Here is a 1,153,433-nt window from a genome sequence, read left to right on the forward strand (position 1 = left end):
AGGGGTCTTAACGAGGATATTAAGGACGAATTAGCCAGGGTGGCCCGTCCTAGCTCATTCCAGGCTTTTATGGATCTAGCCATGCAAATAGACTTCCGAATCCAGGAAAGAAAGGCTGAAAGAAGAAAGACCAAGATACCCTTTCAAAATAATTCCCTTGAGACTTCTGTAAAAAACGATCCTGCCCCAACCCCTGACATAGATCTGGAACCCATGCAAATAGGAGCCTTCCGTGGGCCTATTTCCCCACAAGAAAGGATGAGAAGGATCCACACAGGCCTGTGCATGTATTGTGCCTCGGAAAAACACCTTGTTAGAGAATGCCCTCTAGCCCCTCCACGGCGTTTGGGAAACGCCAGCTCCCGATCCTAGATGGAGCGAGGTGTCGGGAGAGAGATGTTTGCTCCACATCAATTCCATCCTTGAACTCTCCTGGACAAAACAATTTGGTGATACTACAGGCCTTCCTGTCGCCCTCCAAGAACAAGACCTATCCTATTCTGGCCTTGGTGGACTGCGGAGCTATGGGAATTTTCATCGATCAAGACTGGGTTGTTAGTCATCATATTCCGTACGAGACACGAAACACCATGCAGCCGGTGGAAGCAATTGACGGAAGTCCCCTCTCTTCAGGACCCATAAGCCTGCAGACTAAAGAGATCCAACTTTCCATAAACCATCATCACGAGCGGATTACATTCGACATCATTAAGTCAGCCCATTACCCCATGGTTTTGGGTATGCCCTGGTTACAAAAGCATAATCCGTATATCAATTGGACAGCAGGATCATTATTCCTGGGCTCAGAGTTCTGTATGTCCCATTGTCTATCCCTGGATCCCTCCTCGACACCTCCTCCTAAAGAACCACCAAGAAACACCACTCATGGTTTCCAATATCCTACAAGTTCCAGAGGCCTATCGGGGATATGCTGATGTATTTTCTACTGCCATAGTCCAAGCCTTACCCCCTCACAGGCCCGAAGACTGTGCCATAGATACAGATACCTCAGCAGTAATTCCCTTCGGCAGAATGTTCATTCGAAGGGATTGTGTCCTCCGACGTATTCCTCATCTTAGATATCTCCTTCCAGCTCTGCTGGCCTCGGAACATTTCTTCTCTAGAGGGCGCTGCGCGTCGACGTCCTCCGAGTCGATGTCCCTCGACAGCCGCCGTATCGACGTCGACGTCATCCTGCCTATAAAGGCCGCGCGCAGCGTCTGTTGCTCAGTTCCGTTTTTCCGCGCTTACTCAGTGCCTCGGAATACCGTTGCTCAGTTTTGTCAGGTTAAACCTATTTACCTCGAGTTATTCGATCCGTACTTGATGGCTTCTTCGTCGGAACCGACAACTCCTCGATCCGGCTTCAAAAAATGCCGAGATTGTGGGAAAAAGATGTTGCTGACTGACCCTCACAGAGTTTGTCTGTGGTGTTTGGGAGCTGAACACCATTGTTCGGAGTGCGAGGACTGTATGTCCATGACAGCTAAGGCCCTGAAGGAGTGTAGGGGAAAGCTGGAGAAAGGTAAGACTTTTAAAGCTTCTTCTTCGTTGACGAAGTCGAGACATTTGTCTCCTCGTCACCATTCGCGCACCAGGTCTCAGAGTGGGTCCCATCACTCCTCGAGATCGAAGCACTCGAAGAGGAGATGTCGAAGATCCCCTTCGCCGTCTTCCTCTTCCTCTGTTTCGCCAAAGAGAATCCCTTGCCCCACAAAACATAGTTCCCGGGCTGAATGGGAGGAATTCCGCAAAAATATGATGAGCGTCTTCGAGAAAGCGGCCTCGACCCCCTCGAAGACTGCCGAGAGCGATGCTCTGGTCGAAAGACCCGAAGGTCAAAAACGCCGCGAGTCGCAGTACCCGGCGAAGGAAACCTCTCGAGCGCGTCTCGAACCCTCGAGTAGGACTATAACCTCCAAACCTTCCTCGAAGGTTCCGTTGACGCCGAGGTTGGTGTCTTCGACGCCGTTGTCGAAGGGACCTTCGACACACGGGTCTGTCGACTCGACGCCAGATTCGACACCGGCGTCGACGCCAAGAAAAGTCACGGTTACGACACACCCAGTGACTATCCCCAGGTCCTCGATGACGATGGCTTCGAGATTGTCGAGCAGAATCCCAATTCTGTCGAGGTCATCGAGGCCTCCGCCTTTGTTTTCGACGCCACGCTCGAAGCCTTCGACATCGGCGTCGACGACATGAACGTTTTCGAGGCCGATTATGACAAGTTCGGCACCCCCTGCCTTGGAAATGGGGTTTACACCCTTTGAGTTCAGAACAATTGAGAACTATGTCCTCAATTATGGAAGAGGGTGAGTTGTCTGAACAGGAAGACACATTTGAGTTGCAGGGACCTGTAACCCCAATTAGAGAGGAATTTTCCTCTGAAGAACGCAGGTTAAAGGATCTTCATGATTCCTTACATGAGGCAAGTGGGTTAGACACTTCCCCTGAGGTGGAGTTTGCTAGGCCAGACCCGGGGGAGCATGCTGAAACCCCCTATAGAGCCTTAATGGCCAGGATCACAGAGTTTATGGGGTGGTTTGCACCTTCACAATCTTTCCAACAAGATGACCTCACGGATATTCTTGACAAAGGCCCACAGGAGGATCCTGTGGTGCCTTTTCATAAAGCTCTTCAGAGGAAGATTATGACGAACTGGGAAACCCCAGATGTCGTCCCGGCAGTAAATAAAAAACTGTCTACAAAATACAGGGTATCCTCTACAGACCCAGAGTTTTTGTCAAAACACCCATCCCCAGAAAGTCTGGTGGTACAGGCAGCATCTTCTACCGATGTCAAGACGGCTTATCCTACCGTCCCACAGGACAGGGACGATAAAAAATGATGCTATGGCAAAGAAAGTTTTTTCAGCATGTAGCATGGCGTTAAAATCTGTTAATGCTACTTGCACCCTTGCTAGATTCAGCCATACACTTTGGGAGTGTGCTTCTACAGCGGCTGACTGCATCCCGGAGGGAGAAGAAAGGGAGGCGTTCCTGAATATCATACAGGACGGTAAAGACGCTATGTGCGAATCCCTCCAGACGGGCATTGATTCGGCTGACAGTATCAGCAGAGCAATGGCGGCAAGTACAACAACCAGGAGATTCGCTTGGTTGAGAAAGTCTGGTTTTGCCCCAGATGTGCAAGCCAGGCTCTTGAACATGCCATTCGATGGCTCTTCTTTGTTCGGAAAAAAGGCGGATGACAGTTTAAAGAAACTGCAAACTTCAAAAGCAGCAGCAAAATCCCTAGGCGCTGCAAATCGTCAGACACCTTTTCGTCCCACAGGAACCTCTGCGAGGGGCAAGTCCTTTCGCTTCTACTCCGCATTCGGAAGAGGTAGAGGGTGAACGGCTCAAAGGGGACAAAGAAGAACTACCCGAGGTGGACGGGGTAGATATTCAAAAGCCGCAGCAACAGCAGGTGCCTCTTTACCATCGGCATCTGCATCAGCCGCCCCAAAACCACTCTGAGGACTTCCCTCACAGGACACCTGTAGGAGGCAGGTTGACTCAACATCTGGCGGTATGGCAGACTATCACGTCAGATGCTTGGGCATTGGAAACAGTTGCCCAAGGTTACTGCCTGCCTTTCCTACGCATACCTCAGAGTCATCCACCGGGGATCAGCTCTCAGAAAGCTCCAGATCCGCTCCTCTTGCAGGAAATTCTGGACCTGCTAGAGAAAGGTGCCATAGAACCGGTACCTGTAGCGGAGAGGAACAAGGGCTGGTACTCCCCTTACTTTCTCATTCCAAAGAAAGACGGAGGACTGAGACCCATCTTGGACTTGCGAGAATTGAACAAATTCCTCAGGAAAGACAAATTCAAGATGGTCACTCTTTCTCAGATCCTCCAGGCCCTTCAGTTCCAGGACTGGTTGGTATCTCTGGACCTTCAGGATGCTTATTTCCATGTGCCTATCCATCTCAAACACAGGAAATACCTGAGGTTCGCAATTGGCAACTCTCACTATCAATTTCGAGTGCTGCCATTTGGGCTGACCTCCGCCCCGAGGGTCTTCACCAAGTTAATGTCGGTAGTGGCGGCAAGTCTAAGGAGGGAAGGGATTCACTTTACCCCTACCTGGACGATTGGTTGATCAGGGCTGTTTCTTCGGAACAAGCTCAGATCCAGCTAAATCACGTGTGCCACTCCCTTCACAAACTGGGCTTCTCCCTCAATTTAAAGAAGTCACAAATGATACCATCGCAGAGACTCCCGTTCATAGGAGCGTTCCTGGACACTTCCCTGGGAAAAGCCTCGCCACCAGAGGTGAGGGCTCAAGATATTCTACAGATGGTTACCAAGTTCCAAGATGCCCAATGTCTCCCAGCCTTCGACTTTTTGAGGTTGCTAGGCCTCATGGCATCCTGCATTTTCCTAGTGCCAGAGGCTCGCCTGAGAATGAGATCCCTCCAGTGGCCACTGAGGACTCGGTGATCACAATTCTCAGGGAGAATGACAGATCTTCTTCAGGTTCCCGACAGGGTGGCTCGAGACCTTCAGTGGTGGGCCTGTCAGGAGAACATTCTGAAAGGAGAACAGTTTTGGCAACCCTGGCCGGAGATAACAGTAGTCACGGATGCCTCACTCACGGGGTGGGGAGCCCACGCCAACGACTTGACCATCAGCGGTCGTTGGTCTCCATCGGAGTCCAGACTACATATCAACCTGTTAGAGCTGAGAGCCATCAGACTTGCGCTGAAGGCGTTCCTGCCAGCTGTACAAGGGAAAAACGTCCTGATAATGACGGACAACACAGTGGCCATGCATTACCTCAACAAAAGTGGAGGCGTATGATCACTACCCCTGTGCAGAGAGGCGATGCAGCTCTGGTTTTGGGCAATCCAAGAAGGAATCTCTCTATCGGCAGTTCACCTAGCCGGAGAGAAGAACTTGACAGCGGACGCTCTGAGCAGGCAGAGCACAGTCTCCCACGAGTGGGAACTAGCTCAGGAGGTCCTTCAAGAGATCTTCGCCCTTTGGGGAACCCCTCAGGTGGATCTGTTCGACACCAGCGTCAACAGGAAATGCGATCTGTTCTGCTCAAGGGAATTTCCCCCGAGAGGAGCTCTGGGAGACCCGTTCATAGTGGACTGGGAGTTTCCGCTTCTGTACACGTTCCCACCGGTCCCTGTCATTCCTTAAATGATCAGGAGGTTGAGAAGATTCCGGAGAACCATGATCCTAATTGCCCCGGATTGGGCCAGGAGAACGTGGTACCCGGACCTTCTAGACTTGTCCATGTGCCCTCCAATTCGACTTCCACTCAGAGAGAACATACTCTCACAGAAGGGGGGTCAGGTTCTCCATCCAGATATCAAAACCCTCAACCTTCACGCTTGGCTTCTGAAAGGCTGAGGTACAAGGATTGGGACCTCCCTGATGATGTTATGGAGGTGTTGCTTTCGGCAAGGAGGCCAGCAACAAAGTCTTTATACCGCTGCCGTTGGAACAGATTTTGCAGTTGGTGTAGAGAACAGAATATCGACCCTTTTTCATGTGGTACACCAATGGTTTTGTCCTTCCTTCTATATTTGGCGAATTCAGGCCTTCAAGTTGGCACCATTAAGGGCTATCTCGCAGCGCTATCCATCTTTAAGTGCACTGCGGAAGAACCATCCTATTTCAAGTTACCCTTGGTAATACAGTTTCTAAAGGGGTTAACCAATGTTTATCCCCCAAGACCATTCCAAGTTCCCCTATGGGATTTAAACTTAGTCCTAACTTTCCTGATGGGCACACCTTTCGAACCACTCCATTCTTGTTCGTTAAGATTCCTTACCCTTAGAACTGTTTTATTAATAGCACTTACATCTGCTAGAAGGGTGAGCGAATTACAAGCTCTTTCTTGTAAACCCCCTCACACAATCTTTCACAAAGACAAAGTTGTCCTGCAAGTGAAGCCTAATTTCCTCCCAAAGGTGGTTTCTGAATTCCATATCACTCAGAAGATTACCTACCATCTTTCTATCCTCCTCCTCATCCGGGGAAAGAGGAAGAGAGGTTACACAGGCTAGACCCTAGAAGGGCTTTAGGTTTTTACATCAGTAGAATAGCCAGGATAAGACAGGCAGACCAGCTGTTTGTAGGATACACAGGCCACAAGCTGGGGTTACCAATAACTAAGCAGACCATTTCCAGATGGATCATTCTAGCCATTCTAGAATGTTATAAACTGGCAGGGAAAGAGCCCCCTCAAAACCTTAGGGCTCATTCGACCAGAGGTATTGCAGCTTCATTGGCCCTCAAAGGAGGTCTGCCGGTTAAAGACATCTTTGCGGCCGCTACTTGGTCGTCTGTCCATACCTTTATACGATTTTACAACTTGGATTCCTCCTCCAGTCAAGAGTCTAGGTTTGGAAGGGCTGTACTGCATTCTATTCATCAATAGAAGACAGCGTGAAGTCAGTACTCCCTCCTCCAATAAGAGAATACTGCTATGGGAGCCTATCTAAGATAAGGAATACGTCGGAGGACACAATCCCTTCGAAGAACAAGTTACTTCTTACCTTGTAACGTTCTTTCGACGGGATGTTCCTCCGACGTATTCTTCATCGACCCTCCCATCCATCCCTGCAGTTCTACTTCCCTTGTTGTTGCAGCTTACGCTCCTTCAGGGTGATTAGTCTAGTCCAGAAAGAATTATTGTGGGCTACAAATTACAACTGAGCAACGGATGCTGCGCGCGGCTTTTATAGGCAGGATGACGTTGACGTCGATACGGCGGCTGTCGAGGGACATCGACTCGGAGGACATCGACGCGCAGCGCCCTCTAGAGAACATTTTTTCCGAGGCCAGCAGAGCTGGAAGGAGATATCTAAGATGAGGAATACGTCGGAGGAACATCCCGTCGAAAGAACGTTACAAGGTAAGAAGTAACTTGTTCTTCTTTCCGAACCCGAGAAAAAGGCCCTTCGGGAATACCTAGACTCCAATCTTGAAAACGGCACCATAAGACCCTCAAAATCTCCAGCGGGTGCTTCGTTGTTCTTCGTTCCCAAGAAGGATACCAAGGAACTCCGACCTTGCCTCGACTATCGAGGCTTAAATCAATGCACCCTCAAACATCGGTACCCACTGCCCCTGATCTCGGATATCCTGGAACCTGTGAGAGGCGCCGTAATATTCACGAAGTTGGATCTCCGGGGTGCCTACCACTTAATCCATGTCAGGGAAGGAGGCGAATGGAAAACAGCCTTTAGAACACCCTTTGGTCACTATGAATATCTAGTCATTCCCTTTGGACTAGCTAATGCTCCCGCAGTCTTTCAGCGTTTTATGGATAGGGTGTTCTCTGACATGTTGTTCCTCTTCGTCATTGTCTATCTGGATGACATATTGATGTTTTCCAAGGATCCTCTAAAGCATGAAGAACATGTAAAGGCAGTACTACAGCGACTTTGTGAACACAAACCTTTAGCCAAACCCGAAAAATGCTTGTTTCACGTTACTTCTGTTCACTACCTACGATTCATCTTTAGCCCAGAAGGAATCGGTATGGACCCTTCAAGGGTAAAGGCCATACTGGCTTGGCCCGCTCCCACATCTGTGAATCTGTCTCACAATCCTTCCTGGGGCTCACCAACTTTTACCGGAAATTTATTTCTACCTTTCCCGAGATCGTAAAGCCGATCGTTGCTCTCTTGAAGAAAGACACCCCCTTTATCTGGTCTACACAGCAAGATAAAGCATTCCAACGATTGAAGACAGAGTTCACGCAAGCCCCCATCCTGGCCCAACACGACATAAATCGCCCGTTCCTAGTGGAAACGGATGCCTCCAACTACGGCATAGGCGCAGTCTTGAAACAGGAACTTGATGATAAACTGGAACACCCCATTGCTTACCTTTCACAAACCCTGACTCCCAGCGAGACACACTATTCCGTCCTGGAGAAGGAACTGTTGGCCATCCGCCAAGCCTTCACTGAATGGCGACACCTACTTCTGGGTGCGAGATATCCAGTTCAGGTCCGCACAGACCATCGGAATCTCCAAATTCTACAGTCGTTGGAGTGCAGGAACAGTCGTCAGGGCCTACTTCTTTGCCCAGTACCAATCCAAATCACTCGTGTTCCTGTAGCACAAAACATGATTGCTGACGCCTTTTCTCGACGTCGAGACTACGTAGCCACTGAAGACAAGGCCTACCCTAAGATGTTTCCCAACATTATCTTTGTAGCTCAAGCAGTCAACCTCCTGGAAGAAATCTGAGTGCAAACCTAGTCCTCTGACCTCTGGAAGGATATTTCAAGGAAGAATCCATGGAATCTAAGAGTTAAGGAAGGATATTTATTCAAGGACAATGCACTGGTCATTCCTACGCAGAAATTACAACAAAGGATAATAAACCTCTGCCATGATCCCCTTCACTCCGGTCATCGTGGTATAACTAACACCCTCTGTTTTATACAGAGACAGTTTTGGTGGCCTGGAATGAAGACCGACGTACAACAGTACATCAAGGTTTGTGCTATCTGTGGTCAAAACAAACATGATAACAAGAGACCGGCGGGTCTTCTACTGCAACCATCGCTGCCAACAAGACCATGGGAATTTATTGCTACAGACTTCATTGTGTAATTACCACCTTCCGGAGGATACACGACCATCATGGTAACCATAGACTTGTTCACTCATATGGCTCATTTTACACCTTTGTATAAACTACCATCCTCCTCAGAACTTGCTGGAATCTTCCTGGAACACATTTTCCGTCTTCATGGACTTCCTTCCAAGATCATATCGGACCAAGGACCTCAATACGTCTCACAATTCTGGAAACATTTGTGTTGTATTCTAGGGATCCAATGCGCGCTCTCATCAGGTTATCACCCAAAAACCAACGGAGCCACGGAACTTGTAAATCAAACCCTGGATCAAATGTTCGTTGTTTTGCCACCAAGGTTCAGGATGACTGGTCTCTCCTCATACCCCTGGCCGAGTTTGCCTACAACAATTCCGATCACTCAGCACTCAAGGTCAGCCCTTTTAATTGCAGTCAAGGTTTTCACCCGTCAGTTTTACCTTCTGTTCTTCCTCATCCCACTCCAGTACCTACTCTCGACTCATGGATTCAGACTCTCATCAACATACACAAGGAAGCCAAGAAACAATTGAAAGAGGCCCAGACACGCACTAAGCGTTATGCGGACTCCAAAAGAAGACCAGGGCCTTCTTATTCTGTTGGTGATCAAGTCTGGTTGTCCTCGAAACTATTACTGTGACATCTACGGCCAAACAAATTAGCCCCTCGGTACTATGGACCATTTTCCATAAAGGAAATCATCAATCCTGTCTCATTCCGACTCAAGCTACCTGACTCCTGGAAGAAAATACACTGTCTTTCACACTTCCCTATTGAAACCCTACATCCAATTCACCCGAAAATCCTGCAGTCCCAGTCCTGTTGTGGTGGACGATCAGCTGGAATATGAAGTGTCCAGAATATGCGATTCCAGGTATAAACGGGGTCGACTTCAATATCTGGTTGAATGGAAGGGATATCCTCCTAGCGAGAGAACCTGGGAACCAGTTTCTAACTTAAATACCCCTCGATTGCTTAGAAGATTCCATCTCATAGACCCAGGCAAACCTGGTGGAACAGGTCTTTGGAGGAGGCATGCTGTCATGACCCATAGAACTTGCCCCTTCTGGACTTCCTGGTCCTTATCGCGACGGGGCTTGTATTCCTTGTTACTCCCAACATGGCCGTGCCAAGTGACTTGCCTCGCACCAGCCTTCACGTCGCACACGGCACGTTCTATAAATTGGTCACGCACCCGCTTCCCCACGCGTCTCAACGCTATCATTAGCTAGTGACCTGACGTGTGTGTGCTGTTCGGCGAAACCACTATTCCTAGTTTCCTGGTTCCTTCTTCCTTCTCTTCACCCCTTCCCTCTAATTCTGCTCCCGGAATCCTCATCCCTAGCGACCGCTACTTTTTTCCTGGACATCCTGGAACTGCAACCTTCCCGGAACTCTGAATGCGCTCTGCAGCCGGACGAGACTCGAGCGAGCCTATACAAGACCCGATCCGTCCACAAGAGGATCCTCCCGCGGAACAGAGCAAGAAGAGATCCCAGGTTAGATGGGGGAGATTTACGACATTTACACTATATATAAACAGCCTCTTCAGGGCCCATACCGACTCAAATGCAGATTATCTCTGTGTTGGCAACACACCCTTCCCTTTGTTAGCATATGCTCAGACACCCAAAGCCCTTCAGAGATTGATTAATGTGTATACAGACTTTGACAAGTTTGGACCTGAAAATGAGTACAACAAAGTCAGCTGGTATGGCATGCGCTGCTGGGCGAAAGAAGACGACTGAAATGCACAAGATGTATAGCAATTGTTCTGCAATCCCGAGGGTAGCCGTTTCATTACTTGGGAATTCGTTTTTCAGAAAACTGGAAGGGTACAGCGTACAGACACAAAGAATAAAATTGAGTCAGGTACTGGTGGGTGGGGTATTTCGTTTTAAGCAATTGTGTCTGGGGAAACCGCTTGCCTTGATAATGAAAGTTTATAATGCACACTGTATAATGGACCGTCAGGATTCTGGACCCTTGAATCGGATCTATCAGGGACTGACAGCTGGGCACATCGGACTGGACAGGGTCAGCAAGGCTCTCTGGTCACAGCACGGCCCAGGACTGCATGGGATCTGCCCTTCTTGGTTCTGAGGATCTTTCAATTCAGCAGGCAAGCTTTAACAGCACGCCCGGCTGTATTATAATGCTTCCCCTAGGCTTTTGGGGTTCTTTTCTAGAATTTGAGGCCTAGCTGAGAATGGTTCAGCTATGCATAGGCCTTTGCTTTGCCAAGTTTCTGGAGTCTGGAACAAGGAAGATATAGATTTCAGCAGCAGAGCGCTCTGCCAGCAGTCAGGAAATAGAACATTTGCAGAAGTCCCTATGTGTTGTCAGCTGTCTCTATATATTATGCCCGATTACATCACGAAATGGGAGTATTGGGCCGGTTTAGCTAAGCTTGCCCCTGTGAAAGGTGATTGGGTCAGAGTCTACTCTCTGCCTTGATAGGAGGAGAGAAACAGAGTGTCATCTTTATGGTATAATTTTATGATGCTGAGAATTCCCCCCAGCCACTGGAACACAAAGTCTAATGTTGGCAAAATACATATTTACACATGTGCAACCGCTATAAAAATCACATACACACATTGTATATTTTATGGAGTATCTGCTCATCAAAATCCCACAGCCCTGAGACTTTGTTTCGACTTTCTGCAGAATTTTGTCAATTTTGTAATGAGAACATGTTCCAATATTTCTGTAAATTTCCACAAATATGCACGTTTACCATAGGAATGTGTATATAAAGTTTCACAATTCTAGCAGAAATACAGTCCCCATAAACCCACATTTATTGCCATTCCTGTTCAGAATAAGCTACACGGTTGTACTAAGTTTTCAAAGGTAGTGCTAAAAATTCGCTTAGTTAATCTGCCATTTTGCACCCCTTCTGATAGTAAGTTATACACCTTCTAAAAATGTTCATTACATATCCTGTTAACACCAAATGGTCAGCATTTGTCACTGCTTGAAGCACATGGTAGCCCCCTCCTTTGGAATGTTCTTCTGTCAGCGAGGAGTTTCCTGGGCTGCAGAAGTTTTATGACCTTTCACGCCTTCAATATCCTGGGTTGGAGGATGTCCATTGTTTAGTCCTGGGCTGGAGACAAGAGTCTGGCCTCGCCTGTAATTATCACAGTTCAGCCAGCATCTGCTGAGAGGAATGCCCTCCCCCTGTATAGAATTACATCCCCCTGCGAGGCTTAATTTAATTGTTAAATTCTTTTGGCTTTACTTTAGCACAAAACAAACTTGTTGCATCAAATAACAGATTCAATACTCATTCAAGATTTTAAACCTATGGGATCAAAAACAACTACAATATGGGTTGCTATCAGTAACAGGCCTCTTATATTGCAAACATTTGACTTTCAGTTTATAACATTTTAAAGTTTAATCAGGAAGGCCCCTGACAGCTGTCATCACAGGTAGCCCTCTGCTGCACATAGATTTTTTTGACAGATCCACAGGCAGGCCACTTTTGCTGTGGAGATCTCTTTTTGCTCTTTGCCTTTGAGGACCTGGTAAGTTCACAGTGATTCCTGAAACCAAGTGAATTGTAGCACCCAGCGAGAATTTTGAATATTTGGAAGGTATTATGTACTGGCATTCTGAACTTTCAGCCGCAAAGAAAAGGTAATTTAAAGCAAAATTTGGAGTTTCATTTAGCAAAGCACTGCTTTTTCCTTCTGTACTCCACTTTCAATTGTTGTGGAGCCCAGTGACACATTTCAGTAGTGAGAGCTCTGTTCCACCACTGACAACATGCGTGGCAGATTGGGCAGCCATCTATTTGTGCATTGGAAAGCACGATTTTCAGGGGTTTTGGTGCGCACCAGGGTTTTGAGGCCATTTTGCTGTTTCTGGCACCACCATAACAGAGTGATGCAGCATAGCAGAGCAAAAGTGGGTTAATACATGTTACGTCTCCGACACCTAACAACCCCTCCGCGGTTGCCACGCCCCCACCCTCGGCCTCTTGCCGTCCCACTCGCTCACATACACACCCGATTGCACGCATGTTCAGGCGCCCATTCAGTCATCATACCCGGGGGTTATCTCATACACCTGGCACTTACCTTCCCTCCCGCTCCTGGCAGCTACGCTGGAGGCTTCCACGTCACCAGGGTGCCCTGAACGGACCGCGGAGGATCCGCGAGTCACGCGTCACGTGACTCTCCATTACCATTGCAGCAATACTTCCGTATCACGTGATTTCTGTCATCCCCATCACGTGATACGCCTTCCTTGGATAAAAGAGTCCGGAAGTCAATGAGCGTCGCTTCACAGCTGTTTCCACCTGGATTCCTTGACGCTCGTTTCATCGTTGACTCTACGGATATTTCTCGACCACGTTTTTGTACCACAGATTGCCTTTGCCTTGCCCAAGTATTGACTTTGGATCACCAGTTGCCGGACTACCTTTACTACATTGGATTCCTAGTGCCTCTGCCTCTTGTTACCTTGTTTTTGGAACTGTTGGTTTTCTCGCTGCCTGACCCTTGGACTGTCCCTGGTCTGCCTTGCGGATTTGTTTCTTGTCCTGGATTCTTGGCCTCTGGCCTTCACGCTATGCGTTTGCCTGTCTGCCTACCCACCATCTGCCCTCAACCCTTTGGGGAATTCCCAACGCCTCTCTGCTGTTCTTGAACATCTTTACCAACACATTAGGTAAGCCATTTAGGATCATTTCCCTGGGGTTCTCCTCTTGCCAACTGCTTTGTGCTTATCCTATAACCTATTGCCTTACAGCGTTCGAGGGGTCATTTTCCGGCGGTTCCCGAGTCCAGGCCTACTAACCACTTCACCTGTGGCCTCAAAGACCACACAGGCAGTATTTCTGGTGTTGTCTGTGCGGTACTTGGGGACGGAGGTATCCTTACTCTGCACGACCATCAAGTCTAGAACAGACTGTGAAGCCTCTGGCCGTTGGAGTATGGATCCCTCCGCCGGGGACCCCGTGACCGCTTTAATGCAGGCCGTAGCGGCTCTCAGGACTGACATGGCCACAGCCGCCATTCATCACCGCCTAGACCTCCTACAAAACGCGTATCATCCCCCAGCTGCGGACATCGAGCTTAGGGATGCCACCCCCCCTGTCCAGGCCACACCTGCTCCCGCTCTTGCCCCTGTATTGATCCCAACCTCCTCTCCTCTTGCTGCCCCAGAACGCTTTCAGGGAGACCCACGGACCTACCGCACCTTCATAAATCAATGTAGACTCCATTTCTTGTGCAGACCTCAGGCCTTCCCTGATTCGGTTACGAAAGCCGCTTTTCTCTTATCTCATCTATCAGGCATAGCGGCCACTTGGGCAAATCCGTTCTTAGAGGGCAACCATCCCGTGTTATATGACTTTGAGCTTCTAGTCACAGAGATGGCTAAAGTGTTTGATACCCGCTACAAGGCCCAGGCAAGGGACCTGGAACTATTGGACCTTACACAGGGTAAACAAACATTGATCGAGTACATCACCCGGTATAACCAACTCGCCGCTGAAACCTCTTGGCCTGAGGAAAAGAAGGCGATCGTGTTTTACCGAGGACTCAGTAGTGCCATGAAGGACGCCCTTTCAGTGGTCCCTGCCCTTCCTTCTGTTTTCACAGACCTTGTAGACCTTGCCCTACAGGTGGACGCCCGCAAATCCGAACGAAGGATGGAATCCACGTTTGGGCAGCCATCTCTAGCACCATCTTCCGTCGGTTCCGAGCCCATGCAAATAGGCGGAATCCGCAGTCCCATAACACAGTCAGAACGTGAACGCAGAAGAACCAACAACGCTTGTTTCTATTGTGGTCTAAACGGACATTATGTAAAAGAATGCCCCCGCCGACCGAGAACCAAAGTGCCGGGTTTTCAGAAGGCTCGCCCATGATACCGGGGGCACCGGCGAGCCCATTCACGACCCCCGCTGACCCTGCATTTGGTTCTATCAGACCTGTTACCGTACAAGCCCTATTGAAACCCACCAGAGACATCATTCACGCTGTTCAGATAGTGATAGACTCCGGAGCCACGGGTTGTTTTATGGACATTGCGCTAGCTCATCGTCTTAACCTGCCTCTGATCCAAAAGGATCACCCCGAACCGGTACAGGCTGTTGATGGCACTTCTTTAGCCTCCGGCCCGATCAAGCATCAAACCGCACCGTTGGAGGTGGTCATACAAGGTACCCACAAGGAAAACCTGTCGTTCGACCTCATTACCACACCCCAGTTCGGGGTCATATTGGGAATACCCTGGTTGAAACACCATAATCCATTAATCAACTGGGGTACGGGACAAGTGCTATTTGAGTCAGAAGAATGCCAATATTTCTGTCTCATAGAACCCGAGTCACCCTCATCTCCTGCCTCTATTCTCGGCGCTATGGCTTCCTCCCATATCAGTGACACGGCACCTGACGGCACGTCAGTACACACCGTGGGAGCCGTTATGGCAGGCATTCCCAAGGAATACCAAGATTACCACATGGTCTTTGATAAAACCGTAGCGGAAGGCCTACCTCCGCATAGGCCCTATGATTGCCCTATCGACCTCCTTCCAGAAGCTCCCATACCCAAGGGAAGGGTTTACTCTCTATCACCATCCGAGGAACAAACCCTAAAGGACAATATACAACAGGCTTTGCGTTTGGGTCATATCCGGCCGTCCTGCTCTCCGGCTGCTAGTCCTATATTCTTTGTACCAAAAAAGAGGGCGATTTGCGCCCATGCGTGGATTACAGGCGATTGAATTCCATCACAATAAAGAACAGATATCCTATCCCCCTTATTTCCACGCTCCTGGATAGGCTGACTAAGGCATCGATCTATACCAAACTAGACCTAAGAGGGGCATATAACCTGGTCCGTATACGGCGCGGTGACGAATGGAAAACCGCGTTTTGTTCCCGACAGGGATTGTTCGAGTACACCGTAATGCCCTTCGGGCTTTGTAATGCACCTGCAACGTTCCAACGTTTCATCGATGACATTTTTACTGATATTCTGGATACGTATGTGGTGGTCTATCTAGACGACATCCTGATTTTCTCTTCCTCTTTGGAGGACCATGTCTCTCATGTCAGGGAAGTCCTATCACGCTTAAAGAAGAACTCATTGTTTGCCAAACCCGAAAAATGCTCGTTCCATGTCAGAGAGGTGGACTTCCTGGGTTTCCATATTTCTCCTGGGGGGCTATCGATGAATCAATCCAAGGTCCGTGCTGTCACGGAATGGCCAATCCCTGGCAACACCAAACAACTGCAGTCTTTTATCGGCTTTGGTAATTTTTACCGACGATTTATAGTTGGGTTTTCCTCCATTGTATCTCCCTTGACAGCATTAACTAGCCCTCTTGTCCCCTTTATCTGGACCTCCATACACCAGCAAGCGTTTGACACTTTCAAATCTTGGTTTGTCTCAGCCCTGGTGTTACATCACCCTGACCCAGATTTACCGTATGTACTAGAAGCAGATGCCTCTTCGTTTGCCCTAGGTGCCGTGCTGTCCCAACCATGCCCTGCCACGGGCTGTTTACATCCGGTTGCTTACCATTCACGGAAGTTCTCCGCAGCCGAATCCCACTATACGGTGACAGAGAAGGAACTCTTGGCAATAAAGGATGCCCTCCAGATATGGCGGCACCACCTCATGGGGGCAAGACACCAGACGATAGTGTACACAGACCATAAGAACCTCCAGGACTTGGCCTCGCTTAAATGTGCAAATAGCAGACAGGTGCGTTGGCACTTGTTTTTTGCTGCTTTTGACTTTGTGGTTAAGCACAGGCCGGGTTCGGTCCATGGCAAAGCTGACGCTCTTTCTTGCTCCCCTGGGGGGGAAACGCTGCCTCTGTTCCCAGACACGGTTTTAGGAAAGGTCCATGTCGTATGTCTATGTACACCATCCCCGCCCATGCTTACGACCATCAGGCAATGGGTTTCCCAACATCCACATATACTCAATGAATGGGATATCGTACTGCAGGAGGGGTTATCATTCGTCCAGGGTAGATTGTACCTTCCCACGAGTGACGTCCGCAATCAGGCACTTGCTTGGTCCCACGACGCGGCTATCAACGGCCATCCAGGGCAGCAACGTACTCTTGAGTTGTTACACCGATGGTGTTGGTGGCCATCCATGAGACGAGACATAGATAACTATGTTAACACCTGCTCAGTATGTGCTCAATGTAAGGCTCGTAGAGGACGTCCCTTGGGTTTACTCCAACCACTACCCGTTCCCCCCAGGCCTTGGCATACCATCTCCATGGATCTTATCACAGACCTACCACGCAGACAGGGTTATGATACCATTTGGGTTATAGTAGATTCCTACACCAAAATGGCCTGCTTCATCCCCTGTACCGGCATTCCCTCAGCCCCGACCCTCGCCCGTCTGTTCTTCAAGGCTGTTTTTTGTCTTTTCGGTCTTCCGCAGGTTATTGTATCGGATCGTGGGTCTCAGTTTACTTCCTGCTTCTGGCGTGCCCTCACCAAGCTCTTAGGCATTGATGCTCACTTTTCTTCTGCCTATCACCCAGAAAGCGACGGGCAGACGGAGAGAGTAAACCAGGCACTGGAACAGTACCTGCGTTGTTTGACCCTCCAGTATCAGGATTCCTGGTTTAGCCTACTCCATCTCGCTGAGTTTGCATATAATAATGCCCGACATTCTGCTACGGGTTTCTCTCCCTTTTATTCCATGTACGGTCAACATCCCCGCACTCTCCCATTACCTGACCTCACTTGTGCCACTCCTGCCGCTAATGCCTGTGTTCGCGATCTGGCCGATGTCCATGCTCAAACCCTTGTCCATCTTCATGAGGCACAGGCGGTTATGAAATCAAAGGCTGATAGGAAGCGGACGGCAGCCCCTGACTATCACGTAGGTGATCGGGTATGGCTGTCGACCCGGCATTTACGCATCCCTGGTTGTCGCAAACTGTTGCCTCGCTTTATTGGTCCCTACAGAGTCACTCGCATTTTGAACCCTGTTGCTTTTCGCCTTGGGGTCCCTTCTGCCTGGCGGCTCCACCCGGTTTTTCATACTTCCCTCCTCAAGCCCTGTCTTGCTCCTACCCGTATCACTACGCCTCCTGCTCCTGTTTCACTATCCACCCCTGATTAGTTCGAGGTCAGTGCCATCATGGGTTCTCGTCTTCACAGGGGGCGCCTTCAGTATCTCGTTGACTGGGTGGGTTATGGCCCTGAGGATCGCTCCTGGGTTCCCTCCTCTGATGTCCATGCCCCTCTCCTTGTTGCTCGATTTCATAGGGACTGCCCTGCCTGCCCACGAGGTCGTGGGCCGTTGAGGGGGGACTCTGTTACGTCTCCGACACCTAACAACCCCTCCGCGGTTGCCACGCCCCCACCCTCGGCCTCTTGCCGTCCCACTCGCTCACATACACACCCGATTGCACGCATGTTCAGGCGCCCATTCAGTCATCATACCCGGGGGTTATCTTATACACCTGGCACTTACCTACCCTCCCGCTCCTGGCAGCTACGCTGGAGGCTTCCACGTCACCAGGGTGCCCTGAACGGACCGCGGAGGATCCCCGAGTCACGCGTCACGTGACTCTCCATTACCATTGCAGCAATACTTCCGTATCACGTGATTTCTGTCATCCCCATCACGTGATACGCCTTCCTTGGATAAAAGAGTCCGGAAGTCAATGAGCGTCGCTTCACAGATGTTTCCACCTGGATTCCTTGACGCTCGTTTCATCGTTGACTCTACGGATATTTCTCGACCACGTTTTTGTACCACGGATTGCCTTTGCCTTGCCCAATTATTGACTTTGGATCACCAGTTGCCGGACTACCTTTACTACATTGGATTCCTAGTGCCTCTGCCTCGTGTTACCTTGTTTTTGGAACTGTTGGTTTTCTCGCTGCCTGACCATTGGACTGTCCCTGGTCTGCCTTGCGGATTTGTTTCTTTTCCTGGATTCTTAGCCTCTGGCCTTCACACTAGGCGTTTGCCTGTCTGCCTACCGACCATCTGCCCTCAACCCTTTGGGGAATTCCCAACGCCTCTCTGCTGTTCTTGAACATCTTTACCAACACATTAGGTAAGTCATTTAGGATCATTTCCCTGGGGTTCTCCTCTTGCCAACTGCTTTGTGCTTATCCTATAACCTATTGCCTTACAGCGTTCGAGGGGTCATTTTCCGGCGGTTCCCGAGTCCAGGCCTACGAACCACTTCACCTGTGGCCTCAAAGACCACACAGGCAGTATTTCTGGTGTTGTCTGTGCGGTACTTGGGGACGGAGGTATCCTTACTCTGCACGACCATCAAGTCTAGAACAATACATCCCGCAAGTGCCCCCCACCCGACTGTGCTTTGACTTCCAGTCAAGGGGGAGTCGGGTGAATGGATGTTTTTCTGTCCATGTGAAGAAACCCGGTTGCTTCGCCCATCGGCGATTGAGGCGACACGTTCTCCTCGCCGATTCTGGTTGGGATGGGTGGATCTTCCGGACTCCTCCTTGGTAATCCTTGGGATGATTCTTAGTCCAGATGCTAGAAGATAGAACATAGCTTGGTTATAGAAATGTTGCCACTACTGTGTCCACATGTCATCTGGGGATGTCAGCAGTGGGAAAGACACGTGCATGGATTACAATTGATGATATTACCCATCTATGTTTACTAATGGTCTTAACACTCTTCTTGCACATACACGATGAACATTTAGAGATTCTTTTATGTTTCCGGATTTTCCCCCTCTGGGTTTCGGGTTGGCTCCTGTGTTTGCTACAAAGTATGCATGGGTTGGCAACTCTTCAGCTGGTTTATTTGGACCCACTTGTCTCCCCCTTCTGCCAAACTGCCCTTGCCCCACAGTGGTGTAGGGGGCCCCTCGGCCCCCGCTAAAGGGCAGCCTGCCATTTTGAATAATTTTCTTTGTTTACTAAACCTGCCTTGGCGCAGAGGGGCACATTGGTGTGCCAATCTGGCGGCAGGGTGCCCAAACCTTACTGCCACACCCACTGGGGGATTCTGTAGGCGACTGGTGAGATTCTGTCCACAATTTCAAAAGGACCCCGCCAAGTTGGGAGGAATTTGTGCTCTTTGGCCTGGTTCCTTTGGAAATTGTACAAGTAGACCCGGTCCCCTACTTGGTATTCCTTTTTAGTTGTCTTGAGGTCATAGTTGGTCTTCGTACTGTCGGCAGATCTTTCTAGATTCCGCTGAGCATAGGCAAAAGCATATTGAAGGTGTTTTCCCAGATTCTCAACACACTCATGAGTTGTGGAGGCATATATCAAGGTCTGCTCTTGGGTTCTGTAGAGCAGATGCTGGGGTAGCACCCTCCTTCGTCCAGTTATCAGCTCAAATGGAGACATTTTTGTTGCAGAAGCAGAGGTAGATCTGATGGCCATCAGGACAAGGGGTAATCAAATGTCCCAACTTGGCCCAGATTCTGCCACAAACTTTTTTAATATGCTCACAATAGTTTTATTCTACCTCCTAATTCCACCACTAGAGGACAGCCGTTAGGCAATGTGTAGTTTCCTTTTGACCCCAAGTATCTCCCATATCCTTGTCATCACTTCACTGGTGAAGTGGCTACCTCGGTTTGACTCAATCCTTTGGTGTAGTCCAAAACGCGAGAAGATGTGATTGATCATCAGGGCAGCTGCTGTTTCTGCCTTGCAATTTGGGGCTGGGAGACATTCCACCCATTTAGTGAACAAGCATGTTACGGTCAACATGTACTTGAGGACAAATCACGGACCCGATAAAATCGACTTGCAAATCTGACCAAGGCAGTGTCATCCCCCTCTTTTGAAGGGGAGCACAGTGTTTGAGTGATGTTGGCTGAAATTGTGTACACACAAGACACCCCTTCAAGTATTGGTCGAGGTCCTGCCCCATGTGTGGCCAGTATGCACCCTCTCGCAAGATTTCTAATGTCGTATGAAACCCCTGATGACCGGCTGTGGCTGCATCATTGGCATGATTTAGCATCAGGCAGCGGAATGAGGTAGGGACCACCCACTGGTCATGGCCAGCTATGGATCTCCTCACCAACAAACTGTCTTGGTATCGGAACATTTTAGGACATTTCATCAACACTCCGAGGTCCTATTTCCCAATGTAATCGGTATCTGTCAGGGGAAAGTTCTCAGGGTCCTCAATGTGTTGATAAAACTGACCAATTATTGGATCCTCTTTTTGAGCCGTAATCAAATCAGCGTCTGGGGTCTCCTTACTCCATTGTGCAGTTGAGAGTTCATTGTGAGCATTTGTCTGGGACCTATAGATAGCAGTGACCTGGATTTCCCCCAACAGTGACTCGATCTCAAGTAGATCCCCCTTGGATGGCTCTGGTTTTGGCCAGCTGATCAGCTAGGTCATTTCTAGTTTTGTCTGGTCCCTCTACTTTAGAATGACCCTTAATCTTTTTCCAGTAGATGGTCATCCCATTCAAGGTGACCAGATCATCAATATTTTGTATTCATTTTCTGTGTTTTAATGGTTTATTATTAGCACATAGCATGCCTCTAATTTTCCAGTAAACCTGGCCCTCCATGAACCCGTTCCATACATAATCTGAATCCGTGATTATGACCAGTTTGTGGAGTTGGTGTTGGACAGCAGTGAGGATGGCTGGATGCACAGCCATCAGTTCTGCCACTTGACTACTTCGGGGACCGATTTTGTACCCAGCTGTCACAACCATAGCCCCTGGCCTGGGAACTCGGGCTCTCTGGCCCTCACCACAGTATTCCTGCAAGGCCCCAAGGGCCCAACCATGCCCCTATCAGCTGTCCTGGAGCCAGTCCTGGGACCTTTGGCGCCAGGCTCATATGGCAGTTTGAGTTTCCATTGGGGAATGGACTAACATGGCTGCCCTACAAGGATCGACGTGGAACTGCATCGTGCAGTCTAGCATCCAGGGAGTGGTCCTCCCTGGAGGCACCTGGGATACCTCTTGAGTATTTAAGCCACGCCCGAGCTGAGGCATGCGCTTCGTGTTGTTCTGCACTTGCAGCGTGACGTTCACCAAGACCTGCTCGCAGCATCCTTGGCCTGCATCTTCAGGGAGAAGAACACCATTATTCTTCCTTACCTGTTCCATATCCAGCTCTTTGTTCGCTCCGGAATCTTCCCTGGAGTTCGTCTTCTTCCGCAAGAAACATCCTAGAGAAGAGACAAGAAGAGGACAATTAGTAAGCGTTTGTCTTCCAATTCCATCGCCTCCAGACTTCGCTTACTTACCGAAGCTCTCCTGGAACTTTCGACCACCGTCCGGACATCTTCCATCCTATGCTCCGCTTCCACCTGGCCGCATTTCTTCCAGGAACTTCTCGGCGACCTACAAGAAGAAATAGAACATGTTAGCCTTATTCCAAAAGACGCTCATAGTGCCGCACTTTGCACATTCTCTTACCTTCTTGAGCACTGCCCTCTTTATCCGCTCGATGTCTTCATCACCCCTTCTGCATCTACGAGAGAAGGTCAACAGGGCAACAATAATTGCGGACACACATTCCTTTAAAAAACTAAAGACTTACCTCAAGAGTGGAGTCGCAGCCAGCCTGGACTCCAGGGCCCACGCCAGTGAAGTAACTCGGCCGAAAGGTGCCCACCCACAACATGCCCCTGCACACAATGGCAGGACGGCGAGCGCACCTTATCGAAATACAAGCTAAGGGAGACTCTAAGGGGGTTGCAAGGGGAACACTTGGGAGGCGGATCCCGAGAGGAGGTGATTGTAGCTAAAACCGAACTCCTACCTTCCAGAATAGACCCACGGCAGTGCGAGTCCCCAGGAGAGGTGAATCCATCCCAGAAGCACTCGAGACCAGTCGGGTGGCGTCCCTGTGGATACAAGGTGAGCGTTACACCAGCGGAGGGTTCTGGGGCATCATTCACCCATGCATTCCCCATGCCGGCCACAAGTTCCTTTTCCCCGTTGTTGTCAACATGGTAGGAGCACCCATCCACATAGAAAGAGGGCATTGCCTCACACTTGTCTTCTTCATAGACTTTGTGTGGGGAATTAAGGTATGCCTCCATGTTGTCCTTAATTTTAAGACTTTCATCCTCGAGACAGTTTTCTCTGGCACAATCATGCAAGTCAGCCAAACCTTGCGCGAGGGGACTCAATATCTGACCTCCACAGGAAAGCCTTGCATTGACAGAATCCAGAAAGTAATTTGGGAATTACTCCCATTTCCGGGCCGGATTCTGTCTCTTTGAAGATACTGCAGAGGCTGGTGTGGAGTCTCCACTATGATGTGTTCCCCCTGGATAAATGGGCGGTAATTCTGCAATGCCCACACCGTTACCAGGAGTGCCTTCTCACAATCGTTGAATTTTTCCTCCACAGAGGATAAAGTCTTACTCGCATAGGAGATTACTTTATTGCCCTTGTCATGCTTTTGATATAATACTGCAGTCAAGCATGTATTTGAGAACCCTGTCTCCAAGAAGAACTCCTTGTTTTTGACAGGGTAAGCCAGGCAAGGCGCTTGTGAGAGGCTTCTTTTGAGTTGTCTTACTGCCTCGGCTTGTTCTGGCCCCACTCCCACTTGACCCCCCCCTTTCAACAGATGGATCAGGGGTCTTGTGATCTCTGCGTAGTCCTCAATGAACTTTCTGCTGTAATTAGTTAGTCCAAGGAGGCTCCTTAGTTCCCACAGAGTTGTAGGGTATTTTATTTTCTGGAGTGCTTCTATTTCCTTTTCCTGGGGACAGAGACCTTCAGGAGTTATCTCATGCCCCAAGAAATTGACACGGGTCCTGCACCACTGTGCCTTTTGGAAAGAGAGTTTTGCTCCAGCAGCCCTCAACTGTGTCAACATAACAGATCTCCGCTATGTGTTCCTCCACAGTTGAGCTTTTGATTAGAACATCATCTACATAGGCCAGGTTGCCCCTTTCACCTAAGTCGGGCATGGCCTTATGCAGAAATATGTTAAATTAATTGCCGGAGTTGATATATCTGAAGGCAGTCTGGGTCCAAGTGTACTGCTGCCCCAAGGTAAAGGCCAGGTTGTATTGGTCCTCCCTACTGACAGGTACATTCCAGTACCCATTGGCCAGGTCCATTGCAGTGAATACCTTTGACCCCTGGATCTGGGCCAGCCCTTGCTCAATGTAGGGAAGAGGCCATCGGGAAGTATGGACCAGTTTGTTGAGCTCCCTTAGGTCAGCACAGAGTCTCCACTGGCCGTTTGGTTTCAAAATCCACAGCACCGGATTATTGAAGGTGCTGTGGACTGGACGAATTATCCCACGGGACTCAAGGTTCTTAATTATTTCAGTAAGGGACTCCATTGATGCGAGAGGCAAGCAATATTGCTTCACAAACACTGGAGTCATGCCAGGGTCTGTGGGAATTGTTGTTGTGTGGATGTAGGCGCGACCACAGTCATATGAGTCCACCGCAAAGAGATCTTGAAAATCTAAGAACACTTGTTTCAATTTTTGCTTTTGCTCCAGAGTCTCACATGCATCAGCTAGGTTGACTCTCTCTTCAACCATCTTCCTGAAGCCCAGAAAATCTTCTGGTTTGGCTATCTCAGCGGCCTCCTCCAGCTGGGTGGAGAAGTCCCTGGTCATAGTACTGACCTGGACTGATGGCTTCAGGTGGGGAAGGCAGTCCTGGTGGACATGAAAGATCACCACATCCCTCCTCAAGTCACAGGTCACATCTTCATTATAATAAGGGCAGAAAAAGTACACCAGGAAATTCCCCCCATGCCGGGTGAACATCCTGTCTGGTGTTGTCATTGTGTTACGCTCACCTGATATCCCCATGGGCATCATGAAGGTCCTGAGATCTGGAATCCTAGATGAGTAGTTGCGCAGTGCTGAATAATGACTCTGCAATTACAGAAGGGAGGATTTGTGATAACTGTCTCTAATGGGTGAATCTACCACCTCCCTCTGCCCAATTCCCTTCCCATTGGGTTCTTTTCGCACCTTAGTTATTTGTAGGGTGAGCTATCCGTCCTGCGTTTCTTGAGCAGGGGCGCTTGATGTTTGTTGGCGAGCTGCCCAAGTTGCTTCACTGGTGCAGTACGCCTTCCTTGGGCGCAGGCCTGCTGTGATCCTGAATCTGCTGGTAGGCAGGTATGTTTGTTAATTGGAAGTCTTTATCTCCTTCTTTTCAGGTGCAAAGGTCTTGATGCTGGCGTGCCGGATGGAGAGGCACGTTTCTAGGTAAGAGAAAGCGCAAAGCGCTGTGCCTTTATTGTCTTTTAATCTTATAAGTGCCAAGGACGAGGTATCTCGTCCTTGGGATTCCCTCCCTGTTGCCAAGGACGAGATACCTCACCCTTTCAGGCACTCAGTTTTGTGTGATCCCTGCTTTGCGAGCCAAAAGGGATTTATTTTACAGAATAAGCCCCCATTTCACCCCAAGGAGAAATGGGGGCACCCCTTGTAGCCCTCCCTGGGGGCAGATATCTGCTCCTAGGAAGGGGCCTCTGACCCCAGGGAGGGCTGCATGAGATGCCCCCCTGCATTTGGTGTGGGGGGGGGGTAGAGGGTCACCCCCATTACATTAGAAAATTACCTGGCGGTTTAGGGTGCCCCTCAACCCGCCCTAAAGTGTAGTGTACCATTTTCCATTTTTGTCTTTGTTTACGAAACCTGCCTTGGCGCACAGGGGCACATTGGTGTGCGAATCTGGCCCCAGGGAGCCCAAACCTTGCTGCCCCACCCACTGTGGGGCCTTTTCCACCATTTTTGGGGGTCCCCTTCCCCCTCCCCAAATGGAGGGGGGGTGTACCTCACGCAGTCGCTTGTAGGAGGCCCAATGAGGCCTGCATGAGTTGCCCCCGCCACCCATTTGGGTTGAGTTGGGAGAGGGCCCCCAAAAATGGTGGGACAGGCCCTCCAGTGGGTGGGGCAGTAAGGTTTGGGCACCCCGGAGCCAGATTGGAACATCAGTGTGCCTCTCTGCACCAAGGGGAGTTGGGTTACCAAAGGAAAAATGGTGGAATGCTTTTTAGGGGGGACTGTGGAGCACCCCAAAGGGTCAGGGAATTTTCTAATGGGATGGGGCGTTTACCCCCTTTCCCCCAGCCGCAATGGAGTGGGTGCCATGTCATGCAGCCCTCCCTGGAACCAGATATCTTCTCCTAGGAACGGACACCTGAGCCCAAGGAGGAGTGCAGACACCCCCCCTTATCTCCCCCTGGGGTGGGCTACATGAGATGGGCCAGCCCTCCAATTGAGATGGGGGTGGAGAGGTGCACCCCACTTCACATTAGAAAATTCCACAGTGGTGTAGGGGGCCCCTCGGCCCCCGCTAAAGGGCAGCCTGCCATTTTGAATAATTTTCTTTGTTTACTAAACCTGCCTTGGCGCAGAGGGGCATATTGGTGTGCCAATCTGGCGGCAGGGTGCCCAAACCTTACTGCCACACCCACTGGGGGCCTGTCACACCATTTTTGGGGGCTCTCTCCCCACTCCAAATGGAGGGGGGTGTACCTCACGCAGCCATTTGTAGGAGGCACAGGGAGGCCTGCATGTGGTGCCCCCGCCACCCATCTGGGTGGGGCAGTAAGGTTTGGGCGCCTCCGGGTCCAGATTGGCACATCAATGTGCCTCCCTGCACCAAGGGAAGTTGGGTTACCAAAGGGAAAATGGTGGAACGCATTTTAGGGGGGGCTGTGGGGCACCCCAAAGGGACAGGGAATTTTCTAATGGTTTGGGGCGTTGACCCACCCCCCACCCGCAATGGAGTAGGTGCCATGTCATGCAGCCCTCCCTGGGAACAGCTATCATCTCCTAGCAAGGGACGCCTGAGGCCAAGGAGGAGTGCAGGACAGCCCCCCTTATCTGCCCCCGGGGAGGGCTACATTTTGCTGGTGTGACCGTAGGTAACACATGTTTTTTGTTTTGTTTACGGCTTTTTCTACGCGAGTAACTGCAACGTTATGTGAGTACTGTTTTTTATTATTCTATGGTAAGGGCCCACTGTCAGTGGGGTGGGTGAGACTGGGGCTGGATTGTAGGTGGTGTGGGTGGTAATGGGCCGTCTGGGCAGATATGTTGGTGGGCTGGGACACAATTGCAGAGGCAGGCCACAAATTGCCCCCAGAACATTGGTGTTTCCCTGGGAGCGGATCCCTCCCATGTGGGTTGTCTGTCTGCAAGCCCAGGCTCCACCTCTGGCTATGCTACGTTACAGATGTCACCTCCGGGGAGGAATGGGGATCCTGGCATTCCCCTTGGCACTCAGGTAGGTGCACCCACACATGTGAGGTACCGTTTTCATTGGGACACCTGTGGGAACGCGGGACGGTAGGCCATGTGTTGTCAGCGGCGTGTTTCGATGGGTGAGCCGAGTGAAATGTGCGGAAAATTAATTTTTTTTCCCACATTTCGGACTTTGCAGGGGTGTCTGGGTAATACATTCTGGGCCGATTTGCACAAATCATATCTCTGCGGATTCCCACAGGTGTCCTCTTTTCGGAAATGCATGGGGTTCCCTGTTTTCCTTGGTGGCTTGGACAGCCTAGGCCCATATCTGTATGGTGTGCCCGTCTGCAGAGAGTGTGAAATTCAGGTGTGAAAACAGACTTGGGGTTACTTGTGTTTTAGGCTTTCCCCTTGGCGCCCAGGTAGGTGCGCCCACACATGTGAGGTACCGTTTTCATCGGGACACCTGTGGGAATGCAGGACGGTAGGCCATGTGTTATTGGCGGCGTGTTTCGATGGGTGAGCCGAGTGAAATGTGCGGAAATATTTTTTTTTTCCCACATTTTGGACTTTGCGGGGTTGTCTGGGTAATACATTTTGGGCCAATTTGCGCAAATCATACCTCTGTGGATTCCCACGGGTGTCCTCTTTTCAGAAAAGCATGGGGTTCCCTGTTTTCCTTGGTGGCTTGGACACCCGAGGCCCATATCTGTATGATGTGCCCGTCTGCAGAGAGTGTGAAATTCAGGTGTGAAAACAGACTTGGGGTTACTTGTGTTTTAGGCTTTCCCCTTGGCGCCCAGGTAGGTGCACCCACACATGTGAGGTACTGTTTTCATCGGGACACCGGTGGGAGCGCGGGAAGGTATAACATTTGTTGTGTTTGTGTGGTTTTCATAACGTTTTGACCCATTTGCTGGTGCCCTTTGTCACACAACCCTTTAATTTCCCAAATGTGACCTACATTTAGTCGCTGCTTTAGGCACCATACACTTTTGTAACCTGCACAAGTCACCTACCCTGGAAAAGGTCTGCCTGTGTACTTTTAAAAAATGTATGCTTGCCGTTCCTCACCACATTGGTTTTCCCGATTTACACATGCTAAGTGCGTCTGTTCAGGCCGTGAGCATAAAACTCCTGTGCACCATGGCTCAGTGTTTGGCTTGTGGTATTGCTTGTTTTGTAAAACACTACAAAAATGTGTGCTTTCCTAACTGCAAGAGTCGGGGGGAATGTAGCGGAGCATTGCTTTTCTCAAAATTCAGAGAAGCCATTTCCGTACCAAGCCAACCATGTCCAACACATACCTTTTTTCTGCCATTTTCCCGCTTTTCCCCCAATCTATGGCATTTTCCCTACCTAGTTGTTGCCCGACCTACGCAAATCACCCCTTTCTGAACTTGGAATTTTGTCTACTTTTCAGAAATATATGCCTTTCTGTCCTCCAATTCGGTTTTCCTATTCTTTTCTTCCATTTCGTCCATGCATGTCCAATTGGCAAAAATGGCCGAAATCGCCTACCTCTCACAAAACGGTTGATACCCCCATCAAAGTAAATTTTTTTTTGTTTCCACTCAACCTGTTCTTGAAAGCCAGGAAATTGAAAGCACAGCAAACCATTTGTTCCTAGCTCTTACAAGGAAAAAACCACAGGCTTCTTCGTACATCATTATATTTGCATTTTTTGAAAAAACACAACATTTTCTCCCTTTTTGGTTATTTTCTCTCACCCCCCTACAGCAACCTAGGATTCCTGGGTGGCATTACGACCGCCTACATGTGGGACAAGAAGGAGCCAAGTTTGGCCGAGATATCTCATGTAACAAAAATGTTACAAGGCTTTGAATGGGCACATACCGAAATCACCAAAAAAGGCCTTGGCACTGGGGGGGGGGGGGAAATACCCATGGCAGTTAAAGGGTTAAAGCTAACCTGTGTTTTCTTCTTCTTTTCCTCACAGGCCGCTGTGGTGCTGCAAGTGGATGAGAGCGTGATGAAAAACAGCCCCCGGGAATCCGTTAAGTACAGCGCTGTGCGGTTGTTTAATATTGTGAGTGAACCTGAATATGTCTCTTTTTCCTTTGCAGATGTTGCTGTGGTGCTCCGGATGGAAGTGTGGCGTACCGCGATGGAATTCAGGTAAGACTGGTGGAATTCGATGTTTTGGAAGCGCGCGCGTTCTAATATTGTTTTTCCTTTTCTCGTTATTGCAGGTCGCGATATTCGAGCAGCAGCTGTGGTAGCAGTTCGCCGGAAGTCCTTAAGGTAGTACTTACAGGTGAGTGATTGTTTTTTCTCGTTATTGCAGGTCGCGATGTTCGAGCAGCTGCTGTGGTAGCAGTTCGCCAGAAGTCCTTAAGCTAGTACTCACAGGTGATGATGTTTCTTCTTCTCTGGGTTTCCACAGATTGCAGCCCGGTTGAGATGCTGAGTGCTGGATGGTGTTTTCTCAGGTAAGACAGAATAATCTTGTTCTTGCAGGACTACAGGAAGATGCTGAAGACCAGGAGCTGGACACGGTAAGCGTCACGCTGCTGGTTGCAGAATAACACAAAGCATGTTCTGCAGTCAGGGTGTGGTTTATATAGCCTAGGTAAAGTAGTACCAGGGAAAGTAGTTTCAAGCCTGCCACACCCAAAACACTAGACCGCATGGCTTGGTTCTTAGAACTAGGCTGTGTGGGTGCTTCCATGTTGGTTTTAAAGGCCCATGTACATAAATGGGACCTAGTTTGAACAGCCCTTCCTTCCTACATATGAGCCTGGTGCCAAAGACGCCAGGACTGGCTCCAGGAGCCCTTTTGCAGTGGTTTTAAGGCCCTCCGGGTTCTGGTAGGAGCCTGCTTGTGGCACAACGTGTGCCCCCACACAGTGGTCATGACAATTGTCGCTATCACTGTCATAACACACCTTGGGGATTGGTCCTTACAGTTCGTTACCTAAATCTATGGAAAAATGTCGGTCATCAACCGCCATTCCAATAATGGTGCCTGCGCCCAGAGTGATACTCTTTAGGTCGGTGTTATCCACCTCTATTGGAATGGTGGTGTGTTCTATATTGAATCAGTGGTGTTGGGTTTACCCCCAACCCTTGCTGTTGGAAATGAGCATTGAGATGAACGTAGGTGTCGGGAGTTTTCAGTTTCTGTCATCTTTTAATTTTTACTTCCAGTGAGAATTGTCGGGTCCGTTCTGGGATGGTGACTTCCCCTCCAATCTGAATTTCAACTGCATATGGCAGCAGTTGAGCTGACCGAAATGCTTTCTCTGGGTCATCAAAGTCCATGGGATTACCCACTAATCAGGACCAGGCTTTGAAGTTTATTAGGTCCAACCTAATGGCAAAGCGATTGAGAATGTCACTGCCTAAATAAAATGCAGCAGGGACATCCTGCACGACCCAACAATTATGGACTATGCTCTTGTTGTCTGTGGAATATTTGAGCATACACCTGCTAGGCAGGAGATGTTTGGAATTAGGTGTTTCCAGGTCCATTTCCCATTTGTCTAACAGTTTAAATGTGGGAATGGCTGGATCTTTTGGGAGTTTGCGGAACATGGCCTCGCTGATGAAGCTCTTACCGTTGTTCACACACTCGGGCGAGAACAGAGTCCTTCCCCTCATTTAACTGAATATGGATGAACAACTGCTCTCCAATTTTCTAAATGTGAGACAAGCTTTGAGCTGGTTTCTCATCATTTTGGACTATAGGAATGGGATTTTCTGATTGTGAATTTGTATAGAATTTCAGAATATTCCCTTCCAGTGTGGAATGCCACTTGAGACTGGAAGGAAGGTTGATTTTCAGAAATGGGGAGGACGTCCCATCACCAGTTTGTTTTCCTACTGCAATTACTGTCACTTCTGGGACTTGGTTGTTCTGGAAAGTGAATTCAATTTGGTCAGGTTTTTGTTCAACCATGTGGCATGTGCCATTTAAACTAACATGGTTGACACTATGTTTTAATTTTATTGGTCGGTTAGTGTGGGTCCAGAGGACCTTGTTTACACAATCTATGAAGGGAGACAATCTACGCAGGATGCAATTCCCTAGTAAACATGGTGTGCTCTCTGGAGTCCCAACTATGACCGGTGCTTCACCTTGTGTCGCCCAATTTTAATATCTAAATCCGCAGGCCCCTCGACAGGAATTTCATTCCCATCGAAGTTCTGAAGTTGTCCAGGAAGGACTTGGTATTTTCCCCCTCCCCTTTGCCGAATTCAGCTGATCAAAGGCCCTTTTTGACAGAAGGGTGGCTTGGGATCCAGTGCCCACCAGTGCCAAAAATGTACATTGCCCCGGTATTTGGACTGGGGCATAAAATCCTCCCTCCTTTTCCTCAAGTGGGCAAAGATAATGCACATTTTTGGACAATTGGTGAGTAATTTCTTTGCTTTGGATTCTGACAGAGGGGTGATTTGGGCAGGATTCTGTTCAGGATCTTGGGAAACCTGTAAGAAAAAGGTGGCAATTGGATATGGGGACAGTTTTGGGCTCCCCTGGTTCTGATTCTGGGCTGCCCCGCTACCCCCTTTTTGGAGGAGGTCACCAGAATTGGTTTGAACAAGGGGATTTTCTTGCTGGTCATTCTGGGGTTTGATGATGGGCAGTTTTAACTCAGTCCCCACATCTGCCCACTCTTGATCAGGATCTCTTTGAACCCATTTTTCTTTTGGAGGAGTTCCCCCATCTCCGAAGGAGAAGATCCTTTTCCCAGAATCCTCTGAGGACCCCTCTCCTTCAAATTGGAAGTTTTGCACTCCTCCACAAAATGGGCCTGTGTGGGCTCTTTACCTCTCCTACTAGCCCTCTGGTCCTTAGGTTGCAGACTTTCGGAGGCAGGAAATTCTGATTCCGGTTCCCAGATTTCCAGGGGCTTTCCACAAGTGGGGAAGGAAGCTTCCTCTCTGGGAACCGGTGGGTTGTCGGGGTTCCATACCCATCATTGCTCTGGAGCACCAGACCCTTGATGTGAGGAGTTCTGAGTCGCCATGTTCATTGGAGGGTTTTGCTGCGCCCTTAACATGCGACCCAGATCCTGTGCCAAGTTCTGGACCTGGCGCTCCAGTTGGGACTCCCGCTCTGGCTGGTACGGGGTTCTCTGGTCTACCGTTGGTTGATCACGGGAAGGGTAACCGTCCCTTCTCCCATAATACCCTTAGTTGGGATAGTTTTGATACCCCTCTACCCTTGGCCTCCCCTCTCCCGGATTGGGCTGTCCGGGCTCAGGAAAGTGGGGAAAGAAAGAAGGGTTGTTTTGGGGGTTGGTGTTTGGCGGGTACCAGGGAAAGAGATTCAACCTGGCATTTGGGGGATTACTGCCCTCCTGGGGAAAGTGAGGAGGGAAGTTTCCTGGGTTGGCAGCTGCCTGGTTGGATCCCCCACCCCTTGGGCTGGGGGGAGTCTACACATAGCCCAGGATGGGCCTATTGCCCTTGTAACGGGGGCTGATGTAGTCCGGGGAGTTAGGGGTCCCATTGGTGGGGTTACCTCCATGACTCCCTGTTTGGGATTGGCCCAAGGGCCTTCTGGGTCTTTGGTTGGTGGCAGTTTGCGCAGCAATGTTTTTAGGCCCCTCCCCATCTCCAGATCTAAAACTAAAATGGGGGCAACCTTCACCTCCGCCACCTTAGAAGCAGCTGGGGTGATGGTTGGTCTTGGGCTTTTATTGGCACTTTTATTTTCTACTGGCTTCTGCACTTCGTAGATGCGAGTTGCTTGTTCAATAACCCAGTCTAGTGATCTTTTCTCATGAAAGTCCCTCACCAGCGGGGTCATTATGTATTTAGGGAGGGCGTGAAAGAAGGTATTGATACATTTCCTACTGTCTGAGCGCACCCTCCTGGTGGTCTGCGCACAGGCACGTTTCAGCTCTTGGACAAATTCTTGTGGGGCCTGGTCTTCCCCACATTGCAGGTTGTAGGCTGCCTTGCAGGCCTCTTGAGGGTTTCTATGGAATGAAAAATGCTTTAAGATGGCCGCCCTATATGTGGACCATCTTAAATGGTTCTGATCCTCCAGCCCTGCAAAGAAGCTGGAGTACTCAGTTGAAAATGGCCACTTGACATACTGAATACAGCTTTGGCTGTCCTTCAGGTGGAAGGTCGCCATCATTTGCTCAAACAATTCGAGGTGCTCGCAAACTGAATATTTGGCATTTTTATCGTAGGGCGTGATGACGCTCCTAATGACCTTGATTTGCTTCAGGGGATGTTTTAGTAAGGCTCTCTTACCTTTGTTGGCCTTTTTAGTTTTGGTCACCCTGGTCCATTCATCCTCTGGCTCAGAGGCACTGCTACCTGAGGTGGCAGTCTGATCGTCTAGGCTCTCCCTGATTCTGCGAGGTTGGGAATGGCTGGCAGAATGTGGGGGCCTAGTCTCTTGACTCCTGTGGCACTCAGAAGAGTCTTCTGACTCTCCCTTGTTCCCAGGGTTGGCTGAGTACCCCCTACCCCTCCCTACCCCACTGTCCTAGCTGGGAAGAGGTTTTTAAAAAGCTCTTTGCGGGCCTATTATCATGGAATTCCCCACCAAATTTGACTGACTGATCTCTTGGTAGGTGATATTTCTGAGGATCCAGTTCTCTGATTCTCCCCTCACTGGAATCTCCCTGATCAGAGAGGCTGGCCCTAATATTTGGGAACCTGTACATAGATGCCCGCCCATCAATTTCTGGGAGGCGCTGACCTGTCAGTCCCATATTTCCCATTGTGTTGAAGTCTGCCATCACTGTGGCCCTTGGTTCATATGAGTCCATGGAATTGAAGGGATTTAAGTCCCTGATGCCAGGGTGCCCGAGATTATGCTCAGAGGTTTCTCTCTCCCATCTTAGCTCATCTCTTTCAGCCCCTATTTCCTGATGGCATGCCAATATCTGACCTTTTTGCTCTGGTTTCCAGTGATAGGGTCGAAAACAAAAGGATCGAATGCCTTTTGATCGACAGTCAAAGGATCGAAAAAAGGGTCGAATTTTGTTTTTTTATTTTGTTTATGTGGGGGGTTTCCCCACAAACCCCTGCTTTCTTTATTAAATACATTTTTTTACCAACCCAAACGAAAAAATATATATAAATAAATAAAATAAAAATTCGACCCCTTTTTTTCGATCCTTTTGTATTCGAGCAAAAGGTCATTCGATCCTTTTTTTTCGATCGTTTGACTGGACACCTTTTGCTCCTCTATTAAGGCCTTACTGGTCTTCATGAGTTGTTCTTGCATGGCTATCTGTCTATGGAGCCTGTCATTCTTTTTCACAGAGAGCCTCATTGTCTCTCTGTGCTTCCTGCCTGTATTGTGCCAATTTTTGCTGCAGGAGATTCACCTCCTGAGTTCTAGCATCTTTGGACTGGTTGCTCTCTCCCAAGGCATCTTCCACCCACCTGGTGTAATCCATTTTCATTTCACCAAATTCCTGAAGGGCCAGGTGATTTTCCTCTAACTTCATTTTTAAATGGCTGACTTCCTGTCCTAAGGTGTCCCTCTCCTGACTTAGAGTGCCCCTCTGTGCAGCCAGGTCGTTCCTTTGCTGTTTAAGTGCCACAGCTCTCTGGCGCTCCTAATCAAACTCTGCTTGGGATTCAAGGTCTTTAATAATTAATTTATTATTCTCCCCTTTCAAGGATTCTTGGTGGTTCTGTAATGTGACTACCTGCTCTGCGCAGGCTCTATTAAAATGTAACTGTTGTGCCAGCTTTTGTTGACTCTGTTGTAGAGAGTTCTGCCTTTCCTGACACTCTTTTTGCAGTGTCTGTACCTGGGCACCTTGCTCTGCATTCTTTTGCAGTAAGAGCGCCAGTTCTTCTTGGAGTTTGGTGGCACACTGCCTAGCCTATGTTTCAGATTCCTTGCTATCCTGGAGCCTTTGCTCTGCAGAGTCCAGATTGCTCTGGATTTTATGCAGTGCTTCCCCTTGCCTCTTTATGAAATCTACATGGTCTGCGTACTTTTTCTGTATGACTCCTATGTGGAGGTACAGGTAGGCCGCTATTTTGGCAATTTTGCATTGCTCCTCTTTTATTTTAGGGGTCATGTACAGCTCACTGAGTGCTTGATGTAATGGACCCCTATCCTGCCAGGTATTAAGGTTGATTTCAGTGACTTCTTGGTTTATTCCCTGCAACCATACCGGTTTGTCCTGTTCTAGCCATTCACCCCTGACAAACAATTTGTGTAGTAGGTGTTCCCTTGCAATATTGATTTCCACCGGGGTCGCCATTCTGGAAATATTAATTTCCTTCTCTCAGGGTAACTTTACTTTTCCAAACAGGCCCAACTCATTTGAGTATTTCTTTTGAGGGGTGCTTACACAGTGTAGCACATTATGGTAACCCAACAAGGTGTATGTAGCCCGTCAGCTAGCACGCTGTGTTAGACTGTCACGAGTGGTATGTCTAATTCAAGATCTCGCGACGAGCCCCCAAGCTGTAAGTGATTTCAATCGAGCAAACACCAAATTCAAAGCCCAGCATGTAGTGCACAACCGAAACCCTTATTTATTTTTGTCTATAAATTCAGTATTCTGAACGATATACCTCTCATATCACACCCTTATCCTGGAACCCTCCCCCCCCCCCGTTCACACTGAACCAGGAATCAGCCTAGTTTGCAAAGGTAAATATTGATTTATGTATTAAAATGTAATCGCAGTATATTTTAATAGGTAAACAACAATCACCAATGGGGTGACCGAACATTGAATAATATCTATAATACACTAGGAATAAGTAAGGAGCAAAACGAATGCAGCACAGAAAATAATACTTTTGTGTTGGTTCAGATCAGATAGTGCTATGGTTAGAGGTTCCCCCTGCAACACCCCTCAACCCCCCAATAGGCAATTATATAGATTTGAGGAGAGAGCAGGTATTCAGGAATAGCACAAATCAAACAGAATATCAGTCCCACTTTCCCCCTTCAAACACAAGAGAAAAACTGAATTGACTTTTTAGCTGTCAGCATGGCTTTAAAACTGTCTTTAGAATTGTCTGAGCGAAAACACTAAATGTGGTCAAAATTACTTAAATTGTTATAAATTCCTATGGGAGCCGCTTTGAACAGTTGCAAACAATCACAAGCAATGATTTAGTCCAAAGAAAACATTTGAAAATCATGAAGTCCAAGTAACAAACAATTTAAAGCTATTTCACACGTGTAAAGCCTTTCAAATTTTAAAATCGCAGCAAACTTTTCCTTGCGCGATTTTTCTATAATGGGAGAATCGCACTGTTGCAGTGCGGTTTTGGGTTCTATGGATAGCTATGGGTGTTAGGTACAAGTAGGAATTGAAATTTTGTTTCTAGCTATAAAGGTGGAAAAGTTATAGAGGTTTTAGCAAGAGTCATTTTTCAAAAATATAGGTGTGGATTTGGACAGCGGCTTCAGTTTTAAAATCAGAAAAATATGGACTATGGACTAGAGCATCCAAGCTAAGCCACCAGGACGGCACAACGTAAGAGTCAGGAGTTATTTGAGACTCAATCCTGGTTCCTCGCTGTCCACCCTGGAGCGCTAGGCTGGTCACTCGATTGAAATTAATAGATCAAAGTTGACAAAATTACTAGGAAAAGGATGCTTTTACAGATAGACAGAATAAGATTTCACTACGGATTTAGACAATGTTACTGATCATGGAAGTAAGGATAGTTCAGAGGTTAGGCAGGGACAAGATAATGCACGGTAATCAACAGTTTCTAGCTTCCTGTTAATACTCACAAAACAATGGATTTAAGATTTTGAATCATCAGGATTCTGGACCCTTGAATCGGATCTATCAGGGACTGACAGCTGGGCACATCAGACTGGACAGGGTCAGCAAGGTGCTCTGGTCACAGCACGGCACAGGTGTGCACAGGATCTGCCCTTCTTGGCTCTGAGGATCTTTCAATTCAGCAGGCAAGCTTTAACAGCATGCCCTGCTGTATTATGATGCTTCCCCTAGGCTTTTGTGGTTCTTTTCTAGAATTTGAGACCTAGCTGAGAATGGTTCAGCTATGCATAGGCCTTTGCTTTGCCAAGTCTCTGGAGTCTGGAACAAGGAAGATGTAGATTTTAGCAGCAGAGCGCTCCGCCAGCAGTCAGGAGATAGAAAAGTTGCAGAAGTCCCTATCTGTTGTCAGCTGTCCCTATATATTATGCCCGATGACATCACGAAATGGGAGTATTGGGCCGGCTCAGCTAAGCTTGCCCCTGTGAAAGTTGATTGGGTCAGAGTCTACTCTCTGCCTTGATAGGAGGAGAGAAACAGAGTGTCATCTTTATGGTATAATTTTATGATGCTGAGAATCCCCCCTAGCCACGGGAACATAAAGTCTAATTTTGGCAAAATACATATTTACACATGTGCAACCTCTATAAAAAAAATCACAAACACGGATTGCATATTTTATGGAGTATCTGCTCATCAAAATCCCACAGCCCTGAGACTTTGTTTCGACTTTCTGCAGAATTTTGTCAATTTTGTAATGAGAACATGTTCCAATATTTCTGTAAATTTCCACAAATATGCACGTTTACCATGGGAATGTGTGTATAAAGTTTCGCAATTCTAACAGAAATACAGTCCCCATAAACCCACATTTATTGCCATTCCTGTTCAGAATAAGCTACACGGTTGTGCTAAGTTTTCAAAGGTAATTCTAAAAATTAGGTTAATTAATCTGCCATTTTCAGATTTTGCACCCCTTCTGATAATAAGTTATACACCTTCTAAAAATGTCCATTACATATCCTGTTAACACCAAATGGTCAGTATTTGTCACTCCTTGAAGCATGTGGTAGCCCCCTCCTTTGGAATGTTCTTCTGTCAGGCAGGAGTTTCCTGGGCTGCAGCATTTTTACGACCTTTCAGGCCTTCAATATCCTAGGTTGGAGGATGTCCATGGTTTAGTCCTTGGCTGGAGACAAGAGTCTGGCCTCACCTGTAATTAGCACATTTCAGCCAGCATCTGCTGAGAGGAATGCCCTCCCCCTGGATGGAATTACATCCCCCAGCCAGGCTTAATTTAATTGTTACATTATTTTGCCTTTACTTTAGCACAAAACAAACTTGTTGCATCAAATAACAGATAGAATTCTCATTCAAGATTAAAAACCATGGGATCAAAAACGACTACAATATGGGTTACTATCAATAACAGGCCTTTTATATTGCAAACATTTGACTTTCAGTTTATAACATTTTAAAGTTTAATCAGGAAGGCCCCTGACAGCTGTCATCACAGGTAGCCCTCTGCTGCTCAGTGATTTTTTTGACAGATCCACAGGCAGGCCACTTTTGCTGTGGAGATCTCTTTTTGATCTTAGCCTTTCAGGACCTTGTAAGTTCACAGTGATTCCTTAAACTAAGTGAATTGTAGCACCCAGCGAGAATTTTGAATATTTGAAAGGTATTATGTACCGGCATTCTGAAGTTTCAGCAGCAAAGAAAAGGTGATTTAAAGCAAAGTTTGCAGTTTCATTTAGTAAAGCACTGCTTTTTCCTTCTGTACTCCACTTTCAATTGTTGTGGAGCCCAGTGACACATTTCAGTGGTGAGAGCTCTGTTCCACCACAGACAACATGTGTGGCAGATTGGGCAGCCATCTTTTTGTGCGTTGAAAAGCGCGATTTTCAGGGGTTTGGCACGCACCAGAGTTTTGCAGCCATTTTGCTGTTTGTGCCACCACCATAACAGAGTGATGCAGCATAGCAGAGCAAAAGTGGGTCAATACATCCCACAGTAGGTAAGCATACTAAACACATAAAGATGAAGCAGTAGTGTCATTTTCTTCATGCCTACTTTCCCTAGGCCATGAGGTTTAGCCTTTCCCCACCTTCTACACACCATCACAATATCATACAGCTTATAAGAGAAGTTGCTTACCTGTAACTCCAGATCTCTAGCGTTGGCATCTTTCACAAATTCCCATGCTCTCTATACTAAAGTACTAAATAACAAATATAAGTATATAATGTATGCAGTATACAGGAAATAAAGCTTTACTAGTCTGTCTACATCCTTGTGTCAGACAATAATGCCACCAGCAGGTCGACAGCCTATTCTCTACCCCACAGTGCAATTCACATATTTTGATTCCGTAGGGAAGAGGGTGGTTCATGTGACGGACGAAGACACCAACTTGGAGAATCATAGTTACATGTAAGCAACATCTACATTTTAAAGCATTGGGTATTTCCCAGATTCGCATGCTTAGAATAAATGAACAAGCAGTTTGATATAAGACATGTTTGAGCAGCAACGCTCATTACAAATCACGCAAAGCATCTGTCTTTATAAAGTAGTTCTGGAGCAAAGTATGGAGATTGTCTGTTCTAGCCCCTTTCCAACATGACATATGGAACACATAATTGGTCTGATGTTCGAAAGGTGCTGTCCTGTGCATGTAATAAAGCCTCCTTCTTACTTCTAAGGTGTGCAGCATTGATTCTAAAGGTGTAGAAGCGTATGCAAAGAATGTATGATGGGTCACCGACTAATTTAAATGAACGTCTGAAATCAACTTGGGAAGAAATTTAGTTTGCGCCCTAAGCATGACTTTGCCACCTTTCTGATGCCATGGGCACTAATAATACAATGATACTGGGCCTCATTATAATTTTGGTGGTATCTCGGCAGTAAATCCAATGAGATACCACCAAACAGATTTACTGTGACCGCCATTTGGTCTAGCGGATTTACCGCTGGATTACAAGTTTTGGTATGGCAGTGTCAGTCCCTATTTATGCATGGGGACTTCAGTGGAATTGCGACCAGCAGTAATTCCGCTGAAATTGTTATTTTTTACAAGTAAGGTGGTGGAATTACCTCCTGCATTTTGCTGAAGGATTTTCCTCCACTTTACCTCCAAACGTATAGTTTGGCGGTGCGGTAATGCAGCTGTACTGCAGTCATTACCACCGTTTTTGGCCACACTGCCAAACTTATAATGAGGCCCACTATCTTCCAAGTCAGGCACTTTACATATGATTTATTCATTGGTTCAAACTGACTTCATCAATTGTTTTTTAATTTGTATTAAGCAGCCAAGGAGTTGTTGGTTTAACCACAGCCGTATGCAGGCTCAGAAGTCCCTTGAGGATTTTTTTGGATAAAAGAATCAGACAGGAAAGACTCAAACGGATGTTTACCTGTGTAATACTGAATAGCTGAACAATTGACCTTTAGAGAAGACTGTCCCAATTCCACCTTGGCTAGAGAGAGCAGATACGTAAAAATGCACTTGGGGGCAAAGACAGGATCCAACTATTTGGTGTTGTGCACAAATGAACAAATTAGCCAGTCGGTCACACATATGTTTATTTCGTGTGATTAGCCCTTAAAAACCCCAATATGCCCAAACATACCTTAATTAAACTCGAGGGCATCTACTCGCTACATCCCCTATAGTTCTGCCCCAAAAGTGGCAGCTGCCTATGCTGGTATCTGGAAGACCTCCAGCATTGGATAACCACTCTTCCGCCAAACGGTTCTGAGAAACATTTAATTGCACAACCCTGTCTTGCAAGCGTCAGAGAACTTTGTTCAGTTGACCACCTGCCTAATACACTACAACCCAAACATTTTTAAAAAATCCACTTTTTCTATTTCTTTTCCATGCAGTTTTATACTTGTTCTTGGATCTTTTTGTTAGGATGCCACACTAAACTTGTTTTTTAGTGCCCTTTAGTACACAAATCATCAACCAGTTCTTTCCCTTGTTGAATGCCTACAGGTGTTTTGCTAACTAACACTGCACCATGTGCGAAGAGCACCATACGAATGTTCAATAAATAAATGCTAAACAAAACTGCTTGGTCCAGAAGATCGGAGGGAAATCCTCCTTGACAGTGTCCATTGAGTGACCGGCTCAGGAACGGGTCCTCGATCGGTAGTGGCAAAGGGCCACTATTTCCACAATAAGGTAGACATATTAAAGAGAGCAAGAGAAATTGGCACGCTGGACTCGGATGGGGCTTCGGTCAGGATATTCCAGGACCTATCTTCATATACACTGAACCAAAAGTGATGATGTAGACTGCTAATGGCTTGGCTTTGCACGGAAGGGATGAGATTCCATTGGAGTTTTCGCTTTGCTCTTTCTTCTGAATACAAAGGGGAGTGGTATGATTTGAAAAAGGGGGACGGTGCTGAGCAGATGTTCCATGACCTGCAGAGAGAGGGGGACTCTTCGGATCGTGATGGCTAGCGCCAAATTAGAGAATGATTTAAGAGCACATTTGCTCAGCCTGGAGGGCGTAAGAAAGTCAGTGGCTCTAGAAAATTCTGTAAGAGATCCTCCTCACAGCCGAAATCCTCAAATTAAAATGAAGATGGTGTTCAGGTAAATTGCCAGTATTAATTGTTAAAATAAAGATGGCGATAAGGCTGAGGGAATGTGGAGATTATCCTAGTGGCCTGGGTTCACCTGGGCATCTCAGATATGTTTGGTTCAATGCCCTTATTTTGCTGGATATACAATAGGTTCCTAGAGGGAATGTAAGGCTGGGGAGGGTATGGGGGAGGAATATTGGGGATGGGGGGTTTGTTTATCGCGCAGTTTGGCTGAGTTGAACTGTTGGATTTGGTGGTCACTCACGCATGGGCTCCCAGTGTTATCTCAAAGCGACGGATATGGGTGAGATCAAGGTGGCTACCCTTAATGTAAAGAGACTTAATTCCCTGCATACAAGGTCCCTGGCTTGTTATGTGTTTCGCAAGCTTCACATTGCTATTCATTTTCTACAAGAGACTCATTTTATGGAAGGGGAAGAGGGGAAGATGAACGGCCAGGGTATAGGGCAAACCTTCTGGGAATCTCACAAGGAGAAGTAAAAGAGGGTAGGCATGGTCTTGGCTGGGTCACTTCAGCAGAAGGAGGTTCAAGTCAGGAGGTGACTTGAAGATAATTTCCTCGTGATTAAGGGTCGTGTCCAAGGCACACTGATCACCCTGGCCACCCTCTACACTCCGAATGCGGGCCAGATTGATTTTTTATGACAGATTTCAATATATTGAAAGAATGGGGAGAGGGTCTTATAGTTCTAGGAGGTCGTTTTAACATGATTGTGGACACCAGTGTGGATTGGAAAAATGTCAGAGGGCAAGTGAGCAAGGAGCGAGGTAGAGAACTGGGAATTCACACACCTTCGAAATGACCAATTTTGGATGGATGTTTGAAGTACTAGATATAACCAGCCCGGAGGATACACGTTCTTTTCTTCTGCAAATTATATATACACAAGGATAGCTCTTTTGTTAGTCCCACTGGACCAATGCTTAAATATTGGGCTGCCAACATAGGAAGTAATCACATGGTCAGACCATGCTATAGTTACGGCTGTTTAGAAGTAGGGGACACACCGCAAAATGTGCTCACGCTGGTGCTGTAATGATACTCTCCTCAGGGTCCCGGTTTTTATGGGATAATAGCTCCAGAGCTATTTTGAGGTAAATTACCTGGGTGAGGTCTCTATGAGGTGTGTGTGGGAGGCTGCTAAAGCTACGATGAGGGGTTTCCTATAGCGGAGGCAGCAAGGAATAAAAGGGAAATGGGTTTCATAGAGGGGAAGCTGAAGGAGGATCTCAGGGTATTGAGAACTAAACTATCAAAAGAAGGGGAGAATACCAACCAGTAACATTTCCTATAAGAGACAAACGGCAGGAATTGCACTCGCTCCTTATCGGGGAGGTGTTGAAGAAAATTGGACATACAAAGCAGAGGTATTGTGAAAACAGGGGACTGGATAGGGACGCTTCTGGCCAATAGAATACGAGAGAGGAAGTCGGAGAGAACAGTGAAACAGATTAGAGATAGTGATGGGAAGGTGTGGGTCACGCAGGAGGGATACTTTGCACATTTTTTATAAGACCCTATATAGCGAAGATAATGAGATAAATGAAGCAGAGGTTAGGGATTATCTGGTAGGGCTTCAGCTGCCTGCTTTGACCGCCACAGAAAGGGCTGAGCTGGAGGCTGAAATCACTCCAGACAAGGTGTTACTGGCTACAGGCCATTTACAAGCAGGGGAAGCACCAGGGGAGGATGGCTTTTCTTCAGGTTTTTACAAGCAATCTAAAGACATACTGGCACAACCTCTCGCTAAAGTGTTTAACGCAATTAATGGAGCCATAGATTCCCCACTCCTTCCTCTCTGCATTGATTACAGTTACACCTAAACCGGGAAAAGAAAATATGCTCTGCTTGGCATACAGGCCGATTTCACTGCTTAATGTTGATGTTAAACTGTTTGCAAGGGTCTTGGCATCGAGAATGGAGAAACATCTAACAAGGCGGGTTCATCCTAATCAGGTGTACGTTGTGCAGAACAGACAATGCTCTGACAATTTAAGAAAGACCCTTAATACCGTCCCCGATGGGAAAGGTGTCCTGATATTGTCAGACACTGAAAAGGCATTTGATTGCGTTAATTAAGACCTTTCTGCAGATGGTTCTTACAACAATGGGCACAGGAATGACATGGTTGGGTTAGATAGGGCCCTGCTAAGGTGTTGGTGAATGTGGAAGAGTCGAATGGTTTTCCTGGGTAGAGGCACTAGGCAGGGATATCAGCTATCGCCTCTCCTATATGGGCTTGTAATGTAGCCTTGGGCAATAGATGTATGGTGGAATCAGGGGGTACAGGGGATGAAGATTGGGGATGTTGAGCATAAATTGAGACTTTTTGCAGACAATGCATTACTTTACGTAACAGAACACATTTGCCAAAGGGCCTAACTGCGTGGTTCATAGTCATTTTTTCAACAAAAAAATATCGAAAAAAAAAGTCGAATTTCTTTTTGAATACGTTTTTTTTTCGAAATGGGGGGGTTCCCCGCCCCTACCCCCCTTTTTTTTCTATTTTCTTTTTATTTTACCCCTTTTTTTTATTCCCGGACCCCAAAATAAATATATAATTTAAAAAAAAGTTTTCAATATTTTTTTTTCGACATTATGTTTTCGAAAAAATGACTGCACACCTAACTGCGTATGGCAGGATTTGCTGATACCAAATAAACTTAGATATGTCAGTTGCTTTCCCGGAGGGCTGGCTGCCAGAAGGGGATCGGGATTATATTGGTGGGCTTCCAATCCAAGTTTAGGAAGAGGCTTTTCGATATCTCAGAGTTTGTTTACCTCAGGATTTGGAAACTCTATTAATAATTATACCTCACCCTATGGGTGGCGATTCAGTCAGATCTACACAGAATGGGAGCGGTCGCATCTTTCGCTTGAATTGTAGAACAACGACATTACTCTGTACATTTCCGTTACTATTTCAAATGCTACTGGTGGAGGTCCCTCCCTCATTTCTGGTGGAGATTAAAGAAACCATGCTGAGGTTTCTTTGGGTGGGAACTAAACCCAGAATAGCCTATAAGACTCTTATCCTACCACATGGGGAAGATAGAGTGGGTTTTCCTGACCTAATGCTATATTACAAGGCAGCACAGTTGAGAGATATGGTAGATCATCTGAATCCGAAGACGATGAAAGAATGGGTGAGCATGGAGAATCAGATCCTGGTGCCAGTAATGTTGGCAGAATGGCTCTGGGTGCTGCAGAAGGAGATCCCTAGTAGGATAGGTCAACATCCAGTACTTCCAGTGCTCTGGTCCATTTGGAAGAGAAGGAAGGGAGACACCAGATGGCCTACATCGTGGCCCTCCCCTCTAAATTTGATCTGCCCTCTCACCCCCTCCTACTGAGGAATCTCATCGCTGAACCTCTCCAATTTCAATCCTGGTAGGAAGAAGACTTGAGTAGAGCAGGGCAAGTATGGCTTGATGGTAGGTTTCTCTCCCATGAGCAACTTGAAGGGTACCTGCAGATTGGCTCGATTTCTGTATTTCGATTCTTACAATCGAAAGGAGCCCCATTGGGGGATAACGTAGGGAGAGGACTGACGTCCTTTACCAGAGCACTGATCCTGAATGCATACTCTTATGGTCTAATAGCTAGGCTTTATAGGGAGTTATTGCTAGTAGAATCAGTAGGACGAATCTCTGCCAGAGAATGGTCTGCAAAAGATCTCAATATAGAGTTGTCGGGTGCTTTGTGGACAACAATCTGCCGAAAGTGGGCCCAATCAACTGTCTCTTTGCAGTTTAGGATGCAGGCTTTTAAGGTGATTAATAGATGGCATACCCATCCCAACGCCCCCATCCCACCCCCCGCCCCCGCTAGATTAGCTCAAATGTACACAGGGTGAACTCTGTATATTGGAAATGTGGCCATATGGAGGGGGATTAGTATCACATGTGGTGGGACTGCACATTTACAGTTGCTCCGGCGAAAGGTTCTATCGTGGATCAAAGAGCAGGGGGGGAATGGACGCTGTCTCCGCTATTGATGCTTTTTGGTGTAACTGATCTGGAGGATGAGAAGCAGGAACCCAGCCATATGATGCAAATGGTTCTGGAAGCATCTGGGAGTTGTGTTTTCCGCAAACATGGACGCAACGGCTTCAGAGAGTCATGGCATCTGCCATAACCACTTATTGTGCTGCGAGAAGGGGTGTTTTCTAGCTGCCAGTTTTTCTTCTGGTGGAGGTTGAAATTTCACATGTTAGAGAGAACCGAAAGGGAGGCATCCCACATTTTTCTTTACTTTATTAAGTCACCGGAGAGACAGTCTGAGGGAGGAAGGTGAGTAAGGCTCGTTTAGTCGAACAACCAGGTTTTAGTTTTTTCTTAAAGGATTCCATGTTAGGTTCCAGCCTCAGGTCCAACGGAAGGCTATTCCAGGCTGCCGAAGCTTCTATTGTAAAGGAAGCTTTGGCTACCCTTTTGGATTTACTTCTAGGAATCACCAGCGTTCTGGTTTGATTAGATCGCAGCAATCTAAATGCGGTCTTGATCATGATGCAATCATTCTAGCCTCCTTCATTAAGTCTGGTTTAAGTGGGACATCATTTTATTCTGATTAACACCACTGCCAAATGCCTGCTTTGAGGGAAGGTGGTTTCGGTATTTTCAGGTTTGAGGATTTCCATTATTCCCAGAACTCTTATTATAAAAACGCTTGGTTGAGGATGGCAATTATTTTTCCTATGTTACCTCCACCTCCTTTGGTTCACTTGGATCTACATTTTGAGGCTTGACAAAGGGAATTCAGAATTGTGGGTAAGCACAGAATGAATACGTTACTTACTGGTTACTCATGTTCTCCTGTATCTTTCATAGATTTTTATGCTATTGAATATTCCCCGTAGTCAGGCTTCGAATTCCTTAGTAACATTAAGCAATTTCAAGGAAGTACAAGAAACTTCATTCCCTTTAGTGTTCTCTTAATGTTGTTTTGGGTCACCTACCCTTCAACCAACAAGCAGAACCCAACCCTGGACAACTTGACTGTGTTCTTGTCAACGTAGTAGAAGCTTGTGTAAAGGTATGCTGACCACCAGTTAGCCGCCCTGCAGATAGCCAACAGCGGCACTGCTGCCTGAAGGGCGGTGCTAAACAAGATTATCCTTGTAGAATGTGTGTGGGGCCGTCCAGGAAGAGGCCTGTTGGCACGTTGATGGCAGAAAGTGATGCAGAGAGGGAGCCATCTGGAGATAGAGGTCCTGCAGGCGACCTTCCCAGTAGCGGTAGGTAAGAGTGACAAATAGTTGTGATGTTTTGTGAAAGGCCTTAGTGTGAGTAAAGTAGTACTTGAGTGCCTTCATGACATTGAGGGAGTGAAGAGTGTTTAGCAGGCTTTAGCTGAGCTGTAGAACACAGGCACAACCTAGGGAACTTTAAAGTCATCTTGAGGAGGACATTGTCCTTGCGGAAAGAGAGATAAGGTGATTGCGAGGAGAGCACCTCAATCTCACCCACTCTCCTGGCCGAGGTGATAGCCACTAAAATGCCAGGAGACTAACTTAATGTAGGCTATATGAATGTGCTAAAATGGGGGCCCCATCAATTGGAGGAGAACAATGTTCAGCTCCCAAAAAGGCACAGGCTTGGGTACAGGAAGAACAATCGGAGAAAGCACTTTCATAAGTTCCTGCACCATCCTCTCCGGCACAGCAAAAGCGCCACAGGAGTGTGTGTGTGCTGCAGAAAATGGCAGCCAAATGGACCCTGATGGAGGAAAAAGCAAGGCCAACCGTATAAAAGGAGAGTGAGCATGGCAGGATTTGCTGTTGTTGGAAATTAAGGACATCCTCTCCATGAACAAAACATCAGGCAGTGAACCTTTTCCAGTGGGCTAATTCTAGGGACGTAGATACCAGGCTGAGTGACAATGGGTCTTGGTGGAGTACTTCACCCCTCTCGCTGGAAAGCAGGTTCTGCACCAGCGAAAATCTGATGGCCGAGCCGAGAGCTGGAAGCTGTGAGAACCAGCACTGTCTTGGTCATGTTGGCATGACGGGATCAGTCTGCACAGGTGCTGTTTGGCTGTGTGGAGGACTCTTGGTATTAGAGAAAATGGTTAAGAAGCATACACAAACCTTTTGTTACACGGAAACGTGAAACCATCACCCAGGCTAGCTGCTTAAGGGAACCTGCTGTCAAACAAGTAGTACATGTAGTTGTCCTCTATGGTGAACAGGTTGGGTCTTCCCCATTTTTGGAAGATGACTTCAACTTGGCTTCGCAGAAGCTCCAATTTATGGCAAGATCGGAGTTCCCTGCTGAGCAAACCGGCCACATAGTTGCGTATACCCAGAAGGCGAAAAGGGGGCAGAAACATTTCCTGGGGCCGAGCCCATTTCCACAGAGGTTGTCCTTTGGAGGATAGGATTTGAGATCTTGTTCCATCTTGTTTCCAGATATAGAACATCTGTTGTCTGTGAACACATGTACCACTTTTACTTGCTTATAGGGCAGGAAAGAGTTGAGGACCAAGAACACTGCCCTGAGCTCCAAAACGTTGTTTTTCAGAGACTACTCCTCTGTTGATCATAGGCCTCGGGTGTTGAGATTGGCAGGCTGGGCATTCCAGCCCTCCATGGAGGGGTCTGTCATTATAGTTACTTGGTGATATGCGACTGTGAAAGAAGCCCTGCTTGTAAGGTTTCCAACATCCTTCCACCAACATAGAGCCTCTTCAAAGGGACAGGTCAAGAAGAGTTTGCCGTCCCAATGTCCGGATACCTGATTCAAACAGGCATCTAAGGATTCTTGCAGAGGACGATTGTAGAGTCTGCAATTTCCGATGAGCGTGATGTATGAGGACATCATACCCAAAGGGACCTGATCATTGAAGAGATGTGTTTTGGACCCAACGGCCGAACCTTGCACAGTATTGTGTTGACCCTTTCGGAGGAGGGGGGATGCGGTTGAAGTCGTAGTGTCCAGGTGTGCTTCCTGAAACACCATTTGCTAAGACGAACCATGGATGACATTTTGTAATTGATTGTGAAGCCTAACGATGTTAGACACTTTTGTGGACCTCATGTGATGTAGGCCTTGCTTCAGGTATGGCGCTTGAATTAGCCAGTTGACCAAATAAGGGGAGACATGGATACCTGACTTCCTGAGATTTGTTGCAGATGGGGTGAGGTATTTCATAAACAACCTTGGGGAAGACTTGAGGCCAACGGGGGAACTTGAAATGGAAAGTGGCGGCCTGCCACTACAAAACATAGGAACATGCGATGTTAGCGGTGAATAGGGACATGTTAATAGGCAACCCCCATGTCCAGGGATGTTAGAAAGTTTCCTGTGGCAAGCTGGCTGAGAATGTTTTGTAACATGACCATTTGAAATTAGTGCTAGCAGAGAAATGTGTTGAAGTATCGTAGGTCTATGATGGGTCTCGGCCCACGTGAGTTTTTGCAGACCAGAAAATAGCACGAGTAGATGCCCTGATTCCACTGAGATCAAGGCACTTGCTCTTAAGCTCCTTTAGTCAAGAGCAGTAGAACTTATTTTGAAATGAACGAAGATATTCTTTTTACTTCAGTCAAGGCTGATTGTTGGACAAGGCTTTGGTGTGAGAAGAACCACACCTGAAGCGTACAGCATCCCCTTGCATGACTGCGAGGGGTAAAATGTGCAATAGTCTCTGCCAGATCTCGAGAAGTGGTGTTGCTTAAAGCAAAAGGATGGAAAGGGACGTCTTTGTTGCGAAGAGCCGAGGAACCGAGCAGTGGCTGTGTCTTAATGGCCCGTAGAGTATCATCAACTTATTTTGACAAAAAAGTCTTCCCCCTCGAATGTCATGTCGACATCCCATGCCTGCACATCAGGTCTAAAATGTGTGGCATTTAGCCAACCATGGCATTGTATGTGTGCAGTTGCTCAGCAATATTGCCAGCAATCAAGATGGCAAGGTCAGTGGCGGATTCGCTTTCTAGAAGTAGCACACAAGCTTATTTTATGTCATATGGGAGGAACTCGAGGATGCAAGCGAGTTGGTGGCTTTGGTTCTGGTTGCTGCCATGGAGATGACTTTCTTGCCGAAAGCATCAAGCTGCCTGCCTTCCTTGTCTGGGGGCACTGTACAATGCGATGAAGGGTTAGCTGATCTTTTTCTAGTTGCTACAAAGACTAGGGAGTGGGGGCTAGGCAGAGTGCACTGTCGTTTTGGGGCATCGTCGGGTGCCCCGTATTTTTTTTTATTGAATCAGTCCTTTTTTGGTGGTGCAGTAGCCAGTCTTCCTAAATGTTGTCCAGAATTGAAATGGACACAGCTGTCCTTTGCGACTTTTCCATCCATTGGTAAGGGAAGCCTTCCTTTCTCTGTTCAGTAGGGAGAAGGTTGAACATTTTTGTCACCTTTTTCATGGTAGTGTGGAAACCACAAATCTCATGTGGCACATATCTAGGCAGAAGCTCCTCTGGTTCTCCATCGGCGAGTACAAGATCATTAAACTTGTCCTTGCAAGAGAGGTGAGCGGATGTCGTATCTGGATGAATCATACAGGGAATCAGTGTCGGAACACTGGATGTTTCTTAGTTGGAGATGGCCACGGTTGGCGGCATGGGGCGGCATAGCAGGCGTTTGGTCCAGTGGAGGAAGAATAGTTGGAACCCTTGTCTGTGGACCACTGACACCAGAGCTTGTAAGGTGCACAAAATGTCCATGGGCAGGTAATGTGCGTCAGACCGTGGTTGAGAAGGGCCTTGCATGTCCATTGCATGTGTTGCTGGTTTTGGAATCACTTGTGGAGGGAGAGGTTGTGTGGGAGGAAACCCATATAACTCCTCTTCGTCATTGCAAAACACCCTTCTGTGCCTTCAAAGTCAGTGTCCATAGTGTGCTCCAAAATTTGTAACATTGGAAGGTACTGATAGTGTCGGAGGAGCAAAAGCTTGGAATGTCAAAATGGGCTGGTCAGACTTTTTAGGTGACCTGATCAGTGAATGAGCCATGAGTGGATGCACTGATGAGACGCGTGAAGATGAGGTTGTCGATGAAGCAATGGTCTACAAGAGTCATGGTGAAGGCCATTGATGGAGCCGTCGTTGCAGATTTGGATGTGGTGGTCGTCGAGGAGGTTGTCCACAGAGGAGGTCTGGAAGTATTTTCAGTGGTATTCATTGATTAAGTGGTCCACTGAGTCGTTGAAAATGTATGCTTCATCGACGAAAGTGTCATGGTTGTGGACTGTGAAGGCCTCATGAAGCAAAACACAGACAACAGATTAAAAGTTCAAAATAAAATGGTTTATTAACTCAAAATGTCAGAAAGGTTGAAGGCCTAACGTGCCCTATGCTAAGGTGGGATTTCCCTATTTGAACAAAACCAACGAAAGTCTGAGCTAGAAAGTTCAACTTAAAAATATGCATCCAAAACCTATCCTTGCCCTCAGAAATAAAGCTAAACATGTGTAGGGATGTCAACAATAAACAAAATGGTGATCAAAAGTTCAGGGAGACTACATGGAACAATGGTGCCTGCATTCACTAAGAATCCTTGACTTGTTCAGTTAAGAATGTTCGAACAAGTGTGAAGAGCAGACGTCTGGGAGGGGGACTTTCCGGATGAGAGTTGGGGGAGGGGGAAGGGAGTAAAGGGTTAATGTTTTGTTAATTATTTGTGCAGAAAGTTAATAAAAATATGGTTAAAAAAAATAAAGTTCTGAGCTTCTTCCAGCTCTTAGCTTCCCTTTCAGTGCCCTTCCCCACGTTCAAGAAAGTTCTATAAAAGTCTCAGGATTTCCTTTCCCAAGTTCACAATAGTTCCACAAATCCTTGGGGTTCACTTGCCCAAGTTAAGGCAACACAGTTCCACAAATCCTCAGGGTTCCCCTTCCCCAAGTTCAAGTCAACACAGTTCCATAGAAAAAGGTCTTGAGGTTCCCGGCCTCAAGACAGCATCACAATTCATCAAGTCTCAGGGTTCCCGTGCGCAAGAATTCAATTTGCCAACTTGTCTTGGACTCTGTCTTTCAGTGTTCAACAAAACACCACATAAACTTGACACTCCTTATTGATTGGATTAACAGTTCAATTAGATGACTCCTTCTGAGTTTGCTTCATCCATATCTTTGGCTTTCACAATTGAGGGTTCCCGGGTCTAAGCACAGTTGTCAGGTCACACCGTCCACCCATTACAGGTTGCGGAACCAGGGACCCTAGGCTCTTCAGCCCACACAGGTTTTTCTGTATTTATCCCTGTGTGAAGATTCACACTCACTTAGATTCTCCTTGTCAGCCCATTGGCTTTATATGAAGGTTCAGACTCACTTGGCTTCTCCTGGTCAGCCTCTTGGCTGTGACACAATGTGTTACATATCTTCTGCCAGCTCTTGGCCTTGCCACACTGTATTCAGGCATTAAGTTCACTTCGTTGTGGTTTTATTTCTTCCCACCTTTCTGTCATGCTCTTTCTCAAACTTCCACACTTGCTCTTCTATTTTGTATGTAGCTTACAAATGGTCAATTTGATATGATGTGGCATTTATAATGTGTCTTTACACAAGTGTTTCTAGGCGCGACAAGACAAGGAGGGGGAAACAAAGGGAGGACAAAATAACGATCTTACTAGGCCTTGTGTCATTCAGATTGTGCAAGTTATCGTTCATCAGATCATAACTTTACCCATAAAGTTTTAATTCAGTTTGGTATTCAATATTAGTGACTTTTTACTTCGCCGCTTCATTTTCATTCAAGCCGTGGATTCAGGTCTGTTTCAATCTGCACATGTTATTTCGTTCATTCGGTATTCTTCTCGCTCTCACGCAGACCATAGGAGTGCCTTGGCTTTGAGTGACGTTCCCCTTCACTCACCAATCCTCAGCGTTCCATTCAGGCACCTACGTTGTTTCACTTCTGCTCCGCCTGCTGGCTGGCTTGCACGGCAAGCCCCGCTCACACTTTGGAAGCTTCTCTGCTCCCACCGGCAGCTCTGCTTCCCTTCCGTGGATGCTGGTGGCTACTTTGTTTCTGTTGCTTTTCTCGATGCTCCGGCTGTGCCTCTCTGACCACAGAGGTTCCGGCACCTCTGGATTTCTTCTGGCCCGCCTGCTCCTGGACTCCACAGTCCTTTGGGATCATCTGCCAGCATCCTGGCTCTCCTGCAGGACCCACCACAGCTGCCTCCTTGCAAACAGGATCCCCTGCTGGTCTCTCTGCTGTTTTCTCTCTCCCTTCTTATACAACTGCAACCACTTGACAGATTGCAGGTATGAGTTTCCAATCAGTATTGCCTGACTTCAATTAAAGGGACATGCCTGACCTTTACAGTGCTTTGCATCTCTCTTCCTCATCTCAGTACTATAGTGGTGAAATAAGTAACTGGTGTTCATTACTCTTAGTCGCCTCTTCCTCGTCTCAGTACTGTAATAGGTGAATGAGGAAAATGTGGGGAGCTGTTTACAGTTGCCCATAAAAGTCAGGGGAGGATTAGGTTGGTTCTCATAAGGGAAAGAGGTATACCATGTCCCTCCTGTGGGTACCCTCTTCCCAATCCGCAAGGACCCTCCACCCATGTAATCCTCCCTCACTCCTCCACCCCCAAGGTTGGGATTCAAAAGCGATGAGCTTTCCATGCCTAGCTGAGCAGAGTAGTAGGAGTGAAAATACCCTTAGGTTTCTCAGACGACAGAGTCGCTGATGCCTGAGGAAATGTATAGCTCAAAGACAGAACTGTTGTCAAGGATTTTGTGGATGGGACCATAGTCCAGGAATCGATCAGCGAAGTGGATGGTTGGTGCGATGAAGAAGCAGATGCAAGCGTATCAGCCATGGAAGGTATATCAGGGACATTTTGAACCCAGGAGGAATCCCTTTTCTTCACCCTTTTGCCACAGGAAGTTTCATGTGATCGCAATCTCTTAGAAGAGGAACTCTCCTCCGGGGCCTGCTAGGAGACAGCGAAAAACACAGCTCCTCAATGGAGCTTAGTTCGAGAATTTAGCGCCTTTATCAATCAAAGACACCAGACTTCTGTGTTTGTTTTTCAAGTTTTCTTGAAAAAAAGACTGTCAAATAAAGCAGGAATCCAGATTATGATCATGGTAGAGGCAATCAAGTCATTCCCGTTGTCTATCCTCAACATCATTTATCTTCAATTTACAGGAAGAACAAGTACTGAAAATGCTCTTTTTGGGCTTGCTATGACTCATGCTTAGGAGAGAAAGAGACACTTCACTAGAGTCGACCAGGGAGGAACACAGACCAAACATATGTCCTCAGCTGGGGAGCACCAAATGAGTGCAGGTACTTCCAACCCCATATTAGTAAAGTATTAAACTGTAGCTTTCAAACAATGTCAAAAGAAAAGCTGAGTGGTGAAGCTTCTTGAAGAAAATGAACTGAGAACTTTGGAGAGGGCTCCCAACTCTAAACGTGCGGTAAAGGATCTGAAGTTCGCCTCCAGGGGTTGAGCTAAGGGAGGCTCCGCCTGCTGCCTGAAGGGTAAATGACCCAAAACAGCACAAACAGAGCACTAAAGTGAATGCAGTTTCTTTTTTTTCTTTCATCTTTGAAACTGCTTAACGTCACTGAGGATTCCAAGCTTGACAGTGTGGAATGTTCAAAAGTATGTGAATCTATGAAAGATCCAATGCTGGAGAAGCAGGAATCGCAAATGCTTGGGCTGTTGGCATAACGCTTAGCACAATGGTAGAGGTGTCGGACCTACCCATTGCCAACAGAATTGGGCAAGCCTGAATTGCTTGGATGTACAATGAAGGTGAGAGATTTGGGCAGGTGCAGCTAAAGGTTCGAAGAGTCTATGTAGCATGGTGAAAAGAATGAAGGAACGTCTGGAGCTGAACGAAGGAGTGAGACGGGGCATCAGAGCAGTCCGGCAGACGATGCGACTCCATTCAGGAATGGTAGTCAATAACAGAGTCCTAGGAAAGGTCCGTCGTCCGGAGAGAGCCCGCGTTTACTACTAATCACACGCTGAGTCAACACACACATCAAGAGCCAGTGGGGTTAACCCCCACCCTCCTTTGTGAATGTGATAACCGTCTACAGATGAGACGCTCCCCCCATTACCAGAACCAAGTTGTTTTTTAAATTTTTTTTTAATTTTCATTGTAACATTTAGTTATTTTCACAACTTTCATTACAAAAATAAAGACAACTTCTTCATCCTATTTCTTTTTCTTCTATGGTCGTCCGTATAAGTTCATCATTAAGTTAAAATTTTGAAGCTCTTCCGAATTAAAGACCTTTTTCTTAACAAGAGTCTTCTTCCAAAATATTTTCAAGAAAATCTACCAAGGCACAAATTAATCTAACATTATTTCCAGCTATTAGAGAATTCCACAGGTGTTCAGTTTGTTGAAGGGTCGATGTTAAGTGCTGAAGAAAGAATGAGCACTAGGTTGCCACATAGCCACATTCAGAGACTAGGGGGGTAATTCATAGAATTCAGCGCACAAGTGCCGCATGCGGCTGGTGCACAGTGTGCGCGTGCGAATCCTTGCGCCAGCCGCGTGCGCGAAAATCCATTCCCGCGCACAGAGTATTCATGGATTCCAGCTAACAAAACCAGCCGTGGCGCACAGTGGCGCAGCGACCCTGCAGCAGCGCCAGTTACGCCCCCAAGAACGCCTCTCGTGCAGGGAAAAGCCATCAAAATCCCCAATCCAGCGCAAAGGGCTGCGCTAACCCTGTACCAGCACGGCAAGCGGGCTACGTGTATCACTGGGGTGCGCGGGAAGTACCTCACGCGATTTCAGCAGGGTACGTGTATTTCAGGGGTGCACGGGAAGTTCCACACGCGATTTCAGCAGGGTACGTGTATTTCAGGGGTGCGCGGGAAGTTCCACACGCGATTCCATCAGGGTACGTGTATTTCAGGGGTGCGCGGGAAGTTCCACACGCGATTCCATCAGGGTACGTGTATTTCAGGGGTGCGCGGGAAGTTCCACACGCGATTCCATCAGGGTACGTGTATTTCAGGGGTGCGCGGGAAGTTCCACACACAATTGGCCCTGTGCGAGCAGGGTACGTGTATTTCAGGTGTGCGCGAGAAGTTCCACACGCGATTTCAGCAGGGTACGTGTATTTCAGGGGTGCGCAGGAAGTTCCACACACGATTTCAGCAGGGTACGTGTATTTCAGGGGTGCGCGGGAAGTTCTACACGCGATTCCATCAGGGTACGTGTATTTCAGGGGTGCGCGGGAAGTTCCACATGCAATTCCATCAGGGTACGTGTATTTCAGGGGTGCGCGGGAAGATCCACACGCAATTTCAGCAGGGTACGTGTATTTCAGGGGTGCGCGGGAAGTTCCACACGCGATTTCAGCAGGGTACGTGTATTTCATGGGTGCGCGGGAAGTTCCACACGCGATTCCATCAGGGTACATGTATTTCAGGGGTGCGCGGGAAGTTCCACACGCGATTCCATCAGGGTACGTGTATTTCAGGGGTGCGCGGGAAGTTCCACACGCGATTTCAGCAGGGTACGTGTATTTCAGGGGTGCGCGGGAAGTTCCACACGCGATTGGCCCCGTGCGAGCAGGGTACGTGTATTTCAGGTGTGCGCTGGAAGTTCCACACGCGATTTCAGCAGGGTATGTGTATTTCAGGGGTGCGCGGGAAGTTCCACACGCGATTCCATCAGGGTACGGGTATTTCAGGGGTGCGTGGGAAGTTCCACATGCGATTCCATCAGGCTACGTGTATTTCAGGTGTGCGCGGGAAGTTCCACACGCGATTTCAGCAGGGTACGTGTATTTCAGGGGTGCGCGGGAAGTTCCACACGCGATTCCATCAGGGTACGTGTATTTCAGGGGTGCGCGGGAAGTTCCACACGCGATTCCATCAGGGCATTTGTATTTCAGGGGTGCGCGGGAAGTTCCACACGCGATTTCAGCAGGGTACGTGTATTTCAGGGGTGCGCGGGAAGTTCCACACGCAATTCCATCAGGGTACGTGTATTTCAGGGGTGCGCGGGAAGTTCCACACGCGATTCCATCAGGGTACGTGTATTTCAGGGGTTCTGTGGAGTACTACACGTGAATTGGCCGTGTGGGTCCTCCCAGGTGTTCGCTCTACAACCTCCACGGCCCCTGCAGGCAGCCCACACCACAGGGGACTACCCTGCACCCCTGCTCATGTCCCGCAGGCAGCCCATCCACCATGGGCATGCCCCCCAGCCAAGCCACATGTCACCTTGCACTACTGATCAACAATGCATGTCTCCCAGCAGCCCCACCCCCCAGCAGTCAGGGGCACCCTCCACCAGGCCAGCACACATGTCTCCCAGCACCCCCACCCCCCAGCAGTCAGGGGCACCCTCCACCAGGCCCCCTCTCCTGTCTCCCTGCACCCCCACCCACCAGCAGTCAGGGGCACCCTCCACCAGGCCCCCACACATATCTCCCAGCACCCCCACCCCCCAGCAGTCAGGGGCACCATCCACCAGGCCCCCACTCCTGTCTCCCTACACCCCCACCAGTCAGGGGCACCCTCCACTTGGCCCCCACTCATGTCCAACTCATGTTCCCCTGCACCCCCACCCCCCAGCAGTCAGGGGCACCCTCCACCAGGCCCCCACACATGTCTCCCAGCACCCCCACCCCCCAGCAGTCAGGGGCACCCTCCACCAGGCCCCCACTCCTGTCTCCCTGCACCCCCACCCCCCAGCAGTCAGGGGCACCCTCCACCAGGACCCCACTCCTGCCTCCCTGCACCCCCACCCCCCAGCAGTCAGGGGCACCCTCCACCAGGCCCCCACTCCTGTCTCCCTGCACCCTGACCCCCCACCAGTCAGGGGCACCCTCCACCAGGCCCCCACTCATGTCCAACTCATGTTCCTCTGCACCCCCACCCACCAGCACTGTGGGGCACCTGCCAGCAGGCCCCCACTCATGTCCAACTCATGTTGCCCTGCACCCCCACCCCCCAGCACTGTGGGGCACCTGCCAGCAGGCCCCCACTCATGTCCAACTCATGTTCCCCTGCACCCCCACCCACCAGCACTGTGGGGCACCTGCCAGCAGGCCCCCACTCATGTCCAACTCATGTTCCCCAGCCAACATGTCATCACAATCTAGATCCCTGGTCCCTATGGTCAGCCTCCAAATGCAAAACACCCACCCAAGTATTGCATCCACCCACTTAGAAATGGCAATAACATGATAGAACACCAATTGCAAGTTTGGAAACCAACACATGTCCCTCACATACACCCAATGGGTGTCAGTGAATCTCAAAACCCATATCATGATATGCATGAAACCAATGAGATGATACTACACATTGAAGTTTGATCAAAAAATATGTATTAAAGGAAACATGAATTGAATCAAAAATAAACGAACAGAAATGGGAATGTAAAAAAAGTAAAAAAGAAGCATGTCCGTGAAAAAATGCAAAACCAAAAATCAGAATCCAAAGGAATGGTGTCCAAAGTCACAGTCCACAAAAGTCCCCGTAACAGTGTGCGCGTGCGAATCCTTGCGCCAGCCGCGTGCGCTAAAATCCATTTCCGCGCACAGCGTATTCATGGATTCCAGCTACCAAAACCAGCCGTGGCGCACACTGGCGCAGCGACCTTGCAGCAGCGCCAGTTACGCCCCCAAGAACGCCTCTCGCGCAGGGAAAAGCCATCAAAATCCCCAATCCAGCGCAAAGGGCTGCGCTAACCCTATACCAGCACGGCAAACAGGCTACGTGTATCACTGGGGTGCGCGGGAAGTACCTCACGCGATTTCAGCAGGGTACGCGTATTTCAGTGGTGCGCGGGAAGTTCCACACGCGATTTCAGCAGGGTACGTGTATTTCAGGGGTGCGCGGGAAGTTCCACATGCGATTCCATCAGGGTACGTGTATTTCAGGGGTGCGCGGGAAGTTCCACACGCGATTCCATCAGAGTACGTGTATTTCAGGGGTGCGCGGGAAGTTCCACACGCGATTGGCCCTGTGCGAGCAGGGTATGTGTATTTCAGGTGTGCGCGGGAAGTTCCACACGTGATTTCAGCAGGGTACGTGTATTTCAGGGGTGCGCGGGAAGTTCCACACGCGATTTCAGCAGGGTACGTATATTTCAGGGGTGCGTGGGAAGTTCCACAAGCGATTCCATCAGGGTACGTGTATTTCAGGGGTGCGCTGGAAGTTCCACACGCGATTCCATCAGGGTACGTGTATTTCAGGGGTGCGCGGGAAGTTCCACACGCAATTTCAGCAGGGTACGTGTATTTCAGGGCTGCGCGGGAAGTTCCACACGCGATTTCAGCAGGGTACGTGTATTTCAGGGGTGCGTGGGGAGTTCCACACGCGATTGCATCAGGGTATGTGTATTTCAGGGGTGCGCGGGAAGTTCCACACGCGATCCCATCAGGGTACGTGTATTTCAGGGGTGCGCGGGAAGTTCCACACGCGATTTCAGCAGGGTATGTGTATTTCAGGGGTGCGCGGGAAGTTCCACACGCGATTCCATCAGGGTACGTGTATTTCAGGGGTGCGCGGGAAGTTCCACATGCGATTGGCCCCGTGCGAGCAGGGTACGTGTATTTCAGGTGTGCGCAGGAAGTTCCAAACGCAATTTCAGCAGGGTACGTGTATTTCAGGGGTGCGCGGGAAGTTCCACACGCGATTCCATCAGGGTACGTGTATTTCAGGGGTGCGCGGGAAGTTCCACAAGCAATTTCAGCAGGGTACGTGTATTTCAGGGCTGCGCGGGAAGTTCCACACGCGATTTCAGCAGGGTACGTGTATTTCAGGGGTGCGTGGGAAGTTCCACACGCGATTGCATCAGGGTATGTGTATTTCAGGGGTGCGCGGGAAGTTCCACACGCGATCCCATCAGGGTACGTGTATTTCAGGGGTGCGCGGGAAGTTCCACACGCGATTTCAGCAGGGTATGTGTATTTCAGGGGTGCGCGGGAAGTTCCACACGCGATTCCATCAGGGTAAGTGTATTTCAGGGGTGCGCGGGAAGTTCCACATGCGATTGGCCCCGTGCGAGCAGGGTACGTGTATTTCAGGTGTGCGCAGGAAGTTCCAAACGCAATTTCAGCAGGGTACGTGTATTTCAGGGGTGCGCGGGAAGTTCCACACGCAATTCCATCAGGGTACGTGTATTTCAGGGGTGCGCGGGAAGTTCCACACGCGATTCCATCAGGGTACGTGTATTTCAGGTGTGCGCGGGAAGTTCCACACGCAATTTCAGCAGGGTACGTGTATTTCAGGGGTGCGCGGGAAGTTCCACACGCAATTCCATCAGGGTACGTGTATTTCAGGGGTGCGCGGGAAGTTCCACACGCGATTTCAGCAGGGTACGTGTATTTCAGGGGTGCGCGGGAAGTTCCACACGCGATTCCATCAGGGTACGTGTATTTCAGGGGTGCGCGGGAAGTTCCACACGCGATTGGCCCCGTGCGAGCAGGGTACGTGTATTTCGGGATGCGTGGGAAGTTCCACACGCGATTGCAGCAGGGTACGTGTATTTCAGGGGTGCGTGGAAAGTTCCACACGCGATTCCATCAGGGTACGTGTATTTCAGGGGTGCGCGGGAAGTTCCACACGTGATTCCATCAGGGTATGTGTATTTCAGGGGTTCTGGGGAGTACTACACGTGAATTGGCCATGTGGGTCCTCCCAGGTGTTCGCTCTAAAACCTCCACGGCCCCTGCAGGCAGCCCACACCACGGGGGACTACCCTGCACCCCTGCTCATGTCCCGCAGGCAGCCCATCCACCATGGGCATGCCCCCAGCCAAGCCACATGTCACCTTGCACTACTGATCAACAATGCATGTCTCCCAGCACCCCCACCCCCCAGCAGTCAGGGGCACCCTCCACCAGGCCCCCACTCCTGTCTCCCTGCACCCCCACCAGTCAGGGGCACCTTCCACCAGGCCCCCACTCATGTCCAACTCATGTTCCCCTGCACCCCCACCCCCCAGCAGTCAGGGGCACCCTCCACCAGGCCCCCACACATGTCTCCCAGCACCCCCACCCCCAGCAGTCAGGGGCACCCTCCACCAGGCCCCCACTCCTGTCTCCCTGCACCCCCACCCCCCAGCAGTCAGGGGCACCCTCCACCAGGCCCCCACTCCTGTCTCCCTGCACCCCCACCCCCAGCAGTCAGGGGCACCCTCCACCAGGCCCCCACTCCTGTCTCCCTGCACCCCCACCCCCACCAGTCAGGGGCACCCTCCACCAGGCCCCCACTCATGTCCAACTCATGTTCCCCTGCACCCCCACCCCCCAGCACTGTGGGGCACCTGCCAGCAGGCCCCCACTCATGTCCAACTCATGTTCCCCTGCACCCCCACCCCCCAGCACTGTGGGGCACCTGCCAGGAGGCCCCCACTCATGTCCAACTCATGTTCCCCTGCACCCTTACCCCCAGCACTGTGGGGCACCTGCCAGCAGGCCCCCACTCATGTCCAACTCATGTTCCCCAGCCAACATGTCATCACAATCTAGATCCCTGGTCCCTATGGTCAGCCTCCAAATGCAAAACACCCACCCGAGTATTGCATACCCCCACAGAAATGGCAATAACATGATAGAACACCAATTGCAAGTTTGGAAATGTACACATGTCCCTCACATACACCCAATGGGTGTCAGTGAATCTCAAAACCCATATCATGATATGCATGAAACCAATGAGATGATACTACACATTGAAGTTTGATCAAAAAATAAGTATTAAAGGAAGCATGAATTGAATCAAAAATAAACTAACAGAAATGGGAATGTAAAAAAAGTAAAAAGAAGCATGTCCGTGAAAAAATGCAAAACCAAAAATCAGAATCCAAAGGAATGGTGTCCAAAGTCACAGTCCACAAAAGAAAATCCAATGGGAAATCATAATTGAAAGCCATTGCTCCATGGGTAAATTGTAAAATGAAAGGAAAATCCAACAGTGAACTATGTACAGGTGAGCAAGCCAGGGTCCATGATCCCAACAAAAGAAATGAAACCTATCTAACAACACTACCTAATAAAAAAAAACTATATACAAAAATGTGGCCCATTGTCCAAAAGGTCCAAAGAAAATGCAAAAACAAAGGAAACCTAACACTAACTACATAACTATTTACATGGGCAACGGGCTAGTCCAACGGCTCACTGGATGTTGTCATGGGCCAGGGCATCATCGAACTCCTGTTCAATGGCTTGGAGGCGGGCATGTTCCCTGGCCCCGAGGTCTCGCAGGGATAAACCAGTGTCCAGCTCCAACTCCCTGCGAAGACCCTCGAGGCACTCTGCCTGCCTCAGCGCCCTCCGCATGGAGTTCTCCGCCCTGACCATTGTGAGCCGTTCCTCCTATGCCCGCTGCCGCTCCGCACCTATCTGCTGGCCCAACCGCTCCCACACGGAAGCCACTCCCATTCCAGGGTTCTCCTGCCCTCCGGCGGATGCCTGCACCCCTGATGTTGATGGCCCCAAGCCATTATGCCTCCCAGGTCGAGCCTGCCGCTGCCTCCGACGCAACTGCCTGTGCCAGCACGACGGCATCCAGGCTGATGGTATCCACCGACGCCGTTGTGCACGTGCCCTGCCCGATGATGCCGTCACATCCTCCATCTGCTGGGGTCCAGTTGCTGGTGTGTCCATCCCTGCTGGACCTCCGACTCCCGACTGTGGCAGGGATGGGATCCCCACCGAGCCGGCTGCATTAGTCGGGGCAGGTCCACAGGGTGCCCTGGTGGTATCTGGGCCGGAAGACGGCATGGAGAACGACTGGTGCATAGTCTCCACAGAGGAGGAGAGGGTCGCCAGATTGGCCGACACATGTAGGAAACCCCCGACCATGACCGATCCCAACTGGACCACGTCGGCACGGTGCTCTCCGTGATGACGTGCATGCTCCTCCCGGGAAGCCCGCACCTCATCACGAATTGCACCTGTGCGCAACGGGACACCAATCAGGACCTTCTCCATACGGCCAGGGGTCCCCTCGTCCGCAGGTGGAGGGGAGTCAGATGACATGGACATCCCCCCTACCTGCGGACGGGCCTGGGATGGGGCATCCCTGCTGGTGCATGGTGGTGAAGTCACAGTGTCAGGGACAGTGGCATGCACAGGCCCCTCCACGGCGACCTGTGCTGCCTCCTGCCCCTGGACTGCAACACTTGCACCAGCAGGGATGCCCCCACCAGGCCCCATGTGCGCCTCAGTAGCGGCCTCCTCCTCTGTGGAAACCACCAACCTGGATGGCTCCACCCCGTCTTCCGCCGCTGCAGCCGTGGGGGCATCCCCACCGCTTTGCTCCACAGAGCCGTCTCCGCCCTCTTCTTCACATGGCGCTGTGTAGAGGGAGACATAGAACACAAGCATCAGGGTACTGTACAATGGTCCCCTAGACAGGAAGCAATAGCAGATGAGTGGCACTGTCAAAGATCACTTCCATCATGTCCCTCCATGACATATGACTCGGTGCAGGTAAAACACATGCGGTAACAGGCATGGCGCATGCTATGGACATTAGCATACATGTCCAAGGGATTCTTGAAACATACAATGTTGTTTTGGAACTCACATGCATCATGGGCCATGCCTATCACATACACACACTCCACCCTAGTTTCATCCATCTGGCCTCGTACACCACAGACACAGTGGATACAAGGATGACTAGGCTGCATCAGTGAACCTGAACATTGCGACAGACATGTGTCATGCATCCCTGGCATTCACAAGTCACAGACACGCAGGTCAGAAACACAGACATGGACAGCATACATGTACATGGCATCAGCACCCATCCCTCACCCCCACCCATGTCCAGGAACAGAGACTGGCATGCTTTCATGTGGCCATTCCGCATAGGGCAACCCATGTTGCTTTTGAACACATGCACCAACCGTGTGGTTCACACATTACTGGTCTCACATGCATGACGTCCCTGCACACACACATGCATACATGGCCTATGTCACACATACAGGCAAGTATCAGACAATCAGCACACTGCGACATGCCCTGTCTCACACAGCAATGCTTGGCCACTTACCGCTCAACTCCAGACGGGTCTGCCTCTCAAGAATCTGGGCGTGGAGCACTGGGCCTATGCGTTCCAGGACCCTCATCTGGATGGTACTCATGCGGCCCCGGCCCCCCTCCACGAGGCGCCGGGCCTTCAAGAGGGTCCTGGACCTGCATTCATCCCAGCGCTTCTTGACATGTTGGTAGTCGCGGACTGCCACCCCCTCTGCGTTGATGGCAGTCACGATGTCCGTCCAGATCCTAATCCGTCCTTCCTTGTTGGCGCGCTTACTTCCGAAGAGGGCATCATACTGCCCCAGGACTTGCTCCACCAGGACACCAACTTCGGTGGCAGTGAAGCTGGTGCCCCTCTGCCTCTCTGGCCGGGGGTTGCCAGTGGTGCCAGATGTTGCAGTGCCCGACATGGCAACCCCAGAGGCAGGAGTGGGTGGGCAACTGGGTCCTGGGGCTGGGCTGTGGAGCGATGGTATCCCAGTCGGGAGTCTTCTGTTCCAGCAGGGGTGGACACAGCAAATGGACCCCTGCAGATGGCTGATGTGCAGGCACCAAATGGCAGGGCACGGTGGCAGCAGGCAGGCAGGCAGGCAGGCAGCAGCAGCAGATGGCTTGTGGGAGGCTGCTCGGGGCTCTGGGGGGCAGTAATTCGGCCTTTTGGGCAGGAGCGTGGTCTTCCGTGTGCTTACGCGTGGCCAGCTTGATACGGAGTGATTTGGCACGTGAAAATCTTGCACGTCTGCGTGTAAATCGAGGAAAGGCCCTTAGTGCGTAAGCGCGTCAGCACGCATACGCGATTTCATTGGACCAAAGGCCCTTAGCGCATAAGCGCGTCAGCACGCATACGCGATTTCATTGGACCAAAGGCCCTTAGTGCGTAAGCGCGTCTGTGACGTTTCGCACAAGGGCGTTTCCCTGGCAGGGCTTGTAGATCCCCCGTGCCTTTACATTGCTCTGTACGTGCTTTTCGTGGGGTGCGGTGCGTGTGTTTTCCAGCCGTTGGGGTTCACACGCTATTACTTCACAGCGGGTGTTGGCTACGCGTTCTTCTACACGCAAGGCAGACGGTGAGTGGTAGCCCGCTCCCCCAGGCCCGATCGCGCAAAAAACTTCACGCAAACCCCTGTAATACACGTAGCCCGCTCCCCCAGGCCCGACGCGAACCCCCGTAATACACGTAGCCTGTTCCCCCAGGCCCGATCGCGTGAAAAACTTCATGCGAACCCCCGTAATACACGTAGCCCGCTCCCCCAGGCCCGATCAAGTGAAAAACTTCACACGAACCCCCGTAATACACGTAGCCCGCTCCCCTGGGCCCGATCGCATGAAAAACTTCACGCGAACTCCCGTAATACACGTAGCCCGCTCCCCCGGGCCCGATCACGTGAAAAACTTCACGCAAACCCCTGTAATACACCACGTAGCCCGCTCCCCCAGGCCTCATCGGGTAATACACGTAGCCCGCTCCCCCAGGCCCGATCGCGTGAAGATCTTCACATGAACCCCAGGCACAATAGCAGTATGGGACATTCATCATTGCTGTATATTGGCGCTTTTGTGATGCGCAGGGACGCTACCGCCTGCCTTTGTGTGGCGGACGTGTTTAGGCCTGTGCGTGTCTTTGGCCGTGCGCGGCTTTGCCCTATTCGATTCCATGAATACGTGTGGTTCGCGTGCGTGTGGGCGTTCCGTCTGCTTCCCAGCAGTACATCCCAGTTACGTCCTTATTTTCACGCATTGTTCCCCATTCCGTGCGTTACGCCCCGTGTTCCGCCCCCTTTTTGGTGTGTGCACCGAGGTTGTGCGCTTTCACTGTGCGCGTCACGCACGCCGTTCGGGATGTTTCAGTGACGTGTGCGCCATGCACGGGTTTGGCCCACATCCCGAGGAAAACACGCACAGGGACTTCCATGAATCGCACGTGTGTGCGTGCGCCTGTTTTTTCGCGCTTGCGCCTGCTTGCGCCTGCTTGCGCATAGATTTTCGGCGCACGTTTGTTCCATGAATCGGCCCCTTGATGTTTGAGTGATTCTGATTCATTTTTACAGAACCTGCATCTATTGTCAGATATTTCTTTGTAATGTCTCAAGTACATCATCTCTTTGGTTTTATATGTGTTAAGCCAAAGTCTTAGAAACTTGTTGCGATGATATCTTAATGGAAATCTTGTTAAATATTTGGGTAACTTATCTAGGCCGTTGCAAGTCATGCCTAGGTTCAGTGATGATGGCATAGCCTCACGCAGTTTGCCATTTTTTATCCAATACCAACATCTCAGTTTTTTTTTGGCAATCTGTGGGGTATTGCATACAGTGTCCTAGGAGATGTCGGTGACTGCCAGTAACTTTCTAATTTTAGTAACCCAGATATATAACATGCATGAATATTGTGTTACCGTCGATTCTTTTAGTATTTCATAAGCTGGTGCAACCGTATTAGCAAGGCGATGGATTTCCATAGGATCAGACCAGCTAATGGATCAAGACCTAGTTCATGCCTTATAGCCACAATGGGAACAAAAGTTGGAAGGGCCAATACTCCTTTCCAGAATTGGCCTTCAAGAACCGCCCAGATACGGTTGTCGATTTTCAATCCTGCCTCCGCCCCATAAGTCAAGGCAGGGAGGACTTTCTGACGATAGAAGGTCATAATTGGAATCAGGGTGAATTTGCCGTATTCATTATGTAGGCGTTTACCTTGTAGAGTAAAGGCTGTCATGCAATGCTTCAGATCCAAAATCCAGGCTTGTTCTCTGATTTATTTATTTGGATCCCCAGGTATCGTATGGTTTGAACAGAGTCAATCTTTTCTCCTGCAGCGAACCAACTGAAACTCTCAGCCGATCTTTTTTGTGCCGAACCAAATTACATTACCTTTGATTTCCCAGTGTTGATTTCAAGATCATTAGCTTGTAGATACAGAACCAACGCTTGTAGAAGCCGTTGTAGGCCAATTTCAGTTTGATCGAATAAGACAATGCCATCTGCATATATTGCATAGCTGATTGGTTGTTTATTCAGTTTTGGTGGAAAACAGCGAATATTCACAAACGCCTCAGGTAGGTCAGCAATATATAGCTTAAACGGTAGAGCTACTAGAGGGCAACCCTGCTTCACTCCCTGGGAGGTTGGGATCTCTTTTGCCTCTGTTATCAATGCACACTTTTATTGAGGTTCCATTATGTAGAGCCATAAGTGGATGAAGAATATTTGCGGGACATGACCAAGCTGTTAATTTGTTCCATAGAATTGTGCGGTTGATTCGGTCAAAGGCTTGATGCATATCTATGAAAGCTACAAAGATTTTTCCCTTGTTTTTCATTGTTTCAAGCTTTAGTATATTTACTATGAGAAGATTGACTTCTGTTCCAACGTCTTTAGTGAAGCCTGTTTGCCGCTTATCCAGTAGATTGTTAGAAGATGCCCATTTGGTAAGTTTTTGTTGTAAACATGTGGCAAAGATTTTGCCTATTATATCCAAGAGAGCAATAGGGCGATAGTTGACAGGATTATCCCTATTGCCCTTCTTGAATATTGGCACAATAATCGCGGTCCTCCATGAGCTCGGGATCAGCTTAGCCACTGCAATTACTCTGAATAGTTCTACAATAAAATTGGCCCAAATCTCCTTTTTCTCTTTTAAGATCATGTTCGTTAGCCCATCAGGACCTGCAGCACGGGAGTTCTTTAGTTGTGTTATGAGAGCGTTGATATTGACTCTGGATTCACATATATCCCAGGGGGCAGTTGATATCACAGACTCTGTGATGCCCTGTGCTGAAGTATTTTCAAAAACATTCCTGAAATGTTGTTCCTAGGTTAACATAGAGATTCCGTTAGCTAGACTAGAGTCTTGGGTATGATTGTTATTTAAGATCTTCCAAATGTCTCTTGAATTACGCTGAATAATGAGACCGAGCATTGTTTCTGCCCGTTCTTGATCTCTAATTATTTAGAAGGATTTTAGCCAATTTCGATATTTCATTTTGCAGTTCTTAATTTCCTTTTTTTAATCAAAAATATTGTTATGTTTCCTTTTGATTTGTCTGATGTTTTTCAGCATTTGTTTATTTTGCTGGTTTACCTGGGCACTGTATACATATTTTTTCTGATGTTGCAGATGCTTGTGTGTTATTTTTTTTGTGGTGCCAAATTGAATTAACAGAGGTGCGTAATTTACTTTTTCGGAGTTAGTTGTTATGTCATCCTTAAAACCATCACTCAACTGACAGATATGATGATCTTTAATACGCAAATGGTTCAATCCCTCATTCACCTCCAATGGACAGCTGTACTGAGTTGATGTTGGGCACCGTTCTAGTATACAGAATAATTCCAGTATGCTGTGATCGCTTACAGATGTTTTAATTATGGACAGTCTTTCTACTTTCGGCCAGAAAGATGCAGAGATCCGAATATAGTCTAATATTTTTTGACTTTTATCTCTATGCCAGGTGGGTCTTGGGGGAATATCCCCTTGGATGTGTCCATTTACCATCTCGCAGCTTCTTGATTTCATGGCTTCCATCCATTTATCTCCTCTTTTAGATACTGCAGTAGATTGGGTCCTGTTTTTGGATGAAACCTCAAACCATGAGATGTTGAAATCTCCACATATTATAATTGTTGTCTCCAGACTAGATGTTAGACAAGGATTAATAATTTCCATCACTGTTTTGATGAACCTTGCTGAGGAAATCATAGCCGAGTTCCAGTATAGATTAATGATCAATAATTGTGGAGAGAGTTTGTTTTCCTTCTGGCTTAACTGCAATAGTGATCCAAGTACAAAAGATTCGGCATAAATGTTTGAACTAGCTCCCAGCCATAAACATTGTATACCATTGTAACTAGACCAGAGAATGGTCTCCCACGCTGATTCTTTCCCGCTTTATTTAGAACAATGGTGTAACCATCTTTAGACAGGGGCTCACGGAGCCACGTCTCTTGAAAGCAAATGATGAAATTGTTTGCTAGAGCGGTGGGAAAGTCGTTGAATAAATAGAAAAAACCTCTGGTATTCCAAGAGAGGATCCCACAGTTCTCTATGCCTATTTTTACTGATGGTTATGCTTGTTGGATTTTCTGTGATGCAACTCGTCTTGTGATTTCAGCCAAATCTTTCTGAATGGATTTTGTTCCCGATCCACACTCTCTTATAGAGAAATGACTCCTCAATTCTTCACGTCGACGATCGTTTCTTGATTTTACCTCATCACTTTTAACAGAGTTATTTAGACTTCTCTCTGATTGTATCTCAAATCCATAGGATAGTAGCTCATCTCGTGCAGCTAAAAGGATTTTTTTCCACTGCAGATCTTATATGTAGAAAAACCTTATCAGCAGATTTCTCTGAGATATATTCAACAATTAATATATCTTCTGTAGTAATAGTGCAAAGTGATGGGATGTTATGTAGTAATTGCATCACATTCCTTCTATTTAGATTTACGTCTTTATCGTCAGAAAACACATTTTCCACTCTGATTTTCCAAGTTTGTTGTTTAGAGTCAGATTGACATATCTCACTCGCCTTGGTTTTTATTGGATTTTGCTTATTCCGCTGTGCAGCGGTCATTCTAGGATTGAAATTTTGAGGTGATTTGGATCCATTCTTTGTGATTGAATTCTGCCTTGCATTAGACTGATTGAGTGCCGAGGACTTAATTGGAGAGGCTGAGGGAAACAGTGACTTTTCTGGACCCTTTTGCCACTTCGCTTTTTTGTTCTCTGGATTTAGATTCGTTCATGCCATTTGGCCTGATTTTATTTCCTGATTCACCAGACAAGATCGAAGAAGTGGCGGAATCAATTGAATATGTCGAGAGATCACATAAATCCACTGAATCCTCATCGTGTTCTGTTTGTTCGGAGTCTGAGTCTATTCGGGCCCGCCTGTTTGGATTTAACTTCTGCTTTAAAGAGGGCTTGGCACCATTAGACTGACTCTGGGGCTCTTTTGAATGTGCGGTAACTAAATTATCTGATGGAACCTCATTTGTGGTGCGTTCAAAAAGAGCACGTTTTTGGAGAATCGTTATGTTTCTGACAAATTGTTTGATGTTAGTGGGGTGTTTTTTAACTGGGTTGTTCGTTGTCTTTTTTTAAACAGATTGAACTATTTTTGCAGGCAACTTTGGTGCCTTTATGTTGCCAACAGGAAAGTTCTTAGCTGGACCTTTAAATATGTCAAAATAACGTATGTTCCCGGAGACAGATGTTAGGGCTTGAGTTGATGCCGAACTAAGAAACTCAGTCACATGTGTGGGTTCAGTGATCACTGTATCTGCTTGGATCGATGCTGATGTCACTAGAACGCTGTTAGATGTCTGGGATGTTTGTATTTGTTCTGTTGTGACTAATAAACTGTTTGCGAGACCCCCACCAGTGCTTTTGTGTGGACAAGACGACAGGGCTGCAGAGATTTTCTTCGCTTTTGTTGATTGTTCTGAAATTCCTTGGAGTCGTGCATTTGCCACACTGTCTCTGGAGGGTCCAGCTTGCAAAGTATTCGCGGGAGGCTGTACCAAATCTAGCACAGAATCAGCGCTTTTCACGTGAAGATGAGTTTTGCTTCCAGCATCTGAGCCACTAGGCTGCCCAGGATTCTGTTCTCTATTCACCTGGCTATTGTGCCTTACCCATTTCATACATTCTAGCGTTGCGGCCATTAGAGTGGAATTAGCCGCATGGGTACTTGTCAATAAATCGCTGAGGCGATATTGCCATTGTGAAGACGTCTCCGCCTCTCTGACCAATCTTTGCAACAGAACACTATTCAGCTGTTCCATCGTGTCCACTTTTGAAATGAGATGGTTAATTTGAGCGCCCTGATCTTTTATGGACTCATTTAAACTTTTGTAGAGTTTTACGAAAGGAATGAGGGCGAGGGAGGTGGCGGCTAAAACATTATTATGAATTTGAATGCCAGCTGCAACTGACAGGTTCGATTTATTCATTTGTTCCTGTGCTGAAGTTGCAGATAAAGAGGATTGCATTGTTTCATGTATTTGTTCTTCCGCAGACTCTCGCCTCCTGCCTCGTTGCAGCAGAGACTCATCTTCCACATCTACTTTGTTAATATTTTTTATACTCTCAATTTCAGAGACGTAAGAGGTGTTATTGCCACGAAAAGTAGTAAAGTTATTTACTGGACTGTGATGAGAAGAATTCTGCACAGGAAATACAAATTTGGATTGACGGGATGTGTCACTTAAGATGCATTCGCTCGAGGCGGTATTAGCAAGAAAGTTGTTAGAGTTCTCTCCAAAGCTTTGTATCAGCTTTTCTTTAATAGAATTGTAGTCAGCAGTTAGCCTTTCTGTTAGACGAGCCTCTCGACCTGCAAGATCAAGGACTAATGTTGAGGAGCCGAAAGGCATTCGTGTTTTTTTTCCTCTTTTTGTCAGTTTAAACTGAGACGCTGCAAAGATTGCAGATTGATGCAGCGTTTCCACCCCATGTGCTCGTCTGCAGCTGTTTGCAATTGTAATTGAGCGAGAGTGTGACGAATTAAGCTTTGCCAGACTCTCTTTGCGGCTCTCAGTACCCGTATTGGTAGACCCAGGGGAGCCTTGTAGTTGTGCTGTCAAGTTGAGCCGGGCACCTAGTTGCTGAACCGGTGCCATAGCCGTAGTTAACATCGTTCCTTTGTTTGCTTGTACTCCACTTTGTGGCTCGTGAGCCTGCAAATTGTTGACTGCCTGCACACTCAGTTGGTTTATTGGTGGCACGAATATGAAATTTTCCTCATTAAAGTTATTCATAGGCACTTGAATTTGCAGAAGCTCCGAGTCCGTTACGTAAAAAGGAGACTGGAACGAGGAGGTATTTACCTCAATCGCATTTGCCTCCACTGTCAATTCTGGGTCCCTTATCAGAAGGGCAGTTGAAAGGGGAAAAGACCGGATTTGTAAAGGTTTGCATTTAATGCATTTTGCAACTGATAGTGTTTTGTCTAAGGCATCAGATCCTTCGTAGGCGTGATCATGTTTACTGTATGCAGCACAGTTTAATGTCTCTTCCGGTAGCATTGTCAAACATGACGCACAAGGAAATGAGAGGGTTAGACGTCGGCCAGCATCCGGAATCGTGTTGAGTCGACAGCGAGCGAGGAGTTGGTCATCCATAATAAACGTTTCAGTCAAGGTAAGCAAAGGAAGTGCTTTATGTATTGGCGTTATTGGAGGCACAAGTTCCGGTCGTGTCGTTTGAAGCAGGGATGACATGTTTAATGGAACAGATCTTACCTCGTTTGTTTCACTCGCTACAGCTGTATTTGGCTCGAGGGTGATCGACAGCACTTGAAGGGAAGAGTCCGACCGCTCAGACTTAAGCCTGATTTTCTGCTTTAGTCGTGTTTGCGGACTCATCATACAAATTGTTTTCTGCTTCCACTTGTAAGCGCTAAGGCAGTGGGCCGTGGGCCTAGGGTGGACTGGGGTAGACTGGGACTCTCCTCGGGACTCCACGCGGCGTTCAGCGCACGTGTACACCTTTTAAGGTGGAGTCACCCAGAGGAAGAAGTCTCAGTTAAAGCAACAGCAACAGCGGGCCAAGCAAGAAAACAGTCCGCAGCACGTTGCTGCAGCTCCTCTTTCACACAAGTACTGGGGTAGACTGGGACTCTCCTCGGGACTCCAAGTTGTATTGACAACATGTTGGCATTTCTTGTTGGTTGTGTATACAGCAGGTCTTCAATATTGAAAGCAGATTCGACTTTTTGATTGACCTCACCACCACGGCAGTTAAACAATGCTTCCTTTTGTGTTTTTTTTATGTGTATAGTGGGCATCTTGGATCCCCTGAAGAAGTTCATGTATTAATTGTAATAATGTCTTCGAACGAAAAATGTCGGGCATAAGAGTACTCTGAACTTGAGTGGTGCTGTTCATCAACAAATTCAGTTGTTATAGTCACCCTAGTAGCTGTCAGAAGGGTAGACGATTAGCGAACAAACCATTAATAGGTGACCCCCGAATACAATCAATTGTTAGGATTCTGAAGTGCTACCAACCGTTGTGTCACTATACACTGGATATATTGTGACGTTTATTGCAGATCGTAGATTTGTATAGGCAGGTTGCTAAGACTATTTAGGTGTACAGGTTACATCATGGTAGGTGATTTTTATTAGTTTTTTTTAGACTAATTTTGACCATTTATGATTGTTTTGTACTGTATGTTTTAGAAAATGCACTATGTTTTCCACTTTTTTATTGTGATGTATGTTTTATTAATTGTGACATTAACATTGTGTTTTTTCAGAATAAATGATATATTGCTATTTTCACAACCCACGACTCAGTACCTATTTGGTCCATGGACTGAGGTTTGGAAGAAAGGAGTTTGATTGTACAAGAGAATGACGACTGGCCCTTTTTGTCTTTTATTGTCTAGAAGGCTTCAGTGTAGTTAGGCCCAGACGTCGTTAAATTACTCCTCTAGTCTCCCATTGTTAGTTGTTGGCAAAGAGCGAAGTCCCACACCTCTGCACATGGCCACAGAGCACTCTATAGTAGGTTGAAAACCTGTCACATGTGTAGTAAAGCATCTGAACTCTGTTTACCGTGAATGCTCCCTGCAGCAGTTTAAATTCTTGGTTCTGTACAAAATATAATCCCTTGAGCTCTCATCCACCAAGAGCTCAAATAGCCTAAGGGCTTTGTAATCTTGTCCCAAATTGTTTCTCAGGAGCAGGTCTGTTGGACCTTCACTGATCGCTACCATTCTCTGCATGGGGTGCACAGGCTTGGTGGCTTCAAAAAGACTGCACCTTTGAGGCAGTGCATCACAGGCAGTGTCTCTATGTTGCATATGGAAAGTCCTAGGGGACTTGAAGACTTGATAGAAGTTCCAATGTGCTGATATATATATATATATATATATATATATATATATATATATAGAGAGAGTCAGTAAAGCTTAAAAAACCGAAAAATAGATTATGCTTCCTGTCAAAGCAACCTCCCAACCAATATAATTAAGATCAATATACGCTCCTCAAAACCAAACAACCGTGGTAATATGTTATCCTAAGATGCCTGACTCAGTCGCTATATTTTTTCCCCTTCTAATTCTGACCATCCTTTTAGGATTTTCACTCTTTAGGAGAAGCACTAACTATAATGTGCTGGTGTGCAAAGTTTGTTTGTTTGTTTATTTATAGTGTGCACCACACTATGAGGTATCGGGGCACATTACAAGAATATGCATATTCATGGTTACAGAATGGGCAGTACACACAGTAATTACACAAAAAGGCATGGTGCATACATAGCGATACACAACTTAAACTGAAGGCAAGGTATGTACATATAGAATACAACATTACTGACGAGAGATATATACAAGTAGATACAAGTGGGGGATACAGGGCAAGAATAGGATGTAAAAGATGAGTGTATAAACTCCCCTTGTCATATAACGCAGGGGGGAATGCACAGTCACTCCCTGCAGGCGAGGAGGTGGGAGTACACAGGTATAGTCTAACTATACATGGAAAGAATTAGGGGTCTGTTGCGGTGTGTCTTTGGAGATCAGCCATTGTTTGGTGTCTGTGAATTTGTAGGATTGGTCTGTTCGTAGTGTTGGGGGAAGGGAGTTCCATAGTTCGGCAGCCATAATTGGGAAGCTGCTACCCCCTGCTCCTTTTGATTTGTACCTCAGCACCCTTAGGCAGCCAGTATTATACGTCCTAGTAGGTCTAAAGGGGTTGTTTTTGAGGAATATTTCTGCCAGGTATTGAGAGGCAGCATTGTTGAGGAATTTATAAGTCAGGGAAGCTGTTTTGAGCTGAATTCTTTCTTGGATAACCAGTTGTTATTATGTCTAGTAGTTGAGATGTGTTGCCGTCTGGAGATACCCTGCGCAGTTCTAAGGGCATTGTTCTGCAGGATCTGTAGTTTGTTGGTGATATATTTACGGGCACCTAGGTAAAGTGTATTGCAGTAGTCCATTTTTAATAAAACAAGCCCTCGAGCTAGAGTGATACAGCTTTTCGAGGAGAGAAAGGGTTTGCAAGAATGAATAAGCTAGCAAGTGTATGATGTCATCGAGGCTGTTGCACTAACCTGTTTGTGCAGACTCAGGGAGGAATCTAGTTGAAAACCCAAGGTTTAACTTCATTAAGCACCTTTATGTCATTACCATCAATATTAAAAGGATAGGTATTGGTTGCTCAGTTTCTTCATGTTTGGAGGAGAGGCTAAAAGAAGTAACTCGGTCTTCTCATCATTCAGGCACAGACCGTGAGTGGCCATCCAGGCCTGAATGATGAGGTAGATTTTATTGATACGAGCAAGGTCCTTGTCATAGTCTCCTGTCAGGGGTAGGAGGATCTGGGTGTCATCTGCATAGTTAGTGTAGATGACACCCAGATGGTCCAGATCATCAAACAATGGTTTGGTGAACACATTGTACATGGTCAGTGATACGCATGAACCCTGTGGGACACTGCAGGAGATGGGGATGGGATCAGCTGCTGCCGAGGCTGAGAAGACTCTCTTGGATCTATTATTTAGAAAGGATTGGATCCACGCTGTTGCTTCTGTTGAAAAGAGGGCCGCAGTGGATAAGTGTCTGCAAAGCACCTTGTGATCTACCAAATCAAAGGCGGCCGACAAATCCACAGAAGCAGGAGAGCAGGATTCCCCTTTGTCCTTCAGGTCATCGTTCTGGATCTTCAAATCGAACAGGGCAGTTTCTGTCCCATGCTGGGGTCTGAATCCAGATTGGCGGAGTCCAAGTAGCTTATAGGTCTCTAGGTACGTTTGAATCTGGTTATAGGCAGCCTTGTCAATGATTTTAAGAAGAAAAGGGACAGTGGTGATGGGTCTGAAGTTGGTGGGGATGCTAGGGTCTAATGTGTTTTTTTTTAGGAGTGGGAGTACCCATGAGTTCTTCAGGTTAGTTGGAATGGTGCCTGTGCGAAAGGAGGCATTAAGGAGGCATTAAGTGTGAGCCACAAGAGGCTCACACTGAAACGCAAGGACAAAAACAATTCTTGTCACGTAAACAAAAAAGATTGCATATTCGAGCAATAAACAGATTAAACGCAAGAAATGAGAAAATGCTGAGTAGACAAAGCCCTACTCAAAAACAAAAAAAATTAAAAAATCACGATCAAAATGTTAATTTAGATCAAAAAATGAATGCTAAGGGGAAACAAACTGAGGAGAACATTGATACCTCTGCTGGCAAGATAGATCTAGATGCAACGATTGATATAGATGAACTTACTATTGCAAGTCGTCTTGCTCTGCAACTTCAATTGAATGCTGCTACTAACAATGAAACAATCAAAGTATCTGTGACTGATAAATCTATCTCAGCCAAACAGAAGGAATTTGCGGCCTCACTGTCCTCCTCTCAACAATCACTGTTATCAGCGTTTTACAAACCCATCCCCAATAAGAAAACAACTGAACGGACTATTGTGGGAGCAGATTCATTAGAAGACAACAGGTTACCATTGGGAAAGTACAGTGACAAAGCCATACCTTCACACAAGCAAGCTGTTCAAAACTGTACACCGTACTTAGAGGGACTGACTCCAAATATAATAAAAAACGTATCCCCAGTGCAATTGGAGGCAGATAGAACAACGAAGCAGTCGGAGTTACAGCACCTGACTGAAACTGGAAAAAAGAACATAACTCAAAGTCACTTACTGGCTAAGCAAGCTGAGGAAGAAGTGATGCAGAAAATAGCTCTGACTACGGAGATACCTACCGATAAAGACTCATCCGTAAAGCCGATATCAACAATCTTGGGTTGGATTAGCACTCCTGAAATTAATGGTGATCAAGATTTGAACAGATCATTCATATTACACACCTTTAAAAAAATCCCTGCTCTAAGAACGCTGGTGTCAAACGACATTATATGGATCACTCTTCCATCCATAAAAAATCATAGGATGGTTTTGGAACTTCAATCCCCAATAATTGCTGAATTAATTTGGAATCACAAACGAGAGCTAAAAATGTTGGGACTGGCAGTATTCCAAATTCCTACTATTGATGAAGCTAAAAACTTCAATGAGGTAATTCCTTTAACTATTACAACTAAAAACAATCACGCATCTATGGATAAGGCAAGTAATTTAATGGATAAGGCAGTCTTGGCACAGTTGGTTGCTATCTCTGCAGTATCTAAAGATTGGTCCTGGCTACCGGCAATATTGGGGAATCGAAAGGAAGAAACAATTATAGATCACTCGTAGTAGCAAAAAGCTCCTTAGAATAATATCATGGAACTCATGTGGGCTGAAAAACCTAAAAAATTGGGCAACTAGATATGTCCCGCATGAGTTTGCGGATATTATATATTGCCAGGAAACCATGGCTCTTAAACCACTCGAAATCAGAGGCTTTACAGCATATTCAAAACTTGCAAAACGAGTACATAGAGGGAGACCATCAGGGGGGATCTCCATCCTGGTAAACACTGCTCTGAGGTACTCCCTGTTATCAACCGTTATAACTACATCCTACATTGCAATTGTAATTAACACAGGACTATCATCTATGGACTATGTTTTAATAGTATCAGTATACTATAACCCACTAGGTACCGCAATGGATTCTTTACTGAAAGATTTGGATACTCTGCTTGATGAAGTTTTCTGTAAGTGGTCTAACGTAAAAATAATCATAGGAGGAGATTTTAATTCAAATTGTACTGAAACTCTGCAAAACGAAAATCAAAGTTATGTACAAAGTTTATCCCTGATATCAAGGAGACGGGGAATACGACTAAAACAATTCTTTAAACGCTGGAACATAGACTTTTTACCCTTTCTCATAACAGGAAAGGCGATCACATGGTCCCGAAATAACAGATCTTCATGTATCGACTACATTGCGGTATCTGGGGAACTAGCATCAGATTGTAAGGGGGTCGAGATCGCGACGACTGAATTGAGTGACCATCGTATTTTATATGCAGATTTCCAATTAATGATTCCAAAATTGCTATTAGACCCACTTAGCATATTTATTTCGGAAGATCGACCAGGTGCTTCCCTCCGATGGAATACCAAAACTTGTAAAAACTTAAATGTAATCATCAAGATGTTAATATATTGCGACAGCAACAATCATGAACCACAAACAATTGTCTTAACGATTAGTCAAATTTCATTAATTATTATAATAGCGCTCATGTATTTGGTAATTCAAAAAACTAAAGAAATAACAAAACCGCCGGTAGTCGCCTTAATGGCTACCAGAATTGCAATCTTAAGGAAACAAAAGAAAAACGAAATTCTGCAATTAAATGAAATGTGTCTATCTAATAGTGAATATTATAAACAGAAACGAAAAGTACTCAACAAATATGGTAATCGCATAAAGAATTATAGAATATACCTTCATAATACAATGAACCAAACAATGATAGCAGCATTGTGCAAAAATGACAGGCGTTCGATGTGGGCACTCCTAAGGGGTAACGACTTCCATCGAACGGTGAATCAAAGCTCGAGTATAAGTGCCGAAACATGGACACAATATTACAAAAAAAAATTTGCCTTACCGGAAAGATTTAAATTACTTGTTGATAAATTTACAAATAGATTGTTGAATGAATTTGAGGGCTGGTCACTTGAGGATATCACATGGGCACTTGGAAAATTGAACAAATCAAGAGCGCCTGGTCCAGACTGCATTCCACCATGTGCTTTGAAAGAAAACGTTCAGTTATGGGCTCCGATATTAAAAACTCAATTTGACGAGATTATTTGCTCTTCTACTGTTCCTCCATCTTGGCTTCAATCGGTTATAGTCCCAATTCATAAGAAAGGGATCAAAACCAATCCAAGCAATTTTCGTCCGATTGCCTTGATGGATGCAAGTGCCAAGACCTTAGCTATCTTGTTGTTACAACAGCTGAAGGCGGTAATTAAGCAACAGAACATTTTATCGAAATTTCAGATTGGCTTTCGCGCCGGAATGGGAACTGCTTTAAATGCAACTGTTTTGGCGCACCTAATTGCACAAACGAATATTCCGAACACGGGTCCACTATATATGGCATCCGTGGATTTATCAGCAGCTTTCGACTGTGTAATTAGGACTCTTCTCTGGGCAAAGATGGATGAAATGGGGTTTCCTCTTCATTTAATAGCAATGTTGGCCAAATTGCATTATAACACCTCATATTTGGTCCGCATTAATAGCTCTGGTTCAACTACAGTTCCGATTATTACCGAGGTGGGGGTAAAGCAGGGGTGCAACTTGGCAGCTACCCTATTTAACCTATATATCTCTGATATAGAGTCAATATGGAACTCGGAATTAAGTTATCCAGCAAGACTGGCACATTTGCGTATCCAATGGATTGCATTTGCAGATGATGTTTTAATTTTTGACCGAACCCCTTATGGCCTACAAAGAAAATTGGAAATATTTGCAGTATATCTTTTTAAAAACAACCTTACATGCAATGTTGAGAAGTCAAGTATATTCATATTAAAACACTTAAAAAAGAAATCTCCCAAAATGCAATGGTCGATAAATACCATCCATATGCCCATTGCATTAAATATGAGATATCTGGGATATGATATTATTGACTCACCTTCTAGAAAAACATGGTCCGCAAATTTAAATGCAAAAAAAAATGTTCTAGTGACACAAATGCGGATGGTATTTGCAAAGCATTGTAAATTTTCAATGGAACCACTTATTCAATTCTATATGCTGAAAGTGGAAGCAATTCTACTTTATGGATTGGATCTATGTCTATGTAACATAGACTTAATATTAGATCAAATCCAAGGGCAACTGTGGAAAGCGACTTTGAGACTGCCAAAATCACTCCCAAATTGTATCTTACGACAGGAGTTAGGATTTTCTGCTCTATCAACCAGGTACCATTGGCGACAGCTAACAAATTACGGAAAGATGTTGTTCCCACAGCAACACTCATTGTATGGGGAATTTCTAATCATGATTGGGAAACGAATACCCAAATCATTGTTGGAGTTCTCGGAATGTATGATAAAAATACTGGCCGAATGTGGTTTAAAACCAACAGATTTAGAATTCCGTATGGGACTTGTAAAAAAACGCCTATTCGAGCAGGATTGGGTATTAACAATAGAAGACATGCAAGAAAAGAAGTTATACACTGAAGCGGCAAAATTTGCAACAGCAAGAGTGCCCCGCAAACCTTATTTGATTAAATTCCCGGCGAACAAAAAGAGACAAGTCTATCTGAGATTTAAACTCAATCTGTTTCACACCCTTGAGAATACCATTAAATGGAAAAAAAACTTTAATGTTGGACAAAAACCATGGTGTAGATTTTGTGGGGGTAAAATCTGGATAGAAAATCTGAAACACCTTACAGTATATTGTGAATACTTTGAAACTTTGCGATATATGTTAATTGGTCCACAGGTTCTAGGCATGACTGAGGAAGCAAGGGAATGGTGTTGGAAAAAATTTATGTGGGGATACTCAACGAAAGTAATTGTCTTATTGTGCGCATTTCTTGAAAAACTGGAATTCGAACTAGAGGAGAAAGAAAATATGAATTAATTTCTAATGTTAAGCTTGTTAATAATCTAATTGTAGAAGAAAAGTATGAATTTGCCTACACATTAGTAAGCCAAACGCGTGACCAAAGTATGAATTTGCTCTATTTAATTGGATTTAATTTACAAATACGTATGACGATGCACAATGATGATTTTAATATAACATAGCATGAACGTGAGTTAAGTTGATTTTAATAATGGAACATGATGATGTTGTAAATGTTTGTTAATCAAACTTTAAAAACAACTTTTAATAAAAAAGAAAAAAAAAAAAAGGAGGCATTAATGAGAGTGGTGATAAAGGGGGCAAGTTCTTTGGCAGCATCTTTGATGACGGATGCTGGGATGGAATCGCCTTGGCAATTGGAAGGTTTAAGTGAAGCAATAATGTTAATTACTTCTTGGGTGGACACTGATGTGAATTTGAAGCGTTGTGGTTTCGGGAGTTGACATTGATAACCCCCTTCACATTCTTTCTACTTTTATATTATTCCTACACCTATTTCTGCTCGCTCCTGACTGTTTTTTATTTTCCTCTTATTTCCTTTCTCTATGTACTACTTTCTTGGTTGTGCCAAAGCTATGACTCCACTGCAAGATAAAGTACTCCAACAAAATTGTACTGATAGATCTTTTCATTTTCTCCTCTTACAATGCACTACATTCTGATACATTTGTATAAAATAACCTCAATGAAGTTAAGAATAAGAAAACCACAGTGGGTCCACTTACTCACAAAGGAGCCAGTTACCACGCCAGGGAACCTTTGAAATTAAGGTTTACTTGACTTTGCTCTACAGAGTTATTCTGACTTTTTTTGTAGTTGGCGCTGAGATGTCTTCACACTACTCAAGATATACATGCAGTGATCTAGAAGAAAGTAAATGACACAGAGCCAAAAGGGACCACAGGTGGTTAGACAACAAATGGATAGAAGTTCGCTGGGAATAAATGTATGGAAGGCCGGAACGTGAAGATAAAACAGCAGATCGCAAAGCTGTTGAAACTGCTCAGGCAAAAAGGAGTAGCTGCTGGGGCAGGGACCATGAGAAAAGGAGGTCAAGAGGAGGTGGTCGCACATTCCGCACTACTTTTCAATTTAATACTGCTCCCCAACAGGATATGGTCTCATCCTCAGCCCTGGGATGACAGCACACGAGCATGGGGACAAGGGGACAAGATGTAATACATGTGTTTGCATCGCATAAAAATCCACATCAAAGCAAGAAAGGCAAGTTATACATCACTGAGCATACTTAGGCCTTTCAGATCAAAGTCTTTGGCCCTCAATACAGGTTTACCGGCAAACCTACCTTATCATCTCCGCCGCCTGATATCCCGTTATTATCATGGGCGGCGGAGAGCCGGTAAGTTCCCATTCCCATGGAGTCCGATTAAAGGATAGCACATGCTGACAAATGGCATGGTTGAGAAGTTTTCTTAAAGGTGAGGACTTTGTCTTACAAATTTGCCACTGTATTGCACTGTCTTTGGAACAGTCCCCTAATTTCGTTGGCAAGGCTTGAGTCTTTGCTACATCAGGTGAAAACAATTTAATGTTACTTTATTTAGGTATTTGCAAATTGCAAAACCTGCAGGTGACCTATACAGCTAGCCTTTTGTGCCCTTGTGACCTCCATTGAGTCACTGTTCGAGTGTTTAAAATCTATGGATGTGTCATGAAACACCCATGGAGCCTGTGGAAGAGATGGAAACAATGGAAGAAGGACTGAGCTCCTCCTTTACCTGGACGTTACGTTCTAGCCTCGCTGGAACAGAGGCTATAATTAACTCTCAGGTGTGGCAACCGGTGCGTTGCAACTGATTTCTTTCCCAACGCTAGTTGACAGTGCTCCTGTCTCGTGCTACTCCTTGTTTTTCTTCCCATTTGCCTTTCCATTGTTTTTCTGCCTGCCTTTATCGTACATTTTGCCACCACGCTTCCTGTGGGGAATATTTCTTCTTTAATTTGGACCTTTCCCTGCCCACATTTTCTTGTTAATCTCCCAGCGTGTGTGTTTGTTATTTTGCTGGAGTCAGCAGACACCTGCGTTCGCTCTGGGGCTTTTTTTTTACTCAGCGAGCGGGGACTTGCTATCTGCAGTTCTTTTCAACACACGCTTTTCCAAGCAGCTGTCACTTCAACTCGTGCCCCCTGAGTTGTATGCTTCCTCTGACCTGTGTAACCCCTCCTTCTGTTTATTTTACTTAACCTTGCTCACAGAGTTCTTGGAATCTTTTCCAAAGCTTAGACATTGCACCCAAGTGCATTCTGGTAAATGTAGTACTCTAAAGAAGTGGGATTCCAAGAAGGATTGTGAATTACCCATTCGCTGAGTAGTATTCCAAGAAGGATTGCGAATACTTATTTGAACAGACCAACGCACCTGAAACTACCCAGGGTTTTTCTGCTGCGGCTTTTCCCTGGTTTGGGGTGGGCTCCCCGGAGTCCCCGCTGCCAGGCATATAGCCTTACTGGCAAAGTGGCCTCCGGGGGAGCTCGGCCCTATCTCTTCAAACAAAAGGGCAAGACGGTGAAAAAGAAGAACCCAAGAGCCTGGAGAGAGAAACCTTTGGAGACTTCTTCAGACAAGCCTTCGGAAGCCAACTCAGAAACCACAGGTGAGGAGTGGGAGAGGGATACGGGTACAATTGTAGACACTAAACAGCACGAACCTGAGAGATTGCAACGCCCAGAAAACATGGCAAGCCTTGAGCAATACCAGGAATTGGTTAATGCTATTCAAGCCCTCACAGTGGAAGTACAATCACTAAGAGCCGATAATACAGCTCTGCGACAACAGGTACAACAGAGAGAAGATAACCGAGGAGATCTACCTCCCATTGCATTACCTTGTGGCAAGTTTGACGGCAATCCCCGAAGAATGAAGGAATTCTTGGATGCCTGTTTGGTACACTATACCTTTCGCCCGAAAACATATGAACTGGATAGGGCCAAGGTGGGATTTTTGATTTCTAACTTAGTGGGGAATGGGTTGGCATGGGCTACTCCACTAGTTACCAACTCTGACCCAGCCCTTAATGATTATAGTAACTTTGTTCAACGCTTCCGGGATAGGTTTGAAAGACCCGAAGTTTTGTACTCTACTTTTGAGACTTTATTAGACATACGCCAAGGACCAGCTGATGTTCAAACCTATGTTACCAATTTCCAGAAGGTTGCTACAGAAGCAGGTTGGCCTGAGACGGCACAGCAAGCCATATTCCGTCGCGGTTTACATGACGATATCAAAGATGAATTAGCTCGTGTCGCCAGACCTTCTACTTTTCAGGAACTAGTCTCCTTAGTTCTGCAAATTGAGTTCCGTATGGCCGAAAGGAAGGCAGAAAGGAAGAGACCCAGACTTACTGTACCCATTCCTCACCACCCTCCCTTACCTGAAAAATGGTCTGCAGATGAGCCTATGCAGATTGGTATGGCCCGAGGCCCCCTCACCGCTAGCGAAAGAAAGAGGCGTAAGGATCTAGGACTGTGTATGTACTGTGGATCCGATACACATTTATTACGAGATTGTCCTGGAGTTCCACCTAGGAGACAGGGAAACGACAAACCCCGACCTTGAACAGGGAAAAGGGAGGGGTTTCGACAGTGAATCCCTGTGAAACTACTCAGCCAGCTATGATCAATAATTGCAGCCTGATGGTCATTAAGATCCACTTAGACTGGAAACAGGAAAGCCCGGTGGAATGTTTGGCAATGCTGGATTGCGGTGCCGCGGGCAATTTCATTGACGATAAATGGGCAACGGAACATAAAATCCCCAGGCGCCAAAAGATACGCCCAATACCCGTGGAAGGGGTTGACGACACACCTCTAACTTCGGGTCCAATTGTTCATGAAACCCAGGAATTAAGAATCAGGATGGCGGCTCATCAAGAATACATGACTTTCGATTTAATACGTGCAGCTCATTTCCCGGTTATACTGGGAATCCCCTGGCTCAGACAGCACAACCCTTGTATTGATTGGAAACTGAACACAGTAGGATTCCAGTCTCAATATTGCGAGCAGAATTGTTTAGTACCGGTGGAAACACCTCCTCTGATACACGCGTCCCTTCAAGATACTTCCTGCAGTGTCAACACAGTACCGATACAATATCAGGAATTCTCTGATGTGTTTGCAGACACTCAACCACGAAGCCTTCCGCCCCATCGGAAGGAGGTCTGTAAGATTGATCTTGTGCCGGATGCAGTAGTGCCATTTGGTAGGATGTTCCCGCTTTCCTTACCTGAAAAGGAAGCACTTAAAGAATATTTGGCAACCAATTTACAAAATGGCCTCATCAGAGAGTCATCCTCTTCAGCCGGAGCTTCTCTTTTTTTTATTTCCAAGAAGGGAACTACAGAACTCAGACCCTGTATTGATTTCAGGGGCTTAAACAGCCTTACAGTAGGGGATAGATATCCCATGCCCTTGATGAAAGACATCATAGAGGCTGTCCAAGGGGCTTGTGTATTCACAAAGCTTGATCTCCGAGGGGCCTATCATCTTCTAAGAGTTCGTGAAGGAGACGAATGGAAGACGGCATTTAGAACTCCTCTCGGCCACTATGAATACAGGGTCATGCCGTTTGGGCTGGTCAACGCTCCTGCACAGTTCCAGCGTTTTATGGATAAGATCTTTGCTGATATGCTGTATAATACAGTCGTGATTTATCTAGATGATATACTTGTTTATTCAACTTCCCTAACAGAACATTGTCATCATGTTAAGGAAGTTTTACGACGACTGCGACAACACAGTCTGCTAGCCAAGCCAGAGAAATGCGTTTTTGAGACAACCACAGTTCCTTACCTTGGGTTTATCCTTTCAGCTGACAAGGTGCAAATGGATCCCGCCAAGACTAAGGCCATCTCACATTGGCCTGTACCCACTTGTGTCAAGGACATACAGAGATTTCTGGGACTCTCAAACTTTTATAGAAAATTCATCCCAAATTTCTCCGACATAGTGCTCCCGCCCGATCACAAACCTACTCAAGAAAGGGGTTAAGTTTGTATGGGATCTGAAGGCAGAGCAGGCTTTCAGACAACTTAAAGAAGCATTTGTTTCAGCCCCTATTCTGAGACAACCAGACCAATCCCAGCCTTTCATAGTCGAAACCGACGCTTCAGGTGGCGCAATAGGAGCAGCTCTGTTGCAGCAAAAAGAGGACGGGTTGGAACATCCCATCGCATATTTTTCTAGAACACTCAGTTCCAGCGAACGGAATTATTCTGTACTTGAAAAGGAGCTTTTGGCTATAAGACAAGCCTGTGAAGAATGGAGGCATCTGCTTCAAGGAGCCGTTTACCAGTTCCAAGTACGTACCGATCATCGGAACTTAAAGGTCCTTCAGCAGATGGAGTGTCGAAATTCTAGACATGCAAGATGGGCTTACTTCTTTTCCCAGTTCGATTTTGAAATCACTTATTTGCCAGGAAAGGACAATCAATTGGCGGATGCATTATCCCGAAGCATGGGAGAAGATACAGAGGGATTTCAAGGCCATGAAATCTTGCTTGCAGGAAAAAGATTCATTAACACAGTAAATTCCTTCCTCCAACAAGTACAAATAGCTCAAAGGGAGCAAAGACAGCATACCAATCTAAGATTACTATACAAGGGTGACTACCTCTTCAAGGACAAATCCTTATATCTACCAACTCAGGAGTTACGTGATCTTGCTATGTCATGGTGTCACGACCTTCCCGCCGCTGGACATAAAGGACAGAAAGCTACCTTGGAACTGACTTCTCGTCCTTTCTGGTGGCCTACGATCACCAAGGATGTTAAAAAGTATGTCACCACCTGCCCTACGTGTGCCCAAAACAAATATCCATACTGCAAGCCCTTGGGTCTGCTACAACAAGACCTTCCACCGGCAGGTCCCTGGCAACACATTTCAACTGACTTCATAGTAGATTTACCCATTTATCAAGGATACTCTGCTATCATGGTTACGGTGGACTCCTTCAGTAAGATGGCTCATTTTTCACCACTCAAGGGAACACAAACGGCTTCTACTACAGCCGAGGTATTTTTAAGAGATGTGGTTAGGTTACACAGACTTCCTAACACTATAGTCTCTGACAGAGGCACACAATTTACATCCAAATTCTGGGCAAGTCTGTGTAAATTGTTGGAGATAAGAAGATCCCTGTCCTCAGGATTCCACCCAGAGAGCAATGGACAGACCGAACGCCTAAATGCCACTTTGGAGCAATACATCAGATGCTTCTGTAATCAAGAACAGAATGACTGGTATCATCTTCTACCCCTAGCTGAATTTTCATATAATAACACAAGACATTCAACCATAGGTATGAGTCCATTTCATTGTACCTATGGATACAATCCAAAACACATACCACTGTTCGGACATGTCTCATCTAATGTTCCATCTGTGGAAACACTTCTGAACAATCTACGGAATCGACAAAAAGAAGCCCAGACCAATCTACAAAAGGCTCGTGAAGACTACAAGAGATGGGCTGACCAGAAGCGAAGACCTAACCCCAAATGGGAAATTGGTACGATGGTATGGCTGTCGACTAAGTTTCTACCCAGATGGGTACATCATGGCAAGTTCTCACCTAGATTCATTGGACCTTTTAAGATAACGGCGAAGATAAACCCAGTCGCCTTTCGTTTAGCTCTACCACCCAAACTGGGGAGAATCCATCCAGTATTCCACACATCTTTACTGAAGGCATATGTACCAGATCCTCATGCTAGAAAGATGAAGAAGGCGAATTACCAGCCCCTTGATGTGGATAAGGAATATGAAGTCTCTAGATTGCTCGATTCCAGATACAAGAAGGGTACATTACAGTACTTAGTGTTGTGGAAAGGATACCCCATGTCAGAAAGCTCCTGGGAACCGATTCGCAACATATCAGCACCCAGACTCATACAAAGATTCCATCGGATGTATCCGGGTAAACCTGGAGGAAGGCCTTTGAGAAGGGGTCATACTGTCATGAAACACCCATGGAGCCTGTGGAAGAGATGGAAACAATGGAAGAAGGACTGAGCTCCTCCTTTACCTGGACGTTACGTTCTAGCCTCGCTGGAACAGAGGCTATAATTAACTCTCAGGTGTGGCAACCGGTGCGTTGCAACTGATTTCTTTCCCAACGCTAGTTGACAGTGCTCCTGTCTCGTGCTACTCCTTGTTTTTCTTCCCATTTGCCTTTCCATTGTTTTTCTGCCTGCCTTTATCGTACATTTTGCCACCACGCTTTCTGTGGGGAATATTTCTTCTTTAATTTGGACCTTTCCCTGCCCGCATTTTCTTGTTAATCTCCCAGCGTGTGTGTTTGTTATTTTGCTGGAGTCAGCAGACACCTGCGTTCGCTCTGGGGCTTTTTTTTTACTCAGCGAGCGGGGACTTGCTATCTGCAGTTCTTTTCAACACACGCTTTTCCAAGCAGCTGTCACTTCAACTCGTGCCCCGTGAGTTGTATGCTTCCTCTGACCTGTGTAACCCCTCCTTCTGTTTATTTTACTTAACCTTGCTCACGGAGTTCTTGGAATCTTTTCCAAAGCTTAGACATTGCACCCAAGTGCATTCTGGTAAATGTAGTACTCTAAAGAAGTGGGATTCCAAGAGGGATTGTGAATTACCCATTCGCTGAGTAGTATTCCAAGAAGGATTGCGAATACTTATTTGAACAGACCAACGCACCTGAAACTACCCAGGGTTTTTCTGCTGCGGCTTTTCCCTGGTTTGGGGTGGGCTCCCCGGAGTCCCCGCTGCCAGGCATATAGCCTTACTGGCAAAGTGGCCTCCAGGGGAGCTCGGCCCTATCTCTTCAAACAAAAGGGCAAGACGGTGAAAAAGAAGAACCCAAGAGCCTGGAGAGAGAAACCTTTGGAGACTTCTTCAGACGATCCTTCGGAAGCCAACTCAGAAACCACAGGTGAGGAGTGGGAGAGGGATACGGGTACAATTGTAGACACTAAACAGCACGAACCTGAGAGGATGGCAGGTTTACAAAATCATCTCTCATCTAGCGTAGTTGATTTCTCAAGAGATGACCAGATATCTTGTAGTGGAATTGTCAACAGCTGACCTGATGCCTCTACACCGGGCAGCAGACCATCTTAGTTCTTGAGAGTGAATGGATACAGACCCTGTAGTTTTGAAAGTTCGCTTGAGTTCTTAACTGCCATGCGTTAAAAGAAACATGCAAGCCACAACTACCAGACACTACAAAACCACCCCTAGGCTTTAATCTTCATGAGGCAGCAGAAATGAAAGAGCTGAGCGAGTCACACAGGGAACGTGGAAGAGCCAACGTAGATGTACAAACTAATGCAAATTCCTAGCATGTGAAAGGGTCACACATAGTTCCCACAATGAGGGAAGTGCTAAGAGTTGGAAGAAAATCCCAATTTAGTAAAAACACCCTGTAATGCACATCCTTTTAATTGATTGCCCTGCACTGGTCTCCAATCAGTTTGTATATTGAACACAAAGGAGCCACTCTGATTTTATGAAGTATGTTGAACTGGGTAGTGTGGGACAAGAGGACCAATGTTAGCCCCTAATGTGAATTAGTGGCCAGTTCAGATACCGTTTTTTGCGACAGGACACACGTATTCCTGGTTAGCGACTACACACACAGCCATTCATCCTGGCACTGTGTGTGGCTGCACAGTCCTTTAGTGTCCGAGCTGAACATCTGCGCATCACAAACCACTTTTGCTTCTGCTGAAATAGCCCCAACATTTTCAAGGAGCATGTCAGTGAACTGCAGAGCGAGGACTAAGAGAGGTCACTTAAGGTGCCATCAAAAAACGGAAGGTGTGTAAAAGCCACCTATTAATTTTGGTTTCCCCTTCTGTGCAGATTGCAGATTTTAAATTTTAGCATGACACAAACATATGTGTAGCGGTCTTGGTGTGCAGTTTTTACAACGGCAATGTATTCATTGAAAAACCCTTCAAATTACAAGTGGAATTACATACTGCTTAAACATGTTCCTTTTCCAAGAAGTTGAAGGTTATGCCGCATTTATGCTGTGCATTTCACCACCATAGAAGTCTTACGCCGTCTGAACCATTTCCGAGAACATTAAGCAAAGCGTGCGCCCACCAGGGTGTTCCCAGACCTTGGTCTCAGTGTAGGGCAAGATGAAGCTGGGCAAGATGGAGCTCGAGAAGCTTAAATACGAGGTAATAAAGATGGATTGGGGATTAAGAGGTAGCAAGAGGGAAAACTCATTCATTTTAGAAGGGCGTGGGCAAAAGGGAAAGAGGAGGAGGGATATAGTCGTGGAATTGTGGGTGTGAGATTTCTGAAGGTAGTTATCAGTGGTAATTGCAAAGATTATGTGTAGTTCATTGTGCTTCACTCCAAGGCAGAACACCTTGATTCCAAGGCCAGTGGGGCCGCAAGGTAAGCATCACCCCCTTTTCCTCTTGGATCTCCTGGTCCTTCCATCATGGCCGCCGGACCAGCACCTTGTCTGTGAGGCACCCATTAGCCTCACCTGTGTTACCTAGTTGACTTCAGAAATGAAGAAAGCAGCGAATAGCCTGGGAGCCGGCACACGAACGCCAGCCCCCATAAAAGGGCCTCCAGGAAAGGGCAGGGTTGACTCTATCTGGCCCTGACCAGGCCTGGGTGGGCACCCCTCTGCCGTCTTGGAGCCTGAGCCTCCTTCTGTTGCCCGAATATTGGGGGTAAATTCTGGCATCCCCTTGTATTCAGACCCACCCGCTCCTCACCACATGATGCTGTCCCTCCGGCGGAGGACCCCGCTCAGCCTTCACACCAATGGCTTCGTCTAACTTCCTTTTGGCATTGCTACCACATCGTTATTTGTTCATCCAGCTTCGAGCCGGAATCAAGCAACCGTTTGATTCTTCCATCCTAGCAGCCGCATCTTGCTCTACGCGCTGCTCAGGCTGCACACACTTTTTTATCTTCTCCTCCTGGCCAGCCTTTTCCCTCCCAACCACACTGCATCCTTGTCTTAACCTGCATAAAGTACACCGTGCACCCCCCTCAACTGCCTTAATTTGGCACGCTCTCCGGCTGGGCTCTAAACAGTACACTCATTGACTTCCAAAAACTTTGAAAAAACATTCTTGATGGTTTTATAGCTACAAGCCTATTTCTTAATTGATGTTTTTTGTGGCTGTACATTGACTATTGAACCTACACATGGCATTTACCCTGCAGGATCTACCTAGCAAACACCTCTGTGGCTGTACATTGATTTTTGAATCTTGATGTTGCATTACCCTGCTGGCTCTACCTAGCAAACACCTCTGTGACTGTACATTGACTTTTGAATCTTGATGTTGCATTACCCTGCAGGCTCTACCTAACAAACACCTCTGAGGCTGTACATTGATTTCGAATATTGATGTTGCATTACTCTGCAGGTCTTAACAAAAGCTGCTTGTTATCTTTATTCCATTATATCCTATCCTGCTACTCAATACCCTGGCTGTGCCAAAGGCTACTCTTTAAAACCTGTTGCCCTGCTAAAACGCTGACATTTTTTCATGCATGTTTGATGTTCAAACCTGGACATGCTAAATGATCTGTTTCCCATGCTGATATTCTGCACTTTATCTGCTTCTATTGAACACCAAATCTGGGAGTATTTGAAATAAAGTTGTCAAATCTTAAGCCAGCATTTCTCATGCCTGTTTGAACTTCACATTGATTTTTTTTTAATCTGCTGCTCTTTCCTGAATATTGCTTAAAAATACCTGCTTCATCTGTACCTGCTATGCTGCTAAGCAGCCTGGTGAGTTTATTTGTGTACTGTGCAGTTTGCCGCCTCTCTCCTCCCCTTCGCATCCTCCTGTTCTACCCCCTCCCTATGTTTCCCTCCATCTCCACTTTTTATTCAAATTGCTTCTCTATTACCTATCCCCCATCTCAGAGGTCTTGAAGTGTGTTGTAGGCGCTTGGGGAGACTTAGTGCATGTGTGGGTATAAGGTGCAGTGGGAGTGAAACGCCATTTTAGAAATAGCAACCATATTGAAATCGAAGGCCTAACGCTGCGCTGCAGCCAGGGCAGTAGGCCCAGGCCATGATCGTGGAAATAAGCATTAATATGCGGGAATAGGTTGTAACATGGGCAGCAGTGAGAAAGGCCAGAGCCGCAGAGATTCTTAACCTTCCATCGTCTCATACTGCCAGCATTCGTATACCAGGAGGAATGTGCCCTGCAAGGCCATGAGGGGGCTGAGCGCTCCCTGAAAAAATGTAACCCACGAAAAGGAGGGCACGAGCTATTGACCTTTTCCAGTCTCATCGTGAAAAGATAGTGCTCAGATGCCCTTGCCCCAAAACCCCAGTATTCCAAGGTATCCACCAGTTGCAGACCAACAACCATAAAACTGTTAGACCCCCAATCGATCAGAAAAGATCAGAAAGCAGGGACGGCTGCCCCCACCACTTAGTCATGTGATTTGTGCTGCAAGGTGCCGAGAGGGCCAAAGCAACAAACCTAAAAAATGAGGGTGGAAAGTTTTGGAAGGGTGCTGATGCATCTGGTATCAGGCTGGGGTTTGTAAGTTATAGTGATCTCAAAAGTATCCTTCAAGCCCACGTCTCAAGAGCAAGGTTCACATTAGGTTAGAGATAGAGAATGCATTGTTTTTTTGTTCCTTATTGGTGATTAAATGCAGTTTTCGCGTCCAATGACGCACCAGAAAGAGCCCATGTGGAAGAAGACGGACAGAAGAGACTGGGGCCAATGGCCTGGCATCCCTTATGGAGCAGGTAGCCTATGTATAGGGTCACACCAACCAGCCATTCGAATTTGTAACCTATGTAACTTAGGTCACTGATGACGCTGTGCTCTCTTTAAATGTGTTCATTGCCTTGATTTGCCAGAGCGCTTCGTGGCAGGGTTCTTTGCTGGCGCGTTTTTATCTTTTGTGGAAATAAAACTTGTTTTCATTGCAAGAGGTGTGCCAGGCCTTTTTCCCTAGTGGATTGTATTTTTTCTGGTGTAAACATTGAGGTTTTTCTCTACATTTTTGGTGACCCCGACGAGATCCCAGGTTTTCTGCTAATATGGAGGCTTCCAGGCTGCATCTTTGAAGGCACTGTGACCAGGCCCGAGTGTGCAACCCGCAGTGGTGTACAAGAGCCATTTTCACAGAATTTCTGTCTGCTCTTTGGAGTATGGCACAGCTCCTAGGAAGGTGCAAGCCGTTATTGGCACCCAGTGACAGAGGCACTCGGGTGAACACGCAGATGTAAGTACACCTCTTGGGAGTGACAACATTGGAGGTCAAGAGTGAATGGGGAGATGTGGTATGATTGAGTGAAAAGAGTGCAAAAGACCACGTGGCGGTTTTGTATTTATTTGTTTCATTATTGTTGTAAGGATAACGAGGAGAAAAACAGAAGTGTGGGATCCTTTTGGAGCTAGGGGAGAAGGTGGCGCCATATTTGTATTGTGATAAGGGGATACAAAAGTAAGAGCTCTGTATAATTCGAAAGCTTGGATTTCTGTGCCCAATATATTGCGTGTGGGGGAAGGAGGCTGTTATTTTGGCTTATTATGTTGTTTTACTGTGTTGAAATATTGTGTATCAGGCGGAGGCTGAGGGAGGGCCTGTGGAAATAATGCAGGTGTTGGGTGGGAGGAGTAAGAGAGTGTGTGCGGGGGTGGGAGTGTGGACAGGGGCGACTGGGAAGCAGGAACCCAGGACTGGTATTGACATTTATGACAACATTGTGTGTGGCATATATCTTAAGAGTTTTTGAGCGTAACGATTATCAATATGGGGGTAATGTCTCAGTTGGAGTATGTACAGTGCATTGCCATTGTATAAGGACAAAGTAGAGAAGTATCATAAGCAGTGGGTAGCGGAAACCCAGGAAGGGATGTCCCACCCATGGCCAGAGCAGGCAAGGAATGACGGAGATATTGGAACATATGTACATGTTTCTGGCTGCCAAATACAAGTGTAAACAACTTCAGAAACATAAAGGGATTCTAGACTTATGGAAGATGGTAGAGGATATAGATGGCACTCACGGGTGCAAGCCCCAGAGCTGAGACAGTGTCGACCAAAGCACAGTAAATGCAATCCTCACGTAAAGGAGGTCTGCACCCGCTCACCACCCGCCCAACCACGGAATACAGAAACCGGACATATGTGCCCTCACTCGCCACTTCCCCACCCCCATATCGACCGACATCTTACACTGCAATACTGTGGGATAACAAATCACAAAAAGAGTTAGAGGAAGCAGAAGCAGAATTGGCACAGTTGAGGGTATTTAGGGAAGGAGGGAGCAAACCGGAGTGTGGTTTGTATGAGTTGAGGGCTGGAGATATTCTGTTCATATTACACAGCACCGCAATAAAGGATGTGCATATTGAGAAAGGGAACAGTGGCGATCAAGGAGCGGAAAGTGGAGGTTATGGGACAGTAAGGTCTGACAGGGACACAAATAGAGGCTTATGGGAAGGAGAATGGGATACCATGGATGAGCTAGAAGAAGAAGAGGAGGAGGCGGCAAAGGAGGCACCAGAAATTACACCAAGGGTAGAGAGATTGTGGGGTCTGCGACTGTGGAATAGATGTGGGCAGGTAGAAATGGCTAGGAAAAAGGGAAGTGATGGGAGTAATTGAAGCAGGGAGTGGGCACGCAGTTGCTGTTATCATATAAAGGCCCTGGGGGAGCCCATTCTGTCCCGTGGGCCCAGATGGACAAGAATAACCTGATCAAAGCACCCCCTCCCGTCACTGCGGTGGGCTGGGAAATGGATAAATGCATTTGAGAAACAGACGGCTGGGATCCCTTTAACTGTTGGGGACATGAAGAGTCTGCTTGTTGCAATTGTGGGAGATCAAGCTGGAGACATGTGGGTTAAGGCTGGGTATCCAGGAGTGAAGCTAGATGATCATGTGCACAATGGGGCACCCTTCAACATCATCAGAACACACATGTGTGATGCGTTGCGGTAGGCATATCCCAACACACTGGACTTACAGCCCATAATGCAGTACACCATGGGGGATGATGAACACCCTTCTCAGTATATTTTGAAAATTCAGGAGATATGGAGAGCGGAGATGGGAGACCAGTGGTACCAATTAGTTCCTCTTTTCTATTTTCTTATTACATGGAAATTGCCCAAAGAGGTGCAGAAGGTACTCGAGAAGATAGTGGGTATCGAAGTAAAGGGGTGGGCCGAGATACAGACTATAATTATACACCACTGTAAGCAGAGAAAAGAGAGAGAGAGAAGGAAACCGCACAGATGCTGTAGGATGAGGAAGCAAAACTAGTACAGAAAAAGTTGCCGAAAATAGCAGTTGAAGGCGTAACAGCTACAGTTTCTCAGACAGCCAGTGGAGCAGGTAGCGGTGCGAGTAGAGGCGAGAATAGCAGTGCTTTGGCAAGGAGGATTACAGGGGCAATGGAGCGGCGGACCTCAGCCTCAATATTCTCAATGACATCAAGAAGGTCAGCAGCAGAGAAGAGGGGAGTTCCAAGGGGGCAGAGAGGATTGGGAGAATTTGGAGGTTTGGGGCAGAGAGGGGGAGCAGGACCCAGTCTGTTCTGGAGCTGCGGGAAGTGGGGGCACATTGCAAGGGAAGCAAGAAGCAGAATGGGAGTGGGATACAATCCATATGCCCCTGCCAGCCCAATACAACAACAGCAGCACTTCCCTACGCCCCCAATGGCCACTTTTATCCCATACAAAATACACCAGGCGTACACAGAGTTGCCACCATGACCTCCACATTTGCAACAGCAGGCCCTGTCCGGCACCCCAAACCACACCAATGAACAAATCATACAGTGCCCCCATGCCTGGAGGCAATGCCGTCCCCAATGGAACGGTTGCTCGTGCAGGGGGTTGAGTGTCATGGGAGGTAACCCTTTCACCTTCCCGGGAACAAACACCTATACTGATTAGGACAGCTCACAGAAAGCGCTTGCATGCCTGGTCCTGTCTATGACTACCCACCTGGACGAGGAACCCTTGGTGGGTGCTGAGATAGGAAATAATCAATTCATCATTATGGTCGACATAGGTGCCACCAAATCATGCATCAGTGAAGGAAACTTTCCACTATCAGGTGAAACGCTCGAAACGCAGGAATTCTCTGAGGCTGTGGCAATGGATCTGTATACAGAAAAGGTAGCTATCAAAATATGAGGGAAAGTGATGCGTGCACCCCTGCTATTCTCACAATCCTCCCCAGTAAACATGCTGGGGCGTGACCACCCCAGCAAGTTTAATATGACCATTTCTTTCACAGATCAAGGAATAGTGTATGCTACTGTTACGCTCACCTGGTATCCACGGGGACGCCACCCAGCCCTGGTTGGATGATTTGCACTCTCAAAACCTCCCCCTGTCCCTTGGTAATGCCTCTGGTTAAAGATGGGTCTGCAATATAGGAGAGCTGGATTCAATACCAGATTGTCTTTGTTTTCCCACCTCCCTTGGCCTCAACTCCTTCCTCCCCCCTGGGCCTTCTCCTCACCTTAATATTGTAAAGGTTGGATTCTCCGTCCTGCTCCTCGTGGCAGGGGCGCGTAGATGTGGGGGCGAGCAGCGACCAAGTTACTTCACTGGTGCAAGCCCCCCTGTGGGAATCCAGGCCTGCTGCGACTGCATAGTTTTGCTGCTTTACAGTCTTTATATGCAGTTCTTATGCTCCTCTTAGTTTGAATAATAATGTTTTGCTTCTTTCCTTTTAGGTATGGAAAGGTATTTTGGTGTTGTCATGCAGTTTGAAGATGAGCATGGGCGCGGTAGGCGAAAGCGCAGTGTGCGCGATGCTGTCCGGTGAGTAATGCGCAATGCGTGGCGCTGTTTCGCCTTTTATATTGCTAACCTGTGTCTTTTCTCTCCTTGCAGGTTGCGATGTTCCTCGCCGAGCGCCATAATGTTCCAGCAATGATACTGACCAGGAGATGACTACTCAGGTAAGAATTGTGTGGCTTTCTTCATTCGGGAGGAAACGTGAGTAAACACTTACTAATGCTGTCTTTCTTTCTTCTCTTTCCAGGTTATGGTATTCCAGGATGCATGCGGTGCCGGATGATGGAGTTTTACCTTCAGGTGAGTGGAACTGAAGTCAGCGATGGACTGAAGACAGAATACTGTTCCAGGTAAGTTTCGTAGTGTTCTTTCTCTCTCTGCAGGTCCTTGGTTTCAGGTAAACTGGTATCAAAGAACTGGACAAGGTGAGCGTTACGCTTCCACAGTAGAATAACGCAAAGCATGTTCTGCTGTTTGGGTGTGGTTTAAATAGTCTCAGGTAAAGTAGTGCAGGTAAAATAGTCCCTGGCCTGCCACACCCAAAGTAGTCCAGCTAAAGTAGTCCCAGGCCTGCCACACCCAAAAGACTAGACCGGATAGCTCAGTTCCTTGTAACTGAACTATGTGTGTGCCTCCATGTTGGCTGAACCCCCCAAGTTAAATAGTCCCAAGTAAATAGTCTCATTCTAATGTTGGTTTTCATGATGGTTATGAGCCTGGCGCCAAAGGTGCCAGGAATGACTCCAAGAGAGTCTTGGATGAGGTTTTAAGGCCTTTGACCTGGCCCTAACTGGAAAGCTGACTTGCCAGTGAGGGCCAGTTGCAAGGGTCATGACAGCACTCCCCCCCAAGGCCCCTCTCACAGTGGCACTTCTGCCTGGTCCTGGTTTGCGTGGATAATTCTGATGAACTTTTTAATTAAGCGGGGTGCATGGATGTATTCACTAGGTTCCCATGATCTGTCTTGAGGGCCATATCCCTTCCAATCAACTAAGTAGTATAGTTTGGATCTGGTGTATTTTGAGTCTAGGATATCCTTTACTTCAAACTCTGGTTCTCCGTCAACTAATACTGGTTTTGGTGGTATTGTAGCCCGAGTACCGGGTTGTACCGGTTTCAGGAGTGATACGTGAAACACAGGATGAATCTGCATAGTTGGTGGTAGGGCTAATTTAACTGCCACTGGATTTATTATGGATTCAATAGAATAAGGTCCCGGATATCAGGGACGAAAGGCCTGAGTCCCTTTTATGGGCACATATTTTGATGCTAACCAGACCTTGTCTCCAATTTGATAGTCGGGGGCTTTACTACGATGTTGGTCAGCGAATTTCTTTTGTCTGTTCTTTGATTGGAGTAAATGTTCTGCTGCTTCTTTGAAGGCCTGGGAAATAGTCGTATGTAGGGTTTTAACCGCTGGCATTTCCAAAGGGTTTGGGAGATCCAATTCTGAAGTACGTGGATGTCTACCGTACATAGTGTAGAAAGGGGTTTGTCCAGTGCTGGTGTGTAATGAATTATTATAGGCATATTTAGCTATCCATAACAAGCCCTTCCAATTTCTTTCCACTTGATGTAACATACAACGTAAGTATTGCTCGAGGGTTTGGTTTGTTCTTTCTGTTTGGCCATCTGTTTGAGGATGGTGACTTGTGGATAGTCGAATGTCAATTTGGGCCATTGAACAGCATTTCCTCCAGAAGTTGGATACGAACTGACTACCTCGATCTGAGTTCAAGACCGATGGAAAGCCATGTACCCGTACGATTTCCTCCAGGAATACTTTTGCTAAATTAGATGCATTTGGAAGACCCTTAAAAGAAATAAAGTGTGCCATTTTAGAGAACAAGTCTAAAACTACTAAGATGGTGTTGAATCCTTGACTGGCCGGTAGATCTGTAATGAAATCAAGGGACAGTGTGTGCCGTGGTGCGGGAGGAATTTCCAATGGTTGGAGAAGACCAGCTAGTTTCTAATAATAATAACAATAATAATAATTTTGCATTTATATAGCGCTACAAACCCTCAGGTATCTGAGCACTGCTTATTACCCACAGTGTGTGGTACTCATTTACCAACCTCGGAAGGATGAAAGGCTGAGTTTGGCCCAGCCAGGATTCGAACCTGTGGCAGCAGAATCTGCACAGATGTTAAAGCGAGCGCTGTTCTTGCTGTGCTATCGGACTGGTATGGGACTTGTTTTGTGCACACACACCGCAAGATTGAATAAATTGTATGATGTCTTTATGCCATGTGGGCCACCAATAGTTTTGTTTTACTTTAGCTAAAGTTTTGGCAATTCCAGGATGACCTTCAATCGGGGAGTCGTGATAACCCGAAATAACCTGCCCTTGTAAATCTTTACTTGGCAAGTATAGACAGTTCCTAAAATATGGTAACTGGTCTTTAATGGTGTAATGTTCTCCTTGAGTACACCACTCTTGTGAGAAAGTGGGATCCATTAAGAGTTGGATCTTGTTTTGGAGTTCACCCTGTGTCAACGTTGTCGTAAGACCCAGGAGTTTGTCTTCTGGAATGATGGCTACCGGATCTGGAGTTATGTATACCTTTTCATCAACACCCATGCGGGACAAGGCGTCAGCCTTTCCGTTTCGGACTCCTGGCCGGTAGGTGATTGCATAGTCATATTCAGCGAAGAAAAGAGCCAACGCAGTTGACGGGATGATTGAGCCTTTGCTGTTTTTAGATATTGCAGGTTTCGATGATCAGTTATGACCGTGACAGTATGTCTAGCACCAAGGAGATAGTGTTGCTATGCCTTGAAAGCTGATTTTATAGCCAAGAGTTCTTTGTCTGTGATAGCATAGTTGAGTTCGGGAGGTGAGAATTTTCATGACCAGAAGGCCACAGCGTGTAACTGGCCAGTTCCTGGGTCCCTTTGTGAGAGAACATCTCCTATAGCCATGCTAGAGGCATCTGTTTCAACTATATAAGGGAGGTCTGGGCGAGGATGCCATAGAACTGGAGCAGAAGTGAATTTTTTCTTAAGTTCTTGAAAGGCCTTCTCTGCTTCTTCGGTCCAATTGAACTTTTTATTGTTTTTTCTCAATAGTGATGTAATTGGATGCACTACTTGGGAAAAATCTGGGATGAATCGACGGTAAAAGTTTGCAAAGCCCAACATACTCTGGATTCCTTTAAATGAAGTTGGTGACGTTCAGTTAAGAATGGCATCTACCTTGTGCATATCCATTCTGATACCTTTTGGTGTGTGGATAAAACCGAGGAACTCCACTTCAGTGACATGAAAAGAGCATTTTTCGAGTTTAGCATACAGTTTATGTTGGCAGAGTTTAGTAAGGATGGAGCGGACATGCCTGACATGGTCTTCTTTTGTAGCAGAATACACTAAGATGTCATCAATGTAAACCAGGGCGCAAACGTCGATTAACTCCTGCAAAACATCATTCATAAAGTACTGGAATGCAGCAGGAGTGTTGCAAAGTCCAAAAGGCATTACCTGGTATTCATACAAGCCATACTTGGTACGAAAGGCGGTTTTCCATTTGTCTCCTTTCTTCACTCGAACAAGATGGTACGCCCCACCTAATGTCCAGTTTGATATATATTTGGGTGTCTTTGACTTGATCCAATAATTCGGGAATAAGGGGCAGTGGATAACGTTTTTTTTACTGTGATCTGGTTTAATGCACGCTAGTCGATGCAAGTCCTCAAATCTCCTTCCTTCTTTGGTACAAAGAATAAGGGACTGGCTGCCTGTGATTTAGATGGGCGGATAAATCCATTTGCCAGGTACTGATCAAGATAAGATTTCAAATGGAGGTTTTCTGGTTCAGTAAGTGCATAGGTTCGACCACAAGGAATTTGCGCACCAGGTATGAGGTCGATCTGACAATCGTAGGGCCTGTGCTGTGGTAGAGTATTGGCTTGTTCTTTCTGGAACAGGTCTTGAAAATCTTGGTATTCATTTGGTAGGGTACTAGTCACACCTAGTACAATCGCCGCCGTACTGGGAGTAGCAGATGTACATAAGTCTGTTTTTCCCTTTTCTTGGTAATAACAGGTGCAAGCACAATCATCGGAAAGGCCAACTTCTTGGCACTCCAATCTATTAGAGGGTTGTGAGTTACCAACCATGGCATCCGTAAGATTAGTCGAAACTGAGGAGCTTTGATGAGATTGAATGCAATAGATTCTCGGTGTCCATCCTGGCACAGTAGGGTTAATGCTGCTGTACATTGGGTTACTGGTCCGGAAGCTATTTCTGTCCCATCAACAGTAGTAACTTTTTCAGTTATCGACTTAGAGCATAAGGGAAGCCCCATCTCTGCTGCCAGATCTCGGTCTACCTAATTCCCAACTGCTCCGCTGTCTATGTATGTCTCGACAGCATGCATCTGAGATGGTTGGTGGTGATTGATCAAAATTACTGGTAATGCAAAGTGTGAGGTCTGTGGCTCATCCTTCTCGCTCGACAAGCGGACCTCTACGCTTGCCGGGCTTGGTAGTTTTCCGACTCTTTGTTATTATCTTCCTTCTCTGTGGCTCCAACAGTTCTCCTTGGTGGTTTCACTGGACATTCTTTGAGGAAGTGGTCTGATTTTCTGCAATATAAGCATAATTGCTGTTGCCTTCTCTTGTCTCTTTCAGTTTTAGTTAAAGGGGGCCGTACACCTCCAATTTGCATGGGTTCTACTGTGTTTTCCAATGTACGTGGAACATTATCCTTTGACCGGACATACACAGCTCGAGTGTCTAACCTTCTCCGGTCCGCTTTTCGGTCTTGTGATCTGTGATCTAATTGCACCACAAGGTTGATGAATTCTCTACAGTTTTTAGGTGGGTTAACCACTTGAGCAAGGACATCCTTTAGTTCCCCTCGTAGACCTCGATGAAATAGTGTGGTCCTTTTTTCCTCAGGCCACCCAGCTTCAACGACTAGTCTGTTAAATGTTGCCATATACGTAAGCAAGTCTTGACTTCCTTGACGGAGTGACAAAAGTTTGTTGTCTAATGCTTGGCCTTCGGTATGACGAGCAAATAGTTTTTCCATTTTCATCTGGAAACCCCCAAAGTCATGTAACAACGGGTTATCCTGACTTACCAATGGTACCGACCAATCCGCAGCACTGCCACTCAGATATGACAAGACAAAAACAACCCGCGCTTGGTTGTTAGGAAAAGCCCCAGGTCTGCAAAGGAAATGAAGACAACACTGGTTCATGAACGTTGCAGACTTCTTGGGGTCCCCTGTAAATCGTTCAGGTGGAGCTAAAGGAACTGCCCCAGGAAGGGTTATTTGTACTGGATTGGTGGAAGAAGTTGGTGCAGGTGCTGGCAGAATGTTACCAGGCAATGGGGTCTGTCCTGCCTGTGATTGGAGCAATTGTCTACTTATTTCGTTGGTACGATCCTTAGTAACAATCAAATCCCTCCTAAGAGCGTTGGTTTCTTGCCTGGCTGAATGTACTTCAGTGCGTAATTGTCCCAACAACTGAACTAACTGGTCAGTCTCTGAAGTCTCCATGACGCCCAGGTGGATAATATCATTGAGTCTTTGCGTTCTGTTACGCTCACCTGGTATCCACGGGGATGCCACCCAGCCCTGGTTGGATGATTTGCACTCTCGAACCCTCTCCAGGTCCCTTGGTAATGCCTCTGGTTAAAGATGGGTCTGCAATATAGGAGAGCTGGATTCAATACCAGATTGTCTTTATATTTTCCCAGCTCCCTTGGCCTCAACTCCTTCCTCCCCCTTGGGCCTTCTCCTCACCTTAATATTGTAAAAGGTGGATTCTCCGTCCTGTGGAATCCAGGCCTGCTGCTACTGTGTAGGTTTGCTGCTTTACAGTCTTTATATGCAGTTCTTATGTTCCTCTTAGTTCGAATAATAATGTCTTGCTTCTTTCCTTTTAGATATGGAAAGGTATTTTGGTGTTGTCATGCAGTATGAAGATGAGCATGGGCCGGTAGGCGAAAGCGCGGTGTGCGCGATGCTGTCCGGTGAGTAATGCGTGATGCGCGGCGCTGTTTCACCTTTTATATTGCTAACCTGCGTCTTTTCTCTCAGTGCAGGTTGCGATGTTCTTTGTTTTTACATTTTCATCTGGAAACCCCCAAAGTCATGTAACAACGGGTTATCCTGACTTACCAATGGTACCGACCAATCCGCAGCACTGCCACTCAGATATGACGGTGTAATGTTCCAGCAGTAATACTGACCAGGAGATGACTACCCAGGTAAGAATTGTGTGGCTTTCTTCATTCGGGAGGAAACGTGAGTAAACGCTTACTAATGCTGTCTTTCTTTCTCCTCTTTCCAGGTTATGGTATTCCAGGATTCATGCGGTGCCGGATGATGGAGTTCGTACCTTCAGGTGAGTGGAACTGAAGTCAGCGATGGATTGAAGACAGGATACTGTTCCAGTTTCGTAGTGTTCTTTCTCTCTCTGCAGGTCCTTGGTTTCAGAGAAGCTGGCATCAAAGAACTGGACACGGTGAGCGTTACACTGCTCACAGCAGAATAACGCAAAGCATGTTCTGCTGTTTGGGTGTGGTTTAAATAGTCTCAGGTAAAGTAGTCCAGGTAAACTAGTCCCAGGCCTGCCACACCCAAAGTAGTCCAGGTAAAGTAGTCCCAGGCCTGCCACTGCCAAAAGACTAGACCGCATAGCTCAGTTCCTTGTAACTGAGCTATGTGGGTGCCTCCATGTTGGCTGAACCCCCCCCCAAGTTAAATAGTCCCAAGTAAATAGTCCCATTCTAATGTTGGTCTTCATGATGGTTATTACAGCATAACACTCAACAAAATTAAATATACCACACAACTCCCCCCACCCCTCCCCTGGGGCTTATCGTCTTTCTGTAGGGGAACCACATATCCACTGAAAATGTCAGTTATTTTGATATTATGGGGGCACCACTGTTCCATAAAGTCTGACTGTAGGTAATGTTGGACCGCTCCCCATTCCTTTACGAATGAATCGCCAGTGCCTTGGATTGTGTGAGTCACTTTTCCATTGCCATTAGTGCCTACACCTTCTGTAGCCATGTGTGGGGTGCCTTTCTTTTTCCAGCTTTGGGCAATTGTTGTCCATGCCGCTATGAGCAGGCCCATAATACTTCTCAATTGTTGCTTTTTGTATTTCCTGGCAGCCTTGTCTTTCATTCCAAATACCCATACACTTTCACCCAATTGTCCCACTTCCGGAAACATTTTCCCCATCTCGGTCTTTACCTCCTCCCAGAAGCTTTTGATCCCCTTGCATTCCCACCAAATATGTCTCCACGTTCCCACCTCTTCGCACCCTCTCCAGCATAGATTTGAAGTTTGAGGGAACATTGCGTGCAGTCTTTCTGGGGTATAATGCCATTGGGTTACTATTTTAACCCACATTTCCCTTGTTTGTGCTGAGCGGGTCATTTTAGGGATCTGTGTCCACAACTCCAACCATTGGTGTTTTGTTGGTTCCTCCCCTAAAGTGTTCCCCCACTTGATCATGTATGCCCACTTTATTTCTTCGTCTTTGGGGTTTATAAAGGAATATAGTATCGAGACCCATTTCTTCGCCCCTGAGTTAGTGGTGACATAAGTTTCGAACGGTGTGAGGTTTCTCGTGGCTACGTTAATGATTTCAGGCAACGCCAACCAGTGTCTGAGTTGATCGTATTTAAAATGATCTCCCATTGTGAGGTGTAGAAGGGACTTGCAAGCCTCAAAAGGTCTAATTTCCTTGTCCACGAACATTTCCCCTATTTTCGTGCAACCCGCCACTTCCCATTTCTCAAAAGCCCCTCACTCCATTCCCGGTGGGAATTGGGGGTACCAGGATATGGGTGTAAAAGGGCTTTCTGCCGTGGACATTGTGCCCTTACACGTTTGGTTGTCCCAGGCCTCCAGTGAGGTCTTCATAATTTCGCTTATACGAAGGTTGGGGTTTCTGTGTTGTTTTGCTTTCCAGAGTAGTTCCACCATTGGAGTTCTAGCAACTGCCCTGTCTTGTTTCGCCCATATTGGCAGCGGATTTTCCCCCCATCCATTCCAGAAGCACCCTTAGTTGTGCCGCCTGATAGTATTTTTGGAAGTGGGGGATGGCCATCCCCCCCTCCCGAGTAGGTGCTGTAAGGACCGCCCTGGCTATCCTCAGGGGTTTCCTTTTCCATATGAAGGACGTGACCGCCTTGGTGAGTGCTTTAAAAAAGGATATGGGGACCCTAATTGGGAGTGCCTGGAAGTAGTACAGTAGCTTCGGAAGGATGGTCATCTTGACCGATTGTATTCTGCCCCACCAAGATATCAGCAATGGGTTCCATCTCTCTAGGTCCCTCCTTATGTGTGTCAAGAGCTGGGGGTAATTCTTATTGTATAGTAGTCCTACCCTATGTGTCAGTGTAATTCCCAGGTATTTAATCCCATTTTCTGCGGTCTTAAGGTCTAGCTCTGTTGCTTCCCTTTCTATTTCCCCTCGATCTCCTGCCAGTATCAGAATTTCTGATTTTCTCCTATTTATTTTGAGTCCTGAGATAGCCCCGTACAGTTCTAGTTCCCTGATAATTGCTGCCAGTGTCCTCCCCGGGTCTTCAAGGGCTATTAGCATACCGTCCGCGTATGCAATTACCTTGTGCTACATTCCTGCCATTTCTATCCCCTTAATGTGAGTGGATTCCCTTATTTTAATTAGGAGAAGTTCCAGGAAGATGGCATATAGAAGTGGTGACAACGGGTTCCCCTTGAGATTACTACTCTTCCTGTGACCTTGCCATTGATGGCGATCCTACTTGTAGGAGAGTTATAATTGGCTTTGATCATTGCTATATATTGATCCCCAAAACCCATGCATTTTAAGATCTTAAACAGCATTGACCACTCCACCCGGTCGAATGCTTTTTCGGCGGCTACCGATAGTAGTATTGCCGGAATGTGCGTGATGCCCGTTTTTTCCAACAGATGTGGGAGCCGTCTGATATTGTCGTGTGTTTGTCTACCCGGAATAAAGACCGATTGGTCTAGGTTTATCAGGTTGGGGAGAAGCGGAGACAGTCTTGCTGCCAGGACTTTTGTGTATATCTTAGAGTCTAAATTTATCAGGGATATTGGCCGGAAAGACGCAAGGTATGTTGGGTCTTTCCCTGCTATGTGGAAGACTAGCACCTTCGCTTCATTCATTGTTGGGGTCACGTTCCCGCTCTCCTTAAAGGAGTTTAGGAGCCTGGTGAGAAAGGGGGTTAAAGTGTCCACACTTTTTAAAAAAACATTTTTTTATTTGATTTAGTTGAAAAATCAACTTTTCAAATACAAATTATTCAATTCACCACATATTGTTACAAGTAAAAACTTAGAATCATAAAATACAATAATAAAAGAAAGAAAATGTAATTTTAACAATTGTTCAAAACAGAATTTCTTAGATCTTCATCAAATAGTGATTTATAAACATAATCTAATACAACATTTTAGCAGGCTAGATAAATTTCATGATTTCATCATAATCTGGAGTTTAGCCAAAAACATAGTGATTCATTTTTTTCCACAGTTAATGTTCTGATGGTAATAGACGTGTTAGAAATTGGACTATAGCTTTCATTACAGCTAATCATTACAGCTAATCTCTCTGTGGAGAACAAAAGTCGCCAAATCTTAGCATCAGCTGCATTGTTGTATAAGCATAAAAGATTTTTAAAATATAACATTCTTTTCTCATTCAGAGTTGGATATGATACCAATAAATGCTGCATTGTCTCTTTTTCAGTAAACACTTTACAAAAGCGACAATAGCTCAAAGATGGTAATATAGTCTTTCGTTGGGCTAAAATTTCCCTTGTAGGCCAAAGATTCAGAACGTAAGAATGTATGCCTTAATTCTGTAGAAGGACACTTTACTAAGAACGGCGCCATACGCCGCAAACTTTTATAACCAAATCGATCATTATCAAAATCCTTATATTTCGTACAATTCGATCTATTTTTTTTCCAGTCCCATTGATATAGTTTCACCTTAGCACGGGATGGATTTTTCAGCAATAATATAGTTATAGTAACATCAGCTTCAGTCATGGCATCTGTTACGCACTTACGCCATTCCACGGGAAAACAATTAGAGGACGATATCAGCTGTTGGGCTATCACACTCAAAAGGTTATTGGCTTCTGTTCCCAGTAAACATTTACGAAATAAACTACAAATACGCCAGAGCAAGCTTGCTGCTAATGAAACCAAGCCCAGCTCATAGCGAAGAATCGGCAAAGGCGGGCAGATTGGTAATTTTTAAAATTGTTTTCCAGAAGCGTGCCTCTAAGATATTCCACATTTTTACTCGTACACTTATCATGGTTTCTGCTTCATACAACAACACAGGAATGACTTTCTGTTCATAGAACAGCAGCACATGTTTGTAGGTGAATTTACCATATTTGAAGACTAGAATCTTTGCTTGTCAGATTAACACATTTATTTTACTTTCAAGGGTAGTTAAATATGTCATGTTCGTTATTTTGTTGTGCACAATTAAGCCAAGATATTTATATTCCGTTACAATTTTAAGAGGTGCATTTTGTAAAGTCCATACATGATTGCTTTGCTTCCGTCTTCTTGAATTTTTACATACTAAGACCTGAGATTTTTCAAGATTGACTGTCAGATTATTAACTTGAACAAAATCAGCCAATGCATTCAACTGGTTTTGTAGGCCTTTCTGCGTTTGTGACATGAGTATCAGATCATCCGCTTAGAGCATCCAAGCAATACGCTGATTTCCCAGTTTAGGAGGATCTGTTATAACATTAAGAAAATAAATCCCCATGTCAAGTATGAACAAATTAAATAGTATGGAGGCCAATATGCAACCTTGTTTAAGGCCACGTAAAGTGTTAAATGCTGACGATAGTAATCCTTCGTAGGTCAGTCTTACTTGCATGGTGGTGCCAGTATGAAGTTGTTTAATTAAAACCAGCAAAGAATAGTGACAGCCATACGCCTCTAACTTGGCATATAATAGATTCCCGTCAACAGAATCAAAGGCCATACGAAAGTCAATAAATGCAAGATATAAAGGTTGGTTTCGAGTGTCACTTTGAGATTGTATCATATTGAGAGTAATCATATTAGGCGCTGTTCCAATCCCACCGACAAATCCTGATTGAAAAGCGTCTCTCTTCAAGTTAGAGGCTGACCAATTGTTTAGCTCTTTTAAGATGATGCAACCAAATATTTTGCCTGAGGCATCTAGCAATGATATTGGTTGATAACTAGCCGGATTAGCTCGATCACCCTTTTTATAAACAGGAATGATATTGGTCGATAATTAGCCGGATTAGCTCGATCACCCTTTTTATAAACAGGAATAGTAATCGAGCATTTCCATGAGTCAGGAATTTTTTGAGAGGCTAATATATTATCAAACATAATCAATAAGATGCCAGCCCAAATTTCAGGAAATTGTTTCATAGTAGAGTTAGACAATCCGTCTGGACCCAGAGCTCTCGGTTGACTAATCTTATGTAAGTAGTAAAGTATGTCATCACGATCATAGCTGAGGGCAAAATGAGTTTGCTCTAACTGGGTTTGATGTACTATCATAGGATCTGGCAGACTGTATATTTTTTGATAATAGTAAATCCAATCCTGTTCTTTGACTGGATTTGCTTGTAATGCCATCTGACTTACAGCTGTTGCTTGGTTTATTAGGGCCCAAATTTGGGCAGAGTTTTTATTGGACAGTTTCCTCAGCATATTGCTGCCATCTTCTTGATACAGCCTAGACTTCATACATTTGATCCAATTTTTGTATTTTGTTTTGATCTGTATTAAGGTCTTGGCTCTAATTTCAGAGGGTAATCTTAGTGCTTCACGTTTTTCATGTCTCACCTTAGTTTTCATTTTTTTAACTTCATGATTGAAAACATGCAGATGTGGTGTCTGTTTTGACTTCATTTGAACAGATTTAGATTGAAATAACTGCATCAGCTCCGGAGATATCACACTAGATTTTTGTGCATCATTTTTAGCATTGAAGGTCTCAGAGGCATAGTGTTTTTTAAAAGCCTTAAAAGTTGGCTCCGACCACGTTAGTCTATTTCGCGTTGTATTAACCGTTAACAAGCCTGGGTGATCTTTACGTGGTGTTATGTCCATCCAGTTTTTATGTACCCAAGAACAAGTCAACATATTATGATCTCTTAGATCAGAGTGTAATACTTGAAAAGACAATATTTGAGAGAACAATACCAGATCTACATATATAAAGTCAATAATGGCCGAACAAGACCCTCTATGCCAAGTCACTTTTGGAGGGATGTCTGATGACAGGGATCCATTAAGCATGAACAGATTTCTGGATTTAATCAGTTTATTCCATTTTTTGTAATCTTACGTGTTCTAGAAATCCACAAGTGTACGCATATTTTTTATAGAAGGGGCCGTAAAGCCGTACGGGCTTGGTGCTTTATTTAGCGGGAGATCTGCTATTGCCTTTTTCACTTCCTCTTCTCTTATCGGGCTCTCCAGGGCTAATCTGTCCACTTCTGATATTAGTGGGATGGGGAGGGTCTGTAGGTAGGTGTCTTGTGCGTCACTATCCGGGAAGCTCGTGGAGTAAAGCTTCTGATAGAATTCCCCAAATGCCTCTCCCATGTCTTGTGTACGCGTCAGTGGTTCCCTCTGAGTGTTTCGAATGTTTTTAATCGTCATATCCTTCTGTTTTGCCTGGAGTTGTCTGGCTAGTAATCTGTCTGCTTTGTTGGTCTTGATATAATATATTTGTTTGAGGTATAGCAGTAATCTCTCTGCGCCTTTAGTGCAAAGCATTTCTAGTTGACCGTGTGTGTCTTAAGGATTTTTTTAATGTACGTATGGGCTGTATCAGGATTTTCTCTTCGATGTCTGCTATTGTGCTTTCTAGCTCTTTTTCCCATCTGTGCCTCTGCTTGTCCTTCGTAACCTTCAGAGCGATCAGCTTTCCTCAGATTACCGCTTTAAATGCCTCCCATAGCGTCACCAGAGAGACTTTTCCTGTGTCATTTTGCTCAAAATATTCTTCCACCATCTCCCTAATTGACTCTCCCGTTACGGGATCTTGGAGTAGGTCTTGGGGTAACCTCCACTTCCATAGGCCATTTTTCTTCCCTGGTAATTTCAGCTCCATCCATAGGGGAGCGTGATCCAACAGTGAAATTGACCCTTTTTCCACCACCTGAATCATACCCATTAGTCCCACTGACGCCCAAAAATAATCAATTCTCGACATAGTATTATGGACATGCGAGAAGTATGTAAATCCCCTCTGATCCCCCCTAATTTCCCTCCACACATCACATAGGGCCATTTGTTCCATCTGTTGCCTGAGGCGTTTCGATGGTGCCCCATGGCCTTGGGAGCCCCTCGTGTTTCTGTCTATTTGTGGGTGCCGTACCATATTAAGATCTCCCCCCAGGATCACCTCTCCCCTTGCATAATCTTCGAGCTTCCCTAGCGTGTCCCTTAGAAAGCCATCCTGACCTACATTGGGGGAGTAGATTGAAGCCAGGGTAATGCGGAGGCCCTCTATTACCGCATTGGCAAATGCATATCTTCCTTCTTTATGTGTTTGTTTACTAGTCTGGCGTCCCATCCATCTTTTATCGCTATCAGCACTCCTCTTTTTTCAGATGCGTTTGCCTGCGCCCAGATCTTATATCACCTTATGTGTGTTTTCTGCTTGTCCCGGGCTCTGATGTTCGTTTCTTGGAGTATTAATACCTCCGCTTTTTCCCTCTTAAGCAACTTCTTGAGTTTTATCCTCTTCACTGGGTATTTTAGGCCCCCGAGGTTGTATGCTAGGATGCACATTTTCATGATGTCAAGTCCAGGTCCAATGCCCAAGATTCCACCTACTTGCTGCCCATGCCGATTAACCTGCCCTCCTCCCCTGAACCCCCCCCCCCAACTAGAAACATTAAACCAAACAACTTTCCCCTGAGTGGGGCTCGGGTTCCTAAGGATGCTAGGGCGTTGCGCCTATCGCCCCCTGCCCTCCTTGAACTCGGGGGGGGGGAGGAGGGGGCGGAAAATCGCGGGGAATCCTAAACCCTGCATTTCACACTGTCCTTACCGGATTCCAAGGCTAGGGTTTCGCCCCAGGCCGCCTTGTTGAACGATTCTCGATGCCTCCGAGTCCCCTCCGCACGGACCACGGCTTGTCATGTCTGGGTCTCCGCCTGAGTGTCCTCCGATGCTGGCCATGTCCCATTTGCTCATTCTAAGGCGACATCTTGCGGCCTTCCTTCCCTGTGTTTTTCTTTCTTTGTCTGACCGTTTCCCATCCTCTTGGCCTTCTTTGTGACTCTCTCCTTGCTTTGGGATCTCCTTCCTCCTCTTCTTCTGTCTGTAGCCCCATCATGTTGAGGCCTTCCTCCCACGTGGTCGCTCTTCTCTGTTTGCCCTCCCATGTGAACAATAACCCAAAAGGGAAGGTCCACTTTTATCGGATTTGTCTCGCCACTAGTGCTTTGACTAGGAGGGCCATCGCTCTTCTCTTTTGCAGCGTTAGCAGGGCCAGGTCTTGATACAATTGAATGTCTTCCCCGTTCATTCGTATGTGGTCCATCTCTCTTGCCCTGCTTAAGATTTGCTCTTTTTGTGGATATGTGGAGAGGGCCACCAGGACGTCTCGTGGCCTCTCCCCTGGTGCTCCAGATCTTTTCGAGCCCACCCTGTGCACTCTGTCGATCCCAATTTCTTCCGTTTCTTGTGCTTCCAGGACGTCTCTGAACACCTCCTTGACCGTCATCTTGAGATCCTTGTTTTGAACTGACTCTGTATATTGGATCTTCGTGAGCGGTTCTCTAGGTCCTCGCATTAGATCTCTAGATTGTGGGTTAGTCTCACAAGGTGTTCCTGTGCCTCGCTGACTTGTGTTTCTTCTTCAATACCTTGAAAAGATCTTTCGAGTATATCAGTTCTCTCCTCTAGTTTGGCCACGTCGAGCTTCAGGTCCTGGACCACCTGCTTCATGTCGTTCTTCATCATTGTGAATTGTTCCTGTACTGTTGACATGAATTTCTCCTGTAGTTCCATGAACCACGTCTGCATGTCATCTCTGGAGGGTAGCTGATGGTGGGGCACAGGGGCCTTGCCTTCGCCTTGGGGGAGGTCTTCTTGTCCCTTTCCTCTGGTTTGTATTGAGGAATCCGCTGACCACATCTGGAGGATGTTGGCATCCTGTTTAGTGTTCTGAGGGGTTTTGTAATGCTCACCTGACTCCCACGGGGGCGCTGGCCTGGTTCGCGCTGCTGTGACCTCGTCTAAGGTGATGCGCAGGGTTCGGAAGACGGACTGGACCGGGCCCCAGATCTGGCTTGTCTGACTCGCAGAAGTATCCTTCTGTAGGTGAGAATAGGGGGTTAACTGTCTGCGGGGTAATGCAATCGGCCTCCCACTTACCCCTCTCACCCTCCTCAAAACCCTTCTGTGCTTCCCCGTAGCGTCTCACCTTAGGGTCTGGAAGGACGAGCTCTCCATCCTGCTTCTGATGCAGGGGTGCGTTGGTATCCAGTTACGTCACTGGATTTTCGGATGGGTGAGAACCAAACTTGCTTGGCTTCCAGGTAAGTTTTTCTATAAGTGGTTCCCCTTGTGTCCATGCATTAATGTTCTAATGCTAGTGTCTTTTTCCCCATAGGGGCCGGGGTACGGAATGCCGGGGAACAGGCACCGACCCAAGGTGAGCGGTGAAATCCTTGTGGAAATCAGGTAAGTCTTTAATGAGTGTTTTGGTAATGTCTTTTCATTCACTCATTAACGCTGATGTCTTTTTCCCCTTAGGGGCCGGGGTCCGAAAATGCCTGGATGCGGCGCGGACCCGAAATGAAAAGGGAATGACCCAACAGGTAAGTCTTGACATGGAGTTTTAGCTTCCCTTTTCCCTTCTTTCTCTCACCTTTGTTCTTGTCTTTTTCTCCCTAGGCGCGGGGGCGCGACTGCGAATCCGGATGGTCGCTGCTGAACATGGAGGCGCCCTGTAAAGGTGAGTAGAATGCGGCGCTGCAGCGATCAATGCGATGTGCTTTTAAAAATAAATGTCTTCCTTTTCAGGATTGTCGGCGAAATGTCTCTGGGATGCAGATTTAGCAGGTGAGGCCTTTTCCTTCTTCTGTTCTCTTGTTCCCTTCCTTTGCAGGTGATTCAGGATGCTGGCAGGTGTGGCAGAAGTCAAGATGCAGGAGCAGACACGGTGAGCGTCCAGCTGCTAGATGCAGAACAACGCGAAGCACGTGTGGCTGATCGGGTGTGGTTTAAATAGCCTTGGAAGAAGTTCCTAGAATGTGTCCTTCCTCCAATCAGCTATGTATCCTTCCCCGACCACGCCCGGGTGGTAAATGAGTCCCACAGGTAAAGTAGTTCCTTTCAGGCCTCAAGGAGGCCGGGGTTCTGCAGCATGGTCTGCATCAGGTAAGTGCACCCAAACACTTTCATAATGAGCCTGGCGCCTATGGCGCCAGGACTGACGTTTTCTATGAGCCTGGCGCCATAGGTGCCAGGACGCTGTCCAAAGGGCCCCTATAAGGGGTTGCTGGGACCTTCCCCGGGGACTTGATGTCCGCTTTGGGGGACGCAGGGCCTGAGCCGGCTCCCCGGGAGCAGGCATCGTGACAGCACTCCCCCCCAAGGCCCCTCCCAAGGTTGTTCCCTCCGGGGGTTTTGGTTTGTTTGGGAAGAGTCAGTGGAATTTCCTGACTAATCGAGGTGCATGCACATGGTCACTGGGTTCCCACGACCTCTCCTGAGGTCCGTAGCCCTTCCAATCAATTAGGTAGAAAAGCTTTGACCTAAACATTTTTGAATCTAAAATGTTCTTCACTTCGAATTCGTGTTCCCCATCTATTTGAATAGGTTCTGGAGGTTTGAGTAGTCGGGTTCCGGGGACCACTGGTTTCAGAAGTGACACATGAAAAACAGGGTGAATTTGCATATTAGCTGGTAAATCAAGTTTAACCGCTACTGGGTTAATTATTGCCGTAATAGAATAAGGTCCCAGATATTTTGGGTTAAAAGTTCGAGGCCCTTTGAGCGGTAAATGTCTGGTAGCTAACCACACTTGATCCCCAATCTGATACGGAGGTGCTTCACTCCGATGTAGGTCAGCATTCTCCTTGTATTTTCTCTTGGCTTGTTGTAAATGCGTGGTTGCCTCTTTGAAGGCTCGGGTAATGGTAGAATGCAGATGTTCTACTGCGGGCACTCCGAGGTTCTGAGGTGAGTCGAGGTTTGAGGTTCGAGGGTGATGTCCAAACAAGGTATAAAAAGGACTATGGCCAGTTCCAGAGTGTACCGAATTATTATATGCGTATTCGGCTATCCAAAGAATGTCTTTCCAGTTGCTTTCAGATTGCTGTAACATACACCGTAAGTACTGCTCAAGGGTCTGATTTGTCCTCTCGGTCTGACCATCGGTCTGAGGGTGGTGACTGGTCGATAATCTTACGTCGATTTGTGCCATTTGACAACATTTGCGCCAGAAGTGGGAAATGAATTGGCTTCCCCGGTCAGAGATTAGTATAGATGGGAATCCATGTAGCCGAACAATATTTTCGAGGAATTCTTTGGCTAGGACAGAAGCTGAAGGTAAACCTTTCAAAGGAATGAAGTGGGCCATTTTGGAAAACAAATCCACAATTACCAGAATGGTATTGTATCCCGAACAAGGAGGCAAGTCCGTAATAAAATCCATTGATAGGGTGTGCCAGGGTGCTGGCGGTATGTCTAGAGGTTGAAGGAGACCGGCTGGTCTTTTCCTTTGATCTTTATTTTGGGCGCAAACACCACAGGACATCACAAAAGATTTAACATCTTTTCGCCAAGAGGGCCACCAGAATTGTCGTTTCACCTTTTCCATTGTCTTGGCAATACCGGGGTGTCCCTCTATTAATGTATCATGATAACCTGAAATAACTAGTTTGTGTAAATCCTTGTGCGGCAGGAATAAGCGTCCTTGGTAATAAGGTAAACCATTATCTATGGTAAAGTCTGATCCCTTTTGTATCCAATCCTGTAGGACTGTAGGGTCCAGGAGTTGTTTCACTCTGCTTGAATGTCTTCAAGCGTCTGTAATGAAGTCATGCCTAGAATTCTCTGTTCGGGAATTATTGGTACTGGTTCTGAGTTTGTATCAGATTCTCCCATTCCAATTCGAGATAAGGCGTCTGCTTTGCCGTTCTTGCAGCCAGGTCGATAGGTAATCACGAAATCAAATTCAGCGAAAAACAAAGCCCATCGGAGCTGCCGTGATGACTGAACCTTGGCGGTTTTCAAATACTGTAAATTCCGGTGATCAGTGATCACCGTGATGGTATGTCGAGCGCCAAGCAGGTAATGCCGCCAGGCTTTAAAAGCGGACTTTATGGCTAACAGTTCTTTGTCAGTGATTGCGTAATTAATCTCTGGTGCCGAGAATTTTCTGGACCAAAATGCTATGGGATGCAGTTGGTTGGTTTCAGGATCTCTTTGAGACAGAACTGCTCCCATTTCTAGGCTGGATGCGTCAGTTTCGACGACATACGGGAGATCTGGACGTGGGTGTTTCAATATAGGTGCGGAGGTAAACTTAGCTTTTAAATCCTGGAAGGCCTGCTCGGCTTCTTCAGACCATTCAAAACGTTTATTTTTCATCAAGAGTGCAGTAATGGGTTGTACTATGAGTGAAAATTCTGGGATAAACCTGCGATAGAAATTGGCAAAGCCGAGCATGCTTTGAACCCCTTTTACAGAGCTAGGTGATGGCATTTGAGGATGGCATCAACTTTTCTTGAGTCCATTCGGACTCCTTTGGGTGTCAGGATGAAACCGAGAAACTCAACTTCTGTGGTATGGAAAACACATTTCTCCAGTTTAGCAAATAGTTTGTGTTGGCGCAGTTTTTCCAGAACTGCCCTAACGTGTTTTCTGTGATCAGATTCCGAAGAGGAGTACACTAGAATGTCATCGATATAGACGACAACAGAAACATCGATGAGTTCCCGAAGGACATCATTCATGAAGAATTGGAAGGCAGCAGGCGCATTGCACAACCCGAAAGGCATTACCTGGTATTCGAATAATCCATATTTTGTACGGAAGGCTGTTTTCCATTCGTCGCCTTCTTTTACTCGCACCAGATGATATGCCCCCCGGAGATCTAACTTGGTGTATATGCAAGCGTCCTTCACCTGGTCAAGGAGTTCAGGAATCAGAGGCAGAGGATAACGGTTTTTAACCGTTATCTGGTTCAATGCGCGGTAATCGATACAAGTTCTAAGGTCGCCTTCTATTTTAGGCACGAAGAACAAAGCCGAGGATGCCGGGGACTTTGACGGGCGAATAAAACCATTGGCGAGGTATTGATCCAAATATTGTCTCAAATGCAGGTTCTCAGGTTCGGTAAGGGCATAAATCCTGCTACAAGGGGGTTGTGCACCGGGCACCAGATCGATTTGGCAATCGTACGATTGGTGAGGAGGTAACGTGTTGGCCTGTTCCTTTTGGAAGACGTCCTGAAAGTCTTGGTATTCCGGAGGTAATTGCATGGAGGCAGAGGTTACAGATGCTAGATTAATCTTCAGGTTTTCTGGGTAGCATGTTTGTGCACAATCCGGGAAGGTTATTCTCTTAGCTCGCCAATCAATTCGAGGATTATGTGTCTCTAACCAAGGAATTCCAAGAATAACCTGAAACTGTGGAGCCTTGATTACATCAAACACAACTGCCTCCCGATGGCCGTCAGGACCAATAAGAGTCACCCCAGTAGTGGAATGTGTTACCGGTCCAGAGGCAATTTCAGTTCCATCGACTGTGGTGATGACATCTTTGCTGGTTTTAGGACGGAGAGGGAGGTTAATCCTAGAGGCCAATTCACGATCCACATAGTTTCCAATAGCCCCACTATCGATGTATGCCTTTATTGCATGCAACCGCTTAGGCTTTTCTGGATCTACGAGAACCATTGGCACAATGAAATGCGAGGTCTGAGAGTTAGTTTTCAAGCTCGGCAAGCAGACCCCTACGCTTGTCGGGCTGAGTCGTTTCCCGAAACAGAGTCTTCATGGTTTTTATCAGCGGCTCCTACCGCTTTTCGGGGCGGTTTTGCCGGGCAATCTCGTAGAAAGTGTCCAGAGTTCCCACAATAAAGACATAATTTTAACTGCCGCCTCCTTTCACGTTCCTTTTGAGTTAAGGGTTCTTCAACCCCTCCAATTTGCATAGGCTCAGAGACATCAACTCCCTTGGGGTTAGCGTGGGTCTTGACCAACACCCGGGTCTCGAACCTGGACCAATCTGTTTTTCTGTTTTGAAGTCTGTGATCCAATTGGACCACTAAGTCTATATAGTCTGTGCATTCTTGGGGCGGATTTACAACTTGGGCCAAGACATCTTTAAGTTCTCCGCGTAGACCTCGATAAAATAACGTGACTCTTTTATCCTCTGGCCATCCTGTTTCCACAATTAGTCTATTAAAGGTTGCAATATAGGATAGGAGGTCCTGATTGCCCTGTCGCAGGGATAGAAGTTCGTCATCCAGAGCCTGCCCCTGAGAGTGTCGAGCAAATAACCTTTCCATGCTTGCTTGAAATCCTTGAAAATCACGGAGAATCGGGTCATCTTGAGTAACCAGTGGAACTGACCAATCGGCAGCGCAGCCGCTGAGATATGACAATACAAAGGCTACTTTGGTCTGATCATTAGGGAAGGCCCCAGGTCTGCATAGGAAGTGCAAACGACACTGATTCATGAATACGGCGAATCGTTTGGGGTTCCCAGCAAAGCGTTCAGGTGGGGCCAGCGGCATGTTTCCAGGTAGATTAATCTGCACAGGGTTACTGGGAACCACAGGAGCGGGGTTCCCTCCGGAACAGGGTAGAGGAGTTTGTCCAGCTTGACCTTGCAAAAGCTGTCTGGCCAGGTCATCAGTTCTTTCCTTTGATATTATTAATTCCCTCTTGAGGGCATTAGTCTCTTGACGAGCGGCATGTACTTCGGCCCGTAATTCCCCCAGTAATTGGGCCAACTGATCAGTCTCAGAAGTTTCCATAGCGCCTGGGTGGGAATTTGTAGGAAGGCTTCGCGTTCTGTAACGCTCACCTGACTCCCACGGGGGCGCTGGCCTGGTTCGCGCTGCTGTGACCTCGTCTAAGGTGATGCGCAGGGTTCGGAAGACGGACTGGACCGGGCCCCAGATCTGGCTTGTCTGACTCGCAGAAGTATCCTTCTGTAGGTGAGAATAGGGGGTTAACTGTCTGCGGGGTAATGCAATCGGCCTCCCACTTACCCCTCTCACCCTCCTCAAAACCCTTCTGTGCTTCCCCGTAGCGTCTCACCTTAGGGTCTGGAAGGACGAGCTCTCCATCCTGCTTCTGATGCAGGGGCGCGTTGGTATCCAGTTACATCACTGGATTCTCGGATGGGTGAGAACCAAACTTGCTTGGCTTCCAGGTAAGTTTTTCTATAAGTGGTTCCCCTTGTGTTCATGCATTAATGTTCTAATGCTAGTGTCTTTTTCCCCATAGGGGCCGGGGTACGGAATGCCGGGGAACAGGCACCGACCCGAGGTGAGCGGTGAAATCCTTGTGGAAATCAGGTAAGTCTTTAATGAGTGTTTTGGTAATGTCTTTTCATTCACTCATTAACGCTGATGTCTTTTTCCCCTTAGGGGCCGGGGTCCGAAAATGCCTGGATGCGGCGCGGACCCGAAATGAAAAGGGAATGACCCAACAGGTAAGTCTTGACATGGAGTTTTAGCTTCCCTTTTCCCTTCTTTCTCTCACCTTTGTTCTTGTCTTTTTCTCCCTAGGCGCGGGCGCGCGACTACGAATCCGGATGGTCGCTGCTGAACATGGAGGCGCCCTGTAAAGGTGAGTAGAATGCGGCGCTGCAGCGATCGATGCGATGTGCTTTTAAAAATAAATGTCTTCCTTTTCAGGATTGTCGGCGAAATGTCTCTGGGATGCAGATTTAGCAGGTGAGGCCTTTTCCTTCTTCTGTTCTCTTGTTCCCTTCCTTTGCAGGTGATTCAGGATGCTGGCAGGTGTGGCAGAAGTCAAGATGCAGGAGCAGACACGGTGAGCGTCCAGCTGCTAGATGCAGAACAACGCGAAGCACGTGTGGCTGATCGGGTGTGGTTTAAATAGCCTTGGAAGAAGTTCCTAGGATGTGTCCTTCCTCCAATCAGGTATGTATCCTTCCCCGACCACGCCCGGGTGGTAAATTAGTCCCACAGGTAAAGTAGTTCCTTTCAGGCCTCAAGGAGGCCGGGGTTCTGCAGCATGGTCTGCATCAGGTAAGTGCACCCAAACACTTTCATAATGAGCCTGGCGCCAGGACTGACGTTTTCTATGAGCCTGGCGCCACAGGCGCCAGGACACTGTCCAAAGGGCCCCTATAAGGGGTTGCTGGGACCTTCCCCGGGGACTTGATGTCCGCTTTGGGGGACGCAGGGCCTGAGCCGGCTCCCGGGAGCGGGCATCATGACAGGTTTGTTGGGTCTTGCCCCCTTTCCCCTTGGCCTTTGACATGGTCCCTTTGGGTTTGCTGGGGTATCACTGGGTTCACCAGGGGTGTCCTACCGTATAAATGCTCTCCGATGGCCACGCTGCACAGTCCGCTCTGTGACGTGTGGGGGGGGGCTGCTGAGGTTTGATTGGTGGATGTCTGTTAGGACAGCTTTGTTCACACCGCTGAGACCATCCTCCTTCTTCCTTTAGATTACCACTCTGTTCCGGGTCCCCCTTCTTTATCACCCCCCTTCCGCCACTCACGAAGGGGAGGGGGCCTCCCCTCTTGGTCCCCTTCTGTCGTTCCCAGCACCTCAGAGTTAGACTCTGCAGGGGGCGGGGCCCTGCCCGCTCCGGCAATTCCCTTTGGGAGTGGGGGATATGTTGCCTCCTTAGGGTGCCCCTTTGTCCACTCTGCTGTGGGGTCCGGTGGAACTTGCCTTCTGTGTCCGGTCCCAAGAATGGTCTCTCCGCCGCCGTTGCCCTGTTCTTTTTCTACAGCTGCACCTCCTAGCCACTCTTGTGGAGGAGGGCCAGTGTCCCGCAGCTCTGTGGCCCTTAGCCCTCTCTCCCGAGGTCTGGAAGTTTTTGCGTCGGCGGGGCACGGGGGGACTGAGGGAACAGCAGCCCCCCCACCTCTGCCCCAGCCACCGTGCCTGCTTGTCCCTGGGATCCGGATCCCTCTGCTATGCTATCTCACCATGGCCTGCTATTCTCGTGGGGCCTCAGCTGTCTATTCTCTCACCCTGTTATTGAGCGCCTCCTCCGCTGCTGTATGGAGGAGGTGTGAAGACCCCTCGCTGCTCGCTTGTTCTCCGTCTCCCAGCGCTCCCGTTCTGGCCTCTTACGTCGGCGAGTGTCTCCCGCTGCATTCGGTGGGGGAGGGTCCGTCTCCCCTTCCCCGTTCTCCACCCTCGTGATGCAGCATCTGTGTGGTCTGGGTCTCTCTGCCTCTCACGCCGGGGGGGTCCTGGACTCGCGGACTCTTTGTAGTTTGCCCCTCTGCTGTCCGCCTTCAGTTCCGGGCCGCTGCCTCTGTCGCCCCCGACTCCGCCGGCTGGTGCCTCCTTTGCTTCACGATGGGAGAGGGGCGATCTCTCGTTACCCGCGCACCGCCGTCCTTCTGTGGGCATGTCCACGGGTCAAACTCTCCATATTTTCCACGACGGGTGCCCGTGAAGATGTGGGGTTCGTTCCAGCCTTCTTTCGTCCATGTTAGGATCATTTGATGTGCTTATTGAGGTGGCCTGGGCGGAGAGCGCTTCAGTCGCGTCTCACTGCCCCGGCGGCCATCTTGGATCTCCTCATGCACAAGAGTTTTACTTGTTTTCCCATTACAATGGACAGCTGATGACTGAAAAGCATGATGGGCCACAAGTCCTCGGCCTACTACAGTGGAGTGTTAGACTTGGTGATGTAGGGCCAGTTCCCATGAGAACAGGTGCTTGCTGCTGCTGCGTTTGCAATTGAGAAAAGCTCCACAATTGTCATAGGGTGTTCCGTTGCACTGTATATGGAGCATGCTGTATTTGCTATCTAAATCAACTCTCACCATGCAAAGAGCATCCGCATATGAGGTCATTTTGTCCTACCCAAACATCCACATAGTGCGATGCAAAACGGTAAATCCAGCCACTTTAACAGAAATGTGTACTGACGAAGACCTTGCTAGACATGACTGTGTGACATTTGAAGGGGAGGAGGATGGCATACCGAAGGCTAAAGACAGCCCGCTCGAAGGGGGGGAGTTTCTCTTCATTGACTGTCAGCGACTATTGACCAGGGGACGGGTTTGAGGCATACTGGTGCAGCAGTGTCCATATTGTGGACGGGGTGTATGAGGTACTATTGAAAATATGATTGTCCATGCACTATTCGGCCCAAGCGGCTGGCCTTATAGCGCTTATCGAGCGTCCCAGGGGTGCTGTGTAACGATCTATTCCGACTCTGCCTGCGTCACCACTATGGTGCACTCGCAACACGCACGTTGGAAGAGGAGGGGTTTCAGGAGAGTTGACGGGCCCCCAGTACAGCATGCAGCATTATTGGACAAGATAATCGAAGCACTGTCCAGCCGTCCCTGACTCCAGTAGTGAAATGCACTGCCCACACAAATGACACAGGTGCCATCTCAATCTGCAACGCCGACACGGACGCGGCTGCAAAACAAGCAGCCTACCTCCCTGTGCCTGCGGCACAGAATATTCACTGTTAGCACAAGGAGGAACTGAACTGCCTGAGTTGTACAATTCATTGCCAATTGCGCAAATAATTGAGTTGCAGGGTTGTGCGCCACAAGAGGAGAAAGATCTGTGGCAAAAGAGAGGGTGTAAGCAGTCTCCAACAGATTTATTGTGGTGGCAGGAAACAACAGGTAAAGTTGTCATGCTGCACGAGTTGCTGCTGATCGCATTCGACCAGCTGCACCACCCATCCCATTTATCAAAACAACATATTGCTGCAGATATACAGGAGACCTGGTTCGTCCCAAATCTGCAGGAGATTTTGACTAAAATGGTTATTCATTGCACTATATGCCAGACCTATAGCACTGGCCTTACCTTAAGAACTATTAGAGGTACCTTGCCCAGCCCGACTGGGCCGTTCCGCGAGCTACACTTTGATATGTAGACATGGGAGAGAGATGTAATGAGTCACGTTATATGATAGTATATCACCGATGGGTGGAGGCAGGTCCTTGTGCACATTCAGACCCTAAGTGTGCCGCTTAATTTTTCATCAGAGAGGTTATCCCTCGTTGGGGAGTGTGCAATGTGATAAAGTCTGATAATGGCACTCACTTTTTCAATGAGATGTTTAAGGAAATAATAGCATTAATTTGCATAAAGCATTGGATGTGTGCAATTTATCACGCCCCAGGCAAACAGGGTTGTAGAATGGATAACCAGCCTTTTGAAAAGTAAACTGTCCAAGCTCTCCACCGCGTTGAAGAAGAACTGGGTGCACTGCTTGACGCCTTGTTTAGCATGTGCACACAGGCCTGTAAGGCTCACCATTTATTACCCCATGAAGTGGTGATAGGGCGGCGAATGCACACGACGGTGTCTACCATCAGAACAGAATTGGATGCTCACACGGCTGCGTCCGTTCGAGGAGATGAATTTAAGAGTTACCTGCTTGCCTTAACAAAAGCAATAAAATTTATCTCTCAACAGGTAGCGCCACCTCGGTCGGAAGAATCTACCAGCGCTGCACCTGATCCACAGACTTCACCTCCCCTCCCACTGTCAACTGGAGATTTTGTTTATATTTAAAATGTTGTCCGCCGGTGGAGTGAGCCTAGACGCAACGCCCCCTTTGCGGTCATCTATGCCACTTCCCTTGCGGTAAAAGTACTGGAGCAGCGGTATTGGGTACATCTTTCTGATGTCCAAAGAGTGCCCCATGACACCTCTCCACTCAGGTTGAGTAAATGTTGAAGATGTAAGAACTGTAATGAGCACGACCCATTGATCTGATTGCTATTTCTGGAGAAACATTTATGCATACCTATCACGTGCAACTGAATATTGTTTTGTGGTCCCATTTTTAATGTTCCCCTGCAACTGATCTACCTCCTCAGTGTACAAACGCTGTTATGCATTATTTGCACAAATGTTCTCTCTCTGCCTCTCTTCTGTTCTCCTTTTCTCTGTACCTTTCTCTTTCCTGTTCTCTTTCTTTTTTTTCCTCTCCTCTTTTGTCTTACAATGGACGCACAAGGTTCGAACCATTCAATTGATAAGTGGTCATGTTCTCGTTCCTGTGATTATTCGCTCATAATAGTGTTTTCTTCGACGTATACCTGTGTTATGCACTGTGTAGCTGGATTATTTGCTCTTCCTATGTTTGGATTAGGTATATATTTAGGGTGTCGTTTTATTTGGGGTGGACATATAAAAGGGGGGGGACATGCAAATATTACAAATGGTTCTCTAACAAAGGCCAATGCTACTTATGTCTTCCTATTAAACAAAGTAATCAAAATGTACGGGTCCCTAAAACAAAGACTAATGCAACTGCTAATAGTATACCTGCCACCCAGCAACATGTGGGAAGCTTGCTAATTTACTTATGTTATCATTGTTTCCTAATGGGTTGTCTGATATTATTGCACATTTTAGTTATTTTTCTGCTTATACATCGAAACGTTTTAAAAGACGGGTGAGAAGAGCCAAGTACGAGTGCAGAGGGCTCAGTCTGGACATAATAGAAGATGTGAACGACCCAGTGTTTAGCAATATTTGGTCCGCAGACATGAGCTCTGTGGAGGAGAAAATGGCTAATGGGAGCTGCTACGCCTGTTCCTTGATACCAAATGCGTTGGGGGGCCCCAAGGGGCTAATGCTGCAGGAAACTCTGCTTTTGGAGGCTCAATGCTTGGACCATCTGTTGCTATGCAGGCTGCATAGCACTTTTCAAGCACAGAACATACGACTTGAGATGATGGTCCAAGACGAGCTGCAGTATGCCAGGAACCCCAGGAGCGTACAGTGCTTAGAGAGGTCATACATGAAGATAGAAGGGGTGAAGTTTGTGGCAGGAGACTACAATGAGCTGTATGGCAGGAAGCCTTGTGGGATTCGTTGTAGAAGTTATCGAAAAGGTGAACAGTGTGTGCCAAGGGTACTGGAATAAGCATGTGGCAAAACTTACATGGATTGAGGTGATGGAAAAGCCAATGAAGGTGCAAAAGGAGGAAGAATACAAACTCTGTTTTTATAATGAAGGAAGCGTCTTAGCGTGGGCTAACAGGAAGTGCAAAAAGACGTTATACATTCCAGCCCTCAAGAAGGTTACATCCACTGTGATGGATAACTACTGGCTCTGTGGCCAGCAAGTGTTCCTGCACCTCCCGCCACTATGGCAGGGCACATGCTCGCTTGCCACAAATAGTGGGACCCCAAGGCTTCGTCACCCCAACAACAGCACCAGTGACAGATGCCCCTGCCTTGGTTCGACCACCACCACCCATATTCTGCATCCTGCCAGAGAAGAGCAAGGAGGAACTGTTGCGCAGAAAGCAGAGATCAAATTATCTGTCTCAGGACTGATCACAGTTGCTGAAAGAAATACCTGATCAATATAGACTGTACAGCAAGGAGACATTGTTTGCCTCTTTGCTAGTGCCCGGAATACAAGCTGCCGCAAATGACTCCAAATTGTCCGCTGGGAAGTGATGCAGTTGGTGAATGACACTGAGCAGGGTCTCAACACCATTAAGGCTGAGATGCAGGCAATCAGATTGATGGCCCTGCAGAACCGTTATATCCTTGGCTTACTAACGACCATGGAAGGATGCGTGTGCTGCAAAATTAGCGATTCAAACTGTATCTACATACCTCCAAATGATGCAGACAATGGGTTCCTAACGCAAATAATAGGGGCCCTACACACTCTCGACACTCACATGCAAACAGAAGCGGGCATCCAGAAAAGTGACTGGTTTGCAGATATTTTCCCCTGGGCTCCATCGTGGATGGATGGGTGTGATCATGAAGATTCTGGGTTCAGTGATGGTATTTGTGTTGGTAATCTTTTGCACATGCCAGATCAAACTCTGATGCTGCACCAAAGCAATGCCTAGCAGCACACTGATGATGGTTTCAATTGGGGTTCTTGGCACACCTCGCGGTTCACTAGACAGTGCCATCCAAACAAATGACCCAGACAAACCCTGCATGCTCAGGATTGAGCAATGCCTCCACCCCCCAGGCACTACCACAATTCCCCACCAGACCCTGAGAACTATGTGGAACAATGGGTAGACTTAGCAGGGGACAGAAGGTGTAAATATATATGACATGTACCCCCAAGCAATATGAACAAGAAGGGGAAAGTTTACGGTCTGTATGCAGAGGATGGGTACCAAAGTAGGGGTCATGCCATATTTGGAACCTTAGAGATTGGAGAGGGAGAAAATAGAGGAGGAGAAAGAGAGACTTACGTGGGAGTTTGTTAATGTGGGATTAACGAAAGGGGTGATTGTTGGGAAGCGGGGGGAGATGGTCTTAGGCTCCTAAGAGGTTCAGGATGAGGCAGAAGCCTCAAAGTGTGTTGTACACGCTTGGGGTGACTATGGGGGAAGATAGTGTCGAAGATGCATCATGGGCAAGTTAGTGCATGTGTTGGTATGGGGTGCAGTGGGAGTGAACCCCCATTTTCGAAATAACAGCCATATTGAAATCGAGACCTAATACTGCGCTGCAGCCAGGGCAGTAAACCCAGACCACGATCGTGGAAATAAGCACGCGTATGCAGGAATAGGTTGTAACATGGGCAGCAGTGAGAAAGGCCAGAGCTGCAGATATTCATAAACCTTCCATTGTCTCATACTGCCAGCATTCGTATCCCCCGAGGAATGTGCCCTGCAAGGCAAAGAGGGGGCTGAGAGCTCCCTGCAAAAAGTTATCCCTCAAGGAGGGTACGATCCTCCAACCTTTTCCAGTTCCAGCGCTAAACTATAGTGCTCAGAATCCCCTGCCCCACGACCCCAGCATTCCAAGATATCAGCCAGTTCTGGACCACCGACCATAAAACTGTTAGATATCCAATCGATCATAAAAGATCAGAAATCAGGGATGGTTGCCCCCCCCACTAATTCATGTGATGTGTGTTGCGAGGTGCCAGGAGGGGTAAAGCAACAAACCTAAAAAACGATGGTGGAAAGTTTTTGAAAGGTGCCGATGCGACTGGGATCGGGCCGAGGTTTGTAAGATTTAGTGACCTCGAAAGTATCTCCAAGTCCAAGTCCCAAGTCCATGTCTGCAGAACCAGGTGCATATTAGGTTAGAGATAGAGAATGCATTGTTTGTTGTCCCTAAATGGTGATTAAATGCAGCTTTGCACCCGATGGAGCACCAGAAGGAGCCCACATGGAAGAAGGCGGACAGAAGAGGCTCTTCCCTCTTCCTATCTGAGTGGGCCGACCTCATCTCAGCTTCTCCTCCTCGGAGACTTCAACATTCATCTTCTCTGCAACCTCTATGACTCCCTCTTCCTCCTTCCTTTTAGCCTGACTCACTCAGCCGGGCAAACTCTGGATGCACACATCTCTGCTGACCGCCCTCTTTCTAACCCTCTCAGTACACCTCTCTCTTGGTCTGATCACTCTCTCCTCTCTTCTCATCTGGAGCTCCTGGGCTCCCCAGGTATGCCTCTGCCCACACTGCCAGCCTCCTTCTCCATCACCCGACCAATGAAGCAAGTGTCAGTAGTCGCTTTTGCAGTCTCTTTCATCGCCCCACCATCCCTGCTTTTGACTCTCATTCTGACTCAGTCCTGGCTAACATTCACCTCTCCATCTCCAACACACTCAACATCCTTGCCCTACCATGAGGATCTGTGGTTTATAGTGATTGCATTGAATGCCAAAGCATCGAATGCCTTAGTATCTAAAAAAAGCAACGAAAGAAAAGCAACAAATGCATATTTTTTTTCATTTTTTTTATGAGGGGGTCCCCCCAACAAGCCCCTTTTTTTACCCCTTAAAACCCAATATAATTAAAATAAAATCTTTACCTTTGAAAAAAATGCCTTCGATGCTTTTTTTTCTATGCTTTGTCATTCAATGCTTTATATTCGATGCAATCACTGGATAACGGATCTGCATGAAGCCTGCCTCCCAGTGCAACAGTTGGTATGATTCCAACCTATCCACACACAACACGGCTGAACTTTTCAAAATTTGTAGGCACTTGCTAATCCTACTGCAGTCTTTACTTCTCCTCTTCCTTCCCAGGCCCTCTGCACGGCCTTGGCCTCCCATTCCACAACCAAAACGTGGGACATCCTGTCCTCTCCCTCCTCCACCCCCATCCCTCCTCAATCTACTCTTAGAACTCCCTGGGTCCCCTCTCGCCACCCCTTCTATTTTCCTCCTTTTCACCCATAGCACCGGATGAGGTCACCAAGACTGTTTGCTCTATGAAAGCCTCATCCAAACAAGTGTTTCCCTGCTCCTCTTGAACGTTCAAGGATAATGCTGGAACCCTTGCTCCCTCGTTGGCTGAGTTGTGCAATCACTCTTTTGCCACTGGCTCCTTCCCATCACCTCTCAAGCACTCCCTTGTGCACCCACTCCTAAAAAAGCCATCTGCTGACACTTCCTCCCAGGCTAACTACCACCCTATCTCCACTATACTACCCCCATCTTGGGCAAACATTTGGAGAAGTTGGTAATCTCCCAACTAATCCACCATACTGAATCTGTTGGCTGTCTCCACGACCACCAGTATGGCTTCAGAGCATCTAGAGGCATGGTAACTGCTCTGCTGAACACCAGTGAAGACCTGCACTCTAACCTCGACTCCAACTCTCCTTCCATTTTCATCCTCCTTGATCTGTCCTCTGCCTTCAACACTGTTAATCATGCCACCCTCCTAGATTGCCTCCATGATACTCTAGTCATCACCTACCAGGCACTGGCTTCGCTGACCTTCCTTTCGAATCGGCCCTCCCAGGTTACAATGGCCCATTTTCTCTCCTCTACCTACTCTCCACCTCCGGCATCCCTCAGGGCTCTATCCTCTGTCCGTAGCTCTTTAACATTTATCTTGCCCCTCTTGCTCACCTGATCTCCACCTTCTCTCCTCATTTCCAGTGTTATGCGAATGACACTCTGCTCACCTTTAAACTTCCCTCTTCTACCTCCTCTCCTTCCTCTATAATTCCTAATTGTCTGACTGCAATCCAGGCATGGTGTGCCTCGAACAATCTCTGTCTTAATGTCAGTAAGTCAGAGACTCTTCTCGTTGGGACCCCCACCCCCTTCCTTCTCTCCTACTCTCTGGGCACCCTCCTTGCCCCCTCACCCTCTGTGAGGCAAAAAACCTGGGTGGCATCTCCAAACTCCTCTCTCTCCTTCTCTCCTCACATTGAAGACCTTGCCAAGAAGGCCCACTATCAGCTTCACCTCCTCAGAGGCATTCTCCCTTTCCTCACCTTCCCCCAGAAACTCAACGTCTCTAGAGCTCTGATTCTCTCCAGGATGGATGACTGCAACATCCTCTTCCTCCATCTTCCTCTCTCCGTCCTCTTCAACTAATCCAGAATAGGACTGCAAGACTTATTCTTCACCTGAAGCCTGGGGACTGCATCTCTCCATCCCTAACATCTCTCCATTGGCTCCCGGTCGATGCAAGGATCAAATTCAAGACCCTTTGCATCATCCATAAGGCTGTCTGGGGCCCGGGACCGCTCTACCTTCAACTTTCTCTCCCTAAATACCTCCCTGCTAGAGTCCTTCGGTCCTCTAGCTTTAACTCGCTGCCGGTCTCACGTTTCTCCATGCGGGGGCTAGAGCTCTTTCCTCAGAAAGAGCCTCCCTCTGGAATGGCCTCCCTGCCCTCTCAGACTTGAGTCGGACTTCCTTAAGCTCTGGAAACTTTGCAAGACATTCCTTTTCTCTTCCTCCTTCTCACTTCCTCTTCCTTGCTAAGCTCCCCTGTTGTTGCAACTGGTTCCTGGTTACTTCTGAGTCATTCCGGGATAGGCCAGCCTCTCGACCAGTCTGTCTCAGCATCCCCCTACGGGCGCCCTTTCCTGACTAATCTATTAAGTCTAGTCCACCCCCTTTCTTGCACAATTTACTCTTACCCCCCCGTCCCAGCGCACTTGCATTCTGGGCTCCCATTAGCACTTAGCCAGCCCCCGGTGCCACCCCCCCCCCCCGACCAAATGTCCTCCCTTGTCCCCCCTTCCTCCCTTTGTCCTGGCCTTACCCCTCCTACCCTTCTGTATTTCTTGCTTGCTGCATGTACACAATCCGAATGTCACAAGGCATAGTAGGACTGTTTATTGCTGTTATTCTCCGCTGCTCCCCATCCCCCTTAGTCTTGTGGCACCTGGAAACACTTTCCGCTGTATAGGCACCATACAAATGTTCAATAAATAAAATAAAATAGTTTGATTTATGATGATAGCAAAACCTTGGCCAGATTAGTCTGAGAGCTAGATCAAGCATAGTGATTGGGGGCTACCACAAGGTCAGTTGTGATAAACCATCCCAGTTGCAGAGCAGAACATTGGTTTTGCGAAGCCAGCCGGGTGAAGGTTCAAAGTCCAGTGTAGGATGTGTGTGATGAATGGGAGACATGAGGAGGGACGATATGATCAGGTATATTTCTGTCTTTTGGGGTAAAGTTTTCCCACCTCTCTTTTAATTAAGCATCTGATAGAGAATGAAGCACCTGACTTTGATCATAATAGAAAGATGGAGATGTTGCATGGGAGGGCCAGTTATAAGTTGATAAAGGGTATATATGAGATGTATGTATCATCAGTGGTATGTGCTGTGGCGAGTCAGAAGTAGGAGCTAGGCACACGTTGGATGTTTTAACTGTTTTATTTAAATAATAAGGAAAACTCCTAACCCGCCCTTTTGCTACAGGGATGTTCCCTGCCTAACCAAACTAGCCAAGGGTGCTCGTAGGTCATCAGAAATCCAAAGGAAAATGTCCTCCACTCAAAAACCTACTTCTATCTGACCCTACCACTTCAACTAACAACAACAAATGGCCAAACGATATAACTTCTTGCACCTTCCCTTCAGCTGGATGTCTCAGAGCGTTTCTTCTGGGTTTGTCCAAATACAGCTAGAAACAAGTCAATCGAGACTATTCTCCTTGACTCTCAGTGACTTTTCCATGAGGTATTGTAACTCCTGGTATATATTCATTGGTCTGGTACAAGACCTATCAATATCTTTGATACCCTCTTACATTTCGTGCTCTTAGATGCTTTCCAGTCAACTTTCCTTCGGTTGGGGTTTGATATACCTTTGTTATTGGTGTGGACTCGTCACTCCTGGGACTTCACTATTGGGTTTTCCCCTCTCTTTCTTAGATGTCTCAAAGTGATACTGGGACTCAATTCAGTACGCTTTTCACGGTTTCTTGGTAATGGATTCCAATGATCCCCAGCACTGATGCATGGTAACCTTCTCAATGTTTAATTTGTTCCTGAGAGACATCCCTCATTGGCGTCTAACCCGAAGTTTCAGGTTCTCTTAATGTCCCCCAATGAATATGAGCTATAAGTCTCGTTTTTTCCTCCTCCAATAGATATACTCAAGCTTTCTTATTATCTTACATTCAATATTTCTAACAACATTGCTCGGCATTTCTCAATATGCATATTTGTGCTTTCTCACTGATACACAGTCAACCTTGCGATTCCTCTCGACTAATGCCTTCCCTTCTCCATTCCATCCCGGTACCATCTCTGTACGCAGGTGGCTTTTCGGGGCTTGGCATCCGCACCGGTTTAGTCAACTCTCAGTGTCCTCTTCCTCGGTTTGAACGTGGACTCCCTCTCAGTGTCTCCCTGTGATGGTGTGCTCGGCGTAGGTCTGCCAATGGGAGATTTTGTCTCTCCCGTTTCCTCTGGTCTCCAGGCCCACCACGTCTGTCCTTGGTCACGCCACCACACCGGACGTTCTCCCAGACTCTGTCCTGACAGCATCTTCTCTGCTGTTCGCTCCAGCGCCTTCCTTTAGCGTTTTCTCTTTACAGATTGTCATAGGCTTAGCTACGTCATAGGGATTTCCGTGCGCATGGCTCTCCGTCTCCCTCTCAGATCGATGCGTCCTGGTTACATACAAGTCCACGCTTAAGGGGGCATTCCCTTTTCCTCCATGTGTCGTGTTTGATCCAACATTGCCTGAATCCAAACAAAAGGAAGGCGTATGACTTGTTACTGAAGGTAATCCCATATAGGCAGATAGTTTGCTGGTATCGGGAATTCCTTGTGGGAATGAAAGTCCTTTTTCACTCCCAGTGAGGTCTTACTTCCACAGACCCCTAGCGAGGGTCTTTCAGAGAGGGCTCACCTTCCTATTCTCAAAGGGTGCACCCCCCCCTGGGAAGAAGAGGCAAATACTCATATCACAGTACCCAAAGTGTGTGTTAGAAGGCCTAGTATTCTGTGTATAAGTACCCAAAGGTAAAATAGCCAAGTCTGTATAAACAATGTGGAGCTTTCTTCAGAGTCACGATAACAAAAGTTTCTAGTGTATGTTCAAGTTTTATTCTACGTCCCGTCCAAATATTGGTAGAGGAGTACCTGGTAATAGAATACATTGATGAACTAACTAATGTACAACAGTTAGAATACATTTTTTTACGTTGACAATGCAACAATGTACACGATAGTACAAATATATAAGAACGTGGAGAGTATGTATCTGAACTTAACTCCTGTGTGCTGCGATCCAACAGCTCTAACCTTCAGGTCAAACCATGCATCAAACTTGTTAGAGCCGTGAATCTGGCATTTGATTCCATAGCGCCTGGTCTATGGAACAGCCTCCATCCAATCTCAGAGAATGACGTCCTCTCTCAATCTTTAAGAAGGCTTTGAAGGCCTTCTTCACTTAATCGGTGGGTCTATATGTCGTCTTACTAATCTAAATTCGACCCATTTCCTGTATGGTTGTTTACAATCGTCAAAATACTCTTGTCACGCCTCTCTTGTCTTGGTATATTGTCTTTGTTTTATATGTGCTCCTTTTTTCCTAGGGGCCTTTGGCGTGTTATAAATATGAAACTAATTAAAATGCTGTCCAAAGCGTTATGGTTTTATGTCTTTTAAGTGCCATGGGAAGGTAAGGGGAAAAGGGTGGAATGTTTATGGCCTCTACGGTAGAGCTAACAAGTAGAAGGAGATTGTGAAGGTGAGGTTTACAAAGTGGATTATTTCAAGTGTAATCCCGACATGTGTTCTTAGAAAGCAAATAGTCAGGTTTTTACTGCTTTCTTGAATCCAGAATATGTCGGGATCAACCTGATGCTGTGAGGGATAGAGTTCCATAGTTTGTGAGCCAGGAAGAAAGATGCACCTACTTTCATTTTGGGGAGATGGGGGACTACAAGTGTGAGTTGTGACGATGATCTGAGGGTGCTTGTGGGAATGTGTATCTTGAATTTATTTTTCAGGTATTCCAGTCCAGTTCCATGAATAGTCCTGCAACTGAGGCATATGGTTTCAAATGCAACACTTCTTCCACATGGGAGCCAGTGGAGTCACATAAGTGCAGGGGAAATGCAGTCTTTGAGTCCAATGCGCAGAAGCATTCATGCCGCTGTGTTTTGGACTTTTTGAAGTCTGGCTTAGAGGTAGGCGGGAGCACCTAGATAAACTGTTAGTGTAGCCTTGTCTTGAAATGATGATGGAAAACATGGCGGTGTATTTCCGCAGGAAAGCCAGGAATGAGAAGAGTTTCCTCTGCATTTTCAAATGGCCAAAGGTTTGCCCAGCAATTGCAGTACTTGCGGGCCAACTTTAAGGGCTGGATCCATGAGGACTTCTACGTTCCTGACTAGAGAGCATAACCGCGGTGTGTCTATGTTCATGAGGTAATGGGATATGGTTGTCTATTATTTGGATTTCTTTCCAAGCCCTATAAAATTGTTTTGTTTCAGGCTGACAAGAAGGAGGCTATGTTGTGGATATGGTGTAAAAGCATACAGCTGAATGGTCCGCGCAGGGAGGGCTAAGTGTGGGTAAGGATCTGAGAAAATTCTGTCTCAAGTATGACCTACTAAGTGAGTGTTTTTCGACATTGAGTACATGTCGATCAAGGGCCTCTAGATTGGGTACTAGCCTTCTGGTGAGTCTGTTAGAAGGTATTTCGAGCCATATATTGAAGTGTCCGTGTATGTGCCTCCGGGCCTCTTGGTTGCAACAGAAATAAATAAAAGTATACAAAAATTCACAATATTATGAAGAGACTCTGCTAAGAAATCTGCGAGTTCTGAACCGAATGTCGGTTTGTAGTTGGGTGTCTTCATAGGCAAAGGAACGTAATAGAGAAGGAAGGGAGAGTTTCACACAGAGAAACATGAATTTACAGCAAGGGACAGTAATGCTGGGAAAGGAGGTAATGGAGCGTTAATCTTTGAATATAACTGCAACCCGCCTGCTCACTTCGGTCTCTTCTTGATCCTAAATTTGTATCCTGTCTGAATGCCTTTGTTCATGATTGTTATTCTTTAGCCAGGTCTCTGTTAGAAACAGAAGGCTGGGTTGTAACTCGGAGATGAGTTTATGTGTTTCTCATCTGTTTGTTGGGTGAATGTACATTTTGTAAAATTAAGAGGGGAGACTTTAGTGTCCGTGGGGTATTTCTTGTTGATATTGCTGGACATGCCTGTATGAGTCTGTTATCATATAAGTCAACAGGTCGAAGGTTGTTGGTCGGCGCCATAGGGTTTTTGTAGGTCTGTGTCAAAGGCTTCTGGTGTGTATAAGGGTGGTCATAGTCCGCAGGGTGACCACCAGGTATGTAGTTGTTAACTCCTGTATGTTTGGTCTAGAAGTGGGATGGTTTTGATGCAGTAGAGGGGAGGAGGAAGAGTCTTATTCGATGGTCCCCAATGCTGGCAGTAAGGTGGTAAATATATTCCTTATATTCCAGTGTGTGGAATAGAATGGGGCTAATTTTAGCTTGAAGGGGGTTCGAGTCGAAGTTTAAGGTCTAAGTAAAGTACATGCCCAGTCGATTTAGAGGAGGAGCCTGTGCAAGTTCCAGAGGAACTGAAATGTGAGTGTGTGGAGCGTTACTGGGTGGTAGGCTAGGGGAGACTGTGTTGGGACAAAATGTTGTTCCTGGATATGATCTCTTTCGGTGTAGTCTTGGTAGTGAATGAAAAAGCTAGGAAATGTGAACTTGAATGGGGAGGAAAAGTGAGTTTGTTAGGTGATTGGGGAGGAGTTGTATAAAGCGAACTCTGGTTATGATTTGAGCTGCTAGGAATTCTTTGTTTTTTGTTAGGATAGGTGAGTTGCTTGATGGGAAGGTTAATGCAAAGTTTCTTCGCAAAGAAGGGATAAGTGGTGGAAAAGCGATCTGGTGTTTAGACGATGGAGGTTGCCCGAAAGTATAAATTACTCTATTACCTTTTGGTCTTGGTGTTGCAGATTTTGGAGGGTGCGAGAGCCTGAGCAAATGTTCAGAATTCGAAGGCAAAGTATTAAAAAGAGAATATGAAGAAGAAAAAAAGACAGAAAAAAGGTTTATATTTATGACCGTGATATTTTATTGCAAACAATACATTTGTTTTCAAGTACAACTTATCATGAACACTTTACATTGTTCCATGGTCCTTTGCCTGTTAAAATCAGATCAGAGTATAAAAAATCTCGATATAGTCTTTCACATCTACAGTGCACCGCAGTAATACAACACCGTGTCTGATGGCCAAAATCGCCATTAGACAGCTCTTGAAGGAGCATAAGTTAAATTAGCAGCGAGAGAAAACGTGCTAAAATGGTGGCCACTTGATCTGGAAAACATGATGAAAAGGGCAAAGGGATTTTGCAGGGTATGATATCAAATGCAATAACTCCATACGTTATTCTCTGTGCTAATTAAACCTAGACTCCGCCCCTTTAAAAAAAGAAAAATACACACAAAATAATATTCGTATCCAATTTCACAGATGGGAAAACATGAGTTCTTCAATGGTTATTCCATTAAATATTAAAATAAAACCTTTTTTCATATATATATACACACACACACCCATACCATCATCCTTCCACAGACAATTCAAACGCAGAAAATGGTCTCAGTTAAATTCCTTTTGAAACGTGGATATTTGATATGCCTTAAGGAACTTAACGTTAATGCACTGTACATTTAAATGTTATGGCAGGAGTTACATTTGCTCTTGTTGCTTATTTGTTATCTCCATTCCCATCTGTTCTTTGTACCTAGTATGCCATTAAGACATTGTTGAGGCGGATTTGCTGTATCCTTGTGGTGTGCTCTATTTTGGGATTTTTGTCAATAGAAACATACAGTAAAATAGTATCTCTGCTTTTGGGCTCCTATCCTTGGCAAACGTCCAATCTGATGGTGAGGAGGTGTATGATCTGCATTGTTGTATTTCAATAACAATGTTAAGTTTCAATCAGAAAAACAAAACCTCCTAGCATGGAATAATTTGGGCGATAATTGCTTCACAAAAATCTTAAGGGCTGGCAAGCATTCGCTGCTGTTCTTTAAAGTTGGATAATCTTCAAAGAAAGGCCTCACATTTGTTTACAATCAAGACGAAAAATCACTCGTAGAAAAGGCAATATAAACTAAGTGGGTGGGTGGGCCATTATGGATGATAGCGGTTTACCTACAAGGAAACCTGACCCGTGTCAGAGTGCTCTGAGTAGGGGGAAAACACAAGACCAGGATTGGTGCCAAAATAAGGAATTTATTAAAGGGTTTACAAGGGGGGATATGGGATAAGATAAATGTAGCAACAACTTGAAGTGGAGGCGGCATCAATAAGGAAAACTAAATATCAGATTGCTTCGGCCTCCCCATGTTTTATCCCTCTACGGTGTTCTAGGATCACATCCGTGAGTGTGAAAGCCCTTAGTCTTAGTTCGTGACAACAAGGAAGGTGGCAACATTTTCGAGGTAAAAGAGTGTGAAAGAAAGGCTAAGAAACAAATCGTCTTGATTTTCCAGGCAGTCTTTCAGTGCAAGTCGAAATATAGTTAATTCTCTTACTGTGTCCCAGTAACTGCTCACCATTGGGCCCTGCTTGATGGTCCAATGGATGGCTCTAGTCTTTGTTGTCAGGTTTTCTGAGGTTCCCGAGCCATTCATTGTCTGTTGAGTACCAACATAAGGGCTCCATTACCAACATCTCCTGGGCTTGCGGGAATCATGAAGAACTCCTCCATGAGATTGGAGAGGTGGTTGGACCTCTTTGCCTTGGTGTTGGTTGTCACAGTTCTCGGAGCCAGGCTCAGGGGGTGCGCTAGCTCTTGAGCGGTGCAGCGCTATAGGACCTTGGTCCCTGGTATTTGTGCTCCCTTTTGTCACAGGGGGTTTGTGACTACAAAGTAAGCGAAATACTGGGAGAATAGAGATTGTTTGGTTCTGTGAGGATCATTTCCTATTTGTGAAAGTGGGATTTTGCAGCTGCAGGTTACACAATGGGAGAGGGTTTCTCCGGCACCTGTGCTGAGAGGAAAAGTTATTTCCATGCTTGGTGGGAGCAGTGAAGTGGTGCAACATAGCCTTTGTAAAGGGATATGCTTCCTTCCCTATTCTGGATGATTGGGTGTGGCTAGAAAGAAGCTTGAATGCCTCTCCAAGTGTGCTCCCTTGATGGAAAGGAGACCCTTAGGGTATTGGGTTCACCCTTCTCTCCGTGGCAGGTCATTATTGGGTGTGGCGGTGGGGTGAGGATGTCTCTGGCTGTTTCTTTAATGGACCTGTCAGCATGAGCAATGGGGGCTTAAGTGCTACTGTGATTACCCCTTTGGTGGGTCTGCACATGGGTAGGAGGATTGGTTAAGTGCGCTAAGTTTGGGCATGCCCATGTGACTGTCACCTTGCGGCCCTGGCCTATCTGTGGGTTTGGCATGGGGTGAACCTTCCAGTGACTTCTCCCTGCCTTACTGCAGGGACCAAGTTGGGATGGTCTGGGGGATCAGGCATATGCCTCCTCGGATCCAGCATCCATTTGCTTGGGTTGGGCCCCGGCCCCTTTGTCGACCTCACTATCGTTCCCCAAGGTTAGGCAGCGGCCTTAAGCACAGCAGGTACCATACTAAATAGCCCATTCACCAGGTTCTTGTGACTCTTATCCACAAGGAAAGAAGACAGGCAATCAGCTCTTTCATTTGATTTGTCCTTTCATAGACTAATTGTTATGCAAGTTAGCAAGAGTGTGTGTGTGTCCACAGACTATTTATTGACCCTGAGATAAAATATACTGGATTCTAACTACCACTTGCGATGTCAGACTTAGTGGGTGGAGGCAGTACTTGGTGGCTATATTCATCAACAGCCTATCAGAGAGTATATTCTCACCTGCACTGCTACATACAACTTCTTCACGGGACCACGGGAATGCCACATAAGCAGGAGACTATTCAAATTTGGGAAGAACAGAAACACAAAGATGTAATCAAAGGCATATACATTAACTTATGGGGTGTGACCGAGCCACTTACAATGTGGTAAACGTTTCAGGAGGACTATCTGCCTTGACTGGTCAAAGCCACATGTGAGACAATTTTATGAAGAAAAGATAGAGGGGCTGATTTATGGAATTTTTGTGAAAAACTGGGATTTGTGTGCCATTCTGCCTGCAAATCCCCGTTTGTTAAACAGGGATTTGCGGGCATAATGGCGCACAAATCTTTGTTTTTCAGCACAAATAATTCCCCGAATCAGCCCCAAAGTGTGAAAAAACAAACTAGAAGCAGCAGTGTTGACTCCCTACATTTCTTTTTTCTTTATCCAAGACCACTAACGGCATTGATGGCAGCTCTTTCAAAACACAACACAATTAAACTGAGTCACAATGAACATTGGCACGTTCTAATGTGGAACAGCTACTAAGAGTATATAGTACTAAGAGCCAGAAACCTGCACTATTGGAATGCTGGTGAAGAAGTGGGTGTGCAGTAAAAGCCATGTAAGGCAAAAAACGACCTCATAAAATGGCCTTAGGTCAGTGATGAAAGACTTAGGAGGTCCTGCTTCTTAGATATTAGCACGGGCTGAGAGTTTGGGATTAGAGGTACATGTCCAGGATTTGTCTGCCTCATTTTATTTAGGCAATGTCGGGCACATCATTGCTCCCCTTTTTGGAAAGTCACATGGCTTAGCTCTCGATACAACTAACTATTTAAAAAGCCCAAGCACTGATCTGAACTAGCTGAACAAATGGTCCATTTTTGTTAATACATCTTTGCGAAAGAGAACCCCTTACAAAAACTGCAGAAAATGTAGGGACCCTTTTCAAGGCACCTGTTTACATTTTGAACAAGGCTTGTATCAATTTAGTAAATCGAAATCTCAGAAGTCTTTTCACTTAGAAATAAGGTACTTAAAAGGCTATTCGCCATCTCCCAACAAAACATGGCAGTGAAGGTGGTAAACAAAGGGTAGCCATTTTTCAACGACGTGCACATTTCTCTAAATCTAAATTAAAATCACATTAACGGCTCCAACAGCTTTTGTGAATTTAAAACTATTGAAAGAGATGTTATAGACCCCTGCCAACATAAAAAAAGATTCAACATGGAAGTACCCTAAAAATAAAAAAAGAGGCTAAGTGCTGTTGTTATATGTACGCAAATAGAAAGTTTGAGCTGCTGACCTTAAGAAAGAATCCCTGCAGCAGGGATGAAAACACACAGAATGCCAAACTTCGTTATATTATGAGAATATAATGTTCTGAAAGTTCATTCTGCACTCAAGAGTTTTCATGTGGTAGATTCACATTAGTATTTGTGGCTTTTAATTTATCAGATGCATTTAAATTGTATGCTGCCGCCTTTGAAATCCAAACCGAGTAAATTGTTGCGAGTGCCACTACTCGCCAGCCATAGTTATTTTAACGTAAATGGCATACGTATTACCTAATTTGTTTTTGCTTTTTTTGCATATTAATGTTGTATTTTGTCTATTTCCGTCGCACACAGCTGTTCTCATTTGTACCTCAGAAGAATAAATCATGTGCGAGAGTTTGTATGTGCAAGTAAAAGGTAGTGCATCTCATTATTGCATGGCTCCAAATGTTGTGCTCTGCATTTGTAATCTGCACATTAGTCCGCGTCTGCACAGTGTGTGCTCAGACTTTTCTTTAAAGCCTCTCTAAATTACATCACCTAAAAATCCAAGCCTGCACCTCTTTATATAAACAGAGATGGCTTGCTTTCTGGAATAGCAGAGGATGGGGACCACCCGGTATTTTTATCCAAGCGCAGACGTTTGGTCATCATGGTAAACAAACAGGAACAGGTTAAAGTGTACCCTCAGCGCCTGGAAGACTGCCCACTTTCTTGCAGGTGGCTGCTAAAAATAAATAAAAAAAAGCTCACTTTTGTACAAGCTTTATACTTTACAAATGGTTGCCCTTCCCTCGAAAAGTGTTGTGCTTTGCTGGGGTGAAGGCCCCCCATTATATATATCTTCCTTCTCATGTTCCTTCCCCCGACCCATTTAACACACAGGTCGGATAAAGGTCCCACCACCTCTGGCTGGTGGAAAGTTTATTATCACAAAGGGCCCCACTCTGGTAGTCCCTGGGATACATGCTGTCCAAATGGCAAAGACTAGCATTTTACCCCACTTTCTTGCTTGCCCCATCTCCACTGGTCTAGAGAACTTCTCAGGGTACTATGTTTGAGAGTAAGAACCCAGCATCCCCAAAGTCGAGAGGGATGGGGGTGGGGGAGGGGGGCTTTTCATAATCCTGGGGAACACAGGGAATCCAAGGGACTTTCTCCTCGGCCATGGGGAATACTAGGGGTTACTCGGAGGCTAAACACACGTCAAACACAACATGCTTTTGATATTCAACAGCACGTTTGAATGCCTGTTAACCTATGTGGATATTTTCCATGGCTCACCACAGGGCATTGGTGGGAACTGGGATGGGGGGGGCGGTTTCATTGCCCACGTTTAAATTAGATCCTGAGAGCACAGTATTAGAAATAACTTTTAAAGTCAAATACCAAAGAGATATGGTACACATTTAAATTCCTGGTAACATTTGTTTCTTCCTTCTGCTTTCTTCAAAACATCTTTTTAAAGACTCCCATCCGGTCTGCATGCGACGACCCTTTTTTCCAATAAGAGAAAAGAAACTGCTGGAAAATGCCCCTGCCCCATCCATGCACAAAAAAGGGGCTGGTGGGGTGATGGCAGGACATGCACCCCAGTTGATTCCTTTCGAGCCTGCTGTGTTGAGTATGCTGAGAATGATATTATGCTAGTATAGACGAAAGGGAACTATGGACAGGGGTACAGCAGTCCCTACAGTGTGTAACTTGTATGTTTATCTGAAGTCAGGGTGTTGAGATAATTCAGGCTCTACAGTAACTTGATAGCTGAGCAGATCTGACATGGAAAGGTGCCATTCTGAAAGGGGAAAGGTACAAACACTGGAAATTGTCCTGATGCCATAAATCACAAACACACATAACATATTGGTTTTCATTTCGTTTGCATATATATACGTCAGATCTAGAAAATGCATGAACAATCAGCAAACAGTTAAACCCAATGTCAAACACAAGTTCCACCCACGAAGTAGCAGGCCTGCAGTGATGCTCCGACACTGGCATTGTAGTAATAGGTAGTGGAAGGGCCAAACATTGGAATTGTAGGCACAGTGTCATCTTGCCAAGTCTGCATTTTGGTCAAAAACAATGCTTTTGAACAATTGTTACACAGTGCTGTGCTGAAGTTGCCTTGAAAATACCGACACCTATGGGTCACCGACACCTATAGGTCCTCTTTGCAGCTCCACAGAAAACCCGGAAAGAGAATATATGAGATGGACCAAATTAAGTAGTACATGCATGCCAAAATGGAGGGTGAGCAAAACATCATCAAGACACCTGCAATGAGAAAGACAAACACATTAGAAGTCCACCTCAAATGGCCGAAACAACAATCAATGATCACTGAGGAAGTCGAATAAAATTACACTCAAGGCAATGGTTCACTATTGATACCTTTCTGTAGTCTACTTTCCTAAACTATCTTCAGTTCAGTGATGCCTAAGGCCAATACCTTGGAGGCTGAGCCGCACCATACATATCATCTTACATTGAACTTTTCCTTTTGGGGGATTGTGGAGAGGTGAGGGATTACTATGGGCCAGATTCTGAAATATGAGTGCTAATGAAAGGAGCGCAGGCAATGAATGCGTTCCTTTTCATTTGCACTCGTTGCCAAAATGTTCAGGCCCGCTAATTCACAAAGGTTACCTGAGCATTTCAGGATGTGCTGGACAATAAAGATGCACTGTCCAGCCCCCTTATATACATTAGTTAGTAATGTATGACAGGCTAGTTTCAGACGGCTATGACCACGTTTTAGGGATCAGAAACTTCTTACCACATGGATATAATATATATTCTACAAAAAGAAGATATATATAATAGTGGCTATATAAATGAGTAACCAAAAAACAATTTAGGCAACTAGTATTTTGTTCACATACATCTGTAACAATACAATTTTTAGAAATCACAAAAGATTTAACAATCATAACATAATCACATCACATGAAACTTGATCTAAAACAACATGTAAAAAAACAAGGGAAACCAACTATGTGGGTCTGATTCATATAGTACAAACGACACCTCCGTGTGACTCTTTACACTGGTGCCCGCTTTCCTTTTATTAAGATTTGTTAGTATTATCTCCTGTACTCTATGAAACCTCGTGGTTGCTGGGAGCACATTCATCGAGACGGGCTATCATGATTTGCACCTTCCCCTGTGCCTGTTTCAAAACACGCAGGGGGATGTCCCTCATTTCAGGGCATTTATAAACGCCCCCTTATTTGCACAAATGTGAACATGGGGATTTATTTTCTCTTTTGGCACACGCACATCTCAACGATTGCGCCCCCAAAATACTGAGAATCTGGTACCATGTGTCTATAACCAACAGAATGATATTGAAATCGTGTGCATTATTACACATTTTTCAGTAGAAGTATGAACCACCACTGTATAGAATCCCTTGCCATCCACACAAAAGGTAGCTTCTAAATAGGATATCCCTGCTGGGGAAAAAAAACAAATTACTCACGTACTTGCTGTACTCAGTGGCCTGCTGGGAATTCTGCCCATCAAGGGCAGGGCCCATCTTGGGCAGGGCAAGAAGGCAATTGTCAGGCATTCGTCAAGTCTGTGCAGGGCTGAAGTCCCTGCTCATTCCTAAGGGACGTGTCTGCTGTCTCCCACAAAAATATCATTTCCTTTGCCCCAACTCACAAACTTATGAGGGCGATATATCAGGACTTTAGTGTCAGGGTGATGTCAGGGAGATGCTGCAAGCCTGTAGGGGGTCCTTCACGATGAAACGAGGAGCAGAATCGAGTGCTGTGTGGAGTTCTCGAAAGTGCAGCATCTTGGCCTAAAGCTGGCGTGGAAGCTGCAGGAAGGCGAAGAGCAGCATGCTGGCAGTGACAGAAAGATGGTTTGTAGTGCTAAATAGTACTGTCTGAAGAATGTAGAAGTGTCTTCCAGGTGGTCACAATGCAGATCATGAGCATGGAAAGTGACTGTGGATAATGGGCCATGGTGGGCTCCTGGTTATGTCTTTTGGGTGTGGCATTGCAGAGAACTATTTGTAATAAGGGGGTAGTGTGGACCTCTTTTTTGATAAAGGGGGCCTAAGTCATGAGGGAGTCTAATATAATAACAACAGGGACTTAGGCTAACCCACCTGTTTGACTCTGGCCTGGAATGGATTCAACACACTTTGTACAAATCCCTATTGGTGATCTGTGCACTAGATTACTCTAGTCGAGACTAGAGAAGGGAATAGTTTCTTACCTGTAACTCCATTTCTCCAGCATTGGTATCTTTCATGGATTCACATGCTTAGAATATTCCCTGTCGTCAGACTGGGACCCCTCGGTACACATATATAGCCTTTTCTAATAGGAAAACTTCCGACACTTTTGTGTCCTATCTACGTCCTTTTAGGACCCGCCTACGCATGCTCTGTAGGCCGTCCCAGTATAAGAGGCCCGCCCCCGCGGCTCCCCTTCAGATTTCGGCCCCTCCAAAGTAGGAAGGGTTAGACTTATCAATCAAATACATTACATTCCGGGGAGGTTGGCGGGCGCATGTGAATCCATGAAAGATACCAATGCTGGAGAAATGGAGTTACAGGTAAGAAACTATTCCCTTCTCCAGCATTGGATCCTTCATGGATTCACATGCTTAGAATAGATTGTATAGCAGTAACACTTGAGACGGCGGTGAGAATGTAATGTAATATACCCTCACCATACTAAACAATGCATATGTACAGTAGGAATAAGTTAACTCATATAACCTTACCCACATACAATATACTGTCATTAAAAGGTAGACAACAGATTCTCCACAGCTTGGAGCTTACCTTACTGAAACAGATGGCGCAGGACAGCTCTTCCCATCTGCACCTCGTCCGCATGCTGCCTGGCAAGGCAGTAGTGGCGGGTAAACGTGTGGTGCACTGACCATGCCGCAGCTTGGCATATGTCCGTCAACGGAATTCCTGCCCATAAAGCTGTTGAGGAGGACATTGATCTTGTAGAATGGGCTCTAGGATGTCCCTGCAGTGGCCTTCCGGCCTTAGAGTGACAAAACGCAATCGTCGATGAGACCCATCGAGCCAATCCTTATTTAGAGATTGCTTTTCCTCTCGTCGACGGACCATATGCGACGAACAGTTGTCGAGTAGACCTGTGTTCCTGTGTACGATGTAGGTAAAATTTCAGAGCCCTCTTAACGTCCAGGGTATGAAGAGCTTTTTCTGCTGCCGATGATGGTGTGGCGAAGAAAGTAGGGAGAACAATGGACGAGTGTTTGTGATACATTGTCGGAACTTTTGGGACGAACATAGGATTAGTTGCCAGGACTACTTTGTTCTTAAAGAATCTATGGTATGGCAGGTCTACGACCAGCGCTTGCAGTTCCGAGATTCTTCTAGCTGATGTGATAGCAATCAAGAATGCCAACTTCCACGAAATGAATTTTATGTCGGACGTGGCCATAGGCTCAAAAGGCGGTTTCATTAAGCCTGCCAACACTGTGTTGAGACTCCAAGTCGGGGGGAAACGTTTTTCCGGAGGAAAAGCTCGAAATAAACCCCTCATGAAGTGTTTTACAAGTCTGTCACTAAATAGAGGAGACGACTGCCTCTTCCTTGTGAACCTCGAGATGGCCGCCAGGTGCACCTTTATCGATGTGAAGGATAATCCCCTCTCCGCCAAGAGGAGCAGGTAAGGTAGAACTTGTTCCGGCGTCACCAACAACGGTTGTAGGCCCTGTTGTCCTCTACACCATTCACAGAACCTCCGCCACTTATAGGAGTAGGATTTGTTTGTAGAAGGGGCTCTAGCCGCCTGCAGAATTTTTTGACAATCCTCCGAAACGTCTAAAGCACGAACTCCGAAAAGTCAGGAGCCAGGCTGTAAGGTTGAGACTGTCCGGGTCGTGATGCCACACCGTGCCTTTGTCCCGGGATAGTAGGTTCGGGACTTTCGGAAACGCTATGGGATGTTCCAGCGACAGGTGAAGCAGGTCGGAGAACCACGGTTGCCTTGGCCAGTATGGTGTCACTAGAATTACCCAGCAATTGTATCTGCGTATCCACTGTATTGTCCTCCGTATGAGGGGGAACGGGGGAAAAGCATAGAGGAACATGTCCGTCCATGGGAAGGAGAATGCCTCCCCCATGGAACCCTCTTGAGGTGATCTGCTTGCGAATTGCTCGCATTTCTTGTTGTCTTTGGTCGCGAAGGCGTCCAGAGGGGGGTGATCCCATTTCTCGAACACTTTCAACAGGTGAACTGTGTCCATTTCCCACTCGTGTATCTGGGCCATGCTTCTGCTGAGGGAGTCTGCTTGGGAGTTCCTCACTCCTGGGAGGTGATGAGCCACGATGGAAATTTCGTGCTTTAATGCCCAATGCCATGTTTTCTGGGCTTCTATGGAAAGAGTTCTTGATCGCGTCCCTCCTTGTTTCCTCAGATAAAACATGGCCGTTGTATTGTCGGTCAGTATTCGTACTCGCAAACCCTTGATGTGTGGTAGGAATGCCTTCAGGGCCCATCGTACTGCTCTGAGCTCTAACACGTTTATGTGTAGGATTGACTCCGTTGGAGACCATCGACCTTGCGTTTGGAGAGCACCCATGTGAGCTCCCCATCCGGTTAGGGACGCATCCGTGACTATGGTTCGCTGAAACTTTGGCTCCTGTAGGGGTACACCGTTGTTCAGATTGTGGAAACTCTGCCCCCACTGAAGGGACCGAAGCAGCTTGTCGTCGTCGATTGTCATCTTGTCTGACAACGATCCTTGAGACTGCGTCCATCGGTCCGCGAGGAATTCCTGGACTGGCCTCATGAATAGGCGACAGTTTTCCACCAGATGGATGCAGGATGCCATGGCCCCTAGGACCGAAACGTATTTTCTCACTGAGATCTTGGTGTTTCGCCGTAGTCGGCACGCTTGTTGATTGAGTCTTGAGGTTCTCTCGAGAGAAGGTTTCACTAGCCCTAACTGGGTCTCGAACTGTGCCCCCAGGAATACCAGCGTTCTCGATGGCCGCAGAGAGGATTTTTCGAAGTTTATGGCGAATCCCAGCTGTTGTAGAAGCTGCATGGTGGCTTGTAAACTTGTGTTGGTCGACGCTGGGGAGGATCCCCTTACCAGCCAGTCGTCAATGTATGGGTATACATGGTGGCCTTGCTTCCTTAGCCAGGCCGCTACTGGAGCCAGGAATTTCGTGAACGTTCTGGGGGAGGTCTTGAGCCCAAAAGGAAGAACCGTGAATTGGTAGTGAGTCTGCCCTATTACAAATCTTAGGAATTTCCTGTGTTTCCGACACATTGGAATATGGAAATACGCGTCCTGTAAATCCAGGCACGCTAGAAAATCGCCCTCTTGAACGGCGCGGATAACTTCCTGCAGAGTGAGCATCTTGAATTTTAGGCTCTTTAAAGACTTGTTGAGATTGCGTAAGTCTAAAATGGGACGCTCCTTGACCTCTCTGTGATGTTGGAACTAATTCTATCACGCCCTTTGCTAACATGAGTGTTACCTCTTGTTGCAGTATCTTCAGATGGGAATGAGCGGTGAACGCAGGTGGAATTTGCGTAGAGGGCTGTGTTTGAATTGCAGAGAGTGTCCGTTTCTTATAGTATCCAGCACCCATTGATCCGTCGTTATTCGTTCCCATTCGTCGACATATGCTGAAACTCTTCCCCCCAGAACGGTGTGTTGTATATCACTGCTGATCTTTATTTTGCTTGTCTCTCGACGACGACGGATATGATGGTCTTTTCCTGGACGACTGGAAGTTCCGGCGACGGTTTGCCGTTTGGGAGGCACGTCTGTATCCCTGGGAGGGGTAAGCCGATCTGCCAAAGGATCTGTCTCCAGACGCAGAGAATCTTGAATTACCTGAAGCCCCTCTAAAGGGACGAAAAGACTTGTAGCTTCTGCCACTCTGGAGGGCACCCAATGAACGTGCCGTGTCCGAGTCCTCTTTCATTCCCTTTAGGGCTTCGTCCACCTTCTCACCGAAAAGAAGGTCTCCCTCAAAGAGCATATCTAAAACTTTGTATTGTACTTCTGGCCTGAAGTAGGTACACTTTAGCAATGACTGTCGACGTAATACGACCCCATTATTGACTTGCTTGAAGCCTGACTCAGCGAGGTCCACCGCAATGTTTATTGCGTGATTTGAGGCTTCCTCACCTTCTCTGACAAGTAACATCGCTGCCTTCCTATGTTCTTCCGGAAGATGATCAAGCAACGGAGCTAGCCTGTGCCACATCTCCCTATCGTATCTGGCAACAATTGCCAGAGAGTTTGCGGCCTTTACTGTGGTCGCTCCCACGGATAGCACTTTTTTGCCAAAGGCATCTTGGCGTCTCGCTTCGTTTTCAGGCGGAGTCGTGCACTTGTGCTGGGCCTTCGCCTTCCTCGCCGCTGCCGCCGACACCACCGAGTCTGGCGTTGGTTGGGAGGATAAACACTTGGGGGTAGACTCTGGAGCCTTAAACTTTTTTTCCAGGCATCCTTTCACTGCCGGCTCTGAGAACGGGTGACGCATTGTCTGCAACCCCTCCTTCCACACATGGTCTATTATTGGTATTGAGAACACAGACCTTCTTCTCTTACCCATGTGGTCGAACAAAAAACAGTCCTTTTTCTGTTCTTCCTGGGACAAACCAAATTCTTTGCATGCCTTTTCCATCATAGAATGGAATGACGCAATGTCGAGCGGAGGGGACAGGTGAGCTGGGCTTCTAGGGGTTTCCAACTCCACATCTGACTCCCAGGTTGGATCCCTGGAAGGGGATGATGAGATATCCGACATGGCTCCCCTGTCAGACTCCGAGTCTGGCAGCTCACCTTCCTCTTGTGCCAGTGCTGAGATTGGTGTGCGTAGGTGCGTCGGCTGACGGGACGGGCCCGGCTCGTCGACGGGTGACTGTGGCAGGTTTGCCTGAGGTAGTCTCTGGTCCAACGACTGTAACAAAGACTGAACGCATGGACAGAATTTCCAACGACAAAACAGATTGAGGATTGAGAAGAGGGGCAGATACCGGTATAACGGATCCCCTCGTCGACGACTTGTCAGCCACTCGTAGCCCTAGGTCTGCTGGGCCAGCTATTCTCTCGTTCTCGTCCTCCGAGGACAGCAACACAGCCTGTTCTTGTAGTAAAGTATCCGGAGGGATCGGATCAAAAACTTCAGGCCTCCAGGCCTCCTGTAGGACCCCCGTCGACGAGGACATCGTCGACGCCGTCGGTGGGACGGTGGATGCCACCTGCGTAAGTGGCAGGGTGGAGGCCGATGACTGGACCGCCGTCGACGACGGTGATTTAGCAGGTGGTTTTGGCGGTCCCGCCTTTTCCACACTTTGCTTGCTTTTACTCGACTCTCGACTCGTGGTCGATCTATGATGATCGCCCGAGGAGGATTTCCTTTCCTTTTCCTGCTTTTTTGATGAAGATGATTTCTTTGACGAGGAGTCTCTGGTTGAGTGACTTCCAGACAACTCTTTTTCCGTCGGTCGAGATTTCTTCGCTGGTGGTTCCGACGAGGTAGCGCGGCATGATGTTTTCGCCGATTGTGTGGAGCCTACCTCCGAAGGGGGGTATGCCCCCGCTCCATCATTCAGCCATGCCACCAGTCGTCGACTTCGGTCTTTGAGGGTTTTTTGAGAAAACCCTTTGCATATGTCGCAGTTATCTGCCAAATGATGAGGGTGGAGGCAATATATACAATCCATATGTCCGTCCCCCTCGTAAACTTTTTTCAAACCGCACGTCGCGCATGTACGGAATAGCGCCTTTCCTGACACGGAGGACATTTTCCTTACTCAAAAGTAATGCAACCTTGTACAAAATAGTAAGACAACACGAGGAGATCCCACTACTTTGGAGACGGTTGAAATCTGAAGGGGAGCCGCGGGGGCGGGCCTCTTATACTGGGACGGCCTACGGAGCATGCGTAGGCGGGTCCTAAAAGGACGTAGATAGGACACAAAAGTGTCGGAAGTTTTCCTATTGGAAAAGGCTATATATGTGTACCGAGGGGTCCCAGTCTGACAACGGGGAATATTCTAAGCATGTGAATCCATGAAAGATCCAATGCTGGAGAAATGTCAAGACAATCATACCACATTTAAAAGTCACCAGATGTACTAAACCACACTGCATAAACTGTATGCCTTTTTCCATTGTATGAGGTTGATGTGATAAGCCTTGAACAGTGTATTACTACCCAGTAATTAAAGGCAACAAAAGGTTTCGGATGATAGCTCTGTAATGCTATTTTTATTTTTAATAGTCACATGAATAACATTGTTGTTGTATGAAAAGTAATCTGGGTGTTCTCTGATGCACAGATCACTGATAGGGATTTGTACAAAGTGTGTTGAATCCATTCCAGGCCAGAGTCAAACAGGTGGGGTAGCCTAAGTCCCTGTTATTATTGCAGAGAACTATACAGCCCACTATCAATCTTGAAATTGCCTGCTATGAAAGGGCCTTAAACCTAGAGGGTGGACCAAAAGTCACCGCAAACTGATCAGTGTTGTTAAAATTGACTGCAATCTTTGTAGTACTACAACACTCTCCTGATGTAGAGCATGTGGAGAGCGTGTTATGCTTGCGTCGAAAAGCTCCTTGAAGAAGGTGGGACGCATGACAGATTAGTTAATGGCGAAGTCTGAATCAACCGTGTGAAGGTAGCAAGGAGGTGTGCATAGGAGTAGCTTGGGGCCATAAAAGGTAGTTTGGCGAAAAGGGTCAGCAACATCCAAGGCTACCCCTCCGTGGCACCATACACTAATAGCTACAACAAAAACGGTTTTCCATGAGAGAAACTTCAAATACACCCTAAGCAAGGGCTTTATTGTTGGTTTCTTTAGTCTGGCCAAGACTGTATTGACTTCCTTCCATTTTTACGCTCGGGCTGTGCAGGACTATTTCCTGATAAATTGCAGAACTTCACTGTGTAGAGCTTGTTTTCTGTTCTGTGAGGTCTATATCCTAAGAAACGTGGAGCCAATATATCCTCCCAAGTCGGTGGCTTGGTGGGAGAGCTATAGTTCTGACTTTCCTATGTATATAGAGCAACTCCGCGACTGCAACAACCAAATAGGTTGTTTGGATATGTTGCTATATAATTGTTGTGCTTCTTCTAGCCAGTTGTCTAGATAAGTGTAAATCCATATGTCCAGGCGCTGGAAGAAGCCTGCAAAGGGGAACACTCAAGGTGCAGATCTGGGGCTGAACGATAGAGCCTGTAACTGGTACTTAATGATGTCGTTCTTTAAGCAAAGGTACTGATGTTGGTGATCATTGGGGATGTGGTAATATGCATCTTGCATATCCCATTTTCTGAGACTTGGCATCACTTGTTGAAACTGAAGCATGCAGAACATTCATTATGTATTTGTATGTCTCTCCAGAGTCTAGCAATCACCTCCAATTTTTGTTCAACCTTCAAATCAAGACGTCTTGCAAATTAAAACCTAACCCGCTCTTTGGATGGAAAACATTTGGTCACATGTGCACAGCTGCCAACCGAGTGTGGTGATGCAGTCTCCGGGGCATTTGTGATGGTATTGACTCAAGCTCTAAATACGGTTGTACAAATGATTTGTAGCAGCCATTTAACGGTAGTCATTTTGCCACACATGTAGGCAATAGATCAATTCCTCCAACTGTGGTGAAAAACATTGAAGGCAAGCATGGATGGTAGTCACTTGCTTTTAGAGGCTTGGTAAAGTAGGAAGTAGTAGATTGATGGATATTTGAAGAACACTGAGAAGCCCTAAATGGGGTACTTGCAATGATAGGAATAGGTGGTGCTCCTAGTACTACCACACATCAGGCACATAATCCCAGAAAGGAATAGTGGAGCGAAGACACAGCATTATTAATATCTATCTACATTGATCCCCTTCCCTGTGTTGCCCATAGCCTTCCTAGAGGGGTCCATGCCGTAAAAAGGCATGGCGAGTCCCTTGCTCGTACCTGCAGCCGGAAGTTGGTGACCTTCATCCAAGCTTGGCAATACAGTACTGCACCATTGGCCAGCTGCCTGAGACCTGTGTGTGTATGGCCTGGTTGGTTGCAGTTTCGTAGCCTCAGATCTTTTCTGATGTGCAGAGGTGAAGGCTAAGTGGCCCATGAACTTGTCAATCTTGTACCACATTTCACCATCAAAGAGCAGCTTAATAGATGGGGTGTTGGATGCTCCTATGGCAATGGATGCGTTCATGGTCACGTTTTTAACTTGACCTCCAATTGTTTTCCTTCCTTTTTTTGTGGTGGATAAACATGACTGCTAGAGCTAAGCCAAGCCAACAGTGACCGTGATGATGGAATCTAGGCGAGGATGGCCACTAGGCGCAAAGGGGTTTTATCTGTGACCTGTAATTCTTGACCACCCTAGCCGTGAAGGCCGAGGCAGTCAGTGGTGCTTTTTGAATTTGAAGATCTAACTCCCATATATGTGGATTTGCAGACCTGATTCCCATATACTGCCATGATAGCTCTACATTGCGTATCCCTCCAGTCTTAAAGGAAGCACTGCTTTATCCTCTTTGATCATTTATAGATTAAAACCTTGGAGACCATAGTATGAAATGAAGATAGGTCTTCTAAGTAACCCTCGTCTGGCTGCTCTCTGCCTTCTAGGTTTTAGTAGTGTTCATGTTGGCTGAATAGGTCAAATTTGAGAGGATACTATCATGTGTCTGGTAGTTATACTAATATACCACGGACTGGTCCTGTCCTCATTTTGAAAAGTCTGAGTGGGTTGACGTAGTCAAAAACAGGTTTGCTAAAGAAACCATTAAGGATCTCTCAGCATGGGCCTGCCTAGTGAGCTAATTTAGTCTATGTCCTCAGACATTGGGGGGACATAGATACTATGGTCATTAGCTCGCCTTTGCTTCTCGTTTTCCTATATTCTGATTATCTTCCACAATTTGCTACTGTACCTGAAGGATTGATTTAGGTAAATTGCTAATTAACTCTACATCTTAGGATTCACAACCGGCGGGAATTAAAGACAAGCACCACATGCTAAGGGTCTTCTTCCTACCATCCCTCAATATATGATTCATCATCCGATACAGTTACCTTACATTCCCTGACAAAATATGCAGAGGATGGCCTGCTTGTTCCGTAATTGGTGGTAGGGTCAGTAGGGCATTATTGTAAGCTACTCCATGGACAGGAGAGCTGTCTTTGATGAGAATGACATGGTGGCGGCTGTGGAACGGCTTAAAGACCCAACGATGGGTTTACCATTGATAGAGAAACTGTGGACAGGCCTTTGGCTCTTGATGAGGGAGCCGTTGATGATAGAGGCTGTTTGAGTGCTGACGAGACACACTTTGATAGGGCCCTTTGTATGAAGGCGCTGTAGCTGCACCCATCGATGCAGTGTCTAAAACGGGCCCTTCATGGTATTTATTTATTGAGCATTTGTTAAGCGTCTGTACAACAAAATAGTGTTTCAAGGCAAGTAAACTTTGCTAGATATTTAAGCTCAGGAACTCTTTGTGAGGAAGACTGTGGTAGGGAGGTGTTGGAGGCGCTAGCAAGTGTATGGGTCAGGACTAAGCAGTTTCCCCAATTTCCCCTCAGAACTACTCCCCTCTCAATGAGCACATGTCTTAGAACAGGAGCTAGAGTGTCCTGTTCCTCAGAGACGAGATCAGTGTGCAAACACTGGTCACGAGAATCCTTCAAATAATGAATCTTCTTGTTGGATCTACAGCACTCTTTAAACAGCATTTTCTAGTTTCGGTAGTGCCGTATGTGTTCTACCATCAGATGGATCTGTGCTGAATTCTATTGACGATAAGAAGAGTAGTGAAGGCAAATGAGAAATAGAGCATATCAATGTGTGCATCAAAGCAACCCCTATTTTTGTAGAAATTAAACTGGTAAAGGTACCAGAAGATGAGTTAAAGGACTCCCATGCACATGATGTGTAGTGAGAATGTGAACAATGAAGTTGGTAGGCTTTAAATTAAGTTCTTTTCTTACTGCTATGCATTTATGGTTTACTGAGGATTGCCAGATTGATAACGGGGAATTAAGCTTGTGAATCTATGAAAGTTCCAGTACTGGGGAATTAATGCCACAAGAAAGTAACCCATCAGCAATGGATGACACCCCCTATTAAACAGGTTTCCACCCTGCGGCTCACTGGAGGTTTTGGACTTCAACTTTCATGATCCCCGGCCGGTGGCCTGAGGGGATCAGCAGGCCTGGAAAGCCCTGCCTGGGCCTCCGTGAGTTTTTGTGTTCTTTGTGCATTTAAAAAGGAAAAAGAAAGTGTATTGTTCCACGCGCTCCCAGCGCAGTGTTTGGCCTGCTCCTGCTCCCCCCTCCCACTTCCTGGTCTTTCCCTCCCTGCCCGCCCACCCCCCCCCTGATTGGCTGTGTGCCTGCCTCCCCTCTGGCCTACTCGACGGCCGTTCCCCACGCTCGCCTCTTTTCTCCAGCTGAGCGTGGAGAGCGGTCGCCGGTGGCCTGAGGGGATCAGCAGGCCTGGAAAGCCCTGCCTGGGCCTCCGTGAGTTTTTGTGTTCTTTGTGCATTTAAAAAGGAAAAAGAAAGTGTATTGTTCCACGCGCTCCCAGCGCGGTGTTTGGCCTGCTCCTGCTCCCCCTCCCACTTCCTGGTCTTCCCCTCCCTCCCCGCCTCCCTGCCCGCCCACCCCCCCCCTCTGATTGGCTGTGTGCCTGCCTCCCCTCTGGCCTACTCGACGGCCGTTCCCCACGCTCGCCTCTTTTCTCCAGCTGAGCGTGGAGAGCGGTCGCCGGTGGCCTGAGGGGATCAGCAGGCCTGGAAAGCCCTGCCTGGGCCTCCGTGAGTTTTTGTGTTCTTTGTGCATTTAAAAAGGAAAAAGAAAGTGTATTGTTCCACGCGCTCCCAGCGCGGTGTTTGGCCTGCTCCTGCTCCCCCCTCCCACTTCCTGGTCTTCCCCTCCCTCCCCGCCTCCCTGCCCGCCCACACCCCCCCCTTCCTCTCCCTCTGCCTATAACCTCCCCCTCCTGGGCAGCCCTCTGCCCGGCAGCCCCCGCGGCTAAGGGCCCCAGGCCAAGGGCGACTCCTACAGGGCGGCTCCCTGTGTGTCTGCAGGTGTCCGCAGGGGACGCCAGGCGCCAGCTCCTCCGCACTCCGGCCCACCCCTCCTCACCTTGCTCACCTCATCCGCATGATGCCTCGCCCCCCTATTCCAATTTTTTGTTAAACTAGGGTGCTTTTTCTCCCCTCGCAGGATTCTCAAATTTAGGTGGCCCTGACCTACTACGCATTACTGTTTGCTCTGCATTGTGTTAAACTAGGGTGCTTTTTCTCCCCTCGCAGGATTCTCAAATTTAGGTGGCCCTGACCTACTACGCATTACTGTTTGCTCTGCATTGTGTTAAACTAGGGTGCTTTTTCTCCCCTCGCAGGATTCTCAAATTTAGGTGGCCCTGACCTACTACGCATTACTGTTTGCTCTGCATTGTGTTAAACTCGGGTGCTTTTCTCCCCTCGCAGGATTCTCAAATTTAGGTGGCCCTGACCTACTACGCATTACTGTTTGCTCTGCATTGTGTTAAACTCGGGTGCTTTTCTCCCCTCGCAGGATTCTCAAATTTAGGTGGCCCCGACCTACTACGCATTACTGTTTGCTCTGCATTGTGTTAAACTAGTGCCCTCCACTCACTTCCTGTCTGCATACTCGTGGCGTCCGCCTCCCCTCCTACTCCATGGTGCTCTCTATCTCGCCTATCTACTCTAACTGCTTCTCCATTGACTATCCTGCTCTCCTCACCAAATCCGGTAGGAAAAAGTTTAAAAAGGACATCCTGGTCTCCAACCCAGGCCTCCCTATCGCTGACACCTACACGAGCGCCTGCTCCAAGGAAACTCTCACTGACATTCTCTTTTTCGTGCCTTCACCTGACCTATGGACCCCTCACATGGTCGCTGTGCTCTCTCCTTTCTCCACCTCTCCCATTAATGGTGGCACCCGTTGGGATGTCCTCTTGGCCCCTTTCCACTCCTCTAAAGCCATCATTAATGTCTATGCTAACGGGACCGTCTTGGTCCAAGGCCCTCAGGCCAACCTTCACCTCTTTGATAGACGCTTCCCATGCCTCATCAACTTCCTCTCCGCTCCCGCTGTCCCCCCTCCTCTGTCCTCGGCTACCTTGCCTCTCCCCTCCCTCCCTCCCCCCTCTCTTGCTCCCTCTTCAACTCCTCCTTTAACACCTCCGCAGGGCGTACCTCTGATCTGTACCCCTCCCCGGAAGTTTTTCAAGGGTGGCAACCTTCTCCACATTGCCACTCTAAATTCTCGCTCTGCCATCAAGCACTCCTCTGATATCTGTCGCCTTCTTGAGGAACTGGACCTCGACGTCCTCGGTCTCACTGAGACTTGGTTCACTGCCAGCTCTGCCACCAGCTTCGACACACTCCTACCTGAGGGCTACAAGATCCTCTCCGTGCCCCGGCCCAACCGTTCAGGGGGTGGTGTTGCCCTTATCTTCCCTGAGTGGATTCCTGCCACTGTCACTCCTACGCAGACCTACTCCTCTTTTGAATGTCTTGTCTGCCGACTCTCTCTCTCTCCTAGCCATTCCCTTACCGTGGCTACTATCTATCGGCCACCTGGTCAAATTTCCTCCTTCCTCTCTGAGTGGGCTGACCTCTCCTCCTCACTCCTGTCCTCAACTACCCAACTCCTCTTTCTCGGTGACTTCAACATCCACCTCGATGCCTCCTGTCCCCCCACTGGTCTCTTTCGCGAACTCTGTAACTCTCTCTCACTCTCTATTCTCCCGTCTGGGCCTACTCACTCTGCAGGGCACACTCTTGATGCTCTGATCTCTTCTGACCTTCCCCTCTCCCTCCCTCTCTCCACTCCTCTCTCCTGGAGCGATCACTTTCTCCTATCCTCCCACCTCTCCCTCCCTACCCCACAGGCAAAGCCACCCTCTTCACTGCCACCCACCTTCTCGGTCATCCGGCCCATGAAGCGCGTGTCAGCTGAGGCTTTCGCTGCTACCTTCTCGCCCCCTCCTCCCCCCCCGGCTGACTCCCACCCTGACACAGCCCTCTCCATGCTCTATTCCTCTATATCTGATACTCTCGATATCCTTGCCCCCGTCATGAGAATCCGCCTGAAGCCCAAAGCCAAATGTAACTCTTGGTATGACTCGGATCTCGTCACCCTAAAACGCAAGTGCAGGGTGGCAGAGAGGAAATGGCGTGCTTCATGTTCATCCTCTGACAAACTGGCCTGCCGCCTGCTCCAAAGGCAATACCGGCTCTCCGTTCTCACCAAGAAGAGAGCCCTTATCCAAGCCCGCATCTCTGAGGCATCTAACAACTCGGCCGAACTCTTTAAAATCTGCAAGGAGCTGGCCAACCCTGCTGCAGTCTCTACCTCTCCTGTCCCCTCCCAGGCCCTCTGCACTGCACTGGCCTCGCACTTCATCTCAAAAACTCAGGACATCCTGTCCTCGCTCTCCTCCGCTCTCCTCCCTCCCTCTCTTCCCGGCTCTTCCTCTTGCTCTCTTGCAGCCGCCCCTCCGCCCTCCTTCTCTGCTTTTCCACCTTTTTCTGCTGATGAGGTTTCCAGACAAGTCCGATCTATGAAAGCCTCGTCTAAACAGGTTCACCCCTGTTCCTCCAAAACCATCAAGGACCACATCGACTCCCTGGCTCCTGCCCTGGCTGACTTTTGCAACCACTCATTCGCCTCTGGAGTCTTCCCATCCCGCCTCAAGCACTCCCTTGTGCACCCCCTCCTCAAGAAACCCTCTTCCGACCCCTCCTGCCCGGCCAACTATCGCCCAATCTCCATTACTCCCTTCCTGGGCAAACTCCTGGAGAAACTGGCCATCTCCCAGCTTAACCTCCATGCTGAATCTGTTGGTAATCTTCATGACCATCAATCCGGCTTCAGAGCGGCCAGAAGCACGGAAACTGCTCTCCTGAACATCCGTGAGGACCTGCTCCTGAACCTCGATTCCAACACTCCCTGTGTTCTCATTCTGCTCGATCTCTCCTCTGCCTTTGACACTGTCAACCATGCCATCCTGCTCAACCGTCTCCGTGATAACCTGGGTATCACTGGTCAGGCTCTGGCATGGCTGACCTCTTTCCTTTCCGGTCGACCCTCCCAGGTCCAAATGGGCTCCTTCCTCTCTGACATCTTTTTCTCCACCTGTGGTGTCCCCCAGGGATCCAACCTCTCTCCCTGGCTTTTCAACCAGTATCTGGCACTCCTCGCCCACCGCATCGCCACTCTCTGCCCTCACTTCCAGTGCTATGCGGACGATACCCAGCTCATTTTCAGGCTACCCTCGGCCTCCTCCTCTCCTTCCCTCATCTCCGACTGTCTGTCTGCTATCCAGGAATGGTGTGCCGCCAATGACCTCTGCCTTAACGCCAGTAAGACCGAGATTCTACTCATCGGCACACCCACTCCCTCCTTCCTTGCAGCTCTCTGGCCGGCCTCCCTTGGCCCCCTTCCCGCCCCTACCTGCAAGGCTAAAAACCTCGGGGTCATCTTCGACTCCACACTCTCCTTCTCTCCTCATATATCTGACGTCTCTAAGAAGTCACACTACCAGCTGCACCTCCTCAGAGGTATTCTTCCCTTCCTCTCCTTCCCCCAGAAGCTCACTGTCTCCCGAGCCCTGGTTCTCTCAAGGCTGGACTACTGTAACAGCCTCTATCTTAATCTGCCGGCCTCCACTCTCCGCCCTCTGCAACTTATCCAGAACAGAACTGCGAGACTTGTCCTTGGCCTCAAGCCCAGGGACCGTATCTCTCCAGGACTGAAATCTCTTCACTGGCTCCCAGTGGCTGCGAGGATTAAGTTCAAAACCCTCTGCATTGTCCACAAGGCCTTCTGGGGCCTGGGGCCTAAATACCTTCAACTCTCTCTTCCTAAATATCTTCCTTCACGAGCCCTTCGCTCATCCGTCTCCAACTCCCTCATGGTCAGCCGCTTCTCGAAGCAACGAGCTGGGGGTAGATCTCTCTCTGCAGCAGGGGCCTCCCTCTGGAACAGCCTTCCTGCCTCCCTGAAACTTGAGGAGAACCATCTCCGGTTCCGGAAGTACCTCAAAACCTTCCTCTTCGCTTCTGCCTTCTCTCTCCCTCTCCCATGCTAAACCTGCTTAACTCCCCACTGAATTCTGCACTAAACCTGCATCTGGGCCACTCTCAGCGACCTCGGTCCAGGGCCCAGCCACTCTCCTCTTGCACTGCCTCCCTGGCTCCCCCTGCACTGTGGGACTGTCACTGTATCCCTACAGCCCCCCTTCCCAGCACTTGCTCTGCACTTACCTTGCACTTGCCACCAGCTGGCCCTTTTTATTTATTATTTATTATTTTATTTTATTTTATTACGCTACTTACCTTGTATTGCACTTCCCCCCCACCTCCTCCCCCTGCACTTTCTCCTTTTCCCCTTACCACTGCACTTGCGCGATCTGAATGACACCTGGCCTAGTAGGATCGTTTGTCTGTCTTCCCCTTGTTTCCCTCCCTCCCTGCCTCGTCGCGCCTTGAAACACTTGTCTATAGGCGCGTTACAAATACCATATCATATCATATCATATCCCTCACCATTAACTATGCTAGTTACGACTGATGGGTGTTGTAGTCCAACACATGTCGTGAGCCAAAAGTTGCACACACCTGCCTGACCTTATATCCACTAGACAAAACATAAGTAATGGGAGGCAGTGTTGGAGTATTTTTGCCTTTGGAATTTTCTTCACACATGGTCTAAGATTTAGGCAAACAGAGTGTTTTGGTTGGGGTGTAACATGGTACGAATTTTTCTTTTGGCAGGTAGTGCCTTTTCTCAGAATGCTTTGTGCTTGGTGGATAGATTATTAAAGGTTATTCTTAAAGTCATTGGACCTGTGATGGCATAAATCTGTTTTTTCTGGCCAAGGGTGAGCCTACCAGCTTGCTTTTAAATGTTTGGGGAGGCCAAAAAAAGACAAGTTTAGTCAGGCCATTGTTATGGATTTGGTCAAAACTTCAAGATGCCAAGTTTGCAGTTGTGACCGAATGTTGTGCTGAAAGTAGATTTATTTGACCACTGCAATGAAATGGTTGGAGAAAGTAAGCTCTGCATCACATAGAATACCCAAGAGTTTTTCTATTTTAGTCAAGATGGGGGCAGTTCCACTTGCAGTGAGCCATTTGGAAAGAGGCTGTACAACTACCTACGGGCAGAATCACTTATTTAGCACCACTCAAGCAATGGAAGCTCTCGTTCACACAATGAAAGGTAAGATTCAAGATTCCTCATCCACTTTCGCCCCACCTTTTCCAGTTAAAGATGAATTTGTGGGGGGGAGGGGAGCACTGTGGCGCTGGGCATTAAATAGACGCTCCCCATGTCGCTCTGCCCCAAAATCACAGTGAAAGCTGCCGAAATAGCGGAATACTGGAGTTCTGATTACCAAAATTGCTGATGTGCGAAGGTCAGCAGCACAGCTGGGCATAGAAAGAGATCCCCTTGGTGATCAGGAACGGGAGGTATTTATTAATGTAGTGGACATTTGTATGGCGCCTATGCACAAGTGTTTTGCAGGCGCCACAAGACAAATGAGGGATTTGGGGGGCGGGTTTAGGAAAAAAGGAGAACAACAAAAATGGTTATATTGGCCTCATGACAATCCTACCGTGCAAGTGCAAGACAAGCAGGTAAGTGCAGGGGGTGAGGGAGAAGTGCAGGAGTAGGGTGCCCAGGCAGGAGGGGGTGGGAAAGTGCTGGGGGGGCCTGGATGGCAAGTTACAAAGGAGAGAAAGGGGGAAGGGTCAGTGAGTGGGGACATGCGGATCAGGTTAGGGCTAGCCCGGGGAAGGGGGCCCGAGGGTAAATCGCTGGTGAGGGATGCTGGGGGGTACTGGTATGGGGTGGTCTGGTCCCTGTGTGACTCTGAAGGGACCAGGCCCTAGTCGCAGTGGCTGAGGGAACGTTAGCACGGAAGGGGAGAGGGAAGGAAGAGAAAAGGAAAGTCTTGAGAAGTTTCTGGAACATAAGAAGGTCCGGCTCAAGTCTGAGGGGGTGCAGGGAGGGTGTTCCAGAGGGAGCAACCAGCCGAGGAAAGGGATCTACCTCACACTCTCTGCTTGGAGAAACGTTTGACCTGCAGAGAGGTGGAGCCAGAGGACCGAAGGATTCTGGCAGGAAGGTATCTAGGCAGGGAAATCTGGATGTAGAGGTCCCAGGCCCCAGACAGCCTTGTGGATGATGCAGAGGGTCTTGAATTTGATCCTTGCGTTCACTGGGAGCCAGCGGAGAGATGTTGGGCTGGAGAGATGCTGTCCCTAGGCTTGAGGCCAAGGATAAGCCTCACAGTCCTATTCTGGTTTAGTTGAAGGGTCTGAAGGGAGGAAAGCGGCAGATTGAGGAAGAGGCTTTTGCTCTGGAAACGTTTAGCTTTTGGGGGAAGGTGAGGATAGGTAGAATGCCCCTGAGGAGATGGACCTGAAAGTTGGACTTCTTGGCAAGGTCCGGGATGTATGGAGAGAAAGTGAGAGAGGAGGCAAAGATTATCCCAAGGAGGCTGGCCAGAGAGTGGGGGGGGAGAGGGAACAAGGAGCAGGCGTCCCAATGAGAAGGATCTATGTCTTACTGGCATAAAGGCAGAGATCATTGGAAGAGCACAATGCCTGAATAGCAGTCAGGCAGTCTGGTATGAGAGAGGAAGAGGTAGAGGATGGCAGCTTGAATGAGCCCTGTGTGTCGTCTGCATAACACTGGAAATGCGGGGAAAAGGTGGAGATCAGGTGGGCCAGAGGGGCCAGGTAGATGTTGGAAGAGCCTTGGCGATAGGGTAAAGCCCTGAGGGACGCCCCAAGTAGAGAGTGAGGTGGAGGAGACAAAAGGACCCATGTGCACTTGAGGGGTCTGTTTGAAAGGAAGGAGGTCAGCCACAGCAGTGCCTGGTCAGTGATGCCTAAGGTATCATGGAGAAGGTTTATGAGGATGAAGTGGTTGACTGTGTCAAAGGCAGAAGAAAGATTGAGGAGGATCAGAATAGAGGGAGTATTTGAGTCCAGATTTAGAGAGCAGGTCATCACGGGTGTTCATGATAACAGTTTCCGTGCAGCTGGATGGCCTGAAACCGGACTGGTGGTCACGGAGGCAGCCAACCATTTTGGTGTGGAGGGTCAGTTGGGGAATGACCAGCTTCTCCATGAGTTTGCCTAAGAAAGGGGTGATATAGATAGGGCGATAGTTAGCCGGGCAAGAGGGATCAGCAGACAGCTTTTTTAGAAGAGGGTGCACAAGAGAGTTTAAGGGGTTGTGGGAAGGAGCCAGTGGCAAAGGAATGATTGCAGAGGTCAACCAAGGCTGGTGCGAGAGAGGCGCTGTTATCCTTGATGGTTCTGGAGGGGCAGGGGAGCACCTCTTTAGAGGAGACTTTCATAGAGCAGACCACTTTAGAGATCTCGTCTGGTGCAATGGGAGAGAAGGAGGAGATTATGGGGGGGAAAGGGGAGAAAGGGAGGCAAGAGTAGGGAGGTAGTTGGGGGGAGCAGATGACAGAGGACAGGATGTCTAGAGTTTTAGAGGAGAAGTGGGTGGCCAGTGCAGTGCAGAAGGCCTGGGAGGGAGGAGGGGAGGAGGAGACTGCCGTAGGATTGGCAAGTTCCTTGAAGATTTTAAAAAGTTCAGCCAAATTATTGCTTGCTTCAGAGATGCAGGCCTGGACATGAGCCCTCTTCTTGGAACAGATTGGGAGACAATATTGCCTTTGGAGTAGGCGGCAGGCCAGTTTGTCAGAGGATGAGCTAGATGTCTGCCACTTCCGAACTGCAGCTTTGCACTTGCGTTTAAAAGCTGCCAAATCAGAGTTATACAAAGAGTTGCATTTGGAGGCAGGCTTCATGCAAATCTTCATGACAGGGGCACTGATGTCCACAGTGTTAGAGATAGATAGATGGAGATTAGCTACAACAGTGTCAGAAGGAGAGTCAAAAGAAGGTGGGGGAGGAGGGATGAAGGAAGAAGCAAACTCAGAGACTGACACACGCTTCATCGGTCAAATGACGAAGGAGACTGGCAGTGCGGGCAAATGCATCATCAGGGGACAGGAGAGGTCAAGGTGGGAAGAGAGGCAAGAGTGGTCAGACCAGGAGAGAGCGGTAGTCAGAGGATTGGGGAGTGGGATGTCTGTTGAGATGAGAGCATCCAAGGTGTGTCCGGCAGAGTGAGTGGGGCCAGAGGGAAGGATATTGAGGGAAAGAGTTGCACAGGTCGCGAAAGAGTACAGTAGCCACATCTGTAGAGTCGAGATGGATGTTAAAGTCCCAGAGGAAGATGAGTTTGGGGGAGAAGGCAAGAAGAGAGGAGGCCAGGTCCGCCCACTCCGAGTGGAAGAGCGAGGTCGGTCCAGGGGGCCTGTAGAGGGTAACGAGAGTAAGAGAGAAGGTAGGTGAGACAGATAACCTGCAGACAGCTTTCAAAGGGTGAGTAGGTTTGAGAGGGGATGGTGGAGGCAGGATCCCACTCAGGGAAGATCAGAGCCACTCCACCACCAGGAAGGGAGGGACTGGGATTGGACAGAATTGTGTATCCCCCTGGGAGATGAGTGTCAAAAGCAGTGACGACGCTGGCCTTGAACCACGTCTCGGTGAGAGCAAGGATGTCAAGGTCAAAGCCTTCAAGGAAGAGACAGCTGTCAGAAGAGTGTTTGATAGTAGAGCGAGAATTGAGGGTAGCCACGTGAGGCTGCTTGCCCCCTTTAAATGATTTGCAAGGGGGGTCAGGGGTGGGGTGCCACCACTGCGGTGGTCGGGAGGGGGGATGAGGGATGGTGGAGTGGCATGAGAGGAGGGAAATAGAAGAGAGATGGGAGACATCTGGCAGGAAGGACGAAGTTGGGCTGAGAGCCCTGGGCCATGATAGTGCCATTGTGATAGACATTAATGGTGCACTTGGAGGATGCGAAGTGAGCGAAGAGCACTTCTAATCTGGTGCCACCAGTAATGGGTGAAAACGAAAAAGGGGAGCAGACAGAAACCATATAGGGAATCCATAAATCAGAAGTAGGAACAGCAAAGAGATTGTCAGTGATAGTCTGTCTGAAGGAAGCATTGATGTAGGTGTCTGCAATAGGTAGACCAGGGTTGGAACTCAGGAGTGCCGTTTTTAAATTTCTTCCTTCCAGACTTCGTGACAGAAGGAGGGTAGGTGAAGGACACGCAATTAGAGAAGATTGGGGAGACAGAGAGCACCATGGTGGGCAGAGAAAAGAGGGGGAGTCACAGGACAGCAAGGGAGGCGTTAGCATTGTGCGCAATAGAGTTTGACCAGGCGGCCAAGATTCTAAAATCAATTGACAAGTTGGAAGGCACACCTAAATTCGAATTTGTCAGAAAGCACTAAAAAGCTGTAGAAAATGGGGATGCACAGTTGGAGGCGCACCTGAGAATCAATATTTAGTTTGTAATTTTTGTAAATATGTTTTGGGAGCAGGGCATTAAGAAAACAGCAGTATTCAGTAAGAGGCAGAACCCGATGTATATTTAAAATGATACAGAGATTAGAGTTTACAGTAGGCAGGTAGGGAAAGGAGCAGGGAACAACCAAAGTCAGAAGTCCAAGGGAGGTGTGAGGTCCAGACTGATGCAAAGTCAGGATTTTGATTGTGGTCATAGCGTGAAGTGGACTCAGTCAGTGTGAGACATTTGGGTGCATTCCCAGGAGACAATGGGTCATAGAGATGCAGCGGTGAGAGGGGTTCCCTCCAGCTACGGACAGGGACAGAGAGGGGGCCTTAGTGAGGGCTTTCGTGATGTGAGCCGGCTCTCGCCTGCCAGGTCATGATTGGCCCTGAATTTGGAGAGGGTGGCCAATCAGGCTGGAGGCGGGGCCGGCATCCAAGCACTTTGGTGCTCAGGGGAGGCGGCGGTCATGATGAAAAGTGGGTGGCCAGAGCAATGCAATGGCACAGATGGGCAAAGCGGGACAAATGTTGCAGAGTAAACTTTGTAAAAGCCGCAGTGCGCAACTTCACGAATAACTAAGCCCATAAAATGCAGCGCTCGCCGCCAGACTCGGTCCAAATTTTGCCAAAGTAAGCCTGAAGCCCACCAAGGCTTACCTTATGTTGCTGAAGGTGTTTCCTTCCCCAGCTGCCTCATAAAATCCGTAGTTTTTAGGGAGTCCGGCCATGCACGAAAGCAAAACATGTCGGCCGCAAGGTAGAGGAGGAGGGGGGTCGCAGAGGCAGAGTGGACTGGTGCTGCCAGGCCGAGGTGAGGAGGAGGCGAGGCAAAGGGAGACCCCCGCGGAGCAACAAGCAGTGTCGGAGAGACCCCAGAGTGCCTTACGGGGTCTGCATAGCATAGCCCTGGGAAGCTGAGAAGCAGGCGGGAGAAGACAACTAGCCCCCTGGTGCACCATCCACTGACACCAGCGCGAGAACATCAGTGAACGGGTGCTGCAAGGTCTGTGCTGGTGAGAAACAGCTCCCCATGGACACCTCATCAAGCAAGACACGCCTGGCCCCAGTGGGAGGGGCTGGGCGGCCAGCATCTCCACCGACCTGTGAGCCTCGGCAGTGGCAGGTGTAACGTAAGCTGCCCACAGTGGAGAAGACCACTTGACGGCCACCCTGGGAGTAGACATTGCAGAGGCTGGGGAACACCAGGGCTGCACACTGTAGCAAGTGACCTACACGGAAGGCCCTAAGGAGAGAGCCTGAGGAGACGAGCACTGACAGAGCGGATGGAGGGTCATGGGCCCCTGGCTCTGGGCATACCCTGCACCCATCAGAGTGACGCGGTGGGTGCTGGGACACCTGTGTGCTGCCCTTGCAGTCGGCCTGGGAGGCAGACAAGGATTACTAGGATAATCCATGGGGGGCCCAGACATCTGATCCGTAACATAGGTGCATACAGGAAGAGGACCCCGGCGGGGTGGGCATAGAGTCTTGGCCCCAGCAGCGCTCAGTGCTGGTTGCCAAGGGCCCCCACGCAGAATCAAGAAGACTCTGCCCCCTGCTGTCATCTGCTGATAGATCCATGGGAACACTGCCCCACGAGACAGAGGACTGGGATCGCTCTGAAGGGTGAGGCAGGGCCTGAATTAGGTGGCAAGGACATGCAGAGAGTCAAAGCAATAAAGAGGTGAAACAAGCGGGCTGCAAGATACAAGAGTGGCTGAAAAGAAGGCGAAGGCCAAGAGGTCGGCTATCAGACAAATGTAGAGGCCTACACAACAGAGTACGACGGGACGGCTGCAAGGGGAGGCCACCCATGAATGTGGAGGGAGCGCTGATGGCGATCCAGGACTCAAGGGTGCACCTGGAACAGAGAATTGAGATGGTGGGCATGGATGTGGAGCTATTGAGGCCGCAATTCCGGAAGATGACCACAATGGTTCAAGAAGAGGGGAACCGCAACTCGGCAGTCGAGGATGCATTAATATCGCTGCAAAATTACATTTTATTTATATTCTATTGTTCATTCATAATGTGTTAAATACCAGCAAGTGGTTTGTAAGAACGTGATCAGGATTTGAACCTGTGTTGTGCTGTGCTACATTGCTTTCAATACAAACACGTTGCTCCTGAGCTACATGCAACTGCTGGTAAAACAAACAGCACTGCTTGAAAGCAGGATGGAAGATGCAGAGTTGCGATGCAGACGAAATAACATACGCTTGAGTGGGATACCAGAGAATGCAGAGGGTGCCTCTATGGAGTTTTTCCTGAAGCAAATCTTCCAGGGATGTATGGGGCCGCAGGGACTCTTGCATTTCTTCTCCATTGAACGTGCACACAGAGTGCCGGGGAGGGACCCACGGCCGGGAGCCCCTCCCACACAAGTGATCGCCAAACTGTTGAAACTATCGAGACAGGGATGCCATACTCCAAATGGCAAGGAAAAAAGGGTCCCTTATATACAATGGAGTGGCGGTGGCGGTCTACCCATATTTCACCAAATCGGCCCAGAAAGCCAGGCAATCCTTCCATGCAATGAAGAGGAAGCTACGAGAAAAAGGGGTTAAATATGCAATGATATACCCAGCCACGTTGCGTTTCTTGGACCGAATGGTGTGTGCTACTTCAATGAACCAACAGAAGCCTGGGACTGGGCAGAAACTATCATGAGCCAACCGGGTGACAGACTACAGCGGACTGCACCGGGCAAGGCCCGACCTAGACCACCAAGAGATGGGACTGTCGGTGACAACGGATTGGTGGAATACTGATGACTGACCGCAACAGAATTGGCGGGCCAAGGAGCATTTATATACAGCAAGTACCAAATGGGGTAACACCATAGATGGATCAGAACTGAAAACATCAACTGGAATGAGGGCAACAAGCCAGTGGGAGATGGGGCAGAGCGACAATTTCATACAGCCCCCACATCAGATCCCGCCTCCTAAAGTTCAGGAATGGGACAGCTCATTGTAACAGAGCAACAGATGCTTCTATGTTGCGAGAAGTATGTGGTGGGAAGGGGGGGCGTTCAGTTGCGGGAAGAAGGGGCTGAGGACTCGGAGTTGGGGTAGGGAGTTATGCAAAAAATGTACATGGGTGAGAGATAGCAAGGGAAGGGGCACCCGAGGGGAGTTGCATGTTTATAGCACAATGCGGGAAGACCGTGAATGGGGCGAACCTAAATGCCAGTGAATCTGACATGAGTATGCAAGTTTTACGGGATGGAGGGTGAACAAATGAGGCTTAAATGACTGACGTGGAAAGTCAATGGCATGCTTAAAAGGGATTAAAAGGAGCATAGTAACGCTTCACACATGATCTAAGATTTAGGCAAACAGTATTTTGGTTGGGGTGTTACATGGTACGAATTTCTCTTTTGGCAGGTAGTGCCTTTTTTCAGAATGCTTTGTGCTTGGTGGATCGATTATTAAAGGTTATTCTTAAAGTCACTGGACCTGTGATGGCATGAATCTGTTTTTTTCTGGCCAAGGGTGAGCCTACCAGCTTGCTTTTAAATGTTTTGGGAGGCTAAAAAAAGACAAGTTTAGTCAGGCCATTGTTATGGATTTGGTCAAAACTTCAAGATGCCAAGTTTGCAGTTGTGACTCAATTAGGGATCAGAAGCAGAAATAGATCTGCTCCAGGAAACCCACCTGATGGGAATGGTATGCAGGTGCTTTGGAAGAGGGCAGTACAACGTACTGGGACATGCGGGATACCATGGAGGGTCCAGGGGCGTGGCAATATTGGTGCATAAATACATGGATTGGGTGCAGCTGCTCTACGCGCAACCAATAGCCAGAGTCTGAGTCAATGGAAATTGGTCCCGAATATTTCCACTGCAGAGAGGCACCCGAGAGGGGTGCACACCGTTACCCCTGCTGTTCCTCATGGCAATAGAGCCACTGGTGCAGCGTCTAAGAACCAACCGGTTTATCGAGGGGTTCATGTGGCCAAGAGGGTGGGAGGACAGAATCTCTCTATAAACGGAGAACCTACTAGTGTACCTGGGGGACCCTGCAACAACATGTCCGAGAACTATCAATGGTACTTTGAGCTAAAGATCAATTGGGAAATATCGGTGATCATGACGATCAAAGGTGGGTTGGAGACTATAACGGGAGTTTGTCCCCTCCTGGTGGCAGCAGAAGGCTTGAAATACCTAGGAATACAAGTACGACGCGACATGGGAACCTTTTTAGAGCACAACCTCGGCCCAATAATCGATAGACTACGGGAGGATGCCAGTGACCTTGCTGGGGAAGGTGAACTTATTAAAGATGCTAAGGGTAAGAAAAGTATTTTTTTTTGCCATCTGTACTGGACCGTGAGCCTTAATATAGCGATGATTGATTTCTCAAAATGTCGCAGGTATGTGTGGCAAAAAGAGGCAAAGACCCCAACCTCTTATCGTTACATAGAAAACAAGGTATCCTCACACAATAAAGAACTGCGCCACACTTAATTCTTGGAAATTATATTTTTAGTGTTCAAAATCACACAATAAAGAAAAAAGAACGGTGCCCTTTGGCCCTGTTCTTTTTTCTTTATTGTGTTATTTTGAACACTAAAAATATCATTTCCAAGAATTAAGTGTGGCGCAGTTCTTTATTGTGTGAGGATACCTTGGTTTCTTATTAAAGATGCTTGTGATCCCACAACTACTCTATATACTGCAGAACACCCTGGTACGACTCCCAAAGAGACAATTTGATATCATTAATGCTCTGATTAGGGATGTTATATAGGGGAATAAAAGCCCCCTATAGCATTGCCATACAGACCAGGTCGGTTTGGGACAGGGTGGGGGGGGGGGGTAGTACTGGGCAGCCCAACTGGTAGTAGCAAACGAGTGTGTGTTCAGGGGAAGGCAGCTTCTGCATACAAGGCTGGAGCTGAACGCGATGAACAGACCCACTGCAAGTGTTGTATGGGGGTTTGGGAGGGCAAAAGTTACCTCTGGAAGGACATAAGTTGGTGCAAATTCAGGAGGAGGCCATGAGGGCGATAGGATGGAAAGGGCAAATTACAAGGTTCCAACCCTTAAGGGACAACCCGGCACTGGGGGAAATTAAGAAGTTGTGAGATCAACCACAGTGGGTTAGAGCGGGGCTAACAAGAATGGGGTAGCAGGGAGGCTCCATGTGTTATTAACGAAATAGGAAATAACAAAAACTTAAATGAAAAAATACCAATTTTTATAATTTTTTTATTTGGGGGGTTGCCCCCGAAACCTTATCTTTCCCTATGATTCTTACCCTAGCCCAAACAACCCACTACCCATTTTATCCCCTTACCCCACCTCGCATATATACTTACCTTTAATTTTCAATATTTCGTGATTATTTATGTTTTGTTGAAAAAGTTAGATATTTTCTATTTGTTAATTTCACTGTATACCGAGTGGGAGATGTGCTTGAACAAAATGTCATGGCGTCAGGAACTGAGGAACACATATGGGCTTTTTCGGAGGGAGGAGTATACATATGTACGCCGTAAGCATGCGGTATCGGCACAGTTCGGGAAGAATCTTGATCTTCTGGACCACAGCCTCCTATAGGTCAACTTGCTCAAAGAGGCACTACGGAAGAAGGGGATAACAGTACTGTGCCACGCCATTAATAACTTTTCTGCACTCCCGCTAGCACAATTAAAGGCTAGATGGGAAGTGGGCCCAAGTAATGTGATGTGTCCACATTCTAGGGTTGCAGGAGCCAAGCCGTCAACTTTAGGCACAATGGGTTGTGGTGCAGCACGGACCCTCCTTCTCTGGAGAGCAGGTCCAGATGAGGAGAAAGTCTCATGTAAGGTACTACTGACAAATGTAGAAGGTCGGAATACCATATCTGCCAAGGCCACGCCGGAGCAGTAAAGATCATCTTGCATCAGCTCTGTTTGAGTGCCTTGATTACTCGTAGAAGAGGAATTGCAGGGAATACACATAGTAACCAGCCCTCCCAAGGCACGGCGAAAGCATCCCCAGCTCCTCCCTTGCAGGTACCTACTGGAAACTGGTTGCACTTGGAGTTGGCCGATGTGGTGAACAAGTCGGTCTATGTTGGCGACCCCAACTTGAGAAAAGACAACAAACTTGATCCTGATGGAGTTCCCTTTCGTGGTAGGATTGCAGTTCTCAGCTGAAGGAATCTGCAACAGTGTTGTGGATCCCAGCTAGTTGAAAAGGAATGAGGAACATGCCCTGGGATAGCACCCAGTGCCACAGAGACAGTAACTCCTTATTCAGAACGGGAGAGAGGATCCCTACCTGCTTCCTGATGTAGAACATTGTGGTGGTGTTGTCTGTGTATGTTACGCTCACCTGGTATCCACGGGGACACCATCCAGCCCTGGTTGGATGATTTGCACTATTGATCCCTCTCCCGTCCCTTGGTAAGGCCTCTGGTTAAAGATGGGTCTTAATATTGTAAGAGGTGGATTCTCCGTCCTGCTCCTCGTGGCAGGGGCGCGTAGATGTGGGGGCCGAGCAGCGACCAAGTTACTTCACTGGTGCAAGCCCCCTGTGGGAATCCAGGCCTGCTGCGACTCTGTAGGTTTGCTGCTTTACAGTCTTTATATGCAGTTCTTATGCATGGGGTCTGGTCTGGATTTACATGCTCAAGAATAACAAATACACAGCAGAACCACATTACACAAACACTGGAGGTGGAAAAGCTCAACAGAAACAATTAACACTTACCCCTGGAACAGACTCACCTTAAGCAACCAGGTTGTGTAGCATTGCCTGGCTGACTCTGGACTCCTCCTTGGAATCCCAGTCAACGCCGTAGAACTTTGTGTGACTTCCACGTTGTAGCCCTGCAGATGTCAAGCAGTGGCACACCAGAAAGGGACGCCATTGTCGCAGCAATCCCTCTGGTGGAATGGGCTCTTGGATGGCCCGGCAGAGGCCAGTTCGCCAGCCGATGACAGTGCCTGATGCACCCGGAGAGCCACCTTGAAATGGAAGCCTTGGCTAAGGCCTTTTCCTGGTTCACAGGACAAAAGTTCACAATTGAGAAGTCTTCCGAAAACTCTTTGTGTGCGATATGTAGAACTTCAAGGCACAAGCAACTTCCAGCGAATGCAAGGTCCTCTCTGCCGGTGACAAAGTTTTTGTGAAGAAAACAGGCAACACAAAGGGCTCTTTGAGGTGGAATTCCAATGGGACCTTCAGCATGAAAGAGAGGTGTGTACACAGTACCACCCTTGATTTGTGGAAAGTCAGATACGGTTGCTTGCAGGATAGGGCCTGGATCTCAACCACACGTTTAGCACAGGCGATGGCCACCAGGAAAGACATTTTCCACAAGAGAAACTTGGGTGGGGTTTGATGCATAGGTACGAAAGGTGGCCCCATGAGTCTTGTCAGGACCATGTTGAGTTCCCAATCGGAGGTAGGGTCATTCACCGGCGGGAAAGATCAGAAAAGCCCCTTGAGGAACTCCTAGATGAGTCTGTGGGACCGCAGCGAGGATCTACCCGGGGATCTGGTGTAGTGTGAGATGGTTGCCAGTCATTGATGGATGCGTGAGCCAGTCCAGCTTTTGCCAAGGACAGCAAGTATGGAAGAATCTCTGGAGCTGTGACCTTTAGAGGGGTAATCTTCTGCGACCGGCACCACGTAGCAAAGTGCTTCAACTTGTGGCCGTAGCACTTTAGAGTCTATGATAACCCTGGCTTTGGCAAGGACTTCCCTGCAGTCCGCAGGCAACTCAAACTGTAAGGCTGCAGGAGCCATGCCCTCAGGCTCAGCAATCTTGGGTCATAATGAAGGATTGCGCCTCCCTCTCTAGTAAGCAGATCCAGAAGTACCAGCAACTTGACTGAAGGTGACGCTGACAGACTGAGTAGGTCCGGATGCCAAATCTGCCTCGGCCACACGAGGGCGATGAGTATCATCTTGCATTGACACTGCCTGAGTGTGTTGATGTCACGTAGCAGGAGAGGAAATGGGGAAAAAGCGTACAGAAACAGACCTCACGGGAAGGAGAACGCGTCCCCCAAGCTCCTTGGTTGGTGAAATCTGCCGGCAAACTTCTAATATTTGGAGTCCGCTGCCATGGCAAAAAGATCAATCGGGGGGTCTGCCTCATTTGATGAGCAGGTGGTGCACCTGATCCTGAGGTTTTACTCGTTGCAGGAGCGTAGTTCCCTGCTGAGGGAGTCTGCGATGGTGTTCTTGACGTCTGCCAGGTGGAGAGGGACGAGGAACATCCGTTGTCCGATGGCCCAGTGCCACAAGTCCTGTGCTTCCTTGGAGAGCGCTGGGGATTGAGTGCTTCCTGATGTAGAACATGGTGGTGGTGTTGTACGTGAAGATCCTCACCACCTTGCCCTTCAGAGAATGTAGGAAAGACTTGAGGGCCCAGAACACTGCCCGTAGCTCCAGGATGTTGATGTACAGATCCTTCTCCTCTGGAAGCCACAGACCTCTGGCGTGTAGACGTCCAGTGTGAGCCCCCCAACCTTCCATCGATCTGTCCGTGGTGACCGTCACCTGGTATGGCAGGGTTTGAAATCCCATCCCCTGGGCGATGTGCGAGTGCACCCCCCACCACTTTATCATCGGCCAGAACTCCTCGCTGAGAGGGATCTTGTCTGCAAAACTAACAGACACTTGTATCCAAGGTGCATCCAAGAATTCCTGTAGGGGTCGCATCTGCAACCTGCAGAGATGGACGAGGTAGATGCAGGACGACATCATCCCCAGCAATGACTTCATGGCCTGCACCATGGCTGTCTTCACCGACGACAATCGCTGCACCTTCCGTTGAATGGCTGCTAGCCTCTCCACCGAGGGTGACAACAGGCAAGCCACCGTGTTGAGTCTGGTGCCGAGGAACAGTGCGTTCTGCGATGGAGTGAAGCAGGATTTCGGTTAGTTTACTAAGAATCCCAGCTCAGTCAGTAGATGGATGTTCTCCTTCATGCGCTTGTTGGCCGGATCCCGAGAGCGAGCGCAATCATCCAGGTACGGGTATACGTGTATGCCCTGCAAACGAAGATGGCCGCCACCGGGGCCAGGCATTTCGTAAACACTCTTGGGGCTGACTTCAAGCCGAATGGTAGGTCCTTGAACTGGTAGTGTTGGCCTTGCACCACGAACCGTAGGACCTTTCGATGGTTCCTGTGGATGGAAGTACACATCCTCTAGGTCCAACAATGTCAAGAAACCCCCTTTCTCCAGTTGGCCGAGCACATGCTGCAACATGACCATCCTGAATTTGGGGGTTTTCCGGTACTTATTTAGACGGCACAGGTCCAGGATGGGTCTCCATCACCCTGTCTTCTTTCTTACCAGAAAGTATCTGGAATGGACTCTGGAGCCATGGGGAACAAGCTCTATTGCCCCTTTCCGTAGCATGGCTCGCACTTCGAGGAGCTGAGGGATGTGTAGCTCCTGATGGGGATTCGGTGGAATATGTGGCACCTGCGTTGGAACTCAAAGGTGTGTCCTTGGGTGAGAGCATCCATCAACCATCTGTCCATGGTGATCTTCTCCCACTCGCTGAAGAAAGTCATCAGCTGGCCTCCCACTGGGGTGCTCGAGTGGGGGCCCAACGTCTTGGCCAGTTCCGGCTTGTTTGGGTGCTTGCGCCATGCCCTGCAGGCGACGGCGACGCTGACCTCTGCTACCATAGGCCTGGGAGCGACCCCTGTAGGCTTCCTGCGTGGAGGATCAGGGAGGTTGCCTGTATGATGTGGCAAATTCGTTGGATGATTTGCTTGAAAAGAAGACGAGCGATGCTGCTGAAGAGTACTAAAGGAACGTGCCGTCTCTTTGTGTCTTTATGGCTTCAAGGATTTCATCGACTGCCTTCCCGAAAAGACTTTCTCTGTCGAAGGGAATGTCCAGCATCTTCGCATGAACGTCCTGATGGAACTTTGTGGCCTTCAACCATCCCTGTCGACAAAGGCAGACTGTTTCCCATCTGCCAGAAACCTGTGTCCACTGCGAGAGTAATGGTATGGTCCGATGCCACCTTCCTGAAAAAGGGCGAGAGCTTACATTTTCTTGTCGATGGAGAGGAATTCCAGGATTGTGCGCAGCTTGTACCAAAGCTCCCAGTCGTAGCGGGCCAAGATAGCCAGAGCATTAGCCGCCTTCATTGAGGATGCCACTGTGTAAACGACTCTCTTCCCCATGGCGTCCATCTTCTTCCCCTTGTTGCCCGGGGGAACAGATGAGGATGAAGCTGGGATAGCCGAACATTTCCTTGCCGCAGCAAGACATTACAGAGTCTGGCGATGGTTGTGACCTCAAGCACTTGGGTGCAAAGTCTGGCACCCTATACTTCTTCTCCAACCTGTCCCGTTTGGTTGGAGCCGTGCATGGGTTCTTCAGGAGGGCTAGGCCTTCTTCCCAGATGTCGTTCAGAAAGGGTACCGCCATGATAGTCTTCCTCTTGGACTCTCATCACTGATACAAGAAGCCCTCTCTCCCGGTTTCCTCGGGCACCAGCTCGGAGGACCTGGAGATCATAGAGTGGAATGATCCCACCTAGTCTGGTGGAGAGACTCTATAAGGGGTGTCCAGGTGCAGTTATTCATTGTCTGCCGGGACGAATTCCTCATCTTCATCAGTTTCTGTGGCTGTCTCTGTACCAGTGTCCATGTGCGTATTCGGGTACTGTGGTGGAGTCGGGGCTGACATGGTGGAGGAGGCTGATGGAGGCATCGGATGACGCTTGATATTCTTACACAGATGCTTAACAGGGGCCTGTGACACCACAGGTGTTGGTGCAACCTCTGCTGGCTCTGTCACTAGGATGTCAATGGATATGTCCCTTGGCTGCATGAGGAACAATGGAGTGCTAGGCCCTGCACCGCCGTCCTTGTGGACTGTGGGGATGGGCACTTGGCCATGGTCGTCCGTGGATGAGATGTCAATCGGTTGAACACAAACCTTGTAGAGCGGTTTTGGGGCTTCCTCCCACCCCCTTTTTCCTCCCTGAGGATTTTCAACCAGGATCTGGACAGGTGTCTCCCACACCCCAGGGGGTGCTAGCAGCCTTCGCTGCTGCCTCGACGGCCGTGTCGCACCTTGAAGGCCAGGATAGCCTTTGCGCTGTAGGAGCCGCCGTCATTGGATTGCCACCCATCTTCTCCATGCTCACCACAGCAGGTGTTGAAAAAATGGTTGACAAGGACTTTGGCTGCGTCGGCTGAGCCTGCGGCGGCATGTCCTTCTTCTCTTCCTCCTCTGATATCTCCCGTAACTTGGCCGGTGTGGACAACTTCCTCTTTGAGGAGGAGCTCCATGGCAGGCTGGCTATGGAGGCGGACAGCGATGGTGATCGTGGCCTATCCAACCCGGGACCCGCATCAGCGGCGAACCCGGTGGAATCAGAATTGGATTCCTGGCCTTATCTTGGACCCCCACAGATGGAGCGACATCAAAGGACTTTCATCTCTTCCCATGGGGAGATCGCACTTCGTTCCGGCCGGTCCTGGGCAAGGCATGACCCTACTCGGAGCACAGGACAGAGGCCTTGTTTGAATCGAGCCATGCCGCCAGCCTGCTATCCCTATCTTTCTTTGACTTCTTCAAGAAGCCCAGGGATATCTCGTATCCATCCTCATTGTGGTCCGGGTGCAGGCAGTAAAGACATTGTAGATGCTTGTCCTCCACAAAGACGTTCCGTAGCACGCATTTGGTGCAGGGCCTGAAGAGGGTGCTTCCCTCCTTTTTCTCCTCCATCATGGTTGGAGGGCGCGAAGTAGGCTCAAGATGGCCTTCTAGAAACTGCAACAAATCTTCACCCTTGAGGGGTGCAACACTTCACCCACAACGGGCCCCCATTTCAGGCCGATGACCACACAGGCTCTGGTGGAAACAAAAATAAAAACATTTTAAAAATTCAATTTTTTCCGCCAACAAACTTGGAAAAAAACATATAAAAAGCTCAGAGAGCAAATCAAGGACTCCCAACACTGAAGCATGCGGTAAAAATCTGAAGATGGCTGCCAGAGCCGTCTGTGGCTTAGGGAGAGGACTGTCATTGGATGGGGGCAGTATGACCCAGAGGATAGAGATTGGTTTAGAGGAGAATTACAGTTTTAAAGTGAAACCGTTTCTTCTTTTACTGAGGATTTGCAGCCTGATGACGAGGAATATCATGATCATGTGAATCCATGCCAGACCCCATGCTGGAGAAGCATGACTTTGGAACGTTTATGAAGAGTCCCAGCAAAGACAGGAATTGGATGGTTTGCTGGGCTAGTGGGAGAGACTGCCTGTGGATTAGCCAGTGGTCCAGGTAAGGGTAAACATAAATGCCTGCACAGTGCAGATATGCAGCCACTGGAGCTAGGCACTTTGTGAATACCCATGGTGAATACCCTTGGTGTCACCTTTAGTCCGAATGGCAGAGTCTATGAACTGGTATCACTATCGCGTCCCCCGCTCCACAAAGCTAATGAAACGCCTGTGCTATCGATGGATGGATATGTGGAAGTATGCATCCTTAAAGAAAGCACCTAGCTGCTTGCTTTCTTTGTCCGGGCACCATGCAAGAGCAGAATGGGTTGGTGGACCGCTTTTCTTGCAACAGCAGAAACCAAAGAGTCAGGGCCTAGCTGAGTGCAAAGACATTTTGGAGCGATATCTGTAACTTTATATTTTTTCTCCAGTTCGTCTTTATTTGGAGGTGCTGAGGAAGGATTCTTCATAATCAGCAGCCCATTCTCCCAGATGTCATCAGGAATTGGGACAGCAACTACAGATTTTCTGGAGGCATCCCGCCTCTGAAAATGGAACCTCTCCTTTCGTTGTTCCTCTTGAACAAGGTCATAAAACTTTACAGCTCGCACGAGCAGAGCATGGAAAGAGTCAATTTTGTCCAGGGGCAAATCTCTGGAAGGCATGTCTGGCGGCTCCCCATCAGCTGGTACTAGGTCGTCATACCCATCAGAAGTAGTATGCGTGTCCGGAGATGCATCTGTATCCGAGACATATCTGTGTCTGTGAGCATAGCTGCAGGGGCAGCCAACAACTGAGGAGTTGGTCTTGGAAGTCATGGTGGTGGAGCCACTGCCTCAGGAACTGTCGGCCACTGGTGAACGGAGTGCAGCAGAATTGGGTCCGGTTCCTCCTCCATTTCCTCAAAGCCTCCAGTGGTTCTTCATTTTCTGAGCACACACTCTTTTGCAGAAACTGGGCAGGAGGCCTCCCTGGCACCAGGGTGAAGAGTAGTTTAGTTTTAGTTGTCCACGGTAGGGAAGAGAGAGCTAGGGGTATCTCTTGTGCACACTTGTGCTCCTAGGAAATGAAGCGAGCACTGGTGCTTGTGGAGTTGACAGTGGTGCCGTAGTCACCAATGAGGCTGATGCTGGCCTTGGAGGCAGAGCAATAATGGATACTGTCCTAGTCATCTTCTAATTCATTGACAAAGCAATCGTGGACAGATTGGTCATTGGCGAGGTGGTATATTTTCATTGGACCGTCGACAGGGTCCTCTACGGGATTGTCATTGATGAGGTCGTGGACAAAGTAACTGTTGATGATGATGATGTTCGCCTGTTGCCCGTAGATGGGGTAGGCGCTGTGGTTGTCGACGTCCACTCGTCTCCAAAAAGTGGGACGAGTGCTTTGTCGTCACCATACTTGAGATCGTAGACAACGCAGCCATAAAAGGGACTGCAGATTGTGCGGCTGCCGATGTCGACTGGAAGGTAGTCGAAACATGAGACTTACGTCCCCTTTTTGGTTTCTTCCCACTGGAAGTGTCCTCATGGGATCTCGACTACTTTGTAGAGTGAGCCCAATCTACATGTCTGTCAACCCTAACAGAGGCCTGACTCCGGACCAAGGCCAAGTCAGAGGTTCTGGCACCCTCTTCCAGCCATGCCAACAACATTCTATGGCATCCTACACGTCTTCGTGGAGAAGGCTTGGCAAATGGAGTTGTCCACCTTGTGCGGGTGCAAGCAACAGATGCATTTCTCGTGTCGATCGTCCCCAAAAATGTTCTTGATGCGACACTTCGAAAATCTGAAGCTGGCCACCAGGGGTAGAGCTAAAGAGGGTCACTGTCATTGGCTGGGGCTGCATGACCCAAAGTGACAGCAATAGGCTATACAGTCATTACTGAGGATTGCCAGCCTGACAACAGGGAATATTCATGAACATGTGACTCCATGAAAGATCCAATGCTGGAAAACTGAGCATTTAAGTATTGTGCAATTGACTTTTGTTTGTGTTGTTGCGCCTGTTTTAGCACTATTGTTCGTTGCTCTGGGTTTTGGTGGGGCAAAGACTTTGATCACAAGTTCACTGCTGTATATGTCACAGATAGAGGTTTGAGAAAATCTGATTTTTTCTGAAATGATTCTGTTTGCAAAACGGTAAGATAAACATGAGGCCAGCCATGTGTGGAGCCTCTGAAAGTAGGTCGAACCCCAGGTTAGTAATATTTTCTATGATCTGAGGCCTGTGAGGTTTGGCTGTATCCACCTAAGTAGAACACATTTTGGGCTACTGTGTCAGTTCCAGGAACTCCATAAGCAAGGAATTGTGGTGGAAAGCAGGTGCTGTCACAGAGGACCTTGTTGGATTGATCTTACAGAGAATAAACACACATTCTAAATAATTGTAGGGTAGAACACAGACTTACAAGCACAACCTTAACTTCCCAACTGCAAGTGCTCCTGCTTTTGCAATTGATCATGTAATGGGAGCAACTTATTTTCAATAGGGATTGAGTCATCTGCAAATTAATTGACTAGGTCTCTTACAATGGCCAGTCTATACCACATTTTGTATTTGTTCATCACCCTTTATTGTTACATTTTTTTGTCAAAGTTTATAAATAGGACTATGTTTGGTGTGTAGAATAGCATGTTTCCCGGTGTAATATGTTGGCTTTGGGTTAGGATGAGGTTTGATTTCTTTTATTGGACAAACAAAAATATCATGTAGCAGTGGAAAATGCATTCGTTTTTGAAGTCTCAACGACCTTCTTCATAAGATGGTAAAAGGCAAAAGTGAGGAGAGAGACGTTTTTTCAGGGTTTTACCCATGTTCACATCTGAGGAATGCAGTGCTGTGATCATTTTATCTAATAGTTGTAAATCTTCAACACAGACTGTTAGCTTGCACACAAAGCAGTTACAAATAGTCCAGTGTGTTGTGCTTTTCTCACATACATGACGCACTTCCTAACGTTGGGGCCTAGTGAATTTGAAACAAGATGAATTTCTGCTCATTGTGAATACGTCTCAAAGTGCATGGTTTCAAAAGGAAGAGGAATCGCATGTTAAACTGTATTCATTTTACAGGTGCACTTGCATTGCTGAAAATCTCTTAACATGAACAGTTACATTATGTTCATCATTTCACGTCATATCATTGGCTTTGATCACATATTGCACATGATTCCATTAGTTTATATCCTTTCACCTTAAATTATGGCATTTTTTGTTAACAAACAGTCCATTTGATCTAAGTATGCAGTTAGGGCCCCGCAAAAATATCACCATACAAAAATATCGGCATATTTTTGTGGCGATATTGAGGCATGCACCCTGCGAGGGTCACCCCCGCATTATTTTTAAATGTGCGGGGGACACCCCCAAAACCCCCGCTCCCACAAATTATCCCCCCAAAAAATATCGCCTATGGCATTCCAGGTAACCATATATACAGCAATATTTTTGGTGGGGATAATATGTAGGTATACCGTTAGGGCATATGACCGTTTTTTGTTTGGTTCTGCAAAAGCAGCCCACCAATCATCACCACATAATGATGCTCTTTCTTTTATATGGACACCTAAATGCTGTGTTCTTAGTATCTTAAGTCCTGAGCAATATAAGGTCAGATGTTTTAAAGATTCTTCTGCACTGTTACAAAAACTGCATTTGGGATTAATGAAGGCTTCTCTATGCCTCATCCATATACTTTCTTTCGTCTCAAACAGGTTGAGGCGAAATTTCATATATGTGGCTCTATGTTTCAGGTTTGGAGATTTCTCCAGATATTGCGGTAAAGTATTCAGTGCCTTTGATTCTGGCGCAGCATTTTTCATCAACCTATGATGGTTCCTTGTTTCCACGGTATTCACCCATTCCTGTTGCCACAGTTATTTTTTCACTAGATTTGGATTGTTCTTTAGAGTTGTGGTGTCAGTATTCAACTCCGTGAGAAGATTTTCGCATGTGTTCGCCTATTGCCATAAAATTGTTTCTTTGCTTCTACTTCTTAGATCATTGAAGATATCAAACTGAGGAACATGGTAGTTAATGATCTTTCTATACGTTGCCAGCATATTCCACGCCACGCTTGCATTAATAGATAAAAGCCCAAACTCATATTGTATACAGGCAATGGGTATGCCAGTTCATAACCTCAGGACTCTTTGCCAAAATGTATTCTCTAATAATGGCCACGACGTCTGTGAAGATCCCAAGGGGCACTCCGCGCCATGCATTAAAGTTGGCACAACCTTCGGCTTGTAATAGGCAACAACTGCTATCAAAGAAAACTTGCCATATTTCATGTTTATAATCATACCTTGACAAGATAGTTGTTTGCATTTCTCTTTGGCATTTTGGTCCCATGGCCCATCGTTAATGCAACTATCTATCCACATGCCAAGGTATCATGTTTTCTTCGTTATGGTAGTTTCCAGAATTTAGCAGTAATGGCGAACTCCAGTTCAGAAGATTTGAGTTGAAAGACAAACTGCGACCTGGACTTGCTCAGAGACTGGCCTGAGCAATGACATCTTTGGATAAGTGAATAGTCCTGAGTTGAGCTTTTTCTTTGAAAAATACAATCGACTCCGTGTTGTGTGCACAATCAAACTATTTGAATTGAAAGACCTCATAAGTTTGCATCATGGTCAAAGAAAAAAATTGAAAAAACAAAAGAGGAAGGATCAAAGTTCAGTTGAAATTCACCGATTGGCAATAGTTATTGCATCTAACCTTCAATAGTTATTGCATCTAACCTCAACACATGTCTCCCCTCTTTATGTTGTCAGCGGTTCCTCAGGAGGTATGATTGCAGATGTGCAATCATTTTTTAATGATAATGTCCTTTGTTATGTATTAGTTCCATACATTCAGTTACAGATAATGGATAACCTTATGACAGTCTATGTTGATTACACACTGTAAATCAAAGACAGAACAAAGTTGTGGACCATGTTGATGTACAAATGTGTTTGGTTTCAGATAAGAAGTTATACTTACTAATAGCTGCCTTTAAATGTTTGTATTTTGCTGTTAATTTCAAATTGGTATTGATAACCTTAATGGAGGTTTCCATACGATGTTCCTAGAATAAAAGCACAAATGTTTGTATATAATGGCTATTGTGCTTAGAATTCCTAATGTTACATAGATTAACAATAGTGAGTTACGAAATACCCAATTTTTAAGAAGCTCACCTGGTAGGGAACAAATTTGCATCAAGAAACGTGTTTTGCGCGGTCCAATTGCCGTGAATATGGAACAAGATGGCCACCTTAAGTAATGTGCAGTGACGTCACTGCGTGCGGCAACGCAATGACGTCATGTGCACCCGCATGGCGGCAATCTTGGATCGGGTAACGAGGTGTCCAGGCGATACTGACTTTTTGTAAAGTCAATTGTTGTGGTTTATATATTGCTAGAGATTATTTCTCTTTATATGTCTCAATGAATTTACGCTTGAAACATCCACAAATGTGCCCTGTTCTTGTTACAGGTGAATTTTCACTTTGTGTTGCTGGATGTATTCCAGATTTTAACCCCAATGGTCAAGGTTACCTGACCAGTGGGGTTAGAACATTATGATAGCTAAACTTCTGAAGCGTAAACCGACAGACCATAATATATAGACATTTGTACAGAAAGAATTCTTTACATTTGCTCAAAGGTTACCTGACTTATGTGGTTGAACATCATTGTAGCTGAACTTCTTAAGCGTAAATTGACAATTAATAACATGTGAACAAAATACAAAAAGAATACTTCACATATGCTCGGAAGCAATTTTGCAGTTTTTCATTCTTGGTGGTACAGTTCCTCTTTATCCTTAGCATTTCTCCATAAGGGATGTTGTTAATGACATGTGTGGGATGATTGCTTGTCGCATCAAGTAGACTGTTAGCAGAGCTAGGTTTAATGTATAGAGTTGTATGGATCATGTTGACTTGAATGTATAGGGTGATGTCCAGAAAATTGATGCGTGATTGGCTGTACTCAGTTTCAAATTTTAGGTGTTGTTGAGATATTGAAAATACTCCTGAAATTGTGAAGCAGTGCCGTTCCAAATCATGATGATGTCGTCAATATAAGGTCTCCAAAAAATAATATTGTTAAGATGCGTTAAAGATGGGTGCTGCCATGCGTGTTCTAGTTCATAATGCCCCATATATAAGTTAGCATTGAAGGGGCATATTTAGCACCCATGGCGGTTCCTTGGATTTGTTTGTACATTTGTTGATTGAATGTAAATATGTTGTTGTTTAGAGTGAAATATATCATCATCTCCAAGATAATCTGGTTCTGATCATGATAGGATATGGATCTTGTTTTCAAGAAATAGTTAGTTGTTTGAAGTCCTTTACTGTGGAGAATGCTAGTATAGAGAGCTGCAGTGATTTGGTGGATTCACCAGCTTTGTTTGCAGCCTGTGTGTTTAGTCCAGAAAAAAGAAGTTTAGCTTCTTCATCTCTTTGTGAGAAGTTTCTTAACATTTTTGTTTTAAATCGATACTATGTTGAGTTGAAATCTAGAAGGCTGCCTACTGTGTATGAACAATGCGTTATGGTAGTTTCCAGCTTTTAGCAGTAATGGCGCACTCCAGTTTAGAAGATTTGAGTTGAAAGACAAGCTGCGACCTGGACTCGGTCAGAGACTGGCCTGAGCCATTGACATCTTTGGATAAGTGAATAGTCCTGAGTTGCGCTTTTTCTTTGAAAAATACAATGAACTCTGTGTTGTGTGCACAATCAAACTATTTTTTTTAATTGAAAGACCTCATAAGTGTGCATCATGGTCAAAGAAAAAATTGAAAAAACAAAAGAGGAAGGATCAAAGGTCAGTTGAAATTCACTGATTGTCAATAGTTATTGCATCTAACCTCGACACGTGTTTCCCCGCTTTATGTTGTCAGCGGTTCCTCTGGAGGTATTATTGCAGAAATGCAATGCTTTTTTAATGATAAAGTCATGGAGTTCATTGTATTTTTCAAAGAAAAAGCGCAACTCAGGACTATTCACTTATCCAATCATGTTTTCTTCACACATCTAAGGGGTTCTTTTCCCAAACACCACACAAAATCTTTTTTAGAGCTCCTTTTCTTCCTTCTTAGGTCTTGCAAGATTAGAATCTCGGATTTTGCAGGGTCATTAGTTGCAGCATACTTTTCTAATGCAGACAATTTTCGTTGTAGACCAATGGGCGTCATGTCCAACAAAACTAAATCGTCTGCAATATGGTGCCCGGTGATTTAAGGAGGAAATGCGATAGCTTCTCTCAGTGTTTCTCCAATATCAGATAGAAATAGGCAAAACAGAATATCGGCAAGCGGGCAACCCTGTTTAAAGCCACGGTAGGTCTTGATGGGGACCGACAGGGTGCCGGCACGGTCAAGCCGGAAATGTATCTCTGTTCGTGAATGAATTTCTTTAATCACTCCGATAAGGTTTGCCGGACAATTCCATTTGGCCAGTTTTGTCCACATCAGTTCTCTGTTTACACTATCAAAAGCGTGGGATAAGTCGATGAACGCTAGATATATTTTTTTCCCCTGTCGAATAGCCTCCATCTTCATCAGGTTGATTATTAGCAAGTTCAAACAGCATCCCACGCCTTTGACGAAACCAGACTGCCTCGGTTCATATTTGCCTGAAAGTTTTATCCATGTTAATTGATATTGGATTTGCCTAGCAAAGATTTTGCCCACTATGTCGAGAAGCGCAATCAGGCGATAGTTCTTCCGCTCTGATCGTTGTCCTTTTTTAAAAATAGGAACATTGATTTTAACACTTAATAAAACTTTACAAAAAGGACTCACACTGCAATGCCTTTTGGCTGGTCAGTTCTTTTAGATCTGGGCAAACACTGTGCAACTTCTACGTCTTGGCAAGAAAGTATAATTAATAATGCTTACATGAAATTGAGGGGTTCATCCTCAGTGTTTGCATGTTATGTTGCCTGATGGGCTATGCTTTAAGTTTAGCCACAGCAAGACAAGAAACCCAGGTCTCTATTCAAATATCTGTCTTTAGGTCAAGCATCTTCAAATATTTGAGCTTTGATGTTTTCCTGTGTCTTATATTTGGCACATCTCCCTTCAGTAGAAAAACGACCAGTCCTTTGTTGTCTATCCATCTTGTGTGAAGTGGTGTCCTTACAGTGATTCCGTTTTATGGTTTGAGATATTTATTTATTTATTTACATTTATAAAGCGCTCACACAGCCCGCAGGCATCGAGGCGCTGTTACAGGAATTGTTTGTTTTTCTTAGTTGCGTAATTGTGTTTTTTTGTCTTAGTTACGTATTTATAACGCGCTTAAACACCCGGAGGTTTCTAAGCGCGGACCTGGGGATCGAACCTGTTGCTGCTTCGTGTCGTCTTGCTTCCAAGACGCGCACGCTGCCGCTGAGCTATCCTCCCGGGATATGTCTGATATGTCTGTGTACGTTCTTTTTTTCACGCAATTTGACAGGTTTCGCGTATGTATTTTCCCTGTAGGCAGTTCTTACTTTGGATGTGGTACAGTGCAGTTGTATTTCCCTTGAATCTGTAATGCTGGTTCTGTGAGGCGATTATAGCAGATTCAGTGCCGATGTGTTAGCTGGTTTTGCATCTGCTTGTATTGTATGGGTACATTCCAGCTCTGACTTGTTCTTGGTCCATTAGAAATACACTTCTGGTCAGGGATGTGCTAGATTTATGGGATATTTTCATGCAAACAAGGGGGTTAATTGAAGATGACATTTACATCTTTGTCCATGCTGAATATTGCTTGTAAATCCTTAAGAAATGTGTTAATTTGTGTTCATGCTTTTCTCTGTATTGAGCAGGTTCTCCTTTAGAATTTTCAATGCACAATCAAATGCCCATTCAGTTTGTCTGGCTTTGAGTCTCTTTTTCAGGATGGATGTTTGGAGTGTGGCGCGTTTCTTGTTCCTCATGGTTAGGATATATAAATCAACAGTTTTTCTGGGTTAAGCATTATTTTTTAATTTTATTTACATAGCGCAAACCATGAACTCAGAGGCATTAGGGCGCTAAACAAACATAAAGACCGGCGGATGAAGTGAAAGAGCAGAAGCACAAAACTGTGACATGGGTTAAGCGAGCAGCCAGGTTTTCAATTTTTTCTTAAAGGATTCCACATTGGGCTGGCACCTAAGGTCAAGGGGGAGATCATTTCAGACTGATGGTAGTTTGAGCTGCTGTTTAGCTTTCTGGAACCAAGCACTCTATCAGTAACTTCATTGAGCTCTGAGCACAGTTATGCACAGAAAAGCATACACAACTGGCTTGTACTAATCTACCAAAAAGAATTTGCCAGAGGCTTCAAATCGGGTACCATAGTTGCAGAGCATTTTATTTCATTGTTGGGACAAAACATCTACACCCTCAGGATGGAGCACCCACTAAAGCGCTTTTGAGAGGTGTCTGATTTTTAACGGCAGGCAGGTATTGATTCACCAAAGTCAAGATATTAGGGTGTCCAATGCCACAAAACATCAGAGTTTCTCGACTGGGCCAAGGGTGTCAGTGTCATCCCTCCATGTTTCTCCATATCATCATCGTCATTTGATGTTTATTTCCCGCTTGATCACCCCACTAGTTATCCCCAAGGTTGGGCATATTCACATGTGTTTCTCAAACTTCTTGTGACAAGAGAATGTTGGTAAGAATGGCACAGAATCCAGTGACTGTGGGGGAATATTCTGACCAAATACTTGGTCAGTGTCCGCTAGGGTAGGGGACTTGCTGGATGGTGTTTGAGTATATGGGGTGAAATTAATTTAGCACAAGGTCTTTTACTGAAAGATTGCTTGGCCTTTTTTTACTTGTCAAGATGTCGAGATGGAATGATCTGACAAAAATGTCACCACGGTCGTGAAACTTGACATTGAGAAGACAGACAATGCAATCTTTGACTTCAGGGCTGGGATTAAAGCAGTCAAGGTCAGTGGCCACAACATTGACACTTGTGCAGACTGAGCAAGTTGCCGGTGCTGCCTTTGTGTCCCTTGATATCGAGGGGAACTCTCAGCAACAGTGGTGCTGCTAGTAATGTTCCGTAGAACCTTTGAGGTGTTAGAAGTGAGTATCTACAAGTTAGAAGAATTAGAGACCTCCAATCTTTGCTTTCCTGAGGGGGTAGAGCCTTCAGAAGCCTCCTCCGAGCAGCCGCTGATCAGCTCCAGGTGTGTGCCTAGTCTGATCCCTGCCCTAATATTTCCTGTCCTTGAGTCATTGACATGAATTGTTTGATGAATGGAACACTGTTGAATGTTGCGGCAGTCACGAAAGTTCTCTATAATATTCATATTAGAATTCAGAGTTTCTGCACTTGGGCAGAGATATTCACATGTTTACGATTTAAATGTAGATGCCTTTATTGAGAACTAGGGTGAATGGGATGTTCCAAAGCAGCAGTCAGTCATCCATTGGGGATGGCACGGAGGGGTGCTATAAGTCTGTTTAAAATACTCCCAATCCAAGTGGTCTGTATTCCTTGCCCATATCCTTCAACCTTGGAGGGCATATATGCACACATTTATTGATTTGGCATCTTAGGTGAGTCTCATTTGTAAGCCCCCCCATAACCGATTGCATCAATGCTGCTCTCAAAGCTAGGCATGTAGATAAAGGTCTCACAGTAGCAAGACTTTGATGGGCACTGTTTAATCCCTCATCAAATACAGCACCTTGGATAAACAGATAGTACGCCACTCTGGGACCTAATTTGTGATCTGTGCGAGTCATACATAAGGTTGATGAACGAGAGGATAAAGAGGTGAGAAACAATACTTTGAATGAGAATGCTTCTAGCAGCAGTAACTTTCTGCATTGACATTCTAATGTTGCAGAAATGCTTCAAATGATGCACACAGGAATTAATTGGTACTTCTGGGATCCATCATACCTGCACACATAGGCAACATGTCATCAGCCTGTCATTTGCCCTGAGTGTAGCGTCTTCACAGTGACCTTGAAAAGGAGTACGCTATAGGTGAGATACCTATGGTGGTTTCCGTAGATGAATGGCCTCAATACAAGTTTGGTGGAAATTTAGTAGTAAATCTGGCGAACTACCACCAAACTAGTTTACCATTACCACCACTTGGTCCTGTCGGTTAACTAAAGTATTACAAATGGTGGTAATGTGGTGTTAATCCGCATTTTGGAGTCGATTGTACTCAAAGGGGACCTCGGCAGAATTACTGCAAGCATTACTTTCGCTGCAGTAATTACCCCATTTTGAAAAATATACATATTAAAGCGGCAGTGCAGTAAAAATAGCTGTAATACTGTTACTGTCAAAGAAAAAGGAATTACCAGTTTATTCCACATCGCCAAACTTGTAATGCAGCCCAATGTCTTTGCAGATGAGCGCTTCCAATCTTGGGAGCTGGTTGCCATCAATCACTGACCTCGTGGAATTGATGTGTGCCACGATGAAAAAACAGCTTGAAAGGAGCAGCAACTCAGGTCTGGGTCAGGACAGTACCTTTCACCCTCTCTTTTCCTGGAGGTCCTTGAGGTTTTCTCAGACCCAGCCCTCGTGTGTCCAGGGGTTCCCTTGAAGGGCACATTTTTCATGAAAGCGGAAATAGAGATTTTGGTACATTTGATTTCTGATCATTGATGCTCCCCCTCATTAAGCAAACAGATCTGGTTCTTTGAATTCAAGGTGTCACATAACTGACCATCCTCAGGTGTGTGGAGGCAGTATATATATTCTACACGCTTGTTCATGTAAATGTTAAGATCAATTGTTGGACATGATTTGACAATGGATTTTTAGGGTTGAAACACAGTGGAAGATAAGGACAGTTTTTGAACTCGGTTACTTCCAATAGAGGTTCCCCTCTGGCATTAAACAGTCAAATAAACCTCTAAATTAAATTAATTCATAAACAGTCTTTCAGGAAAGAAACCAACAACTTCTGTAGCTTTAGAAATGGATTTCAAACACTCTAAGGAAGTAGGGCTGTGCCCTGAGGAATCCCTTGATATGCATGTGCAGTACATATTCTGAAATAAATGGCCTTCGTGGACACAGCTAAAACCTACAAACCACATTGACTGCATCGCAAATGTTCTGAAATGAGGTGGTCATGCTGCACATAGTAGTAGAGTTTTCCTTTAAATGCTGTGTAGTAGAAAGAGAAGAGTCATAAGCTACCTCTGTTTTAACCGTGTATGGGAGGTAGGCAAAGAGGTGCAGGGAGCTAGTTTTACCAAATGCTAGCTATAGAGGGTCACAAAGAAAAAGTTTTCATATAAAATGTATTTATTCATAGATTTGTACACACATCTAAAAAACATAGGTTCATAAAGAAAAGGCAGAACCTAGTGAGGATTCATTTAAGCCAAAGTAGGCTTAGCACAGAATTTAAGCTGTTTCAAACACCACAGTTCAAATGGGTAGAGGGTTAGTAACAGATTGTGCCAGAGATTCAATACTACTTAAAAAATAGTAGCATTCATTGTCGACTTTTCTTTATGAACCTATGGTTTTTAGATGGGTGTACAAATCTATGAATAAATACATTTTATATGAAAACTTTTTCTTTGTGACCCTCTATAGCTAGCATTTGCCTACCTCCCATACACGGTTAAAACAGAGGTAGCTTCTGACTCTTCTCCTACTATATGATGCCTTTTTGAGTCAAGCCCCCCTTTAACAAAAAACAAGGCCTCTAGCCCACCCCTCTTCTTTTTAAATGCTGGGTTACATTTATTCCAAAAATTCCCAGCCTGAAAATGGAATATTCAAAGCATGTGAATCCATGAAAGATTCAATGCTGGATTATGTCAACATATACAAAGCAAGGGTGCCCAGCAACAAATGGGTGGAGTAGATACATTTGACAAATAGTCCCAGATGATGACATAACATCAGAGGCTATGTGGTTGACAATGTTTAGGCTCAATAGGAGAGCTTTGTCGGGACAAAATATTCTAAGAGAACATCATGGTATTTCTTTAGTTGGGGACAGATGTACTAATATGCCAATCCGTTCTGAAATCATAAGAAAAAGTTACTTGCCTATAATTATGGTTTCCTACCTTGGTTTGGTTCATAGAGTCATATTTGCCATCAACAGGCTGGGAACCCTTTGTACATTAACTTAGTAGTATTGCACATATAGAAACAAAAACTGCATACACTGGTGATTCATTCAACTCATTCTGGGGGTTTCACCCACAACCAAAGATATGGGTAGCCCTAAGTTCCACCCCAGCGGGCAGCTTCAGATTCTGGAACACTGGGACATACCTGAGTGCACATAAGTGATTAGATTTCTAGGGGCAGGAGGTTGTGTGGCATGAGAGTCTATGAAAGATACCGATGCTGGGTAAATATACTGAAAATTATAGTAAGTAACATTTTCATCTCCAGCTTTGGATCTTTCATAGATTTTCAAACTGTTGAAAATATGACAAAGCAGTTCGTACTCATGAAGCCCATACATTGCAGCAAGTCTGACCTTAACCAAGTGGGCTCAGCCGGACCTCTTGTCCCACCTCGACCTCTCTATGACCATCCTGTCCACGCACTAGTGCTTGGTGAACTTATGCGCCACAGTCTGCTTTGCTATCTGCAGATTTCTTCCGGGGAATGACGGATGGAAGCACTGTCATGGCCAACTCAGCACTGGTAAATAGAACTCTGACTTCTACAGAGAGGCTTTGAAGTCTCCTTGATGAAGAACCCAATGCATTCTGAAATCAATCTGCCCCTGAAAGCTTTAGATATTTCTTTAGCAGTGCCATTAGAACCAAAGCCACAAACATCTGAGATGAAGGGTACATTCCTGTGGTGCACCCTAGAAACCTTAGAAACCATTGGTCCTAGATGAGGAATTCAGAAGCCCAGCAAATCTTGTAGGCTTTGTAAAAATGTAAAAGAAATGTACAGTTTGAAACATCTGTATTTATACTGCCCAGTCCTAACAAAGGACAGAATTCATGTTTTTGATAAGCATGCATGTACACGATACGAACGCTGATCTCTTGGATCACTTTTGGGTGAGGTTTATGAAAGTTCAACAAATTAGCCTATCTTTAGCAGTTGCAAGATTTTGGAAATGTATTCATAACAAGATAAGTCATGCGGATTTATTGATTTCTATGGGAGGATACATTAGGTACGACAGACATTGATATTTATAGTTATATTACACAGAACCTGTTATATCTTAATGGATTATGAAATGATTTGTAAATTAGTATGGCTTTAGATTTTAATAAAAGGTCAATTCAATATCCACAGTGCTTGAACATGTTCCGGCTGGTGAAGCAGATTTGGTATGCCTGACAAGAAAATACATTCGAACTTTGGCCAAGAATGTTACGTTGGTGCGAAGCACCTCTTTTTGTTCATGAAATCTGACAAAAGGCTCTATGACTGCACAGGCCTTGATCTTACCTGTACTTGTGTAAGCAATGGACAAAAGGAAAGTGGTTTTCCAGGAAATAAGCTTGAGATCGACCTTTTGTATGGGCCCATTTGCTCTGTTACGATTATGTTATGTTACTTGGCATTTGTATAGCGCCTTATATATTATTGGTATGATCTCAAAGCGTTGGTAGGTTGAACGCCCTCGGGAACCGTAGTTCACGTCAGGAGAGAGAGAGCGTGTTGTACGGTGCGTGGGTGCACCAGATGTGTGTAGCTGTTGTAGTTCCAGTGTGGGTACAATCTTCCTGATTGGAGAGAATATTTTGAAAACGCAGCTCTTAAACTCTTTAAATTACAGAGACTGCAACCCTAGTCACCTGGTATAGTGTGAAATTGGTATTAAATGTATCTTGACGAAGGTGTGAGTTAGTGAGTGTCTTTCATTAGGCCTAGCAGATACAGAAACACGTGGTGGGGAAGACTGTCTTAAGGATTGAGATCTTGGTGGGCACACCGAGAGCAGCACCTTTCACATGTTTGACCTAAGTTCTGTTTGCTGCTGTAGCACTTCCTGAAGAGAAAAGGTCTCTCCGTTTATGTGAAATGCCTAGTTGCCTGGATACCCTGAACCTAAAACCCACCCTTTCAGGGGGAGTGAGGCTGGGCCACGACACAGGATGTACCCTTGCTCTCTGCATGGAATATCGATTTAGAGGAAGAATTATGGGCTCATCCAACTGCAAGAGTTCTGATAACTGAAGGCTCAAGTGGGGCTACTTGTATGAACTGGCAAGGCTGGTACCGCATCCTATGTGACACCCAGGAAAATCGAGATGCGTAAAAGGCATGAATGAACATTCTGTTCAAAGTGATGGAGAACACCCTTCCAAGACCCCTAGCGTTACTATATATGCTGGCGAACAGACAGTATTTAGCATTATCCAGCATGGAAACCGATTGACAGGGTTTCCCATTAGAAAATGCACTCTGGCGGCTCCGGCTTCAACTATGCCGCTGGATCCCTGTTCAGGATGTTGTGATGAATCCTAGTCTCCTCCCATGTGGTCAGGGGAAGGCAGTCGCTGCCTGATCCTAACCCTGGGGGTGGTATCAGGAGGGAGGATCATACGGGAGGAGACGGCCGTCAGGGGGAAGTGGTGACTCCTTTAGGAGAGACGCAGCATTCATCTTCTGAGGATGAGAGTCTGATAATTGCCAAATACTTGGCATGCTGTCAATGCACAAGTCTGTCTGGTAAAAGTCACTCAAACTGAATAAATGCTACACCTTGGGAGTTCCTAAAACTAATGTGATATCCTTGAATAACCAAGATTATGTTTTGTGTGGTAGTCTTAAACCTAATGTTAAGTGTCACAGCAACCCTGTAACATTTCCTAAATCATCCAATTCAAAAATGAATGCACATAAAAGACATGAAACCCATTATAGACCCTAATGATTGTGGTTCTAAGACCAGGAAAAGGGCCCAGGAGCCAATGCGGATTGAAAATGCCTTAGAAAGACACCTGCAGTCTAGTTGTTTTGATACGAGGCACCTGATACAAGGCACCCGAGTGGCATCTTTAAAAATGAAGACGAGAATCAGCTGCAGAGAGGTGGAATCAGAAGGAGCAGGAGAGAATTCACTCTCCCAGGCCGCAGATTGTGGTCATGGAGGGTGTGAAGGGGCTGACGTGCAGGAAGGCGAGGAACCAGTGTGAGCGAGGTAAACCGGGGACCTGCAAAGCCGTGGTCATGGAGAAGGGAGCAGCGGAGGCTACCAATGAGAGAGACCCAGACGACATCCAAACCGAAGGGGTCCTAAGGGATGCAGAGACGCTGATGGAAAGTGCTTCTGTACTGCGCCGCCCGAGTGAAGAATGTTGAAGCTGCCCAGAATTACTGGTGAGCCTCAGAGAAGTTCCAGAGCACTGAGGCATGTAGCAGCATCGTCGGCTCCCATAGTTAAGTTACAGGGCGACCGAGAGCCACAGAACATCAGAAGGGGGAGGGCGCCAGATGTAAATGAAATCCTGAATACAACCCCTAAGTGGCGAATTACAAGAAAGCATAACAGGCACAAGTTCCCTCTAATGAGAAGTCGAATTGGGAAAACCTGTATCCCATATTGCCAACAGTCAAGAGGCCGCTTGCAAAAAGTAGAAGTGCAAGAAAAGGAGGTTTGTAACCTACATTGCCAATAGCGAAAAGGCTGCTTGAAAGCAGTGGAAGTGCAAAAAAAGGGAAATGTGTAACCTACATTGCCAACAGCCAAGAGCCTACTTGAAAGAAGTGTAAGTGCAAGAAAGGGAAGTTTGTAACCTACATTGCCAAAGGCCAAGAGGCTATTTAAAGGAAGTGAAGGTGCAAGAAGGGAATCATTCTCCATTGGAGATTAGTGCACTTGGGGAACCTTATAACCCGCAACAATCAAGAGGTTGTCCAGAAGGAGCAAGAAGGCAAAAGAGACAGCTTGCCTTTATGAAATGTCTAATTGAGGAAAAATGTAAGCCATATTGCCACCAAAGAAATCAACTGTAGGGATGGGAGCTTTTCTTCCTGGCAGGAGAGTGAACCTGGAAAGGGATCTTTTAGAGTTAATCCTAGCAGGCAAGTGGACCAGGAAAGAACCAGTTGATTGAACATTAGTCATTACATTACACAAAATGTATAATGCGAACTATGGACCCTCAGGCATAAAGGCACGGACAGGTTGGACTGAAGACACACATGAAACAGAGATGGGTAAGGCTCCTAAACAAGGTCAACAGGAGCCCGGGCAAAGATGATGCTTAACGATGGATAGACTATCCATCCCCAATCTCAAGTGAACAGTAGCATCTTCAAATTGTTCTCAAATGCCTGTAGGGACCTTTGACTGCGCATATTGTCAGGCAGCTGGTTCCAGAGTTTAGGTGCTGCTAAGAAAAAAGCCCCATTCTCAGCTTTTGATGCTTTTCATCTTGGTTGAACAAGGTCATTTTGAGTGCCGGACCTCAATGCTCTGGTATTAACATTAGCATTGATGTATATCTGCAGATATGGTGGCATCAGTTGTAGTCTACATTTAAAGGTGATGACGAGAACCCTAAATGTGACCCTAGCTACGAGAGGTAACCAATGAAGAGTGTACCTGGCCTCTAATACATGGTCAGGAAGGGGAAGTCCTACAACAACTCTGACTGCCCAGTTCTGTACTGACTGGAGCTTGTGCATGTCTTGCACTTGAACGCCCAACAGAAGGCTACAACAGTAGTATATCTTGGCCCCTATTATCGCACTAGCGATGGTTTTTGCACTTGCCCGAGCGATGAGGGGTCTAAGGTGCGATAGCAACTTGACATAGTACTTGACTGATGCTGAGACAACCACAGTGACATGCACTCCCATAGATAATGTCTGGTTGACGGTAACTCCCAAGATTTTTGTTTTAGACAAACCTATGAACAACATAGGTTTGTGATAAAAAAAGATGTTGAAAAAGACACTGAACAAGTATTGTTTTACCTATTGGTCGAGCTATCCTGACAAAGACATTTCAATTGAAGAATAATTGTGATTGCTTATTTACCTTTGAAGTCTGAGAAAGACATTACATGGAAGGGAACTACTGCTTTGGGGTTGCTTTTGGAATCTGTGAAAGACCCTTTGTGGAATAAGAGTTACTTTTGAAGATTGAGAAAGACATTGAGTGGAGTGGAACTTTGGGTTTTGGGTTACTGAACCAAGCAATTGTAGAAAATACATTTTTTTTATCAAGAGGAGAGACACAATGACTAGAAAAGATGTTTTGTGTTGAGCTGAACAGGCCTTTGGTAAACCAAAACTTGCTTAAAGACAGTCCTGAATGAATCCAGGGGTAGGGGACTCAAACGTGGTCACGAGGAGATCTTTCTAACATGTATAAGTTTAAAGTTTTGCCATGTTTCTGTTGAACTGAAAGCAGCTAAATATGTCCTTGTTTATTTTGTTGTATGTATTAGTATGAGGGTCAGAAGTTGTTGGACACTAGGTCATCCTTCTTTAGACCTTGCCGCTTGACGGTAGGTAGAGGAGCTGCTGCCGGCTCCCTTGGAGGCACCCTGTCTTGTCTGCCTCCGGAGCGCCGAAAGGACGGCCGTCTCTGTTGGAGCACACCCAGTGCACGGGCCGTCTCCGTGTCCGTCTTGATCGCCTGAAGGGATTCATCAACCGCCCTGCCAAAAAGGTTGTTCCCATCGAAGGGCATGTCCAAAACCTTGGTCTGAACGTCCTGGCGGAAATCCGTCGCCCTGAGCCATCCTCGTCGTCTCAGGCAAACGCCGTTGCCCAACTGACGGAAACCGGTGTCGGCGATGTCCGTAGCCACCGTAATGGCGTGGTCCGAGGCAATCTCACCTTCCTGCAAGATTTCCAGGGCCTCAGCCCTCTTGGCATCTGGAAGGAAGTCCAACAGAGGGGCGATCTTGAACCACAACTCCCTGTCGTAGCGGGCTACTATGGCCAGGGCGTTTGCCGCCTTGATGGTCGTCGCTGCAGATGAGATGACCCGTCGTCCCATCGCATCCAGTTTCCTACCCTCGCCGTCCGGAGGGGAGGTTGAAGTCGAGGCCGATGCCCCCCCCCCCGCTTTCTTCTTGGCCGCCGCCGAAACGACCGAGTCCGAGGTAGGTTGCACCCTAAGGCACAAGCGGGCAGCGTCGGGGACCCGGTACTTCTTCTTGCACCGGTCCCTCTTCGCAGGAGCCGTGGCAGGGTTCTTGAGGAGGGTGAGCCCCTCATCCCAGATGTCATCAAGAAGCGGCACGGCGAGGACCGTCTTCCTTTTAGCCTCGCGCCGCTGGTAAAGGAACCCCTCCTTCTTCTTTTCCTCGGGGCAGAGCTGGAAGAGCTTGGATGCCCTGGAGATCATTGCATGGAAGGATCCAATCTCGTCGGGCGGGGATGCCCGCGCCGGGGGCGACAGGGGGCACGTCCTGTCGTCGCCTCCGTCGTCATCCGTACCCGTCTTAGTCGTGTCCATGCCTGTATCATCCCTGTGGGTAGTGGACCGGGGGGAAGGCAGAGAAGACCGCAGAGGCGGGAGAGGAGGCCTAGGATGCGTCCTGGAAAGGAGGCCTAGGATGCGTCCTACTCCTCTTAGGCGCTGGGCTCCCCGAAGGTCCTGGCTCCGGATCCTCCGTCGGGTGTGGCTCAGGCTCCTCCGTCGGGGGAAGGGGCAACCTAGTCCTTATCTCCGAGCATAAGGACTGGATGGCTGACAAAATGGCCGCCGAGGTGTCCTGCGGCACCGGAAACGACGGGCGCGAGGGCTCTTGAGGAGCCTTGTCTGCATCACCGTCGCCCTCGTCGGGATCCCTCCCGATGGGCTGGGTCTCCTCCACGACTTGGATGAGCTCCTCTTCAGAGGTCGTGTCCGTATCCACGACGGCCACCACCCCCTCCCCCCCTTTCCAACGAGGACTTAGTGGGGGTCTTCTCGATGGGCCTGAAAGACGACTCCCTCCGCAGTGGCAGGGAGACTCTGGTACCTGAGGGCGCCTCCACTGGTGTAGCCTCCACAGGCTGAGCCAGGGCCGCAGCGACATCCTCAATCGAGATTCTAGCAGGGTGAATCACGGCCAACGTCACCTTCTGTACGCCTGGGGCCTTCACCTTCGGGGGAGGGTCCGAGCCTCGCTCCCCCTCTGCCGGAGTCTTCAAGATCGACCGGGGCCTCTCTAGAAGCTTCGCCGGGTTCTCGGACTTCCTCTTACCCGAGCCAGAGCGTTGGCTCGTGGTCGATGGTGCCGGGGAGGGTGCGTCCTGCCTGGCAGCCAAGGAGCCCGACCGTTCGGCGTTCCCGGTGCCCGCGGACTCGCAGTGCTTAGCCTTTTGTTGGGCCCCCGTCGCCGGAGCACCCTCACAGGACTTAGAAGACCGCTCGGACTTCTTCTTCTTCTCGCCTGGCGGGCTCTTACCTTTCAGCCAGTTGGCGAGACGGAGGTGGCGATCCTTCATGGTCCGCTCCGACATGTTTCCACAAAACGCGCAGTCCTTTTCCTTGTGCGTTTTGTCCTCATGGAGACAGTAGAGGCATAACGAATGCTCGTCCTCCTTGAAAACGTTCTGAAGCTGGCATCCAGGGCAGGTCCTGAATAGCTTCCCGGGCGTCGAGCTCCCTTTCTCCTGGGCCATGTCCGGGGTAGGCCTCGGAACTTCTGGAATCCTCCAAAAGCGTAACTCGACGAAATCTTCACCCTTGAGGGGCATAGAAAACTTCGAAACGGATCCCCGTTGATCGGAAGTAGAAACGGTGGAACTTGAGGCTCTTTTAACCGAAAAAATGAGAAAATCTACTGAAAAAAGCATGAAAACGCAGCAAAAGCTCGAGAGCTAAGCACGAGGACTCCCAACACTTGAACGTGCGGTAAAAATCTGAGGATGGCTGCCAGGGGTGGGGCTTAGGGAGAGGGCAGTCATTGGCTGGGGGCAGTATGACCCAGAGACCAGTGATTGGTTACTACTGAGAAAGACAGATCAGAAACGAAACTGATACTGATTTTTTCTATACCGAGGATTCCCGGCCTGACGACGGGGAATATTCATGAGCATGTGAATCCATGCCAAACCCCATGCTGGAGAAATTTTGCTATATGACATTTGGACACCCCACCCCTTCTGCGAATTTTAGAAAAGGTCTGTGGGTGTGTGGCTTTGCGTATGGTCCCTATACAATAGCACAGTGTTTCACCAATCTGCACTTCATTTTGCACAGTCAACTGTTAGAACCCTCTGGATATTACTGGCTACAGTTTCAGCAAATTCCAACATTTGTTTGTGGGTTTGTGGCTTGGCGAAGCGTTGTTCCCTATACAATTCCACACCGTTTCACCAATCTGCACCACATTTTGCATATTCACCTGTTAGAACCCTCCAGACATTACTGGCTTCATGACATCTAGACACCCCACCCCTTTCTCCGGATTTCAGCAAAAGTGAGAATGTGGGTGTGGATTTGTGGCTTTGCATGTTTCCCTATACAATTCCACAGTGTTTCACCAATCTGCACTTCATTTTGCACAGTCACCTGTTAGGACCTTCCGGACATTACTGACTGCATGACATTTTGCCACCCCAACCCTTCCCCCAGATTTTAGCAAAGGTCTGAGGGTTTGGGGCTTCGCGTATGGTCCCTATACAATTCCACACTGTTTCACCAATCTGCACTTCATTTTGCACAGTCACCTGTTAGGACCCTCCAGACTTTACTGGCTGCATGACATTTGGACACCCCAACCCTTTCCCCGGATTTTAGCAAAGGTCTGTGGGTTTGTGGCTTTGTGTATGGTCCCTATACAGTTCCACACTGTTTCACCAATCTGCACCACATTTTGCACAGTCACCTGTCAGAACCCTCTGGATATTACTGGCTACATGACATCAGGAAATCCCACCCCTTTCCCTGGATTTCAGCAAACTCCACATTTGTTTGTGGGTTTGTGGCTCGGCGAAGCGTTGTTCCTTACACAATTCGCCATTGTTTCACCAATCTGCACCAAATCTTGCAGTTACCTGTATCTATGAGGGAATGAAAGCCCGGGCAACCCCGGTATATCAGCTAGTGTGTGTGTGTGTAATATATATATATATATATATATATTTTATTACCACAATTCTGTCACAACTTTTTAGCATGATCACTATTTCTGATGAAGTGCAATTTATTGAAAAACCGAGGTGGGCATGAATTCTCTAAGCAAACGGGAGCACATTTACATGCAAAATAAGAATTCTGTGATTGTTGGCATTTGACTCAATTCACTGCCAATAAGCTATGCCAAGTCTAGACCCGTTCTTTATGATTTTGGCACTCTGAATCCTTCTTCAATCACTTGGTGAGCTAAAACTACTTCTCCCTGTATTCAAAACGCCTTACTGAAAGTCCTTCTCAATTACATGACCAGATGCTTACACTCGTTCTTAGTCCAAAAACGAGCCTTTTCATGCTGTGGCCTTTAAGATCTGATTTCAATCCAATGCATTTAATGGGCAACTGCAAATGGACCAGTGTTTCAACATTTAAGGAGAGTGATTGCAATTTTGAAAGATGAGACTTTCAACAATCCTAACCATTCTGGCAATATTATTCTCCATCCACAATGCAACTAACACACAGTTGCTGGAGTCATGCAGTCGAGTCACCAACACACACTTGGTCGCCATGATGCTCCCAGGCACACAATAGTTCAAAGCAAGCATTTTGAAAGTCCAGAAAACCCATACAGACTTTACCTACTGTTTATTTGCCCTCGCAACACATGTTAATGAAATCGTCTTGTCCCTGACAACACAGAACTTGTTCAGGGAATTCCAGATCCTTGTCCCTTGGATTGCAGTTTGGTAAGCAAGCTTTTCCCATTGCCAGTGCAGGGATGCCTTGTGGCATACTCACAACTAGGTTTGCGCACCCGCCACTGACAGAATTTGTATTCTATTTGATACAATATGTAACTCACATAATCCTGTGAGAGAAACCTCTCAGGCCCATCATGGCTCGCTTTCCTACAAACATAAAGGCCTGGCTGAGATGGTGTTCCATAGGGTTACCCATCACAACTGCGTCAATGCTTGTAGCTTTGGAACGATTTAGCACCCTTTAGCACATAACTCTATTAACAAACAATGGCACTGAAAGGAAGGAGCATAAATAAGAGGCTCACCATTTTTACATCAATTGTAAAATTATTCTAGAACAAGCTTCTGCGTTATTCTACTCAAAAATTAAATTCTATTTGAAAACATACTTACCAATTGCAAAAACAATTTTTTTCCAAAGCTGTGACTCCAGAACTTTATCATGTGGATAGAAACCTTGGTCAACCATGAAAAGGATCATTATCACAGCTACTGTACGCAAGACCACCAAATGTCCGCCAGTTAACAGTGAGGTACAGGCCAGTATTGATGAGGCATAAGGGCAGGGGAGCCCACGGTACATAAATGGGATACCTACAAAATATGGAGGGGAAAAAATCTGTCAACAAATCAAAGATACATATTGAAGGCAATAGTGTTAACCAGGAAACAGGCAGTACGCATTACCCATATAATCGCCTTTCCTCCACACTCAGGGTGTGTCATCTCTGAAAAATGGACAGAACCGGATCCCTTTGGCCACAATATATTCAATGAAAACGCACATTGTCAAATAGGGTTCACTCATGCAAGCCACACTGATGCAACTACCCTTCCATGAACACACCAATCCTCCAAACATAATTCCCTCTTCCTATATTAAACAGTACTTGGAAAACACATTAGCAGGGACGGAGGGAGAAGGTGTATGGAAGGGGAGCTATGAACTAGGATTGCAGTAGACACTACGGCAACTTAACCTTCTTCGTGCCACTTTCCTCCATACTCCTGAAAAACTATGGCGCAACTACGAAAAAGTATGGCGGATGTCATATTTGAGAAGGACCAGAACCAAAAGTGTTCAGGAGAACAACCTAACCAAAGGCTACATCAGATCTCAAACTATCCTAAAGCAATAGGCCCTTCTTTTAGGATGAAGGGATGACAGGTGACCGAGGTTTGAGTACCAAAACCTCGTGTGAAACATGGGAGCTATACAAATTTTTCTGCAAGATGTGGACCTTCTTAACTTCTGGATTTGTATTGCATATAAGGACAGAGAAGACCACACATAAAGGGAACGGACCACTCAACAGTATGAGAAAGGTGCCCCGTAGAAAGGAGCCCCGTCTCATCCTGGATGCCAAAAGTGGGAATATCTTGCTGCTCTCAGTGTCAAAGAGGTCTACCAAGATATGACCAAAGGAATAAAAGACCAGATCGTATTGTAGGAGTGGGCTGAGGAAGGTTGGATTGAAGTTCCCCACTCACAGGAAGGCTCGGGAGAGTCAACTCAGAGCATGCATTAGTGATTCGTTCCCCTGGAAGTGAGCCACAATCAGATATACATCATTATGAATTGACCAATACCACATTTGCAGGGCTAACAGGTAGTTGCTTAGAACCTCATCCACCTTGTTTGTATCAAAAATGACTGCAGTCTATAGTCCGTTTAGATCAACACTGCTCTTTGGAGGGAAATAAAGTCATTGATGGTCAAGAAGATGGCTTTAAGCAACAGAACATGAAAGAGAACCTTTTTTGCTCCAGCCTCAAAAGATCATGAGTATCGATGAACCACAAGGTGGCATCCCATTCTCATGAGGATGGGCCAGTCATAACAGGAAAGGTTGGGTCGAAGTCCAGAATGGAAATTCCAGGGAGAGGTAGTTCTTTTGAATATTTGCTTCCTACTGTACCCAGCAGAGAAGATCATCATGTAACTGGAAATAAACTGGTATCATGTGTGAAATGGAAATGTGCTCCTGTTCCCAAAAAGTGGCCGATTTGACCTAGGTGTGTCTCATGAGCCAGCAAGCACGGATGTGACTAAAATCACTAAGGAATTTAAATCCAAGGCTGCTTGTCTGAGTATGCAAACTTGTGCCGGGAGGCATGCATGGTATCAGTGAGGAATGTTGTGGAAGTGGCAGGTGAATGTTCGATTGGATGCCAGTTGGAGAGTGAGCTGTCCAGGGTGTGGATGGACCAGTAGTTGCTCCTATATTCATTACATTTTACACCATGGGTGAACTACTGGAATTGTACAGTACATTTACCTTACATGAACTCTTGGATCTCATGTCCCCTGCAATCTACCGGAACCGGGTTACTTCACTAGCAACATGGTTGTTTCTGTGAGATAGGTGAAGTGCTGTGCTGGGAGGAGCAGCAATGAAGTAGGCACCACTGGGCCCGGGGACCCTTACAGACTAACAAGTGCAAGGTGCCAGTTGGAAGGATTAGTGCTGCTAGGGGTGATTCCGGGTCTGCTTTATATTTTCACTGAAAAAAATCTTAATTGAGGTGCAGTGGAGTTGTGCAGATTTAACGTAACAAAACCCTTGAAATTCAGCGCATGTGGGAAGTCATGACTAGCTTAATTCAGCGCACTCCCGTCGATGTTCCCCATAGCGCCATGTCCCCCATTATGCCATTTTGTATGTCATTGTGAATTTCTTCTCTTATAATATGTGCTCCTGGGCTTTGCAACGGGAATACGTCGAGTTAAGTTGGTCGTGACGTCCCATATCCGCTGAATTTCAAGGGTTTTGTTGTGTTAAATCTACACAACTTAACTGCACCTAAACTAAGGTTTCTTCGGTCAATTTCAAGGGTTTTGTTATACCATATTTTTTTTTATGGGCCACTAGCCATGGGCTTCAGCTGAAAGCCGTTTCCACTTTGCATGTACTCCCAATATGTTTATTTTGATCCCACGAGGTGGGCCCGGCCTTAGTCCATGGCCACTTTACATGGTTTTCGGGCACACTTGCCAGGGCTTTTGGCCAGGCACCACTGTATATTTTAAAACACTACCGAGCCACTAGCCATGGCCTTCCGTCGTGTCCACTGTACATCTTCCCCCAATATGTTTCTTTTGGACACATCTTTCAGGCCTTGGCCAGTGAGAACGATCTTCATGCTCACTGGCCAGGGCCGTATTGCACCCCATGACACGCTGCCCCAATAGGTTACCCCAAACCTCACTGTAAAACCAGCCTCCAAACCCCCAACTTCACATGGTGTCTTCTTTTCCACTCAAGACGTCTAACCTGATGTGATTGCTATTGGTATTTATATAGTGCCCATGGCCAGGCCATATAAGCGCTGTCGTTCAAAACTATCTCCTAGGAGTGACTACATAAACAGAAGAGTTCTGAGTCTCTTTCTTGAAGTCAAGAAGGTTTTTATACTCTGTAAGGTCATGGGGAGCATTCCAAAGCTTGATAGTGTTCTTTTTTGCCTTTTTCTGGTATTATCACAAGAATCGCTGGCATCAAGCAAAAAACTAATAATAAATAAATTTTAAAAAAGAAACCAGCGTGTTTTCATTTCTGAATAGCCTCTCTTCTGCAAAGCACCAAGACAATACATAAACATTTTGTAAGCCCCCCCCCCCCCGCACCCTGATGTGTCTGTCAAATATTTTAAAAACGTCCTCAAACCAGTCAAGGAAATTAAGTCAACGCTTTGTGCCCAAATTGTATATTTGGTCCAAATCTGCCAAGCTGTGAATAAAATAATGCACACAGATGTCATGAGTGCTCGTGTAGACACACACAAGGCAGAACAAATGAAGGTGAGAGGTAAGGAAGGGCCGTGCCTGGAGATATAACTTACTATTTCATCTTTGTGGAATGGGAGGGTACATGTAAAAATGATGGGGACAAAAGCAAAAAAAATAAAAAAAATAAAAGAGAACCTGTTGGTAGAGTGCTGGCGAGAGCTCCGACCTGTCGGATGCAGAGTAAAGGACTAGCTTTTCCAGCCAGGTGTATGTGTGGGAGTGTTGGAGCGCAGGTGTGCGAGCACATGAGCCCAGCTGACAATGTTTTTTCTATTAATACCATGCTGTGTGTAGGGTTTCCGGACACATTCCTTTACAAAGAATGATAACATTCCCTTAGATTAGGAAAGAGGAAATGGGAAGAACTTAGAAGTATGAGAGGTTATCAAAACCAATACCTTTAGAATCACTTTATTCAAATAATAGACACAAATACAAGGGATACGAGAAACTATGGAGCATATTTATACGATGAAAGGGTTTAACAGTTAACCTAATGAGAATGAAACCTACAGAGGGAGGGAGACAGAGACCCAACAAGATCAGCCGCACACTTGAACTTCTGGAAGCTACATAAGGTATGATCACGGTTTCTCTTGATTTACATTCATAGATGAATGAGGCATCAACAAAGGATATGGTCTTTGTATGTTTTCTGGTAATGTTGTGACCATATGCCAACATCTAATATGGTTATGTTTTTAATTGAGGTGAGTACTGCACAGCGGTTGTAACACTTTCCTATGTTATTCTTTAAACACTCTCACTTTTCCCTAGTCATTCTCTGGGTTTCTTTTTTGTGCCAATTGCTATGGATGAATGAGATGAATGAGCATTTTTCCAAAGATAAGAGATGTGAAGCACAACATCTATTATGCATTTATGAGGAGCAGAGAAAAGAAAGGGAGGACATTGATCAGGTAGGACACTCTACTGACAGAAGTGTGTGTAGAGAAAACGATGTGGAACAATTGAGATCATGTGTGAAGCCATTTGTGCAGGCACGAGCATTGCACTGGGGAGTGAATAAGGGGAAGTTAAAGTTCCACAGCTACCTTAACTGGTTAATTTGATGACTTTTGTGTTTTACATATAATTGCAACATAAAAATAGCATTTTTCAGTGAAATGTATGTTTTTTTGCAATGACATGCTGCAACTAATCCCATTCAATCCTCCCCAGTTAAAGGACCACAGACGTTGGCTGTACGCAGTGCTGCATGAAGAATTGCACAGCATACATCTATTGGCAGTGCACTGTGTGTACCACCCAGAATGTCAGTGCATCAAACCCAGTCTTTTATAACACGAAATCCACAGGATGGTTTATCCACCCCTCCTCTTTGTGTGTGTGTGTGAAGAGCATGTACAATGCTCCTGGGTGATAGATATTCTGAAATTTCTCCAGGGTAAGAAGGGCAGGAGCAACCAGTTACCACCTGTCAAGTGTCTAGCAGAACAGTATGTCTTGTTGACTGATTATGGCTTTCAGACTACTCAGCAGTTGTAGATAAAGTAGAGAAAAAAGTGGGGGCAAAGAAGGTTCCATCTACCCCTGCCAGGTAGCGCTGGTGGGACACATATCTAATAGTGGATAAAGTAAGAAAAGTAGATGAAGGGATCTCAATTACTAATTTCTCAATTGTTAGTTAACTGTATCTGATTGTGCTTAGTTCTCTAACCGCTTTTGTGCTTGTTTGTGTCAAAGTAGTCGTAGTATTGACAGGTGACCTGAGGGGGGCTTTTACTTATTTATAACTGGAAATTAAAGTTAGAAAGAGATAGAGTAGAGGCAAATCTCCACCAGTACTTTGGCAATGGTTGCTTTAATGGCCAGTATTTTAGGTGAGTATGCCGTGATTACAAAAGTACTAATTTGAGTGATTAAAAAGTGCTTCGAAGACTCAGCAAACAGGAGAGGATCCAGCGGTTTGTAGATCTCCCAATTGCTGAAACGAGGAGGAATGCAGCAGGGAGCATCTCGCTGTCTCCGCATGTACTGTCCCTGTGGTGTTTTGAGCAGCTCACAAACAGGAATCTGCCAAGCAGCTCGCAGGAATGCAATACAGTGAAGCTGCCAAACAACTGGGCTAACGTGCTTTTTCCAATTAAGGCAGGCTAGGATAAAAAATAGCAGGTTACCTGCAATATGAAATATTACGATTTCCTGAAAAAGCTATTTAACACATATTGTGGACCTTGCTCTTCGTCCAGCAATCAAGGCACGTCGTGTCCAGTCCGACCGCGATGCCAAGGGACAGAGTCCTTGTAAAAGTAAACACTACTGAGCTGAGTCAGCACAGGTTGCTGCCAGGGCTCAGAGCCATTCAATGAACATGGCTTTTCTAGAAAGAGAAGGAAGACTTCACAACTTTAAAAAGGAGGCCTGCTGCCGCTATGCTTGCATCCTAATTAGAGTACATGCATACATACAACCGACTCTGGAAAACAAAAGTGATGCGTATTAGAAATCTCTGCTGAAGACCATTGATGCAAGGTAATTGAAAAGTGGAAAAAGACAGCATACAAAACCCAAATCATAGGTGGAAATGAGCCATTGTTTATAATACAGAGAGAGTGATCATTGATACTACAGTGAATGACAAACGAATAGTAACATTGTTATAGGGTAATCATGGCCCCGGGTCCCCTTCGTAGTCAGGCCCCCATCCCCCCCGTACCTCAATGAGCACTCGTACACAGGTCAGCTTGCTACGAGTTCCAGGCGGCAACTGCCGAGCACGGGCTCCCCTTTATTAACTGCGCATGTGCGACCCTCGTTCCGAGTCGCGCATGCGTGAACAACAGTTTACTCTGTAACATCCCTCCTTTTTCATAACAAACAAAACATTTTCATAACTTAACTGTACAGAAGATGTCAACGTGACACATACATCAGTACACAGCACACAACTTAGATTTGGCCCAAAGTGGGCGGTTACCATCCTATCTGGCCCTCAGGAACTCGGGTCCAGAATGTAGTCTTTGAATCGGGTCGGAAATCTTTCGCCTTCGCGGCGGGGGTAGCGTCCCTCCTCTCTGCTCAAGTCATGGGGAGGCTCCTCTGGTATAGGATCCCGGTGTCTTCTTCGAGCCCCGGTGCTGCGCTGCACATGTAGGTTGTTAGCCTGCCCTCACGAGGTTGGTCGGGGGTATCCCAGGTGTCGACCTTCTTAAAGAAACAAGAGTTCCTTGTGAGCGTCCCTCTCCTGTCGGATGCCGTCACCAGCGAGCCGTTGACTTGAGTCACGCCCATGGGGGTGGGCTCATAGTTGAGGGACAGCTATCTTTCTTGGTGCCGGTTACGTACAAGGACGGTGTCCCCCACTTCAATGTTTGCCGGCTTCAGATGTCTCCGGGCATTTTTGCGCTAATTGCGCAGCCGCCTTTCTCAATGACCCCAGGGGCTCGTCCCTCGGCTTCAGGTATTAAGCCTCTGGGGCACCGGTTGAACAGGGCCTCCGCTGGGGTCACACCTGTAGACTTATGGGGTGTGGATCGATATTTGCGGAGGAATTGGTACAGATTTCTTCTCAATTCCCCCCTTGGACCTGAGTGATCCGGAACACCTTGTTTAGAGTTCGCATAAAGCGCTCCACTTCCCTGTTGGCTCGTGACCACCCTGGGGTTACCTTCCAGTGCGTGACCCCACAATCGCACATGAAGGCGGCAAACTGGTGACCCTGAAATGGGGGACCATTGTCCGAACACAACTCCTGGGGAAACCCATGGGTGGCAAAGATCTTGTCCATCGCTTGGATGGTGTGGTGACTGAACGTGGACTCCACCAGCTCCACCTCCGGGTAGCGGTACCACTGGTCAATAAGGACTAGGAGGTACATGCCCCTTCCGGTCGATCCGAAGTCTGTATGTAGAGTACCCACTCGATGCAAGGTTCTTTGGCCACTGGTGCGGCTGCCTGATACCAGAGGCACCAGTGTATATGCTCATCGACACTCCTTTTCAAGATCTGGGGACCAGACTTTTCTGCCTCCCCCCTCAGTAACAGGCCCTCATCGGACACGGACAGTTCGTGAGGTGCGCGCCATGGCGCCTGTAGGTCATGCTGAGCGTCTTTTCCTTTTCGGGACATGCTCACGGCGGTTTGGATCAGCTGAAAACACCCGTCGGCCCTTGAGCCTTCGGCCAACTCCAACCATGTCAAAGCTATCGGCAGGGCTGCCTCCACCACATGCCGAATGACCTTGGCACAGTCCTCTCCTGAATGTCCGGTCTGTGAGCCGCTGCCCCTGGAATGGCGGGACAGGTAGTCCGCTGGGTTGTTTCTGCCTGGCCTGTATTGTAGCTTCACCCTGTACTCCATGAGGGCGAGCATCCACCTCTCAATCCTCGGGGTGGTTTGGAGGACGCCCCTGTCATGATGGGGATTAGGGGCTTGTGGTCCGTGACGGCTGAGACCGGCTTGCCTAGGATGTAGATTCGAAAATGCTTGCAGCCCCACAAGATGGCCAGTGTTTCCATTTCTATTTGAGAATACCTTTGCTCGGTGTCCGTTAGGGCTTTACTGGTGCATGCAATGGACCGATCTGCCCCCAAAGGGCAGGCTGGAGTAGCACTGCACCGAGACCCACAGGGCTGGCATCAACAACCAGCTCAGATTTCTTCTTAGGGTCGAAAAAGGCCATTGTTTCCTCACCAGTGAGTGCGGCCTTGATGGCATCAAAGGCATTCTGCTCCTCGTCTGACCATGTCCAGGTGACTTCCTTCTTTGTGAGGGCCCTGAGTGGTTCCGAAAGGGAGGCAAGGTTTTTAATAAACCCCACGCCGTAATTCACCATTCCCAGGAAACTGCGCACTTCGGATAGAGTGTCTGGGGGCCTGGCCTCCCGAATGTCTTTCGCTTTCTGTGAGTCTGGTGAGATCCCTCCGGAGTGAAAAAATAACCCGAAGAACTCAATGCTCTGCTTCAAAAACTCAAATTTTTCCCTATGCAGGGTCATCCGCAGATCATGGATCCTCTCCAATGCCTTCTCCAGCCTGACCATGTGCTCCGTCTCAGAGGAGGCATAAACCAGTATATCATTCCTTAGGTTGATCACTCCTTTCAGTCCAGCGAGGGCACCCCTGATCACATTCTGAAACGCCTCTGCGGCTGAGGAGATCCCAAAACTAAACCTTTTGTATTGGTACAGGCCGTTGTGTGTAGTGAAAGTGGTGATGTACCGGGAGTCCGGATGGAGCTCGAGCTTGTGGTAACCTGAACGGTTTAGCTTCGAGAATACTTTGGCACCCTGCACCTTCCCCACCACATCATTCAGTGTTGGCGTCAGGTCGCGTTCCCTCTTGATGGCGATTTTGGGCAGTCTCATGTCTACGCAAATGCGTACCGCACCCGGCTACTTGGGTTTGGTCGCCACGACTATGGGAGACACCCATGGGGTAGTGTCCTCAGCCCTCTCGATAATGTCTAGATCAACAAGGTTTTGAAGTTCTTGCTCCACCTGCGCCTGCAGGTGAAAGGGAATGCGTTGGTGCTTCAGCGCCATGGGTCTAACCGACTCGTCGATGTGTAGGCGGATGGGTGCTCCCTTTAGCTTTCCCACTCCTTTGAAAAGGTCTGCAAATCGTTCGGTGACGCTTTGGATGTCAGCTTGGTACACCGAGATCGCAAAGGGTACTATGTCCAGTGCCTCAGACGCAGCACAACTCAGGAGCGAATGCGGGCTGACACTGGTCACAAATAACTTGGCCTTGATTGAGTGGTTGGCGTGTGTGATGGATGTTGTAAATAACCCTTGGAGTGGAAGTGGATTATCACCCCCGAACGATTATATTCTAGCTTTGGTGTCAGCCAGCACTGGTGGTCCAGGCAAAGCCTCATTGTGTTGCGTGGCCATCACACACACTGATGCACCCGTATCTATTAATACCGGGGTGGGGGTCTCACAGATGTCTACCACACACGTGGGCTGTCGGCGCTTCTTGGAGATGGAATCAATGTTTGATACGAAGAACCCCTCTTCTTATTCCTCCTCTTCTTCAGCAATGTCCAGCTCCTGGAGGTCCTGTTCCACGGCGGCCACACTTTTCTGTTTGCACGGGCCACTACTGTTGGATCTGCTCGGACCTTACAAGATGGTTACTGGATTTGCCGCCCGGCACATTCTGGCAAAATGCACTGTGGTGATGCAGCACCCACACACCCTCGCTTTTGCGAGGCAGTCGCTGGAATGTGGGAGGCCATACCCACATTTTTGACATTGCTGTGGCGAGTCGTTTTTCTGCTGTATGCCTCTTCACTCTTCCCAGACTTGACAGCTGCATCCTTTCTAGTGGCACGACTGTCAGCCAGTTCATAAGACCTGCCTATATCGAGGATCTGCATCAGGGTAAACCTTGGTTCACGGAGCACCTGGCGCCGGAGCTTTCCTGAACTGCAGCCTTGAATTAGTTGATTTCGGACCATCCCCTCTTCATTCTCCGACTGGCACGTGCTAGCCAGGTGTCACAGTCTCCCACAGAAATGATCAAGAGACTCGTCCTCATGCTGCCTCTCGCTGCACATCACAAAGCGATCAAAGTCTTGGTTGGCCAGGGGCAGGAAATGTTCCTTGAGGTCGTCCTTCACAGCCTGGTACGTGACAGCAGGAGAGTTCAGCGATTCAAAGATCCGATGGACTTCTGAACCGGCAGCATATAGCAGCGCCGCCACCTTTGCATTAACCTCCATCTCTCCAGTGGCCCTGAAGTACATCTCTAGCTTCTTGATCCACAAAAGCCACTCCGGGCCCAGTTTCGATGGAGGGCCGGACATTTCAAATTCTGGCCTGGGCGCCAGCGTGCCTTGTTGTCTGGGAATTGGCCTGACAGGAGGCTGCACACCAAGTGCAGGTGGGGCCCCAACCCCTGGAGCACCATCAGCGCTGTCAACCATGGCTGCGGACTGCACAGGCACCTCTGACATCCACAGAGGCCGCAAGTCTGCAACGGCAGTAGTAACCAGTCCTGGCGTAGTTGTCCACACTAGGCCCAGTGCGAGGACTGCCCCACCCTTAACGTGGTGTGCAAGGATGATGGCGCAGAAAAATGACCCTGTACCAGCGAGAAGAATGTTTGCAGACCTCACCACCACCTAGTCTTGCAGAAGGCCCAAATTGCCCAGGAAGACTATGAACAGACGTGAAAAACTAACATGTTCTTAATTTCCCGTTGGCATCAAAATCACCAACACCCCTCCACATGCAGACACCCCCTTGTCAGGCCCCCAGCCCCCGTTCCTCAATGAGCACTTGGACACAGGTCTGCATGCTACGGTTTCCCGGCGGCAACTGCCGAGCACAGGCTGCCCTTTATTATTGCGCATGCGCGGCTCGCGTTCCAGGTTGCGCATGCGTGAACACAGCTCCAAATATATGTTTGAATCAGTGCAGCAGAGCAGTACCACAGGAAGGGGCTCTCTTTTTATTGCACAATGTGAAAAGTACCTTTCATGGTAACATGAAGCTTTTACTTTGCATGAATTACAAGGTTCAAATAACTTTGGATTTCAAGGGGCTTTATTTTAGAGTTGAAATATTTACTATCCAGAACATATCCCACCTGGCAATCAGAATATTTTGTGTTCCCTAAAAAATACTTTAACTCCAAACTTTTCCGGAGACCTGGGAGGAGGAGCTGGGCTTCAAGTGCTGATCAAACGGCACAGATATTAGCAGTTATTTTCTTTTTTGGGGGAATGGGGTAATTATTACAAGCGAAAGAAGCTGAGCTGGGTGGAGCAGGCGTGTACACAGGGCGGTCAGGGAATGGAGAATTTGATTGAAGAGGACGAGTGGTGGAGTATCGGGGAAAGAAGCAGCAAGGTGTGGGCAGGGGAGGGAGCTAGCCCATTAATAGATTTCATTAACACAAGTATGTATTTTAAGAGCTGTCGGTTAGGCACAGAGTCAACAGGAATAGATGCAGTGTGGACCGTGGACAAATCGGAGAGGAGCAATTAAGGCCCTATAACTTGTGAGTTTCAATTGAGGCTTTCGTCAAGGGGACACAAAAAGAGAGTGAGTCCCATGAGATTGCTTGTACAACATTCAATTTAACTAAGTAAACGGTTAGAGATAAAAGGTTTAGTGGTGTGATAGCTAAAGATATGACAATATTCAATAAGTTAACTCTGTTAGCAGTAGAAGTAGAATTGAAAAAACGGTGGAGCTTTCAGAAGAAAGAGGGTTTGTGCTTTGGTGGAAGGGTGAGCATATAACCAATAGAGAAAATATGAGACCTTGAGGGGGAATTCAGGGGTAAAGCCAGGGAAGGAGTAGTAAGTCTGTCAGTCTTCAGCAAAGTGATGATAGAAAATACCAAAGTAGGAGACTTGCTTCACAAGGGGTGCATTGGTTAAATAGGGCCATGGTGATTTGCGTATGGACGAAGGGTGGGCTTGTCCGTTTTCATTGCTCAAGTGAGAAAAAGGTTTAGTTAGCAGTTTGTGACAAGGCACCCTTGTGGTTTGCTTCCTAAAACACCAAGTCAAAAAACGTTGATAGGAGAGAGTGATGATCGATGTTGAAGGCTGCTGAAAGGTTCAAAACGAGAGCATAAGGTAGCAGGCGGTAGCCAGTTGGTTGGATAGGTGAGTAAGGGCAATTTCCATGGAGTGCAAGTAGCAGAAATCCTGATTGAAGGGGGTCATACAGATCACTGCTAAGTAGTAATGGGAGAGCCTACTGAAGACCAAAAATGCAATGATATTGGAGTAGTGGGGAGGAGAGAGCCAGGGTGATATTGAAATGAACTACCCGGGTCACCAGAGAGTTTTTAAGTATAATAAGGCCAGCAGCAGCTTTGAAGCAAATTTAGGGAAAAATCCCAGAGAAGACGGAGAGATGAACAAGTGAGAAGAGGTAGGAGCAGGCTACTGGTGGTAGTACTTTGATCGTTTTTGATGCAACAGGTCCACTGGGAACAAGATGGGCCAACTTTACAAAGAATGATATACAGCTCACAGTGTGAGTTTGGGTAGAAGAGCTGAAGGTGGGATCTAGTAGATGGGAAGAAGGGTGTGAATGAGGTTGGAGTGAAGATAGAGGAGGGCAGTAACTGTCACAGGTTTTTAATATCTTAAAAAGAAGGCAAAGTCATTAGCAGAAAAGAAGGAGAGGAGAAGGAAGAGTGTGGCCAGGGCAAGGATGATATGGAGGTTATTAAAGAGAAGAGATTATTAAAATAGCATGATTTCACAGCATGTGTAGCTGATCTAAGAGAAAAGAGAGCATCTTTGCAGGCCATGGGTTGGTGGGGGAGTGGGATTTATGCCGGAAGACTAAGTGGAGATTTATTTTTTATTTTATTTGTTTTTTTTATAACACGCTTAATACCTGGGTTCCGTTTCTAAGCATGTCCGTCTTCTGTTGACTAATCACTGGAGTGATCCATTTCGCCAGAGTGATCCATTGCTTTCGGCGGTCTTGCGTAGGTAGAGTGCAAGAAGTGTAGTGGCGTTCAAATGGCATCCTAAGACTCATATCGGAGTCGATGACTGCTTGGGTAAAGGAGGAGGTACGGAGAGTGAATTGGCTGATAGTGGACTAGATATCTTCATGGGAAGGGGCTGGAAAAAGGGATTTTAAGATAAGTAGTTACAAATAGAAGAGAAGGAGAAGGAACAGAGATTTCAAAATGCAGGAGAGAGAGAGAGATCAGAAGGGGAGGGGCCAGTGTGGATGTTGGAAGTAGAGGGAAGATGTAAGGAATACTTATGGCCTCATCACGAGTTGGGCGGTACTAACTGGGATACCGCCCAACTTTATTTGCATTACCGTCAACCCGTCCAGCGGTATTACCGAGGATCATGGGTTGGGCTGTAAAAGTTATTTGCCATTGGGTCCATTGCACCCAATGGGGAATTTCCGGTGCAATTACCGCTGGTGGTATTACCACACGGTAATTGCACTGAAAATCTGCATATTTCGGGCGTGTTTACCCCGAGCTCTGAGCTGGGGTAAACATGCCATACTAATGATTGGGCGGACCCTTGAATGCGGAGGTAACCCCGTTACCACCGCATTTAAGGGCTACCGCCCAACTCATGATAAGGCCCTTAGCAATGTGAGTTACCTCTAGAATTGTATGTAGATTGTGCAGGGAGGTGGAAGAGTGATCGGATAGAAGAGAGTTGAATTGGCGAGAGTGGGTGTGTAGCATATTGCTTCAAACATCACGCTGGACTCAATAGATATTAATTGACGGTAAGTCTCTTTATTCAAGTTACATGTAATTAAGAAGGTAGAGAAACATACCGCCTCTCACCACCCAGGTAGCCAGCTCCAACTGACTTCCCTGGAACCCTGGGGAACCCTCTGTGGATGACCTCACATTCATGAAATCACAGCACAGCCATCCATTCATGCAGGAACACAGGGGAAGGAAGGACGGACGATACTACACATCTCCCTCCATTACACAACACACCAACAGAAGAGTAACAGTGGGATGAAACAAACCGGAAGGAAAAGGTAAGGGTATAGTTTGAAGACAGAATTGGGGTACAGTGCAAAAGACACATACAAATATAATCACACACACATACTCACACAGACCCATAATTAAGTATGTACACACCAGAAGCACTGGTGGCCACAACGGGCAAAACCACACCACACGAGCAACACACAGAGCAAAGATGCACCCAGCCCAAGAGTAACATGAGTGAACAACTAGGCCAAACACAAATCACACATGTGTGAACCCATGAAGAATAAAATACCAACCATGTCCTAGCCACCGCATACCAATGCACGCATATGTATAACATACTAGTTACCTCATCCAGCAGCAGTACCTCAAGAGTCCAGCGTGATCCCATCATCAACGCCAAGTCGTAGTATATTACTTTAAATTCACGCTGGACTCTTGAGGTACTACTTGACGTTAAGTCTCTTTAAGTTACATGTAAGTAAGAGGGTAGAGAAACTCACTGGCTCCCACCACCAAGGTAGCCAGCTCCAACTGACTTCCCTAGATCCCTGGGGATCACTCTGTGGATAACCTCACATTCATGACATCACAGCACAGCCATCCATGCAGGCAAGCAGGAGAAGGAAGGAAGACACTGCAAGGTGCTTAAAGGCCAGAACATTCAGATCTTTGCCAATTACATAAAGCCCTCAAAAGTGAAATATAGGACATCAACACATAGCTTATTACAGTGTTATCAAAGAATACAGTAACAGTGACAGTGACAGTTATACTAAAATTCATGGGATCAGAATGACAAAACAAAATCAACTCAAGCATATGTAGTAGTACCAAATGTTTTGTGATGTAAAGAGATAAATATACACAAATACAATCAGTTAAAGAACATAAGAAAGAACATGTATGGAATCTACTAAATTCAATAAGAATATTACGTACAATAATTCTGGGCAATGTTCTTGAAACACTCTTCCCTCTAAGTAGGAAAATGGAAAATATGTTGGTCTAACGTGAAGAAAAAAAAACTTTAGTTTAAAGAAGGGACAGGAAAGTTACTTTCTTCAGTTAAAGGAGCATTTAGGAAAAAAAAAATCAAAACCTGCAGCCTTGTTGTAATCTAAGGCATTAAGGACATTGTCAGTCAGGTAAGTGCTTCTCAGCTTTGATGGACAGGGACTCATTCTTTGCATGTTTTAGCTTGCTGGTGAAGATTGGAATGCAATAAACATACAGTTGATGCATATAATGTGCATGGCCAGCGAGTCTGAGATTTTTACTTCAGTGTTAAAATGTGAAGCAAGTAACCACGTTGTACTTTTCCAGCTAAAGCATAGTTTTTCCACAACTTGTGAAGCTACTTGACATGCCTCTTTATTGGTTCCTTCAAACAGACAGAAGGTAGTAGAAGGTTCCGTCAGATGACATGTATCACTCGGATGGAATATATGTAAATATTTATGCAGCATCTATAATGCGAGTATTCAGTGGCCCTCCACTCAGTGAATGTAAACATAAACCGACCTGTTGGGTCTGACAGACCAAACCAAAGCCTATGAAGGATTCCAAATGTAAAAGATTGAATCTCAAAAAACTTGTAAGAAGTGTTTGCCAGGGAAGATGAATATTGTGGGTCAGGTATTTTTCCACAGCGCATGGATTAGCTTTGAGTGAATGAGCCTCTGGTTTCCTGGTTTTATCATATGCATCTAAAACCAGTGTCTTTTTTTAACAGATTTTGTAGGATTAGAAAGGATTTGGAAATCATAAAACCACAAGTGTGCATTCATGGCTAGCAATTCTCTTCTTACACTTGCAATCCACGAAATTGATAATACCCGCCAAGGGTCAACCCATCACCCTATCAAGGCCAGATAATGTACATGAGGACACTGGAAGTGACGACAACCCAAGATTCGCACCAAGAGTATGACCTGTAGGATCAGTACGCAAGTTACAGGGATGAATATGAAGAACCCCCATACCCTCACCAGCCATACAGGGACCATCAATATCAATACCGACACGATTAAGCCGCCGAATATGCCCAGAGTCAGCTGGACAAATACGCCAATCTCATCCAAGATAATCAGGAAACGAGAGAAGCATCCAGGATCCCTATTAACATAGGAAATAAACTATTGCTTTCTGGTCGATTCAGGTGCAAAGGTAAACATTATGGGAGAACAGGAATTTCTTGAAACCATAGCTCTCAAGAAATGACTCAAGAATATACATATGCGGCAACCCCCCTGCACTCAAATGGGTAATTCCGACAAAGATTGTCACACAATGGACAGCCTCTTGACACCACCATCCACGTAATACGCAGCCCCACACAGGGACCCTGACTACTCAGCTATAACACGGCGAGCAGCCTTGGACTTATCGACATCCGATTCCAGGAAGGAGAAGTAATTCCATCAACCACAACACCAACAACCACTGGGGAATCCATATACATACTCAACAAACTCACAGAAAGAAGCACTGTCACAAAAGAGCTCATACAGTCCAAATTTCCAAGCATATGCACTAGGGCACTGGGCTCGGGAAACTCAAAGGAATCCTCGTCAAACTGCATTTCGACGAGAACGTCCGCCCAGTCCCTCAACACCTGAGAAGAGTAGGATTCCACCTCCAGAACACGGTCTCAAAAGAGCTAGACCAGCTCCTCCAAAGAGTTCATAGAACTTGCCACCGGACCAACCCTGTGGGTGCCCCAACCCTGTCGATCATGCTACCCTGCTCACCCGCCTGGGCCAGATCAGTGTTTTGGGTGAGGTAATGGCCTGGTTTGGCTCCTTCTTGGCAGACAGATCCCAAACTCTCTCTCTCTCTTCCTCCCTTTCTTTGTAAATCTTCTAGTTTTAGCTGTGGTGTCCCCCAGGGTTCTTCTTTTTCCCCCATCCTCTTTAACATCTATATCTTCCTGCTGATTTGCCTCATCAGCTCCTATGGCATCAGGTGCTACTTGTATGCGGACGAGACCCAGTTACTGATCCGCTTGGATCTGGATCAGGCTGAGGTGTCTGCACAAGTGCTTGACTTCCGTGGGACAATGGATGGGGCAAAATTGTCTGAAATTGAATGGGGACAAAACCGAGGAGTTGGTGGTGGGTGCCCCCCACACCCTTCACTGTGGATCTCGTCCTTCTGGCCGCCTTCTCTGGATCCGCTCCCAGCTCTTTCTACAAAGGTAAAAAATCTTGGAGTGATTTGTCGGCCAATCTGTCTCTGGCACCCCAAGTCTTCTCAGTATGCCAGCAGGGGCACTTCCAGCTGAAAATCCTTAGGAAAGTGCTCCACTTGATTCAACCTTTGCTACGTCCTCATGTAGTAGCAGCTATGCTTCTGAGCAGGCTGGATTATTGCAATTCCCTGTACCTGGCACAGCCCAAGGGGCTGATTGGTAGGTTACAGCATATCCATAATCGGGCAGCCAGGTTGGCAACGGGCACCCCGTATGGGTCCGCACATATCTCCAGTACTCCACATCCTCCACTGGCTTCCTGTGGCACAGCAAATTCAGTTCAATATACTCTGTCTTGTGCACCGGGCCTTGCATGGCTAAGGGGCAGAGTACCTTTTTTTGTAATATGTTTATTTTAAACCAATGCAAGGTGGCAACAAAACAACAAAATACATTTCAATAGAAAACCGCATTTGTATATTAGTGATCCCTGCCCCCCACAACCCCCAGTCCACCAACAAGGGCCGGTGTCTCGTCAGTTCGCTCCCTGTACTTCCATCTCGGTACTCTCTCCCTCCCGGAGGAGCCCCCCAGCGCCAAGAATCCTCCACACCTCAGGCGGTTTATTAGTTAGGGCCAGGAATTCCTGGTCATAATCCAGGAATGGCGCCCAGATGTTCTGGAACTGGTGTAGAAGTACGACTCTGGCTGCTGTTACTTTCTCTGCGATCAAGATGTCCCACATCTTCCCCCACTGTTGTGTATTCTTACAACAATTAAGTACACAACCTCAAGTTATATATTACATGAAATCTTGAGTTTAATGGAAGAAGCCCCAGGGAGGCCAACCTCTTTCAGCAACATCTTCGTGTATGATTCCATCAACATTCTGGAACCATACACGAAGATGCTGTTATGGTTACAGAACCTTGTGTACGTACATTTACTGTAATACTATCCTTACATCTCCCCTCCTAAATAAATAAAAAAAACTTATTTGAAAAACTCAGAAACTACTATCATAACATTTCTGCTATGTTGCACATATAACTCTATGAATCTTAACTTTAAAATTTTGCAGACTTATAAAGGATACGATATCTTCATGTTACCAGAGGTGTAACATATTAGCTGGATCCGAATACTCAGTTTTCAAATTCTCAATAATACACATGGGCCCTCATTACGACCCTGGCGGAAAGGTGAAAACGATGGCGGAAATGCAATTCCGCCATCGAATAGCGCTCGTTGCGACTATGACCCGTCACCGGAAAGTACGAAGCCATTAGCGACACCGTAGTGAACGCCAACGCTAACTGCACCAAGCACGCGCGCGCGCGCCATGCCAAACCGCAAACACCACCATGGCGCAAGGGTACGCCAATTCCGACCCTAGCGGACATGTACCTAACGCCATCAGGCATGGCGTAATGTACCATTCCGCCATGGCGAGAAGTACGGCATCGCGAATCAACCGTAAACGGCCCCACTGAGTGCCTGTACACCGCTCCCTGCCCACAAAGTACAACTCCCCGTAGGTGCAATGAAGTCACAATGCAACCATTGAAATGTACAAGTCACCCCTGCATGGCAACGAACAAAAGAAACACAAGAGGGGCCAATGGGAGCTGCAGGGCACAGATGGCACGAATACAGAAGCCATCCCAATGGACATGACCACAGTCCCCCACCAAGAAACGCACGCAAACACAGGCACCTGTGACCAGCAATATTCCGAAAAACACATCATTCCACCAGTCCACCTGGCTGACCGGCATCTGTTACACAAAACCCAATCCCCCGCCCCTGAGCATGACAACATTCAAACAGTCATATTGGCAGCCCCCATCCCTGACCTCACTGTGCTTCGTAGGCAAACGCGCCCAGCACAGTACCACGCAACTAAACCCCGAAGCTGGAACCCAATGCAGATCTCCTCACAATACATCGCCCCCCAAATAGGCATATGCCACATCACTTGCAAAGAAAAAAGCTACACGGGCCAAATCAGAATAGAAATTTAATGCACATCAAAGTCACCAAGCCCATACAGCCATCAGGCCATGAACTACAAAACACTAATCACCATTGTGGGCTGCATCCGCAAGAAATGACCAGCCACTACCTGTGTGTCGCCCTGTTCCCCCATGGTACACAGAGCCACATTCACGTACGAAAAGGCAACATGGAAGCGCACAGAACCGCAGGGCCGACCCAATGGGGAGGCACTAGTCCAGCTGAAAGGTCGAAATGTTGCTCCGAGCCACCAGTACTGCGTAAGGGCATGTGGGCCATTGGCGATCGTCCCATAAGATCGTAATGCTGCTCCACCGATTAACACGAAGCAGCAGGTGTCGGGAGTAAAATCCATCTGCAGGAGTGGCATACAGATGGCAGTGGCAAAAGGGGAGGAGATACCTGTCAACCAAAAGAAAAGAACAAGAACAGAATGGCCATCAGAACTGCATTCGAACAACTCACTTCAATGATCACACGAAATCCACAGCCATATGCATGCTAGCCCACTCAAAAGGATCATCACCACCCCAAAACCACTTGCGACTCATGACCATCTATATCGAGGTGCAAACACCATCACAAACGAGTGTACCTGTGCATGCGTCTGTCAAAACAGAATCCATCAGATGGGAATGTTAACGTGCATGGACACAAGTGTCTGAGGGCGCGTCGAGACAGGGAGGGCTCAACAAGGCCAGATAGACGATGGTCCCACTATGGCAGCCCTGCATCACATAGCGTAGGGGAGGCGGATAGATCCCAAGAAGCCCTGTACATGGCAAACTCTGTATCAAATCACCTGCCCATGCATCCATTCATCATTCCCTCATCCCGGGATCAAAACGCCTGAATAATTACTCACATAACATTAGAAACATCCATTGAGTCTGTGCGTAATGCAGCCTGCTAAATCCACAGTGCCCCAGCCCGTAAATCCAGTGTTGTGAAGTAACATGAATTTGGGAACGGACGGCCTCATCGCCCACGTAGCTATTGCGCATCCCAAACTATTCATATCAATCATTGCTCCCTCGCCATGGGCCCTGTCTCAAGGACATAGAACAATAGAACGTTATATTTGCAGTCAGACCTGTGGGCATCTCCTCGCCGCTAGCTGGAAACCGAAAGCGCCGCCCTTCGAATTCCTCATTTGCAACATCACGTCGAAAAGGCATCTGTGGCCGTTTGAAATCACTAATTATTCCATCGAGTGCGGCTGTGTGTGAAAATGGCAACTGCCTTCACCCACAAATGGGAAGCCACGCCCGTCGTTGCAACTCGGTACAGTGATGCATGAGGGCCCACCGTTACTCGAGTACTACGTTCCACTGACCCTTCACAAGTCCGTTCGCGACTGCACAGATAGTATGGGAAACAATGGGACCACAGCAGAATGAACATATCAACCAATCTTACACGGCCATCGGGTACAAATACATGATTGCAATAGCAAGATACCATTCCCCGATTTGCAGCGTTGTGCGCGGGACGTGCTCGGCCAAAGGGGAGAGCAGTTTGCACAGGTGGAAGTAATCACCACAGGTGGAGGCCATACAGCCTGGAAACACATAAATTGCACAGCCAGTCTCCTCCCACAACCACAGCGAAATGCTACCGGCAGGACTCGCGATGTTGGCCCTGGGGGACCTGATAGCACTGCAAGTGCTCCGACTCCAAGAAGAAGACGAACAACAACTACAACCAGCCGCACGGAGGAGACGCAGGAGGAGGAGGAGGCCAAGGCAGGGCCAGCAAGGCCCAGCAGCACAGCCACTACCACCACGCAGGCAGCCCGCAATCCCACGCCTCCGAGCACATCCGTTCAACCTCACTGATGAGCAGGTCCACACCCTCTACCGTCTGGACCGGGACACCATAGCCGCCATTGTGGACATGACACAGGCTGACCTAGTCAGCATGATAGATAGCCCAACCGCCATCCCACCCCTACTGAAGGTGGTGTCTGTACTCCACTTCCTGGCCACAGGCACCTACCAGCACACAGTCGGACAGTTGCATGGCATTTCTCAGCCACTGTTCTCACGGACACTATTCCAAGTGCTCGATGCCCTCCTGCAGCACGCAGACGACTACATCTCTCTACCACGCTCGGAGCAGGAAATTACCAACACAAAAGTGGGATTCCATGCACTTGCCGGCATACCGGGTTGCATTGGTGCCATCGACTGCACCCATGTTGAATTGGTCGTCCCACATGCCATGGAGGCCCAGTACCGCAACCGAAAACAATTTCATTCCCTGAATGTACAAATGGTGTGTGACTCCAACAGGATCATTACGCATTGTTGTGCCCGATTCCCTGGATCAACCCATGATTCTATGGTCTTGAGGAACTCTACAATACCACGCTACATGGAGCGACACGCAGGGAACAGATCCTGGCTACTCGGTGAGTCTCATTACATGCATGATGATGTGGGGTATGTGAATTGGCAATGTACTGGCAGGAAGGAGGGGGGGGTGTGCGTACGTATCAATGGCATTCCACATCATACGTTTCTCGTCCACATACAGGTGATGCTGGATATCCACTGAAGAGATGGCTCCTCACACCAGTCCGGAACCCACGGGACCAGCATGAGGAGGACTACAACCATGCCCACTCACGTACCCGTGTAGTCATTGAGCAGGCATTCGGCCTACTGAAGGGCCGTTTCCGCTGCCTCAGCAGGTCTGGCGGGGCACTCCTGTACCGCCATGAGAAGGTTGCAAAGATGGTCATGGCATGTGTCATGCTCCACAACATGTGCGTACGTAGAAATGTGCCCATGCCCCCTGACACAGAACTGCAAGCACCTGATGATGGTCATGATGAGGGTGGGGATGTGGCAGCACCTCATGGAGTCTGCGAGGCACCGGAGGCCCGTGACATTCGTCAGCATCTCATTGATGTATGCTTCTAGCACTCACGCCTGGTGGCTGATACATGGACACGGGACTCGTGGCACTGTGTGTGTCTGGGACATGCACAATATGGACTGTACGCCTATGATGGCCTAGTACACAAAGATCAATGTCCACACATCTCATTGGTTGATCGTGCACTGTTTATGGCATATGTGATATCATGTTGAACACCCTATCGACCCGCCACCCAAGTGAGCCCAACACACCCCCTCCACCCTCCTACCTCCCCCCCGAACACCAGTGTCCAAAGATGCTCATTGTAAGTGGGCTGTCGCTATTGCAAGCCCCCTCTGCGGGTATCAGGGGCACCCCTGCCTGTGGAGCGCAGGTTCCTTCCAGATCTACGTTGGGGGCTGCCCTGGACGGAACTTGCAACGGATGATGTGTCTGCCTGCTCACGTCCATGCATGTCCCTAAGGGTTTGCGAGAGCTCAGTGAGCACACGGCGCACTGCGGCAAGTTCGGCACATACGTCTTTGGACGTCGCATGCAGTTCCCCCCTCAGGCTCTCGGTGCTTCTCTCAATTTGTGCCCTTAGCGTCTCTGTGCCTCTCTCCATTTCTGCCCTAAGTGTCTCAGTTGATGTTTCTATGTCTGCCTTAGTGCCCCCACATTCATCGGCATGGTCCTTGAGGAGTGTGGCCAGTTGCTGCTGTTGTTCGATCAACTGGTCGAGGGACTGTTGCCTCTGCTGGGCCATGGCCATTTGCGGGGGTGTCGCAGAGGGGCTGTTGTCCTCATGTTGCCTTGCCACAGGGCTTGTGGGGGATGGCCAGTCGTCGTCTTGTGGGTGCCCCTGCGTGGTATCCTCATGTTGTACGGGATGGGACAGACAGGGGGATTGGGACAGGTCATGGATGGATCTGACTTCGGCATCCCCGTTTTCTGTGTCCGAGCATGCTGCCATCAATGAGGTGTCGCCTATGGTGCTGCTGCCACCTGAGGCAGTGCCTTCTATGGCATCCATTGGGGGGACCTGTGGTGGTGGTGTTGTGGGCATGCTGGCTGCTGGGGTGCCTGTTGATGTTCCCTCCTCTGTGCTGCCACCTGATTTGTGCTGCTGCCGTGTCTTGATGCGTGCAGCTGAGGTGGAGGGTCTCTGGCCGTTGGTCTTGGCCCTCTTTGCAGGTGTGCTGGTAGGGGTGTCCTGTAGCTCGTCGTTTGGATCGGACCCTGTGGTGGAGTAAAGGAGGGCGAGGGTTATTGATGGGTCTGTGGGAATTGGAATGGCATTGTATCACATGCATTGGGGTGGTACCTGAGGGTGATTTGGGTCGGGGCCTTGGAGGTGCTTTGATTTGTGTGTGGAGTGAGGGTGCAGTTGTTTGGCAGCCTGCAGTTAGGGTGTGCCTGCTGCACGTGTAGTGCGTGTTTTAGGGATTTTTAATTATTTATGTATTTATTGTGGGTTTTAACGTGCGCTATCAGGCCGATGTGTGTGGACGTTCTCCTGGACATGTGTTTCTGTTGCACTATGTGGACGCATGGTACTTCACATGGATGGACTGTGTGGATTTGGCATTGTTTTATCTGGTCCACCTACCTGATTCTTCGGATGTCTGCACTCCTTTCTCCATCCCTCCGACTCCCTCTATGCTCTCCATTCCGATGGTGGAGGCACAGATTTCTTCCCAGGGGGTCAACTTGATGGGTGATTCAGGACCTCCCCCGGTGGCTGTGGCGATGTTGCGGTTGGCAGAGAGTATGCTGTGGACGCGTATCCGCAGGTCGTCCCATCGCTTGCGGCATTGCTGTGGGGTGCGGTCCCCACCGCACTTACCCGCTGTGCCACCAGAGCCCATATGGCCTTCTTGTTTGCAAGTGCCGTCCTGGTCATTTGCGTGGAGAAGACGACGGCAGCATTCTCCTGGAGGGTCTCTGTTAGCACGGTGAGTTCCTCACGGGAGAAGTGGACCTGCCGCTTGCGGTCGCACGCTTTCTTCGCTACTTTTCCCATTTTTCTTGGTTTCGCTAGGGTGGTTGACGGGTTGGGGTGTGTTTCAGGGTGGTGATTTTAGTGGTTGTGTGGTTTTAGTGTTTTTATAGGTGTACGCCGGGATGTTTCCCGTTCCGGGCCCATGTTTTAACTTCCGTTTCCGTATATTTCCGGTCACCGTACTTTCCGGTAGGCGCACACTGCGGTGACCGCTGAGAGGGGTGGCGGTATTGCACCTAGGGCGCCGTACGGCGGCGGTGTGGGCCGTTTTGGGGTCATTTCCGCCATCGCGGACTTTGCACTTCCGCCGTGGCGTGGTGCTCGTGCCCGATGGGTCGGAATGGGCCGCACTTTGCTCCTTCGTGCAATGGCGGAAACGCTATTTACGCTGTGGCGCTCCGGTCAGTCGATTTCCGCAAGGGTCGTAATGAGGGCCATAGTCTTGTTTACGGTTCCACAATCTTATCCTGTGTCTTGGTATTGTCTGAGAATTGTCATTCCTTCCTTCATGTGGTTTTCCTTGTGTATCTCTTCTTGTGTATTACCTTTACACATATACTTGTTTCATCAACATTATCCTTGGATGTCTTGTCTTGAAATGTTTCTCCATACCAGCCTTGTTCCCTTTCATTTCTCATTATCTCCCCTTCCTTTGCCAAAACTACATCATCACATGACCATTTCCTGCCATCCTCTAAAATCACAGATTTCTTTGAACATTCTTTCACTCTTTGAGGAGGACGAAATCTTGATTCTCCTTTCATTACACGTTTTGGTTCTCTCACTCTTACCCAATCACCTGTTTTAATTTGACTTTCTTGAACATGTTTTTGCTTGTCATAGTATCTTTTATACTCTTCTTGTTTTCTTTTTACTTTGTTGACAATGTCTTCCAAATTTATCTCTTTGTTTTCTTTTTCGATCATCCAAGCAGGCCTAAGTCTATTTGTAGGTGTCCTTCCTCTCATCAACGTGAATGAAACTTCCTCAGTAACTGAGTGTGGCGTAACTTTGTATGTGTTGAGAGCTTCCTTGAGCGTCTCTTTCCAAGGTAGACCATTTATAATGGCTAATTGAATAATACCTTTTATGAAACGGTTCATCCTCTCCACCAAACCCTTCCCCATTGGATGGTATAAGGCCGTGGTGCTGTGTTTAATGGCCCTATCCTTCAGAAACCTTTGAATCTCCACAGACATGAATTGAGCTCCATTATCCGACACCAGCTCTTGCGTTTATATTAACTGCTCACATTGTGCCAGGGCTCTCTCCATGCAGTAACTCCTCGTCGCCAATTGTTGTGTATTCTTACAACAATTAAGTACACAACCTCAAGTTATATATTAGATGAAATCTTGAGTTTAATGGAAGAAGCCCCAGGGAGGCCAACCTCTTTCAGCAACATCTTCGTGTATGATTCCATCAACATTCTGGAACCATACACGAAGATGCTGTTATGGTTACAGAACCTTGTGTACGTACATTTACTGTAATACTATCCTTACACCCACCAAAGACATAAAAGGTCCTTCAGCTGATTTCCAGGTGCGGGCGACTACAATTCTCGCCGCCAGGAGGCACTGAGCCAGCAGCTTGGCTCTCCTTCCAGATCTCGGGTAGACTCCCGGGACCAGGAACCCCAAGAGAACAGGTTCAGGTTCCAACCGGATCACTGCTTGGGTGATGTTTTCGATGGTAGAGAAGCATGGCTTTCAGAACTGTTTTACCTTCGGGCATGCCTTAGGATCCAACATTACTGGAGCATGGTCGGATAGAATCCTAGAGCCAATGGACACCCTGTCGACATAGGCCAGAATTTTTGGGGACATCAGAAGAAGGTCGATCCTTGAAAAGGTCCTATGCACATAGGAGTAAAAAGAAAAGACCTTCTCAGTAGGATGAAGAACCAGCCATGAGTTCACCACCTCCAGGGCCCTGAATAAGCGAAGGAGACCAAGCGCGAGACTGAAGTCCCTGGGGGAGGGAGGATGCGATCTGTCCCTCGTGGGGTCTGGGACCCTGTTAAAGGAGCCTGGTTGTCCACAGAGTCTCCAGCAGGAGGGGTCCAGGGCCTGATTCATGTGGTGAAGCCTAAGGGGGAGAGGGGTAGTACCAGCGTAACAGGATTTTATATGCACATTCTCTACTGGTAATACAGGAGGACGATGAATGCGTCCACGTCCATATGTCCACACAAGACTGGTCCTCCATGGGATGTCCCAGGACTGCCTCCCACTGAGACATACATAGGGTCTTTGAGGAAAGAAAGTCTCCCTGGATGCGCTTATATAAGGTGGAGACCCTCCCCCGAACCGGGAGGTCTCTTAGGGTCAGTCCGAGGTAGGTGGGGGTGCATGTTGCCACTTGAAGGGTTTGGGGGTGAGAACACCAGTGGCGGAGTTGAATAAGAAAATCTATTAGTTTCCCTGAGCTGAAAGGCCTCCATGCATTGTTCAAAGGTACGGGACAGGCCTCCCACAAAGTGCTGGTCCAAAGTTTCAAGACCCCCCCCCCCGCAATCCAATTTCTAAGGTTCTGGGGACAAGCCCCGGGCGAGAATGCCGGGTTGTGGAAAACCGGGGAGAAGGGACCCAGACCCCTCGGCATCCCCCTGCGCCTCAAGGCCCAGTCCCAAATGCGCAGGGTATGTTTAGTAGATAACAGCAGACTCTCCCATCGCCACCACAGTGGAGGCGGGATATGTGGAAGAAAACGGAGAGACAATATGGAGAGACAAGCAGAATTGTTCTACCTCCACCCATCCCGGACGCCCAGAGGCCATGAGTCAAGCGTGGGTGTGCACTAACTGCGCTGCCACTTGATAGCCCCGCAGATCAGGGACTCCCAGTCCGCCCAGCCTAGCATCACCCAACATTATTTTCTGGGAAATCCTGGCTCTTTTGCCTTCCCAGATGAACTGGAGTATTTTCCTCTGCAGGCCACGGAGAGCAGGCAGTGGGATTGCGACGTGCAAGGAGGCGCAGGCATACAGAAATCTGTAGAGGAGATTCTTTTTACAGGCTGTAATACGCCCCATTTATGAGATTTCCTGCGATGCCCATCGCTTCAGGTCCCTTTCAAGCTCTTTAAAGAGTGGGGGAAAATGTATGCAATATGTATCCTTCGTGCTGGCGTGAACTTGAACCACCAGGTAGGGAATCGACTTTTCCTTCCGTTGAATAGGGCACAGCGGGACGAGGGACTCCCGTTCCTCCGGTGTTAAGCCTATCCCCAGGGCTACCGATTTATAAAAATTGATGGAGAAGCCTGTGACCTTCCCATAATTATCAATTTCAGAGAGGGCCTCCCTTGATAAGGAGTCAACCTCTGAGATGGTTAGAAAGACATCATCTGCATAGAGGGCTATTTTGTGTTGGGAGGGGCCAATATGAAGACCCTTAATGTTACTGTTCAGTCTAATTCTTTGGGCAAAGGGTTCCATAACCAGTGCAAATAGCAGCGGGGACAGCGGGCATCCCTACTTGGTTCCGCAGGTCAGGGGAATCGGGCTAGAGAGGGAGCCATTAACCCTAAGGAGAGTTTTCAGGGACTTATAATTGGTCAGGACCATATTTTGGAAAGCCAGACTGAAGCGAAACGCCTCTAGGGAGAGAAGCAAAAAGGCCCAGTCGACTTTATCAAATGCTTTGGTAGCATCCAGGGCCATTAGTGCTGATTTCCGTGAATCTTGAGAGGCAACATCTATTAAATCCATAGCTCTGGGGACATTAACCCCTGCGGATCTATTTTTCACAAAGCCAGTTTGATCGGAGTGGATTATGTCGGGCAATATATGTGACAAGAGGTTAGCAAGGATTTTAAAATAGATATTAGTGTCTATGCTTAATATGGCAATCAGCCTGTAGGAAGCGGTGTCCCTGGGATCCTTCCCTGGCTTTGGTAGGAGAATGGTAATTGCCTCCTGAATGGAGGGGGTTACGGTGCCCGATTCCCTAAAGGAATTGAAGAGTGCGACCAAAGGGGCAACCAGTTGGAGCCGTAAGATCTTATAAAACTTGGTTGAATATCCGTCGGGGCCAGTGGCTTGGGATTTAATGGCAGCCTCCACCTCCTCACCTGAGATCAGAGCTTCCATGCTGTTCTGCACAAGTCCTCCAGCTGGGGAAGGGCTGCCTTCCGCAAATATTCTTTTTGCCCACCCTGGTCCTGCGCTCATCACTTCAGCCAGGTGGGCCGCCACTAGCCGTTGCTTCTCTTGCTCGGCATACTGCACCACGCCATGTTGATCTCGCAGCTCAATGATTGTGTTGCTCCTCTTTGCCTTAGCTAGTTTTGCCACCAGCAATTTATTTGCTTTATTGTTCCTGGCATAGTAGAATTGCTTGGCATTAGCCTGAAGATGTGCCGTATGTTCCGCATAGTGGGCCTCTATCTTCGTCTGGGTGACGCGGATGGCACGCTGGGTTTTTGGAGACCAGCCTTTTCGCTTGTGAATCTTCTCCGCCTCCTGGAGTTCCTCCTCAAGAGCCAAGTGGGCCTGTCGTTTACACCTGTGGTATGCTACTCCCTGCGCAGTCAGCTCCCACCGAATCACCGCCTTCATGGCGTCCCAGGTGTTGTCAGGGAGGTATCTTTGCTTGGGTTCTCCTTAAAGAAGTTCTTGATCGTTGTAGCAATCGTGTCTCTCAGCAGCATTTCATTAAGCATCGGGTCGTACAGAGACAGTCTGCGTTGTGGGCTAGGAGTTGGCTCATGTGCTCAAATCTCTAACATTACTGGAGCATGGTCGGATAGAATCCTAGAGCCAATGGACACCCTGTCGACATAGGCCAGAATTCTTGGGGACGTCAGAAGAAGGTCGATCCTCGAAAAGGTCCTATGCACATAGGAGTACAAAGAAAAGTCCTTCTCAGTAGGATGAAGAACCTGCCATGAGTCCACCACCTCCAGGGTCTTGAATAAGCAAAGGAGACCAAGCGCGAGACTGAAGTCCCTGGGGGAGGAAGGATGCAATCTGTCCCTCGTGTGGTCCGGGGCCCTGTTAAAGTCCCCTCCGATTACAAGTTGGCCCTCTAAGAAAAGGGGGAGGGCAGTGCCCAGAGACTCATAGAAGGCAACTTGTCCTTCATTGGGGGTGTATACAGAGATGAATGAGTATAGTTGTCCCAGCAACAGGCATTGGACTGCCGTATATCGCCCTCGGGGCAAAATTTTGTTTCCAAAATCTGAGAGTTCAGCCCTCTTGCAAAGAGGACTGCAGTCCGCCCCCTTTCTTGGTGCCGCCAGAGGCCAAGAATTGAAGTGGGAAATGTCTGGAGCGCCGCCGCCCAAAGTCTGCCGGTAATAGATGAGTCACTTGTAATAAGGCCACTGCGGCGTCCTCATCCTGCAGTCTCTGTAAAATGGATTTGCGCTTAGCGGGGGAGTTCAGCCCTCTAATAATGAAAGGAACAAATTTCAGAGTTCGACGAGTCCAAGGCCACCGTGATATCCAGGTAGGGGGAATTGGGTTAGGTGCGGATCAGCCATCATTTCGGGGAGTCAACAGCTAGATGCCACCTTGCCATTGGGATTTTAACCCCGACCTCCAATGGGAAGTCAGAACTTTAATCGGTAAGGGGGCTGATGTTTTAGGTTCGGCACCTCCCCTAGCCAACCGGGCCAAATGTGTGCCCCCAGCCAACTGGGCTGGGACAGGAAATAAGCACTGCGTTTCTTTCCAAGGACCCATAGATGGCAAGTACCTTGGAAGTGGGCATGGATCGTGGGAAGCCCGCCAGAAATATCTATATTTTCATTATTTGTTGCTGGTGAATCCATACTGAAGAGGCACATAATCCCGGAGGATGCTGAACTCCATCTGAGGCCAACGTAGGCCAAGGAGTCGCGGCCATGCGACCAGGCCCTTAACATCCCAGAATCTATCGCCTCTCCAAGCTCACTGTTTCCGCCGCAGGTCATCTCCTCCTCCCATTCCTCTGCATCCTCAACCAGGACGCCCGCCTTGGCTTCGACAGACATCTCGCCCTCTGTGCCCTCCGAGGCTGGTTTCACTGAGCCCACAGGAGAATCTGGGTGCAAAATCTTTTCTGCATCTTCGAGGTGACTGATTCTTCGGAGGGTACCTTCATAAGAGAACTGCAGCGCTGTTGGAAACAACCATCTATATCGGATTTGGTGGTCCTGGAGGAAGAGAGTCAGAGGACAGAGGGACTTTCTTTTCTGTAGCATGACGAGGGAGAGATCCTGGTATATCTGGAGGGGAGAACCCTGAAAGGACAATTCGTCCCGAGACCGGCTTATTGCTGAAATGGCCTCCTTCATGGTGTAGAAGTGCACCCTTGTTATTACGTTGGGGGGTGTGGAGGGGGGTCTGAATATACCCCCTGTTGCGGGCGCAGCCTATGGGTGCGATCCAGAAGCAGCTGTTTGTCCAGCTGTGGTAGCAAGGATTGGAAGAAGGCCCTACATATTCCGCCAGGTCTTTGTCCGGGTGTTACGCTCACCTGGCTCCCACAGGGGTGTCGATCGGACCTGGACAGCTGCGACCTCCTCCAACGTGAAACGTAGTGCAGAGATGACAGACTGGACTGGGCCGCCTAATCTCGTCTGCTTAACCCGTAGAAGTATTCTCCTGCAAATGGAGAAAGGGATTTAGCCACCTGTGGATTTTATTAATGGCACCCCACTGTTCTCTCCACCAATCACCACCGATATTCACTTTCAGTAAGCTCACCTTATGTTTGTAAATGATGAGCTCTCCATCCTGCGTGGAATGCAGGGGCGCGTAGATACCAGTTACTTCACTGGTTTGAAGGCGCTGGAAGAGTTCCGGGTGAATATTGACTCTGAGGTTCCAGTCGAGAACCCGTAAGTATAAAGTTCAAAGAGTTCAATATGTCCGATGTTCACTCTTGTACATTCCTTCTTGTGTTGCATCTGGGTCCAAGAGAAGAATGTCTTTTGGCAGCTGATGGTGTTCAGGTAAGAGTCTGTATTACCAAACACTGTCCGGCAAAAGATGAGTGTGTTTAAATTGCTGGTTTCTCTCTCCTTACAGGTGCGGTGTAAGAAGTTGCGGTTTGTTACAGAATAATGCCTCCGGTTATTAATCAGGTAAGTCTATGGTGGAGAGATTGTATTTGTTGGCTCTCTCGGCTCACCTTATGTTTCTTTGTCCCCTAGATGGTGGAATTCGGCAGAGAAAATGATGGAGGCTGCGCCGGATCGAAAAATGCTATGAGGACTGGTGAGTATGGTGCAGCGCTGCAGCTGGCGATGCGACGCGTGTAGAATAATGTCCTCTTCAAGTTCGAAGACGTGATGGATCCAGAATTCAGGTAAGGATTGGGATAATATCTGTTTTCTAACCTTTTCTTCTTCTTTGTTCTATTGCTAGGAGCTCTGGATTCGAGACGGGCGTGGCTGAAGTCTGGATGCTGACTGCAGGCACGGTGAGCGTTACGCTGCTGGATGCAGAATAACGCGAAGCATGTGCTGCTGTTCGGGCGTGGTTTAAATAGCCTCCAAAGTAGTTCCAGGTAAGAAGTCCCTAGAACCACACCTGAGTAAAAAATAGTCCCTGTAGTAAAATAGTCCCATCCAGGTCTCACGTTGGCTTGGATTCATTTGCAGCATGGTCTGCATGAGGTAAATAAATTCTATGAGCCTGGCGTCTATGGCGCCAGGACTGATTCCTATTATGAGCCTGGCGCCTAAGGCGCCAGGACTGAACCCAGACAGCCCGCAGCCGGGGCTGCTGGGGTTTTATTAAATATCTGGATGCCTGCTCCCGGGGCTGATGGGCTTGCTCCGGATGCCCGGGGGTAGGCATCATGACACCGGGACCAAGGACGGAATTCCCCGAATCCGCAGATTGTTGCGCCAGGCCCTCGCTTTCGAGGTCCTCCTGCTTAAATTCAAGGATCTCACACTTGTCCTGAAGAATTCGAATCAAGCGTTGGATCTCCACTAGGGCCGCTGAGTGGTCTTGAGAACGGTCCTCAATCTCCCCAAGCCTCTGTTCTGCCTCTGCAACCCTTTGGTCGGTTTGCTCCAGCTTCGTTGTGAGCTTGGTCATGCATGACCTGAATTCCGCCTTGATGTCCGCCATGAAAGCTTGGATGTCTTCCTTGGTGGCCAGGGACTCTGTCATCCGCTGCCTTTTGTGGTGTGAGCTTAGGAGGATCAAGCTTCTTTCCCCCATCAGCTGACAACAACATTGTAGCAATGTCTGGGTTCTTGGTGGTTTTCGAGTACTAGAGCTTAATGGCCTCTGAGGAAGAGAGGCGTAGATGAGGCTGCTGGCCAGACGCCCCTTTCAGTGCTTAGTTTTGCGTGGGCCAAGAGAAGCTTCAGTTTCTACTATCCGTAGCTGTAGGGACCTCCAGAAGCAGTGCAGCGCCAGCAGATTAATGGGGGAAGGGCCCCATTATTCTAGATTTGTCATCCGTGGGCGGGGCACCCAAGACCACCAGGGATCCCACCAATGGCGGTGGAGAGCATATTCCGGGGGTGGGGGGACAAGCCTCCAGGCTGCCCCAGGCTAATCAGGATGAGAGTCAGTGCTGGCCGCATGGCGCCTGATGGGGCCTCGCCCCGTTGAGCTGGTGAGTTCCACTTAACTCCGATGGCCAGGAAGATTAGCTGAAGTGCTGCCCAGAGGGGGCCAGAGGAGGGGAGCTACTTTGTGGGCTGGGGTGCCCCAGGAGATGAGAGTGGGCTCCGGAGTAGCTCAACATAGGGGGAGAGGAGGGCGAAGCGCTAAGTCCCACATTACCCCTCAATGAGCAAACTTTATCGTAGTGAAATTCCCTCTGTAGAAGTCCTGGAAGACCTAATGTCTCACTGTTAAATGCACACTGAAGAGTTGAGGGTCCCCCGGCGCTCCGCTTCTCACTTTGGCGCCACCCGAGTCTGAGGCAGGGCCTCCACCAGGAGTTGGTCCCCCCCTCACCAGTGAGGGGGGACTAGAGGAGAGTGTGACTTAAGGGGGGGGGGACAGGCCAATAATGCTCACCGCAAGAGGCTCAAGCGCCCCCAACCCTGCGTAACCGTAGAGTCCAGCCCAGGTAAGGGGCGGGAGCGAGGCTCCACCATGGGCCACGGAGCCCCAGGAATCAGATGCAGTGGTTGTGCAGGTAGCCACACAGCGCCCGAGATCCAGCACCTCCACCGCCCAGCCCCGAAGCCGCAGTGCCCCTCTCCAGAGCACACGGGTGTGAGCAGCCTGACCCCTCAGGACGATACAGCAGGTTCACCTCCCGAACCAGATGGGCCCCCAGGAGTGTGGCGCCCGGACCGCCCGGAGATCTCACGGCGGTTAAGGCACCTCAGCAGGGTCTCTCGGAGCCACAAATCCCCGCCTCCAGTCTCTCCTCAGCTGTCACTGCAGGTCCCAACGGCTCCGCCCACCATCTTGGAATTGCACGGCGGTGGATCCGCGGGGCTCTTCGGTCTCACTCCAAGTCCCTTAGGGACGCCGACCTCTCATTCTTGCCTTAACGGTAGCCCAAGACATTTAGGTGCCGCGGCAGGCATTTGCCTCTTGAAAAGTTAGCCGAAACCGTGCTAAAGTCAGCCACGCCACAGGCTCCCCATGGTGGCCATCAAAAGAGCAACCGCATCGCTGGCGCTCCAGGCCACGCCCCGGCAGATTACCTTTGTGTCAAATTTGAGCATTACATTCCAAACCGCCCATTGCGCTCAGCATCGGCAGGCATGCTATGTGTGCCCTCCTTTTCAAATTCCTCGGCTTGGAGGGCATGCATTCTCTATCACATCGGCGCAACTGTGGAATAGTCTTCCACTTGTTATGAAATCGCTGCCTAACCATCCAGCCTTTTGGAAGGTTCTTAAGTCCTATCTTTTTTTAATTCTTTTGCTCCTTTGGACTGTTGTGTCCTTTTGCTTAGTGGCTCTGTACCTCTTCAGTGCCGAGATGCCCTCGGGTGAACGCGTCTCTATAAATAACTATAACATAACCATTAGTGATCGATCGTCCCCAAAGGTGAGGGTCAAATCAGACTGTGTTGACATGATGGTGGCCAACACCACCATACAGCAGGACTTTATCGAGGAAATGATAGTCCAACTAATAGAGCAATCACCTTCTCCAAGTTGGACCTCGCGCAGGGATACCAACAGCTTGAGCTACACCTGGAGTCCAGAAGCATCACCACATTTGGGGGGCTCTTCCGTTATCGCTGACTAAACTTTGGCATTTCCGCTGAGGCGGACATTTTTCAGGAAGCGATAAGGCAAGTCATCCGCCCCATCAAAATTGCGCTATATTATAGCGATGACATCCTGGTTTTTGGCACATCACAAGAGGAACACGATGCGGCCCTACTAGAAACCTGTACTGCCCTTCAATGTGCAGGCCTGACCTTAAACCTAGAAAAATGCAGGTTCAGCAAGAAAAAAACTCTGATTCTTTGGCCACATATTCTCGGACAAATGGATGACCCTGAAAAAGTGAACATGATCACCAACCTCCAGGCCTCGACACAAGTGTCAGACGTGAGGTCTTTCCTCAGCATGGCCGGGTACTGTGCAAGGTACATCCCGCACTACGCAACACTCACTGAGCCCCTGAGGAGACAACTACAGAAAGAGGCCAAGGTCAACTGTTCTGAAGAGTGCCAAAGGGCGTTTGAAGACATTAAAAAAAAAAAAAATCACTTGCAGAAGCCTGACAGCTTGCTTATTTCGACCTGTTATGGCACACCAAAATCATTGTTAATGCCAGCCCAGTGGGACTGGATGCCATCCTCGTCCAAACCAGTAAAGAGGACACTCACCCGAGACATATTGTTGCCTACGCAAGCAGAGCCCTGTCACACATGGAATCGGCTTACTTCCAGGCCGTAAAGGAGAGCCTTGCAGCAGCCTGGGCATGTGAGCACTTTTACAACTTTATCATCGGCAAAAGGTTTAGCCTGGTGACCGACCACTAGGTGTTAATCTCCCTATTTGGGAACCCTAGCATGAAAATGCCACCCACCGCGAGAGATGGGGCATCTGCCTACAGGAGTATGATTCCGAAATCATTCATAGACCGGTGGGTGACCACAACCCTGCAGATTACAATTCATGCGGTATCCAGTTAAAATTTCGAATGCATTAATGTCGGAAAAAAAATGTCGAATATTTTTTTTCGAATATTTTTTATTTTATAGTTTTTTTTGGGGTTTAGTTAGTAAAAAAAAGAGTCAATTCCAAAGAAACAGGGTGTTTGGGGGAACCCCCCCCATTAAAAAATTTAAAAAAATTAAAATAAAAAAATGACATTTTTTTTCGACATTTTTCATTCGACATTAAGGCATTCGAAATTATTACGTTTCGAAAATGTCACTATAAACCATTTCATGCCACCCAAACGGTTCATCAACAACCAGGGAAGGAGACAAAGAGTACATCAACTGTGACGCGGCCAACGCCCTACCACACGCGCTATCGCTGGAGGCTGTCGCAAACGCATGGCTGCAGACCCATCCGTGGCGCTGGCCATCGCTCTTACCAACAACAAATGGAAGGACTACCGACGTGCCATAAAAAGCCATCTTGTGGTGAGCCAAGAAGAAATAGAGAGATTATCAAACATACAAAATGAACAAGCGGTCAAAGATAATTTCATACTACTGAGAGCATGCAAGCTCATCATTACTGCCACACTCAGAGGTCATCAGAACAGCACATGAGGGACATCGGGAGCAGACAACACAAAGAAACAGCTGCGGTGCAATGTCTGATTTCCGTTCATGGACTCAATGGTGGACCATTGGGAGAAGAGCTGTCTACCATGCCAGTGCACGGTGAGGGCAGAGGCCCCCACCCCATTACAGACAACACACATACCAGACCGAAAATGGGACCGTGTAGCGGTCGATTCCTATGGAACCCTGGAGTTGGGGGAACACTTGCTAGTACACATTGATGAACACTCCAGATTCCCCATCGTGAAGAAAGTCGCAACCACAGAATATCCCCAGGTAGCCACTGTCTTCGATGAAGTACTAAGCGAGTGGGGCATACCTCGAACAATCAAGTCAGTTAAGGGCCCCCGTTCAATGGACACGACTTCACATTTGCAAAGCACATGGGTTAACTCATCAAAAGATCATGTCGAGATGGCTCCAAGTAAATGGGATGGCCGAACGCTTCATGGCATCAATCAAGTAGACGATACAAAGAGCATACAAGAAGCCCCCCAACCCGCACCAGGCTCTATGCACAATGCTCAGGGACTATCGCAATACAACCCATGAAACGACCAACAAGATACCAGCAATAATAATGATGCGGTACATGGTCCACAACAGACTTGTGAGAAAAATGTATGACCAGGAGGAGATCGATGAAGAGACCATATTAAGAGACACTTGTAGAAAGGAACAGGCAAAATATGACACTGATGTCAGAAGAAGAGCTGCACCCAAAGAACTTGTGATAGGAGATGAGGTCCTGGTGAAACAGACACCAACCAGGAAGACAGATGCAAGCTACTCCACAAACCCCTTCAGGGTAGTAGCCCTCAAGGGATCAATGGTGACCGCACAGAACACAATGCAAGAAATGACACTGAACAACTTGCATTTCAAACGCCTCATCAAGAGCGAGGTAAACAACACACGCCGCAGTGATCGTGAGCCAGAGGCAAAGGAACTGCGTAATGACTTGTGGATACCCCCAGAGGAGGTGAAGAGAATACCCCCCCCGAGGTGCCCCACAGCCCTGAGGCTGCAGGACCGAGTGAGGAGTGGATTTGTCCACAACACACCATAAGAAAACCTATGCACCTAGTGGAAGAATGCTAAGCCAACCTCAGAACATTTGTCCGGGTGTGATGTTCTGAGCCTCTGCGCCTTTAAGGCAGCCCGAGGCAGCAGGCACGAAGCGGGAGGAAAGGGAGGATTCGGGGCTTCTGATACACAGGCAGTTACAATATGTATGCAGAGAGGGAAGGAGCAAGAAAGGGAAGTTCCACACCCATACCCGGTGTTGCGCCCCTCTTTTAGAAAAGAGCAAAAGTATGCCAGCAGTATTGAGGGCAATTGTCTTAACATTTGCCCTGTAGAGTTTTACATTATCTAAATCGAGAAAAAAAATGAAAGTGTTTTGGAAACGAAAAAAGCCTTCTACTGACATAACCTATGGCAGAAGTTTGTTTAGTAATGTGTGCCTCGACAATTGTGGTTTGAGAAATGCATATTCCCAAATTCTTTGGCTGGTTGAAGAGTTGTACTGGCTGTTCTAAACATGGAGGATTACTTGGTAGGGGTGAAAATCAGTATGGTCAACTTTGCCATCTTTATAAATCTATTGTTGTCATGTACAACATATAAATGTCAATGAGCTTTTGTAGTGCCTTTGGTATTCCCCCCCCCATCAGTTCTAAATTGTCCCCGTATATAAGTGGGCCTCTTCTCTGCTCCATAGGAGGGTGAGCTGTGGCTTGTGTTAACAAGCACAGTCAAAGACAATAGTTTTGGCGTTTGCAGTTTGTTGCATTACAGATTTCTAAAAATGAAATGAGTAAATACTTGTGGTTTACTTACCTAGTAATTTCAAACATGTTTGAAAGTTAGTGTTTGGAGACAAATAACATTAGTAATTGACATAGTAGAAAGACATCTATTCACTGCGGAGTATGGACATTGCGTGTGCGGAAAATTTACTTAGACATGTTTGGAACATTTAAGTTCAGCATTGTGATTTTAAAGGAATGGTTCGGCAGAAAATATGATTCTCCCTATGGTTCGGCCATGTGGTTTTAACCATAATTCGATCGATCGTACAAACATTTCCTTTGCACCTTGCCCGAGTTTTCGTCTCTTTAACACAAGCAAAATCAGGCAGCAGGGCGTGGCCATTTTGTGATAATCTTATCACTTTCCGCATCGCCCTGGGTTTGCGGCACTAAATCATATCCCCCGCCCCTGATCCTGACATCACTAGACGCGTACCGCCCATTTCACAACGCCAAAGCCGTCTCGTGTAAACATTCTCTGCGCCTCAGCTAATGACGTGTCGCCATGGAAACGGCAGGAAGCCTCTTTCCTCGACAAGTATAAACAGAGCGTTTCACAACACACAACAGCAGATTTTCTTTTCCATTCCTCTCGCTGTATGTATTTCTTTGAGTATTCTGTGACTCGTTTCTGTGCTCTGGTCAGCTACCTTCATTGCTTGTAGCCCATGTGAACAGATACCAGTACGACCGCTATACATTATTTTCGTTTCTTTACCACACAATGGCAACAATAATGCCCTACCTGTACAAGCCCAAGTATTCAGAGGAGGAATTACTGGAAAGAGCAAGCTCTGTAGACGATGGGGATTTGGACAACAGTTGGGCAGACGTTTCAACAGATGAAGAGCCTCGGCATAGTCGCATGGACGGCGTTACAACCTGGTGTACCTGCAATCGGTGCGCGCTAATGCCAACCGAGGTGGAGAACTGCTGCTGCCAAGAAAACTCTGGATGCTTGTCCTACATGTAGCAAGGCAATCCACAGCCGCAATGCGTTACCGAGCTGTCAACTTCACGGCAGTCTGTCTCACACAGTCCGTGTTGAGGATTTTGATGGCGCTTATGCACGAACTTGGTGCAACAGTTCGCCCACGTAATCCAAGTAACGAGTAAGTGTAGTCTGGTTGTGATGCCAGTTAGACCACTACTATTTCACGGTTGTCCCCTATATTCTCATAACTTCAAGATATCGGCATATCCGTTTAATCTTGCAATTCTCTAATAATAGTTGCATAAAAGTCGTTCAATATTGTGCAGTGCCTAGTTAGCTTTTGTCCAGTCATCAACCACTTCCGAGCGCATATCAGGTAATCTTACCTAGCTATTCTGTTCCAGACTGGTTTTAGGTACGGAATTCTAAATAATGTGATCATATTTTTGCAACGTATCATTGCATTACACAATGTTTCTTTACCACTTTACTGTTGATAATTACCTTTGTCGTCTTTCCAAATTGTGTGTCCCGTTTCCAATCTTTTCGACCTCACTAATGAAAGTACGAGATTTCAGGGAGATGCTGAAGCGTCCACTACAATCCGAACACCCCTCGTAGTAGATCCGGTGTCAGAGGTATGGGTCTTCATAGCTAAATAGGACGAGATAATCTGATCATATTTTCGCAACGTATCATTGCATTGCACAATGTTTCTTTAGCACTTTACTTAGATATATACCTTTGCCGTCTTTGTCCCGTTCCCAATCTTTTCAACCTTACTAATGCAAGTACTGTGTTTCAGGGAGATGCTGCAGCGTCCTCTACAATTACATTATCCATTGTGGTTGTTCCGGAACCAGACCATACAGTTGCTCCAGAGCCAGAGGTATGCGCACTGACAGTACCATCGAATAAAAGAAAGTCAGTCTAATTAGATGTGTAATGCCAATGACTTATTTTAAATGGATACTATTTTTTGTAGGGATGTATACAAGATCTGTATATTGAACCGGAGGAACGTGTATCAGAGTCGGTCCGCCAGTTTGCTGATGTTAGAGTAAAGAAGGTTTCAAAGAAAAGAAATAAAAATAAGGTTAGTTATAAACACTTTCTATTGTTGGCAAAAGTTTTGTGCCAAGGCCTTCATTATATGCTTTTTTTAATGTCAATTGTACAACACAGTATGTTGGATTTACACTGAACATCCCTTTTCCCATCTGTCCTGTAGTTGCCCAATCGAGTACAGACTATGCAGACACAGACAGCGATACAAATGACAGATGCTGCTTGGCAAACTGTTTTCACCATGGAGGAACTATTCATTGAGGCGCGTCGTGTTCACACTCGAGATGCCTATGTCCAATGGCCAGAAAATGAATTTAATAAGACTGGCGATTCCAGCAAAGTGTTCTTGGACCATTGCTATAATGTGCCCGCTCCGCCAGATGAAGGTGCAATTGAATTTATAGAAGTTAGTTTTACATTACTCGATGAGCACTTGACACAATCGACACCCGCCAAAAAAAGGCCCCCCAAAAACAGTCCACATTGATGGTTTTTTCTATCCATCGTCAAGTAACAGATGTTGAAATGACAGAAATTGAAGCATCAACACTATAGACCGCGAAACAGACAAAAATATCGACATTAGTATGTCCTGTTTTGCTGATATGTCCACCACGGGTCAGTCCGAAACAACAATGTTGCCTGATGACAGTATTATAAAAGAGGCCAAATACATAGTATTCGACAGCAGCTTGATGGAGATTATAAAGATGCTGAAATGTGTGCATTCAGTGGGAGGGGAAGTATGTGGAAAGCCATTGGTGAGCATGACTTGTTTAACACAAGGCAGTAACCTTAAAATACATGCCACCTGTGAAAAGTCACAAAGCATTTTCATGGTCCACTCAACCGATGCTGGGGAAACTGACAGCTGGCAATCTACTGTGTGCAGCAGCTTTCCTTTTCAGTGGCTCTAGTTTCACAAAGTTATCCAGTTTCTTTCAGTTTGTGGGTCTCCATTTCATTTCCAAAACACAATACTACAAATACCAACGTGATTATCTATTCCCTGCCATCAGTGATGCTTGGAAAATGGAACAATTGGCTATTGAAAGTACATTCCCCGACAAACGGCTCAGGCTAGCCGGTGATGGACAGTGTGACAGCCCCGGATTTTCTGCTAAGTACTGCACCTACCATCTTCAGGACATGGAAAGTAAGAAAAGTGTGAGTTTGGTGGTCGTGCAGGTGTCCCAATGTAAATCCTCGGTGGCCATGGAGAAACTTGGTTTTATAAAATCACTGGAAGATCTACAATCGAGGGGAATGCAAATCGAACTCATAGCCACGGACAGACACGTTTCAATAGCCAAGACAATGAGAGAGCTGTTACGCTCACCTGGTATCCACAGGGACGCCACCCAGCCGGGTTACTTGCTGGTATGCTTCTCAGCTTTGCCCTGATGTGGTCTGCGGGGAAGGTTCTGCCTGAAAATACAGGACTGTGTTCAAGACTGACCGACTGGGGCAAGTATCCTCCCTCCACCCCTGTATGATTTCAGTCCCTCTGGCGCCCTCTCCTCACCTTGTGGTAGAATTAGGCGTGCTCTCCGTCCTGCCTTCTTTGCAGGGGCGCGTTGTCTTTCATGGGTGAGTGCGGTCCAGTTACTTCACTGACGCCGGCCCGTTTGATATTGTTCAGGTAGGTCTTATTGCTGTTCTTTAGTTTTGTTGCTATCCTGCATGCCTTTCTTTGTTTAAAATGTCTCTTTTCTCCCTTAGGTATGCGGAGCTTCAGCGCAGCGAACTGGCTTGGTTGAGCCCCGCTGGTAAATGATGGCTCATTAAGAGCGCTATGATGCAGTAAGTAAGCGCTATGCGCAGTGCTGCAAAGTCTTGCCTTTGCTAACCTGTGTTTTCCTTCCTTGTAGGTCGCAGTGTTCTTCAGCGCGAGTGGAATGTCCGGAGTGGTGCCGGCCGAGAGGCGACCAGCCAGGTAAGCCTTTTGAGCAGTTCATAATTTGTAAATGTCTCTACTGCTTTCTTTAATGTTGCCTCTATCTTCCTCTTTCAGGTCATTCTGTCCGGGAGGCGTGCAGATTCCAGGAAGCTGTTCTCAGTAGCTGCAAGTGTTTAAAGATGAAGACTGCAGGTAAGATGCTACTGCTAATGATGTTCCTTTTGTCTCCTTGCAGGTTCTGCTTCTCCGAGGTTCGAGGGAATAGCTGGACACGGTGAGCGTCACGTTGCAAGCTGCAAAGTAACGCGAAGCGTGTTGTCTTGCTTGTGTGTGGTTTAAATAGCCCCAACAAAATAGTCCAGGTAAAGTAGTCCCTAAGCTACCACACCCAAAACACTAGACCGCATAGCTTGGTTCTTAGGAACCAAGCTATGTGGATGCCTCCATGTTGGCGGACAATACAATAAAGTAGTTCCCAAGCACATTGTTTTTCATGGTGTATGAGCCAGGTGCCATAGGCGCCAGGACTGGCCCCATGAGGGCTTTTGAAGAGGATGCCAGGCTCTAGAGGCCCAAGTCCTGACTCCACCTGGCCAATGGGTTTGCCAGAGGGGGTTTTGGGCGAGGGTCGTGACAAGAGCATTATCCAAATATTAAACATCAGTTTGATGTATGGCATGTTGCCAAATCAATTAATAAAAAAATCTCGGCTGCAGGGAAAAAAAAAAGGTTTTGAAACTATTTTACAATGGTCCCAGTCTTTCAGCAACCATCTTTGGTGGAGCTCCAAAACATGTGATAGGTCTGTGGAAATTCTACTGGAAAAATGGCGCTCACTAATGCACCACTGTTCCAACGTTCACCACTGGACAGAAAACCAACATTTCCACCAATGTGAACATGGCTCTTTGTCCCCAAAGCAGGCACGGAAGAAGAAGTGGTTGATACCATCTTCACCTCCACACAGAGCCCTTGAGAAGTTTGTGTTTGATAAAACTCTATCAAGAGATCTGAAGGGACTCACAGAATTCTGTCACACAGGAGATTTGGAGGTATTCCACAATATGTGCCTAAGGTACAGGCCAAAGAGATTGCATTTTGGCATCCAGGGGATGAAATGTAGGACTTTACTAGAGGTATTAGAGCATAACGCGAATGTGGGCCGGGAACAATATAGGACAGCTGGAAACTTAGGGATGCTTTGCTACAATATGGCCTTTACAAAAAGAAGCAAAAATGGGTGGTCAAGCCAGTATATGATAAAATGGAATTCGATTTTGTGAAAGATCTCGTTGTTAATGTCGTTGAGATGCAGAGTCATGGAATCGCACACAAATCTGTTCAGAGCACACACATTGCCACAAAACATTGCCAGTGTGCCATGTCCACCCAAAGCAGAGCTTGTTAAATCGTTCAAATCCCGGTTGAAATGGTGACTATCTGTTTTTATTTATGCAAAAAAAATCTATAATCTGTATAAATAAAGTATGCATTTTGTCTTTTGAAATCTATCTTCTCAGTCCTTTTCTTAAAAATATATTACAATTATTACAGTTGCTTTCACATTTCACAGTTTAGTTGAGATACTGTGGGACCTTCATTTTTCATGTTAATGAACAATGGGTAACAGTGTGTAAGAATATTTGGGTTTTGGCAGTTGACTTGCAATAAAGTTCCGCAAAAATCTGAATAACTGCTGGACCTACAAAAGGGATTAGACCTAGGCCACAAAACATTCTAGGCACGCAAGAAGTACTGACTGTGAAAACATGCCATGGGGTAGGAGGCCATGAGATAAGAAGAGGTGGTCCTATTGGCAAATTTTGCCTACAGCTGAGCAGTGCCACGAACAACGGGCGGCCCCCTATTTCCTGAGCCCGTGTTTCAAAATTAATTTTCTCATGGATGCATTGACACGGGATGTTGCAAAGTAAGAATGTACGTTCATTTTGAGTGAAGGTCACCAGCTTTGAATTTCGGCTTGGGAGCTGTGAGGCCCCACGCGTCCCTCGCAGAATATAAGGTTACCTTGAGAGGCAGGGACCATTCCGAAAGGGATTGAATTGAAGGGTGGTGTAATAACGTATGATATGATAAAGGTTGCCCATTCCGAAACTGCACCTAATTACATATGAGTTCAGTTTTTGAGAAAACGTTGACACGAATGGAGGATTCTGCATCACGGTCTGCATTACGCCTAGAGAATGGAAATTGCAAATATAATGTAAGTTTCTCTTTAGACAATTTCATACCAGAACTAATTGAAATACGAATAGCTGACTGTTACTGATGGGTGACATTGTACTTGTTCGTTCTGTTTGGCATATTGCAATGAAGTGCTAGTACTTGTATCTACCGTGCAACAGGCAGAGGCGTAGACAGGGTAGGGCCTGAGGGGCAAGGCCCACCCAAAATTTGTAGACGTTCACTCAGCAGCACTGTGTAGGAATTTACAGATGTTAATGTCACTGTGGTGGGCCCAACTACATTAGCTTCAGGCCCCACTTGTTAGACAATCCTGGCCACGCCTCTGGCAACAGGGCAGGCCAGCATCGAGACGCATGTAGACCACCACTCGTTTCTCCCTGGCTCTACGCTAATAAATCATTACATTGTTTTTGCACCTCGAATTCTTGCCCCAGTTTACGCATTACGTTTAGAGCTCAACATTCTCATTCGCACTATGCGCGGAAGCAAATAGCAGAGTACTTTGATATTCCACGTTGTATTCTCTCGGTTCACATCGTGTCACCTCTGCGCTAATAAAGGAAATGAATAATTGTAATAAAGATCGGCTACTGAGACACTTTTCGATTTTTATCTTTTGCAAACGGGTACATCGTGCCGTTCTCTGATTGCCATCTATTCCAGACCCCGACCAATGGCTTCTTCAACCGCCAGCTGAAGCTACATGTCAATCGCTGGATCTACTTGACCGTATTTTAGGACGACAGACAAGGTCCAATCTGTGCGTACGCGGTACCGGCGATTAGGAGCAACATAACCTTTACGGTAGTCTAGTGCCAAGTCGAAGCACCAGCCTTGCAATTCACTGTGCGACCGAAGTGCTTCGATTACCCAAAACGAACACCCTGTGTACCCAAAAGGAACAGCGCGTGACTCACGATAAACATTTACGGATTTATTAAACGAGAACAAAGAAAAAAGTTCTATTTTAATTGATTAGGTCACACACCTATTGTTATTGAAACATTTAATGTGAAATAAATGTACATGCAACGTCACGGAGAGAAGCAGAGAATATAAATGATTTGGTGATGTCAGGCTCAGGGGTGGGGGATACGATTTAGTGCCGCAAACGCAGGTCACCCAGGGCGATGCGGGAAGTGATAAGATTATCACAAGATGGCCGCGCCCTGCTGCCTGATTTTGCTTGTGTTCATGAGACGAAAACTCGGGTAAGGTGCATATGAAATGTTTGTATGATCAATCGAATTATGGGTAAAACCACATGGCCGAACCATAGGGACAATAATATTTCTGACCGAACCATTCCTTTAAGGGTGAGTTAGGGTGGCAGGGTTAGGGGTAAGCTAAGGTTAAAGGGAGAAGTGGTGAGCTAAGGAGGGAGGCATAGGCAGGGGTGATCATGGATGTGTGGGGTGAGCAGAAGTGAACTTGGGTGGGTGAGTTGGTGTATATGGTAGGGTGGGCAGGGTTGAGGTAGGGGAGGTGGGGGTAGAGTTGAGAGGGGTAAGTCGTGTAGGTTGAGTAGATCGAGAGGAGCAAGGCATGGTGAATCTTAGTATGGTGGGAATAGAGAGGGTTGAGGGTGTGTGAAAGTATAGAGGGACGAGGAAGGGTAGGTAGGGGGAAACAAGAGGTGGGGGCAGGGGTGTGGAGGGTATAGTGTGATGAAGGGTGGCAGGGGTTGAGGCAGGTGGAACAGTGGTTGGAGGACAGGGCCTAGGTCGAATTGGGTTGATGGTTAGAGTGGGGTTAAGTGTAGAGTGGTGTGTTGGCAGGGTGGTGTCATGGAGTGGCAGTGATGAGGTAACTGGGTGCTGAGATGTAGGGGTGTTGTGTTGGCACTGAATGGTGTGAAGTGTGTGGTGATATGGAGTGGGTGTCTGGTGGTTGGGTATTTGGTGGTGTGGAATGAAGTGGTGGTGTAGGTTGCGGTGTGGCTATATAGGGGTGTGGTGGCAAATGGTGTAGAGGTGGTGTGGAGTGGGGCAATGGCAGAGTAGAGTGGGGGTGTAGTGGCATAGAGTGGTGGTGTGGCTGTGTAGAGTGGCAGTGTGGAAGCATAGTGGTGTGGTGGTGTAGAATGGTGTTGTGAAGTAGCCATGGTGAGGCTTAGGTGTGTGGATGTATAGGAGTAGGGTTGGTGAGGAGAGCTGGGTTTGTGGAATATTGTGATGGGATGGTGGTGTATTCTTGTGGAAGGGGTGTGGTGGTTTGGGTTTAGAGATTGTGTAAGTGTAGAGTGGCCCATGGTGGTGTGGAGTCATTTTGGTGTTTACTCGCATGGTGTCCTTTGTGCTTAGAAGACAGAGGATAAGGGCTTGATCTAAGATTTACTTATCTTAGTCACTCCCTGAATCGACACATTTTCCTAATGCAAACCCCATTCTCTGATCACTGCTGGCTATTGATCTCGTTGACCATCTGTTTTGATGGGAGTTGGCTTTGCTTCTGGGTGAAGGTGGTTAAGGAGCACAATGAGAAGAGTTAATTTAGAAGAGAGGAGCTGGGTGGTGGAGCGCAGGGGGTGGTCCCACCTCCCATTGAGAGCAAGAGCAGTCTGAGAAAAGATAAAGGAGCAGCATGCATGGAGTCTTTACATCAGAGGATGAGGATATAGACAAGGGCCCCCATTAAGGCTCGAAATAAATGGAGAGCAGTGCCAGTGGGGAAACAGCGTATCAGCGGTCAATGAATTTGGTGACCGGTCATTCGAGGTAACTTCGTATCAGCCTTTTTGGCTCTCTTCACCCCCGCAAGTGTCATGTTTTGGGAATCTGAGGCTGGAACAACCAAAGGCTTGCAGTTCTACCAGAAGATTAGCTCCTCGTTTTCTGCTTCTTAACCACACTACCACCGGCAGGTCTCCTACAGAGCTTCAGTGGGCGATAGGGCAAGGCAGTAACTAGTCAGTCCTTATCCCAGTTAACCCAGGAAGAGACTTCTTTTCATGTGCCTTCTTTTATTCGCCACACAATGTTAATGTTAAAGGACATTTGTACTTCGCACCATCACCACCGGAGTGGTCCTCTGGCAGATCTGAAAAAAGGGGGGAGGTTAGGCATGTTAGTAGGACAAATCTTGGAGAAGAGCAAGGGAGCTGTTAAGTACTGTTGATAGCTTCAGTTTGGTTAACACTGTTCGCCAAGTATATTAGTGTGGTATTTGGTTCTGAGTCCATCGTGTGCTGTTGTGTGGGGGTCTGTGTGGTGTGTTTGTTGTTGCGGTGTGGTGAAGTGTGTGCGAGTTGCTGAGGTTTTAAGAGGTGTGGTTGTGTTTGGTTAGAATGTGAGAGGTGTGTGAGGAGTGGTAAGGTTTTTTAGTAGTTTCTTGGGGTTGGTTAGTAGCCTTGTTGTTAGGAGAAATGCACACTCCTATTGTGTCTCTGTGATTTAGATAAGGTTTTTTCCTTTCGGTGATTAAGTGAATGAATGAAGAATAACAATCCTCCCTACTTGATTGAAAAGGTTTAAGTTACTTACCTGTTACTATTGTTCTCCAGCATGGGTCTGGCATGGATTAAAATGCTCATGAATATTCCCCATCGTCAGGCTGGCAATCCTTGGTAAAAGAAAGAAAAGTTTCACTTTCACTTTAACACTGTATTTCTCCTCTAAGCCATCACTGGTCTCTGGGTCATACTACCCCCATCCAATTACAATCCTCTCCCTAAGCCCCGCCACTTGCAGCCATCTTCAGATATGGTAAGCATGTAAAATGGTAATATGACCAAGAAGAGCCGAAGAGGGGCCAGAGGGAGGGTTTGCGTGTGAATCCATGCCAGACCCATGCTAGTTACAGGTAAGTAACTTAAACCTTCTCCAGCATGGGATCTGACATGGATTCACATGCTCATGAATAACAAATACACAGCAGTATACATTACATAACCACATGAGGTGGCAAGACTCAACATAAGTAATTAACACTTACCCCTGGAACAGACTCACCTCAAGGGAACAGGCTGCGCAGCACTGCCTGGCCGACTCTGGACTCCTCCCTGGAATCCCTGTCGACGCAGTAGAACCTCAAGAAGGTATGCATGGACCTCCACGTTGCTGCCCCGCAGGTGCCGAGCAGGGGCACACCAGAAAGGAACACTGTCGTTGCAGCGATTGCTCTGGTGTAGTGGGCTCTTGGGCAGTCTGGCAGAGGCCGGTTAGCCAGCTGATGACAGTGCATGATGCAGCCGGAGTGCCATCTTGAGATGGAAGCCTTGGACGTGATTCACAGGTCCAAAGTTCACAAACAATTGAGAAGTCTTCTGAAATCTCTTTGTGCGTGCCATGTAGAACTTCAAGGTACGGGCAACGTCCAGCGAATGCAAGGTACTCTCCACCGGCAATGAAGGGTTCAGGAAGAAAACAGTCAACACCAAAGGCTCGTTGAGGTGGAATCCCAACTGAACCTTTGGCATGAAAGTGGCATGCATACGCAGCACCAACACTCTGGAAAGTCGGATACGGGTGCTTGCAGGACAGGGCCTGAATCTCACCCACTAGTCTGGCCGAGGTGATGACCACAAGAAGCCCCGTCTTCCATGAGAGAAACTTGAGTGGGGCTTGATGCATAAGTTCGAAAGGGTCCCAATGAGTCTTGTCAGGACTATGTTGAGTTCCCATGCCGGGGCAGGCGCCTTCACCGGCGTGAAAGATCAAAAAAGCTCCTTGACGAGTCTGTGGGACCACAAAGAGGATCTTCCCGGGGATCTGGTGTAGCGCGAGATGCCCTCCAGGTGTACCTTGATCGATGTGTGAGCCACACCAGCGTTTGCCAAGGAAAGCAGGTATGAAAGAATCTGTGGGGCCGTGATCCTCAGAGGGGTAACGTTCTGCGACCGGCACCACATAGAAAAATGCTTCCACTTATAGAAGTAGCACTTTAGTGTCGACGACGCCCTAGCATTGGCGAGGACATCCCTGCAGTCCGCTGGCAGCTCATAACCTTCAAACTCTAAGGCTGCAGGAGCCATGCCTTCAGGTTAAGAGATCCTGGTTCATGATGAAGGATTGCGCCTCACTCTCTGGTGAGCAAGTCCGGAAGTACCGGCAACTTGACTGGTAACGACACTGACAGGCTGCGTAGGTATGAGCATCATCTTGCACCGACATTGTCTGAGTGTGTCGATCACAAGTAGCAGGAGAGGAAATGGGGGAAAAGCATACAGAAACAGACCTTCGCAAGAGAAGGAGAACGTGTCCCTCATGCTCCTCGGTTGGTGGAATCTGCTGGCAAACTACTGGCATTTTGAGTTCGCCACCGTGGCAAAAAGATTGATCAGAAGTCTGCCCCGTTTGATGAACAGATGCTCCACCTGATCCTGAAGAAGTTCCCACTTGTGGCAGGAGCACAGTTCCTTGCTGAAGGAGTCGGCGATGGGTTTTCCTGACGCCTACCAGATGGAACGCGAGTACCATCCACCCCTGTGCGATGGTCCATTGCCACAAGCCCTGAGCTTCCTTGGAGAGCGCTGGGGATCGAGTGCCACCTTGCTTCCTGATGTAGAACATGGCGGTGGTGTTGTCTGTGAAGATAGTCATACCCTTGCCTCTCAGAGACGGTAGGAAAGACTTGAGGCCCCAGAACACTGCCCGTAGGTCCACATGTGGAAGTGCAGATCCTTCTTCTCCGGAAGCCACAGACCCCTGGCGTGTAGATATCCGGTGTGAACTCCCCAACCTTCCAGAGAGGTGTCCGTGATGAATGTCTCCTGGTATGGCAGGGTTTGAAATCCCATCCACTGGGTGATGTGGGAGCGTACCCCCAACTTCTCTATCGCCTGCGGGAACTCCATGTTGAGGGGAATCTTGTCTGCAAAACTCCCAGACACTTGTATCCAACTTGCATCCAAGAATTCCTGTAGGGGTCGCATCTGCAACCTGCAGAGACAGACGAGGTAGGTGCAGGAGGACATCATGCCCAGCAACGACTTGATGGCCCAAACCCTGGCCTTCTTCACCGATGACAGTCACTACACCTTCCCTGCTGCTATTATGGCGCTGAGGAACAGCGCGTTCTGCGATGGCGTTAAGCAGGACTTATGCTAGTGTATGGAGAACCCGAGCTCCGTCATAAACCGGACGGTCTCCGTGTGCTCGGCGGCAAGTTCCCGGGAGTGGGTGCGTATTAGCCAATCGTCCAGATACCGGCATTCGTGTATGGCCTGCAAAACACAGGTGGGCCGCCACCATGGCCAGGCAATTTGTGAACAATCTTTGTGCTGAGTTTAAGCTGAAAAGTAGGGCCTTGAACTGGTAGTGCTGGCCTTGCACCACAAATCGTAGGAACTTCCTATGTTTCTTTTGGATGGAGACATGGAAATACGCATCCTCTAGGTCCAACGGCGTAAAGAAATACCCTCTCTCCAGTTGGCTGAGTACGTGTTGCAACGTGACCTTCCTGAATTTTTGGGACTTCAGGTACCTATTCAGACAGCGTATGTCTAGGATGGGTCTCCAACCCCTTGTCTTCTTTCTGACCAGAAAATATCTGGAATAGACTCTGGAGCCCTGGAGCCATTGGGGAATGAGCTCTATTGCCCCTTTCCATAACATGGCTTGTACCTCTTCTAGGAGCTGCGAGATGTACTGTGCCTGACGGGGAACCGGAGGAATACGATGGCACCTGCTTTGGAACTCCAAGGTGTGTCCCTGGGCGAGAGCATCCAGCACCCATCTGTCAGTGATCTTCTTCCACCCGCTGATGAACCTCGTCAGCCGGCCTACCACAGGGGTGCGCGAGTGGGGGCCCGATGTGTTGGCCAGTTCAGGCTTGCTTGGGCACCGGCGTCCGGCGTTGTGAGAGACTGCGACACCGACATCCGCTACTGTAGGCCTGGGCGCGACCCTTGTAGGCTTCCTGCGTGGAGGATCGGGGAGATTGCCTCTATGAAGTGGAGTATTCCTTGGATAATCTGCTTGATTTTCCCCTGGAGGAGCGAAAATACGACTAGCGATGCTGTTGCGAACAGATTTTCGCTGTCAAAAGGCATGTCCAGCACCTTTGCATGAACACCCTGGCGAAAGTTATTGGCCTTCAACCATCCCTGCCGACGCAGGCAAACACGGTTTCCCATCTGTCGGAAGCCTGTGTCGATGATGTCCACTGCCACCATAATGGCATGGTCCGACGCCACCTCCCCTTCCAGGAAGAGGGCAAGGACTTCAGTTTTCTTGTCATTGGGAATGAATTCCAGGATAGGGCCTACCTTATACCAAAGCTTCCAGTTGATCGGGACAAGATAGCCAGAGCATTAGCCACTTTGATTGTGAATGCCACCGTGTGGATGACTCTCTTCCCCATGGCATCCATCTTCTTCCCCTTGTTGTCCGGTGGGACTGACTGATGCAGAGGCCGGGTTGGCTGAACGCTTTCTTGCGGCGGCCAACACTACCGAGTCCGGTGACGGTTGGGACCTCAAGCACTTGGGTGCGGAATCCAACACCCTGTATTTCTTCTCCAATCTGTCTCGTTTCGGTGGAGTTGTGCATGTGTTTTTCATGAAGGCCCGGCCCTCCTCCCAAATGCTGTCCAAAAAGGGTACCGACATGATAGTCTTCTTATTGGACTCATGTTGCTGGTATAGGAAACCCTCCTTTTGGGTTTCCTCAGGCACCAGCTGGAACAGCTTGAGGCCCTGTGGATCATATAGTACAATGATCCCACCTCGTCTGTTGGAGAGCCTCTATGAGGGGCGTCCAGGTGCAGTGATTCATCCTCATCTTCGTCGGTTCCCATGGCCGTTGTGGCCATGACTGTGCCAGAGTAGTTGTGTGCATTCAGGACCGTTGGTGGAGTCGGGTCCCGACGTGGTGGAGGAGGCTGATGCGGCGGCGTCAGGTAATGCTTTATCTTTTTACGTGGAGGCTGGACAGGGGCCTGCGGTACCACAGGTGCCAGTGTTGGAGGCAACCTCTGCTGGATCTCCGATACCAGGGTGTGGAGAGTTGACAGGATGTCCATGGATATATCCCTTGGCTTTGGAGAGAATGTTGGGAGTGCTAGGCCCTGCACCGCCATCCTATTGCGTGTTGACTGTATGGATGGATGCTTGGTCGTCGTCATCTGTGGAGGAGATGTCCATTGGCTGATCATAAACCTTGGAGGACTGCTTTGGGGCCTCCTCACCCCGCCCCCCTTTCCTTCTGAGTGCTGTGTACCGAGACATGAACCGGTGCCTCCGCCAGACCGCAGGGGCACCTGCAGCCTTCGCCAGAAACACTGCTTCCCCATCTGTCACAAGTCTGTGTCAGTGCTGTCCACTGCCACCATAATGGCATGCCCCAACGCCACCTTCCCTTGCTGGAACAGGGCGAGGACCTCCATTTTCTTGTCGTCGGGAATGAATTCCAGCATAGGGCCCAGCTTGTACCAAATCTTACGGTCATATCGGGACAAGATAGCCAGAGCATTCGCCGCTTTTATTGTGGTTGCCACTGTGTAGATGACTCTTCCCCATGGCATCCATCTTTTTCCCCTTGTTGTCCGGTGGGACTGACTGATGTAGAGGCCAGGTTGACGGAATGCTTTCTTGCAGCGGCCAACACTACCGAGTCCTGTGACGGTTGTGACCTCAAGCACTTGGGTGCAGAATCCTGCAGCCTGTATTTCTTCTCCAACCTGTCTCGTTTCGGTGGAGTCATGCATGGTTTTTTCATGAGGGCCGGGCCTTCCTTCCAATTGTCGTCCAAAAAGGGTACCGACATGTCTTCTTGCACTCCCGTTGCTGGTATAGGAAACCCCCCATTTTGGTTTCCTCAGGCACCAGCTGGACCAGCTTGAGGCCCTGGGTATTATTGAGTGGAATGATCCCACCTTGTCTGGTGGAGAGTCTCTATGAGGGACGTCCAGGTGCAGTGATTCATCCTCATCTCTGTCGGTTGCCATGGCCATTGTGGCCGTGTCTGTACCAGAGTAGATGTGTGCATTCGGGGCCTCTGGTGGAGTCGGGAGAGGATGGGAGGGACTGGTGGGGCTGGTCTGGTCCCTGTAGGACTCTGAACGGACCAGGCCCCAGTCACAACAGCAGGTGGAGAGTTTAGCACCGGTGGGGGAGAGGGAAGGAAGAGGAAAAAAGGAAGGTCTTGAGAAGTTTCTGGAACGTAAGAATATCCAGCTCCAGTCGGGAGGGGGGAGGGGAGATGTTCCAGAGGGAGGTGCCAGCCAGGGAAAGGGATCTACCTCCCACTCTCTGCTTGAAGAAATGTTTGATCTGCAGAGAGTTGGAGCCAGAAGACCGATGGATGCCGGCTGGGAGGTATTTCGGGAGAGCAAGCTGGATACAGAGAGGTCCCTTGCCCCAGACATTCATTCAATACTGCATCTGTGAGGTTTGGCATTCACGGTGAGACTACAAGTGGGTCTTAAATGACAAAATGTGTCAAGCTGTCATCAAAACCAAGTTCAAAATCAAGAGTGATTAGATAAGGTAGTGTTTTGGCCTCCCACTTGTTCAGTCTCTATATAGACGGAATTGTAGACAAACTAATCATTGTAACTACCTATGTTCCCAGTGAACAGGAACCACTGTCCAACTTTGCTAAATGCCAAAAATACTGTATTAATGGCCCAAACTGCTAATGCCCCGAAAAGCCTTCTGAATTAATTTAACCATTACTGTAATAAATTAAAAGTTACAATTAACACAAAGACCAAAAATACTGATTGCAAGTTGTGGGTACCAGAAACCCCTACATTTTGCTATAGGAAGTGCACCATTAGAGACAGTCGATACATGACTACCTGGGAGTGTGATCTGCTGCAAATGGCTCATGGGCCCTCAGGTCAAGAAAGCCACAGCAACATTATCTGTTGATTCTAGGTCCATTCCAATATTTAATAAAAAGCTTGGTGAATATTTAATAAGTTCCTCCCTGACAGTCTGAGGCCAGAGCAGTATCAGCTGCATCTTATGTGGGAGAGCTATGGGGATTTGACCAAATGACCCCTTTTGGTGAGAGTGGAAAATAAATTCCTAAAACAGCTTCTTTAGTCTGCAAGCCTGTAGGGTTGTGGATTAGAACTTGGTTGCGAACCAAGGAAGATGGATATAGATTGTAACTCCAGGAGATTCTAGGGACAATGGTGCCCAGAACATCCCCTGGTTAACACATGTCAAGATGGTATTGCTCCAAATTGGATTATCAAATCTCTGATTGCACACAGAATTGATGCACAAAGAACACAATGCATTGGTTACCAGGAAATATAGGGAATTCTGTTGTCGATCAATAATTAATAAACCTCTAACAATGCGTCTTGCTACTGATTATTGTTCATTAAACCCTGGCATAGGACGTGAGCAGTATCTCGACTTTTGATCTCCTCCTATTGTCCGTACTTTGAATTTTAAATACTGTTTACAAATGTGTCTTGGTTTATCTGTAGTGGGGAAGTGGAAAAAGAGTGATAGCCATGACAGTTTTTGTTCCTGCGAACTATGAGAAATAGAATCTCCCATTCATTTAATGTGTATTTGTCCACATTATTCGTACATATGAACCAAGCCAAGCATCATCTTCCCATTCTTCTTGAATTTGACATCAGGCACTGCTTGATGCTTATAAACATTGCAGAGGTTCTGATGATGACCTGACACTTTATGGTGCGAGCTATGTGACCAATCTGAGGATATCGTCCCTTCTCCGGGGCAATGAATCCACAGTACAATAATCCCCCTTGGGTGGTCCACCGCGGAACGATCACCTGAGGAGAGAAGCCCCTTATGGGAATAGGGACAATCACCTTCAGGAGAGGCAGTATAAGTCCACTGAAATTCCTTTTACCCTTTTTCAGGAGCTAGATTCCCCTCCCAACTGCCATGATGCAATTGATATGTGTTATTGTAGAGCCCAGCCAACTTGCTCATTCATGCTGAGTAAAGAACAAACCAGCATCGACTTATTTTTAAACCAACACACTGAGATGAAAAAGAGCACTATGAGCATGATGATCACTTCATCAAACCGAAGTGGGCAGTCTAGTTCTACAGTTAATCTGATTGGTCCAAGAAGACTCCCTTTCCCAATGCAGAATTTAAAATCGACTACAACTGAGAGGCCAAGGAGAAACCCTGCGGGTAGCTGTGACAGGAGACTGGAAGGTGTCAGCTGGAGAGTCAAGCCGCAGAGACACCAACCCGGCAACCGGCAGGATGTCGTCCACAGAGGAGGACAGAAGCAAGACGGCAGTCTGGGGAAGGACTACCCATCCCACTGTCCGGAGACCAATCCAGGCATCGCAAGGTCTCGGAAGCTGCATGCCACAAGAGGCACTGTCTTGCTCGCAGAGCCACCGCTGAGAGAAAACGTCAGTGCCGATAAAACTCAGAGCAAGGAGGAGTGTGGTAGGTAAACCACCGAACGAGGAAAGCAGCTGAATCGCAGTGGTGCCTCGCACCGGAGCAACGGCAGTTTGAAGACCTAGACCAGATGGTGAGGTACACAGGCAGCTCAAGGGGTGCTGTAAGTGACGGGAAGAACTAGAAAGCCTAAACAAAGTGCAAGATAGAAGGTTCTGGGACCTTGGGAATTATAGAAATAAAAAGGTGGTACATTTGGCAGAGAAGTGAACCAAATGATCAAGGGACCTGCATCCATACGGAATGCTAGAGAGTAAAGGGATCCAGGATAGGAGGGTCTGGTACCCTGTGAAACAAAGAGAAACAGCCTGTGAAGGGGCTATTGCTTGGCAGGAGAGTAAACTAAGCGCTACAGCATATTGCAAGTCTGGGAACCGCAACCACATGAAAGTTTGGACATAAGTGGTTTGAGAACCGTGGAATTGGAAAAGAACTCTGAATCGGTTTTGGGTTATCTGAGAAGAGACTGTAAAGACAAGTTAGATCAGCACAGGTAAGCATTGCAAACAATGTGGATAAGCAATTGCTTGCTCCTACGTCTATAGCTGCCGGGGTATCACCATATATTAATGCTCCCTCCTTTTCTTTTAAAGCTATTTCTAGAGATGTGTTGGAGAAAGTTCTTAAGAAAATGCACCCCACCAAGTGCTCTGGGGAAGTTATCCATTCAAGAATTGTCCTGGAACATGGGGGAGTTTTTGCCCCTTTTTTTGGTTTGTTTCGTCAATGCTACACTTGCAACTAACCATGTGCCAGACTTGCTGAAAAAGGTGATTGACACCCATCTGATAAAAAAAACCAGGGAAAGATCAAAACGTTTTCAGTGATTTAAGACCTATAACAAATGTGCTTTTCTTGCTGAAAATGATTGACAAATTAGCGACTATACAGCTCCAGGAATATGTGGAAAGCAAGAGGAGACTTCATTACATGCAGTCAGGTTTTAGGCGCCCATACAGAATACGCCCTTTAGGATCTACAGGCCGAAATGCTTAATATCATAGGCAAGCATAAATCGGCGATGCTGATTTTATTAAATCTATCAGCAGCCTTCAATATTGTGGATCATGAGAAATTGCTCAGTAGGCTTGTGGACCAGGGAGGGCGGAGCGATAAACTGGATCAGATCCTTTCTCCAAGATGGGAAATCGAGAGTAGTTTGGGATAATGCATGTTCCAAGCCTGAGCTAATTAATTGTTGTGTACTCTGCCGCCCCCTATGTGACCTCTTGGACTTAATTAGGTGTGCAATTTACGAATTATGCTGATGATACTCAGCTCATTGTGGAGCTGAGTGGAAATTACGAGAACAACATGGCGAACATCAAACAAATGTGTAAGCTTATCAATAATTGCATGACGGCAACAGACTTTGTCTTAATGCGGCAAAAAATAATTCCTTATCTTTGGATCCAGACAAGCACGTGCCAAACTAGTGATGCAGTATGAGGGATGTACCATAGATGGGCACTTTATTAATACAGTGTCAAAGGTGAAAACTAGGTTAACAGTGTAATCAACAAAGCTCAGTATCATTTGAGACTGCTCAGATTGATGAAGTCATATGTCTCTCTGGCGAACTGCACTACACTAGCGCGAGTAAAGGTTGCATCAAAAAGCTACAGATTTTCCAAAATGATGCAATGTGGATCATCAAAGGCACGGCAAGGCCCGATTTCTGTTCAAAGGAGGGGAGTTACGTTCATAGATGTTTATATGGCCAAGCGCCAGAGTACTTAAAAGAACGTCTGATGCTCGAAAAACGTGCCAGAGTTACCCAGTCTAAGGACTCGATGTTACTGACCCAGCCTAGAAGTAAACGAGTTAGAGGCAATGGACGCTCATTTACGCTTCAAGCGGGTTGGTTTGGAATAAACTTCCTCCTGAGAGGCGCATGGAAGAAAACATGGCTTTTTTTTTTTAGGGAACGTCTGAAGACGTTACAGTTTCTGTAAATTGTAAGCCGGTTGTTTTTGTCTGTGTTATATATGTTGCGCCCTGATGCCCGCAGGCTCCAGCGCATTATAAACAAATAAATGTATTCCTTTTGAAGTCTAGGGGAAAGGAGCAACCACTATTGGAACATTATTTCTTGAACATTATATTGTGAATCCTTTTGGAAGCCTGAGGGGCGCCAACATTTATGTTGGCTTTATGAACAATATATTTCCTTTAGAGTGAGAGTGTCACCCTTGCAACATTTTGTTAGTTTATCTAGTGAGGGACTGAAAAAGGTTTTGGGGACGTGTCTGGGACAAATGTTTACTTTTTGATATCCTCATTATTTTAAGTAGTTCTTTGAGGCAGGGAAACCCCTCTTTGATTTAGGGATAGAAAGGCCTTTCTCCCAATCTTTCTTGATCAATAAAAGTCTGTACCCTAAAACATGCAACCCTTGTGTCCGAGCCTTACCTCTGGTACCTCACAGTTAGTATGTATGGGGAGTCTGGAGTCACTGGAGCAAGAGTGTTAATCAGAACATTTTAATTAACTGATTGTATGTCTTTTATCTATTCTCTTTTTGTAATTTTAAATAGTTTGTCATGTATTTCTTAACAACACTGTTATTGAACATGTCTATACTTAAATGTGTTTATCAATCATGAACTATTTATCTGCGATTTACCAGTTTATGATGATGTAGTGATTGGTTAATGTATTTTTTTTTTGTCTTGGTGAACCTTATGGCAGATACAACTAAACTAAACAATGGAACTGTTTTATGCTTGGAGGGTTAACGACACTTTGAGGTTTGTGTTATGTTAAACTCAGTTGTTGAAGCTGCAGACATTCCCCTCTGGAGACTGGCCTCCTTAGCTTCCCCCGATCCGGGCCCCTCGACCTTATCCCCCAAAGGATGGAAAAGAAGATGCCGGGCTGGAACGAAGAGGCATGCTTTAAACCCCTGCGCCACCCTAATACACGTGAACACGACTGGGCTCCACAACAATCAGAGTTCACTCTGGGAAATGGGGTCTGAGTGCCACCACGGACGTCACCAAGTAATGGCAATCTAGATTATTTTCCCACTGGATTGCTTCGTGATCACTTTTGGAAAAATCAGGACTATTTACAGAAAAATGGCTTATCAAGTGATCTGAAGGGCATGTCCTTTGGAGCTTGGAGCCTCGAAACATGAGCTGCAATGTAGACATGTTAGTCTTTCTGTAATGACAAAAAGCTCTAGTTAAGACGTATCCCACGTTTTGATGACAGCTTGGCCATTTTTGTCAGTTAAGACCCACGTGAGGTCATTTTGAAACTATCGGTTTAAAGCGTATGCCTGACGTTCTATACCCATCTGCCTCCACCCTCCGTGCTTCCAACTTTCCTTGCCTCAACCCTGAACTGCCCGCCTTCTTTTGGCCTGCTCTGTGACGAACCCACGCTAGCCCTGCATACCATGTGTAATGGAGGAAGAAAGAGCACTTCACATATAAGCCCCGCCTGCCCGTTATCCCAATCTTGTTACAACTCCGACTCATTATGTAGTGTCCCATATCCAAGTCTTCAGTAACTCATTCGCTGATCAAGATATGATATTTGGGCCGGATTTTCCATGTTTGGGACACAGCAGTTGCTAAAAAATGCAGTACCCCACAAAATAAAACAGCACGGTCCTAAAGAATTAATGTTTGCTGTCCAAATAATAATGCAGCCATAGAAAGTACAATAATGATGATGATGAATTACTGTGAAAAACAGATCCATTGATCAACTGATAGAGGAAACTAATTGGAGTGATTTACAGTTCACTGCAAAACAGAGCAATTTCTGATGCTTACCTGCAAATGGAAAGGAAAATGTTACTCACTGTAGTGACACCTGCACTCCGAGTCCTAAAACCCCTTCCCGCCATACTTATTAGAGTGCCACCCAGGCAGGGATGGGACCAGAGCCTTAACCAGCAAAGCGGATGCTTCCCCTTTAAGAATGTTCACGTGGGCGGGCTCGAGTTCTGCAACTCCCCATCTAAGCCCTCATATGCCTTTAACTCTGCCCCTTTCCTGCCAAGTGGACGAGAGGAATAACTGCATTTTTTTAGGGGGGTGGTGGGATTCTGAACAGGGAAGAGGATTTAGGACCAAGAGTACAGTATTCTCTAGAGCAGGGCCGTTGCTAGGGGGGGTGGGGCTAAGGGGGCTATAGCCCCTGATCTTTTGGTTGTAGCCCCGGATAGAATCTCAGGAGCTACAGCCAAAAGACTAGCTAGCCCCCAGTTCCAACAGTACCAACATCAGCTTAGCCCCGAGTCTTTTCCAGACTTAGCAACTCCCCTGCTCTAGAGCAAGTACCTTTTCTTTACTCCTGCATGCCTTTCCCTTTCCTCCATATGTACAGTAAATTACCAGGCATCACCCTACACAGGGTGGAAGGAACCCACACTGCTGCAAACATGCTCCCAAGTATGAATTGGCCGAATTGTGCATCTGCTCTGAAGCTTCTATCTAGAGAGAAGCTTCTGCAGGAAGCTGACAGTAAAGCTCATGCAGCTGCCTTGAAGATTGCTTGCCAGAGTATGTGTCATTGAAAGCCTGCTGTGTTTTTTGCCATTGTCCTGTGACTATGGGAACCCTGAGCTGGGGCCCTGGCTTGTAATTCACAATATAATGTAATACAAGCAAAGATACAGCACACCATTGTTAGCCCACATTAGGGTCACCCAATGTAACAAAAAGTCTGTTTGAGGACATGTGAGGTCTGCATCCCAGGGTACGTATCATTGAAAAGCTACTGCTGTGCTTTTTGCCCTCATCTAATGAGCATGGGGAACCTCGGGTGGGGCCCTTTCTTGTAATTCACAACTGCATGTAATACAATCAACGATCCAGGAAGCAATTGTTGCTGTAGCTGTTTGTTTGCCGACATTAGGCCCTCCGAATGTAAGTCAGTCTGAGGACCTGTGAGGTCTAGACCTCTTGAAATAGACCGTCAAGCCTCTGCGGATGTCTAAACGATGTGATATTATGTCCAATTCAGTTTGAGGATTAAGAAATAAATTCTGGAAGGACGACTTCCAGGTTCAGGTGGAATTCAGACTCTACTTTCAGAAATAAAGAGTTTGTGTGAAAGTGAGGTTAGCAATCCTCAGCTAAAAAAGCCTGCAGTTTTCAAATTTTGAGCACATGTGTAATTGGCTATATATACATTGTTTATAACGAAAACAAATTAACAAATAGCCTTTTCAGTGAAACAATTAACGAACGAAATGTGGAATTTTTGGTAAAAGTATAAAATGGGGTTTGGGATTAGGGATTAACAAGGGTGGGGGTAGTTTGGGGGAAGGAATAACGCTGGGGAAATGGGGGCACTTGGTATAGGTAAACCCACAAATTAAAAAAGAGAACAAAATGTAACTTGTTTTCGTTATTATTTTTCACAGAATTTTTTTTGTTTGTTATTTATGTGTCTGTTATAAAGACATGGAACCGTGCAATTGCTACGTAAAAGGCCATTTTCAAGATACAAGAGCAATGTTTGCTGCTGCCATCAACGTTTGTGAGGTAGTGTTGCTAATACCACATAGGATTTACACAGATTTGAGCAGCCATACAGATAAAGGGTGTATTGACTACTTTTACTCTCTAAAAATACAGGCATAAAAAATAGAGAGTAAACTGATAAATAGCATCTTGTGCCCCTGCTTTCCGTCACACGGTTCCATGGAAATGTTTGGGTCAGTAGTAAGCATAGTAAACATAGTACCACAAGAATTTAAAGCATACTTTTACTCGCTTATGGGAATTGGACTTGCATTTCTACAACCTAAAAAATCATTTTACTCCCAATTTTAAAAAATAGAGAGTAAAATACTCCCACTTCACAATTGTATCTGGAGTACTGGGTATGAGACTTTTGTATGGGGGAAACAAATGGAATAATGCCAGAAAACGGCAGGCAATGACAGGATTGGAAAAGGAAATTAGCCTATTCTGATTGGAAAGATATGCTCTAAAAGCAGAAAGTAGGTTTGGCAGCAGGAGACCCGAGTATGCCAGGCTAGTGTTGGGAAGCGGGGGCGATCATTTCGGGCTCCCAAGAGGTTCAGGGTGAGGCAGCTGCCTCCAAGTGTGCTGTAAATGCTTGGGAAGACTATAGAAGCTGCATCATATTATATTAATGTTTGCAGTGTTCCATGGTAGATTTGTTTTGACTGTACTGTTTTGTATGAAAAATAAAAACATTAACTTTTAGATGCTGCATCGTGGGCGAGTTAGTGCATGTGTGGGCATAGGGAGTGAAACGCCATTTAAGAAATAGCAGCCATATTGAAAGCGAGGCCTAACGCTGCGCTGCAGCCAGGGCAGTAGGCCCAGGCCACAATCGTGGAAATAAGCATGTGCATGCTGGAATAGGTTGTAACATGGGCAGCTGTGAGAAAGGCCAGAGCTGCAGAGATTCATAAACCTTCCATTGTCTCATACTGACATTCATATCTCAAGGGAATGTGCCGGAAAGGCCATGAGGGGCTAAGAGCGGCATCCGAAAAATTATCTCAAGAGAAGGAGGGCACGAGCATCTGACCTTTCCCAGCCGCAGCATTGAAATACAGTGCTTAAATTCCCATGCCCCAAGAACACAGCATTCCAAGGTATCTGCCTGTTCCAGACCACCGACCATAAAACTGGTAGATCACCAATTGATCATAAAAGATCAGAAAGCAGGAATAGCTGCTCCACCACGAAATCATGTGATTTGTGCTGCGAGAAGCCAGGAGGGGCAAAGCAACAAACCTAAAACCCAAGGTGGAAAGCTTTGGAAGGGCGTTGACGCGCCTCGTAATTGGGCTGGGTTTGTAAGTTATAGTGACCTCGAAAGTATCCTCTGCACCCATGTCTGCAAAACCAAGTGCACATTAGGTAAGAGATAGATAATGTATTGTTTTCTTGCTCCTAATTGGCAATTAAATGTAGCTTTGTGCCCAATGATGCACCAGAAGGAGCTCACGTGGAAGATGGACAGAATAGGCTGGGACCTATGACCTGGCATCCCTTATGGAGCAGGAAGCATGTGTCTAGGGTCTCCCCAACCAGCTATTCAGATTTGTAACCTATGTAACTCATGTCAGTGATGACGCTGTGCGCCCTTTTAACATGTTGCTTGTCTTGATTTTTCCAGAACGCACCCTGGCTGCAGAGTTCTTTGCTGGTGTGTCTCTATCTTTTGTGGAAATAAAACTTGTTATCCGGGCGAGGTGTGCCGGGCCTTTTTCCCTAGTGGGTTGCATTTTTTATGGTGTGAGCGTTGAGGGGTTTCTCTATAGTACTAATGATAAAATATCACTAGAAGCTAGAAGGGAATATTGAGCCCTGTTAAGCATCCAATGGCCAAATATGAGCCATTTGCCCATGTACTGCGAACAGGCCAAGCTTTTCCTTGCGGTTGCCATCACCTATAGGTTTTCTTCCAATAAACCCATACAACACCAGTTCTTTTGGTGTCAGATCACTAAGGAAAGCAACTGTGGGGGGCAGGAAGGTGGTGTAAGACCAGGTAACTCCCTTTAGTGAAGTAGATCTAGATGAGGACGAGATAGAGCAGTGGTCCAAGTGCCAAATGCAATAGGTTGTAGAAACAATGGGCCTCATTACGAGTACGGCAGTGAAGGAAATGCATTGGCTGGAGTTTTAGGCATAGACATCAGTTGTAGCTGTATTAGGTGCTTGTCCTTTTTTTATTTGACTTTTCATCAGGTCTTTTTTGTGCAAGGCGCCCCCATCGCATTCCCATGAGGCGCAGTGTCCAGGGGGTGAGAATAGGTTTCCAGGAGGTCCTAGGGCGCCTGTCAGGACTCTGATAATGCTAACCTAGAGGTAAGAGAGAGTCCTTATCCCCTAGATCCTTCCAATATTTTACATCTGCCACTGCCAAAACTTGTTTACCATTTTATTGGCGGAAGGAAGCCTGGTGAGGCATTTTGATACAGCTTTTTTTCCAGCAGCGCTCAATAGCCCGTCATCACGGGTAAGGGGTACTTGAGAGATGGATGAAGATAAGGTTTTCCAAAACATGGTTGCTGCGCCCCCTAGGGTTGAATGGCAAGTTGGATGTCCTGCTATGATGCATAGCTTCTCTGATGAAAGCAGGCTTCTGCCAGATTGTAATGCTCCCCCCACCATATCTGACTGCAGGTGGATCCCAGACTGGTTTGCTGTTTTTAGTGACAGAACTGACGATAGACCTGCCTGTTGTGAATGGGGAATTTTCGGGCCAGGAATACCTAGGTATTCCATAAGCCCCTGTACCCTCTCTTAAGAAGCTTTCACTGACATGGGAATTTCGTCATAAGTGTCACCTGTCGATTCTGGATCCTCCAATGGATCTGTGTCATTGGGAGGCCCAAAGGGCAAGACCCTTAAGTAAAGTCGGAGGAGGTGGGACCATGGGATTCACAGGGGGAGATACCAGAGATGGAACTGTTAGAGGTCCTGTCAGGGTCATCTGTGCTGTCGAGGGCTGAAGAGTATTCTTCCGGTGAAGGTTTGGCTCATGTGTGTGTCTGGGACTATTACTTCCTGTATTAGGCCCTTGAAGTAGTGCCTTGTACGCCCGGAGTGCATTAGCTCCTGAAACAGTTTGAAGAAATGGTCTTCATTTGCAGAATGATCATGAGAATGTGCCCCCGAGGACCCTGGCATGCTCTTTGGAGCCCATGCAATAGATGATACTCCAGAAGGTGGAGCCGAATGTCCCCTGACAATAGGGGACCACTCTGCCAGTGGAGAAAAAGGTAGAAGCCCTAAAGACGCCAGAAGAGAGGCTGGTAATAAAACTGTAACCTCCAATTGAACGTCCCTGGCTGGGGCAAGGGGCTCCTCGCACAGCGGCAGACAGATTATGAACCCAACACTGTAGCAGTACGGTTTTTCAAGTTAATCCGTACATAAGGGACAGAGATAGGGACTGTGAAGGATGAGGTGCACTCGGACGGCATATGTGATTGTGCCCAAAACAGGGCTCACAGAGCCCTCAGGTGATTAACCCAATTAACAGCCCGGGGGGCCTCAGGATGACTCGGGGTATGAGCTAATCACCCTTAAGAGACATCCTCCTGGTACAAGCCCTCACATTGCCGAAGCCCCCTCGGACTGAAAACATGTGCCAGACCGAATGTGGCCCTTTGTGCAAGCACCGGTCACAGCCTCCTCAGAGGCATCTGGGCAGTCCCCAATGTTTTGGTCTGCTATGTCCCACCCTCGGGAAGAGGGAAGGAATCGCCTGGTTGGGATACCTTGGAAAAAGGGGATCTAATCACCTTGCCTGAAGTCATGAAGCTCCTGAGATATTCGGAGGGAGCGGTTTGGAGATCTCCGATCGCATGAAGTGATGCTTCAGTGACTTGCTGGAATGTGAGCCCTAGAATGCGCAGGCATACAAATGATGAAGCTGGCCCAAGCACTCAAGAGAGCTGAGGCCTGGAGTCGAGAATGACTTGCAACCCCCCACACAGATGGAGAAACCTGTCTTTGCCGGCATGCACAGAAGAAGATGCAATAGGAGTGGGGGAAAATAAAAATCATATTAAACAGTACTGCAGGGAAGCGGAGAATCAAAAAAGAAGAGCTGCGCCTGGTGTCCGCTCCATTTGGTACAGGGAGTCTGAGGGGTGGAGACAAGGGCGCATGCCCTCTTCTGTGTCAACATTCTCAAAGGAGAAGTGTGTGCTTTGAGAGTGAAGGCTTCAGTCCTGTTCCCACCCTGTGGGAACTCCTATTAATATGGAGGAAAGGAGATGGGACGTAGAAGTATGTTGAAGTAAGCATCCTGCAGGTCACTAGCAAATCTTCCTTTGACAAGAGGAAATATATTTGTTGGTAGGATAGCATCCTTAATTGGTTTTGGCTATTAGCTGTTGTTTAAATGCCACTTATAGGCCATGGCTATCATATTGGAGTGCAGAAAAGGGGAGAGGACATATGAGGAGGAACACACCGCTCGTTGGTGTTTGGTTGTTTTTCCACCCACTGACTGCCCATGGCCATTTCCACCCCGATCTGCCCCACCCCACCCATGACACATCCTTCTGGGATCTCTTTTAGCTGGGTCCACCAATCAGTAACTTTACATTTTGGCCTGCTAGAGTTATTTCTACGCAGCCTGCTGAGAGTTAGTGGCTTAATTGCAGCTGTAAATACGCTACTGGTGTCATAAAAATGTCCTAACCAAGCGTGCCTTCAGCCAAATGATTTGCATCTGTTCCTTCCACTGAAGTCCTGTTAAAAACAAACATTGACAAAGCCTACAATTTTGGCTTGTGCATGGTGTATACATGGTACCCCGCAAAGGTCTATTTAATTGCTATCATATTCCCAGGTAATCACACCATTTTCATGTTATGGCTAGGTAATAGTATTATGTCAGTGCCTGGCACATGCCTATCGTGTTGCTAAAGAAAACATTCCAAAACTGTTGGCTTTGCCAATTCTTATTTTTTCATTTGTATTTGATTTTTACCCTCAAATCTAGAACTGCGCACTCTGAGTAGGTTTGTCGGCTCAGGAATGGGGCAAAGTGCAGTTGGCAATGTCTCTTCAAAGGCATGGCAGGAGGTGTTTTGATAAATCTCTTCGTATAGCCAGGCTGTGCAGTATTGCACCACAGAGCAGTTTTTTGTGATGTTTCACGAAGATGGTAGGTGGCATGGAATACACCATCCCACCTATATGCTCATCTGTGAGTAACATTGTTTTGGTACAGTTGACATTCATGCCACAGCTGCAGGTTTCTGCCTTTCTTTGCTTTTGGTATGAAATCTGCTGGTAGCGTGGCCTGGTTTACTTGTGAAATGTCTGCTACTGTAAGTAAGATGGTTCCAACACCTTATGTTCCAAATCAACAGATTTCAGTGATGGTCTCATGTTCGGTTTTCATACCGAACACCTCATTGTCTATGTAAACTCCAAAGTTTTCTCCTGAAAAAGGGAGTCCTGTAAACTTGCACAGAGGTTCGGTCGCCAGGCCCATTAATCTGGCACATGAGGCTCTCTTCATGGAATAGCCATTGGCAGTGGACTTTGGTGGCCATGTCGGCTACATCTTTGGAGCCACTGAGCCCTTGGTTTGACACGGTCAACTTTTACCTTTAGGCAAGAACTCCTTTATGAAGAGGTACACACCTCCTACCAACCAAGTACATCCTGTGACTCTCCTTGTCGGGGGTGGAGAGTGCAAGGAGGACAATGATGAATAAGACTTGGCATTTTCTTTGCAGCTGCCATTATTCATCAGTAGTGTAACGTCCATCCTAAGAAATAGAGGATCAGACACAGAAATCCTATATTCCTATCTTATCCCACTTGTTTGTGAATGCTCACCAAAAGGGATGTAGAGGTGAGCATGATCAGTTGAAGTAGGCCTGCATTCAGAGGCATAAGAGGACGTGAAGGAGCCCATAACTGCAAAGGCTCGAAAATGATTGACGTTTCCTGCTTCAGAGCCACAGTTTGAATTTTCAGATTCGGAGCTGCACCTTTCTGGACGTATGGATAGATATCATCAGATCTGTTGGACATGGGCGTAATTTTAGGGGGGGCAAGGGTGTTTGTCTCCCCCAACATTTGTGGCACACCATTTTGTCCCACTCATTTGGCAGAAGCCCCTTTCATTTAGATGTCATGTCCCCACCTAACATTTTCAAAGTTATTCCAATGCTGTTGGAGATACTCTAGCTGGGATGGAAGCTGGTGCATCAGGCAAAAAAACAAACCGGCTCATATCTGTCTCACTTATGTGGGTCAGGTCATAGGAGGTGGTGTACCAGCTCTTGGTGATGGATGTTCTAGGTCTCTTGGTAAACAAATTCAGGATTCTCAGTAATGAAGTTTAAAAGTTACTGATGTTCTTTCTGGAGGTATGATTCGCAAAAACAACAATCTAAGTCAGACAATGGCCCTCATTACGACCCTGGCGGAAAGGGGAAAACGATGGCGGAAATGCAATACCGCCATCGAATAGCGCTCGGTGCGACTATGACCCGTCACCGCAAAGTACGAAGCCATTAGCGACACCGTAGTGAACGCCAACGCTAACTGCACCAAGCACGCGCGCGCGCGCCATGCCAAACCGCAAACACCACCATGGCGCAAGGGTACGCCAATTCCGACCCTAGCGGACATGTACCTAACGCCATCAGGCATGGCGTAATGTACCATTCCGCCATGGCGAGAAGTACGGCATCGCGAATCAACCGTAAACGGCCCCACTGAGTGCCTGTACACCACTCCCTGCCCACAAAGTACAACTCCCCGTAGGTGCAATGAAGTCACAATGCAACCATTGAAATGTACAAGTCACCCATGCATGGCAACGAACAAAAGAAACACAAGAGGGGCCAATGGGAGCTGCAGGGCACAGATGGCACGAATACAGAAGCCATCCCAATGGACATGACCACAGTCCCCCACCAAGAAACGCACGCAAACACAGGCACCTGTGACCAGCAATATTCCGAAAATCACATCATTCCACCAGTCCACCTGGCTGACCGGCATCTGTTACACAAAACCCAATCCCCCGCCCCTGAGCATGACAACATTCAAACAGTCATATTGGCAGCCCCCATCCCTGACCTCACTGGGCTTCGTAGGCAAACGCGCCCAGCACAGTACCACGCAACTAAACCCCGAAGCTGGAACCCAATGCAGATCTCCTCACAATACATCGCCCCCCAAATAGGCATATGCCACATCACTTGCAAAGAAAAACGCTACACGGGCCAAATCAGAATAGAAATTTTATGCACATCAAAGTCACCAAGCCCATACAGCCATCAGGCCATGAACTCCAAAACACTAATCACCATTGTGGGCTGCATCCGCAAGAAATGACCAGCCACTACCTGTGTGTCGCCCTGTTCCCCCATGGTACACAGAGCCACATTCACGTACGAAAAGGCAACATGGAAGCGCACAGAACCGCAGGGCCGACCCAATGGGGAGGCACTAGTCCAGCTGAAAGGCCGAAATGTTGCTCCGAGCCACCAGTACTGCGTAAGGGCATGTGGGCCATTGGCGATCATCCCATAAGATCGTAATGCTGCTCCACTGATTAACACGAAGCAGCAGGTGTCGGGAGTAAAATCCATCTGCAGGAGTGGCATACAGATGGCAGTGGCAAAAGGGGAGGAGATACCTGTCAACCAAAAGAAAAGAACAAGAACAGAATGGCCATCAGAACTACATTCGAACAACTCACTTCAATGATCACACGAAATCCACAGCCATATGCATGCTAGCCCACTCAAAAGGATCATCACCACCCCAAAACCACTTGCGACTCATAACCATCTATATCGAGGTGCAAACACCATCACAAACGAGTGTACCTGTGCATGCGTCTGTCAAAACAGAATCCATCAGATGGGAATGTTAACGTGCATGGACACAAGTGTCTGAGGGCGCGTCGAGACAGGGAGGGCTCAACAAGGCCAGATAGACGATGGTCCCACTATGGCAGCCCTGCATCACATAGCGTAGGGGAGGCGGATAGATCCCAAGAAGCCCTGTACATGGCAAACTCTGTATCAAATCACCTGCCCATGCATCCATTCATCATTCCCTCATCCCGGGATCAAAACGCCTGAATAATTACTCACATAACATTAGAAACATCCATTGAGTCTGTGCGTTATGCAGCCTGCTAAATCCACAGTGCCCCAGCCCGTAATTCCAGTGTTGTGAAGTAACATGTATTTGGGAACGGCCGGCCTCATCGCCCACGTAGCTATTGCGCATCCCAAACTATTCATATCAATCATTGCTCCCTCGCCATGGGCCCTGTCTCAAGGACATTGAACAATAGAACGTTACATTTGCAGTCAGACCTGTGGGCATCTCCTCGCCGCTAGCTGGAAACCGAAAGCGCCGCCCTTCGAATTCCTCATTTGCAACATCACGTCGAAAAGGCATCTGTGGCCGTTTGAAATCACTAATTATTCCATCGAGTGCGGCTGTGTGTGAAAATGGCAACTGCCTTCACCCACAAATGGGACGCCCCGCCCGTCGTTGCAACTCGGTACAGTGATGCATGAGGGCCCACCGTTACTCGAGTACTACGTTCCACTGACCCTTCACAAGTCTGTTCGCGACTGCACAGATAGTATGGGAAACAATGGGACCACAGCAGAATGAACATATCAACCAATCTTACACGGCCATCGGGTACAAATACATGATTGCAATAGCAAGATACCATTCCCCGAATTGCAGCGTTGTGCGCGGGACGTGCTCGGCCAAAGGGGAGAGCAGTTTGCACAGGTGGAATTAATCACCACAGGTGGAGGCCATACAGCCTGGAAACACATAAATTGCACAGCCAGTCTCCTCCCACAACCACACCGAAATGCTACCGGCAGGACTCGCGATGTTGGCCCTGGGGGACCTGATAGCACTGCAAGTGCTCCGACTCCAAGAAGAAGACGAACACCAACTACAACCAGCCGCACGGAGGAGACGCAGGAGGAGGAGGAGGCCAAGGCAGGGCCAGCAAGGCCCACCAGCACAGCCACTACCACCACGCAGGCAGCCCGCAATACCACGCCTCCGAGCACATCCGTTCAACCTCACTGATGAGCAGATCCACACCCTCTACCGTCTGGACCGGGACACCATAGCCGCCATTGTGGACATGACACAGGCTGACCTTGTCAGCATGATAGATAGCTCAACCGCCATCCCACCCCTACTGAAGGTGGTGTCTGTACTACACTTCCTGGCCACAGGCACCTACCAGCACACAGTCGGACAGTTGCATGGCATTTCTCAGCCACTGTTCTCACGGACACTATTGCAAGTGCTCGATGCCCTCCTGCAGCACGCAGACGACTACATCTCTCTACCACGCTCGGAGCAGGAAATTACCAACACAAAAGTGGGATTCCATGCACTTGCCGGCATACCGGGTTGCATTGGTGCCATCGACTGCACCCATGTTGAATTGGTCGTCCCACATGCCATGGAGGCCCAGTACCGCAACCGAAAACAATTTCATTCCCTGAATGTACAAATGGTGTGTGACTCCAACAGGATCATTACACATTGTTGTGCCCGATTCCCTGGATCAACCCATGATTCTATGGTCTTGAGGAACTCTACAATACCACGCTACATGGAGCGACACGCAGGGAACAGATCCTGGCTACTCGGTGAGTCTCATTACATGCATGATGATGTGGGGTATGTGAATTGGCAATGACCTGGCAGGAAGGGGGGGGGGTGTGCGTACGTATCAATGGCATTCCACATCATACGTTTCTCGTCCACATACAGGTGATGCTGGATATCCACTGAAGAGATGGCTCCTCACACCAGTCCGGAACCCACGGGACCAGCATGAGGAGGACTACAACCATGCCCACTCACGTACCCGTGTAGTCATAGAACAGGCATTCGGCCTACTGAAGGGCCGTTTCCGCTGCCTCAGCAGGTCTGGCGGGGCACTCCTGTACCGCCATGAGAAGGTTGCAAAGATGGTCATGGCATGTGTCATGCTCCACAACATGTGCGTACGTAGAAATGTGCCCATGCCCCCTGACGCAGAACTGCAAGCACCTGATGATGGTCATGATGAGGGTGGGGATGTGGCAGCACCTCATGGAGTCTGCGAGGCACCGGAGGCCCGTGACATTCGTCAGCATCTCATTGATGTATGCTTCTAGCACTCACGCCTGGTGGCTGATACATGGACACGGGACTCGTGGCACTGCGTGTGTCTGGGACATGCACAATATGGACTCTACGCCTATGATGGCCTAGTACACAAAGATCAATGTCCACACATCTCATTGGTTTATCGTGCACTTTTTATGGCATATGTGATGTCATGTTGAACACCCTATCGACCCGCCACCCAAGTGAGCCCAACACACCCCCTCCACCCTCCTACCTCCCCCCCGAACACCAGTGTCCAAAGATGCTCATTGTCAGTGGGCTGTCGCTATTGCAAGCCCCCTCTGCGGGTATCAGGGGCACCCCTGCCTGTGGAGCGCAGGTTCCTTCCAGATCTACGTTGGGGGCTGCCCTGGACGGAACTTGCAACGGATGATGTGTCTGCCTGCTCACGTCCATGCATGTCCCTAAGGGTTTGCGAGAGCTCAGTGAGCACACGGCGCACTGCGGCAAGTTCGGCACATACGTCTTTGGACATCGCATGCAGTTCCCCCCTCAGGCTCTCGGTGCTTCTCTCAATTTGTGCCCTTAGCGTCTCTGTACCTCTCTCCATTTCTGCCCTAAGTGTCTCAGTTGATGTTTCTATGTCTGCCTTAGTGCCCCCACATTCATCGGCATGGTCCTTGAGGAGTGTGGCCAGTTGCTGCTGTTGTTCGATCAACTGGTCGAGGGACTGTTGCCTCTGCTGGGCCATGGCCATTTGCGGGGGTGTCACAGAGGGGCTGTTGTCCTCATGTTGCCTTGCCACAGGGCTTGTGGGGGATGGCCAGTCGTCGTCTTGTGGGTGCCCCTGCGTGGTATCCTCATGTTGTACGGGATGGGACAGACAGGGGGATTGGGACAGGTCATGGATGGATCTGACTTCGGCATCCCCGTTTTCTGTGTCGGAGCATGCTGCCATCAATGGGGTGTCACCTATGGTGCTGCTGCCACCAGAGGCAGTGCCTTCTGTGGCATCCATTGGGGGGACCTGTGGTGGTGGTGTTGTGGGCATGCTGGCTGCTGGGGTGCCTGTTGATGTTCCCTCCTCTGTGCTGCCACCTGATTTGTGCTGCTGCCGTGTCTTGATGCGTGCAGCTGAGGTGGAGGGTCTCTGGCCGTTGGTCTTGGCCCTCTTTGCAGGTGTGCTGGTAGGGGTGTCCTGTAGCTCGTCGTTTGGATCGGACCCTGTGGTGGAGTAAAGGAGGGCGAGGGTTATTGATGGGTCTGTGGGAATTGGAATGGCATTGTATCACATGCTTTGGGGTGGTACCTGAGGGTGATTTGGGTCGGGGCCTTGGAGGTGCTTTGATTTGTGTGTGGAGTGAGGGTGCAGTTGTTTGGCAGCCTGCAGTTAGGGTGTGCCTGCTGCACGTGTAGTGCGTGTATTAGGGGTTTTTAATTATTTATGTATTTATTGTGGGTTTTAACGTGCGCTATCAGGCCGATGTGTGTGGACGTTCTCCTGGACATGTGTTTCTGTTGCACTATGTGGACGCATGGTACTTCACATGGATGGACTGTGTGGATTTGGCATTGTTTTATCTGGCCCACCTACCTGAATCTTCGGATGTCTGCACTCCTTTCTCCATCCCTCCGACTCCCTCTATGCTCTCCATTCCGATGGTGGAGGCACAGATTTCTTCCCAGGGGGTCAACTTGATGGGTGATTCAGGACCTCCCCCGGTGGCTGTGGCAATGTTGCGGTTGGCAGAGAGTATGCTGCGGACGCGTATCCGCAGGTCGTCCCATCGCTTGCGGCATTGCTGTGGGGTGCGGGGTGCGGTCCCCACCGCACTTACCCGCTGTGCCACCAGAGCCCATATGGCCTTCTTGTTTGCAAGTGCCGTCCTGGTCATTTGCGTGCAGAAGACGACGGCAGCATTCTCCTGGAGGGTCTCTGTTAGCACGGTGAGTTCCTCACGGGAGAAGTGGACCTGCCGCTTGCGGTCGCACGCTTTCTTCGCTACTTTTCCCATTTTTCTTGGTTTCGCTAGGGTGGTTGACGGGTTGGGGTGTGTTTCAGGGTAGTGATTTTAGTGGTTGTGTGGTTTTAGTGTTTTTATAGGTGTACGCCGGGATGTTTCCCGTTCCGGGCCCATGTTTTAACTTCCGTTTCCGTATATTTCCGGTCACCGTACTTTCCGGTAGGCGCACACTGCGGTGACCGCTGAGAGGGGTGGCGGTATTGCACCTAGGGCGCCGTACGGCGGCGGTGTGGGCCGTTTTGGGGTCATTTCCGCCATCGCGGACTTTGCACTTCCGCCGTGGCGTGGTGCTCGTGCCCGATGGGTCGGAATGGGCCGCACTTTGCTCCTTCGTGCAATGGCGGAAACGCTATTTACGCTGTGGCGCTCCGGTCAGTCGCTTTCCGCCAGGGTCGTAATGAGGGCCAATATGTGGTAGGTCATTTACAGTTTATTTAAATAAATTCTCCCTAAAGATGGGAATTGTTTTATGATCCCCATAGGCAGAGGTACTCAATGTTTATCAATATTAATGAAGATAACATAATTGAGCACTAGTACTATATGGTAAAATTACTTTTTTTGACAGTTTTAATTCGTATTATTGGCTACTTTAAAAAAAGGGTTGTCTGTGAAAAACATGTCCTGAGATCTGCCAAATAGGGGAAACTATTCAGTGTTTGTAAACGTTAAAATCCAGTGATGGAGAGAGGAAGATTATAACATGCTCAGGGCTCCAAGAGATTGGCAAGAAAAACCTTAACAGAACAAAGCTCTATAGAATAATATAGAAGTAATAAATGACAGGCAATTTCATATTAATTTCATAACATGAGAGGAGAGATTAATAAAGAAACACAGAATGCTCTAATTGTGTGTATGCTAATACAGCCTTCCGTAGGGCAGAAGATACAAGGGGCAGAAGATAAATGAAGTAACGATGAGTTTAAATTAGATTCTGCTTGCTGATGATTCCCTTTAGTTGCCAGGTTGCGGACTAGGCTGATGGGTAATGCAGGGGACAGTAACGCTGTTTGTATGTAGTTTTATAAAGGAAAGACCTAGCTGGGGAGCAACAGAGTGTTGTACAATGATAAAATAATTGTTACAAAAGTGTCTATATCTAAGGTACGCTGTTAGAGAGGGGGAACCGCCTGTAAGCTAGGCTACAGGAGGGTTGTCCCGAGGTAGTAGCTAGGCATTTGCAATGTTTTCTAGGTATTCCTAAAAAAGCAAAGGTGTAGTCCTTTCCTGAACTGAAGTAATGCCGGAGCTGTTCAACTTGAAACCAGCAATATGTTTCGGTTGGCTGGGGCATAGCTCAAGAATGCCAGTTTCCTTATTTTCTCCCTACAGGCTAACCTGGTCTGAAGCCAGAAGATTGTTTGGCTCGTAGATGTGGGCAAAATGACAGAATTAGACTTTTGCAGTAGTGAGGCAGTGTGGCGTCTGGGTTTTTACAGATGTATGTGATGCATGCAGTCTTGAACAGTATTCTGGCCGGAATGGCTAGCCAAAATAATCGTTTTAGGGCTGGAGGCATTGGTCATATTTTAGTCCTATTAACTATTCCAGCTGCAGTGTGCTAGGCCTCCTGGGGAGAGGTGTGAGCAGAGCTCAAGAGAAGTAGTGTACTTACTTTACTCACTAAAAGCTGGCCAATACTTCTAACAAAGAAAACTGGGGCGTTATGGGTGCAGAGCTCACCCTTTATTTCCTTTTTTGGACATATGCATATATTATCAGATCTGTTGGAGATACTCTAGCCAGAATGCAAGCTGGTGTGCCTGGCAAAAAGATACACTGGCTCATACCTGTCTCACTCTTATGTGATCGGGTCAGAATACGGGGGTGTACCAGGACTTGGCAAGGGATGGTTCAGGTCTCTTGGTAATAGGAAACATCCTAGGATTCTCAGTCAGTCTCCAGCTTGGGCAGGAAATGTGTCCAGACCAATGGCATGAGCAGCACCTTCCACAAAGCAAAACTCTGCAATAGTGTTGCCTGATGTGAAGACAGCTTAAAAAAAGGCTTCTCATTTATGGAAGTGACTAGTTAGAAAAAAGGTTAAGGAGGATTAAACAGAAATACAAAAATTGGCTTAAGTCGTATAAAATATAAAATACAAAAGTATATATATAAGATAATCAAAAAATGATGAAGTTAAAGTTTAAAAATCATAATCTGGTATCTGGCGTGTTCCAAATGGGCATAGAAATTTGTAAATTAGTCAAGCTCATGGAATTTCGGAAGCCTCCTGGGCCCTTCACTTTCAAAACTTATGGACCTATCGTTCACAAGGGTAGAGCTTTCTCGAGCTACTTGGGTTCTGAATTTTGATTTGGATGATGTTCTACTGAATTAAAAAAAACCAAGAGCTGGTGACCCAGGTGGTGTGTCAAATTAAGTTTTAAAGAAAATTAAAACTTCAGGGCAAATATTCTGTTAACTGGGTTTACTCAGTTTGCTACTGACTTGATTATCCCAGAGTCCTGGCATAGGGCAGTTATAGTCCCAATCTATAAAAAGGGGGACAGATTGTCCCTCGCAAGTTATAGGCCAATATCTCTAATAGCGACTTTGAGTAACATCTTGGCTGGTTTTGTATTTAAGGATTTGCTCAGTTGGATAGAAATAACTAAGACGACGAGCATGTTAGGCTTTAGGAGGGGCATAGCGACCACTTCAAATGGCCTAGTTTATACCCTATGTCAAACAAAGGCCTGCAGAGTGAATGGGAGGCCTCTACACTCGGCCAGTTTAGACTTGTCTGCAGTCTTTGACAAAGTGGATAGAGGGATGTGCCAGCTGAAATTGGTTTAAGATAGGGGTGTGTGTTGGCCCCCACCCTTTTCAACCTGTACATCACTGATCTTCAGGAAAGTCTTCAGAAGTCACATTTATTTCCCCAAAAATTAGGCATATTCGAGGTAGGTTGGCTGGCATACGCAGATGACCTGATCCTTCTCGACTCTACCCCTAATGGGCTACAAAGAAGTTTATACCAGGACTATATGCCATGGAAAACAGATTAGAGATAACCCATCTAAGACCTGCATCTTGATATTTAACAAAATGCCACGATATAACCACTTTAGGTGGTTCGTCAACGATAATGGAATTGAAGAAGTTAACCATTTTGTACATTTGGGGTTTATATTTGCAAATAATAATGAACTGGGCCTTATAGAGAGAAAACTATGGTCCAGTATCGAATTCTTCATCACTCAAATGACTCCCTGATAGACTCATATGAAGCAAAAGTGACACAGACCATTATGTATGGCCTGGAGCTCTTGCTCATTAAGAACAGGAATTGGCTGAATGTGTAGGAGTGTAAAATATGGCGTGCAGTCCTAGATTTGCCTCTTCTCTACCTATAGGGATTATTCATCTAGAGCTCAGATTAAATTCCTAGTGGTACACGTATACATGCAACAAAATCTTCCTCTACACGAAGATCAAAGATGGGGAGGAGTCTCTTTTGAACAAGTGAGAGATTCTCTTTCGTGCAGGTAGTGATTTTTCCCTGATGGAGTTCATGAGGTCCAGTGAAAGCTTTTTGACAGAGGCATGTATTGGCATGGAGTCTCGCCCATTGCTAATAAAGAAGAAACTCATAGTTTGGGATTACATGGAAAATAGAGAAAGTTTGATCAGTCTGGAACTGCGCAAGGAATACATTAACTAATTTCAAGGTCTGAAGTCATCAATAGCTTAACTCTTAAAATCTCCATCTCGTAATCATCGAATGTGGTTTTTAAAATTCACGCTCAATTGCCTCCCTATCTATATATGTATTTGATTGTGTTTCGTGACGACCGTACAAAAAAGAAAGGCACTAACTATACTGCCATTTCTTATCTAATTTAAATTGGGGCTGTAGCAGAATAGTAACCATGGACTGTTTTTTCTGCCCCCAAGTTCACCCTTGAGCATTCCGGTTCCTGGCAACCAGAGTGGGGTAAAGTATTCCTCACGTTCTTGGTCTGGATACTGAACCCTAATGGGTACCAGATGATTTTGAAGACTGTCCTGATGGAAGTGGTCAAATCCACAATTGCACCACTGAAACCGGTAGACAGTGGCTGTTATTGAGTTGAGGCTATACTTACCTTACCGTCACTTTTAGCAACCTTTTATCTCCCCTGTTTTCCGCCCTATCTAAAAACCATTCAGGGCAGACACGCTGGGGTGTGTGTATTGGTCTTCATTCTCTGTCTCTCCTAAACAAGGTGTGCCACTTTCTTTGGCTCTCTTCCTTGTTGCGTGTTGAGACTTGTATTTGTGTTTTTAACCGAAGTCTCCCTAGGTTAATTCAGCAAGTATATGGTATTTTAAATTATTATGTACCAACAAATAGAAAGCTGAAAGATTTGCCAAAGGGGTGTCTTTTTTAGTAATCCTTTTTTATGTACATTGCTACAAGAATATGATTGCCGATGGACCAATGGGTTGAAACAATCTATAAGATTGTAAAACGCTTATTCAAAAATAACGTCTCTTTACTTTCTTTTTCTGTCCCTTTTTGATAAGCGGCTCACCAGCGTTTTCTAGACACAGATTGGGACTAGGCAGGTCTTAGAAAATCCATGTTTCCTTCTGTTTTTCACCTACAATCCCATTCACCATGAGCCACCCATTGGCTGAGAACGATTTTTATGTTGCAGAAAAATTTCACACAGTTGGGTTTTGCCTCCTTTTTTGTGTTACAAAAGCGATTAGTTGGGGCATTACCCTGTACATTGTTGATTCAGTGCCCTTTAGTCAACGACTCAATTGCCTCCCTACCCTGGAGATGGTGGGACCACGGTTAAGGTTACCTGTGGAAAGGCTTACATGCAGACGTTATAAAATTGATAAAATGGAAACACTTTGCCATTTGATACGGGATTGTTATCATTTACTACAGAGAAGATGGTTTCATTTTGAAAGATTCATCACTCTCCTTCTGCGGTTATTTCACAATATCTCTAGGGAAGAATGCGAATGGTAAACAGTTATCCCTTTCAATAGCTTTAGTTGGTTTTTTAATGGGGATTTTTCCCCCTATTAGGAAAATCACGAAACTAATCTTGCTTTGATTTTAATAGATTGATTCTAACTAGAGTAGGCCTTGAACACGGTACTAAGCACCTTAATTGCTACCTTGGTACTACAGCGCCACCTTTTTGATTACACATTTATATGCTTCTCATCAAGAATTTGTAGGCATAGGGCTTAGATAGGGTTTTGTGCTTAGTTTTCCATTTGATCGCAATTTTAATGTGTACAGGTCTCTTACCATATCTCTTGTTTTGTCCTGTAACATTAAGATTTTCAAAGCGCATTGTTTAATTCTCCTTAATGGATGTTAATTATATGTGATGCCTATTGTACTGTCTTTTTCATATTTACTCTACTATGTGTCATTTTGAGATTTGTTAACTGCTCTGGTCTACAGGATTGATTGTAACTAGAGTAGGCCTATGCTAAAACTTCCTGTATAAAAATAACTTTAATCTTTATTCAGGTTCTTTGATTTTGATTAGTCAGTTGTAATCTCCCTAAATTAGAAGTTTGGACTGACTAGGTCCAGAGCCGATTCTGAAAAGTGTTCTCCTATGGTTGCAATTCTGTCATACTCTGGTCTTCTGTCATTTTTTTTCTATTGGTGCTTGATTTTAAGATTCAAAGTCTCTCGTATAGTCTATGATTCAGGAAAGGCTATTTAATTTTTGACTGTGTAATATTTTAAATTGGATGAAATGTTTTTGAAAGTGGATTTGCTATACGTTCCAAAAATGTTTTACTTTTTGTGAAAGGTTTAAATTCTAAACCATATCACATAAATAAAAATGAAAAGAAAAGGGGACAAAAAAAGTGGCAGTCAATATTGAGAGCTATATTTTCACCCCCTAAACATCCTTTCACTTCTAGCATCCCAAAACCCGGTTGTGAGATAGTGATCCCAGCTAGTATGCACTGCCACCATCAGGTGTGTAACCACAAGTGCTTGAACCGTGGCCCAGAGATCTGTTCTGATTGAGGTAGAAAAGCTTTAATTTTATGGAACTGTGCTAGTTGGAATCAAATGGTTTGGGATGTTTGTGTGATACGGAAGGATACATCACTGAGAAAATCCAAGCAAATTTACTGATGAGGCCAGTTTAGGTGGCAACACCTCTAACTGTACATCTATTAGCCAAAGTCGGATGGGCTTTTGTTCAGAGGGGTGGACAAGTTAGACAAATAGTTTTTATTGGGTTGGCTTCAGGTATGTGCTCATCATCCAGGTTTGGGTGGTTCAGGCTGTCTATGAGGGGTGACATGCCTTCGGCACAATTTACTAAAATAGCTGGGTCTCATGTATCTGCTGGGGCACTGGTGACTGGTTAGTGAGCTTGGTGAGCTCACCAAGTAGCTCAATGTAGGGTAACAGGGAGGTAATGGAGCACTGAGGGACTCTGCAGGGCACAGGGAATCGGTCTGATCTGAAATTACTCATTCAGGCTTGTTTGCCTAACAGCTTTAAATATAGCTTTGCTGTTGGTAGCTGCTTCTTTCGCGTATTTGGTCACGTTAGCCTGTGTGATAAGTGCCCTGTGAGCCCTACAGAGGGCTTTTGATGCGAGAAGTTTGTACTGAAAGTGAGATTCGTGCCAGTGTTTCTCCAGTCTATTGATGTTGCGATTGTTGTTGATTACATCCTGAGTGTAACAAGGAGTGGAGAGTTTATTCCTGATGCAATTTTTAAACAAGTTGAGTGTATCTACCAATTGTGTGGTTAAATGTTAATTTAACTTGCTGAGGGGGGGGATAGCTAAGGGAAAACACATTTGTTTTGGAAGCAACACAACACAGGTATGAATCCCGATCCCGCGCTTAGAACCAATCTCTGGAATTAAGCACGTTATAAAAGAACAATTATAATGATCATAGCAAAATGTTGATGCAGGAGCTTTTGGGATGTTGTGGCCTCGGACGGTAAGCATCTGGTGGCGATCTTGGTTAAAGCTTCTAAAGGAATGCATTAATGTCAGGGCAAGGTTTGCTCTGTCCATTATTATGAGGCAGAAAATGTATGAGGTGAAAGGATGCCTGCATAGTCAGTCCAGTCAAGTGGGATACATTGAGAGCATTTTACAAGAGTCGAAGGAATGTAGACGAAGTTGAATGTGTTGCAAAGTGTTAATACTCTGTTGATAGATTTTGTGAGGATATCAAGTGCTTCCCCAAATATTTTGGGTTCTAGTCTGGCTGTAGTGACCAAGGAAGATGCCTGGGATATTCTGTGAAGAGGAAAAGGTGTTGGTATACTCATTTGTAGTTGTCTGTAGCAATTCTTTCTCCTCTGGTAGTGTGTGTGGGATGTTTGGAAACTAACCCTTCATGATGGGATATGATCTGGAACTCGAAATGTCTCATGTAAGTGTAGTGAAAAGAGCCAGAGACATTGTTAGCCACATGTGCAGCTCTTGAACAGAGAACAAAAACAGATTCTTGCCAATTTCTTCCTGGAAGATTAATATAAACAATTATTTTCTCTCTTGCTTTGGTCTTCTACCTGTGGATCTTGGAAATGTATTGCTCAAGGACACGCAGCAAATTAAATTTCTGGCGTTAGTGGTGGTAAGGAGGGAAATGTGTTCTTTTGATAGTGGTACAAAACTGCACAAGAAGCTCAATTTGAGAAATTCAATGATTTGACTGCATGCTAATAGGCTGAAAAGAGGTTTCCTGTTCAAAGTGGCAAATAGAATGGAAGATTGCTTCCATGGTATAATTAACCTGATGGTGGATAATCTATTCAGTAATAGATTGAGGAATGAAGTAGATTTAACATTTTGTTAATGTTCTCACAAACGGAACACTAATAAGTAAAATGCCTTACCACTGGAGAAAAAGCATAGACGTGTGAAGACAGCCAACACATAGACTATGACAAGCAGCCCATCCAAGATGCCATCAGCATGTAAAAGTAGCCCCGTGGCAAGGCCAAATGAGGTGAAGTCAGCATAATCATCCAATTTAGCACCTGTGGAAACAGAAAAAAAAAGATTTACTAGACCGAACAGCACTGTTATTCCTTTGACTGATGCCTTGTAGTTCTGGGCTCTCGGCACATCAACAGTTCGTAGCCCTGGCAGTAAATTTAAACCTGAGGGAACAGGACCCTTGTTACAAAAGGCTTCTCAGGCGTTTCATTCTTTCTGCTAAACCTTAACTTCCATATCATTACTTTTTAGAGCAGTGCGCAAAGTGGAGGTAAGCCTGAAGTCAAAGCTCAGCAGGTCCAAAGCCTGACGATCCCACAGAGAAAATGGGTAGTACACCCACAAAGACTGATGGAAATTATATTCCTTCATAATGGAACAGATTTACAACTCAAGAAAAAAAGGAGGTCCAAGAAGAGTATGTTGCCACAGTGTTGTAAATTTATTTTTGCACTTACCGGCATATTATGTCGATATTGGAATCCATATCTAAACATTTGTGAGGTCTAAAGCCTTATCTGCACCTCTGACAAGAGTCCCCTGCCTTGTTCGCTTTTTGCTGACTGCTCCATCAACTTTCCACTGATAAATCCTTACTGTGTAGGGCTTGATCATGGCTGAAAATCCATTAAGTGCCTGTGAGGGACCTTCAGAGTTAGGGTGGCCCTAAGGCTTCCTGTTCCCTATATACCCCATTATAATGCCTAAAAATATGCCTACAAGTGGAGTCCACATGTCTAGCTAACCAAGGATACTTCCTTCCACAGCTGGGTGTGTGAACTCCACTTGTCATCTTTTTGGGCATGATGATGGGGTAGAGACTGCTGTACCCAAGGGATACACCTGCAGTGATCCAATTCGTAAAAGCAATAACTAGTTCAGCAGCATAACTGCAAGAAAATATTATTCTGACCATAAGAAGTGCAAAAGGTGTGTACAAAGGCTTCCATGGGCTATGCATTTTCTGCTGCAACATGGCCGAGGCATTTCAGTCATAAAGTTTAATGTATATAATACAAATCCTTTGCCACATTAGGTAGCAATGGCCAACACAGATATGGCAGCCGAGGAATCATCCAAACAATTTATATTAAATGCTTAATAAAAGGACCTTTGAAGAAAAAGTCATAAAAACAGATATTTAGTAAAACACTAATTCTAACAACTCACCCCTGCAAGAGAAAGGCAGTTTATGTAAACGTATCATCAAGATATGCACACTGGATAAATGGGAAATGCAGTGCAGGGTGAAATCACAAATAGTAACTTTATTAGAAAGGAACAGAGAAACACAATATTCTTTCTTCAGGTAAAGGCAATAGTCGGACTTAACCAGTCTCTAGGGCCCAAAGAAAGGCTTAGGTGGCAGGGTACCTAGTGTGCATTGGACTGGCATTGAATCCACTAACTTAGTCTTCAGTGGCTGTATGGTGTTGAGCTGGTCTTTGTCGTGCTTTGCCCCATTGATCCTTTTTAACAGTAATGGGTGACATGAGCAGGCTTTGTCACTGGCCGCTGAATGGATTTAATCAGTGGCTTGATGTTAAGCAAGTAAGCAGGATTTGATAAGGTTGTCTTGAGGGCTGCCAGTCACCTTGATGGTGCTGTCTCAGCGGTGATGAAGTGTCTGGATCCGGTGGTGGTTCAAATATGCAAACCGAGATTAGATAGCTCAGGGAGCCCTTTGTTGTATTGCAATTGTACTGGTCGGTTTACATGCACTGGCATTATCCTGGGTCATGCTGGCCATCTCCTCTTCTGGACATATGGGGAGGTCAAGTCTGGGAATTCGATCTTCACCTGGCACCCACTCTGGAACGCCACAAATACAGATGATGTATCAATGCCACATTCTTGGAGGATGCCACTTCCAAAATGGTGTTGCCATGCTTCGACATGTATTGTAACCTGGTGGCAGATACGTGACGATCAGCACAGCATTTGCTTCCGGTGCATTTCCATCCATGCTATGCGTCTAGCTTTTGTCAAGCTCTAAACCCACCAGCTGTATGTTCTGTTGTTTCTTTTATGGGTTGTGGCCCCTTCAACCTCCAGGTCTATTCATGTAGTCCACCATTTCTGGTTCTGTTTTCTGCCTAGATTCCGCTTTAGTACTTGGTTTAGCTTCCCTCTGTTATATGGTTTCCCTATTGCCTTGCTCCATGGTCTCCCTTTATCGCCACCCTCATCCGGTGCCTCACTCAGCTTTCCCTGGCTTTTTGGTTTTTCTCCTCTTTAGAAGTGTTTTTGCTGCACAACTAGGCCTTTCTCCTCTTCATGATTTTGTGTTCTGGTTGGAAAGATAACCTGGTTCAATACAGAGACAAAAGTGATGGGGCAAGGTGGCAGGCATTTATGCAACCTACAAGAAAGAAAGACTTCAAGATATTGACAATGGGGTGCACGGTTATATTGGTGGCTCTATGTGGGCTTGAAAGTTCTTTTGCAAACGCTGGTCTAAAGAAGCAGCTTGATGAGTGCATTTCATGGCTTTTTGGTACTGGGGGTTCTTTCAATAACCCCCTCAAAGTGAAGCTCTTGGCACACCGTCTATGGATATCTTATTGTCCTCCAACGCTGTTCCTCAGCAGTATGAAAGCTCATTTGTGCTCCCAGCAAGTGTTCCCTTTGTTCTCCAGGAATGTTAATAAAGGTCCTCACCCCTAAGGAAGGGGGCTTTGAGTCCCTAAAGCCCCAACAGGTAACCAACAGAGGTGCACTGTCCTCCCTCTTTTGCACCCAAATCTACAGTCCCTTTCCTGTTAAGGATTTTCTGGGTGGCAGATGCGGAGAGTGTCTGGAGATTTAAACTAGCGAAGTGATCCTTACTGTCCTCTTAGCTCCCAGTGTGTCTTTCCTCTGCCCAGCCCTTGCCTCCAATATAAAAATAAGAGTCCTGGCTGGGTATACTTACCCTGTGCCCCAATCACCATGCTGTTCATGCTGCAGGAGCCTGTTATGGACTCAGCTGAACCTTCCGAAGTCCCTCTTTCCCACCTACATGAGGTGGGACTGTGCCTTAGTATGACAAAAGGGTCTAGTTGGGTTGGGCTCAGGCCATTTGGGTTTTAGTTCTGTGAGAAAGGGCTGTAGAATCAATTAATCAGAGTGTTCCCAAACCACACAAAACCTCAAATCCAATCACAGACATCCCGTTTTAGTACTTTAATAAATGTTAAAAAGAAATTTTCCCATAACCTAAATTCTGTTCATACCACAGCATATTCTTCATATTACTTTATATTTATGAGCACTAGCCATCAAAATTGTGAATGCCAGACCTACTCCACAAAATATGAAAGAATTTATTCTATTTATTTGCATTTTTAAAGTGCTCACACAGCCCGGGGGCATCGAGGCGCTGTCTGTTAAATTAATATGTCTCAGTTGTGTATTTATAACGTGCTTAATACCCAGAGATTTCTAAGCTCGGACCCGGGGATCGAACCTGTGTTGATTTGTGTCGTCTTGTGTCCAAGGCGAGCACGTTGCCGCTGAGCTATCCTCCCGGGACATGCATAAACACAGGATTTCATTTAGAAATTTAATGCTATCCAGCCTAGGCGTGATTTTTGTCCTAGAACGCATGGGATTTATTTCCCCTGATTTGTGGTGATGTGGGTAAGGGTGCCACGGGACAACTGCATAATAATAACTAACTTTTCTAATTCCAATGCGTTCATATAGACGGAAAACACATGGAAGCTGCTTTCCAGTGTTTCATGCGAATCGTTTTCCTTCAGCAGGTAAAAGTATTTCCGAAAGTGGCCTTCCTTACTTTACAACTGCTGGTTTCTTATTTGATAGACAAGGATTACATGCGTGTCTACTTTATGTATTTCAGTGATCCTGTTACCAACCCACTGCAAAATCACTAACCCTACTTGAGGCACAGAGCAGATCATGAAAGCAAGACTGATTGGCAGACCTAAGCAGAATCCATTCAGCTAGAGCTCCTAAAATTGGAAAAAAATAAAATAGAATTACATAGCAATCTTTCCCACTATTGGTGTACCTTGCTAGTGAGTGTGTTTCCGATATATACATATAGGGTCTGGTCTCTGCCTGCCACATATATCGAGGGCTACTCTTGCTAGAACCAGATATCTCTAGATGCTTGAACAGTGACAGTATTCCCGTTTGAACACACACCTGTGGACAAAGTCAGGGAAGATGACTAGGAAAGGTTCAACGCAACGCCCTCACTGATGTGGTGGCCACAAGAAGTTTGAATGGGTGTACCTCTATTATTGGAAGCAGAGTCTAGACTCAGTCCTCAAAATTACAATATAAGCAGCTGGTTTACAGGCATACTATTCTGAACTTGGTGACAAGCCCCAAAACATAAGAAAACCAAAGGACAAACCACAAGGAAAACCTTTCAATGCTCATTTTTTAGTTCCACTTAATTTTTCAGCGCGGACCATTTCGTTTACACTTCAACGTAAATAGGTCCCTGTTGCCAAATGTGGGTCATATGCACAGCACAGTGAGAGAAAAAGGTGCAAAAGAGCGTACAAAGCCTTTTACCATCCGCTTTTGCACTATGCCGTGCAAATTGAGTAAGTACATGGCAGGCAGTGTTTACAAGGGATCCCTATGGAGTACGCCTGCTTTTTTGCTGGTCCAGAAAAACCAGCTCACTCGATATTGCGCGACATAAAAATGCATGCCGGCACAATGCTAGATTATTTGTATGTCGGAAGGAAAGTGAGTTGGCGGAAAAGTAAATCATGTTCAGCCCCTCCTCTACGCCATACAAATGCAAGAAAATATGGAGTACTAAAAATAAAATGCATAAAAGTGTTACGCAAGGATTTTACGCAATTTGTTTCCGATTCTCCAAACTCAAAACATCTTCAAACAAAGAAAAGAGGACCAGCCCAGTGCATTCTTCCTTTAATACAGTGGGACTAGTCGAATAGCAAACCCTAGAAACACCCTAGCCTCTGACACCTGGCTGTGAACCCTGCACAGATCTTGACATATGGGTCGAGAGCAACGATGGCCAGCAACATCTGACCTCTGATGAACTGTGGCCCAGTTTGTTGCTGTTCGGCACCTAATGACTGACTTTGTAGACAGTGATGGAAATGGAAAAAATGTACTGGGGGATCCCTCTCCTCCTTGGAGGGGTGTATGGGAGGAGGGGGCGGGACAAGGGGCGTAGCACCAGGCCAGGTAACACTGGGCCTCATTACAAGCCTGCCCGTCCAGAAACAACGCTGGTGGTAAACCCACCGCCACCGTTGTTTCCAGACTGGCAGATTACGAGTTTTGCAGGCGGGTGGTGTCACTCCCGCCAGGTCTAACCTGGCGGGAGTAACACCACCCGCCTGCAGACGGAAATGGAAACACCAACTCCGTCATAGACGGAACGGGTGTTTCCATTGTCCCCCATCCCCATGGAGTCCTAAAGGACTTCATGGGAATGGGGATTAACAGAATTCCACCTCCGGAATTACCGGGTCACCAGGGTTGTAATGCCCCAGTGATTCCGGCAATCATGTAGGCGGTAATTCATTACGAGTATGGTGGCAGCCTGACAGTTTTTCCGGCACGGCTACTGCCGGACTCGTAATAAGGCCCATCTCTTTATAGAACCCAATTCTAGCGATTTGCATACAAGCAAAGAGCATTATGGGAACATAATGCCCACAATTCTAAATTTGAAACATACCTTATAGAGATTCTGTAAGAAACCCTATTGAGCGAATAATGGAAGGTGTTTTGATTGGTCACAATACTCACCATAACATGCAAATGTTTGTAAATTGCAGGACATATATACCAGTTTGGACAGTTGCAGAAATATGGAAGAAGTTTCTTACCTGTAGCTCCTGTTCCCCAGAATGGGCCTTACAAGGAATGATATGCTCATGATCATTCTCGTTCTTCAGGCTGGGAATCCTCTGTATAAAGCAGTTTTGCTTTGAAGCTAAAACCGCTCGTTGCTTCTATAACCTTTGGCTGTTGCTTTGTGCCATCAGAGGCGTCCCACCCCTCCTCCCCCCATCATCTTCAGATTTGGTTGCGGCACCAAGAAGAGCTGGGGAGGGAGGGAATCCATGTAAGACCTGTGCTGGAGAAGAGGAGTTACAGGTAAGTAACTTGTCCCATCACCCATGGGGTCGTTCATGAATTCATATGCTCATGAATACAATTACACAGTAGTACATATACACAACCACAGGAGGTGACAACGTTCATAGAACCAATACACTTACCCCTGGAACTGACTCAACTCATGCAAACAGGTTGCGAAGCACTGCTTGACCGACCCAGGACTCCTCTGGGGAATTCCTGTAAACAATGTAGAATCTTGTGAAGGTGTGGGTAGACCTCATCCATATAGCAGCCCTGCAGATGTCGAGCATGGGAACACCAGAGAGAAACGCTGTAGTTGCTGGCTGTAGTTGCTGCAATGGGTTTGGTGGAATGGGCCCTCTGCCGGCCCGGTAGCAGTCTTTTGGCCAGATGGTGGCAATATGTGATACAGCTGGGGAGCCACTTGGTGATGGAAGCCTTAGACAGGGCCTTTCCATGTCCCAGAGGTACAAAATTGACAAAAAGCTGCAAAGTGTTTCGAAAGTCCTTTGTGCATGCAACATAGAATTTCAAGGCACGTGCAATGTCCAGAATGCAGAGATCTTTCAGCAGGTGAAGGGTTTGCAAAGAAAATTGGTGCAACCCAACCCTCCAGAGAGGCGTCAGTCATGACAGTCGCCTCATACGTGGGGATCTGAAAGGGAGCACCCTGCGAGATGTGCGGGAAAATCGCCCACTATTGTAGGGCATACCGGAATGCCCGATTAAGGGCCATCTTGCCATTCCATGTGCCGGTGACTTCCTGCCATCTGGCATACAGAAACTCTTTAAGGGGTCTCATCTGTAGTCTGCAAAAGGGAACCAGATGGATGCCGCAGGACATCATCCCCAGCAGGGACTTGATGGACCGGACAGTTGCAATAGAAGCTGTCGATAGCCGTTGGACCTTTCCCAGGATGCCTTTTACTCTCTCTTCCGAAGGAGTCGCTAGACACGAGTGTGTGTTGAGGCGGGAACCCAGGAATAGGACATTCTGAGATGGCGCTACGCAGGATTTCTGATAATTTATCGAGAATCCCAGACAAGTTAGGGTCTGGATGGTCTCTGCAGTGTGCCGGATTGCCAGCGCGTGAGAGCGGGATCAGATTAGCCAATCATCTAGGTAAGGATGGACGTGGATTCCCTTGCGACACAGATGCACTGCCAACAGAGACAAGCACTTGGTGAACACCCTTGGGCCGATTTCAGGCCGAATGGCCAGGCTTTGAACTGGTAATGTCTACCATCAACGACAAAACCCAGGAACTTCCAGTGTTTGTGATGAATGGGGATGTGGAAGTAAGCATCTTTCAAGTCGAGGGTCGCCAGAAAATCTTACGCCAGTTGGCCGAGCACGTGCTGCAATGTGACCATCCTGAATTTTTGGAATTTGAGGAATTTGTTAAGGCGTAGTAAGTCTAGAACGGATCTCCACCCTCCTGACTGCTTTCTCACCAGAAAGTATCTGGAGTACACTCCTGAGCCCCGGAGGCGCTGAGGGACTGGCTCTATTGCCCCTTTGGCTAGCATGCCTTGTACCTCCTTTAGAAGCTGCACTACGTGCTGTTCTTGCCTGGGCATGGGAGGAGTGTGAGGGCATTTGTCCTGGAACTCCAGAGAGTGACCCTGTTGAAGGAAATCAAGCACCCATTTGTCTGTGGAGATCTTACACTGGTCAACAAATAGTGATAACCATCCTCGCACTGGGGTGCAGGTATGGAGGCATGGGCACTGGACCGGTTCAGGCCTGCTTCGGCATCTGTGTCTTGGCTGGAGGGCGGTGATGCCACTGGTTGCCACCTCCATAGGCCTGGCAACATCCCCTATATGCCTCCTGGGAGGTTGAACGGGAGAGCTAGCGATAGGGAGAGGTGAACTCTTTGGAGGACCACGCGACTTTCCCCATGAACCTACACATCCGTGAAACTACACACAAATACACACCAACATGACCAACATTCACATACAACAAACAATCCCAGGCACTGGACCTTACCCCTACGGATAAAACAAGCCAGTGAATGCAACCTTAACTACCAGCCAACTACACATGAAACAGGCAAAACAAGCACCCAACATAAACACCCGCATACAGCAAACAAACCAGACACAAGTCCTTCCCCTTATGGATACAACAAGCTAGAGCACACGATCAAACTACCGCCCAAACTACACATGAAACACAACACTCACATAGACTAAACGACCCATGCATTGGGCCTGACACCGTTACGGATACAACAAGCCAGTGCACACAATCAACCCATCTGCAAGCCAACACACACAGATGCCAGTTTCTCCTTGTTCTTGACCTATCATATCACTCTACCCTTACTATCATACCCCCGCCTTCTGTGTTGCTAAGCCAAGGTTGCGCCTGGAGACCACACCAACAGTTGGAACGCTGCGCGGTATAAGCCAATATAACATAAGCAAAAATCCAGAATCTGCGATGTCCAGGGCGATGGGACAACACCAGGGCAAAAGTCTTCTTGTCTTCCGGGAGGAAGTCGAGTATGGGTCCCAATTTGTGCCAAAGTTCTCTGTCATACGGCGAGAAAATGGCTAAGGCGTTGGCGGGCGTGATACTTGACACCACCGTCGTGATGATGTGCTTCCCAGTCACTTCCAGCTTCTTACCCTCCTGAAAAGGAGGAACCATAGAAGAGGAGGATGGGTTGGAAGACCTCTTCCTACCTGCAGCTGAGACCACAGAGTCGGGCGATGGTTGAGATGTGAGGCTCGTTGGGGATGAATCCGGGACCCAGTACTTTTCCTCCACATGATCCTTCTTGGCCACAGTTGTGCTAGGGGTCTTCATGACCAACAGGCCATCCACCCAAATGTCATCCAAAAGGGGGACTGAAACAATAGTCCTCTTGGACTACTCCCGTAGCTCAAAAAGGAAACCTTCCTTTTTCTTCTCCTGAGGAATGAGGTTGAAGAACTTCACCGCCCGTGAGATCATGGAATGAAACAAACCGATCTCATCTGGCGTAGAATCCCTGGTGGGCACCTCAATGTCAGGAGGCTCCCCATCTGCAGGAACATCGTCATAAAACTCATTAGACCGCTGTGTATCCTGTGTCATGACAGTATCAGGATCAGTGTCTGTCTGGGATGCTTCTACCACCACAGGAGGTGCAACCGGCAATGATCGCGGGGAAGCCGGGGCTGGATGAGACAGCATCAGCTGGGCTTCAGAAGGCCTCCTTGATGGAGCAGCTGGCAGACACTGCTGGATTTCTGACACCAGCATGTGTAGAGTGGTCAAAATGTCTAATGACATATCGCTTGGTGCTGCAGGAGCATGTGCTGGGTCTTGAGGCAAAGGGCTAAGAAGCTGATATAGCTGGCAAGATGTTTGTGCCCCTTGCCACAGCACATGTCAAAATGGAATAAGGCTCCCCTTGATCACCCTCCCGGTCAGAGTAAAACCCCTCTGGGCAGGCCATCCTCAGAACTGGGGGAGTGCATGACTGGAACCAGTGATGATATCCTGGGTGGTCCCAAAAGAGACAGGGTGAAAAGTGGTGTGGCCTTGGTGGTCTCCCTCTCCAAATTGGAGCCCCTACGAAAGGAGGCGATCACTGGGGACTGCGGATCAGGTAATGGGTCTATCGTCGATGGGGGCCTAGGCCGTAAGTTCACTCTGGGTGGCAATCATTGTGGCAACGGTGACCGTAGTGGACAAGCCCCTTGACAGAATCAAAGTCTCGATGGAAGACCAGTCTTCGTGGATGAAGTCATCGATGGGGCAATAGCCTTGATAGATGAGTTTGTTGACGGGTCTCTCGACGAGGTCCGTGACAACGAGGTTGATGACGGTGGAGCCGCTGAGGGGTCCTTGGACGGGGTGCGTTTCGGCGGGGCCTTGTGCTTGGCCACTGGCATCAGCGATTTCTTCACAGATGGTACCTGCCCACTCGACGGTAGACTGTTGATGGAGACTGGTATCTCTCTGATCTAGGTCCTGCAGCCGCGTCGACGCAGTCTTAGGCGCGTGAGAGGATTTTGCATTTATTTTATATCTTCCCCCCCAGAAGTGTCCTCCAAGGACCTCAACCTATTCTTGTCAGAGGGAGCATGCTCTTTGGGTCTGCCGACCCTGGAAGAGGCATGACTGTGCACAGATGCCGAGGCAGAGGCTTTCCTTTCCTCAATCCACACCACAACACGGTCCTTGTGAGTCTTGGAGGAGAAGGCCTGGCATACAGGACATCCATCTGCATCATACTCAGGATGCAAGCAGTAGATGCACTTGCGTGCCGATCTTCGAAGAAGATGTTTTTCAGGCCATGGTCTGACTAAGGCCCAAGCCTGGGCCTGCGGTGCACACGGTCCAGAGATCTGCCGATGGAAAGGATCTCGTCCGGCAACGGGTCCTCGACGCCGGTAGTCACAACGTGACCTGAAGATGATGAAAAAATATACACTATTTCTCACAGAAATAGGCAAAAAGGTTATCGAATTTCAAGGAGCGAAACACGAGGACAGCCCCAAAACAAGAACATGCGGTACAAATCTGAATATGGCCACCAGGGGTGGAGCTTAGGAGGACGAATGTCATTGGCTGGGGCAGTATGGTCCAAAGTGACAGCAACAGGCTATAGAAGCGAAGAGCAGTTTTCGCTTTAAAGTAAAACTGCTTTAATATTAGTAAGGATGCCCAGCCTGATGACAGGGAATATTCATGAGCATGTAAATCCATGTAAGACCCCATGCTGGAGAAGTGAGGCTTTGGCTGTTTCTGTATCCAGTTTCCTATGCCAAATCCCATGCATGCAATAACTCTGCTTCAGAACAGATCTTGCTGTCTGTATTTTGCGTTAGCCCCTCGGCATGGGGACAGAGCTCTTCTGAAGCTGAGTTATTGCACAGATGAGCAGACTTCTTTCAGAAGACATGGGAGCCTGGATTTGCTCGTTGAAGTGCTGGTTGCTCGTCCGTGAAATAACTCAGCTTCAGAGCAGATCTGTCCCCAGGCCCACGGGCTAGCGCAAGACATGCCCAGCGAGATCTGTTCTGAAGCAGAGTTAATGCATGCTTTGCTATGACTCAACAACATCCTGGCTTTCATCCAGCACTCAATAACACAGGACTTTATTATTAACTCACAACAACAAAGATGAAGTTTGATTTTTCAGTGTGGACAATTTGGGCCATTTCTCAAAAAAGTAGGCATCTAAAAATAGCACAGAAGGTACCCTGTTTTTAGATGTGCAATTTTTGCAAACACGCAGGTCTCCGTGCCCTCAAAGATGACCTGCGTATTTCCATTAGGCTGTGTTGCAGTGCAAATGATGTGCTGGCCAGCCCCCTTCGGAATATTCTTGACACCTATGTATTACAAGCTCCCAGCACCTATGTGCACCCCCCACTCCTCACGCCTATTCTAAACAGGCGCAGGGGAGTGTCTTTTTCCTGCAAATTGTAAAGTGGATCCAGTTTGTGAATTCAGAATGCTCTTTCAAATGCACAGAAGGACCTCCTGATATGTGTAAAGCGGTAACAAAAGGCAATAGAATTCCACATCTAAGATGCACCCATTCTGATGGCCTTTGTGGATTTGAATGTACATTTTTTTGGCTCAAGTGATGAGATGTGCTAGTGAATCTCATCAATTGTGCCAAACATGTTTGGAGACTCTGCCCCTTTGTCTTTAAGTTAATATTAATCTTTTCTGACACCGATCATTCCCTTTTAAGAGTTCCACCTCGGCTGCTCTATCACAGCTAGTCTAGGTAAGCAGAGAACACGGAAGGCACCCAAAGCCTACTTACAAAGCCTACACGCAATCACACGGCCCTGCCCACAGCCAACAGAGATTTTCATAAAACAATATTCCGTCCATCTGATTCTATATGGCACATCTACACCTTTTAGACAAGGCACAAAACAGTGGTAGAAACCAATGTGTGCAACAGGGTATGATGTGTCTCATGTGGTAGCAGAAAAGTCATGTACTCAATCATTTCCGGAGTGGCTTGAATGGAATCTACCTCAAAAACCAACATAATCCCTGACCATGGTCCTATCATCTGAAGCTCAGTTTATTGCCAAGTCCATTCAGTATTCCAAACTTCTTATGTTGAGAAATGAGAACCAATTTCATTGGTTAAGAATAATTATGCTTATTTAAAACACAGGAGTGTACACTAGGACACAACGCCTTGTATACATTATCAAAAATAAAGTATTGCTAATATAAGAACACCCACAAATAAATACTGCAGGCTACTTTCCTATGATGCTCCAACATTCTCTTTCCCTTCTAAACCACTCCATTTTTGGATAAATCCTAAGAGAATCACATAATCAAAGCACAAAGTCCAAGGAAAAAACATCCACATGACCTGTCAACGTTAGTTTAAAATGTTGGTGTAGCTTTAATCCCTGTCCGCATTAAATGAAGCAACCTCACAATTCTAAATTTGTTTTGGGCAACACAACATTCCTCAAGTTATTAGTGTAGCACCATCCGGATGTTGAGTTTGTTAATTGCATGCCAAGAGAAAGGTAGAACGCGTTACTTCCCTTTGATAATGTTCTTTCTGATAGCTAAATTATTCCTCTTATTGATGCCTCATCTTAGAAATTTCTCCAGACATAGACACAGTGTCGATTTCTTTCCTAGGCACTAAAGTGTGCCACATGGCTCCACACCATCTTAGAAGCATAACTGGTGTACAAAAGGACTTGCTTGGTTTGTAAACAGAGCTGCAAACCGCCCTTTTAACTGAGTTTCAGATTATTTTCCCCAGTCACAGAGGCTAAGGAACAGTAGAAGTGCCACATTACATTATGAGCAATGTATTTGAGACAATGGTGTTGCGGGTATGGAGCAATGTGTGGTAGGAATACTGCACTTGTTAGAAATAACAGTATCAATGAAAGTAACTTGTTCTTCTAATGAATATCCTTCTGTTACAGATTCTTCATCTATTCAAAGACTCACCAACAGTACCGAAAATGAATGGTGGACGGAGTGCGAGGAATATAACATACAAAAGGAAATCCTGCAAAACGGGGGACCTAAAACATCCTTGCCAGCCAACAAATCCAGGCAGTAATGATTGGAGAATGTATGCAAGAAGGCCTACGCTGCAGCCTGACATGTCCAACAAAGATAGACCTCTATGCAACAACTACGTTGCTGGTTGGCTATGGTCGAGTGAGCATTCAATCCAGCAGGAGCATCTTTGTGAGCCAACTCGCACTGCATTAGACTCGATAAAGCACGAAACACGTAGGGAAGGTTTGTTCTGACACATATTTACCCTTCCTGGGAACAGCAAAAAGAAGCTGATTGTCCAGTCCGAATTCGTTGGTTCTGCAAACAATACCCGAAGCCTTCCTAGGATCCTGCCTGCCAAAACACTGCTGTCTTCAAAGGATGATGATGAGGGAACATAAGAGAATTGATTTCTTCTGAAGATAGAAATATGACACCACCCGAGTCAACAATGGTGGACACCTTTCCCTTAGAGAAAAGGAAGAGAAAGGAGAAAGAACATGCAACGCCTGCAGCTCCACTACCTGCCTTGTGCAAGTATCACCACTAGGAATGTTAAACAGATGTAACAGCATGAATGCAACAGTTCAACCGAAGAAGCCATTGAACATTCTACAATAATGCTCATTTCCCAAGAAGAGACTATAAAGTCTTTTGGTCCAAAGTAATTAACTGCATAAAGGCATGAGTTCAGACTGTTTTTCCCTTATTATGCTTGCTTGACAGGCTGTTTCTTGAATGTGGGCTATGTACACTTTCATGAGCCTCTCCCTGTTTTTTCCTCGATTTTCTTTAACACATTGACTGTATCCTGACCAACACCAACTGTTTTGTCCAGACCCCTATCCCACTCACTCTTTTCCTGCACTCCAACAAAGAAACACCTCCATGCTCTCCTTTACCCCCACCCTACCCTGGCATCTTCCTTCACAGCTGCCCCCCCATTTCCATTTCACATCTACTGTGCCCCTGGCACCCACCATCCGCCTTGCTCACTTACTTAGTCCTGCAGGTAATCTAGCCCCCCTCATTGCATTTCTCCCCACTACAATCTCCCTGGCACTGAAAGGGCACTTGGGCACGACCCCACACCAGTCCCTTTCCCCCATAACAGCAACACTGCCTTTTTGAGAAGTTTCAAAGGGGCCTGAAGGTCTATTTCAGCTGTCCAAGCTTATGCCTGTGGCTCAACATTCGTGGAAAGGTTCCTTGCCCGTCCTCTCCCCATTCGGACAATGCCATTGGGAGAAATACAGCGTACCAGATTAACCAACCGTTTAAGAATCCTAAAACAGGGCCTTCAAGTAGCCATTCACAGTGACAACATTAACACTTGCTTCAGTTTAGGAAAGCAAAAACTCTTAAACCACTGGTGCAGGGCATGCCACAGGGCTAATACACGTGATGCACGACTAACCGGTATGCTACTACCCACACACATAGTTGCAATTCGCAGAAGAGAGCTCAGCAGACACCTTCATACTCATCACCTCAGCAGACAATTCCTAGTATCATATCCATCTTTTTGAGAGCAAACCATGATGGCTCAGCTCTCCGGCAATTGGGATAAAGAATCCTGCCACAAACCTCAAACAGGAGATCTTCCTTCCAATGGATCTTCCATGGATGACATATCGCCAGGTCAAATTGGTCCAAAAACTACATCCTACCCTTCCAAACTTTAGCTATCAAGATCATTTTGGGCCCAAACCTCAGTCTCTTTATTACAGCTGGGAATTTAAGAAAATGTGGGAACTCAGACTTCAGGTTGAAATTTCAGAGCATTTCTCAGGTACCTGCTAAGTGGAAACACCTTGGTAAAGATAGTCTTCACTTTACAGTTACAATGGAGACTAAAGGCTCAACTTGGGGAGAAACTACCTGGTGATGCTCCCATTCTTGCGGGCCTGTCTGCCAACGGAAGGCATCAACTAAGATGTTTTCTGTCCAGATAAACCGCAGTGATCATAACCTTTTTTTTCCAGCACGAGGTAGCAAATTACCATGGACTTACAGTACACCATGTTGTGGTAGCGCATAGTATTTGTTTTGTCTAAAACAGAACTAGCATAGATCTGGTTTTATGAGAGTGGACAAATGGCATCAATGCCTGCATGACTGAGTTGAACTACATCAACTTAATATGGCAGATCTTTTCCTTACGTTTCGGGAGGCTGCTCAATAAGAGGTCATACTACACCAAACACATAATGGAGGTTTCCTTCAGAAAACTGACCCAATATCACGGATGACAACGGTTCCCCCAGAGAGGACCGAGTGGAAAAGTACACAATTGTTGGCCCTTAGTAGCAGGAGGTTTAAAAACGCAGCAGATCCACTAGGCTGCCTCAAAACTGGGACCACTGATTTCCCCAGGACCAATGGGGAAGCCTAATATTCAATCTTGCCTGGGGACACCAGAAATATGCCCATGGTCATAGGCCTATCACCCTTAGGAAAACATTAGCCAGAATATATGATCAGCTGGAAAAGAGTGAAATGGTGACATATTCCTCAATAGCGTTGAGCATCTAACTGCCCCCATAAACTGTAGGTGTTTGAATGGCATCAAATAAGTATTCCTCCAACTACGCAAAAGCCCATGGAAGGATCGAGAGAACATGTCTTCACAAACTAGTGGTTGAGGAAGGGAAAGAAATGCACCTCCTCCCCTTGAAGACCAGTGAGCTGCCACCACAGCCATCACTTTGGTGAACACACTTGGGGCAAATGTCAAACTAAAAGGCAGCACTGCAAACTGCATCTCACATACTACAGTATGCAGAATTATGTGTCTGTAGGTCTAGGAACACAAACCAGTTCTATTCCCGAAGCAGCACGAGGATTTGGGTGACGTTCAGCATGATAAACTATCTATAGTGATCCTCTCCCAGTCCGGCAGAAAAAAAACAAATAAAGCTTCCTACTGGTTTAGGATGAAATGGTGGCCAAATAAAGAGGCAGTAGAGCTGGTGTGAAGGAAGGCATAGTGGAGGAGGCATTTCTACATCCAGATTGCTTCTCTGCAAGGGCAAAGCCTGGCTCCTGGTGCTAGGTTCTAGCTCACTTTGTTAATATGCAAATGCAACATCCTAAACATAAAGGGAAATGCAGGCTGCGAGAATACTGAAAACGTCAGGGTTCTATGTTGTTTTAGTGGCCCTGCCATTTTGAACTAGGCCACGTTTCTGCCACATTCAAGAAAACATTTAAAGTTGCTGAGTACATGGCTGGATCGCAAGGCAGTGCAAAAATTAATCATATTAGTTATTGTTTCAAACATGGGGTTCCTGTTAGCATTTATTTATGAAGCTTTTCCAAGGGAATTTGAGCACATGGAATAATAACGATTTATGTTTTTAGCATTAGTCAGGCGGAAATACAATAGTCGAAAAAGATGTGTTCTGGTGTGAACTAGGCTACTGCACTCTATTGAAGTCTTATGACTGTCGAGTTCATGGCAGAGTGACCTGGTAGCACAAATAATACAAGAAATCACTTCTCAAAAGTGGGACCTCTGTTACCTGTTTTTCTATTCAGGGTTTCTCTTTCCCAAGTGAGATGAACATCCAGCAAACTAGCAGTTTCAGTCCTTGGCCTAGCTAGAAGGAACAAGCCACTTACCTGTAACTCTTGTTCTCCAGCGTGGGTCTTACATGGACTCACATGCTATGAATATTCCCCGTCATCAGTCTGGGAATCCTCAGTAAAATAAAGCAGTTTAGCTTTAAGATAAATACTGCTTTGTCACTGGCATAGCCTGTTGCTGTCACTTTGGGTCATACTGCCCCAATCAATGGCACACAATCTGCTTATCTCCACCCCTGGTGGCCATCTTCAGATTTGGTCATGCACATTAAGTGGCAAGAAGAGCCATAGAGGGGAAGGAGGGAGGGTTTGCATGTGAATCCATGTTAGACCCATGCTGAAGAACAAGAGTTATAGGTAAATAACTTGAGACTTCTCCAGCATGGGGTCTCACATGCTATGAAAATGATTACACAGCAGTACATATAAACAACCACGGGAGGTGGCAAGGCTCAACAGAAGCATTAAGACTTACCCCTGGTACACACTCGTCTCAAGAAAACAGGTTGCGAAGCACCACTATCCGACATGAGACTCCTCCCTGGAATCCCTGTCGACACAGTAGAAACTTGTGAAGCTGTGCGTAGACCTCCATGTATCAGCCCTGCAGAGGTCCAGCAGAGGAGCACCAGAGAGGAACGTAGTTGTAGATGCGATTGTTCTGGTGGAATGGGCCCTCGGTCTGACTGGCAACAGTCTGTTGGGCAGCTGATGGCAATTCATGATGCAGCTGGAGATGGATGCTTTACATAGAGCCATCCCATGACCCACAGGTCCAAAGTTCACAAACAGCTGAGAAGTCTTTTGAAATTCGTTTGTGTGTGCAACATAGAATTTCATGGCACGCACCACTTCCAGCAAATGTAAAGACCTTTCAGCAGGCGAAGAAGGGTTTGCAAGAAAACTGGCAGTACCCAAGGTCAATTTAAATGAAAGACCTTGGGCATAAAGGAAGGATGAGTCCTTAGAACCACTACGCTGAGTGGAATGAGAAACATGGAGACTTACGTGAGAGCCTGAATTTCACCAACCCTCCTGGCCGAGGTTAATAGCTACGGGGAAAGCTGTTTTCCAAGAAAGAAACTTCAAGGGGGCCCAATGCATAGGTTCAAATGAAGGCCCCATGAGTTTGGAGAGTACCACATTAAGTTCCCACCAGGAGCAGGAGCCTTCACCGGTGGAAATATCCTGAAGAGGCCCTTGAGGAACTCTTTGATGTGTCTATGCGACCACAGTGAGAGCTTGCCCAGAGTTGGGATGTACCTGGAGATGGCGGCCAGGTGTACCTTGATTGACGCATGTACAAGGCCAGCTTTGGCAAGTGAGAGCAACTAAGGTAGAACCTGTGGCGCTGCAACACGCGGTGGAGAGATCTTCGTACGGCACCATACTGTAAAACACACACACTTGTGCTTGTAACAGGCACACGTAGACTTTTCCCTGGCCTTAGCCAGAATGTTATTGCATTCCAAGGGCAGCGAGTAGTGTGCAAATTCTAGGACTACAGAAGCCAGGCCGCCAGTCTCAGAGACGTTGGACCGTGGTGCAGGGTGGACCCTCCTTCCATGGAAAGCAGGTCTGGGAGCAGAAGCAGTCTGAATGCTGGCACCACCAAAAGGTGAAGTTGATCTGGTTACCAGATCAGCTTATGCCACGCCGGTGGAATGAGGATCATCTTGCAGTGGGATAATTTGAGTGTGTTGATCACCCGTAGCAACAACAGTATAGGCAGGAATTAGTTCAAGAACTAGCTTTCCCATGGGATGAGAAGGTGTCCCTAGACTGGCACTTGGCGTTGGTTGCTGCAGCGAACAGGTCGGTCTGCGGCTAGCCCCATTTACTGAAGCTCCGAGACACCACTCGTGGCAGGACCGCATCTCCTTGCGGAGAGAGTCTGCCATGGTGCTTTGAATGCCTGCCAAGTGAAATGGGGCCAGATACATCCATAGAGCAATGGTCCAGCACCACAGGTTCTGTTCCTCCATGGAGTGGATGGGAGATCTCATTCCGCCCTACCTCTTGATGTAATACATGGTGGTCGTGTTGTCCTTTAAGATCCTGACCAGCTTTCCCAAAAACTGTGGCTTGAAAGACTGCTCACAGTTCTAGGATGTTGATATGCAATTCCTTCTCTTCTGGGTGGCATATTCACCTTGCATATAGTTGGCCCGTGTGGGCAGCCCAATCCTCCAGAGAGGTGCTGGTTTCCTGATGCACCCAGGTCCTGAAGGGAGCCTGTCGCGAGATGTGAAAGCAAATGGACCACCACCTCAGGGCTTTCCTGAATGTTTGATTGAGTACTAACTTGTCGTTCCATGAACCGCAGGTCTGCTTCCACCTGGTGTCCAGGAATTCTTGAAGAGGTCTCATGTGCAACCTGTTATGAGGGACCAGATAGATGTAGGAAGTCGCCACTCCGACGGAGTTAGCCTTTGGACCTTTCCTAGGATGGCACGTATCCTTTCCTCTGATGGGGTCACCAGGCATGGAATTGTGTTGAGTCGGGCCCCCAGGAACAGAGCATCTTGGAATGGAACCATGCACGATTTGGGATAGTTTATGGAGAATCCCAAAGAGGTTAGAGGCTGGACTGTCTCCACTGTATGTTGCTCTGCCTGGGCATGAGAAGGAGACTGAACCAACCAATCGTCGAAGTAGGGGTAGACATACACTCCGTTCCGACGAAGGAACACCGCCACTTGTTCTAGGCCTTTGGTGAACACTCTCAGGGCTCATTTAAGACTGAAGGGTAACACCTTGAATTGGTAATGTCTTCCTTCGACGACAATCCTTAAGCACTTCCAATGTTTTGGGTGAATGAGGATGTGAAAATATGCATCCACCAGATCCAGCATTGCTAGGAAATCTCCCTCTTCCAGTTGGCTGATCATCCTGAATTTCTGGGACTTTAGGAATTTAAGGCGATGCAAGTCCAGGATGGGCCTCCACCCGCATGTCTGTCAGTCCAGAAAAACTAAGCACCCCTTGAGGGTCCGGAAATGAATAATAATTGGTTGGCCGAAGACCAACCGCCTCATTTACAGTGTAAGAATATATATTCATTAGTCATTAGTTATTACGTAGCTATTAGTTTAACTAGAGTGAAGCCATTTTAATATGACCAGAACCGCCATTTTGTTTTCTCTCTCTGCTCTCTGTAACGTTGCCACTCTGCCTCATGTAAAACTGCTTTTCTGTAGATATTATTTCGCTTCAATGGTCCAAGGCTAAGAAACATGTTGAAACATTACACTGGAGAGCCAGACAGGAATGCCCGATTCCCTCCCTCACGTATCCTTGAAGACAGGGAGCAAGGCATTTAATCAGTATAAGAATGCCACAGAGTCTCCTGAAAGAATAGCAATGTACGAAACTAGCATTTAAAGGGTTGAATTATGATCTTCTTTACGGCCCCCCTTTCTGAGCACAGTGAGGCCCTGGAGAGCGGGCTGACTTCTAGAACGAGAATAGAAACTTAGAGATAGTGAGGCCTGGTATGTGCCAGTCTCCTACGCGCAGCTTCCCCATGAAAAACGGAAACGCTGTGTTCTCGCAAACAAAGAATGGTGTCTGTAAAATTGGAGATTGCAAACTGTTACTAAATATGGTGGTCTAAGGTTTCATATCTGTCACGATGGTCAATCATCGCCTCTAATTCAAAGGGAAATGAATTGGGGGCAGCATCAAATGCTTCATTACTGATTGTAAGATGCTCCGTTTGTACATATGTAACTGATGTAGTTTTCACTCTCTCTTGCGTCCCCTGAGGTCTGTTAGACACATGTTGCGGGGTGTGGGACCACTTGGCCAACTGGAACTATTTTGTATTGCAATAAACCCTAGATTTTGGGAACAGAACCTCGTGTCTGGCTTATCTATTCGTGTGTGGTGACTGTGCCTTGTTTCCCCATCCGAGGGTCCCTCAGGGGCCCCTTCATGTCTTCTTGCAAACCAGAACATATCTGGAGTATACTCCGGAGCCCTGGGGGCACAGAGGGACAGGTTCTATTGCCACCTTTAGCAGCATGGTCTGACCTTCCTTGACGAGTTGGGCTCTGTGGTGTTCTTGTCTTATTACGGGAGGAATGCAGGGGCACTTGTCTTGGAACTCCAGAGAATGTCCCTGCTCGATGACGTAGAGCACCCATTTGTCATTTGAGATGTTGCGCCACATGTGAACAAACTGAGATAGCTGGCCTCCTACCTGCTGAAGTAGGGGCTCAGGGACTGCGCATGCCCAGGCTTGCTTCAGCGTGTGCATCCTGGTGGCTTGCAGACAATGATGCTCGGTACCTCCCCTTTAGGCCTTAGAGTGGCCTCTACATGCTCCTGAGCAGTGGAGCAAGAGGGCTGATGGCAGGAAGGGCTAAGAACCTTGGAAATTCGGGAAACCTTTCCTTTCTCGGAGGGTGAAAGCTCTTCCTCCTCTGTTGCAGCGTGCCCAGAGAGCATGCCGTCACCGTGCCTGTCTTGATGGTGAGAAGAGATTTGTCCACTGCCTTGCCGAAAAGGTTTTACCTGTCGAAAGGCATACCGACCACTTTGGCTTTGATATCCTGCCTGAAATGTGTGGCCCTCAGCCAACCTTGACAGCATAAGGCGACCCAGTTGCCCATCTGCCACTGAAAGATGGACATTGCCTCTGCTTTCTTGTCCTCTGGCAGGAAATCGAGGATGGGTCCCAACCTGTACCAGAGTTCTCTGTCTTAGCCAGCAAGGATGGCTAGGCAGTTGGCAACCTTGACTGTAGACACTGCAGTGGTGATTGTGCGTTTTCAGCCGCATCCAGCTCCTTCCCTCCAGATCAGGCGGAAATGAGCAATAGGATGATGCATTCAACCTCTTCCTAGCAGCAGCCAGCTGAGAATGGCCTCTGAGGCATTTAGGAGCCATATCCGGGACCCAATATTACTTCTCCAACATCTCATTTTTAGTAGGAACAGAAAAGGGCTTTTGCATCACCAGCAGCCCGTCCTCCCAGATGTTATCCACAAGCGGGACTGAGACCACAGTCTTTCTGGAGGATTCACGGCTCTGGAAAAGAAATCCCCCCTTTTCCTCTGGCACCAAGTGGAAAAGCTTGGCCGCACCAGAAATCATTGCCTGGAAAGACCCCACTTCATCCGGGGGAGAGTTCCTAGATGTAAGGTCTACATCTGGTGTCTCGCAGTCTACAGGGACGTAGTCCCCAAACTCCTCCATACTCTGGGTACAATCTGTATCCAGGTTAGTGTCCGTGTTAGTGTCTGTTCCTGTCAGGACCAACCCTCTACAATAGAGGACTGTAGAACAGGGGGTGCCTGCGAGATCGTAGGCACTGGAGGGGGTGGCAGCAGGTGGGGCTGAGACGGTCTTGGTGGACTGGCCACAGGAGCTGGGCCATGAACCACAAGAGAACCAGGAGCCACAGGCAGTAGCTGCTGCTGAATCTCTGAGACCAGAGTTCTGGAGAGTTGACAAAATGTCCAAAGAAACATCTCTTGGTAATGGATCTCTCGGAGCCTGAGTCATCCAGATTGGTGAATGAGGCCAGGGGCTCGTAGGCTGAAGCGGTTGTGCAGGCCGCGGAGCCAGCTGTGAAAGCAGGCCAACACCACCCTTCATAGGGTGTGGGTTGATGTCTTTTAAGACTTCTTCCTCCTCCGACAGGATGGAAGGAGCGGAGACAGGGGCTGGAGACATGACCCTGGGAGGCCTTACAGGGGATGTGGCAGGGACATGGGTGTAATTTCAAGGGGGGAGGGGGGCAGGGGTGTTTGTCCCCCCCCAACTTTCATGGCACACAATTTTGTCCCCATTCATTTGGCTGGGGCAGCTTTTCTGCAGATGTGATGTCCCCCTCAACATTTTCAGCCAAGTTACTCCACTGAGCAGGGATCTGAGGGGCCCTTCTGGGCTTTGGCAGAAAAAAGAGATCTGGTGGTGCATCCCTCTCTTTGTTGGAACCTCTCTGGAAGGTGCCTAGCAAAGGCGCACCTGGAGAAGGTAGTGAGAACGGAACAGACCCAGCCGGGAGTGACAGCGGACTTGGAGGCAATGCTACCCTTGAGATAGCCGTCATGACCGTTGTGATGGTGCCTGCAGTCGTTGAGGAGCCTGTAGATCTGATAAAAACTGGTACCATCGGCCTGACAGACAGAAGGTTGTCGATGATTTCGTCGATGGTGACGATTTAGACAACTGTCTTGGGGTCGTCGAAAATGATGATGCCGCTGATGAACGATGATTCGTCGACAGGGTTGACGGGGATGGAATGGGTGATCTCCGGCCCTCCAAAGATAGGGTTCCCTTCTTGCCCGTCGCCGAACCAGACAACTGAGAGGCCGCGGCCGTGTAGCTCGTCGACGAGGAAGTCAGAGCATGCAACGACTTTGCGTTTTTAGGTACCGAAGCGTCCTCAATGGATCTCAACCTCTTGCCAGAGGGAGTATGCTCCTTGGGCCTGCTAGCCCTAGCAGAGGTGTGACTGCACACAGACGCTGAGTCATAGGTATTACCTTTGTCCAGTCATAACCCCAGCCCCTGATGGCGATCCTTCCTCGCCTTTGTGGAGAAAGACTGGCAGATGGAGCATCAATCCACATCGTATTGTCAAGAGAATGTCCCCAGGAATAGCAAGGATAGATCCAGTCAGGCCACCGCCCACTCCTTTATTTGTGCATCCCTCAACAGCGTGCCATAGGATAACCTAACTACCAGTTCTCTCTCCCAACCGAAGACACAAAGGAAACATTAGGGAAACCCAGGGACACCGCCAGAGACCCATTGATTTTAGAAATAGAGAATAAGGCTTGCCAACAGAAGGCAGAGGAGGTGCTAGCAAAAGCTGCACTATGTCAAGGGGAGGGGCACGATAGGCACAGACCACTGGAGGGCGGGACAGATTCTATTTAAAATTGATAGTAAAGCTATGGAAGATCCTTAGATAGTGACAAAGGAGGAAAAACCCAACATAGGGGAAGCTATGGGGGGGGTCACAAGATATGAACGAGCACAACAACAGTGTAGACTATGATGCAGTATATGCCGATGTAGACATAGAGGACGATGAGAATGAATGGGAGACAGAAGACATGGAAGAAGTAACACGATGGGGCCACAGACTTAGATCACAGCTTGGTCAAATGGCCATAGCCAAGGGCAGGAGGTGAGGGAAAGTATTGCAGTAAAAGAAAATGCAACAGGAACACACTTCCCGTTGCTGTTGAAGGCACCGGGAAAACGATTTTATGCCTTGGCACCCCATGAATCGGGACAACTTAATGTGCACCTTGCCCTCCCTTACCACAGGAGCTGGCAAGTGGATGTATGCCCTTGAGAAGCACACAGCAGGTATCACTTTAGCTGTAGGAGACAAAGTTTGTTTGCCTCCCTGTTGGGAGAGCAGGCTTATGAGATATGGAAGAGGGCCGGGTATAGTGGAGTGACATTGAGCAATATCACCCATGATTGTGCTCAGTTTAATGACTGTCAAGCACAAATATGTAAAGTTTTAAGAGACATGTACTTGACAGACCTGACAAATTCTATCATGGCTCGCACAATGAAGGTAAATGAGGACCCTGCACCCTATATCCAGCATAAAACAAGAGATGTGATGGTTAGAAACGGGACAGTGTTGGAATAAAAATATCGCAATTTTCATCACACGCTGCGCAAGAGTCTCCCCGCAGAGGTACAAGCTCATTAGAATGAGGTGGTTGGGATCGAAGCAAAGGGATGACCCGAGTTACAGGCAGTCAATACATTATTGTAGACAGAAACAGGAGAAGGATAGGGCAGAGCAAACTCAGAGGGCAGAAGCAAAGCTAGTGCAGAAAAAGTTGAGGATGGAAGGGGCGGAAATAACAAGCACCATGGAAGGGCAACCTGAACATAGCCCCATGTAGGGAAGGACAGAGGGACCAACAGATGGTAGAGGGGAAATAGGAGGGGGTTTTCAGAGACGCTAAGGGGGCGGATTTAGGGGCATGAGATCCAGATTTGGGGGGGGGGGGCAGCATTGGTCCTGTGAGAGGACAGGACATTTTACATGAGAATGTAGAAGTAGACAGACCGTGGCCCACCATCCTAATGTCCTAGGGTATCACCCCACCTTTTACTACAATTTCTGCAGCACCAGTTTTCCCCATATGACTCAGGCTCCATGCCACAACAGCCAGTGCAGTACCCGGCACCAAATCTCATCCAGTCACAAATGCAGCTGTCGCCTGCTCAGCTGTGGGATAAGAGCTCCTTGCCACAGGGGACGATAACTCACGACACAGGAGCGAGCATGATTGGGGGCACTCTTTTTTTATTGGCATTTATTTTATTGCAAACTTTTACCATCTTCATCAAAGAAGCACAACAATTTCTATCATGTTTCCACAATTCACAAAAATATCCAGTAATAAAACACACAAGAAAGCTCGAGTCATACGTTCATTTCGGTTAAGAGAAAAATTGAAATTAGGAACATCAACTAATTTCTCATAGATTCTTCCTAAAATTCAACTTATGTTGAACAAACTTCTGCGCTCCCGGCTCTCCTATAAAAGTAGCTTATAAATGTAATCTAAGAATTTCGTTAAGGGAAGGCCTCTCGGATGTAATGCCCCCCTAGTAAGTCGTTCTCAGATCTCTTAGGGAGGGACAAAAAGGGTTAGGTGTTGCAAGGTCCCTATTGCACTATTACATAGTCTGCAGTTTTCATCTGCAGGGTCCCTTAGCCTTTGGAATTTCAAAATGTCCTTCGTGTGGAACACATTATTTCAAAACCTTCAACAGATTACGGTGGTAGGGACTAGGAAATATTTCCAAGTATTTCAGTAGCACGTTCAGGGATTTGTTTTCTTTATTTAAATGCACAAACAACCTATGCTCCTTTCTCCTCGCATCGGTCTTGATCCAGTCTCTATTCCACATTTTTTTTACTGTGTCTGTGTTGGTCTTTAACTGATGTTCAGACGATCCCAACTCCTTTATTATCTTGCTACATTGATCAGCCCACTCTTTGAAAACCCATTCACAGCTCCCACCTTTCTTCATTCGCAAGGCTGCAAACTGGGGAGGACTTTCTTCATAATAGGTTTACGATACAGAACAAAGAATCTCCAAGTCACCATTGCATTAATTTAAAGCAATCCCAACTCATGTCTTATGATTGCCGTAGGGACAGATCTTTCTCCAAAATGTGCCCTCTAGGGTTGCCCAAATTTACCATGAGAGCCACAATGCAGACTCCGCTCCATATGACCGAATTGGCACCGCCTTCTGTTTATAAAAATTTAACACTGGAACTAAAGAGAATTTGCCAACTGTTTTGTGTATGGCTTTTCCATGTGCAGGCAGACTCTTTGTCCTAACCCTAAGTGCGGCCATCCATGGGGCATTGCTTACACTGGAGTCAATAAACATACCCAGGTGTCTTATTGTTTGCACTGGGTTCACCATTTCTGTATCTAGTCGCTATTGAAAAGATGTCTTCTTCCTCCCCTTAAGGTGCTTCAATACCAGGATCCCGGATTTGGCAATATTTATCTTTAGCCCATTACAATCCAGGTCCTATTGTTGCATGTTCAGTTTCCTCTGCAATCTGATGGGTGATTTCATCCAGAATGACTAAATTGTCTGCAAACAACATCCAACCCACTGGATTGCAGTTTACTCTGGGATGGAAGGAACCCTGCAAATCCATCACCTCCCTCAAATCGGAGATGAACAGGTTATACAGGGCGGGGGCCAGTGGGCACCCCTGCTTTAAGCCTCTGTAGTTACTGATCCTTTCGGGCAAATAGCCCGCTTGGCTCTGCCTGACCTAAATCGATGCTCAGGACTATTGGGAGTATTGATCAGCAGCAGCAGTGCTGAAACTCCAACATTGGTATACCTGCGCCAAAGAGCAAAAACATTGGCGAGTCAAGCCAACTCTTTAAACACAAAATTTGGTAGCTTCTCACTGGTCCCGGATTCTTATAAAATGAAAGCCGTTCTTGTCGATCCCCAGCAAAGTATGGGCAATGCTGGAAGGCATGTACTGGAAGAGAGTCTTGAGAGTGCCGATTTCCATATCTATCCAGGTCTTACAAAGAGAACTGGGCCTGTCATCATTAAAGGTGATGGTGGAATGGAAAAGACTGGCCCTTTATGAAAATGCCTTTTGAGCTCCAATATAAAAACTTTGGAAATCATACTCAATAAATTCTGAAGGGGTCTAACGGGGCCCTGAAGGGATGGTGCGACGCCAGTTTGTGCAAGCGGAAGGAGATCAGAACTAAAGGAGGAGGACTTAAAATCAAACCTGTCTAAGGTGAAAACCAAGTTGTTGGAGAAAGATTGGATCTCCACCCTTAACAAAGCAAGCAGTTACAAGCTGTTTTATCATCTGGAACAGGAGGCTAAGGCATTGGGCGAAATACCAAGGTACTTGGCTAAATTTCCGAGCAAATATCACAGGGATCAATTTCTCAGGATCAGGTTGAACTTGTTACTAGCTAAGGAGACCATTTCATCAAGGATGCAAACTACTGTCCCAAAAGACAACCAATGTCGATTTTACAGTGAGGAGGGCACAGTGGAAACTTTAAAACATCTTTCGTTGTTTTGTCCGGGGCCGACTAAAGAAAGAACAAAACACTTTGGGCATTTGCTAATGTAAGATCAGTTGCCCCTGAAGGATGGTGGGTCCTTGTTTTAAGTGGGGAAAGGGTGCTAGTGGTACTGGCTGCAGTAGCATTCATGAATAAGATTTTGTCAGAGAGAATGTAATGCTGATTTGCATGAATGTATTGTATGGTATCTTCTTCTCTCTCTTTCTCTGTGGCTATGCTCTTATAAAATGATGTTTATATGGATAGGATTATTAGGATAATTGCTAAAAAATGACAAATTAATTAATGCAAATAAGGAGGTCTGCTGGGCACTTCCAGTTCATCAACTTCTTCCATAGCAGATCCCCATCTATGCTGTGAAATGCCTGAGCCAGGTCTATAAAAGCAAGGTATGTTTTAGTTCCCTCCTTTATTGCTTTGACTTTCAGCAAGTTTATTAACAGCAAATTTAAGCTGCAACCAACTTCTTTCACAAACCCTGTTTGTTTACAATAGTAGTTCCCAGACTTCACCACCCACTTCTCAACCGCACCAAAACCAGCAAGGCAAAGACCTTTCTCAGAACATCAAGAAGGCTAATTGGGTGGTAATTCTTGGGATCAGCCCTATTGCCCTTCTTGAAAATCGGCACCAATATAGCCGATTTCCAGGACCACAGATCCTCTTTTTGCTTTAGTATCTGGGAAAACGAAATCATGCAGAAATCCACTCTGTCGTATGGGGCAGACTTCAGCATGCTGTTGCTTAACCAGTCAGGGCAGAGGGCTCTCGAACCACTAGCCTTCCTGATCATTGTAAGTATATCATCCCTATCAAAGGGAATTACCCACTCCTTTAGATCAGGCAACAAGAGATCCACGTTTTTTCCGTCCTGTGCACCGAACAAACTTTAATAGTGCTGAACTCTCTCTGCTTCCGGTGCAACATTACTCTGTAGGGCAAGCTGGGAATTACCCATACTGTTCCGAATTTGTCAAAAATTCCTGGTGTTTTTTGGAGAGATCGTTATCATCATCTCTGCGTTCTGTTGAAGCATAATGCTCCTATGTGAGATGAGCCAGTTCTTGTAACGCTGCCTTTGTTTTTTGCAACTTTCTATTCTATTCTGCCCCAGTAAAGCGTACATGTTTCTAATGGCACTCCGCAGCATTATTTTCTGGATTACGATCTCATTATCACAGGAGTGTTTCGGTTTGAAAACTGGTTTCCTGTTCTCAGACTTCAGTTCCATGAAGTCGGAAAACACAGGAATGTAATTGATTCCAAAAGAATGGTTATTGACAGTGAACCGATATTTCATTGTCAATGAAGACACATCAGAGGGATTTAGGCAGAGCCCTTGGCCCCACCAGCACTACCTCTTCCCATTGTCCCTTCTGAGGCTTAGTAGGAAGGCAACATCTAATTTCCAATAAATCGTGATCAGTGTTGATCATTGGCACTATCTCCAACGATCTAACTATTTCAGCAATGTTTTGTGACACGAAAAAATAATGAAGAGTTGATTGTTGCAATCCTCTTCGTCATGTAGCAACAGTGTCCGGTATATCCCCCACGGTTTGCCCATTTAGCATGTGGAGATTTCTCTTATCCATCTCCCTGAGCCATACTGCTGCTCTGCTTTTCTTCCCATCCCAGTTCCATTCAGGACCAAGCCTTCTCCAGAGCTTGCTTCCAGACAATCGATGTTCAAGTCTTCACACAAACTAATCAGTGGGTCTGACATTACAGTATTGCATCTGTCGATCAAACATACCACACAATCGACAAAACAATCCAGCCCTCTAACCTCAGGGTTCTAATACAGATTCATAAAAACTAACAATGTTTCCCCCTATGTTGTGGATCCAGTTCTATTGTCAGTACTTGAATATACAGGTTTGGGTTGAGCTCTTCAATTACTCTCAAACTAATCCCGTTCCTTCTGATTGTCAATAGGCCTGCCGAGGGCTGCCCCTTCAAGCCTTTTTTGGAAGGTGTAGGGACAGAAACTATCCATGATAGGGGGCTGCCGAGCCACGTTTCCTGAAGACACAGGATGTCAAACCGCTCAGCATTACACTCATCCTTCTTAAATAAGTGAACAAAACCCCTTGTGTTCCAAGAACCCATTAGCGTACATATCTCCCGAACCGGCTCCTGGCGTTACCTCCTTTTGGAGAGTGTCAGGGCCTCAGCCATCCAGCCCCAAGAGTCTTGTTTTGCCAAGTTATTTTTTTGGTTGTTGAGCTTCTGTGATCTTTCTTGGTGAATCATTTATGCAATTGAAAGTTATCTTTAGAGGATGTTTCCCCTCTTCCCACTCTCTCAGACCGGTGGTAAGATTACTATTCAGTGCGGGATGGACTTGGTAGTCAGGCCCAGTTCTGGGTACCTGCAGCCTTTCTACTTGTAGGGTTTTATCCCTCTTTTCCCTCCCTACTGGCACCAGTTTGTTACCCATGGGGGACCAGTTTCTGCATTCCCTAATATAAAATCCCAAAGGGAGCAAGGAGGAAGAGGCGTCAAGCAAGAGGTTCCGAACAAGCGTAAAAGTGGAGATGCAGTCTAACCCGATCAAATTGGTTTTCCGTAACAAATTCCACTACTGCGATTTCAGCTGAGTCAATCATGCAGAACTGCGGTATATGATAGAGAAGACGCAGCACGATGTGACGGTTCAGTATTAAACCGTTTTTCAAAGTCAATAATCTTTCCAACAATAACGTATCCTCCAGCCCCACCTCTGCCCCAGATGTCAAAGAGCTTGATTTAAATCCAGTAAAGTGCAAGGGAGGCTCCTTGTTCACTGTTGCCCTTACTGCATTTTTGCTGGTTGTGATCTCGTCAGTGTGCTTCCATAGAGGGTCTATCCATCCCATTTGTTACTTCTTTCTGGCTTTCCTCCTCTTGGAACCTGGTGGCCGCTTTCTGCCTTTTTTTCCACAAGTGTCATAAAGGAGTCACTTTGAGCTTTATTGACTTTGCATGCCAAAACCACCCTTGTTGCATGCATCTCCATTCTAAATTACACCCTTGAAACATCACGATTTACTCGAGGGGGGAAAATATGTAGTGGCGACTGTCTTCCTTCTTGCGTTTGAATAGTTATCACTTGTGCATCCGTTTTCTGCCTTATTACTTTATTTCTTCTTTCTGGAAATTCTGCCACAGGTTCTGGGGAGTAATACCTAAGGTTATGGAGGAATTTTCTTGAGTCGTTTGATTGTAGCTGTTTCCCTTGTGTCATATTTTTAGTTTTTGTTAGGGTGGTTTTATTCCCCTTCGTTGGCTGTTTATTACTTCTCCGGTTGCAAAAGAATTGAGTAATTATCATCATCACAGGGGTCTGCTGGTGGAAGTGAGGTTAAGTTGTTTATCAGATAGGGGGATGTCAAGGTATACTCCCAGGTGGTTTGGCTAGCTTTGGACCTGTCATTTTGGAAGGTGTGGTGATCAGGTGTTCTGATCTTGATGATCCGCCTTGATGGTCGTGCAGCTATAAACTACCTCCGTCCCCAAGTACCGCTCGAGCAGGTAAAGTATACTGCCCTAGCAATCTTTGAGGCCACAGGTGATGAGTGGCGTCGTCAGTCAGATACCGGGAACACCGGAAGGACCCCTGAGTGCTGTAAGGCAAAGGTTAGGGTCAGGTATATTTCGAACAATAATGGCAGTGCAAGCAAACAAGGAAAAACGACAAAGCTTACCCTGGGAATGATAGGGCAGGTGGGAAACCTGAATAGACAACGAGGGAAGACCAACAGCAGGCTGGGATGTACTGCAGTTCCTCCAACTCACACCTGTAGCCAGAGCGTGACCAGATAGCAAGTCCATCCAAGGTCCAGGTGGTGAACCCCAAATGACTCAGGAGGCAAAACGTGATAGACAGGAATTGCGTGGTTAGAAGTTCGCCAAGACAAAAGGGTAATCCAGAACAATTCCAGGGCCAGAAAGGGGGGTCAAGAGTTCCAAGGGTCCAGATAATACGTCGAATCCAAAGGGAAATCCAAGACAAGTCCGAGTAACGTTCCGTGGTCGAGTTCCAAAACTGTAGCAACAAGAAAGAGGGTAATGCCGAACAGGTCTCTGGTCGAAACAGCTGTGAAGCACTGAGTGTTTCCTCTCAGCTCCTTTTGAAGGAAAGGTAGATCACGTGACAGGGCACATGACCGCACAGGAGCGTCACATGAGTTCGGACGCCATCAGTGATTGGCGTTTGTCCAATGTGGAACGCCGGCGTCGGCTACAGACGATCCCGTGACTAGTCACGTGAACGTCTGAGCGAGACGCGATCGGGTTCCCCCGTGCGCGGGAGCTGGAGCCGGCGACACCTGAGCCGTCGGGCATGGATGAGACGCCAGGGCAAGCGCCAGCACGGAACTGGGCGGAAAGAGGTGGTTCTGCCCCCTCGGACATCCCGCCTGCCGTGTCTTCCCCGTTGGTGTGGGTGGTGGGTACGGGAACGGATGGTGCCGGGTAAGTGTCGGGAGGAAGGTAAGATCGAGGACGTGACAGAGCCCCCCCCCCAAAGGCCCACGACCGCGTGGGCTCGAAGGATTGTCACGATGAAAACGGGCCAATAAACGGGGGGCATGAACATCCTGGGAAGCAACCCACGATCGATCCTCAGGGCCATAACCCAACCAGTCCACCAAGTACTGCAGGACACCCCTATGGACACGAGAACCCAGAATAGCCCGGACCTCAAATACATCGGGAGAAGAGACAGAGACGGGAGCAGGAGGAGTAACCAAGCGGGTAGGGCCAAGGCAAGGCTTGAGGAGAGAAACATGGAAAACCGGGTGGATCCGCCAAGCGGAGGGTACCGCCAGACGCAACGCCACCGGGTTCAGAACCTTGACCACTCTGTAAGGACCCACAAAACGAGGCAATAGCTTGCGGCAGCCAGGGATATGTAGATGACGAGTGGAGAGCCAAACCCTATCCCCCACCCCGTAAACGGGCGGAACGGCCCTTTTCTTGTCAGCAGCTGCCTTCATGGAAGCCTGTGCCTCACGTAAGTGGACCAAGGTGTGAGCGTGGACAGATACGATGTCTCGGGCACAAGCCGATGCGGCGGGGGTGTTGGAAGAGGAAAAGTCTGGAATGGGGAGGGTGCGAGGATGCTGACCGTAGAGTGAAAAGAAAGGTGAGTAATCGGTAGCCGAGTGCAGAGCATTGTTGTAGGCAAACTCTGCAAGTTGTAGCAGAGTGAGCCACGTGTCCTGGTATTGTAGCGTCAAGCAGCGCAGATACTGCTCCAATGTTTGGTTGACCCTTTCGGTCTGGCCGTCACTCTCCGGGTGATACGACGAGGAAAATCGGGCATCTATGCCCAACAGAGCGGTTAGGGCCCGCCAAAAACGGGAAGTGAACTGGGAACCACGATCAGAGACCAACACATGGGGCAATCCGAAAAGACAGAATACATGCTTGAAGAAATGTTTGGCCAAGACAGGGGCTGAAGGTATTCCCTTACAGGGTATAAAACGTGCAAACTTGGTATACGAGTCTACTATGACCCAAATAGTGTCAAACCCATGAGTGCGGGGGAGATCAGTGACCAAATCCATGGAAATCGTATGCCAAGGTCGTGGAGGGATCGGGAGAGGAAGGAGAAGACCCAAGGGCCGACCCCTGCGCGATTTGCCCTGGGCACACACTGCACAGGTATTGACGTAGTCCCGTACGTCACGCTTCATCGTAGGCCACCAGCACCAACGCTTAAGGAGGTCTAAGGTACGAAGTTGTCCGGGGTGACCGTTGATGGCAGCGTCGTGGGACCAGGTCAGCGCTTGGTTCCGGGTTTCACTTGTGGGTAGAAGGAGTTTACCCCCATGAACGAAAGGCAGCCCATCTTGCATGACCGGGTCCCATTCCGCCAGTGATTGCGGGTACTGAGAGGCCCATTGGCGGATAGTTGTCAACAAGGAGGGAGTCGGTGTGCATAGACAGATTACATGATTCTTTCCCAACAGGGTGTCCGGAAAAATGGGAAGGGTCTCCCCCCCAGGTGAACGAGACAGGGCATCGGCTTTACCGTGTCCAACACCGGGCCTGTGTTTGACCACGAAATCATACGCGGCAAAGAAAAGATGCCACCTAACCTGGCGACTGTTTGTGCATTTCAAGAAAACAAGGTCCTGGAGATTTTTATGATCCGAAAACACTGTGGTTTGATGTTTGGCACCTAGAAGGTGGTGTCTCCAGACCTGTAGTGCATCCTTAATAGCCAGCAATTCCTTTTCTGTAACCGTGTAGTGTAGTTCGGTAGTCGTGAACTTGCGGGAGTGGAATGCTACTGGATGCAAACGGTTGGTGGTAGGACAGGTCTGGGATAACACCGCACCTAATGCATAGGAAGAGGCATCTGCTTCGAGAATATACGGAAGGTTGGGGTCAGGGTGCTGTAATACCGGAACGGTGGTGAACAGGGTTTTCAGTATATAGAAAGCAGATTGCTGAGCCGTGGACCATACATAGGGGACAGAAGGGCTAGTGAGTGCCGTGAGTGGAGCCACAACCGAAGAAAACCCTGATATGAACCTCCGATAGAAGTTCGCGAATCCTAGGAATGACTGTAGCTGCTTGAGACTGGTCGGAGTCGGCCATTCCTCGATTGCCCGAACCTTGGTTTGATTCATAGAGAGCCCCTTGGGCGTGATATGGAACCCCAGGAATTCGACCTGATTGGTATGGAACGTACATTTCTCGGGCTTGGCGTAAAGGGCGTTGCTTTGTAGTCGCGACAATACTTCCCTGACATGTGTTATGTGTTCATCAAGGGAAGTGGAGAACACCAGAATGTCGTCTAGATAGACAACTACATAAGTGTTCAAGATATTGTTGAAAACGTCGTCCATAAAGAGTTGGAAGGTAGCCGGGGCGTTACAAAGACCAAAAGGCATGACAGTGTACTCGAATAGGCCTTGTCGTGAGCAGAAGGCCGTTTTCCATTCATCACCGTCACGCATGCGAATAAGATTGTATGCCCCGCGGAGATCGAGTTTGGTGTATATCGTGGCATGGGTGAGTTTGTCCAGCAAGGGAGTGATCAGAGGTATGGGGTAACGGTTCTTCACTGTGACGGCATTCAAGCGCCTATAATCGACACAGGGACGAAGGTCCCCTTCCTTCTTCGGAACGAAGAATATAGGGCTTGCAGCCGGAGAAGTCGATGGACGAATATGACCTAGTCGTAAAGCCTGTTGGATATACTCCTGCAAGGTCCGCTCTTCCACCTGAGTCAGGGAGTAGATACGACCCTTCGGGATAGATGCGCCAGGAATCAGGTTGATAGGACAGTCGTAAGGTCGATGCGGGGGTAGGCCTTCTGCAGACCTTTTGTCGAATACCGCCTGGAAATCATGGTAAACAGCGGGTATCCCACCCGTGACAGCCCCTACTGTGTGCTTATCATGGTGGTCAGTGCTGTCCCCTATAGCCATGGATGTGACGCTTCCCAGGATTCCCGCGGGACTGGAGAACTGAGGTGTTGCCAGTAGGCAGTAGTGTTGACATGTTTCGGATTCAAATGTTACCTGACCCGTCCCCCAATTGATGAGGGGATTGTGCAGCCTTAGCCAAGGAATGCCTAAAATTACTCCAAACTGAGGGGTGGCAATGAGATCAAACAATATCGTCTCTTTGTGGTTTTCCTGGACAATCAGCTCTAAGGGAGCTGTCTGTTGCCGGATCGGGCCAGAGGCAAGAGAAGTACCATCCACCGCCTGTACCGGTTCGGGACATGTCTTCGTGACCAAAGGCAGGTCCAGTGAACCGGCCAAGGCTATGTCGATGAAGCAGCCTGTAGCACCTGAGTCTATCACTATTGACACGGCGTGAGAACCTGTAGCGTGGTTCAGAAAGGCCTGAACTATAATGGGTCGCACAGGACCGAAGGTGAGTTCAGAGGTATTCCGGATAGTACTCGCTCCCACCTCTGATCTTAGGGGCGAGCCTTCTGAAAACCCGGGTTTCTGTTTTTTGGGCGGCGAGGACACTCTTTTACGAAATGCCCGTTGAGACCGCAGTAAAAACAGGCATTGTCCGTTCTCCTGCGCTCTCGTTCGACGTGTGTGATAGGGCTGCGGATCCCGCCTATCTGCATGGGTTCGGGAGTAGCAACGGCCGTGGATGGAAGTGGGAAGGAGGATGTACCTTCTCCGCGTCGCTCTGATCGTCTGGCATCGACTTGTAATGTTAAGTCCACCAAATCAGCATATACTGTGGGAAGCGTAGGCACTACAGATAAGGCATCTTTCATGACCCCAGACAAAACCCGGTAATACACCACAGCCTTTTTATTTTCTGGCCAGGAGGTCTCAGCAGACAATTGATTGAACCTGGTGATGTACTCTATGAGGGTTGACCGACCCTGCGTGAGATCTAAGAATTCCATGTCTCTAGACTGTGCTTTGTGCCTAGTGTCGAATACTTTTGCCATCTCTTGGGTCAGTAACTCAAAATCGTACAACGCAGGGTGGTTGTTTTCCAGCAATGGATTGGCCCATGTGGCGGCTACCCCAGATAGATGGGAGAGTAGAAAGGCTGCTTTTGACACGGAATCGGGGAAAGCCTGAGGACGACACATGAAATGTAGTTTACAGTGATTGATGAAAGTACGGTATTTCTTTGGGTCGCCCTGGTATCTTTCGGGAGCAGCCAAGGGGGGGGCAGCCAAGGGAAAAGGGTTTTGGATCACCACAGGAGCAGCCGGGAAGGAAGGCGGTATGACAGGAGGAGGGTTTTGGGGAGGAATGGCTTCTTCAAATTCAGCTTCTGCAGGTAAGGGATGGCGTGCACTTAGTACCGTGTCGAGGCGGTGGTGTAATGCGGTGGTGGCAGTGGTCATATCAGCGCGTAGGGTTGCAGTAGCGGTTGCCATGTCGACCCTGAGTGCTGTCACTGCCTGCATTAAAGCCGTCACGGGGTCCCCGGCTGAGGTGTCCATAGCTGGACGACCAATAGGCTTTACAGTCTGTTCTGATCTTGATGATCCGCCTTGATGGTCGTGCAGCTATAAACTACCTCCGTCCCCAAGTACCGCTCGAGCAGGTAAAGTATACTGCCCTAGCAATCTTTGAGGCCACAGGTGATGAGTGGCGTCGTCAGTCAGATACCGGGAACACCGGAAGGACCCCTGAGTGCTGTAAGGCAAAGGTTAGGGTCAGGTATATTTCGAACAATAATGGCAGTGCAAGCAAACAAGGAAAAACGACAAAGCTTACCCTGGGGATGATATGGCAGGTGGGAAACCTGAATAGACAACGAGGGAAGACCAACAGCAGGCTGGGATGTACTGCAGTTCCTCCAACTCACACCTGTAGCCAGAGCGTGACCAGATAGCAAGTCCATCCAAGGTTCAAGTGGTGAACCCCAAATGACTCAGGAGGCAAAACGTGATAGACAGGAATTGCGTGGTTAGAAGTTCGCCAAGACAAAAGGGTAATCCAGAACAATTCCAGGGCCAGAAAGGGGGGTCAAGAGTTCCAAGGGTCCAGATAATACGTCGAATCCAAAGGGAAATCCAAGACAAGTCCGAGTAACGTTCCGTGGTCGAGTTCCAAAACTGTAGCAACAAGAAAGAGGGTAATGCCGAACAGGTCTCTGGTCGAAACAGCTGTGAAGCACTGAGTGTTTCCTCTCAGCTCCTTTTGAAGGAAAGGTAGATCACGTGACAGGGCACATGACCGCACAGGAGCGTCACGTGAGTTCGGACGCCATCAGTGATTGGCGTTTGTCCAATGTGGAACGCCGGCGTCGGCTACAGACGATCCCGTGACTAGTCACGTGACCGTCTGAGCGAGACGCGATCGGGTTCCCCCGTGCGCGGGAGCTGGCGACACCTGAGCCGTCGGGCATGGATGAGACGCCAGGGCAAGCGCCAGCACGGAACTGGGCGGAAAGAGGTGGTTCTGCCCCCTCGGACATCCCGCCTGCCGTGTCTTCCCCGTTGGTGTGGGTGGTGGGTACGGGAACGGATGGTGCTGGGTAAGTGTCGGGAGGAAGGTAAGATCGAGGACGTGACATCAGGTCTTGGTTAGTTTTCAGCAGTGTCCGTGTTTACCTTACCATCTATACCAACAATTTTTTCCTCCATATTCTCGCTATGCTGTTCTGCTAGGCCTATTTGTGCTACGTTATCTCTTTCAGTTTCATGGTCCAACTTATTTTGTATAGTTGATATGAAGGATTCAATGTAGATCAGGTTTGAATGAATCATGGCAGTAAAGGTCGATTGGTCTTCATAGCTGTCATTTATAGTCTCAAAGTTTTAAAAAGGGAGCCAGAGATATTGTTAGAGTCGACATCATATTAAGTTGCATGTAAGGATTAATTGGGTTCACATGAGTGTTTTCGCTGCTGGCCCTTAAATTTAAATGCGCTCTTTTCACTTTTAGAAATTCCCTATGGATAAAGGATGAGTCCAAAGAAGAGACGTCCGAGTCCGTCGTAACGTTGGAATTTACATTAGGTCTTACAATTGAGTCATTTGAAGTCGCAGTTTCATGAGGTCCTCTCACTCTTAGGGGAAGCTGTGAGCTACTTATCTCTGAGGAGTAAGCAAATCCACTCTCCTGCGCTTTCTTGAAGGAATATCCAGGCTTTCCCTCCGAGGCACAAAACTTTGTTTGGTTGGCTTTTCTCCTTAAGTTCTCCCAGCTGGTCTCATGCTGCAAGGAGATGACCGCTATGTCCCGGGACAGTCTAGCTGCCAGGGATAGGGACCCGGTAGATGGCCCTGTTGATCCGACTCCCACCCCTGGCTTGGTTGCACATTTATTTAATGATTGTATACATATCTGGGCTGCACACAGCCCCGCCCCGACTCACAGGGACTACACGTTTCAGCTCTATCGAGCCCTTCAATCATCACCTCTATCATTCCGAGCTTCTTACGTGCAACTGGGCACTCCTGTGTCTCCAGTATACCAGCAAACTGGGTTATTGTGGTTAACCTCCTCGCAGCATGTTGGTCACTCGTAGGCAGTGATGTTATGTCCTTCACGAATGGTTCAGTGCTCGGGCGGGGAAGGGCTTTTCAGAAACAAATTTATTATAGTCGATCCGTCACACATACTACCATTTTGGGCCTCTTCAACAGGGAACACCTCAACCTCCTCTAGCAACAGGCGTGAGGGTGTCCGGATTTGAGCTGGGATGTAAAGGTTTCCAGATAAATTCGGGTCATGGTTCGTAGCTGCCCCTGAAGACCCACGACCCTGCGGTACGGCATTTGATGATATTGGTAGCATGTCCCTCGTTCCTCCATCCAAAATTCGGGCCAGCTCCCCTTTAGACTTCAGGCTATCCGGCCCCAGTGAAGGTAAAAGGCTGTCAATAGGGCATTCAACTTGAGGATTACAAAATGGGGGGACGCTATGGCTTACCTCCACTTCTACCACTTCTACTGCCGAGCGAGAGATTGAATAACTTACCAAAAGTTGCAGTCTGTCCTGCCTTCTCGTCCTTTGCGGGGCTCCTAGTTCTTGGTCCACCATCCATGGTAGTACGAACTGCTTGTCGGGCCCATAGGGAACACAGAAAACACTCCTGACGCTCTGCGACGGGAGGGGTGTTTTTCAATGTTAAGCTCCTCCTACATGAATTCAAACAGCAAAGACAGACTCCTCAGAGGTAATCCACGATCAGCAGCCTCACACAGGAAACACTCCTGACGCTCTGCGTCGGGAGAGATGCTTTTCAATGGTGAGCTCCTCCTCCAGGAATTCACACAGCAATGGCAGACTCCTCAGAGGTAATCTGTGATCAGCAGCTCCACACAGGAAACACTCCTGACACTCCAGGGCAATCTCTTACCGCTCCCAGGTACGAATGGTCACCCGCAATAGGACAGCCAACAGAGAGCTCCGACATGCCCAGTATTATCAGTAACTGCCGACTCGGACAAGGAACCCTGAATAGGAATGAAGATAGGAGATTGAACATTTCCTTTTTTGGTCAACACAGGGGTTACCAAGTCCTATTAGGGAAGGCAGATAATAAAGGACAAATAATGGACACAGGGATTTTCTGGGGCTATTGTGTCAGTACCTTTCACCAAAGACTTAACCATCACTGTAGGGGCACAAGAAGTGTCAGCACCTTTATTGTAGTCACAAGACACCACAGTAAACCGCTTGGGCAGGGACCTCATGAGCAAGCTGAATATAAATTTCATTTACAGAGGAGGGTATAGTGAGTTCAACCCCAGACATGTACCATGCTAGGATTGGAGCACTAATAAAATCACTTTGCAGTGACAGCGCCCTGCTGGGCGTACCGCTCCATCTAGGCGTGTTCTTCTATCGGATAACAATTGTGTTAGATCGGGTGCCAGGGATTAAGGACAAGATTTGACGCATACCTGACGAGTTTCTACAGGAAAGGGTACCAAGTACCATTATCAAGATATATTTGGAATCCGTGATCACCAAGGCAGACATTGGTCCTCATTCCGAGTTGGGCGGTAAGGGTTAACGGTACCGGTAAGGGACCTGGTGCCGGTAAACCCTTACCGGCCAATTCCGAGTTCCCTTAGCGGGACCCGCAAAGGACGTGTGTGGTCTGACCACATGTCCTTTGCGGGTCCCGCTAAGGAACCAGGGCAATAACAGTACCGCTATTTGCGGGCCCGTAATAAGCGCCTTCCCCATTCCCATTGAGCCCTTCGGGGGCTCAATGGGAATGGGGAATGGTTGGTTGAATGGGGACTTACCGGGTCCGCATAGGTCGGAATGTCCCGATAAATCACCATTCAACCAGACTGGACACAGACCCGGGTTTGGAGGCAGCGATGGCGCTAATAGCGCCATGGCTACCTCCAAACTTGGAATGAGGCCCGTTGTAATCCTGTTCGGTTTGGACAAAGAAGATCTTGAATGGTGCACAGGTCTATGCATTGATCCAGCGCAGTGATTGAAGGACGTGTCCGACGAATGGCTGTTCAAAGACATCGAAGATGAGGGAGAAATTATATTTGAAATGTACCTACCTTGCCAGATAAAAGTGGAGCATAGAAGTACCGCACATCATTGTTCCTTGCCAAGAGATTACCGCCACACATGCAGGTGGGCTACTAAAGGGCATCGAGGCAGTTTGCATCAAATTGAAACCCGGTGCAGTGTTGCCCCAAGTTAAGCAGTATCCCAAGTCAAAAGAGGTGGAGGAGGGGAACTATGACACTATTGTAGTTTTATGGCAGAAGGGCATAATACAGCCATCAGAATTACCATGTAACATGGCTATATACCCTGAGAAAAAAAGCAAAAGGGTCATCTGACCTCCACCCATTGAATAACATTGTTGAGGCAGGATTCCCAGTGGCCTCCAACCCTCCCACCATCCTTTGTAACAACCCCACAGAAGCCACCCATTTTATTGTAGTGGATCTCAAGAATGCATTTTCTCCATCCTGTTACACCCTGAGTCCCAGCCCCTCGAAGCATTTACTTATAGGGGCCAGATATGCTAACACACTCGTTTGTATCAAGGCTATTGTGAATCATCCAGTATTTTTAACAGAGTATTGCAAATGGACTTAAGAAACATACAAGTACAAAGCACAGTCATTCAGTATGTGGACGACCTGATCTACAGCCCAACAGAAGAGCAATGTAGAAGAAACTCAGTAAAACTACTTACTTTATTGACAGAAAAGGGCTACAAGGTAGACAACGAGAAACTGCAGTACTGCCAGTAAAAGGTTTTGTACCTTGGACAGATGATATCATTGGCAGTGAAAAGAGCAACACCGGAGAGGGCAGTAGTAGTACACAGCCAACCAGAGTCAAACAGATGCAACAGTTCTTAGGGTCATGCCACTACTGTCAAGCTTGGATATTTGACTATTCTACTTACACCAAACCCCTATTTCAAGGGTTGACGCACCCGTTGTTTGGACAGACAAGATGATCCAATCATTTCAGGAACTTAAAAATGCAATCAGTAACGCACCAGTTCTAGCAACACCAGATTACAAAAAAATAATTCTTCCTGTTCTCATATTCTAATGGCCAAGTGATGACGGCTGTCCTTACCCAATGAATGTCAATGGGACATAAGCCTTTGGCTTATTACAGTGGGCTCTTAGACCCAGTAATGCAGGGACACTTCCCATTTGAGCAGGCTCTAGCAGTCGCTGCATTCCCATCTAGAATTCGTCCACAATTACAATGGGATGTCAAGTAACCCTTTATGTAGAGCATGCAGCTTTTGCAATATTAGAAAAATCAAAATCCACTCAACGAGCATCGGAGTATGATGTAATTTTGTCCAACCTCTCCAAAAACATGAATTGCAGATCCAGTACAGCCAGATGACATAGTGCATGATTGCGCTACACATGAGCACCTTATAGGTGACACTATCCACATTAGAAAAGTCGCACTCACAGAAGGGAAGCTACTTCTCATTGACGGGTTATCAACGATCGATCAGGGCATGGAAAAAGGCACAGGGGAGCAGCAGTGGCAAGCCTTGGATCAGGGAAATACCAGGTGTTAGCGAAGAGCGAATGCCTGCGCACTACTCTGCACAGGCAGCAGAGCTTATAGCAATCATAAGAGCATTAGAACGATCCCAAGTGTGTCCTACAAAGATTTATTCAGATTCAGCATATGTCACCTAAACAGTACATTCAGGTCTATCCAGATGACGTAGGAGCGGGTTTAAAAAAAAAAGAAAAAAAAATCAGATGGCACACCAGTGCAGCATGCAGCGCTACTCTCCACGTTAATTGACGCATTAGCACTCCCAACAGAAGTGGCAGTACATAAAGTTTACAGCCCACAAACAATACAGACCCAATTGCCTATGGCAACAGTGCAGCAGACCTAACAGCAAAAGAAGCAGCATACTCAGACAATTCTAATGCCACAGTATCACATGAGGTAGTGTTATAGCAAGTAGAACTCACGGTTCTTTACAATGCAAACCCTTTGTCCCAGATCATCGAACTACAAGCACAAGCTCCTCAGCAGGAGAAACAGTTATGGACAAAGAGGTGTTCAGTGTCCCCCACAGATCTAATATGGAGAAAAAACATTTCAGGGAAACCAGTTATGTCCCAAGCATTACTTACAGTTGGCCTCGAGCAGTTGCACTTCCCTGCACACACATTCAAACACTACATTGCAGCGGATTAACAGGAAGTGTGGTTCATTCCAAACCTTCAAGAACACGTTGATGATTTCATATCAAACTATATCACATGCAAAACGTACACCAACTGAGGACCCTGAAAGCAACATTGCGCCATCCCTCAGAGCCTTTTCTACACTTGCACATTGACTACGTGGACATGGTTAACAGGTGCAATAACTTTCGTTATCTAATTCTTGTTGTGTGCCCATTCTCCCGATGGCTTGAAGCAGGTCCCTGTGTTCACCCCGGTGCCAAATCCAGGCTAATGGAATAGTGGAGCGCTTAAATGGTTTATTAAAACTAAGACTTACTAAATTGTGTGATACTCTGCACAAGAGCTGGCTGCACTGTCTGCCGATTGCCTTGCTCGCACTAAGAAACCAGCCTGGTTATAATGATCACCTTACACTGCATGAGATAGTGACTGTCATGAGGCTGCATACATCCCTCTCGCACGCACAGCCTTCGATGCACAGAATTCTGCTGAAAGTTTGGGTGATTCATTTGGAGGTAATTTAGGGAACTAACAAAATCTGTCTGACTTTTATCTCGCCAGCTTGGGCCCCACATAAAAAGAGCATGCTCCACCAGTGACTGATTCGCAACAGCAAGAATCGTCACAGCTAGAGCCACTACAGCTCTTCCCAGGTGATCGTGTTTGGGTATGGAACTTTGTGTGCAAGTGGAAGGAACCTACATTTGAGGGACTGTACAATGTCATCTACGCCACAACCACAGCCACCAAAGTCACTGGCCAGAAACAATGGATCCACATAAGCAATGTCAAGAAAGAGAAGAGCATCGCCCTCCGGCCCCAACAGCAGGAGGAAGCAGCAGCGGGAATAATAAGATGAGTGACATTCCTTTAACCGTTTTAAAAACAATACATCCATTTGGGCAGGCGGACATCAACGTTTCTCCACAGCGTCCAAAGGCTACTGACAATGCTACAAAGTATATTCCTTGCATAGTTCTTCTCTTCTGCCTTATGTCTTTATATTCCTTTATGGTCAAACTCATAGGCTTTCTTTCTGGGGATGGGTCTAATAATGGTACTAACATTGCAAATATACCAATGAATATTACTATTTCTATGACTAGAATGAGGAGTGGTCTTTGTTATTTCAGGTAGATCTAAGGATGTGCATCATCATGTAGATGACAATGTGTGGTACTGCCATATTAGGTCAGTAGGAAGAGAGAAATCAAGCAAACCCTGTTTTGTTTGTTCATCGATTTCCCCATGCAACAGCTACTCATAGATTGTTTATACTGCAAGAATTACCACCAGAGTGTTTAGTGCATCTAGTCTTATGTAGGGTGCAATGGATGATTCAGGGACAGGAGGTTCAAGTACAGTGGGTTGAAGTTAACACAACAGTATATGAAGATAACTATGTAAAAGTGAAAAAGATGACATATAGTTTGGAATGTATTATACTTAGTTAGCGAACAAAAGGAGGGGGAACATTGGTGTTTTTATGGTAACACCCACATTCTGGTGTTCTGATGAAGTAGGATAGGGGCAGTTTCACTGCAGAAAAAGACCTCTGTTACAGATGAAAGGTGATGTTTTCCACAAAAATGAATGGGTTGAAGGGCTGATTGGATGCAAAGCAGGAGGAATATTGTGTTACAAAAGAGTGCAGTACTACGAATAAACCTGTTTTGCATTCTGGGAAAAATAGGTCAAAAGTTGGACTTGGATAGATCAACATTACCCTCTGCCCCCTGACAAAGATCATGAAATGTACACGATTCTCCCTCCATGTTTTTTTAGCGTCTCTGCCATTTTGAAATAAGCCTTGTTTCTGCCCTTTCTGAGAAAAATTGCCTAGTACGTGGCTGAATTGCAAGACTGTGCAAATAGTAACCATATTAGTTATTGTTTCAAAAATTAGGTTCCTGTTAGCCTTTCTTCATTAAATCTTTGCCATGGAATCTGAGCACATGGAATAATAAGGATTTATGTCTTTAGCATTAGTCAAGTGGAAATACAATAGTCGCAAAATACATGTTCTGGTGTGAACTAGGCCTCAGGTTGAGGCATTGCCAAAATACTGAATCAGGCTTTGGGTCTACTACCCTCTAGCGAAGCCTTAGGACTGCCGAGTTCATGGCAGAGTGACTTGGTAGCACAAATAATACAAGAAATCACTTCTCAAAAGTGGGACCTCTTGTTACATGTTTTTCTATTGGGATCTCTTTTTCCCAAGCGAGATGAACGTCCAGCAAATGAACAGCTTCTGTCCTTGTCCTAGCTAGAAGGATGAGTAATGGGGACAGCAACATGTATCAATGTGGTAGTTGCAAAGATGTGTTTCATGGCTCAACCCCCTACCAATCGATCACTATCTCCCGCCTCTCTCCTCTGCTCTATTACACTCCCATATCTCCCCATTCCCAAACCACTGTGTGCCCCTCCTTGCCCTGCACTACAGGAAAACTCTTCCTCTCCATGTTTAAAATGCTACTACTCACTCCTTAAAATCTGCACAAAAACTCTACTTTCTTAACCAAGGAAGAGTACCCTCTACCTTCTATCACATTTCTCCCTCTTCCTGACTACCTCACAACTAATCATATTGTACTTACTGTCCTGCATATAGCTAGTCTCCTTGGACCATTGTCATCTAAGTGGTAAGGACAATTAGGTGATCACTGGCACCTGTGCAAATTCATAGACAATTAGTGCTAAGGCTGCTGGGTTGAAGTTAAGAAACTTCACTCTGTGTCTATGTTTTCTGTCTGAGTTAACCTGTTCTTAAGTACACACTCTTTCTATTGAATACTTTTTATAGAATCAGTTACTAAATATTTTTTCTCAAGTTTACTAATGCATACACACAACATAACATTTGACTTATTTTGCTAACCCACAATGAATTTCTCATCTGGCTCTGAACTAAGGTACATTTTCGGTGATGGCTACTGGAGGACACTGTGCTGCGAGTGACAAGTGACTAATTCTGCTTTCACATTTCAGGTGAACTTTTCTCAAGCCTATTAAACCCACATAACCCACATAAATATAAAAAGGAGTCAGCCTACAGCTGCTGCCGGAAATATAAATATACTTGCTAAATTATGCTGTTTGAAATCATTTGAAAGGTAATCCGACATATCAAACCTGTGAAGTTTGGTGAGTAGAATCTGGGGACAGATGCCAAAGAAACTGCAAAATCTCGAGAAAGTGGCCGAGGACTCCTCATGGTTCTATGTCATTATTTTGATTTTTGTAGGTCGCCTAACCAAAATACTTTTTTTCCGGCTTATTTTAGGCGGCCTACAAAAATGGAAATAATCACATTTCCCCCACTCTCTCTTCCCGGTTTCACTTCAAATCAGGGAGTTTCACCCCTGAACACCCTCCCACAGGCCCCGCCGCCTCCCTACCCTCCCAACGCCCCCCACCAAAATGCACACAAATGCATAAAAACACACACGCAAACACGTGCACCCAACACACACACACAAACACATAAACGTACCGCTTGGCCGCTTCCGGGGCCTACCGTGCGTCGCAGGGGCTGACAGTTCGATTTAGAAAGACCGCTCTGTGCGGTCACAGAGCGGTCTTTCTAAATTGTTTTTTTCCACAGAGCGGTCTTTCTAAATTGTTTTTTTAACTCCACTTAAAAAAAAAAAGAAGGTCTATTGACCTAATACCCTTTTCACAGCAGGATGTGCAGTTAAGATCTGGAATGGTTTGTGGGGATGGAGCTAAAACACTCAATGTGCCATTGGCTGGGAGACAAATATACTGAAAGGAGGGTAAGACTACAATTGTGCTTATAATGTTCCATGTGTTTTTACTTTTCCATTAAATAAAAGATGAACTGTAACCAAGTATTCCCATCCTGACAGCTGGGAATATTGAAAGCACGTGAATCTATGAACGATTCAATCCTGGAGAAATGACATGCCTACTTGTGAATAGCACCTAACGCTCATTCAGAGTAAAATATTTGGCAACTTGTAAAATATATGCAATCTAATAATAATAATCCGCAATATTTCCTTGGACTTTGGTGTTAACATTTCTGTGCACATATAGAAATAGAAAAAACAGAAAAGTTAAGAATTAAGTTACTTACATGTAAATCCTGTTCACCAGCATTGGTATCTTTCATAGATTAACATGCTGTTAAACATTTCTCATACCCATATTTATTTTGGGAATCCACGGTAACAGTAAACAGTTTCAAAGACATATTAGAAACTGCGCTCACTTAAGTGTTGCATTAGTCTTGTTTAAGGTTATTTCCCCTTTTGCCAAAAGGTAGAGACCCCCCTTAGCTCCAGCCCTGAAGGCCATCTTCAGAGTCATATAGCGCATGCAACAGTGCAAAGTAGAGCCTCATGCAAGGTAGGCGAGAAGTTTCAATGTGAATCTAGAAAAGATAACAATACTGCAGAACAGGAGTTAACGGTAAGTAACTTAATCATTCCGGGATCTTTCTTAGAATCCCATGCTATTGAATAGATCACAAAGCAGTAAAAGTGCATCAGCATTCATCTAAACACATACATATAGAGGAGAAATAGGGTTCACCTCAGGAGAACAGGCTTCAAAGGACCATCTGTCCAGCCCTACATCCTTCGGAGAGTTCATGCCAATGAAGAAAAACCTTGAGAAGGTATTTGGAGACCTCCACGTAGCTGCTCTTCAGTTGTCCAACAATGGCACTACTGTAGTAGACGAGACTGCTACCACAAATTCCCATCCTCGGCCAGAAAAACACGATAACAAAGCTTAACCCCCAGTACGCCAGCTTCATCATAGACAACTCAACCATCCCAGTATCATCTTCTGTCAAGACACTAGGGGTTCACATTGACACAAATCTATCTATGAACAGACAAACCAGCGCCATAACCTCTGCATCAGCGCTCAGCATCAAACTCATCAACGCCATCAAACCCTACTTATCCACGCCCAAACGCCTGGCCATAGCGAGGGCAACCATAGGCGCCAAACTCGACTATTGCAACGCTCTCCTAGCTGGCACCTCTGCCAAGAACATTCATAGACTGCAAACTACGCAAAACAATGCCCTAAGAGCCGCGCTGAGCATCCCCAGAAGAGACCATATATCATGCCAGACGTGAAGCATGGTGGCATCAGGTCAAAGACCGCATTACCCTGAAAATGTTTACCATCACACATAGATGCATCAAAAACACCGCTCCCTCCTACTTAGCCGAAGCTATATCAAGAACCACTTCCACTCGACCCACCAGAGCTCAGTACACCAACCAGCTACACATACCTCTCATCAAGAGAGTCACAGCTGGAGGGCTAGGCTTCTCTTACATTGCACCTAAACTATGGAACTCACTCCCTGCCACCCTCAGAGCTGAAAACTCCATCTCCGTTTTCCAGAATAACCTGAACACCACTCCCAACTACGAGTAACGCAACCTCCTACCCTACCATGTCTTGTATATTGTAACATTAACTCAAATGTAATATAATTATATTATAAACCTGTACATATATATATATATATATATATGGGATACATTACTCACCGTAATCGTATTTCTGATGCTTGTATCTGCTTAGATTCACATGCTGTGCATAGGCCGACATCTAGTGGAAGCTGCGGAGTATTACAGTTTGTTTTTCGAAAGTCGAAAATGGGCGTCGACACAGGCGTGCCAGTAATACTATCCCTAGTGTGACGTCCACTGTACCCAAGATCCCTCACGCGTGTAGGATCCTCAGATTGTATTTTTTCTGACATGAGGAAGCATGAGGAGTAGCGTGAGTACAGATAATCCAAGCAGATAGACAGAAAGGTAAGACTACAAGCAATCATGCGCCTTCTCTCGGAGGGGAGGAAGGGTGGGTCGCATGTGAATCTAAGCAGATACAAGCATCAGAAATACGATTACGGTGAGTAATGTATCCCTTCTGAGGCTTGTGGAATCTGCTTAGATCACATGCTGTGCATAGATTAGCGAGCAGTACCAGAAGAAGGAGGTGGGATGTGAGAAGGGTCATGAGCAAACAGGTGTCTTAGAACCGCTTGTCCCACTTGTGTATCTGTCTTGGAATGAGTGTCAATGCAGTAATGCTGAGTAAAAGTGTGAATAGAGCTCCAAGTAGCCGCTTTGCAAATGGTGTCGAGGGGAACATTTGCAATGAAAGCCAGAGTGGCACCAATGCCTCTAGTAGAGTGGGCCCTTGGCGTAAAAGGCAGAGTCTTTTCAGAAAGAGAGTAACACAGCTGTATACAGTTGATAATCCACTTCGAGATAGCGCCCTTAGAGACGCGATCCCCCTCTCTGCCTGTAGCTACGGAGACAAACAGTTGATCTGTTTTCCTTAGCGGTCTGGTTTTATTTACATAGTATAGGACCGCCCTACGCACATCTAGGGTGTGTAGTTTCACCTCAGCCGAGCTTTGCGGGTTCTGGAAGAAAGTCGGAAGCTCGATGGACTGGTTTACATGGAACTTGGATATGAATTTAGGTGAGAACCTAGGGTGTGTGCGTAAAACCAGTTTGTCCTTGTGGATAGTAAAGAAAGGATCCTGCACTGACAGAGCCTGAATTTCACTGACCCTTCTTATGGAGGTAATGGCTACTAAGAAGGCCGTTTTATAAGTCAGGTGTTTGAGACTACTTTTATGCATGGGTTCGAATGGGGGTCCCATGAGCTTAGCTAGCACCACGTTGAGGTCCCATCCTGGCGGTGGGTTCGAAATAGGAGGGTGAAGTCTCTTTACTCCTTCCATGAAGGCTTTAACTACTGGTACTTTCCACCACGAGACCTTGTTATGGGATGTGGTGTAAGCCGAGAGGGCTGCCAGGTGTACTTTCAGCGAGTTAAAAACCAACCCTGCATCCAGCAGGTGGAGCATGTATGTCACAACGTTGGAAGGAGTGCAATCAACCGGGTTGATTTGTTTATTCTGGCACCAGATAACGAATCTTTTCCACTTATCAAAGTAACAGTGCCTTGTATTTGGTTTCCTGGACTCCTTTAGAATGTCCATACACCTCTGTGGTAATTTGAGATGTCCAAACTCTATGACTTCAGGAGCCATGCTGCTAGGTTCATAGAGTTGGGTTCCTGATGCACTGTTTGACCCTGTTGCTGGGACAGTAGGTTGTACCAGGCTGGGAGTCTGATGGGTTCGCACACCGCCATCCTGCGTAGGTGTGGAAACCATGGTTGTCTCGCCCACATGGGAGCAACTAGGATGAGCGTCATCGATTCCTTGTTCATCTTGTACACCACCTTCCTGATGAGAGGAGTTGGTGGAAAAGCGTACGCAAACATCCCTGACCAGTTCATCCACAGGGCATTCCCTTGGGAGTCCGGCTGGGGGAACCTGGATGCAAATCCTGGGCATTGTTTGTTTTCGCTTGTGGCGAATAGGTCTATAGTGGGGAAACCCCACTGAGAGAAGAGATCTTCTACTACGTCTCTGTGAAGGACCCATTCGTGTTCTTCTGGGAGGGAGTCTCTGCTTAGAGCATCCGCTAGGGAATTGAGCTCCCCTGGAACATGTTGCGATGACAGGAAGATGTTCCGTCTGAGTGCCCATATCCATATTTTCTGGGCAAGCTTGGACAGATTTGGCGAACGAGTCCCCCCTTGCTTGTTCAGATAGAACATGGCTGTCGTGCTGTCCGTCCTGATCTGCACCGACAAGTTCAGTAGATGGGGCTCGAACGCCCTTAGAGCTCGGAATACTGCCAGAAGCTCTAGCATATTGATGTGGTTCTTGGCTACTGAGTGAGACCAGAGACCCTGAGCTGTGTGGTGGAGATGGTGAGCTCCCCACCCAGTCAGGCATGCATCTGTAGTCACCACGGCTTGTACTTCGGGATCGTAAAAGGGTTTCCCCCTTGCGAGATTCTCTCTTGTCCACCAGTGTAGGCTCTGAACGAGTGTTGGCGAAACGACCACTAGATCGTCCCAATGACCACTTGCCTGAGACCACTGTTTCGCCAACCATTCCTGCATGGGACGCAAGCGCAGACGCGCGTGGGGGACCAGGTAAATGCATGACGCCATCATGCCCAGTAACCGCATAGCTTTGCGTACTGTTATCTGTTGACCTGACTGATAATGCGGAATTTGCAGAAGTATATTCCGAATTCTCTCTTCCGAAGGGAAGGTCAATCCTTTCTGAGTATCTAGGATAGCTCCTAGAAACTGTTTTGAGGTGCTTGGCACCAGACTTGACTTTTTCTCGTTGATGGAGAAGCCTAATTCGTGGAGGAGGTCGATAGTCCTTTGAATGTTTGACCTGCAAATTCCTGGGGTTTCCCCCGTTATGAGCCAGTCGTCCAGATAAGGGTACACCGGGATTGCTTCCCTGCGTAGGTGTGCAGCCGCCACCGCCAGTACCTTGGTGAATACCCTTGGTGCTGAAGCTATTCCGAAGGGCAGTACCTTGAATTGGTAGTGGCGACTGTCCACCTTGAAGCGCAAGTACTTTCTGTGCGCTGGGAGCATGGAAATATGAAAATAAGCATCTTTCATATCCAAGGTTGCCATGTAATCCCCCTTTTTTAGGAGGGGTATTACCTCTTGTAGCGTGGTCATACGGAATTTTTGGGGCTTGACATACTTGTTGGCAGGCCGTAAGTCCAATACTGGGCGCATTGTCAAATCTTTCTTTGGCACAAGGAAGTAAGTTGAATAGATACCCTTGTTTACCTGGTGTCCTGGGACGAGTTCTATCGCGTCCTTTTCTAGCAGAATGGCGATCTCCTCGAGAAGGATCTTTTGATGCTCTAGGGAGTGCACTCTTTGTCGTGGAGGATGATTCCGGGGACGCTGCAGTAGTTCTATACAATATCCTGCGGATACTGTTGACAGCACCCATCTGTCTGAGGTGATCCCTTCCCAAGCCTGGGTGAAGGTGGAAATGCGTCCCCCTACTGGGGTTGCGTGGCAAGGGACCCTGAACTGAGCGTCACTGTTTTGGTGGAGGCGTGCCACCTCCCTTGTTGGGGCTGCCTCTGCCTCTTCCACGACCTCTCTTGTTACCCCTGCCGTAACTCTGGGTAGACTGCTGGTTGTTATTCCATTGTGTACCTTGTCCCTGGGCATAGTTGCCTCTTTGTGAATTTTGGCCGCGTGGGCGACGAAAATTATTGTTCCCCCTCTGGTTAGGGGGTTTGTTGGTAAGCTGGCCAAGGGATTTGAGAGTCTCATATTCATCTTTGGCATTTTTAAGTGCGTCTTCGACCGCTTTCCCAAACAATAGGTCGGGTTCCACTGGCTTGTCTATTAAAGAAGCCTGGGTTTCTGTCTTGAATCCCGACTGCCGTAACCACGCATGTCTCTTGATAACAGTACCCTCTGCTATCAATCTCCCTGCGTTGTCAGCTGCGTCGAAAGTTGCTTTTAAAATGCAACCAGACACGGCTCTCCCCTCTGCTGAGATCCGAGCCAGCTGGCCCTTTAACGGTTCTGGAGCAGAGGCAATGAGCGCCGCGACTTCTTCCCATTGATGGCAATTGTAACTAGCCAACAGGGTGGTGGAATTCGCAATCCTTGCTTGGTAGGCGGACGTTGAGGCTACCTTTCTGCCAAACCCGTAAAGTTTTTTGCTCTCCTTATCGGGAGGAGCTTCTGATGAAGATAAGGGCGTGCCAGCCCTTTTTCTAGTGTTGGTCACCACTAGGGAATCTGGTTTAAGATGTCCCCTTATATACAGAGGGTCAGACTGGGCTGCCCGGAAAATCTTTTCAATTCTGGGGTTGACAGCTCTGGTGAGGTTAGGATTCACCAGGGAAGGATCTATTCTTCGTTGGATGGATTTGAGGATAGGGATGGTCTGAGCGACCGGTCTTCTCTCTCCTACAAACTCCTCCGCGAAGTCCCTTTCCTCCTGTACACCGTGGGTGTCGATGTGGAAGTGTTCCGCTGCTCGAGCGAGAACCTCGTTGAGGAGGGGCTGGTTATCAACTGGAGAGTCAGTAACTGGGGCTTCGCTTTGTACTGGGGAATCTACTCTGTAAATTTCCTGCTCATCTTCTCCCTCCTCCAGGTCCTCATCCTCTGCATAGTAATCTGTCCCGGTTTGTTCTTCCATAATTTCAAACTCCTGGTCCTCTTCAGGGAAAACTTGTCCCCGGTAACTGGGGAGTGGAGTAGAATATGGAGTGGAGTAAGGCTGAACCTCGAAGGGTTCAGGTCTTTCGACCCGGGGCTTTTTACTTAGCGGGATAGGATCGGAGGAGCCTGAGGGTGTGGCCCCTTGAGGGTTATATGAAAGAAAGTGTTCTGGGTTCTTATCATAAAAATCAGCCAAGGAAGACATCCTAGACATAACCCTGTCTATGTCTTCACTGGACCATTCCCTGGAACAGGGTATTACTTTAGCAGGAGATGATTTATGGGACTTTTCAAGGGTAGACTTGTGTTTACTTGTCTGCCTAGGGTGAGAGGATGGCTTTACAGGGGTGGAAGGCTGTGCTTTCCGCTGTTTCCCCCCCTCCCCGTGCGTGGAAAAATGTTTTCCCTGTCCCTTGGAGGCCCCAGAGATTTTCGACGCCGGGCGCCGAGGGTCTGGAGAGGTATCTGTGTGCTTCGGGCGTGGGGCCTCACTGGTGTTAACCGCGTTCTCGGTATCTTGGAGCGCGGCCTGGGGGTGGAAGTCGTCTTCGTCTCCTGACGATCGAACTTCCGTTAATGTGTGTAGCGAGGCACTCTTGGCAAGAGTGGATGATTGCCTTGCGTCGTGAGGTGATCTCGATCGAGAGCGCCCAGAGGACACCGAGTCGGACCGTTCTTTTTGTGCCTCTTTCTGGGAAGTCGACGTCGTCGAGGTCCGGTTGGTCTTAGTGTGTTTAGTGTGTGTTAGGTGTGTAGCGCTTGCGTCGCCGGGGGTCTTCCCCATAGCCGCCCTGCCGGACGACCTTCCGAGGTCGGGGACCTGCGCTCGCCGGCTGTCTTTCGACGCCGTAATGCCCTCGCCGTCCGAAAGTACGGCGTCGCTGCCATCGCTGAAGGCGCCCTCCGCTGCCATGGCCTCCTGCCTGGCGTGGTGGGCCCAACGCTTTGTCGAACGGTCCTTAAGTGTCTTAGGTTTAAACCTACTACACGCTCTGCAGTTCGCTTCGGGGTGATCCCTCGGCAAGCAGAGATTGCACGTGTCGTGCCTGTCGACCCAAGGGTATTTGCGATTGCACTTGGGGCAGAATTGAAAAGGGGTACCCTCCATACGCACCTTAAGGCAGCGGGCTGCTAAGTGTAGGAATATATAAAATGTAACTATATATCAAGAGTGAAGAGTATGTACCACCCCCCACTCTCCCTACTTGTAAGGGCCGAGGCCAGCGGCCTACTAGGCCCGGGCCGAGGCCAGCGGCCTTCCGAGGCCCAGATCCGTCGTGCAGCAGTCGACGGTCGATGACTTCTCCAGCCGTCGTCGAGGTTGAGGGTCGACGTTGGGGTGGGGAAGGGAATGAATAAGAATTATAATTATAATAACAGCAAAAGTATGGCTAAGGCCAGGGAACTCCGCAAGATGCTTCCGACCAGTATGGCGGAAAAAAACAATCTGAGGATCCTACACGCGTGAGGGATCTTGGGTACAGTGGACGTCACACTAGGGATAGTATTACTGGCACGCCTGTGTCGACGCCCATTTTCGACTTTCGAAAAACAAACTGTAATACTCCGCAGCTTCCACTAGATGTCGGCCTATGCACAGCATGTGATCTAAGCAGATTCCACAAGCCTCAGAAATATATATATATATATATATATATATATATATATATACTGCCATCTTATGTAACATTAATGCTCACTATGTAACATATGTATGACTCCTGACCTGTAACTAAGCTTTGTACTGTAACAAGTGCCACGCTGTCCTCGGACTGCTGTGCACTATATAAATGCGAATAAAACAAAACAAAACAGAATGTGTTTGTGGCTGACCAAGAAGCAGGCTGTTAGCTTGCGGGTGGCAGAAAACCGCACAAGCAGAGAGCCATCTGGAGATTGAGGCATTAGAGAGATCCTTGCCAGTAACAGCAGGCCCAAAGGAAACCAACAGTTGTGACGATTCGCAAAAGTCCTTGGTACAATCAACATAGCACTTGAGCCCACTCATGAAATCTACAAAGTGGAGTTGGCGTTCAGCAGGCATAGCCGGAGTGCTGAAGAAAACAGGCAGGATCAAGGGCTTGTTCAGGTGAAGAGGAAGGCACTTTAGGCAAAACCCTTGGATTGGTTTGTTTTGTAGGAGGATCTTATCCTTGTGGAACTTGAGGTAGGGTGGTCACTCACTCTTCTGATTGAGGTGATGGCCACCAAAAACCCTGTCTTCCAGGAGGCTCACTTAATGCAGGCCTTATGCTCGAACAGGGTTCCCATCAACATGCTGAGAATGACGTTCAACTGGCAAAACGGAGCAGGCTTGTGTAGAGAAAAAGTTTGAAAAAGTCCTTTCATAAACTCCTTAACGAGTCTATGTGGGAAGAAAGAGGGCATCACAGATGTGCGTGTGCAGCAGTAAATAGCAGTCAAATGAACTTGATGTACAAAAAGGGAAGGCTGCTGGTAGCCAAGAAGAGCAAGTATGGCAAAATCTGCTGAGGTAGGAAATGAAGAGCATGAACTCTGGTCGGAACACCAGACAGTAAACCTTTCCATTTTTTGTTGCAACATGAGATGGTGCAGGAGGTCCTAGCCCTGGATAGGACAGCCATTCAATCCTCGGGCAGTCCACTGTGATGAATTCTAGGGATGTAAGAACCAGGCTATGAGTTTAACAGGAGTGTTTCTCCATGTCTGGAAAATGATGTACATTTGGCTATGTAGAAACTCCCACTCATGGCAGGAGTGGAGTACACTGCCGAGGGCATTGGCCAACGAGTTGTGCATGCCAGGAAGGAGAGACAGGAACATTCCCTGGGTTAGAGCTCATATCCAGAGTGTCTGAGCCTCGGAGGATAGAACCAGAGATCTGATACATCCCTGTTTTCAGAAGTAAAACATCATAGTAGTGTTGTCGATAAACACATAATGTAATTCAAATAAACGTTAGGAATATGTCGTGAAGGTATGATGCAACTGACACTGCTGTGCTCTCCTTTCCCCATTGAAGTTCAGCGATGCCTGACTGTGCAGCGAGCAGCTCCTCCGAGGTAAGCAAAGCTCCCTGGGCGCCTGTCTGACAAGATGTATCAACTTGGGGCAGCACCTACGTCGATTGTACTTGTAGGTTGAATGTACTTATGGGCAGGATTGCCCAGGTTTGACATTATAACAAGTGACATCAAGTAAGGTGAAACTAAATCTACTGTGAACTAATTTAAAATGTACACTGTATTTTTGTTGTTGCTAGGAAATCAGTGTTACTGCAGGCTGCAGCTATGTTTGTGAGTTTGGGAGAGCAGGGACAGAACTGGCGCACTAAAATCAGTCTGGATCAGGATATTTCACCTATACCCCGGGGACATCAATTGTCTGAACCCAGAGGAGACAATAAGGCCACGTAACTCTCAATATTCAGGTCACCTCTCTGTCCCAGCCCCGACATACTAAGGAGGTGGTAAAGTATAAATTACCCACTTTCCTTCCCAGAATTCAACATGTTGGTATGGAAATTAGTAGATTTACCTTCCTGTTGATAATACCAAAAGACTGTCCTGAAGAAAGTGGCCATAACACGTTGCCGCTGAAACCGGTAGACAGTAATTGCTACAATTTATAGATATCAATTCACTTTCTATATGTGAGCAATTTCTTACCACCCTCCACTAGTTGCAGTAACAGTAAGACCTAGGAAAACGCATAGTGGAGTGTGTTTTGTCTTTTGTCTTTGATGTTGGTTTAAAACACAATCGGAGTTCTTGGAACCTGGATTTGTGCTTTTCTTTTTATACTTCGACGCACGGGGTCTACACACAATCCCTGGGTCATTAAACTCACACACAACCCAGTGGATGTCTTTACACCTTAGTATCAAAGCACCAATTTTATCTCTGGCTATTTGTCTTTTCCAACGCAAACACATAGTGGAAGAGAGTGGTTGAAGGCCATGATTTACACAAGGCTGAATGTTTTATAACATCTAGTTTTTCTTCTTATTCTGTCCCATTTTTGTAGGCGATACACCAGCGCTGCATAGGGACAGACGAGAGTTAAAAAAGAAAATTAGAATTCAATTCTATCCTTTTCTGTCCTCCTCCACAGCCTTGTCACTGCGGGTGGTAAAACCCAAAGCAGCACTTTATTTTCTTGAAAAATAACCCTGCCCTCAACCACGGTGGTTTTATCCAAAAAACAGGTCATTGGCCTGGTTTTGGAATACAGACTCGATTTGGTTTTTTCACTAAAATTATACCACAGTTGGCAATTGCCCCACATTTTCGTGTTACTCAGTTCATAAAGCAAGGGCATTTCCCTGTTAACCTAATGTTCTGCCCCCTATATTTTGTTGAATGCAGCTAAGAGCCCACATTGTTCTTGGGCATAGACGTAATTTTTATTCCCTTGGTTCCTGGTCCTACATTTCGCCGTTACTGTTTGGAGCAGAACTTTCTTCTCTGAGTTCAGAAGTAGCCCCTTCAACCTCCTCATTGGACCTAAGACTCTAAAAGGAACTATGGGAGTTGTAGACCTGGGAAAAGGCTGCAGAAAGTGAATCGGTGGTTTATTTATTTATTGGGTATTTATAATGCACCTATACACAATGTTTTTTAAAGACGCAACAAGACAAGGGGGGACAGGGATGACAGAAGCAAAATGGTCCTACTAGGCCTTGTGACATTCGGATCATGCAATTGAAGTAAAGAAGTGCGGGGAGAGGAGTGCCGGTCAGGGCGGAAGGGCCTGTGGGATAAGAGTGCCAGGAGAGGCAAGGTGGATAGTGCCAGGGGATGCAGAGTGTGCAGGGGAAAGATGGTCCACATGCTAAGGGTGAGGAACCGGGCTGGAGGGGCTCAGGAGATACATGCCCAGGCAGGCTGGTGCAGGGGGAAGGAGCCCGGAAGGGAAAGTGCAGGTTATGGGGGTGGCTAGGAGTCAGGGGCGACCAAGTGCAGGGGGGAGACTGATCGAGAAGACCCTAGTGCCCTGTAAGAATCTGAAGGAACCAGGCAGCCAGTCAAGAGGCATAGGGGAAAACTAGCAGGGGAGGGGGAGAGGGAAGAAGCAAGAGAAAAGGAGGGTCTTGAGAAGCATCCGGAACTTAAGGAGGTTTACCTCAAAGGGGGTCGGTGAGAGTTGTCAAGAGCCACTTTCATCCTCAAATGCACCTGTATATATTTATTTATAGTTTTTCTCTACTTTGTTTCTTGTTCAAGGTCATAATACAGAGAAAAGAAATAAGAAAATGTATTGAACCACCATTATGTTTAAGTGTATTTTTGATCCACAGAGTCACTGTCTTTGCCCAAAGGTTTCTTGGAGAACCCCTAAAAAAAACTCGAGGCATGCCATATCTGACCCTTAGGGTGAGTTGGCATACCGAAATTGGTATCCTGTCAGGTACAGCACTATCGCATGTATCACTCACCAATTAGGAATACTGAAAGGGGTAAAGGGTTACACAGAGATCATCTTTTTCAAGGTGGATATGCAGAAGCCTGATTGACCTTGGCCGTAAGCAAGCGTGTTCAGTGCTGAGCCGAGGCTCTATCCTACTTATCAGCACCAAATTGACTGTCATGTGTGAACAGGTCATCCAGCACCTAGGCACCAGTGTCACCAGTCCTGCTTTTCCATGAATATTTACTTGTAAATGTAGTCATCTGGAGGAGCCTCCTACTGAATGGATCTTTGCAGACCATTGAACTGGAGGTGTGGTATTCACTTTGGTACTGATAGGAAATAGCAGAGTAAGTACCTCATGAGACATGGCTTGCCCATGTCAGTGGTCTTACAATGTTTAAAAGCGTTCTGTCGCCTTCAGTACCCTGCCCAGCTCTAATGAATATAAGGTGGTTTCTTGAGGGCCTAGGTGGAATCCCCTCACATAGAGCAAAATAACTCACCAACGTGTTTTTTCGAGGCACTGGACACAGGCATGATAAGGGTCCTCTACTGAGAACTGCTTCCTTCACAGGATTCACTGCTCAAATACGGTAGTATATGGCATGCGGCAGAGGGCGGCACACACTCTATGGAAATAAATGTACATTTAGAAAAATAGAACACTGTAAAAGCCCAAGAAAGTCTTGGAAAAGGGAGACACTGTGGATATTCAACTCAACGCCAAGGACCTCTGCCTAAATGCCAGTAAGACAGAGATCCTCCTCATCGGCACTCCTACACCTTCCTTTCCTGTCACTCTCTGGCCGGCCTACCTTGGCCCTCTTCCTGCTCCCACCTGTGAGGCCAAGAACCTCTGGGTCATCTTCGACTCCACTCTTTCCTTTCCTCCACACATCTCTGGCATCTCTAAGAAGTCAAACTACCATTTGCAACTCCTCAGGGTTATTCTTCCTTTCCTCTCCTTCCCCCAGAAGCTCACTGGCTCTAGAGCTCTGGTTCTCTCTAGGCTGGACTACTGCAACAGCCTCTTTCTAAATCTGACTGCCACTACTCTCCGCCCTCTGCAACTCATCCAGAACAGGACTGCGAGACTTGTCCTTGGCCTCAAGCCCAGGGATCGTATCTCTCCAGCCCCAAAATCTCTCCATTGGCTCCCAGTGGCTGCAAGGATTCAGTTCAAGACCCTCTGCATTGTCCACAAGGCCTCCTGGGGCCTGGGTCTGCAATACCTTCAACTCTTCCTTCGGAAATACCTTCCTACTTGAGCTCTTCGCTCCTCCACCTCCAACTCACTCGGGATCAGTCGCTTCTCCAAGCAAAATGTTGGTGGTAGATCCCTTTCTTCAGCTGGGGCCTCCCTCTGGAATAGGCTCCCTGCCTCTGTGAAACTTGAGGAAAACCATCTTTGGTTCCGGAAGCACCTCAAGACCTTCCTCTTTGCTTCTGCCCTCTCTCTTCCTCTCCCCTGCTGATCTCTGTCTGTTTCTGCACTGGGCACCTTGCTACCCTCCTGGCAACCCTTGCACTTGGGCCTGTAGCTGCAACCCTACAGTCCCCTTACCTGCACTTATTAGACACCTGATGTCTGTGCTTAATTCTTGCACTTGCCACCTGCTGGTCGCGCTACCTGTTGTTTTGATCATGTGTTCAGCACTTTCCACTCCTCTCCTGTCCCTTGCACTTTCCCCCTTCCCTCTCCCCTGCACATGCACGTTCTCAATGTCACTGGGCCTAGTAAGATTGTTGGTTTGTCCTCCCTTGTACCCCTCCCTTGCCTCGTCGCACCCTGAAACACTTGTGTATGGGTGCAATATAAATAAAATATTGCATCATATCATAACCCCACCAGCTTTGGTGGGGAAAAAAGTAACTGGTTGTGACAGTTGATACACGAGTTAAGCGGGCAGAGCTAGCACAGGATACTCACATATGTATGGGGTCTACCTGCCAAACAAAGAGTTCCTAAAGTGTCATCCTGGTCAGCTATTCCCGACCTGCCTGTGGAAGCATGCTATCCCAAGCAGCTTATAAGGAGGGAAGACTGGGACAAAAAAAATTGCATTCATTATTCCAATTCCTACAATTACATTCATTATTCCAATTCCTACCAGACATTTGGACAGTTTTAAGTATTATTGTATTATGAAAAAGTAGTAAGGTTAAGCATACCCAGTGGTGAACATGCATTGAGCTGCCTTGCAACTGCACCATCAGCCAGGTCCAACAAGAATCCAACTATTAGCAACCAGCAAGCACATTGATGATGCCTAGAAGAGGAGAAGAGAACAAGAACCAATGTTCAGGACAAAGTTGGTCATTAGGGTTACATTTTGAAAATATGAACTTTTGCGACTTTTTCATTGTGGCCATATTCCAAGTTTTGGTTTTCCTTCAATCGATGTACTAATCAAAATAAAAGAACAAGCTACTTACCAACTGGTAACGTTCTTTCGACTGGATGTTCCTCCAATGTATTCCTCATCTTAGATGTATTCGTCCAGCTTTAGCTGCTTCGGAAATATTTTCTCGGCAGAGGGCGCCGTGTGTTGGTCGTCGAGTCGAAGTCCCCCGAAGGCCTCCGTTGAGGGTGACGTCATCGGGTATACAAGTAGCATGCGTGGCGCCCGTTGGCCTCAGTTCTGTTTTTCCCCTCTTGCTCTGCTGTATAGATAGTGTAGGTAGCCAGGTGTCAACCCTGCGAGAGTTGAAGTGGTAATAACACCGGAAAATCTACACAGGGGTAGGATGGGAGGGCGATGAGGAATACATTGGAGGAATTTCCAGTAGAAAGAAAGTTACCAGTTGGTAAGTAACTTGTTCTTCGAATATAACGCTGCTTTACGAAAAGCAAGCTCTTTAGAGTGGGACGCATTCAGATTATAGAATTTAGAAAAAGTGTGCACCGATGACCAAGTTGCTGCTTCACAAATAGATTTTATGGGAACACTTCTTTGAAGAGCTGTCGAAGAGGCTATGCCTCTGGTAGAATGGGCCCTCAAGCCTTCTGGTGGATCTTTGCCCACCAATCTGTAGCATTCTGAAATGCAAAGCACAATCCAACGTGATAGGGGTTGTTTTGTCACCGATTGACCAAATTTCCTTCCGGTGTAGCCAATGAAAATTTGAATATCCACTCTAAGCTCGGAGAGCCTAGAATAGCATTCTGAAATGGAAAGCACAATCCAACGTGATAGGAGTTGTTTTGTCACCGATTGACCAAATTTCCTTCCGGTGTAGCCAATGAAAATTTGAATATCCACTCTAAGCTCGGAGAGCCTAGAAATGTAAAAGCTTAGAGCTCTTCTCGGTCCAGTCTGTGCAATCTTTCCTCCTCCTTACTGGGATGAGGTGGAGGATAGAATGCAGGCAGCATAATTTGAATGAGCGTTTAACCCTCAATACAACGCTGTCCCTGTGGAACACAGTATAGGGTGCGCCAGAAGACAGTGCCTGCAATTCGTTCACTCTTCGTGCACATGTTAAAGCAAACAAGAAAATGGTTTTCAACGTTAGTAATCTTAATGGACAAGTGTGCAAGGGTTCAAAAGGGGCACACATTAAAAACATTAGAACCAGATTAAGGTCCCACACTGCGACTTGGAAAGAAGGAGGGAACACGTTGGTGAGTCCCTTTAAGAATTGTATCAAATGAATTTTAAAGTAGGAACATTCTTCCGAACAGCGCTTGAAAAGGGAAAGCGCTGCAAGATAACCTTTAATGGTCCCAACTTTGAGGCCTCTATGTGCCAAGGACAAGAGGAAAGACAACACTTCTGGGATAGAACACAGAAAAGGATCAACATTCTTTTTTCTGCACCAGTTGCAAAACTACTTCCAGAGGCAACGGTACAGAGATTTTGCTGCCGGCCTTCTTGCTGAAAGCAACACCTCCATGAGGTCATCTGGAAGGTCCCGATCCTTGTATCTCAGCCTTTCAGATACCAAGCATGACGGTTGAGAGTCCTGACCTCTGGATGGAGAACCTGGCCCTCCATTTGTGAGAGAAGGTCCTCTCTCTGAGGAAGACCTAACGCAGGGCAGATGGACATGTCTAGAAAGTCTGGGTACCACGTTCTCCTGGCCCAATCTGGGGAAATTAGGATTATGCGGTTTCCAAACCATCTCAGTCTCCTGATGACTTGAGGAATGACGGGAATCGGGGGGAACGCGTATAGTAGTGGGAAGTTCCACTCTACCACAAACGCGTCCCCTAGGGCTCCTCTTGGGGGAAATTCACTTGAGCAATACCTTTCACACTTCCGGTTTATTCTGGTCGCAAACAAGTCTACTTGAGGGGTTCCCCAAAGGGTGAAGATCTCCTGAAGGACTTTGTGAGCCAGTTCCCACGCGTGGGACACCGTACTCTGCCTGCTCAGAGTGTCCGCCGTCATATTCTCCTCCACGGCTAGATGAACTGCCGTTAAGGAGATTCCTTCTTGAATTGCCCAATACCAGAGCCGCATTGCCTCTCTGCACAGAGGTAGTGACCCTACACCTTCTCTTTTGTTTAGGTAATGCATGGCCACTGTGTTGTCCATCATTATCAGGACATTTTTGCACTTGAGAGATGGCAGAAAAGCCTTCAGCGCTAGTCTGATTGCTCTCAGCTCTAAAAGGTTGATGTGTAGTTTGGACTCCGATGGAGACCAACGACCGCTGATTGTCAGATCGTTGGCATGAGCTCCTCACCCCATGAGTGAGGCGTCCGTCACTACTGTAATCTCCGGCCATGTTGCCAAAAATGTTCTCCTTTTAGGATGTTCTCTGTGCAAGTCCACCACAGAAGATCCTGCCGAACCTTGTTCGAAATCTGAAGGAGATCCACCATTTGTCCTGAGAACTGGGACCATTGAGTCTTTAGAGCCCATTGAAGGGATCTCATCCTCAGGCGTCCTTCTGGCACTAGGAAAATGCAGGATGCCATGAGGCCAAGCAACCTCAAGAAGTCGTAGGCCTGGAGATTTGGGCATTTTGGAATATGGAAACCATCTGAAGAATGTCTTGAGCCCTCGACTTGGGAGGCAAGCTCTTTCCCAAGGATGTGTCTAATACAGCCCCTATGTACTGGAGCTGTGGGGAAGGTGTCATTTGTGACTTCTTGAAATCGAGAGAGAAGCCCAGTCTGTGGAGGTAGTGGCAGATGACTTTCAGATGATCCAGGGCTTGTTCGGCAGAAAGCGCCCTGATCAACCAATCATCCAGGTAGGGGTAGATGTGAATCCCCCCTCTCCTGAGGTGCGCTGCCACCACTACCATCAACTTGGTGAAGACCCTTGGGGCAGAGGTTAACCCGAATGGTAGGACTCGAAACTGAGTGCGAGTCGCCAACTATGAATCTCAGGTATTTTCTGCGCTTGAGAAGGATTGGCACATGAAAATAAGCATCCTAGAGGTCCAATGACACCAACCAATCCTGAAGTTGAAGGGCCTGAAGGATCGGAGAAAGAGTGACCATCTTGAACTTGTCCTTCCTGAGGAGCTTTTTACGCGGCGTACCATCCCTTGTTCTTCTCCGCTACAGGTACTGGTTCTATAGCACCTTTCTCCAGCAGAGTTAGGACTTCCTGCTGTAGGAGCGGGTCTAGAAACTTCAAAGAGTGTCTCCCTGGTGGATTGCTTTGAGGTTGCATTAGAAAAGGGAGGCATTAAACTTGGGCTATTATTTCTAGAGGCCAAACATCTGAAGTAATGGCTCGCCATTCTTGCAGATGCTGGGACAGCCTGCCTCCCACAGGTGTCTTGTGATGCAAGTCCTTAAAGTGGTTTTGTGGCGGTTGCTGCGGCCGCTGATGGTAAAGAGGCTGCAGCTGGGGCTGGCTTTGCACGTTTTCCTCGTCCACTACAAGTGGCTTTTCTCTGGCCTCTTTGACTGGCCATTCCTCTCGCCTTTCCATATGAGGCGTAGTAAAGATAGGATCGTCCCCTCCAAGATTGTCCTGATGCACAAAAAGGCTAAGGTTGCCTAATAGCAGCTCCTAAAGCTTTGGCAGCGGCTTTTGAGGTCTGCAACCTAAAAAGGGTTTCGTCATCCTTGTTGCCAAAAAGGTGAGACCCGTCAAAGGGCATGTTCAAAAGACAGTTTTGCACGTCTGGTGCGAAACCCGACTTTCGCAACCTTGCAAATCTGCGTATCACTGTGCTAGTGGCCATGGACCTGCTCACACTATCTGCAGTGTCCAATCCAGACTGAAGGGATTCCTGCATGGTCTCCTTTCCATCTCGAACGATGGCTAGGAATCCTTCCCTTTCTTCCCCTTCTGGTATGTGCTCCGCCGCCATTGCAATGCACTCCCACAGAGTGTACGAAAATTTTGCCAAGGCCCATGTGGAGATGGTCGATTTTAACGCCATGCTTTCAGCTGAAAATACCTTGCGTGCCCAAACAGCCACACGCTTGTCATCCCTATCCGGAGGGATGGAAGGGTACGCCACCTTATTTGAAGCTGTGGCTGCCTGGACCACCAGACTCTCAGGAGTAGGGTGTTTGGACAGATAGCCGGGGTCGCTACTGGAAGGGCAGTATTTTGAAGTGAGGGCCTTATTCACAGGAGGAATGGAGTCCAGGGTCTCCCAATTTTTTGGCCACCCTATTTTGTGAGGCTACATGGAAGGGTAAAATCGGATCTTTGGTGGAGCCATGATCCAATATATCAGTCAGATCATCCTGGATGAATTGAGTTGGTGGTCTAGCCCATCCTAAATAATCGAACACCTTTGTCATCAGCTGCCTGTATGAGGGACTGGCATGTTCCCCTGGTTCTGGTCTGCCGAAATCTGTCTCAGGTGAAGTGTCAATTCCACTTGCATTATGCAAGGTTTCCATCAGATCCCTCATTCTGCTTTCCTCAGAAATCAGACATTCTGGGAAATTGAAGTTAAGGATTTAAAATATTCTTTGCTTGGTAGAGGTTTATAAATTTATTCTGGAGGAGGTGTTGCAATAAAGACTGAAGGCTTTACAGTCTTTGCAGCTTTTTCTTTTGCTGTTATTTTGACAGTTTCTGGCTGAATTGGAGCCTTTGAAACATTCGGCGCCGAGGGCTTCGGGGTCGAAGTCGACAAAGGCGTTGATGGCGCTGAGGAAATAGTAGCCGTCGATGGAGCTTGCTGAGGGAATCGAGGTGTGTCGGGTTCCGGACGGCGTCGGTGACCTTGAGCGGTCGACTTGACCGATCTTTTTCCCTTGGGGTCCTGGTGGATTCCCAGTCTTTCCTCCTTTGATCACCTGGGCTCGAGGTCGTGCGAGTGTCAGAACGGTAACGCTCCCAGCCGGCTTCCAAGGAAGGCGCGGACCGAGGCTTAGCCTTTTCAAAAACCTAAATCATTTTAATTCTAAATGCTTCCCATTCTTCGGAGGCAGAATGTTTTGTGGGGCATTTCATTCTCTTGGGGGTTTCGTCTGAAGACTAGGTGGAAAGGGACTGGTGGCGTCTTTTTTTGGACTTTCGTGGAAGACGAAGAGTGGTGTGAACCTCTTCGGGACCTAGACCGATGCTTTTGCCTTTTCCGTTGAGATGTCGCCTCATGGGATCTCGACTCAACACTTGAGGATTTTCGGTCGGGTTTTCGACCTACCTGTAGTTTTCCCTTCCTCTCTCGCAAGGCCTTGCCCGTCATTGCCTGACCCTTCGTACAGGCCTCCATGTCGTGGCCTTCACCGAGGCACCACATACATTCTCGGTGTGGATCTGTGATGGACATTTTGGAACCGCAGGATTTACATTTCTTGAACCCCGAACGCGGGGTACTCGGGGTCGACGACGAGGACATCTACTCGAATATCTACTTCACAATAACTGCATCACAGAATATCGAGGCGCGCCGAGTCTCCGAAGCAACACGTACTGCAGAAAAACGGAACTGAGGCCAACGGGCACCGCGCGTGCTACTTGTATACCTGATGACGTCACCCTCGACGGAGGCCTTCGAGGGACTTCGACTCAACGACATCGACGCACAGCGCCCTCTACCGAGAAAACCTTTCCGAAGCAGCTAAAGCTGGGCGAATACATCTAAGATGAGAAATACGTTGGCAGACACAATCCATTTGAAATGTAATATTCTGGCAAGCAGGGCATACGTTGCATTTAGTAACACATTAAGTAGCTAACATGGACACTGTATTAGCTTGGTTAAATGCCTTTTTATTGGTATGAAATATATAGCTAGAATAAATCCCTGAAAAAGAAATATGGGCAAACAATGATCAAACTCAGTTACAAATTAGCAGAATTTACCTAAAATCTACACTACTGACACCAAAGTTCACAGTCAAAGCAATCAATGTGAATCCCTAAAGTGAAGCCAAGAGTCAGGGCATTAAATGTGTGTCTTACCGAGAACTACACATTAATAATGTGGCAATTCTTACGAAGTTCAGATCCCCATTCCTACAAAATAGATACCATTCTCCTCATATGATGGGACCAGAGCAGATCACAGTAGAGAAATGCAGATCATCCCAAGAGGTACAAGCCCCAATTCCATGTCGACTCTCCCTGCCATCGTGCCTCTTCTTCTGAAGTCAAGCACATTCATTGTGTTGTCTGCCAGGTTTACTTATACTCCTCTCCACCCCATCCTCAGTGGTAGATTTAAGACAAAGGGCCTGGTTGCAAGAATGAAAAGAAAGAACCCTGGGTGGGATGGTGAAGGTGATGCAAATGATATAGCAGAGAGTGGGGTGGTCTTTGGTGTGGCAATGATGCATTTCAAGTATACATGTTTAAATACATTTTAAGACTTGCAAACAATGGGGTCTGATGTGTCTAAATCCAATCTGTTTTAAGTAAGCTGCTGTGCACTGAGACTTTTGAATCATGCGACCAGTGATGCAAAGGTAGTTTTCAAGCTTTGTGATATATCTACTGAAAAAACATTGGTCAACTACCACACAACCAGTGGAAAGTAAAAAAAAAACAAAAAAAAAAACACTTAGAGTTATGTAGCTGAAAACAATATTTTGGTTTTCATTTTTAACCATATTATATGAATCACAACTGAGGAGGGGGTTAAAAAAAAAACACTTCTTTGCAGAACAAAAATGCCCCAAGAGTCCAGCGTACAGGTGTTCTGATTACGAGGGACAGGACATTATGTTTGTTTACATTATTCTGAAGATTCATGGCTTTCCACATGCATACTGCAATTGTGGTTTTTGTGAAACAGACTGTTAAAGGAGCTGGCATTAAAGTTGTGGACAAGAGCAAGGAAAAGTGAAAGCAACCCTGTTCCCTACAATCAGGGACATCTCTAGAAATCATTATCGTAACAATATCGAATATTAGACCATTTACGAGGGTATAAACACTTAATAATGCATATGTGTCAGTAAATCTAATATGTAAATCATTTCACCTTTCTGGGAAAACCATGGCTCAGAAAATACATTGCACGATTAAGCTATGACAATTCAGCTTGCATTATGTAATAACTAAATGCTCATCATTTGTATCAGTATGACAGATTTTAAAGTTTGATATATGGCCTAAGCAGCTCATGAGCAACACTATAAAATATTGAACCATCTTGTATGAATGAGACCTTCTATAGCACACAATGAAGTGAATCACTGCTAGGGGATCCCAAATTTGGCAGGAATGTATGGAACAGTAAAGGAATTTGACTAGCACCACATAATGTAGTTAAGATGGAATGTTCAGTATTTGAGCACTGATTTGAAGTTTGCACAGATTGCAGTTGGGAGCTTAGCCTTTCCCTTATTTGCTGAAAAAAGCTTGCATGCAAAACACCAAATCACATGATAAATCCACAGCGCAAAATATATGACATCTTTATACAATAGAAAGGGGTTAGACAAACAAGTATAATTAACCCTCAAATGGGTCAAGAGAGCACAACAAACAATCCACAGCTGTACAATATGTTACGTCTGCTACCCAGAACTGACAGTGGGTTATTATCTGATATGGCCAGTCAATTTGTCATTATTACTTTAGCACCCCAGAATGAAGTCTGGGGAGTCTAAGGGCCTTTTTTGTGCAAGAAAAGTGGGAACTGAGCACACGTCCTATGTATTCACACCTGAACCAAAATATACATACAATAAGTCAGTGTTCTGTACTTGTAACTTTGTACCTTTGATTAATGGATAAAGGGGGCACAGAGACAGAACATTTTTGTGAATCTCTCCAGGAAGGCTTAGTATGAGGAAAGTTCTTTTTTCCAACTTTGCCTCTCTTTAAGCCACCCTCTTCACACCTTATGCTATGCCTGCTTCATGAACACCACAAAATAGGGTTTCAGTGAAAATATAATCCCAAAAAATGAAGAATACGGAATGGAAGAGCCAAAAGAAGTTTCCTGAAAAAAATGGAACAATGACGAACACAAAACATAAAAAACGATCAAAACAAAAATAAAAGCTTTTGGCCAGTAGTAGTATGATTTGAAGCAGTGCTTGATGGTAAATGAAGGCTGTGGGAGGAATTAGGGACAGTATGATTGAGGTTATACCTAAATGGATGTAAATCGCTAAGTTCAAATGAAGGGTTAGTTACTAGGGATAGCAGATTTCTCCAATACTACTAAATCAATAATAATTAAAAGACTACTCTTTAAAACATAACTACATTTGGAAAATGTCATTTAATAAAATACATCAGTTTTACTTTCTAAATTTCGTGTTTTTTAAAATATTTTACATTTCTTGAAACGTAAAATTTGTTATTTTTACCTATTAGGTTGTTTACCTGTTCATTTACATTCTGGGTTGTTTTCCTGGGGTATTACTACATAGAACCCAATTCTGCTCTATTTATTCACTTGCATTTAATTTGGACCCTTGCAAACATGGTTTACTTCACTGTGCGAAAGATCGAGAGGGGTAATTTCATGCTAATGGGGCGGTGGGGATGACGGAAGGTCAAGACAGTGGTATAGTTTGGAAGTCTTTGAAACACCATGTTCTCGTAAGCCTGAAGTATGTTGAGAAATACAGTACAAACCTTTGGAGTTTGAACCGGTGTGGCTGAAGGTCAGTACATGAAGCCAGTAATTTGAGTGGCAAAGTTTCCTAGCCAGGTTGTATTTCTTAATAAAGTCTAGTAGGTAAGAAGGAACCTTGCTGCAGATAGCATTACGGAGGATGTATGGGATTTTGAACTTGATGCAAGAGGTGATAAGACGCCAATGGAGCCGTTTGATTGTAGGGGTGACAGGACTGTGCAGTTTCAGGTTAAATATTAGTGTAGCAGTTTATTCTAGATCGTTTGGAGATTGTCTCTTGAGTCGCCGTAAAAGGCTGACATGAAGGAGCTGGTATAGTGAACAGAATTATGTCTCTGCATGAAGATAATTGGTGAGGTGTTGGAGGACGTAGATGTTTTTTGCAAGTTTGAGATATTAACTGAAATTTTTGGTCACCGTATTAACTTGTTTTTCTACCAAGAGCTCATTATTGAAGATGATCCTGAGAGTCCTAGTTAGTAATGTAAGGTTTCGGGCAGATTCTTGATCGCTGGGCCAGAGAAAAAGGCAGCGATGTGGAATTCATGAGACTTAAAATGAGAATTTCTCATTTGTTGCCATTGATAGACAACTTATTGCATTCATTTATTTCTACAAAAGGAATAAGGCAGTCTGAAACGATTCCCCTTTGCAAGAAATTCAAGGGAGTCATGTTGATCTAATTGGGAGGCAAAATTGAAAAATCAATTCTGCATACTCGTTAAATTTGAAAGTTCAGACTGAAACTACTAATGCGGTCAGCTAGAGAGCAAATGCAAGCATTATTGAGTAGAGGAAAGTGAAGAGCCATGTTTGACCCCCACTGTCTAGAATGAGAGTGCATGAGAGGAAAGGGCCTAATTTGACCCCTTAAGTTCCGTTTCCTAGGAGGGATCTAATCTGGTCAAGGGCAAGTCCTGATACATAGAACAAAGATTAAAGGAACTATTTGAGGTGGTCAGTGACTTTTCCAGAGAGGCAGCGAGTTGCTTCTTAGTGCAGGCGGATGAGATGACCACTGTATTTGCACTATGAAGCAAATCAGTGTCTGGACAACCATGCTATATAAATAGTCAACAAATATACTAAAATAGTCACTAAAAACTAGATGTGTTGCAGGATCATAGTACACCCCTTTAAAAAGCTATCAACTTTTAAGTTACTTTTATTCCTTCCAAGTGGAAAACAATATATTGTGCACAGTGATTGGCGCAAAATATTCTGAATGAAGGCATCTTAATGATGAAGTAGAATAAGCTGTGTAATAATGGCTTGGTAGAGCACTTCAACCAAACCCCAAGAGCAACCTAAAGCAGCTGGATGAGGTAGAGGCGAATAATTGGGACAACCCACTGTTTTGGGCCCAGCTTTCTTTACGGAATACCCTGCAAGCATCCATTAGTTTCTCCCTACTTGAACTTGTATAAGGATGGGGACCTCGGGAGGCCCTAGGCTCAAGAATACTTGAACTTTACCCAATTTGTACTAGACTAGAGCAATGTTGGTCTTGGAATGATAACTGGTGAACAAACATGCTTGAAGCTCAAGATAAAAAGAGGAAGCTGTACTTTGGCCAGACCCATCTGTGAAACCTCAAGGCTGGAGACCAGGTTCTGGTGTTTCCGACATCAGTGGCCCAGTCACCTGAACTTGATCCTGTTACAGAGGTTCTGAGCAACCTTACAGAGTTGAGCGCACAGATCAGAGAAAGCCACAATAAACATTTTTATGTAAACTTGCTAAGGGCCTCGAAGGGTGCAGAGGACTAGTTGTCAACGTCCATGCAGAGGTTGCCCTAATGATGGGCCAACTTTGGCTTACACAATGATACCAGAAGGTCTTAAATCATATCCATATCTGGAAGTCTTTTCAAATAAACCAGGAATAGTACAATTAAATAAACCAGGAAGAATAAAAGACTTCATAACCACTGTGGTAGGTCAGAAGGATACAGACTCTGCGTAGACATTTCACTGGTAAATGTATTAAACAAAATGAATAAAGCCCATCTTTCCCTATACTACAGAGCTTCCCTACCTAACAAAACTAACTAAGGTGCTTGTCAGTCATCAGTGAATGTCTAGAAACAAAACTGTCTACCGTCCAACTCTAAGCCTATCTGACACTACAACTATCTTAATAACTCAAGTAAGGAGAATGTCTCCCTTCAGCTGGAATCTGTTGGTTTCCCACCAACTGCTTTTCAATAGATGATCTTTAGATAGTTTCTCGTAACTACTTTTAATATGTTTGTACATCTCATTGACTGTTGCCTTGACCTTTTATTTTGTCTCTTCTCTTGTTTTTCTCTACCAAGAGTGATTTTTTCCTCTTCCCATGGTAAACATATCCAACAAGTATTGTTTCCTTCTGGACTAATTCTTATTCTTTTGAGCAGTTCATGGCATTTTGTTTCTTCCTGCTCTTTGCCTTTATATTTACTAGGTTCACTGTGTTCTCAGGTTTCTTTTTTATAACTTGATCCTTTATTTGGATTAGGCCTTCTTGATATAGACTGGTATGAAATGGGTCACTCCCATGTTACTCATTCACTTCTATTTGTACTGGTTTTACAAGACAATTCTCTTGACTAAGACGAGTGTGAGCGTTCCAATACTGCTTCTCATTCACTCTTCTTTCTGATATCGGGATACTATCTTTTTCCTGACTATGACGAGAATGAGCATTCCAATAATGATTCTCATTCACTCCTCCGGGTCTCCCGTTATCACCATTATCTTCCGTTCTTAGAGTTAATGTCACAGAGGTTTTCGGTTCTTGAGGGTCGGCTAACTCACTCTCTAACTTGGTGCCTCGTGGCTTTTCCCCAGCTCCTCTTCCATCGGGTTGTCTTGGATTGCTGGACCATATATCGTATACTGGCTGGTCCCATGTCTGCCAGGGCAGAATCGATTTTGGCATTGTTTTGAGGACCCTCGGTCCACCACGAACCTCCCGTGGTCATGCCACCACTCCCGTGCTCTCTCTTTCTCTCGCTTAGAAAACGACACCATCTCAGCTTCTCAAGGCTCTCTTGCTACTGATGCTAGTGGGTCGGGTACTTCTCGTTCTTCAACGATTGCAGGGCACAGTGCGTCTTTCCTCTGCTTCTCTTCCCCGGAGTTAATGCTTGAACTCTTTTGAAACTTGTGGGTTCTTTCTTCGCGTCTTCAGGCTCCTCCCCTTTTTGGACTTATGCAGCCATCGGGCTTCCCCTGTGCATGCCTGTGTTCCTTCTTTTTTTCTTGGGGATTCTTATCGCCTCCATAGTACCCTCTTCTTCATCCCTGTGATATGGGGACTTAAAGGTAAATCTTCTAGTTGTTGTTGGCAATAACACATACTGGTTGTTTCTTCACATATATTTTTATCTGAAAGGTCTGACAATGTTATTTTGGAAGGTCCACTGTGGAGTTCCTCATGAGCATGGGAGTCATCCCCAAAGTGAGAGTCTCTCCCAGTGAGGTTCCACTTGCTTCTACCCCTAGGGAGGGTATTGCAGAGCGGGCTCACCTCTCTAGCCTCACAGGAATTCCCAAAACACCACATACACATGTCCTGAGGCATGTCTGTTAGTCTTCGCCCGTACCACTACCTGAAGCATGTTGACGAGTAGAACAAGGAGACAACTTACGTTCATGGAGCTTCCATGTGAAGCTGCCCACAAGCCTGCCTTGCTAAAAGGTGCAAGTCTCTCATCTCTCAATACCTCCAGAAGCACTAAATAAAGCTCCTGTAACTTGAATACTTTTACCTCAAAGGTAACCAATGAAGGAAATCTGTTGGTCTGAAGAAATGTTTTTTTAAAGAGAGCCCCGGTGAATACGCGAAATCCAGGTGCTCGCTCACAAGCACTAAGACTTTGCAGGGTCTGTTGGCACGTATTAGCCAGTCGTACCCTCCTAGCGAACATAGGACACAACCTCTGACACTACTTTCGAGAACGTAATTTGGACTGAAGTAATCAGCTTCAATTTATCTACGATGACTAAATTGAACAAAAGTTAATCACTAGAGTAAGTTGACTTTCATCTGTGCTACAAAATAAGTGAGTAATGCATGCACAATCAGTGTGATGGTCTTGAAATGAAGGTGCTCACACAGCCAACCGAGTATCTGGGTTCATTTGTATAAGCACGTCCATCCATGTAAAGGAGCCCCAGAGCTTTATTCCAGTCAGGATGGTTTATCAACCATCCTCCCCTCTCAGTTACCTTTGCAGCTCGTATGCTGAGAGCCACCATGACAACACAGAGTCTACAGTAAAGAACACAGAGAACCAGAGTAAGACCTGACAGCACAGGAACAGAAAAGATAGAATATGAAAGAGGGAAAAGGATACAGAATGAAAGGAAACAAAGACAAAGAACTGCACCTGGGAAGACCCAACAGATGGCTTGCATAAAGCAAGTGATTCTGTAGCTGCAATCCTCCACAGTTGGCCTCTTTCATAGATTCACATGCTTCGAATATTCCTTTTTGTCAGGTTAGGAATCCTCAGTAAATCTTTAAACAGCAGTTAAAAGAGGAAAGTGCACTGCTATGTGCATCCTGGCCACTTATTTAGGGCCTTATGACCTTCAGCCAATATGGTGTGATAGGCTGTAGGTTCCGTCTCAGAGGCCCTCTTCAGATTATAGATGCACAGAGTGCCTTATGACAAAGATGATCCTCAGAAAACAAACATTGACTTTTTAAGTGAAACTATGAAAGACAACAATGTTTTTTTAAAACACATTTTATTGGTTTTATGATATACATTACAGCAGAGGACTCTGGAGGAGTCAAACAATAATTTTGCTATGTTTATCTTGATCAGGATGGTTGTGGTTGAAAAGAGCGCCTTTTCATACCGTGTCATCTCACCTTCGCCTTCCATTCCTAGTAACAACAGTTTGGGTTCTCTGGTACTACATGTCCCATGACTCGCGTAAGCATATCGCAGCATTGTTGCCAGTATTGTTGGATAAGTGGACATTCCCAAAAATGTGAAAAACGGTCCCCTCCCCATGCCGACATTGTAAACAATTGGGATCTGCACATTTACCCCAGCGATACAGCGCCACTCTCGGATAGTACACTCTGTAATATCTGGAACTGAATAAGCCGGAGCCTGGATGAGATGGTCGTTTCACGTGGATACATCATTGCCGCAACCCAATCCTCCACCAAGATATCACCCACATCCCTTTCCCATTTGGATTTCAGTCCCAATAACTCCGGCGTAGCAAAGGAGGTCATAACAGTATACATGGTAGAGGTGATTCTGTTAATTCTTTCTAATACAATGTTTCTCTTCATAGGGTTGCAATCTGGCATGTTAGATATAACTGATAGATGTTTTTGTAGCGCATGTCTTAACTGTGTGTGATGGTACCTTTCAGTTTCAGGAAGGCTGAACTTCTCCAGCAAGTTCTCAAAAGGCAATCATTTCCCTTCCCCAATCACATCACCCACTTTTGTTATTCCCTTTGTTACCCAGCTCGGCCATCTGGACAACTTGCCCACCTCAGATAGGTTTCCATTCTCCCAAAGTGGTTGCACTGGAGTTACTTTCTTGTCCCAACCTATGAACTTGTGTGCCTCTGCCCTGATCAGTGTAGATTGCGCCGTCATTTTACGAAGGGATACTACACCTGTTTTCTGCTAGAGCCCTTCCAATGGGGGCGGCTTTTGTCTCATGTCTATCTCGGCCTTTACATGTGGGAGTGATTTGTCCCCGTGTAGCATATCATTAACCACAGCCATCTGACTCGCCCAGTAATACGTTTGTAGGCGAGGCAGCCCAATAACTCCCTCCCAGATCGATTTATGTAGCGTACCAAGCACTATTCCCGGATGTCCACATCCCCATAAAAGCATTTGAAGTATACAATCGATTTTGCGGAATAAATTCGATGGGACATGAAGCGGGGCGTTCTGTAGGACATAGGAAGCGGGGCAGTGCCATCATCTTGAATACCGCCGCTCTTCCCAAGAGGGTCAACGGCAAGGACATCCAGTTGTGGACATCCTCTTTGAATCTTTCCACGATTGGTTGCAGTTTCCCCATCTACATATTCATTCAGATTCTTGGTGATCAGTATGCCTAGGTATCGAAAATGGGTTCCCTCAATTCTATATGGGCAGTTCTCCGGTATTACATTTCCTATCCCTTTAACTGGAAATAGTACAGATTTGGTCCAGTTCACCTTTAGACCACTAAAGGATCCATATTGTTGTAGGAGATCCTTTACTATGAGACAAGAGCTGATTGGGTTCTTTAGGTAGACCAGTAGATCGTCTGCATATAGGGAGACCTTGTCTTCCCATTCTCCCGACCCCTGGAAGCCTCTCCAGGTCTGTGATTCTCTCAATAATCTCACTAAGGGCTCTATCGCTAACGCAAAGAGCAACGCCGACAGGGGGCAGCCTTGCCTTGTTCCCTTGCCCAACTTGAAGGGTTTGGATGGCCAGCCATTGACTCTGGTTTCCGCCTCCAGGGAGCTGTAAAGCAGTTGCACCCAGCCCATGAACTCTACGCCAAATCCCATCTGACGCATTATCTCCCTGAGTGCCTCCCAGTACACTGAATCAAAAGCTTTTTCAATGTCTATTGCCAAGAGTGCTAGGAAGTTTCGGGATTCCTGCAATCTTTTTTAAGTGCTAGATGTAGTCTATGTATATTCATACGTGTTGATCTATTCGGCATGAATCCACATTGGTCCAGATGCACTAACAATGTTATGACCCCTTGTAGTCTAATCGCTAATATTCTGGCTGAGAGCTTTGTTTCACTATTTATAAGGGAGATCGATCTATACGAGCAACATTGTTCCGGAGGTTTATCTGCTTTGGGAAATACTATTATGGTGGTCTTTCTTAGATCAGCCGGCAGTTGGTCCTGTTCCTTTGAGTGTCTATGCATATTAAGTTGGTGTGGGGCTAGTTCATTTGGACCTATGTTCTTCCAAGTTTCGATCGGGAAGCCATTCGGGCCTGGGGTTTTACCAGATTGGAGTTGCGACATTGCTATAATCAGTTCGTCTTCCGTAATGTCTTTTCAGAAGGGATTTTTGCTCGGCACTCAGGGATGGTAGGGTTATCCTGTCTAGTATGGAGGTGTCTACCGGGCCGAAGGGAGACCTATATAGCTCTGTGTAGTAGGTTGCAAAACCTTCAGCAATATCTGAAAGACACCAATGTTGAAGAACTGCTGTTACAGGTAACACTTTCCAGCATTAGATATTTCATAGATTCTCATACTTTGATTAGAATCAAAATCATTCTCTGTAAATATATTAAGCATATATAAGCGCACGGAATACTGAGGATTTGAAGAGGTTCTGTAGCACTGCATGTCGGACCCTCACTATCCACCCTACTTTAAATTTCCAGACTGTAGTACCTAGTTAAACGGTGGGGTACCACCCATATGGCCGCCATCATCACTGCAGTGTGCGCCTATAAACAATGTCGTGTTCTTTTAAAATGGGTAACATTTCACCCACCTTAACTGAGTTAATGGACACTAAAAAGTCAGTTTCCCAAGCGAAGTAATTTATTTCTTGGTAGAACGTGGGTCCGAAGTTTTGACTGCCATCACAATCTCTACACCTGGGAGAAGTTTATTTTTTTTTACCACAAAAAGGGTCAGGGGCAAGGTGGAAGGTAGGATGAAGAAAGAAAGAATTTAAGGAGATCAGATGATCAGTGCCAAAGGCAGCAGACAGGTCAAGGAGAATTAGAATAGAGGATAAGTTGGAGTGCTTCACAGAGGTGATGAAGTTGGACACATTCATGAGATCCCATTCCTCATTTGTGCTTTGGTAGCAGTGTGGTTAGAACTTCCTTCTGCAGTTTTATTTCGCGATGGGTTTTGATGAATTCTAGGGTGTTTCCGTTAGTTACAATGTCTAACATGCACAGATACAATACAATGACCTGCCATTGTTTTATGTGATATTGTATCCGACTTGCCAGAGGAGTGTGAGCTGGACTTGAAATGAAGCAAGCTTATTTAGACACCCGCCGACAAGCTTAGCCCGATCCCCTTACCCACTGATGAAATGTGTATCTGCTGCATGACTGATGGTACCTTAAAGAAGACAACTATTTGGTACTGGGACCATAGTTATCCATAGTCATTTTCTCATTCATCCAGGTTTTTCGCCTGAGCAATGCTCCATGATCCATGTGTATAAATCCTGAGTTAGCTGCATTTACAGCACGGCCGGTGGCTGTTTCACCCTTCTTAATTATGGATCTTGCCTCGTCCAGAAGATCAGCCGGTAGGCAGCCCCAAATCTGCTCCTATTGGGTTACAATTCTGCAATATCAGGCAGTCAAGGCCAGTACATTTGCCATTCTGGTTGTCTAATTCCCTACCCTAGTTATCAGAAGATGCCATTAGGTGTGAACCTAGGTCAGGCAATCTATGTCTGGTCTCAATTGAGATCACAGAGTCTGGCTTCAGGTGACACCAGAGATAAAGTTGGTCATGTCAATACTTTGTCTTTTTTCTGGCCTGGTACTGATCGCCAGCATTGATAATGGTGCCTCAAGTATTACTTTGTCTGCTTCTCAGATTGTATCAAAGACAAGGATGGTCCTAATGGAGCAACTGGGCTTATGTTTGCGGTTGAACAGGACTGGCTTCTCTTCCATGCTGCCTAAAATATCACAGTTTGGAATGATAGAATGTCCTAAGCTGGTGACACTCGTAAGACTCAATCGGTTGTTCCTCTTCCAAAAAGACATGTGATGGTGTATGGAACTGAATGGGGTTAGGGGGCACTGAGTACTTTGCCAGCTTTGTAACGGTTGGGATTGTGTTCAACTATGTAAAGACATGGGTCTTTCTCTGATTTCGTGGCTCTAAAAGTGCTCTATGTGGCACAGTTGTTCACCACTTTGAAACTCCACTATAATATTCTGAATAGATTGCATGATGGCTGGCTAAAACAGGTTGTCAGGGTCTCCATCAGATAGGGAGAGTGGAGGCGGGTCTGTGGCGATATGGCAACTGATCAACTTCCACCTCTTTCCCCTTTTTCGCTGGGAGAAGAGAGAATAACCCTGCAAAAAGGCATGCAGGATGTCAGATAGCTCCTCATGTGGTGAAAATACGATTATAAGCGTGCCTGTTGTCAACTAGAAATTACCTGTCAATGAAAGCTCTTCTGTGGATGGGTGTTCATTATTTCCATGGAGAATGAATACTTAACTGACAAATGCTTCTCAAATGACGGTTGCTTACCCGATGAAGGGCTTGTCAACTGTGTCCTTCCCGTAGACTGGTGCTTATCTGCCAATTGAAGTTTTCCTATGGACAGGTGTTTTAGGTTCAACAAGATCTTCATGGCCAGCTTATAGCTTATATAGAACATCCTTTGTCGATGAGTTAAACAGAGTCCTATGTGAACAGTTTAGGGAAAGCATGTGTGGATATGAGGGTGTCAGTGTGTGCATTGTAGACAGTGCTGTCGATGAGGAATGTCCCAGTTCCGCCAAGACATGCTTTCATTTGTATTTTGAATGCTTGCCCTTTTTTTAAGTTTCTGGTGGTGGTCAGAAGGTTTCTCCATCAAAGGGTATTTCGAGGAGCAATGGGGGCCCTTTCCACAGAGGAAGCCTTACTTCTCTGAGGAGGGTCCTTCTCTGAAGTTCTAGCAGAGGGCATGGAGGATGGGATGTTCCTAACCGAGCGCTCACCTGAGGAGACACAGCAGAAGTCCTATCTGTCTATCTAAAAGGGTATTATTTTTGAAATCTTTGCAAAGTTTGTGAGAATGTAGGCAATACATACAGTCTGGGTGTGGGTCCCCAAGGAAATGCTTTCCCTCCCACACATTCCACAGACCTTAAATAAGGATTGTTTAGGTTGTGGGCCGCCCTCCATCCTACCTAACCTAGATGTGTGATGGGTGTGGCTGGAATTCAACAAGAACAGGAGATTGCTGCCGAGTTTCTTTGTAGAAAGCTGATGGTAGTGAACAGAAATCAATAGAAATAATGAGCCAACAACAGAAATTTACTGAAAAGCTCAGAGCTGTAGATGAGCAGGTAGAACATAGGCAATTAAAATCTGAAGATGGGTGCCTTGGAAGGAGCTAAAGCTTACTGTGAGAAACCAGAATGTGCCTGACCCACTAGTCCCCAGGGATCTGTCATCCAAGTGGCCAGGACACAGCCACTGCTTTTGGATCCAGTTCCTGGGGGTGGACCAGTGTGGGTGGATCACCTGGTTGAGGGGTCTTCGAGGAGTGGGTGTGGGACACTGGATGGTGAGATGTGGTATCCCCTTCCTAACACCTTTACCCCATCCTACAAGGTAGGATACGTAGGGACTCTACCCCCACCCCCTTTTCCTACACAAACACTTTCACGCAGACAGCCTGCTCTGGGAAACAGACTAACACCCGAGCAGTATACCCAACGCGTCCCAATACAATGATCAGGCAAGGTCAGGCAATTACTGACAATCACACACACCTGACTTCCATTAAACTTCCCCACACAGATAAAAGGCGCAGCACGAAAGCATACTCTGAGTGAGGCAAAGCACACAAGGAAACAGATAGCAGCTGAATGAGGGACAAAAGACAGCGAACTACGAGGGGTTAGCAAGGAGGGAACTTCCCTTGACCTTTCCATCAACAAACCGTTACTTTCACGAGACCTCGAGACTGGACAGCTCAAGGCCAGGAAAACAACTTCGAAGAATCCTGCATTGTGAGTCGGAGGTACCCGCACTCCTCCTACATGACTGAGTAAGTTGGGGAGAAGCAGCAGACGCTATGGTACCGTCCTTGGCTCCACAAACAAAGTAACGACAAAAAGATGAACACAACCAGTGAGTTAGAGAGACCGATACGAGATCGGCCTGTGTTGAAGCCAAGGCTGCAAGCAGCAACATTGTATAACGAGCACTGGAACAAGCATTGTTAAAACGCGAGTGATGAAAGCTGTCACGTCTTCCGCACAACCAAGTGCACCCCCTACAGGTACACGTCTACACCCGCCCTTCAGCCTCCATTCATCCCATCACCCGACACACACACCCAGGCACACGAACATCTTTACGTTCTCTCGCCCCTAGTAGAGCACGTTATGACAGACCTGGCGTGTATCGCCCCTCCCGTCATTGGCAACAAAATTGGAGAATCCCGCTTGGTCACAACACCCGACGCCTTCCACGGAGACCTGCGCTTCACGGATCACGTGACGTTCCATCACACATCAGCGCTTCCGCGTTACGCATCACATGACTTCTGCTATTGGTTAAATGCGTTCGGAAACACGGAAGCGTTGCTTCACAGCTGTTTTCCTCCAGGATTGTGTGACGCTTTGTTTTTCATTGTGAATTTTGGATTTCCCTCACGACCACGTTTCGTTTTACGGACTGTCTTTGCCTACGCCCTGAATCTGCTTTGGAACTTTGAACATTTGTTGCCAGACCACAGAATTGTCTCACGGACTGTCTTTGCCTACGCCCCGAATCTGCTTTGGAACCTTGAACATTTGTTGCCAGACCACGGAATTGTCTTTTGGATACTCTACGGATTACGTTTTGTTTTGGAACTCTGGCCATCGGCCCTACGCTAGGTGTTTACCTGTCTGTGCCCCTGACATCAAGCTATCCCGGTGGCTCACTTGGGCCAAACCCCCACTAGGAGAAGCTAGCTCGGATCATTGCCCGGGGTCCAGTCCTTCTCCCATCTTTGGGTGACCCTTCAGTGCTCATAGGTAAGCAGTGCTTAGATACCTATTCCTGTATTCTTGTGTTATTACATTTCTGCCCTGTACATAAACATTTTTGCCTTACAGCGTTCAAGGGGTTCTTCTGGCTGTTCCCGAATCCAGGCTCGACAGACTACCACACCTGTGGCCTCAAGGATTGCACAGGCAGTGTTTCTGGTATTGCCTGTGTGGTACTTGGGGACGGAGGTATTCATACTCTGCACGACCAGCAAGTCCGTAACAGACTGTGAAGCCTCTTGGTCGTTCAGACCATGAATCCCTCCGCCGGGGACCCAGTGACCGCTTTAATGCAGGCCGCGGCGGCCTTTAGGACCGACATGGTCGCCGCCACAACCGCCATACACCATCGTCTTGATGCTTTGCAGAGCACACGTTATCCCCTGCCCGCAGACACCGAATTTGGGGACCCCGCCCCTCCAGTCCAGTCCAGTCCGCCCCTACTCCTGCCCCTGTCCCCACTCTTGTATTGCTCCGGACCTCCTTCCCTCTCGTTGCTCCAGAACGCTACCAGGGCGACCCCCGGAAGTATCGCACTTTCATAAATCAATGCAAACTCCACTTCCTGTGTAGACCCCAGGCCTTCCCCGATTCTGTCACGAAAGCCGCCTTCCTTTTGTCGCATTTGTCCGGGGTAGCGGCTACCTGGGCGAACCCGTTACTGGAGAATGACCATCCTGCTTTGAACGACTTTGATCTTTTAGTGACAGAGATGGCTAAAGTGTTGGATACTCGTTATAAGGCCCAGTCAAGGGACCTGGAGTTGTTAGACCTCACACAGGGTAGGCAAACGCTAATTGAGTACATTACCCGATACAATCAGCTCGCCGCAGAGACTTCCTGGCCAGAGGAAAAGAAGGCAATCGTGTTTTACCGAGGTCTATGTAATACCATGAAAGACGCTCTCTCTGTGGTTCCTGCCCTTCCCTCTGTGTTCTCGGATCTAGTAGATCTCGCATTACAGGTGGATGCCCGTAGATCCGAACTGAAGGCAGAAAATACATTCACTAGCCAGCCAGTCCCGGCTCCCTCCACTAGCTCCGAACCTATGCAAATAGGCGGGATCCGGAGTCCTATAACACAGTTTGAACGAGAACGTCGGAGGTCCGATAATGCCTGTTTTTATTGCGGGCTAAACGGGCACTATGTAAAGGAATGCCCCCGACGACCAAAGAACAAGACGCCAGGTTTTCAGAAGGCTCGCCCATGAGACAGGGGGCACCGGCGAGCCTATCTACAACCCCCACTGAGCCCACTTTCGGTCCTATCAGACCGGTTGTAGTTCACGCCTTACTGAAGCCTACTAGGGAGACCGTCCATGCTGTGCATATCGTGATTGACTCAGGGGCCACTGGCTGTTTCATCGACATTGCATTAGCCCATCATCTCAATCTACCACTGATTAAAAAAGAACACCTAGAACCGGTGCAAGCGGTTGACGGCACTTCTCTGGCTTCTGGTCCGATTAAGCATCAGACCGCATCTCTGGAAGTGGTGATACAAAGCACCCATAGGGAGTACATCTCCTTCGACCTCATCACCACACCACAGTTCGGCATCATTTTGGGGATTCCCTGGTTGAGACACCACAACCCTTTGATCGATTGGGGAACAGGTCAAGTAACGTTTGAGTCTGAGGTATGCCAACATTTCTGCCTAACAGAATCTGACTCGCTCACCTCACCCGCCACGATCCTTGGCGCTATGGCTTCTTCCCGTATTGTTGATGTAGCACCAGACGCCACATCGTCGCACACCGTGGGGGCCGTTATGGCAGGTATCCCCACTGAGTACCACGATTATCACATGGTCTTTGATAAGGCCACAGCGGAAGGTCTGCCTCCTCATAGACCCTATGATTGCCCTATTGACCTTCTCCCAGATGCCCCCATACCAAGGGGGAAGGTCTACTCATTGTCGCAGTCTGAGGAACGGGCATTGAAGGAATACATTCAACAGGCTTTACGTTTGGGTCACATCCGTCCTTCCTGTTCCCCAGCTGCCAGCCCCATATTTTTTGTGCCAAAAAAGGAAGGTGATTTGCGCCCGTGCGTCGACTATAGACGATTGAATTCCATCACCGTAAAGAACCGATACCCCATCCCGCTCATCTCCACGCTACTGGATAGGTTGACGAAGGCAACTATTTTTACCAAGCTAGACCTAAGAGGGGCGTACAACTTGATCCGCATGCGGCGTGGAGACGAATGGAAAACGGCATTTTGCTCTAGACAGGGGTTATTTGAGTATACCGTGATGCCCTTCGGGCTCTGTAATGCCCCCGCAACGTTCCAACGTTTCATCAACGACATCTTCTCTGACATCTTGGATATATTTGTAGTGGTTTATTTAGACGACATTTTGATCTATTCGTCCTCCCTGGAGGAACATGTAGCTCACGTGAGAGAAGTTCTCTCGCGCCTCAAGAAAAACGCCTTGTTCGCCAAGCCCGAAAAGTGTTTGTTCCATTCGAGGGAGGTGGAGTTTCTGGGTTTTCATATTACCCCCGGAGGCTTGTCCATGAATCAGTCAAAGGTCCGTGCGGTCACTGAGTGGCCGACCCCTGTCAATCTCAAACAGCTCCAGTCATTTCTCGGCTTTGCTAATTTCTATCGGCGATTTATCGCCGGCTTCTCTTCCATTGTTTCTCCACTCACTGCTCTGACCAGCCCTTGTGGTCCGTTCACCTGGACCTCTGTACACCAAGAGGCCTTCGATACACTTAAGGCCAGGTTCGTTTCTGCCCCAGTATTGCAACACCCTGATCCAGACCTTCCATTCGTGTTAGAGGCAGACGCTTCCTCCTTTGCACTGAGTGCCGTACTATCTCAACCTTGTCCAGCCACGGGTAGTTTGCATCCGGTAGCATACCACTCAGGGAAGTTCTCCGTAGCCGAGTCTCATTACACGGTGACCGAGAAAGACCTGCTGGCCATCAAGGACGCGCTCCAAACATGGCGACATCATCTCATGGGGGCGAGGCATCAAACAGTGGTATACACGGACCATAAGAACTTACAAGACCTGGCCTCTCTTAAATGCGTGAACAGTAGACAAGTGCCTTGGCACTTGTTTTTTGCCGCATTTGATTTCGTAGTCAAGCACCGGCCTGGTCTCATCCACGGCAAGGCAGACGCGCTTTCCCGCTCTCCCGGGGGGGAACCACTGTCTTCATTCCCAGACACACTGTTGGGGAAGGGCCATGTTATCTGTATGTGTACACCATCCCCGCCCATGCTTACTGCCATTAGACAATGGGTCTCTCAACACCCTCATGCACTTGCGGAATGGGACATTGTTCTTCAGGAGGGGTTGCCATTCATCCAAAACAAGCTGTTCCTTCCCACATGCGACATACGCAACCAGGTGCTTGTCTGGTCTCACGATGCTGCTATAAACGGTCATCCAGGGCAACAACGCACCCTAGAACTACTACAGCGGTGGTTCTGGTGGCCATCCATGAGAAGGGATATAGAGAACTACATAAACACCTGTTCGATTTGCACTCAATGTAAGTCACATAGAGGACGTCCTCTGGGGTTGCTCCAGCCATTACCCATTCCCCCCAAGCCATGGCACACGATCTCTATGGACCTTGTCACGGACCTACCCCGCAGACAGGGTTATGACACCATATGGGTTATCGTCGACTCCTACACTAAGATGGCCCGTTTCATTCCCTGCACCGGCATACCCTCAGCTCCGACATTGCCCCGCTTATTCTTCAAGTCAATCTTTTGTCTCTTTGGTCTTCCACAGGTCATCATATCGGATCGCGGGTCACAATTTACGTCCTGCTTTTGGCGTGACCTTACCAAGCTCCTGGGTATTGACGCACGCTTCTCCTCAGCCTATCACCCAGAAAGCGATGGGCAGACTGAGAGGGTGAATCAAGCCCTAGAACAATATCTGCGTTGTCTGACCCTCCAGTACCAAGATTCTTGGCTCAATATGCTCCATCTCGCTGAATTTGCTTACAACAACTCACATCATTCAGCTACTGGTTTTACCCCATTCTATTCCATGTATGGACAACATCCACGCACCCTTCCACTCCCTGATTTCTCCTCTGCTACTCCTGCTGCTCACGCCTGTGCTCGCGATCTGGCCGCCCTACAAGATTGCCAAGGTCCTGAATCCTGTGGCTTTACGCCTTTCTGTTCCTCCTACTTGGCGGATCCATCCGGTATTCCATACCTCCCTCCTCAAGCCCTGCCTTGCTCCTACCCGTATCAATACTCCACCCGCCCCTGTCTCTGTGTCCTCCCCTGATGTCTTTGAAGTCAGTGCCATTTTGGGTTCTCGTTTTCACAGAGGTCGGCTCCAATATCTCGTGGACTGGGTGGGTTATGGTCCTGAGGATCGCTCTTGGGTTCCCTCCCGGGATGTCCATGCCCCGCTTCTTGTTGCACGTTTCCATAGGGCTTGCCCTGCCTGCCCACGGGGTCGTGGGTCGTTGAGGGGGGACTCTGTCACGTCTTCCGCACAACCAAGTGCACCCCCTACAGGTACACATCTACACCCGCCTTCAGCCTCCATTCATCCCATCACCCGACACACACACCCATGCACACAAACATCTTTACGTTCTCTCGCCCCTAGTAGAGCACGTTATGACAGACCTGGCGTGTATCGCCCCTCCCGTCATTGGCAACTAAATTGGTGAATCCCTCTTGGTCACAACACCCGACGCCTTCCACGGAGACCTGCGCGTCACGGATCACGTGACGTTCCATCACGCATCAGCGCTTCTGTGTTACGCATCACATGACTTCTGCTATTGGGTAAATGCGTTCGGAAACACGGAAGCGTTGCTTCACAGCTGTTTTCCTCCAGGATTGTGTGACGCTTTGTTTTTCATTGTGAATTTTGGATTTCCCTCACGACCACGTTTCGTCTTACGGACTGTCTTTGCCTACGCCCTGAATCTGCTTTGGAACCTTGAACATTTGTTGCCAGACCACGGAATTGTCTCACGGACTGTCTTTGCCTACGCCCCGAATCTGCTTTGGAACCTTGAACATTTGTTGCCAGGCCACGGAATTGTCTTTTGGATACTCTATGGATTACGTTTTGTTTTGGAACTCTGGCCATCGGCCCTACGCTAGGTGTTTACCTGTCTGTGCCCCTGACATCAAGCTATCCCGGTGGCTCACTTGGGCCAAACCCCCACTAGGAGAAGCTAGCTCGGATCATTGCCCGGGGTCCAGTCCTTCTCCCATCTCTGGGTGACCCTTCAGTGCTCATAGGTAAGCAGTGCTTAGATACCTATTCCTGTATTCTTGTCTTATTACATTTCTGCCCTGTATATAAACATTTTTGCCTTACAGCGTTCAAGGGGTTCTTCTGGCTGTTCCCGAATCCAGGCCTGACAGACTACCACACCTGTGGCCTCAAAGATTGCACAGGCAGTGTTTCTGGTATTGCCTGTGTGGTACTTGGGGACGGAGGTATTCATACTCTGCACGACCAGCAAGTCCGTAACAAAAGCCGCGAGTAAAGTTAAACTGCTGAGATGAATGCTTGAACTTTGAAAGGGAAGATACAATACCGTTGAGAGTGGTCCGGCACCGTATGTGTGCTCAATCGAAGGTCTCTGTAAGGTATCCAGCCGAGAAGTGGCAGAAACGAAAGTTAAAGAGTTGCAAGGAGAAAGAGTTTGTGGATCGAAGTGGTCCTGCGATGGGTCAACCAAAAACCTGCGCACAGTCGAAAGTCTTCGATTTTTGATACAGAAAGGAAAGTGATCCAAGCCCGATCGAGGGAGGCCAATTGAGAACATTGTGTTAAAGTGGGTCTGAATCCACCTGAGGGGGATCCGGGGCGAACACTGAATTACCCAAGAAATTGTACATGTGGAAATCCTGAAAAGAAAGCAACATTAATATTTGTTTGTTGCATTCGGTCCTTTGTAATAAGAGACTTTGCATGGCAAAGAGACTTTGGCACAGAAGGTCCCGATACTTAGGTTTTAAACTGTATCCTCGTGCTAGCGAAGCCAGAGTGTGTGCTAAGCTTGAGTGTGCCCTCTTGTCGCATGCTGAAAACGTAGGGAATGGAAGCCAAGGGTTCAACTATCCTGACATCTCATTTCTTGAAAACTTTTCCTTTACATAACATTATTTCCCACAACATTTGTATTTAGAAGTAAGGATTGGCAAAAGGTTTATTAGTATAGGCCCCTTTATTTTGACAAGACTCTACTAGGACCGCGTTATTTGATGGTCGAAGCTTGTTCCCATCTTTAGATTGAGGTTTAGACAGGCGTTTTTTCCAACACATATTTTAAAGTTCAATAAACACCCTTGAACTGTGATCACTTGTGTCTGCCTTCACTGTTTGTTACCATGCCTTCCTTAGACTACCCATCTCATTGGCGCAGGGGAAAAAGGGCCTAAATAAAGTTACTAAACATTAGAATCCTTTTCTTTATAGGTTATGTTCATGCAAATTATTCCAAGGACAATTTGGTATGTATCAAGAATTCCCATCCTGTTAAAAGCAAGCTTAACATGCATGTGAATCTATGCCAGATCTAATGCTGGAGAAGGAGTTAGTCATTGTGAGAAATTGCCATCTGGCAAGGGTGTAGAGACCCTAGCGTTTTTTATTTCTCTGAATTAATAAAATGATGCATGTAATTTCATCAGATTCCACTTTCATAAACTCCATGCCAAAGCATAGTGTGTACCTGTGTCTTGCTGTCACAGTATCCTGATCTGCTGCTCCTGCTCTACCATTGGCACAGACTAGGCGCAGAGGTCACAGGTGCCCATTTGACAGATGCAATAACTGCATTTAAGACATGCACACCTGTACCAAAACTCTATCATTATGAGTTTACTGTCCTGGTGGCAGATACTTGTTTACATATAAGCCATTTCTGAGTTATGACATTCATCATAATTATTATGTGCACAGCAATTTGATATCACACATGTGTCAGCCTTGTGATCCCAGCTTAGCTGTGAAAGGAGTATGTGCATTCTCTGCAAACAGGCTGCTGCCACTGCTGGCAGGAATGTAGCGTTTGGTATTCCCTCCCTTAGTTTCATTGTGTTAGCAGTTAACACCCTCCCCAGAATGACTACAGAAAGCTGTGCTGCGAACAGGAATCAAAGGGCACATCCATTCCCAACAGGAGTAAAAGCACACCAGGGTGCTGCATATCTAAAGGCCTTTGATTCTATTAAGGGAAATGGCCACAGTAAGTATAGACTGAGGACGTTCTTTACGGAGGAAGGAAGGTTCCTCCATCTTGTTTCTCTCTGCCTCTATCTTTCCTTCCTGTAACAGAAAGTACTTTGCGTGTGATGTCAGAGGACAAAGTCCACTTGTTCCAAGAACTGGGATTGGACCCCTAAAGCATGGTAGTTTTAGTCCAATCACCTGTGGACTTTTACCTTTCAATTGAGAGGCCTTCCACACCTTATTTGATTCACTTGGTCAAACACTTACCTCTGTTCAGAGAGTTGATCTTTCCAAAGTCCTCCGTCAGTGAGGTGAAGACTGAGTGTCCAAGGCAGAGAGAAGCTCTTTCCCCTAACCATCCCCAAGGACTAGTGGGGGTGCACTGCTATTGGGACTGGTTAGGTCACTACTTTTGCAACCAAGAACATATCCTCTTAAAGAACATTACTTGCATTTCACTCCGGATTCATTAATCAGAGTGCTGCATCTTGCTAGATTTGCTGACTGTGGGTTCTTTCATCAGGGCAGTAGGATTTTCTACTTAGTTATTACTCCATGCAGTGTGTTTGATTAAAGTATATAAGATCTTTGATTGGACATTCCTTTACTTTGGACTGTTATACTTCGCTGTTTGGGTCACTACTGCATCACATTGGGTTGCTACTGAATCTCATTCACACCCCCATTGACAGTACAGTCTTCCCTAGGCCCATGTTACCACAAAAGACAAAGGAGGTATATCTTTTAACTGTGCCTGTTTTACCTTTATGATTGTTTTGGCTCTTGGTTTATATAAGTGCAAGGGCTGAGTAGGAAAGTTACCCTCTGCTCATCCTTGTACACATGCAGGGCAGAAGTAAATTTGTTTCACTTACCTGTAACATCAGTTCTCCAGCATTGGTATCATTCATGGCTCAACATGCTTTGAATAATTCCCCATTCATCAGACTGGGAATCCTCAGTTACATATTTCCTCATAGTTATCATAAAGAAAAAAGCAGTGATTACTGCAGCCCATCTACTTCATTTTGCCCTCAGACAATGGGACATTGAGTGCTTAGCTCCACTCCTTGAGGCTATGTTCAGATTCTAGCCAGCGCAAGTGTGTGATTTGGAACCACTATAGCCTTTAAGTGGGTGTTGGCTGTTGTATGTGACTATATGAAAGATACCAATGCTGGAGAACTGGAGTTATAGGTAATTAAATAACACCTTCTCCCGATTTTGATAGATTTGCAAAGCAGTACATGCATTAAAGACAATAGCCATATTACAGGGTGGAAAGGTGGTAGCAAAGGCTAACCTTATTGGAACAGATGCTGTAGCACTATTCACCCCACAGTGTCACTCCTAGATTGTGCTTATAAGCAAAAATGCCTGGCAAACATGTACGGTGCTGCCCACGTAGCTTCTTCACAGATGTGCTGCAGGGGGAACTCCTGCCCACATGGTAGTGTAAGTCGCCACTGCACTCGTGGAATGAGCGTGGGCTTTGATAGCCAAAGAACTGGTCTGTTTATGACAGAGTAACAGCATATGTTATCCATCTTGCTGTGCGTTGTTTTGAGATCGGGCATCACTTGTGGGTCCAAAACCAATGAATAGCTCCGAAATTTATTTGGGGAAAGTTTTTGTTCGATCAATGTAATATCTTAGCGCACGTTTCACATCCAAGAAGTGAAGGGTGATCGCCGCCCTTGAAGTAGCATTCAATTCCCAAAATATTTTGGAAAAGCAATGGATGTGTTAATATGGAAAGCTGTTGGTACATTTGGTAAGTAACTTAAATGAGTCCTGAGAACCACTTTATCTTTGTAAAACCACAGGTAGGGTTAGTTGACAGCCAATGCTTGGATCCCTGCAACCCGCCTTGCCAAGGTGACTGCCACCAAGAACGCTACATTCCAGAAAATGTGTTTAATGTGAACCCGGTTTAGAGTTTCAAACACTGCCTTCATGAGTATGGCCACTTCTGCATTCAGACTCAACACTGGTGCAACTTTTCTCAGTTGTAGAAATGTCCATTGCAACTCCTTCAGAAAAGAGTTGGGCTTCCTGATTTTTTAGTGCACCGTGATATGGCTGCTAGGTGTACTCCAATGAATGAATGCGCCAATCCACTCTTTGCCAAGGACAACAGGAATGGTACTACTGGGTGGAATTTCACAAAAAAGGCACTATGCGCAAAACCACTTCCAATTTAGCATGTAGGATTTGGTAGTCCAGGTAGCCCTGGCCACTTGCAGGACTGTCTTGCATTCTGCTAGACCATCTAGAAAACCGAATTCTTAGAAGTCAGGAGTCACATTGTGAGGTTGAATGATTTCGAGTCATGGTGGTATATGCCCATCCGCATCTGTAGAGTAGGTCCTCCATTGGCGTGAAGCGTAAAGGGTCCCATATTGGCTGCTCATCTGGGTCAAAGTAGTCTGCCTGAGCCAAGCCGGAGCTAGGAGAATGATTTGACAAGGCTATCACCAGGTGTTGCCTATTACGCTCTTAATGAGAGGTATTAGAGGGAAAGCATAAGCGTACATTCCCATCCACAGAAAGGAAAACGCTTTCCCTTCCGACCCTTTCTGTGGAAACCTGCTGGTGAACTTGTTGCGTTTTCGGTTTCTCAGAATGGTGAAGAGATGCATTTGTGGCTTTCCCCATTTCTGGAATATGCTGGCTTGTTGATGGTGGCATAACTCCCAATCGTGACATTCCTTTGTTGTACGGCAAAGCTCATCGACCTTTGAGTTTTGTGCTCTCGGCAAGTAGAAGGCATGCATTGCTATCCTGTGTTAATTGGCCCAGTGCCACAGGCTCTGTTCTCCCATCGAAAGGACCTGTGATTGAGTTCCTCCCCATTTCCTAATGTAGTACCTGGGCGGCCGCAAAGTCACAAACATGGTTGTTGCCCCACAAACTAGAAGAAGAAAAAACACTACATATCAGCCAAGACACCTAAGGTTAGCTGCCCACAACATGGCACTATTAAGCCTAAAGATTTACAAACATGTTGGTCTGTATTTACGCCACTCAACACTTATGTACAGGGACAAAGTGCCACCAACACTCCCACCTTAAAATGGATCTGGGCAGTTGAAAAAAATACCTCTTCAGCCAAACAACGCACAGACTAGTGCCCAGCCCCTCCCAGTGGAGGTCTGCCACCCTAGAATGCTCCTGGTGCAGCACTCTGGTTGGGACTAACTTCCTATCCTCCCATCCTGTATCTTCATCAGTATTGTGAAACTGGCCCTGTAGCTATGGGCGCAGCCGTCCTGTGCCTCATCATAGGGTCCCACTGGTGCCACCATTTGAAGCCCCTTTCTGTTTGAATAAATGCTTTAGGGGCCAATGGTATCCAGTTATGTGCCAATGCATCTTACTTTAACCTTGCCAACCCCCTCTGCGTCCCTGCGCCCCCCGGGACCAGTGGTGTCCCTGGAACAGTGCCATAGGAGAGGTGTTCATCTGTCAGTTTAAGTCTACTAAGTGGCTCAAGTGCTATAAGAACGAGGAGGCTGGCCAAAATAAAACAGTTTAACTCTAGTGCATTACCATTGGAAGATGGGTTCAAGAGCCTTACACTTGTAATAATGGCAAATGTAATATGTTTTACAATAAACTAGCCCTCATTTCATTGCAAATCAAAACAAATCAAAACAAGCTCCCAAAATGCAAATTACTTTAGCTATTTTAAAGAATGTATCATTTTAGATGGAAGATGCATGGTATCTTTCCCATTCAAAGATGGCCCCCCTAGTTTTGTCTTGTTTCCAGAGAGCTTTCTTACAGACAGTCATCCAAGACGGCTGTCTCAATGGAAGTGCTCACAGCTCAAAGAGTTGCGAGATGGGCAGGAATGAGTGGGATTAGCCACAAGGATTAGCATGGCTAAGGGCAGGGAATGGAAGGGATCCAATAACAGAACAACTGTGTAGCCCCCTTCAAAAGTAATCTCCAATGGAAAAGCATTACAGACCGTCATTCAAAGCCCATATTCGAAGCTCTTATGTTAAAGCTCTTATTTTAATGACAATAGTTTAGGCTTAAAGGAAGAGCTTTCAGCGCCACCTAATAGCCCAAACTAAAAAGAGCAGTACAGGGATGAGTAGTGGCTAAACTGCGTACTCAGCCCCACATTACTAATACACCAGCAGTGATCCCAATAATACATGAAAATCAGACACAGGCTGGCAGGAATGTACCTCCAACGACCTCTGTCTTAATGCCAGCAAGACTGAGAATCTTCATATTGGAACCCAGGTTCCCTCTTTTCTCCCTTCACTCTGGCATCCCTCAATGGGCTCACCCCCTCTCCTTCCTCTGAGACCAGAAATCTGGGAGTTATCTTTGACTCCTCTCTCTCTTTCATTCCTCACATCTTAGACCTTGCCAAGAAGGTCCATTCTGGACTCTACCTCCTATGGGGTAGGGATTCCTTCACTGCCAATAAGGAGCCGGCTTCTAGTGCAGCTCGCAGAGTGGCATGCCTTGGTCTACAGCAGGTCACCCCAATGTTCCCTGGGGATGGTTATGTGACAGAGGTCTTCTCTACTTTGGATGTACTGGTCTTCAACTCTATAGGAGAGAACTGTGTGCTGGACTGCACTCCCAACAGCATTCCAAAGACATCTTCTTCTTGGTGACTGGGAAAGAATCAAGGAAGGAGAGAGAAACCGCTTCTGTATAAAGGTACAAGGCCACAGGGGATTAAATAAAAGCAAGCCTGCTATAAGGGGTCCAACAACTGTTGCTGTAAGTACCTTTGCCTTCTTGCATCATACCCAAAGTGCTTTGTTCTGCAGGTAGTGGAGGGGAACGGTAAGAAAGAGCCCGCAGAAAAGCAAGATGGCAAAACCTAAGTTCCCATTCAGTCCACTCTCGCGACTGTAAATCGCACCCCTTTCCCGAGTATGCAGCTCCAAAGGCCCTTTGGTGTCAGCAGGCTGGCTTTTGAGATGTGTGTAGTACTCAAGTATGGTTCTCAGGAGATCCCCTGTGTTCCCTCTTTGGCTTGTGGGGTGGTGTTTCCCTTCCTCCCAGAGAATTAAAGGAGATACATTTCTGTCTATTTTCTCACTTGCTGAAGTGGGGTCAGGCAGGCTAGCCATGAATGCACATAGCCCTCACAAAGCAGACCTGGCCTCACAGGGTTGACACTTGTATGAGACCAATTTGATGCTGTTGTAATAATTGTTGGGATGTATCAGTCACCATACCACAACCCGGGCATGGATAATTCTTAGTTTACCCTGCCACTAGACTGATAGAGGTGCAGAAGTTAAATCCTGGGCCTCATTACGAGTTTGCCGGTGCAGTAACAACGGTGCCGGCAAACTACGAGTTCTGCTAGCGGGTGCCTTTCCGGCTGCCAGGTCTGACCTGGCGGGTGGACCGGCATCCACGAGCAGACCTCGACGGATGCACCGCCACCGTTCATGAATGGTGCCGGTGCATCCAGCCTCCCCATCCCCATTGAGTCCAATGGCACTCAAATGGGAATGGGGAGTATTAATTACCTTTGTATACAAAGAGAAAGAGTAGATCAACTTATTTCCAGGTTTTTCAAATTCCTTGATCTATACCCAAAACAGACAAGTGGTTGAAAGCCTCCCTATACTTATAGTTCAGAAAAAATAGACCAAGTATAAACACTATGTACACAATACTAACAATATTTTAATAAAGGTTATGAATAAATAAAATATTCATACAAATGTTTTAAAAGAACATGACCCAACATTCAGCATATGGTGGAAACAGAACAAACAACAATTAACCATAAAAACATTTAACCAAGATGAACAAAACTGAACGACAGAAAATTACAATATACACTTAATACAAAATTTGAGTATGTGACTCAAATAGCATAAAATCCCGACATGTTTCAGTTCTTCAAGGCTGTCATTGCATGAACTTTCTTCAGGGGAGACAAGCACACGATTTCTTGATTGTCACCATGCAATCCAGGGGCATATGTGCGTTTCCAAATTCAAATAAAGGAATACTCCTTTTAATAGGTGTTTGTAATGCAATGCTGAGGTCTTCAGTACATCCACAATTAGCTCCAAACTTCCTCAGTCAAATTCGTAATTATTCAGTGTAAGCTCTTGAATAGCTCAGAGGTTCAAAAAGGTCTCATAAGAAACTCCGTGTCCCCATGGCTTAAGGAGTACACTCATGTCCGTCACAATACGGTATATGTAACACGTTCCCACTTCTGCAGTGTTTTAATGGCTGTATGCCGCTGGTGAGTCACCCTGACAACGAATGCGGGGCCGTAGTACATCAAACACCCAAGAGTATTAATTACAGGCACCCGGCAATGGGGATGTACCAGGTCCGTTGGGGCTGTAATGCCCCGGTAAGTCCCCATTTCCGGGTGCTGGTAAATTCATGACTCCAGTAGCAGCCGTGAAGGTATTTAGCGGCACGGCTACCGCCATGGTCATAATGACCCCCACAGTCTCTGTTTGCAGTGAATTTGGGCTAAAGCAGCAGTCAGGAATGCACAGGTCACTTTTGCACCTGTCCTTTGACACTTAAGAGCAGGTGCTGCAGATGCCAGGAGACTGATGCAGCAGGACAAATGTCTGCACTATGCTTTTGGCATGGAGATTTAGGAAAATTGTTGAAATCCGAAATGCAAAGTTAATGAACTTTAACTGTAAGAATACTGAAATTAACATAATAAGTATACCTTAGAAAGAGAATACTAAAAAGAGGATCAGATTAGTTTATCACCCTGAGACAGATTACCTGCATCATTTTATTATTTAAAAAATAAAATCAAAAGCTACAACCATACATGGTCTTCAGTTAACAGATCACATCTCCGGTAATAAGATCTCTGCATTAGCTGAAAGATGATATGCATATAAAATTCAAAATGCTTTGTCTTGTTTTCAAAGCCTTGCAATCTCAGCATTCCTTTCTTTGCTGATAACTTTGAGATAATAATCTACATATTTGCTACGCTCAACCTCAAATTGTGTTGTTCCTCTATTCCGCCTTGCACATGTGGGAGGGTGGCCCTTTTTGCTTCAGAAAGTGGATCGCTGGAATTCTTTACCTACTAATTTATATCATATGCCTGAGCTTTCTTTTAGGAAACAACTTATAACCTGCTTTCTGTCACAATCTACAAATGTGCCGTCTTAGGCTTCACCAATCTTAATTTGGCTTTCTACTATATATAGTTGCCAGCACCTTCATGCCAGTGATGCAGATTGTTGCGCTCTATAAAAGATTTTATTTTTTAAAAGGAATAATTATAATGACGATTTTGCTTGATATACCAAGACCTAGAAAACTATAGTGAGTCCTGCCCTCTGTGAAAGGCAACCTGATTCTATCGTACCATAAAGCACACTGTGGCGGATTGCTATCGGCAAGGGTGTGAAAGTCCAGTTTTAATTTTTAGAGACCAATGGTATCCAGTTATGTGCCAAAATGACACAAGTAATTCTGTTTCTGAAAGGGAGGTCTGCTATTTAGACCCCCTTGCATAAATGCTCAATGCCAAAATGACAGTGCAAGCATGTGCCTTTGCATAGATATATTTTGCGCCTTGAGCCCCACGCCTGCAGTTGCACAGTGCAGGTTCAAATGTCACATGTGCATTCCGGACATCTGCTGTAATACAAAGTCCTACCAGGCACAGGTGGCTTTTTAATTTTCTGCATCTATGATGCAAAATATAATAATTTCCTGCCTTAGTCAGTCTGGTTGTATCTAAATCTTTAAATATAAGCTATGTCTGCTTGTGAAATGGTGAATGCTAAGGACACTCAATTTTACAGCCACAGTAATTTGATATCACTAGTGTCAGCTCGGAAAACATGGCGCAGCTATGACAGGTCTGATGTGTAGTGTTGTCAGGTGTAACTTTCTCCAAAATTACCCTATGGTACAACAACAAGGATGCTGCTACTTTGATCCCTCAGAGGAAGGCCAACACATGCACTCTAGGGCACTGGAACCTCCCCCAGTAGGTCTCCTGAGAACCTGTGCTTTTAAGGCAGCACTAGCATAGCAAAATCACACCTGCATCAGGGTACTGACCACAGGTGTCCCTTTGAAGTCAGCAGGCATGGGAAGGGGGAGGGGTTAGAGTACCCAGGAGCGAGAGGTGGGCAGGGAGAGGGTTCCACCATCTTCATTTCTGTTAGGCTCTCTATCTCTTCCTTCCACCTTTCCACATGCCCCTCCCCCAACCTTATTCTGTAGGCTAGGCACTCGGGTGTGATGTCAGAAGGCAAAGGATTCTTTTTACACCAGCCTGGATTGGACACAATACAGTAGGCGTTCATTGGACTAATCACCTGTGAAATATTGCCTTTTTAAGGAGAGGAATTCCTTGCTTTCATTGATTCACTTCTGCACTTTCAAGAAGAATTAACTGGCCCTTTATTGGGGAAAGTCGACCGGAAAGTCCTCTACCAGGAAGGTGAAGGCAGAAGGCATAAAAAGCAGAGGAGAGCTTTGCCCCCTAACCATCCCCAGGGAACTGTAGGGGGGTTAATTGCTGTGGACCAAGGCCTCTCTGCTGGCTGCGCTGGAATCAGGCCCATGTTCACTGGAGGAAGAATCCCTGTAGATGACAGCCAAGTTCCCTTGAGTGAAGAACACAAGGACTCACCTTCTCCTTAAGCCCCTGGATTTTGACTCGCAGCAACTCAGAAGCAGCTGGAATTATTTTTCGTTGTGTCGAGACATTGTCAAGGCTGAGTGACTGAACATGAAGCTTTTGAGCTTACAAAGGACCCACAGTGCTTCTTTTGGCACTCAAAGCAAACTTCAAACCGGTTGCTGCACTATGAGACATGCAGACACCGGCTCGACCCATTGAAGCAGACTGACTCATCTCGACTCGATTGCGACCTCGACATTGGGGGAGCAACTGACTCAATCAGTGACTTGACTGCTGGAAACCATCGACCTTGCTCGTCTCAAATGAAAAGTCAACCCAGCAGAGCCATCGCCTTGCCGCCAAATTGGCCGCTGTACCCCAAACTATTGGAAGCCATCGTCAAGCCATCTCCAATGCTGACTCCACCCATCGGGAGCTCCACACCTTCAAACCATCTCAACTCTGACCTTCAGTGCGATTGCATCAAGTCGAAAATCTCAATGCTGAGTGACTGTGGCAAAATTGCCTAGAAGCCCAGCTCGATGTTGTTCATTGACAAAGACAAGAACAAAGATACTGTGAAGTGGCCCTGTACATCTGGTCAACCTTTGGGTACCATAGTGACTGTTAACCCCTTCTCTACCTTGTTCTATAAAGACTTGAACAGAGATATTGTTTCCTAACTATTGCTTTAACACCCCTGTTCATCGACCCAGAATTCCCTTCAACAAAGGTCTGCATTCTCTGTGTTTCTCTTATATGGGTAGTTTTTCCTAGTGTTTTTGGATTAGTTGACTGCATTTTATTGTTTGATTAAAGTACCTATATTCATTAGAATCTTGTTTGGAAATGTGTTTATTATAGAACTATTACACTAGAGTTGTAATGCGGAGGTAAGTAAAAGGGGCCACACTGCTTGCATTTGTTTGGTAGTTAGAAACAATTTTTAAGCATGCGTTGCCTGGCTGTGTAGCTTGGCGATGTCTGATACCCACCAGTCAGTTGATCTGTAACGTTTCGAAATTGGGCTGCGCCAAGCCAAAATCCACCTGGTTTAAAGTTGAAAGTGCAGCCTGTGTTAGGCTTAATAATTAACAGTCTTGTATTTGTTTTTGTAAGAAATAATTAGCCTTTTGATCAGGTTATAAGTACAGTTGTGCCAACATTACTCCCTCTCGGAGGCACATGCTATTGTTTCACCCATTCTTGGGTTTTCTCAAGTGTAAGAAACTCATGTTGGCAACATTAAAAACAGACACAAGTGATAACAGTTCAAGGGTGTTTATTAAACTGTATGAATGGGTGAGAGAACGCCTGATCTAAACCTAAAGCCAAGATGGGGGTAAGGTACGACCATCAAATTATAACAAGGCAGTCCTAGTGGTGTCTTGTCAAATAAAAAGGGCCTATACTAAAAAATAAACAATATTGCCAATCATAACCACTAAATTACAAAAAGGGTGTGGGATAATATTTACCAGAAAAGAAAGAAGTGTTCACAAAATGATAAGTCAGGATGGTATGGCTGGGGTCTCCCTTTCCCATGTTTTAAGCACAGGACGAGGCGGGACTTCTGGGCCTCACCAGCACGAGGTTCACTATTCCATTCACCAATGTCCACACCTTCAGGTGTCAAGTTTTTTGTGCCAAAGTCTCTTGCCTTATAAGGCCTGCTGAACCAAAATAAACAAAAGTTCCTTCGGTGATCTTGCACCATTGGCGATTGCTCTTCGCACCCTTGGCTCTCCCTCCACCGGGCTCGGATCCTTCTTGCAACTTGGGCCTCCCTCTGTTGGGTTCACTACGGCCTCTCACTCTTAACACAATCTTCTCAGGTGTATCAGATCTCACCCCGATTTGCAGACAAATTTCAGAGTTCACTTTGTTTCATCACATTCAGGATTTACTTTCTTAGCTCTTCCCTAGGCCTCCCTCCGTCAGGTTAACTTAGCCATTGTAAACACAATTCATGTTTTACTTCATATTAGTACCCGGCGAGAGACAAGCAGAATGCAACAAGCATTCTGATTGGCTCTCGCCAGGTCCTTACCCAGGCGAGAATCCTTCGATTCTCGGCCGGGATTCCAGCCGCCTTGTCCTCGGCGGGGGCGTGTCAGCCCCTCAGCCAATGAGGAGGCTCGAAGCAGGGCCATCCCCGCTCCGAGCCTCCCCGCGGCTGAGAGACTGCCTTCACCCCTGCCAGGGACTCGGGTAAGCTTTTCTTGTTTTTTTCCCTTCCCTTCCTCCCTCCTCCCTACCCCACTTACCTTTTTGCTCCTGCGTCCCCGCTGGGGAACAATAGAAGACTCCAGCAGTGTGGAGACTCGGAGCGGGCCATCCCCGCTCCGCGCCTCCACACGGCTAGAGGCTTCCATCATCCCCCAGCGGGGACGCAGGTACGTTTTATTTTGTTTCTTCCCCTCCCTCCCTTCCACCCTCCCAACCCCACTTACCTTCTGCTTTTTTTTTTTCCCGTGAGCGGACGCGCTGGGAACACTTGTATTCCCAGCGCGTCCGCTCCCGATGGCCGCCATGGAAAGGGAAAACGGACCCGGTTTTCCCTTTCCATGGCGGCCATTTTCTTGGTCATTTTTTTTTCTGTCCCGAACGCTGCAGCGTTGGCATCCCTCTGTCGGATTCACACTTGCCTCAATTCGCAACCTTTTCTCGGAAAAGTGGGGTTTCCCTTTCGCATAGCTTTTCTTTGGCATCCCTCAGTCGGGTTTGCATTCGCCTTAGGCTTCCATTCAGTATTTTCTCAGGAAGCGAGTGGGTTTCCCTTCCCTAGCTTTTCTCCCGTCGATGGGTCAGAGACTTAAGATTTTACAAAGGATTTTTATGTGACCTCTGTAGGGCCACCCTGACTCTCACGCCGCCCTCTCCTGGGGCCTCCTGGGACTTGTAGTTTCACCATAAAATTATTGCATGGCAATCTATTTACATATACAACACATTACTTGATAGGCATATAACATTGTAAACCAGTCCTCCAATCACAAATGCTTTATTATTCCTCATTATTCTGCATTTTTAGGATTTTCTTGACACTGGATATTGCTTACTTTTAAATTTTATTTGGATATGGAATGTCTTTACATCGGCTATGTATGACCTTGATTTATAGGACAGATACACACTCATCTTTTTGGGTATTTTCAGAATCCACACAGGTGAAAAACGATGCTTACTGCAGCTAATATTAAGGACCTTTGCTGTGAGACTTCAGTTTGCTTAGGATATTAAAATTGTTTCTTTATTTCGGTTTATTTGGTCCCTGAGATTAGCATTTAATTTATGAATACATGGTTGGGATACTATTGAAGCATGCTTTACATTCGCCACTAGAACATGGCCGCCTTTGTGTTCTATTTACACTGCTTACATTGTGAGCAGTCCATCATTTATTTCAGTGATATTGGCTCGCTTCGACTATACATTTGAAGTTGGTCCTGCCAGGTGTTTTCCGTGTTAGAGACACACTTTGCATCTGCATCATTGTGTTGGAGCATTTGCTTAGTAGTCAGTTTTCTGCTTCCTAATTCGAGATAAGAACCACTTTTTGAATGGTGCTTTTTGAGTTCTTCTATTCGCAGTTATTCGGTGGATGAAGTGGGCTCTTTGGGTTTCTTTGAATTTCGGGATACCATGTGCACATTTTGGACAGTAGGTCTGTTAACTGAGCATGGTTTTTCTGACTAAATGTATGTATCTTTGCGTTTATATATTATCCTTTGAGAAATTAGCTTCATTATTCTACATAATGATATTTCATTTGTATCTACAGCTGTTTCTGCTCCTGAAGAAGGGGTTGTTACCCCGAAACGCATTGACCATCCCACATTACAAAGCATCCTTTCATGAACATCTTAAAGTCTGCGATGTGAAAATTCTTTGTTGTTTGAAATACATGTATGAAATATTGCATTAATTATTTCCGAATTATTGTCTGTCGCTACATCGTATAAGTGTGCAGGGGACGGGAGTCCTAATTTTTAGGACACCAATCTCATTATTCTCAGTTCAGAACCCCATTTCCCTCTCTGTCTCTCTCTTTCATAGCAATGGTGTTGGCAAATCTTTAGCTTGTGCCACAAAAATTTGTCAAAAATAAGATGACAATTATTTTTGTCAATACGAAAAACACTTCACAAGCAAACTATATAAATACATCATAGTCCATTCAGGTTACAAACCAAAAGGTACGAACACGCAATGTCTCTTATGTTAAATGCGCCCTAATGGGACTAATTATCCCCAAAACAATTTAGCGCAGATGAAAGTTAATCTAAGATAATGCCCTGCATGTGTCAATCCTCATTTCAGTGTGGGTTTTTCACCACAGAAAATAATTTAACAGGTAGTGTATCAATCAGAAGAACTATAAACAAAAAGTTTTTTGAGAGTATTATTGTAATGTAATGTTTTTGCTCTTTGTCAGCATATGTAAAAAAAAAAAAAGGAAAAAAAAGATCTGCTATATTTAGACACACTCCCTTCAACCTCTCACTGTGTGGCACTTTTCAAAAGGCGTGACCAGTAATTTCTTTGCAGGTAAAGCTAAAATAATGTTTTCTTAACAGCCCTCACTATGTGCTACATCGTTTTTGAGCATCTATGGTCCCACTAGGATACATAAAATATGGGAGACATTGTTTGCTTGCACGTTTTGGCTTTAATACGAATTCACTATGAGGTTTTTTTTATAGTTTGTCAGTGATGTGTTTTTTATAGTCACAAATATGTTTTGAAGTTGCAATTTTTATTTATCAGTGTTTTTGCGTTTTAATGTGTAGCTGGTAAACCCTATTACAATTATTTATCTACTAGTACCAACGATTCCAAATGACAAACTTTTCTAAACTAGATATATTTATCAAAACATTCCAAAATAGGTTTTTGCTGTTGAACTAAGTGTTGTGGCGTAGAAAGACGGTTTTTATTTTTTTGAGATTGTCTTAGTTTCCTGGTGTGTCCCGCATCTAAACATTCTGGGTGAAGCCTTTTTTGTCTCAAGAAAAATTACCTTTCTCTCTACACATCTGTCAGAATGACTGAGTGGGGGAAAAAGCAGGTACTAATAAGGGAAGCTGGTGGGGCAGCAAAATCCCAAGAACAACATTCTTACAAGTAAGTACAGTTCAAGACTGTTCAATGTCTTCTACGGAAGGACTAATCAATGCAGAGACTAGGTCTGGTGGTGTAAAGCTATGGCATCTGATGGGGGTTACTTCCGGACTGGTATACCAAAAGGTGACAAAGCCAGAGTAACCTGTAACAACAATAACTACACCATGCTTCATTTGCCTGATGGTGGTAACAGGAACCCAGAAAAATATTACTCAAACGTTCTTACAAGCAAAACCTGACCAAAGCAGGTCACTAATCATCCTTACAAAGCTGATTTGCTCCACCCTGTGCGCTCACAACTCATATCAATATACATGACAGTCGGCAACAGTTGGGTGCTCACAGTGGCAACAGAAGGTCATTCCTTGTGCTTCCTTAGGATGCTTCTGCATGAGCACTGACATTCACCAGTGTACAGTATTCATCACACAAAAGTTATTTGCCAATTGAATGCTGGTGCCTATGTTTCCTCGACAAATGTTTTGTGGTCAATGATGACAGAATTGCCACACAATTTAATCCAAGGCCATGGTGTTTCTGAAACGGACATCATGTGACATGCAAAAATACAGGCAATTGTTACACTGAGCAGCACCCAGCAATCCCCGCGAGATGTCAGCTGTTAATGCAAATGACCACTGGAAAAATCCTAGGTCTAGAAACGAAGTGCTCACGGCAGCTTGACATGCACAGGAGTGGATCCACGGCACTGATACAGAGTATTCATCTTTGCATGCCATGATACTAGTTTCGCAGAGCTTTGTGAATTGAACCAGAGCCTATTATTCCAGTCACTAAGAAGTAGACATTCTCTGGTTCAATTAAAATGACAACTGTCATACATAATGATCAACAGCAAAGTTGCCAAAGACAACACTTTACTGCCCAGATCATAAAATAAGAATGCAACAGATAATTTCCAATGACAGAAACAAGAGTAGCATAAAACCTCCATTACAGCCTGATGATCAGGAGAGTGAGGCAACTATTCTCATCTAAAATTGAGGGTATCACGTAATAATATCCCTCCTAATAAATTTGTTTTACAAAATATCGCCGTTTTAAATACGACTCATACACATTGCTTTTCCTCTGAACATATCGCTGTTCTAAATACACTAGATTTCATCTGAACATGTTTTTTTATTTTTTTTGTCACGCGTGATAAATTTTCCTCACACGTTTATGGAATTAATTTCGCTACGAGAAATGCTCCTCACACATGTTTATTCAATTCATTTTGCTGCGAGAAATGTGCCTCACGCACGTTCATTTGTCTTTTTTCCTTCTTTCGCTAAACTTTACGGGCACTAAGCAACTTCCACACGGAGAGATACATCAATGAAATGTATGGCATAATGTCTGCTGTACTAATGAGATACTTGTTTGAAACAAACTATCTGTGGACACATAACGAGAAAATAACTTATTTTTTAACGTGATCCTTGCTGAATGAACCGCAGGATTCTGTGGGGGAAGATTAATGGCCACACAGGGAAACGTCACTTCACTGGTGTTTTAACACCTTTTTTTTTTACGTCTTTCCACTAGAGCTGCTTTCTTTCACACTTGGCCGCTCACACTGACAGTTTCCTTTCTACTCCAGACCTCTGTCGTGTTTACATTGCACAGTAATTGAAAGGCAGCTCCCTCACTTGATTCAAATTGCACATTATATGTCTAAACACAATTTGTAATTACAATGTAAGATGCACAACAGTTAGTTAAAAGGTTCATATTCTATTTACATTGAACAGCATTAGCACGGCTAAATCATGATATTTTGTAATTGAGACATTATCCCAGGGATATTTTAACATGGAACCAAATTGAGGTCATCTTAACCTATTCATATTTGCACTTACCTATTCAGGCTGCAGAGGATGGAGGAAAGACCCATGACCAGATTAGCCAAGGACAGGGCATTAGCAGCATTCTTACGGGCAAACTCAGTAATTTGTGTACGTCCAAGCTGCTCACTCAGGAACAGCTTCCTGGTGTTCTGCAACACGCCTAGAGGCCAGAAACATTACAGTTAGAACAAGAGCAACAAGAATGTCCCCTTTTCCACGATATCAATACACATTATTAGCCCCACTAGTTGTTGAAACAAGGCACGATACTCAAACTTCATGACTTGAGACCTAATCTCTTGCAAAGGTGGACTGTGAGGAAACTTATCTTGGTATTCCCAAAGTGTCAACATTTGGGTGACAGCCGATCCCAATGTAAATAAGACACAGGAATCAACGCCCCGCCCCGCTCAATAAAAGGCCATTATCCAAGTCATTATTGGCCTGTCTTTATTTAATTCATGCAGTGATGACATTGGACTATCCATTTCCCTTCACAAGTTTATCAACGATAAAACGTTGAGTCAGAACTCGAAAATTTAGAGGGCTCAATCTGGGTGTAATGTCCTAGTAAAGTTATTATAGCAAATCAAAATATTAATAAGACCTACCTACAGATCCCACCTGCCTACACTAACATCATCTGAAGGTTGAAATCCCAGCGTGACTAACAAATGCAACAACTCCCAACCCAGCATAATGTAATATCTAATATGAAGCACATTTTACCTAACTCAAAACCTAATATATATGTCCTTAGTAAGATCAGCTATTTATAGTTGCTATTTCTGCCCAAAAAGTCATTTATCCTATGCAAATAAATGTCTAGTCTTAGTGCCTGGTTCTGAGATCTGTGTCAAATAAGAAAAGTAAATTCCGTGATGGAGCTACAGTTTTCTTATTTGCGCCATAATCTGTATATATGTAACCATAGACATATAATGTAGAGCAAATAAGAAAAGGGCTGTTGCCTTCACGCAATTACACCTTTCTTATTTTACATGGAGCTCAGAATCGTGCCCTCTGTGGGATAGTTTAAAAAAAATCCCCACAGTGATTCGGCAGTTGCAGTGTGGAGTCAGGATGCAGAGGAATGCTGAAACACAACTAAGTTCTGCTTTTCCTTTACCCTCCAAGTTCAATGATCTCTTCACCTCTGCTCACCATCCAAAAGGGATCTGAAAATAAACCAAAATATTTGAGTCCCACAGGCACAGTTCATAAAACTTAACAGAATGCGCAGCTCAGGTTCGTTGTGCAGTAAATGAAGCACAGAGCTGGATTTCCATTAACTTCACCTTTACTTGCCAATTCTACAGCATCAGCCATACCAACCTGCCTCATGCTCTAAAACCGGATTTATGGAAAGAGTTGGTGAGTTTATACATTACTTAGGAAGCTGTAACATGAATATCAGGTCCTTACAACAGAACCTTAAATCATAAGGGCTGTTCATTTTTTTGTTTTTTTTATTACACAAAACGTACAATCTGATGATGCAATTCTTATGCCCTCCCACAGACATGCGCACTCGAGTGCCATATCCTACTGTTTAACATGCAATGACTATAAACAGACCTTAGCTCTGCCAAATGGGTAGAAAATGAGGAGGCGGAGCAGATGGTGATGTACCAATCTGAGATTCATCATTACAGCTTCCTAAAATAATCACAACTTCTGAATATCGTTCAGTCCCCAGCATACAGAGTCCCACACATTTAGAGTCCAAATTGAAAAAAACCTAGTTCCTAATGAGGGGCTTTGGGCTAAATTGAACAACCACAAAAAATGCAACAGTTCTGGTTGTATACTGTGAAATATAGCATCAGATCCAAAAGCAGTGCTTGGTAAATGTGGGTGTGTTTATATCAACCAATGATGCAAGTGTATTGCTTCCAACTAAAGGAAAACCCTTGTCGTATGCACAGTGGAAGTTATTTCGACCATAGTGAAGTCCTTAATTTTAAATGGTTTTCCCGGGTGACATTTTTCAATGTTTTAGTTGTGAAGCCAATGGGAGAGCGCCGGAAGAGAAAATACAGAAACGAGGTGCTGAAAACACGCCTTCATAGAATTAGTTTCGAGGAGCACCTTGTGCTGGCGGGGTGGGAAATGCGTACATCGGAGGGAAATATTTGAATCTCAAAGCAAATATGTAGTGGAAAGCAGAGTCAACAAGCGGCCTCGAAAAAAAGTGGTTTAAGGTGAATAGATTGATCCAAAAAAGGGCAGAAATCAGATTGTCTTCTGAGGGAAGGTGGCCTTTTAATAGACAAAAATATGCTTCCAGAAAAGGAGAAGGAAGAGGGAGTAAACGTCTCAGGAGCGGAAAAACCCTTTCAACGTAGAGGTGACAAAATCAGGGGAGAAAATTGCAACATTCGTTGAAGAACCAAGCAGCGCACCCGGAAGGACAGCAAAGCACAGTTGAGCAGTGAAATCCCCAAGTTCCGAAGCAACAGACAGTCTAGAGGATTTTTCAAGCTAAGACAATGCTGTACTGGGAGATAAACACTTCTGTGCAACTCCAGAGAGCTTTACGCATGCTTGCCTCACCTTTCTGTCCTCTTGCTAATATTTTTTATAGTAAGTATAGAGGGGGTTGGAGCAGGAGGCTCTCGTGCTGTATCGGGGATTATTGGGCTAAGCAAAGCTGGCACAGATATTTCATCCCTTTTAAGACCCTGGGCAGCCATAGGAACAACTCGTACTGATGGTCTGGCAGGGACACCTTGGGAGGAGATTAACTGTACTCCTGATATTGACAAGTCCACCTGAGCAGCCAAAAGGCCAGTTAACTACAGAATGCCCAATTGCGGACTCAAAAATGGTGTGATCCTCTGCTGAGTCTACCTGAACTTATTAGGCACGGGAACTCCAGTCCGATAACCGTTCCCTTTGAACAGCACTAACTTATGTCTGTTTCCACAGTGACTCCCCTTTAGGAGGGTGAACAAAGACCTAGCAAAGGGCAAGGCGACCTTCGTGGTAACACCAAAAGGCACAGCCAGACCTGACCTGGTGCCTAGGACCCAGAGACCTTGGAGCTACCCCACAGCGGAAGGAATAGGTGCTCACAGCATGGGGTTTCCAAGACTCCATCACACAGGCTCGGAGAGGGTAAGCCACGGAAGAACAAACCATCACAATGTTTAAAAATGTTTTACGAATCCTGACTTTCAGCAAGCAAAGCAGAGGAAGAGGGGACACGCCAGACAGTTGGGTTTGAAACATTAACAGAGAAAAGTAGTCGAATCCACATTAAGGTCCAGCATCAGATCAGTGTCAAAATGTATTTTCACCACTGGATTATGTAAAGAATAGTTCTTCATTGTAGGGATTCACTAGACCTCTCTAGGCAGGCTGATCTTACAAGAGCCGGTTTTGATGTTTGGATGAGACCAACAATAAGACAATATGCAACCCCATTATACTCAGGGATCACTAAATTATGAAGAACTATGCAATTTTATGTATTTTGTATCAGAATATTTTAATATCTACTGTTCATTGTGAAATGAAAAATGTAATACTGACAAAGACACCTGTTTAGTGTGAAAACCAATTAGCTTCATTTTAAAATGTAGAAATGTGAGTTACTATAACTTAACATACTAGTCTGTATATGCAATTGATTTACAATGTGAAGTGTTCCCTAAATGAGTGAGGCTAACTGTAATACATTGCCTGTTCACTGTTATTACTTACCTGTATGTATAAAGAACTGTGTCCCTTAAAACAAAAACACATGTAAACAGTCACCGTTTTAGATTCTCATCTGCACTTACCTGATTGGCCTTCATCGAATGGCTGGCCTTGGAACGGCCCAGCAGGGGAAAACCTTGCACTTAAGAAGTAAACATTGTATTTTTTGCCATTAGATGGAGCAGCCCACTGGATGCCTTGAGAAGTGAAAGCCCGGGTTTTCTGTGAAAAAATGAAGCAGACTTAAAACATAAGAGGGAGCTGCTCCGAGTCGTCCTGTCAACTTCCTCCAAGGCCTGCCCTGGACACTGCGCTCCCCTCAGCTGGGGCTCATGGTGAAAGCTGCCCCTTCTGCCATCCTTTTGCACTAGTCCAGATCAGATAAGAGTGATACCAAAGGTGAGAACCAGGTTTTCATCGTACTTGTTCTGAGGCTTTTCAGACTGTGAAAGTCAGTCCTATAATGTGGGAACGCTCATTTTCCAAGTATCCTACCAGTCTCACCATGATGCGAGAGTAAATCAAAGAGGAGTCTCCTTCTCTTCCTTCTGTGTACCTTGTTCAGCCCTCGTGGGAGAATAACAGACAAAGCTGCCGGGCCACTGTGCTTGCCTTGGTAATAGAAGAAAATAAAACTGAGCGGGTTGGGTTCAAGGCCCAGTTTTCCATAACAGAAAACGTTCATCACGAGCTCTTATTCTCACAACAGTACGTGGGGCAACAAAGAGTATCTCAAAACAGCACCTGTTGCCTCTCATGTGCAAACAAACTCTCCCCTTCTGTGATGTCCCTTGGCACCCATTATACTGCTTTCTGATGGACATTTTGTAAATAACCAACTGTCTAACCCTGGACAGTCCCCAGCCCCTCCCATATACAGGAGTACCTGAAATAGAAACTGGCACAGTAGTACATCACAGAGAAAAAAAAAGAAGGTTGTTGAGAAAGCCTGGTACCGAGTCTCAGGAAAGAAAACCTCAAGAAAGCTATATGGCTTTAACTGCTTCTCTTGGCATGGGAGCATTCTACCCATGGTCTCAGAGCCTGCCCAACAAACCCTTTTCTGTTTTGGTTAGTGTAAGAGCATAGGACACTGAGAGGCACTGGCTGCCAGGTAGAGGAGGGATGGGTAAGCCGTCAATTCCAGCCTCCTGCCATGGCCGAGGTCAGTCATAGCCGTCAGAAAAGCAATTAAAGAAATAAAAAAGAAAAAGGTGTGAAAAATACCAACACACAAGACGTGGCCCCCTTGAACACTCTGCTTAGAGAGGCACAGCTTCGCCTCACTGATGAGGCCAAACTATACTGAAACACGTCTCTGGGGTTGTTGTTGGTAGTCTTCTTCAGAGGAGAATTGCCAAGCATTTTGGTGCTGGACTGCCCACATGGGTGGGACCAGACTTATATGCAAACGCATATTTCTGCTCTGTGAAAGGTACAGTGAGCTAAAACGTGGCTCAAAGTGGGAATAAACCACATAACAGGTTATCATGCCATGTTCTTTCTAGAGAGGGGCTCCTCCTACCTTTTTTGCATTGTTGCAAGCAACTTGGGGTTGGTCACCCTAAGTTACCTGGGGGAACCCAGACGGGGACCCCTTGCTCACTGTGCTCAGAGAGGAACAGCTCCACTTCACTGATTAGGCCTAACAAGGCGGAAACTTATTTGGGGTGGCTGTTGGTACTCTTGTTCAAAGGAGGTTTGCCTGGCATTTTGGTGCAGGAGTGCCCCTGTGGGCGGACAAAGACTGAAAGGCAACTGGATATTCCTCCTTTGTGAAAGTACAGTGAGCAAAAAGCAATGGCTGCGGACTCTCAAAGTGGGAAAAAAACCACATGAAAGGTTATCACGCCATGTTCTTTCTGGAGAGGGGCGCCGGATACCTTTTTTTGTATTGTTGCAAGGAACCTGGGGTTGGTCACCCCAAGTTACCTGGGGGAACCCAGACGTGGACCCCTTGCTCACTGTGTTCAGAGCGACAAAGCTCCACCTCACTGATGAGGCCTAACAAGGCTGAAACATGTGTCTTGGGTGGCTGTTGGTACACTTGTTCAAAGGAGGTTTGCCTGGCATTTCAGTGCTGGGCTGCCCTTGTGGGCGGGACCAAGACTGATATGCAAATGGATATTCCTCCTTTGTGAAAAGTACAGTGAGCAAAAAGCGATTGCTCTAGACTCTCAAAATGGGAAAAAACTACAGCACAGGTTATCATGCCATGTTCTTTCTAGAGAGGGGCGCCTGCTACCTTTTTGTGTAGCTAACACGTGGTTGTAGGCACTCCCGCATGGGTACCTAGCCAGAGAACAGGTTATTTTCCTGTATTGGTTCTCAGTGGAGGGGCTCTCAGACCTTTTGTATATATGTTTAGGGGCTTGGGGTTTCACCCTAAGTAACCCAGGGTAATCAAGGTGTGGCCACCTTGCTCACTGTGCTTAGAGAGGCACAGCTTCACGTCACTGATGAGGCCCGATTAGGCCGAAACACATGTCTGTGGTTTCTGTTGGTACTCTTGTTCAGAGTAGACTTGCCTAGCATTTTGGGGCAGGACTGCCCAAGAGGGTGGGAGCAGACTGATATAAAAATGTATATTTCTCCTCTGAAAGGTACAGTGAGCTAAAATGTGATTGTAGAACCTCCAGAGTGGGAGCCTACCCAGTGAACAGGTTATTTGCCCGTGTTCGTTCTCGGTTGTGGGGCTCCCAGACCTTTTGCATATACTGTAAGAGCATAGGCCACTTAGAGACTCTGGCTGCCAGGTAGAGATGGGGTGGGTAAACCGTCAAATCCAGCCCCCTGCCATGGCTGTGGTCAGTGAAAGCCTGCAGAAAAGTAATTCAAGAAAAAAAGAAAAAGGTGTGAAAAATACAGGTACACCACAGGAAACGTGGGTGCTGCTCTGTCCTGCTAGCCTTCCAACCCTAGGACAGCCTAGATCAATCCTTCTGCAAAGGAGTGAAAGGCTCCCCCTAGAGACACTTCAGGGGTAAGGAAGGACACTATAACCAGCCCCACTGGTCAGTCACCATCTCACCAGCCTCTTCAAGCCAATGTGTCCCAAGCGCCAAGCTGTAATCGGAAGAAGGAATCATTCACCCTGAAGAAAGAAGTTTGGTGGTTGCCCCAGCACCGCCGGCATGTCTCCTTGACAGGTGTTCATCGGTCTCCAGCCCCCATAAGCACGCCAGAGCGCCCAGGAACAGGTATTGTGGGTCCAGACCCATAAGCCTTCTTTTGACTATTTTACTCGTATGCATCCCCAGGTTTGTCTTCTTTTTTTTTAAACTTAGTGGCATTTTTTGGTTTAACGGTTTTTGGAAGGCTGCAGCTACCATTAATTGGGAGTGACCCATAGACCAATGTTTCATCAGAAATCTGTCAATCTAATCTGCCATACAAAACAAAGGCTCGTGGCTAGCTTAGAAGGACATTGTGCAGGAACTGCTGTGTGTCTATGAAGCGAAACAAGGAGGGAAGTAAATAAACGTTCAGAAGAACATGGTGTAAGAGAGTGTTTTGGGAATGTATTATAAGACAATGGGCCTCATTACGAGCATGCCGGTCTGGATACAACGGTACTGGTAAGCTTGTTGGTACCGTTGTATCCGGACCGGCAAACTCTGTGTTGTGCTTGCGGGTGCCTTTCATTCTGTGTGGTCTGACCTGGTGGAATGAAAGGCACCCGCGAGCACAGCATGCCTGTAGCACAGGCACCGTTATGAACAGTGCCGGTGCTACAGGCATCTCTATTCCCATTGAGCCCTATGGGGCTCAAATGGGAATCACCCGATTCTGGCACCCGCGAAAGGGCAGGAATACCCCGGTAATTGCCCATTCGCGGATGCCAGACTTTCTTGCAAGTTTGGAGGTGGCTTTGCCGGTTTTACCGGCAAGGCTACCTCCAACCGTGTAATGAGGCCCAATATATATGTTTACACTATTTTGTACCCCCCACCCCTTAAACTGTTTGATAGTTGAATTTACAAAGGTGGACTCAAATTAAGAGCTTAATTCATATTTAATTCAGCTTACGCATTTACTATTAATTTAAGGGAGCTATTTAAGATCTGTATTGTATGCCAAAGGTTGTGGTTATTTATTACATAGTTTTTACCCCACAGATAGGGCTTCTATGTATTTATTAATGTATGCTGTATACATGTACCATGATAGGGGCTTTTAAATTCAGGAAATCTCAATTAACAATTCTTCTCCCAAGTATAGGAGGTTGTTATTGTTTCTTTACATGTGGTGAATCCATTTTGACACTGATGCCACACCTGACTCATCTTGTGAGTCTGCATGGGAATTAGTTAGATGAGCAAGTGAAGTGGCTAGTGATTCTATCTCGATTTCAGTATGGGAGAGCAGGAAAGATAACATAAGATGGTTTGTTCTAATAAGGTCATAGGGCAACTCCAGAAAGGTAGGGGAAGGTTTGAGGCTTTACGGTCAGAAGAAAACTAAACCTTCTTCCTACAGCAACACAGTTTTATGATGATCAGGAACATAAAGCAAACAGACTGTTAGCGTTCAAGTTAACAAAAAAAGTAGGAAAAGAGAGAAGAAAAAAAGAAATTATAAAAAAATATGGATATTTGCTGGGGGCATTGATAGTTAGGAGCCGTCTGGTGGAGCCCCATACTGCCCACCAGTGTTAGCGGCAATCCCAGGCCACCATACATTTTCCTGGTTCCTGTGCAAGCATCATGCTTCAGGGAATCTCAGACATCATTCTGGTAGTAAGCATGAAAGTAGACTGAGGGGTACAGCTGCACAAAATGGCAGGCAGTCTACCATGGATCCAGTAAGCAGGAGAATGTTCAGCACCACAGAATTTCACCCACATGATGTCGATAGACTCAGCAAGCCAAAGTCCTTTGTGGATCATGAACTGCAAGCAGGTACTGAAGTACAGGTAACTGGTAGGGTTTTGGAGAGTTTTGGCTCCCGCCTGTACAGCTCTCACACTGGGCAAGGCAGGGTGCAGTGACTGTACATACGCGCACTTCCAGGAATCACAGTCTGCAATTTAGAGGGCAACGAAGTACACAAAACTTCTGTATCAATGGGGCAAGAGGGCACCATACCTACCAGCAGGTGCATGGAAATGCCATTACTATCGGTCTTAAAAGCAATTGTAGACTGTCTAGGGAAAATGAGTTGGCAACATTCCAAAGGATTTCAAACACAAATATATTGTTCATTACTAAAAGCCAATGTCTGGAAAGACTTTGTTCAGGTATATTCTGCAGATTACCAGTGCCTCTCTGATAACCTCATTAAGCCTGACATTGCCTGCATATATATCCTGTACCCACCACCTCATTTGAATGTAATAAAAGTGCCACGGGTGACCCTGAACTCCCTCCTGCCTAGAGCTCCAGAGCTACATAGCCCAGGTTGCAAATGAGGGGCTTGGAATGTGCCAATTCTTTGGAAGGGTTCATAGTAATTTTCAAGAAGCACACAAAAGGCAGCATGGATCTTTTAACTGAGCAAAAGAAAGACGAAAAGGGACGAGAGGCCCAATAAAACCAGGAATTAGAGGATGCTTCATCTCCAATGTCTTTCTCTAAAGAGGAACACCAATGTATAAAAGATCTATAAGAAAACCTTAAGCAAGAGCAACCAGGCCTTAGAATGGATATCAAGTAAACCCAGAGAGACCTTAGGAGCCAACATCACCTCAGTCGATGCAAGGGAGCGAGAGAATGAAATGGCAACTGTTTCCGAAGATACCTAGAGCTAAAAAATAAAACTTCAGGAGCAAAGTTATTTTCTCCAATTAAAATGTGAAGACACTGGGGAACAACAGGTAACAAACTAAGCATAAGTCTTAAAATAAGGTAGTACGCGAAATTACTTGCTGGGAACTCTTCAGATGCTCTGTGTCTATGCTACAAGATCAGTTTGTCCTCCTTTCAGATGGAGTCTTCCCACATAGTCGGCACAATTAAAACAAGAATGATAGGCACAGATACATCTATTCACCCATACAAAAATTGCTGAGAGTGCTTAGGGATCAGAGAAATTCAAGTCTTTCCAGATCTTGCGCTGTAACTCTGCAGAAAGGAATTTTAAAATATTGGGCAGATAAACTAATGGAGGACAATGTTATATTTCTCAGGTCATATCAGTCTACACCTTCCTTTTACTGGAAGGAGCAAGTACATCATATTACTAACCTTACAGGAAGGCTGTGCCATCTTAGACTTGCAAACAAGAGGGCAGTGATTCTTCGCTATAAGCTGCATTTGATGATCTCATCTTTGGAGGGACTGTGTGATTAAGAAAAATCACAAGAAGTCACCTCAGTTCGGGACTATGGTTTTAGATGGCTGTTCATTTATGTTTAATGGAAAAAGCTTTACTATGGTTTGCAGAGGTCCAAGGAAGGAGATGGTTCTGATGTAATGCTGTTTGGATTGCTTGACCTCTCTGACTCTCAAAGGTGAGGATGTGTAGTTAGTAGAAGGCCTCTATAACAAAAAATATTCCTTTAACAGTCAGTGTCCATTCATATCAGATAGGAAGTCAATATCTTCTTCAATGTGATGGGTGAGTCTACAATTACCCTAGGAAAAAAATGTGCTCCCAAAGTGCACTGGGAGAAATCTTTAGTAAAGCCAATGTGAGCATTGCACAGTTTGGGGCACGGAAAAAGGCATGAGGCCTTAAATCTAGTAAGGTTGAGTGAGTTGGGCCATTTCAAAAGTGCTGAGGCTGCTTCACGCTGCACTTTGGAAAACGTTAAGCGAATAAAGTAATCTGGGAGTTGTAGAGGGCTTGAAAATGCTCAATCAACATTCCAGAGATTACACAGATTTCTTAAACACCCACTGAGTCTCTATCAGAATAGATTTGTGGACTAGATTTCTTTTAATAAAGGGGATTTAGTGGATCTCTCAAGGCATTCTGACCTTAATGAACCACCACGCAGCAGAGATGGAGACAAACTTCTTGTTGAAAGTAAAGGGCATTGAGGGTGGGCTAGTGCGAACCCTGGAAAGTGCTCAGCGTCTCCTCAGGGATGCCATGGTAACACACTTGTAGATTAAAGAATATACATCTCTGAATGACCCATGATGGTTGTGGGGGATTTGGGAGGACAGCATTCAATAATTGGTGGAAGGCCCAGAAGATGGCAGTTAGAAAGGGACATTATTTTGTTAGCTGTGGAGGTAAAAAGGTACAAAGAAAAAAGGATTTATAAAAAACAGTGACTATAGGCACTGCTTCAAGCCCGGGAACCAGAATGTAAATATACAGGCTGAAGGAAAATATTTTATAAATTGCTAGAAGTTAGGGGCCAGATAAACATGATATAAATGAATAAAGCAGAAACAGCACATTCAATGTGAAGCGCTACATTTCAGAGGAATGTAACACATTTGATAGAATAATTACCTGTGATATTAAGGTTAAGACAGAACAAGACATTTATTCAGAGTGTCATGGATACGTATGCAATACTGGGAAGAGATGAAACTTTTAAACTCAGCCTTCAGAAAATAGTATTTCCATGTCAGAAGCTAAAGTGAGTTTAATACCTAAAGTGATTAAAGACTATCAGGAATCAGGGTCTTACTACCAATAACATTTCTAAACTTAGGTGTATTTATTTCATCAGATTTCTGGCAAAGAAGACCCAAACAACATATCTAAGCCACTCTGTTGTATATAGCTTTATTCTTGGAGAACATTTTATGACATTAGACAAATCTCGTACTTATTAGACAATACTTGAAGAATCCCAAGCTCTTCCAGAGAATTATCCTTAGATGCAGAGAAAGCATTTGATAGGGTGGACCGGGTGTGCAATAGTTGGGGGCTTGTTGAAACTGGTCTTGGAATTGGATTCAATATGTGATTCTTTTGCATTTTTAATGGTGCTTGAGTGGAAAATGACTGCTGTAAAGGATAACACAAAGGAAATGTGCCTTGTTGCATTTGATATTTTTCTCAAAATATAACCCTTTATGAGGTGGGTCAGATCCAATGAGAACATTAGGGGGTGGGGGTGCAAATTAGACCACAGAGAACATAATAGTACATAAGTGATCTATGTTCGGAGAGGATGTGCTAGTCCTTTCACACACTCTCAATTCTGTGCCACCACTTGTAACAGAATTGCAGATGTTTGCCAAAGTATCTAGCTTTACAGTTAACTTTATCAAATATGCCTAATTCCTTGGCAATTTCCTAAGTTTGTCAACCAGCTGTCGACAAAGTACCATTTAACTGTGCCCTAAAATACATAAAATGTTTGGTATGTCCCCAAGCCCCAACCTTTAGAACCTATACAAAAGAGTTCTCAAGCTAATTGACTCAATGAAGACCTAACAAAAAGTAAGGTACTCTCTGTATTGATACTATACTCATAGTCCCCTTTTCCAATCATACTAAGGGGACATTCCAACTTTCAGTGACGGGACTGGAGCAAGATACTGGGCTCATTTATTATACAATCAAAAAGGTGCCATGGCACATATGCAGCCTCACCCGGCCGCACCTCCATTGTACATGCTCCCGGGCTTAACCGCCAGTACTTTTATTAATGTAGTCCAGTGGCTATCATTACAAGGGGAGTGGACAGGTGAACCACGTGAAGAAAGTGGATAGTAGTCACGATGCTCAACAACTATTACTTACTCCTATTACCTACTCCTATGTCTTGTTCCCATTCCTCCACACTAATGGGAAATTACAAAGAACCCTTTGAAAAGGGAGGATGGTAGTAGTGCAGAAACCGTGAATTACAAAAATGTTCCAAATTATCCCCTGTCCAAAGAGAGCATCTCCCCTGGAAATCATGTCCATCGAGTAGTGTTTACAAAAGGCGTTGTGTGGAGTAGCCCAAATTACTGAAGATGCATCTTTAAGCGTTGCACCAATTGGGTGGGAATACCTTGCATGACTTTTACCATTACTGAATACACAACACAACTCAATAGGCAATTGTGCCTTTGATGCTTTACAAACGTAAGATCCACCAAATGTTATGAACGGATGCTCAGAGCCCCCAAAATCCTTGGAGAGTCACGTAAAACTTCTATAATCACCTAGTATTCCGTGATCATTCTGCTTCTGCTCTTGTGTTCGGAGGAAAGACCAAGAGGATCTGATTCAGATGAAATTCTAAAAACACTGACAAGAAAATGAAGGTGAGCCTGGAGCACCACCTTGTATACCTGTGAAAGGACAGAAAGGGTGCCATGGTACACAATGCCTGAAGGTCACTAAGCCTCTGAGCAGTGGAGAGAAGCAGTAGAAAAGTTGTCTTGAGGGTAACAAATATATCCATGGAAGCTTTAGGCTTGCTTGATCGGCTTGTGCACTATTTTAATATCCCAAGCATTGTGGGGCTGTCTGATATGAGGGGAAAGTTTCTGCAGACAGTTTAAGTGTCTCTTGGTAAGTGATTAGGAAAAAAAGAAAGACATGGTGACTTGGCAGGTAAGCATTCATAAATGAAAGATACGTTCTGCACGAGTCAAACCATATCCAAAAGAGCAGAGTAATACTTTGTATGCATGCAACAGTGGCAAATATGCCCACTTACTGTAAAATTGAGACTTGGTTGACTCCATCCTAGCAGGCCTGAGGATGTCCATGTTATCCTGTGAGCCCCAATGACTTATTGGTCACCTCTTTAGAAACAAAGGTGCTATGGCCAATGGTTCAAAAGCTGGGGTGAGAAACAGGCCCCTCTTGTGAGTTAAAAGGTCTTTCAGCAGAAGGAGCGGCTTGTGGGGTTGACAAGATAGATGTAGTCTGAGAATCACCCTCTGTGGGGCTAGATGTGAATTTCTGAAGGAATTGATGTGTTGACCCATCAGGTACATGCAATGTGTACTTCTTGCTCTGCGTGGTGACAAAGAGGCCCACTAATGGGATGCCCCAGGCCTGGCAAATCTGCAGGATAACTGGAAGAGAAACCTGCCATTTGTGGACCTTGTAATCCAGTCTGCTGTGGGCATCTGATCTGACATTTAGTGAACCCGCCAGATGAGTGGTTATAGGATAAATCTCATTATGTATGGCCCGATTCCAGAGCTCTGCTGCAAACTGGAAAAGCCTCCGATATGTGGTCCTCCCTGCTTGTTCACATAGAACAATTGCTGTTGTATTGTCCGTAATGATCAATACAGATGCCTCCTTTATCAATGAAAGGAAGCTTTTGAAAGCCAGGAAGATAGCCGAGTTCTAGCTCACGTATGTGCAACAAATGGTCGTATTCTGTTCAAAGATTGTGAACTTGAAGGGCTCCCATGTTAGCCCCCAAAACCAGATAGGCGTGTGCCACAATAGTGAAAAGGGAGTATGGCTCCTTAAGGGTATCCGTGCTCTCAGATGGTGGAATGGTTACCACAGCTCACTGTCTGTTTCACTTCAGTCGGAACTGGTACCAAGATTGATTTGGGCCGTGTCTTCTGATACCAGGAGATCAGCAGAACTCTATGTAGAGCTCATCCTGAACCTGGCAAATGGGTCACCAACACCACTGAAGACATGAGGCCCAGAAGCCACTGGCGGTGTATTGCCTGGAAATCCTCTTTGCATGAAATTGTTCCAGGTGAAAGATATCCTGAGTCCTCTCATGCACTGAGAACACGCTGTTATCAGCAGAATCTCACTAGAAGCCTACGTATTTCGGCTTCTGGGTAAAGGGAAGGAATCAACCTTTTCGAGATCATGACTAGCCCCAGAGTGCAGCAAATGAATGGCTGCATTCAGGGCCGTATGAGAGGGGGCTTGGATAAGCCAGTCGTCCAAGCAGGGGAATATATGTATTCCCTCCTGGAGTGGTAAGATCATGACTGCAGACATCACCTTCACAAACACCCACCGTGCTGCAATCAGACCAAAGCAGAGCACTTTGAATTGGTAATGCACCAGTTGTGTCAAATAGAAGATATTGGTGATGAAAACACCCAATGCGGATATGCATGTAGGCGTCCTGCAAGTATATGGTGAATAGCCAATTCCCTTCTTCCGCTGGTTTCAGAATCTGAAGGAATTACCATTTTGAATCTCTGTGAAGGGAAGCGTGAAACTCTGAAAATGCCAGAATTGTGTACAACCTTACTTTGTCCACCTTCGAAATAGCGAAGAATCTCGAGTAAAACCCATTGGAAAGATCTGACTCGGGTACTTGCTCATCTGCTCCATCACTTGCAACAAAAGCAGCTCGTGGATCTCTTTATAAAGATTCAATGAGTTGATGGATGTTGGGGGGGTAATTAAGAGGGCGGCACAGACGTAACCCTCAAGAGATGACTGACAAGGGTCCTTTGTTATTGCTGCTCAATAAGGTGCGAACAAAACCACGTGTCAACACCTGCTGGAGTGTGCTCGCTGGGTAAAACCCCATACATTTGATGGGCTTGTCCAATGGGGGTTAAGTGGAGAGGAAGAACCCCTTAATTGTTTTCTGCTTTTTTCTTGGCTGTTGTTCCCATCTGACCTTCAGCCTTGCTTGAAAGCCTCTAAAGGCCCGGTGCGACCTTCCTTAGTCTTTACCAGTAGCCTGCACTTTTGAAGGAGGTATGCGGATTGCTGAGAAGAGCCTTGGCCTTCAAGAGCTGCCATTCTCTTTTGGAAGGATCTCATTTGCAGAGGAGTCAAAAAGCCACCAAAAAGGCAGACATCATACTTTGTCCTGTACATCAGGGAGACGTTTGACACTGTACAGAGCCTCCCATTTTAATATCAAGCCCAAGGCAAATGCATTCATGGAGTCTGTATCTACAATAAATCCATGAAGATTATCTTGTTTCTTGGCCTCTGCAAGCCCTACCATAAACTGGATCTTTTTGTCCAGGGGTAGGTACACAAAAAGATGTTACAAAAAGGCAGAATGGTGTCCGCCCGATGGAGCTGCAGTCCAAGGTTTAGGTATTCCATTTAAAAAAAAAATGAAAATAAAATGTAAAAAAGAGGATCCTGCGCCTCCGCTTCGTTACTGCATGGCATGATAAATGAGAATCCGGATTAAGGCATACTGAAATTCTACACTGTCAAAGCTTTGTTGCCACCACCATTGACTGTGGTGGCGAGTTTGAACTTAGGCAGAGTTTCTCCTCGGACATTAGTCTGAATTTCTCACCCCCACCATTTGTTGACTGGTTCAACGAAGCAAGGGGAACCCCATATTTTCTTAGATTCCTTAACCCCATCCAGTTGAAGTGGGATTGCAGTTTTGTCTGATTCAGATTACAAAACAGCTGCCTGGTCTGCTTTGGGAATTCAAGGCTCAAAAATCCAGTCCTCCTCCTCCCATTTTTCTACATCTGTCACCAAAACTACTAGACTTGGTCCTGTGTTAGCTGAGCGGTTGTCCAAAACACTCACCAACATAAGTGGTGGAAGAGACGGTGGGGGAGCCAGGGATGATAGACCTGACAGAATGGGAAGGGTGGGGCTGAGACTGACCCGATAAGGAGCCTCATGAGAGGCTCAGTACATTTGACATGGTAGATGGTGCAAGTGTAGCTAGAATCTGCTGTCACCCACTTGTACCACAAATGTGGAACCAGAAAGCACTGGCGCAGAGAGGCATTTCCTCCCTGGCAATTTCTCGAAAACAAATGGTCATAACAGACATAATCGCAAAGATTTCACTTTACTTAAAAGATTTTCCTCTAGATGAGGTGAGCGCTGACTTGTGGCACATAGGATAGAGCCTGAGGGCATGGCCTGCACATAGTAACAAGTAACGGGTCTTGTCTGGTAATCTGAATGACATCAGCCCAGTTTGAAATAGACCAAAGAGGGATGGTGTGTGACAAACACTGGATTAAGAGGGCGACAACACCACTAAAAGGATCCAAAGCAGGAACCTCCACTGAGGAGGTAGGTTGAAGACGTATCGTCTGAATAATAGGAGCATGGGTCATGGGCTGCTTCCTGAGAAGGAGCTTTGCCCAAGGCTACTGTGGGCTGCTTTTTCTTCCGTTTGTCTAGTTTGAATGAGGTATCCTTCTCACCAGATGCAGCCTTGACCCAATGAATGTGGTGGTTGTTTAGCATAATTTCTCGGATTGTGACAACGGGGACCGGATTGATTCTAGTTTAAAGATGTGGTGCCTGTACAGTGGTTTAGTGTGTTTCATTCTGGGTGGTTATCAGAACCATGTCACACACCTCTGATTGTCAGTCGGAATTAGCCTGCCAAAGTGGTACCTTGGGTCAGACTCCAGATTTAGATGTGATGTGTCCCACAACCTATGAGTCATATTTAAGCCGAGACGCCATTTCAGGTGTAAGCCCTGTTGAAGCTCAGCAACGCAAGTGACTCAGGCAAGTGACTCAGGGAAACAGGTGGGAATCTGAAAACAGAACTTTCTTGCCTCTCTTAACGACTGATGGAGTCTGCCACTGGATATCTTCATAACATCTCTTCTTAGCATTGCAAGCTGTGGAGAATAGTGCAGCGAGTGAGGAAGCCCCAGCGGTCAAGGTTCGGCCAAACAAATGGTCCGTTTAGAAGCACTCCAGGTTAGAGTAAAAGGCCTTTCACAGGACACGCATATCTTGAAACACAAAGTACAGGACCCAAAAATAATGGGGGGCATGAAACCAATGAGTCGAGCGGCTACATAATGCTCCTGCTCAGACCACAGAGAGAAAAGGACTGGTGGTTGCGTCTGGGAACATGGGAGAGCGGTATTGCTGCAACGGGGCTCTGCTTGTGTTTTTTGGCACTTTTGATTGCATAATGCCCAGCCACATCATGCTCCTGTCCAGCCCCTCAAGGATAGAATATTCTATTGATATGGAGAAAATTAGACAGGATGTAGGAGTAAGCCAGTAAACTGTGCCCCTTCAAAACCCGCTTTGTATTTTAAGGTCACTAATAGAAAAGGACTCACTGGGTTCCAAATGTCCATGGAGGAAACATCTAGAGGCGGGACTCTGTATACCAGGGAGAGACGAGATGTGCGCATTTGCCACAGTAGAAGAGTGTTATTGGTGAGAATGGCACACCCCCTAATCAGAGCCATTTGAGGAATAAAGTACACTCTATTAAAAGGGACCCAAATATCCGGTCAAATTCACATTCCCTGGCATGCAGGTTATCTAAACATTTGGGAATAGATGTTAATGTGAGAATCCATGCATTGGTTTGTATGCCAACTTTCTAGGTTCACATGCTTGTTAAAAAAATATTGCTTACAATGTCCCGTCGAAGGAAGGAATATGTTGCTTACCCGTAACTCCTGTTCTCCAGTATTGGCATCTTTCATTGATTCACATGCTTTGAATATTCCCTGTCGTCAGGTTGGGAATCCTCGGTAACATCAGTATTACATTGTACAATAAAGAAAACGAAAGAAAACGTGTCCCACTTTTGTAACCCATCACTGTCTTTTTGGGTGCATTCAGCCTCATCCAATGGAACGTCGAGTATCTAGCCTTACCCTGGAGACCATCTTGAGATTCTAGCCCCAGAGAGGCTACTTGCATATTAGCCTTTCTTTCTCCAGGGTGGATGGTGGGCACATGTGAATCCATGAAAGATATCAATGCTGAAGAACAGGAGCTACAGGTAAGCAAAATACTCCTTCTCCAGCATTGGATCTTTCATAGATTCACATGCTTTGAATAGAATAGACAGCAGCATCTTGTAGATTCCAATGGTGGTGCAAGGAGAGAAAGGCCTACCTTAATGAAAGAGGCGCTGCAACACTGCTCTCCCAACTCTTGTTTCTGGCTCATTCTGCCCTTCCAGGCAGTATTGTTTTACAAAGGTGTGATGTACCGCTCAGGTAGCCACTCTGCAAATATTGGTCAGCGGCATACCTGCCCACACGCTGCCGATCACCCCATCACTCTCTTGGAATGGGCCTGAATTGGCCCTTCTAGGGGTCTCTTTGCTTCTGCATGACATCTTGAAATAGCAGGCATCACCCATCGGGCTATGCCTTGCTTAAAGATGGAACGATCTTTGTTCGGAGGACCAAAGGCGGCAAACAATTGTGACGTGCGCCTAAACAATCCTGTTCTATCCAGGTAAAACTTTAAGGCCCTGCGGAGGTCCAACGAGTGCAGGGCTGTTTCAGCTGGAGTGGATGGATTAGGAAACAAAACCGGAAGAACTATTTCTGACTGTACATGGAAGTTAGAGAGTACTTTTGCGACAAAACTAGGGTTAGTTCTCAAAATCACTTTGTTGTGAAGCGAAGGCTTGGTTCCTTTATAGATAGCGCCTGTATTTATGCCATTCATCTGAACTAAGCCACTGCCACAACACATATCTAATGGGAGCTGTGGCCATGGGCTCGAACAGCGACTTCATATGTGCGGTTAGGACTATAATTAAACCCCATTGTGGAGGCAGTTTCCTCTTTGGTGGGTACCTGTGAACAGCCCCCTCATAAAGTGCTTTACGATGCTCTCACTATCGAGTGGGGGTCAGTGGGGGTCTGTTATATCTGGAGATTGCGGCTAGATGCACTTCGACGGATGAGTGCGAAAGGCCCTCTTTTGCCAGCTTTAGCAAGTATGGCAACAAATGGTGCGGCCTGATGTCCAAAGGGTCCCGCTGTTCCTGAGCACACCACTTATGGAAGCAGGTCCATTGTATTCATAGGATTTGTTCAAAGACCCTGCTCTGGATGCATTTAGGATTTCTCTACAATCCCCGTGGTAATGGCATGCGTCTGAATTCTATGAAATCAGGAGCCACGAGTTGAGTTTCTGGGACCCTGGATCGTGGTAAAAGATTTATCCGTTGTGCTGTGAGAGCAAGTCTGGTGCACCCCAGGGAGATGGGCCGGTCTTGTGCTAGATGAAGAAGGTCGGAATATCAGGCTTGTCTTGGCCATGCCAGGGCTATGAGAATGATCTTGCACCGGTAAATCAACATAATTTGGAGAACTTTGAGAATCTCTGGGCTAGGTGGGAACGCATAAGTAACATCACTTCTCCGGACAGCGTAAAGATGTCTCCTGTACAATCTTTCTGTGTGTACGTGCCACAAATTCTGGACACTTCTTGTTCTCCCTGGTTGCGCATAGGTCTATTGGGGGAGAGACTCACTTTTTGAATACCTGATTTCAGCTTTTCGCTTGCTAGCTGCCATTTGTGGCATTGCATTGTTTCTCTGCTGAGCTGATCTGCTGTGCTTCCTGAGACAATGTTCTGGAAGGGGTGCTGTCTTGATTTCTTATATAGTACATGGTGGTGCTGTCTGTTAACACTCACCACCCTCCCTTTGAATACTGGCTGAAATTACCAAAGTGCTTTTAATACAGCCCTCAGCTCAAGGACATTTATATGTAAGTTTGATTCCTCTGCATTCCATTACCCCTTGATGAACAAGACACTCAAGTGGGCGCCCCATCCTCTAAGGGATACGACAGTTTCTATTGTCTGCGGAAATGGGATGTTTTGGAGCGATACCCCCTTTGTTAAGTGATAGGGTTTGGCCCAGCATTAAAGTTGGCGAGTGAGGTGTGATGTGATGACCACACTGTTGTTGCATGTTCCGCTTGTTTGAAACCATCCGTCGGACAGAAATTGCTGCAATGGTATCATATGAAGGCTGCAATGGGAAATTAGCGGAATGCATGATTACATTGTTCCCAGCAGCTGTACACATTTTCTTACTGATTGGCTGTTTCCTGGCTGGAACGCAGTAAGGAGTCGGGTTATCAAGACTGTTCTTTCCCTTGCGGGGCGGACCCAGCCCCTGCGGCTATCGAATTGTGCTCCCAAGAAGACCAAACTGTTGGAGGGCTTTATTTATTAGTTTATTTATATACTGCACCGAAAGCCCACGGGCATCGGGGCGCAACAATTGCACTCGAGATACAAAAAAAACAGGACAAATGGATCAGACTAAGGGGGCATCAAACAGGTGCTATCTAGTTACTTGAAAAGTCGGGTTTTGAGAGCTTTACGAAAAGCCTTTAAATCCACCTCCATTCTAAGTGCTGAAAGTAATGAGTTCCACAGGATTGCTGCCTTTAATGGAAACGATCTTCCCAGGTCCTTTGAGCGCTTAAAGCCCAGACAAAACACCTGCAGCTGGTGGGATGAGCATAATGCTCTAACTGGGATGTAGCGAGGAATCCATGATTTAAGGTATGAGGGAACTGTTCCAAAGACGTACCAGTGAATCAAGGTGCATGCTTTGAAGTTGATGCACATGCGTCAGGAGCCAATGGAGGTCCCTCCTATTCTCTCAGAAATTGACCCTTCTCGCGATTTGTTTGACAACACCTACAGCGTTGTTCTGGAGGACTCCTGCATTTTTTTCAAATTGGCCACTGAGGCTCCGATCGGTAATGAATTACAATAGTCGAGCCTTGACAAGACAGTTGCTAGATCAATGATTGCACAGTTGTTTTCTGCGATGAAAGAGTAAATGTTTTTGAGCAAGTGAAGATAGCAGTTGCAGTTGTAGCTCACCTGGTTGATATACGCATCTGCATTCGATGATGCCTCTAGTTGAAAACCTAAAGTTTTGACCCTGTCCTGCGCTTGGATGATGTAATTCCCAACTTGAAAGCTTTTATACCGTTTCCCAGCAGGTTTGGCTAAGTTAAGGACAAAGGTAAGGAGCTCTGTTTTGCTGCTGTTTAAGCAAAGCCAATTTTGGGACATCCATACTTCAATCTGTTCATAGACATTAGGCAAGGCAGCAGTCAGCGGTGTAATCAATGCAAATTTCCAAAACTAGCTGAGTGTCAAAGTAGTTTGTGAAAAGTACCACCAGACCATCTAGTAGCGAACAAAGTGGCCTAATACATAGATCGAACAGGGCGGGCGACAGGTACGCCACCTGGAGAACCCTGCACAGAGTAGATGCCGTTGGAGAGGAGGCAGGACCCTATTGAATTCTCGACTTTCGATTTCATAGAAAAGAGTGGAACCATCTGACAGCCTCTTTAGAGCAATGTCCAAGGTGACGTAAGGAATGAAAGAGATGGTCGTGGTCCACTAAATTGAAGGCTGCTGACAGAGCGAGTAAGAAAAGCAGCCCAGCTTTACCCTCACCCATGATTCTCAACATGTGGGACTGCAGATCTATAAGTGCAGTGTCTGTGCTATAAGAAGGCCGAAAGCCCGAATGCATTTAGTGGAGGATACCATTAAGTTCCACATAGTTTTGAAACTTGGAGTTGGCCAGCTTGCCAAGGACCTTAACAAGGAAATTACAGTTTGTGATGGGTCTAAGGTTGCCCAGCTCTGTGGATCGTTTGGCTTCTTGAGAAGAGGGTAACAGTGGCTACCTTGATTGCCTCCTTTAAACAGTGCTTTGTCGGTGATGCTTTCACAAATCTGGTCAAAAAGGGGGCAAATAGTTCACTATGATCAAGGATTAATTTTGACGGGAGTATGTTTTCCAGATACGAAGTTTGTATGTCTGATATAGAAATTGAAGAAAGCGATAAAGTGGGTTGTTTGTGGGAAATGAAATCTGAGGTCAGAGGATTACTTGGCAATATGATAAAGCCCACAGAGTTTAATTGTATCCCTTGCATTGGTGATTTTAGCCTCAAAAGCAGCCTGGACCGTTATACAGTCAGGGTTGGTAGGCTGAAAAGGGAATGAAGTGCCCTTGGTTTTTCTAGTGATGTTAGAATCTCTAGAAGATGTGTCGAATAAGGTGTTAGAGAAGTTTTTTAGTATCCACTATTTTAAGTTTGTATGATTTATCTGCCTTTTTCCAGGCGGTTCCGTTTTCTTCCGATTGGTGTTTTAGCCATTGGCATTCAAGTTTATATTTTTGTCTCTTTAGAACACAAAGCTATGGAGAAAACTACTTTTGGTGTCCGTTGTTATCCCTTCCAAGTTTAGATCTGAAAGGAACAGTTTTATCCAGCATCTTAGCAAAGTTGCTGGAAAAGGAGGAAACAAGGCAGTCAGCAGAATCAGTACTTGATGTGCCGGCTATGCTTGAAACTAGACAGGCTTGGAGGTCTTGGTGAAGCACATTTTTGAAGTTACGACTGGTGACTGCCTTGGAATCGTTAGTTGGTTTATGCATGATTTGTCATAAATGATGGCGAATCCTAGCTGCTTGAGGGTGTCCATAGTGTGCAGCTTTGTGCACTCTGCTTCATGGTTCGTGGCGGCCCTTATTAATCAATCGTCGAGGTAGGGATGTATGTGATACCTCTCCCCCCTCAAGTATGCCGCCTCTGGCGCTAGACACGTTGTGAAGTTTCTTGATGCAGACCGAAGGCCAAATGGCAGAACCCTGAATTGATAGTGGTTGGGTCCTACAGTGAACCTGAGGAATTGCCTGTGTGCCTTGTGGATTGGCACATGGAAGTATGTGTCCTATAAGTCAAGAAGTCGCCACTGCACTGCCTAGATGACATCAACTAGGGTGATCATCTTAAATTTTTGTTTTCTGATGGACTTCCTGAGTCCACACTGGTCTAATGTAGGCATCCATGTCTTGTCTGGCTTCTTTACTACAAAGAAGCAGGAATAAACCCCTTTTCCTAATTCGTTTTTCAGAACTTTTGCGATGGCCGGTTTGACTAGCATCTTGTATACTTTGTCAACTAGGATGCATAAATGGGGTTGTCATCGCCTGCTTGGGGGCACCCGAGGCAGAATTTCTTTGAATTCTAAAACGTGTCCTTTTTAATTATGTCCAACATCCACTTGTCTTTGGTTATTTTCCACGATTGTTTGAGATGATATTGGCGGTTTCTTCCCACTTGTTTTTGCAATTTTGAGGGGGCCAGAGGGTCCAGTGAGTCATGACTGCTTTTGTTGTTCCCTTTTTGGCAGGTTGTTACTGGCCTTCTCCTTTGAGGTGGCTGGCAGTCTTTTGAATTATACAGGTATGTTTTCCTGTATCCCTGTGAATAGTAGGTCCCCCCCTTTGATATGGCTTGCCTCCTCTGGCTGTGCTTGTGAATGTCCTGACGCTCGTGTGTTTAGATGGAAGAGATGTGAGTAATCTTGAATTGTCTGTATCTGTTTTTATGGCTTTTAGTGTCTCATTGATCTTTGGGCCGAAGAGCTGGTCTCCTTCAAATGGCATGCCGAGCACTTTTGCCTGCACATCTGGCCGAAAATCTGCACATTTTAGCCATGCCTGTCTAATCTCTGCTATGAACACCGCCGCTATATGAATTGTGTGGTTGGACGCTTCTTCACCCTCATGTAGAATTCAAAGTGCCTCCTTGCACTTGTCATCTGGCAAGTGCTCCAATATTGGTGCCATCCTGTTCCACATCTCGCGATCATAACGAGCCATGATCGCTAATGAATTTGCTGCTTAAAGTGGTCCAGTTAGGATTTTGTTTCCGAAGGCATCCGCCTTTCTGCTTTCATTTTCCAGTGGAACTGAGCATTTGGAGCCCTCGGTGTGTATCTTTCGACCTGCTGCTGCCGAAACCACTGATTCAGGAGTTGGCTGAGATGTTAAACATTTGGCAGAGATGTCTAGAGCCCTGAACTTCTTTTCAAGCCTGTTCCCAAGTGCTGGTTCTGAGAATGGGTTTTTCCTGAAGAGGAGACCCTCCTCCCAGACATGGTCTAAGATCGGTACTGACATAACTAACATTTCTTCTCCATGAGATCAAAAAGAACATATTTTTTCTGTTCTGATGGCGTCAATCCAAATTCTTGACATGCCTTTGACATCATTGTATGAAAAGCTACCACCTCATCATGAGGCGATTGCTTTGTAGGCTCATCTGGATCTATGCCAGTATCTCTTTCGTCCCAATCGGGGACTAGGTTGAAGTGGAATCTGTATCCACCACATCCCCATCCGTGTCTATTGTACTCGCGACCTAATTGGAGCACCCTGTGGAGATTCGTTTGGCCATTCTGGTGAGCCTCTTGACTTCGCTTTCAATCCTGCCAGGTATGCTCTTATTGGATGCAAGGTTAGCTTGTGCGGAGAACGTGATCTATGTGGGGATCGATGGGACCTATGTGGTGATTGTAGCCTTTTCTGTGAACTTGGAATAGGCGTTGCTTTTTTATCCACAGGGTGGTGTATTCCAGATGGGCCTGGTATTGCAGAGCTTGCACGACTTCCAGTATTGTTTGCAGTGATCCCTTGTCTAGTTGAGCTACCAAAGTTTGGAGCAAAGACAGTACTTGCAAATACAGTAGCATCTGCAGATTAACCATCTCTGCATCTTGAACAACAGATGCTGGCTTTGTGGCTACCAGTTTTGGCTGTGGTACCGGTTTTGGCTGTGGGGCCACCTGCCTTGGTGGAGGCACGGGGTCCAGTTAAGCATCATCAGAGAAGACCAGCAAACACGTGTATTTGATGTTCCAGAATTTGTTCTGGCAGGATGGAGATTGATGACAGTGAAGGGGATCTCCTGTTTCCAAGAGTGAGCTCCTTCTGGACAGGCTGTGGAAGTGAGGCCAGTGGAAATTTTATAAGTATAGGTGGCTCCTGTGCTTCTTTGGCATCTTTGTGAGCTTTCTCTACAGGCTGGTGCACCAGTCCCTTTGCGCTTCTGTTTCTCCTTCTGGTCCTGAGACTTTGACTGTCCCATTCACAAGGCTTCCTTTTGCGCTGTCACCGATGCCGTGACCGGTGGACTGCTAGTTTCATGGACGAGGCTCCCTTTTGCACCGTCACTGTGGACGATGAACTAGATGTTTGGGCCTCTTGTTCTCTTGCTTAACGCCCCAGACGACGTTGGTTTTACAATCTTTTTCTGCACTGACGACGAGGTCGTCAACGGCATGGTGATTGACACTTTCTTTGTCGTTGATGAGCGTACCAGTAGGGCTGTGGTGGATGCTGTTGTCAACATGGACGTTGTCATTGACTGGGTTGACGTGTCATAAATGGGGTTGTACGTTTTGACAAGCCCATTGCCCTCGGCGGTGGACCAATGGCGGATGTTGCCATGGCTGTGTCATGTCATCGACAAATGTTTCAGCATAGTCTACGAGGCTTTCAGTGATACACTCTTTTGGGTTACTTTACCCCTAGACGAGGTGGTCATTGAGTGGGCTGTCGACGAACAGGTGGTTTGTGCAGCAAGGCCTGATTTTTTGGGTTTTCGCTTTTTAGAAGAGGATGACAGTCTCCTTAGATCTGGCTCTTTTACAAGCATAGGGTTAATTAGTGCCACTAACAGCAACGATTTTTGAGGACTCTGCTTCTGAAGGTACTTTCACTCATTCAGCCAACACACAAGGCGTCTGTGCCTATCTCTCAGTGTTTATCCACTGAAAGTACAGCATATTTTGCAATCCTCCTGTGTCTGATTGGGATAGAGGCAATAAATGCACTGAGTGTTTATCACCCTCATACATGTTTTTAATGCCACAGGTCTCACATGGCTTAAAGAGGGATTTCTTTGATGTCCCTGCCATCGTAAACCCTCCCTACTTATCTGAAGAAGATTTCATTCCTCTGCCAGATGACTGAAGGATGATGATTTCCTTGGTGGATCAACTTACATTAAGGTTTTGTAGATAACCGTTTTCCCACAGGAGAAAATGGTCAAGAGGGCTCCTCAGCAGGACATGCGGTTCAAATCTGAAGATGGCCTCCATGGTGAGGCTAGAAACTCAACGTCCCATTGGATGAGGATGAATGCACCCAGAAGGAGTGATGGCTAACAAAAGTGAGCCATTTCTTCGAAATTGTACAATGCAATACTGAGGTTACCGAGGATTCCCAGCCTGATGACTGGGAATATTCAAAGCACATGAATCCATGAAAGATCCAATGCTGGAGAAAAGCTACTTTCCTGTAACAGTAGATCTCCAGCATTGTTATATTTGAAGATTACTATGCTGTAAAAATCTTCAGAGATTCTGGAACACTTTCCAAGCCTTTTATTTTCAATTGCAAACATCTGCAATTTAGAGAAAGAATTTGGAATCTTGACCCGCAGAGTTCTCTTCAGAACAGACATTACACTGGTTAGCAAAAGGACTCAAAAAAATTCCTAGTTTTAGAGCAAGCTTGTCTTTCAGGGGAGACCAAATGGGGGAAATATTCAACTGGAGTCGGTAACAACACTGTAAAACAATTGGAACAGGTAACACTTCATTCAAGCATGGGTTCTTAACCAGATACATATGCTGCAGAATTGAATAATTCGGCAAGATAACACCTCTGGGAGGAGGTGAATCCCATTATACAAAGAGGGCTTTGATTGATGTATTTTACAACTGAATAAATAACTTCAAAAGATATCAATTAGTAGAATGTTATGCAGAAAACAAATTTTATGTCTATATCAAGACCGGAGGCGAGCATTATGCTTTACTTTCTTTGATTCTCAACTGCTTTTCAAAAACAAACTTTTCTTTTTTTTTTCATTCAAACAAAATAAACATTCAAGGGAATACACACCCCCCCAGGTCCCTTGTTTTTTTAGTCCTGTACTTCGAACTTCCACCAATCATGACTCAGGTACCCCTATGACCCACATCCTGCCTGGGTCCCTTCCTCTTTCTTTAGCTGCTCATTCACAGATAAGAGGGGGGATCAGGTTATCTCTGTGTTAATACTAACGTCTGACTGTGTTTGACTAAATATATACAGCGTGCTAAGAAGGAGCGTGCGCAGTTCGATTTTGTGTGAAAAACTCCTTTGTCAGGTAGCGTGAATGCGGTTCACTGCGTGTGAGGAACAAATTTGCATACAGCACAAACACGCATAGGTCATTGCGTTGAGAGGTTCCTGCAGTGTGGGACCGGATCCATGAGCGAAAGCGCTCACTGTAGGCTGCCGGTTCCACTTGCGCAATAGGGCTTTGGTTGTTTGGGAGCGCAGGAGCATGCAAGAACTCACCAATGCTAGGACTGCGACACTGCCGCAGCAAGTCTGACTCGCCTTTCAACGGTGACGCGATCTGCGTCATTTCAGGTCCCCAGTCGAATCCGGCGAAAAACGCACTGGGTTATACTTTAAGCCTTAAGGCACATCGCTGCTTAAGAAACATTATCTTCCCTGCTACGAGACCAAGGCAGTAGAACGACTGCTGTGATAAACAAAGATAACGGCTTTTACATTTACTGTTCTTGTGCAAAACGAATATTAGTATCTTTTGGACTGCATCTGAACAGAAATTACTGGGTGACTTCTTTCTCAGTGTGTAGTGCAAGAGCAGGTGGCCCTCAGAGCAGCTTACTGGGTTCAAGCACAAGGTCGGCACTATATGGGATACATTACTCACCGTAATCGTATTTCTGATGCTTGTATCTGCTTAGATTCACATGCTGTGCATAGGCCGACATCTAGTGGAAGCTGCAGAGTATTTTCGAAACTCGAAAATGGGCAGCGACACAGGGCGTGCCAGTAATACTATCCCTAGTGTGACGTCCACTGTACCCAAGATCCCTCACGCGTGTAGGATCTCCGCAGATTGTATTTTTTCTGACATGAGGTAGCATGAGGAGTAGCGCGAGTACAGATAATTCAAGCAGATAGATAGAAAGGTACGACTACAAGCAACCATGCGCCTTCTCTCAGAGGGGGGGAAGGGTGGGTCGCATGTGAATCCAAGCAGATACAAGCATCAGAAATACGATCACGGTGAGTAATGTATCTCTTCTGAGGCTTGTGGATCTGCTTAGATCACATGCTGTGCATAGATTAGTGAGCAGTACCTGAAGAAGGAGGTGGGATGTGAGAAGGGTCATGAGCAAATAAGTGTCTTAGAACCGCTTGTCCCACTTGTGTATCTGCCTTGGAATGGGTGTCAATGCAGTAATGCTGAATAAAAGTGTGAATAGAGCTCCAAGTAGCTGCTTTGCAAATGGTGTCAAGGGGTACATTTGCAATGAAAGCCAGAGTGGCCCCAATGCCTCTAGTAGAGTGGGCTCTTGGCGTGAAAGGCAGAGTTCTTTCAGAGAGTGAGTAACACAGCTGGATACAGTTAATAATCCACTTTGAGATGGCACCTTTAGAGACGCGATCCCCCTCTCTGCCTGTAGCTACGGAGACAAACAGTTGATCTGTTTTTCTTAGCGGTCTGTTTTTATTTACATAGTAGAGGACCACCCTACGCACATCCAGGGTGTGTAGTTTCACCTCAGCCGAGCTTTGAGGGTCTTGGAAGAAAGCCGGAAGCTCAATGGACTGGTTTACATGGAATTTCAATATAAACTTAGGTGAGAACCTAGGGTGTGTGGGTAAAACCAGTTTGTCTTTATGGACAGTAAAGAAGAGATCCTGCACTGACAGAGCCTGAATTTCACTGACCCTTCTTATAGAAGTAATAGCTGCTAAGAAGGCCGTTTTAGAAGTCAGGTGTTTGAGACTGCTTTTATGCATAGGCTCGAAAGGGGGTCCCATGAGCTTGGCTAGGACCACATTAAGGTCCCACCCTGGTGGTGGGTTTGAAATAGGAGGGTGAAGTCTCTTTACTCCTTCCATGAAGGCTTTAAATACTGGTACTTTCCAACACAAGACCTTGCTATGGGAAGTGGTGTATGCCGACAGGGCTGTCAGGTGTACTTTCAGTGAGTTAAAAACCAATCCTGCATCTAGCAGGTGGAGCATGTATGTAACAATAGTGGAAGGAGTGCAATCAACAGGGTTGATTTGTCTACTCTGGCACCAGATAACGAACCTCTTCCACTTGTCAAAGTAACAGTGCCTTGTGTTTGGTTTCCTAGATTCCTTTAGGATGTCCATACACCTCTGTGGCAAATTGAGATGTCCAAACTCTATGACCTCAGGAGCCATGCTGCCAGGTTCATTGAGTTGGGTTGCTGGTGCACTGTTTGACCTTGGTGCTGGGACAGTAGGTTGTACCAGGCTGGAAGTTTGATGGGCTTGTACACCGCCATCCTGCGTAGGTGTGGGAACCACGGTTGTCTTGCCCACATGGGAGCAACTAGGACGAGCGTCATCTACTCTGTTCATCTTGTTCACCACTTTCCTGATGAGGGGAGTTGGTGGAAAAGCGTACACAAACATCCATGACCAGTTCATCCACAGGGCGTTCCCCTGGGAGTCTGGTTGGGGGAACCTGGATGCAAATCCTGGGCATTGTCTGTTTTCGCCTGTGGCGAATAAGTCTATAGTGGGGAAACCCCACTGAAAGAAGATATCTTCTACGACCTCTCTGTGTAGAACCCATTCGTGTTCCTCTGGGAGGGAGTCTCTGCTCAGAGCATCCGCTAGGGAATTGAGCTCCCCTGGAACATGTTGTGATGACAGGAAGATGATCCGTCTGAGTGCCCATCTCCAGATTTTCTGGGCAAGCTTGGACAGATTTGGCGAACGAGTCCCTGCTTACTTGTTCAAGTAGAACATGGCTGTTGTGCTGTCCGTCCGGATTTGCACTGACAGGTTTAGTAGGTGGGGCTCGAACGCTTGAAGCGCTCTGAATACTGCCAGAAGCTCTAGCAGGTTGATGTGGTTCTTGGCCACTGAGGGAGACCAGAGACCGAGCTGTGTGGTGGAGATGGTGAGCTCCCCACCCCGTCAGACATGCATCGGTAGTGACTACTGCCTGTACTTCGGGATCGTAAAAGGGTTTCCCCTGTGCGAGATTCTCTCTTGTTCACCAGTGAAGGCTTTGTACTAGTGTTGGCGAAACGACCACTAGATCGTCCCACTGACCACTTGCCTGAGACCACTGTTTCGCCAACCATTCCTGCATGGGACGTATGCGCAGGTGCGCGTGTGGGACCAGGTAAATACATGACGCCATCATGCCCAGTAAACGCATTGCTTTGCGTACCGTTATTTGGTGACCGGACTGATAATGCGGAATTTGCCGTAGTATATTCCGAATTCTTTCCTCTGAAGGAAAGGTCAACCCCTCTTGAGTATCTAGGATTGCTCCTAGGAACTGTTTGGAGGTGCTTGGCACCAGGCTTGACTTTTTCTCGTTGATTGAGAAGCCTAACTTGTGGAGGAGATCGATAGTCCTTAGAATGTTTGTCCTGCAAATTACTGGGGTTTCCCCCGTTATGAGCCAGTCGTCCAGATAAGGGTACACCGGGATTGCCTCCCAGCGTAGGTGTGCAGCCGCCACCGCCAGTATCTTGGTGAATACCCTTGGTGCTGAACCTATCCCCGAAGGGCAGTACCTTGAATTGGTAGTGTTGACTGTCCACCTTGAAGCGCAAGTACCTTCTGTGCGCTGGGAACATAGAAATATGAAAATAAGCATCTTTCATATCCAAGGTTCCTCTTGTAGCGTAGTCATACGAAACTTTTGGGGCTTGACATACTTGTTGGCAGGCCGTAAGTCCAATACTGGGCGCATTGTCAAATCTTTCTTTGGCACAAGGAAGTAAGTTGAATAAATACCCTTGTTTACCTGGTGTCCCGGGACGAGTTCTATCGCATCCTTTTCTAGCAGAATGGCGATCTCCTCGAGGAAAATCTTCTGATGTTCTAAAGAGTGTACTCTTTGTCATGGAGGATGGTTCCAGGTACGCTGCAGTAGTTCTATACAGTACCCTGTGGATACTGTTGACAGCACCCATCTGTCTGATGTGATCCCTTCCCAAGCCTGGGTGAAGTTGGAAATACGTCCCCCTACTGGGGTTGCGTGAGAAGGGACCCTGAACTGAGCGTCACTGCTTTAGTGGAGGTGTGCCGCCTCCCTTGCTGGGGCTGCCTCTGCCTTTGCCACGACCTCTCCTATTACCCCTGCCGTAACCCTGGATAGACTGTTGGCTGTTGTTCCACTGTGTACCCTGCCCCTGGGAATAGTTAGATCCTCTCTGGGAATTTTGGCCGCGTTAGCGACGAAAATTACTATTCCCTCTCTGGTTAGGGGGTTTACTGGTTAACTGGCCAAGGGACTTGAGTGTCTCGTATTCGTCCTTGGCATTCTTCAGTGCGTCTACGACCGCCTTACCAAACAGATCAGCTTCCACCGGTTTGTCCAACAATGATGCCTGGGTTTCTGCCTTAAAACCAGACTGCCGTAACCACGCATGTCTCTTGATAACAGTGCCTTCTGCTATCAATCTGCCTGCGTTGTCCGCGGCGTCAAAGGTTGCTTTCAAAATACAACCAGACACGGCTCTACCCTCTGCGGAAATCCGAGCTAACTGGCCCTTTAAAGGTTCAGGAGCAGAGGCTATGAGTGCCACGACTTCTTCCCACTGATGGCAGTTGTAGCTGGCCAACAGGGTGGTGGAGTTTGCAATCCTTGCTTGATAGGCGGACGTTGAGGCTACTTTCCTGCTGAAACCATATAGTTTTTTGCTCTCCTTGTCGGGAGGAGCTTCGGACGATGACAAGGGTGTTCCAGCCCTCTTATGAGTGTTAGTGACAACTAGGGAGTCTGGCTTGAGATGTCCTCTTATATAGAGAGAGTCAGACTGGGCTGCCCTGAAAAGTTTTTCAACCCGGGGATTGACTGCTCTGGTGAGGTTCGGGTTCACCAGGGACGGGTCTATTCTTCGCTGAATGGACTTAAGGATAGGGATGGTCTGGGCAACAGGCCTCCTTTCTCCCACTAACTCCTCTGCGAAGTCCCTCTCCTCCTGGACACCGTGAGTGTCAATATGGAAATGGTCCGCTGCACGTGCGAGAACCTCGTTTAGGAGGGGTTGGTTATCGACAGGGGAGTCGGTAACCGGGGCTTCGTTTTCTACTAGGGAATCTACTCTGTAGGTTTCAGGGTCTTCCTCTTCCTCTTCTTGGTCCTCATCATCCCCATAGTAGCCCGTCCCGGTTTGCTTCTCTACCATGCCAAATTCTTGGTCCTCACCAAAGGAAGCCTCTCCTTGATACAGTGAGTATGGTCTTGAGTATGGTAGTACCTCATTGATGTTTCAAACCGGGGCTTCTTACTCGGGGGCATAGGATCATGAGAGCCTGAGGGTGTCGGCCCTTGTGGATCATATGAAAGGAAATGTTCTGGATTTTTATCGTAAAAATCAGCCAAAGAAGACATCCTTGACATGACCCTATCTATGTCTTCACTCGACCATTTTTTGGAACTGGGAATGACTCTCTCAGCAAGTCTTGGGGATTTATCTTGAGTAGATCTGCTGGTTTTAGACATATCAGCAGACCTGGTTTTGTCTGTCTGTTTAGGGGGAGTGGTGTGTTTCATAGGTGTGGAAGAGTGCAAAGGCTGCTTCTTCTGCTGTTTTCTCCCCTCCCCGTGAGTGGAAAAATGTTTTCCCTGTCCTTTTGTGGCTCCAGAGGTTTTCGACGCCTAGCGTCGGGGATTGGGTCCCTGTCTTTCGAGCGTGGGGCCTCGCTGATCTTGACTGCGGGCTCCGACTCCTGGAGCACGGCCTGGGGGTGGAAGTCATCTTCGTCCTCCGACGATCGAACTTCTGTTAGCCTAGGGAGCGAGGCACTCTTGGCAAGAGTGGATGATTGCCTGGAGTCATGCGGCGATCTCGATCGAGAATGCCCAGAGGACACCGAATCGGACCATTCTGTTTGTGCCTCTTTTCGAGAGCTTGACGTCGTCGAGTCTCGGTTGGACTTCGTGTGTTTAGTGTGTGTAGTGTGTGAAGCGCTTGTGTCGCCGGGCGTCTTCCCCATAGCCGCCCTGCCGGACGACCTTCCGAGGTCGGGGACTTGCGCTCGGCTGTCTTTCGATGCCGTAATGCCCTCGCCGTCCGAAAGTACAGCGTCGCTGCCGTCGCTGAAGGCGCCCTCCGCTGCCATGGCCGCCTGCCTGGCGTGGTGGTCCCAACGCTTCGTCGAACGGTCCTTAAGTGTCTTAGGTTTAAACCTACTACACACTCTGCAGTTCGCTTCGGGGTGGTCCCTCGGCAAGCAGAGATTGCACGTGGCGTACCCGTCGACCCAAGGGTATTTGCGATTGCACTTGGGGCAGAATTGAAAAGGGGTACCCTCCATACGCACCTTGAGGCAGCGGGCTGTTAAGTGTAGGAAATGTATAAGGTGTACCTATATACCAAGAGTGTAGAGTATGTACAAACCCCCACTCTCCCTACTTGCAGGGCCGAGGCCAGAGGCCTTCCAAGGCCCGGGCCGAGGCCAGAGGCCTTCCGAGGCCCAAATCCGTCGTGCAGCAGCCGACGGTCGATTTCTTCTCCAGCCGGCGTCGAGTGTCGAAGTTTGACGTTGGGATGGGGAAGGATGTAAATAAATTAATATTTTAGCAAAAGTATGGCTAAGGCCAGGGGACTCCGCAAAATGCTTCCGACCAGTATGGCGGAAAAATACAATCTGAGGATCCTAGACGCGTGAGGGATCTTGGGTACAGTGGACGTCACACTAGGAATAGTATTACTGGCACACCCTGTGTCGACCCCAATTTTCGAGTTTTGAAAAACAAACTGTAATACTCTGCAGCTTCCACTAGATGTCGGCCTATGCACAGCATGTGATCTAAGCAGATCCACAAGCCTCAGAAATAAAGATATATTTTTTTCCCATAATTAGTACACTACATCTGGCACTTCTTAACATTTGCTCTAGCAACAGGTTGCTGAGTTGAAGCACATTTCACATTTAATCTGAGTGAGACTCTCCGAATCAATGGCATCTACGAGGACCTCCCTGAGTGGAGTGAGGAAGAGTGGATGGAGGACGTACCAGATGCTGACAGGGATTTGTCCCTGAGCTTTAAGACGGTTCCCGGGGACTCTAGTTATAGCAGTTTACGAAGGAGTGAAACCTATCAAAGAATGACTGGAAGCTTTGGAATCTTCGCCTCAAAAAGTACAGGTGGAGAAGGAGTGCACAGGAAAAGAAGGGCAAACAGCCCAGGAGAGGGTACATCTGCCAGACACCCCAGCTCTGGGGTTGAACAAATAGAGTGTAAGAAGGCTCGTAAGAGACCACCCTCTTCGACTCTGCCCCCCCTGCCCCCAGGCCACAACGAAGGGGATAACAATGAGCCCTGTGAGATATCCGACGCCTTCAGTAAATTGAAGAATGCATTTTTACAGAAGTCGGCAGTGCCACACCTCTTAGCCCTACCCCAGGGATGACTAACACAGGAGATGATGATGGCAGATACTCGCCTGATGATGATAAGGATGACAAGGAGGTATTCATAGACGAACCGGCTCCACAGAAGTACCCAGCAAAAAGCGTCCCAGTAGAGGAAGATGACAGCACAGTCAATATGTTTGACCCAGAGTCCATCTAACACCCCAAGTCGACGGAGCAGGTGCCCTCACCCAAAGGGGCCCTGTACAAATCAGGAAGCCGCTAGACTGGGAGGTGCGCTTTTGCATGAGAGAGGAGTGTTTTAGGCCGGACTTACCAGGCAAAGTTATGGACACTCTAGAGCTAGATTCCAAAATGGTGACCTTTGTTACAAAGAAGTCCAGGGACATACAAAATGGCATAGAACGAGACTGGAAGGGCTGCCAGGACAAAGTCCTTGTCAGGGTTAGGGGTTGGGGCAGACAACAATGCCTTGGGCGAGGAATATGCTAATGGGCGTAAAAACTACATTTCCCAGCAGGACTAGGAATTTGTGTAGTTCTGGTGCACACGCACGTGCAGCTGCGCATAATTCTCATTGGTTTATTAGATGTCACCCGCCCGTGCCAGGTGTGGAATATTGAGAGTTAGCACGGGTGGACGTGGCTGTTTGGGAGTGATGCAGACAGAGAAGCTGAGGCGCCGGAGGAATGGTGTTATGAGAAACAACATGGGCTGTGGTGGTGGCAGGACGCTGCTCTGTGATTTCGACTTACATCTTCTGGTCCAGGAAGTCCCGTGGGGTTCCTGGCCCCTAAGCTAAGTGACACGCATGTATCAACTAAGCTAAGTAGCACACATGTATGATTGTTTTGAGACAACGGGTCACTGCTTCACTTGCTGCCTGAGGTAGTTTTCCTGGTTGGTTTGGACTTGACGTTATAGCGACCAGAATTTGGGTTGAAGGAGTGGAGTGAAGGGTCTGCTGCAGAAAGTGGAGGTCTTGTATGATATATGGGTATGTGTGCACATTTAACATGCATCGTTTTCATTGAACACAGTCAAGGGGCCAATTAGACTTAAAGCTACTAAGTTGTTTATATATGTGTTATGTTCTGCTTTGCTTTGCTCAATGGGCCATGAGTCTGTATATTCATATGGGGAACAACCCTTTGTGTGTTCCATACTGCTTGCTCAATGTTATCAGTGTCTTCAGTGTCTCATCATGTTTTCATGCTATGTGTCCACTGTTTCATCATCGTGTTTAGAAGATGGGAGGTGTAGGAGCACTGTATGAGTTGGCATTAGGTTCAGGAGGAAAGTCAGGTAAGGTGTAGGCTGTGAACAGGTTTATTGCATCCAGGAGATTTTCTATCCAGAAGGAGTAGCGTTCAGTATAGCTAAATATATAAAGAGCGCTTCTAAAGTGATTTCTTACCATTATTTCCCAGATAACCCCAAGCTGTGTGGCGCAGTGCATACAAGATTAAGAGATGGCGTCAGCTAGTGTTAGGCCGAGAGGGGTGACCGAGTTGCTCACAGCACGTAGGAAACTCTTTCCTGCGGTTGCCTACACCACAATTGCAGGTGAGTCAAGGAAGTCATGGAATTAGCTTATATAGATTTGAGCGTGTTTGGTGTGTGTTCAGCTAGAGGCGCCATGGCATCCAGAGCGTTTGCGGCAGGAGTCTCTTTGCAGGACATAATGAAGTCAGCTGACTGGTCTTCCAATACTATGTTCAAGACCTTTTATTTCAAGCCAGTGTTGGAGACTGCCACAACAGTGATAAATAGCTTTGAAGAAGCATAATGCTGTCGGATCATGGGTTGAGCGTTAACAATAAATCCCCATTCCCGATTGGATCCATTGGACCCAGTGGGGAAGATCTGGTGCAAATACTGCACACTAATGCAGCTGGCAGTAATTACGCCGAAAACAGGGCGCTAAATGGGATTTTCACCTCCTGGAAAATGCTGGAGGTAAAACAGCCCATTTAGCGCCAAACTCGTTACTGCCGCATTTAATGGCTACCGTGTAACTCATGATGAGGCCCATAGAATGAAGATTACCCAGGCTTACGGCTCCGGTGAGTCTTGATTGTATTAAGGACACCGAGGTGAGCATTATTTCTGCCCTGGATACGCTGGGGTGGCATAATGTTTGTTAATATGACATGTTATCGTGTATTGCACAAAGGTCAGCGTTTACCTACCCTGATGGTGTGATTTTCTTCTTGCCTCGTAGGGGATGACCAGAAGACTGCGTGAGCCTCCCAGCAGAGCCGGATTGTTGTCATCTAGGTTTCGTTTGAAGTTCAGCATTCTGCAGAGTTGCTGGTGTTAACAGAGCCATTGCTCGATTCAAAATTAGTTGGACTTGATTTTGTTTGGGACACTTAGTTTTTCCCAAGAGGTGGACAGACGTTCACTGCCACAAAAAAGAGGAAGGGTCCAAGGCAGGATGTGGGTCATAAGGGGACCTGAGCAACGATTGGTGCAAGTTGGAAGACACAGGACTACAAATAGCAATAGACGTGTGGGGATTTGTAGTCCCTTGTACGTTTATTTTGTTTGAATGAAAGAAGAAAAAAAAAGAACAGAGAAGTTAACGTTTTTGAAAAGCTGTTGAGGAGCAGAATTTAAGAAAGTAATGCATAACTCTTACCTCTGTCTTTCATAGAATCAAGACTCACCGGAGCTGTAAACCTGGGTAATCATTATCTGACCTGGGAATAGCAGCTTATGCACAATCATTACAGCGATAACTGCTTTCCAAGGTCCCCAGCAGCCTCACCAATACAAATATTTTGCTTTAAGGAAAGACCTTCTTTCTTAGCATTTGAAGAGTATCTTAGAACCCCTTTCTGTAAACATCGTAAGATGTTTCATATTTTGCTTCTTTGTTCAGCAAAGTATCATTTTCACATCCATTAGAGGTGTGCTACAACATCCTCTTGCAATGTCATATTTGAAACCAATTTCTGACTCCAAATACAAAATCTCTTTTGAGGGAGAAAGCTCTGGTAAATGTATAGCATTGTTTAGGATTTCCACAGTGTTCTGCAAAGGACTTTACTGTCTGCATTGCGATCTCTCACGAAACAGCTCAAGTTCAGTGTCCTGTAGGGATGAAGTACATTATGTGGCTTCTATGACTGAACTGGAAATCCATTGCTAAATTTGGCATGAGCTGCCACAGATAGTTTGTGCACATCTAGGCACCACACCTACCTCGCAGGCTGGCATACTCATTGTGGCATGCACATGCCTGAATTTCTGAATAGTTTTGCCGAAAAGAACGAAGAAAATAATCACTTGGAGGCATTTCATAAGCATTTTCCCTAGAAACATGAAGGCATAAACACTGTACGGCAGTTTCTTGTAGCGTTTTGGTGCAAAAGAAGACAGTCATGGCATTGTCCTGGGTTGGAAATGGTTCTTGCTGCAACCCCCATTTAAGAGCTTCTGCAAGCTGTCACCTAATCAAATCTGCTATTTGATGGTCTATTCATGTGGTTCATTCTAAGAAAAGAGACCTGAATAACTGGTTAAATTCTGATTCCCTTTCATGCAGGTAATCTAAACATTTGGGAGTAGATGTTGATATGAGAATCCATGCATTGTTTGTTTGCCAACTTTGTAGAACAATATGCTTTTTTAAAAAAATGTAGTTGTGTAAAAATGAAGGCTCCTTTAGACACCACATGGTAGCAAATAGAAGCACAACTCCTAGTTAAGGTGATCAGTTCACCACCAAACTCAATAGAGAGTGAGCTTTAAGGGAATTCAAGTATTTTCCCTGCGACCTGAAATAATACATATGGTGTATTGTTGTTTTTGTTTAACACAAAGACACAGTGCATGCTGGATATGTACTCAATTGTCTAAGCACCTGCGTGTCTAAGGAGATTTCCTTCATGCTACTCTACCCCATGTTGGAAGAGTGCACATGGATACTTACCAGGTCTATAAGTTGTGCCTGAATTAGGGACATAGAGGAGGCTTATTTTCCATTATGGACCAGGATATGCAGAAACAAGCATTATTATTATTAGGGTATTTATTGATCACATACCTAGCTTCGGGAAGCAAGGGAGTGGGGAGATAACACGGGAGCGAGGGCAGGCAATTCATAAGAAAGGGGTATTTACAAGCAACCAGGCGATGAAACAGTGGAGAGTGGATCGCTCAAGTCTCAGGAAGGGTGGAGAGTGGGGGTGTACTTAAGTGCTAAGGAGGAGCATTCCTTAAAGATGAGGGTCTTAAGCTCCTTCCTGAACTGTAGAGTCTGCTGTTGATGGGGAGGAGGTGCCATAGTCTCGGAGCCTATACAAAGAAGGTCTGTCTTCCTGTTCTTTGCTTCCTGCACTGGCGGAGTTCAAGTCTGTTTTATCACAAAAAGAACGGGCGTATCACAGGTGAGAGTTACTCACACTACTACTGTCAATGAAACACACAGTAAAAAAACTGTCCCTATTTGGAACGGTGGTCTACCGCCTATCTAAAAGGGATAGCGAGGAGACTGTCCCTCATCTACAAACATGTTATAACTATGGGGGGTAGGAATTCATCACTAACAATTGTTTAATCACCAATTACTTGTAGTACTCCTCACATAACGAAAACCACCTGCTGGGTAATTAAAACAATGAAGTCCAAACACTCAGGGAATGTGGGAACCCCAACTTGAAAAGTGCCCAACTCGGGGTACTACTAGTTCAGTTGCGTTCACAAGGGAACATCAGAAAAAGTGTCATGATGCTCATGAACCTAGGGTCGATCGGTTTCGATAACCTCATCTTGTTAGGGCCATCTTCTTCAGGACCAGGTGATTGAACTTGGGCATCTCTCCAAACGAGGTCCGCGGGAGCGGAGGATGTGGGATCACCGTCCTCTGGGGAGAGACAAAAGAGGGGAACCCGAGAGGTCATCCCAGTTTCTAGACACTTGAGATGTGTCAGATTATTTACCAGAGCAGTCTCCATGTGTAGTTTATTTCTTCTTGCTAGGCCATATAATATTGGCACTCTCCACTGTTATGGGCTTCTTGAGTACCCAGCAATGGAGGATGAATGCAGTAGGGAGAGGAAATGGGGGAGGGGGGACGTGTGGGAACGGGGGTGAACCCAGAGAGCCTGGGAATATCCTATCTATTCATAACTTGACCTCGATGGTGACAAGTGAAGTTGCATGCCGATAACAGGCACTTCCAACGTACCAGAGCTAGCGCTTGCAATGAGTTCAGGGCGCCGGTTGTCACAAATTTTAAGTTTCATGTGCCGGCAATGCGGAATCCTTGTTTTTCATGGTATCTAGGTGAACACTGTTTGTACAGAAAACAGGGTGCGATACATCCCTGAAACGTATTTCTCTTGTATAAAGAAGGCAAACACATTCTACGTGTCTTGCCTATATGGCCTAGCAAGAAGAAATAAACTACACAGAGACTGCTCTAGTACATAATCGGACACATCTCAAGTGTCTAGAAACTGGGAAGACCTCTCAGGTTCCCTTCTCTCTGTAGTCTCTCCCCAGAGGACGCTGATCCCGCCAGCTTAGCTACAGCGGACCTCGTTTGGAGACGCCCAATTTAAATCACCTGGTCCTGAAGAAGATGACCCTAACAAGATGAGGTAATTGAAACCGGTCGACCCTAGGCTCACAAGCCACTCATGACCCTTTTTCTGATGTTCCAATTGCCCTTGTGAACACAACTGAACTAGTAGTTGCCAGAGTTGGGCACTTTTCAAGTAGGGGTTCCCACATTTCTCGAGTCTGTGGACTTCATTGTTTTAATTACCCAACAGGTGGTTTTAGTTATGTGAGGAGTACTCCACGTATTTGGTGATTAAAAAATTGTTAGTGATAAATTCCTAATCGGAGTTACCCCATAGTTAAAACATTCAAGAGACATGATCTAATGTTAACAATCTCTACCTTTACATGTACTTGTGTCTTTCTTTTAAGTGTCTGTGATTCATGTCAATATTGTTTGTAGATGAGGGACAGTCTCCTCGGTATCCCTTTTAGATAGGTGGTAGACCACCGTTCTTCCTAGGGAGAGCTTGCCCTGACAGGGTCAGGGTGTGCTTCCAAACAGGGACAGTTTTTTACTGTGTGTTTCATTGACAGAAGTAGAGTGAGTAACTCTCACCTGTGATACATACTCCTACGCCCGTTCTTTTTGTGATAAAATATGCTGACCTTAACGGGATGAATGTAAACAACGTTCATGGTGCTTTGAGTAGTGCCCTAGGTGTTTATGCAGAGTTCAAGACTGTACATGTCCTCACTTCTGGTGTATCATAGGTCTTCAGAGATGCCAAGTTTCTAAGTGAGGTAGTTTAGGGAATTCAGGGTGACGGTCTTGTAGGGGATGTAGCAGGATTTTACGGGAATGCAGTTGGAGTCAGTGCAGTTCGATGAATGGATGGGTCTTGTGGTTGAACTCAATGGGCAAGCTTTGGCAGGAAAAGACATCTATGACAGGCATTTATGCTCATGCCCAGTAAAGAATTGTTTGCTCACAGTACCCGATGGTACAAAGGGTGGAAACTGTGCAACCGATCTTTCAATCCAGAGAAGTGCTCATATGGGTTCTCCCGGGAAACAGCACAGTACGATACCTCAAGGATGAAGGATAAACCTCCTGTGTTTCCTTGGGTGCAATCTCAGTGGGAGGAGCTGTGCTCTATATGCCCTCTAGGCTTTGTACGAGTCTATGATAACCATGGCCCAAGGACATTAAAACACCCTCAAAGGGGCCTCAGAGCTGCATCCGTTAGATTAGGTCTTGCAGTTATGGGATGGGCATTGAAAATTGACAAACCAGACATGGATAACATGTCCCCTGGGCAGAGTGCCCTAGAGAACAGTGGAAACATCTTAAATTTTGATCCCGTATGGAAAACATGCAGCCAGCACCTCAAATGCACCGGCCTCCTGCAAATGAAGAATAGGCTGTGCAGCCGTAACAGGTGTGGTCTGCCCCAAGACATTCTAAACACAAACTGTATGTAAACTGCACATATCTGTTGTTGAAACACAGAGAACACTGTTTAAACATGGCATACAGGGGCTTATACGCAAGAGGCTCAGTGAAAAATCTGACAATTTATGTGTGTATACAGGATGGGGTGGGGAGCATACACACTGGAGGATCTGGACATGGTGCCTGTCTCCAGAAGCCCATGCGCACCACTGCTTTCTTTTTTATTTATATTCTGCTGAGCAGCATGCTCCAATCCAGTCACTATCCTGAATGGCATCCTATGAATATGGAGGAAAGGGTTGGTGCAGGGGCCAAAATATCAGTTAATAGCTATGAGCCAGGCATAAAAAGTACCTCACCACCTCAATTCTACACATACACACAGCACACCATTTCTTACTCACCAAGTCGGTCACTTGCCAATGGCTTGTGGCAAGTGTGAATTTGAAACCCTGTGCAGGAGTACAGGCAGCAACCCAAAAATGTGTTAAACATTGTTAATATCTTGGAAAGAAAGAGGGCCAAGTAATTTCCCCTTACACTAATAACACAGTTGTATGGCATCCTCTAAAGAGGGTGGAAAGAGAGGAACCTAGTCAGGGAGCGTTTATGGGGAAGTGTTGGGAAGGGAGGAAGGGCAGACCTTGTCTTGCTAAGAGGCAAAATGAGTGCATGCGGAATATGGATTGGATGCAAACTGGCCTACAAGGTGTCTGTACCCTCACATGTTGGAAATGTAGCAGCATTTGCTCAGATGGCCAGTTGGAGTCTTTTGGGTCCCTGCAAAATGGACATAAGAGCACAATTTGATTCTGAATTGCCTTACTTTATTTCCAGGGTGCAACAGTGTTGGAAATCCCTGCATCCCTCTCTGTTCATGTAGAAAATATCTGTGGCGATATCTGAATGAAGATTCTTGCCTTATGGAGATGGCTAACGGAACTTCAGTTCTTTGGCATTGTTTATCAAGAACCCTGCCATGAGGCAATAGGTTGTGAACACGCAATGAACTCGGGGCTGTGCCTCATCCATACTCTGAACAGTCTATGGTAATGATCATCTGTGGACCCTGAGAGATCAAACAAAGGCCAGGGAATATAGAATGAGTTAACAGACAATGATGTGGTCTACAGCAATAGGCCAGGTGTAACTGGCTATTGCTCATCCTGATGCATGCCATAGCCAGTATCTGCAGAAGCAAAGGGGCAAGTGGTCAAGTGCTAAAGAGACAGACAGCATGCACTATTTAGAGCTCCACTTGGTCAGGTTCTGATACTGTAATGGAAAGGACTTTAAGATGATTATCAATAGGGGGTAGCTCACTGCAAGTCCCATTGGAGTTACTCTCTCCTGTGAAAAAGTTGTACCTGAGGCAGTCATAAGTTAGCCAAGGACTGAAAGAAATATGCAGGGTTATGTTGAGCAGAGCAACAAACATCCAGCTGTGGGGAGTAAAACAACATTACTGGCAGCATGGTGGCTCCACACACTTCATTTTCAAATCACTCTTAAGAATGATGTTCTCCAGAATGTACTCTTGCAGCCAAGCACATCCAACAGGTTTGTAAGCCAGAGAATGGGTGCCCCAGTACAGAGGAATAGCCATTGCTTGTGAATGGCAATATTGGAGCCCTTTGCCCCAGTATTATGTCTGCTCTTGAAGAAAAAGACCCGCTGGAGTCAGGTCCCCCTATGTACATTTTACATTTGAATTAAAAATGTCCCTGTGTTCCAGGATCACACCTGCTGGAAAGAATTTCAAAGCATATTAATCCAAAAGTGTTCATGCTGGAGAAATATGTTAACTCTTTAATGAACCACCATTAATGTTATCCACCAATACCACAGCGCAATACGATAACCTGTCATTTTAACCCTCTCCTTACCTCCCTCTCCTCCCTACCCAACAGCTATTTTAGAACCATCAGCAAACATCTTTGCGTATTGTATGGGCTTGCCTTCTACTTAGCAGCTCAGGCCATCCTAGAAAAAAAGAGTTTGTATTAAGATGCAGTCCTGTTTATAAGATGTCTAGATGAAATGCAACTTTATATAAAGTTCTCTTATGAATTGTCCTTGGGTCTCCTCGCTTTAAAAAGCAGCAGATCGAAGACAATGAAACACCACCATCTGGTACGATACACTCTGTTTAGAAGTCTTTTAAAGGAGAACTAAACATTGCAACTAACACCTCTAATCAAAATACTGTGGAAATATTACGTAGACAAATGTGACCATTTTCTAGAGATTTACATTTCTTCAAACTTCAAGAGTGATCTACTTTCCTCCTCTTCACAAATGTCTTTCTAGGCTTAAGTTACTACCTTATAAGAGACTATCTTGATTACACAACATGGATTGAAATTGCTGCGAGCTATTTACCTCCTGCTTATTAGCCTAGAAAAGTCTGGATAGCTTGATAACTACTAACATGAGCTGCGTTTGAATCCCCTTGGCTAGTTGGTGCCATACACACATATCTATGTGACTTTCACTGTGTTTTTGGGAATGTCAATAAAGTAGCATTAGGACACATCTAGAAAAGTTATAGCATAATGGGTCAAATACAATGGACAGCAAATGTTTATCCTATGTTGCATTTGGCTTTTTGGTACCCTATTGGCACCTCATCACCCAGAGGTCGCCCCTGCTTACATCATGATCCAAGATGAAAATGGGGCACTTTTAGCTGTAGCATATCAAATCTTTTTCTCGATCCGGATAAAGCTCTGACCACACATTTTGTGTTTTTAAGTTCTACAGCTGGCTTGTATAAGATATGGATTATACCAAATCAAAGAGTGAATTCAAATTATTCAAGACAGTTACTCATGTATTTCCAGTTATGTACACCTCACACTAAAACTCATGCAATGTCACTTAAAGAATGGGGAGCTCGGGAGCATTTTCAGCGTAATCAGGCCTTTCTTCAAAAAAGGAATGTGGAATCAGTGCGTGGACAGCCTCACTTGTGCCAAGACACTGCTGCACTTCCAAACACACCAAAGTATTGCAGGTGTGTGCAGGTCTAGTCCTCTGGACCAACCATCGCAACATGTGATGTATATTTATTGGATTTTAATTTGCATTCAGTACAGACATTGCCACAGCTTTATCTTACTTCACCTGCCGACATCTGTTTTCTGCTTTTCTTCAAGGTATGCTGATCTAGACCCACCAGTATTATTGCTGGGGTGTGCAGCATGTAGCATTTGTGCCAGGTGTCAACAAAAGAAGAGAAGCAAAGATATGCCTAAGTTGTCTGTATTGGAAAGAAAAATCACACTACAGTAAAAAACCATCATTAACAAGCGGTTTATGTTCATTGCATCGAATTCCTTGCATCGACATACATTTGCACCAAGTTTTTTCCACCTTAAAAAATGTGCATCAAATGCATTTTGTTCTTTTTTTGGATTTTTTTGGGGTGGATCACCCCCCAAACCTCTTTTTTTTACCCTTTATAATGCACCTAAACAAAAGTTAACCCTTTACCCCAAAAAATATGCATTCGATGGACATTTTTTAGATGGAAAAATTTCAATGGAATGGCATTAGATGCAATGACCAGATACCTTAAAAAGCTTAACACTTTCATGGAAATTATTACTGAGTTCAATTTGAGAACCTGCACTCGAAATCATATTTTGATAATAGAAATTCAACTAAAGTTCTTTAATATTCACTAACTCCACCCTAGAATGACCTAACCTAATACCTATATCCAACGTTGCTCCCCGTAATATGGCGACCGGGACCAGTACCTAGGCCCCGCCGCCAACTTTGTCATTTGCACAGCAGATCAATGTGGCGTACACTTTTGGCCTCCCCTTTTGCACTCTGTCATGCAAATTGAGTTAATGTGCCATGTAGGCATGGCAGGCAGTATTTGCAATCAATTTCTATGAAGTCCACCATGAAAATGCATGCCGGTGCAAATGCTGGAGTGTTTGTATGAGAGAAAGAGAGCAAGGGAAAGGTAAGTTACATTCCGCCTGTCTTCTTTGCTATGAAAATCATGGAAAATGGGCTGTGTTGATAATCTACAGTGTAAAAGCCTTTACAATGGGCTTAACATGATCTCCATTGCATTCAGTAAAGAGCCAACCCATGCTGCAACCCTTAAAAGGTTTTCAGCAAAAACACAAAATCATTAAGTAACTCTCAATTAGATTCACTGTATTCAAACTGATTGTGTGGACATTCTAAAAACACAGACAGGGTTTGGCTCTCGGATACCCTACTTGTGCCTTTATTGTGATTGTCTCCACCAATATCTGTGTCAGAGAGGTATTGAAAAAAAGCAGAAAATGGGTATTTTGTCTGAATGAAAAGGGGCTGTGAAAGTACAAAAACAAAACACAAGAGGTGATGGCTGGAAGGTTTAGAATTAATCTTAACCTTTGGCATTGCTCTGCGCAACCCTCCAGACCATCGTTCTTTTCCTGCAAAGCCATTACAAAAGGGGAATGACCATATGCAAATCAGGCTTAATCCCACCTCAAAAGCAGTGGTCCAGTCCGAACTGCTTGGTCAGATCCCTTCTGCACCAGACCACAAGCATCCCCAAACATGTTTTAACCTGGTTGGGCCTCATCATTGAGGAGTAACTTGGATCTCTAGGCCCAGCTGGTACAGGACTCACGTCTGGGCATACCCGTCCCACTCGGGGTGACTATAGCAAAACACAAGAGTTAGTGGCTGCAAGGTTTGGAATTCACCTTAACCTCTGGCATTGCTTTGGGCAACCCTCGAGACAAATCGTTCTTTGCCTGCCAAGCCATTACAGAAGGGACAACAACGAACACGTTAATTCTATGCATTGGGAGATTGAAATGTTTTTTCAAGTGGGGTTGGTGGCTAGAGGTTTGAGTCAAAAATAATTTCCAGCAAACCGCTGCAGTCCCCCTATAAAAGAAAATGTTGTTGTGACCAATTAACTGTTTAGTTCTCCTTTAAAACGATTTAACATCAATGGATTGCACGTGATTTTGAGGTATGACCAAGCACCATCTTTTGCATACAATACACTGCAATAAAGAGGATAAAACATTAGGACAGGTGACTCATTCTCAACTTTTAAGGTTCTAGTGACCAGCCATGCTCTTCTGTTTAACAACCACACCAACTGTATGCCAGTTATTTACCACATTTTAAATTCTGAAAATATATGTTATGGTATCAGAGGTTTGCAAGCCATTCATTATGTATAGGTACCCAATAAACAGAACAATGGCCAAGAAGAAAATCAAAACTCTGATACTGGCGATCAACTTTACGAATTAGCGTTTGATGATTATCATTTATTATAAATTAGACCAATAAATAACAGCAATGTGTTCTTGGCATTTCACCATATAGCACGCTTTGGATTTTGGTTCGGACACACACCTTGATGTAGACACTACGAGGTGACATGCCTCGCTGACGGGACACATCGAACTAGAAATATTGCAACATCTCTTCATAGCCTAATCGCTCACCATAATAATCATTAACGAAAAATATATAGCCATGCTTTTAATTATGTTCAATCCCTGCCATACTTAAAAAAATATATGTATGTATTTATTTTATATACGTAGACGCCTACTCTTTATAAGAAAGTGTTACGGGTCAAGTCCACCTAGCGCCTTTTGCACCCTGCCCTTGAGTGGATTCCATTGCCAGCCAAGTTCATGAGATTCTTCATCTGAAAGAAAACAGCAGATCAGAGCAAACCAATGCCAGCAACACAAAATGGGTAACCAGTTAGATTGGTTTTTCAGTGTTTCTGTTTTTCTATGGCTTCAATCTCACTATCACCACTGCCTTCAACACAATATGTAAACTCCTCACTGACCACCGTCACCACTACAACATTTAAGAGTTCTCTCAGGAAATAACTATCACAGCATCCTTGGGGAATGTAAATGCTTAAGCTGTTGAATGACAAATTCGAAAATATTTTCCTTTAATTTGAGGAGCATTAAAATGCAGAAAGTTGCAAATCAATGAACATTGATCTTTTTCGTGATACACGTACAAAATGAACATATTTCACTCAAAACAGCAAAGCCACAATGATAACAAGAAATGCAATTTGACATACAAACCTTTTTAATAGATGGAAATGTGAGGTAGTCATATGAGCGGGTACACTGGATGGATAAGGATTGTTAGATAGCATATTTCTTTTAAAATCATTCGTAGGGGTGAACTTGTTCATTTGACAATGAATGGCACAGTACTACACAAATGGGAGCAATGTGGAAAAAACCTTGTAACTATAAGTTAATTTGCCCTATTGACTACTTGGAAGTGTATCGTTAAGTCTATTAATTGGCATTTCCCTGGAACCCATAGAAGTTGGGTTAGAAACCAGATACTATTGGGAAATGTCCAAAGCAATACGGTCTGATAAAATCCTATTTTTCTAGCACCCTTAACAAAGCGGTTATGGAACACTGCTTGCTCAAACAGAGCAGTGCTCCACGAACGGACATTCATAAAATAGGGGTTTGGAGGGAGAGGGCATTAAAATCCAGGTACCACCCCTGCAGATGATGTCTATAGATATATGCCTTTAAAAGGCAAGACATGGAGCTTTAGCTCGTACCAAGTGACTATAAAGGACATTTCAGAGGGGACTTTACTTTGTCAGACTCCATGATGTACCATACCAGCGACAAGACACCTTGGGAAAGCTGAACAGCCAGTCCAATTGTTCTCAATCGTAATAAAGTCTGTGACATGGAGAAGGATTTGGTTTCCTAGGTAACATTTAAGGGTCTTATCGATATCAGACAATGGACCACCTGCTCAGATTCAGAGCGATTAACCAAGAAGGCTGATAGGCAGAGGTTTTGATTTTAGTGGAGGTTTGATTATACTTTAATATTTCATGCAGGTTAAGGGGTCTTAAAAGGAGGAAAAGAGGTAAAGTAGTCCCTCCATGTGATATATTACTTTAGGATTGGAGCATAAAAAGGAAATGTCCAAACTCATGTAGCTGCCAAGTAAGACCTACTCAAGTCAATTGATAATCTAGATGAGGCCAAGTAAGCGGGATAAAAAGGACATGATGTGGTCCAAAGAAGAGGAACCAAGAATATTGTTCACCAGTAGGCATCAATTTGAAAAACTGACCACTTCACTCAGTACGGAGTACTGGTCGATAGATAGCTTGCCTCACTGCCTGCAGGGTAACCATTTTTTAAGACTAGTTCAGTGGGCCATAATTTAGAGCCTCACACATTAATCAACCAGGTGTATAAATTGATAAGTGGTGGGGACTAGAATCCCTGACTCTTGCATGAGAAGGTTGGACTGTTAGAGGACGAGCAGCAGGGAATGTGGGGATCAGACAAATGAGGCATCGCTGGCCAGTTAGGCATTACAATATCAGCACCAGGTTACAGTCCTGATACTCACCTTGGGTCGAAAGGAATATGTTACTTACCTGTAACTCATTTTCTCTAGCATTAGTATCATAGGTTGGTGTGCTGTTTGACTATTCACCTAACCTCAGGCTGGAAGCCCCTGGTAACATTAAAGCAGTTTAATTTGAAATGAAGAACTACAATCACTTTAGTGTTCTGTCAGTGTTGTTTGTGTCATTTACCCCTCAGCCAGTAGGCATCGCATCCAATAGCTCCTCTCCTGGAGGCGATCTTCTGATTTGCATAAAGTACGTGACTGTGACAAAACAAGTCAAAATGAGCCACAAGCGGGGCAGACTGGAGGGTTGCATGTAATTCTATGAAAGATACCAATGCTGGAGAGCAGGTAAGTAACTTATTCCTTCTTCGGCATTGGATCTTTGATAGATTCACATGCTGTTTGAATAGATTACACAGCAGTATACACAACCATGCATACAATGCCAAACAGGGAGGAGGAAAAAGGATCAACTACAGATCACCTTAAGTGAACAGATGCTGAAGGCTCCATCAAGTCTGTCCACACAGTTGAATCTGGTGAAGCTGTGGACAGACCTCCATTTCGCCACCCTTCATATGAACACAAGGGGACCACTGGACAGCAAGACACTGGTAGACAAAATAGCCCTCATGGAATTGGCCCTAGGTTGACCAGGAAACGGTTTGTCGATCAGTTACTAAGGTGTAAGAAGGGACATAGATGCAGAGGTGTAGAGTGTGAAGAGAAGGGGATTCAAGACAGAGCCTCTTGGAACACCAACAGTTAGAGGAGTGAGTTGAGAAGTGTTTTGCTTCAGGAGTCAGAGAATTGGCAAGGTGCAAGGTAGGGTCCAATTCAGGCAAGGGCTTGATCATGAATCCCAAGAAGAAAGAGTATTAAGGATATCAGAGTTATCGACAGTGTCAAAGGCAGCCGACAGGTCAAGAAGAATTAGGATAGAGGATAGGTCGGACTGCTTAGCAGAGGTGATGAAGTTGGACACATACATGAGATCAGTTTCAGTGGAGTGACAGGAGCGGAAACTTGCTTGTAGTGGGTCCCAAAAGTTGTGGATGTCTAAGAAATTGGTAAAACTGTTGAACAAAACTCTTTAGAACAATTTAGAGTAGTGCAGAAGGAGAGAGACAGGGCGAAAGATAGCTGGTAGGTTCAGGTCAGCCCCTTGGTTTTTTAGGAAAGGGATGACCGTGGCCATTTATGAAAACAGAGAGAAAACAAGCAGAGTCGAAGAGATAGGTTGAATAGTAGACAGGCTTGACTAGCTGAGGAGCAAGAGGGTGTGATGGGGTACAAGAGGGGTTAACCTTCATCAGTAGAGAAAGCACTTTGTCAGTATTAGTGTGACTAAAGTGGGGGATAGGGGCAGAGAATGGTGGTAGAGTAGGCAGAGTGTAAAATGTAGGAGGAGAGAGTGTGAGGAAGGTCAGGAGAGAATCTCTATCTTGGAAATTCTTGCAGCAAAGTATTCAGCTAGTCCATTAGCTGTGAGAGTGGATTTGATAGTCATAGACTTAAGGTGTGAGGAGGAAGTTTAGGGTGCCCTGTAGCCGGTGAGGATGGCTGGAGTAATGAGGGTTAGGTAGAATTCACTTTTTATTCTATCAAGAGTGGACTTGAGAGAGTTCAGGGAAGAGAAGTAGAGCTGCAAGTCTTCATGCAAGTGGGCACAGGGCAGAGGCATTGCTGGAGGGGGATAAGGGGGTTATAGCCCCTGGTCATTTGGTTGTAGCCCCGGATAGAATCTCAGGAGCTACAACCTTAAGGCTAGCTAGCCCCCAGTCCTGACAATTCCGACATTAGCATAGCCCCGGGTCTTTTCCAGACCTAGCAACACCCCTGGTACGGGGTACGCCTCCATTAGAACAACAGCTGAAGCATGTCTGTGCAGAGAGAGCATATAAATGAGGTGACGCATGGCTGAGTATGCCGAGACGTGGGGTAAAAGTAAGCAGTGGGAAGTGAGAGGAGAATGAGTCGCATAGTAAGAATTGGAAGCTGGAGAAGCAGAGGCATTGCTGGGGGGGGGGCCTGAGGGAGCTATAGCCGAGGGTCTTTTGGTTGTAGCTCCGGATAGAAGTTGAGGGGTTACAACCAAAAAGGCTAGCTAGCCTCCAGTCCCTGACAGTCCCAAAATTAGCACAGCCCCAGATCTTTTCCAGACCTAGCAACACCCCTGTGGAGAAGGCAGTGTTGGTGGGAGAGGCATCAGGCGTGAAGGAGGAGAGTGAGATCCGTGGATCAGAGAGAAAGGGGGAATGGCAAACTGTTTATATTTCCTTTTAGTAATAGGTGAAGCAAGTGGTGAGGAAAGGTTAGAGAGTACAAAGGAGATTGTGGTGGAAACAACAGAGTGATTAGATATGGATGGTGTGGCAGTAGTGTCTGTGGTTTAGAGAGGCAGAGCTGAATAAGAGATCCAAAGAGTTACCCCCTGTGTGGGTAGGTAGGTTATGGATAGAGTGGAAAGTGTGGTCACTAAGAAAAGACTGAAGTTCATTGGTTGGAGAGGGAAAGTTAAAGTCACCTAAGAGAATGAGGTGATGTTTAGTGGAAAGAGAATCAAGGAGTTGACCAAGTTTATCAAAGAATGGTTCAGTGGGACCAGGAGGTTGATAGATGGAGTTGATGTGAAGTGAGTGAGGCAGAGCAATTGTAGAGGTGGTGAATTCAAAAGAGGTAGGAGAGGACGTGGCAGTGGAGATTTATGAGGCAGGAAGAGAGTAGATGGCAGAAACCTCCACCTCTGCCAGTCATTCGAACAGAGTGAATGAAGGATAGTTTAGAGTCATGTAGGGCCGCCAGAGTGGCAGTGTCGATGGAGAAATCCAGGTTTCAGTGAAAGCAAGAAATTCTAGGCGAGGAGAGCTGGAGCAAAATCAGTCATCCATAAAGGACATTTTGTTGCATACAGACTGAGCATTCCAGGGTGCAATGTTCAGTTAATGCGATAAGGAAGAGTAGAGAATTTGAGTCTCAGAAGAAGATAGGCGAGGTGGATAGGATTCGAGGAGGTATGGTTAGCCCGTCTTTGCTTGTTGGAAGTAGGTGGAAGACAGATAGAGTAGTGGGAGCTTTGAGTTTTATAATAGGGATAGGAAAGGAGGAAGTTATAGCTTGATTGGAGAAAGTGTAGGGAGAGGTGAGTAAGAGAAGCAGCAGCAGGAGGAGCAGGAGTGAATGCATTATGGGCGAGTAGCACAGTGGGGAGCGACGGTTCAGTCATTTGGAAGCTAGGGTTACTCACATGGGCAGGTGTATGCAATTAGTTGTTTTAATAGAGTCATGTGTTGGAGTTAGATTTGAATGTTCTTGTGCTGTATGCAAGGGATTTTGTGGCAAACAGGGGCTAACTGGGAAAACAGAATGAAATAAAGGTGGATGTAGTAGCAAACTTTCACTCTGACCTTGCTCTTGACGCCCCAGGCGAATTTACGTTCAACGGACAGTGCTCAAATACCCAAAGTAACACAGAAGTAACTTTGTCAGAGGTTACAGGGGCAGTCCCTAGATCAATCCTGGATACTTCTTTTGGGTCCCCTGACCCAAGCTAAATATAACATTATTTAGTTTACTGTGATAAATCACAGGACCACATAAAATGTATTTATGTTAAAAAAAACAGAAATCATATTTATGATAAACGCTAAGGAACTCATATGTGTTCATCTTTCATTGTTTTATCGCTACTGAGTGGGCATTTACAGATTCTGAGTGGGCCGTGCCCGCTCAGGCCCTACCCGGTCTACGCCTCTGCATTGAGGTGGGAAATAATGAAATATGCGGTACAGGCCTTGTGACTGGGAGTCCTCTTTAAGGGTATAGAAGCATTAGCTAATTTAATTCTTAGCAATAAAATGATGCAGGTAATTCTATCTCTGAAGGCAACCTATGCTGCTCAGACACGTTCTTAAATGCTACATTTCAAAAGGTATAGTGTACCATGTACCTGACTGCAGCTGCCCACAGACATTCCCCAGCTGCTGCCCTGCAGGGTCAACAAGGGCAGGCTCAAAGGTGAGATGTACATTTGTGCAGTGACCTCCACGAACCTAAAGTTCCAACAGGCAGAGCTGGCTTATTTAACTACAAGCACCTCAGATTCAAAATAGAAAATTATGTGCCCCTAGTCAGCCTCATGGCTTTGGATTAATAATTAAACGTAAGTAATGTCTGGTTTAACAAGTGGGCTATGGGGCTCACACATTTATTAAGCCAAAAACATTTGGAAGTCATTAGTGTCAGCTTGGTGTGGCAACTCATTCATAACTGGGCTGGGTGTGTATTAACCGTCTGGCCTGGGTGTACCCACAACTCACCACATTGGACTCTAATGTAATAGAACTTATAAAGCCCAACTAAAACCCGAAGGTATCCTGGCGCTAAGCCAAGCCTTCCAAAAGAAAGGCCAGACAACCGGGGAGACAAAACCAGAAAAGGAGAGATAAGAACCAACAGCGAAGGGTCAGTGATTAAAGAGAAAAGTCTTAAGTGCTTTTCGAAAGGAAGAAAGATCTGTAATAGCCCGAACAGATAGGGGTCAAGAATTTCACAGACCAGGGGAAGCAGCCGAAAGAGTTCTGCCCCCTACAGTAGATTTACAGAAGCAGGAAACCTGCAGCAGACATAGGGTGACAGGAAGGAGATTCCGGGAGGGATAATATCTCCTGACTTTGACAGAGAAAAGATGCTCCACCTTCGTGAAAGGCCTCGTGGACCATACACAGAACTTTGAATTTAAATCAACCCTCAATTGGGAGCCAGTGAAGCTTCCTAAGTGCTGCAGAGGTCCGAACAAATTTAGAAAGTCCCATAGCCAGACAAGATGCAGCATTCTGGGCCACCTGCAGATGCTGAATGAGGGTTTTAGGTTGTGCTAGCAAAGTGGCGTTACAGTAGTCTAAAGTCCCCATTACTGAAGTGGAGACTAGCGTCCCCCGTAAATGACTTGGGATGAAATGCAGGATCTTCCTCAGTAATTTAAGTTTAAAATGGGAGGCACTGCATTTAGCGTTGATCTGAGACTACACAGATAGAGAAGAACAAGTTACTTACCAACTGGTAAGGTTCTTTCGACTGGATGTTCCTCCAACGTATTCCTCATCTTAGATGTATTCCATCCAGCTTTAGCTGTTTCAGAACCTTTTTCTCGGCAGAGGGCACAGTGCGTCAATTTCATTGAGTTGAAGTCCCTCAAAGGCCTTTGTCGAGGGTGACGTCATCGGGTATACAAGTAGCATGCGCGGCTCCCGTTGGCCACAGTTCTGTTTTTTCCCCTCTTGCTCTGTTGTATAGATAGTGTAGGTAGCCAGGTGTCAGCCTTGCGAGAGTTGAAGTGGCAATAACTCGGAAAATCTACAGAGGGGTAGGATGGGAGGGCGATGAGGAATATGTTGGAGGAACATCCAGTCGAAAGAACGTTACCAGTTGGTAAGTAACTTGTTCTTCGACTGGATTGTGTCTCCAACGTATTCCTCATCTTAGATAGACTCCCAAAGCAGTGTAAAACGCTCTCTGGAGGAGGGTGTAGATTTTTATTATTATATAGCCGAATATAGCACTGCTTTACCAAAAGCAAGCTCTTTAGACTGGGAAGCATCCAGACTATAGAATTTAGAAAAAGTGTGCAGCGATGACCAAGTTGCTGCTTCACAAATAGATTTTATGGGAACACCTCTTTGAAGGGCTGTTGAAGCGGCTATGCCTCTGGTAGAATGGGCCCTTAAGCCTTCTGGTGGATCTTTGCCCGCCAATCTGTAGCATTCTGAAATGCAAAGCACAATCCAACGTGATATGGTTTGTTTTGACACCGATTAACCCAATTTCCTTCCGGTGTAGCCAATGAAAAGTTGATTATCCACTCCAAGCTTTGAAAGCCTTGCAATGTAAAAGCTTAGAGCTCTTCTCGGGTCCAGGCTGTGCAATCTTTCCTCCTTCTTACTGGGATGAGGTGGAACATAGTGTGCGGGCAGAATCATTTTCTGATTTAAATGGAAATCAGACACAATTTTAGGTAAAAATTAGGGTTTACCCCTCAATACCACTCTGTCCCTGTGGGACACAGTGTAGGGTGGCTCAGAAGACAGTGCCTGCAATTCACTCACTCTTCGTGCAGATGTTAAAGCAACCAGGAAAGAAAGCGGTTTTCAACGTGAGTAATCTTAATGGACAAGTGTGCAAGGGTTCAAAAGGGGCCCACATTAAAAACTTTAGAATAAGATTAAGGTCCCAAACTGGGACTTGAAAAGAAGGAGGGAACACATTGGTGAGTCCCTTTAGAAATAGTATTATGAAAGGAATTTTTAAAGTAGGAACATTCTTCCAAAGAGTGCTTGAAAATGGAAAGCGCTGCAAGATAACCTTTAATAGTCCCACCATTGAGGCCTATGTGTGTCAGGGACAAGAGGAAGGACAACACTTACAGGATAGAACACAGAAACTGATCAACATTCTTTTCCCTGCACCAGTTGCAAAACTTCTTCCCCCGGCAACGGTACAGAGATTTTGTTGCTGGCCTTCTTGCCGAAAGCAACACCTCCATGACGTCATCTGGAAGGTCCCAATCCTTGTATCTCAGCCTTTCCGATACCAAGCATGAAGGTTGAGAGTCCTGACCTTTGGATGGAGAACCTGGCCCTCCATTTGTGAGAGAAGGTCCTCTCTCTGAGGAAGATGTAACGGAGAGCAGAGGGACATGTGTAGAAGGTCCGGGTACCACGCTCTCCTGGCCCAATTAAGATCATGTGGTTTCCGAACCGTCTAAATCTCCTGATGACTTGAGGAATGACGTGAATCGGAGGGAACGCATATAGCAGTGGGAAGTTCCACTCCATCACAAAAGCGTCCCCTAGGGCTCCTCTCGGGGGAAATTCCCTTGAGCAATACTTTTCACACTTCCGGTTGATTCCGGTCATAAACAAGTCTACCTGAGGGGTTCGCCAAAGGGTGAAGATCTCCCGAAGGACTTCCTGAGCCAGTTCCCACTAGTGGGACACCGTACTCTGCCTGCTCACAGCGTCCACCGTCATATTCTCCTCCCCGGCTAGATGAACTGCCGTTAAGGAGATTTCTTCTTGAATTGCCCAATACCAGAGCCGCATTGCCTCTCTGCACAGAGGTAGTGACCCTAAACCTCCTCTTTTGCTTAGGTAATGCATGGCCACTGAGTTGTCCGTCATTATCAGGAAATGTTTTCCTCTGACAGATGGCAGAAAAGCCTTCCGTGCTAGTCAGATTGCTCTCAGCTCTAAAATGTTGATGTGTAGTTTGGACTCCAATGGAGACCAACGACCTCTGATTGTCAGATCGTTGGCATGAGCTCCCCAGCCCATGATTGAGGCGTCCATCACTACTGTAATCTCTGGCCATGTTGACAAAAATGTTCTTCTTTTAGGATGTTCTCTGTGCAAGTCCCCAACAGAAGATCCTGCCGAACCTTGTTCGGAATCTGAAGGAGATCCGTCATTAGACCTGAAAACTGGGACCATTGAGTCTTTAGAGCCCATTGAAGGGATCTCATCCTCAGGCGTGCTTCTGGTGCTAGGAAAATGCAGGATGCCATGAGGCCAAGCAACCTCAAGAAGTTGTAAGCCTGGAGATTTTGGGCATTTTGGAATTTGGAAATCATCTGAAGAATTTCTTGAGCCCTCGACTTGGGAGGCAAGCTCTTTCCCAAGGATGTGTCTAATACAGCCCCTATGTACTGGAGCTGTTGGGAAGGTGTCATTTGTGACTTCTTGAAATTGAGGGAGAAGCCCAGTCCGTGCAGGAAGCGACAGATGACTTTCAGATGATCCAGGGCTTGTTCGGCAGAACGTGCCCTGATCAACCAATTGTCCAGGCAGGGGTAGATGTGAATCCCACCTCTCCTGAGGTGCGCTGCCACCACTGCCATTAACTTGTTGAAGACCCTTAGGGCGGAGGTCAACCCGAATGGCAGGACTCGAAATTGATATGACAAATCGCCAACTACGAACCTCAGGTATTTTCTGTGCTTGAGATGGATTGGCACATGAAAATAAGCATCCTGGAGGTCCAATGACACCAACCAATCCTGAAGTTGAAGGGCCTGAAGGATCTGAGGAGGAGTGACCATCTTGAAATTGTCCTTCCTGAGGAGCTTGTTCAAGCCTCTTAAATCCAAGATGGGTCTCAATCCTCTGTCCTTTTTGGGAATCAAAAAATATGGGAAGTACCATCCCTTGTTCCTTTCCGCTACAGGTACTGGTTCTATAGCACCTTTCTCCAGCAGGGTTAAGACTTCCTGCTGTAGGAGCGGGTCTGGAAACTTCAAAGAGTGCCTCCCTGGTGGATTGCTTTGAGGTTGTATTAGAAAAGGAAGGCAGTAACCTTGGGCTATTATTTCTAGAGCCCAAACATCTGACGTAATGGCTCACCATTTTTGCAGATGCTGTGACAGCCTGCCTCCTACAGGTGTCTTGTGATGCAAGACCTCAAAGTGGTTTTGTGGCGGTTGCTGCAGGCGCCCATGGTAAAGAGGCTGCAGCTGGGGCTGGCTTTGCACGTTTTTCTCATCCACCACGAGTGGCTTTTTTATGGCCTCTTTGACTGACCATTCCCCTCGCCTTTCCATATGAGGAGTAATAACGATAGGATCATCCCATCCAAGGTTTCCTGGTGCATGAAAAGGCTGAGGTTGCCTAATAGCAGCTCCTAAAGGTTTGGCAGCCGCTTTTGAGGTCTGCAACCTCTCAAGGCTCTCGTCGGCCTTGTTGCCAAAAAGGTGAGAACCGTCAAAGGGCATGTTCAAAAGACGGTTTTGCATGTCTGGTGCGAAACCTGACTTTCGCAACCACGCAAATCTGCGCATTACTGTGCTAGTGGCCGTGGACCTGCTCACACTATCTGCAGTGTCCAATCCAGACTGAAGGGATTCCTGCATGGCCTCCTTTCCATCTCTAATCCTTCCCTTTCTTCCCCTTCTGGTATATGCTCTGCCGCCATTGCAATGCACTCCCACATAGTGTACCATAATTTTGCCAAGGCACATGTGGAGTTGGCTGATTTTAATGCCATACTCCCAGCTGAAAATACCTTGCGTGCCCAACCATCAACACCCTTGTTGTCCCAACCGGAGGGATGGAAGGGTATGCCACCTTATTTGAAGCTCTGGCTGCCTGGACCACCAGACTCTCAGGAGTAGGGTGTTTGGACAGATAGCTGGGGTCGCTACTGGAAGAGCGGTATTTTGAAGTGAGGGACTTATTCACCGGAGGAAGAGTGTCCGGGCTCTCCCAATTTTTGACCACCCTATTTTGTAAGGCTACATGGAAGGGTAAAATCGGATCTTCTGTGAGACCATGATCCAATATATCGGTCAGATCATCTTGGATGAACTGAGTTGGTAGTCTAGCCCATCCTAAATAATCGACCACCTCTGCCTGTATGAGGGACTGGCAAGTTCCCCTGGTTCTGGCCTGCCAAAATCTGTTTCAGGTGAAGTGTCAATTCCACTTGCATTATGCAAGGTTTCCACCAGATCTCTCATTCTGCTTTTCTCAGAAATCAGGCATTATGGGACATTTGGGGTGCCATATTCCAGGCCAAAAGGAACATCCTCCTCCTCAGACCTCTGTTATTCTTAAAAAATTGAAGTTAAGGATTTAAAAATGTCTTTCCTTGGTAGAGGTTTAAAAAAAATCTGGGAGAGGTGTAGAGGCTGAAGGCTTTACAGCCTTTGCAGCTTTTTCTTTTGCTGCTATTTTGACAGCTTCTGGCTGAATTGGAGCCTTTGAAACATTTGGCGCTGCGGGCATTGAGGCGCTCTTAGAAGGCTCGCCCTTCGAGGTGTGTCGGGTTCCGGACGGCGTCGGTGACCTCAAACGGTCGACTCGACTCAAGCGATCTTTTTCACTCTGGGTCCTGGAGGGTTCCCAATCTTTTCTCCTTCAATCACCCGGGCTCGAGGGCAGCCTCCCTGATGATTGAGGGAGTCAAGAAAACGTTTGGAGAAGACAATTTGTTGCTACAGCAGGAAAACTTGACTGGGAACCAGAGTGCGTGCCTTGTCCTCATTATTTACACTGCGGACCGAGGGTTAGCCTTTTCAAAAACCACCATCATTTTAATTCTAAATGCTTCCCATTCTTCGGCGGAAGAATGTTTTGTGGGGCATTTCATTCTTTTGGGGATTCGTCTGAGGACAAGGCGAAAGGGGACCGGTGGCGTCTTTTTTTGGACTTTTTCGTCGAAGGCAAAGAGTAGTGTGAACCACTTCGGGACCTAGGCCGATGCTTTTGCGTCGAGGAGATTTCTCCTCACGGGACCTCGACTCGACACTAGAGGCTTTTTGACCTACTGCAGTTTTCCCTTCCTCTCTCGCAAGGCCTTCCCCGTCATTGCCTGACACTTCGTACAGGTCTCCATGTCGTGGCCTTGACCGAGGCACCACAGACATTTTCGGTGCGGATCCGTGATGGACATTTTGGAACCGCAGGATTTACACTTTTTGAACCCCGAACGTGGGGTAGTCGGAGTCGACGATGAGGACATTCTCGAATATCGCTTCACAATAACTGCGTCACAGAACTACTTGAGGCGCGCTGAGTCTCCGAAGCAAAACGTACTGCGGAAAAACGGAACTGAGGCCACCGGGTGCCGCGCATGCTACTTGTATACCTGATGACGTCACCCTTGACGGAGGCCTTTGAGGGACTTCGACTCAACGACATCGACGCACAGCGCCTTCTGCCGAGAACACATTTCCGAAGCAGCTAAACCTGGATGGAATATATCTAAGATGAGGAATACGTTGGGGGAAACAATCCATTCGAAGAGGCAATTTTAACACCCACATTCATTTTTTACAATATTAACCGGGGCTGGGAGGGCACCCAACGAGGAAGGCCAAAAATCTGCCGACCAGGGAGAACATCCAAGGGAGTCAGAGCCCAGAACCATGACCTCTGTTTTTTCGGCATTGATCTTGAGCCAGTTCGATTGCATCCAGTCTCCAATGTCGGCTAGACAGTTCCTAAGGCGAGCAGCCATAAATTGTCACTCCTGGTCAATACGCAGAATTAATTGCATATCATCCACTAAGCAGTTAAAAACGACAGCCATGCAAATGGATTCATTTGGCCAGAGGAAGCATATAGATATTGAACAATAAAGGGGAGATCGCTGAATCTTGGGGAACTCTGCAGGTAAGGTCATGTGGGGAAGAAGAAAACCGAGGCAAAGAAAGAGTGTGTGTGATAGACTGGAAACAGCTAAGGGCAGTCCTGCCAAAACCAACCTCTTCCAAGTGTTGACACAGAATAGGATGGTCAAATGTGGCAAATGCCACAAAGAGGTCTAGTAGAATAAGGACTCCTACTCTGCCCAGGGCTAGCATTTAATTATTTGAATTTGTATATATCGCACCACGCGCCCGCAGTCCTCAGGGTGCACACAAAACAAACTTAGTTGGGTTAAACGTAGCTTAGGGTCAGGATTAAATGAGTAAGTGGCATCAGACAGTAGGAAAATCAGCATAGAGTTTAACCGGTGGGTGATTAAATAGTAGTGTCTTCAGCCCCTTGTTTAAATCTGTAGTCATGTTGATAGTTCTGAGGGTTAGTGGAAGTGAATTCCAAGCAGTCGGGCCTAGCACATCAGGCCGCCCGCTTTAGCCAGTCTTAATCGGTGCTGTACAAGTCTAAGTTGATTCTTGGATCTTAGGGTCTGCTATGGAATGTAGTGCTGTAGGTGGGCAGAGAGATATTTAGGGGCTGTGTTAAGAATACATGGGTCAGAGTGAGGAGCGTATGAGTCACTCTGTGCTTGACAGGGAGCCAGTGTAAGTCCCGTCTTGCCGCTGTGACATGTGCACGTTTGGACATGCCAGTAATGGTGCGAACTGCAGTAGTCTAAGTTACCTGGAGAGAAGACAGAATAGTCTGAGAACAGCCACTCAGAAGGTTGTTACAATAACCCAAGCACAAATGTATAAGGGCAGTGGCGAGGATAGCAACATTCTCATTGGACACGAAGGGTCAAATATTACCAAGCAATTTATTAACAAGGCCACATGAGCTCTGGACCTGCATCGCATGCTGCTTCATTGTTAGCTCGGAATCAAGAGTGACGGCAAGAGTTTTCACCTTTTTTGCCACAGGAATAAAAGCATTGAGAATAGTAAAACTCTCATACTCAGGGGAATAGGGATTTGAGTTTTGGGGCAGTGGACACAATGAGGAATTCAGTTTTTGTTGTGTTTAATGCCAAAGAGTTAATGGCCATCCATTCATGAATGGCAATGTGCATTTTATTGAGGTTGACTAGATCCACAGCATACTGTCCAGAAAGTTTCATGACGACCTGAGTGTTATCAGCATAATTAGTATACTGGTCACCCAGGTCGTCTAGCAATCTCAAAAGGGGAATGATGTAAACATTAAAAAGACGGTGAGATGCACGACCCCTAGGGCACCCCACAAGTAATGGGAGTAGCCCCAGAGTGGGCATCCCTGCTAGAAACTCTGGCAAATCGTGGCCCCAAAAACAATGAAATCCACAAAGGCGCCAAACTGGAACAGCCCACCAGGGATTGTAATTGTTCCACCAGAATGGCATGATCGACAAGATCAAAGGCAGAAGAAAGATCTAAAAGCATCAAAATTGCAGGTTGGCCATGATCCACTATGTTAAGTAGGTTGGCCTTGAGATCAAGCAAGGCCGGCTCTGTGCCATGACAAGCTCTAAAACCAGACTGATGAGTCCCCAGAATGGCATTTTGCTTCAAGAAACACTGGAATTGTGCATAAGCTACTTTGTCCAAGCTCTTAGGGAGAAATGGAACATTCGTAATGGGGCAATAATTATCTGTTACTAGGGGGTCAAGGGGGTCCTTCAAAAGAGGGGTAATCCAAGCCTCTTTGAGAAGTGAGGTTACAGATCTGTCTGCAAAAAAGAGGTTGACAAATTTGGTGACCCAAGGACAGTCTACATCAATACACCTGATAAAAAAAGTTGTAGGGACAGATGTCCCCCCAACAAGAAGTAGGTTTCATATGAGAGGCCATCTGAAAGATAAGGGTCTCAGTACAAGGAGAAAATGCAAAGATGGGTGACTCAGAGATAATGGGATGAACTAATTTGGGGGAAACCATGGACAACTTGAATGGCATCTTGATGATCTGTAACCTTATTAATGAAAGCATTATGAATGGATTGACACCAATCATCATTCTTTATTGGACCAGGGAGTGTGGAAGGTTTACTCTTAAATTCATTAAGAATAGTAAATAATTCTTTGGAACTAGACTTAGCTTGAAGAATCCTATCATTCGATGCGGCAGATTTAGCCTCTATAATGACTACTTTATATTGCTTAATTAGGAGTTTATAGGTAGCAAAGATAGATGAGATGGGGTTATTATGCCAAATGCGTTCAGCAGACCATTGTTTATGTCTGAGACGGAGAATGTGGTAATTGAACCAGCTTTTATTCAAGGTTTCACTCTTAACCTGTCGAATTCTAATAGGGGCTAATAAGTTAATGGCGCCTTCCAATGTGGTGAGATGGCTGACTAGTTCATCTGCCTTCTCAAAGTTGTCTAAAGAGCCCAGACGAGCCCCGAGTAGAGATGATCATTTTTTCGGAGAGGCTTTCTTCCAATTCCTAGTATGAATAAATGATCTGGGATTAGTGTCGAGGCTAGCAGGAGGCCCTCGTATAGTGACATGGAAGGAAATCAAATGATGATCAGACCAAAACAGGGAGATACAGTAAAATAAGCAACAGTTAGGAAACGGGGGATAACCTAATCAAGGGTGTACCCGGCAGAGTGTGTAGGGCCAGAAGACCATTGCATAAAGCCAATATCCCCAAGGGCACCGAATAGGGCAGGAGCCTCAGCCAATAGTTAAAATCACCTAAAACCAGGACCAGGGTATTGGTTCTAGTCATTTTATTTAAAATGCAGACAAACTGCTCTTTGAAAAGGGGGGACAGCCGGGGGGCTGCGATAGATGACAATAGAAAGTGATGCATCAGAGATTTTCAAATTTCATATCAGGCTTCCACAGTCATCCAGGGCCTCATGGGGAACTAGGTGACATTTTAATGATTTTTTAACAAATAAAGCCACCCCAGCCCCCAAGCCATCTTTTCCATCAGCCCGAAGGATGTAATAACTGTCGGGAATAGCAAGAAGAGCATTGGAGGAAATGGCCTTATTTATCCAGGACTCAGTAATGGCCAGAAAATCAGGACAGGATACCATAAGAAGATCCTCAAACTCCACTCCATGTGCTCGAAGGGAGCGAGTGTTGAGAAGGGAAAGTTATAGCAAAGGAGCAGAGGACAAGGCACAGGCACCAGGAGTCCCTGTAAGAGCAACGAGCACCGAATTAGAAACAGCACTAGTTACAATGGGAGCATGGTCTGAAACATCGGTCAACAACGGGGAGTGACGGGCAGCACAGTAACACCATTTGAGTCAAAGATTTGGTTTCAGAGACATTGAGAAGCAACAGGGCAGCTCAAGTGGAGGGCTCATGTAGGGATTATAGTAAGAGAGAGTAAGATCATCAAAAGACAGATCAGGAATTGGACTGTACCCATAAGCAGGCGAAAGCCCAAATGGAATAGTTCCAGGATAGAGTTGGACTCAAGAAAGTCCCCCAGCAGGGGTGTCACAATAGCTTCAAGAATCTTAATCAGAGACAGTAACAGGGAAATATGGAAAACGTTTGCTGGAGTCTGCCCTTGAAGCTCTTCTAATTCCCCTGAAGAGGGTCAACACCTTCCCCCTGGAGGCAGGAACCCTCACTGGGAAGTCCCCTGGGAACCAGTGTTGCAAAGATAGTCCTGACATGACAGTGTCCCACCTGCACCATGGCGCGGATTACTGGAGTACTTTCGATTTAGTGCTGTAATACAGCTAAACTTGAATAAGGCCCTCTGAATCTTTTGCAGCAAGCATGGGTACCTAACCTGATCATAGGAGTATTGGGAAGGAGGATCAAGGTTGCTGGAACACCCAAATGACCACAGAAAGTGTACAAGGGTTTCTGGAGATAAGCTTTCCAGCCAGTCGGTAAGCCACGTTTACTCCCACAGGAGTGGAGTTGACCAATACTGGCCACGTGAAGTTCTGAAGACCAATCTAGGACATTCTCTGGTCCGGTCAGGACTGCTGCTCCGACTGTTTTGTTATAACAACTTTAATCTAATCTATTAGAGTGTTTAGTTTGGTTAGTTCACTGTTGGATGAAGAGTGGAACAAATCTGCTCCTTTGAAACGAAGATTTGAGCCTTGTACATCCTGGATCATTTGTGTCACCCTCAGCCTAGTTTGTTGCCTAGTATTCAGACTGATGTTCACCCCCCAACCCCTGCGTAGACTGTGCTCACCATCAAGGCAACACCTGTCTTGCCTTGAAAATGGATCCATCCGCAGGGAGGCAGCTTGGAAATCAGAGAGCTACTTCCAGTTAGACTCGCTGTAGCTTTAATGGCATCCACATTGGGCTGCTTCAGATGGAGGAGCGCATTTTGGTAGGTCTTCTTCCCAATCAAATGTAATAGCTCCTCCTCTTTACCCTGGGGGCATGCTGTTATCATGGACTTCGATTGACTTTTCCAAAGTATATCCGTCACTGATGATTCGGCCTGATGTCAGTCTGTTTCTCAGGAAGGAAAGGGGCTGTATCTCATATCCACCCTTTAGCTAGCTAAAAGGGAGAATAAGAATTCTCAGACCTTTCATCTCTCTACAAGATGCCCATAAAATGAAAGCTAAACTGGAGAAAATGATTACTTTGGAAACCAAAACCTCTGAAATGGAATGTCCAAAATATATGTTAGGCCAGCATTCTTGCATGTAATGTTCTAGCAGAGGACAAAGCCTGCTCGTCCAAATCTCTTGATGGTCAGCGTCTGCAAAGGCACCCTTAAGACTGAGGAGGTGAAATGTTTTGCTGGAGCCACAACATGAGGAGCGGGGTCCATACTCGGGGATACAGAATTGGGCAGTAGCAGGGGATGAGCAGTAGCACTGGGCTGAGCAGGAGTTGTAGGAAATACCAGCAGAAAGGGAACTGAGAAGGAAATAACTTCTTGACTTCATAAACTGCATAAAGTAGCAAAGCAGGGTAGAGGACATCATCAGCACTTGAAGCCTGCTTAAAGCTCTATCATTGAAATCAGATTTTGAGGAGTGATGTGCCCTCACAAATTGAGAGGAAGAGGGTCTGTAGGATTCAAGGAGCGATTCCTTGCCGGTCCCAGAAGACGCTGTGGGTCGTCAGCATCTAGGCCAATGGCACCCGAGTCACCGGCATTGAAGCCAAAGGCTCTTTCGAGAAAATGACTGGCATCTTAATGCAAAACTGTTCCCATTCCTCTGTGGTGGAGGATTGGGTGGGAAAAGTTTCCGTCTCCTCTGGAGAGTATCTGGAGCAATGGCTCTTCTTTGAAGAGGAGGAAGAATGCCGGTGCGAAGATCCACTCCAATCAATGATTCTTCTCATTTTTTCTTTGCGCCAAAATAACCCCACTTAGAACGAGGCCCAGTGACTATGCCTTTTCATCTTGTGGACATAGGTGATGATCTTTGCCGCTCGTTCATGGATGTCGTTTGGGTGCATGGCCTGACATGACTCAATTCTGGGTGTCGTGCTCTTCGCCCAAGCACTAGAGGTAAATCCGGTGTGCACCAGATAAAGACATCTGTCGCCCGCAATCCATGCACAGCTTGATGTCGGAGGCCTTCGTTGGGTTAGACAGCATAGAAGAAAATTCCAAAAAGGCTTCTCTAGCATGTTCCCGAAGTGAACAGAGTATGCAGGAAAAAAGGAACCGAGGGCACGGGGAGCGGCAACTCGTTATATACTTGCTACGACATCATGTGGTGCGTAGAGACCTCGAATGGAGCGGCCGTGGAGTCGGTGTGGCGCCTGGTAGAGGAAAGGTTTCCATAAAGAGCAGCTGTGCTGTGGATAGGATTATCATAGATGAGCAATCCATGGGAGGAAGGAATCTATTAGAAAACTGTGGCTTTGATAGAAACACTATCACTTTGTGGGTTAGCAGCACACACGCCTAAACCAAAGAAGTCAAGTTGTTGGGCACATTGCACACACCAACTGAATGTTTGGTAGGAACCATTGAACCTGAGCATGACATACTGTACAATTGTGAATACCGAGTTGTCTTTTGTGATGTTTTGCCATACAACAGCTCTAAACAAAAGCTTCCACACATTTGTGCTTTCTGAAGCTTGCAAGGTAAAAGGAACTATAAAAGAGTCATTACTTTTTGTTGAGGTGGATTCCCACTGATGTAGAAAGTGAATTTGTCCCATGCTTCTCACAATTTCTTATGTAAAGGTCTCTGGTCCAGGTGATACTGATGCCATAAGGAATTTGGATGCATTGGACAAAATCCTCTCCTAAACCAACCATCTATTAAGAATTTCCCATAATCCTTTAACTTTTCCCAGTCCAATTTTAAGGTGTCATCTTCTTTGTTAATTTTCCTCTTCATCAGTGCTGGCTCCTAAGGTAAGAGTGAAGAGAAAAACCAAGACCTTACTTGATGCCAACCATGAGGCGTAATCTTCAACTACAGCAATCTTCTCATGGTTTGAATGGCAGTATCAATTTTCTAAAAGCTCAGCCATATGTTATGCTGTACTAAACATCTTCTTGGGAACCATACAATCCTCTTGGTTTACTTTCAGAAAACATAGTCCTATTGAAGTTCAGCTGAAAATTTCTCCTTTGATTTCCACAATGACCTGTGTCACAAAAAACACTTGGTCTTTTAGACAGTTCAAGGGTTTTTCTTTTCTTTGTGGGTCAATGGTCATCCCCCTCTCTCTCTCGGCTTGCCACGATCCTCCTCCCTAGCCCAGGTGTCTATAACCCCAGGTTAGTTCGGCCGAGAGGTGACCCCTACTGTCTAAAGCTCTGTCATCTGCTAATGGTGGTTCCCGAAAATGCTGGCTATCTAGACTCCCTCAGGTACTATCTAACAATCCATACTCTAGCCACAGGTTAATGTTCGAATGGGAGTTAGGATAGTGCCTTGCACTTACTCTGTTGGATTCAGGCTAGTTCAGTCATGCCCACTAACCCCTTCTACTCTTACCACCGCCCATTTCGGCTTACTCCTCCCACCAGTCTTCTGCTTTACTCCTCTCCACCACCACCACCACCCTTCGATATTATCACTCCCCACTCCACTTCTCCTCTACTACTATTCTCCCCTCCCTCTACTGCCCTCTTCCTCCTACTACTACTACTTTGCTCTTCCTTCCAAACAACCTCCTTTCAACCAGGATCATTCTCTTCACATTCACTCCTTACACTAATTTGCTGGTCTCTTGTTCATACTCCATCTTCACTTCCACCTCCGACCTCACCCGAAAAACCCACACTTGTCCCCTGTTTAACTATCCCTTCCCCTATGAGGATTGGCTGCCTTTCCCTAACCAGTCTGTGCCGTTCTTACCTCCTTGGGGAGTGTATGTGCAGGGGGAAAATGCTTAGATAGGATCAAAGTCCTGCCCACTCTCTCCACGCAGGCTCACCACATAATGACCATGGTGACGTAGCAAGTTCAATGTCCCATTTTGTGTTTGCGTCCATTCCCAAGGAGCATTTCGGTATGTTTGAGGCAACGTCCTCCTGCTCTGCCCACTCTCTGTCCCTGGTGGTCTACAGGACCAGTAGTAAATGATGCAGGCTTAGCGGTGGACTCAGCTGCGCTTGCGACACAGGTTTCTGTACTGCTATGGTTCATAACTGCAGCAGCTGTATAACTTTCTCTTGCGGAAGTGTGCTACAGTGCTCTGGTCTCTGCAGGGGTTTCACGGCTCTCCTCAGCTTCGGGTGAGGCACATATTTTTGTTATTTTGCTTGGCCTTCTTGGTTCTTAGACTTCGCTCTGGTGCTTTTAGAAAATAAAGAAAAACACTGGCACGTATCGGAACCAAGAGGTATGGGTCTGCAAAAAACACATACTGGGACAGGAATAGGGGCTCTCTTTACTGGGTTTTCTCTTAAAGCTAGGGTTAGCTCTGGACTGCCCCATTCACCTCCCACTATCCATAAAGAGGGTATTTTACCCCATCTAGACAAGGTTAAGTCATTGGCCTTGTCACACCTGTCATAACAGCACACTTGCATTGGCTGCTCTCAGTAGTGGCGGATGTTGAGGCCTACTCTCACCTCATCCATTCTTCGTCTTCGTGTTTGGAGGTGCTGTGGAACTAGATCTGCAAGTCATTCCTCTGATCCCTCAACATTCACAATCACCACCACTAAAGAATTGGAGACAAATGGGGTGGGTGGGTAGTTTTCTTAGACAAGAGCTAATTAAATCTACAGCTTTGCATTTTATCATGCCACTGTCAGTAGAAAGCTGATGTGGGTGCAAACATCTATTGCAGGTTCCCGAAGATCAGGTTCAAAGAGATTTAAGGGCTGCAGTTGGTCATGTGTCTGCAAAGCCTACACTACAACAAATAGGTCTTCTGTTGCTGAGCAATGAAGAGATTGAGTGTTGCTGCTGCTCATTTAGAGAACTACTGAGAGCCTAAGAAGGACGTGCATAAGCATGGTACGGAATGTCTTAACTTTAGAATTAGATGAACAGTAACCTAACATGTAATGTAGTTCGGTGCCATGGAGGAGTTTTCACTTTTGCCAGTTGGTAGTACTGAGGAATTGTCTAAAGTCTATGCCCAGATGCGTAAGAGCCGCTAGCCTATGATTTACACTGCTGCTTCTCAGTTTTTTTAAGTATTTGCATCTGAGCAGTGGACAATGAGATGTTCATGGGTCTTCTCGGACGGCCCATAGTCTTAGATTTAGAGTCCATCGGCAATTCATGTTTCCCTATGGAGTAAGAGCGTACCATGAAATGGTCTTTGGATGTCAATCAAGAAGCCGGGTATCTTACGCAGGTCCTTGATGTAAACCTGCAACAGCAGTGATTGTAATTGTAATTGTTTATTTATAACGCGCTTAAGACCCAGAGGTTTCTAAGGGCAGACCCGGGGATCGAACCTGTGTTGCTTTGTGTCGTCTTCCTTCCAAGGCGAGCACGTTGCCCCTAGGCTATGATGAAGTGGATACCCAGACTGGCCCCACAGGGGAGTTACACCTGGCCACAAAAGTTGCCATGGTAGAGGATTCACCATTTTTGGATGCAAAGGCTCCCAAGGAACACGTTACTTACCTGTAACTGTTGTTCTCCAGCATGGGTCTGGCATGGATTCACATACTCATCATATTTCCCGTCGTCAGGCCGTGAATCCTTGGTAAAAAAAAATCAGTTTCAGTTTCTGAACTGTCTTTCTCCTAATAACCAATCACTGGTCTCTGGGTCATACTGCCCCCAGCCAATGACTGCCCTCTACTTAAGCCCCTTCTCTGGCAGCCATCTTCGGATTTGGTAGCACGTAAAGTGGCAGTAGGACCAAGAGAAGAGCCGCAGAGGGGCAGGAGGGAGGGTTCGCATGTGAATCCATGCCAGACCCATGCTGGAGAACAACAGTTACAGGTAAGTAACTTGTTCCTTCTCCAGCATGGGGTCTGGCATGGATTCACATGCTCATGAATACAAGAATACATAGCAGTAGACACATGCACAACCACGGAAGGTGGCAAGGCTCAGCATTAAGCATTTCATCAACTCAACATTAAGCATCTCTTACCTCCTCACCAGGACCACCTTCAGGCGAACAGGTTGCGCAGCACTGCCAGGCCGACTCTGGGCTCCTCCCTGGAATCCCGGTCGATGCAGTAGAATCTCGTGAAGGTGTTCGTTGACCTCCACGTAGCAGCCCTGCAGATGTCCAGCAGGGGCACACCAGACAGGAACGCCATGGTAGCAGCGATCGCTCTGGTCAAATGGGCTCTCGGACAGCCGGGCAACGGTCGGTTTGCCAACTGGTGACAGTGCATAATGCAACCGTAGAGCCATCTGGAAATGGAAGCTTTCAAGAGGGCCTTCTCTTGATTCACAGGTCCAAACTTCACAAACAGCTGTGATGTCTTCCGCAGGCTCTTCGTGCGGTCCACGTAGAACTTCAGCGCTCTAGCCACATCTAGCGAGTGCAAAGTCCTCTCGGCCGACGAAGAAGGTGACGGGAAGAAAACAGTTAACACCAAGGGCTCGTTGAGATGGAAGTCCGATGGCACCTTGGGCATGAAGGAGGGGTGCGTCCTCAGCACCACCCTCTTCTCGTGGAATGTCAGGTATGGAGGTTTACAGGAAAGGGCCTAGATCTCTCCCACTCGTCGTGCAGAGGTGATGGCCACAAGAAACGCTGTGGATCTTGATGGAGGCATGAGCCAGACCCGCCTTGGCCAGCAACAGCAAGTACGGCAGCACTTGAGGGGCCGTAATTCACAGAGGGTTAATCTTCTGTGCGTGGCACCAGACAGAGAACCTCTTCCATTTGTGTCCATAGCACTTGAGAGTCGAGGACACCCTGGCCTTTGCAAGCACCTCCTTGCAGTCCGCCGGGATATCGTACCCTCCGAACACTAGTGCTGCAGGGGCCAGACCTGCAGGTTCAGCGACCCCGGGTCGTGGTGGAGTATGGTGCCTCCTTCTCTCGCGAGAAGATCCGCGTCCATCAGCAGTTTGACTGGAGGGGACGCTGACATGTCCAGAAGGTCCGGGAACCAAATCTGCCTCGGCCACGCCGGTGCGACGAGGATCATCCTGCATCGGGACCGTCTGAGTTGACTCATGAGTCGCAGTAGCAACGGCAACGGTGGGAATGCATACACGAACAGGCCGTCCCATGGGAATGAGAGGGCATCGCCAATGCTCCCTGGCTGGGGAAACCTGCTGGCGAACCTCTGGAACTTGGCGTTCGTCACCGTCCCTAATAGGTCAAGCTGGGGATTGCCCCATCGTCAGAATAGGAGATCCACTTGATCCTGCCGCAGCTCCCACTCGTGGCATGAGCGCAGCGCCCTGCTGAGTGAGTCGGCGATGGTGTTCTTTATTCCTGCCAAATGGAAGGGTACCAGAAACATCCCTTGGGCGACGGCCTAGTGCCACAGATCCTGTGCTTCCTTGGATAGGGCTGGGGATCTGGTGCCCCCCTGCTTCCGGATGTAGAATATCGTGATGGTGTTGTCGGTGAAGACCCTCACCACCTTGCCCTTGAGGGACGGAAGGAACGACCTGATGGCCCAGAACACGCCTCGGGGCTCCAGGACATTGATGTATAGTGACCTTTCCACTGGGAGCCAAAGGCCTCGTGCGTGGAGATCTCTAGTGTATACTCCCCATCCCTCCAGGGAGGCGTCCGTCGTCACAGTTTCCTGATGTGCCGGGGTCTGGAAGTCCATGACCGCCGCAAGATGTGCAGGGGTGCCCCACCACCAGATCGCTTGGCAGAAAGTCTTGTTGAGTGGGATCCTGTCTTTGAAACTGCCCGCCGCATGCATCCAACGGGCGTCGAGGAACTCTTGCAGTGGTCGCACCCGCAGCCTGCACAGGCCCACGAGGTAGATGCACGATGACATCATGCCGAGTAGGGACTTGACGGACCTCACCCTGGCCACGTCCATGGTCAACAGCCGTTGTACCTTGCCCAGGATGGCCTTCGTCCTTTCCTCCGATGGTGAAAGGAAACGCGCCACTGTGTCGAGTCTGGCTCCCAGGAACAGGGCGACTTGCAACGGTACCAAGTGGGATTTCATGAAGTTAATCGAGAATCCCAGATCTGTGAGCAGTTGGACGGTCTTCGCTGTGTGATCGACGGCGAGTTCCCTCGACTTTGCTCGGATGAGCCAATCGTCCAGGTAGGGGTAGACTTGGATCCCCTGCAGGCGCAGCCGCGCCGCCACTGGTGCCAGGCACTTGATGAACACCCTGGGCGCCGACTGCAATCCCAAGGGAAGGGTCTTGAACTGATAGGGTCGTCCCTGGACCACGAATCATAGGAATTTGCGATGTCCCTTTAGAATGGGGATGTGGAAGTAGGCATCCTCCAAGTCCAGCGACGATAGGAAATCGGCTTCCTCCAGCTGTCCCAGCACGTGCTGGAGGGTGACCATCTGGAATTTCTGAGACTTGATGTACTCGTTTAGACGACAAAGGTCCAGGCTGGGTCGCCAACCGCCGGTCTTCTTCCGGACAAGGAAGTACCGTGAGTACACTCCGGAGCCCCGGAGCCTTTTTGGGACGAGTTCTATGGCTCCCTTTCTTAGCATCGCTCGTACCTCCAGAAGTAGTTGTGGGACGTGGTTTTCCTTCCTGGCCACGGGTGGTATGCGGGGCACCTTCTCTAAACTTCAAGTGTGTCCGGGGCCAGGGAATCCAGCACCCAACGGTCGGTGGAGATGGACTCCCACACGCTGATGAATTTCGCCAGCTGGCCTCTCACCGGGGTGCTTGGGTGGGGGCCCGATGCCACGGCAGGTTCAGTCCTGTTTCGTCGCGCCCTTGCCGCCTTGGCCTCCTTGGTAATGACGACCAGAGCCTGCTGTCTGGCCGCGTCCTCTCTAGGCTTCCTGCGACAAGGAGCGGGCCGCTTGGCAGTACGACGAGGAATCACCGCCAAAACCTTTGCCTCCAGAGTTCCGAAAGGACGGCCGTCATCGTTGAACACCCAAGGCCCGAGCCGTCTCGGTGTCTGCTTTGATAGCCTGCAGTGACCTGTCCACTGTCTTGCCGAACAGGTTGTTTCTGTCGAAGGGCATGTCCAGAACCCTGGTCTGTACGTCCTGGCGGAAGTCGGTGGCCTTCAGCGAACCGCGCCGGCAAAGGCAAACGCTGTTGCCGATCTGACGAAAGCTGGTGTTGCCGATGTCCATGGCCACCGTAATGGCGTAGTCCGAAGCCACCTCGCCTTCCTGTAGGATTTCTAGGGCCTCAGCCCTCTTGTCGTCCGGGAGGAAGTGCAGAAGGGGAGCGATCTTGAACCACAGCTCCCTGTCGTAGCGTGCCACGATTGCGAGGGCGTTGGCCGCTTTAATAGTCGTCGCCTCCGACATGACCCGTCGTCCCATGGCATCCAGCTTCTTCCCCTCACCGTCCGGCAGGGAAGTTGAAGCCATCGCCCCCGTCACTTTCTTCTTGGCCGCCGCAGAGACCGTTGAATCTGGGGACGGCTGTGCCCTAAGGCACATAGGGGCAGAGCCCGGACCCGGTACTTCTTCTCGTACCCGTCTCTCGCAGGAGCCGTGGGCGGGTTCTTCAGGAGCAACAGCCCCTCGTCCCAGATGTCATCCAGTAATGGGACTGAGAGGACAGTCTTCCTCTTGGCCTCCCGCCGTTGGTAGAGGAAACCTTCCTTCTGTTCTGGAAGAAGAGCTCAAATGCCCTGGCGTGGAAAGAGCCAATCTCGTCGGGAGAGGGGGGCCCCCCCGAGGAGGTGGTGAAGGGAGCCGCAGGAGCCGTGGGCGGGTTCTTCAGGAGCAACAGCCCCTCGTCCCAGATGTCATCCAGTAATGGGACTGAGAGGACAGTCTTCCTCTTGGCCTCCCGCCGTTGGTAGAGGAAACCTTCCTTCTGTTCTGGAAGAAGAGCTCAAATGCCCTGGCGTGGAAAGAGCCAATCTCGTCGGGAGAGGGGGGCCCCCCCGAGGAGGTGGTGAAGGGAGGTCCATTCCATCATCACCACTGTCGTCCGTCCCCGTCGTCGCCGTCTCCATTCCCGTCTCATCCCTCGGTGGAGGGGAAGGAGGTGAAGGATGAGAAGGCTGAAAAGGAGAAGGGGGATGGGTTTGTCTCCGCTTGCTCGGTGGGCTTCCTGACGGTTCAGGCTCTGCTGGATCATCTGCTGGGGGTAAGGGCAACCTTGTCCTTATCTCCGTACACAAGGCCTGAATAGTCATCAAGATCGCTCCTGAGTTGTCTTGTGGCATAGGCACTGGATGCAACGGGAGCGGCGGGTGGGGAAGAGGATCCTCCATCTCCTCCACGGTCCGCGGCTCCTTGTCGGCACCACCATTGCTTTCTGCGTCCATCTCATCGGGATCCCTCCCGTAGGACCGGACCTCCTCGAACTTCTTGTCCAGGATATTTACAACGCCAGCCAGCTCCTTCAGAGGTGGTATCTGTGTCCGTAATGTCTACCATGCCACTCCCCCTTGTCTGCCTGGGGTTTCACAGGGGTCTTATCGATAGGCTGAAAAGAGGATTCCCTCCGTGGTGGCAGGGAAACTCTAGGCCCGGAGGTCGTCTCCGCTGGGATAGCCTCCGCAGGCTTTGCCAGGACCGCCACGACTCCCTCGATCGAGGCCTTAGCCGGGTGAATCAGAGCCTTTGGGACTTTGGGCGCGCCTGAGGCCTTCACCTTGCGGGGGGGGGGAGGGTCGCTGCATCGCGCCCCCTCGGCTGCCGCCATTCGGATCGACCGGGACTTCTCCAGAAGCTTACCCAGGTTCTCTGACTTCCTTTTCCCCGAGCCAGAGCGTTGGCTCGTGGTTGATGGCGTCGGTGACATGGCGCCCTGCCTCGCAGCCAAAGAGCACGACCCATCGGCGATCCTGGTGCCCGTGGACTCACTGTGCTTTGCCTTCTGTTGGGCCCCCGTCGCAGGAGCGCCCTCAAGGGTCTTAGAAGACCTCTCAGACTACTTCTTCTTACCTGCTGCTGGGCTCTTCGGCTCCAGCCAGTTGGTGAGTCGAGTACGACGATCCCTCATTGTCTGTTCAGACATATTCTTACAAAACGCACAGTCCTTTTCCACGTGCGATTTGTCATCATGACGGCAGTAGAGGCACCGAGAGTGCTCATCTTCCTTGAAGACATTTTGTAATCTGCATCCAGGGCAGCTCCTGAAAAGCTTGGATCCGGGTGTCGTGTTTCCCTTGTCCTGGGCCATGTCCACGCGGGGTAGGCCTCAAAGATCTTCTGGAATCCACCAAGAAGCGAAACTCAATGAAAACATGCCCTTGAGGGGCGTAGGAAAATCCGAAACGGAAGTAGAAACGGTGGAGCGTGAGGCTCGATTGACTGAAAAAAAAATAATAATTAAAAAAATTAAATAAATAAATCGCTAAATTCAGTAAAAGCTCGAGAGCTATAGCACGAGGACTGCCAACACTTCAACGGAAGGTAAAAAACTGAAGATGGCTGCCTGAGGAGGGGCTTAGGTAGAGGGCAGTCATTGGCTGGGGGCAGTATGACCCAGAGACCAGTGATTGGTTATTAGAGAAAGACAGTTCAGAAACGAAACTGAAACTGATTTTTCCTTTACCGAGCATTCCCGGCCTGAAAACAGGGAATATTCATGAGCATGTGAATCCATGCCAGACCCATACTGGAGAAGTTAAGGGTTCCTGCCGTGTGCCAGTGACAGCAGTTTAATGAAGTTGCTATGAAAGTTGCTATGAAAATAGTTTAGGCGCATTAATTCAGAAACAAAAAGGGATTTTAAAGCTTCAGTCAATTTTCAGAGCTCCTCAACTCTAGAGAGAAAAATCAAAGTGACTGTCACATTGCTTGATGGATATCGTAGCAGCCTGGCGGCATTGAAGGTACCTCTTTTTCAGGGTTTAGTTATCTTTTTTCTTTTGCATCAAAGTTTCTTCTTTCCATAGTAAAACAGCAGACATGTGTTTTCAGCTTAAGGTAAAATTCAGAGACACCTTTATTTGTAACTAAAGTGTTCTGAGACCCTGAACAGACATTGACCCCAGGGTGAAGAAACTGTTACAGCAGAGTACATTCTGCAAGTTGTGCAAAGAAAGAATTGAAGCAAAGAAAACCGAGTCTAAAGCACAATAGAATGAGAATGACTAAAATTGAAGGATTTAATCATTTAGAAATGAACAGATTACGGATAGCTATCCCAGTTTGTATACTAAACTAAAGGCTTTCGGTGAATTGGATTATATGCGCTCCGGATTTCGATGTAACTGACTAAAGAGGAAGCCAAATGTAACTTGTATTGACTGTTAGTTTAGTGGGGGGCTGGAAGAGTTAGATGGAGCTTCCCCTACCCATACAAATGCAGCTGAAATGCAGTGAAACAGCCACCGCAGTGAGCTGTCCAGATCCATCTAAAATTTCAATGTCATTGGCACATTTGCAATCCCATGCCAAAGGCAAACTTTGCAGGGGGACAAGAATAGTATTGAAATTTGATTGCCATAAGCCCAAGGTGCATTTCAAGCATGTTTTTGGCCAGTAGTGTCAAACACAGATTGTCCTTTTCACCATGAGAGCAGAGGGTGAAAGCACTGATGACTGAAGGCAGTACATCGGCACAACGTCCTTTTGCCGACAGTAGTTTTTCTGATGGAATTTTATGGAAGGAATTACATTAAAAAAAATCTCATCGAAATATTTATGGGGGTGGTTAAGGGTCTAAAAGGGGTGGGGAGGGGCGGGGTTAATAACATAGGGAAATGATGGCTGGGGGAGCTCCGAATATTAAAAAGAATTCGATTCGTTTTTTCGATGGATTTTCTTCGGTAAAAAAAATCCAAAGAAAACTTCTACCAGTAAAATGACATAGAAGCCCGAACATCCCCCAATTTAATTGAAAAGGATCTCATGGAGCAATAGTCATGTAACTGTCGAGCGCCATTGAAGTCCTAGGAAGTGCTGTAAGACGGGTCCAAAGGCAATTACATCATGAAGGAAAGAAGGCCGTCTCGGAGGAGCAAATGGCGGCTCTGCCCACCTGGACTGGAGGATATGGGCATATACATGGAAATGCTCTCCTCTGAGAGGGTTCTGATGGACAGTTGACCCAGGACAGAACATGGATGTCATTTGGGGGTAAATTGATCTACCAACTGGTACCCCAGGGCAATCTTCTCTGTACTGCTGGTGTGCCTCTGCCACCCCAGCCTACTGGCCCTCACACTTACAGATATCCAATAGTGATTTATTGCTAAGTGAAAAAACACTGTTGCTATGGGGGGGGGGGAACAATCACGTTGGTTTCGTGACTCTAAGTGTGTTTAGTCCCATTCACCTTTTCAAAAGTATGACTGTTGTACAGTGGGTGCTACTGCAGCAATTAATTCCAGAAGGAACGTACACTTAGTCCATTTGCAGAAGGAAACTAAACATTTTCCACATCAGCACTGGATACTGCATCTCCAGAATTATCAGTGTGTGAGTAGCTGCATTGTCATGTTTACTTTTTCTTCGTTGAGTGTGTGTGCAGCATCTATGTGTTTACAGTTTGCTTACGTATGATGCTTTACGTCTTGTATGACACATTATGTCTTGTGTGACTTTATTGTAAACTGTTCCAAGTAGTTATTTCTAGGTTATTTTGTCCATTTAAGAAATTCACTTTTTCAGCTCAGTGAATTAAGAGATTATTGCTGGTTATTGTGTTCCTCCTGCATACCATCACAATAAATAGGTTTTGATAAAGATTTCTTCTACATGTTCAGATTAATTAAAGAACACAGTGCAACAATGGTATTATGTCGGTGTAAAATGAAGAATGGGATGGTAAAAGATGTGGTATGCTGGGTAAATTGAAGTCAGTGAAATAGAAACAAAATCCGGCTCCTCCACTTGACCAACAAATGTGGTTCTGGGCATATCACTTTACCACACAGGGAGGCCCTATTTATTCCAAACTTTCCGAATAGAGATCACCAAAAGTGATTTTGCTACGTTTTCTATATACAAAAACAAATGCACTCAATCATTCATCTAGCATTCCAGGCTTTACCTGGTATACAATGACAACGATTGAGGTTGTACTTGGCAATGATCATAGCGCTTGTGAGGCTGTAGCTTCTGTATGATTAATATACACGGTATATGAGGCTCAACCCTATATAAGAGGGCACTCTATGGTATAGGAGGTTACACTTAGCATTACCAGGTAAGTGATGCTTTCACAGGTATAAGATGGTAGTGACTGGTCACATGAGGCAGTTCTGGCAAACCAAAGCAGTGCTCCTGGTCTATGATGGCTCTGCTCCTGGCATAACATGACCACACCCATTAGCTACTGGGAGAACACGGTAGAGAATATATGGGTGAAAACTAAAATAGTCGTTGTGCCTCTTTACTATGTTATTTATTAATCATGTATTTATTGTCGTAGTTTTACTTTCGCTATATCACTTCTAATGGCGTCACCACACCAAAAGGTAATCTGGCATTACTTTCTGTGATGTTGTGAGGGTCATGTTATGTATGACCTGTGATGTCCCCAGGTGAGCAATGTCACTTCCGCTAACCCCAGCATTTTGGTGGACGGTGAAATTAAAATTACCAACCCTTTCAGTTTTCTATCGGCTATCTCGGACAGAGACATGCCTGGCCCCTGTGTGAAAAGTTCTGGTACTTAAAGAGCTTTGGAAAAATCCTGATGGAATAGGAAGATTTCTGCAGTCAGCCCCCAAACCAGGTTGTGTCGGCTCATAGTATGCTGTGGCAGTGTCCTTGTTTTCTGCAGTCTTAAGTAATGGGACCCTACTTGTCCTTCACATAGGCCTAGCTATACCAAATGTGTAAAGTGGGCATGATGAGCACTTGCACTACTCAAAAGAAGCGTTGCATCAAAGACAGCAGTTGTGTGCACAACTAGCTTAGGCTAAGGGGAGGTTCCAGCTAGTGAAGCAAACTTCCACCCTATCAGTGACTTGTGGTTGGTGTCAGACCAATGAGGTGGCAGTTCACATTGTCTCCTTGTGGTAGTGTCAGGAAGTGCCCCAGTATGAAAGCTGTAGTTAAGGCTTAAGAGCACCTCTGGGTCATGCCCGTTAAAGAGTGCTGTTGCAGTAGGATGCTGGAAGATTCAAGAATCACTTCCCAGGTTGACGCTGCAGACAACATCCCAGAGTATATGTTAGGAGTTGGGGGGGGGGGTGGGAGAAGGTTAGTAATACTTATCTACTTACCTGTCCATAACGTGCAACAGATTCTATGAAGACCACCAGGTAAGACCATTGAATGATATCTCCCCACCTCAGTAAATTAACCTTCACTGCCCGAAGAAAGTGTTGCACAAAGAGCACAGCGGCTAGGATGAAATTTGACCCCAGGCACTCTAGGCAAAAGTTATAACAATCGGCATTCACAAAAAGGCCTGCTGCAGAACATGCAGTGTGTAAACCACAGTCAGAGCAGGGCACACAAGCAGAGCAGGCAAAGGAAGAGTGAGTTTAATTCCAAAAGTTTGCCAACACATTGACTGGAAGGTGATTCTTTCCCATCCATGGGTTAAAGGACTGGTGGTTGGAAAGGAATAAGTTACTTACCTGTAACTGCTATTCTCCAGCATTGGTATCTCACATGGATTCACATGCTCATTAATGCTCCCTGTCGTCGGGCTGGCAATCCTCAGTAATATGAAAGCAGTTTTCCTTTAAAGGTAAAACTGCTGGTCACTTCTATAACCGATTGCTGTCACTTTGGGTCATACTGCCCCAGAAGAGCCATAGAGGGGAAGGAGAGTTTGCATGTGAATCCACGTAAAATACCAAGGCTGGAGAATAGGAGGCATTGGTAATGTAACTTATTCCTTGTCCAGCATTGGATCTTACATGGATTCACATGCTCATGAATACGACTACGCAGCAGTAAACCTATCCAACCACAGGAATTGGCACGGCTCAACAGACAAAATAAGACTTACCCCTGGAACATACTCACCTCAAGCAAACAGGTAGCAAAGCATTCCCTGGCCGACAAAGGACTCTTCCCTGGAATCCCTGTCGATGCAGTAGAATCTAGTGAAGGTGTGGGTAGACCTCCACGTAGCAGCCCTGCAGATATCCAGTAGGGGACCATCAGACAGGAACACTGTAGTTGATGCCACAGCACTGGTGGAGAGGGCTCTGGGCCTCACTGGCATGGTCTTTTGGCTAGACAATGACAATGCATGATACAGCCAGAGATCCACCTGGAGATGGAAGCCTTCGACAGGGCTTTCCAACAGGTCCAAAATGTAATGAAAAGCTGAGAAGTCTTTCGAGAAGCTTTGGTGCGAGCAACTTAAAGCTTCAAGGTACACGAAACGTCTAGTGAATGCAAAGACCACTCTGCTGGCAAAATAGGATTTACAAAGAAAACTGGTAAAACCAAAGGCTTGTTCAAGTGAAAGTTTGATGGGACCTTTGGCATGACAGATGGATGTGTCTGCAGAACCACCTTGGATTGATGAAAGGATAAATAAGGTGGCTTTCATGTGAGAGCTTGAATCTCTCCAACAGGCGTGGCAGAGGTGATAGCCACTAGAAAGGATGTCAGTAGGTAGTGCCCAAATTCTAGAGTTTCAAGAGCCAGGCTGCTAGGTTCAGAGATGCTGCGTCATGGTGCAGAATAGACCCTTCTCTGGAGAGAAGGTCTGGAAGAGGAGGCAGTGTGATGGCTGGTGCCATGGCCAGATGGAGAAGATCAAGAGTACCAGATCTGCCTGGGCCACGCTGGAGCAATGAGGACCATTTTGCAATGGTACTGTCTGAGTGTATTTAGTACACGTAGTAGCAGGCGAATCCTGGGGGGTGGTTGCGTAGGCGAACAGTCCCTCCCAAGGGAATGAGAAGGCGTCCTCGCCTGAGGATACCTGCTGGCAAGCTTGTGGCATTTGGCTTTGCCCCCATGGCAAAGGGATTGATGGGAGGGCAACCCCACTTGCTGAAGAGGAGGCACTTGTATCTTGTGGAGTGCCCACTCGTCGCAGGATTGCAGCTCTCTTCTGAGCGAGTCTGCGATGGTGTTGTGAATGCAGGCCTCTCGGGAGATAATAGGCGAGCATGTCCCGCCCTTATCCCAGATGTAAAACACTGTGGTTGTGTTGTCCATGAAGATCCAGACCACCTTCCCTTTAAAGTCCTTCAAGCCACATTTCCTAGCCCAGAACACTCTCTGTAGTTCTAGGACGTTGATGCGCCACTCCTTCTCCTCCGGTAGCCAGAGGCCTCTGTCAGAATTGGCCAAAGTGCGCGCCCTAACCCTCTAGAGTGGCATCGGTAGTGACTGTTGCCTGATGATCCGGGACTGAAAGGGAGCTCCCTGCGAGAGGTGCGGGTGAATGGACCACCAGAGCAGGGCATCATAGAATGCCTGATTGAGGGCAATCTTGTCATTCCAGGATCCTGATATCTGCTTCCATCTGGCGTCCAGGAACTCTTGAAAAGGCCTCATCCGTAGCGGGCAATGAGGAACTAGGAGGACATAATTCCCAGCAAGGATTTGATGGACCGGACCGTTGCTATCTGGGCTTGGATAGCCACTGGACCTTCCTTAAAATGGCTTTGATCGGATCCTCGGAGAAGGGTTGGAGGTCGCCAAACACGACAGCGTGTTCAGACGGAACCCCATGAAAGGACGTTCTGAGACAGCACAATGCAGAATTTTCAGATAGTTGATCGGGAATCCTAGAGAAGTCAGGACATGGATGGTGTCTGGTGTGCTGCACTGCCATAGCTTGAGAACGGGAGCGGATCAGCCAGTCATCTAGATAGGGATAAACATATACCCCTGCATGTCAGAGATGAGTCACCACCCGAGCCAAGCACTTCGTGAAAACTCTTGGTGCCGACTTCAGGCCAAAGGGTAGAGCCCTGAACTGGTAGTGCTTTCCTTGAACGACGAAACACAGGAATTTCCAGTGTTTGCGATGAATGGGGATATGAAAATACACATCCGCCAAGTCCAAGGTCACTAGTAAGTATCCTTCTTCCAGCTGGCCGAGCATGTGCTGCAACGTGGCCATCCTGAATTTCTGGGATTTGAGGAATTTGTTGAGCTGTCTTAGGTCTAGGATGGGACTCCACCCGCCCGACTTCGTTTGAATCAGATTATATCGGGAGTACCCTCTGATGCCCCAGAGGGGGAACTGGTTCCATTGGCCCTTTTTTCAATAATGCCTGAACCTCCCTTTGGAGCAGAGCAACATGCTGTTCCTTTCGTGAGATAGAGAAAATGGTAGGGCATTTATTCTGGAATTCCAGGGTATGACCCTTTAGGATATTTAGCACCCATTTGTCCGTGGAGATGTTGCACCACTCGTTGACAAATTGAGACGGACGGCCTCCCACCATGGTGCTGAAGTGGGTGCTGCGAGCCCTGGAACAAGTCAGGCTTGTTTGGGTGCCTGCGTCCTGGAGAACATCACACGACAAAACTGGGTTCCCCCTCTTTATGACTTTGCTTTCCAACTTAAGAGGCTTATAGGGGACGATCAGAGTCTGCGATGGTCAGGGTGACAGTGATTAAGTGGTCAGAAGCCACCTCTCCTTCATGGAATAAAGCTAAAAGCCTCCGCCTCCTTGTCATCCGTTAGGTCCCAGTTTATACCGTAGCTCTCTATCATACCTATAGAGCATGGCCAATGTGTTTGCAGCTTTGATCGTGGATGCAGCAGTATTTATTTATTGCATTTGTTATACGCCCAAACCCAAGGTATCATGGCATAGGTTACAGAAGGCTCGATTCTCAGGTTACAGTAATAAAAATTTGCACACATAATAGGCAGCCGCAGTAATACACAAAATGTCTTAAATCTTGAATTGTCATGAGAGATGCTGCACAAATAATAGACAGGGAATAGCAATTGACAGTAAAATAAACTCAGTTTGGATATGAAGGGTAGGAAAGTTTTACATGCATTCTGATAAGCGTTTCTAACCGGTCAGGCAATGCGCTTCCCTTCTAATGTTGGAAATGTGGTCTGATTTTTTTATACCAAGTGCGGCTCTTAGCGCTTTGTTTTGTAGGAGTTGGAGTTTCGCAAAATTCGCTTTAATAGTCTAATTAAGGCATGGGCGAGCGTAGTACAATTTTGAGGGGTCAGGAATTTTTGACTTAGAGCTATAAGCTTGGCAGTCTAGGATGTAGTACATTAGAGAGTATTAATATGCTTGGTCATGGTAAGGTTCGAATCCAGGTAAACACCCAATGTTTTGACCTGGTTGAGAATCGAGATGGGCGTGCGTCAATGTTGAGGGAGGTGTAATCTGGGTGGAGTGCTTTGATTTTGGATGGAGCGCCCACAATGAGAATCTCCGTCTTTTCATCGTTGAGGCAAAGACTGTTGGTTGCCATCCAGTTTTGTATAATGGCATAGATTGTGTTTATTAAGATTGTGTCTTGCTCGTAATTCCCTTTAATGGGGATCAGGATCTGGGTGTCATCAGCAAAATTGATGAAGATGACACCCATGGCATCCAGGGCGACAAAGAGAAGCTTAGTGTAGGCACTGTAAAAAGTAGGCAAAAGGCAGGAGCCTTGTGGTACGCCTATGGGTACAGGAATGGGATCAGTGGCTTCCTTTCCTATGGTGACTCTGGAGGTTTGGTCGGCAAGGAGAAATTGAAGTTTTCTGACAGAGTGGTACAAAGTTTGTCATGGTCAACCAGGTCAAATGCGGCTGACAAATCTAAGAGGAGAAGGATTCAGAGGTTGCCAGAGTCTCTAATGGATTCCATTTGGATTTTTAGATCCAGTAGAGCTGTTTCCGTGCTATGACTGGGCCGAAACCCGGATTGTCTTGTACCTAGTAGGTGGTTCGACTCCAAATGGACTTGAATTTGGGTATAGGCTATTTTGTCGATTTTCAGGAGGAAAGGGACAGTGGTAATGGGGCAGTAGTTAGTGGGCACGGTGGGTTCCAGGGAAGGTTTTTTCAGGAGAGGCATGACCGATGCTTCTTTGATACTGGTGGGGACTTCATTCGTTTTGAAAGAGGCATTAACGAACTTGGCAATGACTGGAGAGATCGTGGGAGCACAACGTTTAATAAGTTGAAGTGGGAAGAAGTCTCCTTTGCAGTTGGAGGGTTTGAGCCCTGTAATGATCTATTGGACTTGGTTCTGGTTGTCCTGGGAGAATCTAAACTGCATGCCTGTTTTGTCAAGGTTTAAGTCTTGAGGTGGCGGGGGGGTGGGGAGGCATTTATTAGCTAGTATTTTTTTGTTTGGCTAGGATTTTGTCTTGGAGCTTTTCAATTTTGGCGGCGATGGCGTTTTGGATTGTAGTACACCAGTCTTTACTAGCGTTCATTGAGTTGGTCAGCAGGGTAGGATTTTCCAGTTCTCGTAGGATGGTAAACAACTCTTTAGAGTTTGAGGCCGCATTGATGATGCAGGAGTTCAGCGCGTTAGCTTTATGGTCAATGATGGTGGTTTTATAGTTGTTGATTACCTCTCGGAGTGAATTGGCAGATTCAGGAGTGGGGAAATACTTGTGGCTATGTTCTAGTGATCTTTTATTCCGCTGCAGCGAGACCAATTCTTCATTAAACCAGAAGTTACATCTTTTCACTATGCAAGGGATTTTGGAGACGAGCGGGGCTAGGGCGTCAATGGCCTTTTGGTAGGCTGGATGGTGGGTGACAAATTGGCTATGGCTTCCGCAAGCACCGGGAAGAGGTTGTCAGATGTGAGGTTACGTGTGTTTCTAGTTTCAATGGGCTTGGGCGGAATGAATGTGGGCGGGGTGACATTTCTCAGGGTTAGTGTAAAGCTAATTAGGTGGTGGTCCGACCAATTAATCTCAGTGATGGAGTCAATGGACAGGCAGATGTTTTGAGTCAGCACCCAGTCAACGGTTCTCCCTTTTTCGTGCGTGGGTTCAATCACGAGTTGGGTGAAGTTCATGTCATACAGCGAGCTTTTATGTCCGAGGGGTCATTAAACCCTAGATTGATATCACCTAGAATTATGAATTTTGTGTTGGGCTTAAGGTAGGGTGTAATGGCTAGCGGGTTATCTGATTCAGGGTGGCTGGGTTGGTTAGGGGCTCTGTAAATGACCAGGATGTTAGTAGTGGTCTTGGGGTTATTTGTGAGTTTTATGAGATGCAATTCATACCCCTCGATGGAGTCAAAGGAGCATGATCTAAGGTCAAGATTGGATTTGCAGATGACAGCGACACCTCAAACACTTGTGTACGAGCGCGATAGAAATAAAATATCAATCAAAAACCTCCACCCAGAGCGTTGAGGCGGTCTGCTCTGTGGATGGTAAACTCCGGGGGGATTGCTAGATCTAGTAACGGGCCGGAAGCTGGATGTAACCAGGTTTCAGTGAGAACTAGGAGGTCGAGTTGCTGGTCTAGGATCAGGTCAGTAGTAATGATGTGTTTGCCAGTCGCGCCCACTTTCTTGCCCTCCTGATCGGGAGGAACCATGCAAAGAGAAGAGGGGTTGGATGACCTGTACCACGCTGCAGCAGAAACCACAGAGTCTGGCAATGGCTAACACATAGGAGGTGTATCAGGAAACCTGTACTTTTTCTCCAGTCACTCTTTCTTAGGAGTAGCTGAGAAAGGGTTCTTCATGACCAACAGGCCATCCTCCCAAAAGCTGTCCAGCAGAAGAACAGACACCACCATTTTCCTGAAGGTCTCCTGCCTCTCAAAACAGAAACCTTTCTTTTTCTCTTAAGGGGCCAGATTGAACAGTTTGGCAAGCCGCACAAGCATAGCATGAAAGGAACCAATATTATCCGGTGGAGAGTCCCTGGAGGGAAATCAATGTCTGGAGGATGGCCATCCTCAGGAATGAGGTCGTCAAAATCATTGGTACGCTGAGTACTCTGAGATATATCCGTGACCGGGTTGGTATCCGTGTCCGTGAGAGCAGCAGTATCCACTATGGGCGGCAGTGGAATGGACAGATGGGAAGGAGCGGATGGGGTCTGATGAGGAGGCGCCATTTGGGGCCACGAAGGTAAAGGTGGACTCCTAGAAGGAGCAGGCAAGGGCGCTGCTGGAGGTAGAGGCTGCTGTGGTTCTAAGACGAATGTGTGGAGGGTGGGCAGAATGTCCATCGACAAATCCCTGGGTACAGCGGGCACTGGCACCAAGGCATGAAGCCAATAGCTGGTTGGCGAACTAGTGGAGTAGGCTGTGGAGAGGGATGAGGCCTTGGCAGTATGTGTGGCCTAGTCCGTGTAGAAACCCTCTGGAGGTTTGTCATCAGAATGTTTGGAAGGCTGAATTAATGCAGCAGAAGGCAACACCCTAGGTGAGGGCATGCTTGGCCTTGAAGGGAAGCAGAGAGTTGGGGGCATCTCCCTGTCCCTACTCACATCCCTGGGGAAGGAAGCGATCACAGGAGCCTGCAGCGAAGTCAATGGAGCTGCCGCTGGTATGGCTCAAGACAATATAGCTGAAAGAGGTCTTGGAGGTGAAGCCACCCTGGCTACTGGGGCACGAGCCGTGGTGACGGTAGTCGTGGCTGTCGACTGCGTCACAGATGGGGTCATCGCTGGGGTCACCAACGTGGTCGTCAGAGTGAAAGGTGTCAAAGACGCAGTAGTCAACAAAATGGTCATTTTCAGAGCCGTCGACAAGGACCTTCATAACGATTATCTACGTCTTTTAGTTGAGTGCAAGGACTTGCGACTCGTGGCCAGAGCCGGACCGGTCAACGGTGCATGATTCATCTACAGAGTAGTCGTTGAGCGCCTTTTCTCCGACGAAGGGGCCAACGCTGCTCCCGTTGTCAACACAATGGTTGTAGGCTTTGCAGTTGTCGACAAAGAGAAAGAAGGAGCGTGAGATTATTTAACCTTTTTTAGTATCTTCCTCTGGGATGTCTTCTCAAAGAATGTTGACCTCTTAGCAGAGGCCGTATGCTCTATGGATCTGCAGACCCTGGCTGAGGCATGACTGCACAGAGAGGCCGAGCCAGAGGCCTTGGCACCTTCAAGCCAGGCCACCAACTTTCTATGACAATCATTTTGTATCTTCGAGAAAAGCGATTGGCAGATGGAACAGCCTTCAGCATCGTGGTGTGGATGTAGGCTATAAATGCATTTCTGATGCTTATATTCGACAAAGATGTTCTTCAGGGCGCAGTTCGAGCAGGCCCCAAATGTTTTTCCGGAAGACTGTCATGGTGAGTGGTGAAGGTCTGAGTACAAATCTGAAAATGGCCTCCATGGGTGGAGTTAAGGAGGCCGAATGTCATGGGCTGAGGAGACAGCAATAGGCTATAGAAGTGACAGGCAGTTTTAGCTTTAATATTACTGAGGATTCCCATTGTGACAACAGATAATATTCATGAGCATGTGAATCCATGTAAGATCCAACACTGTAGAAGAGGAAAATTCTGGCACATGCATCGAGCCCCAGCCAATCCTGGCATACGTCTGGTCCATTGTCCTCCTACTATCAGCCCAAACCATTTTTTTGTTTGTTCATTATCTTTTCAGTGGACTTGTGTTGGTGTGGAGGGAGGGCCACATAGAGAACAGACAATGAGGCTCATTATGAGTTTGCCGGTATTCTGGCAGTAAATCGACCAGAATACTGGCAAATGGAATTACCAATGCCGCCACTTGGTCAGGCAGTATTACCACTCAAGGTATTACCTCCAGCAGTTAAATTGACAGATTACAAGTTTTAGGCTGTGTAAATCCTCGTCCGTAGGACTCCATTAGGGATTTTTGCTGGTATTACATCCGCTGGTATTGCCGGATGGCAATACTACAGATTTTTTAAGGTAAAGTGGAGGTAATACCAGAAGATGTAATACAGGCAAACTTGTAGTTTCGCCGTGTGTGAAAAATTGAGGTAATCAGAATTACCTCCACTTTTTTCCACACAGCCAAACTCGTACTCCACCTCAATGTGCCGTCAGAGAAGTTTGGATTATATTGTTAATTTTACCACTCAGCAAAATCTAAAAATAAATCCTGTACAAACTAAAGTTATTAATTTTAAAAGATGCACGAAATTTCAGGGCTATAAAGGGACCATTTATGGAAATAGGCTTGAGGGAATCAATGGACTAGTTTATCCAGGTTTTCTAATTGCAAACAAAAAGCATATATTGCGGATTAGAAGCAAACTATATGCAAATGGGGAGGCTTTTATCGCCCAAATGAAGATACTATTGAGATAATTTGGTTGGTTTTCCATGCAACCATTATTGGAGTATTATAAAAAGTAAAAGTGAATGGGGTCCTACTATATGGCCTTGAATTAATTGGCACACAAAATTGGAAATGGCTGTCGGTACTGGAGGGATGCATTTGGCAGGGAGTCATGAGACTGTCACCCTCACAACCAATAATGGCAATTAGAAACAAACTAGGGCTGAGATCATTGTTGTCAACAGTAAAAGTTGAACTAGTATTTTAAAATAAGCTCAGCTACAATTAATCAAACTAATTTGTTCCAAAAATTGGGTAGGATGGCTAGTCAAAGTAAGGAGTCGAGTATGAAATCTTTTATGAATTCATGTGAGAAATATGATATTCCGAATACCTCATGGACAGAGACATTGAACCGTGTACCTTTCTAGAGAATTATAAGATGGTTAAACAAAACAAAATAGTGGTATATAATAGGAAAACAAGTCATTTATGAATAGCTACTCCCGCTTGACTGAATGCACTAAATAACCTACCCTTATGAACTAGCTAATGTCTTATTTGAAAAAGTTCCTGCGTCATATTAATTGTAATTGGTACCTTAGACTTTGGTTCACCATAACTGAATACACTTCAAGCCATTGGCCCCTGTAGGAGGCTACAAAAAGCTCAGAGGGTGTGCAGTTTATGTAAAAGATATCTTCAACATGGGATGCATTAGATGAAGTAAGGGAAAGACACTTTATACATTTTTAAAAGAATCCTTAGGCCAAGAGCAATTAGGGGCCAGATGTATGTACTGGAAACAATTATCTCTTGCACTTCTGTCATTTCTTCAAGAAATATTTAGGGGGTTCGGTGAATCTATTATAGCAATTTAAATTGGGACTTTTGTAGAACTCGTCACTTGGCAGATTGCATTTTTGATTTTAGAGCGATGAACTCCTCTATGGCTAAAGTTGAAATTGTATTGTATCTTTTGTTATATAATTGACTGATCTCACCTTTATAAGAATTGTAAGAATGAACAACATGGGATTCATAATTGCCCTGTTGTACGCCGTTATATTTATTGTTTTAAAATTGTGAAAGGTTTTGGTTTACAAAACTTTAAGACCAAATAAGTTGAAAAAAAAATAACAAAAAATCAGTATGAGTAACATGTACTCGTACGTCCCTTTCCACCCTACTATTGGGAGACTTTAAAACACTGATATGTAAGAGTGAGGTGGAAACCAGAAGAAACACCCAGCTCAAACAAAAAGTGTCTCAGGACTATTCAAACTGAATCTCTGCCTGAGAGCTGGGCTCCTGGAAATAGTGCTTACGCAAAGGGTGCGTGTGGACACATAACCACTTTACAAACATCCTGGCAAACATGGCTCTGGAAAACCACAAACAGTGGTTTGGCTCTTGGCAAAAGGTTATACATTCCCTGAAGATGGGTTGGTGAGGTGATAACTAGCACTCCATTATGCAGTTCACAATGCAATGACCATAGATGCTTAGTTCCTGGACCACCTAGATTCTGATGAGCATGTGCAGTCAGAATCCTGTCTACATACAGGTCTTGCCACCCTGCCCAGTCTCTGAAATAATATAGTTTGGTATACATCAATTTAAAAACCCAGTTGGAAGTTGATTGCCATGCTAGCAGTTGAGTTGTTTAGGGTAATATTGTCATTCAAAATGATACACAAAATGTATTGCTAAGGACCTGAAACTAACAAAGCAGTTTTCATGCTACCATGAAAGGCTTGTGCGCCAAAAGCGTCAGATACATTGTAAGTCCATAAGTACCTCTAGACCTTTTAACAATTGTGTAGGATTAGGGCAGGATCTGAGAGTATGGGCAATGAGTTGTTGTACTGTAATTGCAGAGAAGTCATCAGTAAGCATTATGATGTAAACAGGGCATAAGTGGCCAAACAGCAAGGAGTGCTGTACTGCACAGCATGTGTCTGAGGAAGTGGAGTCGCTTAATGAACTCAGATTATTTAAATTAAAATGTAGGGTGATTCTCGTTAACGCTACTTTATAGTTAAAATATGTGGGTGCTCTGTACATTATTACACATGGAGAGTAGACAGCAAGTAGACAGCAAGGACCAGATGAATTGCAGCAGTAGAGTAGCATCTGACTAACTGCTATGCTATGCTATCATATCATATCACCATGATCTGCGTAAGAGGCTGAAGCATGGAGAGCTGTGTGCCAAAACTACACGGTAGATACTGCTGTAAGTGTCCTCAATAAGTGTGTATAAATGGCAAAAAGCAGGCTGGCATCTGCATTGAATACTCACTTGATGGAGGTAGCATCATCAAAATCATGGCTGATGCAGTGGTCAGTAAAGAGCTTTTCAATTGATGAGGCCTGTGAATACAAGCAAAACAGAAAGTTAGAAGAAGTTGAAATTGAAAAATGTACATCAAGCGAATGAAGTTCTTTGATTTCTAAAAACGCATTTATTTTACAAGAAAGTGCTACTCATTGAATGTGGAAAATTAGCTTTTAAAATGTTCTACCCAGCTTACTTATTTGCCTCCCATTTGTAGTTTTGGCTATGAAATGGCACTTAAGTGCCACCTATAAGCCAAAATGACTGTACTGGAGTCCAGCTAGGAGGGATATGACATGTCAGGAGGGACACATGGCGTCTCTGTGTTGGTTATTTACCCACCCACTGTCTGTGCATGGTCATGCTAATTCCTCTGCCCCTCCCAAAACTCAGCCTCGGTTGATCGCTTTCAACTAGCTCTATAAAGTAGCAACATCCAATTCTGGCCTGCCAGTGTTATTACTAAGCAGTCTTCCAAGAGTTAATAGCTTAATTACAGCTGATGAGCAATTGGTGTAATAAAAATGTCTCAACAGTTCTTGAGCCACTTGTTTTATATCTGGTCCTCCCACTCCAGACCTGTTAAAAACGAACATTGACAATGCAAACAGCTTTTAAATTATGTAAGATAATAAATAAGCATTTGCCAGGCAATGCTATCATATGTCCAGCTACCACTTTCCAGCTGTTTCCATTTTATTGCCAGATAGTGCCATTATATCAGTGCCTTGCAAATGCCTATTCCATGCCTACAAAAAAGCCCACACTGTTGGCTTTGCTGGGTAATGATTATGCTTCGCAGTGCCACATAAGGAACAAGTTACTTACCTGTAACTCTTGTTCCCCGGCATGGGTCTTGCATGAATTCACATGCTCATAAATATTCCTTTTGTTTGGGAATCAGCAGTAAAAAGCAGTTTAGCTTTAAACTTTGACCTGCCCGTCTCCTCTATAGCCTATCAATGTCATTTGGGTCATACTGCCCCCAGTCAATGACTCGTCCTCCTAAGCTCCACCCCTGGTGACCATCTTCAGATTTGGTAGCACAAATAAAAGAGGCAGTGTGAACGAAGAAGAGCTAAACAGGGAAAGGAGGGAGGGTTTGCAAGTGAATCCAGGCAAACCCATGCCAGAGAACAAGAGTTACAGGTAAGTAACTTGTTCCTTCTCCAGCATGGGGTCTTGCATGGATTCACATGCTCATGAATAAGATTATACAGCAGTACATATACACAACCACAGGAGGTGGCAAGGCTCACGGAAGCAATACACTTACCCCTGGAACAGACTCACCTCAAACTGGTTGCGTAGCACTGTTTGGCCGACCCCGGACTCCTCCCTGGAATCCATGTAGACAGTAGAATTTTGTGAAGGAGTGGGTAGACCTCCATGCAGCAGTCCTGCAGATGTAGAGCAGGGGCACACCAGAGAGAAACGCTGTTGTTGCTTCTATGGCTCTGGTGGAGTGGGCTCTCGGCCGGCCTGGAAGCAGTCTGTTAGCCTGGAGATGACAATGCATGATACATCCAGAGCCACCTGGACATGGAAGCCTTAGACAGAGCCTTCCGTGTTCCACAGGTCCAAAATTGCTGTGACGTTTCCTGAAAGTCTTTAGTGCGTGCAATGTAGAACTTGAGGGCACAAGCAACGTCTAGCGAATGCAAGGCCCTTTCAGTTTGCAGCACCACTTTTGTAGGACAAATATGGCTGCTTACAGGAGAGGGGACTGATCTCCCAGACCCGCCTGGACGAGGTGATTGCTTCCACAAAGCGGCCTTCCACGATAGCAATTTCAAAAGGGACACGATGCATTAGTTTAAACACAGTTCCCATGAGCTTACACAGGACCATGTTTTTATTCCCAAGCCAGGGCAGGAGCCCTCACTGGCAGGAAAGTCCTGAAGAGACCCTTGAGGAACTCCTTGACGAGCCTGTGCAACCACAGGAAGAACTTGCCTGAAGTCTGTGTGTACCAGGATATGGCAGCCAGATGGACCTTGATGGAGGCATAAACAAGGCCAGCTTTAGCCAGCGAGAGAAGGTAGGGGAGGAGCTGCGGAGCCTTTATGTGCAGTGGCATGTTCTTCTGCGCCCGGCATGACACTGAAGTGCTTCCCCTTGTGCCTGTAGCAAGACAACGTAGAGGGAGCCTTGGCCTTGTCCAGGATCTTCATGCAGTCCAAAAGCAGGGAATAGTGGCCAGATTTTAGGGCTGCAGGAGCCAGGCTGTGAGGCTCAGACGCAGGGTTGTGGTGCAGGAGGTTGGGAAGTGGAGGCAGCTGGATGGCCGAAACCACTGATCGATGGAGAAGGTCCGAGTACCAGGTCTACCTTGGCGATACCAGTGCAATGCAGAGCATCCTGCAGTGGCAACGTCTGAGTGTGTTGATCACACATAACAGTAGCCGAATCAGAGAGTAGGTGTACAAGAAGAGTCCCTCCCAGAGGAACGACAAAGCATCCAGTAGACTCCTCGGCTGAGGCTATCCACTGGCAAGCCTCTGGCACTTTCAGGTGGCAGCCGTCGATCTGAGGAAGACCCCACTCGCTGAAGAGGCAAGACACCTGTGCTTGAAGCTTCCACTCGTGATAAGACTACAGCTCCCTGCTGAGCGAATCTGCAATGGTGTTTTTGACAGCTGCCAGATGAAAGGGGGACAAGGAAAAGAATGGCCCGGTGGCACATGGACTGGGCTTCCAGGGAGAGAGCAGGGGAGCGCGTCCCACCCTGTTTTCTGAAGTAAAACATGGTGGTGGTGTTATCCGTGAAGATATCCATCTCCTTCTCCTGTAGCTGAGGCTCTTATGATTTAAGGCCCACCCATAGTGACCACCCATAGTGCCAGGACAAATGTATAGTGCCATTAATGACCACCCATAGTGCCCAGACAAATGTATAAGTCCCTCTCCTTCGTGAGTCGGAGGCCTCTGGTGTGAGAATGTCATGTGTGTGCCTCCAACCCTGCAGAGAGGCGTTGTTAGTGACTGTATCCTGGTATGGAGGCCTCTGGAAAGCGGGCTTCTTGAGTGAGGTGTGGCCAAACAGACCACCATTGAAGAGCTTGACAGAATGCCTGATTGAGGGTGATCTTGTCTGTCCATGTGCCTGTGACCTGCTGCTAACTGGCATTTAGGAATTCCCAGAGGGACCGCATTTGAAGCCTGCAAAAGGGAACCAGATGGATGCAGGAGGACATCATGCCCAACAGGCTGTAGACAGCTGCTGAACCTTCACCAGGTTGGCTTCCACCCTCTCCCTCGAGGGAGTCAGACACAGGATAGTGTTGAGCCGGGTGCCCGTGAACAGTGCATTCTGAGATGGCACCACGCAGGACTTTGGATAATTGCTGGAGAATCAGAGGGAAGTCAGAAGGTGACCGACCAAGTTAGAGACACAGAGTGTTTCGTCCTGGGTGCAGGTGAACACCAATGAGATCCTAAGGAGGACGTAGATTAGATCAGAGGACCTAAACAATCAATATGGTATAACATTGTAATGGATTGAACTAGGGTGGGACCACAATTCTTAAATGTAAATTGAGAGGGTGCTACTGAGGTAATCAGCTACTTTAGTTGCATGAACTGTTAGACATGCACTCCATGCCAATACCGGAAGCTAATATAGGAAGAAGAATAGAGATTCACAACCATCTGCACTGTCATATGGATTTATGTGACAATCAAGGTGCTCCTTGCATATAAGGGCCACCCCCCCCCCCTTTGCTCCCTTCACGGTCAGCACGAAAGATAGTGTAGTTGTAAGGAGAGGATAGAGTGGCATTGTTGGATAGTATGGTTGAGCCACATTTCAGTGAGGGCGAACAAATCAGGCTCTTTCCAACAGATGGTAGGCTAGCTCAATACCATGCTTAAGGAGCAACCCAGTATTGAGGACGCTCCAGCCTCCCACATGCTAACAAGTTTCTCTCTGTCTCATGAAACTCACCAACGTGGCACCTGCGACCTGGTTCATTGGGTTTGGGTAGAGGTCAGGGTCTCACCACCTGCCCATCAAATGCCCTTGGGACCGGCACACGTCCCCAAGGTAACAAGCATTTCCCTGAACACTGCTGGCAGGATACCTGGAGACACGGCTCCCGAGCCACGCTGCATCCCCTCATGAACACCGGTGCTGCATCTTGGCACGTCGTTCTCATCCGGATCCTCCAGGCTTCTATTCCTGCAGCTCCCTGCTCCTTGCATCCTCTGGTCTAGTCGGCATTCCCAGCTCGCTCAATGCTTCTGGCAGAACTACCCTTTTTATAATGCAGATGAGAGTCAATTGGAGTCAGGTGTAAGTGCCTGACTATTAGTGGGACAATTGAAACATGTTACATGGCAGGCCTCACTTTGTATTCCTATGTTGTTTCTATGGGTAATCATCATTGCTCCCAACCGCCTCTTCATCCCAGTACTTATTGGAAATGGGGAGGAGCAGATGAAATGTGATTGTAGATTAGATTTATTTAGGGAAACATTAGTAGGCGACTGACAGGGGATATAGGAAAACCCTGTTGCATTGGTTTTATTTAAAGGGATAGCTTTCCCTCTCTGTAGGTCACTCTGTACCCCTGACATACAGGAATACAAGCATGGGACTGGATTGTATTCCCGGTGGTGTAGATTAGTGGCCAGTGAATGGATACTTCCCTGAAGACTACATCTTTGTTTTATTGGATATTTTCTCTCACCTAGTTTCCTACAATAAAATCCTTTCTTGTCCTCTCTTGGATCAGGGTGAATGAGGCATGCAGGGATGCTGGAACCAACACATCCCATAAAAGCTTATGGGATTTCTTCTTCCTCACTTATCGTGCAGTTGGGATACCAAGTCTTGCCCGTGGACCGCACGCCCAATCCCTAAGAACCCTGCACCCAGGTGATCGCTCCCGCTTGTCCACCCCCAGGTTCTGCATCCAACAGCGATGGCTGTCCCCTGGCCACCTCAGAATAAGTTCCAGGGTGAATAAGAGCAAGAATACCTCAGGTTTCTCACATCCCAAAATTGGGACCTATATTGCTGATACCCATGATTTGGTGATTATATGTTTAAAAAATGATTGTGAATTATAATAAAACCATGATGTATGATATTACTTGCCTGATGAAGACCTTGTGTAGCTCGAAACATGTGTCAGCTATGTGTGTGTTTTTCTGGACATTAAATCCTTAAGACAACTGGAACAAAGGTAATAATTCCCAAAAGATAGTTAATGGGAGATAAGGAGCGCATGGGTTACAGCTATTCAGTGTTAGTCAGAAGGTGGATGGCCTCTGCCGTGTGCTGGGTTGCCTATGCGTGGGAGCGGGACTGGATGAGCCAATAGTCCAAGTAAGGCTAGACGTGGATTCCCTTGTGGCGCAGATGCGCTGCTGCCAGAGATAAGCATTTGGTGAATACCCTCAAAGCCAATTTCATGCCGAAGGGAAGGGCCTTGAATTAATAATGCTGCCTCTGGATGACGAAATGCAGGCACTTCAGTGTTTGCGCTAAATGGGGGATGTGGAAGTATGTGTCCTCCCGGGCGAGAGTTGCTAGAAAATCCCCATCCTCCAGCTGGTCAAACACATGCTGCAATGTGAAAATCCTGAATTTTTTGGATTTTAGGTACTTTTTTAGGCATTGCAAGTCTAGGATCGGTCACCACCCTCCTGACTTTCTTACCAGAAAGTATCTGAGGTACACTCCCGAGCCCGGGATACGCTGAGGGACCAGTCCTATTGCCCCTTTTCATAACATGGTCTGAACCTCGTGTAGCATCTTGGTCATGTGAAGTTCTTGACCCTCGACAGGACGAATGCAGGGGCACTGGTCTTGAAATTATAAAGCGGGCCCCTGTTGAAGAACGTCCAGCACCCATCTGTCCGTGGAGATCTTTTGCCACTGATTGACAAAGTTTGATAGTCGGCCTCCCACTGGGGTGTGAAAGTGGAAACGTGGGTCCTTGGCCGGTTCAGACCTGCTTGGACGTCTGTGTCCTGGATGGGGGAACAACAACGACGCTGGGTGCCACTGCCGTAGGCCTGGGAGTGACCCCTGTAGGACTCCTGGGTGTTGCAGCGGGAAGGCTGATGATAGGTGGTAGTGTACCCCTTGGAGGATCTGGAGACCCTTCAGGGAATGAAAGGACGCCCTTCTCTGCTGTAGGGTCCTCAGAGAGTGTGCAGTCTGTGTCAGTCTTGATGGGTTAAAGCTAAACTTGTCTTTTTACCGAGGATTCCCAGGCTGACGACTGAGAATATTCATGAGCATGTAAATCTATGTAAAACCCCATGCTGGAGAACTACCTCCAAGAAATAAACGTGGACTTGAGACCTCAGACATGGTGTGTAGCACTTGCTTCCCCAAGACCCCTATCGCAGGCCAACCTTACACCTTTTAAGCACTGAAGCATATGGCTTCAGCAATACTGGAGTGGTGATCTCATTGGTAAATAAATTCACCAAAGTGAGGGTCAACAGGTCACTGCAATGCAGTCTAGGGTAAAGAAATAGAACTCTACGGAGTATTAGAATCAAAAACACTTAAATCATGGTTTACCTGAATTGTAACCTTTAAAACCTAATTTTAATCCCTCTGAATTATACTTTTCAAATGTGTGAACACTTCTGGCGTATTATTCTCTTAATGACTGGGATAAACAAAGAATTTTATTTGCAGGACTGGGGATTGTGCTTAGCCACAGGCCCTGCCACCAACAAAAAAAGTAACGTAGAACTAAAGGTACCCTTCTACTGTGTTGCTACATCATTCATGAGCAAGTAAGAGGACCACAGATACGTGCAAACGTGTAAGGATATAAACCAGTGAGTATTGAAGGGACAGCTCGCCCATGATGGTTGGCACCCATTATGGAAGAATCCATGCATTGCCATTCTACAGAAATTCCGAGATCTAGTGCATGCACAATGGAACATGTCTAGATGGGACATACAGCTCTTACTGCTAGGCATGGCACCGTGCATGGGGAAAAGGGGTGCTCCAGTGCAGCCTCCTAATCCCTGCAGTTTCTTCATGTCCAGGGCCCAGAATCTTGATTCCCTTATGCTTCCGCATTGGTGTGATTTCGGTAGGTTACAAAACAGAATGTGAGGTGCAGATGTCTCAGCACACTTGGGAGCACTACACATATGCCCAGTGGAAGGCGTTCATTATTGTAGCTCTGATTAAAAGCAGTGCAGGCATTTATTATATTATGGTCACCAGTGCCATGAAAGGGATCGACAGGGTCAATGGCCACACATACTGTGGGCACCAAGGTCATAAAAAGGATTTACAGTGGCAATGCGAACCCATTGTGAGAACAGGCATCAAGGAAGTTTGCTTGCCAGTGTCTCTGCAGGCATGTGTTGTGGGCAGAGGCCCAAGGATAACATGTTGTCAAATACTCCACGTACTATATGTGACCTGACATCTATGAGACTTTTTCACACATTTCCCCACAGAACTGATGAAAAACGGTGTAGAGTTTTACTTAATATTTTGCAAAAATTGTTCTGTTTAAAAGCACCATGTAAATCACATATTTAAACAATTCTGAGTGTGAGAACCTCTCTGAATCACCCCCGTCGAATGCTGAGTAGAGGTCCCTTTACCATACCCAGTAACTAGCAGAGGTTTGTGGGGGATATTACGCTCCTCAACTGAAAAATTCACCAACCACCACTGTTGTATTAACTCCTAGTATTTGGTATTTAAGGACATCCAAAAAGATTCAAAACTGAAAATAGCCAGTAAAAATTGGATAAGCGAATATTTAAACCAAAAAGGGCCAGCATAAATAGAACATCAGTATTTTGTTCGACAACTAGGTGAAAACCCATGTGAATGGGAGTTTCCAAATCCATTCCAAAAGTAATTTATAGGTTTCTGTAAAGTACTAAAATCCACAACTGCAGTCACTTCGAAGGCCTTTGTAGTGGGGTACAAGCGATAAGCGAATCGGAACAGCGACCTACAGGATCATTGATTTTCACAATTGATGAGTTTTGCATAGTTTTTGATGATGTACAGTTACTAAGCCTGCTTAATGGGAAAGTGATGGTCCAATATTAACAGGTGCAGAACGTTGTGCTTATGGACTGAAGATAATGGCAAACTGATGAGGTTATAGAGATTTGCAGAATTTCGGAAACTTTGCAGCAGCAAGTAAGTTAATAGGCAATGGCAACGCTAATAGTTCTGGCTTTTTCAATCGGCATTAGCAGGCCTCAAGAAAGGTGATGTGCAAGGCCTTTTTATGCATTAAAATTGTGTAAATACTACACCTTTTATCTTTCCATGTGAACATTAAGGCACCAATTGAGAGCACAGGGCACTGCAAAGGGGAGGTGACTGTAATGATGGGTACGAGACAGGTTGCAGTAAAACAAAATAAGTCCTTTATTCAGGTCACAGGACTGGGTTGCCCAGTCAAAGGAAAAGTCCAAACTCAATCAGTCCCTTTCCAAGGGGGATCCTCCTCAGGTCCAAGTAAGGGTGGTTCCTCCTTTTCTGGGTGGTTTCAGCACTCGGCCTAATATGCACAGCGATATCGTCCCTCTTCCTTTGGCTCATGAGACTCCTGTAAGAAACAGAGTCAGTGTCACACAAAGTAACAGGTCTGCCGTGTTTTATACTGGCAGCTCGTACCGTTAACCAATCACCATAGCCCTTGCTGAGGGGTACAGCGTTCTTAGCCCCACTGGAGATCTGTCCGTTTGCCATGGCCGCCATAACTCATCTCCGCCGCCTTCCCGGTTTCAAGGCAGTATACTTCCCGAGCCTTCTATGTCCATCTGGCCAGGCGGTCTCGCTGCGCGAGGAAAACTGCTCTGGAACGGAGGTTGCAGGGTCCCTCTGCGAGGTAAGTCCAGCCTTCTTGGGTGTTGTGCAGAGGCTTGCTCTGGCCAGCACGGCTACTCTTAGAAGGGAGAAGGCACAGAGCAAACCTCGTATCAAGGTATCAGGATGGAGCATGAAGTTGGGAGTGCGCTCCAGTCCCCGTTGGTGGTCCGTTAACGCAGCTCCTGTGCCTGCTTCTTTCCCCTGATTACCCCTTCTTCATCCCATTGGGGCATTCCCCAACGGGGAACAGGGACTCCCGGTCACAAACCCGCACCGAAGGATTCAGCCGTTCCAACCGATCAGTAGAACGGGAAAGGTAGTCTGATACCACCTGGAAGGAGGCCGGCAGATGAAGCGTCAGGAAGGTAAATGGTTGCAATGTCCAAAACCACCGTAACACACAGTGGTTGAGTCTTTCTGAAAGGCTAACCACTGTAGAGGCACATGGTCGGTAAAGATCGAAAAAAGGGTGCCGCAACATGTAATATCATATTGACTCCACCGCCCACTTAAGGGCTAAGCAATCTTTTTCTATTGTTGAATATGCCAGTTCGTGGGGCAATAGCTTCCATCTAATGAAAGGCACAGGATGCAAGTCTTATCCTGTTCCCTGGGAGACAACGGCTCCTAATCCTGCAACGGAAGCGTCTTTCTGCAAGTAGAAGTGTTGAGAAAAGTCGGGACATCTCAGTAAGGGAAGTGAGGAGGAGATGATGGTCTTGAATCTAGAAAAGGTGACTATTGCTTTTTCATCTAAGGTCAAGTTTCCTGAATGGGAAGATTTAAGAGCATCCGTAAGAGGGGTTGCAATGGTCGAGACTAAGGGAATGAATGAAGCAGCGGGAGTACCTGACAAACCCCTCGAAAGCTGGATGGCTTTCTTTGTGCTTGGCAAAAATGGAGTTGCAGGTAAGCAACTTTTCCCTTCTCCAGCATTGGATCTTTCATAGATTCACATGCTGTGAATAGATTTTAAAGCACTATTAGCTTTTGCAAGGAGGTGAAGGAAGGTAAAAAAACAGATTAGAATGGTGCATAAAGGCTGACCCCTGGAACTGCGGGGCTTACCTTACTGAAACAGACACTGCAGGACTGCTTTCGAGCATCCGAGCATCCGCAGAATGCTGACTCTGCAGGCCGTAATGCCTTGTTAAGGTGTGAGGCACCTCCCACGTGGCTGCGTGGTAAATGTGTCTTAGTGAAATGCCAGTCCATAGTGCCGCTTTAGACGCTGCGGCTCTTGTGGAGTGTGCCCACGAATGCTGTCTGTAGCGGTTTATTGACCTTAGCATGGCAAAAGGAAATAGTGGATGAAATCCACCTAGAAATGCCTTGCTTTGTAATCACCTTCCCTTTACATGATGGGCCGTATGCCACAAAAAAGTTGTTTTGAGGCTCTGAAGTACTTTGTCCTGTCCAAATAATGTTTGAGCATCCTTTTTATATCTAGCGAGTGCAAAGCTGACTCAGTCAAGAGTTGTAGCGTTCTGGAAGAAAGTAGGGAGCATGATGGTTGCATTCAGGTGGAACTCAGTAATTTGTTCAGGATGAAGTGGGGATTGGTACTAAGCACCACTTTGTCATTTGCAAAACCTAAGTATGGCGGATCTATTACCAGTGCCTGTAATTCTGAAACCCTTCATCATGATGTAATGGCCACCAAAAACGCGACCTTCCATGAGACAAACTTCATATGCACTGTAGCTGTAGCTAAAGGCTCGAATGGTGCCCTCATAAGCCATGCAAGGACTAAGTTCAAATGCCACTTCGGCTATACCTTTTCAACTCGAGGGACATATTGCAAAAATCCCCTCAGAAAAAGCTTAATCAGCCTTTCGCTGAACAGTGGAGCTCTGCCTCTTTTCCTAGTGAACCCGGGAGATGGCTGTGAGGTGTACTTTGATGGATGAGATGGAGAGCCCACTGTTAGCGAGTGATAGCAGATATGGGAGAATTTGCTCTGGCTGTGCCGACAACGGCTGCAGGTTTTGCTGTTGTGAACACCAGTTACAAAAATGCTTCCATTTCAGAATGTATGAGTGGTTTGTGGATGGTGAAGCCGCTGCTGCAAGTACGTTTGGGCATTCCTGTGGTATGCTTAAATGTCCAAACTCCGTGAATTCAGGAGCCACGCTGCTAGCTTGAGTGATCGTGGGTCATACTGTAGGATTCTGCCATTGTCTTGAGACAGCAGATCTTCCTGGATCTGCAAGTGAATTGTCTTGTCTCCTCACAGCGGAAGAAGGTCTGAGAATCACGTCGGCATCAGCCATTTGGGGGCTATCAGTATTATCTGGCACGGGTACACCCAGACCATCTGTACCGTCTTGCAGATCATTGGAATGGGGGGTGGGACACGTAGGCAATGATGTTGATCCACAGAAAAGAGAACGCAACATTTCTTGTTCCTGGTAGCAAACAGTCGATGGATGGGTGACCCCATTGAGCAAAGATCATGTGGGCCTGATTGTGATGCAGGTCCCACTCGTGGCTCTGAGCATTGGCCCTGCTTAGACTGTCTCCTACCTGGTTGTGTATCCCCGGTAGGTGATACACCTGGAGGGATATGCCGTTGAGTACGGCCCCAATGCCAAATCTTGCGTGCTTCTTGGGATAAGATTTTTGACCTCGATCCTCTTTTTTGAGCAGGTAATACACAGTGGTGGTGTTGTCCGTGAGGACCCTCACCACAGAGCTGCATATTATTGTCAGGGCAGATTTGATGCCCAACGAACCGTTCTCAGTTCCAGGATGTTGATTGATACAGATGTTTCTTCTGGTATCCATAGACCCTTGACATGACCGGGGCTGATGTGCATTCCCCATCCTGATAGTGATGCATCCGTCACCAGTGTGGCCTGAGGAATTGGTCTTAAAAGGGCATGCTGTGTGCTGGACCACCATTGGAGTTTGTTTGTGAGGGTTGGGGTGATTTGCACTTTGTCTTCCCATGATCCCTCAATATGGGACCACTAGCTGGTGAGAAATTCATGCAGGTGCCTCATGTGCAACCAGCAATAGGGAATAAGTGGGATGCAGGATGACATGGTGCCCAGGAGTGCCATACATTTGCGTATCAATACCCCTTTGTTTTGTTCTGAAGGTTGATACTCTTAGCGCTTGGTTTCCATCAGCGGACAGTCTCACCAACTCTTCTGCCATGGAGAACTGTGCTCCCCAAAATACTAGTACTTTGGAGGGTCATGTACAAGATTTCCTGCAGTTTATGGTAAATCCTAGCTGTTGCAGGAGAGTCTGTCTTGGAAAAGGAGGACTTTGGCTGGTTCGGACACCGACCAACAACCAAGCAATCGTCTAAATATGGGTAGACGTGGTGACCTTGCCATCAGAGGTAAGTGGCAACGGACACAAAACATTTGGTGAATGTTCGAGGTGTCGACTTTAGGCTGAAAGGCAGAACGTGAAATTGATAGTGCTTGTTCCCTACTAGAAATCTTAGGTATTTCATGTGACTCTGGTGAATTGGGATGTGAAAATAGGCATCTTGCAGATTTAATGAGGCCAGGTATTCTTGAGGCAGCACTGCCCTTATTACTTCATTACTTCTTGCAGCATGACCATTTCGAATTCCTGCTTTTTGATTAACTTGATTAGCCGCCTCAAATTGAGTATGGGACGCCCCTTGCTGTCTGGCTTTTTCACGACAAAGTATTTGGAGTATACTCCTTTTCCTCAGAAGTTTCAGGACCCTCTGGATGGCTCTTTTGGCAAGCATCAGTCGCACCGCTTGTTGAAGCACTTGTAAGTGTGGTTGCGCATGTTTCCTGGGAGGAATGTGCTTTGGTTGTTTCTTGAATTTAAACAGATGGCCATGCTGGATGATGTCTATCACCCATCTGTATGTAGTTACTAGCGCCACTTATTGGTGTAATGCGTGACGTTTCCCCCTTTGGATGGTGTGCTATGCCTGTAGTCATGGTTGGGACTTGCTTTGTTTGTCTTCCCCTCTGGAAGGTGGCAGCAGCTCTACATCACCGTGGCTGACGATACTTCCTGGATCGCTGGTAAGACCAGTCATTCGTATATATGCTTGGGAATAATAGAAGCTTCTGGAGTAATCTCGGGTGCCCCTAGCAAAGTATGATCCTGCTTGTCCTGATGCTCCCTTAAATGGACGAAAACTCTTCCTTCCCTGCAGCATTGTCCAAATCTGTCTTCATGGCCTCATCTATCTTCAGGCTGAACAAGTTTTTGCCTTCAAATGGCAGGTCCGCCATCTTGCGTTGTACTGCTTGCCTGACGTCAGTGCACCGAACCCAGCATTGTCGTCTTAGAACTACACTGTTCCCAATTTGTTTGAATCCTGTTTCTGCAAGGTCAACAGCGATGTTAATGTTGTGGTTCGATGCTTCCTCGCCCTCTTAAGATAGCGAGGTCTTTTCGGTGGTCTTCAGGCAGATGCTCGTGAATGGGAGCTATTTAATACCACATTTCGTGGTCATAACGGGCTATAATGGCAAGTGAATTTGGCAGCCTTTATTGTTGTGGCCCCGCTTGTTAGGACTTTTTTGCCGAAAGCATCCAACTTTCTACCTTCATTCTCTGGCGGCACTATGCATTTTTGAGACTGTATGTGCCTTCCTACTTGCTGCCACGGATACCACTGACTGACGTTGGTTGAGCGGTGAGGCATTTAGGTGTAGATTCTGGAGCCTTACATTTCTTCATAATCTACCTTTCACATCCAGCTCAGTGAAGGGATGCCTCATTGTATGTATTCCTTCCTCCCACAAGTGATCCAGGATCGTGGTTTTGTGTTGTTTTCTCATGTGGTCGAAAACAAAACAGTCTCTTTTCTTCTGCTGGTGTCAAGCCGAATTCTAGACATGCCTTGGAGATCATGAATGGAAAGCCCCAATATTATCTGGTGGCAATGGTTGCAGGGGGCTTTTAGGTGTTTCATACATAGCAGTATCATCAGTGTCCCAGTCATCCTTGTGTGATGAGACTGTTGTGGTAGACGTTGTGTCCTGTGGTGCAGTATCTGGATTTGTATCTGAGTTTGCCTTCCCCTGGTCCCGGCCTAAAGGCTGTGTGCTTGCCTCAGGCCTACGCAGAGATGTTGGTATGAACAGTGACCTATGCAGTCTGGGGAGGTGTTGTGATTGTTGCTGTGACTGTGACCTGGAGTGCTCCCTACTATGCTGTGGGGATATCTGCTGCTGTGATCTTGCTAGTTCCTTCGGCCGTGGAGAGGATATTGACCATACACCGGAGGCTGATCTCTTTCGCTTAGCTGACGACCTTTGTGGATCTGTTGCTGTAGGCGCTCCCTGTGGATCTGCTGGCGCTCCCTCTGGTGCTTGTGAGGAGAGAGCCTGGAATTGAGCTGTGCGAGCAGACTCTGCAGTGATGAGAACTTGTAATGGCAAAAGGGACTGAGGATTCGCTAGTGGGTAGGCTGGTGTGGTTAGATGACCTACATGGCAAGGGATTGCTCAAGAGTGGTCCAGTGTTGGTTCCAGTGGCTGGAACGCCCTTTGGTTTGATCCCTTGGGAGACCCTTGGGGGCTCCATACATGACATGGGGCTCTTTACTCCTGCATAATCACAGATTGATCAGAATTCGAATCTGAAAACACTGGCGAGTGTGCTCTTTGTGCCTCAAAATCCAAAGTGTACTTGTGCTGTACGATGTCTTCAGGCATGACATCTGAGTATATGATTGGTGAGACATTTGAGACAATGGACTGTGGCTGCCCTTCTTGCTCCTGCTACTCCCTGGATAAGCCAGGTGCAGCGTCTGGTTGTGAGGAAGGAGATTGCTCACCTCTACTCTGTGTCAATTTGGCTTTTTGGCTCGTTGGCTCTATCATGGGAGCTGTAAGCCCGAGCATCGATACTATGGATGAGTGGCGAATCACCTTTGTGGATGAGGACCTTGACAGGTGACCTTTACTGGTCATCTGCGTCAGTTGTCCCTTTGTGGATGACATATGTGAAGTAGCTGGCGTCATTGTTTTTCGGTACGAGTGAGCCCCCGATTTGCCATTGGGTTTAATCACCTGTTAGTTTATTGACAGTGGTGTCATTGACAAATATTTTACCGGCAGACGACTGCGTCGTTGATGGGACCGTCGCTAGAGTAGACGATGAACGTGACTTTTCTGGGTCTGAGTTCTACGAGGACTGAGTCGACGGCAATGAACGTGTGTCCGTAGATTGTTTTTTCCCCCCATGGCCTGGGAATTTACTAGGGAAGAAAGACGGTTGAACTCTGAAGGAAGGCTGCAAGGGCAGGCGCTACATAGACAATGTCCCATTGGTGGGGACCATTAGCACCCATATCAAAGTGTAAGGGCTGCAAAAGGTGTTACAATTTTCCTTAATAGTTTTTAGAAAAAATATAGGTAACCAAGGATCCCTAGCCTGACAATAGGGAATATTCACAGCATGTCAATCTATGAAAGATCCAATGCTGGAGAAATCGTTTCATTTTTATCTGCATGGATGAAATCGCAAGCCATGGCGCAACGGTCTGAAAACAGACATTTGTTCTTTAAGTTGTGTGTGCACAGTGAGCCTTTCAGAAACAGCACACAGCGAGATAAGGAAGGGTTTGTTTCTGTTCATATTCTATGGTGTCGTGTGTCTAAATATTCAAGGTGAGAACCATTGTGCATGCATAAAGAAAACATTAAAAACACCCTCAATTGTGGAGTTGCTATGTCACCTGACCACACCTTCTCTACACCCACCAATAACACCAACAATATTCCCTGTGCTTAAGGTTATACAAGATCTTAAAACCACCTCATGTCCAGGTGATGAGTGTCCAAATAACATCTTTAAGGAATCGCAAGACCTTCTTGTTCCCTGGCTTACCAAGCTGATTTACTTATCCTTTGACGAGGGCACAGTTCCGTCCACTCTCAAATCAGCATGGATTACCCTGTTACTAAAAAAAGACAACCTAGATCCATCCAATACAGACAACTATCGGCCTACCACTAATGCACCTTTTATTCTAAAAATCCTTGATAAGCTCTCCTACATTCAACTTCAAACTCATGTTGAAGAGCACAACATCTTAGATACACATCAATCAGGCTAGGCATGGCACAGAGACTGCCTTGCTTGACCTTACGTCAACACTGGCTAGCATGGGAAATAACAACCAATCTGCTCTGCTCTTCGACCTCTCTGCATGCTTCGATCTTGTTGATCACACTCTTCTTTCGACTAGGCTCGGCGTGGTCGCCAATTGCTCTACTATAGCGTCGAACTGGATCATTTCCTCCTTGGGACCACGAACAGTGAGGGTTTGTGTTGCGAAAAACCACTCCACTCCTATTTTTCAAACATGCGGTGCCCTCAGGGCTCCTGCCTGTCGCCACTCCTTGTTAACATTTATATGCAGCCGCTGCTGGACTTACTGAACAGCATGGGTGTCCAATATACAAACTACGCTGATGATACCCAGGTTGTCATTCAGCGCTGCGGACAATATAAGTACTTAACAACCCGAAACAACATCTACAGTGCCATTCAGAACTGGATGGCCTGTAACTCATTGGCTCTAAGTAACAAAAAAACAGCTCATGATTGTTGCCACTAAGAATACTTGGAGCAAGCTTATACCAGACTACTCCAACTTCTTGATCGCTGATCATATCATAGCAGTTTCAAAAAAAGTAAAAAACACTGGTTGTTACTCTGGACGATGAACTATCAATGAAGCCCCATGTTTCCAACACTCGTTCTGTCTGTGGATTCATTAACAAACGCATACAATATATACAACCCTTTATAACAAACGAAAATTGCGCCTTACTGTCTACAGCACTAATACATTCCAGGCTAGACTATTGTAACAGTCTGCTGACCAGTACCTCGGCAAGTAACATCCAAGCCCTTCAAGTCACACAGAACAATGCTGTGCGCACCATCTTCAAGCTTTCGCGTCACACTCATATTTCCACTTTTAGGAAAGCTTTGCACTGGCTCCCTGTGAAGCAGAGAATATCATACAAAGCCCTCACTCTGGCCCACAAGTACCTGTCTCTTTCAAGCCCAGTATATTTATCTGATCGCATCAAGATCAGATTAAACATCAGGAATCTTCGATCAACCGCTGCTCCAGTACTCGTCCAGCCAAGATTTAAACTGGCTCGTTTTGGTGGCACAAGCTTCGACATTCAGGCCCCGATTCTCTGGAACTCTCTTCCTGCAGCTATGCTTCTACCCTTCAAAAAAGCTATCAAGACTCATCTCTTCAACCTGAGTCCTGATTAATAAGCTTCTCTCTGCTCAGTTTATCTCTTTCTTGACCTCTGCATGTTTGTGTGTTATGTCTCTGTTCTGTGGGCCCTGAGGCCTGCAGTGCAGTATGCACATTTTAATAAATATGTATATTTCAAGCATTTTAGGATCTTATTAGTAATGAGATGAAAAACAGTTACAATTTGGAAGTATCCTTTGTAAGAAACAAATTATGCTTTTTTTCAGTGAATGCATGCTTGCACCATTTTTAGGAGTTCCTGTGTTGTGTAGATTTATCAAGCTGCATGCAAGTGGTATGTTCGTATACATTAATATCAGACAAATGTAATATGTTGTTTGAAGCAATACATCTCTGCTACACTATTTTGTTTTGTTTTATTATGTGCTCTGTTTATTTTCAAGTTAAGTCATGTTTTGGTTGCATACTTATTACACTGTTGTGGTGGAAATCATTTTTCCTCTTATAATTTAATTTACAGTTTAATTATAAAAGCAGTTTGTAAAACACTCCCCAGCTGAAAACCTTATCTGGGGTACATATGAGTTTATATATGTATTTTAAACTTAAATTCAACCTTAACTTTAAGTCAACGTGATAAACGGTACAATAACGATAACTTTTCCTTGCATGCATGGGAAGCTCGGTGTGTTAGTGGACATTTCTTCCATTTTTGGGAGGGTGCTAGTGCTACCGCACCCTTATCTTTAACTGGTAATTGTGAGGGGAAACTTGCTATTCTGTTTCGATGTGGGCTGCTGCAGTGTAATAATGATTTCCATATGATGTTCCATACTTTTTACTCTCTTGCAAAGGAGAAAACACGCCGTCTTTACTCCCCAAAGTTTAAAAATACAAAGTAAGATACTCTCATTTAAAAATCTTATCTGGAACACAGGGTGTTAGAGTTTATTTATAGTTGAATGGATTTCATTGTGTGGATGTTCGATGGATGAGTTGATGAGCTTGACTGTTTAGAACACTACTGTATTTCATTGTGTGAACGGATACAATTGGGGGATTTGTAATGGTATTGTGCTGCACATAACAGCACCAACCACATTTGCCAGAGGAAGGACAAGCCACACATGGTTTGTAAGTGGGGGTGCAAGGACAAATCAATCAGGGTTGGAGTGGGAGGCAAGGGGAAGAGCTGCACAATTGGTGTGCATAAGGTAGAGGAGCACATGCCACAGGGGGTTTGGTGGGGAGAGCGGGTGGAGGGGGGGGGATTATGCTGCTGGTGGCTGGATGTGTGGAGAATGGGCATCCTGCTGGGGTGAGCATTTTGAGAAAAATATAGAAATATAGTGCAACAGATGAAAAAAAATTAGATGCCATACCAAGAGCACACAGGAGCATTTTACATTTTCATCATGCCTGTGCCTTTCATAATGGTGCCGCCAACATATGCAATTAGGGCCACCAAAAACCACATGTTCCGGATAGCTTGTGTCCACAAGAAATGCCAGCATAGCCCTGTCACCTTTTTTTCATGCAGTGTGTGCCCAAATATATGCCCGTATTTTAGTTGAAGGCACGCACGATGAAGCCCACAATACATGCCAGCGTGGCCCTATAAAGACATTTCATGCTGCCTGTGTCTACCTATATGCAAGTATTGCCTCTGTAAATACTTTCAAGATGGATGGTTGGTCACACACACACACACACACACACACACACACACTTTTGTCCCAATAGCACACACACATTCACTCAGTCATTCAAACACACACATTCTCGTTTCCATGCATACACACAAACTCTCGTACATGCACCCACCCACTGCACAGCATTAAAGAGACTCACACATGTTATTACAATTGTTACTTTTCCACATGGTGGCAGTGATCTTGTTGTCGTGAGTTTACACTCCATTACACTTTTGCAGCTAAACCCCTGGAGAGGTGAGTGCAATCTAGCCCCCATGCTCCCAGCCAGCCATCCATAATTAAATATAGTGCCTTGAAAAGCACGTAGTGCAAGGCTGCAAGGCTTCAGCGCGGTCTCTTGCAAGCCTTCCCCGCTTCCTGCTCACCCTAATCCTGCCTCCCCACTGCTCTGATTGGTCCATTGCACCCTCATCAAGGACACCCCAGGGAAGCCCTCTGCCCGTGCAGCCCCTGCGGTTTAGGGCCCTAAGGCAAAGGACGGCTCCAACGAGGCGGCTCCAGAAAGTGTCTGCAGGTGTCCGCAGGGGAAGACAGCGGCCAGCCGTCAACCAGCAGCAACCACCAAAGTAAGTGTGGCATGGTTGGGGACTAAGGCAATCACTCTACTCCAGAAAACCCCTGCCAGTCTTCATTACCTGTGAATATTAGCATGTGCCACACTTGGATAGAATTGTGAATATTAGCCTGTGTCGCATCTAGATAGAATTGTGAATGTTAGCAAGTCCCACACTTAGAACTGTGAATATCAGCCTGGTGTAGCCGAATCCAAGTGTAACCTCCATCTCTGCCCATCATATGCGGAAACCCACTTACTGTGGAACCGGGGCCTTTGCCCCACTTTACAGGACTCTCAACTCTAGGTATAGCCTCCATGTCTGTCGAATCTATGGTGAAATGTAATGTATTATGAGACCTGGGCCTCTGCCCCACTACACAGGATTCTGAACTCTGGGCACTTAGCCAAACTGTGAAGGCCAGCTTCGAATACATATAACCCACTAACCAAAAAAGCTCAAACTCTGCATACCTAACTCATACAGAAACCTACACAACCACCCCTCACACAGCAAGACGCATGCACTTCACCTCACTGCAACAACAAACAACACATAAGCCGCACCAACAGCACACAAGGGCTGACTTCGATCCGATACTCGCACCAAAGCTCAGCGCACGGTGTATACCAAACTGAAGCCACCAACTGGACACCACTTCTCTCACTATCCTACTCCTTCTCCACCTTACTAACCCAACCCACCTTCTCGTTTACGGATCCACCTGAGCACCTGGGGACCAATTCCATTGGTGACCATGCGCTATACAAATACCTTTAACATAACTAAGGCTTCAGGGGGAATGGCGACAGAGGTACACTTGTGGGGCCTAACCAGGGATTAAAATAATCATAGGTGCCTGTAACGCATCTGGCAGAGAACACGAGATCAAGTCGGCAATGGATGATGACTTTGTGCAACGTTTGAACAGCTCGCTACAGCGCAGAGGTAGAGGAGAACCTCAAGAGCTCCAGAAAGGAATGCATTCTGCTCAGGATCAGTTATAAAACAAAGAAAGACCTTCATAATTGGCTCTGCTAATGGAACCCATTATGGACTGGCCACTTAGTTGTGCAGTCAAACTAAATGCCACTAAAGCAAGCACTATGTAATGACCGCTGAAGTTGAAGACACATTAATATAACAGCAGCAGGGAAACAAAAATCATGTTTTTTAAAGCATGATTCACAAAGCTTTCACCTAATTAGCCAGCTTCAATTGCTCCTAAATAAAAAATGCCTACGGCTGCAACTGTGCTGTCAGCTGGATGCACTTATCATTCATGGAGCAGCTGGGTTTCCTCCAAATATGTACCGGAATAGGCTAGCAGGAAGCAATGTCGCTAACAAAACCTAAAAAGGGAATAAAAGATTCAATGCATCATAGGATTTCTTGAAATATGCTGAATTCTTGTTTGCCAAATAATCTAGCAAACGAAATGAAGATTTATAAATTGTCAGCATAGAAGTGACAGGAAAGACCAAAAAAGGATGTAATGGTTTCAGAAATGATGCTATAGATTGAGAATAGGGCATCAAGGGCACAACCTTGAGGGACACGATTTGAGAGGAGAATTCTTGCATGCGCAAGATACCGAAAAGGTTTGAGATGAAATATTTGTAGACAGCAAGGAGAGAGCCGATTCAGGTATCCCAAGAAAAGATAGAGCAGAGTAACGAGTGTCAAAATCAGTAAATAGATCAAGAACGCTAATTGGGGAGGAAAGTCTGGAGCACTAAGAAAGTGGAGAGGACCTTATTAACATGAAAGGCATTTCTGTTAAGCAGGAGGAGGTAAAAGCCTGATAAAAGAGGAAACTTGTGTAATCTAGGATAGTGCCCAGTCATATCCTCATGCGACAGCTACAGGTGACTAATTTGCTTCCAAGAACCAGCTCACTAAGCTATGAAATTGAAGGGATGGGTGATAAACTAGTTTGGCTTGTTAAGTGAAAATATACACCTGGGAGCTACCTGCAGCGATAGACAAATAGCCGAACACCAAAACCTGCTGGGCCAGTACGGGACAAACAAAACCAAAGTAGTAGCAGCTAGATTACAATTTGCCTATCGTTGAGAAAAGAGGGAGCAGCAAATACGCCAATATTGTTCCACAGGAGTGGGAATGAATCCCCCTCAGAGGCTGGTCCATCCAGAAGGCAGAGGACATTATCAGTTTTATAATGTTGCAGACAGATTGATCAATTGTAAGCCCAAAGCAGTTCTGATAAATTCATCAAATCACCCCTTGCCCCAGGTCATGGCTCCTACAATATCAATTAATTATGTTTATTTTGGATAAAGACCCATAAAACAGATAGAAAAATGTATTCATATATACACTTCCACAATTTACAAACTTGCAATATGAAGTTCCATAATGGTATTGTGACGGATCCACTCCCACTGCTCCAAGGACAGGAGGAAAAGGTGAACTACTTGGTGCCCTCTTGCATGTGGATGAAAAAACATTGCAGCGGTGCCTGTGGTGTAAAATAGGACTGAGTGGTTAGTGTCGCTACCTGTTCTTGTTTGCCTGGACATTCAAAGTTCTCCCCCCCTGTCCAGGGTACAGGAGAGGCAGCCAGGACAGAGTTTGGTCTTCAGCTAGGACACCTTGTCCTGTGAAGCTCCTGCCTCTCCTCCTGTCGGGACCGACACGCGAACAGCAAATGACACCCAATGTGGACTAACCGGGTCTTATCATAACTGATGACCTATATTATATCTGCAAATTGACAAGGGGAACTCCCAGGACCCCCTTGTTAATTTGCATATTTAGGTAACTTTGGGTCTCACCCTAAGTTACTAGGGGAATCGAGACGTGGACCCCTTGCTCACTATTCTTAGAGGCACAGATCCACCCTACTGATGAGGTCCAACCAGACCGAAACACGTGTCTGGGGTTTCTGTTAGTACTCTTGTTCAGAGGAGAATTGCCTAGCATTTCGGTGCTGGGCTGCCCCAGGGCAGGAGAAAGACTGATATGTTTGGGATATTTCTTCTCTGTGAAAGATAGTGAGCTAAAGACTCTGGGTAAGTCTCTTGTACCTAGGACTAATGTCTGGCAGAGGGACTCCCAGGACCCCCTTGTTAATTTCTATATTATATCTGTTCATATTTCTGGCTTTACATTGCTTTTGGAAGGCACTGGATCTTCCCTTTTACACTGCAGAAACAGCATATACCACAGTGCATCTTTTGGTAGTTTGTAAAGCCGAGCTATTCTCATTCAATAGTCTGAGAACTACAATCCACAGATGCCCCTCGTCCAGGCCTGCTTTGCTTTCACTCTCTGAGGTCCAGAGAGTGAGAAGGAAGATTACTTTCAGGTGTGGTGCTCCAGATGCTGCCAATAAACCTGCTTCTTCCCTGGGTGTGTCAGTACGACTGCCTGCCACAGCACTTTTTGCTTGCACTGTGTTCACATTCATCCATTCTCGCTTTGAACCTTGGTTTACTCCTGTGACCAGTTGCCGCTGTATCTAGTTCCAGTTCTGGTGCCTTGTACCCTCTGCCCTGCATCTCCATGCTCCCTGCAATGCATTTCACCGGTATCACTACATATTATCCCCACCAAAAATATTGCCGTACATATGGTCGTTTGTCTCGCCGTAGGAGATATTTTTGGGGGGGATAATTTGTGGGAGCGAGGTTTGCAGGGGTGTCCCCCGCACATTTAAAAATAAGGCAGGGGTTGCAGGGGTGTCCCCCGCAGGGTCCATGGCTCAATATCGCAGCAAAAATATGGCAACATTTTTTTATCGCAATATTTTTGCAGGGATATTAACACATGGAAGCATTTTGCCCTCTTCTCTGCCTGCAGCTTATCTGTTATCTCCCTTGCGTCCCTTGCTCTATCATTATTCTCGGTCTACAGTTACTTGTGCTGTGCCCCTAACCCCTATTCACTTGTGTAATTCTTCTGTCCAGAGTTTGGATTCTGGGATTTCTAGTGGGTCCGTCACATTTCAGGATTGTTCATTGGGCCAGATTTGTTAACAGCGTGCTGGTTCCTGCTTCAGGAGGCATTCACTGTTCCATTCCAGGTCAAACCATACAGGCGATTTCCAGAGTATTGTTCTCTTGTTTGTGCCTTAGTGTCCAGACTCGGAAGTCCATTCCTCCTGCTCCTTTCCATGAGCATTCAGAGTGAAGTACTGTATCCGCATCCTTCCTAGAAGGCTAGTAGTTCCCCTGACATAGTGGGCAACACAAGTTGGACTCCAAGCCCTTTTCCATTTACTGTCATTGTTGTTAGTCTATGCTTATAGCCTTTCCTTTCATGTCTGCAGGACTCTCCTGCTTCTTGTGCATCAGCCTAACTTAGGTGGGGAACTAGTCCCACTTCGAGTCACTGGCAGCAGCAGAAATAAAAGGAAAAAACAACTGCATGGGATACCCTATTCTGTCCCACAGTGTCCAGTGTGGCACAGTGTTACCCCAATGCGGGGTAAAAAAAATTGTCCCAAAGAGGGACTGCAGTGGCACCCCATCTTGGAAAAAACAAAAGAACCATGAAACTTGGTCTTTTGATCTTTTGGCAGTCAGTGGTATTCCTCAAAACCTAGCGAGTCTTTGAAGAGAGTATGGTCAAACCGTTTTGGACAGATGGAGCTTAAACATTTAAATAGTTTGAGGAAGGTTTGCAGAGGGGGGGTCCCACTGAAAACAAAATGCCGTTTGGGAGTGAAACAGACGAAATCGGGAGACACCCTCCAAATGAGGGTGAGTTGCAAGTAATGGTCCATGGTGGATATCAAAAACAAATTAGTTTCATATAGAACAGTTTCAAAATGTCTCTCTAATCAATTTTTTCATATGTTAATGGAGGGAGAAACACAAATATGCCACCACATCAAACTCCACCAAGGCACAGCTGTGGCTCACAGATTATATACTGTTTTTTGGGCTCTGTTGTTCCGATGTGGTAACCATGCCAGTTCTTGATCTAACTTAGAAAAGCTCAAAGGACCAAGAAAATCTGGTCATATGTCTTTAACGCTGGAAAAATAAGTGTTTAGCTTTTTAATTAAATAATGAAATTCAAATTTCCCCCACAAATATAACAAACATTTTTACATGCGTAATCTTGCCTTTCCTTCAACACCAATTTATTTTCTTTGTGTTCTCATTGTAAATCAACATTTTTCCGTCATGCTATGTCATCTAGTGGACTTTTCTGCCATTATAAGACAGTTAATACGTGTTATGTCTTTCCACAGAGATGAAATATATGTGTTTAATGTTTTCCAATAATTTGGCCATAAAGGTCAAAATTGTTAATCAGAAAATTACTACAGAACTATATTGCAATGAGTCCACACTACATACGACTCTCTTCCAAAATGCCTTCCTTCTCGAGCCCTTTGCTCAGCTACCTCAAACTCTTTGATGGTCAAACGCTTCTCCAGGTAGAGAGTGGGGGGTAGATCTCTATCCTCTGCAGGTGCCTCCTTCTGGAATAGCCTCCTTGCCACTCTCAAACTTGAGCTGGACCACCTAAAGTTCCGAAAGCAGCTCAAGACCTTCCTTTTCTCCTCTGCTTTCTCTCTCGCTCTCCCTTGCTGACCTTCCTGTCTGCTGCACCGACTGGTTGCTTGGCTACCCTTAGAGCCTCACTGGGTGCCAAGCTCCTCCATGATCAGTCTCCGCTGCACTGCCTCCGGGCATACCGCACACTTACGGGCTGCAACTTTAACCCTATAGTCCCCTGCCTCCTTGCACTTACCCAGAGCATTGCTGCCCTGGTCGCACTTCCCACTACCCTCTCCCCGCCACTTCCACCCTCCCTCTCCTTTCCCCCTGTACTTTGCGTGGTCACACTTGCACAATCTGAATGACACAAGGCCTAGTAAGATTGTTTGTCTTGCCCTCCCGCCTTTGTCTTGTTGTGCCTAGAATTACTTGTGTACAGGTGCGTTATAAATGACATATCATATCATAAGGAGACCAGCACTAATTTGGTGCTACATGCAGACACCGCATATCCGAGAAAACTGAAGCGCAGCATCCGCTATGGGGAGTTCTTAAGAATAAAGCGTAACTGCAGTGAGAATCCCATCTTTTATGAAATTGCTAGAATTGCTGAAGAGAGATTTGTGGAGAGGGGTTATTCTAAACATATTGTTAATCAGGCTAACAAAGTTCATTAGAGGAGTAGAGTCAGTACATTGACCGCCAAAAACTGTAGTAACTTATTGTGGGACAGTAGATGGTATCAGATTTATAACCACCTTTAACAGTGGGGCAAGCAGCCTTAGGAAAGTGCTTGACAAGCGCTGGCACCCCCTAATAAGAGATAAGGATCTCAAGCATCATATAGAAAATTATGACACTATAATATTTAGAAAAGCAAGTTCAATCCGGTCAAAGTTGTCTCCTAGTCTCTTTCTCAGTATTAGGAAGTAATTGGCTTAAATTTGCAACACTATCAGCAGCCACGTACAGGTCAGACTGTCCAAGTTAAGTAATGGCTTACGTGTAGCACCAGATATGCCATCTATGTGCTTTCATGTGACATCATTTTGTGGTACATAGGAAGCACAGAACTGGAGGTAAAAATAAGGATTTTGCAACACATAAGAACCATAAAAAATAGCGATACTTTGTATCCGATATCCAAGCACTTTGAAGAAAACCATCAGACAGATATGTCATCTTTTGCATATCTTGTTATCAATACCATAACTCCCCATGTGAGAGGGGGAGACAGGGAGAAACAATTGAGACAAAATGAGGCCAGGTATATAGTAGACGATGACACGAAAGCCCCAAATGGGCATAATAAAGAAGAAGAATGATATGTCTTTATTGGTGATTAAAACAGTATAAGGAGATTTTTGTGATTGATTTTGAAGTTCCCCAGGAGGTATGTAAAACAAGAGATCATGACAATTAGGGTTCTTTTACACTTATACGTCTGGTGGTGGTTAAGGACAAACTCTTTAGGGAGGACTGGACTAGGACGTTAGAGGCGCTTTCTTCTTATTCTACATAAATGGAATATGCCAGACTCCCTCGCAAAATGGCAAGTTTGTCACCCTATTTGAAGTGCTTCCCTTGCTGCAAGCTCCGTCAGACATACATTTGATTGAAGTTAAACCAGATCCATACTAGGGGGAAAACTAGAAATTGGTTGTGTGCTACTTGGAGATCGAGACCCTGAGACACTGGGTTTTGAACTGTTACGCTGTCACCACGATCTTCTCTATTGCTTTTGTAAAAGACATTCCTAGTTTTAACTCCGACTATGCAAAGGATTTGTTTGGTCGAGATGTATGTGGAGTGAAAATGTTTCTTTGATTATTTTTCTTGCAATATTTTCAAAAGCAGTTAAACTTATGTAAAGGGTTTTATATTAATCTTATGCACTTTTATGTGAACATTTTGCATCTGTATTTGTATTTGTTTCTATTCTTTTTTTTCTTTTCTCTTTTCTTCTACGCTTTGTGTAAGGTTTCATGTAAACCATGTCACAATAAAAAGAAAAGAAACAAAACTAATAGGTTGCACTTTTTGTGGAATTTAATGTGATAAAACATATTCCTTTGCCTTAGGGTCGTTAAACATTATTTGAATTATGGTTTAGGAAGCACAGAAATGAAGGAGAGTCTGCCATACCATATCCGTGGATATACACACGAGGATACAATTAAATGTACTTATGAGAGACACATGACAACAACATGGCCCTAGGTAAATTACAGCAACATCCTGAACACCTGTTCCCTTGGATTTGAATTGGGAAAGGTAGGGCACGTGTACAGAATTTGCATTTTGTCCCAATTGATATATAAATGCATTGAAAATTGTTTCATGTTTGAAGAGCACTTGCACTTTGTTCAGTGAATTTGTGCAGTATAGGCCTACTACGACTATCGTAGCATCTAAGCACTTGCACTCCAATAAGAGCATTGGCGCATTGGTAATCTGATGCAATATATGTATCCTTGTGTGATATTTCAATATCATTTTGTACTGTATAATTGTTCTGTCTCCCTAAAGCACCTGGCACGTTAGAGCACATAGGCGCGACAATGATTGAATATATACATAATTGTCCATATCATGTTATTTTTTTTGTATGGTTTGATGCATAAAGAGCACTTGCACTTTATTGAGTGAATTTGTGCAAAGCGGATCTAAAGTAACTCAGGGCAACACAGCAGTACAATTTATGTATAACCTGTGAGCCAGGGCCAATATGTCAATGATGTGGGAATCCAAATTGATATTTATGCCTAACAGTGCATGCATTATGCATCCAAAGCGCACTAGCGCAGTATTGTGGTTAAACATGGGGATAGAGCTATATATAACTTCAGGTAAAAGTGTTATTTCATCTTGTACTGCTTTACTATAGGCACAATGCACGTTATGAGATAATTCTCTACTCAAACAAAACAAGTGGCACTTTAGAGTGCATATGCGCGATAATGATCGAACATACACATAATTCTCTGTACCAGCACACATGTAATTTTATGACAAGCACAGTGAAGCTTAGGGGTTGTCTAGTGGCAGTGGGTAGCTGGATGGGTAGCAACTGGCTTAAGCTGAATGGGGACAAGATGGAGGTACTGGTGTAAGGTTCTTCTTCCTGCACTTCCCCGGTCCCTCACTTTCCCCACCACTCTGGTCCTCTGCAGCTTGGCCCCTGTCAGTCGCCGGTCTCCTCAGTGAGGAATTTGGGGTTCATGTTTTCTGAACCTCTGTCGGCTGCAGCTGAAGTCAGTTCTATATGCAAAACTGTCTATTTTCAGCTTCTCTCCCTTTCCTCTCTTCTCCCCTGATGAGGTCGCTAGACAAGTCCGATCTATGAAAGCCTCGTCAAAACAGGTTCATCCCTGTTCCTCTAAAACTCTCAAAGACCACATTGGTGCCCTCGCTCCGGCCCTTGCCGACTTTTGCAACCACTCCTTTGCCTCAGGATCCTTTCCCTGCCCTCTTAAGCACTCCCTTGTGCATCCTCTCCTCAAGAAACCCACAGCGGATCCCTCTTGTCCGGCCAACTATTGCCCAATTTCCATTACCCCCTTCTTGGGCAAACTCCTTGAAAAGCTGACCATCTCTTAGCTAAACCTTCATTCTGATTCTGTTGGCTGTCTCCATGACCATCAGTCTGGCTTCAGATCTGGCAGAAGCATGGAAACTGCTCTCCTGAACATCCGTGAAGATCTGCTCCCCCACCTTGACTCTGGCATTCCCTCTGTTCTCATCCTACTTTATCTCTCCTCTGCCTTCGACACGGTCAACCATACCATCCTGCTCAACCATCTCCAGGATAACTTGGGCATCACCGATCAGGCTCTGGCCTGGATGACCTCTTTCCTCGCTGATCGACCCTCCCAGGTCCAACTTGGGTCCTTCCTATCATCTATCTTTCTCTCCGCCTGTGGTGTTCCCCAGGGGTCTAACCTCTTGCCCTGGCTTTTCAACAAATACCTGGAAACTCTAGCCCGCTGGATTGCCATTTTCTGCTCAAACTTCCAGTGCTACGCAGACAACACAACTCATTTTCAGCCTGCCCTCAGCCACCTCCTCCACCTCTCTCATCACTGATTGCCTAACTGCCATTCAAGAATGGGTGTCGCCAACGATCTTGGTCTTAAAGCCAGCAAGACGGAGATCCTCCTCAATGGCACACAATCACCTTCCTTTCCCCTCACTTTCTGGCTGGCCTCCCTTGGCCCTCCTGCTATCCCCACCCGCGAGGCCAAGAACCTTGTTACCACCTTTGATTCCACACTCCTTCTCCGCCCACATCGCTGATGTATCAAAAAAGTCAAACTTCCTACTGCACCTGCTCAGAGGTATTCTTCATTTCCTCTCATTCCCCCAGAAGCTCACTGTCTCCCAAGCTCTGGTTCTCTCTAAGTTGGACTATTGCAACAGCGTCTTTCTTAATCTACCTGCCTCTACTCTCCGCCCTTTACAACTTATCCAGAACAGGACTGCGAGACTTGTCCTTGGCCTCAAGCCCTGGGATTGTATCTCTCCAGCTCTGAAATCTCTCCATTGGCTCCCAGTGGATGCAACGATTAAATTCAAAACCCTCTGCATTGTGAACAAGGCTTTCGGGGCCTGGGTCCAACATACCTTCAGCTATCCCTCTGCAAATACCTCCCTTCTCAAGCACTCTGCTCCTCTACCTCTAACTCCCTCAGGGTCAGTCGTTTCTCAAAGAAACAAGCTGGGGGAAGATCTCCGTCTTCGGCTGGGGCCTTCCTCTGGAACAGCCTCCCTGCAACTCTAAAACTTGGAGAACCATCTCCGGTTCCAGAAGCACCTCAAAACCTTCCTCTTTGCTTCTGCCTTCTCCTCTCCTCTGTTGATTCTACTCTCCCTTGGCACCATGCACCTAGCCACCCTCTGTCCTCCGGGCCCAGGTACCTGCTCATCTTGCCACCCCCACGCACTGCCTCCGGGCCACCCCTTGCACTGGGGTCTGTATCTGTACCCATACAGCCCTCCCCTTTTCTTCCTGCACTTTCAGACCTACTCGGCCTGCTGCCATAAACCTAGCACTTGCCACTTGCTGGTTGCACTCCCATTGTTTGTTGCCTTTTTATTTATTATTTTAGTTTTTTCCTTCTCGCTCTGCACTCTCCTTTTGTTCCCCCTTCCATGCACTTCTCCCCCTTCCTCCTCTACCCTGCACTTGTGCATTCTCAATGTCACTGGGCCTAGTAAGATCGTTGTTTTTGTTCTCCGCTGTTCCCCTTCCCTTGCCTTGTCGCGCTCTGAAACACTTCAGTATGAGCGCGATAGAAATAAAATATCAATATCAATAAGGGTCCTTAGAAATGTTCTGCCTTTTATATCTACCAAGCTCTGTCCTTTCATGGTTTCTTCTCTCGTTCTTAGCCAGCTTGATTACTGAAATTCTTTATTTCAAGCTTAACCAGGTTACATTCTTTATCATTTGCAATTATTGCAAAACCATGCCAACTGCATTGCCATCAATACTCCTTACGGTGCCCATATCTCTCCGGTTCTGCGCTTACTCCACTGGCTGCCGGTCAAGAAGTGGATTATTTCTAAATCCCTCTGCATTGTCCACCGGGCCTATGACGACGTGGGAGCAGAATATTTGCAGGAGAAATTTCAGCCATATCAACCTGACCGTGCCCTCTGGTCATGTGATGCCTGGCGCTTCTTGTCATGCCCCAGTTTCGACCGGTTCGGATGGGTGGCCGCTTGTTATCTGTTGCAGCGGCCAAACTGTGGAATGCTCTGCCTCTGTCACTCCGGGCCACAGTTGACCACTTTAGCTTTCGCCGACTCCTAAAAACCCATCTGTTCTAGGCCCCTTCCATCCCCGGGGTTACCATCAGTGCCATGATCCCTATGGCGAAGGTGTGCTTTATAAAAGTTATTAACATAACATAACACTTTATATGGCTTAATATGCATGTGCACTTTCAATATCAATGACAATGTAGAATATTCATGATACACATTTGCACTAGTCTACAGAGCTATATCTAAGTATGCATTTTATGAAGTACAAGAGGACAATATCACATTATTGTGCAACGTGAGTAGGTATTGTGTAATTCACTCTTAATTTTGTTGGGTTATTGAAGTAGTATGGCATGGAAGGAACAGGCATAATGCCTCCATGATAAACAAACCTCACAATATGTGAGAAAATATTTGATTAATAATGCATTAGCATTAATGAGATTTTAAATATAATAGTAAATTAAGGATTGAAAGTAATGATAGAGGTGTGCACAAGGCCTTTGACTTGATAAAATTATATTAGACTCATGTGCCTCCAAACATTCAAAGATGGTGCTCTGCCATATCATTGTAACAAGACCAGATATGGGTACTGACAATAGACAAAGGACTATGTTTCTCTATATATTAGCTTTCACAATACAATATGGTCCTCACTGTGACGAAGTCCAGGTCGGGCAAAACACGTTAGTGTGTTTTTATATTTTTTTGTAAATCCAGCTAAATAAAGATGTCTTTTTTCAGACTGGAAGACTGATCTGTGAGGAGGAGTGCGTCTTCTCTATGTGAGCAGGGTGAGCCCTAAGAGAGATATATATATATATATATATATATATGATACATTACTCACCGTAATCGTATTTCTGATGCTTGCATCTGCTTAGATGATTCACATGCGCCCGCCCTTCCTCCCCTCTGAGAGATGCATGGATGCTTGTAGTCTTATCTTTCTATCTAGCTGCTGTGTATAATTGGAGCCTCTTTGTGAATGTTGGCCGTGTGGGCGATGAAAATGACCATTTCCTATTTGATTAGGGGGCTTGTTGGTCAATTGTCCCAGAAATTTCAGAATATCTTACTCGTCTTTGGCAGTCTTTAATGCGGCCTCTACCGCTTTGCCAAACAGTAGATTAGGTTCCACCGGCATGTCGATTAAGGATGCTTGTGTCTCGGGTTTAAACCCTGACTGTCTTAACCAAGCATGCCTCTTAATGACAGTGCTCTCTGCTATTAGCCTGCCCGCATTATGTGCGGCATCAAAGGTTGCCTTAAGGATGCCCTTTAATGGGTTCCGGTGCAGAGTCAATGAGGGCAGCTACCTGCTCCCACTGGTGGCAGTTGTAACTAGCCAGCAGAGTGGTGGAGTTGGCAATCCTTGCCTGGTAAGCAGAAGGGAGTAGTTTCTTACCTGTAACTCCATTTCTCCAGCATTGGTATCTTTCATGGATTCACATGCTTAGAATATTCCCCGTCGTCAGACTGGGAACCCTCGGTACACATATATATAGTCATTTCCAATAGGAAAAAACTTCTGCCCTATCCCCGTCTGCGTCCTCTACGGGGCCGCCCACGTACACCCCGTTGGCCGTGATGGTATATAAGCCCCGCCCCCGCGGGTCCCTTCAGATTTCGACCCCTCCAAGATAACGGGGGAAAACTTGCTTACATACCAATCTTCCACATTGCAGTCCGGGGAGGCCGGAGGGCGCATGTGAATCCATGAAAGATACCAATGCTGGAGAAATGGAGTTACAGGTAAGAAACTACTCCCTTCTCCAGCATTGGATCTTTCATGGATTCACATGCTTAGAATAGATTGTAAAGCAGTAACATCAAGAAGGAGGTGAGAGTGCAATGTAACTTACATTCGTAGAGACACCCCCAAACACTGCCGTTTACACCATGTATGTAAGCAACAACTTATTATACTGATACGAAACGGATTTCCGCCATACAATGCTATGTCATATGACTCAGTATGCACCCCTTGCGCATATATCTACCCGACCACTTATGTTTAGGTCAATAAACTATGTACATTCATGTATACACTCTGAAAAAACAGCAGAGGCCAAATAATAGGCAGCATTATTCTTGAAACTTTGGCTTACCTCATTGAAAAAGGTGGCGAAGCACTGCCCTTCCCATTTGTACCTCATCCGCGTGCTGCTTTTCCAGGCAGTAGTGGCGCGTAAACGTGTGCGGAACAGACCATGCCGCCGCCTGGCAGATGTCCGTCAGCGGAATTCCTGCCCATAGAGCCACGGAGGAAGATGTCGATCTCGTGGAATGGGCTCTGGGACGATGTAGTAGAGGTCTCCCGGCCTTGGAATGACACAGGGTAATCGCCGAGGAGACCCAGCGAGCCAGACCTTGTTTGGAGATAGCCTTACCCCTAGCCGAGGGGCCGTAGGCGACGAATAGCTGTCTGGTGGCTCTGATATCTTGCGTTTTTTGCAGGTAAAATTTTAGCGCCCTTTTGACGTCCAGAGTGTGAAGAGCCTTCTCCGCCGTCGACGAAGGAGATGCAAAGAAAGTAGGGAGTACCAGGGTCGAGTGCTTATGATAGACCGACGGTACTTTTGGGATGAATGAAGGGTTAGTTGATAAAATAACTTTGTCCTTAAAGAACCTCAGATATGGAGGGTCTATGACCAGTGCCTGTAGTTCCGACATTCTTCTAGCCGAAGTGATGGCAACTAGGAACGCGAGTTTCCAAGATAGAAATTGTAGAGATGAAGAGGACATTGGCTCAAAGGGAGGCTTCATTAAGGCAGCTAGAACCGTGTTCAGACTCCACGACGGTGGGAACCGTTTTTCCGGAGGGAAGGTTCTAAACAGACCCTTCATGAAATGCTTCACTAGCCTGTCACTGAATAGTGGAGGGGACTGTCTTCTTCTTGTAAATCTCGAAACAGCCGCCAGGTGCACTTTGATTGACGATGATGACAGTCCGCTCTCCGCAAGATGAAGAAGATACGGGAGGATTTGCTCCGGAGTTACTTCCAAAGGTTGTATATTTTGTTGTGTTTGACACCATATACAGAACCTTTTCCATTTGCTTACATATGATTTGTTAGTGGACGGGGCCCTGGCCGCCTGCAGAATCCTTCGGCAATCAGTCGAGACTTTTAGGTTCCCGAACTCCGAGAAGTCAGGAGCCATGCAGTTAAGTTCAGGCTGTCCGGATTGTGGTGCCACACGGTCCCCTCGTCCCTGGACAGGAGGTTCGGCACTTTCCTGAATGGTATCGGCTGATCCAGCGACAGATGAAGGAGGTCTGAGAACCATGGTTGCCTCGGCCAGCGCGGGGCCACTAGGATGACCCGGCAATTGTACCTGTGGATCCCCTGGATCGTCCTCCGTATGAGGGGAAATGGAGGGAAGGCGTAGAGGAACTTGCCTGTCCACGGAAACGAGAACGCTTCCCCCAGGGAGCCTGTTTGGGGCCATCTGCTCGCGAACTGAACACATTTTCGGTTTCTTTCCGTGGCGAAGAGATCGATCGACGGGGTCCCCCATCTTTCGAAGATTTTCCCGAGTTGAGTGGAGTCCAGCTCCCACTCGTGTATTTGTGACATAGTCCTGCTCAGGGAATCCGCCTGTACGTTCTTCGCTCCCGGTAGGTGGTATGCCACTAGGGAGATGTGGTGTTTTAAAGCCCAATGCCAGATCTTTTGAGCTTCCTTCGAGAGGGTCCTGGATCTGGTGCCACCCTGTTTTATCAGGTAGAACATAGCTGTCGTATTGTCCGTGAGCACTCTTACTTTTGACCCCTTGATGTGTGGGAGGAAAGATTTCAGGGCCCATCTCACCGCCCTTAGCTCCAGGACGTTGATATGTAGGCGAGATTCGGTCGACGACCACCTGCCTTGGGTTTGGTGACGTGACATGTGTGCTCCCCAGCCCGACAGAGAGGCGTCTGTAATGATGGTGTTCTGAAATTCCGGCTCCTGCAGGGGGACCCCTCTGTCCAGGTTGCGCGCCACTTTCCACCATCGGAGGGCTTTGATAACTCGTTCGTCGTCGACTATTATCTTGTCCGACCAGCGGCCTGTGGCCTGCTTCCATCTGTCTGATAGGAACTCCTGTAGAGGTCTCATGAACAACCGGCAGTTCGCGACTAGGTGGATGCACGATGCCATGGAGCCGAGGAGAGCCGCATATTTTCTTACTGACAACCTGCTCTGTAAACGAAGTTGGCTTGTCAGGTGTTTGATCTTCAACAACCTTTCCAGGGATGGTTTCACTAGTCCCGTGTGGGTGTCGAATTGAGCACCTAGGAACTTCAAGCTCTTCGAGGGCTTTAGTGAAGACTTTTCGTAGTTCACTGCAAATCCCAGACGCTGTAGCAGTCGCAAGGTGGTCAATAGGCTGTCGTTGGTCGACGCTGGGGAGGATCCCCTCACGAGCCAGTCGTCGAGGTACGGGTAAACGTGATGCCCTTCCTTCCGCAGCCAGGCTGCTACGGGTGCTAGGCACTTTGTAAAGGTTCTTGGGGAGGACTTCAGGCCGAAAGGGAGCACAGTAAATTGGTAGTGTGTTTGGCCGACTAGGAACCTCAGGAACCTCCTGTGGTGAGTGCGCACCGGAATGTGAAAATACGCATCTTGGAGGTCCAGAGACGCCAGGAAATCGTTCTTTTGGACCGATCTGATTACTTCCTGTAGAGTAAGCATCTTGAACTTTTGACTCAGCAGGGTTTTGTTGAGGTCCCGTAGGTCGAGGATGGGGCGCCACTTCCCGTTTGGTTTCTTTACTACGAAGCAGCGTGAGTAAACCCCTAAGCCTCTCTGCGAAGCAGGGACTAACTCGATGGCGCCTTTTTTTAGCATGAGCGCAACCTCTCGACGCAAGACGCTTAGGTGTGGTTGAGACAGGCGTATCGGTGGACGTCTTGGAGGTCTGGATTTGAATCTTAGGGAATGTCCCAGTCTCACCGTGTCCAGAACCCACCGATCTGTCGTAATTGACTCCCATTCCTCGACGCAACTTGACACTCTCCCTCCTAGAACGTCATTGTTGATCTTTTTGTTTTCCCGTCGACGACGAGTAAGTGGGACGTCTCTTGGAGGCCTGGAAATTTCTGCGTCGGGTCGAGGACTGTGAGGCGCGCCTATAGCCTTGGGACGGATATGAGGACCTCCCGAATGCTCTATCCCTGGATCCCGCAAATCGTGCGTTTCCCGTAGCTCCTCTAAAGGGGCGAAAGGAACGAAAGGGCTTACCGCTTTGGAGAGAGCCCAGTGAGCGCGCCGTCTCAGAGTCCTCCTTCATTCCTTTCAAGGCCTCATCCACCTTTTCGCCAAACAGGTGGTCACCTTCGAAAGGCATGTCGACGACCTTATATTGCACCTCGGGTCTAAAGTTGGTGCACTTGAGCCAGGCCTGGCGTCGTAGAACCACTCCGTTGTTAATTTGTTTGAACCCCGAATCTGCCAGGTCCACCGCTATATTGATAGCATGGTTCGAGGCTTCTTCTCCTTCACGAACCAGGGACATAGCTGATTTTCTGTGTTCTTCTGGGAGGTGGTCCATAATGGGTGCCAGTCTGTGCCACATCTCCCTGTCATACCTGGCCATGATTGCCAGGGAGTTCGCTGCTTTCACTGTTGACGCTCCCACTGACAGGATCTTCTTACCGAAAGCGTCTTGGCGTCTAGCTTCGGAATCCGGAGGGGTAGAGCATTTATGCTGGGCCTTTGCCTTTCTCGTCGCCGCCGCCGATACCACCGAGTCAGGCGTGGGTTGCGCAGAGAGGCATTTTGGCGTCGAATCTGGAACTTTAAATTTTTTCTCTACGCGGCCCTTGACCGCAGGTTCCGAGAATGGATGCCGCATGGTTTGGACGCCCTCTTTCCATACGTGGTCCAGTATCGGTATCGAAAAAACGGAACGCCTATTCTTGCCCATGTGGTCAAAGAGGAAGCAGTCCTTCTTTTCTTCTTGTTGGGTCAAACCGAACTCCTTGCAGGCCTTTTCCATCATGGAATGGAAGGCCCCTATGTCATCCGGTGGAGACGGGTGAATGGGACTTTTCGGAGGATCCACCTCCACATCCGAAACCCATGACGGGTCTCTCGACGGCGAGAGGGAGATCCCAGAAGCTGACCCCTGTTCAGAGAGGGAGTCCGAGAGCTCACCTTCTTCCTGGACTGTTGGAGCAGTTGGGCCCACGACCGATCTAGTCGGGCGGTGTGAAGGTCCGGGCTCGTCGACGAGGGGAGTCGTCGGAACAGGTGGGAGCCTTTCGTCCAGGGACTTCAAGAGCGAGTGTAAGGAGGAAAGTACCTCCATGGAGAGAGTAGCCTGGGCGTTTGGAGGCTGGGTGAAAACTTGAGAGCAGGTTGCACCAGAAGGAAATCTGGGCCGTAGCCCCAGGTCTTCCGGGCTCACTATTCTGAAGCCGTCGTCTTCTTTGGAGGCGATCGAAACTGCCTGTTCTTGCAGCAGTGTGTCGGGTAGCCCCATGTCGAACACTTCTGGCCTCCAGGCCTGGAACTCCGTCGACGAGGGAATCGTCGTCGACGATGAGCCCGTTTGAAAGGCGGGGGACTGTGACGGAGTGGGCACTTGGATCGTCGCCGTCGTCGACGGAGGGCCTGCAGGTGGCTTAGGCGGTCCCGCCTTCGCGGAGCTCTCCCTGCGTTTATCCGCCTCTCTACTCGTAGCTGATCTTTTCTGATCGCTCGAGGAGGATTTTGGCCTGTCCTTATCTTTCTTCGACGAAGAAGAAGAGGAAGATGATTTCTTCGTCGATTCTTTCGATGAGACCTTAGAGGAATGACTTCGAGGCACGTCCTTCTCCGTAGGTCGTGATTTTTTGGCCGGAGGTTCCGACGGATGTGAGCGTCGGGGGGCTTCTGATGTTTTCGCTGAGGCGATACTGCGCACCGATCCTACCTCCGACTGAGGGTACGCTCCAGCGCCGTCGTTCAGCCACGAGACCAGTCGCCGATTCCGGTCCTTCAGGGTTTTTTGGGAAAACCCCTTGCAAATATCACATTGGTCCGCAGAGTGGTGGGGGTGAAGGCAGTAGATGCAGTCAAGATGGCCATCCCCTTCATAAACCTTCTTTAGACCGCACGTGGCACACGGGCGGAAAAGAGGCTTACCCGACATTATTGCCAGCCCAACAAACAAAACTCGTAGGAGTTAGAAGTGGACCAAACAGACAAACTCGCAGGAGTTAGAAACAATTCGATAAGTATTTGAAGAAAATACACGAGGAGATCCCACTATCTTTGGAGACGGTTGAAATCTGAAGGGACCCGCGGGGGCGGGGCTTATATACCATCACGGCCAACGGGGTGTACGTGGGCGGCCCCGTAGAGGACGCAGACGGGGATAGGGCAGAAGTTTTTTCCTATTGGAAATGACTATATATATGTGTACCGAGGGTTCCCAGTCTGACGACGGGGAATATTCTAAGCATGTGAATCCATGAAAGATCCAATGCTGGAGAAGTGGAGGCTACCTTCCTTCCCAACCCGTAGATTTTCTTGCTCTCCTTGTCGGGGGGAGCCTCGGATGATAGAGGTGTTCCCGCCCTCTTCCGGGTATTAGTAACTACCAGGGAGTCAGGCTTCAGTTGACCCCTTATGTAAAGCAGGTCTGACTGGGCTGCCCTGAACAATTTCTCGATGCTGGGGTTTACTGCCCTGGTGAGGTTAGGATTGAGAAGGGAAGGATCAATTCTCTGTTGGATGGATTTAAGCATTGGAATGGCTTGGGCAATGGGTTTATTTTCTCCCACTAGTTCCTCAGCAAACTCTATCTCTTCCTGTGCTCCCTGAGTGTCTATGCGGAAGTGTTCTGCCGCTCTAGTTAAGACCTCATTTAGGAGGGTCTGGTTGTCGACTGGAGAGTCGGTAACTTGAGGTTCTTTGCCTACAGGGGAGTCTATTCTGTAGACTTCTGGGTCATCTTCCTCCTCATCGTCCTCGCCATCCCCATAATAGTCCACCCCAGTTTGGTCGTCCAACGTTACCAAGTCTGGATCCTCATCCTGCAGTGGATCCCCACTATACTGGATGTAAGGCTGGATGTAAAAAGGGTCTGAAGACAGACCTTGCGTTGGGGTCTCAAAATGAGGTTTCTTACCAGGGGGCTGTGGCTCCCTAGATCCTGAGGGAGTAGCACCATCAGGGGTATAGGTGAGGAAGTGTTCTGTGTTCTTGGAGTAGATGTCTGCTAGGGAGGGCGTTCTAGTCATAACCCTGTCTATATCCTCACTGGTCCATTTTTTGGAGCTGGGAATGACCCTTTGAGAGGGTTCCCCTTCTAGGACTTGACTGGACCTCTGGGCTTGTGCAGGGGTCTAGGCTAGATGCTTATCAGAAGACTTAGAACTGTCTTTATGTAACTGTGGTGCAGAAGAAGGGTGAGATGGTTTCTTCTGCTGTTTGCCTGGTGTTTTCACCCTCAGAGCTTTTCGACGCTTGACGTCGAGATTCGGGGGTAGTGTCCCTTTCCTTTGAGTGAGGACATCGGGATTCGGAAGCAGCCCCCGAACGGTCTGCAGTAGCCGACTCCTGGTGAGCGGCCTGGGGCTGGCAGTCGGCTTAGTCTTCTGATGAGCATACCTCCATGACTTTGGTGAGTGAGGCACTTTTGGCAACTGTGGATGGTTGCCTGGTGTCGTGAGGCGATCTTGACCGAGAACGCCCAGAGGACACTGATTTGGTGGACCTCTCTTTGTGTGCCTCTTTCCGAGAACTCGATACGCTCGTCGAGTCTCGGTTGGACTTCGAGTGTTTAGGTGTGGAAGTGGTTTGGGTAGCGCTCGTGTCGCCGAGTGTGTTCCCCATAACTGCCCTGCCGGACAGTCTTCTGAGGTCGGGGACTTGCCCTTGGGCGTCATTTGATGCCTCCTTGCCCTCGCCGTCTGAAAGTACGGCGTTGCTGCCATCACTGAATGTGCCCTCCGCTTCCATGGCATCGCGTTGTCTGGCGTGGTGGGCCCAACGTTTGGTCGAGCGGTCCTTTAGTGTCTTAGCCTTGAACCGGCTGCATGCTCTACAGTTTGCCTCGGGGTGGTCCCTCGGCAAGCAGAGGTTCCAGGTGGTGTGTTTGTCAACCCAAGGATACTTGCGGTTGCACTTGGGGCAGAATTTGAAAGGGGTACCCTCCATACACACCCTGTGGCAGCGGGCGCGTGTGTGCAGGAAAATATATAAGAGTGTAGAGTATGTTTCCACCCCCCACTGTCCCTACTTGCAGGGCCGAGGCCAGAGGCCTTCCTAGACCCAAAGTCCGTCATGCAGCTCTCGACAGTAGTTTCTTCTACGGGCCGGCGTCGAACTTCGATGACTCGACGTGGGAGTGGAAGAAACAGGGAAATATGATATTTAGCAAAATATGGCTGAAAGCCAGGGAACTCTGCGGAATGCTTCCGTCAAGTATGGCAGAAAAAAACGATCTGAGGGTCCTACACGCCTGAGGGATCATGGGTACAGTGGACGTCACACTAGGGATAGTGGCATGCCCTGTGTCGACGCCCATTTTCCAGTTTCGAAAAACAAACTGTAATACTCTGCAGCTTCCACTAGATGTCGGCCTATGCACAGCATGTGATCTAAGCAGATTCCACAAGCCTCAGAAATTATATATATATATATATTTATATATAGTATATAAAGTTGCCCTAACAAAAACCTGTACACTTCACTAAAAAAAAAAAAACACTTTCCTCCTCCCCTTTATGCTTCACATTAAAACGGAAAAACCCCTGAAATTCGCCAGTTATGGTAAACTAAGCCCCCACCCCTGTGCACTGCTAACACTAACACCGAGACCATGAAAGATGTCATCTCAAATGTCAATGCTGACATCAGTGACAACATCACTTGCTTAGCCCCTATTTTTTCCTTCCCAGCCATACATATATATGTGCATTCAGTAAAAAAAAGTCACTAAAAGGAATGTTATACTTCACAGTGCAACCAAACACTGCACATTCCCCCATTATAGTAAGCTAAGCAACCATAACTCGCACCATCTATGTGCATTGCTAAGACTAACACCCAGGACATCAAAGATGACATCACAAATATCACTGTAGTGAATTTCACTGGTTTTTGGGAGGGCAACTTAACCATAACGTCCCCTTATCAAAGTTTTTTTGTAGGGAATTGTATAGGTTTTTGGAAGGTGGAACTTCAGCATGAAATTGTAGCAATGAAGTCGTTGAGCAGAATGTACACTGTAATCATGCGATTTTGAGAGATATGTAGTATAATCTACGTACTTGACACACATTTAACATAGAACATACAGAACCCCCTCCCTATTGATATTGGAAAGGGGTGGGGGGTAGGTGAAACTGTACTGTTGTCTTACACAAAAAGTGTGCAACGTAGAAGAAGGACATAAAGATATTATAAGTAGTAATAAGTAAACATGGAAACCTGAAGCTGGGAAAAGGAAACGAGACATTTAATAACCATGTAGAATGAAGTGGATGGTACCATAAAAAAGAAAGGATGCCTCCAGCGTAATCACTTCACAGAAACTCGGCAGCCTGGAACGACAGCGGACGGACGCAGTAGGACGAAGGGAGATTACAGCAAAAGAGTGAGTGAAGGTCATTGTTTCATATGGGTGAGGTTTTTTGTGGTATTTGGTGGAGAAATAATAATTTCTTTCTGTTGTTTTGACTCAGAAATGGCTAGTACTTTGGAGTGGCTGGAGGAGTATTTCCCACATGATGAAATGTCTGAAGACAGCAACAATAATGGTACACAGTGCTCTGCACATGCAAAATAATGACCAGTATTGTAGAGGTATTTAACTTATGTATTTATTTTTTTTGAACAGGCCAGGAAAGAAAAGAAAGGGCAGCAAACGAGACAGAAGAAGACAGGATAAAAAGGATAGGGCAGAAAATGGACATGTTGATTGTCAATTTTCAAAGTTTACGGGAGTTTGTGGAGGACTGTGTGAGAGGAAAAGTTTGGTACCTTTGCCCCACCTGCATCTGCCCGGCTTCTCCATTCCCTAGTGAACCATCCCCAATCCTGCCAGAGGAAAATAGACGTTTCGACGAAGTATCCATCCCTTCTTCCCCTTACAAATCTTCCCCTCATAACAAGCCCGTTTTAAATCCAAATTCCCCATATTTGTTTCAGTGTCCGCTTCCCCCGCTGTTTCTTTAGATTGATGTGTGTGTATGTGAGTAGTTTTGTACAGTAGTTGTAGAGAAAGAGTTTGTGTGTAAAAGTTTTTTTTTAAAAAGACGTAAAATGTTTGCGAACAGTGCGCCTGTTCGACCTATCTGCAAGCAATGGAATTTGGGTGCTGTCTAATGCCAAGTAAGACGGATGTGATGTGTGACCGCACCATCTTTGCAAAACGTCATACATAAACAGAAAGGGGTGTCCAAAGGATATACTACCTCGGCGTACCGCTTGCAACCGAGATAATACATGGTCGTAGAACACGCAAGTTGTCCGGAATGGGTGTAAATAAGTAAAAAGGGAGTGTGTGAAGGACAGTATAGCGGTCCATATTGGGCGCATTCAAAATGGTGCCGTCCTTAGAACAGGCACGGTGGCCGGCAAGTTCGTAGGCATACAAAATGGAGTTGTCCTAAGGACACTGGAACTGTCCGTGCAGTGAACATTGCATGCGTGCACATGCGCAGTGCAAACGAAAGGATTGCCAACATTGTGCCAGTTTCTAACTGTCCGTCTCACTTGAGTCGCACTTTGAAGTAGTTTGAGAACCAGAACACTGGCCGTAGGACATTTGTGCGCATGCGCATGTTTGATTCTTTGCATTTGCTATCCAGGGGACTTTCATTAAGGGGGAGGATGTGTTGAGGACGTCATCTTGTGACCGCACCTATGCTGCGCGTGAGGACTAGTTTCTGCGGTTTGTGTGCTTCCGCAACACTAAAAATAAACTTGTAGACACAAGGCAAACTATTGCGAAGTGTAAAAATGTAAATTGACACATCCCAAACAATAGACCACCTCAGGAGTTGCTGTGTAAAATGGTGTACCGCTTTGTAGGGATGAAGACGGTCGCGAGGCACACCCCTGCACCCCTTCAAAAGGCCACACCCCAAGCGCATCTTCATTGTCCTTCTAGCTATAGTAGATAGAGGTGCGTTGCCTTTACTGCTGTAGTGACGAAAAGGAAGCTAATCGGTATGGCTTCCATGGCTGCTGTTGGGTTATTAGCCTCTGCACCACCCCCAAACCCGCCACCATCACCACCTCACCAAGGGCCTGCAGAGAGATATATGGGTGAGGATGTAGAGATTGAGGAAGAAGAGGAGGAAGAGAATGAAGTGGAGGAACTCCGCACTAGGAGCACTTGGAAGGAGTCGTGGGTGTGGCGGTTGTTTTCCGTTTATGGAAACGTACCAAAGCACGTGCAAACCTGGTGAAGTGTAACCAGTGCGATGTGGTGTTGAGTCCCGGGAGATTAGGAGCGTACAGTTTTGGTACGACAACCATGAAGCGACACCTGACTTCGTTCCACGTTGCGGACATTCGCAAGGTGGTGCCATGTGAGGAGCGTAGTCGTTTGAGTTTCTCCACAGCATCCTCGGAATATGCTCCTCCAACCACAAGAAACACTCCTGTGGGATAGCGCCTCCCTCCAGCTGCTTCACAAGCCATTCACAAGGTGACAGTAGTGTGCACGTATTGTGACGCAGGGGGGAGAGTTTTGGAAGTGCTTTTGAGGCTACAGTCACCGAGCAACAGAAGAAGATTTGCACCTTACCTAAATAGAGAGCACCCGTAATATTTGTCTGTGGAGTTGCCCTTTCTTATCCCCGTGGCTGGTGGCCCTTCCTTACCCTCCTTTCGCCTCTTCTCCTAGTGTGGCGAGTGCGGGTAATTAATGAACGTAAAAACATAAATGACAAAAGGATCTTTTCAGAGACGCCTTTCTTAGTGTAACAATAGAACTATGAAGTGAAGGCCGTAGACCCCTGCAGAGTTCAGCAAATGTTTGCGGACAGTCGTAGAGGGGAAAAAGAAACGCAATAAAGTGTACGTTGGGAGTAAGTGGCGGCTCTGAAAAGAGCCTTTTGGTGGTGTGTTGTGTGGGTCAAAAACAGTGGAATGGGGAAAACGGATTGTCAGATAGGTTAGTGTGATTGCAAAAGAGGGCACAATGCATTTTGTACATAACGAAGAAAAATCTGATTACCAGCATATGTGAGGTGGACTCCATCTCTGCGGAAAATGAAACTGCTACTAAACAAAATGTTTTTGTGGTGGAAAGAGCACATGCCAACATCTCTTAAAAAGGCACACAGCATTATTCACATTGCGTCTCGCTTTCTCTATTTGTGGACCAAATGCTGAAGAACGCAAACATTTTTTGTCTTTGGGCAATATGGGAAAAAAGTATTTGACAATTTGGATACATGTCCATGAGCTTCGCGAGTCCTTCCTTCATGGCAGATTGTAAAGAAATGCCAGATACATGGCCTAAACTGTTTCCTCCACAATGAATGATGAGTAGATCTGGAGGACGCTCTGTCTGTAAAGTAACACAAAGAGGTACCAAATCCACCCATCTCATGCCACGCATGCCATGCCAGTGCACTTCTGCATGTGGAAATCCGAGATTTGTAGATAAACTGCAGCTTTCTGCATGTACCTTCAACCAATGTAGCCATGAGTATCCCACAATCCAGATAATCTGTTTTCGAGCATGGAAAGCCATGGCTGTGTGGTGTCCTGTGAGGGAGAAGACGGTCTTACTAAAGTACGTCGGTCAGAATACACCTACTGAACTTTATGGACCAATCCCTAGCTCCGCTCATTCTCATTTACATGTGGCTCCACCCTTCAACTCCCGGTGGTGATATGTGCTGGCTGCTAAGTACCGCCATGTTCGTGGACATGTACAGGATCAGAGCGTGACGACGGTACATTAAAGTACTATTCCCCTTTTTCCCTTTTAAGGTAGGCTCTGAAAAGAGCAGTTTTTTCTTTGTTTTTGGCCACATGTCGTACAGACATGTTGTATTTTATGTATTTTTTTGTATGTTTTGTCCTTGCTTTACTCGTGCAAACATTACAGAACGTTATCTAAAGCAAGTCGTATATTCCAAAAAAACATTGCATTTCCCAAAGAGGATAGCGCAACACCATCTGCTGCAAAGTAGTGTGCATTGCTTGCAGCAAGGTTATTGTGGCTACAAAAAAATCATACCAACTCGTAGCATGAATGCACGCATGCCGCGATTGATGATGCACCTCCCAATGCTTTGATCTGGACAGAAAACAGAAGTGTTGTTCCATTGCACTCTGGGGAGTAAAGCAGAAAAAATAAATGTATACATTTCGATGTTGGGAAGATGGTCATGAGTGCTTCAACCAACTGTGCCAAATCTGCCAACAAAGTACGTGAAGTCAGGTAACCCCAGTGGCAAGCACCGTAGTGCAAAATTACCACATGAGGCGTGGTCATTCGACGCATGTCTCTGCAAGCTTGCAGAATTGCCACAGCATTGGCATCAGTGTCAGCGCTTCACACCATCTCCACTCCTCGCACATCGAAATGGTATGCCACATGCCTACTCTCGGCATAGTGTTGTAAGCCTTGCACAAAAATGTCTCCAAGCAGCAAAACCCTGACCCTCTGCTCCTCTGCCATTTTCAGTGTGCGCACTGTCTTTCGACACAAAAGACTAATGTGAACATCTGATTGGCTGATGCCTACAGTCATTTTGCCATGCAGGATGTGCTGTAGAAACCTGTATGTGACACGGCCTACCAGCAGACATGTGTTGCCTACGTGCGGCATGCAACTCTTACCCAGTCCTTCCACCCTTTCTACAGTGGTAGCAAAGCGAGTCCCTCATTGGACACAACTAAGCGGGCGCACAATCATCCACCTGTAACGCTCACCTGATTCCCGCAGAGGCGCCGGTCTTGACTGGGTGAATGCCGTATCTTCAAAGGTGATGTGTAACACACGGTTGGCTCTTTGGGCTGGACCTCTGTGCACTGTATGTCTGACTCGAAGAGTAAGATGTCTGCAGATAGAAAATATGGGATTAATGAACTGGGGTTAATGGGTGCCTCTCTCCTCTTCCCTTTCTCTTCTCCTGTAGAACCCCAAAGGTTAACACCCTCACCTTAGGTAAGTGAACGCCAAGCTCTCCATCTGCCTCGGGGCAGGGTGCCGTAACCAGTTTCTTCACTGGATAAGGGTGCAGGCCTCTTGACCTCAGAGGACTGCTGTCCGTCGTTAACTGCACGAACGGTAAGTTCTGGGCACTTCAAATGTCTTAAAAGTCTTTTGTAATGATATCTCTTGTTTTGCAGGGTTCCGGCGATGGCGGATGGCGGGCTGATGAGAGTTGAGGATCGAACCCGCGTGAGGAATAGAAGCGCCTGGAAGCACGTAAGTAAGCGCTTGTAGCCTGCTTCACGATGCGCACTAACTGTCCCTTTTATCTTGCAGGTACAAGTTCAGAGCTTTAGAGAAGCTGAAGGGTGCTGGAATACCCACTGGATTCGGCGTGGGAAGGAGTAATGGCACGTGAGTAATAAAGTTGCCCAATGTCTTTAAACGCACCTTCTTTTGTCTTTCAGATGCGGGATGCAGCGCCGAAGGCCTCCGGAGCGTGCGAAGAGCTGGTAAGCTTTTGTCTTTCAGATGCCGGAATGCAGTGCGAAGACCTCCGGAGCATGCGAAGAGTAGGTAAGCCTTTGTCTTTCAGATGCCGGAATGCAGCGCGAGGCGTTGGTGACAGCCGATGGACCAGGTAAGAGATGCGCTGCCACTGAGGACCGTAGTGCTAACCTGTTCTTTCTTTGTCTTTACAGGTGCTGCTGAAGACTGGATTCCAGGATGGTAAGCCTTTGTTCCCTTAGGCCCAGGATCAGAAGCAGAAGACACGATGAGCGTTCTGCTGCAGAGAATGCAGAATAACGCAAAGCAAGATTCATCCATCGGGTGTGGTTTAAATAGCCTCCGGTAGTGCTTAGGTGTCTCCTTCCACAGCCACGCCTAAGAAAAGAGTTCCTGCTTTCCAGAAGAGTTCCAGTGTTCTGAACCTAGGGAGTGGCTCCTGCCCCACCCAACAGGAAAAGTAGTCCCAAACAGAAGAGGATCAGGGGTTCAACTGGCAGGTAAGTAAGCAGCATGGTCTGCTGCAGGTAAGTCCACCCAAGCATTATGAGCCCGGCGCTTCCAGCGCTGGGACTGGGCATCTTTATGAGCCTGGTGCCACTGGCGCCAGGACAGGGTCCAAAAGGTCCCAATTGGGACTGGCTGGCACTCGGAACCGGGGTTATGGGTCTGCTTCCAAGGGAGTCGGGCAAGTCCTGATCTTTTGGAAGCAGAGATCATGACAGCACCCCCCCTCAAGGCCCCTCCCAAACCGGGCTTCTCCGGGGGTTTGGGCTTGTTAGGAAATGTTCGATGAAATCTTTTGATTAGATGAGGCGCGTGGACATATTCTGCAGGTTCCCAGGATCTTTCTTGGGGACCGTATCCTTTCCAGTCAATCAGGTAAAATAGTTTAGATTTGGAGATCTTGGAATCCAGGATGCTTTTGACTTCAAACTCGAGTTCTCCATCAACTAGAATAGGTTTTGGAGATGTAGTTAGTCGGGTTTGAGGTTGCACGGGTTTTAATAGAGAGACGTGGAAGACCGGATGTATCTTCATGTGAGGGGGCAAGTCCAACTTGACCGCTACTGGATTTACTATGGTAGTGATGGAATAGGGACCAAGGTATCTTGGGTTGAATGTGCGTGGTCCTTTTAGAGGTAGATATTTGGTGGATAACCAGACTTGATCTCCTACTTGATATTGGGGGGCTTCCTTCCGATGTTGGTCTGCTCCTTTCTTGTATTGTTCTTTAGCCCTTTGAAGGTGAGAAACGGCTTCCTTAAAGGCTTGGGTGATTGTAGAATGCAGGTGGTCTACTGCTGGTGTTCCAAGATCTTGGAGTGGATCCAACTCCGAGGTTCGAGGGTGACTACCGTATAAAAGAAAAAACGGGGTCTTCCCAGTTCCCGAGTGGACAGAGTTATTGTAGGCATATTCGGCTATCCAAAGGATATCTTTCCAAGTTTTTTCAGTTTGTTGTAGCATGCAGCGCAAATACTGTTCCAGAGTTTGATTGGTCCTCTCGGTTTGTCCGTCGGTTTGAGGGTGGTGGCTGGTCGAAAGTCTCACATCAATTTGAGCCGACCGACAGCAACTTCGCCAAAAATGAGAAATAAATTGACTACCTCGATCCGAAATTAGAACTGAAGGAAAACCGTGCAGTCGGACGATGTTTTCGAGAAATTCTCGGGCCAGAGTTGCTGCTGTTGGTAAGCCTTTGAGTGGAATGAAATGCGCCATCTTGGAGAATAGGTCCACGATTACTAGGATCGTATTGTATCCGGAGCATGGAGGTAGATCAGTGATGAAGTCCATAGAAAGCATATGCCAAGGGCGAGGTGGGATGTCAATAGGGCGTAAGAGGCCGGCTGGTTTTTCCTTTTGACTCTTGTTTTGGGCGCATACTCCACAGGACATTATAAAGTCTCTGATATCTTTTTTCCAAGACGGCCACCAGAAGTAGCGCTTGATCTTTTCCGAGGTCTTGGTCATACCGGGATGTCCTTCCATTAAAGAATCGTGATAACAAGAGATTACCTTTTTCTGTAAATCTGTGCTGAGCAGGTATAACCGTTCTTGGAAATATAATAGGTTGTCCTTCACCGTAAAGTCCTTTCCCTGCAGATGACAATTCTGTATGTCTGCTGGAGTTACCAGTAGCCTGGCTTTATCCTTAACTTCCTCTATGGATTGTGTGGCGATTACACCTAGAATTCTTTGTTCGGGAATGATAGGTACAGGTTTAGGATTGATCAAATGTTCTTCCACTCCCATCCGAGAAAGGGCATCAGCTTTACCGTTTTTTGTACCAGGTCGATAGGTAATTATGAAGTCAAACTCGGCAAAGAATAGTGCCCAACGGAGTTGCCTAGAGGATTGAGCTTTTGCGGTTTTCAAATATTGCAGGTTTCAGTGATCTGTAATCACAGTAACGGTGTGTCGGGCCCCCAGAAGATAATGCCGCCAAGCCTTGAAGGCGGACTTGATAGCTAGAAGTTCCTTATCAGTAATAGTGTAATTGATTTCAGGAGGCGAGAATTTGCGGGACCAAAATGCCACGGGATGCAACTGATTGGTTACTGGGTCCTTTTGTGATAGAACTGCCCCCATGGTAAGGCTCGAAGCATCAGTTTCAACGATGTAGGGGAGTTCTGGGCGAGGGTGTTTTAAGATCGGTGCAGAGATAAATCTAGTCTTCAAATTCTGGAAAGCTTGTTCCGCCTCGGTAGACCATTCAAAACGTTTGTTTTTCTTTAACAAGGCGGTGATGGGCTGGACTATTCGAGAGAATTCGGGGATGAACCTGCGGTAAAAGTTAGCGAAGCCTAACATGCTTTGAACTCCTTTTACGGAGGATGGCGATGGCCATTTGAGAATTGCATCGACCTTCTTTGAATCCATACGCACTCCGCTAGGTGATAATATGAATCCCAAGAACTCAACTTCAGTCACGTTGAAAACACATTTTTCCAACTTAGAGAAAAGTTTGTGTTGACGCAATCTCTCGAGGACCATTTTCACGTGTTTCCGATGTTCGGTTTCCGATGAAGAATAAACGAGGATGTCGTCAATGTAAACAACAACACACACATCTATGAGCTCTCTGAGGACATCGTTCATAAAATATTGAAAGGCGGCCGGGGCATTGCAAAGTCCGAAGGGCATGACCTGATATTCAAATAGCCCATACTTGGTGCGGAAGGCCGTCTTCCATTCATCGCCCTCTTTTACTCGTACCAAGTGGTAGGCTCCTCTAAGATCCAGCTTTGTATATATGCATGCTTTTCTGACTTGGTGCAGGAGTTCAGGGATCAAAGGTAACGGATATCTATTCTTAACGGTGATCTGGTTCAGGGCGCGATAAACTATACAAGTTCTAAGCTCCCCTTCTTTTTTTGGAACGAAGAACAAAGCTGAGGAAGCAGGGGACTTGGAAGGACGAATAAACCCATTCGCTAGGTATTGATGCAGGTATTGTCGGAGGTGAAGATTCTCAGGCTCGGTGAGGGCATAAATTCTACTACAAGGAGGAGTAGATCCAGGTATCAGGTCTATCTGGCAGTCATAAGACCTATGAGGAGGTAGAGAGTTAGCCTGATCCTTCCGGAAAACATCTTTGAATTCTAGGTATTCAGGAGGTAACTGTGGAGCCTCCGAGGAAATTGCTGCCAGTGCAACACCAGGTCGAGGGTGACAAGTGGAGACACATTCTGGAAACTGAACCGTTCTTGCTCGCCAATCGATCTGAGGATTGTGCTTCTCTAACCAAGGAATTCCTAGAATAATCTGGAACTGGGGGGCCTTGATCACATCGAACACGATCTTCTCATGGTGTCCATCTTGACTTACTAGCGTCACTTCTTGGGTGGTATGCGTTACTGGTCCGGAGGCTATCTCCGTACCATCCACCGTAGTAATGACGTCGTTTACAGCCTTTGGACAAAGAGTCAGATTCATCCTCAAAACCATTTCATGATCCACATAATTGCCGATGGCACCGCTGTCGACGTAAGCTTCAATCGCATGTAATCGATCCGGATGTTCAGGGCTAATGAGGACCATAGGTATCACGAAATGCGAGGTCACGGAACTGGTTTTAACGCTCGGCAAGAGGACCTCTATTCTTGTCGGGCGAGGTTGTTTCCCTGCTCAGAGTTTGTGACCCTGGTAACTGCAGCTCCTACTGCCTTCTTGGCTGGTTTCACCGGACAGTCTCGAAGAAAGTGCCCCGAGTTTCCGCAATAGAGGCATAATTGCAGCTGTTTTCTCCTTTCCCGCTCCTTTTGTGTTAGTGGTCCTTTCAGGCCCCCTATTTGCATGGGTTCCCCGGAGTCTACTCCTTTGGTAGGAGTTGGTGGTTTGGAAAATACTCGAGCATCAAACTTGGAACGATCGGCCTTCCTGTTCTGCAGTCTGTGGTCAATTTGAACGACTAAGTCAATATAGTCCGAACAGTCTTGCCGGGGATTCACTACTTGGGCTAACACATCTTTGAGCTCTCCACGTAGACCTCTATAAAACAGCGTACTCTTTTTGTCCTCAGGCCATCGAGTTTCCACTATCAGTCTGTTGAAAGACGCAATATAAGCCAAAAGGTCTTGATTACCCTGTCGCAATGAAAGGAGCTCATTGTCCAAGGCCTGCCCCTGTGAATGTCTTGCAAACAGTTTTTCCATACTGGGCTGAAAAGCTCGGAAATCATGGAGAACCGGATCATCTTGATTAACTAGAGGGATCGACCAGTCTGCCGCATTGCCACTAAGGTACGAAAGCACGAAAGCTACCTTAGCTTGATCAGTTGGAAAGGCTGCTGGCCGGCATAAGAAGTGCAACCGGCACTGATTAATAAATACTGCAAACCTCTTTGGGTCACCAGAAAATCGTTCGGGCGGAGCCAGAGGTACATTCCCAGGTAGGTTGATCTGCACTGGGTTCGTGGAGGATGTTGAAGGAAGATTTGCCCCTGATGCGGGTAACGGAGTTTGTCCGGCTTGTGACTGTAGCAATTGTCTAGCGAGATCGTCTGTTCGCTCCTTGGAAATAATCAGTTCCCTTCTTAGAGCATTCGTTTCCTGACGGGCTGCATGCACTTCTGCTCTTAGTTCCCCAAGTAACTGGGCTAGCTGGTCGGTATCCGAGGTTTCCATAGCGCCTGGGTGGGAGTTTTGCGATAGTCTTTGCGTTCTGTAACGCTCACCTGATTCCCGCAGAGGCGCCGGTCTTGACTGGGTGAATGCCGTATCTTCAAAGGTGATGTGTAACACACGGTTGGCTCTTTGGGCTGGACCTCTGTGCACTGTATGTCTGACTCGAAGAGTAAGATGTCTGCAGATAGAAAATATGGGATTAATGAACTGGGGTTAATGGGTGCCTCTCTCCTCTTCCCTTTCTCTTCTCCTGTAGAACCCGAAAGGTTAACACCCTCACCTTAGGTAAGTGAACGCCGAGCTCTCCATCTGCCTCGGGGCAGGGTGCCGTAACCAGTTTCTTCACTGGATAAGGGTGCAGGCCTCTTGACCTCAGAGGACTGCTGTCCGTCGTTAACTGCACGAACGGTAATTTCTGGGCACTTCAAATGTCTTAAAAGTCTTTTGTAATGATATCTCTTGTTTTGCAGGGTTCCGGCGATGGCGGATGGTGGGCTGATGAGAGTTGAGGATCGAACCCGCGTGAGGAATAGAAGCGCCTGGAAGCACGTAAGTAAGCGCTTGTAGCCTGCTTCACGATGCGCGCTAACTGTCCCTTTTATCTTGCAGGTACAAGTTCAGAGCTTTAGAGAAGCTGAAGGGTGCTGGAATACCCACTGGATTCGGCGTGGGAAGGAGTAATGGCACGTGAGTAATAAAGTTGCCCAATGTCTTTAAACGCACCTTCTTTTGTCTTTCAGATGCGGGATGCAGCGCCGAAGGCCTCCGGAGCGTGCGAAGAGCTGGTAAGCTTTTGTCTTTCAGATGCCGGAATGCAGTGCGAAGACCTCCGGAGCATGCGAAGAGTAGGTAAGTCTTTGTCTTTCAGATGCCGGAATGCAGCGCGAGGCGTTGGTGACAGCCGATGGACCAGGTAAGAGATGCGCTGCCACTGAAGACCGTAGTGCTAACCTGTTCTTTCTTTGTCTTTACAGGTGCTGCTGAAGACTGGATTCCAGGATGGTAAGCCTTTGTTCCCTTAGGCCCAGGATCAGAAGCAGAAGACACGATGAGCGTTCTGCTGCAGAGAATGCAGAATAACGCAAAGCAAGATTCATCCATCGGGTGTGGTTTAAATAGCCTTCTGTAGTCCTTAGGTCCCTCCTTCCACAGCCACGCCTAAGAAAAGAGTTCCTGCTTTCCAGAAGAGTTCCAGTGTTCTGAACCTAGGGAGTGGCTCCTGCCCCACCCAACAGGAAAAGTAGTCCCAAACAGAAGAGGATCAGGGGTTCAACTGGCAGGTAAGTAAGCAGCATGGTCTGCTGCAGGTAAGTCCACCCAAGCATTATGAGCCCGGCGCTTCCAGCGCTGGGACTGGGCATCTTTATGAGCCTGGTGCCACTGGCGCCAGGACAGGGTCCAAAAGGTCCCAATTGGGACTGGCTGGCACTCGGAACCGGGGTTATGGGTCTGCTTCCAAGGGAGTCGGGCAAGTCCTGATCTTTTGGAAGCAGAGATCATGACACCACCAATCACATAGAACATCGCTAATTTTAACTCCGTCATCAACATTGCGCACTTCAAAATTACTGTTGATGATTCTTAATGAAAATCGCATACCATTGCAAAGCACCTATTTCAGAAGCGACTGTGCAAGGATTGCAGATTTCTACGTACAGTTCAGTGCATGTGCACATGCATCAGTATAGAATACAGGTATGTACATTTTAATAAGAGTAAATGTGGAACCCTTATGATGTAAAATAGACAAAATAATGGCTGTAAATTTCCAGAGGGAACACATAACAATGCTCCCCCTTTTAAAGTGCAACAATGCCGATTTGTCATTAACAAATCGCACAGTCGCTTACTGTCCTCTGCATAACCTGTACATACGTTGCAAGCATGCCTATTTAGGCATAGCTCTCAACCATTTTTTTTCTTAAGGGCGGGTGAAATCAGACGATTTTGTTTTTGGCGGGTCAGACGTCCATTGGATTGAATGGCCATGCAGGAGGCTTGGCGGGTGAGTCTGCCCTTTACAAGGCGGGTAACACCCGCCAAAAGCGTACGAGTTGAGAAGTAGAATTTAGGGCAGATCTCAATTTTGTAAGTGAAAATGTCGGAGCTCTGTACTCTATACTGCCTACAGTAATGCTACTTGCAATGTGATCTCATGAGAGTAGTAATCGCTCCCGATTGTGGTGCTCACATGTCCTTCGAAGGGTCTCCTGATTTTTGGACATTGTGCTTTTCATTAACAAGTACAAAATGTTTTTCCATCTAGTACTTTGCCCTATCGCTTACAAACCTCTCTCCTATGCATACTACATTTTGTAAAGAACAAGGCATTTCCAAACCCTTAACAAATGTAGTTATTTTGAAAGACTTACAAGTACCATATTGAAAGTAGTATGGAAAGACTAGATAGAGAGAAGTGAAATGTGCACGTGGACTGGGTTCAAATATGAAAGTTAAATCCTCTGACGAGAGAAGTAGAAGTAAATTCTGCAGTATAGTGACCGCTGCAAACACAAAGTAATTGAAATCATTTTTTTAATTCACAGTGAAGACTACTTTCCTGAGAATCAACAGCATCTACACTGCAGACGACATATCCGAAGAAACCTGGTCATCTTCTACAAAGAAGTACAGTACAACCTTGATATTCTAACTACTCCTTAAAGAGGCTACGTGGGTTATTTCGTTGTTTTGGACACCAAAGCAAGCATTCATTTGTAAACCATTCGACCTACAAATATCCACTTATTGAACAAAGAATAACAGGTGGAATGGCTGACAAATCCCTGTGTGTTTGGTGCTGAAATAACTTAGGGAATTCTTAGAAGGTTAGATTGTGAAAGTAAGTTGTGGTAGCAAGTTTCTGGCATTTCGGTTATTAATAATGGGTCTCGCCACAAGTAGGGCACTTTATACTCATGTAAAGCACATTGTACTAGTATACAAACAGTAAAGTAGTCTTACCAAATGATAGTTAGAGGTCACTGTGCGTTGACACACCATGCCAAAGAGCTGCCCCATCACACTTATGCACACATGCATACAGCACACATACATTGGACAACAGACCAAAGTATATATTTTTTTCTCAACAGACACCAAAGAATGCCTACCAAAAACCAGCTCCGTAGAAAGGAACGCAGAATTAAAGCAAATAAAAATAAAGGTGCCCAATGTAAGCATCCACCTTTTGTAGAGTTAGTGGAGAATCTTGGTACAAACCACCTAATGCAGTTGGGTAACATAGTAAAAGAAGTCTCAAATACCGAAAGTGTACCTCCTCCATCAAAAAGTGTCACAAAATACAGAAATGTCAAAAAAACGGCTGCCAGTACAGCTAACAATGTTCCTAATATTCCTGATAGTGTAAGAATAACCCATAACAAAAAAAGTATTTTAGCAAAAATGTTTCGTCACAGAGTCCTTCAGAATGTACTAAGAAGAGGACCAAAATCATGCTTGCCCCTTAAAACGTACCGTAGAAAGTTAATTCTACAAGCACTCGTGGACAGTGCCATCCTTCTCAAAAGGAAGTTGTTCATATTAGTGTTGAAAAGGATGAAAGCATTAACAAAACTAAGTACCAAACTACAAATGAAACTCAGCAATAAACAGAATGTGAACAAAAATCATTTTTTGCATGTTTGTGGTGGTGAATGGAGTCACACAAGCAGCACAGAGCCATACTTTAATGAAGAAGCGTACAAACAAAATCAAACAAACAATTGCCATCCATAGCAGCGGACGAGGGTATGAGAAAATCAATAATACCATCATGGAACAAGAAACACTGCTTACAAAACTGTCTTCTGAAAACTCAGAATTACCTCTTGATTCAGCAGAACCACACCGTCCAGTATAAGAATGGCCGTGCACATCAATGTGTGCCATTCCAAACAAAGCTTTCAAATCTTTACGTCAGTTCCTTAATCAATATGTAAAAGGTAAAGAGAAAAGTAAAATGAAAGTGCTGCAAAATATGGATATTTGTGTAGTGCGGAAAGTCACATGACTAAAAGGACATTCATTAGCCTGCATTTCTGGCCATATTTGCAAAAGTACCTTCCATGATATCAAAGGGATAGCAGTACATCATTCCAAAGTAAGACATTTAGTGTACAAAATGTACTGTGCAAAAAGTCCAGCTTCAGAATTAGGCAATTTAAATACCACTCTTCTGCATGGTACACCCAAATACTTACAAGAAGAAATGGACCGTATTCAGAAAAAGTATTTTGGAAGTGAAAGCCACATAGAAAATGCAACAGTTTTAGAGCATAGTAGCGACAATTCTGCACATAGCAACCTTCTATTACACACATACAGAAAAGAAATACTAAAATTTAAAAGGTCATCGGCTGAAGTACCAAACCATGTGTGTGTATGTTGCCGCAGAACGTTGTACAAAAGGAACACAAAACATGTGGACATAGCATACAAAATAGAAAACAATGAGGACTCTAAATGGTTTGAATTAGCTTTGTATCTTTTAGCTGAGAGCAAATATGAAATAACTGAACGCCTAATATGTTGCAGTTACTGTACTGCAAAATTAGACAACAACCACACTCCTTCACATGCAATTACAAATAATTTGGAATTGTTTCCATTACCAAAAATCCTGCAACAGCTCAATTTGTATGAGAGCACAATAATTCAAACAGTTTACCCATTTCAAGCAATTATATGCCTTCATCCACAAACAGCAAATTTACCTTCCCCTGAATTGGTGTAAGTAATTTGTGGCAAAGTCGTTTACTTGCCATTAGATCTAATGGAAAACGTGCACACTCTAGGAGTGGAACGTTCAATAGACCATTCTATAATAGTCTTGGTAAATGGAGTACCAACAAAAGATAAAAAAATTTGGCAACATTTAGTAGACTTACACAAAGTTACAAAAGCATTGCAATATCTAAAAGATAACAATGAGTACTACAAGGAAATAAATATTGATGAAAGCTTAAGGCAAACAACTGAAATAATACAAGAGCCATCAGAAACTGGGCAATTTGAACGTCTGGATACAGCTACAGTATCCACTCTTTTGGACCATTACACAATTCATCCATTGCATTCCAATGAAAGCATAGATGATGCACTAGTAACTTACCAAATGCGACAAACCAAAGGGTCACCAATGAGTATTTGGGGAAAAAGTATAGAAGCACGTGCTTTTCCACTGCTATTTCCTACTGGCTAAGGTGGGAGATACGATGATAGACCCACTCAAATTGGGGCATCAGAATACCGCTCATTACGAATGTATTCGCAAGATCCCAGATTTAGGCAAAATGTGGAATACATATTCCACCTTCTTTATGAAAGTGAATTAGCAACACTATGTTATGGAGTTGAACACATTCTTAAATCTGGAACGCACTTTCAAAATATGTCAGCTACGCAGTTAATACAAAAAGTACAAGAAAAAGATGAGGTTTTACAATCAAGTATAACAAATTTGTTTCCAAACATGCGTGGTGCAAACGAATACTGGTTCAGACGGCACGGAGACGTGCGTTGCATGATCAGAAACCTTGGACCACCAACTTGGTTTGTTACGCTAAATTGTGCAGAATATGCATGGGAAAATGTACACGAGTTCCTATGCATAGCAAGCAGCAACAAAAACAACATAGATATATTAACACCTGGAGAACTTTGCTCTCTAGATCCAGTTAATGTCTCAAGATATTTCCATCATCGTTTCATTGCAATGCTACACTTTATTTGCAATAAAACTGTTCCTCCCCTTGGAGAAGTGCAACACTTCTTTTGGAGAAAAGAATATCAAGCGAGAGGAGCACCACATATTCACATGCTGTTATGGATCAAAGGTGCTCCGAAATTTGGGCACGACAGTGATAGCACCGTTTTGAAGTTTATCCAAAAATATGTCACATGTGAAATCCCTTCACAACAGACACATAGTGAGCTGCATGGGCAGATTTTACAATTTCAAAGTCACAAATGTGGTAAATATTGTCGCCGTAAATACAAAAACAAAGATAAATACTACACGAAATGCTGCTTTGGTTTCCCTAGACCAGTTACAAAAACAGGTGAAGTAAACAACTTCATGTCTTCAGTGCGACATAGTGTTAAAGGTAAATCACCTAAAAACACGTATTACATAAAAAGAAGGGAAGAATCAAAATACATCAATGATTACAATGCAATCATTGCCCTATTATGGAATGCAAACATCGATGTGCAGTACATTGCAGACAATTCAACTGCTGTTGCACGATTATGTTACAGCCTACTTAAAAGCAGAAAAAACAGAGCTTCAAGACCTCTGGGATGACCTAGCATCAGACAAAACATTATCACAGAAATTGTACAGCCTAGGCATAAAAATGCTGTCTCAGAGAATGTGGGGCCTATGAAGCAGCAGATCGTTTAACCGGCACTGCTTTCTATGGAAAATCAGACAACATAGTATGGCTCAGTCTTGGTCCGGCAAAATCTAGAAAAAGAGTGCTAAAATCATATGAGGACATAGAAACAATTGCCAGAAATGATCCCAACAGCCAAGACATTCTAAAAAACAATTTACTGGACACATACTATCCGAACAGGAGTACCACTCTGGAAAGCATGTGTCTATACCACATAGCTCAAAACTTTGCATACAAAAATAATGTAAAACCCGATGAAAGCAAACATCGATATAGAGTGACCGATTGTGAAGGGAGCTTAGCGAAACTTAACAAACAAAGCTTAATTAATCACGTGAAATTGTCATTAAAAACTCCTCAACAGAAAGAACTATATTACATGTCTCTGTTGCAACTTTTCAAACCATGGAGAAAAGAGGAAGACATACTAGATAATTATGAGTGCTATGAAGATGCTTTCAAAGCAAATTAAAGCACTATCACTGATGTTAACTTTACGCAGTACAAAACAATGTTACACAATGAGCAGCAAAAGAAGAAGAAATTCAGGCCCAACTAGATAAAGACTCTTCCGACAGTAGTCAACCTTCTGTAACAGGAAGTCAAGAACCATTAGGACAACCACTAATAGCAAATGAGGCTGAAGTTGCTATGGCGGAAGTAGAAAACACCATGTATCAGTATCAAGAAGATACAGAGGACTTAACTGTACAACAAGGAAAACTTAACAACGATCAGCGCACCATTTTTGACGAGGTAACAAAACAAATTGTGCATGGCGTACAACACGAAAATAAAGAAAGCACCTGCCACAATTACAAACCTATACTGCTGTACGTCAGTGGTGAAGCTGGACCAGGTTAAACATTCTTAATCAAAATTATCAGCAAATTCCTTCAACAATTGACAAACAACAAACTGTCTGCTGTTGTAACAGCCCCCACAGGTTTAGCTGCCTACAACATAGGCGGTGTGACTTTACACCGATTACTACTGCTTCTAGTAGAGCACCAAAATAAATTAGACTACTACAAACTTTCTACAGAAGCTGCAATGGAATTACATAGAGTATTTAAACAAATGAAAATGCTGCTAATAGATGAAGTGAGCATGGCCTCAAATCTAATGTTGGCTTTGATTCATCTCAGATTGCAAGAAGTACTTAAAAGTAATAACGAAGAACTCTTTGCAGGGAAACACATTATCGTTTTCGGAGATCTTCTACAATTGACACCAGTAAAAGTTGAACCGATTTTTAAAACCTTAGGCCACAAACTCTGCCGGAAAACTGTTGGTAGCATAGGTAATGTTAACCTTTGGCAACATTTCCATTACAGAGAATTAACTGAGAACATGCAGCAATCTGCAGATCTCACTTATGCCAACATCTTGAAAAGTATTAGAGTTGGTGTATTATCGCAAGAAGCACAAGCTGTATTGAAAAAGCGGCATATACATGCACTTTATGGCGATAATGCATGTGCAACTGATGTTATGGAACAAATAGAGCACAAAAATGTCAATTGTATGGCCTTAATGCCAACTCTTGCAAGCTGTTTCAAATTCAATGAAACAATGTTAAAGAAAGAAATGCAAGCAATAATAGAAATTAGCGCCACAGACAAACTAGACGTACATGGTTTGACAGTACCCATTTGTGAGCAAGCCACAAAAAGACTAAATAGTTTAGAAAATTCAATCTCCAACACAGTAGGATTGGAAAAAGTATTGAAATTATCATTAAATTGTAGAGTAATGCTTAAATGTAACCTTGACGTAGAGCAAGGGCTAGTTAATGGAGCACTGGGCACAGTTGTAGGCTTTCAATCATACCCACGTGATAGCAGCATTCAGTTTGTCAATATTCGCCTTGATAAACTTTCAGAAGTAAAAAGGATAGGGCGCTCAATAGCTCGATATCTTCTCTTCAAAGACATGTATGTACGTAGAGAGCAATTTTCTCTTAACTCTTGCATATGCAGTTGCCATTCATAAATCCCAAGGTCTTACCCTAGAGAAAGCAATGATAGATATAGGAAAGACAGTGTTTAAGGAAGGCATGAGCTACGTAGCATCATCACGCTTACGTACACTTGACGGTCTAATGCTAATAAACTTTGATTCAAGTAAAGTCAAAGCTGATATTCCTTGCATTGTAGAGTACAATAGATTGCGTTTACTGTACACCCCTCATCTGAAACAATACCCTGTTCCAGATAAAGTGAAACGTTTTAAAAGAAAAGTAAATGAAACAGAAATGCAACAAAATGCAACAGGAAATTCCGCAAAAAAAAGAAAAGAAGCTAAAGTTTCATCAATTGCTGCAAACACAGAAGAACCTATTAGGGAATGTAAACCAGGCACATCGGCAAAGAAGCAACAGAAAAAACGAAAAATGCACTCAGATACAGAACTTGCTGGCCCATTCAAATTTACAAATGAAAGTGGGGTAAATTGCTATGCAAATGTAGCAATGAACATTCTATTTCAATTGCCACCAATTGTTAACAATATTTACCTGCACACCACAGACCAATTGTGTTTGCAAATGTTAGTGCTGCATAGAAACGCAACAAGCAATCCTGACAACACATACAGTGTTTATGGAGTAAGGCAACAATTGGACGACTGTGCTGGAATAGTGAGATTCAATATGAACTCACAAGAAGATCCACAAGAATTTCTAATGTACATACTATTAGTATTGGAAAACAAAAGCATACCTGTAAATGAAATGTTCCAAATTTCGTACATGTGGAAAAATACATGCACTCTCTGTAACAAAGTGATACAGGAAGAAATTCCAAATGAGCGATTTGTGTATATTACCATACCAAATTGTGAGAACATTCCATTTCAGCAACAGGTACAAAATGCAAACCATGTCAGATTATGTAGTATTTGCAATTCAGACAATCGCTCTACCTTACTGATACAATCACACAGTGCCTACATAATAGTTATGCTTCTACGTTATAATGCAGATGGCATCAAAAACAACTGCAAACTAACTGGATTTCAACACGGTCAAGTGTCACTTGGAAAGAAAACCTTTACAACAGTAGCAATTATCTACCATGCAGGAGCTACAACCAATGCAGGTCACTACACTGCATACATTAAAAAGAGTTCTGGATGGTTTGAATGTAATGATAGCACCATTACTCTAAAGCAGAGGTTGCCAGCTAACCTAACAAATGCTTATTTAATGTTCTTGAAGCCAAATTTACGTAATAAGGTGTACATCAAAATTGTCAACAAAGAATGTGAAAGACTACAAACAGTTAGAATATGCCCACAGGTATCTAACTACCCAATAGGATGGAAGAATGACACAAATAAATGATTATCAGAGATTGTTGGAAACAAATGCGGGTTTAGCCATGCACCCAAGACTGCAGGGTCTCTCCACAATTTCCTCGGCGATGTGTGGTAGTGGACGTTATTCTATATGTGTGTTATCGTTAAGTACCTCTACCCAGAGCATTCCCTCCTAGGTGTGTGTCTGTAGATCTTACATGGGATGGGTGTGCAGTGTCTTCCAACTCTAGTACTTACCACTTTGTTCTTTGATGCATGGCCTTCGGCCATGCACCCAAAACTGCACGCACTCCCCACAACTTGCCAAATCAAAACGCAACACTACGGGTGTGTGCATGGGTGGCACATGTGGCGGTGGTTGTGGCCAGGGCCTACAGTCTTGTAAGTAAGGGCTTCGGCCTTTGGCCGACGGCCATGCGTCCAAGACTCTAGGCCCTGGCCACAACCACTGTAGCATGTGCCACCCATGGGTGTGTAGTAATGATTATAATGATAACCATTACAAAAAATGCATTCAGGGAATGTTGTCAATTTCAATGTACCCTAACACCACACGTGTCCTTACAAATTTAACAACTCCCCCGTGCACTGCAGGGGCTGAAATACTGGCCTTATTGGACCCCTCATTTTCTGTTCGTACAAGGAGGCCACAGAACATACGTCAAAAAGTAGGTATAAGTGTATTATTGGGTGCAGGGCCTTCGGCCCTGCACCCAAGAGTGCAGGATCTCCCCACAACTACCTCTTTCTTCTTGGGTGCATGGCCTGTGGCCATGCACCCAACACTGCACGCACTCCCCACAACTTGCCAATGAAAATGCAACACAAGGGGTGTATGCATGGGTGCCACATGCGGCGGTGGCCATGCATCCAAGACTCTAGGCCCTGGCCACAACCACCGTAGCATGTGCCAACCATGTGAGCGTACTAATGAATATAATAGCCATTTGAAACAGTAATGTATTCACAGCATGTAGGCAATTTCAATGTTCCCTAACACCACACGTGCCCTTACAAATGTAACAACTCCCCCATACAGTGCACAAGCGCAAATACCTTATTGGACCGTTCCTTTTCTGTTCGTACAAGGAGACCATAGAATGAACGTCATTAAGTAGGTATAAGAGTAATGTGCGTACAAGATGTCCATACACATTACATCATGACGACCGACCCCCAGAACAAGTGCATTATTTACCCATATGTTAAGACTGTAGCCCCTGGCCACTACCACCGTAGCATGTGCCACCCATGGCGGCGTGCTAATGAATTTAAAATAGCCATTGTGAGAAAGAATACTTTCACGGCATGTTGTCAATTTCAAAGTTGCCTACCTATACCCGTGTGCTTTCACGAGTTACAAATTCCCTGTCCGCTACATGGACTGAAGTGTTACAAATTTCCTACCCACTACATGGACTGAAGTGCTACCGTTATTACCCCCCACATTTACTGTACGTACAAGGTGTCCATAGAAATTACAGCATGACGGCCGAAGAACAAATGCATAGATCACCCATTTCTGACTGTCTGAACCTTTCCCAATGCTCTGTGACACAGCAAAATAGGTTAATGAAAAAAGCATGTGTAGGCTGGTTGTTGCTCCGCTTTCCGCGGATCCAAGATGTCAGGCGCATCCAAACCATCTAACGCAGAACACGTCTCGCAGCAGCCAATGGGCAGAGACGTTGCGTGTACGCGGTGATGACGGCAGTACAGGGAAGTGTGACCGCGGAGCGAACATAGATATCACTAATTATTTCAGACCTACTTTCTCATAATTATAAATGAACGTACTGCACGTATGGTGACAAATTTTACAAAAGCACGCTTTCTGGACCAAGCCCCTGTACCTGCTGCAGATTTTGTCAAAATCCGTCCAGCGGTTTCACCTGTAGCTGTGCGCAAAGTTTTCCCCCCATTCAGTCTATGGGAAAAAAGACGTTTTGAGAACCCCCCTATAACTCTGCTCCCCCTGTACGAATTCTCACCAAACTTTACAAGAAAATTCAGAGTGCCCCATATACTGTTTGCGCAAGGTTTGATGAGGATTCATCCAGGGAGAGCGAAGATATAAGCCGCCCAAAAAGTGCTCTTCCTATGGAAACAGCAACTTAACCATAACTACATGGCCACTACTGTGGCCATGTAATAGTAAAAAAAACTTTGTTAAAGGGACTTTATGGTTCAAAGTAAAACTTAAAAACCCCTGAAATTCGCCAGTTATGGTAAGCTAAGCAACCATAACTCGTGCCACCGTGCACTGCTAATATTAACACCCAGGACATCAAAGATGACATCACAAATGTCATTGATGACATCACATGTGCATTTACTTTTCATGAAAACTCTGTACAAGGGATTCTTATAATGTTGAACAAAAAGTGTCAAGGATCATTGGAATAAATATCATGAGCTAATTAGTGCACTAAGCAATGCATTGATATAAATAGCATTTTATTCTGAAGTTCAATCCAGTATACTAAGCTACTCATGTAGAAACATAAGCAGTGTGTGCAGCATACATGATGAAGGTGCAATATTCATAATCTTGCCATGTTGAATAGTGAAATGAATATCTGCTTTTTTATTAGTTTTTTGTACTGTGAAATATGTAATAAGTAGCTAATAAAACCTACTTAAACACATAATTGCATTATTACAGACAAAACACAAAGAGACAACAACACAAAGAGACAACAACACATACAAAGATGAGTATATGCAGAGAAATTATTGCTCTGTTTCAAAGCTGCTACTTACTGTATGTGTGTGTATCACATGATGTGACTGGACTGGAAGAAGTGTGAGTACAATGTATACAAATATGGTTATATACAGGAAATTACAGTATGAGAAAGTGCTGATAATCCTAATGAGTATCTTCATGCACAGAAAGGATTATTTTCTTCCAAGCCTGTGTCTTCCGCTATGTATATGTTTCATATGATGTGACTTGAACCTAAGGGAATTATTGTAAGAACGTAATTGAAGGATAAGTCTAGAAATATAGTATATTTTCAATTTTTAGTTCTTGACTGTTACTGAACAGAACCATGTGGCCTAGATTTGTCAGTAAAGGAAAAGGGAATAGTTTCTTACCTGTCGTCAGACTGGGACCCCTCGGTACACATATATAGCCTTTTTCCGACACTTTTATGTCCTATCTACGTCCTTTTAGGACCCTCCTACGCATGCTCCGTAGGACGTCCCCGTATAAGAGGCCCGCCCCCGCGGTTCCCCTTCAGATTTCGGCCCCTCCAAAGTAGGAAGGGTTAAATTTATCAATCAAATACATTACATTCCGGGGAGGTTGGCGGGCGCATGTGAATCCATGAAAGATACCAATGCTGGAGAAATGGAGTTACAGGTAAGAAACTATTCCCTTCTCCAGCATTGGATCTTTCATGGATTCACATGCTTAGAATAGATTGTATAGCAGTAACACTTGAGACGGCGGTGAGAATGTAATGCAATATACCCTCAACATACTACACAATGCATATGTACAGTAGGAATAAGTTACCTCATATAACCTTACCCACATAAAATAAACTGTCATTAAAAAGGTAAACAACAGATTCTCCACAGCGTGGAGCTTACCTTACTGAAACAGATGGCGCAGGACAGCTCTTCCCTTCTGCACCTAGTCCGCATGCTGCCTGGCAAGGCCGTAGTGGCAGGTAAACGTGTGGGGCACTGACCATGCCGCAGCTTGGCATATGTCCGTCAGCGGAATTCCTGCCCATAAAGCTGTTGAGGAGGACATCGATCTTGTAGAATGGGCTCTAGGATGTCCTTGCAGTGGCCTTCCGGCCTTAGAGTGACAAAACGCAATCGTCGATGAGACCCATCGAGCCAATCCTTGTTTAGAGATTGCTTTTCCTCTTGTCGACGGACCATATGCGACGAACAGTTGTCTAGTAGACCTGAGTTCCTGTGTACGATGTAGGAACAATTTCAGAGCCCTCTTAACGTCCAGGGTATGAAGAGCTTTTTCTGCTGCTGATGGTGTGGCGAAGAAAGTAGGGAGAACAATGGACGAGTGTTTGTGATACAATGTCGGAACTTTTGGGACGAACATAGGATTAGTTCCCAGGACTACTTTGTCCTTAAAGAATCTTAGGTATGGCGGGTCTACGACCAGCGCTTGCATTTCCGAGATTCTTCTAGCTGATGTGATAGCAATCAAGAATGCCAACTTCCACGAAATTAATTTTATGTCGGACGTGGCCATAGGCTCAAAAGGCGGTTTCATTAAGCCTGCCAACACTGTATTGAGACTCCAAGTCGGGGGGAAACGTTTTTCCGGGGGAAAAGCTCGAAATAAACCCCTCATGAAGTGTTTTACAAGTCTGTCGCTAAATAGAGGAGACGACTGCCTTTTCCTTGTGAACCTCGAAATGGCCGCCAGGTGCACCTTTATCGATGTGAAGGATAATCCCCTCTCCGCCAAGAGGAGCAGGTAAGGTAGAACTTGTTCCGGCGTCACCGACAACGGTTGTAGGCCCTGTTGTCCCCTACACCATTCACAGAACCTCCGCCACTTATAGGAGTAGGATTTGTTTGTAGAAGGGGCTCTAGCCGCCTGCAGAATTTTTTGACAATCCTCCGAAATGTCTAAAGCACCGAACTCCGAAAAGTCAGGAGCCAGGCTGTAAGGTTCAGACTGTCCAGTTCGTGATGCCACACCGTGCCTTTGTCCCGGGATAGTAGGTTCGGGGCTTTCGGAAACCCTATGGGATGTTCCAGCGACAGGTGAAGCAGGTCGGAGAACCACGGTTGCCTTGGCCAGTATGGTGTCACTAGAATTACCCGACAATTGTATCTGCGTATCCACTGTATTGTCCTCCGTATGAGGGGAAACGGGGGGAAAAGCATAGAGGAACATGTCCGTCCATGGGAAGGAGAATGCCTCCCCCCTGGAGCCCTCTTGAGGCCATCTGCTTGCGAATTGCTTGCATTTCTTGTTGTCTTTGGTCGCGAAGGCGTCCAGAGGGGGGTGACCCCATTTCTCGAACACTTTCATCAGGTGAACTGTGTCCATTTCCCACTCGTGTATCTGGGCTATGCTTCTGCTGAGGGAGTCTGCTTGGGAGTTCCTAACTCCTGGAAGGTGATGAGCCACGATGGAAATTTTGTGCTTTAATGCCCAATGCCATGTTTTCTGGGCTTCTATGGAAAGAGTTCTTGATCGCGTCCCTCCTTGTTTCCTCAGATAAAACATGGCCGTTGTATTGTCGGTCAGTATTCGTACTCGCGAGCCCTTGATGTGTGGTAGGAATGCCTTCAAGGCCCATCGTACTGCTCTGAGCTCTAACACGTTTATGTGTAGGAGTGACTCCGTTGGAGACAAGCGACCTTGCGTTTGGAGAGCACCCATGTGAGCTCCCCATCCGGTTAGGGACCCATCCGTGACTATGGTTTGCTGAAACTCCGGCTCCTGTAGGGGTACGCCGTTGTTCAGATTGTGGAAACTCTGCCACCACTGAAGGGTCCGAAGCAGCTTGTCGTCGTCGATGGTTATCTTGTCTGACCATGATCCTTGAGCCTGCGTCCATCGGTCCGCGAGGAATTCCTGGACTGGCCTCATGAATAGGCGACAGTTTTCCACCAGATGGATGCAGGATGCCATGGCCCCTAGGACCGAAACGTATTGTCTCACTGAGATCTTGGTGTTTCGCCGAGGTCGGCATGCTTGTTGATTGAGTCTTGAGGTTCTGTCGAGAGAAGGTTTCACTAGCCCTAACTGGGTCTCGAACTGTGCCCCCAGGAATACCAGCGATCTCGATGGCTGCTGAGAGGATTTTTCGAAGTTTATGGCGAATCCCAGCTGTTGTAGAAGCTGCATGGTGGCTTGTAAACTTGTGTTGGTCGACGCTGGGGAGGATCCCCTTACCAGCCAGTGGTCGAGGTATGGGTATACAAGGTGGCCTTGCTTCCTTAGCCAGGCCGCTACTGGAGCCAGGCATTTCGTGAACGTTCTGGGGGAGGTCTTGAGCCCAAAAGGAAGAACCGTGAATTGGTAGTGAGTCCGCCCTATTACAAATCTTAGGAATTTCCTGTGTTTCCGACACATTGGAATATGGAAATACGCGTCCTGTAAATCCAGGGACGCTAGAAAATCCCCCTCTTGAACAGCGCGGATCACTTCCTGCAGAGTGAGCATCTTGAATTTTAGGCTCTTTAAAGACTTGTTGAGATCGCGTAAGTCTAAGATGGGACGCCATTTGCCGTTCGGCTTTTTTACGACGAAATATCTTGAGTAGACTCCTTGACCTCTCTGTGATGTTGGAACTAATTCTATCACGCCCTTTGCTAACATGAGTGTTACCTCTTGTTGCAGTATCTTCAGATGGGAATGAGCGGTGAACGCAGGTGGAATTTGCGGAGGGCTGTGTTTGAATTGTAGAGAGTGTCCGTTTCTTATAGTATCCAGCACCCATTGATCCGTCGTTATTCGTTCCCATTCGTCGACATATGCTGAAACTCTTCCCCCCAGAACGGTGTGTTGTATGTCACTGCTGATCTTTATTTTGCTTGTCTCTCGACGACGACGACGGATATGATGGTCTCTTCCTGGAAGTCTGGAAGTTCCGGCGACGGTTTGCCGTTTGGGAGGCACGTCTGTATCCCTGCGAGGGGTAAGCTGATCTGCCAAAGGATCTGTCTCCAGATGCAGAGAATCTTGAATTACCTGAAGCCCCTCTAAAGGGACGAAAAGACTTGTAGTTTCTGCCACTCTGGAGGGCACCCAATGAACGTGCAGTGTCCGAGTCCTCTTTCATTCCCTTTAGGGCTTCGTCCACCTTCTCAACGAAAAGAAGGTCTCCCTCAAAGGGCATATCTAAAACTTTGTATTGTACTTCTGGCCTGAAGTAGGTACACTTAAGCCATGACTGTCGACGTAATACGACCCCATTATTGACTTGCTTGAAGCCTGACTCAGCGAGGTCCACCGCAATGTTTATTGCGTGATTTGATGCTTCCTCACCTTCTCGGACGAGTAACATCGCTGCCTTCCTATGCTCTTCCGGAAGATGATCAAGCAACGGAGCTAGCCTGTGCCACATCTCCCTATCGTATCTGGCAACAATTGCCAGAGAGTTTGCGGCCTTTACTGTGGTCGCTCCCACGGATAGCATTTTTTTGCCAAAGGCATCTTGGAGTCTCGCTTCGTTCTCAGGAGGAGTCGTGCACTTGTGCTGGGCCTTCGCCTTCCTCGCCGCTACCGCCGACACCACTGAGTCTGGCATTGGTTGGGAGGATAAACACTTGGGGGTAGACTCTGGAGCCTTAAACTTTTTTTCCAGGCGTCCTTTCACTGCCGGCTCTGAAAACGGGTGACGCATTGTCTGCAACCCCTCCTTCCATACATGGTCTAGTATTGGTATCGAGAATACCGACCTCCTTCTCTTACCCATGTGGTCGAACAAAAAACAGTCCTTTTGCTGTTCTTCCTGGGACAAACCAAATTCTTTGCATGCCTTCTCCATCATAGAATGGAATGACGCAAGGTCGTCCGGAGGGGACGGGTGAGCTGGACTTCTAGGGGTTTCCAACTCCACCTCTGACTCCCAGGTTGGATCCCTGGAGGGGGATGATGAGATATCCGACATGGCTCCACAGTCAGACTCCGAATCTGGCAGCTCACCTTCCTCTTGTGCCAGTTGAGATTGGCGTGCGTAGGTGCGTTGGTTGACGGGACGGGCCCGGCTCGTTGACGGGTGACTGTGGCAGGTTTACCTGAGGTAGTCTCTGGTCCAACGACTGTAACAACGATTGAAGCGTGGACAGAATTTCCAATGACAAAACAGATTGAGGATTGAGAAGAGGGGCAGACACCGGTGTAACGGATCCCCTCGTCGACGACTTGTCAGCCACTCGCAGCCCTAGGTCTGCTGGGCCAGCTATTCTCTGATTCTCGTCCTCCGAGGACAGCAACACAGCCTGTTCTTGTAGTAAAGTATCCGGGGGGGTCGGATCAAAAACTTCAAGCCTCCAGGCCTCCTGTAGAACCCCCGTCGACGAGGCCATCGTCGACGTCGTCGTCGGTGGGACGGTGGATGCCACCTGCGTAAGTGGCAGGGTGGAGGCCGATGACTGGGCCGCCGTCGACGACGGTGACTTAGCAGGTGGTTTTGGCGGTCCCGCCTTTTCCACACTTGGCTTGCTTTTACTCGACTCTCGACTCGTGGTCGATCTATGATGATCGCCCAAGGAGGATTTCCTTTCCTTTTCATGCTTTTTTGATGAAGATGATTTCTTTGACGAGGAGTCTCCAGTTGAGTGACTTCCAAACAACTCTTTTTCCGTCGGTCGAGATTTCTTCGCCGGTGGTTCCGACGAGGTAGCGCGGCGTGATATTTTCGCCCCCGCTCCATCATTCAACCATGCCACCAGTCGTCGACTGCGGTCTTTGAGGGTTTTTTGAGAAAACCCTTTGCATATGTCGCAATAATCCGCCGAATGATGAGGGTGGAGGCAATATATACAATCCATATGTCCGTCCCCCTCGTAAACTTTTTTCAAGCCGCACGTCGTGCATGGGCGGAATAGCGCTTTTCCTGACACGGAGGACATTTTCTGTACTCAAATTCCAGTAATGCAACCTTGTACAAAATAGAAAGACAACGCGAGGAGATCCCACTACTTTGGAGACGGTTGAAATCTGAAGGGGAACCGCGGGGGCGGGCCTCTTATACGGGGACGTCCTACGGAGCATGCGTAGGAGGGTCCTAAAAGGACGTAGATAGGACACAAAAGTGTCGGAAGTTTTCCTATTGGAAAAGGCTATATATGTGTACCGAGGGGTCCCAGTCTGACGACGGGGAATATTCTAAGCATGTGAATCCATGAAAGATCCAATGCTGGAGAAAAGGGTGAGCCAGAAATGTGATGTCAACAGTGATGTCATCAATGACATTTGTGGTGTCATCTTTGATGTCCTGGGTGTTAATGTTAGCAGTGCATGGTGGCGCGAGTTATGGTTGCTTAACTTACCATAACCGGCGAATTTTAGGGGTTTTTCGGTTTTACTTTGAACCATAACGTCCCTTTAACAACGTTTTTTTACTGAATTTCCTAGGTTTTTAGTAGCGCAACTTGACCATAACCTCCCTTTATCAAATTTTATTTTACTGGATATACATATTCATAGTGTAAATTTGATAGATGTTTACTAGGATTCCCTTACTTTATATACATGTAACATAGAACATACTGAACCCCTAGCTAGTGATTTTGATGTCCGCGGACCGTGCGAATGTCCGCGGACGGACGCGGACAACACCAATACTACCCATAAACTCAGGGGTATCTTAAATTGTAATATCATGCCATATGAACACTGTACAAGTTGAAAAACTAACACACAAACACATTATATATAGTAATAAATAAGAATTATAACTTATATATACATCAAACAACCATTTAAATACCATATATAGTAAAATGGAATATACCAAAACAAGAAAGGTATGCTTCTAACATAATTACCTCACAGAAACATCACAACTAGGACAGCAGCAGATCTAGAAAACAGTGAGAAGACAACTTACCACAATCAAGTAAACTTTTTTTTTCTTATATATTTCTAAAATGTCTATATTAAATACAATAAAAGTAATATATATATATATATATATATATATATATATATATATATATATATATATATATATATTTTTTTTTTTTTTTTTTTCCTCACAGAAATGTCAAATACTTTATAATGGTTTGAGGAGAATTTCCCACATGGTGAAATGTCTGAAGATAGTCAAACTAATGGTAGACACTTCTCTATATAACCAAATTAATAAGCATTACTTTATGTACACTTAACACACACATATACATACATATATATATATATATATATATATATATATATATATTTATTTTTATAACAGACTATACAAACAATGAAAACAATACAATACACAAGATACTTTAGAACAAACTCTCCAGCGCATGGAAGATAAAATGAACAAGCTCATGACAAATTTCCACCTTTTGAAAGATTTTGTGGAGGACCATATAAAAGAAAAAATTAGATTCCATTGTGCAACATGTACCTGTCCCCCCTCTCCATATCCCAGTCCATTATCCCCAAACCCTCACCACATAGAAAAACGTTTTGATGAAATTTCCATCCCTTCATCTCCTCCTATCCATCCTCTTGAAAACCCCAATTCCCCTGTGTTTGTGTCCGTTTCTGCTACCCGTTCTGTATCATAAATTGTACATATATATAATATAATGAAAAATAAATGTTGTGTGTGTTCATTTAGTCCTTTGTGTTTTTTTTTTAAAAAGCCAGTTTTGGTGTCCTTTTGTGTTTTTTGTTTTTTTTAAAGCCAGTTTTGGTGTCCGCGGACAAAATGGGTGTCCTGAAATGTTCGTAAATAAACGAAATGGGGATGTCCTGAGGACGCTATACCTGTCCGTATTGCCCGTAGGCAAGTTGAAACTGTTCTAAGAACACATCAAGTGTCCCAGGATGTTCGTAAATAAACAAAATAGGGGTGTCCTGAGGACGCTATACCTGTCCGTATTGTTTGCAGGCGAGGTGAAACTGTTCTAAGAACACAGGCAGTATCCTGAAATGTTCGTAAATAAACAAAATGGGGCTGTCCTGAGGACACTATACCTGTCTGTACTGTTCGTAGACAGGTTGAAACTGTTCTAACACCACATCAAGTGTCCCGGGATGTTCGCAAATAAACAAAATGGGGGTGTCCTGAGGACGCTATGCCTGTCCGTATTGTTCGCAAGCGGATTGAAACTGTTCTAAGAACAAACGCCTGTCCGTAACTGTTAGTTTCGCACTTTTAATTCGTTTCAGGACCCGAACAGTGTCCGTAGAACACCAACGCGCATGCGCAAAACAGTTTCAGTGCATTTGGTGTCCTGCGGACACATGTTCGCGAAGCCATCATGTGACCGCGCCCACGCTGAGAGTGTGTTCTGACTGCGGACACTGTCCGTGTCCCTGAACAATTTTAAACTACCTTTTCAGGCACTCCACAATATTTTTCAATAATAAATCACCATAGCACAAGTCCCAGACAGTAATCCTGACTTTCTACATACTTTTTGAACCTTTTTTTGGTGTTCGATCTGTCCGTGGACAGCGCGGGTGTCCGCAAAGCACGCACAAACACCCCTATAAAAGGCCACACCCCAGAGCTCATCCTCATTGTGTTTCTGGCTATCTTACAGAACACAGTGCATTTTTACTGCCACCTGGTGCTACACCTGCCTCAGCACCACCCCCACCACCACCTCCCCAAGGGCCTGAAGAGGGGAACAGGAGTGAGGATGTAGGGGAGGATGAAGAGGATGACGAGAATGAGGTAGTGGAAGTCCCTACTACCAGCACTCGCCGTGAGTCTTGGGTGTGGCGGTTATTTACCATTCATGGTAACGTACCTAAGGCACGTGCGAACAAAGTCACCTGCAACCAGTGCAAAATGGTACTGAGTCGCAGGAGCCTGGTTCGTACAGCTTTGGTATGACTACTATGAAGCGACACCTAATTTCGTTGCATGGTGGGCCGTTCGCAAGGTTGTACCTTGCAAGGAGCGTAGTAGGTTGACTTCCTCTAATACATCCTCCGTTTCCGATCCTGTCACCACAAGGAACACTCCTGTGGACAGCGTATTCCTCCAGCTGCCTCACAGGCCATTTGCAATGCTGATGACCCTTACCTTTCGAGGGTCACACTTGTGTGTATGTACTGCGACGCAGTACTCTGCAGGGGGGAGACACTTCGTAGTGCTTTCGAGACTACGGTCTCAGAGCACGAGAAGACCTGCCCACTACCTAAGTAAGGCCCACCCTGCATCTTCCTCTCTCCACCCGCCCTTTCTTATCCCTGTGGTTGGTGTCCCCCACTTACCCTCCTTTTCCCTCCTCTCCTAATGTGTCGTGTGTAAAAAAACAAAAAAATATATAAAACAAAAATCCCCCCAAAAAAAGGCTCTTTTCAGAGCGCCTTTCACAGTTTAAAAATAGAAGTGGAAAATAAATGGAGCAGGGCCTTGTGTATTTTTTAGAAGTCTGCAGACAGTTCGCGGACATCTAAAATTTTGGGGTGCTGCCCTATCATAACCATTGCACTTTTGTCTGGAAGGAAGTGGTGGCTCCGAAAAGAGACTTTTGGTGGTGTTTGTTTGTGTTTGAAAAACTTGAAATGGTCAACACCTACTGCAAAATGGATGGCTGTAATTCTAAAAAAGGTTGCAATGCATTTTGTACATTTCTTAGAAAAATCTGATTGCCAGCCTTCTTTTATCCCTTTTAGGGCCTCGTCCACCTTCTCGCCGAAAAGAAGGTCTCCCTCAAAGAGCATATCTAAGACCTTGTATTGCACCTCTGGCCTGAAGTAGGTACACTTAAGCCATGACTGTCGACGCAATACCACCCCATTGTTGACTTGCTTGAAGCCTGACTCAGCGAGATCCACTGCGATGTTTATTGCGTGATTTGAGGCTTCCTCACCCTCTCGGACCAGTAGCATCGCCGCCTTCCTCTGTTCTTCTGGAAGATGATCAAGCAGCGGAGCTAATCTGTGCCACATCTCCCTATCGTATCTGGCCACAATTGCCAGAGAGCTTGCGGCCTTTACTGTGGTCGCTCCCACGGAGAGCACTTTCTTGCCAAAGGCATCTTGGCGTCTTGCCTCGTTCTCAGGAGGAGTCGTGCACTTGTGCTGTGCCTTTGCCTTCCTCGCTGCTGCTGCCGACACCACCGAGTCCGGTGTTGGTTGGGAGGATAAACACTTGGGGGTAGACTCTGGAGCCTTAAACTTTTTTTCTAGGCGTCCTTTCACTGCTGGTTCTGAGAATGGGTGTCTCATTGTCTGCAACCCCTCTTTCCATACATGGTCCAGTATTGGTATCGAGAACACCAACCTCCTTCTCTTGCCCATGTGGTCGAACAAAAAACAATCCTTTTTCTGTTCTTGTTGGGACAGACCAAATTCTTTGCATGCCTTCTCCATCATAGAATGGAATGACGCGATGTCGTCCGGAGGCGACGGGTGAGCTGGGCTTCTGGGGTTTTCCATCTCCGCCTCTGACTCCCAGGTAGGATCCCTGGAGGGGGATAATGAGATATCCGACATGGCCACCCTGTGGGACTCCGAATCTGGCAGCTCACCTTCCTCCTGTGCCAGTGTTGAGATTGGCGTGCGTGGGTGCGTCGGTTGACGGGACGGGCCCGGCTCGTCGACGAGTGACTGTGGCAGGATTGCCTGGGGTAGTCGCTGGTCCAACGACTGCAACAAGGACTGAAGCGTGGACAGAATATCCAACGACAAAACCGATTGAGGATTGAGGAGAGGGGCAGATACCGGTGTAACGGAGGCCCTCGTCGACGACTTGTCAGCCGCTCGTAGCCCTAGGTCTGCTGGGCCAGCAACTCTCTCGTTCTCGTCCTCTGAGAACAGCAACATAGCTTGTTCTTGTAGCAAAGGCTCCGGGGGGATCGGGTCAAAGACTTCAGGCCTCCAGGCCTCCTGTAGGAACCCCGTCGACGAGGCCCTCGTCGATACCATTGTCAACGGGACGGTGGATGCCCCCTGTGCAAGCGGTAGGGAGGCGGTCGATGACTGGACCGCCGTGGACGACGAAGACTTCGCAGGTGGTTTTGGCGGTCCCGCCTTCTCCACACTGTGCCCGCTTTTACTCGACTCTCGACTCGTGGTCGATCTGTGATGATCGCCAGAGGAGGATTTCCTTTCCTTCTCATGCTTTTTTGATGAGGATGATTTTTGCCGAGGAGTCTCTAGTGGAGTGACTTCCAGACGACTCTTTTTCCGATGGTCTAGATTTCTTCGCCGGCGGTTCCGACGAGGCCGCTCGGCGCAATGTTTTCGCCGACTGTGTGGAGCCCACCTCCGAGGGGGGGTATGCCCCCGCTCCATCATTCAGCCATGCCACCAGGCGTCGGTTCCGGTCTTTGAGGGTTTTTTGAGAAAACCCCTTGCATATGTCGCAGGTATCCGCCGAATGGTGAGGGTGGAGGCAATATATGCAGTCCATATGTCCGTCCCCCTCGTAAACCTTTTTTAAGCCGCATGTCGCACATGGACGGAACAGTGCTTTACCTGACACAGAGGACATTATTACTCGAAATCCAATGACGCAAACTAGTACAAAACAGTAGGACAACACGAGGAGATCCCACTACTTTGGAGACGGTTAAAATCTGAAGGGGAGCCGCGGGGGCGGGCCTCTTATACTAGCACGGCCTGCAGAGCATGCATAGGCGGGTCCTAGAAGGACATAGATAGGACACAAAAGTGTCGAAAGTTTTTCCTTTGAAAAAGGCTATATATGTGTACCGAGGGGTCCCAGTCTGACGACGGGGAATATTCTAAGCATGTGAATCCATGAAAGATCCAATGCTGGAGAAATAAGGTAGACTCCATCTCTGCGAAAAATGTATGTGCTACGAAACCTAATATTTTCATTGTGAAAAGAGGACATGCCAACATCTCTTAGAAAGGCACAAACAGCCTTTTTGACATTGCGCCTAGCTTTCTCCATTTGTGGACCAAATGAAGAACGCGCCACATTTGTCTCTGCGCAATCCGAGAAACAATTACTTGAGAATTTGGAAACATGTCCATGACATTCCCAAGTCCTTCTTTCATTGCAAATTGCAAACAAATTCCAGACACATGTCCTAAACTATTCTCTCCACAATGAATTATCATTATGTCTGGATGATGCTCTGTCTCCAAAGTAGCACAGAGAGGTAGCAAGTCCAACCACTTCATTCCACGTACTCCATGCCAGTGCACTTGGGAATCCATGATCTACAGCTACTCCACAGCTTTCTGCATGCACCTTCAACCAATGTATCCACGAGTCTCCCAAAATCCAAACAATCTGTTTTCTGAAACACACAGCCATAGCTATCTGTTATTCTCTCAGGAAAAAGAGTATCTGACAAACTCTCTCCTGGCACAAGACACCCACTAAACTTTACTGACCAATCCCTTGCTCTGCTCATTCTTATTTGCATGCCTCCCCACCCCAAAATCCCCGTATGTAACACGTGATATCTGCGGACTACCGCCATGTCCGCGGACATATCGTAACATGGACAGCCCTTCTACCATTTCCACTTCACTCTCTGTGCCATTCCCTCATTGGATATAACTAAGCAGTCACACGACCATCCACCAATCACATCCAAGACCTCTACATCTAACTCCATCATCCTAGATCAGCACTTCAAATGTACTGTTAATCACGGAGTACAAGTGTCATATCATTGGAAAGCACCTACTACAAGAAATACTGTACAAGTCGCCAAGATTTCTACTTGCAGCTGCATGCATATCCATATGCATGAACACAAACTACAGGTATGTATATTTTCTGTATAGTACATGTACAATTCTTATACATTCATATAAACAGATTAACTGACTTTAAACTTGTATAACCTATAAAATGAACTTACTGTAATTTTCCCCCAACTGCTATAATCAACTGTCACTTCTAAACCTATCTTCTATTTAATTTCTTTTTACACACACATTTGCAAAGCATGTTGAACTAACATATTTAAAGTAAAATATAAAGACTGCACATAGTGTGTGCATGCCATTTTGTTTGACTATGTTCAGATATCAAACAAGAATACTGTACAAGAACATGAAAATCAATGTCTAAATTAACATCAGTGCTATAAACACAAAAAATTACTAATTTGTTTCCTTTACAATTGCAGTGAAGACCACTCTCCTGAAAAGCAGCAGCAGAATTTGAAGTACAAACAACAACTCAGAAGAAACTTGCTCATTCCACAAAAAAAAGTTAAATACCACCATAATATTTTTACTATGACTCAAACACACTGGGGTTCATTCATGCTATTTCTGCGCCTAAAAACAGAGTTTGTGCACCATTCTGTCCACAAATCCCCATTTGTTAAACAGGGATTTACAGGCAGAATGGCGCACAAACCCCAATTTTTCGGCGCACAAATTACATAACTCAGCCCCTAGAATTTTAATATTATAGAACAAAGAACTGTTTTAATGTTATACCATTAGATTTACTATTTGTGCTTCTCCTCACCACTAGCTTACTTTCTGTCATCTGAACCCCAGTTTAGTAGCACATAAATTCAAGAATTCCCATAACTAGTTGTAGTTCCCCAATGCACAATCACACACCATCACATACATCTTTATCATCATACTCAGACACTCATGCACACAGCACACATAGATTGCAGAACACCCCAACCCATACCTTCCTTATTTTTTTCAACAGACCCTAAAGAATGCCTACCAAAAATCAAGTCCGTAGAAAGCAACACAGAAGTAGAGCAAATGAAAATAGAAGTGTCCAAAATAAGCAACCATCTGTAGCAGAATTTGTACAAAAAGTTCAAACAAAACAGGTAATACAGTCATTTAGCGAAACAAAACAAGCTTCAAGTACAGAAACTTTGCCTCCTCTATTAAAATGTAAAACGAAACAGAAACCGATTAACAAGAATTCAGCTAACACTACTTTTAAAACTGTTCCTATAAACCTTGATATAGAACCAAGTAAGCATACCAAAAAAAGTATTTTAGCAAAAATGTTCCGCAACAGAGTCCTTCAAAATCTTATAAAAACAAGAGAGAAATCATGCACAACCCTTAAAACCTACCGTAGGAAGTTAATCTTAGAAGCTTTGATAGACAGTGCAATCCTTCTCAAAAGAAAGTTATTTGTTTTAGTGTTAAACAAAATGCAACCACTAACAAAACGAATGACTAAATTACAAAAAAATGACTTCTCAATAAACGAAATGTCAACAAAAATAACTTCTTAAATATCTGTGGAGGTGAGTGGAGTCACACCACAAGCACAGAACCATATTTTAATGAAGAATCATACAAACAAAAGCAAACAAATACAATTGCCATACATAGCACTGGACGAGGTTATGAAAAAGTTAATACTACCATAATGGAACAAGAAATACTGCTTACAAAAATATCCCCAGAAAACTTAGAATTACCTCTCAATTCAACTGAACCAGAACGTCTAGTATACAAATGGCCATGCACGTCAATGTGTAACATTCCCAAAAAATCTTTCAAGTCTTTATACCAATTCCTCAATTAGTATGTGAAAGGCAAAGACCAAATCAAAATTAAACTACAGCAAAATATGGATACCTGTCCAGTGCAGCAAGTACACAGGACTACAAGGACATTCATTGGCCTGCATTTCAGGACCTTCTTGCAAAACCACCTTCCATCAAATCAAAATGATATCAACACATCATTCAACTATAAGAAATCTAGTCTATAAACTGTACTATGCTAAAAGTCCTGCTTTAGCACTAGCCAATTTAAATAACATTCTTCTACATGGTAAAGCAAAAGACCTACTTGAAGAAATCGACTATATCCAGAAAAAATATTTTGAAAGTGAAAGCCACTTACAGAATGCAATAGCTTTACAACAAATTAGCAACAATTCTACGCATGGAAACCTTCTACTACACACATACAAAAAAGAAATACATACATTTAAAAGTACATCTGCTGAAGTACCAAACCATGTGTGTGTATGTTGCCGCAGAACATTTTATAAAAGTAACAAAAACTGTAGACATAACATACAAAATAGAAGACAATGAAGATTCTAAACGGTTTGAATTAGCTCTCTACCTTATAGCAGAAAACAAATACGAAATAACTGACCCCTTAATACTTTGCAGTTACTGCACTACAAAAATTGACAACCAAATTCCTTCACGTGCTATCACAAATAATTTTGAATTATTCCCACTACCAAAACCCCTACAACAACTCAATTTATATGAGAGCATCATCATTCAAACAGTGCACCCCTTTCAAGCAATAATACACCTTCAACCAAAAACAGCAAAATTACCTCCCTCTGAATTGGTGAAAGGCAATCGTGGCAAAGTAGTGTATTTACCATTAGATCTAAAACAAAATGTGCACACTCTGGGAGTGCAACGTCCAATGGAGCAATCTTTAATTATCTTAGTAAATGGTGTACCTACAAAAGACAAAAAAATTGGCAACAACTGGTAGACTTACATAAAGTTAGACAAGCCTTGCAATATCTAAAAGACAATAATGAATACTACAAAGAAATTAATATTGAAGAAAACTTGAAGGAAACCACTGAAATAATTCAGGAGTCACCAGTAAGTGGTCAATTTGAGCTTCTAGATCTTGCTACAGTATCCAATACTTTAGACCATTATACAATTCATCCATTGCACTCTAATGACACCGTAGAAGATGCACTAGAAACGTACCAAATGCGACAAACAAAAGGATCACCAATCAGCATATGGGAAAAAAGTATAGAAGCACATGCTTTTCCTCTACTCTTTCCTACTGGCAAAGGAGGAAGGTACGATGATAGACCTTTCAAATAACAGCAGCAGGATACCGCTCGTTACGGATGTATTCTGAAGATCCACATTTTATCTAAATTTGGGAATACATATTCCACCTACTCTTTGAAAGTGAACTAGCAACTCTATGTTACGGAGTTGCACACACATTCAGGAACCCACTTTCAAAATGTGTCAGCTACACAATTATTACAAAAAGTCCAAGAAAAAGATGAGGTTTTAAAATCAAGTATTACAAATCTATTAGCAAACATGCGTGGTACTAAAGAGTACTGGTTCCGACGTCATGGAGATGTATGTTGTATGATAAGAAACCTTGACCCACCCACTTGGTTTGTTACATTAAGTTGTGCAGAATATGCATGGGAAGATTTACATTATTTCCCACGCATATCAAACAAAAACAAAACAAACATAGATATACTAACACCTGGAGAACTTTGTTCTCTAGATCCTGTTAATATTTCAAGATATTTTCTTCATCACTTCATTGCTATGCTAAACTTTATTTGTAATAAAACTGTTCCTCTCCTCGGAGAAGTGCAAAACTTCTTTTGGAGAAAAGAATACCAAGCCAGAGGAGCACCACATATCCACATGCTTTTATGGATTAAAGATGCTCCTAAATTTGGTAAAGATAATGATGCCACTGTGTTACAGTTTATCGAAAAATATGTCACTTGTGAAATTCCATCGGAAGCAACAAATAGTGATCTTCATGCACAAATTTTACAATTTCAAAGACACAAATGTGGCAAATATTGTCGTCGCAAATACAAAAACAAAGGGAAATACTACACCAAATGCCACTTTGGTTTCCCTAGACCAATTACAAAAACAGGTCAAGTGAACAACTTCATGTCTTCAGTTAGACATACTGTTAAAGGTAAATCACCTAAAAATACATATTACATTACAATGCAATCATCGCCCTCTTATGGAATGCAAACATAGATGTGCAGTACATTGCAGACAAGTCCACTGCAGTTGCACGATATGTTACAGCATACTTAACCAAAGCAGAAAAAACAGACCTTCAAGACCTCTGGAATGACCTGTCATCAGACAAAACACTGTCTCATAAATTATACAGCTTGGGCATAAAAATGCTCTCCCATAGAGAATGTGGCTCCTATGAAGCCGCAGATCGTTTAACCGGTACTGCTTTGTACGGAAAATCTGAAAATATTGTATGGCTAAGTCTTGGTCCTGCTAAATCTAGAAAAAGAGTTCTGAAATCATATGACGACATAAAAACAATAGCCAAAAATGATCCCAACAGCCAAGACATTTTGAAAAACAATTTGCTGGACGCATACTACCCAAACAGAAGTACCACTTTGGAAACCATGTGTCTATACCACATAGCCCAAAACTTCACATACAAAAATAATATAAAAACCGATGAAAAAAAAGGTAGATACAGAGTGACAAATTGTAAAGGCAGCTTAGTAAAACTCACCAAACCAACATTAATTAATCATATCAAATTGTCATTAAAGACTCTCAAAATAAAGAACTGTATTACATGTCCCTGCCACAACTCTTTAAACCATGGAGAAAAGAAGAAAAAATACTAGATAACTATGACTCCTACGAGGATGCTTTCAAAGCAAATGAAAGCACTATAACTGATATAAACTTTACACACTACAAAACAATGTTGCACAATGAACAGCAACACGAAGAAGAACTCCAGGCCCATCTAGATAAGGACACTCCTGACAGTAGTCAACCTTCTGTAACAGGAAGCCAAGAACCACTGGGACAGCCACTAATAGCAAATGAGGCAGAATTAGCTATGACGGAAGTAGAAAACACCATGTGTCAGTATGAAGATAAAGAAGACTTAACAATACTACAATCAAAACTAAACAATGAGCAGCGTAGCATTTTTCAAGAAGTAACAAAAGAAATTGCACATGGTGTACAACATGAAAATAAAGAATGCACCTGCCAAAATTACAAACCTATACTACTGTACGTCAGTGGTGAAGCTGGATCTGGCAAAACATTCTTAATCAAAATCATCAGCAAATTCCTTCAACAATTGACAAACAAACTGTCAGCTGTTGTCACTGTCCCCACAGGTTTAGCTGCCTACAACATAGGTGGTTTCACTTTACACCGATTACTACTCCTGCCAGTAGAACACCAAAACAAATTAGACTATTACAAACTTTCTACAGAAGCTGCAATGGAACTACGCAGAGTATTAAAACAAATGAAAATGCTACTAATAGATGAAGTGAGAATGGTCCCCAACCTAATGTTGGCTTTAATTCACCTCAGATTACAAGTAGTACTCAAAACAAACTACGAAGAGCTCTTTGGAGGAAAACACATTGTTTTCGGAGATCTTCTTCAATTGACACCAGTGAAAGGTGAGCCTATTTTTAAAACCTTAGGACACAAACTCTGCCGTAAAACTGTTGGCAGCATAGGAAATGTCAACCTTTGGCAACATTTCCAATACAGAGAATTAACAGAAAACATGCAGCAATCTGCAGATCTCACTTATGCCAACATCTTAAAAAGTATTAGAGTTGGTATACTATCTCAAGAAGCACAAGCAATATTGAAGACCCGGCACATTCATGCACTTCATGGCGATAATGCATGTGCTACGCTTAAAAGTAATAACGAAGAACTCTTTGCAGGGAAACACATTATCGTTTTCGGAGATCTTCTACAATTGACACCAGTAAAAGTTAAACCGATTTTTAAAACCTTAGGCCACAAACTCTGCCGGAAAACTGTTGGTAGCATAGGTAATGTTAACCTTTGGCAACATTTCCATTACAGAGAATTAACTGAGAACATGCAGCAATCTGCAGATCTCACTTATGCCAACATCTTGAAAAGTATTAGAGTTGGTGTATTATCGCAAGAAGCACAAGCTGTATTGAAAAAGCGGCATATACATGCACTTTATGGCGATAATGCATGTGCAACTGATGTTATGGAACAATTAGCGCACACAAAATGTCAATTGTATGGCCTTAATGCCAACTCTTGCAAGCTGTTTCAAATTCAATGAAACAATGTTGAAAAAAGAAATGCAACCAATAATTGAAATTAGCGCCACAGACAAACTAGACATACATGGTATGACACTACCCATGTGTGAGCAAGCCACAACAAGACTAAATAGTTTAGAAAATTCAATCTCCAACACAGCTGGGTTGGAAAAAGTATTAAAATTATCCTTAAATTGTAGAGTAATGCTTAAACGTAACGTTGACGTGGATCAAGGACTAGTTAATGGAGCACTGGGTGCAGTTGTTGGCTTTCAAACATACCCACGTGACAACAACATTCAGTTTGTCAATATTCTGTTTGACAAACTTTCAGAAGTGAAAAGGATAGGATGCTCAACTGCTTGATTCCTTCTCTTCAAAGACATGTATGTACGCAGAGAACAATTTTCTCTAACTCTTGCATACGCAATCACCATTCATAAATCACAAGGTCTTACCCTAGACAAAGCATTGATAGACATTGGTAACACAGTCTTTAAAGAATGCATGAGCTACATAGCACTATCACGCTTACGTACACTTGACGGTCTATTTCTAATCAACTTTGATGCAAGTAAAGTAAACGCTGATATTCCTTGCATTTTAGAATACAATAGACTTCGTTCACTATACACCCATCTAAAAACATATCCTGTTCCACAAAAAGTAAAAAGTTGTAAAAGAAAACTAAATCAAACTGAAATGCAACAGGATGTCACTGCAAATCCTCCAAAGAAAGTAAAAGAAACTAATACTTAATCAAGTACCACGAGCAAAAAAGAACCTATTAGGGAAAGTAAACCAGGTACTTCTTCAAAGAAGGAAGACAAACTCCAAAAAAAGCACTCAGATACAGAACTACCTGGTCCATTTAAACTTTCAAATATAACTGGTGTAAGTTGCTACGCAAATGTAGCAATGAATATTATATTTCAATTACCACCAATTGTTGACAACATTTACCTACACAGTACAGACCAATTGTGTTTGCAAATGTTAGTACTTCATAGAAACGCAACAAACAATCCTGACAACACGTATAGTGTTAATGGAATAAGACAACAATTGGACTACTGTGCTGGAATGGTGAAATTCACTATAAACTCACAGGAAGATCCACAGGAATTTCTAATGTACCTACTACAAGTACTGGAAAACGAAAACATGCCTATAAATGAAATCTTCCAGATTTCATATATGTGGAAACATACATGCACTCTCTGCAACAATGTGACACAGGAACAAATCCCCAAGGAGCGCTTTGTGTGTGTATCCATACCCAATTGTGAATCCGTTCCATTTCAGCAACTTGTACAAAATGCAAACCATGGTAGATTATGTACTACCTGCAATTCGGATAATCGCTCCACCTTACTAATACAAACACATAGTAAATACGTAATACTAATGCTTCTACGCTACAATGCAGATGGTAGCAAAAACAACTGCAAGCTGACTGGATTCACACATGGTCAAGTATCACTTGGTAAGAAAACCTTCACAACAATAGGTATAATATACCACGCAGGAGCCACAACCAATGCAGGTCACTATACTGCATATATATAAAAAAAATGCGGCTGGTTCGAATGTAATGATAGTACCATTACTCTAAAGCAGAGATTACCAGCAAATCTTACAAACGCTTACTTAATCTTCTTAAAACCAAAATTTATTAACTAATCTGTACTTAAACATTAACAAAACTTCTATTAAAAAACTATAAACTATTAGAATATGCCAACAGCTATCTAACTGCCCCAAGATTTTCAATAACCAAACAGATAAATCAATACCACTACATTATAACAAAAAATAGACCGTTAATACGCCAACTGGTATCTACCTGCTCCAAACATCTGCAACAAACCAGAATATAGAACATTACCCAGAAACAACAAATGAACACCGAAAACAAACAAATAGACTGTAGCATAACAAAAAAAGGTTTTTTTTAAATCCGACATGGATTTATTTTCCCTACAGACCCAATGATTTTAGCAACAAACACAGAAACTGAGCAAATTGCACAGTACACTGGTTTGTAATCTACTAAATATGAGGGTAAAAAAAAAAACACGTTGATTAATCAATTTTATAAGTCGTTACAAAATACCAATACTAACATGATCTTTTCTTTTATCACAGAAATGAACAAGGAATATATGTACTTCAGTTACTAAACCAAACAGTAAGTATATTATAATAAGTACAACCATTGCAGCAAATCACACCCATAGTAGCTTATAACTTAAGTGCTTATAAATTTGGTCTTGGCCATGCACCCAAGACTCTAGGCCCTGGCCACAACCACCGCAGCATATCACACCGATAGAGTCAAACATTATAAGTATGCCATATGGGCACTTTTAATGTCCACGAACATTATGAGTGTTCTTAGAACATTTTCAACTTGCCTGCGAACAGTACGGACAGCGTCCTCAGGACACCCCCATTTTGTTTATTTACGAGCATTTCAGGACACCGCGTGTGTTCTTAGTACAGTTTTAACTTGCCTGCGAACAATACGGATAGGCAGAGCGTCCTCAGAACACCCCCATTTTGTTTATTTACGAACATCCCAGGACACTTGATGTGTTCTTAGAACAATTTCAACTTGCCTACGAACAGTACGGACAGGTATAGCGTCCTCAGGACACCCCCATTTCATTTATTTATGAACATTTCAGGACACCCGTGTTGTCCGCGGTCAGATCGAACACAACAGGGGTGCCTGCCACCTAAATAAATACAACATTTAACCCACCTCTTACTCCCCCACCCACCCCAAACAGTCGTAAACGCCAACACCCTTGACTAAATAGTATTTTTCCACCAAGTTTCACCGCGCTGTCCGCAGATGTCCGCGAATACAAGATGGCGGGCGTGCACAGGAATCTGACGCACGACACGCTCTCAACTACCCAATCAGCGAACACGTCTAATGTCCGCGGACACGACGCGCATCGCCCAGCCAATCATGTCCCTGTCCGCGGAGCGAACAGGGAAGTGTGTCCGCGGACCGGACATAGATATCACTCATTTTTGTGACCTACTTTTTGGTCATTTTAAAAAAAACTACTGGACGGATTTTCACCAAATTTGCAAAAGCACACTTTTGGGGCCAAGCCGCTGCTCCTGGTCCAAATTTGGTGAAAATGTTTGGTGAGGATTCGTCCAGGGAGAGCGAAGTTATAAGCCTCCCAAAAAAGGCTCTTACTATGGAAACAGCAACTTAACCATAACTACACAGCCACTACCATATATATATATATATATATATATATATATATATATATATATATATATATATATATATATATATATATGTTATTCAAATATTTACCCTTACTAATCCTTCCCGCAAATCCCTTCACCCATCTACTGTATAGGAATAGATTATTTCCATAACTAACCAACAATTCGATATTTTTTCAAATCAAAATTATATATACATCTCCAAGAATGTAAAGTCCAAAAAGTGATGTGCTCTATGTACGACCTGTATGAAACCCAGAATTAAGGGCGTTAAGGGTGCCTTTCAAAATGTAAGGGAACCACTCGCTGCAAACATCGTTCCCACAGAAGCTTTTGGTGGCACTTAGGGGTTCCGAACACAAATGCCTTGCGCAAAATATTATTTTATTGTTGCAAACATAAGAGGGAGGCTCCCCTCTGACAATGCATTTTACCAAACACGGGCTACATCCAAGTAAACAAAATAAAGTACACACAAGTTATAGCCCCTTGGAAGTCCTATCACAATGTCTATTACACATCAGCAACCATACATCATCAATGTGCAGCTTAGGGGCCATCTTAGAATGGTGACATTACACCTGAACAGCATACACATAGGACATTTTCTAAGCATCATGAAGTGCAAATGCATTCTCATCCTGCCAGCTTCTTTATGGGCCTTTCATTTGTCTCGGGCACCAATGAAAAAGTTGCCCACAGCTGCAAATGGCCATTCATTCCTTTTGTGGTACTGTACGAGTAGTACCCAAGCAGTCGTTTTTTAAAATAATGCTATGCAAGTTGTGCATCTTAATGAATATTTATTCAGAAACACTGTTTAAAACTATTAGCCACATAGTGAAGTAGCTCATCAAAGTGGCCCACATTGACCAAAAAGGTGGTCCACAAACTGGCCCACACCAGAATTTTGCGTTTTTGGTTTGGCCATTGGCCTATTGCCCTATAGGTCAGTCCGAGCCTCGCCACCCATAACAATGCAAAAAGTACTAGTGCATCATAACACGATATATATGTCAGGATATGGTTATATACAGTGCTAGAGCTAAACAGCAAAAACATCTGCACCCTGTCAGCTTAAAATAAATTGACATCATAAATCACAGCATGTACATTGTGCTTAACCATAACTTCAAGACCTACTGACTAGTGCCAGTCATTTACAGATATATAGCAGCAAATTGAAATGTCCAGGTCCTTAGAATATGGTATAAAAGAAACACAACTTCAGGGCATAACACTAAGCCCATCATTTTCATAAAGTCCAAGTGCAAATCACAGTTATACATTGAACAGTGCCCACTGTAGTTTTCAAATCATTCCCTAGCCACTATCCATGGCCTTCGCCATGGCCAGCGGCCACGGACTTCGGCCATGCCCACTGTATTTTTCTAATCACTCCCTGGCCATTAGCACAGGCCCTCAACAAAGGGCAGTGGCCACGTACTTCGGCTGTGCACACTTTCTATTTTTTTTTACACTAATAAAACACTGGCCTTCTGCCGTGCCCACTGGATCTTTGAAAACACTACCAGGCTTTCAGCAGTTTAAAACGCTACCAAGCCACTGGCCATGGCCAGTGATTTGTCACGCCTGACCTCACTGTAGCTGTATAAATATCCTTTTTTTTTACTTTTTGCCCATAACCACAGCTATAATACCAATATAATACATATAGCCGTGATTATCGGAAGCTTCTGATAGCCACGATTATTGAAAAAAATGCCCCACAAATAAACGTTCCTCTGCACCCCCACTCACCAAGTGCCCCTCATGGCAATGTCCCCCAGTCCCAATGGCCTCCCTAGTCCTCTCCCATACCCATGTTGTTCCATGTGATGCACTTTCATTGCAGATCTTGTCATTTCCAGTAGCCGCAGGTATCCCACCATACACTCCCGATTACAGGAAAACGTTTGTGCTGCCAACTTGGTCCCTAGCCCACCTCCAGCTCCTAAATTTCACATGGCGCCCCCCCCCCATTTCTAGCCGGATGCCATTTCACTGTGCTTTCACCTCCAAATTCCAGTTTTCTGCTTTTCGTTTTCAGATATTCACAAGTATAGCTGTGGCCATTTCATTTCTGAAAATCCTCTTTGCTGCAATGCATCATGGGGCTATGACGATTTTTTGGAGCGAAGGGGCACCCCCTTCTTTGTCAGATATTTAAGTACTGGACAGAATAACCCCAAACCGCAAAAGGATCGCAAGTCAACGCTTCGTGCCCAAATTGTTTCCAACCTGGTCCAAATCCGCAATTCGGTGTGCACTGAAGCAAATATTGACCTTTTTTGTTAATGGGAAAATTAATGGGGAGTAGACCAAAAGTGCTTTTTTTGTTTTCCTAATAACGTTCTTATTTAACGGATCTATCCCAAACTTTCCAGTCCAGGGAAAGGGGGCAGGGGTGTTTCCAGCGTGTACAAGATTGCATGCATGAACTCAGCTAAATCCATCACACGGTTCAAAAGTTATTAGCATTTCATTTATACGATTTCCTATAGAACTCACGACTCACCTTACCTATACAGCAGTGACTGCCACCTTATAATTTTCCAATTCAAGCTTCTTAGTGAGAAAAATATGACTGGATACTGAAAATTCCCTTCTCATTCCAATCCACTAAGTGTGCAGAGCGATCCTCAACTGACCAATGTCACGAGGATTCAGACTGAACATTATGCCTACCCTACACCCAGCTGCACTCAGTCTGTGGTAATAGACACGGAGTAGTTAGAAAGGGGTGAAGAAAGATCCCTTCAAGATATTGCTGTGTTGGATGCATCACTGTAGATCATTGAAGATGGACTTTAGGGTGCAGATCGGAAAATGATTGGCTGCTGAAGCTTGTTGCAGGGGTCACCAAAATGTAGTTGTAATCTATGCATCCTCGGCAAGGATGAAGACACTACCATAACGAAGAAGGACATAAGTTCCAGCATTCTCTGGGAGACCATGTTCAGATACTTTGCAAAAGATGCACCAAAGTTGAGAGAGCCAGGAACATGAGGTGGTAAATAACTTCAGACGCAGTGCTGGAAATGTATCCAAAAAGCAATGAGACCAAGTAAAGACCACAGTCTATGTCCTCTGGTTGATCAAAAGACCACAAATATTAAGTCTAAAACACTAAATAGAGTATCAAAGCAGCCTCTTTGGGGTATGAATCCCAGATGAGTGAATCATCCAGGTAAGGGTTGATGTGGTATCCCTTCAAGCAGAAAAAGCTTGCCACAGCATAACATTGGTAAAACCTTAGCGGAAAAAGCTTGCCACAGCATAACATTGGTAAAACCTTGGATGCTGTGCTCAACACATAGGGACATTCCTTTTTCTGGTTAACACCTGCTGAAAAATTGATGCATTGGCAGTGAGAAGCACTGATGGGAATGTGGTAGTGGATGTCTTTGAGACTGATAGCACAGCAACTGTGAGGGTGGGATCTGTGCTCAAGTAATCATCTTGAAATTCTTCTTGCATAGGAAGAGGAGGAGAAGCATCATATTTTTAGAGAATTTTGGCAGAATTGGATGATTGAGGTTAGGCACCCTGACAGGAAAGGATAGACTAAGATAGGGGCTGCAATTGGGAGTAAGTTTGTAGACACCCTGCCAGGTGGCTACGTTAATGGGATTTTTAAGAACTAGTTTGCTTCCATAAATTGCGCACACATCAGAAATTGTTAGAGCTCATTGAGCAATATTTAATCAAAAACAACACAGCCGACACGTGTTTCGAGCAACAATGCTCTTCTTCCAAGGCTGCCAATTGCAACACATAATTTTTGTACATATTTAGCATAATCATATGTAATGAACCAAAATATAACAGCTAGACAGACCCAAACATCAAAAAAGAGGTCAAGATGGTAATGCATTTCAGTCCAAAAAATAATAATCAATGCCCAACATAATTTTTCAAAGTTGCATTCGCACAAGTAAACAATAGTAAAAAATGCCACAAATAGTAAGGTAAACCAATTTGCATCAAAAGGATATGGAGTGTTAGCAAAGAATATTGAGAACAATTGACGCACATTACAGAAAATAAAACAAAAAGGACAGAGAAATACAATTGATTGGACAATACAGAACTATACTGAGATCGGTCGTGTGTGTTCAAAAAATGTTGTTCACCCCATATGTTAAGCGATTAAGGGGCAAGAAGGCCATATGAAAGAAAACCTTTACCTTTGAAGGCTTGAGTAAGAATTGTTTACTAAAGAGAAGAAAATGAAAAAACCTGAATATTAAAAAGTGATCCCATAAATATTTGGCTTATTATTTTATGGTAAAGAACAGTTTTTGAATTGGAATCCTTACCGATTGAAAACTGTAATTACGAGCTGTGATTATATAAGGTGATTTCACCGGCTCCACTGTAAATAAAAAGTAATTTGTAAATTGTAATGCTTGCCTTGAAGTATGCACGGCAAAAAACAAATAAAGTAATTGAAGGCATGCAGACACATACCTATAGAGTTGCAATTGCAATTGACCACTTTGCCAAAACGAAAGCAATTGTATAAAACGGAGTAGCGCTCATGACAGACCCTTGGGGTCGAAACACGTGTCGGCTGACCAAACTTGCACACCAAGTTCAAAATAGTGTTTCTTAAAACACATGTATCTATGAAATGAACCAGCCAAGAAAAACACCAACAATAAACGAATTAATTCGTACTAACCAGAGTGTTACTAATATTTATTGCGAATTCTGCAAACAAGATAGCCGGGAGCAAAAAACCTCTTTTCCTGTCTTTTATGGTATGTTGCCTTTGCGGCTCTGGCCATTTCACTATGTGCTAGGGGTGAGGGCTCAGTTCCTGCTATCCTGCGTAGCTCCCTTCTTAATTTCATCTTTTCAGCCCTTATAACATAGTCATAGTGGTGGCGATGATGTTGCTTGATCCCTGTAGTGTTTCTGCCTGCTGCTTAGATTTGCTTCAATTAACATTTACGGATAACCTCCATAGTAGCCTAAATTGAGACATCACTTGCCTTGCATCCATCCCCCCAGGACTAGACTCCTCCAAGCATGGTGTATTCAGTACTCTTCTTGCAACCGTCACTGCACTCTCTAGGTTGTGGTCACTCCATGTGATGCGGCTTAGGCTGGGATCAATGCCGAGTTCGCCAGACTCAACTCAGTGAATGTTACCTGTAACCCAAGATGTGCCAATATTGGGTAATGGTCACTTTCGGGGCATTGATAGATACACATATCTTCCACGATGTACTGTAGATTGGCAGTAAACATGTAGTTTAGGATACTTCTACCCCCTTTTCCCACCCTAGTATAGTTCAGGGGGGTCGTCGGATGGATATGCCCCGTTTGTGGCACACAACCCAAAGGAGGAAAGTAAGCACGCCCAGTCCATGCCCTATTTTGTTGCTCTCTTTGAACTACCCAATGCAATGATGGCGTCATCAGCCACTTTGTTCAGCCCCAGAGGCTTTGGAATTATTGTGTTAAAATTGCCACACATGATTACGGGACCCAATTGATCTATTCCATTCAAAAATGCCACGGGTTACCTCATAGTGCCTTCGACTTCCTTCACGTATGGAGGTACATAAATATTTATCCAGTGCAGTCCCCGCAGCCCAGATGAACCAGTATTCTCCACAGGGGCTGCCCTAGCTGCAAGAATGTTGACATATGATGTGGGTATCTCCACAATCCCCATTGGTCGCGTCACTCCCAAGGCCAAACCTCCCTTTGGGCGTCCGCAGAGACCTTTACACGCAGTTCTCTTAATAAAGTTCCAGCCATCTACCACCAATGGTTCCGTTAGCGATGTTTCTTGTAATAATACCACATTGAGGCCGTCCAGATAGTTGAAGAGGCCGTCTTCCTGAAATAAGTGGTGGTGCTCTCTGGTGTTCCAGCTCATCAGATGGATAGGACCCCGGCCCTGACTAGGAACTTGGCACACTCCTTGATCTAACTAGGGATTCCAGCCATGCCCAATGCGATTCTTCGTTCTTGCTTCCTTGTTCTGCTGGTTTCGGTCGGCTCCTGGTTGACAGTGCCAGATCAACTGACGCCATGGGTTGATCCTCTGCTCTGGTTTCTGCTTGAGCATGTTTACCCAAGGGGTTCACGTTTCCTGTGAGATCTTTGATGAATTTTATCCCCCTGTACCAGCGGGTCTCAACTATGGAGCAATCATATCCCAGTTTATGAATCGATAAATGGGATCCCATGATGTATGTTAAAATGTTCGCATGAAAGAATTGGACGATGGATATGGCATAATGAGTTCTCACACATTTCCACAATCCAAATATCTTGCTATGTATGGTGCACAGTGGTAGTATAGCATGTAATAGATCCAAGAACAGGCTATTACTCCCACAAAATAGGCTCACAAGCTGCAGAGCTTTCAAACTAGCTACTTGGGGTTATGAATTTCCCACTGCCTTTCTTCCTGCGCATAGTTCAGCTACAGGCTTGGGCACATTACCAGATTCCTCCCCCTCTCCATATCCATAATTGGTTCAAACAGTCCTTTAAAATTACATATGGACTCATCATTGATGTTGTCCCCAGCTAAATCACATGAGGTAGGAATAGGTCTCCCTGAGAAAGCTATCTGAGTGGCTACATTCAGATGCTGGTACTGTGATTTAATACACCGCAGTTTGTGCAGTTTTTTGTTGCCTTATCAGCTCCATGCTTCATTTTGCTCGCAGTGTCTGAAGAATGTCCTCCTTTGAATTACACTTTTTTTGTCGGATAATTGTTCGTACATTATAGCCTGTTCACTGATTGTTTAACGCCCCTTTTCCTTGGCCGAGCGTACGCGGCTGCAGAGTTCATCTCAGTGGGAGCAACAGTCGCTGCTCCCTCCCCCATAAACCCTGTCGCACTTTTCACACCCTGGGCCTGCATGGGGTCCTTTTGTAGAAGGGCATGGATGCACTTAACTTATTGGCTTAACATGGCCACTCCTCTTTTTATGGGATAAGATGCCTTAAGTCGTTTATTGAGCGGGTAGCAAGTTTGTCAAATTCAGCACATACAATATCCAGTTTCAGTGCTGTCATCTCATATTTCTAGGTCAAGTCTGTCAGGAGTCCTTCCAAAATGGTAAACATAGTTGCGGAGGAACTGCTTGTGTCCGAATCAGGCGAGCTCATACTACATTCTGTGGTCGTTTCTTCGGCTTCGCTCCCCTCTCCTGCTTCCAAGCTGGGCAAATGTCGTTTGCTTGGGGATGAAGCCATGGACTCTGGTGTATGTTTGCTTGAAAAGCTAAGGCCGCAATCAATGGAGAAAGATTCCTCCCCACGGGCAGGTGCGAAATCGATATTAGGAGTTCTTGTGGGACTCCTACTCCTGCTCCCACTCCTACTTTTACGATTATTGAACAATTTGGACACATTACCTGCAATAGGTGAGCTCAGAACTGTCTCAAACAAATCATCCGCCCCTGGTGTAATCATGGCAGTAACCAGCATTTCGACAGACTTGGAACCCAGGCAGGGTGCAAAAGTCATCAATTCCCCCTTCAAGTCCTCATGCAAATCAATTGCTGCTTCCTTGATTGCAGAGTAATAATTAGTCAAAGTGTTTGCCAGTGTGGAGTCCAAGTGCAATGAGGGCTTAGTATCCTTCAGCCTAATTGTCCTCTGGAGACATCAGCGGGGTGACTGGGCAATATAAGTGATGCTACCAGAGGCAGCACCACCAACTGGTGCCCTACCCCTTGTCCCAGTTCCAAGCAGCACAGTAAGCTTGCACATACCTACGATGATGATGTTTGAGGTTTCGTCATCTGGCTCTCTCTCTCTGTGCTGGAGTTAGAGAGCAATCTACGTTTTGGTACTGCAGTCCATTTTCCCCCCATAACTGGGTCAAATCTCCTTATTTGCTTCCTATGGCTTACAGCTATAGCTTGTTAAAGTACACGTTAGCCAAGTGGTGGTGTAGTACAGTACAGTGATGATCAAGCAGCACAAGCCCAATGTAAAGCAACCGTCAGAACAAGAGCCAAATTCCGAAACAGAACATGGCTGGGTAAGGACAGGGTTAAGCAGTGTTTGTTATTGGAACCTCACGGGACTTACTTCCATTTTTTACTTCCTTATGCAGTGTGACAGGCAACCTGGATTCCTTGTACTCCAGCAAGCACGCACTGTCACGTTACGTTTCTTCAGTGTTGGTCGTAGTACTACTACTACTGGCGACACAGAATCCTCAAGGTGCTTTGTAGTTTGATGCCAGCACCCTTCGCACCCAAACAGCAAAACACTCAGCCACACTCCGCAAGATAATGAGTTTTTAAAGAGCTACGCCTCCTCCTCCAGCAGCAGCAAGTGACAACAGACTCCGGTCTGCAATAGCGTTTTCTGCTTTGCAGTGTTTCCCACATTAAAACACTCAGCCAAACTCCCTTTTATTGTTATTCTCTTTTTTCTCTACCTTTTGTGTTTCCTTGTTTGTGATTTTTATTTGTTTGTTTCCTTGTGTTTTGACATGTTTTTGGAATATGGTCATATATCATTGTGATGATGTAACATATTAATTAATCTACTTGAATGGATATTTGGATTTTGATCAATTAAAGGATACCAATTGAGAATATTGTAAACAGAAGCCCATAATTTGCCTTGACAAAGACCAGTCAGGTCGAAACAAGTGTCGCCAGGGGCATTTCGGGAATATGTATTTAGGATACTCTTGTTGTTATTTATGAGTTGTATTTACATTTTTTGCTTCTTATGTATGGTGTTTGGAGTCACATTTGGGATTTATTCTGCCTTCCTCTTTGAGAAGTTGCAGAACCCCTTTGTCGCTGTGGATGGCGATATCCCCTGGATCGTTGGGAAGATTGCACATTTTTCCATGCCCCTGGGAATAATAGGAGCTTTTTGTACATGCTCTGGAACCTTGTGGAGGAGCCTGCCCTTTCTGATACTCCTCTAAAGAGATGAAAATTGTGTCTCCCTTGCAGCGATGTAAGTGACTGTGCAATATCAGTGTTTGCTTATATGACTTTTAACGCATCATCTATTTTTGTCATGATTCCTGCCCCTCGTGTCCCCAGCCATCCAAGATGTCAGGCTGGAGCCAGGCCACGATCACCTACATGGCTCTCAAGGGCCGCTCCATCCCTCCAAAGACCCACTTGGAGTCAGACTTGGCGCTTGTGGCACCAGACTCACTCACTCCCATAGGATAACATTGGGGATTGGACTTGTAGTGCATTGATGGGGACAAGATGGATGCCCCCACATATTTCCCAGAACTGCATGTGCGGTCTAGTCTTTTGGGTGTGAATCAGCCCAGAGACACTTGGGATACCCAGAGACTATTTAAGCCACACCCAGGCTAAGAAACATGCTTTGCGTTTTCTGCACCTGCACCGTGACACTCAACGTGTTCGGATCGGTCTCCAGTAGGCCTGCATCTTTCTTCTGCGTTCAGCTCCTGCAAGAACAAGAACACTGTTAGGAACAGCCTTACCTTGCGGCGCTTCTCCCCTTCATTCATCGCTCCTTCTGTTCTGCGGGCATCTTCGGCAGTGTCATTCCCATCCCGGAACCCCGCTTCCTAAGGAAAAGGGAAAAGAACAGAAAAAAGGCATTAGTAAGCATTCTGCAAATCTTCGCTTATTTTTAAATACTGTACGAGCTTCAAACGCTTACCTGAATCCCAGCCGCTCTGGGGGAACTCTGTCTCTGGAACTTCTCATCCATCTGCGAGGGGGAAAAGACACTCCAGGTTAGCGTGGAAACATCTAGAGGCGCTGCATACCGCGCTTACCCACCGCATTTGTTCTTCATAACCGGCATCCAAGCTGAGAACGTTGCGGCACCTAAAAGACACAGAAAAAGAACTCAGTTCAATGCAAATACGAAAGGGGTGCATCGCGCTCTCACTCACCTTCAGCGCTACTCATCTCAGCAGCACGCCGCCATCCCCGGACGCCGGCCATCATCTAAGGAAGGAAAGGAACGAAGTTAGAGAACTATTCAAAAGACTCATTATACTTACCTGTCGGACTCTTGCCAGTGAAGTAACTAGGCAGCAACGAGCCCGCATCAATAAACGCGCCTCTGCGCTGAAGGCAGGACGGAGAGCACACTACCCAAGAAAACAAGGTGAGCTGTGGATCAAAGGGAAGGGTTGGACCCCGGGGAAGAAGGGGTTTAAGCACACAGAGACAATAGGGAGTTAAACTCTACCAATCCTGTGTTTCAGGCCCAGTCTCCAGTCGAATAGCCTCCAGGGAAGGGTTTGAGGTCATAAGAGGTCAGAACAGGCTGAGTGACGTCCCCGTGGATACCAGGTGAGCGTTACAATTTTAGGCTCAAACAAATTGTCGCCTTTGAACGGCATGTCGACCACCTTGTGCTGCACCTCCTGCCTGAAGTTAATGCATCGAAGCCAGTCTTATCTTCTTTAAACCACTCTGTTGGCAATTTGCTTGAAGCCTTTTTCAGTGCTGTCAACAGCAAGGTTAATGCTATGGTTCGAGGCACCTCCACCCTTCTTTTAGGATAGCTAAAGCTTTTTTGCGGTGTTCCTTGGGTAGATGTTCCAGAATGGGGGCCATTCTATGCCACACTTAGCAGACATAGCACACCATAATAAGGGAATCGGCAGCTTTCACTGTCGTGACTCCAATTGTGATGACCTTTTTTGCTGAAGGCATCTATTCCTTCCCTCGCTTTCCAGTGGCACAGTGCACTTTTGTGTTTGCAGCGGCAAGCAGAAAAGTGCATACACAGACACCACTGACTCTGGTGTTGGCTGGGCTGCAAGGCATTTTAGAGTGGATTCTGGAGATTGACATTTCTTCTCCAATCTGCCTTTTGCTGCAGGCTCGGTGAACAGGTATCTCATTGTGCGCAGACTTTCCTCCCCATAGGGACTAGAATGGGGATGGAGACCAACACCTTGTGCCTTTTCCCCCCCCATGTGGTCAAAAAGAAAACATACTTTTTCTTCTGCTAGTATAAGGCCGAATTCTTGGTATGCTTAGGACATCATGGAGTGGAAAGCCCCAATCTCATCCAGGGGTTACGGTTGTGGGGGCTTTTTGGTGACTCATTTTAAGGGATAGCCTCTGTGTCCCAGTTGTCATCTATGGGTGGTGACCCTGTTGTAGTAGACATTGTGTCCTGTGGATTAATATCAGGAGCTGTGTCTGTTAGTTCGCCTTCTTCATGCTCACCCCTTTCGAGCTGGGCGCATAGAACCGGTTTGTGTGGAGAACCGAGTAGTGAAGGTAACCTGTGTGCTTGCTGTGGCCTTGGTAGTGGTTGCATTTTCCCCCCTGTGAGGCGAGAAGATGCTGCTCGAATAGCGATTGTTATCTTGAGTGTTCCCAGTGATGTGGTAACACCGATTCTCTGCCACTTGATAGCGTTGTAGACTGTTGCGCAGCCGTTTGCCCTGGCTCTGCTAAGGTTGGTAATGCTTGCGGTGGCAGGGTCGGCTTGCAGTGCTGGAGGTAGCCTGGTATTAAGCTGCGTGAGCAGGCTTTGAAGCGATGATAGCACTTGCAGTGACAACAGTGAATGAGGGTTTAATAGTGGGTAAGAGGACGAGGCCAGATGGCTTGGATCAAGAGGGCGCAGGGTTGACCCTGCAGGGTTCGCTGTTGGTTGTAGAGGCATGGTTTTTGGCTTGGTAAATAGGAGACCTGATTGGCAGCTGCGGGTCAGTGTCCCTTTGCTTCTCCATAATAACTTATTTAACAGAGTCTGAGAAGACTGTGCCCTTTGTGCCTCGAAGTCTGAATTTATTTCATGTTGAAGGATGTCTTCAGGCATGACATCTGAATATTAGAGACCTGTGAGACGATGGGATGTGGCTGTTATCTCTGGCCTTGCTGCCCATTGGACGAGTGAGGTGAAGTGGTTGGCTGTTGGGTTGGTAACTTTTCCCCTTTAGTTGGTGTCTTACTGGTATTTTGGATGGATGCTTCCTGAGTCAATGGTGGAACTGTTGGCTCTGTAATGGGTGTATTAATGGTCTTCGATGATGCCGTGGACGAGCGGTGAACCACTTTTGTGAATGGGGAATCTGAACGTTGTTGGGATGTAGTGCGGATAACTCAAAATGAATTGTATTTGTTGAAGATGTTTGCGGAATGTTCGATGATTTCGCTGGCAACATTGATCGCTGCTGACTGTGTACTTGACTTTTCCGTATTTGGTCACTGACGGCTGTGCCATCAACAGGCGTATGATCAACAGTGTAGTAGATGTGCATGGCTTCTTTTCCCCAATTCCCTCAACAGTGCTGCCAACTTCCACAACGAGTGGATCTTCACCGAATATGGTTTAACAGGCAGTGCTGTAGTATCCAGGTCTTTCCACAGCAACGACACTGATTGAAATGGAAGTGGTGGTTGGTCTTTTACTTTGTCTCCTGTCGACGATGGGTTTGAGCTTTGTAAAGCTGACTTGTAGCAGGGTATCTTGGTCGTGTTCTTCCCTGTGCCTTGTTTTTTTTAGCTTGTCTCTCTTCCGACCTTGCTCTTGGCCGGGAAGAGGGTTTTACTCTGCTAGTCTAGGCACTGTAGCACTCCCAGACGACTCGGCTTCTGAGGCAGGATAGTACCCCTAGTTTAGCCAACAGACCAAGCGTCTGCGTCTGTCTTTTAGGGCTTTGGTGCTAAACCCTTGACATATGTTGCACTCCTCTGTGGAGTGATTGGGGTACAGACGGTAGATGCATTCTGCATGTCTGTCCACTTCGAAGACATTTTTTAGGCCGCAGATGGAGCAGGCCTGGAAAAAGTGACAGTTGACATGCTTGCCATCTTTTATAAAAATAAAGGAACTTATCTGGTTTACTGGCATTGCTCCTCTAAAGCAATTCTATTTCAAAGGTAATTGTGAGGCGAGGACTAAATTCTTCTCTCCCGAGGAGAAAAACTGGAGGGCTCTTCCAGCAAGAAAGGTGGTTGAAATCTAAAGGGAGGCTGCAGGGGCAGAGCTACATACTAGAGGTCTCATTGGCGGGGACCATGAGCACCCATAACAAGTTGGATGGGCTGCAAAGAGCGTTAAAGGCTTCCTTTAGGAAAACGGGAAACAAAGATGTAACCAAAGATTGCCATCTTGACAACAGGAAATATTCACAGCATGTGAATCTATGAAAGAGCCAATTCTAGAGAATGCAACTAACACGAAAGTCTGAGTGGATGGGTGGGAGTCCAGGCAGGGCTCCTAAGCTTGGTGCGAGTGCTACCTGGAATTCAATTACTCGTTCATGGCCTGGAAAGAATGAGAGGTGGCCAGGATTGCATCAGCCGGCGTGATACATCTGCCTGAACAGGAATGTCAATGCTGTGACTGGACCCTTGCAGAGCATGTGTTGGGTCTTGAGTTTGGTGAGATATATGTATAGCCTCTGGTTTTCTGGTCTTGGTCTGGGTGTGCACACTTCAAACTTATCCCGGCCGGCAACGGACCACACTGGAACCACCTCACCTCACCATCCCAGACCAGCTGTTGGGGTGAAGCGCTGAGCAATCTGTAATTAAAGGTGTCCCGCGCTCCCGTCTCAATAAAGATCCCAGAGTTCTTACCTCATTTCAATTGGACACAGACACCAGGTGGATTTTTTAGGGATCCCAACGGGGACCCATGTTTATTTGCAAAAAAACAAATCTTCATGAAATAAGCTTTCCTATTCCCTAACTTAAGATTACCTTTGTGCAAATTCTTTCTGAATAGGGATATGTTCCTCCAGTCTGCTCTTCTTTGAAGGGGCCACAGACACCCAAAGAGTGGGCTGATGCAACAAGCCCCCACCTAATACCACTCACTAATGCATCTGGCCAGAAGATTGCCTCCATGGGCGGTAACACTCTCAGGTAGGCCGCCACCTTCTTTCGCTACCTCACAACAGGGTCCTTACCCTTCTAATTTCTACACACGAATATATATATCCTACTTAAACTTACTTTACATTAACCATAATAGCTCCTACATAACATTTACCCCACTTAACATTTACTGTACACTTATGTGCACAAATATACATACATCAGACAAACTCTGACAAAGACATAGAATACATTATTATATGACAAAATGGTGACTGCTGAAGTCAGTCACCCCTTTTCAGTACCTTCTTTGGGTCCATCATGTGACAGAGGTGCCCGTCACTTGATGGGGTTGGGTTCTGGCTCCATTGTTATACTGGTTGGCCCCGTTCACCACATGGGGCCTCCCAAACTCACCGTGCAGGACCAACCTGTGCATTTAAATAGTTCCTGGGTGGCTCTATGCCCCTCATCACTGCTGCATCCCAACACCACACAGGATCTTCCTGGTGGTCACCGTGACTGGAGGGGGGCACCAGAGATCACTGACGAGACCCGTGGCCACTTTCCAATATGTTGGGCAGCACACAACACCACTGCACCATCTTCTGGCCTTCTGTCCGGGCAGCACCGAACACGCTGCCCAGACACTTTAATGCAGATGGGCCCATCGAATCTAGCCCCCGGGAGGACAGACAGGCACCACGGCCCTCCTGGGTTACCGGCTACACCGGGCACACAGCTTGTATAATGTCCTTAGACCCTGGAGGGTGCTTGAGGCCGTGGCACACTAGGGCGTTGTTGTCTTTACTCTCTCCCTGCTCTTTTCTTCCTCTCCTTTACACTGCTCTCCTTTTGTCCCTTTAACTATTTTTATTATTTTCTTCTAGAATGCTCTGCTGCCCAGCCCATTCTTGGGCAAGGAGAGTTATGTCACTTGTTTTCTTCGTTCTTTTTCCGCTTTGCTTCAGCATTCCATACAGCCCCATGGTGGCCTGGATTACAAGACCGATCTGGCCCTGGGAGGGCCGACAGACGTCACAGCACCCTGGGTGCCGGTGCTGCTCAAGGTATGCAGTTTGGGCTCACGGTTATGTGACCCGGCATGTAAAACGTCCTTCGCTCTGGGGGGTGCTCAAGGCCATGCCCACCACCTCCCCCAATCCCAGCAAGTTGTCTTTTCTATCCATGCTGTTCCTCTCTACTCTTAGTTCGAACTGTTTTTTCTTCTAAAATGCTCTGCTGCCCAGCCCATTATTTGGCAGGGGAGTTATGTAATTTTGTTTTCTTCGCTTCAACATTCCATCCAGTCCCATTGGATTTGCTGCGATTAAACCGAATCAGAAACTTGCAAAGGAGAAAAGAGCGAAAGTTATTTTACCAAAAAGAACTTTCGGTTATCTCTCCCCCTAACATTTCAGACTGTCCGCTTGCCCCCTAGTCCCATAGTAATCTGTGGGCTGCACACCTTGTGTGCCGCCGTCTCCAGCATTCCTCTGCGATGCCCGTTCCCTTCACTTGCGTGTATGGGAATCGGTGCTGCAGGGTCTGCGTCATCTTTTTATTTGTTTTTTTACTATATTGAGACGAGAGCGGGGGACACCACCGCTAACACCGCTTACATTACAGTGAACAAGGGTGCAGGGGACACACCAGCGGCCCACACTGCCCTTTTCAAAGTCATGCAAATGAATGGGAGACTTGGTCGAAATTTTCAGCCCCACGTAATTTTCGCATTGGCTGAAATGCGGTAAACTCATTCAGGTTTTTGTAGACTGGGTGGACTAGTTCAAATACTAAAACACACAATACAAAAAATAAAGTATTTAATTCAAACCCCTTGTGTCTGTTTTTATTTCCAGATTTTCTAGATTTTCCCTTTGGTTACAATCATCTAGCCCATTCTAGCCAGGCCCTATTTGGGCCACGGGCTACACATGGATGAATGTTCTAATATCTTTGTCCTGTTGGTCCTCCATGCATGCTATTAGAATGTTGGTGTCTGTGAGTAAACGACTGCTCAGAGAATGTTGGATGTGTGATGCTACATGAATGTTCTCAATGTCAGTTCCTCATGGGACGCCACTGGATCGATGGTGAGCAAGTCAGCTAAGAGGCCTAATGTTGAGTGGTGCTCACAATCACAGTGATGTTGCTCTTACAAACCCTTCATGGAACCTCTGGGCGTCTAGAACAGGCCTGTGATTATCCCAAGTTATGGAATCACCATCCTGTTTTTTTAAGCTATAAACCGAAGCTCGTGAAAAACGTCTCTCAGGCCTTGAGCCCTTAAACATATTCCCTACCTGTCGTGCAGCCTTCAGTAAAACCACTTCTGACAATGCCATGAACCCAAATGAAGGGAGCAAGGAAGACAAGCAACACAGACTGTATTCTCATCTGTAGAAAACTTGTCAGCCCAATAGAGCGGCACTTCCGAAAAAGCTAACATTGCCTCAAGAACAAATTTGTTGGGATGAAGACATAGCAGGGCTCAAAACATGCACTCGAAGGCATGTATTCGTTTTGAAAAATTGATTAGCAGATATTGTGAATTTCAAAAAAATGATTAGCCATCCAACTCAAATGATTAGCAATTATTTATTAACACATAATAGAAAGAATCATTCCGAGTGTCTCGTGCTCCCATGGGCCCCACCACAATGTCCTTGTGGCTCGTGTTCTGTCTGAACAAACATGTCGGAGACTCACAATAGACATAAATTGGAAAATCCCAAGGACACAAAAAACGTTAACAAACTGTAAATCAAACAATGTTATTTATCTAATTACGTGTGCATGTGGCCTGCTCGACATAAGCATGACAAGCAGACCAGTCAAGAAGCGCATTATTGAACACAAGTCCTGTATACAGACCAAAATATATTATGCACCTATGGTCGAACACTTTGTAAAAGAAAAACATACAGAGTCTAATTTATAATGAACCGCACTGGAACAAACAAAACCACCTCATAGAGAAGGATATATTCATGGCACACTCTTAAAGAGAACAAAAATGGATATTCAGATTAAGAACCTCACAAAATAGGCCTCAATGAGGGCAACATTCCATGGCAACATCTGTCCACATTAGGATTATTTTCCTATGAGTCATATGGTCTGACAACCGATACCAATATCTTCTGTTCTTAAAGGACATTGCAGCCCTTTTCACTGGTCTCGCAATCTCACAAGAACACCAATGCAATCTAGGGATTTAATTAGAGAGACTTGACATCAACAATGGTAATCAGTAACCCTATTAATGTTATTAAACCGCAGATTTGTAGTTGTACCTTGGCTACACAACATCAATATGTGAGAATGCTGTGCTAGGTTTGGTACCACACCAGGATGGGCCCAAACACTCAAATGTAACCAATGGACTCTTCGTACCCACGTACAAACATGGAAGTGTTGACTTACACAGTGCTAAATGAAACATTGTTGGTTTTTCCATAACATCTCCTTTACAAGTATTCATACGAGAAGAATAAACAAATAATAGAAGACAGACAGAATACGGTTTTGAAATATACAACTTTGTGTCCCAGATAAAGATGGCGACCGTCACTGTGGTCAGATGACAACACAGTGACGTTACAAGACGATGACTGATAAAGGTTTTTGATGGGAAAAAACTGCTCACAATAGCACTTAAGGAAACGTGCACTTGTGATATCAGTGAGCAGGAGAATGGTGTATCTCTGGTAAGAAGACAATAATTGAGTACTTATGTCTCCAGCCTATGTTTTTTTTATGATACTAGACACCTCCATACCCAAGTATATTTCCCTATCCCCCCTGTCCCCACCCTTTTGTCTTCCCATACAGTGGGTACAGATGGCACAAGAGTGTACCACTAAACGAAAATTGACTTAGAAATCCACCGAGGGTGGGTGATTGCCTTACCCTCAGCCTCACTCATCTGTTATGTTACTTGGCATTTATGTTACTTTGTTATGTTACTAATTTGAATACATTGAGAGAAATATTTTTCTCTTTTTTGTCTCACCGATAGATAAAATAATCACGGGATATCAGACCTTGATCAAAATAGTCTTGCTCTCACAATTTTGGAAGTCCTGAAGGAGGCGGCATAACAGATCAAGACCGCTGAAACTGGTCGACTACCATAACGATATCATAAAAAGAACAGATATCCTAAAATAATTGACAATTTTGTTGCTGATGACATAACATTTTAAAACTAAAAGGTGTTTACTTTTTCAATTGTTGAAGGACACAGAAGAAGGAATAATAAAGGATTCAGATGTCCTCCTGTTCCATGTTTTTAACTTTGATCACTTTATTTTTGGGTAACGACGACACAGGGTGTGTATCGGTGGATATGGTGCCTAGAATGATGTAGCTTTCTTCTATCCACTTACTGAAATGGCACAACACCACGTGATAGGGAAAACGGCACTTGTGAGGTAAAGAATAGTTCTTTCTATGTGGCTCCAGGAAATGTACTCCCTTTCGAATATATTGAAAGAGTTGTCCTGTGGAGCCAGAAGAAGAGCATTGTGTTTGAGGATATATGGTGGAGATTTCTTGAGTTGATTTGGAGTGACTCATGAAGTACCTACAGAGAAGGTCTTGATTGGTTTGTTTGGTGTTTTCATTTTTACTTTTTCTTTCTTACTTTTCTCTTCCATATTGTATGACTTATAATACTATGTAATATTGGTATAGACCAAACATCTAAAAAGGGGGAAAAAAAGAAAAACAATTTTTTACTTACAAATATTTTTTTAAAAGGTTTCTAATGTGTTAAAAAAAATCTGACCACAGGTTTTTGAAAGAACCAGCATACCCGATTGGCCTCATAGTGTTGTGTGGTTAGCAATTTTTTATATAATTTTTAATGGAAAATGTAATTGCAACAAAACGCCACTAAAGACTTTACAACAATTTGTACATGTGGCATTTTGGTTTGTAATAGTAACTGGTTATTTATAACACACTTAATACCCATAGGTTTCTAAGTGCGGCCCTGGGAATCGAACCTGTGTTGCTCCGCGCAGTCTTGCTGCCAAGGCAAGCGCGTTGCCCCAGAGCTATCCTGCCGAAGCGGTGAGCACATATTTCAGGTGTTTGGCATTAAAGTGCATAGGCACAGTGAGGCAAGCGTTTGGTTTAATAGTAGGGTTAAAGGAACTTAAGGGACCCCGCGGATCGCGACCTGGAACAGAAACGGGGCGAGAAAGCGGGTGAACTTACTGAGACAAATCAGAGTCCCCTGGCGATGATGGTCGTAATCAAGATGGCAGCACGCGCCATTTCGCTACACCGGCGGAGACCCTGATGTTTGAAGCTGCGATCCTCCGCCTAAGACGAGGAGACCCTGGGAGCCCTCCCCTGCCTCTTCATAGGAGGGACACCCGCGACACAGACCGGATCCGGGCCGCTGCTGGGGCGGCGGAGCTTCATTCCCTTGGAGGCTTTCTCCGGCTGCCCGCTTGCGCTCTCGGCGGGAGGGAGGTCCCCCTGTCCTCCGATCAGCGCACCAGAGGCTTCGAAGGAGGAGCGGTCTGGGCCCTGCGTCAGCGCGGGGGACAGAGGCGGTGATCAATTGCGGTCGAGGAGGAGAGCCGAGAAGCCTGAAACCTGCTGGCGGACAACGCAGAACGTTGAGACTTGCATCGTGGCTTATTAGCCCGAACTGCTTTACGGCGGGGGACTCCGTCTTCCAGCCTTTCCGAAGAGGGGATTGGAGGTGAGATGCTGGGGCCCCGAGGGGAGTGAGGGCTGTCTCAGGACTTGGGGTGACCGCCCCGGCCCATCGGGCAGAAGCGGACTCCATCCATTACATCCGGATGGGGGAGGACTTGGGGGACCGATATTGAGCTCCTGCGCTGGGCGATAAGCGGGGAGGGGACGCTCGCGAGGATCGCTGGGCTTCATAGTCTTTGCCTGCAACAACTACCGGTGGGCATAACAGGATTCCCCCACTTCATTGCGCGGCCCAACGCTGGCCCTTCCTGAGCATTTAATACTACACGCCTCCTCCGTTCAACACTGTGGAGCCTTACTATCCCTGGGGTCCCTCAGCCCTCTTGCAACGCTCTGCCTGGGTACTCGGGATTCGCCTCCCCAGCTATGCCCAAGGCAGGTTCCAAAAAGAGGGATCAAGTGCAAGATATAAAAGCTCTCCTGACATCCCAAGCAGCCCCAAAACCCCAGGGGCATACAATATCTGTGGACATACAATCTGCCCCTGCTACAGCCTCTATAGCAGACATGGCTCTCTCCAGATCGGATCTAGAGGACATGCTGAGAGCACTCAAGCAAGAGATCAACCAGGATATTAAGACAGAGATAAATACCTCTAGAGACACGCTGGCTAAGTCTTTGGCGGACCTTACCTCCCATCTAAGTGGCATCGAGACCAGAGTGAATGACCTAGAAGACACCACTTGAGAGTTAACACATGACACGGAGGTGCTCTCGGAACGGGTAAGAGTGATCGCGGAACACCTTGAGGAGATCTGGGCTAAGCAGGCGGACCTCGGAAATATATCTAGGCGCAATAATGTGCGCATTCGAGGTATTCCCCGTCAGATTACAGATCAAGAATTGCCAGAATATGTTAGTGACCTGTTTCATGGCCTTCTGGGGCTGGCCTCCTCCAACGCTCTGATTCTGGACAGAACCCACCGAGTATACCCTTCCATACAGCAGAGAAGGAACCTTCTCCCGGATGTCCTCACCAGAGTCCACTACTTCCGCCAAAAAGAGGAGATTATGATGATGGCCAGGAAGGCAGAGACTGTTCAGTTTCGAGGTGCGACGGTTCACCTGTTCCAGGATCTCTCCCCATATACTTTAGCCTGCCGGCGGCCGCCTGCAAAAAGTCACCTCAGGGCTACAGGCCCAGAAGGTCCGCTACCGCTGGGGGTTCCCTTGCGAACTACTCTTTGATTTCCGCAATCAACACTATGCGATCGCTACGGAGATGGAAGCGAGGGAACTAATGACGGAGTTTGCTTCGACATCTACATCGGATCTGGAAGCTCTTCCAAATAAAGAGCCCGGCCTACGTCCTGCCTCGCCAGACAGAAGCCTAGAGGTTGGAGGCGAGTAGGTGGTCCCACCGCTCACAATGGACGAGCTACAGTTGAGGGTCAGGCCTGTCTATCCCCAAACAGTCCAGGCGACCGCTCTAATTCACCTAATCTCCTGCGGTTGGACGAAGCCACTGCCTGAAGGCGAATGAAATAAATCTGAAACAAGGGTAAATCTTCCGCTTTACTAGAAAATAGGAAGGTAGAACTGCACCTCGAATGATTGACACAACTTAGAGCGGTTTGAAACTTTGATGGGTCTGAGAAATACTAAGGAGCCTGTTTTTGTGGGACAGAACTAGGAGCCATGCGGCCTTGTCCGGGTCTCCTGATTAGACTTGAGACATTGGGTAATTATTAGGGAGATCATTTTTGCAAGAGACTTATGCAATGGACAGGACTCCATATGGCTCTCAAAATGGGGGCCCTAAGCCGGAAAGCGCCCGTATTGTTGGAAGTTAACTATGGTTTCAATGGAAGTTGAGATTAATGGAAACTACTTGCAGCTTCTGGTTCACCATATTTCGCGACATTACAGTATGTCGTCCGACGGTACAACTTGTTTTTTATGATTATTTGTTCTTCTTTCGATTTGATTGTCTTCCAAATTTCTTTCTATCCTTTTTTGCTATTTTGGAGCGCTAAGGTTGAGTTGGTCTCGGAGGGAGACCATCAGCAATGGGTCAATCCTTATAACATCAGCTTCAAATCTACAATATCGGCAGAGTGCTTTGATGGATGGGTCAGCTGAGGTGAACTGGATAGTGTCTTGGTAGTTAAATTTTGGGCCTTTCAGAACTGGACTGGGAGGACGCTGGGGAAGGGATGGTGCAGGAGAGATACCTATGTTAAAGATGCCTACCGCGGGGGAGAACACTGAGACATTAACACCGAATATAATCTGTCTGACTCTCAATGTTCAGGGCCTCAATTAAGAGACAAGCGTTATTTCACCGGCTGGCGACATACAATCCTACAATAATGTTCCTACAGGAAACACATCTGTTCCCGGAGATGAATTTCGCCTGAATGATAAACTCTACCCAACCAGACTCTGCGCCTCTTCAGGGACAAAGAAATGCGGGGTAGCTATACTTGTTCGGAAGGGGACCCCATTGACAATTCATAGAACCTGGTCAGACAAGGGGGGGGAAGTATGTTCTAGCGATAGACACACTATATGGTAAGAGGGTGACCCTTTTATCACTGTATGCACCAAATGTTAACCAACACCAATTTTTTGCCACTGTATCGAGAATGCTGAATGAACATGCGGAGGGAGACCTCATAATCGGGGGTGACTTTCACGCTGTAGTTAACCGTTTAGAAGATAAGTCACTCCCCCCAACCCTGACAGACAAGAAGAATTTTATGGCCCTGACCTCTCTCCTCAGGGAACATTCGTTGATTGAGGGATGGAGATTTTTTCACCAGGGTGAACGGGATTATACTTTCTTCTCTCCCGTACACAGAGGGTTTTCTAGGTTGGACATGTTTCTCCTTTCTGATGCCCTCATCCCCCATGTCGTAGAAGTGGAGATCCTCCCCAAAGCTTTATCTGATCACGCCCCAGTATTGTTTTCCATGTCTCCGCCTGGTGTGCTTCCAGCGCCTCCTCGAACCTGGCGGTTGAATGAATTTGTGTTGCTGGATCCTCGGGCCCGCTCCTGCATTGCTGATTGTATAGAACAGTATTTTGCAGAAAATTATACCGGGGAGCTAGAATATGCGATAGTGTGGGATGCAGCAAAAGCGGTCATTAGAGGTCAGGTCATAACTTCAACAATCGAACGTAATAGAGTCCATAGACAGACCCAAACACAATTAGAGGCGCAGCTCCATAAAGCGGAAGAGACACATAGAAGGGAAGCCTCTAGACGGGCATTTAGGGAGGTTCGCACAGCACAGAAAGCTCTGGAGGCCCACCATATGAGCCGAGCAGCCTTAGGTATAATGCCCATAAAACAGTATTACTATTCCAAGTGGAACAAGGCGAATCGTTTGCTGGTAGCTAAACTTAGACAGCAGACAAAGCGCAATCGTATAGATTCTCTAAAAGATACGGAGGGGAAGCGGGTTTTCGCTGAATCAGGGAAGCTTCGGATTGTGGAGGAATTCTTCAGGAACCACTCAGCTGCCCACGTCACTGACCCGCAATTAGCCAGGGAATGTATTCGGAAGGCTGACCTCCCACAGATACCCTTGGAGTTTCGCGAGTCTCTGGAGTCCCCAATAACCTTGGAGGAGACAGAGGGCAATTCTCTCCCTCCCACCAGGGAAGGCTCCAGGGCCGGATGGTTTTACCAATAAATTCTATAAGACCTTTCGGGAGGAGCTAACCCCTCACTTAACAAAATTGTTTAACTCTGTATGGAGGGCGGGAGTGGTCACGACATCTATGGCGGAATCAGCTACAACGCTAGTGTTGAAACCTGGGAAAGACCCTACAGATTGCGCCTCATATAGGCCTATTGCACTATTAAACACGGATGCCAAATTACTGGGGAAAATAATAGCTAATCGCCTGGGCCCAGTCCTCCCGTCATTGATAAATAATGATCAGACAGGATATATATATATATATATATATATATATATATATATATATATATAAATAAATAATCGATCCACCTATGACAACATACGCCGAGCCATCAACCTGATTGCCCTCGCTCCAAAGATCCCGGGTGACTTATCCATCCTATCCCTAGACGCTCACAGAGCTTTTGATAGTATGTCGTGGGGATATCTGGAACTAGTACTAGCGGGGTTTGGCTTTGGGCCAGAATTCTCTAGACTAATACTCTCAAATTTTCGAATTCCCCACTAAAAAGTTAAGAATTGGACTCCCCTTATTGAATCAGCCAAGGGTACGAGGCAGGGCTGTCCTTTGCCCCCATTGATATTCGCCTTAGCAATGGAGCCTTTTGCTCAACATATAAGATCGCATCCAGGCATCCAAGGTTTTGAGGTAGGGGGCAGTCCCATAAAATTGCACTATACGCGGACGACCTACTTTTTGCAAGACGCCCCTCATACACTCCCGCCCCTCTTAGGTCTCCTAAATCAATTCGCTGAGATATCTGGCTTCAGGACAAACCCCGCTAAATCAATAGGTATGCCCCTGACTGAAGACTTGGGTAGACTAGAGGAGTTGCGAACGCTGACGAATTTCCCCTGCTCTCCAACAGAGATTCCATATTTGTGGGTAAAACTGACCCCAACATACGCGGGCCTCTACAGAGCGAACATTCCCCCATTGCTTAAAGAACTGAAGGAATAGCTACAGCGATGGGATTCTCAGGAAATCTCATGGCTAGGCCGTATTCATGCGGTTAAAATGACACTTCTCCCGAAACTATTATACGCCTTTCATTCTTTGCCAATAGCCATCCCAGAATTTGAGCTTATAAATCTCCAAAAGGAGATATACCAGTTTATCTGGAAGAGGAAGAAGCCCTGTATCCCCGGTAAACTCTTGACAAGGGGAAGAATCTTGGGAGGTCTGGGTCTTCCCTCACTACCACGTTATTACAGAGCTGCGCAGGTAACCATAATGCTTTCCTGGAGGGACTCCCCAGACCCACCCAAATGGCTAGAGATAGAACAAACCGCTGCCGCACTCCCTTTGGCTCATCTCCCGTTTCTTCAGAAGGAAGCACGTAATTTTAAAACTGGAATATTGCCAACCACCTTGTCCACCCTGAGGTGTTGGGATAAAGCACGATCACAGAGGGTTATCCCACTAGAGCTAGGGCCACTGTCTCCTATCACCCAAAATCTTGCTTTCACTTCGGGGCTTGTGCCAACAGCGTACCGAACCTGGCGTCGAGACAAACCACTGTGCCTGAGAGATCTATATGTAGATCAGGAACCACTGACCTTGCAGGCATGCAAAGAGAAGTTTGATCTCCCAGAGACAGAACGCTTTCGATACATACAACTGCACCATTGGCTCACTAATAGGGACATCCGCCGACCAGCCCAAAGAACCCCCCTTGGCATAGAGTTGAAAATCCTTGAAGGTCACCAATCCCATAAGATTTTGCTATGTTATAAACTCCTGGAAAGAGCCTCCATAGAGGAGAAGCTCCCATATATGAAAGCTTGGGAGAGAGAACTGGGCCTAGAGATTTCAGATGAGTCTTGGCAGCGAATCTGGCATCGTGCCCAGACCAGCTCCCGCTGCTCCCAAATAAAAGAAAATGCTATTAAAATTTGCTTTAGATGGTATTTCCCCCCCCCCCCCCCCCCAACAGGCTTCACTCCATTAACCCAGAATATCCGGACACATGTTGGCACGGGTGTGGCGAACGAGGAGACATGGCGCACAGGTGGTGGCATTGCCGGGTTATTCAATCATATTGGCTGGAAGTGAGATCTAAAATCAAGGAAATCACGGGTTCTTTGCTCCCTATGGACCCTAGAGTGTTCTTATTAGGGGATGCCCCGGAAGACGGGTCCTTTCCAATGTCAGGACACAAAGCAAGCCTAATTTCCCATTTATTAGTGTCTGCCCGTATCACCAGAGCTAGATTTTGGAAGACAATAGAAGGCCCGCACCTAGCGTACTGGTGGCAAAAATTATGGGAATTGCTGGCTTTAGAAAAACTTACGGCAGTCGTGGAGGGGAAACTCGAGATATCGGAAAATATGGCACCCCTTTCTAGACTTTGTATCTGATAAGGAACATATGTATTTCCAACCACAACTCTTAAAGCACTTTATGAATTCTTGAATTGCCCATGATCACATTGACTTTATATTTGCACGCTTTAGGTGGTGAAAATGCAGCAGCAGTAACCCATGATCACATTAGCTTTGTATTTGCACGCTTTAGGTGGTGGAAACGCAGCAGCAGTAACTGTGTTTATGAATTTTGATATCTCCCACCCCCAATGAAGTTATGGATTAATCTCATTAAAAAAGAGATAATTGACCCAATGAACTCAACTTAGTGAACAAATGCTGTTTTTTTTTCTCTCTTTCATTACACACTAAATGAATGACCGAGAAACTATGAATTGTACACTTTATTACTCAACGCTGTGATTTATGTTGAATACATGGAATGTTGAAGAATTGTTGAGATATGAAGGTTTAATTAAGTTGTACAAAATGAATTCCTGGATTGTTAATTGTTGCATTGTTTTTACACTGAAAACTAATAAAAATATCTAAACAAAAAAAACCCCCTTCCATGCCACTTAGAAACGTCTGACGTCTGGTTGAAATAGAAAAAAATAAATACAAAAAAAAAAGCCGTCTTCACTGCAGCATCAATTTGCTTGCACAAATGGGTGCTGCACTTGCAATGGTGCTGCTGCAAGGCTAGCAGAGGATCTGAAACATTGAGCCTCAAAGGTTAAATGGTGTAGAACAATGGTATGCAAACTTTCATACCAAGCCCCCACCCCTCCCACACCCCCTTGAGTAAAACTTTTTCTGGGCCCACTAGGGGGCGCAAAGATGTCTGGGGGGGCTCCAGGCACTTTAGAATATAAGCAGATTTTCTACTGCTTATACTTTCTACTAAAAGCAGTCACTTTAATGCTTTTATAGGCAAACCAGACCGGACCATTGCAGGGACGTCGTTTAGGGGTCGCCTGAGGTCGCAACTGCGACCTCTGAGGTCTCCCTTGCGACCTCTAGAAACAAAAAAGATTTTTTTTGTTTTTAAACATTTTTTTTTGTAATGCAAGCTCATGGGCTGTGGCCAGCACCATGTGGCTCTTTAGTTTTGGAGTGGCTGGCTTTCTTGTTAAAGCCCCTTAAAAAAAAATAAAAAGAAGAAAAGGAGTGACACAAGTCTAAAACTTTCAGCACTGGCCCTAAATAAGAAAGATTAGGAATACCAAATAATGTGTCTTTCTGGAATTCTATACAATAATTGATAGACTCATTAAAGGTTTATTTCAGGCACACTTCAGGGGGTGAGTCACTGATTTAGTCTGTTCTTAAACGCCTCAACTCAGCCTTTCACCCTTCTGAGGTCGATACATGAGTAATAACACAGGTTGGGTGATATTGGGTGTATATTTTTTCTATATAAAGCGCTTAAGCGTAAGTGCTATATAACACCATTATCATTTGGTCATGGTGCTTGCATTCACAGTAATTTGGTAATATGGGCCTATACACACTGATCTTAACGATACTTATGGCGATCCATTCTTGTATGAAATGTACATCACATTATAGTGATATCGTAACAATATTTTTGTAGTGTACAATGCTATGCGATAGCACTTCCTGTTTTGTCAACGGGTGAAAGGTTGCGTTCCATCGCATCCCGTGATATCACTTCGGGGTGAGATCAAATGACATCACGTCCTGTGATGTCACCAGGGGGTCAAGGGTCGTGTGATGTCACTTCCGCTACCCCTGGCATTTTGGTGAAATGACATCCCTGGACCATTTCATAAATTGGGCCTTATCAAAGCCATGATCACTGAAAAATAATTTGACCTTTCCAAATTAAAACCTGCTAAATGCGAACACCATCAACGCCCCCAGAACGCGAGCCAACATGAGAGCCATCAGAGCAGTGCTAGAACTAAAATAGCCCCACACCTTCCCACCTGCCATACACAGCTGAGACACACATCAAAAAGAAATTAACCCGATGCCCAGCAAAGCAGAGTACCAGGCAGTGCTTTAAGTGGCCTGTAAAAACGAAACAAGGATCTTAGGGGGACATAGGCGAAAAGGGGTGTGGCCTGGCAAGGGGTTGGCGCATCAATTAAGAGGCAACACTTGCCTCAACTGAATGCCACCTGTTACGCCACGCCCCCCGCAAGGGCCCCGGCTCGATTTTGGAAACGGGGCGTTGACTACAGGCAGCATTCAGATCAGGTAAGTGTTGCAGCTTAATTGGGGCTTCAACCCCTGCCAGACACCACTTTGCATCAATCATCACCCTCGCACTTGGGGCATGAGGGTGATGATCGCTGCATTTCAAATGAAAGGGGTGTCTGGTGGAGGGGTTGGCGACACAATGAAAAGACAGGTGAAGCTTTTTTCTAAAGCCTGAATCGCTCACTTATACGCCAGAGCTTCTGGCTTTAGAAAAAAAGCCTTAGCTTCTGGGGGGATGGGGCTGGCAGGGGACTTTAGGGAGCCCCGACAGAGCCTAGTCTCAGACAATTTTCAGAGCCTGCATGGTCTCCGCCACGGCTACCCCCAGCCCACCCAAAGCGCTGGTACCAGGGCAGGGCCTGCATCTAATCCGTCATCCCACTGCCTTCCCATACACTTGTCCTTAAACAATATAGAGATGGTGGAGGGGACTGTCCACTCAAGATTGTCACTGCATCAGCGTTTCAGAGTGTGGGTGTAACAGCAGCATCACAGACTAACCGCTTAGGCGCTAAGGGAGTCTGAAACAGGAAAATAGTTAAGCGGCCCACAAATAGCACGAGGACCATTAGCACAGAGCCTGAATGGAATTGCCCGCCCTCCCGCCCCTGCCTTGATCGGGGTATAGCTGAGGCACTGTTTCAAAGCCAAAGCTGACCCACTTAGCGAGCAAAGTGGGGTATCTGACAAATGAGCAGGCCCAGCCTAGTATGGAGTGGCCGAGGGCTGTTAGCCCTAACATTTTATCTGCCTCTAGTTAGCCCCGAAAACTGACTGCCAACACCTTTACCCCGTTCAAAGGGGCTCCGATTTAAGTTTTGCCATAAGTATGCTGAAGGATTGGAGGACGATGAAAAGCTAAGGCTCTACGTTGTTTTCGCGAGGACGCACGATCATTCAGCGTCCAAGGCGTAATTGAAACAATGTTTGCAGAGCCCAGCTTGTATGCCTTCAACCTCGCCTGTTGTGCGCAGAATGCAAGTCATTTCTTCATAAGCACGTTTTCCCACCATTATTTAGCAGGCAGAGAACCCAGTTTAAAAACGATGTCACAGTTACTGCAAGATTAACATGACACGCAATTCACTGGTTTTCCATCGCTTATTTTATGCCTTGCATTAGCACTAGCCATTAGCTATTGATAAATGACTCTTGGCGAGTGTGAAATGGTGTGTGCTGTGTGTATGTGTACAACTTAGGTGGAAAGTGACTTTAGGGCTGGCTAGTAGTAGCTTGTCACTTGACATTTTTACCCCTGGCTGTAGAAAAGGTTTGAGTCCTTAAAAGTAGCTTCAAAAGGCAAAATGATGCAAAAAAAAAAAAAAAAAAGAAAAAAGATCGAGTGAAAGCCAATAAAAAGAAGAAAAGAAAAGTGTGCGGCAATGCTATGTTGCAAATCTTAATGAAGTGCTCCCAGATGCGATCTTCAATCAGAAGGATGAACTGAGCTTCAATTCTCACAGTTATCATGGGATGTCTTATGGAGACATTGGGCCTCATTGCAAGTCCGTCGGTAACCAGCTGGTGCTACCGACAAGTTGCCGCCGGACTGAAACACTGTTTCCGTGGCCTGATTATCCTGGTGCCACTGGCACATTACAAGTCCCGGCGGGCCGGGATAGCAGGCGGTGGAAAATATTAGTCCCCATTCCCATTGAGCCCCATAGGACTCCATGGGTGTAGGGACACAAAAGCACCGGCACCATTGCTGAAGGTGCTGATGCTTCTGTGACAACTCTGCTTTCCAGGACCGTTGCGTCCGGCAGGTCAGACCTGCCAGGCACACAGGCCCAGGAAAGCAGAGTTGTAGTCAGCCGGTCCAGAAAGGGTGCCGGTACGTTGCTACCGGCACCCTTATTTCAGGACAGACAGATTCGTAATGAGGCCCATTGCACTTTCTTCCAACTTGGTAATTTTGTACATACCCTGCTAGTAATTCTCAACACATGCCTGTATAGCTTCTTCCAGAAATACTTAGGGGCTCATTACAAGTATGGCGGTGCAGGGGGAAAATGGTAACGGAATTACTGCCACTTTCCCGCACTGCCAAACTACGAGTATGGCCCTGGAATGGGGATTTTATTTCCAGCTTAATGCTGGATGTAAATCCTCCCACTGACCGCCGAAAAATCGCAGATACTGCTGAAAAAGCCCAATGGACTCTGAAAAAAAAAGGGGGGGGGATTTACTCCCCCACCGCTACTTGTAATCCAGCTGTAATTCCACAGGACCAAGTGGCGGTAATGGTAATTCCATTGGATGGTATTCTGTGGATTTACCGCTGGAACACAGCCCAACTAATAATGTGGCCCACGAAAGCTCGTTTCTCTTTAGGCAATAGAACAAAGAAGAAAACAAAAGATTTAATGAAACCAGTAAGGGAAGTCAACGTCATAATGGTGAGATTTCAGATTTGCTCTCCACATTTAAAAGACCTGTTAGAAAAGAATTTGCATGGCAACCCACGGGGGAACGACTTCAAATTGTGTTAGCCTATGGGATAGTTGCTGACCCCTGCACCACAGTAATACCTCAGATTACCCATACAGAGGAAACATCCAAGTCAACCATCACCCCGAATAAGATGAAGGGTATCACTAAAGGGAAGAAGCCATTAGCTGACCTGCTAAACAAATAAATATGGAGTAGCTAGATCCTCAGAGCAAGAGGGTGGTAGAAAATATACCATCCCAGTAGCACTACATCAGATAGAACCACCTGCTGGGGGGATGTGGAGGCGAATGGGGTGGTAGTCTTTGGGGAAACTCAGAAAGATGTGATAGATGTAGAATCTTTATTTTCGGTTGCCACTTGAAAGAGATTTGATGCATTGGAAATAGCGAAATCTTCAGTACCATCTAGAGAAACCACAAAACAGTCTGGGGAGAACCACCCAAAACAGCAAAAAGCATCAGAGTGGTGATAATCCTAATATAACTAACAAAATAAACTGACTCGTTTCCAAAGGAAGTGCTGGCACCATTGAAGTGATTGATCATAGGTTTAAACACACACCTGTAAATGTACTGACGTCTTCTGAGAAGTACCCAATTAAAAGACCTGATAATTAAATGGAGAAGTGAAAGCTGTACGTGATTATATACTGGTGCAGCCCTTTCATAAGAGCATTAAAGACACATGTGCTTAGCCCAATAACCCAAAACCCATAACCAGTCACCAAAGAACAAGGGCAGAGGGTAGATCTTCTAGTATAACAGAGTAGGAAGGCACAGGTTCTTTGATCTAGCCAGGGAATCAACCGCCCACCATTACTTACCCAAACACAAGAGCACAACCTAGTTCCAATAATGATGGGCCAAGAAATAAAATCATGGGATTAAATCACAGGACTAATGATAATTTTCATACTAAGATCAGAGGAGCACACAGCAAACCAAGGTTGTACGACACCCACTCGGCCCTGACATCGATCTCTGACAGATCCCAGAGATTTGAGGGGAAAGCAATGTATGACTAAAAAACAAATGTATCCAATGGATAAGGAGCACAGGATGGTGTCTCTCAATTATCTGAGATGACATCCTAAGGTGTGAGCGATTTGCTTCACGGGATAGCCCGCTGGAGGGAATATATTGATACAGAGTTTAAAGATGCAACTCTCATACATGACATGGACTCTACTGAGTATAGAACTATCCCAAATATGAGCACCAGCATTACCTTGATATATTTCCACCGGGTGGTAAAGATCTCTCCCACCGCCATTTGCTCAGAAATGGCACTCTCCAACTCATTTCCCCATTCTGCCAATTTTAGCTCCATTCATACACATAGGATGCCATTCCTAGCCATCAACAAACCATCCATACCTGCCATAAATGTCCCCTCAGAACTGGAAGAAGTTGACTGACTATACCTAGGGTAACCTTAATTCCATCCATTGTGAAAAGTGCGGAAATGATCAATATCACGGTCACTAGACAGACACCCTTGCTTGAACCAGTAACGCTCACCCACCTGAAAGTAGTGTCTTGGAATAAAGTGGGAGTTCCTAAACATCTTGCAGATAAGGAATAGAATAATTATATGAGGGTACGCCACATCATTTGCCTACAAGAAAAATGGACAGTAAATAGTATCCATCTGCAGGGCTATGCCACTTACCACATACCGGCACATGAAGAGAAGAGGGGAAGACAGAGTGGTGGAGCCCTATCTTGGATTGATGATACCCTCAACTGTAATGTGGTAGACTGTGCCACAGGCTCCTCAGACATGCAAGGGCTACATATAGGAAAATGCCCACAGGAGACCATTATGCTTTGAAACATATCAAATAGACACCCATTGAATAATAGCTTGAAAACAAAATGAGCCAGCAACAGAAGAGGACCCCAGCTACAGATTCTTTTAATGAGTGAGTTCAACCCCCAATTTTAACCACTCAATAGCCTAGAGGTGCTAACGGAGCAAGAAGGTCTTGCTTGTGCAGTCCTGGAGATAATAGCCCCAGCCCCCAAAAAATCACATAAGAATGCTCTGGAAATAGCAAGAACGTTCTTCACTCTAGGTCTAAGAGCATGTAATGGTAGGTTCCCTGATGACCAACCGCCCAATCCGAACTTTGTCATTCCAGGCAAAGTATTTACTATTGAGTATATCTTAACACATTAATGATTGGCATGACTGAATCTTTTACAGTCGAACGCCATAAGCGACAGACTGCCTTTGTCCGTCTTCTTTATTTGGGATGGTGGACCAAAAAAATCCTATTGCATACATCACATAACCTAGATAATGTTCCCATCGAAATAACATGCAAATCACACTGTTAAATGGGTAGCTCTGGAGGGGAGAACTGCATTAGCCAATATCTAGAGAGCTACTGTAGCCCACAGAGTAACTCAAACACCTAGAGCCTGCAGAGAATGTCAGCCATTGCAATCTACAAGGAAATGATTCAATCCTTGACACATCCCACCACACAACCCATGAAGGCAGTTGCCCATCAAACAATCCGACGAGCTGGATTGTATGATGCTGACTGAGTGTAGCAGAATTAATAGCAATTTAATAAATGGGATTAAAGGAAGTAGGAGACATTACACACAGACATCTGTCCCCTGAGAAAAGATTATAAATCACTAATCAACAGGAAAAAAGGGAATCAGCCAAATATAATTGGGATGCACTACTTCAACCTGCTACTGAAAAAGATAGAATACAATTTTGGAGGATAATGAATAGATGAATGGCAGGTGATAGGAACACTATTCACTAATATCCCTGAAGTAACCTCGGTAGATCACTTGAAAGCACCCGGTCTTTGTTTGCAATCCACATCATAGTGATATCACAGGATATTCACTATTCTATCCATCTCAACTACTGGATGGAAACGAATCTTAATCATAGATGTTACACAATCTTTCCAACAAGCACTCCACGCAGTGGTCACCCTTTGAACTCGGGCCCAGGCTCATGCATGTCCAATTGCCCTCGCACTGCCGCCGGGCTCCCCAGCACTTAAATCTGCAACCCTACAGTCCCTTTTCTCTGCACTTATGAGCCACCCGCTGGCTGCACTTCTGAATTAACTGCATTTCACTCCTTCCTATCCCACTGGCACTTCTCCCCTTGCCTCTTCTCTGCACTTGCAGAATCTGAATGACACAAGGCCTAATAAGATCGTTATTTTATCCTGCCTTGTTTCCCCCTCCGTGTCTTGTCGCGCCTTGAAACAGTTGTGTACAGGCGCGCTATAAATGTCACATCATACCACTATTAACCCATTGTTGACAATTAACAATTGCAAATTCTTAATTTTTTCATTGTTTGATTAGCAATTTTTTAAAATTTAATTTATATAGATTTAGCACACTTTAGGGGTGATTACAGGTTTGGTGGTATCCCACCGGTAACACTCGTGGGATACCACCAAACGGAATTAGCATTCTCACCGCCTGATATCCTGGTTTTACCAGGAGGTGGTGGGAATGCCGGTAATTCCAGGAGAATTACCTGAATTATCAGCACCGGTATTGCCAGTGCCAGTAATTCTGACATTCTCCCCAGGAGTGTGGGTGGGGGAGGCTGCAGCACAGACCTCAAGATGGCTTCTGGCGACCTGGACACGACCGTCGGCCCTCACCAAGTCTAGGCCCTCAGGACGTCTTCTTTAGAGTTTGGTAGTGGGAAACCTACCAGGTAACACTCCTCTGCAGGCAGCGACCTTGGATCTTCTCTGGCGTGGAAAAGTGGATAGATGTCGTGGAAGATGTGTCCCTTGAAGATTTCTTCGGATGGTTGGAACTTGGCAGCTCCAGGTGTCGGGCAGCACTATGCCAGGGTACCCACTCTTCCGGGGCGATTATCAGCAGCTTGGATTCCAACAGTGGTTCTACGTTATTTAATCGCAGGACTTTTCATTGCAGGGTTTTTTAACCCTAAATATTTTTTGGAAAAAAAAAAAACCCTCAAATTCTTTTTTTTGGGGGGGGGGTTACCACCTAAACCCCCCTTTCACTTTATTTTTTTATTCCCTTACACACATTTATTACATTTTTTAAACCCACCCCCAAACAAAAAACATTTGCGGTAAAAAAAACCACGATCAAAGGACGGTATACCCCAACAGTCATGAACACTCCTTCAGACCGTGGTCGACGCAGATGGACTTCTTGGCTTCAAGATGTCCAGGCACATGTCTTCTGGGCCCCTTAAGGTCCCTTTTCCAGAAGATATGCACACAGGACTTGCTTCCAGGACACTTTGGGTGAAGAGCAGAAGTTATATGATGCACTATTAGCAGGCATACCACTGACCCAAATGCATAGGTTGCAAAAAAAATCAAAATCTTTGGATTATCTGTAAAGTAAGTTCTCTCCAATTTCTGAGTCTCGTTGTTCCCTGCATTGGTCATGGTGAAGGACCAGGTTGATTTTAAGGTGCTCTGCTTGGTATTCAAGTGTATTAATGGGCTTGCTCCTGCATACTTATCTGAGAAATCGTCCCACGTGACAACTGTGCTCAGATGGCAAGCAGCTTTTGGAAATTCCTAGGTCCAAGCACGTGTTTCAAGGTGATCATAGATTCAGTGTATTTGGCCCTAAACATTGGAACAGCCTACTACAGGAGATTAGGGCTCTTGAATCATGATATCAGTTCTGTAGGGCAGTAAAACCCTATTTATTTAAATAGTCACCAATTGGCCAAAGCAAATAAGTGAATAAGACTCAGTTTTTCATCAGGGTGAAGGAATAGCCTGTATACCTCGTTCGTACAGGTGGCTGACATTTTTTCATCCACACCCTGTTTAGGGTTGTTTGTCAGGTGCGTATTACAAATATTTCAAAATTCAAATGTTCCCTCGTCGCTACAGGAAGAGGTTGCCTATCCAGGTTCTCTTGTTCAGTCCTTCAGTCAGCACAGCAGCCTTTGGATTACTTGAAGAGTTGCAGCCGCAGACTTCTTCCTCCAGCTGAACCCAGGATACAAGCTTAAGATGACTTCAGCTTCTGCTTGAGTTTTCCTGTTTCAGCTTCTGACAAGGAGGGGAGTATGATGTCCCTGTTATACAACACACTCCCCATTCACTCAACACTCCCCATTCACCCAGGCGGAGCCAGGCTCAGTCAGCCAATCACACACAAGAGAATTCATGCAGGAAGCACCCAATCAGGCTCACAGGCATTCTGGCCAATCACCCAAAACCAGATACCAACACAGGATGTGGATTGAGGACAACGCCCCAGCCTTTCAGAGCACTATACTACATTCATTCCAGTTTCAGTCACGGCGGGCTCAAGCATTGTGTCACACAACCAGGACCAGACACACACGAACACAGAATGTATATTTACTCCATACTCTATTCATACATGCAGCACCCCAAGGGTATACCCACTACAACCAGTCCCTGGGACGGCTCCAGCAAGTCTGGCAGGAGTCAGCCCCAGAGCCATGGATGGTCCTTCCACCCAACGGCCATTCAGGGGAAGAGGAAAGAGTCAGGGCTTCTCAAGACTTTGAGAAACAAGGGGAAAGGCAAAGGAAACAAAGAGGCTACCAGTGGTCATCTTGCCTTTGTATAGGAATCCATTGATTCCTATGGCAGGGCATGGGTATCCCAAAAAAGGAGGATAATCATAGCCACTGTCAAGTCAGCATTTAGCTGCCACCAACCCCACACACTGCTCTGTGGGCAACACACAGGTGCCCAAAAGCATGCAATAGTGGGTAACACTGTGGGCCACTATGCATGGATGCCCTAAGGGAATCCCATGGGTACTGTTCACCTAAATGTAAAAATGAAGAGCCACACTGTCAGTGGTCCAAACTGGACTCATGTGAAGAAAGACACAGAAAATACCATCAGAGAAGTGGTAGGACAAGGACGACGAGTCCCTGTCCCCCAAATGCATTTCCAGTTATCACAGAGGGGTATTGCCAGGACAGACTTCCTATGCTGTTCATGTCGTTTTCTGCTCCTCTGGCATTAAACCGTACATCTTGGTGGCTCTACGCATCAATGCATGAAGAGATCCTATTTCGTCTGCGGGAGAATCCCTGATGCGGACTTCCTCCGGCTCACCAGGGATTATATCAAACTCGTCGGACATGTCCGTGGTGTGGAAGGATTGTTGCTGGTTGTCAGGGTCATGCTAGATTATGTGTCTGTTAACTGCAGCAACCTCTGTAGACATTGTTCTATTGAGAGAGGAGGAGCAGCCGGATCCCCACTGAGCGCTGATTTCTTGGCATGGTTTGATTGTAGGCGTAGTTGTAACCTCTAATGAAATTCCGATAAAAGCTTTTAGGGTGTCCATGGAGACGCCCCTAGCGGTAGGTGGTGTAGGGGTGCCCATTGGAATCGGAGCCTCCGTGCGTGGTGGTACTTGGAGCAGCACTGTTTTTGGATGAGGCATGTCCAGTACTGGGCTGGAAGGGCTCAACTCCCCTTCTAAAGAAACAGAAAGTGGTTCCTCAAGTACTTCTTCCATTATGCGTGAAGGCTGGAAAGCAGGTTGTGGGTTGGTTCCCACAGCTAGAGGGTGAGCTGGGCATAGAAGCGCAAGCAAAGCTGATGCTTTTAGCGGTGCAAGCAAGATGGACACTGTTTTTGGTGCTGTCGACAAGGATGACGTCACAGACGTGCATTTGGTTGTTGTCGATGAGAATGTAGACGCAATGGCACCCGATTCCAACAGTGGCAGTGCTACAGTCGATGAGGTCTTTGAAGTTGGCGATGCGGATTTCGGCGTCGATGACAGGGCCTTTTTAGTTGTCGATGATGTGGTTTACGACAACGGGCTTTTTGGTAGTCAACGATATCGCCAACAAGGTTTTGGACATTACGATGTTGCTGACGATGATGAGGTCTTAGTGACTGGACGCCGTGGGTGTGGCTGCCGTCGACGACCTAGGCGGCGTCAACACAGGGGTATGCCATTTGCCCTTTACAGATACATAAACTATCCTACCGTGTGGCGTGGATGAAGGAGATTTTTCCAATGTCCTTGTTGGTGACTTCGTCACCCCCGACTAGGAAATTGCAGGGGGGCTCCATGTGCCCTTTTTCTGCTTGTTTGGTTGACCTACCCTGCCTTAGAGAGGCAGGACTCTGTACAGAAGCAGACTCTGAGGCTCCCAAGCCTTGTTGAGCCATGCACCAGTCTCCGATGATAGTCCCTCAGGGTTTTGTTGGAAAAGGACTGACAAATTCCACACTCCAACAATGTGGTGAGGGTGGAGGCAGTAGAGGCACTTTTCAGGGAGATGTTCTATGAAGACATTCTTTAGACTGCATCGGGTGCAGGCCTCAAAAAGACTTTCCTTGTTTGCCTCTGTCATTTTAGAAGGCCCAAATGTTGTCGCTTCTGAAGACGGCTTTAACGTGGGTGGGAGGACTGTGAACTTGCTGGAACAACGCTGAACAAGACTAGTCAGAATGGGGATACTGGATTTGCCATTTGAAGAGAGATATTGAGGATTCCCAACATGAAACGTACAGTAAAAATCAGAAGATGGCATCCGGGGGGGTGGAGGGGGGCCCTTTCCATTGGCTTTGGGCAGTATGATTAAAAAATTATAAGAGAGCACTAAAGTGACTGAAGTTTTCAATTTAAAATTAAACTGCAGTATGTTACCGAGGATTCCAAGCCCAATGACTAGGAATTTTCACATCATGTGAATCTATGAAAGATTCAATGCTGGAGAACCAGGAGTCCGGTGTGGTAGTGCGGTTGCTGGACAGCACCATCCCTAGAGCTTCCCAAAGGGGGGAAATGGGACAAGAGTGCTTGCCTGATGTCTTGGGATGAAGAAACTAGGATTGATTCGTCATAGAGAATGTTTGGGGTCCTTGGAGGGAAGGAGCTTCAGAGACTAGGCCTTTGACCAGGTGCTGTGATACAGTTGTTCCCATCGGATCAGAAGGAGAATGAATGCATGCAGTTGGTTCCTTCACTCTTCTGGATGGGCAGACCTTTTCAGTCAGAATCAGTGACCAGTCAATGGATGCTGGTGCAGAGTTTTGGTCCTTCATGAAGCAGGTGGGCTTCCAGGAATGCAGGTACCGAGTTTCAGTAGTAGACAAGATGAGTAAGTACGGGGGTCGGGGGTGAGTCTGCTTTTCTCCCCATAGGCTTGAAGTGAGTGAACACAGCACCCGATCACAAACAGAGCTGCATTCAAACAGAGGGGTTTGTCAGATAATGGCTGACCATCCTTCCACACACACATGCCATCAGGAAGGGCTCTCACACAAAGATAGTGAAAACATACTATCTTAGGTAGACATCTACATTTACCTATTGTCCTGGGATGTAGGCATCCATTGGCCAGAGATGGCCACCTACTCTCCCTCTCTCTCCTCCCCCCCCCACACACACATAAATGATAGCCATGTGACCCCTCAGGTTTTAGAGGCAAATAAACGCAGCCCCCGTTGTGTGAAATGGAGGACAGGGTCAAAATGAACCCATCCAGGTAAAAAGAATTCCACAATATGGAACCTTATTACGCAGCTGAAAAGCCACCGCCAGCCTAGGAACATGACTTACAGAGAAAGGGTACCCTTTTCCCGAACATTGTGCAGTACCCCTGCCTTAGGAATCGTAAGAAGGCAGGGCACATAAACACAGCCACACTCAGTCATACTTTGGATAATGCCTGGTTGTCAGGATCCACGCTCACCTGGCTTCTTGAAGGTGGTTGCTGGCGTGGGAACTCTGCATTGTGACTGGCATGACAACACTGGTTTAATCGAGAGTGTTGAATAAAGGGTCGATCCTCCCTTGCCGCCACCCTCCCTATATATATGTATAATGACAGGGAGGGTAGTGTCTGGAGGAAATCTAATAGTGAAGGAAAAACCCGGAAAGGAAAAAAAGTTTTGTCAAGAGCTGTTGATCTAGGAGGAGACTTGAAATGCGTGCAGTAAACAGCAATCCGGAATCCCAGAAATAACAAGGTGAAAGGAGAGCGAGATGGGAAAGAGGAGGACCAGGGAGGAATTAGGACAGGGACTAAAAGAAAAGATCTCACTAGCATAGCTAGGGCAGGATTTACCTGAATTTTGTGATACGTAGCTCCACTAGCGCCTCCTGGTTAAATAGAAGAACGGAGAGGGGAACATCTTTGCGGCGACTGCGCCGAGCTGTGGTAACAAATCACCATCTTGGAGTGGGCATGTAGGACACAGGACACACTGTGTGCCGCCATATTGGGAAGCGCACATTATCACGTGAGAGCATGCCCCCCTTCAATGGGGTGATCCCCCAGGCTTCCCTGGATGAAGACGATGAAACAGTCGGAGCAAGAGCATTAACATAAGAAGCCGGCATCCAGGATCCGCAACATGGGTCATACCCATTCCAGTTGACCAAGTACTGGAGTCTCCCACATCGAGTTCTAAAGCCATACCCAGTGCCACCGCGTACTCAGGTTCCAGACCTGATGGAACTGGAGGAGGAGGAAGATATCTCTTGGGAGGTTTCAACAGAGAAATATGAAATACGGAGTGGCTTCAGATAGAAGTAGGGGCCAGTTGAAGGCGAAGCCACAGGATTGATCCTCTGGAAGATGTAGAAGGGTCTAAAATCCCTGGGGGAAAACTTTAGTCGGAAACAGACCATACTTGGTATTTAATGTTGTACAAAGGCGGAGGACTCTGTAGCCGATCAGCATATTTATTAGTGGTGTGTTGAATCAAAGTCTTTTTCTGAATCTCGAGTAGATCCGATAACCATTGATCCACGGATGGTAGATCGCGAACAACCTTTTTTACAGAAGAAAACACGTTAGGATGAAACCCATAAATACTGTAAAAAGGACTGTACTTGGTTGAGGTATGCATGGTGTTGTAGGAGAACTCTGCTACAGGGAGTAGGGTAGCCCAGTCATCATGAGCGCTGGAGGAGAAATATCAGAGGTATTGCTCAATGTCTAAATGACTCTTTCCATCACTCCATTGCTTTGTGGATGGTACCATGAAGATGAAGCTCTTTTTATAACTGGAGCGTGACAAAGAGCTGTCCAGAATCTGGAAACATATTGGGTACGCCGATTCGATACGATGCGTAAGCCATGTTGCTTAAAAATGTCTGAAAAGAAAATATTGCCCATTTCTGCCGTATTAGGCACTGTGTGGAGGGGAAAGAAAAAGTGGGCCATTCCGGTGAAGAGATCCACTGTGACCATGGCGTTGTATATCCCCTAGAGGGTGGCAGGTCCACAGTCAGTTTAGAAAACGTGCCACAGAATCGTGGGAGCAACTGGTTGATGTATGTGACAGCAGGTCTTTGTTTCGGGATTTTAGTTTGAGCACAACATAGGCAGGAACGTAAATGTTCTCTGATGGCAAGAGACCTGGATGTCCATAGGAAATGTCACTGCATCGTCAGGTAGGTCACGTTTATCAGTCTATGTCCTGCAGGAACGTAGTCACAGCACAATGAAAGCACTTTTTTCTGCAATTCTGCAGAGGGGAAATACAGTTATTGATATTTAAAGAGAAAACCTTTACTTTGCCTTAATCCCCAGGGATTGGTGGCTGAAAGATTCATCCACATGGGAGATTGACTGGTTTCTCGAAGTACTTGAGACAGAAAAGGTTCCACATGGAAAATAAACTTCTTGTAGGATGGTAGTTGATGGCATCAAGGGTTCATCAAAGGAATGAATCAGTCGGGATAAGGCATTGGCCACCACATATTAGTTCCAGCAGGTATCTAGGTCAGTTTAAAGTAATACTGAGCAAAGAAAAAGGCCACGGAGCGTGTCTGCTTTTACAACACAACAAAGTTTGCAAGGCATGTAAATTGCAGTGATCAGTGCGGATTTCCACAGAGGAGCACTTAGCAATAGATGGCACAACTCGATGAAGGCCCGTTTATTAGCTAGCAGCTTTTTTTCATGTACCGAGTAATATCTTTCGCTGTCAGTTAAGGTCTGTGATAGATACGCCACAGGCCGTTCTTCATTATTGCTCTGGACTTGGAGTCAGCCTCTATAATAAATGGTTTGGAGAAGTCAGGCTGGTACAGGACAGGAGCCTGAGTAAAGGTCATCTTTAAGAGACAAAATGCATCTTCAATTTTATGAGACCAAAGAAAGGGGGTTCCTGTCTTTAAGAGACGAATGATTGGAGCTTTGTGAAAATCCAGGAATAAACGTCTTATAAAAATTGGCCAACCCTGAAAAACGTTGTACTTGTAATTGATACTGGGGTAGGACAATAAGGATAGCCGATATTTTCCGCTGATCCATGGCGATTCCTGACTCAGAAATTACATATACAAGATAACAAAGTGTGTTGGTCAAATTCGCATTTTTCTAGTTTTACCCGCAATTGATGGTTCCGTAGTCTTGACAGGAATTCTCGGACATGGGCTGTACGGTCAGAGACTGGCTGAGTAGATTAAAACGTCATTGAGGTATGCAATAACGAAGTGGAACAGAATATCTGAAAAAAACACGCTCCATAAACCTCTAGAAGACTGCTGGGAAGCGCTCCAGATAAGGGGTGTACTGACACTTTCTACACAACAAAATTCTCTAATTACACCAGATTCAATGGTTCCTTCCGTATCCCTTTACACAGGCAGCACACATCAGTTTCTTGTGAAGTTCCCCTTTGGTCCAGTAGGTGGAACTGTTGCACTGCAGTTTAACAAGAAATGGATGGAAGCCAGAATCGGATGGAAGTTCAAAAACGGCAACGTCACAGCCAAGGTAAATGATCTGGTTGGTGACTACAGAGAACGGTGCAGGCACAGGCAGTATGGACACTGCATCATGATAACCGTCACAAGTGATCTTTTAAAAAGGTAGCAGGTTGCAGCAGGAAGCACAGTGATAACTCCCCTCAACCCACAAATATATGTCCACAGGACTAATGGCATCAGCAGCGTTTTGACAATTTCCCCCAAAGCAAGTGAGGCCTCCTTACCTTTTTACCAGTGGTCCCTGTGGATCTGTCCCTGGGGTGTAGGCAGGCGATGCCAGGGGGAAACCACAACAGCATGTTGCTAAGCTGTGTAGACAGCTTCTCAGCAGATTTAGCCGTTTCCCGGGTTGGGCAGCAGTTACACAACCAAAATCCCTTCCTGCTGCCATCAAAAAAGCCTTAGGAAACATTGGATTTCTCATAGAGGCTAAGAGTGCCATGAACCCTTGCTGAATGCCATTCCACTGTGTGAACACCGAGTCCACCTCTTTGGTATGCCCTTCGAAATTTCTATTCCGGGACCGCAGTGTATTGCTGCAAGTCGTCAAACAATGATACTGCTGCGAAACACCCTTGTGCCAAGAACTGAAGAACTGTTGTGTGAAAGGTGAAGCGTTGGAAAGCAACTAGAAGTTCTACAAATGGGCCCCCTTTTACTTTGAACCAGAAAAAACGTAATTGAACAATTCCCATTGGTAAACTAACCATGCTAAAAAAAAAAAGAAAAAAAAAAAATAATGCAAGTTTTTGTTAAACTGTCATGTTTATAGCAGGGTAAATATCTGTTCAAAAGTGTGTGCACTAACTGACCCTCACCCAAGTGAACGATTAGCTCTAGAAATTGTTCCCAAAGAAGGGCACTGCAAAGCAGACACTGCAATCAGAGTCTCGCAAACATACATCAGTCTTCCAGTCACTTTTCTCTGTTGTTATGGGGGCTGCCTCCGGTCTCCGGGGCAACCCTCCAAGACAGCCGGGATCACCCAGCGGCAGTAGACACGTCGGTAGGCAGCCGGCGCGCCGCAGACAGGGATGCAGCCTGTCGTGCCCGGTATCCCCGGGCGTCGGACAGAATGAGTGGGGGTGTCACCCCCAGGTTCCACAGCGGTCACGGCTCCGAGATCACTCGGGCCGTACCGCACACACAAGGCCACGACCACGTGGCAGGCCCCAAGCACACAGGAATCACAGACACAAGTTGCCACTTCCTGGGGCTCTGCTGCTCTGCCTTTGCAGCGCAAGCAGAGCCCCTTTTATTAACGGGGCACGCGAGCGCCATGACGCAGTCATGACGCTCACGTCACCCACAACAACTAGACCCCCACACAACATCCCTCCTTTATTATACGCAAACAAAACAACAACCCACTGCAAACATTTGGTGCATTCCAGTCCGCGCACCAGCTAACAACTATTCCAGCCCACACATATTTCTTTTAACACTGCAAAACAAAACACAGGTGTGCTCCAGTCCCCACACCATGGGGCCCCATGATGGGGTCCTCCCACTCAGTCGATTCCGGGATCAAACTGGCCCTCGGCGTCACTGCAGGACAAGAAGAATACATTTTCCTCGTATTCATCCACCACCTCATATGGTCCTGCTCGGGGACTCTCCACCACCTGGACCGCCGCCACTTTGGGCGTCTTTCTCCCCTTCACCTCACTCCCGCCTGACGCCCCCATCATGCCGGCCGGGGCTGGAGCGAGGCACACTCGTGCGAAGTGGTCTCCCTTCCCGCACCTTCCACAGATTTGTCCCATCGCCGGGCAGTCCTGCGGGTGAGGCAGATCCCACCCACACTGTTGGCATATTGCGGCATTGGGGTCTCTCTTCGGCCAATCTCCCCTCCTCATCAATCTTCCTCCTGGCCACCTACTGACGGCCGCCACCTCCTCCATCTTCACTCGCTGCGTGGAAACCTCCATCTTTAGCTGATTTCTGGAGGAGTCCATGACCGAGGCCCGTGCCTCCGCTAGTTCCTGGGCCCGGCCGAGCTCCAGTACTCGATCTAGGGTCAGCGCTGGGTCCCTCAGAACCTGCTTGCGCAATTTGGTGGAACTGCAGCCATAAATGATTTGCGCCCGGATCTCATCCTCCTCAAAGTTCCCCAGGTCACAGCCCAGTGCAATGCCCCGCAGCTTCCCATGGAATGCATCAAGGCTTTCCCCTTCCTCCTGCTTCGCACACCTCATCCTGAATCTCTCATAGTCCTTGTTGACCATGGGTCTGAAGTATTCGTTCAGGGCTGTGACGGCTGCACCGTAAGATTTATCTTGGGGCCTTAGTGTCTTGAACAGTCTCTGGACAGCCTGCCCGGCAGAGTATAGAAGTGTCGGGCGCTTGGCGGCCTCTTTGATTTCCATAGCTTCGAAGTACAGCTCCAGGTTCTCCACCCAGGACACCCACCGGGCCCCCAGGCTGGCCGGCGCACCAAGGACATCGAACTGGGGTATCGGGGCCAGCTGACCCCTACATACCCCTTCATCGTCCGACATGCTGTGGGAAGGTGAGGACGTCATCCGCCACTCACCCGTGTTGGTGGGCACTTGCAGATGCCAGGCTCAGGTAGCCGTCACTGGGCGCGGGCGCACGAGCACTCCCAACGGAGCCGCAACCCTCGGGCGTGGCACTACTGCGGCCTGCGGAGATGTTGTTGTCCCCTTTTGTTTGAGCGGACAGTTCACCGCTGGGGCCCGGGCATGGCGAGCCTTCCTCCCGGTCCCTTCACTCCTCCCCGTCGGTGTCTGGGAAAATGCCGGCAGTTGACGAGGTATTCCCCACGATCCGTGGGCGGGTACTCCAGGCCCCGTCTCCTCTTTCTTCCCTGCGAGCACACACAGAAACGCTCACCTCATATCATCTCCTGTTTTTTTTTTTTTTTTTTTTGAAGGCAACTTCCACCCGTGGCAGCCCGGGTGTTCGGCGGGCGTCGCCGCGTGTCGGGAGTGCCAGGCCCCACCTCCTCATTAAAGGAGGGCCTCTCCGAAGAGAAAATACGTTCCTGCGGGTCGGAGCCCCAGGCCCCGCCTCCTAACTGAAAATGGCCGCTTCGTGCGTCCTTGCACGGCCACCGAATGCAGCCGTGCGCGTGGGCCCACGACACCGCCCGCCGCACGCACCAGCTGGCGGGCGCGACTTCCTCGTCGCCAGTGTTATGGGGGCTGCCTCCGGTCTCCGGGGCAACCCTCCAAGACAGCCGGGATCACCCAGCGGCAGTAGACACGTCGGTAGGCAGCCGGCGCGCCGCAGACAGGGATGCAGCCTGTCGTGCCCGGTATCCCCGGGCGTCGGACAGAATGAGTGGGGGTGTCACCCCCAGGTTCCACAGCGGTCACGGCTCCGAGATCACTCGGGCCGTACCGCACACACAAGGCCACGACCACGTGGCAGGCCCCAAGCACACAGGTATCACAGACACGAGTTGCCACTTCCTGGGGCTCTGCTGCTCTGCCTTTGCAGCGCAAGCAGAGCCCCTTTTATTAACGGGGCACGCGAGCGCCATGACGCAGTCATGACGCTCACGTCGCCCACAACAACTAGACCCCCACACAACATCTGTGAGCATCTCTCCTGCAGATATCACAAGTCACAATTGACTCAGGGTGAACCTCTGTTCTGACCTGGATGCTGTAGTACAGTACCCCGTTTCTTGGTGAGCAGTTCCTCTACAGACTGCAGTGCAGACACGTCTTTGAGTGTCTCAGGTGCAGCCAGAATTATATATGAACTAATGTCCAAGTACTCAAAAGCAAGAGTTTTGGATGATCTAAAACAACTTCAACAAAAAGAGCTCCAAGATGGAATTCCTGCTACGAAGGCTGAACACCTGCTCAAAAAGGGAACCAGTTATGTATGCCTCGCTATGGTCATCCTTCCCCAAAATCAGGGGCTGCCACAGAAAACTATACCAGCAAGCATTATTAGCACAGCTAAATTACTCCAATGATAGATTTCTGCAGCATCTACCCCTACTGTCATCACTGTAAATAGATGTTTAGTCAAACCGTATTTACATATCTTATCTTCAACTACAGGTCAAATAGCAAACGGTTGAGAGCTAGTTGCAGATATCTGCGTTCACATGTTCAGGTCCCACGGCCAATTCAGTTTTTAATTTTTAAGGAGGCTGATAATATTAGCCTTTTTAATGGAACACAAGTTAATATTGGCTGTACAAGTTACCATGGGCCTCATTCCGAGTATGGCGGTAAGGGATAGCGGCCACCGCTAACGAGAGCGGTGGCGGTAATCCCTTACCGCCATACTCCGAGTTCCCTTTGCGCCATGGAGGTTTTAACACCTGCTTTTAGCAGGTGTTAAAATCCATGGCGCTAAGGGACCTTGATGTTAATTACGCCACCGTAATTTACGGTGGCGTAATTAACGCCTTCCCCACTCCCATTATGCCCTATGGGGCAAGAATGGGAATGGGGAAGGGTAAATGGGGATTGGGGAATTACCGCCCCGCCAACCTTGGAATGGGGCGGTAATTCCGCCATCCACCAAGGCGCTGCCGGTCCGGGTACGGCGTCAACCAAGGCGTTAATAGCGCCATTGGTTAGCGCCGTAGTCGGAATGAGGCCCCATGAATCGGGTTGTGGCTTGCCGTTACTGTGCTGGAGAACAGTTACCACAAGTGTTCTACATTCTCTTAAGCCAAATAACGTTGGTATACCGCTCTTGAATGCTTCTGTTGTTTTCTATCGTTTTAACTGTATGCATGCATTAAATGGAGGGGAGATAATCTTTACTCTTGTGAAGGAGAAGGGAGTAGTTTCTTACCTGTAACTCCATTTCTCCAGCGTTGGTATCTTTCAGACATTCACATGCTGTGAATATTCCCCGTTGTCAGGCTGGGAATCCCCAGTTATATTTTAATTCCTTTCCTTAGGAAAAAACCTTTGACACCTTGTGTGTCCTACCCACGTCGATGTGGGTGCTTTTGGTCCCTACCAATAGGACGTTGAGTGTGAAGCTCAGCCCCCGCAGCTTCCCCTCAGATTGTAACCACTTTTGCTGGTGGATACACAAACATAACGATAAACCCGGGACCTGCAGGGTTTACCTTACTAGAACAGCCTTTGAAGGACCGCTCGTCCCATTTGTGCGTCAACGCGTGCTGTTGTTGCAGGCAGTAGTGCCTTGTGAAAGTGTGGGGCACTGCCCACGCTGCTGCCTGGCAAATGTCTTTGATGGACACTCCAGACCAAAGAGCTGCCGAGGCCGCTGCGGCTCTTGTGGAATGTGTCTTGGCTGTAGTCTGCAGTGGCCTATTGGCCTTTGCGTGGCAGAAGGAGATAGTAGAGGATATCCACCTTGCAATACCCTGCTTCATGATAGCTTTCCCTTTGTTTGAGGGTCCGAAAGCAATAAAGAGCTGTCTTGCTGCTCTGAAGGATTTTGTGCGGTCCATGTAATATTTCAACGCCCTTTTGATGTCTAGGGAGTACAGTGCTCTCTCCACTGGGGTGTTGGTGTCTGGGAAGAAGGTGGGCAACGTAATGGTTGCGTTTTTGTGGAATTCCGAGAGCACTTTAGGAATAAAGTGGAGATTAACTTGTCCTTTGTAAACCTGAGGTATGGAGGATCTACGACTAATGCTTGTAGCTCCGTGACCAGTCTCCAAGACGCAATAATGACTAGGAAGGCCACCTTCCAAGTCACAAACTTGATGTGCGCAGAAGAGAGGCTCAAGGGGACTTTCATGAGGCTGGCTAGGACCATGTTTATGCTCCATATCGGCGGTATCCTTTTCTTCAGCAGAAAAGGAGCGGAAGAAACCCTTTAGAAAATGTTTGAGCAGTTTGTCACTGTATAGGGGTGTTCTCCTTCTCTTTCTTGTCAACCTGGAAATTGCTGCCAGGTGTACATTTATAGTAGAAATAGCAAGAGCTTCTTCCGCTACCTTCAGTAGGTATGGAAGCACCTGTTGCGGCTGTATGGTCAGTGATTGCAAGTTAGGCTGCTGCGAACACCATGTTCAAAATCTTCTCAATTTTCGGTTGTATGAGTTGTTAGTGAAAGGGGCCCTAGCCGCCGCCAGTAAGTGTTGGCATTCCTGCGTGATGTCTAGGTGGCCAAATTCAGAGTGATCTGGAGCCACACTGTCAGCTTGAGTGAGCATGGGTCGTGATGTACAATTGCACTCTTGTTCTGAGACAGGAGATTGGCTTGGGCTCCAAAATAGATTGGGCTGTCCGCCGATAGCTGGAGGATGTCCTAGAGCCAAGTTTGTCTGGGCCCGTATGATGCCACTAGGATAATTTTGCATGGGTATCTTCGGATCATTTGGATCGTCTTCCTGATCAATGGAATTGGAGGGAACGCGTATGCCAAGACATTGGTCCATAGGAATGATCACATGTCTCCTTGCGAGCTCGGGTCCGGTAGCCTGCTTGCACATTTCTGGCACTGTTCGTTGGATATTGTGGCAAAGAGGTGCAGCAGAGGTTGGCCCCATGTTGCAAATATTTTGTTGATTTGGCTGCTGTGAAGCTGTCATTCGTGGGATTGTGTTGTGCCCCTGCTTGTTGTGTATCCCCGGTAGGTGAAATGCTTGCAGAGCGATGTTATTGCGAATGGCCCAGTGCCAGATGGTGTGAGTTTCCTGAGTCAGGGTGCTTGACCTTGTTCCTCCCTGCTTGCGAAGGTAAAACATTGCAGTGCTTTTGTCTGTGAGGATCCGCACTACTGAGTTTTGAATCAGCGAAAGGAAGGATTTTAGGGCCCAATGGACCACTCGAAGCTCTAAGATATTGATGTGCAGGGCCGATTGTTTGGGAGTCCATAGGCCTTTGATTTGGTGTTGGCCCAGGTGGGCTCCTCAACCCGACAAAGAGGCATAGGTCATGATTGTGAATTGGTAATGCTCGTCTCCGACCTTGACCCTGAGGTACTGGCGGTGCCTGTGGTGAATTGGAATTTGAAAGTGGGCGTCTTTTTTTTTTCATTTATAAAGCGTGCCAGGTGGCCCGAGAGCATCGTGGTGCTGTTACAGTAAGCTTACTTGTTTACATCAGAACAATAGTGTCGGCTGTCAGTGGTTCTTGGTTACAGTGAGCCAGATAAGCGCCGGTTGATGGAAACGCTGCTAGATGTTCATGAGGCTGAATCACTTTTATGACGCTGTGTAGGCTGACCATTTTGAATTTTTGGCTCTTGATGGTTTTGTTTAATTTCCGCAAGTCCAGGATGGGACGCCACTTTCCACCCAGCTTTTTTACAACGAAGTGCCTTCAGGATACTCCTTTTCCCACCAAGTGTGGGGCGACCCTTTCTATAGCTTTTTTGGCTAACATTTGACGCACCTCTCGAAGGATCATTTGATGAGGGTGTGACAACATTACAGGAGGTATGGGTTTTGTTTGTGCTTGAATTCTAACAGATGGCCGTGTTGGATGGCATCTAGGCCCCATCTGTCCTTTGTTATCGATCGCCATGCGTCGATGTAAAGCGCTGCATTTCCTCCCACAAGTGCGTCCTTGGGGCAATCATTGCTGGGACTTGTTCTGCCTACTCCTCTGCGAGGTAGCGAGCTGCATTTCTGTTGTGGTTGGCAGTAGTCTGGATCTTTGGATAGATTGGTAGTTTCTTTTATATCCCTGGGAGTAGTAACCGGATCTTGCATACCCTTTGGAGTCTTTTGTTGAAGACAACCTGGTTTGACTTGCGGCTTCCCGAAAAGGACAAAAAGACTTTCTGCCTTGTAAGGAAGTTAGTGATCAGAATCCGCCTTCATGGCCTTAAGCACCCAATTACCAATTTGGTTAAACCCTGTCTCTGCGAGGTCCACTTCAATATTTTTGCTATGGTTCGAGGCTTCTTCGCCCTCACGTACAATTGTCATGGCCTCCTTTTGTTCTGTTCAGGTAAATGCTCAAGGATGCCAGTTAGCCGGTGCCACATTTTGCGGTCATAGCTTATCACTATGGCTAGGGTGTTGGCCGCTTTAACCGTTGTTGCCCCGATGGGGATTATCTTTTTGCCAAACTCATCTATTTTCCTGCCCTTGTTTTCCGGGGGCGTGGCACATTTGTGCTGCGAACGTACTTTGCGAGTAGCAGCCGCTGACACTATGGACTCAGGGGAGGGTTGAGAGCTGAGACACTTAGGGGTTGAGTCCGGTGCTTTGAACTTTTTATCTAGTCTACCTTTGACTGCGGGTTCAGTGAATGGGTGCTTCACAGTGCGCAACCCCTTTTGCCACACGTGGTCCCGAATGGGATAGCAAACACTGCTTTCCGGCGCTTTCCCAATGATCAAACAGAAAGCAGTCTTTCTTTACCTCCACCAGTGTTAACCTAAATTCTTGGCACGCCTTTCAGACCATGGCGTGGAAAGCCCTAATGTCATCTGGTGGGGAAGCCTCTGCTGGACTACCTCGCGTGTCACTTGGTCTGCAGTATCTGTATCCCTGGTATCGTCCTGGCGAGCGGATTAAGATGTGGTGGAAGATTCCGTATCCCTTTGATCGGTGTCCTGATCTGTATCCTTCAGCTCCCCTTCTTGTTCACCTACCAGCGGACTACCCCTACGTGGAGGAGGGAGTCTTGGTGGGGATTGAGACCTGTGCGCTGAACGTGGGTGTTTGGCGTGGTCTTGGGACGAGCGCCCCTAATCCCTTTGTTGAGCTATTTAGACCTGATGAATTGGCGCTATTTGGTAACCCCTCTGTTGAGGGGTCACCTGAAGTTGAGGCGGTGGTATACTGGCGTTAAGTTGTCCCAAAAGACCTTGCAAAGTTGACAGTACTTGCAGAGATAGAAGAGATTGCGGGTTTATAAGTGGGTACGCTGGTGTCACCTATCCTGATCCTGAAGGTGTTGCAGGAGGAACCCCGAGGGGTGTGAATTGCTGTCTTACTGGTGTTCTTTCCCCTCTTGATTACTGGTGAACGGATAGTCTGTCCTGTTGGATAACCGTGCATTCTTCGGAGTCTGAATCTGTAACTCCTAGGTAATGCTCCTTAGGAGGTTGGAAATCTGACATTATTTCATGTTGCAGAATTTCGTCAGGCATAATTTCTGTGTATTTTATGGGGGATACTGCTAGAGGGAGTTCACTTGTTTCTGTAGGGTCCTCTGTTGAGGTTCTCAGGTTCCCTTTAACACAGAAGGACAGGCTTTCACCCTGCAGCTGTGTGATAGGCTGGTCAGGATGCTGTGTGGTTGAAACCGCGGAAAGAGCTGTTGACAGGTAGGGGTGTACTGTTTTAGAGTATTCGCCTGATGTTTTCTCGCTGCATGGCGATTTTAGTTTTTTCGTCATCGAAAAGTGGCCCGTCGACAAGTGTTGCCCAGATTTCAAACAACGGGCTGTCGACCATTCCTGTCAGAAAGAGGACCTATGTCCCTCTCTGGGAGAATGGGACTCCGATGACACGCTATGTTTTTTCTTAGTCGACAAAGGATTTTCCGTGGATGACTTGTCCTTATGTTGGTCTTTCGTCAGTGAGGTTGTGCCCGATGACGAGCAGGAAGCCAACGTTGTCGGTCGTGAGCCCTTGCTTGTATGAGACTTGGGCGACAATGATACCATTTTGGTCGTTGTCGCTGTCGGAGGTTTCTCAGACGACTGTTTATTCACGGATAGTGAGCCCTCGTTGCTTACCGGTTTCTTCTGGTAGGGAGACCGGGATTGCTTGGCCGCATGGCCTTGGCTCGTCGATGATTTTACCGTACCTTGATTTAGTTGGGTCTTCTGTTTTTTCACAGGTCGTTCTTCTGACCTGGATTTATGGTTGGATGGCGATCACTTTTCAGAGGGAGTGGTAGCTCTCCCACTCCTTGAAGAGCCCGCCTCTGACGCAGGGTAAAACCCCTCTTTCAGCCAGCAGATTAGGTAACGCTTTCTGTCCTTGAGGGTTTTTTGAGAGAACCACTGAGATCTCGCAGTCCTCCGAAAAGTGCTTTGGGTACAGGCAGTATATACAGTCAATATGTCTGTCACCCTCATAGAAATATTTTAAGCCGCTCGTACCACATGCTCTAAACAAGGATTTTTGGGATCCAATGGTCTCCATATTCATTGTCGATGCTGAAGGGTTTTCGCTTGTATTAACTGTTTTCTTGAAGAATTATATTTTCTAGGGTTTAAGAAAAGTTCTCTGAAGAGAAGAACACGAGGATTCCTACCAGCTAAGAAGACGGTTGAAATCTGAGGGGCAGAGCTACACACGCAACGTCCTATTGGTAGGGACCAAAAGCACCCACAACAACGCAAGTAGGACACTCAAGGTGGCAAAAGTGTTTTCCTTAGGAAAGGAATTAAAATATAATAACCAGTGGATTCCCAGCCAGACGACGGGGAATATTCACAGCATGTGAATCTATGAAAGATCCAATGCTTGAGAACAAAATGCAAAATGTTTTCCTCTCTTGAATTGGCATTTACTCTCCAATTATAAAAATAGTAAGTAAAATACTCCCACCTCAAAATCGTATTTGGAGCACTGCCGCTGGGGCATTCACCAGGCCAACCAGGGAATTATCCAAAAAGAGATAAAAATTGCCTGAATGTGTGATTTGCCAGAACTTCAGCCATTCGAAAAATTCTGAAGGCCCGAAAAAAGTTTGACCAAATCACGCATTCAGTGCTGGGGGCTGGAGGGGTGTCCCCCGCATCCTTGCTCACTTTATTATGAGAGGGGGTTTGTGGGTTTGGTGCCTGCATCGGTCCCAAAAAAAACAGAAAACAAAAAAGGAAAGGTACCTGTTGTGCCGGTTCCCGATCACGGAAGTGTAAGAGAACAGGTTAGTAAGTGTGTTGGTGGTGGTCAAGGTAATTAGGGGGGCGGGGTGTGTTGGTGGTGTTGATAGCATTGTGGGTAGGGGCGTGGGCCAAGTCAGAAAAGTTCAGGGGAGAAAAGACCAAAGCTTATTTCGATAAAATAATCTTCGGTTTTTTTCTCCCTCAAACATTTGTAACTCGCTCTTTCAATCCCCAACCGGCATCACTAAATATTCAAAATGCCCAAAAGTGGTTCTGAAAGCGGTTTTCCACTCATCTCCTCTTTGGATCCTTATCAGGTGGTACGCCCCTCCGAGGTCAAGTTTAGAGAAGATCTTGGCACTGCAAAAGGCCTCCAAGATGTCAGCAATGAGTGGCAAGGGTTATTTGTCTTTAATTGTCACTTGGTTAAGACCACAAAAATCGAGACAAGGTCAAAGCTATGGGTGTCAATCTGTGGGGTAAAAAAAAAAGGGATGCCACCCCTGCACCTTTAGGTGATTTCGACTCTCGGATGAGGACATTCCAGATATTGATCGCAACATATCCCTTAAGAAAACACTGTAAATACAAAACAAAATGTACAGATGGAAGAAGCAGGTCCCATGTACCCACAACACAGCCCAGGTTAAACCAGAAATGTCTAAGGTATTAACCATCATGGCAACGGTTCTAGTCCATAGTCCCCTTTGCCCATACTAGTGGCTCCCCAGGCCAACTGATGCCGAGCAAACATGCCTATTGACATTCACTTGGTGCGTCAGGGACAATCTATAGATGAGCATTTAAACACATGATGGTGTTAATCCCCTGTTCCAAGGGCTTGAACGGGATTAACTGCAGCCCAAGTTATCGGCCGAGAGAAGCAAGGGCCTATAACGAGGGCACTGGGCCGTTAGCCCTCGTTCCAACCCTTGGAATGGGGATTAACACCATTACCAAATCGGTAACCCAGGGTGCTAAAAAGCCCATTAATGACGGGCCCCTTGTTAGAATCCTGGTCTGCTCGTGGGTCCAGCTAAGGACGCCTGGTAAAACCATGCGTCCTTAGCGGGACCCGGGAGCAGCCATAATGAGGCGGTAGAGGGTTAACAGAGCCGGAAGCTCTACCAGCGCAGTTAACCCTCTACCGCACTCCTCATAATGAGGCCCATTATGTCTAGGAAGGCCCTAAAATTGTGATGCGTATCAGGCTGAACAGCATTTTTGGATAAAAGACCAAAATTATCCAATTTTCCATCCTAGCATCATCCCTATTCTCGCCCTGTCTGTGCCCATGTATTCAGTTCCCTAAGCAAGACTGGAACGAATACTAGACCAGTCACATCAAACAGGGCCATTAACAATTACATATGCATGTTTGTGAACCTTTCGTCTGGTGGGAATTAAGAGGACCATTGCCCATGATATTGGTTCCCCACCCAGCTTACCCAATTCATTCCAAATGGAATATAATAAAGCTGCTTACTCATGAACCCAGTGTGTTAATGTTACCTTTTGAAGTTCATTTGAGCCCAGAAAGGTTTTAGGACAGTGACACTTAATTTAGAAATGGGAAGATGGCATGGCACTGTCAACTCTGGTTTGTTGATCTTAAATTAGCTACTGGTGAAAATACAACTAAAAGAAAATCGCGTTGTCTAGTTCAAATCGTGTTCAAAGTCCCATTTTTGTCTTCAGTATGTATATATATGCCAGAAGAGAATATAATTTCTATAGTAGATTAGTTATCATAATGAGGGGACTGTTTCTGTGGCCCTACAGCCCCTACTCGCACTTGACTCCTGATGTCTACTCTTACCCTTGCACTTGCCACCAGCTGGCTGCACTTTTAATTATTGTCTTTATTTATGTTACTGTTACCCTATGTACTGCACTGCCCCCCTGCACTTTCCCCCTTCCCCTGCAATTGCACGATATCAATGTCACCTGGCCTAATAGGATCACTGTTTGTCTTCCCCCGTTTCCCCTCCCTTGCCTTGTCACACCTTGAAACACTTGTTTATAGGCGCGATGTAAATGCCATATCATATTATACAATACACACCCATGTGTGAATTGCTCTCTCTTTGTAAAGCAAAATAAAAATGTAGACATGATTATAAACTGTGCTCCAGACATCTGGCCATGCAACCCATCTCCTGTCAGTCATGCAAGGTTTTATTAGAGAATGACTGGCAGATGATACAGCAGTTCATGTGATGGTCAGGCTACAGGAAGTATAAGCATTTTTCATCCTCCACATAAATGTTATTTATATTGCAGGTAGATTAACATTTAAGTGTTTTTTGACTTTGCCATCAGCTATGGTGGCGTGTAGGAGAGCACCTAAGAGGACCCAGAACCTGGGGGGTAAAAGGTGTTTCTCCCCCGCCCCTCTTGGGGAGATCCTGCTGAGCGCTAACGTTCCCAACCCCTCAAATTGGAAAACACTTCTCAGTCTTCAAAATAAGTTAAATCGTGAAGTCTCAGCTACATCCCCAAACCGAAGTGAGAAACTCTGAAGGACTCCAAACTCTAAACGTGCAGTAAAGAATCTGAAAATGAGCTCCAGAGGTCGAGCTAAGGAAGTGACCACTAGCTGAGAGGTAAATTACTCACAATTACTCTGATAGACTACTAAACTGAGGGTAGTTTCTTATTGTGTACAACAGGAACTGCTGTGATGATGTACAAAAGGATTTTCAACGGATGACGGGGGAATATCCAACAGCATGCACTATTGAACAGCATGCACACTAGCTACTCCCATTATGACTAAATTGAGATCTTGGGGCAAACTTTTTTTTTAAATCAGTATTTCAAAGTGCTCCATAACTAGATTAAAACAACTGTGAATAAGAGGGAGGTGCCTGATTATTCATAGTAAACTGACCACATCCTTCATTCTCCAGCCAATCAAAAAGACAACTCACCATATTATCACTCCATCTAAATCAATTCGCAATCATACAATCTCAGAACCAGTCCGAGGGACATTATTCTGCTCCCCAATTTAGTGCAAGGAAGATAAGATAACTTTTTTTCTTAATGAAAAGAAAAATGTTATGATGTGAAATAAATGAACACTTCTGATGACTAACTATTCTTCTCAAGAAGCATCATGAGGTAATGTGAAAGCAGGACAAACAGCACCAAAGGATTTTAGAAGCAGTGGCTAAGAGGAGTGGTGGGGGGTGTGCAACAAGCAACCCAGATAAATCAATCTGCTCCACGGCAGATGATAAACAGTCCAAATTTTACAGAGGTGCTCCACAAGAGGGAGACACACACACACACACACAATCAATACCCTTACGAAGAAAATGCACTTTGATTAAGATCATCTTGCCACACCACATTATCAAGAGTTCTTACCATAAGGTACACAGAGAAGGGAATCAGCAATGAAGATGATTGCTGTCAGCATGGTACCCAGCTCCCATAGACATTGATATAAGGGCGGAGAATCAGAAGGAAAGGGTGTGGAGGAATAATGTGCACATTCATGGGGTGCCGAAATCGACCCCCAGAGATCTATGGCTGTGTTGAACACCTAGTGCTGCTGTGTATAGCGATGAATGAAGTCTTCTTGGGGGAATGCGTCCCCAGCTCACTTGGACAATGGTCAGGAGCTGGAGGTGCACTGGAGCAAATTGAAACTAACTACAAAGACTGTGATGCAATACTCAGACCAGTTTAGGAGAAAGGGGACATTATCTACAATAGGAATAAAATACGTTTTTATGCAGATCACATATTGGTCCTTTCTTTCCGGTCAGTTCTTTCCTTGCTCGTTGGACAGCTAATGTAAAGGTATCTTAGTGTGAGCATAAGATGAATACAGCATGTAACACTCAGCCAATCTAAGTATAGTAGTATAAGACAGTTCATCTGTATGTGCCTAAGTGCTGCCATGATGTTTATTAAAGGAATACACCCTGTGTTACGTTCTTTCTGCAGAATCACCCACAGAGCCCGCAAAGATCCAATGGCGAAAGAGGGTCCCGACAGAAAGCTCAGAAACAGTAACCAAGAGACATTGTAAGAACAATTGTTGTTTTAGCCTCTTCATTTCCCCGTAAGAAGGAATTAACAGGTTAATCACCGTAGTGACCACCTTACTCCTAGTCCATAGTCCCCTTTCCTCCATACTTGTGGGACATCTCTCCGTCCTGTGGGACGGGACCGGAGCACTTTGTAAAAAGCATCCACATTTTTCCAAAAATGTGTCCTTCCTCTCTTTCCTGCGCGGGGCCTGGCACGCGGCCGTAACCCCACCCACCTTGGCTCCGCCCCGCGTATCGCCCCTCAGTCCTTTTCTTTGCCAGGTCTGAGACCCATTACCAATACAGAGGAACATTATTAGAGGGGACGGCGGGTGGGCGTATGGAGGAAAGGGGAATATGGACTAGGGGTAAGGTGGCCACTACGGTGAGTAACCTGTTAATACTCCTACGTCCCGTCCCCTTTCCTCCATACTTGTGGGAGATTCCCAAGCACTCCTTACAGGAACTACGGATGGATGGAAATACCCCTTACTGAAAAAGGTTCTTCAGCACAGCCTGACCAAACTGAGCATCAGCTCTAGAACTCATATCGAGGCAGTAATGCTTACAGAAAGCAGATGGAGAGGCCCAAGTAGCTGCCCTAGCGATGGACTCCCAAGGAACATAATTCTGAAAAGCAACCGCAGCTGCCTTGCCCCGCACCAGGTGTGCATGAATACCTTTAGGAGGTTTCAGTTTTTGGACAGTGAAAGACTCCGTGATACAGGCGGCAATCCACCTAGAGATAGTTGCCTTAGACGCCTGTTTGCCTAGAGGGTTGCCGAAAGTCACAAAAAGTTGAGAAGAACTTCTAAACTCGAAAGTCCTATCCAGGTAGAACTTGAGAGCTCTTCGGACATCAAGACAGTGTAGAACCCTCTGCGCCTCAGAGGCGGGGTTCGGAAAAAAGACTGGTAGGGAGATTGATTGATTCAAATGGAATTCGGTCACCACCTTCGGCAGAAAAACCGGATTAGTTCGAAGGACTACCTTGTCCTTGTGAAAGACCAAGAAAGGATGCTCCACCGACAATGCCTGGAGCTCACTCACTCTCCTTGCCGATGTGACGGCGACCAAAAAGGACACTTTCCAAGACAAGTACTTGAGGTCCACAGTAGCCATCGGCTCAAAGGGTTTATGGCACAGTGCCGTCAGGACAACATTCAGGACCCATGGCGGGTGCGGATTACGAACTGGAGGGTAAAGGTGTGTTAAACCAGCAAAATGCCTCTTTACCACTGGGTTAGCCAGAGAGTACGAACACTGATCCGTAGAGAGATAAGCAGAGACCGCTGACAGGTAAGTCATGCATGACAGAACATGAACCCCTGACTCTGCTAGGGAGGACACTAAGGACAACACTGCGTCAACCGTGGCCCCCTTTGGATCCAATTTCTTCTCTAGACACCAATGACAGAACCTGAGCCATTTACACTTGTACTGAGATCTGGTCAAAGGTTTTCTGGCTGCCTGGATAATACGCATGTTATCCGCAGACAAATTCAGATGCTCTAAAGACCTGAACTCAGGCACCAAGCCGCCAAGCTGAGCGATTGTGGGGAGGGGTGCCACAGCTGCTGCTCCCCCTGGTGGAGAAGATCGGGAGTTACCGGTAACCTGATCGGCAGATAAACCGACAGGTGTTGGAGTTCTGAGAACCAAAACCTGGCCGGCCACCACGAGGCTATCAGTAGAAGAGAACAGTTCACCGAGTTCTTCAACTTCCAAATTGCCCGGTGAACTAGAGGCAGAGGCGGGAAGGCGTAAGCTCTCATGTTGTGCCATGGAATCTCTAGAGCATCCCCCAGGGAGGAGGCTCCCAGCCCCCCTCTGGAGGCATACAGAGGAAGCTTCTTGTTCGTCGCGAAGAGGTCCACCTGCGGTGTGCCCCAGCACAGGAAAATCCCTGAGAGGACCTCCGCCTTCAACTCCCACTCGTAGCTGACCACTGTTCGCCGGCTGAGGGCATCTGCTGTGACATTCAGCTGGCCCGGGATGTGCACTGCAAGCAGCCAGACACCATGAAGCACGGCCCACTCCCAAATCTGGATGGACAGGTCCACGAGGGGGAGAGGGGAAGACTTCATTCCCCCCTGCTTGTTGACACCATTGTCCGTTCTTATGCGGACCACTCTGTTGACAATGACCGGTCTGAACGCCTTGAGCGCCAAGAAAATCGCCAGAAGTTCCAAATGGTTTATGTGCAGGAGCTTGTCCTGAGGCGACCAGAGGTCCGAGACCTGAAGGAGATCTAACGTCACACCCCACCCTAGGAGGGAGGAGTCCGTCGTGATCGTCACCATAGGGACCGGGTCCTGAAACCCTGCGACCCCAGACAGATTGCTGAGAGATGACCACCAGTCTAGGTCTACTCTCATGGAATCCGGAATCATTATCCGCATGGAGTCTGGGTCCACTGCCTGACGCCATGAATTCCGAAGGGCCATCTGGGTCCGTCTCATTTTGAGACGAGCAAGAGGAAGAGCCAGCACACACGAGGCCATGAGGCCCAGAAGCCTATGGAACCACTAGGCCGACATGCTCTCCGACTGCGCAAACATCTGACACGTGGCCAACAGATACGCCATTCTGTCCCCGGTCAGGTATACTTTACAGTCGATCGTGTTCCAACGAAAACCCAGAAAAATCAGGTCCTGAGAGACCGTCATGGAGGATTTCCGCCAGTTCACCGACAGCCCAAGATGGAACAGGAGCTGAAGGAGAGACTGGAGGTTGCCCGCTGCCGCCAGCGGACAAGGGCTGCGTAGAAGTCAACTGTCCAAATAAGGATACACATGGATACCCTGAAGACGAAGATAGGCCTCAATCACCGACATAATCTTCGTGAAGACACGCGGCGCCGAACTGAGGCCAAAAGGAAGCACCCGAAACTGGAAGTGCTCCTCTCCCAAAGAGAAACAGAGGTACCTCCTGTGTGGAGCCCAAATCAGGATATGCATGTACGCATCCTGAAGGTCCACCACGCTGAGCCAATCGCCCGCCTGCAACGAGGAGCGAATCTGGCCGGGCGTGATCATCTTGAATTTTTCTTGGGGTAAGGAAAGATTGAACTGGGAAAGGTCTAGGATGGTGCGCAGGCCAGCCTGGTTGGGTTTGGGCACCGTAAACAGCTGGGAGTAGCAGCCCTCCCCTCGCTCCCCAAGGGGAACGGGTTCCACAGCTCTGAGGAGCAGATGTTTCTGAACCTCGGCCTTGAGGGAGGGTGAGCCCGACAGCTGAAAAGGAGGGTTGAGGGGTGGGGTAGGGGGTAAAGGCAAGCAGAAGCCCGCCCGAGCGACTGACAAGACCCATCTTTCTTCTGTGATGGTCTGCCACACCTCCCAATGAGACGCGATGCGTCCTTCCACCGGGGTCTCATGCGAGCATGGAAAAACCTCATTTGGCAGGTTCATCGGTGGCGGTGCCAACTGAACCTGTTGAGGAGGCTGAGGAGCGGGAGAAATACCGCGTACGCTGTTGTCTACGGCGGATATTTCCCACAGGAGTGTCCACTCTGCTCGATTTGCGGTCGAGGAAGCCCCTGAAACCAGAAGAAGGTCGACTCTGCGATAACGGTCTCTGAGGTTTGAAAGGAGCCTTAACCAGAACAGACAATGATTTAGCCGTCTGAGTGCTATCCTTGGTTTTGGTGAGCTCTACATCAGTAGAAGAATGAAAAAGCTCCTTACCATCGAATGGAAGGTCCAAAACCTTGTCTTGCACTTCCTTCGAAAACTTGGTGGCATCCAACCACGCTTGCCTCGAGGTATCAACCCCGAGCATCATGCCCCGAGCCGAGGTGTCTACGTGATGAGCCGCAGCCTCCAGGAAATCCTGGGACAAGACCCTGGCATCAGAAAGGCCACCTCTGAAATCTTCCAACTTCTCGACTGGAATATGCTCCTCAAACTTCGACAGACTTTTCCACATCCGCATGTTAGCTCCCACCAAAATCAATTCGGCATTGGCCTGCCTGAGTTGCAAAGCCGAATTGGCAAAGATTTTCTTCCTTAGGGAGTCCAGGAGCTTGTCCTCCTTTCCCAAGACCTGAGTAGCTGTCGCAGAAGAGGATGCTGCAGGTCTGGACTGCAACGTGGCCGCAGCCACCACTGTGGAGGAGGGAGGCGGACAAGACGACAAGGCCACTTCCTCCGAAGAGTGCAGCCTGTACCTCGCGTCAATCTTTTTATTGACGAAAAGTCCTGAGTGTGGCTTCTCCCAGACTATTCGGACCTCAGCCAAAACATCCTTCTGCAGGAAAAGGCTGGTAGGCTCCAAAGGAGACAGGGTGAACGCCCCAGAAAGCACGCCCTCCTGTGGAGCAGGTACCTCGGGAACCGGGACATCTAAGAAATTCATCATGTCCAGTACCCGGTCATGAAAAGCTCTAACAGAGCGGGGGAGGTCCTCATTGTCCTGCTCGCCTTGAGGGTCATTCGACAGGTCAGGATCCTGCTGAACCGTGTCAGGCACTGCCTTGTACACTGGGGATAACGGTGGCAAAGGCGGAAGAGCAGGGGCAGGGCCACGGGCAAAGGAGGCGTTGGCGCAACCACCAGAGGAACGGGTGGAGCCGGAGGAGCTGATGGACAAATTTCCTTAAAAAGCCCTTTGAAATACTCCCTCATGGGGTCGGTGCACATAAGTGCTTGAAATTTACCGAAAAAAGCGCCCTCAGGAGATTGCTTTGGAAACTGAGGAGGCCTCTCATGAGGTGGGCAATTCCAGGGACGTAACGGAGAAGGGTGCCACACCGGGCCCTCCGCCGACGTATCCACATAAATCAAAGGGGCCGCCCCAGCAGGCAACGAAACATTGTGCGGAAAAGGCATCCGGGCATTCCAATCATAAACGGGCAGGTAAGGATACGCACAAGTGACCTTATGTTCACCCAAGGGACCAAACCCTACACCAGAGGCCGATGGCGTAGTTGTAGGGGGTAGTACCCAAAATGGCCACCGTGGTCGTGGCGGGAACGGCCGCCATTTTGTCTTCATCTGAGGGGAACTGCGGCACGTGAGGAAGGAGTCCCCGTCAATGGATCAGGGGTCTTAATTTTAGCCTTAACATAAGGAGCCTCGGCAGAGCCGGTACTATGAGGCCTGGAATGTTTCTGCGACATACCAACCGCCAACTGAGCCTTCGAAGGAAGGACCTCGGCACTGCCGGTAAAAGAAGAACCTTGCTTCTTTGCCCCCTCAACAGATCTGGTATCACCACAAGAGCGGGAACGGTGAGAAACCGCTTTCACCAACAGGGCCCTGCCCCTCAGAACTGCTGGTAGCCTTAGCCTCTGTACGAGGGACCTCGGGCCTAGGCCCGGTAATAGCCTTATCGGCACGGGCCTCGAACATCCGTTCGGTAAACACAAGCTCAACCAAGGCCTCGGGGCGCACCCTGGTCTTTTTAAGGGAAGCCGAAAGAGAGGTCTCAGAGCAAGCTCCGGTACCCTGTGACTCAGCAGTACTGGGTCTACACACAGCCCCCACAGGAGGGGCCTCGGAAGTTACTCTGGTGTACACAGGCCCCTTACGGAGACCCTCAGAAAAAACTCCGGTAGAATTATTAGGCCCAACAGGCACCTCAGGGCGAACCCCGGTGACAGAGTGATCAACGCCCCTCCCGGCTCGAGAGGAACCCGGGAAGGTATCCCCCGGCCGGGGTGCTCTGAAAACTAAAGAATTTACCGGGCGGTTCTTCTTCTCGTCGATGAAAGCCTGAAAATGAGATGGAGGAGCACGTCGGAACACCTCCTCCCACCGTTCCAACCGACGTTGAAGAGCCCGGACCGAAAGGGAGTCACAGTAAAAACAGGAGTCCCAGCGGTGTTCCGGACCCAAACACTCTAAACTAAGAGGATGGGGATCCACCCTCGCGAAGCGACGATGACACGAAGAGCAGTCTGGAAAGTCTAATTTAAAAGACAGACAGACTAGAAGACGAACGCTAGCGAGAGCCAGAGGAAAACAGGGAAGAAAATCTTCCGAGGATGCAAGTGCGTCCGGCCCCGATCGAGCGGAGAAAAGGACTGAGGGGCGATGCGCGGGGCGGAGCCAAGGTGGGTGGGGTTAAGGCCGCATGCCGGGCCCCGCGCAGGAAAGAGAGGAAGGACACATTTTGGGAAAAATTTGGATGCTTTTTACAAAGTGCTCCGGTCCCGTCCCACAGGACGGAGAGATGTCCCACAAGTATGGAGGAAAGGGGACGGGACGTAGGAGTACTAAGGTGCACAGGCTGGCTAGTAGGCATTATTAGTGGAATGCAGAGAAGGAACATCATACTCCCCAAGCTGGGATGCAACACAAATGTTTTGAAGTGTTGGGGGCAAGGCTCTAGTTCAGCTCACCAGTCTCTCTGGTACAGGTAAGATGGTCTCCAGAGGGATTACCCACAGGATTGCAAAGGTAGATGTCATCATCAGTAGAGTGAAGGGACATAAGCTATGCACCCGAACAACAAGACTTGATGAAATACTCAAGCATTCTGGAGACAAGTCTTAGGCAAGGTTCTGGGGGCAGGATGCTTTAATGTTTGGGAGATGAAAAGGAACAAGTTACGTTACCTGTAACTCTTGTTCCCCAGCATGGGTCTTGCATGGATTCACATGCTCACAAATATTCCCCATTGTCGGACTGGGAATCCTCAGTAAAAATTAAAGCAGTTTAGCTTTAAGCTAAAACTGTTTGTCGTCTCTGTAGCCTATCAGTGCCCTTTGGGTCATACTGCCCCTAGCCAATGGCACTCGTCCTCCTCAGCTCCACCTGTGGTGGCCATCTTGTGGCCACCTTCAGATTTGGTAGAGCATGTATAGCAGTATGAACCAAGAAGAGCCCGAGAGGGGAAGAAAGGAGGGTTTGCATGTGAATCCATGCAAGAACCATGCCGGAGAACAAGAGTTACAGGTAAGTAACTTGTTCCTTCTCCAGCATGGGTTCTTGCATGGTTTCACATGCTCATGAACACAATTACACAGCAATACAAATACACAACCACAGGAGATGGCAAGACTCACAGAAGCAATACACTTACCCCTGAACAGACTCCCCTCAAACAAACAGGTTGCGTAGCACCGCCTGAAAAACCTGTGCCTCCTCCCTGGAATCCCTGGCGTCATAGCAGAATCTTGTAAAGATGTAGGTAGACCTCCACGTAGCAGCCCTGCAAATGTCAGGGGAACAGCAGAGAGAAATCCTTTCGTCCGTGCGATGCCTCTTGTGGAGTGGGCTCTAGACCAGCCTGGAAGCGGTCTGTTCACCAGGCGATAGCAATGCATGAAACAGCCGCAGAGACACATGGAGATGGAAGCCTTAGACGGGGCCTTCCCATGACCCAGAGGTCCAAATTTAACAAAAAGCTAAGATGCCTTTCAAAAGTCTTTCGTGCATGCAACATTGAACGTCAGGGCACACGCAATGTCCAGCGAATGCAACACCCTTTCAGCAGGCGAAGAAGGATTCAAGAAGAAAACTTGTAGAATCATAGGCTTGTTGAGATGAAAGTCTCACAGAACCTTTAGCATGAAAAAGATGAGTTCGCAGAACCACTTTAGTGGCATGGAAGGACAAATATGGAGCTTTACAAGAGGGCCTGTATCTCACCAACCCATCTGGCAGAGGTGATTGCCACCAGGAATGTGGGCTTCCATGACATAACTAAGGGGCACGATACATTGGTTCAAACGGAGGCCCCATAAATTTTGACAATACTACGTTCAGTTCCCACGCTGGGGCAGGAGCTTTCACCGGAGGAAATGTTCTGAAGAGACCCTTGAGAAACTCCTTAACGAGCCTGTGCGACCACAGGGAAAGTTTGCCTGGAGCCTGTGTGAACCGGGATTTGGCGGCCAGGTGGACCTTGATAGATGCAAGGGCAAGGCCAGCCTTGGCCAGTGAGAGCAAGTACGGGAGGAGCTGCGGGGCAGTCACGTGCAGTGGTAAAACCTCTGCAGCTGTCACCACATTCTAAAGCGCTTCCATTTGCGCTTGTAGCAAGTTAACGTAGAGGGAGACCTGGCTTTCGCCAAGATCTTCCTGCATTCCACAGGCAGCGAATAGTGTCCAAATTCTAAGGCTGCAGGAGCCAGGCCGTGAGTGCAGGAGCCAGGCCATGAGGCTCCGTGCCCCTGTGCCGTGGTGCAGGATTGACCATCCTCCTATGGAGTGGAGGTCGGGAAGTGGAGGCAGTTTGATGGACGGGGCCACCAACAGATGTAGAAGGTGTGAGCACCAGATATGTCTTGGCCACACCGGTGCAATGAGGATCATCCTGCAGTGGCAACGTCTGAGTGTGTTCATCACATGTAGCAACAGTGGAATTGGAGGAAAGCGTACAGGAAGAGGACCTCCCAGAGGAACGAGAAAGCATCCCCAGGCTCCTCGGCTGAGGATACCTGCTGGCAAACTTCTGACACTTGAGACTCGGCAGGTGCCGCAAAGAGGTCAATCTCAGGGAGAACCCACTCGTTGAAGAGGCACAATGCTTTCGCTCGCTGAAGCTCTGATTTGTGGCAGGACCGCAGCTCCCTGCTGAGAGTCTGCAATTGTGTTCTTGACTGCTGCCAGGTGAAAGGGGACGAGAAACACGTGTTGAAGAATTGCCCAGCACCATAGAGACAGTGCTTCAAAGGGAGAGCGTGGGGGAGTGCATACCACCCAGTTTTCTGATGCAGAACATGGTGGTGTTGTTCATGAAGACCTGTACCACCTTTCCCTGGAGCTGAGGCTGAAAAGACGCGATTGCCCAGAAGAATGCCCGGAGTTCCAGGATGTTTATGTGCAACTCCTGTTCCTCCGGGAGCCAGAGGCCTCTGGCGTGAGAATGTCCTGTGTGGGCTCCCCAACCCTCCAGAGAGGCATTTGTCATAACTGTAGCCTAATATGGAGGGATCTGAAAGGGAGCGCCCCGAGAGAGGTGTCGAACTGAGCACCACTGCAGGGCTTCACGGAATGCCCGATTGAGGGTGACCCTGTCTGTCATTGTGCCGGTAACTTTCTGCCTCCTGGAATCCAGAAATTCTTGAAGGGGTCTCATCTGCAGCCTGCAAAATGGAACCAGATGTATGCAGGAAGTCATCATATCCAAACAGTGAATTGATGGACCGGACTGTTGCTACAGATGCTGTCGAAAGCCATTACCTTTCCCAGGATGGCCTTCACCCTCTATTTTGAGGCAATTGCCAGACACGTGACTGTTGAGTCGGGCACCCAGGAACAGTGCGTTCTGAGATGGCACTATACAGGACTTCAGTTAGTTGATTGAGAATCCTAACAAGTCAGAAACTCAATGGTCTCTGCAGTGTTCTGGCTTGCCAGTGTGCAGGAGCAGGACCGGATGAGCCAATCGTCCAGATACGGATACATGTGGATTCCTTTGTGGCACAGATGAACTGCCACCAGGTTGGTGAACAACCTTGAGGCTTATTTCAGGCCATAAGGAAGGGCCTTGAACTGGTAGTGGTACCCCTGAATGACAAAACAAGGAACCTCTGGTGCTTGCGATGAATGGGGATGTGGACGTGCGCATCCTCCAAGTCGGGAGTCGCCAGGAAATTCCATTCCTCCAGCTGGTCGAGCACATGCTGCAACGTGCCCATCCAGAACTTTTGGGACTTGAGAAACTTGATGCGTCGCAAGTCTAGGATTGGTCGCCACCCTCTTGACTTCTTCCTTACCAGAAAGTTTCTGGAGTACACTCCGGAGTCGCTGAGGAAGCAGTTCTAATGCCCCCTGGTTTAGCATGGCTTCAACCTCCTGCAGCAGCTTAGCCAAGTGTACACGGGACAAAAGGAATGAAGAGGCACTTGTGTTGAACTACTAAAGCATGCGCCTGCTGAAGAACGTCCAGCACCCATTGTGGACATCTTTCGCCAATGATCGACAAACTTTTAATAGCTGGCTTCCCACTGGGGTGCAAAAGTGCACGGGCCCTGGGTTGGTTCAGGCCTGTTTTGGCATCTGCGTTTTGATTGAGGGTGACACTGATGCTGGGTGCCACTGCCATAGGCCTGGTAGCATCCCCTGTAGGCCTCTGGGGTCGTGGAATTATGTTGCAGGATTCCCACGAGAATGTGCCGTCTTTGTGTCAGTGTTAATGGCCCAGAGAGTGTCATCGACCGCTTTACCGAAAAGGTTGTCTACATCACCAGCATTTCAATGACCATAGGTCTGCACATCATTTAAGAAGTTCGCAGCTTTGAGCCAAACTTGCGACAGAGGGCCACGCCACTTTCCATCTGGCGGAAGCCAGAGTCCGCAATGTCGAAGACGAGGGTGATGGTGTGGTCAAAGTCACATTCCCCTCCTGGAACAGGGCCAAAACTTTGGCCTTCGTATCGTCAGGGAGGAAGTCGAGGATGGGCCCCAGCTTGTACCACAGCTTGCTGTCGTAACTTGAGAGGATGGGGAGGGTGTTGGCAGCCTTGATGGTGGAAGCTGCTGTGGTGATACACTTCGCTGCAGCATCTAGCTTCTTACCCTCCTGGTCCGGAGGCACCATGGATGATGAAAACTGGTTTGTGGATCCCTTTCATGCAGTGGCCGAAACCAGAGTCTGGTGAAGGCTGAGACCTGAGGCACCTAGGGGCAGAGTCCATATCCCGGTACCTCTCCAAACAGTCACGTTTAGCAGGTGTGGTATTAGGAGCCTTCCTGACTGCCAAGCCATCTTTCCATATGTCATCCAACAAAGGAACCAAGACGATAGTCTTCTTGGAGGACTCCCACCATTCAAAAAGTAAACCATCCTTTTTCTTCTCTTCTGGTACCAGGCTTAAGAGTTTGGCAGCCTTTGAGATGAGAGAGTGGAAAGAGCTAATCTCATCTGGTGGAGAGGCCCTGGCAGGCGCATTGGCATCTGTGTGTTCCCTATCTGCGGGAACATAGTCAACAAACTCCTCCATGCGAGTACCGAAGGTGTCAGTGTCCGTGCAAGTGTCCATTTGAACTGGTTACTCCACCACAGGAGGCATAGCCCCTTGCACTGGCCACAGGTAACATGGCCACCGGTAACAGGGGACTTACGAAGCAGTGTCGGTTGTCGAGAAGGCCTTGGTAGACTCTTTTCTGGAGTAGGGACAGGAGCACGGGGCAGGCGTTGATGCATTTCAGCCACCAGATTGTAAGGTGGTCAGTATGTCTCTTGGAGCAGGAGCATGGGCAGCAGGTATAGCAGGTGCAGGAACTTGGCATGAGCCCTTGGATGGCTAAACGCCTGGGAAGGCCCATGGGTCGGTGACCCCTGATAAGGCATAGGCAGAGTGGGGTTGGGTTACCATTGGCCACCTTCCTGTTCAGAGTAAAAGCCTTCCGGAAAGTCCTTTTTAGAACTGGCATAGGCTGTAAAGAGTGGTACAACCTTGTTGGACATGGGTAGGAAGTCCAGAGCTGGAAGCATGCCCCTCACCAAATCTGAGGCCCAGCAAGAGGCAACGACTGGAGCCTGCAGAGCAGGAATAGGCATCATTGTTGCCGAGGATCGTCGGTGGGACCGCTGATGGAGGCCTACGTGGCATAGAGATTCTGGGCGTGATGTGGTAAAGGTTACGGTTGTCCACAAACTTCTTGGTGTAGCAGCTGTCGAAGGAAGACTTGGCAGACTTTGCCAATGGAGTCATCGACCAGTGCCGGTCGTCAACGGGACGATGGTCTTGATGGATGAAGCTGTAGGCTAGTGTCGACGACGGTAGAACAGGCGATGGGCCCTTAGATAACTTGTTCTTTGACGACAACCTGTGCTTGGCTGCCGATGTCAGCGAATTTCTCGCAGACGGAGGTAGACCACCTGCCGGTAAGCTAAACCGTCGATGGAGTCAGTGACAGAGACCGGTCCTTCTCTCCGAACTGGGTCCTCTAGCAGCATAGACCGTTGACGAGGAAGGCGATGGAGTTTGTGATTTCACCTTTTGGATCTTCTCTGGGGAAGCATCCTTAAAGTACGCTCTGTGGACCTGCCGGCCCTGGAAGAGGCATAACAGGCCGCGTCAGAGGTCTTTGCCTCCTCGATGCATGCCACTAACATCAGTTGGCGGTCCTTCCGTGTCTTCAATGACAACGATTGACAAAACGGAACAGCCTACCGTATCGTGGTCGGATGAAGACAGTAAATGCACTTGAGGTGCCGATGCTCGAGGAAATATTTCAGGCTGCAGTTTTCACAGGACCTGAAGAGGCTTTTCTTCGTGGCATTCGCTATGGTTTTCGAAGCAAGGCCCAAGCCTGGGCCTGTGGCGCAATGAGCTGAAGCTCTTCACCGGCTACGGTTTGGTGCCGCCGGTAGTCACTGCATGACGGTAGACGATGAAGAGATAGTTTATTTCTGTTTTTTGAAGAAATTCACCAACGATTTTATAGGAGCGAAGCACAAGGACTCCCAAAGCTAGACACGTGTGGTAAAATCGGAAGATGGCCACCGGGGTGGAGCTTAGGAGGAGCACTGTCATTGGCTGAGTGCAGTCTGACCCAAAGGACACTGATAGTCTACAGAGGAGACAGGCAGTTTTATCTTAAAGCTAAACTGTTTTAATTTTTACAGGATTCTCAGCCTGACTATGAGGAACATTCATGAGCATGTGAATCCATGCAACACCCCATGCTGGAGAAATTAAATGAGCACCAATCCCATTGTTCATTATATACTTAGTGATTCAAGCATACAACACTTATCATACGTATTTGTCAATTGTAAGGATCTATGCTTAGTCTGATGTTCCCAAAATGCTCTAAGATTGTATGCAAACCGCAGGGAAACATCATTGGTGCTTTTTGTCGCATTCCCCTTTTGTCATAGGGATACTTCGAAACAGTATGACAGGAAATCATATGGTTGTGATAGTTTGCTTTGTAGAAGTGCAACTTTGTTATTATTACAATGCATACTGGAATTGATCATTAGAAATTTACATTGTACAATCAGGCATCAGAATGTACAATCCTCACTAGCAAATGGATAGTATTAATTGGCTTCTGGTAAATAAGAAATGGTGTGCTGTGTGCATGTGGACATTTTAGGGGCCAAGTGGCTTTTTATGGCTGGCTAGTTAGTAGCTTGCAACTTGAAGTTGATACTCCTGGTACAATTTTAAAAAGATACAATTTATGAAGGGACTATGATAAAATTATTTCAATTTTTATAGTTCTTTTGCCGAGAATAAACACAATGTTGTCTTTCAAAATGTCAGCCCTTCTTGGAGAGAGTCATGCTCAGATTAAAAGTATATGGATGTTATGTGGGCACCAAAGCATTGTTTAATTGAGAAACACAGAAAGGGGGAAGGAGACGGACAAGAACGCAGAGGCAAAGGGAGACTAGAGGCACATTGTGGAAGAGAGAGTGAGGGACAAAGAGTGCATGAAAGACACAGATGGGGAAAGATAAGGTCAGGAGAGAGAGAGAGATAGTGGGCGAGTGTGAGAAGAGCACACAGGTGAGTCAAATGCAGACATACTGAGAGTGTACATGTATCAGACCAAACCGACAGAGGCCAATCATAGAACCCCCTAGACAACACTAACAGTGGAAGGGTTAGAGAGCCATACTACATTGACAGTGTAAATAAAAACAGAATCAACCAATATAGAGCACACCACAGCATACTGAGAATAGAGAGCACACACGACAGTGCAACGTTAGCCCAGAGAGACAGAGTTAGTAAGCATGCAGAGTGCTAGATCAGCATATGATTCAATGGGTACAGCTAGTGTAAAATATAACTGCATAAGAATGCAAAAATGACAGACTTTCTAGAAGATTAGGGTAGCAGTGTACCAGTAAGAGCTCTTTATGCATTTCTGATATGTAAAAAGAGGGCTGTCGCTTTTCAACATTACTAGCACTGATGGGCTTAATAATGTCCTTACTCAAAATGTACTATGCATGCTCTCAACTAAAAATTCAACAGTTAAAGTGGCTTGCAACCTTAAAGGAATGGTGCGCTCAAAAATGATCATTGATAAAATGATTGGCAATAGTCTAAAACATAGTTTAGACATATTTTGAATGGAAGTTCCTATGTAAACACTTTGAGAAAACGAGGCTCAAAGTGTTTACATGGGAGCATCCATTTTGCGATTTCAGGCAGCCTCCTCAGCTCTGCCCTTGCAGCACTAAACAAGCAGCAAAAGCCCCCTACTGGGAGCTTTTGCTTACTGCAGCCTGAGCAGAGCTGAGGAGGCTGCCTTCACTTTCACTTTACGTTTCCTGTGCTCCCCAAGCCCAGGGAAGCACAGAAAGCATAAAATGAAGGCAAAAAGCTGAGGCACACCAATTCAAAATAGAACGTTGTTGTATTTGTGATTGCTGTGGTTGGAAAACCACGGCAATCACAAATACAACAATGTTGTTATTCTGACAGTGGCAGCTTTTGCGTGGAGTCTCCTGGGCTCCCCCAACCCTGAGAGAGTACAGGAGACTCTCAGCGAAAGCTGCCGCATTCAGAATAACGACGTTTTTGGATTTGTAAATACTGCAGCATTTACAAATCCAAAAACGTATTTCTCACTCCGGCAGCTTTCGCTTGGTGTCTCCTGGACTCCCTCAGGGTTGGGGGAGCCCAGGAGACTCCACGCGAAAGATGCCGCAGTGAGAAGCACTGCAGCATTTCTAAGCACCAGCGTTGTGTTTCTGCCTAAAGCAGATTTAGCACGAGAGCCCCAAAGTGAAAGCTGCTTTAGGCAGAAACACTGCAGCATTTCAAAACACCCGCGTTGTGTTTCTGCCTGCAGCGGCTTTCACTTGAGCTCTCGGGCTACCAGCTATACGGTTTTTCTTTCTAAGTTTCTCGCGCTCCTCTTGCTCAGAGGAGCGCGAGAAACTTAGAAAGAAAAACCACAGCGTTTTTAAACACAACAACGTTGTATTTATGTTTGCGGTAGCTTCAGCTTGGAGCCCAGGGAGCTCCAAGCTGAAGCTACCGCAAACATAAATACAACGTTTTAAAAGCTGCAGTTTTATTTCTAAGTTTTCCAGGCTCCACCAGCCCGGAAAACCTAGAAAAAAAAAACGCAGCTAGTGCTCATTAAAATTAAAAAATTAGCACTTACCGAGATGCAGCTGCAGCTTTCCTGCCTGTAGTCTCTGGTCTCCGTCCTCCGAGTCCGGCACCAATGAAGCAAAAGCCACCCAGTGGTAGCTTTTGTTTACTACAGCTGGCTGGCTTTTGCTTCATTAGTGCTGCAAAGGCAAGCACAGGCAGCATCCATTTCACAAAATGGATGCCCCCTACTGCTTCCCATTTTAAAGTTGAGCTTCATTTGCTCAATACTTTACATAGGGACTTTAAAAATATATATATTTTTAGATATTTCTTTGATTATTGGCCATCTTTTTGGCCAATAATATTTCTGACCACACCATTCCTTTAACATAGCTTGCAAAATATTATCGCCCACTCACAAAGTCTGAGAGATTTTATGAAGGTTGAGTACCATTTCAATGGTACTCGATATTGCTGACGAGTGCAGGGATGTTTAAAACTTGTATTTTGCAAGAAAAAGTAAGGTAATAATACCGTACTTAAGACTGGTGCTTCTCAGTTGACCTTAAATAAGGTTGCTCAATCATATATAGCTCTTGCGTGAAATAATTCAAATGTCAAACAAAATATATTTCAAATGGTACAAAGTTTTCCAAGAGAAATGTTTAATTCACATTTCTTGGTTTTATATTTCTTGATTAGTTCAAATATTACGAGGCAACTCAAAATCGATAGGTCAATTATTCACAATAGTACATATGCCAATGCATTTCGGTCTGAGACCATCTTCAGGGCTGTACTGAAGTGGGTGTAGAATCTGCTAATTGTGAGTTGTCCTCTCCTGTGAATGCGTTCGTAGAACGTCTCCAATATTCCTGCACACGTATGTTTCGCGCGCGGGACCGATCGCGCTCGCTGTACAAGCGAAAGTAACTAAAACTTGTATTTTGACATTTACAGCAAACAACATGTTTTTGCAGTAAATGGTAAACAAGTTTTACTGTGTGTGGCTGGCTTCCTGGTGGCAGCGTAGGGCCAAATATGAAGTGGGCTTATGGTAGCATGCACCAATTAACAGAAAGCACTGGTAGCATTTTTGTCACTTGTCACCATGGGTCGAGTGCATGTCTCTTAGGTTGAGTAGAAGGTTGAGTAGATAAAATAAGTAACTCAACCTGCAGGTCTAGTGCAGTTTTTAAGAATTTGCACGGCCTGCCTATTAACTCAACCCAAGGCCATGCTCATTGCTCAGGGGTAGGCCGCCGGGTAAGGCCTCTTGTCGGTCTGCGCCTGGTCGGCGGGGCCCACATGAGCGCCACTATCAGCCCCGGGCGGTATCTTGCACTTGTACCTGCCCGCACCCATCGTTGCTGACTTTTTATTCCGCCCTGTGTCACCTGTGCACCCTACCGATTTTATCTCTTCACTCTGCCCTGTGCCGTATCTGAATTTTACCTGCCAAAAACTATTGTTGTGGACTTTATATCCAGTCTATGATGCCGCTGTAATTTAGCAAATGGCAACGCACACCTACTTTACCCCATCTTCCTGTCAGTATGTCTGATGTAGCCCCCCCCCTGTACCGCGAGGTGAGGCTGTACAAGTCTGTATATTTTGCACCTACCATGACCTTTTTGATGTATTCATGCCTGATGTAGCCCCCCCATACCATGAGGTGGGGCTGTACCAGTCTGTATATCTGCACTTACCCTGCCCTTTCTAATGTATGCATGCCTGTTTGATGTAGACCCCTGTAACATGAGGTGAGGTATGTCGAGTTTGCAACCACCAACCATCCTAATGCGTGTTCTTGTACCTATAAACTGTATGAAGCACTTACTGTAACCAGCGCCCAGATGCCTCAGGGCTTTGTGCACTGAAATAAATGAAAAAAATATATCAATACAATAACCTCACATGCCACCTCTGTATCACAAATTACATTAATGCCGTCAGACGTAGTGGAGGAGAGGTGGTAGCGGTGGGCAATTTTGAGAGAATTGGCAACATCAATGAGTGCAGTCTGAAGTGTGTTTGGACTGGAATTCAGATTGGAGGGGTCTGGCAAGTGAGTTTAGCCTGGGATAGTGTACTATGCAGTTGGAGAAGACCCTCTCAGAGTGCTAGTGAAGGAGAGAGACAGGTGTGTAGAATGAGGGGCTGCTGGGTCAGCAGTTAATTTATTTATGAGATATGGCTGTTTCTATTTTGGAAAAGGCTAGGAAGATACCAGTAAGAGATAGATTCAATAAGGTGGAGGTGATAAGCTGTGGCGCAAATAGGTCAATTAGAGAGCAGGGTTGGTTGGCAGTGAGTGTTTGAAGGCAGTGAGGAGAGTGCGGGGGACAACCGTCTACACAAATGGCGTAAACAGTGTTCTCAGCAGCTGGATGGCAGGGGAAACACTGGTTTAAGGAGCAGGGCAGAAGGGTTAAAGGAGGTGTCAGGGTAGTGATCATTGGAGGGGGTAGACAGTGCAGGGTTGTATTCAGTAAAGGTGAGATCAATGGTGTAAGCAAGTGGAGGAGAAAAGCTTGGTGCGAAACATGGTCTTGGTCGAGGTGGGGCAGAATGGAGTCTGGCTTGAATTCACCTTTGATGATCGAGGAGGATGGGAGAGTGGAGGGATGAATAGAGGGTGAGGTGAATAAGAGATTGGTCAGAGGGGGATGGGTCAGTTGCAGGAGAGGAGGAGACCAGGGGGGAAAATACAAATATGAGATTGAGAGTTTTGCGTCTGGTGTGGGTTGGAAGGTTATGTAGGTTGACTAGTGAGTTGTGTGACGAATCTGGACTATTGGTCCCTTCTCCCTAGAGGGGAGCCACCCCCTTTGAAGCTAGAGAGGTGAGCCCACTATGCAAGACCTTCCCTAGGGGTTTGGTAAAGTGGGACATCACTGGGATTGTCTTTCCTCTTGGTGATAAGGCCTCCCATTCGTGTAAGGAACTCCCCGTCTGTCCAGAATACATTGTTTGCCTACATGGTAATCAGAAATTCTTACTTCTGTTGTGGATTTCCCTGGCAGCAACACTTCTTCAATCTCTTTGGCTTCAGGTAAAGCTGGATCCCACCTGAACTCCACAGTCAAAGAGGAACCACACACCCCTTTTGTTTGTCATGACGTACATAAAACAACAAAGAACGTGGAATGGAGGAGAGAGAATCCTATGCAGAAGTAAGCCCCTGACGGGAAGAATTCCTGGAGGGGAGGGGCCACGGCAGACCATGGAGCCGGCGGTCACGTGGGGAGCAAGCTGATCGCTAGCAAGACACTGAAAGCCTGGCATCCTGGACGGCAACATAGCCGAAGTCAAGAGTGATGGAGATGGTGAAAAGACTGTCTTGCCTGGTGGTGCTACCACACAGAATCCACGGTAGGCCTGGGGCCTGTTAACAGACGCCGAGACACGACCGCAGCAGAGAGATCGGATCCCAGATCTCTGCAAGAGAAGTGCATCAGCTGCCGAGCAGGGCAGTGCAAGGGAAGCAAATGCTCCTGAAGAGGTAACGCGGCTGAGGAGGCAAACAGTTATATCCAAGGCTAGGAAAGCCAAAAAGGTTACAGGAGCCAGGAAAACCTGAACGGGCAGACGCCCAACCAAGGCCTTGCTAAAGTAATCCAACCAGAGGGCCAAAGGGCTTTATTGATGTACTTACTGGGCATTTGTATGGTGCCTACACATCAAAAAGTGTTTTCAGGTGCCACAAGAAAAGGGGGGTGGTGGTGCAGCAGAGAAAATAACAGTAACGGTCCGACCAGGCCTTTGGACATTTCGATTCTGCAAGTGCAATACAGGAAGTGCAGTGAGAGGGGAAGAGGGAGAAGTGCAAGGGGGAGGAGCCCAATGGGCTGGGCAAGTGCTCAGGAAGGGGAAAGGGACCAACTAGTCTGAGGAAGGGAAGGTGGACCACACTCTGTAGGCTGGTCGGGAAAGGGAGCCCGAGGGCAAGTGCTGGTAAGGGGGGGGGGGGGGAGTAGGGCCTGCCCCAGTAAGGCTCATGAGGGGTACAGGCCACCAGACTTAGAGGCAGGTGGAACTAGCAGGGGAGGGGTGAAGGAGGAGGAGAAAAGGAAGGTCTTGAGAAACTTCTGGAATTTATGGTGATCCAGCTCAAGACAGAGAGGGGCAAGAAGGCCATTCCAGAGGGAGGCTCCTGCTGAGGAAAGATCTACCCCCTCTCTCTGCTTAGAGAAGCACCTGACTTGCAGAGTTAGAGCTAGATGACCGAAGAATTCTAGAAGGGAGGTATTTAGAGAGGAAGAGTTGGATGTAGTGTGATCCAAGGCCCCAGAAAGCATTGTGGATGATGCAGAGCAAGGACGTAATTTCACCAAAATGCCTGGGGTAGCGGAAGTGACACCACGACACTTGACCTCTGATGACATCACAGGAAGAGATGTCATTTGACCTCGCCCCCCAAGAGACTTCGCAGGACGTGGTGGCACACAAACTTTCACCCCTTGACAAAACAGAAGTGGCATCACATAGCATTGTTCCTCAGTACACTAAGAAAAATATGGTTACAATATCGCTGTCATATGATGTACATTTCATTCAAGAATGGATCACCATATGTAGAGCTCTCAGTGTGTGTAGGCCAGGGGTGCCAAGTACGCGAGTGCTACGGGTCAGCACCCGGGAAAGGGCAATTTTGTGAAAGTCCCTAAACTTACAATGGGACATTTGTTGTTGCCGCCAGCCCCCCCAGCCACTGCAGAGAAGACCAAATGTCTATGCCCCTGGTGTAGTCCCATATTACCACATTACTGTGCATGTAAGCAGTTGCATTTAATTGGCTTTGCCTGCAGTTACGAGGTTCTGGACAACACAATGCAAGCTGCTCCTGCTTGGTGTTGGTGTGCTCCAGCCTGACTGGCCGTCCTGCTCCCAGTTCTGTGCCACAGGATGCAGAAACCTGGCATAGAGGAAAATTGCAATGTGTGGTCAGGGTGCACAATTACACACGTGCCTTTCCCATGCCTACACAAAAGCCCAAACTTTTGGAAAATGCTTGTTTTTTATATGCATTCTGGTATGTGTAGTCCAGTGTTTATAATGGCAAAAAACAGTATTACAAGTCCCAGAAAACACAAAATCAGAGAATGGCCAGTAAGGGGAGAAGGGAGTGGTTAATTGGGTGAGAAGACAGGGTAGTATGATAAGTCCTGTCTGGAGTGTTTAGAGATGGTTTAGCTTGTAGTGTTTAACCCTCCCACGGTGTCTCCAATATCCCGGCCACCTTTTGTCCGCTCCAAGCACAGGTTCTCCTGGTGTTGAGCTTTCCAGTGTCCAAAGGCCGGCGAGCGTGCAAAAGTAGCAATTGTGCACCTGCTCTGCTGTGCACTTGCGACAATCCATAACCGTCCATCGCGAGAGCAAGCTCTGCATGCATTCAGTTTCATTTTGTATTAAAATGGGTGAATAATTTTCCCTTGAGAACCAACACTGGGCAGGGTGAACCTCGACTCCTAGGGCAGTTCCATCGTAGCTCGGGGTTTCTCGCTGCCATAATGGGTTGTTCCCTGCCAAAAAGAAAATCCATATCATTTCTGAGCAATGCCGGAGCTTTGCAGAATACATACCGTCCATTTTCAGCAAAGCAGTTGGTAGACCCGTTGCATACGTGTTTTTGTGGTTCTTGCTTGTTTCCATGGCCCGTTTAGTTTATCTAGCCTTAAAGTGCATCTAAAGTAGCTTTAATGGTGAAACCTGTTGATAATTTACAAAAATATATTCATAGAAAATGTGCCTTTTTGCTATGCATTGGTTAAAATAGTAGGGGAGGTTGGAGGGGTGCAGTTGTCCATGAGCTGATAGGACACCAGCGCGGTGAGCGTAATGTGGGCGAGACAAATATGCATGGTCTTCCGCTACGCTGTCGTGACTGACTGCAGCCCAGCCCAGCTTCTGTTTTTTTACAATTTTAATTTGGGGTCGCAAGAAAGATCACATGGGTCGCAGCTTCAACCTCGGGGGTAGAAGCTGCAACCCCTGGCGACCCCAAATGACGTCCCTGGTGTACAGGGTCTTGAATTTGATCCTTGCAGCCACAGGAAGCCATTGGAGAGATTTTAGCGCTGGAGAGATGCAGTCCCTGGGCTTGAGGCCAAGGATAAATCTTGCAGTCCTATTCTGGATTAGTTGAAGAGGGCGGAGGGAAGAAAGAGGCAGATTAAGCAACAGGCTGTTGCAGTAGTCAAGCCTAGAGAGAACCAGAGGACTGGAGGCATTAAGTTTCTGGGGGAAGGTGAGGAAAGGGAGAATGCCTCTGAAGAGGTGAAGCTGAAAGTGAGATTTTGTGACAAGGTCAGCGATGTGAGTTGAGAAGGAGAGAGGGGAGGGGAGACAGATGACACCCAGGTTTTTTGCCTCACAAGAGGGTGAGGAGAGGGGGCCCCAAGGAGTGTGGCCAGAGAATAGGGGGGTACGAGGGTACAGGAGTCCCAATGAGAAGGATCTCAGTCTTACTGGCATTAAGGCAGAGATCATTAGAAGCACACCATGGGGGGGTCATTAAGAGTATGGCGGTAGGGGCTTTACGGCACCGTTAAGGATGGTGGTGCCTTTAAGCCCCTACCGCCATATTCTGAGGTCCCTTAGCGGGTCCCAACAGGAACGGCTGGTCTGACCAGCCGTTCTTTGCGGGACCCGTTAAGGGACCTTGGAGCTAATAACGGGCCCGTTATTAGCGCCTTCCCCATTCCCATTGAGCCCTATGGGGGCTCAAATGGGGATGGGGATTTACCGGGTCCGCATGGCTGCCTCCATACTCGTAATGACCCCCCCCCCCATGTCTGAATAGCAGTCAGACAGTCAGGAATGAGAGGAAGGAAAGGAGAAAGAGGAGGGAAGCTTAAAGGAGAGCCGAGTGTCATCAGCATAGCATTGAAAATTAGGAGAGAATGTGGAGATCAGAGGTGCAAGGCAAATGCTGAAGAGCCACAGTGAGAGGATAGAACCCTGAAGGACGCTGCAAGTGGAGAGTGAGCTAGAGGCGAGGAATGGGCCCAGTTGAACTTGAAAGGGCCTATTTGAGAGGAAGCAGGTCAACCCATCCAGCGCCCAGTCAGTGCTGTCTAGGGTTTCACAAAGTCGATTTATGAGAGTGTAATGATTTACTGTGTCGAAGGCAGAGGATAGATCGAGGAGGATAAGAACAGAGGGAGAGTTGGAATCAAGGTTTGAGAGCAGGTCATCACGAGGGTTCAGGAGAGCATTTTCCATGCCTCTGGCTGCTCTGAAGCCAGACTGGTGGTCGTGAAGACAGCTAACAGATTCAGTGTGATGGATTAGGTGGGAGATGACCTGCTTCTACAAGAGATTGCCCAAGAAAAGGGTGGACAGTAGTTAGCCGGGCAGGAAGGGTCCACTAACAGATTCAGTGTGATGGATTAGGTGGGAGATGACCTGCTTCTACAAGAGATTGCCCAAGAAAAGGGTGGACAGTAGTTAGCCGGGCAGGAAGGGTCCACAGACAACTTTTTTAGGAGGCGGTGCACAAGGGAGTGCTTGAGGGGTGATGGAAAGGAGCAAGTGGCAAAGGGATGGTTACAGAACTGAGCAAGGAGGGAGTGAGGGAGGCAATGTTGTCCTTGATAGCTCTAGAGGAGCAGGGGAGCACCTGTTTGGACAAGACTTTCGTAGAGCAAACTGTCTTGGTGACCTCATCCGGCGCTATTGGTGTGAAGGAGGACAGAAAGGAGGAAGGAGAGAGGAAGGGGCCAAGGGAGGCCTGGGTACAGAGGTAGAAGAGAGAGGACAGGATGTTCTCTGTTTTGGTATTGAAGTGGGTGGTCAAGGCCCTGCAGAGGGCCTGGGAAGGAAGGAGAAGTAGAACCAGAAGTAGCATTGGCAAGTTCTTTGCAGATTTTGAAAAGTGGGCTTGGATGTGGGCCCGTTTCTTTGAGCGGATGGAAAGTCTGTATTGCCCTTGGAGCAGGTGACAGGTCAGTTTGCCAGAAGAAGTGGTATTCAGCGACTATTGCACTTGGAGGCAAGCTTCATGCAGATCCTCATGGTAGGGACAAGGATATTAAGAGTTGTGGATATGGAAAGGTGAAGCTTAGCAAGGGAAGAGTCGTTGTGGGAGTCGATAGCAGGGATTGGGGGGGAATCAAGGAGGGGGCAAAAGCAGCTACCGACACTTGCTTCTTCGGTTGAATGATGGAGAAGGAGACTGGCAGTGAAGCCAGAGGCTTAGCCGGGGGGCCAGGGAGCTCAAGATGGGAGGAGAGCATGGTCAGGCCATGAGAGAGGGGTAGCGAGAGGGTTAGAGAGGGAGATGTCAGCATTGATGAGCACATGCAGGGTGTGCCCCGCTGAGTGGGTTGGAGCAGAGGGAAGAATGGTGAGGAGTCACAGAGTTTGTGCAAGGGTAGAGTGTCTGCATCAGAAGAGTCTAGGTGAATATTGAAGTCTCCAAGGAAGAGAAGCTTAGAAGTAGAGGCCAGAAGAGAAGAGGCGAGTTCGGCCCACTTCGAGAGGAAGAGGGAGGTCAGTCCTGGGGTCCTGTAGATGGTAGCAAGAGAGAGGGAAGGGGAGATGCAGAGCTTACAGTCAGGACATTCAAAGGAGGAGTAGGATTGAGTGGGTATGACAGACCCAGGGACCCATTCAGGGAAGACAAGAGCCACTCCACCTCCAGACGGAATAGTTCTGAGAGCCCCTCAATTCTCACTCTGCTGAGAAACAGTCCTCTGACATCTGTTACCTCCTTGAAGGAGAGTGTCAAAAGCAGTGACAGAGCTGGCACTGAACCACGTCTCAGTGAGAGCAATGACATCAAGGTCAAAGGGCCTCATTCCAAGCAGGGCGGTAAGGGATACCGGGCATCGGTAAGGAAACCGGTGCCGGTAATCCCTTACCGCCCTACTACGAGGTCTCTTAGCGTGTGCCTCCTTTAACGCCTGGACTGACCAGGCGTTATGGACGGGACCCGTTAAGGGACTTCAGAGCTAATAACGGTACCGCAATTTGCCCTATGGGGGCTCAATGGGAATGGGGAATGGCTTTTTCAATGGGGACTTACCAGTCCCGCAAAGGTCTGACTACACTGGTATGTCCCCATTGAACCATACCGGTGCCAGTACAGTTATTGGAGGCAGTCATGGCGCAAATAGCGCCATGACTACCTCCAATCTCAGAATGAGGCCCAAAGTCTTCAAGGAGGTGACAGATGTCAGAGGAGCGTTTCACAGCAGAACGAGAACTGAGGGTAGCGAGGTGAAGCAGGTTGCCTCCTTTAAAGGTCTTCCGAGGTGGGGTACAGGGACAGGGTACATCTGACAAAGGGGGGAGCGACGAGGCCCAAGGGGTGGCAGAAAAGGGAGTGGCAGGAGGTGGAAGGAAGTTAATGAAGGATGGAAGAGGTCTGTCAAGAAGGAGGAGGTTGCGCTGAGAGCCCAAGGCCATGATAGTGCCATTCATATATACATGAATGATGCATCTGGATGATGAGAAGTGTGCCAAACACACTTCACCCATTAATGGTGGTACCAGATGGGAAGTAGAAAAGCGGGAGTGGATAGAGACGATATGGGGAGTCCATAGGTTGGGAGAGGGGTCAGTAAAGAGGATGTCAGTAATAGTCTGCCTGGAGGAAGCATTGGCATAAGTGTCCGCAATGGGAAATGCTGGGTTGGAGACTAGGTGTGCTTTCTTATATTGTTTCCTTCCAGACTTCGATAGAGGGGTAGGAAAGGCGATTGAGTAGCAATAAGAATAGATGCGAGAGAGAGAGAGCACCATAGTTACAACGGGGGGTGGTGGAGAGTAGAAGAGGGACTGAACAGTGCACGAGGAACTCACCAGGCAGCCTAGCAGCAATCAGGTGTGGGAGAGTCACAAGCAACAAGTGGAACAGTACAATAAGGCAAATGTAAAACAGGGCCTCAGTTACAAGGGGGCAGAACAGCATCACAAAAGTGGGGACAACACAGTTATATGCAGCAAATGCAGTTAAAAGGCAGAATAAATATCATCTAGATACGACCTTCCAATAGCACAGTTGAAATGCAGCAAAATGCAATTGAAAAGGCAGAATAAATGACATCTAGAAACGATTTTCCCACAGCACACCAGAAATTGAACTAATGCAGTTCAAAAGGGTAGAATGAAACATCTAGAACAGATTTTCCAACAGCACACTACAGATGCAACCAAAATGCAGTTAAAAAGGCAGAATGAAACACATCTAGAATCGATTTTCAGCAATATAGTAAAATGCAGAAAATTGAGTAGGGCCTGCAGGTACAAAATGTTACTCAGCAGACAGAAGGATTTGCAGGACACCAAAAGATGGTAGATGGTGAGCGAGGTCTTCAGTCCCAAGCCAAGAACAAGTCAGTCATACTCCAGGAAGTAGGAGAAACGATGAGGGGGGACCAACAAGGACCCGTAGGAAAACCGAGAACAAATCCAGTAGCAGTAGTGAAGTTAGAAAGATGAGATGCTTGTGCAGCTCACGGTAAGATCCAGACAGATTGCGCACCTCAGGATTATGCAGGCAGAAGGAAGAGACTACCAAAAACGCTGTTCCTCTAAAGGAAAGTTTGTGGGAGGAGGGCAGCAGCGTGGGCGAAGGCGGCAAGAGGAGGGCGAGACCAAAGCCAGCCACAGAGATTACAGCAAGTGTGCAGGCCTAGAAAGCATAGGAAATTCAGTGTACGGAAATGCCCTTACCTTACTGTCAACGGAAATATTATTTTAACCAGCGGAGCAACTAGGCGAAACGAAAGCAGCGCAGCGGCCACGGCAGACAGGGGCCTCGGTAGTTGGCCTTTGTCGGGGGCCAGCTCAGCCTCCCAGCTCCCTGGATTGGCCTTTAGAAGAAGGCGAAGGCCAATCACGGCTGCATATGGGCAGGCTAACGTGGCACTCCTGTGCCTGTAATGGCGGCTGCCATATTAGAGATGGTAAGGCCCCACTGCTAATCAGCCCGACTGAGCTACTAGTCTACTTGCAGTGTGGCCAGGATGATCAAAAGGGCAGAGTCCACAAGTGGAGTTTGCAAACAGCCCCACAGGTAATTTAGATGAAAATTTGAGAACATCGTTGTGGCAATTTAAAATGTGCAGAACACATTGGAGTACATCAGACAAATCCCAACTGGGCTTACCTAGGTTGCAGGGATATCGTGGTGCAATATTCAGCCTCATGGTCTCAGGATTCTTGAGGATGTTGCCTGCATGCGCTAGCCTGTGTGGAAGGAACCCTGGAAAGGGACATTGGGCCACATTACGGGTCCGGCGGTAACCGTGGCTGTGCTACCGGCAGGTTGCCACCAGACCCGTAATAAGATATTGAAACCTTATATGCTTATTCTGAAATTCAGATTGCAGGACATACCTTTAAAGTACAAGCCAAAGTAAAAGTCTTAGTTACTTACCTGTAACTGTATTTCTCCAGCATTGATATCTTTCATAGATTCAGATGCTTGAATATTCCCCGGTCAGACTGGGAATCCTCTGTGATTTAAAATGATTATTAATAATTAAATATATACATTATTTCCACAGGAAAAAAATGAATGGAGATTGCCCATTATGCCCAATAGGCATTCACTTGTGTAGTCCCACCACCTCACTTTGGTCCTTTATGACCCTAACCAATGAGGTGGAAGGGCTTAAGCTCCGCCAAGGCAGCCATCTTCAGATTTTGAGGCGTGAGTAGACTACATGTATGATGACTGCCGGGCCTTGGAGCATACTCTGAGGGGAGGCGGGTGGGCGCATGTGAATCTATGAAAGATGCCAATGCTGGAGAAATACAATTACAGGTAAGTAACTAAGACTGCTCCAGCATTGGATCTTTCATAGATTCAGATGCTTGAATAGAATACCAAGCAGTTAAGCATTCCCACATTACTATACATCCTGAAGGTAGTCTTCAGTGAACTTAGCACAAAGCAACTCAAAATAGGTCACATTGGGCCTCATCACAACTCTGGCGGTAGCCGTGCTGGTAAAAATGGCACGGCTGCCGCCAGAGTTGCATTATTTTCCGGCACCCGCGAATGGGCAAGAACTGGGTCATGCCGAGCTCGGTGGACCCGATAATTGCTCATTTGCGGGTGCTGGAATCAAGGGTCTCCCGATCCCCATTCTGCCCCATAGGGCTGAATGAGGATGGGGACGTCGGAGGCATCGGCACATTCAGAGTTGTGCCGGTGCACCCAACGTGCTCTGCTCGCAGGTGCCGTTACACCCGCCAGGAAAAACCTGGCAGGTGAGACGGCACCCGCAAGCAGAGCTGATAGTATGGCGGTCCGGAAACTACGGTACCGTCATGCTTACCGGTACTGTAGTTCCCGGACCGCCATGCTTGTAATGAGGCCCATTTACTTGGGAAAGGTGGGAAAAGGCTGCTCCTACCTTACACAAAGATGTGGCGGAGGACCGCCCGGCCAACCGCTGATTCCTTGTTGGCATCTTCAGCCAAGCAGTAATGCTTGGCGAATGTGTGCAGTGTTCTCCAAGTCGCGGCTCGACAGATGTCCTTTATTGGTACTCTTGCGTAAAAATGCGACTGAAGCTGCTCTTCCCCTGGGGGGAGTGAGCTGAAGGAGGTCTAGCGAGTGGATCGCCTTTAGACTGATGACAGTGACTAATGCATTGAGTCACCCAACGTGCAAGACTCTGTTTCGAGATATGCTGTCCTTTTGTGCGACCAGAGAATGCTATGAAAAGCCTTGGAGGAGCGGAACTGCTTGGTCCTTTGTATGTAAAATTTGAGGACACGCACTACATCTAGCAAGTGCAGTGTTCTCTCTGCATTAGACGTGGGGTTCATTGGACGCACAATACGCTCCGAGAGTGACATTTCTGACAGCACCCTGGGTAGGAATGTAGGCTGCGTTTTAAGGATGATGTGGTCCCTTTGAAACATGGTGAATGGAGGTTCTGATGAAAAGGGCTTGCAGTTCGCTGATCCGCCTGACTGATGTGATGGTTACTAGGAAAGCAGTTTTCCAGGATAGAAATTTCATGTCACACCTATGCATGGGCTCATATGGTGATTCCATGAGTGCTGCCATGACCCTGTTCAGGCTCCAAGAAGGAACGGTGCTTGTGTCGGTGGAAAAGTATGCAGCAACCCTTTAAGAAATATTTTAATAGCCGGTTTGGTGAGTAACGATGATTGATTTGGATTTGTCGTGTAGGCCGATATAGCAGATAAATGCACCTTAATGGAAGCCAGGGAGAGCCCCACTTTAGCTAGGTGTAAGAGGTATGGTAGCACTTGTTCTACGGACGTAGTGAGTGGGTTCACCATGAGGTCTCACACCATTTGGTGAAACAAGTCCATTTCCGGATGTATGTGGTCCGTGTCGACAGAACCCTAGAGGCCTTGATTATGTCCCAGCATTCTGTAGGAAGTCAAATTAGCTAGTTTTCTCTGCTCAGGAACCACGCCTTGAGCGACAGACTTGCTGGGTCGTGGTGGAGAATCTTGCGATTCTGCTGTGTCAAAAGGTTCTGGTGAGTTGAGGTGAATCAGGGACCACTGTGACAAGTGCCGGATGGTTGGATACCAAACTTGACGTGCCCATTCGGGTGCTATTAGTATCATTCTGCACGTTTGTTCCCTCAATCTGCAAAGTACTTGTGCTATCAAAGGAATCGGCGGGAAAGCATACAGAAACTTAGCTGTCCAGTTTACTTAGAAGGCATCCCATAGGGACAGATGTTCTGGATATCTGGGGGCGAACAAGTGACATTTCCTGTTGCCCTTGGTGGCAAAGAGGTCGATCTCCGGATGTCCCCACTCGCAGAATATCCGTTGAGCTTCCGATTCGTCTAGTTCCCATTCGTGGGATGTTGTATAGTCTCTGCTCAGCTTGTCTGCTAAGACATTGGCCACTCCCGGCAGATGTTCTGCTTCGATCTGAACTTTGTGCTGTAGTGCCCAGGTCCATAGCCTCTGTGCCTCCTGGGACAACATCTCTGATCTCATGCCTCCCTGCTTGTTGGTATAATGCATGGAGGCTGTGTTGTCCGTCTGGATTGTTAATACCTGCCCTACTAGTACAGGCAGGAAGACTTTCAGTGCCTAGAGTATTGCTCCGAGTTCCAGAACATTGATATGTAGTTGGGACTCCTGACCTGACCATGTGCCCTTTGATTGCAACCTGCCAGGTGTGCCCCCCAGCCTTATAGCGATGCATCTGTTCTGAGGAGAAATGTTGATGTCAGAGCTTGGAAAGGCATTCCCTGGAGTAGATTTTGAGGTGTGCTCCACCATTGGAGTGCTTTGTGGAAGGTTGCTGGAAGCTAGATGATATCTTCCCATGACCCGAGTGCTTGTCTCCATTGGTGGTCCAGGGTCTCTTATATTGGCATCATGCCAAGTCTGCAATTTGGTATGAGAATTATACATGAGGACATCATGCCCAGGAGCGTACCGTGGCTGTTATGTTGTCTCAGAACCATGAGGTCAGTTGAGTATTGCTGATATTCTGTCTGCTTAAGGCCGTACCCTGGGTATGCTGGTGTTGAGTTCTGCTCCCATGAAGAGCACCGTCTTGTCGGGTATAGTACAGGATTTGGCTTTATTTATTGAGAAACCTAGCCCCTTCAGAAGGTTCATTGTTTTTGTGACCACCGAAGTTGCGAGTTTGAATGAGCTTTCCCTTATTAACCAGTCGTCAAGGTATGGATAAACCTCCATTCCTGTTTATCTGAGTTTTGCTGCCACGGGTGCCCGGCACTTGGTAAAGACTCTTGGTGCTGACCTTAGCCCGAATGGGAGAACACGGAATTGAAAATGTAACACCCCCCATTGCAAATCTGAGGAACCCTCTGTGAGCGGGGTGGATGGGAATATGAAAGTAGGCGTCTTCCAAGTCTAGGGTGGCTAGGAAGTAGTGTTCAACCATGGCTGGACGTTTTGTAGTGATGTCATCTTAATTTTGATGCGCTTGATGAATTTGTTTTGCGTCCTTAAATCCAATATTGGTCTCCACTGGCCTTTCTTTTTTCTCACAAGGAGGAGCCTCTTCCCATTTGTTTTTCTGGAACCGGTTCTAGGCTGCTTTGTGAAGCAACTGCGGATTCCCATTGTCATGTTTCATGAGGTGTACCTTGCGTGGAATGGGAGCAAGGGATGGGGGGTTGGCCCAGAAATTCGATATTGTGACCTTTGCGAATCACTTGCAACACCCATTTGTCCGATATTATCTTCTGCCAGTGATGTTAATAGCGGTTTATTCTTCCCCCCACGGTGGTGTGTCATGGGTGGGGAAGATATGAGTGAGTTGTCAGTGCTGTGACTTGGCCTGGTTAGATGCCAACTGATGGCATCTGTTATCTTAAAAGTTATTGCACTGTGTCTTTTGACTGTAGGATGGATGGTTAAAACCTCTGTACTTGAATGATGAATCCCGAAAGGATCTGCGTTCCTTCTCCTTATCATTAAGAGAGCTGACAGCTCGAACTGTATCAGTTTCCGTTTTAATTCCTTTGAGATGGTCATCAATCTTCTTACCAAAGAGATTGTGTCCATCGAAGGGCATATCCAGTATTTGAGCTTGGTCCTCTGGTCTGAAGTTTGTTGCTTTCATCCAGGCTTGCCTTCTTAGGACCGTACCATGAGCCATTTGAGGAACCGCTGCGTCAATCATATGATCGGATGTAGCTTCATCATCCGATATGACTGCCCTAGCCTCTTCTTGAAATTCCGCTGGTAGGTGTTTGGATAGCCTAGACATGCAAAGCCATAGTTCAAGGTCAAGGCGCGCTGTCATTGCCAGAGCGTTGGCAGCCCTGATGGTAAGGGAAGCTGACAAGGATACTTTCCTGCTCATAGCTTCTCATTTGCGCCCTTCCTTGTCAGGTGGGGCTGACAAAGGAGATGACGGGTTTGCCAATTTCTTTCTGGCTGCCAGTGTGATTACGGAATCCAGCTTCATTTGCCCTCTTATGTGCGGTATCCGGAGCTTTGCATCTCTTTTCTGGCCGTTACACGAAAGCAGGTATGGACAGAGGTGTAGATAATATTTTTGCTCCCGAGTCCCATATGGTATCTAAAAGAGGGATAGTGGTGATTGTTCTTCTACGCTTATCCCTATGTTCATTTAAAACTGACTCTTCTGACGTAACTTGTAACTTGAAAAGATCTGCTGCCTTTCCAATAATTGTATGGAACAATATCAAATCGTCAGGTGGAGAAGTCTCTCCTGGAGAATCCTTTTTCCTGGGTTTCTCTATTACGTAGTCTTCCCATTCGCTTTGTGTGTCTGGGTCGTGAGTAATCTCCCCTTCTTCAGAGTCTGAGAAGTCTCTAAAAGGGTCCTCCTGCCAGTCTGAGACTGAAGCGGTTGATGGCACTACCGTAGGATCCCTTGTAGATGAGCGTGGTCTTGGTCTGGGCGAAGACCTCGGTGGACAGACTCTTGTCGGCGAAGCACTGCGTGTCCTGCTCCTAGATCTGCAAGGAGGTTCCTGTGAACACAGCCTTTGAGGGATGCTCTTGGGAGGAGAGCTTTTCGGCGTGCTATGATGAGGCCATTTGTCTCTGAGGAGATCTTGCGTCCCTCTGGGTAGAAAACAAATTCCTGTGTCTCTGGCGCCTGTTGAATTAGTCAATAATTTTTTGCATTGACCCCATGAGTGCTGGGTCGTATGGGTCTGCGGGTTCCTCCGTAGTGGGGTTCCGGGGTGAACTATTCCCCTTAGGGGTGAGAATAGGTTGTTCAGGCATGAATTCGGTGTCAGGAAAATCTTGCAGTGCCAATTGGTTTATCTGTGTTATTCTTATTGGATGGTGTAACTGGGACGTCCGTGGACGGCGTCTCAGGCTTGTTTTTATCTGTCAACATGGGAGTTGGCAGATTCATCGAGGGTTTCATCGACGATGTTGATTGCTTCATCGACCATGACTTTGTCAACGAGTGATGAACCCTCGGCTCCACTGAATGAGGTTTCCTTCGTCGACGATATGCTTTGTGAATGACGATTTCAACAACAAGGACTTACTCGTTGATGACGGGGTTTGAAGAGTCATCGTGGACGTCTTCGGCTCCGTTGACCCTCTGGTCGTCGACAAGCCCTTATCACTGGTGCCGCTCGTAGATGGCGGTTTCGTGGACGATTGCCCCACTCAACGAGTTTTTAGAAAACACCACCTTATCTTTAGAGGTCGTTTTTTCCTCAGAATGACGTTTTGTCGGTCCCCAGAGCTCAGAGACGGTGTGAAGGAAGTCATCTCCACCTTTCTTTTGCTTTTATGAGATGGGGGAAGTGCTCCTTTCCACTGCAGAGACCCTTCTCTTTGAAGTTTGCCTCTCAGATGGTTTTATAGATGGAACAGGGGCTGTCTTGACAGATTCCTCATCAGAAGAGTGGCAGCGCTTTGGCATAAGGCACTTTATAAATCAATAAATACAAAATACAAATACTTGGACTCGAGGTGTAGTAAAAGTCTGCTGTGCCTGTCCTGCAAGGTTTTGTTGGTGATGGTCGTGCAAATGTCACACTTGTGGATGTCAAGAGGGTATAGGCAGTAACAATGCTCATGAGGGTCCCTCATATAAACAAGTGTCTTCTTGCATCTGGTGCAGTCCCTGAACAGGGAAGGCTTTTTGCTGTTGGCATCGCCTCAGCCATGGTGTGAAGTGGTCTTTCACTCGATGAAAATAGGTCGAAATGTAGTGGTTTCTGGTTCCAGAAACACATAACCAGTAGTACTTGATCAGGAGATCAAAATAGGATATAGTTTGAAAAATAGCTTGAAACAGCTAAGGTTAGAAAAACGAAAAGCTCAGAGAGCAGGAGGATTCTCTGTCTGATATACTGCAGTGAAAAATCTGAAGATGGCTGCCTAGGGTGGAGCTTAAGCCCTGCCACCTCATTGGTTAGGGTCATAAAGGATCAAAGTGAGGTGGAGGGACTACACAAGTGAATGCCTATGGGCATAATGGACAATCTCCATTCATTTTTTACAATGGAAATAATGTATGTTTTTAATTATTAACAATTATTTTAAATCACAGAGGATTCACGGTCTAACGACGGAGAATATTGAAGCATCTGAATCTATGAAAGATCCAATGCTGCATAAACACGAGGTATGACCCTGGTTTCGATCCTCTCAATGGCTCTTCAGATTAATCAAGCATTGACGAAAAAAAATCTCTTTGCTATTCTGCCAAATCAGGCCACAACATGCTGAAAAGCACTGTGCTTCCTTCACTAGGACCATACTTGGTTCTGAATTGGACTACTGCAACTCGCTTTATAATGGAGGTAGAGTCAACTGGAATTGATGGTGAGGATATCCTCTTACCACCTTTGAAGCTCAGCATGAAATTGGTCATACTGGCATTATTTAAGTGTGTAAAGTTTGTAACCAACTGTGTGAGGCAGACTTAGCTTACCAAACTCTATCTTAACACATTTTAACGAATAAATGCAGCAAATGATGTAACTCTTCAAGTCCTTAGGCAGATCTCCCATAAGGTTTGCACAGGGATCAGTCCAAACAGAACACCACAAAACGGGTTTCAACCTTATATAGTCTTATACAAAAAGATTCCCACTTCTGAGTGCACCATGAAAGTAAAAGTTGATTGAGGCACATTCAATACTTTCCGCAAATATTGTTATCATTTTCCAAGATGGCGGGTATTGCAAATCCGTGAAGTCACAAATCCCGGGGCCATTAACTACCACCTCCACTGTTTTATCTCTGTATGCTTTTAACATTGCATGCACAGGCATGCTGCCAGTGCCTTGATCAAAACGAAAGAGACCCGCATTTGTCCACTTCATGCGCCTCTCAATCTTTGCAACATGTTTAGTCCAATTCAAATAAAAGGATTAAGAAATGTCTAAATATTTCTATGTTTCAGCTCAGTCTAGTTTGTACCATTTGAAGGTTATGGGCCTCATTACGATTTTGGCGTTAGCCATGCCGTTATTGGCTGCATGGTTGCCGCCAAAATCGGGTCCAGGTTCACAGAATGGGGAATTACCGGGCCATTCCGAGTTCGGAGGGCCTGGAAACTCCTCCCTCCAGGAACCCAGACCCGGACCTTCCCCATTCCCATTTCAGTCCCCATAAAGCTGAATGGGAATGGGGGAGGGAGCAAACAACGGGCCGATTACAAGCGGCCCGTTGTTTGCTTCCTCTTCCCCTCGCAGGACCCGGTAAGCACGCCTGGTTTGACCAGGCATTACTTACCGGGTCCCACGAGGGGAGCTTGTAATGAGGCGGAACGGGTTTAACGGGTCTGCCTCCTTTACCGGGTCCCGTTAACCCGTTCCGCCTCACTTGTAATGAGGCCCTATGACTTGAGGTGTGTTTTCTTAAATCCAATTGCCAGTATGTTGGACGTCAGGTGTTTAATTGACAAGCTATGTCCATAAACTGGTAACTTAGTCTGCGAAGGTCATGGGGTATGGGGGGAGCTAATAAAACATCATCATCTGTGTAAACAATAACAGTTATAAGAGCAACCTGCAATAATGGGTAGGTCAGTAATATGAACAAGTTATATCTCAAGCTCATTAATATAAAGGCTGAAAATCAGGGAAGAAGTACACACCACTGCCTAACACCCCTCATTGAGGGAAAGGTTGATAATTCAGCCAACGACCCATATCGGACTAATATCTTCAGGTCTGGACGGAGCGCCTTTAGCATTTCACTAATGGAGGCAGAATACACTTTTTTCTAATAACAAGAGAAAGTTTCTGTTGGCACAGCCCAAAGCAATGGTAAGGCACATGAATGCCACCTGTGGCACTTATATTTAGTCCCGGGACGACAAGAGCCAGAGTGCAAATGCAAAGGAGAGAGGGTGTGTACAAGATGCCAAGGAGCCAAAGCTCAAGTGCGTCATGGTGCAAGAGCCTGTGCAAGGATGTGTCGAAAATAGCAAGAGAGAGTGCGTGCCTGTGGATGCTTGGAGGGTGAAACTAAGTCCATGGTGGGTGACAATCTGCAAAGTTGAGGAAGAGTTGGAAAAAGTTAACTGTTGTTCTCCAGCATGGGTCTGGCAAGGATTCACATGCTCATAAATATTCCCCGTCGTCAGGCTGGGCATCCTCGGCAAAGAAAAAAAAGAAGAAAAAAATCTGTATCAGTTTCGTTTCTGATCCGTCTTTCTTAGTAGTAACCAATCACTGGTCTCTAGGTCATACTGCCCCCAGCCAATGACTGCCCTCTCCCTAAGCCCCTCCCCTGGCAGCCATCCTCAGATTTGGTAGCACGTAAAGTGGCAGTAGGACCAAGTGAAGAGCCGCAGAGGGGAAGGAGGGAGGGTTTGCATGTGAATCCATGCCAGACCCATGCTGGAGAACAACAGTTCCAGGTAAGTAACTTGTTCCTTCTCCAGCATGGGGTCTGGCATGGATTCACATGCTCCTGAATATAAGAATACATATCAGTACACACATGCACAACCACGGGAGGTGGCAAGGCTCAACATTAAGCATCTCTTACCTCCTCACCAGGCCCACCTTCAGGAGAACAGGTTGCACAGCACTGCTTGGCCGACCCTGGACTCCTCCCTGGAATCCCGGTCGACGTAGTAGAATCTTGTGAAGGTGTGTCGACCTCCACGTAGCAGCCCATCAGATGTCCAGCAGGGGCACACCAGATAGGAACGCCATGGTAGCAGTGATCGCTCTGGTCGAATGGGCTCTGACGGCCGGGCAACGGTCGGTTTGCCAACCAGTGACAGTGCATGATGCAGCCGGAGAGCCATCTGGAAATGGAAACCTTCGAGAGAGCCTTCCCTTGGTTCACAGGTCCAAAGTTCAAACAGCTGTGATGTCTTCCGAAAAACTCTTTGTGCGGTCCCCGTAGAACTTCAGCGCTCTAGCTACATCCAGCGAGTGCAAAGTCCTCTCGGCCGGCGACGAAGGCAACGGGAAGAAAACTGGTAACACCAAGGGCTCGTTGAGGTGGAAGTCCGACGGCACCTTGGGCATAAAAGAAGGGTGCGTCCTCAGCACTACCCTTGTCGCGTGGAAAGTCAAGTACGGAGGCTTGCAGGAGAGGGCCTGGATCTCTCCCACTCGTGCGTAGGTGATGGCCACAAGAAACACTGTTTTCCACGATAAGTACTTCAACTGGGGCAAATGCAGAGGCTCGAATGGCGGTCCCATGAGCCGGGGCCGGAGCTTTCACCGGTGGGAATGAACGGAACAGTCCTTTCATAAACTCCTTCACCAGGCGATGGGACCACAGAGATGATCGCCCAGGAGTTCTGGTGTAGCGGGAAATCGCCGCTAGATGCATCTTGATGGAGGCATGAGCTAGCCCCGCCTTAGCCAGCAATAACAAGTATGGCAGCACTCCCTGGACCGTAATCCGTAGGGGGTTAATCTTCTGTGCGCTGCACCAGACAGAGAACCTCTTCCATTTGTGTCCGTAGCACTTGAGAGTTGAGGACGCCCTGGCCTTGGCAGTGCTAGTGCTGCAGGAGCAAGGCCTGCAAGTTCAGCGACCCCGGGTCGTGATGGAGGATGGCACCTCCTTCTCTGGAGAGAAGATCCGCGTCCGTCGACAGTTTGACTGGGGGGGGGGGACTGACAAGTCCAGAAGGTCCGGGAACCAGATCTGCCTCGGCCACGCCGGTGCGACGAGGATCATCCTGCACCGGGACCTCTTTAGTTGGTTGAGGAGTCGAAGCAGCAACGGCAACTGAGGGGGGGGGGGGCGCATACAGGAACAGGCCGTCCCAGGGGAACGAGAAAGCATCGGCCATGCTCCTCGGCGGGGGAAACCTGCTGGCGAACCTCTGGCACTTGGAGTTCGTCGCCGTCGCGAACAGGTCGATCTGGGGTTTGCCCCATCGTTGGAAGAGTCGATCCATTTGATCCTGACGCAGCTCCCACTCGTGGCACGAGCGCAGCTCCCTGCTGAGTGAGTCGGCGATGGTGTCCTTTATTCCTGCCAGATGGGAGGGCACCATAAACATCCCTTGGCCGACGGCCCAATGCCACAGATCCTGGACCTCCTTGGATAGGGCTGGGGATCTGGTGCCTACCTGCTTCCGGATGTAGAACATTGTGGTGGTGTTGTCAGAGAAGACCCTCACCACCTTGCCCTTGAGGGACGGAAGGAACGACCTGAGGGCCCAGAACACGGCTCAGAGCTCCAGGATGTTGATGTGGAGTGATCTCTCCTCTGGGAGCCACAGGCCTCTTGCGTGGAGATCCCCGGTGTGCGTTCCCATCCCTCCAGGGAGGCGTCCGTCGTCACAGTCTCCTGATGTGCCGGGGTCTAAAAGTCTGTGCCCGCCGAGAGATGCGCGTGGGTGCCCCACCACCGAATCGCTTGGCGGAAGGCCTCGTTGAGCGGGATCCTGTCTTCGAAGCTGCCCGTCGCTTGTATCCAACGGGCGTCGAGGAACTCTTGTAGAGGGCGCATCCGCAGCCTGCACAGGCGCACCAGGTAGATGCATGAGGACATCATGCCGAGCAGAGACTTGATGGATCTCACCCTGGCCACGTCTGTGGCCAGCAGGCGCTGCACCTTGCCCAAGATGGCTTTCATCCTCTCCTCCGACGGAGAAGCCAATCGCGCCACTGTGTCGAGCTTGGCTCCCAGAAACAGTGCAACCTGCGACGGAACCAGGTGGGATTTCGAGTAGTTGATGGAGAATCCCAGATCCGTGAGAAGTTGGACGGTCTTCCCTGTATGTTCGACAGCGAGTTCTCTTGTCCTTGCACGGATGAGCCAATCGTCCAGGTAGGGGTAAACGTGGATCCCCCGCAGGCGCAGCCGCGCCGCCACTGGTGCTTGGCACTTGGTGAATACCCTGGGCGCCGACTTCAAACCGAATGGAAGGGCCTTGAATTAGTAGTGCCGTCCCTGGACCACGAATCTGAGAAACTTTCGGTGTCCTTTTCGAATGGGGATGTGAAAGCAAGCATCCTCCAAATCCAACAACGACAGGAAGTCGCCCTCCTCCAGCTGTACCAGCACGTGCTGAAGGGTGACCATCCGGAACTTTTGGGCCTTGAACCGACGCAGGTCTAGGATGGGTCGCCAACCGCCTGTCTTCTTTCTGATGAGGAAGTATCGCGAGTACACTCCGGAGCCCCAGAGCCTCTTTGGGACTAGCTCGATGGCTCCTTTCTTCAGCATCGCCCTTACTTCCAACAGCAGTTGAGGGACGTGGTTCTCCTTCCTGTCGACGGGAGGAATGAGGGAGCACTTCTTTAGAAATTCGACAGTGTGCCCTTGGGCCAGGGCATCCAGCACTCAACGGTTGGTGGAGATGGACTCCCACATGATGACGAACTTCGCCAGCCGGCCTCCCATCTGGGTGCTCAGGTGGGGGTCTGACGCTACGGCCAGTTCAGTCCTGCTTGGCAGCGGACTTGCCGCCTTGACCTCCTTGGCGACGACAACGAGATCCTGCTGACTTGCCTCGTCCTCTATAGGCCTCTTGCGACGAGGAGCGAGCCGCCTGGCAGTACGTCGAGGAGCCACCGCCGAATCCTTTGGAGGCACCTTGCTTGCCTCCGGAGTTCCGAAAGGGTGGCTGCCGTTGCTGCAAAACTCCCAAGGGCTGCGCCGTCTTTGTGTCGGTCTTGATGGCCTGCAGAGATTCATCTACCGTCTTTCCAAACAGGTTGTTCCCATCGAAGGTCATGTCCAAAACTTTTGTTTGCACGTCCTGACGGAAATCAGTCGCTTTGAGCCACCCCGTCGCCGAAGGCAAACACTGTTGCCCAACTGGCAGAAACTGGTGTCAGCAATGTCCGTGGCCACCGTTATGGCGTGGTCCGACGCCACCTCACCTTCCTGCAAGATCTCCAGGGCCTCAGCCCTCTTGTCGTCCGTGAAGAAGTCCAGCAGGGGAGCGATCTTAAACCACAACTCCCTGTCGTAGCAGGCCACAATCGCTAGGGCATTGGCCACCTTAATTGTCGTCACCGCCGATGAGATGACTCGTCGTCCCATGGCGTCCACTTTATTCCCCTCACCGTCCGGTGGGGAGGTCGAAGTTGAAGCCGTCGCCCCCGCCGCTTTCTTCTTGCCCGCTGCCGAGACAACCGAATCCGGGGTCGGCTGCGCCGTAAGGCACAAAGGGGCGGAATCCGAGACCCGGTACTTCTCATACCGGTCCCTCTTGGCGGGTGTCGTGGATGGGTTCTTCAGGAGAGACAGCCCTTCATCCCAGATGTCATCAAGTAACGGGACCGAGAGGACCGTCTTCCTCTTGGCCTCACGCCGTTGACAGAGGAAGTCTTCCTTCTTCTGTTTTTCGGGGCAGAGCTGGAAAAGCTTGGATGCCCTGGCAATCATGGCGTGGAAAGAGCCAATTTCGTCAGGCAGGGAGGCCTGAGGGGGTGGTGATGGCAGGCCCATCCCGTCATCACCACCGTCGTCATCCATCCCCATCGTAGCCGTATCTGTTCCCGTTTCCTCCCTAGGATCAGGGTAAGGCGGTGAAGGCTGAGAGGGCCGCGAAGGCTGGAAGGGCGGGGGTAGATGAACTCTCCTCCGTTTGCCTGGAGGGCTTCCCAACGGTCCCGGTTCTGCTGGGTCATCCGTCGGGGGTAAGGGTAACCTCGTCCTTATCTCCGTACATAAGGCTTGGAATGCCATCAAGATGGCCCGAGTTGTCCTGAGGCTCGGGCACCAGTTGCGACGGTTGGGGGCGGGGGGGTGGAGTCCTCCTCCACAGACTCGTCGGCGCCACAGTTGCTCTTAGGCCGCCTCGTCGGGATTCCTCCCGTGGGAATGGACCTCTTCGAACCTCTTGCTGAGGACCTTCACAACCAGCTCCTCTTCAGAGGCTGAATCCGTGTCCGTGATGGCCACTGCCGCCCCCTTTTTTCCAACGGGGTTCTCATGGGGGGGTCTTATCGATGGGCTGAAAAGAGGATTCCCTCCGCGGTGGCAGGGAAACTCTGGGCCCCGAGGTCACCTCCACTGGGGTAGCCTCCACAGGCTTTGCCAGGGCCATCACGACTCCCTCGATAGAGGCCTTAGCCGGGTGAATCAAGGCCTTCACCACCTTGGGCGCGTTTGAGGCCTTCACCTTAGGGGGTGTGGGGGTTCATCGCCTCGCTCCCCCTCCGCTGACTCCTTCGAGATCGACCGCGGCCTCTCCAGAAGCTTACCCGGGCTCTCGGATTTTCTCTTCCCCGAGCCAGAGCGTTGGCTCGTGGTTGATGGCGTCAGTGAAAGTGCGCCCTGCCTGGCAGCCGAGGAGCCCGACTCTTCGGCGCTCCCGATGCCCGCGGACTCGCGGTGCTTTGCCTTCTGTTGGGCCCCCACTCGGACTTCTCACCTGCTGGGCCCTTCTCCAGCCAGCTGGCGAGGCAGATCCAATGATCCCTCAGTCTGTTCCGACAAGTTCTTGCAAAACATGCAGTCCTCTACGTGAGTTTTGTCTTCATGAAGGCAGAAGAGACATCTCGAATGCTCATCCTCCCTGAAAACATTCTGTAACCCGCATCCAGGGCAGTTCCTGAACAGCTTGGATCCGGTCATCGAGCTTCCCTTGTCCTGGGCTATGTCCACGAGGTAGGCCTCAGATCTTCTGGAATTCTCCAAGAAGCGTAACTCGACGAAACTTCGCCCTTGAGGGGCGTAGAAAATTCCGAAACGCGTCCCTGTTGATCGGAAGTAGAAAAGGTGGAGCTTGAGGCTCGACTGACCGAAAAAAATGGGATTAAACTCTTGAAAAAATGCAAAACGCAGTAAAAGCTCGAGAGCTACAGCACGAGGACTCCCAAAACTTGAACGTGCGGTAAAAATCTGAGGATGGCTGCCAGGGGAGGGGCTTAGGGAGAGGGCAGTCATTGGCTGGGGGCAGTATGACCCAGAGACCAGTGATTGGTTACTACTAAGAAAGACAGATCAGAAATGAAACTGATACTGATTTTTTTCTTTACAGAGGATTCCCAGCCTGACGACGGGGAATATTCATGAGCATGTGAATCCATGCCAGACCCCATGCTGGAGAAAGAAGGGTGTAAGAAGAGATTAGGGTGGTGGCTGGGACAGTGAGGGGGTGATGGACCACATGGGGTGAGGGATAAGGGGAGTGATGTGGTAGGTAACATGTGAGAAGGTGATGCAATGAAAGAGTTGGGGCATGAAGGAAAGGCAGCAAGCATCAAGGGGCAATGTATTGAGACAGATGGATGCAAGAGAGGGCCATCAAGAAGTAAAGGGCATTGGGCAGAAAAAGGCTTCAAGGAGAGGAGTGACGACAAAAATACTGGTGGGAAGAGAGGGACCCAAAGCGAAAGACCTCTGGGAGGTAGACACAGTAAAACTACTGCCAGCAGGAGCAGTGTTATAGGTCTCTGGTAGTTGGAAACAGGAATGATGATCTTTGTTGGTTGCAGATGGCAGGTTTGGCACTGGTTCATCGAGAGACCATGGTAAGAGGGGACCAAAAAGCAGCCACACCATGATGCCTATTGGCCCTGCGGTGCCTTGCTCATTTCGTCGTAAGAACAAAAAGACAGATGACAAGTATTGTGTGTGCAGAGAAGACATGGAGAGGGTGGCTGGTGAAACAAAAGACAAGTGAGCAAGACACTAAGTGCTGAAGAGTAATGTTCTGGGATTTTCAGATGCTTTTTCTTGCAATCATGGTCATGGCGAACAATCAGCAGTTTTCACGGTTAATTTGCAAACCACGATAAGCTGAATGATCAAACGCAATAGGCTGCGTTGAATGGAAAATCAAAGACTTTGTTCTGAGATTAGAAGTTCAAGTACAGCTGTTCTGGGTACATCAACAAACAGACACACATCTAATATCTGTGGCAATTGCCTCCTCAGCATGAAGAATTCAAAGTCCTTTATGGCCCCTCGAATGGAGGAATGCACATCCAATATTAAGTCTAATAATTTTGTCCATGGCCTTCCACAAGTGAAGGTGGCCAAATGCAAATGACAATGTTAGCCTGTCTTATTGTGATGAGTTGCCATTGGGCAAAGGTGTGAAAGCCCTAGCTTTTTTATTATTAACTATATATATTATACATTAAAGGTTTCAAGGTGCCGATGACCTATATCTTAAAGTCTCCTTTGCGTATTCAGAGAACGTGGCTTTTGAGATTCAGAGCAAAATGTCTATGGAGGTGCTTGGACCACGATCAGGTATTCCGGTGGAAAGACATACTTGTAGACTTTGTAGAACAGAGAAACTTCAAATGCTTTGACGCTTGCCCTTCGATGACTTGTGTCTGGCTGCTGAATCCTGCAATTTTCGTGCAGACGTAATCTGCCCGCCTACCGGTAGGCTAACCGTCAATGGTGATGGTGACTGCCCTTTATCCACACTGGGACCTGCAGCTACGGCGACTGCTGACGACAAAGGCGTTGGAGCATGCGACTTTGCCTTTTCAGATCTTCTCCAAGTAGGTATCCTCAAAGGACCTCAACCCCTTTTTATCTCAGGGAGCATGCTCTTTGGACCTACCAGCTATGGAAGAGGTATGATTATGTCGGCAGGCCACATGAGAGCCCCTTCTTTGATCCACATCACCAACCCTAGATGGCAGTCATTCCGTGTTTGCGGAAAAGGATTGGCAAATCGAACATCCATCCACATTGTGGTCGGGATGTAGGCAGTAAATGCACCTAAGGTGCCAGTCCTCGAAGATATTCTTCAGGCCGCAGTTTTCACAGGACCTGAAAAGGCTTTTATTTGTGGCATCCACCATAGCATTGAGGTGAAGGACCAAGCCTGGGCCTGTGGTGCCACGAGTTGGAGATCTGATGATGGATTGAGGATCTCCTCTGGACAACACGTGCACACCTCCGGTAGACACTACGTGACAGAAGAACGAACAATACATTCTCACGAACAAAAAGGGCAAAATAAACCAAAAAAAGTTGCCAGATTGAGGAACGAAACACGAAGACTCCCAACACAAGAAACCTGCGGTAAGAAAAATCTGAAGATGGCCACCAGGTGTGGAGCTTAGGAGGACGAGTGTCATTGGCTGGGGCAGTATGACTCAAAGTGACAGCAATAGGCTATAGAAGGCTATAGAAGTGACAAGCAGTTTTACCTTTAAAGAGAAACTGCTTTAATATTACAGAGTATTCCCAGCCTGACGACGGTGAATATTATGAATATGAATGTAAGTGAATGCATGCAGGACCCCATGCTAGAGAACCAATTGTTCCTCTCAATTGCATTTTCAATGGAAACGTTCCCTCTCTTAGGCGATATTCTGCTAGTAACATAACAAGCTTAGTTTTCAGTTTACAGGAGTGACTCGATCCAACGTCTGGCATTAAATGTTTTACTTACAGTTTGGAGAGTGCAAATCTAAGGATTTCCACAAAGAAATTCAATTTAATGGAGGATCCATGGTAACTGTTGAGAAGATCGGTACCCCCAATCTCCTCAACGTAAAGTCAGGATAGACACAGCTCACTTGATCTGTAGAAGGGTGCTGCCTTTGGTATCAGCCACTATGTTCATAAACCTGATTTTATTACATGCTTTACACATTTGTAAGTAATAACTTTCTTAGGGAGTAAGGGAGGATGATTTATTGTGCTGTTTTACAGTAAATATTTTAGATGGGATGTTGTAATATTTTTAACGGAATTTGTCTTTCTAATGCTTGAGAGATATACATGTTAAACCATAACACAATAAAGAAATACAAAAAAATATTAATGAAATGTTGCAGGTAATTTCATCTCCGAATATCGTAAACCAGTATCATAGAGCAGAGAGGTCACAGGTGCCCATTAGACAGCTGCAGTGACAGCCAAGTCTCTGCAGCGCAGTGGCTGCATTTACGATGTGCACCCCTGTATGACGACGATCATAGGTAACCCATACTGGTGGCAGGGTGTACTCTGAATATATGCTATGCCTGGGTGAAGCCTTGGTGCATGGCACTATTGGCACATGGCACTATTCATGATCATTGCAGCCACATCCAATTTGATATCACAAATGTGTCAGCTCGTGGGAGCCAGCTCAGCTGTGGATGTTGTTTATTCTGACCGGGCAGGCTGATCCTGCCAAATGGCAGGACAGGAGCCTCAATGGCCATGCCTCTGATCTCTTTGAGAGGGTATGTAAAAACCCTTTTCCAGAGACAGTCGCACAACCGGCAGCTGTCCTGGGCCCTGCATCAAAGGAGCACACTCACTCAGAGGGAGTAGCCTAACACCAGGGTTCCGCATTTCTAAAGACCCATGATCCTAGTGAGAAGGGGAGGGATTAGTGTAGACATGGGATCCCTGCACTTTGTGAGAAGAGTTCCACTATCTTGTTTTTCTCTGCCTCTCTCCTTCCTGTCCCCTCCATTTCCCGTATAGCAAAGCACTTGGGTGTGATGTCAGAAGGGCAAAGTCCACTAATTTCAAGAGCAGGGATTGACCACTAAGCTTTAGTCCAATCGCCTATGGGTTTTTACCCTTATAAATGGGGTCTCACACCACTTCTTGGAATCATTTGTTAATCAGCTTTTGGACTCCAACACTTGAAGTTTTTGTTTGAACCCTGCTGGGAGAGCAGTCATTTAAAGAGTCCTCCAATTGTAAGGTGAAGGCAGGTGTTCCAGGGCAGAGGTGCGCTCTATCCCCTAACCATCCCCAGGGATCATTAGGGTGAACCTGCTGCTGGAACAAGACCTGCCACTCTGCCATCCACAGTGGTGCCCAGGACCTCCCATGTTTGGGAAGCCAAGAACAAGGACAACACGCTATTCATGAGCACCTCAGCAAAAAACTTTGCCAAACTCCAACTCGTCCAAAACAAAGCCCTGCACGCGGTGCTATGTCTTAAATGTTCCAATCCCATCTCAGCGATCAGGCGTGACATCCACTGGCTCCCAATCAAAGCCTGCACTGAATTTAAAACGCTGGCCATCGCCCACCGGTGTGTCTACAAGAGGCCCCCCTATATCTCATCAAAGTGTCACCCCTAAACCAGATGTGCGCCCTTTAAGATCCTCCGCCAGCCTCACCCTGTTCAATCTCAGATACAAAAGCAAAAGAGCTGGAGGCTCCAGCTACGGCATCACAACGCCCTCCCTGTGGAACTCTCCCACCCATCATCCGTAATGAAGGCAACTATCAATTATTCAGAAAACTGGTGAACACTTGTCTGATTAACAAATATGATTAATGCCCTACTTGCCTGCTTTGTATGTTCTTCCTGATTGCTTAGCCTAGCTTATGTACTAACTCTGTGATATCCTGGGGTTTGGGCATTAAACAAATGCAATAAATACATAAGGACCCATTTTGTCCCCGAGCCCCCAGAGTGAGACTCACAGTAACCTGTGAAGTGACCTGCTACAGTACTTGCCTCTATGCCACCCAGAGCGGTACCCAGGATATCACTGTGTTGAAGGACCCCTGCAGTTGTGGGCCAGCCTCCCTTGTTTGGCGGGACGAAAAACAGACTCGGGCTGAACCTCCGGATTGGGACAACACCCTGGGTGCCAAGACAGCCGTGAGTTTAGTGCATGTCACAGTTGGAACCGCTTGGAGTAGCTTTCAAAAAACCATTTGACACATTTGAACCACCTGGACCCTCCGCTGCTGCCTTTTGCACTCTCCGATCTTCAAGTCTGATTCAGCTCTGCCGGACCACCAGGAACCACAAAAAGGTACTATTAACTGTAAACTCCTCCCCTTCAACCATTCTTTGGACCGTAGGGAGAGATCATGTCCCTTTTACACCCAAGAACATATCTGAATATTGTGGTCTTTAATTGCCTTTTCTCCCCATGTCTAGTTACCCAGAGTGCTGTATCTGCGATCTTTGCTTATGCGTTCTTTCTTCAGGAGTAGGTTTTGTATAGTGCTTTTCTAGTTATTACTGTGCATGGTGACATGGTGTGTTTGATAGAAAATTCGCAAAAATTACTTACCATAATCGTATTTCTGATGCTTATATCTGCTTAGATTCACATGCTTTCTATAGGCTGACATCTAGTGGTACTGCCTATTGGGAGTGGAGTATTGCACTTGTTGTTTTCGAAGTTCAAAAAGGGATGTCAACTGGGCGTGTTTGTATTATTATGCCTAGTGTGACATCTACTGTACTCATGATCCCTCACGCGTCGAGGTCCCTCGGATTGTTTCTGACAAGAGAGAGTATGAAGTGAATGCACGGAGAATAGGTATGTTATGATGAAGGATGAAACATTTATGACTTGCCCTAGAACGTTCAACTCCAAGAGGGGAGGAAGGGTGGGAATCTAAGCAGATACAAGCCTCAGAAATGTGATTACGGTAACTAATGTATGCCTTCTGAGGCTTGTGGATCTGTTTAGAATGACATGCTTTGCATAGATTAGCGAACAGTACTTGCAGAAGGTGGTGGGTTTTTTGAAGGTAGAGCGGCAAAGAGATATTTTAGCACTGCCTGACCCACCTGTGTGTCACCTTTACAATGAGTATCTAAACAATGTTGAGTAAAGGTGTGAACAGACCCCCATGTGTCAGCTTTGCAAATGGCATATAAGGGGACATTTGCAATGAAAGCTAGAGCAGCCCATGTGTCCGGAGTTGAGTGTGCTCAGGGCTTAAAGGGCAATGTTTTCTCTGCAAGAGAATAACAAAGTTGAATGCATCTAACAATCTATTTAGGGATAACCGATTTAGAGATTCTCTCCCTGCGGCTAGAAAACAGTCAGTTTTTCTGAGTGGTTTAGTTTTTTAAGGTAATACATGACAGCCCTTCTGACATCTAAGATCTGAAGGCTTCTTTCTGCTACATTTTTAGGGTTTTGGAAGAAAGCAGGAAGTAGTTCTATGGATTGATTCACATAGAACTTTGAGATAAAAAAGCGTGTATTTGTATATAGTACTACCTTCTCCTTGTGAATAAAGATAAAAGGATCTTGCACTGAAAGTTCTTGTAACTCACCAACTCTCCTTATTGATGGGATAGCGACATGGAATTATGTGTTAGATGTTTAAGACTGGCTTTGTGCATTTGCTCAAAGGGCCCCCCTCATGAGCTTTGTAAATATAATATTCAAGTCCTAGTCTGTGTGTTTCGGTAAGAGTTTAGGATGGGTACCAAAGACAAATGTATTCTCACAAAACTGTAGGTTGTGTCAATTGGGGGCACTCATTTTCCTCATTCTTCAAGCAAGAGTAATTGTTAGAAGAAAATTCACTTTCCAAGACAGGTATAGGAAATGTGGTCTTTTGTTTTCAAGTTTTTCTTCAGATGAGGCTGTTATATTAGTCTCCTTCCTGTGGCACTGCTGGGCCCGTACCACTGATCCAAACGTATCTGAAAAGCTGTGTTGGTGGAAGCAAAGGCCAGCTTCTATAAGTAAGTTTTTACCTACTTTTTGCTGGGAGTATTTTATTGCCCATTTTTAGTGTGGGTTATTAGGTGGTGCTTTAGCGTACAGATAGGGAGAAATGGCATATGAGGAGGTACACAAAGCTTGTAGGTTTCGTTTAGTTATCTGCCCAAGGCCATGCTAATCCCTATGGCCATTCGCACCCCTCCCTGCCCAAAACACCTACTCTTTGAGCTCGCTTTGATCAAGCCATAACATCAAACTTTGCACTCAAAGTGCTTGCCAGTGTTTTTTTTCCAAAGCAGTCTTTTGAGTTATTGACTTAATTGGAGTTGTAAACGTGCTACTGGTGTATTATAAATGTCCTACCATGTCTGGCTTCAGCCACTCTCTTTACAAGCACTATGAGTGTCCTTCACTGAAGTCCTGTTAAAAACTAGCATTAGCAAAGCCAACAGTTTTGGCTTATGTAGAAGTTAAGTCAGGAACTACTATCAGATGCCCATTTACCGGCACTAGTTTCACCTGCTACCATCAATTGCCAGTTAATACCACTATGGCAGTGCCTGGCAAGTGATTTTCCTATGCCTACACAAAAGCTCAAATTGTTGGTATTACCAATGCTCATTTAGATGTTCATATTGTTCATAAACTGTGCGGTCAAGTTCAGCTCCATCAAGCTCTGGTAGTATATCGTGCATTTCAATCTGGACAGAAATGGCCAGATTTCCTAGAAGATTCTGGTGTAGTCCGAACAACAAATCCAGGAGGGTCGGTGTACCACCACTAGAGTAGGGCAACTGTCCCAACTTCCTATCACGGTCCAGGGTTACTTCAGAATAAGGGCGTTGGGAAGAAAGGCAAAAGGTGTAAAAGCTTACAAAATGTCACTGACCAGTCAATGAAAAAAAAAAACATTCAACTTGGAACGTATGTCCAGAAACCTGGAGGTGAAGGATTGCAATTTTGGGTTTTATGACATAGTTGGCATGACCCTCGCTGGAGTTCAAAGAGACCACATCTGCAAGAACTTCAGCACATAACACCCGTGTTTGGTCTGCAAGAAATAGTATGCTTGAAGTGTTGTCTGAACATTACACGCTCTTGAGATATGGATCATGATTATGGTCCCTACGAGTAGCTAGTGCCAGATAGTCAGAGGGCCTCATCACGTACGAGCTTGCCAGTCCAGATACAATGGTACTGGTAAGCTTGCCGGCACACCATTGTATCCGGACCTGCAAACTCTGAATTGTGCTCGCGGGTGCCTTTCATTCCGCCATGTCTGACCTGGAGGCACCCGCGAGCATAGCATTTCGGATGCACAGGCACCGTTGATAACGGTGCCTGTGCATCCGGCTTCCCCATTCCCATTGAGCCCTATGTGGCTCAAATGGGAATGGGGAACAATTTGTTCCAGTGCAGGGGAATGGGCAAATACCGGGTCCGGCAAGGCCGTAAGGTAATGTTTTACAGGCACTGCTGCCGCCAGGGTTGCAATGAGGCCCAGAGACTCCCCCGATAGGCCTATGCATCTCGGTTCTCATTCTTTCTTCATTGTAGTAATTTACCCTCTATTCTATTTCACGCAATCGATAGATTGCAGGCACAGAAGCCCATGAACTAAAGACAGAGGAGCTCAGAGGTTGAGCCCCGCCCCATGCCGCACACAAGTGCACGCAGGGGCTGCCAGACCTGACCTCAGACTGGCCTGGAACACGGAGAGGTGTTTGTGTGTATATGTGGTGTGAGGAGCGAAAGATGACATGGGGTGGGGGTTTAAAACCCTGACCCTTCCTGAGTACAAGTAAATCCTGCCAATGTGGGAGGGGTCGGGCAGGGAGGTTTGGGGGTAACCACCTAACCCCCCTGCCCCCCCTCAAAAAATGTGTAAATGGGGCGTTAAATGGTGAATTTTACAGTCCACTTTCTGTGATACATTAGGTAACAAGTCACAGTTTACAGATAGGTGTTATAGGGTAAGACATGAGATTAAATGCCAAGTCATCAACAATACACAGGGGCACTTTCAAACACATTTTCATAATGCCTTTTCCCACTTTATGTCAGTTATCTGGAAGTGTAAAAAAACATGTTCATACTGATTGTGCCCAAACATGTCCATTCTGGTGCACCTATATAAGCAAGTATTCCCAAATCAGAAAATACTCATGTTTGCTTTGCCCATGATGCCAGTACTGATACCATAACAAAACATTTTCATGCAGGCTCTGCCAATAAATGCTGTATCCCCACATAAGAACATGCTTGTGTTGGCTTTGTATTAATGCCAGTTAAAAAAAATAACATGCCACAGTAAGAAAGCATGTCCCTGTTGGCTAGCTGGTACAATAGCTCAGCGAGTTGAGCACTTGCTGCTGCAATCCGAGTGATCTGCAGTTCAGAGATCAAATACTGGCAAGGCAAACTGAGCCTTACATCCGTCTGAGGTCGATAAAGGAGTACCAATTTTGGTTGCTTGATAATTGTTTATCAATATGTTCTCTGTACAGTGCTTTTGGGAAAGTAATATAAAACATTTTTTGCAAATCACCATTATTCAAATCCCCCCATATAACAATACTCAGGTTGCATTTGCCCCCAAACGCGAGTAAAAAATGACATGCCAAATTAAGAAAGCATTGCCTTGCGGGCTGCACGAATGCCACTCCTCCCCCGCCTATGTAAGAACATGTATGTTACCTTTGACCTTAACACAAGTAATAGTGAGGAAACATGCCCTCCCCTCATGTAAGAAAACTCATATCAGCTTTGTCCTTAAGAGTACAGAATTCAATGCCACAGTAGGACCCAACCAGCCCCATCGCACCACCCTCCCCCCACTCCAACCTCTCCTTTGCATAATAGTATTCAAGTTCGCTTTGCTTCGTCAGTAAAGCATGCCACGCTCCTGGCAAAATAAATGTTCATGCGCTAATGCCCCTCCCTGGGCCGCAGCCTCACAGATCCACTCACACAGAGATACAGCATATAGACACACAACCATGCACCCATACAGCTTCTGTTATTCACACGAACACTCAAAGAATTCAAACTGCAGTATCATTCACACACGCACTCGCACCCATGTATACCATTCACACTGCATGCATTCATATGCATGCACTTAAGACACCTGCTTGCATACAATGTCGCACTACACACTCCCTCACACGGATCCATACAATCCTTGCATACCTTACCCGTTTCCCTTTGGACTTGCTCAGGACCTACACTGTCTACACCTCTGCATCTCACAGGCTTTTTAATGAAAAAAAAAAGGAACACTAATCATTGGAGGCATGGGCCTACTAAAAGTTGAGCCCAGCATTTAAACCTATAGATTCTGCATAAGGTTTTGGGGTGGGGTCTATTGATATCACGGGGGGTGCAAGCTTTTGTCCTTCGCACGTTTGGTGAGGCCACAGTCACATTAACAACATTTTTCCCACCTCGGAGAGTGTTGTGTTTACTTACTTTTAAAGTACGTTTAAAAGTAAGACAATGCACTGCTCTCCGAGGTGAGAAATGTGACAGCTTCTTCCCGTTTAAGCCCAGGCTGGGCCTTACAGTAGAGCATGGGTGCACAACATACGGCCCACGGGCCAGTTGCGGCCCGCCATCCCTTTTTGTCCGGCCCGCGAGGCACAAAGACTTTCCTAATGGAGTGCGGCCCACAAGCAGCATCGGCCGCCCTCCATTAGGAAAGTTTTTGTTGTCTTCCGGGCCGGACAGAACACTGGCACTCATTGGCTCAGAGCACACGCACCACGTGGCTCCTACGAGTCACGTAGTGCGTGTGTGCTGCACCAATGGAGGGCCAGCACTACGGCTGGCGTGGCCAGTAAGGCTTGATGGCGTAAGGCATTTCAGCCTTGCCACGCCCACCGTAGTGCCAGAGACCTCGCCAGCATTCCAGCACGTCCGTTAAGTGGTCTGTTTGTTTGTGTGTCGGGTCTGTTCTGCTGTATGTTTGTGCTGTTTGAGATGGGGGGGGAGGGTGTCGGGTGTGCATGAATGTTTGTTTCTGTATGTTTGTGTTGTGTTTGTTGAGATGCGGGGGGGGCAGGGGTCAGGTGTGCATGAATGTTTCATTGGCCCTCCCCAAGTCCCATATCACTTGATTTGGCAGGCAGATGTATAGTTTCACCAACCACTCAGTGCACCAGAGTCATCATGTATAGTGGGGGGACTGTAGAAAAACTCGCCATACGCTGCCACTCTCACTCCATGAGCTGTCACTCTCACGCACTCGCTGTGTGATGTCACACTGTGTGCGTTGTCAGTTCCCTCTGTACGTGTCACTGTGTACTGTCACACCCTCTCCCTGCGCAGCCACTCTCTCCCTGTGCAAACACTCTCTCTCCTTGCAGTCATGCTCTCCCTCCTGCCCCGGTCACACACGCTCACACCCTGCACTGCCACTCACGCCCTGCCACTCTCTCATCCTGCACTGCCAGTCTATATCCCCTTGTGCTCTCATTCCATCTTTGGCAAATCATATCTTTGCTCGCAGCCCTTACTTGTTTCTTCTTTCTCTCACACCCTCGCTTTTTCTCTTACCCTCCCACTCTCACCCTTTCTCACTCACATTTCCTCTTTCTCATCGTCGATAGAAACATCTCTCAATGGCTTTCCCCCTTTCTCTATTCCCCTTCTCATTCTCTTGCACACATGAATCCCTTCTCCCATCCTACCTTGAAAGGATTATTTAGCTCTTTCACCCTAGTGCCTATAAATGTAAAATGCAAACTTCAGCAGTAAACACCGAAGCTATCGGCTTTGCCAATGTTTGTTTGATTTGGCGACAGAACTGACAATTATGTAGAAGATTAACCACGTCATAAAATAGTGCACATTGTGGCTTTTGCGGTTGGAAGGTAATCCTAGTAAACTGGCACTTTGTACTTATGAAAGGCCAATCTTCCTGAAGAGGCGCCAAGCGCACATCGCCATCAGATTTTGGATCCTGTTCGAGGAATTTATGTGACACACACATACATGGTGCTGCTTGATACACAAATAATTTCTGACATATGTGTTAGCTGTCATGGGGAAGATAGGGCTGCTTGGTCTGCCGACACACCCCACTGGCACAAGCCCGGACATTTGACGCCATGATTCCTTACAGAAATATGGAGAGATAAGAACAACCTACTACTATCATAACTACCAAAGCGTTGTAATTTTTTATGCCCCTGGATATCGTTACAACAGAGCTCCCACGCTAACGTTGCTCTCCTTAGAAAGCAAAGTAGCAATACAGTCCTGGTTCAACCCCCATCTATTCTGAAAAGATTTGGGGGCACTAGCTTTGACTCTTGGGTCCCGGCTCTTTGGAATGCACTCCCTAAATATCTTGTTAATAGTGAGTCTCTGCCCATCTTCAAAAAGCAACTGAAGACCTTCCTGTTTTACAAAGGATAGGATTTTTCTATCTCTTTAGCAGAGCTCTCTCGGTACTGAATTCAGTTTTCCGCCATATTTCCTTTCTCTTTTGGTCTCGTGAGGTTTGGGTTTCCGCAGTCTCCCTGTCTCTTTGTTTTTCCTGTCTGACATTGTTTTCTGTTGTCTGCCGTCCCTTCTCCTTCTGTGTGCGCCCTGAGGCCTATGGGTTAGTGGCGCAATACAAGAATGCAGATAGATAGAAAGCTTGTTTTGACCTTTACCGGCGCGTGGCTAGCGCTACATAAAGAAAAAGACGTCACTGTGCTAATTGCGCACTCCCTCGTACAAAAACATTGCATGCCACCACATCTTACTTATTGGGGTCAATTTAAATCTTGGTATACATTGTTTATGATTTTCCTATGGACCTTAGTTCTCGGTTCTTTCTCTTCTTTCTCTCTTATTAGCTGAAATGTGTAGTCTGCATGAACACATTTGTAAAACAAGGCAAATGCTGTAATGTTCGCGTTAATTAAAAAAAACGCAATATAAAGCATAAAAACGCAGCTTTTCCTCTGTGCTGTAATGCATCAACCTCCTGGCCAACCCAGAGCAGACAAAAAGGTTTTAATACGTTGCAAGGTGATATGTTGTGTTGTCTGCTTGATATGTTTCCAGGAAACAAGATGCTTTCAGATACCCCCCACCCACGTTGGTGTTTAGTGGGCAGCACAACATGGAATTACTGCATTGGTGGAGGCTTACCCGCAGCTATTAATGGCTGACACTTTCCTCTAGGTTTAAGGGCATCTGAATCTTTTGGAAATGCAGTTACGGTGTATAGTGTCAGGGGTGAATGGGTGTGGGAAGTCTATGGGCCTCATTACGACCCAGGCGGTAAGGGGTTTACGGCAGCGTAAACAGCGCCGACCCTTACCGCCTGAGTACGAGGTCCCTTAGCGCCATGGCGCTTTTAACACCTGCTTTTAGCAGGTGTTAAAATCCATGGCGCTAAGGGACCATGGAGTTAATTACGCCACCGTAATTTACGGTGGCGTAATTAACGCCTTCCCCACTCCCATTATGCCCTATGGGGCAAAAATGGGAATGGGGAAGGGTAAATGGGGATTGGGGACTTACCGCCCCGCCAAGGTCGGAATGGGGCGGTAAGTCCGCCAACCACCATGGCGTAAACATAGTTTACGCCATGGTGGTAAAGTCACGGCCCAGGCGGTAACTTACCGCCTGGGTCGTAATGAGGCCCTATATGTTACAATCTATCCTAATCTGCGTCCCACAAGGACTGCTGGGAGGAATAAAAAAACGTGATCGACTCAAGGGCCGCGATGACAGAGTATGTGCCCTCAGAGGTAGCCTTCCTGAATCTGCTTCTTCGGATCGACTAGAGAGCTAATGTCAATTGACGCACTTCATCTTTTTGTGGCTTGTGAGGAGGCATCAGATGTGGGCATGTGGAATAGTCATTGGCCACTATGCCTTAAAGAATAAGTTTGACATTGAACCTGGTGAGCACCAATGCCTGTAGAGGTTTGATACTAGGAAATATCCTGTCAAAGAGCCCTTTAATAGAACACAATCTCACCATCGTAAACGGATGTCAAACAGTGCTGGGGATTTTTGACCATGATGTGTGTGACCTGTTTTTCAGACACACCACACGACCATTTTGGGACTTTGAAGGACTTCCAAGTGAAGGGAACAAGCAGCTGAAACGATGCATAATCATCAGTGCTCAGAGACCCTCACACAATAGAAAGGAAAATATGTTAGGCTCAACTATCACTATGCTGTATGAACAGATACTTTTACAGCTTGCTGCCTTAAGTGGCAGGTTTATTTCACTGTTTAGATCAGGCTGCTTATATTTCCTTGTTCAGTTGTTTTAGGAGGCACAGGAAAATGCTATCTCCATAAAAGCAACAAAAACGTCCTTTTATGGTTGGAAAACAGATTAAATTAAGCCAATCACACTTTTTATTTGTTTTTGAGATTTAAAAACTGCATTTAATTAAATCTTCCCAGATCCTTTTACGTGTATGAATAGTGATGAAAATCTAATGAAGTAAGTGGGTCGGAGAGGGGGTTAGACAGAAACTTTATCCTTAAGAGCAGTGACTAAACAGGTCAAGTCCTTAACATGCAGAGAAAAGGACTTCTGATGAGGAGGAACTGGGACATGATAGCTTTAATACAAATGGAGCACATGGGTGTGTCAAACTTTTGTAAAGCTATACTAAGCATGCTTTGACTTGTCATTTGTGAGCCGGACATCCCATGACTGTAGAACGGGGCAAGACTGAATATAAGAGGAATTCTTTACAAACCTTTCATATTGCTTAAACAAAATTAGTCTGCAATTATCGAAACTCAAGAATCTCCTGAGATCCTTCAATAAGGCTCAATATAACCAGAAGTTCAGCGCTTTAGGGGTAGAGCAAGAAGCTTGAAATATACATATCCAGCAGAGAAGCAATCTGGAGATGTGTCTAACAAATCGCACACAAATACTGCTTTATGAGGGATCAAAAAGGTCTGGGGGTTCCGGAAAGGGGCATGTCATAATCAATTCTATTTAGAATTTTGCTAACCTTCAAATCAATGGCCCAACACTACATCCTGCTTAAGGTTTGGGACACTGGGCCAAATATTAAGAGTACAAATCATCATCTGTATACATGAGGTTAAAAAATGTTTTTTAAGCATGCACTTATAAACACTGTAAACTGAGCAACCCCTAAGACTTTGTCAGAACAGCACTCCTCAATCAACATTAGTGTCAGCTAAAGGATTTGAGACACAGAATTTCCTAGATCACATAATGTTGGGTGTTGTGGTGAAGACAGCATCGAAAACCCAGAAAACCCAGATTTCCTGTTTCCAGACTTAAAATATATTCTCCTACAAAACAGTTTTGAAACAGGTTTTGAAATTGCTTGAAGATGTGCAGCTGTAACTACAGCTACTTTTATAAATGAATATTATTAGGACCCATCAAGAAGACATTTAAAAAGCATAAGTTGTCCTACCAGAATTTGTCCTATGTAATGGATAAAAAGCTGTACCTTGCATCTCATGTTGAAGTTCAACGTTCAGCCTGCCATACGCTAACTCATTGTTCCCCAGAGGTAGCTCCTGCTTACTGGATTGTGCGGGATAAGGATGAGCTGAATTTAGCTACTGCTTATCAAAACCGTATTTCTATTCCTGGACAAAAATACATTTCCAGAACAAATGAACTCAATACCAGTGTTAGAACTCCCAACCGAATACTATTTTTATGTGTATATGTTTTTTTTTAAAACTTTACAAAAATTCATAGACAATTTCAAAAGTAATACAGTAAGACTTAATACAGAATTTTGCTTCTAAAGTTCAACGTAAAAACAGTTTTCACATAATTAAGGAGTGCAGAAAAGAGAGAAATTACTAAAAAAAAAGGATAAAATCCACCAACATTTCATTGAAAATTACTCTAAGAACAAGCTAAAATCTAGCAAAATGCAAAATAGAATGAATATCGACCTAATACTTCAGTTCATAAAAATACAAAAAACATAAAACTGGGAAGATTTCCATTTTTACTAATGATTGCATATATTGCGGAAGCTAGGAGAGACCACACTCCAACTTAAGGAATCTTACAATCGCTAATTGCAATGAGGTCTTTTTTTAATCGGATAACATGCATTTCCACACCTGATCCATATCCACACTTGCTACATCAGGGACAAAGCGAGAGAAGTAATACAGTATCTTTGTTCTCAGGGCCGAGCAATCTAGAAGCAAGTGTCTGTGTTTCTTTTGCTTCCGGAGCCTTACAAAACCTACACAATATGCTTTGTACCGGCTGTGTCGATCTTACAGTCAATATTTCCCCTGGTAAGTAAAACATTGAATCTGAATCTCATATACTTCTGTTAGGAAAAACATATAGATAGGGTTCCATGGTGCCCATATATTTATCAAATGACACCATGTGCCGATACAACCAATATTGGAGCAGTTTCTGAGTTGTAGTAGACCAACACCTACAGACCTCAGCAAATTCTTACAGATTTCCAATAAATTCGACAATAATGTTGATTTGGGCATACCTTTTTTCAGCAAATTGGCCAATTCATTATACAAATTGTTTTCAGTTTCAAAGATCAAATTGCGAAATAACATTAAACATTTCCATTCCACTCCACTATACTCTTCAATGACTGTAGGCCAAAGTCGTACCGAATTGCGGCTAGAGGAACACATTTCGGGAGGCACAAAAATTGTATTTCTAAGAATATGCGCCTCCAATTTGTCAATGTCCAATTTGCCCATAATAATTGGAATTTCGGTACCATAGAGAATTTTTGGGATAGTTTTCTGTTTGTAAAAACTAAGGTAGGGGGTATTTGAGAATCCACCAAATTTACGATTTACTATTCGCATTTGTGTCGCGCATGTTTTGCCTTTCGCCAGGAAATGGTTCAGTACTTGAGCAATATTTAGTTTAGCGCTCACGAAAAACATAATAAATCATTGAGCTTTACGTTCCCAATTTGATCTTATTCAGAAACAAACTTTTCATAGAGGCTTTTTTCCCACTGAAACACAAAATGTGCGATTTTGCAGGATTTACTGTTAAACCATTACATAAGTGCCAAATACTGATAACAGGTGCTGGAGCCCTACCGGAGACATGTCAAGCAATAAAAAGTCGTCCGCATAGGAACACCAACACATTTTTCTACCTTCTAACTTGGGTTGAATAAGGGAAGCATTCAATAATGATGGACAGATGTCTGCTGTATACAAATTATACAAAATTGGGGCGAAGATACAACCTTGTCTGAGTCTTATTGGTATGGATATCAGGCCTTCGTTATTTAATCTAATTTGAATCATTGTGCCTTCATCTAAATGTATCACAATATCCAACAGTTTGTAGGGTAGGCCCATCGAATGCAATTTCTTCCATAAAACAGAGCGATTCACCAAGTCAGAAGCAAGGAAGAGGTCCATGCTTGCTAAATACACAGGGTTCGCTCCCTTTTTCCATCCCAATTCTTGCAATAGGGAAATCACAAGTCCTCCTGCCATAGAGCCGACGCCCTTTCTAAAGCCAAATTGACAAGGTGATAAGAATTGGTTTTTGGCAGTCGATTGGTCAATTTGTTGTAAAACAATACTCGCATATATTTTTTAGTCAGCATCCAATAAAGCAATAGGTATTATGTAACTCATATTCCATGAGCTAGGAATAGTCTTGGTGCTGTTAATATCTTGGAATAAGAGAAATAAAGCCTTTGACCACTGTTCAGGGTTGCCCTTAAAAAAGAGCATTCGAAAGCCCATTAGGCACTGCCGCTCTGGAAGAACTGGCCTAATGATTCTCTCCCTAATTGCCTCAATTGAAAATGTAAACTTCCACTGCGTTACTACATTCGGGAATAATATTGCCAGCTTCTCACTGCTGGCATACAAATTTTGGTAATGTTCCCCCCATATATGTTCCAACCGAATACTTATCCTTATGCATTGCGAACAAACGATTTGACATTAACATTCCTTCATAAAAACAGGACACAACATTTCCTCAAAGTACATTTGTTTTGTTGGAGGTTGTAGAAGTGCTTTTTGGGACACTTTTTGAGCTTGGGCATTTTCTTACTTTAAAAGCCATAATTCGACAGTGTCAGCCCGGCATTCAGTGACTGCAAAAATAAACGTCTAAATACAAAATGTGTAACAAAGTACAAAACACAAGTGCAGGAATTTCAAAGATACCAGGAGTAGTTAGGGTAATTTTGTGTATGATATGTGTAAAGCTGTATTCTTACTAGTACACTCTATAAAACTATACTCTCAGGGATGTTATTGACAATAGATTTTGAATCTAATATTACATTCTATTTTAATGTATTCCTACATTACACATTTCAATGCCTATTGATATACCTTAATTAACGCAAGTCTCCCCAACAAGAAAAGTGCAGCCAGAGGAGTAGCACGGAACACGTGAAATAAACAGCAATAGTTAAGCACTTTTAATGTTGTGCTTCTCCCCTGTGCATAAATGTGGCAGGATAGGTCTCTTGTACAGAAGGTATGAACTATATAAAAAAAAAATGTAACCTGAAGTTGTTCAACTAAGAATTATTGTACATTTTTCCATGGAAATAATTCCCACTGTACATTTCACAAATAAGTGTTTGCTATTTTAGGCAATGCTATCTCATCATACTTTAAACTTCAATATTTGTTAAGGAGGAGCTAAAAAACAATTCATGGCATCAGGCTTCAAACAACAAACAATATGCCTCTGCGGAACAAAGGGCTAGTTAGTACAGTGTGCCACATATCTTACTCACACATTAGATGCCAACTATAACTGTCCATGTTTATTACCCAACATGCGTTAGATCTCTTCTGCATGTGACTCAATGCTCTGTCATACAGATTTGCAAAGAGTTGATATCAGATAGGTATGTCAGATAGGTATGTCTGTACAGTCCCAGTTGGGTCTAGAAGAGGTAAGGAAGTACAAAACGTAGCTCTTTGTAGGCATTAGTTCAAGCTAACCATGATCTACTATGCTACAAGTATACGCTAAGTAACTTTCAGTTAGCAATTTTGATCCCTGTCAGTGTGGCCAACATCCTGGTTCGGAGATTGCAGGAGCAGTGGCCAGTAACAGAAATCTATCACTGCTGTCAGATCCTGTTTGGTTCCTCAGTTCTCACCCTAGGCACTCTGCAACTTACTTATGGCTGCTGAAAGACATGGGGGACGGAGTGACTGAGGGATGGGGACGCTATCAAGGAAGTTGCAATGCAGGGACATGGGAACAGGAAAAACATTCTGGAGAAAGAGCACTGTGCAATAGAAACCCATTTGCACATGCGTGGCCTTATCAATTGTAAACCCATCCAAAGAACGTTGGGGCCATAGACATATCATTTGGGCCTCCCCCCAAACCAATGAAAGGAACGGATCATAAACCCATGACATGCAATCACGTGCATCATTGTGTTGCAGGAACTAAAGAAGGTCTGATAAATGTCCATCATGCACAAAATCTGCCTGTTTGCTAAACCCATAGATCTCTCCTGCTTGCCAACTGTTTCCTTTCTCATTCCTGCCCCTTTTACTGATTCCACCATCGAATCACATATCCCACACACTGTTCCAGCACCTTCCCACTCCCTCACCTGGAAGTCTAATTTGATCCCTTGCTAATTAGGAAACATGAATCTTTTTTTTCTTAATGCAAAATTGAGGAATGTGTTATTATAGTCAGAATTATGAATAATACTAGCAAATTCTAACATGCATTCACTTTATTTGATGCCCAAAGAAATTAAATTGCTTCTTCTAGTGTGTATTGTTCAAACCGGTGCAGTAATGTGCTTGAACCTTCTGAAACCTCACAATCGACCTTGCACATCTTTGCCCCTAAACTATAATGTCTGTAATTTGGGGTAAGGTCTCCGCTACATGAACAGCTTCCAATAAAATATATGATTAATACATCAAAAAACTTAGCATAAACGCATACATTTGATCAGAATGCATGTAGGTCTGTTGAAGCCACACAAAGGGCCCAGGAGCACCCCAAAAGAGTGTAAAGGTAGCCCAAAAAGCTGCCAGCTAGCTTGACAAGGCACCAGTTGACACGTTACCCACCTGCTCTTCCACATGAGCGACCTGTGATTGATTTCCCATTAAGTCCATATGAACTCTCGACAGCAACTGTTATTTGCTATTGCTCAAGTGCCAATAAGAGACATGTATTAAGAAAAAGGAAATCTTAGTATGTATTGCTTATGAAACCTTAGTATAACCTCAGTACATTTCATCGTACTCAAAAGAAAGTTCTAGCACTAAGATAGTCCTTCCATATTAGGTACAAGTGGTCTTGTTTGATACAGCAGTATAATTTGCATCCAGCAAATAACCCATGATATTTATGTACTGTGCGAGCATATTGAATTATTTCCTTCTGTAAAGAGGCATCTCCAAACAATGTGATTTAATCTCGTACTTATGGGGGTTTGTGCTGCAGTTGTTGTCCCTTTTTAACAGGCGGCACAAGATGGGAGTTGGGAGAGGAGCAGTACTTTCAGTGAATCCCTTAGAAGTTCAGCAACGGCATGAAAGGGGCCCTAATCTCAATGACACTACTAGAACCCCAAAAAGAAAACGTGCAGGTCAGGTGGCCTGCTGACAGGCCAAGTACAGAGCACAGCACAGAGTTGGGAACGTATAAATTGAAACATGACTCAGAATCTCCACTCTTTTGAGTTTGACTTTCACCATATAACATTGAGGGAGCACAAATGGGCAGGCCCTCAAATGCACTACTCATGATAAAAGTAGTGTTTACTTTGCAGCAGACAAAGAGTATCATAGTTGACGAAGAGTTGGCAGAGTGGCGGATTATTTTCAAGCACTAACCCAAAGGGAATTTCTCAAAATGAAAAAAAGGCACGCCCTCTTGCCCCAGTGCACTCCCCAGCATATATTTTGCTTCACACGTACACAATAAAGTACAGGTTCACAAACCAGCACCTGGCCTGCAGAACCTGGTATATTCCCACTTCCAACGAAGTCAAGTTAATTTGGATCATGAGTCATGAAATTTGAATCATCTGATGATCACAGTGCACGTATCTTACTTAATGACCGGCTTTCAGCGATCATGTCTTCATTGTCCACCACTGTGTCCAGGCGAATGATCCATAATGTAAGGAGGTGTGGCAGACTGCAGTCCACACTGGTCAGGATGGCTAGTAGTGAAATTTGAAAAGCAAAAAGTGAACCCTATTTTTTTTACCCCATTCTGCTTTATTTCCATAGACAACATTATAGAATTGGGGTGGTGGTCCAGGGCCAATCGAACAAAACTCTGTGGGAAGATTGCTGTATGGCAACGGGTTGTCAGTGCACTGGCAGAACTCATGTCAGTCGGTATGCCCCAGTGTGAACAACTAAACCGCTTATTATCTGTCTTGAAGTGCCCTGGAATACCTCTATGGCAGGAGAAACCCAGCCTGTGCAGATAAGGTAGTTTAGCCAACTAAACACAGAATCACCCATTGACGGGATGATATACCAGCAGCAGCGCAAGCAGTATGAAACTGCAGCTCATTTTCGAAACTTAAAAGTGTTCCCCTGTATACACAATCACACAAACCACTCAACTATGTGGTAGGTCAAACAGTGCCACAGAAAAAGAACAAGCCTGCACCCATTGCTAAACCGGCTCTGCGACATGATTAACATTCTCTCTCGAGCATATTGCTCTGAATATGAAATGGTACAAAGACACTGGATTAGCCTTTTTTTTAAAGTACCCGATAAAAAGTCACATGACCTCTCAGTGTGACAAATGCATACAGCACATCATTATTTAATTGCTAATTGGCACTCATCAAAGGCTAGAGCAAAAGCAAGCCTGGTTTATGTTTTTGTCTATTGCTTGCTAGTCTGCTTCACAACACATTTACTAATATTGCCAACTTTATTAGTACAGCGTGCATCATTCAAAGAAGGATAAAAAAAAAATTGGCCCCTTTTGACTTGAACGGGCGATCTGCAGTTTGAGCTCAGATTCAGCAGAAAGCACCTTCGGCGAACATGTGGATGACTAGACATCTGCCAACAATGACTGAAGGGGGTCGGTGCTTCAGAAAGTGTTACAGGTCTTTCTTTAGTTATGCTAAAGAGTGATTGGGTTTGTTTTGTCTGTCGAGGCAACCCTTAGATTCAAAAGGACTTCAGTGATCTTGTGAATGTTACTGTGATTTATACCGCGCACCGCTTTAGAAACGTTTGGGCAAGCAGGTGTGTGGGTGGAGCTTATTGCACATCCAAGGGACGGCGTTGGAGGAACATAGAACTACAGTGAACTGACAGGATGCTCGGCCTTCCACTACCAGGTTTCGACTAGGCTGAAACGAGGGACCTGAAATGGCAGATTTTTGGCCGTTTTCCAGTCTGGGTCTCACCCCCGCTCAGAGGCCTGTCAATAAATAAAACATGCAGGTGTTTAGATTGGAGTATGCGCCAAAACAGGATATGAGGTTACATTTAAAAAAAAAAAATAGAATAAAGACGAGCAAAAATAATAAATATAAAAAGAGACGTTAGACTGAGGGCATGAAAACAGATAAACCTACCTATACACAGCACAATCTGGTTATCATGCTGGAGCATTACTTAAATGCATTGCTACATACATGTTTCATTAAATATTCTTTCAAATCAGCTGCCAAAACACGTAATCTAGGTATGATGCAGTTTTCTTCTTCCATGGGTTAAAGGGGGTTTGAAGAATTGGAAATGGTACCTGTCAACCATTCAAACGAGTTAAGAAAATGACTTGATCTTCATTATCGAAGCAGGTTTAACAAATGGGATAATTTTGAACACGAGTTCGAATACACTAAAGCAGATGTCAAAACGGTAAACAGTCACACATAACGCAAACGCCCAGAGCAACCGCACTATGAGCGCCAGTCTCCTATCTGCGTCTTTGGCACTGCCAAGCAAGGATTTTAATGGCACGCACGCAGACAAGCCGCAGTGATACAAAGCACAGACGTGCCAAATTACCTGTTTTTAAACTCTCGCGGGTCGCCGCCTGTTCGCATTAGTAAATCGTGTGGCACTACATGGCAGACTGGCAAAGCCCGTTACAGTGACAAAGCCTTTTTTTATGGATTCAGCAAGTAGTACGAAGACAGTAGGCACATTTTGGGCGTTTGCCAACTTTAAGTATGTTTATCATACGTTGAACTTAAGCGAGAGGGCGAGTCGGGATGCGCACCCTAGTAAGGTTTGAAGTCGGAAAAAGGATGCTCGGGTTACTTGCTATCTCCCGCACCCATCACGTGCAATGAGTGCGGACATCCTGGGTAGCAGAGCATGCTGTACCGCTCTGCATCACACATGCAGCTCTTGGTACAAAGCATCTGAGAGGGGGCACTCAGTTTAGAATTCCTGCTTCAATTACAAGATACCTGCAACTAGACCCAACCCACCAAACTCACAATTGCAGGAGGGGTGGATTGGAGGCTGTACCAGCCACGCCTCAAAAAATGCGTCAGCATGCTCCTCCCCAGAAACACCAGACAAACCCACCGTTCTCACCCACCATGGATTATTTCCTTAAGGAGAAGTATTTAAGACTTGATCAACAATCCGTTGTATTTGGAACCAAATGCTAATGACATACCTTTACTATCAAAATGGAGATCCCGTCCTCATAAAAAGACAATCGACACTTACAATATAAAGGAATACATATCGCCTTACAGCTGAAGACTTGCGCAATGTGCGGTACCATGCCACTCTTATCACTTACCTGCACGCGTATGGAATATCACTGTAAAGGATGGTTTAGGTAGAATTAAAACGAGGACCATACCACCCCCAGCACTCACCTGCACAAAGATCACTGTAAAGGATGAGCTCGTTAGAATTAAGACTATTCACAATAACGCTTTCAAACGTTCTTTATTAGAAGCTCAATCAGCTGGTCTCCTTGCGCTTCTAATACCGTCGAGGATGCTTCCGAATAAACAAGATCGTCGAACTTCTGTGTGCTTCAACGACGCTGTTTCTGTGCTGCCCCTCCTGTCTCCCTCCTTTTTATGACGCTCTCAATAGCCCCTCCCGCGCCCAACGTCACACTGCGTACTCAAGTTTACCGGGAAAATTCCACAGGAAGTGACAACACGGGTTCTAGACAGTTCTTTCATTCCGCAGATCCGCACTCCCGATTTACAATGGCGGTTGTTGGCGTTCCAAGCCTCGTTTTCACTTACATCTTTCATTTTGTATGAAATAACAGGCGTATGCAGCTGTCTAGGGGTATAACAAATAAATGCAATGTTACTGGCTTTTTCATGTATTTACATTTTCCTATTTTTCACTCCTTGTAAAATATTTTGCAACGCTTAGCATCGAGAATTGAGACCTGTCACCCCAGCCTACATGCCTACATTTGGCAATAAAAACCCCCCAGAGATGTCTGCGGCACGCGGTGTGCGCACACTTCACAGCACTAGTAAGTACTATAAACTCTGCCCTCACCACATATCTAGCTCATATACATATACATATATATATATATATATATATATATATATATATATATATATATATATATATATATATATATATATATATATATACGCCAAATGAACATTTATTATTAGGAGTCTGAAAAAAGAACGCAGCGATTGCAACTTGATACAAGCATATCTTAATTTATTTCGAGCTGGGAAAGCTTAAACTTTATTGCTTTTTTTCATAATTAAAAACAATAATAAGAACATCATCTAATCAGGCCAAAAGTAGGGCTAACACATTTTTCTTTAACAATCTGTTGATTTTTAAAGTGAGATACAATTATTTAGCTAAGTGGTGAAGCTTTAATTTGGGCAATGAGCACATAACCGCATATGTTCCCAAAAGTAGTGGGTAGCAGAATGTTTTAATGTTTTTATTTTAAGAATAATCTGTATTACAAAAAGGACTTTAGAAGTGCAGAAAACTAAATAAAACAACTTCATAAATATATAGATCCTCATAAAAATATATTAAGCAAAACAGTATAACTAACATCCAAACCCTCTTGCCCCTCCCTTGAATGGACGAATACTCATTTCTGAATGCAAAGCTTAAAAAATTACCTTTGCGGTTATTCAAATGCGCTCTCAACATTTAATGTCCCCATAACAAAGGATACACCAACCTCGTCCACTCCCAATACGGACATACACAGAACCCAAAGAACGGACCCCACGACAGACCATAAGATACTAAGGCAATACCCACTAAAAAGAAGGCCACCATAGATAGATCGCATATTCAGACCGAGACGAAAGCCCTTAAACGACTCATCCACTGCCTCGCGGCTGTACCATATCCAAAACCCCAGCAGACACATTTAGATAGAAAGTTTGTGAGAGGAGACCACAACACCAGATCCAGCACCCAAGGAGGAGAATAGACACCCAACCCACACCAATCAATCCATCCGCATTAGAACTCCTACAGAGCTCGCTAAAATAGAACGGCGAGGAGCAATTAGAACAGTCACAGAGCGCGTTAGAACAGTACAGGGAGCGCCTCACACATACCTAGAACCCTGCCAGGCTTAACACCTTCGCCCGCCCTGCTGAGATTGGGAGGATTGGCGAGCGCCACACTCTGACAGAGTTCTGAAAGTTAGCATGTTAAACTTCATGCAACCCGCTAACAAAAAAACTCAGCATTTCTGCAGACTTATCTCACTCAAAAATCTCACACAATCATCTCTCGCACAACAACCCGCACGCACTTCACAACACCGCAACAACACGTAAGCCGCACCAACAACACACGAGGACTGACATCGACCCGATGCCCACACCAAAGCTCAGCACCTGGTGTATACCGAGTTGAAGCTGCCAACAGAACACCACTCCTCTCACTATCCTACTCCCGCTTCACCTACTAACTCATCCCACCTTCTCGTTTGCAGATCCGCCAGAGCGCCTGGAGACCATCTCCGTTGGTGACGGTGCGCGGTATAAATACCTCTAACATTTAACATTTTCCTGCTTATTTGTTGACCCAGGCATCCTGAGTATTTAAATGCAGTATGAAGGAAATATTACATTCTGGAAATGCAAAACCTCCTTTGTACGAGTAAAAATAACAACACATAATAGAAATGAGACAGTTTTTGTCTTGAAATGAGGCTTAGATTTGGATATTTGCCTGCAGCTTATTTGGCCTTTCTGATGCAAATAGCTAATGTCCCCTTAGTTCTTATCACTGATCAAACACTTAGTAACAAAGAGGTGTTAATTGTTTAAATGTGCCAATGTGAGCCCTTTTGGCTTTGCTGCCTTAGCAAATTCCTGTACTTTTGCAGGCAACCTCTGCTCACTGCAAATGAAAGGCAGCCGACGCATTTTATTGCACCCCTGAAAAACCCAGAGCTTTCATGCTTTACCCAGAAGACCCAGAGAAGAGCATGAAAACCTCTAGGCTCTGGGGCAAAACCAGAGGTTAGGCAGCTCTTCATCACAGTTGGCTGCAGTGAAGCTAGTGTATGTTAACAGAACACAGGTAAGTACTGTAGGCATAGGTGCCAGGTTATATGGGCGGCGGGCACATGGGAGTCGATCGCCACCAATAATTGTTGCTCTGGGGTGGCCAGCCTCTTCCAACTTCAGTGTCAAGTCACAACTCAATGGGACAACCCATTACCATTCCAAAGATCCTTGTTCTGCTGCTACTCCAAAGTAAATACCATGCCTCTCAACTTACACGCTTTTGGCGGGTGCCACCCGCCACGTAGGCGGCTTGAGCACCTGCCAAACCCCTTACACGCCCGTATAAATCAATGGGCTTTCACTCACCAAATACACAATTGGGTGGTTTCACCCGCCCAGGTGGCACAAAAGGTTGAGAGCTATGAAATACACAACGTAAACCTGGTTTTAAACATAACTCCACATCCCTCTTCCTCATCCCAGTACTTACTTCTGAGGCCCCGCCTCCACTTCAGGAATCCTTATAATACCTCCCACTTGCCCACAATCCAGCAGTTAAAAAAGTTCCTGTCCTCCGGCCAGGAATCCTTGACATCTGGTTGTGGGGCATTGGAGAGCTCCCTTACGGGCCCCCTGGACAGCTCGTCTGGCAGGGTAGCGAAATTGTTCCAGGATGGCCGTACTCCTGGATTCCCTGCTGGGTTTGGTGTCCAGTTGAGGTGTAGGCACTTGGCCTGATAGGCCCGGCTCATTCCCCCTGCGAGAGAGGAGAGCTGATTGAGGACGTGGCCTGGGTAGCCACGGGTCACCGGGCTGGGGGCTGGCCGGTAAGCGGTTGGTGGGAGGAGGGCTCCTCGGCTGTGGGCCCCTTCCCGGGCTGGGCAGGGGAGCGTCAGCGCTTGGTTCCCGAGGTACTGCATCTGCCGCCCACAGTGGCCTCTTTTCTCTGCTTATGGGTCTGGTTGGAATGCTTTCCTGGGACCAGGAGCACTGTCTGGCCGTGGGGTCTGGTGGATGTGGTACCTGTTGTGTGACTCCAGGGATCCGGTTGCTGGCCCCTTGGTGCTTCTGCTTCTCTTCAGGGATAGGGTCTGCACCCGCAAGGCTGCTCTGTGGCTGCCACATGGGCTAGTCCTAGCATGTTTCTTCTCCACTACCAGTTCACCGTGGAGGGTCCCTGTTCAGTTTCCTTTGGGTTGGGAGTGTTGCAATGTTGGAATCCTTGAAGGGATGTATTTTAGTTTTTTGGCTGGATTGCTGTTTTTGGCTTCTTCCTGTTGCTGTTTTGTTCAGGCGTGAGGAGGTGGTGCTACCTGTGGGAGATGCTGGGGTCTTTTCCAGTGCAGACTACGGTCCTGGGAATGCTCGTGCACTTTCAAGGAGAGGGTTGGTGCTTCCTCCAGTTCTTCTTCCTCGGGTGGGTCGGTCTCTCCCTCCTCTTCCTGGGTGTCCATCGCTGGAGTGGACAGAGAGTGCCTGAGCGCTGTGGGCATGGTGTCTGTGCTTTCCCAGTCTTGGGCTGGGATGGGTTCTTTGTCTGTGACCTGGGGGGGGGTGGCGTTGGTAGACTCTGGCGTCAGGCATTGACCCCTTCCTCTTGAGGTGGAACTGCCTCTCATCTTGGGCCCCCGGTTGTTTGTTCATCATGGCGTGGAGCCAGGGCTTGTTGCCCTTCTGGCTTCCATGTTTCATTTGCGGCCCACGTTTCTTCGATCTGGCTGCTGTCAGGATTGGTGGCTTACTGGCCATCCTGTCTCTGCAGGTGCGGCGGTCTGGGGAATTCTTGGCTGGACTTTGTCTGTCGGCTGCGGGAACGGCAGTCGGGTCCTGTGAGTCGCAGGCTGCCTCTGCCCTGCGGATGCTCCATTTGGGGGCCCTCTTGTTTCTCTGAGCTGCAGTGTATGGGTCTTGCACATCTCTGCCTGTGGTGGGACGGTCTGATGGTCGGGTTTGTGCTCCTGATTGGGTTTTATGTGCGGATTGGCTTCAACGTGCTAACTTATCATCCACATTGCTGTGGTTCCTGTGTCCGGTAGCCGGACTCCACTCGGGGTTCAGATCTGTGCTTCGTTGGGCAACGGGGGCTTTGCTCCCGTTCGGATGCCTTATAGCCTTCTGGTCGCTCACGGACACCCAGACCTTCATGGCAAGCTGGGGGTGGTGGTCTCCGACTCTTCATTCTCTCCACCCCCCCCATCCCATGGTCACCTTTGGGACGAGTGGTGTTTGGTGCCTGTTTTCCATGGACACTCCGGATTGGGTTTTTGGATGGCCCCTCCTGTGCAGTTAGGCCGTGATCTTGTCTCCTATTGCATGCCGTATGGTCGGCCGGGGTCCTGTGGGCGATGCTTTTTGGAGTTGCTGGTTGTGGGGACTCTCGGGTGGGTGCCTCAGGTTGTGCGGGGTGTCAGGTTCCCTTCCCAGGTGTTGTTGTCCCTGCTCCTTCTGAGCTGTTCCGTCTGCTCCTGGCCTTGGAAGCCCTGCCATGTTTGTGGTGAGGTGGGTTTTTCCTTATAGGAGTGCTCCTTGTGATTCACCCTCTCATTCGCTTGTGAGTTTAATGGGGGCTCTGAGATGACTGTGACCTTTCTCCCTCTCTGAGGCTCGCTCTCTGTGTTGCTGTGGGGGGCGGATGTTTTCGATAACTGGTTCTCCCTTTGAGTAGCAGGAACCTGCTGGGCTGTTTACGCAGACGGTGGCTTTTCCTCCTTTGCTGGGCTTCAGTGTGTGTCCTTTCCTCTGCAGTTGGCACTTCACGTCGGCTCTCCGGGGTGGGGTCCAGGTCCATTGGCTTCTGCTTCTGGATTTGGGGTTGCTGGTTCTTTGGCGGTGTTCCTGGTTGTCTAACGTCCTGTCTTCCTGGGGCCCGGTTCTGTTCTTAGATGCGGATGGTTTTCTCTTGTGCGGGTATGCTGCATCTTGTAGTCCCTGGCCCTTGTTTTGGGCGGGGGAGGTCCCTGTAGGACTGTTGCTGGTGTTCGGGGGTGCATGGCCTCTTTGCCTTTACTTGTTTTCTGGGCTCGTCTGCACTGGTGTCCCTTGGGCTTGCGTCTCCTGACTTGCTGGATTCTGGACTCCGGTCCCGGTGGCTCTGGACTTCTGCTGGGTTCCAAAGTGGTGGTTGTTCTGCAGGCCCCTCAGTGTTGGTTTGGATTGGAGCGTCCTGTGCGGTCCATCCTGCTACAAATGCTGGCGGTCTCGCTTTGGGAGCCGGGGACCTTTGTTATCATTGACTGGGCTGGACCTGTGGTGTTAGGTGGGCCCTTCTATGTTCTTTTGCTTGACCAGGCTTTTCTGCTACTCACTCTTTGGTTCGCTTCTTTGGGTCGGTTAAAGGCAGAGCCGTCTTGGTTGGGGCGGCCATGCTGTTGCCTTAGTTTTTGTGTGCTTTCTGGAGGATTCAGTGTCCCTGCCTGCCTGGGATAGGTGTGGGTGTGGGCATGGGCGGTGTTTCTTCTTTTCTCTTTAGGTGTGGACCTGTCAGCAATGTGGTGTGGTCAAGGTGGTTCTCCTTGGCTGGTAGTTCCACTCCTCAGGGACAGGTTCTCCTGGCTTGGCCCTTCTTGGACATGTGTCGAATGCTTGGATCCCCTGTGTTGGCTCTCTTTGCCTCCCCAGCTCTGGTCATGTTTGTTTGTGCTGGGTTCTGAGCAGTTAGTGCTTGGGGGTTTGTGTCCTGACTCTGGTATGACCCCAGAATCTGCTGTGGCCTTTTCCTCCATTTCCCTCTTTTGCTAGCTGGTGCAGTGGTTCAGGTGGAGCGGGGCACCTGGCTTCATGGGGTTCCCCCTGGCGCTTGGGTGAGGTTTCTTCTCTTCCGGGTCTTCAGTTTCTGTATGTGTGGGTGTTCCCGGGGTGGCCATGCCCTCTTCCGGTGGGTCGTGGGCCTGTTCTGTCCATTGGATGATGTTTTGTGACTGTTTGCTGGCCTCCTTGCCGAGCGCCTGTTCACCTTGGTCTGTGTGTGTGGCGCTTTGGGTGTTTCATGCACCTTTGTGCCTTTGTCCCTTGCCCCTACCCCAGGATTCGGTTGGCTTTTGGTTTTCTTGTGTTGTCCTCCCTTTCTGATTGCACTTCCGGTGGAAGGTACCATGCCTTGTGGCCCTGCTTCCTTCCGTTGGTTGGGTCTGCCGTTCCTGCAGCCCATCCCAGTGCCTGTTCAGGTCTTCCAGATTGGCGGCCTACTGGGCGGATGGTCTGGGGATGACTTGGCGTGGGTTCTGTGGGGCTGCCACTTGGGCGGTTCCGGTTGTGTTGTCCGTTGGCACGGGTCGCTTTGCTTTGCTTTGTGGGATGCAAGTTGGTGCTGGGATGCTGATGAGAGGGTCCCTGGAATGCCGCTCTTCACCCCCATCAACATGACAGCCCACAGAGTCAAGAATGCATAAAGTAACTCACTGTTTGGACAGCCCCCAGGAGGGCCAGTGACCTCCACATATGTGAACAGATATTCTCTTAGACAGCCATTCAAACCTTATCCAGTCAATGTCTTTATGGATCCAGGTTCCTCTACCCTGATCATGGATCCAAACGCCTCGATGGATCAGATTGACTAATAACGAGAATTCAGTTGTGCTGACGTTCTTAGTGGCAGCACGACATGGCAATGTTAGTCACGAAGTAAACTCGCAGCCATACACGAAGTTACACAAACACACGTGCTCACACAAAGAACATGCTTACACAGTTCTGTAGATAGAGGACAGATCCATATACATACTGTCAAAAATTTTATTATTTTTCTCATTAGCCATGTGCAGAAACACTGGACGCAAGTCAAACAAAGAGATGCAGAGCAAGCTTGCAGACGCTTATCGCAACTAACACTAAGGAACTAGAGGATCATGTAAGGAGCCTGGAAGGACCAAACACGGCTAACCTATTGGAAACATAGCACGGTATAGATATGTAGAAATCATAGTATAACTATAATGAGGTTACATGAGGCCACAAGCCACACAACGAGAGATGGAGAAAAGCAGAACTAGGCTGCACAGTACAGCAGGCCAGAGCTCGCAGCCAAGGTCAGAGACAGACCGCATGTTCGCAAGCTACGAGACACAGAGCCATCTGCAGAAGAACAGATTAAATCCTCAAAAATTGTAGACCAGAGAGTGCGATTTTGCGGTCCTCAGTCACGGGATGCAGCCGAGCTAGACAATGGTCATTCACCCACGGTAGGAAGACGAACGGTTCTCAGCAACACAGTCATGAAGTGAAACATGGAATCGTTAACATTGCAATGCTGAGGGGCACTCTCATAGGCAAAAGTGGTAGCACTGACAGTTGCATTGGGAACACATAGTCTTTCTCATCACCTTGAGAAGGTGCGCTGAGAACAGAGCTGGATCCCAGGCCTGGGGAGATCAGCTCCAGCCAATCAGGGAACAGAAATCCAGGGGTGGATGGCAGAGGGCAAGGGCAAAAGGTAATCCTGTGACCATGCAATAATGTAATAGTTTCCTGGGGAAGGGGCAGGCAAGCCATCCGACATGTGAGGACCAACAAAATAACATCTATATGTGCCAGCCATAGGTGATACCACCCCAGTCACCCAATCAGACGGGCTCTTAGGTTTTTGAGGAAGAGCCCCATGTTGTGACGCAGAAATGAAACAAAATGGTCCGACACGGGCTAAGGAGCCTTGAGTACGGGAGATTTCGATGTGTCCTGTATGATCCCTGTCTGTTTGTATAATAAACGACAGTATTACTAGTAGTCCCACCCTTCCTCGTCACAGTACTTACCAACCCCCCCCTCCCTGGGCAGGGAAGGTCCCATGGTCTGGTTTGGGTAAACTGCTGCATTGTGTGTAAGTGGTAGCTATTATACATCCAAGGAAAAGAAATAGAAAAGGGGTTCCTGAAGTGGATGCGGGGCTTCAGGTGTAAGTACTGTGATGAGGAAGATTAGCACTAGGAGTTATGAAGATTACTGACAAGTAATCGGGCCAATGCAGACTAGTCTGTCTTGTATCTGCTTGAATGACATAAAAAATCAAGCTCACCATTTTGGCGAATCGAATTACACATTTTATTTGGGTCCTGCAAAACAGGATGCATGCCATTGTGAAACAATGACTGAAATGCTTTTGTGGTTGTCTCGTGTGAGGTATGAAATAATCAGCCAGTTTGCTGTCAGGCTTGCATCATATTGCATTCTGGTACTCCTAGGCACAACTTAATAACATGGAAAGCAATAAATGCACAGGAATGTTAAATGGCAGGCAGTAAAGAAGGTAGGAGTTACAGTGCAAGCAGAAGAGCTCCAATTCTTCATATGATGTATAGCAGGAGCTTTCAAACTTCAGGCAGTCAACATTGCTCACAGCTCTTGCATAATGTTTTGCTACAGATTACGAGCTGCTGAAGAACCATCCTACCTGTAGCGCTTCAATATCATCAGCGCTGTCTGGCATATAATTTCTCCCTGGTGACCCGGCTCCCAATCCTGGGGAATCCATGTGCACTTTTAGATTTATTACTAATGGTGCAGTGTGTTCGTGTCAGGCTGGGATTTGAACCGTGGTCAGTAGGTTGAGAGGCGAGACACTTCCCTGCTCTGAAATCACATTTCAATGTTGCACTGTACAGGAAAAATTCATATACATTTTCTTTGGGTGTTTAAAGGTTGTGCACATTTTGTAATTTTCTGGCAACATTATTGTTTGTTTGTTATAGCTTATAGCTTGATTTCGGTATTGTTTACCATAAAGCCAACATATTAAAAATCGTTCAGCATCAGCAAAAGTATTTATTTATTTTATTTTTATTTATTTTCATTTATAAAGCGCCCATCGGCCCTGGGACATTGTGGCACTCTTACACTTGGCAACAGGCACAGAGAGTATTGGGCAAAAAGGTTTTAGTGATCCTTTTTTCAGGCCTATTTAATTTAAAAAGGAGAAAATGGACCACGTCTTCCCTAGGGCCTGAACAGAGAAGGCAGACCGGACTAGAACTGGTATTTGACCTGGCCCTCACAGCGGCCTGGGGCAATACACCGAGGCGTGCCTCGATGAAGAGTTCTCATCGCCTTGGGAGACATTAGGTCCAGGTATTCTTCATAGCCCTAATATCTACAAAATTGTAATGAGGTCTGGGTTTTCCTTCCAATCTCTGCTTCATGTTCGATCATAAGAGCACACCACACACTGCCCTTTGAATTGGTAGTAATAGCCAGGTTGGTCCAGAGGCCTGGAAGGCCAAGAGCTATTAATTCCTTTTTTAAAGATGATAACCAAGGCAAGCTCATTATATCCTCTACTGCCCCCGGGATTTGAGCAGGTTCTCATTATTCTATACCCTAATCCAAAAGAATACTGGCTTTGCCCGGCATATACCGGCTGTAAGTTCAGCTCAAGTAAAACCTATTTTTGACTACTGACAAATTAGGGTTACCCCACCCGCATAGTTTGGCACCATAGGCCACAGCTTGATGCACCTGTGCCTTCAGGCCTCCAGAGCTACACATACAGCCCCATCGCTGTGATCTCTGGCACGATCTTTGCTTCCTGTATAAGCGCCTAACAAGTGAACAATAAATAAAATTAGCGGAATGTGAGGACTGCATGTCGATGACGGCGAAAGCCATGAAGGAGCGTAGGTGGAAGCTAGAAAGAGGTAAGACCGTTAAATCTTCTACCCCTTCAAAATTGTCCCCGGCTGATTTAAGACATTCGTCTCCTCACCACCGAAGGAAACATTCCTGATCGAGATCTCGAAGCGGTTCCCACCACTCTTTGAGATCGAGACACTCTAAGAAGAGGCGCCATAGATCTCCCTCCTCTTCGTCCTCGAATTCCCCAGAAAGGGTCACCTGCCCCACTAAACACAACTCTCCAGCTAAGGGCGAGGAAGTTTGCAAAAAAATGCTTAGGGTCTTCGAGAATGCGGCCTTCACCACCTCGGAGATGCCTAGAGGTGATACCCCGGGTGAAAGACCCGAAAAACAAAAACGCAGTGAGTCGTCAAACCCGGCGAACAAAAACCCTCAAGAGCGTCATGAACCCTCGAGTAAAGACAAAAAGTCATTGGATAAAGCTGCGACATCGACGCCATCGTCGAAGGTAACTTTGACGCACAAATCTGTGTCATCGACACCGTCATAGACACCGTCGTCGACGCCGTCGTCGACCCTGATGAAGGATATGTCCTCGAAGCCTCAAACCTCAACTACGCCACTGGCACCAGAGGTGACGTAGGTCCGCCCAAGGCGTTAAGAGTGGCGTCGACAATATCGACGACACCGAGTAGGTTTCCGGTCCACTCGAGTACATCGAGGCCCTTTTCGAGTTTTTCGACGCCATTTGCGGATTTGTCGAGACCTGCAACGTGTACATCAACAACAACAACCTTTTCCCAAGCAGTATCCACTATTTTGGCTCCTTCTGCTCTGGAAATGGGGTTTACCCCTTATCCAAGATCTGATTATTTCAGAGCTTTATCCTCGATATATGAGGAAGAGGAGGACTCTGACAATGAGAGACCTTTTGGGTTACAAAGAACAACAGTACCCATTCCAGAGGAACTCATTTCTGAGGAGAATAGATTGAAAGATCTACAAGAATCTTTACAAGATGCCAGTGGCATAGATACCTCTCCAGAGGCAGAATTTGCTAGACGAGAACCCGGAGAACATGCAGAAATGCCTTACAGGGCCCTTATGGCTAGAATTATGCAATTTATGGGGTGGACAACACCTGCACTCTCTTTCCAGCAAGATGATCTTACTGACATCTTAGATAAAGGGCCTCAAGAAGACCCTATAGTCCCTTTTCATGCTGCATTGCAGAGAAAAATAGCTGCAATTTGGGAGACACCTGAAGTATCCCTGGAGTAAATAGAAAGCTCTTGCGAAGTACAGAGTATCCGCCTCAGACCCTGAATATTTATGTAAGCGCCCAACTCCAGAGAGTTTAGTAGTGCAGGCAGCTACGTCTTCAAATAGTAAGTCAGCATACCCCACTATAACACAAGACAGAGACGACAAAAGATTTGATGCTATGTCTAAATAAGTCTTCTCAGAATGTTGTATGGCACTTAAGTCTATCAACGCCACTTGCACGCTAGCTAGATTCAGTCACACCCTTTGGGAGTACGCTTCATCAGCAGCTGACTGCCTCCCAGAAGGGGAGGAACGAGATGCATTCTTGAACATCATCAAGGATGGGAAGGATGCGATGTGTGAGTCCCTCCAAACGGGTATCGATTCTGCTGACAGCATCAGCAGAGCCATGGCGGCAAGTACCACAATCCGCAGATTTGCGTGGTTGCGGAAGTCAGGTTTTGCTCCTGATGTACAAGCCAGGCTTCTGAATATGCCCTTTGATTGCACCTCTCTATTTGGCAAAAAAAAAAGCTGATGACAGCCTAGAGAAATTGCAAACATCAAAGGCGACAGCAAAATCACCTGGGGCTGCAATCTGTCAAAATCCAAGTCGCCCCACAGGTACGTCCTGGAGGGGGTAGCCCTTTTGTTTTTACTCCACATTCAGAAAAGGCAGAGGGCAGCCAGCTCAAAGGGGCCAGAGAAGCCCTCAGCATCTGCATCAGCCGCTTCTAAACTCGCTTCTAAACCCCTCTGAGCTCTCCCCACACAAAACACCATTAGGAGGCAGGTTAACTCAACATCTGACAAAATGGCAGGCTATTACGTCAGATGCTTGGGCATTGGAAACAGCTACCCAAGGTTACTGCCTGCCTTTCCTACACACTCCTCAGAGTCATCCACCAGGGAACAACTCTTTGAAGCTTCCAGACCCGCTCTTTATGCAGGAGATTTTAGACCTGCTAGAGAAAGGTGCCATAGAACTGGTACCTGTAGCGGAGAGGAACAAGGGTTGGTATTCTCCCTATGTTCTAATACCGAAGAAGGACGGAGGATTGAGACCCATCTTGGATTTGAGAGAATTAAACAAATTCTTCAGGAAAGACAAGTTCAAGATGGTAACCCTATCTCAGATCCTTCAGGCCCTCCAGATTCAGGACTGGTTGGTATCTCTAGACTTCCAGGATGCTTACTTTCATGTGCCAATCCATCACAAGCACAGGAAGTGCCTGAGGTTCGCCATTGGCAACTCTCATTATCAATTTCGAGTTCTGCCATTTGGGCTGACCTCCGCCCGAGGGTCTTCACCAAGCTAATGGCAGTTGTGGCTGCAAGTCTAAGGAGGGAAGGGATTCATGTCTACCCCTACCTGGACGACTGGCTGGGTGATCAGAGCAGTGTCCCCGGAACAGGCTCAGATTCATCTAGATTATGTTTGCCACTTCCTCTACAAGCTGGGCTTCACTCTCAACTTAAAGAAGTCACAGATGATACCATCACAGAGACTCCAGTTCATTGGAGCAGTCCTAGACAGTTACCAGTAATGGTGGAACTATTTGGCTGGACGCCGGGGGGGGGGGTTAAGGGGAAAGTTGGGGTTGTTAAATTTGAAGGGGGGAACAGGGGGCAGTTGGGGGAAAGTTTAAGGCCCACCTGTGGGGTGGGGGGAGAGGGGTAAAGGGGAACCGAATACAATTCAAACGGAGCCGGGAGGGAACAGTGCTGGGAGCATGCTATCTGGGAAAAAGGAAAATCTGGACAATGGCTGAAAATCTGCCTGCCCTGGGTTCCCTTAATGTGCGGGGGCTGAACACCCCAACCAAGAGGTCCTTAGTCTGTAGGGAATTTAGGAGGGCACAAATTGACCTGCTCTTTCTCCAAGAAACGCACTGGGCGCTGGGGAAGGAACCAAAACTGCGGGGGGAGCGATCGGGGAGGTACTCAGTGCATCGCACAGGACCAAGAAAAGGGGGGTAGCCATATTGCTGGCAAAGGACGTTGGCTTCAAAGTAGAAGCCATGTTGAAGGACCCGGAGGGCCGATGTCTGTTGGTGAGGGGCTCCCTTCTGACGCTCGTGGTGGTGTATAGCCCAAACGAAGGCCAGGCCCAATTCTGGGAAGAAGTAAAGGACAGATTGAAGCTTTTTGTTCACGGGATGATGGTGGTGGGGGGGGGATTTCAATATGGTCCTGGACCCGGCCGCGGATAGGAAACGCTTGGAGCCCCAGTCCACCAGGGTTGCGTATGAAGCCATGGCCCGAATCTTCCAGAGGGTCAACACGGAGCTGGGCCTGGTTGACACTATTCCGAGTCCCAGGACTGGACTCCCCTCTTTCACATACTTCTCAGCAATCCACACGTCATATTCCCGAATAGACTATATCCTAGTTGATGAGCCCCTACTCCCATATGTCTCTGGCCAAAGGGTCGACCCAGTCCCTTGGTCTGACCATGACCTGGTCCATGCTACCATATCAGGGAGATGGCGGAGTGGTAGTAAAGGGCGATGGAAATGCAACGACTCCCTGTTGAAAGATGAAGTCCTGGCCGCCATCACAGAGTATTTCGAGCTAAACGACAATGGCGAGGTGGGCACGCATGTACTGTGGGACTCCTTCAAGGCGACCATGCGAGGAGTCCTCATTAAGATGGGAGCCTAGAAAAAAAGAGAGAGAGAAGCCCAGGAAAGGTCCTTGAGAGAAAAATTAGCCCAACTCCAGCCGAGAGGCCCCCCAGAGGAGCCCCTAGAGAGGGAGCGGGTAGCCTCCTTGGAAGACTATAAACTCCAGCTGAAAGACCTCCTGCTGCATAAGACTGAGCGGAGTCTACAACTGGTGAAACAAAAGTATCATGAGAAGGGGGACAGAGCGGACAGAATCGTAGCCTGGAAGTTGAGGGAGGTGCAGAAAAGCAGGACGGTGAAGGCAGTGAGAAATGAACGGGGGTCATTAGATCATGGTACCCCAAACATAGGAGCGGCCTTTCGCCATTATTACGAACAGTTATACTCGTCAGAATACGACGGGGGCGACGTTCAGATTGAGGGTTTCCTGGACTCCATTCGGGTCCTGACCTTGTCAGGAGAAATGGCAGAGGGTTGTGACAGAGGAGGAAGTGGAGCATGCGATTAGTGGGATGAAGGTGGGGACGTCCCTGGAGAGGACGGCTTCTCAGTATACTTTTACAAAAGGTTTCGGTCCACCTGGCCCCACACCTGGTGAGTATTTTCAACGCGGTATTAGAGGGGGGTACATCACCGGAAACCATGATGAGGGCCATAATAGTGGTACTACCCAAAGAGGGCAAAGACCCCACTGAATGCTCCTCCTACCGCCCGATATCCCTTCTCAATATAGATGTCAAAATCCTTGCCAAAGTGGTGGGAAAGCGAATGGAGGGGATAATGCCCAAGCTGGTTCATGGGGATCAAGTGGGATTCATAGGGGGCAGGCAAGGCTCAGATAACATCAGGAAGACGATAGACCTAATCCATTACGCCCAGGAGTCAGACCTTGAGGCAAGTTTGCTCTCACTGGACTCCGAGAAAACTTTCGACAGGGTTGAGTGGAGATATATGGAACTTCTCCAAAAAATGGGTTTTGGGGCACACATCAGGAACTGGGTATCCGCATTATACAGAGCGCCAACGGCGAGGGTACAGGTGAATGGAGAACTGTCCGATTAATTTCCCCTCATGCAGGGAACAAGACTGCGATACCCACTCTCCACTTTGATATATGTCCCAACGATGGAGTCCCTGGCCATAGCGCTACGTGCCCACCCCGACATCAAGGGGATCATAAGAAGGGAGGTGGAGTTCAAGCTCTCCCTGTTCTCTGATGACATCCTGGCCTACTTGGTGGAGCCAGGCTCCTCGCTCCCCCCTCCTCATGTCCCTGATGGCGACCTTTCGGCAGTTCTCGGGGTTAAAAATAAACGCATCAAAGTCAGTGCTACTCCCTATGAGGATCCGGGACTGGACCGCTTGGATAGGTGTGAGGGAATTGTAGTGGGGAAAGACTCCATTAGATACTTGGGTGTGCTCCTTACCAGAGATCTTTCTAAACTGGCCCCAGCGAACTATGACCCCATAATGGCAGGGATTACATCGGACCTGAGGAGGTGGGGTTGGATGATCCTGTCGTGGTATGGGCACATGACGGCAGTGAAAATGAACATCCTGCCGAGACTGCTGTATCTTTTTACAGCACTCCCATCGGGGGTCCCCGACCAAACATTTCGGATCTACAGAAGGCAGTTTGGGAGTTCATATGGCAGGTGAGGACCCCGAGGATAGGGAGGGCCACTTTAACGTTACCTAGAGAGGAGGGTGGTTTCGGGCTGCCAGACTTCCTTCTCTACTACTGGGCCGCCCAGTTGCGCGTCCTCTTGGAACACATGAAAGAGGGGATGGGCACCTATTGGTCATATCTGGCGGACATGGACGCCCACCCTCTAAAAGTGCGCGACCTTCTGTGGGCGCCGCACAAGTTCATCCCGAGCAGACTGAAGACTCACCCAGCCTTGGGAGTACAATCTGGAAGGAAGGGCCCACGACTGCACACCTCACTTCATGGCCCTCCCCGATGTCCTCGGTCTGGGGCCACCCGCTCAGACTCGGCAGCAGGGGATTCAGGAACGCCCAATCCTGGTCGGATGGGGGGATGGAATGGGCGGGTCAACTGTTCAAGGAGGGCGAGTTTCTCGATTACGAGGAAATGTGCGGGGCTCTTGGGCGGGGGTCTCTTTCAGTTTTCGGATATCTGCGCCTAAAGGGCATCCTCTGCGACCAGTCATGGGGCCAAAATCTGCGGAGACAGCTGACACCCTTTGAAAAGTTATTGGACACAGCTACAACAAGGAAGGGGGCAGCGTCCAAGATGTACCAAATTTTGAACACTGAGAACTTAGAGGGGAGGAGAGGATTTCGAGCGTTTTGGAATGACTTAGCGGGAGAGGCTCTTACAGAGGATGCATGGTCCAGGACATTCAAAATAGCATTCCATGGGAACCTATTTACGGCAGACATGGAGCATAACTTTAAGATCGTGCAGGGGTGGCACAGGGACCCACTGAAACTGTCAAAGATGTTCCCTGGGGTGTCCCCCAGATGCCCAAGAGGATGCGGCCAAGTGGGAACAAGGGGTCACATGTGGTGGTTCTGCCCAAAGGTACAGAAGTTCTGGGAGAGTGTACGGGGGTGGATGGAGGAAGCGGAAATATATATATAGGTACCCAAGAATGTGGGAAACAATGTTGCGGGCAGGAAGGGTGGCCCTGGCACAGAGGTGGAAGAGCCCGGAGACCCCCTCTAAGGAAGACTGGCTGAAAAAAGCTAAAGAACATGTTCCTCATGGAAAAGCTGACGGCCATGGTCAACAACGAATCTGGGTCCTTCCAGGCAAACTGGTATGGTATACACCAGGCATGGGGGTGGGACGCCCACTGAAACCATGGGGACACTCTGGCATGGGAGGGGCGGGGTGCCCAAGGAGTGCCACACAAAGACAATGGTGTAACCCACGGACCGAGGCAAAGCGGACGTAATACAGCCAACACTGATGTGAAAGTACAGTACAGCTACAGCTCCCATGCAACGAGCGGATGAGTACTGAGGAAAGCTCCCGTGTTTGAAGTTTTGATTGGACATTGATCGGGGGGGAGGGTCAGAGTTGTGGTGGGGGGTTCGGGGGGAGGGAGGGGTTGGGGTCCAGGGTTTGATGACTGTGTTCATTCTATATTCCCAATGTACCCGGTTTGTCTTATTGGAAAATGCTAATAAAACCAAAGTAAAAAAAAAAAAGAAATGCAGAGGGTGCGGTTATGGCTGTGTTTCACGAGGCACAGCGTGCGGGTTTTAGGGGATTTCGACATACATTGAGTGAAAGTGAATGGAAAACACTGTTCAGTGGCTACTCATTTTGCAATCTATCATGTGCATGTGTAGTGCTATGGAGTAGGTACAATGAAGTGCCAGATTTTGGTGTGTCTGTGTGACACTTTGGTGACACGCAATCATGCCAATATTATTGTTGTTCATTGTGCAGGGAAAATTGCAACGCATGTTACACAGCCTTAAGTGCTGTTTGCGATGAAGGAGGCATTTGCCCAGTTCATGCGTTTGTTTCCGATCTCTTGCATAAGTTCCTTTTGCATTATGCAGCCATCGATGTGACAGCGTCATTTTCTATTTGTTCCCTGAATGCAGACAGCGCGGAACATTGCAAAGAAGATTATTTGTGCCTTTGTTCAACATGTGTCAATGGCATACTTCGCCCATGGGACTATGACGTTTCACAGCACGAATACTTTTCCCCAGCTATAATGTTCATTTTACTATGCCAACCATCCCGATTTTTGCACACTCCATCTAAATTGGCTTGGTGCCCTTCTTGAAAGTAGTGATATTTTTTTTGTAGTTATTGTTGCGCTGTGACTCTCTTGAAAACTATCTGTAACTCATAAAAAAACCTCTTTGTACAGCGACCCTCTTTCTAACCCATTCAATTACAGTGTTTACCACACTGCCACGCCTCCTGCCCTGCATGCGTGCATTGGCAATTCCGTTGTTGATCTGTGAAAGGTGCTTTCTTTATTTACCTTTTTCCCTTTCACAGTTCATTTTCATTTATAATGGTGTTCTCACACATGCCACAGAAGGAACAGCAGGAAAGGTCCGGTACACAAGGGGCAGCAGCTGCCTGGATACTGTAGGGAACGTGCCGGGAGACGTCATGATTGGGTGGCCCTCAACTACATAGGCGCCAGTCATTGTAATGCTCCTGTAAGGACAATTCCCACGCACAATGTCATGAATGAGATTTGTAATGGTATCTTTGATGTCATGGGTGTTAGTCCTTGCAGTGCACACTGGTGGCACGAGTTATGATTGCTTAGCTTACCATAACTTGCAAATTTCGGGTGGGTTTCAGTTTTTATGTGTAACCATAATGTCCCTGTAACAACATTTTTGCATAGGATTTCATAGGTTTTTGCTAGTGCAACTTAACCATAACGTCCCTTTAACAATGTTTTTGTTAGTGAATATTATATATATGTATATATGTAACCTTATTTTTATATAAAGAATTGTGTTAGCACATAACGTAGTGTGTGGACATTCCTTTTTGGGGGGCTTGTAGACTACACTGTACTGAAGAACCAGCCTGCATCACCTCCCGAGAGCTTAAGCCTTGGTTGCTCGTCCTTTCTACCATATAGATAATCTTGGCTGGGGTGCTCTGTGCTTCTACTCTTCCATATAGATGGCAGGAGTACAGACACCCCCCTCCGGTCTTTACATCCACCAGACTCATTCATCCATTACATAGTTTAAAATTACAAACATTTAAAATTACATACAAGTTTCAGACATCTTAAAAAGCCTGTGATGGCAATATCCACAGATGTTGGGTAACGACCCAACCACTTCCTCCTGAATGAGTCATGATTGATAAGCACAAAACTATGGACTATCTTATTAAAAAATACAGTACGTAGTGCGACAAGAGCTTTGCAGTGTATTATTAAATGCTTTAGAGTTTCAAGTTTGGTGTTATCTTTGTAGAATCGACACAAAGCTTTGTCCTATGAAATTAGCTTGCGGTGTAGGAGAATTTAACCCGTAGGAAACAGATTCGGTCAGAACAGTGACAGTTCTTCCCCATAATAACAATTTGAAAACATGGTCAGATATGGTGCCGCAGCCCCAATATTTTTATGCTCCCAAGTTAAGTGAGACAAAAGGGAATATTCATGGAACGTACTAATTTTGGCACACCAATCCACACTGTATAAAGCGTGTTTAACATCCCCTGGCAAATCCCCAAGTCCTTGTTGTTTTTCCCAATCTCAATAAGAATAGTTTCACACAGGGATCTCCATGAACTCAATGCACAGTCATTGTTACAACATGGTAATTCTCAATTTCTCATACAATGAGTTACCAACTGAATGCAATATATTTGTATAAAGAGCCAACAGCTGCAATTTGACTCTGGCCTGCAGAGTCCTAATTTTACGCTTACCTGGTATCCACAGGGACGCCACTCAGCCCTAGTTGATTGATTTGCACCTGGAAGCCTCTTCCCGATCCCGGGTGGTGTCTTTGATGGAAGTCGGGCCTTATTGTAGTATTTGGCGTGCTCTCCATCCTGCCTTCTTTGCAGGGGTGCGTAGTCTCCAGTGGGCTAGGGCGACCGAGTTACTTCACTGGTGCGAGCCCATTCAAGTGTCTTTAAGGTAGGTCTTAATGCAGCAGTCTTTGTATGATACTGTTCTTGCCTTCCTTTCTTTTGTGCTTAATGTCTTTTCTTTCTCCCTAGGTGTGCGGCAGATTCATCGTGTCGTGCTGGTTGGATTGAGCACCTACCGGTAATGGATGGCGCAAGGAGCGCACTGCAATTCAGTAAGTAACGCGTTATGCCCGGCGCTGCTTCGCCTTGTATTTGCTAACCTGTGTTTCTTCTTCCTTACAGGTCGCAATGGTCTTCTACGGTGGGCGTGGTATTCCGGAAGGATGCCGGCCAAGAAATGACCAGCCAGGTGAGGTTCTCTTGATGTTCGTGACTTATGCCGTGAGTAAACCTTTTCTAACGTTGTCTTTCTCCCTCTCCTTTCAGGTTGTTTTGTTCCGGTGAGTATGCGGTGTCCAGAAGATGCAGTTTGCAGGATAGACGGCCGCAAGTAAGCAGAATCAGGGACGGGCGTCGGGCAGATAACAGGATGGAGTTTGCAGGTAAGAGTCTATTAATGATGTTCTTTTTCTCCTCTGCAGGCTCGTTGCTCCGATGATTGCAGGTATCAAGGACACTGGACACGGTGAGCGTTACACTGCAGGCTACAGAATAACGCAAAGCGTGTTCTGTTGCTTGGGTGTGGTTTAAATAGCCTCCCAGCAAAGCAGTCCAGGTAAAGAAGTCCCAGGCTACCACACCCAAAACACTATACAGCATAGTCTAGTTCTAGGGAACTAGGCTATGTGAGTGCCTCCATGTTGACTGCAGGTCCAAGGAAAAGTAGTCCCATTCAAAGATGTTCCTCATACTGAATATGAGCCTGGCGCCAAGGGCGCCAGCATTGACTCCAAGAGAGTCTTGGAAGAGGGTGTAAGGCCTCCGAGGCCCTAATGGAAACCCAAACCCTGAACGTACCTGGCAGGTGGACATGCCAGTGGGGGTTTTGGTTAAGGGTCTTGACACCTAAGTCCTAATTCATAACGGATGGCAGCCAGTGGTACATCATTCAGAATTCTCAGGACCAGGGCCTCAACCTTATCATGGGAGCTGAAAACAGTTGTAAACAGTAGTTCCACCCCATAGATTAATTTCGGGACTACCTTACCCCCTTATAAGCTCAGTGATGCATTAATACAAAACCTAACAAATCTTAGATTTATTTTTATCAACTGGTTCCACAGAAGTTGAGTTTTTTGTTCCAGCAAGTGGTCAACAAAACCTTTGAGGGCAGCTACAAAAAGGAACACCCAGATACACCAAGTGGTTTTCCTGCTTCATAATGTTTCTCTCCAATCTCCACTTCAATACCACGTTTTCTATTTTCTTAGAAAACTGAATCATTTTAGTTTTACCTGTATCAATAATCAGAGAGTTAATCTTAGCAAAGCTGGAGAAGGCACAAAGAAGTCTCTGGATACCATTTGGGGTACGATTGAATAATAAAAAGTCATCAGCATAAGCCAACCAGACTACACTAAACAAACCAATTTTTTTGGAGGGGCAAAGGAAACCTGTTTTAAATACTCATCAATGTCAGACTTGTAGATTAAAGAGACAGGGGCTAAAATGCACCCCCGCCTCAAACCTGACTTAGTATCAAGTTTCGGGGACAACAAGTCAATATAACCTGAATTATGGTGTTTTCATGAAGACCAAGTATAAATCTCAGCAGACCATCAGGGATGCCCAATTTTGCCAATTTAGACCATAGATGGTGGTGGTCTACACGGCCATAGGTGGACTATAAATTGATTCAGGCCGCCTAAACAGAGCAATACATTCCTGACCAGACCCAGTCTTGTAGGCACCTTGTTATGAGCCCATTGAGATTAGTACTATGGGCTTTCCTGAAGCCTGTCTCAGATTTATTCAGCCTACCCACCCCTGCAGTACCAGCTTTCAAGATGGACTAATAAGAGGGATGCAAAGACCTTACTATCCGCATCCAAGATGGTAATCGGACAATAGCTCTTTGGATCGGTCTTCGTACCCCTCTTAAAAACTGGGATTACATATGCCGATCTCCAGGTCTCTGGAAAATGTTAAACGAGGGCTATTTCTTTGAACAAAATTGAAAGCACAAGTGACCAAGTAACGGGCTCCTTTTTAACAGTTTATTTGAGAGGCAGGTTGGTCCAGGTGCCCTGGATTCACTCAAATGCAGAATGCCTTCCTGAACCATGTCCTGATCAATCAGCAGCTCCCGTTTTTCTAAGCTGCCTATAATACTTGACTCCCAACTCTCCATTGTCTCAAAGACCGGAGAATAGAGTGCCGTAAAATTGACGACCCAGTCCTCTTCTGCCACTGAATTAGACTGCCTTATCTCTTGACCGGAACCCAAAGAATGAATTGATTCCTAAAAGGCAGAGATGTTTCTATCTTTCAGAACACCGAGCATATGCTTCGCATCCCTTTGTATCATCTTTGCATGATGAAACTTCAGAGGTTTTTATGCTTCAACTTAACTTTCTTCTTTAACTTAATTTTATCCTCAAAATCAATAGTCAGTCTGTCAATGCCGCTAATTTCACGTCTCATAACTCTTTTTGCCTGTGATGCATATTTATCATAAGCATATACATGAGTGACCTTACCACTTCGGGCCAAATTGGCACAGGTTTTCTCAGGATATACAGATTGGTTAATATTCCCCATTGATTGCTCTTACTTCCCTAAAGTAAATGTTGACAACTTCCATTCATAGGTTGACCCATACATGAAAGCAGCCATTTCCTTATTGAGACAATTAATAGACCTTTTGTTCCATTTTACCAGATTTCTCCCAGAGTTTAATATCAAATCCACTGGAGCCCCCACCTCAACCTGTCCCAAATGGAACTTGAATACTAAAGTCACCATAAGGTGGTCACTCCAATCTGTTGGTATCACGGTCACATTTCTAGATTGTACAAATTGAAGTTGGTCTGCAAAAAAATAATCTAAAACAGATTCACTTGCTCTTCTATGCCATGTAGCCTGTTGAGGAATGTCCCCTTTTAGCATTCGGATACCCTGCAATTTCATACAAAAAGACCCTTTTATACCACAAGGAGTTTTAGCAGTCAATGTTGCTCTTGGAAGAATCAATTGTAATAGAACTTCATCAGAGTCGACCATAGGACAAGAATTATTTAGGTCCCCGGGCCAACAAAACCACTCCCTTTTCGTGGACCGGCTTCCAATTCAATATTTGTTGTGCCAAGTCAACCAAAAACGCATCAAGCTCACATATGTCCTGGTGCCAATAAATGTTAACCAAAAGGATTTTCTTAAAGACCTTGTTCCTACTTGTTAATACCTCAATCAATAATACACACTGCATAGTGGTAATAATATGCTTGGCCAATAAACCTTGGCTTTGTTTAATTGCAACTAGGAGGCCATCCGAGAGATGGCAGCTGCTGCCCTCTGTAGCAGGTTTGGCAAAAACAAGAAAATCATCTAAGGAGTGAGCCATGTCTCCTGTAGAAAAATCAAGTCCAATTACAAAAAATCCCACTAAACAGCTTCCTTCCCTTACCGTGCTGAGTGAACCAACTTAGATGTATGTGTACTTAATTTTTTGCATACTTAAACCTAAACAAAAGGGCACTTCATCTCTTAATTATTGAAAAATACACATATTTTATTGTTTATCACACCATATTGACAATTCTAATATACACAATTAAAAATATTCCAAACACATATTCAAAACACTTTTATAAAAATGTGTTTCTAGGACCAGCATGGAAATATATCTTTAAGAATAAGCTAGGTCAATAATCCCTATGGCGAATCCTGCTGGTACTGTCTTCAGGGCACATAGGCTTAGTTCATATAGTGGTTTTCACGCACTTAATGGTTTGTCGTAATTTGCAATCTTTTTTTTTTTGTGGAATGACCAGGGTTCTTCAGATATGTTGTTTGCAGTGTAGATGTTGTTGATTTTCAGGAGAGTGGTCTTCACTCATATTATCGTCGACATGTTTCGGCCTTCTAAACTATTAGACACTATCCCTGGAATCTTTTCTTCTACATTTTAGGACATCTTCAGGACACAATTTCTTCCGTATAGTCAGTAATACATCTGTACCCCAATTGGTATTCAACGTCGTTATTCTCTTGTGGTTTTCATACAAAGCGTGGAAAGGGATTAAACAGAGTCACGCCGGTCTGTCAAGAGTGCACATATCCTTCTGCTAGAGTCCAAGGGGACAGCGTCCTCCAAGCTAATATCAGTGTGTATCACTGCACAGTTGACTGTTGCTATCGAAAACACGGTTGGTCTCTGTTGCTTATCTAAGTGGGGCCACACGTGTGATCACATGGTCGGGAACACCGCTTGAAATGTATCATCAGCGGCAGAGGGAACAGGAGAATCCATATAATGGAGTGAGTTACCTTGCATCAAAAGTGTCACTGCAAAACAGACTGTTGGTGCCAAACACGTGTTTTACACACTGATATTAGCTTGGAGGACGCTGTCCCCTTGGACTCTAGCAGAAGGATATGTGCACTCTTGACAGACCGGCGTGACTCTGTTTAATCCCTTTCCACGCTTTGTATGAAAACCACAAGAGAATAACGACGTTGAATACCAATTGGGGTACAGATGTATTACTGACTATACGGAAGAAATTGTGTCCTGAAGATGTCCTAAAATGTAGAAGAAAAGATTCCAGGGATAGTGTCTAATAGTTTAGAAGGCCGAAACATGTCGACGATAATATGAGTGAAGACCACTCTCCTGAAAATCAACAACATCTACACTGCAAACAACATATCTGAAGAACCCTGGTCATTCCACAAAAAAAAAAGATTGCAAATTACGACAAACCATTAAGTGCGTGAAAACCACTATATGAACTAAGCCTATGTGCCCTGAAGACAGTACCAGCAGGATTCGCCATAGGGATTATTGACCTAGCTTATTCTTAAAGATATATTTCCATGCTGGTCCTAGAAACACATTTTTATAAAAGTGTTTTGAATATGTGTTTGGAATATTTTTAATTGTGTATATTAGAATTGTCAATATGGTGTGATAAACAATAAAATATGTGTATTTTTCAATAATTAAGAGATGAAGTGCCCTTTTGTTTAGGTTTAAGTATGCAAAAAATTAAGTACACATACATCTAAGTTGGTTCACTCAGCACGGTAAGGGAAGGAAGCTGTTTAGTGGGATTTTTTGTAATTGGTGTTTCATTATCCTCACCCACTCAGCCCCTAAAAAGAGGATAGGTACAGCTCAAGCAATATTCAAGAAAAATCAAGTCCTACAATCTTCAGATACCAACAACCTCAATGTTTGTTAAAAGATGGATATTACCCATTATATTCCATGAGAATACAATGATATGGCGAAACTCGCTAAAGAATTGCTCCCAACGGCCATGACGTCATCCTGGAGAAATCTTTGAAAACTGACATGTTGGGAAAATTCAACTTGCCTGGGCCCCTTTCCTCCACTATTTATCAAAACCATTATGTCTTTTCCCTTGTAAGGCTGGGGGGTATGTCCAAATGGCGCAACCTTGTCTAGGTATTCAGTTAATTCAAACCCCAATCAATGTAGTACCTGTGATTCCATCAATATGATATCATAAATGATTCTAGAACATACATGGAGGACACTTGTATAAATTCTGACAGGATTACAAAACTCCACCCTAAGTCCTGAGAAGAGATAATTCCAAGACTGCGTTCGACCATCATCGAGTCGTATTTGTGTATTCTCAATACCAGGAGACTGCCCTCATCATTGTATCCATTACACTGGTCCTTTACCTGTGTCCTTTCACTTATACTGTGGATAAGTGTTAATTTCATGACAGAATCAGAAGCCATGGAGGGTACAGATTATTTGGTCGTCCTAACTCAGCTGATTGCTGATTTAAGAAATGAGATGATAATGGCTCAGGATACCTTACGTAACCGCATGGACGTTTTACAGGACGCCATGCGTTCATCCCCACAGGGAATGGATATTCCGGCTGCATCCGCATCTGGTTCAGGGTTCCCAACACCACAACGGGAGTCAGTTCAGGTGGTAATGCCACCCCAATTTCCCCTGGCTCCACCAGAGAGGTTCACAGGAGATCCCAAGGCTTATCGCACATTTGTCAATCAGTGTCGCCTTCCTTTTCTTTGTCGGCCCAATTCATTTCCTGATTTGACAACCAAAGCCGCTTTTGTGCTCTCGCATTTATGGGGGACTGCTGCTGCTTGGGCAAATCCATTGTTGGAAACAAACAGCCCTTTGCTTTACGATTGCGATGCCTTACTAGCAGCAATGAGCAAGGTCTTTGATATGTGATATGCAACCCAACCTACTGATTTGGAATTATTGAACCTAAAACAGGGCTCTCAGTCATTATTGGCTTATTCCACCAAATTCAATCAGTTAACCGCCGAGACACAATGGCCAGAGGATAAGAAAGAAGCTGTTTTCTATAAAGGCTTGTCTGAAGAACTGAAAGACGCGTTGTCTACAGTTCTGGTGGTTCCCGCTTGGTTCACTGAGCTTTTGGATCTCGTCCTCCAACTAGATGCACGAAAAGCCGCCAGAAAAGGCGAGAGAAGGCCCAACATGCAAGCACCCATGCAGAATTATTCTCTTGTTGCTTCTTCCAACAATCCCGAACCTGTGCAGATTGGGGCTATTCAAAGCCGTCTGTCCGCTGCAGAAAGGGAGAATCGAAGAATATGTATTGTGGGTCGTCTGACCATTAATTTGTTTTTGTCCCAAAAACCTGTCAAACGTTGCGGAAACGCCAAAGCTCGACAGTAGCAGGAGTCCCTGTGTCGGGTCCTCAACCGGACTCCAGTAAGATACCGCCATCGGCACCTATAGAAATCTCAGCAACTCTTAGCTTTGGTAATAATACTGTGTATTCCACTGATATGGTGGAATCCGGTGCCACCAACAATTACATTGATGTCACTTTTGCTAAGACGTCTTCTATACCAACTGTAGCGAAGGCTAAACCGGAAACAGTTAATATCATTGACAGTTCAGTGTTGATTTCTGGTATGGTGACTGAAGAGACCGTCCCCATACGGTTGGTGTTGCCAAATGGCCATACTTAACAGGTGGTTTTTGACGTAATAGCAACACCTCAATACAGGTTGTTATTGGGGCTCACATGGCTTGCTTTGCACAATCCAATCATCGACTGGGTTACAGGACAGATTCAATACCCACCTATTTATTGCAATGAAGCATATTGCAGTGACCACCGCCACGCAGATCCTGGCCTTTTTGGAGGGATCAACAACCATTAGTGCTGTTCTTCCTAATACTTCACGTGTTCCTTGCGAATACTCAGAATTTGCAGATGTCTTCAACAAAGACAAGGCGGAACAACTCCCGCCCCATAGGCAATACGACTGCCCTATAGAGTTGCTACCCGGAGCTAAGATACCAACGGGTCGTGTTTACTCTTTGACACAACAAGAGGAGGTTGTATTGAAGGAGTATATCTACAAGGCACTTCCGATGGGTTTCATATGTCCTTCACAGTCTCCTGCTGCGTCACCATTTTTTTGTCCCGAAAAAAGAAGGGGACCTCAGACCCTTTATAGACTATAGGGCACACAATGAGATTACCATAAAAAATCAGTAACCCTTACCGTTGATCAATTTTTTATTCGATTAACTGGGTAAGTCAGTGTTCTTTACTAGACTGGGTCTGCGCGGGCGTATAATCTCATCCGCATTCGCGAAGCCGATGAGTGGAAGACCGCTTTCAAGACACGGTATGCTCTTTACGAATACCTCGTGATGCCTTTTGGCCTTTGTAATGCCCTCGCCACATTCCAGTTCTTTATGAATGACATATTCAGTGACATACCAAGAACATGTCGGGCATGTGTCCAGGGACCTACAAAGATTACGGGAAAACCGGCTCTTTGTTAAAGCTGAAAAGTGTGTATTTCACACACAAGAAGTGGAGTTTTTGGGCTATGACATAACCAGTCAAGGCGTTTGGATGAGTCATTCTAAGGTTAAAGCTGTATTGAACTGGCCTACTCCTCATAGCGTCAAAATGCTGCAGTCATTCCTAGGCTTTGCAAATTTTTACTGTCGATTCATCCAGTCGTTCTCTAGGACGGTAGCTCCTCTCAAGGCCTTCACCAGTTCTAAAGTCCCGTTTTATTGGAACCATGATGCGCAGAGATCATTTGATGCTTTAAAAGAAGTATTTACCACAGCGCCGTTTTACAACATCCTGATCCCGATTCTCCATTCATAGTAGAAGCCGATGCCTCTGCGGTTGCAATTGGAGCCATACTCTCACAGGAATGAATGGACACTAATGAAGAACGTCCTACTGCTTTTTTCCCTCGCAAGCGAACCCCTTACGAATGGAACTATACCGTTACTGAAAGGGAACTGCTTGCAGTGAAGGATGCGTTCCTGGAATGGAGGCATCATCTTCTGGTAGCCAAACATCAAGTAGTTGTTTACTCGGATCACCGCAATTTACAAGCATTCAAAACCATGAAGTGCTTCACTGCACGTCAGGCCCGGTGGCATGCTTTTTTTGTGCAATTTGACTTCCATATTACCTACCGTCCTTCAAAACAACATGCTAAAGCTGACGCTTTATCCCGCATCAATGGCAACGTCAGCGATTCATGTCAGGATCACTGTCCAGTCCTGGCTGATCATGTAATCTGCAGCTGTTCAGCACAACCATCACTTAAACATGAAATTCAGAGTTGAGTTTTGCAGAATCCACGTGAACTACAAGACCTAAATCTGGACGTACAAAACGGGCTTCCTTTCATACAAGGTGTTCTATACCTGCTCACCAAGCATACCCGGAAGCAAGCTCTACAGTGGGGGCACGATTCAATGGTGGCGGTGGCAGCACATCCAGGACAAAGAAAGACCCTTGAATTAATGAAACGATGGCGTTGGTGGCCTTCTATGACACAGGATGTGATTGATTACGTGTCTACCTGTTCTGTGAGTACAGTGCAAAAACAGTCAGGCAAACCCATGGGTTTGTTACGTCCTCTTCCAATACCACATAAACCATGGTATATGATATCGATGGGATTTTGTGGTGGAATTACCACAGATCCATGATTAAGGCACCATATGGGTCATGGTGGACTATTTCTCTAAATTTGCCCTTTTTGTTTCTTGTGTGGGGGTACCCACTGCACCTGTATTGGCAGAATTGTTCATGTGGAATGTATTCTGGTTTTTCAGCCTACCTTCCATTGTAATAAACAACAGGGGTTCACAGTTTGCCTCTCGTTTTTGGAAGGCGCTGAGCACTGCTTTACTTATGGATGACAGAATGTCCAGTTCATATCACCCGCAGACAGATGGGCAGACTGAAAGGGTTAACAGTACCATGGTGCAATACTTAAGGCGTTTGTGTCTTCAATTTCAATCCACTTGGTTATCGATGCTACCATCTGCTGAATTCGCTTACAACAATTCTTTGCACTCATCGACTGGTACTACACCCTTTTATGCACTATATGGGCAGCATCCCCGATCCATTCCTTTGGACCCTGAGCTGTCTGTGGATAATCCAGCTGCAGCTAGTAACATCAGGGACCTAACGGTTCTGCATGTCAAGGTTAAACAGCAATTTACAAGAGCACAACAGCGCTCAAAAGCCTATGCGGACGTGCATAGAGCACCAGCCCCAACCTATCGTACGGGTATGAAAGTCTGGCTGTCTACCAAACATCTAAAGATACTTGGGAAGAAAAAGTTATTGCCCAGATATGTTGGGCCGCACCTGGTGACCCATGTAATTAAGCCTGGGGTAGTCCGCCTGTAACTACCACAATGCTGGCGTGTACATCCGGTTGTTCACGTTTCACTCATTTAACCATGCACTTCCTCTACTTGCTTGCCCTTCCACCCTTTGGCAGTTTCGGTACGTGGCTCCAATGAGTTTGAGGTAAGAGACATACTTGACATGAAGTTGCACTTTGGTAAGCCTTACTACCTTGTGGATTGGAAGGGTTATGGGCCAGAGGACCGGTCTTGGGAGCTTTTGTCCAACATTCATGCCCCTGCTTTGCTGCGCAGATTCCACGCTAAGAGGGGTGTGACGGTCCCTTTGCGGGGCGGCACTGTCACGCCTGTCAACCCTGTTTTACTCGCACCCAAGGCTACCCACTTTCAAGGTAATAATAATTTTGCACGTAGAATGGCTAGACCGTTTTATACGAAGTGGAAATTGTCTGACTCCTTACCTGGAAAGCGCCATTAGGATCACGTGATCTGCTATGACCTTTTAAGCAGGGTTGAGAATTACGCTCGCTGCTTCTGATTGAGTCGCTACGTCATCACTCTGCTTCCTGAAGCTTCATTCCTTACATGAATCCTGCAGATTGTCTCCTTACGTCTGCTTCTCTGGATTTCATTTTGACTTCCCTGCTAGTTTCCAAGCGGTTCCTCTCAAGGCTGCTTTTCAGCCTTCACAGCCGCGCTGACACGGCAGCTGCTACTCTCAGCATTTCCAGCTGCACTGACACGGCAGCTGACCCATTGCAGTATACTCAGCCACGCGGACACCTTGGATGCTCCTCTCAGCATTCCCAGCTGTGCTGACATGGCAGCTGACCTATTTAAGCATACTCAGCTGCGTTTGCAAATCGGCTGCTCCTCTCAGCATTCAGCCGCGCTGACTCGTCGGCTGCCCCATGACAGCAACTACATCCAAGCTGACACGGCAGCTACATTAACTAATTAAGGTAATCCTTTAAGCCTATCCTTGTTTTTGGTACCATTCTCCCTGGTCAAGTTGGATTCCTTCCTGGGAACTGTTTAATTCCTGTTTCAAGGGCATTGAAATTTGCTACCGCCAAGAACTTCTTTGCACCATTATTCCTCTCCTACTTGTCTGTTTTACTTGTGCACGAGACTTCATGGACGCTATCCAGTTGTGCACCAACCCGGTACTAGCGTGACCCTTGTGCCTTTTGGGATTAGTTCCTATACTAACATCCCTTTCCCTGCTGTTGTTTTCACTGGATTTATATGGTGTTTCTGTGACAGACTTGTCGTGAAGTTTCATACGCCAACAGGTTAGTGGTTCTCGGAGCCGGAGTGGTTCTCACCATTCTTCTTCCTCGTCGGGGCATTCACTGAATGCGCCGTCACCGGTCACCTTCCCCATCCTCCTCGGAGGATGGAGCCGTGAGGAAGGTAGCATGCCCGACGAAGTCCTCAACTCCAGAGGAATGGGATGTTTTTAAGAAGCTAATGTTAGCGATATTCAATTGCAGGGCACGGGTCTGGTCGTGCCTTCTAACGAAGCCAGCCTGGATCGGTCTCGTACCGTGGCTCGCACGCCTTCAGGATCAGGTCTGCGACGCGACTCGCATCGGGATTCTTTGAGGTCCCGTTTGGACAATGTTTCGGAAGGTTGCAAGAGACGTGCTTCTAGGTCTCGGTCCTCGTCCCCAGCGAGACCGCAGCAACTTACTAAGGGTTCGAAGCCAGCATCGACTCGGTCGGCGCCGTGTCCGTCCGACTCGGTCGTCAATGCTTTGCCGTCTTATCAGCCCACAGTGCCGTCTGCACCAGTGTCGACGCCAAAGCCTTCGGCGCTCACGACGCTGAGGTTGTCGACTCTCTCAGCGTCTAAGCCTTCGGCGCCCTACACGCCTTTGGGGATTTTTGCACAAAATTTTACCCGATATGGTGGATTCTCCTAGGAAGGCTACGGCGAAGTCTGTGAGGCCAGTATTGGACTCCAGGCCCTCTTCTGTCCCCAGGCCAGTGTTTCAACTACTCCCTCTGGACGACATATATGAAGAGGAAGAAAGGTCGGATTTTGTGGACCCTGGTGTACTGGATGTTGCTCCAATTTCTTCTGGAGACAGTCAGTTGGAGGAGTTGAGGCAAACCCTCCATGATGCCAGTGGGTTGGACACTTCTCTGGAAGTGGAATTTGGTAGGTCTGAGCCTGGGGCTCATGCTGAGACTTCATACAGGAGGCTCATGACTAGGGTTTCAGAGTATTTGGGATGGTCCAGTCCTTTGTGCAGGATGATCTAACGGACATCTTAGACCAACGTTCGTCCTCTGACCCGGTGTTACCATTTCATCTCGCCTTACAGAAAAGGGTGGCAGCTGCTTGGCAGTCACTGGAATCTCTTCCGGCTGTTAATAAATCTTTGACTAAAAAGTACCGCCCTTCCGTTAGCGACCCCAGCTATTTATCCACTCACCCCACTCCTGAGAGTTTGGTGGTTCAGGTGGCCACGGCCACCTTGAGGCAGGTGGCGTACCCTACCATCCCTCCTGATAGGGACGACAAACACTTCGACGGTTGGGCTCGGAAGGTATTTTCTGCGTGGAGCATGGCATTGAAATCGGCCAACTCTACTGGTGCCTTAGCAAGGTTCTCACATACTCTGTGGAACTGTGTTTTTTTAGCGGCTGAGCATATTCCCGAGGGGGAAGAAAGGGATGGCTTCCTGGCTCTCGTGCAAGATGGCAAGGATGCTATGTGCGAATCCCTTCAGTCGGGTTTGGATACGGCAGACAGTGCTAGCCGGTCCATGGCTGCAAGCACCGTTATACGCAGATTTGCGTGGTTGCGGAAGTCGGGTTTTGCTCCGAACGTGCAAAGCCATCTTCTGAACATGCCCTTTGATGGCACAGATTTGTTTAGCAACAAGGCTGACGAGAGCCTTGAGAGGTTGCAGACACATGATACAAGTGGCTTCCACAGTAACACATTTGACCTATAAAAGTATGGAACCTTGCTAATGGGAAGAAATTGTACATTGAACATTGGACGATATTCACTGCATATCAAGCTGAATTAAGTCAACAAGAACTGCTTTGTCTTTTTTTTAAATGCATTTGTCCTGACGTGGTGCACTAGATGGGAATGGTATAAGTCTGTCTATTTGCTCGAAACTCGACTAGACACCTTCACAGAGCCCACTCTTTTCTAAAGTTGGGCTTAACTTGGGTTTATATCATTAAAAAATTTGGTATTTGACATGTTCGTAAGCAAGCACTTTTTTTTCGAACATTTACCTATTATTTGACTTTTTAGAAAAGTAATATTGTCAACTATGTATTTCTAGCAGATAAAGGAACTAGCCCTAGCAGATAGGAGTTCTTACTACAGAACAGAATCATTTAAACTGCGACTTTTTGCACAAGTACGATTGGTTGTTGGTATGAATGGGGATGAAAGTGAATGTGAGAAATGATGTGTGAGATGTGATCACTGGTTTGATATGATATGTATTGTTCTAGATATAATATGTTTTTCTAGATTTGGTTTTAATTGATATGTCAAATGTGTATACATGTGTTTCTTAATAAATGTTTTTTCATGATGAAATTTGATTAATGAATAAAATAAATGAACTTTAACATATACACTGTCTCTTGTCTAGAACTTTGAGTCGGGCCATCCAGTTGGAAGGGACTGTGTGGCGTATTTCACGCATGAATTATATCACTAATGAATGGAGGGCTTGCACTTATTTACAGAATAATTGCAGTTTTGTTTGGACCTCGAAAGCGGTGGCAAAATCTTTAAGCGCAGCTGTGCGTCAACCTCCGCCTTTTTGTCCTAGGGGACAGCAGTGGAGGGGAGGTCCATTTCGTTACTTCTCCTCCTTTGGTAGAACAAGAGGGGCCGCCAGTCAAAGGGGCCAGTGAAAAAGTACCTGTGGTGGTCGGGGAAATAGAGGTGCCAAAGCTGCTCAGGCAGCAGCCTCTTTGCCTTCAGGCACTGCCGCAGCCGCTTCCAAACATTTATGAGGCCATGTCCCATGGTTCGCCGGTTGGGGGCAGACTGTCTCAGCATCTCGAAGAGTGGCGAGCCATTACTTCAGATGCGTGGGTTCTGGATACCATAGCCCATGGCTACTGCCTTCCCTTACTACATCGGCCTCACAACAATCCACCGGAGAAACTCTGTTTGAAGCTTCCAGATCCACTACTTGTGCAGGAAATCTTAACCCTGCTGGAGAAAGGCGCTATAGAACTGGTGCCTCTAGCGGAGAGGAGCAAGGGCGGGAGGATAGCTCATGTTCGTCTTGGAAGCAAAACGACACAGAGCAACACATGTTCGATCCGCGAGTCCGCACTTAGAAACCTCAGGGTACTAAGCGCAATATAAATAACCTATCATAACCTATCAAGGGATGGTATTCCCCTTATTTTTTGATCCCAAAGAAAGACGAGGGATTGAGACATATCCTGGACTTGCGTTGTTTGAACAAACTTCTCAGGAAGAACAAGTTCAAGATGTTTACTCTTTGTCAAGTCCTCCAGGCCCTTCAACTTCAGGATTGGTTGGTAGCTCTGGACCTACAGGATGCTTGCTTTCATGTGTCGATTCATCCCAAGCACAGAAAGTACCTGAGATTTGCGGCTGGAGACTCGCACTTTCAGTTTTGGGTCCTGCTATTCGGATTGACCTCTGCCCCGAGAGTCTTAACCAAGCTAATGGTGGTGGTGGCAGCGTACCTCAGGCGAGGGGGGATTCACGTCTATCCCTACCTGGACTACTGGCTGATCCGGGCACGCTCTCCTGAGCAAGCTTTGGATCACCTGGGTCATACCTGCTGCTCCCTCCACAGGCTGGGCTTCTCCCTCAATTTCAAGAAGTCGCATCTGACACCTTCCCAAATGCTCAAGTACATCGGGGCTGTGTTGAACGCGCCCTTGGGGAAGTGCTTGCCTCCCAAGGTGAGGGCTCATCACATTGTGCAGATGGTGGACAAGTTTCAACATGCCCAGAGTCTCCCGGCTTTTGAATTCTTAAGGTTGCTCTGCCTCATGGCATCCTGCATTTTTCTGGTGCTAGAGGCCAGGCTGAGGATGAGGTCCCTGCAATGGGTCCTCAAGATGCAGTGGTCGTAGTTCTCAGGCAAGATGTCGGATTCCGTTCAGATTCCACTGTCGGTCTCCCAGGATCTTCTGTGGTGGGCCAACGAAGGGAACTTGATGAAGGGGGAGCCGTTTTGGCAATCTTGGCCGGAGTTGACTGTAGTGACGGATGCTTCCTACACAGGATGGGGAGCTCATGCTGACGACTTGACCGCCAACGGTTGTTGGTCTCTGTCGGAGTCCAAACTTCACATTAACCTGTTAGATCTAGGAGCCATCAGGCTAGCCCTGAAGGCTTTTCTGCCGTTTGTGGGGGAGAAGGGTGTCCTGATCATGACGGACAACACAGTGGCCATGCATTACCTCAACAAAAAAGGGGAGTAGGTTCACTCCCGTTGTGCAGAGAGGCAATGCAGCTCTGGTTCTGGGCCATCTAACAGGGAATTTCGATCTCGGCAGTTCATCTGGCCTGAGAAGAAAATGTGGCGGCGGACGCTCTGAGCAGGCAGAGCATGGGCTCTCATGAGTGGGAGTTGGCTCCGGAAGTCCCTCAGGAGATCTTCGCCCTTTGGGGAACCCCGCAAGTTGATCTTTTCGCCACAAGTGTCAACAGGAAGTGCAAGAGATTCTGCTGAAGGGAATTTCCTCCAAGAGGAGACTTAGGAGACACGTTCTTAGTGGATTGGTCATTCCCACTGCTGTATGTGTTTCCTCCAGTCCCTGTCATTCCTCAAGTGTTTCGGAGGTTACGAAGGTCCGGATCACACATGATCCTCATTGCTCCAGATTGGGCCAGGAGAGCGTGGTACCCGGACCTTCTAGAAATGTCCATCTGCCCTCCACGCCGTCTTCCCTAATGAGAGGATCTGCTCTCACGCGAGGGGGGTTCAGGTTCTACATCCATAGGTCAAGACTCTCAACCTTCACGCTTGGTATCTGAAAGGTTGAGGTATAAGGATTGGGACCTCCCCGATGATGTGATGAAGGTGTTGCTTTCGGCTAGGCGGCCTGCAAAAAAATCTCTGTACCATTGGCGTAAGTTCTGCAACTGGTGCAGAGGTGACAATGTGGATCCTTTTCAGTGCTCCATTCCTATGGTTTTGTCTTTTTTGGGTTACCTGGCGGCACTGTCTATATTTAAGTACTCGTCTGAAGAATGTTCTTACTTTAAGATTCCTTTGATTTCTCAATTTCTTAAAGGACTGACTAATGTGTTACCGCCGTCACCTTTCCAGGTGCCGGTTTGGGATTTAAACTTGGTCTTGAAATTTCTCATGGGTGCTCCGTTTGAACCTTTGCACTCTTGTCCTTTGAAATTATTGTCCTTGAAGACGAAGACAGTGTTCTTGGTTGCGGTTACTTCCGCTCGCAGAGTGAGCGAATTGCAGGCACTTTCCTCTAAGACACCCTTTACTGTGTTCCACAAGGACAGGGTAGTACTTAGGGTACGTCCGTCCTTTCTACCTAAGGTAGTTTCTGAATTTCATTTGAGTCGGAAAGTGGTTCTTGTTAGGCAGAAACCTGTGCAGTTCCCTTAGGGACCACTGCAAAAGATTTAAGACTACAGGTGTTGGCAGTAAACCCACTTGGTAGCAGTCTGCACCACCCAGATTTACCTGGTAGCTGTGGCTGAGCAGTCAGACTTCCCTCAAGAAGAGTTAGGCAGTATGCAAAGTATACACAATAGGCACTCAGATACAATAATACAAGCAAACACTGACCAGAGCTTTGGTATCAAAGTATATAATTATTTATTTAAAAACACACAGTTTGAAACACTCCAGCACTCTTATTGTAAAATATTCTAGGCACAGTTACTATTGTAATATATAGACCCCTTTTTCCTTATCAGATAAATCACAGTAAAACACCACTTATTTTCATACATAGGTGAGCGCTTAACTAGATGGCACTCCAATAAGTTTGTGAGAAAGGGAGGGAAAAAGACAGAATATGGAAAGGTACACCACTCTAAGCTTCAGGAACACTATAAGCAAGGCAGAAGAGCAAAAGTCACTGGTGAGCCAAAGTCCAAAGGCTGGGCCCACTCTTAGAGAGAGCATAGCACAAATGCGCCCAAGATCACACAGTTACACTAGGCTTAGAATGTCTTGCAGAGGGTTCAAAAAGAGTTTAGAGAGGCATTAGGAAAGTTTAGCCAGGGTGTCCCAGGCTAATCCAGGTTCGAAAGCCGAGGGCTAAATCTACCCCGTACAGTCGGTAGCAAGGGAAGCCAGGCGGGAAACGGTACCTTAAGTGGGAAAGATCCTCCAGCGGTGGCAGTTGTTCCTGGTAGTGGGTGCAAGTTGCGTCGTTGTCCAGGGGAAGAGAAGATCTCGACTTGGAGGAAAGATGAAGGTCGTTGCACTACCAGGGCAGAAACCAGCCGCGGAGTTTTCCGGTTAAAGGTGGTACCATTGTTTCGCGGTTGTGGTAAAACGTGGTATCCCGGTTGCCGGGCTGCTTGGCACAGGCAAGGTGGCCACGAGGTACGTCGGGAAGGTGAAAAGACGGCGAAACTGGTTATCCCCACCAGTCAAAGGAAGAAGACTCTCCGGCGGGAGATCTCCTCTGTCGTTGGGAAAAGTGGTGAGGCAGTCCAGCAGGGCTCCACCGGTGGTGGTGTCGTGGCAGGTTGGCTCAGCTTCTCCCTCGTCGGATTCTTAGGTCCTGTGGCGACTTCTGAAGTTCCAGTCCCCAAAGCCCTGCTTTTATGCAGCAAACCCCCATTCACTCAGGCTAGCTGTCACTCAAACATGCTAAGTGGTGAGCCGGCCGGCTCACCACTTGGGCCAATCAGGATGGAGGGCGACTTGAGTTGCCTAGGCAACTCAGTCCAGGGTGCCTAAATTCCCCTCCACCCCTCCCAAGTACCCCAGACAGAGTGGCACCACTTTGGAGGGCTTCTGTGGAGAAGCCCGCCAAAAAGTGGAACAAAGGGCTCGACTTGGATTGGAGTCACAGAAGAGAACACAAACGCCATTTTAGAATCAAGTTTTGGCAAAAAATACCAACCGGAGAATTAATATTAATTAAATAACCGGCGGTATGTTCAAGGCTACCGTAAATAATTAAATAAAGATAGTAGCCTAAAACAATGGGAAATCCCATAGGAAAATATTCGCGGTTGAATATAAAAAGTAGTATCCACTGCCACCAGCCAAAACTCGATCAGGGGGGACGGAGACGTGCCCCCTCGACTAAGAGACCCCGGGGCAATTGAATTGCCCCAGCCAGTACGTCCACAATATGATGGTTTGTACTGGTTCTGTTCAGAATTTAAGTCTAGTAAAGTCAATGGTGACTTTACATGCCCTGGGAGACAGTAGTCAGTCCCAGGGTATGGAGTCTATACTGGGGGGTCACTATGACACCCCTGTGTTACTGCACGGAGGGTGCTGTGTAACACACATTACAAAAACACATGAAGCCCTATGGAGTAAAAGACCCCATAGCCCATTAAAGACATCTAGATTCAAAGAAACACACTCAAATCATGTCCAAGAGTGAGGGTAAAAGAGTCTCACTCTTGGCAGGAGAAAAAAATAATGCCCAAAAATCCAGCAAAGCTGCTGGGGGACTCACTAGGTTAGGAAATTCAGCCTAAGCAGAGAATTCTCCCTAACAGTTCTCCCATCTTTCTATCCTCCTACTCATCCTGGTAAGGAAGAAGAGGACTCCATCGGTTGTATCCTAGGAGAGCTCTGAGCTTTTACATTTCTAGGATGTCCAGGGTCAGAGTGGACAATCAACTCACTAGTATGGAGTGTTACCGATTGGTGGGTAAGGACCCTCCTGAAGGGTTGCGAGCTCATTCCACTAGGGGTGTGGCTGCTTCCATCGCCCTTCAGCGGGGGTTCCTATTAGGAATATTTGTGGTGCCGCCACATGGGCTTCGCTTCACACCTTTGTTAAGCATTATTCCCTGGATACAATCCATGGTCAGGATATGGCCTTTGGTAAGGCGGTTCTTTATTCCGCAATCCAGTTGGGTACTCTAAATTCTTTTCCCTCCTCCATTTACTGGTACTGCTTTGGGAGTCTGTCAAAGATGTGGAATACATTGGATGACACAATCCATTAGAAGAACAAGTTACTTACCAACTGCTAACGTTCTTTCGACTGGATGTTCCTCCAACATATTCCACATCGCCCTCCCAGCCTGCCCCTCTGGAGAATTTCCAATGTGAATGCAGCTTCCGTTTCCACAAGGCTATGTGCAGTCAAGCAGGCATGAGACTGGTGCCACACGTTCTGAGGAAAAAAGCTTAAAATGAGGCTACGGGTGCCGTACGTCCTCTTTATAACATCCGGTGACGTCGCCCTCAACGGAGGCCTTCGACGGACATCGACCCAACGCCATCGACGCAGGACGCGTCTGCTGAAAAAGTTTCCGAAGTGCACAGCTGTGGACATTACATGTCAAAGATGTGGAATACGTTAGAGGAACATTCATTCGAAACAACGTTACCAGTTGGTAAGTAACTTGTTCTTCTGCGCCACACTTGAGAACATTCAATTTAGAAGACTGATTATTTTAATCAAACACATAATTTGGAAAATAAATCACACTTTGCCCATTGGTGACATGTGTTTCGTTAAAAGACTCATTGCCTTTTTCAAACCAGGGCTTTCTTGTACTATCAATAGAGACAATAAGATAGCAACAATAACAAATTACAATATTAACCACAAATTTCAGTGATGTTTCAATGGTAATGAATGGTTAAGTTATTGAAAAAATGTCACATAATATGATGTTGTAGACAGAAAAGGGGGACGGGGAATGGGGAAGGATTCAAAGGAGTGAAGAAAATTAGAAACAAAACGTTAGGAAGCACATAGGATTTAAACCAGAATCAAAAAAATAAAAATAAATAGACAATACCTAACACACAACTCGACGCAGGGTCTGTCTCATTAGAACCTCTGCTCTAGAAGTTGCTTTAGAAGTCCCTTTCCCCATCCACGTGTCACCAATGGGCAAAGTATGATTTATTTTCCAAATTATGTGTTTCATTAAAATAATCACTTTTCTAAATCAAATTTTCTCAAGTGTGGCGCAGAATCATTTGTTGGATGTCATATTCTTTATGCTATATGCCATACTATACCTGTGTGTGATATTGTGACTAAAGGTACTTTGCAACACGATGGAAGGGAACGCAAGCCCATAATTCAGAAGCGCAGTTCTAATTCATTATCTGATTTGTTGGCTTGTGTTACTCGGTTGAGCGCCTCCCAACAATTGTTTGAAGCTAGTATTTTCTCTAATCAGTGTGGGGACCAACATGTACAAGCCATGTCATTGCCTAGTATCCCTCCTACTACCCCGCCCCTAAGAACGCTAACAAAAATCGCATGGCTAGGAGGAAAAAAAGAAAATGAAGAATCATCCCCCTATTAAGCACTCATCACGTAGTTCCTCCTTAAGATTTCTAAGACATCTTCCCTCTGACTATACTATTGTGGATTTAAATGCTCAGCCTATTTCTTTGGGTGTTCTTCGGTGCCCTAATGTTAGGTCTAGCACGACCACACGGTTGGGTTCAGTTGGAACCAGTGAGGAGGATACTGCTGCTTCGGGTTTTATTGTTATTACCAAAGTGATCAATTTACTTCCTAATATGTGTGACATGGGGACTGATCCTTGTAATTTCTTGGTTGTCACTCTAGGGGATCAGGGGATCTCGAGTGGAGGCATCATGAATGAGGTGCAGTCTTCTGTACTGTTGAGATCAATTGCTAACTTGGTACAGGGTAAACAATCTAAAATTACAACTTTGCTGAAAATATCCAAACCTAGACCCTCCTTTGTGCAGACACCTATACCAGTCGGTTTTGGGAAAGGACGTTTTAGCCGTTGGCAAGGGAGAGTGTTCCGTTGTGGACCTGACCACTTCAACATTGATCCCTGCTCTCCCTTGTATTACGCAGGATATGAGAGGAATAGCCCTGAAATTTGGTACAGGCGAATATGTTATTAGGAACCCCACTAAAATCTTGGGATGGGAGACGACAACAGCCCTACATGGGATTTTGAGGTTAAATCACCTGAACATTTTGGAGATCTTCCCAAAAATTCCCTCATTGAGATCTTTAAATTCAGACGACATAGATTTGATTTCACTTCCTTTGGTTAATAATAATCACATGGTCTCTCATTTTCATTCACACATTGTTGCAGATTTGGTGTGGGAACAATGGGTCGATTTTAAAACATTGGGTTATGAGCCAGTTGCTCTTATGACTCAAGAGGAAAGTAAGTAATTTCTGTCTCTCCAAATACCCACGCTGCCTACAACTAAGGTGGATGTGCCTAATTCGATTACCGTCCCCTCATCTGGAATTACAGGTACAGCTTTCAGGCTAAAGGAGGGCCAGGACTGGTCATGGCTGGAATCTGTCATGGAAACCTTTGCTGCTCTTAAACAAGGTTTAAACCAGCCCTAATGCCTCCTCCCTCCTAATAAAAGGTTGCATCCTATAACATCTGTGGTTTAAAGAAATGATTTAGAGGTTGGAATTGTTCTAGTCTCTTGAGAACATCTAATGTCCTCTTTTTTCAGGAGACCATGTCTAGGGGAGGTATTGATCTGAAGGGCTACTTAGTACACAGTCTTCCAGCTACCCAGGGTGAGGCAGGGCATCCTAGTTGTGGCCTGGTGATCGCTATTGACATCTCATTAAACTGGGAATCGCATATTTGGTTTGCCTCAAGTGGTGTTTTGGCAGTTCGAGTTAAAGTAGGTGATTCCAGCCAACAAATCCTTTTTGTTAACATCTACTGGAATCCTGCATCAGCCTCTTTGGAGCACTTTCAAACTATTCTGCATGACCTTTTTGCAACGTGGCTCGCTGAGGATCATGACCATTTAATCATTGTTGGGGGGGACTTTAATGTGAACTGTGCAGTGGGCCTCAAATTTAGCTTTAATGATTCTATTCCCTTTCCTACCTTGGTGAATGTGTTTAGAGGGGCCAAATGGGATACCTTTATGACAGCTTGGGAATTTCAGCATTTGCAGATGGTTATATCCGATATTGGTGAGGTGTTTATGCGGCACAGAGAGTCTGCTTGTTCATGATTGGATCACTTTTTTGTCTCACTAAAGTGTATCCAGTATCCCAGGAATTTGAACATTGTCGATCTTAAACTGGGGGATCATTTAATAATTTATTTCGACTTACACCTTTCCGTAACAAAACTTCAGACCTCTAGAGCCCTCTTTCCTGTTGTACCTGACAGAAAGGGTCTCATCTGTAGGTGGGACTTTAGGAGATCTCAAAGGTTTATGGAGGTGGTTTATGAGAGAATGCATGGGGTATCGGGCACAGGGGTTTGAGCCTCTTTAAGGTCTCATCACAGACTGTTAAAACTGTGTTGGGTAGGACTTCTTCTCCTCTAAGGTAACTTATTTACACAGTTTTGATATGAGAATATGGAATTCTAAACTGGAGAAAAGCAAAAAGCTCAAATCCTTTATATCCCAAGGTCTACTTATTGGTGAGTAGTTAATTAGAAAAAGGGCTACTCTACAGTGCCACAGAAATGTTGTTAAATCCTTGAAGTACGAACTTCATTTGAGTGACAATCAGCAGATCTTTAGATTTTCCATGAACTAGGCACCAGACAATTTTGGCACTGAGTCAGTAGCATGTATGGCCGGGGAACTTGCTCTAGGGGGGGATTGTATCTCCGTCCAGACATGGGTTGATTTCTATACTGTTAAATACAGATCACCGGGCCATCTTCCTGCTCTTTTAGACCCGACGGAGCCACCTGTGGAGCCAGGGGTATGTCCCTGGCATATGGACGATCTGGTGTCGGCAATCTCCTTTCTTATCATCTATCGTCCCCCTGGCCCTCTTTCTTCTACGATGACCTTGATCACCTCCTTTCGCTCATCTCTCCCTCCCCCTCTCCTCTCACTGTAGTCAGCAACTTTAACCTTCACCTCCCTTCTCCCCCTCATTCCTCACCCCTTTTCTCAATCCTTGACTCCTACCTCCTTTCCCCTCTTCCCTCCTCCCCCACTCACTCCTCTGGTGCCACTCTTGACCTTATCTTCAACTCTTCCTACCCCTCTTCCTCTGTCTCTACACTTCCCATCTATCTCTCTGATCATGCTTTACCCTCCTTCTCCCTTTCTCCTCTTCCTCAGCCTTCCACTTTGCCCTCTCCTTCCATCTTCTCACGACGTGACTGTTGCAACTTTGATCCCTCCCTCTTTCTTGACACGTGCTCTTCCTCTCTTCCCTCTCTCCAAGATTTCTCTTCACTGTCAGCCAATGATGCACTATCCACTCTCTCCTCCTCTATCTCCTCCTCTCTTGATCTTCTTTACCCCCTTTCCTTCTTCCGTCCAACCCGGAAACCCTCTCAACCGTGGCTCTCTCCTCAACTTCTCTCTATGCGGCGTCTCCTCCAACGTCTTGAGAAACTCTGGCTTAAATCTCCCATGCTTTCCAACCAAACCTTATACTTCACCTACCACTCTCTTTTCGACTCATGCCTCACTTCGGCTAAATGCTCCTACTACTCTAACCTTCTCCTCTCCCAAGCCTCTCACCCTCGCCGCATCTTCCAAACTCTTTCTCATCTTCTCTACCCTCCTACCCCTGGCCCCTCAACCTCTTCTACCCTTTCTCCTTCTGACTTTGCTAACTTCTTCACTTCCAAGATTCTTGCCCTTCGGCAAAAAATCAATAACTCTTCTTCCCCCGTCCCCTTCTCCCCTCTCCCTCTCATCCTGCATGTCCGACTTCTCGCCTGTCTCTCCTTCCGACGTCTCCATCCTCCTCTCCAAAGCTCATCCCTCATCTGCTCCAACTGACCCTCTCCCCTCCCTTCTTATCCCTAAAATCTACCCTCTTCTTATTCCTTACTTAACTTCTTTCTTCAACACCTGCCTTTCCTCAGCTACCTTCCCCTCTGCTTTCAAGCATGCCACTATCATTCCGATTTTGAAGAAAGCTTCTGCTGATCCCCTTCTCTCCTCTAACTTCTGTCCTATCTCCCTTCTCCCATTCCTCTGTAAGCTTCTCGAGCGCCTTGCCTACTCTCAGCTTTCAACCTTTGTCTCCAATCTCTCTCTCCTTCCCCCCTCTCAATCTGGTTTCCGCCCTAAACACTCTCCTGAAACGGCCCTCACCTACATCCTTAACTCCCTACTCTCTGCTCGACACTCAAAGCAATCCTCTGTCCTTATTCTTCTTGACCTCTCTGCTGCCTTCGACACTGTCGATCACCCCCTTCTTCCCAACACTCTTTCTTCCTTTGGATTCAAAGGCTCTGTTCTTAACTGGCTATCTTCCTACCTCTCCTCCCGCTTTTTTCTGTTTCCTGGGGAGGCCGGTCCTCTCCTACCCAGCCTCTGGAATACGGCATACCCCAAGGCTCGGTGCTTGGCCCTTTCCTTTTCTCACTCTACACCTCCCTCGTTGCCCTTGTTATCTCCTCGTTCGGCATTTCCCACCATTTCTATGCTGACGATACTCAGCTCTTCCTTTCCTTCTCTTCCTTCTCTCCTGACCTCCACCTTAAACTCTCTTCCTGTCTTTCTGCCATAAAAAACTTTCTTGCTTTCTCTCTCTCAAGACTGACAAGACTGAAGTCTTATTCTTCCCCTCCAACTCTCTTCCCCCTCCCTCTCCTCCACCTTTCATTCACTTTCCTCCTTCTAATCTCCCTATCTCTGCCCACGCTCGCAATTTAGGAATTCACTTTGACTCCTCTCTCTCTTTTTCCCACCATATCGCTCTCACCTCTCGTGCCTGTCGCTACCACCTCTTTAACATTCGCAAAGTCTGCCCCTCTCTCACCTTCCATGCTACTAAACTTCTAATCTCCTCCCTTATCTTCTCTCGCCTTTTCTATTGCTCCTCCTTACTCTTTGGACTACCTAATTCTCATCTCACCCCCCTCAAATCTATCTACCGTTCTGCCGTCCGTACCCTCTGTCTTCTTACCTCCAGTGACTCCTACTCTGCTTCCCTTTCCTCCCTTGGCTGGCTCACCTTTCACTCCCAACTTAAATTGAATTTCTTCTGCTTAGTCTTTAAATCTCTCTGTGGTCTTGCTCCCCCTTATCTCTGCTCCCTCCTCTCTTTCTACACTCCCTCCCGCTCCCTTCGTTCTGCAGACCACTTCCTTCTCACCATTCCTCCATTATTGGACTGATTCATTATTGTAATTTGCTTCTACTGTTATAATGTTTTATGTATCAAGTTGTTAAAATGTTCAGCGCTTTGGTGTAAGGCTCTATATTATATAAACAAAATAATTACAATACAATACAATACAATTGGAAAGTTGAAACATTCTAGAGCCCCAGGCCCTGATGGTCTCCCCCACCCCTTTGTGTTGAAAAAAGATCCTGAACTATGGTCCAATATTTTCAAATCATATTTTGATGAGATTTTCCAGACTCATGTGTTGCCATTCTCATGGTCTTTGTCAACTATTAGTCCCATTTATAAAAAGGGTGACCCATGTGACCCCCGTTAATTACAGGCTGGTACTTAATAGATGCAGTGAGTAAGGTGTTCTCTCTTTTGTGGCCTAACTCTCTTTTGTTGCTTGGAGATCTTGATTGTTTCTTGACCCAGCATTCCATTATGTCACCTTGCGCAATGGGCATTAGGAAAAATATGGGCACTCCACTAAATCCCACCATTCTGGCCCACCTCCTTTACACTGTTAAGCAAGAACAGGCAGTCAACATATACATGGCCTCATTGGACATGTCTGCAACCTTCGATTGTGTGCATTGGCCCTTATTGTGGTCAAAGTTACTTACTTTCAAGGTCCCTCATAAACTGGTTCAATTGATAGCCCTTCTTCATAAGAACTCTATGTTAAGGATCTGTTTGAACCAAGAGGGGCCGTGACGAGTTTTATTCCAGTCAAGGTTGGCTCGCGCCAGGATGTATCCTGGCTGCAACCCTTTTTCATTTCTATCTCTACGACATAGAGGCATTGTGGGAGGGTGGGGATACCTTTCCAGTTAGACTTGGCCATCTGGGGCTCCATTGGCTGGCCTTTGAAGATGAGATCATTCTCTTTGATAGAAACCTGGCTGGGCTTCAATGGAAATGAAAACTCTATCATTCCTATACGTTAAGGAATAATCTTCAGGCCAATGGCGCAAATCCAAGATTGTGATTTGTACCGCTGCAAACAAAATTAAATCTACAAAATGGTCGTTGACAGATCAATTGGTGGAGGTGGTTGCTAGTATGAGGTAACTGGGTTCACCAACCTCCATAGCAATGTGGAAGGATACCTTGAGGGGGAGGTTGACTCCATTTATATCTCATATGAAACTACTCTATGGGAAGCTGTGCAAGTACTCTATGGTTCCTAATAACACACTTTGGGACTCTCAGGGTATCATAACTGGTGATATGCCCTAGTATTTTATAACATACAGACTCATCAGGTCATTGGTTTTAGTTATTTACTATTTTTAACGTTACCAATCGTCTAGAACTAGCTTGCCCTCCAACAATTCTTCCTTTTCCCTCGTGTGGTGGCCGTCCCTAGATCGCGCTGGTGAGCCGCTTATCTAGGCTGAGGGGATAGAGTTAGAGACTTGTCCTATCGCTATTTTACGGCAGTCACTGATACCTTTTTGGTTTTAAAAAACACATTGGGCCTCATTACACGGTAGGCGGTAAAAATCAGAATTTTACGGCATGGCGCCATTAGCGTGTCCGCCCTCGCAAGAGGCCGCTAATAGCGTCCCATCACGAGTACGCGGACACGAGCATAGCGCCATGCCATAAATGACCGTTCCGCCCTGCCGCTAAATACCCCAAAAAGCCCCTTACCGGCGCCCGCAAAACCGCCGATAGCGCCTCCGCCCTCCCGCTACCCGTAAATAGCGGACACCGCCATTACCGCACACCGTTAAAAAGCGGAACCGGAAATTACGTCGTCGCACAGGAACGGGAAAGAGCACAGCGGCCATCTTCAAAAACACAATCCATTGCCATCCTCTGCATCCAGGACATATATCCAGGCAACTCCGACCAGGAACCATACCGGGTAGCTCGAGGATGCCGAAGGCGCTTAAAAAAACTGCTGATCGCCAGCGCAAAGAAAAGTTCACTAATGAGGAACTAATGATGCTGACCACCACACTTGCTGCCAATGCAGGAGTAGTATTTGTGAACGATATGCGGCGGGAGGCCCTCCTTAAGAAGAAGGCCATCTGGGCCGAAGTCGCGCTAAAAGTCAGTGCGGTGGGCACCACCACCCGGAGTGTCAGGGAATGCCGCAAAAGGTGGGACGACCTCCGGGTGCGTGTGCGCAACATTTTATCTGTGAACCGCAACATGGCAATGGCCACAGGAGGTGGCGCAGAGTCCCCCTTGAAGATGAAGGAGTGGGAGGAGATATGTGCCTCCACAATAGGAGTCGAGTCGATAGAGGGGGTCGGCGATATGGAGCATGGCGTGGCCGTTTCATCGGATGGAGGTGAGTGTATGCACCCAAAAATGCGCAGTGAAGGGTGAGGGGTCCCACAATCATGTGTCCATATGAATGCCGTGGATCCAGCCACAAACAGACATGCATGCATCATCACATACCCACCAACACAGGGCCAATCATGCATGAGCCAGCCAACATCCCCATTCCATGCCTCCACAATGATGACCCCAAAATGCATCAAACTGCATGACGTATACATCTGCCATAATGCAGGTAGACCCATAGATGATGATTTACCCTTCTTATCACCCCTGCAGGATCACACACGGAAAATGATGAGCCACGCACGTCAGCACCCACTCCCACACCCATGAAAAAAGCCAGGAGGGATGCCACCGGGGACCACGCAACATCCTCTAGGGGACCCAAGAGTAGTGACCGGGACAAAGGCAGCAGGAGCAGCAGTGCCACGCAGCCAGAGGCCATGCCTGCCGCTGTTGTGGTAACCACGGGAGTGTGTCTCCCATCAATTGAAGGCAGCATGGAGGGAGTGCACTCTGCTGCCACCAGCTCTACGGGTGAGGCAGCAGCCACTGGGCCACTTTCCGATGCGGAGGAAGCACCGGTGAATGAGGATCTGAGTCAGAGCCCCATCCCCACACGCCCCTTACTCGCATCCCCAATGTTTTCACCAGGTCCGTTCAGCCAAGGCGGATCGCCCGCCCACACACATGATGTGTCATGGAGCCCCCTGGAACCTACGCCTGATGCCAGTGCCATTGATCCAGGCGCATCAGCCATTCCACCGGCAGACAACGAGGAACTTGACCTATCAGCCATCTACCAGAGGCAGACCGAAATGGCTGGTCTGGTAGGTCAACATGTGGCAGAGACAGGGCACCTGAGGGAGGACATTGGTGCATTCGCACGCCAGACGAGGGAGGCCATGGAGGCATGCACCAACCGCATATGCAATGAGATGGGGCAACTCAGGCAGGCCATGATCCGCATTGCGGAGGCGATTGAGCGCAGATGTCCACTCCCTACCCAGGAGGAAACAGGCCCAGCCTCCTCTGGGAGTTCGCGGCAGACAAGCCCCCTACGCCGCTCTATGCGCAACCTCAGGCGCACACCATCGCAAACGCCCGAAGAAGGAGCGAACCAATAGGGCCAACAAGGAATATCGGCCACATTTGGGGAAGGACATGTTCACGCCTTGGAACTCACGTGGGAGTGTTGTTGGGGGAGGGGGGGAGGGTGTATTCGGGGGTGTTGTGGGGGGTGAGGGGGAGGGTGTATTCGGGGGTGTTGTGGGGGGAGGGGAGGAGGGTGTTTGCACAGTTGAGGTTATGCACTTTCTGTACACGTTATGTTCAAAATACACTCTTCTGCAGTTGAAAAACAGGCATGTCTCCATCATTGTGTATGTGTGATTTTCTTTGGGAGAGGGCCCTTTGTGGGCCTCAAGACGGCCACAAGGGCAACAATGCACGTCTCTCCATGCATGATATTCCACCTTTGTTCCTGATGCTATTCCTGATTCCGATGCTGACGCGGATCCTGTCCCGCCATGCCATCGCCTCTTGCATGTCCGGGCTGGGCATTTCGACAATACTCATCCACATCCACATCATGCTCATCTGGTGTTTGCATGGTGCCATGGGCACATTCTATCAGATGCACATTTAGTTGTGCCTTACACATACCATGGTCATCTTCGCCTTGATTCCGGGGGTTTGTTGGCTGCCCTTGTGGTGTTTCTGGGTGCCCCGGTGGTGCTTGCTGCGCAGGTCTCGGCCTCCTCCTCCTACTCCTACTCCTACGTCTCTTCGGTGCTGCCTGTTGTTGTTGGTGCTGCACTGCAGTCATGTACGCAGGCCTATGTCATGCTGCTGGTGTTGGGACCATCTTGCTGTGGGAAGGGGTGTGGGAAGGGGTGTGGTGTGCTCTTTAGTACTGGCTGTCTCCATTGACTCCACCTGTGCTGGTTGTGTCCACCTGGGGCAGATGGGCAGATGGGAACACTGCTCAGGACTCTTAACGTGTGGTTTTCGATGCTGTTATTAGCGCCATGCCGGTACATGCTTTTTGGGTCTTGGGGATGCCGGTATTGCCGTGTACGCATGGGTTGTGATTGCGTGCTATTTGCGCCATGGCGCTGTTTACGGTGTGGGGGTCGCGCGCAAGCGGCCACGCCGCTATTGGTGGTGCCGTACTTTACGGGTCCACTAATAGCGGTGGGTCCGGGTCGTGATCGGCTTGGGAAAATACCGTTACCGGTATTTCGTTACCGGTAACGGTATTCCCTTACCGCCTACCGTGTAATGAGGCCCATTATGTGTTATCTGCTTTGCAAGTGACATTTTTGTAGTTTATTCTATTTCCTTGCTTTAGCAACTAAAATCAAAAACTACTAGATGCAAGACAAAACATTCGAATTTTAAGACTTTTAAGACACTCTCAATAGTAGGTCAACGTGACGGTGGGAGTCATCAAGGACAGTGGGAGTCTTAGTCCTATCCCGCGGAATGAGTCAGCTACGACATTATGTGTTATCTGCTTTGCAAGTGAAATTTTTGTAGTTTATTCTCTTTCATTGCTTTAGCAACTAAAATCAAAAACGATTACAATTTAGGTTAAACCATTTCCACACAAAAGAAAGAACTGTGAATTGGTTTACCAATGACAAAGTGGAAAACTATATGAATGTCGTTTTCGTAGGCTGCCAGTGTGGTGGAAACCCTTAAACATGGAGTATGGACTGTTATGCTTTGGACTCATTGCTGGATAAGGCGTTTCTAAAGATAAGGAAAGTTTTGACTATATTTTTGTGTCGCCTTGTGGGGTGAAAGGCTGTCTTTAGTGATCTCTTTTGGGCATTTTATGGAGGAGGTATCATTGCTTTTAGTGCTTTTATTTTTTGTTTTCTTAATTGCTTATTTTACTATGTGCAATGCTTTTTTTCCTACCTATTTATGTAAGGTTTGTTGTAAACTGCTTCACAATAAAAAACGGAAGAAAAAAAAGTGACCATCTTTCTGACTAGGATCACCAATTTGCTCTTCCAACATGTCAACATGTGAAACAGATTTAGGTGGATTAATGTCCCCCATGAACTGACGCATTGAACCACAGCTCTTCACAGAAGAATGTTCTTTCTGAACATCAACAATAAGTCAATCATTCATTTGACACTTTACACCGTTTGCCATCCCCAACCGCAGTTTGATACGAATCTGTTTGCACTGTTGCATTCACTAAACATTTCTATATTATAACAATTGCCTTATTCAGATTATTGTGAACAGGATTATTAATGCCAACAACCGAAGTGTTCTCCGATGGTTAGTCAGATTGTGTTGAAGTAGTCTGTAGGTTCTTAGTTTTTCCCTGTTTCACAGCCAATTGGTGAGAGATGGATTCCTGCCTTTTCTTGAAGACTTTCCGTTAAGATGTCTATTCTTAATATTTTTTGTCTTCTTTGGCTGCTTACTAGAACCATTTTTCTGCTTATGGAAAACTTGACATTCGAAGGACCCTCCTGAGGATCTTCCCCCATATCCTTAGTAGGGCACGCACTAGTAGATTGTTCAGAAACCATGGGAGAAGCAGGAGAAATAGACACACTAATAGGCCCATTTATTACTAGTACTTGGTGACATTCACAAGTCCCTGGTTGAATCGGAGGCATGTCCAAATGTTCAAGTCCAGATAAAGCAGATTTCCCAACTCCACTCAGGGATTCAAGGACAGGTTCAACAGACTGGTACCATACAAGGGGGCCTGTTTTGGGCTCTTAGCTGTACGATTCAACCCATTGGGAAACAATTCCACCTTGATGTTGATTTCACTCAACATAAGCGTATGAGCCTCAACTTCATGTGGGATAACCTATGGTTTGACACAGTACGATTCCGGGGGATATTATATAGTGGGGTTCTCATCCAAAATTTTCATATGGTGTGCTCTAAAGAGTTGCCCGATATCTCGAGGTTGAACCTTCATTGACTGCATGTTAATCCATTGATCTTCCACATCTGAGGCCCAAGTGACTGCCCACAGCCATTGTTTGATCGTTGGTTCAGCGGGTTTAAGCCACAGTAACAAAATACATCTCACTGCTAGTACCATATATAGCCCAGCAAGTCTACTAAAACTTTTGCTTACTCCTAAAAACTATTAAACAGGCATTACAGGGGGGTAGCGTCTATTGGACAATCAAACGTGTCTGAGAGGGACATACATACCCCCCTCCGTTACTCCCACAGTTTAGGGCATCCCATGTCATGCGGAGATACCGAGCTGCATCCGCCCCACACCTAGGGCAAGACCCTGTATCCATTTGATAAAATAACTGTAGCCTGACTAGGATGTAATGAAACCTCTGGAGAATTGGAGAATGTTAAACTCTGTCAGACTAAATATAGAATTAAAGGAGACCCTACGAGTCTGCATACATATATGCTCCCAGATTTCGTCTGTAACATTGATGTTCAAATCCCATGCCGATTTAGAGTGGCCTTAATAGGAGCTTCCTGAACGTGTTCCTGTATCAGCCCATACATCCCCCAGACCATGCCCCTTGCCCCGTGTGCCTTCATGATGTATTCAAGCATAGAATCATTGGGTGGCTGAACTGGAAAATCCACCCAAGAACATCTGAATACACTGCGCAGTCCACAATACTGGAGCCATTGCGCAGATTGTCTTTGCATAAGCCCGGGTATCTCTTGAGCAGTCGCAAAATTCCCAGAAACATACTTATCACCCAGCACTGAAAACCCATCTAGTGCCCACTCCTGCACCATAGATTTATTGGCTCTAGGAAGGAAGGGGATGCAATTCCATATAGGAAAGTTGCTGTGAAATGGTTGAATCACACCCAGAATCTTCCATATTTTATCCCAAGCAGCCGCTGTTGCACTCGTATGGTCGCATGGGCACCCTTCTGAGAACTTTGGTGGTAGTGTTAATGACCTAATCTCATGTATCCCAGCTCAGTAACGCTCAATTTGAGCATGTAGATAAGGGATATGTGAGAAACCTGAAGGTGTCTCACCGCTAGTCCCTGGGGATCTGTCATCCAGGACACGGCCATCACTTTTGGATCCAGTTCCTGCTGGAGGTGGACCAATGCAGGAGGATCACTTGGGTGAGGGGTCCTCGGGGAGTGGGAGTGGGACACTGGATGGCAAGAGGCAGTTTCCCCTTCCCTGTAACACACTTACCCCATCCTACCAGGCAGAATACTTAGGAACTCAACCCCACTTTCCTAACACAAACACTCTCTCACGGATAGCTCACTGTGAGAGAAAACAGACTAACACCCGAGCCGTATACATGACCTGTCCCAATACAATGATCAGGCAGGGTCCGGCAATTACTAACCATTACACACACCTGACTTCCATCATACTTCCCCCACATGGATAAAAGGCAGAGCACCAAAGCACACTCTGAGCAAGGCAAAACACACGAGGAAGCAGCAATTCCAATATGGCAGTTTAATATGAGGCAAAAGACGGCAGAACAGAAGAGGATTGCAAGGAGGGAAGTGCCCTTGACCTTTTCAAACGAAAGACTGTTGCTTTCATGAACCTTTGAGAATAGGAAACGTAAGACCAGGAATCGAAGCAGAAGAACGCTGCATTGTGTGTCAGAGGTACCCGTGGTTCTCCCGCATGGAAAGTCAAGGCGAGTAGAATTGTTTGCCGCCGCGGTACTGTCTGTGGCTCCTACAACAAAGCAGCACCAGCGAAGTCGGCACAGCCGGTGAGTTGGGGAGACTAATACCAGATCAGTTTGTGTTGAAGCCAAGGTTGCAAGCGGCAACATTGTATAATGAAAACTGAAGAGAACAATGTATGAAGCGTATATAGCAAGCGATGCAAACACATTAATCAGCAGATGAGTGATTGAACTTTGAATCCAAGGTGCAATATCTCAGACTGAGTGGTCCGGCACCACGTGGGTGCTCATTCGAAAGTCTCTGTTAGGTATCGAGCTGAATGGTGGCAAATGTGAAGAGTGATAAAGAGTTGTGAAATCGAAGTGGTCCTGCAACAGGTCAAGTAAAAACCCAGTGCACTTTCGAAAGTCTTTGATAGTTGATGAAACTGTATAGGAAGTGAGTCCGAGTCCGGCGGAGGGAGATCAGCTCAAAGCTTTTGGTTATACCAAGTTTGTGTAAAGTTATGAATATTGGGCCTCATTACGAGTTTGCCGTTAAAAAAAAGAAAATTACCGGCATGCCGGTGCTTCCGTGTAGCACTGCTGCCAGAATCTAAGGTAGATTCCGAGTCAGTGTGCACACGCAATCTGGCATGCCAGAAACAGTAGCACCGGCATGCCTGTAACAACCCCAAAACCCCCAATACTGGCATCCTCGCTGCCGCAGACTCCAACTCCAAATAACGTCATCGCACCGGAACAGGAAATGCACCGCAGCCATTATAAAAACACAATCCATTGCAATACTCAGTCCACAGGAGTGTTACTCAAAATCTGAGCACCTTCCGACACACAGGAACATGTCTGAAAGGCAACCGGTCGTCTGTCGCCGCAAGCCCAGGTTCAATAAACCTGAACCTGGCTGACACCCTTGTGGAGCACACAGATTAAGTATTCTGCGCGGATCTGTGGCGCCAAGCCCAAACACGCAAGAAGGCCATATGGGAGGATGTGGCCCGTAAAATGTCGGCAGTGGGGACAACACCCCGGACTGTGCAAGACAGTAAGAAGAGGTGAGACGACCTACGTCTGCGTGTCCGCAACCTCCTTGCTGCAGAGCGCAGACAGGGCCTGGCCACAAGGGGGGAAGCACCATCCCCCATCAAACTGCAGGTGTGGGAGGAGACGTGCAGCACCCTCCTGCACACAGAGGCCATAGAGGGAGTTGGAGATGCAGAGGCAGGAGGTGCAGCATCCAATGATGCCGGTGAGTCTCTGTAACCCCAAAGTCACATGACACACCTTGTAGCCCCAATACAAATGACCGGGTCAATATGTCAAGTTTGTGGAACCTGATCCCTGCTGCCATTCCACCCACCGACAACCTTGTTTCACACATGTACAATGTACTTGGCTGCAACCCCAAAAACAAACCCCTCTGACACACCCCACATGTCCCCTGTATTGGCAACACAAGTAGCATCTGCATGCACACAGACACACATCACCCAGACAATGTCCAACTGCTGTCGTGACCGCCATGCCACCACATGGCCCAAGCCACCTCATGACAAGATGCACACATCAATGATACCTGTCGCACACTTGTCACACCCACCATGTCCCTTCACACTGAATCCCCATCAACGCAGCAACAGCCACAAGTGAAACACATCCGTTTCACTATCAAACTCAACATGTCACAAAGCTTGTGTGGCATGCCCATAACACCCAAACCGGTAAACACCAGATCCCCAGGCAACAGACACTGTGTACTCCATGGCCGCACTACAAACATGCACCTACACTGCATGCCCCACACATTCATGTGTGCGCCATGCCATGCCCTCGATGTCCATGAAAATGCACATGACTCAGAATATACTAGCAGTGATGTCTGTCTGATGGATCCAGACCCATTACTGATGCCCTGCCTCACTGTCCCACACAGGCACATCATCTGACAACGAAGAGGAAAATGCAACCACATCCAGGGGCACTGGGGCACGGCTCTGCCGCAGGAAATCCACCACCTCGAGCCAGGAGCCAAACACATCCACCACAAGACCGGAGAGTGCCACACCACCTTTGGCCCAGCCCCCCCCCAACCAGCAGGAAACACCTGTTGCCAAGCAGCCCCTCCAGCAGGAAACACCTGCTGCCCAGCAGCCTCGCCTGCCACCAACACCTGCTGCCAAGCAGCCCCGCCAGCAGGAAACACCTGCTGCTAAGCAGCCCTGCCAGCAGGAAACACCTGCTGCCAAGCAGCCCCACCAGCCACCAACACCTGCTGCCAAGCAGCCCAGACCCCAGCTAGCAGGATGACCCCGTATCCCAGGACCTGTTATACGCACCTGATATGCCCGGGGCCGTCTGGAAGGCTCTGAGATCTGGAACCCCGGATGCATAATTCCCCAGTGCTGAATAATGAATCTGCAAGGGAGGATTTGTGATAACTGTCTCTAATGGGTGGATCTCCCACCTCCCTCTGACCGATTCCCTTCCCACTGGGTTCTTTTCTCACCTTAGTTATTTGTAGGGTGAGCTGTCTGTCCTGGGTTTTTTGTGCAGGGGCGCTTGATGTTTGTTGGCGAGCTGCCTGAGTTGCTTCACTGGTGCAGTACGCCTTCCTTGGGCCCAGGCCTGCTGTGACCCTGAATCTGCTGGTAGGCAGGTAGGTTTGTTAATTGTAAGTCTTTGTTCTGTTTATGGTGGGAATTTGTTAATGTCTTTATCTCCTTCTTTTCAGGAGCGAAGGTCTTGATGCTGGCGTGCCGGATGGAGAGGCACGTTTTTTAGGTAAGAGAAAGCGCGAAGCGCAGCGCCTTTATTGTCTTTTAAATCTAACCTGGGTTTACTTCTTCTTCTCCTCACAGGCCACTGTGGTGCTGCGAGTGGATGAGAGTGCGATGAAAAACAGGCCCCCGGAATCCGTTAAGGTAATTACAGCACTGTGCGGTTGTTTAATATTAAAAGCAAACCTGAATATGTCTCTTTTCCTTTGCAGATGTTGCTGTGGTGCTCCGAATGGAAGCGTGGCGTAGCACCATGGAATTCAGCTAAGACTGATGGAATTCGATATTTTGGAAGCGCGCGTTCTAATATTGTTTTTCCCTTTCTCGTTATTGCAGGTCGCAATGTTCGAACAGCAGCTGTGGTAGCGGTTCGCTGGAATTCCTTAAGCTAGTACGCACAGGTAAGTGATGTTTCTTCTCTCGGTTTCCACAGATTGCGGCCCAGTTGAGATGCTGAGTGCTGGATGGTGTTTTCTCAGGTAAGACAGAACAATCTTGTTCTTGCTCTTGCAGGATTACAGGAAGATGCTGAAGACGAGGAGCTGGACACAGTGAGTGTCACGCTTCGGGTTGCAGAATAACACGAAGCGTGTTCTGCAGTCAGGGTGTGGTTTATATAGCCCATGTAAAGTAGTGCCAGGGAAAGTAGTTCCAGGCCTGCCACACCCAAAACACTAGACCGCATGGCTTGGTTCTTAGAGCTAGACAGTGTGGGTGCTTCCATGTTGGATTTAAAGGCCCATCTACATAAATGGGACCTAGTTTGAACAGCCCTTCCTTCCTACATATGAGCCTGGCGCCAAAGGCACCAGGACTGGCTCCAGGAGCCCGTTTGCAGTGGTTTTAAGGCCCTGAGGGTTCTGGTGGGAGCCTGCTTGTGGCACAACTTGTGCTCCCTCACAGTGGTCATGACAGCACTCCCCCCCCAAGGCCCCTCTCATGGTATCCTTCCTGTCCGGTCCGGGTTTGGTGGGGTTATCCAGGTGAAAGCTCTTAATCAGACGTGGTGCATGAATATGTCCACTTGGTTCCCAAGTTCTGTCTTGAGGGCCGTACCCTTTCCAGTCCACTAAATAGTATAGCTTAGATCTGGTACGTTTCAAATCCAGGATGTTTTTAACTTCAAATTCAGGCTCTCCATCAACTAGCACAGGTTTTTGTGGTGTTAAGACTTGGGTTCCTAGTTGTACAGTTTTTACAAGTGACACATGGAACCCCGGATGAATTTGCATGCTTGGTTGTAAGGCTAACTTGACGGCCACCAGATATATCAACAATTCTATGGTATAGGGGCCTAGATATCTTGGACAAAAGGTCTGGGTACCTTTTATGGGCACATGTTTTGATGCCAACCAGACTTCGTTTCTAACTTAGTAATCGGGAGCTTTCTTTCGATGCCCGTCTGAGATTTCTTTTTGTCTGTCTTTGGCTTGCATTAAATGTTCATTTTCCCTTTTGAAGGCTTGGGTTATGCTTGTGTGTAGAGTCTTTACCGCTGGCATTTCCAAGGTCGTGGGGTAGTCTAGTTCAGAAGTATTTGGATGTCTTCCGTATATATTGTGTAGAACAGGCTTTGTCCCGTGCTGGTGTGTATGGAGTTATTGTATGCGTATTCCGCTAACCATAACAAGTCTTTCCAATTCTCTTCCACTTGATGCAACATGCAACGTAGAACACTGTTCTAATGTCTGGTTTGTTCTTTCTGTTTGTCCATCCGTTTGGGGGTGATGGCTAGTGGATAATCGAACATCGATTTGTGCCATGGTACAACATTTCCTTCAGAAGTTGGATACAAATTGGCTTCCACGATCTGAGATTAGGACTGAAGGGAAACCATGCAGTTTTATAAACTGTTCAAGAAATGCTTTTGCCAGACCTGTAGCGTTAGGAAGTCCTTTGATTGAAATGAAACGTGCCATTTTAGAGAACAGGTCTACAACCACCAGAATGGTAATAAAACCTTGACGGGGAGGTAGGTCCGTAATAAAATAAAGGGAAAGAGTATGCCAGGGAGCCGGTGGAATATCCAGTGGTTGTAGGGGGCCAGCTGGTTTCTGTTTTTGTGATTTATTCTGTGCACATATCCCACAGGAAAGACCGAATCGAGCAATATCCTTACGCCAGGTTGGCCACCAATAATTCCGTTTAACTTTGGCTAGAGTCTTAGCAATTCCGGGATGGCCTTCGATCAGGGAATCGTGATAACCAGATATAACCAATTGTTGCAGATCTTTACTTGGTAGATATGGTCGTTCCCTGAAGTAGGGTAATCCATCCAGAACCGTGTGATGTTCATTTTGCGAATTCCATTTCTGCAAGATCAAGATGTCTTGAGGGCCGTACCCTTTCCAGTCCACTAAATAGTATAGCTTAGATCTGGTACGTTTCAAATCCAGGATGTTTTTAACTTCAAATTCAGGCTCTCCATCAACTAGCACAGGTTTTTGTGGTGTTAAGACTTGGGTTCCTGGTTGTACAGTTTTTACAAGTGACACATGAAACACCGGATGAATTTGCATGCTTGGTGGTAAGGCTAACTTGACGGCCACCAGATATATCAACAATTTGATGGTATAGGGGCCTAGATATCTTGGACGAAAGGTCCGGGTACCTTTTATGGGCACATGTTTTGATGCCAACCAGACTTCGTTTCTAACTTGGTAATCGGGAGCTTTCTTTCGATGCCCGTCTGAGATTTTTTTTTTCTGTCTTTGGCTTGCATTAAATGTTCATTTTCCCTTTTGAAGGCTTGGGTTATGCTTGTGTGTAGAGTCTTTACCGCTGGCATTTCCAAGGTCGTGGGGTAGTCTAGTTCAGAGGTACGTGGATGTCTTCCGTATATATTGTGTAGAACAGGCTTTGTCCCGTGCTGGTGTGTATGAAGTTATTGTCACGATGCCCACTCCCGGGGAGCCGGCTCAGGCCCTGCGTCCCCGAAAGCGGACATCAAGTCCCCGGGGAAGGTCCCAGCAACCCCTTATAGGGGCCCTTTGGACAGCGTCCTGGCGACTATGGCGCCAGGCTCATAGAAAACGTCAGTCCTGGCGCCATAGGCGCCAGGCTCATTATGAAAGTGTTTGGGTGCACTTACCTGATGCAGACCATGCTGCAGAACCCCGGCCTCCTTGAGGCCTGATAGGAACTACTTTACCTGTGGGACTCATTTACCAACCGGGCGTGGTCGGGGAAGGATACATACCTGATTGGAGGAAGGACACATTCTAGGAACTTCTTCCAAGGCTATTTAAACCACACCCGATCAGCCACACGTGCTTCGCGTTGTTCTGCATCTAGCAGCTGGACGCTCACCGTGTCTGCTCCTCCATCCTGACTTCTGCCACACCTGCCAGCATCCTGAATCACCTGCAAAGGAAGGGAACAAGAGAACAGAAGAAGGAAAAGGCCTCACCTGCTAAATCTGCATCCCAGAGACATTTCGCCGACAATCCTGAAAAGGAAGACATTTATTTTTAAAAGCACATCGCATCGATCGCTGCAGCACCGCATTCTACTCACCTTTACAGGGCGCCTCCATGTTCAGCAGCGACCATCCGGATTCGCAGTCGCGCCTCGCGCCTAGGGAAAAAAAGACAAGAACAAAGGTGAGAGAAAGAAGGGAAAAGGGAAGCTAAAACTCCATGACAAGACTTACCTGTTGGGTCATTCCCTTTTCATTTCGGGTCTGCGCCGCATCCAGCCATTTTCGGACCCCGGCCCCTAAGGGGAAAAAGACATCAGCGTTAATGAGTGAATGAAAAGACATTACCAAAACACTCATTAAAGTCTTACCTGATTTCCACAAGGATTTCACTGCTCACCTCGGGTCGGTGCCTGTACCCCGGCATTCCGTACCCCGGCCCCTATGGGGAAAAAGACACTAGCATTAGAACATTAATGCATGGACACAAGGGGAACCACTTATAGAAAAACTTAACTGGAAGCCAAGCAAGTTTGGTTCACACCCATCCAAAAATCCAGTGACGTAACTGGATACCAACGCGCCCCTGCATCAGACGCAGGATGGAGAGCTCGTCCTTCCAGACCCTAAGGTGAGACGCTACGGGGAAGCACAGAAGGGTTTTGAGGAGGGTGAAAGGGGTAAGTGGGAGGCCGATTGCATTACCCCGCAGACAGTTAACCCCCTATTCTCACCTACAGAAGGATACTTCTGCGAGTCAGACAAGCCAGATCTGGGGCCCGGTCCAGTCCGTCTTCCGAACCCTGCGCATCACCTTAGACGAGGTCACAGCAGTGCGAACCAGGCCAGCGCCCCCGTGGGAGTCAGATGAGTGTTACAGTTATTGTATGCATATTCCGCTAACCATAACAAGTCTTTCCAATTCTCTTCCACTTGATGCAACATGCAACGTAGAACACTGTTCTAATGTCTGGTTTGTTCTTTCTGTTTGTCCATCCGTTTGGGGGTAATGGCTAGTGGATAATCGAACATCGATTTGTGCCATGGTACAACATTTCCTCCAGAAGTTGGATACAAATTGGCTTCCACGATCTGAGATTAGGACTGAGGGGAAACCATGCAGTTTTATAAACTGTTCAAGAAATGCTTTTGCCAGACCGGTAGCATTAGGAAGTCCTTTGAATGGAATGAAACGTGCCATTTTAGAGAACAGGTCTACAACCACCAGAATGGTAATAAACCCTTGACGGGGAGGTAGGTCCGTAATAAAATAAAGAGAAAGAGTATGCCAGGAAGCCGGTGGAATATCCAGTGGTTGTAGGGGGCCAGCTGGTTTCTGTTTTTGTGATTTATTCTGTGCACATATCCCACAGGATAGAACGAATCGAGCAATATCCTTACGCCAGGTTGGCCACCAATAATTCCGTTTAACTTTGGCTAGAGTCTTAGCAATTCCGGGATGGCCTTCGATCAGGGAATCGTGATAAGCAGACATAACCTATTCTTGCAGATCTTTACTTGGTAGATATGGTCGTTCCCTGAAGTAAGCTAATCCATCCAGAACCGTGTGATGTTCATTTTGCGAATTCCATTCCTGCAAGATCTCTGGGTTCATTAAGGTTCGAATCTTATCTTGAAGTTCACTCAGAGTCAATGTGGTGGTCAGTCCCAGTAGTTTATCACTTGGGATAATGGCAACAGGGTCCAGGGTTCTGTTCGTTTTCTCTTCAACACCCATACGAGACAAGGCATCGGCCTTCCCATTCCGAACTCCCGGTCGGTATGTTATTACATAATCGTATTCTTCAAAGAATAGAGCCCACCGGACCTGTCGTGATGATTGGGCTTTTGCTGACTTTAGGTATTGAAGGTTTCAGTGGTCTGTGATTACTGTGATGGTATGTCTGGCACCTAATAGATACTGCCGCCAGGCTTTGAAGGCTGATTTTATTGCCAACAATTCTTTGTCTGTAATTGCATAGATAAGTTCTGGTGTTGAGAATTTACGTAACCAAAAGGCCACGGGTTGTAATTGGCCTGTCTCTGGATCTCTTTGAGAGAGAACTGCTCCCATAGCTACGCTGGAAGCATCAGTTTCCACTACATAGGGGAGTCAGTGCGAGGATGTCGTAAAATTGGCGCGGAGGTGAATCTTTTCTTGAGTTGTTGAAAGGCCTGTTCCGCCTCTTCAGTCCATTGGTTGTTTTTTCTCAGTAACAATGTGATTGGGTGGACTATCCGTGAGAAATCTGGAATAAATTGCTGATAAAAATTCACAAAGCCAAGCATGCTTTGGGTTCTTTTAAGTGAAGAACGTGATGGCCGGGGGGCGTGGCTAGATGGCCATGGAGTAGGACGTGTCTTCTGAGCTGCTCCCTTCAATCCGACATGATCCTGTGTGAAAATAAGCTAAAAAAAGGCATGTTCATGCTCAAAATGATATTATTGGATGTGTAAAGGCGAGGGGCAAGTTTGATGGAGAGCTGAGTCCTCGATGACTGTAGGAAGATTGGCAAGATCAACTGAAAGTTTGTGGCCACGGTGCAACACCCCAGACAAAATGGCCGACACGCTAGAACAAAGGAGGCCGAGGTAGGCCCAACAGCCCAACGGCGGACGGAGGTTCGCAAGGAGAGCGCAGTGGGTGGAAAGTCAAGCGGGAAGCAACTGCGGCTAAGAGAACTGCACTGGTGCTATAGAACAGGTTCGGTGGAAGCGGTCCGCAACACAGTGCACGAGCCACTCACGGCGCGCGTGAGCTGCAACGGATTGCCTACGAGAGCGTGAGGTGTAGCCCTCAAGAAGTGGACTGGGATAAGGCACAAGAGACACACAGGTCTGGCGGTGCCACAGCGTGCTATAACCACAGAGAAGGAGGAACGGGGAAGCGGGGCCCGCACTTTACAGGAAAGCTGGGCCTCGGCACAAAGGCAGGACTGTACAATGTCGGTGAGAGGAGGCAAGACCAAGAGTAAGCAACCCATATGGACATTTTTGCCAAGCCGCAACAGACTCCAACCACCCTGGTACAAAGTGCAGCAGCCGCACCTGCAGAGATAACCCCAGACAAAAGAGGATCATTTGATTCTAACAGCCATTACAGAGTTGAAGGCCTCGTGGGGTACAGTGATGGTGGATTTAAGAACTGCTTTGGAAACCAAAATAGATGCGGTTGGGCTAGAAGTCCACCTGTTGCGACAAGATGTAAGAGCGCTGGCTGAAAGAACAAGTGGCCTAGAAAGTACGGTGAAAACCAATACGGAAACCAGCACAAGTAACGCAAAGGAAGTCCACATTCTGAAGCAACAGGTCACCAACTTGGAGAACTGCGTGGAGGAGGCTGAAGGGAGATCGAGACAGAGCAACATTCGGGTGGTCGGCCTACCGGAGAGAGAGGAAGTGTAACGCTCACCTGATTCCCGTAGAGGCGCCGGTCTTGACTGGGCATATACCGTATCTTCAAAGGTGATGTGTAACACACGGCTGGCTCTTTGGGCTGGACCTCTGGGCACTGTATGACTGACTCGAAGGGTAAGATGTCTGCAGATAGAAAATATGGGATTAAGGAACTGGGTTATTGAATGTCTCTCTCTTCTTCCCTTTCTCTTCTCTTGTAGAACCCCAAAGGTTAACGCTCTCACCTTAGGTAAGTGAACGCCGTGCTCTCCATCTGCCTCGGGACAGGGTGCTGTAACCAGTTTCTTCACTGGATAAGGGGAGCAGGCCTCTTGACTTCAGAGGACTGCTGTCCGTCGTTTACTGCACGAACGGTAAGTTTCGAGTAATTCTAATGTCTTTAAAGTCTTTAGTAATAATGTTTCTTGTTTTGCAGGGTTCCGGCGATGGCAGATGACGGGCTGAAGTGAGTTGAAGATGGAGCCCGTGTGATGAATAGAAGCGCCTGGAAGCACGTAAGTAAGCGCTTGTTGCCTGCTTCACGATGCGCTCTAACTGTCTTTTTATTTTGCAGGTACAAGTTCGGAGCGGCTGCAGGGTGCCGGAATACCCACTGGGTTAGATGTGGAAAGGAGTAATGGCACGTGAGTATTAAAGTTCCCCAATGTCTTTAAACGCACCTTGTTTTGTCTTTCAGATGCGGGATGCAGCGCCGAAGGCCTCCGGAGCGTGCGAAGAGTTGGTAAGCTTTTGTCTTTCAGATGCCGGAATGCAGTGTGAAGACCTCCGGAGCGCACGAAGAGTAGGTAAGCCTTTGTCTTTCAGATGCCGGAATGCAGCGCGAGGCGTTGGTGACAGCCGATGGACCAGGTAAGTGAAGAGCTGTCACTGAAGACCGTAATGCTAACCTGTTCTTTCTTGTCTTTATAGGTGTTGCTGAAGACTGGATTCAGGATGGTAAGCCTTTTTCCTTAGGCCCAGGATCAGATGCAGAAGACACGATGAGCGTTCTGCTGCAGAGGATGCAGAATAACGCAAAGCAAGATTCATCCATCGGGTGTGGTTTAAATAGCCTCCTGTAGTGCTTAGGTGTCTCCTTCCACAGCCACGCCTAGGTAAGAAAAGAGTTCCTGCTTTCCAGAAGAGTTCCAGTGTTCTGAATCTAGGGAGTGGCTCCTGCCCCACCCAACAGGAAAAGTAGTTCCAAACAGAAGAGGATCAGAGGCTCAACTGGCAGGCAAGTAAGCAGCATGGTCTGCTGCAGAAATCCACCCAAGCATTATGAGCCCGGCGCTTCCAGCGCTGGGACTGGGCATATTTATGAGCCTGGTGCCACTGGCGCCAGGACTGGGTCCAAAAGGTCCCAATTGGGACTGGTTGGCACTCGGAACCTGGGTTATGGATCTGCTTCCAAGGGAGTTGGGAAAACCCTGACCTTTTGGAAGCAGAGATCATGACAGGAAGGTCAGGACCCCACGGACTACGTGGAGAATTTGATCCTGCAAGAAGTAGGAGCTGACAAACTTTCCCAAGGATTTGCCATTGAACAGGCGCACAGGGCCCTAATGAGGAAACCACGACCTGGAGCCCCCCCTTGGGCGATAATAGCAAAGATCGTGAACTATAAAGATAGAGAGAAGATCCTGGAGTACTTTCGCAAAGGTGGAACAAGGCATCTCCAACCGTTACAGCATACCCTGACTACACCATGTTGGTACAGAGACAGCGTTATAACTATGTGGCGATCAAAAGGAGAATGTTAATGGCCGGAATCAAGTACATGCTTTTGTATCCTGCAAAGCTCAAGGTCCTGCACAAGAGTAAGGCGTACTTTTTCGATACACCGGAAGACGCAGCGGCATGGCTGGATATGCAGGGTTATCCGGAACAAGACGCGCAGAAAGACCACGAGGATCATGATAAGTGAGGGGTCATATTATGTAGAATGCAAGGATGGAGAAGGAGGCGGCCCTGGTGAAAAATGAAGGGATTGTCGCATGGGTAACAAGGGCGAGGCGTGGACAGATAACATTGAAAACTGCAATAAGAGACATTTGGACTTGTTGGACTAGAATATTAAATGTCAATGTAAATTGGGCAGCATTAAGCGCACTTACATGGAAGCAAATGGGAGTGGCAAGATGGAGACGACCTACCCCCAAGAGTTAGAGTAGTAGGGCCGCCATTAGGGCGACCTGACCCTGCTGAGCCGTGAGTAAAGGCAATTGCCAGAAAAGGGCTAGATGCGGGGGTGCCTCAGATCCAGGGATGGAGCTGGGCGACAGTTGGGTAGGGTGTTGGGGAGGGAGGAAATGGAGGGTAGTGAATTGGGACAGGGAAGGGAGGCAAGAGGGAGGGAGGTGGGGAAGTTTGGGGTGTTTGTTGTTTGGGGAAGTTCATGTTGGGAGATGAGCCTGCATAGAATGGGAATGTATTTGGTCATGGACTGCACTTGTGGGGGAGAAGAGGGACCCTGATATGTCATGGGGGATCTTAAAATAATTACCTGGAACGTCAGAGGGCTCAATAGTTATCTAAAGAGGAATAAGGTCATGCTATACCTGCACAGACAGAAAGTAGACATAGCCCTGCTGCAGGAGACCCATCTTACACAAGACAAGATGGAGATGATCCGTAAAAAATAGAAGTGGACTGTGGCTAGAGCATCATATTCGGCCTATGTCAGGGGGTGATCATTTGGGTGGCGCCACATGTCCCGTTCCAACTGTTACAGTCCGTGGTGGAGGCAGACGGGAGGATGGTCATGATGAGAGGGCTGGTGGAAAACACAGAGATAAGCATTATAAACATGTATGCCCCGAATCAAAACACGGCGGCATATTTCAGAACCTTGTGCAACAAACTTAGTACGTGCCTAGGAGGGGCAGTGATCTGGGGAGGAGACTTCAACTGTGTGTTAAACCCTATGGTAGATAGGTCAGATGGAAAAATGGACAGACCCACCCCAGCCGCCAGAGCGCTGCATACGCTGTTAGATGATTTCGGGTTTGTGGATGTATGGAGGGCACATCACCCCCAGGAGAGGCAGTATTTGCACTACTTACCTCCACAAAATTTGCACACTAGATTGGATTATATGTTTGCCACGCAAGATTTAGTGACTGAGATAACGGAAACGGAATATAAAGCGAGGGTCCCCTCAGACCACTCGCCACTAACCCTGAGATGGCAATACCAACCCCGAGGGTAAAGATCCCGACATGGCGCCTCAGAGCAGAGGCGCTGAAAGACACCATCTTCCGGGAGGATATTAGGGAGGAAATAATAAACTATTTTGAGATAAACACTGGCAGTGTAGAGACAGCAGGTATGCTTTGGGAGGCGTTTAAAGTGGTGACGAGGGGGGTGGCTATAGCTAAATCGAAAGGGCTACAAGGAGGGATCCAGGTTGAACTGCAAGATACGGAGAGGAAACTAGAAAGGGTACTAAGGGAAGGAGGTAACAGCAAGGAAGATAATGAAAGAATACTTTAGCTGCAGCAGAAATGTGCTGGGCACTTGGAGAGATTGTGCAATCTTAGCTATAAGAAGTATTCGGAGAGACAGTATGTGGGGGGGGGGTAAACCAGGGAGTGTCCTGACATGGTTATATAAAAGTGAGACCCCCAGGCCCACAATCAAGACAATAACGAGGGAAGATGGGAGCTTAGTGGACACCCAAGAGGGAGTTAACCAAGAATTTGTGGAATATTATCGACTCCTGTATGGAGATGATGAGGACAGTGACTGCACAGAAATAGCAGAAACACTGGAAGATATAGGACTGCCGCATATTAGTGCCAAAGAGCGGGAGGAGCTGGATGCCTCGATTACCTAAGAGGAGTTGGAAGAAGTAGTGAGACAGTTGCCTACTAGTAAGACCCCAGGAACTGACGGCCTCCCAAGCAAATTTTATAAAACATATAAGGATGAAGTGCTTCCTCCGCTTTTAGAAATGTTGAATAAAGCGTACGAGGTGGGTAGGCTGCCAGAGTCCCTCAGAGAAGCGACAATTATACCACTGCCCAAACCTAATAAGCCAGGTCAAAACTGTGGATCATGCAGACCCCTGTCAATGCTTAACCAAGACAGTAAAATATTGACGGCTGTTTTGGTAAACAGAATGAAGAGGGTTATTGCTAAACTAATACATCCCAACCAGACTGGCTATGTTCCGAACAGGAACATATCCAACAATCTCAGGCGACTCCACCGAGTTGTTGAGTATGCAAATGAAGACGAAGGCGAACTGGCAATTGTATCGCTAGATGCAATAAAGACTTTTGATTCGGTCAAATGGCCGTGGCTGATGGCGGCCCTGGCTGGCTATGGGATAGGGCCTGGGTACTTACAGTGGGCTAAAATGCTATATAGCGCTCCGTTGGCTGGAGTTAAAACAGGGTCGGTGATATCAGAGAGCTGGCAGCTTCGGAGAGGTACCAGGCAAGGATGCCCATGGTCTCCTATGTTGTATATTCTTGCCCTGGAACCCTTGGCCATATACCTGAGGCAACAGTATGACCCGATAGGCATTGCTGTAGGAGGGGAACCGTATCTAATCTCTTTGTATGCGGATGATATGTTGTTGTACTTAAGGCATCCAGAAGAAAACCTCCAGTACATTCTGGAAGTGATGGAGAGATATGCAAAGCTGTCTGGCATAGCGTGAACCCCCAAAAATCTAGCATATTTCCACTCAGTAGGTACAAAGGGACCCCGGTAGAACAGCTACCGGTACTACAGAAACCATGGGCGGTGCGCACGTTCCGATATCTTGGAATAGATGTATACCATACAGTGGAAGAGGAACAACAGTATAATACAGAGGAGGGGATCAGGAAAATTGGAAATAGTATGAAGTTCTGGGTGAAACTACCTCTAGCGATGATGGGGCGAGGGGCAATGTTGAAAATGGTGGTCCTACCGAGACTCTTGCATTATTTTGGAAATATCCCATATCTTATAACAAGGCGGACCTTTGACAAGATAGAGAGCATGTGCAGGGACTTCCTCTGGCATGGGACAAGGAATAGGGTAGCCCTTTGGAAGCTGCAAAACTCATACGAAAAAGGGGAAATAAAACTGCCGAACTACGAAATTTACTATATAGCAAGCCAGCTGCAATATGTAGCTAAATGGCTCTCTGAAGAGTCAACCTCGGAGTCCAGCAGCCTGTTCCGACAGGACTGTGCCCCATACTTCCTAAAGGAAATGATGTGGCTGCCTAAGGCAGACATGGAAGGGTGCCCAAAGATGATGTTACTAGGGTGGAAGATATGGCGCAGGGCCTGCCAGCTAATGGTGAATTCATTCCTGTTCTACCCGCAGGTACCACTAGTGGCATTGACTGGCAAAGACAAGCAATTAAGGATGATGATTAGGAAACACTGGGAACTGGTGGGGATAGCAACCATGGGCGATATATGGCAGGAGGGGGACATAAGGGACTTTGCGATATTAGAGGAAGAAACTGGGTTACATACTGACCAGTATATTACATACCACAGGATGGTGCGGAAAATCAAGGAGACATGGGGCCTCATTACACGGAAGGTGGTAAGGGTTAACGGTCACCGGTAAGGGTACCGGTGAATGTTAACCCTTACTGCCTTACTACGAGGTCCCTTTGCGGGACTCGACCTTAACGGCTGGTGTAGACTAGCCGTTAAAGTTGGGACCCGCAAAGGGACCTTGGTGCTAATTACGGTACCGCAATTTGCGGTACCGTAATTAGCTCCTTCCCCATTCCCATTATGCCCTACGGTGCAAAAATGGGAATGGGGAAGGGCATGGAGAAAGGGGGAATTATCGCCCCACCAACCTTGGAATGGGGTGGTAATTCCCCTTTCTTCCATGGTGGTACCGGTATGATACCGGCGGCAACCATGGTGCTAAGAGCACCATGGTTTACCGCCTACCGTGTAATGAGGCCCATGGTCCGAATTAGCACTAGCAGAAGAACCGGACACTACTATAGACACAATATACGACGTCGCAGAGGGGGGACACGAGATATCTAGAATATATGAGTTGATGATGTCCAAGTTGGGGAAGGAAGTGGCGCAACTGAGATGGGACTGGGAAGAGGAAGTAGGAGCCCCAATGAGTGATGGGATGTGGGAACGAGCCCAAAGGTACCACATAAAAGTGTTGAGAAATGCAAGACTGCAACAGATACAACTGTACGTAACCCATAGGGTGTATATGACGCCCCAGAGAATAGATAAATTCAAAAATGTGGGACGACAAGCATGCTCCAAATGTGATGAGGAAAATGCCGGAATTGTGCACATGTTTTGGTCATGCCCAGTCATTGAGCGTTTTTGGGGCGAGCTGGCGCACAAGTTGGCTGAAAAAGGAATCAAAATTGTGGTGGATACGGTGTGGGCCTGCTTGATGGGAGGGTTTCCGAGACCGCATAAACTCAAGCATGTGAGTAAATTAAAGGACTTAGCGTATGCGCTTGCAAAGAGGAGAATTGCTATGGGGTGGAAGGCATGCCACAGACCAAGACTAGAAGCATGGTGGAAAGATCTACAGAAATGGGCCGAAGCGGAAACTGTGGTATGGCAGGATGCAAGTAATGTTGGGGGGGAGGAAGAGGCTGAGACCCTGATAGCCTGGAAACAATTGATAGTGGACTTATTTGGGTTACCACGAGACCCAATGGAAAATATGGAGGATGAATCCTTATCACAAGATGCAAAAACAGAACACGGAAGGGAATAGGCTCGTAAGGGGGGGCGGTAAGGGGAAAAGCAGTGGACACGTTTCAGAGATGTATGTTTATAATGTTACTGTATGCACTGCAAGTTTGGTTTGTAATGTTTGTTGAAATAAAATTAATAAAATTATAAAAAATAAAAAAATTAAGGATGGCATCTACTTTGTGTAAATCCATCTTGACTCCCTTTGGCGAGAGAACAAAACTGAGGAACTCAACTTCGGTGACATGGAAGGAGCATTTCTCAAGTTTAGCGTACAGTTTGTGCTGGCGTAGTTTTGCAAGGACTGAGCGAACATGTTCCACATGATCTCTTTCAGAGGGGGAATACACCAGGATGTGGTCAATATAGACCAGGGCACAGACATCGATTAATTCCCGTAATACATCATTCATGAAGTATTGGAACGCTGCGGGAGCGTTGCACAGCCCGAAAGGAATTACCTGATATTCGTACAGGCCATACTTGGTGCGAAACGCGGTTTTCCATTCATTCCCTTTCTTAACACGTACAAGGTGGTATGCTCCTCTGAGGTCTACATAGGGGAGATCAGGGCGAGGATGTCGTAAAAAAATTGGCGCGGAGGTGAATCTTTTCTTGAATTCTTGAAAGGCCTGTTCTGCCTCTTCAGTCCATTGGAATTTTTTGTTGTTTTTTCTCAGTAACGATGTGATTGGGTGGACTATCCCTGAGAAATCTGGAATAAATTGGCGATAAAAATTCACAAAGCCGAGCATGCCTTGGGTTCCTTTAAGTGAAGAAGGTGACGGCTAATTAAGGATGGCATCTACTTTGTGTAAATCCATCTTGACTCCCTTTGGCGAGAGAACAAAACCGAGGAACTCAACTTCGGTGACATGGAAGGAGAATTTCTTGAGTTTAGCGTACAGTTTGTGCTGGCGAAGTTTTGCAAGGACTGACCGAACATGTTCCACATGATCTCTGTCAGCGGGGGAATACACCAGGATGCTGTGAATATAGACCAGGGCACAGACATTGATTAATTCCCGTAATACATCATTCATGAAGTATTGGAACGCTGCGGGAGCTTTGCACAGCCCGAAAGGCATTACCTGATATTCGTACAGGCCATACATGGTGCGAAACGCGGTTTTCCATTCATCCCCTTTATTAACACGTACAAGATGGTATGCTCCTCTGAGTTCTAGTTTGGTGTAGATGCGGGCATCCTTGACTTGGTCCAACAGTTCCGGGATAAGGGGCAAAGGGTAGCATTTTTTACTGTGATTTGATTAAGTGCGCGGTAATCGATGAAAGTCCTCAAGTCTCCTTCCTTCTTGGGTACAAACAATAAGGGAGAGGCTGCCAGTGACTTTGATGGGCGGATAAACCCATTAGCCAGGTATTGATCTAGATAAGACTTCAAGTGGAGATTTTCGGTTTCCGTAAGTGCATAAATTCGACCACAAGGAACCTGTGTGCCAGGTATCAGGTCGATCTGACAGTCATAGGGCCTATGTGGCGGTAATGTGTTAGCCTGTTCCTTCTGAAAAACATCTTGATAATCCTGATATTCTTTTGGTAAGGTGTCCATTGGTTCCACGATCCCCAATGCTATTCCTTGAACAGATTTCAGGTTTGGCTGTGGTATAGATTTCGGGTAGCAAGCGTGGGCGCATTCATCGGAAAAGGTCAGTCTCTTTGCACGCCAGTCTATGTGGGAATTGTGAGTTACTAACCATGGCATCCCATCCCTAAGATTAACCAGAACTGAGGAGCTTTGATGAGGTCAAACGTGATTGCTTCTTGATGTCCATCCTGACACAGAAGGGTTAATTCTGTTGTGCATTGGGTTACTGGTCCCGAAGCAATTTCTGTACCGTCAACAGCAGTTACCTTTTCAGTTGTTGGTTTTGTGCATAAGGGAAGTCCCATTTCTGTTGCCAGATCTCGATCTATGTAATTACCAACTGCTATGCTGTCTATATATGCCTCTCTCGCATGCATCCGTGACGGTCGTTGGTGATTGATCAAGGTTACTGGTAGGGCAAAATGTGAGGTCTGTGACTCATCCTTCTCACTCGACAAGCGGACCTCTACGCTTGCCGGGCCTGGTAGTTTTCCAATTCCTTTCCATCATCTTCTTTCTCTGTAGCGACCTACCACCTTCCTTAGAGGTTTCACTGGGCATTCTTTGAGGTAATGACCCGATTTACCGCAGTATAGGCATAACTGCAGCTGTCTCCTCTTGTCTCTTTCACCCTTGGTTAAAGGGGGTCGTACTCCTCCAATCTGCATGGGTTCTGTGGTATTTTCTGATGGATGTTGAACATTATCTTTTGAACGTACGTACATGGCACGATTTTCGAGTCTACTTCGGTCTGTTCTTCGATCCTGTAATCTGTGGTCCAACTGAACTACCAAGTTGATAAACTCTGCACAGTCTTTAGGTGGGTCTACCACTTGAGCAAGGACATCCTTCAGGTCTCCTCATAGGCCCCGATGAAACAATGTGGTTCTTTTATCTTCTGGTCACCCCGCTTCTACAACCAGTCTATTAACGGTGGCAATATAAGTCAGCACATCTTGATTCCCTTGGCGGAGGGACAGTAGTTCGTTATCAAGAGCTTGTCCATGCAAGTGTCAAGCAAATAACTTTTCCATCTCCTGTTGAAAACCCCTGAAGTTCTGCATGTCTCCATGACTCCCAGGTGGATAAGGTTTAAAGGCTTCGTGTTCTATTACGCTCACCTGATCTCCCCAGGGGCATCTGGAAGGCTCTGATATCTGGAACCCTGGATGCGTAGTTGCCCAGTGCTGAATAATGAATTTGCGATTACAGAAGGGAGGATTTGTGATAACTGTCTCTAATGGGTGAATCTCCCACCTCCTTCTGACCGATTCCATTCCCACTGGGTCCTTTTCTCAACTTAGTTATTTGTAGGGTGAGCTATCCGTCCTGCGTTTCTTGTGCAGGGGCGCTTGACGTTTGTTGGTGAGCTGCCCAAGTTGCTTCACTGGTGCAGTACTCCTTCCTTGGGCCCAGGCCTGCTGTGACCCCGAATCTGCTGGAAGGCAGGTAGGTTTGTTAATTGTAAGTCTCTGTTCTGTTTATGGTGGGAATTCATTAATGTCTTTAACTCCTTCTTTTCAGGTGCGAAGGTCTTGATGCTGGCGTGCCGGATGGAGAGGCACGTTTTCTAGGTAAGTGAAAGTGCGAAGCTGAGATGCTGAGTGCTGGATGGTGTTTTCTCAGCCAAAACAGAATAATCTTATTCTTGTTCTGGTTGCCGGTCTTCCGAACCCTGGATTGTTTCTTTCGGTTCCCTGCCATCCAACCAATCCCAGGTATCTTTTCGGGGACGTAAATACATGTGACAGTCTACCGTCCATCACTTTCAGTTTTGCTGGGAAAATTGTCATGTATCTCAGGTTTAGTTCTCGAAGTCTGCCGCGAGCGAGTCAAAAGACCTTCTCTGTTTCTGGACCTCTTGTGTAAAATCTGGAAAGATCAAGATCCTGGCATTCTCCACCTCAATGTATCAGCTTTACGTGCCACCTGCAATATCATGTCCCTGGGCCTACAATTCAACAGTTTGGCTATCATTGCTCTGGGTTGGCCCCCAGGAGGCGGTGGCCTGCCTGGCACTCGGTGCAATCTCTCCACCGTAAATAACTTTGATAGGCCTTTTGGGCGTAGGGTTTCCAATATGAATTTTTCCACGTACAGTACCACACTTGACCCTCTTGGACCCCAACCAGTGTGTATTATTGCGGCAGGAGCGGCCTTCGGAGACTTCTGCCTTCATCTCCAGTCCCTGCGTTGTTCTGATAAGGCCACACACTTGCTTTTTAAGCACGGTTAAGTTGTCCTCTACCATGCTTATGCGTTGCTCCGCCTGTGTCACTCGTTCGCTGACCTTATGTAGGTCAGCTCGCAGTTAGGACTCGTCAGTTCCTACCTCCTGTACCTTTACTTCCAAGGAGGTTCTGGACTCCTGAATGGCGGCTAGTAATCCTTCCAACGTGACTCCTTCGCCTTTCTCTGCTCATATTCCCTAAGCCTCCTCCTCTCCCCCTGGCCCTTAGTTGTTTTTTGCTTGGGGGCCGAGTAATTGTCAATTTTTTGCTGGCCTTTCACCATTATGGCGGTATTTGTTGCGTACGCCTGAGTATGTGGGAGGCTGTATTGTCCACTCTGTTTGCTGCTGTCCGAGGAGGCGTCTGCCGACCGTCTGCTCTCTGGACGCCTGTTCTACTGTTTGTTTTTACTGTTTTGTTGTGTCTGGGTTCCAGCGCCTTCCACTCGCCTCTGAATCTGCCGAGTGCCCCCCAGCACTCCTCTGGTGTACTCCCCAGTCACTTCTATGGGCGGGACTCACTGTGCCTTGCTGTTCCATCCGTGTGTTCTGATCCTGACACTTATCTGTTTTATTTCCACTCCTACACCTTCTGCGTTTTGCATTGCAGTATGTGGCCCTAATGAGCCAGTCTCTTTCTCTGGGCGGCTTCCCACGCTGTTGACCGCTGTTAAGCAGCCTGTGACCGTGTCCTTCTGTGGGTTGCCGTCTTGTCCTCTCTCTCTGTCGGTGCTCCTACCTCCAGGGGTGGGGGGGCGCACTGTTCCACACTGTTAATGTCTTCCTCGCTGGGTCTGCTTCCCCCTTTCAATAATACCTGCTCCGTGTCTCCAGTAGTTCAAGCTGGGGTTGCGTGCACCATGTGAGGCTTACTTTCTATGTACCGGATATCTTGTGTGCACTCAAAATTGCTGACTCATCCAGCAGTGGTTACCCTGATGCCGCAACTTCCAGCCGGCTGTTTGCTGTCAGCTCCTTGATCCCCCACTCCTCCCGGACCATAGGGGGATTAGAGGGGGACGGTGTTGCTTCTTACACTATCTGTGCTGGGTCTTCCCACAGCTTATGCCTCACGGCCGCTCAGTAATCCGCCATCCAAAGCATCCGGTTTGGATGCTCCCTTCCGCGCCTCTCACCTTGTTGCTGGGGCACTTTTCTGTGTAGTGTCACCCCTCCACTGCTATTATTTTCAGCGTATGACCGCCAGCCTGTCTCCCTGCACCGTTCCTCTCTCACGGTCGCCGTAGGTAGGCTAACAGTCTCCGGCTCTCTGCGGGAACACTTCCTGTTGTGGCCTGAATGTAAGACAGGACGCAGTAGGGTTTCTAACAGTCTTTATTGACTGAGAACAAGGGAGAATGTCTTAAGGCGGACTGGTGGCGTAGGGCGCTTACTCACTGTTCGCTGACCAAGTCCTGTGCTTCCCCAGTTACTTCACTGTGGAAGGGTTGTGCTCACCGGTGGCACGCCGTAAGCTCATAGGGCCCCCATGAAGCCTCCAGTGGCTGTGGTGTTATGCCCTATGAGCTGTAGTGATGGTTCTGGAGTTGATTCTCCCTTTTCTGTAATCAGGAGCAGCGCTCCTGTACGACCGCTCTAGCTGGCAGGGCGCCAACTCTGAAGCGGGAACGTTTTCCCGCGGAGCGTGGGCTCGCGAGATCCCGTGTATCGAGATCTCGCGAGAACACGCTCCCGCGATCACGTGATGTCCCCACACACCTCCTCTGCTGGGAAAAAGGACTGGGAGGTCACTCCATGATGAAGTCCGCATATTTCCCGGGCTTCCTTCTCTCTCTCTGGGGCCTGCCAGGATCCGGGTATGTAGCAGGATCGATGAAGTGTCCTTGGGAGGGTGCTGGTGAATCGGGATCTCTTTGTCCAGCTCCTTGCTGTGATCCCCTGGGTGTGGTTGGGAAAAGGGAGCTTGCGAAGTCGTTGCGATGTTGCGGCTCTATGATGTCTCCACTCGGGAGATGATGGTTCTCGTATGGCTCTTGGCAGACCTGATCTCCTCCAGTGTCTCCAGGGGAGTGTACAGTATCATCTTTCCTGCGGTACATGGCTACCCTCTCTAGATTCCATCTCCTGCCATCGCTGGTGCGGATGTGGTTTGTCCCTCTCTCCATGACTTCTATGGGACTGCTGTATCTGGAACCTGTGATGGTGTCCTTGTGGGGAAGTCGTATCTTCACCAGATCCCCTTTGTTGACTTGTGTGTGTCGAGCGGCTCGGCGCAAGTCCCCCTGTGCTTTCATTGCTTCTTTGTTGCGCTGCATACGGCACGTTACGTCAGCCATGTCGACGTCTTCGTCGGCCCTCACTTGCTGAAGCCATGGTGGTACCAGTGAGGATGCCGCCCTTCTCCCCCTCAGCAGATGGAACGGAGAAACACTTGTGACGGCGTTGGGGGTGAGACGGTGAGCCGCTACGGCTTCTTTGACCGTCTTGTATGGGTCTAGGCCCGAGGCGTGGGCCAGTTGCAGCGCCCCTTTGATGAAGCGGTTGGCCCGCTCGACTAGGCCATTTGCCTGTGGGTGGTATAGACTTGCTTTCCGCTGTTTGATGTTGTTAAGCTTGAGAAATTTTTCCATTTCCCTGGATACTAGTTGGACTCCGTTGTCCGTGACGAGTTCTTCGGGCAGGCCCTCCCGCTGAAATATGGCGGTGAGAGTTTCAATGACTGTTCCCGTAGTGATGTCCGGGGTGAAGTCTGCTTCCACCCATTTGGAAAAGTAGTCGACCAAGACTATCCCGTATCTGTGCTCAGGGGGCATGTTGTCCAGCGGTCCTATGAAATCCAGCCCCAGTTTTCGCCACACCCCTTTGGGGACTTCGGTGGGCAGCATGGGGGCTTGCCTCAGGGCTAGGCGCTTGTCGCTGTTGGAGCATTCGTGGCACCTATCGACCATCTGCCGAACGTCCTGGTCCATACCTGGCCACCAGTATGCGTCGCGTATCCTTCTTCTGGTCATGTTGCACCCTAAGTGGCCCGAGTGTGCTCTGCACAGTATGACTTTACGGATTCCGCTGGGTGGGATGATTTGATCACCTCTGAGAATGAGACCGTTCATGGCGGTAATTTCCTCATTCACCTTCCAGTAGGGATGAAGGCCTTCAGGGATCGCTCTCTCGTTGGGCCATCCATTTCGAACCCAGGTGCTTACGTGCCTTAGAGCGACGTCCTGCTCGAACTCTTCTTGCCAGTGGCGCTCGCTCATTTCCATGTACTCGACGTTCCTCAGGTCGCCGATGGACGCAACGACACATTCGTCTTCCAGGAATGTGGTGCCGGGGGCGCTTTGGTTGAGGAGCCTGGACATGCAGTCCGCTTGTGCGTTTTTCCAGCCCGCAATGTGTTGTATCTCGTAGGTATACTCTTGGAGCTTCGCGGCGATCCTGGCCAGTCTGGGGGTGGCCGTCTTGGTGCCGCCCGGGCTCAGCATGTGGATTAGCGGCTTGTGATCGGTGATCAACTTGGATCTTGTCCCCCATACGTATGATCTGAAGTAGTCGACGGCCCAAGCGCATGCCAACATCTCTTTCTCTACCGTAGAGTAATTCTTCTCGGATGAGGATAATGCCTTGGATGCAAACGCCACAATGTTCTCTGTGTCGCCCTTTTTCTGGGTCAAGGTGGCCCCTAGGCCGTATGCGCTGGCGTCAGTGGTGATGTAGGTGTCCCATTCAGGGTTGTATGGTTTGAGGCACGGCGCGTGTAGAATCCTATTCTTGATTTCGCCGAAAGCCTCATCTTGTTCTGGGCCCCACGAGTACGCTGCCCCCTTCTTCAGAAGCTCCCTCATGGGAGACGTGGTCTCAGAGAACCTGGGGACGAATTTGGCATAGTACTCAGCTAGGCCTAAGAATGAGCGCAGTTCCTCTTTAGACATCGGCGCCGGCGCCTCAGTAATGGCCTCCATGAGGTTCCTTTTGGGGATCACCCCATCACTCGAGATGCAGTACCCAAGATACTCTACTTTGTTCACCCCGAAGACACACTTTTCATGGCGTAGATGAATGCCTTCCTCCTGAAGTCTGCTTAGGACTGACTTGAGCGCCTTGTCATGGGTCTCGCTGTCCTTGGCGTATACCAGAATGTCGTCTTGGAAGAATGAGACATTGGTGAGGCCTTTCAATAGGGAGTTCATCATCCTCTGGAATGCGGATGCTGCGGACGATAACCCGAAAGGCATGCGGGTGTATTGGAAGGTGCCGAAAGGAGTGATGAACGCCGTCAGGGGGCGGGAGGACTTGTGTAGGGGAATCTGGTGATAGGCATCACGCATGTCCAGCTTCGAGAAAATGGCCGCCTCTTTCATCATGAGGACGATCTCATTGATGCTGGGGAGCGGGAAGCTATCCGTGATCACCTCCAAGTTCAGGCTTCTCAGGTCGATGCAGATCCTGAGGTCGTTGCTGGACTTCTTCTTAACTAGCACCACCGGACTCAGCCATTGCGAGGATTCCACGGTTTCAATGGTTCCTTCCTCGACCATCTTCCTCAGGTGAGCGTCCAAAGCTGGTCTTGCGGTGGCAGGTACCGCCCTTACTTTGTGCTTGACTGGGGTGGCGTTGGGTTTCAGTCGAATTTTGTGTACGAAGTTTCTCACTTTTCCCGGTCTCTCGGAGAACAGGTTTGGAAAGATCTCCTTATAGTTTTGCGCTGCTCCTGACGAGATCATGAGCACCTGTTCCGGAGTGCTGGGATCTAGTTTCATGCTGAGTTTGTGTTGGTCATCCCACCCCAGCACGGCTGGACCTTTGGGGGAAAAATACACCTTGGTGGTGGTAGACCTCCCCTTGAAATCGATGCGGGCCTTGATGTAGCCCAGCAGGACGACCGTTGCCCCTCCAAACACGGTGGGTTTTTGCCTGGTGGATCTAATCTCCACTCTTTCTTGTCCCATCATCTCCTTGTACGTGTCGATGGGCAGAATGGTAAGGTCGGATCCCGAATCAGCCATGACACGCGTTTTCATACCGTCCACTTTAATGGTGCAGTGGGGCTTTTCTCTCCTGGCATGGGGGGCATTGACCATGACAACCATGGGTCTGTCCAGCAGTTCATCCTCATCGGTGGAGGTGCAGTCACCGTCGACACGGGACACGGTTTTCTCCCGCCACGTGCATGCTGGAGCCACGTGGCCAATGCGTCCGCACTTGGAGCATTCTTTATTCCTGGCTGGACAGTCGCGGTCGTTCGCCATGTGCTTGAGACTGGCGCATCTGTAGCATTTCGGTGCCTCCTTTTTCCTGGGACTTTTGTCCTTGGGGCCGTCGCGGGATTGTTTGTCTCTGCGACCTCTCCATTGTAGCGCCGCCATTTCGGGCACAGGCAGGTGACTTCCCGCCTCCTTGCGTCTGCTGGAGGTTTCTTCCTCCGCCCTGGCAATCTGGATGGCTTTATCGAGGGTGACCTCCTTCTCCTGGATGAATTTGTCCTGCACTTTCCTAGAGTTGGTGTGGACGACGAGCATGTCGCAGATGACCTGTTCTGCATTTTCTCCGAAGGCGCACAGAGAAGCGAGTTCCCTCATCCTGGTGATGTAGTCATCCACGGTTTCGCTCCCTTCCTGTTTGCGAGTATAGAATCTCAACCTATGCAGTACAATATTCTCCTTATTAGTGAACCTCTTCATGATGCGACGCGTGGCTTCTTTGTACACGTCGTCGTCATCGGCGTCTTCGTCGGCCGCCGGTATTTCTTTAAGGCCTGCAAAGATACGCTGACCTTCAACCCCTAGCGCATTCAACAGCATCGCCCTCTTCCTGATGGGGGCATATCGCGTGCCGCCCACCGCTTCCAAGTAGGTGGAAAAAAGGGGTTCCCATTGCATCCACGGAATCGCCGGTGTCCCTGGCAGGGGGAGAAACGCAGGGGGTGGCGTGGCGCCTTGCATGGTGGGTCCGTGGGACTTCAGGTATCCTCGTCGCCAGATATGTTGTGGCCTGAATGTAAGACAGGACGCAGTAGGGTTTCTAACAGTCTTTATTGACTGAGAACAAGGGAGAATGTCTTAAGGCGGACTGGTGGCGTAGGGCGCTTACTCACTGTTCGCTGACCAAGTCCTGTGCTTCCCCAGTTACTTCACTGTGGAAGGGTTGTGCTCACCGGTGGCACGCCGTAAGCTCATAGGGCCCCCATGAAGCCTCCAGTGGCTGTGGTGTTATGCCCTATGAGCTGTAGTGATGGTTCTGGAGTTGATTCTCCCTTTTCTGTAATCAGGAGCAGCGCTCCTGTACGACCGCTCTAGCTGGCAGGGCGCCAACTCTGAAGCGGGAACGTTTTCCCGCGGAGCGTGGGCTCGCGAGATCCCATGTATCGAGATCTCGCGAGAACATGCTCCCGCGATCACGTGATGTCCCCACACTTCCTCTTCTGTTTTTCGCCTCACAACCAATCCTCACTGCAATGCGTCCTGCACACCCTTCCTTTTCTCAGAGGTGCAGTTCCCCCACAGCTCCTCTCTTCCGAACACCTTGCCCGGATGCCCAGATCACCACTATCCCTTTGGGGTAGGTTGCATGCTGTTCACTGAAGCCTGCAGTCCTCGCATCCCCCAATGGTGGCCATTTTGCTGTCTCCTTTGGAACTTGTCCTTCCCACTGTGTTCGGCTGCAAATCAGCGTTCGCACATCCACCAACTTGGAGATTACGGTCCTGGGATCTTTCGATTTGCGATCCCACCAATGTCAGCGCTCGGGATGCCTTTTTTGACCAGATTTATGGCAGATCCAAGTTTGGACAGGAGCAGGAGCTCCGGAGCGTCACTACTGCATCCATTGCTTGCTGGCCACGCCAGCTTGCCTGCTATGGTTAATGGTAATCGTGCTCATATTCAGAACTTGATGTCATTTAGCATAGAGCGTGAGGGACAGAGCTTGGATTCTGACGTAGGACTGTTCACCTTTGCTTTTGGACATTTTGACAGAGACATTAGTATTTTCGTTCCTGCAGGGAAACCCCTTTTATGGTTAGGGCATGATAAGGTTTTCTTTTCATGTTTTCACATTGAAAAGTCTTTAACAACCATGATGACCACTCTGTGTCGGTCTTTCTTCTGCACCCTTACAAGAGTCGTATAATAGAACAATAGCATATAGCTTGAGGGAAACCTAACCCCTTGTAGAATGGAAAATATATGCAATGCAATTGCATTTGTATAGCTCCTATTCCCATTGGTTTGGCCTCAAAGTGCTGTAGGTGAATGCCCTCGGGGGGGGGGGGTAGGATGAAGTCTGTGGTATGGGAGAATTGTCAGAGGAATTTAGAGTGCATGAGTGCTATTTAGCCAATACGAAGGTAGGTGGGGTGGCCAAGTCTCTGCTAGAGACCCGTGTCGAGCTGGCTTGAGGATGGATGCTGTAAGGATGTTGGGAGGATATGAGAGTCCAGGAGACTGATTGTGTCCAGCTAGACTGAATTTTTGTTGTGGCACTTAGCTGCATTCTGGTGGCATAGGTGTTGTTCAATGTGCCAGTAGCATATGACTGCAGATGCGTGCAGGTGGGTGGTCTTGCCTACGGCTATCTTCCATCGACATGGAGTGTGATACATACCAGTGAGTCCTGGCTGGTTTCTTGTTTCGTTGTCGTTGTACGGGTCCTGTCCTGTGGCCTGTTTAAATGCTTTCTCTGCGTGTCTCTCAGTACATTTTATGATGGTCTCATTGATGCACTAGCCTATCTGACAGGGGGTTAAATTGCCCAGAGGGGCGGAATGGGTTCGTCAGGACGCAGCAGGGGGAGCCAGGTCCTGAGGGCCTTCTGATCATCTAAGCTGCAGATGCTGAGGGGAATCGCGTTCCATATTGTGGGTGGTTGGATGGAAAAGGTGGATCCCCCTATCCTGGTGGAATTGATGGGAGGGATTACAAGGAGGAGTGTGGTGCCTAATCTCAGGTTTCTGTTGGGTTTGTCAGGGGTGCTCTTGTGTTGTAGGTATTCTGGGCCTGCCTTGTGCAGAGCACAGTGGGTGATGCATATGGCTTTGAAAGTGGACCGACGCTCAACATGGAGCCAGCGAGGGACACAGGGCGTGATGTGCTCTCTGGGGCCAAGGGGTAGGAGGAGCCTAGCTGCAATGTTTTGCACCCTTTACAGTTTTCTGAGTTGAGATGCAGGGGTGCCCAGGTATAGGGAGTTAGTGTATTCTAGGTGAGAGAGGACAATAGTCATGATTGCTGTGACTCTGAGAGGGTAGGAGAAGTAGGGGAAGATGCATCAGAGGATGAGAAGGTGTAGATTTAGGCAGAGTGGATTTGGTGAGAAAGTGTGAGATCAGCGTCCATGCTTCATCCCAGGTTGTTTATTGAGTTGTATGTAGCGGGAGGAGCGCCTAGAGAGGACGGCCACATGGTGGGTCAGGGGAAGAGGGCAGTCTTCCCACAGATCATGATTTTGTTTTTTCTGGGGTTGAGGAGAGGATAGTTATCCTCCATCCAGTGGTCGAGATCCGCGAGGCATGAGGCAGGGTCGGGCCGGGTGTTGGAAGAGGTCTGGGTGTCATCTGCGTAGTTGTAGCAGGTTAGGCCATGTGAGTGAATGAGAGCAGTGAGGGGACTCAGGTAAAGGGTAAAAAGCAGGGGAGATGTGGAGGTGCCCTGTGGTACTCCGTTGGTGACAGGGTGAGGGGTCAAGGAGAAAGGGGGTACGTGGGCAATTTGTGATTGGTTGGTGTGGAAGGAGGATAGCCACTTCAATGCTGTATCTCTGATGCCGAGCAAGTGGAGTTTGTCTGTTAGGGTGCAGTGGTTGATGGTGTCAAAGGCAGCAAGAGAGTGCATAGGATGAGTTCAGCACAGCCTTCCAAGTCTGTGGTTCTTGTGAGGTCATCCCAGATGGAAACTAGGGGTGATTCATGTCCTCCTAGGGGTCTGAAGCCAAACTGGGCGGGGTTGAGGAGGAGGTTGCAGTTGGTGAATAGGACAATTTGGGAGTAGGCTGTTCAGTCAGTTAGTTTGGCTATAAAATGTTTGTTAGAGAGAGGTCTGTAGTTGACCGGTAGGAGGGGGTCAAGGGAGGGTTTCTTGGAGATCTATATGTTGGTTGTGTTGGAGATCTATCCCACGATTACAAAATATGTTTGAATTATTATTATTATGCTTTAGATTCAAATGTTTACCATAGAGAAAATGAAGGAAAATAATAGCTCTCACCTCTTACATCGCCTATTGCATCCCAAATTGCTTATGGGGACGATGGACATGTGATGTTTTAGAATGATCAAAATGTTACCAATAAATGGAGCATAAATAACGTTTTATAAATTGTTGTACCATTAGTTCTACTGATGAGACTCCAAATCAGAAACTTAAACGGGAAGTATAGTATTATTATGGGAGATCATGACACCCTGATCAGAGATGGGTTTGAATATGATGTCTGAAACAAATGTCAGTAGCGGAAGGAATATTACAAGACTGTATGGATAGTCTGGATGTTTTTTAATACTAAATGTTGATTCTCGCTTGAATCTGTCATCAGACTGTTATTAACTAGGATGAAATTATGTGAATGTTTATTCTGAAAACTGAAGTGCCGCGTTCTTTTATAATGAAATGGTTTAATAATGTATTTTTATAAATTGCTGTATATTATAAATAAATGTTTTCATCTTTACATGTACAATGTGTAATGCCTTTGTTGGCTGTGCGCCGTTCTTATGATTTTTGTATGTGAAATGTATACAATATAGGTCAGAAAAGTGTTTGAATTTTTCAAATACGTTTTTATAAATCAATCACCCTCCCATTTTATAACCTATTACATAGCATATAGTTCCATAGACAACATTACGGCCAGGTTAGCCTGGAGCAAATGCATTATGTCATGCAAGCTGTGACATTTTTTCATGGTCAAATGGCTCCTTCCCATTGAACTGTTACAAATACGTATCACTGCGAGAAACGGAGCTAAGGGTTCAGCATTTGGAACAATGCTGGCATAGCAGCAATGTACTCTTGGTTGACTCTATGGACTGGGGATGGTGTAGTAGTTGGCTGCTGGATGGAGACTACTGGGATGTCTTGTGAGCTCACCCCAGCCCCTGTGCATGATTCTGCATCCTAAGGGATCTCAAAGATTTGGTACCCGAATTGGTCCCAGACTTCCCCCAGCAAAGAGTTTGCTTGCACACCATGCAGGCGGTGAGATGCTTCTGATATTTGAAATTTTTGATATTTGCCATGGTTGAAAACATTTTCTGTGTTGGATTTTCGAGGTGACTAATATGCTCAGCTAACCGGAGCGGCATTAGAGGGTTCATGGTAGTTTGGCTCCACGCGCTGATGTGTTGTGCTTTCAGATCTTTCAGGTTTTGTTTAAAAGCAAAGCACAGGAGGTGAATTAGCAGCTTTCTCTTGTTCCTGTCTGTGTTGCTGTGGTATTGCCCTCTTCCTACTATGCATCAGCAGTTTCTAGAATCATGTGTTGCAGCCTGGACTCAGATAGGTCATAATTTTTAACTGACTCATCTTTATTCTCTGACTCACAGAATGTGGTTGGTACTAGGACACAGGAACTTCTGATATCCTGTTCCTCTACACTGTATGTTCCTCCTGGGTAATCATGCTCCTCTATATTGTGTGTTTTTCTCCTGGTTCATCAGTGGATGCAATCTTTACCTTTCCGCCTTGTGCCCAAGTGACATTGAACTAAGCCTCCTTTTCCAACTGCAAAAGCTGAGCATGTAAGACTATCTCTTGCACAGTGGGTGCTGCTAAATGTGACATTTATGCCGTTAGCTACCGGATACAATACTGGGATATGCAGCGCACACAACAGCTACTGTGAACGATGTAAACACCCTCTAGCCACATGTCACACTACTGTCATGTTGAGGTGCTTCAGATATGTTAGCACTCAAGATGGTGATTTCTCCTCCCACTGGCAATAAATGTGCCATGCATTCATGTAAACTATGGTGGTCAACAGGATTCTCACCACACTAATACTCACAGCTAGATTACAGCATGTGTGTAGCACACTCAATTACAGCCACGTAATGTAATCTTTTACCGCAAACAATTCAATGATTGTCTATGCACCACTAGCATTTTGTTTTGTCTGTAACAAAAAGTTGTGAGTCAGTTACAATAATGGATTATAATATCCTGCTTCCAAACAATGCACAAATATTTTCTTCACAACTAATATTTTGTCTTGTGGGTCAGAAACATTTGGCACACTCCATTACAACCACTGAATGCAGTCTCTTGCCCTGCCCCTTTAAAATGATCTGAATTTTCCTTTGCATCTAGTATTTTGTCTTGTTACAGATCCTCACAACTAGTATTTTATGTCATCCATCACAATATGTAGACCCACTGAAATAGAGCCACTGAATGTGATCGACTGACTCCAAACAATTCTCATTTTCTCTTCATAACCTTATTGTCTTTTCCATCATACACACTTGGCCCACCTGTCTCCAAATAATTCTTGAATTTTCTTTCTCTGCTAAAGCTTATTTTAATGTTTTTCCTTCCCCATTAACTAAGTTCTGTTTCAGTTTTTTCCCATCTTCCTCAACTAAATCCAATCCCAATGTTCTATCTCTCTGTTCACTGCGCTAGCAACCTCCTACCAATGCCTTTATGACTGAATACAAATTCAAATGGTGCGTACCCTGTTATATTTTAGCTCTAACTTGCTTGAACGACTTTGTTCAAAATCCCAAGAAAGTTTGACTTTGCAGAATTGGCCAAAATTTGGATGATTCTGAATTTGCCCAAATACATTAGCCAAGGCTTACTGGATACATGTTGTTTCTACAGTTACCTATGCCTCATCATCCAACAAAGTCAGTGAATGCAGAATTAATGATGTAGGTTAGCTTTAAAGCATATGTTCTGTGGTGTTTCTCCCTCTCCACCTATTGTTTTACATGGTTTCTTTGGTCTTAAGTTTGGAAGATGTTTCATGTCAAACAGTGCAATATTCCTTCTCACTCTCAATCTTCTCTGTCATGGGCAAACAGAAATTAGTGCAATCTGGGGACAGCATTGAGGTTTATGGTGACATGATGACACTAGTTACATGTGACAATTCTTTACATATACAAGGGGGCAGCCTCTTGTGAGGAGTCCGCAGTGAGAGGTGGACGCAAGGTGTACATATTTTGAAACAAAGACATTTATTAAATGAAAAGAGGTGGCATAAATGCCTTTCTAGCCCTGTTCTAAAGAGGATTTTCTCTACCTAGAAAGCAAAACCAAGGATTTGTATGTGTTAGGAAGTCTGTAAATAATAATCTGTCCTTGTGTCCAAAATGTCATATCCTGGCCCTCACACTACAAACGAAATAACAAAGGGTGTAAGGAATTGTCTTTGACTTGATGATGGCAAAAGTGTTAAAAACAAAAAATTAACTTCAGCGAATTCTCCAAGGTAAAAGATCCTTGGACTTAAGGGATGTCTCCCTTCCCCTAGAATCTTCAAACAGGTTTAATTGCAAAAGTGTTCCTTTAAGTAACAGTTTCTCTCAACCTGTTATACTCACAAAGCCCTTGTTTAAACAGTATAATTCTGTACGAGTCTTTCTTTTAAATCTCTTGTAGCTCTGTAGTTTGCCTGGTGAACTCCCCTGCTAAGAATCTTGGTTTATCTTCAATTGCCTGGTATGCTCGCCTGCCAGGACTTTTGTAGATTTCTCAGTTATTTAGTTATATCAAAATAGCATATATTGTGATGTGCCCAACATATCTATCTTTGCCAATGCTTTTTTACACTTCTCCCCCACATTGGCATCTCATGCATTTGTATCGCTTGGTGTTTGCCTTTGGACTTTGTCTTGTCTGAATTCAAACATTCTTCTGACTCTGTATGGATTTTGTAAACTTTGGTTTTTGACCACATTAGCAATTTCATATCATTCAAACAGTCTGTCCTTGCACTTGCCGTAACGTCCCGGTGTCCCCAGCTGCTTTGGGCATACTCACTAGGCTTTTCCAGCGTTTCTGAAACTCTTCACACCTCTGCGGTATCTGCTCTGCATTGGTAACCATGCTGACGTTCTCCCCGCGTTTTACGCGGCCCCACAGGGGCTCTCTGGTTTCCCCTTTCGTTCAGGAATGAAGCGTGCTGCTTCAGAGAGCAGTCTGACTTCCAGGAGCTTCAGCGCAGCTCCTCTCATCTCCGTAACCCTCTTGGCTCGCACATGCCTTCTCTTCTTTCATTACGATATCCTTCTCTGTGTTCATGAGTCCTGACCTGGGGCTGAACGTTCTCTCCTGCACAGCTCACTTCCATAGTGCGCTTTCCATCTTTAAATGTCCTGCACACTGCGGTTATGGCAAAACAACTAGTCTGCAGGTGGTACTTTGAGTTCCTGTTCCTCTGCACAAACTCCTTACTCCTCTTCCTTGTCTCAGTACCTGAGTGATTATGGGAGTTGGAGTCCATGGATGATTTTGGATTCTCAACTCTCATTTGTTTTTCTCTCTGGATTTCACATAAGTGTATATCGGAAAAAGATGTTGTCTATGTGTTATAGGTTTGAGTCAAAGGTGGGGGACAGAGCAGAGAGGACAATAGGCCATAAGAAACTCCGGTTTCAGGGTTTCTTTCTCATGGGAAAGAGGGGACTACCGTGTCTTCTTCAATGGAGTCAAAACATCTCCCCGGAAGTTATCTCCACCCATGTCATCCTCCCTCATATAACCGCCCTAGGATCAGACATATTTGCACAGAGCTGCTGTTTGAAGTACAGAGGTTGGGATTGAGCCCATGACTGTTTTGGTTTTGCTGAGAAGCTGTGTTCAGAATTAGAATTCAATACCATTTGCCCTGATTTGAAAAAGACGGCCAAGTCCGTTGAAACACGTGTCATTACTTAGGGCACTCATTTATATAAATACACAGCTTTAAGAACTATATTCCTATTGAGTTGAGTTATGCTTACCTGGCGCATAAATGTGAAAAGTGTAACTATACTTTTACGATTAGTTTACAAAAACGGAGTGGAGGAACCACACTTTCTCTGCAGCTACTTAATTCATGCGACAAACACTATTGTTTCAACAAACAGAAGGGTGCTGAGGTCTACCCCAATAAGTGTCTTTTGTTAAAAGGTTCCTCATCTTAATTTGTCTTCCGCCCTAGGATCAGGTCACGACTGCCAACCCCTGGCCACATGGGAGGAGGTCACTGCCAGAGAATTTGTGATGACTCCACGGGATTAATCACATACCCTTCCCCTAATGTTGCTGGTTATCTCAGCACCTATTGGAAAACAGGAAAGGAAGTCCACATTACATTGTTCCTTTCCTGTGCTCCACTGTAAAAGAGTAGGGCTGTAAATCTAAGAACCATCGCATGACTATTGCATTAATGTCTTTGCAGAAGCCCATCTATGTTAGTGGGGCATGGTCTGTAATGAGTCTGAATTTATTTCCTACCTGACAAATAGTATTTGAGGTAGGTTATGGCCCACTTAAGCTAAGGCTTCTAGTTCAAGAGTTGCATAGTTTTTCTCTCTTGTAAATAATGTCCTACTTATTTAGAGGATTGTTAAGGATTTCAATCAGGCAATACACCCGGGTCTCAGCCTAGCATGCAATGCACAAATGAAATAGTTATTTATTGTGTCTATAGGTTCAGTATTCTGAACCTATAGACACAATATCACACATTTAATCAATATCACTCATATCACACCCCTTCTCAAAATACCCCTAGGTCACAATGGACCAGTAATCAGGCTGGTTGGTGAAGGCAATATTTATTTATTCATTTAAAATTCAAATTAAACATATGCTTTAATATATGGGGCAGCAATCACCAAGGTGGTGACAATGCAAATAAGAAAGTAGGTAAGGCAGTTGAATTCACTTATAACAACACAGAATATAAAACTCAGGGGAAAGAAAAATGTTGGCTTGTTGAAAAGATAGCGCTTAAGTTAAGATTTCCCCCTGCAAATTTCTCATCTCACAAAGAAGCAATTCTACACAGGTGTAAGTAAGCAGCAGGGATTCAGTAATAAAGGACAGTGTATGGGGGTTGAATACAATATTCCCTCCCCAAACAAGAGAGAAACCCGTTTTGGAAGTCTCACACCTTTAAAATGACATTCAAAAATGGCTGAGCAAAACAATGAAAAGTGTGCAGAAAGTCCTTAAATTGATATAAATCTCTGTCGGAGCAACACTGAAAAGATGCTAACAATCATAAGCTTTAGTATGAGCAACAGTAGACACTTTGAATCTTTATGGAAGTTTGGAAATAATTGGAATTGAAATCACACATTGCAGAAATGCGAATTCCCACCTAAAATTCACTAAACGTTTTTTAAGAAAAACGGGTCAAATAGTGTTTTTGGGTGGGGATGTAGCTAAAGGTCTTAGGTTTAAGTTAGAGTTGAAATTACATCTCTAGCTATTAAATTGAGGAAGTTATGCAAGTTTGAATAACAGAAAATCGGTTTTAAAAAGACAAGTTGATTTGACTTAAACTAGATTAATGGCTAAGAAAAAGAGAATGCCACCCGTGAATCTCCACAGTTACACGGCCACTTGTAACCCTTCACGTGGTGGATACCCCATTTTCTTTATGGGAATTATTTTATTTAATCAAAATCACTAATGACTTATGGTCTAGTAAACAAAATGAGAAAATATCGGCGCTAACACTAGGAATCACAGACAGGGTTGCAAGAATGGTTATGACAATATTACATGTTCTTAAGATAAAGATAGGATGGGTTATGGATTGGGATAGGACAAGACAAGGCAATGCAAAATATGCTATGGTTTACTATGATGCCTATTGATACTTACAGTCCACTTTAATTTAAGATTTTGGACAATCAACGGCTCTTATCATCACGGATCGGGTCGGGTCTAAAGACAGCAGGGCACTTCTGGTGAAATTAGGTCAGCTGGCGGTTCTGGTCAACTGGACTGGCATCTCAGACTGGACTGCACTGGTTACTGGAGACCGGAGATCAGTGAGATGGCGAGTTTCAGCAGGCAAGCATTAATGGTAGCAAGCCAAACTGGATCAAAATTGCTTTCATTAAGTTTTGGGATGGTTTCAGGATTTGGGTCTAGCTGAAAAGAAGTTCAGCAATGCAGAGGCCTTGGCTTTGCAAAGAAATCTGGATTCAGGAAAAGATGGAGAATTCAGGAACAGGGCGCCACGCAGAAACCCACACCCACAAGGCTATGATTGGGCAAGAGCACAGTTCCTACCTTGCTCTTGGCTGGTCGGATGACAGAAAGGGTTGTCATGTTTTATGATATGATCTGGAAACCTTCCATAATTATTGGGACCAAAATCTAACTTTCCCACAAATACATATTTATGTACTTATGCGCTCTAAGAAAATCAGATACATAAATTACATATTTCGTGGGTCATGTTCTAATCCAACTCCCAAGTTGGTGGGACCTGGTTCTGCCTTTCTGTAGAAGTTTGGCAATTTTAACCATAAAAGGTTTGGCCTAACATTTCCTAATTCAGTACATATATGTGCAATCACCCTTAGCACATGGGTACACAATATTAGATTTACAACATTAATAGTTTCTGCGCAATTAGTCATTCTTCATAATTTCTGTTCCTTACGCAGTAAGATATTCTACCAAGTTTTCAAATGGCCAGCATGAATTCAGATTTAAATGTATTTACTTTTCTCTCTTTTACTTATTCTTGCTGCCAAGTTAAATGTCTTGAAGTTCAGTGGCAAAATAAGCATTTTAAATCCAAAAGTCACATGTCCATTTTTTTCTTCCTTCCCAAGTGTGAGCAACTGGCAAGACCTTTGAAGTTCAATGAGAAGCCTCTTCCTGGAGAGTGGAGCTTCCTGCCCCTACCCTGGAAGGATGAGTGTTCAAGCCTGCTATTGTCTTTGCCTAGGGCACAGACGAATGTCTAATGAAGCCCATTGTCATGAGTATGCGTGGCCTCCCAACAGCAATTAGCCTTTCCTGCCATCAGTAATGTGTCAACGTTTCTCAGGCTAAGGACTGTCAGAGCAGAACATTTTTTTTAAATAGTTGATTAACTCAAGACTGGGTTTAACTTTAAATTTCACCTAAATCTTTCATTTAAACATATAAAATGAACACAGTTTATAGGTGGATGTTTTACATTAGCAATCCTTTCACATTTTTAAAGAATTAAGCCTTTAAACCAAAACATGCTTTCACAACAGGCGAATTTGTCATGATCACTGTGAGGGAGCACAAGTTGTGCCACAAGCAGGCTCCCACCAGAACCCTCAGGGCCTTAAAACCACTGCAAAAGGGATCCTGGAGCCAGTCCTGGTGCTTTGGTACCAGGCGCATATGAAGGAAGAAAGGGCTGTTCAAACTAGGTCCCATTTATGTACATGGGCCTTTAAATCCAACATGGAAGCACCCACCCAGTCTAGCTCTAAGAACCAAGCCATGCGGTCTAGTGTTTTGGGTGTGGCAGGCCTGGGACTACTTACCCTGGTACTACTTTACATGGGCTATATAAACCACACCCTGACTGCAGAACACGCTTCATGTTATTCTGCAACCCACAGTGTGACGCTCACTGTGTCCAGCTCCTCGTCTTCAACATCTTCCTGTAATCCTGCATGAACAAGAACAAGATTATTCTGTCTTACCTGAGAAAACACCATCCAGCACTCAGCATCTCAACTGGGCTGCAATCTGTGGAAACCGAGAGAAGAAGAAACATTACTCACCTGTGAGTACTAGCTTAAGGACTTCCGGCGAACCGCTACCACAGCTGCTGTTCGAACATTGCGACCTGCAATAACGAGAAAGGGAAAAACAATATTAGAACGCGTGCTTCCAAAACATCGAATTCCATCTGTCTTAGCTGAATTTCATCGCACTACGCCACGCTTCCATCCGGAGCACCACAGCAACATCTGCAAAGGAAAAGAGACATATTCAGGTTCGCTTTCAATATTAAACAACCGCACAGCACTGTACTTACCTTAACGGATTCCGGGGGCCTGTTTTTCATCACGCTCTTATCCACTCGCAGCACCACAGCAGCCTGTGAGGAGAAGAAGAGGAGAACACAGGTTAGCTTTAAAAGACAATAAAGGCGCTGCGCTTCACGCTTTCTCTTACCTAGAAAACGTGCCTCTCCATCCGGCACACCAGTCACAAGACCTTCGCACCTGAAAAGAAGGAGATAAAGACATTAATGAATTCCCACCATAAACAGAACAAAGACTTATAAATTAACAAATGTACCTGCCTACCAGCAGATTCGGGGTCACAGCATGCCTGGGCCCAAGGAAGGGCTACTGCACCAGTGAAGCAACTCGGGCAGCTCGCCAACAAACGTCAAACGGCACTGCACAAGAGAAGCAGGACGGATAGCTCACCCTACAAATAACTAAGGTGAGAAAAGAACCTAGTGGGAAGGGAATCGGTCAGAGGGAGGTGGGAGATTCACCCATTAGAGACAGTTATCACAAATCCTCCCTTCTGTAATTGCATATTCATTATTCAGCACTGGGCAACTACGCATCCAGGGTTCCAGATCTCAGAGCCTTCCAGACGCCCCCGGGGATATCAGGTGAGCGTAACAGAACACAAAGCCTTTAAACCTTATCCACCTGAGCGTCATGGAGACATCTGAAACTGATCATTTAGCCCAGCTTTTGGGGCAATTGTGCGCCGAGGTACACGCAGCCCGGCAGGAAACCAATGCCTTAAGACAAGAGTTAATAGTCACAAAAGACTGTACTGATGAACTAAGCAAGCAGCTACTACAAACACAGGCGGGGCAGGCTGCATTGCCCAGATTCATCCCATCCGTCGCTACACCATCATCAATCAATCCAGTACAGATAACATTGCCGGGAGCAGTACCCCTGCCACCACCAGAATGGTTTAATGGAGACCCCAGAAGCTGCGCAACATTCATGAACCAATGCCGCCTCCATTTTCTTTGTAGGCCTGGGGCTTTCCCAAATGACCAGGCCAGGATGGCCTTTGTGTTATTATATTTGAGTGGAAGTTCCGCAGACTGGTCGGTACCTTTAGTGAGCCGGGATGACCCATAACTGCAGAACTTCAGGGGTTTTCAACAGGATATGGAAAAGTTATTTGCTTGACACTTGCATGGACAAGCTCTTGATAACGAACTCCTGTCCCTCCGCCAAGGGAATCAAGATTTGCTGACTCATATTGCCACCTTTAATAGACTGGTTGTAGAAGTGGGGTGGCCAGAAGATAAAAGAACCATGTTGTTTCATCGGGGCCTACTAGGAGACCTGAAGGATGTCCTTGCTCAAGTGGTAGACCCACCTAAAGACTGTGCAGAGTTTATGAACCTGGTAGTTCAGTTGGACCACAGATTACAGGATCAAAGAACAGACCGAAGTAGACTCGAAAATCGTACCATGTACGTACGTTCAAATGATAATGTTCAACGTCCGTCAGAAAATACCACAGAACCCATGAAGATTGGAGGAGTATGACCCCCTTTAACCAAGGGTGAAAGAGACAAGAGGAGATAGCTACAGTTATGCCTATACTGCGGCAAATCGGGTCACTACCTCAAAGAATGCCCAGTGAAACCTCCAAGGAAGGGGGTAGGCGCTACAGAGAAAGAAGATGATGGTAAGGAATCGGAAAACTACCAGCGTAGAGGTCCGCTTGTCGAGCGAACAGAATGAGTCACAGACCTCACATTTTGCCCTACTAGTAACCTTGATCAATCACCAACGACCGTCAGGTATGCATGCCATAGAGGCCTATATAGACAGCGGAGCAGTTGGTAATTACAATAATTGAGATCTGGCAACAGAAACGGGACTTCCCTTATGCACAAAACCCACAACTGAAAAGGTAACTACTGTTGACGGTACAGAAATTGCTCCAGGACCAGTAACCCAATGCACAACAGAATTAACCCTTCTGTGTCAGGATGGACATCAAAACGCAATCACGTTTGACCTCATCAAAGCTCCTCAGTTCCTGTTGATCTTAGGGATGCCATGGTTAGTAACTCACAATCCCCAAATAGACTGGCGTGCAAAGAGACTGACCTTTTCCGACGAATGCGCCCACGCTTGCTACCCAAAATCTATACAACAGCCAAACCTGAAATCTGTTCAAGGAATAGCATCGGAGATCGCGGAACCAATGGACACCTTACCAAAAAAATATCAGGATTATCAAGATGTTTTTCAGAAGTAACTGACTAACACATTACCACCACATAGGCCCTATGACTGTCAGATCGACCTGATACCTGGCGCATAGGTTCCTTTTGGTCGGATTTATGCACTTACGAAACCGAAAATCTCCACTTGAAGTCCTATCTGGATCAATAGCTGGCTAATGGGTTTATCCGCCTATCAAAGTCACCGGCAGCCTCTCCCTTATTCTTCGTACCCAAGAAGGAAGGAGATTTGAGGACTTGCATCGATTACCGCGCACTTAATCAAATCACAATAAAAAACCGCTACCCTATTGGACCAAGTCAAGGATGCCAGAATCTACACCAAACTAGACCTCAGAGGAGCATACCACCTTGCATGTGTTAAGAAATGGGATGAATGGAAAACCGCGTTTCGCACCAAGTATGGCCTGTAGGAATATCAGGTAATTGTCATGATCTCTGCTTCCAAAAGGTCAGGGTTTTCCCAACTCCCTTGGAAGCAGATCCATAACCCAGGTTCCGAGTGCCAACCAGTCCCAATTGGGACCTTTTGGACCCAGTCCTGGCGCCAGTGGCACCAGGGTCATAAATATGCCCAGTCCCAGCGCTGTAAGCGCCGGGCTCATAATGCTTGGGTGGACTTACCTGCAGCAGACCATGCTGCTTACTTGCCTGCCAGTTGAGCCTCTGATCCTCTTCTGTTTGGAACTACTTTTCCTGTTGGGTGGGGCAGGAGCCACTCCCTAGATTCAGAACACTGGAACTCTTCTGGAAGCAGGAACTCTTTTCTTACCTAGGCGTGGCTGTGGAAGGAGACACCTAAGCACTACAGGAGGTTATTTAAACCACACCCGATGGATGAATCTTGCTTTGCGTTATTCTGCATCCTCTGCAGCAGAACGCTCATCGTGTCTTCTGCATCTGATCCTGGGCCTAAGGAAAAAGGCTTACCATCCTGAATCCAGTCTTCAGCAACACCTATAAAGACAAGAAAGAACAGGTTAGCATTACGGTCTTCAGTGACAGCTCTTCACTTACCTGGTCCATCGGCTGTCACCAACGCCTCGCGCTGCATTCCGGCATCTGAAAGACAAAGGCTTACCTACTCTTCGTGCGCTCCGGAGGTCTTCACACTGCATTCCGGCATCTGATAGACAAAAGCTTACCAACTCTTCGCACGCTCCGGAGGCCTTCGGCGCTGCATCCCGCATCTGAAAGACAAAACAAGGTGCATTTAAAGACATTGGGGAACTTTAATACTCACGTGCCATTACTCCTTTCCACATCTAACCCAGTGGGTATTCCGGCACCCTGCAGCCGCTCCGAACTTGTACCTGCAAAATAAAAAGACAGTTAGAGCACATCGTGAAGCAGGCAACAAGCGCTTACTTACGTGCTTCCAGGCGCTTCTATTCATCACACGGGCTCCATCTTCAACTCACTTCAGCCCGTCATCCGCCATCGCCGGAACCCTGCAAAACAAGAAACATCATTACTAAAGACTTTAAAGACATTAGAATTACTCAAAACCTACCGTTCATGCAGTAAACGACGGACAGCAGTCCTCTGAAGTCAAGAGGCCTGCTCCCCTTATCCAGTGAAGAAACTGGTTACAGCACCCTGCCCCGAGGCAGATGGAGAGCACGGCGTTCACTTACCTAAGGTGAGAGCGTTAACCTTTGGGGTTCTACAGGAGAAGAGAAAGGGAAGAAGAGAGAGACATTCAATAACCCAGTTCCTTAATCCCATATTTTCTATCTGCAGACATCTTACCCTTCGAGTCAGACATACAGTGCACAGAGGTCCAGCCCAAAGAGCCAGCCGTGTGTTACACATCACCTTTGAAGATACGGTATACGCCCAGTCAAGACCGGCGCCTCTACGGGAATCAGGTGAGCGTTACAGAACGCAAAGCCTACCACAAAACTCCCGTCCAGGCGCTATGGAAGCCTCGGATACCGACCAGCTAGCCCAGTTACTTGGGGAACTAAGGGCAGAAGTGCATGCAGCCCGTCAGGAAACGAACGCTCTAAGAAGGGAACTGATTATTTCCAAGGAGCGAACAGATGATCTCGCTAGACAATTGCTACAGTCACAAGCCAGACAGACCCCGTTACCCGCATCTGGGGGAAATCTTCCTTCTACATCCTCTATGAATCCAGTGCAGATCAACCTACCTGGGAATGTACCTCTGGCTCCGCCCGAACGATTTTCTGGTGACCCAAAGAGGTTTGCAGTATTTATCAATCAGTGCCGGTTGCATTTCTTATGCCGGCCAGCAGCCTTTCCAACTGATCAAGCTAAAGTAGCTTTCGTGCTTTCGTACCTTAGTGGCAATGTGGCAGACTGGTCGATCCCTCTAGTAAATCAAGATGATCCGGTCCTCCATGATTTTCAAGCTTTTCAGCTCAGTATGGAAAAACTGTTCGCAAGACATTCACAGGGGCAGGCCTTGGACAATGAGCTTCTTTCGTTGCAACAAGGTAATCAAGACCTTTTGGCTTATATTGCGTCTTTCAACAGACTGATAGTGGAAACTCAATGGCCTGAGGACAAAAGGATTACGCTGTTTTATAGAGGTCTACGTGGAGAGCTCAAAGATGTGTTAGCCCAAGTAGTGAATCCCCCACAAGATTGTTCGGACTATATAGACTTAGTCGTTCAAATAGATCACAGACTGCAGAACAGGAAGGCCGATCGTTCCAAGTTTGATGCTCGAGTATTTTCCAAACCGCCAACTCCTTCCAAAGGAGTAGACTCCGGGGAACCCATGCAAATAGGGGGTCTGAAAGGTCCTCTAACACAAAAGGAGCGGGAAAGGAGAAAACAGTTGCAATTATGCCTCTATTGCGGAAACTCAGGGCACTTTCTTCGAGACTGTCCGGTGAAACCTGCCAAGAAGGCAGTAGGAGCTGCAGTTACCAAAGTTACAAACTCTGAGCAGGGAAACGACCTCGCCCGACAAGAATAGAGGTCCTCTTGCCGAGCGTGAAAACCAGTTCCGTGACCTCGCATTTCGTGATACCTATGGTCCTCATTAGCCCTGATAATCCAGATCGATTACATGCAATTGAAGCTTACGTCGACAGCGGTGCCATCGGCAATTATGTGGATCATGAAATGGTTTTGAGGATGAATCTAACTCTTTGTCCCAAGGCTGTAAAGGACGTCATTACTACGGTGGATGGTACGGAGATAGCCTCCGGGCCAGTAACGCATACCACTCAAGAGGTGACGCTAGTAAGTCAAGATGGACACCATGAGAAGATCGTGTTCGATGTGATCAAGGCCCCTCAGTTTCAGATTATTCTAGGAATACCTTGGTTAGAGAAACACAATCCTCTGATCGATTGGCGAGCAAGAACGGTCCAGTTTCCAGAATGTGTCTCTACTTGTCACCCTCCACCTGGTGTTGCACTGGCAGCAATTTCTTCAGAGACTCCCCAGTTACCTCCCAAATACCAAGAATACCAAGATGTTTTCCGGAAGGATCAGGCTAACTCTCTACCTCCTCATAGGTCTTATGACTGCCAGATAGACCTGATACCTGGATCTACTCCTCCTTGTAGTAGAATTTATGCCCTCACCGAGCCTGAGAACCTTCACCTTCGACAATACCTGGATCAATACCTGGCAAATGGGTTTATTCGTCCTTCCAAGTCCCCTGCTTCTTCAGCTTTGTTCTTCGTTCCAAAAAAGGAAGGAGACCTTAGAACTTGTATAGATTATCGCTCCCTGAACCAGATCACCGTTAAGAATAGATATCCGTTACCTTTGATCCCTGAACTCCTGGACCAAGTCAGAAAAGCATGCATATATACAAAGCTGGATCTTAGAGGAGCTTACCACTTGGTACGAGTAAAAGAGGGCGATGAATGGAAGACGGCCTTCCGCACCAAGTATGGGCTATTTGAATATCAGGTCATGCCCTTCGGACTTTGCAATGCCCCGGCCGCCTTTCAATATTTTATGAACGATGTCCTCAGAGAGCTCATAGATGTGTGTGTTGTTGTTTACATTGACGACATCCTCGTTTATTCTTCATCGGAATCTGAACATCGGAAACACGTGAAAATGGTCCTCGAAAGATTGCGTCAACACAAACTTTTCGCTAGGTTGGAAAAATGTGTTTTCAACGTGACTGAAGTTGAATTCTTGGGATTCATATTATCACTTGGCGGAGTGCGTATGGATTCAAAGAAGGTCGATGCAGTTCTCAAATGGCCATCACCATCCTCCGTAAAAGGTGTGCCAAGGATGTTAGGCTTCGCTAACTTTTACCGCAGGTTTATCCCCGAATTCTCTCGAATAGTCCAGCCCATCACTGCCTTGTTAAAGAAAAACAAACGTTTTGAATGGTCTACCGAGGCGGAACAAGCTTTCCAGGATTTGAAGACTAAATTTATCTCTGCACCAATCTTAAAACACCCTCGCCCCGAACTCCCCTACATCGTGGAAACTGATGCTTCAAGCCTTGCCATGGGGGCAGTTCTATCACAAAAGGACCCGGTAACCAATCAGTTGCATCCCGTGGCATTTTGGTCCCGCAAATTCTCGCCTCCTGAAATCAATTACACGATTACTGACAAGGAACTTCTGGCTATCAAGTCTGCCTTTAAGGCTTGGCGGCATTATCTGCTGGGGGCCCGACACACCGTTACTGTGATTACGGATCACCGAAACCTGCAATATTTGAAAACCGCAAAAGCCCAATCCTCTAGACAACTCTGTTGGGCATTATTCTTTGCCGAGTTTGACTTCATAATTACCTATCGACCTGGTACAAAGAACGATAAAGCTGATGCCCTTTCTCGGATGGGAGTGGAAGAACACTTGATCAACCCTAAACCTGTCCCAATCATTCCCGAACAAAGAATTCTGGGTGTAATCGCCACAGAATCCATAGAGGAAGTTAAGGATAAAGCCAGGCAACTTGTAACTCCAGCAGACATACAGAATTGGCATCTGCAGGGAAAGGACTTTGCAGTAAAGGACAACTTATTGTATTTCCAAGAACGATTATACCTACCCAGCACAGATTTACAGAAAAAAGTAATCTCTTGTTATCACGATTCTTTAATGGAAGGACATCCCGGTATGGCCAAGACCTCAGAAAAGATCAAGCGCTACTTCTGGTGGCCGTCTTGGAAAAAAGATATCAGAGACTTTATAATGTCCTGTGGAGTATGCGCCCAAAACAAGAGTCAAAAGGAAAGACCAGCAGGCCTCTTACGCCCTATTGACATCCCACCTCGCCCTTGGCATACGCTTTCTATGGACTTCATCACCGATCTACCTCCATGCTCCGGATACAATACGATTCTAGTAATCGTGGACTTATTCTCCAAGATGGCGCATTTCATTCCGCTCAAAGGCTTGCCAACAGCAGGAACTCTGGCCCGAGAATTTCTCGAAAACATCGTCCGACTGCACGGTTTTCCTTCGGTTCTAATTTCGGATCGAGGTAGTCAATTTATTTCTCATTTTTGGCGAAGTTGCTGTCGGTCGGCTCAAATTGATGTGAGACTATCGACCAGTCACCACCCTCAGACCGACGGACAAACCGAGAGGACCAATCAAACTCTGGAACAGTATTTACGCTGCATGCTGCAACAAACTGAAAAAACTTGGAAAGACATCCTTTGGATAGCCGAATATGCCTACAATAACTCTGTCCATTCGGGAACTGGGAAAACCCCGTTTTTTCTTTTGTACGGCAGTCACCCTCGAACCTCGGAGTTGGATCCCCTCCAAGATCTTGAAACACCAGCAGTAGACTACCTGCATTCTACAATCACCCAAGCCTTTAAGGAAGCTGTTTCTCACCTTCAAAGGGCTAAAGAACAATACAAGAAAGGAGCAGATCAACATCGGAAGGAATCCCCTCAATATCAAGTAGGGGATCAAGTCTGGTTATCCACCAAATATCTACCTCTAAAAGGGCCACGCACATTCAACCCAAGATACCCTGGTCCCTATTCCATCACTACCATAGTAAACCCAGTAGCGGTCAAGTTGGACTTGCCCCCGCACATGAAGATACATCCGGTCTTCCACGTCTCTCTATTAAAACCCGTGCAACCTCAAACCCGACTAACTAAATCTCCAAAACCTATCCTAGTTGATGGAGAACTCGAGTTTGAAGTCAAAAGCATTCTGGACTCCAAGATCTCCAAATCTAAACTATTTTACCTAATTGACTGGAAAGGCTACGGCCCCCAAGAGAGATCCTGGGAACCTGCTGAATATGTCCACGCTCCTCGCCTAATCAAAAGATTTCACCGAACATTTCCTGACAAGCCAAAACCCCCGGAGAAGCCCGGTTTGGGAGGGGCCTTGAGGGGGGGTACTGTCATGATCTCTGCTTCCAAAAGTTCAGGGTTTTCCCAACTCCCTTGGAAGCAGATCCATAACCCAGGTTCCGAGTGCCAACCAGTCCCAATTGGGACCTTTTGGACCCAGTCCTGGCGCCAGTGGCACCAGGCTCATAAATATGCCCAGTCCCAGCGCTGTAAGCGCCGGGCTCATAATGCTTGGGTGGACTTACCTGCAGCCGACCATGCTGCTTACTTGCCTGCCAGTTGAGCCTCTGATCCTCTTCTGTTTGGAACTACTTTTCCTGTTGGGTGGGGCAGGAGCCACTCCCTAGATTCAGAACACTGGAACTCTTCTGGAAAGCAGGAACTCTTTTCTTACCTAGGCGTGGCTGTGGAAGGAGACACCTAAGCACTACAGGAGGCTATTTAAACCACACCCGATGGATGAATCTTGCTTTGCGTTATTCTGCATCCTCTGCAGCAGAACGCTCATCGTGTCTTCTGCATCTGATCCTGGGCCTAAGGAAAAAGGCTTACCATCCTGAATCCAGTCTTCAGCAACACCTATAAAGACAAGAAAGAACAGGTTAGCATTACGGTCTTCAGTGACAGCTCTTCACTTACCTGGTCCATCGGCTGTCACCAACGCCTCGCGCTGCATTCCGGCATCTGAAAGACAAAGGCTTACCTACTCTTCGTGCGCTCCGGAGGTCTTCACACTGCATTCCGGCATCTGAAAGACAAAAGCTTACCAACTCTTCGCACGCTCCGGAGGCCTTCGGCGCTGCATCCCGCATCTGAAAGACAAAACAAGGTGCGTTTAAAGACATTGGGGAACTTTAATACTCACGTGCCATTACTCCTTTCCACATCTAACCCAGTGGGTATTCCGGCACCCTGCAGCCGCTCCGAACTTGTACCTGCAAAATAAAAAGACAGTTAGAGCGCATCGTGAAGCAGGCAACAAGCGCTTACTTACGTGCTTCCAGGCGCTTCTATTCATCACACGGGCTCCATCTTCAACTCACTTCAGCCCGTCATCCGCCATCGCCGGAACCCTGCAAAACAAGAAACATCATTACTAAAGACTTTAAAGACATTAGAATTACTCGAAACTTACCGTTCGTGCAGTAAATGACGGACAGCAGTCCTCTGAAGTCAAGAGGCCTGCTCCCCTTATCCAGTGAAGAAACTGGTTACAGCACCCTGCCCCGAGGCAGATGGAGAGCACGGCGTTCACTTACCTAAGGTGAGAGCGTTAACCTTTGGGGTTCTGCAGGAGAAGAGAAAGGGAAGAAGAGAGAGACATTCAATAACCCAGTTCCTTAATCCCATATTTTCTATCTGCAGACATCTTACCCTTCGAGTCAGACATACAGTGCACAGAGGTCCAACCCAAAGAGCCAGCCGTGTGTTACACATCACCTTTGAAGATACGGTATACGCCCAGTCAAGACCGGCGCCTCTACGGGAATCAGGTGAGCGTTACAGTAATGCTTTTCGGGCTGTGCAACGCTCCCGCAGCGTTCCAATACTTCATGAATTATGTATTACAGGAATTAATCGATGTCTGTTCCCTGGTCTATATTGACGACATCCTGATGTATTCTTCCTCTGAAAGAGATCATGTGGAACATGTTCGCTCAGTTTTTGCAAAACTTCGCCAGCACAAACTGTATGCTAAACTCGAGAAATTCTCCTTCCATGTCACCGAAGTAGAGTTCCTCGATTTTGTTCTCTCGCCAAAGGGAGTCAAGATGGATTTACACAAAGGTAGATGCCATCCTTAATTGGCCGTCACCTTCTTCACTTAAAGGAACCCAAAGTATGCTCGGCTTTGGGAATTTTTATCGCCGATTTATTCCAGATTTCTCACGGATTGTCCACCCAATCACATCGTTACTGAGAAAAAACAACAAAAACTTCCAATGGACTGAAGAGGCGGAACAGGCCTTTCTAGAAACTCAAGAAAAGATTCACCTTTGCGCCAATTTTATGACATCCTTGCCCTGATCTTCCCTATGTAGTGGAAACTGATGCTTCCAGCGTATCTATGGGAGCAGTTCTCTCTCAAAGAGATCCAGAGACAGGCCAATTACACCCGTGGCCTTTTGGTCACGTAAATTCTTACCACGAGAACTTAATTATGCAACTACAAAGAATTGTTGGCAATAAAATCAGCCTTCAAAGTCTGGCGGCAGTATCTATTAGGTGCCAGACATACCATCACAGTAATCACAGATCACCAAAACCTTCAATACCTAAAGTCAGCAAAAGCCCAATCGTCATGACAGTTGCAGTGTGCTCTATTCTTCGCAGAATACGATTACGTAATAACATACCGATCGGGAGTTCGGAATGGGAAGGCCGATGCCTTGTCTTGTATGGGTGTTGAAGAGAAAACGAACAGTACCCTGGACCCTGTTGCCATCATCCCAAGTGATAAACTACTGGGACTCACCACCACATTGACTCTGAGTGAACTTCAAGATAAGATTCGAACCTTAATGAACCCCGAGATGTTGCAGAAATGGAATTCCCAAAATGAACATCACACGGTTCTGGATGGATTACCCTACTTCAGGGAATGACTATATCTACCAAGTAAAGATCTGCAAGAATTGGTCATGTCTGGTTATCACGATTCCCTGATCGAAGGCCTCCCCGGAATTGCTAAGACTCTAGCCAAGGTTAAACGGAATTATTGGTGGCCAACCTGGTGTAAGGACATTGCTCGATTTGTTCTATCCTGTGGGATATGTGCACAGAATAAATCACAACAACAGAAACCAGCTGGCCTCCTAAAACCACTGGATATTCAACCGGCTCCCTGGCATACTCTTTCTCTTGATTTTATTTACAGACTTACCTCCCTGTCAAGGTTTTAATACCATTCTGGTGGTTGTAGACCTGTTCTCTAAAATGGCACATTTCATTCCATTCAAAGGACTTCTTTACGCTACCGGTCTGGCAAAAGCATTTCTTGAACAGATTATAAAACTGCATGGTTTCCCCTCAGTCCTAATCTCAGATTGTGGAAGCCAATTTGTATCCGACTTCTGGAGGAAATGTTGTACCATGCCACAGATCGATGTTCGATTATCCACTAGCCATCACCCCAAACAGATGGACAAACAGAAAGAACAAACCAGACATTAGAACAGTATCTACGTTGCATGCTGCATCAACTGGAATAGAATTGGAAAAACTTGTTATGGATAGCGGAATACGCATACAATAACTCCAGACACACCAGCACGGGACGAAGCCCGCTCTACAAAATATACGGAAGACATCCACGTACCACTGAATTAGACTCCCCTATGACCTTGGAAATGCTAGCGGTAAAGACTCTACACACAAGCATAACCTAAGCCTTCAAAAGGGTAAATGAACATTTACTGCAAGCCAAAGACAGACAAAAAAAATGCTCAGACCGGCATCGAAAGAAAGCTCCCGATTACCAAGTTGGAGACGAAGTCTGGTTGGCATCAAAACATGTGCCCATAAAAGGTACCCAGACCTTTCGTCCAAGATATCTAGGACCCTATACCATCGAATCAGTGATAAATCCGGTGGCCGTCAAGTTAGCCTTACCACGAAGCATGCAAATTCATCCAGTGTTCCATGTGTCACTTGTAAAACCTGTACAACCAGGAACCCACGTCTTAACACCACCAAAACCTGTGCTAGTTGATGGAGAGCCTGAATTTGAAGTTAAAAACATCCTGGATTCGAAACATACCAGATCTAAGCTATACTATTTAGTGAGCTGGAAAGGGTGCGGGCCTCAAGCCAGAACTTGGGAACCAAGTGGACATATTCATGCACCACGTCTGATTAAGAGCTTTCACCTGGATAACCCCACCAAACCCGGACCGGACAGGAAGGATACCATGAGAGGGGCCTTGGGGGGGAGTGCTGTCATGACCACTGTGAGGGAGCACAAGTTGTGCCACAAGCAGGCTCCCACCAGAACCCTCAGGGCCTTAAAACCACTGCAAAGGGGCTCCTGGAGCCAGTCCTGGTGCCTTTGGCACCAGGCTCATATGTAGGAAGGAAGGGCTGTTCAAACCAGGTCCCATTTATGTAGATGGGTCTTTAAATCCAACATGGAAGCACCCACACAGTCTAGCTCTAAGAACCAAGCCATGCGGTCTAGTGTTTTGGGTGTGGCAGGCCTGGAACTACTTTCCCTGGTACTACTTTACATGGGCTATATAAACCACACCCTGACTGCAGAACACGCTTCGTGTTATTCTGCAACCCGCAGCGTGACGCTCACTGTGTCCAGCTCCTCGTCTTCAGCATCTTCCTGTAATCCTGCATGAACAAGAACAAGATTATTCTGTCTTACCTGAGAAAACACCATCCAGCACTCAGCATCTCAACTGGGCTGCAATCTGTGGAAACCGAGAGAAGAAGAAATATTACTCACCTGTGAGTACTAGCTTAAGGACTCCCGGCGAATCGCTACCACAGCTGCTGTTCGAACATTGCGACCTGCAATAACGAGAAAGGGAAAAACAATATTAGAACGCGCGCTTCCAAAACATCGAATTCCATCAGTCTTACATGAATTTCATCGCTCTACGCCACGCTTCCATCCGGAGCACCACAGCAACATCTGCAAAGGAAAAGAGACATTTTCAGGTTCACTTTCAATATTAAACAAGCGCACAGCGCTGTACTTACCTTAACGGATTCCAGGGGCCTGTTTTTCATCGCACTCTTATCCACTCGCAGCACCACAGCGGCCTGTGAGGAGAAGAAGAGGAAAACACAGGTTAGCTTTAAAAGACAATAAAGGCGCTGCACTTCGTGCTTTCTCTTACCTAGAAAACGGGCCTCTCCATCCGGCATGCCAGCATCAAGACCTTGGCACCTGAAAAGAAGGAGTTACTGACATTAACAAATTCCCACCATAAACAGAATAAAGACTTACAATTAACAAACCTACCTGCCTACCAGCAGATTCGGGGTCACAGCAGGCCTGGGCCCAAGGAAGGCGTAATGCACCAATGAAGCAACTCGGGCAGCTTGCCAAGAAACGTCAAGCGCCCCTGCACAAGAAATGCAGGACGGATAGCTCACCCTACAAATAACTAAGCTGACAAAAGAACCCAATGGGAAGGGAATCGTCAGAGGGAGGTGGGAAATTCACCCATTAGAGACAGTTATCACAAATCCTCCCTTCTGTAATTGCAGATTCATCATTCAGCACTGGGCAACTACCCATCCAGGGTTTCAGATGTCAGAGCCTTCCAGACGCCCCTGGGGATATCAGGTGAGCGTAACAAAAGCACATTAAACTGAGTTCTTTAAATCCGATTTTCCTCTGCAGCACATAAACATTTTAGTCAGCACTAGTTCTTCCCTTGAGTGCTGGGATTGTTTGCAATCTGTATACATGTATCATGCCTTTGTTTAGAGTTTCTCTCTGCACAGTTGATTCTGCTACTTGTTGCAAAGTTTAGCTGTGGAAAATGAAAACAAGGGTTCCTGGGTTGCTTCTTCATTAGATACATTTTATAGGGCTGTCAGTCAATGAGGCCCAGTTCCTCTGAGCCACACTCGATGATACTGGGCATTGCAGTACCCTTTTAATCTCAATGATTCAATGGAAATGAATGGATCTGGCGCCAAAAATAGCACTTTTTAAGGTTGCAAAGCTAACATTTTAAAAGGCATTTTCGGTTTTCAGCACAATTCATTCACTTTGCTCCATGTTGAATGTTGCAGAGCCCGCTGGCATGCTCCTGCAGTGAGAACTGTTTTCACCCCCCACCCCCTGACTGTGTGAGGCAGGGTGTTCAGCCTTTTTCTGGTTGTGACCCAAACACAGTTTTGAAGATTTTGGCACGCACAGGAGTCAGCGCATCCATTTTGGGCTGTTTCTTTCACCATTTCAGTAAAGTGATTCAGTGGGGCACATTGGAATGGTAATATAATATGGCAATTTGTAGTGGCATGTGTTATGTAGAAATTGATTCTATGGAACTACATGTCAATCTATTCTCACATGTATGTTCTTCTGTTTTATAATTTTGTGTAAATATATTAAATAAATTTGGATAAAATATGCCACAGGATGGGAAGTCCTATACCATCATGGTCTTGTGAAAGAACTTCACTATACCAATATGACAGTCATCTGTTTGCAGGATGAACTCTCGGTTGAAATCTGCCACTTTCAACACAGGTTCACTACATAAACTGTGTTTGAGTTTATCAGAGCATAATTGATCTTCATTACGCCTATTCATTTCCTGGGGCCCAGCATTTTTGAGTTTAGTAAGACAAGATGTTATAGATGAAAAGTTAGGGATTAAACACTTCTAATATCCTATTAAACCCACAAATGCTCTTAGATCTTTCTTTGTTTTGGAATTTGGGGTTTCTTTCACTGCTTTGACCTTTCCTGTTTGGAATTGAACTAGTCTGTTTCCTACAAAACCCCCAAAATATTTGACTGCTGATCTGGCTAGCTGGCATTTCTTTGGGTTTGCTGTGAGTCCAGCTTTTCGTAGTGCCCTAGTAACCACATACAGATGGTGAACATGCTCTTTCCAAGTCTTCTGTGGATGATGTACGCTCCACAGAAAGAGGCATAAGTGCAGAGTATTTGCTCCATTAACCTTTGAAAGGTAGCTGGTGCCCCATATAAGTCAAAAGGCAATAGGTTAATTTGGAAAAGCCCAATATGAGTAGAAAAGACTGTTTTAGATTTATTGGCTGGATTAACAGGCACTTGCCAGTACCCCTTAGACAGATCAGTCGTGGAGAGGTAAACGGCGGACCCCAATCGATCAATAAGATCATCAATTCTGGGCATGGGGTAGCTATCAAATTGGTAGCCCACGTTTACCCTCCTGAAATCAATGCAGAACCTCCACGATTGACCTGGATTGGCGACTGACACAATTTGTGATGACCATGGGCGTTGAGAGGGCTCGATAATATCTGACCTTAACATATTTTGCAACCCCTCTTCAATTATGCTTTTTCTAGTATCCGGTTTCCAGTATGGCTACAGATGTACTACTGTTCCTGGAGGGGTACAGATATATTGATATATCCCTTTTACTCTCCCGGGTTCTTCTCGAAACACATCAGGGAACTGTTCTAAGAGACCCATTAAATCCTCCTTCTGATTCTGAGCTATATAGAGGGAATTCATTTGGGCTGGTTTCATCAGATAGTAGGCTGGTTAAGACAACGGTGGTATCCTCAATGGGATTTTCGTTCCATTCCTTAAAGTTTCACGTGATAAATATTAGTCTTGATTTTTCTGTCAGGGAGTGATACTATCAGGCCTGGCCTGATCTATTATCTGGTAGGGGCCATGCCATCTGGAGAGCATTTTGTTTTCAGAAGAAGGGAGAAGTATGACGTTCTGCCCAATAGAAAAGGAACTTAATACAGCTTTTCTATTATGATACTCTTTCTGATGTTCCTGAGACTTAATCATGTTGGTTTGATGTGTTGTTTTAATCGCTGGGCAGTTTGAGATAGTGGTGAAGTAGATTTTTCTCGTTCCTCCTAGGTTTCACGCAGCATATCTAAGACACCTTGCGGTTTTCTCCTCGAAATAATTTCAAATGGAGAAAATCCTGTGGAGGCCTGTTGTTTTTTTCTAATTGCAAAAAGGGCCCATTGTGTCATAACGTCCCAATTCTTTCCATCTACATCAACCAGTTTTTTTACAGTTATGCTTTAAAGTCTTATTGAATCTTTCAACTAAACCATCAGTTTGAGGGTGGCAAATAGAAATTTGCAAGGTTTTATTCTGAAGAATTTCCTTTACCTTTGACATAAGTTTACTCATAAAGGTAAATCCTTGATCTGTTAAGATCTCCTTTGGAAAACCAACTCTTGAAATAAATAGATCTATGTGCAAGAGAAATTATTAGCTGTGTTATTCCATAAAGGAAAAGCATCAGGTTAACGAGTTGCATACCAGCATTATGTATCAGTTTCCCAACTTTGATAGTTCTAGCGGTCCAATTATATCCATACCTATGCTTCATAAATGGTATGTCTATGATCGATAAGGGCTGTAATAGAGTTGGAGCGTGAATTTGGATACTGGTCTTCTGACATAGGGAACAAGTGCCTACAAAGGTCTTTACATCAGCCGGGCCAATAAAATCAGTTCACGATTTGAGCCTGGGTCTTGGCTGTCCCTAAATGTCCACCGGTCAGGTGGGAATGAGAGATTTCTAGCACACTTTTCTTATGACTTTTAAGTACTACTATTTGTGGTCGAGGGGTATTGTCAGCTCCATTATCCCCCCTACACAACAGCCCGGTATTCAAGAAAGAAAATGGTCCACCTTTTCCTTCCTTCTTCGGGTAATACCTGAAGAAAAGGTTGAGCAAGCAAGGGATCATTTCTTTGGTCAAAGGCTAAATCTGGGATTACTTCAATGTCTTCCTCTGCCAAAGGGGTTGCAACTACCTCTGATATAACATGAGGATCTAGGTTTGCCTCTCCAAAATCCCCTGGTCCTCTTTCGGTTTCTTCAGAAGCCTTAACCTCTCGGAGTTTAGGAAACAGAGCCTTCTACAAAATCCTTTGTGCTAGCCTTTCCCCCACCTTCATTTGATAGGCCTCTTTGCCGTTATTTTGCATTAGTACCTTTATATCTCCTCTATAGTCTGGATATATGATGCCTGCTAATACGTTTAAGTCGTACCGCCAGGCTAGGCCCGACTTAGAGGCAAGTCTAATGTACGTTCCAGGAGGAGGAATGAGGATCAAGTCTGTTGATATTAAAACTCGGTCCCCAGGTTGAATCATTTCTCTCCTGCTAGTGCATGAGCCAAATCCTATAGATTGTTCAGTGGAAACTGTTTGATCGGAGGCTCGTTCTCTAAGTTTCTCATACTTAGTGTCCCCCAGTTTGTCAATTGTGCCACATCCCATTTCTAACACCAAATGTGAGGAGTCAGCGATGAGAAGCAGACACAAGGTGTTCATGTTTTGAAACAAAGTCTTTTATTAAGTGAAAAGAGGTGGGAGGAATACCTTTCTAGACCTATTCTAAAGAGAATTCCTGCTACCTAGAAAGCAAAACTAAGGCTGTCTGTGTCAGAAGTCCATAAATAAATAATCTGTCCTTGTGTCCAAAACGTCCTATACTAGCCCTCACACTAAAATAACAAAGGGTGTAAGGAATTGTCTTTGACTTGATGATGGCAAAAGTATCCACACCCAAAATTAATAACTCCAACGAAAATGTTCTCCAAGGTGAAAGCTCCTTGGACTAAGGAGATGTCTCCCTTCCCCTAGAATCTTCAAACATGATTGATTGCAAAAGTGTTCCTTTAAATAACACTTCCTTTAAACCTGTTTTATACTCACAAAGTTCTTGTTTAAACAGTACAATTCTGTATAAGTCTTCCTGTTAAACTTCTTATAGCTTTGTAGATTATCTGGTACTCCCGTGCAAGGAATCTTGATTTATCTTCAATTGCCTGCTATGCTCGCCTGCCAGGACTTTTGTAGGTTTCTCAGTTCTTTAGTTATATCAAAATAGCATATACTGTGATGTGCTTGATAGATATCTTTGGCAATGCTTGTTTACACTTCTCTCCCACATTGGCATCTCATGCATTTGTATTGTGTTGGGGTTTGCCTTTGGACTTTGTCTATTCTGCATTCAAGCATTCTTCTGACGGTGTATGGATTTTGTAAACTTTGGATTTTGAACACATTAACAATTTCTTACCATTCAAACTCACTTGTGCTTGTCAGAATATCCCTGGGGCCCCAAGCTGCTTTAGGCAGACTCACCTGGCTTTATCCAGCTTTTCCATTACTCTTCGCACCTCTGCGGGACGGCTCCTTCATCTGCTCTGCATTGGAAATTGTGCTGATGTTCTCCCAGCATTTTACGCTGCTCCACAGTGACTCTCCGGTTTCCCCTTTCATTTGGAAATTAAGAGTGCCGAATGACAATAGGCCATCAGAAACTCAGGTATTAGGGGTTCTTCCTCATGGGAAGGTGGAATACTGCATGTTCTCCAATGGAGTCAAAACATCTCACCAGTACTTGTCTCCTCCTAGCTATCTTTCAAAGGTCTCTGCTATTCTTTTTGTGTTATGCATAGTTTTGAGGTTAGGGATATACCAAGAGGTCAGATGGTTAAGTGGGTTCGAGTTTGCGTAGGCTCAAAGGGGCAACTTTGTCGATGGCTGCTATTAATGTTTGGTTTTATAACTCGACCATAGTTGAGAGGTCTGCGTCTTGGTTGTGTATGTAGTCTGTGATCAGGTGCATCAAAGGGTGTAGTTTCTCAGCAGTGATGTTTCGTCTTATTTCTACTGAGGGCAGCAGGAGCTTTGCTGGACAAGGTGTCTACAGAGAGGTTCTGCTGGATGTAAAACCCATGAGATGGTCTGTCCATGGTAGTGGTGTGATGGAGAACACTTTGATGTTGCAATTAAGATCTGTCAGCCAATCCAAGGTTCTACCTTTGATGTGTGTAGGGTTATTGACACAGTGCAGGAAGCCTAGAGCTCAGATCGAGTTGGCTAATGCTGAGGCTTTTGCATCTGTAGGGTCATTAAGACCAAGGTTTACGTCTCCCATCAGAATGATTTGCCAGCTTGGCTTAGTGTTGCAGGTGAGGAGTTGAATGATGTCTTCTTCAAAGGTGTCTGGATAGCCAGTGGGCCTGTAGATCAGGTGGGTAGTTGGTGCGATGCTGGCAGGGATTGAGAGTTTGGTGGAGAGGAGTTTCCCTTGAGGGGAGCAAATGAGAGGGTATTTCTCTAATGTTGAGTCTATTATTAGTGATGAATACTACCCCTCCTCCCTTAAGGCCAGTTCTATATGCTCTGTAGATAGTATACCTTTCAGGAATTGCTAGAGAAAGAGCTGGTCCCGCTGCTGCGTGGAGCCAAGTTTCAGTGACCGCTAGGAAGTCTAACTTGTCTGTTATGATAAGGTCAGCAATATCTAAGGCATGTGCTGGGATAGATCTTGCATTTGTGAGTGTGCTGCTTTGGCTAGTCAAGTATTTTTAGTCATAGAGGAGTAAATCGGGATATGCCGATAGATACTGGCATTAGGTGTAGTAACTGAGATGGGAGGTTGAGGCTGGGCTGTTGATTCAGTGCCAGAGTCGGCTACTTCTGCTAAAGGATCAGGATATCTTTTACCCAAAGAACTAGAGCTGGTTTGGGGGGGGGTCTGCGTTACTGGTCTGGGAGGCCGGTAGTAAGGTATGATTAGCGCTATTGTTAGAAAGGTAGGCTTTGTGTCTGGGGTGAGTACAGGATTCTGAAGGTTGTTTAGTTGACTGTAGATGGTGGGTGGGTAGTCTGGACTTTAGTCTTTGGTTTCTATAGGTCAGTGGGCAAGGATGAGTGGCGCCTGTTGAGAGGGGAGACTGGTGGGCTAAGGAGTTATCTGGACTAAGATTACTTTTGTATTTGGGTTGTTTAATCCCAATATGGTATACTAGCTGTATTGAAGGTAGAAAGCTTGTGGGTAGAATGACGTGCGCCCCAGGGGGATGAGGAGACAGTTTTGGTAGGAAGCAGGTGGGTGGGATGATGTGCCCCTCCGAGAGGTGGGTAGATATGATTAGCATAAAGGTACATTTTGGTAGGGTCATGTCCTGGTGGTTGTGTTTGCGCATGGTAGTCCCTTGTAGCGGGGAGTCCATCTTTTATAGGTAGGCTACCGTAAGGTATGGTTCCAGGGTGTGGCAGTGCTTGGGGCTGTATGTATGTAGCAGTAGGAAAGCTGAATATCTCTGAGGAGCGGGTACTCCCTGTGATGTAGTTCGTGCTGTACATCAGAGTAATATCTGGGCGAGTAGAGTGACTGTTCTGATAAGACTATCACTGAGATAAATAGTGGTCTGACGATAAAGGATGTAGGCTGTTCAGGGTGCGTAGTCTGAGCACTGCTTATTATTACCCACGGTGTGCAGTGCTCATTTATCGACCTCGGAAGGATGAAAGGCTGAGTTTGGCCTGCCAGTATTCGAACCTGTGTCAGCAGGCTCTGCACAGATGTCAAAGCGAGCGCTCTACTGGCTGTGCTATCGGACCGACTGACAATGAGTGGATACAACAATTAATCATGTTAAAGCACACAGATTATAAAGAGTATAGGGCACAGCTTGTTTTGCTGGTGAACAGTACAGCAGAGGTTACTTTGCTCTAGGTGATCGATATGGACACTATAATGTCACAGTACATTTCATGCTAATGGGTCTTAATTCCCAAAAATACCATAATGTTTCATTTACAAGGATCAGTGCATACGTGGTTCAAGATGGTGCACTTCATGGGTGGGGTTCCACAAGAGGTGGTGCATGCCGCTAGCTCTCCAGTTTAGTCAGTAATGTCCAAGTTGATGAAGTGAAGGCAGAAGTTTGAGATTGGCCGTTGGTGGGTGTGGGCACCGGCCACTCCGGCAGCCACGGACAGGGTCCTTTGAAGCGGGGCCTTCGGACGCAAGGGGCGGCTTACTCCTGTCGGCAATAGGCCTAATGTGGAAAAACTGGGCCAATCAGAAGGCGCCAATACAGGAGTGTGAAGGGCATGCAAACCGCTCTTCGTTTCCTAGCTAAACCGCCATTTTAGCGTCATCTGCAAAGCATATGCAGTGGTGTGTATGCTTTCAGGCAGCAAGTTGCAGGCAGGGCTGTCACAAGATGTGGTGAGGCCTGGGGCAAAACATTTGGTGAGGCCCCCTTTTGATGTTACGCACTGGGTCAGCTACAGCACCGTCGCAAACAGTGGACTCGAGAAATTGCCCCTTGAGTTTGTGTAATTGAACCCAAATATGGTTTATTACTACAACTGCAAATCAACTACAGCAAAGTTAGATTTCTCTACTGAAGAAAGGTTTTATGCCAGACTAACCTTTGTATCATAGGCATAAACATATACAGGATAACATGACGGCATGTGGTGCCTGATTCCAGCATTAAGGGGCACCCTGTCCCTGTGTGCGAATTAAAACACACATCATACGCAGTGACAGACGGATCATGTACAGTGGAGGCTGGTGAATTTCTGAACTGAAGAGGCTTAAATGTTTGTTCCAATTATGCAGGATCGGCAGAGCACTGTGAGGGTGCCCAAACCAAACAAGGGTTATTTAAGGGGGTTTCTCACTCCCAACAAAATGTTCGAAACATTGGGTTACACTTATGCATTTTACAGCACTTTCTCTGTAAAATTGGGTAGAAATCCATACAGTTTGCAATTTATTTTGTATGGAAGCACATGGAAAAACTCAATCGTTGCAAGTCACCAACCGTGCACAGGAACGTTTTCCAATACATTTCATCCCTCCGTTGCACACAACATATATTACTATATTACTATAAAGATATATTCATGCTGGTTGTTCCCACACAACATATGCTAGTATAAAGATATGTTCATGCTGGTTATTCCCATGTCGTCCATGCAGGCTGCACCAATATATGCCATTATTACCATGTACGCCCTCCCAGCCAGTAAACATGTCATGCAACAGAAAGTATGTCCAGGCTGACTGTGCACCATAAGTGTTATTACTGGCTCGATTGGCCTAAATTCAATGTGGGCCAATTTAGCCAAGTAGTATGTTTGCTTTAACCTTGATGCACAGTCCTGTGCAACATAGGTAACGCAAAACAAGCATTGGCAATCCTAACAGTTTGGGCTTTCATGTAGGCATTGTAAAGGCACTGCTGTATTGGTATTAACTGGCCATTGATGCTAACAGGTGCAAACTGGTTTGAGTACCTGAGCATCTAATAGCAGTGCCCAGCAAATGCTGAATACTTATGCACAAGCCAAAACAGTTGGCTTTGCCATTGTTTGTTTTTAACAGGACTTCAGTGAAAGACATGTATGGTGCAACATCTTTGAGCGGATCAGCCTCTAGTCCCCTCCCGAAATGTCGGGTTTTGTTGACTCGATCTGGCTACTTGGGCAGAGCCAACCCCTGGCTAGGGAGGGCTGACGCCCCCCCACTTTGAGGCAGAAGGCCTCTCTCAAAGTGTCACCAGCCCGTATCTCTCATTATGGAGTGGCAGCACCATCAAACATGCAGAGTACAAATGCCTAGCCATGAGATAACAACAGACTAATTTTGATAAAGCCAAAGTCTTGACTTCAGGTGTCAGCTTTTAGATGGTACACCTCTCCAGAGATTAGCATAGCATTATGAAATTAAAGAGCCTTTGAATTGAGGTGAAAGGTATGACTAGTGGCCCAAGGATAGGTGAAATTGCTATTCCACTTTCTAGCTGGGCTCAGGGTGTTGGGAGGGAAGTGGAACATGGCTGGTTGAAGATGTGTCAGGGCTGGTGGGGGCCCATTTCTTTGCGATGTTTGTGGGGCACCCCAAGCCTTACAGATTGGAAAAATAGGCCAAGGCACCTGTGGAGTGCTTAAATCAATAATTAAGTCAAAATAATACAGTGAGGTGGTTAAAAGCTGCAGATTAGCCGTAGGTGCCTGTGTCATAAGACTGCCAACATGGGGGCAGCTGCTTGGGGGCCCATTTCAATTACAAAAGCTGAAAGACCCAGACACCATCCCTCAGTGGGGAGACTGACAGCGCAATGGGTTTATTGGCCCCATATTGGCCCCGCTCACTATCTACATTCAAAACTGTCATCCAGCCCCTGCCGGGTTGACCAACAGAGCTGTGGCCAGATCGAACAAGACACAGACATTAAACGGGCACTGGGCTTCGCTGTTAAAAGGCCCTGAAATTACTAACATAAAACATTTCACTGTTAGCACCTGCATTCATATGCATACATTTTTAGGCAATTGAAATTGGGATGTGGAATTAGCACTTGCATGCCAGGGGAGTGATTGGAAGGGAAGTGGTAACATGAGACATCTAATTCTCACAACATTCATTAAGTGTGACGTTTCAGAAATGAGGGCAAGAGTTAGCTGCTTGGAACTTTGAAGCTTCATCGGAATAGTCTCATTCGAATGTGGAAAGATATTAGATGTGCCCACACAAGTAAGTTTTCCCCTCCCCCACAGGCTCTGAAGTTAGCGTCCCTCCCAACATTTGAAGTGTTAGTCCCACTCCGTCGCCCCCTGAAAATTTAGCTTTGGTGCACCTTTGATGTTATGACCCCAACCCTTAATTAAGTGGCCCGCAGGTCTGCAAAATTTAGGGGTGGGAGCTGGCGCACACACTCACATACAACACTTTCACCCATGCATTCATCCACCAGTCACACAACTCCTTGCATGCACGCATACATAAAACAAAACGCAGCATTGACACCAACATAAATATCAACGCACACATTCATGCACATATACATACTTAATTTAAATACACATATATACTACACATATAAACACATTTAAATTAAAATAAAAAACACTTACCTTACCACCATGCACCCTTGAAAAGCCCCCGAGCAGCCACGGGGGACCGGCTGGCACTCACTCAGACACGTAGACATGCTGCCTAACAGGAGAGAACTCCTTTCCTATTAGTCAGCGTGTATACGCTGAGCAACGTGAACACTCTGACTGACAGGAGAGGAGTCCTCTCTTGTCATTCAGCATGTCTACGTTGTCAGCTGAATAACGGGAGGCAGCAGAGCTCACTTCTGAGCCCTGCTGTCTCCCATTATTTTGCTATTTTTTGCAGAGCCAAACGGCTTCAGCTTCGCAACAAACAGCAAAATCATTTCAGGGGCAGAGAGGAGATAGCACAGTCCTGCGTGTGAATAATGGACACGGGTTGACTGTGTGCCTTCTACTTAGGAGAGGGGGCTGCGTGGCCCCCTGCAAGCGCGAGGCCCGGGGCAATTTGCCCCTCCTGCCGCCCCCCCACCTCACGGCCCTGGTTGCAGGCCCATAATGCTTTGCCGGATGGTAGGTGTGCGCATTAGGAATTATGCATATCGGCAGAATCTTGCATCCAGTAAAATGCTGGCGATAAAACCGCAAGTGCAGCAGATGAATTCAAAGGCAATATTAATTGCTAGTGGTCTCAAGAGGCCCGCAGAGCTTACCAGAAGGGTTGTGAAGCACACTGCTCCTGCAGCGCGCAATATATTTGGGGTTCCGCCCACTCAGCGTGGCTGGAGAAGGGATGAGGATCAGTTTGATAATGTGTATTCTGTGAAGCCAATAGCAACCTACTAAAGAAGGGGTGGTGAGAGCAAGTTTAAAGGAGCAATTTCTCTACTCTATTAGTAAAGGAGAGAGAAGGGACACCTTTTCACATGTAATAACATTCTAAAAAAACTCTTCCAAGATGGGCGGAGGAACTGAAAATCTGTGTGTTCTGAATCGCTAACACTGCTTTCCTAAACCAAAACCTGCAGAATTCAAATTCAGGCTATAGTAAATCAATTTTAAACTGTACACGCATGTTAGCAGCCCACAACACCAGATCTACACGCAAAATGGGAGACATGCAACAGTTCTCTGATTCTATAAATTACTGGAGGTTTTGGGTAAAGCAAGATTCTTTGACTCATTTTCAAATATGACTTTTGTATGTAATTTGGAGATGATTTTGATATACTGACTAACAACTAGTTTTATTCAGAACTTAAGATACACAGTATTAATCATGTGTGTCAGAAATAGTGAGATTAATGTAGGCAGATTCATTTTCGTTTTCTGTATACAAGCTGCATGCTATTATGTAACCTTGTGGTGACTTATGTAGGGGAGGCATGGTATCACAAGCAGAGACTGACACAAAATAATTACATTTTCAAAACCTTATTTAACAATTTAACATTTGTGGGGTTGATAAACTCCTAACTTGCCCTACAAAATAAAGAAAACACAGTCCTAGTCAATCATGTAGTCGAAATAAAGATGGCCTATACTAAAAAAAACGAATACCTGCCCTTACACTTATAGAATAAATGTGAAAAGGGATAAAAGTATGCAAAAGGAAAAAATCAGTGTTCAAATGATGAGGTGGCTGAACCAGCTCTCCTCCCCACATTAGGCCTCGCGGGGCAAGGTGTTCCTTGTAGGCAGGATGATACACTCTGGCTCGGTTTCCAACAGAATACACAGTTCAAAACCGTAGATCGAGGCTCGCCTGGCCTTCCACGTTAAAATCTCTTTTTTTTACTTCAAAATTGTTTCAACCAAAATATTCACTATGGTCCCCCTTTGCTGGGCTCAGACCTTTCATCACACAGTTCTCGTAGATCTACCTCTGCCGGGCTCAGACCTCTCATCATAAAGTTCAAAACAAAGTTGCAAGGGGGCTCTCTTCCCCAAGCTATACTTCGGGTCTCCCTCAATTGGGCTGGTACCACTTTTGGATGTCGAAGTCTTTCAAAGTCCGTGGCTTTCTTACCAGGACCACTTAGACTCAATGTTCACTGTTTCCTTATTACTTCCTAATATCAGGGCCTTTCAAAAACGCACAGTATCTTTTCCCCAGCCATTTGCAGGACCCCCCTGATATCTTGGCTGTGGCTTCTGTCTCTGGTACTTTTAGTTTCACTTTCACTTTCGGATCATATGTCTGCTTTGTTCTCGCATCTTTCTCTTTATACTGTATAATTTGCTTGTTCTTTCTCTATTTCATTTTCTTTATATTCACATATTTTAAAATTCCAGTGCCAGAATGCACTGCTACTGCACCCTTTTTATACTGGTCCTTCTCATACTTGGCTTTCAGAAATCTTGCTATCACATGCCCTTTCCTTGGTAGCAATGTCTTTCACGTATACACAAAATGTTCCTTTAGTTATGTTTACTTAATCCTCATGCACATATGCACCGGATTCTTCCGGCCTTTGGACACTCAGCAGCTGCCTCGTGGCACTGTAACAATTTCCTTTCTTCAACCTTGGGATCAGGGCTCACTCTCATGGCCCCTCTGACGCCTGGGCTCTCTTTACCTCACGGGAACGAGCACTTGTTCACACAATGTCCGTACCAAGGTTTTTGCCTGGTCCTAGGTCGGGAGGGACAGCCCCTTTGCCGTGCTGCACCCTTTTTTTGCTCAGTCGGTCGGCGATCTGGCATGCCATGCTCAAACTTGCTTCTAGTCCAGCAGTCCTCTGCTTTGCAGTCTCCTCTGTGTGAAACAGGTTCCCAGTTCGCTCACTATGCTGTTTTGAACCACACCTTTCATACTTTGCATATTGGTTAAGTGAAGTCAAGTGTGGATGATTAAAATGAATTGCCTGATTTTGCCTGACTTCATTAAGGTGACAACATGGCTGTTCTACATAGGAAGCTGTTCCCTGTTGCTCCATATGGGAAATCTTCCTTCCTCTTTGCTTGCTCTTCTTCGTCCCAGTGATTGGGGAGGGGTATACGGGCTATGAAAGTAAGTGACCACTGACTAAAGAGGAGAGGGTTCTGACTTGAATTGGACAAAGGGAGTAATCTCGAGTCTCAAGTTTGGGAACTTTCCTCCCATTTCCCTGCATTCCCTATTCTTTGTCACTATCTGAGGCATTGTGGAACAGGTACTTCTCAGATAGTTTGTATACTCCTTTATATTTTCTGACTGGGATGGGAGGGACTGGGTGTGGTAATTGGAATAAAGGGAGAGTGAACGGGAGAATACCATTCTCACAGACCCTTCCGCTATGCGATTTGGATGTAGCTGCATTACAGGGGAACCGCAAAAGGAAACTGATGTTTTTCTTTTCCTTTTTATGTTTGACTGGGAGGCAGTAGGATTGAGGTAGTGCATAACTTTTGAGTTGTTCCCCACCCATTTACTCATCACTGTATTAAGTGGGTCTTTCAAAAAAACTTCTTTCTCACAGCCTTTAATATTTTTCCCCCATATTTTTATTGATTTTCAGTGGCATACATCAACTCCCTCAAATAACATTCCCTCCCCATCTCCTCCCATCACTCCCTCCCCTCCCCCACATCCCTTCAAGTGAAGGACGACAGTTCTTGTACAGTTCTTCTCTTCCTTTCAACTATTTACATTTGAGGCTTCCATCCCTCTCTTTCCCTTATAGCATGTCGAGAATCCTAATGTTATGAGGACACCATTGAATCATAAAGTCACTCTATAGGTAAGTGAGAACACTGCCCCATTCTGTTCGGAAAGCCTCTTGGTTGCCTTTCAGTTTATAAGTCACCCATTCCATCGTCCCTATTCTTGAAACTTTTGTGAGCCAATCATATATTGTCGGTGGTTGAGGCTTCTTCCAATGTTGAGCTATTGTCAACCAAGCTGCTATTACCAATGCCATAATTCCTCTCTGTTGGGTTTTCGAAAAATCCCTTTGTTTTAGATCCCACATGCCCAGGAGCCATGTCCTTGGTTTCAGATTATCCGCCCCTGGAACCATTGCGTTGAATTGTTCTATTATTTCTTGCCAGAACGGTTTGATCTTTGGGCAACTCCACCAAATATGATGCCAATCGCCGGCTGCGGGGCACCGACGCCAACAGGAGCTACTTGCAGTGGGAAACATGGCATGAAGTTTCATTGATATATAGTGCCATTGGAGTATTACTTTCTGCCACATTTACCTCAGTTGAATAGAGCGAGTTAGTTTGGGGTGGGGGTCTCCATATAGTTTCCCCGAGTGTCACTTTCCATTTCTTCATATATTGCCATACCACTACTTCACCCTGTGAATTCAGATGCGCGTACAGGTTGGTAATCAGTTTTCGTGTTCCTGGGTCGGTTGTCAAAAACGTTTCAAAGTTCGTGAGTTGTCTAGTAGCCGCTTCCCGGATGTCGAGGAGTTGAAGCCAGTGCAGGAGTTGCGTGTATTGGAAGTAATCCGTAGGCTTGCACCCCAATTCCTGCATACAATCTTGGAACGTCCTCACTTTCTGATCCTTGTACATATCTTTCTGCCTGTGCAGACCGGGGGGAAACTCCGGGTTGCCAAACATAGGAGTAAATGGGGATGCAATTGTGGTTAGGGCTCCCCTTTTAAGCGCCCCGTCCCAGGCCTCCAAGCCTGCTCCCATTACTTCACTGATAGATGTGTTCGGATATCTGTACTTCCTATGATTCCACAATAGGCTGGACAAAGAGGCTCCTGCCACTGCAATGTCCTGACATACCCACACATGCTGGGGGGACTGGTCTACCCATTGCCTGATGATCCTCAACTGCACTGCCTCATAATACTTCTTGAAATGCAGGAACATCAATCCGCCATCTTGTCGGTGGGCTGTTAGGGTCGCCATTGCCATCCGGGGTCTCTTATTTTGCCAAACAAATTGCATTATCATCTTATTCACCGTTTTGAAGAAGGCTCTCGGGATCCGTATTGGGAGTATTTGAAAGTGATAAAGCAGTTTTGGAAGGACTGTCATCTTCACCACTGCTTGTCTACCCCACCATGAGATGTTGAGTGGGTTCCATTTGCCAGATCTTGTTTCAGGTGGCGGAGTAGTTATGGGTAGTTGGCCCCGTAGAATTGATTGATTGATGGTGTCAGCCTAATCCCTAGATAGGTGATGGCTGGTGAGCTATCTTCAGGGGAGTTGTTTGTGCCAGATTGTTCACTAGCGTATGGTCAGCCGTTAAATTCAATATCTCAGATTTATTCCTGTTTATTTTTAGGCCAGATGCCTTTCCGAACTCGTCCAATTCCTGGAGGAGGGCTGGAAGGGATCTTCCTGGCTCTGTCAGGGCAAAAAGCATATCGTTGGCAAATGCCATGATTTTGTGTTCCGTTCCTCCTATCATTACTCCTCTTATTCATTGGGATTCCCTTATTCTGATTAGCATGGGCTCCAAGAACGCATACAATACCGGGAACAGAGGGCACCCCTGCTTCGTCCCTCTGGTCAGGGGGATCTGTGCTCAGAGATTGCCATTCAGTGCTACTCTCAATGAAAGGCACTTATTATTGGCTTTAACCATGTTCAAACATTGGTGTCCAAATCCCATTCATTGCATTGTGGAGAAAAGCTGCGACCATTCGACCCTGTTGAACCTTTTTTCTGCGTCAATTGTAACCAGGATCACCAGGGTCTTGGTGTGTTCGACTTTTTCTATGATATGGCTCACCCTACGGGTGTTGTCAGCAGTTTGTCTCCTGGGGACAAAACCCGACTGGTCCGCGTCCACCAGGAGTGGTAGCAGTCTAGATAGCCTATCCGCCAGTATTTTAGTATACAGATTAGCATCAAGATTCATTAATGCAATTGGTCGATAGGGTCCTGGTTGAGCCGGGTCTTTCCCTGTTTTGGGGAATACCTCTAGTTTTGCTTCATTCATTGAATTGGTTGTTACCCCTGTTTCTCTGAAGCTGTTGAAGAGTCCCATTGATTTGGGGGCCAATAGATCCTAGAATTTTTTATAAAAGGAGTCGGTGTACCCGTCTGGTCCCGGTGCGTTGTCTTTTGGCAGTTTTTTTATCGCTCGTACAACTTCTTCTAATTGGATTTCTCTGTCCAGGAGGTCTCTGTCCGCCTCTGAGATTTGGGGGAAAGTAATCCCACTCAGAAACCCCTCCTGCATTGGCTTTTCTGGCCTTTCTAACCCGTATAAGGTTTGATAGTATCTTGCCATTATGCCTCACATTTCTTCATTGGTCGAGTATGTTTGCTCATTTTCATTTGTTATCCCCACCAGTGGATATCTCAGTCCCGAGCTGGGTGGCTCCCTTGGTTCCCCTGATGCGGGTCCAACATTCTTTCTGTGGGCCTTTTGTGTCCTGGTGGCGAGTCCACTGCCGGTGCGTAGAATGGGGGGGAGGGACCGTCCCAGAAGCCGCACGACTGCACAACGAAGCTCTGGGGATCTCCCTGGGGCAACCCCCATGCGTGCAATCGTCTCTTGGGCTTTCCTCCCCTCTAAACTCCCGCTTCTCTGGATGGCAGCTGGGTTATCTCCTCTCGCTCTATCCTGGGGGGGCAGGGGTTACGTGCTATAGCTGGCCGGCGCGCTATGGGAGCTTCTGCAGACGTACTTATATCTGCTGTGGCGTCATGGTAGGGGTTGCAGATTGGCTTTCAAGCCACTGTGTAGCCCGTCTCTGGTCTGATGCCTGTCTGCCTCTGTGGGGGCTGCTTCTGCTCCAGCTCCAGGGAGGGGCCGCTCCCGAACCTGCCTCTCCAAATCCCCGTGCGGCCCCACCGGGGGTGTGCTGCTCCGTGGCTGCGCCGTGCCTCATGCACTGGGGAGGCCGCCTCCCGGATCCTGTTGCGAAGGGGAAAGGGGGGGCCAGCCGCACCGATGCCTATTTTAACCCCTGCGGGATCCGCTGTTCCAAGCTGCGGGGAGGGCCCTCCCCTCTAACAGCCCCCCTCCCGACTCCGCCTGTGTGGCGACCGCCCTCCGCCTGCTCCGTCCCAGGTCTCAGCCCAGCGCGAGCCCCTGGATGTGAGGCCCGCACAGCTCCGCTCTGCGCCACGCATCGGTTGGACTGCTTCCCGGGGCCGTCGTCAGTGGCCAGATGTCCGTGGGTACGTCCCCCACTGGAGACACAGGGGGTGCTCCTTTTACTGCTTTGCGGCAACCAGATCGCTTATGGATGTGCCTTGTTAGTTGGCCTGGCTGGGGGAGACCTCAAGCGCATCCTCTCACGCTGGGCGCCATCTTGAGAGTCCTTTACTATTTTTTTAAGTCACCTTGGAAACCCAGTGGTCAAAGTGAGGTAAATTGGTTCCTAGAATCATTTGGGCCTGTAGGGCGGGAATAACTGCCATAGTTAAGTGCAGCAGCTGTTGTCCCAAGATGGTAACATGGACCTGTGCTAGGGGATGGTTTTCGTCATGGCCATGGATACAACGCATGTTTCTCCTTCCCAATTGTTCCCATTTTTTTAAAAGTAGGTCTGGATGTATTGAGCATTTTTTACTACCGCTGTCCAACTGGGCCCATACAGTTTTCCCACCTATAAGGACAAAGATTTGGTATTTTGCTTCAGCCCCAGTATATAGAAAAATATTGGGTTTTCTTGGAGAATTCTTTTTCCCTATGGTTGCTTTATTTTTTTAACCGATGGGTCACGAGATCGGGTATAAAGAATCTTAGCATATGAAGATTCAATTGTATCCTTTCAAATGGATTGTGTCCTCCCACGTATTCCTCATCTTTGATATTCGATATCCAACTTCAGTTGCTTCAGAAACATTTTTCGGCAGAGGGCGCTGTGCATCGATGCAGTCGACTTGATGTCCCTCGAGGACCTCCGTCTTGAGGACGATGTCATCGAAGACGTATATGGCATGTGCAGCGCCTGTTGGCTTCAATCTCTTTTTCCACGTAGCTAACGCTTCGAGAAACTACGGCGCGCTTCTTTTGTTCTAACTTCCCGATAATGTCTTCTTCCTCGACACCTACCACCCGGAAGACCAGGTTCAAGAAGTGTTGGGATTGTGATTCTAAGATGTCGTTAACCAATCCACACTGAGATTGTCTGTGGTGTCTCAAGGAGGAACATAAGACCTCGGCCTGCTCAAATGCCAGTCAATGACCGGAAAGGCTTTGAATGAGCAAAAGGGGAAATTGGCGGTAGGTAGAAAATCCAAAAAATCCCCATCAACGACCCAGTCGAAGAAACCTTGGTCCAATGAGCACAGAGGCGACTCTCCTCGAAAGAAGAAGGTTAAAAGATCAAGGTCGGAGACCACCAGGGGGCGCAGGCAGCATGGAAGCCTGATTGCCAAGTTCCCTTGGAACGTCCAGCAATAAGTGATTTTCAGGAGTTAGCCCAGCACGCTTATTGCATGGGGAGCAGAAGAAGTCAAGCATAAGTGGCTCCAATTCCAGTGAGAATCGGACCAGATTTCACCAAAAACGTAGCCCGCAAAGTGGCTCCCACCTCCGCCAGGACAGGGGCCTCTGGAGGTATAGTGCGGTGTGCTTGGTGAGTGGCCTGGGGGCGCCCCGGACAGGAGAGGTCCCTGGAGGGAGTCATCCGGGCAGGGGAGATTGCGACGACCGAGGAATTGCTGTAAGTGGAGCGTAATGTCATGATGCCTACCTCCAAGGAGCCAGACAGGGCCCGGCACCCTCAGAGGCAGGCAACATTTATACTAGGGAAGTCCCAGCCACCCCAGATAGGGGCTCTTTGGACTCAGTCCTGGCGCCGTTGGCGTCAGGCTCATAAGGGATAACAGTCCTGGCACCATCGGCGCCAGGCTCATACAAGATAAAGAAGGAAATGTGTTTGGTGCAAACTTACCTGGCAGACCATGCTGCAATTTCCTTACCTGGCAGATCATTCTACAACTTCCAGATGAAAAAGGAACTACTTAACCACACGGGTGTGGCTGGTGGCAGGATACATACCTTCAGTGGAAGGATACATACCTGGGACTACTTGAAAGGCTATTTAAGCCACGCCCAGACAGCAAACCACGCTTCGCGTTGTTCTGCTCATAGCAGCTGGACGCTCACCGTGCCTGCTCCTGCTCCAGTCCTCGACCACACCTGCCAGCATCCAGGAAACACCTAAGGATAGAAAAGGGAAGAAGAAACAGGTGAAAAAACAAACCTTACCTGTTAAAGCTGCATTCCGGATTCAGCGCGCCAACGTTCCTGCAAAAAGACATCATTTTAAATACTCACTGCGTCGCATACATCTCGGCGCACTTCTCTTACCTGCACGTGGCGCCTTAGGCTCTGCGACGCCCATCCGGATCTCCTGCAGCATTCCAGCACCTACGGGGAGACGAAGAGAAGAAAGCAAGATGAGAAGGGGAAAATAACCAAGAAGCACTTACCCGCCAAGCTAATTCTTCTTACCTTCGGGTCGATGCCATTCCTTGGGCATTTCAGCACCCCGGCCCCTATGGGGAAAAAGCAAACATCACATTAGTGAATGCAAGAACCGTAGCAAACAAACTATTTTAAACTTACCTGCTTACAGGTCGGACACAGCTTCTGCTTCGTACCGGCTCCATTTCTTCGGCATTCTCGAACTCCGGCCCCTAAGGAAAAAGAGACAGGAAAAGACAGTAGTGGGCCTACACCAAAACTCACCTGAAAATCAGGTTTTCGACGGAAACCGCCCTCAGCCCGGAGTCTTCCTTTACCTGCAAAAGAGAAGAGGAACAGTTTAGACTCAAGCTTGCCATAAACATTTACGGTACTTACCGGAACAGACAAGCGAACTCGAACTTACTATCCAGTGACTAACTGGATCCCAACGCGCCCCTGCATCAGAAGCAGGATGGAGAGCTCGCCTTTTCAATCCCTAAGGTGAGTCTCCACAGGGAATTACAGAAGGGTTGCAAGGAGGGTGAGAAGGGGAACGGGAGATCAACACAAAACCCGCAGAGTATTAACCCTTCCTTTTCACTCACAGAAGGGTATTCATCCGAGCCAGTCAAACCGGATTTGGGAACCCAGCCCACTCCATCTTCAGGGTGCTGAACATCTCCTTCGAAGAGGCCACTGCCGTCCAGACCACGCCCGCGCCTCCGTGGGAACCAGGTGAGCGTTACAGAACGCCAAGCTACCCACAATTACCCACCCAGGCGCCATGGAGACTTCCGAAACAGACCAACTGGCCCAACTATTGGGGGAATTACGGGCGGAAATTCACGCCGCCCGCCAAGAAACCAACGTTCTTCGAAGAGAACTGATCTTGTCCAAAGAACGAACCGCTGACCTGGCTAAACAGCTTTTGCAGAATCAGGCTGGACAAACGCCATTACCTGCTTCCAGGAGAGAGTCCACTCCTATGGTTTCCACTAACCCGGTGCAAATTAACCTGCCGGGAAACATGCCTTTGGCCCCACCTGAACGTTTTGCGGGGGACCCCAAGAAATACGCTCTTTTCATGAACCAATGTCGTTTACACTTTTTATGTAGACCTGGAGCCTTCCCTAATGACCAAACTAGGGTGGCTTTTGTTTTATCGTATCTCAGCGGCTGTGCAGCCGATTGGTCTATTCCGTTGGTAAATCAAGACGATCCTATCCTTCGTGACTTTCAACGCTTCCAGGCTAGTATGGAGAGATTATTTGGCCGGCACGCCCAGGGTGAGGCCTTGGATAACGAACTTCTGTCTTTGCGTCAAGGGAACCAAGACCTCCTACCTTATATTGCCACATTTAACAGACTGATCGTGGAAACTGGGTGGCCTGAGAATAAAAGAATCACCTTGTTTCATCGAGGACTTCGTGGAGAGCTAAAAGACGTTCTGGCTCAAATTGTGAATCCACCCCAACTCTGTGAGGAATACATTGATTTAGTGATCCAACTTGATCATAGACTCCAGAATAGAAAGACTGATCGGACTAGATTTGAAACTCGGGCTTTGGTAAAAACCCATGCAAACCCCAAGAGTACCGACACTTCGGAGCCAATGCAAATTGGGGGAGTAAAAGGACCCCTAACGCAGAAAGAACGAGAAAGAAGACTGCAAAACCAGTTATGTCTCTATTGCGGAGAGTCTGGACACTTTCTACGAAATTGCCCGGTAAAACCACCCAAGAAGGTGGTTGGAGCCACAGACCAAAACCTTCCAAAATCTGATTCGGGAAACGATCAATCCCGACAAGCGTAGAGGTCCGCTTGCCGAGCGTGAAGACAAACTCTTTGACCTCGCATTTCATCATGCCAATGACCCTCGTCGATCCAAAGCAGCCTCAACGATTACATGGCATAAAGGCCTATCTCGACAGTGGGGCTATTGGGAACTATGTTGATCTTGAATTGGCTTCCAGGATTGGGCTCCCGCTCCGACCAAAAATCACCAAAGATGTCATTACCACGGTTGATGGGACCGAAATTGCCTCTGGGCCGGTAACACATTCTACCACTGAAATGACACTGGTTGGCCAAGATGGTCATAGGGAAACCATAGTGTTCGACGTAATCAAGGCTCCATAATTTCAGGTAATCTTGGGGATCCCTTGGTTAGAAGCACATAATCCTCGAATTGACTGGCGAGCAAAGAGTATCACCTTTCCTAACTGCAGACAAACTTGTTATTCCGGAAATCCACAAGTGGGTCTAGCCTCAGTAACCTCTGTGTCAGCACAACTACCACTTGAGTATCAGGACTTTCAGGACGTTTTTCAAAAAGAACAGGCCAACACCTTACCACCTCACCGGCCATACGATTGTCAAATTGATCTGGTACCCAATGCTCAACCGCCTTGTAGTAGGATTTATGCCCTTACCGAACCAGAGAATCTTCATTTACGGCAGTATTTGGATCAGTATCTTGCCAATGGGTTTATTCGCCCGTCAAAGTCACCGGCTTCTTCAGCTTTGTTCTTCGTGCCGAAAAAGGAAGGCGACCTTAGAACATGTATAGACTATCGCGCCTTAAATCAGATAACGGTTAAGAATCGTTACCCCCTGCCTCTGATCCCTGAACTCCTCGACCAGGTGAAAGATGGCTGCATCTTTACCAAGCTGCATTTAAGAGGGGCTTACCATCTGCTGCGCGTCAGAGAAGGCGATGAATGGAAAACGGCCTTCCGCACCAAATACGGACTCTTTGAATACCAAGTGATGCCCTTCGGGTTGTGCAACGCACCTGCTGCCTTCCAGTATTTTATGAATGACATCTTTCGAGAACTCATAGATGTTTGTGTCATCATATATATTGACGACATCCTACTGTACTCTTCCTCGGAATCTGATCACCGAAAACATGTTAAGGCCGTCCTGGAGAAACTACGCCAGCACAAACTATTTGCAAAGCTCGAAAAGTGCATTTTTCACGTCACGGAGGTTGAGTTTCTTGGTTTCGTCCTAACGCCAAAGGGAGTTCGAATGGACTCACGGAAAGTGGACGCGATCCTCAAATGGCCATCCCCTAGTTCTGTGACAGGGGTTCAGAGCATGCTTGGTTTTGCCAATTTCTATCAAAGGTTTATCCCGGAGTTTTCTCAAGTGGTTCAACCCATCACAGCCCTCTTACGGAAAAACAAACGCTTCGAATGGACTACGGAAGCAGAACAAGCATTTCAGGAACTAAAAACTAAATTCACCTCTGCACCTGTGTTAAAACATCCCCGTCCAGATCTCCCTTACGTTGTGGAAACTGACGCATCTAGTTTAGCCATGGGAGCGGTTCTATCACAGAGGGACCCAGTCTCGAACCAACTGCATCCTGTGGCCTTTTGGTCCAGAAAATTCTCAGCTCCAGAAGTTAACTACGCAATCACAGATAAAGAACTATTAGCTATCAAGTCAGCTTTCAAGGCTTGGCGTCATTACCTTCTCGGCGCAAGACATACTGTTACCGTAATTACAGACCACAGGAATTTGCAATACTTAAAAACGGCCATAGCTCAATCCTCACGCCAACTCCGTTGGGCCCTGTTCTTTGCAGAATTTGACTTTGTGATCACCTATAGCCCCGGCTGCAAGAATGGCAAGGCGGACGCACTATCTCGAATAGGAATGGGCGATTCTACCCCAACTCTAGATCCAGTTCCGATTATTCCCGAACAGAGAATTTTGGGGGTGATCTCCTCACAAACTCTAGAGGATATTCAAACTAGAGTTAAATGCTTTTCGACGCTGCAGCCTTGCAAGAATGAAGCCTGAAAGATCCCAGATTTTCAATTAATAACGATTTACCTTATTTCCAGGGGCGATTGTTCTTGCCTCAAAAGGATTTGCAAGATCTCGTTATTGCCCATCATCATGAGACACTAATGGAAGGACACCCGGGCATCGCTAAGACTGAAGAAAAAATTAAAAGGCATTTCTGGTGGCCCTCCTGGCGAAAGGATATAAAATCTTTCGTGATGACATGCGCAGTGTGCGCCCAAAATAAAAGTCAAAAGCAAAAACCAGCCGGTCCGTTACGACCTCTGGACATCCCACCGGCACCTTGGCACACTTTATCGCTGGATTTTATAACTGACCTACCTCCTTGTCAAGGATTTAATACTATACTGGTAATTGTAGACCTCTTCTCCAAGATGGCCCATTTTATTCCCTTGAAAGGGCTGCCTTCAGCCTCCACCCTAGCCAAGGAATTTCTTGAGAACGTTGTTCGTCTACATGGTTTTCCATCCATATTAATCTCCGATCGGGGAAGCCAGTTTATTTCTCGGTTCTGGAAGAGATGTTGCCAAATGGCACAAGTTGATGTGCGTTTATCTACCAGCCACCATCCTCAGACCGACGGCCAAACCGAGAGAACAAACCAGACATTGGAACAGTACTTACGGTGCATGTTGCATCAATCAGAATATAATTGGAAAGACATTTTATGGATTGCTGAATACGCGTACAACAATTCTGTGCATTCAGGAATTGGCCAGACTCCTTTTTATACCTTATTTGACCACCATCCCAGAACTTCGGATCTTGAACCACCTCAAGGCCTTGAAATGCCCGCCGTGGATAACTTACATGCCACCATAACCCGAGCCTTCAAAGAAGCCAAGACTCATTTACAGCAGGCCAAGGACAAATATAAGGAAAATGCTGACTTACAACGGAGCGAAGTACCTCCTTACCAAGTTGGAGATCAAGTGTGGCTGGCAACTAGACATCTACCACTTAAAGGCCCACGAACTTTTAACCCAAGATATATAGGGCCTTATCCAATCAAGGCTGTAATCAACCCGGTAGCCTTCAAACTCGATCTGCCCCTCAACATGCGAATCCATCCGGTTTTCCACGTATCACTGTAGAAACCTGTACAACCCGGAACCAGGCTACTCAAGCCACCAGAACCAATCCCAGTAGATGGGGAACTGGAATTCTAAGTTAAAGACATATTAGATTCTAAGATATCCAAGTCAAAGGTTTTTTACCTAATTGATTGGAAAGGATATGGACCTCAGGAGAGATCTTGGGAACCAAGCGATCATATACATGCACCTCGTCTAATACAAAAATTTCATCGTAAGTTTCCACACAAACCAAAGCCTCCGGACAGTACGTCCTTGGGAGGGGCTTTGGGGGAGGTACTGTCATGATGCCTACCTCCAAGGAGCCAGACAGGGCCCGGCACCCTCAGAGGCAGGCAACATGTATACTAGGGAAGTCCCAGCCACCCCAGATAGGGGCTCTTTGGACTCAGTCCTGGCGCCGTTGGCGTCAGGCTCATAAGGGATAACAGTCCTGGCACCATCGGCGCCAGGCTCATACAAGATATGGAAGGAAATGTGTTTGGTGCAAACTTACCTGGCAGACCATGCTGCAATTTCCTTACCTGGCAGATCATTCTACAACTTCCAGATGAAAAAGGAACTACTTAACCACACGGGTGTGGCTGGTGGCAGGATACATACCTTCAGTGGAAGGATACATACCTGGGACTACTTGAAAGGCTATTTAAGCCACGCCCAGACAGCAAACCACGCTTCGCGTTGTTCTGCTCATAGCAGCTGGATGCTCACCGTGCCCGCTCCTGCTCCAGTCCTCGACCACGCCTGCCAGCATCCAGGAAACACCTAAGGATAGAAAAGGGAAGAAGAAACAGGTGAAAAAACAAACCTTACCTGTTAAAGCTGCATTCCGGATTCAGCATGCCAACGTTCCTGCAAAAAGACATCATTTTAAATACTCACCGCGTCGCATACATCTCGGCGCACTTCTCTTACCTGCACGTGGTGCCTTAGGCTCTGCGACACCCATCCGGATCTCCTGCAGCATTCCAGCACCTACGGGGAGACGAAGAGAAGAAAGCAAGGTGAGAAGGGGAAAATAACCAAGAAGCACTTACCCGCCAAGCTAATTCTTCTTACCTTCGGGTCGATGCCATTCCTTGGGCATTTCAGCACCCCGGCCCCTATGGGGAAAAAGCAAACATCACATTAGTGAATGCAAGAACCGTAGCAAACGAACTATTTTAAACTTACCTGCTTACAGGTCGGACTCAGCTTCTGCTTCGTACCAGCTCCATTTCTTCGGCATTCTCGAACTCCGGCCCCTAAGGAAAAAGAGACAGGAAAAGACAGTAGTGGGCCTACACCAAAACTCACCTGAAAATCAGGTTTTCGACGGAAACCGCCCTCAGCCCGCAGTCTTCCATTACCTGCAAAAGAGAAGAGGAACAGTTTAGACTCAAGCTTGCCATAAACATTTACGGTACTTACCGGAACAGACAAGCGAACTCGAACTTACTATCCAGTGACGTAACTGGATTCCAACGCGCCCCTGCATCAGAAGCAGGATGGAGAGCTCGCCTTTTCAATCCCTAAGGTGAGTCTCCACAGGGAATTACAGAAGGGTTGCAAGGAGGGTGAGAAGGGGAACGGGAGATCAACACAAAACCCGCAGAGTATTAACCCTTCCTTTTCGCTCACAGAAGGGTATTCATCCGAGCCAGACAAACCGGATTTGGGAACCCAGCCCACTCCATCTTCAGGGTGCTGAACATCTCCTTCGAAGAGGCCACTGCCGTCCAGACCACGCCCGCGCCTCCGTGGAAACCAGGTGAGCGTTACACGTAACGACTGGCGGCAGCAGCCCCACCCCCAGTGGCTACTTCTTGGCTGCCCCCCGGACTGGCCCGTAGCGAGCTCCCCTCTCGTGGACGTGAGCCCCGGTGAGGCCTCGGTGTGGGCGGCGGCCTGGGCATCCAAGATAGAGGGGGTCCTGGTGGGGAACTCGGGTTATCAGAGGAGTCTAAAAGATCCCCTGCCGGAATCGTGGCACAGCGGCACCAACGGCAGCAACGGACGGCAGCTTGGGACGAGGAAGAATCTGCTGCGGTCGTCCGGGAGGCCAGAAGAAAGGCTGAAAGGGCCCCAGAGTAAGTGGCCGCGTGGAGGCGTAACCAGATCCGCAGAGATCAAGGCGGGGTCCGGAGAGGATCTCCATTGAATGAAGGCACCTTCCCTGAGCCGCTGCAGCGCCGGAATCTCCCACAGCTGGGGAGAGCGAGGCAGCGCCTGTCCAAAGAGGTGCTCCCCCGGCGAGGCTACGCTGCAGCGGGCTAGACAGCTCTGAGAACCAACGGGGGACACGAGACACAAGCGGCGAGCACGCCACCCTTTCCCCGCAGAACTTTACGGGAGCAGAGGAGGGGCCCTGCATCAGCGAGTGTCCCCGAAGGACTCCCCTCACTCCCTCCCTTGTGTGCTTTGATCAGGTGAGGAGAGCGGGTGGTTTGAGGGCACAAAAGCATCAATAATCACAGGGGGAAATCCTGGGGCCCCTCTTTGCGTGACTAAGCGAAAGTGCCTCCAGACAACGCACATCACCGTTAGAGACAGGCACCCCTCCAGCTTTTCGATAGCAGCAGAGCGCCTAGGAGTTTCAGGCCACCAAGGTTGGGCCTAAGACTCACAATCCAGAACTGATTTCTTGTGGAGAGCACATAAGCCTGGGGACCGGCCTGAGGGAAGAAGCCGCGTACCAACTGCAGCTGCTGTTGGACTGGAGGACTCACCGCCAGTGTGGTCCAGCGGCCAGGTCTAGTCACGCATTGGAAGAGGTGATTGAGACTAATTTACCTGCCCCAGCGCTCTCTACGGGGCAGGGGAGCCGTCCTCCCCCTGCCCATATCCCGGATGAGCGCTGGGCCACTGTCACTTGTGTGCAGGGGTTAACCAGGTCAAAAGCCAACGGTTCACCCTCCTGTGGATAGACTTGGGGTGAGAAGCAATATCCAGAGCACTGTTCGTGAAGTCATAGGAAGTTAACGCAGTTCCTGGTGGACACGGGTAGTGCAGTGACACATTGGTCTTGCAGGGCGTGGGTGCCATTGTAGGGGGTGGACAGCGTGGTCTGCCCCCGAGGGAAGCCGCTGGGGCCCATCCTCTGTACAGGGGCCACAAGCAAGCTCCCCGAAGGAGAAACCAGTCCACTCTGCATGCAGGCCAATTCCACAGTATCCTTTGTTCAAAAGCTACAGAAATACTGTCAGGAATCCACGCAAATGGCCGCCCTCTCCACCCAAGAAGACTCCCTGATCCCGGGGGGAGATCAAGAACTTTCCACCAAAGCTGACATCCACTTATTACTGGGGAAAATCCGAGCATTTCGAGCATGACCGCGATGGTAAGCGTATTGCAAGGCAAGATCCATAAAATAGAGGATAAAGTGGAAGCGCTGGAAAATTATCAGCAATCAGCGGATATAATAGAGCTGAGGGTGGAGGGCCATTTTCAAGAGCTAGAACAGATAAAACGGGACTTAGAGGCTAAGGTTGATGACCTGGAAAATAGGGAGAGAAGGTCCAATATCAGAATACAAGGCCTTAGGGAATCTCCTGATGAAACGCCTGGGACTGTGAAAAGGAGAGTCAAAGACCTTATAGCCTCGATTCTCTGCGCCAGATCACTCCCCAATTGGAGTTCGAGAGGGTTCACCGAGCTGGGGGCCCTCCTGGACAACCAAGATCTGTACTGGCACGGTGTCATCACTACAGACACAAGGTTGAGATCCTCCAAAGGGCGAGAGAATTAGACTCAATAAATGTTGAAGATTCTAAGGTTAAAATCTTTCAGGATTTTTCAGCACATACCTTAGCCCAGAGGAGAGCATGTCGCCCCCTCACTTCCTGGTTGCGAGAAAAGAGAACGAGATACCGGTGGACTCGGTGTCCAGTCATACTTAGACATACAAAAGTTCCTAATACAAAGTTTTGAATAAAAAAGTTTCAAATGCATTTCTTTTCATGTTATGTTTTTTAAAAAAGTTTTGTGGAGAATAAAAAGTTTGTTTTAAAAAGAAAACCCCCCCCATTAAAAAAGAAAATGCATTCGAAACTTTTTTTTCCGATGCTTTTGTGTTGTAACTTGTGTATGTCGAAACTTTGCCTGTCAAAACTATCACTATGAACCGGTGGACCCATCCCTTTGCCTTGGTCTTGTGATGCTGGAAATGCATTGGAGGGGCAGGGCCTCCCTGTCCTTGTCCTGTAGTCCTTTTTAATTTGTGTTCTGTATTGTTTTCTGCCCAGGAGTCTATATTGGACTCCTGGCAGTGCAGCTCTTTCTGTTTTTGGTTTGGTGTACAGACCCATGGGATACCATCATGGCACCCGTGGATGGGGGTACAACCCTGTGCCCCTAGTGTATGTTTTCGGGTACCTCTGGGTGAATGGAGTGTGTGACGAATACGCATTCTGTGTTGTGGATGTCTAGTATCTGGTGTTTGACACAATGACAGAGACAGCCCTGCCTGAAACTGGTATTAATGCAGTGTGGAGTGTTGAATGGCTGGGTACTTGTTCCAATACACATAACTTGTTGTGAGTGTCTGGAGAGAAGTGAATGGCCTGAATGCCCTATGCACCTGATTGGCTGCCTGTCTGCATGAATACCCTTCTGACCGATTGGTTGCCTGAGTGTGACCAAGCAGAATGAATGGGAGATCAACTAGTATATCTGGGGACCTCTCACTGCTAGAATTCGTGTTCAGAAGCTAAAGAGAAACTGGAGTTGAAACTGAAGCTTAACCTTGAAGTCCTGCTGGAAGAGAAGAACTGCTGTTGCCCTTCTTCATCAATCTGAAAGCTGCTGTGTCTCCAAGGACTGACCCAGAGAGGACCTGGTAAGGCGCCCTCTTCCCGAGCTACGAGGGACCATCGTGCACCAGCTGATCTTTGCCAAAGCTCCCTGGTAGACAGACCTACGCCAGGCTGCCGACCGGAGACAGGGACTGCTGCGGAATCCCAAAGAGAAGCACCCGGACTGTTGTCCACCACCGTCGACGACCGCCGTCGCTGACCGGAGCCGCCATGCTCCCGTTGCCTAAGAACTTCATTTGATCCAAGGACGCTCTCGCCTGCACCGCCGCCCGCCTTATCCCTCCGGAGAAGGGAAGGCCGTCGACGTGCTGAGGAGCATCCGCCAGTGGGTTTCCCGCCACCCAAAGACCACAGAGATGCCGAAGACTCAACGCCCTTGCTGGGCCACAGTTCTTCAAACTCTTTGTGGTCCAGAACTATCGACATTGAGGTGCCCCACACGCCTCTTCCTTGCAGGATGTTTAAGCTTCCCCATCGACAAGCACCGCTAGGAACGAAGCTGCCACTTCACCGCCGTAGTTCACAGTGTTCATCGCCGGATGTTCGACAACCCGTGGCTCCTGACTTAAAGGGAGTGCACTCAAGAAGGGCCGTCAATTTCCTGACGAGGAACTCTATAACACCAGGTACTTTGGGGATGCTGAACTATTGGAAAGATTCTTGTGACTGGGCTTGTGATATATCTTTATTCTACAGGTTGCCCAGGTGGGGGATCTCCACACGGAACTGTGTATAACGGTAGAGGCCAGTATTCTGCCTATTGTTCTCATCATCTTGCTTTCCTCCTATATCTATTGTTGGTTTCCTTTACGAACTGATTTGTGTGACATTTATGCGTACAGTTGATGCACTTTAATGAGATCTAATAGTAATAGTGGTACCACGTAGAACTATATATTTGCCATTGTAGATAACCAAGCACAAAGTGAGTTATTGTGATATTGTACATAACCTTGAACATTCATTATATAAAGAAGGTGTTTTAACTAATACAGTGTGTGGAAATTCCTTTGTGGGTGCTTGGGGACTACACTGTACTTAAGAATCAACCTGCATCACCTCCTGAGAAGCTAGGCCTTGATTGCTGGTCCATTGCTACCTTATAGAGAATCTTGGCTGGGGTTCTCTGTGCCTCTCCTCTACCATATAGAGAGCAGAAGTACAGACCCCCCCTCCAGTCTTTACACTGGTGGCAGTGGTGGGATGCTTATGGTTTTAAGAATCAGTGTATAACCGTGCAACTTACAAAATATCTTTGTTAAATTAAGGTTTAGTTGTGTACAAGATAACTGCATTACAAACAATGGTGTCTATTGCAAATGGTAAATTGACTAGGACGAGCTTAGAGGCTCTCCAGAGTGCTTGTGAAGCCAGGGAGTTAGACTTTGTGGATAGGTCTAGGGCTGAGCTGATAGCTGCCCTGGTGGACTACCAGAATGATAGTGAAACTCGTGAAGGGGGGATGCAACCAATGAGGACTCTGCCCCTGGGGTTGTTGCTGAATCTGTCTCTGGGAATGCCACCATTCATGCTGCCTCTGTTCCAAATCCCAGCAATTCCGTGGAACTTGAGTTATTAAGGATGAAATTGGCCTTTGAATGCCGCAAGTTGGAAATAGAAGCTGAGCTTAAGAAAGAGGAGCTGGCACAGCAAGTGGAACTCAAGAATAGGGATCTTGAACTCAAAGACAAGGACACTGAATGTCAGAGAATCCAGCTAGAGAAAGCTAGAGTGGAGACTTCAGCTAAACCCGTTGAGAGTGTCAGGTCCCCAGCCACCAAGTTTATGAAAGATTTGGTTGGTGTGTTTGTGGAGGGATCAGATATCCTCCAATCAATTGAAGCGTTTGAAATGGCTTATGCAATTCATGATGTAGATAAGAGAGATTGGGCTAAGTGGTTGTTAAGCAGAGTGCCTCAGACTGGATATGACTGTATTCTGAAACTGAGTGTGGAAGAAAGGGGTGAGTATGAGTGCATGAAGTCTGCTTTGATTGCCAAGTTTGGCAAGACACCTACCCAATACCTTAAAAGGTTCAGGGAATTTAAGAAATGGGAGAATGTGTATTGGGTTGACTGGGTGAGTGCTGCGCACATGAACATGATGGGATGGATTGATGGTTACAAAGTGAAAACGTTTGTTGAATTGTCTCACCTTTTGTTTTTTGAGCATTATTCTGAAGCTGGTTCAGTATGTTGCTGACAAGAACATTTTGGATCCCTTTAAGCTGGCTAGGTTGGCTGACAAGTGGGTCTCCCACCGGGTGTCCCCTAAGGACTCCAGTGGGAAGGACAAGGACAAAGAAAAGGGGACCTCTCAGAAGGCTGAGAAGTCCCAGAAGCAATCACAGTCGGGTAAACCAAAACCTTCCTCTCATAAAACCCAAAAGTCTAGTGGGGATAAGTCATCTGTGGGTGGGGATAAGAGTAGTGGTCCGCCTGCTGCAAAGCAGGCTCCCAGTGGTTTCAGTACCGTACCCCGAATTCCTGGCCCTTGTTGGGTCTGTGGGGCTCTGGATCACAAGAGGGGTGATCCCAAGTGTAAAGGTAAGGCACTTGGAGTCCAGGCTGTCAGCCTGACCTACCCTTACCCCATGTCTGAGGTGGAGGCCACTGTCCTCCCCTCCTCTACAGGAATCACATTTGGTGCTCCTCTAGAGATTTCCTTAGTGTCCCTCGGGGCCTGGGACCAGTATGCAGAAGTACTGGCGACTATCCCACAGAAGACCCCTAGGTTTTTGAGAAGTGTCCTCTTGAATGGCCAGCCTTCTACTGGCTTGAGAGACACTGGGTCAAGCATGACAGTGGTGGACAGGACCCTGCTCAAGCCAGAGGACTATGTAGGTGCTCCTCTGAGAACCACCAAGGTTAGCTGGTGGGCCTCCCAAATTATCGGCTGTAGCCTTAGTCACAATCATGATTGAAGACAAGACAGCAAAGCTTCCTATCCTGGTTCAGGACAATGTCCCTGCTAACAATTTGTTAGGCAACAATCTAGTAGAGTTGGGGTTGATCTCTGATGGTCTCCCCATGACTGCTGCTGCAGTCACTAGATCACAGGTGACACAGGGTCTGGCTTTGAGTCAGGTACCCGAGCCAAAGGTGAGGCCTAAGGCAAGAAGACGGAAGACTAAGAAGGCTACCTCTGTTATGGGGGTTCCTTCTCTTCCTGCTGTTTCTACAGCACCCATTGGGATCCATGCTCCGGACGGGCTGGCTCCAGTGGAAAACCCAAACTCAACTCCTGCAGGAGAAGAGATGGAAGACTCTCCTGTGGGAGAGGTTCTCAACCCGGAGGACCACCCCGAACCTTCAATGCCTGTTGGCTGAAGGGGGACCTCCCAGGCAGACTTCTGTAAGGGACAGAGAGAGTGCTAATCTCTCTCTCTCGAGGGTCTGAGGAAACAGGCCCTGTCCCAGGCACAAGGAGAAGTGCCTAGGACATTCCGGATCTATTGGGAGGGCGAGCTCCTTGTTAGTGAGCCCACTAAGCCTAAACCTGGTGCCCTCAAGAGGTTGGTCGTACCCCAGGTTTACAGGCCCTTCCTGCTGCAGTTGGCGAATGAGGTGCCCTTAGCTGGTCATCTTGGTACCAAGAAGACTAAGCAGAGGCTCTCTGCCCGTTTCTACTGGCCCCGGATGGGAGATGGAATTGGAGTCCCACTGCAGTTGTCTGGCAAGACTGGAGGCAGTGTCATTGCCCCACTGCAGCCATTGCCAGTGGTTGGCACACCATTTGAGAGGGTGGGCATCAACATTGTCGGTCCCCTTGACCCTCCCACTTCAGGTGGACATCGGTTCATCCTGGTCTTGGTTGATCATGCCACCAGGTACCCTGAGGCTATACTCCTTCGGACTGCAACTGCCAAGGTGGTTGCCAGGGCTCTCCTGTGCATTTTCACCCATATTGGATTCCCTAAGGAGGTTGTCTCTGACAGAGGATCCAACTTCATGTCTCGTTACATGAAAACCATGTGGAAAGAGTGTGGGGTAACCTACAAGTTCTCCACCTCTTACCATCCCCAGACCAATGGTTTGGTTGAGAGATTTAATAAAACTCTCAAGGGCATGCTGGGTGTTTTGGAAGAGCCCCTAAGGGGGAAATGGGATCTCCTCCTGCCATGCCTGCTGTTCGCTTACAGAGAGGTACCTCAAGAGGGTGTTGGTTTCAGCCCCTTTGAGTTACTCTTTGGACATCCCGTGAGGGGGCCCCTTGCCTTGATCAGAGAAGGTTTGGAGGCCACCCCTCCAGGTCCCACCAAGCAAGTGGGGGACTATGTGTTAGGCGTCAGACGGAAGATGACACAGATGATGGGTCAGGCGACAGAAAATCTATCTCAAGGCCAGCCAGGAAGTACTGGCATGACCTTAAAACCTTGCAAGTGGATTGGACTCCGGGACAGGAAATCCTTGTGATGGAGCCTACCAAACCTAGAGCTTTGGCAGACAAGTGGACTGGACCCTTCAGGATCATCTCCAAGATGGGCAAAGTCAATTATCTGGTTGACATGGGAGCCCCGGGGATAGCCCCTCAGGTATTCCATGTTAACAGGCTCAAGCCTTTCCACAGGTGAGCAGAAGTCTCATGTCTCTTGCTAGCTTCAGAGCAAGAAGCGGATGAGAGTGAGCCCCTTCCTGATTTGCTGCACAGCAACCCTCAGGATGGCTCAGTGGAAAGAGTACATCTCTCTCCAGATCTGACGACAGAGCAGCAGAGGGCCTGCAGGGCTTTGATCCAGCAGTATGCCTCTCTGTTTTCCCTGACACCAGGCCTTACACCGTGGTGTAGGCACAAAATTGACACTGGTGACACTGTGCCTGTCAAAAGCAGGTACTACCATATGTCAGATACAGTTAAGAACCACATCCAGGCTGAGGTCGCCAAGATGTTGGATGTGGGTGTTATTGAACCCTCAACTAGTCCCTGGTCCAGTCCTGTGGTCCTTGTCCCCAAGGCAAGTTCCCAGGCAGGTACCAAGGATTGGAGGTTCTGTGTGGACTACAGAGGAGTCAATGCCGTCACCAAAACTGACGCGCACCCATTGCCCAGGGCTGATGAGCTTGTGGACACCATAGGTGCTGCCAAATTTGTGAGCACCTTTGACCTTACCTCAAGCTATTGGCAAATTGCTCTGATGGACCATGCCAAGGAAAAGACGCCATTCTCAACACCTGAGGGACTCTACCAGTTTAGGGTCATGCTTTTTGGGTTGCAGAATGCCCCAGCCACCTTCCAGAGATTGTTCAATCATGCGCTCAGTGGGCTGGAGGCCTTTTGTGTGGCCTACTTAGATGACATTGCCGTCTACAGTTCCACCTGGGAAGAACATTTGACACATCTGGATAAGGTGTTGCAGGCCTTGAAAAGGACTAGACTCACTATCAAGGCCAACAAGTGCCAGATAGCTCAGGGGAAAGTCAGATACATATATTGGTCATGCGGTAGGAAGGGCTCAAATCCAACCTCTCCCCAGTAAAGTACAGGATGTACAGGACTAGGAGACTCCCACTACTCAAACCCAGGTGAGAGCCTTTTTGGGCCTCACTGGGTATTATCGCAATTTCATGCCAGACTATGGAACCATAGCTGAACCACTGACAGCTCTGACTTCACCCAAACAGCCTAGGAAGGTTCATTGGACTGAAGAATGTCAGAGGGCCTTTGATGGCTTGCAAGAAAGTCTGTGTAGGGAACCTGTGTTGTGTGTGCCTGATTACAGCAAGCCCTTTATTGTTCAAACTGACACCTGGGACACCAGAATTGGAGCTGTCTTGTCCTAGTTAGATGACAAAGGAAGGGAACATCCTATCATATTCATCAGTAGACAACTCAAGGGTAGAGAACTTAGGTGGGCTACTGTTGAAAAGGAATGTTTTAGCATAGTTTGGAGCCTTAGGCGTTTTAGGCCCTACCTTACAGGGTCTAACATCAAGGTCCATACAGATCATAAGCCCCTGGAGTGGCTTATGCAGATGAAGGGTGAGAACCCGAAACTGCTCAGGTGGTCCATTAGCCTGCAAGGGCTAAACTTCACCATAGAGCATAGACCAGGGAAGAGTCACGATAATGCAGATGGCCTTTCCAGAAGGTATGTTGACCGTCTGGATGAGGTGTCTATCTCGTGGGAGATTAGGCACCCTAACCTCAGTCTGGGGGTGGCGACTGTGATGCTGGAAATGCATTGGAGGGACAGGGCCTCCCTGTCCTTGTCCTGTAGTCCTTTTTCATTTGTTTCTGTATTGTTTTCTGCCCAGGAGTTCATGTGGGACTCCTGGCAGTGCATCACTTCCTGTTTTTGGTTTGGTGTACAGACCCATGGGATAACCTTATGGCACCCATGGATGGGGGTACAACCCTGTGACCCTAGTGTATGTTTTTTGGTACCTCTGTGTGGCCCACAGAGCAGGGTATGGGCTGGTGGCAGCTCCATGCTGAATTTGACGGGTGCTCTGAGTATCCTCCATTTTGGGATACCCAGGCCCTGCCATTGGAATAAGTTGATTCCTGATAGGAAACAAGATGGCCCCTGTGGCCTCTTGCTTTCTATTGCCTGTTACCTTGTTTTCCCAAAGTCCTGGGAAGCCCTGACTCTGTCCCTTCCCCCTGACTGGCTGTTGGGTAGAAGTTCCATACATGGTGGTGTTGTGAAGTCCAGGCCAGACTGGCTGGAGCCTTCCCAACTACTGTATGTTGTGGGTACACCCTGTGGGTGGGACCTGGGTGATTGGAGTGTGTGACGAATACGCATTCTGTGTTTTGGATGTCTAGTATCTGGTGTTTGACACAATGACTGAGACAGCCCTGCCCGAAACTGGTATGAATGCAGTGTGGAGTCTTGAATGGCTAGGTACTTGTCCCAATACACATAACTTGTTGTGAGTGTCTGGAGAGAAGTGAATGGCCTAAATGCACTATGCGCCTGATTGGCTGCCTGCCTGCATGAATGCCCTTCTGACCGATTGGTTGCCTGAGTGTGACCCAGCAGAATGAATGGGAGATCAACTAGTATATCTGGGGGCCTCTCACTGCTAGAATTCGTGTTCAGCAGCTGAAGAGAAACTGGAGTTGAAACTGAAGCTTAACCTTGAAGCCCTGCTGGAAGAGAAGAAATGCTGTTGCCCTTCTTCATCAATCTGAAAGCTGCTGTGTCTCCAAGGACTGACCCAGAGAAGACTTGGTAAGGCGCCCTCTTCCCGAGCTACGAGGGACCATTGTGCACCAGCTGATCTTTGCCAAAGCTCCCTGGTAGATAGACCTACGACAGGATGCCGACCGGAGACAGGGACTGCCGCAGAATCCCAAAGAGAAGCGCCAGACTGTTGTCCGCCACCGTCGCCGACTGCCATCACCGACCGGAGCCGCCGTGCTCCCGTTGCCTAAGAACTTCATTTGATCCAAGGACGCTCTCACCTGCACTGCCACCCGCCTTATCCCACCGGAGAAGGCCAGGCCATTGACACACCAAGGAGCATCCGCCGGTGGGTTTCCGGCCACCCAAAGACCACAGAGACGCCGACGACTCAACGCCCTTGCTGGGCCACAGTTCTTCAAACTCTTTGCGGTCCAGAACTATCGACATCGAGGTGCCCCTCACGCCTCTTCCTTGCAGGACATTTACGCTTCCCCGTCGACGAGCACAGCTAGGAACGAAGCTGCCACTTCACCGCCGTAGTTCACCGTGTTCATTGCCGGAAGTTCGACGACCCGTGGCTCCTGCCTTAAAGGGAGTGCACCCAAGAAGGGACGTTGATTTACCGACAAGGAACTCTACAACACCACGTACTTTGGGGTTGCTGAACTATTGGAAAGATTCTTGTGAACAATATATGGATTGGGATTGTGATATATCTTTATTCTATAGGTTGCCCAGGTGGGGGGATCTCCACACAGAACTGTGTCTAACGATAGAGGCCAGTATTCATCCTATTGTTCTCATCATCTTGCTTCCTCCTATATCTATTGTTGGTTTCCTTTACGAACTGATTTGTGTGACATTTAACTGTACAGTTGATGCACTTTAATGAGATCTAATAGTAATAGTGGTACCACGTAGAACTGTACATTTGCCATTGTAGATAACCGAGCACAAAGTGAGTTATCGTGATATTGTACATAACCTTGAACATTAATTATATGAAGACTGGGTTTTAACTAATACAGTGTGTGGACATTCCTTTGTGGGTGTTTGGGGACTACACTGTACTTAAGAACTAGCCTGCATCACCTCCTGAGAAGCTAGGCCTTCATTGCTCATGCATTGCTACCTTATAGAGAATCTTGGCTGGGGTCCTCTGTGCCTCTGCACTACCATATAGAGAGCAGAAGTACAGACCCCCCCTCCAGTCTTTACAGGTCTTCACACATGAGAATGAAGAATTTAGAGTCACTTTGGGTGAAGAGGCTGAGGGGGTCCTTAAGAGCCTGCAGATAGTTCAGGATGTGTCCGCAGGAGAGGAAGCATCGTCATCTTTGGAGCCAGCATGGAAGCCCACAGGCCCATGGAGGCAAAAAAGTAAGACTAAAGGCGGCAAAAAAATTGAGAGACTAAAAACTCTGTGACATGTAGCGATCAGAGAAAATTACATAATCCAAGAAGGCTTTAAACATAGCAGCCGGTCTTTGCTTTACAGAGAGCTGGTATTGAGTATTCGCTAAAGCACTATTGGTTCGGAGGGATCGCTCGCCGAAAGGTTCTAGGGGCAACACCCGTTGTGTGGCCCTATGTTAGCACTCGGGGCATCTCCGCAGTTATGGAGGGATCGTATCCACTTTCTTCTATCTTTCTTTCTCCTTTTCATTTCCGTACTTCGTCTTGTGGGAGGGAAGTGTGGGGCGTTTTGTGGGGCCTGACCAAACCATTCGGTCCTTGGCAAACATGTCCAAGCTTTTTGCATTACCACCGCAAGGGACATTGATACATTGCTTCTGGAAACGGACGACCGGCTTCAATTTGAACGACGATGAGGGTTGATGCTCTTAGAATAGGAATTCTTAACGTGAAGGGTCTCAATTCGCAACAGAAGAGATCAACGTTGAGGCAAACGTTCAAGCAATCCAACCTAGACATTATGTTTGTTCAGGAAACAAAATCTAAACAAACAGGGAGTTTGTGTTAAGAGGAGGGTCCTTGGGAGGGTCGCTATGGGCGTTAGCACTGGAAAAGAAAGGGGGAGTAGGCATACTATACCGTTCCTCTTTGAGGCTCCAAATAACTCACATAAACAGAGATCAGAACGGAGCATTTTTAGTTTAAATGGCACTTTAGGATCCACCCCAGTCACACTGTGCTCTGTTTAGGCCCCAAACACTCAGCAACTATCTTTTTGCAGAGATCTGTTGGCGATTCTGGAAGAGGAACGAATAGGACCTCTTATCTGTGGGGGTGATTTCAACCAAATAATGGACCCTGCGCTCTACTGGCACTCCTACCGCAAAGGGGCGCACCCTCCCGCAGATAACAAGCCTTTTAATCTGATCTGAATCTGCATCTATACATTTAATAGATGCCTGGCGCACAACTCACTCAACCCAAAAAGCCTATACTTTTTATTCACATCCCCATCAAACATCTACACGGATAGATTATGTATTCCTGGAAAGTAATTTAGAGCACCTGATTATGGGTGCGGCCATAGAGGTAGTGGGGTGGTCAGACCATGACATGGTCACGGTCAACCTGAACCTGGGGCACAGCACACCGGTGGGCAGTCGATGGACGTGTAACGATACGCTGTTCAAAGACAAACTCTTCCGAGAGGGCCTAGATAAGGAGATACACGACTTCTTCCAAAGAAATGATACGGGTAATGTCTCGATCCAAACTGTCTGGGAGGCGGCGAAAGCTACAATAAGAGGGCTCATAATAGTGCAGGGGGCCTCAGTCAAAAGACTGAAACAACTAAGGGAGTCCCAGGTGAATAGACTGATATTAGAGAAAGAACAGGCCCTCACAAAGGTGGAAGGAGAGGCAACCGAAATTAGAGAAGAAATTAGATCCCTCAGGCAAGAGCTAAGGGGCATATGGAAAGAGATGGCGCTAATCAGCCTGCGCTTTCTTAAGCAGAAATATTTTTAAAGAGGGGATAAAGCTCACACTCTGTTAGCGGCAAGACTTCGAAAGGAAAGAGCAGACAGGGCGGTCCTGAAGGTCAGGTCACTCTCCAATCGAGTTTTGACAGACCCTGCGGACATAACCGTCTGGTTCGCCCAATATTACGAACAGCTCTATACTTCAGATACTCACCCCTCCCCCGAACGCTCCGAAGAATACATGTCAAAGGTAGTGTTCCCCCCGCTCCCAAGTGAAGACCGACACCGGTTAAATTGCCCAGTAACCATGGAAGAGGTTGATCATGCCATTACCCATCTGAAGGCAGACTCGGCACCGGGTGCAGATGGGCTTACCTCTGCCTTTTATAAGAGATTTAAGGGCGCACTAACCCCGTTCCTTACTCTCTTTTTCAATAGCATATTGGAGACAGGCACTGCCCACCATCCTTTACAGAGGCGAGAATCATAGTTATACCCAAGGAAGGGAAGGACAAACTGGACTGCAGCTCTTATAGGCTGATCTCATTGCTAAATGTTGACCCCAAAGTCTAAGCAATCATCCTGGCCAAACGGTTGAGTAGAGTTCTTCCCCGACTGATACACAGCTACCAGGTAGGGTATGTCATGTAACGGCAGGGGGTGGACAATGTCAGGAAAACTCCGGCTCTCATGGACTCTGTCCCAGTATCAGAGGTTAAGCCAACTTTGATTTCGGGCGATGCCGAGAAGGCGTTCGACCGGGTGGAATGGAGGTTCATTTCGGATGTCCTTCAGAAGGCGGGTTTGGGTCAGGACTGGATCCAGGGTGCAGAAGCTCTGTACCGGAACACCCGAGCCGAGGTAGTAGTAAACGGAGTACAATCACTGCAGTTTAACCTAACTAGGGAAACCAGGCAGGAATGCCCCCTCTCCCCGTTGGTTTATGTCTTGGTTATGTAACCGTTGGCCCAAAGCATTATGTACAATGAGGGGATCAAAGGCTTGCATAGGTATGGCGTAGAGTACAAACTAGCGCAATTTGCAGATGACATTTTGGCCTATGTCACTTATCCTGATCATTCAATCCCAGCCCTCCTGCACGAAATTAAGGAATATGGGGCGTTATCTGGGTTTCGTATAAATCGACATAAAACTGTTGTACTCCCTCTTACAGACCCTGATTTGACCCCCACCACCACCTCACAGACATGGGGTTTCCAGATCTCTCAAACCAGCATTAAATATCTAGGGATAATGATAACTAGACATCTCCAAGACCTGTTCACAGCCAACTAAAAAAAACTATGGGCAGTGATCCAGCTGGAGCAAACTCAGCCTTTCATGGGCCGGTAAACTAACGGCGATCAAAATGAATGTCTTCCCTAGACTCCTTTTCCTTTTTCAATCACTTCTGATTACTCTTCCTAATACTTTTTTTAACACAATCAAGGAAGCCTTGCTGGTGTTCCTCTGGGATAAGGGCAAACCTCGTATTGCATACAAGACCCTTATCTTGGCAAAAGAGAAGGGAGGCCTCGCCTATCCAGACATCCACTCTTATAATGCTGCTGCCATACTCCGTGTTTTAGTGGACCACATTAGAGAATCTAAAAGCAAACAGTGGGTGGCTCTGGAGAATGGGTTGTTTTCCCTAGTAACTATGGGAGAATGGCTCTGGGTCCCCCGGGAAGCTATGCCACATAAGGCAAGAGAACACCCTGTTTTAGAGGCAGTCTGGTGATATGGAACAAAAGAAACCCGGACATGCAGGACATTACAAAATGGCCATCACCGCTCAGCTGCAGCTGGGCCCCACCAATCAGAGATTCCATATTTGAGCCCCTCCGTTTCCAGCCCCAATATGAGCAGGGCTTGGTTAGAGCGGGACAGTTGTGGAAAGAGGGCTCTTTTTTAACCAAGGAGGAGCTTGAAGCCGCACAGCAGGGTCTGGTCATTAACCCTTGCCCTATCTCCAACTTAAAGGGGTCCTCACAGATCGCAAATAGAAAGGCCAGTTGCAGCGCCCCTTAACTGCATTCGAGAGTATACTTAACATGCACTTAGGCACCAAAGGTCTCATTTCAAGCATGTACAGGGCACTTATTGACAACGGCCACCTTCCCCCTCCAAACACCAAAGCCAAGTGGGCCCGGGAGCTGGGATGGGGGAACAACAAGGAGGGCTGGGATGCCATATACAGGGAGGTGTGGAAATCCTCCATTGCTATGCAGTACAAGATGCACAACTGTAGAATACTTTTGCAATGGCATCTGATCCCCCAAAGTCTGGCCAAAATGTATCAGGACATCTCCCCCTACTGCTGGAGAGGGTGTACTCAGGTCTGCACATATTGGCACCAGTGGTGGAGCTGTCCACAGATTCATCTGTACTGGAAGGAGATCCTGGGATGGATCTACGAGATAGAGGGTATTCACAGAGACTTAACCCCCCTCCTAATTCTCTTTGGAGTCGAACTAATTGAAGACAGATACAAGCTCCTCCCGCATATGCCAAGAAACCTACTGCTAGTAGCTCGTGTCTGTGTCACGCTGAAGTGGAAAGCCCCCTTCCTTCCCATGAAAGAGGACTGGTTGAGGAAAGCAAAGGAAATTTATGAACTGGAAAGTCTGACTGCTCTTTTAATGGAAACACACACACATTTAGACCAGCTATGGCTACCATTCAAGCAGTTTCATAGGGATGCTCATGCAGTCCAGTCATAGAGGTCACCCCCTTGCTGGCTTCAGACTGTGATCCATGTTGTCGAACAAGATTCAGCATTCTATATGACCGGAAACCCCCACATGAAAGCAGTTCTCGCGGTGTCCCGAGCACAGACAAGTTCCCTCTCATCAAATTCACTATTGGGATTGCCAGAGTCCCTCCACGTCTGAGGTCATACTCCCCTGGTGAACACTGAACACCAATGATTCCAGCTAGTCGATTATTGCCGTCCTTGGTCAGGCCCACAATAGAGTTGGGGGTGGGGTGGGCTTTCTGTCTCTTATTTCTTTACCACTTTTCTTTCTATCCTTCCCTTATTCTTTACTATCCCCCCTCCACTTTCCGATTCAGACTCGTTTCATGGTCATGGGATCTTTTACACACCTGTTATTATGAAATTGATAAGTGCATTGTGTGTGGTCGCATTGTTTATCTTGTCAATTGTTTTATTGGGCTTTTAGGCCGATGTATTTGTCGATCACAATAAAAATATATTTCCAAAAAAAAAGATCAAGGTCGAGGAGTGACTCCTACCACGGTCGAGGATGTCGAAAAAGAGGCACCAGAGGTTGCCTTCTTCGACTTCTTTGTCAGACACCTCCCCTGAGAGGGTATCTTGTCCCACGAATAGCTCCACACCTGCCGAATCGGAAGCATTGCGATCAGAAATGCTAAAAATATTTCAAAAGCAAGAACCCTGGCATGCCAAACTCCTACCGCGCCTTCCAAAGAAGCCGGTAAGGAATGGGATGCTCGCTCGAGCCCGGGACGTAGGCCAAATCCTCGTTGAGAGCTGTCGAGGCCTCGAAGCGATGACAAGTCATCGAAGCGTCCTTCGAGCCATAAATCCAAACATAAGTCGAGGTTGTCGACATCATCAACGCCATCGACTGCAGCTGCGCCCTCGACGCCAGCTGCGCCCTTGACGCCAGCTGCGCTTCTACACCAGCTGTACCATCAACGCCAACCGTGCCATCTAAACCAATGGCGCCATCGAAGCCGAAAAAGATTTCGACTCCTTGAGCTACTTTTTAAGCCTTCAATGCCTATCCCAGACAAGACCGATACTCCTTTACAAAGGAGAGATTATTTCAAATCTCTTACCTCAATTTATGAGGAAAATGAGCCATTGGACAATGATGCGCCTTTTGGTCTTCGGTTTGGTACACCAAATGTGCCTGAGAGCTTTATTTCAGAAGAGTCTAGATTGAACAATCTTTATAATAATGTACAAACGCCCAGTGGGGTAGACACCTCACCAGAGCGGGATTTTGGTAGACCTGAAGCTGGTGAGCATGCAGATGCTTCATATAGACAACTAATGTCTAAAGTTGTAGACTATTTGGGGTGGAGTAGGTCTGCCCTCCCCTTTGAATGGGATGATCTGACTGATATCCTTGATAAGGGTCTGCAAATGGATCCTATTTTACCATTTCATATCACTCTCCAAAAAAGGGTGGCGGCAGAGACACCAGAGACTAATCCGGCAGTAAAGAAAAACCTGACCAGAAAATACTACCATTCCAGTAGTGACCACGACTACTTGTCAAAACACCCCACTCCAGAAAGTTTGGCGGTACAGGGAGCTACCGCAACTTCCAAGCAGGCAGCTTATCCATCTATCGCTCCAGATAGGCATGACAAGAGAGTAGATGGATGGTCAGGAAAAGTATTTTCAGCAGGGAGCATGGATCTCAAGGTAGCCAACTCCACATGTGTCCTAGCAAAATTGTTATTCACTCCATCGGACTGTATTTTCATGGCGGCAGAGCACATTCCCGAGGGGGAGGAAAGAGACGGGTTCTTGGCTATTGAGACGGCAAGGAAGCCATGTGTGAGTCTTTTCAATCGGGTCTGGATTCTCCTAACAGCATCAGCAGAGCAATGGCAACTAGCATCCTAATACGCAGATTTGTGTGGTTGAGGAAGTCGGGATTTGCATCGGATGTGCAATCCACACTACTCAACATGCCTTTTGGCGGGTCTCACCTTTTTGGCAACAAGGCTGACTAAACCCTTGAGAAGTTGCAGACCTCAAAGGTGGCAGCCAAATCTTTAGGTGTCGCTATTAGGCAGCCTCAGCCTTTTCGCCCCATTGGACAGCCTTGGAGGGCTAGATCCTTTCGCTACTACTCCTCAGTTGGGAGAGCGAGAGGAATGGCTGGTCAAAGAGGCCAAAGAAGATTCCCTTGTGGTGGACGAGAGAGAGGTGCGAAGCCCGTTCAAGCAGGGGGATCCTTATCAACAGCCACTGCATCAGCCGCCTCAAAACCTCTCTGAGGCCTTGAGTCACAAAACACCAGTGGGAGGCAGGCTGTCTCAGGATCTGAAAGAATGGCAAACCATTACTTTGGATGCTTGGCCATTGGAAACCATAGCCCACGGTTACTGCCTTCCTTTCATTCAGAGACCTCAGAACCATTCACCGGGGAGCCACTCTTTGAGGGTTCCAGATCGGCTCCTTGTACAGGAAATCTTGACCCTGCTAGAGAAAGGCGCTATAGTACCGGTGCCAGTAGTGGCAAGGAACAAGGGATGGTACTCTCCTAATACCCAAGAAGGACTGAGGACTGAGACCCATCTTGGATTTGAGATACTTGAACAAGTTCTTCAGGAAGGACAAATTCAAGATGGTCACACTTTCGGAATGCTTATTTTCATGTGCCAATCCATCTCAAGCACAGAAAATACCTGAGGTTCGCCGTTGGTGGTTCTCATCATCAGTTTCGAGTTCTGGCATTCGGGTTGACCTCTGCCCGAGGGGTTTTATCAAGCTGATGGCGGTGGCAGCGAGTCTCAGGAGAGGGGGGATTCACATCTACCCCTACCTGGACGATTGGCTGATCAGGGCGCGTTCTCCCGAAAAAGTCCTGGATCATCTCCACGTCACCTGCCACTCTCTTCACAAACTGGGCTTCTCCCTCAATTACAAGAAGTCCCATATGACACCATCTCAAAAGCTCCAGTTCATCGGGCTGTACTGAATACATCCTTGGGAAGGAGCTCACCACCCGAGGTGAGGGCTTAAGACATTCTCCAGATGGTCTTCAAATTTAAGAGTGTCCCAGTGTCTCCTGGCTTTTGATTTTTTGAGGTTGTTCGGCTTCATGTCATCCTGCATTTTTCTGGTGCCAGAGGCCCGCCTGACAATGATATCCCTTTAATGGGCCCTCAGGACACAATGGTCGCAGTTCTCAGGAAACATCTCAGACCTACTTCAGGTTCCAAGCAGGGTTGCACAGGATCTCCTGTGGTAAGCCCGCTAGTACAACATTATGAAGGTATGAACCTTTTGGGCAACCATGGCTGGAGATAACAGTAGTGACAAACGCCTCACTCACGGGGTGGGGAGCCCACGCCAACGATCTGACAATCAGCGGCCGTTGGTCTCCATCGGAGTCCAAACTACACATTAATCTTTTGGAGAGGAGTGAAATCAGACTTGTGCTGAAGGCTTTTCTGCCCTCTGTATGGGGAATGTCCTGATAATGACGGACAAAACAATGCCCATGTACTACCGCAACACGAGAGGAGGTGTAGGGTCACTGCCACTGTGCAGAGTGGCAATGCAGCTTTGGTACTGGGCAATTCAAGACTGGCCCCTACCTTATGAGGGGATCTAAGTGGGGTTGACTAGAGAATCGTCCTTATACCACCTGGGCCCATCATCAGCTGGTTTGGAGAGACTCCAGTCCCCATGGCCACCCCACTAGAAGTTTCCAGTATCAGACAGTGGACTTCATCACATTTTTCTTCCTCTTCTGTATGCCCCTCCTTTGAATCTCCTACTAGGTATCAACTTAGGTAGTCTACATTGGCCTGGTATGTCCTTATACCACAAGTGCCCATCATCAGCTGGTTTGGAGAGACTCCAGTCCCCATGGTCACCCCACTAGAAGTTTCCAGTGTCAGATAGTGGACTTTATCACATTTTTCTTCCTCTTCGGTATGCCCCTCCTTTGAATCTCCTACTCGGTACCAACGTAGGTAGTCTACATTGGTCTGGAATCTAGCCTTCCCATATACCGCTGAAAATGTATAAGGTTGGAGGGACAGGGAGCACCTCATTACTCTGGGACTGGTTTCATTGGACATAGATAAACATGTTAAAGGGACATAATCTGAGGGTAACATACATTTAACGTCTGTTAGATAATATTTTGGGGCTTCTATGGCCCATATAATGGCTTTACACTCCACTCCAGCTCCGTAGTGGTGTAGTTCCTCTAGAGGAAGCAGAGCTTTCCGTTTATGAAAAGGACAATCTGTTCTTCCCTATTCCTCAGTTGCAATAATACTGTCCCCTGACATATTGAAGAAGCATTGGTTTGGAGGATTAAAGGATCCTAAATGTTGGGCATGATCAGGAGAGTTGGATGTCAAAGAGAGTTCTTCAACAGTCTAAAGACCTTCCGAGTACTCTCATACCATTGGATTCAATTGCATTTCAAACCATTCAATTGGTCGGTGAGTGGCCTCTCAATGGTCAAAATTGGGAATGAAGCATTCTGAATATCGTACGATTTCTTTGGTCTGTGGAGTTACGATGTTCTGGATTCTGTTGACCTTCATTTCCTGAGGCTGAGCCATCCCCTTCTCAGCTTGGAACACCACATACTTCTCTAAGGGAAAAGCCAGGTGGCATTTGGCTGGATTTGCTTTCAGTACCACCTTTTCAGTCTTTGGGTAACCCGGTACAGATGTATCTTTTGATCAGCCCAGTTTTGGCCATAGAGCACAATTTTGTCAAGGTAAGTCTCTGTGGAGGCCTGGTTTGGTTTAGTATGGTATCCATTAGTTGTGGTACGGCCACTAATGCACTGTGTGTTCCCACTACTCCAAAGGGGTGAAGTGCCCCTGCAGGCTTTCTTGGTATGATTAAGAAACAGAGGTCCGACGGGACAACAGCAGGGTCAGGGTGCCAAACCTTCCAAACCTTCCAGGCACGTCCAAGCACGTCTCTGGAGGTTCTTCGAGTCCGCTTTCTTGTTAAGGATACTTGGCTCCTTATGAGGTTCGGTTTGAACCTCAGTAGATTGACCTGGAATGGATGCAGAGCCCCTTCTCTTATCCAAGATTCGGTTCACACTCAAATCTCAGATGGCCAATGGAGGATCTACTCTATTTAAAAATTGCATTGTCAAACCAAGGGCCTTTTCCCACTATACAGGACTTTCACACTTAGGTGGGTTTCTCCGGTATTTGAAATTTATTTGTGTAAGTATTTAAAATTGCATTGTGAAACCTAGGCCTTTTTTCCCACTGTACAGGACTCTCAGACTTAGGTGGGTTTTCTCCGGTATTTAAAAATTGCATTCTAAAACCTAGGCCTTTTTCCCACTGTACAGGACTCTCAGACTTAGGTGGGTTTCTCTGGTTTCTAAACTACACTGTGAAAGCAGTGCCGTTCTGTTGTTTCGCCTTCTTAGCATAGCAATCATCTAGAAACATTTCTACCATTATCTGAGCTCCTGTCGTCTTGTCCTATTGTCTCGTCTCTCTCTCTATGTCGTCTGCTTGGGCCCCCACCCCTGTGTCCCTTCCTAGTGTTCTCCCCTAACCCCTTCCTCTTCTCACCTCTCACTGCCTACTCTATGGTGCTCTCTGTCTCTCCTATCTTTTCTAACTGCTTCTCTATCGACTATCCTGCTCTCCTCATTAAATCTGGTAGGAGGAAGTTTAAAAGGGACATCCTGGTCTCTAACCCAGGCCTCCCTATCGCTGATACCTATACCAGTGCTTCTTACAGGCAAACCCTCACCGACCTCCTCTTTGTCATTCCCTCGCCAGACCTATGCACTCTACATAAGGTCTCTGTGCTCTCTCCTATCCCTTCTTCTCCCATTAATGGTGGCACCCGGTGGGAGGCCCTCCTGTTCTCCGTCCACTCCTCTAAGGTCATCATTAATGTTTACCTGAATGGCACCGTCTTGATCCAAGGCCCTCAGGCCAACCTTCTCCTCTGTGATAGATGCTTCCCGCACCTCATCAATTTCCTTTCTTCTCCTGCTGTCCCTTCTCTACCTTCTTCGGCTTCCTTTCCTCCCCCTGCTGTCTCCTCCTTGGCTACCTTACCCTCTCCTCCGTCCTCGTCTGACCCCCCTTGGGCTTCTTTTACACCTCCACAGGGCATACCTCTGATTGTATGCCCCCCCATGGAAGTCTTTCAAGGACGGCAACCTTCTCCATATTGCCACTCTAAACTCCCGCTCAGCTGTCAAACACGCATTTTGACCTCAATGTCCTTGGTCATGGTTCACAGCCAGCTCTGTTACCAGCTTTGACACTCTCCTCCCTGATGGCTACAAGATCCTCTCTGCGCCCAGATCCAACCGTTCCAGAGGGGATGTAGCCCTGATCGTCCCTGAGTGGATTTCTGCCTCTGGCATTCCTATGCAGGCCTCATCTTTCGAATGCCTCGTCTGCAGGCTCTCTCTCTTTCGCTCTCCTGGCCATTCCCTTACTGTGGCTACCAATTATCGGCCACCTGGTCAGATCTCCTCCTTCGTCTCTGAGTGGGCAGACTTCTTCTCTTCCCTCCTGGTATCGACCACTCAACTCCTCCTTCTTGGAGACTTTAACATCCACCTGGATGCTTCCTGTCTGTAACGCTCACCTGGTATCCACAAGGACGTCACTCAGCCTGTTCTGACCTCTTACGACCTCAAACCCTTCCCTGGAGTCTACTCGACTGGAAACTGGGCCTGAAACACAGGATTGGTAGAGTTTAACTCCCTATTGTCTCTGTGTGCTTGAACCCCTTCTTCCCTGGGGTCCAACCCTTCCCTTTGATCCACAGCTCACCTTGTTTTCTTGGAAAGTGTGCTCTCCGTCCTGCTTTCAGCGCAGGGGCGCGTTGATTGATGCGGGCTCGTTGCTGCCTAGTTACTTCACTGGCAAGAGTCCGACAGGTAAGTATAATGAGTCTTTTGAACAGTTCTCTAACTTCGTTCCTTTACTTCCTTAGATGATGGCCGGCGTCCGGGGATGGCGACGTGCTGCTGAGATGAGTAGCGCTGAAGGTGAGTGAGAGCGCGATGTGCGATGCGACCCTTTCATATCTGTATTGAACTGAGTTCTTTTTCTGTGTCTTTTAGGTGCCACCACGTTTTCAGCGTGGATGCCGGTTATGAAGAAGAAATGCGGTGAGTAAGCGCGGTATGCAGCACCTCTAGATGTTTCCACGCTAACCTGGAGTGTCTTTTCTCTCATGGAGATGGATGAGAAGTTCCGGAGACAGACTTCCCCCAGAGCGGCTGGGATTCAGGTAAGCGTTTGAAGCTCGTACAGTCTTTAAAAATAAGTGAAGATTTGCTGAATGCTTACTAATGGCTTTTTTATGTTCTTTTCCCTTTTCCTTAGGAAGCGGTGTGCCGGGATGGGAATGACACCGCCGAAGATGCCCGCAGAACAGAAGGAGCAATGAATGATGGGCAGAAGCGCCACAAGGTAAGGCTGTTCCTAACGGTGTTCTTGTTCTTGCAGGAGCTGAGCACAGAAGAAAGATGCTGGCCTACTGAAGACTGATCCGAACACAGTGAGTGTCATGCTGCAGGTGCAGAAAACACAAAGCATGTTTCTCAGCCTGGGCATGGCTTAAATAGTCTCTGGGTATCCCAGGTGTCTCTGGGCTGATCCCCACCCAAAAGACTAGACTGCACATGCAGTTCAGGGAACCGAAATATGTGGGGGCATCCATCTTGTCCCCATCAATGCACTACAAGTCCAATCCCCAATGTTATCCTATGGGAGTGAGTGAGTCTGGTGCCACAAGCACCACGTCTGACTCCAAGTGGGTCTTTGGAGGGATGGAGAGGCCCTTGAGGGCCATGTAGGTGATCGCGGCCTGGCTCCAGCCTGTCATCTTGGAGGGCTGGGGACATGAGGGGCAGGAATCATGACAGCACTCTCCCCCAAGACCCCTCTCAAGGTGGCTCTTGTGTCTGGTCCTGGTTTGTTTGGATGGTTTTGATGAAATCGTCTAAGCAAGCGAGGTGCATGGATGTATTCACAAGGCTCCCATGTCCTGTCTTGTGGACCATACCCCTTCCAGTCTACTAAGTAGTATAATTTGGATCTGACGTACTTTGAATCCAGGATGTCCTTGACTTCGAATTCTGGCTCCCCGGCGACTACTACTGGCTGCGGTGGTGTTGCTACCCGGGTCCCAGGTTGAACAGGTTTAAGGAGAGACACGTGGAACACAGGATGAATCTGCATGTTTGACGGCAAAGCTAGTCTGACCGCCACAGGATTTATCATGGAGGTGACGGTGAATGGACCCAGGTATCTTGGACGGAAAGTTTGGGTTCCTTTAATGGACACGTGTTTAGACGCCAGCCAGACTTCGTCTCCCACTTGGTAGTTGGGGGCCTTTGCTCGGTGTTGATCAGCAAACTTCTTTTGGCGATTCTTAGCTTGAAGTAGGTGTTCAGCTGCCCTTTTAAAGGTTTGAGAAATGGTTGTGTGCAAGGTTTTGACTGCTGGCATTTCCAGGGTTGTAGGAACGTCCAACTCAGAAGTACTTGGGTGCCTGCCATACATCTGCCCAGTGCTGGTGTGTAGGGAATTATTATAAGCATATTCAGCTGTCCATAATAGGTCGAACCAGCTTCCTTCAGCTTGGTGTAACATGCAACGCAGATACTGCTCGAGCATCTGATTTGTCCTCTCAGTTTGACCATCTGTTTGGGGATGGTGACTGGTGGATAGCCGGATGTCGATCTTGGCCATAGAGCAGCATTTTCTCCAGAAGTTAGATACGAATTGAGTACCTCGGTCTGAGACTAAAACTGAAGGAAACCCATGGAGCCGTACGATGCCTTCAAGAAATACCTTTGCCAGAGTTGAAGCATTTGGGAGCCCCTTAAGAGGAATGAAATGTGCCATTTTTGAAAATAGGTCCATGACCACAAAAATAGTGTTAAACCCTTGACTGAGTGGTAAGTCAGTAATAAAATCGAGGGACAACGTGTGCCAGGGTGCTGGTGGGATTTCCAATGGTTGTAATAGCCCAGTTGGTTTCTGCTTGGATGACTTGTTTTGAACACACACTCCACAAGATAGGATGAATTGGATAATGTCTTTATGCCACGTGGGCCACCAATAATTTTGTTTTACCTTGGCTAGGGTTTTAGCGATTCCGGGGTGGCCCTCGATCAAGGAATCATGATAACTGGACATAACTTGTTCTCAAAGTTCTTGGTTTAGAAAGAATAAACGATTCCTGAAGTAGGGCAACTGATCTTTTATCATGTAATGTTCTCCTTGTGCACTCCACGCTTGTAATTGCTCCGGACTCATCAGGTTTTGGATTTCTTCATGTAATTCTTTCTGAGTTATGGCTGCTGTGATTCCTAGGAGCTTGTCACTCGGGATGATTGCTATTGGGTCAGGGGTCTGATACCCTTGCTCTTCCACCCCCATACAGGATAGGGCATCGGCCTTCCCGTTTTTCACCCCTGGTCGAAATGTATTCACGTAGTCATTTTCAGCAAAAAAAAGAGCCCAACGTAGTTGTCGTGAGGATTGGGCCTTTGCCGTTCTTAGGTACTGGAGGTTTCGGTGGTCAATTATTATGGTGATTGTGTGTCTGGCGCCCAAGAGGTAGTGCGGCCATGCCTTAAAAGCTGACTTAATGGCCAGGAGTTCTTTGTCTGTGATAGCGTAATTGAGTTCATGGGGTGTGAATTTATGTGACCAGAAGGCAACAGGGTGTAACTTGCCCGTTTCGGGGTCCTTTTGTGAGAGGACGGCTCCCATAGCCACGCTTGAGGTGTCCGTTTCCACCAGGTATGGGAAATCAGGGCGAGGGTGGTGTAAGATTGGGGCAGATCTGAATCTTGCTTTGAGTTCCTGGAAAGCTTCCTCGGCTTCTGTTGTCCACTGGAACTTTTTGTTGCTTTTCCTTAGCAATGACGTGATGGGATGCACGATTTGCGACAATCCTGGGATGAACCGGTGGTAGAAGTTTGCAAAACCCAGCATACTTTGAACCCCCTTGAATGAATTTGGGGATGGCCAGTTCAGGATAGCATCTACCTTGTGTACATCCATTCGGATTCCATTCGGGCTGAGAGTAAAGCCCAGGAATTCCACCTCAGAGACGTGGAATGAGCACTTTTCGAGCTTGGCGTAGAGCTGGTGTTGACAGAGTTTCTCCAATACGGATCGGACGTGTTTAACATGGTCCTGCTTTGATGCGTAATATACTAGAATATCGTCGATGTACACTAGAGCACAGACATCAATCAATTCCCGTAGGACATCGTTCATGAAGTATTGAAATGCTGCAGGCGCGTTGCAAAGGCCAAAGGGCATTACTTGATATTCGTACAAGCCGTATTTGGTGCAAAAAGCGGTTTTCCATTTGTCCCCCTGTTTTACGCGAACAAGGTGATATGCCCCCCTCAGGTCTAGTTTTGTGTATATTTGGGCATCTTTGACTTGATCAAGCAATTCAGGGATCAGTGGCGGGGATAGCGTTTTTTTACGGTAATCTGGTTCAGTGCGCGATAGTGGATGCACGTTCTCAAGTCCCCCTCCTTTTTCGGTACGAAGAATAGAGGACTGGCTGCTGGAGACTTCGAGGGACGGATGAACCCATTGGCCAGGTATTGGTCAAGATAGGCCTTCAGGTGCTGGTTTTCTGGTTCCGTGAGTGCGTAAATTCGCCCACAAGGGATTTGTGCGCCGGGTATCAGGTTGATTTGGCAATCGTATGGTCTATGCAGTGGGAGGGTATTAGCCTGTTCTTTCTGAAAGACATCTTGAAAGTCCTGGTATTCACTTGGTAGGGTGCCGATTGCCACAGTCGCAAGCGTGGAGGTTCTGGTGTCTATCAGTTGTTTCTCTTGGCGATAACATGTGTGGGCGCAAGTCTCGGGAAAAGCCAATTCTTTTGCTCGCCAATCAATTCGAGGATTGTGAGCTACCAACCATGGCATTCCCAAAATCAACCGGAACTGTGGTGCCTTAATGAGGTCGAAAACGATAGATTCTTGGTGTCCATCCTGGCACAGAAGGGTTAAAGCTGCAGTGCATTGGGATACTGGACCAGAAGCTATTTCCGTGCCGTCGACAGTGGTAACAGTGTCGGTGGTTGATTTAGGGCGTAACAGAAGCCCCATCTTTGCCGCAAGATCCTGGTCAATGTAATTCCCAACGGCACCACTGTCAATGTACACTCTTACTGCATGCATCCGATATGGTTGTTGGTGATTGATCAAGACCACAGATAGTGCAAAATGGGAGGTCTCTAGTTCACTTTCTTCGCTCGACAAGTGGACCCCTACACTTGCCGGGCTGGGGAGTTTTCCAATTCCTTGATGGTATCTTCCTTGTCCGTGGCCCCTACCGTTCTCCTTGGTGGCTTCACAGGGCACTCTTTAAGGAAATGACCTGACCTTCCACAGTACAGACATAACCGCTGCTGTCTCCTTTTATCCCTTTCCGCTTTAGTCAAGGGGGATCTGACGCCCCCGATTTGCATTGGTTCTCCTGGACCTTCCGTTGTGCAGGCAATATTGTCCCTTGAACGCACATATGTAGGGCGAGGATCCGGTCTGGTTCGATCTGCTCTTTGGTCCTGCAACCTATGATCCAGTTGAACAACAAGGTCAATGAATTCTGAGCAGTCTTTCGAGTGGTTCACTATTTGTGCGAGAACATCCTTGAGCTCCCCCCGCAACCCCCGATGAAATAACGTGGTTCTCTTCTCCACTGGCCATTCTGCTTCAACTACGAGTCTATTGAACGTGGCTATGTATGTTAATAGGTCTTGATTCCCTTGGCGTACGGACAGAAGTTCTTTGTCTAATGCCTGCCCATGAGTACGACGGGCGAACAGCTTTTCCATCTCCTGCTGAAAGCCCCTGAAGTTATGCAGCAAAGGATCGTCTTGGGCCACCAAGGGTACAGACCAGTCCGCGGCGCTACCACTCAGGTAGGATAGCACAAAAGCGACCCGTGATTGGTCATTCGGAAAGGCCCCTGGTCTACAAAGGAAGTGCAGGCGGCACTGGTTCATGAACGTTGCAAACCTCTTGGGATCCCCCGTAAATCGTTTGGGTAGGGCCAAGAGAACTGCCCCAGGAAGGGTTATTGAACGGGATTGGCTGATTGTGCTGACATCGAGGGCACGCTTCCCGGCATTGGTGCATGCCCTGCTTGTGACTGGAGAAATTGCCGGCTTAAATCATCAGTGCGTTCTTTGGCTACTATCAGCTCTCTCCTCAGGGTGTTGGTCTCCTGCCTGTCTGCATGTACTTTGGAACATTCTGCCCAACATGTGGGCTAACTGGTCGGTTTCTGACGTTTCCATGACGCCCAGGTGGATTTTGATGTGAGGCTTTGTGTTCTGTAACGCTCACCTGGTATCCACAGGGACGTCACTCAGCCTATTCTGACCTCTTACGACCTCGAACCCTTCCCTGGAGTCTACTCGACTGGAGACTGGGCCTGAAACACAGGATTGGTAGAGTTTAACTCCCTATTGTCTCTGTGTGCTTGAACCCCTTCTTCCCCGGGGTCCAACCCTTGCCTTTGATCCACAGCTCACCTTGTTGTCTTGGAAAATGTGCTCTTTGTCCTGCTTTTAGCGCAGGGGCGCGTTGATTGATGCGGGCTCGTTGCTGCCTAGTTACTTCACTAGCAAGAGTCCGAAAGGTAAGTATAATGAGTCTTTTGAACAGTTCTCTAACTTCATTCCTTTCCTTCCTTAGATGATGGCCGGCCTCCGGGGATGGCGACGTGCTGCTGAGATGAGTAGCGCTGAAGGTGAGTGAGTGCGTGATGCGCGATGCGACCCTTTCGTATTTGTATTGAACTGAGTTCTTTTTCTGTGTCTTTTAGGTGCCGCGACATTTTCAGCGTGGATGCCGGTTATGAAGAAGAAATGCGGTGAGTAAGCGCGGTATGCTGCGCCTCTAGATGTTTCCACGCTAACCTGGAGTGTCTTTTCCCTCTTGCAGATGGATGAGAAGTTCCGGAGACCGAGTTCCCCCAGAGCGGCTGGGATTCAGAAGCTTGTACAGTCTTTAAAAATAAGCGAAGATTTGCTGAATGCTTACTAATGCTTTTTTTTTGTTCTTTTCCCTTTTCCTTAGGAAGCGGCGTGCCGGGATGGGAATGACACCGCCGAAGATGCCCGCAGAACAGAAGGAGCGATGAATGATGGGCAGAAGCGCCGCAAGGTAAGGCTGTTCCTAACGGTGTTCTTGTTCTTGCAGAAGCTGAGCGCAGAAGAAAGATACAGGCCTACTGGAGACCGATCCGAACACGGTTAGTGTCACTCTCCAGGTGCAGAAAACACAAAGCATGTTTCTCAGCCTAGGCATGTCTTAAATAGTCTCTGGGTATCCCAGGTGTCTCTGGGCTGAACCACACCCAAAAGACTAGACTGCACATGCAGTTCAGGGAACCGAAATATGTGGGGGCATCCATCTTGTCCCCATCAATGTACTACAAGTCCAATCCCCAATGTTATCCTATGGGAGTGAGTGAGTCTGGTGCCACAAGCGCCAAATCTGACTCCAAGTGGGTCTTTGGAGGGATGGAGAGGCCCTTGAGGGCCATGTAGGTGATCGTGGCCTGGCTCCAGGATGACATCTTGGAGGGCTGGGGACATGAGGGGCAGGAATCATGACACTTTCCTTCCCCTGGACTCTTTCACAACCTCTTTGACTCTTTCTCACTCTCTATTCTACCCTCTAGCCAGACTCACTCTGCAGGGCACTCTCTGGATGTTCTGATCTCTTTAGACCTTCCCCTTTCGATCCGTCTCACCACTCCTCTCTCTTGGAGTGATCACTTTCTCCTTTCCTCCCAGCTCACCCTCTATACCCCTCAGGCCAAGCCAACTTCAGCACTGCCATCTACCTTCTCGGTTATCTGACCCATGAAGCGTGTGTCAGTTGAGGCTTTCGCCGCCACTTTGTCCCCCTTCCCCATTGGCTGACTTACAGCCTGACACAGCCCTTTCCATGCTCCACTCTGCTATATCTGATAGTCTTGATGTTCTTGCCCCTGTAATGAGAATCCGCCTGAAGCCCAAAGCCAAGTGCAATTCCTGGTACGACTCAGACCTCGTCACCTTTAAACGCAAGTCCAGGGTGGCTGAGAGGAAATGGCGTGCTTCCAATACATCCTCTGACAAACTGGCGTGCCGCCTGCTCCAAAGGCAATACCGGCTCTCTATCCGCACCAAGAAGAGAGCCCTCATCCAAGCCTGCGTCTCTGCGGTATCCAAGAACTCGTTCGCACTCTTTAAAATCTGCAAGGAGCTGTCCAATCCTGCTGCAGTCTCTACCTTGCCTGTCCCCTCCCAGGCTTCTAATTTTATCTCTAAAACTCAGACATCCTGTCCTCTCTCCCTCTTCCTCTCTCCCTCATCCCTCTACTCCCTGCTCTTTCTCCGGTCCTTCTTCGGCCACCTCTTCTCCCTCCTTCTCTGCCTTTCCCCTGTTCTGCCCAGACAAAGTTTCCAGACAAGTCTGATCTATGAAAGTCTCATCAAAACAGGTTCACCCCTGTGCCTTCAAAAACATCAAGGACCACATTGACACTCTGGCTCCTGCTCTGGCTGACTTCTGCAAACACTCCTTCGCCACTGGACTCTTCCCTTCCCCCCTGGAGCACTCCCTTGTGCACCCTCTTCTTAAAAAACCCTCGGCCGACCCTTCCTGCCCGGTTAACTACCGCCCAGTCTCCATCACTCCTTTCCTGGGCAAACTCCTGGAAAAGCTGGCCATTTCCCAGCTTAATCTTCACACTGACTCTGTTAGTTGTCTCCATGACCATCAGTCTGGCTTCAGAGCTGCCAGAAGTACGGAAACTGCTCTCCTGAACATCCATGAACACTTGCTCTTCAACCTTGATTCCAACACCCCATGTGTCCTCATCTTTCTGGATCTCTCTTCTGCCTTTGACACAGTCAACCATGCCATCCTGCTCAACCGTCTCCGTGATAACCTTGGTATCGCCGATCAGGCCCTGGCTTGGCTTTCTTCTTTCCTCTCTGATCAACCGTCCCAGGTCAAACCTGGGTCCTTTCTCCCCTCTATCTCTACCTGTGGTGTTCCCCAGGGGTCTAACCTCTCTCCCTGGCTGTTCAAATAATACCTGGCACTTCTTGCCCACCACATTGCCGCTCTCTGCCCCAACTTTCAGTGCTATGCGGATGACACTAAACTCATTTTCAGTCTCCCTTCCGCCATCTCATCTTCTCTCATCTCTGACTGTCTGTCTCCTATTCAGGAGCGGTGTGCCGCCAATGATCTCTGCCTCAACGCCAGTAAGACCGAGATTCTCCTCATCAGCACACCTGCTCCCTCCTTTCCTGTCACTCTCTGGCCGGCCTCTCTTGGCCCTCTTCCTGCTCCCACCTGTGAGGCTAAAAACCTTGGGGTCATCTTTGACTCCACACTCTCCTTCTCTGCTCACATCTTTGACGTCTCTAAGAAGTCACACTACCAGCTGCACCTCCTCAGTGGTATTCTTCCTTTCCTCTCCTTCCCCCAGAAGCTCACTGTCTCCAGAGCTCTGGTTCTCGCTAGGCTGGTCTACTGCAACAGTCTACTCTCCGCCCTCTGCAACTCATCCAGAACAGGACTGAGAGTCTTGTCCTTGGCCTCAAGCCCAGGAATCGTATCTTTCCAGAACTGATATCTCTGCACTGGCTCCCAGTGGCAGTGATGATTAAGTTAAAAACCCTCTGCATTGTCCACAAGGCCTTTTGGGTCCTGGGGCCTCAATACTTTCAACTCCCTCTTCCTAAATATAGCTCTTCGCTCATCCACCTCCAAATCCCTCAGGGTCAGTCGCTTCTCCAAGCAACGAGTCGGTAGATCTGTTTCTTCTGCTTGGGCCTACCTCTGGAACATCCCTGCATCCCTGAAACTTGAGGAGAACAATCTTTGCTTCTGCTTTCTCTCCTCCTCTCCCCTGCTGATCTTCTGGTTGAAACTGAAACTGCACTGGTTACCTGGCTACCCTGTGATCTCGGGCCCTGGGTCCCCTCCCCACCAGTTGCACACCTGCTCTACCCCTTTGGCAACCGTTGTACTCGGGGACTGTTTCTGCATCCCTACAGCATCCTTATCAACACTTGACACCTGATGTCTGCCCTTACCCTTGCACTTGCCACCAGCTGGCCAAGTCATTCATGGCTACCAGACATACTGGCACCAGTAGTGTGGATTAGGACCAGACAGTTCCAGCCCTCTTCATGGGCACTGGCGTACGTGACATGCAGGAGCCCACAAAAGCTGCGGTTTTCGTGGGAGGCAGCATGCCCAAATAAGGAATACCCGGGTATCTCGACCTGGGGGAAGGCAAAGGGACAAAATGGCCAAAGGACAGAATGGACAAAATGGCCAAAGGACAGAACAAACATCTTTGTGGCACAGACATTTTTGGCACTAGCCACAGTCTTGGGCCAAACGTGGTAAACGAGGTATGGTCCATAACATTTTTTTTTTTTTTATTTGTTATGGTTTATATAAACCTTACAAAATATTTAAAAGAACACACTTTCTCCAACGTATTTACACAACTTAGACATAAAATAAGTACCAATCACATAAGAAGAAATGCAAAATCAAGTACAAAGAGCAAGTACAAATAAACAAGGAAAAAAAAAACAGCAAAAGACAGAGGTCACCAAATAGGATTAACATTCTCTCCCATTAGATACAGTCGATACCCTTTAAAAGAGATCACAAACATTTCTCAAGAACGTTGCAACCCTAATGTTTAAATTGCCTTTGCTACAATGGAGCATTCTATACCAGATGAAATCCCTATCCACCGCAGTATTCGATACATATTGACTGAAGTATAGAAGTCTTTCGTCCTTGAGTGCCGGACACACCAGCAAAATATGTTGTAGATTCTCAACCGTCCCCTCTACACAGAAGAATCTACACCAATTCCAAGACCCTTTCACAATCGATCTAATGGAATTGATCTGGTTTGTAGCAATGACATTAAATCTAAAACGCATAAAATCATTTCTTATCCGTTTACTGGGATATTTGACTAAATACTGTTCAATGACTGGCAACCATTTATTCAATGCACATACTTGATGATAGAGTTTAGAGTCCAGGATTTTATTTTTTGTATGTAACCAGTCAAACCCCATCACACTTTCCTTCACCCGTGCGGGTTTATTCTTAAAAGAGGTTACTGATATACCTAGAGATTTCAGAGTCTTTAAAGTTTCAGCATTCCTGACCTACACAACAGTAGAGTGTATTCATTTCACTAGACATACATTTCCTCCACAGCTTTAGTCTTTTACAGGTTACGTAAGCCAATAAAGAGTTTAGACCAAATTCATACAGAATTAACTCAAAAGGGATTGATTTAGGTAGAAAATACAAAACCGATTTCCAAATGTAACTCTCCGTGGACAGCCAATCCCCCTCGTATTTTAGAGACTGTAATTCCGCCCCATAGATTAATCTAGGGATGACCTTTTTCGTGTAGAATTTGTGTAGAATTCTCTCAGAGGACTCATTGTGAATCTGCCATATCTGGAATCGATGACTCTCATTTGACGGATTGCAATGTCCTCCTTGAATCTAAGTTGAGTTCTAAATACTGATCTTAAGTTGGACCCTGATATAACAAAACCTAAATATTTAAACACAGGCTGGGCTCTAAGACGGGAATTACCACATGACCAGGTAAGCGAGTCCAGCTTCTTATTTCTGTTGCCCAAACAAACTATCACAGTTTTAGTCGAGTTAATCTTCAGCAGTAGAGAAGAAATACATTCTTCAAAGGCTTTAAGCAATCTTTGGAGGCCGATCTGTGTGTTATCGATAAGGAGGAAGTCATCAGCATAAGCTAACCATGCTAAACGGATGTTCTGTATTTTGGGAGCTACGAGGCCTTTATTTGACAGGGCGGTATTCGCACCACTCACGTAAAGGTTGAATATTGTGGGTGCCAACCTACAGCCCTGACGGAGACCGTTGTGGACGGTCAGTGCATCAGAAAGAGTACCCTCAGCATCCAATCTTACCCTTATTTCTGTATCTGAGTATATAGCCCTGACTATATCAAACAGAATTGGAGGCATATTTAATGTTCTCAGTCTCTGCCAGAGAGTCGTCCTGTCCACCAAATCAAAAGCGGAGCTTAAGTCCATGGACGCAACAAAGACAGGTAAAGCACCCTTCTTCATTGCTTCCGCTCGCAGGCAGCTAAGTATCATCCCTCCACATTCGGTTCCCATATTTTTTCTAAAGCCGATTTGTCTAATATCGAGAATTTTTTCTTCAAGCATCCACTTGTGAGTTTCCTTCAATACAACTGAAGCAAACAATTTGGATTCTGGATCCAAAATGGCAATTGGCCTATAGCTTAGGGGACATTGTCGGGAACCCTTCTTAAAAATTGGTATAATAATAGAAACCCTCCATGACAGAGGAAGAACTCTGGTCAGTAGTATATTATTGAACAAACTAAAAAGTATTTTTGCCCATATCAGAGGTTCACGTTTGAAAATTTTATTGGAAAGGTTGTTCGGCCCAAGCGCACCCGAATTTTTAGATTTAGATATTAAATCAACAATGTCCCACGTACTAAATTTCAAGAGCCATTGGGATCCACAATTCAGAACATCTTTTACATCATGATTTTTAGTGTGATAAATATCGGCAAAATGTCCCAGCCAAGTAGATTCGTTAATAGGATTGAGAAGTAACTCTTTCTGAGGTTTCTCAAGGTTGTTAATTAAGTTCCAGAAATTGCTGGAGTTATGTCCTCGTAGGGAATTTAACATAATTTCACCATCCCTCTGATATTTAACCATGCGATGTTGGATGGACCAATTTTTATATTTTTGCTTTATTTTCTTTACCATAGCCACAGTATCAGTAATATTATACCCCACTTTCCAAGCCTATCTGATCTCTTTCCTCATTTGACACTTCCTGTCCTTCACTGCCCCTTCAAAATAATGGGTCGTAAATGTATTGCCTATATTCTTCTTGCCAGAGGAATTCTCCATTTTTCTAAGAGATCTGGTAATATAGTCTGTAAATTTAACAACCGAGTATGTATCGACCCGTTGATTATCAGAAAAGGTCTCATAATCTCTAATCATGGTGGCAGGAAATGAACAGTTTTTTTTCTCAGTCCATTTAATTCTATTCCCCGCATGATTAATTTCCAAGGGATGATTATACATCATTTTTGGTTTTGAGTGACCCACAGTGACCAATTCAAGAGAGAGCATGCAGTGGTCACTGAGATTAGTATCAATGATGTCCAGCCTTCCAATACAGTTGAACACACCCACCGAGCAAATAATATAATCAATAGTGGATTTGTAACCTCGCGCTTTCCACGTAGGAAGAGAATTAGCCACAACTACCAATCCCCAGATCTCAATAAAATGCAACCAAATTCTGCCTCGACCCTTGGGATTGTCAACTACTGGTAATACGGTCTCACAGTTACCAGTATGCAGGTCACCAAGAGGAGAATCAGCGGGAATATCAGCATTTAGGTCGCCAACAATCACAATGTGTCCCCCAGGATTAACAACCAACCAGGTTTCAAGTAATGAGCCCAAATTCCATAGTTCCAACCTTAATTGATTATCAGAGTAGTCTGCCTGGTTCCAATATATATTCACTAACAGAAATGCAGTATCCACCGCATTAAACTTTAATATATAGGCCACCACTAAAAAGTGGTCCGAAAAAGCCCATTCACCCGTGATTCTAGGGTCAATGACATTTTTCACTGCCGTTATAAGACCTGTTTTGGGTCTACCGCGCATGCCCCCTTTTGCGGTTAGTGACGAGACTGTGAAACCCTCCGAGCAAAGGTGAGCCCTAGACCAGGTTTCTTGAATGCAGACAAACTCATATCGGGCTAGATCGTTCATAAGGCTGGAATTGTGTAGCAGATGCGAAGATCCTCGTGAATTCCAGCTTAGTATTTTCGAGATTGTTTTTCCGGTTACTAAAGGGGCTTCGCCAGTTTTTTAAGAGTATCAATAGATTCGCGTAGGGTCAGGGCAAGCCACCTCCAGTCTTGTGTATCCGACTTCTCAGGTACAGGCACAGATCCCCCCACCACGTTATTATGGTACAATCCCTTCGCTTGACCACTATTGGTTAAGAGCGACTGTTTTACCAATGGTTGAGTATATACATATTCAAAGATGTCATAGCCTCTTCGTTGAAGCTGTTCTGCCTCTTTCAGGAGAAGATTTCTAACCAAAGGTGATGGAATAACTAGACGAACGTAATCGAGACGTTGTCTATGTATGTAATCAACTAAGTCAGTGTCGGCAGAAGTGATCAGGCTAAGTTCAGGAATTTGACCTAATAATGATAGTATAAATGGCCTATTTAGTGAGGGCATAGAGGGATCATTAAAAAGTGTTGTCAGAACAAGCCCCGGTAGCTGCGGCCTTACGGGTTCTTTTAGGTCAAGCATCGGGCAATCCAGTGGCTGTTCGATACCCTTTTCTTGGACACTAGGATTAATCATTCCAGACCTCCCCTCACCCCGATCAGCACAATAATCCTCGTAGCTTCCAACATCATTTGTACCCAATGATTGTCCTGCCAGCATATTAGACAGGTATTTAGAGTGTTTTTCCTTGAGTGTTTTTATTAGGGATTCATAGAAGGCGTCATTATTCACAATCTGTTTGGTGTCCCTCTCATTACTCATATTGGAGACATGTCTGACAGACTTTACAGGATTAACAACGGTTTCCCTCTCTTTTGCTTCAGTAGTTATGTCATTAGGTATTTTACCCGATACGATTTTCCAATCGTAACTACCCAATCCAGCATTAACCGAAATACCTACATGATTCCTCACTGGGATTGACTCATGACTGAGTACACCTTCCTTACTAGTCTTTGTTTCAAGCATGACAGACCCTTTTTCGTTGACCAGTATAATATCTTCACCCTCTAAAGGACTTTGTGATTCCACAGAGGATACATATGGCAGGGCAGCATTAAAGATCTCATATAGATCATCTTGGTGGTTTTTCTTTTTCAAAATATCACAAAGTGGATTGTCCCCTTCAGAATAGGAACTCTGTGTGAATTGATCGATACCTCTGCTTTTTTTTAAAGGTTGGTCTTTCATTCCTACATACTTATTACTTTGCAATTTATTCTCTACACCGACTAGTTGTACTTCAACAACCTCATCGTAAGTGAGATCTCTGAGGAATTTTCTAGAAGACTTCATCTGCCCTCCTTGCTTATGACCATTATTATTTTTTTTCTTCAATTTGGCCAACTTTTTCCCCTGTCTTTTAGAGAGTTTGGAATCATTTATACCCCGCTCCTCTATCTGTCCGGGAGCATTCCCCACCTGCTCAGATTGAGCTTTATCCGCGGAATTGGACTTGGTACTACCCATGCCGGTCCCCACAGCAGAATCCTGAGTAGCAGATATAACAATAATCTCATCTACTGGCTGAACAGAGAGAGACTTTATAGGACCAGAGCTAACAGCATTCGGCCAGAGATTGTCATCCAGCCTTATCGTCATAATTTTACTCAATAAATCAGATAATTTACCTGGGAGCAAAGAAATTTGAGAGACTAGATCCCCAATAGATTTCGTTTGATTCCGCAATTCAGTAAGTATGAGCCGGTTAAAGAGACTCATCATCATAGAGAAATCAGATGCCGATGTATCAGGCATATTTGTAGCGGATTTCAGAGCATGGCTTGGTAATTGATTAGATAAATCCAGCAAATCATCATAGTTAAAATCACTAGGAAAACCGTTGTCATTATCAGGTATCTGTAGCTCAGAGTCAATGCCAGAACCCAAAGCCTTGGTTTTATCACCCATAGTATTAGATATCTCCTCATCTGCAAATAATGGCTGAGAGGAGTCTATGATCTCCCCATTCTGTTTACCCAACAGGGAGCACTCATGTGCACACTGCAACAATTCAACCTCCTCATCGTTAACTTCAGGCAAAGGTAGGGCAGCAGCACGGGCAAGACCAGCTAGTTTTGTGCTCACTGCTGAAAAGAAATCGGCACCCGCTTCTTTACGTATCTGCGGTATTTTAAGTTTCCTCATATTTACACTTGAAGCCACAAAGTAGCGGCTCCCCTATTGACCAGATGGAAGAAGAAATTAATAAAAAAGAATAAAGACAACACACCGCAGTACCGCCGCCGCCAGCCGAACAGCCAAACAGCCAGCCACTTGGTCCACTTGGGTGCGCGCACGGGTGCGCAGGCACGGGACCTGATGTAGGCTGTCGGGAGGTGGGGGCGGGGCTTGCGGGAAGACTCCGTTAAAGGCACAGGTTTCCACAAATACGAGAATCTGCGTCTTCCTCACGCCGACGGCACACGCTGGAGCGGCTTTTGTAGTCTGTGCTTCTTACTTATTGATGAACACGAGGACACACCAATAGAGTTTTCATGTCCCAGGGGTGTGTAGGCTGGCCCCGTGACTCATCTGCAGTAACGTATGGCATAATGACTGCTTCCTCGCTGCTGCGATCTTTTCACCCTAGATCATGAGCTAAGGAAGAGGGGGGACTGGGGGCCCCAAGAACACCAAAAACAAAGTAAAAATACTTTGAAAGTAAACTGCTGCTATAAAACAAAAGGACGCCCATGCGCGGGACTGTAAGGTACATGGCACATACATAAAAAGTTAACAAGAAATGGCAACAAAGTTGAAAACTAAGGGAGACATAGTTTCCCACAACTATCAGGCTGAAGGACGTTTCAGTTTCCTCATAACAAATGAGTGAAAGCCCAGAGGAGTGCACCTGAAGGCTGTGCTCGACTGGAAAAAGTCAGGTTAGGTACTCCAAACAAAAGCAAAACGTTTGGGGGGTTCACAAATGGAGGATAAATTGCACCTAATGTAAATCTTTCCTAACAGAAGGGGCAATAGCACTGTACGGGACACTGTCACTCCTGTAAGCCTGACACTTGGCAGATCTCTTCTTTGTGGTCCAGTAACCATGTTGCCCACAGAGGCTGCTCGCTACCAAGAGAAGAGGCCCGTCTGGAGTCTGTGTTCTACTGCCTGAAAGCTGTGCATCTGCCTGCGACAGAACGGGATCACCCGCACCCCCAGTCGCACTTTCCATGCCTGCAGAGCCCTGGGCATTGTATTTCATCATAAGAGGTGAGGTGGCCATCTTTCTATTTTATCTGTCTTGTCCAGCTTGTGGATCTCTGGAACCGTAGCTTCTTCAGAAGATCATAAGCGTTGCTAGCCAAACCTGACGTCAAAAACAACTTTTGCACCCATGACCATGGCACCACCTGCTCCTGGACCAAATGCGTAAGTAGTTGGCCACAGCGATTTCTCCTTACCTGGGGTGGTATTTTGGGGAATCTGGGTTTACATGCTGAGTGTGCATGCTACTTTTAGTGCCCCCTGCCCCTGTAGGGATTCAAGGGGTGTATAGTTTAATCACTGTGACTATCCTTAGCTGAATGTGGGAGGGGGAGTCTTGTAGGGAATTCAATCCTGTGGGCCCCTCAATGAGCTGGAATTGGGAGTTAACCCCTTCCTTTGCTTTCTCAATAAACAGCATATTTATACATCTGTGTGCACTTCTAACACTTAGTTTCTATGATGTTAACTGTACCTCTACACCAAACTTCTGATCTTCCAAGTCTAAGCCTTACTGCTCAGCCCACGCTATCCAGAGAAAGGGTGGAAAAATCCATGCTGATCCACTTACCCTCTCAGAATCCCACATAGGGGCTGATTCTTGAAATGCCTGCTAACACTTCGAGTGGGTGCGCAAGGGTGAGACTGGAAGAAAAGGAGGCTTTGGCCTTGGGAAAGAGTCGCAGAGTGAACAGGTGTACCAGTAGTCACTCTGGCTGTCTGAAACTGCAATTACTAGCAATCTGTTTGATCGTGGTACATATTTGGTTCTGTCCCCGGTGTCAAATAGGTATAGTCCTCCCTGTGCACTCCTAGCTAGCAAAGCCTGGCATCTGCTAGATAGCAAAAAATACATGACTGGGGCAAACCCTTGCAGGTAATAGCAAAACAGTGTGCCCTTAGCAGCACTGGCAAGTTGCAGACTATGACATAGTAGAAAAGGTCAAAGCACTTTCCTATAGTATACTACAGATCTATAGCACACCCTGGCAGTGCCTCCTAATACTGGCTGTCAATGATTGTAAAACGTTTTCATAGTTGTCTGGTTCCTGTAGCTGAGATTGGTGTCTGGCGCAGCCTCTCGGATGCCTGCAGCTCTTTAACATTTCATATTGTGGCTTCCTAGCCAAACTACAGAAGCCAGAAACTTCCCCACAGTCGATGTTGCTTCATACTTGCGTGAGAGGCTTCTTATGGTGGGAGTCACCCTCCGCGTGGTTAACACAGCTGAAAACATTAAGGCAATATTATGTAATGAAGCTACTGAACCGAAGTCAAGAAAGAGTTAGTGGAGTCAGAGGGAGATCAAGGTAAGGGGCACCATTGTAGAAAATGTTTATGCTACTGAAAAACGTTAGTTTCTTTCACATTAATTATTACCCAGTAATTGATTGCGCTGTTGGCACGTGCTTTGGAAAGAGGAGAACATGACCTTTGTACGGTGATTTGACACATAGAGGCCTTGGGAGCAGATCTTTGTTTTTAGTTCCTGGAGCAGCACATCTGGTGGGCGCATTTTATGTTATGAGAGGCGTCGTCCTGGTGTGGTCTCTCAAGTTGACACTTGTGCGCGAGAGGACTATATCTTGCTGACAGTTGTGATCTGCCAGTGGGGGATGTGCCTCATTAAACCAATATCTCTGGTTGTGTATTCGTGGTATGAAATGGTTCTTGATCTGTGTTCTTGTCACAGTAGAGATGGTTATGCACACGGGACAGCTCCTCGTGACTCCCCACTTCACATACACCTCAAAGAGATACACACCACACACCACATTACTCGTTTTTCATATTTGAACCAAACGAAACATGTAATGTTTACAGACCACGGCTGGTGGTAAGATAACTATTTATCAAAACAGCTTTGGAACAACATAAGCATTAACTGGTTTGCGGTCAGGGGAGACCTATTTCAGTCTTGCACGTAGCTTTGTTGCCTGCGGCGCTCTCGCATGGGATAGTGCCTCTCCCTGCTAGGACCTTCATCACCTGTGTCCAGATCTCCCCCTCGGTTCGTCGGGCCATCTTTGTCACTACTGGACAATGGTCCCTCTTGGCTGGACCCTTCACTACCTAGACCGGGCCATTGTGGTGGGGACTCCGCTCTCTCCTTCTCTCTGAGCTGAACTCTGGTGACCTCGCTTAATTCCAGAAGAAACTGGAGTTCCTGGTTACTGTTGCTTTGCCTTCTGAAATTGTGACCATTGATCCCTTTTGTATCCATGACTCTGAATGGAGTGGGCTCATGGGGAAGGGATAACTTCCCTTACGGGTGCCTGGCTTGCACTAGTTGTTTTCTATTTCTAGATGTTGGTCATGCAGACTCCTCCTGTTTTTCTCTCTCTCATTCGCCCTCTTCCTTTCTTCAAACACTGCCCCATCATCGATGCCTACAGGGTTTTGAGTTGAGAGATCCGTCAGCAAGCCAGTTGAGCAGTGGTGGGTGATGCGGCACTCAGACAAAAATTGGTATAGGGCACATTGCTCGTACTCTCTTTGCGCATGTTCGATTCACAACATTTAATTCAGTGTGCGCATTAGTCTTTTTGCCTCTCCATTTGCCTTTGGCCACAATGTCATCTTCCGATGTGCTATCTCGAGAGTATTCAGGTATTCTGAGAAACCCCTACTTTGGAAAGGAGGTCCATTGTCTGATGTCAGTTCTACAGGGAGGCCATGAGTAGGAAATATTTCCTTAGTGCAGGCACCACATCCTCCAGAGAGGTGGACTCCACAAGCTTCCCGGTATCGTGACCATTGGTCCACTAGGACCAGAAAGGTGGATTCAAAGCCAATGTGTACAATCTCCCAAGGCACACTACTTCTGTCCATTTATTCGATGCAGGGTTCTCTTTGGTGGGGTAAGGCTGCTTGACACCACACACAGCCGCGGACAAAGTCTCCACGCTTTCTTCGAGGCCCGGAAGCCATACTTTCAGCTGGAGTCGCGCTTTGGTCTTTGTGACCCCTTGATGACCTTTATGAGCCAGCTCAAACACCCTCGGTACTAGACTGGCTGGGATCATCATTCTGGACCCTCTCAGGATGCGGCCGTCCTCCATGAATGTGAGTTCCGACTATATGAGCCACATCTGTTCCAGCAACTTTCACGCTTCTTGTGTGCGCTTATCTATTTTCTCCAGGACCCTCCTCCATTCTCCACAGGCGCCTGCTGAGTACAGTATTTTGAAACATACATACTCAGATGATGCACTCCTGATGCCGTCGATGGACATGGATATGGGGGTTGCGGATGCTACCACAGTGAGTACGATTTCTTCTGTTTCACCATCCTCTTGGCACTCTCCTTTTTGTCCTCCCTTGATGGGGTGTTGAGACAGATAGTCTGCCGCGTTGGAGTTTCCTGGGTGCAATATCAACAACTCTGTCGTACTCTTGCAGGGCAAGCAACCACTTCTCTATCTGAGCTGAGATTTATGGAGCAATTAGCTGCCATTATCAACGGCTTATGGTCGCTGACAACCATCACAGACTTCCCGTAGTCATATAGGTGAAAATGTTTACAGCCCCAGAGCACTGCCACTGCCTCATGTTCAATTTATGAATACCGTTACTCAGTCGCACACAGGGCTCTACTTGCAAATGCTATAGGGCGATCAGACCCGCCACTATCTGGTTGAATCAACACCGCCCCCAGACCGAAAGGGCGCGTACACAATTATTTCTGATCTCTTCCCTGGTTCGAATGAAGCCATAGTGTTGTCAGTAGTAAGGGCATCCTTGATCTCCTCAAAAGCGTTTTGCTCCAGCCCGGTCCATCTCCATGCACATTCTTTTTTGTGAGGTTCTGGAGGGGCACGGATAGGGAGGCCAGATTCCATATAAATCTGCCACAGCACGTCACCATCCCAAGGTAGCTCCGCATCTCGGGCACATTCGCTTTGAACCAGCAGAATTGACTTATTGAATAAGCACCTAACAAATGCACAATAAATAAAATAAATGTGGGCTCTGCCTCTCAAATGTCGTTCACTTTTGCCGGATCGGGTGAGTTCCCTCTTCTTGGAACCAAAGTCAGTCTTCTTCTGCAAGAAGGCACCTTTGTCATTGTGTAAGGTGAGTCCCAGCTGTTGGATGTGTTTTAGGAGATCTCCTTGCCTGTCAAGGTGTTCCTGTTCCGACCTGGATACACCATGATGTTGTCACTTATGTTGATGGCACCTTTCAAACCGGCCAGGGCCCCTTGGATGGTATTTTGAAAGACCTGTGCCGCAGATGATATTCTAAAGTTCAGGCATTTATACCAATACACCTGCATTGTAAATGTGGTAATGTATCAGGTCTCTGGATCTAGTACCAGTTGGTGGTAGCCGGACCTGAGGTCCAGCTTTGAGAAATATTGAGCGCCTTGTTAATCCGCTAAGATGTCATCCAATGTTGGCGTGATGTGTCTTTTTTTCGTCGTATAGCTCTGTTTGGGAGGCGCATATCTACACAAATGTGTGTGGCATCTGGCTGCTAGGTTTCTTTGCGATGACAATGGGAGACACCCATGGGGTCGGCCCGTCAACCTCCTCGATGATATCCATCTTCACTAGAGTGTCCGGTTCCTTCTCAACTTTTTCCCTCAGGTGGAATAGCACCCGTCGGTGTTTCAGCACAATGGGCTGCACAGTGGAGTCAATATGAAGGTGTATTGGGTCACCTTTTAGCTTCCCAACTATTGTTAAAGCACCCACGTATCGGGACAGCAAGGACTGAATGTCTTCTAGATACACACCAAAGTCAAAGTTAACTATGTGCAATGCTTTGGCAGTGGCACACCCTAACAGAGTCACATTACTTACTTTAGTGACAAAGAACCTAGACTTGATGGACATGTCGCCATGATGAACAGGGGCCACAAACATGCCTTCCAGTGGTAGTGGATGTTTTCCTCCAAACGTGAAGATGCGCACTTATGTCTTTAAGGGGTGGGGCATTAGTCCGCTGTCGGTAATGTTCTTCCAACATAACACTTACTGATGCTCTTGTGTCGATCAGCACCGGAATTTGGGAGTCACAGAAGCATACTATGCATTTTGGCTGATGCCTCTTGGATATTCGCAGTTCAGAATATGTTCCATATGAAGAACACATCGTCCTCTTGCTCCTCTGGATGGTCCACTTCTAACGGAGGCTGCTCCACTTGGGCCACCTTACATGTCGTGTGCGTGGATGGCGCACGTGCACGGCAGATGTGAGCAAAGTGATTCACTACGCTGCACCTGCTACATACATGGCCCTTTGCCGGGCAGTTATTGCTGTGAGGAAGATCGTAACCACAGTTAGGGCACGGGGTTGGATCGATTCCTTGCCAATCCTTCTTTTTCCATGGCGTCCGCTTGTCGGCTTTATGAAACTGCTATCTTCCCACATCTTCTAGTTTGACTGATTTCATTGCGGCACACATTTTGTTTGCCCTGACATCTGCCAGTCCGTGAGAGCGACCCAGTGCTAGAATGCGCACCAGTGTTATACCTGGTTCAGGTAGAATCTGACGCCTCATCTTAACAGATGCACAGCCTTGTATGAGCTGTTGACGCATCTCATGTTCCACATTCGGCCAGGCACATGCCACGGACATGCACATTAGTCTGCTGTGGAATGCATCAAGGGACTCTCCCTCTTTCTGCGTTGCTGTCCTCATGAGAAATCTCTCATTATCCAGATTTGCCATTGGCGCAAAATATTCCTAAAGTGCTGCTTTGAAGGCATCAAAGGTGTCCTCTGTGGGCTAGCGAGTCTCAAAAATGTTGTGTACGGCGGGACCAGTAGAATAAAGAATAACTGACTTCTTTAGAAAAAATAACATTGTATTAAGGTTTTATAAGATAACAGTACAACAATGAAACCTCCCTGCCCCAGCTGTCCCAGCTCGATCCCCATGTGCTTGGTCCCAAGATCCTCTCCACTTATCCCCCACCACTGTCCAGTGAGCCCCTCTCTCCCCTCAAAGTCCGCTGTTGAGCAAGGTCTATGTAGTCCAATTTCTGTATTCCACAAAGTGATGTCTAATAAGTATAAGGTCCCACCATGATTACCAGGCCTCTTCTCCATCTCTTCCCTTCTCCCCTCCTGACCTGCCTGGCTCCTACCCCTGATCCCGCCCCATCACTTGACACTATTCAGGGGGGAAGGTCGTCAGGGGAGGTTCGCAGATCATTTAATAGGGAGTTCCATGCCAGTCCTTTGTTTTCATTCCCCTCCTTGTTTCTAAAGTGCCTTTACTATCCCTTGTTCTGCCACTACCCATCTTTGTGTGTCCACCACCCACTGCGTTAGAACTGGGCCTCGTTCCACGAAATTGCCAACCTCCACTTTGCTAGGAGCAAAAAAAGGGCAGACATTGTCCTTTGATTATTTCGGCTCCCTCCCGGCACCACTCCCAACAAGCATATCCATAAAATTGCCAACCTCCTCCTTGCTAGGAGCAACAAAAGGACAGCCTTTCTCCTTTGATTCTTTTGGCTCCCGCCCGGCACCACTCCCACCAAGCATATTTTTGGCACGCAGTCCATCTGGCATCCCAGCAATGCAATGACCTTTGACATTACCCCTTGCCAGTACCCTATGATCACCAGGCATGTCCATGTTATGTGCCAGAAGCCGGCCACATGTTGTCCGCACTGCTGGCATTAGTGCAAGTGTTCTAGGTGTATCGTGCAGTTTTTGGGGTGTGAGCTAGGTTCAGTGTAAGATGTTAAATTGAACCAGCTTGAACTGTGCATTTCTTAACACTTTCCCTCCCTACATTCTTGCATATTTTGGACCATTCCGGTTCCGCCAAGGTGACTCCCAGGTCCCGTTCCCACTTCTCCTTAATATTAAGCTGGGGGAGAATTCTACTACCCTGTAATGCCGAATACAGCCTGGAAATTGCCCGCCCCTTGTGGGATATATTGACCCAACTTAGCTGTACTTCCACACATCACCAAGCTGCATTTCAGCAGAAACAACAAAATGGCTGCGCTGGCTCCAGTAAGCACCATTGCCTCAAAACTGCATTTTGCAGTGACAAAAAGATGGCTGCACCATCTTGCCAAGCACATATTGTGCAGGATGGAACAAGGGGCACACTGAGGAAGCCTGCCAGTGTGTTCTTACATATGCAAAAGAAATAGAGTGAAAAAGCAGCGCTGTTTTGCTGCCAGCCCAAAGTCCCCATTGAAAAGGGGGTATTTTACCTTAAAATGATGCTGTTCTGACGCTATTTGACCTGTTTTTTCTTAAACTACTGTTAGTAATAAGGCCCTGACATGCCCACTCATATCCCCATTGTGCTTCAGCAAAACCAAGCATGACCCCTGAATGACAGGCTCTGTCAAACCAAATATGAGAAAAATCAACAAAGAAACTTCCTTTTCCGCCGCATGGGAAAAAGCTTCACTTTTAAGTTACAAAGTGAATTAAATCAAACTTCAGTGTCTGCATGGAGGGGGGGAATCAGCCCAAGACAGGTTTCCGCTGAGAGGATGACAGAAACAAAAGGGGCCCTCTCAGTAGATACTAACACCTCTGTGATAATTACTAGGTTGGACAGAATCTGGTCTGGGCTGAGCCCTCTACAATGGAATTTCCAGGACACGGAAGTGCGAAGTGGAGAAGGGGCAATAAACCTTCAATCAATCTGGGAAAACCCCCTCCTCCCTGTGGGGGAAGTGACAGTTGGTGGTAACTGAAAAGAAAAAAAAATGGGCCAGTGTAGGACAAAGGATGCCCATTTGTTTCAAAAGACTATTTTAGTAAGAACTTTGAAGACGGTTATCTTTGCAACAGGACTTTGCAAAAATGTAAACATTTTGTAGTTTAAATGTGATTTTTGTGGCTTTCAAATAAGAGGTCTTGGCTGTCAATAGCATGTATGGGACACGAACACCAGAAGAATGTGAATCATGGGGAAAGGACACATGATGGAATGTAAAAAAAATTAACGGAAATAGGCCCCGTGGTATGTACGCACGTGTAAAGTCACAGAACTTTAGGCTGAACATTTCACACTGAAAATGACCAAAGATTATTAAACGTACAAAATAATGTCTCAGAGATTGCAGAGTTGGACTGCAATGGTCTGCATAAAATATGTAACCTGTTTATGTAAATTGCCAAGAGACCTCAACTGTATAAATGTACCATTAGTGGCAAAATAGGATTTTAGTTAAAGTAACCGTGGGAGGTTTTTGAACATTGTAAAACTCGCATCATAAATCTGACATCCTGACCTTGAAATCCAACCAGCTGAGAGCGAGGCGGGGACTAGCACCCCTGACCAATCCAGTGGGTTAGAGGTGTCTTTAGCTAAGCCTGCCCAGCCATATACTTCTATGATGTCACTGTGCTTTATAAATAAGAGTCCATGACAGGACTCTAGACAGACGCTCTTCCTGAAGTTCCTGCGCTGCATTCCTGATCTGCTCCATTCATCTTGCTGATTCCAACAAGGCCAAAGCATTGCTGACCCTACTCCAGAGCTCACTGCAAAACCCAAGCATAGCTGATTCCTATCCCAGCAAGGCCAGTAATCCAGAATCAACCCACTAATCTCCCATTAAAAAGGGGAAGCTGTGGTACCTTTTGCATCCTGAAATCAGATTGGTTCGCTGCCCATTAACTACTTGCCCCCTGACTGCATCCAGCGGTACCTGTGCCATCCAGGGACCCGAATTGCCCAGCTGTTTGGTACCCGATGACCAGGCCTTGGCAAGCTGACTTTTGGCAGGCACGCCGCCGTGTGATGACCAGAACCTGTTGACTGTCCCAAAAATCCCAAAACTAAAAAGTGGACTCTGAGTATAAGGCCCACCCCATAGAAACACATAGCCTATCTTGTCTTGCCTTTGTCCTTATCCCACTCTTTAAGTAGTCATATGTACACCCTGGTAAATTGTTGAAACTGCTGGAATTATCCTTGTATCCTGTCCTTAATGTTTAAGTGCTAGCGCCATCTCTTTTCAATTTTGTCTGGTGTAAATTATAAGCCCTTAGTTATATTTGGAGTAATCAAACTAATTTCCATATATTTTATTGTTGGTGTTGAGCACTGGGTTGACAAGGTTGACCTCGCGAATCAACCTTGGAGCTTACTGTGTTCCTCCTTAACAATATAGTCTAGATAATTTAGTGTAAGTAACATTTTCTTTCTTTCAAAACCAATTTTCTCACTTTTGACTGCTCTATTTACCTAAAAACGAACCTCACTCTACCTTCCAAATCTCTCTCTCTCAATTTACCAGCTAGAGTCCTATTTTCACCTCTGTTTTCCCTGTGATATACCTCTATCCCCCAGCCCAAAAACCGCACTCCAAATCCGAGTATTTCACCCATTTTTATTAAAAACCGTTTGGGTAATTTAAAGCGGGAATTGAGGAAATTGCAACTTTTCAACGTGTCTTTTGACTTCAGCATGCTCTAAACTTTCCACTCATTTTCCAATTGTATGCCTTTTGCTGATCCATTGCCTTGTGAGTGCCAGTGATATAACATACCTGCTATTGTGATAAAACATATGTATATTATAATTAATCCACACATAAATTAATTATTGTAAAATTCGAGTGTTATTTTAGGCCTCTGCTAAGGGTTTAAAGTCTGTTTTTGCCTCTTATTCTGGGAGGGAAGGTTGTATTGTGATTCTGCTTTCTCCCTTTCATTCCTGACTACCGGTGGCTTCTTTCTATCCACTCAGTATTTGATTATTTGTGGGTAGAGGGAACATTGCAGGGGGAAACCTTAACTTGGGTGCTATCTTTCCTAAAATCAAAAAGTGCTCCTATTCAATTGTGCACTGTATATGTTCTGGGAGAAGGTTAATTAAGTGCATTGCTTACATTTCTATTGTAATTATCACCCCATTGGTGATTGCTGCCCATATTAAAAATTGTATGATTTCCTTTGAATTTTGAAAATAAATAAATATTGTATTTTTCACCAACCGGCCTGGTTCATGGTCCATGGTGACTTGGGGTAGTTGAAAAAGGGGGCGTGATATGAGTGGTGTACCATCTCAAATTGAATTCGCATAAAATAAAGAGAAAGGCATATTAATTGAGCGCTCCATCCTAGGCTGAGACCAAGGTGTGTGTCGCCTAATTGAAATCCTTAACACCCTCATTTCCTGTAGCTAGGATTGTCTGTAGGATGGGAGTGGTTGGGGAATCCTGCGGTATCTCCCCCCCCATTTGGACGCCAGGGCGCTAGTCTGTCTGGCACAGTTAAAAAATGTCCCAATAGGTATTTAGTATCTTTCCGCCCATGTGCGGAATAGCAGCAAGGTTCCTCCCTGAAATAGTTCCCGCACTGTTTGACAGCCCCCTATGGCACAATCTGTATCCCCAATGTCTCTTATGATCCCAGCCACTTTTGCATCAGCTCTCAGAGGTTTCTCCGGGCTGTATCCGATCCCTATCTTAATTTTGGTGTGCCCCTTTTTCCATGCTTGTCTAACTACTGAGCTCAGGCAGGATGTCTCCTCTTTGCCTATTGCCTTTGAAAGCATCTCAACACAAGTGTGATATTTCTTGGGTTTCCCCATTAGCTGTCTGTCTATGCCTTCTCCCACACTGTCCCACATGGTAACATGCTGCAATTGGGCTGCCAGGAAGTATAACTCGTAGTAGAGTGCCAGCCCCCCCCTCTTCTTGCCCCTATATAGTATGGCTAGTGATACCCTATGTCGCTTTCCGCCCCACAGCAGGTCTGCTTTACTGCTCTCTAGCAATCAGAAGAACGGTGGTCTAGCCATATGTGGGATATTTGGCCAGAAGTAAAGCAGCTTGGGGAGAATTATCATTTTGCATATTGCGATCTTCCCCATTAGGGAAAGAGGCAGTCAGCTCCAGAATTTTATCACTTGCGCAATTCTTGTGAGTGCCCCCCCTGCATTGTACTGGAACGTCTCCTCCAGTGAAGGATGGATCTGAATCCTAAGGTCACAAAAGGAATCCAACTTCCAACATAGGCCTGCCTACGGGAGATCCCGCACCATTCTCCCTCTCAACAAACCCAGTGGAAATACCAGAGATTTGCTCTCATTAACCTGGAAACCTGTGAGGCCCTCTAAGTGATGTAGCACTTCCAGCACATACGGGACATGTACCCAAGGGTTTTGCACGTATAATAAAACGTCATCTGCGTAGAGGGAGATAACATGGTGAGAGTCCCCCACCGCAATGCCGGCATTCCTGGAACTCAGATCTGAAAATACATGCCACAGGCTCCAGCACCCGCAGCGATCAGAACCAGGGACAGCGGACACCTTTGATGAGTTCCCCTGCCTAGTTGCCAGCTGTGCACGACCACCTTACCTGTCTTAAGCCTGGCCAGCGATTGCTGATACAGCAATCAAATCCCCTGTAGTATATTTGAGCCTAAACCATTCTCTTCGAGCACCTTGAAGAGCCACTTCCATCACACTGCGTCGAAGGCTTTGGGCGCAAATAGGGAGACCACTGACATTTCCGTCTCCCTTCCCTGTACACTCTCAGTGATGTACTGTAGTCATCTGAGGTTCATTGTGGTATTCCTGACCCACACAAAACCACATTGATCCCGATGAATCAGGTGGAAGACCTCCTGTACCAGCGGGGCTGCCAGGACTTTACCCAGAATTCTGATATCAATGTTAAATAATGAGATGTGACGATATGACCCTGTCAGGTACGTTGTCTTGCGCGGAGGTAGCACGTACACCTGCCTCCCCGTTGGGTCTTGGCGCCTGAGATATTCAACACTCAGGCATCCGCGACCCGCCGGGGAAAGAGGGTTAGGGTCCGCTGGTTTGGATGGGTAGGGGGTATTAGGTAAACCGGGTTGAGGGAAAGGGAGAGGTTTTGGATAGGGTTGGGGTAGTTCAGGGAAAATAAGGTTCAGCCCTCCTGGGCTATCCGTGGACTCTCAGATACTGCCAGATTCATGCACCTTGCACTTCCTCGTGCTTACCAATTCCAACACCCAGATTACTTCTCTAGGCTTGGATGCATTAGACAATACCATATCACATTCATACATTCATACATGCATAGATTCTTAGATTTGACCATAGCGTATTACTCAGAGAGCTCTCATAGATTCAGATACACTGGTAAATGCCCCCAAAACATTAACACAAGAGCATTTTGATTACACAAAGGTTTAAGCACTTAGCTTCAGAAGTACGGGATTCTGTCATGGATCGATCACTCCAATGTTCCTTAACGAGGCCACGTAGCCGGTGTTCTGCCACTACAAGAAATGAGACACCTATGAGCTTGGTGCTTAACAGCGTTAGACATAGCATGCGGCGTGCAACCTTAAGAATCAAGGGTTAATGGTGCCGGTTCGCTACAACATAGAATCCAGCATGCGGCTCTGCCAAGCAAGGGTTGACGATGCCGGGTGCCTCGGTTCACTACAGTATTGGAGTCCGGCATGCGAGTCTGCCAACCAAGGGTTAATGGTGCCGGAGCCCAATCTGCGGTGTTTCAAGGCCCCGAGTCGGAGCGGGTCAGTAGCACCAAAACTCCCCACACGCCCTCGTTCCCAACCAATGAGTAAAGCACTTATCTCAAGCAAGCAGCGGGGCCTGCAGTGTTCGCAGGCGGGGAATGGCCCCGCTGACAGCAGCCTGCAGGAGCCCACGGAGACACGTCTTCTTCGGCGAAGAGTCTGTAGCGCAAGCGGGGATCCGTGCGGGTTCCGCGCGCATGCGCGATTGATCGGGCGTGGTCCCAAAGCTTCCCAGAGGCTCGCGGTCGCGCGGGGCCTCTGGGAAATGTAGTCTTCTGTTTCTTTTCTGGTGTTTGTGGACTTCTATGCCAGGAGGGCTGGTCCCAAGTCATTTGCCTGCACCTTGGACACAGGAGGGCCCTGAAATAAAGGCATTTATGTCTGTTAGGCAGTTTGGCAACAGTATATGCCCCAGCTACTCGCACAGGAGTGGGGTTCTTGACAGACCCGCTATGCTGTGATTCCCTCCCAGGTTTTAGCAGTACCACAATGATCGCTTCCCTCAGCGACACCGGCAGGGGAACCTTCTGAAAGGCCTCCTCATAGAATCGGAGGAGTCAGGTAGCTAGTAAGTCGGCGTATGTTTTGTGAAATTAGGCCTGAAGACCATTACCCCCAGGTATTTTCCCTGACCTCAAGGATTCTATTGCCATCTTAATTTCCTCCTCCGATAAGGGTTCATCTAGCTTTGCTGCCACCTCCATTTCCAGTCGGGCAGGGAGGCTTGTTTGAACACATCCACTAGGTTTTCAGTGTCCACTGGTCCCCTGCCTATATACAGCTTCTCGTAATATGCCTGGAATACTGCGTTTATGCCCTCCTGCGTCACAAGCAGATTCCCTGTCTCATCCTCGACTTGCGTGACTAGGCCCTGCAGTCATTCCTTTTTAATAAACCATGCCAGGATTCGCCATTAATTATCCCCTTCCCCATGGATCCTGGCTTTGTGGTGCGCATAGTCATGCTTCCTCAGCCGTCCCTGTGTTTGTTGTTGGTTAACACCTGCCCACAGGATTTACGCCCCACATGATGACCCTGCTGCCATTTCCCCCCGAACATTCGGATCTGTTCCTTCTACGCTTTTAATGTGGCAAGCAGAGTCGCGCGGACTGCGTGGGAGGTGGCCATACATTTATACCTAATCGTCACCTTCGATGCTTTCTATAATCAGCCACTGATCCCTTGTTAAGATTAAAATGCTCCACAATGGCATTCTGGAGTTCTTCCGTGTAAGCTGCATTCATCAAAGCTTCTGCTCTTAATCGCCAGGTGGATTCCGCGCTCTTCCATCTACCCCAAACCATTGTCGCCTTCAGAGGAGCGTGGTCTTATATTGTTCTGCCCATGAAACTCACATCCAGAAACTGGGGGAACTGCTCCCTCCCGACGAACTAGAAGTCTAATCGAGAGTGCGTTCCAGGGGGGTGGGAGTGAAATGAATAGCCTCTTTCCTCGCCCTTGCTCTCCCTCCAGTGGTCTAGAAGGTTTAAGTCTGCTAGTGTGAGGCTTAGGGACCTGGAGGATAAAGGCTTATTGCGTGCTTTTGGGGTCCGATCTGTCCAGCTGAGGCTGATGCACACAACTAAAGTCGCCTCCCCAAATTTGCTCCCTGTATCTGTGCTCCCCCATCATGCCTACCACCCCCGGGAGGTATGTATCATTATCAGTGTTGGGGTGTATGTGTTCACTAATGAGGGTCCTCCCTTCCTTGCCCTGTATCACTTTAGGGAACTTCCCAGGCTATCCAGGCCAGCACCCCCCTAGAGTATGAGGAATAGGTCATGCCATATGTACACCCCCAAAGTGCTCTTCACTTTCCCCAGTTCGGTCTTGTTGAGGTGCATGTCTTGGAGTATCACTATCTGCACCCCTCATCTTTTCAGGTATTCTAATCCCTCCATGCGTTTAGCTGGTTGCCCCAATCCTCTCACATTCCAAGTCATACCGACCCTATTGGTCTGGCCATAATCTATCCACCCTCAATGCTTCTGGGCACCCAACATTACTGGGATCTTGAGCTGGACCCCTCCTCTGACCACTCCCCATCCCTTTCTCCTCCCCCCTAAAAACATTCCTATCGCCTCTCATAGTCATTTGGGCTCTATACCGCTTCCAGTTCTGTTGAGTTGTGTGCTTGTGACCTAGTCTTAGCGGTTGCCCTGTAATACCTTTCCTTTTAACAAATCTGCAACTTTTTCCCCTTCCCAAATGCCACAACTTAGTAACTATTAATGAAAGTTCAACCTTTTGAAATAAACCACCCTACAACGTGGGGTGTCCTTATATAATACCTGCATTTCATTGGCTTGCCGTCTGCCCGCTCCCTCCTTTCAATAGGGGGTAACAGTTGGCCCATGCGTGGAACAGAATGTTTAGGGGAATCTTCTCTGTATATCGGTTTCTCTGTCTGGCTGCTTGCTCCCAGTTCGGTCCCACTTTCTTCCACTATTATCTGTAGGGTGCCATCCCCTGCCACAGTTACCTTACCCCCCTTGGCCTGCTTTAGTTTGTGGTTGTTATTCCGCTGCATTGCCTTTTCCGCAGGTTGCTTAGTTGTGCGTGGTTTAGGTTTTCCTTGGGCATGGGCCGCTGTTGTGGTCCAGCTTTCATCCACTTCCCAGCCCTGCCAAGCCGCTGCAGGTGAGTTGCAGAACCATTGTTTTTCCCCTTTTATGATCTTCAGGCAAGCCTGGTATTGGAGCATATATAGGATACCATTATCCCTCAGGGTCCGTTTGATTTCATCAAAATGCTGCCACTTGTTTTGTACTTGCTTCGTATAATCTGGGAATATGAGGGCAGACCCCTGTTCTGTGGGTATTGGGCCCCGCTGTCTAGACAGATGTAGTATAGCGTTGCAATCTCTGTAATTGAATATTATTGCAATCATTGGCGGGGGCAGGCTCCCAGAGGGGGTTTATGTGCCGTAACCTGGTGGGCCTGTTCCACTGGGAACCATCTCGAGAGATTCATGCTGCAACCAATCCTCCAGAAATAATTCCATTGGTTCACCTTCTTCCCCTTTTGGCAGGCCTATAATGCGTACATTATTCCGGTGGGAGCACCCCTCTGCATCTTCTGCTCGTGCTGTCAGCGTTTTGGTTGTTTTTAGCAATTAGGAGACCTGTGCCTCAAGTGTTTTTATGTCCGCTCCCATCCCTATGACTTTGCTGTCCATCTCTTTCTGTTTCTCTGTCCCTTTGTGGACATCCGCCGATATGGCCAATCTGTTTTTCCACTGCTGATGTGGAGCTTTGTACCGCTTGGAGCACCTCCACTATCCTTATCTCTATGGTTGTTGCCTGGTCTTGTCACGACTACTGGCCTTAACCATTGCACCCTCCCCGGTTCAGCAGCATGTACATATGGACACATCTCAGGGCCACCCCAACCACATGGGTCCCTGTGCCAAATTAGGGAAGAGCAAGAAGAGGTGGTGTTGGGTCCAAGCATGGCGCGCCTGGCGCAACATTCATCACCCATTGGGTGGATGAGATCATCCCAGCCACTTCCTGTTCCTCCAACATGGAGGAGGACTAGTCCAAGCAGTATTGACATGCTGCAGGCCTGCTTTTTGGGTGTGGCTGGGTGTGGCTGACTATATAAGCTACACCCAGGCAGGGAATCTCTGCTTCGCGTCATTCTGCTCTTGCAGCGTGACGCTCACTGGCATCGCTCCAGCCCGCAAGGAAGAAAACAGCTGTTAGACTGAATACAGCACAAATGACCCGACCCACGATCCCTGCGACACTTACCTTGTGATCTCCTGTTTGAATCCAGCTCTGCAGCGCTCCGTGGACTATTCCGCCATCGCACCTGCCTTGATCCTGTTGGGAAAAAGAAACGAGAAACAGTTAGTAAGTGAAAGCATTAGTGCGTGCTGGAAAACAGCAGCGCTAGAAGCAGCTCAGAAAGCACAAACATAACTCACACAGAGGAAGCAGCATCTTATGGATGTTGAGAGCAACGCATGCAGCAGCAGCCAGTGCACTTGCCAAAGGAAACACCACGCCAGAAAGCAACGCCCACAGGCATCTCGCCACACTCACAGAGGCTGCCATAGCCCAAGGAAAACAGCGGATGTGAAAGGGGCAGTGCACACAAACATTGTCCTAAAGAAGCAAACGTACAAGGAATGGCAGTGCATGCGAGACAACGGACCACAGAACTGACTAAAACAGCGCACGGTGAAGTGCGCACATAGTCTTTAAGAACAATAAACCACGTTAAAGGACACTAATCCATGCCGCAGTCAGTCTGGGCGTGATACAGAACCTACAACCAGTGACATAACAGGTTCTACACCACTGCGCCCCTGCGAAAAGAGACAACAGGATGGAGTGCTTCTCATCTCTATAAACAAAGTGAGCACAGCCCACAGAAGGCAGTGAACCAGGGAGGCACAGGGTGAAGGGAAGGGCCCTGTTAACACTTTTCCCCTAACACAGTCTTGTACCTCCCTTTCAGAATCACACCTGGGGTTCCAGTTCTTCCTGGAGGGTCCCGACACAGATTCCAGAAGGGAAGAGGTTTCAGGGTGTTCCCGCAGAGCTAAGGTAAGCGTAACAGGTCTCCCCTTTCCTCCGAGGGGACCTTAGCTGCCAAAGTGTGTGGGCGTGCTGCCGATGTTGTGAAGGAATCCATCCTCGGTTGCCTGCCTTTACCTCCCATTGTCTGTTCCCCTATGCCCCAAGATATGGGATGTATGTCAGTAGAGGACCGGATTCGCCTCACCAGATACTGCAGTAAGGTTCTACTAATTTGCCACCTCTTCAGTAAAAAGAGGGGTTCTAGTGAATTGAGTTTGAACCCACCTCGTGATTTTGGAGCTCCAAGTCCGCCTGGGGGACCAGGGGAGAGGGGACTCTGCTTCTGTCCCCTTATTGGTGAGCAGTGTCAACTTCTTCCCGTTCACTTTGGTTGGCATCCTCTCCTGGCAGTTGCGGTAACCTGTACAAATGGACACCATCTCATATGTGATAGTTGTTCTGACACTTGTTACCTTAAGGCACCCTGGGTCTGGTGTTGGGTAGGTCGATTGCATCTCTGATCGATTGGTCCAGTGGGCCGGTTACCTGAGCTATTTTTCTGTTTATTCAGCTCCTATGCATTTTCTTAGACTCCTTGGATAATAGAACACAGTAATTTGCTTCGTATTCGTGCCCCAGAGCAGCTGGGTGATTTGTAGCCCCACCAGTTGTGCAGCCCTATTCCTGGTCTTTGCGCCTCCTCAATTGCATTTTTAAACGGTGTCCTGCAGCACCACCACCCTCTTTGCACCCGAGATCCCTGCAGAGCGGTTCCCGCCTCTGAATGAACGGGGGGATGCAGCTCGGCATTCATCTGCATCTGGATGTAGGTGGGGATGCCCTTGGAGGCTGTAATGGTGTGCCTCCTCTCGTCACGTACTTTGTGTTCAGTGTGCTTTTTGTTGCTGCTCCGGCTGGTGCCGCTGGACGGTGCCCTTCCCATGTCAGGTCTTCCCCGTGACTTGTGTATCGTCACTGGAGCCCTGAGTTTTGTATGCTCGTTACCAGTGGGCTCCAATCTCCTGCCTTCCTCCACCATGTGGGCCCCGCCGGTCGAGTCACTCCCATCTGCAGTGGTGGCATGTCTGCTGGTCTTCCGTTGTTCTGCTGGCAGGGCAGTGCTGTTTACCCGGGTCGGGCTGCTCCCTGCCGCAAACCCTAGCCCCAACAGAGTTCTGTCTCTCCTCACAGGTCTGACAGCAGTTCCCGTCGCTCTCCTGCCCGGGGGCTGCTGAACTCGTGTGCTAGCTCGTCCTCCCGATTCTCTAGCTGGTGGTGGCCATCTTGGAAGGCACTGTTCGTGCCTTTCCACCAAAACGTTTCCCCTCCCACAACCAGGTCAGGAGGCAGTTTCTGCTTCTGATAATTTCACTGGCGTTTCTCCCTGCGTTCCGCGAATGGAGAATCTGACTTTGGCACTCTGCACTGCAATACAGTATGCTTACGCAGGATAATTATGGGTGGCCACATGTCTGCATACCTTGTCTGCTGGCTACACCTCTCAAGCATAACCAACTTCTTTTTAGTGTCGTTGCCTTCTTCCGTGGCTGCTAGAAACATCTCCAGACGCTTCACCCATGTGGACCACCTGGGTCCTAGGGACAATGGGGCTCCTGCAACTTCACCTTCTTGCAATGAGGCGAGGTAGGTTGAATAGCGCGTCAATTTTGTGCCAGTAGGGGCACCCGCCAGCATCGTTCGCCATTATGAGTATTCTGCTGAAGACTATATAGACAAGCGTGCCACCATCCACTTCACTGTGGGCTTGTCTGGCCCTATCGGCAGGTGATTGACCTTCCGATATCCACTAGGATACTTGGGACAGGGTGCACAGGTACTCTCATGGGAGTTGCAACCCTTTTTCAGGCTTGGTGATTGCACTGTGATTCACTGCAGGCACTTGGACAGTGGCACTCGGGATGGGGCACACAAGCACTGGGAGCTGCAACCACAGTTGCTGGATAATTGTTGTGATTACACATGGCACCATGCAGAGCACGTCTGCCTCAGTAATCTTTCTCCTTTATTCTTTCTTTTTTTATTTGTTTTTATTTTTTGGGCGGAGCCTGGCTGGCTGGTCCCTGCTCCTGGGACTCCCCAGGGAGCAAAGTGGAGACCAAAACACTCAGAGTTCACCACCAGCGGCCCGGGCAGCAGGAGACACGACAACAGGAGGCTGCAGCTATCCTCTTGCGCGATCCTCGTGTCGCACACAGCGTGGCATGGCTTTGTGTGAGCCGCTCCAGCCGGCAGTCTGGCATTTTTGCTGCTATCAGAAGCAGCCGGTGGATAAACCGGATTCTGCCACGTGTAGAGCATCCACGATGGCACCCGCCTCGTCGCCAGTGTTATGTCAGAGAGTCCTCATCCTGGTGAGGTCAGTCTGGCTGACCAAGCACACGGAGACCAGTTGCATACACTGGGGCCCTGTGCCTAGGAATAGCTTGTGCGCACGAGACAGCCCCAATGTATTAACTTCACCTCGGGACTCCCCGCGTCACATACACCTTAAAGGGAATACACACCACAGGATTGTGCCCTCCCACGTATTCCTCATCTTTGATATTTGATATTCAAGATCAGGTGCTTCTAAAAAAAAATTGGCAGAGGGCGCTGTGCGCCCATGGCGTCGACTCGATGTCCCTCGAAGCACTTTGTCTCGAGGATGATGACATCTAAGGCATACAGAGCACATGCAGCACCCGTCGGTTTCAGTTCTGTTTTTCCACAAATGCTATTGCTTCGAGAAATACAGTGCACTTCTTCACTTCGTGAGAACAACTTCATTACTTTGGGAAATCGAGAAGGTCTTCTTCGTCGACACCGACAACCCCGAAGACCGGGTTCAGAAAGTGTTGTGATTGTGGGTCGAAAATGTCATCGACCAATCCTTATCGTATATGTTTGTGGTGCCTTGGAGTAGACCATAGCACCTCGGACTGCTCCAAGTGCCAGTCGATGACAGTAGAGGCCTTGAAGGAAATTGACGGTAGGTTGAAACCCCAAATCTCCTACCCCGACCAAAAAATATTTGACCGATGATAGGTTGCCTACTTTGACTGCTTTGTCGGATGCTTCCTCTGAGAGGATATATTGCCCAACTAAAAAATCCACTCCGGCCGAGTGGGAGGCCTTTAGAGCAGAGATGCTCAAGATATTTAAAAAACAAAAGCCTCCAAGCCATGCTCCTACCGCGCCTTCGAAAGAATCCGGGAATGAAAGGGCTTGACCGAAATCCAGCGCGCCTTCGAGCCTGTGACGCGGGCCTGAGCCTCATCAGGAGCTGTTGAGGCCTCGATCCGATGACGTAATAGCGAAGGATCCGTTGAGCCAAAAGGACAAGCATAAGACGAGGTCATCGAGGCCGGCAGTGCCTTCGACGCCAGCCAAACCCTCAACATTGATGTGGACTTTGATGCCAAAGGCATCAACGCCAGCTGCGCCATAATTGCCAGCTGCGCTATCGACGCTGAGCGCCCCACCAAAGCTTATGGTGCCAATGAAACTTCTAAAACCTGAAAAGACGTATATGCCTCTTCCAGGAAAGGACTATTTTAAGTCCCCTCATTCTAAATATGAGGATAATGAGCCCTCAGATAACGAGGCTCCATTTGGTCTCCAATTTGGTATGCCAAATGTACCAGAAAGGTTTATCTCAGAGGAGTCAAGGTTGAGACACCTTTATGACAACCTGCAGACAGTCAGTGGGGTAGACACCTCATCTGAGTTGGAGTTTGGGAGACCAGAGTTTGGGGAGCATGCTGATGCATCCTACAGACAACTCATGTCCAAAGTAGTGGACTACATGGGGTGGAATAGGCCTCCATTGCCATTCGAACAGGATGATCTGACAGACATACTGGATAAGGTTGCTCAGTCAGATAGTATATTACCTTTTCACATTGCTCTGGAAAGAAGGGTGGCAACGAATTGGGAAACACCGGAAACCAATCCTGCTGTCATTAAAAACTTGACCAAGAAGTAGCGCCCTTCCAGTAGTGACCCTGACTACCTGTCAAAACTCCCCACTCCAGAGAGTCTGGTGGTACAGGCAGCTACTGCAACTTCTAAGCAAGTGGCTTACCCTACCATCCCTCCAGATAGGGACGACAAAAGAGTAGATGGATGGGCAAGGAAGGTATTTTCTGCAGGGAGTATGGCACTCAAATCAGCCAACTCCACATGTGCCCTTGCAAAATTTAAGTTCCCTCTATGGGACTGCATTTCTATGGCGGCAGAGCATATTGCCGAAGGAGATGAAAGAGACGTGTTCTTAGCCATAGAGACGGCAAAGAAGCCATAGGGCCTCATTACACGGATGGCGGTAAGGATTTACCGGTACCGGTAAAATACCGGTACCGGTAAATCCTTACCGCCTTACTACGAGGTCCCTTTGCGGGTTGGGGGATTTAACGCTGCTTTTTGCAGGCGTTAAAAATCAACCCGCAAAGGGACCCAGGAACCCAATTACGGTACCGCAATTTGCGGTACCGTAATTAGCGCCTTCCCCATTCCCATTGAGCCCTATGGGGCAAAAATGGGAATGGGGAAGTGCAATGGTGGAAGGGGGAATTACCGCCCCGCCAACCTTGGAATGGGGCGGTAATTCCCCTTTCCGCCAAGGCGGTGCCGGTATTTTACATAGTCTCTTCAGTCTCTTCAGTCAGGTCTGGATTCTGCTGACAGCATCAGCAGATCCATGTCTACTAGCACCGTTATGCGCAGAATCCAGACTTCTCAACATGCCCTTTGATATGTATCATCTTTATGGCATCAAGGCTGACGAGAGTCTTGTGAAGTTGCAGGCCTTGAAGATGGCAGCCAAATCTTTAGGTGCCGCTATTAGGCAAGCTCAGCCTTTTCGACCTAGCGCACAACCTTGGAGGGGTAGATCTTTTCGCTACTACTTTTTAGTTGGAAGAGCGAGGGGAATGGTGGGTTAAAGGGACCAAAGAAGATTCCCTCGTGGTGGACGAGGGAGAGGTGCGAAGCCAGCACAAGCAGGGGCATCTTTACCATCTGCCACTCTGAGATCTTGAGTCACAGTTCACCAGTGGGGGGCAGACTGTCTCAGGATCTGGAAGAATGGCAAGACATTACTTTGGATGCTTGGGCCTTGGAAACCATAGCCCACGCTTACTGTCTTCCTTTTATGCAGAAACCTCTGAACAATCCACCAGGGAACCTCTCTTTAAGGATTCCAGATCTGCTCCTTGTGCAGAAAATGTTAACCCTGCTAGAGAAGGGCGCTATAGAACCGGTGCCTGTATCGGAGAGGAACAAGGTTGCTATTCCCCTTATTTTCTAATACGCAAAAAGGACCGAGATGCATCTTGGACTTGAGATACTTGAACAGGTTCCTTAGGACGGACAAGTTCAAGATGGTCACACTTTCTCAGATCCTTCAGGCCCTCCAACTCCAGGATTGGTTGGTGTAATTGGACCTGCAGGATGCTTATTCTCATGTGCCAATCGATCTCAAGCACAGAAAATACCTGAGGTTTGCGGTTGGCGGTGCTTATTATCAATTTCGAGTTCTGCCTTTCGGGCTGACCACCGCCTGAGGGTTTTCACCAAACAGATGGCGGTAGTGGCAGCGAGTTTCAGGAGAGGGGGGATTCACGTCTACCCTTACCTGGACGATTGGCTGGTCAGGGCGCATTCTCCCGAACAAGTCCTGGGTCATCTCAATGTCACCTGCCACTCCCTTCACAGAATGGGCTTCTCCCTCAATTACAAGTAGTCCCATCTGACACCTTCTCAGAAACTCCAGTTTATTGGAGCTGTTCTGGATACATCCTTGGAAAAGAGCTTGTCACCTGAGGTGAGGGCTCAAGACATTCTACAGATGGTCATAACATCTTTAAGTGCCCATTGTCTCCCAGCCTTTACATTTTGAGTCGAGGAAGGCAGTGGACAAGACGCCAAGGCTATCTTCTCGGAGGTGTGACGCCTGTGACGGGCATCGATTCTCTTATGGCATCCTGCATTTTTCTGGTGCCAGAAGCCCACCTGATAATGAGGTTCCTTCAATGGGTACTCAGAACTAAATGGTACCAGTTCTCTTGGAAGATGTCAGACCTACTACAGCTTCCAAGCAGGCTCGCACAGGATCTTCTGTGGTGGGCCTGCAAGGACAACATTCTGAAGGTAGAACCTTTTTTGGCAACCATGGCTGGAGATAACAGTAGGGACAGACGCCTCACTCACGGGGTGGGGAGCCCACACCAACGATCTGACAGTCAGCGGTCGCTGGTCTCCATCGGAGTCAAACTACATATCAATATTTTGGAGCTGAGGGCAATCAGACTAACGCTGATGGCCTTTCTGCCCTCTGTAAGTGGAAAGAATGTCCTGATAATGACGGACAACACAGTGGCCATGTACTACCTCAACAAGAGGAGATGTAGGGTCACTACCACTGTGCAGAGAGGCAATGGAGTTCTGGTACTGGGCAATAAAAGAAGGAATCTCCCTATCGCCAGTTCACCTAGACGTAGAGGAGAAGACGGCGGCCGAATCTCTGAGCAGGGAGAGCACAGTCTCCCACGAGTGAGAACTAGCTCAGGAAGTCCTTCAAGAGATTTTCACCCTTTGGGGAACCCCTCAAGTGGATATGTTCGCAACCATTGTCAGCCATAAGTGTAAACTGTACTGCTCCAGGGAATTTCCCCAAGAGGATCACCAGGGGATGCGTTCGTGGTGGATTGGGATTCTCCACTCCTGTATGTGTTTCTTCCAGTCCCTGTCATTCCTCACGTGATCACTAGGTTGAGAAAGTTCATGAAACACATGATGTGATATATGATAGGTTATTTATAACACGCTTAATACCCAGAGGTTTCTAAGCATGGACCCGGGGATCGAACCTGTGTTGCTCCATGTTGTCTTGCTTCCAAGGCCAGCACGTTGCCGCTGAGCTATCCTAATTGCCCCGGATTGGGCCAGGGGGGCATGGTACCCAGACCTTCTGGGCATGTCCATCTGTCCTCCGATGGGTGTTCCACAAAGAGAGGACCTTCTCTTGAGACAGAGGAAGGTCGTGTTCTCCATCCAGATGTCCAAACACTCAACCTTGGTTTCTGAAAGGCTGAGATACAAGGATTGGGACCTCCCGGGTGACATAATGGAGATTTTGCTTTCGGTCAGAAGGACAGCAACAAAGTCTTTGTACCATTGCTGTTAGAATACATTTTGAGGCTGATGCAGAGAAAATAATGTAGATACTTTTCTGTGTAAAACACTGGATGTTTTATCCTTTCTACTATCTTTAGGCAATTTGGGGCTCCAGATTGGTACTAGTAAAGGCTATTTGGTGGCGCTGGTCATCTTGAAGCGCTTGTCAGATGAATGATCATACTTCAAAATTGCACTGCTGACACCATTTCTAAAGGGGCTCACCAGTGTGTTCCCTCCCCCCATCTCCTTTCCAGGTTCCAGTTTGGGACCTTAACCTGGTTCTAAAATTCCTAATGCGTGCACCTTTTGAACCTTTATACTCATGTCTTTAAGGTTTTTAACCTTTAAAACCATTCTATTGGTAGCTTTAACATCACCCCGTAGAGTGAGTGAATTGCAGGCACTTTCGTCCAAGCCACCCTTTACTATCTTTCATAAGGATAGGGTTGTTCTAAGGGTTAAACCCTCATTTTTACCCAAATCATTTCTGATTTTCACATAGGGCAGAACATTGTTTTACCTTCTTTCTATCCCCCACCTCATCCTAGCAAGGAGGAGGAGAGGTAACATAGGTTGGACCCTTGCAGAGCTTTAAGCTTTTACATATCTAGACTTTCAAAACTCTGTATTGATGATCAACTTTTCATTGGCTATACGGGCCAGAGACTGGGTCAGACTGTTATTAAACAGATCTTATCCAGATGGACAATTCTGGCTATCTCAGAATGTTACAGGCTGGCAGGGAAGGATCCTCCTGAAGGTTTAAGGGCTCATTCCAAGGGGCATGGCAACTCCTACAGCCCTGCAAAGGGGTGTACCGATAAAAAGTATTTGTGAAGCAGCAATGTTGTCTACTATTCACACGTTCACAAAGCATTACTGCCTGGAATCTTCCCTTGGTCAGGATGGGAGCTTAGGAAAAGAAGTCCTGCACTCGGTTAATGAAAACCATTAAAATCTAAATTCTACTCCCTCCACCAAATCTCAAACTGCTTTGGGAGTCTATCAAAGATGAGGAATACGTGGGAGGACACAATCCATTCTAAGAACAGGTTACTTACCCCCGGTGACGTTCTTTTGACTGGATGTTCCTCACACGTATTCCTCCCATGCAATTACAGCTTTCATTCCTTCAAGGCTGAGTACAGTCATTCCAGTGGTTATGCAGGTATTTCTACTGTAAGAAAAAAACAGAACTGAAGCCAAGGGGCGCTGCGCGTGCTATATATACCTTCGATGACATCATCCTCGAGGCGGAGGCCTTCGAGGGGCATCGAGTCGACGGCATCAACGCACAGCGCCCTCTGACCATTTTTTTTTTTAAGCAGCTGAAGCTGGATATCGTATGTCAAAGATGAGGAATATGTGGGAGGAACATTGGGTGTTCAGCATGCATTATGCATTTTCTGCTTCATGTCTGACAGTGATGCCGGAGAAATATTGCGTTGTTTATTTCTGTAACACCCCCTGTTGAAGTATTTTAAACGTGGGGCGTTCATCCGCATCCATGTGGGAGGGATGGGAATGCGGATATGACAGTTGCGGTTCACATCGCTGCTGTCCTTGCAGGAAAAATTAGCACCTGCCTTAATGGGTCAACTAGTAATCCACCTCCTCAAACATTGTAATTATATGTGAATTCACTTTCATGGGTGGTTGTGGTGAGATTAACAGCAAGAAAGACCTACACATGCTTCTCCTTTGCACAGTACATGGTTCTCCTCTAGTTCCTGGGAAGGGGAGTAAGGCCAGCCGTTCGGACGCCATTGCACTACTTCTGCTGCGGTGTGCAGTTATAATGTCGAAAACATAATGTCGAATTACAAAAATGTCGAATAATAATGTCTAAAAACATTTTTTCGAATGCTTTCTTTTTTTATTTACATGTTTTTTTTGGGTTCCGCAAGTAAAAAAAAAGGTTAAAACTGAAAAAGGAAATTAAAAAGGGGGGCTAAGGGGAACCCCCCATTTTGAACAAAAAACAAAGAAAAAAAGACATTTGAAATTTTTTTTCCCCACATTATGTTTTCGACATTTTGACTTTCGACATTATGTTTTTCGACATTATCACTATAAACCCTACTGCTGCCTCTGCCAATAAATGACTCACCAGCAGCAGAACGCTGATGCTGCCCAGTGCTGGATGATGAAATGAATTTAGTAAACACCCAGCCAGCCGGTAAATTGGAGGGAACAATTCGCGGTCCGTGAACGGGGCTTGGTGGGCTACAGTGGGGCTGCTCAAAAACTTTGTTGCGCATTGTAAAAGGTTGGCCTTACCCTAATTTGGCACATTTCCTTAAACTTGCTTCAGATAAACCACAAAATGTTGTTTAGGTTCATTTAGTAAATTGATATGTGAGACGGAGCACAGGAATTTCAATTAGGAAATCAGCTGGTGTAAACTCACAGCTGAAATATAAAAAATGTTGTATTGATAATGTGACCTAGTACATCCATTGGATAATCATTAATCAAAGACTGCAGGGAGTAATTATGAGCAGGGCCCTTTTACTTAAAAATAGTCTATTAAAAAAATGCCTGTTTTACGGACCAAAATCAATTTGTTTACTGAGGCATATATCATGGGAAAAATGTCATTTAGTAAAAACTACACGATTAAGATTTGAAATACCTCATACAAGCAGAGGTAGTTCTGCAAGGCTTTAAGTTGGTCTGGGTTCACTGGCAATCTCCCAAAACTTTGATGAAGCCTCCTTCCCCACCACCAATGAAATCCCCCCTTTTTTTATTGCCTCAGTCTGGGGATTTGTAACCGAGGGCTGCTGGTATGAAGCCAGTGTCACCGCCACTGGCTTGATACCGTGCTATTTCAGAGTTGCTGGAGTCTCTTTAGTTTTATTCAATAGACTGCTGACAGGCTTCAGTTTTAAACAGTCTATTGAACAAAACAAAAAAGCACAGTGCCATTTCGTAGGTGCTGGGTTCGTTTTGTTTAATTTAAGACTGCTTGACACATGAAGCCCATAACGGTCAACAAAATAAATTACTTACCTATGAAATAGCACAGTGCAATGCGATACTGGCTTATCTGCGGTAGGGCGGGTTTGGAATTCCCAGCACAGTACAAAAATAAAATTCGGACAGTGTGGAACGATACTTTATCTATTGTCCTGTGTTGGGGACACTTCAGGCCACACACCCTCGGTAGAGCACCCTCCCACCTCCCTCGATGACTCACCCCACTGTAGCTCCCTATTATTATACTACTTCCATCCAAAAAGTGGATGCAAAAATTAGTCATACCTACTCAGAGGTCAAAGTACTGTAAGTGCCTGCCAGTGTGATTTCAAAACAGTCTTCTAAGAAATTAATGGCATAATTGCAACTTTAATAGGCTACTGGTGTAATAACAATGTCTCAAGTGTGCCTTCTGCTCCTGGATTTTGGCTTGTTTTAGGTATTGGATAGGTATTTGCCAGCCATTGCTATCATATGCCCAGGTAATCACACCTCACACCATTTTATAGCGGTGGCCTTCTTATAGCCAGCTAGTACCACTATAGCAGCCCCGGGCAAAGGATTACCCAATGCCTACACAAAAGCCAAAACTGTTGGCTTTGCCAGTGCTTGTGTAATCCGGCATACAAGACGAATGGGTGCATTTGTAAAGTGCTTTGCAGCTTTGAAAATAAAAACTTGGGGAGTCCAGAACACGGGGCATTGGTATAACCAATTTTAAATCGTTTGAGATCACATGCCACCTGGAGAGTGATCATGACCCTCTAAGTACTGTCTTGAACATTTGACTCCCTTTGGCTGAAACCAACAAATGGCATCTCATTAGAATATCCAAATAATCTGAGGTTAATCAGATGGGATGAATCTGATGTGTATAATCTGTTGCCATTATTATATGAGAAATCATTGCCAACCATAGAAATGACATTACCCCATTATTGGGGAGATTTGGAAATAATGCTCAATTCTTTACCTAATATAGGTAATGCTATTTACAATTGTTTTTTAAAGCCTTGTTAGAGATAAAGAATTGACTAATTTATAGTGTGCCCTGTTGTGCCAAAGTTTGCAGGTTATGCAAGCCATCGTTATTGCCATTGGTCAAGGTACCTTATGACAGGGATAATAACGAGGTACTTCTCACAACGTGATTATAAGGAATGTATTCTTAAGAAAAGAGGGGCTTCTGCCAGCACAAACTGGGAAAAACTAAAGCAAACTGTCAAAACGGGGAGGAAGACCCCTGTGGATAAGCAAGACAGGCCAGAGGAAATCCCACGCCCCCAAAAACGGAAGAGACCAAAAATGTGGCAAACACATATTTTAGTTAACAACACCCATCTAAACTGGGACAGCACGAACATTAGGCAAATCTCTCTGGCTCTGAAATGATTCCAAACTCGACTGTGCCTTAAAAAGAGGTATGACATCACAATTGACGTTTTATTTAAAAAAAAATTGGGAAGGGATTGGTTAAGGGGATCAACTATATACACATTCTGTATGTGTTAGTATAAATATTGGGTACTGTCTATTTAATGGCTACGCCTAAGACCACCTCCTAAATCACTACAGGTGAATAAATGTAATATCTACAATATGCCATTGGCCGATGCAACAATGTGTAGGACAGCGTAGACAGCAGCCAGGGATTGGTCCGTAGTGGCTTTCTCAGCCATGGTGCTTTAAAAGGTTACCATCACATGACCACAATAGGGTGTGGTGAGAACGGCACCAAGGTGCTACTTGTCCCAATAAGGTTTCCATTTCTGATTCCCTAGGCCACAAGCCACAATGTTTAGCTTTCGACGTTTCACTACCTTGTATCTTTTGTCTCGAGGTTGGATGGGAACGAAGATCTCTGCCTGTCTGTGTCTGACTCTAATGAATAGACATTGGGCCTCATTACAAGTTCTCTGATCCGGAATGCGTTAATTCTGTGACGACGGTGATACAGTTTCCGCGTCCGCAAGGTTGCGGAAAGAGCGGCCGATTACGGCCTGTCGGTCGCGCGCACCACACGGGGGCGGAAACGGTGTCACCGTCGCCACGTAAACACCCACGGAAATGGACATACCGGCCCCACAAGCAGTGTAAAATCCGTGTCCGCCGCCGTCCTCACGGACACAGAAGCGGAAATACCATGTCCGCGAAAACCGGAAAGAGAGAGGCGGCCATTATGTAAACCAAAATTCACTGCCATCCAGAGTCAGCACAGGCTAAATCTCCACATTGAAAAGCCAAAAAGGACCACCACCATGGCAGCCAGGACCCCTGCCCAGAGACAGTGCAAACAGCGCTTCAGCGAGGCGGAGCTCACTGTATTAGTGGACCACATAGTGCAGCATGCCGAAATGCTGTGTCACAACAAGGAGCGTGAAGGACTGCCACAAGAGGTGGGACGACCTCAGACTGAGGGTGCGAAACCTGATTGCAACACAACGGCAGCGCAGCAGTGGCACAGGTGGAGGGCCTGCTTCACCACTGAGGCTGCAGAAATGGGAGGAGTGCTGCAGCCGTGTCCTCCACCTCGAGGCAATCCATGGAATTGGCGATGCTGAGGCAGGAGTGAGCCCACCTGCAGATGCTAAGTGCACACATTTCAATGCCATATGAGTACTTGTTGAGGCCAGGAGTGCCCCAAAGGACCCATTAACAACCCCCCAACCCCCAGTCAGTGCAGGAGTGCCCCAAAGGACCCATTAACAACCTTGCCCCCCCAGTCAGTGCAGGAGTGCCCCAAAGGACCCATTAACAACCCCCCCCAGTCAGTGCAGGAGTGCCCCAAAGGACCCATTAACAACCCCCCCAGTCAGTGCAGGAGTGCCCCAAAGGACCCATTAACAACCCCACCCCCAGTCAGTGCAGGAGTGCCCCAAAGGACCCATTAACAACCCCCCGCCCCAGTCAGTGCAGGAGTGCCCCAAAGGACCCAATCATGACCCAGACGATAAGCAACAACCCTACAATACATGGGCGTCAACAGTCATATGCGTGTAAATGCAAATGGTCACTGATCAACTTGTCTGATGCATGTGATGCACCCATCAGGTACCACCATACAACTAATTGCATGCCCTCTGTGTCCCCACAGCCATTTCAAGTGACAGTGACAATGCCCAACAGGCGACGCAATGTGCACCTGCACGTGGGCGACCCAGCACCCCTGCCCAGGAGGAAGACGCAAGCTGCACAGCAACTCTGCCACCAGCTGCATCTGGTACGGATGTACCAGCTAACACCACCATCTCCACAATGCCTGCTGCCACACAGGTGCTACGCCCACCCATCATGCCCACAGAACCCACCCTGAAAACATCTGCACTGCGGAGGAGGCTGAAGGCAGTGACAACAGTGCCCCAGCACTGCAGTCTGATGTAGGGCCACAGGGGGAGGTTCCGAACCTGGATGACCTGTCATCCCTCCAAGACCTCCAGTTCAGCCCACCATCACCACATAGTCCAATGAGGTTGCCAACCCCCTCCATGGCTGAGCTGAATGCCCGCATGCAGCGGATGGAGGACCAGCAGGCCACTCTTACCCAGCTAGTAGAAAGGCAGCTGGAGGAGTCCAGGCTGCAGAGGGAGAGTTACAGTGCATCTGTGCTTCGGCTCTCCAGGTCAATTGGATGCTATGCCACCACCATAGTGACCCTGGCACGCCATGTCTGGGAGGGCAACAGTAACACGTCAAGCATTGCGAAGTCCATGTTGCTTGCCCAGTAGGCATATCTGGGACTTTTGCCAACTATGCCAGCAACAGTGCCATCCACAAGCACCACCCCATTCAGCTCCACTTCTGCCAGCCCACAGAGGCGCTCAAGTCACCTAACATGGCCCTCAGGCAAGGATGCCCGTGCACAGAAGCGCACACGCAAATGAAGCCTTTTGTGTTTGGCAGTGCAGGACACATACATGGACAAGAAGGGTGTAAGGGAGTGGGTACGTTTGGGTGGTGGGGGAGGTCCATTAGGGGGTTAGTAAATTGGGGCCTGGTTGGGGGTGGGTACGTTTGGGTGGTCGGGGAGGTCCATTAGGGGGTTAGTAAATTGGGGCCTGGTTGGGGGTGGGTACGTTTGGGTGGTGGGTGAGCACGGGTGTACAGCTTCCCTACCCAATACACCTTCTTCCCTGTTGTTATGTTTAAAATATATTATCATAGTGAAAATCATTAATGAGTGGAAATCCATCATTTCATTTGCAGTCGGTCAATTTATTAACTGGCATCGTCATATCCATGCAATGCTGTCAATCTGCAGTCTCTCAAAAGTAGATGCGAATTAGTGTATCCTGTGCTCGTTGTCCATCTTGTGCACCCCCAGGAGGAGGTGGAGCCCTCCCATCCCCATCCTCATCCGCATCCTCATCACCATCATCATCCTCTGCATCTGGGAGCAGCAGAATGATCCTGCGCAAGCACAGTTTGTGCAGCATGGCACAAACAAGCGTAAATTTATACCCGTCTTCACTTGGCTGTAGAGCAGTGATCCACCAGATCTGCTCAAGCAGCGGAACCGGGCCTTCAGTAGTCCAAATATCCTCTCAATTATGCCACATGTGCGGACTTGTGCCCTGTTGTACGCCTCCTCATGCCTGTTCCTTGCCCTCCGTACAAGCGTCATCAGCCATGGCGTGAGTGCATATCCAGCATCACCTACATGGGATGTAGATGTGGGGGACATGTCAGTGTTTGTTGTATCATGTCTTCATCAGATACAGTGCAATATTGTCATTGATCATTCATCCATATGTGCCAAGCAGTGATTGGACCGGTGGGTGATTACCATTCCTGGGTCATTGTCGTCGACGTTGGCATCTGGACATTGACCAACGATTTGATGTGCATATGTAGTTGCCCAGCGGGCAATAGTGGTTGGTAAGTATGGCATTGTGCAGTGATGTACACACATGGCGGAGTCAATCAATTGACTGTGATGATGTTGTTGATGCAGGATGTCTCATGTGCAGGCATCATGTGCATTGGGGGGCAGTGGTGCATAGTGTGGGTGTATGTATTGAGTGGCTCCAGTTGTATGGGCCAGTGGTAGTATTGGTTGTGTGTCTCATGTGGCAGGGTGTGTACGGGCACTCTGTGCCAACATGTCATGTGTAGCTTTGTGATGTGTGGGTTGTGCTGAGTGTTCACTGAATAAGCGGGGGGTGATGCATGTGCAGTCGTAGCAGCCCACTCACATAGGTCATTGCCCTCGACACACACACCCCTTCCACAGGGCCTGTGCATTGGCAGTTGTACTCACCCAATAGCCATGTGCTTTGTCCAGCGTAGCGTTCCATGTACCGTGGGAATGTCGAATTCCGCAGAACCATTGAGTCATGTGTTGAGCCCGGGAAACGTGCGAAGCAATGTGTTATCACTTGTCCGGCATTGCATAACATCTGTACATTCAGTGAGTGGTACTGTTTCCTATTGCGGTACACCATCTCGATAGCACGTGGTACTGTCAGCTCTATGTGGGTGCAGTCTACTGCACCTATGCAATTTGGCATGCCTGAAACGGCATGGAAGGCCAACTTGGTGGCAATGACCTGGGCAAGGGTACGGGGTAGGGTGATGTGTTCCGACACATGGCGCAACAGGGCATCCAGTACCTGTACCAATATTTTGGAGAAACAGGTTTGTGATAGCCCGTGCAGCTCACCAACTGCGTGCTGATAAGTTCTGGTGCCAAGAAATTGCAGTACCGACACCACCTTAAAGTGGGGGTAGCGGTGATGTCAATGTGGCTGCTGATGTCGTCCTCTATCATGGTGGTGATGTACATGATTGTTGGACGGTCCAGCCGGTATAATGTGTGGATCTGTCCTGGGGTCAGGTTACAGGGTGAGGCCCTGATGCGTGGTATTGCAGGCTGCCTGCAGGGTTGTGCCGGCTGAGCAATAGGGTTTGGCATGGGTACTGGGTTTGCTAAGTGCCGCCTGCGCCTCCTCCGCCTCCTCCTCCTCTGCACCATTACTGACATCATGTGCAGTGCTGCCTGTTGGTTCAATAGCCCCAGTCCCAAAGCTACTAGAGCTGCTGTCTGCATAGTTCTGTTTGGAGTTGGCCTGGGTGTGGCCCTTTTGTAGGCTCTCAGTGGCCTGCTGGGTCCAGCTGGGCTCATTTGGTGCACATGTGGCCTGATTCAGCTCACCAGGCAATGTTTAACGTCATGTTCGCAGTGGCGGCGATACCACCACTGTGTTCCCGGTTTTTGCGCTATTTTTGTGGCAGTGTTTCCATGTCCATGGTACTAGTAATGCTTGCAGTGTTTCGTATTGCCGGTAACGGGGGGGGTTTCCGTGCAGGCGAAGTTTACGGGTGCCTTGACTCCGCGGTGGCGGTTTATAGTGGTGGTATTTCCGGGTTCGAAGGTCATAATTTGGCGATCGCGGAAGCGGTGCCGGTATGGTTATACCGGCAGCGTTAAGTCCGAACCGGAGAACTTGTAATGAGGCCCATTATCCTCTAACAGTGGTTCACGTGTGTGGAGGCCACATTTTGGATTATTCTTCCCATCATTTATGAGGATTTTAGCTCTTATTAATGCAAGTGTCATCTTCTTTGGCCTCTAGAGACTTGTTCGAGCTACTTTCCTCTCAATATTAAAGGCCTGATTCACAGAGCGTTTTCCTATGGGATTGCGCCATTATAAAACACTTCTGTGAATCAGGCCCTAAATCTGAGTTGGTGGGAATCTGACCTTCCAGCATAACTTGTTTCTTTGGTATTCTAAAAGAATTGTGTCTAACGTCTGGGGAACTGGTACTGCCTGTACCTTTTGGGTGCTGATTCAGACATTTATTTCCATGCTAGCCTTGGCCAAACCTATTCCTTTAGTCTATGGACTGTTCAGCTTTGGGTTTTCTGCTAACTCAGTGAGCCATGTCCCCCTGCAGCCTTCAAGCTTCTCTGTCTCCCATTCACCCACATGTGGCTGTGCCGTCCATCTTGTTTTACATGGGCACTCATTTTAGTAGCGTTTTGCATTAAGCAAGCTTTATATGTAGAGAATGTCGGGGTATATCCCCAGGATGCACCAGACACTTCATATGGGCATGAAGCAATAGACATTTGTGATGACTCAAAAAAAGTCTATTTACATTTCAACCTTTCTTCTTGACGTATCCATTCAATAATGTTATCACTTTTGAGCGTCTGGTGCATCCTGGGGCTACACCCCAACATTTTCTGTTTTCTCTTAAGGATTGGGTATACCTTACATTATCCTTGATTGAGCGACTGACAACTTTATTACCCAACACACAGGTTTTTGAGTCTCAGGCTGAACATAGCCAAAGCTTTATATGCATTCTTGTGCGTCTTGCTTTTCAGCACAGAAAGATTGTATGTTTTCTAACCTGATGGATGCAGGCATGTTCTTTGTGTTTAAGTGCACTTTGACCTATTGTTAGTGTATCTTCATGGTGGATGCGTATGTGCTTCATGTCTAATGCAGCTACGTGTGTCGGTGCGCGGCAGTGATGATTTGCTTTCATCATCTTTGTTCACAGTTTATTCATCTCCTCCAGGTTTAGCTCATTTGTAATCCCTTTGGGGTAGGATCGGTAGGGTTGTCTCAGCGAGTACCGTCTTTCACACCTGCGATATGGTGTTGGGGAGTAGTCAGCTACTATTAGTGACGTGCATCAGCCATTTCTGTAGCATTGGGACTGGCAGAGGCTAACACGATGAATGATACATTCATCTTTCTCTCTTCAAAACCCTTACGAATAATGACTCAAAAGGATTAAGCAAACTAGTAAATCGAGGGTTAAGTGGAATCTACACTCCCGTACAAGGTTGTATCCCTGAATCTGTCTGGCATGTAGACTTTGCTGATTTATAACACAGAGATAGAGAGAAAATTAAGGAAGAATTGGTTCTTCCTTTAAAAGCAAGTGGCAGTTTGTCTGTAACAATAACATGAATTAAAGTCAAAATGGCTGTATCACATTTAGATAGAATTGTGAAAATTAGCCATGTGTCACATTAGCTGTTTAATCTTGCTGCACCCAGAAGCACACCCCGTGTCTGGTATTTTTTGCTGCACATTTGCTAGTGGGACTAGCAAATGTTTTTTCTTTTTTATAGTAACTTGTGGGAGTGGATCCTGTGTTGAGCTCGGAGGCATAGTGGGGGCAATTAGTGAATTGCACTTGACAATTGGAGGGTACCAATGAGTTGCAGCTAGGCGAGCTCTGCAGACTCACTTGGAAGAACTTTGAGAGCATTCAATGTGCTAACCACCCTGGTCCCCTCCAACATACCTCCCAAGTACTATACGCGCCCTACCGGCTAGCCAATGTACTCACAAACACACACCATCATGACCAACATTTGCATAGAACAAGCAATCTGTAGTATCTGAGCCAGTGATGACATGGAGCAGGAACCAGGCTGACCCAGGTAATTACAAACAAAAGATGCTTTATTGTTCTTGGTTGCATAGATGCAGATCATGAAAAGGTGGGAGAGAAGGTCACAAGCATCTGTCCTGGTTCCCTGCCATACTCCAAGCCGGCCCGTTTGATATTGTTCAGGTAGGTCTTATTGCTGTTCTTTAGTTTTGTTGATATCCTGCATGCCTTTCTTTGTTTAAAATGTCTCTTTTTTCTCCCTTAGGTATGCAGAGCTTCAGCACGGCGAACTGGCTATGGTTGTGCTCCGCTGGTAAATGATGGCGCATTAAGAGCGCTATGATGCGGTAAGTAAGCGCTATGCGCAGCGCTGCGAAGTCTTGCCTTTGCTAACCTGTGTTTTCCTTCCTTGTAGGTTGCAGTGTTCTTCAGCGCGAGTGGATGTCCGGAGTGGTGCCAGCCGAGAGGCGACCAGCCAGGTAAGCCTTTTGAGCAGTTCGTAATTTGTAAATGTCTCCACTGCTTTCTTTAATGTTGCCTCTATCTTCCTCTTTCAGGTCGTTCTGTCCGGGAGGCGTGCAGATTCGAGGAAGCTGTACTCAGTAGCTGCGAGTGTTTAAAGATGAAGACTGCAGGTAAGATGCTGCTGCTAATGATGTACCTTTTGTCTCCTTGTAGGTTCTGCTTCTCCGAGGTTCGAGGGAATAGCTGGACACGGTGAGCGTCACGTTGCAAGCTGCAAAGTAACGCGAAGCGTGTTGTCTTGCTCGGGTGTGGTTTAAATAGCCCCAACAAAATAGTCCAGGTAAAGTAGTCCCCAGGCTACCACACCCAAAACACTAGACTGCATACCTTGGTTCTTAGGAACCACGCTATGTGGATGCCTCCATGTTGGCTGACAATACAATAAAGTAGTTCCCAAGCACATTGTTTTTCATGGTGTATGAGCCTAGCACCTTAGGCGCCTGGACTGGCCCCATGAGGGCTTTTGAAGAGGATGCCAGGCTCTAGAGGCCCGAGTCCTGACTCCACCTGGTCAATGGGTTTGCCTGAGGGGGTTTTGGGCGAGGGTCGTGACAGCACTCCCCCCTAAGGCCCCTCCCATGGTGTTCCTTCTGTCTGGCCCAGGTTTGGTTGGGAAGTTCCGATGGAATTTCCTGATTAGACGTGGTGTGTGGATATTCTCACTGGGCTCCTAGGATCTATCTTGTGGTCCAAATCCCTTCCAATCGACGAGATAATATAGCTTGGTCCTAGAGTATTTAGAGTCCAAGATATCTTTGACTTCAAATTCTGGTTCTCCGTCAACAAGTATGGGCTTAGGTGGTGTCCCAATCCGTGTGCTGGGTTGCATTGGTTTCAGGAGGGACACATGGAATACCTGGTGGATGTGTAGATTAGGTGGTAAATCCAGTTTCACAGCTGCTGGGTTGATAATTGTCTTAATGGTATAGGGTCTTGAGAATCTGGGATGAAAGGTCCGGGTCCCTTGATGGGTACGAATTTAGTGGCTAACCAAACTTTGTCTCCTGCTTCATAATCAGGGGCCTTTTTTCCGGTGTTGGTCGGCAAATCTCTTTTGTTTTTCTTTGGAATGAATAAGATGTTCCTTTGCCCTTTTGAAAGCCTGAGTAATGGTTGTGTGTAGAGTCTTTACCGCTGGCATTTCCAAGCTGGCTGGAGGTCTAGTTCAGAGGTACGTGGATGTCTGCCATAAAGGGTATAGAAGGGCGTTTGTCCCATGATTGAATGCAAAGAATTGTTATATGCATATTCGGCTATCCATAGTTGGTCTTTCCAATTCCTTTGTTCGTGGTGCAGCATGCACGGTAATTATTGCTCGAGTGTCTGATTGGTTCTCTCGGTTTGGCCGTCCGTTTGGGGATGGTGACTGGTAGATAGCCGAACGTCGATTTGTGCCATTGCACAACATTTTTTCCAGAAGTTTGAAACAAACTGGCTGCCTCAAACAGAGACCAGAACCGAAGGGAAGCCATGTAGCTTAACCACACCCTCCAGGAACACTTTTGCTAAAGTGGCTGCGTCTGGGAGGCCTTTGAGAGGAATAAAATGGGCCATCTTCAAGAATAAGTCCACAACTACATGGATGGTGTTGAACCCTTGGCTTGGAGGTAGATCAGTGATGAAGTCAAGGGAAAGAGTGTGCCATGGAACTGGAGGAATGTCCAATGGTTGTAGGAGACCAGATGGTTTTTGTTTCTGTGATTTATTTTGTGCGTAGACACCGCAGGACTGAATATACTGAATGATGTCCTTAAACCAGGTAGGCCACCAAAAGTTCTCTTTTACCTTAGCTAGGGTTTTGGCGATCCAAGGATGCCCTTCGATCAGTGAATCATGATAGTTTGAAATAATATGCTGTTGTAATTCCTTCTTGGGTACATATAGGCGATCACTAAAAAAGGGTAGATGATCCTTTATGGTGTATTGTTCTCCTTGAGTTTGCCATGTGATGTAGGCATCAGGATTCATTGTCCATTGGATTTCTTTTCGTAGTTCTGCTTGTGTTAAGGCTGTCGTGATACCCAAGAGTTTGTCCTCAGGTATAATAGGTACTGGGTCTGGAGTTGTATATACTATTTCATCTATGCCCATGCGAGATAAGGCATCCGCCTTTCCGTTTCTGACTCCTGGTCGAAATGTGATTACATAATCATATTCTGCGAAGAAAAGGGCCCACCGTAATTGCCGCGAGGACTGGGCCTTGGCTGTTTTGAGATATTGAAGTTTTCGGTGGTCTGTGATGACTGTAATGGTGTGTTTGGCCCCCAGAAGGTAGTGCCTCCAGGCTTTAAAGGCGGAGGCACTACCTCCGCCTTTAAAGCCTGATTTGATAGCCAGGAGTTCCTTGTCCGTGATGGCATAATTAATCTCTGGAGGTGAGAACTTTTTCGACCAGAAGGCCACAGGATGTAGCTGGCCAGTTTCCGGGTCTCTCTGTGAAAGGACAGCCCCCATTGCGAGACTGGACACATCAGTTTCAACAACATAAGGGAGGTCTGGACAAGGATGTCGCAGGATTGGAGCGGAGGTAAACCTTCGTTTAAGTTCCTGAAAGGCTTCCTCTGCTTCTTCGGTCCAAGCAAACTTTTTATTGTTTTTTCGTAATAGTACTGTGATTGGGTGCACAACCTGAAAGAAGGCGGTAGAAGTTCGCAAAGCCCAGCATGCTTTGTACCCCTTTCAGAGACGTCGGTGAAGGCCATTTCAGAATGGCATCTACCTTGTGCACGTCCATTCTGATGCCTCTTGGAGTAAGGATAAAACCAAGAAGTTCTACTTCAGTGACATGAAAAAGGAATTTTTCAAGCTGTGCAAACAAGCGATGTTGACGGAGCTTGGTGAGGACTGAACGAACGTGCCTGACATGATCTTGTTCCGTGGCTGAGTATACTAAGATGTCGTCTATGTACACTAAGGCGCACACATCAATTAACTCCCTTAAGACATCATTCGTAAAATACTGGAATGCCGAAGGAGCATTGCATAACCCGAAGGGCATGACTTGATATTCAAACAAGCCGTACTTAGCACGGAAGGCGGTTTTCCATTCATCTCCTTTTCTGACTTGGACCAGGTGGTACGCTCCTCGAAGGTCCAATTTGGTATAAATCTGGGCATCTTTAACTTGGTCTAGCATCTCAGGGATAAGTGGCAAGGGGTAGCGGTTCTTCACAGTGATCTGGTTCAATGCGCGGTAGTCAATACAGGTTCTCAATGTCTCCTTCCTTTTTTGGTACGAAGAACAAAGGACTGGCTGCGGGGGACTTCGAAGGACGGATAAATCCGTTTGCAAGGTACTGGTCTAAATAGGATTTCAAATTAAGGTTTTCTGGTTCTGTGAGAGCGTAGATCCTGCCGCAAGGGATTTGTGCACCAGGAACAAGATCGATCTGACAGTCATAGGGCCTGTGCGGCAGCAATGTATTGGCTTGGTCCTTTCGGAAAACATCCTGGAAATCATGATATTCACTTGGCAAGGTATTAGTTGCTCCCAGGGTTGATACTGTCGCTCCGGGAGTCATGGGGATACAGACGTCGGGTTTCTCCTCTTGGTAATAGCGGGCAGGGGAGCAGTCACCGGGGAAGGTTAATTTTCGTGCCCGTCAGTCTATCAAAAGGTTGTGAGCAACCAACCATGGCATCCCTTGTATTAGCCTGAACTGAGGTGCCTTGATGAGATCGAATGAAATAGACTCCCGATGTCCGTCCTGGCACAGCAAGATTACCCTGGCTGTGCACTGGGTTACTGGTCCGGAAGCGATTTCTGTGCCATCCACGGTGGTTACCTTGTCCATAGTTGGCTTAGAACACAAAGGAAGCCCCATCTCTGCTGCCAGTTCTTGATCAATATAATTTCCAACTGCTCCGCTATTGATGTATGCTTCAACGGCATGCATTCCTGACGACTGTTGGTGGTTAATTAAGATCACTGGTATTGCAAAGTGCGAGGTCAGCAACTCTTTCTTCTCACTCGACAAACTGACCTCTATGTTTGTCGAGCTTGGTAGTTTTCCGATTCCTTAGCTTCATCCTCCTCTGTGGCCGCGACTGTTCTTCTTGGGGGTTTTACTGGACAGTCCTTCAGGAAATGTCCTGGTTTCCCACAATACAAACAAAGCTGTTGTTGTCTTCTTTTGTCCCGCTCTATTTTGTTAATGGAGGCTGTATCCCTCCAATCTGCATGGGTTCTACAGCATTTTCAGGTACCCTTGTTTTCCCTTGGTCGAACATACACGGTCTGAGGGCCCGTCTTAGACCGGTCTGCCTTTCAGTCCTGCAACCGGTGGTCTAGCTGCACGACCAGATTTATGAATTCTGCACAGTCTCTGGGTGGATCAACCACCTGGGCTAAGACGTCCTTTAATTCGCCTCGTAAGCCTCGATGGAATAACATGGTTCTTTTGTTTTCTGGCCACCTAGCTTCGGCAACCAGTCTGTTGAAGGTAGCGATGTAAATTAACAAGTCCTGATTCCCCTGTCGGAGGGACAAGAGTTCATTCTCTACTGCTTGTTCCTGGGTATGGTGAGCAAAAAGTTTTTCCTTTTCCCTCTGGAACCCCCCAAAGTCATGTAATAGAGGATCGTCATGGGTTACCAACGGCACCAACCAATCTGCTGCACTACCACTCAGGTATGATAAAAACAAAAGCTACCCGAGCTTGGTCATTTGGAAATGCTCCAGGCCTACAAAAAAAATGAAGGCAGCACTGATTGATGAATGCCGCATACTTCAGTGGGTCGCCTGAGAACCTTTCTGGTGTAGCCAGGGGCACTGTTCCAGTTAACGTGATCTGTGCCGGAGTGGGTGGTATGGCAGGGTTTTGCATCGTTGGATTGCTTCCAGGTAGAGGCGTCTGTCCTGCCTGTGATTGCAAGTATTGCCTGCTAATCTCTTCAGTTCGTTCTTTGGTCACTATTAGGTCTCTCCGGAGGGCATTAGTCTCTTGTCGGGCAGAAGGAACCTCAGCACAAAGCTCTCCTAGTAATTGGACCAATTGGTCCATTTCTGATGTCTCCATGGCGCCCAGGTGGATTTGTTATGGTAGGCTTTGCGTTCTTTTACGCTCACCTGGTATCCACAGGGACGCCACCCAGCCGGGTTACTCGCTGGTATGCTTCTCAGCTTTGCCCTGATGTGGTCTGCGGGGAAGGTTCTGCCTGAAAATACAGGAGGACTGTGTTCAAGACTGACCGACTGGGTAAGTCTCCTCCCTCTACCCCCGTATGATTTCAGTCCCTCTGGCGCCCTCTCCTCACCTTGTGGTAGAATTAGGCATGCTCTCCGTCCTGCCTTCTTTGCAGGGGCGCGTTGTCTTTCATGGGCGAGTGCGGTCCAGTTACTTCACTGACGCCGGCCCGTTTGATATTGTTCAGCTAGGTCTTATTGCTGTTCTTTCGTTTTGTTGCTATCCTGCATGCCTTTCTTTGTTTAAAATGTCTCTTTTTTCTCCCTTAGGTATGCAAGCTTAGCACGGCGAACTGGCTATGGTTCAGTCCTGCTGGTAAATGATGGCACATTAACACCGCAATGATGCGGTAAGTAAGCGCCATGCGCAGCGCTGAGAAGTCTTGCCTTTGCTAACCTGTGTTTTCCTTCCTTGTAGGTCGCGGTGTTCTTCAGCGCAAGTGGATGTTCACAGTGGTGCCAGCCGAGAGGCGACCAGCCAGGTAAGCCTTTTGAGCAGTTCATAATTTGTAAATGTCTCCACTGCTTTCTTTAATGTTGCCTCTATCTTCCTCTTTCAGGTCGTTCTGTCCAGGAGGCGTGCAGATTCGAGGAAGCCGTTCTCAGTAGCTGCGAGTGTTTAAAGATGAAGACTGCAGTAAGATGCTGCTGCTAATGATGTTCCTTTTGTCTCCTTGCAGGTTCTGCTTCTCCGAGGTTCGAGGGACTAGCTGGACACGGTGAGCATCACGTTGCAAGCTGCAAAGTAACGCGAAGCGTGTTGTCTTGCTCGGGTGTGGTTTAAATAGCCCCAACAAAATAGTCCAGGTAAAGTAGTCCCTAGGCTACCACACCCAAAACACTAGACTGCATTGCTTGGTTCTTAGGAACCAAGCTATGTGGATGCCTCCATGTTGGCTGACAATACAATAAAGTAGTTCCCAAGCACATTGTTTTTCATGGTGTAGGAGCCTGGCGCCATAGGCGCCAGGACTGGCCCCATGAGGGCTTTTGAAGCGGATGCCAGGGTCTAGAGGCCCGTGTCCTGACTCCACCTGGCCAATGGATTTGCCAGAGGGGGTTTTGGGTGAGGGTCGTGACATGCATTCACTCAGACAGTCACACTAATCATCAAGGATACAACACAATCCCAGGCACTGGACCTTACCCCTATGGATACAAGCCATTGCACACAACCATAACTACCAGGCAAATTACACCTGAAACACACAAAACACGCACCCAACATAACGAACACTCACAACAAAAAACCCAGGCATTGGGTTTCGCCCTTACAGATACAACAAGCCAGTGCATGCAATTAACCCATCTGCAAGCCAACACAGAGACGCCAGTTTCGCCTGGTTCTAGAGTTTTAGACCAATCCTATCATTCAACACTCCCCAACCACCCCCACCCTCTTTCTTGCAGAGCCACGTGAGTGCCTGGAGACCGCCCCAGTGGTGGGAATGGTGTGGGATATAAGTCAACATAACATTTTGAACCAAAAATCGGGGAGAGAGTCTGGGCTTAGATGGCATACCCATTTATTTTTCTAAGGAGGGAACCTTTTATTTTGGCTCTGTATCAAATTAAATTATTGAACACAATTGTTGCCCTCAATAAAGTACAGCCATCATGGAGAAATGTGGCAATGTTTTCTGACCATGAAAAACGGTGGAAGGGAAGCTACTGCTAATTATCGCCCCATCTCTGCTTGTGGATACACCAGGAAAGATTTTTGGGAAAGTCCTTTTTTTTAACCTTTATTTATTCAGCTTGATAACACAAAAGAGTACATGCAGAGGCCCAACCGGGGCAAGCAATGGCAAATTGCAGTTCATATCAATAGGTCACAACATTGTACTTTAGCTCTACAGTTATAAGCATGGGAGGTACAGCAGGACAGGAGGAACCTGAGCAATCAAGAGTTCAAGACCTGGTGGATATGGGAGAGAAGGAGGCTAGGGATGCAGCGTCAGAGTCTGTATCAGCGAATGCCATATAGGAGCAAAACTTCAGCCAGATGTTCCTAGGCCTAGAATGTATTGGTTGTTGGTTAGACCAGGCCTCTTCTGTGTCTGATGCCCAGGTTACCGACCTGAGCCATTGCCTGTGTGAGGGTGAACTAGGGCGGAGCAAGCATTGTAAAATGCAGCGGACAGCAAGCACCATGCAAAGGCCAGCCAGCTTTTTGGAATCGCGACCCAAACCTGGGAAGTCGTGGAAGAGACATAGTAATGGGGACGTGGCGATCGCACAGTTTAGGATAGCAGCCATAGTAGCACATACTTCTTCCCTGCACTGCGCCAGTTTAGGACATGACCAGAGCATGTGTATATATGTGGTGCTGTCGGTTCCGCACCTGGGGCATCTGGGGGAGTGGTCCTTTGACATATGGTGTAAATCGAATTAGTGTCAGATGGTACCTGTGCAGGACTTTGAACTGGATCATTTTGAATCTGGAGTTAAAGCACACATTGTGAGTGCGTACGCACATGTGTTTCCAGCGTTCGTCGGACATTTCCACCTCCAAGTCCTCTGCCCATTTCTGTTTCAATTTGTCAAAGGGAGGGGTCGTTCTCGTTTGCAGCAGGGCGTATAGCTTGGATACCTTTCCCCTAAAGGAGTTAAAGTTGCATAACTCTGCAACAACTGGGTCGTCGGGAGGTATCGTGGGGAAATGATTTTAAGAACTTTTCGGAGGGACGAGTATTGGACACACGCAGACGGTTTCCGTCTAAGGGCGGGAGCTCTGGCCACTTGATGAAATTACCATTTTCGAAGGTGTCTCGAATTGCTTTGTAGCCTGTTTCGAGCCACCGGTGTATGATGAATGGTGGTAAATGTGGGACCCCTGGGAGGAAATTCCATAGAGATAAATTGCAGTGGAATGGATGGGGCATATCTAACAGTTTCCATATTATAGAGAGGGCAAGGTATGTGCTAACGGCAGGGTCCAGTGACTCTAGCATCGTCGGCAGGGGAGAAAGAATCAAAGATCGGATATCTCAGTCACTGCCATCCTCTCTAGTCTAACATGGGGAGGGGGGTCCTGTGTGTTAAACCAGTAAGAAGCAAACTGAGCCTGCGCCACCAGCCAGTATTTGAGAAAATCTGGGGTGTTGAATCCTCCACCCTCCTTGGGGGTGGTCAGAGTCGCAAGTTTTAATCGGACTGCCCCAGAGTGCCAGAGAAAAGTATTAATAGTACGGGTTAACACTTGAAAGAAGCCGTCTCCTGGCCATAGGGGTAGGTTGATGAACTTATATAGTAGTTGGGGAAGTACGACCATCTTTAGGATCCCAATCCGGCCTGCCAAAGAAATCGGAAGTCTGGTCCTGCTGGAGGCCTTTTTAGTGAGTTTCGTAAGGTACTTCTAATAGTTTTCCTCAAACAATGTCTCATGACGGCAAGTCACTTCTATACCGAGGCAAGTAAAGTTTGACTGGGACCAAGTGAACCCCATAAGATCAGGAGGGGGGTGTGTGCATTCAGCAAGCGGGAACAGGGTAGATTTGCAACAGTTTACCTTGAGCCCAGAGATGCGTCCGCAGTGAGCAACATCCTCTAGTATCGGGGCAAGGTTGGTAGAGGGTGAACGAATATAGAGCAGGGCGTCATCGGCATATAAGGAGATGATATCTGCTTGGCCCGCTGTTCGTAGCCCTCTGCGTGTGTGGCACTGGCGCATCTTATCAGCAAACGGCTCTATGGCTATAGCAAAGATTAAGGGAGAAAAGGGGCAGCCCTGCCTTGTGCCTCTGGCGACTCGTAATATGGGTGAGCATCTGTCCTCGGTGCAGACTCTGGCCACCGGATTGGAGTAGAGTAATCGAACCCAGGAGCAAAATCTGGGTCAGAATTTACATTTTTCGAGGACCCGCCAGAGGTACTTCCATGACACAGAGTCGAAAGCATTTTGCATGTCCAGTGTAGCAGCTACTGCCTGCACGTTCAGGCTAATTCTACTAATGATATTAAATAGTCGTCTCAGGTTCAGGGAGGTGGAACGTCCTGGAATAAATCTTGCTTGATCGGGGTGAATGATATGTGGCATGAAGGGGGCTAAGCGTGAATCTAGCAATTTGGCAAACATTTTTACATCACAATTAATTAGTGAAAGGGGACTGTTGAGCTGCATTGGGTAGGGGCTTGCCAGGTTTGAGCAGGACCGTTATTCTAGCTTCCCAAAGAGAAGGAGGGAGCCAGCCTACTTTGCAGGCCTCATCCCATAGGGTCATCAAGTGAGGAATCAGGAGAGGCTATAAGCATTTATAGAATTCTACTGGGAGGATGTCCGAGCCTGGGGACTTGCACAGATGACAGCTAATCGATAGCCTCTTAGAGTTCCTCAGTAGTGAACGGCCCCTCAAGAGAGCTATTAGTCTCAATAGAGAGGTTCGAGAGGGGAAGGATGTCTAGGAAGGCATCGATCTCATCTGTAGGGAAACTGTCATCTTCCAAGTAAAGGGCTTCGTAGAAATGCCAGAAATCAGTGTTAATATCCTGCAGGAGTGTGGCTAGGATGCCGTCAGACCTCTCAATAGCGGGGTATTGGGGGAACCAAACATTCGGCGGATGAGTGTGGCTAGAATTCGGCCTGGTCGCTCGCCCTCCCCGTATTTTCTCACGAGCTGGGGGTTGTAGAGAAATTTCACCTCTCGTTCTGCATGGGCTCGAAATGTATCTAGTTCCGCACCCAGGGATGATAGGATCTCAGGAGATTGAGGAAGAGCGTATTGAGACTCGAGGGAAGTAAGGGCTGATTAGGCTTTTTCGGATATCTCCTTGGATCACTCTCAGGATACCTCTTTCCTTAGAGATGGCAATACCCCTAATGTAGGCTTTAAATGTCTCCCACAGGGTGGAATGTGTAGGGACCGAATTAGTGTTGATTTCAAAGAAGTCCTCAATAGCAATCTCTAGTTCTGAGGCAAAGGCCGCGTTGAGTAGGGAATGTGGTTTCATTTTCCACCCCCAAGTTCTTTCATAGTCTGGGCCCCAACAAAGAGAGATAGTCACAGGGGAGTGATCGGAAAGGGTTCTAGGAAGGATCGACAACTGTGAGATGTTTCCTATCAGTATGTCTGATATCAGCCACCTGTCGATTCTAGAATGTGAGTCATGGACTGAAGAATAGAAGGAGTATATTCGGGACTCAGGGTATAACAGTCGCCATGCGTCTACGATGGCAAGCTGGGGGACGGATGACAGAATGGTATAGGCTGCTCTAGAGAGTTGGCGCGTCAGGAGCCCGACCTGTCAAGGTCTATGTCTAGCATTGTGTTGAAGTCACTCCCCCCACAGTATCGGTATCATAAGGAAGCTGGCTAATAGAGAGGCCAGGTGAAGGTAAAAATAAGGATCATCCACATTGGGACCATAGATAATCAATAACACCAGTTCTTTATTCTATAGAACGTCATGGAGCAGTACATATCTGCCCAGTGGGTCCGTCTGTGAGGATTTACAAGTAAATTTGAGGGTTCTATGGATCAGGGTCATAACCCCCCGACTCTGGGTGGAATAATTGTTGTAAATCTTTGGGAACCCCACCCCTTGTCACATTTTTCGCAGTGTTCAGCACATGCATGCGTTTCTTGAAGAAGTAGGATTTTCACCCTGTGGTGCTCAGCATGTAATTGTAACTGCCACATTTTATTATAATTACCCAGCCCCCGCACATTCCAGCTCATAAACATTACATTATCAACGCCATTTAGAGTAGGAGCACTGCATAGACTTTGGATTTCGGTAGGACAACAACCTAGGGCTTAAAGCCCAGGATAATGGCGCAGGTCCCTTCTTAGAGTGTGATTCACTTAGCGTTGTCTCGCACTCTGCCCTCTTTGTGAACATCAAGCCTTTTTAACATAACACCCATCCCAACCCACCCCCATCCAAATCCCTCTCCCAATCAGAGGAATGACAACCCCATAACCAAATAACCAGATCCAAACCAGTGGCATCAACACCTGGGGGCCTGTGTGCTGGCCTGGCGGCGATGCTCCGGGCTGAGGGCATAGTAAGGATAAATAAGATGCGTTGGAAACATTAACATGAAGACTACATAGAGTCGTATGCCAGGGAGATCAACACATCAGAAGGCCAAATTAATCTGTTCGTGCATAAGTGATGGATGGATCTCCTACACCCATGGGGCAGGGGACACCCCACCCGACAGGTGTCCAAACATGTAACAACTGCAACAGTGTGATGCGGCCAAGAGACGTTAAGCAGGGAAGTGCTCGTCTATGAATTTGGAAGCCTCCTCAGGGATCGTGAAAAAGAAAACTGTTACGCTCACCTGGCTCCCACAGGGGTGTCGATCTGAACTGGGCAGGTGCGGCCTCCACCAATGTGACGCGTAGTGCCGCGATGACAGACTGGACTGGCCCGCCTAGCTTCGTTTGCTTGGCCCGTAGGAATATTCTACTGATGGTTTGGAAAGATGAGCTCTCCATCCTGCATTGAGCGCAGGGGTGCGTTGATAACCAGTTGCTTCACGGGCTCGAAGGAATTGGTGAGTTCCAGAACAATATTGACTCTGAGATTCCCGGCAAGACGCCGTAAGTATGTAGTTCGTAAGAGTTCAAATGTCTGACTTTCACTCTTGTCCAATTCCTTGCAGATTGCAGCTTGACCCTAGCGAAGAGTTCCTCGTGGCAACCGGTAATATTCAGGTAAGGATTTGTATTATCCAACACAGTTTGATAAAATAATGTCAATATGTAAGCTTTTGCTTTCTCCCTTATTCAGGTGCTGAGAGAAAATATGGAATCTCAGGGAATAATGCCTCCACGGGTAAAATCAGGTAAGTCTGTTGTGGTGAAGAGGTTTCCCCTTGTTTGTCCCTTTGTTTCACCTTGCTGTCCTTTTGTTTCCCCTTAGGGGCCGGCGTTAGGCGAGGATGCAGTGGAAGCTGCGCCGACCCGTGAAGAGGAATAGTACCCCCGGTGGTGAAATCAGGTAAGTCTATGGGGGTAACTAATATTGCCTCTGTGTATTCCCTTGGCTCACCTTGCTGTTCTTGTTTTCCCTTTAGGTGTCGGAGTGCAGCGGGAGCATGCATAAGGATGCTGTGGAATGTGAAGATGCTGCGAAGGCTGGTGAGTTCAGCGCGGCGCTGCTGCAGGCAAGGCGACGCGCATAAAATAACTTCTTTCTTCCAGCTCGAAGGCGCGATGGATCGGGAATTCAGGTAAGGATCAAAGGTATTGCTCTTGTTCTAACCTTTTCTCCTTCTCTCCCCTTTTTCTAGGAGCTCCGGACTCGAGGCGGGCGTGACAGAAGACTGGATGCAGACTTGCAGGCACGGTGAGCGTTACGCTGCTGGATGCAGAATAACGCGAAGCGTGTGCTGCTCTTTGGGCGTGGTTTAAATAGCCTCCAAAGTAGTCCCAGGTAAGTATTCCTCCCCAGCCCCACCCGAGTAAAAAAAAGTCCCTTAGGTAAAGTAGTCCCTTCCAAGCCTCCTTTGGCTTGGAGCTCTTGCAGCATGGTCTGCATCAGGTGAGTTTGCAGCATGGTCTGCATCAGGTAAGTTTTAATCTATGAGCCTGGCGCCTATTGCGCCAGGACTGACTCTCCATATGAGCCTGGCGCGATAGGCGCCAGGACTTCACCCAAATAGCCCCTAGCAGGGGTTGTTGGGTTTGCTTAGTATAACTTGATGCCTGCTTCCGGGGTTGCTGGACTTGGTCTGGGTCCCCGGGGGTAGGCATCATGACAGAAACCTGGTTGGAGTGTTCAATTCGCAGCTTGGTAGGATATATCATGGAGTATTTGACCTGCAGGTCTCGCAGCCTTTTCTTAACTGCCAGGAAGTTTTTGCGTTCCTGTTGAACCGCAATTGAGAAATCGGGATATAGATGGATCCTGGAGGACCCCAGCAAGAGCTTGCCTTTGGCTCTCACAGCCATGAGGAGGGCATCTCGATCTCGAAAGTTCAGAACCCTAGCTATGATGGGGTCTGGGGGCGCACCGGATCTGGGTTTTGCTGATAAAGCTTGATGGGCTCTTTCTATTGCGAACTGTGGCGAGAGCCTGGCTGAGCCAAGTAGTGAGAGTAGAGTGCGCTCTAAATAGTCTTCCATGGGTTCTTTGATGCTATCCTCGGGGACCCCAATTATGCAGAGGTTGTTGCGTCTGGAGCACGACTCAAGGTCCTCTCTTCTTTTTGGCTACCTCCAGCACCGGTCTGGACAATGAGGAGACCCCCGCCCGGAGAGTGCCCAAGTCATCCTCTGTGATGTCAACCCTCGTCTCAATCTCAGCTACTCGGCTGTCGGTCTTTTCAATATGTGCGTTAATCGAGGATATGGAGCCATTCATATCATCCAACTTGGAATGCAGAGTGGTGAATCCTTCACGGATATACTCCATCATTTTCTGTGAGTCTATGGAGTCTGACGGAGTGGAGGTAGTGGGTGCGGGCTCCGACTCCTCTTCTGCATGTCTAGACGGTGTCTTAGTAAACATGTTGATGGAGCTCTGCTTCTTCCCCCCTGCGCCTTTAGTCATGGTGGAGATTGGGCCCAGGCGACTAGTATATGAGGGTAGCGTGCAAGAGAAGAGGAAGGACCACAGGTGGTGGGCGAGAGGGTGAGCGAGAGTATCCGCAGAAGGCCACTCCGGGCCCGAATGGCCTGTAGGATTTTGGTCCCTTAGCAAAGCGTGGGAGCCCAGAGTATGCAGCAACGGGCCAAGTCGATAGTCCGGGTCACCAGATCATGCAGTAATTGTGCAGGCGCACAGAGGGCCCAGAAGCGGAAATGTCTAGGATCCACCAATCCTGCTATGTTCAGGGCCAAGGTGCGGGGCCAAGAGAGCTGAAGTGAGTCGTGGAGAATTTGCGGTCCAAGGGCTCGGTGGGCTCGGGTGTGTCGATAAAGGCGCCCCAGCACAACAGTAGGGCGTCAGGCAATCAGGATGGGGTGGGGTCGTTGGTTAGTTAAGGCAACAGGGGCTCGTCAGAGTCCAGTTAGTGGGTCCCTGGTTGATAGTACACGGATGTTCACAGTGCGCGCTGGGAGGGCAAGACAGCAAGCGTCCCCCGTTGCACAGGGCGAGTGGATAATGTATGTAGTTTGAGTTGTGGGTTTATTGGCTAGTCCACATCGCACACTGCACCGAGGTGGCTATTCAGTCGAGGCTCGTAAGGCAGGAGAGCTGCAGCCAAGTGAGGACGAAGGATGCCCCAGGGGTCCGGAGCCCCCAATCCCAGTTGCTGTTAGAGCCACCTATAACAGGGCTAATGTTGAGAGACAGGCTCCCTCACTGGTGTAGTAATTCGAGTTAGTATGAGGTTGTATGTATTCTGTGACTGCTCGAGTGGGTTGTGTTCCCCCACGTAACACAGGTATTGAGATGAGCCCTGTTGGCTTTATCCAGATACTGATGGCCGCATTGTAATGCCCTCTGAGGCTCGAATCAATGCTTTGCGCGGCCCACGGAGCCCAGGCCTCCGCTCGGCAGCAGCAGATATGCTGATTGCGGGGGACCAGGGAAGGCCACCGCTCCCGTCGCATGACGGGTCCACCTGTGAGGCAGGTCGGGCCGCCGTTAGGTTTGCAGCGTCCACCGGGGGAGCGGGTGCCGACCTGTGAAGAAGCGTTAGGCTTGATGCTTAGCTCGAGGCCCCCTCATCCACAGGTACTTACCGTTGGATCCGGATGCAGTGTGAACGGATCGCAGAGGAGGCACCCTGCCAGGTGTGTGGGTGTCGGGAGGATCGCAGCGGGCTCCCCGCTCCGGCAGCTGCTTCATCCTGCGGCGCCGCAGAGCCGACCCGCTCAATGCCTGGCCGATCAGGCGTCCCAGAAGTCCAAGCCACGCTCTGAGGAGATGCGGGATCGGGGAGGGAGAGTTCACAGAGCTGCGGCCGCAGCGGTACTCCAGGAAAGTGCTCCTCTCCCTCGAGCCGTACGACTCAGGCGCGACCCGCGCCAGGAAGCCTGAAGTGGGCATGCAGAGGGCCCCTCCCCCAACATTATCCGCGTATCCCAGACCTCAGAAGCCACTCTCCTGGGAGAGGGGGCTGGATCGGGCTGCCGCAGACCACCGGCCTGCAAGCAGCCGCCCAAAGCTCCGGAACGGGGCAGGCCCACCACGCAAACTTCGGGTGAAAGATGTAGCGGACACCTGGGTGCAGTTTTCCGATGTCCCCTTAGCGGATAGGCACGGTCCAACGCAGGATTATGCAAGATGAGCTACAAAACCATTATATTAAAAAAAGACAGTCACAAGGGGGCACGGATGGGGTGGTGTTCAAACACAGTTAGGATGCATGCTGAGCAGTCGAAAAGCAAAGCTTCAGGGTATATGGGTATGTACCACTAGGATTCTTCATTTGGTACCTCCCAGCACAGAGCTTTCTCTTAAGCGGCCATCTTCGCCGAGCGCAACAGCGCCCCCTCTTGGAAAAGTCCTTTTAAACCATCGATTTGGTCCAACAAAATTATTTGAACTACTCATGCTGGTTTTCAGACAGGAGTTGGTACAATAGATTAAACACTTAAATTACTCCTGCACATTATTAAATTTGTCTTCCTAAAATAGACTAATCTTTATTTCTGTTTCATTGACTTAAACACTGCCTTTGACTCAGTTCCAAGAAGCGCCTGTGGCTCACTCAGAAAAAATTAAAAGTACCTTCTGAGAGCCATAATGCTTCTTTTTACAGATAACATGACAAAAGTCTGCTGTGGATTAGGGGGTGGGGAAACAAAAACTTTACCAATTGAAAAAGAGATAAAGCAGGGGTGTGTTCTCGCCCCTTCCATATTTAACTTGTTTATTAATGATATTGCTATAGATATATCAAAGTTGGTGGCTGTTACTCCTCTCTTGAACAGACAGATTATGGGTATTTTACTTTTTGCGGACAATGCGATCCAAGTCTCAAAAACTAAAGTGGGCCATAACAAACAAGTAGTGCTTTTTTCAGATTCATCTACCTTCAAAAGCCTTTTAATAAATTACAATAAAACTGAGTCTATAGTTTGTTGTGGGGGCAAGAAGACAGTTAAGTGCCTTGACTTATGCATTAATGCATTTCCTATTGATGAAGTAGCATTTTCTGATTACCTGGCTCTCAGACTTGGTAGAAAAGGAAGTAGTCATGACCAATGGGTAAAATCTATTTTCATTTCAACTAAAAATGCTGTAGCGGTATTGAGATTTGCAAGTGAAAAGGGGGCCAGTTTGATCAAGTCAGCTGTAACTGCCTACAACGCTAAAGACAGACAGGCATACATTCATAAATCTGGGGCTATTCTCCAATAGCAGGTTGCTGATGGCGAGTGAAAACACATTTCTAAAACAATTGCTGGGACTCCCCATGTCTGCTTCAAATGTTGCTGTACAGTATGAGTTAGGGTGGTTACCAATCAAACCACTTATTGTATTAAGGCCAGTTTTATATTGGGTCAAACCGTACATTCGACCTGACCTACAAAAGGGTAATTTGTATGAAATTGGAGATGCAGGTTTGTGAGATAACCCTGAAAGCATAAATAAGAGATCCAGTTCATTGCTGAAAGAAAAGTGTTTTGCATGGCACCAAGAATAATCATGAAACAATCGTTTGAAAAACCTCCAGCTTTTTAACGACGTATCCATTACAACGTCCTATTATTATGGGCAATACCTTGATTTTGCACAGCATCACTTTACTAGAAGCCTCTTAATAGAATGGAGACTGGATATTCTACCCATAGTCGTATTACTGAGGCAATGAAACTCAGATTGTTCTGATCATTGCCAAGTGTGTAGACAAAGCTTGGAAACTGCTCAACATTGTTTATTGCTGTCCATGTCCAGCGTATGCTGATATCTGGAAAAAATACCTGGAACATTGGCTGAGGAATAAGGGTATTTGTACTCTATCCTCTGCCCTGATTCATTGCAAGATGCTATGTACGGTGGATTGAATTTATGCTGTTTCAAGTGATCTTATATATGCTTGGCCAAGAATAACAAAATTATTTTGAAATGCTCTTTGAAATTGTCCTTTATATATGCTATTAGTGTAATTTATGTTGCCATGCGACATCCTATATATCCCTGGCCCAGAATAATTATTATTGCTCTTGTTCTCTGGAATTTTACCTATTTCATAGGATTATCCTGATTATTATTGATGTAATTTTTGCGATGAATTATTAATGTGTGATTTTATGCTTTTATGACAATTGTCAAAATAAAGCTAAATGAAACGATATAACCAAAGTAAATGTTGGGGCGGCCCCGAATACCAGAGCCCTGTGGGTTAAGTTAAGAGGCATGATTTTTCACAGTTTATTTAGCTGAAGATAACAGCTACTAACAATCACATTAATCTCACATCCAAAACATTCACTTAGTTGCAGTAGACCTCCAGTTTTTTTTTATTTTTATGGGAGGTCTAAGTACTTGGCCCATGAGAGCTGCTGGTGAGATACATGTATTTATTTCATATTACCATGTAGAGCGGTATCTTGGTGCTGGGTTTTCTATGATTGCTGTGGGCTAGTTAGAACACATTTGTTGAAATTGCCATATCTTCAAAGCTTGGGGGATGGCTTGATGGTTCTGATACATAATGAGAGCTTGTTCCAAAAACTAGAGGTGAAGTTACAAACGAATGGCCTGAGATCGAAGAAGGAGTAAAGAATAGAAAGAAACTCAGATAAAGAACTGCGATTTCTAGAGTGGCTGTACACTAGAATTGAATGTGCAGCAAATTGGACCACTTTTGCAGTAAGCGTGGTGGGAAATGCCAAGGAATACTTGAATGGGATATGTTTTGCAGCCAGTGCATGGAGGGTAGTGTGGGTAGATGTGGTTGTCTATTCTGCAGTTTAGGAAGAGGCGGGTTGTCCAGGATTTAGGAGACATCAGCATATGAGAATAAAACTAAGCTAAAGAATCAAATGTGCTCTGTTCTAGGGTGTGAGTGTACGTATAGATTGAGGAAGAGAGAGAGGGAGAGATTTCCTTGATAGGATCAAAGGTGTATCCTGAAGTGGATAATCTTAGTCTTGGTCTCCTTATAATGAAGATAATTATCCCGCATCCATTTCTGAACCCTGAGCTGGGAGGGTGTGGGGGCACTTCTGAAGTGCTAGGAAATCATCTTCTGCTCAGGCAGTTTGATACAAATATGTTGGTCATCTGCATATGATTGCTTTCCAATGATATGATCCTTTAGGATGGTATAAAGAGGTGTAAGATAACCATGCAACAAAACCAGTGTGCGTGGGCACCCTTGGGGGATGCCACAAGTAATGTGAGTAATGTGAACCATAGTTGACTGAAAATATCCTATTTTCACACACATTTAAGCAATCTTGGTAAAAGGACCTGTAGAGATCATGAATACACTGGCAAGTGTCCTTTATTTGTGGAAGTGATCTTCCAGCTATGTGTGCATTGCCCTACCATCCTTCTCTCACTTTATCGAGTGTCTCTCATCCCCCGGCCATGTCTCACATTCCAGAGCCACATGCTGCTATGGAATTCTCTGGAATGTATATACTAATGCCACAAGACCAAAGTCAACAGATGATCTATGGAAAGGCATGTGCCACTGAGGCCAGGCAACAGAGAAGGATCTCATGGTCAGTGGTGTCAGTCAGCTGAAAGATCTAACATGGCCAAAAGATCTCCTGCACAATCATCCGCCATCCATAAGGCATTGTCTGAAAAGCTCACTGAGGCAGTCTCTTTGTCACACTTTAGGCAGAACCCTGATTGAATATGTGAAAGGCAGGTGCTTACCTATTAGGAGTAGCCCTTCCCTTATGGCATTATTCTTCCGAATGAAAAATGAGTTTAGCTCCTTTCAGATTTAAACAGATTTAAACATAAAGATGAGGATCAATGAAATAGAAGTTAGGGCTTCCCATGATCTACTGGATTTCTGAAATATATACAATGGGGATGGCCAGCCATGTTTCCATTCTCAGTAGGACGACTTTCTCTGGGAACAAAAGATAAACCTCTTTCTCACCAAACGAAAACAATAGTATAATGGAGGATTTTGTGAAGGAGCAGATCTTATTTTGCACAGGATTTCTGTAACTCTGTCATTACTGAAACAAGTTATTTTGATAGATGTCTCCTTTTAGTAAGCGTTACTGATATCAATTTAATTTTTCTTTCTGTTTTAAAGCCTCCATGTTTCAGTTTTTCGATAATTTGTGTAGCCCTTTGATATTTCAGTGAGTCACTGAATCAATTTCTAAAGTAAAATCTTTGTCACAATCTGGTAGCTAGACCTTTAAATATGAAGAGTGAATGGAAACATTGGTTTCGGTTTCTACTATAATATTGCTCAAAAATACTTCTAGGTAGCCCCTCCCAGTCCCAGACTACACATGCTCTTTCATGTGTAAGCATTGTTAGGCTCCATGACAGGAATCTGCCTCCACATGACTCCTTATGGAAACACCACATTACTAACCTCTCAAGGAACATCCTCCAGTGCCACATTGCTCAGCAAGCAGTCATACTTGATTTGAATGTGCCAGTCCCATTGCTGTCAAAGGAATCACTCATTCTCTCACATGGCTCCACCCCATGAGCTGGGATAATTACAGAGGGCCAACAAGGGTGGAGTGGGATAATACAGGGGGCCAACTGGATGATTACATGGGTCATAATTGGAAGTTAAGCGTAAGAAGAAACATCAAATAGTGAAATATTGTTTGGCCACGAAGAACCCCAAAGTAGTGATGCAGACATTGAAGGAGCAGAGTGGAACACTAAGTGGTTCGGGCACTCATGGGAAACAGGGCAGAATGATAAAGGAACAGACTACCTCCACTGATAGGTTGCCTTATGTAAAGTAGCCATGTATGTGTTGCCCTTACTTTTCTTACGATTCTGCTCTGTGGCATTTCTGATTGAAGCAAAACCACCACTCCTACTTTCAAACAAATCCAAAATAGCAAGGTGCACCTTAAAGTGGTGCTGGTCTAGTGGTGTTTGAAGGCATCCTACACGTGGTTCCGGTGATGCTGGAAATGCATCGGAGGGACAGAACCTCTGTATCGTTGTCCTTTATTGCTTTATCATGTATGTTCTGACTTGTTTTCCGCGCCGGAGTTCATGTGGGACTCCTGGCGGTGTGGATCTTCCTGTTTTTGGTTTGGTGAACAGCCCCTTGGGAAACCCTTATGGCACCCATGGGTGGGAGTACGACCCTGTACTCCTAGTGTATGTTTTTGGGCACCTGCGTGTGGCCCACAGAGCAGGGTGCAGGCTTTTGGCAGTTCCGTGCTAAATTGACAGATGAACTGCGCGCCCTCCATTTTGGGATGCCCAGGCCTTGTCATTGGAATCAGTGGATTCCTGATGGAGACAATATGGCCCCTGTGGCCTCTTGCTGTCCATCACCTCTTACCTTGGTTTTCCTAAAGTCCCGGGAAGCCCTGACTCTGTCCCTTCCCCCTGACTGGCTGTTCGGTGGAAGTTCCATATATGGTAGTGTGGGGAAGTGCTGACCAGACTGGCTGGTACGCCAGTGGGGTGGGACCTGGTGAATGGAATGTGTGACGAACACGCATTCTGTGTTATAGGTGTCTAGTATCTGGTGTTTGACACAATGACTGAGACAGCCTTGCCCGAAACTGGTATGAATGCACTATGTAGTGCTGAATGGCAGAGTTCGTGTCCGAATCCACATTCTTTGCTGTGAGTGTCTGGATGGAGAAGAATGGCATGAATGCACTGTGCGCCTGATTGGCTAACTGACTGTCTGAATGCCCTTCGGAGTGATTGGTTGCCTGAGTGCGACCCAGCAGAATGAATAGGAGATCAACTAGTATATCTAGGGGCCTCTCACGTCTAGAAATCGTTCAGAAGCTGAAGTTGATACTTGATGCTTACTCTCGAAGCCGAGCCGGAAGAAGGAGAACCACTGGTCCCTTCCGTGTAATCTAAAAGCTGCTGTGTCTTCAAGAACTGATCCAAGAGAGGACCTGCTAAGGAGACCTCTTCCCGAGTTACGAGGGACCATTGTGAACCAGCTGATCTTTGCCAAAGCTGCCTGGTAGACAGACCTAAGAAAGGCTGCCGACCGGAGAAGGGGGCCGCCGAGGAGAACGAAGAGAAGCACCGGACAGCCGTCCACTGTCGATGACTACAGTCGCCGACCGGAGCCGCCGTGCTCCCGTTTGCCTAAGAACATTTGATACAAGGACTCCCTGGTTCATCATCGTCGACCGCTTTCATCCTGCCGGAGGAAGTCAAGGCTGATGACTACAGAGGAGAATCCACCGGTGGGTTTCCCGCCACCCGAAGACCTCAAAGATGCCAACAAAGCTACTGAAGCCAGCCGTGGTCACGTCCCTTTCACTGACGCCAGACGCCGATGAAGCGATGCCCACGCTGGGCCAAAGTTCTTCACTAAGTCTTTTGCAGCTACGAACCATCGTCATCGAGGTGCACTGTACGCCTCCCCTGTAGCAGGAGGTTTTCGATCACTCGTCAACGAGCAACGCAAGGACCAATTCTGCTGCCTCAATTACAATGTGCACCCTTTCTTCATCTCGGAAGTTCAACGACCCGTGGCTCCCACTTGAAAGGGAGCGCACTCCAGAAGGCCCCGTCAATTCCCTGACGAAGAACCCTACAACCCTACAACACAAGGTACATTTGGGTTGCAGAACTATAGAAGAAGATAAGACTCTAGTAGACAATATATGGACTGTGCTTGTAGTGCATCCTCATTTACAGGTTGCCCAGGTGGGGGATCCTCACACTGAACTGTGTCTAGGTAACGGGGCCAGTATTCTACCAATTGTCTATCCAACTTGTCTTCCTCCTAAATCTATGGTTAATATCGTTTTGCTGTGTTGATTCATATGCTATATTGAACTGAGTACAGTTGATGCATTTTAATGGAATCAGAGTAATCGTGGTACCACCTAGGACTGTATATATTTAGCATTGTCGGAGCACAATGTGTATTATCTGTCATGATCCATACCCCTGACCCCCTAGGGTATAACAGCCCCCTGGCAGCAGTGGGGCTAAAGCCCTTCACACTGGCCCCAAGGGCCTTAAAATTCCATCAGAAACATACATGGAGTCAGCCCTGGCGCCTTAGGCGCCAGGCTCATTATCAGGAATATAGCAATACCAGTTTTGGACCTTAATCCAACATGGAGGCCTATTACACAGCTCAGTTCTTTAGAACCAAGCATTGCGGTCTGGTATTTTGGATGTGGCTGGGCCTGGAACTACTTGGCCTGGAACTACTTTGCTTGGGCTATTTAAACCACACACAAACAGCACAACACGCTTCGTGTTTTTCTGCACTCCAGCAGCGTAACGCTCACCGTGACCAGCTCCTGCTCATCTGCTTCTCCGGCGGCCCGATCTTGAAGCCCTAGCTCAGGATTCTATTAATAACCTGGAAGAACAAAAACAGCATTAGCAAGCCTGTGAAGTAACCAGTCTTCAATCCATCCTGCGCTTCGCTTACCTCGGGCAAGCAGCGAGTCCTGGCAGCCCCCTGCATTTCTCTTACCTCGCCCATCTCCGGATTTCACCACAACCTGCAAGGGAGAAGGAACAAGGACAGCATTAACAAAGCACTTACCAGGGCAAGCAGCGCTTTGATCGCTCATCACTCCGGAACATCACCACAACCTGTACAAAGAAGGGAACAGAACACAGGTTAGCAATTAACACCAATAAACAGCGCAGCGCTCCGCGCATCAATAACTCACTGTGGTCTTCATCATCGGCGCGGAAACTCCGAGATCGCAACCATCCCTGTGAAAACAAAAAGAGACATTGTTAGGGAACAGCGTAGTGGAGCAAGACGCTGAGAAGACAGAGAAAACGGAGGGAAAGAAAGAGACAGAATAAAGATGGAAAAGACATTATAACTCACCTGGAACACAGCAAGCAGAGTCGGAGGCACAGCCGGTCTGGACCCGACATAAGGGCACACGGACCAGTGAAGCAACTAGGTCCACGGAACACCCGCACCAATCACGTGCCCCTGCACAGAGACGCAGGACGGAGAGTTCAACGCACAAAAACCTAAGGTGAGCAATAACCCCAAGGGAGGGGATTTGGACCAGAGGGAGGTGGGAGTCCACCCATCACAGAACCAGTATCTTTACCCTCCATTCTCCTGTTATAGGCGCTACCCAATGTCTGGCACATAACCAAGCAGAGAGGGGCCCGGGATAGCACTTAGACCTCCATCCAGTAGCGTGTGGCGCCCCCGTGGATGCCAGGTGAGCGTAACATTATCGTGATAGTGTATATAACATTGAACCTTATTTATATAAAGAGGTGTGTTTTAACTAACATAGCGTGTGGACATTCCTTTGTGGGTGCTTGGCGACTACACTGTACTTAAGAACCAGCCTGCATCACCTCCTGAGAAGCTAGGCCTTGATTGCTTGTCCATTGCTACCAACAATAGAGAATATTGGCTGGGGTCCTCTGTGCTTCTCCTCTGCCATATAGAGAGCTGGAGTACAGACACCCCCCTCCAGTGCACAAGTCTTTACACTGGTGTCAGCGGTGGGATGCTTATGGTTTTAAGAATCAGCAAATAACCTTTCCACTTACAAAATATCTACACTTTGTTAAATTGAGGTTGGAATCTATTGCGAATGGTAAATTGACTAGAATGAGCTTAGAAGTTAGAGGTTCTCCAGAGTGCTTGTGAAGCCAGGGAATTAGACTTTGCGGATAAGTCTAGGGCTGAGCTGATAGCTACCCTGGTGGACTACCAGACTGTTTGTGAAGCTCTTGAAGGGGGGAATGCAACCAATGAGGACTCCGCTCCTGGGGTTGTTACTGAATCTGATTCTGGGAACGCCACCGTTCCTGCTGCCTCTTTTCCAACCGCAAGCGATGTTTCTTACAGGAATGCCCTGGAACTTGAATTATTTAGGATGAAGTTAGCCTTTGAATATAAAAAGTTGGAAATCGAAACTGTGCTTAAGAAAGAGGAGTTGGCACAACAAGTGATCCTTAAAGCTAGGGATCTGGAATTAATGGATTGAACTCAAAGACAAGGACACTGAATGTCAGCGAATCCAGCTAGAGTGGAGACTTCAGCAAAACCAGTTGAGTGTCAGGTCCCCAGCCACCAAGTTTATTAAAGATTGGGTGGGTGTGTACACAGAAGGTTCTGATATCCTCCAATGGATTGAAGCGTTTGAGATGGCTTGTGCAATTCATGATGTGAATAATAGAGACTGGGCTAACTTTTTGTTAAGCAGAGTGCCTCAGACTGGATATGACTTTATTCTGAAACTGAGTGTGGAAGAAAGGAGTCAGTATGAGTGCATGAAGTCTGCTTTGGTTGCCAAGTTAGGCAAGACAGCGACCCAATACCTTAAAAGGTTCAGGGAATTTAAGAAACAAGAGAATGTGTCTTGGGTTGACTGGGTGAGTGCTGCACCCATGAACATGATGGGGTGGATTGATGGTTACAAAATGAAAATGTTTGTTGAGCTGTCGCACCTTTTGTTTTTTGAGCATTTTTCAGAAGCCTGTTCACCGGAGCTGCGTCAGTATGTTTCTGACCAGAATATTTTGGATCCCTTTAAACTGGCCAGGCTGGCTGACAAGTGGGTCTCTCACCGAGTGTCCCCTAAGGACTCCAGTGGGAAGGACAAGGACAAAGTAAAAGGGACCTCTCAGAAGGCTGAGGAGTCCCAGAAGCAGTCACAGTCGAGTAAACCAAAACCTTCCTCTCCTAAGACCCAAATATCTATTGGGGATAAGTCTTTTGTGGGTGAGAGTAAGAGTAGTGGTCCGTCTGCTGCAAAGCAGGGTCCCAGTGGTTCCAGTACTGTAGCCCGCATTCCTGGGACTGTGGGTCTCTGGATCACAAAAGGGGTTGCCCCAAGTGTAAGAGTAAGGCACTTGGAGTCCAGGCTGTCAGCCTGACCTACCCCTACTCTGTACCTGAGGTTGAGGCCACTGTCCGCACCTCCTCTACTGGAATCACATTCGGTGCTCATGTAAATATTTCCCTCATGTCCCTTGGGGCCTGGGACAGTATGCAGAAGTACTGGCGACAATCCCACAAAACACCTGTAGGTTTCTGAGAAGTGTCCTCTTAGATGGCCAGCCTTCTACTGGTTTGAGAGACACTGGGGCGAGCATTACAGTGGTGGACAGGACCCTGCTCATGCACAGAGGACTGTGTAGGTGCTCCTCTGAGAACCACCAGGTTAGCTGGTGGGCCTCCCAATTTATCACCTGTAGCCTTAGTCAATATTACAATTGGAGATAAGACAGCAAAGCTTCCCGTCCTGTTTCAGGACAATGTACCTGCTAACCTTCTATTAGGAAATGATTTGGTAGAATTGGGGAGGATCGCGGATGGTCTACCCATGACTGCTGCGGCAGTTACCCGATCACAGGTCACACCAGGTCTGCTGTGAGTCTGGTACCCTCGCCGATGGGGAAACCCAAGGCACAACGACGAAGGAAGAGCAAGAAGGTCACCTCTGCGAAACAGACCCCTTCTCTTCCTGCTGCCCCTGCAGCACCCATTAGGATTCATGCTCCAGCCGGGCTGGATCCAGTGGGGACCCAAGCCTCAACTCCTGTGGGAGAAGAGCCAGAAGAATCTCTTGTGGGAAAGGTACTCAACCCGGAGGACCACCCCAACCTTCAATGCTTGTTAACTGAAGGAGGACCCTCCCGGGCGGACTTCTGTAAGGGTCAGAGAGAGTGCCACTCTCTCAAGGGTCTGAGGAAATAGGCCCTGTCCCAGGCACAAGGAGAAGTGCCCAGGACATTCAGGATTTATTGGGAGGGTGAGCACCTGGTTAGTGAGCCCACTAAGCCTGAACCTGGTGCCCTCAAGAGGTTGGTGGTACCCCAGGTTTACAGGCCCTTCCTACTGCAGTTGGCACATGAGGTGCCCTTGGCTGGTCATTTTGGTACCAAGAAGACTAAGCAGAGGCTCTCTGCCCATTTCTACTGGCCCCGGATGGAAGTAGAAGTGGAGTCCCACTTGAAGACCTGTCCAACTTGTCAGTTGTCTGGCAAGACTGGAGGCAGTGTTATTGCCCCACTGCAGCCGTTGCCAGTGGTTGGCACACCGTTTGAGAGGGTGGGCAACAACCTTGTTGGTCCCCTTGACCCTCCCACTTCCGGTGGACATTGGTTCATCCTGGTCTTGCTTGATCATGCCACCAGGTACCCTGAAGCTATACCCTTTCAGACTGTTACTGCTAAGGTGGTTGGCAAGGCGCTCCTGGGTATTTTCACCCATGTTGGATTACCTAAGGAGGTTGTCTCCGACAGAGGATTCAACTTCATGTCAACCTACATGAAAACGATGTGGAAGCAGTGCGGAGTTACTTACAAGTTCTCCACCTCTTACCATCCCCAGACTAATGGTCTGGTTGAGCGATTTAACAAAACTCTCAACGGCATGGTAGGCGCTTTGGAAGAGCCCCTAAGGAGCAAATGGGATCTCCTCCTACCATGCCTGCTGTCGCTTACTGAGAGGTACCTCAATAGGGTGTTGGTTTCAGCCCCTTTGAGTTAGTCTTTGGGCATCCAGAGAGGGGGCCTCTTGCCTTGATCAGAGAAGGTTTGGAAGCCACCCCTCCAGGTCCTGCCAAGCAAGTGGGGGACTATGTGTTAGGCCTCAGACGGAGGATGACACAGATGATGGGTCAAGCAACAGTGAATCTCAAGGCAAGCCAGGAATTGAATAACTACTGGCATGACCTTAAAGCCTCACAAGTAGATTGGACTCCGGGGCAGGAGGTCCTTATGATGCTGCCTACCAAGCCTCGAACTTTGGCAGATAAGTGGACTGGACCCTTCAGGATCATCTCCAAGATGGGCAAAGTCAGTTATCTGGTTGACAAGGGAGTCCCTGGGGTAGCCCCTCAGGTATTCCATGTTAATGGGCTCAAGCCTTTCCACAGGCGAGCCAGTCTCATGTCTCTTGCTGGCTTCAGAGCAAGAAGAGGATATGAGTGAGCCCCTTCCTTATTTGCAGCATAGCAACCCTCAGGATGGCTCAGTGGAGGGAGTGCATCCCTCTCCAAATCTGAAAACAGAGCAGCAGAGGGCCTGCATGGCTTTTCTCTGGCAGTATCCCTCTCTGTTTTCACTGACACCAGGCCTTACACCGTGGTGTAGGCTCGAAATTGACACTGGTCACAGTGTCCCTGTCAAAAGCAGGTGCTACTGTATGCAAGATACAGTTAAGAACCACATCCAGGCTGAGGTTGCCAAGATGTTAGATCTGGGTGTTATTGAACTCTCAACCAGTCACTGGTCCAGCCCGGTGGTCCTTGTCCCTAAGTCAAGTTCCCAGGCAGGTACCAAGGATTGGAGGTTCTGTGTGGACTGGAATTGGAGCTGTCTTGTCCAGTTAGATGACAAAGGAAGAGTACATCCGATCATATTCATCAGTAGGCAACTCAAGGGTAGAGAACTTAGGTGGGGTACTGTTGAAAAAGAATGTTTTAGCATAGTTTGGAGCCTTAGGTGTTTTAGGCCCTACCTTACGGGGTCTACCTTCAAGGTCCAAACAGATCATAAGCCCTTAAAATGGCTTATTCAGATGAAGGGTGAGAACCCAAAACTGATCAGGCGGTACATTAGTCTGCAAGAGCTAGACTTCACCATAGAGCATAGACCAGGGAAGAGTCATGATAATGCAAATGGCCTTTCCAGAAGGTATGTTGACCGTCTGGATGAGGGTGTCTATCTCGTGGGAGATTAGACAACTTAACCTCAGTCTTGGGAGGCGACTGTGATGTTGGAAATGCATCTGAGGGACAGGGCCTCCGTATACTTGTCCTTTATTGCCTTATCATGTATGTACTGTGGGACTCCTGGCAGCGCGGCTCTTCCTGTATTTGGTTTGGTGAACAGACCTTTGGGATACCCTTATGGCACCCATGGGTGGGAGTACAACCCTGTACTCATAGCGTATGTTTTTGGGCACCTCTGGGCTGGTGGCAGCTCCGTGCGGAATTGACAGGTGCTCTGCGTGTCCTCCATTTTGGGATGCCCAGGTCTTGTTATTGGAATCAGTGGATTCCTGATGGAGGCAAGATGGCCCCCGTGGCCTCTGGCCGTCCATAGCCTGTTACCTTGGTTTTCCTGAAGTCCTGCGAAGCCCTGACTCTGTCCCTTCCCCCTGACTGGCTGTTGGGTGGATGTTCCATATATGGTAGTGTGGGGAAGTGCCGACCAGACTGGCTGGAGCCTTCCCAATGACCGTATGTTGTGGTTACGCCTGTGGGGTGGGACCTGGGTGAATGGAGTGTGCGACGAACACGCATTTTGTGTTGTTGGTGTCTAGTATCTGGTGTTTGACACAATGACTGAGACAGCCCTGCCTGAAACTGGTATGAATGCAGTGTGTAGTGCTGAATAGCAGAGTACTTGTCGGAATCCACATTCTGTGTTGTGAGTGTCTGGATGGAGAAGAATGGCTTGAATACACTGTGCACCTCATTGGCTGACTGATTGCCTGAATGCCCTTCTGAGTGATTGGTTGACTGAGTGTGACCCAGCAGAATGAAAGGGAGATCAACTAGTATATCTAGGGGCCTCTCACTGCTAGAAATCGTTCAGAAGCTGAAGTTGATACTTGATACTTACTCTCGAAGCCGAGCCGGAACAAGAAGGAGGACCGCTGGTCCCTTCTGTGTAATCTGAAAGCTGCTGTGTCTTCAAGAACTGATCCAAGAGAGGACCTTGTAAGGAGACCTCTCCCCGAGTTACGAGGGACCATCGTCCACCAGCTGATCTTTGCCAAAGCTCCCTGGTAGACAGACCTACGAAAGGCTGCCGACCGGAGAAGGGGACGGCAGAGGAGAATGAAGTGAAGCACCAGACAGCCGTCCACCGTCGACGACCACCGTCTCCAACCGGATTTGACATGCTCCTGTTTGCCTAAGAACATTTGATCCTGGGACTCCCTTGTTCATCATCATTGACCGCTTTCTTCCTGCCGGAGAAAGTCAAGGCCGCCGACGACCGAGGAGAATCCACCAGTGGGTTTCCCGCTTCCCGAAGGCCTCAGAGTCCGTGAGAAAGCTACTGAAGCCAGCCGTGCTCCCGTCCCGTTCGCCGACGCCAGACGTTGATGACTCAACGCCCGTGCTGGGCCAAAGTTCTTCCCTAACTCTTTTGCGGTAACAAACCATCGTTGTCGAGGTGCACCGCACACCTCTCCTGTTGCAGGATGTTTTCGATCACTCGTCAACGAGCACCGCAAGGACCAGAGCTGCGGCCTCAACAACATTCACCCTTTCTTCATCATCGCTTGAAAGGGAGCGCACTCCAGAAGGGCCAGTCGATTGCCCGACGAAGAGCTCTACAACGTAAGGTACATTTGTTTTGCAGAACTATAGAAGAAGATAAGACTCTAGTAGACAATATATGGACTGGGCTTGTAGTGCATCTTCATTTACAGGTTGCGCAGGTGGGGGGATCCTCACACGGAACTGTGTTTAGGTAACAGGCCAGTATTCTGCCAATTGTCTAACCAACTTGTCTTCCCCTAAGTCTATGGTTGATATTGTTTTGCTGTGTTGATCCGTATGCTATATTGAACTGAGTACAGTTGATGCATTTTAATGGAATCATGGTACCACCTAGGACTGTATATATTTTCCATTGCAGAATTTTCAGAGCACAAAGTGTATTGTCGTGATAGTTTATATAACATTGAAACTTATTTATATAAAGAGCTGTGTTTTAACTAAACTAGCGTGTAGACATTCCTTTGTGGGTGCTTGTGGACTACACTGTACTTAAGAACCAGCCCGCATCTTCTCCTGAGAAGCTAGGTCTTGATTGCTCGTCCATTGGTACCAACAATAGAGAATCTTGCCTGGGGTCCTCTGTGTCTCTCCTCTGACGTATAGAGAGCAGGAGTATAGACACCCCCCTCCAGTGCACGAGTCTTTACAGTTCCCCTGTGCTCCAGTTTCTTACTGTGGGCATGAAGTACCTTTGCATGTGTGTGTGAAGGCAGCATTTTGCAAATATGAACCTTAATGCTGATGGCACACACCCAGAAATACGAGTTGTGATTGGGGACATGTTGATTTACTGTATGGGGAGGTCCCCTATCCCCATTTCAAAAACAATGTATTTGCAAACAAAATGTGCCCAATTTGTTTTAATCTTATCACAACTGTGTATATTAGAAAACAAATTTTACATCCCAATGATGCTTCATTGTCTACAGTAATGTTCAATTATATCGCCTGCAGTTTTGGGACGTGTAGGGCATTGCAGTGGGCCGAATCAGCAATAATGTTGATTGACTCTAGTAATCATTACAGATAGCTGGGATTCTGTTAATGGAAGGGATGTATTATGCACTTCTCTTTTCATGTATTCCAATAGCAGTAAGAATATGTTTGGAACTTCACAAACTACAGCTTTCACAATGTCGCCCGTGTTCACAACCCCTAGAACAACCCCTGCTCGGGAGCCCTTTATCTTCTGTGAGAGCCCACCCATCATCCTCTTTTTGGATGCCACCTATATAGTCTCCTCCTCCTAAGTCTCCGAACGGGAGCAATGCACTCGCCTTGGAAACAAGATGACTCAGAGCAACACAGGTTCGATCTCCGGATCCACGCTTAGAAACCTATGGGTATTAAGTGTGTTTATAAATAACCAATTACATATTACATAAAGCCACTTTCAGTTGAAACAAAAGAATGGCATCGACCGTCATAAGCCACCACGTGAAGAAGGAAATCCTGCCCTCAGCTATGGAATATCAGAAAAATGCCAAGACATTTTTAAAACTGCCTGGGTGTTGTAAAAGAAGCACACAATCAAGTAGGGGAAAGTGGGTGGTGTAAAACTTCTCTGTTTGTTCCATTAATATGATCCCAACTCTCTTTTGTAATTACTTGGAATAATTGAAATTGAGACAGTGATTTCGCTTTAGCCTATAATATAGGAAACACGTGGCCCATACTATAAGAAAATCTGTGTCATTCAACCAATGGTGCCACTATTGTACAAGGGTAAACATGTTTAATTGTCCGCTCCAATACTGAAGAGCTAGGAGCACGACACTTCTTAGTGGTAGTGTGTTTAATGTGTGGAGGCCTTTGCTGGTCCTGTAGGCTGCCAAGCCCAATGACAGGTACTGTGAGGCACAAGCTAAGCAGCTAGTGTAAAGCCGCTTTCCTACCCCCTTTATAAATACAAAGTCCTGAGATATGCACTAACAGAAAAGCACACCAGTCCTTATTGTGTATTGTTGATATATCCCTCGTTTCCCTAAATTGCAGTCTGTGACATAACACTCTCTGATATACAGTCCCACCCACAATTCTGATACAAGGAACAGGTTGTGTTTATAGTTAAAACTCAATGTATTCGAATAAAGAGAATCAAAGGTTATCCCCTTATGTTATGCAGGGGAAGTCACCACAATAAGTTACATGAACATTGACAGCTTCTTTACACAGTTAGTATTGTCCTGTCTGTGGCATCTCACTAAAAGATGGCGCGCACACACAATTATTCCTTTAATTAGCTACGTAGATTTCTAAACCTCTTCCTAAATAACATAGTTCTATATCATTTTCTTACATGTCGCTTGCTGGCCAGTATATTAAAATAATTTGAGCTTTTTATACATCACATTAATTTCCTTATCAGGAACGTGTTAATTTTTCCAGTATCAATAACAGATATTGCTACCAGAAAAAAGGTTTCATAAATATAAACACACCTATAATTCAAAAGAAATCCCCCCACCCCATGTAAATATGGTGCTGTGGCCTGCTAGTATGTACATGCAATCTGCATGAAAACTATATTAAGTGACGAGTGACATCTAATTCTGCATGTTTGAGTTAGGGAAGCAGTGCTCTCAATTTGGAACCCATAAGATATTGGATCACCCACCCACGATAGAAGGAGGACTTCATGATTTTTGAATATAAGGATTAATAGCCCTTCCACTTCGCTTCACAGATCCGTTCCCACTGGTGCAAGGCCCTTCCCTTACTGTGCAATGTCAAGAGAGAGTAGAGAAAGTAATTTACTTTGGCATCATTTTCTATGGGAATGGAAGTGAGACAGCTGAACTCCTTCCTCTCCCAGTGTCTCTTTTTAAATATCTATGGCTTTCGCAGGTCGCAAATTATCAAGCAATTCTCTGTAAGGGTATAGAATATGGCAATTCAAATGACAACTTAAATGGTTGACCATACCTGTGGAAAAAACTCAGTGTACAATTTGATTTAATTTACAAAGAACTGTGCTTGAGCTGAACAGATGTTCAATGAGTTCTGCTTTGTGCACACAGCACTGAAGGATGCTATTGGTTCTTATTGCAAATAAATCTTGCGTGGCATTTAATACAGTATGAAAGATAAATGCATTTGCCATTACAATATTAAAGGATTTTATTTGAAATGGGCTCCTCTAGTGGCATAAGAGGCCTGAATGTGCCCAACAAACGCAAATCAACTCTTCTGCGCCTTGCGGAACCACTGATTTTCCTCCAAGAGACTCATTTGGTCCCTACCGACTTCCCACGCCTATCGAGCAGAGTTTTCCCGAGACAATATCTCAAGACAGCAATCCTACTAGCTAGAGGCCTCCCGCTCATAGAATTGGAAGTTCTTAAGAGTCCCGAAGGACATTATATCGCCATTAAAGGTACGCTGTTCGGCCAACATTATACCTTGGTCTCCGTCTATGCCCCAATCAAAAACAGGAGAACTTCTATACAGACTTGGAAACAAAATTGCTTCCTTTTCTCAAGGGCCACATAATGATAGGAGGGGATTTCAACTCCTTCCCAGACCCACTGTCTGACAAATCCCACCAACCGCCACCAAGAGACTTTAAAATTGCCCTGGGTCTGCTTCATCTCTTTAGATCCTTAGGAGTGGTATGATATGATATGATATGATATGATATATGGTATGGCATTTATAACAAGCCTATGCACAAATGTTTCAAGGCGCGACGAGGCAAGGGAGGGGGAACAGTGGGAAGACAGACAACAATCCTACGAGGCCAGGTGTCAATCAGATCGCGCAAGTGCATGGGAAAGGGGAAAGGGAGAAGTGCATGGGGGAAGGGAGTGGGGAAAGTGCAGTACATGGGATAGTAGAATAAATAAGATAAATACAAGCGGCCAGATGGTGGCAAGTGCAAGGTAAGTGCAGACGTAAGTGCTGGTAGGGGGACTGTAGGGATACAGAAAACAGTCCCCAGGTGCGGGGGTTGCCAGGGAGGCAGTGCAAGTGTGCAATTGGCAGAGCCTGGGCACGAGATCAGAAAGGGTGGCCAGGTAACCAGTGCAGTTTCAGCCAGGAATTTCAGCAGGGGAGAGAGGGAGAGAAAGCAGAAGCAAAGATGAAGGTTTTGAGGGGTTTCCGGAACCAGAGATGGTTGTCCTCAAGTTTCAGGCAGGCAGGAAGGCTGTTCCAGAGGGAGGCCCCTGCCGAAGAGAGAGATCGACCACCAACTTATTGCTTGGAGAAGCGACTGACCCTGATGGAGTTGGAGGTGGATGAGCGAAGAGCTCGAGAAGGAAGATATTTGAGGTAGACGTTTGGAGAGCCTTACACCCAAATACAAAAGACTTTTCCTTCTACTCGCCAGTACACCGTACCTCCTCTCGCATCGACCTCCTGTTAGCTATCCCCCAACTCCTCTGCTACACAGATAAAGTGCTGATAGGCGTGAAGATAATCTCTGCCCACACTCTGGTAATTCTAACAGCTTGGATCCATAATCTGGACCCCCCCTTCCTACCCTGCCGAGGCCCCGGTGGTCCCTTTATGACCCACTGCTGAATAACATGGCACTCTGAGATGCACTAACCAAAGCCATCCACAACTATTTTAAGGAAAACCCTGTCGGACCCAATTCAATCGCCACGAGATGGGAGGCAATAAAAGAGGTCATCAGTGGGGAGCTGATAGCAAACATAGTGGCCTACAAGAAGCGCTGCCCAAAGCTGCAGGAACTTTTGGAAAAAGACATAGCAACAGCAGAGACAAACTACAAAAAATGTTGGTCTCCGAAAGCAGCTCACGCCCTATGAATCGCCGTAGCAAACTTGAAGCACACTATGCAGAAGAAACAGCCCAAACCCTCATGAAAACAAAACAAAGTTACTATGCCAACGGCAACAAAGCCAACAAATCCCTGGTTAGGGAATTAGTGAAAGCCTGTACACAGAACCAAATCACAGGCCTGAAAGACTCAGAGGACCTCTAACCCAATACTCTGAAGAAGCCAAGCTACAACTAGCAACTTCTCACCTAATCGACACAGACTACCACGCCCCGTTCACCAGAGCAAAAGGAACTGTATATTGCGGAGACCGCCCTCCTCTGCCTCTCGGAGACTGACACACCTTGGACCTACCAATCACAAATGAGAAAGTGGAAGCCATGATAAAATCTTTGAAATCTAGAGCCCCAGGTCCTGATGGTTTCTCATCCAGATTTTATAAACTCTTCAAGTCCTCCCTCATAAGTCCTCCAACAAAGCTCCTGAACTCATTATGAGAGACGGGCACGCCAATCCCTTCCATGCAAGAATCTACCACCATCCTGTTGATAAAACCTCGAAAGGACATGAGAGACTGCACCTCTTACAGGCCCATCTAGCTTCTAAATATAGGTGCAAATATATACTCCAAAGTATTAGCTAATAGACTAGCGAAGATTCTCCCCGAGATCATTAATGCAGACCAAACAGAATTTATGATGGGAAGAAGCACTGGAGATAACATTCGCAGGCCCTCAAACTGGTAGAAATGGAATCGATGGAACACTGCGAAATGGCTCTCCTTTCCTTGGACGCAACTAAAGCATTCGACAAGGTAGATTGGTAATTCATGCACCTGATCCTTGAAGCCTTCCAATTTGGCCCTCTGTTTTGCAAAGTGGTACTGGCCAACTAAAGATCCCCGAGAACAACCCTGAAGGTAAACCGTAAGCTGTCTGCCCCACTCCCATGCGGGACAGGACAAGGATGCCCGCTATCCCTGTTAATGTTCGCCTTAATTATGGAGCCATTCGCCCAAAGAATCCGCAACAATCCCACCATCGAAGGGGTGGGCGTAAAAGGCGAGCAATATAAGGTGTCCCTTTGTGCGGATGGTATAATGCTCGCTCTCACAAACAGCCGCTCTTCCCTACCAGAGACCCTAGCTGAACTAGACTCACTTGAACAAGTAGCAGGCTTCACCATTAACTACGCTAAATCAGGGGCTTTGGGGGTGGAAATGCCCATTGACATGATAAACGACCTCCGTCAGGCGTACCCTTTGGAATGGAGCATGAAAGCAATAAAATATCCGAGGGTACAAGTAACACCAAACCCTAAAGGCCTCTACATGGACAACCTGGCCCGATTTTCAGCGACCTGGAGACGGACCTCAACAGATGGACAGGGCAGGAGATCTCGTTGTTGAGGAGAATCACGGCATGAAAAATTAACCTTCTACCCAGATTTCTATACATATTCTCGTCCCTGCCAGTGGAAATCCCTTTAAAGCCACTCCAGCAGCTACAAAAACAAGTATCTTGATTCATATGGAAGAAAGGCAAGCCTCCAATCCTGCAGAAAGTGATGTGTGGAGCTGCTAAATGCGGCGGAATGGAAGTACCCAACCTCTGTAATTATTATGCAGCAGCACAATTGACAAACACTTTGGCATGGTCCGTGCCCACACAACGTCCGAAATGGGCAATCATTGAACTGGCCATATGCCCCATCCCAATGAGCTCACTACTAGACATCTCGGCGATGGAAATCAGACACTGGCCAACCATTCTCTCGTCAACCAAATCCACCTTGAGAATTTGGGACTGTGCACTGCGAAGGAAAGGAATCCCCAGGGGACTAGGCCCATGCTCACCAGTCCTTCGAAACCCAGACTTTACCCCGGGTCTTGCAACGGCAAACATTAAGAATTGGAGTTGGGCGTGACTGCAGACAATTTCACAACTGTTTGAGAATGTTACCCCCTTCACCTTTGAGAAATGCAAAACCCAGTTCACCTTGACAGAAACAGACGGATTCACTTATGCTCACATCCGACACTGGATTACCCAGCCTTTGGTCAAACGTGAGGCCATTAAAGCACCCCACCCCCTATAACTGACACTGCAAGAGGGCCCACAACGAGGACCTATCACAAGGCTATATAAAGTATTGCAGGAGGATATGCTGATCACACAGCCTTTGTACATGGCGCGGTGGGAAACAGACTAGGTCCACCGTACAGATGACCAAACCTAGATTGACATCTGGTCTAGGAACAACACAGCCACTAGATGCGTTTCTTACAAAGAGTGTGCTCTTAAACTGCTCTACTGTTGGTATTACCCCCGATATGCTTACATTACTTCAAATGTTCGGTAGACCCCAAATACTGGAGATAATGCGGAGCGCGCAGGACATACTTCCACATGTGGTGGGAATGCCCGGTGGGGCGATCTTTCTGGAAGTAAGTGCTTCAGATCATGGAGGCTAGCCCACATTGTAAGCTGCCAGTGGAGCCAGAGGTAATTCTACTAGGGACCCACCAACCGAAGTGCTACCCAAAGAAGGGATCAACTGCGAAATTACTCACCCAACTCCTCCTGGCAGCGAAAATCACTCTCGCCCGTAAGTGGAAAACACGTGAAGGTCCCCTACTACTGTACTTGGCAGCGGGGAAGGTCAAAGCTGCTAAATAAGGAGCGATTTGCCGCTTCACAGACTGTTTGGCCCCTGTCCTAGAATATGGCCAGGAGTTCCCAGCACTCACCTTTAAACCACAAATGGCAAAACTGTTCTTACGCCAAGACTAAGACCCTCGAACTCCCCCAAACTCTCTGGCCTCTCCCAGAACTCGAGACGGACTAGAAGAAGGGAACTAGATACACAGACATGGGATGGTGGGAAAGAGTATGGGAGCTGGGTTTGATAACCAATCACTGTGACATACTGCTATTACCTTGGCTTAAAACTATGCAATTATTCTGTTGCAACCGTTTTTGAATAAACTTGTTAAAAAAACGAACCAATCTACTAACCAATCCTGTACCCTTTTCTGCTCCCCCAACATTAGCTACGTATACATTATACACGACTATGGGCTAGCCACATTGCACATAGACACAGCTAGCATTAAACTAATTCTTGCACTCAACTAAATCTCTGAGTCTCAGGACATCACCTTTGACGGAACATACCAATGCACATAATCCATAAATCCATCCACAATATACACAAATGCACACCAACACAACTCAATCAAACATCTAACAGACATTTGCAACACTGGACCCCCCTTATGGATACAACTAACCAGTGCGCACAACCGTACCACCACCCTAATCGCATATGACCCACACACCCAACATAAAACATTAGCATGCATCCAAGGCACTGAGTCCTACCCCTACGGTTGCAACATGTCAGGCCTATCAACCAACTCCTACACAAAAGACAATGCACTGAGACGCCAGTTTCTCCTGGTTCTGAACCTACACTATCATCCTATCCCCACTAACACACCCCACCCTCTTCACATGTAGAGCCACGTGAGTGCCTTTAGACTGGCCCTGGGTGGTAGCGGTGCACAGTATAAATCAACATAACATGGCATCTGAAAATAAGGTGCCCATGACTGGAGCTGCACTGTGTTCAACCTCTGAAAAGCTCTGTAATGTAGCTGGGCTTGAAAAAAATTTCCTGAATGGAAGCTGACAGCATCCCTATGATCCAGGCTACAAGCTGGAGTGACAGAAACCGCTTCCTTAAAATGGATCTGATCTGTGACTGAATACCCTGCACCCTCATCTGAGGCAGCAATATCTGACATGGCTGAGAATCTATAATGAAGCTCAGAAACTGGGCGCATTGTGTAGGAACAAGAACAGATTTGTCGAGATTGATCACAAACCCTAGATCTTGAAGCAGAGTAACTGAAGCACCAGGATAGGCCAAACGGGAGAGATGTGAACTGTCAACACTGACCGCGCCACTGAACTCCAGGTTCTGTTGGTGAGGAGGGAAGACCGGAACCACCAAGTGCGCATCTTTCATGTCTATCTTGCCCATCCAAACTTCCTGAAGGAGGGAGTCCCTCGGCAGATGAATCCCCGCCATCTTGAAATGGTGATCTACCACAAAGGAATTGAGGGCATTGAGATTCATAACCGGCCTGAACCCCAGTCTGGTTTTGGGACCAAAAAGATGAAACTAAGAAAAGAGGAAGAAGAACGGGTGGCAGGAACTACCACCCGTTTCGGAATGATGTTAGGCACATACGCGTCCACCCAACTCTGTCTTTCCTGACCGAACACCAGAGGATGAGGACAAACCAGTTGAAAGGGAGGATGATAAAACTCCACGTGGACTCCCCAAAATATCTGTAGGATCACATGTCCACTGTGAGGAGAGACCAAGTGTGAGCAAAACAAGCTAACATCCCCCCAAGCTCTCCCTTGGAAGAAACATTTAAACAGAAAAGGCTCACCTGAGGCGGAACGGTCATGACCTGCTCCTCTGTAGAAACAGTCTCTCAACTGCACCCATCACTGAGTGAAGGAGGCATCTGACGTGCCTCTGGAGTTGAAGGACCCTTCTGGATGCAAAATGTACTGGGCACGATGAACCCCGAAATGGACATCCAGAGGAGCGGGTCTACCTCTTGCAGTCATGGCAAAAACAACAGGGGTGAATGCCTTCCGAATGTTACTCTGTGCCCTAACAAGGGTGGTAAATGTATGAACAAATGAGGAGAGTTCTTTAACAAATCTCTATCTGAACAGCAACACTTGTGCTTTAGGGCCTGCCTCTCCCGGGGCCATATCTGCCAGTTTAGGATCCAAGCACAAGTCCTTCTGTCGCTCCACAGACAGAGCTGTATTGGCGTTGCCAACAAGGCATACACAACACGGCACCCAGTCCCTGAGCAATGCAGCCTCAAGGGGGTGTTGTACACCGCTCTCTCCTCCGACATATCAAACACCTACATAAGAGGGCCCAGAACATCCAAAAGCTTGTCTTGACATGGCCGCGGAGCTTTATCAATCCCCTTTTTAGGGTACTTTCCCTTCTTAGAGGAAAACACCCCCATAGAATGATCTATTTTAGGAGTTGCCGCTACTTTGTCTGGCAGATTGGTCCGAGGACACTCTGACCATATCTTATTATGAGCCTCTTTATCCATGGGCTTCCTAACCCAGTGTTGCATGAAGGAAGCTACCGCCTCCGAAGGTCCCCACTCTGCAGAGCGTGGATGCTGAATATCAGCAGGGTCAAAGAAGGGTTCTCCCAACACATCCCGGAGAACCTTTTTCCGTTCCAGCGACCACTCCTTTTTAACTTTCTAACTCTTTGGAGGAGACTCTGAATCAGCAGAAAAAGAGGAAGACTCTGCAGAAGACCAGGGGAACCCTTATACCCACTTCTATGCCTCTTCGGGGATGGTAACCCTTCTATACATGCTTGGTCTTGGCCAAAAACCTAAAAGGCCTGGCCCCCTCTGAAACTGAGACCTCCCTAGAAGCAGCAACCCGGTTGCCTCAAAATCAGCAATCCACTGCAACAAGGCGGTCAAAAAGCAGAGACCTGGGTATTATTGAGATCCCACAAAGCCTCATTGTCAGATTCCTGTACCACTCTACGAAGGCCCATATAACTAACCTCAGACTTTTGACCACCTTACTTAACATGCAACCCATTCTCATCAGAGGAGCTAGCCTGGCTAATCAGAAACCCCTGTCTTTACCCCTTGTGTCTTGAAGCTCCCCAGCCCTAGGAGCAGACATGGTTTTCTTTAAAGCTAGGAACAGGGGGAACAAACAAATGTGTACTGAACAACTACACCTAGGGGAAACTAATAGCCAAACCACAGACCAAACCTCGATCCAGAGATAGTCCCTCACCCCAGCAGGACACAGCCACACCACACAGGTGAGGGGAAACAAGGCTGATCAGGCGGCCGAGACCCACAGCAACACAGAACAGGCTTGTGGGCACCCTGAAGGCGAGCAGCAATCCCTTCGGCTGAACGCAGAGAAACCAGTGCCTCGCAGACACAATAGGCCTCATTCCGAGGTCGGCGATAACCCGCCGGTACCACCAGCAGGTAGCCTCCGACCCGGAAACACTGAATCCGCCGCCTGACTTCCCGGTGCCACTGCGACATTACTAGTCCCGGCAGCGCAGGAAGTCAGGCGGCAGATTCAGTAACGCCCCATTCCCGTAGAGTCCCATGGGAGTGGGGAGACGGAAGCACCAGCACTGTTGCTAACCGTGCCAGTGCTTTTCTAAAAAGGCTGCATGCAGGGGCCGTTGCGCCCGGCAGGTCTAAACCTTCCGGGCGCAACGGCCTCTGCAGGCAGACTCGTAGTGTGGCGGTCCGGAAACAAGGGTACCGGATGTGACGTCCCAGTTTGATGTAGCGCGCATGCGCGGGCCTCGTTGTGGACCCGCGCATGCGCAGTTGGAATAAACTGCGTCCGTGCGGCAGTTGCCGCCGGGACGCGTAGCAAGCAACATCACGTCCCGTGTCCTCCTTATTGTGTGTGCGTGCGCGTATGCATGTGAGGGCCGCGGGGCCATATGTAACAACTGGCGACGAGGCGGGATTGCCGCCACAGCGTTCGCCCAAAGTACGTGGGCGCACAATCCGCATCAGCACGCGAGGACACGACGCGGACCGAGCACGAACATTTTTTTTCTTTTCTCCTCAGAGCAGTAGCGGCCTGAAAAGGTGCTCGTGCGCTGCTACACGGAGAAGAAAGGCCAATTTTTGGAACATTTGACTGTCCCCAACAACCTGGGTACAATCCAAAAAAAAAAAAAAGAAAAAAAACAGACACAAGGAAAAGGCGACAGACAACAGCAGCAGGTACGTTGAGACTTACACCAGCCAGGTTTGCGGCCTCTAACACACCCAGGGGTGCCTGTGCGACCTGTGAAGATGGCCAGTAGCGACAAAGAGACAGAAGTTGCGACAAGAGCGGTGAGGACACAACAGGGGTCGCTGCTGCCAATGCAGGAGTTTGACACATCGGGGCCCCCGTCCAAACTAGGACCCAGGTGGCTACTATGGGTTAAGAAGCTAGAGATGTACTTCACAGCGACTGGTACCACCAACGACGATGCAAAAAGGGCGACCCTTCTGTATTCGGCAGGGCTGGACATAATGCGCATCTACGAATCATTCACCCTGCCAGTAGTTACTTACGACACTGTCAAGACTGCGCTAGAAAACCACTTCATCCCACAGTCGAATGTCGACTATGAAAGATTTTAGTTCTGCAGAGAGAAGCAAAGGGAGGAAGAATCTCTCGATCAATTCTGCGCCAGACTGAGAGTGATAGCCAACACATGTCGCTGGGACAACGACGAGCTGATGATAAGAAACCAGGTCCTCCAGGGCTGCAGCTCAGGTAAATTGCGGCGACAAGTGCTGAGAGAGCCGGGGTGGACACTACAGCAGATACTAGATAGTGGCCGGACGTACTAGCTGGCAGAATCCAGAGGATTGAGCATGGACGCGGCAGTGAGGCCAAGCGCGAGGGAGGAAGCTTTTGCCATAAACAAAAGGACAAAGCTGAAGGATAAGTGGGTCCCGAAGACAACGGAGAACAGATATCCCACTGCATCCGGATCAATCGTCCAAGATTGCGGATATGACGTGCCACATGTAGAGGAGTGTCCTGCCAAAACGAGATCCTGTGGACGGTGCAATGGACCGGAGCACTATGCCCGCATGTGCCGCGCCTCAGCTCCAGTACCTACTCAGAGAGGCCCTGCGAGAGCAAGGGGCAGCGGTTTCAGAAGGCAGCGCAGCATCGCAGCTCTCGAACAGGAGGTGCGGAGGTTGCAACTTGCAGAGGAAGAGGAAGAGGAGAAGGAGGACGAAGAAGAAGTGTTTTTCATTTCATACATTGCCTCAGAAAGCAAACGGAAGAGACAACCCAGGTGTGTGGTGAACATACTGGGCATGCCGACGCAGATCCTCATCGACACCGGAGCATCCGTATGCGTGCTGGCGGAGGAAGATTATCAAAGACTCCCAGGCCCGCCGGCACTGGACAAGTCCATGGCGAAGATATTCACTTTTGGAGGAGACACCCCGTTGCCACTCAAGGGTGTATTCGTGTCACCAGTGTCGAGGGGGGAAAGCACCATCAAAGCAAAATTCTTTGTCTCGGACGTTAGCCCACACTCGCTTCTCAGCTGCGCTGCATCGGAGTCCCTCAATTTGGTTCATTTTGCATATGGAGTATACCAGATTGACATTGAAACGCTGCTGGACAAGTTCTCGGGCATCTTTGAGGGTATAGGGAAGCTTAAAGCACCCCCAGTGCGCCTGCATATCGACGAGTCCATCAGACCGACAGCCCTCAAGCACCGTAGGATTCCGTTCCACCTAAGGGAGAAGGTGGAGGAGGAACTCTGATCACTCGTAAATATGGACATTATTGAGAGAGTGGAGGGGCTGACACCCTGGGTGTCACCAATTGTGGTGGCTCCCAAGCCGAAACAGCCCGGGGCGGTGAGAATTTGCGTGGACATCCGCCTCCCAAACGCTGCGATCAAGAGGGAGAGGCACATTACTCCAACTCTAGATGACATTATCGGTGAGCTTCAGGGGGCAAGAGTCTTCTCAAAGCTGGACCTAAGAGCGGGCTACCATCAGCTTGAACTGCACCCGGACTCCAGGTTCATAACAACCTTCATGACGTATGACGGCCTATACCAATTTAAACGCCTGAGCTTCGGTATTTCGTCAGCTGCCGAAGTATTTCAGAACACCATCAGGGGGCGTTGGCTGGCCTAAAAGGGGTGTTGAACATGAGCAACGACATCTTAGTTTTCGCGGACTCGGAAAGGGAGCACATGAAGAGGTTGGAGAACACGCTCCAGAGACTGAAGAACTTAGGGCTCACCCATCATCGACAAAAATGCGAGTTCTACAAGGACCGTATTGGTTTCTTCAGATTCATCTTCCATGCGGCCGGTGTGTCACCTGACCCAGCCAAAGTCAAGGACATTAGGGAAGCCGCCCCCCCCACAATCCCCCACGGAAGTAAGGAGCTTCCTGGGGATGGTAACTTACTGCGGGCATTTCATCAAAGGGTTAGCGTCGCTGGCAGAACCGCTCAGAGTGCTAACAAGGAACGACGCCGCGTGGAAATGGGGTGCCAGTGAACAAGAGGCATTCCAGACCCTGAAAAACGCCCTATCCGATGGGGACACCATGGCATACTTCAACCCCAAGGTGGAATCGGAGGTGGTGGTCGATGCGAGTCCAGTGGGAGTAGGGGCTGTGCTGCTGCAACCCGATGAACGCGGGGACATGCGTCCCATCGCCTATGCGAGTAAGGCCTTTTCGGACACGGAAATGAGATACTCGCAGATCGAACGGGAGGCGTTGGCCATCCTGTGGGGCTGTCGCCATTTCCGTTTATACATCCTGGGCAAACCTGTCGTGGTGGTGACTGACCACAAGCCGCTACTGCCCATACTGGCGGGCGTGTCATCCAAGCCGCCCCCCAGGATCGAAAGGTGGATGCTGGCCCTGATGGAGTATGGGGTGAAACTTATTTACCGACCAGGAATGAACAACCCGGCCGACTACCTGTCGCGCCACCCCAGCAAGGAAAACTCTGTCACCGACATTGGGGCGAATGAATGCCACGGGCTGCTGTGTCAGGTGGTGGAAGGGTCCCTTCCAATGGCACTCTCAAGAATTGCAATAGCGACAGAATGCTCCAAGGACGAGGTTTTTAGCATCGTCAAGACCGCCGTGAGGAGCGGTGACTGGAGGGAGGTAATGCGTAACAACTCGCGCCGTCAAGCAGAGGCCCAGAGCGACCTCCAAGCACTCTGGAAAGTGAGGGATGAACTCTCCGTCTCAGACGATGGACTAATACTTCGAGGGAGACAAATCGTCATCCCACGGGCACTGAGGACAAGGGTACTCGAACTGGCCCACATTGGTCATCAGGGGGTTGTCAAAACGAAGGCTCGGCTGAGACACAATGTATGGTTCCTGGACTTGGAGGGGCGAGTGGAGAGCTTCGTGAGGAGATGTGTGGCGTGCCAAGTGGCGGCCCCAGGAGACAGAGCCCCGCCGATAAGGTTGATGGAGCGCAGCAGCAAACCATGAGGAACCGTCCACTTGGACTTCGGCTCGACTGGTCGTGGCATGTACTTTCTGGTAGCAGTTGACCAATGGTCCAGGTACCCCGAGGTGGAAGTGGTAGAGTCGACAGCGACAGAGTTCGCGACGAAGGCATTGGACAAAATGTTCGCCACACATGGGTTCCCGGACCTACTGTGCTCAGACAAAGGGCCGCCGTTCACAGGCAGCCAGTTCGCAACTTACCTCCGGGAAAGGGGGATCCGGCATCGCAGAGTGTCCCCACTCTGGCCGCAAGCCAACGGGGAGGCCGAGAGAATGATGCGGACTCTTAACAAGGTCCTAAGAATTTCCACCAGTGGCGGTGAAGACCTGGAGAGAAAGCTAGTGGAGTTTCTAAGAGAATACCGCACGACACCCCACCAGTCCACGAGAGTGGCTCCCGCAGAAGCACTGTTTGGACGATGCCCGAGGGGAATGCTACCGGAAGAGGAAGGCCGTCCGCCAGGGAAAATAAACGATGAGGGAGTCCAGGAAGAACGGGCCAGGCGTAACGACAAAGAAAGTGAACGGAGGGGTCTGCAGGAAAAGGAGGTGCGAGTAGGAGACACAGTGCTGGTCCGAAACCGGCACCCCGAGGGGAAGCTGTCCATGCCATTTGAGCCGCACCCGTGGAAGGTAACAAATGTAAAGGGCACGATGGTGACGGCAGCATGCGAACGAGGAACAGTCACGCGCAACCGGTCGTTCTTCAAAAGAATCGAAACACCCGCTGAGAACGGGGCTTCAGAGGAATCCATGGGTTGGGAGGAGCCACCTGGAGATCAGGGGGGTGAGCAGAACAGGGGCTCTCCGGGCTCTGAACTGGAGTGTGCTACTCCGCCCACCATCTCTCCAAGGTACTCTGTCCACCGAGAGCGGAGACTACCAGGGCATCTCAAGGACTACGTCCTGGACTCAGGTGACTGAACTGAGAAAAGTGAGGTGAGACTTCAAGATATTCATGCGACCGCCCACACGGGCACCAGTTGTGCAGGGGTGTGCACACCCCGAAGGTTTACACTGTTTTGGTTAAAGTTGAAAAGGGATGTGACGTCCCAGTTTGATGTAGCGCGCATGCGCGTGCCTCGTTGTGGACCCGCGCATGTGCAGTTGGAATAAACTGCGTCCGTGCGGCAGTTGCCGCCGGGACGCGTAGCAAGCAACATCGCGTCCCGTGTCCTCCTTATTGTGTGTGCGTGCGCGTATGCATGTGAGGGCCGCGGGGCCATATGTAACACCGGTAGCCTTACTGGCACCCTTGCTTCTGGACAGCCACACTTGGAATGAGGCCCAATGTATCAAGATACAAACAGAACGCTGGAGCAAAGCCGGCAGCGTGAGGGAGAAAGCTACAAATGTGTCCACAGATGGCGCTGCACTGCTCCATTGACGTAATGCGCGCACAGCGTGAGCCCCTCCCACCGGGGAATCGCGCCAGGTGTAAGCCCTGCTCTCCCTTTCCCAGGCAGCCCTTAGAGCGAGCGCACACACTGCTGCACAAGCTGCCTGGGAACCGAAACGGATTGCAAAGCATGTATAAGCCGACACTTAGAAAAGGAAATAGAAGCGGAATGCCGGTATAGACACAGCACAAACCGTGTAATTAAAAGGACACAATGTAAGCACCCACAATACACAAAATGCACTTAGTATAAAATAATGAATACATAACAGCGCTCCAACAGTAGAAAAAGCAATTTATCTGCTGGTCGAGCAGCAAAGAAGAGGATGAGGGACTAGCTGCATGGGACTTTATAGTTGGGGAAAGACCACGATTGGCTGTTGATGCCAGGACTGCCATATCGACAATCTTTCATGTTCTTCAAAGTTGGTGTTGTTTTAATGTATAGAAAAATATGTTGCAAAAATGTTTGCTGCTGGTTGAAAAGTAAAGGATTTTCTTGCATAATAGGAAGCCTCAGGTCTCGACATAAAATCTGCCAAATTATGCAAGTGCATATATAAAAAAAAAAACGCTCATACTATATAAGGGTTCGCTGATGCTCACAAAGATGTGCTTCAATTAGGGCCGGCTGAAGATTTGTGGTGGCCCATTTCAGCCTGACGTTTGGGGCGGGGGTGCTTGCAAAACGCTCTGAGGAACACGTGGGGTGCTTAAATAATAATCGATAAAACGATATTCAGCAGTGTTCATCGCAGGAGATTATTACTGGGCAGGCAGTCAGCTAGGAGCTCAACCATTGAATGACCATTGAAGCGCTAGTAATTGCTCTTGATTAGGAAGGTACTAATGTGGACAAAACGCAACGAGGAGAAACCAATGCTGCTGGATGCTGGGCGAAATGTCAGCCTGTGGCATGTGCTCTCCAAAGCGTACATTTAAAGTCTTGAACTAAGATGACAGCAGCCAGCAAACTGAACTGCTACCAAGGTTGAACTGATCTCCGATTTGAGGAACTCGCACTTTTCCCGGTGTATTGTGAGCCCAACATCTTGTAGTCGGCCCAGTAGGGCGTGAAGCCTCTTGATGTGTGTTTCTTTGTCGGGGGCGTGAATCAGAATATCATCGCTCACGTTGAGGACACCAGGGATGCCCCGGATGACCTCCTGGATGGTTTGCTGGAACACCTCCGCAGCAGACGATATTCCGAAACTTAGGCGTTTATATCTCCGCAGCCCCAAATGCGTAGAGAACGTTGTTATGTATCGAGAGTCTCTGTGGAGTTTGAGTTGATGATACCCCGCCTTGAGATCAATCTTTGAAAATATGCTCGACCCTGTGAGGTCAGCCACAATCTCGTTGATTGTTGGGGTTATGTGGCGTTCTCTTTTAATGGCAGTGTTGGGGAGGCGCATGTCTATGCAGATCCGCACCTTTCCAGGCTGCTTAGGCTTCCGTGTTACCACCATTGGAGAGACCCACGGTGTGGGCCCTATGACCTCCTCAATGATACCCGCTTCTTCCAGTGCCTTGAGTTCCTGCTCCACTTGTTCTCTCATGTGGAAAGGCGTTCTCCGGTGCCGGACGGCTTTCGGCTGCACTGTCTCATCAATATGAAGTTTGATGGTTTTGCCTCTTAGACAGCCTATGCCCTCTTGCAAGTCAGGGTATTGGTTCAGCATCTGCTCCACTTCCTTTTCTTCGTTGACATGGCAGATGAATTGGACCACTCCCAAGTCCTCCGCTGCGTCCCCACTCAGGAGGCTCTCAACACCTGCCTTCACAACATAGACTTTGGACCATAGTCTGTTTTTTTCCGTGTTCCAGCGTAGTGCGGAACCTGCCAATTACCAGCAGGGGCTTTCGACAGCCGTATGCATACAACAGAGTGTCGGTGCTTTTCAGCTCTGGTGGAGGACTTAGAGTCAGGAAGATGCTTTCAGGCATGACGTTCACCGAAGCGCCTGTGTCGATGGTCATGAGAATGCACTGGTTTTGGATGGTGACCATGCATTTGCGCCTTCGGGCGGCTTTTCTTCGAGGTCCTCGGTCCTGGCATAGGGCAGGCACCAGGTATACCTTCCTTCCTTTCCTGTCTGTGTCCTTGGAGGGGGCCTGCAGCATCGCCGAGACGTCATCCCCTTCCTCCTCCGTGGAAGAGCTGGCCACTGCGACCCTTCTGGCACTGGCTTGCTTCTTTTTCTTGGTCGCGACCTTCTCCGGCTGGTTCTGCAGGGGCTGTATGGGGATGTCCGTCGATCGGCATACCTTCGCGTAATGGTCCTTCCGGCCACATGCTCCACATGTGGTGCCTTGAGCAGGACAGTTGCGACGGCCATGTCGTGGGCCACCGCACCAGCCACACTCTGTGGGTCCAGGAATGCGCAGTTGCCACCTGTTTTGGCCGTATCCGCCACTGTTGTCGTCTCTCAAGGATTGTTTGTTGGTGATGCGGGCTACCATAGCCGTGTTGAGAGCAGGTTGCAGCCTGTGTAGCGTGGCCTCCATGTTGGCCGCTCTGGTGTGTGCCAGTTCCCTCTGACGTCCTAGTTCAAGGATCCGCTGTAGGGGGATACCCTTCTCGCTAAGTATCAGGCGCCTCAATTTTTCCGAATGAATCCCGTTGATGATCTGCCTCCTGATCTCCCTCTCCACGTTCGTGAATTCACAGGACATGGCTAACTTTCTCAGGCGGGTGTGGTACGCATCAAGGGTTTCCTCCGCTGCCTGTAAGGTGGTGCAGAAAAGAAACGTCTCATAGTCTGGGTTTAGTTGAGGGAGGAAGTGATCGGTGAGGGCATCTTTCGCGCTTCGGTACCCATCCTGGCCATCATCAACGTTCAGGGAATTGAAAATGCGCAATACCTCGTCACCCACGCTGAGTAGTAGGTGTGCCTTCAGTTTCCTGGGCGCTGTGATCTCTTTGCACTCCATCGCCATCTCGAACTTCTGGATCCACAGCTGCCATCTGGGTCCGCATGACGACGGATCCGTGAATGGGTCAAACGGCTGGACCAGTGTCGACGAAGTGCCTTGTGTTCGAGGTGGAGGTGGCGTCATGGACAGGTTTGCCGCAATTCTGGACGGCGTGGAGGGCCCAGGCGTGGATGTGCCGGCCGCCCTGTTGGCGTGGACCTGATCCGTGTGTCGTAGGTACCTCCGACGGCCACCAATGCTGCGACGTTGGGCCTACCTTGGAGGTGCCGCCGTACCCAGGCGCCGTGTTACAACTCAGGGCCTGGCACTCCCCACACACTGTGATGCTGCTCTCCCGTGTTGGATGTCCGATGCCACCTGGTTCTCCAGTTTCCGGAGGGAAGAACTATGGTCTTAGTGGCAGAGAGCATGAATTGATGAAGGAGAAAAAAAAAAAAATATTTTTTTTTTTTTCTTTTTTTTGGGGGTGGGGGGGGTCACGTGTGTGATGGCACCCCCACCGGGTGTCCAAAAATTTAGCCGCGATGGCTGTGTGGCGTTATGGTGCCTTCACAGCACCGAGCCTGTCTTGGAGTTCGTCTTGCCTCGTCGCCATTGTTGTGTTGTCGGCCCGCGGCCTGCGCGCGGGGGCTGTCACAATGCTAATAGGCCGCGCGGCCTGTGGCGCAGCTCCAGCGGGAGCCGAAGGAATCAAACACCCACGCTGGTTATAGGTCTGCCCCGGAACTGCCTCCCGAACGCGGGGGCGGGCCTTTTATTTAGGACGCCCTGCGTCACCGCGTAGCGGGACGCAGGGCGGAACGTAACACTGTGGACCAAAAGAGGCCCCGGAAATAATGTTCAAAGTGGCCCCATATTACACATTTTGACCAAGCTCATCCCCTTTCTCATGGGAAAATGTGAAAATAAAATAGTGAATCATACAACGCTCATGGTGCAGACGCCTCCCGGGAAATCTCCAGAGTTCCCTGTAGACCCGTCCACCCTTGGCTGTATTATACAAAACAAGCTTAGCATAGGGGTCCACTGGGCAGATCTTGCCCTCCCCGGCCAGAAAATAAGGAGGGAATGACTACATGGGGGCTCTCAGTGTTAGCGTTTCCCTCTTCCAGACAACAAGATCGCCATGGTGTTTCAGCACAATGAAGAGAGATGGGGCTCCGGGGCTCAGCACAGGGACCCTAAGCACTGGTGCTGACTGCCCCCCATAGTCCCTGCAGAATGAGTAGGGCTTCACTTTCACACCGGCGAACAGGAGTAATTCAAGGTGATTCTGATGAAAGACCTCCAAGCTGCAAATAAAAAGGGTTATAGCCAGATCTCCCTAAATGTAAAGGAGAAAACATATTGTAAACAGTGGGCAAAGCACTGTAGAAAAGCATCGGTTCATTATAGCATGAAGCTCACTCCTGTGCAGATAAATGGCATCTAATGGTTTTCAACTAAAGCATGAGATGCTGAAAAGCTGCACTGCTTCTTTCAAGGGTGCTACATTTTTTTTTTACTCTGAGAAACATTGAGCTGATCAAGTAAGCAAATCAGTGTTGAATCATGCAATGTACAGCACCCTACAAAGTACTTTCCTTTGAACTGGCCCAAGGACTGGCTTTCAACCAACTTTAAATTGGCAACTGGAAATGCTGAAAAGCACCTCTTCAAAATAGAACTCTCTGCATTTTTAATGAAAGAAGGTGCTCTTGCTGCACGGAAACAATGTACATTACCGTAATCTACAAACAAGAAACATTGATGAAGTGCAGACCATCATTGCATTTCATCAATAATCATTCCCTTTAAATCATGAAATGGCATATCCAAAAAGGCGAACAGGTCCCAGTGTCAGAAATGTTCCAATATAAACAGTGTATTTGGCTTTCCAACAGCATCTGAAACCTTGGTTACATTTTTCATAAATAGATATATTTGAAACTTAAAAGTGATACTTTTAATAAATGCATATAGAAACCCAGGGGTGTTGCTAGGTCAGGAATAAGTCTGGGGCTATGCTAATGTGGAGACTGTTGGGTCTCGGTGCTAGCCAGCCTTTTGGTTGTAGCTCCTGGGCTTCTATCCGCGGCTACAAACAAAAGACCCGGGTCTATATCCCCCTCGCCCCCCCCCAAGCAACGCCTCTGTAGAAACCTATTGTGATTATACAATGATTTATACGTGCACCATTTTAAATAGCCAATACATTACTGTTCAAAGGTATAAGAAATCAATGGTTTGCTAACATGGTTTGGGAAATGTTAATTTTGTTTGCCCTCCAGTGAAACATCTGACAAGCTCATTTCTTCTGTTGTAGTCCTGCATGTACAGTCACATGGGGGAGGGGTAAGTGTCCCAGGAGATTAGCCTAGACCATTAGGAGTGAATACCTTTATCTTTATCATGAAAAGACATTGAGTGTAATTTTAAATTAAATGTTAATTGCATGCTGGGGACTACCAACACTTACGCTTATTTATTGCTGATCCATTTATGCAATTTAAAACACTTGCAGAGTTTAAAAGTGAAGAGTTAATGAAAGTAAAACCGCCTTTACTCTTCACTTTCGCTCACCCCTTTGCGAGAAATAAAAGACAGTCTGAAATAATGCTTGGTAGACAGTGTTTTATAATGAATGCCAATGGAAGCTGTCTGCTCATTAGCAGGTGCTAATGAGAGGCGTTTTCCATTGGATAGCCTTTGTATTTTACACCCGAAGCAAAGTGGAGATGCTTTCTCCACTTTGATGCCTCCAGTGCCTCAGGACTGCTTTTCTGCTTTCCTTTTATGTTCCACTTCAGTAGAAAATTAACCCCATTGATTTTGCAGAACAAAGCAATATCTGGGCCAAGATCCCCGAGTTAATGGGGCATATCCCACCGATATTCAAGAGGATATTCTAATAATTACAATTTAAAATTCCAGCAAGCCTGAATTCATGGAGTTTGCAAAGATATCGATGTGAACTGACCACATGTTCAGAGCCCTGTTCTCCTAATTCCCATCCTCCAAGAACTGAAATGCACTTCGACTGTCACCTTTCGACATTAGCTAAGGCAATAATACCAACAAGACGCCTAGCAATGGAAAATACGCAATGAGACCTCTGAGAGCTTATAATGCTACCAAAGGAGTTTAACTATTCTAAAAAGCGAAACTTAAGGATGGAAAAATGCCTCAGAAATATAATGGGCCATTGAAGTCAACACTATTCATGCATTTAAAAGCGTTTTTGATATAGATCCACAACCATATGACTCAGAATGAAAAAAAATGAAGGATGTGTTACAATCGCGAGATTATCCTGATTCAAATAAGGGTCAATTCAACTTTTTTTTCGGATAATTAATAATTAATCAATTTAGAAATATTAATAAATAATGAATACTAGATCATACATATTCATGTTGGGAATCTCTGATTTAGTCAGGACTAGTGGAATCTAGATATCCATATTTTATTGATGCGACACATTGCCATGATGAAATGCCAGTCGATGAACGGAAAAGCTCTGAAGGAGAGAAAGGGGAAATTGGCAGTAGGTAGAAATCCCCATTGACAACCCCCTCGAAGAAACCTTCATCTGACGATGTAAGAGGCAACTCTCTTTGAAGGAAGAAGGTGAAAAGATCCAGGTCAAGGAGTGGCTCCCACCACTCCTCATCGTCGTTAAGGAAGTAGAAGAAGAGGCACCATAAGCAGAGGCGCAGACTGGGTAGGGCCTGAGTGGGCAACACCCGCCCAAAATCTGTAAATGTCCATTCAGCAGCACTGTGTGGACATTTACAGATGTTAATGCCCCTGTGGTGGGCCCAACTACATTAGCTTCAGGCCCGGCTTGTTAAACAATCCTTGCTACGCCTCAGACCATAAGTCACCTACTTCGACTTCTTTGTCGGACTACATCCTGTCCCACAAAGGCCTCCACTCCTGCCGAATGGGAAGCATTCAGATTAGAAATGCTAAAAATATTTGAACAAAACCCCTCGACACGTCTTGCGCCCACCGTGCCTTCTAAAGCCAGTAAGTAAAGGCTGGGAGCCAAATCCCATGCGCCCTTGAGCCCAGGACAAAGGCCAGATACACATCGAGAACCGTCAACACAATAGGAAATCATCGAAGGATCCTTCGAACCGCAAGTCCAAGAATAAGTCAAGGTCGTCAACACCATTGAGGCCATCAACACCAGCCACGCCTTCGCCGCCAGCTGCGCCACCGATGCCAGCAGCGCCATAGACACCAATGACGCCTTTGACACCATCAATTCCATCGAAGCCTTCAGTGCCATTCGAAGTAAAAAAAAAACGACTTAATTGAAAATATCAACAAATCCTCAAGCGTCAAGTTCAACATTTTTGAAGCCTTCGATGCCCATACCAGATAAAACGCATACTCCTTTACCTAGAAAGGATTATTTTAAATCACTAACCTCAATTTATGAGGAAAATGAGCCATCAGATAACGATGCGCCATTAGGGTTACAATATGGTACACCAAATGTCCTTGATAGCTTTACATCGGAGGAGTCAAGGCTAAAAGGTCTTCTTGACAACTTATAAACAGCTAGTGGAGTGGACACTTCACCAGAGCTAGAATTTGGTAAACCTGAATGATGAACATGCAGATGCATCATATAGACAGTTGATGTCTAAGGTTGTAGATTACTTGGGATGGAGTAGATGTACACTCCCCTTCGAGCAGGATGGATCCCATTTTACCTTTCCATATTACGCTTAAAAAAAGGGTGTCTGCCAATTGGGAGAAGCTCGAGTCCAGTCCAGCAGTAAATAAGAACTTGACAAGAAAATACTGCCCATCTAGTAGTGACCCAACTACTTGTCAAAACACCCCACCTCATAAAGTCGGGTGGTGCAGACAGCTACTGCAACCTCAAAACAGGCAGCTTACCCAACCATCCCTCCGGATAGGGATGACCAAAAAGTAGATACATGGGGAAGGAGAGTATTTTCTGTGGGGAGCATGGCTCTTAAATCCCCCAAATCCACATGTGCCCTGGCAAAGTTTTCAATGACTCTATGGGACTGTATTTCTATGGCGGCTGAGCATATTCCCGAAGGGGAGGATAGAGACCGTTTCTTGACTATTGTTAGAGACGGCAAGGAAGCCATGTGCAAGTCTCTTCTGTCGGGTGTGGATTCTGCTGACAGCATCAGCAGAGCCATGGCAACAAGCACCATTATTCACAGATTTGTGTGATTGAGGAACTCTGGATTTGCACCGGATGTGCAATCTAGGCTTCTTAACATGCCTTTTGACGGGTTTCACCTTTTTGACAGCAAGGCTGACGAAAGCCTTGAGAAGATGCAGACCTCGAAGGCGGCAGCCAAATCTTTAGGTGCTGCTATTAGGCAGTCTCAGCCCCTTTGCCTCAGTGGGCGGTTTTAGAGGAGTAGATCTTTTAGCTATTACTCCTCAGTTGGAAGAGCGAGAGGAATGGCAGGTCAAAAAGGCCAAAGAAGATTCCCTTGTGGTTGACGAGGGAGAGGTGCAAAGCCTGCTCAAGCAGTGGCATCCTTACTAACGGCCACTGCTTCAGTCACCTCAAAACCTTTTTGAGGTCTTGAGCCACGAAGCACCAGTCGGAGGCAGACTGTTTCAGCATCTAAAAGAATGGTGAGACATTGGGCCTCATTACGAGACCGCCGGTCCGGAATGCGGTGATTCCGTGATGACGGTGACACCATTACCGCGACCGCAAAGTTGCGGAATGAATGTCCGATTACGATTACGGTCGCTCGCACCACACCAATGTGTAAACTGTGTCACCGGCGGCACGTAAACGCACATGGACATACTGCCCCAAAAAGCAGTGCAAAACCTGTGACCGCCCCCGCCGTCACGGACACGGAATCACCAGAAGCGGAAATACTGTGACCGCGAAAACCAGAAACAGAGAGGTGGCCATTACTTAAACCACAATCCACTGCCATCCTCACACACCACATGCCAGATCACCTCTCTGAGCTGCAAAAACCATCAACCACTATGGCATCCAGGATTCCATCACGAAGACAGCGCAAGCAGAGGTTCAGTGAGGCAGAGCTCACAGTGCTTGAGTAGCATATAGTGGACCATGCAGAAATGCTTTTCAGCGCAGACCAGCGGTGCGCCACACAGCAACGCTGTAAGGAGTTATGGGGTGAAGCAGCACGCAAGTGCACAGCAGTAGGGGTGAGCACATGCACCTTAAAGGACTGCCACAAGAGGTGGGATGACCTCAGAGTGCGCAACCTCATCGCTGCACACCGCCAGCACAGCACTGGCACTGGTGGAGGCCCTGCATCCCCACTGAAACTGCAGTTGTGGGAGGAGCGCTGCAGCAGTGTCCTGCACCTTGAGGGCATACACAGTACTGGCGACGCAGAGGCAGGAGTGAGCCCACCTGTTGATGCCGGTAAGTGTACAAAGTACAAAGCCATGAGTGACCCAATTGAGCTACTGATACCCCCACCCCCCAGCCATGGCAGGAGTGACCCAATGGACCCACTGATAACCCCCCCACCCCAGCCAGGGCAGGAGTGACACAATGGACCCACTGAAACACCCCTCCCACCCAGCCAAGGTAGGAGTGACCCAATGGACCCACCAATCACCCAGATGATAAGCAACACGCACCCAATACATGGCCCCTGGACATACACACAGTGCGTGACTGAATACAAGCTGAGACACACACACCTGAGTGCATGAACAATCAAATGTGTGTACATGCAAGTGGTCACAGATCGTTCAGTGTGATGCATGTGACGGACCCATGAAGTACCACCACACAACTAACAGCATGCCCTCTGTATCCCTACAGGCATGTCAAGTGACAGTGCCAATGCCCAACAGGCGCAACGTCCACCTGCACGTGATGAGGAGGCAACCAGCTCCAGGACACAGGCACCAGCTGCATCTTGCACGAATGCACCAGCCAATGTCCATATCCCCATGCAGGATGCCGCCGCACAAGTGGCACACACTTCCACCATGGCCACAGATTCCATCCTGCAGGGTGTCTGCACTGCAGAGGAGGCTGCATCCAGTGGTGACAGTGCCCCAGCCATGCAGTCCGAAGTCAGAGGACAGGAGGAGGGGGACAACATGGATGACCTGTCATCCCTCCACAACCTCCAGATCAGCCCCCCTCAATGCACAGCCCCATGAGATTGCTAACGCCCTCCATGGCAGAGCTAAGTGCCCCCATGCAGCGGATGGAGGAACAGCAGGCCACCCTAACCCAGCTTGTGGAAAGGCAGCTGGAGGAGGCAAGGCTGCAGCGGGAGGAGGCCATGCAGCAGCGGGAGGAGGCGAGGCTGCAGCGAGAGAGCAATGCGACATCGGTGCATCAGCTCTCTAGGGCCATCGGACGTTTTGCCATGACCATTGTCACCTTGGCACGCCATGTCCGGGAGGGCAACAGTGTGACATGCACCATCGCAGAGTCCATGTTGGTTGCCCAGCAGGCGTTTCTTGGACGTGTGCCACCAGTTACACCACCAGTGACGTCCACCAGCACCATCCCATCAAGCTCCACCACTGCCAGCCCATGGAGGCGCTCCAGTCGGCTTGCTGACCCTCCAGCAAGGACGCTCATGCGCATAAGCACCCCCGGAAATAGTGCAATGTGGAAATGGCTGTCGACAAGACATTCTGGGACACAATGGGTGTATTGGGGTGGGTACGTTTAGGTGGTGGGAGAGCTCCATTATGGGGTTAGTGGTTTGGGGCCTGGTTGGGGGTGGGTACGTTTGGGTGGTGGGGGAGGTCCATTATGGGGTTAGTGGTTTGGGGCCTGGTTGGGGGTGGATACCTTTGGGTGGTGGGGGAGGTCCATTATGGGGTTAGTGGTTTGGGGCCTGGTTGGGGGTGGGTACGTTTGGGTGGTGGGGGAGGTCCATTATGGGGTTAGTGGTTTGGGGCCTGGTTGGGGGTGGGTATGTTTGGGTGGTGTGTGGGCACGGGTGTATAGCTTTCCTATCCAATACACCTTTCCTGTTTTTTGTCAATAAATCACCTTTGCAAACTCTTCACAAGTGGACATCCATTATTTAATTTGCAATCAATCCATTTATTAATATGCATCATCATATTCATGCAATGCTGTTGATGTGCAGTCTTTCAAAAGTAAATGCGAATGAGTACATCCCATGCATGTTGATCATCTTGTGCCCCCCTGCGAGGGGGTGCAGCCATCCCATCCCCATCCCCATCTCCATCATCATCTCCATCATCATCCACTGTTTCTGGGGGCAGAGGAATTTTCCTGCGCATGCACAGATTGTGCAGCATGGCACACGCATGCACTATCACTCTCTGTGAGAAGTACCTCCACACCTAACCTAAAATCCTGTGAGTCAATATCCATTAAACTACCTACAGCCAATTTCCAAACGCTAAACATCCATCTCCTATACAGACCCCCAGGCCCGATCAGCACCTTGAATGAAGACATTACTACTATTATCTCAGAGAAGATAAAAAACTCCTCACAAACCCTAGTGCAAGGAGATTTTAACCTAGGGTTTGATGATAATAATGATCACCAGGCTACCTCCATGTCATGATGCCTGCCCCCGGAGCACCAGGCCAGGCCCAGCACCCCCGGAAGCAGGCATCATGCCCTCGGGTAAAAGCCCAGCGGCCCCTTATAGGGGCTCTTTGGACTCAGTCCTGGCGCCTTTGGCGCCAGGCTCATGTTGGACATAAGTCCTGGTGCCATAGGCGCCAGGCTCATAAAGGGAGATGTTTGGTGCACTTACCTGATGCAGACCATGCAGCACTCTTCAGGCCTCCCTGAGACCTGAAAGGGACTATTTTTTCATAGGGACTATTTTTTCACTCGGGCGTGGCCAGGGAAGGATACATACCTAGTTGGGGAAGGATACATACCTGGGACTTCTTTGGAGGCTATTTAAGCCACGCCCAGACAGCAGCTCATGCTTCGCGTTGTTCTGCATTACAGAAGCTGAACGCTCACCGTGTCTGCTCCTGCTCCTGGACTCCAGCCATGCTAGCCTTTGTATTGTCATATCTCAGCGGCTGTGCTGTCGATTGGTCAGTCCCACTGGTTACTCAAGATGACCCGATTCTTCGTGACTTTCAAGGATTTCAAGCAAGCATGGAAAGGTTATTTGCTCGACACTCTCAGGGGCAGGCTCTGGATGATGAACTTCTATCCCTGCGACAGGGCAAGCAGGACCTCCTATCCTACATTGCAACCTTTAATAGACTAATTGTGGAAACTGGGTGGCCAGAGGATAGGAGAATCACGTTATTTTATTGAGGTTTACGCGGAGAACTTAAAGATGTCCTGGCCCAAGTTGTGAATCCGCCCCAAGAATGCACAGAATATATAGACTTAGTGATCCAATTGGAGCACAGACTTCAAAACAGAAAATCAGATCGGTCCAAGTTTGAAACCCGGCCATTGGTCAAGACCCACGTGAATCCCAAGGGTGCCGATATCTCTGAGCCTATGCAAATTGGAGAGGTTAAAGGACCTTTAACCCAAAAGGAACGTGAAAGGAGGCGGCAGTTAAAATTATGTCTTTATTGTGGGAACTCTGGACACTTTCTACGAGATTGCCCGGCAAAACCGCCCAAGAAGGTGGTAGGAGCCGCTGACAAAAACCATGAAGATTCTTTTTCGGGAAACGACCCCGCCCGACAAGCGTAGGGGTCCGCTTGCCGAGCTTGAAAACTAACTCTCAGACCTCGCATTTCATTGTGCCAATGGTTCTCGTAGATCCGGAACAGCCTAAGCGGTTGCATGCAATAAAGGCATACATCGATAGTGGGGCTATAGGAAACTATGTGGATCGTGAATTGGTCTCTAGGATTAACCTCCCTCTGCGTCCTAAAACCAGCAAAGATGTCATCACCACAGTCGATGAACTGAAATTGCCTCTGGACCGGTAACACATTCCACTACTGAGGTGACTCTTATTGGTCCAGACGGCCATCGGGAGGCAGTTGTGTTTGACGTAATCAAGGCTCCACAGTTTCAGGTTACTCTTGGAATTCTTGGTTAGAGACACATAACCCTCCAATTGATTGGTGAGCGAAGAGAATAACCTTCCCGGATTGTGCACAAACCTGCTACCCAGAAAATCTGAAAATTAGTCTAGCATCAGTAACCTCTGACTCCATGCAACTACCTCCAGAATACCAAGACTTTCAGGACGTCTTCCAAAAGGAACAGGCCAACACGTTACCTCCCCACCGATCGTACGATTGCCAAATCGATCTGGTGCCCGGTGCACAACCCCCTTGTAGCAGGATTTACGCCCTTACAGAACCGGAAAATCTGCATTTGAGACAATATTTAGATCAATACCTAGCCAACGGTTTCATTCGCCCGTCAAAGTCTCCGGCATCCTCGGCTTTGTTCTTCGTGCCTAAAAAAGAAGGCAACCTTAGAACTTGTATCGATTACCGCGCATTGAACCAGATAACTGTTAAAAATCGTTACCCTCTGCCTCTGATCCCTGAACTCCTTGACCAGGTGAAGGACGCTTGCATATACACCAAGTTAGATCTCCGGGGGGCTTATCATCTGGTACGAGTAAAAGAAGGCGACGAATGGAAAACGGCCTTCCGTACAAAATATGGACTATTCGAATACCAGGTGATGCCTTTCGGGTTGTGCAACGCGCCTGCTGCCTTCCAATTCTTCATGAACGATGTCCTTCGGGAACTCATCGATGTCTGTGTTGTCGTGTATATCGATGACATTCTTGTGTACTCCTCTTCGGAATCTGATCACAGAAAGCATGTCAGGGCCGTTCTAGAGAAATTGCTCCTGCACAAACTGTTTGCAAAGCTGGAAAAATGCGTTTTCCATACCACCAAGGTTGAGTTTCTTGGATTCATCTTGACACCTAAAGGGGTCCGAATGGACTCACGGAAAGTGGATGCCATCCTCAAATGGCCATCAGCTAGTTCGGTGAAAGGCGTCCAAAGCATGCTTGGTTTTGCCAATTTTTATCGCAGATTTATTCCGGAATTTTCACGTGTAGTACAACCCATCACTGCACTTTTGCGGAAAAATAAACGTTTTGAATGGACCAACGAAGCCGAACAGGCCTTTCAGGAATTGAAAGCTAAATTCACGTCTGCACCTATTTTGAAGCACCCGCGTCCCGATCTCCCATATATAGTTGAAACCGATGCCTCCAGTTTAGCCAAGGGAGCTGTCCTGTCTCAGAGAGACCCTGAAACCAACCAACTGCACCCTGTAGCATTTTGGTCCAGAAAGTTCTCACCGCCTGAGGTAAATTATGCAATTACCGATAAGGAATTATTAGCCATTAAGTCCGCCTTTAAGGCTTGGCGGCATTACCTTCTTGGCGCCTGGCATACCATCACCGTGATCACTGATCACCGAAATTTGCAATATTTAAAAACTGCCAAGGCTCAATCGCCTCGACAGCTCCGATGGGCTTTATTCTTTGCTGAGTTCGATTTTGTAATCACCTACCGCCCCGGCTGTAAGAATGGCAAGGCTCTATCTCGAATTGGAATGGGAGAAATAGACACAAACTCAGAGCCTGTGCCGATAATTCCCGAACAAAGAATTTTGGGGATTTTACAATCCCTTGAAGACATTCAAGCACGAGCAAAACAATTCCTGGACTCTTCAGCCTTGCAGGATTGGATCAAAAGGGGGTCTTACTTTTCAGTAACCGATGGCTTACCTTACTTCCAAGGACGCTTTTTTTTGCCAGAAAAGGAATTGCAAGAACTGGTTATTTGCCGTCACCATGATACCCTGATGGAAGGACATCCTGGCATTGCCAAAACAGAGGAAAGGATTAAACGACAATTCTGGTGGCCTTCCTGGCGAAAGGATATTAAATCTTTCGTGATGCCCTGTGGAGTTTGCGCCCAAAACAAAGGTCAGAAAACAAAACCCGCCGGTTTTCTTCAGCCCTTAGACATTCCACCAGCACCTTGGCACACCTTGTCACTAGATTTTATCACGGACCTGCCCTCCTGTAATGGATACAATACTATTCTAGTCGTGGTGGATTTATTTTCCAAAATGGCCCATTTTATTCCATTGAAAGGATTACCTACAGCTTTTGTTCTTGCCAAGGAATTCCTCGAAAATATCATCCGATTGCATGGATTCCCGTCCATACTAGTCTCAGATCGGGGAAGCCAGTTTATTTCTCATTTTTGGAAAAAGTGTTGTCAACTGGCACAAATCGACGTAAGACTCTCAACCAGCCACCCCCACAGAGCGATGGTCAGACGGAGAGAACGAACCAGACCCTTGAACAATATCTACGATGTATATTGCACCAATCGGAGGGTAATTGGAAGGACATTTTATGGGTGGCTGAATATGCATACAATAACTCGATACACTCTGGAACTGGTCAGAGCCCCTTTTATACCCTATATGGACATCACCCTCGTACTTCAGACTTGGACTCACCTCTGAGCCTTGAAATGCCCGCAGTGGACCATTTGCATTCTACGATTACTCAAGCCTTCAAGAATGCAACTGCACATTTGCAACATGTGAAAGGGAAATACAAAAAGAATGCGGATATGCATCGAAGAGAGGCGTCTCCATACCAAATAGGTGATCAAGTATGGTTGGCTACCAAACACCTATCACTCAAGGGGCCTCAAACTTTTCATCCAAGGTATTTAGGCCCTTAATCGATCAAAGCTATAATCAACCCAGTGGCAGTCAAGCTCGATATACCAGCTAACATGCAGATTCACCCCGTTTTTCATGTGTCACTTTTGAAACCAGTGCACCCAGGAACCCGATTAACAAAGCCACCAGAACCGATTCAGATAGATGGGGAGCCTGAATTCGAGGTTAAGAACATTTTGGATTCTAAGATCTCAAAATCTAAACTTTTCCATCTAATTGATTGGAAAGGGTACGGGCCTCAGGAAAGGTCTTGGGAACCCAGTGACCACGTACATGCACCTCGGCTGGTAAAAAGGTTCCATCGGAATTTCCCATACAAACCGAAACCTCCAGAAGGAACGACCTTGGGAGGGGCCTTAGGGGGGAAGTGCTGTCATGATGCCTGCCCCCCCAGGCCAGGCCCAGCACCCCCGGAAGCAGGCATCATGCCCTCCGGTAAAAGCCCAGCGGCCCCTTATAGGGGCTCTTTGGACTCAGTCCTGGCGCCTTTGGCGCCAGGCTCATGTTGGACATCAGTCCTGGCTGTTAGGAAAGATTTCGTTATTGTAGGGAACTTTCCTTCCATGTGGCAACCCCTAAACTTTTTGCTATTGTTTTCAACCTGTTTCTTGACTTTGCCAGAGAAGTACAGCCTCCTGCCGTACTCCTCTGGGCTTTCGCTCCTTTCTTACGGGGAAACTGACATGCCCTTAAGACAGTCAGTACCGGGGAACGCTGTTTCCCGTAGTTTCTTTTATCGTGTCGCCATTTTTGTGCAACACGACACAAGAGGGCACTGTAAGCTAAGTTACAGCTCTCTTGGGTCTCTAGCCTTCTACAGACCCTAGACACTCTTTTAGGATGGTTTTTGGATCGGTGCAAGTCATTCAGGGACTGGGCTGGTGGCAGCGATCATTTGGTTTATTTTGAGCTCCTTTTGCCGTTCTGAGCACCTTTTTGCCGCGAACACAAAAGGGTGGCCCGGCTACCCAAAATGGCCGGACCACGAGGCTCCTTTGTCTCGTCCACTGTCCGTCTTGCTCCCTTTACCTTCCCCCGGGTCAGGCGACCCGGGGCCTTCCTTATTTGGGCATGTAGTTTCCCGCGAAACACGGTTGCTTTCGCGGGCTTCTACATGTCGTTTGAGTGCCCCCAGGATGTGGGATGGGCTGTCTGGTCCCAATACACATCCTGGGTGCCAGAGAGTCTAGGGTGGTGTGAATGCCTGGGACCACCGTGGTCCGTGATTGGTCCACGTATGGTATGTGTGTTGATGAGCGGATCTCCCATTGGCTCCCCTCCGTTTTGGCGCGAAGGGAACCGTGGATAAGAGGGAGCTGGAAACACCACTACCAGGTCGATCTCCTGAGTTCTTACGAACCCAGGGATACAGGAGCCAAGTATCCTGCGAACACGAGGCTGGACCGAGGAATCGCTGGTGACCCCCTGAAGAACTTCTGCTCCTCATTGCTGTCGTCCGGTGAAGCCCTTTCCACCTAAGATCGAACAAGAAGGCCTGTACTGGCGCTTCGACCTATTGGAATAGCAGGACCAGCTATTCCCGGCACCTTCATCAACTCCTGCCGTAAGCCTTCGGAAGTGTCTCTGGGCCATCCAGTAGACTGACCAGCTTACTAAGGAGCCCTGCTCTGTAATCGCCGACAGGTTGGGTGGTATTCCGAGTCCGGGGCACGCTCACACGCTTCGTTTGCTTAGCAACCCTAAGCTAGAGGTGAACGGTGCTCGTTTGGCTTGAATACACCCGGCCGTTCCGTTGCCCTGCCGTGGCGACAAAACTGTGCAGGATTCTTCGATCGGGACGTCTTTTTACTCTGCACGACGACGAGACGTTCCCTGCTCTTCAGAACCTGCCAGAAGCTGCATCTATCGAGGAGAAGCTCGGGCCTGCTTGCTTCGGGGACCGGTGAGTAGATTAGCTAGGATCTGGTCGCCCTCCTGCAGTGCCCTTTGCTTGTCCCCGCTGTAAATACAGCACCCCTTGTCCGTACTCGCGCCCTGCTTCTGCCTCACAGTGGAGGCTGCGCTAGAGTCGCGGACCGTGTTCTCCTTCATTAGAGCTCCCTACAGAGCTGTTCAACGTCCTCCGAAGAGCTTCACCTTCTGCCCATTGGCACCGGCGTGTGCAGGTACTTTTGAGCGCTAGGCTCCACTCTTCGTAGGGATTGGACTACCATCCAGTTAGGGGCCTCAGAAGGCGGACATATCACACGCATTGGTTCGCACTGCCTGTTTTCCTTCCCCTGCAGGTGGATAACATATTTCGTGCTGCTAATGCTGTGAAACTGTGTATTCTGTATATATATTGGGTGGATAGTGTATGTGTTGGTTTAATATCGTTGTATATTGCTGCTTTTACTGTGATTATTAGTTTCAAGGCCTTATAATAAATGTGTATCTATTTTTGATATAAACAACTGTTTGGAGTAGTTTGTGAGCGCTCTTGCTTTGTGTGCTCATTGCGAGCTTTCAGTCACCCTCACCCCTCTTGAGACCTAGTCTTGACCGCCGCGATCGCTACCTTGATTGGTCTGGCTTGTCCAGAGGTTACCCTGTTCCAAGTAATTAGGTTGGCCTTCTGAACTTCTGCGCCACCAGGACAGAGTTCAGAAATCCGTCTTAACAAATTGGTGTACAGCGGTGGGATACGACTGAAGGTATCCAGTGTTGCGCACGAGCTAAGGCGTTTTCAGGTTATTCCAACCAGGACACGCAGTAAAGTATTGAATATAACGTTAAAAAGGCCATAGTCCTATCAACAGTATGGAAACGAATACTTTATTAACCTTAAATGCTTCGAAATCTGAAACATTGAAGAAGATGTGTGCGGAGAGAGGGGTTTCCTCTCAAGGCACTAAATTGGAAATGATCCAGAGAATCGTGGCGTGGCAAGAAGCGCAGCTTGACGCTATAACTTCCGAGGACAGTGCAGAAGGTGGTGGGGCTGCTCTCACTGGCAGAACCGACGGTTCTGCCGCTGCACTGATCCATCACGACCACGAGGACAGGGAGGATGTAATGTCTAATGTTTCCTCTGCCAGTATTGATGGGGAGGCTATGCTTGAATTCAAGAAGCAAGAGCTGCGGTTTAGGCAGCAGGAGCTTGAATTCAGCATAGCCAAACTGAAAATCGACCAGGCAGAAAAACAAAAAGACAGGGATCACCAGTTGGAACTGGCCAAGCTTCAGTTCGCAAATGGGTCCAAGGGTCCTGGACATGGTTCTGGGGCTTCCTCTCATCCACGGTTTCCAAAAGATCTGCTCAGTGTGTATGAGGAACGAAATGACATTATGGACTGGTTGAATGCGTTTGAGTATGCATGCGAGGTTCAAGAGGTTGATAATGCGGATAAGATTGCATGGTTACTCAGCAGACTGCCCCATTCTGGTTGCAGTGCCATTATGGAAATGTCGAAGGCTGAGCGCGCTGATTTTGCAATGTTGAAGCAGACTCTCATTTTAAAGTTTGGGAAGACTCCGACCCAATATTTGAAAAGGTTTAGAGAGTATAAGAAAAAGGAAGGTGGTACTTGGGTGTCGTATGTAGCTGAGTCCCTGAAAAACTTGACTGGCTGGGTTGAAGGTTATAAGGTTTCTACCTTCGAAGGCATGATCAATCTGGTCATGCTGGAACACATTTTTGCTTCTTCTTCCCCGGAGCTTAAGCAGCATTTGGCCGATTCGAAGGAGATAGATCCTAAGAAGCTGGCCATTGCAGCAGATTTATGGGTGTCACATCGAGTGTCCCATAAGGACAAAACTCATCCTGGAAAGCAGGAGGAAGGGAAAAAGTCCAAAGATATGGAGGGTGGGGAATCTGCTAAATCTTCTTCCCATAAGGGCCACAAAAAGAAAAATAAGGGTAAGCCATACGAGAACTCACAGGGTAGCGGAGGTTCGCCTCCGAAACAGAACTCTGGTTATAATAAGCCTCCCTAACTAAACAGACCCAATGGGGCTTGTTTTTCTTGTGGAGCAACTGACCATGTGAAGGGGGATCCCCGTTGTAAGGTTAGACCTTTGGGGGTCCACTCCGCTAATCTGGCCTTCTCCTCCTACGAGGAAGAAGAGATTACAGGAGCATCCTTCTCCTCAGACTCGTTTCCCAGCGGAATAGAGGCTGAGGTAGTTTTAGTGTCCCTGGGTTCCTGGGAGCCTAAAGTCGCAGAGGCGTATGCTAGGATTCCGGATAATACCAAGCACTACTTTAAAGACAGTGTGCTGATCAATGGAGTAGATACTCCAGCTCTTAGGGATAGTGGGTGCAGTCGAACTGTAGTGGATTCTACCTTGGTAGACTCAGAGGAAGTTGCCAGAGCTACTCTGATGCCCACTAAGTTGGCTGACGGCCCCCTCCGTATGTTTCCCGTGATCCCTGTTAATCTAACTTTAAATGGTACAGCAGTTAGGATTCCAGTGAGCATTCAGAGAAACGTCCCGGGAAAGGTCTTGTTGGGCAATGATCTCAGAGCTCTAGGGCTCGTAGGAGACACTGCCGAAAGACCCTACACACGGTCTCAAGCACGGGCAGCATTGGCCAAGTCCAATACGCCGCCCCAGCCGAAGGGGAAACCCAAGGCGAAAGGAGTCAACAAGTCCCGACGGGGGAAAGAGAATATTCCCCCGAGCTCGCCTACCACTGCGGTGGAGGGAGTTGGCCAATCGCCCGAGCCTGACGAGGAGGTGGCGATGCCTGAAGTGTTCGACCCCAACGACCATCCTGAACTAAAAGACTTGTTAGTTGAAGGAGGTCCTGATAGGGACGACTTCAGTAAGGGCCAACGTGAGTGCCCATCTCTGGAAGGCCTAAGGAGACAGGCCTGCTCCCAGCTTGAGGGTGAGCCTCCTGGGAAGCATAGGATTTATTGGGAAGGTGGACTCCTGTATAGTGAGCCCACAGAGTCTACAGAAGGAGACCATAGGAGGTTGGTGGTTCCCCTTGCTGTTAGGCCCTTCCTCCTGCAGTTGGCGCATGAAGTTCCCCTTGCTGGTCACCTTGGTATTAAGAGGACCAAGCAAAGGTTATCCATGCACTTCTACTGGCCCAAGATGGGGGTGCAAGTAGAAAGTCACTGCAGGAGTTGTGCCTCCTGCCAGTTGTCTGGTAAGGTTGGCGCGACAATCCAAGCTCCGTTGGTACCGCTCCCAGTTGTGGGGGTACCATTTGAAAGGGTAGGGATCGACATCGTTGGTCCCCTTGACCCGCAAACATCCTCAGGCAATAGGTTTATCCTGGTGCTGGTCGACCATGCAACCAGGTATCCTGAGGCCATCCCATTAAAGACTGTAACTGCCAAGTCAGTTGCAAAAGCTTTACTCGGCATATTTACTAGGGTTGGCTTCCCTAAAGAAGTTGTGTCAGATCGTGGCAGCAACTTTATGTCGAAGTATATGCAGGCTATGTGGAAAGAATGTGGGGTCACCTACAAGTTCTCTTCTGCATATCACCCCCAGACCAATGGTCTGGTGGAACGTTTCAACAGAACGTTAAAGAGCATGATTGGGGCTCTGGAGGAGCCCCAGAGAAGAAAATGGGATCTTCTTTTACCATGCTTGCTGTTTGCCTACAGAGAGGTACCACAGGAGGGTGTTGGCTTCAGCCCCTTCGAACTTCTGTTCGGTCATCCCGTACGGGGACCCTTAGCCATCGTCAAAGAGGGATGGGAGATGCCCACTCCCCCTGTTACTACCAATGTAGTTGACTATGTGCTAGGGCTCAGAAAACGGATGGTACTCCTGATGGGCTTGGCTAGTGAAAAGTTGAAGGCAGGACAAGCGCTGGTGAAACATTGGTACGACCAGAAAGCTTCCTTAATTCACTTTACCCCTGGTCAGCAAGTCCTGATCATGAACCCTATAAGGCCTCGCGCTTTACAGGACAAATGGTCAGGCCCTTACACAGTGGTGGAGCCCCTGGGTGAGGTGAACTATTTAGTGGACCTTGGAAGGCCTGGACAGGCTCCAAAAGTGTTCCACGTAAATAGGCTGAAGGCTTTCGTCCCAAGAGTCGAAATCGCAGCACTGCTACTGGCGTCGGACGTCGAGGAAGAGGAGTCAGAACCTCTCCCCGACCTGTTCCAAAGCGGTCCTTCAGATAGCTCCGTTGAGGGTGTCCGAGTGGCCCCTCACCTGACTTCTGATCAGCAGGCTGAGGTGAAAAGTTTGCTTAGGCAGTTTTCCCCCCTGTTTTCACAGTCCCCTGGTTTGACACCTTGGTGCAAACATAACATTGACACAGGAGACAGTGTACCTACCAAAAGTAGGGGATACAGGATGTCGGATAAAGTACGGTCTTATATTAAGACCGAGGTCAACAAGATGTTAGACCTTGGGGTGATTGAACCCTCTAGTAGTCCTTGGTCCAGTCCTGTGGTGTTGGTTCCAAAGGCAGGCACTTCTGAATTGAGGTTCTGTGTGGATTACAGGGCTCTGAATGCTGTCACCAAGACAGACGCTCACCCCTTGCCTCGAACTGACGAGCTGGTGGATACCTTGGGTGCCTCCAAGTACCTCAGCACGTTTGACCTGACTGCGGGCTATTGGCAAATAGCTTTAGCAGAACATGCCAAGGAGAAGACAGCATTTTCAACTCCCGACGGGCTTTACCAATTCCGGGTAATGCCGTTCGGATTGAAGAATGCACCTGCCACTTTCCAGAGGCTTGTGAATCATGTGTTGAATGGGTTGGACGAATTCTGTCTTGCATATCTGGACGATATAGCAGTTTTCAGTGCCACCTGGGAAGACCATGTGAAACACCTCGGGATTGTGCTCCAGGCTCTTCAGAAAGCCCACTTGACCATAAAGGCGAGTAAATGCCAGATTGGACAAGGCTCAGTGGTTTACCTTGGGCATGAAGTAGGTGGAGGAAGGATACAGCCTCTCCCCAGTAAAGTACAAGCAGTACAAGACTGGCCTACCCCCACTACACAAACCCAAGTGAGAGCCTTCTTAGGACTCACGGGTTATTACCGCAATTTTATGGCAGACTATGGCACCATAGCTGCTCCTCTGACTGCCCTCACCACTCCGAAGAAACCCAAGAAGGTAACTTGGACTGACGAGTGTGAGAAGGCCTTCAATGGCTTGAAAGACTCCTTGTGCCAGGCCCCTGTGCTCAGGGCCCCTGATTATCAAAGACCTTTTATCGTGCAGACGGATGCCTCTGACACTGGGATAGGAGCTGTACTATCACAAGTAGATGAGAAGGGTAAGGAACACCCTATCGGTTTTATTAGTCGCCAGCTTAAGGACAGAGAGCTCAGATGGTCCACGGTAGAGAAAGAATGTTTCTCTGTTGTGTGGGCCCTAAGGAAGCTGAGGCCCTACCTCTATGGGACCCACTTCACTGTGCAGACTGACCATAAGCCGTTAAAGTGGCTAATGAACATGAAGGGGGAGAATCCAAAGTTGCTTAGGTGGTCCATAAGTCTACAAGGCTTCGACTTCACTATTGAGCATAGGCCAGGTGTCCAACATAGCAATGCTGATGGGTTGTCCAGAATGTTTTACCGACCTGAACAAGAGACTCATCCAGGGGTGGATTAGTTCCCCCTGTCCATAGTCTGGGAGGGGCGAGTGTTAGGAAAGATTTCGTTATTGTAGGGAACTTTCCTTCCATGTGGCAACCCCTAAACTTTTTGCTATTGTTTTCAACCTGTTTCTTGACTTTGCCAGAGAAGTACAGCCTCCTGCCGTACTCCTCTGGGCTTTCGCTCCTTTCTTACGGGGAAACTGACATGCCCTTAAGACAGTCAGTACCGGGGAACGCTGTTTCCCGTAGTTTCTTTTATCGTGTCGCCATTTTTGTGCAACACGACACAAGAGGGCACTGTAAGCTAAGTTACAGCTCTCTTGGGTCTCTAGCCTTCTACAGACCCTAGACACTCTTTTAGGATGGTTTTTGGATCGGTGCAAGTCATTCAGGGACTGGGCTGGTGGCAGCGATCATTTGGTTTATTTTGAGCTCCTTTTGCCGTTCTGAGCACCTTTTTGCCGCGAACACAAAAGGGTGGCCCGGCTACCCAAAATGGCCGGACCACGAGGCTCCTTTGTCTCGTCCACTGTCCGTCTTGCTCCCTTTACCTTCCCCCGGGTCAGGCGACCCGGGGCCTTCCTTATTTGGGCATGTAGTTTCCCGCGAAACACGGTTGCTTTCGCGGGCTTCTACATGTCGTTTGAGTGCCCCCAGGATGTGGGATGGGCTGTCTGGTCCCAATACACATCCTGGGTGCCAGAGAGTCTAGGGTGGTGTGAATGCCTGGGACCACCGTGGTCCGTGATTGGTCCACGTATGGTATGTGTGTTGATGAGCGGATCTCCCATTGGCTCCCCTCCGTTTTGGCGCGAAGGGAACCGTGGATAAGAGGGAGCTGGAAACACCACTACCAGGTCGATCTCCTGAGTTCTTACGAACCCAGGGATACAGGAGCCAAGTATCCTGCGAACACGAGGCTGGACCGAGGAATCGCTGGTGACCCCCTGAAGAACTTCTGCTCCTCATTGCTGTCGTCCGGTGAAGCCCTTTCCACCTAAGATCGAACAAGAAGGCCTGTACTGGCGCTTCGACCTATTGGAATAGCAGGACCAGCTATTCCCGGCACCTTCATCAACTCCTGCCGTAAGCCTTCGGAAGTGTCTCTGGGCCATCCAGTAGACTGACCAGCTTACTAAGGAGCCCTGCTCTGTAATCGCCGACAGGTTGGGTGGTATTCCGAGTCCGGGGCACGCTCACACGCTTCGTTTGCTTAGCAACCCTAAGCTAGAGGTGAACGGTGCTCGTTTGGCTTGAATACACCCGGCCGTTCCGTTGCCCTGCCGTGGCGACAAAACTGTGCAGGATTCTTCGATCGGGACGTCTTTTTACTCTGCACGACGACGAGACGTTCCCTGCTCTTCAGAACCTGCCAGAAGCTGCATCTATCGAGGAGAAGCTCGGGCCTGCTTGCTTCGGGGACCGGTGAGTAGATTAGCTAGGATCTGGTCGCCCTCCTGCAGTGCCCTTTGCTTGTCCCCGCTGTAAATACAGCACCCCTTGTCCGTACTCGCGCCCTGCTTCTGCCTCACAGTGGAGGCTGCGCTAGAGTCGCGGACCGTGTTCTCCTTCATTAGAGCTCCCTACAGAGCTGTTCAACGTCCTCCGAAGAGCTTCACCTTCTGCCCATTGGCACCGGCGTGTGCAGGTACTTTTGAGCGCTAGGCTCCACTCTTCGTAGGGATTGGACTACCATCCAGTTAGGGGCCTCAGAAGGCGGACATATCACACGCATTGGTTCGCACTGCCTGTTTTCCTTCCCCTGCAGGTGGATAACATATTTCGTGCTGCTAATGCTGTGAAACTGTGTATTCTGTATATATATTGGGTGGATAGTGTATGTGTTGGTTTAATATCGTTGTATATTGCTGCTTTTACTGTGATTATTAGTTTCAAGGCCTTATAATAAATGTGTATCTATTTTTGATATAAACAACTGTTTGGAGTAGTTTGTGAGCGCTCTTGCTTTGTGTGCTCATTGCGAGCTTTCAGTCACCCTCACCCCTCTTGAGACCTAGTCTTGACCGCCGCGATCGCTACCTTGATTGGTCTGGCTTGTCCAGAGGTTACCCTGTTCCAAGTAATTAGGTTGGCCTTCTGAACTTCTGCGCCACCAGGACAGAGTTCAGAAATCCGTCTTAACACTGGCGCCATAGGCGCCAGGCTCATAAAGGGAGGTGTTTGGTGCACTTACCTGATGCAGACCATGCTGCACGCTTCAGGCCTCCCTGAGACCTGAAAGGGACTATTTTTTCATAGGGACTATTTTTTCACTCGGGCGTGGCCAGGGAAGGATACATACCTAGTTGGGGAAGGATACATACCTGGGACTTCTTTGGAGGCTATTTAAGCCACGCCCAGACAGCAGCTCATGCTTCGCGTTGTTCTGCATTACAGAAGCTGAACGCTCACCGTGTCTGCTCCTGCTCCTGGACTCCAGCCATGCCCGCCTCGAACCTGGAACTCCTGTTAGGAAAGAAGAGAAGAGAAAGGTGAAAACCACAAACTATTTCAAACTTCTTACCTGCATCCGGAATCTTCACTCCAGCATCCCTGATGAAGGACTTCCTTTTAAAAGCATCACGTTGCTCGCTGCAGCGTGCTCTTCACTCACCTGTCCTCGAGACATCTCCCGGCTCCATCGAGGCTGTCAGTAAATGTCGCCACATCTCTGCGCCTAGGGGAGAGAAGAAGAGACAAAAGGTGAGCAAAGGGAACACCTGAGGAAAGCCTAATTTACAGCCATAATACTTACCAGCTTTTCTTGGTGTCATCCCATATTTCGGGTCGGCGCCGCTCCGTTGGCAGGTACCGCACCCCGGCCCCTATGGGGAAAGGACAAAAGACATTATTGGGAAATGATAAAGACATTTAGAGGAATCGCCCTCACTAACTCACATGAGTTTATCATCGGCAACTAACCCCTTCAACGCATCGTCTTCATTCTGCATCTGAAATAAAGGACAGATCACAAGTTAGGAAGACAACATAAAAGGGGGCTCACTCTTGATCTTTTGAATCTTCATACTTACAGCGTTTCGCACAGAAAAGTCAAGAGGATTTTGCCAGCGCCATTCTGAAAACCAGTGAAGTAACTGGACTAACGTGCGCCCCTGCACCAGACGCAGGATGGAGAGTTCATCCTTCCAAACCATAAGGTGAGCTTAAACCAGGGGTTTGGAGGAGGAAGTTAGAGGAGAACGAAGGGGAACAAAGGGGGAATCAAGCACACTATTCTGCAGACGGTTAATTCCCTTTCTCATCTGCAGAAGGATATTCCTACGGGCCAGTCAAGCAAGATTTGGGGAACCAGTTCAATCGGTGTTCCGGGCTCTGCGCATCACGCTTGAAGAGGCCACAGCAATCCAGACTAGACCTGCGCCTCCGTGGGAACCAGTTGAGCGTTACACTCCATAGCTAACATCCTGACATAATTAGGCTTCACTCAGAAAGTGAACACTGCCACCCATACCAAAGGGAGAACTCTCGATTGGATTGCAATTCACAATTGCAACCTCTCCATCACATCCATCTCCCCCCAAATATGGACTGACCATCACTTAATCTCCTTTACTCTCAATACTAAAAGACCTGCTGCACCTATACCTCCTCCCGCCAGACCCACTTTAACCAGAAACAAGAAAAACATCACAGATGACAAAATCTTACCCCATATCCTCCCCAATCTCAGCTCCCTACCAGACCATACAGACCCTAGCTTACTAGTGGAAGAATATAATCATGCTATGAATACCGCTCTTGACAGCATTGCTCCGCTAAAACTTAGGAACAGTAAACCCAAAAAGCATCTCAACTCTTGGTTTACACCCCACCTGAAAAATCTAAGATTACAGAAAAGAAAATGTGAAACGGCATGGAAGCTATATCCCACTATAGAAAATAAAACCCATCTAATAAGTATCTCAACGCAATACAAAAAGGATATCATCATGGCTAAACAAGAAACGTATAACAGGATTACACAAGCCAACTCTAGCATGAAGGAGCTCTTCTCTAGTCTAAAAGAACTGGAAACCCCAATTGCAGTACAGGATGACTCTATTAAAGATAAAACTACTAACATCCAGTTAGCTCTAACTAACAAAGTGGCCAATCTCCAAAACAAAACAGCTCTAAAGAAAGCTCTACTCTCAGCTCAAACTCAAACTCCCCCGAACAAAACACCGAAGTTTAAACCCAAAGAACATACTCAATTTAACTTCTCTAAGGTCTCAGTTATTGAAGTAGAGAAAACGATTCTTGCGCTTAAACCATCCAATTGCAAAGGTGACCAATGCCCAGCACAACTGATCAAGGACGCTGCTAGAAATCCAGCCCCTTTCATCACCAAACTTATCAACGCCTCCTTCTCTACTGGCACCATCCCGCGCAATCTAAAGGAATCCTGCATACTCCCTTTTCTGAATAAACAAATATTGGACTCCAACATACCCATCAACTACAGGCCCATCACCATGGTGCCATTTCTACTAAAAATCTTAGATAAGGTAGCACACACCCAAATTCAAAACTTCCTTGAGGTGAACCTACTCTTGGGCGCTCCTCAATCCGGCCATAACAAGGCACAGAGACAGCCCTTATCGATTTAAAGGCCCAAATAGATGCACTAAGAGATGAGGGAAAATGAGCACTTCTCCTCCTACTAGACTTATCAGCTGCCTTTGACTTGGTGGACCATAAAGTCCTGTATAGTCACCTGGACTCAAAGGAAGCTGTAGTCTGGATGCAGTCTTTCCTTAGTGACAGGACGATGAGGGTCTTCTCCCCATCGGCCGCAGCAGACCCGATACCTATTACTTGTGGAATGCCCCAGGGATCATGCATCTCCCCAACACTCTACAAGATCTTCACCAAGCCACTCTTTGACGATCTTGACAATCTGGGTATCACCTATACCAACTACGCAGACGATACCCAGATTCTCCAACCACTTACTGGGGATTATGGTGAAGATCTTGCTATGGTGAACAGAGTCTATAGCATCATTCAGGCATGGATAGCCAACCATGGCCTGTGTCTGAACAATGACAAAACAGAGCTCATCATCCTGGGCACCGCAGCTCGTATCTCAAAACTCAACCTTAATTACTCGGCATTCATTATTGATGGGAATACTATCAAGGTCACCAGAGAAGTAAAAACCTAAGGTTTTTACCTCGACTCAACATTATCCCTTACCAAGCAGGTAAATTCACTGGCTTCCTCTACGGCCTACACATGTAAATTAATACGAGCCGGAAAGCAATTCCTGTCAGTTGACAGCTGCTTAATCCTATCTAGAGCCCTCATCCTAACAAACACTTGATTATTGTAATGCTCTCTACATAGGGGCAAACAAACAAACCATCATCAGAATTCAAGTGCTCCAAAATAATGCTCTCAGGGCTGCCTTAAGCATCCCTAGAAGAGTACTCATCTCTGAAATAAGAAGGAAACACAAATGGCTCTCCACCCAAGAAAAAAATAATCTCAAATTGGCTTCCCTCATCCACAAATGCCTAAATAACAAAGCCCCTCGCTACCTAACAGAACGAGATATCAGAAAAAACTCCATCAGACCACCAAGAATAGCCAACCCCAACTGTCTTCAAGTGCCAAGATTTAAACTGTCGACCATTGGAGGGTCCAGTTTCCCAGTCAGGGCAGCACAATTATGGAACTCCTTACCATACACACTCAGATCCGACCAAACGTTTATCAAATTCAGAAAGAACACAATTAAATGGGCCATAGAGAAAGATATGTAACGCACACTACCCTACTGTACTAACCCAGCCCTTGCCTACAGGTAATGTATTTTGATATAGATCTGCTGATATGTTCCTGTGCCAAGGAAATGTAGTACCGAGACCACCTTCAGAAGGGGGGGGGGATTGCTGTCAAAATGCCAATGTGGCTGCTGATGTCCTCAATCATGGTGGTGATGTACATGATTGTTGGACGGTCCAGCCGGTATAATGTGTGGTTCTGTCGTGGGGTCAGGTTCCAGGGTGAGGCCTTGATACGGGGCATTGCAGGCTTCCTGCGCGGTCGTGCCGGGTGCACAATTGGGTTTGGCATGGGTGTAGGGTTTGCTAACTGCCGCCTGTGCCTCCTCCGCCTCCGCCTCCTCCGCACCGTTGCTGCCACCATGTGCACTGCTGCCTGTAGGTTCAATAGCCCCAGTCCCAATACTGCTACAGCGGCTGCCTGCATATTTGTGTTTGGAGTTGGCCTGGGTGTGGGTGTGGCCCTTTTGTAGGCTCCCAGTGGCCTTCTGGGTCTAGCTGGGCTCATTTGGTGCACCTGTGGCCTGATTCAGCTCACCAGACTCTGTTTAACGACATCTCCGCAGTGACGGCGATACCGCCACGGTGTCGACAGTGTTTCCGCCATTTTTGTGGCAGAATTTCCGTGTCCGTGCTACTCATAATGCGCACAGTGTTACGTTTTGCCAGTAACTGGGGGTGTTGTCGCGCTGTGTCTGCCGACGCAGTTATCGGGTGCTTTGACTCCACGTGGCGGTTTCGGGGTGGTGGTATTTCTGGGATCGGAGGCCGGAATTCACTGGTCTGGTAAAAGGTGCCGGTATGGTTATACCAGCAACGTTAAATCCAGACCGGTGGACTCGTAATGAGGCCCACTACTTCAGATGCTTGGGCATTAGAAACCATAGTCCAAGGTTACTGCCTTCCTTTCATTCAAAGACCTCCGAACCATCCACCAGGGAGCCATTCTTTGAGGGTTTCCGGATCCGCTCCTTGTGCTCGAAATTTTGACCCTGCTAGAGTAAGGTGCTACATAACCAGGGCCTGCAGCCGAGAGGAACAAAGGATGGGTAATACTTGAAGATTTATACGGAACTGACAGAGCGAGACGTTCTCCCTGAAGTTCTCCCACCTGGATCAGAAGCAGCAGTTGGGATGTGTAGAGAATCCACCTAGTTGCCCTATTCCTACCTGAATGCAGAATATCAGGATGGAATTGGGTTTCCAGGGAAACCATCTGGGGAAGAAAACGTTGACGTCGGTTCTTGCTGGGTTGGCGCCTCCTGGATGTAGGGTCTGATGTAGGACTACTATGTCCGATCTGCTGTAGAGCTTCTAGTAGTGGGGGAATGCACTGTCCTTTCTGACTGGATCTGCTAAAATAATGGAATAGATTAGTGAAAGTGCTATAATCTGCTGGTCAGGACTTAGCTATAGAGAATCACGGTTACCATTTGTGAGGGACTCAAAGGAAGAATGGTAGAAGTGAGGAAAGCGCCAACGTCTTGATTGAACACCAAGGGAGTTTGCAAGTACTGCCGTGGATCGGAAAGTAATCGCTATAGCAAAATAAGTTATCAGTGAGCATATGACAGAGTATGGGTCTCAGAGAGAAGTAAACTCTGGCTCTACCAGGATTCACAGTAAGGAAGCTTTTTTGTGGCTCTCTGGTAGCAGCTGTGAAGGAGAGCTTGCAGACTTCCGGGTCTGCGGTAAGCAATGCCTGTTGCCGTGGAAACCGCAGAGTCTCTGCGGGTTTCTGCTGAGTGAGAGAAAGCAGATTTTTAGACAGAAAGAAGAAAGGTGAATACGAATGAAAGTATTGATGCTGCCACAGAGAGACATATACAGAAGGTGCCGTACCCTTAAATGAGATTTGCACGGGAAGAGAGAGGAAGACTTGAAGCTAACGCAGGGAGCCGGATTGCTGCAGAGAACGGCGGAACAACGGGGCAGAGTCAGCCATTGCAAAGTATTGCGAGAAGCACAGTCTCAGAACCGCCATCTTGGGGGAACCATAGCTGACCAACCTGATCTGCTTCCACCGCTGTCACAGGGACCATCTGCGCCCGCAGGAAATGACAGTTTCTGCCAAAAGGCAGAAATGCCAGGCTTACCCGGGTGAAGCGAGTGAAAACGACTGCCCAACCGCGGGGCATGGACAGCTGTAGCGGGCTCCCAAGAGCGTTCTGCATGGGTGTACCCCTTCCAATCTACGAGATACTTCAAAATACCCCAATAGTAGCAGGAATCACATATGCCACAGACTTCAAATTCAGGGCCCAAGGACGTAGCCACAGGGGTCGGTTTAGCCACTGTACCTCAACCAAATCGATTGTGAACATCCTTCTTGAGTTGAGACACGTGAACAACCGGATGAATCCTTGCCCATGATGGTGGGAGCCATAAACGAAAGGCCACCGCTCCCCGGAGTGCTAACACAGTGAAAGGACCAAAGTAGCGAGGAGAGAGCTTTGAAAGGATCAGGTGTCGCAGAAGAAACCGGGATGCCAACCACACCCTATCCCCAACCGAGATAGCAGGTACAGGGGTCCAGTGACAGCCGCCAAAGCGTTTCACCGGCTCCTAAGGTCCAAGCAGAGCAGACCTGGAGTTCCAATGGCCTTGCTGAATGACATGTAGCAACTCATTAATGTCTGGAAAAGAGGTTGCTGAAGGTGTCACTGACAGGGAAACAGCTAGGATGAAATCCAAATGTGCAATGAAAGGGACTAGCACCAAGGGAGGCATGAAAAGAATTGTTATAAGCAAATTCCTCCAGCAGTAGAAAGTCTGCCCAGTTGTCTTGTGCTGCTGAAATATAACACCTCAGATAACCCTCCAAGGTTTTGGTCCGTCTGGCCCTCCGCCTGCGGGTGGAACCCAGAGTTCAGAGCACGATTAACATGCAAAATGGCACAGATCTCTTTCCAATAACAAGAGGTATATTGCGAGCCCCTGTCCGAGATTATAGTGTTCGGTAGGCCATGCAGAGAAAAGATGCGCTCAATGAATACACGCGACATATAGGCTGCAGGGGGAACTCCCGGTAAGGGCACGAAATGAGACATCTAGGTAAATTAGTCTATAGTAACCATCACTGCAGTGTAGCCTTGGGACATAGGCAGGTCCACTATAAAATCGGTGTAGATTATCTGCCACGGCCTACCTGGTATGTGTATGTGCATCCAAGTCAGACTACCCAGAGGGGGAGAACGCAGACTTTTAGACTGGAGGCACACAGTACAAGAGACTGCATAGTCCTGCATGTTAAACAACAATGTGGGGCACCAGAAATGTCTCTGGACAAGCTTTGCTGTATTGTGGATACCCCTATGCCCAGCAGCTACAGAGTCGTGGCACATGCATAGCACATACTTTTGGATGGAGACTGTAGTAAGGAACACCTTCTGGTTCCAAAAGAAACATCCATTCTCCTTGTTAAAATTGAAACGAGAAAGAGTGAGAGGGCATTCTGACTCGAGATTCCTGGATTCCTTTTTGATATGTTGGAGGAAGTCCGCGATTTTATGTATGAATAGAGCCTTTGGGAATAAAGGTTCAGAACAAAAATGGGAAAACAGTACAGGCTCTTTCCAGGATAACGTGTCAACACGAAGGTTGACCCTACCAGTGATGAAAGTGAATACGATATTGTATGCTGGAAAAAAGTGGACCCACTGTGCCTGTCTGCTGTTCTCGTCTGGGCATATTATAAGGCTCGTAGGTTATGATGCTCGGTGCTGACATCTACGGGATGCTGGGCTCCTAACAAGAGATACCTCTATTCCTCTAAGGAGCGTTTGATGGTTAGTAGCTCCTTTTCCAGAACCGTGTAGTTCATTTCAGAAGGGGAAAGTGTTTTAGAGAGATTAGCCACCGGGCATTCTACCCCCTAATTGTTGTCTTGTAGAAGAACTGCCCCTAGAGCTTGATGGGACGTGTCTGATTCAAGAATTAACTTCTCGTTTTGATCCGGGGAAATCAGGACGGGAGCGGTGGTAAAATGAGTCTTCAAGTTCTCCAAGGCTTGTTGAGCTTCAATGGACCAAATAAACGGGACCCCTTTCTTGAGGAGAAAGGTCAAGGGACGGATAATGGCTGAGAAACCAAGAACAAACCTCCTGTAAAAATGTGCAAATCCTAAAAAATCGTTGAATCTCTTTGACTGAAGTTGGAGAGGGCCACTCCAACACTGCAGCCACCTCTGCTGGATCCATCGAGACACCTCCTGAAGACAAATTGTAAACCAGATAGGAAACTTGACTCTGGTTAAACTCACATTTTGCGAGTTTGCTGTATAAATGGTTGTGTTGGATTCGGCGTAACACCTCTTGTAAATGTTGCACATGCTCTTCTTTGGATTTAGAGAAAAACAAGATTTCATCTAAATAGATGATCACATAATGAAGTAGAAAATCGGCGAACAGATGGTCCATGAACCCTTGGAAGAAGGCAGGGGCATTGGATAATCTGAAGGGCATCACTCAATCTTCAAAATGCCTGAACGTAATGCGGAAGGCAGTCTTCCATTCATCGCCTGGTTTGATTCTGATGAGTTGGTAAGATCCATGTAAATCAAACTTGATATATATGTTGGACCCATTAACTGCTTCGAGGATGTCTGGAATTAAAGGCATAGAATACCTGTCAGGGAGAGTGATTTTGTTAAAACCGCGAAAGTCAATGCACGGACGTAACTCAGTGGTGTTTTTCTTCGGTATGAAAAATAAGTATGCCCCTGTGGTATCTTCTGTGATCAGGCCATAACGGAGGTTGGTTTGAAGATACTCCTTAAGCACTTCTTTCTCTTTAGCTGACAAAATGTACATTCAACCAAAAGGGATCGTTTGATCTGGAATTATATTAATGGAACAATCATCCCTGCGATGGGGTGGTAGTTAAGAATATTCTGAGGTGGAAAAGACGACTTGGTGAGGAAGTTAAGGCTCTGGTATCTCCCGTATCTGATTGAGAATTGTTGCGTCTGAGTTCCTGGGATTGTTTGTCGAAGGAGTATGAAGACCCGATGCCCCATTGCCGAGGTAATGTGACCCGCAATAGTCTGAACCCAGAAAGAATGTACCTGCGGTCCAGTTCATGTAAGGGTTATGGACCCTTATCCAGGGTAGGCCCAGGATGACTGGGTAATGGAACGCTTTTATTATGTCTAAAATTATCTTGTCTTTTTGGGACATGATGTTTATCTGTAATGGAAGGGTTTGTTCAATAGTGGGGCCAGAAGTAAGGGGACTTCCGTCCACCGGGTCTACTGGGATCGAGAAGGATTTAGATGACAGAGGAATGCCATTTGACCTAGCTCATTTATCATCAATGAAGTTTCCTGCTGCTCTGCTATCCACTAAGGCAGGGACATTGATTACCTGATTGTTACGCCAGGCAAAAGAGATAGAAAGTACCACCATGGGAGAGTCTGAGGTTTCCGTACTATGTGAAGACAGGTGCAGATGAGGGGAACCGTTTGAGTGATCCAGAGTCGTGGCTTCCCCTACGATCAGGTATTGGCATTTCCCTGCTGTCTTGGCGGAGCAATAGGGCAGTTTTGGACAAGATGATCTTTACATCCGCAATACATACAAAGGCCAATGGACTTCCTTTGTGCTGTTTCCTCTGGTGACAAGGGGACTCGAGCAACCTCTAACTGCACAGGCTCGTCAGTGGGAAGATTCTTATTTGGCTGATGCGAAAACTCAGGAAGGCTTCTTCTTTTTTCCTGGTGGTGTTCTTGCAGACGGTAATCAAGCTGCATTACCAAGGCTATAATTTCTTCTAAATACCCAAGTCGTGTAACCCGAGAAACCTCGTCTTTGAGTTCTTCAGATAGTCCCCTTGTGGAATAAAGTTATGAGAGCGTCAGTTATGAGAGCGTCATCTGGCCCCACGGTGTCGGCTGCCATCTGCTTAAACCGCGTGATGAATGTGTCATGAATCGTAGGGTGCCCCCCTTTTGGGCCTCATGGTCCTTGTCACAACAGGCTTATACACATTAATACCTCCAATATGGCCGTCCAACGCATTCCCATCTCGCTCCATGCGTTGGACGTAACCTTTCTCTATTTCTAGACCACGCCATCCGCGGCTCCGCGCGTCTCAATGCTATTCCGAAGTAGCGACCAGACGTGTGCTCCATAGCTCGCGGTTCTTCTCCTTTCCACTCCGCTTTTCCTTCCTTGAACCTCCCCTTCTTCTTCCTCCTGGATTGTAGTTCTAGCGAACTTACCTTGCCTCCTGGATTCCTGGATTCGGCCTCCTGGAAAACTGAACGCATTCTGGATTCGGCAGAGACACGGGTCGCCTTCTTCAAAACCTGTTCCATCCGAAAGAAGGCAGCGTCCAAGGACACCGGTAAACAACCGATTCAGGTGAGAAGGGGGGAACTCCTTGACAGTTTGAGACGCCACCCAATCAAAAGCGATATCGACATAGAGGCTGCCGTGCAGGACTTGATGCGTCGTATGCAGGAACTATCAACCGAGGTACAGAATCTGAAAGCGGAGAACGCCGCTCTCAAACAATTGGTCCTATCCCAGGATTCTGCTACAAAAGAGAGAGTTATACTGGGCGGAGTCATGGATAAATACGACGGCTCAGCAAAGAACCTTCGTGCATTCCTGGATTCCTGGATTCGTGCTTGGTTCACTTTACCTTCAAGCCTTACTATTTTGCAACTCCCAGGGCCAAGGTGGGTTTTATAATCTTTCACCTTTCCGGAATGCCTTGACTTGGGCCACTCCCTTGGTTAACTCTAGTGATGCCCTCCTGGATGATTATGATGGGTTTATACGGGCCATAAAAAACATGTTTGACCGCCCTGAGCAGGTCTACAGCGCACAAGAACGCTTGTTAGACTTTCAGCAAGGGGCCCAGGATATGCTCACTTATGTGTCCCGATTTAAACAACTGGCAAAGGAAGCAGACTGGTCCACTGAGGCGAGTTTTACCCTGTTCAGGAGAGGATTGAACGAAGAAATTAAGGATGAGCTGGCCAGAGTGGCACGACCAAGCTCATTCCAGGCATTAATGGATCTTGCCATGCAGATTGACTTCTGTATCCAGGAAAGGAAGTCAGAAAAGAAGAAATCCAGGGGAACTCCCTCCAAGGTATCATTTGAGGCTACCCCCAGACCGGAAATCAACCCAAGCCCAGTCTCAGAATCTGAGCCCATGCAGATTGGGGCCTTTCGTGGACCCATATCTCCACAAGAGAGAATGAGGAGAATTCATACAGGCTTGTGCATGTACTGCGCCTCAGATAAGCATTTGGTTAGGGAGTGTCCTTTAGCACCCCCTTGGCGTTCGGGAAACGCCAGCACCCGATCCTAGATGGAGCAGAGCTTCGGGAGAGAGATGTTTGCTCCACATCCATTCCATCCTTGAACTCTCCTGGACAAAACAATTTGGTGGTACTACAGGCCTTTGTATCACCATCCAAGAATACAAACTATTCCATTTTGGCCCTGGTAGACTGCGTAGCTATGGGAATTTTCATCTATCATGAGTGGGTTGATAAACATCAGATTCCCTACGAAACACGAAGCACCATGCAGCCTGTGGAGGCTATCGACGGAAGACCCCTCACATCAGGACCCATAAGCCTTCAGACCAAGGAGATCCAGCTTTCAATAAATCACCATCGAGAGCTGATCAGGTTTGACATTATTAAGTCAGCTCATTACCCCTTGGTATTGGGCATGCCCTGGCTACAGAAACACAACCCATATATCAACTGGTCTGCGGGTTCCCTATTCCTAGGCTCGGAGTTTTGCATGCCTCATTGTCTATCCCTAGAACCTCCATTAACACACCCAAAGGAACCAACAAAGGAACAACAGACACCACTAATGGTATCCAATGTCATGCAAGTTCCTGAAGTCTACCAAGCTTATGCTGATGTGTTTTCGACTGTCATTGTCCAGGCCTTACCCCCACAGAGACCAGAAGACTGCGCAATAGATACGGAACCCTCTGCAGTGATTCCCTTCGGCAGGATGTTCATTCTTTCCGAACCCGAGAAGAAGGCCCTAAGAGAATACTGGATACCAACCTTCAAAATGGCACCATAAAACCTTCGAAATCTCCTGCTGGTGCTCCTCTATTCTTTGTTCCCAAGAAGGATACCAAGGAACTCAGACCTTGCCTTGATTATCGCGGGCTAAATCAATGTACCCTCAAGGATCGGTACCCGTTACCCCTGATTTCGGATATCCTGGAAGCCGTGAGAGGCGCAGTGATATTCACCAAGTTGGATCTCAGGGGCGCCTATCATTTGATCCGTGTCAGGGAAGGAGACGAATGGAAGACTACCTTCAGAATACCCTTTGGCCATTTTGAGTACCTAGTCATGCCCTTCGGATTGGCTAACGCCCCGGCAATTTTCCAACACTTTATGGATAGGGTGTTCTCTGACATGCTGTATCTCTTTGTTATTGTATATCTGGATGACATACTGATCTTTTCCAAGGATCCTAAACAACATGAAGAGCACGTGAAGGCGGTTTTGCAGAGACTCTGAGATCATAAACTCCTGGCCAAACCTGAAAAATATTTCTTTCATGTGACCTCCGTTCACTACCTAGGGTTTATTTTTACCCCAGAAGGAATTGGTATGGACCCTTCAAAGGTAAAAGCCATATTGACCTGGCCTGCTCCTACTTCCGTGAAACAAATTCAATCTTTCCTGGGACTTGCCAATTTCTACCGGAAATTCATATCTAATTTCTCCGAGATAGTTCAACCGATTGTTGCTCTCCTGAAGAAAGACACTCCTTTCCTCTGGTCAACACCACAAGATATGACGTTCCAGCGTTTAAAGACAGAGTTTACGCAAGCTCCTATCTTGGCTCAACCCGATACTAGCCGTCCTTTCCTGGTAGAAACGGATGCTTCAAATTATGCCATTGGCGCAGTCCTGAAACAAGAATTAGGAGATAAACTGGAACACCCAATTGCTTACCTCTCACGAACTCTAACTCATAGTGAAACACATTATTCAGTCCTGGAAAAAGAATTGTTAGCCATTCGTCAAGCCTTCACTGAATGACGACATCTACTTTTGGGAGCTAAACATCCAGTTCAGGTCCGTACTGACCACCGGAACCTCCAGATTCTACAGTCTTTGGAGTGGAGGAACAGTCGTCAGGCGCGTTGGGCATATTTCTTTGCCCAGTACCAGTTCCATATCACTCACGTTCCTGGATCACAAAAACCTGATCGCCGAAGCCTTATCTCGAAGACCGGACTAAAAGCCCACTGAAGACAAGGCATATCCTCAGATGTTCTCCCCCACGATCTTTGTGGCCCAGGCAGTCAATCTCCTCAAAGAAATCCAAGCCCAAACCCAATACTCTGATCTGTGGAAGGACAAATCCAAAAGAAATCCTTGGAATGTAAAGGTCCGGCAAGGTTATTTGTGCAAAGACAATCTCTTGGTCATCCCTACAAAAAGACTACAACAGAGAATAATGAATCTCTGTCACGATACCCTACACTCCGGACATCGTGGTGTCACCAATACCCTCCGTCTGATACAAAGGCAATTCTGGCGGCCTAGGATGAGACCCGACGTACGGCAGTACATTCAATCCTGTGTTGTCTGCAGCTAAAATAAACACAATAACAAGAAACCAGCGGGCCTTCTACTATAACCTACATTGCCAACAAGGCCTTGGGAGATTATCGCTACGGACTTCATTGTGGAACTGCCACCTTCCCGTGGGTATACCACCATCATGGTTATCATAGACTTGTTCACTCATATGGCTCATTTTACGCCCCTGCGTAAATTACCATCCTCTTCTGAACTAGCAGGAATCTTCCTGGAACACATATTCCGTTTGTATGGACTCCCTTCCAAGATCATTTCGGATCGCGGACCTCAATACATCTCACAATTCTGGAAACATCTCTGTCAATGCTTAGGGATCCAACGTGCCCTTTCGTCAGGTTACCACCCTCAAACCAACGGAATCACAGAACGTGTCAATCAAACCCTGGAACAGTATCTTCGATGCTTCGCCATCAAGGACTAGGATGACTGGTCGCTCCTGATACCCGTGGCTGAATTCGCTTACAATAATTCTGACCATTCGGCACTTAAGATCAGCCCCTTTTATTGCAGTCAAGGATTTCATCCGTCAGTCCTACCTTCTGTTCTTCCCCAATCTACACCAGTACCTACAGTTGACTCCTGGCTCGAAACCCTTGTCAACATACATAAAGAAGCCAAGGAATTTTTGGAGAAGGCCAGGAAACAGACCAAGAAATATGCAGATTCCAGAAGAAGACCTGACCCTTCTTATGCAGTCGGTGATCAGATCTCGTTGTCCTCAAAATTACTACCCCGACATCTACGGCCTAGTAAACTGGCCCCTCGGTACTATGGTCCATTTTCCATTAAAGAAATTATAAATCCTGTTTCTTATCGGATCGAGTTGCCTGAATCCTGGAAGAAGATACATCCAGTCTTTCATACATCTTTATTGAAACCCTACTATCCATCCTCCCAAAAACCCTCCAGACCTCCTCCCATACTGGTCGATGACCAATTGGAATATGATTCCAGGTATAGAAGGGGCCAGCTTCAATACCTGGTTGAATGGAAAGGATATCCTCCTAGCGAAAGAACCTGGGAACCTCTCTCAAACATCAAGGCCCCACGGCTGCTAAGAAGGTTCCACCTCATCCACCCGGGCAAACCAGGAGGGAAGGGTCTTCGGAGGAGACATACTGTCATGAATCGTTGGGTGCGCCCCTTTTGGGCCTCATGGTCCCTGTCACAACGGGCGTATACACATTAATACCTCCAATATGGCCGTCCAACGCATTCCCTTCTCACTCCATGCGTTGGACGTAAACTTTCTCTATTTCTAGACCACGCCTTCCGCGGCTCTGCCCGTCTCAATGCTATTGCGAAGTAGCGACCAGACGTGTGCTCCTTAGCTCGTGGTTCTTCTCCTTTCCACTCCGCTTTTCCTTCCTTGAACCTCCCCTTCTTCTTCCTCCTGGATTCTAGTTCTAGCAAACTTACCTTGCCTCCTGGATTCCTGGATTCGGCCTCCTGGAAAACTGAATGCATTCTGGATTCGGCAGAGACACGGGCCGCCTTCTTCAAAACCTGTTCCATCCGAAAGAAGGCAGCGTCCAAGGACACGGGTAAAGAACGGATTCAGATGAGAAGGGGGGAACTCCTTGACAGTATGCCAGCAAGTCTTGAGACGCTTGCTTGAAATCCAAGTGATGTTCTTGGGCGGATACTGTTATCTCTTGTCGTCCGAACATGGTTCTAAGACTATTGGTGAAGGTGGGATAAGAATGAAGGATAGGGTTATTTTTTGTCACCAGAGGTGTAGCCGAAGCTAGGCAGCCCCTGTCAAATGGGAGATCATATGACCCACTTCATCCTTGTCAGTGGGAAAAAGGCTGCTTTAAAAGTGAACTGAACGGTACATACCTCGAGGAATGTTTTTAATTTATGTGTGTTACTCTCGAACCTGCCTCCAGGCAGAGGACGCAGAGGTAATTCTGAACAGCAAGGAGATCTAATCATTTGCCATAGTAAAGCAGTATTTTCCTGTTTTAGCAATAGTACTTCAGCTGAATTGTACTTCTGCTGTTAAGGACTGAACCGTGGCTACCAATTGCTGCGTTTGATCCAGCTGGTATTTCTTTTAAAGGCGTTGGTAGCTGTCATACTTGGAGATTTATACAATGTCAGGAACTGAATCCACACTGAAGTTCACCCATCTGGATCAGAAGCAGCAGTTGGGATGTCTTAAGAATCCACCTGGTTGCCCTATTCCTACCTGAATACGGAATATCAGGATGGAATTGGGTTTCCAGGGAAATCCTCTTGGGAAAACAAACCTGACCTTGATTCTTGCTGGATTGGCACCTCCTGGATGTAGGGTGTGGTGGAAGATTGCTATGTCGGATATGCTGTACAGCTTCTAGTAGTGTGGGAATGCACTGTCCTTTCATACTGGATCTGCTAAGATAATGGAACAGATAAGTGAAAGTGGTACAATCTGCAGGTCAGGATTTAGCTATAGAGAATCACGCTTACTATTAGTGAGGGACTCAAAGGAAGAATGGTTGAAGTGAAGAAAGCGCTGGCATCCCGTACGAACACCAAGGAAGTTTGCAAGTACTGCAGTGGATCGGAAATTAATCGTTATAGCAATAATAAGTGATCAGCGAGCACATGACAGACTATGTGTCTCAGAGAGAAGTAGACTCTGGCCCTACCAGGATTCACAGTAAGGAATTGTTTTCGTGGTGCTGCGGTAGCAGCTGTGAAGGAGAGCTCACAGACTTATGGGTCTGCGGTAAGCAATTCCTGTTGCCGTGCAAACCGCGGAGCATCGGTGGGTTTCTGCTGAGTTCGAGAAAGCAGATTTTTAGACAGAAGGAATAAAGGTGAGTACGAATGAAAGTTTTTTATGCTGCCACAGAGAGACATAATGAGATTTGCACAGAAAGAGAGAGGAAGACTCGAAGCCATTCCAGGGAGCCGGATTGCCACAGAGAACGGCAGAACTCACTAAAAGAGGAGGGAGAAACTAGATTAGTAAAGGCATAGATCACAGAAGAGGATTGTCCATGGAGGTTTACAAAAGCACAAACTCACGGAGCGTAGCTAGGGGGAGAGTAGCAACGCAATGTTGCTCTGTTTCCAGTGGCTGATAACTCTTCCTTGACAACAGGGGCGGAGTCAGCCATTGCGAAGTGTTGCGGGAAGCTGGAACAAAGTAGTGATACGCCAGAAGTTGTATACTGCTGTTTTATGTGAAATATAGTTTGAACTATTCAAATGTGCATGAGATCAAGCCTCGACTTAAATTGGGGTCTGAAATTAACTTATGTGTGCCGAATAAAAATAAAAAATACTATTTGTCCGCGTAGTGAGAGGGAATCAGATTGGGCACCACGGCAGATTTAGCTGCTCACAGTGTTCACAATGTACATGAAATCTTTTGATAATAAAAAAAGGGAAAAAGGATAAAAAAGAGAGAAATTCTTATCTTGCCCTTATGTTTACCGGAGAGATCCATACTGCATGGTTTCCTCATACTCCTAGGCTTAGATGAAACCTGAGTGAAGTATATATATATTACATTAATAAAGGAGGCTATTCCTGTACATCTCATAATTCACCCAAAAATGTAGCTCATTGTCATGTGTGTTCAAATGGAAGTACATTTACATATCAAAACCCAAGAGGTGTCTGCTGTGTGCCAGTTGTAAAGTTTTTGTCAATTGTATAGAAAAAATCCACAGTAAAAAAGAAAATTGTAAAAAGAAAAGGAAAGAAATGGAAAAATATGAAAGACATATACAGTCAAACAGTAGCCCAGCACACGTTTAGAAATAATCATCAAAGTAAGTGGTGCGATTCCTGATCCATGTTTAGACCAGTATATGTAGCGTCCATAGTGCAAATCCAAAAAGATTCTCTTTTCCACAGCATTGTTTCTGAGTTAATCCCTCTTCTGGGGAGGGAACGTTTCTCTAGTCTGTAACATTTGATCTTGGGCATGTCTGAATCTAGGTGTTGATCATGAAAATGGGTGGCTATTGGGGATTTCATGTCTTTGTTTTTGATTGCTCTCAAATGTTCACCTATCCTGGTTTTAAGTTTTCTTATTGTGCTGCCAATGTATATCTTGTTGCATATGCATATTATGGCGTATATGACATATTTACTATTGCAATTAATGTATTGTTTAATCTTAGTACTTCTTCCATTAGGTTTGAGAAACTCCTTTTTGGCATTGCACATGTGTGGGCATATCTGGCAGTTGTTACATTTGAAATGACCTTGTGTAGGTGGTTTCAGCTATGATTCTGTGTTTCTAGATTGTATTTGTTTGAATTTTTCATATTTTAAATTGTCAAAGTAAGATGGACTTATCATTTTCTTTAAACTCCTGCAATTAAGGGAAACCCATATTGGGCTTGTTATCCAAAACAGCATTCATATCTGGATCTGTTGTTAAGATATTCCAATTCCTCTGTAGAATTTTTTTGATGACTTTACTGTTCATGCTATATGTCGTGATAAACCTCAATTTGTCTGATTGAGATGATTTCTTGGGCTTCTCTTGTAATAGTTTCGATCTTGATCTTTCTTTTGTTTTCTGTACCATTTTCTTAAGATGTTTTGGACTGTAGCCTCAATTAGTGAATTTCTTGATTTTCTTGTCTTGGTGCTTAGTAAATTCAGTTTCTGTTGTGCAGTTTCTTTTTATTTGAAGTAGTTCTCCATATGGTATATTTTGAATGATATGGCGAGGATGATTGCTTGTGGCGTGTAATACGCTGTTCACTGCTGTACTTTTAGGGGTCGATTCATGGAATTAATGTGCGCCGAAAATTCCCGCGCAAAGGTGCCAAAACATGCGAATCGCAGTGCAAGTGCGAAAATCGCAGTGCAAGTGCGAAAATCGCAGGAAAACCAGCGCACAGCGATTCATGGAAGTCCGTGCGTGAGAAAAACATTGGATGTGCGCTAAAAATGTGCGCCGCGCACGCCGGCGCACAGGTCATCCAACAGCGTGCGCCACGGCCACTGCGAAATCGCACATAGCGCGGCGCACATCACAAAAGTAGGCAGAACACAGGGCGTAACACTCGGAATGGGAACAACGCATGAAAATATGGGCGTCACGGGGGAAGTACAGGAGGCAAGTGCGCGGAACGCCCACACGCTCGCCTACAACCCATATTCATGGAATCGAATAGGGCAAACCAGCGCACGGTCAAAGACGCGCACAGGGCCAAACAAGTACGCCACAAGAAAGCAGGCGGTAGCGCCCCTGCGACAGAAAAAAATGTGCGCCAAAATGTGCGCTAACAAAAAGCACCCATATACAGCCATGATGAATGGGCCATACAGTGGCCCTCTAGGACAAATGAGGTGCAAAGGGGCACCGACAAACACGGACACCCGCTGTGTGAAAAATAGAGTGCGCGCGTGTTCCTGGGTGCGCGGGAAGTTCCACACGCGATTAGCCTGGGTACGTGTACTATGGGGGTTAGCGGGAAGTTCCACACGCGATTGGCCTGGGTAGGTGGGGGTGCGTGGGAAGTTCCACATGCGATTGGCCTGGGTACGTGTACTACGGGGTGCGCGGGAAGTTCCACAGGCGATTGGCCTGGCTAGGTGGGGCTGCGCGGGAAGTTCCACACGCGATTGGCCTGGGTACGTGTATTCCGATGTGCGCGGAAGATTCACATGCGATTTCTGCAGGGTACCTGTATTTCGGTGGTGCCTGGGAATGCTACACGTGATTTGGCCATGTGGGACCCCCCAGGTGTTCCCTCTACACCCTCCACGGCCCCTGCAGACAGCCCACACCACAGGGTACTACCCTGCACCCCTGCTCATGTCCCACAGGCAACCCATCCACCATGGCTATGCCCACCAGCCAACCCACATGTCACCTTGCACTACTGATCACCAACACATGTCTCCCACCACCCCCACCCCCCAGCCACCAGGGGCAGCCTCCACCAGGCCCCCACTCATGTCCCCTATTGCCCCCACCCCACAGCAGTGCAGGGGCAGCCTCCACCAGGCCCCCACTCATGTCTCCCACCACCCCCACCCCCCAGCAGTGCAGGGGCAGCCCCCACCAGGCCCCCACTCATGTCCCCTATTACCCCCACCCCCCAGTCACCAGGGGCAGCCTCCACCAGGCCCCTACTTATGTCTCCCACCACCCCCACCCCCCAGCAGTGCAGGGGCAGCCTCCACCAGGCCCCCACTCATGCCCCCCTGCACCCCCACCCACCAGCAGTGAAGGGGCAGCCTCCACCAGGCCCCCACTCATGTCTACCACCACCCTCACCCCCCAGCCACCAGGGGCAGCCTCCACCAGGCCCCCACTCATGTCTCCCACCACCCCCACCCCCCAGCAGTGCAGGGGCAGCCTCCACCAGGCCCCAATTCATGTCTCCCACCACCCCCACCCCTTAGCCACCAGGGGCAGCCTCCACCAGGCCCCCACTCATGTCTCCCACCACCCCCACCCCCCAGCAGTGCAGGGGCAGCCTCCACCAGGCCCCCACTCATGTCTACCACCACCCCCACCCCCCAGCCACCAGAGGCAGCCTCCACCAGGCCCCCACTCATGTCTCCCACCACCCCCACCCCCCAGCCACCATGGGCAGCCTCCACCAGGCCCCCACTCATGTCTCCCACCACCCCCACCCCCCAGCAGTGCAGGGGCAGCCTCCACCAGGCCCCCACTCATGTCTACAAAAAACCCCGCCTCCCAGCAGTGCAGGGGCAGCCTCCACCAGGCCCCCACTCATGTCTACCACCACCCCCCAGCAGTGCAGGGGCAGCCTCCACAAGGCCCCCACTCATGTCTCCCACCACCCCCACCCCCCAGCAGTGTAGGGGCAGCCCCCACCAGGCCCCCACTCATGTCCCCTATTACCCCCACCCCTCAGCAGTGCAGGGGCAGCCTCCACCAGGCCCCCACTCATGTCTCCCACCACCCTCAACCCCCAGCCACCAGGGGCAGCCTCCACCAGGCCCCCACTCATGTCTCCCACCACCCCCACCCCCCAGCAGTGCAGGGGCAGCCTCCACCAGGCCCCCACTCATGTCTCCCACCACCCCCACCCCCCAGCAGTGCAGGGGTAGCCTCCACCAGGCCCCCACTCATGTCCCCCTGCACCCCTAGCCCCCAGCAGTGCAGGGGCAGCCTCCACCAGGCCCCCACTCATGTCTACCACCAACCCCACCCCCCAGCCACCAGGGGCAGCCTCCACCAGGCCCCCACTCATGTCTTCCACCACCCCACCCCCCAGCAGTGCAGGGGCAGCCTCCACCAGGCCCCCACTCATGTCTATCACCACCCCCATCCCCCAGGGGCAGCCTCCACCAGGCCCCCACTCATGTCTACCACCACCCCCACCCCCCAGCCACCAGGGGCAGCCTCCACCAGGCCCCCACTCATGTCCCCTATTACCCGCACCCCCCAGCAGTGCAGGGGCAGCCTCCACCAGGCCCCCACTCATGTCTCCCACCACCCCATCCCACAGCCACCAGGGGCAGCCTCCACCAGGCCCCCACTCATGTCTCCCACCACCCCCACCCCCCAGCAGTGCAGGGGCAGCCTCCACCAGCCCCCCACTCATGTCTCCCACCACCCCCACCCCCCAGCCACAAGGGGCAGCCTCCACCAGGCCCCCACTCATGTCTCCCACCACCCCCACCCCCCAGCAGTGCAGGGGCAGCCTCCACCAGGCCCCCACTCATGTCCCCTATTACCCCCACCCCCCAGCAGTGCAGGGGCAGCCTCCACCAGGCCCCCACTCATGTCTACCACCACCTCCACCCCCCAGCCACCAGGGGCAGCCTCCACCAGGCCCCCACTCATGTCCCCTATTACCCCCACCCCCAGCAGTGCTGGGGCAGCCTCCACCAGGCCCCCACTCATGTCCCCCACCACCCCCACCTCCCAGCAGTGCATGGGCAGCCTCCACCAGGCCCCCACCCATGTCTACCACCACCCCCACCCCCCAGCCACCATGGGCAGCCTCCACCAGGCCCCCACTCATGTCTCCCACCCCCCCCCACCCCCCAGTAGTGCAGGGGCAGCCTCCACCAGGCCCCCATTCATGTCTCCCACCACCCCCACCCCCCAGCAGTGCAGGGGCAGCCCCCACTAGGCCCCCACTCATGTCTCCCACCACCCCCAGCCACCAGGGGCAGCCTCCACCAGGCCCCCACTCATGTCCCCCTGCACCCCCACCCCCCAGCAGTGCAGGGGCAGCCCCCACCAGGCCCCCACTCATGTCTCCCACCACCCCCTACCCCCCAGCTGTCAGGGGCACCCTCCACCAGGCCCCCACTCATGTCTCCCACCACCCCCACCCCCAGCAGTGCAGGGGCAGCCTCCACCAGGCCCCCACCCATGTCTACCACCACCCCCACCCCCCAGCCACCAGGGGCAGCCTCCACCAGGCCCCCACTCATGTCTCCCTGCACCCCCACCCCCCAGCAGTGCAGTGGCAGCATCCACCAGGCCCCCACTCATGTCTACCACCACCCCCAGGACCAGCCACCAGGGGCAGCATCCACCAGGCCCCCACTCATTTCTCCCACCACCCCCACCCCCCAGCAGTGCAGTGGCAGCCTCCACCAGCCCCCCACTCATGTCCCCCTGCACCCCCACCCGCCAGCAGTGCAGGGGCAGCCTCCACCAGGCCCCCACTCATGTCTACCACCACCCCCACCCCCCAGCCACCAGGGGCCGCTTCCACCAGGCCCCCACTCATGTCCCCTATTACCCCCACCCCCCAGCAGTGTAGGGGCAGCCTCCTCCAGGCCCCCACTCATGTCTCCCACCACCCCCAACCCCCAGCAGTGCAGGGGCATCCTCCACCAGCCCCCCACTCATGTCTCCCACCACCCCCACCCCCCCAGCAGTGCAGGGGCAGCCTCCACCAGGCCCCCACTCATGTCTCCCACCACCCCCACGCCCCCAGCCACCAGGGGCAGCCTCCACCAGGCCCCCACTCATGTCTCCCACCACCCCCACCCCCAAGCAGTACAGGGGCAGCCTCCACCAGGCCCCCAACCATGTCTACCACCACCCCCACCCCCCAGCCACCATGGGCAGCCTCCACCAGGCCCCCACTCATGTCTCCCACCACCCCCACCCCCCAGCAGTGCAAGGGCAGCCTCCACCAGGCCCCCATTCATGTCTCCCACCAACCCACCCCCCAGCAGTGCAGGGGAAGCCCCCACTAGGCCCCCACTCATGTCCCCTATTACCCTCACCCCCAGCGTTGCAGGGGCAGCCTCCACCAGGCCCCCACTCATGTCTCCCACCACCCCCAGCCACCAGCCACCATGGGCAGCCTCCACCAGGCCCCCACTCATGTCTCCCACCACCCCACCCCCCAGCAGTGCAGGGGCAGCCTCCACCAGGTCCCCACCCATGTCTACCACCACCCCCACCCCCCAGCCACCATGGGCAGCCTCCACCAGGCCCCCACTCATGTCTCTCACCACCCCCACCCCCTAGCAGTGCAGGGGCAGCCTCCACCAGGCCCCCACTCATGTCTCCCACCACCCCCACCCCCCAGCAGTGCAGGGGCAGCCTCCACCAGGCCCCAATTCATGTCTCCCACCACCCCCACCCCTCAGCCACCAGGGGCAGCCTCCACCAGGCCCCCAGTCATGTCTCCCACCACCCCCACCCCCCAGCAGTGCAGGGGCAGCCTCCACCAGGCCCCCACTCATGTCTACCACCACCCCCACCCCCCAGCCACCAGAGGCAGCCTCCACCAGGCCCCCACTCATGTCTCCCACCACCCCCACCCCCCAGCCACCATGGGCAGCCTCCACCAGGCCCCCACTCATGTCTCCCACCACCCCCACCCCCCAGCAGTGCAGGGGCAGCCTCCACCAGGCCCCCACTCATGTCTACCAACACCCCCACCCCCCAGCAGTGCAGGGGCAGCCTCCACCAGGCCCCCACTCATGTCTACCACCACCCCCAGGCAGTGCAGGGGCAGCCTCCACAAGGCCCCCACTCATGTCTCCCACCACCCCCACCCCCCAGCAGTGTAGGGGCAGCCCCCACCAGGCCCCCACTCATGTCCCCTATTACCCCCACCCCTCAGCAGTGCAGGGGCAGCCTCCACCAGGCCCCCACTCATGTCTCCCACCACCCTCACCCCCCAGCCACCAGGGGCAGCCTCCACCAGGCCCCCACTCATGTCTCCCACCACCCCCACCCCCCAGCAGTGCAGGGGCAGCCTCCACCAGGCCCCCCTCATGTCTCCCACCACCCCCACCCCCCAGCAGTGCAGGGGTAGCCTCCACCAGGCCCCCACTCATGTCCCCCTGCACCCCTAGCCCCCAGCAGTGCAGGGGCAGCCTCCACCAGGCCCCCACTCAAGTCTACCACGACCCCCACCCCCCAGCCACCAGGGGCAGCCTCCACCAGGCCCCCACTCATGTCTCCCACCACCCCACCCCCCAGCAGTGCAGGGGCAGCCTCCACCAGGCCCCCACTCATGTCTATCACCACCCCCATCCCCCAGGGGCAGCCTCCACCAGGCCCCCACTCATGTCTACCACCACCCCCACCCCCCAGCCACCAGGGGCAGCCTCCACCAGGCCCCCACTCATTCCCCTATTACCCGCACCCCCCAGCAGTGCAGGGGCAGCCTCCACCAGGCCCCCACTCATGTCTCCCACCACCCCATCCCACAGCCACCAGGGGCAGCCTCCACCAGGCCCCCACTCATGTCTCCCACCACCCCCACCCCCCAGCAGTGCAGGGGCAGCCTCCACCAGCCCCCCACTCATGTCTCCCACCACCCCCACCCCCCAGCCACAAGGGGCAGCCTCCACCAGGCCCCCACTCATGTCTCCCACCACCCCCACCCCCCAGCAGTGCAGGGGCAGCCTCCACCAGGCCCCCACTCATGTCCCCTATTACCCCCACCCCCCAGCAGTGCAGGGGCAGCCTCCACCAGGCCCCCACTCATGTCTACCACCACCTCCACCCCCCAGCCACCAGGGGCAGCCTCCACCAGGCCCCCACTCATGTCCCCTATTACCCCCACCCCCAGCAGTGCTGGGGCAGCCTCCACCAGGCCCCCACTCATGTCTCCCACCACCCCCACCCCCCAGCAGTGCATGGGCAGCCTCCACCAGGCCCCCACCCATGTCTACCACCACCCCCACCCCCCAGCCACCATGGGCAGCCTCCACCAGGCCCCCACTCATGTCTCCCACCACTCCCACCCCCCAGTAGTGCAGGGGCAGCCTCCACCAGGCCCCCATTCATGTCTCCCACCACCCCCACCCCCCAGCAGTGCAGGGGCAGCCTCCATCAGGCCCCCACTCATGTCCCCCTGCACCCCCACCCCCAGAAGTGCAGGGGCAGCCCCCACCTGGCCCCCACTCATGTCTCCCACCACCCCCTACCCCCCAGCTGTCAGGGGCACCCTCCACCAGGCCCCCACCATGTCTCCCACCACCCCCACCCCCCAGCAGTGCAGGGGCAGCCTCCACCAGGCCCCCACCCATGTCTACCACCACCCCCACCCCCCAGCCACCAGGGGCAGCCTCCACCAGGCCCCCACTCATGTCTCCCACCACCCCACCCCCCAGCAGTGCAGGGGCAGCCTCCACCAGGCCCCCACTCATGTCTACCACCACCCCCACCCCCCAGCCACCAGGGGCAGCATCCACCAGGCCCCCACTCATGTCTCCCACCACCCCCACCCCCCAGCAGTGCAGGGGCAGCCTCCACCAGCCCCCCACTCATGTCCCCCTGCACCCCCACCCGCCAGCAGTGCAGGGGCAGCCTCCACCAGGCCCCCACTCATGTCTCCCACCACCCCCTAACCCCCAGCAGTCAGGGGCACCCTCCACCAGGCCCCCACTCATGTCCAACTCATGTCTCCCACCACCCTCACCCCTCAGCCACCAGGGGCAGCCTCCACCAGGCCCCCACTCATGTCTCCCACCACCCCCACCCCCCAGCAGTGCAGGGGCAGCCTCCACCAGGCCCCCACTCATGTCTACCACCACCCCACCCCCCAGCCACCAGGGGCAGCCTCCACCAGGCCCCCACTCATGTCTCCCACCACCCCCACCCCCGAGCCACCAGGGGCAGCCTCCACCAGGCCCCCACTCATGTCTCCCACCACCCCCACCCCTCAGCAGTGCAGGGGCAGCCTCCACCAGGCCCCCACTCATGTCCCCCTACACCCTCACCCCCTAGCAGTTCAGGGGCAGCCTCCACCAGGCCCCCACTCATGTCTACCACCACCCCACCCCCCAGCCACCAGGGGCAGCCTCCACCAGGCCCCCACTCATGTCTCCCACCACCCCACCCCCCAGCAGTGCAGGGGCAGCCTCCACCAGGCCCCCACTCATGTCTATCACCACCCCCACCCCCCCAGGGGCAGCCTCCACCAGGCCCCCACTCATGTCTACCACCACCCCCACCCCCCAGCCACCAGGGGCAGCCTCCACAAGGCCCCCACTCATGTCTCCCACCACCCCCACCCCCCAGCAGTGCAGGGGCAGCCTCCACCATGCCCCCACTCATGTCTACCACCACCCCCACCCCCCAGCCACCAGGGGCAGCCTCCACCAGGCCCCCACTCATGTCCCCTATTACCCGCACCCCCCAGCAGTGCAGGGGCAGCCTCCACCAGGCCCCCACTCATGTCTCCCACCACCCCATCCCACAGCCACCATGGGCAGCCTCCACCAGGCCCCCACTCATGTCTCCCACCACCCCCACCCCCCAGCAGTGCAGGGGCAGCCTCCACCAGCCCCCCACTCATTTCTCCCACCACCCCCACCCCCCAGCCACAAGGGGCAGCCTCCACCAGGCCCCCACTCATGTCTCCCAATACCCCCACCCCCCAGCAGTTTAGGGGCAGCCTCCACCAGGCCCCCACTCATGTCCCCTATTACCCCCACCCCCCAGCAGTGCAGGGGCAGCCTCCACCAGGCCCCCACTCATGTCTACCACCACCTCCACCCCCCAGCCAACAGGGGCAGCCTCCACCAGGCCCCCACGCATGTCCCCTATTACCCCCACCCCCCAGCAGTGCAGGGGCAGCCTCCACCAGGCCCCTACTCATGTCTCCCACCACCCCCACCCCCCAGCAGTGCATGGGCAGCCTCCACCAGGCCCCCACTCATGTCCACCTGCACCCCCACCCCCCAGCAGTGCAGGGGCAGCCTCCACCAGACCCCCACTCATGTCTCCCACCACCCTCACCCCCCAGCAGTGCAGGGGCAGCCTCCACCAGGCCCCCACTCATGTCTACCACCACCCCCACCCCCCAGCCACCAGGGGCAGCCTCCACAAGGCCCCCACTCATGTCTCCCACCACCCCCACCCCCCAGCAGTGCAGGGGCAGCCTCCACCATGCCCCCACTCATGTCTACCACCACCCCCACCCCCAGCCACCAGGGGCAGCCTCCACCAGGCCCCCACTCATGTCCCCTATTACCCGCACCCCCCAGCAGTGCAGGGGCAGCCTCCACCAGGCCCCCACTCATGTCTCCCACCACCCCATCCCACAGCCACCATGGGCAGCCTCCACCAGGCCCCCACTCATGTCTCCCACCACCCCCACCCCCCAGCAGTGCAGGGGCAGCCTCCACCAGCCCCCCACTCATGTCTCCCACCACCCCCACCCCCCAGCCACAAGGGGCAGCCTCCACCAGGCCCCCACTCATGTCTCCCAATACCCCCACCCCCCAGCAGTTTAGGGGCAGCCTCCACCAGGCCCCCACTCATGTCCCCTATTACCCCCACCCCCCAGCAGTGCAGGGGCAGCCTCCACCAGGCCCCCACTCATGTCTACCACCACCTCCACCCCCCAGCCAACAGGGGCAGCCTCCACCAGGCCCCCACGCATGTCCCCTATTACCCCCACCCCCCAGCAGTGCAGGGGCAGCCTCCACCAGGCCCCTACTCATGTCTCCCACCACCCCCACCCCCCAGCAGTGCATGGGCAGCCTCCACCAGGCCCCCACTCATGTCCCCCTGCACCCCCACCCCCCAGCAGTGCAGGGGCAGCCTCCACCAGACCCCCACTCATGTCTCCCACCACCCTCACCCCCCAGCAGTGCAGGGGCAGCCTCCACCAGGCCCCCACTCATGTCTACCACCACCCCCACCCCCCAGCCACCAGGGGCAGCATCCACCAGGCCCCCACTCATGTCTCCCACCACCCCCACCCCCCAGCAGTGCAGGCGCAGCCTCCACCAGGCCCCCACTCATGTCCCCCTGCACCCCCACCCCCCAGCAGTGCAGTGGCAGCCTCTACCAGGCCCCCACTCATGTCTACCACCACCCCCAGCCCCAGCCACCAGGGGCAGCATCCACCAGGCCCCCACTCATGTCTCCCACCACCCCCACCCCCCAGCAGTGCAGGGGCAGCCTCCACCAGCCCCCCACTGATGTCCCCCTGCACCCCCACCCGCCAGCAGTGCAGGGGCAGCCTCCACCAGGCCCCCACTCATGTCTCCCACCACCCCCTAACCCCCAGCAGTCAGGGGCACCCTCCACCAGGCCCCCACTCATGTCCAACTCATGTCTCCTACCACCCTCACCCCTCAGCCACCAGGGGCAGCCTCCACCAGGCCCCCACTCATGTCTCCCACCACCCCCACCCCCCAGCAGTGCAGGGGCAGCCTCCACCAGGCCCCCACTCATGTCTACCACCACCCCCACCCCCCAGCCACCAGGGACCGCTTCCACCAGGCCCCCACTCATGTCCCCTATTACCCCCACCCCCCAGCAGTGCAGGGGCAGCCTCCACCAGCCCCCCACTCATGTCTCCCACCACCCCCACCCCCCAGCAGTGCAGGGGCAGCCTCCACCAGCCCCCCACTCATGTCTCCCACCACCCCCACCCCCCAGCCACCAGGGGCAGCCTCCACCAGGCCCCCACTCATGTCTCCCACCACCCCTACCCCCCAGCAGTACAGGGGCAGCCTCCACCAGGCCCCCACCCATGTCTACCACCACCCCACCCCCCAGCCACCATGGGCAGCCTCCACCAGGCCCCCACTCATGTCTCCCACCCCCCCACCCCCCAGCACTGCAGGGGAAGCCTCCACCAGGCCCCCATTCATGTCTCCCACCACCCCAACCCCCCAGCAGTGCAGGGGCAGCCCCCACTAGGCCCCCACTCATGTCCCCTATTACTCCCACCCCCCAGCAGTGCAGGGGCAGCCTCCACCAGCCCCCCACTCATGTCTCCCACCACCCCCACCCCCCAGCCACCAGGGGCAGCCTCCACCAGGCCCCCACTCATGTCTCCCACCACCCCCACCCCCCAGCTGTGCGATTAGCCTGGGTACGTGTACTTCGGGGTGCGCAGGAAGTTCCACACGCGATTGGCCTGGGTATGTGTACCTCGGGGTGCGCAGGAAGTTCCACACGCGATTAGCCTGGGTACGTGTAATTCGGGGTGTGCGTGAACTTCCACACGCGATTTGCCTGGGTACGTGTACTACGGGGTGCGCGGGAAGTTTCGCACGCGATTAGGCTGGGTACGTGTACTTCAGGGTGCGCGTGAACTTCCACACGCGATTTGCCTGTGTACGTGTACTACGGGGTGCGCGGGAAGTTCCACACGCGATTAGCCTGGGTACGTGTACTTCGGGGTGCGCGGGAAGTCCCACACGCGATTGGCCTGGGTACGTGTACTTCGGGGTGCGCGTGAACTTCCACACGCGATTGGGCCTGTGAGAGTGGGGTACATGTATTCCAGGGGTGGGCGGGAATATTTACCCGCGACTGTGCCTGTGAGAGCGTGCTACGTGTATTCTTGTGGTGGGCGGGAAGATTCACACGTTCGCCTACGACGTGCCGAAAAATAGTCCAATCCTGAGACACGTACACCAGCATGAAGCAGGCGTACGTCGACCCGCGCAGCATAAAAGTGCGCGCAAACAACAAACAAGCTCATATGCCAGGATGAATATACCATTCCTAGCAGCAGTGGCCGTGGGTTACCAAAGGAGGAGGAGGAGGATAGTGAGGGCCTGAATTTTCACTCCCAGAACCAGCCTTTTTGGGATGCCTGATGACCAGGTGTATGGGAGGTACAGGTTTCCCCCACACATAATACTGGACCTGGTCAGTGAGTGGGAGGATGACCTCACATCACCCACCCTGTGCTCCTAAGCACTCAGCCCCCTGGAGAAGGTCCTCAATGTACTGCACTTCTTGGCCACATGATCATTTCAGCGGACAAGTGCCATAGTGGGTGGTGTGTCACAGGCCACGCAGTCACGCTGCCTACACCAGGTCTTGAACATCATCACTGCACGCCCATCAGTCCGTAGGCACATATACCTGCCCAGGACACCTGCAGAAAGGCAGGCTGCCACCCTCGATTTCTACGGTGTGGCACAATTCCAAAAAGTGCTAGGTGCCATTCACTGCACCCATGTGGCACTATGTCCCCCCAGGGCATCTGAGCACATCTATAGGAACCGCAAGCACTGGCATTCCATCAACGTGCAGGTAGTATGTAATGCTAAGGGAATCATCACCTCAGTATATGCCAACTATCCAGGGTCCACCCACGACAGCTTCATTTATTGAATGTCTACCCTAAGCCGGGACCTAGAAGCTGGGCGGCATGGCGATACATGGCTGCTTGGTGAGTATGAATGCCACTGCACATGCATGAATGTCAGATGCAGAGTTATGTCACTACCCCACTAATGATACCCATCACCTCCTCACCAGGGGACAGTGCCTACCCTCTGAGCACCCACATGATGACGCCAATTCGGAACCCCATCACGCCTCCAGAGGTAAAATACAACACAGCCCATATTGCAACCCGGGGCATAGTGGAGCGCACATTCGGAGTGCTCAAGTCACGCTTTCGCTCCCTTGACAGTTCTGGCGGGCAGCTGTTATATGCACCCCCTGTAGTGTGCAGGATCATAGTGGCAGCATGTGTCCTGCACAATGTTGCAACACGCCGGGGCCTGGCCGTGGACATGGTGGTGCCCCCACATCCCCAACCACATGCACGCCCGCTGCGCATGGGAGGGGAGAGGGCACAGGGTGAGGCAGCCCGTACGCAGCTGGTGGCTAATTACTTCACATAGAAATCACACCCCAGTGGAGTGCACACAGGCCTGGCACATACCATCTGATAAGCAATGATGACTCGACCTGACAATTAAGACGAACAAAGGGACTGTCAACTGTCAGAACCATAGCAGCCTGAGATTGTTCATGTGGAAGCGTCACAATGTGTGCATCCCTACCTACACAAACACCACCAATGCAGTGTCATGAAAAGACACTCCCATGCTGCAGAAATGAAGGAACAAGTTACTTACCTGTAACTGTTGTTCTCCAGCATGGGTCTGGCATGGATTCACATGCTCATGAATATTCCCCGTCGTCAGGCTGGGAATCCTCGGTAAAGAAAATTCAGTATCAGTTTCGTTTCTGATCTGTCTTTCGTAGTAGTAACCAATCACTGATCTCTGCGTCATACTGACCACAGCAATGACTGCCCTCTCCCTAAGCCCCGCCTCTGGCAGCCATCTTCAGATTTGGTAGCACGTGAAGTGGCAGTATGACCAAGTGAAGAGCTGCAGAGGGGTAGGCGGGAGGGTTCGCATGTGAATCCATGCCAGACCCATGCTGGAGAACAACAGTTACAGGTAAGTAACTTGTTCCTTCTCCAGCATCGGGTCTGGCATGGATTCACATGCTCATGAATAAAAGAATACATAGCAGTACACACATGCACAACCACGGGAGGTGGCAAAGGCTCAACATTAAGTATTATATCCAAAACTCAACATTAAGCAATTCTTACCTCCTCACCAGGCTCACCTTAGGCAAACAGGTTGCGCAGCACTGCTTGGCCGACCCTGGACTCCTCCCTGGAATCCCGATCGACGCAGTAGAATTTCGTGAAGGTGTGCGTCGACCTCCACGTAGCAGCCCTGCAGATGTCCAGCAAGGGCACACCAGATAGGAACGCCGTGGTAGCTGCGATCGCTCTGGTGGAATGGGCTCTCGGACGGCCAGGCAGTGGTCGGTTTGCCAACCGATGACAGTACATGATACAGCCGGAGAGCCATCTGGAAATGGAGGCCTTCGATAGAGCCTTCCCCTGATTGACAGGTCGAAAGTTCACAAAAAGTTGTGACGTCTTCCGAAAACACTTTGTGCGGTCCACGTAGAACTTCAGCGCTCTAGCCACATCCAGCGAGTGCAAAGTCCTTTCAGCCGGCGACGAAGGCGACGGGAAGAAAACAGGCAACACCAAGGGTTCGTTGAGGTGGAAGTCCGACGGCACCTTGGGCATGAAGGAGGGGTGTGTCCTGAGCACTACCCTCGTGTCGTGAAAAGTCAAGTACGGGGGCTTGCAGGAAAGGGCCTGGATCTCTCCCACCCGTCGTGCGGAGGTGATGGCCACAAGAAACGCTGTTTTCCACGACAAGAACTTCAACGGAGCCGAGTGCAGAGGCTCGAACGGAGGTCCCATGAGCTTGGTCAGCACCACGTTGAGCTCCCACGCCGGGGCCGGAGCCTTCACCGGCGGGAACGATCTGAACAGTCCCTTTATGAATTCTTTCACCAGATGATGAGACCACAAAGACGTCCGCCCCGTGGTTCTGGTGTATCGGGAGATCGCAGCAAGATGAATCTTGATGGACGCGTGCGCCATTCCAGCCTTGGCCAGCGTCAGTAGGTACGGTAGTACCTGGGGAGCCGTAATCCATAGAGGGTTAATCTTCTGTGCGTGGCACCAGACAGAGAACCTCTTCCATTTGTGTCCATAGCATTTAAGAGTTGAGGACGCTCTGGCCTTTGCAGGAACCTCTCTGCAGTCGGTATGTCGTAGCCTCCAAACTCTAACACTGCAGGAGCAAGGCCTGCAAGTTCAGCGACTCCGGGTCGTGATGGAGGATGGCGCCTCCTTCCCTGGAGAGAAGATCCGCGTCCACTGGCAGCTTGATTGATGGGGACGCTGACAAGTCCAGAAGGTCCGGGAACCATATCTGCCTCGGCCACGCAGGTGCGACGAGGATCATCCTGCACCGTGACCTCTTGAGCTGGTTGATGAGCCGGATCAGCAACGGCAATGGAGGGAACGCGTATAGAAACAGGCCCTCCCAGGGGAACGAGAAAGCATCGCCCATGCTCCTCGGCTGGGGAAACCTGCTGGCGAACCTCCGGCACTTGGAGTTCGTCGCCGTCGCAAACAGATCGATCTGGGGTGTGCCCCACCGTCGGAAGAGGCGGTCCACTAGATCCTGTCGTAGTTCCCACTCGTGGCACGAGCGCAGCTCTCTGCTGAGTGAGTCGGCGATGGTGTTTTTTATTCCTGCCAGATGAAACGGCACCAGAAACATCCCTTGGGCAACGGCCCAATGCCACAGATCCTGCGCCTCCTTGGACAGGGCTGGGGATCTGGTACCGCCCTGCTTCCTGATGTAGAACATGGTGGTGGTGTTGTCGGTGAAGATCCTCACCACCTTGCCCTTGAGGGACGGAAGAAAGGACCTGAGGGCCCAAAACACTGCACGGAGCTCCACGACGTTGATATGGAGGGACTTCTCCGTCGGAAGCCAAAGGCCTCTCGCGTGCAGATTTTCGGTGTGCGCTCCCCACCCTTCCAGGGAGGCATCCGTGGTCATTGTCTCCTGGTGGTTGGGGGTCTGGAAGTCCATGCCCGCCGTCAGATGCGCGCGGGTGCCCCACCACCGGATGGCTCGTCGGAAACTCTCGTCTCGTCCAGGAACTCCTGCAACGGGCGCATCCGGAGCCTGCACAGGCGGATGAGATAAATGCAAGAAGACATCATTCCGAGGAGGGACTTGATGGACGTCACCCTGGCCGCCTCCACAACCAGCATCCGCTGCACCTTGCCCAAGATAGCCCTCGTCCTTTCCTCCGACGGAGAGGCCAGAAGCGACACTGTGTCGAGCTTCGCTCCCAGAAACAGTGCATCTTGTGCGGGCACCAGGTGGGACTTGGCGTAGTTTATGGAGAATCCCAGGTCCGTGAGTAGTTGGACGGTCCTTGCCGTGTGCTCCACGGCGAGCTCCTTCGTCTTTGCTCGGATGAGCCAGTCGTCCAGGTAGGGGTAGACGTGGATCCCCTCTAGGCACAGCCGCGCCGCCACCGGTGCGAGGCACTTGGTGAACACCCTGGGTGCCGACATCAACCCGAAAGGAAGGGATCTGAACTGGTAGTGACGCCCTTGGACCACGAACCTGAGAAACTTTCGGTGTCCCTTTAGGATGGGGATATGGAAGTAGGCATCCTCCAAATCCAACGACGACAGGAAATCGCCCTCCTCCAGTTGATCCAGGACGTGTTGGAGGGTGACCATCCGGAACTTCTGTGCCTTGATGAATTTGTTCAGTCGTCGTAGGTCCAGGATGGGACGCCATCCTCCCGTCTTCTTCTTCACGAGGAAGTATCTTGAGTAAACTCCGGAGCCCCGAAGCCTCTTTGGGACGAGCTTGATGGCGCCCTTCCTGAGCATCGCCCTTACCTCCATTAGAAGTTGAGGGACATGATGTTCCTTCCTGGCCACAGGGGGGACGCGCGGGCACCTCTTTAGAAACTGAGCGCGTGACCCTGAGCCAGGGCGTCCAGCACCCAACGGTCGGTGGAGATGGACTCCCACACGCTGACGATGCTTGCCAGCCGGCCTCCCACCGGGGTGCTTCGGTGGGGGCCCGACCCCACGGCCGGTTCAGTCCTGCTTCGACGAGGCTTTGCCGCCTTGTCCTCCTTGGCGACGACGGCGGGGTCCGCCTGACTTGCCTCGTCCCCTCTAGGCTTCCTGTGACGACGAACGGGCTGCTTGACGATAGGTGGAAAATCCGCCGCTGGAACCTTTGGAGGCACCCTGTTTGCCTCCGCCGCTCCGAAAGGGCGGCCGTCGTTGCTGGAGTAAACCAAGAGCCCGGGCCGTCTCCGTGTCCGCCTTGATGGCTTGTAGGGAATCGTCCACTGTTTTCCCAAACAGGTTGCTCCCTTCGTACGGCATGTCCAAGACTCTGGTCTGCACGTCCTGACGGAAGTCAGTAGCCTTGAGCCATCCACGCCGCCTAAGGCACACGCCGTTGCCCAACTGGCGAAATCCAGTGTCAGTGATGTCCGTCACGATAGTAATGGAGTGGTCCGACGCCACTTCTCCTTCCTGCAAGATCTCTAGGGCCTCCGCCCTCTTGTCGTCTGGTAGGAAGTCTGGAAGGGGGGCGAGTTTGTACCACAACTCCCTGTCGTAGCGGGCTACCATAGCCAAGGCGTTGGCAGCCTTAATCGTCGTCGCTGCCGATGAGATGACTCTGCGTCCCATCATGTCCAATATCTTTCCCTCGCCATCCGGCGGGGAGGTTGACGTAGAGGCCGCGCCCCCCCCGCTTTCTTCCTGGCCACCGCGGAGACGACCGAGTCCGGGGTCGGCTGTGCCCGAAGGCACAAGGGGGCCGCATCCGGGACCCGGTACTTCTTCTCGTACCGATCCCTTCTAGCCGGCGTTGTGTATCGGTTCTTGAGGAGGGAGAGACCCTCATCCCAGATATCGTCCAGTAGAGGTACAGCGAGGACCGTCTTCCTCTAGGTCTTGCGCCGTTGATTAAGGAAAGCTTCCTTCTCCTTCTCTTCCGGGCAGAGCTGGAAAAGCTCGGATGCCCTGGCGATCATGGCGTGAAACGATCCAATCTCGTCGGGCGGGGAAGCCCGGGTGGGAGGTGACGACGGGAGATCCTCGTCGTAAACCTTGTCGTCTGTACCCGTTGCGGCCGTGTCAGTCCCCGTATCATCCCCACGTGTCGTGGACGGGGAGGAGGGCTGAGCAGGGCGCGATGGTTGAAAAGGAGGTGGAGGATGAATCCTTCTTCTCTTAAGAGGAGGGCTCCCAGAAGGGCCTGGCTCCGGGTCCCCCGTCGGGAGCGGTTCCTCCGTTGGTGGTAACGGCAGCCTCGTCTTTATCTCCGAGCATAAGGACTGTATAACCAACAAAATGGCTGCCGAGTTGTCTTGCGGCACTGGTTGAGGGGGTTCCGACGGGCGATCAGGAGCCCCGTCGGCACCCTCGACGTTCTCGTCGTCTCCCACGTCGGCGTCCCTCCCGACAGGATGGTCTTCTTCCACGCCAGCGCTGTGGCCTAAGACTTCGATCAGCTCCTCCTTAGAGGTTGAGGCCGAATCCACGACAACCTCCTGCCCCCCCCTTTTTCTTCTCCGTCGGAGGTTTCACGGGGGTCCTGTCGATGGGCATGAAAGAGGACTCCCTCCGCGGTGGCAGGGAGATTCTGGGCCCCGAGGTCGCCACCACTGGTGTAGCCTCCACAGGCTGAGCCAGGGCCGCCGCGACTGTCTCGATAGAGGCCTTGGCCGGATGGATCAAGGCTTTCACCACCTTAGGTGCACTCACCGCCTTCTCCTTGGAGGGAGGGTCACCACCTCATTCCCCCTCCGATGGGGCCTTTGAGCACGACCGGGGTCTCTCCAGGAGCTTCGCCGGGTGCTCGGCCTTCCTCTTACCCGAGCCAGAGCGTTGGCTTGTGGTTGATGGCGCCGGGAAGGATGCGCCCTGCCTGGCACCCGTAGATCCCGACCGTTCGGCGCTCCCGGTGCCAGCGGACTCGCAGTGCTTGGCCTTCTGTTGGACCCCCGTCGCCGGGGCGCCCTCAAAGGTCTTAGAAGACCGCTCAGACTTCTTCTTCTTCTTCTCGCCTGACGGGCTCTTTCCTTCCAGCCAGTTGGCGAGACGCTGATGGCGGTCCTTCATGGTCCGCTCCGACATATTGCCGCAAAACGCACAGTCCTTCTCCACGTGCGTCTTGTCATCATGCAGGCAGTAAAGGCAAAGGGAGTGTTCATCCTCCTTAAAGACATTCTGAAGCTGGCATCCAAGGCAGACCCTGAACAGCTTTCCGGGGGTCGAACCTCCCTTCTCCTGGGCCATGCTCGAGAAGGGCCTGAGAAACTTCTGGAGTCCTCCAAAAGCGTGGCTCGACGAATTCTTCACCCTTGAGGGGCGTAGAAGAATCCGACACGGGTCCCCGTTGATCGGATAAAGAAACGGTGAAGCTTGAGGCTCTTTTGACCGAAAAAGAGAAAATTTTCCTAAGAAAAAGCGCGAAAAAAACCACTAGCGCTCGAGAGCAATAGCACGAGGATCCCAACACTTGAACGTGCGGTAAAAATCTGAAGATGGCCGCCAGAGGCGGGGCTTAGGGAGAGGGCAGTCATTGGCTGTTGTCAGTATGACGCAGAGATCAGTGATTGGTTACTACTACGAAAGACAGATCAGAAATGAAACTGATACTGATTTTTCTTTACCGAGGATTCCCAGCCTGACGACTGGGAATATTCATGAGCATGTGAATCCATGCCAGACCCCATGCTGGAGAATACCCACTTCCAAAATACTACATGAAAACAGTGCCATGTTACCCACCCCCTCCCCGGCACGGCCACACAACACACCATGGCATGTCATGCAATGTGAGAGGAAAGAAATTAATCCCCACAACATGCCCCAAGTGTCAGCAGCTACAGTGTCCCTAATGGAAACATGTCCACACATGAAATGCTCACAGTAATGCAGGACCTACAACCCACATACCAATCACCTACACAACCTCCAACCTACCTTAAACATGACATTACAGACTTAAAAATTAGCTAGCCTCACCACCTGATGATGACAGCCCTCCGAACACTTCCAAGTATACAGTGTTAGCGCCACGCAAGAGTGTAGGTGCACTGCTTACAACATGGACTCCAGTTCCAAGGTGGACCGCATTGTGAAGACATGAGGAATGGACCTGCAAATATGGAGGATGAGATGGATGCAGAGGCACATATCAATACACCACGCAGTGTACAATACAACAACAATATGCACTATGAATGTATACACAGTATTGACTACAGACTGTCCACACAGCTCATGGGAGTCCAATGTCACCATGTACGTCAATGTCACTTGGGCACACCCTTTGCAAGCCCATGGAAACGGGAAGCAGGAGGGGTGTGTGTGACAAAAACCCAAGCATCTGAACCAAATCCATGACAAGCCTGCATGTGCCCAGCCACAATGCAACGTATGCCCACGGGAGCCACACAAGGCAACACACTGTCCCAAAGAAAAAATCAAAAATGGCCATTAATGGGCCCAGGGGGGTTGGGGAGGCCACCCAGGAGGTCCGAGGACAGGGTGCACACCAAAACCCACCTGTGTGGATCTTGCGAAAAAAAACACCTCCATGGGCTCATGGCCTACACGGCTACCCTATTGTGGGAGTATCACTGCTGTCGCTATCCTCACCCTCTGCAGCTGCATCCGGAGGTGGTGGTACTATGGGAGGCAGCCCACGCAAAGCCCTAGTCTGTTCCTCCATGGCTGCAAGCATGCGGGTGTGGTAGGTCTCGTTCTGGAGGATAAGTGTGCGGAGGTCCCCATGCAACAACTCACGGGATGCCCGGACCTCCGCCCTAGTTGCCTGCATCTCAGCTGAGAGCGTACGGGTGAGACGCTCAGCTGCTGTTCTGTCCTTCGGTTTGTTGAAGCCTCAAGCTCAACAAGAGTCGTCTTGAGGTGAAGGAGTTCCAGCCTCAGGGCTTCCCTGTGGCCCTGGGACTCTATGGAGATGGCTTCCTGCAGAGTCGCCAGTGCCGCCCGCCTGTCCCTGTCGGACGCCAACATGTCCTCTCTGTGTGACTGGCAGATGGAGTCGGTTGCCTGCTGTAGTCGCTCCATCAGCCTTTCGGGGTGGACAATGGTAGTGGCCACCCTATCCATGGCCTGAGCCATCATCTCTGATGGTGCTGCCTGTTGGGTTGCCATACCGTAAATGGATTGCTCCCATGCGGTATTGCCAGGTGGCGTACAGCCACCACGTCGGCGGGCACCACACCTGTCTGGGGCAAGGCGAACTGCGCCTTGCTGTGCCGGCACTGCCTGAGGCTGCAGGACTGCATTCCCCCTCTGATCTGCTGGCCCAGGAACAGGATCAGATGTCGCAGAGTGTGACCCTGCATCCGTAACCACCAAAGGCGTACCTGCCAACACTGACATCCCCATTGAGGGTTCTAACCCTGGTGCAGGGGGGTCGGACAGAACAGAATCCCTCCCAGGAGCACTCACCTGCGACGGCACGTAGGTCTCATCATCCGAATCAACACCTGAGTACAGCTCGGGGGAGGTGCAGCCAGAGACACCCCTTGAGAGCACGACCTGCAGCAGTTGTGGGTTCTCACCCACCACCAAACCACGTCCCTCACTGGTGGTCGGTCGGCCCTCAGACCCCTCCTGGGTCTGCACCATCTCCACAACCCCAGCAGTATCAGGTGCGTCTTCCCCTGCAAAGACATAAACGAAAACAAATGGAAACAGGCATTAGCACTATGGCACACAATGAGGGCTGAGAGGCTACAGAAACAGTACTTGATTGACACATGTCCCACATGACTAAAACACTCCCATCCATGCACCGTCACTGCGTGTGATGGGGAGGCAGATGGCACACATTGATGACACCAGGATGGAAGATGAACACATTTGCTGCATGCTGCCTAGCAGTGGCATCACACATTGGCCAGTGATTGGCAGGTCAAATACACATGCCATCACACAGATGGCATGTACCCTAGCCATGAAGTGAAGAGGGAGAGGAGGTCACCAATTGTTCATTCAGTCCAGTTTCTTCATATGATTGATTATTTTCATTGTAATGGTTCAAATGTTTAACCTGCAGCTGCCATTCAAAAATGGTCCTATAGCACAGGGACATGTCCAAACTAATCATGTCCACGAAACTGAGCCAGTCCACTGTACCATAGCCATGTCAGACATGTGACAATAGGACTGAGAAATCCCGAGAAAAAGTGGTGGTATGCAAACAATCTGCCTGAATAAACAGAGGTAAATAAGCAACAGTATTGTGGCAAGATGACACTCCAAGGGCAACTGGCGTGGTGTTGGGCTGGATATCTAATGTTGGCCGAAGGGATGCTGCTATACCCAAATGCTGTTGCCAAGAATGTATGGGAAGAGGCACATGGGTGAGCCAAACCACTCAGGCACACACACCCTCCCCTGGCACCCAAACAGAAGCCCTCCCACACACACCATGCACATGGATGACACACACATGCATGTGCACTCACCGGACAATGCCTCGTAATCTGCCACTTCTCCCACGCCTTGGATCTGTTCCTCCGTGACGTAGGTCCCAGCAACCTGCTCATGTGGAGTGAGTTCTATGTCGTCTGCTGGAGACCCACCTCCAGTCACTAGAGTTGTGGCATGACTTGAGGCCAGCTTATTCTTTGCCCTGCGCTTCAGGTCATTCCAGCGCTTGTAGCATTCATTAGCTGTGCGCCTCACTATTCCAAGGGCACTTATGATGTCCGCAATGGTCTGCCAGTGTGCCTGACGTTGTGCAGGTGTGGTCTTGGATCCTGCAACAATCACCATTTCGCGGTCATGTGCGGACACATACTCTACAAGTGCATTCAGTTCGGCCTCATTGAAGCTGGGCTTCCTTGACGGGCCAGACTGTGTAGCCGTGTCTGGGGCATCAGCCTCTACTGGACGAGCACTCTTCCTCTTCCGCTTGGAAGGTGGTGGGGATCCGGAGTGTCCTGCGCCGCTCTGGACAATAGGGGCAGGAGCGTGGGATTGCACACTCAGCATGGGAGTTGGTGCACGCATTATCTCAAGTGTGATGGTGTCAGGGGTAATGTCAGCATGATGGACTTGGACCAACACTGTCCTGGATGGGTGTGGGAGAGGTGGGGTGGATGGAGCCACAGCCGCCCCTGCAGCCTCCCTAGCATGCCTACGTGGGGCAGCAGAGGACCTAGCTTCCCCTGATCCACGTGGCCTGATGACACCAACGTTCACTGGCGCACGTGGCCTAGACCTGCTGACCTGGAAGTCAGCCATGGAGTCACCCTGTGCCAGGTCTGGTTCCACAGTGGGCTGGTCCACCAAGGGCTGAGCATGGATGGTGTCAGCCACGGTAACCGCAACCAGGGGGGGGGGGCATGGGTGTCCCTGACTGCTCCTCCACACATGGGGGGCTAGGGGCACTCTGCAAGTCACGGCCACATCCCCTACCGGATCCACCAGGGCCACCACTTGGGGCTCGGCCACCTTTGCCACCCTTACGGCTTGTTCGCCTCCCAGCCATGGCACTGATGTTATTGTGCGTATGGGAGTCGATGTGAACTATTGTCCTGGGCAATTGGGGGTCAAAGGGGTTGGGTACCAGATGGTAATCGTACCCTAGTGCTCTAGCAAGGCTGTATGTCACCCCTGGGGAAAGATGACGGGTCACGCAACGCACAGGCACCCCAAAAAAGCGAAGTAAGGTGCACGCAACCCCTCCTAGACCACGTGCGTGGAAAAATAAACCTGCACTACGCTGTGGCACCCAGGAACACAAGAATGAACGTATGCGTGTCACACGCAGCCTAGAATGACCTCTGAAGGGGTACGCGACACACAGGGCAAGCACAGATGTTAAATACGTGCGCGACTCACCGTCCGCCAGGAACAAAAGCGTGAAAAATATGCGCGTGTGCGCGTTGGCAACACCCCTGTCAAAAGAAGAATTGTACGCTGTCTGAGGAGACAGGACAACAGTAGTAGGGAACGCTGTTTGAGGAAACAGGCCCAGGAAAAAGAGGAAAAGAGAAAAAGCTGCCAGAGGTAACAGGGAGTACCAACTGGAAACGCCGTGAAGTAAATCGCGTGTGAACCGACAAGAAGTAAAGATTTCACCCACTCGCTCTCCACGAAAAGCAGGTACAAGGAAATGGCGTTCTACACGTACCTTTTATACACACGTCACAGACGCGCATACGCAATGAGGCCATTTCCACCAATTACGCGCTTTGACACTCGGACATGTATCTCTTCATTTTTACACGCGCCATTCTCTATGGCCATGCGCGTGACGTCACAGCTGCACATGGTGGCCTCTGGGCCAATGAAATCGCATATGCGAGCACACGTGGTAAAACTGCACGTCCGAGTGTCAACGCGTGTAATCGGAGGGAAGTGAGCGTACACGCGATTGGCCTGGGTACGTGTATTTCTGGGGTGCGCAGGAAGTTCCACACGTGATTGGGGGAATCCACGTGTGCTCTGTCATCACGTGTAATGAGGGAAACACCTGCGCGCCTCACATCACAGACGCGCTCACGCGCTAAGGGCCTTTGGTCCAATGAAATCGCATATGCGTGCTGACGTGCATACGCGCTAAGGGCCTTTCCTCGATTTACACGCAGACGTGCAGGATTTTCACGTGCCAAATCACTCCGTATCAAGCTGGCCACGCGTAAGCACACGGAAGACCACGCTCCTGCCCAAACGGCCGAATTACTGCCCCCCAGAGCCCCGAGCAGCATCCCACGAGCCATCTGCTGCTGCCTGCCTGCCTGCCTGCTGCCACTGTGCCCTGCCATTTGGTGCCTGCACATCAGCCATCTGCAGGGGTCCATTTGCTATGTCCACCCCTGCTGGAACAGAAGACTCCCGACTGGGATACCATCGCTCCACAGCACAGCCCCAGGACCCAGTTGCCCACCCACTTGTCGGGCACTGCAACATCTGGCACCACTGGCAACCCCCGGCCAGAGAGGCAGAGGGGCACCAGCTTCACTGCCACCGAAGTTGGTGTCCTGGTGGAGCAAGTCCTGGGCAGTATGATGCCCTCTTCGGAAGTAAGCGCGCCAACAAGGAAGGACGGACTCGGATCTGGACGGACATCGTGACTGCCATCAACGCGGAGGGGGTGGCTGTCCGCGACTACCAACATGTCAAGAAGCGCTGGGATGACTGCAGGTCCAGGACTCTCTTGAAGGCCCGGCGCCTTGTGGAGGGGGGCCGGGGCCGCATGAGTACCATCCAGATGAGGGTCCTGGAACCCGTAAGCCCAGCGCTCCACGCCCAGATCCTTGAGAGGCAGACCCGTCTGGAGCTGAGCGGTAAGTGGCCAAGCATTGCTGTGTGAGACAGGGCATGTCGCAGTGTTCTGGTTGTCTGATACTTGCCTGTATGTGTGACATAGGCCATGTATGCATGTGTGTGTGCAGGGACGTCATGCATGTGAGACCAGTAATGTGTGAACCACATGGTTGGTGCATGTGTTCAAATGCAACATGGGTTGCCCTATGCGGAATGGCCACATGAAAGCATGCCAGTCTCTGTTCCTGGACGTGGGTGAGGGATGGGTGCTGATGCCTTGTACATGTATGCTGTCCATGTCTGTGTGTCTGACCTGCATGTCTGTGACTTGTGAATGCCAGGGATGCATGACACATGTCTGTCGCAATGTTCAGGTTCACTGATGCAGCCTAGTCATCCTTGTATCCACTGTGTCTGTGGTGTACGAGGCCAAATGGATGAAACTAGGGTGAAGTGTGTGCATGTGATAGGCATGGCACATGATGCATGTGAGTTCCAAAACAACAGTGTATGTTTCAAGAATCACTTGGACATGCATGCTAATATCCATAGCATGCGCCATGCCTGTTACCGGATGTGTTTTACCTGCACTGAGCCATGTGTTGTGGAGGGACATGATGGAAGTGATCTTTGACAGTGCCACTCATCTGCTATTGCTTCCTGTCTAGGGGACCATTGTACAGTACCCTGATGCTTGTGTTCTATGTCTCCCTCTACACAGCGCCACATGAAGAAGAGGGCGGAGACGGCTCTGTGGAGCAAAGCGGCGGGGATGCCCCCACGGCTGCAGCGGAAGGGGTGGGTGAGCCCCCACAGGGGCTTGCAACGGCGGAAGACGGGGTGGAGCCATCCAGGTTGGTGGTTTCCACAGAGGAGGAGGAGGCCGCTACTGAGGCGGCCATGGGGCCTGGTGGGGCCATCCCTGCTGGTGCAAGTGTTGCAGTCCAGGGGCAGGAGGCAGCAGAGGTCGCCGTGGAGGGGCCTGTGCATGTCACTGGCCCTGACACTGTGTCTGCACCACCATGCACCAGCAGGGATGCCCCATCCCAGGCCCGTCCGCAGGTAGGGGGGATGTCCATGTCATCTGACTCCCCTCCACCTGCGTACGAGGGGACCCCTGGCCGTATGGAGAAGGTCCTGATTGGTGTCGCGTTGCGCACAGGTGCAATTTGTGATGAGGTGCGTGCTTCCCGGGAGGAGCATGCTGGTCATCACGGAGAGCACCGTGCCGACGTGGCCCAGTTGGGAACGGCCATGGTCGGGGGTTTCCTACATGTGTGGGCCAATCTGGCGACCCTCTCCTCCTCTGTGGAGACTATGCACCAGTCGTTCTCCATGCCGTCTTCCGGCCCAGATGCCACCAGGGCCCCCTGCCCCGACCAATGCAGCCGGCTCGGTGGGGATCCCATCCCTGCCACAGTCGGGAGTCGGAGGTCCAGCAGCGATGGACACACCAGCAACTGGACCCCAGCAGATGGAGGATGTGACGGCATCATCGGGCAGGGCACGTGCACAACGGCGTCGGTGGATTCCATCAGCCTGGATGCCGTCGTGCTGGCACAGGCAGTTGCGTCGGAGGCAGCAGCAGGCTCGACCTGGGAGGCATCATGGCTCAGGGCCATCAACATCAGGGGTGCAGGCATCGGCCGGAGGGCAGGAGAACCCTGGAATGGGAGTGGCTTCCGTGTGGGAGCGGTTGGGCCAGCAGATAGGTGCGGAGCGGCAGCGGGCAGAGGAGGAACAGCTCACAATGGTCAGGGCAGAGAACTCCATGCGGAGGGCGCTGAGGCGGGCTGAGTGCCTCGAGGGTCTTCGCAGGGAGTTGGAGCTGGACACTGCTTTATCCCTGCGAGACCTCGGGGCCAGGGAACATGCCCGCCTCCAAGCCATTGAACAGGAGTTCGATGATGCCCTGGCTCATGACAACATCCAGTGAGCCGTTGGACTAGCCCGCTGCCCATGTAAATAGTTATGTAGTTAGTGTTAGGTTTCCTTTGTTTTTGCATTTTCTTTGGACCTTTTGGACAATGGGCCACATTTTTGTATATAGTTATTTTTTATTAGGTAGTGTTGTTAGATAGGTTTCATTTCTTTTGTTGGGATCATGGACCCTGGCTTGTTCACCTGTACATAGTTCACTGTTGGATTTTCTTTTCTTTTTACAATTTACCCATGGAGCAATGGCTTTCAATTATAATTTCCCATTGGATTTTCTTTTCTGGACTGTGACTTTGGACACCATTCCTTTGGATTCTGATTTTTGGTTTTGCATTTTTTCATGGACATGCTTCTTTTTACTTTTGTTACATTCCCATTTCTGTTAGTTTATTTTTGATTCAATTCATGTTTTCTTTAATACATATTTTTTGATCAAACTTCAATGTGTAGCATCATCTCATTGGTTTCATGCATATCATGATATGGGTTTTGAGATTCACTGACACCCTTTGGGTGTATGTGAGGGACATGTGTTTGTTTCCAAACTTGCAATTGCAGTTCTATCATGTTATTGCCATTTCTGAGTGGGTGGATGCAATACTCGGGTGGGTGTTTTGCATTTGGAGGCTGACCATAGGGACCGGGGATCTATATTGTGATGACATGTTGGCTGGGGAACATGAGTTGGACATGAGTGGGGGCCTGCTGGCAGGTGCCCCACAGTGATGGGGGGTGGGGGTGCAGGGGAACATGAGTTGGACATGAGTGGGGGTCTGCTGGCAGGTGCCCCACGGTGCTGGGGGGTGGGGGTGCAGGGGAACATGAGTTGGACATGAGTGGGGGCCTGCTGGCAGGTGCCCCACGGTGCTGGGGGGTGGGGGTGCAGGGGAACATGAGTTGGACATGAGTGGGGGCCTGCTGGCAGGTGCCCCACGGTGCTGGGGGGTGGGGGTGCAGGGGAACATGAGTTGGACATGAGTGGGGGCCTGCTGGCAGGTGCCCCACGGTGCTGGGGGGTGGGGGTGCAGGGGAACATGAGTTGGACATGAGTGGGGGCCTGCTGGCAGGTGCCCCACGGTGCTGGGGGGTGGGGGTGCAGGGGAACATGAGTTGGACATGAGTGGGGGCCTGCTGGCAGGTGCCCCACGGTGCTGGGGGGTGGGGGTGCAGGGGAACATGAGTTGGACATGAGTGGGGGCCTGCTGGCAGGTGCCTCACGGTGCTAGGGGGTGGGGTGCAGGGGAACATGAGTTGGACATGAGTGGGGGCCTGCTGGCAGGTGCCCCACAGTGCTGGGGGTGGGGTGCAGGGGAACATGAGTGGGGGCCTGGTGGAGGCTGCCCCTGGTAGCTGGGGGGTGGGGGTGGTGGTAGACATGAGTGGGGGCCTGGTGGAGGCTGCCCCTGCACTGCTGGGGGGTGGGGGTGGTGGGAGACATGAGTGGGGGCCTGGTGGAGGCTGCCCCTGGTGGCTGGGGGGTGAGGGTGGTGGGAGACATGAGTTGGACATGAGTGGGGGCCTGGTGGAGGGTTCCCCTGACTGCTGGGGGGTAGGGGGTGGTGGGAGACATGAGTGGGGGCCTGGTGGAGGCTGCCCCTGGTGGCTGGGGGGTGGGGGTGGTGGTAGACATGAGTGGGGGCCTGGTGGAGGCTGCCCCTGCACTGCTGGGGGGGTGGGGGTGGTGGGAGACATGAGTGGGGGCCTGGTGGAGGCTGCCCCTGCACTGCTGGGGGGTGGGGGTGGTGATAGACATGGGTGGGGGTCTGGTGGAGGCTGCCCCTGCACTGCTGGGGGGTGGGGTGGTGGGAGACATGGGTGGGGGCCTGGTGGAGGCTGCCCCTGACTGCTGGGGGGTAGGGGGTGGTGGGAGACATGAGTGGGGGCCTGGTGGAGGCTGCCCTGGTGGCTGGGGGGTGGGGGTGGTGGTAGACATGGGTGGGGGCCTGGTGGAGGCTGCCCCTGGTGGCTGGGGCGTGGGGGTGGTGGTAGACATGAGTGGGGGCCTGGTGGAGGGTTCCCCTGACTGCTGGGGGGTAGGGGGTGGTGGGAGACATGAGTGGGGGCCTGCTGGCAGGTGCCCCACAGTGCTGGGGGTGGGGTGCAGGGGAACATGAGTGGGGGCCTGGTGGAGGCTGCCCCTGGTGGCTGGGGGTGGGGGTGGTGGTAGACATGAGTGGGGGCCTGGTGGAGGCTGCCCCTGCACTGCTGGGGGGTGGGGGTGGTGGGAAACATGAGTGGGGGCCTGGTGGAGGCTGCCCCTGGTGGCTGGGGGGTGAGGGTGGTGGGAGACATGAGTTGGACATGAGTGGGGGCCTGGTGGAGGGTTCCCCTGACTGCTGGGGGGTAGGGGGTGGTGGGAGACATGAGTGGGGGCCTGGTGGAGGCTGCCCCTGGTGGCTGGGGGGTGGGGGTGGTGGTAGACATGAGTGGGGGCCTGGTGGAGGCTGCCCCTGCACTGCTGGGGGGGTGGGGGTGGTGGGAGACATGAGTGGGTGCCTGGTGGAGGCTGCCCCTGCACTGCTGGGGGGTGGGGGTGGTGATAGACATGGGTGGGGGTCTGGTGGAGGCTGCCCCTGCACTGCTGGGGGGTGGGGTGGTGGGAGACATGGGTGGGGGCCTGGTGGAGGCTGCCCCTGACTGCTGGGGGGTAGGGGGTGGTGGGAGACATGAGTGGGGGCCTGGTGGAGGCTGCCCTGGTGGCTGGGGGGTGGGGGTGGTGGTAGACATGGGTGGGGGCCTGGTGGAGGCTGCCCCTGGTGGCTGGGGCGTGGGGGTGGTGGTAGACATGAGTGGGGGCCTGGTGGAGGGTGCCCCTGACTGCTGGGGGGTAGGGGGTGGTGGGAGACATGAGTGGGGGCCTGCTGGCAGGTGCCCCACAGTGCTGGGGGTGGGGTGCAGGGGAACATGAGTGGGGGCCTGGTGGAGGCTGCCCCTGGTGGCTGGGGGGTGGGGGTGGTGGTAGACATGAGTGGGGGCCTGGTGGAGGCTGCCCCTGCACTGCTGGGGGGTGGGGGTGGTGGGAGACATGAGTGGGGGCCTGGTGGAGGCTGCCCCTGGTGGCTGGGGGGTGAGGGTGGTGGGAGACATGAGTTGGACATGAGTGGGGGCCTGGTGGAGGGTTCCCCTGACTGCTGGGGGGTAGGGGGTGGTGGTAGACATGAGTGGGGGCCTGGTGGAGGCTGCCCCTGCACTGCTGGGGGGGTGGGGGTGGTGGGAGACATGGGTGGGGGCCTGGTGGAGGCTGCCCCTGCACTGCTGGGGGGTGGGGGTGGTGATAGACATGGGTGGGGGTCTGGTGGAGGCTGCCCCTGCACTGCTGGGGGGTGGGGTGGTGGGAGACATGGGTGGGGGCCTGGTGGAGGCTGCCCCTGACTGCTGGGGGGTAGGGGGTGGTGGGAGACATGAGTGGGGGCCTGGTGGAGGCTGCCCTGGTGGCTGGGGGGTGGGGGTGGTGGTAGACATGGGTGGGGGCCTGGTGGAGGCTGCCCCTGGTGGCTGGGGCGTGGGGGTGGTGGTAGACATGAGTGGGGGCCTGGTGGAGGGTGCCCCTGACTGCTGGGGGGTAGGGGGTGGTGGGAGACATGGATGGGGGCCTGGTGGAGGCTGCCCCTGCACTGCTGGGGGGTGGGGGTGGTGGGAGACATGAGTGGGGGCCTGGTGGAGGCTGCCCCTGCACTGCTGGGGAGTGGGGGTGGTGGGAGACATGAGTGGGGGCCTGGTGGAGGCTGCCCCTGCACCGCTGGGGGGTGGGGGTGGTGGTAGACATATGTGGGGGCCTGGTGGAGGCTGCCCCTGCACTGCTGTGGGGTGGGGGTGGTGGGAGACATGAGTGGGGGCCTGGTGAAGGGTGCCCCTGACTGCTGGGGGGTAGGGGGTGGTGGGAGACATGGGTGGGGGCCTGATGGAGGCTGCACCTGGTGGCTGGGGGGTGAGGGTGGTGGGAGACATGAGTTGGACATGAGTGGGGGCCTGGTGGAGGCTGCCTCTGGTGGCTGGGGGGTGGGGGTGGTGGTAGACATGGGTGGGGGCCTGGTGGAGGCTGCCCCTGACTGCTGGGGGGTAGGGGGTAGTGGGAGACATGGGTGGGGGCCTGGTGGAGACAGCCCCTGCACTGCTGGGGGGTGGGGGTGGTGGGAGACATGAGTGGGGGCCTGGTGGAGGCTGCCCCTGCACTGCTGGGGGGGTGGGGGTGGTGGGAGACATGATTGGGGGCCTGGTGGAGGCTGCCCCTGGTGGCTGGGGGTGAGGGTGGTGGGAGACATGAGTTGGACATGAGTGGGGGCCTGGTGGAGGGTGCCCCTGCACTGCTGGGGGGGGGTAGGGGGTGGTGGGAGACATGGGTGGGGGCCTGGTGGAGGCTACCCCTGCACTGCTGGGGGGTGGAGGTGCAGAGGGACATGAGTGGGGGCCTGGTGGAGGCTGCCCCTGCACTGCTGGGGGTGGTGGGAGACATGAGTGGGGGCCTGGTGGAGGCTGCCCCTGCACTGCTGGGGGTTGGGGGCGGTGGGAGACATGAGTGGGGGCCTGGTGGAGGCTGCCCCTGGTGGCTGCGGGGTGGGGGTGGTGGTAGACATGGGTGGGGGCCTGGTGGAGGCTGCCCCTGCACTGCTGGGGGGTGGGGGTGGTGGGAGACATGAGTGGGGGCCTGGTGGAGGCTGCCCCTGGTGGCTGGGGGGTGGGGGTGGTGGTAGACATGGATGGGGGCCTGGTGGAGGCTGTCCCTGCACTGCTGGGGGGTGGGGGTGCAGAGGGACATGAGTGGGGGCCTGGTGGAGGCTGCCCCTGCACTGCTGGGGGTGGTGGGAGACATGAGTGGGGGCCTGGTGGAGGCTGCCCCTGCACTGCTGGGGGTTGGGGCGGTGGGAGACATGAGTGGGGGCCTGGTGGAGGCTGCCCCTGCACTGCTGGGGGGGTGGGGGTGGTGGGAGACATGAGTGGGGGCCTGGTGGAGGCTGCCCCTGCACTGCTGGGGGGTGGGGGTGGTGATAGACATGGGTGGGGGTCTGGTGGAGGCTGCCCCTGCACTGCTGGGGGGTGGGGTGGTGGGAGACATGGGTGGGGGCCTGGTGGAGGCTGCCCCTGACTGCTGGGGGGTAGGGGGTGGTGGGAGACATGAGTGGGGGCCTGGTGGAGGCTGCCCTGGTGGCTGGGGGGTGGGGGTGGTGGTAGACATGGGTGGGGGCCTGGTGGAGGCTGCCCCTGGTGGCTGGGGCGTGGGGGTGGTGGTAGACATGAGTGGGGGCCTGGTGGAGGGTTCCCCTGACTGCTGGGGGGTAGGGGGTGGTGGGAGACATGAGTGGGGGCCTGCTGGCAGGTGCCCCACAGTGCTGGGGGTGGGGTGCAGGGGAACATGAGTGGGGGCCTGGTGGAGGCTGCCCCTGGTGGCTGGGGGTGGGGGTGGTGGTAGACATGAGTGGGGGCCTGGTGGAGGCTGCCCCTGCACTGCTGGGGGGTGGGGGTGGTGGGAAACATGAGTGGGGGCCTGGTGGAGGCTGCCCCTGGTGGCTGGGGGGTGAGGGTGGTGGGAGACATGAGTTGGACATGAGTGGGGGCCTGGTGGAGGGTTCCCCTGACTGCTGGGGGGTAGGGGGTGGTGGGAGACATGAGTGGGGGCCTGGTGGAGGCTGCCCCTGGTGGCTGGGGGGTGGGGGTGGTGGTAGACATGAGTGGGGGCCTGGTGGAGGCTGCCCCTGCACTGCTGGGGGGTGGGGGTGGTGGGAGACATGAGTGGGTGCCTGGTGGAGGCTGCCCCTGCACTGCTGGGGGGTGGGGGTGGTGATAGACATGGGTGGGGGTCTGGTGGAGGCTGCCCCTGCACTGCTGGGGGGTGGGGTGGTGGGAGACATGGGTGGGGGCCTGGTGGAGGCTGCCCCTGACTGCTGGGGGGTAGGGGGTGGTGGGAGACATGAGTGGGGGCCTGGTGGAGGCTGCCCTGGTGGCTGGGGGGTGGGGGTGGTGGTAGACATGGGTGGGGGCCTGGTGGAGGCTGCCCCTGGTGGCTGGGGCGTGGGGGTGGTGGTAGACATGAGTGGGGGCCTGGTGGAGGGTGCCCCTGACTGCTGGGGGGTAGGGGGTGGTGGGAGACATGAGTGGGGGCCTGCTGGCAGGTGCCCCACAGTGCTGGGGGTGGGGTGCAGGGGAACATGAGTGGGGGCCTGGTGGAGGCTGCCCCTGGTGGCTGGGGGGTGGGGGTGGTGGTAGACATGAGTGGGGGCCTGGTGGAGGCTGCCCCTGCACTGCTGGGGGGTGGGGGTGGTGGGAGACATGAGTGGGGGCCTGGTGGAGGCTGCCCCTGGTGGCTGGGGGGTGAGGGTGGTGGGAGACATGAGTTGGACATGAGTGGGGGCCTGGTGGAGGGTTCCCCTGACTGCTGGGGGGTAGGGGGTGGTGGTAGACATGAGTGGGGGCCTGGTGGAGGCTGCCCCTGCACTGCTGGGGGGGTGGGGGTGGTGGGAGACATGAGTGGGGGCCTGGTGGAGGCTGCCCCTGCACTGCTGGGGGGTGGGGGTGGTGATAGACATGGGTGGGGGTCTGGTGGAGGCTGCCCCTGCACTGCTGGGGGGTGGGGTGGTGGGAGACATGGGTGGGGGCCTGGTGGAGGCTGCCCCTGACTGCTGGGGGGCAGGGGGTGGTGGGAGACATGAGTGGGGGCCTGGTGGAGGCTGCCCTGGTGGCTGGGGGGTGGGGGTGGTGGTAGACATGGGTGGGGGCCTGGTGGAGGCTGCCCCTGGTGGCTGGGGCGTGGGGGTGGTGGTAGACATGAGTGGGGGCCTGGTGGAGGGTGCCCCTGACTGCTGGGGGGTAGGGGGTGGTGGGAGACATGGATGGGGGCCTGGTGGAGGCTGCCCCTGCACTGCTGGGGGGTGGGGGTGGTGGGAGACATGAGTGGGGGCCTGGTGGAGGCTGCCCCTGCACTGCTGGGGAGTGGGGGTGGTGGGAGACATGAGTGGGGGCTTGGTGGAGGCTGCCCCTGCACCGCTGGGGGGTGGGGGTGGTGGTAGACATATGTGGGGGCCTGGTGGAGGCTGCCCCTGCACTGCTGTGGGGTGGGGGTGGTGGGAGACATGAGTGGGGGCCTGGTGAAGGGTGCCCCTGACTGCTGGGGGGTAGGGGGTGGTGGGAGACATGGGTGGGGGCCTGATGGAGGCTGCACCTGGTGGCTGGGGGGTGAGGGTGGTGGGAGACATGAGTTGGACATGAGTGGGGGCCTGGTGGAGGCTGCCTCTGGTGGCTGGGGGGTGGGGGTGGTGGTAGACATGGGTGGGGGCCTGGTGGAGGCTGCCCCTGACTGCTGGGGGGTAGGGGGTAGTGGGAGACATGGGTGGGGGCCTGGTGGAGACAGCCCCTGCACTGCTGGGGGGTGGGGGTGGTGGGAGACATGAGTGGGGGCCTGGTGGAGGCTGCCCCTGCACTGCTGGGGGGGTGGGGGTGGTGGGAGACATGATTGGGGGCCTGGTGGAGGCTGCCCCTGGTGGCTGGGGGTGAGGGTGGTGGGAGACATGAGTTGGACATGAGTGGGGGCCTGGTGGAGGGTGCCCCTGCACTGCTGGGGGGGGGTAGGGGGTGGTGGGAGACATGGGTGGGGGCCTGGTGGAGGCTACCCCTGCACTGCTGGGGGGTGGAGGTGCAGAGGGACATGAGTGGGGGCCTGGTGGAGGCTGCCCCTGCACTGCTGGGGGTGGTGGGAGACATGAGTGGGGGCCTGGTGGAGGCTGCCCCTGCACTGCTGGGGGTTGGGGGCGGTGGGAGACATGAGTGGGGGCCTGGTGGAGGCTGCCCCTGGTGGCTGCGGGGTGGGGGTGGTGGTAGACATGGGTGGGGGCCTGGTGGAGGCTGCCCCTGCACTGCTGGGGGGTGGGGGTGGTGGGAGACATGAGTGGGGGCCTGGTGGAGGCTGCCCCTGGTGGCTGGGGGGTGGGGGTGGTGGTAGACATGGATGGGGGCCTGGTGGAGGCTGTCCCTGCACTGCTGGGGGGTGGGGGTGCAGAGGGACATGAGTGGGGGCCTGGTGGAGGCTGCCCCTGCACTGCTGGGGGTGGTGGGAGACATGAGTGGGGGCCTGGTGGAGGCTGCCCCTGCACTGCTGGGGGTTGGGGCGGTGGGAGACATGAGTGGGGGCCTGGTGGAGGCTGCCCCTGGTGCCTGCGGGGTGGGGGTGGTGGTAGACATGGGTGGGGGCCTGGTGGAGGCTGCCCCTGCACTGCTGGGGGGTGGGGGTGGTGGGAGACATGAGTGGGGGCCTGGTGGAGGCTGCCCCTGGTGGCTGGGGGGTGGGGGTGGTGGTAGACATGGATGGGGGCCTGGTGGAGGCTGTCCCTGCACTCCTAGGGGGTGGGGGTGCAGGGGGACATGAGTGGGGGCCTGGTGGAGGCTGCCCCTGCACTGCTGGGGGCTGGGGGTGGTGGGAGACATGAGTGCGGGCCTGGTGGAGGCTGCCCCTGGTGGCTGGGGGTGGTGGTAGACATGGGTGGGGGCCTGGTGGAGTTTGCCCCTGCACTGCTGGGGCGTGGGGGTGGTGGGAGACATGCATTGTTGATCAGTAGTGCAAGGTGACATGTGGGTTGGCTGGGGGGCATGCCCATGGTGGATGGGCTGCCTGCGGGACATGAGCAGGGGTGCAGGGTAGTCCCCCGTGGTGTGGGCTGCCTGCAGGGGCCGTGGAGGTTGTAGAGCGAACACCTGGGAGGACCCACACGGCCAATTCACGTGTAGTACTCCCCAGAACCCCTGAAATACACGTACCCTGCTGAAATCGTGTGTGGAACTTCCCGCGCACACCCGAAATACACGTACCCTGCTGAAATTGCGTGTGGAACTTCCCGCGCACCCCTGAAATACACGTACCCTGCTGAAATCGTGTGTGGAACTTCCCACGCACCCCTGCAATACACGTAGCCTGCTGAAATCGCGTGTGGAACTTCCCACGCACCCCTGAAATACATGTACCCTGATGGAATCGCGTGTGGAACTTCCCGCGCACCCCTGAAATACACGTACCCTGCTGAAATTGCGTGTGGAACTTCCCGCGCACCCCTGAAATACACGTACCCTTCTCGCACGGGGCCAATCGCGTGTGGAACTTCCCGCGCACCCCTGAAATACATGTACCCTGCTGAAATCGCGTGTGGAACTTCCCGCGCACCCCTGAAATACAGGTACCCTGCTCGCACGGGGCCTATCGCGTGTGGAACTTCCCACGCACCCCTGAAATACACGTACCCTGCTCGCACAGGGCCAATCGCGTGTGGAACTTAACGCGCACCCTTGAAATACACGTACCCTGCTGAAATCGCGTGTGGAACTTCCCGCGCACCCCTGGAATACACATACCCTGCTCGCACGGGGCCAATCGCGTGTGGAACTTCCCGCGCACCCCTGAAATACACGTACACTGCTCGCACGGGGCCAATCGCCTGTGGAAATTCCCGCGCACCACTGAAATACACGTACCCTGCTGAAATCGCGTGTGGAACTTCCCGCACACCCCTGTAATACACGTAGCCTGCTGGAATCGCGTGTGATACTTCCCGCGCACCCCTGAAATACACGTACCCTGCTGAAATCGCGTGTGGAACTTCACGCGCACCCCTGTGATACACGTACCCTGTTGGAATCGCGTGTGATACTTCCCACGCACCCCTGAAATACACGTACCCTGCTGGAATCGCATGTGATACTTCCCGCGCACCCTTGAAATACACGTACCCTGCTGATTTTGCGTGTGATACTTCCCGCACACACCTGATGCACACGTACACAGGACAATCGCGTGTGGAACTTCCCGTGAACCACTGAAATACACGTTCCCCGCTTGGCGTTTGCTGTTTGCCAGACCTGTGAACTGGTCCAGGGTTAGCACAGCCCTTTGTGATTATTTGGGGATTTTGAAGGCTTTTCCTTGCGCGAGGGTGTTCTTGGGGGCGTAACTGGCGCTGCTGCAGGGTCGCTGCGCCACGCTGCGCCACGGCTGGTTTTGGATGCGAAAATCCATGAATACGCTGTGCGCGGAAATCGATTTTAGCGCACGCGGCTGGCGCAGACATTCGCACGGGCACGCTGTGCGCCAGTCGAATGTGCCACTTTTGTGCGAATTTCTATGAATTACCCTGTTAGTGTACAGAGTAGTATGAATTGTATGATCTTGTATGTAGAGATGAAGATCCAGAAAGTCTATTGCTTGTTGACTCTATGTAATGTAAACTTCAAATTGTAATCATTATTGTTCAGGAATGAATAGTAGTCTTGCAATTGGTGTTCTGAGCCATTCCATATCATAATGATATCGTCAATATATCTTCCCCAGAAAGCTATTCTGTTGTTAGTTGTGAAGTCTGGATGTTGCCAAGCGTACTGTGTTTCGAAATGACCCATATAGAGATTGGCGTATGCAGGTGCACACTTTGTCCCCATTGCTGTTCCTTGAATTTGCCTGAATAGTTTATCTCCAAAGCAAAATATATTGTTGGTTAGGGTAAAGTGAATAATTTCCACAAACATAAGATTTTGATCTTTTAGTGAAATTGACTGGGTTTTCAGAAAATGACTGGCCGTAAATATTCCACTCTCGTGAATGATGCTGTTATACATTACTGCGACATCTAAAGTTACAAACCAGAAATTCTCTTCCCAGTAGATGTTTTCTAGTTGTTTGATGGCATGGGTCGTGTCCTTAATAAAAGAGCTTAAACCTGAAGCAAGGGGTTGTTAAGTAGTAGTCTATATATTCTGAAATTCTCTCGGTGAATGAGCCAATGCTATTGATGATGGGTCTACATTGAGGTAATTCTATAAAAGGTTTATGTATTTTAGGCATGAAATATATTGTCAGAAGTATTGGGTGGAAAATGTTCATATAACAAAATTCTTCTTCTATGATCAGACATTGTTCTTTCCAATGGGTGCTCATGAGATTCCAATCTAGTTGTAGACTTTTGATGGGGTTCATCTTTAGCGGTTGATAGCATTCCATGTTGTTGAAATGGTCCATTGCTACTTTTATGTAATCTTCAGTTTTAAGAAGAACAATGTTCCCACCTTTGTCCGCTGTTTTCATTGTAATGTCATAATTTTTTTGAGCTTCTCTATAGATAGTGCTTGCTGGCGACTAAAGTTGTGGTTTATTTTTGCGTTGCGTCCTTTAAAGTAAAGTTGTCTGAGTTCACCTTGTACTGCTTTCTGGAAAAGATCTATTGCATTATCTGTTGGTAGTGCTGGGGTGAAGTGAGATTGTGGTTTCAGTTTAGTATGCTTTGCTAATCCCAAAGTGAAGTCTTCTTCTTGTGCAACTTGTGCAAATGTTGTCACGGTATAAGCATCCTCTTCTTCTGCTAAATTTAGAAGATTGATAGTGTTTTCCACATGAGTCGTAGATAGGTCTGAGCAAATGTCTAAGGTTGGTTTAGTCTTTTGTTTTGTTGTGTGAAAAAATAATTTTCTTAATTTCAGATTTCTACAAAAGCGGAAGTGATCAATAATTGTCTCAAAATAGTCTTAGCTGTTTGTAGGACAAAAAGTGAGGCCTTTATTGAGGGCTAAACTTAGTTCCATAGGTATTTCTTGATGGATAAGATTGATTACTAGGTTTTCCTTTTCGACTGCTGGTTCATGGATCTTGTTTGTAAGCCATTGTTTTTGTCTGTGACATCTTTTTTGTTTATGGCCTTTGCCCCTGTGTCCCCTCTTTGTCCTGATGTGTTGGGTGTCATAGTAGAGCCCCATTTTTTATTTTGTCTTAAGTTGGAGCATGTTTTCTTTAAATGTCTGTATTCTTCTAAAAAAGAAGAGGATGGAATTAAGTTTTGTGGGATGGCTTGATCTTGGCATTCTTCTAGATTCGATTCTGATGATGCTTGATCTAATTCGCTTAGAGATTCCGATTCTGAAGATGATGGAGTAATAGTTTGTGGCTGTTTAGATTTGAACTTCTGAGAAGTTTGTGTATTGAATTGTCTGCATGGTGGTTTGTTGAAGGTGTACACCCTCTTGAATTTGTAATCCAGTTTGTCTCTCAAAAAATGTCTTTGTTTTTTTAGTTTGATTTCCTGAGAGAATGTATCTATAATATCATGAAGTATTTCATAATTTTTAAAAGTTTTTTCAAGAATATTTAGAATTTCGATGTTTTCTTTAATTGTAGTGATATCCTTAATGATTTGGTCATGCTGTTTTTTAGCATTGTCTGAGTTTCTGTATCATCTGTCTTGTAGTATTAGTGAGAAGTTCCTCCCAATCTTGTAAAGTCTCAACATCATCCTCATCAAAAGGTAGAAATATACAGATTCTGAGTCCTCTTGGTATGCGTCCCACTTTTAGGCATTGTTCCAAAGTTCTTATCTCCCACCACCGTGATAATTTCGATTTCAATAATTTCTCTTATTGCTCAAAACGTGTTTTTAGAGTGAATTGGTTCTTTGTTCTTCAGTAGATGGTTCATTAGAGCTTGGAAATAGTGATTCTACCTCCTTATTTCTTTCAGAAAAATTTCTCAACATGATGAAACTCCTTTATAGCTACCTTGGAAAAGAATGAGAAAGTTGATATTGTGGAGTTTGCCGCCTGGCGCTGCTTTTGAAACAATTAGAAAAACATGTGCACAGTCTTTAACAGACGCAGGCGCTTCTCCTGATATATGTATTTAGTTGAAAGGTGGAAGCAGCGAGTTGAAGATCTATTCCCCTGAGACTGTACAGGGAAAGAGTGGAAGACGGCCTTCAAGACACCTTTTGGCCACTACGAGTAATGAGTAATGCCGTTTGGGCTCTGCAACACCCCGGCCGTCTTCCAACGGTTCATGGATGATATCTTTTCGGATCTTATTGGTATATCAGTGTTGGTATACCTAGACGACATCCTGGTCTTTTCTGCTACTCGCACAGCGCACATTGCGCATGTTCAGGAAGTACTCCGTAGGTTAACTGCTAACCACCTGTATGCCAAGGTTGAGAAATGGCAATTTCATATGGAAAGCATGGAATCTTTGGGCTATGTAATCAGCAGCACGGGAGTGCGGATGGATCCTGCGAAACTGCAAGCCATACAGGAATGGAAATAGCCTCATGGTGTTAAGTCTTTGCAAAGGTTCCTGGGCTTCGCTAACTTTTATCGACGCTTCATACCTCATTTTCCTCACCTTACCAACATGTTAACCCGCCTGACCAGCACTAAAGTGCCGTTTTTCTGGGACTCTCAGGCTGATGTGGCATTTCAGGAATTGAAGAAATCCTTTATGTCGGCTCCTATTTTGAAACATCCGGATGATGAAAAACCGTTTGTAGTTGAAACTGACGCCTCTGACTACGCGATTGGCGCGGTCTTGCTACAGCATGACCGAGTTACAGAAACAGAACACCCGGTGGCCTACTATTCACGGAAATTGTCTGTGAGCGAAAGAAACTACGCTGTGATAGAAAAAGAACTGCTGGCAATTAAAACGGCTTTCGAGGAATGGCGTCATCACTTGCTGGGTGGGAGGTATCCGGTGGAAGTTCGCACGGATCACCGTAATCTTCAGTTCTCACGATCTTTGCAATGCAGAACCTCCCGGCATGCACGTTGGGCTTTCTTCTTTTCGCAGTTTGATTTCATGGTCACGTACATCCCTTGTTCCCAGAATACGAAGGCCGACGCTCTGTCTCGATCCCTGGAGAACAACGTCGAAGGAGCCAAGAACCATGAACCTCTGATAGCCTCGAAGCATTTCCTGTCGATGGTGACTCCCCAGCTTCAGCAATTGTTAGATGCCACACGGACGGATCCCTCCAGGTCACGGATACTGCAATGCTCTGATATTAGGGAACGGGACGGCTTGTTGTTCTTCAAGGATCGCCTGTACGTTCCCACCTTAGAGCTTCAGAGGATCATCCTGCAGAATTGTCACGATTCTGTCGTTTGTGGTCACTGAGGGGTTCGCACAACTCAAGAACTGGTTGCACGCAATTCTGGTGGCCTGGATGGGCCACGCTGGTTAAGCTCTATGTGGATTCCTGTCCAGTATGTGCCCAGACCAAGATTCCTCGCAAGAAACCCATTGGTCTCCTAAAACCCACGCCTACGCCACCATACCCTTGGCATACCATTGCTACGGACTTTATTGTCGACCTGCCGCTTTCTGGTGGTTACACATGTATCATGGTGGTGGTGGACTGCTTCACTAAATTGACTCACTTCTTGCCCTTTCCTAAACTGCCCACTGCCTCCCAGATGGCACAACGTTTCCTACACGAGGTATATCGTCTTCATGGTCTTCCTGAGAAGATTCTGTTGGATCGTGGGTCTCAATTCATTTCTTCATTTTGGGACCAACTGTGTCGCATTTGGACATTCAGCGTGCTCTGAATTCTGGTTATCATCCCCAAACCAATGGGCAGACGGAGCATACCAACAAAACTCTTGAGCAGTACCTACGTTGTTATGCCAATGCCACTCAAGACAACTGGTCGGAGTGGTTGGACACTGCGGAGGTGGCTTACAACAATGCTGTTCATTCTTCTACCGGACTCAGCCCCTTTTATTGTTCTGCCGGTCTACACCCCAAGTTGCTACCTGTTCGTCCTACGTCTTCCAGTGCTGTACCGTCAGCAGATGGCTTGGTGACTCTGATCCGCAACCAACATTGCCTGGCGGCCAGTACCTTGGCAGTGGCACAAGCACGTATGAAGGGACAGGCTGACAAGAGACCGAGTCCTGAGCCTGACCTTCAAGTTGGTGACCGGGTATGGCTATCCTCCAAAAACCTGCCGGTACGCAATTTACCCGTGAAACTGGCTCCCCGCTTTTTTGGCCCCTTTCGCATCATTGGGCGGGTTTCCTCTGTTGCCTTTCGTTTGTCCCTGCCTCGTTCTTGGAGGATCCATCCTGTTTTTCACGTCTCTCTTTTGAAACTTTATGTACCCGATGTTCTGGGTCGTCCCTGTTCCTGTCCTGCCCCAGTTATGGTTCAGGGGGTCCCTGAGTTTGAGGTGCAGTAGTTTTGCGATTCACGGATCAGGCGTGGTGCGCTGCAACTTTTCGTCAGCTGGAAGGGTTATCCGGCTTGTGACCGCACTTGGGAACCACGCTCCTTCGTGCATGCACCACGCCTGGTTTGGGATTTCTATCTCCGCTATCCCTGGAAGCCTGGTGCTCCGGGGTTGTCCGGGAGGGGGTATGGTGTCACGCCACGGGCGCACGCACGTGCGCCACTTACCTGCTACGGACATCCGAGTCCTCGGCCGCTGCAGTCTCCTTCATGGAGTCTCTATCCGCGTTGGCGTCTTTCCTCATGACATCCCGCTGTCTGGGTCAGCTCCATGGGCGCAGCCACCTTGCATGTTCTGCGCATGCGCGGATCGTCAGTATCCGAAGTTTCGCGCATGCGCAGTAACAAGGACATGCGTCCCAGGCCTCGCTTTGGTCCCAGACTTTAAAAGAGCTCCGCATACACGGAAACAACGCGTCTCAACACGGTTGTGCCGTGTATGCGCTGCTGGAGTCCTGCTTGCCTGTGCCTCCAGTCTCTTCACCCCTTTTTGCTCTGCCTTGCCTTGCTTTGCCCTTTCTTGCCTCTGCCACTCTTGCCTGCTCCTTGGTGGTTCCTGCCCTTGGTCCCCAGTCCTGCCTTGTCTATACCATCCTCCTGGTTCAGGGCTCAGGGGAGGTCCAGTCTGGGTTCCCTGCCTAGCTTCCTTTCCTGAATTGATTCCTGTTCTGAGGGAGACCCCTGCCTGTCCTCCCTATCCTTGCGGGCCTGTCTTTCCCTCCTTTTACCAGTCTTGTGCCCTGCCGGTACCTGTGCCTTTTCTGCCATCCTGGAAGTTCTGAAGAACAGTTTGTCTATCTACTGGTGTTACAAAGGACTTTGCTTAGCCTTCTCTGTCAGTGGAAACACTACCCGACGTCACGTTAATACAGAGAAGTGCCACCCGTGGCGTTGGGAGTTGGTTCAGTGCCGTCCTGCCATTTACTGTCAGGAGGGTGTTGGGTCGATTTCCCGCGTTACTGTTTCATCGGCATTGACGCTCCGACAGACTGACAACCTGAACTCCACGGTCTCCAGGAAGAAAAGGTAACCAGCGATCTTGTGACGCCTCGTATAACAGCAGGCTGCAGTGTAGTTTGTGTATTTGCCCTTGTGGGTTGCTGTTTGTTTTTTTGTCTGTCTGAGTCTGTGCAGTGTAGTTTGGGTTTCAGTTGCTGGCGGTTCATCCCTGGTTGTGCTTGGGTGGTCCATCTCTTTGAGTAGTCTGTTTAGGTTGATGGCAGGGTTGTTTGTTTTTGGTTCGTTCTGGTTGGTGAGTTGTGTTGTTTTCTGTCCTTTGCTCCAGTCTTTGGTAATGTAGGTAGTGTTGAAGGCAAACGAATCACATTTGTCCCTGATTCTTGTTGGTGTATTATCCATAATGTTCTCCAGGTTGTGATGTTATGTTTTATGGAATGCTGGGTTTGGCATCTGGTTGGAGTCAACATTTATTTCTGCTTGCATGTAGGTTTGTTGTTGAATGTCTGTTATCTTTTGCACTGGAGTCATAGGTGGAGAGGTAGCAAAAGATGTAGTCTGTGTTCGCTCTTTTCTTTGTCTCCATCCTTAGTCGGCTTTGTCTTCACCTGGTAGTTTCTCGGTTTTGCGAAATGTTGATGATGGGCTCCTTCATGTGCTGTTACGGCTTCCTTCCTTTTTCTGTTTCCCATTCTAGCTTCTTTGTCTTTCTTGTGGCGATGGCAAGGCATGGTGTTCTGTGTTGTGGGTTGACTTTCTAAATTTTGAGTTGTGGCATCAGGGGTGTGAGCACCTGTGGTTCGGTCGTTTTTCAGGTTTTCCTTTACAGCGCTGTGTAATTTTTGGTGCCCTTTAGGGATTAGTGTGGTCTGGATGTGTAGTGCTGTGGTGGTTGTTATATGGCGCTGCTCTGTTCAGCCGTGGTTGGTTGACGGTGAGCTGCACAGTACCGGTCTGGCAAACTTTGGGTGGTTGGGTCTTGGGGTTGGCTATAGCACCTCTAACTGAGGCTAACTTGGATGGACGGGCCTTTGAGGCAAGCTATGGGGCATGGTCCCATTCAGAATCTATTAATAGAGGACGACGCAGGGTTGGCTGCGGGCAGGGATGTTGGACTCTGAAGCTAACTATTGGTTGCAGCGCAGTAAGTACAGTCGTGGAGTATGGCCACCTGACACATTTGTCCTTAAGCAGAGTATGGCCACCTAACACAATTGAATGAGAGCAGAATATGTCTATCTGACACAGCAGGGATAAATGTAGAATATGTCTACCTGGCACAAATTAGGCTAACCGCGGGACATGGCCACCTGGCACACTGAGACTAAAAGCAGTGTATGGCAATCTGACTCATCTAAGCCAAAAAGAGAATAGGCCACCTGACACAAGCCACTTACGTGCAAAGTATGGCCACCTGACATAGTTGGGCCCAATGCAGAATAAGGCTACCTGACTCAGTGAGGATTTATTTATTGTATTTATTTATTGTTTGCATGTTAGGTTCTTATACAGTAAGTAAATCCTTTTTCAAAACACCCACAGGGCAACAGGGAGGGAACATGGGAATGAAACACATTAACATACACAAAATATTAAATACAGTGGGGGGAAAGAAAAAGGGCGTACCTACTATGCCCTGTGAGTATATAGAACGTGCAAGTGCATCAAGGAAGAGGGCAGTAGGGGTAGGCGCTGGAGTGTCTGTGCTTGTGGGTGACCCATAGCTGAAGTTCAAGGTATGGTAAGTGCTACATGACCTGGCACTGCGTTGAGTGGAAATGTGCGAGCCTCCAGGGGGGAGGGTATGCCGAGGCAAGTGCTGTAGTAGGTAGAAGCTGGGGAGATTGGGTGTGGGAGTTCAAGGGCCCAGAGGATGCACAAAGGGCCCTGGACACCAATCACAGAAACTGTGAGATTAGCAGAGGAGAAAGAAGGAAAGGAGGAGGTAGAGAAGAAGGTCTTGAGGAGCTTTCAGAATTTAAGAAAGTTCAGCTCTAGACGCAGAGGGAGGGGAAGGCTGTTCCATAGGAGTGAGCCAGCTGAGGAAAGCAATTGACCTCCTGCCCTCTTTTTAGCGAAAAGCTTTACACACAAACAGTTGGGGTCAGAGGAACGTAGAGGTCTAGAGGGAGGCTATTTAGTAAGAGGGAGTTGCAGATAGTGAGATCCCCGGCCCCAGACAGCCTTGTGGATGATGCAGAGGGATATTAATTTAATCCGTGCAGCAACCAGGAGCCAATGAAGACTTATTAGGGCAGACGAGATACGGTCCCTGGGTTTAAGGCCAAAGATATGTCCTGCTGCCCTATTCTCGATTAGCTGGAGGGGTCGCAGAGTGGAAGAAGGTAGTTTCAGGAGGAGGCTATTGTAATAGTCAAGCCTAGAGAGAGACAGGACTTGGGTAACATTAAGCTTCAGGGGGAAAGTGAGAAAGGGGAGAATTCCTTTGAGAAGGAAGAGCTGAAAGTGGGACTTGTTGGCAATGTCATGAGGGCGCAGGAGAAAGGAGAGAGAGGAGTCGAAGATGACTCCAAGGTTTATGGCTTTAGAAGGAGGACCATGGGGAGAGCCCATGGAGGAAGGCCAGAATGAACGGAAGCAGGAGGGATGAAAACCGGAACTGGTTGACTGGCATAAGTGGACAAAATGCGGAATGTCTGGCATAAGCCAAAAGTGGGACATGGCCACCTGACTCAATTTGGCTGTGGCAAAATAGGGCTGCCTAAAAACAGAACTCATAGCAGTGCAAGGTGTCCCAGGGGTTTGAGACAGTAGCAGAGGAATGTGCCTCTATCAAAGATGGGGAAATGCACCCAGATCCAAAGCACACAGCAGTGGAGAAAGCTCACCTATGTTCAAGATACACAGCAGTGGGAAGTGCACCCATACCAAGACACACAGTATTGGGAAAATACCCCTGGATTCAAGGTCCACAGTAGTGGGGAAATGCACCCAGATCCAAAGCACACAGCAGTGGTGAAAGCTCGCCTAGGTTCAAGATACAGTTGTGGGTAGATGCAACTAGATTCAAGATACACAGCAATAGGGAAATACACCTAGATTCATGATGCATAGCAGTGAGGAACTACACCTAGGATCAAGATATACAGTAGTGGGGAAATGCACCTACATCCTACATTCAAGATACAAAGCAGTGAGGAACTGCTCTTACATTCAAGATGCACAGCAGTGAGGAACTGCACTTAGGTTCAAGATACACATTAGTGGGGAAATACACCTCCGGTGGTGCGCCTGTCTCTGGACGTGATTGCCGACTTGCAATGGTTGCTTTGTCACATGGAAGCTTGAAACGGGCGAGCTATCTGAGGGTTTGCTCCTGATATGGTGTTAGAGTCAGTTGCCAGTTTGTCATGTTGGGTGGGGGGGGCTCGAGAGCAGGAGATGTATACAGGAGGAAAATAGTCTGCTCAGGAACAATCTCTTCATATCAATTGTCTCAAGCTTTTGGCAGGTTCTTTTGTAATGAAGAGGTTTGCCAAGGGCAGGGGGAATTGTTGCATTATCTTGAGAATGGACAATGTGTCAGTGGTCTGGTACATCAACAGGTTTGGGGGTGCCGGTCCAAGGGCCTGGCAGATATAGCCTGAGATTTTTGGCACTTTTACCTCGATCGCGGTATAATGCTGTAGGAAGAGTATCTCCCAGGTCTGTGGATTGAACTTCCAGGTTACTTTTGAGACAGAAGCGATTGGAGGCCGAACAGCGAGAATGTGTTTCTCCTGACAGAGGTTTGGGGGCTGTTTCACACCAATCTATTTGCCTCTCACCTCAATTGCCAGGACCCTCGTTTTTTCAGCTGGCATCTGGATCCAGATGCATTAGATGTTTTTCTGCAGGACTGGACTCGTTTTTCGGGGGTATGTGTTCTTGCTATTCTCTCTAATAGGGAGGTTTTTGTTTCAGATGCGCAGGCAGATGGTGTCATTTGTATACCTGACGCCCTTCTGGCCGACCCAGGTGTGGTTCCCAGCCCTGTTGGAGCTTTTGGTAGACATTCCCAGGCTCCTTCCATCTTCTCCTCTTCTACTCCCAGTTCTGGGAGGGGGTTGTCACGAGTAGGTATTACAAGGGCAATTTCCTCTCATGGCATGGAGGATTTCTGAGAGTCCTGAGCGTTCCGAGGGCTTTTGAGAGACGCTTGGTCTTATGGTCTAGATCCACTCAGATTTCCTACTCTTCAGCGTTTTCGTGCTGGGTGGGCAGGTGCGTGGAAAGGGATTTCAGTCCCATTTCTGCTGCTTCTGTAGAGGTAGTCAATTTCTTGGTCTCCCTGTTCAAGTAGTGGAAGGTGTATAGAACGATTAATAACTTCCGTTCAGCCATCTCAGCAAGAGATGTGTTGGCTAAAGGGGAGCCAGTAGGTAGGCACTTTCTGGTGCGGAGAGCGTTGCTGTCCATCCGGATTAAGATACCTCCTAAGGCTAAGTATTCTGCTTTTTTGGGATGTCAATGTGGTTTTCCGTTTGTTTCAATCATGGGCATTGAATGAGAATGTATCTCTACAACAGTTGTCTGCAAAGTTGACTATTATTTCTTATTTCTATGAAGAGTTTCTGATGTTTAGGCATTTGATGTGGATAATAAAGTTTATTCCCTAGAGGGGGTAACTTTTTTTTTATCTCTCGTAGGAGAAAGTGTTTGTCTACCTCATTTTCTTATCCTTCTTTCTCAGAGTATCAGAAAGCGTGTGTGGTTCATTGCCTAAAATGCTATCTGAGAGTCACTAGTGAGTAACAAGCTCCATCCACCTCTCAGTTGCTCATATCCTTCAGGAAACCTTTTGCAGTGGTTTCTTCCACCACTTTAGCTTGCTGGATACGTTGGGTTATGAAGGAGACAGGGATGGATATGTGTCCATCTTTGAGGCTCAGTCGTCAAGAGGGGCAATGGCTTCAAAATCGGCATTGTTGGGAGGAAGGTTGGAGGATATCCTCAGAGAAGCTGTTTGATCTAAGGAGTCTATGTTTGAAGCCTTTTATCATAGGAATGTTCAACATATGGCAAATGTGGTGCTGAAAGAGCTTTGAACTTGCATAATAGGAAGCCCCCGATCTCGACATAGTATGGACAACCCCCCCGCACTAGCTTGAGAGGGGGTTTAGATTCTATTAAGAGACAGTGAGGCGAGTTTTATCCCTATCTCATGTTGATGTTTTCTCTTTCCCTCTAGTGGTCGTTTGAGGACAAGGTCGGCGAGGCGTCTTGGCAGACGTGGCAGGAGAATATAGTTTTTTGTTGGGTTCCATTTCAGAATGGTTGGCGCTTTTGGTCTGGAGTGCTGTTTCTTGTTCTGCTTTTCTTTTGAAGCTGCAGAAGAGGATGAGGGACTAGCTGCATGGGACTTTATAGTGGCGGAAAGACCCTTATTGGCTGTTGATGCTAGGACTGCCATCTTGGGTTGGGGTCTTTCGTGTTTTTCAAAGTTGGTGTTGTTTTAAAAATCTTTTAATTTATGGAAACATATTTAAATCTTTGCTGCTGGTTGAAAAGTAAAGGAGTTTATTGCATAATACTCGCCTTTGTGTCTCTTAATAGAATCTAAACCCTCGACTCATGATAGTTCAGTGGGATTAGCCATTAGAAAAGATTGGGCGTGACCAAGATGACAGGCTGAGAGGACACAATACGCAAGAGCTCTTACTCTGGCAAACGTTCTTTGGGTTTTAAAACCCCTGATTTCCTCATAATTTTGATGCTTTGAACAGCAGAGGACCGCTGAATAAGAGAGGAGCATAGCTGGTCATTGCAGCGATAACGGGAGCAGCGGTCTGGAGCTGCCTGACAAGGAAGCGGGGAAGCAATCATCCCAAAATGGTGGCAGAGGCGGTTGGTGAGGTTTGAAACCCCACGCAGCGAGCTGCAGAGGGAGAACCAGCTGAGGAGAGAAGTGCAGGGCAGCGGGTGCGCTTCGGGAGCTGTCAGAGCCTTGGGCTATGGAGGAGCGGTACACCAGCCGGAGATGATAGGAAGTGGGGGCTGCTTGTGAACGGAAGCAGCATGAAAAGGAGGGCTGAGGGGACGGAGCCCGGCACCCGTGGAGTAGAGGACCCACCTCGGGGATCCCACTGTGGCAGCTGATGGCCCAGGCAACTGAACCACTCATGTAGGCAGAAAGGAACATTGGAACACATTTGAGCTGGGCTGCGCTTGTCGAGAATAGAGGCATGCAGACTTTGGAGCAGCTTGTGGGTCGGGTAAGGAGGGCACACTAATGCTAACTGCCAAATTATGTGGCAGTGCTTAAGTAGATGAAAGGTGGTGGGAGACAGGCCCTGTCCCTTGCTTGGAGCTTTGCCCTTGCTGTGAAGGTGGTAAAGGGGGCCTGTTTACCAAGCGTGCAGTGCAAGTATTTTGTCTGGGCTGTGCCGGGCCCAGGAGGTAGATGAGTGTACTGGAACTTCACAAGTTAATGAGCCAGTGTAGCAGGGATTCACGCTGCTGATCACCAAGGGGAGAGTGCAGCTGCATATATGGTGCTCTTGAGCTCGAGCTAGCGGCTCTGGGACTAGTTCCAGAGGACGGGATCTCCACTGCTGAGTGCTGAAGGGAGAGTGCAGCTGCACCTGTGGTAGGTACGGAGTGGAGCAGATGAGTAGCAAGTGGGGACTGTAACGGAGGCATGGTATCAAAGTAAGAGAGACATAAGTGATCACTGTTCAAAAATGTTTATTCAACTGCAAAATGGGTGAGATAAACGCCTAATCTGAACCTAATTCTGAGATGGAGCATCAAATAATAATAATAGAGTCCTTGTGGACTCTAGTCAAATAAAATGGTCTATACTAAAGAAAACCTATTGACAATCCTTACATCTATGCTACAAAATAGTGTGGGATAATGTTCACAAAAAGAAAAAAGTGTTCACAAAATGATAAGTCAGGATGTTAGGCGTGGGCCTCCCTTCCCCACATTTCTAACACGGGACAAGGTGGGTCACTTGGGCACAGCACATTCCAGGGCTCATCCGGCACGAGGTCCCAGTTCCTTTCACCAGCATCAGGGCCTTCTGTGCGCAAGTTTCTTTAGTGAAAAGTCTCTTGACTTGGAAGAACTGATGTCCCATAAACAATAAAGAAAAGTTCCTTTCTCAATATTTACGTAGGGCAATTTACTCTTCATCTAGGATTCCCCTCTGCCGAGCTCTGATCCTTCTTCTACCGTTAGCCTCCCTCAGTCGGGTTCAGATGAACTTCAATTTATAGGCATCCCTCAGTCGGGTTCACATTTGCCTCAACTATCTTCTCAGTTGTGATACTCTTCACCCAGGACCCCCCTCTTCCCGGGCCCAGATTCCTTTTCTACAATTAGTCACCCTCAGCCGGGCTCAGATCAACTTCTGTTTAAAATCGAAGGCCTTGGAGTGTGGATGGGATTTAACGCAACCCGCTGCAGGACCACTTCAATTTTACAGTTCAACAATTGTCCCCCCCGCTCAGAAGGGTGGATGGGCACCAAACAGAGACCTTTGAGTGAGCACCCATGCAGCGCCGGACCACTCTGTATCTGGTATGAATCTTAGTTTCACAAAGTTCAATTATATTCAAGTTCTCTTTTTTCATACAATTTTGCTGCTTGCAACCTTGAGCATAACACAGTCCGGTCTGCTATCAGTTTCTCCAACTCACCGGATGTACTGAACTCGTCAGCGTTGCTTTGCTGTCAGAGTCAAGGATGGTACCACAGTGCAACCGCTTCTCCCCGCCCTGGCTCTCAGTGCGGGAGGGCCCCATATACCTTTGACACACCCTACACTGTTTTTCAGCTGCAATTCCTGGTCTTATGTTCTTTTCCTTGAGGCTTCTTGAAAGTCGCGGTTCTGGGTTGTAAAAGGCAAGGGTAATTCCCTCCTTGTCGTCATTTCTCCTCAGTTTAAACTGCTGTGTCGGGATAGCTGCTTCCTCGTGCGTTTGGCCTTGCTCAGAGTATTCTTTCGTGCTCCACCTTTTATCTATGTGGGGAAGATAATGGGAGTCAGGTGTGTGTAGTTATCACTAATTGCCTTGCTTGCCTGACCCTTGTGTTGGGATATGTCAGGTAGACGTCTCTGGTGTTACTCCATTGTCGTTCATGAAGAACTGTCCGTGAGAAAGTGTTTGTGTCAGAAAAGTGTGGGGGGGTTCAGTTTCTAGATATCCTACCTGGTAGGATGGGAAAAAGGAGCCATAATGAAGGGGATACTGCGTCTCACCCTTCGGTGTCCAACTTCCACTCCCGAAGACCCCCCCATCCAGGTGATCCTCTTGCACTGGTTCAACCCCAGGAACTGGATCCAATAGCAGTGGTCGTGCCCTGCCCACCTCGATGACAGATCCCCGGGGACTAGCAGGTGATACACTATCAGGTTTCTCACAGGACCGTGAAGTGTGGCAGCGATTGGAGCAAGGAGGAGTACCAGACTGTGGGGCTCCTTGAGGAAGGACAGGCTAAGTAGGATTAGCACAAAGCTGGGATCCATGGTCATGCACAGGGCAGTACCTTTATGTTAATGAAGACCTGCTAATACCAGCCAGTCAAGCAAGCATGCAGCATGTAAATGGGACCGAAGAGGAAGTGACAGAAGTAGACGATTAAGGAACGAGGATCGAGACAACAGGAGAGCATCACTTGACTGTCCACTCTTAGATTCAGACCCCAGCTGTAAAGACTGGAGGGGGGTATCTGTACTTCTGTCCTCCATATAGTTGGGACAAAGGCACAGAGCACTACACCCCAGCCAAGGTTCTCTAAATGGTAGCTTGGACAAGCAACTAAGGCTAAAGCACTCAGGAGGTGATGCAGACAGGTTATTAAGTACAGTAAGTCCTCAAGCCCCACAAAGGAATGTCCGCACACTATGTTAGGTGATAACACTGCTTCTTTATATAAAATAAGGTTCAGGAATATATATACATTTAAATAATAACACTTTGTACTCTGGTAATACATATTCAAAGAATGGCAAATATGTACACTCTATGTGGTACCACACAATACTTCAATTCAGTAATAGATGCACTAACTGCAGACAGTTTTAAATAGGCATGTGAGTTTGTAAGTTAGGTGCAACAGCATAGAATAGGGAAGAAAGGCGGGTTAGTTGTGAACAGTGGCAGAATGTTTTCTTTAGACTAGATAAGTCATTCTGAGTGAGGATCCCCCCACCTGTGCAACATGTAATGGAGAAGTTAGGGATTAATTCATCTCATCTTTTAAAGCCCAGTCCAATAATGTTCAATAACCTTATACTTTCTTTTAAAAGGTGCTACTGCCCCAAAGTACCTGAGAGGCCACAGGGGAACATGATCCATGATGAATCTGGGACCCCAGATTCATCATGGATCTGTGGTTAGAAGAAGTCTCTTCCTTGTCACAGTAGCTTTGGTGCCTTGGTGGGCGAAGTGGCAGAGTTTCTCAGTTTCACTCGACGATTCCCTCCGAGGATGACCCCGCTTGGCAGAAGGAGCCACTGGGATGCTGAGTCAAAGAATTAAAATGGAGCTAAAGTCTTTCTGAAGTGTATCAATTTTTTGCTCTTCGTGGTGCTCTCCGTTAGTCGATGATTTCTCTCACTGTAGAAGTCCTGGGTAGATGAAACTTGCTGTGGGCTCCTTAAAGGCTTTGGAGCTGAGAGTTAGACCCCTGGGACCCTTCTACGACTTCTGGCAGTGACGGGTCCTTAGGTCACTTTTGGTGTCGGGTTTCGGATTTACAAAGTTGTCCGACTTTCAGCACGGACCTCTGGGCGGCTTCTGGCAACCTGGACTCGACCATGGACCCTCACCAAGTCTGGACCCTCACAACATCTTCGTTAGCTTCTAGTGGCGGGAAACCCACCGACGGACCTTCCTCTTCACTCAGCGACTCTGGATTCTCTCCGGCAGGAAAAAGTGGTCACTAATGATGGCAAGGATGTTCCTTGAAATGTTCATGGGCAGTTTGGAACTTTCGCAGCTTCTGGTGTCCAACAGCACTATGCCAGGGTACCCCCTTCTGGCCGGTAGACAACATTGGCTTCCAGCAGTCATGAAACGCACATCCAGACCCTGGGTGACACCAATTGACTTCTTCGACTCAAGATGTCCATGCATTCCTCTTCAGAATTCACAAAGACCCCCTTCTCTCCCAGGACTGGCTTCCAGGGTACTTTGGATGAAGAGTAGCAGGTTGCACGATGGTCCCTTGCAGCTCGGGGAGAGCTCTCCATTCGCATTTCCTTTCTGCATTAGTCCTTGAAAGAACACAGCAGCTTTTGGGTTACACGAAGAAAATGCAGCAGCAGACTTCTCCTCCAGCGGGGCTTCATGGAACAGCTTCTTCTTGCTTCAGCTTCGACTTCAGCTTCTGAACAAATTGGTGAGTCAGAGGTCCCCTGTTATACACATTTGGTCCCCTCTGGCTGAGCCAGGCTCAGTCAACCAATCACGCAGAAGGGCATTTATTCACGCAGGCAGGCTGCCAATCAGGCTCACAGGTATTGTGGCCATTCACTCCACCTAGACACCCATAACAAAGAATGTGGATTGGGGTAAGCACCCAGCCTTTCAGCACACTACACTGCATTCATGCCGGTTTCAATCAGGGCTGTCTCAATCAGTGTGTCGCACACAAAAATCAGACACCAATAACAGAATGGGAGTTCACTTCAGACTCCAATCACACAGGTCCCACCTCTAGTGTTCACCCACAAAACACAGCCCCTGGAAAGGCTCCAGTCAGTCGGACAGGAGGCAGCCCCAGAGCCATATATGGTATTTCCACCCAACAACCAGTCATGGAGAAGGAACAGAGGCAGGGCTCCCCAGGACTTTGGAAAAACTAGGTAAAAGTCAATACAAGCCAAGAAGCCACAGGGGCCATCTTACCTTCTGTCAGTAATCCACGGATTGCTATGGTAGGGCCTGGGTGTCCCAAAAATAGAACACACTGCCAAGTCAGCATGCAGTTGCCACCAGCCCAACACATCGGTGCCCAAAAACAGACTTAAGGAGTACAAGAGTGTACCCCCACCAATGGGTGCCATAAGGGTATCCAGTGGATGTTGTTCACCAAAAGGAAAATATGAAGAGCCGCACTGCCAGGGGTCCAGGCTGGATCTCAGTGGCAGAAAACAGAAAAACACACACAGAGAAATGGTAGGACAAGGATTCAGAGGCCCTGTGCCTCCTAAAGGCATTTCCAGCATCACACCAGGAAAGGAGGGGTGCTGAAGAAATGCTGGTAACAAAGGTAACAAAGGAAGACCTGGATGCCGCACTGGCTAAATTCAAGAGTTACATTAGAGGAACAGTGAAGGTGGAAGCAGCGCATGTCAAGGAAGACCTGTCGCAAGCAATTGCGGTGAATAGGAATGATCTTGAGGACTTGAGAATGGGGGTGATGGACATGGAGGGTCAGTTAGCGGCAGCAGTAGATAAGATCCTAGACTTATCGCAGCAAGCACATGCAGCAGAGGAGAAAAACCGATGCTGGAGGAGAAGTGTGAAGATTTAGAGAACAGGTTGGAGAATGAATATCAGAATTAAAGATTTGAAGGAAAGGACGTCAGGAATGGATTTGGGAGAATGTGTTGTGGAACTATTTATGGGCCTGGTGGATAGTGGACAGACTCAGAAACTGGAGATAGATAGGGTGCATCGGGTGGGTCGAAGGAGAAATGTTCCGGGAACCTGCCCAAGCGATATCCTGGTAAAACTACCAATTTCAAGGACACGCAGAGGATAATGATTGCTGCCCGGAGACGGAGAAGAGGAAGCAAGGTCCAGTTGTTTGACCTGTCGCAAGTAAGATTAGCTAAACGGAGAGCGTTCAAAACGATTACGGAGGAACTCGCAAGGAAGAATTTGAAATGTCGGTGGCTCTTCTCGGCAAAGATACAGGTCAGACTGGGAAACGAGGAAAAGATCATAGACAAGGTGGAGGAAGGCTTGAAGGTATTAGGGATGAGGCGGTAGGAGGAGGTGGTCCCCAAAGAAGGACTGCAGAGACAACCTGTGGTGAGCAGCCAGGAGAGGTGGACTACAAAGGCCAAGAAGAAGTCATGATATGCTGGCTGTCTAAGGGAGGAGGTGGGAGGCTTCTACTTCTCCTGGACTACGGAAGGGGTATATGGAGATCCTCTGGTCGGAGGAGACCCCACCCTTTGCTTGCAGCAGTGAAATGTTTGAATTCAGCTCTAATCAGTTGATGTAATGTTGGGTTTGGAGAATTCAAAGGCCGGGGTAGGAGGGTGAATATGTTGTTGGGGAAAGGCTGGAGCTCAAGCCAGTGTTTGTTTATAAATGGGTGACGCGCCCAGAACCTGGAGGATGGATCCAGGGACACTAAGGGGATCAGGTCTACAGGAATGGAAGATCAGTACTCAAAGAAATGCTTTGATAAGGAAGGGGGAGGTGCAGGCTGCACAAGGAGGGTCGGAGACAGGACGGGAGCCTACAGTCGCAATGTGGTGGGATTCAAGCTAGAATCATGCAATGTTCGGGGGCTCAATAGCCTGCATAAGAAGTTAATTATATTGCGAGACATTCGTAAGAGAGGGGCTCACATCGTGTGCCTGCAGGAAACTCACCTAAAGAGAGAGGAAGCAGGGAGATTATGGTGTAAAGAATATCCTCTGCAGTTTCAGGCGCATGCTAAGAACAAACAGGCAGGGGTAGCGATCTTACTGCACAGAGAGCTTCAAATGGAGGGAGTGCAAGTTCGAAGGGACCCACTCAGGAGGTATGTGAGCTCGAAGGGACCCACTCGGGAGGTATGTGATGGTGAAGGGAACATTGAAGGGGCAGATGTATACGCTAGCCTCTGTATATGCACCTAACTAGGGGGAGCAACAGTTTTTTGAAAGTTGGTTGAAGGAGATGGATGTACGTGGGGAGGGAGAATGGGTGGTCACTGAAGATTTCAACCTGGAATTTGATCCGAGGTGGGACAGGTCGGGGGGGTTGCGGGATCCGGTTTGCCAGGATAGGGTTGCTGGACATTTGGAGGATGGACCATCGACAGGAGAAAGACTATTCATTTTACTCGACAGTGCACAAAACGTACTTGAGAAAAGACAATTTACTGACAACCCAATGGATACTGGGAACAGGACATAGAGCAACAATGGGGGCTATTACACTCTCGTACCACGCTCCGGTGTCGTTAAAATGGGATGGGGAGGCCACAGTCAGACTGAATAGAGCTTGGAGACTAGAAGATTACTTGATGAGAGACAAAGGGATCAGGAACATAAAGGAAGGTGAAACAGACACAAGGTGGGTGAGGATCTGAGCGGTGCACATGGGGAGAGGTGGGACAGCTTTAAAGATCAGAAACTACATGATCTTTCATGCAAAAGAGTTGCGGGAGGCAAGGAGGAGGGAGGAAAATGAGCTGGCGGAGGAGATAGCAAGGGTGGATGGAGGCAGCACATAAGAACTCACAGACTGTTAAGTTGTCCAGGCAGCTGGTACACATGAAGGTGCGATTGAGGCAGCCTGTTGATAGATCAGTGGAGCGCACCATATTGAGGTGTAAGCATCCTTTCTATGAACACAGGAACAAAGTGGGAAACATCTTGGTGATGCAATTGAGAACAAGGGCACAGAGATACATTTCATAAAAAAAATTTTTTAAACTGTTTTTATTAACTTTAACAATGGAATCAGTACAAAAGACCAAGAAAAAAACACTTAACAATGCCCCATCATAGGACAACAATCCCCCCCCAGCACCTCCCCAACCAACCCCTTCCAGGTTAAACATTCATAAAACAATAACACATCAGTGTACCCCTATCATACCGAAAGTCTCATGACCCATACCCTAATACTATAAAGGATAGAGCCCCAAAACAGAGCCACACTAAAAGGAAGTCTCTAGCCAGTCCCTGGGGCCAACAAATCCGGACGTCCTCCAGATTATCTTGTGACAAGCAGACGCTCTCACAGTTCAATTCGCTAGACATATAGCTTCAGGAGAAGGCCGGCCAATAGTCCCTGGGTCTGCTGTTAAGGGGGAGCGTTTGATTGTATTGTGTCTCCCTCCGTTCACATATCAACATAGAATATACCCAATGATGTAATGTAGGAGCTGCAACCGCCCCCCATGTGCGTGCCACTAACGTTCTAGCGACAAAAGAGGCCATGCCAAACAGGCGTTTATCACTATATGATTGCAATTTCACCAATGCCAACAACCAAGTTTCAGGAGCAAATGGAATCGAGTCCTCCACCAACCTCTCCACAACTTCTGCAATGGCCACCCAAAAGGTTTGAATATAAGAACAGGACCAGGCCACATTGTAGAAATCGGCTGAGGTTTGCTGACATCTCTTGCAGTTCGGGGCCCTGAGTGGGAACACTTTGTGTAGAGAAAGAGGAGAATAGTACAGTTGGTGTAGACATTTAAAATGGATCAAGCAAAATCTATTATTGACAGAGATTGATTTGGTCTGAGCAAGTATGTAACCCCATTGGGCCTCTGACAATGAACGTGCCATACCGTCTTCCCATTTGACCCTATATTGAGATGAGGAAGGGGACACAAGCAACCGAGCCAAGCCTTACAGGGATGAAATCACCTTTCTAGGGGATGTCGGGGCTATGACGTACTCCAATATTGGGGAAACCTCAGGTGCGTTTGGGAAGTCGGGCCACCTTAATTTAAATACCTCACAGAGGCGGAAGTATAGCAGCAGAGTGACCGGGGACCAGTCGCCCTGGCCTTAAGATTCTCCCATGTTATCAATTTACCATGCAGTGCCACATCTCCTAATGTGTAGATTTGCAGATTCTGAAAGTGTTGAATAAAGATGTAAGAGGAATACCGCGGACCCTATATATGGCCATCATGGGAGAGTACCATGGTCCCAACCCGGGCCATTTCGCTAATTGATCCCAAGCCTTGAGCGTAATCTCCAGGGATTGGACCTCAGCCCTCAAGTGCCACTCCCGGGCAGCCCATAAGAAGCCTCTAAGGTCGTCAGTCTGAGCGATCGACCTCTTGAGGCGTGAATGAGGAAAATTATTCGTAGGGGACCACCACCAGGTTGAATATTGGATCTGAGCTACAAGATAATAAAGGAAAAGATTGGGGACCTCCAGACCCCCCTGGGCGTACGGGCAGCACATTGTGCGCAGAGAGATGCAGGGTCATTTCCCTGCCCAAATCAACCTAGACATCAGTGACATTATGCGATTCCAAAAGGTTACGGGGGGCCATATTGGGACGTCCTTGAAGATGTATAGTAGTTTTGGTACAATAATCATTTTGGACAGAGAGATGCAGGCCGCTTCGGAAATAAGGAGCTGTGTCAATGTGTCTACTCTGTGTTCCAAGTGTTGCAGGGCAGTAATATAGTTCTCCTCATATAGGTATGTAGAGGAAGTGGACACTCTTATACCCAGATAGCGGATTCCCTGTGGTCACCAAGCAAAGGCCTCCCCTACATTCTGCGGGCGACCCCTGTTGTGAGCGGAAGCACCTCAGATTTAGACCAATTTATTTGTAAGCTGGATGAAGCTCCAAATGTGGATATCTCCTCCATCACGAGACGTAAGTTTGTTCAAGGATGTTTTATGTATAACAACATATCGTCCGAGGTAGAGGAAGACGATAGATAAGCGTGGGAGTGAAATTCTCTCAGGGCGCAAGCCACCGGTTCAATGGCCCAGGCAAATAAGAGTGGGGAAAAGGGGCACCCGTGTCTAGTGCCTCGAGTAGGATAAATAGGAGCAGACTGGATTCCATTTGAGTACATCAGATCACGCAGGGCTGAGTGGAGAAGCCGGATCCAGTGAAGAAACATGGTACCTGCATCCGTGCGTCGGAGGACCTCCAACAGAAAAGGCCAGTCAACAGAATCGAACGCCTTCTCCACGTCCAAAGCCACCACTGAAATAGGAATGTCCAGGTTCACATTATGCATCAGGGTGAATAATCTTCGCAGATTATTCTGAGTAGATTGTCCTGGAATAAATCCCACCTGGTCTGAAAGGATCAGAGCGGGCATGTGAGGAAGAAGCCAGTCCGCGAGCAATTTCGCATAGATTTTATTGTCAGTATTTATCACTGACAAGGGTCGATAAGACAAGCATATTTTGGGGTCTTTGTTAGGCTTGAGCAGTACCATGACCAGGGCAGTCCAGGTGGATTCCGGAAGTACCCCAGAGGAAGCTGCCTCCTCGAACATATTGCATAGATGGGGGATAAGCAGATCAGGGAAAGCCTTGTATAGTTCAGCCATAATCCCGTCCGTTCCCGGGGCCTTATCGTTTGAGAGCGGCTTTATCACTTTACAGAGTTCATCCTCTGTGGGGGGATCGTTAAGGAGCACTCCAATCTCCGAGTCAAGCCATCCCAGTGCAATCCTATCGAGGTATTGGGTAATATCATCATGCCTGCAGTACTATGGGCAGTATACAACCTCTTGTAATATTGGCAAAATACCCCATTTATTACCACGGTGTCCCTAGTAAGCTCCCCCACAGGGGGTTCCACTTCTAGTATGGGTTCCAAGTGATTCTCCCGTCTAATGGCCGACGCAAGGGTTCCACTCAGGCGATCCACCTCCCTATATCTCGCCGCCACAACGGATCACCTAAAAATCTCTCCTCCCCATCCATTAGCGAGCGGATTTCCCGTCTTTTCACCGACAGGTCGGCTTGGAGCGAGGAGGAGTTCGCCCTTTCCTGAATGAGATCCATATTTTTAATTTCTTTCTCTTTAAAAGCAATTGCTCTGCGGATACTTTTCCGGACTATCCCCTCCTGTGACATGCACCAACCCCACAAAAACACCTTAAAAGTTTCCCATACAACACCTGGGCTAGGGACGGATTCTGCATTCAATTGGAAGAATTCTGAAATGGCCAGGCGCAAATCCTCCCGAAATGCCATGTCCTTGTTACACTCACCTGGTATCCACAGGGGCGCCACACGATACTGGATGGAGGTCAAAGCGCTATCCCGGACCCCTCTCTGCTTGGTTATGTGCCAGACGTTGGGTAGCGCCTATAACAGGAGAATGGAGGGTTAAGATACTGGTTCTGTGATGGGTGGACTCCCACCTCCCTCTGGTCCAAATCCCCTCCCTTGGGGGTATTGCTCACCTTAGGTTTTTGTGCGTTGAACTCTCCGTCCTGTGTCTCTGTGCAGGGGCACGTGGTTGGTGTGGACATTCCATGCACCTAGTTGCTTCACTGGTCTGTGTGCCCTTATGTTGAGTTCAGACCGGCTGTGACTCCGACTCTGCTTGCTGTCTTCCAGGTGAGTTATATTGCCTTTTCTGTCTTTATTCTTTCTCTTTCTTTCCCTCAGTTTTCTCTGTCTTCTTTGCGTCTTGCTTCACTATGCTGTTCCCTAAAAATGTCTCTTTTTGTTTTCACAGTGATGGTTGCGATCTCGGAGTTGCCGCGCCGATGGCAAAGACCATGGTGAGTTATTGATGCATGGAGCGCTGCGCTGTTTATTGGTGTTAATTGCTAACCTGTGTTCTCTTCTCTTTGTACAGGTTGCGGTGATGTTCCGGAGTGATGAGTGATCGAAGCGCTGCTTGCCCATGTAAGTGCTTTGTTAATGCTGATCTTGTTCCTTCTCTCTTGCAGGTTGTGGGGAAACCCGGAGATGGGCGAGTGTAAGAGAAACGCAGGGTGCTGCCAGAACTCGCTGCTTGCCCAGGTAAGAATTGTTATTAATGCTGTCCTTGTTTCTTTACCTTTGCAGGTTGCGGCGGACTCTGGAGATGGGCGGGGTAAGCGAAGCGCAGGATGGATTCAAGACTGGTTACTTCACAGGTAAGTGTTCTTGCTTGCTAGTGCTGTTCTTGTTCTTCCAGGTTATTAGTGGAATCCGGATCTAGGACTTCATGATCGGGCCACCGGAGAAGCAGGTGAGCAGGAGCTGGACATGGTGAGCGTTACGCTGCAAGAGTGCAGAATAACGCAAAGCGTGTTCTGCTGTTTGGGTGTGGTTTAAATAGCCCAGGTAAAGTAGTTCCAGACCAATTAGTTCCAGGCCCAGCCACACCCAAAACACTAGACCGCATGGCTTGGTTCTAAAGAACTGAGCTGTGTAATAGGCCTCCATGTTGGATTAAGGTCCAAAACTGGTATTGCTTTATCCCTGATAATCCATGTATGTTTCCGATGGAGTTTTAAGGCCCTTGGGGCCAGTGTGAAGGGCTTTAGCACTACTGCTGCCAGGTGGCTGTTACACCTGAGGGGGTCAGGGGCATGGATCGTGACAGCACTCCCCCCTAAAGCCCCTCTCAAGGTATTTCCTCCATCTGGTCCTGGTTTGGTCAGATGGTTCCGATGAAATCATTTTACCAGGCGTGGTGCATGGATGTGCTCGCTAGGCTCCCATGTCCTGTCCTGAGGGCCATATCCCTTCCAGTCCACTAAGTAATATAACTTGGACCTGGTTAGTTTAGAATCTACGATGTCCTTCACTTCAAATTCGGGTTCTCCGTTAACCAGTACAGGATTTGGTGGTGTTTTGACTCGAGTTCCAGGCTGAACAGGTTTTAAGAGTGACATGTGGAATACGGGATGGATCTGCATATTTGGTGGTAAAGCTAGTTTTACTGCCACGGGATTTATAATAGCCTTGATGGTATAGGGCCCTAGATATCTGGGACAAAATGTTCGAGTTCCTCTTATGGACACATGCTGAGACGCCAACCAGACTTCATCTCCGACTTGGTAGTCTGGGGCTTTTCTTCAGTGTTGATCAGAGAATCTTTTCTGTCTTTCTTTGGCTTGGATCAAGTGTTCTGCTGCCTTTTTGAAGGCTTGAGTGATGGTTGTATGTAAAGTCTTTACCGCAGGCATTTCCAAGGCCATGGGGGTAACTAATTCGGAAGTACATGGGTGCCTTCCATATATGGTATGGAATGGAATCTGTCCGGAACTGGTGTGTAGCGAGTTATTGTAGGCATATTCGGCTGTCCACAGCACATCCTTCCAGCTTTCTTCCACTTGATGTAACATGCACCGTAGATATTGCTCTAGTGTCTGATTTGTCTGCTCCGTTTGGCCATCAGTTTGGGGATGGTGTCTAGTGGACAGACGAATATCAATTTGGGCAATTGCACAACTCTTCCTCCAGAAGTTAGACACAAACTGACTACCTGGGTCAAAAATCAGGACGGAAGGGAAACCATATAATTGTACGATTTGCTCTAAAAACACCTTTGCAAGACTGGATGCATTTGGTAGACCCTTAAGCGGAATGAAATGGGCCATTTTAGAGAATAGGTCAACAACCACTACGATAGTGTTGAACCCTTGACAGGGTGGCAGATCTGTGATGAAATCGAGGGAGAGTGTGTGCCAAGGTGCAGGTGGAATTTCCAGGCGTTGAAGAAGGCCCGCAGGTCTTTGTTTATGGAATTTATTCTGTACACAAATGCCACATGACAGGATAAACTGCGTAATGTCCTTTTGCAAGGTCAGCCACCAATAATTTCTTTTCACCTTGGCTAGGGTCTTGGCAATTCCTGCATGTCCTTCTATCAGGGGGTCATGATAACCAGAAATGACTTGTTCTTGTAGTACCTTATTCGGTAGATATAAACGCCCTCTGAAATACGGGACTTGGTTCTTTGTTGTGTAATGTTCACCTTGAGTGGTCCAGTCTTGTAGAGCCTCAGTGTTCATTAGGAGCCGAATTTGCTTTTGGAGTTCATCCAGAGATAACGTTGTTGTAAGTCCTAGTAGTTTTTCACCTGGAATAATGGCCACTGGGTCTGGGGTTGAATATGTGTTCTCATCAATACCCATGCGGGATAGGGCATTGGCTTTTCCGTTCTGGACTCCAGGTCGGTACGTGATTATGTAATCATATTCTGCGAAGAATAAAGCCCATCGGAGTTGACGGGATGATTGAGCCTTTGCTGTCTTGAGGTATTGTAGGTTGCGATGGTCGGTGATTACTGGGATGGTATGTCTGACGCCTAGGAGGTAATGCCGCCAAGCCTTAAAGGCTGCCTTGATCGCTAGGAGTTCCTTGGGCCTGATCACAACTTTGGCGGTAACCCTAAAATCCGGCAGTTGCGCTATTACCGCTGGATTTAAGGGTCCGCCAAATCAGGACTTCGGTGGATTTTGCCTTAGCTCTGAGCTGGGGGGAAACCCTCTGAAAATTTGCGCTATTACTGCCGGCAGGAAATCCGCCGGCGGTAAGAGTGCACATTTTCCCTATTGAGCCCAATGGGGAATGGGGCATTCCCGAATGGGCTCAATGGGGAATGGGGAATTACATTACCGCCGAACTTATGATCCGGCGCTATTAGCGCCGGGGAGTTCGGCGGTAGGGCTAAAACCGGCGGCGGTAATACCGCCAGCGTTACCGCCAAAGTCATGATCAGGCCCCTTGTGTCATGATCTCTGCTTCCAAAAGATCAGGACTTGCCCGACTCCCTTGGAAGCAGACCCATAACCCCGGTTCCGAGTGCCAGCCAGTCCCAATTGGGACCTTTTGGACCCTGTCCTGGCGCCAGTGGCACCAGGCTCATAAAGATGCCCAGTCCCAGCGCTGGAAGCGCCGGGCTCATAATGCTTGGGTGGACTTACCTGCAGCAGACCATGCTGCTTACTTACCTGCCAGTTGAACCCCTGATCCTCTTCTGTTTGGGACTACTTTTCTTGTTGGGTGGGGCAGGAGCCACTCCCTAGGTTCAGAACACTGGAACTCTTCTGGAAAGCAGGAACTCTTTTCTTACCTAGGCGTGGCTGTGGAAGGAGACACCTAAGCACTACAGGAGGCTATTTAAACCACACCCGATGGATGAATCTTGCTTTGTGTTATTCTGCATTCTCTGCAGCAGAACGCTCATCATGTCTTCTGCTTCTGATCCTGGGCCTAAGGGAACAAAGGCTTACCATCCTGGAATCCAGTCTTCAGCAGCACCTGTAAAGACAAAGAAAGAACAGGTTAGCACTACGGTCTTCAGTGGCAGCGCATCTCTTACCTGGTCCATCGGCTGTCACCAACGCCTCGCGCTGCATTCTGGCATCTGAAAGACAAAGGTTTACCTACTCTTCGCATGCTCCGGAGGTCTTCGCACTGCATTCCGGCATCTGAAAGACAAAAGCTTACCAGCTCATCGCACGCTCCGGAGGCCTTCGGCGCTGCATCCCGCATCTGAAAGACAAAAGAAGGTGCGTTTAAAGACATTGGGCAACTTTATTACTCACGTGCCATTACTCCTTCCCACGCCAAATCTAGTGGGTATTCCAGCACCCTTCAGCTTCTCTAAAGCTCCGAACTTGTACCTGCAAGATAAAAGGGACAGTTAGTGCGCATCGTGAAGCAGGCTACAAGCGCTTACTTACGTGCTTCCAGGCGCTTCTATTCCTCACGCGGGTTCGATCCTCAACTCTCATCAGCCCGCCATCCGCCATCGCCTGAACCCTGCAAAACAAGAGATATCATTACAAAAGACTTTTAAGACATTTGAAGTGCCCAGAACTTACCGTTCGTGCAGTTAACGACGGACAGCAGTCCTCTGAGGTCAAGAGGCCTGCACCCTTATCCAGTGAAGAAACTGGTTACGGCACCCTGCCCCGAGGCAGATGGAGAGCTCGGCGTTCACTTACCTAAGGTGAGGGCGTTAACCTTTGGGGTTCTACAGGAGAAGAGAAAGGGAAGAGGAGAGAGGCACCCAATAACCCCAGTTCATTAATCCCATATTTTCTATCTGCAGACATCTTACTCTTCGAGTCAGACATACAGTGCACAGAGGTCCAGCCCAAAGAGCCAACCGTGTGTTACACATCACCTTTGAAGATACGGCATTCACCCAGTCAAGACCGGCGCCTCTGCGGGAATCAGGTGAGCGTTACACCTTGTCTGTTATTGAATAGTTAAGTTCAGGTGTAGTAAATTTTCGCCACCAAAATGCCACTGGATGTAACTGGCCTGTTTCGGGATCCCTTTGGGAAAGAACAGCCCCCATTGCCATTCTGGAGGCATCTGTTTCCACTACATATGGGAGATCTGGGCGGGGCTGTCGTAGCACCGGGGCTGAGGTAAATCTCTTCTTGAGTTCCTGGAAGGCCTTCTCCGCCTTTTCTGTCCATTGGAACAGTTTGTTGTTTTTTTGTAATAAAGAAGTGATCGGGTGCACAATCTCAGAGTAACCCGGGATGAATCTGCGATAAAAGTTTGCAAAGCTAGTAACTTACCGCCTGGGTCGTAATGAGGCCCTATATTTTAAAAAACCAAGGTAGCTCGCTGCAGTTGCAACAGACTGAACCTTCCTGATAATGATTTCTCACGTAGTTGGAAATGAGACGTGTTTTTTTTGCATTAGTGAGGCCCCGAATGTTCCATGTAAGCAGAATGATGTCAGAATTGACGGGAGCATGAAGCCCCTAGGGGACAGTCACGTTATGACTGGGCTGGCAGTAATTGGATAGTCTGATGCCACAGAGGTGCCATTTGGTGTAAGACTGCAGGGACACTTTACCAGATCACGACGCGCACAGAGCGTTATAAACCTAGAAGGAAAGACCCAACCACCCAGTCCCTTTAAACTAGATACAGCAACACAATCGTAACAAACCCAATCCACCTCCGACCCATGCCAGAAACAACAACCTACCGGCCACCATAACACACCCCCCAACCTCAAAACTTCAAACATAACACTTTAACCCAATTAGGCGCCACTGGGCAAGCGGGGGGAGCCGGCAGCCGCTGTACCTCCCAATGGCGAGAGGCTTGGTTACCATACAGACTGTTTAGCTTAGTGCAACTATCTGTACTGAGGAGCTGGACCATGTCAATCTGTGTTCAAGTTGTCCTTGCAGCAGGAGATCCGGGACCGGGCCACAAGTGTGAAGAGAGCACAAGCCCCTCAAGTCCGGCTAGGGATAGAGGCAAGGCGAAGCCCCCGGGACCGGAATTTCCAAAGCAAACCTCTCTGCTGACTCGGGTGATGTGAAGAATATGGTTTTTCCCTCATGCACCACCCTGAGTTTAGCGGGGTACATCATTGAATACCGTATGTTTTTCTTTCTCAGGGTATTTTTTGCTGCTTGAAAAGGTTTCCGTGACTACTGCACTTGTTGACTGAAATCTGGAAACAATCTGATTCTTGTCTGGTGCAGCTCGGAGCAGCGTATCCTGATCACAATAATGAAAGATGCAGGCAATTATAGCCCTCTCGGGGGCACCAGGGTGTAGTCTAGCTGCCAAGGACCTGTGGGCGTGCTCCACCATGAACAAGTCTGTGACTGGCGGATTATCCAAAATCTCCCTGAGTAATTTTTCCGCAAACACCTTCATGTTGTCTATTGGAGTGGATTCTGCAACCCCTGTGATCCTTACGTTATTTGTTCTCGACCTCCCCTACAGGCCATTGTTCTAGGCCAACACCTTTTTGACCTTTTCCTGTAAAGACGCCACCTCTCGCTGTAGTTCTGCAATTTCGTCCTCACCAGCCCCGATCCGATGTTCTGCCGCAGACATCCTGCCACACAGCTTATCAATTTGAATTGCAGAAACATCCACTTTACAAGTAAATGCGTCTATCTTTGCACCCAGGCTGTCCGTGCTTCTTTTTAGCGCCAGCAGTGTTTGATTGAGTGTAGAAATGTCCAGCTGAGAGGAGCCAGGGTCGTCACCTTGTTGTGGGGGGTTGGAGCAGGCGTATTGATTCATCTTTGACTGTCTCTTATGGTTCCCCATTCCTCAGGTGCCCCCACAAATTAATTGTATATTGAGTACTGATGACCCCACAGGCAGTCAAGCCCAAAGAAAGGAGGTTGCAGGGCCCAGCGTGGATGACCGTTAAGCACTGGAGTAGTTGAGTTCCAGAGGGGTAATCTGGCTGAGACGGCGGTGTCTGCCAAGTCCTGTAGCGCTTACAGCGGGATGGCAGCCAAGAGGAGGGGTGTCAGCGCCAACAGGACACTGGTCAAGCTGTGCTGAGACAAAATGCCCAAACCAAGGAAGTCATTCGCCACTGTTATTGAACAACCAATTGAACAACCACACTGCCACTATGCTGTCCGCCTTGAGGCCGTTGTCCAGGTGCAGTCTGTAGGCCAGATGTCAGGAAGAAGGTCCAGCCCCAAGCACCCACCTTCAATGGAGCGCTGTGGGCCCTGGGTCAACAGGAAACCGGTCAAGCTGCGAAGAAACAAAATGCCCAAACCAAGGGAGTCATTCACCACTGTTATTGAGCAACCAATATGGAGTAGAGGGTGCCCCACCGCTCACGTTGCCAGTATGCTGTCTGCCTTGAGGCTGTTGTCCAGGCGCAGTCTTTGGGCCAGATGTCGAGATGAAGGTCCAGCCCCAAGCACCCACCCGCAATGGCACTCCGTGGGCCCTTGGTCAGCAAACTCTTCAATGAGGCAGAAGGAGCCATGAGCGGCCCCCGCACCACGGGGCCACCAGGACAGCACCTCACGCCGCTCTGTGTGGGGGGGAGGGGCCGAGGGTCATCAGGTATGCCGTGGGGCCAGTAGAGGAGACAGCCCACGCTGTTGCATTGCCCCCCTCAGACCTCCGACTCACCGCTCACAGAATGCCGAGACAGCGGATCCACCACTGCGTACCACCTCTGCTCCCCGGGGCCACAAGGAGAGCCCAGGCTGAATCTGGCCCGCCGCCATCCAGAGGTGTGCGGCTCTGCCGCGACTGACCTACCATCCACTGCTGCGTGGCCACCTGGCCTGGCGCCCCAGCGTAGGAGAAAGCACCTCACGTGTCAATGCGCGCTAAACAAGAATGCCGCAAGCCACAGTTCCCCGGGTCGCCCGTCCCTGGGAGCAACGAGGTGGCCGGCGCCGAACCAAGGAGCGGACAGAGCCTGAAACTTTTCGGCACCTCACCCGGCCAGAGATAAGGCGAGGGGGCTCTGTCCCAGACAGGAATGGTGACCGCTGTGGGAGGCGGGGGACCAGCAGCAACCAGGTCCAAAATCTCGAGCGTCACTCACTCCGCACGCTTCAAATCCTGCGTTTTGGCCGTGTTGCTGGTCGTGAGGAGCTGGGAAAATAGCGACACGGCCAGAACGCATGATTTTATATCATTTACCTGAGCCTCTGCCGGAGCACTCTCAGGCTGTGGCCATTTTGTGAACCGCACAACAGCGCCCCCATTTCATAGCAGGTTTGAGGGACCAGAGGGAAAGGGCAGTAGTGATGTAGGGGGGGTAAAAGGATTCCTTGCGAAATTATCTGAAGCAGACCCTTGCGATGAAGGGGAGCAGGATGCCTACCTAGAGGACTAGCACAGGCCCAAGCTGATGGAGGAGCAGAGGCAATATCTGGAGGCACTGATAGCGAGGAAGGAGGTCTGGAAGGCCATAGGCAGATTGAAGATGCACAAAAGCCCTGGGATTGGCGGCCTTACAGTGATATTTTATCAAACCTTCAGTAAACAACTAGGTGAGGTCCTGGTAAACTTATTCAACAGCTTCCGGGAAAAAGGACACATATCGGTATCTATGGGAATGGCCCACATTACCGTGATAACGAAACCGTGTAAAGATCTACATCTATGCTCCTCCTACATCTCGTTGATTAATCAAGATGCTAAATAATTCTGGTGGCGAGACTCGAGGGGATACTGCCTACAGTGATTGCACAAGATCAGTCAGGGTTTATACAGGGGAGGAACACGATCGATTTTGAATACTCCATATTATAGATACAGCCACCCGGGTAGGAGCTAAGGTCCCCACGATTCTCTTGGCACTTGATGCTGAGAAGGCTTTCAACTGAGTAAACTGGGCTTTCATGTTTAAAGTGCTGCAAAGGATAGGTGTAGGTGGGTATTTTCACTAGACCCTTCAATATAACTAGGGAAACCAAGCAGGGGTTCCCTCTGTCCGTCCTCCTATTTGCTATGGTGATGGAGCCCTTTGATAAAAAAAAAAAACAAATAAGATGTAATCTGGCGATACAGGGAGTAAGGTGGGCTAAGTCGCAGCACAAGGTAGGTTATCTGCAGATGACGTCATGCTAGCGGTGGCCAACCCAACACACTCACTTCGAGAAATCAAGGGGGAAATTAACAAGTTCTTCAGGGTCTCGAGGTATAGGGTTAATCTCTCTAAATCTGAAATATTGAATTTGTCAGTGGGACTGAGGGAGGAAGAGCACCTTAAAACCCAAACACCATTTCAGTGGGCTGAGTGGTCGATACCTGGGAGTGAATCTGACTCTGAGGTTGGGAGCATTTTGCAAAGGGAATTACTGCCCCCTTGATTGAACAGAAGGAACCTACAGAGATGGAAGGGTTAGTATGCTTCATTGCTAGGGCGAATAGCAATTGTTAAAATGGATGTACTTCCCAGGCTCTATCTGTTCCAGGCGTTACCTATCCCACTGGCAGGAGCAGTGCTAAAAGGAGTGCAGGATGAGATCATGCGGTTTGTGTGGAACGTGAAGAAACCACAGATTAAAAGTTTTTTTTATGTAAGTCTAAAGGGCAAGGGAGGGTGGGGTGTCAGAACGTACTGAAATACTACCAAGTGGTGCAGCTGCGGGTACTAGCGGAGTGGGGAAGAGAGGGAGTATGAAACTTTGGGTGCAGATGGAGCAGGCTTTGGCAGGAGAGCGCATGTGGAAAATGCTGTGGATGAGAAGAGAGAACATGCTCAGGTGGCGCAGGAAAAACCCTATAACAAGGTGCACACCGGGGATCTGGGATAAGGTGAACAGACAGTATAATCACACCATGGCCATCGCTGAAGACGCATATATTTCGGAACCCAGCCTCCCCCCCACCCAGGTGTGCAACACAACCGGTTTGCAATCTGGCTAGCAGGGGGTTCTGAGGGAGCTCAGGGATTTGTATGAGGTGACGCAGTTTAAGACATTTGATGAGTGTTCCATGAAATTCTGGTTAAACAGCGATTATTTTGACATACCAGCAGCTCCAACATTGAAGAAATACCTCCGTAATGAGGGAAGGGGCAAGCAGAATGTTGACGGAATGGGAAAGGGCAATACCATGTAGTGTAACTAATAGAGGGCTCATATCCACACTATATAAACTTCTACTAGGGGCGGTAGAGCCGGAGCCATTGCAGACAAGAGTCAAGTGGGAAGAGCAGGCAGGGAGGCGATTTTTACAGATGAGGAGTGTGAGTACAAAACTCAAGGAGCCTTTGCATCATAAACTTCTGCACAAAGTCAGGAGCTGCAATATAATCTTTTGCACAGATGGCACTCACTACACACCCACAAAGTTGCATAGAATGAGAAACTCCAACTCTCCGTTAGTCTTGCAAGAATGCGGAGAAGAAGGGACAGTGCAGAATGTCTGTTAGTGGTGCCCGCAGTTGAAACACTTCTGGCACGAAGTGAAATTGAGAATAGGCGAGATCCTGGGAGTGAGCTTCACCTTTGATATGGTACTGGATTTACTTAATGTCCCTGCAACAGGAGATACCATGCTCAGGTGGACAAGAGAAGTGCTGTGTGCAAATCTCACTGCAGGGGATAAGTGATGCATCGCAAGGATGTGGCAAAAGAAGGAGGCACCCTCGATAACACAATGGTATCATGTAATGCGGGATCTCCTCAGTATGGAAAAAGTCACAGCAGCTATCCATGAAAACCTGGTGCAATTTGGGAAGGTGTGAGCTCCTTTCGTAGTGTATGCTCTCAAAGATGTGAATTGGCTATACGTCACCACAAGGCTTCACCTGCTGGACATTTGAACAGACGGAGAGTGAAGGACAGATAGTGTATTGATGGGTGGTGAAAATTGGTGTATTTGATTTAGACCTCAGTGGGGGCAGCAGGGAATTATGCACTTAGGGAGCTGATGATGATAGGAAATAAATCCGGATTGATTTTACTAGGTTGGTGTACAAATGGTTCTTGTTATTATGTAACTGATAATTTTATGAGCAATGTGAATTTTGTTTTATGGAGAGACATTGATGATGTTATCCCTTGTGAACGTCTTGGTTGGAAAAAAAAAGAAAAGATTATTATATGGTGGGATTCTAAATGAAGGGGCCCTCTGGAAAAGGTGATGTGTGCAAGTTGTGATGGGCGTGGCCTAAAGGAGGGGCTGGTGACTTAGGCAAGGGCCACCTGCCCCAAAGAATTAAGAGGTCTTAGCTGCAAACTTGGGGTCACGCAGCACTGTCTGCTGTTAACCTCTCCGTACACTCTAAATTAAAATCCATCTGGTTCAATTTTTTCAAATAAACTGCGGTATGTAAATAAATCCTTTTCACTCAGGAATTAAGCAATTCAATCAGGGAACAAATCGCTGTGATTCTGTAAATCAAAGACCTGGGCACACAATGGGAAGGAGGCACGATCTTCCCGCACCCTCAAGCGCTTCAGAATAAGGCAAAGACTGCCACAGGTACTGTGAGACCAGGGGATTACAGGGTGCCCTTAAAGGCTTCTACGCAAGTACATTATTGCATATTTCCTAAATGCAGTGAACATGTGGGAATAGCAGCCATTTTAGATATTAGCAGCCATACAATAGAACAAAGCTTAAATGCAGTCTGGCAGTCAGCACCCCAGGCCTAGGCCACGAACATGAGTAAAGGAATAGGTTGTATCCCAGATACTGACATAAAAGGCCAGAGCTACACAGATCCATAAACCCTGAATTGTCCTAAAATGTTGCCAAATTTGCACCCTGCGAAGAATGTGCCCTGCAGGCCCATGGGAGGAGGCCTGAGCATCTTTGTACGATATGATCCCACGAGGGGGGCACAGGCCTCCAACCCCCACCAGTCCCAATTCTAAGTTGCAGCACCCAAATGCCCAAGCTTTAGGACCTCTGAATTTCAAGATACTAGCCAACCCCAGACCACTTATCATAAATCTGTTAGACCCGCGATTGATCAAAAAAGATCAGAAGGCAGGGCTTTCCTGCCTTCACTTCTAGGTCAAGTGATTTGTGCTGCGAAGAGCAGGGAGTGATGAAATGATAGCCCTGAACGAGGCTGGAAGACCTTGAAGAGATGCTGGCCTGTCTGGGAGCGAATGAAGTGTGTGAGTTGGTATGACCTCAACATTTTCTCCCAGGCCCCTGTCTGCTTGTACCAGGTGCTCTGTTACATAGATAGTGATGTGTTTTTTAGTTTGCAATATGATTGCCACTGGTCCGCCTTCTGACAGATGACAACTGCAGCATCACCCACATAGAAGAAGATGGACAGACAGGGCTGGGGCAAATGGCCTGGCATCCCCTATGGGGCAGGTAACCTATGTCTAGGGTTGCACCAACCAAACGCGTAGATTCCTACTGTATGTAATGTCACTGATGACACTGTGCACCTTCATAATGTGCTGCTTCTGCAGATTTTGCCAGAATGTTCCACGCAGCAGAGTTATTTTTTGGCGCACCCATTTTTGTGTGGAAATCGACTTGTTATCCTTGCAAGAGGTGTATTCGGCCTTTTTCCCTAGTGGGTTGTATTTTTTCTGGTGTGAGCGTCTAGGTGCTTTCCTACATTTAGTGACCCCACTGTGATCCCAGCAACCCCCACATCATGGAGGCTTCCGGGCTGCTTCTCTAAAGGAGCCACACCCATCTACAGCGACCAGTCCCAAGCGTTTTTTATTATTATTTATTTTTTGGTATTTTAAGAGGATTTTACCGAGGAAAAACAGGAGAGTAGGGAGCCTTTCCGAGTGAGGGAAGATGATGGCACCATTTCTTTTGTAAAACAGAGGTGAAAAAGTAGGAGCTCCATATAATTAAAGGGCTCTGTGGAAGTAGTGGTTGTTGATTTAGGTTGTTATTTCAGCTTGTTTTTATTATGTATTAGGATTTTTTGTGAAAAAGGTTAAGGCCAGAGGTGGGCTGGTGTTGATAATTAGTTTGAGAGTGTGCAATTCGATGGTGTGTGACTGCTTAGGGAAAGGGGGGAGGTGGAGGTGTTCACAGGGGTCGACAGGGAGGCAGGGACGGTGGACTGGTACTGACTTTAGTGATAAGTGCACAACGCATATTTGTAAAGGTTGAGATTTTGGGGGCACACATTGCACAGAGACAAAATTGAGAGTTATCACAAACAATGGGTAGTAGAGACACAATGGGGGGATGCACCGCTCCAGGCCAAGAGAGGCACCCACAATAGAGGGTTATTAGATCACATGAGCACGTTTTGAGCTGCCAAGTATAAAGGAAAACAACTTCAAAACATTAAAGAGACATTGGAACTGTGGAAGATGATAGAGGATGTGGAGGACCCGGATGGAGGTGGGACTCAGAATACTGAAGGAGCCATCCTAGATGCAATGTCTGTGACAAGACAGGGGTACAGGACTGTGCCCTTGCACACAGGGCTTTACCTTATCGCCCAGCCACAGGGTATGCAAACCTGACATACGTGCCTACCCAGGCTACTGCCCCACCTCCCTGCATACCAAAGCTGAGTGCTATCCCGTGCCAGGACAGTAAGGTACAGAAGGAGTTAGAAGAGCCATTGGAGGCTACGCAGGTAGAATTGGACTCGATTGAGAGTGACTCAGGAGGGAGGAGGGAAGAAAGGGAGTAGGATGGATTAATGGAGAGCAGGAGACATTTTGTTTCTCCAGCATGGGGTCTAGCATGGATTCACATGTTCATGAATATTCCCCCATAATCAAGCTGAGAATCCTCGGTAAAAGAAAAAAACAGGTTCACTTTCACTTTAAAACTATATTTCTCCTCTAAACCAATCACTGTCTTCTGGGTCATACTGCCCCCATCCAATGACACCCCTCTCCCTAAACCCCGCCTCTGAAAGCCATCTTCAGATTTTTACTGGACCTTCATTGTTGGGAGTCCTCGAGTTGCTCTCACAGTTATTTTGAACTTATTTCCAAATGTTTCGCAGAAATGTTCTACTTTTGTTCCATCAGAGGCTGTGTGCTCCTAGATTCAACGGGGATCCGTTTTTGGTGAAGTTTAACGCCCCTCAAGAGTGGTTGTTCATAGAAGTTTCTGGAAGGCCATCTTGTACCTACTTCGCGCCCTTCGCCCAAAACGGATGAGAAAAAGGAGGGATGGACACTTTCAGGCACTGCACCCAATGCAGGCTAAGGCACGCCTTCTTGGAGGACAAACATCAGAAGTTTCTCTACTGCCTGCACCTGGACCATAACGTGGATTGGTCAGAGATTTTCCTGGGCTTCTCGAAAAGGGAATATCCAGGGATAATGCTAGATGATGATGCACACAATGGTGCACGCTGTAGCAATATTAGGGTGGAGGTGTGGGACGCATGTAACGAACGTACCCCGACACGCCAGACCTGCAGTCTATCATACAGTACGCCATGGAAGTCAATACATTAAGGTACAGGAGACACTGCATGCAGAAACGGGACAAGTGGGACCGATCAGTTCCTCTTTTTTATTTAGTTATTAAAAGGGGTTTACCCAAGGAAGTTCAGAAGGTGCTAGGCAAATAGTGGGCATTGAAGCAAAAGGGTAGACTGAGATTCAAATGATAATAATACACCATTGTAAGAGAATAAAAGAGGGAGAAAAAGAAACAGCCCAGAGACTGCAGGCAAAGGAAGCAATACTAGTACAGAAAAAGGTAGCAAAAATAGCAGTTGAAAGTGGGGTATCATCAAGTGTGAAAACGGAGGTGGCAGAGCAGACCTCTGCACCCCCAGAGGTGAGAATAGCAGCATTCTGGCCAGGAGGAGGACAAGGACCGTGGGTAGCTGGACCTCAGTTCCCCTACCTGGGGTGGCATCAAGGAGGTCAGCAGAGTGGGAGTGGCAGGTTCAGAGGGGCAAAGGGGGGATTTGAAGTCATGGGACCTCGGTGAGCAGGTATAGGCCCTTTGCAATGCTGGAGTTGTGGGAAGTGGGGACACTTTGCAAGTGAGTGTAAGAGCAGGCAGGGGGCGGGATACATCTCATATAACTATTGCCCACCACCCCTTCCCCAACCATATGTAGATGTAGAGCTCATGAGGCCAACGTCCATACCCTATGAGATACATCAGGCCTACACTCATCTGCCACCATGACCCTCATGTGCAACATCCACAAGTGACACAACCATTAATGCCCCAACAGAATACCATGTTTGGGAGTACTATGCCAATGGCTGACACAGTGCTGAACGGCACTGTTGTGCCCTACTGAGGGGGTTTGCTGTGTGGGAAACAACTCTTTCATTTTCCCTGGCAACATGTGTCCTGACTAGGACAGCCCACAGAGAACTCTTGCATGCCCAGTTCTGTTAATGACCGTCCACCCTGACGAGGAACCCTTCATGGGCACTGAGATGGGCAACAAGTAATTTATCTTCATGGTTGACAGCAGTGCCACTAAATCATGCATCAGTGAGGGAAACTTCCCATTATCAGGTGAAACTCTTGACACACAGGGCTTCTCCGAGGCTGTTGCCATGGTTCCCTACACAAAAGAACTTGATATCAAAATAGGAGGAAAAATGGTGCATGCACCTCTGTTGTATTCTGAGAGGTCCCGATAAATTTGTTGGGCCGAGACCGGTTGAGTAAGTTGAACGTGACGATCTCCTTCACAGACCAAGGAGTATTGTGTACCACCCCAGGCATGTGTGTCTTAACAGCATTGATCATCATACATGGAAGGAGAGGAGAGGCAGTGGTTTGTGGTATTCCCGTCGACCAGGACATGTTTGTGTACGGCATAACAGTGCTTCCCGAGGCAGTGCCCCAAATTGGGAAAAATTGTTGGCGAGTGCCATCAGACTTAATTTTTTGGCCTGTGGTGACCCCTGAATTGGTGGCGGGAACAATACTGTCCCTGGATATACAGGGTCTAGTGGTGTTAGCTAAGAGTATTGTGGTAATTGGCACTGACTCAGAATGATGTGAATGGCACAAAGTTTTGTGTATAGACCCTACAATGCCTCTTAGCGAAGGGATGGAAACAGATTTGTTGGAGGACCGACCTTATGATGGCATGATTGTGCTAATGATTTCTATCTCTTGTGATGTTATGGTGCAGTGTCGGGAAGTGCAATGTCCTTTGATGGTTCTCGTTGCCCCACCTCCCTTCACTGAGACAGATTTAGAGCAGGTCCCTGAGAGGCTCTGGACAACAAATGCCCATGATGTGGCACCGTGTTGCCCTGAGTAAGGCAGTATCCTTTAACAAGGGAAGCGAAGGAGGGGATGCGGGACACCATCATTGCCCTACTAAACCAGGATATCATTGTGCCATTAACATCCCCGTGCAACACAGCCATATACCGATAGAACAGGTGAAAATGATTTAGGATTTGCGCCCTCTTAATGACATTGTACAGGCAGAATTTCCAGTGGTCCCGAACCATGCAACAATCCTTTGTAATATCCCCAAGGAGGCAACCCACATTACTGTGGTAGATCTGAAAAAACTCCTTCTTGCACCCGACTCACAATATGCCAGTGTTTACGCATGGGGGCATGCGCTTCGAACATACAAGGCTGCCTCAAGAGTACTGTGAATCCCCCAGCATTTACATTAGGATATTAAACGCTGACGTAGGTAATATTCAGGTGCCTAGTACCGACATTCAGTATGTTGATGATTTACTAGTGTGCAGTATCAGTGAGCACCAGTGCAGAAAAGACTCCATATCATTCCTACAGCTCTTGGCCCTCAAGAGATACAAGGTTGATAAGGCCAAATTACAGTACTGCCTCCAGTACTCTACTTCAGTCAGTTGATCTATGTGAATGGCAAAAGAATCATCCCATATCGCGCTACCCCACATCCCAAAACAGTGAAGGAAATGCAAACATTCTTGGGACGCTGCAATTATTGCAGGGCATGGGTACTTGACTATGCAGCATCCACCAGGCCCCTTTTACAGGACGTCAAGGAAGCACAAAAGGAGGACAACAAAATAGTGTGGACAGAGGACATACAAACAAATTTCAATGACCTCAAGGAGGTCATATCCGACAGCACCGGTGTTAGCAACCCCAGACTACATGCAAGAGTTTTATTTATTTTCCCACTCCAACGGGCAAATTATTTTTATTTATTTGAATTCGTAAAGCATGCTACAGCCCGCAGGTATCGAGGCGCTGTTGCAGGGATTATGTCTTAGTTACAAATGTTTTAGGCGTAGCTCATGGTTACATTGAGTAGGAGCCTAGCTTGGTACAGAAACAGTAATACAAATACAGGATGTTATTTACATACAATGTTCAGATCACTGCAGTGCTCACACAAAAGAGCACAAGCCATTGGGCTATTACAGTGGTATACTAGATCCAGTAATGCAGGCCCAATTTGCATGTCAACAAGCACTTGCTGCTGCAGCATTTGCCATCGTGAAGGGTTCTACTATTGCTATGGGATGCTTTATAAATTGTACGTTGAGCATGCAGTTTGTGCCATTTACGACGCTCCAAATTCACACTGACCATGCAGCGAGCGTCTGCATACAAGATTATTTTGTCCAGCCCAAACATTCACATTGTACAATGCAAAACTGTTAACCCAGCTACCTTTTTAACAGAAATGTGTTCTGAAGAGCGCCTGGCCAACCATGACTGTGTAACTTTTGAGGGAGAGGAAGATGATATCCCAAAAGCATGTATCAAACCACTCGAGGGGGGGAGGTTCTCTTCATTGATGAGTCAGCAATAATTGACCAGGACACAGGATTGCGGCACACTGGTGCAGCAGTGTTCTGCCTGGTGGATGAAGAATACGAAACACTAGTGTAGATGAGATTGCCAATTAACTTTTCAGCTCAAGTTGCTGAGCTCATAACACTTATTGAAGCGCTACAAGCATCCCAGGGGTGCCACGTGACCATTTATTCCGATTTAGCATAGGTAACCACCACAGTGCATGCAGGCCTTGCACAGCGGAAGAGGAGGGGATTCAGGAGAGCTGACAGATCTCCAATTCAGCATGCTGCATTATTGCACAAACTCATTCACGCCTTGTGCCAACCATCTCTCGTGGCAGTAGTAAAAAGCAGAGCCCACACTAACAACACAGACGCGGTCTCGCTTGGTAATGCTGCGGATGTGGCCGTGAAAACTGGAGCATATTTTCCAGTGCCGCAACACCCAACACGGAACAGTTGCTAACACCATACAATGCCTTACCATTTGCACAGCTGATAGAGTTACAGGGATGAGCACCACAAGAAGAGAAAGAGCTTTGGGTGAAAAGAGGGTTTAAATAGTCCCCTACCGATCTGTTATGGAGCCAAGAGATATCGAGGAAGGCGGTTATGTCACATGAGTTAGTACTGGTCACATTCAACCAAATTACACCACCCTTCACATGCTCCCAGCCAGCACATTGCAACAGATATAGAGGAAGACTTGTTTGTCCCAAACGTACAGGACAATTTGACTAACATGACTATACATTGCACTATGTGTCAAAGTTACAATACAGGCCTTACAATAAAAATTATCGGAGGCACCCTGCCCCAACCTACAGGGCCGTTCTGCGAACTGCATATATATTATGCAGACATGGCCGAAAGGTGCAATGGATCTCGTTACCTTGTTGTGGTCGCGTGTCCCTTCTCACGATAGGTAGAAGTGGGACCTTGTGCACATCCAGATGCTAATTGTGCCACCAAATATTTTTAGTGCATGAGGTTTTTCCTCAATGGGGCGTGTTCAATGTATTAAGGTCAGACAACAGCATGCATTTCTTTAACAACCTTTTTAAAGATGTTTTGGCATTACATGGGCATCAGGCATCGAATGTGCACCATTTACCACCCCCAGGCCAACAGGATTGTAGAACGGATCAATGGCCTATTAAAGAGTAAGCTCTTGAAAGTGTGCATCACGTTAATGAAAAATTGGAAGCATTGTTTGCCACTTATGTTGTTCAGTTTGCACACGTAGCCCAGCAAAGACCACCATTTATCAAACCACGAGGTGGTAACAGGAAGCCGCATGCGAACGCCACTCTCTCCTGTTAGACGAGTGTTGGATGCTTATAAGGCTACGTCAATCTTAGGGGAGGAATTTAGCAGCTATTTGTCCTCCCTAACGAAGGCAATAAAATGTGTCTCCCAACCGATTGCACCTTCCTGAATAGAGGAAACAACCGGCGCTACAACGAACATGGTAGCAATGTCACACCCTATGCAGTTGTTCTCTGGCGATTAGATTTACATTAAAAATATCATCCACCGGTGCAACCAACCCAGATATAATGGTCCTTTTCAGATTATTTACGTCACTCCCCTTGCTGTTAAAGTGAACGAGCTATGTTACTGGGTGCAGTTCTCTGATGTCTGTAAAGTACCCCTGCCCTAGCCTGCACCCGAAAATAAAAGTGCCCCACATCTTACAGTACCCAAACCACACCTTCCATTAATACTTTTCTCTGTCCTTCTTTCCCTCTCTTTTTATTTCCTTTTTTAAAATTGATGTTGCTTTTCAGGTGGGTCTGACAATGGACTCGACGGGCTATAATAGTTCCATTTATACTAGGAAAAGTGACTTGTATGATACCATGTCTATGTTCTCTTATTCTTATTGATGCACACTGCATTATATAGCTGGACTGTTTGCAATGTTTATGTTTTGATTTGGTTTATATATGGGATGTTATATTACATGGTGATGGCATATAAAGGAAGAGGTGGAGTATGGAAACAAATGCTATTATTAATGGGTCTATTCAGGATGTAAATTCGACCAAAAGTACAAACATATATGTGTCCCAATTCCTTTTAACACACAACACTGTGGCCCCAGATCCCCATGTTAATGATCAAGTGAAAAGTGACAATACTGTTAATGACTCTATTATTTCCTGCAAGACACCTTCTGATCTCACTAGGTCCCTTGCAAATGTATATAACATAGTTCTAGCACATGGAAAGAGGCAATTTAGGAAGTACAAGTATGACGAATAGCGCAGACTTGGTCTAGATACCATAGAAGACGTGCATCATCCAGAATTCTCAAATAGTTGGTACGCAGACATGAGCTCGGTAGGGAAGAGAAGGGTGAATGGAAGTTATATTTGTTCATTGATACCACATGTGTCAGGAGCACCCAAGGTGTTACTATTACCAGAATTACCAATTTTAGAGGCTCAATGCCTAGTACATCTGGCACTGTGTAGGCTGCAAGGCACCTTCCATGTGCAAAGTGTGCGATTAGAAACAATAGATCCTGACCAGCTGCAATGCACTAAGAAATCCTAAAAGCATCCAGTGTTGGTGGAGGCCATACCTGAATTTACGAGGAGTAAAGTACGTGGACAGCAGGTGGTAAGAAACATCAATGAGTTGCGCAGCAGGAGGGTTGCTGGGATTCAGAGACAAAGGGCCTTGTTCCGAGTAGGGCGGTAAGTGATACCGGGCAAGGAGACCGGTGCCAGTAATCCCTTACGGCCCTACTACGAGGTCCCTTAGCGGGTCCCTTCCTTAACGCCTGGTCTGACCAGGTGTTATGGACGGGACCCGTTAAGGGACTTCAGAGCTAATAACGGTACCGCAAATTATGGTACCGTTATTAGCTACTTTCCATTCCCATTGAGCCCTATGAGGGCTCAATGGGAATTTGTGAGAAAATGACTGAGGAGGAAGTGGAGACTCTCCTGTCTGGGCACGAAGATGAAAACGGCTGCGTCAATTACGAAGAACTGGTCCGGATGGTGATAAATGGTTGAATCTGCAGCTACTGGATCTCCTGGAGCTGACTTATCCCCCAATGTCAAACATACATTTTGTTTGGTTCAGTGCCCCTATGGGGGCTCAATGGGAATGGGGAATGGTTTTTTCAATGGGGACTTACCGGTCCCGCAAAGGTCAGACTACACTGGTAAATCCCCATTGAACGAGACCGGTGCTGGTACCGTTATTGGAGGCAGTCATGGCGCAAATAGCGCCATGACTACCTCCAATCTCGGAATGAGGCTCAAAGTGTTGGCCCAAGTGAATGAAGCATGTGCAGCATTCCGGAACGGACATCAGCCGTACAGATAAGGGTTGTATCCACCACTTTTACTCCTTAAAAATAGGCAAATGCTCACAGAAAATAACAATAGTACAAATACTCCCAACAAAACTAAGAATAAGACACGTAGAACATTGGGCCCGCGCTTTCACCCACACAGGTCCATGGATATGTTTGGACCTGTAGTGCATGTACTAAAACAGGAAGAAACTTCTATTATTACTGCCTGATCTGAAGAAGTAAGTGTGTATCTTTTAATGTGCATAAATGTTTTCCACGTATAATCCAACCTGGCCCTAAGATTTGCCCCCTCTCCTGCCACCAGCTCATGTGAACTACTCACAGCTAAACTCCCGACCTCTAATAACGACACCCGAACAATCTATCTTATAAATAGACCACCTGGTCTGATTGGTTAATTTGAAGAAGACCTCTCGGCCATCCTCTCTGACAATACCAAACCAACCTCCCAAATTCTCCTGCTTGGAGACTTCAATCTAGGGCTTAATGATCCCAATGACCACCAAGCCTTGGCCATTTCCAACGCTCTAACAGAACAGGGGTTCACCCAAAGAGTGACCCAAGCTACCCATGACAAAGGGAGAACACTCGACTGGGTACTAGATTACAACTGCGTAACATCCATCCCATCGATATTACCCATAGCTTGGACAGATCACTGCCTGACATCTTTTACCATACATGCCTCTAACCCCAAAGTTACTCCTATTGCACCATCCCTCCTTACGAGGAACAAAAAGAAGATAACCGCAGATAAGATCATTCCACTTATCATGCCAACCCTTAATCTAGTCCCCAACTCAACCAGTCCAAATAACCTAATAAATGCTTATGACGCTGCTATGACAAAAAACCTCAATGAAATTGCTCCACTTAAGATGCGGAAAAACAAACCAAAAGCTCACTTATGGTTTACCCCCACCTAAAAAAATCTTAGAAAGGACAAAAGGAAACTTGAATCTCTGGAAAGTCAGTCCCACTGATGAAAACAAAACTAACCTAGTCAACCTAGCATCCCTCTACAAAAAGGAAATTAGGTGTTCCAAACAAGCATCCTACAATGAGAGGATTAATAAAGCCAGCTCAAGTACTAGGGAACTGTTCAGTATTCTAATGGAACTGGAAGCCCCCATTCCTCAAATAGACAACTGCCTAAAAGATAAACCCTGGTGCACAAGTATCCAGAACGCCTTATAGAATAAAATTGCCCAACTCCAACGTAAGATTGATTACAAAAAAGCTATACTACCTTTTTAAATAAACATAGCCCCACTAGTGCAGCTCAAAAATCCCCTCAACCAGTTCAAATTTACTCAAGTCTCCATTTTTGAGTTTGAAAAAGTAATTCTATCACTCAAACCCTCTAACTGCCAAGGAGAGAGCTGCTCGGCACAGATTATCAAAGATGCTGCCAGAGACCTTGCCCCATTCATAACCAAATTAATCAATTCTTCATTTACTTCTGGCACTGTCCCCACTACCCTCAAGGAGTCATGGGTTCTACCCCTCCTGAAAAAATCAAACCTTGGATCCTTCAATCCCCACCAACTATAGGCTAATTACCACAGTAACCTTTCTACTTAAGAATCTTGATAAGGTGGCCTATATTCAAATCCAGGAGTACCTTGAGTCAAACAATGTCCTTGGTGCCTGACAATCAGGATTTAAACCCCGTCACAGCACCGAAACAGCTCTAAAAGACCCAAAAACACAGATTGAGGACCTAAAGGATAAGCGTAAAACGGCCTTGCTGTTACTTCTCGACCTTTTGGTCGCCTTTGACCTGGTGGAACACCAAGTTCTCTGCAAACACCTGGCCTAAACTACACACTTCTCACAAAGTGCCATCACATGTATTAAAACCATTCTTAATAACAGGGCCATGCAAGTCTTCTCGCCAATAGCAGCAGCCCACCCGATCCGCATAACCTGTGGTATGTCGCAAGGTTCTTATGTTTCCCCCACATTGTACAATATTTTTACAAAGCCATTGTTCGATGAACTAGACCATCTGGGTGTCACCTACACTTACTATGCAGATCCAGATCCTCATAGCCCTCTCGGGCAAATGTGACAAGGACCTGGCTTTGGTAAACAAAATATACCTAATCATCCAGGCCTGGATGGTCGCACACGGCCTATGCCTGAACGATGATAAGACCGAACTGCTAATACTCGGCTCCACATCCAACCTCAATAAATTAGGCTCAAACTACTCCACCTTTAATATCGATGGCAACACTACTAAAGTGGCCAGAGAAGTAAAAACTCTAGGTTTTTACCTCGACTCGCCTTCACACTCAACAAACAAGTCAGGGCTATGGCATCTGCCGCAGCCTACACTTGGAAGTTGATTAGAGCCTGCAGACCATTCCTATCGAAAGATAGTTGCACTACCCTGGCAAGAGCACTTATACTATCCAAGCTGGATTATTCTAATGCCTTGTATCTGGGAGCCAACAAATACCTCATTAAGAAAATCCAAACACTGCAAAACAACGCCCTTAGAGCGGCACTTGGTATACCAAGGAATGAACACATCTCACATCTTAGGAGACAGATAAATGGCTCTCTAGTAAGGACAGAATCACGCTCAAAACACTATCCCTAACCAATAAATGCCTCAACCACGCAGCACCTACCTACCTTGCTGAGAGAATCATCAAACAATCCTCCACATGCCCCACAAGGACTATTAATTCAGCATGCCTAGTTGTGCCCCGATTTAAGCTAAAATAGGCAGGGGGAACAAGCTTCCCTGTCAAGGCGGCAGAAACATGGACTGCCGTACCCCCCTCACTGAGAGCTGATCAACCTTTCTATATGTTTAGACACAACACTATAAAATGGCTCGTCAACAATGACACCCCTGGTCAGACTTAACCATTCACATTCAAGGCCCATGTTTATCCCTGTCATTCTGACTCTTTCGAGCCCTCCATGCTGAGTCAGAAGTTATCTGCATTTTGCAGTACATATGTGTATAACCCCTTGTATGTGTTTTGACTTGTATCTTTTTCATACTACTGTTATTTTATTTTTGTAAGTACTTTAACCAAGCCTAAAGTATTCCTGTAACATCAATTGTGCAAGGCACCCAGTTACCCAAGGGTCAGGTGCACCATACAAATAAATAAACAAACAGCTTCTGTATCTTACCCGAAAAAGAAAAGAACACCAAGTTGTGCAGAAAAAGAAGATCAAATTACCTGTCTTAAAACTCCTCTGAATTACTCAAAGAAATACCCAATGAATATAGACTCCGTTTTCATTAAGGGGATTATGGAGCTGGTGGACATGCTGGTTGAAACACTAGATGGGCCCAAGTTATCATATGTTATGTGGTGACTTCAACATGTCAATCTTGAAGGATCACCACTGCTTCTGTCGCGAGGGAAGGGACAACTTTGCAGATGCAGAAAAAACGGGCATGCGATGGGCAGAGGAGTCCGAGCAGCAAGGTCTTCACTTGCTAAATGGGCAAACCAGGGGCAACATTCCAGCTTAAGCAACATGGAAGCGTGGTGGCTGGAATAAGGTTCTAGATTATTTCTACGTGTCAGGAGATTTACGGGGGTGGGGCCTGGGAGCATGCAATGAGGACGTGATCGAGTAATGCTCCAACTGTGATCCTTACAGATCCTTGCGACAATGAAACTTTATTGATCGCATTTAGCAGCAAGTTACACCTCTGGGTGGGGGAAATCAACATCTTACTTGACAGCTTTTGTCTGACATGAATCGGACTTGGCAAAGTGGTGAAATTTGAAAGAAAGCGGAATCTCCTCTGTGTCCTAAGATGGCGTTTGCTAAGTGATATGCAGCGGGGACGGTGACTTGAAGGGAAGCCTACCCCCTGGATCCGGGCGCACCCTTAGATCCGGAAGACCCACTTGACCGTGTGCCCAGTGGCGACGGTGCTCATCTGGGCAATTGGAACAGCGCATCATGTGAACTTGGAGGCATCCGCTGCAGCTGCGGGGTGTGTGCACTCCTCGCTCTTGGTTGGGCACTGCATGGCATCGAGGGGGTGCTGAGACTGCCCTCTGCACACTCCCAGTTGTGGGGACCAATTGGGGAACTGGATGAACCCACTGCAGTGTGCCCCTAAAGTGCATAGCCCTGCGGCAGTGCCCGGCTGCTGATCCTGTCTCACTTCAGCTGCGCGATGCGTGCGCTACTCGCCCTTGGCTGGGCATGCGTGGCATGGAGAGGGTGCTGGGACGGCCCGCTGAACGCTCCCAGTTGTGGGGACCAAGTGGGCAACTGGATGGACCCACTGCAATGTGCCATTAAGATGCACCACCCTGCGGCAATGCCTGGCTGCTGATTTAGGCCGGGATCCGTGCAGATGCAGCATATATCTACCCGGCACGGGACTGCCTGAACGATTAGACAGGATCGGGTGAGTTGCTGGCTGTATAGTCACCTGGCGCTGGCCGCGGTCACTGATACATTTCCTAGACATATTTGCAGCACCACAGGGGGCGGTGCCCAGTAACACCAGAGTGGCTAGTCCCCCGTGAGTGCTGGGACTCTTCTCCAAGCTGGCTGTAATTTCTGGGACTGATAATACTGTGGTGCCTCCCTAGACACTCGCTCCACCCATGCGACTTGAGCACGGTACCTGCTGGGCACCCGAACATTTTTGCACCTTCACTGAGCTGAGTTGCTGCTGCCATCCTGTAACACAATCGCTCAATTGGGATCTGCACCGAAAGAAAACGGTGCTCAAACCCACTACCTTTCTTCCTTGAGCCCTCTGCTAGGGGGTCTGACCCTGCATAAGGCCCGTAATCCTATCCTAGACCTGCAACAATGTCCCATACGAAAACACAAGGGCAAACCCACCATCATGGACTCATTTGCCAACCAGCTCCCGCCCAGGGCTTGCAGGATAATCTAGTACTAGCAGCAAGTGCCTCCCTGCGGATCTCTTTGGAGACTAGAATTGATGCGGTTAAGTCGCTTGTGTAGCTGCTCGGGCATGATGTGAGACAGCTGGTGGAAAGGGTTTCCTCTGCAGAACAGCAACTCAAAGACATAGTGGTCACTACTAAAGACTTACAGCCTCATCACGAGTTTGGCAGTAACCTTTAAATGTAGCAGTAATGTTATTAACATTGCATTTAAGGTTCCGCCAAATCAGGGGTTTAGCAGGATTTACCCCCAGCTCTGAGCTGTGGGCAAATCCACCACGATTTTGCCGATTTTCGGTGCTATTACCGCTGCACTAATACTGCTGGCGGAAGTAGCGCTGTAAATTCCCCATTGGGCCCAATGGGGAATTCCCGAATGGGCCCAATGGGGAATGGGGACTTACTGTTCCGCCAAACCCATTTGGCAGTAATGCTAATAGCCCAGGCGGTAATACCACCGGGGATAACGCCCAACTCGTGATGAGGCCCTTAGTGTTGAAGGTTAAGGAGCTTGAGAGGATAAACAGGACGCTGGAACAAAGAGTGGAGGACGAGGGCAGAGCATGATGATATGGGTGCTGGATATGCCGGAGAGGACAGAGGGAATGGACCCGACGTCCTATGTTGAAAACCTGCTGCTACAAGAGATCAGACCTGGCACAATGTCACAGGGTTTTGTAGTAGAGAGAGCCGACAGGTCACTTCAGAAAAAAAAGCCCCCTGGATCACACCCACGACCTATGATTGCCAAGATCCTCAATTTTCGTGATAGGGAGGTAGTCCGACGGTACTCTAGGGAGGGGGGCAACATATCACGCTATGGCTCTAAAATTGCCATTTACCCAGATTATACTCCCACAGTGCAGACAGCTCGGAATTCATTTATACCTATCAAAGTCAGACTGTGACATCTAGGCCTCAAATACATGCTCATTTATCCTTCACTGCTGTAGATAATCCACACTGGAAAATCACACTTCCTCAACAGCCCTGAAGCCGCAAACATGTGGATGGATCATAACCTGTCGGAAGAAAAGGACCCTGACCAGCCACACATGAGGAATAATTCTCCTCCCAACTACGCTCTCTAAGGATGCTGGTCTTCATCGACGGCTAAAGGCAAATCTTTTCAAGCTATGAAGCGGACGCGGGACCTGCACTCTATTTGTTACCTTTTTGACTTAATTGAGCCTAACCACTGGTGGGGCTATGGATCCCCCTGACCAACACTGCTCCATTTCAACCTCATGCTTGCAGCACAAGTCCTGATTGTTCAGTGGGAGGAAACCTGGTTACCCACTGCAGGTAATACCCACCTGCCCCCAGTTGACACTGGTGACTGGCCCGCTGCTAGTCCTGCTACCCGGTACACACTGGCTGTCCGAAGTCTTGATAGTAGCGGGATGCCTGAACAATGTGGTTTGGTGGGCAATGTTTTATGTTTGTTTTGTTTGTTATGCACTGGTTTATTCCATACACCTTGGCTTGCACAGAGGTGACACCGGGATTGGTCTGAGATTGTGGGATGATCTATAAAATTACCATGAGTACCATTAAAATACTCTCCTGGAATGTGCAAGGTCTAAATTCCTATTTATGTAGGAATCAGGTGAAATCCAACCTGCAGCGCAGGAAAATCTCCATAGCTTTACTGCAAGACACCCACCTACTACCCGGGGATCAGGAAGCCCTCTTGAGCCGCTGGGGAGGTACGGGTTATGGTGCCACATACTCAAAGTGCTCACTTGGGTCAGCAGCTTGCTACCTTTACAACTACTGGAAGTCATAAGCGAATTATCAGGGGAAACATACAACACATAGAAGTTTGTATTGTTAACTGTTACTTCCCGAATCACACAGTCCCACCCCATGTACACACACTTTGCAATCTCATAGCACCCAGACAGGAGGTGTTGGTCATTTGGGGGGGGGGCACTTCAACTGCGCAAAGGACCTGATGTTGGACAGATTCTCCCCTCCTCGGGGTAGGCCTACCCCAGCATTGAAAGCCTTAAATGCTGCACTAACTGACCTTGATCTGGCTGATATTTGGCGGGAGCTGCACTCAACTGCACCGTACCACCAGGAGGTACTCCTTCTATTCTGCCCGGCACAGACTACACACTAGAATCAACTACTTCTTTAATCGAACTGTGCAGCTACTTGAATTTTGCAGTGCGGAATACTTGGGCCTCATTATGTCAGACCACTCCCCATTGCTGATTGAATGGAACCTCACAAACCCTAGACCCCCCCCATTCCAACATGGAGCATGCCTACTGACGCACTTACTGACGAGGTCTTCACGAAGTCACTGTCAGAGTTCCTAGCTGGTTTCTTGGCCATCAATGTGTGCAGCGTCGAGAGCTCGGCACAGTGTGCGAAGCCCTGAAGGTAGTGACCAGGGGAGAGGTCATAGCAAGGGCAGGGGGACCTGCCGCTCGCTGCAAGAGGAACGGGAGAGAATAGAGGAAGAGATCAGAATGCTTGAGTCCCAACTTCCAAACTGCAAGGCGACATAAGAAAACCTGGACACGGCCCGGTGCCATGAGGCCTGGAGGAGACTGTCCAAGTTTGATCACACCACGGCATAATCGGTGCTCATGCGGAAGGGGACACACCTGGAGTTCTACAAGGCCTATAGCTCCACCCTGGCCCCTTTGCACCTGAAAGTCTTCAACAAGACCTTCAATAAGGGTGTGCTGCTGACTAGTATGCGTAAAACCCTGGTTATACCTATACCCAATCTGGGAAAGCCGATGGATAACTGTGACTCATATCGGCCCCTTGCTATGTTGAACTATGACATCATAATTCTCACTACGACCCTGGCAAATTGTCTTTGCAGGGTTATTGCTTCCCTAATAGATGCAGACCAAACATGCTTTGTTCCAGGCCGTAGCACTGCACTCAGCCTCTGACGGATCAAATCAACCCCCGAGAAGAATAATGCATGTGGCGTCCCTGGACGCTGTCAAGGCATTTGATTCCATATACTGGGAATGGCTTCTTGCTTCGCTGCTAAGTTTTGGGTTGGGCGAGAATTTTATAAGGTGGGTGACTTTACTATACACATCTCTGATAGTCAGGGTGAAATCTGGTAGACAGGTATCCGAGGCTTATGCTGCAGAACCCGACAAGGTTGCCCGCTGTCACCTATGTTGTATATTTTAGCCATGGAGCCTATTGCAGCATTTCTGCCACAGGAGTATGGGGACGCGGGGATCATGATAGATGGAGATAGACATTTGACTTCACTATATGCAGATGATCTATCACTCTTCCTTTGTGAACCAAGACACAACCTCCCTATGATCCTTGACGTACTAAATTGGTTTGCAGAGTTATCCAGTATCTCCTTTATTCAGCAGAATTCCTGCCTCTTTCCCCTGGGTGCGCTACGGGAAGTTGACATAACTGACTTACTGGACTTGGGCATCCTGTGGGTGGAGAAATCTTTCAAATACCTGGGTGTGCTGATTACTCAGACACCAGCAGAGACATGCACATGCAACACACTCAGGGTGGTGGAGGGCCTAATGAAGTCTATGGTTTTCTGGTCTCGGCTACCACTGTCAGTGCTGGGCAGGATTGCCATAGTCAAAATGATTGTTCTCCCTAGGTTTCTTTATTTCTTTGTCAATGTCCACTACTATATAGGGGTAGCGTTCTTCCGTAGGTTTGACTCCTTAATCAGATGTTTCCTTTGGGGTATGGGCCGCCACAAGCTGTCTCTATCCGTGTTGAACTTACCTTACAAGGACGATGGGGCTCAGCTACCAAGGCTTGAGCTATATTATCTAGCCGCCCAAATGAGCTTTGTTGTGCAGTGGTTAGCAGATGGCCCCACACCAGAAGTGACATTGGTTCAGCAACTGGTGGCACCAGCCACACTTAAAGAGGCATTGTGGGTCCCAATAACTTGCATGGCCACCTTACCTTTGCTTGTCGATCTTGGCAGACGAATCTGGTCTAGAACCCTAAATAATTGGGAGGTTCTGGCCCCAAGTGGAACAAGCATTCTGGGCAGCGGGTGTCATTAGGTATGATTGGTCCTCCATGAAATGTCTGCTGGGTTCATACCCCAGAGGTAGCATTTATAAACATGTGGTTAAGTTCATGGACCTGGCATGCGTAAATGCGAAAAGGAGAATTGCTATATATTGGAAATCTCCCAGTGGTCCGCATTACAAACTGTGGCTTCTTGAATTTAACAATTAGTGCGAGGTGGAAACAGTGGTGTGGGCAAAGGCGCCGCAACCCCAAAAGACTAGTGTGACAGACACCTACAGAGCCTGGAAAACACTTGTTTTTGACATGTTCCACCCATCAGATGACACGCCTCACTGAATACCTAGCTCACCTCTACTATGTTTGCAACTTGTTATGCTGTACTCTGTCTTTGGTTTTCCCCTGCTTTGATCTATGCCTAGCTCGCATCCCCAGAAGTGGCCAATACCCTCACACGACCATGGTCCCCTGAAACATAACCATGAAAAAAGAAACCCACCCTGCACCGGGTCAAACCCCTCTATGGAAAGTTTCTGTTTGAATGTTATTGCATGTTTCTGTTATACTGTAAAAAGCTTGGAGAATCCATGACTTACTTGATGTCTGTAATATGATCTGTAAAAGACTCTAGAAACTCTGATCTCAATAAACAAATTTAAAAATAAAAGTCAGGAAATTTACATCCTTGGGTGCCCATCATTGAGGTAATGACGTCAACACTCAGTGACCATAACATAGTCAAGCTTGCATGCACTAGAAAGAACTAACCTTCAGTAGAAATCTATCCCTGCATGATTGCCATCACGCAAGGCCAATATTGGCTAAAAATAGACACAACAAAAATAATGAGGCTAACCAAACAGTTTAAAGATCTTACAAAACAGAAAGTGGAACGACTGCAACATTTTGGAGTATCGAAAACTTCTGATGGCTTTTGAAGAAAAGCGAAGAGAAGGAGCAAAATCGGTCTTCGCACACAAACATTGCTATGAATCAGAACTAGTAGTGGAGAGGAGACGATTGAGACAAGATCTAAATAATTTAAAAGCAGGGAATTGCCCTGCCAGTGATGGCCTGGTTAAAACCAGGAAACAACAATACAACAATTGGGTAAAGGCACGCAGATATAAAATGTTGCAGGAAGATGCGGAGCAAATGCTAAAGAAAATCTCGAGCAAGCAAATGGGCGACATCTGGAAACTACTAAACTCAATAAACACCCCATTAGAGGAAGTACAATGCAACACAGTCTCTGAAAATGAGTGGATTGACCACTTCACGAAGGTGTTCAATGCGGAAGAAGTGGAGGTGTGCCATGGAGAGACGAGACCAGGCACTGAATGGTCATTATCCACCGACAAAGAGGAGATCTTGATGCTTATCAAAAAAGCCAGCAGCTCAAGGGCCCCGGGCCCAGGTGGACTGACAAATGCCCTTCTTAAGGAGGGACCTGAACTATGGGCCACGTTTTCAGGGTTACTTTTTGAGCTAATCAAAAGATTAAAGCAGGTTCCGGTTTCCTGGAAGACGTCCATGGTGGTACCAATATTTAAGAAGGGCGACAGGGCGGACTCTAGCAATTATCAGCCGATCGCCCTCTTGGACGTAGTTGGAAAGGTGTTTGCCAAACGGGTCCTAGAAGGTCTGGAGTCATGGACAATCGGGACTGGTCATTTTGATATGTGGCAGGCAGGATTTGTCAGGGGAATGAACACGTTGTTGAATGTGTTCTTAATTAACCTCCTGAAAAAAAGGTTTATCAAGACTAACTGTGAGACATATTTGGCTTCATTGACCTAGCCCAGGCCTTTGATTCAATACACAGACATCTACTCTGGACCAAATTGGACAAATGGGGCTGCCCAGGGGATCTATTGGAAGCAATGAAAGATCTATATAGAGACATAAAGCTTCAGATAAAGTTGGATCAAAGGGGCACCTTGTCACGCTCAATATTAACATCAAGAGGACTAAAACAGGGTTGCCCACTGGCTCCAGCTTGGCTTAATCTGTTCATATCTGATTTACCGGCTACCTTGAGAAAAGTTAGAAGCTTCCCTCCCAATATTGGTGGCGTGCAGATTGACCATTTATTGTATGCGGATGACCTGGTCTTCATCAACCAAACACATGTGGGCCTACAACGTCAACTGAACACACTAAACATTTACGTACAAGACAATGGTTTAAAAGTCAATGTAAAGAAATCAAGGATTCTGATCCTACAATTGAGGAAATTGAGTAAAAAAAGTGCAGTACCTAGATAAAGAAAGGCTGATGGGAGTGAACTCAATCATCTTTCTTGGGAGTTGCATAAACATAGCCTTGAGGGATATCCCTCAGGAAACCAGGCTGAGGAACAAAATAGAAGCATTTGCTACTCAAGGACGATTGATCCCAAAAAAAATATGGCAAATTCTACATTGTTCCAGTGATGACCTTCAATTTAATGAAGGTAGTTCCAACAGTAACATTCCGGGCAGAAGCTTTTCTGACCCTACCAACAAATATTTGGGTCATTCTAGAAAGTCTGTTCTGGAAAAAGTGTTAAATCTCCCAAATTGTGTCCCTATTTCAGTGCTGAGGCAAGAGCTTGGCCTAATCTCTATGTATGCGCAGGCCACATGGAAAAATCTAGAACTGTTTCAAAAGTGCATGTTAGTAGACCCAGTAAGAGGTTTTGGCATACTGAAAGGAGCCCTGCAGGTTGATTGTGATCAAGGTCTGCAGGAATAGAGAAGAGCTGTACCAACGTCTTGGAAAATCTAGACACAACAGAAAAACAGATGCTGACTAATCCTGACTCAGTAAAGGTCAAGATTTGGAGACAAGATTGGATCGTGACACAAGAAAAGCCTAGTTGGTTCAAACTCAGTTCATAAGGAGTCCCAGTATGTAGGCCTTACAATGCACTTCTAAGATACCTGTCGAGGTGTTCAAGTAGTTTCATTAGAATTAAATATATGAGATTTATTTTGAACCTGTACCCTACACTAGAGGTTTTGTCATCAAGAGACAAAGGCAGTGAAAGGAGTGCCAGCTGTAGACTGTGCAAAATGAAGACTGAGAAAGAAACTCTCAAACATCAGATTTTGTTCTGGCTGTGACATCACTTAGAACTCAGTCATTGGGGACTTTCTTAGGAGAGATTAAGACGATTAATCCTGATGAATGGTGGATCATTCTTATGTAAGTAGAAAGGATATTCCGAATTATCGCTCTGGTTGCCTACTTGTAGAAAGTGTTTAAATGTATTGATGCAATCTAGACAAGCAGTTGAAGGGAACAGTAAAGAAAATGGAAATGCTGTTTTGCTCCTTTTTACTTTTTTTCCCCTTTCCCCTCATTGGGTAATTTTGTAATTTTGTGTAATATTTTGTTTTTGTATGGAAGGCGAAATAATTAGTGTAAGTTATATCACCTAATAAATAAAAAATAAATAACAATTAAAAAATATGTATACGGTTCAGCAAAGAAGAAACCTTTTTCGCATCTCTACTACTGCCTGGGGTTCAGACAGCCACAAATGACAAGTGGCTGCAAATTGTGCATTGGGAGATCGTACAGCTGGCAAATGACACGGAACAAGGCCTCAACACAATCAAGGTTGAGATGCACGCCATAAGGTTGATGACCCTGCAGAACCGATATGTGCTCGACCTGCTCATGGCAATGGAAGAAGGGGTTTGCCACAAAATTGGCGATACTTGTTGCACGTTTGTGCCTCGAAGCTTTGCTTAAAACTGCTCCTTGATGCAAATAATAGGAGCCTTGCATCTCCTCTGATCGCACATGCAGACTGAAGCTGCCATACAGCAGGGGGATTGGTTTGACAACCTATTCTCTTGGGCACCCTCTTGGATGGGAGAGATCCTCAAACGTCTGGTACCTGTGATAATGTTTGCATTGTACTTTTCTGCACCTGCCAACTGGGACTCCTCTGTTATACCAAAACAGTACCTAACAGTGCCATGATGTTGGTTTCAATTGTGGTATGAAATGCACCTCGCAGGACAAAAGACAGTGCCGTCCAAACAGATGATCCAAATAAACCACGCATACCGGCACTATCACTACACCCCCACCTGACCCTGAGCATTATACAGAGTATTGTACCCTTGAGGAGTATACCGCATCTGGTCGGAGTTTGTATCATGTATTTAGAGCATGGGTGCCAAAGGAGGGATAATCACCTTATTTGGAGGCTGAGAGGTTGGAGGAGGAACGGTGGCGAGGGACAAATAAAGATGGGGTTATTGGGGAGTTTGTTAATGTAGTTTTAACAAAAGAGGGAATGCTGGGAAGGGGACACAATCTTCCCTTATCCCCAAGCGTTCAGAATAATGCAAAGGCCACCAAAGGTACTGTGGGAGTCATGGGGGGTAGGTGCCCTTAAAGGCTTCTACATGAGTACATTATTGCATGCTTCCTAGATGCAGTGCACATGTGGGAATAGCAGCCATCTTAGATATTAGCATCCATACTGCAGCACTAAGCTTAAATTCAGTGTGGCAGTCAGCACCCCAGGCCTAGACTGCGAACATAAGAAAAGGAATAGGTTGTATCCCAGGCACTGATGAGAAAGGTTAGAGCTACACAGATCCATAAACCCTTCATTGTCCTAAAATGTTGCCACCCTTCGCGCCCTGGGAAGAATGTGCCCTACAAGGCCATGGGTGGAGGGCTGAGCATCATTGTACGATACAATCCCACGAGAAGGAGGGCACGGGCCTCTGACCCCCACCAGTCCCAATTCTAAGTTACAGCACCCAATTGCCCCAGCTTTAGGACCTCTGAATTCCAAACCACCCGCCAGCCCCAGACCACTGATCATAAATCTATTAGACCCCCGATCGATCAAAAAGATCACTTTGAATGGATTATGTCCTCCAACGTATTCGACATCTTTGACATGTAATGTCCACAGTTGTGTACTTCGGAAACTTTTTCGCCAGAGGGCGTCCTGCGTCGATGGCGTCGGGTTGATGTCGCTCAAAGGCCTCCTTCGAGGGCAAAGTCACCGGATGTTATAAATAGGACGCACGGCGCCCGTAGACTCAGTTCTGTTTTTTCCACAAACATGTTTGCTTCAGAGACTCGGCAAGCATAGTGTATTCCTCGTGAATATGTCTTCTTCTTTGACCCCTCCGACTCTGCGGTCTGGCTTCAAGACTTGCCGGGACTGCAAGCCTAAGATGTCGATTACCGACCCACATCGGATTTGTTAGTGGTGCTTGGGCTAGAGTCATGACACCGACGAATGTTCCAAGTGCCAGTCGCTGATTGCTAAGGCCTTGCAGGAGCGTAAGGGGAAGCTTCAGGTAGGTAGGAATCCCAGTACGTCCCGTAAAACTTCTAAGGGGATGTCCACCGACTAGTCGAGGGGTGACCCTCCGTGTCAGAGGGAGTCCGGGGATCTCGGTCCCAGAGTGGTTCCTGCCATTCGTCTTCCTCGTCCCGGCATTCCCGGAAGCGCCGTCACCGATCGCCTTCCCTGTCCTCTTCAGAGGATGGGGCCGCGAAGAAAGGGGCATGCCCGACAAAGTCCTCGACTCGGGAGGAATGGGCTGCTTTCAGGGAGCAGATGCTGTGATTTTCCAATCCCATGGCACAGTTCCGTCTTCGCCTTCGCAAGCCGGCAAGGAACGGGTTTGATCCGTGGCTCGCACGCCTTCGGGCTTGAGTCCTCTGCATGACTCTCATCGGGAACCTTTGAGGTCCCATTCGGACAAGGCTCAGGATGGTCGCAAGAGACGTGCTTCCAGGTCTCGGTCCTTGTCCACAGCGAGACCGCAGAAACCTCCTAAGGGCTCAAGTTTGGCGTGGACTCCATCGGCGCTGTGTCCGTTGGATACTGACGTCGACGCTTTGCCTTTGTGCCAGCCCTCAGCACTGTTATTGACGCCGAAGCCGTCTGCACTCTCGACATCAAAGCCCTTGGTGCCCTCAATGCCTTCGGGGCCTTTTGGCTGGAATTTACAGACAGAGATTCCTACTACTGTGCATCCTCCAAGGAAGGCTACTTCCAAGTCTGTGGAGCTTGTTATGGACTCCAGACACTCTTCTGTCCAGAGGCAGGATTTTCGCCTCCCTCTGGATGACATCTATGAGGAGGAGGAGAGGTCAGACTTTGATTTTGACCTTGTTTAGCCTGATGTGGCTCCTGTCTTTTCTGGTGACAGTCAATTGGAAGAGTTGAGACAATCTCTTCATGATGCCAGTGGCTTGGACACTTCTCCGGAGGTAGAATTTGGCAGGCCTGACCCTGGGGCCCACGCTGAGTCGTCATACAGGAGGCTCATGGCTAGGGTCACAGAGTATCTTAGCTGGTCTAGTCCTCCTGAAGCTTTTTTCCAAGATGACTTGATGGATATTCTGGATCAAGGTATGTCCTCTGACCCGATATTATCTTTTCATCTGGCCTTGCAGAAAAGGGTGGCGGGTGGTTGGCAGTCCCCGGAATCTTTTCCAGCAGTTAACAAGTTGTTAACTAAAAAATACCGCCCTTCCGGTAGCGACCTCAGCTATCTGTCATCTCACCCCACTCCTGAGAGTTTGGTAGTTCAGGCGGCTACGCCCACCTCGAGGCAGGCGGCGTACCCTACAATCCCTCCTGATAGGGACGACAAACGCTTCGACTGTTGGGTGTTTTTCTGCGGGGAGCATGGCGCTGAAATCCACCAACTCCACATGTGGCTTGGCAACATTTTCACACACTATGTGCAATTGTGTTTCTTTAGCGGCTGAGCATATTCCCGAAGGGGAAGAAAGGGAGTGGTTCCTTGCTCTCGTGCAAGACGGCAAGGATGCCATGTGTGAATCCCTTCAGTCAGGTTTGGATACGGCCGACAGTGTTAGCCAGTTCATGGCTGCAAGCACCGTTACATGCAGATTTGGGTGGTTGCTGAAGTCGGGTTTCGCTCCGGATGTGCAAGCCCATCTTTTGAACATGCCCTTTGATGGCACCCATTTGTTTTGCAGCAAGGCTGATGAGAGCCATGAGAGGTTGCAGACTTCAAAAGCTGCTGCTAAATCTTTGAGTGCAGCTGTGCGTCAATCTCTGCCTTTTCGTCCTAGGGGACAGCAGTGGAGGGGAGGTTCTTTTTGTTACTACTCCTGCTTTGGTAGAACGAGAGGAGCTGCCAGTCAAAGGGTTCAGCGCAACAGTACCCGTGGTGGTGGGGAAAATAGAGGTGCCAAAGCCGCTCAGGCGGTATCCAGTTAATTTTGTGAAAAAAAAATTACGAAAAAAAAAAAAATGAATGTGTTCTTTTTTTTTTTGTTTTTGTTTCGTTAGTAAAAAAAAGTGTCAATAAAAAAACAGGGAGTTGGGGGGAACCCCCCATTTCAAAAATAAAATTTAAAAAAAACTCACATTTTTTTTTTCCGGCAACTATATGTCCGCTCCAAAACAAGCATGAGGCCATGTCTCATTATTTGCTGGTTTGGGGCAGACTGTCTCAGCATCTCGAAGAATGGCACTCTATTACGGATGCGTGGGTTCTGGATACAATAGCCCATGGCTACTGCCTTCCCTACCTACAGCGGCCTCACGACAATCCACCGGGGAATCTCTCTTTGACGCTTCCGGATCCGCTCCTTGTGCAGGAAATCTTGAGCCTGCTAGAGAAAGGCGCGATAGAACTGGTGCCTGTAGCGGAGAGGAACAAGGGTTGGTGTTCCCCATATTTTCTGATTCCAAAGAAAGACGGGGGATTGAAACCCATTCTGGATTTGCATCGGTTGAACAAACTTCTCAGGAAAGACAAGTTCAAGATGGTCACTCTTTCTCAAGCCCTCCAGACCCTTCAACTTCAAGATTGGTTGGTGTCTCTGGACCTACAGAATGCTTACTTTCATGTGCCGATTCATCCCAAGCCCAGAAAGTACCTGAGGTTTGCGGCTGGTGACTCGCACTTTAAGTTTCGGGTCCTGCCATTCGGATTGACCTCTGCCCCGAGGGTCTTCACCAAGCTGATGGTGGTGGTGGCAGCGTATCTCAGGCGAGGGGGTATTCACGTCTACCCCTACCGGGATGACTGGCTGATCCGTGTGCGTTCTCCTGAGGAAGCATTGGATCACCTCAGTCTCACCTGCGGCTCCCTGCACAAACTGGGCTTCTCCCTGAATGTCAAGAAGTCGCATCTGATACCTTCCCAACAGCTCCAGTATATCGGGCTGTGTTGGACACGTCCTTGGGGAAGTGCACACCTCCTAAGGTGAGAGCTCATCACATTGTGCAGATGGTGGGCACGTTTCAACATGTCCAGAGTTTCCCGGCTTTCAAATTCTTACGGTTGCTCTGCTTCATGGCATCCTGCATTTTTCTGGTTCCAGAGGCCAGGCTGAGGATGAGATCCCTGCAATGCGTCCTCAAGATGCAGTGGTCGCAGTTCTCAGGCAAGATGTGGGATCCTGTTCAGATTCCACTCTCGGTCTCCAGGATCTTCTGTGGTGGACCAACGAGGGGAACTTGATTAAGGGTGAGCCGTTTTGGCAACCGTGGCCTGAGTTGACTGTAGTGATGGCCATTTCCCTCACAGGATGGGAAGCTCATGCTGGTGTTAGTGGTACCCTTTGTGCTTACCTCTGGAGAGACTCCACAAATCAATTCCGCAGACAACAACAAGAAAACACTTTCCTACCTGGTCTTCGAATGGAAGCGAGGATTAGAGAAGTCCACCTGAAGCAATCTTCCAGCGCCTTCAAACACAGGCGTTGAAAGGATGCTCCTGGGAAACCCTCATGGGGAAGAAAACCCGGTTGTAGTTAGAGAGCGTTGAAGGTTGATCAGGATCAGCTTCTTACTTGTTGTGTGTTGTGACGCTCTTGTAGGTAATTAAGGAGTTGGGTGTTCTCGGGATGTTTATTCGTCTGACAAACTGGAGATAGAAAGAAAGGGTTAGCAAAGGTAGTTATAGGGACCTTCCTGATTGATCTCAAGATGTGCAAATATACCTGGTTTGTAGTCACGAAATGCTAGTACGAGGAGTTATCTGAGAGTCGTGAAGAATGCCCAATCTTATGAAAAGAAAGTAACCAAGTAAATAAAAGGAAAAGAAGTAGTAATGGAATGGAAGGAAAATGATCGAAGAATGGAGTATGTCTGAGGGAGCACCTACCGATGCCGGTGTGAGAATGGGAACTTGAATATGAAGACCCGGAGAGGTCACGGCCAGATTCAGAGAGTGAAGTCGGGAAGGAACAGGTACGGACTTTACTCTGGGGATAATAATACAAGAGATTGAAACAAACAGCGAAGGGAAGAAGAGGAGAACCGAAAGAGGACTCGTGGCCAGGTAAGGTATAGCTGCTTACGGGATCTGATGAGAATCCGACCCGCTTCTGGTAGACAGAGGAGGACTGCGAGCCGATGAATACGGATAGTGGGACGGCACTTCCCTAAATGTGAATGCGGACAGAAGAGATGAGAGTTAGAAGTCTGAAAGCAAGTCGGACAAGGTTCGCAATGCTAAAGACGGTAACTCATGGAGCGGTGCCTCTGAAGACAGTAGCAATGCACTGTTGCTCGGGAGCCATGGAATCAAGTACTGTTTCCAGGTAGAGAGGAGGGGCTTTGCTCCCGTCTCCCGTCCGAGGAACTACACCGTTCCTCCTTGCCACAGGCGCCATGTTGGAGGTACAAATCCTCATCCTAGGCAGAAGCCACCAACGATGCCACAACAATCCGCCCCGAAGGCCAGTCGTAACAGCCGGAGACTTGACTGCCAGCGGTTGTTGGTCTCCGTCGGAGTCCAAACTCCACATCAACCTGTTAGAGCTGAGGGCCATCAGGCTGGCCCTGAAGGCTTTTCTGCCGTCTCTGCGGGGAAAGAGTGTCCTGATCATGACGGACAACACAGCAACACAGTGGCCATGCACTACCTCAACAGAAAAGGGGGTTAGGGTCACTCCCATTGTGCAGAGAGGGAATACAGCTCTGGTTCTGGGCAATTCAACAGGAAATTTCACTCTCGGCAGTACATCTGGCCAGAAAGGACAATGCGGCGGCGGACGCTCTAAGAAGGCAGAGCACGATCTCTCACGAGTGAGAGTTGGCTCAGGAAGTCCTTCTGGAGATCTTTGCCCTTTGGAGAACCCCACAAGTGGATCTATTCACCACCATTGCCAACCGGAAGTGCGAGAGATTATGCTCAAGGGAATTTCCTCAGAGGAGCCTTAGGAGACGCATTGATAGTGGATTGGTCATTCCCACTGCTGTATGCGTTTCCTCCAGTCCCCATCATTCCTCAAGTGTTAAGGAGGTTATGGAGATTCGGATCCCACATGATCCTCATTGCTCCGGACTGGGCCAGGAGAGCCTGGTACCCGGACCTTCTAGACATGTCCATCTGCCCTCCACGCCATCTTCCCTTCCGAATGGATCTGCTCTTGCGCAAGGGGGGACTGGTTCTCCATCCAGAGGTCAGGACTCTCAACCTTCACGCTTGGTATCTGAAAGGTTGAGGTATAAGGTTTGGGAACTCCCGGATGACGTGATGGAGGTGCTGCTTTCGGCCTGCGACAAAATCCGTGTACCATTGCCGTTGGTGTAAGTTTTGCGACTAGTACAGAGGACAAAATGTTGATCCTTTTTAGTGTTCCATTCCCATGGTTCTGTCTTTCTTGCTTTCTTTGGCCCACAGGGGCCTTCAAGTGAGTACCATTAAAGGTTACCTGGTGAAGCTGTCTATCTTCAAGCACTCGTCTGAAGAATGTTCTTACTTTACGATTCCTTTGATTTCCCAATTTCTTAAAGGGCTCACTAACGTGTTCCCGCCGTCCCCTTTGCAGGTGTCAGTGTGGGATCTGAATTTGCTGTTGAAATTCCTGATGGGTGCTCCGTTTGAACCTTTGCACTCTTGTTCTTTGAGATTATTGTCTTTCAAGAGGTTATTTTTGGTTGCGGTCACTTCAGCTTGCAGAGTGAGTGAATTGCAGGCACTTTCATTTAAGCCAACCTTTACTGTGTTCCACAAGGAAGGGGTTGTACTCAGGGTACGTCCTTCCTTTCTACCTAAGGTAGTGTCTGAATTTCATTTAGGGCAGAAAGTGTTTCTTCCATCTTTCTATTTGCCTCCTCATCCGGGTAAGGAAGAGGAGCGACTACATAGGTTGGATCCTAGGAGAGCTCTGAGCTTTTATAGTTTTAGGATGGCCAGGGTCAGAGTGGACGATCAACTCTTTGTGGGGTATGCTGGTCACCGATTGTGCCAGGCTGTTACAAAACAGACCTTGTCCAGGTGGATTATCCTTACCATTACGGAATGTTACTGTTTGGCGGGCAAGGACCCTCCAGGAGGGTTGCAAGCTCATTCCACTAGGGGCGTGGCTACTTCCACAGCCCTGCAGAGGGGAGTTCCTATTCAGAATATTTGTGATGCAGCCACATGGGCTTCTATCCACAACTTTTTTAAACATTACTCCCTGGATACACTCCATGGTCAAGATATTCCCTTTGGTAAGGCGGTACTTTATTCTGCCATCTGATTGGGTACTGTAAATTATTTTCCCTCCTCCATTTTCTGGCACTGCTTTGGGAGTCTGTCAAAGATGTGTAATACATTGGAGGACACAATCCATTCGAAGAAAAAGTTACTTATCAACTGGTAAAGTTCTTTCGATTGGATGTTCCTCCAACATATTCCACGTCGCCCTCCCAGCCTGCCCCTCTGCAGAATATCCTATGCAATTGCAGCTTACGTTTCTGCAAGGCTGTGTGCAGTCAAGCAGGCATTGGTGTCACATGTTATGGAGGAAAAAACATAAACTGAGGCTACGGGCGCTGTGCGTCCTATTTATAACATCCGGTGACCTCGCCCTCGAAGGAGGCCTTCGAGGGACATCAACCCGACGCCATCCACGCAGGACGCGCTCTACCGAAAAATTTTCCGAAGTACATAGCTGTGGACATTACATGTCAAAGATGTGGAATATGTTGGAGGAACATCCAATCTAAAGAACGTTACCAGTTGGTAAGTAACTTATTCTTCTAGGTCACGTGATTTGTGTGCGAGGTGCAGTGAGGGATGTAATTATAGCCCATAACAAGGCTGAAAGACCTTGTAGAGATGCCTGCCTGTCTGGGAGCGAGAGATGTGTGTGAGTTAGCATGACCTCAACTTTCCCCCGGCCCTCTTTCTGCTTGTACCAGGTGCACTGTTGCATAGAAAGAGATGTGTTTTTTAGTTTGCAATATGATTGATACTTGGCCACCTACTGACAGATGACGACTGGAGCAACACCTATGTGGAGGAAGATGGACAGACGGGGCGCACCAACCAGCTGCACAGGTTTCTACTGTATGTAATGATGTCACTGATGACGCTGTGCACCTTCATAATGTGCTGCTCCTGCAGATTTTGACAGAACCTTCCGCGGCAGCAGAGTTGTTGAGGGTATCTCAACCTCCCCCCACCCCTAACCCCCAGCATACCCACAAGATGATGGATGCCACCCATTGACCACAGACCATAAATGATTACCAAATTAATCATGAAAGGCGACATGGCTGAATACACCTGCAGAGACGTTAACCAGGTGCAAAATAACACACATCAACTGCTTGCTGACACCGAAAAAGCAAGTACCATGAACAGCCATGAAAGCAAAATGGAAGACACAGCTGCATTGAAATGAATTGGGAAAGCTTAAAACTGAAAGGCAAAGCAGATCAGGCAGAGCAGGCAGCATGTCCAGCCCTACCAAGGACCCTGGGAGAGAGTTTGAGACAGCAGAAAAGATCCAGCACCTACAAGGACAGAAGACCAAAATCCCTCATAAATGCAGGCAGAGAAAATCACTTTTACTGTCCCCGAACACGTGCCTTGGAGCTGAGGAACAAGGCCCATTCAGACAGATGAGGTTGTTCCCATCAAAATGAAGACATAAAATGGAGAAACTGTCCTTGGTGTGGGATTGAGAAGTTGGAAATGGCAACCTTAATGGGAGACAGGCGGTGCTCTGAGATCACCTTCCCCACCCATAATTCTTTGCTCACATGCTGGTAAATTTCCTAAACTGACCAGGCTTGCACTGACCTCCTGGGGGTGGTGCCATGCGGTCCTACCAGATCTGGCTAGACCAATCAGATTATCTGTCCCCTATAGACTGTAATTATGCCTATACTGTTCACCCAATCCCTTTTCCCCTATGTGCTAGGAATGAATCTTTTGGTTGTGAGGTCTGCTTGTAATGAGCCGAGAGCGCATTTGGAGCTGTAGAATATGTGTGCGTATCCCTGCTTGGATTAATAAAGCAGAGATTTGTCACATTTCTGGACTCCTCCATTTTTTGGGCTTCATGGGATTTCTCTCAAGCGAAACTCTGTTTTTTCCAACTACACTTCAGAATTATTTGTTGGAAATTCAATTTTTGTGTGGAAATAAACGTGTTATCCTTGCAAGAGGTGTATTGGGCCTTTTTCCCTAGTGGGTTGTATTTTTACTGGCATGAGCGTCTAGGAGCTTTCCTACACCCAGTAAGCCTGCTAGAATTCTAAGAAATGTCTTCCCTGTTTGCAATGACAGTGTGAATATTGGCAACCATTACCTCCACGTCCACTCTTCCTTGTCCCAGTACTCAAGTATGAGGTGGCCCATCTTCCACAGCCACAACAGTTGTTTTTGCTCTTGTTCTTTTACATTGGGGGGGCGGGGTGGACCGTTTTTAATGGCTGTGGCATCAAAAGGCCCCTGCTGGAATGGGGGTCGTCCTGCAGTGGCAACATCTTCTCGGGGGTGGGGGGGGTCCCTGCTGCAAAGGGACCTTCAGCCTAGTATGGGCCGGGCCCTACTACGTTCCCCAGCATAGGAAGTGGTTGAGTGGACCCGCCCTGTCGGGGGCGGGTTCAGCCCCTCCTCAGCAGCAGAGAAGCAAGGGGTTGTTTATGCTGCAGGTGATGAGTTGGGCAGCAGGGTGTGGGCTTCTGATTTGCGCAATATATATTCTGCACTGTTTGGCACTTCAAGTATTTACATGGATAGGCCTGCATGTATAGGATACCTCTCTCCCTCTGCTGGCCGGCTTAGTTAGCTGCTTCTTGTTAAGGGTTGCTAGGCAACCCTGGTTTCTGACTAAGTGGTTCTGGCGCCTTATTTAAATTGAGTTGTCAAGGCCTGCCTCTGTCTCCTGCCTTTTCTTCTGTGGCTTCTTCCCAGGGCAGGTCCACAAGTGGGATGGCTTCCTCTTGGGCTGAGGCGTGTGGGGTTCATATTCAGGACATTTGTCACGCTGCCACTTTCGTCTGACCCCAACACATGCATTCATCACTACTGTTTAAACATCCACTGCAAGGAAGCGGGGGCTTTCAGGGCTGCGGTCTTGTTGAGTGTGGAGCTTGTGTAAATTACAGGTAATTTTCATTACTCCCAGTCCTACTCGTCCTCGTCCCAGTACGAGTTTCCTCGCTCGCCCTCCCCTGTTGTCGAATGGGACTTTCAGGCAGTGCGATTTGCTGTTGTGGCTCCGAGGAGGTGGGCTATCATGCACAGAGGCGGGAGGTGGACAGGGCATAGCTAAGGGAAATACAAATAGAAATGGGTTTCCTGTGGGGGGGGGGGTGGGTCACCTCATACTTGCGTACTGGGACGAGGAAGAGTAGTGTGGTGTCCTGGGCACCGGGCCCAGGACACTTTTGCTGGGGCCACCCAGTTGGACCATGTCGAGCTGGCTCACGGCCACACGCGCCAGCCTGTAGGGTGGTGGGGGCACCCACCACAAACAATTGCAGGGGTTCACTGTGATGCGCCGTGATCACGCAGACTCAGACCATGGCCTCAGACCATGGCCCTAGGGCACCCAGGCCGTCGAGCCGGAGTTGCCATGCACGGGCTCCAGAGTACAACTGCAGAGTTGCCCGGCAGGGCCTCTGCTGAATACAGGTGAGAGGGTGGGGCCCTTGTTGCACAGCAGGGACACTGTCATGGTGGGGGCGGGCCCTTGCAGGATCGAAGGCCCTCTGCCTGCTACACAGCGCCAGCATTGAGTTTCTGAAATAACCACACCACAACACACAAAAAAACAAAAAACAGTCATGAGTCGTTGGTATCGACTCCAGAGCCGGACATAGCTCGTTACTTTTATTGAAAAGGTCACATGGTCCCTGACATGTGACACGAGCAGGAGCTATGAGTAAAGCTCCCTTTCTCTAAAAGGGATGACACTGCCACACCACAAGTAGGACTAAGAGTAGTGAATATTACCGGTAAGTAATCCTGGCATAATCCATAAACTCTAATTTAATGTCATGTGACTTGGTCTTGTGGAGGGCGATTTCGGTTCATGCGTAACCGATTGCTCAACCCGGCGGGTTTAAGGTTTAGTACAGAACGGGTTAACAACACCCGGACATTTCGTCATTTGCTGTACATTCTGCACCATCCAGCGTTGCGTAATGTCCTCTGGCTTGAACTGAAGTTCTTTATAAGGGCGTGTTGTCGAACACACGAGAGAGACAGTCAACGGTTCAGGCACGGCCCGCTTTTAGATTGTTTGACTTCATGAGATATTTTTTTTTTCTTTCTTTCAGCTTTGCTACTGGAGGTCGAAGGGGGGTGGAGCAGCAGAGGCATTGCTCAGCGGTTGGTGAATGGTGATTCATGTGCCTCTATAAAAGAGTTTGGCTGCTCTCCCATCTCCTTCTGACGAACACACTGTAACGCTCTGAAGGGCGAACAGGATCTCAAGTGCCAGCTACGGCCGGGCAGAGGAGGAATAGAATGGCAGCAGCTGCAGCAGCGCATGAGGATTGGGGACACTGTCAATTTACAAACAGCCCTGCCAGTGAGGCCATTTTTAGTTACTGCAACGGAATCCAACGTGAAATCACTTCGTTTCCAGAAGAACATTCCTTCAAACGAGATGTCACTTGCATCATCAGGAAAGGGCTTTCAAGGCCAATGGGAAAGTGCGCAATTGTAAGAGGAAGTTGGACACCGCCAAACTACCTTCCAAACCGTAATGTAGTATGACCAAAGAAGCCTGTTTTAAACACATATTTGTTACCTATTCGTATATAGCACAATAGTTTGACAGATCGATTTTAAGCAAGGGTCAAGTCCTAAAAATTAAAGTGGGGGGACTCATAAAAAAATGCAATGGGGCGTAACGTCGCCAGAAATTAGCATATCAAGGTGAAATGTGCACATTTCATTACATTGGCTTTGCATAACCACCTGAAATTGCCCAGGACGAATGGCATTTTCCTTTCATAAAATCAAAAAACACACACACACACATCCACGAGATGATATTTTCTTCTAATAATGTTTTTGAAAACGTTAAATAGGCGTGCATGTTTTAAACTCCAAAAACCAATACAAATGTTTTCCCTGGGACTTGCAGTATAGAAATGGGGCATTTTACCTTTGGCTGTTTGTTATTTTTCGTCAGGTTACATAGTGCAGTGGTGAAGTGTCCCGCCTACAAACCTGACGACTGCGCTTCCTTCCATGTGGTCGGCTTTAATGCATAAATTCAAAGACGACATTCAATGTTTCTCATTTTAGCTGGGGGGGACTGAGTCCGCCCTCTGAAAAAAGTGGGTGGACTCCTTCCCCCGCGTGTACCCGCGACTTGAGCCCTGATTTAAAGGGATTTTGGGACCCAGGGAGAGACCAATTCGGGACCCAAACCAAAGAAATTAAGGTATCCAACCACTAGATGCGTCCAATCCCCATGTGTTGCGATCACAAACATTGGCTTGGCACGCTGCTCTGCCAGACATTAAAATAGGCATGGGAACTCCCTTGACGTCCTCCCACCCCCTGCATCCATGCTGGAATGAGAATAAAGAAAAGGAGGCATGTCAAGGTTAGTATTAACTGTCCACGATGAGGGTACTTGTCATCTAGCCAAGATAAAGGGCACATTTTAATAATAGCATCCACAATGAAGTTATACAGTCTGTAGCACAGACACAGGTCACAAGCCATATGAAAAAGACACATATACCCAGCGTAGACACAGAACTCAGATTAGCTGTTTTACAGAATGTACAAGCGCTCAAGAATTGATAAGGGGACAAATTGGAAACAAAGAGGAAGGAGCGCTTCAGTCACTTAACCCATGAGTGAGGCTATTTTGAGAGAGGCAGGGACTGATCATTTTCAAATATTTAGATGACAGCAATTTTGACAGTGTTGCTCAGGACAGAGAGGCAGTAATAGCTATAAAAAATATCAAATCGAACATCGCAAGAATCACTGTACATCAAAAGGCTGATCTACAACTGACTGTGTATCAGATTTTGTGTGAAAATAGTGAAGAGGGCGTCCCTGGAATGGCGCTCATGTCCCCTATGCGAATGTCAACCCAAAGAAGGAGGAACGAAAGATGTAACTCACTGTTTGGCCAATCACCAGGCGTGTCAGTGTATCCCACATATGAAAATAGATACTCTCTCAGACCACCTTTTAACCGTATCTAGTTGACGACTTCGAGGAGACAGGAGCCCCATCGATGGATCAGATTGACTGATGACAAAGTCCGGCTGTGATGATGTCACTAGTGACAGCACGACATAGCATCGTTAGTCACAAAGCAAATTTGTATCCGTGCACAAAGATACGCACACACACACACGTATACACGAAAAACATGCTTACACCTTCTATAGAGGACAGATAGATGTACATACTGTCATGCAGTGGTCGAAGTGAGTGGGAGCGGTGCTCCTCTACTTTTTTTAAATTAAGTTTTACTGTTCCTATACTTTTATTTTAAAAAGAAACTGTTCCCGAATGGTTTCGTTTTAAAATGGAAGTGTAGCAAGAAGTTGAACCTTGCACTTTCAGTGCACTATACTGAACGTTCTCTTAAACAGCAGGTGCATGTATTTGAGGATTTGTATTGTGTGCTGGAGGGGGCGTTGTGATGGCGTTTGTGGGGAGTGGGAGCAGGCCAGCAGGGACTATAGTTCCACTACCTCTTTTGGTAAACTTCGACCACTGCTGTCAAGAGCTTTTCCTTTCCTTTAGCTAAATGCAGAAACGTAAGAAAGCCAAACATATGTGGACCAAGCTTGCAACTGCTTTATCGCAACTAATCATAAAGAGCTATGGGGACACGTATGGACCCTATAGCGCTCTATCATGACTAACCTCTAAGAAGATATTGGAACACATAGGGAAACCATAGAATGACTGTCGTGAACACACGAGAAACCACAGGCCTCAAATACATGGAGGTAGACACGCAGTCCCTGCAGCACAAAGCAAAGGGACGATGTCTGCAGCAAAGAGCAAGGACAGGTGGAAAATTCCTGATTCCCAATGCGGTGACCCACCTGCGAAATACAGACCAAAATCCTCATAATTGTAGACAGAAAGGCTCCGTTTTGTGGTCCTCGCACACATGATCCGGCAGAGCCCAACAATGGCTATTTACTCATGATGAGAAGGGGAGCTGTTCACAGTGAAGCAGACAAGGTCGATACATGCATTGTCCACCAAGAACTGCAACCTGCAGGCACTGTCTCAGGATAGGTGATCAGGCCAGTTGCAACAATGGGAATGCATAGTCTTTCTCATTACCTTGAAAAGCTACACCAAGCGCTGTGAACGACACAGGGTCCCCGCCCTTGGGGACAAGCTCCAGCCAATCCAGACGCTCAGATCATGGGGTGATGTATGATGTTGCACAGGCCAATGGTCTGCGTGCAACCCTGCAACAAAGTAATAGTTTTGTGGGGAAGTCTCAGGCGAAGCCTCCTGACATGGGAAGACAAGTTAGAATCCAGATGTATATGGATTACATAGATAGTAAGGCCGAGCTAACCAAAACGGGGTTCCCGTAGGTTTTTGGGGATGGTGTTGGTGTTTGCAACATCACCATGATACAAAACTAGGTGAAACAGGCTCAGAAGCTGGGATTGCTAGAAATGTGTGGTTTCCTGCATGATCCCTGTCAATTACAAAATAAAAGACAGTACAGCTTGCCCCATGGCTGAGTCTTCCATTATTGCTGGGTGGAAGGTTTCGGGTGGACCCTAGAAACTCTGCTAACTTGTGATAGTGTTGATGCGAACGCCCCATCCTCTGGCATACTACTACAAAGTGGTAGCAGAGGATGGTTGGCTCCGATCGATCGGCACAAAGCCATCTCGTCCCATCGCAATGCCTAGAGGGCTGTGAGGTGACCCATGGAGACCGAGAGAGACACGGGAGGTGCACACCGTGAAGAGGTCCTCATCTACCGACTTGGAGAAATCCCTGCCCCCTGTCCGTGGGACGCCCAGCAGACCAGATGGGCGGAGTGGCAGGTTGTGGGAGAGCTGGTGGCCGAGCAACGTCAGCTGATCACGCAGTGTAAGTATAGACTCAGTCATATGGCAAATAAGGGAAGGGGTGAACAGATGTTGGGTGGTGTTGAGTACCTAGGGGTGGTAAGTATCGGAGGTGGATGTTAATTGTTTGTGGCTAGAGAACATACGATCTTGGGATGACCAGTTTCGGCAGTTGGCCTAGACGATTGGCTCAAGGGTGCGGATGACAAAAGTTATATAAATATTGGGTTTCCTGTGGGTTGGGCATTGTAGGTCTGGTCATGGATGATGGTATCCCTGTGTATAGGGTTTAGCAGGTGAAGCTAGCTTGAATAGTGGAAGGTGTTTTTCTGGTTAAAGGGAAAGTGCGCTCAAAATTTGTATTATCCCGATCGTTCGGGTATGTGTTTTTCAGCATACTGTGATCGATCGTAAAAAACTTTCCTATGCACCTTACCTTAGTTTTCCTCACTTTTACACATGCGAAAACAACAGGTCGGGCGCGGCCATCTTGTGCCAATCTTATCCGTGGCTGCATTGCCCTAAGTTCGAGTGCCCTTGCGGCAGTAAATCATATCACCCGCCCCCGAAGCTGACATCATTAGACGTTTACGCCCCTTTTCACAAAGCCAATGCACGTCTCGTGTCAATGTTCTCTGTGCGCAAGCAATTGACGAGTCTCTATTGAAATGGCTGGACGCCTCTTCCCTCAATAAGTATAAACAGACCCCTTCTCATCAGACAACATCAGAGTTGCTTTTTCAATCGTTTCACTGTCTTTTTTTTGGATTGCTTGTGACTCGTTTCTGCTCTGTTCAGCTACTTTCCTAGCGAAAAGCCCATGCGAACAGATACTTACACTAGCATTACTATTGATTTCAATAGTTACTTCCTTTTTATTCAAAAATGTGTTGTATAATGGCAACAATACAGCCCTACCACTACGAGCCAGAGTATTCCGAGGAGGAAGTAATTGAAAGAGAAATATGCGGAAACGATGGGGAATCGAACGATAGTTGGTAAGATGAATCACCGGAGCATGAGCCTGAGCCCAGTTACATGGAAGACTTTCCACCTGGTGTACCTGCAATCGCTGCGAGGTCATGCCAACCAAGGTGTAGAACTGGTGTAGCAAAGAAAACTATGGATGCTCTGCCTAAATATCAGAAGAAGACACACCACTGCTATGCGTTACCGAGCTGCATGACTCTTCCACAGGTGGTACAGGCTGGTGGCCTACCGTTTGTTTACATGGTGGCTTTAAGGGAGGCTTGGATTCCGAGTTCGAGTAATACCCCCTGTGTCGTTGGAGCCATTTGTGTCAAATTCCCTCATGACAGCGGACAGTACAGGGGATTTTCACACACTTTATTAGCATTTTCACACACCAAATTAGCATATACGAACAGTTACTCAAAGGAAATAGGTAGGCAAAAGCCCGATGTGTGCGCTCCGCACATCCCAAAACTAGAAACTGGGAGTTAAGCTGCGCTGCTGTGGTCAAATTCTGTGTATGCCTACTCATACACAGTGAAGTGATTAATTTTAGTGGGAGATGACCCGCAAATCGCGCTCCTCCTTACATTAATATAAATTTGTAATAATGAGTTAGACAAATATGCATTATACGAAAAGCAATCAAAAGTCCTTATGTATGTAACGTTTATTATCACACTATGTCAGCCGACACGTGTTTCGACATGAACGTCATTCTCAAGGCTGACAATATCAAAACAAAAATTGTTACAATCCAGAGTAGTATAATAAAATCACAGTAGAATGACAAATAAATAAACGATTTGTAAAGAAAAACAGCATAACACAGAGCGAAATATCAATAATTGTGGATGAAAGACTATGCGGTTCACATACCCAGTTTGTAGAGATTAGTAAATTTGTTGTGGGGAAAGAACAAGAGAAAACAGAAGGACAGTACGTTACTATATCACGTATTGATATTGGGTGATATTAGATATTGATATTGCAAATTAACATATTTGTCATGCATTGTTCATGCGTGGACAGCACCTCAAAAGGACACCAGTATAATACGCCCTGAGTAAGTGTACATGTCGAATGAGTATATTAGCTCATTAATGTGAGTTTGTTAAGCGTCTATCATTAGAAAAGTGTACTATCTCGGTGCTCTCAATGCATGTAGTATAATTATGTGACAAATTGATTTGTCATACTCGGTGCAGATTTTGAGAATCATTGTTGAGTGAATTATATCTCACCTATCATCTTATGAGTCAATACAAATAGGATCTAGACACAAGATTAATTCAGTATTACTTCGTAGTGTTGTTAGTCCTATAACAGATGTTTGGCTTTGTAATCACCTGTTGATACAAGAAAAGGTACAATGGGAAAATCACTATTTATGTATGGGTAATTATTACATTCTTAATATGAAATAACCGAATGTGTCTATGCTCACCAAATGGAGATTTATATATTATTCTGGCTCTTGAGTTAGGTAATCAATCAGAGTACATTGGTCTTATGTCCCCGTTGTGCACTGTCAATAAGAAGTTTCCTATTGTGTAGATGAAAAACATCCAATGAACAGATGTCTACTACGTCGCTACGTTCCTGAATTAAGTGGCTCTAGATAATGTACACTTACCATATATCGGGGTTAAATCCCTGTCTTCGTAATAGTATGAATGTCAAAGACGCGACCGCTGATCACGGCGTCTTAAATACTATACTGATAGAGACCGTTGCGGTTCCCGATTGGGGATTACTGCGCAGGCTTGAAGGCCTCAATGCTACTCTAGTGCGCATGCTCCGTGTATTAAGCTAGTGTTGTTGATGTATGCATGCGCCCACTGTCGATCGGCTAATATTATTGCTCGTCTGATATGCAGATTTTGATAGAGCTAGTGTTATGGATATACACAGGGGCACAGCTTATGACAGTCATTATCAATGTTCTAACTGAATCTAATATAATGGGCTTGGATGCAGATCATTTTCGTAAAGAAAGCATGTATATGAGACAAGGAAACAATACTGAGGTACGGTTGGTATGCCACTAAACAATTGCCTGTTATAATCTATCAGGCTGATTAGTTGACTAATATTAAACCAGTACTTTCCCTTAGTGTGGTGTCATCGAGTGTGCTGCTCGAACAGTGCAATGCATGACATATCTTCCTTGATATACAAGTTAAAGCAATTGTTGTTAATTTACATTGGTTTCCCAATACTAGTTGGACCAGCTGTCTTCAACCACTGAGAAATATTGGATTCACTAGTTTTTTCATTGCACAAATAAATCATGAATTTACATATGTATACACCAGTATGACTATTTGACTGAGGAATTTGGCACCTGTTTTACTCTTCATTACACATGAGTATCATAAGGATACATACATCTCATCGACCCTTGATAAGTAACAAACTCGCTAGTTTTCTCATTATGCAAATAAGTCATAAAATTACATATTGAACACTAGTTTGACTATTTAACTCTAAGAATTGAGCACCTATTTTACTCTTCATTATATCTAAGAATCATAAAAAAACATGCATCTCATTGTCAGTGTTGAGACCTGTTTGTGTACAGTGGTAAAGGCATATGCATTTGGCTTCCATTTGCCTAAGTTTGAGGGTGATATCACCCTCTCTTTTACCTAACTTAGCTTTCTTCAATCCCACAAAACAAATACCTTCCTTATTATCTGTTTGGTGCTTGGTTTTCCAATGAATGGCAAGGGGCAGTCTCGGATCCTGACTACCCGAATTTGCCAAATGCTCACAGATCCTGAATCGTAATTGTCTGATAGTAGCCACAATGTAGGTCTTAGCGCGAACACATTTCAATGCATATACTACATGCGTAGTTCTGCAATTAATAAAATCTCGTATCTGTGTATTGTGTTCATTAATGATGGTATATTGGGTGGCATTGGTGTCTGCATATTTACATATTGAACAGGTTCCGCATTTATGGAAACCTGTAGTAGGAGACAGCCATGTTCTACTTTCGCTAATTGATGCATTGCTGATCTGTAGAAATGAAGGACTGGTTTTGTCCCGAAATGTCACTGATCTGGTGAATACAAATCTTGGTTTGCCTGCCAGAAAAGGTCTGATATGTTTATCAAGTAGTAGGATATTCCAATGTCTAAGCAATAACTTGTATAGACACTTGGAATCCTACGAGAACTTTGTGATAACATCAGCAGTTTGATGAGTAGTAGATTCATGCTTATTGGACTGCAGTGTAATGGTTCTGTCTATTGTGCGATATCTACTAAGACTATTTTTGATATTCTCCTTGGAATAACCTCTTTGGTTGAACCTGGTTGTTAAGAGTTCACATTCTCGTTTGAAGTCCTCATCTTTATTCCAATTCCTATGGGCCCTGTAAAATTCACCCTTTGGAATATTCTGAATGGTCGATGACCGGTGGCAACTAGTGGAGTGAAGAGTAGAGTTAGCCTCGGAAGGTTTCCAAAAAGTCTTAGTGTTGATGACATCATCCTCTATAAAAATCATGAGGTCAAGAAAAGCAATACTTTAACAACTGTGCTGTGCTGTAAATTTGATACCAAATGTGTTGTTATTGATATGTGTAACAAACTGTAATAGTTCTTGAGTAGATCCTGACCAAATCATAAAGGCATCGTCTATGAATCTCCGACCAAAGCACAATTTGGGATTTGTGCTGTATATTGTTTATAATGTGATTTTCTTTCATCTGTGCCATGAATAAGTTCGCCAAAGACGGGGCATACTTAACCCCCATCGCTACACCTTTCACCTGAGCATGGTATTGTTCATTAAATAGAAATACATTATTTTCAAGCGTGAATTTGAGAAACATTTTAAGCATGGTAACTTGAGTTCTATATGAGGCTGATTCATTTCGATATGAAATGAATCAGCCTCATATAGAACTGTGATCTATGCTTGTGTATAAAGCAGAGACATCCAAAGTAACCAGCAAGTAATGTGATTTCCATTTGATTTGTTCGAGTATTTGCAGCACGTGTGTCGTGTCCCTAATATATGAAGGCATCCTTGTTACATAGTGTTTTAGTGCATTGTCAAGATATTTAGATAAACCTTCGGTAGCCCAACCAATCCCACTCATAATGGGCCTAACATAAATGTTCATAAGATTTATGTATTTTGGGCAAAAAATATATAGTGGGCATGGTGGGCTCCGTGACGCTTTTCGTATAATATATATTTGTCTAACTCATTACTACAAATTTATATTAATGTAAGGAGGAGCGCGATTTGTGGGTCATCACCCACTAAAATATACGAATAGTTGTTTCAATTTTTCAGTGAATCAAGAACACGCTCACTAGTTTCTGAGGCGCATGAAAGAATGGTTGATGCCCTTTTGCGCTCACCTCGCCCGCAACAATCCATCCCCCCTCCATTATAGCCCATAGGGATCTTCTGCACGGTGACCATCGTTCTCATGGCCTCCCCAGACCCAGTGTCTCCAGGCTCCCCTCTGCAAGACCCTGCCCCGGCAATCCACATAAGTTTGTCTCCCTTCAGCAGTGTTCCGGGCATTTTGCACCCGCCTCATACCCATCCACCCCCCCACCAGTATCAATGACAGTTCGATCCTGTGGCCATGCGCACGCAAGGGGGCAGGGAGGGTGGGAAGGCTCAAAGTGCCAAACACCATGTACACTTCGAAAGGGATCTTCTGCAGGGTGACCATTGTTCTCAGGGCCTCCCCCGACCCAGTGTCTCCAGGCTCCCCTCTGCAAGACCCTGTCCCGGCAATCCACCTAAGTGTGTCTCCCTTCAGCAGTGTTCCGGGCCTTTTGCACTCGCCTCATGCCCATCCATCCCCCCTCCAGTGACAATGTACCAGCATCACTGATGACATCATGAATGGGGTCACATTCTAGCATTGCATTGGTGAGGGGCCTACGGAACAGTTGATACCATATGGGAAACAAGATGATAATTGGCCGCCGTCTCTCAGTTGCTCTTGGCACATGTGGGTCATCTGGGCTCATCTCCGCAGTGTGAAGGTCAGGGCAAGGGAGCACACATATTTCTAACTAAACTAAACAACAGGATCTGACAATGCAGAAATAATGGCACACATAAACTCTTGCATGAATAGGGGTAATCAGGTTGCATGAGCTAATATATTGGCATTCTAACCTTTACCCTTTTGGATTCTCTTTGATACTGCAAACTCTGGACCCAGGTGCCGACCCCAAAGGTTTGATTGGTCATCTGGCCCGCTTGGGTCCTCATAAGACAGGTAGACGTTTGTTGTTTTTTGGGAAAATATATTGCCACACTATATTAGGGCTGTGGTGGGGGACCTGAAGTGATCGGGGCACTGGAGGGTCAGATGGGTATCACCATGAAAGGACCTGGGGGTAGGAGCTGGTGGACTCTGGACTGGTGGGGTGGTGTTTGAGAGGGCACAGCAGCTTAGTGGAGATGAATGGGGGCTTGGCTTATGACTTCTCACTGGCTCGTGCTCTTTGCAGAGTACATTCTTTCGGAAATCATAATACAGGATTGTAACAAGATATGACTGGCTTCCGTGAGAACAGGGCTTGTGCAGAACTGGCAACGGGGAGGCCATGGTGTGGGATGGCTGTGCGAGGCACTGGGGATGATGAATAAGAGCTGCATTTCTACATAGAGATGGATTTTCGGGCCTGGTAGAAAAGATGGTGTTGGGACTAGTTTAAAATGGTTTCTTATAGCTGAGCTGGGGGCTAAGTATGGGTTATTTTCTATGGGCTGTGGTGCAAAAGATATGCCTCTCTTCTTGGCTATTACATATGGTATGTTTCTAGAGTGATGCAAGTGTGGGGGGAAAGGATCATCTCCTTGCAAACAACAGTGACCATTGTTTTCATTGCCTCCCCAGATCCAGTGTCTCTAGGCTCCCCTCTTCAATACCACACTCAGCAATCCACATAAGTGTGTCTCCCTTCAGCAGTGTTCCGGCATTTTGCGCTCGCTTCATGCCCATCCATCCTCCCTCCAGTATCAATGGCAGTTCGCACCTGTGGCCATGCACTCGCAATTGGGCAGTGTGGATGGGAACGGACAAGGTACCAAACAGCATGTACACTTCAAAAGGGTTCTTCTGCACAGTGACCATTGTTCTCATGGCCTCCGCAGACCCAGTGTCTCCAGGCTCCCCTCTGCAAGACCCCGCAACAAACACGTCACACATTCACACCCACTTTTCTAATCCTTTATAAACACCTTGGGCCTCATTGCGAGGCAGGCGGAATGGGTTTAACGGCGCCGGTAAAGGTGCCGGTGCCGTTAATCCCATTCCGCCCTATTACGAGGTTCCCTTGCGGGACCCGCTCTGGATGTCTGGTTAGACCAGACATCCTTTGCGGGTCCCACGAGGGGACCAGAGAGCTAACAACGGGCCCATTATTAACGGGCCCATTGATAGCTCCCTCCCTATTCCCATTGAGCCCTATGGGGGCTGAAATGGGAATGGGGATGTGTTCCCTGAATGGGGAAATACTGGGTCCTCCAAGGTTGGAATGGCCCGGTATTTCCCCATTCAGAGACCACGGACCCGGACCCGAGTTTGGAGGCAGCCATGCCCTTATTAAGGGCAAGGTTACCTCCAAACTCGTAATGAGGCCCTTTGACATTTTACAGGAGAACATTTCTGTGCTCTGTAAGGTATCTATTTATCGTGCAACTTGTTCCCCTAATACTTGCTCCCCTGCTTGCTTAATCGGCTTGTTTGTTCATCCAGGTAAGGGTGGTAGGTCACCGATTTACTTCTCTATATTTATCGATTGCTGATCTCAATTTTTTCTTCTATTTCCACCTATAGTACCGAACATTGTAATGTTAATTTTGCTCAATGACTTCACCATTGTCTAATGTTTAAAGTATTTGATCTCGAAAAAATAGCACATTGCATCAATGTTCATTGTAATAGAATGGAATCGTTCATGGTTCATGTTTGTAAGCATGCTCCCTTTTGATGCCCGAAAGTACATTCAACGGACGAGTAACACATTACAATTTGCGGTATAACAATAATTTCTGTAAGACAGTTTTCTGTGTGTTCATTCGACAAGGTTACACAGGTTTGTCTTCTTTGACTAAAACAAATATTGCATAGAGACTGTGATATAATTACATCAATCACATGCTTACAGTATTATTTTTAATTATTTATATATTTTTTACAGATCTTACAGCCTTTTTTTAGAATGCCTGCTTGTATGGTTCTCGGTTGCCCTTCTATGAGCCATGCTACACATCCGGGCATGGTCCTGCATACATTCACTAAGTATATATCGATTTAATAAGAAAATGGGTTAAATATTGTGGTTTTCCGGTGGACGAGATTGAAAGTAGAGCCCAAGATGTCTTGAAGGATGTTAGGGCCAATCGATTCTGTACCTGCAGCTAGCACTTTACCGACTATATGTACGAACAATCCAAGTACACAAAATAGTTTCGACTCAGAATTCTTTGTAAATTGCTTCCAAATGCAATTCCAACTGAATTTATGCAAACGCTGCCTCCGGTGAGTCCTGCATGATGAATTAGCTGTCTTTGTTGTTAGGTAGGACGGTGTGCTGCATAAATAAGTACAATCTATGATCTCTCTGTCTAAATCTGGTAGGGTACTGAAATGGTAACTCCATGAACGGATTTGAGCTTTCGGTGTATATTTACTTCAGAAGTGTCCTACTAAAGTTTCCATAACTACCAGATTGTATTTAATTTTTACTATACTAGATTTCTCTATACTACATTGGTCCCTGTTTTCTTGAGCCTCTTATAAAAAAATCAAGCAATTATGAACATTATAAAACAATTCCATAGTGCCCTTTAAAAGTTGCATAATGTTTTCGTAATTGGTTGCTTGACATGTCCCTTTTTTTTCGTAGAGCACAGTGATGGAAGCACAGACCCTCATAAATGACACAACCACTGACACGTCCAGTGCCCCAATGGTGAGTCCTACCAACATGCACAAAGTGATATTCTTGAGCGTTGGATCTGCCCTCATATCCAATACAACTTTAATTTTCCCTTATACCACTTTATGACAATGCATGGAAAATGAAGTAGCAACATTCTGCATCAATTTCTTTTCTGGAGTCAACATCAAGTTCACTCGCCTATCAAGGAATTTTATTGTACTTGTCCTTTACGAGAATGTGTTATGCTTGTAATTTGAAATAAAATCAAAATGTTTGTGTGCTATCGTTTAATAACACTAAGTGGCATGTATGGGTTTCTCTCTATATGTACCATCATCTGGATCGGTTTGCCTCAAACCCATTTCGCTGTTTTCATCCATACTAAAACAAGTACTGTGTTACAGGGGGGTGCTGGAACTTTGACTACAATCACTTTCTCCATTGCAACCAGTCCAGAGTGTGAGGTATGCATACATACAGTTTACTTGCAAGAATGAAAGTAAATCCTACAAAGGATATTATTAGAGAGTGATTCTGATTTCTGTTCTAACGTTACACTTCCTCCCTAATGCAAAATACATTTTAATAAAAGTTTGAGGGCAACCTTACACTCAGTATGTTTTCCACAGTGATCTTTGATCAAGTACATGTGACATCTCGGAGGGTTATCAGGTGAAATCTGAAATGTATATTATGACTGAAAAACGTACACTGTATTCGAGGCTATGTGTGTATGTGCGTATAAAGATTTTAATTTCCAGTATGGTAGACTTTTTTTTTTATGAATGTTCGATTCAAGGAATGTACACAAGCTGTTGAATTAGAAGAGGAGGCACATGGACCAGAAGAGAATCCCACGGATTCAAAGAAAATCAAGAAAACAAGGGTAACAAACAAACAAGTTTGTTTTGTAGAAGTTTTTAGACTGGCGTTTTATTCATATGTTTTTGTTTTTAAAGTGGTATGTGCTGTTTATGTGCTTTATATTGAGCATGTTTTTCAACACGTCTCTTAGAGGACCAGAAGGAAGAGAAGTATAAAGACACAGACAACAAATCAAACCAAAGATGTCGCTTGCCAAACAGATTTCACAATGGAGCAACTAATATTTGAGGTGCAGCGTGGTCCAGTCAATAAGCAGACTGGGCTTGTGATGCTTATGCCCAATGGCCGGAAACTGAATGTAATGTGAATGCCAAACCCTGCAACGTGTCCATGGACCATTGCTATCATGTGGCAACTTGACACAATGAAACTGAATACAATGAAGAAGCATGGCAATTCCTCGAAGTCCCCTTGACACAATCTACACCTGCCAAAAATGTTGCACCCAAGAAACATTTTGATTTTAACTGTTTCTCCAATTTGTATGCAAATATCACAACCTGAACTATCAGAGACTGAAGCTTCAACGCAATTGACCGAGGAACTTGCTAAAGATCTTGACTACAGTTTGCCTATTTTGGGCGATTTGTCCACCACAGACGAGTCTCAAATCACATTCATGTCAGACGATTGGCTATTAAAGGAGAAAAAATACATTGTATTCGACAGCTGCCTGCTAGAGATTGTAAAGATGCTGAAATGTGTCCATACATTGAGGGGGAACGTATGTGGGGGGCCATTGGTGAATGTGTCTTGTGTATTACAAGGTACTAACCTGAAAATCCAAACCAGCTCTGTCCACCTCCATAATACATTTTCATGGTCCGCTCAACCGATGATGGGCAAAGTGCCAGCTGGAAATCTAGTATGTTCAGCAGCATTACTTTTCAGCGGGTCTACTTTCGGTAAGAATTCCAGTTTCTGTCAATTTGTGGGAGTTGAGTTCCTTGCTAAAACCCAGTTCTACAAATATCAAAGGGAATTCTTATTCCCCGCTATTAGTGAAGCCTTGAAAATTGAACAGATCTCAATCTTAAGCACATTCTTTGGCAAATGTTTCTGGCTAGCTGGCGACAGACAGTCTGACAGCCCAGGATTTTCAGCAAAGTACTGCACATACTACTTTCAAGACATGGAAAGTAAAAAAATTGTGAGTTCGAGATCGTGCAGGTATCTCAAATCTTCGGTGGCCATGGAGAAACATGGTGTCATCAAATCTGTCGAACATCTTCAACCGAGGGGAATGAAAATAGACCTGATAGCCACTGACAGGCATGTTTCGATAGCCAAGGCCATGCAAGAGCAATTTCCACACATTTGTCATCAATTTGATGTTTGGCACGTTGCCACATCATCAATAAAAAAAATAAAAGCAGCTGGTAGAAAAAAGGGTTCTGAAAATATTTTAAAGTGGTGTCTGTCTATTAGCAATCACCATGTCATGATGCCTGCTCCCGGGGAGCCGGTTCAAGCCCTGCATCCCCGAAAGCGGACATCCAGTCCCCAAGGAAGGACCCAGCAACCCCATATAGGGGCCCTTTGGACAGTGTCCTGGCGCCTATGGCGCCAGCCTCATAAAAGACATCAGTCCTGGCATCATAGGCGCCAGGCTCATTATGGATGTGCTTGGGTGCACTTACCTGATGAAGATATGCTGCAGGATCCCGGCCTCCTTGAGGCCTGAAAGGAACTACTTTACCTGTGGGATTATTTACCATCCGGGCGTGGTCGGGGAAGGATACATACCTGATTGGAGGAAGGATACATACCTGGAACTTCATCCAACGCTATTTAAACCCCACCCAAACAGCCACACGTGCTTCGCGTTGTTCTGCATCTAGCAGCTGGACGCTCACCTTGTCTGCTCCTGCATCCTGACTTCTGCCACGCCTGCCAGCATCCTGGATCACCTGCAAAGGAAGAGAAGAAGAGAACAGAAGAAGGAAAAGTCCTTACCTGCTAAATCCGCATCCCGGAGACATCTCGCCGACAATCCTGAAAAGGAAGACTTTTATTTAAAAGCTCATCGCGTCGATCGCTGCAGCGCCACATTCCACTCACCTTTACTGGGCGCCTCCATGTTCAGCAGCGATCATCCGGATTCGCAGTCACGCCCCAGCGCCTAGGGAGAAAAAGACCAGAACAAAAGGTGAGAGAGAAAAGGGAATAAGGAAAGCTAAATCTCCATGTTAAGACTTACCTGTTGATTCATTCCCTCTTCATTTCGGGTCCGCGCCGCATCCTGGCATTTCCGTACCTCGGCCCCTAAGGGGAAAAAGAGACATCAGCGTTAATGAGCGAATGAAAAGACATTACCAAAAACGCTCATTAAAGACTTACCTGATTTCTACAAGGATTTCACCTCTCATCTCGGGTCGGTGCCTGTTCCCCGACATTCCGTACCCCGGCCCCTATGGGGAAAAAGACACTAGCATTAGTACATTAATGCATGGACACAAGGGGAACCTCTTATCAAAAAACTTACCTGGAAGCCAAGCAAGTTTGGTTCTCACCAATCCGAAAATCCAGTGAAGTAACTGGATACCAACGCGCCCCTGCATCAGAAGCAGGATGGAGAGCTCGTCCTTCCAGACCCTCAGGTGAGACGCTACGAGGAATCACAGAAGGGTTTCGAGGAGGGTGAGAGGGGAAAGTGGGAGGCTGATTGCATTACCCCGCAGACAGTTAATCCCCTATTTTCGCCTACAGAAGTATACTTCTGCGAGCCAGACAAGCCAGATTTGGGGGCCCGGACCAGTCCGTCTTCCGAACCCTGCGCATCACCTTAGAAGAGGTCACAGCAGCGCAAACCAGGCCAGCACCTCCGTGGGAGTCAGGTGAGCGTTACACATCATTGGTGGAGCCCCAAAACTTGCGATGGGTCTGTAGAATTTCTACTTGAAGAATGGCGTTCATTGATGCACCATTGTTCCAACATACACTCATGGACAGAAAACCAACATTTTCACGAATGTGCACATGGACCTTTAGCAAAGGAGCAGGAACGCAAGAAGAAGTGGTTGGTGCTATGTTCACCTGCACACAAAGCTCTTGAGAAGATTGTGTACATTAAAAGGCTTTCAAGAGACCCGAAGGGACTCACAGAATTCTGTCAAACCGAAGATTTGAAGGTGTTCCACAATATGTGCCTAAAGTACAGGCCCAAAAGGTTGCATTTCGTAATAGACGGTATGGAGGCCAGGAAAAGACTAGCTGTACTTGCGCACAAAGAGAACGTTGGAAGGGAACAAGCGAAAACTGCAGGAAACCTTGGGATGCTTCGTTACCTCATGGCCTTTACAAAACAAGGCAAACAATGGGTGGTCAAGCCAATAGACCAGGAAATGGAATTCGAATTTGTGAAAGATTTGACATTGAATTTGTTAGCCATGCATACTCATGGAATCGATCCTGATTTTGTTCCTAGGACACATACAATGCCACAAAACATTGCAAACGAGCCCTGTCCACCTAAAAAAGATGATTTCCTGATAGAAATAATTAGTAGCTGTTTTCATAATCTGCTCACAATAACATTTTCGATATGTGCCCCACCCCAATGTTTGTACATTGTACATCAAGAATTGAATGTTATTAAACTCATTTTCAATGCTATAAAAGTATTAAGAGTTATTTAATCATGCAGATTAAATTTGGTGTGTGATTAATTAATGTTTTTTCTTTTACCTTCCCTTCATTGATATTACTGTTCCTCAATCGATAAGACACATGTCTGCGGTTGCTATTGGTGATATATTTGAAAATAGAATTGCCCTAGCACATCGGTGCTGCACTGCCCATTTGGGTTGCTGAAATACTGATGGGAAAATTGATATTTGCCATGAGTCAACGGTACACTGAGGCTTGGTGTCTGTCAAACCCTCTTCTAGACCCAAACCACATACACATATGCGGTGCTTGGCACTGGCATTGAATGCTAACGGTGGGTACGATTTTCATAGCAATGATCAATTGCCTGACCTGTGTCAACCCCATAACTTCCAGAACGTTGTGCTTTAGCAGTGTATTATTTTTTCAAACACCTGCACGAATGATCGGGACAATAACAATTTTAAGCACACTTTCCATTTAAGACTTGCAGAGGCGTTTTATCTACAAGGTGATGCTGCAGGTACAGATTGAACATGTGAAATATTGATATCCCCTTTTAGGAGGCAGGAAGACAGCTGTGTGTGTGTTGTTTGTCTTTGTTGCATTGTTGGTGAGGTTGGGAAATGTGATAAATTCAATGAATTGTATTGTAGAGGTGACGTCACCAATCAGGTTTTTGTATAGGACTTGGAGCGCACGAGGGGTGCAGACCTTTTCAGTGGTTGTAAATGACAAACGAGGGTTAAAAGAGTTGTTGTGTTTTGGGGCGTGCGCGAAAGGCACATGCGCAGGACTGGTGGGTTTGCCTTTTGAGACAGAGAACTGCAGAGTGGCGGTGCACAGAGAACTCCCATGGTATTTGTCGAAAGCCAGAGAGGCTGGTGATTTGTGTGGCTTGGAGAGCTATTTGAACATCTAGTGTATTGGTAAAATAAAGTGAGTGTGTGTGGTAACAGTGGAAGTGTTGCAAAAGATAGACTTGGGATCAAGTAAGTGTTGAAGTAATGTATTCAGGCAAAAACAGGGGGGATACACCCCTACAGCACTTGTTCAAGTCCCTTCCACGCTATAAGGACAAGATTTGCAAATATAGCATGGAATGGACACAAGACACAGAGGGAAAGCTGCCTAAGCCATGGCCGAAAGGAGGGAGTTTCTCCAAATGTGTGCAGCAACCATTACATGCACATATACACAAGGCTTGCAAGGGGAAGAAGTTGAGCAAACAAATGGCTATATTTGAGTTGTGGAAAATGTTTCAGGATGATGGGAGGTATGGCACTGCATCACTGGATGCTGAACCAACAAGAGGCTGGTGGCAAAAGGCCCTTGGCCCCTGCTCCCCGTCCTCCTCCTGTACACGAGAGAAAAGGTGCAGCAGCGGGGGCCCAGAGATGATATTTATATCCAGCGAGGGAATTAAGAGCGGCAGCTGCAGCGGCAGGGTATACCAATCCCATATTTGCACCTCCGGCATAAAGCAAAAGGGAGGGGAAAGACGAGACTGGACAAGTGGCGCACAAGGCACCGAAAGCAAGGAATGCAGTGAGATTCAGGCACGCGTAAAAGAGAATAGCTTAGGCACAGGGGAAGAATGAAGGGACTGGAGCACATAGTTTTGAATGAGTGGGTAGGCGGACAGATATTGCTTAAACTAGATGGAAAGGTAGCGGGAGAAACGGGAGGCCCTAACCAAGACGCTGCGGGTTGCAAGGACGTAGATGAAGCAAGAGACTGGACAGCGGTAATGGAAGAAGTAGCGAGGCGAGAGAAAGAGGAAGAGAACGTAAGAGTATGCAGAGAGAAGCAGAATGTAGAAGTGCAGAAGCAGGAGTAACCTGGAAGGGTGGCAGCAGAAAGGCGCAGTGTTGAGGAGGCTCGGCTTCCAGGAGAACTTTGACAGTGCTGATGTGGATACAGGGTCCGATGATGACTTAGTGAGGACGAGGGGGTAGGGTGGTCCTTCCATCGTTCTGAAGGGAAGAGCCCAGACCGATATGATAAAGAGAGTGGGGAGATGATAAAGGCGCAGAAGGACTAAGGGAGGACACAGGGGAAAGATTGCAGCATTCTTGGGATATATCGTGCAGCACAGACAGCATTACCCCATGCATGCAAAGTCTCTGAGATCGCCCAGCACGAAGGAGGGGGGAATTGGCAAGGGTGTTCACTGCCACTAAAGACACAGGGAGACAAGGTGGAAGTTACAACTGACGCAGTGCCCACTATTAGAGAAGGGAGGGGACAACCTCAATATATACCATAGTAACAGATCAACAAGGATAAATGGAGGTGATAGTTACCCTGTTGACCGCAGGAGCTGGAAAATGGATATATGAGATAGAAAGATTGACAGCAGGGACGAAATTAGCGGTGGGTGACATGAAAAGCTTACTTTTGGCCATTCTTGTGGAGATTGCGGACGATGTGTAGAAAAGGGCCGGATACCCAGGAGTAACCGCACAGAATATGGCGCACAATGGTTCACCATTTAACAACTGCCGAGCTGCCATGTGGCGTGGTCTACGGGTGCAGTATCCAGACACTTCGGACATTAGTACAGTTATGGCATATAAAATGGGGGAAGACCCCTTCAGTATATTCAGGCTATTCAATTGAAATTGAGAGTTGAGATGCGGGAACCGTGGGATAAAACAGTGGTATTATTCTATCATATATTATGTCAAGGGCTACCTGAGCAGGTGAAAAAATGGCACAAGAAGTTAGTGGGGTTGGAGGCTAAACTGTGGTCCGAAATGCAACTCACTATAGTACACTATTGTAGGTTAATGCAAGAAAATGCGAGAAAGAAACGCGAGGAAAGAAAGCAGGAAGAGACGAAGGTAGTGCAGAAGTAACATGCAGTCACTGCACACGACACAGCAGAATGATGGGACACTGACATGCGCAGATTCAATGGGTGTAGCTCCCGTTCAGAAGTTTTGAGGGGTGAATGTGGTGGGGGGCAACCCATTCACGGGGAATGGAATGCCATTGTACTCACAATATGACAGCCCACAGACGGACCTGATGTGTTCTATGCATTACACCGAACCCGGCAGAGAAACCACATATAGGGGTGACGATAGGTGACAAGACTTTTTCCTTTCTTGTAGATACTGGGGTGACTAGATCCTGTATCAGGGAGGGAAGGTATCTAATGTCAGACAACACCATGAATGCACAGGGATTTTCTGGGGCAACGGATTTGGTTCCTTTTACAGACAATCTTACACTTTCTATAGGGGAGAACACTTAGCTCTAACATTATTGTATTCCCGAAAGACACCAGTTAACATAATGGGAAGGGACATCATGAGTAAACTTAACATGACCATCTCATTCACAGACCAAGGGATAGTGTGTTCCACACCTGGGATCCACCTTCTGAATGCAAGGGAGATTATTCAGGCCTATTGTGGATGCACAGTACAGAGGTGGGTGGCAGCATATTGCATATTTGGAGCAATTTCAACATGGAATGTAAGTGATAATAGCATGGCTCCCGGGGATTCAGAGAAAACTATGGCGCCTTCTCTGTGAGTACATATTTAGACCAGAACTACCACTACATGAGCCAAAAGGGACAGTGATCTCGCTAGAACTAGAGGCAGTGATAGTGGGAGAAGAGAGAATAACATTGCATGGGACAGATGGCACTGGTTACATGTTGACTATCGTGACCAATGAAGAACTGTTCCAGGACAATCGTTTAGATCACAAAATGGTATTCGACATTAGCATCACATACTAGGTGAAAATACACTACAGGGAAGTACCACAGCGAATGGCGATGATGCTGCAAGCACCGCTGCCATTTCTCGAAGAAGACTTGGCAAACATCCCCAGTGTCTAATGATTCACGACTCCCTATGAGGTGGGGCTCTTGAAGGGTATAGGGGCAGTAAAGATAAAGCTCAAACCAGAAGCAATTTTACTGAGAGCACAGCAATATCCCCAGTCAAGGGAGGCAGATGAGGGCATTTACGAGACAATTGCACCCCCTACTTAAACAAAGCATTCAGGTACCATCAGAATCACAGTGCAATACCGCAGTGTACCCTTTGAAAAAGGCAGCAGGGGGATTGCACCATTTTATACAGGATTTACACCCTTTGAACCAGATTGTCGAGGAAGAATATCCTTTAGTTACATATCTCACAATTTTGTGTAGCATTCCGACGGAAGCTACCCACTTCACGGTTATAGATTTGAAGAATGCCTTCTTCTATATACCACTCCTCTTAGACTCACAAGACTTGACTTCATTTCTATATAGAAATTGTAATTGTAATTGTTTATTTGTATAGAGCTTATACACAAAGCACCTCAAGGCGGGAAGGGAACAAGGGAATACAGTCATCATTCATATGCCTTGAAGATGCCGAATGATCTAACAACAATAGCTAGCATACTCGGCACAGAGGCATATCTACTAGTGAAGCGCTCGGCAAAGGGTGAGGGGAGAAAATACAGGAGGGGTAATGGGGGGAGGGAAGGGAACACATAGATCATGACTATAGGAGCTACATGAACTACAGTACTACATGGGGGAGACAAGAGGGAGGATTGGATGGATAGACTTGCTAGGTCTGGAACATTCAAGGTTGAGTAAATACGCAGAACAGGAAGTGCGAGGGAGGGAGAGGGGGACAAGTGCACCCAGACCAGCAGGGGCCAGGTCTAAGTGCAGGGTGGTTGTCCCTATCGTGGGGGATATTGCAGTAGTGCCAGCCAAAGAGCAGAGGCCCAGAGGCAAGTGCAGGACTGGCGGAGAAGCTTGGGACCTATGAGGTTCGGGAGGTGCAACAGGCAACCAGTCAGCTAACTGAGCAGGGAAGATGAGAAGGAGGGAGAGGAAAACAGGCGGAAAGAGGTGGGATTAGCAGGGGAGAGGGAGAGAGAAAGAGGAGGAGAGGATGAAGGTCTTGAGGAGTTTCTGGAACTTGAGGACGTCTGGCTCAATACGCAGAGAGGTACAGAGACTATTCCAGAGGGAGCCACCTGCAGACGATAGAGATCTACCCCCAAATCTCTGTTTGGAGAAACGGCTCACCTGCAGAGAGTTGGAGGAGGCCAAGCGAAGGGCTCTAGAAGGAGAGTATTTGAGGAGAGAGCGTTTTAGATAGTGAGGTCCCCGACCCCAGTAAGCCTTGTGGACTATGCAGATGGTCTTAAACTTGATCCTTGCAGCCACAGGGTGCCAGTGGAGAGATTACAGCCCCAGAGAGTTCTGGTCCATGGGCTTGAGGCCAAGGATAAGTCTTGCGGTTCTGTCCTAAATAAATTGAAGAGGTCGGAGAGTAGAAGTAGGCAGATTGAGAAATAGACTGTTGCATTAGTCAATTCTGGAGAGAACCAGGGCTCTGGAGACAGTGAGCCTCTGGGGGAAGGTAAGAATACCTCTGAGGAGGTACAGCTGGTAGTCAGACATTTTGGACATGTCCGAGGTGTGAGAAGAGAAGGAGAGAGTGGAGTCAAAGATGACCCCCAGGATTTTTGCCTCACTGATGGGTAGGGGTGCAGGACTGAGGCAGGCCGGCCAGAATGAGAGTGGGAAGGTAGGAGCAAATAAGAAGTGGAAACCTACTCAGCTCTATCAAAGGGTACTATGAGCCCCCTTCTATATTTAATAGGGTCCTCCAAAATGTACTTAGGCAACATACAATTGGAAAGTGTTGTTATACAGTACGTGGACAATTTCTTTGATTAGCAGCCAATCTGAAGTGTAGTGTAGAAGTTACTCAGTGGACACATTGACCGTACTCTAAGAAAAGGGGTACAAGATAGACAAAAGCCAAATTATAGTATTGCCAGAAAGAAGTGTTATACATTGGACAATTGATATTGCGAGAGAGGCGAAAAGTGACACCAGAAAGGGTGCAGGCAATCCGCAAGACACCAAAACCCATGACAATAAGAAAAAATGCTGCAGCTTTTTTTTATTGCAGAGCATGGGTATTCTATTACAGCATATAAACAAAGCCTTTGTTAAGTGCACTAAAGGAAGCACAAAGGGGGTAGGGCACATTACAGTGGACAGAAAAAATGACAGGTGAGGTGCATTTGAGGAGCTGAAGACAACAATATGCACAGCTCCAGTGTTAGGGATCCCAGACTATGAAGACAAAGTGTATTTGTTCCCGCACCCCAATGGAGTAGTAATGACCACGGTACTCACAAAAAACAATGATGGGTCACAATCCATTAGCTTACTAGAGCGGAAAATAAATGAGATGCAATAATGAGAGGGCACTACTCTTGTGAACAGGCACTGGCTGCAGCCGCATTTGCAGTAGAGAAGTCAGCAAGTATTACAATGGGATGCAGCACCACTCTCTTTGTGGAGCACGCTCTCTTTGCAATACTAGAATGGTACAAGAGCACACTCACTACACAAAGGGCTTCAGGGTTTGAGACAATATTATTCAATCCAGATATAAAGATAGTGAGATGCTGAGTTGTGAACCAGGCCATAGAGGAGGGAAACTATGTAGACGATTGTACCACAAACATAGAAAGCTGTGACGACATTCTGAGAGTGAGGGAGGAGCCACTTGAGGGGGGAGAATTACTCTATATTGACGGTTCATCTGGGCTGCCACGCTGTCTGAGGGGGGCTTCCGATGTGCTGACGGTACAGCATGTGCTATTATTGGGTAGACTGATAGAGGTAACACCGATTCCCAATAGGCATAGCGGTCGTGAGGTCTCCAGGCCCACATGAGATGGAAGGATCCCATCTCCAGGGGTAATGAAACAGCAGTCGTGAATGCAAAGTATGCAACATATTTTGAGGATATCCTAGATATGGATACCCCATCCTTGTGCGTAATTATGCACAAACTATGGTACAGAAGGAAGGGTACAATGTGTTACAAGTGACACAAGTAATGGAGTTGCAAGGGAATGCGCCAAAGGAGGAAAAAGAGTTATGGGTGAAAATGGGGTATTCTATATCCCCCTCAGATGCCCGATGGCGACAGGAAACAATGGGTAAAGTAGTGATGCCATTATCATTGTTACACACAGCATTGACACAACTACACCATCCTACCCATTTGGATTTGTCCCAGTCTGGCAGAACATGTGGTAGAGTTTATGACCCACTGCATTGTCTGCAGCAGTTTCACAGCAGGCCATACATTGAGGGTTGTGAGAGGAGCCATACCTCACCCACTGGGTCCATTCCAACACCTTCATGTTGACATGCTCCAAGTAGGCCAGGGCTATCGCTACATAATAGTGGTTGTGTGCCCATTTTCCCGATGGATCGAAGCCCGTCCGTGTTCCCACTCGGATGCCCTTAGGGCAGCAACATTCCTGCTTAGAGAATTTTCCCAAGATAGGGTGTGTGTGACGTACTACAGTCTGACAATGGCCCTCACTTCGCCAACAAGATGTTCAAACATATTGCAAACTTGCTAGGGATTCAACACAAATGCTCCTCTGCGTATCACCCGCAAGCAAACAGACTATGCAAGCGCCTCAATGGGCTGCTTAAGGAGACCATTGCCAAAATAAAAGTAACCCTGAATAAAAGTTGGCTCCACTGTTTGCCTTTAGCTTTGTTTGCATTGCACAATAAACCAGGGTCCGTCCAGCACTTAACCCCACACGAGGTGGTAACAGTATGGGGTATGCGACTTCCCTTGGCTCCTCCCACTAGGGTTTATCGGATGCAGAGTCTGTATCTAATGAATTGGGGAAGGAAATGTATGATTGTACTGCTGCCTTGAGTGTCTTATATTTCTCGCCAACTGCAGGCACGACGGAAGAGGTCTAAGACGAATGAAGGAGATAACAGTACAGCGGTCATTGAAAATCTCAGGACCTCACACTGTCGAGGAAGTAATTGATAGGACAGTCAAAATTTGCGGGACGAAGGCTTGGAACTTCCTTGGGGACATGAAAACCTGTTGAGCAGTGGTCTCTCCTAGCAGCGACCAGGAGGGGGCCAACATTGTGCAAGAAGAAGAACAAGAAGACCAGCAAAAACGATCACATCAGGGGCCAACCAATGATTACACGGCCTAGAGTGAGAGATAGGGAAAGGACTTCCTACACATCCAGAGTGAGGGCACACTGTCCATTTCTTACACATAGGTATTCATCATGAAAGTAGAAACTGTGATTTATCCAGTATCCCATGATTCCCCAGGAGCCTCAGCTCACAATCTATCAGGGCCTTTTTGTCCATTTTGTTAGAAGGTCCGAACTAGAAAGAAGACCATCTCCCAGTTTATTCTTTCGTGCTTTTCTGATCCACTTAGCCCAAACATACCCATGACTTTGCAGAGGAAGTCCCTCAGTAATTGAGATACTCAGTGACCCTACAATACGCATTGTGTGGGAATGATTATTCTTCATTGCACTCTCACAATATTATGTCCGCAGAGCTTGAACTAATATGTATTAAGAACATAACACATTTCTAGCAAATTCCAGGCAGTTCATCATTTCATTTGGAGCTACACAAGATTCTGAAGTGGAGTAGGTTATGGGTGCCATTATTAAAAATGGATAATGATGATAATTGTCTTCTTTTTTCTCTTTCCATCATTACTCTCGTATTTTGGCGAATGTCATTTATTGTAGAAGAACAAGTTGTGACCCCTACTAATGTAACTCCATTTCCGGCAGGTATGGCTACCATGTCAGGTCAGATAATAAGCACTGCCAAAGTAATAACGAGATGTAGGTGCAGTGCTGATGTAAATGTAGGAGGGGTTGATTCCTATCTAACTGATACAGCCTGAGTATCTAATAACATGTGGTACAAGCACATGACCAAAGTACGCAAACAAACCACTGGAGAGAGCTGTTATGTCTGCTCCCACATCCCCTATGCCATGAGTGCCTCCAGAACATTTGTGGCAACTGAAATTCCAGCAGCAAGAGCACTGTGCCTTATGTACCTATCAATGTGCACCACCACAGGAAGGTTCTAGGGGAAGACGGTAACCTTAAGGTGGATGTCTAAGACGACTTTCCCTCATGAAGATAGCTATATAAAAAACCTAGACATGATGCACCATTATTGGAAAAGGGGCAAGGCTATAGAATACATAACTGAAGGCCCACAAAAGGGAAAGACAAGAACCATAACATTAAAGGAATTGCCCTGTACCAAGAGGGGACCAACAGAAATAGGGGGAGAAACAGGATTCTGGGAAAGACTGCAGATGCTTGTGTACGGTAAAGTATACACAGCTCAAGGATGGAAAGGAGGAGTGGTGGGCAGCAAGGCACATACGCTTCCAACAGTTCCAGTTCGTATAGTACAAGAAGAGAATGACAAATGCTTCAAAGAATGGGAAGCAAGTGCGTAGCTACTAACATGGGTAGACAATCAGGCTGGGCCCATGCCCATAGTACCACTCAAAGGAGCAGCATCATATTTCCAGAACAATGGTGTAGTAAGGGTTGGAGAAAACAAGTAATGCAAGCATACAATAAAAGTTCCAGGTATGAAAGTTGGAACAGAAGTATTAGAGGATCATTATTGGGCCTGCGGATCCAGGGCATATGTGAAGTTACCACCCAACTTGGGAGGTGTGTGCTCACTTGTCCACATCAACACACCAGCACTGATAGTACCACAGAAGGACATCAAAATGGACAAGTGTCTTAAAATGGACTCTAACAGAAGGAAGAAGAGATCTGTAGAAGTTACAAGGGTGAAAAGAGGAAACTATATATCATAAGCAATAGAGGACTCTGTAGATGAGATACCATCCGACCATAGGTTGTTCAGCTGGACGGAAATGTTCTTTGCAGCCATTGTTCCTGCAGTACAGACCAACATGAATGCAAAATGACTCCACATCACATGGTGGGAACTGATGCAGACAATAAATTCGACCATCGAGGGATTCAATGTGATAAAAGAAGACCTCCGAGCAGTAAGGTTAATGTCTCTCCAGAATAGATATGCTCTGGACCTCCTGACAACCATGGAGGGAGGGGTGTGCGCCAAAATTGGTTCTTCTTGCTGTACATTCGTTGTAGCAAATGACGAAGACAACGGGACATTCACTGAAGCAGTTACCAGATTATCACAAATGCATGCCAAAATGAAAACAGAAACGAATGATGCAGGAAAAGATCAAGGCTGGCCATCTTCTCATGGATACCAACATGGATGGCAAATGGATTAAAAGTGTTACTTGCAGCATTAGTTCTAGTGTTGCTGATGTTCTGCGTCATCAAAATATGCATCGCACAATGCCGAAAAATGACCAAATAACTGTAGGCATGAAGGTACTGGTAGAAACGACTTCCGAAGATGACAAGATAATAGTAGCTCAAGATATCCTGAGAGCACAGATAATAGGTTGTCTTCTGTTCCCGACTGGAGTAGTATTTGATGACCCTGATGACTCCAGAGACTATTGGGGACAAATGGTTTGGCACAACCCTGGAGGAGATTATTGTTACCTACCTTAGAGTTTGGATGGCCATGAAACAATTTTATGGACACCTAGGGGGAGTGACAAAGATTTGGCTCCCAAAAGTGAAGGTGTTACGCTCACCTTGCTCCCACAGAGGCGTCGATTGGAACTGGACAGTTGCGGTCTCCACCAATGTGACGCGTAGGGCCGAGATGACGGACTGCACTGGCCCACCTAGCTTCGTTTGCTTGGCCCGTAGGAATATTCTTCTGCAAATGGAGAAAAGGAATTAACCACCCGTGGAGTTGAGCGTAAATCCCCCCACCCCCGCTGTTCTCCCCACGGATCACCTTTGATGTCCCCTCTTATAGTCTCACCTGATGGTTTGAAAAGATGAGCTCTCCATCCTGCATTGAGCGCAGGGGCGCGTTGATAACCAGTTGCTTCACTGGCTTGGTGAGTTCCAGAACAATATTGACTCCGAGATTCCCGGCAAGACGCCGCAAGTATAAAGTTCGTAAGAGTTGAAATGCCTGACTTTCACTCTTGTCCGATTCCTTGCAGGTTGCAGCTTGACCCTAATGAAGAGTTCCTCGCGGCAACCGGTAGTATTCTGGTAAGGATTTGTATTTTCCAACACAGTTCGATAAAATAATGTCAATATGCAACCTGTTGCTTTCTCCCTTATTCAGGCGCTGAGAGAAAGTATGAAGTCTCGGGGAATAATACCTCCGTCGGTAAAATCAGGTAAGTCTGTTGTGGTGAGGAGGGTTCCCCTTGTTAGTCCCTTTGTTTCACCTTGATGTCCTTTTGTTTCCCCTTAGGGGGCAGGATTCGGCGAAGATGCAGTGGAAGCTGCGCCGACTCGTGAAGAGGAATAGTACCCCTAGTGGTAAAATCAGGGAAGTCTATGGGAGGGTAACTAATATTCCTCTGTGTATTCCCTTGGCTCACCTTCCTGTTCTTGTCTTCTCCTGAGGTGCCGGAGTGCGGAGGGAACATTCAGGAGGATGCGGTGGAATGTGAAGATGCTGCGAAGGCCGGTGAGTTCAGTGCGACGCTGCAGCAGGCGAGGCGACGCGCATAAATAGCTTCTTTCTTCCAGCTCGAAGGCGCAATGGATCGGGAATTCAGGTAAGGATCAAAGGTATTGCTCTTGTTTCTTCTATAGATAGAGGAAAGATACATGTACATACTGTCAAGAGCTTTTCCTTTCCTTTAGCCAAATGCAGAAACGTAAGAAAGCCAAACATAAATGGACTGAGCTTGCAACTGCTTTATCGAAACTAATCATAAAGAGCTAAGGGGGCACATAAGGAACCTATAAGCCTCTATCGCGACTAACCTCTAAGAAGTTATTAGAACGCATAGGGAAACCATAAAATGACCGTAGTAAATACACGTGAAACCACAGGCCTCAAATACATGGAGGGAGAAGTGCAGTCCCTGCAGCACGAAGCACAGAGACAATGGGGGTCATTACGAGGTTGGAGGTAATGGAAAAACGATGCTGGTAAAGGATTACCGGCACCACATACCGGTATTAGAGGTGCCGCTAATAACGTTGCCGCTAAAAGCGGCATGGGCGGGGGCATGCGGCCCCACAGGCTGGCAATACCGGGATGCGCTAACAGGAGGACATCACAAGTCAGGCGGACATGCAAATACCGGCATCATGAAGGTGCAAATGCCGGCATCACAAAGCTCCCATAAACTGCTATGTGTAGTGTTCCCAAATGCCACAGGTGCACACAATCAGCACAGGTGGAGGCAATGGAGTCTGGGCCAGCAGAAAATGAGCACACCCACACACCACACCCCTTCCCACACCAAAATGATTCCCCTAGTAGTAGCAATGCTGGGGCTGGAGGACATGCTTGCATTGCTACACCAGCAACAACAACAACAACAGCAGGCACCACTGAGGAGATGCAGGAGGAGAAGGAGGGTGAGACAGGCCCAGCATGCCCCACCAGTGCAGCCAGTGCTACCATGCAGGCACCCCCAATCCCTTGCATCAGAGCCAGTCCATTCCACCTAACCCCTGAGCAGATCCACACCCTGTACCGTCTGGACCGGGACACCATCACCACCATTTTTCACATGATACACAACGACATTGTCAGCCTCATTGAAATACGCACTGCCATCCCCCCTCTACTGAAGGTAGTGTCGGTGCTCCACTTCCTGGCCACAGGCACCTACCAGTACACAGTGGGGCACATGCATGGCACATCACAACCCTTATTTTCTTGCATGCTGAACCAAGTGCTGGATGCCCTCCTGAAGCACACAAGGGACTACATATGCCTACCACGGCTTCCCCAGGAGATCTTTGATACAAAAGTTGGCTTCAATGCACTGGCAGGCATGCCAAATTGTATTGGTGCCCTCGACTGCTCGCACGTGGAGTTGGTGGTCCTGCATGCCACTGAGGTGGTGTACCAGAATCGCACGCAATACCACTCCATCAATGTGCAGATGGTATGTGACGCCAGCAAGATCATCACACATTGTTGTGCCCAATTTCCCGGATCAACTCATGACTCAATGGTCCTGCGGAACTCCACGTTACCACGCTACATGGAACGACATGCAGGACAATGTGCCTGGCTGCTTGGTAAGTTGCATGACAGGCACATGGCAGTGAAATGGAGGGATAGATGCACACACCACCATAGTGTCATTGTTGTGGTGACAGCACGATGTGCACATCCCAAAACACTGTGCCCCAAAGCATCCCAAACTGAACATGACAACCAATTCCCATAGCAATGAAGTAAGCTACACACCTATCACAATATTCCAAACTTAAAACCACCCCACATCCCACAACACATGCACCATCCATCATTGTACCTCACCCTCCGTAATACAATCCAGCAACATGCTGTGAGTATTCACAATGTAAATGTCTTGAGCAAATCACCACACAGGACAAGCATCCATGAGAGTGCACTGAACAAAACCACCAAGGGAATCCACTGCTTGTCACAGGGCCACCACCACAGAAGTGCAGCATGTCACCATGGGAATAATCAGTGCTGAATGGCAAATAATGCAGAGACTACTGCCAACGCTGCCAGTTAGAAAATTATACAGAACACTGCACATCACATATTTAACACAAACACAGCGGTATGAATCCACAATGCATGAGCAACTTCAAGGCAGTGTACACTGTGTATCATCTTGAAGATTTAATACACACCATAAATCCATGGCACAGAACACATTGAGGGCATGAAAAAGTGTGCATACAACCAGGGACATGTGCATCTGACCAACAAATATCTGCAGGCATGTGTGACAAGTACAGCTGTCCATCATGAATCGACTAACATATACCTTTTTTTTCCCTCTCATGCAGGTGATAGTAGCTATCCCTTGAAGCTGTGGCTCCTCACCCCTGTGCGAAACCCGCAGAACAGGCACGAGGAGGACTACAATCGTTCCCATACCAGTACCCGTGTGGTCATCGAGCAGACCTTTGGCCTGTTGAAGGCACGGTTTTGCTGTCTTAGCCGGTTGGGTGGGGCACTCCTCTACAGGCGTGAGAACGTGGCCAAGATCATCATGGCATGTGTCATGCTGCACAACATGTGTATCCGACGGAACGTGCCCCTGCCCCCTGACATTGAACTGCAACCACCTGATGATGATGAAGGGGATGAAGAAGATGTGGGCGCACACCATCGCGGTGCAGATGCACAGGAGGGACGTGCTGTGCATCAGTCAGTGATTGCCCAATATTTCTAACACACATGGGTGCAGAGGTGACATGAAAGTGGGACAGAGGGCACTGGGTGTGGGAGTACATGTACCTTATGCACTGTATATCAATAAATGACACATATGCAATAAGGAATGTCCACTCAAGTATTTTTTCTGCTACACAACGGGTGTATTTAACTGTTCAATAGTACAAAGTGCTCAAACCCTTCACCTCACACACCCCCTCCCCCACCCCTCACAACTCCCCCATACAGCCTCTTCCCCCTCCTCTACAACTCCCCCTCCCCCACATCTCCCCCATAGCCCTTTCCCCCACAACTCCCCCACACACCCCCTCCTTCTAACCCTCCCCCAACTCCCACACACATGGTGTCCAAGGAAATGCAAAAGGTGTCTGCATCTATTGTCCTAATTTGGCTGCCACATCTACATAATGTTCCTGATCTCAGGCGCAGGTCGTCTCATCGCTTGCGGACATCCTTGATTGTGTGGGGGTGTTCCCTACAGCACTGACTTTTTGGGCAACACGTTGCCAAATCTCCTTCTTCTTGATCTGTACCTCTCTCTTGAGGCTGTGGGCAAAGACAACCTCTGCATTATCTGCCAGTGTCTCTGCCAACATAGTCACCTCGTCCTCATTGAAGCGCTCTTTGCGCTGCTGGGATGCGCCTTTTTTGACAGCCTTAGGCATGATGGTGGTGCTGTGGGTAAATTTATGCAGTTGGAAATGGGCTTCAGGTCCTGTGTAGTGAGGAGGGCAATGGATTGTGTTTTTCAAGATGGCCGCTGAGCTCTTTCCTGTCCCTGTGCGATGACGCTACTTCCGGATCCGCTTATTAGCAGTCACCGCTAATAGCGGTGCCCACTAATGCTGCATCCATTGATGCCGGTCACGTTATTTGGAGGAGGACGGTGGCGGTAGTGCTGTCTGCGCTTTCCATGATGCCGCTAAGGGGCATTTTTGGGACTTTAGCGGCATGGCAGTACTGTCGTTACCAGCATACCGCTAAGCTCGTGCATGCAAACTCGTAATAGCCCACTGTTAGCGGGCTCTTTCCTACATGGACACGGTATTTGCTCCATGCCGGTAAAAACTGTTTTTTACCTCCAACTTCGTAATGACCCCAATGTCCGCAGCCAAAGACAAGGGCAGGTGGAAAATTCCTGATTCCCGAGGCGGTAAGCCACCTGCGAAATACAGAACAAAATCCTCATAATTGTAGACAGAAAGGCTTGGTTTTGTGGTCCTTGCACACGTGACCCAGCAGAGCCGAACAATGGCTATTTACTCATGGTGAGAAGAGGAGCTGTTCCCAGCGAAGCAGACAAGATTGATACATGCTTTGTCCACCAAAAACGTAAACCTGCAGGTGCTCTCTCAGGCTAGGTGATCAAGCCAGTGGCAACAATGGGAACGCATAGTCTTTCTCATTAACTTGAAAAGGTACACGGAGCGCTGTGAACAAAACAGGGTCCCAGGCCTCGGGGACCAGCTCCAGCCAATCCAGATGCTCATATTATGGGGTGGTGTAGGATGTTGCATGGGCCAATGGTCTTCGTGTGACCCTGCCACAAAGTAACAGATGCCTTTGTGCGGAAGTCTAAGGCGTAGCCACCTGACATGGGAAGACCAGTGAGAATACAGACGTACATGGGTTCCATAGGTATTAAGCCCAAGCTAACCAGTAGGGGGTTCCCGCAGGTTTTTGGGGATAGTTTTGGTGTTTACAACATCACCACGATACAAAACTGGGTGACACAGGCTCAGAAGCTCAGATTGCTGCAGATTTGTGGTTTCCTGTATGATTCCTGTTTATTGGAGAATAAAAGACAGTGGGCCTCATTACAAGTTTGCCGGTCCGGTAACAACGGTGCCGGTAAGCTACCGGCACTGTTATTACCGGACCAAAAAATTACGAGGTCTGCGAGCGGGTGCCTTCCCAGCCGCCAGGTCTGACCTTGCGGGCGGAACGTCACCCACACGCAGACCTTGACAGATGCACCGGCACCGCTATTAACTGTGCCAGTGCATCCGTCCTTTCCATTCCCTATGGGTCTCAAATGGGAATGGGGAGCATTTTTTTCCGGCGCTCGGCATTGGGCAATTACAGAGACCAACAGGGCTGTAATGCCCCGGTAAGTCCCCATTGCCAGGCGCTGGAAAAAAATTACTCTGCCAGCAGCTGTGCCGTTTTTACTGGCACAGCTACTGCCGGATTCATAATGAGGCTCAGTATAACTTGCCCCATGGCTGAGACTTCCGTTATTGCTGGGGGGAAGGTTTTGGATGGGCCCTAGATACTCTGCTAACTTGTGATATTGTTGATGCGAACGCCCCCGTCTGGCATACTATTAAAATAGCAACAATGCTCACACCAAAACCCCTACTCCCTCCCCTGCAGCAGTGCTGTTCAAATGAGGAGTGGTGGACACCATTCCAGCTGAACTCCTGTGACAAGTGCCTCAACCCTTATTTCAGACCATTACACTGAAGAGACGACAGAACAACAGCACCATGATTTTACAGGGGAGTCGAGTAGTCTCTCCTCCAAGTGGGTGACCTTATGCTACTCAAAGACCAGCAGCCAGCTAGAAAAATCCAAGCTCCCTTAGAAGCACAACTCTTCACTGTGACCTACTGAAATAGAAAAGCGATTACTGAGTCCAAAGCTCAATTCAGGGGACCAGAAATGTGTCACGATGCAAGACACTGGCTGTCATTCTAAGTATGGCAGTCTGGAAATAAGGATGCTGGTAGCAACGTACTGGCACCCTTCCGGAGAGTCATACTACGAGAATGCTGTTAGGGGCCATAGATCCTCTGGCAGACCAAACCTGCTGAGTTTTCAGGCCCCTATCGCCATGTCCCTGTAATTTACCCCCACTGTCTCCTAGATGTGTTTGACTATTGGAAGGAGATCTCTGAAGGCAATGTTTCTCCCACCTAATTACAGAGCCAGGGACCAAAATATGGATTTGAATAGTGGGAGCTAAAAGTAGCTCCTGGGTATCCACCACCATCCAGTAAGAAGAAGCCATCTCTGGGAGCCAGGAGCTATTATATAGCATGCTGCAAATGTAATTCCCACATGAAATGCAAACTACAAACCTTTTGTCAATTATATATGACCCATTAGCACCCAGTGTGGGGGGGCAGCCAGTCACATTCCTTGATTCGCATGCTGAAACAGCTGATCTCGGCCCGTATTCCATGGATCCTGCAGGCTGCCTTCCTCGCCTGGACTGCCATCTCCTCCCTGCCCCCCAACTCTCTGTTCTCTTTTTTTTTTATATCCCAAACACCACTCCCCAGCCTGACTTACCTGATTGTGGCAGCGGTGGTGCCGCCTGCTGCTGCTTCTCGCCGTCTCCCTTTGCTGGCTGCAACGGAAATGGAAGAGGTGCTCCATGAGGAACCCCAACTTCCATGTCTATGACAGCCCTCCTGGAACAGGTTTTTCAATGAATGAACGGGATGCTGTGAGGCATCACGTTCATTCATAGAAAAGACCCTCTTATCAGCACCCTGGGTTACCGCTTTGGTAAAACTGTTTATTCACAGTATCATCAACAGGGATTGAGACATGGACAATTCTCGAATACTCTCTCGTCGATCTCAAGCCTGTTGTCCCATTTTGATACTGTGTGATGTCACCAAATAAATACACATCCTAAAAACTTAACGTGGAATGGAATTGGTTAGTAAGGTAGAATACATATACATTGCATAGGGGATTAGTACTTTGATTGGGTAAAACATATCTGGTGGCTCCGCATGCGACACCTCCTAAATGTTGCAACTATAAATATTTCACGTTAGTGTGCTGTGATTGGGTGATGCAACAAAGTGTGAGCTTAGCGTGTAAGGTGAATAGGGATTGGGCAAAGAAGGTCTTCTCAGCCGTGGAGCTTTGAGAAGTTGCCAGGCCAAGTGCAACTATTCAAGGTGGTGAGAATGGCCCAGAAGGTGCTGTATGTTCTCCACAAGTTACCATCTCTGATCTCCTAGGCCTTGAGATAGAACATTAGGCTTTGAACCTGGTATTATTTTTGTATCATTCTGCATTCGGTTTGATGGGAACAGCTACCCGGCCTGGCTTGAATGAATAGGCTCTGTCTCCCAGGTTGAGATCACTTGTGCAGGGAACACAAACTTGATTTTGCCTGCTTGCATTTATGAGGATTTTCAGTTTATTACACATGCAGGTGTCGTATCTCTTCTGTTAACTTTAAATTCCCCCCTCATTGTCCTTGACAAGAATATGCATAGTGGCTGCAGTGGAAGCCTGGTCTGCACGTCTCTGTGGAATCAGCCTGTCAGCTTCTCTCTCTCTATCCTTGAGTCCTTTCAGCTCCTTCCATTCACTTCAATGTAATTTTGGCTTCCATCTTGAATTACATGGCCGCCCATGTTAGTTTTGTTTAGCATCAGCAAGCAGTTCATATGTATTCTTGTGCAACTTGCAGTTTCCGCATAGCAAGTTTATGTCTGCCCTCTATCTAAATGAGTCCTAAGAATGTTCTTCTTGTCTGTCAGCAAATTATCTAAGTGTCTGCGTAGCTTCATGCATGCCTACATGCTTCATGTCTAACGCATCTATGTCATGGGGCCTCATTATGAGTTTGGAGGTAGCCATGGTGCTATTAGGGCCATGGCTGCCTCCAAACTCGTGTCCGGGTCCCTTGAATGGGGACTTACTGGGTCATTCCAATCTTGGAGGACCCGGTAAATCCCCATTCAAAATACCCATCCCCATTCCCATTTGAGCCCCTATTGGGCTCAATGGGAATGGGGAGGGAGCTAATAATGGACCTGTTAATAACGGGCCCATTATTACCTCCCTGGTCCCTTAGCGGCTCCCGATAAGAGCGGCTAGTAAAACCAGCTGTCCTTAGCGGGACCCGATAAGGGACCTAGTAATGCGGCAGTAAGGGGTTAACGGCACCGGTATTCTTACCGGCGCCGATAACACCTTACCGCCGCACTCGTAATGACCCCCATGGTGTCAGTCGTGGCATCATCAGCTTCTTCAAGGTTGCATCCAGTTGATTTGCTCCATCAGTAGCAGCTGTATCTCTTCACAATGTCATCAGGATAGCGTCTAAATGGCAGTCTGAGTGAATAGCATTTCTCACCACTGAGATACATTGATGATGGGGAGGAGGGACCAAGGAATGATGTACACCTTTCGTTTCTATGCCTGTCATGGCCACAGGGCAAGAACCACCAGTTCCACTACATAAAGGGTCCAGTTGGACCCAGTCCTGGCGCCTTTGGCGCCAGACTCATGAGAAAGTGTGCTCTGCACACTTTTATTCTGGTGCGCATGCAATTTTCTCCCCTGCAGGGCCTCCACGTGCCTCCAGGTCGGGCGTGGCCAAAGGAATGCATTGGGCTGCACGTGCAGCATCTTCTGGGAGTGGCAGGGTGGGGCCACAATTCAGAACAAATGGGCGTGGCTGGGACCAGGCTATTTAAGTGTGCCCCCACCTGCATGCAAGTGCTTCGCGTTAGTCTGCTTATAGCAGCGTAACGCTCACCGCCGCCTGAAGAGCATCTTACCTGATTCCAGCAATAACCATCGCCAGAAGCACATTTTACCTGATTCCAGCAATAACCATTGCCTGAAGTGCATCCTTACCTGATTCCAGCAGCAACTGCAGTCAGAGCGCATCCTTACTTGATTCCAGCAGCAACCGCAGTCAGAGCGCATCCTTACCTGATTCCAGCAGCAACTGCAGTCGGAGCGCATCTGTGAGGAAGGAGGTATGGGAGGAGGCGCCGAAGGAGCGGGGCCAGGCATGAAGCAGGGTGCCTTGGAGGCACCGGAGCAGGCAGCTCCTGCTCTGCTGCAGACGGCACAATTGTGGGACTCGGGGGAAGTGCCGCGGGCACTGGGGACACGTTCTCGGCCTTCCAGATCGGGGCCGCCTGCGCTGCCGCAGCGCCGGCCCCTATTGCATTGGGCTGGGGCGCTGACGCTGTGGCAGAGCAGTACAGAGCCCGGACAAGCGGGATGAGGGCCGGCCCATTTCCCTCCGGCGTTGAGTGGCGGCCGAGCTCGGGTACACCAGTGCAGGGCTCGGGACGGCCGCTCAGCGTCGGAGGGGTTCACAGGACCAGGGTAGACACAGATAGGGGAACAAGTAAAAACCCCCTTGCTTACCTGTAATGAATGCAGACGCAGGACGGCCCGCAAGAAGGGCTGATTGTGGAGCACCATACTGGGGGGCAGAGCCTGCAGGGAGCTCACACGCTGGGCTGCACACGTGTGCAACGGCAGCAGGGAAGGAGATGGAAGCTTGGATGGAGGTCTGGGCTCAATCGACAGGAGGAAAGGAAGAGGAGGAGGGAAGGCAGCTCTATATCTAGAGGGAGGGCTCCTTGGTTCTCCACCAATTAGAGGGAGGGGGATGGAAAGGGTCCCTGATTGGCCCTCTTACAAGCCAAGGACGGGGTATAAAAGGGACTGGCCTAATGGAATTGTGGTTGCTCTTTGCAGGGAGATGGAGAGGAGTGTGGAAGCAACTGGTCGGCCTATATGGGTCCGAGTGAGTAGGAAACACCTTACACGGAACGCATATCCTGGCATTATCCCACAGTGAAGGAACTGTGGGCCTACCGGGACCCCAACTTTATTGGTTAACCACTGAAAATTTAACCCGTGAATAAATAAAGTCTCTCAAGCATCAACCCCGGCTCCTGTCCTGATTGTCACAGCATCCTTACCTGATTCCAGCAGCAACCGTAGTCGGAGCACATCCTTACCTGATTCCAGCAGCAACCGCAGTCGGAGCTCATCCTTACCTGATTCCAGCAGCAACTGCAGTCGGAGCACATCCTTACCTGATCCGACTTCCAGCCTCAACACTTACTCAGGAGTCCATCTTCAACCAGCATCATTGCAGATTCTCCCGCCGGCAGATCTTCGGATAACAGCATCCCGGTCAGAATTCGCCAGGCCATCCCTGCAAGAGAAAAGGACAAACAAGGTTAGAAAAAACTATAAAGACATTACCCTAAGGTCGCGCTCAAACCATTCCTCACGATTGATTTAAGAACCACACTTACCACCTATTGGGACATCGTGACCTCTCTTTTTCTCCATTGGGTCTTGCTTCTTGCACCGCAATTCCGCTGGGCCTCATATCACCTATTGGGAAGAAGGAAAGACATTACAAGAGATACAGACAAAAATCAAGGGAAAAGACATTACAAAAGAACACAGACGATAATCATTATCGAAGGATACTTACCTTTGAAGTGGTTCAGCCACAGCCGGTCTGAGCTGCCATGCACATGGACCAGTGAAGAAACTCGGTCTATTTAAAAACGCCCCTGCAGTGAGAAGGAGGAATTAGAGCTCGCCATCATAATTAAACAGGTGAGACTATATGGGTAGGCGCATGCTCACCACATTCTGGGAAGATGGGTTTGAGGGAGACCACAGCCGTATCACAGCATTCTGACTGCCTCTCGTATTCTCGCAGGGGCAGTACCAACAACCAGTGCAGTCCACAACAGGGCAGCAGGGGAAGAAGCCTGATCAAGGGGAGTTGCTTCCAGTGAGTGCTCCGAAACCGTGCCCCAACGTCCCCGCAGAGACCAGGTGAGCATAACAGAACGCAAAGCCTCTCTGAATCTCTGCCTGGGCGTTATGGAAACCTTAGAAACAGACCAATTTGCTCAACTACTGGGGGAACTGCAGGCAGAAGTTCATGCCTCCTGACAAGAAACCAATGCCTTAAGAAGGGACCTTATCGTAGCTCAAGAATAAACTGACTACTTGGCAAGAAAGATGTTTCAGACTGACGCAAGTCAGGTTCCATTTCCTGGACTTGCAAAGCCTCCTATGCTGCAGCCATCGCCACCAGTTCAAGTGGTGCTTCCAGGTGCAGTACCACTGGCCCCGTCTGAACGCTTTACCGGTGACCCCAATAAGTACGCTATTTATTCATGAACCAATGTCGCCTCCACTTTCTGTGCCGGCTTGGGCTTTTCCTAATGATAGCGCAAGAGTCGCCTTTGTTCTTTCATATTTAGGAGGCCGCGCAGCAGACTGGTCGACACCATTAGTAAACCAGGATGATCCTCTACTCTGAAACTTTGGGGAATTCCAACGGGAGATGGAAAATTTCTTTGCTAGACACACCCAACGACAAGCCCTGGATAACAAACTATTGTCACTCAGGCAGGGAAACCAAGATCTGCTGACCTATATCGCTACTTTTAACCGTCTCGTAGCATAGACAAATTGGTCAGAAGAGAAGAGGACTACACTCTTTTATCGGGGATTGGATGGGGAACTAAAGGATGTTCCAGCCCAAGTGGTCAATCCTCCTGAAGGCTGTGTGGAATACATCAATCTGACGGTGCAGCTTGACCACAGTTTGCAGAATCGAAAAATGGATCACACAAGGACTGAAGGGAGGTCGGTCTGTACAACCAAACTAAAACCCATGAACAAACTGAGCCTATGCAGATCGGGGGATTACGGGCTCCTATCTCCAAGGCTGAGAGAGAAAAGAGAAGGCAACAACAACTCTGTTTATACTGCTGAAGAGCAGGACATTTCCTCCGGGAATGCCCGCTAAAACCCCCTAAGAAGATAGTTGGTGCAATGGACAATGGCAACGATGAAAAGGAACGATACCCAGAAAACTCCAACGCCTGACAAGCGTAGGGGTCCACTTGTTGAGCGAAAAGAAGGAATCTGTACAGACCTCACATCTGGTCATCCCGGTACTTTTGGTCAACTACCAACAACCATCAAAGGTACATGCCTTCGAGGCATATATTGATAGTGGAGCGGTGGGAAACTATATTGATCAAGATCTGGCTGCACGAATAGGCCTTCCTCTCCAGCAAAAGCAAAAATCGGAAAACGTCACAGCAGTGGATGGTTCTCAGTTGTCATCCGTCACAGTGACGCAACATACCGAAAGAGTCATGCTGATGTGTCAGGATGGTCATCGGGAAGACATCTCTTTCGATCGTATTGGAGCTCCCCAATTCCAGATGATGTTAGGAATGCCTTTGCTGGAAAACCACAACCCTAGGATCGACTGGAGAAAACGAGTGCTGACCTTCCCTCAAGAATGTGCTAACATCTGCTACCACAAAAGGGCGAAGAGCCTGGAACTCAAGACAACATCTATCCTGGGGCTCGCTGGTTTCCTACCCCCTGAATATTTGGATTACCAGGATGTGTTCCAGAAGGAGCAAGCAAACACCCTGCCTCCATACAGACCTACGACTGCCAGATCGACCTGGTGTCCGGAGCACAAATGTCCTGCAGTCGAATTTACACTCTAACAGACCAAGAAAACCAGCATCTGAAATCTTACCTGGATCAGTACCTAGCTAACGGCTTCATCCGCCCGTCTTAGTCCCCTGCCTCCTTGGCTCTCTTTTTCATACCAAAGAAAGAGGGCGATTTAAGAACTTGTATAGATTATAGAGCGCTGAACCAAATCACAGATATCCCCTGCCACTCATCCCAGAGCTTCTAGATCAGGTGAAGAATGCTCAAATTTACACAAAACTGGATCTACGAGGAGCCTATCACCTTGTGAGAGTTAAAAAGGGAGACGAATGGAGGACGGCATTCCGAACCAAATATGGGCTTTCGAGTATCAGGTCATGCCTTTTGGATTATGTAATGCCTCAGCGGCATTCCAATTCTTTATGAACGATGTGCTTCATGAATTATTGGACGTTTGCGCACTCATCTACATAGACAACATTCTTATTTACTCAAAGTCCAAGAAGGATCATGTCAGCCATGCAAGAGCAGTTCTGGAAAAACTTTGACAGCATTGACTGTTTGCCAAATTAGAAAAGTGTTTCTTCCATGTTAGAGAAGTCAAATTTTTGGGCTTCATGCTCACACCACGAGGAGTACACATGGACACACGGAAGGTGGATGCTATCCTTCAATGGCCATCATCAACATCCAAAAAAAGAGTACAGAGTGGGTTCCATGCCTTACAATCGCGGCAAAAATGGATGTGAATACAAAATATCGTGGCAAAAATGCTGTGGTTTTGCCACCACAATCATGTACAGAATTCGGGGGACACCCCTGCAACCCCCGGAACCATTATACCATTTAAGGGAAGCCGGGGACACCATGCAACCCCCGCTCCCATTAAATGGTATAATGGGTACACCTATACCGGGTCAAACTACGGCATTGTTGCTGCGATTCTACCGCAACATTTTTGCTGTGATTTTTATTGTTGGTGTATTCCAAGATTCACCCAAATAGTTCATCCTCACTACCTCCTTACTGAGAAAAAATAAGAAATACTTCTGGTCCCCCTGAGCAGAAAACACCTTCCCAGAGCTGAAACTTGCTTTCACCACAGCACCAGTTCTTCGACACCCTCGACCGGACCTGCCATATGTGGTCGAAACAGACGCCTCTATCGTAGCCATGGGTGCAGTATTATTTCAAAAGGACCCGGACACAGGGCAATTACATCCCATATAATTTTGGTCCTGTACGTTTTCAGAATTGAACTATGCAATCACTGACACGGAACTGCTAGGTATCAAAGGAGCCTTCAAAACATGGAGACACTATCTTCTGGGAGCGAGACACACGGTCACAGTTATCACAGATCGCCGTAATCTACAATATTTGAAGACTGACAGGGCCCAATCCTCACACCAGCTTCGTTGGGCCCTTTCTTTGCAAAATACGATTTTGTCATTACTTACAGACCAGGAGTGTGCAATGGGAAATCTGACTCTCTGTCACGCATGGGTGAGGACAAAGAAGCTTTCACCACATCTGAGCCTGTGGCCATTATTCCCGAAGAGCGGATCCAAAACCAAATTGCTGCAATGGCCTGTTTGGATGACTTGAAAACCGATCTCCGATCTCGGATGAACCAAGCGGCACAACAGGAGTGGCTAGCTCGAGGAGACCGATACACCATCGAAAATGATCTACCCTATTTTCAAGGGAGACTAAATATTCAGGACAAGAAATTACAAGACCAGATAATAGCAAACTACCATGAATCATTAGTGGAAGGACACCCAGGGATTGCCAAGACTCGAGCTAAAATACTAAAGGGCTATTGGTGGCCAACCTGGAGAAAAGACATTGTCCAATTCATTGCGACCTGTGGTGTCTGCGCACAAAACAAATCTCAGAAGTTAAGGCCTGCAGGGTTACTACGTCCCTTGAGTGTACCATCAGCACCATAGCATACGCTGTCTATGGACTTAATCACCGAACTTCCCCCCTGCAATGGGTTTAACACGATCCTGGTTATTGTAGATTTATTCTCTAAGATGGCTCATTTTATTCCATTGAAGGGGCTTCCCACTGCTTCCACCCTTGCCACTGTGTTTTTGGAGCAAATTGTCAAGTCACACAGTTTCCCATCAGTATTAATCTCAGATCGCGAAACTTGATCTCCGGTGATCCACGAGTCATCATCCCCAAAGCGATGGCCAAACCGAACGAACCAACCAGACCTTGGAGCAATACCTGAGGTGTATGTTACAACAAACTGAGGAATCCTGGAAAAACATCCTTTGGTTGACCGAATTCGCCTACAATAATTCCATCCACACTAGCACCGGCCAGACCCCATTCTGCACAGTACATGGTCGGCATCCTCGAACGGCCACTTTTGATTCACTTGACAAATTGGAAATGCTAGTAGTTACAACCTTGCACAAGACTATTACTCAAACCCTTAAAAAGCAGCTGAAAACCTGAACAGAGCAAAAGAACAACAGAAAATGTTTGCAGACCGACATCGAAGAGAGGCACTGCATTATCAAGTCTGGGATAAGGTTTGGTTGGCGTCCAAGAACATTCCCTTGAAAGGACCACAAGCCTTCCGTCCCAGGTATCTGGGACCTTACCCCATCAAAGCCATCATCATTAACCCTGCTGCCATGAAGTTGGATTTACCATCTAATATGCAGATCCATCCAGTGTTCCATGTTTCTCTCTTGAAACCAATGAAACCAGACACTTGAATTGAAACACCACCCGAACCCGACATCATAGGAGAACCGAAATACGAAGTCAAAACCATTCTAGATTCCAACATAGTGCAATCTAAACTGTACTACCTTGTAGACTGGAAAGGTTATGGACCTCAAGACTGAACATGGGAACCTAGTGAATTCGTCCATGCCCCACGACCAATCAGACAATTCCATCGTAACTACCCCACCAAGCCAGGACCAGGAGGAAGACCACCCTTGAGGGGGAGTGCTGTCATGGCCACAGGGCAAGAACCACAAGTTACATTACATAAAGGGTCCAGCTGGACCCAGTCCTGGCGCCTTTGGTGCCAGGCTCATGAGAAAGTGTGCTCTGCACACTTTTATTCTGGTGCATGTGCTATTTTCTCCCCTGCAGGGCCTCCACGTGCCTCCAGGTCGGGCATGGCCATAGGAATGCATTGGGTTGCACGTGCAGCATCTTCTGGAAGTGGCAGGGTGGGGCCACAAGTCAGAACAAATGGGCGTGGCCGGGACCAGGCTATTAAAGCCTTCCCCCGCCTGCATGCAAGGGCTTCGCGTTAGTCTGCTTATAGCAGTGTAGCACTCACCGTCGCCTGAAGCGCATCTTACCTAATTCCAGCAATAACCATCGCCTGAAGTGCATCTTACCTGATTCCGGCAATAACCATTGCCTGAAGCGCATCCTTACCTGATTCCAGCAGCAACCGCAGTCGGAGCGCATCCTTACCTGATTCCAGCAGCAACCGCAGTGGGAGCACATCCTTACCTGATTCCAGCAGCAACCGCAGTCGGAGATCATCCTTACTTGATTCCAGCAGCAACTGCAGTCGGAGCCGTCCTTACCTAATCCTGACTTCCAGCCTCAACACTTACTCGGGAGTCCATCTTCGGCCACCATCATCGTGGATTCTCCCGCCGGCAGATCTTCGGATAACAGCATCCCGGTCAGAATTCGCCAGGCCATCCCTGCAAGAGGAAAGGACAAACAAGGTTAGAAAACACTATAAAGACATTACGCTAAGGTCACGTTCAAACCAATTCTCGCGCTTGACCTAAGAACCACACTTACCACCTATTGGGACATCGTGACCTCTCCATTGGGGCTTGCTTCTTGCACTGCAATTCCACTGGGCTTCATATCACCTATTGGGAAGAAGGAAAGACATTACAAGAGATACAGGGTTACTAATGCCATATTATGCTTTAAATGTTTTCAATATGTGTCCTCATGCTCTTTTATAGACATTCCTGAATGCACAGGGTTAATGTCATATGGATACTTTTGTATGGCACCAGTTGGCCTGTGGAGCCAAATATAGCTCCTGGTAGTTGTTAGTGTCAAGTCAACCAGGCTCTCCTGGACTAGAACCAGGAGCTAAATAGCTCAGAGCAATTTCGAACCCTGCCGAGAGTGAGTTTAAAAGGTAATGATTTTGCCCCAGACAGTGACACTCCAGTCAATGAATACCTTTCATTCTAGGCACGTTGGCCTTCCTGGTACAACCTGTGGAACGGCACTCAACCCTCAAGGTGGCTAAGAGACTCTGACACTGGAGCTCCCAAATGACCTTGTTTATTGCGACTTTTCGTTACTAGTTGGTGAGGAATGTAAAGTATGTGAGGTCACTGTGTCTTTAATAGGGACCCACCACATATCATGCTGACATATGTGCACTCTTACACTGTGCGTCTGATGAAACAAAGCATGGCACCAAATAAAAGAAATGCAATGTGCATGGTCAGACAGTTTGTAATGCAGACATCATGTGTAAGTTGTAACATTCAGCACAATGCTGCACTGCATCACACTGGCATTGGGCTGGATTCACAACAGTAAGGGACAGAGACACAGCATAATGTTATGTTATGCTAATCTGATTTGATACTGCATCAAATCTCCGCTGTAGTAGCTTCAGAGTACCCAGGCTTGATTGTGTAGTGGCATTTTGGGGCACATTAGAAGTTTGGCGGTGTGGTAAAAAAGTGGCGATAATTCCTTTACTGTCACTTTTTTGGGCGATAACGGGATTACTTCAGTTTTCCTGCACCTCCAAATTACAAGTTTTGGCGGAATTAGCACCAGGGGGCATAGGCTGGAAAGTGACCCAACGCCGAAGCTTTTTTGGCGGTTCAAATTTGGCCCGTTTTTTTTTTCTTAAAGGCTCTCTCAATTCTTCTAAGTGCCACGCCAGTCACGACGTCCTGCACTCCAGCAGGCAAAAACATCGGCACAGATATTTCTATGGAAGATATCATAGGCTTTACCCCGGGGCTGGAAACACCTATTACCCAGCTTGAAGCTACGAGCAGGGAGAATCTTCTTATACATTCACCTTCTATTGCCCCTCATAGGAGTGGCAATAGGTTTTCAGAAGTGTTGGCTTTAAGTGCTAAACGGAGACAGAAGCTCCAGCAGGAACAACTGTCCTTCTCAAACCTTTTGAGCATCAACAATGTTTGTGAGAATGATCTGAAGCACGACAGTGATCTTGTCTGTTCCCCTCCACTTATGCCTAAACTCCAACACTCAAAGGCAGCTAACTCCTATGATTATGGAATTAGAGATGGGCTCTATCCTCTGAATAAGGAACCCAATAAGCAGGAACATCACAGCTCGTTGGGTGCTCAAGATGGATTATCTTTACAAACATTAAAAAGGATGCAGATTGCGGTAACCCCTGAAGTAAGCACAGGCACAGGGTTGGTGGACCCCAAAACATCAGCCACGTGGCGACACCTTAAGACTCAGATGCTGCACGACCTGGCGGCCTGCTGTAATATGGAGGATTTCCAGGGATGGGTGGCGTCTGTAGGCCCAATTTTGCACACTCCACCTTTGCCACATTTACAAATGTCTACTCAAACCGAATCAGAACCTAAAGTAACTGAAAAATTCACTCAAACCTTTCACAACCTTTATGGTGTCCATTAGGGTTGCCAAACAGATTCTACAGAATTCCCCCTACCTCCCTACAATGTTACCATTGCAGATGAAGGCTGTTATGACTGCCCCTAATCCGGTGGATGAACCATCACGGGAGGTCGCCCATTTGGTGGGCCATAAATCACGACAACCTTTGGCCAAAATGAGCGCGGGGGAGAACGGCAACAAAAATCATGTGACTCTGGGTAGTTTGTATACAAGGAAATCACAAATGCCCAATATTGCGAATGTGATTACCAACACCTTTGTCATGGATCAAAGGCATTTTGTGATTACTAATGTCACTAAACTGGATGGGAAAGAGTCCAGAGAATCACTGTGAAACAGGGTGCTTGCTTGGTTACGACAAAGGACAGGCCCTGGTGTGGTCAGAATGTCTGACCTTAATATCCTAAGCAGGATAGATTTGAGCGATTGGTGCTCGTAACATACATGTGACTGTGTTTTAGTGGTCTGTGGGTTTAGCATGAAAATCCTCAGAGCATGCAAATCCCCTCCCTTGGGAGGCACTAAATGTAAACTGGTAGTTTGATGTATCCTGGTGAAGAGTTCACTTTTTGAACAATTGATCCTCTTTCTGGTAATCTACACGTTTGCAAGTTGGACTCCTCATTGTTTTTGGCAATTGTACTGCCTTCTTATAATATGTAGTGTGCCCTCTCCTTTATGTTTGATGTTTTATATTTTGTGTGACTGTTTGTTATGTTGTGCCATCATGCCTATGGGTCAATTGAGCGCAGTACAAATGTAATAAAGTAAATTAAAAGGATGATGCTGGAAGTAAATCCTCTAATGTTCCTAGCTAAAACCAGCTGAATTACCACTCAGTAATGCTGCTGCTGTTTATTCTGGCAAAAATCCCCAAATACCACCGTACCACCACCTGTAATACCATGGTAAACCCACAGACCCATGTGGCGCTAACTGTATCCGATTGGGGTGGTAATCCAGCAGTATAACCACTGAATTACGTAATGAGCCCCATTATGTTTCTGCCAGGGGGCCTTGGTCTGTTGGACGAGAGAAGATGATCAAGGGGAAGATAAGAGGATGGGAAAGCAGAAACGAAATGCTGAAAACAAAGGTGGGAGAGATGCAGCAAGGGAAGAATGTTTTGTGATAGCCTAGGTGCATGGCAGAACTCTAAGGGTCTAAGGTGCATTCCAAAGCAGATTTATAAGTGCAAGATCCAAACAACTCAACCAGCCCACATCGGCCCGAGGATTATAAGGTGCAAAACCACACAATTTGCATAGTTACAAAAATAAAACACGTAACATTTTCTAACCCAATAATTGGCTACAGTAATCAAGACCCCTATAGATCCCTATACATTGGAGTCTACTATTGCCATTGGCTAATCCATTAGCTACAACCCCACCCAGGTCGAACCCCTCAAACATAGTCGTCATTACAATAACATCACTACCACACGATCTTGGTTGGTTGGCACACTTCATACTGACATTGATGAGAATACTTCTCTGCCATTGAATGGCACCTCTTAAGGTGGCATCGAATGTTGCAACCATCCTAGACAGTCCAATTATTATTTCATTTACTGCTGCTGGGACTATACAGGTCAAACCCCTGCTTCCACAAAAAAATATTACTCCCATCTCATTTCCCATACCAGGGCCTCATTTGTCTCAGACTGCTCCCTAATCCTGAATATTCTAGTTAGCAACTGTTGTCTCGATACTCACCGCCAAAGCAGGTGCATAATCCTTTCATTGGGTCACAGGATGAACAACACTCTTTATGAGGCTCTTTCTGCCGGGGACCTTTCCTTCTATTTTACTTTATTTAATACAGAGTATGTGGCCCTGCTTGGCGATAGGGGGCACTGTGTATTGTGAGAAACCTAGGGGTATTCTCCCATGTAGACCCTGAGAATCCTCTGTTTAGGTGGCCAGGGTAGGGCTGTCGCTTTCGGATCCCAACCCTGGGGGTGGACGAGCAAGGGAGGATCACCTAGGTAGGGGAGTCCGGGGTTGTGATCATGGAAATACCCCAAGTGAGATGCAGTATCCCAACAGGACAATAGGCAAGGAGGGAGAAGTTCCTGAAGCTTTTATGGGACATTGTCCCCGATCCAAAAGAGCGGCGGGAATACTGTATTAGAATAAAAGCAGGCAAGATGGTGGGTCAGAAGAAACAACAATTTGACTTTACACATGACACCTATTTATATATCTACCCACATTTCAGACCCAAGGGGAGGCCGTTAAGATCAGTACCTTTATGTCAGGTGACCAGGAGTAGGAAACAACTTAACAAAAGGGGAATCACCCCAGTGGTATAAAAACACAGCCAGGAGATTCCCCTCTTTCCTCTGTCAGTCACCCTATGATTATTCCACCCATAAAGATAATTTTTAATCCTATTTCCTCTCCCCCTCCCTATTTCCAACTAATACTGGGAAGAAGAGGAGGCAGCCGAGAGTAGCGAGGATTACCCATAGAAACAACATGGAGAAAGTAAGGTTAAACTACTCTAGAAACTCCTCAAGTTGTTCCACTAATAGAGTCAGGCATTTAACAATGATCACTTACACCTGACTCCACTTGACTCTCTTTTTTTGGGCTGAAGGACAGGCATGTCCTGTTAATTGGGGTATTGAAGGTCAGGGAAACACAGCACTGACCACACAACTGCAGCCCATTGATACAACACAGGTGTATAAAAGGAGACTGCTGAGAGAGCAGGGCGAGAAGCAGTTGGGAGAGCAGAAGGGAGGCTTCTTGGCTGAGTCCAGGAGGGGATCCCTTCTCAGTCCCAAGCCAGGTTCTGGCAGAAGCAGTGAGCGAGCTGGGAATGCTGTCTGGACCAGAGAAGTCAAGGAGCAGAGTGGAGCAGGAGCTGAAGGCTCAAAGAGAATGGTGTGCGGATACACTGGCCCGCTGTCTGTGAGGGGCTGAAGCATGGCGAGGGACCTGTGTCTCCAAGGTGCCGGAGTGAGACTGTCTGCATCGTGCTGGCTGCGTTCAGTGCAATGCTTGTTTCCTTGGGACCTTTGCTGGCCTCAAGGGTTTCTGAGGGGCAGGTGTTGAGACCCTGACCTCAACCCTGTGTATCCTAAAGGGACCGCCTGTCAACGCAATGCTATGCGGTGCGTTTTGTGAAAGTGAATGAGAGAGAAACTCGGGAACGTGCGTGGACTGCAGGGGAGCGGGAGAAAGGCACAAACTGTAAAGCGGCACAGAATGAAAAGCAAGTGATGGATTGCTAAGAGGCATGAAACAGAAAGCATGTGAAAAGAGTATAAAGTGACGCGAAGCAGGAAAGCAGGAGAAAACAGTCCACTATTGTCCATTGGAAGAGGGGCATTGTGGGACATGTAGTGAGAAGCCAAGTTATATGAAAAAGCCAAAGGGTCCGGTGACCTGAATACATAAGAAAGTGAAAGGGGTCTGGGACCCATGTAATAAAGAAGTAGTTGAAACACAAGCATTGCCTCAGCCAAATGGAAGCCAGTATTATTTCAAGGAAAGGTATAAAGGTGAATAGAAAGGTGCAAGTGACCCCAAAGTAAAGGAAAAGTGCAAGAGTGAAATAAATGTGCAAGAAGCACGATAAGAAAGAGGACAGGTGCAAGGGTGCACGAAAGTAAAGTGAATCATAGGAAAGTGCCAGTGGCAGAACAAGGTGATAGAAAAGAAAGCCAAAGAAGGTGCCAGTGGGCACAGTGAAGTGAAGGATAACAGAGGGGTGGAGGAAGCACCCGAAGATGAAAAGATAGAAGCAAAGCAAGTACAGGAAATCCAGAGAGGAGCCAAACCCGTTTTTGAAAGTCTCTGATTCTACCCCATGAGAATGTTATATGAGAAAGGAACTGTATACAGAGGAAAAGGTACATCCTGATAAGTTGAATTTTGTGTTTGAAACTGAAGCAGCCTAGCTTGAGGAAGGGAACCGTGAGACGCCTAAGAGAAAATGTGTTTTCAAACTGAACATGTGTTTGAAACAGAAGGGGCCTGAGCTTGGGAAGGGAACCCTGAAGGGCCTAACAATTTTGATACTGAAGGAATTGAAGGAATTGAAGCTTGGGGAAGGGAACCCTGAGAAGGTGAAAGAGTAACTGTTATATTTCTTTTGTTGTGTTGGACAAGTTGAAGCTTGGGGAGGGGAATTCCAAGGGGCCAAAGACATTGAAAGTATTTGAGAATATTGCAAGGGTCCTGTGGAGAAGGTCTTACGAACATCTCTTTTTGATTTAACTCATTTTTGTGACATTGACCGAACTACAGCTGGTGAGAAGACCATCTGAAACCAACTGTGGTTTTCTATTTTCTGTCGAACCACTATGTATCCTTTTTAACTAATTCCTAACACATTTTTGTAAAGGATGAGGGCAAGCGTAGGTTTAGACACAGGCAGATTATTGTTTTGGACTTTCAGACATTGACGGACCTTAGAAACAACAGTTAAGGGTACCATCCCTTTAGAGTTAGGCATTACACCAACCCAGGAACCTAAGAAAATAAAGGTTTTTAAACTAACATCTTTGCGCCTGTGTCTCTCCTGATACAATGCCTGTCTCAAAGTATACAACTTAGTTTGGTGTTTTGACAATATTTTTTCTTGGGGCAACATGCACCCGGCAATCACAGCTTCTGTGTGTTTATTCAATTACTGTTTGGACCAAGAATAATTTCTACATATCTCTTCTTGCGCCATGTGCTCCCTTTCAGTGTAACTTTGGCTGCCTCACACTTTCAGGCAAGAAAAGGGCTTTTCATAAATTTGAATAAATCTGAGAAATGCGGTGTGGCGGCTCTAAAATAACACATTGCGACCTTTCACATATGGCTGTTGTTGCAAAATGGCGAAACCTTTGCTCAATGCTACATCTATTGTTCATAAAGTATACCATCTATTCATGTATCTATCTTTTAGTAATCTTCTCACTGTATTCAGCAAAATATATTTCTTAGTGATCTTCTCAGTATATGCTGCAACCCAACTCTCTCAATGTGGCACAACTATTTATAGCATTGCAAACTACTTCTATTCCACTTGTGTTTATTTCCTAACAGCAACATAATAAGACACTTGTCTCTATTCTACTTGTACTAGTGTGTTGCTTGTATTTAGGCCTATTGAAAGCAGCTTGGGGGAAGGAAGGCCTAAAATAATTAATTTAAGTGAGCTCCCTTATCTTGTATTTACATTCACGTTTTCAGGGGGAGGGTGCATGTCGTGACGTTTGCCCCATTTGCACTATCACATTCCTCCCTCTGATTAGTTTACTAACCAATAAACCTGCAGCCTTTATTCTATCATAGGCATCTTTTGGGATCCATGCTCGACAGACTCCCTTCAAGTTTCCTCCGCGTGCTGCATACTGTTCTGGGGAACATGTCATAAAACAACACTCTCCGTATGCATCTTAATCTACCCAGTTTTGGTTATAATTTTCTGGGGGAGGGGTAAAAAGGGTGGCAGCAAGGCCAATGGGTCTATCTATTGCAACCATATGTTTTTCTTTCTCCACATTCCACAGGTCTGTTTGTGTATGAGCAGGTATCGAGAGGATAGTTGGCTGAAGAGAGAGCTCTGGCCTATAGTGATGATTATGCAACGGCACTTATGAATGCCATATTGATCATCAATAACAGCAAACTAGGTGAAAGCATCGATAAAACAGATGATTGGGACGAGATAATCCAACTACGTAAAAGACTAATTAGGACTGAGTTACACAGCGCCATAATGTTGGAATATCTAAAAAATGAAGCCTTTCCACAGGGCTTAACAGTCCCCAATGAACCATGCCTCTTTTAAGACAATAGTAAATTCAAATTACAGTGGAGTTACATTGCTAACCGCTATGGCTGCGACTGGCTCATTTTGATAATAAACACGGCCAAGGAAACAACTGAAAAAATTGAAATAGATCTAAAAAAGCTGGAGGAGGTTATTAAGAAACTAATATCCCTAGATACTCTGAAGAAGAGAGTAGAGGAAATAGACAAAGAAATGAAGGAATTCAAACAAACCAACACAGTGGAGAGAATCCAGAGACTGAAAAAAGATTTAGTTTAGGTAGATACAAACATGAGAAAGCCTATCCCTATACCAAAGAGGGTTACAAAACCCAAGCAAACCAATCAAATGGGCAAGGACGCCAAAACAGAAGAGTAAGGTTCAGGGCAACCTCCTTTAGCTCTAGTAACACTAGCAGTGATCCTGATAATCCAGGGGGAAGAACCTCCACAAACACTCCGAATCGAGGTAGAGGAAGCTCTAATTACAGACGAAGGTCGATTAATGGTTAAACCTTTCCATAAATCTACCCAAAAAACTCTTTATTACACCATCAGAGCTGCCACATTAAACACTTAAGGGACAATTTGGCAGACGGACAATTTTTGCGCTTAAAAAGGAATAGTAGTCACCGAACGGCTTTTGAAGAAGAAGCTAAGAATCTGGCATCTAAACTGAAACAAAGAGGTTATCCTAAGAAGCTGATCAAAAAATCTGTGAAAAGAGCATCAAATAACAACCGGGACGCACTTTTAGAAGATAAGATCAAACAACCACCTGGGGAACGCCTGGTTTGTGTGAACACTTTTTCCAACCTTAGTCTGAAGATCAACCAAATTGTGAGAAAACACTGGAAGGTATTCACGGTTACAAATTCCACAGTACCTCTACCTATGTTTGCCTATAAAAAATCCACCACTATTGTGAACCGCGTCAGTAGTAGTAAACTGAAAGAGAAGACACCCAAAATCATCAGTCTAACACAAGCCTGGGGCCTGACACCAATCATGCAGCACTACCCTTATGGGACTCGCGCCATATTTAAATTAACTTCAAAAACGAAAGAAGTAGACATCGCACTACCTAAGCTATGGCAGCAGAAACAAATGACTAACTGCAACTCAGAATACGTGATTTATATGATTACGTGCCCATGTAATCGCCGATACATAGGCAAGACTAACAGAAAGGTTAAGACACGCATTCTGGAACACAAAAGCTGTTTAAAGAATAAGGTTCTCACAGTACCCATGGTGAAACATTTCACTGAAGCACAACACGGGTATGAGGATTTCCAGTGGACAGTTCTACTAATGATATTAAGTAATAACCATAATATCAAAAGTAAGATATTATTCAAAAAAGAACAGAGACTCATTTTTCTGACCCAAAGTGACTCTGAAGGTATAAATTAATCAATTGAGTGGTTAAAGATATGAGAGTCGTCTAAGTCACAATAACAATGGATAGATTGCAATCGAGACTCAGTGTGGATTTTATTATGGAGCATAAATCTCTTGATGGGTTGGGCATGTCACTTAATTTAGGTAGATAGACCCTTCCCTCAATGCATTTAGTATTAGTATTCTACACTTAGCCAACATAACGCGAGTAATGTGGTGTTTACCGCTTTATGTAACACAACACTAAAAAAGGACTAACTATGGTTCCTTGTTAATGGTTTTGATGATTCCAAGATGGCGAATTATTGCGGGTCTTTCGCAGTGTTTTTCGCAGCGTTTTTTTTTTTTTCAGTGTTTATGTCATACACACACAGACCCTTGTAAGAGAGACTGGAGTTGTGTCATGAAAACTCTGATTTAGCGGAAGTTAAGCCTTTGATCCGCGTACCATTCGAGTACAACACTGACTAAGGTACGGGGGTGCCCACTCATTTATCCATCTAGAGTTACGCCCTCCTAAATACATTTGGTAATCGAGAGGGAGAGGTCCGTTCTGCAATAGATTACGGGGCGCATATTAGGAGTATGTGGAAGTTGTATAGAGTACGAGTGACCTAACAAACGGGCTGAATGAAACTACAAGACCGGAGTTCCCTGTATTATATATAAAAACATTTTTTTAAATCCTTCCTTAAAGATCGGCACAGAGGACAGTGGGATAGTAATTTCTATAGGGGGCCAATAATGACAAGATGACATTATAAATGTAATGCCTGCTTTAGAAATAGATGCTGCTAGTGAATCTACGAGCATACAAAAATCTTTTCTAACAACAAGTATAAAAAGAGTAATTTCTGCCTTTTTTGGACACGCTATAGACAGTGGAACAACAGCAGCCGACCTTCATCTATATCAGCTTCGCCATAACAAGACACACAACGTTGGATGGTTTTTTCCACCATAGCGACACCATTCGAGTCCACTCTGATGAGGGGCGGCCTCTAATTGCATTTTTAACGGCTTTCTACAGAAAGGTAAGCTGCAGAATACTGTGGCAATGTGCCTTTCAACATTTTAAAGTGGTCAGGAGAGAATATTAATAAGAGATATTTGTATTTGTATTTATTTATTTATATTGCGCACCTAACCCCAAAGGAGGTGTGTCTATCTAGAAACGCTATGCGCAAATAGATGAGAGATAAATTTAGTTCTTAATAAAAATGAGGACAAGAGACAGAAGATGGAGATAATTAATACTGATCTACTCTGGTATGATAGAATCTAATATGTGAACACCGATGCTCTAAGAGAAATGGTTAGCCTAATGGTTCCCTCGCTTTATAATTTGTGTTATAGGATTCCGTGGAAGAATTTTTATCCTCCGATTGATCCGCCCATTTTGTGGACTTTCCTTCCTGCAAGGAACCGACTGCACAAGGGAATTTAGGTAATTTATTAATCCAAAGTTTACCCTAACACCTTGATTGTGTCCAAAAAAGAATATGTATAACCGAGTTTATTCTTTTTCCTTTCGCTTTTATCAACAGTTATATCCCGCCACAGTTGATTGATACTTCATTAAAAGAAGATTTTTTTAATAGTGCCTCATGACTCTAAAATTGAAATGACCACTCCTGATGAAAGTCCCAATACATGAGAGAGGACTGAAACATGTTGAATCTGTGATTTGGAGTGACACCAGGTCTTAAAAGTGAAAAATTTAAAATTAAATGTTTTTTGTAGAGATCTTTGTGAGATCTCAACCCAAATAGAAATGATAGAACCCTGAGGTTCCTTTTAATAATGGATGTAGCTTAACATTCACAACTTCTATTATTAGAAATCTGTATTGTGTCATTGTTATATTTGTATATGTCTGTAGAGTTTTTATGATCAAGTTTGTATTTGTTCTCATGTGATGAGAGTTTTTATTTTGAAAATCTTAATAAAATCTAATTCTGATTGTATGTGATTTATAGGGCCTCATTACAAATCAGGCGGTCCGGAAATAACGGTGGCGGTAGACCCGCCGCCACCGTTGTTTCCGGACCGCCTGATCCCGACTCCTGCAGGCGGGAGGTGATGTTCCCGCCAGGTTTGACCTGGCGGGTTTAACACCGCCCGCCTGCAGGCGGACGAGGAAACACCGGCAGCATTACGAGATGCTGCCAGCGTTTCCATGATCCCCATTCCCATTGAGTCCTACAGGACTCAATGGGAATGGGGATTAACACCATTCCGCCTCCGTGATTCCCAGAAAACCGGGGTTGTAATACCCCGGTAATTCCAGGAATCACGGAGGCGGAATGGTAATACGAGTCCGGGGGTAACCAGGCAGTTTTACCACCCCAGTTACCGCCAGACTCATAATGAGGCCCATAGTCTTTTGGAATATGGGACAACTGTTGATAAAGGTGTTTTTCTACCTTTCTATTTCTTGTATCGAGAGGATAGTGGCATCATAAGAGCCTAATGTAAGTTACCACATTTGTGCTTGTGCTTTTTTCTTCCCAACCCCCTTTAAATACCCCAAAACTACTTGTAGAATACATGCAGAGGCTTATGAGTAAGGCAATAAGGATGAGAACTGATAGTTTAAAAATGTTGCTCATCCAAGAGGGCACACAAGAAAACATGACATGAAACCAGTCTTTATCAATAACTGGACCACTCTCCTTTTACATGGTAGTGTGCAATGTATGCTTCGCAGCAATAGCATCTGTTAAACTGCTAGTTTGTGAATTGAATGTACAGCAACTTGTGCCAATTTTTGCACAGATGCCTCCTTCCATAGCAGTAAGGAGGTCCAGATCATACCTATTCTGGAGAGTGGTTAATCTGACGGGTGTAAACTCTTCTTTGATCGTTATCAGTCCTTTTTCGGTAGTGTTTTGCAAGCTGTAGCAGCTACGATCGGGTGATCTGCACCCACTTTGCATTTGTGGCTGTTTGAATTCTAGGTGCTAAAAGCGATGTGAAGAAGATGGATGCCTTACTAAAAAGTCTGTACTTTGTAGGGATTGCCACCAAACTGTCAGAAGAGGATAGTGAAAAATAGTGTTCTATGTTTCCTTTTCAATATCGAAGAGCTACTATCTTTCTTGCGATAGTTCACATCAGTTAGGGTCAGGTGCTCGGAAATTGAGACGTGGCTTTGTGACACCACCAATGCTGGTGAATGAAGGGTTGCTAATGTGCAAGAGCCACTCCAATTTGGTGGGCGCTGCGTGTAGGACGCGGTGATGCAGGACCAGTATTGGTCCATGAGAGCTGCTTTGCCCGATTTAAAGGCTGGGATGTCCATTATTCTTTTACACCCAGTGTTCGTTCCCACTTTGATAGTTCCATTTTATATGAAACATAAAGATGGGTGTCTGAGATGTTTGATGTGAAAAAGTCATTTTTTCACATTTATCTTAGTTAACAATTTTGCATTTTGCCTCCATTCAGCATGACATATATTGCTCAAGTGCGTAACCATTTCTTTTGCCAATTCAACCATTGCATCCTCCCTGCATCCCATTATCCCTTCTTCCCATTTCCGTCTATAAAATACATCTCCAATTATGTGCAGCTGTGGTCTCTGTGCACCAAAGCAGTACCTTCCCTTGTGCATCTGCGCATTTCTTTAAACTCATAGTTCTAAATGATACTTCCCCCTTATCAGTGGCAGCCGCTTACGTAGGGCGGGGGGGCGCCGCCCCCCCTCCCCGCCACCACCAAGAGAAGAAGAAGAGACAACCCTTTTTCTTTTTGTGCAGCAAAATGAAATCAATGTTTTTTTGCAGAGCTGCAGATTAATTATTTATTTATCAATCCGCAGCTCTGCAATATGCTGGGCTGCCAGGCCTGCTCTGCCCAACCTATAGAGCAGTGGGGCACGTCCGGATTTACGTTATTTTTCACCATGTAGAGTGCGTGGAGCTCGTAGCTCCATGTACTCTACGTATCCCATCCTCCCATTTGGGAGGCTATCGGGCGCTGGACGGGTGTGCCCTCACTGTTGGTGTTCTGCGCAAACAGCGCAGTAGAGGAGACCTCCTGTGGTCCTGGGCTAGCACTGCAGGCCATGCACTATAGCAACAGGTTGTTTGGATTATCATTGGATGTTTATCAGCCAATGACAATCCGTGTGGGCGGAGTCGGGTCATGGGCACACGTTGTGCCTCACGTTCTTCTCGTTCTTTCCAGTTGCTGGTGGATTTAGGAGTCGTCGTCGCACTGCAGTGAGCAAGGCCCAGCTGCACAGAACCAGGCCCATCCATGGACTTGTGCTACTGCAGCCCCAGGTAAGTGACAGAGTTAGCGACTAAGTTGTGTTTGTTTGTCTTACTTAAGTAAACTCTTAGTCTTCCATGCCGCATTGGCGAATAAGACTAAGAGTTTCCTTAACTAAAACTTAATGGCGGCCGCGGGACACTCGGCCTACATCTCTCACTGTGAGATGCAGTGATGTAGGCCGAGTGTCCCGCGGCCAGATGCAGTGCAGTTTCATGGGTGGATCGCGGCTGGCACCGACCATAACCAGTGGGCTTGCCGCCCAAAGGCTGATCGGGAAGACCTCAGCATGTATGACCGCATGTTGTGTCCGTGGCCCGCCGTCCGCCCTTCACCATCACCAGATTGCTGGTGAGGGCCGGGCGGTGGACCGCGGGCAGGACTGGGAGTCTGTTGCATAGCCCTTGCGGAAGGGGGTGGGGGGCGGGGGTTGTGAGACATCCCGTGAGGATTTTGTCCGGCAGCAAGCTGGGAGAAGGATAGATTAGAGAGGGGGGGGGGGACAAAACGACTTCTCTAATGTTTCCGAAATCTTTGTGCGACTTTCTGAAATGTTGCATTCAGATTCTCCACAAAAGGGACTGTGTCTGCCCCCCTCTCCCGCTCATCTCCCCCTTACAGTCCCTCTTTATCCCCCTCTCTAGTCCTACCGCTCACAGAGTCTCTCTCCCGTATCTTTTCCTATCACAATCGTTCTCCCCTCCCAGTAAAGGGCAGGCTCCACACACAGGTGACACGCACTCAGACATGGTGGTGGGGCTGAAAGAAACAGACAGGGGAGGGGACAGGCAGAGTTGAAAGTGGTGGAAAAACACAGGTGCAGAGAGGGGGTGGGAAGAGGGGATATGAAGAGGTAGACTCAGGGAGAGATGGACTGACGAGCACCAGACCTTTGACAGAAAATCGGGATAGGATATCCTGAGGACGAGCCACACTAAGAGGGGGCGGTGCAGGGCCCAGTGACCCGAGAGAGGGGCAGAGGGAGACGTCGTAAGAACATGGTACCGTTCGACAACTCATTTTGGTAAAGGTGAGATCCTGTCACCTCTCCCGATGCTCCAGAGACATACACTACTTTTCTCGCAAACTACTGGTATTATTCCCATTTTATTCAATACACTTCAACGGCATTTTCGAGCACATCCCTCGTATTCCCACGTAGCGAAACATTGCTTTGAGGAGGGAGGTGACGCGGGTTGGGCATATTGGGTGGAGGGTATACAGTGCTGCTGAATGCGGGGGGAGGAGGAGGGGACACGCCAGAGATGGCTTGGAGCTGGCAGCCGCTCGCCATCACCAACGTCCCGGATCTACCATATGTCGGAGGCTACCGTGAATTCTGGTTCAAAATGCATTTGTATGCACATTTTGCAACTTCGGAGGAGCACTGACTGTGCAGTCAGTCAGCCCAGGAGGACCCTGTCTCCAGGGGCCAGTCCTGTTCTGACTGGGACTGGGCTGGCCACTGCCAACTGGGACCCTCAAGCAACTCTGCTTCTGCGTTTGCGTTCTGACCTCCAGAACCTCTTCTCTGCTATTCCATTACTGGCTTTGTAGTTTGCTGTTCCTGTACTGTGACCCACACACTATGCCACGCATCCTACTCCTGGCTTGCAGCACCCCCGCTACAATTTGAATACTACAACCCACATGCAGCCTTGCCAGGACACTTCATGTAGTGCCTACAACACTCACTGATATGCCAGTACTGTGCCCCACACACAGCTCTCCAAAGCAGTGCAATAATGACCTTCAGCACCCCCTGCTCTTCCAATAGTGGAGCGCGTTTAGCTCTGCCAGTGCACTGCAAACCTGACAACTAGCACCCTTTAACGTACTCTCAATATTGCAATGCACCCCATTCCTGACAATAAGCAGCGTCTGCTATCCCATAGAGAGCTCTGCCAATGCACCTCAATACTGAGACACAGGGCCCTCCTGCTGTTGCTGCATCGGGCTCGGCCAGCGCGCCTCAATCCCAGCATATTGGCGTAGACCCAGGCCTACTCCTATGGGTCATGCCGATGACCCTTGCCTCAAACATCCCAGACACAGGGCCGCCAACTCAGCCTTTCATGCTTCCCAGGGCAGTGAATTACAATGATGGCCTAATGTCACATGCTGAGAAGTGTGATGATTCAACACAAGCCACTATAGAAAATGCGAATAAACACATAGTTTTGAGGAGTTTAGTTAAGGATGAACGGCCACTGCAAATGTTTCAAAAGTAACACGTCACCTAATCCCAGGCATCTAGGAAAACAGCACGCTTTGTGAGTGATGGGATTCATGGGAAGATTGTTGGACTGGTATGCTGATGATCCCTAAATTCGATTCCAGTTAAAACCTAAATTCGATTCCAGTTAAAAATAACCAAATTTCTGCAGTGCCAAACATATATAATTAGTTATAGTTAGTTAGTTTTTTTATAACACGCTTAATACCGAAGAGGTTTCTAAGCTGTGATTTGTTGCTCTGCGTCGTTTTGCTTCAAGACGAGCACGTTGCCACTAAGCTACACTACCCTTTTCTTCCCTGACCGAGAGAAAAAAGTGGTTTATAGATAGTGGTGTGATGTCAAAGTTTGGCTCTTCTGTGGAGTGTGTATTTGATATGATATGGCTATACACAAGTGTTTGAAGGCGCGATTCTCTGTATTTGGTGTACGCCGTACTTGGTTTTCTGCTCCTGGCCTGTAGCGCATGAGAGAAAGAGGCACCATCACACTTGCAAGCTTGTATAATGTACCAACCATTAGTATGTAAAACCTAATGCATTTTATGTCATATTTCAGTGGGTTTGGACAGTGACTTGCATATTTTGGAGGCCATTTCCCCTCCCCCCCTCCACATCCCCCTTTGGGTGGCGTGGGCTTGTGCGCTGCGCACGCTCGCTCCCAATTACCCCGAGAAAATGTACGCCTCACCAACTTTCAAACTCACCAGCCGCCACTGCCCCTTATGCGGTCCCTTCAGTGTATAATGCAGTCCAAAATATATTGATCCCAGTCTATCTGCCATTTTCTCCATTTGTATAAAGTTGTCAACAAATACTGAGTGTTGAATCTCTTCCCATTTCACATGTGCCCTATGTCCCTGAAATAACAGTCTTTAGGGGGCTGTGTCTGTCAGGGATATTTCTTTCTATTTTACTGTATTTGATATGGAGTGTAGTGGCACGGCTTGGCTATACAGGGCACTATGTATATAACTTAGTTTGGTGTTTCGAATATTTCGTTTTGGGGCACCATGCACCTGGCGATCCAGGCTTCCTTGTATTAATTAAATTACTGTTTGGACCAAAAATAATTGCTACATATCTGTTCTTGTGCCATGGGAATAATATCCCTTCAATGCCCCGTCCAGCACTATCTTGTACCACCTTGCACTGTAACCTTGGCTGTCTCATACTTTCAGGCGAGAACAGGGCTTCCTTTAATGTTGAACAAATCTCAGCACTGCAGTGCAGTGGCTAATAACACGTTGGGCCATTTCACATAAGGACTTTGCTGCAACATGGCAGAACCGTTGCTCAGTGATTATTTATGGTTCATCAGGAATACTGTTTCTTCGTGTATATATATTTTAGTAACCTTCTAAGTGTGTTCAGCATCATATATTTCTTAGTGATCTTCTCAGTATATACTGCAGCCTAACTCCCTCAATGTGGCACAACTACCTACAGTGTTGCAAACTACTTCTATTCTACTTTTTTTTATATTCTATCAGCAAAATAATAAGACACTTGTCCCTATTCTACTTGTGTTAGTGTGTTGTTTGTATTTGGGCCTATTGAAAACAGTTTGGAAAAAAAGCCCTAAAATCATTAATTTAAGTGAGCTCCGTTATCTGGTATTTACATTCACATTTTGGGTGATTGGGGGCGGTGCATGATGTGACGTTTGCCCCATTTGCACCATCACAAGCCAGTGCACATTTCTTTTTTTACAAAAGATAAACAGGATGTTATGCTATTCTATAGTTAGCTACTGTGGCTATACACTTGCCACCTAGATGCTGTTGACAACTAAAATCTTATATGATCAATTATTCCTGCAATGCATTCTCTGTTCACTGCACTACATACAATTTGTGTGTTCACTATAGCACAACTTGCACAGCATTTTGACCCTTCCTTAGGGATCCAGTACATTAATCACATGCAATAACCAAGGGTGAAAAGGCTGGGAAGGCACAGCCTTTCATCTATTATTGAACTTGAATATAGGAACTCTGCTGGCAGTAACAACTACTGTTCTACAAAACAACATACCTGCACCAGAAATCACTAATTATAAAGTCTAACACTGCATCCGTATGTTGCAGCTCAAGAGCTCAGTCCCTCCAAATGAGGGTTCTAAAAAAATGGGCACCCCCATTAAAGAACCATAATGTGTTAATCAAGGTTAGGCAAGGTACTGGAACCAAAGGCTTATATCCTGGCTTTGCCACCAGGATATTCTGTACTGTTATCTTAGACAGATCATCTTTTCTCTCTGCATTCAGTGAAAAGATTTCGCTTCTCACATTCTGGTGGTATTGCTTAGCCTATTGCCTGCTTTTAATAGTCAGGCCAGCCGTTTGAGTACAAGGGGTCCTAGATAGGAGAGAGGCCAAATGTCACACACTTTTGTCAAGCTTATTTTCAGGCCTGCTTTTTTGGTACAAAAAACAGTTTGCTCCTTTCAACAATTTCAAATGCTGTTCTTCACATTATGAATGACAATCTGTAAATCTGTGTCAAACAAGTATAACATTTGTTGTCAGTGCTATGAGGGCCTCCTGCTTGGTGAAAGTGTGCTCTATAAATAGCCATGCAACTTTATGTCACCTTATCAGACAGTCAGATAGTTTCTAGGGCCAACCTTCTCTCTCTCTCTCTCTCTCTTTAAAAATGCACCAAACCTCCCTACCACACACACCCCTACTACATCTACATTCTTACTAGTGCTATATGTGAACATCTGCAGACAGAATGCCTTCTCTTGTCTAAACTTCCTAGATAAGCCCTACACTATCCAGTGGTTAGTGATCTAAAAAGGGATATTGGATTGTGCCTTATGGGCAATCTATCTGATTTAGGTTCGTTTCTATCACGGTCTCAGACTCATCTCCCTCTCACTTTCTAATGTTCTCTTCTGACTACTCTCACCCTCCAACTCCAATTACCTTCACTCCTGCTACTCTCTGCATCTTCCTCTGATGTCTTTCACTCCCTTTAAACCGCACCTCAACTCTTTGACGTTACTACTTCCTCCCTGAGACTACTACTCCCTCCACTTCCTCATCTGCACTGCCACTCCATCCTCTGCATTACTACTCCGTCATCTACCCTATTATTCTTTCCTCCACACTACTAAACTATTACTACAATGCCACCCCACTTTCTACTCAACCACCCTCCTTTCACCCACACAATTTCTTTAATCACTCCCTACACCTCCTCTCCTAAACACACTTGCGATTCTTTCACGCACACGCGCAACACAGTACAACTTTCACGCACTAATGCCTCACCTGCTCCAAAATTCACCTCCACAGTTCACTGCCCTTCCTCCTGTCAGTCTCTTGATCTGCCACCCCCATCACCTCCTCTGACCTTGCCTGAACAGCCCACACTTTCCTGCTTCCTCTTCTAACCCTATCCTCATCCTCTGTTTGGCTTACTACTTTTCCTGGCCAATCTGGGCTCGTCTTCTCTGCCCAGGAGCTGTTGCATGCAGAGAAAAAGGCCATGCCGCCCCTCAATTCCCACCCCTTCTTCCTCGCTGGCCTGCCGCGGATGGTGGTTTGTTTGGCTCAATAATGTCCCAGTTCATGTTAGGGTTTTTTGGACAGGCCTCCTTTGAGGTAATTCTGGTTAGTGGGGTTTGTTTTTATGTCGATGGTGGTCTAGAAGGCCCACAACGGTCTCCATCAGTCTTGTTAGTGGGGTTTGTTTTGATGTCCATGGTGGTCAAGATGGCCCGCAACGGTCTCCATCGTGGGTGGGACTGAATGAGTGGTGTGTGGCTTTGCGAGCTGCCCTGTAGAAGGTCGATGCTCCCGTCACTTGTTAGCTGCTTCTCTCCTGTAGTTTCTGGTAGAATGTGTATACTGTGTCAGTGCAAAGGGACTCTGGTTCTCCAAAAGGTATTCCTTAAGTGGTAGTGTGTTTCAATGTCGTGGTGTCTGGCACTGATCATGTTCTACAAGGACTGTACAGGTATGGTTGACTAATCGTTGGTCAGTCATGTCATCTTGTGCAACCTAACTTGCTCTCCAACCATGCTAATTGTACCCTCCTGTGGTGGCTTATCCCTAGATGTCGGTGAAGTGCCACCTATCTGGGGTGAGAGGACAGAGAGAGGCTTGCCCTACCATTATATAAGGCAACAAACAGCAGAGCTAAAAACAATTTCTGGACACTTCGCGCGCTGTGCCCCAGAGTGATGGAGATCAGACAGGAAACATGATTACTTTAATTTCCCTGCTTCTTGAATTCCAAAATAAAGTTAAAATTAATAATAAAAGCAATGCACAAAATTCAAAGAGCTATGTGTATTTTCATGCACACAAGTGTTCAAAGAAAAGGGGATCTCTAAATTGACGGGACCACCCCAAGAATTATATAATGGTCCTTTAGTGTGTTTACTGATCATTTTCCTCCATTCATGTACTCCACTTCCCTGTCTGTGGCGGTTGCGCAGAAAGAAGAGAAACTTTGGCCAGCACTTGGAGTTGTAGGTTTGAGGTGATGCAAAGAGATATGGCCCAGGAACAAACTGGCACATGGGAGGAGACAGGAATTGGGGCTCTCCGAAGTGCCACTACCCCTGTCCCCCCTCTCGGGTAGGACTGGGACTGGCACTGGATCTTCCCTGGTAGGCCTCCCACCCCCAGGCTGAGAGCAGTTCCCATCCTCCCTTGCCATGGTCAGGATAGTGACGTTGTCGCACGTTTTTATGGAATGTGCTTAGTACCAGCTGTTGGCATAGCTCCTTGTTTTACATCTTATTTTGGTTTACACTGTGTCCTTTATTACTGCACAATGCCAATTTTAGTATCATATATTCAAAATGGCTTCCTAATGTGGTCTAAGCTCTGTCCTATGGCCATGGTGCTTTTTTACTTTCTTCCTTTCTCTAAAGGCAGAAATTCTCATAAGGGGCATGCGCTTTGGCAGGGCCCGGATCAGGAGTCCCTGGCAAATGCTTTGTGTGACTAGTTGAAAATGGGATTGGGGTTGAGAATGCGGACCCTTTTACATGCAGTACACCTATGGTTTTATCTTTCTTATTACACCCGGCTATGTCTGGTCCCAATCCACACTTCTTCCAGGTGATGTCTGTTGGCAGGTCTTTGTGGCGATAAGTGGCTTTCCATGACTGGACAGCTTGTGCAATTTTGAACGGTGTAGATCTTTCCCATTGTTAGGGTGGGGCATGTTCACGGCCTGGGTTTCAGGTGATTGGTTCTGGAGCCATTCTGGAGGTTTGCAACTGGAGCCAAGAATCTTAGAATCTGAACACTGCATTGAAGACCTGGAGGACTGCTGCTGAAGCAACCCAGAATTGTCCATGTCATCTACCGGTGAACCTCTGCTGTCTCTTCTGCAACCAAGGTTCACCCTCGACTGTGCATTTCTCACTTGGACTGGTCGGATGAGCTAATTCTGCATCAGTGTCCAGCTTTCTGTCGAGTTTGGAAGATCCCTGGGACCATCTTGTGCGCTCACCATTCACTGACCAGACCGCTCTGCTGCAACGGTCGACATCCTGAGCTGGAGCTTGGGACTCTGCAGGCCCGCAGCTTGTGGCCCAGGAACATTGTCTCATATATGAGCGTATCTACTTCCTGGTTCATTCATGGTGCCTGCTCTTTGCTGATGCCACAAGTTGATCCTGCTAAACCCCTAACAGAGGTTTCTTTGCTGCTTCACTTCGCTTGCTGCGTTCTCTGGGTACATCCTCAGTTGGAGTTGCCATGACTGGTTTCCTTGGGAGTTTGTCCTGTCCTGCTGCAAGTCTGTTGGAACCATCCAAGAACCGGAGATAAGCCACCTAGCCATACCCAAGCCTGGCACCTACTTCAGACACTGCGTCCGCAACCCCTGGACCAACCCCAACGGAACAAATGACAGAACTTAGTGTCCCCAGCTATTATGAATATCCCAAGTTAGGTTTTTTGTAAAAGTTCAGGTTGCAAGTGTTTGTACGTAGTATAGAAGGTCTACTGGAGCCACATGTAAGTCCTTTATTCATCTACATCTGCAGCTAAGTACTATGTACAAATATGACCCACCCACTAGCGGAGACAGCTTTTAGTGGCAGGGGCAGATAATAGGGCACCAACGGGAGGCTGGGGGGCACTGGGCACCAAGGGGATGATGGGGGGTCGGCTTCTATCCACCTGGCTCCGCCACTGGACCCAACACCGAGGTAACTGTCCCCAATAGTCCTGTGTGAAATCCCAAAGGCAGGGCACATTCTAGTCATCACATTCCACAGAGGACCCCACTCACTCTGGCATGACACTCACATGCACCCATACACACACAGGAAGCAGAAGGAAGAAACCAGATAACACATACCCTGCTCCTTTACCAACACAGACACATCATGCACAGACATACTACCAACTAAGAAGCTCTTGATACAACCACCAGGGGCACAGACACGTACATACTACATCCTCATGCCATACGGTAAGGCCAAACATAAATCATCTCACTCAGACATACACATTTCACAGACACACAATGTGACATGCCTGAGTCCCACAGCTGATGTGGAAATGAAAACAGGAAAAGGAGAAAAGCACTCACCAATTTAACAGAACTCAGAAGCAGGTAGAGCTAGATAAGCACAAGTGCACCACCAGATCCCTCTTCAGCACTCAACAACAAACGTACAGATCTCAAAACCAACATCATACACACCCCCGCCCTACCAGTGCATCATCCCAGTCACTGGATGATCAATGGGATCTTATATGACAATATTGCTACCTGCTATCTCATCCACATCCTTGGTTTGCAACTCAGTTGCTGGACTATTAATACTGATATACAAACATCTCATCTTGCCTCTCATATATCTTACTATACCAGTAAGCAACACTCCCTGTTGTTGGAATAAGAACTGACATCCTACTGTACATCCTGTTAGACGTGCACAACCATCACATGCAATCCTCCTTATTTTTGGACTCTTATCTCACAACTTTGATCAGCATATGCAACTGTCATGTGTGGGCACTCGTTCCTTTCCAAACCACGGGCTCGTGTCCCTTTAAGAAGCGTGAAACCTGGTGCCTGGAAACTGGCATGGCAACGCTGGCGTCCGCTCTACTCCTCCCACAATCCACGGCGAGTAGCGTGCTGCGTTGTCATGTGACTTGCCTCCTTATTAGCGCCTCCCTCACCTAGATCGGTGCTTCTGATCGCGGATTAGTGGCGTTACGAACTCTATTCAGTGTTACTTCCTTGTATCTTGCCTATCCGTTCCTTTCCCTGTTATTCCCTGTTTTTTCCCCTCTGTTCCTGATTACCTTTTGGCTCCTCGACGCGGACTGCTATTTGGATTGCCTTTCTTGAACACTTTGCCTTGGATTGCCTCGTCACGTTCACATACTCTGACCACGGACCATTACTGGAATTCCCTTGCCTGCTCCTTGGATACCACGTTACATCAGGCGGTTGCCGGACCCCGTTTGCATACGGTTCCACTCCATCATTATCTTTGCCTTCGGATTGTCCCTGAAACTTATGGTTTTCTCTCGACAACTTGGACCTCTTGGAATTTAGAACTGGTACACCGACTAGAGACTCCCTGTGTGTACTACCGTCCTCGTGCCGTCGGGTCATGGTGTTATTAGGCGTCCTCGTGCCGTCGGGGTAGGTTTGGACCTCATAATTTGTGGATTTGCTTGGAACTTTTTCTATGCTTGCTGCCCACTCTCTCCTGGGATAGAACCACCGGTAAACTGCGAGCCTCTTCAATTAAATCCGGGGGGGAGAAGGGAGGTGTGTTTTGTATTCTATGCTTTTGGGGTACGATTACTGGGACTGCTTTTTTGCCTTGTTCGGTTGTTGGATCTTTTGGCACAACGCAAACTCAAACCCTGCTGCTGTGGTGTGTTTGTTGTATCTCACATTTGCAGGTCTGGCCTCAAACTGCTGTTGTGTTTTCCTATATCCAGTTCTCCTTTGGCATTTGGCATCTCGACCTCTGTTGCTCCATTGGTACCCCTGGATTTCAATAGGCATCCATTCTTTTCTCCAATTGATCGCTCTGGTTCTTTTTTCAGACCAAAACCAGAGGGGTACATTGGGAAGAAGAATTCATCGGCTACACTACGTGGGCAATCTGGTATCTGACATGCAACCACCAGCACAAATGATACTCCTTGTTGACGGATCCCCAATCATTTCTTTTTGCATGCACAACATTCTATGTTGCTGGATTAATAATACACATCTTGATAACTATATCGCATATCACCATTTAGACTTCAATGTTGGGACTCTCCCTATTGCTAGCATCTCTTTGCACACCGATTTCAACATTTCACGTCACCACATATCTTATTTCGATGCTTCATACCATCAACAAGCATCTCATGTTCACCGAATCGTTCCTTGATGCTCAATTTCATTTGTGTTGAACCCCAGCAGTATTGGCCATATTTCACGTGCATGGCAAAACCTCTCTATTCATGGCACTTTAACATCTTCGACCACCGAGGTAGTAAACTCCCTGTATTTTTGTATGAGGGACCCTGATAAGTACTGTATTTACTGTCTATACCCACACAAAAAATAGTCTTGTAAAATTTGCCAGACCTTCTCCAAGAAGACCCTGGAGGACAGACATACAAAGCTTTGTTTGCATCTCGAGAGCAGGCAGATGTCCTCTGATTGATGAGGAGTCATCTAAAACTGTGCCTTCTACATCCCTAAGGAAGAGATTCTTCAGTGGACAGAGCAGAGTCAACACCGTATAAATCCAAGAAACAGAGTGAAAAGACCTCCTCGACATCTGAAAAGTTCTCCAAGACCCTAAAGAAAGGTGTTCACCTTAAAAAGGATAAAGACTTTATTTCTACACCTTTGTTGTCAGGGTTAGGGAATGGGGCAGACAAAGGATTGCGCATCGTGGAAAATAAACTGTGTCAAGGGAAAGGCTAACTACAATTCCCAGGAGCACTTGGGACCATTTTGTAGATGTGTGTGTGTTCAAGTGCACACAGCTGACCCTAATTACCGATGGTTTATTAGCCATCAACCGCCCGTGCCAGGTGCAGATTATTCTGTATGCACGGGCGGGGACAGCGAGAATGTAGCGAAATCGTTGAGAGCAGCACGCTGAAGGGCTGGAACAGCAGGGGAGAACTCCAAGTGGCGGAGATACACGCAGACATAAAGCTAAGTGCTGAAAACTCATTTCGTTTGTGCTCTCTATGTTTCTGTTGGTGTTCGGGCTGCCAAAATCTGTTCGGTTATTCCGCTTCTGAAAAGAGGGATATGTGTGTTTCATGTCCTTGTCACCACGCAGTCATCATAAAGTATAGCTCAGTATTATTTTGGGAAAAACAATTACGCTGCACGTAGGGACGTGCTCCTTATGTGTTTTTGCAAAGACAATTGGTGTGAAGGAACACCATTACGCTCTGTTGAAGGAAGGAGCACGGACAGCAAGAAGTGTGCTGTGTGACCAGTGTTAAGCGCTACGGCTCGGATGCAGATGCCTGAATAACATGCGTCTTCTCAAATTAAAGCCATTTACACATATTCATGTTGTATTAGGGAGGCTAGGCTCCGGGCTTGTTATGTTTGTTTTCGCCTGCCCCTGGGGCCATGCTTTTGTATGATCATTGTGGGAAAACCTCCCAGTATGTCTCATCCCGCTTGCTAAGTGTTTTTTCATACGTTTAAGCTCATCATGTTTCATGTTAAATGTTTGTACGTACCAAAGTTTGCACAGGCTATAGAGAAGTAGGAATATGTTATGGTAAGGAGGAGAGAAAGGCTCAGGAGAGTTTAGGTTCACAGGAGTATGTCAAGGTATTTGAAAAGGCTATGCATTCTTCCCTGGTCCTTCCCCTTACCTGTCCCAGCAGGTTATCCCTAACCCTCTTTCCGGTTTCCCTAATTTCCCCCACAGCATCCACAACCTCTCCCTAATTCCTCTTCCCCCCCATTGGCTGCCACGTGGCTCCCTGTGTTCTTGACAAACAGACGCACGTGCCAACCACATTGGGAGAGTCAAATCAATTTGGCTTCTGTGGTTCGGGGGAGAGTATCGGTACTCTTCCATTGTGTAATCTTGACATTTGTCTATGGAGCCGTCGACCACGGGGGCACCGTCCACGGAAAGGGCTACATCGTCCTCTACGAGTGGTCTTACACCATCCAAAACGCCTCGGCCATTGCCAGAAAAAAGCTCATCGACCAAGAAAATAAGTGATCACCACTCGACAAAGCATCGCTTGCCAACGGAAACGTAATCGACGGACACCACAAAACTACAGAAAAAAGGCCAGTCGACCTAAAATTTCACTGTCCACGACTGCAGAGGGATCAGCTTTCACAGGCATCGCTGACAAGCCACCAGTTCAGCTTATTCTTGCTGGAAACGAGCCTATTCACCAGGAACCACAAGATCCTGATATAGGGAGCATGCGGGCAGCTGCAAAGCTGTCTCCCATCACGGAAATGGCGGAACTGCCAGATCTTATCTTTCGGAAGAGCATTCAGAGGGGAAGGAGCCACAGCCACTACAGCCTAAAGAGCACTGGCAGCATGTCATGGAAGACACGTCGGATCCATTCGACCTGGCCTTAATGCAGCCCATGCAAAGAATAATTGATGAATTCCAGAGGAAACAGAGGGCTAGGTTGGCTACCCCATTACCTGGGCGGGAACAATTTATCCCTCGCAGGAACACATCACCGGCATCACGTTGAATTGTTAATGGTCTGATACAGTATGAGGATGGCCTTATTCTTCGGTCCCACTGAAACAGGTTTGCCTCCAGTGGCGAGCGCTTTGGAACATCTCGATGTCCAAAAGTAGGCTGTTTAGAGCATGCCTAAATCTAATGGTGGTATATATGTCTTTACTGGCAGGATCAAATTTGGTTGCCAGATCCCGAAGGATAGAAGATGAGTAACATCTTCTATCCTTCTGATTCCTTTGGCTATCCATCGAGTCTGGTTGCCCTGTTTTTTTTATTTCAGGCAGGGAAATTAAAACATTAAAAAACATCCCCAGGGAAGGGTCCTCAAACTACAGGCATGCCCACTCTGTGATTTCTTAGGATCGTTTGTATGGTGTGTAACATTGACCTGAAGCGATAGTGGTGCATACACATTTAAAAAGGCTATGGATTCTTCCCCATAGCTCCCCCTTAATCAAGACATATCTACCAACGTATGCCTGATGGCCATGTCAATCTGTAAGGGGAGAGTACAGCGAATCATGATAGCCACCCCATGAGATCCACGTTAATATCCTGCATGCTCAACCACATTATACCGTGACCTCCCAAGGAAAGCGCATGCTGTTCCCACCATGTGTCTCTTCCAGCAACACAATGGGGCTCATTACCGGGTTCCAGGTCCGGGTCCCGCGAAAGGGGACTTACCGGGCCATTCCGACCTTGGAGGGCCCGGTAAATCCCTTTTGTAAGACCCGGACCCGGTACTTCCCCATTCCCATTTCAGCCCCCATAGGTCTCAATGGGAATGGGGAGGGTGCTAACAACGGGCTCGTTAATAACGGGCCCGTTGTTAGCACCCTCTACTGCTAGCGGGTCCCGCTTCAGACGTCTGGTCAGACCAGACGTCCTTAGCGGGTCCCACTGCAGACCTTGGAATAGGGCAGCCCCTAATGAACGGTGCTGGTCCCGTACCGGCACCGTTCATTACGGGACCGCCAGGGACCTAATGAGGCCCAATTCTTGCCTTTTGCCTGCTGTGGAATTTAAACACCAGGCCTCTTTTGATTTCACTGTTCAAGCCATTTACATTTCAAGAAATACACTTTAGTATGGTCCTATCCTCTGTATCCGTCCGCATTTCTCATTTGTTCATGCCGACTCTCTCGCTTATGTGCCAAAATAACTGTGTTGGATGTCCTTGGGGGTTTCCTTGGCTGGGAAAGCAGGGTTTTTCGAACCTGGAAAATGTACTTTTCCCCTTAAACCCACCCCTCCCCATACTTCCCCGCATCTAGAAGCCTCTGTTGCCCTAAACAATTTGAACACATTCAACGTCACCCTTCAGTGAGAGTCCTTGGGGGCGACTGCTTGGACTGAATCTGCTCTGCTCTTCTATAGGGATTTTTCCACACTCTAGCACTACGCTTTCCTGGCTGTGGTTGGTCTAGTTCTATCCCAGGATTTCCACCTCTTTTGGAAACTTCTAGTGTGGTGGAATTAGGAGAGTATCCCAAATTCAGTCCAAAATCCTACCTGCAAAGTGCGATTTTAGAAGACATTCTAGCAACCTGTGTGCTACAGCCAAAACATATGCAGAGGAACTTTGAGACTTCCTACCCCCGCCCTCTTCAAGGTACTTACTCCTGACTTGAACTCTTTGATACATTAGAAGATTAATTACCTGTTAGGGATGGACTGCTCAAGTTAGGTGCCCACCTTTATAATTATATCTGCTTAACCACTTTTTCTCCCACTTTACGCTCAGTTTTTGATTTGATTTTGCTGTATCGATTTTTGAATGATTTGTAGTGTAAAGTGTTGTCTAATATCGCTTTGAGATTACTTACAGTGTGTGTGTGCATGCATGTATATACACACACACATGTATGTGTGTGCGTGTTGCTATAGGTATTGAGATAACTAAAGAACATCTTATAGTAAATAGTATCCTTACTATTAATCTGCATGTTTGGTAAGGCCTAATACATAATATATTTTAATGCATCTGCCTGGAACTATTTTCCTTGCTTTTGCCAAGTGTTAACTGTACTTACAATAGCCCCTGATCTCCCAAGTCTACATTACTGCCCAGCCTACGCTAGCTACCTTGACAGAGTTTTGGTAGACAAAGGGTAAAATCCCTTGCTCAACAACTAGGTTGGCTTTTCGGGAACCTTCTCACAGTGCTGATTCCCTCCGAACAGGCGAGGTTACTTGAATGGTATAGATAGTCAGGGAAATAGCCCAATTGACACATTTTACCAGGCCAGTCATAGGTTGTACTACTTTGAAGCTATTGTGAAATGTATGCATGGCCTGCTAAAAAGAAAGTCATTTTACAAGTGTGATATTAGAGAAGCATTACATGCACGAATGAGACGCCAAAAGAACACAGAGTACCCCTGTAGAACCTGTTCTCACTGTGCTTGTGCTGGAGGCCAACAATTATGCATTCTCAAGATCTGCTACTGTTCTTGCTGTGTTGGAAGACTGCACTATTCTGACTTGGGTGTGTGCCCTAAACTTGAGCCCACTCCCCTGAAGAATACCTCCTACTGAGACACTTATGCCAGCTGGACCATCTGCTGCTATTCACAGTTCCTGTAGCCCATTCTAACTCCTGGATCACCTTACGTCAACCTTTTCCTTTTCCCAGACAATTAACAACAATCCTTCACATATGGTAGATAGCCCAGGCTACACTAATAAAGAACTTGTGGTGGTTAGCAGTGACATCTACAACCCCTAAACTGCAGAGTGTGTGATGCAGGGAGCCCTGAACGAGTCTGAAGGCGATTGTGAGAATGGAAAAGTGCAGAAATGATTAGACTATGAGCCAGGAGAGCACCAGATGTCTGCTAGGCCTGCTCCCTCTCCTTTGCCTCCCTTTAATTACCACCATTGCCGTGATGGTAATAAATCCTAAGTATAATCCAAAAGCTGTAGAGTCATTATTTCAGGGGATTTGCTGACCTTACGTTGGTGACGACTCAAAGAATTGACCCGGCAGCCTCCTGGACAAGACTTACAAGATGCAAGGAGCCACTCCACTGCATTCTTTCCTACCCCATTCAAGCAAGACAGTTTTATCATAGATTTAGTTGTTACCACTATCCGAAACATATGTGGAGGTAATTGAAAGGGTGAGATACACTGCCCATAGAAAAGGGTTGATGTTCAACTCACTGGGCTTTGAAAAGCAACGCAAATGTGCAGGTCTTAAGCCCGACCCTCCCACTTGCGAAGCAGATGATGAAACGGTGCACTTAGAAGTAGTAGGAAGGATGTCATATTGGTTTGAGAGCAAAGATAAGTTAGTGCTATATAAAAGTAGATTTTACACAAGAGCTCAGTGCCCCGCGGAACAAGTCGATTATGTGATTACACTACGCAGTCTGTATCATGTGGCTTTAAGGATCCGGACGACTCAATAATCAGGGATATGTTCCTTGTCCATAAGGTAAGATTTCATTGGCCCCCTGGAAAACATGGAATTAGAACACCAGTACTAGATTGTTCTAGCGGATTATCTGCCAAAATGCAGTGAACTCCACCTCATCCAGAACATTACAACCTGCATGGTCATACCCTGAATTACATTTTTGGAAGAGAAGATATACTCAGACAATAAGTATCTGACAATGGAATGCAATTAGTGTCAGTAGAAATGCAGCATTTCCTTGCCATCCGCAACATTACACAGGGCCAAGATGTGCTTTACCAACCCCAAGCTAATGGCCAGGTTGAGACAGCTTAGAGGTTCATTAAAGGCACTCTAGAGGTACGGTAGCCATTTCACCCCACAAGGGTCCTTAAGTCTCAGCCATGGTCGCAGTCAAAGCATTCAGGATCACGCTCTGCTCAGTAACTGGAGTGTCCCTGTTCGAGATAATGAGGGGACAGAAGCTGAGTCCTACTGTACATTGATATCCCGACTGCCAGACATATGAAGAGACACAACAGTCCCCGTTGAAGACATACTCTGGAGGATATGTTCCAAACAAAACGAACAGAAAAAACAATAGGACATCTTCAAAATAGTACAACAGACATGAGTGAAGATGATTGACATTGCGGTTGCGTCTTCATGGGTAATCGTTATTTTGAACCAAAGTACGCCTCACCCAAACACATACTTAAAGTATGAAATATGAACTGAGTGTCTTTTTATTGCAGAAAAGATAAGTATTGAACAAGGATGCATATCTGTACCATAAAGGTGCCAATGAAGGCAGCTTGGGTGAAGCAGAACACAACCTTGACATAAGCATTTCATCCAGTTCACGATGAGCTGATGTGTGTTAGATCCCCAACAGCCCAAGTATTTCCCTTTTGTATGATTCTCACACCCCAGAGGGCGAAAAACAGATCTACAAATGCACATATGATTAAGAAACTTTGAAATAGCTGTTATGACTCACACTGAGAATTAATGTTTTTCTTTAATTAAAGAGAGGTATGTGGTGGCTAGCAGTGATGTACCAAGCACAGGGACATCAACGAGGCTGAAGACGAATGCACGTGATGCACGAACTGAAATACATGCAAAGAAGTGGACCACCGGTCTGGAAAGGCATCCTTTGGGCCCGCTCCTGTAGCCCTTCTTCATCATTCCCCTTTCACACCTTTTTACATCCCATCATGGTTGTAATTGTAATAAATCTTCTGTATCATCCAAAGAGGCTCGAGAGTTACTGTTCCAGGGGATTTGCTGACATCACAAGCTGACTTTCCTGATGGCAGAATGTGGCGAAATGACTACTGTGTTCCAGACTTGCAGGGATGAGTATGGCTTAACTGCCTACTCATGCCCACACTACTACAAAACCATCAGTGATCCCAATCATAAAGGTGAAGCAGGCACAGCCTGATAGGTATATCTCCTGCACCTCTTTTGGTAGTGCATGCCAAGGGCAGGCTGTATCTTCAGCAGGGGTGTGCAGTGATAAGAGTAGCAACCCAAACAGCATTAGTACAATGGATACAAAACAAAAGAATGCTCAATCAAGGTTTTAGAAAATGGGAACTATTATTAATCAATTAATCAAAAACTCTAAGACCTACCTGTGTAACTGAAACACAGAGAATACAGACTTTTTCATAAGAAAGGGTACTCTGGGTTGCTAAGAAGGGGTGCTCAGTCAAAAGGATTTCACTGTTCAAGAAAATGGGCCTTATTACACGGTAGGCGCTAAAGGAGTACCGGCACCGGTAAGGACGCCGGTGCCAGTAATCCCTTAGCACCCTACTACTACGTCCCTTAGCGGGTCCCTTCCAAGGAAGGGACCCGTTGAGGGACTTCAGAGCTAATAACCGGCCCGCTAATAGCGGCCCCGTTATTAGCTCCTTCCCCATTCCCATTGAGCCCTCTGGGGGCTCAAATGGGAATGGGGAATGGTTCCCGGAATGGGGACTTACCGGGTCCTCCAAGGTCGGAATGACCCGGTAAGTCCCTATTCCGGGAACACGGACCCGGAATGCGGTAAGGGGGTAGCCACGGCAGTAATAGCGCCATGGTTACCTCCTACCGTGTAATGAGGCCCATGTCTTTAAAGGCATGGAGGAGGTCTTCAAAATCACTATGGTCCCTTGAATGTCTCAAGTGGACAGAGCATAGTTCTTGTCTTGGGTGCATGGCAGCATCAAGTCAGACGTCTGGGTGCTTTTACCGTGAACAAGCTGGTGTCAAGACGTTTGAGTGGTGCAGTCCCACTGGCGAGTCAAGTTGGTTTGATGTGCAGGCTACTTTTGAGTCTGGTCGGCATTCGAGATGGTCGAGTTGCTGTCTTTCAATAGAACGAGGCAGCGGTTGAATCAGGGGTGCACAATTCTTCTGCTTGGTCAAGTTCTGCTGAAGACTGGCAAGTTTATGGCTTCCACCAGGATGGATAAGCGTTCAAATCAATTGCATCCATGAAGCTTAGTTTGCGATCAGGTCGAGATGGGTTGGTCCACTTCAATGGGTTGAGCCATTCAGAATGGCTCAAAATGCAGGAATGCGGTTCGTCGAGCAGGGTCAATCTGGCTCGAAGGTGTCTCAAGATGATAAAACAGAGTTCCAACTGCTTATGGACATTATGATATGATGTGGCATTTATAACGCGCCTGTACCCGTGTTTCTAGGCACGACAAGACAAGGAGGGGGAAACAAGGGAGGACAAAATAACAATCTTACAAGGTCTTGTGTCATTCAGATCACGCAAGTGCGGGGAAGAGGGAATGGGAGAAGTGGCAGGGGCAAGGGGAATGGGAAAGTGCATTTAACTCACAAGTGCAGCCAGCGGGTGGCTCATAAGTGCAGAGAGAAGGGACTGTAGAGTTGCAGATACAGACCCTTAAGTGCTGTGGAGCCCGGAGGCAGTGCAAGGGCAACTGGACATGCAGGAGCTGGGGACTGAGTTCAGAGGGTGACCAGTGTGCAGAGAAGTCGGGTACATCAGCAGGGGAGAGGAAGAGATAAAGCGGAAGCGAAAAGGAAGGTCTTGAGTTGCTTCCGGAACAAGAGGTGGTTATGCTCAAGTTTGAAAGAGGCAGGGAGGTTGTTCTAGATCTAGAGGGAGGCCCTGACTGAGGAGATGGATCTGCCCCCAACTCTCTGCTTGGAGAAGTGTCTGACCCTCAGAGAGTTGGAGGTGGATTAGCAGAGAGCTCGAGAAGGAAGATGTTTTGGAAGAGAAAGTTGGAGGTAGAGCGGTCCCAGGCCCTAGAAAGTCTTGTGGACAATGCAGAGGGTCTTGAAGTTGATCCTTGCAGCCACGGGCAGCCAGTGAAGAGATTTCAGAGCTGGAGAGATACAATCCCTGGGCCTAAGGCCAAGGACAAGTCTTGCAGTCCTGGTATGGATAAGTTGTAAAGGTCGAAGAATAGAGGCAGGAAGATTTAT

The 1,153,433-nt window shown here is 47.4% G+C and overlaps 1 protein-coding gene across 8 annotated transcripts; it reads right to left on the bottom strand.

Moving 5' to 3' along the window:
• Positions 1–132,867: 132,867 nt before the first annotated feature.
• On the bottom strand, positions 132,868–677,215 carry TMEM269 (transmembrane protein 269). 8 transcript variants are annotated; one of them, XM_069610936.1, is made up of 9 exons: positions 677,020–677,215; positions 470,564–470,634; positions 423,988–424,084; positions 381,727–381,775; positions 380,610–380,757; positions 337,257–337,354; positions 277,087–277,230; positions 196,739–196,939; positions 132,868–139,225 (listed from the first exon to the last, which is right to left on the bottom strand). In XM_069610936.1, exons 5-9 carry the CDS (start codon positions 380,642–380,644, stop codon positions 139,110–139,112), a joined length of 594 nt encoding a protein of 197 aa, XP_069467037.1. In that variant the 5' UTR covers positions 380,645–380,757; positions 381,727–381,775; positions 423,988–424,084; positions 470,564–470,634; positions 677,020–677,215; the 3' UTR covers positions 132,868–139,109. The 8 variants fall into 8 exon arrangements, 7 of the variants coding, with proteins under 7 accessions (XP_069467037.1, XP_069467036.1, XP_069467038.1 ...); XM_069610935.1 differs by lacking the exon at positions 423,988–424,084 and adding an exon at positions 427,695–427,793; XR_011268653.1 differs by lacking the exons at positions 381,727–381,775; positions 423,988–424,084 and adding an exon at positions 178,575–178,659.
• Positions 677,216–1,153,433: the final 476,218 nt, after the last annotated feature.

This window comes from Ambystoma mexicanum, chromosome 8, assembly GCF_040938575.1.
Source record: "Ambystoma mexicanum isolate Mex_15411 chromosome 8, UKY_AmexF1_1, whole genome shotgun sequence".
NCBI lineage: Eukaryota > Metazoa > Chordata > Amphibia > Caudata > Ambystomatidae > Ambystoma > Ambystoma mexicanum.

Excerpts from the sequence above, each read along its gene's own strand:
- TMEM269 (XM_069610934.1), bottom strand. The coding sequence starts at position 470,591 with ATGATTTTGATGATGCTACCTCCATCAA. Across the intron at positions 380,758-470,563 it reads GATGATGCTACCTCCATCAA|GCGTGTTGCAGAACACCAGG; the intron begins GTGAGTATTCAA and ends TCTGGCCTCTAG. Across the intron at positions 277,231-337,256 it reads CAATGCATGTTCACCACTGG|GTGCTAAATTGGATGATTAT; the intron begins GTATGCTTAACC and ends CTGTTTCCACAG.